We start from the raw sequence: 1,153,433 nt of genomic DNA, 5'->3' as shown, positions 1-1,153,433 counted from the left end.
AAATGTGAGCCATAGCGTAAGAAGATGCTCAACTTTATTAGCAACTTTATATCATGCCCGACACTTGCAAATCATTCCTAACATATACAAGAAAAAAGTACTCATGCTTCAAGATATAAGACCTGTGCCAGAAATGGAAATAAATAGCTCTCTAGCCTGCTCCCAGACATGTCTTTGTACTTATACAAAATTGCTTGAGTCAGTTCAGCCTTCTGGGAGTTCACCTCTGCATGGAGCAGTTCCTGATCCTCTTACAGGGCCTCCCTCTGCTTCCATTCCTGTCACTGAAATGGAGTGAAGGACCCTAAAAATAGGAAAGCCTTTGCTCAGACTTGAAGTCTGATTGTAAACCGGCCTGTCTTTAAGTGACTTGTTTAGTAAGCCTGGAACTACAACCTGTCTCAGAAATGGTTTTAAAGCCTAATTTTCATACCCCCAAAAGATACATCTAAACAAGCAAATCTCTGAACAGTTTAAAAGCATCATTCTCACTTTTACATCTTAGAATAGGATATGACCGAAAGATTAAAAAGTAGTCCTAGATTTATGATGTGGGAGTGGAGAGAAGTACAAGATCCACCCAGGGAGAAAATAGGGCTATCTTGGTTAAAATCTAATCAGCAGTATGCCCTTTAGCCAAGCTGGAAATTTAGTGTAAGAAAAACTAATTTTTTTTCACCAAAAGCAAGAGATATTTTCTTACCATAATTTAGAAAGTTATCTAAAACAGAGAAAAAAGTAAGAGATCTTTTTAAAAACATCTTAGCTTTTTTTTTAAACATCTTAGCTTTAAAGATTATCATGACTTTCTAGAATTAAAAAAAAAAAGTCCTCCTAAGACATTTTTCTTCATATGGATATTATTTTCATTTGTTTGGCCATTTCCATCAAGACAATCCATCAGGATTGTCTTCACCCACAAAGTCTAATCCAAAATCCTATTTTATTCAACATTGTTTCACCATATGGCAGTGTGTCAAGTATCAATATATTGCCTCTCTGCTCTGAATACACTCTTCAATATGTATTCTGATAAGCACTGTAGTTCTTCTAAGTATTTCTCCTTTAAGTGGGTATGATATTAAGCTCATGTAGAGGTGCTTGAGGGACATTGCAAGAAAAAGAGTCTCTCCTACATTTTTCAGTAGGGGCTGGGGTTCTATGTTGTGGATATGAGGCTATCTGAGGAAACCTCCCCAAATCACAGATTAAAACATAGTCCTTCTGTGACCTTGTAGCCTTAGCCTTGAGAAAACCCACAGAAAGCAGAGCTCTCATGCAGTAGACACAATCTTAGGGCCTTAGACACCCCCACTTGGTCCATATGCTTTGAAGGCCACTTGGAGCCCTCTAGCACACTTACATGACCTATCATTGACCAACTGCTCCCCTACCCGCACTCTATTGCCTACTGCCTGCCTAGCAACCCCAGCCTGGCCAAACCAGCCAACTTCTCTGTTAGCTGGTGGACTAAATCACACCTTTTCCAACAAGACCTGAACCCCTTCCAAGTTTGTACTTTCTTAGGTATTCTACTTCAGCCCTAGTATACCATATAGAGTTTCCTTGTATCCTATAATTACTCTTTTCTCATATTTAATCATTGCTTATATTAAGCTTCTCTTGCTTATCTTCCTGTCTGCTTTCTATCTCCTGAGTGGACACACACTGCTACATGCATAGTTCCTGGATCTCAGTAAAAAGTCAACAATAAACTAAAAGTGTCTCTGGGAGTTCTAATGCTCCCCCCATTTTCTATTTATTATTCATATTTGCATAATTTTTTGGTCAATTCTACCACTGAATAAACCATATGTTGCATCAAGATTAAGTTTGCTAAAGTATAACTGACATCATACGCAAAATGCTAATCTTTATTGAATCCATATGTGACCAATACTATTCTAGATGCTTTAGATATATCATTATTACTTCTCACAGTAATTCTTAAAAATGACTATTATTTTCCCAATTTGAAAAAATATGTAAAATAAGGCTCAAAGAGATTAAGAAACTTGGCCAATATCACATAATTCTTCGTTACTGTGGATTATAGCTAAAATCATAAACATGCTTGATTTTAAGGCCTATGCTCACTCCATCCATGCTTCATGTAATTCTCTACTTTAAAAACATTTATTGGCATCCTATCAATCCCTGGGCCCACAGCAATTGCAATTTTGATCATGAAAACTTTTCTGATCTTTCTCTCTCTGAACTCTAGCAGAATTTTTAGTAGATACCTCCTAATACCAATATGCCTTGAATTATATCTATTTATGCTTGAATTCTAAGAAGATAAAGAAAAGAAAAACATTTATTTTCTGCCCCATTATTCCTACCAGAACTCTCAGAATGTTAATATTCCCAAGGACAAAGAAAGATCTTTGAGAAAACTACAAAGATGAATATTCAATTAAATAGGTAAAAGTGAATGCATGATGAAAATGTCATGTCATAAAGTCCTGGAGAGGAGAAATAGAAATATACTATCATAAAATTCTTATGTTACCTGTGAAGTTGTACTATATCACTTAGAGATAGATTGCACTATAAACATAAAACAAACACTGAGATAATATCAGAATTATAAGTAAAAAAGCCAAACATAGAGATAAAATGAAATCATAAAAAATACTCAGTACAAAGAAAGGCAGAAAAAGAAGAAAAAAGAAACAAAGAGATGAGAAAAATAGAAACCCAGAACAAAATCATTGTTTTAAGCTTAACCACTATAGACCATTTAAGATGAGGAAGAAGTTGAAATGTTTGTTCTAACAACACTATTCCACATTGTACTGGAGATTCTAGCCAATACAATACAATAAGAAAATGAAACAAGAGCCAAGTAGATTATAACTGTTTTTAATCAGTAAATGCATGATCATCTATTTATGCCACTGGTGAATCTATGAAAAAGTAACTAGAACTAACTATAATTTAAATTAAAACTTGAAACAAACAAACAAAAAAAGCAAAAAACTTTTGAGTCATCATTTTACAACTCCATTTATAATCTATAAATTAAAAGACACTAAAGCAGCAAAGTTAAAAATAAAGTTATGTGTAAAAGACAATGTAATCTAAGTATTGGGTAAAAGGATTGCTAATTTTGATGAAAAGTACAGTCTATAATTAATGTCATAATATTTTTATAAAAAACATTTAAAAAAACGAAAAAAACATTAACCATCATTTAGATTAAATAATGTTAATATATAATTGTATTTGCTTTGAATCCTTTATTTTTAAAATGCACATTAACAGATATAAACAATCCCTTTGTATCTTTGTGTTTCTATGCTATTAATAACATTAATTTTAATTATTAACATAACATTAATTATTAATAAATTATTTTACTAATAAAAAGATGTGAGTGAAGTACAGGATATAAGATCAAAATGCAAAAATAAATGTATTTCTACATAATAGCAATAAATAATTGGCAAATGGTTATTAACAATATAATACCATTTATAATAACACCAAAAATATTAAATTTTAAGGATAAATGTGACAAAATATGTGAAATGCTTGTATACTGACTATCGAACAATGTTGAGGAAAAAATGAAGACTTAAAAGTAATGGCAATACACTGTGCTCTTGGATCATGAATCAGAAGACTTAAAATTGTGTAGATGTCAGTTTTCCCCATATTGATCTAAGAATCAACAATTTCCAAATCAAAATTTCAGAATGCTTTAAAAAATTACTTGCTGATTCTAAAACTCATATTGAAATGCAAAAAGCAAAAGTAATCTGAACAACTTTGCAAAGAACAGAGTTGGAAAATTAACACTATTTGACTTCAAGTTATATTATAAAGCCATACTAATCAAGACAATGTGGTATGGGTGAAAACAGGTAAAAAAAAGATCAGTGAAAAGAAATATAGTCTAGAAATATACTCACACATGTATAGACTGCTGATCTTCAACAAGAGTGCGCAGTTAATTCAGCAGAGAAAAGATAATCTTTTTCAACGAATGTTGCCAGAACAATTGAATATACATACACAAATACCTGAACTTATTTATTTATTTATTTATTTATTTATTTATTTATTTATGATAGACATAGAGAGAGAGAGAGGCAGAGACACAGGCAGAGGGAGAAGCAGGCTCAATGCACCGGGAACCCGATGTGGGATTCGATGCCGGGTCTCCAGGATTGCGCCCTGGGCCAAAGATAAGCGCTAAACCGCTGAGCCACCCAGGGATCCCCAAATACCTGAACTTTAATCCACGCCTCACACCTTATCCCAAAATTAATACAAAATAGAGCATAGAACTAAATGAAAAATCTTCAAATATGAAAGTTCTAGAACAAAATATGCAAGGAAAATCTATGTGAGCGTGGGTTCAACCAAGATTTCATAGATATGACACCAAAAATACAATTTTAAAATAAAAATTGGATAATTGGATAAATTTGGCTCCATTAGGATTAAAAATGGCTGCTCTTATTGTATATCAATTATACCTCTATAAAACTGTTAAAAATAATTCAGAAAAATAAGATAAGATTGCCAATGTTTATTATATCAAGCTAAGAAAAGAAAAAATTATTCAGAAAAATAGCATAAGGTTGCCAATGTTTACTATATCAAATTAAGAAAAGAAAAAATTATTATACAATTACTATTGTTTCATAAATAAAGGATAGGTAAAACAAAAAAGTAAGAATAACTTCATAGGAATAAATGAAACTTCTTTTGATTGAATTAATATGTATAGTTTAAGCTTATTACATGTTGTATTTATTTTTCTAAATTTTCAAGGACAAATGAAAAGCATTTCACTAAATAGTAAATTTCCCCAGCATTGGCAAACAACTGACCTTCGAAATTAGTAAGATTAGCCTGCCTTTATTAAACATTGTGTACTGCAGCTGGAGATTTTAAAGAGGCTAGAAAAAAGATATTTCAAGGTTATTTTTTGAGAGCCTTAATAATGGCATATTATTGTTTCTTGTTATAATAGATGTTTAGCATATATAAATCATTGAATCAATATTGTCAGTAAAAAGCAAACTGTTCCACAAAAGAAGCCAATATAAATGCTTCTAAAGAAATACAATATTTCTCATTTTAATATACCCTTGATAATGTGTTTCCAATTTGTGTGCTGTACTTTTCCTAGCATTGTTTTAGTGCGCTTCAATTAAAAAGTTCAAAATTGGCCTTCTCCTAATTGAAACTTAAACACAATCTAATGGATGAAAAACATGCTGGGAAAAATTTGTCATTACAAATCCCCAAATAAACCTGTTCGTTTGCCATTTGAGAGAACTTATAAATAAGCTTGACAAGATTCCAAATCTATACACTGTTATCTTGTTCTGATTTTCCTATTAAGACTTAAAAGCTTAAAAATAAAGCTTTTGGCTGATTTCTTTTTGGTGAAACTATAGTGACTAGATATCTAATGCAGCAGCTTAAGCCATGACAAGGATAAAACTTGAATATTTTCCTTATCCATTCTCTAGACACTGATTTTATTAAGTTGCCCCAGGGGTGCTTTGGGTGAGGCTTTGAGGTCTTATTTAAGAAAGTACTTTTGAAGTGGTCTCTGGGGCAAATACATCAGAACCAAGACAGAAACTCTATAGAGCTGTCTCTGCTCATAGTTACATGGTCAAGGATGCCCCTTAAACTCAAAGAATGAAAATGCAGCTTTTGAGCAATGGAGTAAAGTCCTGAGTCAACTTGCAGTTTTACAACAGACCAACAGTGAAGAGAAAACTAATAAAGAAAAATCCAAGTGCAGCAAAGTTTCTAATTTACTCCCAATTTGATGCATATGGGAAGTGAGAATAATAGCTAAACAATAATTTATTAATAGGCTGTAGCTTCAGGTTTATATTCTGCATTCCCTAAGAAAGAAAATGAAGGAAAAAACTTCACTTGAAGAATGAGGACATTCTAATTAGAACTGGAGAACTAGAAGAATAAAACACTATTCTAGATTTTGCTAATTCCCTACGGACATAAAAACACGTCATGGATTGAGACACAGCTAATTAAAAGGTAAGTAAACTTCATCATAAAAAATAAGCCCAATTTAGCACTTTTTTTATAGAAGCAAGATTTAAGTTTTTGAAGACAAATGAGACTGTGAAAGTGTACCTGAATTCTCTGCTCATTAAAATGACTGTATTTCTCACAAAATAACTTGAATATTTGCATTAAAGAATACATATCCAGTATTCAAGGAGGTTTATTATAACATAGCATACACTCTTTGAGGAACACAGTGACTCCTAGAGAACCTTTTGGCTCCTTTTATGGCTCCTTTTATCTGTATCCTTTTCTGTCATCAACTACCAGCACAAAAATACTTGTTTGAATACTGTAGCCCACTCTAAAATTCATGATTGGCCAGCATGAAGCACTGTGTTAGCAAAGGCTACAGCAATATATGAACTTTCAAATATTTAAATATATAATGCTTCATGTATTTAAACTTACAATATAAGTTTTTTTTTAATATAAGTTTTTATAATGACAAATTCATATGCCAGGGCAGCAATTCTAAGATTTAGGGGGAAAAAGAAATATACAATCTTAATTTGTTTTGCATTGTGCTACTCTTATGTTTATGCCCAAAGCTACAGCTTAAGAATTTCCATTATCGGAGGGCCTGGGTGGCACAGTCAGGTAAGCATCCAACTCTTGGTTTTGGTTCAGGTTATGGCTTCAAGTTGTGATATCAAGCCCCAAGTCAGGCTCCCTACTCAGTTGAAGTCGGCTTGAGGAGTCTCTCTCTCTCCCTCTCCCTCTGCCCCTCTCTACCACTCTCTCTCTCCCCATAATAAATAATTTTTTAAAAAGAATTTTTGTTATAAAAACATTTTGTACTAATTGCTTTATTATGGGTTTATTCTTCTTTTATTTTTTTAAATATTTTATTTATTTATTCATGAGAGACACAAAGAGAGAGGCCGAGATACAGACAGAGGGAGAAGCAGGCTCCCTACAGGGAGCCCAATGCGGGACTCAATCCCAGGACCCTAGGATCATGACCTGAGCTGAAGGTAGACACTTAACCACTGAACCACCCAGGTGACCCAGTTTATTCCTATTTTATTCAGTGGAAGAGACACAATCTATGCAGCTCATGAGTTTGCATAAATATCCATATTCTTAATGATTAGAGAGATGAATAAGAAAAAAAGACCTACATAATAAATGACAGAGGACATAGTGTTCAGGGTATAGAAAAAGAATATCTGTTTTGTGTTCAGGACACAATTCAAAAAGTGTTGATGGTTCAGTAGGGTAAGTGTCATTCTCTTGATTTCAGCTCAGGTCATGATCTCAAGGTTGTGAGATGTAGCCCTGCACTCCACGCTGAGCATGGAGCCTACTTGAGATTCTCTCTCTTCCTCTGCCCTTCACCCACCCCTAGCTCCCCTGAACATGTGCACATTCTCTCTCTCAAAATAAATAAATAAATAAATAAAGACATTTTTAAATGTATGACAGAAAAGATAACAAGTATAGAAGTTAGAGAATGTGATCCAAATAAAGATAAGTGTTCCTGAAAAAGATGTGAGATAAGGGATGCCTGGATGGCTCAGTGGTTGAGTGTCTGCCTTTGGCTTGAGTCATGATCCCAGTGTCCCGGGATCGAGTCCTGCATCGGGCTCCCTGCCAGGAGCCTGTTTCCCCTTCAGCCTGTGTCTCTGCCTCTCTGTGTCTTTCATGGATAAATAAATAAAATCTTTAAAAAAAAAAAAGATGTTAGATAAATACATCAGAGTCAAAAATATGACAGCTATTCCACAATGAAAAAAAAAGCATATTCTCTACAGAGCAAATATTAGGAATTTATCAAGTAATCAACTTTATTATACAAATTTACTTGAAACTTTAACAGAAGTGTCAAAATTTCCAGCAGCAATTTTGCACTTATCTACTTCTTATATTTTAAATTGATTTTGCTTTATGGTTTTCATACTATAATATTTGTAAAACAATTTAGAATCTATGCATCTTTGTTTTTCATCACTATAAAATAAACTTCATTTTGTTGTCTCCATGTAACCATACCTTCACTTTCATACATGTTTGATTGCATCCAAATTGAAAAAATACTAAATACTATGGAAAATATCATTTGAGAATAAGATCATTTTCTACCTTTCAGTTCTTTTTAAATGTAATTGTTATGAATTGACACACATATGTGAAGCATATAAATAATAATAAAATTCAGTATACAATTTCAAGAGTGTTAAACCAAAAAAAAAAAAAATGTCTTAAGCACTTGGTAATAGCTGCAGTGGTTAGAAAAATGCAATGTAAGGGAGGCAAGGCTCAAGTGTGAATCTGAAATATAAGGGTAGAAAGGCACTTTAAGAGGGAAGAACAATAATAACAAAAGCCTGGATATGGAAAAATCTGTCCTTTATCAAACATGGATTGAAAATACATTATGTGGCAGGCAGGTAATCCATACCTGCTGGAAAAAGAGGGCTCTTTAAGACAAAGTCTAGGCCATCTGGGTGGGTCAGTCAGTTAAGTGTCTCCCTTTGGCTCAGGCCCTGCTCAGCGGGGAGTCTGCTTCTTCCTCTCTCTTAGCCCCGCCCCTTGCCCATGCTCTCTCTCTCTCTCTCTCTCAAATAATAAATTCTTTAAAAAAATTTTTTTAAATAAAAATTTAAGATAAAGTCCATGCTTATAGGAAGCTATAACCTATTAATGGTAGTGAAAATCTGCTGTTTTACTTTCTGTCTTATTTGACCATAGAGGCTCAGTGTTTTTTTGGGGGGGATCCATTCTCTGCTGCTTGCTTCCAGATCATGTGATTCAGGCTGGTTTGAGATCACTTTACCTCCAGGTCCTGGGATAACCATGACCAAGCCATTCCATAACATGGGAATCATGGGATTGTTGCTAAAACTCTTAAAGAGAAAGAATTCTCCTTCTCTAGGAATTGCTAAGCTGGGAGTATATAAATGCCTGGTGGCCAGTGTCCTCCTTGAAGAGGGAGTATGAACAAAACTCACAATGAAGAAAGCAGAGCCAAAACAGAGAAGATTTTTTTTAATCACCTGAAGACCCGGATCTGCCTGTGCCTGCAAAGTTACCCTTGATTTTTTTCATCAAACGATCTATTAAACTTCCTCAATTTCCCCTCTGGAAATTTTAAATTGGAATTCTAGGTTTTGCTACTGAAATGCTCTGATTAATTTACTATTATGTTAGTCTAAGGAACAGAGACAATGGGTCTAGCTGGAACAAGTTTGTATTAGAGAACAGAGGGAATTAATTTTGGAAAGGCAGGTAGCAAACAGAGGTTAAGAAATACCTTGCAGAGCAGCCCAGGGGGCTCAGTGGTTTAGTGCCACCTTCGGCCCAGGGCATGATCCTGGAGACCCGGGATCGGGTCCCACGTCGGGCTCCCGGCATGGAGCCTGCTTCTCTGTCTGTGTCTCTGCCTCTCTCTCTCTCTCTCTCTCTCTCTGTCTTTCATGAATGAATGAATAAAATCAAAAAGAAAAAGAAGAAAAGAAAGAAAGAAAGAAAGAAAGAAAGAAAGAAAGAAAGAAAGAAAGAAAGAAAGAAAGAAAGAAAGATCCTTTCAGCTAAAGGAGAGGCACACCTTTTTGCCCTTGTATTTTGTGATCCCCTGAGATTATATAGAGTACCAAGTTTAAATTGAGTGGGATTCACAGAACTACAATGGGAATGGGATCACTAAGTATAATTATTATTTGTTTTCTGTACTAAGGCCCATGAAGGTCTTTCAACTGCTGCATCTCAGAACATATGAGAGTTAATTCAGAACCTATGCTGTTAGAGTCATTAAAGGCAACCTGCTCCCTTTCATCTTTCTATTGTATAAATTATTTTAGTTAATTTTGGATTTCCCATTGGGCAAAAAATAAAAAAAAAAGAGTAAAAATAAATAATTTATCCTTAAAGAGTTTGGATCCACTGAAAATTTTACAAAATTAGAGGATTGCTTAACATCATAATCAATTGGTTTTTAAAAAATATTTTATTTATTTATTCATGACAGAGAGAGAGGCAGAGACACAGGCAGAGGGAGAAGCAGGCTCCATTCAGGGAGGATCCCAGGTCTCCAGGATCACACCCCGGGCTGAAGACCGCTCTAAACCGCTGGGCCACTGGGGCTGCCCTAAAAGAGTGTTTAAAAATAATCAAAGAGGAAGAAATCAGAACAGTGATGCTTAAGCTATTTCCAGGAATGAATCAACAGTACTTGTAGGCTGACTAGAATTGGAGGTGGAGGTGAGGACTCAAAAATGATTCCAAACTTCCATAATTGGGCATTCACAGAATAAGGAGGTCCAAAAGGAATACATATAAGGGAAAAAGATAAAAAAAAAACACAGGACAGTGAAATAGCTGGGAGATATAAGCATAGCACTGAAGCTTTGTTGAAAGTCATTTATGAAGAACATATTTGAAGTGATATTTGAAGCCAACATTGTGTTTATGTTTCCTGGAGAAATTTTGGAAAGAGATAAGCAGTATATCAGGGTGATGGTATAATTTGTTTTTCAACTGGGATACTTTTAAGTGTAAAATAAAGCACTCAAAACCTTTGCCAGGAAAACAGAACTAAATCAGAGTGTCCCTGGAAAACTGAGACATACAGTGATCCCAACTTCAGTAGAATTAAAGTGAATGAAGACTTCTGTTTCCAGCAGAGATAGAGTAGTGCCATTTCTTCTAGGTCTTCTCTCTTAAAACTAAACCCATAGCTACAACAGAACAAACAAACATAAGGAGGCTCTGAAAGCTAAAAAGAAGACAAACTGCCTAGGGACCTCAGGACTTGATGAAATGAGTCCGTGGATTTCCTTATTATCTCCATATATCTCTAACCAAGCACTCTAGAAGCTTCCAACCCAAAACTACCAACAGGCACCACCTCTACACACACCTCCGGGGGAAAAAAAGGCTGTAAGTAAAATGAGTTCCCCTAGTCAAAGGACCTGGGAAAGGATGACCTAATAACAGAAAACCTTTCTTGGGATGCCTGGGTGGCTCAGCGGTTGAGCATCTGCCTTTGGCTTTGGGCATGATCCAGGTCTTGGGATTGAGTTCCACATGGGGTTCAATGCGAGGAGCCTGCTTCTCCCTCTGCATGTGTCTGCCTCTCTCTGTCTCTTGTGAATAAATAAAATCTTAAAAAACAAAACAAAACAAAACAAACACCTTTCTTTTTGGAAATTCCTGCCCAAATTCAGCAAAACACAATGGGAAAATCACACTGGTGCAATGGTGTCATGAGGGAAGTTGGTTTTCATTCCATCTTCCTCTCCCACAGAAGAAAGCAGCCAGCCCAGATTCCCCAGCCCACTGTCTGAGCAGGGAGCTAATCTTCCATTTCCTGCCTGGTTCTTCCATTCTCTGCCTGGTGGTGTCTAACAAACTTGGGATGGAACCCAGCCTGCCTAATCCCTGCTTATCCAGGCAACTCTGATTAAATGCAGGCAACTCTGATTTCTCAGCAAGAGGAAATCCTGGAGATCTGAGCATGGAACTGACTTTCTATCCCCCATCCATCAAAAATAGGTAGTGATTAGCTTTTTCTGCCAAGCAGCAGGGTCCAGCAGCATGGTCACTAGGAAGTTTTGCTAATAGAGGACAAGAGAAGAAACTGCAGAGTCAGAAAAACTGTTTTCTTCAAGATGTAGACACATGTAAAAGTAAGCATACAAATGAAAAAGCTAGACAGCATGAAAATAATGAAGGCAATGTAGATAAGCATGACCACCAATAGCTAGATAGCTGGGCAACGGTGACGTCCAAGGTGCTGGCTGGTGGGGGTTCCTCTGAGAAAAGAAAAGTTCTTTTCATCTCAATCCATGAGAAGGATAAAAGAATAAAAGACAAAGGGAGTGGGAGCAGAAGACTATATTTTGGATGGTTTCACTTTCCTAATTAGGCAAAATATCCTGACAATAGATGCCTCATTTTGTGAGGAGTATAGGATAATAGTTTTTTGGGTTTTTTTTTCCCTCTGCTCCACTCTGCCTCCAGTATTTCTTTGGAGACTATGTTCTTAATGGTTTGCTGATGGCTGACTCCCTGATTGCTCTTTCTCTGGAGGGAAAAAAAAAAAATTTGAGTAAAATTAGGCTCTTGGGAAAACTCTAATGGTGCATCAGAACTGCACTTTAATGTTCCAATAATTGGGAGTAATTATTTCTGCATAGTTTTGGCCTAAGAACTTTTCCTTTTTGATGGTCAGAAGCAGCAGCCAGAGAAGTCCTATTCGGTAGTGTGAGTGGCAACAACAACATACCTGGGTGAAGAATGTATGTTTTACCTGCAGGAGGCAGAGTCACTATGATGGAGGTGTCATGCAGGCCCTCCTCACCAGAGAAGCAGCTTAGGTATCTGCCAGGCTCACAGTTTGAAGTTGTTTCAATCCTGACTATTTGAGACACTGATCAAGTATTTGTATCTATTTCTTCCTTCCTCATAATTACATTTCATTATGGTACAAAATCTTTGAAGGGAGGCTCATCAATTGGATCCAAACTGTCAAACTGAACTGACTAAAATTTTATCTCCTATTGCTATTCAGGAAAAGGCTTTCAATCTTCACTGTTTTATACTACGCAGTGGTATAGCCAGCTCTCTTCTCTTTTCAGTTTGGATTACCTGATGATAATCTGGTTTCTATTATTTTCTTATAAAGCTTTCCACCTTTCCTCTCGATGATATTAAATATCGCTACAATTGTGGTATTCAATTGATCTAGTGATGCTGGAAATAAAAGAGGATCCAGGCTATTTACATAAACCTGTAATAAACATATACGTGTATCCTTAGTTATTCAAGAATACGTATATATAGAGAGACAGATGGAGAGTCAATGACTTCTCTTATGTCACTACTTAACATCCTGCTTCCACCCCTATCAATCTATATGAAAGTTTACATTGTGAAGGAGTAAAATTAAAAGAGAAACATTTTAAAGAGGCTTTTTTCTTATTAATTATATGATCTGGGGCTCAGATGTAGTTCTCTGAATTAATATCTCATTGTCATTATAATGGGCTTCCTTGACCTCATGAGAACGATAAAACTGACCAGTCATGTCCATCTTTCTCTCTATATCTGTATCAGTTGTGCATACATGTGCCAGAAGCCACATAGTAATTTGAACGAGGGAGTTTTAATATGAGCAATTATTAACCTTTTACAAGAAATTAAGAGAGAACAAAAGAAAATATTCTAGAGCTGAGGAAAGACACCCAAGAAAGGAATAAACTTGGAAATGAAGGAGTGAAGTTCCTCCTTAGGGTGGGATTCAGCCCTCATTGAAGACAGTTAGGCTGCAGTCCACTGGATAACAGAATTATTCTCCGTATATCCTAGGCTAGAGTTTGTTCAAAGTCAGCAGGCCAGGGGTAGAAATAGAACCATCTGCCAGAGTGCCCACAAAATTATCTGGAAGCTGCATGTGAAGGTTGCTGTTGAACCTGTTGAGAAGCCATTTGGAACACCAGTTGGCCTTACCAAGAAGCTACTAGGAAGCTACTAGAGAGCTACGACAGAGAACTCACCAAAAGGCGCGCACCAGTAGGAGGGCTCCAGGAAGCCAGCTGGGGTGCCCCTGGAACTCGCCCTATAGAAGCTAGCTGTGACACCCACAGAACTTGTCTAGAAGCTGAGGTGCTGCTGAGGTTGCTTCAAGGAAGCCAGGTATCGTGTCCATGAAACTCACAAAAGTACCTGCTGAACGCATCAAGGGGATACAGAGATCTCCACTGGATGTCCCACATAACAGCCTAGTCCTTTTCAAGAGTTAGAAGCAAAGCACACCAGACCCCAGGAGAGAAGCCCCTTCCTCCTCCAGTGTCCCTCTAGAGACTTTTAGTAACAAAGATTAGCATTGCGCCAGCTGCTGAGAAAGAAATGTTCCAGTATTATAAACAGGGCAATGAAGGGTAGATTTGGAGCTAAGAGGCAATAAATTTGTAACTGGCACAGTACCCAAACGAACAAACTAGTAATACATTCACCTTCACTTAAGTCATCAAGATTCTGCTATGTACTGTCTGAAACAGTATGAGCCTCCTGAAGAATGGCAATGTATAAATTTCACGGTAGTAAAATGATGCTGTTTTCTAAAAGAACCTCAAGATTTAGCTTACTTTTGATGTTAAAAGACAAAAATGATATCCCTCCCATAACACAACTCTAAAAACATTTGTAGGATGTTGGAAATCCTAAGGCAAACCTAGTGCAATGATAACATCCCAATTATCTAGCAAAAAAATCAACATTTTCCTGTGGTTTCCTGAAATGCTCCTGTGAGCAAGTAGCTATAGCTACTTGCAAGGGTTCAGGCCCCAGCAAGTCTGGAATTGACCTGAATTGTTCTGCTTAAGTACCTGCAAGGCACAATCCCTGACCGAAGCATTAAAGATGTTGATGAAATAGTGTTGCTTTGTAATCTTGAGTCTGAGGAATTTCGAGTCCATTGATGCAGTCGCGTCAGCTTCTGACAAAAGTGAAATCGGTGATTTACAACTGATCTTGGCAGGACCCCTGCAGCCAAGGGATGGGTTGTGGTGCTTTGTTTTTAGGGCTGGTTATAGAAGAAGAATATGCCTACCTGACCAACAGGCTAGGAGAAACTCTGGCTAAGACTCCTTTTGGCGCTCCTTAGTTCCAGAGTATTCTGTGCACACATCAGTGCTTCCTGGTCTAAGAGAGAAAGTGTTTCCAATGCAGCCATTACAGAGGGAAGGCAGTGAGAAGTCACATCTGACTTCTCTGGACCCCTTGCTGCCAGACAGCCTTTGACAGGTGTGCACATCCTTCTTTTACTAATGTCGCTGTATTGTGTGCTTTTATTGAAACAAAGCAGAGGTTTATAAACACTGTCATTGTGGGTCCTGTCTTCTTCAGCAGGCATTCTCTAACTGCCATTGTTAGTATAACAAGGCTTTTTTAAGGTATAATAATTCTAGGCCTCACAAAGTGAGCGGAAAATGTTCCAAATGTCGGGTAGGTTTTGCCCCAGCAAGAACCACGGGGAAACTGTTTTGTAAAGACTTTATTTTTTAAGAGCCTCAGAAACTTTCTGTTTGGCACCTCCCTTCTTCCCTGGCTTGAAATTTCTCTAGATTTGACAGCTATTAACAGGATCCTACATCCCATCATGTTGCCTTTAATATTTCCAAGCCAGTAAGTTTTTGTCATTTTTATAATGAAACTCAAATGATGAAATGTGTTGGCTCTGGGCTGCATTTTTCCTTTTTCTGAAAAGCCAAATATTGAGACTAGTTTGTAACAAATGATACTTACATTTTTCATCTTATTTTTTTTTGTCTAGTATAGGATAGTACTATCACTTCATCTCCTTATTCAGCATCTGAAGAGTCCATGAGATTTGCTTGATTTTTTGTGAAGAATCATCTTCTACCAATAAAAAACATTAATTCCTCCTGCACAGATATGTCTTTCAATTTGCAGAGGCTATTTCTTAAAGCTCTGATTGTGACTGTTTAATGTAAATTTGGATAGAGAGTAAGGTTTTAGACATTTTTTCAATACATTGTTATTTTAACAACATTCAAATAGAATTTATCTCCTTTAAAAAGTAAAGATACTACTGGCTGAGTAATGGGGTAACTGGGTGACAGGGACTGAGGAGGGCACTTGATGGATGAGCACTGGGTGTTTTACTGTATGTTGGCAAATCAAACTTCCATAAAAACAAAAAACAATAAATAAATAAATAAATAAATAAATAAATAAATAAATAAAATACAAACAGGTTTTGCTTAGGGCTTAAAGAGCAATTATGTTTAGATTTTCGGTAGTTAATGTATTGGATGTAATTTTTTTACTAGTTATTGCAGTCTAGCCAAAGGTATGTCTTCATTTCTAAAGTTGCCAAGAATTGGGACACCTGGGTGGTTCAGTCAGTTAAGTGTCTGACTCTTGATCTCAGCTCAGTTCTAGAGCTCCAGGTTGTGAGTTCAAGCCCCAATAAAAAAAAAAAAAAACATACATACATAAAGACATAAATACAATTGCCAAGTATTAAATCCACAGGTAAAATGTAACATCAAGCCACTCCACCCCTCCTGCCATTTCTGATGTGATAGCCTTGGGAAAGAGTCTAGTTAAGACCTAGCCCTAATTAATGGATACCATCTGCTGGAGAAGAAGCCTAATCAAAGAAAGGAGAACTGGTCACAGTGCAGAGCTTTCTTGTTTATTTTTTTTTCCAAAAGCTTTTGTGTTTAGATGATTTAAGATCCAACTCCCACCTCTGAATTTCCATAATAAAAATCAAACCAAGTAGCCTAAGATAGGGACCCAAAATCAACATAGGTCCAAGAGAGACAAAAATATCACCTCCATATCCAGCTACCCCTTTTACCTGTGGGACCAAAAGCAGGAAATTAGGATGATGGCAATTGGGGCTGTTTCTACCTTTTTCCATTTTTACAAGTAAATAGCTCTCCTCCCTCTTTTCAGTTTTTAAAGCTTATTTAATTTAGTTGAACCATGAGGGTGCAAACTAGAAAAATTGAAACAGGCTGCCGATAAATTAGGTGAGCCCAGGAGCCATGCCCGGCACATTTCAAACTGTTCCTTTAAATGAAGTTGTTATTTTAAAATATTTCTGTTTTATTAAGTTTTAAAGGATGGTGTTCACCTTGCAGAAGGTGAACGTTCCTGACAAAGTTTATAAACTGCAAATATATGGCAAGATCATTAAGACAGATATAATTACAGATACATAGACATAGTTGTATAAAAAAAAAGTCTTTAAAACAGTTCCAAAAATCTTTCATCTCTAACTCCATCTTTGTTAAACAGAAATAGTCACTCAGCAAATATCTCTTCTCTGTGACTTTCCTGCAGTGTAGCAGAAAGACAAAGCTTAATTGATAGGATTGGCAGTCTTTGAACATAGATATTCTCCGTGGAAGACATTTCTTTGATTACCATATTCAGCTTGCTATCCTTAGTCACTGGGCATAGATGTAAAAGGAGAGAAGGGATGAGTTAGCAAACTGAAAAATTAGCCCAGACTTTAGATTGCACCAATCTAGGTATAAATCCCAGCTCCCAGCTGCACCACTGACTGATGGTATGAAATAAGTTACTTGAATTCTCTGAACCTCAGTTTTCTCTCATAAAAAAAAAATTAAAATGTTATCGTGGTTATTTTCAGAATTTAAATGATGCCTAACCTAGGGCCTCTAACATCAGACATTTTTAAATCATGATGGATACCATAATTCTATATATTATATGGTTCATCTGAATTTTAGGCATGGCTTTTTATATCCTTCTCACTAGGCCTCAGTTTGCTCATCTATCAAATGCTGAGTTGCGTTAGACCTATGATCATGATCCTAACCAAAATTGGCATTCTTTGAATCAGCGACATTTTTCTTCTATTAAAATTCAATAGGACAAAGATCACTGTCTTTGCAAAAAAGTTTGACTTGGCATTATCTGTGCTACATGAAGGTAGCACTGGGGTCTCACATCCCCAAATTCACAGGCCAGCTCCCTTAATTCATCTCTTAGAATATCTTTAATACGAAAGCCTAGCATGGTCAGTGTGACTGTAGAAAGCATTCACATTTGAGAATCAATAAGGAAGAGGTAAATATGCTCAATTATACATCAAACATTACTATTAAAGATAGTTAAAAAGGAGAATATGCACATTTTGCACATTTTTATAAAGAAATACGATTGTTTAAAGCAAACAAATTATGTTGGAGTGCACAAGAATTTAAAAGTCAGGTAATGGATGTATTATAGTTGGAATTTCAAAACGAGTAATATTAATCAATATTAATCAACACTGGAACAAATGCTTAAATATTGGGTGAAGGGGAGGATAACAATGAAGTTAGGCCCCTACAGTACACCAGGCAAAAATAAATGCCAGACAGATCAATGATTAATTTTCTTTAAAAACTTTTAAAAATAATAATATAGAATATATTTCTAAGTTTTATAGTGGGAAAGGCCTTTCTTGACATATTGCCAATGTCAGAAAAAATGTAAGAAAAGACGAGCAACTTTGACTACTAGCTCACATAAGTTTCTCTATGGCAGATATTCTTTTTTTCAAGTGGGTATTTCACCTTTGGTTTGTGCCAGTTTTTTCTTTTAATTTTATTTAAATTCTAGTTGGTTAACATACAATGCAATGTTTGTTTCAGGTGTAGAATTCAGGGATTCATCACTTACATAAAACACCCAGTGTTCATCGCAGCAAGTGCCCTCTTTAATACCTGTCACCCATCTAGCCCATCCCCCATCCACCTCCTTCCATCAACCCTCAACTTATTCTCTGTTATTAAGAGTCTCTTATAGTTTTTTCCCCTTCTCTGTGCTTTTTTTTTTTCATCTATTTTCCACATATGAGTGAAATCATATGGTATTTGTCTTTCTCTGGCTTATTTCTCATAGCATAATACACTCTAACTCCATCCACGTTGTTGCAAATGACAAGATTTCATTTTTCTTTTTGGTGACTTGGTAATTCTCTCTCTCTCTCTCTCTCTCTCTCTATATATATATATATATATATATATATATATATATATATATATACATATATCACATTTTCTTCAGCCACTCATCAGTTTGTGGACATTTGGGCTCTCTCCATAATTTGGGTATTGTTATTGTTGATAATGCTGCCATAAACATCAGAGACCATGTACCCCTTGTACCCCTTCAAATCTGTATTTGTGCATTCTTTGGGTAACTACCCAGTAGTGAAATTGCTGAGTTGTAGGGTAGTTCTGTTTTTAACTTTTTAAGGACCTCCATACTGTTTTCCAGAGTGACTGTACCAGTTTGCATTCCTATCAACAGTGCAAGAGAGTTCCCCTTTCTTACAGCAGAAGATATTCTAAAGACAGTTTAGATCACCAATTTTGAAAATATTTTTCAATGCATTCCAGACAAAAGGTCAGTATAATTTTGGATGAAGTTGCAATAGCATTTTGAAATCATTGCTACCTTGAATCCAGCGATATTCCAATCCAGTGCCAACCCAAGCCATTCTGAAGCAGGGGAGCTAGGTTCTTATCTCACAGATTTGAAGAATCAATCTCTTGGGCAAAGGAGAGTGAGTAAGGCAATACAAGTTTATTAACTGAGGAAACAGAAAGCTCTAAGAAGTGAGCAGGGTCCCCATAGGATTGCCAATGTGGGCCTCCACTGACAGTCTTTTATTTAGGACTGACAGGGAGCTTATGGCCTTACCATTCTTGTGATGTCTTGGTTTGAGTAAGGAATGGTGATAACATCCTTAATGGCTTCCTTTTGGGTCTGGTTATCCTTTGCTGGTCACAGGTGACTGTCATAAAATATATATATACATATTCCTACCCATATCTAGGGCAGGGTGGTCTAGTTTGTTCCCTTATCTCTGGTTTCCTTACATCTCAGCATCTTGGGCATTTTGTTTTGTGAGACTGATTCCATGTCCCCCTACCTATCTCTCCCTACCTAGCCCTACCTGCCCCTTACTCAATTCCTACCTTCACACAAGGGAGACTTACATAAGGCACCAAAACAGAACCTAAATCAAACTACCGTTGAATAACAGCGAACATCTATGCAAGCAACAACTATTCCAAATGCATTAAAAGTTGATTCAGAATATAAGCGTTGGTCTCTAATTCTCACCTTTCAACACTCCCCCTTCCTATATAAGTAATGAATGCCTCCATAGAACGAGAAAGGTGACCAGACCTTAACAATGTCCTTAACTTGGTTTGTCAGTTATGCCACATGGAATCCAAGCAGAAATGACAAGCAATTGGCTATCTTGGCCTTGGTGCCTAAAAGCAGAAGCCCTAAAGAGAAAAGAGAATATAGGTTTCTATGGTTTTCAATAATCTTACCTATTTTTAATTGTGACCCAACCAATAATACAAGCTCTGCTTCGATATATTATCAAAGGTTTCTCCCTTGGAGAAGAGTGAGTGACAAGAAAAGAAAACACTAGTGTGTGAAAGACAAGGAAATTCTCTGTCCTGTCAGAAAAAAACTAAGCAGAAATCCAAGAATTCATTTCGAGAACATTATAAACACCTTTGCCCTCGCTGAATTCTGAAACTATCCCTAATCACAAAGCATAGGAGAGTTATTAAGAAAATGGCCCTGGAATTAGAAACCTGTCTCCAGCATGATCAATTGTGTGACCATGGGTACATACCTTGAGCTCTTCAACTCATCTCTACCTGTTAATTTAAAATAATACTTACCTCTTTGGATTTGTAGCAAGCATTACACTCAGAAAATTCTAATTTATGCTACCTTGTATTATGGTATTTCTCACTGAAAGTAATCCAAATTGTAGGTTTAATCCAGTGCCTAACATATGGTAAAAAATAAAAGTCAGTGAATACTGTATATTTTAGCCTTCTACCCTCCTTAAGAAAATATCAAATTTCTCAGCAGTATCTTTTAACTACCAGAATAACCAAACCAACATATCCAGCTTTTATATTAACAAAGAACTTGATTCAATATATGGTAGATGCTTAGTACATTCTTATTTCATCAATGAATTTTGTGTTCGAATCTTTTACAAGTGACTGCCGGAGGTGAAATCATTCAGCAAATGTTCTGAAAAATGTTTCTGACTTCCTGGTGGCTTGTCACTTTTGATTTAATGACATGTTTCCAAGAAATGAAATATTTTATTTGGAATTTAGTGCATTGGCTTTTGGTCCAAATCCTTAGTGGGACAGATTAGACCTCCTCTTTTGGCCCCAGCGTTCATGCTCAAATCAGTCCTGGGAGTGCTACAGATTACCCAAAGTCGAAAGTTAATGCTAAAATATCACTGTAGGCTGCTGGATATAGACCAGAGTCTTCTTAAGGAAAACTGGATTGACAACTTTCTTTAGACAAGAAAGCTTTCAAATAATTTCCAACTGTACATCCTAAGGGCTGCGTAAGAGCTTTTTTTTTTTTTTTCCTGTCTTCAACTTTCTATACTGAAATTAAGATATAACTACTTTTAATTTAATTTGTAGGTGTATTTGCATGGAACAAGATTTAAGTCCTTACAGCTTCAATCTGACTCATACTACAAAGTCTGCTATTGTTGGCTAAGGGCTTTCCAGGAGGATATAAAGGGTATAAGATTGGCTCAATCAATTTACCAGGTCACATTTCGCTACCAGATATGGTCAAAGCTACATAAAGCCAACATCCAAAGTCACCTTATTATTCCCCTTGTGCTCGTAAGATTTCTAACCCAGTATTTGAGGAAAAACTGCTTTGATAGCATATTTGAATATATTTTTATTCCAAACGTTGATCTTGGTCACAGCTAAACCATGAAGTTGATGAACCCTGGTAGAACAAAGAGAAGTCATTCTCTGATATAACTCATGTTACACTGCATCCATACAAATACCAAAAAAAAAAATTTTTGTTTAAATCGCAATTCCTTTACCTAATGCGTGACTGTATATCTTGTGTCAAATGGGAAACACAGCAGTCCCTCACACAGCAAGAAGGGCTAAGCTATGTTTTACTACACAGACATAGCCCTATTTTAATTTAGAAGGAATATAAAGATGGCTGACTCACAAAGATTTCAGAGCTTTAATATTTCATTCCTTTTTAGTTACTACAGAAACTTAAAATCTGAAAAGTCAAACTGTCAGTGAAGCAATACATTCTTTTCTTATTCTTTCATAGCTATTTTATATTAAATGCATCTCACGTAGCAAAGCTCTTTTTCTCCCCCAGAGAATCTGGCAGCCACAAGACTTTGCTTTACCAGCGTCTGTGGGTGTCTCTGAGTAGCAGTCAAGCACTCTGAGAGAATAACAGAGAAGTCACTGATATTTTCTAGAAAATCACTCCGGCAGCTCATCAAAAATTTGGCATAAAGAAAATTAATTTCTGAAATCTTTAAAGAACTATTTAAACTCATTTTTGGAGACCAAAGGGAAATCATATTTTTAAAATCTCATATAAATGAGTTCCATGGTCCATTAAAATCTTTTTGCTTTGTATGATTTTTTTTTGTAGTAAAACACATTGCTCATGAATACATTTCCACTCTATAGGGCCCCTAAATTAAATAGCAGAAAAGAACGCAGGGGAAAAGGGAACTGACATTTGTTAGGTACTGATGCTTTGTCAAGAAGATCATAATTCACTATTACATAATGGTATCTCTTTCAGTTTTCATCACTATCCTTAAAAATGTGGTTGCAATAAGCACAGTGGTTAGAGACACAGGCTTTGGAATCAGCTTTGCTTGGTTCACTAGCCAAATGACAGTCAAATTATTTAACCTTTCCAAGTTCCAGTGTCTTCCTCTGTAAATAGGGGTGAAATGCATCATAATGTCATCTTGAGGATTTAAGTAGGTAATGAAAATAAAAATCTTAGCAGAGGGTAATACACATAGCAAACACTCTATCTATGGAAGCAAAATAAATGATCAGCACTATGATTCGTTTAACAGATTCAACAAGTGAAGCTCAGAAGTGAAATGATTTGTCCACACCACAAAGGTAGATATCAGTGGGGCTGTGTAGTTTAATTTTTCTCTCTCAGGTCCCAAAGCACATGATCTCTCTGTTACAAGGTCACTCTAAAAATTAAACTTCCCACAACGAAAATCAAAAGAAATGTTATTATGGACTTGAAAGTTTATGTCCCCCTAAAATTCATATGTGGAAGCTGTAATTCCCAATATGATGGTGTCTGGAGATGAGCCTTTGGGAGGTAATTAGGGTCAAATTAGGCCATGAGGACGGGGACCTCATGATGAGATTAACTGGTTTATAGGGCAAGGAAGGACACACCGAGGAGACAGTCGTCTGTTTCTGGTACCCTGATATCAGACATCCAGCTTCCAGAACTATAAGGGCATAAATTCCTGTTGGTGAAGCTACCTGGCCTATGATACTGTGTGATGGAAGCCTGAGGTGATTAATATAAATGTTTTGATTCTCTTTAGGATTCTCTTCTCTTCATTGTCCCTTTTTGTTTATGTATGAGATGAATAATGCAGGTATGCACCCTCTTACCCAACCATATCTCATAGGAATAATTGGAATGTTTCCTACAGAGAAGGTAAGTAGGCAGATGAATGAAGCTGAAATGTCACATAGTATAATACAGAGAGTCCATGAGTGGGGTACTTTCCTTAGACCGGGCATGGGCATGGTGGGACTGTGATTGACTTTTTTAGTTCACAGATGCTTACAGAGGTTAGTGACTTTCCCATGGCCACACAACTGCTACATGATAAAACTACGATTTGAAAAGCATAATGTATAAAAAAGAAAGAAAGAGAGAGAGAAAGAAAGAAAAAAAGAAAGAAAGAAAGAAAGAAAGAAAGAAAGAAAGAAAGAAAGAAAGAAAGCAAAAAGCATAATATTTCTTGCACTCTAAGCTAGAGGTTTAAAAACAATAAAAACTACACTCTTAACATCTTGTTTTTAATCACAGAAAGACATATATTTGTTCATATGTCAAAAAATCCAAACAAATCCATTGAAGAAAATCTATAGGCTTTTATAAGATATAATCCTACTGACATTTTAAAAAATGGGCTATTCCAGCCCATACTGTTTTCTTAAACAGTCAAATTAATGATTGTATTATATGAAGCTTTTCTTATTGTTTCTTAAAAAGATATATCTCAGAGAGCAATGATTACAATTCCTTTCATCCCAGACATATCATAATGTTTCATGGTTTCTTGCCTTTGCATGTGAAGAGTTGCTTCCTGGAGTATCTTCTATCCTTCCTTCCTTGTCTGTATGGCAGCTAGGTGGTTACCATTTTAAACCCTAGTCCAGATATAGTTTCCTCCAGTAAAATTTCCCTAGCCAACAGTCCTGAATTAGAAAATGCTCCATTTTCATTGTGTATATTAACATTGAAAAAAAACATTGCAATGATCATACAGTGGAGTAATTTATTAAGATGTGTATCTTCCCTATTAGACTAGAAACTTTTTGTGCACAGATACTGTATCCTAGTCATCTTTATTGTTGTTGCTTTTATTTTATTTTTCCAGGTTTCTGTTTGTAAGACATGACCAGGTGAATAAAGTACTACCTGAGAAGAACCTTCTCACTTTTAGCCAATTAGGCTTCTGCTCATTCACTTTTGCATTCATTCCTTCAGTCAGTCACTCATCAGTTATTGATTGGGCCCCTATCATGTATCAGGAACTATAACAGAAGTTAAGAGTGGATCCTCTTTGCTTCTTTGCTCACCTGTACACTCCTCATTTTATTCCCCATCTGGTCTTGTTTGCAGGCATTTATCACACGACCTAGAACATTACAGGCAACCAATACTGGATTTTACATAATTGAGTTTACACAGAAACCCAGAAAATAAACATCCTACTTAGGATTAAAGACATAATTCCTTGATAGGAAGTCAAGAGATAAATTCCTGCATACATTCTACTCTTTTATAATGATTGCAGTGGTAATGTCTTAAGGTTTTAAGATTTATACATTCAGGAACGCCTGGGTGGCTCAGCAGTTGAGCGCCTCTGCCTTTGGCTCAGGGCAGGATCCCAGAGTCCTGGGATCGAGTCCTACATCCAGCTCCTGCAGGGAGCCTGCTTCTCCCTCTGTCTATGTCTCTACCTCTCTCTGTGTGTCTCTCATGAATAAATAAATAAAATCTTAAAAAATAATAATAATATTTATACATTCAGTTTATCCAGTCCCAACTTTCACTTTATATTTGGGTTCTTATACCCACAATTAGTCATTTATAAATAAAAGTACTACAATAAATACTCAGATATTTTGAATCGATTTGTATTTGCTACTTAAAAAATCATGTTAAACCTATGGCTCTAGTCATATTCTCTAAACTTTAGATAATTCAAAAGCGACTAGTCTAAAGGTAGAGTTTTTCAAATCCATATTAAAGAATTACACTTAATAGTTTCTAACTAATAACCATTCTGCTGGGGTAGGAATAGTTATGCAATGTAATTCTCTTTCCCTCCTTCTTAGTATTTTTGGTTTATAAATTATATTTGAAAAGCACTTTTGACAAAGATCACCAACTATACATGTAAATTACTAAGCCTTTAAACTTAACTGCAACCCTCAGCTTGTTCCCCAGGCAAATCACAAAAGGCAGTTCAATCATCCACAAAGCTAACATGAAGTGCTCCCAAGCCCATCTGACATTCCAATACAATCACTGCCTAGAAAACCAAAAATATGCCTGTGCAAAATTATAGAATATTTGTAACTAGCAGGACTTTCAAGACTTTCATTTTACAGGACTTCTGATTCCTTACACACATACCTCCACCTTTATTCTCCTTTCAAGGCCTCATTGTTATATTAGACATCTGCTTAAAAAGATCCTTGGCACTATTTAGAAGGTTTTTCACTTTATCTGAATTGCATTTCACTGACCTCCCAGTGGTTCCACTATTTCACACAGCTGGCTCTGCCCTCTACATTCCTTTAGAATGTGGAAATGGAAAAATATAATGGTCATTCAGGTACAGGAGCCTCACTGTGAAAATTCTGGTTGTTCTCACAGTATTCATCAAGACAAATTGGTTTTCTGGCAGGCTGGTCTTGAAAGTAGACATTGGTACAGTTGCTGGTGTGTTTGGGTAATTTTTCATTTATTCTCTTCCTGTTTTACTCTTCCTTGATTGGCAAGTTCTGTCAGTTACTTTACTGAGCGTACATGGTTTTAGAAATGAAGAGTCATTTCTTAGCCCCCCCCCACCCCGATCTATAAACTACTTAGTTATAACTTCACTTCCCTAATATTGCTGATTGTTATTTTGACTCATTAGTATAGCTACTATTGGTTGTGTATTTCAGGAAACCCATTGACTCATGTCTCTGTCTAATGTTAAGAAATCTAGCGGCAGCTGAGACTGGGCAACTTTAGAGTTGACTCCTTTCTCAAATCCATTTCATTCACTCATTCACTCAGCATTTGTAAGGCAACATTATCTTCAAAGTACATATTATAAATTGGAGATAAATACAGTTTTATCCTCAAAAACAAAAGTATTCCAGGTGAGAGTGACTGTTCTTTGAAATTTTCATCCTAGGGACTCCTGGGATGCTCAGTGGTGGAGCACCTCTGCCTTTGGCTCGGGGTAATGATCCTAGGGTCCTGGAATAGAGTCCCACGTTGGGTTCCCTGTGAGGAGTCTGCTTCTCTCTCAGCCTATGTCTCTGCCTCTTTCTCATGTGTGTGTCTCATGAATAAATAAAAATTTTAAAAAAAGAAAAGAAATTTTCATCCTTTAATTGACTTAACTAGCCTAAAATATATTGTTCTTTAGAGTTCAAGTTCAAAATCAAATCCTGACACATACTACAACAGGGATGAATCCTGAAAGCATAATGCTAAATGCAAGAAGCCAGTCAAAACTCACCACATGTTATATGATCTCATTTATACAAAATGAATAGGGAAGTCCAGAATAAATAAGCATGTAGGCAAGTCCAGAATAGACAAGTCCATTAATATGGATAGTAGTAGATTGGTGTTTTACAGGGCTGGGGAAAAGAGGAATGGTGTGCAACTACTAATGGGCATGGGGTTTCTTTTGGGAGTAATGAAAATATTCTAAGATTAAATAGTTGAGATGATTGCATAACCCTATGAAAATACTAAAACTCTATTGAATTGTACACTTTAAATGAGTGAATTCTATGGTATGTGAATTAGATCTTTATAAAGCTGTACAATGCACACACATATATATTAACATATATCAATGAATTTTTTCAGTATTTTAATTCTAGGTTCTGATATTTTTAAAAGTTTTAAAGAATTTTGTACCTACTATGAAATCATTTTATTAGCTAGTAGAAATTGACAAATTCTATGATGAAATAATGGAAAATGAGGTTAATCATTTTGGTTAGGTGTTATTTTATATTTTAATTACATTTAGTCATGCACTTTGGATATAATCAGGCTTATGTCTAATTACATAATTAAATGTCTCTCCTATCTAAAAACTTAAAATAAGATGCTAATCCTCACTGTCTGACAAATTATAAAATGCCATTTTTGCTTTTACCTGCTTCGATAGCTTCTCAAAGCTATTTAAATTCATTTTGATCACTGGCTATACAAAGTGTCAGCAATTGTCTAGAAAAGCACAATTATCCAGAAAAGCATAACAATAAGAATATACATACTACTTCTGAAGTTTTTTTAAGTGAAAAAAATGACTTTATTTTATAAGAGTTTTATTTGGCTTTGTGGACAAATGTGTATCTAGTTACAAAAATAGCCTGTTCATTTATTCCAGTATTTATTAATGCATACATGCTTTGGGCAAACATTGAACACTGGCTATGTCCCACAATTTGTCTTATACACTAAAGAATTCAAGGTCAAGTCACTGTCCTTGAGACACTCACAATCCAATGAAACTATTGCTACTAAATGAATCAGTAAAGATGAGAACATAAATGTCAATGCTAGTCTGAGAAAAAGACATGTGAGTATATCGTATTATTGTCGATCATTTTCAAAGGACATTTCTAAGAATAGTATTTCATTCTACATACATAAAAGAGACAAGCCACATTAGAAAGGATACAAGTAATCTGTTGATATGAAAAAAGTTTAACTACTTTTAGCCCTACCTTTTGCTCTCAGTAGTTCTTGACATCAAGGATGTACTTGACTAAAACATAGAAAAAGGTCAAAACCAATACTTTAATCCCTTCCTTGAATAACTCCTCCCACTGTGACTTCTAGAATCCTATTTCTTTTCATTTATATCTTGTCTAGGATTGTAAACAAACTCCAAGATTTTTAATCTTCCTAGAGATATAAATATGGACATCTGTAGATAAGACCACTGGCCAAGTGGGGTTTAAGCCAGACCTTCAGCACTGTGAGTCTGGGTTACCAAAACTGCCTGTCTTTCTCATTGTTTTTCTGTAAATAAGGTATCATTTTCTTTCCATATCGCTTCCAATACTTTTCCTTTGTTTTCAGTTTTCAGAAGTTTAATTATTGTATGTCTTGGCAAAGATTTCTTTAGATTTATCCCATTTGTTTAAGTATCTTGCCAAATTTGGGAAGGTTTTAGCCATTATTCCTTGAGGTACTTTTCAGCCTCGCCCACTTTCTTCTCTCCTTGAGGGATTCTGATGATACCAGTATTACGGTCTCACATATCCCAGGCTGTTCTATTTTTCAAATTGGAAAATTTCTGTTATTCTGTCTTCCAGGTCAATGATGCCCCATCTGCCCCTTCTGTGCTGTTGTTGAGTCCATCCAGTGATCTATATATTTTGGTGTCTTTTCAACTCTAAATTTTTCACTTGGTTCTAAATTTTTCACTTGATTCTTCCTTATATCTTTTATTTCTTTGCTGAGACTTGCTATTTCTTTGCTGGTGAGGTATTGAGGGAGAAGTCCAAGCTCCCTACTCAGCCTTTGTTGTCATGACTAGAGATGGGCCCCAATTTTTTATATTTTGAGGTTTTATTTTGTTTTTGTTTTTTGTTAAAGTACAGTGGTTATTGTCTAAATATTTTCTCTCTCTCTAGGCCAGAACTTCCCTGGTTTTCTGATTAGAGAGAGTGGACTCCTGTTGAACACATTTTTTTTCTGTTTTTTGTTTTTTTTTTTTTTTTTTTTAAGAAAAGTATAAGTATACCATGTTTCCAGAATAATAGGCCTGAATGATAAAATATTGTTGAAATAGTAAAAGTTTAAGAAATTTGATGAAACGCAAAGTGATTTTTTCAAAATTATAGGTGAAAATAACTTTATTTTAGTGTAGTATTTTAAAATTTTTCTAAAGACTATACCAAAGCTATTCGGTGTAGTGAAAAACATACCAGCTGAGACAAAAATGGTATGGACTGGGTTCAACTTTCTCACCCAAGAAATGACTGTATTTGGATTATAATCGATAGGTATCACTCCAAAAATATGGCCTAAATAATATGCCACATAAACTTTCTGTGAAGAATTGCAAAAATAAAGAGAAAGGGGGGATAGACACACGAACAACACCTAGAGCTCCACAAACAGTGACTAGCAGATTTGTAATAAAGATTTGCATCATCCCATCAAACAGCAATAGAAAAAAACTAAACCAGATGAATGCTAAGTTTTAATACTCTAGAAAATTTTAATGTACATTATCACTACCATTCTCCAATTTTAAGCTTTGTGCCTGTGTTCAATGACTGCAAATGGAGTGGTTAAAATGAAATTGGTCAAAATGTTAAGTCAGTTAAAAATAAATTTTCCTCATCACTGGTTTTTATATAATTGTAATGTTAAAGTAACATAAGACAGTTATGAAATGACTTTTATAATTTAAACATTTTCTCATTCTTCAGAACTTTGTTTTTTTTTTTTTTTTTTTTTATTGACAAATATGCCTTCTTAGATCAAAGCTGCAAGGCCAGGTTCACATTTTTTTTTTTTTTTCAGAACTTTGGAAGGTTCATCTTTCTTTTGAATTTCTAAATAATTTTAAATGTATTTTAGACAGTTAAGTGTTCTTTATTTTGTTAGCAGTTCCCTAATGAATCGGTCAATTTGCCTATAGTTTGTATGTTAATTATCCTAAAATCACTTAGTTGTTTTTTTTTTTTCAGCAAGGAGTCGTATTTTTTAAACTTAATGTGCTTTCCTGTGATTTTTGCCAGACAGTAAATGTAGACTTTCTTCCAAGTTATTTTATTTTTGTGAATTGTAAATTAATTTTTAAGCAACAAGGCTGACTTTCCATATTGGACTATATTTTTAAGTATTTTTTGTTTTGTGGGGTGCCTGGGTGACTCAACAGTTGAGCATCTGCCTTCAGCTCAGGTCATGATAGTGGGGTCCTGGGATTCAGTCCCACATTGGGCTCCTTGCAGGGAGCCTGTTTCTCCTTCTGCCTATGTCTCTGCCTCTCTCTGTGTGTGTCTCTCATGAGTAAATAAATAAAATCTTAAAAAAAATTATTCTTCTTTTGGTATTCACATATAAGCAGTTTTTACATGAAATAATTGTTGCAACTTCAAGAGTAGTCTTCATCACTCTTTGATACTGCTATAAGACTTGAATCCACAGTACAAAGGGTATATAATCTCAATACAGATGCCTGGAAGAAATAATGTGGAGTTTGGATTACACAGAGAAGTGGCCATGTTGTTTTATCTGCCAGCATCCCTTCCTTGGTAGGATTGTCAATACATGAGCACACCACAATACTCACAGTAGATGGACATAAACACACAAGACCCAAGCATAAATCCTTCTATGAGCTGTGGTACTACTTATTTTTAGATTATGGTTATAATTTAAGTTCTGGAAATTGCAATTGAAAGTCTTGACAAATACTTTCAGTAATGTGAAAGAAAATGAATTATAAAATGCCAACAAGAAATGGGGCTGACATATGGCCAGTATCATGTAAATCATAAAATGGTGAAAGAATCTAAAATTATTGAAGATAATTAGTCAAACTGAATTGGTGAATAAATATGCAATTCATTTGCATCTTCATATAAATTACTAGAGTTCAAGAACATTGCACATAATCAGGACACACATAACTGCCTGTAGTAAAATTAGGAAAATAGACTCAAGTGTTTTTAATAAAATAGAAAAATATGCTTAAGATGAATATAGCCCACCAAACTACCTAAAATTATTATTCTGGTAAAAATAGTAACTACAAAAAGGTATAAATATGAGTAAAAATGAATGTAGATATGCAGATATTTCTCAGTGGGCGGGTGGCTCAGCCAGTTGAGCATCTGCCTTTGGCTCAGGTTAACCCAACCTCCCATCCCCTACAAAGTACTTTTAACATGATATTTATTTTCTTTTCCTGGATTTCTCATGGAAGCAGGACCAGCTACAAAATTTGGAGGTCCAGTACAAAATGAAAATGACGGACCTCTTTTCAAAAATCATTAAGCATGTCAAGATAGTAATAGCAAGGAACATTAAAGCAAGCATGGGTCCTTCCAAGTATGGGCTACATGCTTATGAAGTCACCCCTGCAAGGAAGTGCAAATCGTAAAACATATAGAGTAATTTGAGGATAAGCATCCAGATCTCTATATATGCACATGCTCTTTTACTCATTTATCCCATTTCCGTGGCTCTATATATGGGAAATATCAGTTTTGTATACTTATATACAAAATATATTTGTCCCAGTGTTATTGTAATAATGGAAAATTGGAAATTTGATAGCAGGATGATTTGTGGGCTTTTAAAAAGATGTTCATTAAAAGCTTTCTTAGTGACATTATGAAATGTTGTTAAACAAGAAAAATAGGATATGAAACTAGAAATGTAGACTGTACCTCTCTCCTTCTCACTGGCTCTACTATTTTCTTCTATACATAATCTCAAAACTGAAGTGGTGTTTAGAAAATATTAATAGCTGTTAACTATGGGATATAGAATTATACATGATTATTATTTTCTTTATGGTTTTCTGAGTATCCTCCATTTTCTACAATGAACACTTACTTACTTTTATGTCTAGAGGGGAAAAGAAGAAAATAATGAAATAAGCCTTTCACCAAAAATGGACAATCTCTTTTTTTTTAAAGATTTTTTATTTATTTACTCATGAGAGACACAGAGAGAGAGAGAGAGAGAGAGAGAGAAGCAGAGACATAGGCAGAGGGAGAAGCAGGCTCCATGCAGGGGTTCCGACGTGGGACTCAATCCCGGTCTCCAGGATCACGCCCTGGACCGAAGGGCGGCGCTAAACCCGAGCCACCCGGGCTGCTATAAAATGGACAATTTCTAAGCAAACAGTTGGGAACAATAAATTTTTGAGCAGTTATACAAGTGAACCTGCTGCAAACAGGTCATACTTCCTCACTCTCTCCAATAGAGTCTTCTGGAAAAACAAAATTTAGTGCAGAAAACAAAGGTTCAGGGGAGTTAGCATGGAGTTGCATGCAGTGGAGTTACTTGTAGTTAGCCCTGCTACCTTTTTCCATTTACTACATAATTGAACAGACCTAGTGCTATTATTTTTAATGTCCTGTTTAGCAAATTTTGGACATGATGGCTTTATATAGATGGCTTTATATAGAGTAGACGCCCATAACTTAGATCCAGAACAAAGGTTATCCTACCATCAAAGCAATAAACGTCATGTGTTGACCAAGGCTACAGATGATTAGAAAAAGAGTTTAGAATTTTGAAGTATTTTAAGCTTAGGTCCCCACAGCAAAGCCTGAGACAAGGATTTGAATATAGGTAGTTTATTTGGGAGGTGATCATACGGATCACCTGTAGTAAGGGAGTAAGTATGAGAAATGGGGGAAAAGGGACAATGAACAATAATAACAAGATCATTATTGAACTCTGATTGCCATAGGTAACAGGCTCAGTTGCCTGGAGACCCTTGTTGGTGCTATGTGGAATGCTGCTGAGGATTTTCCCACCAAAAGACAAAAGCTGCGATACTAAACTTCTGCAGTGGTTGTGGGCTTTCCTGGAGGCATTAATCTCCCTGCACTTCTGGACTAGCTACATACAAGTTGAGCAAGCCTCCCAAGGCTTTGGAGAGACACAGACACAGTTGAGATGGGATGCTGTCAAGGTGCTTAGAACTTTCCACCACAAACACAACTGAAATTAGAGGTGGGCTGAAGGAATCTGCCACAGGGCTCTAAAAATGTCCACAAATGGAAAATAAAATAAAAAAGGATGGAAAATGGAGGTGCAAGAATGAATGTTTTGCAATGTGATACTGAGACAAGATAAAACTGAAGAGATGTCTCAATCTGTCTGCATCTGTTAGTGAGGAGGAAGAGGGAACTAGGGAAAGGAAGCTCATAGAGCATCAGGGTCATGGTTCTTTCATGTGAGTTCTGTTCTGGCAAAATAAAATAAAATAAATAAATTAAAATTATATATATACATATGTACATAAATATGTGTATATATATTTATATATAACACGACAAATTAAGGATATAAGATATCGCATCTTGGGGAGGCAGATTGAAAAAGTACTCTCAGATGCATGTGGGAATCCTCCACTTGCCATTTTATGAAGGCAAAATAGATTTTCCCTATAACTTTTTCCTTTGTCAAATATCCAAATAGTTCTGTATCTCCGGATGTGTATCAGAGTCTGTTTTTAGGAATTACTCCTTCAGTGCTTCTTACAATCAAACTGAAAGTAATCACTAACACACAGGTCTTTGCATTATAATAGAACTAGAAATGCCTTGGACAATCAGGTCATTTCCGTCAAGTCCAGAGTAAGGTATGTGATATATCCCCTCTCACCACAGCTTCTTTGAAAGAAATGTTCAGTGACTTGGAGGGACATGACAAAAACATCACAATAAACTGTTTGGTGAGTCCCTCCTCAGTGATTTCCCAGCATTTCATCCATGTCCCCATTGTAGTACTTAACACAGTCCACAGTAATACATCTTGTTATGTATCTTACTCCCCAGAAACTAGCAAGCTTCACAGTGAGTAAGATCTTATTTTATCCACCTCTGTGCACATAATTCCCAACATGTTGCTCAATGCAGAGTCGGTGACCAATACAAATTTGCTGATTGAGTAGGCAAAGCATTCTCCAGGTTAACATTCCCTGATTTTGTGTCAAATAGATCAATACTGACATGGCTTAATCCATCTGAGATCCGAACTTGGTTTCACTACTGTCAGGCAGGTAACCTTGGATAAGGCAAAAACCTTCATTTGATCTCTTTTTTTTTTTCATCTTTATAATTAAGGGGGCTGAGAGAATGATCCCTAAGGTAACTTCATGCTCCTGTAGTCGATGATCTATGTGTCACAGCTGTTAGCTCATTAGAACGCACTGAAGGAATTCTGTCCCCAAGTCCCTCCCTAGCTATCTAAAGCACCTTCACGTACCCTGTGACTAATGATGTGTTTGTACGTAAGTGTGTAGATAGGATAAAAGAGAAATTAGACTTTTAAATCAGGAGACTAATAAGGAGGTTGGCACCTTTGTTCTCTTGAAGTTATAAAAGTTGGTACCTGTGTTTTCTTTAGAAGATTTTCTGTCATCTTCCTTATTTTCCATTTCAATTTCTAATCTTTGGTTTTAGAGATCTAGGGTTGCTCGTTAACCTGTCAATAGTAAGAAGCAGCATTTGTGTTAATGCACACTATTTTTGCAACTCCAACTTCTAGTTAAGCAATAAACAAATAAAAATCTACAAATTTAATTCATTCTTTCAACACACCTTAATGGAATGTCAGGCACTGCACTAACTCTACAACCTGGGAAACAAATTAGAGATGTCTTAATGAGCTAAGGAATAAAGTCAATGCCGTTCATGAAGACCTAGGGAGTTATAAATTTTTATGTTAATAAATAAATGTTTATCCTTAGTGCTGCTTTCTCATAAAGATTTTATTTATTTCTTTGAGAGAGAGAAAGAGAAGGAAAGAGAGAGCATGAGTAGAGGGAGCCACAGAGGGAGAGGGAGAAACAGGCTCCCCACTGACCAGGGAACCCTTTGTGGAGCTCCATCCCAGGACTCTGGGATCATGACCTGAGCCAAAGGCAGATGCTTATCTGACTGAGCCACTCAGGTGCCCCCCTCATAGATATCCTAAAGAAACAAAATAGCAACCGAAGAAGCAAATGCAAACAAAAATCATGGAATCTATGTTCAGAACAAAGCAATCAATTGAAAACTATAGTTTGATGGATTGAGATCTGAAAAATGAGTAGAGAGATTTTTTTAAAACAAACTTTAAAATAGCAGTGATTTTAATTAAGTTATCTTCTCTCATTTTGAGGGATTTTTAAATACTTTTTTTTCAAATTTCTATCCCAGAAGTATATTTGAATGACTCTACCTTACAGAACATACACAAATCTACGTTAGAATGTCAGTCTTTCAGGGCGCTAATAGAAATTAGTACACACTACATTTAGCACTATCTCAGGGTCATGACTTCAGCAAAAGTGTAAAAATGTACTCACTGTACCACAAAGGTGAAGACAGAAGTTTATATAAACTGACAATAGTTCCTACTGACGGTACTGGAAAAAAATATAATGGTGAGTCACAAAGGAGAAAAATCAGAAAGGAATGCCATAGACATTTGAGTATATTTACATTAAAAGAAATTATTGGGGACCAACTTGGATGAATCTCCAGCAAATTAGCTTGCACAAATAGAGAGGTTTACAGGCTGTATTATTCAATTTATGCAACATCCTTGAAAGGACAAAATTGTGGAGATAGAAAACAGACTAGTGGTTTTCAGAGAAGGTGTGGGGGACGATGAGTAGAAAGATGAGTGTGGTTCTAGAAGGATGATAGTAGGGATCCTTGTAGTAAGGGAACTGTTCAATATCTTCACTGTGGCAATAGATAGACAAACTTAAACGTAATAAAATTGGAAAGAACTAAACATACACACACGTACACACACAAATACTAGTACATATAAGATGAGAAATCTGGATAATATCTGTGGATTTTATCGATGTCACTTTCCTGATTGTAATATTATTCATTAGTCATGCAACATGTTACATTGGAGGAAGCCAATTAATGGGATACCTCTGTATTATTTCTTACCATTGCATGTGAATCTACATAATATTATTTTTTTAAAATTTAGATTAAAAATCAATTTTAAAAGTGCAGATAGTGCATTAGAAAAATGAGTTGAAGATTTAAACAGGCACTGAATGAGAAGGAAACTATGAAAAGTTATTCAGCTCATTGGCAACAAAGAAAATTCCAATTAAAATCACACTTAGAGGGACACCCAGGTGGCTCAGCTGTTCGGCGCCTCTGCCTTCTGCTCAGGATGTGATCCTAGGATCCGGGATCAAGTCCCACTTTGGGCTCCCTGCAAGGACCCTGCTTCTCCCTCTGCCTATGTCTCACCTCTCTCTTTCTGCATCTCTCATGAATAAATAAATAAATCTTTTTAAAAAATCACACTTAGATACAGCTGCAAGGATTGGCTAAAAATTAGAACATCATCTGAAAGTAAACGTTCATAAGATTGGAAAGATCAGAAATCTAATCCACTGCTGGTGGGAATAGGAATGAGTATAACAATCTTAAAAAACAGAGTAGCATTTTCCAGTGAAATTGAAATGTTCATACCTTTCCACCCAGAAATTTCAATCCTAGACATTAGAGAAATGCTTGTATGTATATGCCAAGATACAAGCTCATAAGAATATTCACAATGACATAGTTTGTTTTGGACGAAACCTGGAAAGGACCCCAGTGTCTATTTACAATAGAAATGTTAAGTAAATTGGAGTATATCAATATAATTTAATTATTTTTTAAAGATTTTATTTCTTTATTTGAGAGAGAGCACACGAGTGGGGGAGGACAGAGGAAGAGGGAGAAGCAGTCTTCACTGAGCAAATAGCCCAACATGGGCCTCGATCCCAGGAGCCCAGGATCATGACCTGAGCCAAGGGCAGACACCCAACCAACTGAGCCACCCAGGTGTCCCAATACAATGTAATTCTATGTAGCAACTCTCTATATGGAATTCTATGGATATGATGTATAGCCATACGTACCAACATGGATGAGTCTATGAGTAAATATACAAAATGCAGTCAAATAAAAGTTACTACAACTCTAAATATTAAACATTTTATAATATATTCCTTTCCTACTACCACATATACTCTAAGAAAATATCAAATACAAATAGAAATAAATTGGTATCCATAAATACAAGAATTCTTATTAAATGGTATATGGAGAATGAATAAGCATAAGTAATTTTACCCTTTGGTAGGAACAGTCTACACTGACAACTTTGGTCTTTGTTTCTCATCATCTAGAACATTCATTTCTGATATTGACTTTTTTCTGATACCATATTAAACACTTCATAAATATTAATAGAATAGTTTGTTTTATTTAATTTTTAAAATCATATTTATCTTTTCTCATTATACTTTTAAATGGAAACAAATTATATTTTTATGCTTTCACATGCATAGAAAAAAGACTAGAATAAGTAGACCAAAAATGCTTTCTTCTTTTTTGGCATTCTGGTAGACTCTGAATTTTCTCATTTCCTGTATTTCCTTTTTATTATTAGAAGAATAAACAGTAGGAAAAAGCTATTTGAAAAACAAAACTGAAAGCCAGAATTTAATGATCAGTTTAAGCCACTGAAAACATAAACAGGAATTAACCATAATTTTGACCTTCCATTACCAGGGTCAGGAAATGTGACCTCACTGATTTTATTTATTTAAAGTAGGCTCCACACCCCGCATAGGGCCTAATGTAGGGCTTAAACTCAAGACCCTGAGATCAAGACCTGAGCTGAGACCACAAGTTGGACATTTAACTGACTGAGCCACCCAGGTGCTCCGAGACTTCACTGATTTTAGATTAGCTTCATTTAGATTGGTTTTATTGCCACAGATGCCTGTGGTGTTGCCTCATAAGATGAGAGGTATCAGTGAAAATAGATATTCCTTAAATTATTCAATTACAGTTTTAGCCTTTGCAGTTCCATTTGGGAGTCAAGATTGATTATTTTACTCAAATGTTTGTAAGTCCTTCCTTCCACATCCTGCCTTAATCCACAATTTAAGTTCTGCATATAATTCTTCATGTGATAATTACTTGTGCATTGAATTTGCATAATTGTGGAGACTAAAGATCTATGATTTCTCTAAAGGTACCCATTTCCCAAACAAGAAAAACTAATATAGTAGCAGTAAGATCTTATCTTCTGAATTCTCTCATAATCCATGTGTGTATGGCCTCCCATGGCTGATTTCAGCCTCCATCTGTCTTGAAGCAACACTCATTTCTAACATGCAAATCACTGCCCGAGGTGTAAGTGAGCTACTAGGCTCTACTAAAGTTATGTAGATGACATAGATGTGGATGTCTAAGTGGCAAAATATAGTAAAATACTTCAATGCAAGGAACCTTCACTGGACATCTCTTCCCAAGACAGTTTTCTTCCCCACTGACTTCCAAATTTCCTTTTATTTATCTCTTCCAACTTCGTCTCCCCAAGCCTCCTTCAGCCTCTGTGGTTGCTTCTTTCTTGCATTACTTTTCCTAACTTAACCAGAGAAATGTATCTGTATCTGATCCTCCAAATTTGCATCACCACACCCATCATTTAAAGCTGTTTTCAAGTATGCAAAAGACCAGTAAACTGAGGATAAAGATTAGGGATGTGCATGTTTATGTGTGTCACACATATACATGCGTGCTCACATGTGCAAGCCCTTAGGAGATATATGGTAGGTAACAGATTTGCCCTCCTCAGAAAGGGGAAAGGAAATGGGGCAAGGGGGATATAACTAATATTTTTTCAAAAAAATATTTTCCCATCCCACCTAGTTCAATTTTGTCTTCACCTTTGTGATGCTTCTGAAATTGGAATGCACCTTACAATTGATATGTACATTTACTATGGGAGTATTCTATTTTTCTACAAAACTTTTACCCAGATTGGTAAACATCTTACAATATATAGCATCTTGAAATTGAAGATTATGGTATGTATTTTTTTTTAGATTTTGTGATTTTACAAAGTTATACTTACTACATCTGAAGATGTAACTGCAAGGATAAAGATACAAAAGTATACAAAGAAGTTATGATTTTTTATGATTTAGGCATTTTAATCTCTCTCTAGCCTTTGTACACTCTTGGATATTTTTCTACTATGTTGTCTTTTTCATGTAAAACAATTTGTAAGATCTCATTACTCAGTAGAGATATTCGCTCTTTATCAGACATTTTTGTTGCAAGTATTCTTTTACGGTTTACCATTTCTGGTTAGCCTCACACCGTATTATAGATTCTTAAGTTTTTATGTGGTCAAGTATGTCTATTTTTTACTCCTTTGTTTAGGAAGCTATCCTTCACCCTGAGATTATAAAGTCTCCTAAATTTTCTTCTAATGATTTTAGTGTTTTTTTTAATTTACTTTTTTGTCTTATTGAGGTGTAACTTTATACAACAAAATTCACTCATTTTAAGCATACAGCTTGATGAATTTTTATAATTGTATATAAGTCACATAACCTTCACCAAAATCAATCTGCTAACCATCCTAAAATGTTTTCTTATGCTACGTCACAGATGATGCCCTCTCCTGACCTTTCTCCATAGGCAACTACTGGTCTGCCTTCTTGATCTATAGCTTTCACCTCTACCTAGAATATTGCATTAGTTGACTCATGAAGTATGTAGTCTTTTGTGTTTCTTCTCTCACTTGTATGTTTGGGATGCATCCACATTTTCACATATACTAATGTTTAATTCCTTTTTATTACTCTGTAATATTCCATAGTGTGGATAATTCACAACTTGATTATCTACCAGTTAATAAATATTTGAAATTATTTCTGGTTTTTGGTTATTACACATAATGTTGTTATTGCATTATTATTGTATTATTATGTACTATAATATTATTTTTTACTCAAATGCAAAAGTCTTTGAGTAAAAAACTTTGTACAGACATACTTATTTCATTTCTCTTGAGTAAATATCTAGATGTGAGATTGCTGGATTACATGGTAAATGTATGTTCAACCTTAGAAGGTACTACCATACTGTCTTTCCAAGTAGCTGTGCCATTTTGCATTCACAACAGAAATGTATAGTTTTCAATTTTTCCACATTCACCCCAGCACTTGGTATTGTCAAGCTTTTAAATTTTAGCCATTCAAATGGTGTGCAGCGATCTCTCACTGTGGTTTTAATTTAAATTTACATGATAACTAGTGATGCTGAGCATCTATGTTTATGTACTTATACTTGCCATATAGGTGAAATGTCTAAGTCCCCCTTTTTAAAAAAAATTGGAAAGTTTTCTTATTAAGTTGTACCTGTTCTTAATACATTCTGGATGCAAGTCTTCTGTCAGAACTGTTTTGTAAATGTCTTCTTGAAACCTCTGGCTAGTCTTTTCATTTTCTTAACTGAGTCTTTCAAAACCCAAAGGTTTTTATTTTGATGAAAAAATTTTATCATTTTTTTAAATTTTTGCTTTTTCTGGCATGTATAAAAAAATTTTGTCTAGCACCATTTTTAAATCATTGATCCATCTGGAATTAACATTTATGTATATGAGGTGATACTCCAGTTAATTTTTTCCCTTATGGGGAGCCAATCATATCAATATTTTCTAATCCCTAAGTTATCCTCTACTTACAGTATTGAAATATTATGTTTGTGATTTTCATAATTCATAATTGTAACTATTCCAAGACCTTATTATTTTCTACTGATCTATTTTTGTAATGAAAGTCCAAAACAGAATTTGTGATTCCCAACACCTTAACTTCTTTCTTGTTCCATTTTTCCTTATTCTATTAAGTGGTACTACTGTCGACCCAGTGGTCAAGCCAATAATGTAGGTACTAGTCTTTATGTCCCTCCTTCCCTCATCCTTATAATCAAACCATCACTTTTCCCTTTATATTAAATGTATCCGCTTAACTCTATATCCATTGCTAAGAGACACATCCAGTTCTCACGTCCTTATCTCATACCAGGCTTTTCCTTGCTCCCTAACTATGTCCACATCAGCCAGCTTTCTCTTCTTTGACCATCTGAGTTTGTATCTGTCTCAGGGACTTTGACCTTGCCATTCCCCCTGCCTAGGCTAAGCTTCCTTCATCATAACTATCTTTTGCATTTTTCAGGCCTCTTGTTAAATGATAATACAGATCTTCTGATATATCTTATTATAGTCTCCCTGACTATAATTGTTAGTTTGAGTTTGAGGTGGATATTCACCCAGGAATTTGCAGCATCCTCTGAGATCAAACACTAGATCTTTCCCTTCTTAAATGATTTCTTCCCATTTTTGTCGTCTGAGCCAGAAACTAGCCCACGGTTATCACTAAGGGGCAAAGAAGAACAAAGGATTAGCTTTGATCAAATGGATTACTATCCAACATGGTGCTCATAAAAATTTGGTGCCCTGTACTTTCCAGAATGTGACAGATTTCCAATATGAAGATAGTTCTGGGTTCACCCTCAGATGAGGAGCAAAAGGTTCTGGTACCACATGGCACATTTCTAAACATCATCTATTCTAGAGAGAAAGTTACTTAAGTCCTGGAAGGTGTACCTGGAGAACTAGATCCTGCTGATAAATAGGACCTTTATGCTTGGAGGGGTCTCTTCTGCAGGCCTTGAGCATCATCTAAAGAGAAAGATCACACTGGGCTGTCTGGCACATTTTACTGAATTCTCTGTATGTGTGTGTATGTGTGTCTTTACTTATTCTGGCTCCACTTCTCCAGGTCCGTGTATTCGGTATATTCAGTGCCACAGCTGCAGCTGCCAGTGCTCTTGTTGCTGTGACAACTCATAGCAATTTGTTGTTCAGTGTGAGAGTGAGCCCTGGGGTACACCTTGCCCAGCAAACCTCTCCCTCAAGCTCCAAATACCATTTGACTCATTTTCCATTACAATCATCAGAGGACCTTTAGCAATTCTAAGGGAGTTATCACTTTCTTTCACATCTTTTCTCAAATATCTGATTGCAATTCAACTCTCCAGAGAAAATCCAAGCTGTCTCTTTAATCCTTATGAAGAGAAAGTATAAATTTTATACTGGATTCATCATTTTAAAGCTGAAGGGGACCTTGAATACAATTTAATTATATCTTCACATTTTACACTTGGAGATAAAAGTGTCTGCTATACCTAGAACAGGATCTGGCATGTGTGGCAATCATTCAAAAGCTTGTTCAATGAATGAATGAACTTTGGGAAATCATGACTTCAACATTACACAAGTTTGTGGCAGAACAGATATTAGAATATAGATTTTTCTCATTGCAAAATTGAGTCCATTTATAAAAAATAATTTAATCATATTTATTTATTGAAATAATCTAAAGAAAATACTTTTATATTTGAAAGATTTACCATAAGGGTATAAGTCTCATAATAATATCATCATTAGCTAAAAGTAGCCTTAAAAACAAAGTAGTCTATTTCTCATCCTAATAAAAATAAATACACACAATGTACCTAATTCAAATTTTTAAACATCTTTATTAAGGTATAATTGATATACCAAAAACCTGAACACATTTAATGTATACAATTTGATGAGTTTGGAGATACGCATATGCCTGTGAAACCATCATCACAATCAAGGTAGTTAGCATGTCCATTACCTCCAAACTTTCCCCCTGCTCCTGAGTTGTTTTTGTTTGTTTGTTTGCTTGTTTGTTTGTTTTGTTTAAGAACATATGATGAGCTCTACCGTCTTGACAAATGTTTAATTATACAATAGTTTTAACTATAGGCATTATATTATACATTAGATCTTAAGGATTTATTCATCTTGTTTAACTGAAAACACTGTACCCTTTGACTAATACTTCCCCCACTTTCAGCTCCTGTCAACCACCATCCTACTCTATATTCTATGAGATTGACTATTTTAGATTCCTCATAAAACTGGTATCATGTAGTATTTATCCTGTGCCTGGTTCATTTCATTTAGTATAATATCCCCTAAGTTTGTCCATGTTGTTGTATATGGCAGGATCGCCTTCATTTATAAGGCTGAATGATATTTCATTGTATGTACCCATTATCTTTATCCATTTATCTGTTGATGAACATTTAGGTTGCTTCTATATCTTGGCTATTGTAAATAATGCTTCAGTAAACATAGAAGAACATCTATTTCCTCTTAATCCCGATTTCTATTCTTTTGGATATATTTTCAATTTCTTGAGGAACCTCTATACTATTTTCTATAATAGCTATACCATTTTACATTCCTACCAACAGTATACAAATGTTCCCTATTCTCCACATTCTTGCTAACACTTACCTTTTTTCTTTTGGTAATAGCATCCTAACAGATATAAGTTGATATCTCATTGTGGTTTTGATTTGCATTTCCCTAATGATTAGTGATGTTTAGCATCTTTTCATATACCCATTGGCCATTTGTATGTTTCCTTTGGAGAAAGGTCTATTCAAGTCTTTTGGCCATTTCCCTTAGTCAATTTGGACAAAGTATCCCCCACTTACTCTTGTTAAATGCACATTTCCTATCTTTCAAATTTCATTAATTTTAATTGGCTAAAAAGAGGACGAAATCTTTCGAGTTTGACAGATTTTTTAAAAAGCCACAACAGGAAACATAATTAAAATGCACATCACACTGATGTTTAAATCAGGTAGTTTCAATAATAACATTTCTCTAAAATCATGTGATTCAAAGAGTGGAAGGAACTACTAATTCAGAACTGAGTTATCTTAGTCTATGTATTTGTGAAATGTTTTCCTGGAAAGAATTGGGAAAAAGTGGGTAGAAAAGAAATGGAGTGACTTTAGAGCCAGAGTCTTGGAAAAAAAAAGTTTTAATTTGATAAGGAGTATAAAAGCACCTATTGCCAAAATCAATTCAAAGTTCAAATTAAGAAATTCTCTAGTTTGTATAAGGAGCTTTGAATTCAATTTTCTTGTAGCCTAATCATTTGAGGTAAGAACATTCCCAAGAGGTGTCATCTGAAATGGTGTTTGTGAAACTAGCTCTGTATGACAATGTAAAAGGCCATCGATTTAGTGTTTCCCAAACTTGCCTTGCTTTAGAACCACCTGTGATACTTTGTGAAAATACGCATATTCTTGAACTTCAAAGAAAATGCACCAAACCAGACTCTCTATGAGACCCAGAAATTTGTTTCAATAAGCTTTTCTGTGCTTTTCTGCAGCCAGCCTGGCACGTCAGCAAAAGGGCTACTGTGTATTGACCTACCTTTAGAGAAATAATTGTGTCTTAACTTTATGCCGAGCCTATAGGCAGTGGGATTTTTTTGTGAAAATGTGAATTTCCAATAGATGTGTAGAATATAGCCCTGGAATACTGTAGGAAAAACTGTCAGGTCTTGACTCTACCTGTCCCTCAGAAATAACCATAAATAGAGATGTGATCTGTTTTAGTCTAATAACTCATAATTTGAGTAATGTTTAATAGTTGTTTTGCACCAGGATATTTCTGTTAAGAGGCCATAAATCGAGCAATCCCCATCAGCAAAAAGATTATTTTTCCAAATGTAGTGAATATTCCAAGTATCATCCTAGGAAATAGCAGATCCAAGATTGGAAGATAAAGACTTAGGCTGGTAGTTAAGATGGGAACTCCTCATTCTGGGTCTTGTGGTTGATGAAAGCTAGACTAGAAGGAGTAGCAACCCACCTCTTTCCACCTCCCAAGGAGCCACCTGGATTTAAGGAGAAAAAAAAAGTTGGTTTCTACTACTCATAGCAGATTAGGAATTAGGCAAGAATGGATCGTGTGCTTTAACAGAGCTGTGGTGTTCCGCACTTAAAAAAAACTTAGAATGCCAATGTTAGAATGGGCCATGTCTCTACAACCATAAATTAATCCTCTTTATGATGGTTCAGAGAGTCAATTTCTTATCTTGATCCCAAATTTTAAGAGAACCTGTTGATTGAACTCTAAGCTACCCTCAGACTGATTTTGAGGCTGAAAAGCTACAGTGCACCTTACTCCCTGATTTCAACTGCAGTGATTGATAGCCAATGGCCAGTGCTAGAACCAGTTTACATAGATCCATATCCTGACTCCACATATAAATAAGGTGAAATACCATAATTTTATACACTGTGCATAGTGGCAAGTCCAGAATATGAATAGATTTCTACTATAATGAAAAGTGATAGAATTTTGTGAAACAAGCAACCTTGTAGTGTCAATTACATTCCCTTGGCATTGATTTCAAAAATCCAATTAATGGTCAAAGATGTTTATTTTTCATATTTGTCCAGCAGAAGGCCTACTTCCATCTTGAAGGGATTACTGACTTGATTACAGAAATATTGTCCTTTTATTTTCTAGGACCAAAGGCTTTTGTACTTGACACAAATGCCTGGTGAATAAAAATTACTATCACATTAAAAAGGTGCCCATTTTAGGAGTATACTATACATGTGCTTATTTTATTAACATAGCACCAAAACAGCATGCTATTAGTACTACAACTCATATACCTAAAATTACAGTGAAAACAAGCTTTGAATTTTCTCCTTTAAATATGTCATTCTAAGACTAAATCTATATAAATCACTTGACTATGACAATCAAATAGCCTCTTAGGAAGTGTCTTCAAATTTTAAATACCCTTCAGTTTGTTTTTAGAGATAAAATAAAAAGGACACAGAAGATTTTCTTCAATTATTTCTTGGTAGTTAAAAAGTGCTTAATAGCAAAGTAGCTATTGGCCTTGTCAGAGTGCAGTACAGATGCCCTGACTTTGTGGTGCTCTGAGATCCTACTCAAGGGTTGCTTGTAAAGGTTTGGGTTCATCTGGTTAACTAATGAGATGAATTAATTACCCAGAAAGGGTATGATTTCACTCATGATGCATATGCTATTGAAAAATGTCCTGGAAAGACCAGCTCTATTTTGCTTCTAGGATAAAAGAGAGCTAAGGATTGCTCAAGAGACAGAGATCCCTTTATATACCAATGCCAGACGGGAATTCAAGCGTCATCTAGAGTCAGTCAGGTACAAATAGGACACTGGCAACTTACCAAGAGATATTCAGGATCACCACATTGACCTTTGTTATTTCATCTGTTAAATTTATGGAAAGATTGCACTGTGTGATTCTCTCTAATTTAGTTAATTTCTCATTTCTTTTTTATACCTGACAGTGGACAAATTAGATCTGAGTGATTATAAGAAATATGCATTAAGCAACTTACCTCAAAACAGATTTCTAATAAATTTTTATGATGGATTACACTTTTGGAAACATCTGGTATATATATCATTCACTTAATTTCTCTTGATAATTCTATAAGATGTGTATGATCATTATTTGCATTTTATAGCTGAAAAATTGAGTTTCTAATCCAGTTAAGAAACTTGACATGTATATCACCTTAACATGTCAGAAACTGTGATTTCAATCTAAATGTTATAATCACAATTTTTTTTTGTATTCTTACTGCAGTACAAACATAAAAAAGTCATTTAAAACAATGACTATCTAAATCTATTTTTCCCTTATAAGTCACCTGCTCTTTTTTTTCTAGGTATTCCCAAAGCATAGTCTCTCTTCTTTTACTATTTTTTTAAGGTTCAACAATTTTATTAGAACATGCTTTGGAGCTGATTATTCAGTGTCAAGATTTCCAGGCACACACTCATACTTTTCTCAGTATTTGTTTAGAATTTCTTTTATCTTCAGGATTTTTTTTTTTATGTTATCGCTTTCAGTATGTATCCTATTTTCTAACTTCGGTTCTCTATTTCTGTGATTTTTCTTATCTGTATTTTTCATTCCTTCTGTTTTTTTTTTCAATATCTTGCCTATTTTCCTCTTAAATCTTTTTACCTCTTTCTTCAATTTTTAAAGGTATTTTAAATTTTCCTATTTTTTACTTTTTATTTGTTGGAAGGCATTAATTTGTTGTTGCTATTGATTTTGTGTTCTTTCAACTTCAGTATTCATCTCTGAAAGATTTTTCTATTGTTTATAATTCTTTCCTGAGTTCTATGATCTCATTTCTCAGTTGGGTTCTAATTTATGTTGCCTCTTCCATGTTTAGTACTTTATTCATGCCTTTTAATTCATTTTAACATAGTTTACAAGTTTGCTTTATTTTGTGGACATGTCTTTCTGGCATGCTCTCCTTGTTTGTAGGGACATTATTCTGTACTTTATTCTCTTTATTCTTATAATAAGTTTGCATGGGATTTAATATCTATGCCTTTCCTTTATTAATTTTTTGGTAAAATTAGTATTCCTGAACTTTATAATCAAACCAAGTTCAAGAGAGCTTTTCTGTCTTCCCAGAGGTTCTGCTTCTCATATTTTTGTACAGTGTTCAGCAGTACAATGGCTTGCTTTTCTGTGAAATCCTGGTTCTCTTTCTCTCTCCAACTGTAATCTAGACCTTCTCTTTTTTTCATCTCCGTCATGTTCAGTTTTGATTTCACTTGCATCATTGCTCTCAGAGTGGAGCCCTCTCCCACAAGGAAGCCTTCATAGGTCAGTTTTAAGAATGACTGGCCTTTGTATACTTCATGTCCATTGAGCCTTCTTACTGCCAGTACCTACAGAGACTGTGCTGGAAAGGGCAAACCAACAGTTTTAGCTGATCTTCAGCCATCAGCCATCTGTGGTTTTCACTGAGCCTGTATTGCCTTTTTTGATGTTTGCTGGTCTTTGGTCAGACACTGTTTTTATGGCTCCCTCTTCCCTACACACAGGACTGTAACCAACTGCTTGAATTTGGGGATTGCCAGGCATGCCTTTTCACCTAGTTTGGTTGTACATGTCGTCTGTAGATACTTTGTTTTGCTATTTGCCCTGTCAATTTTTCTGGAGAGATGGAAAAAACATAGTATTGTCATTTCCATCTTCCCAAAATCCTAGTTATATAAATATATATATATATAGTATCCAGAGAGCAAAAATGCACATAATGTATAGCTTTATACATAGATTTATAAAGTGTGTTATTGGAAGTCAAATAAAGAAATACTTCATCAATTGAAGACTGTTAGCATATTCTCCCATTTTTTTCATTCTAAATCTTAATTTTTAACAATCTGAAAGCCATATACAGAGAATAACAATATGAATTGAGATAATTATGACAGAGTTACATAGTAAATATATATTTTGTGTTATTATGACTTTATTAAAAAATATGTGTATATTTGTACTCCCCTGTCCCCAACTACATCAGACTTACATGTGGAAATACTTATGCTTGAGCTTGTACATGATGCTGTAAATTAAAGTTCTGGTCCCAATTCTTCATCCCTCCATTATTCACATCCTCAGCATGTAACTTTGCAGTCCATCCTGCTAAAGGTACAGGATACATATCTCTTTACCTTGACTTTAGCTTTAGCTATTTACTTACTTTGACTAATAAGGATGCTAGTTCATGGGCCACAAGTAAGAGTTTAAAATGTGCTTCCTACTATGTTTGTTCTTACACCCTGCCATTACCCTGGCCTAGCTGATCTGCTGGGTTTAGGAGGAGTGAAAAAGACATGTGGAGCAGAACCATCCCAAGCTGACTCCACAATGAAACAGGTCATACCAACTGGCCTGTGAACACAGAAGGAGAAAGAACTGTTTAATGTTATATTTCATTGAGCATATGAGATTATCAACACTGCAGCATTATTGTAGGAACCACAACAATTCTCATGCAATGTGTTGCAGTTCTCAAAGACAGTTTATGGTCATTGCATGATATAATTGGTTGTTTTTAATAATTATCAAAATATGTGTTGCTGCTTTATGTCTTTATGGTTTCTTCCTAATTGCTTTCATTGCTTTTCCCTTTTTGCTTTAGTTGGATGTTATTTAATTAAGTTCTTTTCCTTTTCTTCTAATACATGTATTTAAGATCATAAATTTCACTCTAATATTTTTGGAGTTGCGTATCACATTTGTGCATGGAGCTTTGGAGCTTTTATTTTTTGCATTTCTAAGGAGTCTGTAAGTTTTCTTTTTTAAAAAAGATTTTATTTATTTATTCATGAGAGACACAGAGAGAGAAGCAGAGACATAGGCAGAGGGAGAAGCAGGCTCCATACAGGAAGCCCAATGTGGGACTCGATCCCGAGACTCCGGGATCACGCCCTGAGCCAAAGGCAGATGCTCAACTGCTGAGTCACCCAGGTGTCTCAGGAGTCTGTAAGTTTTCAACCTTTCTTTTAAACATGGGGATTAGTTAGGAAAGTTTCTGTTTAATTTGCAAGTATTATTTTATCTTGTGTTCTTTTATTTTTTCTAATGTTTGCATTTAATAAATTTTTCTCAGATAATAAATAAATAAAAAATAACACTTAAATATTGCAAAATGATAACTGCTTCCATCATGTCATGTAATTTTCTTTTTTCTGGTGAGAACATTCAAGATCTACTGTCTTGAGCAACTTTCAAGTATATGATACAGTGTTATTAGCTATAATTACCATACTATACATTAGATCCCCAGAACTTATTCATCCTATAACTGGAAGTTTATTTTTTTGTAACTGGAAGTTTATACCATTTTATCACCCTTTCCCCATTTCACTGAGCCCCTGGTAACTACCATTCTACTCTCTGTTTGTATGAGTTCAACATTTTTAGATTCTACTTATGAGATTATACAGTATCTGTCTTTCTCTGTATGACTTATTTCACTTAGCATGATATCTTCAAGGTCCATTGTTACCAATAACAGGATGTCTTTCTTTTTTATGGCTGAATAATATTCCACTGCATGTTTATACCACATCTTCTATATTCATTCATCTATTGACTGACATTTAGGTTGTTTCCATATCCTGACTATTATAAATAATGCTACAGTGAACATGGGAGGTCCAATATCTCTTCAAGATAATAATTTAATTTTCTTTGGATTATATACCCAGAAGTGGGGTTGCTGGATCATACTGAAGTTCTATTTTTAATTTTTTTAGAAACCACCATACTGTTTTCTGTAGTGGCTGTACCAATTTATATTCCTACCACAGTACACAGGGTTCTTTCCTCCATATCCTCTACCAAATACTTGTGATTATTTGTCTTTATTGATTATAGTCATTCTGACAGGTGCAAGGTGATATCGCATCATGGTTTTCATTTGCATTTCCCTGATGATTAGTGATGTTGAGCTCCTTTTCATGTACCTGTTGGTCATTTGTTTGTCTTCTTTGAGAAAATATCTAATTCGTCTGGCCAATTTTTTAATTAGATTGATTTTTTTGCTTTTGGAAAGCAGATGGAATGGACAGTCTAGGTTAATCTAGCAATTGTATGAGTTCTTTATTCTGGACATAAATCCTTTATCAGACATATGATTTGCAATTATTTTTTCCTATTCTGTAAGTTGCCTTTTTATTTTGTCGATTGTTTCTTCTGATGTGCAGAAGTTTTTTTGCTTGATGTAATCCCACTTATTAAGTTTGCTTTTGTAGTTTGTGCTTTTGGAGTCATATCCAAAATATCATTACCAGAACCAATGTCAAAGAGATATTTTCTTATGTTTTATAGTTTCAGGACCAAAGTTTTATTTTATCGTCTGTTTAATCATGAGGAAGTTCCATCGCCATTTTTTACTAAATTGCACTAAAAATGCATCATTTACAATTTTTACATTCTTTAAAGTACTTAAGGATACTTTTGAAGCAAACTAAGGAAAAATTTTCTATGATTTTTTCCATTATTTTACAGCTGTGTTGTCCATACCTAATTTTTTAGGGAGCTGACTTTATTGAATCTTTCCAAATCTTTAATTTAATTTCTTAAATATTTTAAGGATTTTTAAGCTTTATTGAGGTCTACTTAACATACAAAAAATTGCACATTTTTATGTATACATTTCATGAGTTTGGCCATATGCATATACCCATGATACCATTATCACAATAGTTTGATTTTAATAAAATCTATAATTTTCTTTGTGCAATCATATAATCAGTTAATTATGTTATGAAATTACAATAACAAAACAACTGGAACAAATAGATTTGTGAACAAACACAATTTTATCATGATCAGCAAAATAGCCTAATGGTGGGAGTGGTAGTAGTGAGCATACAGCCTACGACCTAGGGCTTCCATCAGTGCATGTTACAGATGGAATGGACAGTCTGGGTTAATCTAGCAATTCAATTAAGTGTAAGTCAATTTAAAAATCTAGAGGCAGGGAAATTTGTCTGCCTTCCCCACAATATAGTGTATTTGGTGGATCCCTTAGACTCGAAAGGGACATATACATTAAGACAAGAAGAGGATTTTTAAGGAGTTGGTATGGGAAAATAAGACTCTTATTTAAGGCACCTGCTATCAACTAGGCCATTCCTTTGTTTGACCTTTACCTTTTCCCCATAAACCTCGAATAAAATGTAAAGCAAATGGAAAAAAACCCTAAGAGATAAAATATTAAAATGCTCACATAATAAATGTTTCATTGAAGGTCAAGTAAAGCTAGACCTCCAAACAGAAAGCAATGAAAAACTTCAAGATAAATGGAATCAGAGAGTGCATGCAACTTGACCTATTTTGCATTACGGTGCTTGAAAGGATTCTTTAGAAAATAACATTAAGGAAGGATGCATCCCCAGCAGAAGACTTCAGGTGGAGACTCAGGTTTATCACAAAAGACCCAGGCTAGAGGCTAATAAATAACATAGTTTTTTTTTTTCAATCATAAAAATTTGAGCTACTGTTATGTGTGCTCGGAACACAGTAATAAGAAAAATAGACATGCTCCGTGACTTCAAGGATTTACAACTTAGTAGAAAGAGAAAACAAATTTAGATCAGTATGTAAAAAGATGCAGCATAGGACCTGCCTTAGAGGAAATGCCAGACTGGCCCCCTGACATTCAAACTTGAATGTCTAGGGGATCCCTGGGTGGCTCAGTGGTTTCAGCTCCTGCCTTCAGCCCAGGGCATGATCCTGGAGTCCCGGGATCGAGTCCCACATCAGGCTTACTGCATGGAGCCTGCTTCTCCCTCTGCCTCTCTCTCTCTCTCTCTCTGTGTCTCTCATGAATAAATAAATAAAATCTTAAAAAAAAAACTTGAATATCTAATATGGATAATTGATATGCAAAGTATTTTAAAAGAATTATCCTAATCATATACATAGATTATCACCTTGAGGAAAGATTAAAAGCCAAAAATAAGAGTATTTTGATTCCAGATGCTTAAATCTAGAACTCTAATTCTACAGAACTACTGAGTCTTATGTCAGAGACTCCAGACCATTTAAGTCTTCATACGTAGCAAAAAAATAAGCTTTAGCTGTATTTTTTTAAAGATTTATTTATTTATTTAAGAGAGAGTGAGCAAGTGAGAGAGTACAAGTAGGGGGAGCAGCAGGCAGAGGGGGAAGGAGAAGCAGACCCCCCACTGAGCAGGGAGCCAGACTGGGGCTTAACCCCAGGACAGCAGAATCATGACCTGAGCCTAAGGCAGACATTCAACCAACTGAGCCACCCAAGTTATTTTTTTAATAAAACAAAAGCCTTTTGAAACTATGTGCTTACCCTCAGTAATACAAAGAACAATATTTACCAGCCTTCAGTTGGACTTTCCTTTATTAGGGATCTCATTCAACCAGAAACCGATTGATATTGATGGGTCTTATGAACTACAAATAGACAGATAAGCTTATTAATACTTAATAAATGTAATTTGGGGGTAGATAATGCCTATAAAACAAGAGGTTTAAAGAATAAATAATTAAAAAGCCTGAGAAACACTACAGTAAACTAAATATATAAAATCAATCTACAAAATCTTTTTTTTTTAATTTACCACAATGGCAGACTTCTAAAGCACACCCTGTGTACAGCTAATTTTACTTCTAACCACTGAAAACCAGTCTTTGAGTCTATTATATATAACAAAACAGCCCAGGAATGAGAAGTCTCAAATATCAACAATGACCCCCACCCCTATGAAGATGGGGGTAAAAAAGAACAAGAGAAAGGAGAGGAGACAGAGAAGGAAAAAGGAACTTTCTGTTCTTGGCCGGGAATGATCTTCCTTTTCCCAACCATGGGTTGCTTCTGATTTTTCAGATATTAGCTTAAATTGCAATCCTCTGAGAGACCCTTCCTAGCCAACCTATATAGTTACTTGCCCTACTCTGCCCACCCTTCACTTTCTCTCCTAAAAATCTTTTATTAACCTTATGGCTCTTATCACAGCCTGCAATTATTCAGATTATTTATTTGCTTGTTTGTATATCATTTGATTCTCCCACTATGTAATGTAAGCTCTATGAGGAGGACATTGTATAATTTGTTGCCAATATTTATTTCCAAAAGCTAGTGGGTACTCAATAAATATTTATTGAATAAATAAATAAACAAGAACCAAACTCTCTACTTGGAGATCTACCGCTACTCTGCTAGATGTTTTTCATCTAAATGTCATCTTTATGAGAGATCTGCTAAGTAGGCGTTAACTACTTGAATTTAAAAAAAAAAAAAAAAGGCACCGGAGGCTTAAAAGAGCTTGAAATTCTTGAAACTGGCTTTGCCAGTACCAGTTAAGATAGACCAGTCATTCAGATACCTTTCCGTCTGCCTCTAAAGTCTATTTTTAAGTATAGCTTTTTGGCTGAGAATCTCAAGGTACAATTACCTCATCTGTATTGTACATGTTTGTGTGACAAGAAAACACAATCCCCCTTAATAATTTGTTCTTCATCTGCTGTGGCATTTTCCATGCTGAATTATAATGGGTCTTGCTACCTGGACGCTTCCTCCCTCAATCTCAGCTCCTCAAGGGCAATGAATTATTCTGTGTACAAAGAGCTTCCATGATGTTCAACGGCATGAACAAATGAAATGAATGGGTTGAGGATCAAGGTCATGTTAGCTTTTCAAAGTAAAAGAGAATATCAGGCTCTTTCTAACAGGAAGAATTCTGGGAGAGATGGTGGTTTTATACAATACAACATATATTCAGTGACATACAGACATCTAGACTATTTTACAACTTTAGTGAACTTGTTATCAAAAGGTTTAACTGAGGGGCCACCTGGATGGCTCAGGTGGTCAATTGAACATTTGACTCTTGATCTCACCTCAGGTCTTGATCTCAGGATTGTGAGGTTTTTGTTTTTGTTTTGTTTTTTTAAGTAGACCCAGTAAAGAGCCTACTTTAAAAAATAATTTAAAAAAAATTTAACTGAGGAATAAGAAATTTAAGTAAAGAAAAAGTAGGTGGTTTCCCAAGGTCACAGAACTTTTGCATTTAACAATGAGCCTGTAGTAACATAATAAGGAGGAACCACAGGTCAAAACTAAGGATGTTATTTTTTTAATTACAGCCACTTAAAAGCAACAAGTAAATATTATGGTGGGGGGCTTGAGGAAAGATGTATTATGTGGATGAGCATTATGTCTCAGATCTCCATATAAATTTGCTAAGAAAAGGAAATAAGAAAAACCCAGTTTGGCTAAATAAACTATGATATGTAATAATAATAATAACCAAAATTTACAGAACATATACAGTGAGCCAGGTATTCTTCTAAATGCTTTTACATTTACTGACTAATTTAAGCTCATAACAAACCCAGGAGGTAGGCACTATTACTATTTGTATTTCGTAGTTGAGAAAACTGGGCATGGACAAGTGAAAGCAACTTGCCCTGGTAACGTGATTAGTAAGTGGCAGAATGAGAATCTGAATCCTCACATTCTTTCTGCTGTGAGCACTACTCCATGTGCCTTATAAATAGAAGCAGAGAAAGAGAAGGAGGAGGGGAACTCTCTTTTTCCATATAGGAATGGGGACAATTTCTTTTCTTTTATTGTCCAAAAATTATGTGACAAATGCATCTTTATAATGAGAAAAAAAATACTTTTAAAAAGATATATTTGAAAATAAATAGTTGCTGGTATAAAAATACTCATGAAATCATAAACATATGACCTGGATATTTACCTGAGTGCTCCTCCAATCCAACTTGACCCCTGATGTTTGTGTATCCTCCACAATATCCTGACAAGTGGATTTCCAGCTTCTTCTAGATCAGCCTCGACTGTTAGCTGATAATTAACATGCACCTCAAGAAACTGTGGGAGGTCTACCCATGAACCGAGGGGGTATCACCTCCCTTGCATTCCAATAGGAGATGACTACAACCCAAATCAAGTGACTCATTTTTAAAATAATTTCACACTGTCCAGATGCTGTGAGATACTGAAAAAACTGGGCTTTCTCAAAGAAAGCTTTTATTTTTTTAATTTTTAAGTAGGCTCCATGCTGAGCATGGAGCTCAATGTGGGGCTTGAATTTACCATCCTGAGATCAAGACCTGACTTGAGATCAAGAGTCATATGCGGGATCCCTGGGTGGCGTGGCGGTTTGGCGCCTGCCTTTGGCCCAGGGCGCGATCCTGGAGACCCGGGATCGAATCCCACGTCGGGCTCCCGGTGCATGGAGCCTGCTTCTCCCTCTGCCTGTGTCTCTGCGCCTCTCTCTCTCTCTGTGACTATCATAAATAAATAAAAATTAAAAAAAAAAAAGAGTCAGATGCTTAACCGACTAACCTACCCAGAGGCCCCTCAAAGAAAACTATTTTTAAAATAATACTTCAGTCTCATAAGGACTGTTTCTGATCACCTAAGAAGTGGGTGGAATAAAATATTTTAATCACAACAATTAAGATCACTGAGATCTATATTATTTTTTTCTGAAGGAAAGGTTTTTATGTGTTTTACTTTTTAAAACTGGTCTTGTTATAGCTCCGTAATTGTCCCTTTTTCTTTAGAAATAGTAACTCCTTCCTCACTGCCCCCCAAAGTACCCTGTGTGTATTCCTGCTACAGCACCTTTAACAATTTATGGTCCTCATTATTTATGTGCCTGCTCCTCTTAGCTATTCCTATTTTCGCTTTGTTTCCCTGACATCTAATTCATTTTAGGAACATTAAATTCCTTTAAAAAAAAAAAAAAGAATTTCTGAACCAAAAAGTAATTTTATAATAAGTCTAACTCTTTACTGGATTTTTTTTTTTTACTCATTAAAATTGACATGTGAATAATTTCTTTAAAAAAAAAAAAAGTTTCCCCTGTTTAACATGTTCCTTACTCATTTTGGCTACCAGATGTGATTTCTCATACCCCCAGTTACCCTGGCAAAATAAACCATCCTTTAGCCCCTTCCCCAGAGCACCCCTAGTCCTCTCTTTTCCCTTCCCCTTCCCTTCTGATATTAAACCAAAGAACTGAGCTGGCAGAGAAGGAAGCTTCTCAGAGCTTCCCAGAATCTGCAGTCAAGTGCAAAAGGAGGAAGAAAGGCTGGTAAATATCAAATATAAGTAATTTGGTTCCATGATAAATATTTGCCATGTGGAAGGGTGGAAGGGGGAATGGGAGGAAAGGAGGGAGGGAAGCAGGGAGGAAGGAAGGCAGGCAGGCAGGCAGACTAATATATTTGGAGGGTAACTTTTACCACACCCTAGCCAACTTTTATGTCAAAAGTTTGACAACTTTCTTCTGCAGTTCCCTTTTTCTTTTCCTTTTCTTGTCCCCAAACACTACCTATTAGTTCTTTAATATGGTCTATAGCTACTGTCCTTCCATATCATTGGCTTGAAACAGATTCAAAAACTTTAATGAGAGGTTATCATGGAACTATTTTAAGACTAATTCTAAGTGGAGAATAAAGGTCATAATACCATTCTAGCAGCTAAAAGCACTTTTGCTGACATTATCTAATTTTCACAGAGCTCTAGAGACATAGGCAATTATTTTGATTATGCTTTTACAGATAAGGTGTTTTAGGCACAGTGAGTAGAATAATAGAGGTCAGTCATTGCTTGCACCAAAAATAGACTTATATCTGCTAATATTCAGGGGAGACCTATTTGGATGATACAACTTGGCCTTCACAAAAGGATCTTTTATTATCCTTCTCTTGCCTAGTACAGAAAAACCCAGACTTAGATGTTTTCATTAGTCATTTGGAGTAGTTGCACGGTTTAAGTCACACATCCTAAGAATTAGAGATTTCCCTGCCCCTCCACCACAAAAAAGAAGTGTTGTCTCTAAACATAAGCAGTTGATAGCCAACATTTGTATGACAGCTTCATTTAAAAGAAATACTATATAACTAAAAAAAAGAAAGAGACTTATTTTCATTAAAAAAAAAACCCTCTTCAAATTGTTGATTAATTCAAATTAGTGGAAGATTCTATTACTTAAAATGTTAGTTACATATATTATATATTCCATTTTATTTAAAAACTTGTTATCTGAATCAAGTGTTATTACTGGACTACATTCTGGAAGTGCATAAAGTCCTTTACTTAAAATTCATCTGGACCATTTCCCTTTGGTCATACTTCAAAATCTGCTACTCCATTTAATTTCATATATTCATCCTCGTTACTTTCCATGAGAACTTCTGCCCTGCTAACCCATTCTGGATGTACTATGCAGTTTAATCTTGAATGAAAAAAAAAGACTAAGGTGCTAATACTTTACCTGGGAGGTGGAGTACAGGATGACAGGAGTAAGAGAAAAGAAGAAGTGAAGCAAGAAAAAGGGGGTATAATATGATGTTATATGTTTTGCAATGTGTTATCACACTTCTCTCCCTTCAGAATACCCTATAAAAACACATAGCTGGTCATTCAACAGGCGTGTCCACTCAACATCCAGGAATCCTCCAGAAGGGTTTCAAAGAGAAAGTGAGTCTTAATGATATGGGAGAGCTTGGTTCTTGTCTCACGGAGTCAAAGAATAAATCTCGCAGACACAGGAGAGTGAGTAAGGGGATAGAAGTTTATTAAGCGAAGATACAGAGAGAGCTGTCAGGAGTGAGAGGGGTCCCGATAGGGTTGCCACTGAGAGCTTGTAGGGTTGGTCTTTTATTGGAAGCCTAATCAGAGAACCTAAATCCTTTGAAGATATCCATTAATATCATCATTGAGTAAGGACTAGTGATAACATCTTTAATGGCTTACTTCCTTTTTAGATGATTTTTTTTGTTGTTGGTTACAAGTAGCTGTTATAACAAGACACTTCCACCCACACCTTAGAGCAGGTGGTCTGGCTTGTTCCTTATCTCTGCTTTCCTTACATGTCAGCATTTTGGGATTTTTGTGAGCCTGCTTCCATGGCCCCCTACCTAGCCCTTCGCCCCATTTGTCCTTAACTTATTAGCCTGTAAGAGGAAGAAAGTAGGGGAATTTTGATTAGCTCCTATTTGTTTCCATACTTCACATTGGTCTTATCATGGAGAACCAACTTCCCTTCACTGTTAGGTTTGATTATGCAGTCCCTGAGACATCTCAAGAAGCCAGAACTCCTGCCCCATTATGTGGTGATGTATCTAAGTTCAGAAATGCAGGGGCTATCTAGTGTGGGTGGAGTGATGATCAAGAAAGAAAGAAAGAAAGAGAAGGTGTGAGGAGGACTACAGCATCATTATCCTGACACTGGTACCTAGAACATAATTATGAAATATATCTACTTGCTGAAGACACTACAACTCTTGGGCAAAGAATACTATGGCCTTTCTCGGCTGGGCAATCAATATGTTTAGGGATCAAACAGGGATAAGATAAGAATGTACTAGACTTCAGATCCTGACGCATGGCTAAGCCACGGTAATAAACCTAAGAGAGCCAGAAGTAGAAACAGAGGTTGAGTACAAACCAAAGTCTTTAGAGAGTACTAAAAGTTAAAGTTGAGAAAACCAGAAGCAAACACCAAAGTTGGGGTCATAAGTGGATTCAAAGTTTGTTGACTGAAGCCCAAGACTAAAAAGCAAGAAGAAACAAAAGTGCAGCCATAGCAGAACAGAAGGAAAGTAAGCAGAATCCCATGCAGTTTACTTTTAAATTGCTGAAAAGACAGGACTTACCTTTATATGCCATTAGGCATGTGGCAAATGGGCAGGCAGGTCTCTGTTAAAAGCATAGCAACAGGGGATCCCTGGGTGGCTTAGGGGTTTAGCGCCTGCCTTTGGCCCAGGGCGCGATCCTGGAGACCCAGGATCGAGTCCCACGTTGGGCTTCCGCTGCATGGGGCCTGCTTCTCCCTCTGCCTGCCTCTCTCTCTCTCTCTCTCTCTCTCTGTGACTATCATAAATAAATAGAAAAAAAAATTTTTAAAAAAAAGGGTAGCAACATTACAAACCAAGGAAATGTATGGGAATATAAGACTTCTGAAAATAAACTTTATGTAACCCTAAGTGTCCCTTGGCCACACCAGTCTGACAACTGAAATGAAGTCACATTTTCATTAGTAAGCCCACCATTCATTTAATCAAAATTTTGTATCAAGAGCCTATAATGACCAAAGAACTGCTGTTAGGACAACATTATGTGGTGCTTATTAAAATTATGTGGTGCTTATTTAAATAGTCCTAGCCCCTGCCTTCATGAATTTTGTAGCCTGGTGGGGAATATAGATCATTAATGAACAAATATGTATTTATCATCGTGAAGTACTGTGAAGTAAAACAAGATGCTGTAAGAGCAAAAACAAGGAAGGAGAAAAGAAAATACACTTAAATACCATTGTCAGGGAAGACCACTTTAGAAGCTGCCAATTAAGCCGAGACCTGAAGTACAAGAAACAGGAAACAGAGCTGGTGAAAAAGCCTCGTGTACAGAGAGGACAGTATGGTCCAGTCCCCAGAGCTAGAGGGAGAACGGCTCGATCAAAGGACAGAGAAGCCAGGGTGGCTGAAATATAATGAAAGGAGTGACCTGAGATGAAGATGTGGAGGGCCTTGCAGTCTTTGCTTAGGATTTGAATTTTAGGGATCCCTGGATGGCTCAGTGGTTTAGTGCCTGCCTTCAGCCTAAGACGTGGTCCTGGAGTCTCGGGATTGAGTCCCACATCGGGCTCCCTGAATGGAGCCTGCTTCTCTCTCTGCCTCTCTCTCTCTCTGTGTGTGTCTCTCATGAATAAATAAATAAAATCTTAAAAAAAAAAAGGCATCTTTATAAAAAAAAAAAGGATTTGAATTTTATTTTAACGCCAGTGTGCGTCTGTTGATGGTTTAACTATTTCAGTTGTAATGACTTAATGGCCCCATCCTGCTTAATAGCTAGAAGCCCCCTAACAGGTGCCCAAATATGACCAAGAATCCCTGGAGGGCAATTAAATATTCCACAGAGATGCCCTGTTGCCACCTGCTCTCTTGACCCCTGTCCTGCTGCAGATCACTGACTGATGGCTGGGATTACCAGCTCCCTTCAGTGTCTCCTTTTCCCTTAGTACTATTTTGCTGCAAGCATGAATAGCACTGATAAAACAGGCTGAAATCTTAACAAACTTTACCAAAAGTTTGAGGCACATGAAAGAGAAGTAGAACCCAAAGAGTAGCTTATAACCTCCACTAGATAAATGTCTTCTTAGAGCTCATAGGACCAGATTTATCCTTGGGTTTGGACAGCATCACGCAGACCCAGACCATCCCAGAGAGTCTCCATGATGCAGAGAGGCCACAGTACCTTCATCCTTTCCCACAGTTACCTCCAATTGTTTTCTATCCCAGGATTAGCCTTTTTCAAGGATGATTGATAACACAAAGAATTACCTTCAAAGGAAAAGTTAACCCCCAAGAACTTCTCACCTATATGAGCTATACTAAAACCCAATAATCCAATATCAAAAAAGTCTGAATGCATATAGTGTTTGGGATATTAACATGTCAATCTAGTTTGAGTTTATCCAAACTGAATCTCATTTTTTCTATAATTCAAGATAAAAATTAAGTTTGCTACACATCTTTTGTGCAGGATCTCTGTTCATAAGATAAAGCAGTAGGTTTCAGGCATAGTTCATTCTAGGTCCATATTTAAAGTAGATAAAATTCTCTCAAGGATACAGCCACAGCTATGTAACCCCAACCATCATGTGGACCACGGACGACTTTGTAGTAGTTTGCTTCCTTCACATCACAAAATCTTCAACTCTGGGTTATGTCTCCATTTTACTTTTGCATACCAAAAATATTTTTTTGGTTCCTCCAAAACAAAGGCATAATTTGCACCAAAAGTAAATCCAAGTCTCCATCTTGAGCAAAACAGAATGCTAAAAGCTTGAAAATATGCATGTAATTTTCTTCCTTTCTAGCTTGGGGGGACTTGGGGAAACAGCCTCTTGCATTTGACTTCTCACCAGGAACGTAAGCTTGTTTTAGTTAGAAGTCACTGTAGTAAAACAGCTATCTTCAAATTCTAGCTTGAAGCGTTCTCTTTAGTCCCCTACTACTCTCTTTGGCCTGACCACCGTTTCAGACTTTCACTTTGATTCAAGTTCTCAGTCTTCATCCACCCATGGGAACTTTTTTTTTTTTTTTTTGCATCTTAAGGAAGGCAGCTCTACCTGACTGTGAGAGTAATTCCCTTTGTCTTGGATTTCTCAATCTACCCCCATGATGAGATCCAGCTCTTGACACCCCAGCCTAGTTTAGTTCACTCATCACTCTAGCCTCCAGCATCACCTGAGAGATAGATTGGAGCTGCTATTCTCAAGAAGTTGAGGATTCCAAGACCTCTCCTGACAACTAATGCTATGATGCACATACAACAGTATGTCTGAAGCCAACATAGCGCAACTCACCTCCACTATGGTTCAGGGGATTGTAGAGGACGTGCACATTTTATTAAGCATGAGAAAAGGATGTACTTGAAACTTTTAATGTCAAGATCCTGAGCCTTACTTTGCCTCCTTGTCTCCTCTAATCTTTGCCCAGTGGCCATTGTTGGCTAGTGTTTCATTCCGGAGCTACCCTTTTCCACAGCTATTCTAATAGTGCCCTCCAGTGGCGGATGATTCAAATGCAACTAAAGAATCCTACAGTAAGTAGCTAATTCAATATCTACCAAGTGCCTAGGGACTCTCCCTGAGATAGTCACCTTTGACCTGGATACTTTCTAGTTCTGTGTCTTGCATAGATATATGGATACATGAAATAAGAGTCAGACAACAAAGAACTAACCAGACTTTTTCCAACTGAGAAGTTCACTGATCAAAGAACAATCTATCAGATAGTACTGAGTAATCCATATTATCAATAATGCCACTACCATTAGCCACAGACATTGATAAGGGGGAAGGTGAAAGGCTTGTAGCTCCATCTGTCATATAGTTATGGCTTATCATAAAGAATCTAAGAGAAAATGGTCTAGTTTGGTGGTCTCAGTTCTGGAATGCGCTTAAATATGAGGTCCTTAATACTTCTTCCTTTGTTATTTAACTCCTTTGAAGTTAAAAACAAAAAGACACTGGGTTCACACTTTCTAGGCAAAGTTCTATTAACTACTTTGAGGTGGAGGAAACTAGCTATGTAGAGGAGACAGCCAGGATATCTAACTCTAGCTCTTCAGAGGAAACCACTGCTCTCTCATCACCATGTCATGTAGCTAAATGAAAGAATGCTCTTCATACCCATGTAGTATAGGAGGGACATGCTTTCATGTAGAAATAATTGTGGGCTCAAGTGTGGTGAACAGCTTTATAGACTAAACAATTATCATTTATGTGCAGTTTCTCACAAAACCCATAAGGGCAAATATTCCCAATGGCCCCATTTTTGTTCCCCATCCTATTTGTCACCTCTATGCCATGAGTCCAGATAAATATTCCATCTATAGAGAAGATGTATCAGACAAAGGAGTAAAAGACTCCCTTGGTGATTATGATATATAGTCAAATTTGGGAAGCAATGCAACCTACCCTCAAATACCTTCTCACTGTTTGGAATTGCATGACGTTTATGTGTTATAGTTTAACTATTCTCTGTAAGTGAAATTTGTATTATTTCCAATTTTTCAATATTAAAAAAAACAAGCAATTCAACGAATGACTTAGAATTCAGTTTCTTTTTTCTTTTGGGTAAATCTTGGTCAAAGGACGTGGCAATTTTAGCCCTTTTTAGATAATATTTGTTTTGTGAAAAAACTAAATCCTCTAACAGTGCCACCAGCAGTAAATGTACTCCCTCTCCTCCTATCACCATTGGATTTTATCATGATCATTAAATTTTGTGAGAGTAATGGTTATGTAATAATATAGTCAAACTGTTTTAATTCACATTGCTATGATAGCTCTGAAAGCTTCTACATGATACAAGCCTTCTGAATATCCTCAGATATACACATCTAGGCAAGATACTTCAAGCTAAATATTACCTGGCCTAGTAGATGTATTTATGTAGTCTCGTGATAATAGACGTTATTCTTTTCTAGGACAAAGGTATTCAATGAATATGCAATGAATTTAAAAATTCAAAAGGGATTTGTTTTGGGTATATCGGGAATTTCCTTGTATCAACATTCTTTTTTTTCCTATGATAGCAAATTAGGCAAAATCAAACACATCGGTTATCTTTCAACTTTTGTGATCTCTGATGAATAGCTAGAGGGTTTTCTTAAAGTGCAAATCAAGGCAATTTTTGGAGAGCTGAGTAGGTTTAATAAATCTATTTAAAGCTATTTTTATTATTCCACTAGTGCAAACAATAAATGAGACCGGGGTAGAGTTATGACATGCAAGAATCTTGATTAAACCTTTGGCTGCCACTAAACTCTGAAGGGAACACAAGACTGTAGTCCCAGAGTCTTTTCATAAAGAACAAAATTCTGAAAAATTTCAGGGTCATATACCCATGGTTGTGAATCTTTGGTAATGGGCTGGGACAGGCCTGAAATAGTCCCTAGGAATGTAAACACACTTTTTCTATTCTTTCTCCTGTTATTATTACAAAGAAGATGGAATAAGAAATATCTTTTAAACAAATATCCCCACAGTTTGCATATAAATAAATTTCAATAAACACCACCAGTAAATCCTTGATCTGTTCTCTCCAAAGTTTTATCTATAAACAAACAAGAAAGCACACTCATAAGTATGAGTGGGATAAAGAGCTTGAAAGATATCAAATATATTGAATGACAGATTCCATATCTCAAAAGTTCCCATTTGGACCATAAGTGGGGAAAATGAGACCAGAGGTCAGACATCTAGTTTGGGGGGGGGGGGGGGAGGGTTTGAGAAGTGGTATATGCAATGAATACTGTGAGGCAAAGGATCATGAGATACCTTCCTGTTGCATGCCAGCTGTAGGGCATAGTCTCCTATTTACTGATTTCAAGTCATCTTACTGAAAGCAAACTCAACTTTCATACTCCTTTCACCTTCCCTTCTCCCAGGCACTATTGGAAGTACCACAAGTTACTTTCTGTCTCCCTGAGGTATAATAGTATCTTTTCTTATAAGCAGGTATGTAGTAAAGTTGGCTTTGCTCAAACGGAAATAATGGCTTCTCCCCTTGACTTCTGGAAGGTAATTTATGTCATACTTGATAAAAGTACCTTTGCTAGGTGGGGGTGGCCACCCTGGATTTTTAGAGTGTGGCCAGCCACTCTCAACAGTCTTAAAATGAGGGCTGACTATGCCAGAAAGACCAACCAGATGATTTAAGAAAGGGACTTTGAGTCATTCCATATCAGTCAACCTGAAGTCTGAGTTCAACCATAAAATAATCAATCATGCCTATGTAATGATACCCAAATAAAAACTAAGGACCAAAGCTCAAGTGAGCCTTCTGATTGACAAAACTTCCTGAGTATGTCACATATTAAGGAGAGCACAATGGAAGCTTCCTTGTAACTTTAGAGTCTATTCTGTGTCTCTCCTAACTAAATCCCCCCCCCCAGGCTTAGTGAGATATAAGTGACATATGGCATTGCATGCATAAACTTAAGGAGTACAACATGATTTGATATACATATATATTACAAAATGATAACCACAGTAAGGTTAATAACACAACCATCACCTCATTTTCATCTGTCTTCATTTTATCTGTACTCTTTCCCCGTAATAAACCTTATCTAACCTAAGAGTTGCTTTGGGGAACCTTACAAGCTTGCATTTGGCATAAAAAATAAGGGCAGTCTCATGGATTGTGTCATTAAACCTCACAGTTTGGCTAACTCTAGGTAGTAACATATACGTGTCTGCTATGAAGTATGGCCCTCAACCATCAACCGTGAACCTGTCCAAAGTGCTATTTTATACGTGGGGATCAGCTTACCTTATTTTTATGCAAAATGTAAGTTCACTGTACTGATATGAGGGCAATCTTCTTACATAAGGAAAACTAAAGGTCTTTTATTTGTTTTTTTTTCTCTTTTGAAAAGATGAAAGTTCTTTGTGTTTTATAAAGTTCACTCAGATTTTTGAGATTATTCTGTTTAATCATTAGAAACAGAATTGTAACATCAGGTAAGTCCCATCCTAGGTGCTTATTGCAGTTGGTCAGTAATCTCTCTCACACAGAAATATATGAAAAGTAACTCTATAGTAATAAAACGCAGGCACTCCACTTCCCAGCTGTTGCTTCCTTCTCTCAATTTTCTCATCTTCTTCACCTATTGAAATAGTATTTTATCTTTTCCAACTCCTGTTCTAGGTACCCAAGAGATTGTTCTATCTATTAAATATTCTTTGCTAGAAGATATGCCTGAGGTCAATTTCATCAGTTCTTCTAAAAAAAAATGGAAACTGGCCTTTTTAAATGAAAAGGCCTCCTATAGCTCAGCAGAATTCTTATATTTTTAGTTTATGTGTGTGGCTGTATTTCATTACTTTTATTTATGTAAAATGATCACCATTCATATCAGTCAGCTTCTGTTGGTGCTGCAGTACTACTAATGCTAAGAAGAAAGAGAAGAGAAAGGGGGAAGAATCATCTAAAGTCACAGTTATATTTATTTCTAGCTCTTGTTACATGTCCTCTGTGGGATAGCTTTAGCTTTGCTTTATATCTTCTTTGGATACAGATTAAAGACGCACATTCTCGCCCAGCTTGGGACTACCAGTTTCATGAAAGGTAGAAAAGAAAAGAGAGCAGGACCATGCATTAACTTTCAAAGTTTCTGCTTTGAAATTGCTTATATCACTTCCATTCACATCAGTGGGCCATACCTCATCACCAGGCTCAGCCTATTCAAGGGATCAGACCCAAAAGTCCCATTCAATCATAGCATCAAAAACAAAGTTCAAGATTTCATGATAATCTTTTCATTAGAACTAGTTGTTTCTTCTCTTGATCTAGAGACCCTGGAAAAACAACTTATTTGTATCCTACACACCAATATACAATGATGTTAAAAAATCCAAAAGACTGCAATAAATACTTCCTATCAGAAAGGAGAAGACTTACTGTAGTCATCATTCACAGCAGTTCTGAAACCCTGCTGGACAGAGTCCTCTACCTGGACTGGGGAATGCTGCTTGATTAGGTCCTAGTTCTGCTTCCCTTTGTAGCCTGTGGTCCGTTGTCCTTCTTGACTATTATGGAAAACAGTATGGAGGCTCCTTAAAAAAATAAAATAAAAATAGGACTATCATATGATCCAGCAATCTTACTCTGGGGTATTCATCCAAAGGAAATGAAATCACTCTCTCAAAGAGATATCTGCATGCCCATGTTCATTGCAACATTATTCATGATAACCAAAATATCAAATGTTCAAATATTTATTGACACATAAGTGGTAGATAGAGAAAAATATAGTATATACATAGAATATTAAAAAAGAAAGAGATTTGTCATTTGCAACAACATAAATGAACCTAGAGGACATTATGCTGAGTGAAATAAGCCAGACACAGAAAGATAAATTCTGAATGATCTGACTTCTGTCTTAGAATCTAAAAAAATTGAATTCTTAGAAGCAGAAAGTACAGTAGTGGTTACTATAGGCTGAGGAATGAGGGAAACAGGGAGATGTTAATCAATAGGTATGAAATACCAGATATACAGGATGAATAAGTTCCAGTACAGCATGGTGAGAGTAATTAAACCATGTGTATTGTATGCTTGAAATTTTCTGAGAGTAGGTCTTAATTTTCTGAGACCTACTGAGTGTGTGTAAGTGTGTGTATAATACATACATATATATTATAATATATATAAGTAATTATCAGAAAAGCTATATCCAAGCTAGGGTCCTTATCAAAAGGCTGAACTTTAATCAGCCTATCAAGTCTTTTTTATTCATAGTTGATTCTATTTTATAGCCCAGATTGAAAATCATCGTTAACGGTCTGTTAAATTTAGCCATAATAACCAGGAAGCACTACTGACACTCTGTTTCCCACATCTCTGCCTAAAGGTCATTTGGTATTTTATCTGCCTTCTAAGTTATGGTAGCAAACCTTATATCAGATATCTCACCACTGCAGAACTAGGGCTCCATCTTTCTAGCTTTAATAATAAGTTCTTCATAAAAAAAAATAATAATAATAAGTTCTTCATGACCCACTGCTCACCTGAAAACTAATGCCAAATATCTTCGTTTTTGTTACAGTGGGTCTCTACTTAGGGTACCAAGAATTGACTCAGTCAGTTTAAGCAAGTCATACTGGTAAAAAGTGATCTAAAATTCTCATTGAAAAAAAAATAAAATTCTCATTGGCTTACAATAATAAACATGGATTTCTTGTCCATCCTTCATGTCTACCATAAGTTCTTTTTCACAACACCTTCGCTACAGGACTCAGGCTGAAGGGAAACCCAGTCCACAGATCCAGGTTTCATGGAAAAAGGAAAAGAAAGGCTGTCAGAACCATACAAAGGCTCCTAAGCTTCTGATAGAAAGGGGTATGTGCCACTTCTGTTCATATTTCATTGTCCAAACAGTAACAAGACCTACTTTTGTATCAAAGGAAGATAACCTTCGTACTAGGAGAAGCAGTAAATACCTTGAACAAAAATTAATCTGACATACCATTATTCATAGGTAATGCATCCTTATTTAATGATTGACCATGACAGTGACGTATGAGAGGTGTTAGAGAATATAATAAAATATGTAACAACCCCTTTTTAATTACTAAGGACCTTCAAGTCACATCACCCTTGCTGGTAGGTAAACAAGTATAGAGGACATACACAGCTAACTTGGTCCCTCTGCCTTCAGTCTCATCCTCCTCCAACCTTGCTGTAAGCACTTTTTTACTATTGCATAACAAATCACCACAAACTTAAGCAACCCAAAATAATACCCATTTATTATCTCAAGGTTCTGTAGTTCAGAAGTCTGGGTGGGTCCAGCTGAGTCCTCTGTTTCACATTTCACAGCTCAAAATCAAGATATTGGCCAGCTGAGCTCTTACCAGTAGACTCTGGAAGTAATCTGTTTCCAAGCTTATTCAAGTTCTTAGAAGAATCCAATTTTTTGCAGTTAAATGACTGAGGTCAGCATTTCCTTGCTAGCTGTCCATCAGAAATTCTTCTCCAGCTCTCTAGGGCTACCCACACTTTCTCACTTCACCCTCTCCATCTTCAATACAAGCAGGAGTGCAGTAAGTCCCACAAAGACTTGAGATCTTTCTGACTTCCTCTTCGGACACCAGCCAGAGGAAGCTGTGCTTTTAAAGACCTATATAATTAGATCAGGCTGACCTGGATAGTAGCCTTATCTTAAGGTCAATTGTGCCGTATAACCTAATGTAATAACAAGGCTGATATCTCATTATATTCACAGGTTTCAAGAACTATGGAAGGAATCTTTGAAGGCAATTTTAGAAAATTTCCCTAGCACAGCATCCTTTCACAGACTTAAAACATGCAAAATGGATTGTAAAATGATTGCTTATATCAAATCAATGATCTTTTATGTCTCTCTAAAGCTAGTGAGATAAAAAAAAATCCAGATTATTTTCTCTGCTTTAGAAAGGCTTTCATATGCTGCTTGGAACTTACCATACAGCTTAACCTCTCACTAACTTCGAAAATGAACTCTTGAATCAGAGTGGTCTCTTTTCTTTTGCAAATTCATGTTGGTTATTTCTACCCTTATTATACTGTTAAAGTGTTATTTTGTACGTGCGATATTGTCTCACCCCTCTCCACCTATTCAAGTTGTCCAATTCCTTTAAATCATAAATTTTGTATTACTCATTAATTCAACATACATTTATTGAGTATACAGTAAGTGTCAGGCACTGTTCCAGGCTTAAAGAATACCTAGTAACCAATGGAGATAAGGTCCTTGCCCTTGCAGAGCTTATATTCTAAGGAGGAGAGACTAAAGCCTTCTCTAATCACAAAACCATAGGATAATCTTTTCCTGTCAGACTGAAGTGTTTATTAAAGTGACCCTTACCTGATGTATTTCATACCATGTATTATATCATATACATGTTTGCATGCCCTGTCCACCTAATGAGACCCTGACCTCCTGCTGGATATGTATAGCATAATATTGCCCATAACTCCTAGCATTCTGCATCAAGGACTGAGTATTTATTTGTTGAATGATAAATTCCTATACATGAGTTTGGTCAAAGACTGATTTTTTTCCACAAGAGCCACAATTTAAATCTCTCTTTGCAAATATGTTTTTAGGGGGGAAAATGCAAGACTAGAGGACAAGTAGTATCAGGAAGAAAAGTAGAACTAGCATCATGTTTCTAAAACATCCATAACCCATAGAATCTTCTTCTGAATGGTTGAAAATTATGTCTGCTCGCTGTGACAAGGAAGTTCAAAATTAAATGTTAGGCTACAATTTTGTTACCTCTGCTGGGGAGTTATCCAGTAGAGCATTTCTAAGAAGACATTCTTATGTGATGGAAAAGTGGACTACTATTTAATATGTGAATAGGAACTTGGCATATGTCATATCATTGAATCTTCGGGATATTTTTAAATTGAGCAGTATTGCTTCTCTTTACAGACTTTAAGATGGGAAACTGACATCAATCCAACACCATAAAAGGATAGAAAACCAAAATAGGAATTTTTTTAAAGGTATAAACTCACCACAATAACATAAAAAGAAAACAAGAAAAGGAGCATTAACTGCAGGTAGATTGGAACAACTTTCTGGAAGATGGATGCTGGAACATTAATGAAGCAGAGAGAATGATGTTTGTAACATCAAAAACATGTGAAGAGAATGCAGCAAAGAAGGCATTTATTCAACCAACAAATCCCTAGAAAGATTATTTTGACATTCCTCATACAATGTAGAGCAGCAATTAGAAGCGGGACTAAGAAGATGATTAACTTACACTCCATATAACATGTACAGAACTTCATTTCCACAATTTTTAATCTCCTGCTCACCAGGAAATAATAGGTAATGGATAATTAGGAGTATTGGTCTATAGGTAGGCATCTAGCCCCAGTCAAGAAAAAGGGATGGAAGCAGAGTTCTTTTGAAAGAAAGAACTTTAATTTAGAAATTAATGAAGTGTTTAGGGAGAACTTCATTATTAAAATTAAATGGCTGAGAATCAACAGAACTTTGAAGGAAAAACATGCATGGCATAAAAAAGAACAACCAAAACAAACAAAAAAGGAGAAGATGACCTCAGAGTAAATAGAGATAAATCAAGGAAGAAAAGGGGAATTTAAAATATTATAATTAGTATTCTAAGGAATAGTCCAGACAATATGATATCCATAAATCATGAATAGGCTGCTGTGAAAAAAATAACAATAAAAGAAGCCAGAAAGAGCTCTTGGGAAATTATAAAATAATATTAACAAAATAAAAATTTCAATAGTCAGGTTGGGAAATAAGATTAGGAAAACCCCAACAAGAATGGAAAGAAATGAAAAATATAAGAGCAAATATAAAGACATACCAAAGCACAAATATCAGTATCTCTACCCAAGTAATAGAATTTTCAAAAACAGATTACAGAGAACCTAGAGAAGAAAAACAAATTACTAAATAAATAATCGATCTGAATTTCTCAATGTTGATTTCCTATGTCTTCAAGATTAAATGAAGGCACCAGCACAGGAAATAAAGATCCACATCAAGGTCCATCATTGTGAGGTTTGAAAACACAATTTAAAAAAATCCTAAAAACATGAAGAATGGGGAGGTAGGCAGAAGGTTGGGGTAACTGGGTGACGGGCACTGAGGGGGGTACTTGATGGGATGAGCACTGGGTGTTATACTATATGTTGGCAAATCAAACTTCAATAAAAACAAATGAAAAAAAAACCATGAAGAATGAGGCACAAAGCCATTTTATTACTTGCAGAAAGTCTTCAGGGTGAAGAGTGGCAGAAAGGGGTACCTCAAGATATGCCACTTTGGCCTGTAGAGCTGAAGACAATGAAGACAGAGCAGACTCAAGAAAAGCTTTTTACCTTCCCTCTTAACTTCCTAAAAGAATTTAGAAAGGAGGCCTACATTAGGAAGAGAGCCATTACCAGAGATAACTTCTCATCTGAGAGACTTACCTGCATTGCTGCAAAATTTGTTTACCAAACATTTCCTCCTTTCATCTTCCCTTGAAGTGCCTCCCTCCCATTTGAAGCCCCAGACCCCTATAACTTTCCTTAGCTCAGGATGGTATATAAGCTTCAATTGCCTGGCTGCCTTTGAGTGTTATATCTTTGTGAGGCTCCCGTATGTATGAAATTTAATTTATTTTTCTCCCATTCATCTGTCTTATGGCAATTTAATTATTAGAACAGCCACAGAACCTAGAAGAGAAGGAGGGAAAATTGTTCCTTCCCTATAGTCTGGCAACCTTAAAGGGATTTCCACTGGCTGAGTATTACTTGCTCTGAGGCTAATAAATTTCTTATCTTGATTAATGTGGTAAGTTTCCCTGGCATATATAAATGTCAAAGTTTATACCATTATACATACTATTCACATGTAGTCTATTGTGTTTCAGTAAAACTTCAACAAACCGTTTCATATATACACACCACACATTTTTTTAAAGCATGACGTTATGGGCTGAATTGTATCCTCCCCAAATTCATGTGTTGAAGTCCTAACCCCCAGGACATAAAAAGGTGCCTGTATTTGGGGATAAGGTCTTAAAAGAAATAATTAAATTGAGGTCATTAGTGTAGGGCCTAATCTGAGTGGTATTTCTTTTTTTTTTTTTTTTTCTGAGTGGTATTTCTATAAGAAGAGATTAGGGCACAGTTATAAGAAGAGATGGAATTCACAGAGAAGACCCTGTTGAAGACGTAGAGAAAAGATAGCCAGCTACAAGTTCATGAGTAGAGGTCTCAAGAGAGGCATTTTACCCTGCCAATGCCTTGATCTTAGACTATCAGTTTCTAGAACTGTGAGAAAATTAATGTTTGATGTTGAAGCCAAGCAGTCCATGGTGCTTTGTTATGGCAGCCCTAGCAAATTAATACAGCTGGTTGGACATTATTCCACAATATATAGAAAACACATGCTCTCCGTGTGGCTATTAGAGTGATTTATTTTCAATCTAATGATTTCCTTTGCTCTCTTTTTTTTTGACAATAACTATGTGTTTCTGTTATAATTACAAAAATAGTCAGAAAGTGTTAGATGGAACCATTCATGGACTTCAATCTGAAAATCCTAACAACAAAGAAGCCATGATGGAAAATGTCCCATTTTCCTTTTGTAAAAGAAGTATGTTTCTAGTATAGGAGAAAACATGGTAATTTTAAAAAGACAACTTAAAGAAAATTGGCAAGTATACTTTTGAAATCTTTCTATAAATATTCAAGAGGAAGCCTGCCGACTCTAAATTGCTGATACTGCTGTTTCAAAGATGCCTGCAACACAGGAAAGACTCAGTGGAACTATAAACGAGCTGTTCATTAAAGATACCTATGTAAATTACAAGACAAAAGGTAATATTCAATATAAAATGTTCCTATTTTTTCAGAAAGCTTCACAAAATGAGTTTTAAGTTGGCAGTGATTACCAGCAATGTTTTTGTTAGGAACTTCACATGGCTTTCTTTTATTCTTAATTACTTTTGTAACTACCAACACTTATTCAATTAGCTATGTTAATAGTCCCTGGATTTCTGTACACCTGTTTCTTACAGCTGTCTGCAAGGCTGGTTCTTTGACATCTGTATAGAATTCATAGTTCTATTTCCTAACATTAAAATCACAGGAAAACAAATCCTAGGATAAGTATAGGGTAAAAGACCTCAAAATAAAGACAAAAGGTGATTAAGTATGAGTATTCTTGTAATGAAATCAGCGCTGTAAGGATAAACTCTGGGATACGTTTAATAATTACCAGAAGGTCTCCTATGTTTTTATGGACAGGAAGGAAGGTTCTTGTACTTTTTAAACCCCCTGGTGCTTGGGTTGTATTTACAACTGCATTCGTATATAAGGTCCAGATTTTAGCTATGAAAATTAAAGTAGAAGTTAAATACTTTAAAATTGAGTCATTCATAATAGGCTAAAATATCTATCTAAAAATTCCCTTCAGAATATGCCTTCCTCTTTTCTATATAGAAAGTAAATACTTAACTGTGTATTTCATCTGACCATAATTTAGGATATAGGGTCTTCAGAGAAGTAATTAAATTAAAATGAGGTCAATTAGGTAGGACCTAATCCACATGACTGGTATCTTTATAAGAAGAGAAGATTAAGAAAGACATGCATATACATGGGGGGAAACCATGTGAAGACATAGGGAAAGCTTCCTAAATTCAGAAGTATAACAGTGAAGACAATGCCCCTGACCTCATGGAGCTGAAAAAGGAGTGAGATGGACTCATAAATTCAGATTAGTTGAATGTTACGAAGATAATATAATATGGTAAAAATCACAAGGAGAAACTGCCTTGCACAGGAGAAATACTATTTCTGTAGGGTGGTTAGTCTCTTTAAAGGGATAGTATTGAAATGAGATAAAATCTGTAACTTTTACGACCAAGAATGATTAAGGAAACATTATTTTTTTTTACCAAATGTTGGAGAGAGTCCTGGATAATGGACACCATAAATTGAAGCAATCTATATTAAGTGAATGTAGACATAACGCATTTTAAATGTACATAAATTAAAAAAAAATGTACATAAATTAACCTACAAATTATATTTGTAGGATTTTATCTAAAATGTTTGCATCAAGAGTTTATCCTAAGGTTGTTCATTGTATAATTGTACATAAATTAACCTACAAATTATATTTGTAGGATTTTATCTAAAATGTTTGCATCAAGAGTTTATCCTAAGGTTGTTCATTGTATAATTGTCTATAGTAATAAAAATTTGAAGAAAACTGAGTTTCAACTACAGAACGCTCATTAAACAAAGTAGAGTGCATCAGCAAATTAGAATATCCTGCATTCATTAAGATGATGCTATACTGTTTCTGATGCCAAGGGGCAAATCTTCCTCCCCCTCTCAGACTCTTCCATGATAGTAAAGGAATGTTTAAAAGGTTTAAGCCTGCAAGTAGGAAAAGAGAATGGCCGGCAATAAACAATGGGAGGTAAATGGAAGAACCTCCGTAGATGAGGCATATCAAAGGAAGCCACAGTGTGGAACTCATGTGCTGTTGAGCATCAGTAAAGGAAGAAGCTGATCCACCCACAAGTATAACGAGTATGGCAAAAGGAAAAAATAGTAAAAAGGGCTAAAATTGCCAGGAGATGAAGTATACATAGAGAAATTTATGAAACAATTTGTCTCCCTCCCTTGCCTGCCTCTAGTGGCCTGAAGCTTTATACTCAACCCCAAACACCACCTAGAAAAAAACAGAAGGCAGCTAAGGCTTATGGTTGACACCATAAGATAAACACCTCCTCATTCTATTATCTAGTTGTACTCTAACTTTATACCCTGTTCTGACCCTTACCCCAAAGAAAGCCTGGCAGTCAAAAAACTATAACTATCAGCCTAGATCATGCAGTCAGACTAACTCTCACCTAATTCTAAATGTAAGCAAATGAGACATTTGCAGAAAGGCTGCAACATGCAAGGGAAATACCAAGATTTAAAAACAAAAAATAGGGACGCTTGGGTGGCTTAACAGTTGGGCGTCTGCCTTCAGCACAGGGCATGATCCCCATGTTCAGGGATCGAGTCCAAGGGATCAAGTCTGTATCGGGCTTCCTGTGGGGAACTTGCTTCTCTCTCTGCCTATGTCTCTGCCTCTCTCTCTGTCTTTCATGAATAAATAAATAAAATCTTTAAAAAATAAAAACAAAAAATAACCTTCAGAAAAAGTAAGAGAAATAAGAAGATTACAAAGAAAGGCCTTCAAGTTAGAGACCTCAACAATGTTTAAGACGCCACTTCTCTAAAATAAAACACTACATTTTAAAGGCAAAAACAAGTCAGAGAGTAAGAATGAATTCTTAGAAATTTAAGATTTGGATTTGGAGAAAAGAGCCACTTACACATATTTCTCCTGCCCTGCCATCCCAGTTCCAATCTATCTCTCAGCCTCCTGAGTGCAGAAAATGCCCAATAAGTCTGGAGATTATAAATAAGGTCTCAGGTTCTGCTGGGGTCTGGATGAAGAGAATAGATCTGCACAACCTGTTCTCTGCAGGATGGAGATGAGCCCGGGATGGCACCAGAAAGCCCAGGGGCATAAAGTATGACACCTCTGCCAGCCAAGGATCCCTGCAAGGAAGGGAAATTCCTGAGACACTACATGGAAACAAAACAAAGTTCATGACCCTGGCCATGAGGCCAGTAAAGTTCTATTTAGCCCAGTGCTTCTCCAAATTAGAAACATCTGCAAAGCTTGTAAAAATTCCATTGCCCAGGCCACACGGCCTACCAAATTAAATCAGAATCTCTGGGAGGCGGATAGAATCATTAGTATTTTTGAAGTTCACTACGTGATTCCAAAGCACAGCCAAGTCTGAGAACCAGTGTGCTAGCTACTGGCAGCAGCAGCAGTAGAAACACCTGGGAATTTGTTACAAATGGTGAATCAGGTCTTACTCCAGACCTCTGGAGCCAGCATCTGCATTTCAACAAGACCCCCAAAGGATTCACATTTGCATGAAAGAACAAAAAGTTCTGCATCCAGCCCAAGGACTAGAAATCCAGACCAAATAAACCAAGGATGGAGACTAGGCACTGCTACCCAATGCTGATTGGAAGTACTCTTAAAGTAATTCCCACGTGCACACAGGTTGAAGACACCGGGCCTAGACATTCCAATTGAGGAGACAAGAGCAGCAGAAAAGTTTTCCCTCGGGGACCCAAATGGAAAATGATGAATTATCAGCAGCTGTATCATTAGCCCTTAGGGAATAAGACTGCTACAGTTTCCATCTCCATATAAGGTAGACCCCATATAAGACAGGCAAGCAGCCCCATGCCCAAAAGACGAGACATGAGCAGATGAAGAAAAAAAAGACACATCTTTAAGGCTTCAGCTACAGAACACCCAGAATAGGCAGTTTCTAGAAAAAAAAAAAAAAAAAAGCACTAAGAACACATAAGGAAATTCAATTACAACACAAAATAAAAATATTTTTGTCAACAAAAAAAAAAAACATTTTAATGTTAAATTTTAATAGATTAATTAGAGGTGATATTAGCTGTTGAAATATATGTCCTCGATTTTTTTATCTTTTAAATAATCTCTGTGCCCAACGTGGGAGATCAAGAGTTGCATGTTCTATGACTGAGACTGCCAAGGTGCCCCAAAATATGTATCCTTGAATATAAAGTATGTGTCTCACAAAGAGATAGCTATCATGAAGTCAGAGACTTGGATGATGTTGTGGGTTGAATTGTTTCCTCCAGAAAGATGTTAAAGTCCCAACCCCATACCTGTGAATGTGACCTTACTTAGAAATAGGGTTTTTATAGATGTAAGCAAGTTAAAATGAGGCCACACTGGATTAGGGTGGGCTGTAAATCCAGTGACTTGATGTCCTGGAAAGGAATGAGACATATGAAGACTCAGGGGAGGCCCAAAGAAGAAGGCCATGAGAATAAGGAGACAAATTGAAGCTAGGCTGCCACAAACCCCAAAACATCAAAAATTGCTGAGAACCACCAGAAGCTAGAAGAGGCAAGAAACAGTTCTTCTCTAGAGACTGAAAACAGAGCATGGCCTTACTGGCACCTTGATTTTGGACTTCTAGTTTCCAGATCTATTAGAGAATACATTTCTGTTATTTTAAGTCACTCTGTTTGGGGTAGTTTCTTACAGCAGCCCTTGAAAACCATCACAGATGACAATTCCAGAAGATCTAACATATACATGGAAGAACAAAATAACAACTAACAGAGAAAAATTTTATTTCCCTGAGTTTAAGAAATTTTTGAAGCTTCAAATCAAAAGGTATCACTGAATTCCAGTACTGATTATAAGAAACATGCAACTAGATAGACCACATATATAATATTTAATATATAATATTTAATATACATATATATATATATCCTGGTAAGAAATTCTGTCTCCAAGGATAAACCCCCTACCCTCCTCCACAAAAAAAGGAAAATTTTCTAACAAAGAAAGAAAGAAGGCATTGGACTTCTCATCTGCAAAACAAGAAGCCAGAATTTAGTGAACTGCTATCTACAGACTTTTAAAAGACTGCAATGTAAGAATTTTATATCTATGTACAGTGTAAATTTCATCACCTGCATAAATGCAAAATGCAGAAATAAATAAGCATATGTGACGTACCATATCTGAAGAAAATAATGAAGAGTGGATTATAACAGAACTACCAGTGAGTCAGAATACAGACTTCAGAATAAAGATGAGAATGAGAGGGGAACCTGGGTGGCTCAGTTGGTTAAGCACCTGTCTTCAGCTCAGGTCATGATCCCAGGGTCCTGGGATTGAGCCCTACATCAGGCTCCCTGCTCAGTGGGAAACCTGCTTCTCCTCCTTCTGCTGCTTTGCCTGCTAATGCGCTCTCTCTCTCTCTCTGTCTCTCTCTCTCTCTCTTTCTGTCAAATAAAAAAATCTTTTTTAAAAGATGAAAATGAGACTACAATGGTATACAATTGATCTTATAAATGTATAGTTAAATCTAAATGAATAATGAGAGAGCAGGAAATAGGTAAGTATAAAATAGGTTATGATTTAAAATAGCATGTGGGGGCACCTGGGTGGTTCAGATGGTTAAGCATCTGACTCTCTTGATCTCAACTCAGGTCTTGATGTCAGGGTAATGAGTTCAAGCCCTGTGTTGAGCTCATTTCTTTAAAAAAAAATAAAATAAAATAGCACATGAACCCTACTGGTACTTTGCACACATTCGTAAGGCCACCTATTTAGACATAATTTTTGGCTGAAATGGATTCAAAGCTAATAACTAATTATTATATATCCCCACCCTGCAATTATAAATTCATTATTTTTATTTGCCCATATAATTAGAGTATCTTCAGATGTTTTGTTTGTTTCTTTCCATTCTCAAAGTTATCAAGTAATTACTTTTTATTGCTTTTACATTGAAGAAAAACTCTTCCTGTAGTAGAAATTTTTAAATTGTTTCAAAATATTGTTCTACTCTTTCTAACACCATTTGTGACTGAGAAGCAACTATAAGTTTGTTCTCCCTTTAAGAAAAAGTGTTTCTGCCCCCTTTACGTACTTGTACAGTCCTTTTTAATTTTTGAAATACAGTAAGTTCATCAGAAGAGATCTCAGTGTTGGTTGCTTTTCATTAATTTTGCCTGATACATGGAGAGCCCTGGAGGTAGACAGATTAAGATCTACCTTCAATTCAGGAAATCTCTTTTATATTTAATTTCTACTCTGTTTTATTCTTTCTCAATTCTTCTGCTTGATGCTATTCCCTTCCCTAGGAACACAAATTATAGGTATATTGACTTACAATTATCTTATTCTTCACTTTAATCTCTTTTATTATAACTTTTATAAAAATCTTATAGCTTTTCTTTGGTTGGTGTTCTAGGTAATTTTCTCAACTATGTCCTAATGGTCCCATTTTCTACAGTGACGATTTTTCTCTTTAGTACTTGGAATAGCTTTGATAGTATTATTACTTTTATTAAATCTATTTATGTAATTCCTTAAGAATATCTGTGGTTCATTATTTAATATAAGATTCATGTTCGGGGATCCCTGGGTGGCGCAGCGGTTTAGAGCCTGCCTTTGGCCCAGGGCGTGATCCTGGAGACTCGGAATCGAGTCCCGCATCCGGCTCCCGGTGCATGGAGCCTGCTTCTCCCTCTGCCTGTGTCTCTGCCTCTCTCTCTCTCTCTCTCTCTCTCTCTCTCTCTCTCTCTGTGACTATCATAAATAAATAAAAATTTACAAAACAAACAAACAAAAAGATTCATGTTCATTTCAGACCCCATGTTATCCTTAATATTAGTCCAAAATAAATAGCACCTAAAATTTGATTTTGTTTCCTTGAATAAGTCTTTAAAAATACACTCTTCAACTAAATTTTTCACACTGTTTTAGAATGTTATTCCATTGTTTATCATAGTGTAAGGGTTGTCAGTTCAGTATAACGGATTGAGAGCAGGAGGGTTTCTGTTGAGTCAACTTTCTTGACTTTTTCCTAACATCTTGAAAAATATACTCTTGGAAAGTAAGCTAGAGGATGATCCTGTAGGTTAATGGTGTCACCTCAAATCATTCAGTGGTTTAAAGAGTGTGGGAAAGAACTTAAGACTCTAGGACGTTGTAGCCAAAGTATACTTTACTAGAAAGCGTTTTCTCAGCATCTGTCGAGATCCATTGCATGGAGGCCAACTCAGCTAGATTTGGAGAAATATTTTCCCATTGTGGAGGGCACTTGGTTCTCTTCCACTTCTAATTCAGCTGGCCATATAGACAAGAACTTGTGTCAGAATGGGAGAGGGTTGGGGGAAACTCATCAGATTTCTATCTTCTTATCTTCTAGTTTCTTCTTGATTAATACTTTTACTCCTAATGATATAAAAATGCAAAATGACTCTAAGTAGATATTCCCCTCCTTCCAATGACTCATCCTTATTTCCAGACTTCTTTGATCTGAATTAGTGGATGTAGTAGCAGACAGGCTCTAAATTGAGTCGCCAATGGTCCCTACCTCCTGGTATTTTTGCCTCCGTGTAATTTTCTCCCCAGGACTGTGAGTAGAATCCATGACTTGCTTCTAATAGACAACAGCAAAAATGAAGGGATGTCATGCATGTGATTACGTTGTATTAGGCTGCAACTTCTCTCTTGTTAACAGACTCTTACTGCCTTTGATGAAGTACATGGTCATCTGGAGATGCCCATGTGGCAAGGAACTGACTGACAGTCAACGAAGAGCTAAAGCCCTCAGTCTGACAGTCTGCAAGGAACTGAATATTACAACAACCACTTGAGGTTGGAAGTGAGATCCTTCCCAACTTGAGCCTCAGGTAAGACCCCAGGACAAGACAAAACACTGATTTATATTTGTCTGGAAACAGCAGACCCAAGTGAGCCATGCTCAGATTCCCAGCCCACAGAATATACATTGTTTTAAATCACTACATTTGTGATCATTCATTTTTGCAACAATAGATAAATACTATAGTGGGTTTCCTTCTCAAATCAGAACATTGCTACCAGAAAAACATTTCAGAGAAAACCAAATAATTTTGACAGAGCCACTGTTACTTTGGAATATAATAGATCTATGTCAAGGGGGGAAAAAACTCCAAAATGGATTTTCTCAATCCTTCTCATAGCCTATTCAAACCCTTCAATGCTTGTACCTTTCCAATTAGGAGATATTGGCAGAGTTTTCCAGAAATTTTTTCCACCTGCTTTCCACAGTGAACTCATAAGCTATCTTTCAAACATCTAGTTCCCTAGAAGCAGAGACGTAGAAGGGGATTATAAAGTGTTTTACTGTGTGTTCTCAGGAGGGAAATGAGGAAAGCAGGAGAGAGGAAAGGGAAGATAGCTAAGCAAGATATGGTTTCTCAGCTGGAGACTAAAACTTATTCCCTAAGGAACCCTTAGAACAAAAACTGCACCTCAGAATTCATTGCATCTTTAGGAAGGGGCCCATTTTTTAAAAAAGATTTTTATTTATTTATTTGGGAGGGGAGAGCAGAGCAAGAGACAGAAAGAGAGAGAATGAGTTGAGGGAGGGGCAGAGAGAAAGAGGGAGAAGCAACATCTTTGCTGAGCTGAGACACACACACACACACACACACAGCAATGAGGACTGGATCCTAGGACCCTGGGATCATGACCTGAACTCAATGCAGACACTTCACTGAACCGAGCCACCCAGGTGCCCCAAGGAATGCAGTCTTTTGTCCCCTGTTTTGATTAGTCATTGGTCACTGGCTATCCTGTAAGGGTCTGGGGAGATTTGGATGGAGCAGATGAGTCCTTAGCCATCAACGCTCACAGCGACTGGAGGAAAGTAGCACAGGCTAAGTCAAGGCAGGGAGCCAACAGCACCCACCAAAAAAGAGGCAAATTGTGTTCTGCTTCTTGGCATCATCTTTGAAAGTGTTCTCAACTATGTAACCTATGACGAACAGTCTTAAAATGTTTGTAATTGGCAATATCTTTAGAGTCAGTATTACAGGCACTTCCCTATCTTTTTGGTCATTTTATTCTAATTAATATGTGAAAGTTTACAAATTTGCTTTTACCCCACTATCTTCCCCAAAAGCTTCAAAGTTTATGAAAATGAGGTCAACCCATGTGGCTAGTTATTTACACATTCTGCATTGGTAATCCTCTGAATTAGCCAAATCTGTAGTTTACATTAAGGACTTGTAGACCATTTTTTACCCCACCCCAAGCCCCAACATACAATCTGTCAAATAGAACTCATGAATTAGGGATTCAGGCTTCTGCTTCCAGATAAAAAATAACTACTGTCTCACACAGATTGTGTGTTTGCTGGCCCCATTCCCAACTGAGTCAGGGGCACAGTGTCTGAAAAACAATCCCGGCAGCTCGGGTTATCCTCCCACAGTGCCACTGGGGTGGCTGGCAAGGTTTTTCCCGTCACAGCTGGTATTATCCTGAGTTACTCAGCCAGAGGAAAATTGCTTCCTAATGGAACCCTAAGCCCTTCATTCAATTTTCCCTTAAGGTCTGAAGAGAGCAATCCCAAGAACTCATGCTAAGCAAGGCCTCTTCAAAAATTATGGTCTGTGTTCATTTGAGAATCAGAAATTTTCAATTATATAGCCTCCCAGGATACATTTTAAGGAAAAACAAAAGACAATTGTTTTTGCTCACTTGTTAAACGCTAACCATTTTGTTCCTAGCTCCATTACTTTTTTTTTTTTTACTTTATTCCTTTTATGCAAATAAGCAGCCCATTTTCAATCTTCTTAGAAATAAGAAACATAGTCTCTGTGTTTGGGAAATATGTAGTTATAGAGTTTGCTTTAAAAATTATCTTTGGGAGCAACTTGAAGTTTTCTGACACTTCGGAGTTTCATAAGTGCTTTCCAATCCATTGCTCCATTCGAGCTTCATCACAAGCTGCAAAGTAGACAGGTGTTATAACCCCCAATTTACAGACCAGCATTCAGAGATCACCTAACTTCCTCAAATCATATTGCTAAGAACAAACAGAACTGAGACAAGAACCAGATTTTCTGACTTTAGTCAGACGCTGTTTTTCTTCTTCCATGCTGCCTTTTAACTGTCAGCAATAGGCATTCTCAATTTCTTTCTTGATCCTGGGGATACTTGCTTTATTATTATTTTTCACTCAGGGATTCCACAAATACACAACAAGACTTAGCTACGCCCCATTTAGTGTCATTCAATATTAGCATTCCCTTTATGTATTTCCACATTCTCTAATGAGGACCCTGACTTAATTGCCTAATCCAGACATGTTATTTTACCAGTGTGACTCCAAGATGTACTGGTGAGTCCCGAAACTGGCATATTATTATAGTTTATTTGAATTTTATTGTATCACCCTTATGCTTTATTTCTATCGCATTTCAAAGCAATCCTTAGCATGCGTAATATCACTTAAATAAGACATAGTGCTGCAAAATGAGAGTTCTCTAAATATCCCCTGTGCAACCACAGGAGGCCCTTTCCAAACCAAAAAGCTGTGAATCTTATCTGTGGTTCTGTTGTAAATTTTGATCTGGAGGCATGTTTAATAGCTTTTCAGTGACTATTGTAAAGGGAGTATTTACTCGAAATGATGTCTGCTTATATTATTTCTTTGCCAAATTGCTCCCAGCAACTAGAAAATCTGCTTGTACCTCTCCATCAGTATCCTCCCTGGAAAGGAGACATTTTCTGTTTGTATACAGCCTGAAGTATTTGATTTTTCTTGATGATCTTTAAAGTTCAGCCAAAAGGACAAACAGCACATCCAGTGATTCTCAATCTTTTCACCACTAAGGATACTTTCATTACTTGGCTCCTCGATTTGAAATATTTCACCTGCCAAACCTCACATTTACCAAGAAATTCTTTATTTTCCCATTTTTAGTGACATATATATAATGATAGCAAATGCACAGAGCACTTGATGTGTACTTGATGACTTACATAATTAACTTTGTTAACTTTTCTGACACTAGAGGAGAATATTTTATTTATTTAAGAAAGAGCACAAGTGGGAGTTGGCGCAGAGGGAGAGGGAGATGCAGACTCCCCACAGAGCAGGGAGCCCAGTGCCATCTCAATCCCAGGACTCCAGGATCATGACCTGAGTCAAAGGCAGACTCCCAACCAACTGAGCCACCCAGGCATCCTGGAGATGAGTACTATTATCTTCTTTTTACATGTGCAACACAGAAAAGTTAGGCAATTGGCAAGAGCTAGGAGCTGAGATCTGAACACAGGCATTTTAGCTCCAGAATGAATGCTCTTAACCTCTGTACATGCTGTTTCCCATTTGTAGTATCTAATTAGCAGAGATCAGAGAAAGCGTGTGCCTCTTTTAATTTCAGAAAAATTGAAGCAGGAGAAACATGATTCCCTCCAATGGGCAGACACCTCAGGTGGAAAAACCATTCTTCTTGGAGTCAGATTACTAAAATCCAAAGTCCTACTTCTCCCTTTGACAGCTTTATACCCATGAGAACATCTTTTAAATTGCCAGGTCTCTGATTTTTAGTGTGATAATAAGGATATGAAGATTTACCCTGCCCACCTCACTCATTAATTCAAAAAAAAAAATCCTTCATGGCACAACCTACCAGGTGCCAGGCACTGTTGCTAGATCTTGGCATGGTGGCAGATCTTGGCATGGTGGCAGTTATGAATGGGGTGAAACTATTTCCCTGAAGGAATTCAGTGTCTAGAGTGGAGGTACAAGAAGATAACCACATAGACCCAATGTGACAGGTTGATGCCATTGGAGTTATTGAATACTGGGGGAGTGGAAAGGAAGAAATGTGTCCCCATTTCTCCAGAGTGGGCAGATGGGAAAGGCAAGGTCAGGAAAACATCATGGAAAAGATGATTCCTGAAATGAATCTTAAAAGATCAAAAATATTTCACATAGCACATAATGATGGGGATTATGTGAAGAGCATGAAGATACAAAAGGAAAAGATAAGCACTGGGTGTTATTCTGTATGTTGGTAAATTGAACACCAATAAAAAAAATAAATTTATTTAAAAAAAAAAGAAAAGATATGCTCTAATTTCAAGAACTTCTAAAAGTATAGAAGACGCAGCTCCTGGGCAGTTAGCAGGAAGGGAGATTGAATCATATATAGAGCTGGAAATGTAGGGTATGAATAACAGGATAAAGCATTTTATAAATTCCAACACATGATATAAGTAGACAATAGTACTGGGGATCATCATTACTGAGGATGTGAGTCTGTACTGATGGCTCAACATTTTCCTGAGTTGCAGGATACTAGAACATGCACAACTCTGGATCTCACAATGCAGGAACTCTTTAAAGAGCTCTGAAAAGTTTATTCCTGAGCAGAAGCACATGATCCAGAAGCACATGAGTTGTTGAAACCATGATCTTCTTATGTTTCCTCATCCAGAATTTCAAATGAAATACTGTAGTTCTTCTCAATTAGATGTTTTGCAGCTAGAGAAGCCAAACCTGTGCTTCTGACAGAAGCTTAGAGAAATCACAAAGGCCTAATGGATTCTAAACAAAGAACTCTGGCCATCTTGTTTTGGAGAGACATGAGAACCGGAGACAGAGAGCCTGGATTATTCAGATAATTGCTTCAATTTTGCATTTCGCTTTGCTTTTGTAAATGAGGAAGGAAATGATGAGCAGAATAATTTAACTTAGGTCTCCTGAAAATTCATTTATCCTCCCTTTACTCATTCATCCTTCATTTTACTTTTGGAGAATTTCAGTAAAAAATAGGAATATGCATTGTCTAGGGGAAATTACACTGGCATAATAAGTTCATGAAATTTTCAATGGGGCACAGGTGGGAAGAAGACAGCTGTTGCCCATTTAGGCAAATGTGCATGTTTTTTAAGAGGAAATTATGTATAAATTGACCAAAATAACAGCTTTCCTGAATAATTGAGATAATTGACACAATTCTCCTTATTACTCTGTTGGTGTAAGCAAATTCTATGGACTTTAAAGATGCTATTATCCTTCTTTTACCTTCATTTTCTCAGGTGTACAAGGAAGATGTTGGTAACCATATCTGTACAAAGCTCACATGAATTTGGTCATTTCATTTGGAAGCAAATGAATAAAATCTTAAGGAAATAATAAATTCTTTTGTTACATGTGTATGCTACCTTATGTCAAATATCAAAGTCAAATGTACACAGAGCAGAAATTACCTCCAAGGCACCAAATTAGGTTTTAGATAGCAAAAGAGAAGTCCTACATTATTACAACAGCTTCCAATTAAATTAGGGATCAATGTGTCACAAGTTTGCAAAATTAACTGATACCTCAACTTGAATTTGGAGAAATGTGCAATTTTTTAAACTAATTCGATGTTTATCTAAAGCTCCAATCTGTTAGTAAAAATGATACTAATATTAACTTTTATTCCTATCCAATTTAAACTTTAGTCTGAACCAATATTATAAATAACCTATTTAGGCAATGTTTAGTATTTTCTGAGTGGATATATTTAATCTCTCAGATAGTTTCCTCTTCCCGGTTTGTCTCCCCAGGATGATATCTAATCTACAGGGAAGAAGTATGATATGACAAGTCTGGCAGGGGTGGCAAAACGGATCACTGACCTCATGCTTGTCCTTGGGTTGCACTGGCTCTCATTGTCTGACAAGGGCTCACCTTCTTGCATTTGCAGGCACTGCTATAACTCTTGATCTGAATGCTCTCAATTTGATGGGGCCTGCTATCTATCACTGAATGAGTCAGCCCCACAGTGCCTCCTTCCACCCAACCAGCCCTGCAGACCCATGCTGGCCTTCTCCAGGGCCTCCAATATCTTGCCACACAGACCTATTGCCCCTCAGCTTCACATCAGTACCATTCAAGAATCTCACAGGTCTCCCCAGCCCCTACCCACACCTCACCAGCTTGCCTCCTGACAACACTGATCTTTGCTCTATGTTACTCTCAATTATCTCAAACATTTCCCTGTGCATGAGCCTTGGTATGAAACGGGAAAATCAGGAGACCTCTCTTTCCTAACATTTATGTATTAAATATGTATTAAACATGGAAAGATTCTAAATAGGACCTAAAGTGTTTTCTATTATGATCTGTTACCATAACAACAACGACAAAAATTTCCAGAAGTCAAACACGGAGCCCTAACTCTGTCCATTCCTCCCTTCTAAGAGCAAGAGGTTATTTGCCCACATTCATTTAATTCACTCAAATCATACGTGACAGACACTGGTCTAGGCCTGGCATCTCTGAGACAAAGAGCAGTCAGGCCATCAGAGTGCTACCTCTCTAATAGGGAACACAGAGAAATAGATGCAATCATAGGACACAGGAATCTGCTGTGATAGAAGAAGCACAGGGCACTGAAGAACCCAGAGCCAGACTGGTGAAGACTGGGAAGACTTTCTGATGAACCAGTGCTTGAGCTGAATCCTGAAAAAGAAACAGGAATTGTCTAGAAAAACAGCAGCAAAAGCATGTATTACATGAGAGAAAGCAGCACCGCAGAAGGATAGGGAGGTATAAGAAAATGTGGCTCATTAGCAAAACTGCCAAGTTGCTTGGTGTGGCTACCCAGCACATATTGTTCATTCATCTTTCCTGTCCTCTCTGGAGAGGCTTTGATTTTTGACTTGATTTCCCACAGCTATGAACAAAGGCTTAAATGCAAAGTAGAAATGAACAGGGTCATATGAAATGAAAAACTTGTAGATGGATACCTTTTGGAGATGAAAGCAAAAACATTTTACATTATTCCTTAAAGGCATGTGATTTTGCTTCTAGAGATTTCAGGCTGGAACAACTGGGTGGCTCAGTGGTTGAGCACCTACCTGCCTTAGGCCCAGGGCATGATCCCAGAGTCCCCGGATCGAGTCCGACATCGGGCTTCCTGCATGGAGTCTGCTTCTCCCTCTGCCTATGCCTCTGCCTCTCTCTTTCTCTTTCTCTTTCTCTCTCTCTTTCTCTCTCTCTCTCTCTCTCTCTCTGTGTGTGTGTGTGTGTGTGTCTCTCATGAATAAATAAATAAAATCTTTAAAAAAAAAGATTTCAGGCTGCCTCTTGGTTTCAAAAAGCAGAATAACTGGAATAACTGGCTGCTATTATTGGATTTTTTTTTCTTTTTCTTTTTCTTTTTTTTCTTTTTTTGCCTTTCTAAAAGAATTTCTTTTAATATTCTCCACCAATTACAGAGCAGTGGGAAGGTATATCACACAGGAATATTCCACAATGCACAAATACCATAGTAATAAAGCAGTCTACCCAAAGACTGCATTGTTTAAACTATAGAATAATTAGAAAAGAATAGCACTGATTATTTTTGTCTTTTTCCTACCTTTAAGTAAATGAGGATTCTTTAAACTGTGTACATCCCACATTTATTTAGGCCACATAGAAATAAATAAAGACAATGACGCCAGCATAGAGGAGTACTTCCAGTACAACATAATAGGCTGAGAGGATGATAAATCCGTAAAGGTTGAGTGTATGCCTAAGGTAAAATACCTAGGAAAGTATGCTAATTGGAATGATTTTCTTTATAACGGATAAAGTTTACTTCTAAACTTAGAACTACAAATATTTATGCAGCTCACCAGAACTACCAAGATTGTCTATCTGTTCAATCTGGTTAAGAGAGAATATTTAGAGGAAAGGTAAACATATCCACCTAAAAGTATGTTCAATGTCATTTTAGTCAAGGGAATTTCACCTGCTAGAATGGCATATAAAAAAGCTTAATTTGGAATCTTGGATCTTTCCCTGCCTGCTAAAAAAATAATAATAATATTTCTCCCCAGAAGAATGTATCAGCATTTCTACATTTTATTTATTATTTTTATGATTTTATTTATTTATTCGTAAGAGATACAGAGAGAAAGAAGCAGAGGGAGAAGCAGACTCCACGCAGGGAGCCCGATGCAGGACTCGACCCTCTGTCTCCAGGATCACACCCCAGGCCGAGGGTGGAACTAAACCGCTGAGCTACCCGGGGCTGCATTGCATTTCTACATTTTAGAGAAAAGAACTCTATGCTTTCCTTTCAAGCCAGTAGATTTATCAGGTACTACTCATTGTTCTTACCTTGTAATTAGCTGTGGTTTGTTTGAAAGCTAAAGTTCTTGAAACATACCTTCGAGGGCCTCCTGAGTAGCTCATTCCATTAAGGATCTGACTTGGGCTCAGATCATGATCCCAAGGTCCTGAGATCAAGCCCAGCTCAGAGAGGAATCTGCTTCTCCCTCTCCTTCTGCCCCTACCCCCATTTGTACTCCCTCTGTCTCTTTTAAGTAAATTAATTAATTAAATAAATAAGTAAATAAATAATAAATAAGTTCTTTACAAAAAGAAAAAAGACATCCTTTCCAACAGAATTAGTTTGGGATCTAGAGAGGAGAGAGGACATGGAAATCAAGCTGAAAGCGTATTTATGGAGTCAGAGAGCTCTTTACTAAATTCACATGATTGTTTCAACACCCTTACTCCAAAAGTCCCAATGTAGAATTCATTTAGTGTTTCTGAAGGATTGCTGGGGCTAGTGTCAAGAGATCAGTTTACAGAAAGAACGTTAAAGTCACCCTTATAAGGCTTTCTCCTCACAACAGAGTTGCAATGGTACACAGGTTGGATCCAGGAGTAACGGTCCAGTGATAGAAACTGGACAAAAAGGGGAGAGGATTCTAGGCCCAGAGCAGTGCCTGTCACTGAGATTATTTTCTGACCCAACCTTGATGGTTCAAAACATTAGTTTGGGGGGGTCCCTGGGTGGCTCAGTGGTTTAGCGCCTGCCTTTGGCCCAGGGCGTGATCCTGGAGTCTCGGGATCAAGTCCCACATTGGGCTCCCTGCATGGAGCCTGCTTCTCCCTCCTCCTGTGTCTCTGCCTCTCTCTCTCTCTCTCTCTCTCTCTCTCTCTGATAAATAAATAAATAAATCTTAAAAAAAAAAAGAAAGAAAAAAACATGAGTTTGGGGCAAAGGACCAAAAGAGCCAGAATCATCATACTCTCTAAAACATTGAACATAAAAGTTAGTCCCTGCAGGATCGTGCTAAAGATTTCATTTGTTTGACAGGAAGCTTAGAGATGCTCCCTTTGCATTGACAGGCTCCTCATGGCATCAGCACCCAAAGTTGTCCCCAGCAGTCACCACTGTGGGGCTGTGGAAGAAGCAAGTATTTGTTGTTTCCTAGATGTCGCCTTTGCCTGAATGCCAGAGCTGGGGTTCTCTTAGTCAAACTGATCTCAATTTTCTCACCTCTAGTCCTTCATGGATTTTTTTAAGGATATAACAAAACATTTGGGTGACTGACTGAAGCCATCATTACATTATGCCTTTCAGTGTGTCATTCCTTACTGGGATGTATATGGGAGATTTTTGCTTTGTAACTGGAGAATGGGAAAGTTTGCTCCAAAGAGAAGTGGTGAGAGCAGAATGACAAGTGAACTCCCAGCGGACTCCTAGACCTGTGCTTACTATTATTGGAAGTGTAGAGGACTGGCTGTCACCCACCTGTCTTCGTGAGGTTTTAGTCAAGAGGAATGGCCAGAATTGTACTCAACCATTCAAATGAGACGTTTTGAAACAAGGAGAGCTGCTTTGAGGACACTGATTAAATAGTGAGGTCACAGTCAAGGAGCAGATATAGATCGTCTTCCTTCATCAGTTTTCGTGGAACCCAGAACAAATCTGTCCCCTCAGGATCGGATCATCCTAGGAGCAGCTGGAGTGGGTATCCCTAGCAGGTAACTGAGGTTCTCAGGGGAGGCAGTTGGCAACATTGTGTGTTCTCTGGGCCATAATATTAGTGGGTGATTGCCAGGATGAAAGGGAAAACAGAATAAGAGAAGATAGACAGCACGTTTACTGGATGCAGGTGGCTGCAACCGATTCATTCTAGGCACAAGGAAGTCCGCCTTCAGAAACTTTTGAAATAACTCCTGTCAGAAAGAAAACTCTGTATAAGAAGCTGGGGCTCTTTCTCTCATCAGTCCCCCATGTCTGGCACTCCCTAAATATCTGTTGTGGAACATTCCGGATGCTTTAGGGAAGTTGATTTACAACGGTTAGTTCAGTGGGCACTTGAGTTAGCATCCCTTGGTCATTCAAATATTTGTGACATAACTTTATAGACACAAAGTCATGGGTGATATTTGTTTTGTAGGCAGAGCAATTTAGTGAAGGTCACTCTATGAAAGAGGCTTTTCCCTTTGGGATAGGGATGAGACGAGTAGAGAGGGGGAAGTGTGGGTGTGATTTCTGCAGTGCCAAATCCAGTGAGTCTGGGCACTGGTTCTGTCTCTACGTGTGGAAGGATGCTGCTGTGCTCTCCTGCTTCCCTTCACCTTTGCTCATCAGACAAGGAATGGCTGTGGGCAGCCTCAGGGTCCTCCATAATTGAGCTGTCCTTTATGCGATTCTCCAACACCAAAACATGGGGTATTTTTAAGGATATAACAGAACATTTGGGATGACTGGAGTAATCATCACATTTTTCCTTTCAGTGTCATTCCTTACTAGGATATATAGGAAATTTTTGCTTTGTAACCGGACAACCCAAAGTTTCCTTTGAACCATAAACTTGCTCACACCAGTCTGGGATTAGGATCTGATAATCCTGCATCAAGCAGTCTCGGCATAACGTGCCTGTCTAAATGCAAATATACTACCTGGGAGAGGTAACATATTAATCCATCACCAGCCACTAATACTACAACACAAATTAGTTTATCAGTCAGCCACTGACTAGACCCTACCTCAGGGAATGGGACATAGGGAAGATTTGTTACTTTTCCCCCATCTTAGATTATGATTTATTATGTTAACAAAAATTGCAGCAGCAGTAAAAAAGTCTAAAATAAGAACCAAATTCCCCTCCATGTTCCTATCGTAATAACATATTAATTGTTTTATCTGGGTTCCCTTTCAGCTCCTATTCAAAGTCAAAATCAGCTGTAACTCAAATGTTTTTTTTTTTTTGTAAGTAGTAACTAACATTTATTAAGTGCTTACTGTGTGCCAGGCACTGAACCAAAAACACTTATACAAATTAAATCATGTCATCTAAACAACATCTCATGAAGTAGATCCTGTTTTATCTTCATTTACACATGAGGAGACAGAGACCCAGAGAAGGTAAGGACCTTGCCAAAGCCAGTAAATAATTCAAATTCAAGCATTTGGCTCCAACATCCATGCTTTTAACTCCAGAACCAAGCATCCCATTTACCAGTAAGGAAACAGGCATCCTGAGTTCATGAACTTGCCTACAGTTCCTTAAATATGTGGCAAAGCCAGAATTTGCGTTGGCTTCCTGGTCCTGAGCCCACCCCCTTACCTGCACTGTACAGTGACACTTTATCCTAGTTGATACAGCCTTTGAAGGAGGTTGATAGCATTATGCCTGTTTTACAATGTGGGGGTTCAAGACTTATGATTTGCCCAAGTGCAGATCATAAATGATAAATCCAGGTCATAAATACAGATTTTCTGACTTTAAGTTCAGTACTTGTTTGTTACATTCCTTTTTATCTACCATTACTGACGTTCAGTTTTTTCAACATAGTTTAAACAAAACACCTGATTCAACATAGTTTAAAAAAAAACACCAGTTTTTTCAACATAGTTTAAACAAAACATTTACTCGTATAATGTAATTCAAGAACACTTGCCCTTGTTACTAGGTAGTTTTTATAATTTTCATTGTATTGGCATCTCAATAGTACCCTGGGGTTATGAATTATAACATACTTAAATACCTTGGTTGAATTTTTGTGGCTTTTAAAAATATTTTTCTGCTGCTATAAATAAATGTCACAGTGAAGCCATCTGTGCAATATCATTTTTTTCTTTTAAACTCTTTTTTCAGGAATGGCAATGTATGGCATCTCTCATTTCGTTTGATTTTTCAACAATGACTCAGTCTCATATAAAAAACAGAGCATCATCTCCTTGCAGGCAGCAGTAGTGACAGAAACTTTCCCAACAGCCACTGTAATGTGAGCTCCCTGGAGAGATTTGGGTTTTTCTACTCTGTGGCTGTTTCAGAGGCATTCAGCCAATCAAACTGTGCCACCCATTTGGTGGCAGGATGACCATTAGCCAGAACATGGCCTTCTCCTTTTTGGTGCCAGCTTTTTTGTGGCTGCTTTGTGCAAGGACTCAAGCCTGAATTTCAGGAATGGTTGTCAATTGGGCTTTGAATTGATGCCGCCCCTGGGAAGAGGAAAGTACTCCTTGGAATTGCCCAACCGCCCCCGCCCCCAGAACCTGCCCAACCCTGCCTGCCCCGTTGGGCTAAAAAGCACAGATGCCCAGTAATTAGTTGTGCATCTCTCTTAGTATTGTCACCGAGACAAAGTAAATTCTTATAAGTCTTGCCTCCTCTGTCTTCTAGAATATAAATTCCTTGGGAACAGAAACCTTATCTTGGTTGCATCTCATTGTGGTCTCTTTACCCAGCTGATTCACAAATGTTAATTGTCTTCTTATGTTTGTCAGGGGGGTGTGCTGTATGCTTTATAGTTAGTTAACTCAAACAGCCCCACTTTCCCTAAAGTGAAAGATTGATAATCATGAGGAGACTTTGTATGCTTTGGATTGCATTGCAGAGGTAATCTATTTATGCTAATTATCATGTCTCATTCCATAATATTTTCACTGAGATTAATTTTTTTTAAAGATTTTATTTATTTATTCATGAGAGACAGAGAGAGAGAGGCAGAGACATAGGTACAGGGAGACATGAGGGACTCAATCCCAGAACCCTGGGATCACAACCTCAATGACTGAGCCACCCAGGCACCCCATGAATTTGATTTTAAAAATAAAAATAACCCTGAAAAAGTGATAGGTAGCATATTCTGCACAGAATTGATAAAGAATTATTTTTGTTTAATCTCACTACATAAATGTATTTGAGAAAATATGTATTTTGCAAAGGTTTATTTTTTTTATAAATTCTTCTCAGGGTCATATTTCTCTGGAAGCATTCTGACTTAGAAAAAATAAGGTCACCATAATGTCTTATTCCAAAATAAATTATTAAGTTAAACAAAATTTGGAGTTAAAGTGTTGATGCCAAGATAGAGGTAAATATTCATCCATCTCAGCCACAGCCAAAAGCTTTCATTATTTGATGCAAAATATGAGCCGAGTTCTTGAGAAAACCTATGTCTTAGGGCTATTTATGTCATTGCCACTTTGAACATTTTCAATATTTAATTATGAACTTTAAATTTGTTTATCTCACAACTGTATTCTGTGTAGCAACTGAACATGAATTGTAACCAGCTGGGAGGTAAGAAATAGAAATATACTGTGATAACCTCTAAATATAAAAATATCAATACATCAGTGTTGATAGTCAATAACAAGTGAGTTAGAAGCTATTAAATATTACTATTAGATAATTTCTCAAGTTCTATAATTTTCATAATCTATAGAGCAAAATTGATATTTGTGTTATCACCTAAATTTCAAATTCTATTTTATAGAAAATAGAAAAGAGGGGGATCAATTGTAGAAATAATTAAATCACCTCTGATATTTGCCTCCAGAATAAAATCCCTGAAAATTTTCTGTTCTTTTCTAACTCTACAGTATATTAGGTTCCCAATGATAAGCCCATAGGGCATCAGAATATCTATTTAATGATAAAATATAATGGTTTTCAAACTGTTAAGAGAAAGTGTAGGGTTCTGTGGAAGTGTATCACCAACTACTGCAATAGTAGAGGCCAAAGACTCAAGCATCCCAGTTCTTCCATGACTTTCTAGCCAAGTGGTGCTGTGTTTGTCTCTGTTTGTTTGTTTGTTTGTTTGTTTGTCTCTTTTATAGATTGTCTTTCCATCTGAAAGTTCTTTCAGGAGTTCACAGGGGATAAGGAGTTCCATTGATAAAGCTATTGAATTAATTCAATGACAATTTCATAGTCAAAATAAAGAATATGTTAAGTCAGTCATTTATCTTTTTTAACATCTTTTAGCATTCTAGACAAGACAGTTTTAGTTTAGTCTTAACTGATTACTTAAATCAATCCACAAAATAAGAAAGGGATTAATAGATACCAAAGGGAATATTTTTGTATCTTAAAGTGATTAATATACTAAAGAACAGAGATAAAATTGAAGAGGACTAGCAAAGTAAATCAGGTGGTAGAGAAAGAGAAAAGAATGTAAGTCAAAGGTCTAGGCCTAACTCAAGCTGTTCAGGATAGAGTGTCAGAGAGAGACTACAGACTACACTGTAGGAATAACAAGTAGAAGCCATGTTTCAAAGACCTGTATGTATTACACATGAGTTTGAAATAGCTAGCAGCTTGGTTCTCAAAAGATCTCTGAGTGTCATGTGCAATTACTTAGGTGAGTGGGTCAGAATCTCGTTATGAGACTAGTAAATGGGAAAAACCCAGCCAGTATTTTCTCTAGCAATGAGTGAGACATGACAATCAGGGAAAAGTGAAACATACCAAATGGGTGATGTCAGTCACAGGACAACGTGACCCAGAATTTCAGTATTCTGACCAGACCTCAGATGATGTGGCACATCAGTATGTGAATAAGGAGTCCCAAATGTATGCAGAAGGGAAAGGAGACAATGGTGAATACACAGATAAAAATAATGTGAGACAACAAGCAACAACAATCATAGCTGATAACATATTTTTGAGTGACCAAACCAAAGACAAGGCATAGACAGAGTGTGTAATTCTTCTTTGGCCATTGTTTGGTACAGTCTCATTTTCAAATCATGTATAGTCATTACAGTTGCCAAAGACAAGAATTAAAATATTCTTCTATATATAAATAAAAAAGAGCTAAAAGTCCAAAAGGAGAAAAATGTAAGAATATGCTTTCACTTTAAGCTCTGATTTAGATAAAGTAGGAAATGTTATTTTTCTTAACATTGACTTTGGCTCATCACAGCCAAGATTTTTCACAGTTCTTCTAAACTGAGATTATAAACTAAAAAAGAAGAAAAGAGGCTTACCTGGGAAACAAGACTCAAAGGAGTGTGGACTGTAATAAAGCATTATGCTTCCCCAGGAACCAAGATCTTTCTCTGTCTAGTAGAAACTCTAATTTACTCTTTTACCACATTTTTCCCCCAACAAGTATTTACTAAGGCTTTGCAATGTGCCAAGCTATACTAGGTCCAGGAAAATATGATGAATGGCTTTATTGTCTCCATTAGAGAAGAAGAAAGTAATACAGTTGGAAACCTTTCAACCCCCACTCCTATCCCACCTTCTAGTTTTCTACAGTTCTTTCTAATATTTTTCACCAGTATTTATCACATGCTTTTTTGGTATAGTTATTTTTGCATGTGTTATTCCATGTTCTAAATCACAGACACCCTTTTTTTTTTTAATTTTTATTTATTTATGATAGTCACAGAGAGAGAGAGAGGCAGAGACACAGGCAGAGGGAGAAGCAGGCTCCATGCACCGGGAGCCCGATGTGGGACTCAATCCCGGGTCTCCAGGATCACGCCCTGGGCCAAAGGCAGGCGCCAAACTGCTGCGCCACCCAGGGATCCCTAGCCTGAGATTTAAGATTTTATTTTTTTTGATTTTTATTTATTTATGATAGTCACACAGAGAGAGAGAGAGAGAGAGAGGCAGAGACACGGACAGAGGGAGAAGCAGGCTCCCTCTCTTTCTCTGTGTTTCTCATGAATAAATAAATAAAATCTTAAAAAATATATAAATAAATAAAAACAATAAAGGTAGATATCATTTAAATTTTCACAAAATATACCTTCAATAGTGAATGTAGGATGAACTGTCATTTATTTGCTATTATACTAGAAAACGTTTAGTGTTACACAGTGCTTTTCCTCAAAGAGCTATCATGCTATTTCATTTATTTTCATGAGCAGCTTCAAAGTGAGTAGAGACAGATATTATTACCTCTATTCCTTTTTCTTTTCTTTTTTTTTTTTTTTTTTTTTTTTTTTGAGGCAGGGAGTAGCAGAGGAGAGAGAGAATCTCAAGCAGGCTCCACACCCAGCGCAGAGCCAGATGTGGGGCTTGATCTCACAAACTCATAATCGTGACCTGAGCCGAAATCAAGAGTCAGTCACTTAACTGACTGAGCCACCCAGATGCCCCCCTTAACTCTACTTTAGATATGGAAGAGATCAGTAGCTGAAATCATACTAAATATTTATTTTATAGGAAAGAAATCCAGGTCAAGAATGCAGTTTTCATACCTCTTACTTCAGTATGTTTTTTTTTTTCCATAAGTTTCCACTATGTAATTATTAGCCAGTGTGCTTGGCCAGCCTCTCTCTCCAAGCAGAGAAAACCTCATATAGGGAGAGAAAACTACACATTACTGTTCACACAGCAGATATTCTTACCAAATATCTTTTCATACAATCAGATCTGTACATCTGTGAAGATCACTTGAGAGTTGCTTAATGCTATGTTCAGACATGACATGCTTATACTGCATACGGATGTGCCAGATGGTGAAAAATAAAAGCATCACCTTTCCATCTGTTTATACAATACATATTTTAGAATATTTAAAATATTTATTATGTGCTAGGCACTGGGCAAAACTTCATGGAGTTTAGAATGCAGTGGGAAGATAAAAATAATAAGCAAGCAAATCCTTAGTGGGTTTAATTTAATAAAAACTATTAAATACAAAATGCAGGGGCACCTGGGCAGCTTAGTTGGTTAAGCGTCTGCCTTCAGCCCAGGTCATGATCCTGGGGTCCTGGAATCAAGCTCCATGTAGGGCTCTCTGCTCAACAGGGAGTCTGCCTCTTGCTCTCCCTCTGCCTGATGCTTCCCCCACTTGTTCTCTCTCTCTCTCTCTCTCTCTCTCTCTTTCTCTCTCTCTCTCTCATAAATAAATAAAATATTTTTTAAAAAAATACTTTTTAAAAATACAAAATGCAATGAAAGATTCCAATGTAGTACTATGATAGAAAATAAAGTGGAAAAAAAATAAGGTGGAGAAGAAAGCTATTTAGAAAGTGTAATTAATCCTCATATCACCCTCAGGAAGTGATAATTAAGCCGAGAAGGAGTCAGCCATGTGAAATTCCAGAGAAAGAGCATTTCATAAGGAAAGAATAGAATGAAAAAATATTCTAAAATGGGTGAAATCCTAGAAATGAAAGTAAAAAGCAGTGTGACCAGAACACAGTGGAAGATATGAGTTGAGATTCTAGAGATAAGCAGAGGTCACTCCACACCAGGCCTTTTAAGCCAATATATGAAGTTTGGATTTAACTCAAAGTGCAATGGAAATCCTTAGAAATATTTTAAAGCAGACAAGTAGCAATATCTATTTTTAAAAGATCATCCTGGGTGTTATAAGAAGAACAGATTTCAGAGAAAGGGTCAGTCAACAGAGTAGGGAAACTGAGGAGATCCTTGAAGTAGCTCCAAGTATGACTATATTTATATGGCTTAAATTGGAGTACTGGTAATGGTTGTGGAGAGCAGTGAAATGAGATGTAAAACATGTGGGACCTCCTAATAGATTGGAAGGGGGCAGGGATTGGGAGATGAAAGAAGAAAGGATTTTTCCTAGGTCTCAAGAATAAGCGACTGAGGAGAAAAGCTGTACCATTACTGATATGAAGAAGACTGTGCATGGAATGAGATTACAGGATGAGGCTAAATATGGCGTGTTTGTAGAACATCCAAATGAAGGTGTCAAATGGACAGTTATATACATACTAGTGGTCTAAGAAAAGGTTGGGCCCAGAGATATAAATCATAAGTCACCAGCATACAGATGGTATTTAAATCTGTGGACACATGAGATCTACTTCTGAATAAGTCCTCTGGGGGAAGAAGAAAAGGTCTATTCCCAAATACTGAAGAGATCAAACACTTAGAGATCAGTAGAGAGGGGAGGAATCAATAAGAGAGGCTGAGAACAAAGGGATAGAAAGAAAACAGGAAAGAGAGATGTTACCGAATGAGAGGAGGATGCTGCAGGAGGATGTTCGGTGTCAAAGTACAAGAAGACAGAAAGTTTAGACCAGATTTGGCAACATGGATATGTCAGAAATCTTAACAAGAATGGTTTGGGAGAAATGCTGGAGGCTGAAACCAGATTGAAACAGATTCGACAAATGAAGACCACCGGACACAGCATTTAGAGAACTCTTTGGAAAAGGTTAGCAGTAGAAGGGGCCATTCATGCATTTGAGTCTTTTATTCATGTTGCTCATTAAATTAATTAAGCAAAGAATATCTAATTCTAGCAGTGAAATTTTCTGATGATCCCTTCAAGATATGTGAGTTGCTAAATGTACTTATTATAAGTAATGAAGCAACTTGATCTGACATGCAGAATTGTTGACAGCCAAATAATTGTAAAAGAATGTCCAAAAAAAAATGATCATTTGGTTTCAGAACAGTGGATCTTGGGCCATTTTTCTGTCAGTAGTTAAAAGAAAGGACTAATTGTCTATTAAGAATTTTGCTAGCATATATTAGCCAAACTTTATCATGAAAGGATACGAATACATGTATCTCAGTAACAGGAAGCATATATATAATTCAACTAGGAGTTGTTTAGGGTCACTGAGGAGCACAGTCAGTGCTCCGCTAAAGTATTCTCAAGATGCTTAAATGAAAATGTGACATAAGCACTTTAAAATTATACAGCAGAATCAGCATGAATGATAGATTAAGATCTGTGAGAGTTTGAAGAGGCATGAAAGTACATTCCTTACATGTTTTAATTAAACTTCTATGTTAAACAACAAAATGTTATGGGTCTGAACTTTTATATAACTATGACAAAATTGTAGAATACGAGTAAGATAGACGCTTCATTGAGCCTGGGATATATTGTGAATGTTGTGATGAAACCTCAGTCTTGTATAAAAAGATGAGGCTTTCCTGCCAAGTTGCGCCTTTCAGAAGCATATTGACACAGTAATTTCCAACATTTCCTTTTTATCCAGATACAGGTTTTGCAGGGATTATCATCTATTACCATCTATTACAAAAGAAACTCTGGGAAATGAACAAGGGGTGCTGGAAATGGAGGTGGACGGGGGGTTGGGGTGACTGGGTGATGGGCACTGAGGGGAGCACTTGACGGGATGAGCACTGGGTGATAAGCTGTATATTGGCAGATTGAACTCCAATAAAAATTAAATAAATAAATAAATAAATAAATAAACAAACAAACAAATTTAAAGTAAAAAAAAAAAAATTTAAGTCCTGTAGCTGTTAATAGTCTTTCAGTTGCAAGTGACAGAGGACAGAACTCAATATGGCCAGTGGTAGAGGTAATCCCCCCTGAATCACATGACAAAAAAACAGAGATGGAGCCTTTGCAAGGTGCTCCTAGAAAGGCAGACGATGGATATAATGCCATAATTAAGGAAGGTTCATTTCAACCAAACAAGATCAAAGCCACATTACTGACTAACCTTTCTAAAAATTCTCATGGGTTGTAGAGATAAAGACTAGAGAATAAAAACTATCTTTTCGTTAGAGTAAGCTACTGTCTAAAATGGCTTATCTAGGTCAATTCCTTTGGGAATGTAAAATTTTCATTTTCCTATTCTAAAATAATTTTAGATATCTTTACTGAAATAAAGAGATTTCCTGCTTTTCTAATTAGCTTCTCATGTGCCTCTCCAGAGACTTTTTCTGATGTATAAACAAGTGTAATACATGAAAGCTTTACCTATATATTTAGAAATAATCGCCATAAATCTAAATTTCTATGAGGGACCTAAAACTACATATAAATTGCTCTGACCTATCTTTCTTATATAAGCAATGGGTTATCTACTAGTTCGTATCCTTCTAATTAAATAATCTTTCAAGTTCTTCCCATTGTTAAAGGTTGAATTCCTAAATCTGTGTTATTTGAAGTAAAATACAACACAGATTACATTTTCATCTTTATCTAGGAAGGCTTTTATTAGCTAATTGAAGGAAATGAAAATCTGTGTGAAATTTATATCACATTGACTTTAAATATATATAAGAAAATCCTTACGTATGTGTACATATAATGTCTTCTCAACCAGAAAAAATATCTCTGTATGACAATCTTTGTACTAAATGGTGAATGAACAGAGATAATTTTTAATTTAAACATCTACTATCTTTGGGTTTTTTAATGTTAATTCCAGTATATTTTATAGACAGTGTTATAATACTTTCAGCTGTACAATATAGGGAGTCAACAATTCTGTACATTAATCAATACTCATCAGGACAAGTGCACTCTTAATCCCTTTCACCTACTTCACCCATCCCTCCACCCACCTCCCCTCTGGTAACCATTAGTTAGTTCCTTCTGTATTGTTGAGTCTGATTTTTAGATTGTCTCTTTTTTTGTTTCTTAAATTTCACATATGAGTAAAATCATATAGTAGTTGTCTTTCTCTGACTTATTTCACTCAGCATTATACCCTCTTAATCCCATCCACATTGTTGCAAATGGCAAGATTTCGTTCTTTTTATGGCTAAGTAATATTCCATTACGTACGCCTATTGCTTCTTTATCCATTCATCTATTGATGAACACTTGGGTTGCTTCCATAATTTGGCTATTGCAAATAATGCAATAAACATAGGGATGCCTATGTCTTCTTGAATTAGTGTTTTTGTATTCTTTGGATATATACTCAGTAGTGGAATTAATGGATCAAATGGTAATTCTATTTTTAATTTTTTGAAGAATGTATGTCTATACTGTTTTCTATAGTGGCAGTACTAGTTTGCATTCCCACTTATATGCACAAAGGTTCCTTTTTCTTCACATCTGCCAACACTTCTTGTTTCTTCTGTTTTTTTTTATTATAAACATTCTAACAGGTATGAGGTAACACCATTTTTTTTTATGATTTTGATTGGCATTTCCCTGATGATTAGTGATGTTGAGCATCTTTGCCAGTGTCTATTGGCCATCTATATGTCTTCTTTAAAGAAATGTCTGTTCATATCTTCTGCCCATTTTTAATTGGATTATTTGTGATTTGGTGATGCACTGTATAAATTCTTTATATATTTTGGATACTGTAACTTTCTGGGTTATATCACTTGCAAATATCTTCTATTCAGTGGATTGTCTTTTAGCTAAGTTGATTATTTCCTTCACTGCGTAGAAGATTTTTATTTTTATGTAGTCCCAATAGTTGATTTTTGGTTTTGTTTCTCTTGCTCAGGAGACGTATCTAGAAAAATGTTACTATGGTCAATGTCAGAGAAATTACTGCCTGTGCTTTCTTCTAGAATGTTTATGGTTTCATGTCTCACATTTAGCTCTTTTAACAATTTCGACTTTATTTTTGTGTGTGGTTTAAGAAAGTAGTCTGGTTTAACTATTTTGTATGTTACCTATACAGTTTTCTCAACACCATTTTGTTGAAGAGATTTTTTTCTTTTTGTTGAAGATTGATAGGCCATATAATCATGAGTTTATTTCTGGGATCTCTGTTCTGTTCTATTGATCTATGTGTCGATTTTTGTGCCAGTATTCTACTGTTTTGATTAGGATAGCTTTGTAGTAAATCTTGATATCTGAGATTGCGCTATCTCCAGTTTTGTTCTTCTGTTTCAAGTTCGCTTTGGCTATTTGGGTCTTTGTGGTTCTATAGAAATATTAAGATTATTTGTTCTAGTTATATGAAAAATGCTGTTGGTACTTTGATAGGGATTGCACTAAATTTGCACATTGCTTTGGGTAGTATGGACATTTTAGCAATATTTGTTCTTCCAGTCAGTCCATCAGCATCAGTATCTTTCCATTTGTGTCATCTTCAATTTCTTTCATCAATGTTTTATAGTTTTCAGAGTACAGGTCTTTCACATCTTGGGTTGTTTATTCTTAGGTATTTCATTATTTTTGATGCAATTGTAAATGGGGTTGTTTTCTTAATTTCTCTTTCTGCTACCTGCAAACCTACTGAATTCATTTATCAGTTCTTTTAATTTTTTGGCAGAGACTTTTGGGTTTTCTATATAGAAAATCATGTCAACTGCAAATAGTGAAAGCTTTATTTCTTCCTTATCAGTTTAGATGCTTTTTATTTCTTTTTGCTAGTTGATTGCTGGAGCTAGGACTTCCAGGACTATGTTGAATAAAAGTGGAAAGAGTGGATATCCTTGTCTTGTTCCTAAGCTTAAAGGAAAAGCTCCCCATTTTTCCCCATTGAAGATGATATTAGCTGTGAGTTTTTTATATATGGCCTTTATTATTTTGAGGTATGTTCCTTTTAGACCTACCTTGTTGAGGGTTTTTATCATGAATAGATGTTGTACTTTATCAAATACTTTTTCTACATCTGTTGAAGTGAGTGTCTGGTTTTTATAATTTCTCTTGTGGATAAAATGTTATCACGTTGATTGATTTGTGAATATTGAACCACCCTTGTATCCTGGGAACAAATTCCACTTGATTGTGGTGAATGATTTTTTTTAATATATCATTGGATTTGGTTTGCTATTATTTTGTTGAGGATTTTTGCATCTATGCTCACCAGAGATATTGGCCTGTGGTTCTCTCTTTTTCTTTTTCTTTTTTTTTTTTTTTTTACCATATCTTTATCTGGTTTTAGTTATCAGGGTAATTCTAGCCTCATAGGATGAATTTGGAAACTTTCCTTCCTCTTCAATATTTCAGAATAGTTTGAGAAGAATAGGTGTTAACTCTTCTTTAGACATTTGGTAGAGTTTACATGTGAAGCCGTCTGCTTCTAGACTTCAGTTTGTTGGGAGTTTTTTTATTACTGCTTCGGTTTCATTGCTGGTATTCAGTTTCTTCAAATTTTTTATCTCTTCCTGGTTTGTTTTGGGGAGTTATATGTTTCTAGGAATTTATCACTTCCTTCTAGGTTGTCTAATTCGTTGGTATATAATTTTTCTTAATATTCTCTTACAATCCTTTGCATTTCCGTGGCATCAGTTGTTATTCTTCTCTCTCATTTCTGATTTTATTTGAGTCCCCTCTTTTTAGTTTAATGAGTTTGGCTTAAGATTTATTGGTTTTGTTGATCTTTTCAGGGAGGCTTGGATGGCTCAGTTGGCTAAGCATCTGACTCTTGATTTCAGGTCAGGTAATGAGATTAAGCCCCACATTGGGCTCTGCACTCAGCAGGGATTCTCTTTCTCTCCCTCTACCCCTCCCCTGCTTTCATGTTCTTTCTCTCTAAAATAAATATTTAAACCTTTAAAAAAAATTTTGTGTTGATCTTTTCAAAGAACCAGCTCCTGATTTCATTGATCTGTTCTATTGGGATTTTTTTGAGTTCCTATTTCATTTATTTCTGCTCTAATCTTTATTATTTCTTTCTTTCACTAGTTTTTTTTTTTTTTTCTTTTTCAAGGTCCTTTAGAGGTGTCAGGTTAGGTTGTTTATTTGAGATTTTTCTTGCTTCTTGACATAGGCCTGTTTTGCTATAAAATTCCCTCTTAGAACTGATTTTGCTGCCTCCCAAAGATTTTGGACTGATGCATTTTCATTTTCACTTGTCTCCATGTATTTTTTGATTTCCAGTTTCATTTCTTGGTTGAGCCATTTATTGTTTAGTAGCATGTTATTTAACCTCCATGTATTTGTGCTCTTTCCAGATTTTTTTTTCTTGTGGTTGGTTTCTAGTTTTATAGTATTGTGGTCAGGAAAGATGCATGGTACGACTTCAATCTTTTGTATTTGTTGAGACTTGTTTTGTGGCCCAATATGTGAGCTATTCTAGAATATGTTCCCTGTACACTTGAAAAGAATATATTCTGTTGTTTTAGAATGGAATGTTCTGAATATATCTGTTAAATCCATCTCTTCCAATGTATCATCAAAGCCACTCTTTCCTTGTTGATTTTCTGTTTGGATTATCTATCCACTAATGTAAGTGGGATGTTAAAGTCCCCTACTATTATTGTATTGCTGTTGATTACTTCTGTTATGTTTGTTATTAGCTCATTTATGTATTTGGGTGCTCCCATGATGGGTTGGTTCATAAATATTTCCAATTGTTTTATCTTCTTGTTGGGTTGTTTCTTTATCCCTTGTTACAATCTTTGTTTTAAAGTCTACTTTGTCTGATGTAAGTATTGTTACCCTGCCTTTCTTTTCATTTCCATTTGCATGATAAATGACTTTCTATCCTTTCCCTTTTAATTTTTTTTAAGATTTTATTTATTTATTCATGAGAGACACAGAGAGAAGTGCAGACATAGGTAGAGGGAGAAGCAGGCACCCCGTGGGAAGCCCAATGCGGAACTTGATCCCAGGACCGCAGGATCACACCCTGAGCCAAAGGCAGATGTTCAACCACTGAGCCATCCTGGCGTCCCATATCCTTTCACTTTTAATCTCCATGTGTCTTTAAATCTAAAATGTATCTCTTGTAAGCAGCACATAGATGGATCTCACATTTTTATCCATTCTGTCACCCTATGTATTTTGATTAAAGCATTTAGTACATTTACATTCAAATTATTGATAGGTAGGTACTTATTACCATTTTGTTACTTGTTTTATGGTTGTTTTGTAGTTCTCTGTTGCTTTGGTCTCTTGTTCTCTTCTCGTAGTTTGATGGCTTTCTTTAGTGATATACTTGGATTACTTTCTCTATTTTTTGCATATCTGTTTACAGTTTTTGATTGGTGATTACCATTGGTTTATATATAATATCTTATGCAGATAGCAATCTATATTAAGTTGATGATCATTTAAGTTTGAACCCATTGTTTACTCTTCTCTCTGCTGCATTTTAGGTATATGCTATCATATTTAGCATCTTTTTATTTTTTTTATTTTTATTTTTTTAAAGATTTCATTTATTTATTCATGAGACACAGAGAGAGAGAGAGGCAGAGACACAGGGAGAGGGAGAAGCAGGCTACATGCAGGGAGCCCAATGTGGGACTCGATCCAGGGTCTCCAGGATTAGGCCCTGGGCTGACAGTGGTGCTAAACCACTGAGCCACCCGGGCTGCCCCATTTAACATCTTTTTATTTTGTGATACCCTTGGCTGATTTTTATGGATATACTTAATATATACTTAATATGTTTCTTACTCTTATTTATGGTTTTTCCTTTCTATTCAAGGAGTACCTTTTAACATTTCTTGTAGGGCTAGTTTAGTGGTGACAAATTCCTTTAATTTTTTCCATCTGGGAAACTTTATATCTCCCTATATTTTGAATGATAGCCTTGCTGGATAGACTACTCTTGATTGCAGGATTTTTTCTTTCAGCACTTGAATGTAGCATGCCACTCCCTTCTGGCCTGCAAAGCTTCTGATGAAAAATCCCCTGATGGCCTTATGGGGTTTCACTTCTATAAAACTGTTTCTTTTTCTCTTAGTGCTTTTAAAATTCTTTCTTTAAGGCACCTGAGTGGCTCAGTGGTTGAGCATCTGCCTTTCTTTAAGATGTATTTATTTATTTATTCAGAGAGAGAGAGAGGCAGAGACACAGGCAGAGGGAGAAGCAGGCTCCATGCAGGGAGCCTGACATGGGACTTGATCCCGGGTCTCCAGGATCACACCCTGAGCTGCAGGCGGCACTAAACTACTGTGCCACTGGGGCTGCCCAAGCATCTGCCTTTGATTCAGGTTGGTGATCCTGGGGTCTTGGGATTGAATCCTGCATCAGGCTCCCAACAGGGAGCCTGCTTCTCTCTCTGCCTATGTCTCTGCCTCTGTGTGTGTGTGTGTGTGTGTGTGTTGTGAATAAATAAATAAAATCTAAATAAATAAATAAATAAATAAATAAATAAATAAATTTCTTTATTTGCCACTACTTTTTCCCATTTTAATTACTAAGTGTCTTGATGTTGATTTTCTTGAGGGCTCTCTGTGTCCTCTAGATCTGGATCTCTATTTCCTTGCCCAGATTCAATAATTTTTCAACTATCATTTCTTCAGATACATTTTCTGTCCCCTTTTCTCTGTCTTCTCCTTCCAGAATCCCCATAATTTGAAGGTTTTTATGCTTGATGGTACCACTGAGCTCCCTTAGTCTATTTTTGTTTTTTATTATTATTTGATCTCTCCTGGTCAGTTTGATTGCTTTCCATTACTCTGCCTTCCAGGTTACTGATAAATCTTCTTTATTTATTCCGTCTAATGTATTTTTAAAGATTTATTTATTTATTTATTTATTCATAATAGACACAGAAAGAGAGAGAGAGAGAGAGGCAGAGACACAGGCAGAAGGAGAAGCAGGCTCCATACTGGGCGCCCCACACAGGACTCGATCCTGGAACTCCAGGATCACACCCTGGGCCAAAGGCAGGCGCTAAACCACTGAGCCACCCAGGGATCCCCCATCTAATGTATTTTTAATTTCACTTATTGAGTTCTTCATCTCTATTTTATTCTTTTTTATGTTTTCTATTTCTTTGTTGAGGATCTCACTGAGGTCCTCCTCTCTTTTCCCAAGTCTGGTGAATATATTTATGATCATTACTTTAAATTCTCTATCAGGCATATTATTAATCTCCAGTTTGCTTAGCTTTCTCATTGTGATTTTGTCTTGTTCTTTTTTTGGAACATATTCCTCTGTCTTCTCATTTTCTAACTTTCTGTGTCTGTTTCTTTGTGTTAGGAAAGTCAACTATGTCTCCTGCTCTTGAAAGTAGTGGCTTTTTAAAGAAGATGTCCTGGGATGCCTGGGTGGTTCAGCAGTTGAGAGTCTGCCTTCGGCTCAGGGAGTGATTCCTGGGATCCAGAATCAAGTCCCACATCAGGCTCCTTGCAGGAAGCCTACCTACTTCTCCCTCTGCTTGTATCTCTCTCTCTCTCTCTCTCTCTCTCTCTCTCTCTCTTTCTGTTTCTCTCATGAATAAATAAAGTATTTTAAAGATAATAAAAATAAAGAAGAGATCTATAGTGCCCTGCAGTGCAATGTCCCCTGTTCACTAGAACTTGGCACTACATGGATGTCTCCTATGTGTGTTGCATATGCACTAGTGTTGTAATTGAGCCACTTTTACCTTCAGTCCAGTCGTTGGCAATGGCTCTCTGCCTGTTGTGGGCAAGGGTAGTCCCTGTGTTGTTAGTGGGCCAGTCTAGGGCCCACTAGTCAGATCAGGTGTTGCCAGAGATACAGTACCACAAACTGCAGGGTGATTTCCCTGTGTTGTACCTTGAAAAGCTTTCATTGGTGAACAGGGCTTACATCAGACCAGATGGCTGGATCCAGCAGTGTGTGTGGTTATCTTCCTCTTCTCTCTGGAACAGGAATTAGTTTGCAGTGTTCTGGCACCTGCCAAATTTGGTTGCACTGCCTTGCTTGTGGCACCACTTTGGATGTGCTAAAATGAAGGGCATATTAGAGGGGGTGAGTCCTCCGGAGAGCACAAGAGGGGAATGCGGTCTATTTGTGAAGGGAGCTGCAGTCACCCAAGAAAACTCCTGACCAGGCTGAGATGCAGAGGGCATTTCCATTGGAGAACACAAGGGCAGGGTATATGGTACCAGAAAAGTCTATGCCAGTCCTCTACCAGAGGATACCTGTAGCCACCAAGGAAAATTCCTACCAAGGAGGGCGGGGGGCATTTCTACAGAAGAATGCAAGCAATTGTAGCAAGGTTTGTGCACGTCTGTAGTGGGAAGAGACTTGGAGCTAAGCCCATGATGCAAAGGGCAATCCACTGAAGTGCCAGGAGGTAGGGCCCACTGTTATCAAGTTAGCTGGAGAGTGCAGGTACAGCACTGCTTCCCATGGGTGGCCATGTGTTTATGCTGGGAGTGCGGATAGGAAATGGTGCTTGATAGCTCCTTTGTTGCTGGAGAAGTGTCCCAAAACTCCCTGCTCCTCCAAAACTTTCTCTGAGATTAGTAAACAAATCTCCCTTCCATATATCCCCCATATACTGCCACTTTTATGCTGTATCTCCACTGGATTGTTCATTTTTCTGTCTCTTTAAGGGTGGAGATTCAGTTTCCTATCACTGTCCTGGCTGTCCCAGAGCCATATGTGCTCATTTTTAAAGTTCTGGGGCCATTCTGTGTCTCTCATGAATAAATAAATAAAATCTTTTAAAAAAAATTAAAAAATAAATTTCTGGCTGTTAAATCCTCCTGGTTTTTGGGCCCCTCTGGTTTTCAAAGTCAAATGTTCTGGGCATTTGTCATATCCGTGGAGGATCCCCATGACTGGGGCGCCTCGTTTCAGGATCTGCTCCTCTCCTCTCTCTGTGCCCACTGTGTCCCTCCCTTCCTTGTATAGCCCTTCAGTTCTCTTTGTCTCTCTCTTTTTTTTAAGATTTTATTTGTTTATTCATGAGAGCCACACACAGAGAGGCAGAGACATAGGCAGAGGGAGAAGCAGGCTTCACGCTCGGAGCCCGATGTGGGACTCGATCCTGGATCTCCAGGATCACAGCCCGGTCTGAAGGCAGTGCTAAACCACTGAGCCACCGGGGCTGCCCTCTCTTTGTCTTTTGACTCCATCTCTGCCTTCCCTACATTCTTCAGTGTGGCCTCTCTCTACATTTAGCTATGGAGAGTTTGTTCTGGAAGTTCTCAGGTCATTTAATGGTTTATGTACGCTGAGTGTGTGCTATCTGGTTGTATCAATGGGAAGAAATGAGTTTAGGATCCTCTTACTCTCTATCTTCCTACTTTCTCCCACCATCTTAGGGTTTTAATCCCAGATATTGTATTCAGTTTCTTAAATCAAATAAGTTTGAGTCACTAACTCTATTTTCACAAATAGGTATCCAAAAATATACCAAAATAACTTCATATTTATAAAAGTTTGTTTGCCAAGATGTACAATCTCTATTTTTACAGTATATACTATTTTAATTAAAATGCTCTGTGGGTTCCAACACAATTTCCTTTACTTTTAAGATCTGTGAGTCCCAGCAATTGTGCAATACCTCTTCTAATGTATCTAGAATCCAAAAATCAACATGGAGAAGTCAAGTCAGAATAAATTTATCAGGCAAGGCTAGGACACCCATGGGTGAAAATTTAATATCTGCCTGAATTACTGTTATAGATATCAGAAGCTGAATATGGTTATTTGGGGGAGGAGATGACTAAACATGGTATGTCAAAATCTGGAAAAATATAATTGAACTTTTGAGTAGGAAAGTTTAAGTCTTAGGGGGTGGCCAGGGAGTGACCTCCACAAAAATGGCAAGTAGCAAAGGCAGAAATCATTGGTCAGAAGAAGCTGATATACTAGGAAGCTAATACCATGTCAGGGCTCTTCTTTACACAAGTATATCCAAAGCCTGAGCAAGGCCCCAGCATTGTATTTATATGCTCCTCTATTTTTGTAAAATTTTCAAAATTTAGACATTTTAAAAGTAGTTAAGACCTTGTCTCCCTGCTCTTTCTCCCCATTTTGCCTTTTATCTGATGATGTTAGATCAGCTGTGGCCACTTTGGAGATCTAGCTAAGGGGATATTCAATGGTTGCATTTAGCTCACATATGAAAGAGACTTGATACAGAATTTCCCAAATTTGACAGCTACTAAAAATGTACATGACATAACCAATAACAAGTTGTGACATAACCAATAGCAAGTTGTGAACCAATAACAAGATGAAATGATTGTGTATGTGAAGAAACTTTTCTATCATCAATAAAAACAAAAACACAAAATTCTGTGCTTCAGGACACAGCAGAGTTACTGGCTACAGACTTAAGGCTGACATAAAAACAACCATATCACTGGACAACTATGTGACAGAACTGTCTTCAGATATTAGGCTACCAACAGCATTGTAATTCTGGAGAGAAAGAAGGTGAGTCCCCCTTTTGCCCTGGCTTCCTGTCGGAGAGTCTTTTCCCCTCCTGAAGCAGGAAGTTGAGGTCCAGGCAGAAAGCAATGGTCTTGTTGAGCCTTGGCAGATTGGCTGGAATTTGCTGAGCAGGATACCAGAAGAACAGGAGTTAGAAGAAGAAGAAGCAGGTATGGCATCCCAATAGATCCTTGGAGAGGGATGGGTTGCAGAACAAAATTCTGCAAAGCCTAGCAAAAAGTAGTGTCTCTGGGGCCAAAAACTCAACTGAGAGATCACATATTGTATAGTGCTAGGGAATGTTGAGTTCTCACCCAGAGTGGACAGCCTCAAGGTCATTTGGTTGAGACCCAAAAAAAAGCAGCACATAAGAGCCATGCTATGGGATATAGAGTGAAATACTGAAGAAGAGCAAAGGATATGATAATGTCAGGCCCTAATCCATAGGTGTGTTAAATAAAAAAACTTCAGAGTGACGAAGCAGTGTGTCTCGGTAGGTTGGCAAAGCACAAAGGTGGAGATTCCTGGGAGGCCTGTCAGTGTCAGTTTCAGCCACTAGCAGGATGGAGTGTACGACAGGACTCTGGCCATGAGAAAAGCCTGAGAGAGAGCACGCCAGCATTCAGGACCTGAGGAACATGACACCAAAACAGAACCCCAGCCATGACAACAGGACCCCAATTAAAAGAACTTGGGCACATGTAAGGATCAGACCAACAGCAAGGGTGACACTTTTTTTGGAGAGAGAATGATTTTGCACTTCCTGTCTCCAAGCAGAGTTAGCTAGATTGGAAGCTAAGTGGTCCCAAACATGAGGAACCAAATAGCAGGGGAAATCATACAATCCATGAAAGGAAGAAGCTTGATGACCCACAAGTCTAGGATTGGAGGAGACAACAATGGCCGTACCTGGACAGGAGAGGCCAACATGGCATGAAGGGAGAAGAAGCACAGTGTAAGGCAAGGGGGGCAGAGGCCGTGAGATCCTCTGATCAGAGAGGACAAGCTAGAACTGGGAAGGCAGCTTGCCTCCAGTGCAAAATTGCCTTGGGGGAACCATCCTGAGTTTTCTTCCTGCTATTTTGGATGCACAGTCTGGTTCCTAATTAGGACCATGTGTCACTCACAGAGCAGGATAACAGTGACCACCAGATGCTTCTAAAATTACCAACAAGTGTGTATGTGAAAGAATAGAGTTGCATTCCCAAGATGACATTGACACTCACTAGACTGACATTATTAATACAGATCAAAGAACTAATTAACGATCAAAGGGAATATTTTTGCCACACAGAGCCGTCTAAAGCTGACTGCATCTGAACACCTTAGCAGTCCTAGGAAATCAATCATTAGGACTCTGCTCTGGATCCTTCAGGCCTGAAATCGGCTTGCCAGTGATAATTATAAGAGATTGACTGGGGTGAACAACAAAGGAAGAAAGAAGCCAATCTTGGTGACTGGGAGTTCTGGAGTGCAGGACTTGCTGGTTCCTTTCAGTGGCAGCAAAGGGTTTTCATGTTTATTTCTGTAAAACCTGTGGAGAAATGAAAAACAGAAATAAGAGACAAAACTATTATAAAGGAATAGATTTTTATGGACAATTATAGATGAAATGATTGTGTATGTAAAAGCACAAGTAGATGAGCTCGGTAAGATGATCATCAAGATGGTTAGCTACAAAAATGCATGCAAAAATTAACACCTTTCCAATGTTAGTGTTTTTATTTCTCCCAACTTCCCCCACTTACTACCTAATCTAGAATTTTATACCCAGGTTTTTATTATTACATTTTAATAATTGATATTATTAATCTGCTCTTTAAAATTTGCTTTGAAATTTATATTTTGATTATGATTTTCATCATAATTACTTGCATTATTCCTTTAACCGATTTTGCTACTCACTGCCAGGGTTCCCATAATATAACTTCATTTTCAGTGGCTCTTTATTATGATTCATCTTTCTGTCAGTTTGAGAGTTTCTCTGAGTAATAACATCAGGGATGGAACTTGTGTCCTACATCTCATGTTTTGTGCATATTATGTGATGTCTTTTTGTCACCACCGCACAAGAAAGACAACATCTCTGCGTGTGGGATCTTTAGTCATAATATTGTCATTGTCTTCCTTACCACTTTAAATATTGCTTCTAGCATTGCCATCTAGCAGTGGAGATATCTTTGACCCACTTCATTTTTTTCAGCACCAATAATCTGATTTTTTGGATATTTGTAAGATATTTTTTCTTTATCCTTTGAAATTCAGATATCTCAGCAGGATGCACCTAAATATTGGCTTCATTTCATTAACACTGCCTGCTTCTCAGTGAGACTCTTCATTCTGCAAACTCAGCACTTTCTTCAGTTTAGGAAAGCTTTCTACAGTCACAACTTTGATAACTGATTTTTTACCATTAGTTCTGATATCTTGTTCGTTTATCTGTTATGTCCATTCTCCTTAAGCTTTCATGTGTCATCTTTGCTGTCATCATCTTCATATCTTAATTCTTTCACTCTATCCTGGAGCATTTTCTCAAATGTGTGTCTCATGTCACTGATTCCCTTTTCTGTGGTGTCAGTTTTTATCTTTATTATATCCAATGCATCTTTTGCTTCTCATATGCAGTTTTTAGTATCACACTAATATTTAATTACCTTATCTCGCTTTGTTTTCATCTCAGCCTTTTACCTTATTTCCTCTTTGTTCCTTTTGTTTTATAGTGTTCGTGTTTTGGATTATTGAAGTTATGAAACAACAGCTTTAAAATTTACCTCCATGTACTACAGTATATTATTGTCATATTTGCACTGGCATCTTAAATGTTCTTTTCCTTTTATGCCACAAAATCTGTTCGTAGTTCTCATGTCAGTATATATTATTTTCCTTTATACTCACCTTTGAAATATGACATAATATTTGCCCATAACTAGGGAGAGGGCAAGAATTCTTCATGATTCCCTACTACCCACCTGTATCCTCTTAAAATCTCCATCTCAGGTGTTAATCTGGAAACCCCAGTTGCTCTGCACATCTCCTTGGCAGTGTTCTAGCACTTAACAATCCCTTATCAAGTGTCTTTGCTGGACTAAGGAGGGAGCTACCATTCCTGTATGGTTAACCAAATGTATAGATGGACACATATTGCTGCACAATCAATGGAGGGAGAAAACCCAGAGCTAACATGGCCACTCTTTCTAACTAATACCTTCAAGTCTTAGAATGAAAATCATTGTTTATGCTTCCTTTTTGCCCCAACAAATGTTAAGTTACTAGGAATTTCAGACCCTCAATGGATATAAAAAGAGAAGCTCACTGGAAAGCATAATATAATAATAGGGTAAATTGGCCCCAGCTACCTCTGACATTTAGTTGACTAAGATCTTATATCTTTGTGATAGATGCATTCAGTGAAGAGAATGGAAATCTCTCTTGCTTTCCCTGTCTGACTTATATGCCCTAGATCTCCATGATGCCAACATAACTGGAAATGTTTCCTGGGATCTGACAGAGATTTGGCCACATATTCCTAATTCTGCGTGTTGTCATAAATGCATGTATTTCTGTGGCCATAGCAATGGAATTGGAATTTGTGAATATATTTAATCAAGATGAACTTGTAACTATTTGTATTTAATCAAAAACTGTAAGACACTGAGAATGAGACATGCTTGGGGTTCCTGGGTGACTCCGTCAGTTAAGCATCTGACTCTTAATTTCAGTTCAGATTACCGTCTCAGGGTTTGTGAGATCAGGCCCTGCATTGGGCTCCCCTCTCAGTGCAGAATCTGCTTGAGATTCTCCTTCTCTCTCTCTCACTCTGCCGCTTCTCCTGCTCGTGCATGTGTGCATTCTCCCTCTGTAAATAAATAAATAGATAAAATCTTTAAAAAAAAAAAAAAGAATGAAACATGCCCAAGACTCCTTCTTTCCTTACATTCTTTCTCCTTCTTGCTTCATCCTGCACATGTTGGAAAGAAGAATCTGACTGTTAAGACCAACCATTACTAGTAGAAGTAACTATATATTAAAAGGTCTCAGGTATGGTTAAAGCCACTTTCTCCCATTGCTGGGAAAGTAAGGTTCCCTAGAGTCTGCCTTCCCTGAATCCTCACTTTTCTTCTTTTCTGTCACTTTTCTCTTTTCCAGTTCTTTCTTCAACTAGTGAGATCCAAGCTGCTTTGGACTAGGGAGTGGTACTGTCAGCAGGAAGCTGAAAAGCCAAGCTCCAGCCCAGTTTTCCACATTAGTGGATTTGGGACACAAACCCAGCTGATGGTGAAGTGCCAGTTCATTATGTCTTTATGGCTATTTAGAACTATACAAAGAGGAGAAGCAGTGATTTGAAGTAGGATAGAGTCATTCCTTTGTCTTTGGCCTATTTTATCTAATATACCTTAATCCATTACGAATTCAATGGAAAGTAAACAAACAGTCATTTAACAATTGCTTAATCCAGCTTGTATTTGTATTAATTTAATTCATACTTAAATATTGAAAGGAAGCTTATTCTATAAAATGTGGCCAAGATAACTTCTATAAGGAGCACACTATGGAAGGCAACCAAAAACAAAACAAAAGGCTTGTATTAATTAGTTTTGCATTGCTTGACTCTTCAAAAAAAATAATTTTATTATTGATCAAGTAGTACTAAATTCTTCAAATTCCATCTCAATCCTCTACTAGAATGATAACAATTTTGTCTAAGCTCTTCATTTTTTTTTGTTTTTTTATTTTATTTTTTTTATTTTTTTTTAATTTATTTTTTATTGGTGTTCAATTTACTAACATACAGAATAACCCCCAGTGCCCGTCACCCATTCACTCCCACCCCCCGACTTCCTCCCCTTCTACCACCCCTAGTTCGTTTCCCAGAGTTAGCAGTCTTTACGTTCTGTCTCCCTTTCTGATATTTCCCACACATTTCTTCTCCCTTCCCTTATATTCCCTTTCACTATTATTTATATTCCCCAAATGAATGAGAACATATAATGTTTGTCCTTCTCCGACTGACTTACTTCACTCAGCATAATACCCTCCAGTTCCATCCACGTTGAAGCAAATGGTGGGTATTTGTCATTTCTAATAGCTGAGTAATATTCCATTGTATACATAAACCACATCTTCTTTATCCATTCATCTTTCGTTGGACACCGAGGCTCCTTCCACAGTTTGGCTATCGTGGCCATTGCTGCTATAAACATCGGGGTGCAGGTGTCCCGGCGTTTCATTGCATTTGTATCTTTGGGGTAAATCCCCAACAGTGCAATTGCTGGGTCATAGGGCAGGTATATTTTTAACTGTTTGAGGAACCTCAGAACAGTTTTCCAGAGTGGCTGCACCAGTTCACATTCCCACCAACAGTGTATGAGGGTTCCCTTTTCTCCGCATCCTCTCCAACATTTGTTGTTTCCTGCCTTGTTAATTTTCCCCATTCTCACTGGTGTGAAGTGGTATCTCATTGTGGTTTTGATTTGTATTTCCCTGATGGCAATGATGCAGAGCATTTTCTCATATGCATGTTGGCCATGTCTATGTCTTCCTCTGTGAGATTTCTGTTCATGTCTTTTGCCCATTTCATGATTGGATTGTTTGTTTCTTTGGTGTTGAGTTTAATAACTTCTTTATAGATCTTGGAAACTAGCCCTTTATCTGATAGGTCATTTGCAAATATCTTCTCCCATTCTGTAGGTTGTCTTTGAGTTTTGTTGACTGTACCCTTTGCTGTGCAAAAGCTTCTTATCTTGATGAAGTCCCAATAGTTCATTTTTGCTTTTGTTTCTTTTGCCTTCGTGGATGTATCTTGCAAGAAGTTACTATGGCTGAGTTCAAAAAGGGTGTTGCCTGTGTTCTTCTCTAGGATTTTGATGGAATCTTGTCTCACATTTAGATCTTTCATCCATTTTGAGTTTATCTTTGTGTATGGTGCAAGAGAGTGGTCTAGTTTCATTCTTCTGCATGTGGATGTCCAATTTTCCCAGCACCATTTATTGAAGAGACTGTCTTTCTTCCAATGGATAGTCTTTCCTCCTTTATCGAATATTAGTTGCCCATAAAGTTCAGGGTTCACTTCTGGATTCTCTATTCTGTTCCACTGATCTATGTGTCTGTTTTTGTGCCAGTACCACACTGTCTTGATGACCACAGCTTTGTAGTACAACCTGAAATCTGGCATTGTGATACCCCCAGATATGGTTTTCTTTTTTAAAATTCCCCTGGCTATTCGGGGTCTTTTCTGATTCCACACAAATCTTAAAATAATTTGTTCTAACTCTCTGAAGAAAGTCCATGGTATTTTGATAGGGATTGCATTAAATGTGTATATTGCCCTGGGTAACATTGACATTTTCACAATATTAATTCTGCCAATCCATGAGCATGGAATATTTTTCCATCTCTTTGTGTCTTCCTCAATTTCTTTCAGAAGTGTTCTATAGTTTTGAGGGTATAGATCCTTTACATCTTTGGTTAGGTTAATTCCTAGGTCTCTTATGCTTTTGGGTGTAATTGTAAATGGGATTGACTCCTTAATTTCTCTTTCTTCAGTCTCATTGTTAGTGTATAGAAATGCCACTGACTTCTGGGCATTGATTTTGTATCCTGCCACGCTACCGAATTGCTGTATGAGTTCTAGCAATCTTGGGGTGGAGACTTTTGGGTTTTCTATGTAGAGTATCATGTCATCGGCGAAGGGGGGAGAGTTTGACTTCTTCTTTGCCAATTTGAATGCCTTTAATGTCTTTTTGTTGTCTGATTGCTGAGGCTAGGACTTCCAGTACTATGTTGAACAGCAGTGGTGAGAGTGGACATCCCTGTCTTGTTCCTGATCTTAGGGGAAAGGCTCCCAGTGCTTCCCCATTGAGAATGATATTTGCTGTGGGCTTTTCATAGATGGCTTTTAAGATGTCGAGGAATGTTCCCTCTATCCCTACACTCTGAAGAGTTTTGATCAGGAATGGATGCTGTATTTTGTCAAATGCTTTCTCTGCATTTGATGAGAGGATCATATGGTTCTTGGTTTTTCTCTTGGTGATATGATGAATCACATTGATTGTTTTACGGGTGTTGAACCAGCCTTGTGTCCCGGGGATAAATCCTACTTGGTCATGGTGGATAATTTTCTTAATGAACTGTTGGATCCTATTGGCCAGTATCTTGTTGAGAATTTTTGCATCCATGTTCATCAGGGATATTGGTCTGTAATTCTCCTTTTTGGTGGGGTCTTTGTCTGGTTTTGGAATTAAGGTGATGCTGGCCTCATAGAACGAATTTGGAAGTACTCCATCTCTTTCTATCTTTCCAAACAGCTTTAGGAGAATAGGTATGGTTTCTTCTTTAAACGTTTGATAGAATTCCCCTGGGAAGCCATCTGGCCCTGGACTCTTGTGTCTTGGGAGGTTTTTGATGACTGCTTCAATTTCCTCCCTGGTTATTGGCCTGTTCAGGTTTTCTATTTCTTCCTGTTCCAGTTTTGGTAGTTTGTGGCTTTCCAGGAATGCGTCCATTTCTTCTAGATTGCCTAATTTATTGGCGTATAGCTGTTCATAATATGTTTTTAAAATCGTTTGTATTTCCTTGGTGTTGGTAGTGATCTCTCCTTTCTCATTCATGATTTTATTAATTTGAGTCTTCTCTCTCTTCTTTTTAATAAGGCTGCCTAATGGTTTATCTATCTTACTAATTATTTCAAAGAACCAACTCCTGGTTCTGTTGATCTGTTCCACAGTTCTTCTGGTCTCGATTTCATTGAGTTCTGCTCGAATCTTTATTAACTCCCTTCTTCTCTTGGGTGTAGGATCTATTTGCTGTTTTTTCTCTAGCTCTTTTATGTGTAAGGTTAGCTTTTGTATTTGAGTTCTTTCCAGTTTTTGAATGGATGCTTGTATTGCGATGTATTTCCCCCTTAGGACTGCTTTTGCTGCATCCCAAAGATTTTGAACGGTTGTATCTTCATTCTCATTAGTTTCCATGAATCTTTTTAATTCTTCCTTAATTTCCTGGTTGACCCTTTTATCTTTTAGCAGGATGGTCCTTAACCTCCATGTGTTTGAGGTCCTTCCAAACTTCTTGTTGTGATTTAGTTCTAATTTCAAGGCATTATGGTCTGAGAATATGCAGGGGACGATCCCAATCTTTTGGTATCTGTTCAGACCCGATTTGTGACCCAGTATGTGGTCTATTCTGGAGAAAGTTCCATGTGCACTTGAGAAGAATGTGTATTCAGTTGAGTTTGGATGTAAAGTTCTGTAGATATCTGTGAAATCCATCTGCTCCAGTGTATCATTTAAAGCTCTCGTTTCTTTGGAGATGTTGTGCTTAGAAGACCTATCGAGTATAGAAAGAGCTAGATTGAAGTCACCAAGTATAAGTGTATTATTATCTAAGTATTTCTTCACTTTGGTTAATAATTGATTGATATATTTGGCAGCTCCCACATTCGGGGCATATATATTGAGGATTGTTAAGTCCTCTTGTTGAATAGATCCTTTAAGTATGATATAGTGTCCCTCTTCATCTCTCACCACAGTCTTTGGGGTAAATTTTAGTTTATCTGATATAAGGATGGCTACCCCTGCTTTCTTTTGAGGACCATTCGAATGGTAAATGGTTCTCCAACCTTTTATTTTCAGGCTGTAGGTGTCCTTCTGTCTAAAATGAGTCTCTTGTAGACAGCAAATAGATGGGTCCTGCTTTTTTATCCAGTCTGAAACCCTGCGCCTTTTGATGGGGTCATTAAGCCCGTTCACATTCAGAGTTACTATTGAGAGATATGAGTTTAGTGTCATCATGATATCTATTCAGTCCTTGTTTTTGTGGACTGTTCCACTGAACTTCTTCTTAAAGGGGAATTTTAAGAGTCCCCCTTAAAATTTCTTGCAGAGCTGGTTTGGAGGTCACATATTCTTTTAGTTGCTTCCTGTCTTGGAAGCTCTTTATCTCTCCTTCCATTTTGAATGAGAGCCTTGCTGGATAAAGTATTCTTGGTTGCATGTTCTTCTCCTTTAGGACCCTGAATATATCCTGCCAGCCCTTTCTGGCCTGCCAGGTCTCTGTGGAGAGGTCTGCTGTTACCCTAATACTCCTCCCCATAAAAGTCAGGGATTTCTTGTCTCTTGCTGCTTTAAGGATCTTCTCTTTATCTTTGGAATTTGCAAGCTTCACTATTAAATGTCGAGGTGTTGAACGGTTTTTATTGATTTTAGGGGGGGATCTCTCTATTTCCTGGATCTGAATGCCTGTTTCCCTTCCCAGATTTGGAAAGTTTTCAGCTAGAATTTGTTCAAATACATATTCTGGCCCTCTGTCCCTTTCGGCGCCCTCGGGAACCCCAATTAAACGTAGGTTTTTCTTTCTCAGGCTGTCGTTTATTTCCCTTAATCTATCTTCATGGTCTTTTAATTGTTTGTCTCTTTTTTCCTCAGTTTCCCTCTTTGCTATCAACTTGTCTTCTATGTCACTCACTCGTTCTTCCACCTCGTTAACCCTCGTCGTTAGGACTTCTAGTTTGGATTGCATCTCATTCAATTGGTTTTTAATTTCTGCCTGATTAGCTCTAAATTCTGCAGTCATGAAGTCTCTTGAGTCCTTTATACTTTTTTCTAGAGCCACCAGTAGCTGTATAATAGTGCTTCTGAATTGGCTTTCTGACATTGAATTGTAATCCAGATTTTGTAACTCTGTGGGAGAGAGGACTGTTTCTGATTCTTTCTTTTGAGGTGAGGTTTTCCTTCTAGTCATTTTGCTCAGTGCAGAGTGACCAAAAGCAAGTTGTATTGGGATAAAGAGAAAAAGAGAGGAGAGAAAGAAGGAAAGAAAAGAGAAAGAAAAAAAAACAGAAAGAAAAAAATACGAAAAAAAAAAAGAAGAAAAAGAGAAAGAAAAAGAAAGGAGAAAAAAGGGGGTGGGGGAAGGAAACAAATCAAAAAGCAAAACAAAACAAAACAAAACAAAACAAAACAAAACAAAAAGAACCACCGGGGAGTATCTTCTGATTCTGTGTTCTTTAAGTCCCTTGGCTTCTCCTGGAAGTTGTCCGTCTAGCTGGTGTTCTGGGGGAGGGGCCTGTTGTGCTGATTTTCAGGTGTTAGCAGTTGGGGGAGCTGCTGTGCCCCTGCCTGGTGCAGGGCTCAGTGGGGGTTGTTTACCCCGTGAGGCCGCAGGAGGAACAGCCCCAGTGGCGGGGCAGCTCTGGAAACCTGGATTCAGCTCCGGCAGGAACTCCGTCTGCAGGGCCTGGAGGCTCCGGGGCGGGGCCGCTGATCTGCTCAGCTGGGGCAGGAGCGTCCTTGCTGTCCTGGGCCCTCCCGGCCTCTGCCTGTCCCGGGGGAGGCGGGATCCTGGGCTGTGTCCCGGCGCCCTGTGCTCCGGAGCCTGCGCTGGTGGATTCGCGCTCCTGGGCCGCGCAGCCCCCTCCGCGGAGCCGCCGCCCGAGCCCCTCCGAGCTGCTCCTGGAACCGCGCAGCCCCCTCTGCACGGAGCCTCTTCCTCTGCCCGAGCCCCTCCGAGCTGCTCCCGGGGCCGCACAGCCCCCTCCGCGGAGCCGCCGCCCGAGCCCCTCCGAGCTGCTCCGGGTCCCGCGGTGCGCGCTGCAGCCCTTAGGGAGCTCGGCGCACTCTCCCCAGGGCGCAGTTCCTCTGTTAGTGTCCCAGGGAGCCCGAGGGCATCCCCGCCCTCCTGGGTCCTGCTCCAACTCCCTGCGAGCTCCTTTCCCCCGGGAAGGTCGGTGCAGCTCCTACGTCTCCGGGACGGGGCTCTCCTGTCCTGGGGACACTCGCCCCGGCCTCAGCCCGGCTCCTCGCGGGGCCCCTCCCCCTTGGAGGCCTTTGTTTCTTTATTTCTTTTTCCTCGTCTTCCTACCTTGATAGGAGCGCGAACTCCTCTCACTGTAGCATTCCAGCTGGTCTCTCTTTAAATCTCAGGCCGAATTCATAGATTTTCAGGATAATTTGAAGGTTTTCTAGGTAATTTGGTGGAGACAGGTGATTTGGAGACCCTACTCTTCCGCAATCTTGCTCCTCCCCCCTGTCTAAGCTCTTCAAATAGTACATTTATATACATACGTTTTTATCTTTGACAATTTTTTAATTGAAATATAATTAATATGTAGTGTTATATTAGTTTTAGATGTACAATATAATGATTCAACATTTCTATACATTACTCAGTGCTCATCATGATAAGTGTACTCCCCTTTATCTATTTCACTCATCCCCCTATCTCCCCTCTGGCACCACCATTTATTCTCTGTATTTAAGAGTTTGGTTTTTTGCTTGTCTCTTTCTTCTTTTTCTTTTTTTTATTTCTTTTGTTTCTTAAATTCCACATAAGAGCGAAATCATATGGTATTTGCCTTTCTCTGACTGACTTATTTCACTTGGCATTATATCCTCTAGATCCATCCATGTTGTCGCAAATGGCTAGATCTCATTCTTTTTCGTTGTTGAGCAATATTCCATTGTATAGATATACCACATTACCTTTTTCCATTCATCTATTGATGGATACTCAGGTTGATTCCATATCTTGGCTACTGTAAATAGTGCTGCAGTAAACATAAGGCTGCATGTCTTTTCAAATTAGTGTTTTCATATTCTTTGGATAAATACCCAATAGTAGAAGGACTGGATCATATGATAATTTTGTTTTCAATTTTCTGAGGAACCTCCACACTGTTTCCCACAGTAGCTGCACCAGTTTGCATTCCCACTAACAGTGCAAGAGGGCTTCTTTATCTCCACATCCTCAACAGCACTTGTTATCTCTTGTCTTTTTTATTCTCACCATCTGACAGGTGTAAGATGATATCTCATTGTTGTTTTCATTTGCATTTCCCTGATGATTAGTGATGTTGAGCATCTTTTCACCTATCTGTTGGCCATTTGTATGTCTTCTTTGGAAAACTATCTATTCAGCTCCTCTGCCTGGAATTTATTAATAGGATTATGTGGGGGTTTTGGTGTTGAGTAGTAGAAATTCTTTATATATTTTGGATACTAACACTTTATGGGCTATATCATTTGCAAATATTTATTCCCATCCTGTAGGTTGCCTTTTTGTTTTGTTGATTGTTTCCTTCACTGTGCAAAAGTTTTCTATTTTGTTCTTGCCCCAATAGTTTGTTTTGCTTTTGTTTCCTTTGCCTGAGAAGACATATCTAGAAAATTGTTTCTACAGCCAATGCCAAAGAAATTACTACCTATTTTTTTCTCTAGGAGTTTTATGGTTTCAGGTCTCACATTTAGGTCTTTAATCCCTTTTGAGATTATTTTTGTGCATGGTGTGATAAAGTAGTCCAGTTGTATTCTTTTGCACGTAGCTGTCCAGTTTTCTCAACACCACTTGTTGAAGAGACTCTCTTTTCCCCTCTGTATATTCTTACCTCTTTTGTCATAGATTGATTGACTGTATTAGCACAGGTTTATTTCTGGGCTCTCTATTCTATTCTATTGATTTATGTGTCTATTTTTATGACAGTACCATACTGTTTTAATTGTTAGAGCTTTGTAACATATCTTGAAATTTGGAGTTGCGATACCTCCAGTTTTGTTCTTTCTCAAGACCAATTTGAGTATTTGGAATCTGTTGTAGCCAGATACAAATTTTAGTATTATTAGTTCTAGTTCTGTGAACTCAGACGGTGCTTTTTAATAAGCATAGCTCCTCCCACTCAAAATTCCAATTATATCAATTATATATATAATATATAATTACATATAATAATAATAGCATAATTATAATTATATGTAATATATATGCACACACACCACTAATTATATTAGGAGATTTTAACAGAGTTATATGCAATGCCCATTTCAGGTGTGTCTAATATATACAAACATTAAGAATTCCTAATCTATTTCAGTATACAAACATCAAATTCCTTTACTTCTGCTTATTCAAAAAGTATTTTCTGTATGACTCTTTCTTTGCCCCTTAGAGTCTAGACAAGAATAATAAGACAAAAACAATCCCTAGCACATCACCAGTGATTTAATTTCTTTTTCTTAATAGGCAAGATTTGGCTACACTGGCTTGCTTGTTTAACCTTGCAATAATTCAGAATTCTTCCACATGCACAGAATTTAAAAGGACCACACAGTGTATCTCAGCTTGATTTCAAATGGATTATCAGTTCCTATTTCTCCAAGCACTGGAACCACTAAGTTACATAGGGATTGCAATAGATTCATATCCTAGAAAGCACAGGCCACATCTAACTTACTTTAGGTGATTCCTATGTCATTCTTCTTCTTTCCTTCCTAAATTTTCCTGATGCCTAGCATCATTTCTTAGCATCAGTTGGATTTTTCCAAGTGTCCTTCAGCTTCCCATTCCACACTGCAATATATTTCTTTATTGTTTCCTTACTATATCTGCCACAGTGAAATTGCCGCATGTTTTCATTTCATATAGCGGGTCTGTACTTAACTGACTAGAATTTGTGGGTTAGCAAAGTTGTCGAGCTGTCACAATTACACTTCATCACCCTTAAGCCTCTCATCAGTTAAAATATTGTGTTAGTTATAGGTGTTGAAATGTTCAGTAAGGTTTTGTCCCTTTTGACTTTCTGCAATCATTTCCTACAGTGATTTAAGGTGAAGTTAGCCTAGGGTAGGTATCTGTAGCAATAAAGCACGGTCCTCTGGAAGATTTGCTAGTTCCTTACCTGTTTATTCCTGTTCTCACATTGAGTGCTGGAACGTAATCACCCTTTATCAGAACACTTGTTTCCCCATTTACGATGAGCTAGTCTTTTACAGGATATGACAGGGCCTATGTGAAAATTCCTCGTGGGCAGAGTTTTAGACAGCTATGATCTTAAGAAATTTCCCAAACATAATTCCAAGAAACCCATTGTTTCTGGCTGTAACATTTGTACTTTTGAACTCTGCAGTGTTGGTACATTCACAGTAAGTGACATACAGTGAAATCTGTCTTTTCTGTGAAGAGTGGGACATGCTCTAATAATTCAAGAGTCATGTTTCAGGGTTTACATGTATTACATTCCATGCTTTTTCCTTGGACCTGAAACCCAGTCACCGGGAACTGCCCATCTTCCAAACTAAAAGAAAATGAGTATGTTATTAGAGAGATCAAAGTAAAAAGCTGTTAGTTTTCATCTGTGATCAGATAGATGTCCTGGAAGATATTCACCAATAAGAAATTCTGGATGCATACTCTCTTATGCCTGCCTCTTCCAGTGTTTGTTGCCTTTTTGCTTCATCAAAAAGAAAGCAGCTAACTCTAGGCCTTCCCATATGCTTGCTTTCACCCAACACCTGACTTTATCACCCCCTTCTCATACATTTTGTGATTAAAGACTTAACCTTATCTTAACCTCATACTAACGGTTTTAAAAGGGAGCTCCCAAATTTTCAGGACTAATGAAACGGGATTTGGTAAAATCTTTTTATTTTTTTTTATTTTTTTTTTAATTTACGATAGTCACACACACAGAGAGAGAGAGAGAGAGGCAGAGACACAGGCAGAGGGAGAAGCAGGCTCCATGCACCGGGAGCCCGACGTGGGATTTGATCCCGGGTCTCCAGGATCGTGCCCTGGGCCAAAGGCAGGCGCCAAACCGCTGGGCCACCCAGGGATCCCGGTAAAGTCTTTTTAATTATGAGAGAAGTAAGATCCATGCCTCAGCCAAGCAGCAAAAATTCATCTTCTGACCTTTCATCTGACTGTACTTTGTGGAATGGTAGACTGACCCTTCGACCCAGGCACCATTGGATTTCAGGGACACATAAGGAAAGTCAAAGAATCCAACTAACCTAAAATGTCTGTTCTGATAAATCTCCTAAACTTCTTCCTCTTTCAATAGTAAATATTGGGAATCCCTGGGTGGCTCAGCGGTTTACCACCTGCCTTTGGCCCCGGGCGCGATCCTGGAGACCCGGGATCAAATCCCACGTCGGGCTCCCGGTGCATGGAGCCTGCTTCTCCCTCTGCCTATGTCTCTGCTTCTCTCTCTCTCTCTCTCTCTCTCTCTCTCTCTCTGACTATCATAAATAAATAAAAAAATTTTTAAAAAAGTAAATATTGAGTTTGTTATTTATTTTGGTGGGTAAGAGGAAGAACGGTGTCAAATTACTGCTTTCAATAGCCCCAGCCTACCACATATGCTCACCGGATAGTGAAAGATTTGTTTCCTCTCCACATTTTTAAGTACTGTACATTAAACTTACACAATACCAGCACAACTGATTAGAAAGTAAAAAATAGAGATTATCCTAGGTTCTCTTCTCTTCACAAAGCTTTGAAAAGTTGCAGTTCCTTAATGGATATATGGGGGTTTGATTTTCATTGATTTATACTTTAGGCAGTGTGGTGTAAAGCAAGACCTTTGTTAGAAAAATGACTCTAGAATCTGGGTTTCATGTACTCTTACATTGCCACCTAATAATTTGGCGACCTCATCACGACATCTCTCTGAGCTCCAGATTCTCCTTTCTAAAATGAGGAGATATAGCTAACTGTCTTTGGATTCTCTGTTTTTTGTTTTAATGGAAATATTTTTGTTGACTAGAGGCAAGGAAAGAGACAGAGCAACTGAAAATGATCCAGAACTTAGATTGTAGAGAAGTGCCTGATTTGGAAATTTATTTGGTTGGATTTCTTTTTCTATTTCTTTTCTCTTTTAATTTTCTTCCTTTCTTCCTTCCTTACTTTGTTTTGTCAATAAAATGGGCCATTTGAGGAGTGCTTGGGTGACTCAGTGAGTTAAGCATCCAACTCTTGGTTTCAGCTCAGATCATGATCTCAGAGTCCTGAGGATTAAGCTCATGGGAGTCCACACTCAGCAGGGAATTTGCTTGAGTATTCTCTCTCTTCCTCTCCCTTTGCCCCACCCCTGCTTGTGTGTGCTCACTCAATCTCTCTCTATATATATATAAATAAATAAATCATTTTAAAAATGGGCCATTGGGATGAATTTCCTATATGGTTTATAATGAATACTCAGTCCAATCATCTGCCATGTTTATGGAAAAGCCTAATACTCTGAAAAATAACTAAATAATACAAACTCAACAGAAGCCCCATAGAACAAGAGGGGAAAAATCTAAATAATGTTAATTTCAGTTTACCCACAAGATGAAATGTAATTTAAGAACGAATTAGCAAAATCTGGATAGCAGAAGCAATTGTTAGATGAAGTGAATAGTTAGCAAAAACACAAACATGGAAAAGTGAAGAATGGTTCAATGAGAATGAAAGGTTAGAAATAGCTTCAAGGGATCATACAAATAGAGACAGTAGATATTTATGTCTAATTAGTAAATAAGTAAATACATTTTTGTCATATCCTTGCATAAAAAGCAGAATGATGGCCTCCCCAAAGTCCATGTCATAATTTCTGGAACCTATGAATATGTTACATTACATGGCAAAGGGGCATTTTGCAGCTGTGATTTAATTAAGCATTTTGACATGGGGAGATTATCTGATTATCCTGGATTATACAACTGTGTCTAATGTATTCACAAGAGTCCTTACAAGAGGCAGATAGAAAAGATCACAGAGAAAATGTGATGATGGAAGCAAAGGTTCATAGTCAAAGAAAGATTTGAAGATATTATCCTACTAGCTTTGAAGATGGATGGATATTGTAGTTATCTCACTGTCTCCATTGTGAGCCTACTACAGAACTATGTCAGATTCCCTAGCCTAGTCTACCTTCCTTTCCTCTGCTAGAGACTCAGGCTTCCAAGTTTCCTGCAAACTGCATGGCAAGGGCTGTCCCATTGCTGACATGTCTTCTGCAGAGGAAAAAAAAAAAGCAATATATTTTCTCTTGATGCAGTATCAAAACTATGGACCCAACATCTATTCTTTTCTGAAAAAAATATTCATTGATTTTCAACAAAAAGGAAATTTAGTCAAGTATTGAATATGTACCATACCTGAGCAAATAGAAGGTAAAAATACAAAGGCTCAGGTTTCCAATAAAGGGCAAAAGGAACCTCCAACCCAATGAAATTGGCAACATCTAGAATAAGGCCTAAAATTAAGGCTCAATATTACATGCTACCTAGACATCTGGAAAATCAGAAGGCCCTTGAATGGTCTAACTGCAAATCCCATCCCAACTCTGCTCCCTGAGATAAGGTCCCCTAGCCAAATAGTTCTTATCAGAGGAACCAGCACAGTTCCTAGAAGGTCATCTCTGAGTAGGTAGTTTTAGTTTCCTGCCAACATGCAGAATGATTCAAACAAGTCAGTCACATCCTCCCAAAGGAACCAAAGAACATCTCACCCTCTTACTACTACAGAATCTATTCACCCTATGTGGCCTATATAGCCACCAGACCACAGGTATATGTGACTAATAAACTACTGTCAAACTCATTTGTCAATGTTAAGTGTCATGTGTCTGGCCATCTCCATTACACTAGAATGGGAATCTTTCCCTTACCAACAGGGTAAACCGAAGGCAATTAAGCCATATCAAGAGAGGGACTTCTTGAAAATGTTTCTCATTCTCAATATGAGAGTTTTGTTTTGTTATTTTTCTCCCCCTCAGACTAGAGTTCTTGGTAGGATGTGACTTCTTATGAAATCTTCACAGATGGATGCAGCTGAGTGGTGGGGCTGGATCAACAACAATGAACTCAGGGCTACTCTCAGTTTGTTTCTCTCCAGCACACCAGACATAGTCAGCGATATCCAGAACTGCCAGTGTGTTTTCTTTCCCTAAAGCCTTTACACAACACACACGGAAAATATTATCATCAGTATCCAAGTCCGAGTCAAGGATTTCTGAGAAGGTAGGGCCAGAGGATGCAGATCTCTTAGTACAGCAATGAAAAAAAGTTATTCCTTGCAAGTATTTTCAAAAGTTCCTAAGCCAGAATTAAAATACCTTCAAATGATAACTTGAATGGGCATCTGTTCCATCTGTGTCTTTATGTCCTTGGGCTTTTGCTATCATCCTTAATGAAACAGGGGAATAAATTAAAGGGTGTCATGGCAGAGTGCAAGTTGTCTCCAGAAGCCAAGTCTTCAGCCATCATCTTGATTATGGGATAGAAATATAGCCTCTCAGTTTACAAACTAAACTTTCCAGGTTCCCTTGTTCTTGCATGTGACAGTAGAAATGAACACTAGACAAATAGGTGTAAAGAAAAATGTTGCATGGATATTCAAGGAGATCTTTGTAAACAAAGGTACCATGGGACACCTAGGTGGTTTAGTGGTTGAGTGTCTGCCTTTGGCTCAGGGTGTGATCCCGGAGTCCCAGGATCAAGTCCCGTATCGGACTATCTGCATGGAGCCTGCTTCTCCCTCTGCCTGTGTCTCTGCCTCTCTCTCTGTGTGTTTTTCATAAATAAATAAATAAAATCTTTAAAAAAAAGATACCATACCCTTCATGCCTCCATTTTCCTGCCTCTCTGCTGGCTGGAATATGGCATGACAACTGGAGCTTGAGCAGCTGTTTTGTACCATGAGACAGAATGCTAAGTATAACAGAGCATCAAAAGAAAAGAAAAGGAACTTAGGTTCTTGAAGACTATCAATCCATCATACCAATCCTGAACTGCTTATCTAGGAAAGAAAAATAAATTTCTATCTTGTTTAAGCTCTGTTACATGTAGTGGAACTTAGCACTTAACTGATATAGGTGGTGCTATAACTTAGCACTTACCTAGGACTGCTTTTCAACTAGTTTATACCAGTATAGCTGTGCTAAGTATTAAGATGTGAAATTCTTTTATACTGGGTTATGGGGACAAACTTCATGTAAAAATGTTGTTCGGCAACATCAGAGGCAGAAAATTGAACTTATGAATCTTGCTAGTACAAACATGGACAACCCTTAGTAGGTTGTTGAGTGGACAAAGCTGGTAGAAGCAAAAGTGCAGTGTCGTATTCTTAGGCCCACCTGCTATTTTGGAAAAGCCCAGCATTTGCAGGAGCAAGTTGGCAGAGCAGATGGCAGGAATGGTAGCACCAGTGGCAACATTGTCACAAGCGGTTGAAATTCAGGCTCTCTGCACATATGAACAGTCAGCTACCTTCAAAATGCTAAAAGTAGAAGTACCAGGAATGTATTCACTATTATTTAATGAAGAAGACACTGAAATAGTGTATGTGCTTCCCAAAATCAAATCATGGGTCAGACAGGAGCAGCATTTAGTCAGTGAAAGCCATGACAGATGTAAGATCATGCTGTTAATTTCTAAACAAATGAACATCTGATTTGAAAATTATTAGACTGGATGAATGATTTATGTAAACTATTGTATGGCTTTAGACATATACATGTATATTTAACTTAGAGAATAAAAGGAATTTTAAATGCATTTTCATTTATATATAAATTTATATTTCCATGGCAGTTGTTATGTACTTTAAATATCATCCCAGATCATTCTTAAATAGAAGCAAGTCTTATTAAGTTATTAAGAAGAGTTGCTTTTTTTTTTTCATGCTCTAGACATCAAATCCCTAATGCCACTGAAGATCTACTCAGTGATGATTTGTCTATCTATAAAAATAGCTGAGGGATATTTTACTTTTGGACTTCATTTAAGAAAAATCCACTTATGATGAAATGACATCATTTAGTAAGATAAAACATCTGCAATGAGAAAAAAAACTATAGCTATGTCACAATAAACATAAACTACAAAACACTGTGATCTAATGTTAACTTACAATCCATCTCTAGTAGGAACTGGTGAAACCATCAGCTAGGTGTTGGTAGGGAAATGTGCCTCTTCTACTTTATATACTATTTTGATTTCACTGTAATGATTATCCAGATCTTTTTCCATGTTTCAAACTCCAGTAATTTTGAAGATTGTGCAACTTCTTGTATCAAGAACTATAATAATAACTGCAGAGAATTCTGTCTCTTCTCAATTGCTTTTTTCTCAAAGTATAGAGTCTTTATCAACTCTATTTGTTAAGATTTTTCTTTTTCTCAAGTATGATCTGCATAATTGCTAACCCCAATTGCAAAAAGCTGTGATTTTTCAAATACTAATCCTTAGACCCAATGCAGCAGAATCAACTCAAGAATTTGTTAAATATTCAGGTTTCCAAACCATGCTCTCATAAAATATTATAGGTGAGCCTAAGAAACTGTACTTCAGCAAGATCTCCAGCCCTGAAATCAAAATCACAGCCATATTTGAGAAATTGATACTCAGAGAAAGGCTGCCTTTGCTACTTGGTGAGGCTGAAGCACTGCCCTGATTTTTTTCCTCTTCAATCAAGTTCTTTAAGATCTTCCCCTTACTACAACTAAGGAGTATGGGCTGGGAATGGGAATGGGTTTGAAACCTCACTGAATTTTGTTAAATAGATATACTTTTCAGATTCCAACAGTGTATGAACTCAATGTGGAAAAGTTCAATCCCTAAGAGGCAAAATTTTTATTCTGTGTTTCTTCCTCAGAAACATCATCCTATACATCCTGTGGTTGCAATCACCTTGGCTTTTACTGTGTATAGCACCTTCATTTCTACCAACTTAATTAACTCTGGGAGAGAATAATGAAGAATTAAGAAAACTGTAGAATAACCAAATGAAAATGTAAAGAACCATGTCCAAGCATTGAAGAGGGCAGCAATTATCAGACAAAGCAAAGTGAGCAGTTTTGAATTCCAACCAGATTTGAGCAGATCTGAAACTGAAGTCAGAGGAAGCAGTGCGTTAAGAATCCAACAAGTCCTGCAAATTGGGACTTATAAAACAGAAGTCCAAAGTCAGCAGAGAGTAGGAAAGGGTTAAGTCCATGGTTTTAACCAAGACTGGAGAGATCAATAGAATCTTGAAGGTCACGGCAGGTCCAGAATCTAACAACTTGGAGAATTTGAAGTAGTGACATTCATGAGTAGACACAGTAAAGAAGACCTGAGCCCAAGGCAGTGAGTGGTTTTCTCTGCTCATGTTGTTCTCTGCCTCCTGTTGGATACACATGGCTCTGAGACCAGAGGTATGTAATCACTGACAGGATGATTAGAGACTGAAAGGTACACTGTGTACCTGATTGAAGTAAGGACAGAAGTGTGACAATTACTGGAAGCTCTTCAACATTAAAAGTGCCCAGCAGGCAATTCATTCTTCCGTGTTTATTAATCCCTCCCTTGTACGTCACAATGTACAAAGGCAAGTTCTGGCCCCTGCCTGCTGTATGTTTACAATATTTAAAAGACCTGAGAAAATCTTTCATCTTGAGTCTCTCAAGCAGCTTAATTCTTCATTAGCTTTCACAAAGGCCAATTCAGGAGGTCAAACTCTGTTCTGTTGTTGTAGAAATTAAAATGTCCTAACCAGTGAAAAGTTTTTAGCATCCACTTGAATAAGAAAATGGAAGCTGTTAGTGGTAAGCATGGAGTGCTTAGCCTTCACTATAATGTAAGATAAAAAAATAAATAAACTGTGACCTTGAACAAGTTCTTTAACATCTCTAGGCATCAGTGTCCTTCACTGTAAAGTCTAAAGGATAGCATTTGCCCAGAATACTTCATGAGATTGTAATAAAGTCAAAATAAGTTAACATATAACAAAGCACTTGAGAAGAAAATCACTATTAATATCATTAATTATACTCATTATATTTTTTGGCCAGTATTTTAATTGGATATATTCATATGACTATGTTATTGCAAATAATCACACTTCAATAACACTAAGAGAGCAAAAACATTCATAAAATAGACAAAAATAGCTACATAATTTTTTAAAAAGAGTACGATAAGAGAATCCCACACTGGAGAAGGAGAAAATATAACCAAAATTTAACCTTGTTTCTTACTGTTATATGTTTTCTTCTTCCTTTTAATTACACAAAAATATCAGACAAATTATAAGGAGTCTTTAATAAAAGGCCAATGGACATTTACAACTAGATAGATGGTCAGTTCTGCTTTTGACAAGCAAATTCCCAAGGAACATATGGACGTAGAGACAGTAGAGCATCTCAAAGGAACATACCATCGCTGGGTAGCTGTCTATGCTGCACTCCAAGAGAGGGCTCTGTTGGACTACTATAGACCTTGAGAAGAACCTCTAGCCTTCTTATCCAAATGATTCTGAGAGACTTGGAACCACGTAGGCTGAAAGTCTTTGCTTGTTTCTATAAAGCAATGGAGCAGGTGCAAATCTCTATATGCTTACCTTCTTACCTCCTTACTCCTCCAAAACAAGTGAAAACCAATAATTAGCATGTGAACAAGAAAATAAAAAGAGGAGCTAAAGAATTTATGACAGTCCCTAGAGGATAGCTGGGATAATCTACATACCCAGACATGCTCTCAGAGCTTTCACAACAGAAATGTGGCTCACATGTGGAAAAGAAAAATTATACTGAGAAGTGATGGCTGAAAGTACTCAACCCTTTAAAAACTACTTGCTGAACATGTTGCCCCACAGAATATCTCAGAATGATAATTATTGGTGATACAGTCAATGAATATATGCCTAATTAATAATTCTTTATATCAAATTCTTTCTGTTGAAATGAGAGATGTGATTCCTGTATCCTGATTGGACCCTGACTGATACAAATATAGATGGTATTTAAGCCATGAGACTAGATGACATCACCAAAAGCGTGAATACAGATAAGGAAGGCAAGAGTTCAAAGAAGTGAGTTCTAGAGTACTCCAACTAATTTAGAAGTTTCGGGGCATAAGAAGAAAACAGCCAAAAAAAAAAAAAAGACAAAAAATTAGCAACTAGTGAGGTAGAAGGAAAATTGTAAAATGTGATACTCTGGAAGACAAGTAAAAATAGTCTTTCAAGGAAGAGAATATGATCAGTGTAAAGCAAAGTGTCAGTCATCAGTTACCTATTAGTGGTAAGGGAAAATACTTGATTAGTATGTGTTTAAAAGATATCAGAAATTATTATCTTGATGTCAGGTAAGGTTAAATTTAAGGAGAATGCATACATTATAAAAATAGGGTGCTTTTGGGGTGCTTTGCTAGCTCACTTAGAAGAGCATGTGACTCTTGAATTAGGGGTCATGAGTTCAAGCTCCACATTGGATGTAGAGATTTAAAAAAATAAATTAACTTTAAAAAATAGGGTATCTTGCAATTCTAAAATGTGCGATTTATATTGAAGGAATAACAGTTATTAATATATGCACCAAATAACATTTATAAAGCAAAAATCACAGAAGATACAAAGATCAACAGATCAATATTCAAAATAATGGGTTTCCATTTTTTCTCTTAGTCCATGGCAGATCAAATGGACTAGAATACATTTTTAAAAACGAAATATCAGGAACGCCTGGGTGGCTAGCGGTTGAGCGTCTGCCTTTGGCTCAGGGCGTGATCCCGGGGTCCTGGGATCGAGTCCCAAATCAGGATCCCTGCATGGAGCCTGCTTCTCCCTCTGCCTGTGTCTCTGCTTCTCTCTCGGTCTCTCATGAATAAATTTAAAAAAATGAAATACCAAAATGAAATACCAAAACTGAAAAATATATGTAATTGATATAAATACAAAATTCCTTACTTTGAGTATAAGTAATAGACCTTCTTTAAGTATTAGTAAAACAGCCATAAAAATTGATTATATAGTCAACCACTAAGCAAATTTCAATAAATTCCAAAATTTAGAAGTACAAGCAACATTCTCTGATCAGAACAAAATCAAGAACAAAATTCCCCTAACTGGGATGTTACACTAGGGCTTCTCATCCTTATTTCTAGTATCTCTCCTTCTTGTTATCCCAGGACACAGTAGGACTGTGTTTCCCTATACCCTTGAATTTGGATATTGTGATGTGACTTGAATTAGCCAATAAAAGGTGAACAGGCATATGTAAGGTGCTATTCTCTATTCCTCTCCAATCTGTGCTGCAGTGACTGCAACATTTCAGATGGTTCTGGATAAGCGTTGACTGAGCACAGTCCTCAACTGACCCTAATGAACATTAAGTTAGTGTTAATCTATCCTGTATTGTGATACAAACACTTGACTTAAAAAATCCAAATTGAAATTATAGAACATCTGGGATACCTGGGTGACTCAGTGGTTGGGTGTCTAACTTCGGCTCAGGGCATGATCCTGGAGTCCCGGGATGGAGTCCCACATCAGGTTTCCTGCAGAAAGCTTGCATCTCCCTCTGCCTATGTCTACAACTCTCTCTCTGTGTCTCTCATGAATAAATAAAATATTTTTAAAAAGAAAGAAATTATAGAACATCTATAAAAACAAAAAATAAAAACACTGTATCAAAGCCTATAAAAATATACTTTTTTAAAAACTATGCTTTAGGGTACTCGGGTGGTTCAGTCAGTTAAGCATCTGCCTTCGGCCCAGGTCATAAGACCAGGTCCTGGAATCAAGTCCCTGTTGACTTCCTGCTCAGCGGGGAGTCTGCTTCTCCCTCTACCTCTGCCCCTTGCTCATGCCCTCTCTCTTAAATAAATAAATTTTTAGAAATAAAAAATAAAAGCTATGCTTTTAGTAAATATAAAAATGTTTATATTTTTATATATTATAAAATACATATTATTTTTAAATATTTATTTAAAATTTTATAAATTATAAAATATTTATATATTATATTTATACAAGAAGGGCCTTCCTTCTAGGGCATTGCCATTAATTAATGTTCACTTTCAAAACTTGCAGTCTCTCTTCTTCCCTCTTCCAAAATTCACAATTCCAGGAAAGAAAACCCAATCAGCCCAGCTTAGGTGAATTACATAACCAAAAAGTAGGAGATACAACAACACAGTCATGGCCTTTTAGGTTTTTGATGTCCTCCACTGTGTTTTAAGGCTATTTCCAGAGAGGAAAATTTATTTTATTACATTTCACTGTTTGACCACTTGCTGCCTATAATGACTCAATTCTGTAGATCCCAAACTTTGTAAACAATGGCACCAAGATATAGATGACAGATGGAAGATTACTACATGATGTTGTACTGTCTCCCACTGAGGAAGTACTTGGCATTAGTGATACATGTCAGGTGGACAGGGCTATCACTTGAATAAGAAAGTTAATAATATACATTGAAAACTGTATGTTCTGTGCCAGTTTCTATTAGAATTGTCATGAATTGTCAACTAAGAATCTAGAAATGTATAAAGTTTTGTAATAATGTTAATGTCCTGTATATATACCATACAAAGAGAAATAGTGTTTATGGAGAAAAATATGAGGAGAAGTAACATACATTTCTTTGAATTAATAAGTTGAGGCATTTTGTTCCAACTTCTTTTGGCATGGTTGTTTGTATGTCCTGACTCCTAGAGCCGCCACAAATGTCTGGTGCAGGGTTTCCAAGCTTGCTTTCTGTCCTCTCCATCCAAACAGGATTTTCGTCCATCTTGACTCTTGTTTTTGACAGGACAAAAGGCAATTTAATTCAGTAAGGCCCACTCTTTAAGCAGCTTCCAGAAGCAGAATATGTACTCCATAAGGAGTCATGGACATCACTAAAGCCTCTTCAATGGCAAGAGCAAGGGGGAAAAAAGAGCATCCAGATGGCTATGCTGGAAGTCTTTTCTCTCTTCTGGATCTACCCAGGGATGGATTCTGATCAGATAAATGCTACTGGACTCCTTTCAAGGCATTAAATGTAATTAGCTGTTAATTGTTATCGTTAAAGGACTCTGCTGAGTGGCTATCAGGACACCATCTGGACAACTCATCGCATTCACTGGGGAAACCCTGAGATCTCCATCCAAAAATGTGTGTGTCACTCGAAGACATTTACAATACCTGTCAAAAACCTTTGCATCCAGTGGGAAACTTGTTCACAGATGGTTGACATTAAAGATAGAAATACTCTTTTGGGGGTCAAATTTTCACTTTATATGCTCTTTAAAGTAATCAGTTTTGAGTGAGGGCAAAGAGTGATATGTTTTCTTACATCTTTAACCATGCCATCTATATCATCTGGGCGTTTGGTTGCAAACACAGAAAATAGCACACATAGTCAAAAGCAAAAAGAGAATTTATTGGAATGATATTGGAAGACTGGAAGACCAGGCTTGTAAACTTGACAGGTACCAAGGGAGTTCTGGAGAGCTATGCAGAAGATAACCGGGGAAGGTCACTGAATTGTGCCATCACTTGCTAAAGATTCCACATCCTACAAGGTAACACCTGTTGGCCAAACTCATGTCTGATTTTACTGGGATAAAGAATGAAAGGAGACATATCTCCTTCAGTTCCTACAATAGAAGGTAGCCATTGCCTTCAAGTAAAAGGCCTTTGCATTCATACAAGAATACAACTAAGAAGCATGCCTGGAAGCCAAACATCCCCCAGATGGCAAATATTTAAATTATTTTGCCACAAATCAAACCTCTAAATGACAGCTAGAAAAAACTCTCTTCCAGTTATATTTGGAAAATCATTCCTGACTCAATAACTAAACAAATCTAAGTGCACATTTTATTAAGAAGATATCATAGGGAAATCCTGGGAACTGTGGAGGAGGCAGTACAATACCTTTTGAGATCAATATCATGCAAGGAAAAATCATGCTGTTCTCCACGATAACCTCAGTAGCCATTTTCATGATATATAATGCTATTTAAGAGTTTCATTAATTTTTTTCACTTATTCAGTCCATATGTATCTGTTAAGTTTTTTATGTGTCCCTGTGTAAGGTGATGGAGGTTGGACACCCAACAGGATTTAGCACTATCTCTACTTAGTCTAATTAGGAAATAAGATATATTTACCCCAAACAATTAATATATAATATAATATAAATTATATACCTTGAGTAAAGTCAATTAAAATTCTGAATATCCTGATGCTTTCTTAATATTCAGTTCCCAACAAGTCTTTCTGGGCTTGGGAAATAGATATGGCAGGAAAGCTAATTTTATTGTCTACTTCCCATCTGCTACATAATAATATGCCAAAATGTTACCACTTTGCTCCTTTTACCCAGATACTTAGGTTCATCCTTTCTGGTTCTAGCAACTACCTGCCCCTCCCTTTCCATCCTGTTAATTCCAGTTCATCCTTCAAGAGTCACTTCAGATGCACCTCCCATAGGAAGAATTGCCTGATACACGCTCTATGGATTAGGTATCTTTAATCTGTGTTCTGGACATCCTGTTTCATACCCTAATCCCCAAAAAAATCCATTCCCAACCCTGCCCCTCTATTTTACTTCACTTCACCCACTTCACCTACCCCTCAAAAAGAAGGAAGAGTACCAATGAGGGTCGAGGACAAAATGGAATTCTCAGGGACATACATACCAGAATACCATGGGATGACATTCACAGTTGGGGCAGGAGAGGTGGGGGAGGGCAGGGTGGATGGAAAGATTATAAAGAGAATTTGAAGAGAGAAAATGCTGGCCCTTGGAAATTTGGCAGGGCCCAGAAGTTCTAAACAAGTTAAATAATGACCTCTCTGCAGAATGCAACATGTTTCCCTTCTTGAGCATGCTTAGGTGATTGATTGTCAGCTGCCCTGTGGCAAGACCTGTGGATCATCATCATTATCGTATGTCTGTGTGGAATAGGTAGGAGAGGCACAGGCTGTGCACTTTCATGGTGAAATTAAAGTAGCACTGGGGCTACTGTAAACATTCCTGCAAAATAGATGTATCAGTCACAGTCACATTTACCAGTGATTTTAATAGAGATTTAATGTAAAGAGTTAATGAAGAGGATAAAAGGAGTAAAAAGGCAAAAAATAAATAGTGAGGTATTACAGAAATGGTAAATGCAAGAAGCAGGTACTACCACCCTAGGGAACCTAAGAACTTAGAACCTTAGGAGAAAGGTCCTAAAGAACTGGGCACTCACCTCTAATAAGGGGGCACTGCTAGCTTAAACTGGTACCTCAGGGTTCTCAAGAGGACCCCTGCAGAGCTGGGACTCAGCCTTATGGGGAGGGACATAGCTGGCGAGTGTTAGTAATCTGGAAAGATTCAATGAGCCTCGTCCAGGAAACATAAAAAAAAAGAAATGAGACCTGGAGCCACCTGCTGCTACTGGGACCAATGGCTGCATTTAAAATGAAGCACTGGGCAGCCACGGTGGCCCAGTGGTTTAGCACCTGCCTTTGGCCCAGGGCCTGATCCTGGAGAACTGGGATCGAGTCCCATGTCAGGCTCCCTGTATGGAGCCAGCTTCTCTCTCTGCCTGTGTCTCTGCCTCTCTCTCTCTCTCCCTCTCTCTCTCTCTGTGTCTCTCATGAATAGGTAAATAAAATCTTTTTAAAAAATAAAATGAAGCACCATTGAGGCACCTGGGTGGCTCAGTTGGTTAAGCGTCTGCCTTCAGGTCAGGTCATATTCCCAGGTCCTAGGATCAAGCCCTGTGTCAGGCTCCCTGCTCAGCAGAGAGTCGGCTTCTGCCTCTGCTCCACGCCTGCTATCTCTCTCTCTCTCTCTCTCTCTGTCCCCCTTTCTCCCTCTCTCAAATAAATAAAATCTTTAAAAAAAAAATAAATGAAGCACCATTGCTAGGGTGGCCCTGATGGGATTAAGAGACAGAAAAAGGACCAGCCTCCTTTCCCATCCTCGGGCTTCCCATTTCTCTCTAGTTCCCCATCTCTCTAGTAGTGTCTACTAGGAGCCAGCTGGCAGAAGGGAACTGTAGCTTGCCAAATCCCAACTGCCATCATTAACCAAGCCAAAGCTGGTAGATAAGCACCTCATAGTCAGTAGGGAAAGCCAGTAGGCAGGGAAGGAATCTCTACAGTTAGTTAGGTGTCAATTCTTCTTTTTAGATTCCAGACTCTATTAAGGTTGGGTTTTCAACACTTCTGAGGCCATCCCAAAGACACTGTCCTAAGCTTCATTTTATGAGACCTCTGACATGAAGCAACTTGTCCATCCAGTAGAGAATGACCTCTAAATTGTCTCTAAATTGCCAACTTGTCTGTCTATTCTTTACGTTGCATTGCTGATTTCTTTTTTTTTAAGTTTCTAGAAAGTAACTGATTTTTGGCTGCTTCTTTTACCACTATAATTACTGATCCAAATAGAAACACTTCTTAAAAATGCAAATTTCCTTTTAATTCCCAGGAACAGGGCTTTCTTGATCTTGTCTGCAAATGTAGGGACCCATTTCTACTCTGAAAACTTCTGACCTTTAGATAAAGAAAGAATTACCAGACTGTACAGGGAACAATGAGTCTGATCTCTAGGCAGCCAGGAGCTGCCAATCACATTTCGTTTTCATCGCATTTATCAACTTTTGTTCTTAAAAAAAAAAAAAAAAAGTTTGTAATCTCTGCATGCTCTTCTCTAAGCATGATTAACAAGTATGGTCAAAAATGAAGGGTAAGTTCTCCAGGAGCCTCATAAGGCTGTATTCCAGCTGAGCACGGTTTTAGCAGTGAAATAATGATGAATGGTTTTTTTCATACCTAAGCATAACATTGAGTTAAAATCAACACTGCATGACTCTCTTTTAAAACTCTTTTGACAGTTCTACCCTGTAGCTTGGCTTTAAGCTTGTCTTGTCTTTATGGGCTATCAAATTTGTTCAGGGATCTCCAACAAGCAGGACCCCTCAGTACCTACAGCTTAGGGTTCATGATGGAGGAAACATTCTCTCCTGGCTTTGAATCTACTAAGTAATTTCTCCCCCTCTGATTCTACAACTGGTGTCCAGTTGATCAGCCAAGCATATCTGCAATGAAAGGAAAACAGCTCTGGGGAAGTTCCATGACTGCTTAGGGTAAAACAATCAATGTAGGAAAAGTCCTACATCGTTTATTCTCTCTCAATTTTTGAAAAACGTTTTTCACACTTGCCCTCAAAAATTAAGCAAGATAAAATCATCGTTCAATCCAATAAATTAACTTTTATCATGACAGCCTTAGCGCAGTGTTAGAAATTATAAACCAGAGTCTTTAGATTCAAAGATTCTTTTTTAAAGGCTAGTGGGAACAACATAGTTTTTTTACTCAACATTTCAATTTGACCATGGTGGGGAGAGGGGGGTCTATGCCTCTTCCCCTTGATTTCATGCCCACTCTGTGATTGCTTCAATGAACAGAATACTGTAGGACTCAGGGAATGGACAGATCCACTTTCTCACTTCCTATCTTTTGCAACACTCCCTCTTTAAAAAAATAGATAATAATGTGTAAGTTTAAAATATATAACATGTCAATTTGATACATTTATACATTACAGTATGATCACCACCATAGCATTAGCTACCATCTTTCTCACATCACATACTTATCATTTCCTCTCTGTGGTGAGAACATTTAGCTGTCAACAGGCACACCCTATACAGGGTTCTGTTGCCTTTATTTTTATTTTTATTTTTTTTAAAGATTTATTTATTTATTTATTCATGATAGACATAGAGAGAGAGAGGCAGAGACACAGGAGGAGGGAGAGGCAGGCTCCATGCAGGGAGCCTGATGCGGGACTCGATCCCGGGACTCCAGGATCACGCCCTGGGCCAAAGGCAGGCGCCAAACCGCTGAGTCACCCAGGGATCCCCCAGGGTTCTGTTGCCTTATCAGAAATAGCATTCTTAACACCTATTTAATTGCAACCCTGGGGGGCCAGGGTGGCTCAGTTGGTTGAACTTCCAACTCTTGATTTCAGCTCAAATCATGATCTGAGTCATGAGTCTGAGCCTCTTGTCAGCTCAGTACCAGGCTGGGCTCAGAATCCACTTAAGATTCTCTCTCTCCCTCTCCCTTTGCCCTTCTCCCTGACTCACATTCTCTCTCCCTTTCTCTCTTGTAAAATAAAATTAACAATCCTACTGATAGGACTCCGTATCCCTCTTCCTGATTTCTTTGTCTCCATAAAACCTATTGCCAGATTCTATACTACATTTTTACTTGTGCATCTTGCTTATTTTTGTCCCCCCAAAAGAATGTGAGTTGCAAGAAAACAGGAGTATTTTTTGTTTTCTGCACTAATATATCTCTCCCCTCTAGAATAGAGTCAAGCTCATGTAAGATTCTCAGTGAATATTTGTTAAATTACTGCTGTTAAATGAGCTTGTGTAGATTACCCTCAGAACATATCATTGTTGATATTAGAAAAATGTGCTCCAAAATCCAAAAAGCCTACTCTTGAGTATTAGCCTTTAAAGCAGTCTACCCAAAAATAGAAGGTTTCATTTTTTTATTTATCTTTGCAGCATCTAATTTTTTAAGAAATTCAGCAGTGTAAAAATATTCCATAAATTAGTGTTAAATAATATCAAATGCCTAATTTTCTTCTTGGATTTCTCACACCCTTGACCTTGGTCAAGCCAAACTATTAGTAACTTGCTAAGGAAGAAAATTTTACCTCTTGCTAATGAAAATTTTCTATATTTAAACCATTTCAGTGAACACAGTCTGGTAACCTCCTTCCTTATCTAGTTTTTAGCATTGGACTCTTCTCTAATGTTTCATTTTTAAAATAACTGTAACTGTTAAGAACTTCTAGCCATTTATACAAATAATAAGTAACCACAATAAATATATATCCCTTTGAACAACAAAAACACCTTGACATAATAACTTGAATGTTTGGATAAATGCTAGAAATAACTAAAATCTATGTCTTGTCACTCTTCTGTGTCTTCATCTCCAATAACCCATATCTTAAGAGTTTTTAACTCTTAATCCATGTATTACTTCACAGTTTGCAAAACTCATTCATGCACACAGTCTTATTTAATCCTCATGGTAACGATGAAGTATTTTTATCAGTCAGCTACTGCTAACAAACCATCACAAAACCTCAGTGGCATAAATCTTTTATATTTGCTCACAAGTTGGTGGCATTGGCTGTACTGTTCAGCTGAGTTCAGAGGGGGCTCATTTATGCATCTGCAGTTAGTTGCACATCACCTTGACAGCTTTGATGACCTGAGCTGGGTTCTCTCACATACCCTGGGCCTTAGCTGGTCAAAGTGGGCTGTCTTGACTGCTTCACATTCCTTATCCCTTACTTAGGGCATGTTCTCATGATAAAAGTAGAGGAGCAAGAGAAAAAGCAATATACTTACTGAGGCCTTGGATTACATTATTTGCTATTGTACCATTAGCCAAAGCAGGTGATATGCCTGACCCCAGAGTTATAGTGTAAGGGAAAAAAATGTTGCTACAGGAAACCCATTAATTATGGTCAATAATGAGATCAACCTACCACAAGGTCTATTAATTTCATTATTTTATATATAAGGAATTAAGACTTGAGGAGGTTAGATAATTGTCCAAGGGATATCAGCTTTGTGAATGAGCCAGATGCTCAGGTCATCTGACTCCAAATATGTTCTTTCCTCTAACATGTCTGATCTATTCATTTATACTCATAGAAGCTGAATTTTTTAATCCCCTTCTGGAGAGATAGAACCATTGCAAGTTACTATGATACTTCAGGTATCCTAAAAACAAAAGTTAGGATGTCAATAACATTACTTACCCTTTTGTTTTGTAGATAAATACAAATTCTATTAGTTCACACTAATCTCTATTATTTTATTAAATTGTTATTGAACCTTTGATATTCATTGTTTGTCTCTCCAGCTAAATTACCACCTTCTTCCAGAGACTCCATGTCCTATATGCTCTATGTCTTTGTATTTCTCCTAGTGCCTGACATAGTGCTGATGCAGATAGTAATTGCACCACATGATTGACAAAGCTAAAAGAACATGACATCAGTTTAGCAGAGTTCTCTGTTGAAGAAATTAAGATTAAAAAGAGAGATCAAAACTGATCTGGGATTGAATGAAAGGTAAAAAATGATTTCCAACTGTGCTCCTTTAAGAAAAGAAAAAAGGGATATATTTATTTTTTTATTTTAAACCTTTCATTCTAGCTAATATATATGAATATTTCCTTTATATTTATTTGCTCTGCCTTCAGAGTTGGAAATCAACTAAGGTGAACTGTCAAGGGCTAATTGGTGAACTAATTCTTTTATTCAGCATAATAGCTATCACAAATGTTGGGTTCAATGAGATAATCACTTTTCCATTACAAAAATCGAATCCAGATTTTCTTTACTACACTCAGAGATAACTGGGTTAATGCCATTCTCTATCCTCTATAGCTTTTTAATTCAAGAACTTTATCAGACTTGAAAAGGATAACTGTTTAAAGGAATGCATGGTTCTCCAAATATTTTTGTGTATGGGCAAATCAGGCTGCCCCCTTTCCCATGTCTGATTCAACCTCCAGAAATGGAAGAAGAGAACAAAAAAGTAATGTAATAATTTTCTGTGAAAACTCTGAACATGCCATTCTTTTTTAGTAGTGTTTGAGTTTTAGAAGAAAACACCAGATGATACATGTTGTTTAGTTCCCATTGACAAGACTCTCTATAGAGAAAGGTAATGGAAAAAACTCTATGGTGCTAAAATATATGGTCATTAATTTCCACATTTCAGTAAAAACTGAAATTTTTTCTTTAATGTTGAGTTTTAGATCCTCAGCTGGGAGCAACTCAAAGCCAAGTCAAAGTATATTGGCACCTTAGAATCCTTGAAAAGGGGAACTTATCTTCCTCATAAATAACCCTCTCAAAAGGATCCAGTTCATAGTCAAGGCTAACTTCACTATTAAAGCAACAATTAAGTGGCTACAAATGTGAAGAATGCTTCGCATCACCTATAAATAGATCTATACTTTTTGAGGCACATTGCAGTAATGCCTGAGGATAATGCTATTTCCTTCTGTCTTAGAATGACATTGGCTGAATTGTTACAGATACGGAAACATCGATTGATAGTGACAGGTAAACCAAACTGCTATACAAAATTTGAGATAAGGGTGGATTCAATGGTAGATTATTTTTCAACAATAGGACAATGTAGACACTCGAATTTTGAGTTCAGATTTAGACTCAATCAATGTCAGTTTCTGAAAATAAAAAACATAACCACTATGATGGTTGATTTTATGTGTCAACTTGACTGGGCTAAGAGATGCCCAGATAGCTGATAAAGCATTGTTCCTGGGTGTGCTGTGAGGGTGTTTCTGGAAAGATTAGCATCTGAATCAGTAGACTGAGTAAAGAGATCTGCCATCACCATTGTGGGTTCGCATCATCCAATCCACTGAGGAACCAAATAAAACAAAAAGGCAGAGGAAAGGTAAACTCTCTTTTCTTGAACTGGGATGTCGTCTTCCCTTGCTCTTGGACATCAGAGCTCCTGGTTCTTGGCCTTTGGATGCTGGGATTGAATTATACCACTGGCTTTCCTAGTTCTCCAGCATGCAGATGGCCAATCATGGGCCTCTTGGCTTCCACAGCCATGTGAACTAATTCCCACAATAAATCTCTTCTTTAATATCTATATGTATGCTATTGGTTCTGTTTCTTCAGAGAACTCTGACTAATACAACCATTAAGAAGAATCTTTTCCTATGTGCAGATTGACAATAAATAGCTCATCCCTCTCTCCAATGACGGCATTCACATAAAGTGCATCAGCTTAACTTAACTATGGAATAACATGGGCAACAGCATGACCCTAAAATGTTTTCCTTCAAGACTCTTTATAAGATGTAGTAACAAGAATTTGTGTATATGAAAATCAGACAAGGCTTAAAGGAAATAAGATTTCCTGTAAGAGTTTTTTTAAATATATAATAATGGAGTATATTTTTAGGGGACAGCAATTTATTATCACCAGATATATTTCATGGTAATAATGATGAAGCTGAAAAAAATGCCAAAAATTTAGGGAATAATTATTAAAACGAGCATGATTACCAGAGTTAAGCTATTTTAATATTGGATGTTAGAAGAAATGGGTGCTACATCCCTATATGCCACCAACAAGCCTTAGGAAAGTCATGGAAACTCTCTTTATGGTTTTCTGTCCAACACAGTGGGAGACTGGATTATATGATTCCTTCTGCCATTGGGACTTATTGACCTTTCTCTCTCTGGATTTTGGGAAACCATAGAGTGAACCTTATTATTACCTTTTCTAATTTTCATTATGTTTTAATTTATTCTTTCTGATAATTTTCATAAGTTATTTAATACCAGGGAATAATACCTCTTTGACTCATAATACTGATGTGGTTGTTCAGTCTCTAGCATTTATTTTAATTTCTTGGAAAAGAGCAATAGAAAAAAGACATTTTATACTTCAAATACTGTTATATAATGATTGCCATTTTTTATAAAGTCACAATTCTTATAAAGAAAAATTACCCTTATTAATAATGAAATATTAAAATATTCTTCAAATGATGTTTTATTGCTGAGGATTATGTAGCAGAAGTTGTACTTTCATAAATTGTTAGTGAATGATATAGATGAGTACAAACCTCAAATGAAATGAAACCTCAAATTTGGCTATCAAATGAAATTTGATAGCCTGATAAAGAGTGAAAAGGGATGCCTGAGTGCCCCAGCGGTTGAGCCTCTGCCTTCGGCTCAGGTCATGATCCCAGGGTCTTGGGATCGAGTCCTGCATCAGGCTCCCTGTGAGGAGCCTGCCTCTCCTTCTGCCTATGTCTCTGCCCCTCTCTGTCTGTCTCTCATGAATTAATAAATAATTTTTAAAAAAAGAGTGAGAAAATGTCAGTATTTTATCTCAATGTTGGCTATAGGACTCAAGTAGATCAGTCCTACAAAATAAGCATCTTAGAGTTCAACACTATCATTACCTCATATTTTTAAAATATGTTCCGAAGACAGAAAATGAGATCAAGCAGGAAATTATAAAATCAGTACCTAGGCTTATGGATCTTAAAAGGTATTTCCTGGGAGTTCAGATCCAGAAGTTCAGGTTGTTTCAACTGTTCTACTCAAAACAAAAGTCACTATTCCTTGAAGTCCAGTCCCAGAGTATGAGGAAAAGGAAGAAGCAAGAATAAATTAATACATGGAAAAGCATGTCTATTACTGCCTAAGTCTAAATCAGTAAGATACCAATTTATCAGCAGTAAAACTCACTTGACTACATCAAAAAATAATGGCTTCTATCCTTTTTTTTTTTCACAGTCACTTGTTTATTTTGTTGTCATCAATGTTGTTGTTGTTGTTGTTGTTTATGTCCAGGAGAGAATTTGCCAAAAATAATAATAATAATAATAATAATAATAATAATAATTGTAGCTGGTGGCAGGAAGGCAATGTACTATCAGTTGCCCAATGCCTGGGAATAAGATATCAGGTGGTCTGCTCATCTAGTCCACCAGGTGCCATTTCTGGATGAAGGACTAGGCCTATAGGTACTTTAAGCTTTCAAAAATGCATATTGTCTTCACATGCACTACTTTTTTATGTTTTCCTTTTTTCTGCATGATCAGCAGCTAAGACATTAAAAACAGCCATTTCTAGTTGTCATCTTGGGGTGTGACAGGAAAGTAAGTTGAGAGGCAAGGACTACTGGAAAGGCTAGGGAGACTGTTCCACTTCACTGCCACATCCTGGGGAAGCACGTACTCAAGATGTAGATGATAAACCAACTGCAAAAAAAAAAAAAAGGGAAAACATTCCAAATCTGAAAAGTAGAATTTAGCTGGAGAAAAATTGGGGGGAGGGGATGTGCAAAGGAGTTCAGGCAGCCTAAAAATGACCATAGCAATTTTAGAAATTGATTTGAGATGAGTCCAGAAAATCAGTTTGCTAGAAAAGTGAAGTAGTTGTTTTTCTGCCAAGATTTACGACTCTTATTTACATGCATCTATATTAAAATCCTTACATTGCCATGTTCCCACCACAGACTCCCCCATTATATCACACCTCTAGCACACACTGGTGAAAGCCGACTCTGGATTTCACCTCAAATGAAATGTTCACAGTTTGAATTTGCAAAGCAGTGATACTAATTCCTTCTAAGGCACCAACCACCTATAGAGAGGTGAGAAACTTCATTTTTTTCATATTTTTTTTAATTTCTGAAATCTATATAGCAAATACAGCATATGTACATATGTTTACACTATATGCATATGTTTACACACACATATATATCCATGCATTAATATACAAAATATACAGACATACATATTGGAAAATGTAAAGAAAGTGACAGAACCAAGAAGTTTGTTTATTTTCCTAGGATATTTACCCTATTTCTTAGTAGGATTCAATCCAAAGCATTCTATTCTACAAGGATCTGAAAACTAGAGAGAAATAATCCAGAAGTTCCATTTTGAGTGGTTTTTAAGAGAAAACAATTTAATCATGACCTAAACATAGCACCAGCCACAAATATTGGAAAGGTAATATTGTCTAGGAATACTGTTGCACAGAGACCAGATGTTGCTGACTTCCTAATAGTAGCCTCTTGGATATGGTTGACAAGCATACTCTAAGTTGAGAAAGATAGGAAATCACAGTTATGAAAATAGAGCCTAATAGAGTTTGAAATTCTATAAGATGGTATTCCCTGAGTAGGTTCTCCTGGTCTGATTCAGTTGGAGGTGGGACACACTAGATCAATTAATATGACATAAACTAGGAAACCAACACTAATCTAATCTACATATACTATTAAAAACCCACTTCCCTGGTGCCTGGGTAGCTCAGTCGGTTACAAAGCGGACTTTTTTTTTTTTTAATTTTATTTATTTATTCATGAGAGACACAGATAGAGAGAGGGATAGAGACACAGAGGAGAAGCAGGCTCCATGCAGGAAGCCGGATGTGGGACTCGATCCCGGGATTCCAGGATCACGCCCTGGGCCGAAGGCAGGCGCCAAACTACTGAGCCACCCAGGGATCCCCCATAGCAGACTCTTGATGTCAACTCAGGTCATGATCTCAGAATTGTGAGATCGAGCCCCACATCAGGCTTTGTGCTCAGCAGAGTCTCCATGAGAGTCTCTTCCTCTGCCCTGCCCTGTGCCCGTGCCCCTACTTTCACTCACTCTCTTTCTCTCTCTCTTTTTCTCCCTCTCTTAAATAAATAAATAAAATCTTTAAAAACCCACTTCCCTTCTTTTTTCTTTTCTTACTGGCAGCACAGAAGAATTTCTTGCTACTAGGTAAATAACTTAGTGATAAGCACCAAAACAGTTTATATTCTTGAGAATATCCAGTTTCATACAATTATATCATTTTTCAATATTCTTGTTAAATGCCATCAGTTCTTTAACAGTTGTGTAATTTGTGCCCTGCATAAATGCATTTGACCAAAGGGTGTGAAAACAGAATTCAGCCCTGAATCTCTTTAAGTCATGCACCCTGGGGAGGGGTTGCCTCTGCCAGGAAGGAGGAAAGACCTCTTCCGAATTCACCTCCAGGCATCCTCCCGCTAGAGCTAACATAGGCTCTGCTCTCGCCTCCTACTGTGATATCTAAACTTCCATTCTCTATCTTCTCTCTTCTTTTTTCTCTATCCCCCTCCAAAATCCTCTTCTTTGCTAAGGCAAACTCTTTTGGTTGTCTCCTATTTGCTTGACCCCTGGCAACCCATTTTCTCAGGGTCTGACTTTACCCAGAAATCTCTTATTTTGGTGTTGACCATGATCACAATCTGTTTTAGCCCCATTATTTTTGCTTCTGCCTCTGTGACAACGTGTATTATTAGCCATAGCTCTTGCCACAGTGGAGTACAGAGCTGCCTGCAGTGAAGGCTAGTACAGGCAGCAGGCAGAGGATGGCTTTCTCGGGGCAGGAAGTGGTAGCCAGGGACGTCAGGCAAGGGTAACTACAGTATCTACCCTGATGGGCATTTCCAGAAGTACAGCACTTCCTTCATGGGCATCAGCATCCCTAGAAGCACAACACCCTCCAAGGACTTCCAGGAATAGTCCCAAGGAGCCTTAAAATAAGAGTGGAAAGGGCAGCCCGGGTGGCTCAGTGGTTTAGTGCCACCTTCAGCCCAGGGCCTGATCCTCAAGACCCAGAATCAAGTCCCACAGCAGGCTCCATGGATGGAGCCTGCTTCTCCCTCTGCTGTGCCTGTGCCTCTGTGTGTGTGTGTGTGTGTCTCATGAATAAATAAATAAAATCTTTAAAAAGAAAAAAAAGAAGAATGGAAAACTCATCAATTGAAGTGCAAGTAAACCTAAAGCCATAGATACAATCATATTTGAGAATCTAGTTTGATATCAAAAACATGATTTGTTTTTGTAGCGAGTTTATATAAAGTATGTAACGGAGTATCTCAGAAGATTAAGTTCAAAACATTTACTTAGGCAATAATTTGTACAGTGGTGACCAGTGTAGAAATGAGATAGTATAAGTATATCTAGTGCAAGAGTACAGAACATCAGAGTTTTAAAAATATAATATGGAATATAGAAAGTAAACACAATAGCCTACGAGAGAGAGAGACTAATAATAAAATACAGTGATTGCATATTCAGCGCATGGAGACTATAGGCCGGTAGATTCAATAGGCATCTCTCCTCTAAGGGGTAAAACTATCTTTATAGTCTTAGTTTAGTCTCTCCTTAATTTAGGAGAGGCACTCCCTAAAATTAAACACATCTATTTTCATCAAATGAGACTTCTGATTAAATGCTGTAGCCTTTGTCTATTGCCTACAGGGAAAGAAAATGCTGATCTGCTAACAAGAGTAATTCAATCCTAGCTACAGTTATATTTTTCATTACAAGTGAGTAAATTGATATTCTAGTTTATACATCTCTCTCTCTCTCTTTATTGAAATGAAGCAATTTCCTAAGGTCTAATTGTCTCAGAGTTCTGACAAGTTCAAATTTCTGGCCTTGCAAGGCTGAAGACTAGACCCTGGAATGTGATGAGTCACCCACTGGACCTATCTCTAAATGGCTTTCCTCAGATGCAGCCACAATCCCTAGTGGACATCACAACATCGAGAACCTGGGAAATCAACACACCTTGCTTTCTGAATTTCATTTGTTTGCTTTCTTAATACTTTCATTTGGTATATTTGCTAAAAGATGTTCATCACATTAGCAGCTAGGGGACATATGTAGTTTATACTTAGTGAATAATTTAAATTTAATAACTTAATTTAAGAAAGAATCATTTTTTACACATGCATAATTTAAGTTAAATTCCAGTATTTCTAAGGCTGAGTATAATATTTAATAATATAAAATAGGAAGGAATAGGAAGCCAATTTCTTTTGCATCTGAGGTGCAATTCCCAGTACTCAACCTAGAAGCCATTGCCATTCAATCAAAAGCTAGAGTACCCTAAATGGTCCCGTTAAACCACAAGAAAAGAGACAAAAATCATTCTGGGACAAAGGTAGCTTCAGCAAGAATCTTTCAAAGCTTGTATCACAGGAAAATTAAATTCTTCTATTTCTAATTAAAAGAGCTAAGGGGTTAAATAAAGAATTGATGAGGACTGCGCTTAAAATTTTATAGTTGAAAAATTATAACTAAAGACGGAATTCTCTGAAATTTGTACAATAATAAATATCTAATATTCCTCCCCATTCCGGTGCTACAAAAAAATGCCTATTGTAAAACTGTGATCTATAATAGAAATATATATATTTGGTTTTCATCCTCATTTCTGGCACAAAACTCTTAAAACCCTTGGCATTTCCTAAGTAATTAGAGTGATAAATATGTCTTTTGTTGTGTTACTGAGATGACTTTTGGAAAACACCTAAGGCTGAAAGCTGGTTTCCAGGGGACCCAACCAAGTGATCAATCATCAATGGCCAGTGATTAATCAATCATGCCTATGTAAGAACCCTCCATAAATACCCCAAAGACTGAATTCAGAGAGCTTCTGGGTTGGTGAACACATGGAGATTTGGAAAGAATGGTCCTTTGAGAGGACATGGAAGCTGCACATCTTTTCCCCACACCTTGCCCTATATATCTCTTGCATCTGGCTGTACCTGAATTACATCCTTTTATAATAAACTGGTGATCCAGTAACTAAATTTTTCTCTAAGTTCCATGAGTCTCTCTATTAAATTAATCAAACTCATGGAAGGAGTCCTGGAAACCTCCGATTTATAGCCAGAGTCAGACATACAGTGGCTCTCTAACAATCGAGGTTTGCAGCTGGCATCCAAAGTGGATGTGGGAGGAAGGAGTCTTATGGGACTGGACCCTTCACCTGTAGGATCTGATACTATCTACAGGTAGATAGTGTCACAATTGAGTTAGGTTATAGGACACCAATCTGGTGTCTGACTATTGCTTGTTAAAGAACCCCCACTGCCCAATCACCATACACGTGCGTGTGCATGGGCACGCATACACATACACACACACACACACACACACACACATCAGTATTCGGTTTAGGAACCCAAAGACCTATACTCAGATAGATCAGTGCATCTTGTGTAGAGGTCCTAAGTAAGTGGGTGAGCCATATGTTTATACACTTACAATTTTTACATAGACCATTAGGCAAAAATGTCTAATCACAAGGAATTTACCTCCCTATCTTAAAAAAAAAAATTAAAACATAAAAGCTTTTAGACAAGTTTGCAGAATCATGTTCAGGTATAGGTAGGTAGCACATTATAGAAGAAGGGATGAGTAAGACTTTCACTGCCTTCTAGCTTCATTTCGGTAAGGAGATCATATAATGTCCATGTGTTCCCATATGCGAAATGTAAATAATCAAACCAAATGATCCAAGTTTCCTTCCATTTCTGACTGTGAAAGATTCTCTGAGACTCCAAAGTGGGAGGTTTTGAGGAGCAGTTGAAAAAAAAAAAAAAAAAACGTAGTGCTCTGCAAAGCCACAACATATAGGCAAGGCACTATGCAATTATGTGCAGTAACATCCTCAATAGATAGTTCCTCACCAAATGTGATTCTCTGGTGACATTTCCCCACTTACAGTGGTTAGAATTTTCAGAGTGTAGTCAATAGAGGAATATTAAACAGTGTTTACACTAAGCATTTTTCAAAATATCCTCATTATCTCCCATAATTTCATTTTTAAACTCAAAGGTTTATCTGAGAGACACACGGCTTTTCTTTACTAAATGTCATTTCTTGTTTTTCTACATATACAATTATTATATTTATATTTTACTAAATTTGGAAAATAGAGCAAAATAAAAATTATTTGCAGTTTCTCAGATGACTTCTGCAAAGATCGAAGACATTCACTAATAACACCTTTTAGTCTTTTTTCCGTAGAAAAGAAGGTTTTTTTTTTTCCTAAAATTTTATTTATTTATTCATGAGAGAGAGAGAGAGGCAGAGACACAGGCAGAGGGAGAAGCAAGCTCTCCACAGAAAGCCCAATGCAGGACTCGATCCCAAAACTCCAGGATCATGACCTGAGCCAAAGGCAGACACTCAACCATTGAGTCACTCAGGCTTCCTGAAAGTTGGTTTTTTGTTTTTTTTTTTTAAGATTTATTTAGTTATTTGAGAGAAAGAGCATGAGGGAGAGAGAGAATCTCAAGCAGACTTCCCATTGAGCATAGAGCCTGACACAGGGCTCCATCCAAGGACCTGAGATCATGATCTGAGCCAAAACCAAGAGTCAGGGGTTCAACAGAGCCATGCAGGTGCCCCAAAAGTTATTTAAAATTGGACATTCTGTAAATGCATGTATAACTTATATTTTCCATTTAATAATATATCATGAGAACTTAAATATATCATTAAATATTATTAAACAGGGACACCTGGGTGGCTCAGCGGTTGGGCGCCTGCCTTCAGCTCAGGGTGTGATCCTGGAGTCCCAGGATCAGGTCCCACATCCGGCTTCCTTCATGGAGCCTGCTTCTCCTCTGCCTGTGTCTCTGCCTCTCTCTATCTGTCTCTCATAAATACATAAATAAAATATTTTTTAAAATATATTATTAAACACGACTTTAGTAACTGTATAATACTTCATTCAACTCTTTATAGGAAGACATAGAGTTTGTTTTGAATATTTCAAAATACTATAAATTATGCCTCAGCAAAGATTCCTGTATATAAATCCTTTGGTGGATCTTTTTACATATTCTAAAAATATATTCCTAGAGAAGAAATTACCCAGTCAAAAAGTGCAAGGATGTTAAGGCTCCTCTGGCATCTTGCAACATTTCCCTCCAGAGTAGTCATAATTGCACCCTAGCCCAAACTAGGCATTACCATTTTTCAAAGCATGCAAATTCGAAAATTTAAAGCTGGGAACATGCTTCTATTTATTTTACTTTGCTAGTTCTTGAAGTTGAAGATTTTACCACATTTAATGGATAGTTTCCTTTTTCTGAATTATTTGCTCATGTTCTCAACCTATTTCTTTATTGAGGTATTTGTATTTCTTGTATAGATCTCTATAAATTTCTATTTTTTATATTAAAGATATTAAACACTCACAAAATGTCCAACATATCTAATGGCAATTTGACATGTGTCCTCTAGTAGGCATATATATTTATTTTCAGATATTTTTAGTAAAATCTAATCATAATGTTCTTTTCTTTGATTTGATGTTTGGAGAAGACTTTCTTACCCTAAAATTAGAAACATACTCGGAGAAGGGGCAAGATGGCAGAAGAGTAGGGTCCACAAATCACCTGTCCCCACCAAATTACCTAGATAACCTTCAACTCATCCTGAAAATCTACGAATTCGGCCTGAGATTTAAAGAGAGACCAGCTGAAACGCTACAGTGAGAAGAGTTCACGCTTCTATCGAGGTAGGAAGAAGGGAAGAAAGAAATAAAGAAACAAAAGGCCTCCAAGGGGGAGGGACCCGCGAGGAGCCGGGCTGAGGCCGGGCGAGTGTCCCCAGGACAGGAGAGCCTCGTCCCGGAGGAGCAGGAGCTGCACCGACCTTCCCGGGCGGAAAGGGGCTCGCAGGGAGTTGGAGCAGGACCCAGGAGGGCGGGGATGCCCTCGGGCTCCCTGGGACACTAACAGACACCTGCGCCCCAGAAGAGTGCGCCGAGCTCCCTAAGGGCGGGCGGCGGGACCCGGAGCAGCTCGGAGGGGGGGGGGGGTTGGGGGTGGCTCCGCAGAGGGGGTTGCAGGGCGGGAGCACGAATCCCAACAGCGCAGGCCCCGGAGCACAGGGCGCCGGGACACAGCCCAGGATCCGGCCTCCCCGGGACAGGCAGAGGCCGGGAGGGCCCAGGACAGCAAGGACGCTCCTGCCCGGAGCTGAGCAGATCAGCGGCCCCGCCCGGAGCATCCAGGCCCTGCAGACGGAGTTCCTGCCAGAGCTGACTCCAGGGCTCCAGAGTCTGGCCCCGCCACTGGGGCTGTTGCTCCTGGGGCCTCACGGGGTAAACAACCCCCACTGAGCCCTGCACCAGGCAGGGGCACAGCAGCTCCCCCAAGTGCTAACACCTGAAAATCAGCACAACAGGCCCCTCCCCCAGAAGACCACCGAGACGGACAAGTTCCAGGGGAAGCCAAGGGACTTAAAGTATACAGAATCAGAAGATAATCCCCCATGGTTTTTTTGTTATTGTTGTTTTTTGTTTGTTTGTTTTGCTTTTTGATTTGTTTCCTTCCCCCACCCTTTTTTTTCCTTTCTTTCCTTTTCTTTCTCTTTTTCTTCTTTTTTTTCTTTTTTTCTTCCTTTTTTTCTCTTTCTCTTTTCTTTCCTTCTTTTTCTCCTCTCTTTTTCTCCTTTTTCCAATAAAACTTGCTTTTGTCCACTCTGCACTGAGCAAAATGACTAGAAGGAAAACCTCACCTCAAAAGAAAGAATCAGAAACAGTCCTCTCTCCCACAGAGTTACAAAATCTGGATTACAATTCAATGTCAGAAAGCCAATTCAGAAGCACTATCATACAGCTACTGGTGGCTCTAGAAAAAAGTATAAAGGACTCAAGAGACTTCATGACTGCAGAATATAGAGCTAATCAGGCAGAAATTAAAAATCAATTGAATGAGATGCAATCCAAACTAGAAGTCCTAATGACCAGGGTTAACAACGTGGAAGAATGAGTGAGTGACATAGAAGACAAGTTGATGGCAAAGAGGAAAACTGAGGAAAAAAGAGACAAACAATTAAAAGACCATGAAGATAGATTAAGGGAAATAAACGACAGCCTGAGGAAGAAAAACCTACGTTTAATTGGGGTTCCCGAGGGCGTGAAAAGGGACAGAGGGCCAGTATATGTATTTGAACAAATCCTAGCTGAAAACTTTCCTAATCTGGGAAGGGAAACAGGCATTCAGATCCAGGAAATAGAGAGATTCCCCCCTAAAATCAATAAAAATCGTTCAACACCTCAACATTTAATAGTGAAGCTTGCAAATTCCAAAGATAAAGAGAAGATCCTTAAAGCAGCAAGAGACAAGAAATCCCTGACTTTTATGGGGAGGAGTATTAGGGTAACAGCAGACCTCTCCACAGAGACCTGGCAGGCCAGAAAGGGCTGGCAGGATATATTCAGGGTCCTAAATGAGAAGAACATGCAACCAAGAATACTTTATCCAGCAAGGCTCTCATTCAAAATGGAAGGAGAGATAAAGAGCTTCCAAGACAGGCAGGAACTGAAGGAATATGTGACCTCCAAACCAGCTCTGCAAGAAATTTAAGGGGGATTCTTAAAATTCCCCTCTAAGAAGAAGTTCAGTGGAACAATCCACAAAAACAAGGACTGAATAGATATCATGGTGACACTAAACTCATATCTGTCAATAGTAACTCTGAACGTGAACGGGCTTAATGACCCCATCAAAAGGCGCAGGGTTTCAGACTGGATAAAAAAGCAGGACCCAGGGATCCCTGGGTGGCACAGCACCTTGGCACCTGCCTTTGGCCCAGGGCGCGATCCTGGAGACCCGGGATCGAGTCCCACGTCGGTCTCCCAGTGCATGGAGCCTGCTTCTCCCTCTGCCTGTGTCTCTGCCTCTCTCTCTCTCTGTGACTATCATGAATAAATTTTTTTAAAAAATTTAAAAAAAAAGCAGGACCCATCTATTTGCTGTCTACAAGAGACTCATTTTAGACAGAAGGACACCTACAGCCTGAAAATAAAAGGTTGGAGAACCATTTACCATTTGAATGGTCCTCAAAAGAAAGCAGGGGTAGCCATCCTTATATCAGATAAACTAAAATTTACCCCGAAGACTGTAGTGAGAGATGAAGAGGGACACTATCTCATACTTAAAGGATCTATCCAACAAGAGGACTTAACAATCCTCAATATATATGCCCCGAATGTGGGAACTGCCAAATATTTAAACCAATTAATAACCAAAGTGAAGAAATACTTAGATAATAATACACTTATACTTGGTGACTTCAATCTATCTCTTTCTATACTCAATAGGTCTTCTAAGCACAACATCTCCACAGAAACGAGAGCGTTAAATGATACACTGGACCAGATGGATTTCACAGATATCTACAGAACTTTACATCCAAACTCAACTGAATACACATTCTTCTCAAGTGCACATGGAACTTTCTCCAGAATAGACCACATACTGGGTCACAAATAGGGTCTGAAACAATACCAAGGGATTGGGATCGTCCCCTGCATATTCTCAGACCATAATGCCTTGAAATTAGAACTAAATCACAACAAGAAGTTTGGAAGGACCTCAAACACGTGGAGGTTAAGGACCATCCTGCTAAAAGATGGAAGGAAATTAAGGAAGAATTAAAAAGATTCATGGAAACTAATGAGAATGAAGATACAGCCGTTCAAAATCTTTGGGATGCAGCAAAAGCTGTCCTAAGGGGGAAATACATCGCAATACAAGCATCCATTCAAAAACTGAAAAGATCTCAAATACAAAAGCTAACCTTATACATAAAGGAGCTAGAGAAAAAACAGCAAATAGATCCTACACCCAGCAGAAGAAGAGAGTTAATAAAGATTCGAGCAGAACTCAACGAAATTGAGACCAGAAGAACTGTGGAACAGATCAACAGAACCAGGAGTTGGTTCTTTGAAATAATTAATAAGATGGATAAACCATTAGCCAGCCTTATTAAAAAGAAGAGAGAAAAGACTCAAATTAATAAAATCATGAATGAGAAAGGAGAGATCACTACCAACACCAAGGTAATACAAACGATTTTAAAAACATATTATGAACAGCTATACGCCAATAAATTAGGCAATCTAGAAGAAATGGACGCATTCCTGGAAAGCCACAAACTACCAAAACTGGAACAGGAAGAAATAGAAAACCTGAACAGGCCAATAACCAGGGAGGAAATTGAAGCAGTCATCAAAAACCTCCCAAGACACAAGAGTCCAGGGCCAGATGGCTTCCCAGGGGAATTCTATCAAACGTTTAAAGAAGAAACCATACCTATTCTCCTAAAGCTGTTTGGAAAGATAGAAAGAGATGGAGTACTTCCAAATTCGTTCTATGAGGCCAGCATCACCTTAATTCCAAAACCAGACAAAGACCCCACCAAAAATGAGAATTACAGACCAATATCCCTGATGAACATGGATGCAAAAATTCTCAACAAGATACTAGGCAATAGGATCCAACAGTACATTAAGAAAATTATTCACTGTGACCAAGTAGGATTTATCCCCGGGACACAAGGCTGGTTCAACACCCGTAAAACAATCAATGTGATTCATCATATCACCAAGAGAAAAACCAAGAACCATATGATCCTCTCATTAGATGCAGAGAAAGCATTTGACAAAATACAGCATCCATTTCTGATCAAAACTCTTCAGAGTGTAGGGATAAAGGGAACATTCCTCAACATCTTAAAAGCCATCTACTAAAAGCCCACAGCAAATATCATTCTCAATGGGGAAGCACTGGGAGCCTTTCCCCTAAGATCAGGAACAAGACAGGGATGTCCAGTCTCACCACTGCTATTCAACATAGTACTGGAAGTCCTAGCCTCAGCAATCAGACAACAAAAAGACATTAAAGGCATTCAAATTGGCAAAGAAGAAGTCAAACTCTCCCTCTTCACCGATGACATGATACTCTACATAGAAAACCCAAAAGACTCCACCCCAACATTGCTAGAACTCATACAGCAATTTGGTAGCGTGACAGGATACAAAATCAATGCCGAGAAATCAGTGGCATTTCTATACACGAACAATGAGACTGAAGAAAGAGAAATTAAGGAGTCAATCCCGTTTACAATTGCACCCAAAAGCATAAGATACCTAGAAATAAACCTAACCAAAGAGGTAAAGGATCTATACCCTCAAAACTATAGAACACTTCTGAAAGAAATTGAGGAAGACACAAAGAGATGGAAAAATATTCCATGCTCATGGATTGGCAGAATTAATATTGTGAAAATGTCAATGTTACCCAGGGCAATTTACACATTTAATGCAATCCCTATCAAAATACAATAGACTTTCTTCAGAGAGTTAGAACAAATTATTTTAAGATTTGTGTGGAATCAGAAAAGACCCCGAATAGCCAGGGGAATTTTAAAAAAGAAAACCATATCTGGGGGCATCACAATGCCAGATTTCAGGTCGTACTACAAAGCTGTGGTCATCAAGACAGTGTGGTACCGGCACAAAAACCGACACATAGGTCAGTGGAACAGAACAGAGAACCCAGAAGTGGACCCTCAACTTTATAGTCAACTTATATTCGATAAAGGAGGAAAGACTATCCATTGGAAGAAAGACAGTCTCTTCAATAAATGGTGCTGGGAAAATTGGACATCCACATGCAGAAGAATGAAACTAGACCACTCTCTTTCACCATACACAAAGATAAACTCAAAATGGATAAAAGATCTAAATGTGAGACAAGATTCCATCAAAATCCTAGAGGAGAACACAGGCAACACCCTTTTTGAACTCGGCCACAGTAACTTCTTGCAAGATACATCCACGAAGGCAAAAGAAACAAAAGCAAAAATGAACTATTGGGACTTCATCAAGATAAGAAGCTTTTGCACAGCAAAGGATACAGTCAACAAAACTAAAAGACAACCTACAGAATGGGAGAAGATATTTGCAAATGACATATCAGATAAAGGGCTAGTTTCCAAGATCTATAAAGAACTTCTTAAACTCAACACCAAAGAAACAAACAATCCAATCATGAAATGGGCAAAAGACATGAACAGAAATCCCACAGAGGAAGACATAGACATGGCCAACATGCACATGAGAAAATTCTCTGCATCACTTGCCATCAGGGAAATATAAATCAAAACCACAATGAGATACCACCTCACACCAGTGAGAATGGGGAAAATTAACAAGGCAGGAAACCACAAATGTTGGAGAGGATGCGGAGAAAAGGGAACCCTCCTGCACTGTTGGTGGGAATGTGAACTGGTGCAGCCATTCTGGAAAACTGTGTGGAGGTTCCTCAAAGAGTTAAAAATAGACCTGCCCTATGACCCAGCAATTACACTGTTGGGGATTTACCCCAAAGATACAGATGCAATGAAATGCCGGGACACCTGCACCCCGATGTTTCTAGCAGCAATGTTCACGATAGCCAAACTGTGGAAGGAGCCTCGGTGTCCATCGAAAGATGAATGGATAAAGAGGATGTGGTTTATGTATACAATGGAATATTACTCAGCTATTAGAAATGACAAATACCCACCATTTGCTTCAACGTGGATGGAACTGGAGGGTATTATGCTGAGTGAAGTAAGTCAATCAGAGAAGGACAAACATTATATGTTCTCATTCATTTGGGGAATATAAATAATAGTGAAAGGGAATATAAGGGAAGGGAGAAGAAATGTGTGGGAAATATCAGAAAGGGAGACAGAACATAAAGACTCCTAACTCTGGGAAACGAACTAGGGGTGGTGGAAGGGGAGGAGGGCGGGGGGTGGGGGTGAATGGGTGACGGGCACTGGGGGGGCACTTGACGGATGAGCACTGGGTGTTATTCTGTATGTTGGTAAATTGAACAGCAATAAAAAATAAATTTATTAAGAAAAAAAAGAAACATACTCAACATTATTTTCTTCTATTTTTCTATACTTTCATTTTTTCTCTTAACTCTATTCATACTGACTTTATTCTATATGGAATCTGAAATAGAAAATTAATTTCATTTTAATTCCAAAATGTTTATCAATTGTTAAAATAATATCTGTTTAATAATCCCACTGACTTGAAAAGGTAGTGATTCATCCATTCAACAGATGTTATTGGGTACCTATTGTGTTTACTTTTCTGTCATGCAATGTTTCTTACATAGTGTGTGGTCTGTACCTAGGCTTCATTTGGATCCATTGACCTATCTGATTATCCTCAGGCCAATACCATACATTTTTAAATTTTAGCTTTGAGTGTCACTTAAAGAGTGACAGGTTTGAGTTTGCATTGAGGATATATGAACTTTTATTAATTTCAAATTTTAGTACATTTTGATCAAAGAATATGATCTTTCATTTCCCAGTTTGGAGGATTAATTGATTCTTTTTATGGCCTAATTTAAAGAAATATTTGCACTTGTTCTATGGAATTTTAAAAAGAAAATATATCGTCCGTGGTACACAAAATTTGCTAATGTCTATTAAATTAGAAATTTTTTCTTTAATAATTTTCACATAACTAGATTAAGTTATTCTGTTTTCTTCAGTAAATAACTATTTGAACTCTTCAAGGCACTGGGTAAAAAGGGGCAGAAAGCTACATGGTTCTTATCTTGAAATATGAAACTTGGATATGTTGATGTCTATCTGAATAATTTACATATTCCAATTTGAACTTTGTTTCTACTCCTCCCCACTCATTGGCTCTCGTTAACTCTTGCTTCAGGTAGAGTGTCTCAGTTTTATCCACCCATGACTGATGTGATTTTCTTCATATTGTTCATCATGCTTTTTCCTGTCAATTAGGCATTTTAGTTTGTTTTGTTTTTAAATAATGTATTTTAGTTTTAAATACTAGGTAAACATTCCTCATTTCCTCAGTCTCTACTTTTATCTAAATTATTTACCACTTATGACTTCCTTTTTTTCTTGACTGTATATTTTTTCATCATACTGGAGCACCAAACACTCATCTGTGTCCACAGTATAAATTTTCAGAAGTATACCTTTTGTCTGAGTCTTCAGGGTGTTGTTCCCTTTCTTTCATTCTGCTTTATTCATTCATAGATTTATAGTTTTCTCTTTATTCATCTTCAAATAAGTTAAGACTAAATTCAGTTCTTGTCATTAGAGAAAATTGCATTTTGCCTTCATCTTCAATCACTTTATTATTTACATGGCAGTTGCATTCTAGTCTCAAAATCTACAGCTGGAAAACAGACAAGCAATTTTCAACCCAATTTCCTAGAAAATATATATTTATAATCAGATTGTCTGATTTTTTTTTGTCTTTTTGTTGTCAGAGTTCTTGGTGTATTTGGATATTAACTCTTTATCAGATTTATAATATGTAAATATTTTCTCCAATGCTGGTGTATTATTTTTTTACTCTGTTGATGTGTCTCTGATGCACAAAAGTAGACAGAGTTTTTGTTTTTTAAGTTTGATGTAGTCTCATTAGTCTACTTTAGCTTTTGCTACCGGTGGTGACATTTTTAATAGAATCCCCAAACACTTGGTCAACAACAAACCTTATTATTTTCAAATGGCCAGAGATTAATCTGTTTGTTTACAAAATATGTTAGTAGAGATACAAATCCTAAAGGGTCATTGTGAAGGGTTGTTAGCTAAGCACTCTGTGTGAAGTTTCCAAATTTTCTCAATTCACAACACCTTTAGTGTCTTACGCAAAAATGTCTCTCCCGAAGTCAAAAGAAACTGAACATTTCTATTTATTAAGTAGTTTGGTACTAACAGGCCCTAGAGCAAATCTACTAGCAAGATGGCATCTTCTAAACTGTAACAATCAGAGGAGTGACATCCCATCCCCTTGGTCCTATTTTATTAGTTAGAAGCAAGTCACAGATCCTACCCACACTCAAGGAGCAGGAATCACACAAGCACCTGAACACCAAAAGTTGGGGGTCATGAAGGCTACTTTAAAGTCTATCTACCACAATAGGTAATATGAAAATAAGCATATGTTTAGTTGGTATTAATATTTGATATTCAGTGATATAAGTGTGCTAAAAAAAAACTTGAAGAAAAGCTAATTATCCAAATCATGTCTACTATCTTAATGAGCATTAGTTATTATTATATTTATTTAAATGTCAACTTTGACAGAAACATAACAGCACCTCAGAGGCAATTTCAGAAAACTGTTTGTGTTTTTAGCAATAATTTGGTCCTACATCAACACTCAGCAGTGAGAAACATGACTATCTTTATGGAGGCATCATTTTATCATCATTTAACGACATGTCACATGTATATTACCTGTTGGAAGGTGTTAAGGTGTAAATGGGCAAGTCATACCAAGTAAGGAATGATCCAATGCAGACTGTAGAGCTGGATAGATTTATGAAAACAGACCTATGGTATAGCTTCTTTTTTTTTTTTTTAATTTATTTTTTATTGGTGTTCAATTTACTAACATACAGAATAACACCCAGTGCCCGTCACCCATTCACTCCCACCCCCCGCCCTCCTCCCCTTCTACCACCCCTAGTTTGTTTCCCAGAGTTAGCAGTCTTTACGTTCTGTCTCCCTTTCTGATATTTCCCACACATTTCTTCTCCCTTCCCTTATTTTCCCTTTCACTATTATTTATATTCCCCAAATGAATGAGAACATATAATGTTTGTCCTTCTCCGACTGACTTACTTCACTCAGCATAATACCCTCCAGTTCTATCCACGTTGAAGCAAATGGTGGGTATTTGTCATTTCTAATAGCTGAGTAATATTCCATTGTATACATAAACCACATCTTCTTTATCCATTCATCTTTCGTTGGACACCGAGGCTCCTTCCACAGTTTGGCTATCGTGGCCATTGCTGCTAGAAACATCGGGGTGCAGGTGTCCCGGCGTTTCATTGCATTTGTATCTTTGGGGTAAATCCCCAACAGTGCAATTGCTGGGTCGTAGGGCAGGTATATTTTTAACTGTTTGAGGAACCTCCACACAGTTTTCCAGAGTGGCTGCACCAGTTCACATTCCCACCAACAGTGTAAGAGGGTTCCCTTTTCTCTGCATCCTCTCCAACATTTGTTGTTTCCTGCCTTGTTAATTTTCCCCATTCTCACTGGTGTGAGGTGGTATCTCATTATAGTTTTGATTTGTATTTCCCTGATGGCAAGTGATGCAGAGCATTTTCTCATATGCATGTTGGCCATGTCTATGTCTTCCTCTGTGAGGTTTCTGTTCATGTCTTTTGCCCATTTCATGATTGGATTGTTTGTTTCTTTGGTGTTGAGTTTAATAAGTTCTTTATAGATCTTGGAAACTAGCCCTTTATCTGATATGTCATTTGCAAATATCTTCTCCCATTCTGTAGGTTGTCTTTGAATTTTGTTGACTGTATCCTTTGCTGTGCAAAAGCTTCTTATCTTGATGAAGTCCCAATAGTTCATTTTTGCTTTTGTTTCTTTTGCCTTCGTGGATGTATCTTGCAAGAAGTTACTATGGCCGAGTTCAAAAAGGGTGTTGCCTGTGTTCTTCTCTAGGATTTTGATGGAATCTTGTCTCACATTTAGATCTTTCATCCATTTTGAGTTTATCTTTGTGTATGGTGAAAGAGAGTGGTCTAGTTTCATTCTTCTGCATGTGGATGTCCAATTTTCCCAGCACCATTTATTGAAGAGACTGTCTTTCTTCCAATGGATAGTCTTTCCTCCTTTATCGAATATTAGTTGCCCATAAAGTTCAGGGTCCACTTGGTCCACTTCTGGATTCTCTATTCTGTTCCACTGATCTATGTGTCTGTTTTTGTGCCAGTACCACACTGTCTTGATGACCACAGCTTTGTAGTACAACCTGAAATCTGGCATTGTGATGCCCCCAGATATGGTTTTCTTTTTTAAAATTCCCCTGGCTATTCGGGGTCTTTTCTGATTCCACACAAATCTTAAAATAATTTGTTCTAACTCTCTGAAGAAAGTCTATTGTATTTTGATAGGGATTGCATTAAACGTGTATATTGCCCTGGGTAACATTGACATTTTCACAATATTAATTCTGCCAATCCATGAGCATGGAATATTTTTCCATCTCTTTGTGTCTTCCTCAATTTCTTTCAGAAGTGTTCTATAGTTTTGAGGGTATAGATCCTTTACATCTTTGGTGAGGTTTATTCCTAGGTATCTTATGCTTTTGGGTGCAATTGTAAATGGGATTGACTCCTTAATTTCTCTTTCTTCAGTCTCATTGTTAGTGTATAGAAATGCCACTGACTTCTGGGCATTGATTTTGTATCCTGCCACGCTACCGAATTGCTGTATGAGTTCTAGCAATCTTGGGGTGGAGACTTTTGGGTTTTCTATGTAGAGTATCATGTCATCGGCGAAGAGGGAGAGTTTGACTTCTTCTTTGCCAATTTGAATGCCTTTAATGTCTTTTTGTTGTCTGATTGCTGAGGCTAGGACTTCCAGTACTATGTTGAACAGCAGTGGTGAGAGTGGACATCCCTGTCTTGTTCCTGATCTTAGGGGAAAGGCTCCCAGTGCTTCCCCATTGAGAATGATATTTGCTGTGGGCTTTTCATAGATGGCTTTTAAGATGTCGAGGAATGTTCCCTCTATCCCTACACTCTGAAGAGTTTTGATCAGAAATGGATGCTGTATTTTGTCAAATGCTTTCTCTGCATCCAATGAGAGGATCATATGGTTCTTGGTTTTTCTCTTGCTGATATGATGAATCACATTGATTGTTTTACGGGTGTTGAACCAGCCTTGTCCCAGGGATAAATCCTACTTGGTCATGGTGAATAATTTTCTTAATGTACTGTTGGATCCTATTGGCCAGTATCTTGTTGAGAATTTTTGCATCCATGTTCATCAGGGATATTGGTCTGTAATTCTCCTTTTTGGCGGGGTCTTTGTCTGGCTTTGGAATTAAGGTGATGCTGGCTTCATAGAACGAATTTGGAAGTACTCCATCTCTTTCTATCTTTCCAAACAGCTTTAGGAGAATAGGTATGATTTCTTCTTTAAACGTTTGATAAAATTCTCCTGGGAAGCCATCTGGCCCTGGACTCTTGTGTCTTGGGAGGTTTTTGATGACTGCTTCAATTTCCTCCCTGGTTATTGGCCTGTTCAGGTTTTCTATTTCTTCCTGTTCCAGTTTTGGTAGTTTGTGGCTTTCCAGGAATGCGTCCATTTCTTCTAGATTGCCTAATTTATTGGCGTATAGCTGTTCATAATATGTTTTTAAAATCGTTTGTATTTCCTTGGTGTTGGTAGTGATCTCTCCTTTCTCATTCATGATTTTATTAATTTGAGTCTTCTCTCTCTTCTTTTTAATAAGGCTGGCTAATGGTTTATCTATCTTATTAATTCTTTCAAAGAACCAACTCCTGGTTTTGTTGATCTGTTCCACAGTTCTTCTGGTCTCGATTTCGTTGAGTTCTGCTCGAATCTTTATTAGCTCCCTTCTTCTCTTGGGTGTAGGATCTATTTGCTGTTTTTTCTCTAGCTCCTTTATGTGTAAGGTTAGCTTTTGTATTTGAGTTCTTTCCAGTTTTTGAATGGATGCTTGTATTGCGATGTATTTCCCCCTTAGGACTGCTTTTGCTGCATCCCAAAGATTTTGAACGGTTGTATCTTCATTCTCATTAGTTTCCATGAATCTTTTTAATTCTTCCTTAATTTCCTGGTTGACCCTTTTATCTTTTAGCAGGATGGTCCTTAACCTCCATGTGTTTGAGGTCCTTCCAAACTTCTTGTTGTGATTTAGTTCTAATTTCAAGGCATTATGGTCCGAGAATATGCAGGGGACAATCCCAATCTTTTGGTATCGGTTCAGACCCGATTTGTGACCCAATATGTGGTCTATTCTGGAGAAAGTTCCATGTGCGCTTGAGAAGAATGTGTATTCAGTTGAGTTTGGATGTAAAGTTCTGTAGATATCTGTGAAATCCATCTGGTCCAGTGTATCATTTAAAGCTCTCGTTTCTGTGGAGATGTTTTGCTTAGAAGACCTATCGAGTATAGAAAGAGCTAGATTGAAGTCACCAAGTATAAGTGTATTATTATCTAAGTATTTCTTCACTTTGGTTAATAATTGATTGATATATTTGGCAGCTCCCACATTCGGAGCATATATATTGAGGATTGTTAAGTCCTCTTGTTGAATAGATCCTTTAAGTATGATATAGTGTCCCTCTTCATCTCTCACTACAGTCTTTGGGGTAAATTTTAGTTTATCTGATATAAGGATGGCTACCCCTGCTTTCTTTTGAGGACCATTCGAATGGTAAATGGTTCTCCAACCTTTTATTTTCAGGCTGTAGGTGTCCTTCTGTCTAAAATGAGTCTCTTGTAGACAGCAAATAGATGGGTCCTGCTTTTTTATCCAGTCTGAAACCCTGCGCTTTTTGATGGGGTCATTAAGCCCGTTCACATTCAGAGTTACTATTGACAGATATGAGTTTAGTGTCATCATGATATCTATTCAGTCTTTGTTTTTGTGGACTGTTCCACTGAACTTCTTCTTAAAGGGGAATTTTAAGAGGCCCCCTTAAAATTTCTTGCAGAGCTGGTTTGGAGGTCACATATTCTTTTAGTTGCTGCCTGTCTTGGAAGCTCTTTATCTCTCCTTCCATTTTGAATGAGAGCCTTGCTGGATAAAGTATTCTTGGTTGCATGTTCTTCTCATTTAGGACCCTGAATATATCCTGCCAGCCCTTTCTGGCCTGCCAGGTCTCTGTGGAGAGGTCTGCTGTTACCCTAATACTCCTCCCCATAAAAGTCAGGGATTTCTTGTCTCTTGCTGCTTTAAGGATCTTCTCTTTATCTTTGGAATTTGCAAGCTTCACAATTAAATGTCGAGGTGTTGAACGGTTTTTATTGATTTTAGGGGGGGATCTCTCTATTTCCTGGATCTGAATGCCTGTTTCCCTTCCCAGATTAGGAAAGTTTTCAGCTAGAATTTGTTCAAATACATATTCTGGCCCTCTGTCCCTTTCGGCGCCCTCGGGAACCCCAATTAAACGTAGGTTTTTCTTCCTCAGGCTGTCGTTTATTTCCCTTAATCTATCTTCATGGTCTTTTAATTGTTTGTCTCTTTTTTCCTCAGTTTCCCTCTTTGCTATCAACTTGTCTTCTATGTCACTCACTCGTTCTTCCACCTCGTTAACCCTCGTCGTTAGGACTTCTAGTTTGGATTGCATCTCATTCAATTGATTTTTAATTTCTGCCTGATTAGCTCTAAATTCTGCAGTCATGAAGTCTCTTGAGTCCTTTATACTTTTTTCTAGAGCCACCAGTAGCTGTATGATAGTGCTTCTGAATTGGCTTTCTGACATTGAATTGTAATCCAGATTTTGTAACTCTGTGGGAGAGAGGACTGTTTCTGATTCTTTCTTTTGAGGTGAGGTTTTCCTTCTAGTCATTTTGCTCAGTGCAGAGTGGCCAAAAGCAAGTTGTATTGGGAAAAAGAGAAAAAGAGAGGAGAGAAAGAAGGAAAGAAAAGAGAAAGAGAAAAAAAAGGGAAGAAAAAGAAAAAAAAAGAAAAAAAAAAGAAGAAAAAGAGAAAGAAAAAGAAAGGAGAAAAAAAGGGGGTGGGGGAAGGAAACAAATCAAAAAGCAAAACAAAACAAAAACAAAAACAAACAAACAAAAAAAGAACCACCAGGGAGTATCTTCTGATTCTGTATACTTTAAGTCCCTTGGCTTCTCCTGGAAGTTGTCCGTCTAGCTGGTGTTCTGGGGGAGGGGCCTGTTGTGCTGATTCTCAGGTGTTAGCAGTTGGGGGAGCTGCTGTGCCCCTGCCTGGTGCAGGGCTCAGTGGGGGTTGTTTACCCCGTGAGGCCGCAGGAGGAACAGCCCCAGTGGCGGGGCAGCTCTGGAAACCTGGATTTAGCTCCGGCAGGAACTCCGTCTGCAGGGCCTGGAGGCTCCGGGGCGGGGCCGCTGATCTGCTCAGCTCGGGGCAGGAGCGTCCTCGCTGTCCTGGGCCCTCCCGGCCTCTGCCTGTCCCGGGGGAGGCGGGATCCTGGGCTGTGTCCCGGCGCCTGCGCTGCTGGATTTGCGCTCCCGGGCCGCGCAGCCCCCTCTGCGGAGCTGCCGCCCGAGCCCCTCCGAGCTGCTCCTGGAACCGCGCAGCCCCCTCCGCACGGAGCCTCTTCCTCTGCCCGAGCCCCTCCGAGCTGCTCCCGGGGCCGCGCAGCCCCCTCCGCGGAGCCGCCCCCGAGCCCCCCGAGCTGCTCCGGGTCCCGCCGTGCGCGCTGCAGCCCTTAGGGAGCTCGGCGCACTCTCCCGGGGCGCAGGTGTCTGTTACTGTCCCCGGGAGCCCGAGGGCATCCCCTCCCTCCTGGGTCCTGCTCCAACTCCCTGCGAGCCCCTTTCCCCCGGGAAGGTCGGTGCAGCTCCTGCGTCTCCGGGACGGGGCTCTCCTGTCCTGGGGACACTCGCCCCGGCCTCAGCCCGGCTCCTCGCGGGGCCCCTCCCCCTTGGAGGCCTTTGTTCCTTTACTTCTTTTTCCCCGTCTTCCTACCTTGATAGATGCGCGAACTCTTCTCACTGTAGCATTCCAGCTGGTCTCTCTTTAAATCTCAGGCCGAATTCATAGATTTTCAGGATAATTTGAAGGTTTTCTAGGTAGTTTGGTGGAGACAGGTGATTTGGAGACCCTACTCTTCTGCCATCTTGCTCCTCCCCCTATGGTATAGCTTCTAAAAGTTCCCTTATTTATTTATTCAGCAAATATTTATTGTTCATTTACTATATGCTACATACTGTGCTAGTTATGAAAAACACAAAGAGAATAGGTAGGTAGTTACAATAGATATGTCTTGGTATTAGTCCCTAAATATTTCCCTAGGAATTTATCCCAGTCTGACTTACATAAGGCCCAGATTTCTTACAAATTACATTTTTATTAATGGTTTGGCAAGATTTTCATTACTCTCTAATCAGCCACATTTATTTTCTCTCCTTTTCATATTGATGAGCAATGGGCTCATTATTGCCTTCATTTTAGAGTCATTAATTTTACACTCTTCATTTCTTGGAATAATAGAATAGAATGACAGAAAGGAACTTCAAATGTCATTTTTTATGTAAAAATCCATCTGATCCTTGAATCCTGTATATAAGATCTCTCCCAACAGTATATCCAATTCATATCAAATACCTTCCATAATGGGCAACTCCCTCCCTCCAAAGGCGACAACCTATTCAGTGTATATGCCCAGCAAATGTTTATTAAACTACTGACCATCAGTTGGGTATTATACAAGATGCTGTCTCCACAATATGGTAGTAAAACACACATGGCCCTTGTCCACAGGGGAAGACAGACAATAAACAAAAGAGAAATAAATGAGTACATAATGATAAGTACTTATGGGTTCAAAAGGGAGTGAGCACAATGCTATGATAGGGAATAGCAGAGGATAGTCAGAAAGGGACTTTCTTAGGAAATAACAGTCAAGATCTTAGGGATGATGAAAATGCAACTATGCTGGTAGTGAAGTGGCCCGAGATGTCTTGGTGTGGTTAAGGAACTGAGAGCTAGTGTAGCTCTGGCCTGGCAGACAAGGAGGGAGAGTGGCATGAGACAAGGCTAGAGAAGAAAGTTCTCATCTTAAATTAAAATCAATCTCCATTTCACTCCTACTCATAAGTCCCAGTTTTTGTCCCTCTGGGCCATTCAGAACAGATGGACCTGATCTGCCTCTAAGAATATTTACTTGAAGTGTCTCTCTTGTACACTGTGGATTCCCTTCACTCAGTGAAGCCTCTCCATCCCTTCACTCCTTCCTATGACTGACAGGCCTCACTTCCTGAGTCTGGTCTGGGTTTCAAAGGATATTCTTAGCAGTAAAAACACAATTATTACAAATTGCCTTCTAACCAATAAGGAAATATCTTAACTACTTCCCACTTCATCCCCTGGTTTTGAGTTTTTTTAAATACTCTCTTCAGACCTGGGGATTTCCCAACTCTTTCCCTTGCTAAACCTCCCCTCATTGCTCTAACTTCTATAAAGAGCACCACCTTAACCCTAGCATCCAAAACTCTCCTGATTTTGTACTCTCCCACACCCTTCTCTGCACACTTCAAATCACCTTCAGTCTGTGACTCTCTGCTGCCCTCTTTTGGCCATAATCAGTGTGAATTGGGGACAAGCCCTCAACACATCCCCCTTTATGCTGAAAGCAGAAAAGCTCCACCCTAAAGTAGGGCACCGCCCCTGAATACAGGTATATACCATTTCCTTAGAGAGAACATACAAAAGCTACAGGATAAACAAGTCCTACCCACACACACTCTGTGCATGTGTGTGTGTGTGTAGGTAAATATTTCATTCACCAAACCAAATTTCTGGAAATACATCAGTAGGTCAGAAATGTCTTGTCCTTTAAAGAATATGGCCTAATGGGGGATATAGCTGTTAACCTGGCAATACTATATTTTAGCCAATGCTATGATCAGAAATTATGCTATAGGAGCACTTAAAAGGAAAAATATAACTATGATGTGGGGATAAAAGAAGTTTCAGTTCTCAAATTGTGATCTGAAAATGGAAGTGAAGACTGTTTCATATAGAACAAAGTTTAGCAGATAGAACCCAATATAGTTGGCCACCCTGCAGAAAATTGGGCCACTCATATAACATATGCCATCAATTCAGACCTTGGGTCACTTATTCTGCTTTGAGATCTACTCGCCCATCAAAAACTAAAGCCATCTTTTGGCCAAAGATGACTTCTAAGAAACCTGCCAGTTAAGTCCACCCACCTCAAATCTCTGCTATTTTTCTAAGCACCCGAGGAAAGCCTTCTTATTTGCTATCTTTCACCATATCACTGGCCCATAAATCTCTGTGCTGCTTTCTCCTTAATACAGCCACCATTGCTCTCCTCAGTCCCAAACCTTTCCACTGTGCCCTCTAGAATCCTAAGTCCTGAGTTATAAAATAACTCTTTAACTGAAGGCTTTTCACCATTTCCTTCATCCCTCTCACACCATAAGTTAAACTGGTTTCAGCTATTTCAGGCTACTATAACAGACAGAGTACTATAGACTGGATGACTTACAAACAACAGAAATCTATTTCTCACCATTTTGGCGGCTAAGTCCAAGATCATAGCATTGGCGATTCTCCTACAAGAACCTGATTCATAGTGTCTTGCTATGTGTTAGCAGAAGTAAGGGAGCTCTCTGGTGCGTCCTTTATAAGGGCCCTAATTGCACTCATGAAGGCTCCACCCTCATGACCTAACCACATCCCAAAGGCTCCACCTCCTAAAATGGTCACATTGGAGATTAGGTTTCAGCATTTGGATTCTGAGGAACACAAACATTCAGTCTCTAGCACTCCTCCCAAGATCTTGTTTCTCCTGTAACCTTCTCCAAGGAAGGCTTCTCATTCTCTCTGATTCCAAACTCTGTTCTGACTGCTGTGAAGGAAGTGCCATCCTGTCAATCTAGTCACCCTCAGTCACATCATCTACTATCACCTGATCATTCTCCTCCCTCATTAAAGACCTGGGCAGTAACTGTCTTCATCCTCACTCTGCTCTCACCCTGGAGAGCTTTAAGACCCATATAGATGATGGAAGTTACCATGGGTCCATCATTCATGAATGTGGTTTTCCTCTTCCACTCCATCTCAGTGTCCTTTACAGGATCTTATGTTATCCCTGTAGTAGTAACCCACAGTATTGTCTCTCTTTTCTTCTCATTCCATACCTTCTCCCTGGTAAATCTCATTTACAACTACAGCTTTAATTAACATCTGAGTGCTAATAAATGCCAAATCTTTGCCTCCATCCTAGTATCTCTCTTGAGCTCCAGAGACAAGAACCTGTTTAAATAGGTGATATTTTTGATGGTCCACAGATAGCAAAACTCAATATATCCACAGACTAATTCATCACCTTTTCCCCAAACTGAGCTGCTTGTCCTCAGTGACACATAATGTAAGCCAGAAATATGGGTTTCATCTCTTGTTGTTCTCTCTCCAGTTCCTCTGCCCACCCTACCTCAGGCGATTTCTATACCTCCTTTCCATGGCCATCTGTCTAATTCCAGGTCACCATCTTCACTCAGGTAGATTGTCCTGAATCTCATCCTGCTATCCTGCCAGTCCTCTCTTCAAACTGCAGCCATAGTGATTCTCCGCATAAGCTAATCTGATTATACCATTCCCCTGATTTAAAAATAAATAAATAAATAAATAAAACACTTCAATAGAACCCTTCTGCCCCCGGGATGAATTTCAGGCTTCCCAATATAGAATAACCTTCTCTTCTAATCTGGCTCCTTGTCATTCATCAGCCTTGTCTTTCATTCCTCTAGTACCACCCATCCCCTCCATGTGCCCCAACCCTACTGAACCACTGAACCTAAAAAGCTTCTCAGAACAATTACAACTCTACTTGTATCAAAGACTAGAAGACTTCCTTATTAATTGCCTGAGGGTGCAAAACAGAGGTTTCTAATGAAATCTATCACAATGAACCCCCAGATTTGTGGAAAAAGATAACTAGTTACACATAGATTTGGTTTCTACAGAGAATTCTGGTAAACCCTGAGGGGGCCACTAGAAAAAGAGGGGGAAAAAACACCATTAGCAAGAAAATTTGAGCTCCACCGAACTCCTTAAATTATGACAACACTTACACATGATTGGCCCAGAATTTAGGCTGCAGTGAACCATCTCTAATGACTCAATTCCAAGGCTAATAGAGCCAAGCAACTCCTTGAAGATCCTCTATGTCCTCTCATTTTTTAATCTCCAGATGCTGGCACATAATCAATGCCTCACTGTATGCTGAAGATCTCTTGCAGGGATGGTAGCCATGTAACCTAGATTCTCCAGGACAATTATAATCTCAAATATTCTTCTCTGTGAACAATGGAAATGTTACATAAATTACAGTTTTTGTGAAAATAATCATGGAGGGGATCAAATAAGTAAGCATTGTAATAAAAATATACATGTGTAAAGCCAAAGAACAGAAAAGATTTGAGAAAGCAGAAGCCAGAGAAGTACTGTCATATATCATGAAAATAATGCATACTAGTCCATGTCACACGTCTTGGTATATAATGTTAAATGTGTATAGATAACATAAAACTAAACTGCATTAAGACAACATTTTGCAAGCATGTCACACACTCCTGGTTGGCACAATCTGAGTATCAGAACCGAAATGAAGAGCAAGAGGACTTGCCACGTTCTTGTTTTCTTTCTTTCCTTTTAATAATTCTTGGGACTTCACGAATTATTTGAGAAAACAGAAAAAGTTGAGTCAATTATGTGAAAACAATATACATTTTACAATGGAATTAAGTCCATTACAGCAATTTATAAACTCTTTGACCATTGTTTTGATAGACTCTCATACCTTCATTTATTCACTCACTTAATACTGAGCACCTCCTATGTGTCAGACACTGTTCTAGGTATTTGGGATATGAACCCAATGAATAAAACAGAGGTCCCTGCCTTCAAGAAACTTATATTCTAGCAGTAGAATGATACTATCAATAACTGTGTAAATTATGTATGTTAAGAGATGATAAATTCTATTGGAAAAAAAAAGTATAGGACAAAGGGATTAGGAGCACCAGTGAAGGCAGTTGGGTGGCAGCTGTAATATTAACAGGGTGATCAGGGAGGGCTTTATCCAGAAGGCAAGATTTGAACAAGCACTTGAAAAAGGTGAAAGAGGGAAACGTGTTTCCAGGCAGAGGGGTCAGCAGGACTGAATGTCCTATGATAAGAGGACTTCTCACAGTGTGATTTCACATTTACATTTTGATTATTTCCTTAATCTGCCTCCTTTGTTAGCCTATAGTCTGCAAAAAGGCAAAGACCATATCTATTTTGTTTCATTCTCTCCAGCATGTAGCCCAGGGGCTGGCACAGAGTAGGTGCTTAGAAAATGTTTGATGAATGATTAAATAAATAAAGGATATTAACTTGTACATTTTACCTAATGAACTAGAAAAACTCTTAACCTGGTTTAACTAAGACAACATTATTATTCCAGCCTACTCTGGATTTTGTTCTTTCACTGGCCCAACCTTATCTGGAATAGTTGGTTTTTTGCATCAGATACTTATTACTCATTGCAGAAAATCTTCAGCCTCATTCTCTATCTGCTAACTTTAAGTATGAGAATTCTTATAAACCTTCCAATACCTTCTAATAAATGTCTGCAACCAATTTTTTTCTCCACGGGAATTATTTCTGCTTTCTCTTGCATAGCTGAATAGGTCCTTTTTCTGTTTCTTTATTCTCTGGCTAGCTGCCTATGTTCTGCAGAATCAGTATTCTGTTATGTGATGGACAGGGGGTTATCCCACTTCTTTTTGGCACTTCAAATTTGGCTCTGAAATGAAAATGGGTAACACATTAAGAAATAAGGTCACCACTATTCTTCCTATGTAACTTGCTATTAAATATTTTCTTTGCATGAATTAGCTCAGGAATTTTGCTATTTAACTATTTGGGGCTCAATACCATGAAAGATATAAAGATACATTAAACTGACTGAGCTGTATGATTTCCATAGCACATTTGAAAACTTGCACAACTGTGGTTGAGAGAAAAACAAAATGACATTCTTTAGTTCAAATTTATATGAAGTATGTTTGAAAATATTTCATTATTTCTTTTACTGTTCAAATAAAAACAAAGAAAATCAAACAAAACACACAAAGAAGTGTCCATCAAGAGATGAAAGGATAAAGAAGTTTTAAGATATATATATAATATACAGTAGAATATTATTCAGCCTGCAAAAAAAGGAGATCCTGCCATTTGCAGCAAAATGGATGAACATGAAGAATATTATGCTAAGTGAAACAAACCAAATACAAAAAAGAAAATAACTGAATGATCCTGCTTATGAGTGAAACCTAAAAAAGTGACATACATAAAAGCAAAAACTAGAATGTGGTAACCAGAGGTGGGAAGACGGGAGAAATAGGGACATGTTGGTTAAAGGGTGCAGAGCTGCAATTATATAGGATGAATATGATCTAGTGTAACCTAGAGACCTAATATACCACATGTTGACTATAGTTAAAATACTATATTGAATACTGGAAATTGCTAAGAGAGTAGATTTCAGATGATCTCATCACCAAAAATGAAAAACAAAAGGTACCTATGTAGGAAGATATGTTAATTAGCTTGACTGTAGTAATCACTTCAATATGTATATGTCTATCAAATCATCACGTTGTACACATCAAACATATATAATTTTTATTAATGAAATTAAATACACAAGAGAAATCTTTCAATACAATATGTAAATAAGGATACTTTTCCTAAATGGACCATTTACTTATAACATTTGGTGTTGTAATGGAAATAAAGCTTATAGAACACCTACCATGTTCTAAGATTAAACAATATAATACATGTAAAATGTGTCTGTTCATAATAGACACATAATAAACGTGAGATATTTTTATCAACTTGAGTTCACCTTTATGCTGCATTCATCCCTGGGCTAAATACAGAATAATCCTGAAATAAACTTTATAGTAGAAGAATTTGATCCCACTTAACAAATTTAATCTAAGAGATACCAGTTAGCCCTCAACTGTGTAATATGTATGTAGGGATTCAACAAAGGTGTCAAATAGAGTTGGTATCAAAGGAGGAGATAATTTTATACTATGATATTTCCATTTATCAGTTTAGTGTATTGATAAAGATATTTTCCAGGGGCAGCCTCCCTGAGTTGAATCTGTTCAGCTGCTTATTAGCCATGTGTCCATGAGCAAGTTATCTCATCTTAAAGCTGTAGCTTTTTTCATCATAAAATAAGGCTAAATTCCACATATAAGTGAAGTCATATGGTACTTGTGTTTCTTTGGCCAACTTACTTCACTTAGCACAATACTCTCCAGGTTCATCCATGTCACAAATGGTAAGATCTCATTCTTTTTTATGGTTAATATTCCATTGTGCATATATACCATATCTTCTGTATCCATTCATCTATCAGTGGACACTTGGGTTGCATAAGGAATATAGTCAATAAGATTGTAATAATGTTTGGTGACAGATGATAACTACATTTACCATGATGAGTACTGTGTAATGTATAGAATTATTTAGGTTTTTTAAAAATATTTTATTTATTTATTCATGAGAGATATACAGAGAGAGAGAGGCAGAGACACAGGCAGAGGGAGAAGCAGGCTTCCTGCAATGAGCCTGATGTGGGATTGATCCTGGATCCCAGGATTACACCCTGAGCCGAAAGCAGATGCTCAACTGTCAAGCCACCCAGGCATCCCAGGAATTGTTGAATCAATTTTTGTACACTTGAAACTAGTGTAACATTGTATGTTAAAAATATTACCCATCTGTGATGGGTTAATGTTATGTGTCAGGTTGGCTAGGTTATGATACCCAGTTGTTTGTTCATATACCAGTTGAGATATTGCTGTGAAAGATTTTTAAGAAATTATTAACATTTAAACTTTGAGTCAAGCCCATTACCCTTTATAATGTGAGTGGGCCTCATCCAATCATTTGAAAGGCTTAAAAGAAAAGGCAGATCCCCCCAAGAAGGAAGGAATTCTGCCTCCTGATTATCTTCAGATTCAAGACTACAACACCATTTTTCTCCTGGGTCTTCAGCTTTGCCAGCCTGCCTGCAGATTTTGGAATTGCCAGCCCTCACGATCTTGTCAGCCAATTCATAAGAATGAATCTCTCTTAAGGTGATAGATAGATAGATGATAGATAGATAGATAGATAGATAGATAGATAGATAGATAATAAGTAGATTTCACTTCCTATTGGTACTATTTCTATGGAGAACTCTAATACACTATTCTCCCTCATAGTAGTGTTGTAAAAATCTTTGCTCTGAAATTTACTTTTACTTGACATTAATATATTCACTTCAGCTTCCTTGTGATAATTTTAGCATGTTTCTTATTTTTCCATCCTTTTGCTTTTAATCCATTTGTACATTTAATGTAGGTAACATAGTTGGGTTTTGCTTTTCTTATCCTAACAACTTCTGCTCTTAACTGGAGTGTTTAAAATATTCCTTTGTTCAGCTCCACACTTACATTTGGTATTATTTTCCTTCTACCTCAAAGACTCATTTTCATAATCTTCTAGTACAATAGACTTTTTCATTTGTGAAAGATATTTATACTGGGAATAGAATTCTAGGTTGGCAGGATTTTTTTTTCTTTCAGCACATGAAAGAGGTTACTCCACTGTCTTCTCGCTTGCCTCACTTCCAGTATCAAATCTGCTGCGATCTTTATCTGTGTTCCTCAAAATATGCTGTATCTTGTTCTCTGGCAACTGTTAAGATTTTCTCTTTGTCACTTGTTTTGAGAAATTTATTTATGATATATTTTGGCATAATTCTCTTCGCATTTCTTGTGCTTGGGGTTCACTGAGCTTCTTGCATCTGTGGGATCATACAATTGGAAAATTTTAAGCCTTTATTTCTTCAAATATTTTTCTGCCTCTCCCTTTTTGCAACTTAATTTTGCACATTGTAGGTAACTTAAAGTAGTCACACAGCTCACTAATGCACTCTTAATTTATCATCATTATTATTATTATTAATTCCTTTTCCCCTCTGTACTTCATCTTAGATATTTTGTACTTCCGTGTCTTGAAATTCACTAACCGTTTTATTTGCAGTGTCCAATTTGTCATTAATTCCATCCAGTATACTTTTTGTATCAGGCATTGTAGTTTCCATCTATAGAAGTTCAATTTGAATCTTAAAAAATATCTTTCATATCTCTACTTAATATAGTCAATCTTTCCTATAGTTTCTGAACATATAAAATGCAGTTCCAATAACTATTTCAATGCCAATGTCTGCTAATTCTAACATCTGGGTCAATTCCTGGTCAATTTTAATATAGAAAAAAAATTTAATATAGAGATTTTTCTCCTTAGTATGAATCATACTTTCCTGCTATATTACTCATAATTTTTTATTGGGTACCAAACTTTTTGAATTTTATCTCATCTGGTACTAAACTTCTTTTTTATGTCTAAAAGTACCCTTGGAAAAAATTAAAATAAAATAAAATAAAATAAAATAAAATAAAATAAAATAAAATAATTAAAAAATTAAAAAATTAAAAATAAAATAAAATAAAATGCACCCTTGAACTTTGATACATAGTTTAATCTTTTGGGCCTTGCTTTTAATTTCTTGGGCAGAACCAGAGCAGCATTTAGTCTAGGGTTAATGATCCCCCACTACTCCCACTACTGGGAAAAGACCCTCCTGAATGCTCTTTTCAATGTTCATGAATTATGAGGTTTCCAGTCTGGCTAATAGGAACAAGCACTATTTCTGGCCCTGTGTGAGTACCAGCTACTATTCTCTCCAATCCTTTCAGACTTTTCTTTTTCCTGTACCTCAGTGGTTTCTTCATATGCGTATGTTAATTATACTCTACTGAATACCCAAGGGGGAATCTCTGAAGATCCCCAGGGTTCTCTGTACCTCCCCCTCATCTCTGATACTCTCTCCCATGATTTCCAGCTACCTTGATCTCTCTAGATTCTCATCTTTGTCATCTAGACTCAAGAATTCTCCTGGGGCAGGGGCACCTGGGTGGCTCAATTGGTTAAGCATCAGATTCTTGGTTTTGGTTCAGGTCATGATCTCATAAGTCATGAGATGGAACCACAAGTTAAGCCCTGTCTCAGGCTCCACACTTAGCAAGAAGTCTGCTTGAGATTCTCTCCCTCTACCCCTCCCCCTACTTGTATGTGCTCTTTCTCTCTCTCAAATAAATAAATAAATAAATAAATAAATAAATAAATAAATCTTTTTCTTTAAAAAAGTCTTCTGGTGTAGATCTAGATTTCTCCCTCCCTATATCATGGCATGGAAGTATTTTTAAGTCAGTAGACTGGAAAAATTGTAGAGCTCACCTCTATTATTTCCCATGTCTCAGGGGTATCTCTCCTCCATTGCTTCATGTACAGTGTCTTGAAAACTGTTTATATACTGTATGATATTTTTTAGTTATTTCAGACAGAAGGGTAAATCATGTCCTTGTTAGTCCATCCTAGCCAGAAGAAGTCCAATGTTATGGGAAATTTAATAAGATAATGAAAGAAGAGTGCTTGGAAAGAATTCAATGAACATTAGCTACTACTACTACTATTATTATTATTATTATTATTATTATTATTATTATTAGATTTTTAAGCTATTTAGATTTTTAGGCACTTTTAGGCAAATCTCATTGTATGAACCAAGTTTTTCTAAATATGAGGAAAGTGTGGAACAATGAAAATATTAACAGCAATAATCATTGAGCACCAAGTGCTTTAAATTAATTGTCCATTTAATTTCAGTTCAACACTATAAAGTAAGGTAATATTATCAGCATTTTATAGATGAAGAATCTCAGGTCCAAAGAGGTTAAATAAATTGTTCAAGGTTAAATAGCTCCCAAGTGGTAAGTAGAGAACAGAGCCAAGTTGTGTCTAACCCCAAAGCCCAGACTCTAATTGTCATACATCACTGCCCCATCACTTCTAAGTGAAAAAATTCTTGTTTCATAGATGCAAAGACTTTGCAAAAGAACTGATAAAACTATCTCTTAGTGTTATTATGGGTTTTTCTGTTAATATCAGAAAGTCATTTCCTCAGATATAAAAGCATGGATTCCAGTGTGACATTCTTGAGCTTGAAGTCCTGCCACATGGGGCAAATAACAAATTTGATGATGATATTTGCTTCTCAGAGCAAAGCAGATTTGCTGATAAGATGGTTAGCACATCAGGATAACAGGAACTCCAGCTTCAGTAGTGCAAAATATAAAGGTAATAAGAATGATATAATGAAGGTATCAGTTAACTGCAAAAGAACAAGATTAGGATTAAGGGGCAAGGGCCAGGTGTGCAATCACTGTGCCAAATAACTCATCAGATGCTTTTCCAGTTGATATGGTAGTTATTATAAAATACTCTACTGTTTCCATAGATACACCATACAAAATATTAAACTTAAGACATTCTGTGAATTTATCTAAGTAAAGTTCAGACAGATTTTGTCACATGCAAATGTAAGATTTTTAAAGCCTATGCTTAATCCTAAAATTAAATCAATATTTAATAGTTATTTTAATACAGAAAATTTTAAAGAAAAAAGGTCACCATAATTCTGTCCTGTCACAAAAAAAAAAAAAAAAAAAAAAAAAAAAAACTAATCCATATGTATGGGCCAAAAATTTAAGCATTAAAGAAAAGTTTTAAAATTTAAGCAGGGGCACCTGGGTGGCTCAATCAGTTGAGCATCTGGCTCTTGATTTCAGCTCAGGTCATGATCTCAGGGTTCTGGGATGGAGCCCCACATTGAGCTCAACACTCAGTGGAAGTCTGCTTGAGGATTGTCTCTCTTTCCCTCTCCCTCTCTCCCCACTCCTGATCACACACTCTCTCTCTCTCAAACAAATACCTGAACTTACATTGAAATTTAAACTGTAGTAAAAGTGAGAAAATTGAGCATGCTCATGGTTCAGTGGTAATCACTACAGTTGAACCAAGTAAAGGAAGTGCAAGGAAGTTCTATGGTAAGTGAACTTCCTTGTCCAGACCATTGAAAAGAAATACTACACCAGGGGATCCCTGGGTGGCTCAGCGATTTAGCGCCTGCCTTCGGCCCAGGCATGATCCTGGAGACCTGGGATCGAGTCCCACGTCAGGCTCCCTGCATGGAACCTGCTTCTCCCTATGCCTGTGTCTCTGCCTCTCTCTCTGTGTGTCTCTCATGAATAAATAAATCAAATCTTAAAAAAAAAAAAATACTACACCAGGCAGCCCCGATGGCTCAGCGGTTTAGAGCTGCCTTTAGCCCAGGGCGTGATCCTGGAGACTCAGGATCGAGTCTCACGTCAGGCTCCCTGCATGGAGCCTGCTTCTCCCTCTGCCTGTGTCTCTCCCTCTCTCTCTCTCTCTCTCTCTCTCTGTTTCTCATAAGTAAATAAATAAAATCTTTTAAAAAAAGAAAAGAAATACTACACCATCTTATCAGTTTTCCTGATTGTAGTTAATAAAACAGTACAGAGAAAACCTATGAAAACCTGGCACCTTTTATCTTTTCTCTGTATTTTTTTTTTTTTTTTTGATGCGCTTGCTTCTTTGCAGTTTCTGGCAAGTTGCTGTCATTTGGGGTTTGTTGTGAGATTTTTTTAAAGATTTTATTTATTTATTCATGAGAGACACACAGAGAGAAAGTCAGAGTGTGTCTCCATGCAGGGAGCCCAATGTGGGACTCGATGCAAGGTCTCCAGGATCACACCCTGGGGTGAAGGTGGCGCTAAACCGCTGAGCCAGCCGGGCTGCCCGTTGTTTTGGGATTTTTGTGATGCTCTTTAGCTATATCTTACCTTTTGTAATATCTAATTAATAAACTCTAATCATTGTGAGATATGGTTACCTATTTGGGAGTCACTCTGTCTTTACACAGTATCTTATCTTCTTCTCAAGACTTAGGTTAATTGGATCACTGATCTGAAACTTAGTCTCCCATCTGAACTCAATCTACACTTTGCAAAAATTAAGAAAAGTGGAACTCTGATTGGGCATGGATTCTATTCTTAACTGCTATGATTTCATACTTATTCTCTCCTTTGAGGACTAAAGAAATTTTGTGGAAAGAAAAAATGGGGGAAAATTGAGTTCTTGCCACTCTTCTCAAGAAAAAAAGTTATGAGAATGTGGATCTAGGGGCAGCTGGGTAAGCTTAGTCAGTTGAGCCTCCAACTCTTGGTTTCAGCTCGAAGTTGTCACATTGAGCTGCTTGTCAGGCTCCACACTCGGAGGGAGTCTGCTGGAGATTCTCTACCTTTGCTTTCTCTGGCTCCTTCCCTGTTCACATACACTATCTCTCTATTTTTCTCAAATAAATAAATAAATATTTATTAAAAATATGGATCTAGAGGATTTCCTCCAAATAAACTAAAAACTAAGTCGAAAAAGAGGCTATGAAAAATTCAGTTCTGATAATATTTTGTCTATAACTGATTAAAGGATGTAATTTTGAAATGTCTTTAATTCTCATACTTATTTCCATTTTTCTCTGCATAGTGATCAGCAGCACAACATCCAAACAAAAAAGTATCCACGTGCCTGTTTAAAGGGGACTTAGGGATATAACCTGATAGGGAAATAGTTTTTTAACTCAGTTTTCTTACTCTGATGTGTGACTAGGTTCAAATTCTGACTCTGTATTTTAGCATTCGTCTTCAGACAAGTTATTTAATTTCTTTAACTCTAGGTTTCCTCAAGTGTAAAATAGAGTTATAATAGTTAACTCACATAATTATTGTAAGCATTAAATGAGGAAAATGCATCTAGAACAGTCAGTACTTAGTAAAAGGAAGAAAAAGAGGAATCTATTTTTTTAAGATTCTATTTATTTATTTATTCATGAGAGACATAGAGAAAAGCAGGCTCCATTGGGGAGCCAGATGTGGGACTCGATCCCACGACCACGGGTTCACAACCTGAGCCAAAGACAGATGTTCAACCACTGAGCCACCCAGGCATCCTGAAAGAGAAATCTAATGTGGTATCGTATGTCAACTCTTGCCAGACATTTATGCAACTTAATGCATGATTTCTAGTTCTCACACAGAGTAGCCATGATGTTTTATCTAAAAATAAGGAAATAATGTCTCAACATGAATAACCAACAAGAGCAAACATTTACTATTGGTGTAGCTGGGATTCACATCCAGTTCTTTTTTAACTTAAAAGATTTCCTTCCTATTATACCACAGCTCTTGCTAGCAGAGCAAACTGGTTATAAATACTGACATGGTTCTTACCAGGAGATGGTATTAATCCCCATAGGTTTATTTGTGACTGTTTTTTAAAAGATAAAATGTATTTCATGATGTCCCATTTTGCTTCCTAAAACACTATGGAGTGTGCAATTCTGTCTTCCATCCCCATGTTGGTCAGTCTCTGCCACGCTTTCTTTAAAGTATATCAGAGTCGATCACTTGATTCATGGGTCAGACATTCTTGTTCTGTATTAATACCACATGCATGTATAACACTACAAATAAAACAGAATACATGATGTTAGTTTTAATATTAGTTTTTTCCCCACATACACACATACCCCAAACTACCCTGTTGCTTCAAATGAGCCAAGCTTAAGGGGATATCTTCAAGTCAAGGAAGCATATTTGTGTGTACAAATTAATAAAAAAATATGAGAAAATGCAGAGTCCATTTTTTCCAGCTTTATTGAGGTATAATTAACCTATTATTTAAACATAAGGTGTGCAGTGTAACGATTTGATACACATATATATTGCAAAATGATTACCACAATAAGGTTAGTTAACATATCTATCAGTTCACATAATTGCCATTTGTGTGTGTATGTGTGCATGTGCTGAGAACATTTAAGATCTACTCTGCACTTTCAAGTATTTAATACAGTATTACTAACTATAGCCACCATGCTTGTACATTAGATCCCCAGAATTTATTCATCTTATACCTAGAAGTTTGTGCCCTTTGACTGACATCTCCACATTTCCCCCATCCCCCAGCCACTGGAAACCACTTTTTACTCTCTGTTTCTATGAGTTTGGCTTTTTTAGAGATCACATATAAGTGAGACCATATGGCCTTCATATTTCTCTAACTTATTTCACTTAGCAAAATGCCCTCAAAGTCCATCCATGTTATTGCAAGTGGCAGGGTTTTTCTTTTTCATGACTGAATAATATTCCACTGTGTATATGTGTGCGTGTGTGTGTGTGTGTGTGTGTGTATACCACATTTCTTTTATCCATTCATTCACTGATGGATACTCAGGTTGTTTCCATAACTTGGCTATTATGAATAGTGCTGCAATGAACATGGGAGTGCAGGTATCTCTTCTAGATCCTGATTCATTTTCTTTGTATATATACCCAAAATGGAACTGCTGGATTATATGTAGTTCTATTTCTTATTTTTGAGGAACCTCCATACTGTTTTACATAATGCTGCACCAATTTTCAATGTAACTGGATTTATCGAGGTGTTTTATTTAAGGTATCATCTCTTCCATAAAGGAATTGGAAGGCAGCTCAGAGTATCTATATGTTCCCGGTTTTATTTGGTCTAGGTCCGGGGTTCTCAATTGGAGGCAATTTTGCCCCCCAGGGGAATTTGCCAAAATTCGGACAAATTTTTAGTTGCCACCACTTGATGGGCAGAAGAGTGCTACTGGCATCTAGTGGACAGAGGCTAGGGATGCTGCTAAGCATCCTAAGATGCACAGGATAGCCCCCACAGCAAAGAACTACCAGCTCAAACTGAATAGTACTGAGATTGAAAAGCTCTTGCTTAGACCAGTAGTTCTCAACCCTGGCTGCACATTAGAATTAGAGAGCTTTTTAAAATTATAATATTGCCTGGATCTCCCCCTACCCAAAATTGTGGTCCTGAGCGGCCTGTGGCAAATGTTGGCATATTGGTATATATGCCAGTTCCACAGGTGATGTGCAAGTTGCTGCGTAATCAGAATTGTAAATCACTGGTTTAGATGAAGCTAGCTAGTTTAAATAAAGAAATGGAAAGGATACAGTGGAAGGAAATCCTTGGGATTTTTGTCGGAAGAATTCCTGCCCTCCCTTCTTCCTCTCCAATTGTGCCAGGAGAGTCTTTTGCCAGAGATCTCATTAGAATTTGCTTTGTCCTGCATTTCCCCAAATGGTGTGTTTATTAATGGAAATAAATCTCATTTAAATTAGACTCAGAAAACTCCAAATATTCACCAGTAATACCATCTTGTATATGACTTTTACCTAAGCTCCTTCCTATGAACAGCCATATGGTTCTTTTCTTTGTCCCCAGAATGCCTTTGTTTCCCTCTCTTAACTTCGATCCACAATTTGCTGTCTTTCCTGCATATTCATCCTGTCCTTGGCTCCTCCTTCATATGCTCTTTGGTCCGCTGCTTAATTACTTCTAACTCATCTCAGAAACGAACCTCTTCCAGCCAGATTCTCTCATGCGGTCCTAAGTCAAAGTGCAGAAAAATGAGGAGTCCCCATGAAACCTCAGTGGTTCAGAATCCCTCCTGGCTCTCTTCTCTGTACCAGAAGTAGGTTATTAAATTACTGCTGTTATTGTTTAATGGGAAGTCAAAATAAGTAGGGGGAAAAAAGAGGTTATTTAATTTCTCTAATTTAAGTTTCTCCACACAGATTGACTTAGAAAGCTCACTAGGCTGAGTGAAAGATTTAAAAATATACTATGGCAAATGATTTTGGGCACATTTGCAACAGGGCTTATGATTGTGAATGTTATACAATAAATGTACAGATCATTCCCTCCTCCAGATAACAGTTTTACCATCAGCTGCTGGAAGTCCAATTTCTGCCAAAGGAGCAAGGTTATTTTAAGTTATTTGACAAAATGGTTTTAACTCCCAGAAATAAAGCAAGTTACTTTAATGCATATCAGCTATAGGCTTTATTTCCTCCTCATGTAACATGCTTCTGCAGAGTAAATGGAAAACTCCTACAGAATATGGAACGTGGACATTTTCTGTTTTAAAAAATGGCAAATGAAAATGGGAGAAACAACATAGTTAGAAATTTCAGAGCTCTGATGGCTGCCATATGGCAAAGGTAATCCAGTAACACAGACCAAGGAGAGCAGAGCATTAAACATAATGTGATTTGTATCATGGAAATATTGATCGTCAGTGCCAAAGAGAATCTGAGGAATATTTGAACAAGAAGCAACTTGGGGAAGCCATAAAAAAGGATGAGATCTTGCTATTTGCGACAACAGGGGTGGACCTGGAGGGTATTATGTTAAGTGAAACAAGTCAGAATGAGACAAATACTGTATGATATCACACAGATGTGGAATCAAATAGACGAGCAAAACAAAACAAAGAATAAACAAACAAAAAAACAGAGCCAGATGTAAAATATAGGGAATAAATGGATAGTTTCCAGAAGAAAAGGGGTGTGAAGATGAGCAAAATGGGTCAAGGGGATTGGGAGATACAGGACTCCAGTTATGGAATGAATAAGGCATGGAATAAAAGGCACAGCATAGGGAATATAGTCAATGGTATTATTATACTATTGTATGGTGACAGATGGTGCCTACACTTGTGAGCATAGCATAATGTATAGGAAGTTAAATCACTATAGTATACCTGAGACTAATCTAACATTGCATGTCAGCTATATTCAAATCTAAAAATTATTTTTAAAAAAGAAATAACTTGGAAAAAAATAAAGATCTATGTTCATGAATTACAAAGGAATTATTCCTTTCTTAGGATTTTACCTCTAAACTCCCTGTATTATATAAACCTGCTACAGCTGAGGTCTATAATTTTTTTTCATAAAAGACCAAATGATAAATACCTTAGGCTTTGGGGGCCACACTGGATCTGTCTCAACAACTTACCTGTGCCCCTGTGGTGTTAAAGCAGCTATAGACAACACAGAAACAAATGGGCTTGGATATATACAAATAATATTTTATTATGTTAGCTGAAATTTGAATTTCATGTAATTTTAACCAGTCACAAATAAAATTCTTATTTGTCACACTTCTAAAATATTAAAATTATTCTTAGCTCATAGGCCAGATGAAAGGGGCAGTGTACTAGATTTGGCCCATGGGTCTAGCTTGCAGAACCCTGCCTTACAGTGTTAGTACTTGTTTTCTGTTGTTGAAATTCAAGGAACTGAGAGGCCAAGAATGTTGGAAGGATTTTCTATGTGGACATTGAAATCAGTAACAATTACGATGAGAACTGTTGGACTGAAGGTGAACCAAAGGTTAAAATCTTCTAATAAAAAAAGGATGTTAGATGACTGCCTCATAAAGTGATAGAGGATGTTAGAGAACGATGACAATAGTTTCAAAGCCAAATTTTAGTGACGAAGAATGGAGCATGGTCTGTACGCATTGGTGAAGGCTGTCCTGTGCATTGTAAGATGTTTGGAGCATTCTTATCCTCTGTCACCTAGTTGCCAATAGCACCCTTGACTCCAGTTGTGATAACTGAAAATATCTCCAGACATTATCAAATTTCCCTTCAGGAAATTGCCCAAATTGATAACCATTGCTCTACAGCAAAACTTCACACCAAAATTATCCATTTTATTCAATTTTCTCATCCTGTTTTTTCATGGCTTTCCTATCTGGCATTCCCTTCCACCACTCCATTAAGTGTGCATTATTAAAATCATTAATAACCGGGGTGCCTGGGTGGCTCAGTGGTTGAGCACCTGCCTTCGGCTCAGGTCAGGATCCTGGGATCCTGGGATTGAGTCCCACAGCAGGCTCCCCATGGGAGTCCCTATGTCTCTGCCTCCCTCTCTCTGTCTCTCATGAATAAGTAAGTAAAGTCTTTAAAAAATCACTAATAACCTCCACAATACTAACTTCAGGGTTCAATGTTTGTTCCCCTCTCTGTTCCAGCATTTGGCAAAGTTGATCATTCCCTTCCCCCTTCAAACACTTTCTTCATTTGGATAACAGGACACTTCACTCATCTGATTTTCACATTCTCTCACCAGCTGCTCCTTCTTGCTTTTTTTCCGATCTCTGATCTTAGTGAAGTGGCCTAAGATTCCATTTTTGAGCATCTTGTTTATCCTCACTTTTTCTATTGGAGCTCATCCAATCCTACAGATTTAAATACCATCTATGTATTAATGACTCTTAGTCTCATGTCTCCATCCAAGTCTTCTTCACTGCACTAAGACTTTTATAGCCAATTACTTTATGAATTGTTCACTTCCATACTTAATTGGCATCTGAAATTATATAAAAAATTGATCATCCATTATTTGCCATAAACCTGTCCTAGCCATGGTCTTTCTCATTTTGGTTGATGGCAACACCTTTCTATCAGCGGCTGAGGTCAAAAATCTTGAGTAATCTTTACTGCTGTCTTTTTCTCTCATGCCACCTCCAATCCATCAGAATATCTTATTGTCTCTACCTTCAGAATATCCAGAATATAATCTCTTTCCATTCCCTTGGTCCTACTCAAATCCAAAACACCACCTTCTGGCATCTGAATTATTTTAGTAATAATAGGAGGCAATGGTTTCCCAGCTAGTGCCTCCTCTTCCCACCCCTACCCCCTACAGTCCATTCTAAATGCAGCAGCCAGAGCACTCTTTAAAATTTAACTTGGATCATGTCACTTGTTGGCTCACACTCTTCTATGGCTTCCCATCTCCCTCAGAATAAAAGCCAAATATATTACTATAGCCTACAGAGACCTAAATGATTTTGTTCCTTGTTATTTCTTATACTGGATTGTATAGTAACCCCTCAAAATTCATTGTCTACCTGGGATCTCAGAATCTGATCTAATTTGGAAATAGAGTCTGTGCAAATATAATTATTTAGGACAAAGTCATACTGGATTAGGGTGGGCCCTAATCAGTGACTGATGTTCTCATAGGAAGAGAATCAAGAGATAGAGACACACAATGGGTGGGGTAGGGGCCCAGAAGAGAGAAAGACATGGGAGGCAGAGACTGGAGTGTTGTATCTATAAACCAAGAATTACTGGCAACCACCAGAAGGTGGGAGAGGCAAACAGAAGCTCCAGAATGAACCAACCTGCCAAACCCTATAATCCATACTTCTAGCCTCCAGCACTATGAGAGAATATTATTTATGTTGTTTTAAGCCACCCTTAAAACAACTTTGTAATACTTTGTTATGACAGCCTTAGGAAATTACACTTCTTTCATCTCCTTCTGCTCTTTCCCTTGTTCTTTGTTCTCCAGCTACAACCTCCTTGCTATCCTCCTCAAAATTCTCCAATGCCTTCCACTCTTTCGGAATAAAGTTTAAATTTCCTAAGACAGCATACCACCCTAATTGTCAAGTATCTGTCTACCTCTCAAGATTTGTTTTTTGACACTCCCATCATTTTTCAACTTTACAAAAATATCCATTTCTTCATCCTTTTTACTCAGCCATTCGCTAACCATTTGTGGAGCACCTACCCATGTGTGACAATTCTGTTTTAACAACAACATATTCTCTTTATTAAGACAATAAATAGCAAAATTAATACATTCAAGGAGGGATATATGCTATGAATAAAATAAATCAGAAAACTATTATGGAGTAACTAGATGGGAAAAGTGGTCAGGAAAGACCTGAATACTAAGAAGTCAACCTTTGAAAATCTGCAGAGAACTTTCTAGGAGAGGTAACATGGGTATTTATTGAGGAGAAGGGAGGTCAGCAGGTTCAAGAAACAAAAAGAAGTTCGGCATGTTTAAAAAGACACAGGCAGGGGCAGCCCAGGGGGCACAGCGGTTTAGCGCCACCTTCATCCCAGGGTGTGATCCTGGAGATCTGGGATCGAGTCCCACATCAGGCTCCTTGCATGCAGCCTGCTTCTCCCTCTGCCTGTGTCTCTGCCTCTGTGTGTGTGTGCATGTGTGTGTGTGTCTCATAAACAAATAAATAAAATCTTTTTAAAATTTTTAAATAAAAAATAAAAATAAAAAGCCACAGGCAGGGAAAGAGTGCATCAGGAGAAATAAGAGATTTGGCATCGTAAAGCCAAAAGAGGGTACCAAGCAGGGGAGTAATATAACAGATTTTTGTTTTAACAGGAGCACTTTGGCTTCTGGGTAAAGAGTGAATTATAGGGAACAAAGCTAGGAGCACAATTTGTAGGTTCTTGAGCACACCACGCTTACCCACACCTCTCAATCTTACATCAGCAAACTTTTGCTCATCCTTTAGAGCTCAGCCAAAATATTAGCACCTTTGTGAAGCCTCCTGTCATTTACCAAGAAGATCTAAGTACTTTTCTTCCAGAAATCCTATTGCATCCGAGGGAATCAGAGCGCATTGTTAGAGCCCATAGTCCTTTGGAAGGATCAGAGAATAATGCGTGTTTCTGGTGACTGTGTTATTTTTCTTTATATCCTAGAGAAAATGTTGCTACTGTCACTCTGTCTCAATTTACTCCAGCTTCCAAGTTGAAGGTGGACAAAAGAATCGGTTGCACTTTCAAAGAGGTCATAGTCATTTCTATATAAAGCCAACATGCTAGAGCACACCTTATGCTAAATTCAGGACATACAAGTTAAAAAAAAAAAAAGCTTTAAAATATCAAGTACTAAAAGAAATGGCTATATATAATAAATGTTTTTATGTTTGGTTTTTGTTTGTTGCTTCTAATGCTGGTCTCAGCACTATGGAACAGACGTTATTCTGGACAGCTACCAATATCTTATTAAGCCCTCCCAAGAGTCCTGAGAGAGAAGTCTCCCCTCTATAATCATTACCAAGTGGATTTCTTTCAAGTACATCAGAATCTTGCATATTTATAAAGTTCATGCTGCTCAACTCTCAAATTTAGTCTTCATTCAGCAAGAAGTGAAGTATAAATTTGATAGTTTCTTACAGAGGAAATACATTTTTTTCCTCTGACTTTCCTAACAAGTTTTTGATTTCTCTCTTTTGTTCTCAGAATACTCCCTTGGGGATTTTCTCATCCTCTAGCCATTGTCAAACTCTACTCCTGACAGGCACCAATATCTAGATGCCGAACCCACAGATGAAAAGCAATTTCCTCCTGAAGTTTCCTGATGGGAATCGAAGTAGACTTGCAAGAACCCACGTTGGGAAATATTATGGAAACTTAGAAGGAATTACACCCTTTCCTCCAAGCCTTCAGCCTGTCTGAAAACAAATCAACACATGTTGAGCGCATAAGTGCCCTTCTGCCAGCTAGTTTCAACGAGGTTAAAGGGACTCTGCAACCCTCTTCCGTAAAAAACAAGTGAAAAGCTGTACTGAAACTCTGAAAGCCTAATTCAGAAATGTGTTACAGTGGAATCCCAGGTTCCTTGATTAACGTGATGCTTCTTCTTCAGCTTTCTCCTAATGAATGGGCCCTCTGTTGACTCATTGTCCAATCAGTGCGACTTTTGAGTTGCCACAAATGGGAAGGCCTTTGCACGAATACAGTTCCCTACGTGCAAAGAGCAGCACAGACTCACGAAGTTGTTCAGGGCCAGCTGTCAAATCAGAGATGAAAGGACTGATTTTTTTTTTTTTTTTAGGAGTTCACAGAGCAGATGAGGAAAACACTTTTAAAGTGTTGTCAAGGTGCGGCTGTCCTTGAAGAAATGGCTTCCTGACAGCTGCTGGTACATTCCATCCTGCCAATGTTTAATTTCTCTCAGAGAGGCATGGCTTTAATTAGGTTCCTAGGGCAGCTAGCTCTGTATCTTTGACCTTATCAAGGATGCAGGATTTCAAAGCACCAGCTTAGCTAGGTCTCCCTTCATTACTGATCAAAAGTCTCACCAGGAACACTCCTGGGCTCAGACTTCAGTTCCTCAAAAACCAAAGCTGCCTTTTCATGCTTCCTTCTAATGGATAGTCTCATACTAGCATCCCTGTCATTGCCGGGTTCTTCAAGGGAGCAGGGAGTTTTCAGGAGACAGAAATTAATGCAATTCATATAAGAAAATTTCATGTCTGAAGCTACTTACATACTCCACTATAAAGGCCTTCTAATATTGGAAGAAGCTTGCATCTGGTTTATCGACTTGATTTTCAAATGTGTAACATTCTGAGTGAGGAAAAAAATTCCTGTAATTGAATACCAGGGCTTAGTTTCAACCTGGTTGAGAGTGAGTAATTCCTCTAAAAAGACAGATGCTGAATTTTAATAATAGAATTTTTTTGGCATGTAAAATTAAGCACAGAGCATCTGCTTTTACAATGCCAACATCTGTTTCTTTGACATCCCTGCCTTCCCTTCTGCTAGATCCAACTGTGAATTTGCTATGGAATCTGATATGAAAAACAGATAAAATTGTTCTTGACATGTTGAATTCTACAGGGCCAGCGTAAACCAGACTATCAGGATTAAACTCACATTCTAAAAGAAGAAAAACTTCTGAGTCACCCCTGCTCATGATACTCAGATTTCCAGTTGAAAATCAGGAAATGTAGGATTTTCCAAGGAAAGGGTGACATCATTTACAAATGACATTGCATGATATAGGAATCTTTTTGAAAAATTATTTAAAAGGCAACTGTTAATAGAATCATATAGCAGATGCCAGTCACTGAGAAAATTCACCAAAGAAAAGACATTTTCTTGATTATGAGCTTTCAAAAAAAGGCATTCAGAAAGACTAAAAATATAATAGAGTTTTGCAGTAAGAAGATAATTATCATTAGGTGACCATAATGATCTTGGTTTGAAGGAAAGTAAACATGATTCAGTAATGGACTGCTCAACTCTCTACTCCTACATCACTTTAATTCTGGTGTATTTATTTATTCATTCATCAGATATTAATAGGGTTAATTCTGTAGCAGTGGGGATGGTATTAAGGAAATGGATATTACTATGGCAAACATAGGCCCTGCCCTTGTGAAATGTAATCTAGTGAGAAAACCTACATCTAACAGAAACATGCAAGTAAAGATTACAAATTTTGTTAAGGGCTCTGAGGTAAAACTATATACTGTTCTGAGGTAAAGTAGAGGTGTGGTATATTTTGGAATTATTAGTAAAAGAAAGTATTCAGAGGAAGGGACATTTAGCCCAGTACCTGAAGAATAAGTAGACACTAATAATGAAGAGAAGGTAAGGCCTTCAGTGGGGAACAAAAAGAGAAACCCATGAGAAAGGCCAATATGGCTAGAAAGTACAATGAGTAAAGGCAGAGGATGAGGTGAGATGGGAGAAACACATGTTGTGTTCCCATGGTCACAAGTTGAACCCTATATCCCCATTTGAGTAATGGGTCACCTACCATTTTACTCCTTGCCTGAGTCCTACACTGAGGACTTCCCAGTTCTGCTGGGCCTGGGGTCAGCCAGATGCTGGGAGTGTCCCTGAGCTGATCATCAAACCTCTACACCATGGTTAAGCACTCTTGTACTACACTCTAGGGTTACAAAAAACAGCAATTCTTCCAAGTTCCTGCAGGCAATAGGAGTGGTTTCCCGGACATCCAGGCCTCAGGCACAGAAGAAACTAGAGGCTTGTGTTGGGTCCTTGGCAGCTCTAGAGACCTTATGCCTTTTCCTTCAAATGCTTCTCCATTTTTATAACATAGCTGCTCTCTCCCTGCCTGTGTTTCCTGGTTTCTCTACCAGCTTCGCCACCATCTTTGTGTCTATTACCCATGGCTCCTCCCTCCTAACTTTTATCCTATATGCTTCTGCCATGTTTTCTCAGTATTCTCCAGAAGGAAAATCTGATAGAGTCAATTTGTCTTTTTGCATCAGCCCAGCTTGTTGATTACTTGAACTTGGATCAATATCATTCCTTAATCCCACCAGGTACTTCCACATATGTCTATGCATATAGAGCCTGATATCAGAAAACAGTGCTGTGGGGATCCCTGGGTGGCTCAACAGTTTAGTGCCTGCCTTCAGCTCAGGGCGTGATCCTGGAATCCCGGGATTGAGTCCTGCATGGAGCCTGTTTCTCCCTCTGCCTGTGTCTCTGCCTCTGTGTGTGTGTGTGTGTGTGTGTGTGTGTCTCATGAATAAATAAATAAAATCTAAAAAAAAGAAAACAGTGCTGCCCTTCCTGATTTCAAACTATACTACAGAGCTGTGGTAATCAAAACAGTATGGTATTGGCATAAAAATAGACACATAGGCCAATGGAACAGAATCAAGAGACCAGAAAAAAGTCTTCCCACATACAATCAACTAATATTTAATGAGGAAGCTAAGAATACGCAATGGGAAAAGGATAGTTTCTTCAATAACTAATGGGAAAACTGGATAAACACATGCAGAATGAAATTGGACCTCTAACTTACTCAACTCCCAAAAATGAACTAAAAATGGAAGAAGAGTTTAAACAGAGGTCCTAAAACAATAAAACTCCTGAAATAAGCATAGAGGAAAAGCTCCTTGGCATTGGTCTTGGCAATGATTTTTAAAATATGACACCCAAAAGCATAAGCAATAAAAGCAGAAAAATAAGTAAGTTAGACCGTGTTAAAATAAGAAGCTTCTACACAGCAAAAGAAACAATCAACAAAATGAAAAGGCAACCTACAGAATGGGAGAAAATGTTTGCAAATCATGTATCTGATAAGGAGTTATAAAATATCACCTCACCTGTTAGAAGGATCATCATCAAAAATACAGGAGATAACAAATGTTGGCAAGGATGTGGAGAAAAAGGAACCCTATGCACTAGGGGTAGGAATGTAAGTTGGTATAACCACTAGGGAAAATAGTATGGAGGTTCCTCAAAAAATTAAAAATAGAACTACTAGCGATGCCTGGGTGGCTCAGCGGTTAAGTATCTGCCTTCAGCTCAGGGCATGATCCCTGCATGGAGACTGCTTCACCCTCTGCTTGTGTCTCTACCTCTCTCTGTGTGTCTCTCATGAATAAATAAATCAATAAATAAATATTAAATTTTTTTAAATTAAAAAAATAAAGATAGAACTATCATATGACTCAGCTATCTCACTTTTCTGCAAATATCCAAAGGAAATGAAATCAGATTCTCAGAGATATCTGCACTCCCATGTTCATTGAAGCATTATTCACAATAGCCAAGATAGAGAAATAACCTAAGTGTCCATTTACAGACAAATGGATGAAGGAAATGTGAGATATGTAGAGAGACAGATTAGATAGATGATAGATAGATAGATAGATAGATAGATAGATAGATAGATAGATAGATATAAAAAAGATAGATAGATATAATTCTGTATATGTACACACACAATGGAATATTGTTCAATTGTGAGAAAGAAAAAATTCCTCCATTTGGAACAACATGGACACCATGCTAGAGCTCTGACAAGCAATACAGGGCAACATGGAATGGTCTCTGCACCCAAGAAGTTTATTGTCTAACCCAAAAGACAGACAACTAAAAATCTATACCTGTAAGCAATGATAAGTATATGATAGCTTCCCTCCTTAATACACAGCATCTAAGTAAGTATTCACAAGGCCATGACCATGTGGAACTGCTACCATCGTGCCTCCCAGTTGATAACAGAGTGTTTCCTGAAGGATGAATGCAGATTTAATAAGTTCAACCTTCTGCGACCCATCCAGGAAAAAGATATAGTCTAATCTGAAACTGAGAGGAGGAATTCTCAGGAGGAAAGTCTTTGTCAAGTTGGAGAGGCCAATTTCAAAAAGTCAGTTGCTGAAATATATATGAAAATAACAGGCATATGATAAGCACTTCATAAATGTTAGCTGCTATTTTATCTTTAATTTCTATTGTCTCTGGACTACAAATATACCAAGGTAATGAAGAACCAAGCCAAGCACTTAGAGGTTTCTCCTATTATATCTTAAAAACTGCAACATAAACTATGTACAAAGAGCAAATTGTTTGACTCACATTATAATTGAATCGGGGCTAAAATTAAGTGTCTCCTAGTGGGGGCATCAAAATCATTATTTCCTTGATTGTCTTTGAAAATGATCCTGTAAATACATGATAGAAACAATAAGGACAAAGAGGGAATGATCAAATGAGGTACAGTTTGTGAGAACAATGACTGTTTGTTGTGTTTAAATTTCTAGGAACATGATGCACTCCATAACTGTGGTTTCACTCTCACTGCATTCCATTAAATTTGCAAGATTGTTGGTTGGTTATGCTGACTGCTTCTTTTCATTATCCTTAGAGCACAAATAATAAGTTGATTTTCAAACTGCAAATGCTTTCTTTTTAATCAAGCTTTTGCCAGAGTGGAACTTAAGTTCAAGAGTTGTTATTACTTTAAAAATCTGTTTTAACAACACAAATCACTATGGTTTCTAAGCACTCGATTGCCTCCAATTCGTGTTAACATGTGCACCCAGAGACTTGGGTGTTGGGCCAAATCTTATAAATCTAAATGAGAAAGAAAACAAAGTTCAACTATAGATAGAAAAACAAGTACTGTGAATGCCCTGGTTTTAAACACTTTGGGTTATTTTAAAGGTCATACAGATAAATGGTGTGAAGACATTTTCTACATATTTGTTCTCAAATTACTAATTCTGAAAAGTACAAGTAATGATCTTTATTGGGTACCTATACATATGCCGATTTAAAGAAAAAACATCTTTTACAACAATAGGATCTGCACAATTGGGAAGACGCCCAATGAATGAACACCTCTATTGAATTTATTTGGAAGCATTTAGGGTAATAGTCCAGTCAACTAAATAAGCCCAGGGTCCATTGCCCAAATTAATGGAAGAACATCTATTGCGTTGCTTTTTCCAAAAATTCAAAATATGCTACACCATATTTCATATCTCCATATAATGTTTGACTAACACTGAGTATTTGATCATTCTAAATCCTGGGATTGCAGAGTTCCTTATAGTGTCATCCCTCTATCATTTAAGTCCACTTGCCTTGAAGGCAATGTACAAACACTAGGAAGCCTTTGACGTTAATCTGCCTTGACGGTAGAATAGACTCTTCTGAGTAGATAGAAAAGAATCAAAGAATAGTCCTCTTCTGCAGTCCTCTTTTAAAAAGCAAATAAAACAGGAAGGGATTGCATGAAAGACACAAATTCTCTGTAAAAAGACATATTATACATTTATTTGACTTTTAAAATTCACACAGAGAAAGCCACAAATGTTTTTGTGTTTGTATGTATAAAAACTTCAAACAATACTGTCTCTACTTCCCAGATGCTTTCTCCTTTACAGCTGGCTCTCTATTTGGTTTTTAAGCATATGGCACACATGTTCATATAGAGATATGTAATTTTGTATTTCCTTTTTAAGTTAATCGGTAACTTGATTTATTTTTCCAAAAATTTCTTTTGGAGCACCTGGGTGGCTCAGTTGGTTGCTCATCTGCCTTCAGCTCAGATCATGATCTAGGGATCCTGGGATCAAGCCTGCTCAGTGGGAAGTCTGCTTTTTCCTCTCCCTCTGCCCCTCCCCCTGCTTTTGTGTGTGAGTGTGCACGCGCGCGCGCTCTCTCTCTCTCTCAAATAAATGAGTAAAGTCTTAAAAAAAAAAAAAGTAAAAGTTTCCTTTTTGCCTAAAAGCTTTTGAAATGTCAGTACATATATATCCACCTGATTCTTTGGGACTGCTGCAGACATGGTGTTCTATGAATGTGAGCACCACAATTTATTCAACCAATTACCAGTTGATGGATTTTGTTATTACAAATAATGCTGTGGTAAACATACTTCTACTTACTATACCCACATCTGAATACCTCCCTAAGATAGATACCTAAAAGTGGGATTGCTGCCTTGAAGATTACACATCTTTAAATCTTTATGAGCAGCTGCCAAATTACCACTCAAAAAGGTTATACCAATTTATTCATCCAGCAGCAGAGCATAAATGGGACCTCCCAGTTCCCTACACCTCATGATTATCATGAATAAAATTTGCCAATATGTTAGGTGAAAACTTATTATTTTTATTCACATTTTCCTGATTATTAGTAAGGTTGAGTATCCTTTCATGTGTTTATGGGGCATTTGTATTTCTTCTTCCGAATTCTGTTACTTTTTACTATACATTTTCTATTAGGATTGCTTTTGTACTGATAAGACAGTTCAAAGAACTAGGCTTTGAGGGAAAGGATGATAATTTGAATGGGGAAATAAAAAACATAGACAAACATATCTTATATTGTTACTGAATATTGCAACCCACAACCATGATTGAGTAATAATTGAGTAGATTTAATGAACTAACGTAAAATAACATAAATTCTAAGATTCAGAATGCTGTGTAAGTTTTATTTAATAGTATTTCAGATAACCTTCAGCAAACTTCACTGTAGCTTAGTTACCTCATCTGTAAAATGGAGATAATCTTACTTATCTGATGGAATTTTTTTGAGGATTAAATGAGTTTGATGTATATAAAATGCTTGGAATAGTGTCTGGTCTATAGTAATTACTATATTAGCATTAATTATTATAATTTCCAGGAGGAAGATTGTGCAAATAACTCATTGTACCTCATTGTACACGTGCAGTTGAGTAGAATGTGTGTGAAAAATGGTGATTTAAAGAGCAATGGGAGAATTACATTTCATACACACACACACACACACACACACACACATAAAGTGATGGGCAATAATTATGAAATCTCCCAAGAGAGGGACAAGTATTCAAGAAGCCTATGTGATGTTGCCAACCAGCCATTTTGGTTATATTTCTCTTCCTGGAGTGCATATAGGTGAGTGTGTGAGGGACAGGAAAGTCAACTAGGGCAGGATATCCTACCAGAGAACATTCAAAGCAAGGAGCATTAGTAAAACATCCAAGACAAAATCTCCTCAGAAAAAAAAAAAAAGTAAAAAAAAAAAAAAAAAAAAATCTCCTCAGACACAATGTGAAAATAGGAGGGAGTCGGCCCAGTCCCAGAAACAGGACAGAATTGGAGTCAGAATGAGAATAGGCAGAAATTAAAGACCGGGAAGTGAGAAAATTTTATCACTCCTGCTTGAATTATATGCTTGACTTTTATGAGTCACTGGATGTTAGGCAGGCTTGCACACAAAGGACAAAAAGATTCAACACCAAAACCAAATGGACAGTTACCATGATCTAGATTAGACTAAAACTACCATGATCTCAGGTGTGTGTATTATTGTTTCATGTCACAGACATGGTATGCAGCAAGCACTCTGAATGCAGGGCTCTAGGGACTCTGAATATGGCACTGTCATATTACACTGCAGTCCAGGACTCAAAAACATGGATCAACTTTATAAGGTATCTAACCAATGCACATTCAACATTAGCTCTACTCCTTATTGATAAATTTTGACATTAAAATGTATTTTAGGGCAGCCCTGGTGGTGCAGCGGTTTAGCGCCGCCTGCAGCCTAGGGCATGATCCTGGAGACCCTGCATCGAGTCCCACATCAGGCTCTCTGAATGGTGCCTGCTTCTCCCTCTAACTGTGTCTATGCCTCTCTCTCTCTCTCTCTCTCTCTGTGTGTGTCTCTATGAATTTAAAAAAAGTGGATTTTAAAGGTATAAAGAGGCTTCTGTAACTAGCAAAAAAAAAAAGAAAAAATGAGAGAACAAGAGATTATATTTTCTTTCCTAAACCGCAAAGTTGAAATCATGGTGAATTCTTCCTAAACTAAGACAACTACAATGAAGAGTTTACTTCCATGCCCTTCTCCTGTAGCTTTTAGTCTATACTTTGTATTTGCAGAAAGGTATCTTTCATTTTCTTTTTAAGAGTATAAATATTTAAGCTTGACATATCCTCTCAATTATTTCTGGAGACTCATTCTGGCATGTGACCATTCAGTTTGACATATTCATATATTATTGAAACCTTGCAGAGATTTTCCATGAGTAATTTTAGTGATAGTACTAATTTTGGTATCAGGTGTGTGCTATTATAATATTATGCCAGCAGCAGAAATTGTAACAGTGTCTTGCCCATATTTTGTTAGGGAGGGGAGCACCAGGTATGTTGCAGGGGGAGGGAGGTGTATGAGGAGGGAAGCAGGTTGGGGGAAAGGACCTGAATTTGCAATAATCCATGATGAGAAAAGCATCACCACTTACCAGCTGGACAAATCACTGAACTTCCTTTCTTCTATTTATAAAATAAATAACTGGAGATTAAAAAGCTAATATGTGTGAAATTTTTCCATAATAATAATAGCTGACACTTTGGAGTGCATTCCATATGTCAAAGAACTCAGCTAAATGCATTATATGGATCATTTCATTTAATCCTCACAACAACCCTGTGAGTGAAGAATTAGTTGCATCATTTTACAGATGAACAGCTTGGAGAAGTCAAATAACTTGCCCAAAGCTACAATGCTTGTAAGTGTAGTAAGTGGGGTTTCAAGCTCAGCACTAACTCCAAAATTAAACTTAATCACTGTTTTATATACTATTTTCTTCCATGTTTTATTGTTTCCTAATACACATATCAGCACAAAATAACTTTCAGCTGCTGTGCCAACTCTGACTCTCAAGAATTCTATGTTTGACAAGGATTTCTCTTAATAGACCTTTATTGCTCAATAAAACATTGTACTAAGTGTTTCATTTAATGAAATTTCATTTCATTTAATCCTCATAACAGTCCTATGTTATAGAGTTATCCCCATTTTACAGAGGAGGAAAATGAAGCATAGAGAAGTTAATTAAATTCTCCAATATAACACAGTTAGGTATGTGGGAACTGTGATTTGAACTCGAATTCACCTGGCTCCAGAGTCCATTTGCTTAAAGACAATACTATAGAGAGTCACAACTTATTCAGGGAGTAAGTTCTGAAGTCAGTATATAAGGCAAGAATTGCATTTAATCAAAGCTACCTCTAAAAGTCCCTTTAATCACAGATCAAGTACCATACATGGACGTATTCTATACTACAATGGGGACTCATAAATGCAACACCAGAAATTTTTCCTCCAGGATTGGAACAGATTGCTGTTCCTTCAACTGAGCACAGATGAAATAGTTAGTTTATGTTTAGAGGCCATGTTTTTGAAAAGTAAGTGTCTTTAACATAAGAATCATGCCCAGCTCAGTAAAGTGTTCATATTATAAGAAGTAAATGGAAACTGAAGCCAACTGACTGAATAGCAAAGTAATGTTTCCCATTTCATGCTCTCTCCAGGGCATATAGCCATTGAATGAAATGGCTCACCTGTACTACTAAATTTTTACTTTTTTTTTTTCCTTTTGAACACATGTAATATGCTGCTACTACATGCTGTGAGGCCACATCAAGTGTCAGGGGGAAATAGCGTAATCATTAATGATTCATGTAGGTTATAAGTATAAGAGTGGCAGTTTTAGCCATAACTATAGTAAGTACTTAAGTATTAACTAAATCTGAAGCCCATGCTTCTTCTCATCTCCACATAGTTTATGCTTCTCTTTTGTAATATTTAACATACTTTTCTTGTTTGACCATAAGTCCCCAAGGGCAGGAACAATGACTATCCTGCTTTCTTCCAGAATTTATTCCAGAATCCAGGAGAATAGCTGGAATAATGGCCCAACTCAAAAACATGTTGTTGAATAATGAATGGATAAATAAATTATTATATTCTCTTTAAAGTTAGAATCTTGCTGCAGTGTCAGAGGAACCCATATTATTTTATGGAGTTAACCTTTATTTGGTTTGACCCTCTCATTCAGAAGGCCTGGAGAACATAACCTGTTAGATTTCCTGGACCTCTACCTATCAGATATGCTTAGTATTTTATTACACAAAATGTTTAAGAAAGGGAAGAGAATGGACTCATAGATTGCCTGAGTCCGTGTGCCCGGGCATTTATCTAACCTCTCCAAAACTCAGTTTCTTCTTCACTCGTAAAATGGATAAGGCAATAATTATAACTAACCTTTCCTAAGTGTAAATTGTATGACGGGCACTGTTCTAAATGCTTTATACAGATAAGTTCATTTCACATTCCCAGATACCCTGCAAGGTGGTGTCTATAAATTTGAGGGTCTTGTTCTGGTTTGTGCAGCCAGAAAGCAGGAAGACGAGCTGGCATTTTACTGGAACATTTCAACTCCAAAGCCTATATTCATACCTAGTGCTCTCACAGCATGGTTATGCTGAAAGTGGCCAGCCTCATAAAGCATTAGGCACGGTGTCCAATACATAAAGCAGTCTCAATAAATGTTAGGTCTAATTATTAATAATAACAAGAAAAATATAATAATTGCATGCTTTGCATTCAAGAGGGCATGGTAACTACAGGAAATGCTGTGGTCAGGCCGTCCTAATTCTGCATCAGAACAAAGACCTTATTATCCCAGCTGCCAGGAATGTTGATGGCTGGTAACTTGACCAAGTCCCAAGTCTTTGGAAAATGCCCTCGGATAAAGGCATCTAGATTCACACCCTCTCAGAGCAGTTTTCTTCCAATGTCTGGTTGATGAGAGTAGAGGAGGGTAGAGGGAGCAAGGGGCCTATCCCTTTGCCTCAGTCTGGAACAACTTTGGGAGACCAACCACGCTATGGAGTTCTCCTATGGGGTCTGCTGAGACTTCTACTACAACTGCATCACCTCCTCCCTCTGCACAATCTTGCTTTCCTCATCCTCTATGGACTGTTCCCAAGCACATTCTCCAATTAAATTGCTGCGTTCAAATCTTCTTGTGAGAGTCTGTTTCCAGAGAATTGGCCTAAGACAATAAGAGAAGACTACAGTGCCTCACAGGTTCCTAAAGCCACAGATTGCTCCATGAGTGCTGGGTTCCTCAAAGAGAATTGTATCTCAGATCTCTTACAGACCTGGGAGAGCGGAACTCTCCCATGATGGGCCCACTCTTTTGGAATCATCTTTCTTTCTTTGTTGCATTCCTACCCAAATGCTTTTCCTGATACACACCTTTCCCTACCAACCTATTTCCATATTCAGTTTGTCATAAACTTTTTCATTGACAAGCTGATGACAAAAGCATATAAAATTACTTAAGAACGGGACGCCTGAGTGGCTCAGTGGTTAAGCGTCTGCCTTCAGTTCAGGGCGTGATCCGGGGGTCCCGGGATCGAGTTCCACATGGGGCTCCCTGCATGGAGCGTATTTCTCCCTCTGCCTATGTCTCTGCCTCTGTCTCTGTTCTCTCATGAGAGAGAGAGAACAATAAATAAATAAATAAATAAATAAATAAATAAATAAATAAAATCTTTAAAAAATAAAATAAATAAAATTATTTAAGAAAGTTAAATAGTTGGAGTCAATTTATCAATTATAATAAAAACATTAAAATATGTCAAAACTAGAGTTTCCAAGGAAATATAAAATTGAATACAAGTTAAAATGTCCTTACATTCATTTCTTAATTTTTGGTGCCTAAATAGGAGCATCATCCTCAAAGTAATTTTGATTTGACTTATGAACACACAAATATTAAGTCATGTTTATAGCTTAAAAACTCAAGTTATTAATACAGAGTTGGTGATAATCTTGCAATTTCTCTAAATCCTACTGTGAAAACACAGTCCTCATCTCAGATTACTCCTTGATGGAGCCCAACTGAGGTTGCAATTTTATATGTTCTGGATTGGCTGAGTTGAGCTTTTCTGAACTGGGCCCAACAATCTCCATCTTTGATAGGTTATGCAAAGAGTTATGTATAGGTTAATGGAATTAACCAGGAAAAAAAGGGAAAAAGAAATGTTCATGAATCTTCAATGCCTCATCATAAAAACACAATGATTCACTCCTAACTCTTGCAAAAGAGTTATGTGGTTCACTTGTCATGCTCTAGTAAGTGATAGTGTTTCACCTGATAATTGGTCAAGTCTGATTGGAATATTAACTTTTGACTGATCTTGGATTGACATTATTTTGAAAATAAAAAGCCTGTGTATTTTATCTATATCCACTTGTTCATATGACAATAAAGTAATTTTACACTAATTGGCTAACTGAACATGTGATATGCTGAAGTGATACTAACAAAGCACAAACATAAGAAAAAGAAAAGAGCAAACACAAGCTGTCATTCCAAGACTACAATCCTCAGAGGAAATTCAGCAGACATTTGCCCATAAAGAAATTCCCATGGTCTTCCATATGGGGGCATCCCTCAGCCTATTTTTGGTACTGACATAAATTTAAAATTGAGGGACACAAGGAACAGTTTGCAGAGGGTTTGCTATGGTTGAAGGTTTGTGCACCACTTCCCCCAAATTTATATGTTGAAATCCCAACTCTCAAAGGTGATGGAATTAGTAGGAGGAACTTTCGGGAGATGATTAGGTCATGAGGGTAGAGCTCTTATGAATGGGATTGGTGCCCTTAAAAACAAAACCCCACAGGGCTCCTAGACTCTTCTACCATGTAAAGATAGAAGGAGGGACACCTGAGTGGCTCAGTGGTTGAGCGTCTGCCTCCAGCTCAGAGCATGATCCCAGGATCTGGGATTAAGTCCCACATCAGTCTCCTCTCATGGAGCCTTCCTCACCTTATGTCTCTGCCTCTGTCTCACCTTATGTCTCTGCCTCTCTCTCTCTCTGTGACTCTCATGAATAAATAAATAAATAAATCTTACAAAAATAAAAAAAAAAATAAAGATAGAAGGAAAAATCTGCCACCCAGAAGAGGGCCCTTACCTAACCAGGAAGCACTCTGGTCACAAATTTGCAACCTCCAGAACCACGAGAAATAAATTTCTGTTGTATACAAACTACTTAGTTTGTGATGTTTTGCTATAGCAGCATATTGGACTAAGACACAGCGTTCTCACATCTAAAGATGACTTCTCTAAGATTCCACAGAAGTTCTCCCCCACAGAAGGAGTACTTTAAGTTTACCCAAAATAAATAAGTGAAGCTTTTCTCCTTTCCTTCTCAGAGAAGGGGAATGTCACAGCCATCTATCTACACATGACTCAGAGTCTCTTAGAAGGAAGTGATTCCACAGAATAGTGCCTGTGAAGAGGCTCACTGAATCCGGAAAGTGCATGATACAAAGGGTAGGATTCTACTCAAAAAACTTACAGAAACCTCTTCTTCCAGCACAGTCCAGCAAACCCAGCTGTGATGACTGCCCATTCCTACACAGAACCAGCCATAACTAGCGGTTTTATTTTCATTGGCAGCTCCTTTTATGAATCAGATGTTCCCTGTCCCTCAGCTAGTTTTTCCAGAGCTACTAAACCATCTTTCCATATTATGCGCAAACTGACAGGGTGTCAGGGAGGTGGGGTGTAGTTAACTGACTATTCTTTGCTGCTTTTGTCATTTTATAGCTAAGGGTATACAGTTGTCTGTGTTGGGGATTGACTACTGTAAAGTTTTTAAAATTCTAAGTTTTTAAGTTTTCAAAGTTTCTAAGTTTTTTAAGTTTCTAAGTTTTTAAAATATTCTACATTTTAAGCTTAGACCCCAATTTGAATAATGATGAAATATATTGCTTTACCTTTTTTTTCAGATTCAAGAAAAGTTTACAAAGACACAAATTAGATGTTGTTTTTAAATAGCGGGTAACTCTTACCTCCCAGCATTCAGATGCAGATAAGTAATTCAGAAGCAAGTGGCTTGAATGAACCTTAGGATATTTATGAATATATAAATTATGAGAAAAATAAGAGGGATCAAAATACATTCTTTTAGTTAAAATTATTTGATGTACTGCAATGTACATTATCATTATTGAGCATTCCTACCCTAATTTAAATAAGTGTGTTTTTAAAATTCTTGTTTACCACAAGATTTTAACATGGAAGGATTATAAACTAAGCTTTAAAAAATCTTCAAAGGCAAATTAAGAACAACTCTTACCTATAGAGAACAAAGTGATGCTTAGAGGGGAAGTGGTGGAAGGACTGGTGAAATAGGTGATGGAGATTACGGAGTGCACTTGTCATGGTGAGCATTGGGTGACATATGAAATTGCTCAATCACTATATTGTACACCTGAAACTAATATAACAATGTATGTTAACTACACTGGACTTAAAAACTAATAAAAATTAATAAAAATTAAAACACTAAAAATAATCTTTAGAAAACTGACATCAGGGATTCCTGGGTGGCTCAGTTGGTTAAGCATCTGCCTTTGGCTCAGATCATGATCCCAGGTTCTAGGATTAGGCTTTGCACTGGGCTCCCTGCTCCTCACAAAGCCTGCTCCTCCTTCTCCCTCTACCTGCTACTGTTACTGCTTGTGCTTTCTCTCGCTGTCAAATGAATAAACAAAATCTTTAAAAAGGAAAGAAAATATGATGTCAACAGGAATGCAAAAACTAAGAGATCAAAGGTATAAGTAGATGACCTCTGAAGTCCTTTCATTTATAAGAGACTAACATCTAGAATTAGGGCATTTGGGTTGAGTATTCCCCTTATCAGACTTAATAAATTTAGATAAATGCATAATGTGTCATTTGCACACTTCTCTCTTAATTCAAGCAGAATATACAGAACATGGTGGGATTGATTGATTGATTGATTTAATGGTTAGATTTGAATCTATTGCTTCACACAAAGGATTTGAGACAACTGGCAAACAAAAACCATGAAATGCAATTGTAGGACATAAATGCATGTAAAACACAAATCAAAAAAAATTTTAAAGCAAAAAATTAAAAAAATAATGTCATTATACTTGCTTTACCCGAATCTCTAAGTTGGTACTGAGTTTTCTGGTAAAGACAATGAAAGGGGTGATTAGAACCAATTATCTTTCTTATTTCTAGAAGGGAGGGAACATGATAGTTCTTAAAGGGCAACTAAGATTTTTCTATAAATTATTTCTAAAAGAGTTGCTCACAGATAATTTAATGTAAGCACAACTAAGTTAGATAGTAGAGGAAAATCTTCAACCTTATTTCCGGTAAATGCTTTAGCAAATTTTGTTGTAACAAGTGAAAGAAAAGACAAGTGCAAAATATTAAGTATAATTTATGACGTGCAATTCTTTTTTTAAAAAAAATTTTTTTTAATTTATCTACGATAGTCACACAGAGAGAGGAGGGGGGGGCAGAGACACAGGCAGAGGGAGAAGCAGGCTCCATGCACCGGGAGCCCGATGTGGGATTCGATCCCGGGTCTCCAGGATCACGCCCTGGGCCAAAGGCAGGCGCCAAACCGCTGCGGCACCCGGGGATCCCTTATGATGTGCAATTCTTAAAGGGAAACAACGAATGTAATCTAAAGTATAGGTTTGTGGTGATTGAATCCAATTGAGAGGGAGAATAAACTGATCTATGCTTTCTATTGCACTCTATTGAAATGTAAAGAGGCTTTCAAAGACTTTTGAATTAAGTAATACAGTTTACCTATATACTGAAGCCGTATATTTTTCATAGTTTTAGTGGTGGTGGTCGTGGTGGTGGTTTTTTATGGTATATAGAATTTGTGTTTAGTCAATAATAATAGCTAATACTCAGTGCCTATTAGCCATTGTGATTAATTCAGGAGTTAAGAAAGGTTACTTCATTCAAAACTTGAGCCTTCTTTCCTACTCAGACATTAGGTCCTGGGGTTGATGATTTTGTTTTTTTAAGATTTTATTCTTTTATTCATGAGACACACACACACAGAGCGAGAGAGAGAGAGAAAGAGAGAGAGAGAGGCAGAGACACAGGCAGAGGGAGAAGCAGGCTCCATGCAGGGAGCCCGATGTGGGACTCGATCCTGGGACTCCAGGATCACACCCTGGGTGGAAGGCAGGCGTTCAACCACTGAGCAACCCAGGGATGCCCTGGAGTTGATTATTGACTCATTCTATCCACTCTGTACACCACTTGGCTTAACTTCCTCTTTATGGATTTTCCCTTTTTTTTAAAGAGTTTATTTATTTATTCATGAGAGACACACAGAGAGAGAGAGAGAGAGGCAGAGACAGATAGAGAAGCAGGCTCCATGCAGGGAGTCCAATATGGGACTCAATCCCAGGACTCCAGGATCATGCCCTGGGCTGAAAGCAGGCACTAAACCACTGAGCAACCCAGGCGTCCCTCTTTATGAATTTTCCAAAATCACCAGTAACACTTCTCACCACATCCCAATGCTTATGTTATCTTAACACAAAGAAATATATATTAGAACATTTCAACCTAAAATTAGTGCCCAGCTGTGGCTGAGTCTGTTTGACCACAACCGGAAGCTCTTATGTATACAAGGATTGGCATTTTAGAGCCATTGTCTACCATCTGTAGATTCTGCTCCCAGCAGCTTCTATCAGGTGCTTCTTTGCCTTGTTTGTTTGTGGGGGAGGACTTTTGTTTTGTTGTTGTTCTATTGTTTTGTTTCAACAATGAATCACTTTCATACTCTTGCAGACCAGAGGTAGAGAATAGGAAGGAGGGCCAAAGCTGAAACCTCTAGTGGCCCCTACCAATTATTCATTCATCATTCCATATAAGTGATACAACTATTCTCCTGAGCTAGAAAGCAAGTATAATATGGTTAATACAGCTAGTATCTAATCTGCTGAAAGTAAGAAAGTCTGTCACCCATTATTATGTATTTATTTGGTATCAAAAGTAAGTTTAGGGAGGTGCCAAAGAGTTGAGCTCATATATATAATCTAAGGAAGAGCGGATCTCAATATCTCTTTGTATAATTGAACTTGTTTTTCTTAGTTTAGAGGTTCACTTATTAAAACAAAAACACGACAGAAATGCAATACAATGCATTTAAGATTCTAAATGCCAATGCTATGTGGTATGTGGTGTGCGATTGTGTGTGTGTGTGTGTGTGTGTGTGTGTGTACAAGTGAAAAATTACCAGCACCAAAACTATTTCCCTGAGTAGAAGTTTAATGGGTTCAAGAAAATCTAGAAAATATCAATTCATCTACCTGAAAGGACTTTGGAAAATATCAGCTACCTCATAAAGCCAAAAGACAACATGAGAAAAGAGAACATGATGCTTCAAGCTCACTTCAAAGGAGTATCATTTGATTCAAGTTTCTATAGATCACAGAAGTCTTTGCTCATGATTGAAGCTTTTAATGTCCATTTATTCAGGGCCTTGTCTTTTTTCTAAAATCCATGATATAAAGGAGCACCAAGTAGAATTCTATGTATTTCTATTCATTAAAATGTTCTAGAATGAAAATTAGCACCTGTATATGGAAAAAGCTCAATGTTCCTAATTTTTTATTTCATGATTAGAATGAATACCATGGAGGTTAAGAGAAGTGTGAAGATTCAGAATTGCAAGGATAGTCTAAAAGAAAAGAAACCAACATCTATACAATTATATGACCATTGAAGATATTTCACTTTACAGTAATGTCAAATTCCAAACTGAATATATGGTAATCTGTCTATTGAGCTTATTCTGTATTATGTCCAAAATTTAAGTACATGTTTACTGTGAGCTTGGAAAATTTAAAATTTTCCATACTACTAGCTAGACACCCTTCCAAGCACTTCACTTGCATCTATTCATTTAATCATTACATAAGTCCCATAAATGCTTTCCCCATTTTATAAAGAAGAAACCAAGGTTTAGAATTGTCAGAAAAGAGATAAATCAGGAGGCTGACTTCAATCTGACTGATCAGGGACCTGCTACGCTGACATTCCAAGTTGGCAGACAATCAGATGTCACTTTTCACTATTGTAAGTCAGAGGATGCCATGAAGGTAAAGAGATTTAGGAATTTGAATTTAGGACACTTGAGTTTAAGTTATGTGATCTTGGACAGTCACTTAACCACTGTGTCTCAATGTCCTCTTCTGTAAAATGAACACAATGAAAAAAATGATGTCTCAAAGTTTTTGTATAAATCAAGTGAAATAATGCATATGAATGTATTTTATCAATAGTAGAAGTTTTGTATGGATCTTTTTTTTTTTTTGTATGGATCTTATTATCATTAATTTCCTGTGGTTTGATTCCTCTCTTCTGATTATCTCTTCAAATCTGCACTGGTATAGGAATCAGGCTCATTAGAATGCTCTAAGTAAAAGTTGGAAGTGTTTCTCTATAAATAAAATGTGTGAACTTTAGAGCATCGGCACTGCAATGTTTTTTTGGTTTTTGTTTTTTGGCTCCTTAGAAATGTACTTGCTTATTTTCTGGTTCCTAAATGTGTTTCAAGTATGAGAGGTAACTGGGTAATTACTTGCTAAATTAGTTGGAAATTTAATTTGCATATCACTTTTTTACATTAAAATGTGTAAATGATGTGCTGCTAATTTTTAAAAATTATAACCATTATTTTCTACTAATATTTTTTGGTCGTCTCCAATGTACCAATGAAAAATTTTTTTAAAGATTTTATTTATTTATTCATGAGAGACACAGAGAGAGAGGCAGAGACACAGGCAGAGGAAGAAACAGAATCCATCCTGGGACCATGGGATTATGACCTGAGCCAAAGGCAGGTGCTCAACCACTGAGCCACCCAGGAGTTCCCCAGTGAAAATTTTACAGACAGAATTGTAATCAAAGTGTATGCAATCCATACTTTTTTTCCATATTTGTAGGTAATTTGCCAAATACTAAAATTTCCATATTCATCATTTTTACTAACTGAATGAAATAACATAGAATTAACATGCCATAAAAAACTTACTTATTGCCCTATTATTTGTGAATTATTTATGTTGCTTTCCAGTTTCCAAGTTTCCACAAGTTTCAAGTACACTGCAAAATATCTTTCTACCTCTTCTTGGTTTTTCTTCCTTTCTTCCTTCCTTTTGTTCTTTTTCTCTTCTTTGTTTTCTGGTATTAATTTCTATGAAGCAGATCATTTTATCAGAAAAGATTAACAATTGTGTGCCCCTCCCAGCTTGATTTTACAATCAGCATACAAGTATTCCTACTTCTTTTTTTTTTTAAGATTGTATTTATTTATTCCTGAGAGACAGAGAGAGAGAGATCGAGAAAGAGGCAGAGACACAGGCAGAGGGAGAAGCAGGCTCCATGCAGGGAGCCCAAGGTGGGACTCGATCCCTGGTCTCCAGGGTCACGTCCTGAGCTGAAGGCGGCGCTAAACCGCTGAGCCACCTGGGCTGCCCAGTATTCCTACTTCTTCAGGGCATCAACGACATGGCCTTAAGTACTTTGATCTATATATTTTAATTTTCCTATATGATTGTACTTAACTCTTTAATCTCACTGAAGCATATTAGGTAAAGAGTGAGTTTTCTCAGTTTATGCAATCTTCCAAGAAGTGGTCACTTTACTCCTAAGGACAAGAATTATATTTTGATATATTTTTCCTTCTTGAAAATCAATTTTCCTTAAATTGGCCAACTTAAGTTTTTCAGCATCAGTAGAAATTTAAATTTGAAAGCTAAATTAAACTTTAGTTATGCAGAAGTGAAGTGACATTTTTATAACCCAAGATACCACCTAGTTGGAAAACATAAAATTTGGAAACCCCTATAGTTACTATGACAAATATAAAATATATATTTATATGTCTGTATGCATATATTAATCTTATATTTAGGCTTTGTTTTATCCTATAAGCCACACATTATGATTTCTGGCATATGTTATATTTTCTTTTATCTGTCATTCTTCTGCCGATTCCTCTTATAGAACCCAATTGCAATTCAGGAAGTATCTTCCATATCAAGCTTTATTCCTCATATTTTTTTAAGATTTTACTTATTTACTTATGAGAGAAACACAGAGAGAGGCAAAGACTTAAGCAGGAGGCGAAGCAGGCTCCCTATAGGGCGCCCATGTGGGACTTGATCCCAGGATCCCCGGATCATGACCCGAGCCAAAGGCAGAGGCTCAACCACTGAGCCACCCAGGCACCCATATCTTTTCAATGCTTTGTTAGAATGACATTCTCCAACACTAGTGAGATCTCAAAGCAGAGACCTTTTCATTTGTTTCTGCATTTTACACTATCATGCCCCTAACAGAGCCATGACATGTAACGTGTCAACAGTTACTCAATCATGAGTATTCCCAGACTTTATCTAACTCTGGCAACTGGGGAAGATTCTGGCTTGAAGTCCTCAGTCACCTGACAACTAGATTGGACCTCATTCTTTTGGGGTTTGTTGTGCAGAACCAGGAAGAAAGCTAGAGTCAGAGAACGACTGGGAGAAAACAGGCTAACACTGAGGAAATTTTCAAACAAGAATAGGCTGGCAGATTATAGGGTCAATTCAGGATGAAAGAAGTGTGAAAGCATTTGCAATGAAGAAAGGAAATGAATGGGAAAGATGAAAGTTTTAAGGTATTACTTCAGTGTATGTATATCTCTTCATGCTATTTGAAAAATACAAATAAAGTATTATTTTAAGATTACTTTGTGACTAGATGTGTTCATCTTAACCTTAATACTACTTATACTAGGCATCGTATGAATATGTGGGATGTTTTGTTCATAAGTGCACGCTGAGTATGTTCAATTTCATGATGGTTGAAAATCTTCATTGTGTTGGATCATGCAAAGAGTGTGAACCTTCACCATGTGAGGATGTAGAAGTAAATGTAAGTGCTTAGATGGAATGTAAACTATCCCCAGAATATGCTATGGAGACATTTGAAGGTTTTTTGCTTAACCCATAAATCTCTGCTTTATCTTTGGAATATTTCTCCTAAAAGTGAACAAGATGCATCTAATTAGATTTTTTCCCACAGATTTATGTATGTGTCTCAGTCGCTTTGCTGCAGAAAGGATACCGAGAAAACCTCAACAACATAAAACAGAGTCACTCACCAGACTATTGTTTACTGGGGCTCAGCTGACCTAGGCTGAGGTCCATTGGACTTGGCTCCCACCTGCAGTTGGGTCCAGGTCTGTTTTGCAAGCCCCTCATGGTCTTTGAAGAAATAGTCATTCAAAGAATATCCTTCTATGGGTAAAAAGTAGGAACTCAAGAAAACAAGCTCAACTGTGCAAGCACATTTCAAGTCTTCATTTGCATCATGTCCATTAAAATCCCGTTGACTAGGATGGCTCAGCTATTGAGCATCTGCCTTTGGCTTAGGGAGTGATCCTGAAGTCCAGGGATCAAGTCTCACATCAGGCTCCCCACCCCTCACCCCTCCCACCCTGGGGGGGAGCCTGCTTCTCCCTCTGCCTATGTCTCTGGCTCTCTTTCTGTGTCTCTCATGAATAAATAAATAAAATCTTTGAAAAACAAAAACAAAAACAAAAACCATTGGTCAAAGTATTGAGTTAGCCAACCCAAAGTCAAAGACTAGATAAATATACTCTACCATAAGGTCATATTACTACTTTGGGCAACGCAGAATTGAGATAGATTTAACTTCTAGATATTGCTAAATTATATTTTTATTATGCATATATGACATTTTACATTACATTATATATGAATACATTGCTATAGCCTTTCCTGCTGCACTCAGAGGATTCAGTGTAATCTCACCAATTATTATATTTTCTGATCTTGTGAAAAATGGTCAGAGACTGTATTGGCTAGCTTCTTTTTTTATTTTTTATTTTATTTTTTTTTTAATTTATTTATGATAGTCACACAGAGAGAGAGAGAGAGGCGGAGACATAGGCAGAGGGAGAAGCAGGCTCCATGCACCAGGAGCCTGATGTGGGATTCGATCCCAGGTCTCCAGGATCGCGCCCTGGGCCAAAGGCAGGCACCAAACCGCTGCGCCATCCAGGGATCCCTCTTTTTTTAAAACCATATCTCTTGGCTATGGTATTAGCAGAAGAAGACTTGCTGGTATTAGCAGAATCAGAATGAAATAATGCACGGGCAACCTACACACATTGTACTCACTTGAAAACTGTAGATGCCAAAGTGAACAAGCTATAGGCAATCTCCCCTATCCATCCCATACATATACAGATGCCTGTACCACTAACCGTGGACGTTGTCAGGAAGAGGTTTCTGACCACCCACTTATGGAGTGAAGATGATGTATTTTAGCACTGGGGAAGATACTAGTAAGAAAAAAAAAAAAAATATATATATATATATATATATATATATATATATATGTAATAGCAAATTTAAACCCCATGATGGAGAGGCTGATAAACCAGGAAAATCACAGCTTGATTTAGAAAGCAGCAGGGAGCTAGTAGGGAGACTTAAAGAGGAAGATTGAATAGCTGGTACAATAGAAAAGAAGATTGCTTTTGCTGAAGACCATTTCGAAAATTCACAGAAACATGACTTTGCCACCAACCAGATGAAGGACTTTGGGACAAAGCCATGCTAAGGAGGGAGCAAAGTGCAAATCTCTCAGTTAAAAAACATGAATGAGGATTAAGGCAGATATAGACATTATAAACAAATGAGCTGCATGTGTTTTTATCATCAGAAAAGCTCAGCTCTCATCTTAAAGGCATCAGATGTCAGAACCAAACAGGGGTCTTTTTGCCTGGGAGCAGATCAGAGGAGAAACAGCAGCCTACACCCCACCAGCTCCACCAGCTACAGTCATTGTCGCATATCTTGCCTTCCTGTTTTGATTGCTGTAAAAGAAATGGGGTTGTAGTTCTGTGTCTGCCTTGAGCTGTGGAACCTTGGACTATCATTTATTGACTCTCTGCCTCAGGCATCAGCTATTCATAATTGATTTAAAACTATATAAATATATTAATATGTCTACTCTCTTCGACTTGAGAAAGAATTTAAAAAATTCTTCAAGAAAGCATTAAGCTCTTCAAACAAAAAGGTGTCATCCCATTTCACAGTACAGTAGTTACTATTTTCATCCTGCCTCATCTTAATCAGTCTCATTAGACCAGCACTCTTAATGGATGAAATGTTTTTCCATTGAGTACTCCGTAGACTGCCATGTGATCACAAGCTAATCATTGCTGCTACTGTGTCACTTGCTCAGTTTGCTCTCTATAGTATACCCTGCACTGGTAGTACTGTTGGGGGTATGGGCCAACTAATTTTTTTAAAGGTTTATTTATTTATTAGAGAGAGAGAGAGAGAGAGAACCAGAGGGAGAGGAAAAGAGAGAGAATCCTCAAGCAGACTCTCTGCCGAGTATGGAGCCCATGCAAGGCTCCATCCCAGGATCCTGAGATCATGACCTGAGCCCAAATCAAGAGTCTGACATTTAACCAACTGAGGCAGCCAGGCGCCCACAACTGATTTTTCTAACCCAGTGATGGCACACCAAAAGTAAAGGGACAGTGTATTTTTGAGGGAATTTCAACTTCTGGAAGAGGTCAGACTATTTCAATAACAATTTATAGAGGACTAGCCCTTACTTCAAAGAGAGGTTCAGTTCTCAGAAGGTTCTCCTTCAGCATAATCATGAGATTTTTTTTGTGTCTGTCTGCATCAAATGATGCACCTGGAAATGGCATGAAGGACAATTCTATCCAACAAAAGGTCATACATCACAATATGAAGTATGTATCCAAACTCATTTTTTAGTGCTCTAGCTTATACCATGCAAACTCTTAAATCCTTTGATCAAGATAGAAGTCTTGGGATCCTGGCGCAGCGGTTTAGCGCCTGCCTTTGGCCCAGGGCGCGATCCTGGAGACGCTGGATCGAATCCCACGTCAGGCTCCCGGTGCATGGAGCCTGCTTCTCCCTCTGCCTATGTCTCTGCCTCTCTCTCTCACTGTGACTATCATAAATAAATAAAAATTTTAAAAAAAAAGATAGAAGTCTTGTCAATTAAATATGTGAAGAGGAGGCTGTGGTCTTGCCTTAGAGAACATAGAGTTTCCCTTTGAATTGAACTCATCCCAATGAGAACATTCTAGAAGCACCATCTCACATTTTCACATATTAAAATAGTCCTTGACATCCTGACTATATGATTGCTGAAAAGAGGTCCTAAGGAGGATAATGAGTTAAAATATATTCCCAGTGACATTTAAGCCTGTAGCCAAGGTGAGAGTCATTTCACATACGAAATAGACACAAAGTATCCACTGGAAACTTTGTGGGCCAATAAGAAAATACAAAGTCATAATGATCCATGCCTATTTATGTGTAGTATTAAACAGTAAGGAAACCATTTCCTAAAATATTAAGATTTCTAGAGTTGACATAGTCAAGTAACTTTATGATTATGTTTATCCCTGTACATTAACTAGATAGTGGTTCTACAGTCAGTTAGGCCTGATCATCATGTGTCCATTCACACTTGGAAGTAGAAATAAAAAGAGTTTGGACTTTGGAGTCAGAGGATCAAATCTGACTTTGCTTCTTAGTTCTTGGCAAACAACTCAACCTCACCAAGCCTGAGTTTCATCATCTATAAAATAAGGATAACACAGTCTATTGAATCATAAAATTAGAAGATCATGTATGCAAAGTGCCTCACATGTACAAGTCACTCGATAATAAACTCTAGAGTGATGGAGATTTCATAATTCTTGTCTTCTGATGAAAAACTTCCATAAAGCCTCTTTCTAAAGAAAAAAAAAAAACCTTTTTTTCTTAAACAAAATGCTTTTCCAGATGTAAGGCATGAGAACCATGAAGGCAAATAGCCTTTGCAAAAGTCCTCAATTCTCTGGCTACAGCTATAAAATTTGTGCTACAAACTGGGCACAAAAAAGTCCATTAAAAATGTTGCAGTCTGGGATGGGCCAAGTTTTATCCCAAAATTCATTTGGATAAACACTAAATTGGAATGATTATTACCAAAAGAGAGAGAGAGAGTGAGAGAGACTGCCACATTGGCCTTTCCAAGTCCTATTTGAGTTTTCTGTAGTGTGTGGTTTAAGAGAAGAATCAGGAAATCCAAACACTCAGCTAATAATCCTGCTGGATGTTGAAAAGGCCACGCACTTGTCACAACTGATAACTTACTCCCCTGACAATAACTAGACTGAGGACACCACAGTGTTCTTTTTCATAGTGGAAAGGCAAACAACTATTGGCAGCTCCTAATTTGTTGATAGGTAATAGTCCTGACCTGTATTTGGTTTCCTGGGTGTAGGTGATTATGTGGTATAAAGGAGGAGACATTCCCCTTTATATTTTCCAGGGTCATGGCAAAGACCGAGCACTATTTGAAATAGATAAGACAAACTAATATTTTGCTTTCCTTTCTTTACCCCACTTTCCTAGTTCCTAAAGCTCCTTTTCTTTTATTCCAGTTCCTTGAATTGCCTAAAACTCCTTTAGTGAAATTCCACCTGGTCCTTTCTTATGTATCTAAATCCCCTTATCATGCAAAATGAGCTACCCTCCCCACCCCCAAAAAAATTCCCAACAGGACATTAATTTTACAACAATCAGGGTTAAATAATTTATCCTAATAATCCCATAATCATGAAAGTTACTTGCATTTTTTGAGGAGGAGGACTAGTGCCAAAATTAATGCCTAATGAGTAGAACATAAAACAGTGTTACAAGATGTCAAGAGGTTAAAGACTTTTTTTTTTCAATTGAGGGAACAGAAAAAGAATAATTAGGCTTTAGATAAATTGACCTTTAGGATCTGCTCCTCAAAACTGACTCAGATTTTTTGTGATTCATTCCCTCCTCAAATTCTGCTACCATTGCTTCTCTACCAACAACACACATTGTTTTAAATTTTTATTAAGTATAGTTGATATACAAGTTATATTAGTTTCAGAGCACCACGCGATGATTCCACAATTCTATACATTACAGGGTGTAGTTACCATCTGTTACCACAATGTTATTATGGTATTATTGACTATATTCCCTATGCTGTACTTCTGTGCCTCTTCATCTCCTTCACCTATTTCACCCCCACTCCAACCCCCTGCCTTCTGGCAACCACCACTTTGTTCTCTGTATTTGTGATTTTGTTTCTGGTTTTTGTTTGTTTCTTTCTTTGTTTTGTTTGCTGTTTTTACCCAGAAGGATTCCCATAACAACAGGATCTCTGGCAATAGAGACTGATGAAGTTTTGGAATATAGGTGAAGTCCGGAGCCAAAGACCAAGAAAGAATTCTTGAGATGTCGAGACGTCTTTGGTGCAAGATGGTGGTTTTATTAAAGCAGGGGAACAGGACCTGTAGGCAGTTAGAGTGGCTGCCCTGGGCCTGTGAGGGGAGGCTGATTAGATACCCAGGAGTTGGTGGAGAACAAAAAGCAGAAGAGAGATTCCAGGAGCCTCGGTGTCCATCGAAAGATGAATGGATAAAGATGTGGTCTATGTATACAATGGAATATTACGCAGCCATTAGAAACAACAAATACCCATCATTTGCTTCAACATGGATGGAACTGGAGGGTATTATGCTGAGTGAAGTAAGTCAATCGGAGAAGGACAAACATTATATGTTCTCATTCATTTGGGGAATATAAATAATAGTGAAAGGGAATATAAGGGAAGGGAGAAGAAATGTGTGGGAAATATCAGAAAGGGAGACAGAACATGAAGACTCCTAACTCTGGGAAACGAACTAGGGGTGGTGGAAGGGAGGAGGGCGGAGGGTGGGGGTGAATGGATGACGGGCACTGAGGGGGCACTTGACGGGATGAGCACTGGGTGTTATTCTGTATGTTGGTAAATTGAACACCAATAAAAAATAAATTTATTATAAAAAAAAAAAAAAAAGAAGAGAGATTCCAAAAGGATTTTTACATGCTAAGGAGGACATACAAGATACCGGAGGCCTTGCCATTGTCAAGTTAAAGATGGTTTTTCTGGTTTTTCCCTCTAGCAAGGCAGTAACATTAAGACAACTAGAAGCTTCCTGAAGAATGTCACAAATATCCCACCTTGGGTGGGGGGTCATTTGTAAGATATCAGCCTTGCTTTCTCCTCAGCTAGCCCTGTTCCCCATCAAAGACAAAGAAGTTGAGAAGGGAGAGAGCACAATTTGGGCTTTGGGGATTATTAGCCAGAGGTAAGCATGTTTTTCATTTGGATATTGAATAAAAACAACAACAACAATCTACACTGCTAATATTGCATAAAAGGCTGACCCAGAGATAGGAACATGTCATTTCATATTATTGCCACCTACCAAAACAAAGCTAAATATGGGTAGGGTATAGGAAATATGTCAGGGTATAGGTAAAAAGAAAGAAAAATGGGTAATTTCCCAAATCTTTATAAATGTGACTGAACTGAAAGCCCTACAAAAAGCCTCCCACTCCCATGGAACTTGAAAGAGTTCACAGGAGTCCACACACTGCTGTGTAGACAACTGCCAAGAGCTGTCACCATAGCCCAGTACAAAGGAGGAATCTGTGCTTTGGGAGGTTAAATGTTGTAGCCATAGGGAAATGGTGCTGAAAATAGAATCTAACTTTCTGACTCCCACAGCATCCTTCACCGCAGCTTTCCTGGGCTACCTCCAGAATATCTCAGCTTTTAGTATACCGGTTGCTGGTACCAGAAAGCACAGATGTGCACAAAAGCACATTTTCAATTGTGAGCATTTGGATTTGTTTTTGTTTATTTGACTCTCCAACATGGGTTCTTATATCAGTAGTTCCCATTTAGAATCTGGTAATAAAAAGAGCTTCATCTTCTCTGGGTGAGCCAATTTTGAAATTTGGCTGATTCCTGCTACCAATAATGCAGCTGGGATGAACTTAGAATACCGAATCCAGGCTGCCACTCACTAACTATGCAATGACTTTGTGCAAATAACGCAAATTTTTCTCAAATACGATTTCCTATCCTGTAGAATGGGAGTAATAACACTAATCTGACGAAGTGGTTCTATGATTTGACAGTAATGTTATCTCTCACATGGATTATTGCCAACAGCCTCATCTCTGGTTTCCTGACTTCTACCCTTGCCTACCTATTATCAACAGAGCAGCTAGAAAAATCCTGTTAAAACTTTTGTTTAACACCTGCCCCCATACCTTCTCATCCCCTTCAGGGTAGAAGCCAAAATTCCTCATTGCCTTACCTTACCTGCCACCTTCTCATTGCTTCTCTGGCCTGACCTGTCACTACTCTTACTCTTAGCCTCAGCAACTCTGGACCCTTCATTATTCCCCAGACATGCCAGAAACACACCTGCCTCAGGGCCTTTGCACTCGTTGTTTCCTCTACTTGGAAATTCTTGTTTTGAATATTGATATGAATCACCTCCCTTTAACTTCAAAAGTTATCTTCCCAGAGGGGTTTACTCTGGCTCTCTTATCTAATGCTTCCTCTTTGATGGTTTACTTTTCTTCTTAGCATCATCTAACATATCATACATTTGCTTCTTTGTATGCTTTACTGTCTGTCTCTCCCACTAGCATAAAAGCTCAATGTCAGCATTTTGTTCGCTCATTAAATATGTGGTTTGTGGGGGGAAAAAAACCCTCAACTTCTTTGATCTAGAGTTTATTCATCTAACCCCAGGACAGTTCTGTAGCAATGCCTGGCATGATGCTGGAGCTTAATAAATGGTCGTTCAACTGATGACTGAATCTAAAAGAGCTCTCAACATTATGACCAGTGAAGCATGAAAAAAGAGAAGGAAGGGGAAAGAGAAAGGGAGACATGAGGAAAGGAGAGAAAAGAATCATGTCAGAGACACTCCGATTGCAGTGATATGGATAAAAAGAACCAATCAGCAAAAGCAACAGAAAGGGAACCAGGATATCATCATCAAAAAGCTCAGGAAAGGAGCAAAAAATGAAGCACAGAAAGGAAAGGCTGTTCATCACTGTGAATACTCAGTTTTCGCAAGATGAACCTTTGGTTTTTATGATGAGCTGGTGGAGCACATTCCTCAGAACCTTGGGAATCGGCCCCTCTCCTGTGAACAAGCAGTTCAGCTGTTCCCTCAAAGTGGTCATGGACTTGAGAGGACTAAAGAACGTAGGATCAAACGAACCAACAGACCCATCTATGCTTCATCACCAATCTATTTTCTTGAGAACCTGATTTGAACACATATATAATACCAAGTACTAAGCTAACCGCTCTAGGGCATGGCCATAATCTGGAATGTTACACTCCTCAATGCACACGTGCACAGACCAGCACATCTTACTGTACAATTAGTAGATTCCTGGTTTTCCTTGCAATGCAAGGACCACGAAATTCTAAACTTTTCTTATTCAGTGCCCAATCAGTGGAATCTCCTGAAGCAAGAAAGAATTTCCAGCATCCATACATGGGATGCTGTCTAGGGCCCCAGGGGGGACCCTTTCTCTTGCCGTTCATCCTTTATTTCGATTTTCCCTCCTTTTCAAATTCTCCGGCACACCAGCCTTACAGGGGCTGTTTGGGTTGTCAGAGAAGTTTTGCTCTGAGATACCTTTAAAAGAATGTTTTGAGGAAAACAGCATTCACTTTGCAACCTTCTTGGGAATTTTACTTAGCGAGAGCCTCTTCATCCCGAGGATTAAAGCAGGATGGAAACTTGAGCTCATGAATCAAAACAGCCCTCCAGAGTTAAAAGCAAGCTGTATTTGCATAACAATTTAGCAGCTCCAAACCGCAGGGCAAGGTCAGGTGAAATAAATTGCCAAGGTCACGGTTCTCTTGAAGGGGTATTGAAATTCAGAACTGCTGGTCCCCAGTCTTGCTGACCCCAAGGATGCGTCTCCTAATCTTCTAAAGGATACCAGGGCACCAAATAAATGTACTGTAGGCGTGGAAACCACGGGCCTGCCCTTAACTCTCCCTCTTGCTTTTAATTTCGGATGATTCAGATCCAGGAGGGAAGAGACCAAATCCTTACCCACGGACGTCACTGCATTACCATACAAATGAAAGAACTTAGCTAGAAACAGCGGTGTGGAGGGCTCTTGGTCTAAACTGGAAATTGTTGTTGATTGGGCTTGAAACTCCAAAAGCATTCTGAATCCCTTTAATTCCTTGTTCATAGAATTGCTTCACATTCACTTTTTACCTCTGGGAATCTAAGCACACAGGGAATCCTTAAACACCGCAGAGGCCCACGTGCCCGAGAGGAGGAGGCTGGGGGAGATGCAACGTGTAGATGATTCTGGCTTCGGTGCCCTTAAGCCAGAAGAACCTTTCAAGTGGCACATGGAAGAGGGGCTCGTTCAAATCACGGCTTCTTAGAGCCCATCCAAGGCTCCTGGGGCGCGACTCCGAATTCGGCTCCGAGTCCTCGCCCTCGCGGGTCGCTCGGAATTTCGCAGCCCGAGGCTGGTCGCGGCGGAGCGGCGCGGGCTTCCCGGGGGCGCATCTCGCCATCAGTGGGCGTTTAGCGCAGCCAAGCGACGGGCCGGCGCCAGGGCTCAGCAACAGGGAGGCGCCGGCTGAGGCGGGGAGAACTTTGCGCTCCGAGCAGAGCCACCCTTTGCTGGCCAGTCGCGTCGCTCCTCGGAGCAAGCAGGCGGCGGCGGCGGCGGCGGCGGCCACCGGGGAGCGGAGCAAGGATCGGGAGGAAAGATGAAGCCAGTGCCGGGGGGCCCCGCCAGAGGGTGGCCGGCGCTGGGGCGAGGAGGATTTGGCTTCTTTTTCGCACTCCGGGCGTGAACGCCTTCTCCGGCGCGACCCCAAGGAAATAAGAAGTGGGTCTCGCCTGGGCGGAAGGGGAAAAGCGAAGAATCCAAGTGAGCGCCGAGCCTCCCGGGTCGCGGTGGCCCCTCGGGACTCGGGCGCCCAGCCCAGCCCAGCCTCCCCGCGGGGCCGCCCTGCAGATGGGGCGGGCAGGGAGCGCGCGCCCAAGCCGCGGGTGAGCGGCGCCCGCCTGCCCGGCTCCTGCGGGGACCGGGCGGCCAGAGGATGCGAGGCGGAGGGACCTGGGCGCGCTAGGCTCCAACTTGCATGGCCCGGAGACCGCGTCGGCTCCTGGGAGCGCTGGGTCGCGCCGAGTGAGCGGCCCGCGGGACCTGGGGGCGGAGACCTTAGGCAGCGGCTGCAGGGGGGCGAGCCGGGCGCACGAGGGGGCGCGCTTTCTCCCTGCGGGTCTCAGTAATGAGGAGACTGAGTTTGTGGTGGCTGCTGAGCAGGGTCTGTCTGCTGCTGCCGCCGCCCTGCGCTCTGGTGCTGGCCGGGGTGCCCGGCTCCTCCTCGCACCCGCAGCCCTGCCAGATCCTCAAGCGCATCGGGCACGCGGTGAGGGTGGGCGCGGTGCACTTGCAGCCCTGGACCACGGCCCCCCGCGCCGCCAGCCGCGCTCCGGACGGCAGCCGGGCAGGCGCCCAGCGGGATGAACCCGAGCCAGGGACTTGGCGACCCCCGGCGCCCTCGCCGGGCGCACGTTGGTTGGGGAGCGCCCTGCATGGCCGGGGCCCGCCGCGCGCCCGGAAGCCCGGGGAGGGCGCGGGGGCCGAGACCCTGTGGCCTCGGGACGCCCTCCTCTTCGCCGTGGACAACCTGAACCGCGTGGAAGGTCTGCTGCCCTACAACCTGTCTCTGGAAGTGGTGATGGCCATCGAGGCGGGCCTGGGCGATCTGCCGCTCTTGCCCTTCTCCTCCCCCAGCTCGCCGTGGAGCAGTGACCCTTTCTCCTTCCTGCAGAGCGTGTGCCACACCGTGGTGGTGCAAGGGGTGTCGGCGCTGCTCGCCTTCCCCCAGAGCCAGGGCGAGATGATGGAGCTCGACTTGGTCAGCTCCGTCCTGCACATTCCGGTCATCAGCATCGTGCGCCGCGAGTTTCCGCGGGAGAGTCAGGTGAGAGGAGTGGGGAGCACTTTGGGGGCCGGGATCTTCTGGAGGGGAGGAGAGGAGAAAGGAGAAGGGTGAAGTCCGGAGGGACGTGGGGCTTTACAACTTTGGTATTGTTGAAAGATCGGACCGTATTCAGAGATGGTTGGCTGAAGGACCTCAGTAAAAGTAACATAAGACAGTTTAAGTGCGGATGGAAATAAAATAGGAGGTGGGGGTAGCAGATGGTAGGAAGGAAGTGGGGGAAATAAGCGAAAAAATACTCCTGTTTGGACTAGCTGAGGAAACCTAGTGGATGCCGGAGGGAAGGGGAAGTCAAAGTTCAGGACCCTGGAGAGCAATCGAGGTTCTGAAGGCCGGCGCGGGGGATGGGGATGGAAGATCCCTGACGGGGCTGGAGTCGGACTCCCCACAGGAACTGAGCATGTGGCGGGAAGAGCTGCATCAGCTCTGACTTCTTTACAAGGTGTGCCTGAGGCTTGGGCGGTGGTGTAAGGAAGAAAACATCCCTGAATTTCTATGAGTAAATAGGAAATCTGCACTAGTACAGAAGCAATAGGTAAAGAAGGGCGGTCAGTTACCCTTGGGCATTGCAATGCATTAGAATTATTATCTGATAGCGTAAAAACGGATGGGAGGACTCATTTGGGATTTTCTTTTTTTTTTTTTTTCTTTTTCTTTTTTTTTCTTTTTTCTTTTTTTTTTTTTTGTCCCTATCTTCTTTCTGTGTGATGTGGGCTCAAAGACTAGACTGGCTGTATGCAGTTGCTGTGTTCAGCCCATTTCTGTCTCAATTATCTGGGAATAAAGAAAGAAGAATCTAATGGTTTTGTTTCTTATGGGTTAAGAAGTTGAATATATTTTCAATAAAAAAAGCTATTTGTGAACTTACTGTTGATGACAATAATGATATAGATATTTAAAGAGAGGGTGGGGTCCTTTCAGGAATAGGATTTTGCTGCATTTTGTGCATTATTTTTTATCAAAATATCAAGCTTCATTAAGACTTGCCAGTATTTATGAAACTAGGCAAATGGTGTTGGCCCCATGATAAAGATTGAGAGACTAAGGAAAGTTTTGATCAGTGTACTAATAAAAGAGTCTAGACACTGGGGAATTTCTAACTCTACATATCCTTCTGCTATCCCTTTAGCTGGAAAAAAAAATATTTCTAATATCTTCCACTTTTGATATATATACAGAGATAAAAGCGAAAATGAGTAAGGCCAAATACAAGTGAAAAGTTTGATAGAATCTATGCATAAAATATCAAGAGAGTACTAAAGATCTCTTTTTCTAGAAAAATGAATCTTACATTTTTAATCTTAGGCAGGCTGGGCACTCGCTACTTTCAGCAGTTACCCTGAAGATTGCTATTTAATGCTGAACTATAGAGATTTGATCTGCAGAGTGCAGGCTAATTAACTTTTATCTAAAACATTTCCGTCACCTGAATCTGAATGACTGTAGGCAGCAGATGGGAAGGCAGGGAAAACACAGGTGCACAATGCTGCCAATGGCCAAAGTGTTATAAACATGAAATTGCATCCATAGGGTGCATCATTATTAATATATATGCAGAATCAGATTGAACGAAATGCAAGAGTCAGCATCACGTGATTCTCATCATTGCTTCTTTATTACCTAATACTTCATAAGTTGCCAATAGTGTTCACGGTCTCTAGACTCCTTTCCATTTGTAGATTGTTTGGCAGATCTTAAATAGCAAGAATTTTCCCCAAATTAGTGTTCCTTAGTTAGAAAGGAAATCGTGTTCCATGATGGATTTGTGCAGTACACAGCACATTACAACAAGGGGACCAGAGAAAACGATGAAGCAGCATCTAGAATCAGACAGCTTCACAGCTTTAGGACCACTGTGGGAACAGTCTTCCAGGGACAACCCTTACAAGCTGACAGTAAAATGAACACTCCGCCAAGCACATTTACTTCTGTACTTCAATTCAGAAATGTATTTTAAATCACTGTTGTCACTGTTATTTTCATGGCACACAGAGAGATGATTGTATTAATTCAGCTCTCGTTTGCCCAACTGACATGTTCTTTCATTTATCTTTGTATTTTAAATTCAAACATATCTAACTTGTCTCATTTTTAGTATATCATTTAAATGTCATTCTATAATGTTCTATATTAAGAATGTCCAACTTAATGCCAAGTCACTATAACATATAATTTTAGGATATGACCATAATCCCCTTTCAGCAAAAATAATAACTAATCTTTCCTTTGCTTCTACTAAAGAGTAGACCTTTCTCCCAACACTGTTGTGACTGAAAAAAAAGGAACAACTTTCAAAATATCAAAGAATGTAAGAGTCATTTTGTATTTTAAGATAGATAAATAAATAAATAAATAAATAAATAAATAAATAAATAAAATTGACTTAATTTAGCCACTGTTCTCATTGGATTCTACTGCCCAGTGACCTAATAGATTGGGCCCATGCCTGAATAAAGAATTCCAGAAGGAAGTGGACTTGTCTACACAACCAAGTAAAATAAAATTATGTCTTATTCAGACAAATCAAAATTGCTTGGAGCTTTAGTGGCAACAGTTTTCTCACTTTCTTTTGGGTTGATAATTTCCTTGATATGAAACATTTAATTAATAAATAGTGGTTTTGATAACATCCTGTCACAGTTCATGAATGGAAAGTGATACCACTGAAATAGTTTCTTTCACTAAATAAACACGTAAGGTCATCAGCTTGTGAGGAACCAACTTTCTTCAAGCAGGGAAATCCATTTTAAGTAAGATAATAAGCTACCCACTTTTAGTGGTAGTTTATTTTCTTACTACTAGTGGTAGTTTAGTGATATGTATTATTACTACATAATAAAAGCTTCATACAAAGATAGGATCAAAGCCTGTTCCCATCTAAAAATTCTGATTTTACTACACACCAGACCTCCACTTGAGGCTCACTCATTTATTAAAATGATAATTTCTTAGTTCTAAATTCTATTCCTGTGACCTTCAAATAATGATGCTGCATATGGATCCAGTTACATTTAAGGTTTTTTTAAAGGTTTTATTTATTTATTCACGAGAGACACAGAGAGAGAGAGGCAGAGACACAGGCAGAGGGAGAAGCAGGCTCCACGTAGGGAGCCTGACATGGGACTTGATCCCCGGACTCCAGGGTCACAGCCTGGGCCAAAGGCAGGTGCCAAACCACTGAGTCACCCAGGGATCCCCAGTTACATTTAAGTTATATGAAGTTCCCATAATTGTTCTTTCTTTCTCTTCCATCCCCATACTATCCTCTCTTCTAGGGTTCTTATATTGTTTCTCCAAAGTTGACTCCTCAAAATTTGCCCGTTGAGTTAGTGACAGATACAGATTTATTTCTAAAATGAATATCTCATGTTAATTCTATATTGGCCCATTAGGCAGAGTTAATGGAGTAATATAATTGGCTTAGGTCCAAACCCATACAATCAAAAACTGACTCAGGGCTCCAGGGTGGCTCAGTCAGTTGAGCAGTGGACTCTTGATTTCACCTCAGGTCATGTATGATCTTAGGGTCCTGAGACTGAGCTCCACATAGGCTCCCTGCTCAGTGAGGAATCTTCTTCTCTCCTTCTCCCTCTCCCTCTGCCCCTCCTCCAGGTCATGTGCGTGCTCTCTCTCTCTCTCTCTCTTTTGAAAGATTTTATTTATTTATTCATGAGAGACACACAGAGAGAGAGAAAGGCAGAGACACAGGCAGAGGGAGAAGCAGGCTCCATGCAGGGGGCCCGATGTGGAACTCGATCCTGGGTCTCCAGGATCATGCCCTGGGCTGAAGGCAGTGCTAAACTGCTGAGCCACCTGGGCTGCTCTCTCTCTCTCTCTCTCTCTCTTAAATACATAAATATTTTAAAAAATAAGTAAAAAACAAAAAGTGACTGTATTACTATTTTCAACTCCAGTTGAACATACCAACCATAGTTTGCCTGTCTCATTAACCATTGTATGCTAATTAATATGTTTATTCCCATGGATATCTAAGTGTTTTAGATGGTCCCTTTTCTCTGACAGCACAAGGATAAGCACTGAAGTCTATTTATTAGTTTGGCTAACACAGCACCACTTCTGTATGATAGAGGGACCAGAACAGTAATACCACTAAGGTACAGGCTTCCCCCACTATCTGAAAGAAAAGCATTCCTATGAAACCTTTTGTAAGCCAAACTGGCATAAAGTGAAGAGTATCCCCCCCTCTTTCCAGAAGTTAGTGTAATGCCACTTCAGTTTGAGGAAAGACCTACATTAGTACCTGTTTTCCCTAATGGAAAAAATTCAGAAGGGGATTTTCATTTTTATGAAAGCAAAGTGGCATAATGAGGAGTTTCAGAAAGTTGGGGATACCAGTAGTGCTCCTTTAGCCAAGGTTTTGCTTTCTGCTATCAATCATGGTCCAAAAGCAGATGATTTCTCCTTTGCCGACATAGTATCAAAAGGTCAATAGTAGCTTCCCGCTGAATCATAATGCCTACGTCTTTCTCCTCACTTCATCTTATCACATACGTATTTTATTATCTCACATCATCACAAGAAGAAGGTGAGTGCAAAAGAATAAGATAGCTTGAAAGAGGCCACATTCACATAATTTTTATTATAGCATATTGTTATAATTGTTGTTAATCTCTTACAGTGCCTAATTTATAAATTAAACTTTATCATAGGTATGTATGTGTAGAAAAAACCCCACAGTGTTTATAGTATAGGTTCTATCCATGGTTTCAGGCATTCACTGGGGGTCTTGGAACGTAGCCCCCATGGATAAGGAGGGACTACTATATATGACTTAGGTGAGTCATTAGGGGACAAGTAAAGGACATTTATTTTTAAAGTATCTGCTCTCAACTGTATTGGTTTTCCTTGACTTGCTTCATGCAAAGCACTGTTTTCTGTCCTCTGGGGGAAATATATTTCTTCTACACTTCATGATGAATGGCTGGTAGTAGCACCTAATTGTTGCTGACTTGAAGATAAATGATTTCAAATTAAATGTCAAGTGATACAAAACTTTTCTTGGAAGTGATCTTTTACAGATTTCTCTTGAGGAACGGAGACTTGGGATTAATTTGGAAGTTTTTATTTTCAATTTGGGGATTTTTTTTTCCTTTACAATACTTAAAAAAATTTTTTCCAGATAAATAGATCAGAAAAGATTACCAAAAAAAAAAAAAAAAAAAGAAAAGAAAAGATTACCATATACATTCACTGGTAATTAATCTGTCTCACTCACTTTCTTTGTGCCTACCACAGTATAGTCATACAGAATATTTGGTCTTGACCTTCTTTGACTATTCCATCTTGGAATTAATTTATGATTGAATCAACTGAACTAAGTATCTGAGTTCTCTGAAGGCCAGTTTCATTGTCTAATTCCTTAATGTTTTATCTTTTGGTGGTGTAGAATTCACAATGGATTTTGTGTCATTAGATTTTATTTCAAGAAAACTTCCAGTCAAATTCCAATAGTGTTGGTTAAAAGGGCACAATATAAAGGAAGGTATATTAAACAACAATCAAAAGGTTCTCAGGTTTCCTCTGCCTCTTACTGGCCATGTAATCTTGTCAAGTGCCTCTGTCTCTGAACATCTATGCTTATAATTCAAAAGAAGGTAATTACCCATCTGACAGAGTTGTTTTTTACATCAAATAAGAGATTGAAGTACTTTGGGAAAATTTATAATGCTAGCCAAACAACTGGTAGAGAAGTGTTTGTCTGATAAGAATCATCCAAGTCTTAATTCTTCACTAATTCTTATTAGTAGTTACCAATCAAATTGGAATGTGATTCACGGTGTAACATGTCTTCATCATCCACCTTTTTCTCTACTCCCTTATTTTCTTTCTCTTTAGAAAAAAAAAATGTAAGTAGGTTTAGCCTTCCCCACAAAAAGGAAAAAACAAAAAACAAAAAGAACTAGGCTTCTAAGTGCATTGTGCACTTGCCCCAAACTGGGATATGTGCCATAGGTACTATTTCTATAACGATGGAAAATTTTTACCTATTACACATCTAACACTATCTAGAGCCTTGGGTATTGCCATAGAAGCCTCAATAAGATGCCAAGGTTTTTCAGAAATGTTGATCTCTCACATTGGTTGTAAGTTTTTCCTATAAGCAAACTTAACAGTAATAGACTATTCATGAAAGTATGGACTCTTCACCTATTATATCACTAAGTACATTGGCTCATCTGATATTATTTTCATAGCAAGTTTTCTTGAAGAAAAAAGCAATGTGTTGGTTCATACTGGCACAAGCTCCTTATCTCATGGACAGATGACAAAGAGTTGCACACCAGCTACTTTGGGTACCATTGCTGTAGATAATTTTGCCGGGGCTCTCATAGCAAGGTATTGTGCATTTTGGTGACATCACTAAATGTAGAGATGAGAATCTCATTGTCTTTTGTCTTGACTACTCTAGCTACTGCCACTCACATACACAGAAAAGTAAAGGAAGTGTACAACACCAGAAATGTGATGCTGAATCTATAAAACTAAGCAAGAAAGAAGAAAGGACATCTCAGCATCTACCACATTGTTTTTTGAGTGAATGCACGAATAACAAACTAATGGAAATCTTTAAGCCACTTGTTTGTCTTTCTCAGATCTTTTCTTTATGGGATCATGGGAGAAAAAATCAATGGGGAAAAGATAAACAAGGAGTAACTTACCTCTCTCGCCACATCCCTCCCCTTGACCCAATCTAAAACTTCAGCCACATTTTCAGGTCTCCTTCTGAAAGTGTAAGATTCAGTCACTTTCAAGGGGACACCATGATCTCCTGCATTGAGGGAGAAGATTGATTATACAGACCTACTCTGGTATTGTGTCAACTGGACTAAATACTGACGCTGAAAAGCTAGTATCTGGTTGGCCAGGAATAGTCTACTGGTAGAGATGAGCCTTCAAAGATTCAAGTGCTGAAGAATTAAACAGAATGCCTTCTTTTTCAGTCAGGTTGAATTATGCGCCATTGTTTTTCATTTGAGTCATAGATTTAGGAAAATACTCCATCATATATGTTTTTACAGCATTTGTGCTTTTTCAGGCCTTCTTCACAAATGTGTTCACAGAATCCTTCAAACAGTCCTATGAGGTAGAAAACAATACATACAACATACAGAGTACTAGAGAGACCTATGCATTCTGAGAAGTGAGAAGTCATCAAGAAGAAAAACAGACTATTAGCTCCTTCTAAATTCAGTGTATTTGTTAGCCTACAATCCAAGAACAAACTGGATCCATCACTGCTTTTGAATTAAGTAAGAAGGGAAAATAAATAAGAGAGATATCTACAAGTTTGATTGTTAAACGCATATTTCATACTAAATAACCAATAATAGGAATTGACTTAAATGAATCATGGTAGATCTTTACAATGGAGTTCTAATACCCATTCAAATGAAAATATATTGACAGAGATATAGAAAAAATTTTATATAATGTATATAAAGTATGACCTTGATCCTGGAAAATACAAAGTCTTGGATTTTATTTATAAAAATGATAATAGAGCCCATTTTTTCCCTATCTGTGCTTTTTTTAATTTTTAAGACTTTTTAAATTTATTTTATAATTTTAGGATTGTATTTATTTGTTTGTTTATTTATTTATTTATTTATTTATTCATGAGAGACACAGAGAGAGAGAGAGAGGCAGAGACACAGGCAGAGGGAGAAGCAGGCTCCATGCAGGGAGCCCAATGTGGGACTCAATCCCGGGACTCCAGGATCATGCTCTGAGCCAAAGGCAGATGTTCAACCGCTGAGCCACCCAGGCATCCCGATGTGCTTCTTTAAAAAAAAAAAAAAAAAGTATGTATTACCTATATGAATAAAAATGTTAAGAGAAAAATGATGAGTTAGCTTCACATTTCTTCACCAATGCTTTGATACTTCAATATGAAAGTATAGATTATAGGAAAATAAATTGTAGAGTAAGTTAGATTTAACAAAGTCCTTTCACATCTATTTTTTTTTCATTTTATCCTCATAGTTAACTTTGTGAGGTGAGCAAGACAAATAGTATGTATTACCTTTATTTTGCAAATGAGACAATAGTAACATAAAGGAGAGAAATACAAAGTAGGAATTAGGAGATTTTTTTAAATACAGACCTATATTTGAACCTTAGGTTTACAACTTTCTAGACATCTTACCTGGGGAAATATATCTCAATTTCTTGATCCATAAAATATGACGATCTCCTAAAGTTGTGGTGAGGATGACACCATGTATGCAAAGTTCTAAGTATAGTACCTTAGAACACTATGTGTTCTTATTATGATAATGGTCATTCTTTTAATATAAATTGTTGATGTGACAAAACTAAAATTATCTGGATAAGAACTCAAATATTCTGGGTTGCTCTCCAGAGTATTTCTATATCCATTTTCTTTTTTTTTTCTTTAAGATTTATTTATTCCAGAGAGAGAGAGAGAGAGAGAGTATGAATAGAGGGGAGAGAGTCAGAGGGAGAGGGACTGAATCTCAAGAAAACTCCTGCTGAGCATGGAGCTGACCCTGGGGCTCAATCTCACAACCCAGAGATCATGATCTGAGTCAAAACCAAGAGGTTGATGCTCATGTGACTGAGCCAACCCAATGCCCCTCTATATGCATAGGACATTCAAGCTTAGGAGATCCAGTTCCACTAGGCCAACCCTAAGAAAAACAAAGAAATCTGCTGTTTTAAAACCTCACTTAAGAGTTCCATTCACTGAAGTTTAGGCGTATGTAAAGTTGGTTAGCAAAAAAGTGAACTTTGAGGTCTGGTTTCAACTACTTGCATCTTTCTACTGGTTCCGAATGATAGGATCTTTGGATCAGTTACATTAGAGGTAAAAAATAATGTTCATTTCTATTCATTGGTGTGAGGAACTCATAATTCTTGCCTTATCTACTACTCTAATTTCCCCTAGGAACCTCCCAGAAATTATACTTAAGGAACAGTAGAACCATGAGCCAGTTGATATTTTAGACTTCTTGGGGGAAATAAGGTTGTTAAGAGTAGAGTCTTAATTTGGCATGGATTCAAGGTTTACAAATTTCCCCTGTTCCATATAAGCTTTATATATATTAATGTAACTGACTTGTGGCATATATTAGCTCAAAAGTTTAGTGACAATAACACTATTATACACTAAGATTTACAGAAAAAGGATACCCATGAGGCAAACTGTATTTTATTGAATACTGACTGTATCAAAACTGTTTGATGCATACAATTTTAAGGGACCTTTTACATGCATATTGCTGTTCTGATTATAAAAGTAATGCATATATATGCACTACTCACCATGGGTGTCCACAGATGACCTTGAGTAACATATTGATGTATTTTATTCTCTTGAGGCTCTTTGTTTAAAATTTTCAAAAACCATTGGGTACAATTAAAGAAAGCCCTCTTGTCGGTCCAACTAGGCATTGCTGTCAAAGGATAAGAGAAAGGAAAATCCTTTTTTTTTTTTTTTTTTTTTAATTTTCTAAAAACTCAGAGTTGACAGGACTTTCTGAATCTTGGGCACTCTGAGTTGATGGTATTTCTATATTAAAAGGTGGTAGTTTCCTTTGTATTTGCAATCTTGCTTTATATTTTCAACATTTTGCAAGTGACTGAGTCTGTACAGTTCCGAACAATGGCTCAGTCTGGATCTTTCAGTACCATTCCTAAGAATGGCTTGGAAATGGGTTGCCACTATCTCTTCTCAGCTAGGGGTGGTCATTAGCAGAACTTTCAGCGTCAAGCACTTTGATAGTTGCAAAACCTGCATACAATTTATTGGTGTTTTTTGTATGGAAAGCCTCAACTCAAAGCCAAGCAACAATTGGGTTAATACTCTCCAGATTAAAAACGTTAAAAATTTATTCCCATAAAGCAAAGTGAGATGCTCAGCATGTCTTCATGTAACAGAATCACAATCTGGCTATTGCGGAATTCTATTTGTTCAGTCCCAACCAGAGGTACTTAAGTGGGGATTCCATTAAACAAAGAATTTGCTTCTGTCTATTGTGAATTCAATAGGTTCAGATGGAGAGCTGTCATTGTTTTGATGCTATACAAGAAATTAATTTGAGTCACCTCACACACTGTGTTACACACTTAAAAAAAATGCTTCAATGTATACCTGAAAATGAATAATAAATCCATGCCTGAGTTAATCCAGTGTGCCTTCACTTGGTCGCAGGCACAGAGAGCCATCTAGTGGCCCCTAAAATACGGCTTTGGCTTTAAGTTAAAGCATCCTAGAAATCCAGCCTGACAAGGCAAGAGAAGGATTCCAAACAGCTTTTCGTCTATGTCCTATTCTTTTGACTGTGGGGAATCTAGGTTAATCCATCACAGAAAAGACCTTCTTTCTGCCTTCTAAGAAGATCCAACAATTTCTGCTGTTTGGCCACCATATCTATAATTGCGATTAGAAACCTTAAAGATACCTGAAAGTATATGTCTCAAAGTGTGGAGAGGCAAACGTGAACGACTTTTACTAACTTTAGCAAGGCGGAGTGGTTAATTATTGTAGTAGGTATATTTACTATCACTTTGGTTTATAATGCAACTTGAAAAGATGTGTCCATTTTATTGTGTTAGGCATATCCTTTGCTCCTTCTTTCTAATTATTAAAAAAGGTATGTTCTTTGTGGATAATCACAATAATAAAAAAATGCCAAAGAGTAAAATAAAAATCACACACAAGCCCACAATCCAAGGATCTAGACATATGTATATATTATAAAATTGGGAATCGTGCTATTTTATGATTTTTAACTTGCATATTATAAGCATCTTCCCAAGTCATTAATAATTTTTCATTATTTTATTGGCAATAATTTAATTATTTGTTTATCCAAAGGCAAATTACCCACTACATTTCATTTGTTTAGCCCCTTGTTTGAATCCAAGTTATTTCCCACAAAAAAAATCAATAACTAATGGGTCTTTACCAGACTTGTTCTCTTTAACATTCTTTAGTTTTTGGTCCTGTGGAACACTCTGCTTGAGTTCTGGGACATCATCAAGGTTGTTTCTGGGAGCGGGGGTTTCGGCCCTTTCATTATCTTTTGTGCTTTTTGTCTTTGAGCCCTTGTGGTAATAATCCTAGAGCTGAGCTGTCCAGTAAGATAGCTGCTAGCTCTGTATGGATACTGAAGTTTTAATTAAAATGATGTAAAATTTGAAAGTCAGTTTCTCAGGTGCTCTAAGGGCTCAGTGGCACATGTAGGTACTGGCTACTGAATTTGACAGCACAGATAGACAACATCTTCTATCTTCATTGAAAGTTCTGTTGGATATCTCTATTGCTGTCAGGGTATGTAGTTGTAAGAAACAGAAACTCACTCTAAGGAGCTCAAAAGTGAGGGGTTTGTGCTGGAAACTACAAAACATGATCAGGAACTGAATTGCAGGAGGTCCAGCTAGCCTGCACTCCTGGAAAGTGCTGGGGCAGCTACTACCTTCCCTTCCATCCCCTGGGGTCCAAAGATCCTCTCTTGGCTTCTCACTTCACATCTGCTCCATCCTTCTCTCCAGATACCAGCTTCTTCCTCTGCCCTGCCATAACTCCTGCATGGAAGTGGTTTCAATTTACCATGACAGGATGTAGCCTGAACTTGGTAGGACTTTCAACTTTAATCATCTATGTGTTTTGTATCTCTTAGTTCACATTCTGCAGATGTTTAATGAGCCAAAACAAATCATTGCTTCCCCCTCCATCTCAAGTTATACACCTTTCCTTAATCCAATCAGCAACGGCCAGATTTCTGAGTTAAGTGTTCAGTATAAGCCTTAGAATACAGCAGTAAATAAAATAGCAAAACTCCTGTTCTCAAAGAATTTACATTCCAGCAAGGGAGACAGACAATAAGATACACCAACATAAATATAATATTTTTAAAAGATTTTATTTATTTATTCATGAAAGACACACAGAGAGAGGCAGAGACCCAGGCAGAGGGAGAAGCAGGCTCCATGCAGGGAGCCTGATGTGGGACTCGATCCCAGAACTGGGATCACGCTCTCAACCAAAGGCAGATGCTCAACCGCTGAGCCACCCAGGAGTCCCTAAATATAACATTTTTAAGCAGAGGCAAGTGCAATGGAGAAAAAAATGAAGCAGGGTAAAGGATGAGAGAATAACTGGTTAGTCGGGCCGCCCGGGGTGGCTCAGTGGTTTAGCGCCGCCTTCAGCCCAGGGTGTGATCCTGGAGACCGGGGATCGAGTCCCACGTCGGGCTCCCTGCATGGAGCCTGCTTCTCCCTCTGCCTGCATCTCTGCCTCTCTCTCTCTCTAATAAATAAATAAAATATTTAAAAAAGATTTAAAAAAATAACTGGTTAGTCACTAAGTCCTGTCTGAAGAGATGACACCTGACCAGAGAATGAAGAAGCGAATCATGCAAATTTCTAAGGGAAGGGCATTACAAGCAGAGAGAACAAAAGTACAAAACCTCTGAGGTAGGAATGAGCATAGCAATAAAAATTTGTTGAATAAATGAATAAATGGACTATCCCAAGGTACCAGCCATTATAACATTTGTCAGTGGCACATTTTCAAAGAAGGTAAATTTCCTAAGGTTTAGATTACTGAATTTGTCTTCTTGCATATGGCAATACCAGGAATTTCTAACTGGGATTTCCAGTTATATCTCGCATTGTCACCTTAAACTCAAAATATTTAAAGATACCCAAGGGTGGCATTCCCTCTCACCTATAACAGGAATTCTCCTCTTGGACCTCTCTCTTTTCTTCTCATCAGGCTCTGTTGCCTTCTTTAGTATATTTCCCATATCTTCATCTTTCCTTCTTTTCACAAGACATTAGCTCCTTCTGCCAACACTCTTGAATAGTCTCTCTAACTCTATTTCTTTCCTCCAAACCATTCTGCACACTACTGCTAGATAAATCTTTTGAAAGCAAAACAACTTTCATCTATTTATTCATTCTTCATTTTTTATTCAACAAACACTTACCAAGTATAATGCACTAAGCTTCATGCTACCTCCCTGCTGGAAAGCCATTTTATCGTGGCAGTGTTATCATTCTTCTTCCATGCCCTAACACTCCTGAGGGATGAAACACACCTTAATAACAATGATTCACTACAAGAGTAATTCCCAGAATTGGAGCAGGGTACACCATGCTTAAGAGAATGTATCAGACTCTCCAAGTTTTGGGAGTATAGTCCAAAAAAGCCTTCCATCCCCCACTCTCAAGATCCTGACATGCCCCCCCTGAAGCTAGGGAGACATAGGTTAATAGTTAGCAAATTGATAGAACCTGGTCCTCAAGACCTTTCACAATGTGCAAATAACTCTTTCCAATTCATGACATCCTTCTGAGATACAGATACAGATGTCCAGAAAGCATAAGATCTCTAGAAATAGAAATATGTGTGTGTGACTTTTAAAAAATCAATACATGTAAGTTATTATATTAAAAAGCATTTCTCTATTATACATTTATATAGAAAGACAGATATATACTCAAGTTGTCACAATTTGCAGATGAATTAAGCTCCTATTTAGAATTGATTTTTCCATTGAAACAATGTTATCTGTGGCTGTTAAGACCTCAGGCCAGGCCACAAAATCCTCTTTGGCCCATACTACGACAGGATTCTATTAGTTCTGTAGACACTAAGCCCTAGCTGTTACAGGCTTTTTCTGTTTGAGACCAAGCTGGGGCGGGGGGGGGGGGGGGGGCGGGGGCGGGTATGGAGTGAGGAGGAAAGCCAGAAGACCTGGCTTTCAATGAGAATGCCAGAGTAATCTGTACAGTTTTGGAAAACTTCTCTGAGTCTCCATTTTTCTATTACAAATTATAAATAGTTGCTCATTAAGCAGGGGTTGGTGGAGTGTACCTACTATGCTATTTTAAAGAATTGATATGAGTTTCAGCAAGTTAATATACGTAAAAACATTTTCTACATTCAGACTTAAAAAACAGATGAGGGGCACCTGGGTGGCTCAGTCGATGAAGTATCTGACTCTTGATTTCCGCTCAGGTCATGATCTCAGGGTGGAGAGATTGAGCCCTGCATCAGTCTCCCTGCTCACTGGGGAGTCTGCTTGAGATTCTCTCTCTCCCTCTCCCTGTGCCCTCCCTCCATTCCTACCCCCTACTGCACACTCACATCTCTCTCTCCCTAAAATAAATAAATAAATCTTTAAAAAAAATGAGAAGCATTCTTATTGAAGCATCTTTTTAGTCAGGTAAACATTCCCAGTTCCACTTTGGGAAAGCCAGGACTAATCTTTCCCAGTACTAATGTAACACTGGGAATAGCCCGTCCTTGTCTTGTCCTTCTGCACTGAACCAGAGTGGTCATGCTGTAACTCCTCAACGGTCAGCAGCAGCTGGAAGGGGAGGAGAGGAGAGCAGGGCAGTTTCACACTTTCCAAACAGAGACTTGAAAAGTGCTTCTTCTGAATGTCCCTAGCGTCAGGTGCTTGTCTTAGGCCTAAGGAGGAAAGAAAGGAGCTTTGAGGAGCTGACAGGGTAGCAAAGTGACAGCCAGGACACAGGTTAGAATGAGAGACACTTTGGAAATCTGATATTAAAGCTCAGATTGGCCACTTACATTCATAAAAAACACATTAGTTCAGATTTAAGATTTCATCGGTTTCTAAGTAATATTTCATGATTCATTGGTATCCTGGAAAATAATCAAATCTCACTCTAACCTTCATTCCAAGTCTGCCTTTAACATTTGCTGGGCAGCAGTTGTGTAAAAATCTTTCAATTCCATGTTTCAGAATTACTTCTGGATTCAGCCCCTCACAGGCCTGGAGAACCTTTAGGATCCCCTTTGTGCAAAGTAATGCAGGGAAAGATCAGGAATAAACCAACAGGCTCAACCTCAGCCACACCATCCGTGCCTCCAGTATTTCATTGTCCTCCTAGCTGACTTCTCTGCCTCCATTTTGGCTCTTCCAGGACAGTCTCCAAGCTGCTGTCTGAAAGAGAGATGGTTCACTGGCCACCTTACCCCCCCGCCTCCTCCCTAAAAACGACATCATTGTTGCCTGGTTCAGGCACAATGTGTACTGAATTTATAACTTATGCTGTATTTCGACATCACCTATAGCTACTTTTTATTTTATTTTTTTAAGATTTTATTTATTTATTTGACAGAGAAAGAGAGAAGGTACACACACACACACACACACACACAAGCAGGGGGAGCAGCAGAGGGAGAGGGAGAAGCAGACTCCTTGCTGAGCAGGGAGCCTGATGCAGGGCTCATTCCCAGGACCCTGGGATCATGACCCGAGCCACAAGGCAGATGCTTAACCCAGGCACCCCTGCAACTAATTTTTTAAATTACTGTTTTACTTCAATAAATTTATTTTTTAAAATCTTTTTATGGTGATATCAGTGAAGAACCAGTCCCCCTTGCCATAAATAGAAAAAAGTACACAACGAGATAAGTACACCGTGAAAACAAAATCATTCTAGCTAGGTAGCCTTGCCTGAGCTCTTCTTTAAATGGGAACATTTCCAGGTGTTAGGGAAGTGTTAAAGGCACACTGACACCAAATGGAGGCTTTCTCCTGGATTTAGCAGAAGGATTAAATACTAATTGAAAAGGGATTAACTTTCTCACTGTGTGAGTCAGTGTTACTTAATGTCAAGCCCCTGATCAACCTAAGATTTTCTCATGAACCACCTCCACTCTGCCAGCCTCTAACCTATAGGTTGAATTCTTTTTTTTTTTTAATATTTTATTTATTTATTCATGAGAGACCCAAAGACAGAGGCAGAGACATAGACAGAGGGAGAAGCAGACTTTTCGCGCGGGGAACCTGATGTGGGACTTGATCCCAGGACCCCAGGATCAAGGCCTGAGTGAAAGGCAGATGCTCAACCACTGAGCCACCCAGGTGCCCCTATAGGCTGAATTCTAAGCAGCCTAGGGCAGGCATTCAGGACCTTTCATTATCCGAGTCTTGCTTAACTCTCCTCATTTCTTCTTGATACTAACCCTTAGCCCTTGCACTCTGCTCAGCAATGCTGAAAGGCACAATCTTGTTCCAAACCTGGGCACATGCTGTTCTCAATGCTCTTTCCCCCTTGTGTCTGCCTGAAACTCCTATTCGACCTCCTGATCTTGGCTTATATATCACCTGTGCACAGGTCACTGCTCATCCTTTCCCTACCACAGTTAACCACTTCTGTGTGACATTTCTACTTTGCACATTCTTCTTTACTAGATCTATCAGATAGACATGTAATTATTTATTTACCTGCATATCTCTCTCCTCCACTAAATTAAACCCTAAGCTTCTGGTACGGTGCATGGCTCATAATAGAAATGCTCAGTGACTATTGTTTAAACTGAATGAGTGATCCATTTCCATCCCTTCCAGTGTAATAGAATTAAGTATAACACCTGTGGAAAACCCACTGACTGTTCAGGTGGGATGATGTGAACCTAAGAAAGTGTATCACCTTATGAAAAAGGATCCTCATTCACTGTGGTGGAGAGAGTTCTTGACCACCCAGAATTTACTGTTATGTAGAAAAAGCTGGTAGAGTAAGGCCTTGAGGAAATTGATTTCATAAGAAGTAGAAAACCTGTTTCTACTACCCTATTAAGCTTTTTATGCATCCTTCATTGTCCACAAATCGCTTTTCAATTTCCTGGAGACCACAAGTGACAGAAAAGTGATATTGTTCTCAGATCTTTAAGCCACTGCTTTCCCGAATTTTAATCCCCCTTCAACCAATTTCACTGTATCGTATAGCCAAAGATTCTCGACATGTAAAATTAAAGAATGTCAGAATTGATGAAAAGTAAAGTTACTGGAATAATCACCAGTTAAGAAGAGAAAAAGCCTGGAATTGTATTTTATTCTGTCATCCTTTGTTAAACAAAATGATCAAAAAATCAGACAAGGATTCAGATCTGGCCAAGACTAACCGGTTCTATTCCTGGCTCCTTTTCTTTCATTAAGTATAATTCCTTAGGCTTTCAGACCTCTGGAGTGGTGGCCATCTGTGTGTCAGCAACACACAGATAACTTTTCAAAATAGGGATTCCCGAGCTTATCAAATCAGAACTCCTGGGATTGGAGCACAGAAATCTGTCTAAAAACAAACACCCTCACCAGTGATTGTGTCCATGGGGGATTTGGAGTATCATATTTTGGGATCACATTATCCTGAGAGTCTCCCCTGATGTGATTTTCAAACTGTGACTAAGTACTACCTGAAAAAAAAAAAAAAAAAAAAGCCTAAGGTAACGTCTAAAGTGCAGATTCTCTCAATCTCACTGAGTTCCACTAAATCATATGCTATGGCCTCCTATATGCTTTTTTTTTTTTAAAAGAAACTCCCCCAGGTGATTCATATATGCACAGTACAGTTTGAGAATCAATGATCTGGGGCAGAGGTCTCAAACTCAGATGCCTTATAGGGGTCAGGAAGGTAATGGAAATGTGAAAAACAGTTTCAGATAATACAGTAGGGAGTAGTAAAAACCGTGGGCAACTAAAGAGTGCCTAACCTTTCTAAAGGAGACAGCCAGCCAGCTACCATCAGCTGCAACCAGCTGTTCACCCATTGAGATGTTGCCAGTTACTTTGAATTTTCAAAGGAAGCCAGGGTGAGGATTTTTTTTAAATGTAAACATTTCCTTAAATGTTGACAATGCACTCACCTTTTTTTTTTTTTGCTTTATTGAAGTATAATTGACAAAATTGTGAGGCATATGAAAGCATACACCGTGATGATTTGACACACACACACACACACACACACACACACACGTTGTGAAAGGATTCTTCGCATCACATTAATTAAGTAACTCACGTTTTAAAATACAATCTGCAGGTTCACTAGGGCTGGAGGGTCACCAGTGTGACACTTCTGGACTGGGAAGTGTCAAGGCATTTGTCATAGACAAGTATTAACTAGAAATGCCTCAGCGACTAGCTAAGCAATAGGAGGTGACATAGGCCTGTAAGTACCGTAGCTTTAAGGTACAGGGAGAAAGAACTAAAATAAGTACATATTGTAGAGGACAGGTGGCCACCCTCATTTGAAAGCAAGAGAACAAGAGGGGAAAAAGGCATTAGAAGATAATGAATGTAATCAATTCCAGGTGTGCTCATAAATGAACTCTTAGAAACCTTACTCAATAAAATAGGGATAATGAGATAATAATAACTATTTGTGGTGTTTGAGGTATTGATTAACTAGACCGTATCAAGTGGGTTAACAATGTCATTGGACATATAGCAGGTACTCAAGTTCTTAAAAAAAATCCTGCCACTCTTATTTCCCCTTTCTTTAAGGCTCTCTTGCCTCGCATTAAAATTCAACAGGCACTGAAGAAAAGTAAGCTCATGGCAAAAAGCTGACAAATTCCCTTGATAGTCTTGTTTTTGTTTTCAAGAAAGCTGATAATACTTCTATAATGAGATCATTAACAAGGTAGTGATGACAAAGTGATTCGAGTCCCTCATAGGAAAAGTCATTTCAGAATACAAAAATGTCTCTGTATCTCATCATTGGGTTTCTTTCCTCTACCATGAGTTCAGTGATTCTAAATCCTGTGCAAAGGAAGTTGTTCAACAAATGGTCTGAAGAATTCTGGATTATTCTGAAAATAATTCTGATAATACTCTGGTCAGAGTAGGAAGGTTGCCTTTACTTTATAGTATTCTGTTATTCAGGGGCTTTAAAAAAAATAACAATTTAAAAAATAATTTTATATGAAAACAATGTAATGATTATGTTTAAAAATGTATTTACAATTTTAAAGACTAATAATTTGGGGGCACCTGTTTGGTTCAGTTGGTTAAGTGTCTGATTCTTGATTTCGGCTCAGGTTATGATCTTAGGGTTGTGAAATAGAACCTTGAGTCAGCTGCATGCTCAGCAGGGAGTCTGTATCTCCTTCCCCCTCTGCCCCTTTGCTCTCCCTCTCTCTCTCTCAAATAAATAAATAAATCTTAAAAAAAAAAAAAATAAAGACTAACAGTTTCATCACCTTCACATCTATTTCCTTCCGATTTTTATCCTCTTATGTACATTTTTATCTCTCTGAGGACAGTGTTTTGTTTTACTTGCCATTACAATCCAAGATCCTGTTAGTCTTTTGCACATGGTAGTCACTTAGATACTTAAGGAATGAATGAATGCTTCGAAAATGATAAGTACACAGTCAATTTTGTATTCTGCTTTGCTCTCAATCCCATTAGGTCATGAATCTTATGTCTCCACAAACTTCAAACAAATCATATTTCTGTTCTGTTGACTTTCTTCTCATTATAAAATCAGGAAAATATGAAAGCCTAGAAAAACTCTCTTAATCCTGCTGTCCAGAAATACTCACTGTTAATTTGCTGAGATATTTCTCCTAGTGCTTGTTACATAAAACTTTTTCTGTAAACATGGACAGTTTCTATTCAGAATCTTTCATTTGATGCGGCATTGCTAGTATTTCATATCACGGGAAGCCAGTTGTCACTATTATTTTTTTAAAGACTTTATTTATTTATTTGTGAGAGACACAGAGATAAGGCAGAGACATAGGCAGAGGGAGAAGCAGGCACCCCTCTCGGAGCCTGATGTGGGACTCTATCCTGGGACTCCGGGGTCACACCCTGAGCCGAAGGGAGATGCTCAGCTGCTGAGCCACCCAGGCATCCCTGTCACTATTATTTTATTAATTGCATATTATCCTAAGTTTTTGGATATGCCTAGAATGTTGACATTTAAGTTTTTTACAATTTTTGCCATAAAATTTTCCACACTAAAGATCTTTGTTTATAGACTTTTTGTCTACCTTATGGATTATTTCCTTAGCATTGATTCCCGGAAGAGGAAAATAAATACTACTTAGTTGGGGCATATGAATGGCATATTTTCTACACCCTTATATATTTCAGCATGTCTTTGTCATTTTTCTTACAAATCAAAGACAAATAACCAGGCATAAAATTCTCAAATAAATTTGTTTTTTTCTTATCTTTGAGCATTTAATGTAGCAGAAATGAGAAACCCATGATATTTATAATCATCCTTTGGAAGGTTACTTTTTTCCTTTTCTTTCCTCCTAATGCTATTTTTTTTTAATTAAAACACCTTGCCAGATATGTCTAAGTACAACTAAATCTTTATTGATTATGCCACGAAGGAGGTAAATCCATCAAACTGTGGTTTTTGTGTTGTTGTTTTTTTTAAACAGAAAATTTTTCTTCAGAGATGTCTTGGATTAGTCCTTCTGGTCCTGTGGTTACGGTTTCTTTCTTAGATACACCATAATTGTTAGGTTCGACCCCCATATTTAGGTGACCAAATAGATTATGTTCTAACTAGGACACTTTTGAAAGTGAAAGGAGTTAATGATTACACAGGACAATAGGCATGAAACAGGAACTGTGTGAGCACAAACAGACTCATAACTTCCCTGCCATACTTTTTCATTATTATAGTTCTTGATCCTTTTGTTCTGTATCCTGAAAGATTTTCTATATTGTGCCTTCCATATCACTAATTTAATCCTTTGCAATATCTATTATATCTTTTGTGCTTCCAAAGCATATTTGAAATCTGTTATTGGATATTTAGTTTCCCTGTTTCTTTCCATATGACACTGTTCTTTTTTATTCCATCCTACACATCTCGACGTGTTCGCCTCTTGTGATTTACTTATATTTCATAAAAACCATGTTATCCTGCTTTTGTTGAAATGTCAGGGGGCTTGTGTGTTTCATTTATTTTTTTCTAATTTTTCTTTGGCTTCTAAAATAAATCATTCTCCTTTTCTTTGCCTGTTCTACACCATTTGCATAGGGCCCATGTTGTTTTATCTCTTTCTTGGGTAAGAGGAATTCTTACTATAGAATAAGAGATCTGTCTATACCTGTTTGTCACTAGACTAGCTGCTTAGATTGCTAATTGCCTTACTTTGAATTCACTTATGTTCTGGTTAAATCTCTGTCTAATAAATGCAAGTGGACACAAAGTTGCTGTTTATCACCTAAGCCAAATCCCAGTCTTTAGCAGCAATCAAGCATGTGGTGTGACTCTGCTGAACCAAGATGGAATCTACTTTTCCCCTGCTGAACTGCTTTTTGATGATATGAACCAGTGGCTCTTAATCAATTCCTCAACCTAGGGAACCATTTCAAAATTCACATCTAGGCTGCATCCTAGATCTCCTGGCTCAAAACCTTAAGAAACATCGGTTTGCAAATGTAAAAAAAAAAAAAAAAACAAAAAAACAAAACAGTAATAATTCCCAGGTGTTTCCAGCTGCTCACTTGGTTGAGACTCACTAATCTGAAATAATGAAATATGTGAAAACAACAACAGCAACACACATATATACACACAGGGCTCTTGGTTTGCATGTCTCTTAGGGTGATTTCTGATTCTGCCAACTTTTATAGTGATTTTTTTTTTTTAAGATTTTATTTATCTATTCATGAGAGACACAGAGAGAGAGGCGAAGACACAGGCAGAAGGAGAAGCAGGCTCCATGGAGGGGGCCCGATGTGGGATTTGATCCAGGGACTCCAGGATCCCACCCTGAGCCAAAGGCAAACACTCAGCTGCTGAGCCACCCAGGCATCCCCTTTCTATAGTGCTTTTTTTTTTTTTTTTCTATAGTGCTTTTTGTGTGGGAGTTAAACCTCTCCCATACACTCTTCCCATGGAGATGAATTTTATCTAGATTCAGGAATAAAAAACACTAACCAGAGGAAGAAAATGACTAAATGTCATTCTGACTACCTCAAAAAGCAGGGCCCATACCATAGACGGGCCCTGGTGACTAATTTAACTGAGTGGTAGAAGGAAAGATATTATAGTCAGTATAGGAGTTATGGGCTAAAGGACCCAGATTACTTGAGTTTGAATCCCATCCTGACACTTACATTAGCTAACTGCAACTAGGCAAGTCACTTATCCTCTCTATGATTTGGTTTCCTCATCTATGAGATAGGGATAATAATAGGATCTATTCCACTGAATTTTAAAAAGATTAAATGAAATAACCTATAGAAAGTGTTAAGAAAGCCCTGATACATATTAAATGTTCAAGAAATAACCTATAGAAAGTGTTAAGAAAGCCCTGATACATATGAAATGTTCAAGAAATATTAGCCACTATTACTTTCAGATACAATATTAATTTCATATTTTTTCTTTTTTCTTTTTTTTTTTTAATTTCATATTTTTTCTTCTTCCACCAGCTTGCAGTTTGTGCAACATTCTTGATTGTTAATAGAGGTTTTTAGAGTTGTGAGCTTATGTATTTTTATGTCTTATTTGTTTTTTTAGTGGAAAGTTGAGGAATGCTGCATCATATCAGTTTGTGCATTTTATTGGAATTTTATGAATAAGCTCTAGAACGGTTATCCATCACTGTGGTTTAAGCTTGAACAGAGTATCAATCATTTCATTTCTATCCATGCCTTCATGCCATTTCCTACTGGCTGCATTGTCTGCCTCCTTTCTTCTTCCACCTAGTTCTATGACTTTAGAGCAGTAATCTGGTCTGAAACATGCCAATACTGGATAAGTTAGTAATATTCATGAAGAAAGTAGTTCTGTGTGGTTCAAAAGGACCCCATGGGTGGTAGTCGCTAGGGGGAAGTTTAACTCAAAACCAAGATCTTTTAAAGCTGTCCAGGGGTGCCTGGGTGGTTCAGTCAGTTAAACATCTTCCTTTGGCTCAAATCATGATCCCATGTCTTTCTGGCTCCATGTTCAGCAGGGAGCCTGCTTCTCTGTCTCCTCCCCCGCTCGTGCTCTCTCACTATCTCTGTCTCTTTCAAATAAATAAATAAAATCTTAAAAAAAAAAAAAAAAACCAAAGCTGTCCAAGTGATTATATAAACTGTTACAGATATTCAGTGTATCAGTGAGGGCCACGCAGGACATAGAAGCCACACCAATTATTTAAAGAGAGAAATTTTTAATATGATGGTACAAAGTTGTTAGTCAAATACTGGAAGGATAAGAAGAAAACTCCCTGGTATGAAAGTAACAACCTGGAACCAGTTACCATCCCAGAGCTGAGGAAACAATAGGAAGAGTGTTAATATTAATAATTAGAAACTTAGAGGAAGAGCTTGTGAAGCTGAAACTTGGATATCTGAAAAAAAGTGGGGCTGTTCAGCTGGTGGTGGTGGTTCTAAGCTCTAAGGAGGGATCCTAAAAGGCTCAGACCCAAACCCCAAACTGGCTGGTTGGTGTTGGTATTTCTAAGGGTACAGGAAAAAGTGGTTCTGCAAGTGTTAGGCTGCCTCAGATTTAATTCTGCCCTGAGAAGGAACCTCTGAAGGGGTGCATATATGTATTGCTGGAGGGATACTAAAAGGAATCAGAAGCAGACAGGAAACCCACTGGAAGCAAAGAGAGACAGGAGGAAGCAAGACCCTGTTCTTCCTCCAGTCTTGGATTCTCCTTTTGGTGGCCTCTATTGGCAGAGCATACCAGGATCCTCCTGGCAAAGCAAAATGTGATGTGTACTAGAGTACTAGCTGGTACTAGAGTACTAACTCTTGCATCCCAAAGTGGAGAAGGAAAAGGTGGGTTTGGAGCTGAGAGACAATAGCCATACCCACTCAGTGAGTCACTCAAGGTATCAAAGAAATAGTATTGATTGCTAGCATTCATTGCACCATTACTATGGGCTAGGCATCCTGCATTTTCATATTTAATTCTCACTAAATCTTCTCAGGTAGCTAATATTATTTTTACCCAAATATTATTGGTGAAGAGATCAGGAGTTACTTGGTTAACATCATTTATTTTTAGAACCTTAGTTACTCAAGGTCACTCAACTACAAAGAGGCATGGCTAGGAGTCACATTCACTCTGTGTATCTCCAAAGTCTCTATGCAGCTTTGCCTCATATCATGTATGGCATTGATGCTATGATTTCTTCTAACTCTGAGATGCATTTGTGAGTAATTAATGCCTCTTTGCTCAACATTGTTTGATTTTGTTTTATTCTCAATAAAATTGTTATTTCACAACATTTAACTTACTATGTTGGGCATGTGTGCCTAACTGCTGAGAGCTGTGGAGACTGGGCAATTTTCCAATTCATCTGAACTAAACAGATAGTTGAATCAGACAATACGAAGTTTAGGAAAATATGTTAATGTGAATTATTTGTTTTGGCCATGTACTTTGTCTTTAAGATTGCCTGGAACAATGACGGGTTGCCAGTTGACTTTATGCCCTTGTAATGTCACTGTCATTGTTTGGCAAAAATCCTCCCTCAGGTACCTCATCACCGGAAGCTGACTGTCCTCAGTAGCCTCTCCATTAGAAAAGCAACTTGGATAAACTGATTATACATTTTTGCCATAAATAGAAATCTATAGAACAGGGTAGAATTTGGAAAGAATTAACCTATTACAGATCTCTAAACTAGTAGAGATCTCTCTTTAGTTAATAAATTACTGCTCTTGAGAATAGATGTAGGACATTAGTCACCTTCAGACATTAATATATCCACTAATGTCTGCAAAAGATTACTAATATTTGCACATACTTTGGCATTCGTCATGCAACAATAAATGAATGTTTATCTTAATTTGTGTTTCTGTTTGAGACTCAGAAAAATAAGAATTCTCTGACAGAATTTCGTTGGAATACAATACCGCTATTATCTATTATTCAAGATTTGTTGATAGTTGAGGTTTAAATTCTCAATATGTTAGCTCCCTAGTTTCCACTCACCCACCCCTACTCTGCCCAGTCTCCCAGTTATCATTTACCTATAAAGTTCCAGTTTTTAATGACTGGCCTGATACTGACAATACTTCAAATCTCTTTATAGCTCTTCCTCTGGCCTCTCAAATTACTGGAATTCACTCAATTCTCTAAAACAAAGGGTTTCCATGAAAAACAATTTACAGGAATAATAGTAAAAAAGATTGTATGTAGAATAAGTTTAAGTTTGGGATATCCAAATAACACTTTTTGATAGGCCCCTTCTTTACACCATCATATTGATAGGTTATAGAAATACCATTCCTGCATTTTCTAACACAGACTCCATCACAACTGAAAGAGGAATAAGTGCAATGTGAATTTAGGGTAATGTTTCATTCCCATTAGGTCTTGGGTACAGGACATGGGCCTTTTTGGGTATGTGTACAATAAAGCACTCATTCTCATTTGATGAAGATTTTACAATTTACATAGTAATTTCAGCTCACATAAACTCACGTACACATAACAACCTACAATATCTTTAGGAGGAAGGTGTTACCCACCCAAATTACAAATGAAGTTATAAAGAAACTGAGCCTCAGGTAGACTATTTTACCATGCAACTATTAAATGAAATTTGCTGATTTTAAGTCCAGTGCTCTGTCCTCTAAGTCACCGTGGATTCAGAGATTCTGCTTCTGAGAGCTTAGTAGTGAATGTATGAGCTGCTATGGCACCAACTTCAAAATCCAAAGGTCCTGACTCCTCTCTTGAGACTTTAATCACCGAAGTCTGCTGCCTCAATAAAAACAGGGATATTCCACCAAAGATCCCAGAAGCATAAAGTTGTACTCTGTTTCAATAAATGATATATTCTTCAAAACTGCCGTTAGATTACCCTTTTGGCATCTTAAAACATTGTTTATTATCATCCGAAGCTGCTGAGATGGATAAATAATCTTATTTCTTTCTGGAAAAGATTGTTTGAATTTTCTGAGACCTATTTGACCTTGAGTACATATTAATATTTTTATCATCAGCTTCCCTTATTCATGTCTAACTTCTAGAAATTTTAAGCAATCCATCGTCTCAGGAAAAATCGGTTTCAAAAGAGAAAAAGAAATACTCAAAGAATTATAATACAGATTATGGTTGGGAAAACCAGAACTTGCGGTTAAGAGTAGGTCTATGGCCAAAGGTCATTGGAGCATTTCGTAATTGCCTGTGTGCTATGGTCATTTTGAATCTTTTTCAAAGGTTTATAAAAACATTTACGACAGTTAAAATTTTAATCTTGAGCTTTCTATTATTATATGAGATTCATAAAATATGTCCTATGACATATTCATATGTTGAGGATTTACTGCAAAATTTTATTTGAGAGTCTGCAAAGTTACTTTGAGGACTTTTAATAAACATCTGGGAGACATTAGTGTAGACCTTATAATTTTGGAGCTGGATGCTCAGTCATCTGGTATAAAAATGTCAGGTTAGCCATAGAAATGCATAAGACAAATCATTATCCCATTATTTCTGAAGATTTATACCTTAAGCAGATGATAAATTTAATTCTGGATCTCTAAATCAAAATGACTCATTCATTATTAATTCTAATTATATAAATAGAACCCTATCATGGTAGGTATCATATAGATAATTCCTAGACTATATTAATATCCATGACCTTGAGCTCAGTGGGGGCTAACCCACAGTACCCCATCTCTTTTTTCATACAGAGAATTCCATTCCCACACTATGACTTAGCAATACTATCACATAATTCTCAGTGGAGCAAATTCCCAGTTGGCACAAAATATGCTTCAATTGGTCCTATCTGCAAAACCATCACAAAAACCACGTTGTCTTGTTTGAAGAGATATTTAAAGGACACATGACATCAGTCTCCCCCATCATTGGACAACCCATTGCCCATAATAAGTAATGTTAAATCTCTGAAAACATAAAGCTAGCTATTCAAGTCCTGAAATGTGTTGTATTAGTCACTTAAAGATCTGTTGTCTACTCTTAACACTTACTCACTGACATGGCCTCAGGACCCTTTAGAACGTAAAATATTTTACCCTCATCAGCTAGCTCATTTTACATTCTTCATCCAAATGGTAGATTTATTCTCATTCCCTTTTAATGTAAATCCGTTACATATTCAGTACCTCTGAGCACTACCACCACCCCTCAACCTTTTGTATTGATGAACTCCCTCTTTTCTTCACTGGATTTTCAGCAAGATACAACTGGTTAACATTAAGGGGAAAGTCTTGCGAAAGAACTATCAAAAGAGAAGTGAGCCACTTCTGACTTCATGCTCCTTTCCACTCTCCTTCTGTGCAGAAACATTACATGTGAAGAATAGCAGAACATTACCCTTGCCTGGAGGTACCTCGCATTCCAAGAGGGAGTAAAAGTTCACTGTCGACTAATCCCAGATCCTTACAATAGATTGTCTGCCAGAGTTAAGAATGAAAACTATTGCACTAATATTATCTTAAAACTATAGGCATATTATGCGGTGTTCAAAACATTTCTATTCGTACTGGGAGCAATTGTAAAAATCTAAAACAAAAAAATACAGTGCTTACTTAAACTAGAGACAAAAGTGTATGAATAATTAGTCTGTGCCTAAAATACTTTGAGCCCCATCTCTGTCCATATCTTATTTCGGAGGAGCTGCCAATCTGCGATATTTTAAAACACATTATGAAGAAAACATCACAAGGGCAACCAAAAGGGAGGCCTCTCTGCTGTGCTAAAGATATGCAGGATCAAACAAGAAACTAGCCATAAAGAGCAGTCAAGTGGGTGTATATGAGGTTTGGATTGAATGCCATTGTTGATATTGGTGATAATAAATTAAGCTAGCCAGTGTGGCCCCAGTTCAGTTCATTAACTATTTTTTAAAGTGTTTATTTGTGAGAGACCCAGAGAGAGGCAGAGACATAGGCAGAGGGAGATGCAGGTTCCCTGCAGGTTGCCCGATGTGGGAATCTATCCCGGAACTGCAGGATCATGCCCTGAGCCAAAGGCTGATGCTCAACCGCTGAGCCACCCAGACGTCCTCAGTTCATTAACTATTACCATGGACAGAGAAGTAGAGATTTCAACTGATGTAGCTACAACCCTGGGGCTACTTACGGACTGCTGTGCATGATGCTACACTCCATAAGACAAAATATACTGTTGGGAAATTTCGCACTGCATTTTTAACATACTATTTCCACAGTTGACATTTCAACATCATGATTGTTTGCTCTCCTGGGAGATACTGGCATCTTTTGCAAATTTCAGTGGCTGCTGAATAATTGCTGTTGGGATGTTTCTTGTTCCTCATTTGCTGATTTAGTCTCACCACCTCATTACAAGTCTGTGACTTCTTTCCTGAAATCTGTAAGTTTTATCTGCAAGTGAAAAAAAAAAAGCGATCAATTGTCTCTCGGACCTGAGAGACTATAAAATTTGGTCATTTGGCAATACATTCATTCTCGTTCTTTCTCTTGGTCTCCCGTGTGTGCAACGTTCTACATTTTTAGATAAGTGCTGGGGTGAAGAATGAAATCTGTGTCCAAGGAACAAATTGAAGCTTCCTGGCCTATCTGGGAATTAAATGAGCTGTTGCTTAAAAAGAACCTATGATGACCTCCTCTGGCAGCACATTCTAGTGTTCAGCCACATGGACAGTGAGGAGTGTTTTCCTAATGACCTGCATTAAAAGGAGAGGCTCCATTTCCCTGAAATGGTTTACTCTATAACGTGTCGTGAATTAAATGCAATAATGTCAGTCCTCCCAGCTCCCTGATTGCATAATCTGATTTTGTTGTTCTTAAATAATTCCTCTCAAACTATAGCTTTATCTACAAGTGGCTAGAATATTTCACACACAAAAAAAATCATGGTTATTATTATTTTCTTCTTAGGGTTATTACTGATGGCATCATATTCATCCTAAGACAGACCACGGCCACCCAGGGGGTTTTTAGGTGCCTCTGACCCGTATTCATTTGTTCTGACTTTGCATTATGTTAATCAACAGCAGAGATTGATTATTTTGCAGGAAATGGAAAGGTCAGAAGGATGAATTAACGACCAATTCTCAATGAAAGACCTATGTATTCCTTTGAAAAGAAAGTTCCAGTAGTATAGGTAGGGCAGGACTAAGCTGGAAGGAATGAAATATATGTTAATTAAATCCTTCCAGTCTCAATTCTGACTCCTTTTCTCTAAGAAAATCTTGCCTGATTCCCAGACTAGGCTTCTCTGGAATATATTCTCTAGACTCTTTACTTTCGGTTCATGGAACTTACTGTCATAATTACAAATTTACTTGGAATGAATCTCACCTCTCATTTTTTTTTAACAAGTCTCACCAGGTAGTGGAATATAATGTTTAAAAGAATGGCTTCTAGAGACTCATTTTGAATCCCATCCTAGCTTCTAGCTAGTTGTGTGACCTTAGTTTCATCCTTTGTAAAATGGGCACATTAGTAGTTCCAACATCATAGAATTGTAAGGATTGAATGAATTAATAGTTGTAAAACACTCAGAACACATCCTGGCACATAGTAAACATTCATCCAATAAGTGTTACCTATTATTATTATTCTTTATCTTATTAACGTTTTCTTTTATTAATATTTGCCTCCCCCCTAAAACTCTAAGCTCCGTGAAGACAGAGGGCATGTCTATTTTGTTCATTCCCATTACATTCCCAATATATGTAACAGTGCCTGGCATATAGTAGCAATTCAACCAAATATTTTCTGTAGAGAAACGTATCTAAAATATATTGCCTAGAAACATGATACACTCTGGAAGTGAATATGACGTCGAACACCAAAGGATTAAATTTTGCCTCTCTACAGCATTACATTAAGGTATTGAACAAATGAGCCCCATTCTATCAGAAAATACTGTATGAGAATATTTTAGGAAACATGATTGGATCCACAGATAGCCAATTTTGCAGTAAAGAGCCGTACCATAATGAGTTTTTTTCAAATAATATCTAAAATGTATCATCTTTTTAGGACAATAGCCAAAGCAGCAAGCTGTTTGAATACAATGACAATTATTTCTAATGCTTAGTAAATACCGTCCCTTGCCATTAGTATCCTCCTTTTAAAGAAAGCTCTTTTTGCCTTGTATTTAAGCAAGAGAAAACCAGAGATTCAGCCACAAAGAAAGTAAATATTGATAAAGAAATTTAAAGACCAAGATAAAGATGAAAACAGAGACAGGGATGGAAGAGGAAGTGGAGGTAAAGTGGAGACAGAGGTAGCAAAGGACAGATTTCTATCGGTCAACCATCCCAAACTAATTTCAAGGCGAAAACTTCTGGAACATGTCTTATCAGCCAAAAAATGAGATTTTTAAAGTTTTTAGAGGAAAGATAAACTTTAATATTAATAGATAACTCGAGTCAGTGTCATTCAACCAACAAATGCCATCAAACATTATTCTGCCCCCACCCCCCAGAAAACTTTCAGCCTCATAGTGAGAGAATGTTGAACAAGCCCATCAACAAATAAGGAAGTTAGTTTCCATCACTGACCAGTGCTCAAGAAGATGAAGTTAGGATCCGTGAAGGTGATGGATTTGATGGTGGGTGGTTCAGTGGGACGGCTGTTAATGTTAAGCAGAAAGTCCAGAAATTTGAGCTGAGACCTGACTGTTGAGAAGGAACCAGCCATCTGGGGGAAGTGTTTTCACTTTGCATAAAAAAGGAGCAGCAGGAATTGTACTGTAATTTGGTTGTCCAAGTTCCCCTCTCCGCCTCCCCCAGGCCATGTATAGCTGTGTCTTTGAATTCAAGTAAATAGAAGCCTGATTACTTGCTTTTTTATGCTAAATGCTAAGATATGTATGGTTGTGCATAGTAATAGGTGTATTATTTTAAGTTTCAAAATCCTGATAAAACTTCTATCATCTTGCTTTAGTCAGTCTTCTTTCTCTTAACATAATCTTCTTTATTTACTGTCACTTCCATGTACTTTGTTAGAATACCATTCTCAGTTGGTCAGAGATTCCAAAGCCATTTCTCCAGTGCTGTTATGGTACTTCACTTTACGTAACAGATGAGCAACTGAACGGTTGCTTCAATATTGATACTTTCGTATATTCAATTATGTTTTAAATGCATCATTGTTGATCATTTAAACAAAATTGACTATGAATAATTTATAAATCACAATAGATATTTCCCCACAACTATCTTTAGTGTAAAGAAAGTGAGTGACACACACTGAGTTTGCACATGTCATGATTCACTTGTATTTCTAAACAGTGCCTCAGGCACATATGCAATTGAGCAATCCTGTCAATCCTCTCAGCATTCAGGTGCCATTTTTCTGATTGACATCAGAGAATATTTGTGTCATCTAGAAGGATAAGATTTTATGGGAAAGCAGATAATAATTACTCTTGCCTCCAGAGAGAACCCTACTAGTCAAATAGGAAGGAAAATGAGTCATAAAAAATAGACCCACATCTCAGCTAAAGGTCAGGCTTCGCTGTCTAAATCTAAACTACACATCACTGTTTGTTCATTTAAGCAACGAATCTTTGCTGCGAGTCTCATATTTTCTGGGCACTGTTTCTCAGGATTTTACTATAAAAGACCATATAGCCCCTGAACGGTCCAGGAAAGGAGAGAGTTGAAGAAAGGAATAATGACTATGCCATGTAATAAATGATTGGGGGATGTGCACAGTGTGGAAGGGCACCAGATTAAAGTGAGGCCTATAACACAACTTGAGGGTGAAGCAAGTCAGCAACGTGTAGCTGGAGGAAAGCTGTTTGGAAGTTCATGAGGTCAAAAGAGAGCTAGAGTGTTCTGGGCACAGAAAATGACCTACCTATGCATGTGGAGGTGACACAGCTGAAGTGCTTGGGGGATTCCAAGTTCTGGGGGATGGCTTCCAAGATAAAAGGAAACTGATATATTTAGACAATTGAATAAACAGGACAAGATGACACCACTCTTGTGCTTCAGAGGAGATAAGCATGAGGGCTAGAGTACATAGAAATATCACTGTCCACTCTGATGCAGCCTGTGTAATCTGGAGAGAGAAGCAAGAGATAGGATATCGGCGTTCTCCAGGGACATCCAGGACACAGAAAGGAGAGAAAATCATCAACATCATGAATTTAGCATTATGAGTGTTGATCTGTATTATAAAGACAGTGTTATCAATTCCCCCTTTTTTTTTCCAGAAATAATAAAGACCTCTCAAGGTCCCTGTTCTCTTTTTGGGTTTGTGCTCCAGGACCAACTTGGAAAACATAGAGATGGTCTTTTGAGGTTCTTCCCATTTTAAAGCCTAAAAGCTTCTGGTGTGATATGCAAGAGTTTCAAAGAAAATAATGCCAACAGAGGCTAAAAAAGGTTAACAGAATAACTGTATATGGACAGTAAATAATTCCAGAAAGACATAATTCCAGGGTTCATACAGTAAATCAAATGGAAACCCGGAAAACTCGTTGTATTTGATTTGATTCTTTTTAGCACTAAATATATTAGTAATTAATGTTTCTGTGCTCTCAAGACATGATGTGATTATATATGTTTGTCACGATGGGGAAGAAAAATTATTGAATTCATAAATCAATGCACTCTTCACACTTCCCTTATAAGGGTCAGTTATTTGTGGCCTAAGGACTACAGAGAGAATTAGAGTGTGCAAGTTTGGGCTGAGCCTGAATCTTTCCTTTAAAATTCAAGAGATAAAATTAAACACAAGCAGATATTCATAAATATTAAAATGCAGTCATATTCATTGAAGATATAAGGAAGACAGACTGCCTCAATTTAAAAAATTAGTAACCTTCCTAATTTGAGAAATGCCTTTAACTCATTCTTACCCCTTACTCCATGGCATTCCTTAAAGTTTGTGTTAGCTGAACTTTAAGGTCCCTTCCAAACCAAGTGATAAGATCATAAGTACACTAATTGGCTTCTGGTAGATCATTCAAACTTAACAAATCTGCCCTGTTTATTATTGGGCTTGAATAGATATAAGCATTGATTTGACAAGTGAGTTCACAATAGAGCCAGATGTAATCCAAATCTTAAACTTGATAACTAGCCAACTAGACCTTTTTTCATTGCATAATTAGTGATAATGCTCACACAGACCCCCCCTGAAAGAACATAGACCTGTTCATTGTCCTGGATCTGAGGTCACCAGTACTGCTTAAAGAGCCTCTGGGTTTGATCACTAATTCATGAGAAAGTACTGCCTCTGCAACCAGAGACTCTAAGAACTAAATTCAACATTTCCAGTGCCTTCTTACTTTGAACCAGGATCTGAAAGGTACAAAGAATTAATTATGCTAATGTGTGCCTAGTAATGCAAGTAAAACAAAATGTCATTGCAGCAAAGCTTAATCATAATTAGTGGATCACAAGTTTTGAAATAAGGTGCTAAAATGAAAATTTACTGAGATACTGTTTAATGGCATGCTAATACTCTTTAGAGTGTTAAACTGGTCAATGCCAGGGAGCAAGCAATGAATATGAGTCTATACAAATTTTTGTTTTATTTCAAAATGAAATAAGAAGCTGTTATGCAATTAAACTATTTTACAATTATGAAATTAATCTAGGGTGCTAAACCAGTATAATATAAAAGCCATATTACATCACAATTAGTTGAAACATGGTTTAAATGTACCAAACATGTACTTGTATCAGTAAAAAAAAAAAGAATGGTTTAAGAAATTGAGAAAAAAAGCTTATGTCAACTGTGGTGTCAGTCCTAGAGGGTATTTAAAAATAGAAATACTCATCATTTAGCTGAGTTTTCACTCTTATTGTAATAAAGCAAATTAGCATGTGACATAAGCCATCTCTTAATAATAGTTTCAAGCTGCATTGACATAAAGTAATCAAATTTCCATAGGAAATTTAACTTGGATGCTAGACAGTTTAATTATCTGGTGCACATTTCAGTGGTTCCCATTATAAGAAAATATGCCAGAGTTTGTCACCGAGAGTGTCTATAACAATAGTTTGAACACTTCAATAAATTTTAATTATCTTATAAATCATCTGCCTGCTGATACATATAAATGTGTACATTCATTCAAATATTACTTAATTTGACCAAAATCTGGGTGGTGAAATAGTAACTAAAATCAGTCTCAAACTAACATCTGTATTCCAAAAGTTCTTAAAATGTAACAAATAATCTTGTCATTTTGTAATATGAGCATTTAAAAATGGCATAGAATTTGACAATTAAATCTAGCTTTAATATCCTACTCCAACGATGCCTCCTTTACTTCTCTCTAGGTTATTGATCCTGCCACCCCTACTGTCCAGAACATAGATTGCAAACAGATCCTACCTTCTATTTCTATCGTGTTCATAAAGTGCTTCATAAAGCACCTTCACATGCATAGCATCACATGGTCCCCCACTGCTCTGAAGTAGTTGGTCGACTATTGTAATAATTCTCTCATCACAGCTGAAGAAATGGAAACCATAATCCCCAGAATAGTCCTGATCTCAAAACCAGTCCACAGCCTCCTCAGTACTGCTAAAGCTGATCCATTTTGCTTATAGGATGGTCTTGATGTATTTTACTCATATTTTAGACAAAATTGTTACATGAGAGTTATGCTCTTTTTTTATTTTTTAAATTTTATTTTAATTTTATTTTTTATGCTCTTTTTTTTTTTTTTAAAGATTTTATTGGAGAGAAAGTAAGAGCAACAGCATGAAGGGGAGGGGGGAGCAGATGGAGAGGGGGGAGCCCTAGGGGGGACTAGATAGGCAACTCCAGAATCAGGACCTGAGGCAAAGGCAGTCGCTTAACCAACTGAGCCACCCAGGTGCCCATGAGAGTTATGCTCTTTCTCTAAGTCAGAGTATCTTAAAAGGGGCTTCAAGAAGTTGATGAAGGCATGCTGACACAATGAAAAGGGACAGGGGACGGCCTGACACTGTGGCAGGAAAAGAGAGAAAATATAGTTTCTAAAGAGGCTCGGTAATTCTGGAATTGCCATAAGCTCAGTTCCCCTTGGTTCAGTCAACATGGACACCTGCTGGCTCCATTGCCCCTGAACACATCACGGCCCTGCAGCCAGGTACAATGACTAGCGCAGACATCAAAATGACCTGAGTCATCAGGGAAGGATCGACTACGTCAGCCCAGAGAAGTGTGCTACTTTTATTCACAACACTAAGAAGAAAGAGGCCTATGTTTACCACATATTTACTACACATTAGGCATATGATAAAGCCTCCCAAAGCATCATAGTCTTCCTCCATCTAGCCTCCTCTTCCCTTCCCATTCATCCATGACCCCTTGACCTCTATCTGTAGATTTGGTCTTGCCCCAGTATCCAGAGCTTGTCCAAAATGTAAGCAGGAAGGCTGTGATGATATTTGCCCCATAATCTAAAACTCAAAAACCAAACCACCATTCTGTTTAGTTCACCTTGGTTGGGCCCTATTTCTTGTCCCAGTCTTCTGCTTTATTTCTAAATTATCAATTTGTGTCCTGATAGTGATGACAGACTTTGAAATCCATGAAAGAGAGATAACATTGGTCTTTTTCACTACTGTAGTCCCAACAGTCAGCATTCAGCATTGGCACAAAACAGTTGCTCAAAAAAGCATATTCAATTGTTTATTAAATAAACTGAGTATACCACCAGTCTAGGCCTTATACTTAGATTCTCTTAGTGTAACGTTCCTAATCTCAGCAGCAGCAGCAGCAGCAGCAGCATTATAGATTACCACTTACTATTTACTGTGTGCTGATGCTTTATATGTATTATGTATTTTAGTCCTCACAAACCTTGCAAGGTAGGTAGTATCATTTTCATTGCACAGATGAGAAGAATGAAGCTCCATGAGGCTAAATGATTTTCACAAAGTCTGTTACACACAACTGATAAAAGAACCACAATTACAACTCCAAATACAGCCACTATGTTCTCCTCTGGACTCTCCTGGAAATTACAGTGACTTTCTGAACCCTAGACCAAGGTATTGGATTTTCTTGCTCGCTGACAGTCTTTCCTGATGTCAAATGCCCACATTTCCAATGACCCTTTGTCCTTGGTTCACCTTTTTCTGTGTTGGACGTTTTACCTGAGCTGACTGCTCTCCTAAGCACCTTATGACTACATGTCTTCAGCAGCCACATCTTTTTGATCGAAGCCCTCCCTGCCCCAAGTTTACCAGTGATAGTTTTAAGCACCAGAAGTTGCACCTGGGAAAGGTCTATTTTACATGAGTGGTCTGGGAGAGCAGGGCTCAGAGAGTGAGTGGCAGCCAAAGAGCCAAATTTTTAAAGCCGGCTTTAAAGATTACAAAAGGTCAGATGAGAGAAATAAAGTATAACCATCTAGAACAAAAAGCAGAAATGGAGTGGGACACGGATAAACAAATTGAATAGCAGTAATTAGGTGGAAATAGAATGAGAAAAAGAATGTGTGATCAAAAGCTGAGTGTGGGTAACTTGAAGAATCAACCCCAAACCAACCTGCTATGCCTCTGACTCCCCTTTTTGGAAGTGAGCCTGAAATGCAGAAGGACTGAGTGGGTTCAAAGGATATAGCTTGCCATACTTCCAGTGTTTCCTCCACCTGAAGACATGCATTATTCTATCCATGGTCTGGTATAATAGGCTTTCAACATGTTTTGTTGGATGAATAAATCAGTCAGTTGTTTTTGAAGACAATGTTATGCTTGCCAACGTTTCTTCCTAAGGCCAGGTCAGTCTACCAGTGTCCTATCTATTCCAGGAGGTGGATTCTAGGCTAATGAAACAGACTGCACCCAGCCTGATTGGCAATATTATGCCAACTGCCCCATGCATCCACAATCCTGCCTTCTGAAGCATTCGTTGTGTTCTACTACTTTGTTATGTACTATTTTATATATCACTCAAAAATCCTGAGGGATGTATCCTAAGATTTTTGCTGACACCCCCCATACATAATGATTGAACACCATTACAGATTATAGTTTCAACCACAAAATTCAGTAGAACCTAAATGAAAAATTTAAGTGAGCCTTTCCAAACTTTCTTATTCTACCGAACACAAAACTGATGTCATTAATTATACAACTGGCTTTTGTTGTTAAATTGCTGTTAATGAAGAAATACATATCTTGTCATTTCCTTCCTACAAATGGAAGGATGAGTGAAGAAAACTGCTGGAAGCTATGTGCATGCTGGGCAGCAGGCTAGCCCCCTCACCGGCTCCCAGGTGCCAGCCACAGGGGGCATATCATTCTAACCCGTGCTGTGATGCATCTTAAAAGTGACTTGATTCCATGAGCTTTCAGGATTACTTGCAAATAATCAGAATTATAAATATTAAGTCTATAAATGTCAAGGTTCTACTTCACACATTCTTATAAAGTAGAAGGAGTATTACAGAGTACTAGCCAAAAGCACAGGCTTTCAAGTCCTACAAAGTTGGATTTGGGATCCAGGCTCTATTTCTCAGTAGCTGTGCAACCTTAAAAAAAATTACCCTTTCCGAGCCTCAATTTTGTCATTTATTTTAAAAAGCTAATCATGGGAGTCACCTCATGAGGCCATTGTGAGGAAAAAATAAGACAATATGCGTAAGGCACCAGGGCCATTAGTAGATACTGGCTCTTCATTTGTATTATTATTATTATTAGATTACAATTTCTGGGCATGGACTATGCCTTCTTTTTGCCTGAATCCCTAATGCAATGGTAACAAACAGTTCATTTCTTTAAAAGCCTGGGCTTCTAAAAGACTAGGCTTTAATTTTCAGAAAAAAAAAAAAAAAGACTTCTGTATAATATAGGTCAAATGAGGTGTGAGATAATGAGAAACCACAAAACTGCAGCCTCCTTGGCTGAGGAGAAGCAATAGCAGAAGAGAATGCCAGTTCTGAGCTCCTTGAACACTTTTAGTAATCAGCAGACTTAGGAAAGGAAGGGAATTTCATCTCTGTTAAAAGTAGTGGAAATATTATGCTCACTTGAGCTTTCTGAGCTTTGGCCTACAAGGCAAAACTCAATGGTTTGCTTGCCCAGGAAAGAGCTGAGAGAGTTTCATTTTTTCTTCACTCAAAACGAACCTGGCTTCGTTACCTCTTTTCTCTTGTCAGAGAACGTCTCAGAGCATCTGGCAAGCTCTTTACTGCAGCCAATCTTGTTTTTGAAACTTCTACTGATCCAGAAAATAGCTGAATCTGTGCTCTCAGGAAGAACAAAGATTGATGGGGAATTTCCAGCAGTTGGCGCCAAAAATTCCCTAACTTGTAAAGTGACACTAGAACCAGCACCAAAGAAAGAAGAGTTTTGGGGGTTTTTCTTTGTGTGTGTGTGGCGGGGGGGGAGGGGGGGGGGAGGCAGATACTCTACGGTGAACACAACTGTCTCCCAAATAAATAGCCTCCCCCAGCCTGAGACAGAGTTGCTGTTTGCCTGCTAGGGAGTTGGTGTAATTGGTATTAGTAAAAGATACGTATGGCAGGGACTGTTTTGTGAAAATAGACAAAAAAGAACAATAGCAAAGAAAAAAATACATGGCAGTCACTTTAAAAGCACTCTCAGCATAATGACTTAACTCTAAGCAAATTGTAACAGCTACCATTTACCAACCAGGCCCTCACTGTGTGCCAGGCACTCCCCATGCATTACACATTCTCACATTTAATTCTCACAATGAACCTGTAAGGTAGGAGGTAGAATTATCCTAGTTTTAGAGATGAGGAATTTGTGACTCTGAGATACTTTACGTGACTTGTAGAAGGCCATTTGGCTTACAAATGAAGGAGCCAGAATTTCAGAGATTACCAAGATTCCTAATCCCTAGCCATTATACTTACTGCCCCAGGAAAGGAGAGACAATCTCAACTGTGGCTGAGCCAGCATGGACTGTTTAGGGCTTAAGGAAAAATATTGCAGACACTATAAAAGAGGAAAGTGAAGAATCAAAGGGAATATGGAAGCAGGTGGTGCTTCCAACCATTTATCTGGGACTAGAAGGGTAGTATCTAGATGAAAGAGAATGGATGGTCAAAATGAGACCACAATATTAGTTAAATGTGTGTGTTTTTATGAATTGTTATATATGTTTACCTATCTATAGTGATTATTCATTTTATATACATTCTTTATTTTTGCTGAAGTCCTAACTGCAGAGTGCTTATATAGTACAGATACTTGCATCCACTACCATACTAATCATAATTATCAAACTTTTCCTGGGACCCTCTTCCCCCTTTCCCACTCTTACCACATCCTTAGTTTCATTTACAGTAATTTTTATAATTTATAATTACTGTTTATTTGTCTACATACCTTTATATTGTCTCTCAATCCCTATACAGGCAACGGGAAATTTCTTGTAGAGGCATGGCTCACAGTAGAAGATTAAAAATTATTTTTCTTGATTGAGTGAGTGCTCAGTTGAGGATTCTATTTCCTGATTGATTAGTAAATGTTCTTCATATTTAGTGAACATTAACTCTTTGTCTATCTAATTTGTTGCACATATTCTCTTATTTCTCATGTTTCCCCTTTTGATGCGGTTATTTATGATAGGTGATTAATGCTAGAAATAAGGTATATTGTAATTTTTAGTTTAATATATTTCTCTTCATTATTGTGATTTCTGAAACATATGTACCTATTAGGTCTATCTTTTAATGATTTACTATTATACTTTTAATTCTTAAGTGGTCTGGAATTGATTTTTAATATATGGTGGAGGGACCACTGAGTGGCTCAGTGGTTAAGCACATCTGCCTTTGACTCAGGGTGTGGGACCGAGTCCCACATCAGGCTCCCAGAGGGAGCATATATATATAAAAAATATATATGGTGGAATTAGGAATTTAAATGAAATTATTTTCAAAAACAATCTCTTTTCTCAACTCTTAATTCCATGTGTACTTCTTCCACAGTCCTTTATGATTTGCAACCTATATCAAGATAGTCTATTAAATCAATGTGCTTCTTTACATACATTAACTCAATTGTTCTATTTATTTTATTTACCTATTAATCCTTCTGTTACTACTTCCCTGTTTTAGTTTTTGTTTTATAAAAATTGCATTTTCTGATGTATTCTAATATCTCTTAAGGCAAGGCCCCTCTATCATTTTTCTATTTCCCAATTTTCTTGCCATTCTTGTCTGATTTAACTTTCTGTGGAATTTTAGTATTTTGTTAGTTATCAATATATAACAGATGAAGAAATCTTTCCTTACACCATTGAATGATTCTTAACACTCTTGCAGTTCTGACACTGGCAACCGCATTGTCATCTTGGCAGCTCCTTGCTCCCTTCAGCTCTGCACTTGACTTGTTGAGATTTCATTCCATGTGTACATTTCAGCATGACCATTCTTGCCCTATACTTTTGGGAATTCTAGCCTCCAAAATAATGTTGAAGCAGATTATAATGGGAATTAAATCTTAACAAATTAATGGAACAGAATGGCGTACCATCTTAGGTACCAATAAAGGAAAGTAGTAACAGAAGGATTAATAGGTGTGTGTGTGCGTGTGCACACGTGCGCGCACGTTCACTTGCCCCTCTGCTTTTACTATATTACATAGAGAGAAGTTGAAAGATGTTGCCTCTGAGGCTACTAGATAAATATAAGATCACTAGATGCTTCCAAACTATTATTAAATAAATATTTTTTGAAGAATGATGTTAAGTTTGTTAAAGGATTAACTTCTAACCACTGGAATTTCTTAATAAAATTGTTTATAGGGATGAGTGTGATTATATGGATTAATAAGTATTCATGGTGGAGGAGAGAAGATTGTCCTTCATTTTACTACCATGTCACTTTCATGCCAAATGCAGTTGTTTCTGCTTGGTGCTAAACGTTCAATATGATTAGCTAATTTCACTTCCCTATTTAGCAAAGGACAATATTTTTATCCCTGCTTCCATTAAAGCTTGCTCCTCACATATCAATTTAATGAATCCCCCTGAAGGAAGTTTATGGATGAGCTTTTGTTCCAACTAGGGGCAAAATATTGGGTCTTGAAGCTCTGCTAGAAATTGTCTTCTTCTCAGTCTTTCAGTCCATAGTCAGATATTATGATCATAGCCTAGGACTTGAAGCAAGCAAAGGAAAATGGCATTTGACAAATACTATCTCTGATTAACTAAGAACTGTGTGATAAGAGATGACTGAGATGTGATCTTTATCCTAAGGAAACTTCCAGTCTAGTGTGGAAGATAAACACTTAATTGACTAGCTACGTTATGGTGTCAAGAATTCTGTATTAGAGGAATGACCAAAATGAGACCGTGACACAGACATGAGGTGATCAATTCTGCTTGATCAGGAGTGAGAGGAACAATTAAATAAACAAAACCCCAATCACCATTACAGGAAATCAGCAGGGATCAACATACCAAATTTGTATAGGTGTGAAAATGCTCACTCTGATATAAGAAAAATAAATTGTCCACTATGACTCATCTTGGTGTACATGTTTGGAGTGTTGGAGGTGAAGCTAAAGACTAGAAATGGCCTCCTAAGCCATACTATTGATTCTGAAATTTGTTCTATGGGTGACTCAGAGATTATGGTGCAGAAGAACGATATGGTCATATTTATGTTGTACAAAGAAAGCTGGCAACAAAATAGGGAGTTGAGGCCAAGAAGATAGTTGGGAATAATTTGTTCCTGCCAGCTAAATGTAGAGCTTGCCCTCCATTCCTTTTTGCTTCTGGAAGAGGGTTAAAGCAGAGGAGGAAATACAAAGGAAGAAAAGCCTTTTAGCTTTTTTAGGACAAGAAGAACATTCTGAAGGAATTTATATTGATCAAGAGTAGGAGTGAGGAAGGCAAGCTCAAGATCTTGTATGGCATCTCAAGCCTGGAAACCAGGAACTACCTATTATTGGATGCTGTCCCCTGGTTTCTAACACTTCTCCCTTTTTTGCTTCTCACATTTAATCTTGTCATTAAATTTTATTTTATTTTTTTTTTTTTTTTTTTAAATTTTTATTTATTTATTTATGATAGTCACACAGAGAGAGACAGAGAGGCAGAGACACAGGCAGAGGGAGAAGCAGGCTCCATGCACCGGGAGCCCGACGTGGGATTCGATCCCGGCTCTCCAGGATCGTGCCCTGGGCCAAAGGCAGGCGCTAAACCGCTGCGCCACCCAGGGATCCCTTGTCATTAAATTTTAATTAAAAAAAAAAAACTTTCCTCATGTCCTTCCTACCATTACTAATACTGGCTTCCAGGTTAAACATATAGCACCTACTCAAGATCCTGAAGGGCTTATTTTTCCTCTCTGTGTTGAATGTTGCCCATAGATGATCAGAGCTTTTTGATCATTACAAACTCTGCTTAAAAGATTAATTTGAAGAACAGAAGTTAACTTCTTCAAATAAATTTTAAAATTCCATCCTACCTCCTAGCATGATTGCTCTCATTTAATGCTTTTAGCCATAGTCTTTCTCCCATAAGTCCCTTCTTAATCTTCACTCCTTAGTCTGCTCATATTAAGATTCTTTCAGTCCTTCATAGAATTATCTCAAATCCTATTTCTCATTACACATTTTTAGGTGAGAGGGGAGGAGGCCAAACTTGCATTTTGTTCAGCACTTGAAACTTTATTAAGAAAGCCTTCCTCATTTTTCTACATATATTATTTGGCTGAATGTTTGGAAGTTCTCAAAAATAGGCCAATAGTCTATTAGTTTTCAGTGGGAACATGTTTAGCTAAATTCAGCCAATATTTATTATACACCTAATATTTGTAAGGTATTGTGCTAAGCATTCTCAGGAATGGTAAAGGATAAGTAAATCGAATGTCTGCTCTCAGGAAGAACAGTTAACAAATTTATTCATTGGAAAACTATTTCCACTTCACCTGTATGATTAATGACTTGTGACTTTTCGAATAAGAAAAGATAATAAGAAAAAAATACTCTTCCTTCATTGATTTGGTGAGTTCCATAAGTAGATGAAATTGTGATGGAAGTTCCATCAATGTATTTAAATGGCACACATTTCACAGTAAAAATCCCCTCTCAGTAGACACAAATATAATCAAGCCTTCAGTATTGAGCTATACACTTTATCCTAATGTATATATTGCTAATTATAACATAGGTCTTCATCTATTCAGGGTGCTCTAACAAAATACCACAGACTGAGTGGCTTCTAAACAACAGAAATTGATTTCTCACAGTTCTAGATGTTGGAAATCAGAGATCAGTGTGCCAGTATAATCGAGGAAGGGCCCTCTTCTGGGTAACAACCTGCCAAACTTTCACTATGTACTCACACAGTAGCAGGGGTTGGGAGCTCTCTTGAGCCTCTTGGGCATTAATCTCATTCATAAGGATTCTGGCCTCATGATTTCATCACTACCTAAAGGCTCCACCTCCTCATACCATCAGATTGAGCATTAATGAGGATTTAAACATGAATTTTGGGGAAACACAAGCATTCAGACTGTAGCACTGTATATATTAAAAATGCCTTTCTCAGAGGCTAAAAGTTTAGTAAACTGAGGTGTCCATTTTCCACACCATTCTTATACAGGTGTCTGCACTGTTTTAGCCTTCTCTGCTATTGATTTTAAAGGAAAGCAAACATAATTTCTTTTAATTATTTCACCTGAGAGGAGAATTTAACAAATGAGTTAAAAACAGCCATAGTTGGTAATGGAATACATGAAGGGGACAAGCTATAAGGAAGTAGAAAAGCTTGATAAAAATTTAAGACTTGCTGCCTCAGCCCTGACATTTACACCAAAAACCATTTGCTCTCTGGTACTCTTAGCAAGGAAGGTCAGCTGTAGGGATTCAATAATTCAGTTAGATACGAAAGTTGTTTTCCAGATGATGGGAATTTTATCCCAGAGGCATTTGACTATTGCAGGGAAAAATAAAGGATTTTTTTTAAAATAAAGGATTAAGTAAGCCTCATAAGAAAGCAAAATACCCCATGTTACCATCTTTGGCCAATGCTTTCTAATTCTTCTTTTTCATATCTTTAAATACAGAATCCCCTTCACCTACAACTGAGTTTAGAAAATTCATTAAGTTCTGATGCTGATGTCACTGTCTCAATCCTGACCATGAACAACTGGTACAATTTTAGCTTGTTGCTGTGCCAGGAAGACTGGAACATCACCGACTTCCTCCTCCTTACCCAGAAGAATTCCAAGTTCCACCTTGGATCTGTCATCAACATCACCACCAACCTCTCCTCTACCGAGGACCTCTTGAGCTTCCTGCAGGTCCAGCTTGAGAGTATTAAGAACAGTACGCCCACAATGGTGATGTTTGGCTGTGACATGGAAAGTATCCGGCGGATTTTCGAAATTACCACCCAGTTTGGAGTAACGCCCCCTGAGCTTCGTTGGGTGCTGGGGGATTCCCAGAATGTTGAGGAACTGAGGACAGAAGGTTTGCCCCTAGGGCTCATTGCTCATGGAAAAACAACACAATCCATCTTTGAGTACTATGTACAAGATGCCATGGAACTGGTCGCAAGAGCTGTAGCCACAGCCACCATGATCCAGCCAGAACTAGCACTTATTCCCAGCACGATGAACTGCATGGATGTGGAAACTGCAAATCTCACTTCAGGACAATATTTATCAAGGTAGGATGCAAGGCCTATGTTATATCCCCATTCGTAGGGTTTTGCCAGGAAGTAAAGTTCCCCTACCTCACCCATTTGCAGAAATCTTGACTGAGTAGCTTTTAACTCTAATAATATTTCTGAGACACTTCTGGTTACATAGGCTAGTATTTCATGATCTGTCATCTGGAATTTGATCTACAGATTTGAAAGCACACTGTGTATAGTAGGGACTATGCAGTCCTGCTTTTAAACCCTGGCTTAGACCCTTACTAGATATTTTTGACAAGTTATTTTAAAACTCTGACCCTCAGCTTTCTAATTAATAAGCGAAGACTATATTGAATAGCTTGATATATGATAATTAAGATACCATGAAATTATATATGAAAAGTACCTAACACTGTGCCAGCTCATAATAGATACCCAACAAATGTTTCTGTCCCTGCCCACTCTTAAACCAACAGACTTAGACAAATCTCTTTAAATCTATACAGAGAAAAAAATTAGTCAAGTAGGAAATGGATTTTTCTCTCTCCTCTCAGGCCATGATGCTTAAAGCAGTATAGAGTGGTAAAGACATGGAGCCTGGAGCCAAACTCTCTGAGCTTGATTTCTAGCTCTGCCACTTACTCCTTATGTGACTCAGTCAAGTTACTTTAACTTCTCTGAGTCTTAGTTTCCATTTTTGTAAAATGGACATAACAATAGATCTTACTATCCATGGGGTCATTGTAAAGATAGGTGATAGCTAGCTAACTAGATGGTAGATAGATAGAGACAGAGAGAGAAAGAGAGAGAGATAATGGATAGCTGGACACAACTAAGAGTTCCACAAGACTTTAATTGACAAAAACATGGGATTTTATATATAGATAGATGATAGATAGATAGATAGATAGATAGATAGATAGATAGATAGATAATAGATGATAGATAGATAATTGGGCACCTTTAACTAGGTAACTTTTTATTTAGGTACCTTTCTTCTCCAGTTTCTCAGTCTGGTTCAGAGGATAGAATGAAATAGCCCATTTAATTTCAAGAATAATCTATAATATGGAAATAATTTTCATGATCCCTGGCAAAAGGAGAATATCTTTAAAAGATATTTAATAGGGGCCTAGCTTTTTTTCCTGAAAAAAACCACCTGTGATCAAAAAGACCAAATCAATCAAAAAAAAAAAAATCAAAAAAACAAAACAAAAACAAAACAAAAAGACCAAATCAGAGAAATTTTTGCTCTTTTAGAGGTGAGGGCTTAGCTCCAGGCTGGTCCCATTTTTAAAGTTTATTTACTTATTTTTAGTAATCTCTAAGCCCGATTTGGGGCACCAACTCACAACCCTGAGATCAAGAGTCACATGCTCTTCTGACTGAGCATGCAGCCCTTGTGGAGCAAGGACATCTTACTATATTGAAAAACAAAAGACAACCTCATAGTGTCTTGCCTTTTGAAAAGATATGACTATTTGATGAAATGTCAGGCCGTCACAAGCATTTTACATTTAATCTTACACATATGAATTGAGCATCTACTACGTGCAAGGCGACATCTTAAATACCATATATTGGCAGTTTAGTCTTAGCCTGTATACTCTCTAAGGAATGTTGATACAATAAAATAATTTAAAATTCATTTATTAGGAATCTACTAATGATAAAATTAGATATTCCATCATCATGTGAACTTTCCATTTTCCCCATATTGTATTTGAATTTCCACAAGATTAAAGTCCTTGCATATTTTATTTTACAGCCGCTATCAAGATTTAATCTACTATTTTTGAACTAGCACCTAATTGAGGCTCAGGATTTTATCTAGGATAAGAAAATTCTCCTTCATACAAAAATATAAGCAAAACTTTTATGTATAATTTGAATAGTCATTATTTTGGAAGGGCAATCATAAACAGCAGACAGGAAAAACCCCTTATGAAAGCTATATTAAGTTATTTAGCATCTTTCTGCCTCATATAAAATGGAGAGCACAAGAAAAATGATTCTGTTTGGATCCTAAAAATGTTTAGAAACTACAGGGAGAAATATTTGTTGACTTGGGTTGTATATACCCTAGAGGTTCATTTTATCAAGATCAAACTGATCTTTCTGGCTCCTCAAGGTTTAATTTATATTAAAGTTATGTGCTTCCTTTCACAAGGATCCCATGGTACTTTGTACATGAAATTATATGATGGTACTTAGCCCATTCCATCATCATTATTTGTCTATGTGTCTGACTTCTGAGCTAAAGTATAAATTCTATTAAGTAGAGACACTATTATTCAGCCTAGTTTAATACCTAGCACATAGCAGCCATTTAATAGACATTTATTGAAATAGAAGGAAGGAAAGGAAATTTTATATTATATTTACATGCTTCATTATCTGTGGCTGTAGAAGAAAAATAGGTGGCTGATAAATAGCATTTTGTCTAAATAAAAAATGTAGTCTTTTTTTCCTTTTCTTTTCTTTTTTTTTTGGAATGAAATGTCAGGTTTGTGGATAACCTTTGCCCTTGTGGTTGTTACCACATAGTTTATTCCACTAAGTTTGAATGTTTCAAAGAAGAATGTAAGACGTTTGGAGCCCAGTAGCAATTCACAATGTGTAAGGGTCAGTGACCATGTTTTTATCTCCATGGATGTGTTTGAGAGTGAACTCCAGGAACTTCAGGAAATATGCCTAGGACTTCTTGGACTCCCTGAGGAACATGGTCAAAGAGAAAGTTTCAAAGTGTTCGGGAAAGGTTCAAGGGAAGTGGGCTAAACCCTGGAAGGAGTCTTTATAATGAATAACTGAAAAGCTGCCTTAAGCCATAAAACATCTGTGGAATTTCCATCAGTCTTATTTATTTTGTTGAATATGGGCTTTTAGGAAGTTCGTTATTCTCAGTCCATAAGTCACATCTGCATACGGTAATTTTCTTAATTGTTCCTAAATTTTGTGAGGCTGACCCCACTCCTTCACTGCGTCACGAAAGTCATGAGGATAATGAGCCATGAATAGCGAGTGTCAGTTATGCAAGCTTTCATTTCTCACACAATCATTTTCAGTTTGGGCTGACATAATTGTTAACATTTTAAAATGTTAATGAAATCGCCAAAAAACATGGATTTTTCAACATATGCTTTAGACTAGAAAAACTATTTCTCATGATAGGCTACATAGATGTAATTATAGGCATAAGGGATTTTATTCTTCAGGGTCCCCACACCCCAGAGCAAATGTCCATCATAAGTACATGTAGACAAAACCACTTGGGGGCTAAGTTCATAGTATGATCTTTAACAATGTATTTGCAAGTTGTTTTATTAATAATTATTTGAGGCAATGAAATCTGGTATGTTACTTGGTAATATGAGGGGTTTGGGGCAGCTGATGGCTATTTGCTGAACTAGGGTGAGGTAGGCAGAATGAAGACCTGCATCTTGCCATTTTTTAAAACTTTTTTTAAAGATTTTATTTACTTATTCATGAGAGACACACAGAGAGAAAGGCAGAGACAAAGGCAGAGGGAGAAGCAAGCTCCATGTAGGGAGCCCAATGTGGGACTCGACCCCGGGTCTCCAAGATCAAGCCCTGAACCAAAGGCAGGTGCTAAACCACTGAGCCACCCAGGGATCCTCCTGCATCCTGCCATTTTCAAGCTGACAGCTCAGTGCATGAGGTCGAAAAGTAAGGAAATGATTATAAAACAAAAGGATACATGATTCTTTAAAGTAGAGATATGTCCATACAGACAGACAGAGGAGGAAATAACGAACTCTTCTCAGAGACCAAGGAGGAAACACTGGAATTGAATCTTTCTAAACGAGTCATTTTCTGGTTTGCAGCAAAGTCACTCGTAGAAAATGGCATATGTATATTCACCAAGACTCAAAAGAGAAATTTGGTACAGTTGGAGCATACATTGCATATGAAGAGCATTTGACATGACTCTGGAAAAGTAGTTAATTTGATAGTGCGCCACACAGGGCTTTCATGCCAAGCTAAGAAGTGTGCATTTTATATGCATACTGGGTGTCATTTGAATGACTGAACATTAGCCACAACATATTTATAAAATCATAATCCTAAAAAAAAATCATAATCCTGTAACAAATTAAGCAAAAAAAGTAATATAGCATAAAAACCTTGGAAGTGATTTTTTAAACCATTATGATAAAAAATTGTTTTTATTTCTCAAAACTGGCTTTAGCCTTGCCCACGTTTACTCCCTTACGGCATTATAAATGCCAGAATCTGGCAAAAGTGAGTAGGAGTTTAACCTACTGTTCCTAGGATTAGGGTTTTTCCATGCTTACTTTAGGCACTGGATTCTAATGAATCTATTGTTCCTAGAGAAAGAGCTCTCTTGGATTAGTCATAGCATGGTCAAAGACTGTTATCTTTTCTTTAAGAATTCAGAGTCTAGATACTTACAGACACCTCATTCCCTGGGCCTAAGAAGTCCCTGACCTTTTACTTTACTAATTATAGTCCTGGTAGTTATTCCAGCTTCTAAACAGGCCATAGAATCTTGCCTTGATTCTTTGAACAGCTTCTGCAGGTCAGTTGTGTATCAGGTAGGCAGTAATTAGTTCATTTATTTATTCACAAACATTTGTTGAAGCTTACTAATATTAGGTGAGGCCCTTGGCTAATGCTGGAGACACAAAGAATAGAACACAGGGGTCTTGCTCTCAGGAAGCTGACAATCCCCTTCTGTTCTCACACTAAGAGTAGATATGCTCCTCTAATTATCCATATTTTTTTATCCACTTTCTTTGACCTGTTTGTTTGTTCATCATTCTTCATTGGAACAACACCCATTCCATGATTATTTTCTGGCATTAGCTCGCACTGTTAGGCCCCATCCTCATTCATCCTTAATGAATAGTCCAACATGCTAGAGACTCTCCTAGCTACGTCCATCTTTATGCTTGCATGGTCAAGCAATACCAAGATTCACTGGCCTTTCATTAATAGTAAATTGTTGTTTTACTTATTGATTCTGCACATATTGCTTACAATGTACTATGTGCCAGGTATTGTGAGGCACTAGGAAGCTTCAGGAAAGAAAGGCCGAAACAAATAAATCTCTATTCGAAAATCCCAAGATCTAAATTGACGGTCCACATTTTATTCCTGGATATTTAGAGAGTTCCAGAAGAACTTGAGGCTGCATAATAAAATTCTAATTTTAGATGTTCTCACCCTCCTTTACATTAATTTGCTGGCACTGTGACCCTAGCAAAGTTATTTAATCTTTGGAAACTTTAATTTCCTTAACTATAATGATTCCCACCTTGAAAACTCAAGTGGTATGCCCAGAGTCATTCAGCTAGTACCTTATAGGGGAAGATTTAAACCAGTTCATCTAAATCCAAATTCCCAATTCAGAATTAATATAAACCTTTCTTAAAAAAAAAATACACACACACACACACACACACACACACACACACACACCTTCCTTAATTAGGTTCCCATTACTTGACAGTTTATATTCTTTCAGTCAAAGCTATAGACACCAGCAGGCATGATTACTCATGTATAGGCATTCTTGTCCTGAGGACCCTACTGAGTAAACTAGTTAGCCTATAGGTTTAATCAGGTACTTAGAAGAGGTGGAGTTGCATTGCATATGGAGCCAGGGGTTAGAGGCTGGTAACACTAGTTCCTTGTATCCCTAAGGAGAACCCATTGTTATGCAGGGATCTAGTGTGTCCAGCTGTTACTCCTAAGTTTATATTCTATGCTAGGGTGTCTAAGGTGTAGGAAGCACATGCTTTTGTGTCGTGAATCTTAGGGTCCAACACTTAAGATCTGTTTCCAGATGCTTCCAGTAGGAACTCCTGTCACTGGACCAACTTGATTGAACTTGCTGTTCTCTCTTTGTGTCACTTAAGTCATGCCAAGAGCTGAGTCTGGAATTTTCAGAAAGTCATGGAAGCTTCAAATAAGGAACATTGGAAAATAGGTATTCCCTCAGGACCCTATTTTGATGAAAACAGCTCAAATTTGCTTAGTTCAGCATCCAGCAACTTTTAAACTGTGGAATTTTTCCGAATGAGGAGAGCTTCCAAGCTTGTATTTATTTGCTGGAGAGAAAATTGTTTTGACTTTTTTACTTTGTATGCATCTACTATAAAATTTGGAAATATGTCAGAAAGAGGTATGCAAGTGCAGAGGGTAATACTGCAGCTCTACTGAATTCCAGATCTATCTCTCGGGCCACTTCAATCTCCAGACCCTATAACCCTTTGGATGGATGATTGGTAAATACCACGTGATGTGCCAATGCCAAGGCTATGTTACTACTGGAAGTGCCAGGGCAGTACTGGAGGGGATATCAGTTCCTGGGTTAGTGCTGGAGTCAGATCCAGAGAGCTAGAATAAGTTAAGTTGAGATGTTACACAGAGCAACTAGGAGCAGTCCAAGGGCTGGGCACAGATCACAATTGTGGAGAAGAGTCAAGGTCCATACTAAAAAGCAAGGAGTAAGGAAAACTACTTAAGGGTATGGAACAGATCTAACTGCAATGTGAGAGAAAAACACAGAAAGAAAAAAGTGCCAGCTTGTCATTTGTGGCACACAAAAACAGGAAAAAGAGAATGTTCTATCCATGTGTCTAATTTTTTTAAGATTTATTTATTTATTCATAAGAGACAGAGAGAGAAAGAGAGAGAGAGAGAGAGAGAGAGACAGGCAGGGGAAGAAGCAGGCTCCATGCAGGGAACCTGATGTGGAACTTGATCCCGGATCCCGGGATCATGCCCTGAGCTGAAGGCAGACTCTCAACCGCTGAGCCACCCAGACATCCCCATGTGTCTGATATTTTGGTGTGTATTATTCACACCAATAGTAACACAGACCAAAAGGTATATATATTTTAAAGATTTCATTTATTTATTCATGAGAGACACAGAGAGAGAGGCAGAGACACAGGCGGAGGGAGAAGTAGGTTCCCTGTGGGGAGTCTGACGTGGGACTCTGTCCCAGGACGCTTGGGATCATGACCTGAGCCAAAGCCAGACACTCAACCACTGAGGCACCCAGGTGTCCCCAAAAAGTATATTAACACAATCACATAGGCTATTTTTCTCCTCTTGGGAAAAAAAGTTAACAAGGACAGGAGCTGTCCTTCCATGATACAGTTTCGCTTATAAGTAACTGAGTTTTGCTGATGTTGGCAAAGCATAGACCCAGATGATTCATATGTTTGTACATAGGTATATTTGACATATTATTAAATTGCTCTTGTCCTTTAACTGATAGAAATTTGTTTTAAAAGATGAGTTTTGGAGCTGATGTGATCAGTGATCAAAATACATGGGGCCCTCTGCTCTGAGGATTGAGAAATTTAGCAGTTTCTGATTCCTATTAAATTCCTTATCATCAGAGAGGTTTCCTATCAACCTAATTTCTTTTTTTTTTTAAACCTAATTTCTAATTTTGTTACTCCCCATTATTTGAGGGGAAAATATATGAGAATTTTATTTTATTAAAGATTTTATTTATTTATTCATGAGAGACACAGAGAGAGAGAGAGGCAGAGACACAGGCAGAGAGAGAAGCAGGCTCCATGCAGGGAGCCTGATGTGGGACTCGATCCTGTGTCTCCAGGATCATGCCCTGGGCTGAAGGCGGCGCTAAACCGCTGAGCCCACCGGGGCTGCCCAATATACGAGAATTTTAATGCTTTGAACAATTTGTAAATTGCAGATGCAAATACTTCCTGCCTGACTGAGCCCCATTCTTCTGGTAAAGTGATGAAGAGCTCTTTAAGTGATACATGTCTGAACTGAGCAGAAGACATGCCTTTGATTGCATTTACCCCATAAACATCACTGGGCAGAAACTCTGGCCAAGCACTGTGTCATGCCTCAGATTCAAAGATGGCTCAGTACTCTGTAGGTGCTTCGATGCACGCTACAGTCTCTTTCAGCTTGACAGCCTGCAGTGTTAGAAAGCAGAGCAGTGGGTAAAGAGAGTTTGTTTATTCCTACCAGCCACTCTTGTGGAAGAGACTGCTCTAGGAATGTGAGGAATGTCAAAATCCACACTATAGACTTATGGTTCAAAGTCAAAGATGTAGGTGATCATCTGCCAAATACTTGCAGGTTAGGATTACTGAAAACGATTAGAATTGTTTACTAGAAACGATTAGAAAGGAAGGTGAAGGCATCATTGCACATGGAGCTCAAGAAATCATCTATATTTAATATTTATTTTGGAGAGCTATCCCATACACAGAGAACAAAACCAAAGAAAGCAATGTCCTCTGACAGAATTGGACCATGGGTAAGCTCTGTGGCTCAGGTGGCAAATTCATGTCATCAGGCAGGGGTCTGCTGCAATGAAAGAGGCCACAAAATGAAAGCTGAACTAATAGCAGCTGGTCATACAAATAGGCAAAGGGTCTCCAGAGCTATTTAAAAGAGAGAGAGAGAGAGAGAGATGGCAAAAGAGACATGAAAAGAATAAAGGGAAGTAAACAGATTTCAGGAGTGGGAAAGTGCCTACTAGAGTGGCAACAATAACAAAAATAATCACATTAGCTAGAGATGGTCAAGAGCTGATTCAAGACAAGACAGGATATTGGTGATTCTGTTACACAAAGTCCACCAACAGGAAAAGAGAGGAAGAAAAGAAAATTCAGAAAAATAAGAGAAAAGAGCAAAAAATAAAAAAATAATGAGATAACCATGGGTTAACCTATATATCAGAAACTGTAAGAAACCTAGAGAGGGAGGGGAAGAATTCTAGAGCCTGGGGAAGAGACACAAAATGAGGACAATTTAGAGAATAAGCGGCATTAAGGGAAGTCTTGAAGAGTTAAGAAAAATCACACACATAGATTAAAATACAAACATAAAATATAAATAGCTAATAATTCAGACAACTAAATATCTACAGTGGTTGTAAAAGATCAGGACTGGGTGTAAGTTCTAAAAGATAAGACTATCCAAAGACAGAATATAAAAAAAAAAAAAAAAAAAAAAAAAAAAAAAAAAAAAAAACAAAGACAGAATAGATTGGGGCTCTCCAGTGATAAAAAGCAGGAAAAAAAAAAAAACCCTATGAATATGAGCTTGTCACAAATGTAAAAGTGTAGAACTTTGGAGGCTGTGAGTTTTGACTGGCGATTCATTACATGATTATAGATAATGAATCATGTGAAGAAAAGATGGGATTTCTGAACATTAGCAGGTCTCTTCCCAACTCTCCTCTCCAACCCCCAACCCCTACCCCATGAAAAGGAGAATGAGAAACTTTAAGGATATTCCTTTGTCTCGTACTAAGAGGGCTTTATTGAGCTTTTGCTGTAGTTAGTAGCTCTAGAGCTAAATTAAAAATGACCAAGAAATAAATATTTAGATTCACTGCATAGGAGCAAGTCAAGCTGATAAGGATTAGGTGGTGCTGCTGGGAGGGAAGTTGGAGAGAATGTCACTAACAATAATATAGGCAAAGGCAAGAATTCAAAATTAAGTTTTCACAGTCTAAAAAATTTTATAGAGCTTTATGGAGGATGAACAAGTCTCCCCTTCCTCAGGGGGGGAATATTAAATGTGATGAGATGATCAGAGGAAAAGAAATTCAGCTCATTTTTCAAGATATAAGACAATGAGAACACAGATTTTTTTAATGATACAAAAGAAAGTTCCCAAAGGGGAAAATAAATTTTATGGCTTTACAGAGCAAAATAGATATGCCTGTGTACAAATAAGATTAATGGAAGGCAATGGTAGCAGAAAAAAAAAAAAAGGTAAGAGGGCAATCTAAAAAGAAATAAAAAACAAATGAGAGAAGTAGATATACAAAGCTGAGTGAAAAAAAAGATCAAAATAGAAATAAAAATCTGACCTGTAAACAACTGGGCACCGAAGAAGACACGGGAGGATGATGATGTTTATAAACAATGGTTCAGTTCCTCTGTGGTCAAAAGGAAGACTGGAAACAATGGATTACTACAGAAATATTCAAAGGTAAGAAAAGGTACAGATTTATAATAAATAGAAAAAACATAATACTAGTAAAACTATATGCCAAATAAGAAGAAAAAACAGGGACAACAGATCTTAAAATTGGTTAAGAACATAACAACATCATTTGTAGCACTCCTGCTAACTTTATTTAACTTCAGTAAATTTTAGATCAAGTTTTTTTTTTTTTTAAGATTTTATTTATTCATTCATGAGAGACACAGAGAGAGGCAGGGACACAGGCAGAGGGAGAAGCAGGCTCCATGCAGGGAGCCCAATGAGGGACTCGATCCTGGGACTCCAGGACCACACTCGGGGCCGAAAGGAGGAGCTCAACCACCAAGCCACCAGGTGTCCCTAGACCAAGTTTTTAAAAAGTAAAAATAGTACATGAATAATGTAATTAGGTAAATTAAGATAAACACTGCAGCTAACATCCTCTGATTAAGGAATATAGAAGTATTTGACACAGTTGATCACTGTCCCTCCTTGCAATATCTTTTTTACTTGGCTTCTAGAACCCAACGCAGGCTGCTCTTCTCTTACCTCTCTGGCTAACTTCTCAGTTCCCTTTGCTAGTTCTTCGTCAGGCACCACCTTTAGTGACAGAGTGCTCAGATTTACTCCTGGGTCTTCTCATCTACTGTTACTCATCTTGGGATCTCTTTTGGTCTCCTTAAATACCACATCTAGAGGGATGGCTTCCAATTTCGTAGTTCCATTCCTAAGCTCCAGATGATCTCCAACTACCTACTTGACATCTGCATTTCAATTTCTGTAAGTTATCTCCAACTTAACCCAAGCACATTGAACTGGTCATTCTCACCCACCTCAAACCTGACTCTCCTACACTTTTCTTGATCTCAGTGGCAACTCCATGCCTCCACTTGCTGGGGCAAAAACTTTGGTGTCATCCTTGTGTCACCTTTTCCTGGCAACCATATCTGAGCAAATCCTGTCATTTCTAGTTTCAAAATATATCAAGATCCAACCTTCACTGCTACCACCTCAGGCTAAACCATCCTCACCCTTTCATCTGGGTGTTGGAAACAGCCCCCTAACTGGTCTGCTGCTGCTGCTCTTTTTTCAGTTCATTCTTAACACAGCACTGTAGTGATCCTGTTAAAATGTAAGTCATGTCATATTGCTTCCCTGCTCAAAAGCCACCCACGGCTTTCCATCTCATGCAGAGAAGAAACAGAGTCCTCATAATGACCCACAACATGCTATTTCCCCACCTCCCACTATGTATGAATTTTCTCTGACTTTTTTTAAGATTTTATTTACTTACTCATGAGAGACACACACACAGAGAGAGGTAGAGACATAGCGAGAAGCAGGCTCCCTGCACGGAACCCGATGTGGGACTCTATCCCAGGACCCCAGGATCATGACCTGAGCCAAAGGCAGACGCTCAACCACTGGGCCACCCAGGTGTCCCTTCTCTGACTTTATCTTAAACTCTTATGCCCCTCACTCCCATAGGTGTCCCTCCAGCAGTAGAAACGCCTTCACTTTAAGAAAGCTGGACTTGGTCCTTCCTCTACAGGGAGTACTCTACCTACATCTCCCCCTTCTGGTTAGCCGCTTCCCTTTCTTCTGCTCTTTACTCAAATATCTCCTTCTTTGCTGGCCTAATTTAAAATTTCACACTACTACTGCCACCCCAGACACATTTTATCTCTTTATTCTGCTTTATTTTTCCTCCTTTGCACCTAGCAGCTCTCATATCCCATACATACTACCTATTTAGCACATTCATTTTGTCTCCTTCAGTAAAATATAAGCTGCAAAGATTTGTGCCTGTTTTGTTCACTACTATATCCCCTAGCACTTCTCATAGTGCCTGGCACACAGGACTGTTGAATGAATCAATGATTGAATGGGTGACGTGTTGTGGTTTTTTGTTTTTTTTTTTTTTTACCACCTTTGGTCATTTGTTTAAATGAATAAGAAAATCCTTGAATCAGCAAGTCAAGTTTTGTGTGCAAGTGAGGCTATTAAAATGTATCTTAAATGTATTAAATACTCATCTTGCTTATACTGTGAACTGTCTCAAAAACAATTTTTACATTTTAATTTGCAAAGTACACATTTTATCTTGGCTCCTATACAAATCAACATATATTCTTAATTAGTGAGATAATTGGGAGCTTTTACTAAAGTGATAAGTTACCTCAATGCAAATTAACTAATGAGCTTCATTCTTTTGAGCAGAGTGGTATCTTGGGAGGTTTGCTGATAAAAAAAAAACACAGATACCTGACTGCTTTGTTAAACATTTGACAGGAAAGGCACAGTGCTAAAGTGGGCGCTTACTCAGCACAAGATCCAAGCCCTTACCATACATGACAAAGCTATTGTAATATTCTTCTAAGTGGTCTCCTGGTCACCATCTCTTCCTATGTACACAGGTTACCTGTTTCCAGATCAATATTACTAATGCAGACGTCTGCTTATATCATTACTCTGCTCAAAAATCTTCACGGTTCCCCTTTTCCTACTAAAAAAAAAAATCCAATCTCATAAAATGGACGTGTAAAGTCTCTCCAGCCTAGTTGCAATCTGCTTTTCTTATATTATTTTCTCATATTTTTCTACCCTGCTCTCCAATCGAATTTTTGTGCTTCCTACCCCTTGTTATACTTTCCCCCTCCCTACCTTTCTTCATAACATTCCTGAAGCTGGAAGGTTTATTTAGAATTCATTTCTAGGCTAGAGCAGTAGTGTGATCAACACAGAGTGTGGTGATATTATTGGTCCCTGTGACCCAGGCTCTAAATTTCTATTAAAAATTTTTGTGAAGGCACTGGGGGTTATTCTATATGTTAGTAAATTGAACACCAATAAAAAATAAATTAAAAAAAAATTTTAAGATTGCTTTTCTCCTTTTTTATACCCACGTTGTTATATGGGCTTACACTGAGCTGATATTCAACTAAATACTCCAGGACTTATTTATGTGACCTTCCATCAAGCTGAGTTTCACACATCTTTCATGTGGTTTGTGGAGTAAGTGCAACCCTGTGCATTTGGTGCCTTAAAATCACTACTTTTCTTTTTGAAGACTATATATCTCCTGATTATGCCATCTTTTCTCCACTTATACTGCTATTACCTTAGCTCTTGCCACCTTAAGCCCCTTATGAAACAGGCGGAGAGAGAAGCAAGAAAAAGAGGGAAGGAGCATTATTCTTCACATATGAAAGTGTGCTCACCCCTTTCCTCCTTCCAAACCATTTTCTATATAGCTAACAAGGGGAAAAACCTTTTTAAAATCAAATCTGGTCATGTTCTTCCCCAGATGAAATCCCCTCAGTGGCTCCCTATTACCTTCATCATAACCTCAGACCTTTTGAAATTCATTTCCCACTTCTGTCTTTAGCTTTATTTCTCACCACGCATCATTTTGTACTCTGTGTCTGGCTTTTGCACACACATCTCCCTGGGTTAATAGGATCGGTCCTCAGCTTCTCTTCCTGGCTAACTATTCTTTCATAACAGAGTCAACTCTGGCACCCCTCCTCTCTGAAGCCTTCCCCGCCATGTCTGCAAGTGAAATGTGCAGGAGGCCTTGGTCTTGTCCCAGTGGCACCCAAATTTACCTCTATTGTGACACTCATTATATTGGTTTAGAAATGCCTACTTGCTTTTCTTTCTCTCCATTGGAAGACTTAAGGTCCCTGAGAACAATGAGTGTGTCTTTCATCTCTGTAACTCTCATGTTAAGAACCATATTTGCATCAGTTTCTCCTGTGAGTAAAAGTATTCCTGATTTTTCATTTTCTTGTTCATCCAAAAAGAATCCAGGCAGGATAAAAAGGAACATGGTAGAAACTGATTAAAGCAAAAGGAAGATTTCAGCCATTTACTCAGTGGGCATTTAAACTTTGCTTATGGACTGTCATCATATTCCAAAGAATACATAGTGAGAATGACTATAACCAAAGTTATCAATAAGGTTTTTTTTAAGATTTTATTTATTTATTCGTGAGAGACACACAGAGAGAGGCAGAGACCTAGGCAGAGGGAGAAGCAAGCTCCCTTTCAGGAGCCTGGCGCAGAACTTGATCCCAGAACCCCAGGATCATGACCTCAGCCCAGGATCAACCACTGAGCTACCCACACATCCCTCAATGAGATTATTTTAACTTATCCTCTCTGTAAAACTGAAAATAAAATAGACAGAAATAATCTGAGACCCAATTTCTTGGTGCCAATTGCATAGTGAAACAACCACTGGGTTTTCTGGTCTGGGAAAATTGAAGACCTTTAGATCCTGGTAGATTTGCCTTTCTGTGACAAATGAATGGCTCAGAGACAAATGAGCATTGTCCTTCAGTCACCACCATCTTGGAGGTTATTGAACATCAATAATGAGGAATTAGTTTTCCTGGAATGAAGAAGTTATGTAATCTCTGCAAGATTTCTTTTCTGAGATGATTTAAGTGTATATTTTTTCAGTGGTAGTCCTTCAAGGGTCCATCCAGCTAAAAATCTATAAAAATTCCCCAAATATTCTTAAAATAGTGAAGGGCTTCTCTATATACAACTTCTACTTTACTTTACTGATCACCAAATTGACCAAATGAAATTAACCTATTTACTACAAACCATTTTGTTCCCTAGGCTATGTCAGTGTGTGTGTGTTGGGGGGGAGGGGCAGGGGGAGTGGAGATAAATACATCAAACACATCAAACAGTAGACTGCTGGTTAGAAAAACAATTGTCACTCTTCCTTTATAGTACCTAGGTAATTATCAGTTGATTAATCTGTATACTTTAATAATTTGGTTTCCTACTTCTCTAAAGAAGGATACAACTGTTTTAAAATCTAAGATAACTGAGACTTCATTACTTGTTGCAAAATAAAATTCATTTTAAGTGGTAGAGAGTCCCACTGGGGAGTGCTAACATGCATAATCACCATTACATGCAATCTACCAAAATGAACAGTTTCGTTGCATTTAGTAATAGGAGCATCTTCAAATGTGATTTACATTTATATCTCTAATGAAAATTAGTACATTCTTCATACTTTCTGATTTTTCTGTGTCCCTTCTATGGCAGCATAACTTCTTACTACTTGTATTGGCATTTGTAAATTACTGAGTCATGTTGATGGCAGGCAATGGATGAATGTGTTTTGCTGAGAGTCTAGATTTGTATCATCTAATTCCTCAAAAAAAAAAAAAAACTTCTATGCTACATTCCACATTTCATTGTAATTCCTTCTCATTTAAAATGTGTCTTGAGTACCCTTTGACTTTCCCATGTTGTAGTACTTTGTGTCTCCAACTAGTAAAGTTCTGTTACAGATAAGGGAAAAGTGATCTGGGGACAGCCTTGATTGAAAAAAACTTGAGTGACTGCTGGGGAATGACTACATGGGAAAGTTTCCATCTGGACCATCACATGCATGGCCCCTTGCCATTCCAAGGAGGCTCTCATCTCTGTTTCCAGAGTTTTCTGTATGGCCAGTTCCTTCTGGAAACTTTCCCATGTAGTCATTCCCCACCAAATGACACTGAATAATAGGTACTATATCTGCAACATTTGTTCTATGTCAAAAGCTATGGTATATATTTTACATGCATTATTTCCAGCCCTTGTAATGGAGGGCGTATTATTTTCCCCATTTTGCTGAAGACAAAACCAAAGACAATGCTAAGTGCTCTGGCACCAAAAAGCCAGCCAATGAAGGAGGCTGGACCAAAATCCAAACAGAGAGGTCTGATGTCAAAGTCAGGCTTTTCTTTGGATACAGGCCATAATTAAGAGTATGAAAAATACTGCAAGTTTGTATGTTATCTCGTATTGCCTTATCTTCCCAGACACTGACCAAGCGCTTTCCTGCCTTGTCCAAATCAGAAGAAATCAGAACATATACTTGACAGTGCCTGGTTCACTTGGTTAGGAATCAGTATATCATTCAGTTGGCAATTTTCCTTTCTTTGACTTGGGCAAAGAAGCTCTCTCCACAGCCAGAGTCAATTGTTTTTCTCTAATGACTTAGAGGGAGGGTAGCCTGAGGCTATCCTGAGATCTGCAAGTCTATTTCTCATCATTTTCTGTGTTCCATGGATGATATCCAACATGCTTTGACTAGTCTTATGGGGACAGATGTGTTGATTCTTTCCACTGTGAAAAGAAAAACGTTGAAAGTAAGATTTGGATACTTTCTGGAATTATGAGTCCAATTTTTAAGCAATTATAAAAGGATAGGCATACTTATTAAAATTAATCGCTTAAGGGGCACCTGGGTGGCTTAGTCGGTTAAGCATCTGCCTTTCTCTCCCGTCATAATCTCAGGGTCCTGAGATCGAGCCCCATGTCAGGCTCCCTGCTCAGTGGAAAGCCTGCTTCTCCCTCTCCCTCAGCTGCTCCCCTTACTTGTGTTCTCTCTCTCTGTCAAATAAACACATAAAATCTTAAAAAAACAAAAAAAAAACTCCTTTCTTGCACCAAAAACAGTATTTATTGAGCTGATTTCATTGCAATTGAATAGAGTGAACAGTTAGAAATGAAGCATGTTAAAGATGCTGAAAACCTCCATAGTTTAGAAAGTTGTGAAAATATACGTAATTAACAGTTTACAACAGGAAACAATTAACACCTCCCTTAACTAGGAATAAAGAGATTTGGAGTAAGACCAAGAGTCTCATACCTAGCCCAGATGTGAGAACCTAAGGGTGAGATCTCATTTGCTCAATGAAATAAGACTCTTAGAAAAAGTCCAGGTTATTAATTCCTGAGGAAATTATAGGCAATGCCTTTAAAAAAAAAAAAATTAGAGTTTCTTTTTGTTAAGGCAGAGAAGCAAACCTGAGCACTGCTTCCTGTCTTTGGTCTCACCTCTCTTCCTTACTTTTTGCCTTTGCTCCTCTTTGCCAGGTTTCTAGCCAACACCACTTTCAGAGGCATCAGTGGTTCCATCAGAGTAAAAGGTTCCACTATCATCAGCTCAGAAAACAACTTTTTCATCTGGAATCTGCAACATGACCCCATGGGAAAGCCAATGTGGACCCGTTTGGGCAGATGGCAAGGGGGCAAGATTGTCATGGACTATGGAATATGGCCAGAGCAGGCCCAGAGGCACAAAACCCACTTCCAATACCCAAGTAAACTACACTTGAGGGTGGTTACCCTGATTGAGCATCCATTTGTCTTTACACGGGAGGTAGATGATGAAGGCTTGTGCCCTGCTGGCCAACTCTGTCTAAACCCCATGACTAACGACTCCTCTGTGTTGGACAGCCTTTTTAACAGCCTTCATAGCAGTAATGATACAGTGCCCATCAAATTCAAGAAGTGCTGCTATGGATATTGCATTGATCTGCTGGAAAAGCTAGCGGAAGACATGAACTTTGACTTTGACCTCTATATTGTTGGGGATGGCAAGTATGGAGCCTGGAAAAATGGGCACTGGACTGGGCTGGTGGGTGATCTCCTGAGTGGGTCGGCCCACCTGGCAGTCACTTCCTTCAGCATCAATACTGCACGAAGCCAGGTAATAGATTTCACCAGTCCTTTCTTTTCCACCAGCTTGGGCATCTTAGTGAGGACCCGAGACACAGCAGCTCCCATTGGAGCCTTCATGTGGCCACTCCACTGGACAATGTGGCTGGGGATTTTCGTGGCTCTGCACATCACTGCCATCTTCCTGACTCTGTACGAATGGAAGAGCCCTTTTGGTATGACTCCTAAGGGGCGAAATAGAAGTAAAGTCTTCTCCTTCTCTTCAGCCTTGAATGTCTGTTATGCCCTCTTGTTTGGTAGAACAGCAGCCATCAAACCTCCAAAATGCTGGACTGGCAGGTTTCTAATGAACCTTTGGGCCATTTTCTGTATGTTTTGCCTTTCTACATACACCGCGAACTTGGCTGCTGTCATGGTAGGTGAGAAGATCTACGAAGAGCTTTCTGGAATACATGATCCTAAGGTAATGCTTCTTTTTATTCTAGCTTTCTTTCTTGTCCATTGTAACTGCATATATCGGGTCTTACACTATAGGATGTCTATGTTCTTTCATCTAACACAGTATTCTCTCAGCCATATCTACAGACTAATAGCTAAATAAAATACTTTATTGTTTTATTGAATGAAACAAAAAGAGTGAGGGGCTTTAGAGGGTGTTTTTTCTAAAGAAGGTTTTTCTGGTAGGAACATCTATTAGTTGTGTTATTTGTGAATCTGACAGGATGGCCATCAAGGAATAGACGTACAAAGTATTTTCACCCAAAGCAGACTTCAAAAACTGATGGATTACTTCTCTTGGGAAATAATGGAAATAAATAATAGAATCCACATTTAAATTGTAAAGAATCTTTTTTTTTTGCCGTTAAAAAATAATAAAATGGAAAGAACTAACATTTTATCATAAACATCCAAAGTCAAATGCTAGAGAACTCAATCGGCATAGAACAAAGAGTACTGAACTAACTGAGATGGCAGGCTTAGCTAAAAACAGGGTGTCTTTTTCACAGTAAGGAAAGCCATACAGCTGGCCACTTGGCTGAGGGTTTCGTACCAACAGTCATATTATAATGTCCAAGGACATTCAAACAAAGTATGTCTATTCTAGGCTGCCTTTGGTATCCTAGACTTTTGACCGCAAGGGTAGATGGGAGGAGATGGGTAGAGTTCAGGTATACAGGCAAAGCTGTGGTGATACTCGAGTAAGGACAGCCATGTGTGTGTTCTGTCTGAATTAAAACAGGACGCCTTCCAGAGACTAGGGGTATGGAGAACCTAGTCCAATCTGGTGAGAGTAGGGAGGAGGTGGTTGTTGAGGCTCAAGGAAATTGGACTAAGGCCCAAGAGTACTACAGTCCTGATGGGGAACAGAATTCAGATCCAGAGCAGAAGTATGTTCCAATGCATACAACCTACCTAGGAGAGATCAGAGGAAGTTGCAATTCAGTGGACATACTCCACTCTGTTCACAAACAAGTGTGCCTTTATGGTGTTTTTTTTGTTTTGTTTTTTTGTTTTTTTTATGATAGTCACAGAGAGAGAGAGAGAGAGGCAGAGACAGAGGCAGAGGGAGAAGCAGGCTCCATGCACCGGGAGCCTGACGTGGGACTCGATCCCGGGTTTCCAGGATCACGCCCTGGGCCAAAGGTAGGCGCTAAACCTCTGCGCCACCCAGGGATCCCACAAGTGTGCCTTTAAAGGGACACGCTGTGTTTAAGCAACTTGAGCTCAGCTCAGCTGAGCATTTCAAATTGGGAAACACTCATTATGTCTTTCCAAATACCCCCTTTCATACCAAGTCTCAAGGTATTAAAACTTTACTATAAATTTCTATTAAACATTTAAAAATAATTTCAGGGCAGCCCGGGTGGCCCAGAGGTTTAGTGCTGCCTTCAGCCCAGGGTGTGATCCTGGAGACCCAGGATCGAGTCCCACATCGGGCTCCCTGCATGGAGCCTGCTTTTCCCTCTGCCTGTGTCTCTGCCTCTTTCTCTCTGTGTGTCTCTCATGAATAAATAAATAAAATCTTTTTTTAAAAAATAAAATTAAATAAAATTAATTTCATAGAGCATCAACACACAGGATATTTGCAACTATCTTTATCAAATGATGAAGTGGCCCAGAGGGCTGGTGGTGCCTTTAGAGACTCTCATAAACAGTTTGGATTAAGATATAAGGTCTGTTCTGCAAGAAAAGGAACATGAGAAACTTGACCCATACACTGCAAACCTCCTGGTAAGTGACATGAACCTCAGGAAACAGTTCAGCAAACAATGGCTTACTGATTAGGCAAGGAATTACGTTGCCTTTTAATGCACATTCAGGGCTTCAGGTTATGAGCTGGAATCCAATGAACACCAAGTCTGTAGCATAAATAAATGTATCACCCTAAAGAGAGATTTTAATCATGCTTTTGCATTCATGCTTTGCAGTGGTATTAGCAGCTGCTGTTTATTTTTTGCCTAAGTTGGGCTGTAGATCTCCCAAAGGTTCACTGCCTTGTTAGCGGCTTACCCAGATATGTTACATGAATCTTGCAATGTGATGCTTAAATTAGGAATTCAAAGTGAAAACCATTCAATCCAATCTAGTACAAAAAACAATCTAATATGTGCCTGTTGTGAAGATTCCAGACCATTATCTAATGTAAAAAGGTGAACACAATCCCTACTAGAGCTTCATTAATCAAAACCAAAGATTGTCAAAATTAACTCATGGATGCTATATGTGAGAAACCAGTGGCAATGATTATTTTAGGGGATTAAATAGAAAATCATAAAGATAGATGGCACACGGCAGTAAAATAGTTTCTTTAAACAAAACAAGACAGCCATTCAAAGTCTGATTCCACCAGAATAAAAGGTGAAGTTTTTATCAACCTCACCCCACCCACAAGAGAAAGTGAGCAGAACTAGACAAAGTCAACTTTGTGTTATAGCTAGTACGTTCTTAATGAAGTGGGACAAGTATCTAAAATACATTAAATTTGGAGTGCTTGGGTGGTTCAGTCAGTTAAGATTCTGGTTTCAGCTCAGGTCATGATCTCAGGATCCTGGAATTGAGCCCTGCACTGGCAGGAAGTCTACTTCTCCCTCTTCATCTCCTGCTCCCCCTGCTTGTGCTCTCTCTCGAATAAATAAGATCTTTTTTAAAAAAAAAAAAAAGACTTTCAATTTGAGATAATAAATGAATTTCCACTATAGTTCTCCCCCAAATGTATATTTCTTCCCCAGTATTGTTCTATGGTAAAGTCTCTCACATATAGGTTTTTGTCATATAAAGATACCCAGGTCATTTGACTAAGCAATACTTGACATCTGGGCTTTGGACAAATAATGTTGGTGACAGAATTGTTACATTTTCATCCAGAGATGTGGCATTATGCAAATGATGGAGTGTCGTCACCCTCTCCCAGAGAGAGATGATTAAGATAATGTTCATACCCTTTCAGTCACTCAGCTTCCATCCTTAAGTGTATTGCAGTTACTCACATGCATACTTTTCTGTCCTACCCATGCTAAATTCTTTAGAGGACTGTATCTTTTTTCTTACACTGAATGATGGAGAGAAATTGAGAGGTAAATAAGTCCAGGAGAGGAGAAAACAACTCTGAAAGTTGTAAACATGCTGGAGTTCAGAAACATGAAATACTGTCAAAGTTAAAGGAAAGGGCCATCACCTTCCACTTAATACATTAAGGGAAAGCTTAATTAACAAGGTAAAAATGTGTGCCTATTCTTGAAGAACACTTGGAAATGACACATGTGTCAGGGGAAGAGGAGTGGTCATTCCAAGCCAAGGAACAGAATGAACTACTTTGAGGGGAAAAGTGTATGGTGTAGTCGGGATATCTTGGGGAGTTCAATTTAGCCATAGCATATGTTACATGAAGGGAAGGAGGGGAGATCCACGCCTGCAAATTAAGTTCAGTTGTGATATCAGATCTTTGACATCAAGCTAAGACTAGTGAACTCCATCTGACAGTAGAGATCCACAGACATTCTTGAACAATGGAAGAGCAGAGTGGAACAGTATCCATTTAGGGTGGTTGCTGTGGGAGCAGCATGTAAACAAGATTAGAAGAGAAAGATGCAGAGAAGTTATAGCTATAGTCACCAATAGAAAGAAGACAGATGCAAGATATAGGGTGGTGATCAAGTCTGTATAGGATTTGGTGATTAACTCAACGTGAGAGGCAACCAAAAGTCATCTTCAGAGTCACAGGCCTGAGTATCTGAGATGCTGGGACCATTCAAGGAAGGAGAGAAGGCAGTTTATGGAATAGAATATGGAGTGGTCAGTTCAGTTTCACACGTAGCATCTTAAAATCTTGTTTTGGACATCCAGGTGAGATCTAGCAGGCATTTGGAAGCCAGAGTTCAGGAGTGAGACTGAAGCTGGTGGGAGTCCTGACCAGAGAGGTGATCCTGTGTATTAAAGTCCTCAGAAGAGTATGAGACCCCAAGGGAGAAGGTGGTACAGAAAAGAATTGCTGTCTGAAAGAGAGCAGCAGGCACAAAGAGCCCCATGGTGTTGGAGGACAGGATTTGTGGAGAGACAAGGTGGAGAACAAGGAGATAAAGGTGCCCTATAACAAAGTCACACTGACCCTTGAGTGCCCCTCTTTCTATAGTTTGGATTTTTACTTTTTTGAAGTGAAGATTGGTATTATCCTGTCTGCCGTGTTCTAGCTTCTTTCCAGCAGTTATCAGAGAGGACAAAAGCCGATCAATGCCCAGTCCAAACTGAGAGTTGTTAGTGAGCACACACATGCGTGCGTGTGTGTGTGTGTGTGTTTTATGTCTGATGAAACTGGGTTTTATATGGTTTGCTTTTTCCTAGTCTTTTTTCCAAACTCCTCTCAAATTCTTTTGATGGCATTTTAATTCAGAATAGGGAAAACATATCACTTATGTGGAAATCACAGATGTCTGTAGTTTTCTTGGGACATTTGTTTGTCTGCTGTAAGGTGAAAATCCCCTAAATCTGAATGAAAGGTGACATAATAGCCTATTGGTCACACTCTGAAGATTCCTGCACCCCCGACTCCCTGTGTGTCTTATTTCTTTTCATTTCCTTCTGTGCTCCTCACATGCTAGGTATTAGGACACCCCCCATTATGCCACGCTGCCAATTCTCATCCCAGTTACAGTCCTCACAGCTCAGTTAACTCACCTCAGGCAAATTTCCTTGTGCCTCTACATTAATGCTCTTGAACACCTGCCTTCTCTAACTTTTCTTTAGCTACCTCCGGATAATCTCCCCATGCCTACCCATTAAGACTGTGCCTGAAAACTTTGAGAATTACACCTCTCAGACTTTTCTAGAAGCAGCTTATGAAGAAATGTGCTCCTGGGAATAGATGTCTTCAGCTCTTAGACGCCATCTAAGCCCCTGGATCTGAAAAAGGGACTCCTCAGATTTCCATCTCCTCTTTCCTTAAAACTACTTTTCTGTTACATATAATATTTTCAATTATAATAATAGTGGGGGTTTTTGGAACTGGTTTCTATTTCTAGCCCAAAATTTGGGCTACAGCTTTTTTTTTTTTTTTTTTAATATCAGTCTTGGAATCCAAACACCACTTCTAAAATATTCCTGTGGGAAAATGTGTTTGGATGAAAACCTATCAACCTACCTAAAAAGTGAGATTTGTGATCTGTATTTATACACAGCCCATCAGTAAATTGAGCCACATAAGTATTTGTAACCATGATATTAAATAACTTAGAGTGAATGTAATAGCACCATATTTCATCTTGATCATAATTGTTTAGCATGCTGGCTATATATTTATCACAATTAATAAAATTTAAGAGCGTGAGTATTTTATTACCATTTCAGAATTGAAATTCACTGGCTTCAACTAACTACTTTGAATCAAATAAAATTAAAAGCAAAATGCTGTGCGGGGCAGACCAGTTTATGATTCACTACATGTTTCAGGAGCCAAGGCAGATTGGAATACTTGTTTCTCTTACTGACGAGGGTCAGAGGGAAGAAATCATCTTGTTGCTGGCTGCTCCTATAGCTAACCCCAAGGAAGAGGGACTGGACTGCTGTGCAAATGAAATTCAAGAGGATGATTCTATCCTCACTTAACTATTTTCGCCAGAATAATTTATTTTACACTAAAAGTAATATATGCAGCTTTTCCCAACCTCCCACTGACTCTACTGGGAAGCAAGCTCCATGCTTCAAAGCGGGTGGGCTCTTGAAGCATGAGACCATGAAAGCAAGAATTTATGAGTGATATATTTAATAGAGCTTAGATGGGTATTTTCCTGACATAAAACTAGCACTATTCATTATAGGCAATGCAAAAAATAGGGTAAAGTAGACAGATGGAAGCAAGCACCCATTGCCTCATCCAAAGCCATTTCCTCTTAGCACTTTGGGATGACTGACAGGTGGATAGAAACTGCAGTATTATTTTTATCCAGCAAAGTCTTCATCTGAGTCTGTAATCTAATGTGTAGACATAGGCATTCTTAGAACCTTCTAGCCATTGACATTCGATCTGCAGAGATATAAGACAAGATGAGAAAATTTCTTCATAAAGCACAAATACACTAAGAAATAAAGCCCCACCTCCCCTCAGAGTTGAAATGGCCCAGGTGAAAGGACACAAGAGCATTTGAAATTAGCTATCTACTGATTACAATGGATCTTCTAGTGTTCTTCCAGCTTCTCACATAAAATGCCCCCTTTATCTCTGTGGGTCTAATAATAAAAAAAAGTCAGCTTCATATAGAGAACACAAGGCTGGTGTCATTTTTGTACAGGCAAAGGATGGTGCTGCTTTAGAAAAACAATCCTGGTGAACATTCAAGTAAATATTAAAAATTAAATAGGCTTGCTGTGAAGGCAAGAGCAAACTTTAACCAGAAGTATTAAAGTAAAGGACACTCTCGTAGCCCTGGTAGGGTATGATAAGCGTTTCCCAAAATAATAAAAGCCAGCTTTATTGATCTTCATATAACGTGTGAATTCATGCAATAAAGGCTGGCCTTGAACAAAGGAGGGGGTACCAGAACTCCACGGCAGACAAGACCAAACGTGATGTTGGAAGTGAGAAGGAAGAAAACTGAGCTACACCAAACCATTCACTCGTTCCTTCTTTAATTCATCCAGTAACAGCAGCTTCAGTTCCAGGCACCATGCTAGGTGGCCAGGAATTTAGCAGTGAGAAAACAGACACTGCCCTTGTAACATGCGGTTTAGTGGGAAAGAAAGACACTAATGAAAGGAGCACATGACTCAGTTAATGATTTAAATCATGGTATGTTACTGTAGAAGAAAATTCAAGAGAATCTGAGAGCCTCACAGGAGACTTGATCCAATGGAGAATCAGAGAAGGTCTCCAGTCTGGCTGAGATCTGAAGAATGGAAATAAGCTGACAGGCGTGTTAGGGGGTGTTAGGAGAAGAGCACCTCAGAGTGACATGGCAGCCTGTGCAGAAGCCCCAAGACTAGAGGAAGAGGACTGCAGTCATGACCACTCCATCATGAGCTATGAGAGATTGGAAAGCCAGAGAAAGGGGGAGGAGAGTAGGACAAGTAATAAGGTAAAGGACATTCTAGAGAGAAAATTTCTCAAAAGAAGAAAAATCTAAGAAATTTTATTGTCTGAGAAAAGCTACACTTCCCATGGGCTCTGTGTATTTCCAAATAGAAGACATGATGGGAGACACATCCCTTTCACTTGGGCAGCAAAAACTCTTAATAGATCAGGGAAGTGTTCTCCATGAGAATTGCAATAAAACACTTTCTAATGTACAGAACAAAAATGGTTTGGATAAAAAAATTTGAATGTGCTAATGGTTCTGTGTATCTTGCACATACTAAAAACTATTGAATTATACACTCTAAATGGGTGAATTGTATGGTATGTGAATTATAGCTCAAAAAGACTGTTTTAATCAATTATAAACAAATAAGCAAACCACCATATTACTGAATTGGAAGACTGGATTTTTAAAGATGGTAAGTTTCCTCTTGGTTAGTTAATAGATATAAAGCAATTCCAATGAAAATACCAATGGACTTTTTTGTTGACTTGTATGATTGTTGCTGTATATATATATATTAAATTTAATCTAAGAAAAAGAAGATTCAAGGCATTTATTCTTCTAGATATTGAGATACTTAATATTAGTAATAATAGCAGAAAATCTAGTACTCATTGACCACTCCCATATGCCAGGCACTGTTGTAAATGATATTAACATATTATCCACTCCCACTGAGTAGTCATGGAAATTAAAATAATCCAAGTAAAGCAACTTGCATTGTGTCTGACAACTAGAGGGCAGAAAATAAGAATATTTAAAACTCTTGTCAGATTTTAACACTAATATTAATTCCATGTATTTTGAACAATTATTTCTCTCTCATCACTGTGAACTCGGTAAATGGCAAGATTCTCTTTCTGAGCTAACTCCTAGAGAGCTTGGAGGCAAATTTCTTGCCTACTAACAGCAGATTTATTTTCGTTGCAGTTTGCATTTTAAGAAACATCATTCCTGGGTTCATTTGGGGTTTTTTTTCTGCTTCAATGTATTTTAATTTATGCTGTCTTGTATTCTGCTTGACCTTTAAGCTGCTGCCTTAAATCTTTTCAGGAAGAGAGCAAGGTATACATTAAGTAATGTCAAAATCAGGTAATAAATGAAGAATATTCACAGCAATTCAAAAAAAGAAATAAAATTGACCAAATTAAAGAAAAAAAGTTAAATCTTATAATCAAAGAAATGCTAATTGAAACAGTAATGAGATGGTATTTTACCTGTCATATTAGGAATCTTTTACTGATTCTCAATCTTGGTCGAAGTACGTTAAGACTGACACCAGCATTACTGCTATTGGGAGGGTAGGTTGGTAAAATAGTTCATAAATCAATTTGGCCATTTCTGTCAAGACCCTTGAAGGGGGTTAGGCCCTTTCACCCTTGACTTCTACTTCTAGGAATCTATGCAAATGAAGTAACTTAATATATGAACAATAATTTATTACAAAGATTCATTGCTTACTCAGAATAACAAAAAATTAGAAACCATGTAAATATCCAACAATAACACAATTAATGCATTATAATATTCCTATGTACTATAAAAATGTAGCCAATAGTTCATAAATCAATTTGGCCATTTCTGTCAAGAGCCTTGAAGGGGGTTAGGCCCTTTCACCCTTGACTTCTACTTCTAGGAATCTATGCAAATGAAGTAACTTAATATATGAACAATAATTTATTACAAAGATTCATTGCTTACTCAGAATAACAAAAAATTAGAAACCATGTAAATATCCAACAATAACACAATTAATGCATTATAATATTCCTATGTACTATAAAAATGTAGCCAATAGAGATGATTTTGAAAAGCTTTTAGAATGTCAAAAAAAATCGTACACCTGAAACTAGTATAATAATATATGTCAAACCATACTGCAACTAAAAAGTTCTAATAAAAATGTTTTAATTAAATATCAAAAATCAAAATATAAGAGGAAGTGAAAAGCTGGGATAAAAGCTATATACTGGATAAGGAGAAGGAGAAAGGAGAAAGACCTAGAAGGAAATATAGCACAGTATTAACAGCACTGGTATCTGAGCAGTGTTATTACAGGAGATATTTATTTCATTTCCACTCCATATTTTCTACAGTGTTCATGGAATATTGATGTGATGAGGAAGTTCATAATAAATCAAGTAAGAATCAGAATAATTTAGATAAGAAACAGTAGTCACAACAGCAGTGTAGGCTCCACATGCAGTGCAGCTGTCGGCAAACTTTCGAGTCCAGGCAGGTTGAGTTCCTCAATGAGTAGCCCTCCCATAGTAAAACGTTTACATTTTAAGATGTTGTGCTTTCTACAGAAACTTTCAGAAGCAAATTTTCATTCCCACTCAGTTTATTCATAGGAGTTAGAACAATCTGAAATTGTCATATCATCTATTTGTTTACTTGTTAATTGTCCCACTGTGTCCTGCTCACCACTAGAATCTCACAGTGTTGGGTAAACAGTAAATATTCAGTAAATGTTGTTTGATTAATAAAAGAATGAAAAATAGTGGCATCATTGGAATAGGGCTATAGTCTCCTATAGGGATTACTTTGAAATCCATGCTTTTGACTCAAAAGCATCATTTAAAATGACCATTTAAAACCATTCTACTACTAGCTGCTAAGGAACATATAGAAGGAAAGCCGCAGTAAGCGGCAATGTACTCTATGATACAAGGAACAAAATTCTGGTTTTGGACAGATCTAAGTTTGATGTACTTAATTATATTTAAATTATATTTATTTAAATTATATTTAAATTATAAACTCCATGGGACTGGACACCAGATCTATATAAAATAAAAGACCTGTATCCCTAGAGCCTAAGCATATAGCAACCACTCATGTAGGTAAGTGTTCTGTAAATTATGGATTTGCCATGAGGCCAAGCAGAGGTGATCAACATGAGTCCAGTAGAATAGAGGTAGAAGATAGGAATCCTTTCACTTGCAATTGGAGAATATACCCAGATGAGTTCCAAATTATATCCAAAGAGTGACCTGGACTCTTTGAGCCATGAGTTTGGTACAATCAGATCATCAGAGCAAAGAAAACCTAGGACTATGATGCCCATAGTGGAGCCAAGGATCAGAGTTGTAGATTTCCTTGAATGAGAGCATGAGACTGATAATGCTGCCCCAACCTGGGTGGTTCTGGGTTCCCTGGCAGCAGATTGTGGAGTTGGGTTAGAAACATTTAGTGCTGCAGTAAAGATCAAACACACAGCACCTGACACCTATTGGGAGTTGGACAACTGGATATTTCCCTTCCCTTCCTGACTGTTGTTCAATTGAAAAAATTTTGGAAAACCAAAAAGATTGTGCTATTTCACATTGGTAAATGGAAAAATGAACAAATGAGCATGTGATTGGTTTACTTCCTCATCTACTTCCAAAATATTTTTGAGATGGAGTCTTTTAGAATTTTTTTAAATAACTGCAGTTTTATGACTTTCAAGTAGATACAGTAATTCACACTAAAGCGGCAAAGTGTTAGCAATTAGACACCCTGCTGGATTTGCATTAATGAATGTCTAAGATCACTTCCTTCATTTGAATACAGAGACTGTGCCAAATTTTTGCAAACCTTTCTCTTAAATTAGAAGAAAATTGACTTATAACTTTGTTTACATTTTTAACCTGCTTAGCAAGCACTAGCTTTAAGCATACTTTCTGTACCAATAAATGTATTATAGGATATCTATAAATATCCACATCTTATATAATTATAAACTATGATCAGTACACATGTCTCTCAACTGTGTGTTTGTACACGAATATTTATAATTTAAAAGTTAATAAATGTTCAAGGGACACACGCATTAATAATTAGGGAGAGCTAAATTACTCCAAGCCATTCTTGGACATAATGTGAAAATCTCACAGCTACGCCCTCCAACTGCAAGTGAGAGAGGCTCCCACCTTCTGCCTCTGTTCTCCTGGACACATCTTGGCCACCTCTGCTTGATCTCACAAGCATTCACACCACTCTCATATTAGATGCTAGGGAAGGGATAGAAGGAAATCCCCAGTAGGAGACAATGTAGGGTGATACAAAGGACAAAGTCCCAGTGTTGGATAGGTAAATGTTCGGTGCAACTTAGGATTGAAGGTTAGCTCTGTGAAGAATCTCATTTTCATGTTCAATAAATATCTCTGTACCTGAAGAAGTTGCAGACAAACCCCGAAGAGGCTTCTTTTATGTCTAAAATACATACTGTAGCTCCACAAACAGTGTGAATTAAGGTGAATATTGGATTTTTATGATGTAGCCTCAACTTCACATTTTGATCCTTAATCAGATCAGGAGCTAGCATGAGCTAACCACCCTGTGTCTCTATTTAGTGACATGTCAGGAAGCTTAACTGTGAGCTCAGCTTCATTGTGAGTTCATTCTGGGAAATTCAGCCAAGTTAGGGCTTGCTTTCTCCAACTGCAACAAGCCTACTCCAGCCAACTACACAGATACATATATGTAAATATATATATAGGTATATATAGTATATATACAGTGCATACAATGTACGTGTGTATATATTATATAGGTGTATATAATGTGTATATAATATCTAATGTATACATAATATATATGATGTTATTTATACTTGAATTCAGAAAGATGTTTTATCAGAATCCATTAATTTTTACAAACTCAAGAACTTATCATGGCATTTTATTAGGAAGCTGCTACCTTAAAAAATGCCAAATGATAGAAAATTCAAGCAGTGCCAACCAAAACAAGGCTTATTGACGTTTCCTTAAATTATACTTGAACTGGCACTTTTTTTTCCATGCATAATCTAAAGATATAAAATTAATGGAGGTGGCTCTATTGGCAAATAAGAATATTAAGTGAATGTAGGCATATAAATAGATGTATCCCCCGTGATTTACATGTTTAACATGATGATCAATCCTGAGGGTCATACATATGAACCTTCTTACGTATGTATGTATTAGCATTATAATAAGACTTCTGATAGAGTTTCAGGGACAGAAACTGAAAATAGCATCAATAAATAATAATGATAACAATATTTGTTGGATACCAGCCATGTTCCAGGGACTGTGCTAACTGCTTTACATGAATTTTTCTCATTTAAATTTTACTGCATCCATACAGATGAGGAAACAGGGCTAAAAGAAATTAGCTAGCATGTCCAAGGCCATTTAGCTAATTAATAGTAGAGGCAGGATTCATACCCAACAAAATCTGACTGATTATTCCTACTCAGTGTTTCATTTTCATATGCAGTAAGAATGTTCTTCCCAACATGATGTTTTTTTTTAAGATTTTATTTATTTGAAAGAGAGAGAGAGCATGAGTGGGAGATGGAAGGGCAGTAGGAGAGGAAGAGGGGCAATCAGACTCCCCACTGAGTAAGGGGAGCTCGATGTGGAGCCCGATCCCAGGACCCCAAGATCATGAGTTGAGCCAAAGTCAGATGCTGAACCAACTGAGCCACCCAGGTGCCCCCCCGTCACCCCCAGCCCTGATGTATTATAAGTAGACCTTTCCCCACCCCTGGACTTAACCTGGGAAAGCTGCTCACACACAAAGGCCATTCACAGGCAGAGACTGCTGCTGAGGCCAGGGCATTTGAATTTGTGCACACGGTTCATACGGGATGAAGAAGTAAGAGACCCACAGATCCAGGGAGGATTTACTCTCACTCCACCCTCATCACCATCATCACTAATGCCCTACCCAGAGACGTGTTGCAGCAGGAATATGGCTTTCTGGGTACTTCAAAAACTAAGGATGACTTATTTATCCACATCGTGTCTTCCCCCCAGCACCACCGTGGCACACTGTCACAGCCTCAGCCTCAGATGCCACCCTGCTCCCCCACCACCACTCCTGAGAAATGGCAGCCTCTCTTCTCTTGGCTGCAGTTAGGGGTGTTCAAAAGGAGCTGTAATATTCATGTTTGAACCCTGGTGCTAATTAATGTCTGGGAAATCCCTCAAACTATTACCCCACTCTACCTTCAGCACCACTCAACTCATCAATTTTATTCAGAGAAAAGAGAGACTAAATCAGTCTCTATTTATCAAAATATTGTTTGTAGTGTTGAAAGTCTAGAAAGAATCTCTAGTCATTAAGAGGAGATTGGCTAAAGTAGGGCACATTCTTTCAGTGAAATATGTTACTGTTAAGGAAAAAATGGGATATATAGTCAAGTTTTTAAAATGTAGATTATGCAAAATAATCTTATACAATAAAAGTCTGTGAAAACATGCTATTAAAATTTTTAGTTTTACTAAATTGGCACCCTTGTACGAGGGTTGCTCAGCACTAGAATACAATGATATCGAGGGCATCTCTTTCTTCTTGGCACGGGTCCTGAAATTCTCCCAACAGGAAATTTTCCTCCTGGTGGCTCCTATATAATACTGCATTTATTTCAAGATAAGACAAATGTTCCCTGAAAGAGGTGATACCTCTGTTAGTTTCCTGTATGGGTTATTAATTTAGACTAGATAATTCTACTTACCTAGAGAGCAAGGGAAATATATACCATTGGACCATTTGATCAATTTTAGGGAGAAGACACAAACCATCAAATCTGTGGAAGGGTCCAGAAGAGAGGCAGCCAGTCTAGCTTGCTGCCAAGATTCAGTTCCTCCTCACTCTCAACTTCTTAGAGCTGAGGCCACTTTTGCCTCATACTCAGACACAGACCTCTTCTTTACCTTCCCCCCACGGGCTCAGAAACCAATCCCATTCTCATTCAGGGAGAATTTAATATGGCCTGTCTATGTCTTTTCCCCTCAGAAGTGAGGCCCAAGGACCAACATCTCCAGGGGCTTGTTAGAAATGTAGAACCTCAGGCCCTTACTCAGTCCTGCTGAACCAGAATCTGTATTTTCATGAGATCCCTGGGTGTCTCATTTCCATAGTACGATGGGAGAAACATCACTGTTGGCCACTTCCCACGTGACCCAGCATCTGGCACTTTGCTGCTGGCCCCACTCTTACCTTGCAATTCTAGTCAGTGACATGTTCCAGGACCAAATCTGCATCTGTCTTATAATTACTGTCATGTTAATTTCAAGTTTCTAGTGATTTCTAGCTCTGGTCCTCTCCCAACATCTGGGGGATGTTTTGACTCAGAGCCTCAGGCTGCCAGTTACAATTTCAGTCCAGCTGGTAAACATCTTGGATGATGGGCCTATACGGTTTTGTTCTTCACTGTCTACCTGCCTCACCACCAAACTGATTTACACTACTTTGTGCCTCTAGCCAAACCAGCAACACACCAGTCCATCATCTGAAGAATTTCAGAAAAAACTCCCTGGTCTCTGTCCCCAGTCTGCTGTCAATGCAAAAAAGTTCTCTGTATTGCATCTTAAGCCTTTTTACTCTTGTTCTTTCCTCTATGGAGATAGTAACCAGTTTATCAGCTTCTCCTTTGAACTGTGATTAACCCATTTCTCACCCCACTCTTCACATCTTGTGAATCACTTGACAAACCATCGTTTCCAGCGCATCTGGAGGAATGAAAGGCGCTGTCCCAGTATTCACATCACGTTATCGTAGGCATGCTCTTGCACAAGTTCTTATCTACAACAGAGTACTAAAAGAAGAGCAAATATTACATATAGGAAATTCAAGATTTTATCCTGATCCAGCGATTTTCTTTTCACTTTTACATGCTTTTAGAAAATAACCATTATGCTTCTCTAATATGACCAACAAAAGTGACACATACCATTTGTAAAGCACTCCATAGCCTCCCAGATGCTTCAGTCTGGCACCTCAGTTTTGCCCCTACATCTCTGCAGCAGAAAAGGCATTTATTTAATAGAAATAAAGACAGAGGCTAAGAAGAGTTAAGTGATTAAGTGATTTTTTTTCCAAAGTTCAAGCTGCTACTTAAACCCACGCTTCCTAAGTTCAGATCCATCATGATTTCAATACAATGTGCTGCCTCATATAAACTATATTCAAAAACTTATTAAGTGTACAAGGGTAGCCCCCAAAGTTTGGTCAGCATTTCAGGAATGTAATTTGAGGAAAACAATGATCAGAGCAAATAAGAAATTCATAATACATTTATTTACTGTTTGATATAGATCAAGTACTGTGAATTACCTTGAGTTTTTGGATGGTTTAAACTTTCAGAAAGCTGAATATTTTGCAGGTCAAAAAATGCAATCAAACAGCCAGTGTACTAAGAGCCAATCTGAAGTCCAAGAATGCACAATACATTTTGCTTTGTGTCATGTACCAAATGACTAATAGGCAGCAGGGGTTTTCAGGGTTATAATTTTAGCCCAAGGTTCTGGTAACTACATGAAATCCTTGAGTGGTTTATGATATCATAAGGTGAAATTATAGCTCCCCATGGGCAAGAGTTGTTGAAATGCTTTCAGCCATTGAGTACCATAACTAGCCTGTTCTCTACAGCAATTATAGGGAAAACTATTTTAAATGCCTACTCATATTGACTAATGACTTTAAACGTAGGAATTATTTTTTAAAACGAGAATGGCAGACAATTCATTCATCCCACCATTCCATAAATATGTATACATCACCATATATCTGCCACTGAGACAAAGACTGGGGTTATAGCAACAGACAAGTCCGATCCCTAGCCCTGCCCTCAGAGAACTTTCATTTTAGCAGAGGAACCAGACATTAAATAACCACAACTCTGATATAAATGTTATGCTGATGAATAGAATGTTATGCCAATGTATTAACAGGAACCCGACCAACTGGGAAGGGAAGGACACAATCAAAGTAGGCCTCCTTGAGGAAGTAAACAGAACTAAACTCTGTATATTGGGTCAGAATCATAAAGGATAAGAAGAGGGCAAAGCTTCTTCTTAGCAAGCACATATTGAGAGTGAGATATTAAGACCTTGAAAGGAAAGCACAGAAATCTAATCTACTTCCCCCCCTCCAAATGGTAAGAACAGCTGTGTGGATATGCTAGAGGAAAAAGTGAAAGAGAATCAGAAAATAATGACCTTGAGCATATTGTGCTAATTGAGATAAGTCAGACAGAGAAACACAAGTACTGAATGATATCACTTATATGTGGGATCTGAAAAAAATCAAACTTGTAAACAACAGACAGTAAAATGGTGGTTACCAGGGAATGAGAGGTAGAGGGAATAAAATTGATGTTTTCAGAGGGTGCAAACTTGCAACAAGCAGTAAATAAGCCATAGAGATCTAATGCACAGTATAATAATATAGATAACAATATTGTAGTGTCACTCTGTACTGTGATAAATATCACTATGATGGCAATCATTACAATATATAAATGTATCAAAGTAACACATTGTACACCTTAAATTTTCACAATGTTCCATGTCATGTGTATTTGCTAAAAAAAATTAATGTAGTATAGTAAAATGCATATACATATTTCTCATTTTATATATGCACATATATACAAACATGTGCATATATGTTCTGTATAATATAATGTATGTATATGTGATATATGTGTGCATGAGAAGTATATGGTATATACATACGTTTTATATGTGTGCATAGATGTGTATATATAAGTGTATGTGCACCAGAGCAGAATTTGCAATGAGAAAACATCAGGCCATTTTTTATAAAATGCCTCACCTCCAATTGCAAAAGAAAAGAATAAGATTCAAAGACTATAGAGACGGCACCTGGGTGGCTCAGTGTTTGAGCATCTGCCTTTGGCTCAGGGCGTGATCCCGGGGTCCTAGGATCAAGTCTCATATTGGGCTGCCCACGGGGAGCCTGCTTCTCCCTCTGCCTATGTCTCTGACTCTCTCTGTGTGTCTCTCATGAATACATAAATAAAATGTTAAAAAAAAACTATAGAGATAATATTTAAGGGATAACTAATTAGGATGAAAAAATTAGATAAGATCATAAAATATTGTGTTGCCTGAAACTAATATAACACGGCAGGTTAACTATACTGGAATTAAAATTCAAAAAATAAAATAAAATAATGTGTTGAATGGAACAATAATAGGTCCCAGATTCTAAAAGAGATGAACAAGAGGTTATTTAATGTGAAACAATCACCTAGTGAAGATGTCATTCATTTTGGAGAATATAAAGTTTGCCACCAAATGGAAAAGGCAGGAAAGAGTTCTGGACTGCGCAAGTCATCTCTCAATATTTTAATATCATTTCAAAAATTAAATTATATTGTTTTAAGTGACAATATAATTTTCATTTGTATCACTTTATATATACGTATTTTTTATATTGTGAGGAGGTACAGTGACAGAGCTTTAGCATAAATATCAATAAATCATCTAAAATCATACACATTAAATGAAAATTATATACAATACAGATTGTATTTCAGAATATCTAAGAATAGGTAGGAGGAGAAAACAAATTAGAGACATAAAGCAATAGGACAAGATACTTACTTAAACACATGCCCCAAATTCTAGAAAGAAATCCTTAGATATATAGGAAGAATTGGTTTTGCTTTTACGGAAATTATTAGTAATTCTACTCCCTAAAAGTTGGTTCCACTAAGAAAGTGACATTTTTTTAAAAAGTCTCAACAAGTGCCATTTACAAGAGATACTTAAAACACCCGAGCTTGGGCACCTGGGTAGCTCAGTCAGTTAAGCATCCAATTCTTGATTTTGGCTCAGGTCAAGATCTCAGCATTGTGAGATCAAGTGCCATCATGGGGTCCACACTGGGCTTGGAGTCTGCATAAGATTCTCAATCTCTCTCTTTTCCTTCTGCCCCTTCTCCCTCTTAAAAAAAAAAAAAAGAAAAGAAAAGAAAAGAAAAAGACCTTGGCTAAAAACTTAAAAGCTTGATTACTATAGTTCAAAAAAGATAGAAATTATTTAAGTGTATTTTGTTACCTTAGAGTTCATCATAAATTTTACAATAGTAAAAGTAACCTAAATATTTATTTCCTCTCTGAAAATCTGTGTGCCAACCAAGCATTACAATGAAACTGTGAAGACAAATATTTTAACCATTTCACAGTAAATGCTATAACATAGTTATATGAAGAAAGAATCTAGCTGACCTCTGAGACAAGTGTCACATAATGACTGAAGTGTTAATAGCCATTCGTACGTGGAATTTTTTATGCATTCATAATACTTGGAGTAAAAATGAACAGCATTTTCCAAATATAATAACTCAAGAATAAATGGAAACATTTGTGCACATGTTTGTTTCATTTTTTAAAATCACCTTGGGCTGAGTCAAACTATGGAAAATTTTAGCTCAAACGAAAATTCTTCCTCCCCCCATTCCCCCTTAAAAAATCACAAGGATGTGAAAACGGGATTATAATGGAAGCTGTCTTGCAACATTAACTGCAGTGTTCATTCTCCTAAAAGCCATAATTCATGGCTGTTCTACAGCCTTTTTCTTTTAGCAATTATGCATATTAGAGGAAAGTTTGAATATATAAAAACCAAATACTGATAGAAAACCAAGCCTCACAAAAGACATATTTACTTGACTATTTTGTAGTGAAGGAAAATATGAGAGCTCACCAGCCTGCCTAAGCCCCAGGTGCCCCTGGTCCAAGGAGGTCTGGAAAAGCATGAAAACCCCAGCCATAGGGCATTGCACAGCATTTACTGTCTAGCATCCATAATCAACTGGTGGTCACTTGCTTCACTAGGGGACAGTGCCTTCAGTGGGAGGAGGATGTTGACAACTACTGGCTGTCTGGGGAATTCAATACAAAGCTTCCTCTTCTAAATAGACAAAGTGCTACAAAGAATACCTCAAACCTATTCCTCCTCCTTTCAATTTCTCTTCTCTCTCTCTCTTCTGAGGTTTATAGGGTAACATGAAAGCAGCTCATGAGAATTGCCCCATGCCATTTTGATTATATACTTCCAGAACCTAGTGCAGAGCCTGGCACTTGATAAATATTTGCCACCAAAAAAAAGAAAGAAAGAAAGAAAGAAAGAAAGAAAGAAAGAAAGAAAGAAAGAAAGAAAGAAAGAAAAGAAAAGAAAGAAAAGAAAAGAAAAAAAAACCCACAGTAAAAGTTCTCTAAATTCTGTTTCAAGTCAGAAAACTTCCATTTGAGTCTTATCTCTGCTATATAACTGGACTTTGTGATCCTGGACAAGGTACTCAAACTCTAAACCTCAAATTCCTCACCTAAGAAATAGAAATGAAAACAATACCTACTCCTGGCATGGTCCTTAGGCAGTTAGGAGATACTGCATATATAAAATTCCTGAGCGGAGTGCTGGCCTCTGACAGTGTTCTATGATTATTTGCTAAATCTAAATTCTCCAGAGTTGTAGATAACCATAATCCCAGGGTTGTAGATGACTGGATGAATGAAGAAGGACAAATTGTATCTAATACAAGGACTGAGGATGTACGCTGGTTACTTTTCTTAGACCTCTAACAGTAGGCCAAGACCAAATGCATCCTTGACTTCTCCAGGAAGAATTACAGCCAACATTCATGGCACTCAGGATTTATGCTTTAACATTCATCTTTAAAATAAAGCCTGTGACCATTTTTAATGGGAAATCTCAGAAGAAGCCCAGAAGTATTACCAAGGAATTTGAAATTTATTTGTAGAATTTACAGACTTATAATAGCCCTCCGAGCAAGTAGCATAAATTTTAAAATCTGAAAGGAACACACACACACACACACACACATACACGCACACATATATACAGGATGAACTTATTGTGCCCCCTCGTTATCAGATTAATAAATCATCCAGCAAGTTATTCTCCATGCCTAGAGTTGGTGGAAGATATAAAGGGCAATGCATATAATTTTTGTCCTCATAAAATGTGTAATCAAGTTGAGATTAAAACACCACGGAAAACAGGAGAGGAAGTGTGTTCACCATTAAGTACTCAATAGGGATATCAGTATTCCTGACCGCCCTATTAGAAGTGGCCTCTCCACCTGACTTTCTATCGCATCATACCATTTTTTTCTCTTCAATTGATCACTAATCTGTAATTATCTGGTTTGCTTTTTTTAAAGATTTTATTTTTTTGTTTGAGAAAGATTGAGAGCACAAGCCTGGGAGGGGCAGAAGGAGAAAGACGAGCAGATTCCCCACTAAACTGAGAGGGGATCCAAAGGTGGGACTTGATCCCAGGACCATGAGATCATGACCTGAGCCTAAGGCAGATGCTCAACCACTGAGCCTCCCAGGGGCCCTTCTGGTTTGCTTTTTGTTAATTGTTTTTCTCTATAGGAGTAGACACCTTTTCTATATTATTAATCCTAGTGACCATCAACTAGAACAGGGTATATATGACATATATATATGTGCTCAATCAATGAATTCTTTGTTCTTCCTATCACCTGACCCAGGAATTCTAACTTAGATGGCAGGCAAGACTAAATCAGAAATATGCTTGAAAACTTTTAGCAAGAAATCATTTCTTTTTCTCTGTTCTTTCTACCAATTAATATAATTCCAAAAATAATGATGAGACATTGAGCTGGTTTCTAAAACAGTTCAAGGAAACTCATATTCCCTTAAGAAATAGATTCAAGTAAACCACTAATCGTGCCACACAATTTTTAGTGAAATAATAAAAATATGTAAAAGAGAGAAGTAGCTCCCACAAGGATAGTTAACTCTTCCTTGGGAAGATCAGAGAGGCTTCTAAAAGGAAATGTATCTGATCTGGATTTTCTAGGAAGACTAGGAGAAGGGAAATGGGAACTCCAGACAGAGGTAATGTGTGCAAAGGCAAAGTTGGGCCAGATGACATAGGCTCAAAGACAGAAGATCTTAGTTAAATTTCTGGATCCTCATTTATAGTTGTTACCACTCTGTCATTTATCTCTTACTACAATAATGCCATATAACAAATCACACAACACCAGTGGTATACAACAAAAACATTTACGTAGCTCTCAAATTTGCAAGGTTCAGAAGACCTTAGTATGGGCTCACTTACATATTGAGGGGTCAGCTGTCTGTTGGCTGATCTAGGGTTTCCTCAGTATTTGGTAAGGTTACTTGGCTCTGTTCCACATATCTCATCCTCCAGCAGGCTAACCCGGGGTGTGTCCTTCTTATGATGATAGCAGAGGGCTATAGCAGAAAGGTAAAAGCATTTTTCCAGAACTGTGCTTACATCATTTCTGCTAACATTCCAATGACCAAAGTAAGTCACCTGGGCAGAACCAGAGTCAAAGAGGGAGGATACTCACGATGACATGGCAAAGGGAGGACTTGGAGCCATGAATACAATTAATAGGCTGTATACACTTAATGTCTCTAGAGTTTAGTTTCCTCGTCAATGAATGGAGAATACAACAGTTCCTCTCTGTTAACATCCCAGGGTTTGGAGGAGGATATGTATAGAAGGTGTTTTTAAAGTTCTTTAGCTGAGAATAAATAGAGAAATAACAAAGAAAGTTACCTTGGAAATCTAAGCAATCAGTGGTTAGACACACCAGGTAGCCACACATTTAAACTTAAACTTCTGTTTCATGTTCCTTAAACAAAACAATCATCTCAATCAAGGCTAGTACATTTTCTAGGCTCTAATCAAAAAAGGACATCTAAATGCCAAATTCAGTCCTGTAGAACTCAAGGTAAAAACAAGAATACCCATGATAACCACTAAAATATCAGCAATAGCTACTTTTAGAGGAGGCAGTAGAATCAGGGAGGAAAAAGAGATACTATAATGTTTTATGCCATGAAACTTCTGTTTGCATTTTACAGTGAGAATAGATTTGTATATTATTTATAGCATTAAATAAATGAATATGCTTTTGATTTTTTTTCAGAAAGTGAAACTAGCTAAGTTTTCTCATAATTACCATTTCAACAGTTTAAATGTTAATCCAGATATTCAAGGTTGTTTATATTACTTTTCATTCTTCAATATCTATGTATTCACTGAACATTATTTTAATTTGCAACTTACATATTCTCAAGAGTCCAGGAAGCTAGGTTCTTTTCTCAATTTTGCCATAGTTAAGTCTGTGGTCTTGGGTTCTTCTTTTTTTTTAAAGATTTTATTTATTTATTCACGAGAGACACAGAGAGAGAGGCAGAGACACAGGCAGAGGGAGAAGCAGGCTCCCGACTGGGAGCCTGTTGCGGGACTCGATCCCAGGACCCCAGGGTCACGCCCTGAGTGGAAGGCAGAGGCTCAACTGCTGAGCCACCCAGGCTTCCCGGTCTTGGGGTTATTCATGTAACCTTGGTCAACTCTAGTTTCTTCATCTGCAAAATTAAAGGATTAAATTAAATAATTATTTATTAAATAATAAAATTAAGTGGTTAATTAATTAAATGGTTCTAACATCACCTTAAGTCTAGCATGCTGTAATTCTGGGAAGAAAATGATTCATTTGCAAATGAGCCTCCTTATCTACTACCAGTCAGAATATGAAACAAACAAAAATAATTCTAAAAGTAGTGAATTCTAAAAGGAAGTATTAATTCAAAGTTTAATCAGTAAACAGATTTTTAAATCAATATTTTTCATTAAAAATTTCATTATTTTTAATGTATACTGATGTAACAGATGATGATTTTTAAAACAAATATCTTCCACTTACAACTACTTTTTTAAGCTGATGAAATACATTTAATTTGTTTTAAAACGTATGCTTTTTAAACTTTGCAAGTTCTGAGTTAGCTTTTGTCTTTTCCTTCTCTATATTATGGGTATATTCACTCATCAAACACTCACTACACAGGGATCCCTGGGTGGCTGAGCGGTTTGATGCCTGCCTTTGGCCCAGGGTGGGATCCTGGAGTCCCAGGATCGAGTCCCATGTCGGGCTCCTGGCATGGACCCTGCTTCTCCCTGCCTCTCTCTCTCTGTCTCTCTCTCTCTCATGAATAAATAAATAAAACTTAAAAAAAAAAAAACACTCACTAAACATTTATTTCTACTATCTAGTTACTAGACACAGTTCATGGATCTGTTCTTCCAGTTTGCACCAAGCCAGCTTCTGCATATGAATTATAAATTCATTTCATTCTCTTAATTTATTTGCTGCTAGGATTACTCAAGATGGTGGAATCAGAACTCACATTCAGGTTAAGTGTCAGAGGCCACACACAAGTAGTATGTTAAATGCACGTATGACATAGCTCCACTTAGCTCTTTATAATATTGGCCAAATTGCTTAATCTTGCTGATCCTCATATTTCTCAACTGCAAACTTTATGAATCATCACATGATTTTTTTTCTTTCTTACTTTTACATGAAAATTTCTCAAATTTGCAGAAGAGAGGGAAAGAAAATGCCTTTTTAACTCAGCTGACTGCTGCCCTCTGATGCTTAGCTCACAAAGCAAAATGCTACTTTGGTTGTGCTGCTCTTGTGATTCATTTAACAGGAGCAAATGTGCTGAACAGAAAAGAAAGATAAGCAAACACCGGCTCAGTCATAAACTGGGAGGTAGTCTCAAGTGGAAAAACTGGGAGCAATAGTACAGGCAAGATGCCCTGGTAGGGAGAGAGCCATCTTCTCCTGGATACATTTGTTCAGAATAAATACTTGAATCTTTGAGAGCCCCTTCACCGTAAGAGCTCGATCACTGATTCCCTGAGCTCCAGAGGAAAGACAGATTGCCTGTTCAGCTGTGGCAAATAAAATTATTGGATATAGCCCAAGTCACCCCCAAGGGCTAGCCTAGGAGAAAAATAAAGCAGAAGCGAAGGATTTCTCATCTTACTGTATTTGGTATCCTGTCTTTTTGTTTGTTTGATGCTTTGCTTTAGCAGCTTCTCTAAGAGGCTGGTTTCCTGGGCCCATGCTATGGGATTACTGACCTTTAGGCTAAACTTACTACGGTACTTTTGTACACAGCCCACCCTGAATGAAGTCCAAATTGGACATGCTTTAATATTTAATTCTTCTGAGCTATATAGTTAGATAAAAACTGGCATTAAAGCAAGTTCCTATGCCATAGATTTGGATGGAGTTGTGCCAAAAAGCTTACATCACCAGACTGGAGGTAAATTTATAGTTGTTTTCATTCATTTGCATTTAATCAACCCAGAATTGCTGACTCTAGGTTCAGTGGGGACCTTATTGCCTGCTCATTCTGCAGGGTACAGTACTGCTGGTGATGGGCAATGACTCAAGTGAGAAGTTTGGGTTCCATAGTCTACAGGTCATTTTTCACCTTGAAGTTTGGCTGGATAGCCAGTCAATTATAAAACCAGGGTTATTCTCATGCCATGGCTTAGAGAAATCCTCCCTTTTTCCGTAAAAGGTGTTGGTTCTGACCTCAGCTGACCTGGTTCATGCACTAATTGTGCCGCTTACCGTGGAATCACATCTTTGGCAGAATTATGGTTCTAGACAATTGTGTTATGATCATAATTAAATCCCACTTGAAAATCCCATTAAGACAATATGTTACATGTAGTTGAGTTCTAGAATCATCTGATAAGTGTGTATAACTGACTCCAATAGCATGGGCTGAAGACCCTGGGGAAAGTTATTTCATGTCTCTGAGCTTCATTTCCACATTGATGAACTGGAGTTATTAACAGAACCTACCATATAGGGCTATAGGAAGGCTGAAATGAGGGGCACCAGGGTGGCTCAGCAGTTGAGCACCCGCCTTTGACTCAGGTTGTGATCCCAGGGTCTTGGGATCAAGTTCTACATTGGGCTCCCTGCAATAAGCCTACTTCTCCCTCTGCCTATGTCTCTGCCTCTCTATGTGTGTCTCTCATGAATAAATAAATAAAATCTTTTTTTCAAAAAAGCAAGGCTGAAATGAGATGATGAATGTGGGCAGCCCGTATATAATCAGCACAAGAAATGACAGCTATGGGTATTAAGATATTGTTAAGAGCTAATTAAGATCCTATAATCAGCTCTTAGGTCCATGTATAATGGCTAAATTCTTTGAATTAACCATTTTGCAGATAATGGGTCACTGCAGTTAAGGGGATAGCCAGTAAAACTGTAGCAGTTGAGAGCATAAACCATAGAGCTCAGACTGCCTAGCTCTCTCATTTACTAGTTCCATAGTTTAGACAAGTTAGTTGTTCTGTGTTTCAGGATTCTCATCTATAAAATAGATAAGATGATAGAATCATCCTCGTAGGGTTGTAAGTATTTAGAAAGCTAATATGTCTAAAGCATTGAGACAGCGTGTGGCACATGGTGAACTACATCATCGCCACCACCACTGTTGTGATTATGATTATTCCATGCTTCTTCTTTGGAAATACCAGTAGTGTGGGTAGCACCAGTAGTGAAATAATTCGTCTGACATATGAGGGAGAAATGGACTTTGCTCCACAAGATCACTGAAAATAAATTGGGATTAGAAGGGGATTTTGAAGAAGACAATTGGAAGAGTCTCAGTGAACTAAATAAGATCGGCAGTTCCAAATGAATAGAATAAGACATTGAAACCAGGGCTAGAGAAGAAGCCAGAGACTTCCATGAAAGAAAGGAAATAGGAAATAAAGACATAGGTTGAACATTTGTAGTAGAATAGCTACAAATTTCCCTGTAGAAATCCTATAATTCTTTGGTTTGGTCTCTAGCATCTAAAGACTAGATACCCCATGACAATAGGCCCTATCCTTGTATTACTATACATGACACAAATATATTGTGGACTACCAGAGGCCTAGTAAATGAAGACTACAATGCTATTTCATACATGTTGTTGAACAAATTTATTTGTTAAAGAAGGAAATAGAGACCAGAAACTTAATGTGGGCACCTGGCTGCCTCAGTTGGTAGGGCATGTGAGTCTTGATCTCGGGGTTGTGAGTTTACATCCTATGTTGGGTATAGAGATTACTTAAAATAAAATTTTTTAAAAAGTCTAGAACTTAATGGTTTCATAAATAGTAGATGGGGAAATGTTGAATATAGCATACTAAAAAGAAGAAATAATTTTTAACGGCCATATTCATTTGGGGAGGGGATTATCCATTCAACAGGATTATACATTTGAGCTTGATTTAGGGTTTTTCTTTTTTATATGTATAAAGATTTTATTCATTTATTTGACAGAGAGTGAGAGAGCACAAGAAGGAGGGCCAGCAGAGGGAGAGGGAGAAGCAGGCTCCCCACTTCGGCCAGGGAGCCCGATCCGGGGCTCAATCCCAAGACCCCAGGACCATGACCTGAGCCAAAAGCAGATGCTTAACCAACTGAACCATCCAGATGCCTCCCTACCTTCTTTTGAATAAAGATTTTATTCATTTATTTGACAGAGAATCAAAGAGCACAAGCAGGAGGGCCAGCAGAGGAAAATGCTTTTGGGTTTTTCAAGCTCACCTTTGCCTAATTTTTGGGACCTAGAGCAAGTCCCTTCTTCACTTTTCTCATTAAGGACCTAAATTTCTTTACAGAAAGTACTACAAGAGTATGTTTAGATACAAAGACTCCGGAGTCTGACTAAGTTCAGAACCCTCCTATATGCCTTATTGACAGAGTGATCTTGGAGAATTTATTTAAATGCAAGTCTTGGTTTCTTGTGGGAAAGTTGGAGATGGTAGTAAATACGCCCATAAGGTTGTTACGAGGCTTAAAATATATAATCCAAGTTAAGGTTTTAGCACAATGCTTGACATATAGAGAATGCCTTAATAAATGGAAGCTACCTGTATTATTAGCTATAAAAATAAATAGACTAAATGATCTGTAGCATGTCCTCCAGCCTAGACTCCTTATTTTTATAGCCTCCCCGACTTTGGCATCTCTTTTCAAGTTCAGTACCTAGGCCCCACCAGTAACTCACAGACAGTGGGATTAAGATGGCCAGTGTGGCAGCAGCGACAATGTGTGTGAAGATGTGGGGATGCTAGCAAGGGAAAAGGAGCAGGGTTCAGTCTTCCTACAGCCATCCCTAGACTACCAGATGTGGAGCACAAGCATTTGCCCCCCCACCAGCCTCTCCCATCATGGGATACACGATGAATGTGTTTGTTTTCGGGAAGCTTGGCCAACCCATCTAGCTTGTTTTTTATCTTTTATGAATAGAACACAAAACCCATCAGACTGCTTGTGCCTCGTGAATGGAACAATATGCATGAATGAGTTTTGTAAATAGCACAGTTCAAATGTTGCTGTTTTTGCTGCTGTTGCTATAATTGTGATTAATACCTTGTTCAAAAACCTGAAGGGTATAGGCTTTCTGTCTTACTTCTTTAAACTGGCACTTGTTTGCATTAAATTGACCATTAGTCTTGAGGAAGCCTATCATATCTATAGTTTTTTTCAGAGAAGAAAAATCTAACCTGAAGGCAGTATAAACTAAAGATTAATAGCACAAGTTCTTTGGATTCAGTTCCTTGGTCTGCCATTTTCTGGTTGTATGGCTTTGGGCAAGTTGCTAAACCACTTTAAGCTTCAGTTCCCCCGTCTTTAAAATGGGGATGATGATTATATGTACCCTAAAAGGATGCTGTAAGGATTAAATGAGGTGATAAATTTAAGATCTTGGCACAGTGCCTAGAATAAAGGAAAGATCCAGTAAGGTTTAGCTATTACCATTATTAAAATAATGAAAGAAATACTATAGGAATCATTAATAACTCCAATTTTGATGAGATGACAAATACACAAAGTACACATCTCCAGGATGAGCAATGGGGGAAAGTGGCAAAGTAGAGAATGAAATGAAGGGAAAAGTTCAGCTAGAGTGAATAGATGTGTCCCTGGCCAGTTCTCCCAACTTCAGTCCTTTGGGGACCACCCCAGTAGCACCTGGCTTTGGATTTAAAATTTAATTCCAAATTAACCCAAGCATCATACTAATGCTTTGTTTTGAAATTTTGTGACCAGTTTTTCTATTACTGACTCTAAAAAGAAACAAAGGACTGTAGTAGTTGGGACCCCCTGTTGGGATACTGATACTCCACTTAGCTAGATGTGAGAGATGTGCATAATGCTAAAGCCAAAATCTGTGCAGTGCCAGGAAGCCTGCTGAGATTTATCACACCTACCTCTGTTCATTCACCTGCGAAGATGGCATCCCTTAAGTGATGGATGGGTTTTTAGAATAGAGAGTAAAATTTCAAATATGAGAATCCATGAAATAGGTCAATATTGCCCATACCATGGGCTGGCAGACATTTTCTATGTGGGCCAGATAGTAATATTTTAGGCTTTCTGAAACCATATAGTTTCTTTCACACTTACTCAACTCTTCTGTTGTAGTACAAGAGTATATGTAGTACATATATGTAAATGAATTGCCATGGCTGTGTTCCAATAAACCTTGATTTACAAAAGCAAGTGGGAGGCCAGAATTGGCCCATACGGCATAGTTTGCTAACCTCTAGACTATACAAGGGATTTGATGCAATGATTCAAGTTGTCAGAAGCATTGGGACTAAAGCTTATAGAAATCAAACATGATGCCAAAGAATGTTGTTGACTAGAGATTACCTGACCTAACATGGAGGGCTTCAGGCAAAAAATGAAGAGAGGAAATAAAATGCTTAAATAAAAATGGAGAGCCTAAATTTTGTAGAAGAAAATAAGAATAACATGAAAAAAAAAGAATTACAACATAAAATGTATTCAGTAATTCACATGAGAGAAAGACTGAGCGGGGCTCAAGAATGTTGTTTGCAGCCTAATTTTTCTGTATTCCAATGTTCAGAGCACGAGTAATAACTAGGTGAATACACATCCCTTTTGCTGGGAACAGTCTTAGTGTTCCTGTTGTTCCTCTGTGATAATCAATAGTGACCCCTGTTGGAGAAGTGTCCTAGAATGCAATATAAATTATATAGCCAAAGCTGTAAGAACCAAAATGGTTTTGAAATTGTAGCATAGACAGGTATGTGTTATTTAATGTTAAAATTTGGACAATAACGCAAGTCTATAAAGGCAGAAAATAGTGCTAGGTAGGGTGAGGGCGTTAGATAGGGTGAGGCCTTCAAATCATACAGAGTCAGATTCAAATCTTTATTGCTTTCTGCTGGTCTTATACAATGTGCTGAATCCCCTTGAATCTTAATCTCATATATAATAATAAATAATAAATTTAACAATCTCATCAGATTTAAATGTATTAACATATAGTTAATACATAAAAAATGTTCACTATTACTTCATTATTATTATAGATTCAGGTGGGTAGTTTGATTAGGTGGGACATAGAGTCATCCTTCCTATACAGAAGATAGGCTTTAAGAGGAGTGACTTCCTTTTCTCTGAAGACATTCAAGCAGGAATTTAACAAGCCCTTAATAGTGATGTTATAAATAAGCCTTGCTACTCAAAGTCTGGTCCATGAACCAAGTGTCAGCATCATCTGGGAGCTTATCAGAAATGTAGACTGTCAGGCTCCAACCTAGCCTTAATGAATCAGAATCTACATCTTAAAGAAACTCCAGCTGGTATGGCCTGCTATAAAGGATTCAGAAACCAGTGGATGATTACGGTAGATGACTTTTAAAGCCCTTTCTGAACTCTGAGACCAATTAAGAATATTCTAGAGTCCACAGGTTTTAAGTGAATAAAATAATGGCATGGGGAGAAGCCATGGTCCCAATAACTACTGCATTCCATTCCACTGGGCAGGTTAACAATGGCCCTTTCCACCCAGTTCCAAAGAACATTAAACCAAGGCTAGTGACTACATTCCACTTATTAGAATACAATCTCAGATAAATATGAATGTGGACCTTGAATAAAAATAACCAACATTAAGACTGTTTTTTAATCTAAAGCATCATATCTCCTTGGACATAGGCCCTTGATCATTCCTTGAGTTTGCTTCCGTTTTGTTTTGAGCCACTTCTCTGCTTTCTGCAAAATGCATATCTGATTATTCTCTATGCAGGTGCTCTGGGTAGAGTTCAATATTCCATTAATACTGAACAGTTCACATACAAATAGATAGTTTAACCTTAGATATTTCCCCAAGGCCTGAAGAGGTTGAAACAAATATAAAAAACTAGAAGAGCTGGTGAAATATTTAGCTGAAACTTTAAAGAAATTTTGTTTTTCTCCCTGGGACTTTCTGGTGATGGTTGTAATGCAGCACAACTGCTTTAGCTCTTTGTATACTTTTATCCTGCCTCCTTGATGCAGGCTTTCTGACATCCCTGGCTGCTTGAATTACATACCACGTGGATACACAGGATGGACTATGCTCATCCATTGGGTTGCATCAATTGTTTCTAAGATCCCTTTTCTGATTCCATTATTCTGTGATTGCCTGAGTAGGCCATTGTATTCTTCCACTAGAATCTCACACACGAAAATAAAAAAGAATATATCATTTCAAAAGAATTAAGAATTAAAGGGAAAAAACTAACTTTTAAGGGGAAAGAAAGACAACATGAAGTAGGACAAAAGTATCAAGTTTGTAATGTGTCTAACCCAAGGGAATTTTGTTAAAAATAACCAATATTTATCAGGCATCAACTGTGTGCTAAGCAGTGTATTTGTTGCATGATGATAATGATGGTGATATTAGTGATAGTAGCTAACATTTGTTAATGAGTTATGACCACTCAAATGAGATAGGCATGGGCCTTGCCTTCATGGAACTTATAAGCCAACAGGAAAAGTAGACATTGCACAAATAATTCCAAGTTTTATCAATACTATGGCAGGGTGTAATGAGACAGTGTATCAGGTGGCCTAATCTCATCTAGGGGTCAGTGAAACCTTCTCTGGGAAAGCAATATTTAAAAGTTATCTACACAAAGAAAAGGTAAGGTTAAGGAGAAAAAGCGTTCTAGACAGAGTGATGACTATGGGCAAGAACTGTAATCAAGCAAAAAGTATACGTTGGAAGAACTGAGAGAACTGGCTAAAGCCTAGAGGACCAAAAGGAGAGTGAGGAGATGAGGCTGGAGAGAAGATAGTAGAGCAAGGTCTTACTGAATCTTGGAGTTCCCATGAGGAGGTCATATTTATCCCAAGGCCAAGGGGGAGCCTCGGATAGGTGTCTAAAAAAGTGGGGGAATGATCAGCTTTGGGCTCTAAGATTGCTCTGACTGGACTAGAAAGGAAGAGAGGAAGTGTGCAGAGGGCAGAAATGATGGTGGCTTGGACCGAAGAGGTGGCAGTGTTTGTAAAACATCTCCAAGGTAGAATGAGGTCCCTGTCAGACTAATAAAAGACTTCCTCCCATTGGAGTCTGGTTATCTGTGTTAGTGTTGAAGGAACTTTCCCTCCTCAAAACCTCAAAACTGTTCCCCTCACAAACATTAGAGCTGAAGGGAGATGTGGAAGCCTATGAGCAAAAGGCAACTGAAAGGCATGGAAAAGAAGAAACACAAAAGACTAGTTCTGCACTGGAATATGAGCCTGAATCTGCTGATTTGTCGCTTTAACTACCCAAACCTCAGTGTCTGAATCTGTAAAATATGAAAATATCTATCTTGCAGGATTATTGTGAGAATTAAACATATCTAATGGGAGACACTGTGAGACACATAAATAGTAAGTTTTGTAATGACCACACCAAGAGTCAGTATGACATAGTATCAGAAGCAGTGTTCACAGTGTTCAAAAGCTTACTATTTTCGATCAGACTGCCTTGGTTCAAATCCCAGATCCAACACTTACTAGCTCTATGACTTTGAGGAAATGACAAACTTTCTGATCTTTAGTTTCTTCATCTATAAAAAGAAGATAATAGAAATACTTCATAGGTTTCTTGGGAGGATTGAAAGAAGTGATGCATGAGAAGTGTTAAATACGATTAAATAAATAGCTAGACCCCATATTATGTATCTGCAAGGTGCTGTACCAGCACAGATAAATAAGCAGTTAATTGTTTTTGTTTCTGTTCTAGACAGGAGGGTAAAGCTAGATAAGACCAAAGATTTCAAAGACAAAGTCTTGATCTAGGCCTTAAAAATGAGTAGGTATTAGGCAGACAGTGTTGTTAGATTTGCCTTGCTCTAGGCACGGGTCTGCAGTTTGCCCCTATGAGAATGCAAAGGGGGATCTAAGGCATAAGGAGAATATTTTAAAAGACTAGTGAGTTTATTCTAATAAGCATCTTCTCTCCAGTTGCTGCCATGAGCTGCAAGGTGGGGCAATGTGGTTGATAATGAGATGAGCTTTGGAATCAGATAGACATGGGTTCAAATTCAGTTCCTCCTATTTCTGTGTGATCTTACACCAGTTACTTTACTTCTCTGAGCTTCAGTCCACTAATATTTAAAAAAGGAAATAATAATAGTGCCCTCTTCATAAAGCTGTTATGAGGAATAAACAAGATAATGCATGTAAAGCACTAAATTCTATGTCTGGCACATAATAAATATTTAGTAAAAGTTGGCTGTTATTATTGTTGATGCCTCATTAAGGTTATGCTGACACAGAACATAAGAATTTGTTCCGTGTATGGAGCAATTACATTAAACACAAAGATATACCTAATCACCTATTCAACAGGGGATCTCCAAAATATATCATGAACAACCAGGTGGTGAGTTCCTATGTGGCAGTGATTGCATAGTTACCTCTGTGGTCCCAGTAACTTTGCAAGTTGTACAAAGTAGGCCTCAATAAATGTTGAATAAATTAGTGAGGAATTTATTCTGCTGATCATAAAATAAAGTTTGTTTTCTATGTATAAACATGAGGTATGTTTCTGTAAATCTATAAATAAGCAAACTGTCATTTCACCACCAGTGGGACAACCATTGTTAATATCTTGATACATTTTTTTCCCAAGGTGTGTGTGTGTGTGTGTGTGTGTGTGTGAGAGAGAGAGAGAGAGAGAGAGAGAGAGAGAGAGACATAGACATGTTGGAGATCATAACATTTAAAGTAGCTATATAGATATTTTATTTGATCATACTGTACAAGAGATTTTTCTCCATTTGTCATATGAACATTTGCCTTGTTTTATTATATATGCTTAAAAAATGATTTAGACATTGCATAATAGTCTATAAGCATGTGCCATGTAATTTATTATTTGTTAATTTATTGCCATATTGTTAGATTTTTGGCACATGACAAAACTAATTCATCTTAAATATAAGTTGTTACATATTCAGTGAGTTCTTAACCTTTTGGGGTTTCATAGAAGAAAATTATAAACATAGTTACATAAGATGCTGCCTACAATTTCAGGAGTTTTATAAACTTCACAAAGCCCATCCATGGATTCCTGTCCCAAGACTTCAGGTCAGAAGCAAGGATACCAAATATGTTAACATGAAGCAGAAGAAAAAAGTTCAGGAAACCTAATGTGACAATTGTGGAGAAGTATCCTCTCTAAAATACTCCTGACTACAGGATATTCAACTATCTTTATAACATGGCCCAATCCCAGTTCATTCTTATATTAGAATATTAAGTCTAGATGCTACATTCACACTTCTATACAACTTTCATGAATAATAATGTTGTGTGTGCTATATCTTTTTTATCCTTGGTGACCGAAAGCTTCTACAGAGCTCTAGGTGTGCTACTTCTCTTCACTGTGAAGGTCCTGCACCCTGGATAACCATATTAGAGGGTCTGTCCCTGCTACCCTTCTCCTCTTGACTCCTAACTATTTTACATCCCATTGCATTTGAGCAAATATGTAACATGATTCAGCACTGGAAAATACAGTTATCCTAAAGGAAAGAGAATTTCCTAATTATTCCAAAAATAAATTCAACAAACTTAAACTATAGCAAAAAATGGGTAAACATAAAAAAGCTGTATTTACTACTTTGGGTCAGGTATATTTCAGTCTCAGGATGCAAGGTTTTAACTTGGTCTATGTGTAGTTCTAACCAAGAAGCACAACTTTTATTACCTTTATCCTTTCTCTGATATGTAATTTATAATAATGAGGCTGGTTCTGCATGCCTATTTATAAAATGTCTAATGAATTCTGATAGGTTCTCAGTATACAGCAGAAAACCATTTAATGTTTTCTGTTTGTTGTTTCCATACATTTGCTTCTGAAGATGGAACAATTACTTACATGAAAGCTCGGATATGAAAGAGTATGTCCATATCCGCACATTTCTATGTACATGTTTATGATGCTGTGTGTTTGAAAAATTCTAAATCACTATTTGATTCCAAAGAATGATGAAAGATGAAATTTTTGAAAACAATCCTAAGAATAATTTATATTAAAGACATTTCTTTCGCCCTCATAGCTACATCATCCCTCTCAAGGCTTCCGCTTTGGAACTGTCCGGGAGAGCAGTGCTGAAGATTATGTGAGGCAAAGCTTCCCAGAGATGCATGAGTATATGAGAAGGTACAATGTTCCAGCCACCCCTGACGGAGTGGAGTATCTGAAGTGAGTGTCAACCTCTTGGATCCAGAAAGTTCTCACCAAAACAAATATCTTAGCTACTGATACATATATAGTATTTGTTGTTGTTGTTGTTGTTGTTTTAATGACAGCTAAATATACCCACTGTGTGTTCAGTATTCCCTCACATTGTGAGACTGAGAAGGCAGTGTGGAATAGTGTGCATTTAATTATGTGACCTAAATTACTAGTTACCTGCATAGTCCCCAGTTGGCAGTAGCTTTGCTCAAAGTGCCAGTGGGGTCATTAGTGTAGCAGATGGTGGGGGAAGTAAATGTTGGCTTGACATCACTTGAGAAAACAATGGTGCTGAAATGATCAAACACTCAGGGAATGTGGCCAGAGGATAAAGTGTCCCAAAGCAACCCTTTCCTTCACAGTGAATCTCTAAGCCCATGGACTGTCTCCTCTTGCCACAAGGAAATGGAATTTATCTTAGAGATTTCCTGTAGAAAGGAAATAAGATAAAAGGCAGTGATTCCCATGCCTGCATCCTTCTCATCAGAATTTATGAGAAGCAATCAAGAGCAATCACATTGCCATGGCAGATTATCAGAGCCTGTAATTCAGTGAAGCTGAATGCAAAGAAGGGTGGTGCAGTTATGGATCTGCTCATCTCATCTGTCTGGGAAAAGGGAATGAATGGGTCCTGATAAGCACCACAGCATGAGGGTGAGCAGCCCTCTCCCTTGTGCCTGGTAGCCTCAGGACCGTGACATAAATTCAAGCTTCCAATCCCTAAAATCATGCAGCCCCAGAAAACTGGTTTATCTATGGTCAATCACAATAATCTTCCCAATGAACAGAAGGACTTGCCACCTCAAATTCTCTTTTAATAAAGAAGGGAAACAAATAAATAATTGCACGAGACATGAGAGCTATATGTTTCTCAAGAGCTCTGGTGACAGAACCCTAAAACTCCTTATGGACTTTTATAGAGTCTAGAGAGGAAGCCTTGTTTGTGCTCTCAGATTTGCAGTGTTATGTAGGATGTTTAAACACCATGAAATGGCACTTTCAGTTTTTCAGGAACATTAAAATGTTAGAGTCCCTCTCTAACACAGAGTTGAGTGCTCCTTTGCCTTCCAGCCCCTCCTCTGTATTCTCTCCTTCAGGCAAATTCATGCCTGAGAGAGAGAATAAGATGTCAGGGAGCTGGCAGTGGCTCCCAGCTAGATAGTAATCACTGACAGACTGGACTCTTCTAGCAGTATAAAAAGAGTTAGATGAGCCACACTGTGGCTGTCCCCAGTTCCACTCCTCTCAGGGTATTCATTTTTTTTCTGGAGACTTCACCTGAGAAGGCCCCAATACTCAGAGTTGGCCCTGCGTTAGCCTGGAGAGATGAAATTATGAGAAAAGCAGTCAGAGATGAAGAAGCCCAGACCTTAAGGAAGCAACTTACCCACGGTAATATAGCCAGAGTCAGGACTAAAACCACGTGTCTAGAATCCAATCACTGCTTCAGGTTAGTCTAGAAACTGTAACAGAAAAGTAGGTCCTTGATGTTCAAAGAATAGTCCATGTTCCAGCAGAATTCATGCTCCTGTTAGCACTTGGGAATTTGTGAGAAATGCAGACTGTCAGGCCCCATCCCAGAAACTGCATTTTAACAAGCTCTCTAGGTGACTTGCTAATGGAAGTGACTTTGGAATATAGGCAGAACTTAACATTAATGCCCTCTGACTTCTTATCTTTGGGCTTCTTTCTCCATGTTTGGCCCAGTCACTGCCTATGCTCTTAGCCACCACTCCAAGAAACCACAGTCCTCATATTACCCCCTTTGACATCCCAGAGCCCTGACTTGCAGAACACACCTCTATGGTTGCCTATGATATGTGTATTATTGTGATATGTGCATTATTTTGTGGTATATGTGTTATTAAAAGAGTTCTCAAAAAGACAGAGCATGATTCTATAATGGGAGAAAAAATTGGAGGCCCTGCCAACTGTAAGGATGATTCAGCCATCTAGAAGCTGCTTATACCTGAATCATACCCAGCCACTTCCTCACCGGTGCAGGGCCCCAAGGGAGTCTGTGAGCTAATTGCTTCTCACCTTCCTATGCAATAGAGACTTGTCATAACTAACTTCACTTTGCAATCCAAAATCAAGAGTAATTATTTAAGGATACCACTGAGACTGGACCTCAGTAATTACTGCTTAGAAAAACTGAACCCCAATTTTTTCTATTGTTATTGCTACCTCAAATATTTGCAGAGTATTGGTAAATGGTAACTAGTTGCTGTGTAGCTCCCAAGGTACATTTTGTTACTGTGGCAGTAAAACCTTTATTGAAGAAACATCTTTCAGCTTGATTTTTATTTTATTGCCAAGATTCCATTAAGGTGCCTCATCATCGGCTCCTAGGAGACAATTCACATTCTCAACCCTTTCTGAAGCTTCCCACAGCTGTGGAGCTGGGAGATGTTTTTTATTTTGGTTAAAGTTAAAGACAAGTCTCATGACTTAAATCCAATACCCCTGGAAAAAGGAACACATTTTTGAATAGACTGTTTCACTTCCTCAAAGAGTAGAAAGAGGAAGCAAGGGTCATTGGCATCTAGAAGGAAGTTGGCCTATTTACTCTGTGTCCATGTATGGCCCCAACAAAGCCATCCATATAAATATGTACTTCCTTCCCACTGATGAACCTTAGAGGTGGCTAAGGGTGTCTTTCTCTTTTAGATTTTTGATGGGCCCTAGCCGTGTTCTATCCTGAGTTTGAGGCTACTCCACTTCAAATTCCAATAGACTCATTTTTGGCTCTAATTGAGGAATGACTGAGTCCAGATAGAATAGAAAAAGAGTTGTTCTCTTTGCCAAGATGTTTGGATAGCCTTGAGGGTCAGAAAGCCTTTCTTAAATGGCTATATGTCCTACAGCTGTCCAAAAATGATTTGAAGTAGCTGAAAACAAGAGTCATTGCATATACCTTAAAAGAGTTTCTTTTAAAATTCCTTCTTCCTTACCTCCTTTGTAATTGGGAGCTCAACCGGTGCTGAGACATACCTATCTCTGGACCATTTCTGTGCCTACATTTAAGAAATGAGGAGAACACATGAAGAATGCACAAGTCATCTGTTGGTATCTTGAGCCCAGTCCACGTCTTATTCACTGATACAGTCCAGGAACACCTACTTTAAATGATCCCTGCCTGAATCACTTCCTAAGATAGGAGTGAAACATGGATCTTTAGAGATGTATTAATAAAGTAGATCACTAAGACCCATTACTATTACCTGTGCTTCCGCTTTCAGTTAATGGATGCTAGCGATGGACTTTAAAGAGACCTTAGCTCTCTTTCCCCAGGAATCCTGGATCTCATATTTGTATTTCCTTAATATGTATTCCTAAATGTGAAATGATGCCTGATTGCTGAAGAATATGATAGTGATTTTGACAGAAAGAAATAAAAATCTCCACACACTGATTAATGAGACCACCTGGCTCCAATACTTACTAGCTATGTAACCTGGATCCAGTTACTTTGACTCTCTGAGCCTCAATTTCCTCATCTACTAAAATGGGATAATACCCCCCACCTCACAGTCATTATGAGTGATACAGTGTGTGGAGAACAATCCAGTCACTCAGTTAATGTAAGAGAACTGAGCCTTCCCATTCAATTCAGTCACTTTGGCTTTATTGTTGGCTTTAGAAGTAATAAAAGGAAATGGTAGATAAACCCATTGGAGAGATGTCATGCACTCTTAGAAAAGTGTCTGTTTCCTCTGGTCTGTTCTCTACGGGTCAGTGAGATGTCAACAAGGCTGAGTCAGCAGCTACCTAACTTGTGCTGTCCTTTCCAGGTTTCTGTCCCCTAAACAAAAGCCAGCTGTCAAACTTTCTGTCTATTAATGAATCATTTTTCTCTTTTATTCTCTTGGTCTTAAATATAGGAATGATCCAGAGAAACTAGATGCCTTCATCATGGACAAAGCCCTTCTGGATTATGAAGTGTCAATAGACGCTGACTGCAAACTTCTAACCGTGGGGAAGCCATTTGCTATAGAAGGTATTAGCCAGTCACTCTTGATTCACTTTGACTCAGGATGTGCTCGGTTTGCCAACCTAGCAAGTCATAAATGCCAAAGTCAGAGGCAAAAAGCTACTCATCTTGCCTTGTTTTCATTTTCAACTCATAAGTATTTAGCTATTAAGTTGCTGGAGTTAGGAATTTATTTTTCACCTACTCCACAAAAATTTATTTACCCAATTGTTAAAAAAACAACAAACATTGTTACCCAAATGATGTTGCTTCAAATACCTGAGAGTGGTGGTGCAGTGTAACAAACGGGGAGTCCAATTTTAATTTAATCTTTATTTTCTAATTCCTACAATGAATCTGTCGCAAAAGCTAGGATGATTGCATTCTACAACTGGAAGGACCTCAATGACGATCTAATCCAATCTACTCATTTTATCCACAAGAAAGCTCAGGGACATTACATTACTTTTTTCATAATCACAATTAAATGATAATATTGGAATTAGAATCCAAATATCATGGTTTCTAAATAAATGTTTTTCCACTAGATGGGAAAACAATAGAAAAAGAAATCTCCTTCTATACCTTAATAACCTTTAAGAATCCTAAATAAAACCTTGTTTGGGACCTCAGGTTTGCCTTTCTCCCCGCAGGTAGCAAATTTTTACTCCCAACTTCATCAACCAATCAATCAAACTTCAGGACCAGAGAAGGATTGCTTTGTCAGTTGCTCCTTTCATTCTGGACAACAGTTGATATATGGAGCTGATAGTTTGAACCAGCAAATTTCACATCTCCCAATTCCCAGCTTCCCTTCTCTGACAGTACATGCTGGCTCTCAAGACAGCCATGCTCACTTGTCAGAAAACACTTTGACTTGAAACAATCCCATGAGGGTGCCCAACTCCTATTCCAGAAAACCCTGCTTTTCCGTATGTTAACTAGTGTATCAAAACTATTCTGATTCCAATCTCCCAGCTACAGTTGGTCTCTGTCTCCTCTAAACATATCAGCAAATTTTTTACTTCAGTCTTTGTTTTTGTGATAAATGAGAATGTAAGAGCTGATGTTTCTTTGAGCCTTCTCCTAAGAGAAATCAATCTTTTCTCCAGGCAAAGTGACCTCCACCTGAACCAGGGATAGAACTCAGGAAGAGAGAGATTTAGTGGTAGTTGTCTTCTATTAAAACTACAATCTGAGGCAGCACAATCTAAAGAACAAAAGAATGAAAGAAAAAGCAAGAAAACCAATAGAACATTTATCATAGAACCCCATTTTGATGTAACGATGGAAAAATTCCCATTTTTGTGGCATCTGGGGATATGAAAGGAATGTTACTTTTTTTTTCTGTCCTAGATACACTGGGTAACTGAGGTCCCTTCTGCCTTTAGCAGCTACTAACAATGAATCATTTGTAGCGGGCATAAGAATGAGGGACTCCACTCTCCACCTTTGTCTTCAGGGGGCAACCCTATCTTGTCAAAAAACAGTGGTGAGATGGCTTGTTTGCCTCTGCTAGACCCCAGTGCCAGATGCCACACAATTAACTCCCCACTGGTTTCCTGTTTACATTTCCATCTGTGCTCCTGAGACTTAGTATCTTACAGTTCCCATCATCTCCACACACCACATTGTTTTCAAAGGGGATAAGCACAAAATGGCACATGAAAGAACTTTCTGCAAGAGAACAGAAAGACTACAGACTTGAATAGGAAACATTCTCCTCCTTGTTGGTTTATTCTTAAAATAAATAAATAACTAAAACCCACTGGTGGTTTATTCTGGGTAAGGTGCAAATCAGAAATTTTAATTCAGTACTACCCCTCCCAAAAAGTTCACAGCCTGACAACAACTTGGTAAAGCACAAAGAGAGGATACTTAAAAGTCACAAACAACAATGTAATAGGGATACTAGTAAAAGTCTTGATCACTGCTTTTTTAAAATATGTTAATCTCGGGCAGCCCGGGTAGCTCAGTAGTTTAGCGCCTGCCTGCAGCCCAGGGCCTGGTCCTGGAGACCCGGGATCGAGTCCCACATCGGGCTTCCTCCATGGAGCCTGCTTCTCCTTCTGCCTGTGTCTCTACATCTCTCTCTCTCTCTCTCTCTCTGTGCCTCTCATGAATAAGCAAAATCTTTAAAAAAAAAATGTTAATCTCATAAATTTTTAGGGAATATTTCTCTCAAGGAAATTTTTAAAAATATTATATGCTTTGACAACATTTATGTTTCTTGAACTTAGAAAAATGTGGACTTACTAATTAATTAGACATTATATGCATTAAAATGTCATGAAATTTACAAACAATTCTTACCCTTTTAGTTTACAGGAATGTTTTATATATATGTATCTGTATCACCTGTGTAATAACAGTGATGTTATTGATGATGTATTGCCTAGTATGTAACTCATGAGGTTAAATTTGAAATAAGTATCTAATTCATATATTGATGGAGTTCATGAAAGGACCCTGGTATCTGCAGATAGTTTCCCAAGTGCTTAAATGGCTTTGGGAACTTAGGAGGGAAGACAGAGTCCATTGATTTCTTCATGTTGAATCTACCTTCACTTTATATAGTACTGATACCCCACCAACTCCTTGTGAGTACTGCTCACCCCTCCCAACTTCACCATTCTGCATTTATTTAGGCTTCAATATTCTTTTTAAGATTTTAGTTATTTACTCATGAAAGACAGAGGGGCGGGGCGGAGCAGAGACATAGGCAGAGGGAGAAGCAGGCTCCCTGAGGGGAGCCTAAGGTGGAACTATGATCCCAGGACCAGGGGACCAGGGGATCACAACCTTAGCCAAAGGCAGACACTCAACCATTGAGCCACCCAGGCACCCCTTATTTAGGCTTCAAAGGCAAAGGTGAGGCACATGTGAGCCAGTGGCTCCACTTTGAGTTTGAAACCTTTTCCTGAGGACTCAGCCCAGCAAACGGAAACTATTCAGAATTCAGAAGCATGTGGAAAGTCTTTCGTCATATTAAATACCATACACCAGAGACACAAAGACATATCATGTGCTCTGGAAAAAAAGAAAGTGTTAAGATAAATGAATACATGTCCCAAATTTATGCATTGGAGTTAGCTGACAATAAAGGTCAGATGGGAAGAAAGAGTAATGGAACTGCACGGTAATGATTTGTGACCTTTCTGCCAAAGACCTTTGCCTGTTTTTGAGTTTGTTCTTTTACTTGCTTTCCACTAATTATTTAATACAGTGCTTGGAGCACTAGCTCTGGAACCTGAGTGCTTGGGTTAGAATACAGTTGCTGTTACCAACTGTGCCCCATTGAGCAAGTCATTTCATCTGTTCTTCAGGCCTCTCATCTGCATAATGGGCTTATGAATGCCACATCTAGAGTGGGGTCATGAGGGTTAAGTAAAATAATACATATGAAGCATGGATAAGCATAGAGTGCCCAGTAAATTATTATTCGGTATATTGAATTAATAGACTGAGACGGATTCCCTATAAAATTACCCCAGGATAGATAGCTTTCATATATCTCAGCTTTTCCCACGCACTCCTCTCTTCACTCTCATGTGCTTGGGGGTAAGGGAAACCCATTCTTAAAGTCTGCTTTACAGTTGGGGCTATTACAATATGTTCTCAACCATTGCCCCAGAGTAGCTAAATATGGTATTCCAAGGAGAGACAGCAAAAATGAATTAATCTTTCTTCCTGAAGCCTTTTTAACCCTATCTAAGATCTCATTTTCAAAATATCTATTACCCAACTACATTTCAGGAAGATTCTTTTAGTCTATGAATTTCCAACTATACATTTGCTAGCCAAAATATATTTCCCCCACTCTTAGCTGAGTAAAGCTGATTTATCCATGGGGAAAAGATCAGAATTCTGTTCTGAAAATTGTTCTCTTGGGCTATTAAGCTGTATCCAATTTCCAGGGTGCCTGATGCCTTCATCTTTAGGGTTGAAGGATTCCATTTTGCTTCATCCATCAACCACAAAATAGTCAACCTCTTCTTTATTGCAAAGCCACGTTTCTAATGATAATGAAAGCAACTCAGGCTGCTAGGTTGAGTCAGCAATTTAAAAATAAAAATTCTTTAACCAATGAACACAATCAAATTTGAAAAGCAACTAATAAAGAGAAGGACAGAAATGAAACTTTCAAGGTTTTACTATTTTGTGTTTCTGAATAAAATGGATTTTTATGTCTTTTAACAAATACCTCTTCTAATCACCACATAACTCTTTTTCCCATGAGAAATTTCTCCCCTTGTTCTATATGCATAGTTTATTTTAATTAGCTCATAATAATCATTATTAATGCTAATAATCATTTAAATATCAATACTCAATATATATTAAAATAGAAAATTTAAAAGGCTAGTAATCTATTTTTAGCAGATTGCAAATTAACCTTGAAGTGATGGAGTAGAGTGATTTAATATTTATTATTTCCTAGGTAGCAATTTTTTATAAATGTCCCTGCAACTTCAACATAGCTTTTTCCCTAAGGCATTTTTAATACTTTTGTTGTAGTGCCAAAATTCTATTCTTAGAATATGTAGATTTATCATAAGTATTAATTTCAGCTTTTTAAACTTTACATCATGCATTTTTGTCTCATCTATCCTAAATGCCACTATCAAGAATCAATCTAAGATGCCTCCTCTCATCCTCTCATTGGGTAGCAAGCTCATTCCTCTAAACTCCATAGAATTTTATCTATCCTCCTCATTGCATCCAGTTTTTCTATTTGACCTTTATTGAATTTATGCATCATCTATCTTGTTTTCCAGAAAAGTCCTGTAACTTTCTACCACGTTGTGTAGCTATTTATGTCTGCTTCATCTCCCCAATGCCCCCATGAGCTTCATAAGGATAGAAATGGTGTCTGAGTTAGCTTGGAAGCCTCCATAGCCTTTGGTGGAGTATTTGGCACAGAATAAGCATTCAACACATGTTTGTGGAATTATGAATAGATGAATAGTGTGCAATAAGTGCATATCAAATGAAAAATGAAAACATTTTGCCATTATTAACTTAACCTGGGCTCAAATTGTTGGCTTTGAGATGATTCTTAGAAGAAAAGATATAGTCAGGGAGTATCCTTGCTAGTTAATTTCTTCATATATGTATAATCATCTATCAGTCAGGGCTGTACTTACATTTATTTACACAACTTATTGAAAAGTGTATAAACAATCTGTCCATGAATGACATATATATCTGTTTGCTGAAAAAAAGCCATCAATTTAGATGATTGCGGTTCTTTTTTTTTTTTTTTTTTTTTTTTTTGATTGTGGTTCTTTACTGAATTGCCTGGTTCAGGGAGATTACATCAATATGACTGTAGTGATAGAACCTGTGTTGAAGAGGAGGAAATAGGCCAAGTATTCCCTTGTCTTGATCATATCTAGTTTTGGACACAGTAGAAAGAGGATTGGCTTTAGACTCAAAGAGACCTACTTTCAAATGCTAGCTTTGCCAACTACAAACTGTGTGACCTTGGTCAGTTTACTTATTCACTCTTTAAGTCCTAAAGTAATACTTATCATGTATAAGTTCATACAGGGGTTAGACACATGTGGAATATTACCTGGTAGACAGTAGGGATCAATATGTTCCAGTTCTTATTAAATTCCAGAATGATTTAACTCAACTACATACCACAGTCTAGTATACAATCTTAGTCTAGTGCATGATCTATAACATGAGGTAAGGTACATACAAAGTTTATTTTGGCACATAGTGTATACTAATCTCTCAATACCTGTTAGAAATTGTTTTGAAAGTTATTGCTTCAGGGGGAAAATGGTGTAATATTCAGCAAACCTGGTATTAGTTATCCTGATGATCAACCCATTTCCAGCAGATAGTTCCAAGTCTTCCTACTATATGTTTTATATGCCCCAAGTTCTCTCTCATGGCATCTATGTCACTAGTAATGAAATAACCATTACATAGTGCAACAATAACTATCTCCGTAATGTCATATACACTCAGTAACGGACTATATATGCCTTGTTCATTGCTAAATCCTGATCACTTAATGCAGTGCCTATTCCTCAGCAAACATTTGTTGAATGAATGAATGAATGATGAATGGATGGATGAGTCAGTAAGTCATTGAATTTTATTAGACATATGACTAGTATTGTGCCTGACATGTAAATAAATACTGAATGAATGAAAATGCAATTGAGTTGTCAGTAGTGTTCATTGTAATAAAAGTTTCTAAAGAAAACTGGTTACTTCCTTGTTGTTACCCATTACAAAAAAATGTTATTTAATGATAACATCAGCAGAACAGGCTGCCTATGTAAAGTCTTGTATTGTCAGTCTTGCTTTTCAAACCAAAACTACTAAGCACAAAGTAGGCACCCAAAATAGCTCTTTGAATGGAAAATTCTAATCATGCTCTTGACGTTGTCATCATTTCCTTGACTTGCCATTGTTAGGCAACAGACAAAATCCCATACAGCTCTTTAAAATTCAAAAATATTTTCTGCATTATTTATTTCTTCTCTTTTATTGGTTATAAACACATCTCAGGCCTCATTTTTTAAAAAAGGATTTGTGTATCTGCAATAAAAAATGGAGCAAAAACTAATGTCCAGAAATAAATTGTAAGATAGAATAATTATAGCAAGTATTTGTTTTCATGAAGTATTTTTGAATTCTTGACAGCCTTTTAGTCTTTATCAGTGAAAAAAGAACTAGTTATACTTTTAATTTATCTTCCTCAATCATCCTGAGGGTGAAACATCTTTTTGGACTATGTTATCCAATAACTAAAGATAAAATTAGTTAATTAGCCCTTTCACATGGCTCATCAAAGAGAGTAACAGTGAATTAATAGTTTGGAAAGGAAGTAAAACCACAGAGTGAGGATACAGAGTCCAAGCTGATTAATAAAACTCTAACAACACATTACATTCACCTTTGTGTTCCTCCTTCATCCTTTCCCCTGCCTCTCTTGCCTTAAATAACCACTATCCTGGATATTTGGCTTATTAGTTCCTTGATTTTCTTCTAACTGTACTTTTGCCACATACATATGAATTCCTAAAAAATACACTATTTTATTTTGGATGTGTTTAAATTTATACAATGGATTCATGCTATACTCTTCTGGGACTGACCTTTTTTATTCAGTATTGCTGAGAGTCATCCATATTATACCATGTAATTCTAGTTCATATGTTACACACTATATAATATTCCAATTTTGTAAATATTCCACAATTTATTTATCCATTCTTTTTTCAAAGAACATTTTTTTCCAAATGTTTACTATGAATAGTGCCTCTAGAACATTCTGGCACATATCTCCTGGTATGGTTGTAGAGAGCTCTTTAGGAATGTACTTTAAAATTACTGGTCCTAGCAGATATAAATGTTCAACTATACAAAATAATAGCAAACTATTTTCCACAATGGTTATATTAATTTGTATTCACAGAAGCAACATAATAAGTGATGTTATGGACCTACATCTTCTCCAACACCTGGCCTTACCAGACTTTTTTTTTTGACAAATTTTTGTGGATGTTTTAATTCTCATGTTATATTGTATGTTCACATGGTCTCATTATTTAAAAATTGACAAAATAAAAGCAAGAGAGGTTCATGCATGGCCAGTGATGAGAGAATGTCATAAACCAGGGATTATAATTAATCCAATTGTGTGTGTTAAGGTTCACAGGAGGGGTTGTAAGAGAGGTGGGTAGGCAATCTTAGTCCTGGTAAAGGCCTCAAAGGTATCTTCTCAAAAATTATCTTGAAAGGAAGGACAAAAGACCTTGGAATACAGTGTGCCACTAAAACACAGTGCACAGATTCCTCTCCTTTCCAGAATCATCTCTTCTATTCAGAAAGGCAGCAGATGCATAGTAATCATACCTTGGATATTACTGAGTCCTTTGAAAGAAAGATGGTGAAAGCTCATCCTACCCTTGTTACCAGATCTGATAGCAATATCACATAAGTGTGGTGGCACCTCTTAGGATACTCTCAAATTAAAAGCTGATCTGGTATTATATTTTCTTCTAGGATATGGCATTGGCCTCCCACCCAACTCTCCACTGACCTCCAATATATCCGAGCTAATCAGCCAATACAAGTCACATGGGTTCATGGATGTGTTGCATGATAAGTGGTACAAAGTGGTTCCCTGTGGAAAGAGAAGCTTTGCTGTCACTGAGGTAAGGAAAAAGAGTGCTGATAATGTTGATTCTTTGTATCACTTTACCTTGAAGAATATGAAGAAATGCTGTTACATATGTCTTGTGGTCAATAATCTAGGCTATTACATCTACTAGAACTCACCATGATGTTTGCATTACTCCTAACTCCACTTGAAGAGTGTACATTCCGGTAGGAATTTGCATAAAGACTAGTTTGTCTTGGATTTAAATATGATGCCATTTTGATGAGTCAATGTCTGAATTTTCCACTTTTTTTCTATATGTTATATCCCAAAATGCAGAAGAAATGCTGTTTGAATTACAGCAATAGTATCTAAGATTGTCATTAACAGTGTTTGGTTCAATTGTTAATTACTGGACTAATGATATGAACTTCAGTAGATCCTTCAGGATCTACTCAAAATATTTCCCAGCGGTCCAACCATGAATCCTTTGTGGGTTCACAAAATAAACACACCTTAATGGGTAATTCTTAGATTACCAAATCATAGATTTTTTTAAACTGAAAACAACCAAAACCTTTCTTTTACAGATGAGAAACTAATACCTAGAGATCTAAGTGATTTGCCCAAGGCCCACAAATAGTCAAAATCCACTTATTTCTATTGCAGTGCTGTGCCTTTATAATATAATTAGAAAGAAATCATGAAAGTGAATAATTAAGATAGGAAACTAAAAGATATAACAAGAACCATAGGTTCAGGTATTTAAAAGAGAAGCCAAATAAACTAGTACAAGATCAGCCAGACATTTAAAAACACAACACTACAGCCAACAACAATGGCTTCACATAACCTCTAATTGCCAACAATTCACAAATTTACATATCTAAAGATTCTTCTGAGCTCCAGAACCATATGTCTACTTTCCACTCTTGAATATCCTACAGGCATCTCACATTCAACTTGTCAAAAACTGAACCTTTGATCTTCTCTCCTAAATCTGCTTTTCCTCCTGTGCTTCATATTTTGGGTAATGGCGCCTCTGTCCATTCAGTTACTCATTCCAGAAACTGTCAAGGATCCTTCATGCCTTCCATATCTCCCCCTTTTGCATCCATCAACAAGCCACATTTTCCCTTCTATAAAATATATCTCAAGTATGCCCATTTATTGCCATCTTCACTGTCATTGCTGTAGTTCAAGCCCTCATCCTTCATCCAGACCACTGCAAAAGTCTCCTAACTGTTTTCTGTTTCCATGCCTGCCTTTCTCCAATTTGTTTTCTACATGGCAGTTCACTCTTTTGTTTAGAAGTCTGCATTGGCCTGTCATGTTAATTAGGGAACAATCTGAAATGCAGAACATGGCTACACTGCCCTGTGGGACTGCCTACATCTTCAGTCTCATCTCAAATCACTTTCCTCCTGCCTCATTACATTCCCACAACCATGGCCATTTTATTTATTTTTCTAAAGATTTTATTTATTTATTTATTTATTTATTTATTTATTTATTTGAGAGAAAGAGGGCTCACACGTATATGTGCTCACAAGCAGGGGGAGGGGCAGAGGGAGAGGGTCTAGAGCAGACTCTCAGCTGAGCCCAGAGAGCGACCTGGGGCTTGATCTCACGACCTTGAGATCACGACCTGAGCCAAAACCAAGAGAGTCAGACATTCAACCAACTGAGCCACCCAGGGACCCCCACAATGGTTATTTTATTTTATTTTTTTGTTTGTTTGTTTTTGTTTTTTTTTTGTTTTTTTTTTTCACAATGGTTATTTTAGAGAAATGCGAGTGGCTTCCCTGTCTTGGCAACTTGGCACATGTTATTGGATCATCCTTCCCAAATACTCTTACCCCTGACGTTTACCAGCTAATGCCTCTTATAAATTCCTAGTTGAGGGGCCCCTGGCTAGCTGCGTTGGTGAAGTGTCTGCCCTGCATCAGTCTCCCTGCTCAGCGAGGAGTCTGTTTCTCCCTCTCCTTCTGTCCCTGTCCCTGCTTGTGCTCTCTCACCCTCTCTCTCTCAAATAAATAAATAAAATCTTTTTTTTAAATAAATAAATTCCCAGCTGACATCTCACTTCTCCAGACCCTGCCCATAATCCCTGTTTCAATCCGAATCATATCTTCCTTTTTAATTTAGTATAGCTCATTGAGAAGATGGTCATAGGGCAAAGATTTAAAGAAAGCAAAGAGGAAAATGAGGGACTTAGGAAACTAGCATGTTCACTTTCCTACCATGTGACAAAACCAATGAACTCATTGGTTCCTACTACAACCCTGTTAGTCAGGCATTTTTATTTTTATTTGGAGTGGTTTGCATGGCTCTTTCTAAAAGAAGTAAAATTGGTCTTATACTAATGAACTGAATTAAGTCAAGTCAGCCAAGAAGCAAACAAACCAATTGTTTAAATTGTACAAATCGCTTGGTGTTTTCTACTATTTGCTGTGACCATGGTTAACTAATGCTAAAATTTCCAAGTGATTGAAGGTTAACAGCAAGACATTAGACAAAAGGAGCCTCCCAGTCATGTCCCCAAAGCCAACCATATAGAATGATTTGCACCTCCTGATCACACCTCTAGGCTGTTCAGAGGACCGTCAGATGGAGCTATCAGCTAAAGGGACCATCTGACCGCATTGGACACATAGAGGGGAATATCCTTTTGGGGACTAGCAGAAGTCTATTTATTCCAATATGAAAGGAGCTACCACAAAGCATGATAAATTTGAAGCCATACATTTCTGGACTTGTATCCTGAATCTACCAATTAACAACTGAATGACTTAACTGCTATGAAGTCTGAGTTTCCTCATCCATAAATGAATATGATAAAACCTGCCTTGCTATTTTGTTCTAAGAAGAGGAGATCATTTATGTATAGACCTAGTAAGAAACCTGACACAATAAATAGTAAATAATGAAAGTACTAATATTCCTCTCCCTCTGTCAGGAGAATTCCCTGAGGTTCATAGATATCTTCAGGTGTCTTCCTGCAGTTCTTTATAGAAGTGAGAAAACCTTCCCCAAAGACCAGCAGTGTATTTCCTCATATTTCATTGGCCAAAATTGTGTCATCTGCCCTATGTAATCCAGTCAGTGTGAGGGGAATGAGATCACCATGATGGATTAGACCAATCATGAGTCATCCCCTTGGACTGATGATGGGCCAGCATCCCTTGAAATATATGATCACATAGAGAAGACCTAAACAAAAGCAAGATTCCCTTAGGAAGAAGGAGATGGGAGAGTGGATGCTAAATAAGCAATCACTGACCTCTTCTACACTCACTCTACAAATTGAAAGTTGCTTCTGCTCTCATCCCACTCACTTCCATTCATCTATACAATAAGGTATTTGGATTTTATCATCTACAGGAGTCCTCTCAGCTTTGACCAGTGATTATGGTTTCCCTTTATATTATCCTGAGATAAAAATATCAATATTCTTTACAGTATAACATCATGGTTGAAAACAGGGGCTTTCGAGACAGTTCTGGATTTTAACCCTTTCAGGTTTGTGATATAGGACGTGATACTTGACGGTTCTAAGCCTCATCTTCTGCAAATTGGTGGTGGGAATATCTATAGGATTATAGTAAAAATTGTCAGATAAAGCTTGTAAAATATTGAGCTTATACCCAAATATACTAACCACAAGGTCACTTATGCTTTTAAGGATTTTGAAGTTTTATCATAAATATCCCAGGACTAGGGCAGCCTGGGTGGCTCAGAGGTTTAGCGCGGCCTTCGATCCAGGGCGTGATCCTGGTAGATCCGGGATCGAGTCCCACGTTGGGCTCCCTGCATGGAGCCTGCTTCTCCCTCTGCCTCTCTCTCTCTCTCTCTCTCTCTCCCTCATGAATAAATAAAATATATTTTTAAATAATAAATAAATAAATAAATATCCCAGGACTGACCGTAATTTCAAACAAAACCAATTAAGTATGGACAAATAAGAGGACAGATTTTGAATAACAAATAATCAGCAGAAGTCATAAACTGTTTAGATGATGCATACAAAATACACTGAATTTTTTTTCAGCCATGGCTTTTAGTGGGCCAAATTCAGGGGAGAGGCATTGTGGGAAATTCTGGGTGTATTGAACTGGAAGCAGCTGAATAAGAGACTGATAACAGGATCAAGTTATGGTTGTTGGGGCACCCGAGTGGCTCAGTAGTTGAGCGTCTGCCTTTGGCTCAGGTCCGGTCCCACATCAGGCCCCCCACAGACAGCCTGCTTCTCCCTCTGCCTCTCTCTGTGTGTCTCATGAATAAATAAATAAAATCTTTTTTAAAAAGTTATGATTGTTAAGACCAACCTGGTCGTATGGATCAGCTGAATTTGGAAGGAGGGGAGGGGTAGGAATGAAGAGAATGGAAGAGATGCGTATTCTTAATTCTGTCTCAGAGACAGAAATGAAAGAAGAGTCTGTATGTGTGGTGGTAAGAGGGCCACTCCCAGCCTCGGGGAACATTCTGAACATACAGGGAGCTATTCTTTCTGAGGAATGGTGCTCTGTACTATGGCATCTCCCAGTCCATGCAATAACTGCTTATGACAATGCTCACCTGTGTGCATTTAAACAGCAGTACACATCCTTGTGCAGGCTGACACATTTGTCTTGTACAAAACCTAAGATAGAATTTCTGAATGTCACCCTCACAAAACCTACAGGTAGAATGTAATTAAATGAAGCCAATCTTCAGCTGAGCTTGGTGTCCTCTGTGAAGGCCCTCTGCCTGCTGGATTTCCCTTTGCTTGATCCATGATTTTCCACCTGCTTTTTTTTTTTAACTCTTCTCCCAGGAAAGGTCAGAAGAAGGAAGCATACCTGTTAGTACTTTATCAGCCCTTTTGTCTTAAATGCCATACATTGCTAGGCTATGATAGTGCAGAGAAACAAAGACTGGCTCTGACATCAGACACCGCATATTGGAAGCCTGCTTCTACCATCAGCTTGCCTGGGGCAAGTTGCTAAGTCACTCAGTCTCCACTTCTTCATCTCTTCTGTGGCTTCTTGTGTAGAGTAAATAAAATAGTAGTTTAATAGACACGTCCCACTCTTTCACCCCCCCTCCCAGAGGGAGGGCTACAGTGCACAGTGCAGCAGAAGCAGGTATATTCTGGAGGGCACCTCTCCCAATAGGGGCTCTTGTGGAAAACATCACTCTGTTAATTTCTGACCTGACCTCCCATTTTCCAGGTCCAGTCCTAGTAATTAAGCCACAGAGTAATTAAGCACCCTTGTACTCTGAAAAAATATCCTAGTTTGGCTAATGAGTAATATGGTCACCTACTAACATGACATGAAAGATGCTTTTTCTTCCTATTTCTGGTAATTGGACATTAGTACTTCCTCCCCTGTGAGAATCTTGATGTATTCACCTCCCATCTCATGGCAACCCCAGAGCTGTCTAGCTGCAGTCTCTCTGGAGGATAAACTCATTTTTTTTTTAATTCCAGGGCTTTATCTGGTCCCCAGAGTCACCTAGAAAATTGCAGGTCCAGTTCTGCTGACCAGACTCCGGCAGTTCTCAGAGTGGAATTTTAAATTGACTTCAGTTGTTTCTCCATAGTCGTCCTAACACAACTCTGTGCCCAGAGCAGACTCCTTCCTTGTCACTCAGTTCCACTGGAGAAATGTATGGTAGACTTTAAATTCCTCCATTTCCTTTTGACTAAGCAAAAAATGTAATTTTTTTGGTAAAGTCACTGAGTGAATTTAGGGTTCCAGGGCAACTGTTTTGTGAAATCTGTTACTTGCAAACCAGGAACAGGAAGATGGCAGACCATAGACCACAGTTTAGCAAACCAAAATTCTTTAAAAAACTATGAAGATCTGTGATGATATCTTTTAAATAATGGATTGAAGACCTAATTGGTTGAACATTTTAACCAACTGGAAATAGTAGAGAAGGAAGAGGAAATAGTGGTCTTGGCAGAGAATGGATATCACACTCAAAGAGTCTGAGGAGTTTCTAAGAAACCATTTGCAAAAGTATGGTTTAAGGAAACCAACAGAAATAGCACATTCTCCCAGGGCAAGTAAAGTGAAGAAGCCATTATCATATCTAGGATCAAGAAGAAAAATGGAGAGAGCCATTCCTAGAGCCCAGGGAGGCGATGGCAGAGGGCTTCCTAACAGGAACCACAGAAGAGATGAAGAAGTGGAGACTGAGTAACTTAGCAACTTGCCCAAGGCAAGCTGATGGTAGAAGCAGGCTTCCAATATGGGGTGTCTGATGTCAGAGCCAGCCTTTGACAAGGGACATAGCCAACCCACAGTGACCCGGCTAGGAAATGGCCAGAGAATAAATACCTGACCTCAGTCTCCTCTTGCCTCATCATCATCTCCCACTACCGCCTTAGGTAAAGGGATCCTATCACTATGGTCCACAGAGGACCTCCCCAGGGCACAAAGGTGGATGGAGAAAGATGGAGAGTGGATCTGGAAGGGCAAAAGAATGTCCAGCACAGCCCCTCATGGTAGATGAAGATGGAGATGGGACAGTTAGAGGAAAGTGCCCGCAGCCTGACCATCTGAGAATGTGCACTTTCTGCACCCAAACCCAGGTCCAACCTGTAGGCAGACAGCTCATGCCTTGCCTTAGTCAAAAAAGAGAGAGAAGTACAACCAGGTCCACTGTAGCAACACTTGGGAGCCAGGCTATGAGGAGGCAGCTTTATGTCCTTGGAAAAGTTACTTAACCTCTCTCAACCTCAATTGAATCCATATCTTGCCGGATTGTTAAACGATTCCTCTGAATCCAAGGGTGTCCTTGTGCTGTTATTGAGTGCTGAGACAAACAAATACATACTAAGCAGGAAGTTAAACATTGCCAGGAAAGGAGTTCCATCTCAGGAGTTCAGAGACCTTGATTGCATGGTGTAAGGAAAAGGAGAAGTAAATTTTGGAACAGTCTAAAGGTAAATCATTGTACTTTTCGGTGTTTCTTAATCTCAAGGGAAGTGCACAATAAGAAACTTTGCCCCCATTCCATTTCTGAGCTCATCTTCAACTTCACCTTTACTACATCCCTGAAATTGCTCCATCCATGGCCTCTCCAGTCCTGAACTTCATTTAATAAGGGATGGGACCACTGGGCAGAGATGAAGTGAGATGTCTGCTAAGCTCATTATTAGGTTATTTTTTTAAAGCTGACGGTAAATGATTTGTTTTCAAGAGCACTGTAGAGGTGCAAATGTAAAAATAACCGGTCTCAAAATATCTCCGTCACAAAGGTACATCAAAACATCGAATGCAAATTGCTTAACCTCTCTGAGTCTCCTCTGCTCATTGGAGAGAACAATATTTGGTGCTTCTGGCTTGGTGTAAGGAACAGAGATAATGTACATAAAAGCGCCTGCCATCTAGAAAAGCAGGTGCTGAATGAATGGTAGTCATCATATTTGTCTGCCATGAACCAACTGAGTGACCTTCAACGAATCACTAAAGTTCTCTCAGGTTTGTTTTCTCACCTTAAGATTGAGCTGTGTAGCATGTCCAGCTCAAAGAACGCTGTAGTTCTCAGGCCGACAGGTTTAGAGGGATCCTGTCCTAAAAGACACGGATCCTGGGACACAGAGAAGGACAGTGAACTGACTGGCCTCCAGTCTGGGCTCTCCATCTCTGACCATGGCCCAAGACCACCAAAACATGCATCCCATAGGAGACTTACTAGTTTGTTCACTGATAAAATGGAGTTGTCTTGTGGTAAATCCATTCTTCCTTCCCTTAATATTTGGGGGGGCGGGGGAGACGGGGAGGAAAGGATTAACCAACTACACATTGAAAGCCAAATAGATCACATAAGTCACATCAAGAGGCTTCAATGCTGTCAGTTTTCCTTCCATTTTGTCTTTAAAACCCAAAGGGAATGGTATGGGGGTGGGGGAGGAGTGAGTTTTAATGCAGTCTTTTCTGCTCTTGACAACTAGGTCACATCTCAACAGCCTCCTGCCCCTCTCATCCCTACCCCTTCCTTTTTCAATTTAAAATGTCACTGCTATCCAACCTGATGAAAGTTATGGCGAGGCAAGGAGAGTTAATGACTGTAGATTGCTTTAAATTGAAAACCCGTGTATGTCGGGAGCCACCTTGACAGCTGAGTGCTTCCCTTGGAATAGCCTAAGTAATTAAGTTTCATATTTAAGCCAAGCATAAGGTCAGATGGATCCTATCCAGGTAGTGCTTTCTGGAAACCTGAGAAGCACAACACTGTACGTGTGTCCTTTTATGATGTGGTGTGGAATTGTGCATGAAGAAAGGGAGGCCAATCTCAGAAAGGCCTTACCTTCTTATGCTCTGCTACCTGAACAAATTCATCCATCCATCCACCCACTCATCAGCACACATGTATTGAAGCCCTGTGTGCCAGCCCTGCATCAGGTGCAGCCGATGCAGAGAGGAATACAGAACTCACAGGCAGGGAGACAGACAGACCTGTGAACAAACCACATCGTCACAGAGACAGCAGGAGAAGAAGACACGGGCAAGCCCATGAATCACTTATGGAAGAGTAAGAATGAATCAGAGAGGGCTTCCTGGAGGAGGTCACCCCTGTAGGGGAAAGAACCCTCCAGCCAGAGTATGAGCAAGACACTGAGGCACGGATTGCAAACCATATTGCAAGCGATATGGTTTGGCCCCACCCTCCGGAGACACTGCACCCAGTTCTGCTGGATGGACAGGACTTCATGCCCTCCTAGTGGTGCCCTCCTTAGGGATTCTGAGATCATAGACGGCCACCTTGCCTTGTGTTCTGACGTATAGCTCCCCTGTTACTCCCACTACCGCAGAGACATCCTTTTAAATCTCCATATGGAAGGCAGTCTGAAATAACTGAAAAAATTTCAGCTCCAAAAGTAGGCATACTGAGGTTTGACACCCCGCTCCATCACTGTGTGTCCATGCAAGCCATGCAGCTTCGAAAACTTCAGATCCTTCCCCCCAAACTGGGAACGATAATGGAATCTACTTCTAAATAGTGAAATATATTTAACGAGTTATTTTAGGAAGAATACTGATGTTAATAAATGTTCCCTCCTCTTTCCCTGAGTATAGAGTTACGTGTGCAGAAGAAAAAAATATTTGGTAAATAACAAGCACGTGTAAGAAATTACAGTTGGTGCACCCTCTGGACCAGCTTTTGGACCCGTCTCCAAAAAAGTGGGAGCTTCTTATCATTACACGCCTCTTACAATTCCACCGTAAAGATTCTTTTCTGTGTTACTTACACATGTTATAAAACTGAAGACTGTTTTCCTGGAGGACTTGGGAAATACATGATTCTGGAATTTTCTGCCTTGCAGAGTGCTGGATTAACCAGCTGTTACCGTATCGTGTTATTCCTTTCTTCCAACTCAGCTTCTAAGTTTGAGCAGGGAAACCTGAAAATGGTGTATGCAGACCATTAAGAGGCACTTAGATCAGATTTTTAGGGAAACAGCAGTTAACTATTTTCTTTAAATGTGATCACTGGTATTTCAAAGTCAGGTTACCGGATGGGCAGGCTGGAGCCCTAGAGTTCTCCTGTGTGGTTTTCCTCTCCTGCCACATCATCACAAAGGTGGGGCTGGTGCTCTGTTGCTCTCTGCTTATAGTGCATGACAGAAGTTTGAATTTTGTTATGAGAAAAACTAATTCCAGCGGGTGCCCCCTTCACCCTTGCTAATGACCAAGTAAACAGAGCTCATGGAATAAGGGTCTCTTCCTTTGTATACAAGAGATGCTTGGGCATAAATTATGCCCAAGATGATATACTGTTAATAGTTTTTGCTTTTTCCCCTGGTTACATTCAGTGGAGTCATGAATATTTATGAATATAGTTATTTACTATGCAACTGAAAGGTGTGAACAGTGCTCAAACTGATTAGGATTATTGTGAGAGACAGTCTTCCTTCCAGGTTTTCGGATTTCCATACGCTGAAATCTATAGGGGAATCACATGAAACAAGACTCCTCCCTATTTATTCTTCGTGCTAATAAGTAAGTAGTTGCTTCCAAGGCTCTCAAGATTCTGGCTGGAAAAAACCCAGAAAGCTTGGAAATGTGTGAAGCTTGCCATCTAGCGGCTATGATGTGAAGTGTCACAAACGATCAGAAAAGCCATCTTTTTTTGTTCTTCACAAACATCATTAATCAAGTCTAAGAAGGTGAGAAATTGACCTCACATTCCCTCTGTCATACCCAAGGCCTCCGAAGACCCTCTGTCCCGATGCGGCTGTGGGAAGTGGTGGAGTTTCGGGACACGTCAGATGAGAAGGCGGCATCATGGGGGAGCCCAGGGACCCGTAAGGGGTGCCCCTCTCATCACATTTTAGGTGGCTTCCTGCAACATCTGAGCATGCGGGGCTGCTCAGCCAGAGGAGCCAGTGCAGTCCCACGTGGGGCCTCGCCTCTGTCCGCCCCCCCTCCCCCCATCCTTCTGTCCAGTAAGACTTCAGGCCTGGTGTTATGGGTTGAATTGTGTTCCCCAAAACACAATGATGAGGTTCTAATGAACTAACCCCCTGGTACTTCAGAACAAGGCCTGGTTTGGAAATAGGCTCATTGCAGACATGATTAGCTAAATTGAGGTGTGGTCACACTCTAGACACTCTAGAGGGATGGGTCCCTAATCCAACATGCCTGGTGTCCTTCTAAGAAAACGGTCACTCTGGAGAGACAGACACAGGGAGAGCACCATGAGCATGAGGCAGAGGTTGGATTTACGCAGCTGCAAACCAACGGATGCAAAGACGGCCAACAAACTGTCAGATGCTTGGAATAAGCAAAGAAGGACCCCTCTAAGGTTTCAGAGGGAACATGGCCCTGCTGACATCTTGATTTCAGACTTGTAGTCTCCAGAACTGGGAGACAGCTTCTGTTTAAGCCCCACTTTGTGGTACTTTGCTTCGACAGCCAAGCAGATGCGTGCACCCAGCCTTTCACCTCCAGGGCTTCGTTCAGGCTACTGCAGGCTCTCATTTTCCAGACAAGCACATGTGGTTGTCCTTGGTTGTGAGCTGCCCTCCCAGCTGCCAGTCCCTCCCCTTCACAATGCCCGATTAATCTTTCTAGAATAGAATCCTGATTCAGTCATTCTTGTGTGCTTTCTATCACTCTTTCGGTGTCCTATAGAAATCACATGTCTTGGCCAAACATTCAAAACTCCCATTGAGCTGGTTCCTTCCATTTCACTTCGGTATTTTACTCCAGTCCTTCAGCCACATTGCACCAGTTGCTGTGATCCCCACCTCTCCCTTTCCCATTTCTGTGGTTATGGGACCTGCCCCCCCCCCCCCCCCCCGCCTTGTCTTCGTCAGGATCAAACAGTACTTCCTGCAAAGACAAGTCTTCCTCTATTTGTTACCAGCAAGAATTCTAGGAATTTCCCAACAACTTCTCAATTCTCTGAATTCTTATAGCTCTTAGCTTTACGTTTCTGATGACATCTTTCCTTTTCTATCTTATGTTATAATTAACTACAACTTTCTAATGCCTCAAGTCACTCAGCAGCAAGTAGGCTTTCTCAGTGCTCTACATGTTGAAGAAACATGATTGGATAAATGATGTCCTGTAAGGAATGATTGAATAAACACTGCACTTTCTTTTTTTTTATTTATTTTTATTTATTTATGATAGTCACAGAGAGAGAGAGAGGCAGAGACACAGGCAGAGGGAGAAGCAGGCTCCATGCACCGGGAGCCCGATGCGGGACTCGATCCCAGTCTCCAGGATCACACCCTGGGCCAAAGGCAGGCGCCAAACCACTGCGCCACCCAGGGATCCCAACACTGCACTTTCTTTAGTGTCTAGGAAATAGACATTTCTTCACTTCATCTAATATTGTGCTCTCCTGTGACCTCCCTGTTCTGGCCACAGTGGCCTTTTTAAAATTCTTCTATTTGAGACCCTCCTCCTGCCCCAGTGCCTTTGCACATATAGTTCCTGCCTCCCGGAACACTCATCCCTCACATCCCAGAGCATCCAATTAATTTATTATTCTCCTTGATATTTCAGCTTAATCATGATTTCCCCAATGAAAGTTTAGTTCATCTTTTCGACTGGATCAAATTTGCATTGTGTGAACTCCACTGGCACCACAAATTCCTAATGTGTTACCTCTAACCTGCAACACTCACCACAGGTGCCCCTTTAACATTTCTGGGCATAGTAATTTGGCTAATGCCCATCTTCCCTGCAAAACTGTAAGCTCCATGAGGACAGAAACAGCTGGAAAAGTATCTGCTTTAGATCACTATGCTATGCATGCTTCTTGTATAGTAAATGTTTAATAAATATTTGTGAAGAAAGCAAATGAATATAGTTGGGTATATCTACATGTACACGTATATAAACAGTCTTAAAAATTTTCTAGGCAAGCCTAAAGTAGGCACAATTATAACATCTATCATTTTTGTACCTACTATGTGCTAGGCATTGAGCCTAATTCTTTAATGTGTTCTATCTCATTTACTCTTGAAAATGATGCAATGAGTTAGCAATTGTTGCCCCAGTTTTATAGATGAGCAGTGATTTAAATAAGTAATTTTGCCCACGATCATAGAGTTGTTAAATAGCAAATTTAACAATTGAAATTGTTAAAAATTGAAAGCTCTAGGCAGCCCAGGTGGCTCAGCGGTTTAACGCCACCTTCAGCCCAAGGTGTGATCCTGGAGACCCGGGATCGAGTTCCACATCGGGCTCCCTGCATGGAGCCTGCTTCTCCCTCTCCCCGTGTCTCTGCCTCTCTCTCTCTCTCTCTCTCTCTCTCTCTCTCTCTGTCTCTCGTGAATAAATAAATAAAAATCTTAAAAAAAAAAGAAAAAAGAAAAGAAAACCAGTGCTCATACTAAACACCATGCCAGAATTACAAAAGAAAATCAAACATATTATTCTTGATTCTTTTAAATACACATGTTACACATAAAAGACTAAGCAAATAGTGCTACATCTTTCCAGTCATACTGTTTATTAAATTGTAGATCTCTCAATAGCAAAACCGTTTATTTCTCAAGGGACTCTATCTTGTTCACCACAGAAGACCCATCAGCTGGCACAGGGCCTGGCTCACAGTAGGTGTTTGATATATATTTGTTAAATGGATTTGAACTTGAAACAACGTTTGTCACATCCAAGGAAAACAAAACACATATAGCCAGAGCCAAATATCTGCTTTGGAGAAAGCAAATAAAGAGTAAGAAAGGAAAATAAAGAAGATAGGGTACAAAAGATAGGTGCACATGGTATGCTATTTTAGATGGCTTTTTAATTATTTTAGATGTTCTCTCACTCAAATCTAAAATAATACTATGACACCATTATATATTTTTAAAAGATTTTATTCATTTATTTGAGAGAAAAAGAGAGAGAGAGAGAGCACCAGCAGGGAAAGGGGCAGAGGAAGGGGGAGAAGCAGACTGCCCCCTGAGCAGGGAGCCTAATGTGGGGGCTCAATCCAAAGACCCTGGGATCATGACCTGAACTGAAGGCAGGCAGACACTTAACTGACTGAGCCACCCAGACGTCACTACGACACCATATTATTCCTGCTTTGCAGATGAGAAAGCTGATGCTCAGAAAAGGTTTTAAACTCAGGGCTGTGTGGTTCCGCAGTCTACAGGATGGCTAACCTCAACACAGATTAATGTTAAATATGGTAATTTGCAACACCACAGATAGGTGTGGGCTTCCAAGTCAAGATCAATGACCCACTACCTGGGAAGCTCCCAGAATGGCTGTGTGATACTGCTCAGAAACCCATTCTCCTGACTTGGAAGATGAGGCCTTAAATGAGCCAAAGGATCCATCACTTCCATTTCTATTGGTTTTATTTTCCAATATCAGTGATTTTTGCATGTGACCATCTCATAGTTCTTTCCCTGAAAATTCTTGAGGAAAAAATAATGACTTGCTGAAATGGAAGTGCCATTAGGCTCCTGATTTCTTCTGGCACAATCAGTGAACCCTTTTAATTTACTTACTGCGGTGAATGTCCAATGGTCCAGATCCCTCCACAGTGATAAAGAGAAAAAGTAACACTGAAAATGACTAGGAATAACAGCCAGAGAAAATTGAAGCAATGGCATTGAGCTGCATAATAATGCTGAACTACGAAGTTTATGTAATGTGGAGCAATGGGGGACTCAACTTCACATTGACCAAAACTTAAGATCCAGCATGACATTGCATCCTCTGCAGGACAGGAGTTAAGCAATTCTTGGTAACACACTGAATTATTTTAGTGAAGTGGGACCATCTTCCTGAGAGTGTCTGTTCAACCAGGAGTTAACTTCTCCTCTCATGTAACATTTCTATATGCATGCCCACATCTCACTCTCAGAACAACCACATGCAGTGGAGAAGGCAGTTATAATTACTATCACCATTCTACAGATGAGGAGGCTGAGGTGGGTACAGAAATGGCTCCTCGAAGGGCTCATCACTAATCCGGGAGCAGGGAATGGAACCTGGTCTACTGAATTCTTATGCTCTTTCCACTACCCCTCACTACATAGAAGAATAGAGGAATACACTTACTGAAAGTTTCCACGCTAGTATCTCTTTCCACATGATGACCATCAGGGGTAAATCAGTGAAGACTCCAGAAGCATGCCTGATGGGCCAGTGAGGTCGTCAATCCTCAAGGAGTATGCTGAACTGGGGGAGCCAAAGTCAATGCTGAGAAAATGCTTAGAGCAGTAAGTGGCACCGTGTAAATGGTACACGAGGAACGCTCAGTAAATAACAGACACGTAGGGACCCAGGCTGCCAACTGTTCATTCTTTAAGACTTCATCTTCACCAGCAGGGTAAATAGTACTGAAATTAGTAGTAATATTAATAATGATTAAGGTTTATCATATCAGCTAAGATCAACTTTAATCCTCCTACAGCTGTAAACATGTATTATTAGCCCCATTTTACAGATGGGAAAAACTGCTGTTAAGCAAGTTGTTTGAGGCCTTACCACTACTAAGTGGGCCGTTCAGAGCTGATGCTAGGTGATTCTCTTTTAAATTTTTTCCACTCTATCATGCTTCTTTCAGATCTAGCTCATTCAGTCACTTGGGATAATAATTCAGTGGTTTGTTGTAGTCTACGAAGCTTGCCTTTCCCTTTAAATTGTCTAGCTCTTGGGGAAGATACCCCATAGCTTTGTTGTGGGATAGAATCATGTTTCAGCACAATCGCCGTGAGAGTGATATTTTGGCTGAACTGAAAACACAAAGAAGGTGTTAGCATTTTTTAAGTGAGTGTTTGCCCCCTTGGGTTTGATTTAGTGGCCTGGGGTTTTCCCCCTTAGACCCTTTGAACAGCATTGCTCTTGAATCCGATTTATTTCTTATGCATTTGGAGTAACTGATGTGCTTCCAAAGGAAGAAGGAATATGGGGAAGGGGGGTAGTGCATCAGATTCCCATTTAACAAAAAGGACAAATCCCGTTTAAGCAAAGAGGAAAGAGTGACACCACAGAAGGGCCACTGGCAGTCTCAGAACAAGCCAAAGGTTTCTCTGGGCTCATCACAGCCATTCCCAAAGTGGTCTGCAGGACAGCCATCAGGCACCAGTTCAACAGCGAGGAAGACCAGTTGTAAGATGATGAATTCCAAGTAACAATAGGGCAACCAAGGCTAATATTCTGGGGAACCGTGTGTTCTTGAAAAAATGCCCTGAATCCAGCGTTGCCTGCATTCCTCAGGAATATGTCACCGCCTGTAGGTGATCACGTGAGAAATCCTGTGCGACATCTGAGTGGTCTCTTAGAAAGGCCCTGAACCCCATACCTTGACAAGGGTCAATGACCACAACGGGAAGAAGATCAAGGCTGGCTTCCCCTCCCAGAGAATTTAGGAAAAATAGGTGTAAGACCAACCCTGTGATGCGCCACCTCACTTGGTCCCCCCACTAGGCCTGCATAATAAGCAGGAAGGGCCAAAGACTGCGCTTCCCTCCCTAATGCCTTGCAGGTTTATTAAGCGTATGTATTGCAGGACAGGTGCTGGGGGTGGGGGGACTGCCCTTTTGGGGGTGATTTGCTAAGGAAATGTGAGGAGGTGAGAAGGTAAAATCCTAGCAAGGGAACTAGAGAGAAAATCGAGGGATCCCTGGGTGGCGCAGCGGTTTGGCGCCTGCCTTTGGCCCAGGGCGCGATCCTGGAGACCCGGGATCGAATCCCACGTCGGGCTCCCGGTGCATGGAGCCTGCTTCTCCCTCTGCCTGTGTCTCTGCCTCTCTCTCTCTCTCTCTCTCTCTCTGTGACTATCATAAATACATTTAAAAAATTTAAAAAAAAATTAGAGAGAAAATCGAGGAGGGCCAGGAGAGAAGGAAGGAGGGCGCAGGGGCAGCCTGTGGGTCTCTGGGTTCCCCCGGGGCGCCCAGCCCCTGCAACCCTCAGCTCCCCCCTGCTCCCCGCCTGGCTCCCCACCCCCGCTCGCTGGGGCTGGTCGTGGGGGTCCCGCGAGCCCCCCAAGGCTGCCCGCGCCCCGCAACCGTCCACCCCCCGCGCCCCCAGCGCCCCAGCGAGGGATGCCCGCACAATGGGGAACGAAGCCAGTTACCCCGAGGAGATGTGCTCCCACTTCAGCCAGGACGAAATTAAGAGGCTGGGCAAGCGGTTCAAGAAGCTGGACCTGGACTGCTCGGGCTCCCTGAGCGTGGACGAGTTCCTGTCGCTGCCCGAGCTGCAGCAGAACCCGCTGGTGCAGCGAGTGGTCGACGTCTTCGACACGGACGGCAACGGAGAGGTGGACTTCAGGGAGTTCATCCTGGGGGCCTCCCAGTTCAGCGTCAGGGGGGACGAGGAGCAGAAGCTGAGGTTTGCCTTCAGCATCTACGACATGGATAAAGACGGCTACATCTCCAACGGGGAGCTGTTCCAGGTGCTGAAGATGATGGTCCGGGACAACCTGAAAGACTGGCAGTTACAGCAGCTGGTGGACAAGACCATCATCACCCTGGATAGAGACGGGGACGGGAAGATCTCCTTCGAGGAGTTCAGTGCTGTGGTCGGAGGCCTGGAGGTGCACAAGAAGCTGGTAGTAATTGTGTGAGCTTTTCCGTTAAGAGCACCACCCACCAACCCTTACTTCCCTTTCTGTCCCTTTTGAGATGGGCTCCAGGCAGCCCAGCAGCCCTCTCTCTGACTTACTTGGAAGTGCTTCTCTTTGTCAAGCCACGTTTTTCTAACACGAACCTCATGACCAACTCGGTGTCATTCATTCTTTTTCTCTCAGCGATTCAGGGTAACGCTCTAACTGGGGGAGACCAAGATGAAGGAGCGTGGTGGGGAAAGAAAACCAAATGGCTTTTCTAAACGTCTTTTTCTTGGTTTTGTTGTGTTGTGTTTTTTTTTAAGATTTTATTTATTTATTAATAAGAGACACAGAGAAAGAGAGAGAGGCAGGGACACAGGCAGAGGGAGAAGCAGGCTCCATGCAGGGACCCCGATGTGGGACTCGATTCCAGGTCTGCAGGATCAGGCCCTGGGCTGAAGGGAGCACTTAACCACTGAGCCGCCGGGGCTGCCCTTTTTCTTGGCTTTGACGCAGAAACCAAACTATAAAGAGTCAAAAAGAACTTTAAAAATCCCCAAATGAGAAAATATACACATCTTGGCCTTTACCTCTCATGGTGTTACATATGGGAGAAAATTGCACAATTTAAATCAGGTGCTGGGTGGATAGTTTTGATTTACCTGCAGCCAAGTTCTCACGACGGATTGTTAACTTCCTGTGGTGGCAACAGGAGCAGATATATTTCTCTTGGCTGAACACCTCTTTGATCAGTTCTCTCTGGGCAGGGAAAGCCCATCTTTCCCTTTCCTGGGCTGCAGCCAGCTGCCCACCCTACGTGCAGAAATCCCTGAGCCTGTCTGGAGGGTTCCTCCTGTCTCATCGTTTCAGCTCCTGACCAGAAACTGGTCTCAGGACTCTTATAAGAAATACTGAACCTGGATTAAGTGCCCAGCCCAACTATCAGCCTCGGTGGCAGTCTTTCAGGGTGGGCTACCCATCCCGATACGAAGTTCAGTTAAGACTGCTTCCAGCCAAACAGGGTGGGGGCCTTCCCAGAAAGCTCTTACCTCCAAAACTCAAGCCCCCTACCACCACCCCAGTTACAGGGAAAGGGACAGATTCAGAGTCATTCTTCCCACAGGACAGAGACAAACACAATCAAAAGATGCAGATACGGGCAGACCTGTCTCTGCAGAAGGGGGGGGTGCCATCTGTACTAGCTAAACTTAGTTTTAGAAATCAGACCCCGGGCCTGGCAGGGAAGCTGAGAGCTCTTTCACCCCAGGAAGCTTTTCTCTTGGAACACTCAGCCCATATTTCCTCATACCCTAATACACCTGCAGCCAAGGTGTGTACTGGAGCCTATTTACACTGGGCAAAGGCAACGAGTGTGCATCTCTTCCTAGCTCTGTGTTAGTGACGTCATCACGTTGATAGATTGAAATTGGCCACCGTGGAACTAGCACATCACGGGAAGGAGCAAAAACTTTTCATTTTGTTTGGAGAACCAGTATAAGTAAGTATATCACTGCCTGTACTGCAGATCTTACCCGATCTCTGAGGTCCCACTTAACTGTCAGTTATCAGAAAACAAGGTGTCCTTGGTCCCAGCATTTGCCACTTCACACCAATCCTCTTCCTTACAGTGGACCACTCCCCCATGGAAGGGCTTAAGGCTCTCAAAACACCGGTACAATGAAACATTCTCTCCCTACACAGGATAAAACTCAGGTGATTTTACTCAGGATGAAGAATATCTGTTTGAAAGATACTATTATCCTTATATTTTGAAGAAGCTAGTAGCTGGTCTTGAAAAAAACAAAAGTAGGAAAAATAAGTCCACAAATTTAATTACTGTCAGGGTACCCATCTACCAAGGCTCCCTGCCACACTTATTATTTTCTAGATTATTTAGGAACCACAAAAAATAGAGGAGTCTCTGTCCTTTAATTCCTGTGCAGTCCTAGAAAATGTATTAATACTCAAGAAATGGCCCCAACCCTGTGTGATACCCTCATTGCAGGATAGCATCAATTCAGACACACTTGGGTTTGGAGTTGCTTGCAACTCGGTTTTTATGACGGTCATTTATTAACTCTGTGAGCATAAGCAAGTTACTTAACCTCTCAGGATCAGTTCTCCTAATTAAAACGAGGATCCATTATATGGTTATTTTGAAGATTCAAAAATATAAAACATTTAAGGGGTGCCTGGATGGCTTAGTCAGTAGAGCATGCAACTCTTGATCTCAGGGTTGTGAGTTTGTGCCCCATGTTGGGTGTAGAGCCTACTAAAATAATAATAATAATAATAATAATAATAATAATAATAATAATAATAAAAGTAAAGTGCCTAGAGCACAATGAGTTCATTGTAATTTCCTTCTCTTCCCCCCTTTACTCCACTTCTATTAGATCAAGATACATAAGGGAAAGAATTCTTCGTCTTGAACTCTTTCTTAGTACTTAGCTATAGCAGTGTAAAATTAGCTGGATGTTTGTATAATCCTAATCCAGGAAAGAAACAATGTCATAGCCCTCCTGACCCCCTCATGTGCAGAGGTAACGAGAGACTTCTTGGCCAGAGAAAGTTTAGAAGACTCTCATTCTAGCCCAACCTATTTGACTTTGTGGAGGAAACTATGCAAGAAGAAAGTCAGCATGTGTAGTACTAGCTGACAAGGCCTCTTGGAGACTTTTTTTTTATATACTCTGCAATGTACACATTAAAATATGGAAATTTAAAAATTACGACAAAGGGTTTGAAACATGTTGAATTACATGTTTAAATTTAACAAGAGGAGGAAAAATATTTCAGCTCCTGGAATGGCTGGAATTAACAAGCTAATTGCTCCATCAGTCTACTTAATGTAGTTACCCAGAGCTTTATGGTAATGACCTTGAACTGAGAACTGTTTCTACTTTTAGCAACTGGAAAAATCTGACTGTATGGATATTTGGGGAGAAAGATCACATTTACTTCCAAGTTAGAATGCTTTGATTTTTCTGTGAGTTGCTAGTTGCCAACAAATATAGTTCTGTACAACTCCTTGTGTGATAATGGTAGTTAACATTTATTGAACCACTGTTCCAGACACTGTTGAATTTGTTATATCATTTAATCATAACAACACTGCGAAGTAGGTGCCATCATTCGGTTTAATGCATGAAGCTGTAGAGAGATCTAGAATCTCCTCCAAGATCTCCCGGTTGGTAAGTGGCAAAGCAAGAACTTGAACTAGGCTTTTTATTTATTTATTTATTTATTTATTTATTTATTTATTTATTTATTTATTTATTTTTATTTTTAAGATTTATTCATTCATTTGAGAGTGTGCACTCATGCACTGCAGTGTGGAGCTTGCTTCTCCCTCTGCCTGTGTCTCTGCCTCTCTCTCTCTGTGTGTCTCTCATGAATAAATAAATAAAATCTTTAAAAAATAATAAAAATAAAAAATAAACTGATAATAGCAACCAATATACTTCCAGGCTATACAGATCAGTAACAATATGTTGTTATAAATCCAATATTAATGGATTGTATCTGCTCTCTACCACATGTTGCAATCTCAAACCACAAGACACTTCTTTTTTTTTTTTTTTTTTTTTGAAATAAGAGAAAATACAGCCTTAGCTCTATTGGTTTATCCTCAAAGTCTATCATGCTTTAGAGGCATTCTCAGGGAAAAACCTCTCAGGAAATATTTTTTGTTTAGTTACAAATTCTATTCTTCACTTGTAATATTGAATCTCTTTGTTAGCATATAAGAAGTCATTGATCTGGCTACTGTGCTTTATCTGTTTTGCATGCCTTGAAAAGGGAATGGCTTGGATGTTTTTTAAGACAAGGTGGCACCGTAATAGGCCACTAGACTGAGAATCAGCCTGGACGCCTCTCCTTTCATATTGGCTACTGTAGCTATCCCAAAGGCTGGTGACTGTGCGCATAGCAGCAAATCATGTGTCAGCTTTAAAGACATTAGCTGGTTCACAATGAAAAACCACAACATTGAAGAAACACCAGCAGCAAGACAGCTGTGTACATCAAAGGCTACAGTCTGAAAACTCATAGGCTTTATCCGACCCACAAGTAAATTTTTTTGTTGTTTTATGTGATGTTTGTCCTCACAAGTTTTTTATTTGCCAATATTTTTAAAATCTGAAGCTCTTAAATCAAAATCAAAATGAGCATAAACGAATGCATGCCACCCCAAGATGAGAGTGACCTTTTATTGGCTAAGATACCTATGAAGCATGTGGCTAAAATGGAAAGTTTCAAGGAAGAGAAAACCTGCTCCACTCTTTAGTACAAAAGCTCAAGATGGACTAAAGTGTTCATTATTTTTCAAAAATAGTGCAACTGGTCATAAAACATTTATCCCAACAACCAATATTTTCTAACAGCTGAAACAATAGGTTTACAATAGTCAAAACAAATATAGCCATATAGAACTTCAAACTTCCATATAATAAAATCTAACAAAAACTAACAGTTAACTTGTAATTAGAGAAACATAAGTAATACGTAGGAAAGAGGTTAATAGCTTTTTTTCAACAAAAAGCCTTGCCTTGTCTGGAATGCATAACCAGCAAGGATATAAATATATGATTCATACAAAAGGAGATGGAAAAAACATCAAAAAATAGCCTCCCTAAGTAAATACAAATCAGAATGTTTAAAACAAGAAAAATTGATTGCATATAAAACAGGCTTGGCAGGGATGTGAGCATTCTGTGCATCGGGCAGCATCAGGAACAGTGTTCACACTTTGTGAAGGATGCTTCACACATCATGAGGCCTCAAAACAGTAATATCATCTGACTTCTTAATCCCACCCACTGTATATATATATGTATATATACATATACATATATATATACATATATATATATATCAGAGAATCAAAACCGATTTTTAAATGTTATACACAGAAGATTTTTTGTTGTAGCAATATTTATCATGTATATATAATATTAAAGAAAATTAAACACCTGACAGTTTGACATTAGTTGCCAATTATGGTAAATAATAGGTGATAAAATAAAGCCATTAAATTAATAAATAAAATGACTGTAAATACACATTTTTGGAAAATAGTATTTTTTTTTAAAAGCATAGTTGCTATATATTTACATAATTCTGGAAAATACATATGTATATGGTTCATATGCAGTTCAGAAAAGAAAATAAGAACTGAAAGTGTTTTGTAGGGACACCTGGCTGGGTCAGTTGGTTAAAGCCTGTGACTCTTGATCTCGGGATTGTGAGTTTGAGCCCCCCATGGGATGTAGACACTTATTTTTTAAAAAGAAACTATGTATGGGAAAAAGATTATGGTTAATCGTCTCTAAAGTTTAGAAATGTTTTTCTGAGTTGCTTTAATAATAAATCAAGATTTTCAAAAGACCACACAATGGAGAAATGTAGCAAATTGAGTACCAGGTCCAAGGCTAAAAAGTGGTTGTGGAAGCCTAGAAGGGGCAGGGGCTTGGAGAAGGCAAGGAACAGAAGGAATGTTTCCTGAACAGGATGGGCAGTGCCACACTGACGGAGCCATTAAGCAGATTACAGATTAAAGAAGACAGAGGTTCCCAGCCCCCAGGGCCTGGAAAGTGATGAGACTTTCCCACAGACACTGGTTGCTGTCCATCTACATCATTTTGCTAATGCAAATGTGTGAGCGCTGTTAATTAACTTTGCTTATGCATTGTCCTGCTGGATTTTGCAGATCATCTCCTCTTGTTTCTTTTGTTAAATGTGATCTTTCCATCTGTCTTCATTGATGAAAAAATTCCAGATCCTCTGAGTGAACATCTTCTTTCTCCCTCTTCATAATTATTGTCATTTTTTTTTCTTTTTTTTTTTTAGAAATCCCAAATGATTGCACCTTACACTTTTACCCTACTCTCCAGCCAGGTAAACTGTATCCCTTGGGAGCTGTCCTTGGGACCTCCGAGCCCAGCCTCCTGCAAGTCTCCATCTTCTGTCCTTCCCCCAAATGACTGTATCATTTGTATAGATACAACAATGAAGCTGCCAGATTTGTTGAGCTGCTGCTCTTCCAAGCAAAATAGTGGGTGGCAAAAAAAAAAAAAAAAAAAAAGTGTATAAATCAGGTCTTCTAGATTAGAAAACGTATTTGCTTCCTATGTATGTACCCTGCTTCCAAGTATCTAGGAGTCATCCATAGTTCAGACTTTCCATAGCTCTTCTTTCCTTTACCTTTCACTAAAATCATTATTAGTCCCCAACTCTTGTTCTTACTAAAGAAAATCAGTTTGAACACCAGGATTGGGCTTTACAGACTCAGAGAAGAGATAATGCAAAGTTTAACGCACTAGATCACTAAAATATAAAATTATTTCCCCTGGTTCTCGTAGTTATTTTATTCTGGGGGAAGCCTACTTTAATGGGTACTGGAAATCTCGAGATTAACTGTAACTAAGTTTCTTTTCAGATACATATTGTATTTAATAGGCATGTATTGAACACCCACTATACACCAAGCTTTTGGACGCATATAAAGAAAGGCAAAGCCTCACTGTATCAGAGAAATCTTCCTAGAACAGACTCATGGATTCACTTCAGGGTTCTACATTAAGAAATAAAGTCTATTTCAAGATAGGTTCTATTTACAGCTTGGAGCTAGAGGAGCTTATCCTTTAAGCAGTCTATCGGGTCATGTTCTTTGGTTGCAAGCAACAGATTAAGCAAGAAAAAAGGGGATTATCAAAAGAATAGTGGGGAGCTCAGTGTTTTGAAGTAAGGAAAAGAATAACTGATAATGCCTCAGGAACCACAGGACTCCAGGGACTATGACTTTGAAGCATTGGCACTGGAAATGACTCAGTCTCAAACAACTTTCAATGCCAATATCTCTGTTTCAAATGCAAATTGGCTTACCTTAGGTCACATGCTTGGCTTTAAGGGACCAAACAATGAAGAGTCTGATTGGTTGATAAATGAAAACTACGAATTTCCCCAAGGAAAGGGTCCTAAGCAAATAAAATCAATACAATACATGCCCAACACAAATCAGCTGAAATTACTGCATTCAATCTCTAACTTTTTATTAATTGCAAATATACTTCCCTCCAATTAGGTCCCAGAGTGATGAATACTGGTATCATGAAGTCATGATGGCGAGTTTTCCAAGCTCACTTTTTTCATCTATCAATTGAGAATACCCATCTCTATCTTTCTCCCTCACAGAATTATTCTAAAAATCTCCTGAGATATACAAAAGTGTTCAGGGAGTAGAAGGGAAAGGAGAAGAAATGGGTAGGAAATATCATAAAGGGAGACAGAACATAAAGACTCCTAACTCTGGGAAACAAACTAGGGGTGGTGGAAGGGGAGGAGGCGGGGGTTGGGGGTGAATGGGTGACGGGCACTGAGGGGGGCACTTGACGGGATGAGCATTGGGTATTATTCTGTATGCTGGCAAATTGAACACCAATAAAAAATAAATTTATTATTTAAAAAAATAAAAAATAACGTGTTCAGGGAGAAAAATTGGTACACATTTACATTATACAAAAAGATTCTAGCTTTTGAATGCTTTCATCCGTTCTTTCAAAAAATATTAATTGAAGACCAAGTAAATGCTAGGCACTGTTCTAGGCAATCAGGGTACAGTCTGAACAAGATGTACAAAACTCCTATCCTCTTGGAGCTTACATTCTATGTAAGAAGGGAAGTAGGCAATAAATAAAATATATTATGTTAGGAGAAAAATAAAGCAGAGTAAGGGGGTTAAGTTGTGTCCAGGAAAGGAAGGGGAGGAAGTTTTGCCCTTTTTAACCACATGGTTAGGGGAGACTTTATTGATAAATGACATTTGAATAGAGAATTGAAGAAAATGAGGGAGAGGAACAATACTGATTACTGGCAGGAGTTGCAGGCAGAGAGCACAGAAAATGAAGACTCTCAACTGCTCCATAGACTTAAGCAAGAGGAAGCCCAAGTAGCTGAGCAAAATGAACAAGTGAGAGAAGGATATGAAGTCAGAAGTACAGGACTAAATCATAGAAGGTCATTTAGACTATTGTAAGAACTCAAGTTTACTCTAGAGGAGATGGAAAACTGTCACCAGACATTGAATGACATGTTTTGTTGAGGGATCCAAGCTGGATGCTGTGCAGAAGACAGACTGAGGGGATCAGAGAACCAAATAGAAGGCTATTTCGATAGTCCAAGTGAGCAATGACAGTGGCATAGACCAGAGTGGTTGGTCGAAGTGGTGGGAAGTCATCAGATTCTAGGTATACTTTGAAGGTAGGGTTCGCCATATTTGCAGACACACTAGGTATGGATGCTAAAGAAAGAGAGCAGTCAAAGATGACTCTAAGACTTTTTGCCTGAATGATAGCAAGGATGGGGATTCTCTGATGAGAAAGACTATGAGAGGAACAGTTTTCAGGGAGGAAAATTAGTTTATTTCAATGTGTTAAGCTTGAGATGTCTGTTAGATATCCTAGCAGCAAGACTGAATAAGAAGTTGGGGAAGATATAAATTTAGAAATCATTGGCCTGTAGGTAGGATTTATAGCCGTGAGTCTGGACAAGAAAGTGAATGTAGCTAAAGAATCAAGGCATGCCAATATTTATGATCATAAAGATGGGGAGGAACCAGTAAACAAGACTGAAGTAGAACAGAGAGGTATCCCAGAAGCAGTGAAGAAAATATATCAAAGAGGATGAAATAATCAATGGTGTCCAACCTGGTACATGAATAAGGTGAAAACTGTTGTATTGGGCAATGTGGAGGTCATTGATGGCTTTGACAGGAGTTATCTAGGTTACAGGTTGGGACAAAAAGCCTAAATGGAATGAGTTCAAAAGAGAATGGGGACAGAGAAATTGAAAACAAGTATAACCAACTCCTTAGAGGACCAGAGAAAGTGTGCAGTTGGTATGTTGAGGATGTGTACTGGGGGCTAGGAAGGCTTAGCTCTTTGGACTCAGTAACATCTGAAGCATGATGCATGAAACACTCTTCTGCATTTCTGGAGGTTTCAGAATTAGTCATCTAACCAGCTGTCAGATGTTTCAAATGTCCACATCTGAGCAAGATGCAAAGCACGGTTTAGGCAGCAACAAAATTGGTGGTCTTGGCCTCTTTATGCTGGGAGCACTCATAATCTGGGCAGGGACCACTTAGAACATTTGACACAACAGGCATCTCCCTTTATCTGAATCTAGTCCATTCCTGGAAATACGTTGGCTGGTGAACTTCCAGATGGTGGGAGTCCTTTCCATTGTTTTAAATGAAAAAAAGAAAAACTAAAAACAAAGCATTCCTACTTCATCCAAAAACCCCAACCAGTTTTAAATATCACTAAAACACTCTTAGACACGTGTGTTTAATATCTAAGGCACAGTGCATATAACAGTCCATCAAGGATTTCTGCATAATAGGAAGCACTTAAAACATCGCTTCTTATTCATTCTTTCTTTAATGCATAATTATTGGATATTCGTGGGTGTGATATGCAGAGTATGTTTTCCTTCCACAATGCAATGAATATATGCTAATGTAAATAATAAAATGCTAAAGAAGCATAACATATATAAATAACATTTAGCAAAATAGTCAAGCAAGGCAGTTTTTTGAGTGGTTACATATTGATTAAAGAGGTAGCTCAGAAAAAAAAAAAAAAAAGAGGTAGCTCAGTGAGATTGGATGGCCTAGCATGAATGTATGATGGAAAAAAAGCCATAAATGGCCGAGATTTGCCCATGGCTAAATCCTAGGACAGTCTTCTCTCCTTGAGAGACTTGAGACCTCAGAAGTGTATGGCTGTGAGCTATCAAATGAAGCTGCAGACAAAGCCACAGGATAAAGAAAACAAAAACCTTATGTCTGTTTGCCTTTCTTTGTTGTCATTTATGCAGCTCCTGACAACACACCATTGGGCTCTGATCGCATTTCTGAACAGGATGTTCATACTCCCATCATTTTGTCTGTGTTGCTTAAATGTATTTTTAAGATATGACTTTGAATATCCACTGTTTCTCTTCTTCCTCTGGCCAGTGATAAATGTGGAGTTGAGCAAGTTCCACTTTATTAGAAAGTTTTCACGTGGTATGTGGGGCAGATGCACATAGCTAATGCGCAGTACATGGAACACGTCCGAGGAGGAGAATGGCTGAATTACAACTGCAGCTGTACATCTTATCACTCAGACTCACACACAAGTTAAACATGTTTGTTGGTGCTCACAGGCAGATTATAGCGGATTTTCAATTCAGATGTTGAATTTTGAATTAAAATATTTGCACGTTGTTTTAGGGAATAGACAGTAAGAGTTCAGGTAGCAAGGGATACCTATAAATGGTATTCACTTGAAAGGTAGTATGGGGGACGCCTGGGTGGCTCAGCAGTTGAGCGTCTGCCTTTGGCTCGGGGCGTGATCCTGGATTCCCAGGATCGAGTCCCACATCGGGCTTCTTGCATGGAGCCTGCTTCTCCTCCTTCTGCCTGTGTCTTTGCCTCTCTTTCTGTGTCTCTCATGAATAAATAAATAAAATCTTTAAAAAAAGAGGGAGAGAGAGAAAAGAAAGGTAGTATGGGATTTAGCATCAAACATTCCTGGATCTACAACCTGGCTCCCCCATTTATTAGCTTGTAAGATCTTGGGGAAGGTAGTTAATCTCTATGAGACTCAGTTTCCTTGAATGTGAAATAGGGATAATAATATTTAAAGGGTATTAAAAATCATAATATGCATATGTGATGCCTGGCACATATATTAGTTGTCCAATTTAAAACAAACAGTAATTATATCTACTAGTTTATTAGTATATGGGTGTAAACAAGTTAAAGGAAAAAATGAGGGGTGCCTGGATGGCTCAGTTGGTTAAATGTCTGACTCTTGGTATCAGCTCAGGTCATGATCTCAGGGTCATGAGATCAAGCACCGTGTCGGAGTCTGCTCAAGAGTCTCTCCCTCTCGGGCACCCCAGGTGGCTCAGCAGTTTAGCGCAGCCTTCAGCCCAGAGCCCAATCCTGGAGACCTGGGATCGAGTCCCACATCGGGCTCCCTGCTTGGAGCCTGCTTCTCCCTCTGCCTGTGTCTCTGCCTCTCTCTCTCTTTCTCTCTCTTTCTCTCTCCCTCTCTCCCTCTCTCATGAATAAATAAATAAAATCTTTAAAAAAAAAATTCTCTCCCTCTGCCAACCCCCCTGCTCATGTGCCACTCTATCAAATAAATAAATATTTAAAGAAAAATGTGTAAAATAAACTGAATACAGCCTATTTGATACTGAGGTAATAAGAGGAAAATGAGACTGGTTATTGTCACGCACAAAAACACAGAGGGGGGAGCCATGTGTTTAAAGGCAAGATGTTTCACTATAAGCTGCATTTTTCTCAGTCGTCTTGGCAGCACCTTATAAGAAAGCACTGCCAGTCTGTTAAGCGTTGTGCCAAATGTTTGATGATGTTAACATCAAAAATGAATTCCCCCATTTTGTTCTTCATCCATGGCAGCAACAACTCACTGAATCCTTACATAATAACCATATCCTGTACGCATTACGACAGGTCCCGCCCGAGGGCTATTTTCAGACTTATTTGTAACCTACTTTCTGGAGGTCAGCGTTATACAGTTGGTCACCACTTGTGCAGAGATGTCCCAGGAGAAGCCCTAGTACTTGTGTAGCTCTCCGGACCTGATACACCTCTTCCCTTTCCTAGACCAGCATTCCTTATTCCCTAGGGCTGGGCTTCTGCCTCATTGTCTCAGGTGGTCTGCCCAGGTATCTTGCCTTGTTCTCAGTTGCCTAGACCAGGTCATGCCTCTGCTCACCTCCGGTCATTAGTTCTCCAGGGATCCTAGCATCTGTCATTGATGCAGAGCCATCGCTGGAGGATGTACTGTCATGGAGAAAAAGTGATTTCATGCCCAGACTCCAGTGGAGTCCCCAAGTTCTACCTCTGAACGTTGCCCCCAGATGGACTTCCTGGCATACCCAGGAGATGGACCCATGCCTGAACTATGTCTGGCTAAGTGTTTCTTCGGGACTGGAGGTAGAGGTGGGGAGAATGGAAGAAAGGAAACTCCCATCAAGAGAACGGGAGGACACGGACATCCGTCATTTGAGGGTGATCAAAAATATAGGCTCTGGAGCTAGGCTGCCTGACTTTGAACCCCAGCTCTAATCTTGGCTAGTTGTGCGACCTTGGACAAGGAGCTAAGTTATTTTGTTCCTAAGTTTCCTCACCTATAAAATGGAGACAGGACAGTACCTACCTCATAGGTTGTTATGAATAGTAAGCAAGTTGTGAGTGATAAAGTGTTCAAAGCTGTGCCTTCCACATATTAAGTGATAAATAATTATCAATGATGAGGATGATGACCAAAAGCCCCCGGCAGAGGGATGACATCAGGCTTCTTAGCACTGGCATCCGAGGACTGGCTTAGTATGGTTCTTCCTCACAGCACATGCCTCCTGCACCACCTACCCCTCAGCCACCACGGTCTGCTTCACAACCCCCTACATCACTGGTGCCAGACGTCACTTCTTTCCCTGTTTCTGCAACCTCCAGAGTGCTTACATCTCACCCAAGCCTCCACATTCTACCTCTCTCCCTTTACGTCTTATCTCATGAGCCCACTTCTCCACAAAACTGAGAAGGCATGGATCAGTGTCTGTATCATGGGGTATAAATTGTTTGCTTCCTCCCTAGACTCAAGCCCATTAAAGGCAGGGACGTAACCCTCCTATCCGAATCCTGTGGTACTTCTCAAACAGTGCCTGAAATACTCACTGTGTCAAAAGTCTGTCTTTTCTGTAGTCATTGATACCCGTGACTGAATAATAAATACCCATTTCATAGAGAACTCGTGAGGATTCTCTTAGATCTCATATGTAAACCACTTAGCAAAGTACCTGCCACATATGGTTGTTGTAACTATTGAGAGAGAATCTCAAGCAGGCTCCACGCCCAGTGCAGAGCCCAACCTGGGGCTCGATCCCATGACCCTGAGATCATGACCTGAGCCGAAATCAAGAGTTGGACACTTAATCGACTGAGCCACCCAGGTGCCCTAGCTGCTGTTCTGGTGTACAGCAGAAAGAGCCCAGGCTTCACAGCTAAACAAACATGGACTTATAGACCAGCTTTGTCACTTAAAAGCTGCAAGGACTTCAGTGTCTTCAACTGTAAATTGTGGTTTTAATACCTAGCTCAGTGCAAAAAAAAGTAAGCAGTCAATAAATATTAGGTCCTATCTTTTCCTCCTCTGTGACTGTCTAATTTTGTGGCCTGCATGAATTTACTTCACTCCCCTGGTCCCAGGTTCCTCATCTGTAAAATGAGAACATTGAAGTGGATGATTTCCATGTTCCCACCAGATCTAAATGTCAAAATTATTGAACTCATCATCTCTTCCCCTTAAACCTACTCGTTCTGTGTCCCTGAGAAAGGTTCTTTCCTTGACAACTCTGCAGCACTTTAGTACATTAAATTGTTTCAATTTTTGGTCTCTGTCCCTCTACCTCTCAGTCTCTCTCTAGAGTCTATAGGGTGGTCCAGACACTGGGAACAGTCATACGATAGGACTATATGTGCGTAGCTCCCAGGAAGTGTGCCGGGCAGTGGCCCTCGGTCCAGGCTGGTTCATCCACAACACGTTGTAGTGAAGCCGGTCAAGCACACAGGGAGGGGTGATCTCCAGCTCTCGTTGGGTCCCAGGAAAATGTATCAGCATGGGGCCAGGTGGAGCAACACATTCATGGCCTTTCCTTTCCTGTTCCACCATAGACTTTGCAAATGGGCATCAAACACTTCTCTGGACTTTTCGTGCTGCTGTGCATCGGATTTGGTCTATCCATCTTGACAACCATTGGTGAGCACATAGTGTACAGGCTCCTACTACCACGAATCAAGAACAAATCTAGGCTACAGTACTGGCTCCATACCAGCCAGGTGAGTGCCACAGCATCCTGCCCAGTATCCTAACCTCAGAACTCCCACTGATGGGAGAGGCCAAGTCAGATGGGTGACAAGTTCCCAAGAAAACTAGGGTGGTGTAGACAGTTGGTGTAGAAGACGGAGTTCCTTCTAGCTCATTAATTCGCTTCCCTCTTAAATTAGCCTACCCCATAACTCCCTGTCCTTTCATGGAACCCTCCACTATTGCCCACATGGAAGCCATAGAATTGTTTTCAGCCTCGTTTCACTTAATAGTGACAACCTGAAGAGATGGTGTGAGAAGTGTATTTCCTAAAGACTTTTCTAGCCAGAATTGAAACTCCTTAAGTGAGCTTGACATCCCTGTTGCCATTTAGATGAACCCAGCGGCCCTTGTTCTGTCCCCATCTTCAGTGGCCCTGAGCTTTGAAGTTGGCTGGTGCCAAAGCCGAGTGCCACAGGATGGAATTTCTGTCAAGTAACCCAGATGCCAGCACTTAAGTTTTTGACACTCCTCTCTAGCACTTCTGCAAGGCCCCTTGCCCCACACGCTAGTTGTATCTTCATTGTATCGCGTGCCTTTTTACAAATCAGAGCATTTCTAAGCTTCCTACCAAGTTATTTTTTTTATTTCCGTCCCCCCCCCCCCCCCGCCCTCTAGATAAGAATAATATCTTAGAATTTGGTTCTCTTGAGATTTCGGGCTGAAGGTTGATCCGTTTTCAGGCATCCCTGGAAATTTGTTTCGAGAGCCCAAGATCTGTTAACTGTGAGATACACAATTAACTGTATGTTTCTAATAATCTCTACCTGTGAATCTGTTCTTCCTGCCAGAGATTACATAGAGCACTAAACACATCATTCGGAGAGGAAAAGCGGCAGCGTTTCAAGACAAAACGTGTGGAAAAGAGGTAAGAAGAGGCCAGCGCCAGGTGTCTTTATGTTTGTGAAAATAAAAGCGGAGAGATGTAACTGGGTCTCCCTACACATAGGGGAAATTATGTGTAAATAATTCAGATCAGATCAGGACCAAGTTGTTGATAACACAACCAGTAAGAGTATGTGTGGTTTCAAACAGAAATAGGACAGAATTTAAAAAAATTCTCTGTACATATGGACAGGGAAAAGCATTATAGGCCACGTATGGTTAAAAGCACGGCTGTGGTCTCTGGAGTCAGGCACCTGGATCATAACCTGTCCCAGATACTTGCCGTATGTGTGGCTTGGCAAATTATTTATTTAACTTCTCTGGGCCTCAATGTCCTCATTTGTGAAATTGAGATAAAAACAGTACTCACTTCCTAGAGAGGCTGTAAGGATTCATTGAGATAATAATACAGGTAAAGCCCCGGGAATGAAGCTATTTTAGCTCTTGTTCTTGTGTACAAAATACACGCAAACCTTAATTCATGAGTACTGCACATAATTCATTTCCTGCAGTGTGCCCTTTCTGGCATGTGGGCTCCGTGGGGCCTTTCTGCTCCCCACTCCTTTCCAGCACTCCTAGGAATATTTGAAATATGCAACAGACGTGTTCTGCTTAATTCGTTTCCTGGCACTCTTACTACAAATGCCCAGAAAAGCATCTCATGGATAGGAAGTAACAAGCAGTAAATGCATAGAGGACACCTGAAAACCGAAGCTTCCCGCCTTCCCCACATCCAGCCCGTGGATGACTGCTGCAGCTAAAGGGGCCGGCTGTGCTGCATGCTGCCCCGTGGCCCTCCTCCCCTCCTCATCCTCCTCGTCGTCCTCCTCCTCCTCTTCCTCCCTTACACCAGAGCCTTCAGTTCAGGGCACTGCCTCCAAATAACTCTCATCTGTGGCAGATCATCAGCTCAAAGCTTGGCCTTCTGGGTGATTTTGAAATCTGCCACTCACACTTCCCACTCCTAATCGAGGAGAAGGAAAAAGGGGGTGAAAGGCATCATTCATTTTCATTGTTTATACCTCCTCTGGGACGGCTGCTGTGCCCATGTCTCCAGTGTGCATCTAGCTTGTCAGAACCATTTCCATTCTCTCTGGAAGCCTCTCTTTCCAGTCAGTGAGCACTTTTCGCCCTCTCAGTCTGTGGTATTCCTGGATCACGTTGCAGCCCTGTCAGCGACAAGCTGTAGACTAATCAGGTCACAGCTGTCCTGTGTCATGTTACATGTGTTTTCTCTGCAATTAAAACAAATTTTTAACCAGAGGAACACAGATAGACATGGCAGCAAAGACATCATCTCATGACAAAGCATTTGTTTACCAGCCATAATAGAAACAGGAAGCCCAGTGATCCCATTTCCAACCGTGGTGTGATTCCTAGTCACATCTCTCTCACCTGAGTTGGGCACCAAATGTGTCTTTCACTCAGTGTATGCACTTTCTTGGCAGATTCCCTTCTGAAGCCCCTTATTTTGAGGCACTAAAGCAGAACATGCCCTCCTGGCTTACCTTGGGCCTGCACTTCCGGTGCCACCTCCCTACTACCCAGCACCCACCCATAACCTTTCAAATGCAGTGAGTGTTTGAGGTCCCATAGCTGTCATCCCTTTTCTGAATGCTCCAGTGGAGTATTGAACTCCAAGGTTACAGAATTGGTCTGTGGAAGCTCGTTTTGCTCATTTTAAGTGCCAAGTGCAGTTCACCCACTGGTCACCTTACATGCCAAGGCTCAGGAAGTTTCCATAGAAAACATAACAAAATGCTGAAGAGGCCTCCAATGAGAAACCAAATCTGACATCAGTGTCTGTCATCTTCTATTCATAGGTGGCCCAGAGCCACATGTCGATTACCAGGGCACTTGATAGAGTTTGTGATGGAATCCAGCTTTTGCTTATTTCTCTATATTCTATTCCCAGATATATGCACAAAGCTCTGGAGAAAACCAGATTGGCTATCTCTACTTACCTGATTTCTGGACATGCCAGGAAAATGTGCAGGTGTCCTACTATGAATCATTCTGTGGTACTACAGTTAGGTTTGTTGGGTTGAAAACTCTTTGCCTCTTTTTTGGAAGAGTACCTACACAAATGCCTGTGCCTGCTACAATTTGGCATCCTTCCAGCATGCTCTATATTTATAGAATGAATAAAACCATAGATAAGTGGGTGTATGCAGATGAGTCTGGCCCTGAGGACCAGGGACGATGGATGTGTGTGTACCCTCTGGAAAATAAAGATTTAATTGAGCTTAAAAAAAAAATGATGAACAAATGATTAACATATGGATTTGAGCAAAGGCCTAAAGAAATTCTGGGCCATGATACCAAAGTAGATGTTGCTCTTTTTCTACTTAATGCAGAGAAAAAAGTAAATATTGCAAGACACTATCCAGTCTTTGGTGTATTCAACCTGGGATTTCATATAAGTTTTGGTCTATACTTCATCCCACTAGGTTTCCAATACACCTTCATTTTCCCTTTCTCCTTGCCCCAAGGTATAAAAAAATTATAATCCACATAACACAAACACAAACAAGATTGTCTCGAAATTTTTCAAACTCAACTGGAAGAGATTTGAAGGAAAAATTAAAGGGAACTATAGGACTAGAATTTAAAATTTTAACCATACCCCTGACCAAGGTTTAAAGCCAGCGGAGGATCCCTGGGTGGCGCAGCGGTTTAGCGCCTGCCTTTGGAGCCTGCTTCTCCCTCTGCCTATGTCTCTGCTTCTCTCTCTCTCTGTGTGACTATAATAAATAAATAAAAATTAAAAAAAAAAATAATAAAGCCAGCGGAGCTCTAAGTGGGTTCATTATAGACTTTTACTCAACCCAGGACACATGAAAGTCAAGCTCTGGTACCACTCACTCATTTATATGCCACTTAAACTATGAGAAATGTAAATGAACTGCAGGGTAGTTTGGAATATGTGTTTTAATGGCTTGGGGCAGGTATCTAGGTTTTTGCTATGTAAGAAAATTATCTCAATAACTTAATTTTTTAAAAAACTGCGAGTTAGCATCTATGGGTCAGCTGCGCAGTTTACTGGTCTGGGCCAGACTTTGGCTGATCTTGGCTACATTTGCCCATACATCTGCAGCCAGCTTGTGGAGAGGGGGAAAGCAGCTAAGGGCTGGTGGGTCTATGGCCTCAGCTGGGTCCACCGGGGAGACTGGGAACTCTCTCCACATTGTCTGTTATCATCAGCAGATCAGTCTGGACTTGTTCACATTGCGGCAGCAGGATTCTGAGAGAAACCCTTAGTGGAGGTGGACGAGGCTTCTTAAAAGTTTAAGTGTGGAACTGCTGCCTGCCATTTCTGCTAGTTTGGCCCAAAACAAGTCATGAAACCAGACTAAATTCAAGAGGGAGGGAAAGCCAGACTTTCTCCCCTTGAATCCTCCTTGATAGAGCTGTGCCACAAAGTCCCAGTACCGAGGGACATGGATGGAAAGGAGGAATAAAGGATTATGACCATTTCTGCAGTCAACCAGAGGGCAAAATGAAACAGAATCATCCTATTAAGTCCTTGTGTTTCTGTTCTCATCCATGTAACTGAATCAAGACTTTATTGGCCCTCCCTCTACTCCTTCCCCTGGAGGTCCTCCCCTTCTTCTCCTGGGAAGAAAGAGCCCAGAAATAAAGTCTTGATTCAGTTACATCGTTGGGAACAAAAGCACAAGAACTTAACAGAGTGTTTCTACTTAGGTTCGCCCCATGACCAATGCAAAAATGGTCATAACCCTCCTCCTCCTACAAGAGTAGAAGAGAGCAACTGCCATACTGCTGAGGGCTCTAGTCTGTTCTTATGGCAAGAAACTCTTCTCACTGCATCTAACTGTCAAAGTTTATTTCGGGCACCAAATCCCCCTTCTCTTGGGCCCGTCCAGCAGTAGCTCTTGCTGTTCACAGCCATCTCTCCGAGACAGTGGAAGGTGGTTTGAAGCAAGCCTGAAAGAGGGTTGTGAATCTATTTCTATTGACTTTCATTATTCCAGCAAGAATTTGAGGCTTTCTTGGGGTTTCTTTTTAGCTTCAGACCTGAGCTGTCATTCTCAACCCACATAAAGTCTTCCCTATAATGGAACACTTTTTGCTGAAACCCGCAACTTGAATGTTTATATTCTCCTCAAACTCAAGTAGTAAACATCAGGGTAGTCCTATGGGACAGAGGATGAGCTGTTTTATGGTATCTATCAGCAGGCTTATGCTTAGAGTCCAAGAGGTGAATAAACAGATTCTCACTTTTACTAAAGCACCATTTTTGTAGCCATTGAATGTTTCAAGGCGGTGCTGCTCGCTCAGCCTCACTGGTAGCAAGGAAATGGAAAGACGTCCAAGGTTCTTCATAAAAGATATATGCCACACCCTGGTCCCTCCGCCCTCCCGATGATCCATTCCAATTTCAGGGCAGCGGAAGTCTTGGCAAAGCTTTGAACTTCAGTTGAAAAGAACTGTAAAATGGCTCTTTTTGTCCCTACACCACCCCAGCAGGTAGTCCATCCGAGGCTTTGTTACTTCATCTCTGAATACACATCCAGCTCCATATTCAGTTTGAAATGGCCAACAGATGGGGAGCAGCACTTTTGAGAGCTGCAGAGTGGAAGGTGAATCTAAAGTGTCTTTGTTTCCCAGGTCCAGTGTGGGACCCCGTCAGCTCACTGTGTGGAATACTTCCAATCTGAGTCATGATAACCGGCGAAAGTACATCTTCAGTGATGAGGGAGGACAAAACCAGCTGAGCGTCCGGACCCACCAGGACATCCCGCTCCCTCCAAGGAGGAGAGAGCTCCCCGCCTCGCTGACCACCAATGGGAAGGCGGACTCCCTAAGTGGAGCTCGGAACTCAGTGATGCAGGAACTCTCAGAGCTCGAGAAGCAGATTCAGGTGATCCGGCAGGAGCTGCAGCTGGCTGTGAGCAGGAAGACGGAGCTTGAAGAGTATCAAAGGACAAACCGGACTTGTGAGTCCTAGGTGACCCTGCCTGCCGCTCCCCTTCTCGGTTCTGGGCATTCCTCTGAGCCCTTGAGACACTTTGCGATGCTCTTTTGTAACTACTGACAAAAGTGCGGGGAAGCGGAGGTCTAGGTCTTCTTAGAGGTCAAGTCTGCCCATCCTAGCCTAAAAATCAGCCTTCCCAAGCCAACTCCCTAGCTCTCCAGGGTAAGGGGTCTTTCGGAGCAAGGATGGTATCTTAGGGGTAAACTCTGTGGAAAGGATCTATGAATGACCAGGCAACCCTGGCTCCTGCTAACCTTCTCATCGGGTGCCACACTAGTAGTTCGGGGTTTTAGCCCTTTCTCTGCACTGTCACCAACAAGAGATAGAAGCTTACTCATACCTAGTTTTATTTTTAGTATGGAACAGGATTATCCAGGGGTGTGGCTTTTGATCTAACTCCCCCCATCTAGACTTGTTCCTACATTCTGACCGGGGAGCTGGATAAGAGCCAGGGGTGTGGGTCCGTAAATAATGAAGTGAACTCATTAGAGTCACAGCAGACCAAGGATTGATTAGAGTCATGTTTCTGAGAGGGTCCCGCATCACCAGCACCATCCTCACCAACATTTAGTAGGAATGGCTTACCTGCCACTCTGGAAGGGGACAGGGATGTGGTGAGAGGGAACAGAGGACAGACAAAAGAGGTGTTAAAAATGGCCATCATGCTGAAGAACCAAAGCGCTGGGCCAGAAAAAACAATTTGGCTAATGCATGAATAGGACTGTACTTCTAATCTAGCAAAGCATCTCCGCAAGAGTGTGCCTTTTATAAAGGAAAAAAAAAGCAAAGCAAGGACGTGGCCTTAGATGAAACCGGACTATCCCTGCTTATTGCCCACACGGGGCAAGCGAGCTGGCACTGTGGGTTGAGTTAAAAGGCTCTGCGAACTACACATTAGCCCCTTAGCTCTAGGAATCCCAAAAGCGGACCTCCCCTGCAAACACCACAAGCTTTAACATTTGGGACGGTGCGCCCTGTGCCGTCCATCTCTGTACAGGTAACCACCAAGCAGTCTCCCAGCCCGACACCCACTCCTCCCTGAGGGGCTGTGGCCAGATGTGGTCCCTCCTATTCTCCCCTAGGCCCCATCGGACGCCCCCAAGGAACTGATCATCAGTAACCTGGCTTCCCCTCCCCGTCTGCCTAAGCATCCCTGTCCCGGGTGCACCGGCGTGGTCACACATGCAGGAAGGGCACGTCATGGGGAACCATGGGACATCAGTTCCCAGGGCTAGAGTAGATGGGAAGCAGCTAGGAACCCATTAGAATGCTGATTACCAGGGCCTTTTTTCCCAGAAGTGGTGGGGAGTCTGGCTCAGAAACCTGTTAACCCCACTCCCCCAGGTGACTGACACATGTGATCCAAAAATTCCTCTTCAGGAAGCACTGTTCTAGAACGATGGCTGCTCCCAGGCTGGAGAGAAGAGCCCTTTTAAGAGGTTTTTAGATGTGAGCACACACCTGCTGATTCACCTTCCACACAGCCGCTCCCACCCCAGGGGACCACTTAGGACGAGACTTCCTCGTTTATCACTTCCTTTGCTCCAGACTCATCGACGGGAATGCCCACAACGAATCCACAGCACTGTCCCCCGCACTGTGCTCTGTAACAGCTACCCATCCCTGGAAAGGCTCGCAATCAAAAAATTTCTCCTGCGTTCCCACCAGGAGCTCCCCAGGCCCCCAGGGAAAGAGAACACCTTCAGCTATAATTAGGTAGCACTTTGGTTAATTATCTGAGAAACCCCTGGGGTGGATGGAGGCACAGAGACTGATGAGGGAGGTAAGAGGCTTCTAGTTAGACTTCCTAACCTTGCAGATGAAACAGTGAGGGAACGACGGGTGTTGGGGTCGGGGGGGGGGGGGAGCCCTGGAAACAGAAAGGACAACCCTGCTTTGAAATACCCTGTCCTCCCGTGTTCTCACCCAGGCCCAGACGTAGGTTTGCAACTACCTTTGGAAGATGATGCCTCATAGCCATCCCCACCTGTCTGCAACTGCTGAGGATGCCGTAGACCCTGCCATCATGCTCTGCGCGGCCCGGAAGGCTGACGTGCGGGTGTACCTCTCAACTCAACGTGACAGCCATGCTCCTGATGTACATGGACATTTTTGTAACTGAACTCATACTAACTGTACTTGAGAAGCTGGCTATTTAAAGGAACCCAGAGGTGAATTCTTTTGTAAAGTAAAGAATCCTTTTGTAATGCAATTAATTATCCCTTAATGTCTCTGTTTTGTAAGTTTGGATTTTTGTATTTCGGGTTTACCTTAAGCTTCTCTACTGAGGCACTCTGAGCAGTGGTGACAAGCTAGACGGCCCTGCCTACCCGCAAAGCGGATGACCAGTGCCCGGCTTCCCCAGTATCTACTGAGGAACTACTTGGCCAAACTGTGGCCAGGACGGGGCAAGCAGCAGCAGGGGCTGGAGGCAGGCTTACTGCCATCAGCATCGCTTGAAACACCTCCATGTTCTGGATGAAGAGAAACTGCATAGTTGCTTGTGGTGGAATGAAGCAGTCTCAAGTAGCAGTGGTTGTCGTTATCGGTAGTAACTGACCAGTGTTTTGCAGTGTGTGAAACAGTGTGTTGTGTTTCATAAAAAGAGTTCATGAAATGGTGGGTCCTTTGAAAACCCTCCTTTCTGTTCTGCTCCACCTGTTCTTTCAACTTCCCTCGGGCTCAAAAAAACAAAGAGCAAAGGCTTCAGGTGGAGGGTGGTAGTCTAGTAAAGGAGAAAGAGGTAAGGGATGCTTGCCTCCTCTTCCGGGCTCCCATTTCATGAGATCAGGAAGGCCCATTCTTTTCCAAGCTCTGCTGCTGGGAAACGAGACGGCCTGGTTGTGTAGCACACCCCACCCCATTTTCCAAAGGGGAAGTTCCTGGCACAGGAAGCACACAATAATATACGGCGGGGTGAGCAGGAACAGATAGGGCAACGTGGTTCATGTAAATAGTAACTATAAGGCCCCAGAGTGTGGATGCCTTGGGGTAGAGGAACAAGGGGGATTCCTCCAACAATTAAAAGACAAGTTGGAAAAAAAAGGAACAGACAAGTGGGGCAGCCACAGGGACACAATCACTTGAGGTCTTTAACATGCCTGGAGGGGACTCCATTATTCATGGATCTTGCTGTTGCACAAACCCTATACCGGGGCTGCTGCTTCTGCGCCAACCAGCCAAGTGGTCAGTGAAGCAACTGCCAAGTCAAACCGAGCTACATCTTCTGGGCAGTGAGCTTCTCAGTGTTGTTGCTGGGTCTCATAGGGCCTTGGAGCTAATAAGCGTTTCCTCGGTGTGGATAAAGAATGAAGGGGAAAGAAACTACTTTAGGGCCTCTCTTCCTCCCAACTCATTTTTGATAAGCAAACCAGAAAATTCAACCAGTCATGGAAAGAACTTGAGTTCTGATCATCAAAACCACTTCACTATCTGCACTTTTGAGTTATTCCCTTCTTTACTCACCTTAATGCCACCCATCTAATCCAGGAGTCCCTCACTCTTTTTAAGTTTAGTTCCTAATTGTTTTATGAAAATAATGTACTTAGAAGTATTTTCTTAAGGTTTGTAAAGAGTGTTTGCATTGTGTCTTCATTTTAATGTGTGTGCAATCGCTCCACTCCAGGAAGAACTGAAATGCTGTCTTGTGAGCATGAAGTGAACAGGCTGTTTTGCTCCAGCCACTTTTCTTGTACAACCATGTGGATGGACTAGATGTTCTCAGGTCTTTTCCATCTTCAGTTTCTATGACTGTGGAATAAATGTTCAGATAGAAACTTCACTTTCTGGTGTACTGCTGGCATTGTCTTTGGGGATTCAGATGTGGACATGGGACCAGCCCCTTCCTCACAGGAGACTCACTCATGCTATAATGTACACTGTTTCCTCAGTAGAGTCAACGTGGCACAAAGTATGCTGAGAAAACTCAGAGCCTGGGCATCACAAAGTATAAATGAAATGGCTTCATCTGGGAGACATTCTAGGAAAAGCCACAATACTGAGAGATCTCTAAAAAGTTCTGCCCTGGCCACCCTCACTTAGTAATTCAACAACCATCTGCTACATGGCCTGTATTTACGTGCCAGGTGCTGGGACACAAGAGTGAATAGGATGGGCATAGTCTCTGAGATCTCACAATCTGTCCTTTTCACAACCTGTAAATACACAATGATCTAGAAGCTAACATTTATTAAGCATATGTTAAGCTTCATTAAAACCCCAAGACACAGGCTTTCTAGACCTAAAGTAGATAAACTAGACAGCCAGTTTACAGATGGAAAAACTAAGGCTCAGGGAATTAAGGAAGCTGTCCAAGCTCACACAGCTAATAAGAGTAGTGGCAGAGATGGATTCACACACAGGCAGTGCAATTCCAGAACACCTATTTGACGTCGTCAGGATTCTGATCATTGCCTTATGACTAACTCCCTCTCCTTCCTCCAACTCCCCTTCAGTCCTTCTGCCATAGTGCGTCTGACCCATGCCTCAACCTGCCCCCCAGCTCCACAGAGAAGGAAACCAATGCACGTACTGCACCTGTATTGCCATGTCCACTGAACTCAACACTGCAGCCCACAAGTCTCAGAGAAACAGCTGTTCTAGACGTCTCTTTTGGCTTCCTGGCCCGAGAACTGGTACAAATATACCTGAAAATCCCTCAGCAGTCCTGCAGCCTCAGGCACTCTTGTTTCTGACACACCTGGCAGTTTTAGCTGCTGGCAAACCTGCCATCATGAACCTGCTAGCAGGATGCATTCTTCACACACATTCTTTTGGAATACACTCAAGTCAAATCTCAGACAAATATAAACCTACTGTAACTTAATTCAACTGCCAACTTACCGAAGGTTGTTTTGCATCATACAATCATCCATTGTTTGGATGTTTATTCTGAGCCAAGCATCAAGCTAGCTGCTTGAGAGAGAAAAATAAAAAGCAGATTCTGACCCCATGGAGCTCAGTTCAATGGGGAGACACAAACTGGCAAAACAACATGGTGTATATTCTGATAAATGCTCATCGGGTACTGTAGAGGCAAGAAAGACACATCGTGCACATGCGTGTGTGTGTGTGGTTGTGTGCACGTGCATGCACATACTCGCAGTGGAGAAATTGAAAGGAGGGTAACCAACACCCCAGGTAAAAAAAAGCAATGTGCTAAGTTCCAGAGGTGGGAAACCATGACAATCAAAAAACTTAGGAACATCAAATAGTTCAATGATACACATAAAGCACATGTGGGTAACAGACTGGACTGGAAAGAGAAAAGCAGAGGCAAGATACCTATGCTAAATTGGATTTGTATCCCAAAGACTTCAGGAACCAGTAATGGATTTTAAGCTAAAAGAGGGTTATAGTAAAAAAATCAGGGTCCTCACAGCTAGGTGGAACTGGCTATCATCTACATGCATTCAATTTGTTGGTAGGGCAGTGAGCAAATGAAGTTAACTTTTTGATGACTGGGAATGACTTGGCCATGACATCACTTAGCCAGGACAGGTGGACTGAGAGACAGACCTAAATAAACACATTTGGTCTAGATTCTAAAGATGTCAGTCTTTATTCTTTATTCTTAGAAATAGGAAGAAAATATAGAAGAAAAATTGACCTCTCAATTTCTTTGCAATAAAGTTAATGTTTTGAGCATTTACTAGTTGCTAGGTACTCTGTTAAAATGTTTTATACATATTGACTCATTTCATCCTCAATACAATTCTGTAATATAGTTATTTTATAGATTAAGAACCTGAAACAGAGAGCTGAAGTAACCTGCTGACAAGAGGCAGAGCCATACTCATCCAAAGTCTGACTTCACAGGAAACACGTTTAGCCCAGTGCCTGGAATCACAATAAGCACTAAACAAATGCACAAATGGCCTGGGCTGGGTGAATAAGGAGAAATCGAAGATCCCTTTGGTTCAGTCCTGCTCTGGAACAAAGTACTATGGGAACTCTCAAGGAATAGGGGAAGAAAAAGTCCTAACCGAGGGCCTGGCAGAGATCCTACTTAATTACATTACAAATTTTCAGAAAGACTTAAAAGACTCAAGGTATTTTCGTTTATTATCTTCCTGATGTCATGCATTCTGTTGGTACCTGTCTCCACTTAGGGTAAAAGAAAAAAAGAAAAAACAGAGGTCTGATTGCCACATTTTTATTCTGCTGCTAAACTGAGTGACCCTGGGACCTGTTTCCTCATCTCTAAAATAAGGACATGATTTGAGGTCCCTTTTAACTCCCACATCCTAATCTTCAAACCATTCCACTCTGTAGATTCAGTAACCTGAAATCCTATGGCATTACTCTTAATACAAATATACCATGCTTCCAACTTTGTCTTCAATTTCCCTCAAAAAAAAAAAAAAAAAAAAAAAAAAGACTAAACCTACAAAAAAAGCCATAGCTATCATGGATTACCTCAGAGTTACCAGTTTCAGAATTCATAATAATTCCTTTTGTTATCACCATGAAAGGAAATTTAACATAGTTCTATATTTAGGATAATCCAAATTTGAAGTTACTTCAATATATGAGGAAAAATTGTTTCCACTTAAAGGAGTGAAAAAAAAAAAATGAGTAAGGTCTGAATTACACACCGGTCCAATAAAGCAGACTTCTGAGGAACTGTTAGCAGAAGCAACGAGCTGCATTAACTTAACCATGCAGACTTGCCCGGGGTGCTGTGGGCTAGGCCTACTACTGAATAGTGAGGACTACGTTGTAAACATATCACTCTTTCCAGGTGCCTGGGTTGCTCAGTCAGTTAAGCGCCTGCCTTCAGCTCAGGTCAGGATCCCAAGGTACTGGGATTGAGCCCCATGTCAGGTTCCCTGTGGCAGGAATCTGCTTCTCTCTCTCTCTCTCTCTCTCTCTCTGCACACACTCTCTCTATAATAAAATTTTTTTAAAAAAGAAGACAGTGCTCTTTCTATGTCCTAATTTTAGTACCTGTGAAGTATGCTACAAATAAGACCTTAATATCTGACATTAGGAAAAAAAAAAAAAAAAAAAAAAACTTAGGGAGAAATCCCCAGGGAGTAAAGCTCAATTTTTCTGTGTGCTGGGACAATTACAGATTTAGGAAATGCTTAGGTTACTTCCATACCTTCCACACTTCCTATTGTATAAACCCAATCCAACATGTACACAACCCACCAATTTTACTAACTCTCAATGTAGCTGTCTTATCATGTTAAATCAGGTAGACTTCCATGGTAAGAACTAGTCAAAACTTTTCTGCGTACTCACCAGTACTTGGGTCTATCTATCAATGACAATCAATCTATCAATTGGACAATCCTTAGCAAAAACCTTAAAGATCAAAATTTAAAGGCATTCCCACCAACAACTGATCATGGAAATTGATGAGAGAAGCATACAGCTTCCTTCAAGAAGTGAGCATCAGGGGATCCCTGGGTGGCTCAGCAGTTTAGCACCTGCCTTTGGCCCAGGGTGATCCTGGAGTCCTGGGATCGAATCCCACATCAGGCTCCCTGCATGGAGCCTGCTTCTCCCTCTGCCTGTGTCTTTGCCCCTCTCTCTCTCTCTCTCTGTGTCTCTCGTGAAAAAATAAAAAATAAAATCTAAAAAAAAAAAAAAAAAAGAAGTATCACCATCCCAATAGGTCTGAAAGAAGACAAGTGATCATTTCTCTATTCTCCAGAATCTTCCCATGAATCCCCAAAATAACAAATCACATTCATCACTCAAATGGCATGCACGCAGTACTAGGTGCACAGAACTCCTGCCCTTGAAGAACAAAGATGCCTGTGGATCTGGACAGAGATTAAAAAACAAAATGAAACAAGGAATCCCAATAGAAATTCATGTAAGAATGCAACAGCTAACAAATAGCTGAGCACCTTTGAAAAAGATCCCTATAGAGGTAAGAATATAGGAGCCAAGCCATGTAGTTAAGATATATGTCTTATAGCACATCAACCCTAATTTTGGTCCAAATTGCCAAGACAATTTCCAAGATAACAACAAGAGAGAGGAAAGAAAAAAGAGATCAATAAGTCCTTGAAGTTGGAATCACATATAGCATTAAAGCAATTTCTAAAATGTTCTTTATGGATCTAGACCAGTGATTCTTTTTTTTAAATTTTTCTATTATTATTATTTTTAAAGATTGTATTCATTTATTCATGAGAAACAGAGAGAAGCAGAGACACAGGCAGAGGGAGAAGCAGGCTCCATGCAGGGAACCTGTTGTGGGACTCGATCCCAGAACTCCAGGATCATGCCCTGAGTCAAAGGCAGATGCTCAACCGCTGAGCCACCCAGGGATCCCGTTTTTTTTTTTTTAAAGATTTATTTATTTTAGAGAGAGAATGCATGCACGGGGATGTAGAGTGCAGAGGGAGAGAAAGAATCTTCAAGCAGACTCCCCACTGAGCAAGGAGGCTGATGTGGAGCTCAATCCCAGGACCCTGAGATCATGACCTAAGACAAAATCAAGAGTCGGACGTTTAACAGACTGAGCTACCCAGGTCCTCCTAGAGCAGTGGTTCTTAACCTTTTTGGGATTTATGAAGCTTCAAAATTCCTTTGAGAATCTGAAAAAAGCTATGAAGAATGTACATACAACACAAACAAAATTTTGTATACAATGTGTGGGTATTCCTGGAGCCCATTCATTGGCCTCTTCCGTAGTTAGAAGCCTCACTGTCCAAAAATCACCACTATTTTTGGTAATTATCTCAAAATGTCTCTAGGAGCTCTCTCTCTCTGTTGCTGGGACTTCAAACTAGTTGGGACAAGGGGCTCTCTGCTGTTCTCAGCTAGAGGAAGTTCCCATAAATCCCATGGGACTAGTGGTTTCTTCCACAACATTCCACAGGCTGCATTCCCCCGATGCTGGACAACCAGCTCTCCTAGCCAAGCATCATAAACAGTAAAAATCCAAACCCAAACCACTTGCTGCCCAAGAAAAACACAAACACTAAAACAAACTGATTCCTGCTTTAATTGAAGATGGTGGAGTATAAAGTCCTACAGAAACATTACAGGGAATCTTCCAGAAAACAGGGATTACAGCAATCCCCATGGAGAGGCAGATGAGAGTAATTCATAGCTCACTGAGGCCTCCCCATATCAAGTTTCTGAAGTACCCAGAAGATCTCTTCATCATCTCAGTCCTGTTCCCCATCCTCTCCAATCTTGATTTCATTGTAAGATCAAAAGGGCTACTGAAATGGAAATTATTCTGGCCTCAAGAAATTTAAAGACTTTTTAATGAGTGGAACATTCAAAATTTAAATAACTTGAACATGGAAACCAGCTGACCTTGACAAGTTACTCTGTTAGTAAATAGGAAATGGACTGAATCATCCTGGACATAATTTCATTAAGGCTTCAATCCATCCAGGAAAAGGTAGCACAATTACACTATTTTATAATCCAACTTTACAAAAAGTTTACTACCCAACTCAAGAAATGTTTGTGCCCAGAGACAGCTTATTTCTAAAAGATCACCCTGACCCTCCAACACAGCCAGAGGCCTCCACTCTTCTTTGTTCCCTTCTCCATGTCAAATATGCCAATTTACTTCTTCAGGAGGAATGGAAGTCCAAGATTATATGGTAAGCCTGAAGAAGAAAATGCTGAGACACCACACCTAAAAGCAGGAAAGAAATAAGCTGGCGGGGAAGACAAATAACAGTTGTTTGTTTCTAATTCATTCTGAAAACCAAGTCTTGCCTTTACCAGTCTTTTTCCCTGAAGTCATCTAGCCATTAGAGAGGGGAACCTGGATGTGAAGTCTGTGAAGGAAAGGTAGTCGAAAGACAAACTGCCCTGCAGGCGACAGTCAAGGAGAGAAGAGGTAGAGGTTTGGTGGTTAATGAAGAAGTGCCTGTCTAGCCATTCCCTCTTCTTCTCTTGGGTTGGCTCAACCAATGTAGATGCGGTGGAAATCATTGGCACCAAACGCAGCATTACACTTGGGACATTTGCGCTGACGGGTGTCATAGCGTGTCTTTACACACTCAAAGCAGAAAACATGAAAACACTTGGTAAGTACAGCATCCTTTTTACGCATATTGCAACATGGACAGGTCAGGCGTGCCTAGAAAAAAAAAAAAATCAGAGTCTGATCAACTGTAAAGGTTTAAATGGCTATCATATGTAAGCAAACAACCAGGAAACCCCGTATGCACTAAGATGAGAGTGTCACTTCCCCACTAAAATAAACCATCCCCTGGTTACCTTCATTCATGTAAGGAAGTTTAGCATTTATTCTCCCAGTCTGTTAGTAGGCCACTTAAAAAAAAAAACACACAAAGAAATCACTGAGGCAATTTTCCTAACCTTGTAATCCTTAATCTCCTCCATCAGGATCTCATCACATTTGGGCACATTGTCTGGTTTCTTTGTGGTCTCCAGCTTCCTTCGGAGTCTAGAGATGTCCTCCTGTGGTAACACAGCACACATTAGAAATACTCTCCTAGACCTGCCATTTTTGAGAAAAAAAAAAAATTGCTCCAACTTGGAACCTTCTGCTGTGCTTTATTTGCACTTTCTGTCCTTTCAAATCCAATTATCTTTTTAAAAATATTTTTATTTATTTATTTATGAGAGACACAGAGAGAGAGAGGCAGGGACATAGGCAGAGGGAGAAGCAGGCTCCACGAAGGGAGCCTGATGTGGCACTCGATTCCAGAACTCCAGGACCACACCCTGAGCCAAAGGCAGATGCTCAACCGCTGAACCACCCAGGTGTCCCAAATCCAATTATCTTCTAGAGATGCGGAGAACTACAGATGGCAAATACCTTCTTTTGTTCCAGAGCAAAAAACCATAACCCTATCACCAAACTCAAGTTGCACCTAACTACTGTCAATCTAGTTCTATAGAAATAGTTTATTAAAAAAAAAAAAAAAAAAAAAAGGTTGAAAAACTAGGTAAGCCACTTTATTTTAAGGTAATTCTTTTTAAGATGAAGGTAGATTGGATTAAAATAATTTACAGATGTGGGATGCCTGGGCGGTTCAGTGGTTGAGCACCTGCCTTTGGCTCAAATCACGATCCCGAGATCCAATCCCACATCAGGCTCCCCACAGAGGAACCTGCTTCTCCCTCTATCTATGTCTCCGCCTCTCTCTGTGTCTATCCTGAATAAATAAATAAAATCTTTAAAAAAAATAATAATAATTTACAGATGTATGGATGAGGATAGAAAGTTATTATGAGAAACATTTGACATGCCTAAAATAGAAAAATTACAGAACTTTAAAATCCTCTAATTTGGTATGTTGCTACTTTACAAATTCACCAATTCATTCAATTAATTAGTATTTATTTCATGCCCACCAGGTGCTAGGTATCAGGATAAGCTTTAGGGGTATGGCAGTGAAGAAAACAGACTTGGTCTCTTCACTTAAGGAACTTATAATCAAGTAGAAAATGACATACATCAGACCAATAACTCTTTCGTAAAATTCCAGAGCCCAGAAAATACCTAAAAGGTGAAATGCAAAAAAAAAACACAACTGCTCTTACCTGAGCTCGTTTGAAATTAAACATATCCTTTTCTTTAGTGACACTGTTCTCCACGATCTCATCCTGAAAATCATGTAGCTTCTTCTGAGCCAATTCCAGTTGCGCTTTGAGGTCATCTGCCAGCTGGGCTGCTTCCATCGCCTAGGTGGGACATACAAATAGCATCATCTTATTTCTAGTGAGGCAAAACGTTAACCCGGTCCAAGGAAGAAAGTGACCCTGTAATTTCATCAGTGTCCTACTTATTTGCTCCCCTGAGATTAATCATCACTTTAGATTACAGTGTAAGCAATCATACCTTGCGTTTATTCATCTCTAAGGCTTGTGTCCTAAGACCCAGTTCCTTCTCCCCTGTGCCAATGTTGCTTTGTAACAGATGCTCCTTCTCTTCCAATTTCCTTACTACCTGTAACTGGGCATCAACCTTCGAAAAAGAAAATCAGATTTTTAACACAAACAGGAAAGAAAAAAACAATTAACTGCTAGGTGCTGCTAATCCGTAGGCCCACAAAAAGAGTCTGTTAGAAATCTCAAACCTTCACTGTCTTTACCTATGAGCCCTTCAAAATACATGCAAGAGCACAATACTTCACCTTTCATACAAAAAAAAAAAAAAAAAAAGTTAAAAATTCATTGTTAATGATTCAAGCAGGAGTCTAGGAAACCATTGAAAATTATTCTCAAATTGCCAAAAGCTAAGGGAATTCCATTTACAAAAATTCATCTCCTTCAGCCATACTAATTCTCAAAGCCTGGCAATTCATACTAGACCATGAAAATTACAGCTCCAATAAAGGCCATGTGTATCTTTCAGAATGGCTAGAAGTCCTAAAGCAGCCTTTTTCTTGAAATTCACATACAAGGTGAAATTAACATGAAAGGGTAAGAAGTAAAGTCACACACCCACAGGCTCTCATCCCAATATCCAGAGATAATCAGGTAATCACTCTCACAGTTTCTCATGCAGCCTTCCAGAAATTTGTAAAAATACACAGCACACATATACACAAAACGTACACATTACTAACATAAAAGGGATAATAAACCACTTAAGGATAACATCTTCCATATTAACAGATCCATATTTGTTTTAACAGCTACACTGTACTCCCTTGCAGAGATGTATAATTTATTTACCAGAATGCTTACAAGGTACATGTAGTTCTTAGGGTTTTTTCTTATTTTTTAATGCCACATAATCATTAAGGCATACTTTCACGTAGAAAGCGCCCTACGTCAACAGAATTCTGGAAAGCTTTATTTGAATTACCTGAGTCTTTAGAGTCAAAACTTGGTCAGCCAGCTCCTCCTTCTCTTCTTTGAGCAACTTGTGGATCTGATTGGACTTGATACGCTCAGACATGAGCTTGAAATTTGCATCATCCTTCTCCCGCAACTGCTGCATTAAACGGATATTTTGCTCCTGCATGTCTTCAAAGGCCTGGCCTGTAACATCCATCTCTGAGAGGAGTGCCTCTTCCTCCTAAAATAAGGAGAAAGAACCTTCATTTTAATAAAATCTTTTAGCTCCAAAGAAATGAGCACTGGAAACTAAATTTTCCCAGTGTTCATTCAGAAATAAATTAACCTAGTGACAGAGGGACTCAGTGTTAGGAAGCTTAGTTCTGTCACTTAGGTTAGCCCTAGGAATACAAAAGAAGCCCTTATTATCTGAAGCTACTGGCACTGATGGTCTGATGCTTGGGTGATCTGTATTCACAGTCAAAGTGGACAAAGCTTACACATACCATACATAATCTAGCAAAATGATCAAGTAGCAGTTGGTGAAGTGAACTTCTATCGCGAAACCTTCACATTTTCTCATGATTTCCCCACAACTGAAGTATCAAATTTAACTAGACTTTCCAACAGTACTGCACAACAATCTGATGGGTGAAGAACAGTATCTAAAATATTTTTAACTTACATTTTGTGTTAATAGGAGACTGGACATCTTTTCAGATGTGTAAGAGCCATCTGTGTCCTTTTCTGTGAACGAGTCTTATCTTTTGCCTATTCTTCTATTAGGGCGTTGGGTTTTCTTCTCTATCATTTCTGGGGAGTTTTTCTTGAAGAAAGATAAGCCCTTTTATGCTAAGAGTCAGAAATATTTTTTGCCTGTTTGTCATTATCTTCTGGCTTTGCTAACAGTGGTTTCTGCCAGGTAGAATTTTTGTGGGCTTCTTTCATAAGTTGAAATTATCAATTCTTTTCATATTTTTTAGACTTATATTAACAGTTAAAAAGATTCCCCCATCCAAACTTATAAAGAAATTTGTCTGTTTTCTTTTAGTGGATTAACTTCTTTAATATTACAGCTATTACCCAGTTGGAAATTATCCTAGTATAAAAGTGTGTCTGAGTATACACCCAACTTTTTCCCAATATTATTGTTTCTTTTTGCCCTACCACATTTAATAGTCTTCCTTTTCCTCCACTGACTTTAAACTGTATCTCTGGCACATATTAAATACACATAGGTACTTTGGTCTCTTTCTGGACTTTCTATTCAGTCCTAACAGTCTATATTAGCCTCAAGCTATTTTATCTACTGAAACTTCATGTTTTTACATCTGATAGGAACGGCCACCCCTCAACCCTACTGCTCTTCTTGTTCAGTTTTACTGGCCACTCTTATTTACTCTTCCACATGTACTTTAATACTGGTCTGCCTACTACCAAAAATCAGTATTTTTACTAGGATCATATTAAATTTATACATTAACTTACGGAGAATGAACATTTTTAAGATAATGGGTTATCCTATATAAGAATACATGTGCCTTTCCACTGCTACTAGAACCTATTAAGAGTACAATTTCCTCAGAAGAATTTTTTTTTTTTTTTTTAAAGAGCAAAGGAGGGGGATCCCTGAGTGGCTCAGCGGTTTGGCGCCTGCCTTTGGCCCAGGGCGCGACCCTGGAGTCCCGGGATTAAGTCCCGTGTCGGGCTCCCTGCATGGGGCCTGCTTCTCCCTCTGCCTCTCTCTGTCTCTCTGTCTGTCATGAATAAATAAATAAATCTTTAAAAAAAAAAAGAGCAAAGGAGAGAAAATTGGCAATCACCAAATTTAAGAAAAGCCAAAGCCCACTTTTTATAAAAAGAATGCATAAAAGTTCTAATAAAGTTCCTCTTCTCAAGGTACTTAATGATCAAATCACCACTAAAACTCCTTCACTTTGCCATTTTGCTATTTTTTTAGACGCAGTGAAGATGTTCCTCACAGTGTACGTACATAGCTTTTCCATTTTCGGGATCTTTATTATTGAAAGTCAATAAAATTCATGGGGACTTAAAAAAAAAAGAAATATGTTCATTGTGAGAAGAAAAATCTCTACAGTTCTTTTTTCTTAGTTTCATATATTTGTAATCATAACATACATAAAACCTTACATAATATATATTTTTTCATTTATACTCACTATATCCCTGATTCTAGATCAGCAGAGGAAGGATAGATCCCGCAATAAACAATGTTTGAACAACCGGCTATCCATTTGAAAATAAAAGTAAATTTCCTGCCCCACAAATACATAAAACAAAATAATAATGAAAGACTTCAATATAAAAACGAACTTACATATAGGAGAAAAACGTATTCATGAAAAAGAAAAAAATGGAATGAAAGAAAATTGCACTGCCAATAACTTGTCAAGTAACATTTACTTAAAAACCTAACTAAATGAAGATAGTGTGCCCACCTGCTTGGCCATGGCCAGCTTCTTCTGCAGGTACTCTATCTGCTCTTCTACTGCCCGGATCTTCCTCAAGGCATCCTCATCAGCCATTTTCTTGTTCTCCTTTTTCTCCTTATCCTCTAGATCCTTGAGTCTTTGCCTTAAATCTTCCAACTAGAGAAGTAAGGAATCACACATACAAGAAGAAAAAACCATAATAAAACTTCAAAAATCAATTAATCACGTGCAAATGGAGGGCCCCCAACACCAAAAGTACCTTGACAGAATTAGAAAGGGAGAAAAATGATATACTGGTCCACCACAGCACAACACTGTTGTAACTCCACTTCGTTCCAACGTGACACACTTGTATAAGGAACACTGGTGAGAAGTGCACGTGTACCTCTCTTTAGGATAGTGGTTCTCACCTTTTTTTTTTTTAAGGCCTCCAAATTGTAAGAAACTAAGACATTCTTCCCAAAAGTAATCAGAAAAGAAACTCACTGTAACAATGATTTATGGGGAAATCACTAATGGGAAAGAGGGAATAAAAAGTCTGAAAAGGTTACTCCTATTCCCAGAAATTGTGAAATACCTTACTACCTGGTGGAGAATACAGAAATCTATTTTATTTTAGATGGTCTCTGAAAGGAAAGAAAATGCCGCTGAGTTTTAAACACTGACTTTAAAGATAAAGAAAGAAACTACATCCTTCAGAAATGTGAAGGAAAATCCCACAAATACAGATTGTAACCAGAATGACAGGTAATGGCAGACTAGATTACCTCTGCCTTTGACTTCTTCTCAGCTGCCATCAGCTGAACTTTGTCTCTCTGTTCCTTTGGGGCAGAGCGGTACATATCTAGCAATAGTTTCATCTCCTTTTGGCTCTCTTGTGCCTTCCTATGATGAGGGTAGTAGGGGGAGGGAAAGGGTGTAATGAGAAAACACAGGAGATCAGAGCAAGGGAAACTGGAACTGAGCAAAATAGTTTACAACAGTTCCATTTACACCTTATATCACAGATCTAAAAGATAAATCTTCTGCACAGACCCAACGGGAGACTTGTGGATATACTCAGAAACTACAGAAAAGCAAGCTGGATAATGGAATCATTTCTCCCTTCAGACTAAGTTCTCTAACATAAAGCTATAAAAATAAATGCCTGTGGCCCTAATTAAAGATGTAAAATTCTGGGACCCTACTCTTAGAAACTGAGATTCAGCAGGTCTGTGATGTGGTCCAGGAATATACTTTAAATAAGTCACCCAGAGGATTCTGATACATTTGAAAAAAACATTTACCTTAAAGAGATCAAGAGGAAAGAATGGCAGAAAAAAAGGGTAGAAAACTAGATTCAATAGTGCAGTGATCAGCCATCAGCTGAAGACTGAATCTTCATCTACTAATTTATCAAACCTCTTTACTATACTTTTATATACCAAAGAAGTTCAAATGTTCTGGGCGCAGCTGTCCTTCAAATCCAAGTATCAATAAAGGCACGACCAACGGGAAACAAGAAATAAATAACTAGTTCTCCCAGACAAGTTACTGGTTATGCAGGAAGAGAAGGGGCAGCATGTGAAGTCACGCTGGTGTTTCATTAACCGACAGGATTGTCTTACCATTTCAATGCTCGCAGGGGTAAACCTCCTAAGACAGCTCTTAAAATGATCTGATACATACACAAACTAGTTAACTGCCAGGCAAACAAATCAACATTGTTCAAGTTCTAGTGATACAAACTCAACCTAATATGATTTAAATTACAGTTCAGGGTAGCAATCCCCAAGCAGTTAATTTCACTAATTCTTGTATCACTTAAATCATGACATCCTGTCCCTTGACTCGGATTCATGAAGAGCAAGGCTACACAAGGAGGGTTTACTGAGACCTGACCACTGACCCAGACTACGCAACAGCCCGTGCAAGCCACCTGTACTAAGGATTGTACACCTGATTAAGGACTGAGAGCACAATTAATTGTATGTTTAGTTACACCTGAAATATTACAACACTCTATAACCCACGCCATCAACCAAACATTTTGTGCATGATGTCCTAACCTCAGCTTGTGAGTCAGAAACAGTTACTCTAAATTCTCTTACTTGAGTTCAATCTTCAATTGTTTGATAACTTCTGCTTCCTTTTTCCTTCCATCGTCATGTTTCCCTTTCTCTTTATCCTTAGCAGAGTCTCTTTCTTTTTCTGACTCTTTCAGTTTCTGCTTCTCTCGTTCCCTCTCCTTTTCCTTCTCCCGCTCTCTTTCTCGCTCCCTCTCTTTCTCCCTCCTTTCTCGTTCTCGTTCTTCCTCGTCCCGTTTGGACTTAATTTCATTGACCTCCTCCTGAGATGCCTTTGATGTGGAGGACTGGGCAGGTACGTCCTCAGGATCTTGCTTCAGCTCTGCAGGCTCATCCTTTGGATCCTCAGTACTGGACTGAGACTGTAGGAGGGCACTGCCACTGCGCAGACGTGTCTGGGAGACAAAGACAGAAAAGAAGCACACCACTTGCGGTAACCACACTACTCGCCTCCCTCGAGACCAGCCTGACAAATGGAACAGCAGACAGCACTGATTCTACCCCTCCTGATTACCTTGTTCAGGTCAGACTGGGCTTCTCTCAGTTTCCGCTTATATCTTAGGACCTCCCCTTTCAGCTGGTGATTGTGATTCTGGAGGCTACTGATGAGGTGACGCATCTCCCGGTTTATGGGGCCTTAAATACAGCAATAGCAATGTTATGAAGAACTGAGATTAAGGGCAAAGGCACAAGGAGAGAAAGTGCAGAACACATCAGGAACCTCTGAGAAATACGGAAAATTACCAAAAGACAGATTCCTTCTCAGAAGAAGAAAACAAAATTGGCTAATCTGAGTTGCAAAACAAATACCCAGGCTGTGAACCAAAATGAACTACAGGATTTGATTTAAGGGTCTTTAAGACATCTGAGCTCCACTTAATACTAACAAATTCGGGTGACCACATTATGCTTTTTAAGGGAAGCATGTGCAGCAAACTGCAGGGTGAAGCAAGGATAATCATACCTGCTTGCTCATTGGCAGCAAGGGTCTGCTCAAATTCTATCCTCAGCATCTCATACTCCTTGCGGACCTGGGCCAGAGTATCTTCCAGCTGGATCACTTCAGTCCTCAGCTTCTTATGAAGACTAACTTCATCTCGCTACACACAAAAAAGGGAAGCAATCAAAACTTCTTATCCAAATGTGGAAACACCATCATATTGTTACTAGGTTTCCTAATTTTGACCAGTAAGGATCTAAGAAGAAAAAAAAGAAATACTCAGAGGGATTACTCTACAATGTTCCAATTTAGTTGACATTTAATGAGCACCAGTCAGCTACAAAAACTGACTTGAGAACTGGCAGGATATTAAATAAGGGAAATAGCCACTACCTGTGAGAATGTTGTAATTTACTAGAAGTACTAAGTGGTAAAACAGGATATAAACGTATGTATGGTAAGATACATTAAATTCAATTCATTTGCCAGACATACAGTAAAAGACCAACTATGACAAACATTACCTTAAGGAACTACGGAAAGTACAGAAGTGAACACATGAATAAAAGTTTCTGCCTTAGGATACAATCAATGCCCAGAAATCAGTGGCATTTCTATACACTAACAATGAGACTGAAGAAAGAGAAATTAAGGAGTCAATCCCATTTACAATTGTACCCAAAAGCATAAGATACCTAGGAATAAACCTAACCAAAGATGTAAAGGATCTATACCCTCAAAACTATAGAACACTTCTGAAAGAAATTGAGGAAGACACAAAGAGATGGAAAAATATTCCATGCTCATGGATTGGCAGAATTAATACTGTGAAAATGTCAATGTTACCCAGGGCAATTTACACGTTTAATGCAATCCCTGTCAAAATACATGGACTTTCTTCAGAGAGTTAGAACAATTATTTTAAGATTTGTGTGGAATCAGAAAAGACCCCGAATAGCCAGGGGAATTTTAAAAAAGAAAACCATATCTGGGGGCATCACAATGCCAGATTTCAGGTTGTACTACAAAGCTGTGGTCATCAAGACAGTGTGGTACTGGCACAAAAACAGACACATAGATCAGTGGAACAGAATAGAGAACCCAGAAGTGGACCCTGAACTTTATGGTCAACTAATATTCGATAAAGGAGGAAAGACTATCCATTGGAAGAAAGACAGTCTCTTCAATAAATGGTGCTGGGAAAATTGGACATCCACATGCAGAAGAATGAAACTAGACCACTCTCTTTCACCATACACAAAGATAAACTCAAAATGGATGAAAGATCTAAATGTGAGACAAGATTCTATCAAAATCCTAGAGAAGAACACAGGCAACACCCTTTTTGAACTCGGCCACAGTAACTTCTTGCAAGATACATCCACGAAGGCAAAAGAAACAAAAGCAAAAATGAACTATTGGGACTTCATCAAGATAAGAAGCTTTTGCACAGCAAAGGATACAGTCAACAAAACTCAAAGACAACCTATAGAATGGGAGAAGATAGTTGCAAATGACATATCAGACAAAGGGCTAGTTTCCAAGATCTATAAAGAACTTCTTAAACTCAACAGCAAAGAAACAAACAATCCCATCATGAAATGGGCAAAAGACATGAAGAGAAATCTCACAGAGGAAGACATAGACATGGCCAACATGCACATGAGAAAATGCTCCGCATCACTTGCCATCAGGGAAACACAAATCAAAACCACAATGAGATCCCACCTCACACCAGTGAGAATGGGGAAAATTAACAAGGCAGGAAACCACAAATGTTGGAGAGGATGTGGAGAAAAGGGAACCCTCTTACACTGTTGGTGGGAATGTGAACTGGTGCAGCCACTCTGGAAAACTGTGTGGAGGTTCCTCAAAGAGTTAAAAATAGACCTGCCCTATGACCCAGCAATTGCACTGTTGGGGATTTACCCCAAAGATACAAATGCAATGAAACGCCGGGACACCTGCACCCCGATGTTTCTAGCAGCAATGGCCACGATAGCTAAACTGTGGAAGGAGCCTCGGTGTCCATCGAAAGATGAATGGATAAAGAAGATGTGGTTTATGTATACAATGGAATATTACTCAGCTATTAGAAATGACAAATACCCACCATTTGCTTCAACGTGGATGGAACTGGAGGGTATTATGCTGAGTGAAGTAAGCCAGTCGGAGAAGGACAAACATTGTATGTTCTCATTCATTTGGGGAATATAAATAATAGTGAAAGGGAATATAAGGGAAGGGAGAAGAAATGTGTGGGAAATATCAGAAAGGGAGACAGAACGTAAAGACTGCTAACTCTGGGAAACGAACTAAGGGTGGTAGAAGGGGAGGAGGGCGGGGGGTGGGAGTGAATGGGTGACGGGCACTGGGGGTTATTCTGTATGTTAGTAAATTGAACACCAATAAAAAATAAATTAAAAAAAAAAAAGTTTCTGCCTTAAAAAGAAAAAAAAAACCAGTATTTACATTTGCCCTGACACACTATAATGGCTTATAAATGGGGAGGCAGCTTCTACCCACTATTCTTGCCCAGGCACAGAAGGCTCCAAGCCATGCTCAGCTATTTTTAAATCTGTTCCTCTCACTGCTGGGAATGCCCTTCTATTTTTTCTACCAGTGAACCTGTTTTTATATAAAACCTGTATTTAAGTTTTCTACTAGGGAACTTAAGCTTCACACTTTACTCAGGCAAGCTGTATCAGGAAGGTTCTGCAGTCAAATCAGATGCTCCGTCTCCTTTATCATTGCCTGTTTTAAGTATGCCTCGTTGTCCCACTCTGCATTCTAATGGACACTACTCTCCCCACGAGGCTGTTTGATCTCTGATGGCAGGATGCCCACCAACCGGCAGAGCAAAGGCCTATGACCACTCTAAACATGTTTGCCGAATGAGAGATAATTGCTCATGAGAGGGTAAAATTATAGAATTTATGAGGCAGAAAAGCTCATATACAGAAGACAAAGCAAGGCTGTTACCTCAATAAGCTCAACTTGGCGCTGGTGGGTCCCCCTGGTGCCATGAAGCAGAGTCCGAGCCTCATCCAAGTGCGCTTTCAACTGCAGGCTCTCATTGTACAGGACGGAGAACTGTGACTGCATACAGCGGTATTCCGGAGTCTCCTTAACTGCCTCCTCCACCGCGCTCCGCAATTCCACCTGAGGAGGGCCCAAAAACATTAGAAGCTAGCGTCTGTGCCCTAGATGCTAGACAGGAAATAAAACCTTAAACACTATGAGGTCTGTGTAATTTCAGACAAGGTTTATGAAGATTACGGATTATATCTGCCCACTCCTTCACTTAGGTAAAATCTATATCAAATTAAATCTGACCATCCAAGAGGTGACACCAGGTACCTGTATTCTCCACCCAAGAACTGTGTTAATTGATATGTTTTACAACATGTACCAACTTACACCCAATAACATCAGAAGAGCCCTGTGAAATCTATCAGATGTGGGGACACAGAGAAATCTTATGAAATTTGTTAAGATGTTTAATTCTTAAAACATAGTTGAGGACCCCCGTCACTAACTTGGTTCTATTTATGAGAAGTCACAGAGAAATATACTTTTGACATTGTATCAAAAAAAGTTATGCTTCTCTTAAGCAATGGTTTGCTTTAATTATGCAAACACTTTAACTGATTTAACTCAGGTTGGGTTTTTTGTTTTGTTTGTACAGTTCAAACATCTTTATTCCCGTATTTACCTAGAAACAAATCAAATTATAAAAGACACGTGGCTATTACTGAAAGAAGGATAGGAAGACTTTCAGGATCTACTTTCTTCCCACCCTCCAAGAACCTGGGGAGAGAAAACTCTAACAGGCAGGTTGGAGAACCAATAGGTACTATCACTGATCATGTTTTCTTCTCGGTTTTGACATCTAGGTACTGCAGAGCCAAATTCTGTGACCCATATTTGCCACTACTGCATGTGATAGCTGACCCTGTTATGGGGTATAAGTGCTCTATGCATATATCTTGTATACAAGCCATATTTTTTTAAATACATTCTGGATCATCACCCCAGTTTACCCTACTCCTCAATTTTCTCAACAATTTCCAAGTTAGGACACCTTGGCTCAGTCTATACATCTTTGTAAACTGTTTTAATTACTTTCCAGAACAAGGCAGGGTAAAAATAAGTAAATAAATTGGTATGCCAAAAAAACTCACTTTTTTTAAAAAGATTTTATTTATTCATGAGAGACACAGAGACAGAGAGAGAGAGAGGCAGAGACACAGGCAGAGGAAGAAGCAGGCTCCATGCAGGGAGCCTGACGTAGGACTCGATCCCGGGTCTCCAGGATCACACCCTGGGCTGAAGGCGGCGCTAAACCGCTGAGCCACCTGGGCTGCCCTCACTTTTTTTTTTTTTTTTTTTTTAAGATTTTATTTATTTATTTATTTGTGAGAAACACCGAGAGAGGCAGAGACACAAGCAGAGGGAGAAGCAGGCTCCCCATGGGGAGCCTGATGTGGGGCTCAATCCCAGAACCTCGACCTGAGCCAAAGGCAGATGCTCAACCACTGAGCCACCCAGGAGGCCCCAAAACTCACATTTTTCTTTTCCCTCATAAGTTATGAGGCCTGATCGGTATGTATGTGAGTTGATCAGTGAGAAGATTCATTTTACGGCTCTTCAGAAAGGTGTCTCCTACCTTCAGCTTTTCATTTTGCGTAGTGACCTCCTCCAAGTCTTGCCGAAGTTTCTCCAGCTCACAGTGACGGTTCTGAGCCAACTCTTTGTTCTCCTCCAGCTCTGCATTCATTTCCTCAAACTGGACAGAAGCAGGAAAATTGCAAAATGAGCATAAAGAAAAAGAATTTCTAAATCACTCCCATTCCTAAGCTTCCACCTTCACTAACCCCTTCTTCCATCAAAACCACTCTGCCATTTGTGAACTCCTAAGTACACAGCACAACAGCTGACACTAGTTCAAAAATGTGTCCCGAGGGAGTCACCGATTTTACCTTCCGGGCATTGATAGTGATTGTGCCACCATAGAGACTGCTCCCGGCTCCATAGACCTTATAACCTTTCGAATTCACCTACAGCAAGGAAAAAGATTCTTTAGTGAGAAGAGGCCCTAAGATTTTAGTCTGATCACCAAAGTACTTTTAAAGAGTCCATTTTGTCCCCAGGTACTATTACCCAAGTCCACCCTTTCTGAGCAGATTCCTTAAAAATGATCTTAGTCCCTAAGCTCTGAATGAAACAGCACTTGCCCGTTCAAGAACTTCTGCTAAGTGTCGGTTGAGTCGTTGTTCCCTCTTTCGAATTTTGTCAATATCCCACTGCAGGTCATCGATCATGGACTCTAGGACAGACACTCGTGACTCGGCTGTCTCCACTTTACTCTGTAACTTGGAGAACTATATCCCAAATACAAGGCATCCAGAAAGAGAAAGCCAAAAAAAATACGGAGTAAGAAAAGCAATACCTTCCATCACTATCTTACATCTCAAATTTCACAAAATTAATCCTCGCTTATGGATCATTGTAAACAAAATTTAAATAGAGGCTCCTTCACCTTCTTCCCAGTGCATGAGTATAAAAATGAAATCAGATATTTTTAACCTTTCTGGGTCAGTTACAATCATGAAAACTTTAATTACAAAACTATTACATGTTCACATTAATCTATACTTACCCTTTGTTGGTTTTAAAAAATGGTCCCAAAAATCTGTGATAGTCCTCCCATCAAGAGGTGGTGGCACAGTCCCCTCCTCTTAAATCTGGGTCAACTTTAGTGACCCAATAGAAATGATGCTATGTAACTTTGAGGCCATGTCTGAAAGGCCATGCAGACTCTGCCTGAAGTTCTTGAGACATTCATTCTCTGGAAGATGGAAGAAACCAGCTGCCATGTATGAAGCCCTACCACCCTGAAACTGCCACGCTGGAGGCAACAACATGCATTCCAGTGGACAACCAAAGGTGAGTTTCCACCCAATGGACATGCCACATCAACAGCCAGCCACAAAAGCCACAATGGACATCAGCTCAGTTGAGCAAAGCAACGTCACTCTCCAGCTTCATAATGTTACATGAGGATTGGGAAAGGGCCAGTAGAGATGAACCTTCCCATTTTGGTGGCACCTAGTTTATGTCTCCAACGTGACAGCAGTTCTTCTGTTTTTCTACTACACTCCAATCTATTTATAAGCACTGCTTTACTGTAACCCTTTATAAGGCTTATAAGAATCCACATGTGTTAATGAACTTCCCAGACGATTCTCATAAGAACACCCAGCATGGACCTTGGCATTGGAGTTTACAAAACAACGGCGTGATGAAGAACATGGCTTTGAAGTAAAACAGACCTACATTCAAATCACAGTTTGATCACCTTCTGGCTGTGGGTTCAGACCACTCATCAACCTCCCTGATTTTGTTTTCTTAGCAGTAAGATGGGAATCGTTTGACCATTAGAGATAATACTCAAGTGCTTAAGTGCTAGGCACTAAATAGATGGTAACTACTAACTTACTAATAATAAGCACAAGGGCATGGGTGGCCAAACTAAAGTATGTCAAATTTCAGCACAATATCCTTTGAACTAAACTGAAACAATAATCAGGAATGTCAAAAAAATCTTAAAGGGCTATTATCACTTTATCTCAATCACTGTGTATAAATAAATAAATACCCAAATCCTGACATAGTTTGGTCATGGCACTATTTCCACCCAAGTCTGGATTGAAAACTCACATTCCTCAAGTTCCCAGGCTGTGATCAACAGTACTTCCTACTGCCCATTATAAGATAAATTTCTACCAACCCATTCCTCATAACATTGTACACAATATTTTATATTTGGGGGAATTCATTATTGGGGGGATTGCTGTGTTGTTTCACAAAACCCCATATGATGGTATTTCTTCCTAAAAACTAGTATCATCAAGTGTCTGTTTAAGAGGCACACGTCTAGAAGAAACATGTGATTATTTTTTCTCCTTAACCCTTCCTCAGATTTTGATTGCTCAGAACTGGTCACTTGAGCCTGCCCTGCATACTTTTTTTTTCCTTTCTTTTTTTTCTGCATGCTTTTCAATATAAAAATAGGCATTCTACAGACAGATGACCTTCAAAGTACTCAAAATTCTGAGTCAATGTCTGCCACAGGCCACTGAGAAGTACTATCTCTCCTTTCGGGTTAAGTACCTCCTGAGACATGGTGCGATGCTTCTCCTGAAGGAGGTCTGTCAATTCCTGTAGCCTCATATTCTCCTGTGCAAGGAAGGAATTCAGCTCCTGCACCGCCTCTTCCACTATCAGATTATCTGAGGGAGAAGAACTGCACTTTAGTTTAGCATCTATAGTGTCAAATTTTAAAACTATGCATCCCACCAAAATGTTAACATGTTATCTCACTTTATTTTCCTGAAAACCTTCAAGAAGTAGGCTGGTTGTTATTATCCTCAAATGACTGATTAAGTACCCAGAACTTGGGCAGCCTGGGTGGCTCAGTGGTTCGGCGCCTGCCTTTGGCCCAGGGCATGATCCTGGAGACCTGGGATCGAGTCCCACGTCAGGCTCCCTGCATGGAGCCTGCTTCTCCCTCTGCCTGTGTCTGCCTCTCTGTCTGTGTATCTCTCATGAATAAATAAGTAAAATCTTAAAAAAAAAAAAAAAAAAAAAAGGTACCCAGACCTTAAATAACTTGCTTAAGGAAATAAGCCATTCTGGTGCTTCAGTAGAAGATGACACAGAGCCAAGGTCACTTACCTCCCATTCCTTTCTATAAAGTCAAAATGCCATGAGAAGAGAAATGGAGATTCTTTAACTTTATTTGGAAAAGACAGAATCACCAAAAAAACTACATTTTACAACTGTAGACAAGATAGAGGATCTCTCATCAGTGTTAGACTTCATAACAATAAAATTCTATTTCATAAGGCTATCACAAATTCCTATTATTCATTAACACCAACATGAAACGTCTCTCTGTTGACACAAAGAAGGGGAGGGCAGAGAGCAGAAATTTCCTTGTACAAATGAGCACCTCTAAAATCATAGAAGAGTAAACATAAGAGCTTAGAATTATTTAACATGTTCTAGAATAGGATGCAAGGGGCACGCCTGAAGCTCAAAAGCCAAAATGTACACTACAATTTACAAAGAAAGTAGATAAATTTACAGACCTTATTACAATAAGTTAGTATGTTTCAAATTAGAGTGACAAATACAATAGCTCAAATCCAAATGTTAGCAAGTGAAACGAGATACTCTCAGGATATATAGTAATGCCCTGTAGAGACAGTTACCAGGAGGAAAAATTATGGTCTCTCCTACTATCCCCCTGGCATCACTCAAACACCATACAGAACAGGATGGTCATGTGGCGGGTTTCGTGGTTTTCAACCAGGACTGCCTATAGAATCATTTGTGGAACTTTTAAGATTAGACACTTCCCTAGGATCCATCCCACACCTACTAAATAAGAATACCCATGAGCACGGTCAAAAAAACATATGCTCTGAAAGTTCTCAAAGCTTCTGGTTCATAATTCAAGCTAAGAACGAGGAGCTGAATTTCAGTCCTTTTAATATCTTGAGATACTCAGAACAAAGCCTAGACTACAGTAAGAGCTCAATAAATAGTGAATTAATAAGCTGATAAATACAATTCTTTTGAACCAAAGATAAAATAAATATGGCAGCACGGGTGGCTCAGCGGTTTAGCACCGCCTTCGGCCCAGGGCATGATCCTGGAGACCTGGGATCGAGTCCCATGTTGGGCTCCCTGCATGGAGCCTGCTTCTCCCTCTGCCTGTGTCTCTGCCTCTCTCTCTCCTTCTCTCTCTGTGTCTCTCATGAATAAATAAAATATTTAAAAATAGTAATAACAAATGAATAAAATAAACATGGGGAAAAAGAATGAACTGCCAAAAAAGTATAGTTGATGCTACAATTCATACTTTATAGATCTTTATCTCTTCGCAAGTTCAGCTTATCAACAGCAATTGCCTTTTATGCTATAAATAATAGCTCAGCGATTTATAACTTTTTTTTTTTTTAAGATTTTATGTACTTACTCATGAGACAGAGAAAGAAGCAGAGGCAGAGGCAGAGGGAGAAGCAGGCTCCCTGCAAGAAGCCGAATGTGGGACTCAATCCGGATCCCAGGATCATGCCCTGAGCTGAAGGCAGATGCTCAACCACTGAGCCACCCAGGCGTCCCACTTATTTTATTTTTTAACTTAAACTCTAACCTTAAAATGCATGCCATCAAAAATAATTTTAAAATACTGTTTAGTATGCTACTTATTTTAGTTCCTTTTAATATATAGCCATTTTTTTACTTGACTTTCATTTATAAAATCAAGTTTAACACTGGCATAACCTCTGCAGATGGCATATTATCTGCATATAATATACATATGGTACGTACCATAATCCATATGGTTTATCCACGGGCATATTACTAGGATTTAACCATACCATCCAACTGGTCAAGTGTAGCCAAGGGAAAAAGAAGTAACGCCCAGCTCAGTTTATATTAGGTGATTTATAGCCAGTCATTCACTATTAACTAAGCACACACTAGATACCGGATACAGTGCTAGACACTGGAGAAACAAAGAAGAGTGAGCCACGGCACTACATCAGGGGACAGAGTTTAACTGGGAACTCACAAGTGGATGTAATATACGAATACAAACGTCTAGGAAGACACGAAGCTTTGTACTATAACCTGCTTACAATGATTATCTTTGAGAAGTGAAAGGGGAGGACTTTTGTAGTCTACTCTTAAATGTTTTTGATCTGTATATTCTAAAACTATTATCCAAATAATTAAATACACAAATACATGTATAGAAAAGCAAAAGAAACCATTTCCCATCAAATACGCACAAGTGTTTTACATCTCTCATTTTTTAATTCTGTTGATAATTTAGCCCAAGTATCCTTAAAGAAAATTAGAGTAATAAAATTCTTATTTGCTCATCCAATGATTCATTACATTCTCTGTATTACTTTCAGAAATAAAAGGTTAATCATCTTTTTTTTTTTCTTTTTTTTTTTTAGTAGGCTCCATCCCCAATGTGGGGCTTGATCTCACAACCCTGAGATCAAAAGTCACATGTTCAACTGACTGAGCCAGCCAGGCACCCTGGAAGGTTAAACATCTTAATAGCAATCAGAGAAATTACGATATTACAACTAGACCGTGATTATTAAAAATGTGAAATCGGGGCATTTAAAATGCAACCTCAGTGCACAAATACTTTACTATATTATACAACTGTAAGGTTCCCCATTAACACTGACTAGTAACATAATTACTTCAAATAGACACTTATCCATCCATATAATATTTTATCTTTTTATTTTTTTGTGTGAAGGGGGAGGGGCAGAGGGAGAGGAAGTGAAAGAATCTTAAAGCAGGCTCCATGCCCAGGGCGGACCCCAACACAGAGTTCCACCTCATGACCCTGAGATCATGACCTGAGCAGAAATCAAGAGTCGGACGATTAACCACCTAAGCTACCCAGCCTCCCCTCTTTTATCTTTGTAAACAGAAATCATTCAACAGCTCTAAAACCTGAGCCATCTCTTTTTGAAAATATTAGAGATAAGAGAAAAACAAACAAACAAAAAAACAAGAACATATTAAAACTCTTTGGGCATGCCTGGGTATCTGACTCTTGATTTTGACTCAAGTCATGATCTCAGGGTGGTGACATCAAACCCCCAGTCAGGCTCCACAATGGGCATGGAGCCTACTTAAGATTGTCTCACTCCCTCTTCCTCTGCCCTTCCACCCACCTCTCAGACTCTATCTCTTGAATAAATAATTTTCTTTAGGGGTGCCTGGGTGGCTCAGTCGGTTAAACATCTGTCTTCAGATCAGGTGATGATCCCAGGGTCCTGGAATTGAGCCCTGTGTCAGGCTCCCTGCTCAGGGGGGAGCCTGTGTCTCCCTCTGCCCCACCCCCTGGTTGTGCTCACTCACTCACTCTCCCTCAAATAAATAAATCTTTAAAATAAATAAACAAATCTTTAAAAAACTGACTCTTTGAAATTAAAGTTCAGTATCTAACAAACAAAATTTTTAAAATAATTACCAATATTTAAAATATTATCACTAATAAATAAATCAATGGCCAATACTACACAAATGTCCAGAAACAGTTATTCCTTAAATAATAAAATTAATTTTGCTAATTATAAAAGTGTTTAATAAATAGAATGGGGCTTTCCTCAGAATGAGGCTTTCCTCAGCTTCTTACAGGACTATCGTGTGCCTCAAAATATGAAACACTTGGAAAATACTAACATGCCATAGCAACGACATTACAGGTATTACTAGTAATACTGGAAATTAGATTGCAAGGAATTTAATCAAAAATAAATACGTTAAGTCTGCAAACTATAAATCGGCATACAAAGGTGAGCTCTTATTTTTCCCCGTTCTCCTAGGCTCCTGGTTCTTGCCTCACCTCCACTATTTAGTTTGCGCGATAACAGCTCCACTTTCTCTTGTAATTTATCATAGACAGTCACGATCTGGGACACAGCTCGGCGGGAGGACTCCACTCGCTCCTGCAGCTGAGATTCCATTTCTTCACTGGAACTGCTGGCCAAAGTAGCAAGGAAAGAGAAAGCTGGCTCTTGCCCTTCCCCTGAGGACACAGAGGGGAAAAAAAAAAAAGCTGTCAACATGATAAAACTGGAAATACCAAAGTCTTCTTTCTTGCCTCAAATAGAAATCCTGAAAGCAAAGCTCTACTTCCAACACCCACACAGCATGTGGTGGTAGATCCACTACAAATACTCACCTCTCTCTCGGTCATCTTTCCGTTCCTGATTGCTATCAGAGTCCGGCTCTGGTTCGGGCACGACAAGGGCTTTCCTTTCTGTGAGGAGATCTCCCAAACCCTGCTCCAGATCGTACCGTTTAAGGATGATACGGATGTTTTCATCAAACTGAGAAGGGTGGGTACAACATTTATGAAAAACCAAAAGAACACAACTTGAGAAATGAAGAGTGCTGAGAACAAAAATGCTCAAATAAAAACCTGAGCAAATGAATGAGGCAGCTACCTGACTCCAGTACCGGTTGACGATCAGCAGTGAGGCATCATCAGTAGCCTGTCTTCGCTCCAGTTTTTCAATGTGCTCACGGAGTTCATCTTCGATGGCCTGCCGTTGATCCAGCATTTCTGCCAGCTTGCGATTTTTGGTCTGCAGTGTTCGAATGTCTAGCTCCTCCTGCCCCGGGAAACCAATTTTATTAGTCTCCCCAAAGAAATCAGGCAAATCAGCTGTTAAATTCAACAAGGTCACATTAATTCGTTATTGCTATGACTAAAGCTGTTCATTTTTTTTTTTTTAATCTTATAACAAATCATTGGATAAGAAGTAGGAACAGAAGAAGAAAAGGAAAGAATCTGCGATGATGGGAAGTGAGAATGTCACTCATATACTAGGACTTGGACTTCGCCCATCTCACTGTTCTTTCTCATGCACATCCACAAAGTCCTGTGAGGCTCCACTGTTCAGCCAGAGCACCTTCCACCCTGATCAATGCTGCCACCCATCTCCTCAGCACTGCCCTTCACTCGATCAAGAACCTCGGCACCTGGGCCCTTCTATGCCCCAGTGCCTGCCAACATATGCAGTGAGCGCAATACGCATGTGGACATGAACACATGTGGACAGACCATCGAATCCTCTAGCAGCTACTCTAGCAGCTACGCTGCATTCTGAATTCCTTAACTCTAGTGAGTATCTCCCCCATTGTGCTTCAGCCACACATTTCAAAGGCCATATCTTGGACTTCTGTCATTATCTGTAACTCTGTCACAACTGAGACCTTAAATTCCTTGAATAAAATCTTATCTTTCCAGATACCTTGTGCCCTTATCCCCATATACCAATCCTCATCTAGATCTTCCAGGATTTTAATTCTCTCCTTTTTCCTTGTCAATCCCTTCTATCTCCACTATCTTCCATACTTGACCTCAACTTGTGCTCAGGATCTCATTCCCTTCTGTTTCTGCAAAAATATCACTCCATCAGTAATTCCACACCTCTCTCAGTATCTTTAACTTTTCACCCTAACCTCTTCCCTAGGACAAGTTGGGAGGTAGAGGTCAGGGAGGGAGAACCCTGGCACAGAAACAAAGGATTGGAAAGGATTACACTTTTACTTTACCTCGAAGTTCATGAATATTTTAAAGTAAGCACTGTTTATTAGAGCACCAATGTCCTGTTTTGCTTTTATTCTCCTTCTTCCATTTTATTCTCCTTCTTCCAGTGTTAAAACACTTGATATGCCAAATTAGTCAATAGTTCCAAACGTATAGTTATTAATACCATTAATAAAAGATATCCTTAACCTCTTCTCTGAGCCCTCCTTTCCCCTTCTTGCTCTAACTGAAACCAGGATGAGAATACGGTTTCCCTGCACATTTCTCCAGCACTGCCCTGGGCCAGAAACAGGCAGGCATCCTCCTGCCACCCTGCCTTCCTGCACTGGTCTATAAATGTGCCGATTACTTCCCCACGTTTCCTTAAGATTTAGTACCTAGCTTATCACTCTCCAATGCTACTACTATCACGGTTCTTACTGATTACAATTCCCATATAGATGATCTTTCCTGTATCTCAAATCCTCAAGTCGTTGACTTCCTTTCCTCCAATGATATTGTCCTCTACCTCCCTCAGCCACCAAACTCTGTTATTCTTATTCTTAGCCTGAGCTGTACGTGTATGCTCTCTATAAGCTGAATTTCAAACACCCCATTTTCCACAATTACCACCTACTTGTCCAGCTCATTCTCTCGGGTTCCCTGATTCCTCCAATTCTTCACTTTCTCCAGCACCTACAATCATTGGTCCTCTATCTTTCCCATCCTTCACTCCTCTCACTTCCTCACTCCCTTTCTTTCTTGAACTTGAATTCCATGATCAGTCATAATCATCTCCTTTTAGAACCTCTTCCTTCCTTGCTCCTTCTCCACACCTACCTGGTAAAAACCCCACCCGTGGTATCATCCACCTCTCCACTACTCCAGGCCTACATCCATGCAGCTGAATGTGACCACAAAACAAAGTACCGTGCTGCCTGGGCTCACTTTATCTCATGATCACAGAGTCAGGTAGGTCCTCAGTGCTGCCCAGCAACAATACTCGATCTCTCTAGTCCATTCCCTCTTCAAGATGACTACTTCATACCTTCTCCTGTCTCTTCAAACCTCCAACACTTCCTCCCCCATCCTCACTCTCAGATGAGTCGCCTGATTTCACTGAAAAAGAAATAGAAGCAATCAGGAGAGAATGTCCACATCTATCTCTCATAACTGCAACTACTGACCTACCTACAACTGAACTCATATCACTGTGTTCCTCTTTGTTGCTATGGATCAACTGCCCCTGCTCCCAGTTAAAACCAATTCCCCACTTGTATGTTACATGCCATGCTCTCTCCCCTATTCATGGAATTCACACCAGCAACCATCTCCTCTTTCTACTACCTCATCAACTTTATCATCTCTACCAAATAATTTCAATCAACCTGCTGTAATAGCTCCTATCGTAAAAACAAAACAAAACCACTTTCCCTAAACCCCACATTTCCCTCTGGCTAATGCCCCATCTCTTTGTCTTGCAAAGACAAAGTCATCAATACTCCTGCAAAGCACGGTCTCTACCCTCTTTTCTCTAATTCCTCTCCTCTCCTATTCTCTTCAGCTCACTCCAATCAGACTTCTAGCACTACCACTCCATAAACACAGTTATCAAGGCTCCCGAGAACCTTCCACTGCTAAACCAAATGTCTCAATGCTCCCCCTACTCAAACCATCAGCAGCACCTGAACAACTCCTTCCTGAAACTCTCTTCATTTGACTTCTGGGCCCCCAGTCACTCTTGTTCTCCATCTACTTCATTTTCTGTCTCTTTGGGTTAGTCTCTTTGCATCTCTTTGAAATGAAAACATCACAGCGCTTCAGGGTTCTGTTCTCAATCAAACCTCTTCTGTATCTACACTCGCTTAGAGCCTCTAGTCTCATGGATTTAAATACCTCCTCCCAAATGTACAGCGTTACCCCGACCTCTCCTCAGACTGCAGATTATAGTATTCAACCACCTACCCACTCAGATGTTTAATAAGTATCCCAAACTTGCATGTCAAAAATCAAATTCCTGATTCATCCTCCACAGCTTCCCAAAAAGTATGTTCCTCTCCTACTTCTCCCTAGCTCAGTAAGTGGACAGTCTATACTTACAAATTTGGGGATTTCATAAACTTCATCCACTCCACCAGCAAATCTTGTCAACACTACCTCCAGGGTGACCCATGCAACCATGATCCCTCATCAAGATTACTGCAATGTGTTGGCAAATTGAACTCCAATAAAAAAATAATAAATAAAAAAGATTACTGCAACAGTCTCCTGTAGTGGACACTTTTGTTCCCCATGCCATGTCCTGTCAGTCTCCCAGACTTCAGCACAGCCGTGGTGGACAGCTCCATTCATACAGGCAGTGTTCCCACCTCAAGCCACCTGGAATCTTTTCAACTTTTGTTCCACAATCTCAGCTGGCTCACTACAGCAACCTTGAAGTGCAGAAGAAGAGATATTGCCTATAAAGGCAACCTTCAACCAACTGGGGCAGGAATCAGTGGAGATATGTCCCAACTCCCCACCCATAATGGGAAGGAGAAGAGGGCGAAGGAACAAGGGAACAATTTTGCTAACGTTTCAACCTCTAAATCTTGCTCCTCTATAATCTATTCTCCAAGCAGAAGTCAGAGCATGTTACTCTCCTGCTTAAGACCTTCTAATGACTTGTGGATAATGTCCAAACTGGGATGAATCCTGTCTGCTTCCCTTAGAGCCTATGGCTATTTATCCCTATGAACATCACATCTCCCACTCATAAATATTAGAACAGTCTGGTCTCTTGGCAGTGCCATCTTAACAAACTGAAGTCCAGGGGTTGTCTTCAGTGTAAAGCATAGTATTTAGAAATAACAGATGTTCAACAAATATTTATATTTACTGAATTAGCAAATGTCCTTGGGATGCATAACGTGATTCAGTGTTAAGACAAAATCACCTCCTGGCAGCAGTACAGAGTAGTTGAACCCCAGACAGACTCAGAAATGACACTTCATCAACTATTTACTCTGAATGTTCCCATTTTCTCTTTCATCTTGAGCCTAATTCAAATAAGGAAGAGATGTGGTTTCATAAGCTATACAAATGTAGCATTTTAACACCATATCCCCATGGCTGAGTTTCAGAATACAGACTCCTAATCTAGATCCACACTTATTATAGTGAACTTCTGATGTCTAATGGACATATAACATTACTCTAAGCTTCTGGTGTAGAACAGTCTAATGAATCTGTCAACTCCATAATAGCAAGGACAGTATCTATCTTATTCACCATGATAGTCATAATACCTAGCCCAATAATTATTATTAATAGCTCACATATATGGAGGAGTACTTACATATTAAAGGTAACATTTCGACCCTTAACAGGGGCTCTTTCATTTTATCATCTCAACAACCCAATGAAGTAGATACCATATTAAATTTTATAAACATGGAGAAGAGGCACAGGGAGGATAAGCCATGCAGCTAGAAAGTGTTAGTGCTGAGAGTGAATTCCAGGAAGTCTGGCCTCAGACTGTGACCCATCACAACTCTCTCAGTGATTTTGGAACACCGCCTCTTAGTACCTAGCACCTAACTTTTCAGTGAATGAAAAATGACTGTACAGTTTCCCACTGTTGAATGCCTATAATCAATGTGTATCAGGCACCACACTCTCCAGAGATCAGAAGCATACCTTTGGAAATAAAGATCAAATGTCAATATACTCTTTTCAGAACTGACCACATCATTTCACCTACTTCTGCCTGTTTTATTTCCCTCTTTTCAAATAAATTTTTCTTAGACCAGAAGGCTTCCATAAATTCTTACTTTCAGCTTGTAATTGAGAAAAGAAAAGCACGCTCTCATAGAACTGTTTCCACATACCGTGGAGGAGACACCTCCAAGCTTAATTGTCTCCACTGTGGTCCCTGAATCTTCAACGGCTGTCTTCTTCTCCGGAGGCATGGATGTGCCAGGCTCTCCAGCTGCTCTTTTATTTCCAATTCCTGACATCTTGGCACCAGATGATAGCTGCTGTCTTCCTGGAGAGGGGGGAAAAAAAAAAAAAAAAACAGAAACTTTGGTAAGATATGAAAGAAGAGCAACAATAAAGAGATCACTTCCAAAGTAAAAACTAGCAAGTTTTCTGCCAGCCTCTTAACCTAAATCCATGAACTTCATACCAAGGAACACAATCCCCATATTCCTCCTGGAAAGAAAAAAGTGAAGTGTGGAGTTAAGAGTCAGGGCTGAATCTAGGCAACTACTAATTTCTAAACAGGATGCTGATAAGGAGTAAGACAAATGGGACAATGGGCAAAGAATGAAGAGACTAAGAAAAAAGAGAAATCTCACTTCCTGAAATGCCAGAATCAGAATAATAGTTTGAATAGGACAGGAACCAAATCTATTGTGTTGGGGACAACACAGAGCTGAAAGCGACCTGAGAAGTGTCTACTGAATCATTAATACTGAACAAGCCGTGTATCATCACTGAGGCTGAGGCTCAGTCTCCTATCCCAGGGATAAGAGTATTATTACCGTGCCCCTTTCAAAGGATGAGTAAGTACAGGGAGAACTTAAGCATAACGCCGCACACGAAGAACACACTCAGAAATACCAGCTCCCTTTTCTTGTATCTGCAGTTTCTTCCCTATCGCCAAACGCTCTCCTCATCATTTCGGTGCAACCCTGGGGAGCCCTGACCTGAGTGTGAATCACAATTCTACCTCTCAGGGAGCCGTGTTGCCTGGAAGGACTTCCACAAGAGCTTCAGTTTCCTCACAGCAACAGGGGAGGCGAGCAAATACTCTGTCTGCCCAAACTGCCTCCCGGGGTCTCGGAGCTCGAGGAGGAGAAATGGATGCTAAAGCACCTCGCTGCTTTAGAAAGCGGCCCTGCCATCACCGAGACGACACACTACCCCGCGTCCGAGCCACGCTCCAGGAAAAGGGGGCTTATGGGCGGCAGTAACCCGAGTCGGACCTCGCCTGGAGAGAGGACACAGAAGGGCAAGGCTCCGGCCGCAACCCCAAGCCGAGTCGCGAGGGGGCAGGGACCCCCAGCCTCCCGCGCGGCCAATGGCAGGCCCAGGAGAGGGAAGCCCCGCAGCCGGGGAGGGTGGAGACTCCCGACGCCCCGCACAGTCCCGCAGCGCCCTCGGCCGAGATCTAACCTGGTCTCTAACGACTCGCGCCGCTGGAGAGCGGAACTCGGGCAGTTATTCGCCGGGGTCCGCTCGGCGCCCCCACTCCTCACCCCTGACCCGCAGGCGAGGACCCATCGGAGCTTCCGGGAGGCGGGGCCAAGGGAAGGAAGAAGGGAACCAAAAGAGGAAGGGGCTTCACCGAGGCCGGGCGGAAGTGACGTCCCGCGAGGGCGCCGCGCGCCCGGAAACAGAGGCCGTCGCTCCAGCAACGCCAGGCAGCCGACCTCAACGTGCACCCGCTCAGCGCTGCCGCTGGCGAGAGCGCCCCTGGCTTCCTCGGCTCGTCGGCCACTGTTGCTGCGACCCAGTTTTTCTACTGGAATAAAGTGCCTGGTTCCGTTGCCTCTTCCGGGTACGCGGGAGACTCGCTCTGACTGCCGATTGGCTGGTAGTCCCGTCAATCTCCGGGCGGAAGGACCTCGCCTGCGGCACGGCCAGCCGGGGTTATTCCGAGCCGGTTCGTGCAGAATGGAAGGGTTCTGGAGAAAGTCCTAAAGATTTGATGGGTTTCGGGGGCTTGTAGGTTTCATATGCACAGCCCTGCCAACATATTAGAGAAGTATTTGGGGAGTTTGGGTCCCTGGCGGGTAGTCTCTGGCATTTTTTTTTAAAAAGCGTTCCTCAATCGCTCTTCCAGCCCCGAGATTCTAAGGTGCAAACTGGGTTGACAGTTAACTGCCTTTTTTTTTTTTTTTTTTTTTTTTTTTTTTTTTTTTTTGCTTCCTTAGAATAAGAAATTGACCAGGGAAAAGATAAGAAACATAGATCAATAAGTAGTTTCAGATCTAAACATTAGTCTATTTTAAGCTAATGAGGCATTGATTTTTTGTTTTTTTTTTTTAGTGCATAACAAACTATTTCCCATTCAATTAAACTAAATGCCTAAACGTTTGAATGATAGGAAGGTAATCAATCTAACTTATTAATTAAAAAAAAAAACCGGTATGCCTCTCAGAACTATGAGAAACTGCCCAATGACATCAGGTAGGGGCCCCGAGATGCAAGAATGATAGCTGTTTCTTTCAAAAAGAAAACTTAAAAAAAAAAAAAGAAAGAAAACCAATGGAATTTAGGCAGCTTTGAAAAAAATGGATCAAGCCCAGGCCACGCTGGATTTCTGGTAGTAAGGAAGATTTTGGTCCCTGTAACCGCTGGGTCTTCACCTGTGCATGAAGAAAGAGGGTAAATGAGTGTTTGTGATTCTGGGGACGAGGGTAGTTTGCTACTCAGGAGAGGAATAACTGGCTCCAATGGAATTCAGATTTTGTTAGTCGAAGCAGAAGCCTGAGAACTGTGTTTGGGGACCGGAGATAGAGAAACTGAGGAACTCCACAAAAATCTGCCTTTTGTTCCCTTTCCTGCTTCTATTCTTGCTAGGATCTGCACCCCACTTTTACACATGCCTCGTAATGCAAAAGGCATGTGTCCTCCTTGGAAGGGACAAGGAGTTAATGATGTCTCTAGTATAGATAACGTCTAAGGAAGGACCAGGTGAGGATGAATGGCGAGGCTATCATATGATGTTTCATACCACCGGAGCTAGACATCTCAATACCAAGACCCCCTGGCTCCAAGAAATAACACCCCGGCCCTTGTCTTTTTTTTTTTTTTTTTTTCCAACTGGTACCTGGATGCCTAAAAGGGCATGTACACCAGACGAACCATCCTCAAAACCCCAGACCCCAAATAAAGACAAAACTCATGCTCCTTTCCTTTCTGAGTCTCCTGGATGCTTCATCTGTATCTGTTCTCTTTATGTCTTCAATGAACTCTGCTCTCACTCTCTGCTGGCTAAGGTTTGGTTTCCATCCTTCATGAAGCCAAGGATCCTCTTGGCTGGTCCTGCAGGACCCTCTTGGGCCCCCCAGACCTCCCCCTCCTGGCATCAAACTCACCTACTGAAATGTATTGTGTGAGATAATGACACTAACTCTCTGATTTCCTTCCTTTGTCTGCTCTATTCTTGACAAGCCTTGTATCCACAGAACCAGTGAATGAGAAGCAATGGTTCTTCTAGCCTAAAGTTTGTGAAATAGGGTTTCACAAGCTGTATTCGGTCACCAGATAAGCTTTGGTTATTTTGGGCAGTACTGGCTGGTTAAAAACAAAAACCAACTTAGTTTACAACATTCAAAATAAGATACTTGACATAAAAATCCAGGTTATCATGACACTTTTAAAATAAAACTCTCTTCTAATGGTGACGTGAGCCCTGCCACTCAATGGGAGAGTCAGCAGAACTTGTAGGATCTTATTTGGAATTGGCATTCTCTATTGTGATTTTGTTCCTGTTTATTCTTTAATTTTCTTTTTGTTTCACTGGAAAGGAAAGATGATGCTCAGTTTTAAACGTTCGAAGTGTACAGGTTGCTTTGTTATAATAAAAATGTGTACACACACACAAATACAGATTATCAACTCCTTGAAAATGCTGAAGCTCTAACATGTTCCAATATTCTTGTAGTCTTGCATGGTCACATTGCCTAGAACTGAGAAGTGCATCCTCTTCTATTTCTGTTTACTATAATCTCCACTAATATCAATTGCCTCACACTAGTTGGGTTTCATTTGGTTATCACCACCTGTGTGTCGTACTGTGACACATCAACCACTGATACTAAATGAACATTGTTGGTTGCCTACCCAGCATCCATCATTTCCCCTCACTTTCTTAACACAATCAGGACTTTATTCGAGTATCCATGTAGTCCCCTATGTCTTAGGGGAAGCTAACTTCACTTTCATCCCTAAAGATTGTCTTAATGTAAATAGTAAGTCTCATTCCCCAAGCAAAATCCTAGTCTTAACAATGGACCATTTGATCAGGGTTAATTGCTTGGAATACTACAACAGTCTACTTATCCTCCCAATTTTTTGTGTGAGGACTGAAACCGCTGGACGCTTCTTGCCAACCAGCTTGATAGCCAACACAGAGATAGGCAGAACTAAGAGAGTCTCAGGGAAATTGTGAGGACACCCCTCACTTCAATCCACACTTCAGAGTGCTAACTTCACTGCTAACTTCAACCCACACTCAGAAAAATTAAGAAGAGAGCACATATTTATAGAATCTTTCAATTCTCATCATGTAGATAACCATATATATTCTCCAGATCCTGGTGATATCTATCTTTTCTTAAAGCCCCAATCAGTGACCTGACACCTCAAGAATAAGACTTTTTACATTTACCCCTGACATTGCCCATCTGATTCAAAGGAGTAGCCTCACTCAAAATAATTGGGGAAATGGAATAGATGAAGGGAAGGATGGCAGAGACCTCTCTCATTGAACTTATTCCCTATTTCTGACAGGCCACATCCTGTCCGACGTCTTAATCCAGAGGGAAAAGGATAGCCCTAAAAAAATAAATTTGGCCCTCATTAATAGTAGACCAGCATTTGCTAGTCTGACTTGCAACCTGTCTTTATTAACTGCACAATTCTGCCATGAGGTGGCAGCAGGTGACACGCTTACATCCCCAGTTCTTCTCTTTGGTTCGAGAATACTGTACTGCCTTCGGTCATGTCTTCAATTTAATTCTTTGGTCGCGTCTTCAATTTAACTCTGGTCGTGTCTTCAGTTTAACTCTTCGGTCATGTCTTCAATTTAACCCTTCGGTCATGTCTTCAGTTTAACTCTTAGAAACCTGGCCAACTATTTAGGGTGGGCTTAATGCTCTCCTAAAGGACAAAAATTAAAATGCTTTGGATTTTTGTTTACCGTTTTGGCTATGCTCCCTGAAAATGTTCTATGGTAAGATTATTGTTCTATCTCCATGCATTCAAATATTTCTAAAACCCTAGCTTGGGCTCTTTGTGTACTAAACATAATTCCTTTATCCTTACATTTAATCCAATTGTATTTTATCTAGCCTGACATCATGTGTTAAATATAAACATGCAGGTTCCAAAAAAAATAAATAAATAAAAAAATAAACATGCAGGTTCCATGGCCCCTGCTCTAGACTTAGCGAATCAGAATCTCCAGAGGAAAACTCTGGAAATGCAAGTTCTTACTTTTGTTAATTATGCCCCCCCTTTTGGACATGTTTGAGGAACACTAAGTGATGATACCCAGCTATGCCTGATTGAGAGCATCCTGCAGAAACCAGCCCCCTTGTTCTCAGCTTCCCCTCACTTACAGACATTCGCCATAACACATCTTTCTTCTTTCCCACACCCCTGCCTCCTTCTCCCCAGATCACTGGGTCCACTATGTTATGCCCTCTTTGTATGATTTCTGTGGATCATGCTTGTGGATTTAGTCCATGAAGCCAGGAAACCTGAGAGATGATCTAGTCACAAATTGTCAAAGAAGCCACCCATCATTTAATGCTCTCCTAAAAAGCTATGTTTTGTCCATGGTACAGTCATAGAATTGAGGTTTATGTTTTTATGCTATGTTTAAGTTACTAAGATCTTTATAGTTTTGATTTCCATTAAAGGTTGGCAACACATCACAGCATCTGCTGATAGCCAGCACTGGTGGCCCAAAAATTATGAGAGTTCAAAGAATGTCACTTTGGAGTCTTGCTAAGAGGCACAGAGGTCTGGTCTCCCAACCTGATTCCAGCAAATGAACTCAAGAGTCTTGCTGAAAGGTGGTCCTATTCCTAGCCCACAGACAACCTCTTGATCACTCAGATGGCGGTTTGTAAAGAGATTATAGTATTTTACTCCAAAGATATGGGCTGTTTTTACTCCTGCAGAGGGGAGAATGGAAGAGCCCATTTCTAACACTTTCAACAACCCAGTGCTATGGACTGAATTGTGTTCTCCCAAAGCTCATGTGCCACCCCGCCCTCAGTGTGATGGTATTTGGGAATAGAGCCTATGGAGGGAGCAGGGAATCAAAACAATTGACATTGTAAGGTTTGTAAACTTTACAAACAAAATTCCATTGAGATGTTAATATAGTGAGTTCTATTTATAGAACTAAATTGTTCTATTTATAGAACTAATTATTCTATTATTCATATAATAATTTAGGGAGAAATGAAATTTTCTAATATTTAGTCTTCTCAACCAGAAACACATCATGCCTCTCTATTATCTCAAATCTTCCTTTATGTTTTAGTTAGATTTCATCGTTTTCTTCTTATAAATCTTTCATGTCACTTATCAAGGCTATATCTAGATAGTTCTGAGGCTTTGTTGCTTTCAGTAATAAGACTTTTTACATTATATTTTTCCAATTGTTTATAAGTGCTATATATATTTTTGCATTTGACCTATTAGAAAACTTTCTTGTTGACTAAGAGGGGTAGGGAGCAGAGGGTGGAGAACAATTGTAGAATTAGCAAATAATGATAGTTTTCTTGCTACTTTTCTAATATGTTGTAGAATAACCCATCATAGTTGGCTTTCCTCTTTGTAATGCAAGTGCATGATTATAGGTTTGATTGCTGAGGCATCTACTTTAAAGAATACTATCTTGAATAAACACATTGCCAGCCACAAGATTGGATAAAGAGCCAGACCACTTCCCCACCCCCTGAGTTCCTCTGTTTTAGAGATCTTAGTGGATTTGAGAACTGATCATTTAGGCCACTGGTTTGTTTTGTTTTTTTCTCTGCTATTGCTTTGGGTTTGTTTTTTTGTTTTGTTTTGTTTTAAGATTTTACTTATTCATGAGAGACACAGAGAGAGGCAGAGACATGACATAGGCAGAGGGAGAAGCAGGCTCCCTGTGGGGAGCCTGATGCAGGACTCGATCCCAGGACTCTGGGATCAGAACCTGAGCTGAGGATAGACACTCAACCACTGAGCCACCCACATGTCCCTCTGCTATCATTTTAAATTCACACTCTTACATTTAGATACAACCATAGTGAGTCCGAGAAACTCTAGCCCCTATCCCCCAACCCCAATAGTAGCAGAACCCCAGGCCCTTGTAGATATTTACCCCTCCACCTGCTACCATCCTACCTCCCAAACTCACTGTGTGGCTCCAGATAAACTGTAATTTCCAGGTTCTGGAAGAAATAAACCTTTATTTTTTCAAAGCTTTCTGATGGTTGTTGCTGAATAGCATCTTGCAATCATGTCTTTCAGAAGTGAACAGCTGACTGACCCATTTAGGTCAACCATCTAACTCATATCTGTCTTTTAAAGTCCAATTCAAGTCTCTATTCCTTTGACTAAGGCCTTCCAGATTATGTCCGAGCTCTTGTTGCGCAAACCCATCAGCTCTGACAATAAAGGTACTGTTAAAACTTGAAACACAATTGAAGAAGGGGGTATCCCCTAGGGAAGGCTGGCTGATGAGTATAAAGTTTCCTCCCCGAGCGGTATTATATAGGTGAAGTCACCTATGTCCCATCTGGGTCAAATACACAACAATTTTAGGAACTCCTGAGAGTGATCAAGGGACTAAATAAAATACTCGTTATCCAAACTTATATGCAATGTTATAATCAAAATGCTGATTTGTTAATTATTTCAATAAGACAACATATTCCTTGTAGCTGATCTGTGCATGAAGCCACATTTATAAATAATCAGAAGCAGAAGGTACTTAGTGAATATTCTCTTGAATGTATTCAAGAAGAGCTGGCATAGGGACACCTGGGTGGCTCAGAAGGTACTTAGTGAATATACTTCTTGAATATATTCAAGAAGAACTGGCTTAGGGACGCCTGGGTGGCTCAATGGTTGAGCGTCTGTCTTCGGCTCAGTGCGTGATCCCAGGGTCTGGGATGGAGTCCTGCATCAGGCTCCCTGCGGGGAGCCTACTTCTCCTGCCTATGTCTCTGCCTCTCTGCCTCTCTCTCTCTCTTTGTGTGTGTGTGTGTGTGTGTGTGTGTGTGTGTGTGTCTCATGAATAAATAAATCTTTTTTAAAAAAAAGAAGAGCTGGCTTAAGTTATGGAACAGCTTCACAATGGGAAATGTGTATAACTTAATGGTCATAATATGAACACCATGACATTATGAATAGTATAATCTCATTTTAATTTTTAAAATTAAGTTATATTGTATAAGTGAAATTTGCTAAGAGAAGTAGAACTTAAATGTTCTGTGGCACACACAAAATTCATTTCTCATAAAAAATTTCTCACACACACACAAAATAAACACTATCCCAGGCCAGGGTAATCATACTTGTCCAGTTCACCCTCTCTGAGCACAAATTTGGACCATCAGGTTTCCAGGCACACTCTCTCTCTCTCTCTCTCTCTCTCAGTCTTGGAGTTTATAGAAATCTCAAAAGAAACCACCTGAATAGAGGTCAGTCATCTTCCCCAATGGGCAGTCAAGAGTGGTGAGCTAGACCACTGAACTCCAAAGAATCTATACACACCATGTTCACAGTGCAAATATGGCCTTAATTTCAGCAAAACAACAACAAGCATCATGTCAAATATTGTTCATGTGAAGCTTACTGGATTTTCTTTATATTAAATTCATATATGTTTTTATTTGTATAGCTATATAAGTACAGGCATTTATTCCATGATTATGTTTATATATGTTTTAACTAACATTATAATAACAATAATTTATGTAAGCACTAGGTGGTCCATGGTAAATTTGTTTTCCTTTAGAGAGGAGCCTGTACATTACTTACGTCTGAAAAATACTATTTATTGATTGCATATGTGCTGTCTTGTGTGGCTCATGATGACTATATACATCTAGCATTTAAACAATTCTGAGATCAGTAAAGAATTCATAATATAATTGACACAGTGTATCAATTTAAAGCTTCATTGACTGCAATGAACTGTATGCATTAAGATGTTACTCACATTCATTCCAATACATCCATTTATGACTTTCTGATGCCTAAAAGCATAGCAGCCAATCTAGTTAAAAGGAGGTCTTGGGATGCCTGGGTGGCTCATTGAGTTAAGCATGAGACTCTTGATCTCCGAGTTGTGAGTTCAAGCCCTCCATTGGAGCCTACTTAAAAAAAAAAAAAAAAAAAAAAGGAGATCTTGCAGCAGAACTATATGTTTCAAATCTTGCCTTTGGGCACCGCTTCCCCACATCAGAGGAATAAGGCTGACCACACTGATGACTAGCTCAGTTATAATTTTCTACAGTTGAGAAGTCAACAGAGAGTGTCCAGAGAGTCCAATGAGACTCGTGGGTGGCTCAGGGGTTGAGCAGCTACCTTCAGCTCAAGGCATGATCCCAGGGTCCTGGGATGGAGTCCCACACCGGGCTCCTGAAGGGAGCCTGCTTCTCCCTCTGCGTATGTCTCAGTGAATCTCTCTGTGTCTCTCATGAATAAATAAAATCTTTAAAAAAGAAAAGAAACCGGAGACTGCTTCAAGCACCTCAGCTCATGTAAAGTCTTCCCAACCAACATCACCTGCATCACCCCCTGATACTTCTGGCACTCTGCCAACTCCTCCTCTGTCACTCTCAAAACCTCAGAAACACTCTGACCTTGCACACACACACACACACACACACACACACACACACAGTCTGCTGTGAAGTTAATTAAGTTGATGTGTCACCTCTCACAGGTAGCTCTTGGAATTTGAAGCTAGCTTGGTCTCTACTGGAGGATGGTGATATTATTTCCTATTGAAGAGAGTCATAAAGCAGGAGACACATCATCTTATTTGGAACAGTTGGGAGGGAGTTCAGGCAGCATCCCTTCCCTGCTTTTTCTACTAACCATATTCCTGGCTGGTAATATTTTCCCTTCACCGTAGATTAAGTCACTATGCTATAGTTATTGAACAAAACCTCAAATTATAATTTATGCACCAGCCTAGAGGCTGGATTTATTTGCAGCCTGTAATTGAATAGGGCTTTAAAAGCAATTGTATGCCAGGGTATTGGGCAATTCAAAAGTATAGTGATAAAGATACTGTTATTTGAACATGTCCACGCCATGGAGCACGTTTTGACACTGAATTGACATTTCAAATGTCAGTTAACCTTGAAGACTAGTTCCCTCTAAGACCTGTATGGTATGGTCTCTTTTTAGCTTGTGTTTATTTTTACTGAGCTATTAATGATGTATGTGGACATTTACCCCTGAGTGATCACCAAGCCTAATTTGATTGGGTTATTTGAAATGTGGCCTTAGCAAGCAGAATAACAGTAGAGATGTGTAGTTTTAAGCTGCTAGCAAATGCTAAGATATCTGAAGTACTGAACATCTTGTTTTGTATTTTTTTCATTCTCACGAAGACTGTCCTACTTTTTAAAATGATCATCAATCTGTCAATTTGTACTAAAAGTTTAAAATATAAGTCATACCCAGTTACCCAACGATTAGACTATGTAATTCTAATAATGTATTCTAAAGAAAACAAAAGCAAATAATTGTTTAAATACGACTATACAAAAATGTTTACTGCAGTCTTATTTGTCATTTTAAAATTCTAGAATCAATCTAGACACATTATGGGATATCCAAAATATAAAATTCTCTACAGCCATTAAAATGATGATCTGGAGCTGTATTTCTTAACATGAAGTATGCTTACAATGTGTTCCTGAATGGAGTAAACAGATTATAGGGGTGTGAGTGGAGCATTCATTTTTACAAGAAATGAGAAACCTTTAAAAACCAATGTGCTACCAGGTGAGGATTTATACCACTTTCTGTCTCCACAGCATCTTCCATTCACTCCATTTTCTAAATCAAATATTTTATATATCAACTATTTACATACAGATAAATATGAAAGGGTTTTAATATGTAAATTGATCAAGCACAATCTTCACTATTGAAAAAGAGAATAGGGCAGCCCGGGTGGCTCAGCGGTTTAGCACCACCTTCAGCCCAGGGTGTGATCCTGGAGACCCGGGATCCAGTCCCACGCGGGGCTCCCTGCATGGAGCCTGCTTCTCCCTCTGCCTGTGTCTCTGCTTCTCTCTCTGTTTCTAGAATAAATAAATAAAATCTTTAAAAAAAAGAGAGAGACAATATTGTTGCCATTATTAAAAGACATCCTCTACCCCTACAACAAGAAACTGAATAGAGCCTGGTTTAAGCTTGTTAGAAGAAATCGAGGCATATTGGAAACTTTAAGAGTGGGTCACCTGGGTGGTGCAGTGGGTTGAGTGTCTGACTCTTGGTTTCAGCTTAGGTCATGATCTCAGGGTCATAAGATTGAGCTCCACTTCAGGCTCCGCTTGGCACAGAGCCTGCTTAACACTCTCTCTCCCTCTCCCTCGCCCTCCCGCCCCCCTCCTCTCTCTCTCTCTTTAAAATAAATAAATAAATCTTTAAAAAACTGTAAGAATTTATTTGAGCAAAAGTCTATTCGAATCAGGCAGTGCCAAACTGCAAGCAGTTAGGAGTACTCTACCAAGAGGAACTAGCAGAAAGACTTTCATTTAAAGAAAGGAATAAGCAAAATAAGTAAATTACTGATTAGGTGTAGCTTAAAGCCTCGTTGGCTGTTGGTGATCAGTTGCCCTTAGCTTTTTCATTTCTGCAAGCTTGTGGCATTTGCAGGCTTAGATTTTGGTTTGCTTAACTCAGCCACCACAGCATGAGTGCCACATCGGTCTAGCAGCCTCCTCATTTAATTAATCTAACAGCTTCAAGGAGAGTCAGAGGTGAGTCCTGAGAAACGTATTGCTCATGGCAGTCATTGGGCTGAACACCAAAGCTCTCCAAACAAAACGAGGACCTCAAGAATAACTTTACACTAAACCACAGGGTCTCCCCCCACCCTATCCCGCTCATTGCTTCTGCCAAAAGAAAATTCAGAGAATTTACTTAATATGAATATTTTATTGAGCAAGATACAGATTGTTCCAGAACAGGGAAACTTTCTAGAGAAGGTGGTTAAGAAGCTCAGCTCTCAGTAGCTACACCTCAGTTTTTGAAGCATGAATGAGTGAATACATCATTTTCTGTTATGATAGGTTACTGGAAGCTTACATTCCATTTCATTGCATATACTCATTTGTGTCTGAACTTGCTAGGAAGCTGCATGGGCATGCTATGAGGATACTAAGAAAACTTAAGTTTTGTTTATGGTCAGAGTCAGGAAATCAGGACACCCAAGTGGTTATGATGATCATCACATATTATTTGTTGATGAGGAAAACCTTTTCCAAAGGCAACACCATCAAGGAATTTATTCGAGGAAAGACAGAGAAATCTCAAAGTGGACAACAAAGAGTTGAGGACAGATTAACTCCTTACGTCATAATTTATATGAAGAAAAGAAAAAGGTAAGCATTAATCAAACTGCTATTGATACTTTCTTTACAAATAAATAAAATATTTAATTCTCAATGTTTCTAAGCTTTACATTTCAATGCACTAAATAAATTTTAGTTTGACTGTTTTTCATTTCCCCATACATTTACAACCAACAGTAAGACAGCTTTTAAAGTTTTGGCAAAAATGTTTAAGGTCATGAAACAATCATAACTTTTCTCATTACTAAATTGGTTCTGTGTGGCTTCTGCTTGCACATGCTTCTGGCCCTGCCCTTTTGTGCAAAGTGAGGACTGCCTGTACTTGAGAAGCATTTTGTCATCCTGAACAACTGTATCTGAACAACAGTTTGCTGGATATAAAATTCTGGTTTCTAACTTTTTTTCCCTTTAATCACTTGGAAATCCTACTGCATTATCTGATTGCTTCCATGACTGCCATTGAAAAATCTAATGACAGGGACGCGTAGGTGGCTCAGCAGTTAAGCAGCTGCCTTTGGCTTAGGAAGTGATCCCAAAGTTCTGGGATTGAGCTCACATCAGGCTCCCCTGCAAGGAGCCTGCTTCTCCTCCCTCTCCCTATGTCTCTGCCTCTCTCTCTGTGTCTCTCTCGTGAATAAATAAATAAAATCAAGAATAGGATGCTTCACCGACTGAGCCACCCAGGTGCCCCTAGAATGATCTTTTAAAAAAAACACAAACTGGGGCAGCCCTGACGGCTCAACGGTTTAGCGCCGCCTTCAGCCCAGGGTGTGATCCTGGAGATCCGGGATCGAGACCCACATCAGGTTCCCTGCATGGAGCCTGCTTCTCCCTCTGCCTGTGTCTCTGCTTCTCTCTCTCTCTCTCTCTCTCTCTCTCTCTGTGTGTGTGTGTCTGTCATGAATAAATAAATCTTTAAAAAAATAAAAAAACACAAACTGAATAATGCTACTTCCTGGCTTCCCATTGCCCATTGAATAAAATCTAATCAAGTGGCTAAGGCTTATAAGATTTGCATGGTTTGATCACCTTCCCCATCTATTCATTAAACTCCAACTCTGTCCAGGCTCAGAGCTTTCTCATTTTAATCACTGCTATCTCTCTGGAACTCAAACAGTAGTAACTGGCAAATAGTAGGCACGTAGTGGGTTGAATAATGGCTCTCAAAAATGTCAATATCCTAATCCCTGGAACCTGTAAGTACCTTACTTTATATGGCAAAGATGTAATTAACTTATGGATCTTGAGATGGGGAAATCTGAATGCTTGTGTGCCCTCAAAATTCATATGTTGAAATCCTAACCCCCAAGATGATGGTATCAGGATGTGGGGCCTTTGGGAGGTGATTAGGTCATGAGAACAGAACCCTTATGATGGAGATTAGTGCCCTTATCAAAGAGACCCCAGAGAGCTGGCTAGTCCCTCTGCCATCTGAGGTTACAGGGAGAAGATAGTCATCAACAAAGAAGCTGGCCCACACCAGACACCAGATTTACAGCACCATGATATTGGACTTAGCAGCCTCCAGGACAGTCAGAAATAAATGTTTGTTGTTTATAAGCCACCAGTCTATGGCATTTTGTTATAGTAGCCCCAGTGGACCAAAACAGGGAGATAAGCTTGGATTACCCAGGTGAGCTCTGAATGTAATTAAAGGATCCTTATTAAGAGGGAGGCAGAGAGAGTAAAGGGGGAAGAAAATGATGGGCTGATGGAAGAAGGGGAAGAAAAGGTGATGTGGTCCAGGGCCATGAGCCAAGAATGTGGGCAGCCTCTGGAACTTGGAAAAAAAATCAGAAAGCAGATTCTTCCCTAAAACCTCCAGAAAGAACCAGCTCTGCTCACCTCTTGATTAGTCCAGAAGACAGACGTCTGACCTTCAGAATTATAAGAGAATATATGTATGTTGTTTTAGGTGTGTGGCAATTTGTTACAACAGCAATAGGAAACTAATACACCCTTCAAAGCATCAGTTGGAGGATTGCATGAATTGCATCACTTTATATGTATGTTCAAATATGGTATCTCTGAGCCACCTCTCCCCAAAGCAGAAGCAGTCTCTGCCGGTTATTTTGGGGAGCAAGTTCCCAACTGGAGTTGTTTCTATCCCCCCATTAGTGAAAAGCAATGAGGAAAATGGTGGAGACTTGATGGTCTATTCTATTTCTGACTCTAATCAGTCTCTCCCTGTTCAGCGAGTAGGATGAGATACACACCATCCTGTCTCCTTTAGTTTTTCCTTCTCTTTGTTCACCCTGCCTCCGACCCAAATGTTCTCTAGTTCCAAAATAAAAGCCTCAGCATTGCAATGAATGCAAATGCACAAGGATGGGAAATTGCAGTGAGGTCACTGCTGGCCTCAAACAGCCAAAAGTGTCCTGTTACACCCACACCCACACCCACACACACACACACACACACACAGTCCCCACAGAATGAGAGGTGGGAACACATAAAGATATTAATAATTGTTTGATTTAGCTTAGATTTTGAGTTTTACTTTCAGGAAATTTTGATTTTATTTGACTATATTTGTAATTTTTTTATAATGAGCATAAACTGTAAAATAAGTAAACTTTAAATGGAAACTATATCAATTAGGTATAACCTATTTTTAGAATCACTACGGGGTTGAAGTGCGTGGGTGGCTCAGTTGGTTAAGCATCTTATTCCTGATTTTGGCTCAGGTCATGATTGCAGGATTGTGAGATCAAGCCCCACTTTGGGCCCCACACTGGGTATGGAGCCTGCTTGAGATTCTTTTTTTCCCTCTGCCCCTCCCTCCCCCTTCCCTCTCTCTCTCTCTCTCCCTCTAGGGAAATAAAAGCAAAGAATCACTGTGAGGCTGCTGCCAAGAGCTTGACAAAAATAGGAGAGGATAGGGTGCCTAAGTGGCTGAGTTGGTTAAGCATGTAACTTCTGATTTTGGATCATGTCATGATCTCAGGGTAGTGAGATCCAGCCCCACATAGAGCTCCACTTTGGGTTTGGAGCCTGCTTGGGATACTCTCTCTCCTTTTGTCCCTCCCCCCACTGCCTGACCATTTCTCTTTCTCTATATCTCTGGGAAAAAAAATGAGAGGAATATAAATTGCTAGCACTGCAGCAGAGTCTTGATACAATCAGGTGACAGAAGTTAGTTACTAATGCAAATTAGGTAACCAAAATTATTTCTAAGAGGCATGGGCAAGCAAATTCCCAATACACAGGGTGGGATATTGTATATTGTAACTATAACAGACTACTTGATATATTGTAACTATAATAGACTACTTGATATATATGTCAGATATATAAAATGATTCCTATTCCTGAATTTTGGACCAAGTATCTTCAGCCTCCCCGAGAAGCTAAAACAATTCTCCTTAGGTGAGTGACTTTTCAATCCTGGGAAGATTTATCATTAAGTACAGAGAAAATGAATTAATTAAGCACATAGTATTGGGGCACCTGGCTGGCTCAGTTGGTTAAGCATTTGAATTCAGTTCTGGTCATGATCCCACGGTCGCAGGATCAAGCCCCATGTCTGGCACTCTGCTCAGCAGGGAGTCTGCTTCTCCCTCTCTCTCTCTCTCTCTCTCCCCCTCACTTCTCTTCCCTTCAAATAAATAAATATATATATATACATATACATATATATATATTAAAAAGCACATAGTATTAACATTTCCATTTAATTCAGGAAAAGCTGTGTTTGTTTACAATGTTTAAGAGAATCTGGCAGTCAGTCTTATAATTTAAAGTTGGAAGACGGAGGAGAATTTGCTTGAATCTAGAAACTGCTTTGAATGTTACAAAATTTTAGAGGTATTCTATACAGAAATGTATTAGGTGTTCAAGAGTTGTTTAACAGACTTTTAAGTCATTTAACATATTGTTTAACATACTAACAACAAAAGCAGTTTTCTTGGGATCCCTGGATGGCGCAGCGGTTTGGCGCCTGCCTTTGGCCCAGGGTGCGATCCTGGAGACCCGGGATCGAATCCCACGTCGGGCTCCCGGTGCATGGGGCCTGCTTCTCCCTCTGCCTGTGTCTCTGCCTCTCTCTCTCTCTGTGACTATCATAAATAAATAAATAAATACCTAAAAAAAAAATTTTTTTAAAAAATAAAATAAATAAAATAAAATAAAAAAAGCAGTTTTCTTAAGCTTCTGCTTATGAAAGTGTTGAGTTTGTTGTCAGGCAACTAAAACATATAAGAAAATCAAATGCATTTAAGCGTACAAATGTAATTTAAAATCAATTAATTTAAAAAAGGGAATTGCTTATTTACATTAAAAAAACTATCAGATTTCTAAATGGAAAACAGATTTATAAATTAAACTTACAGGGTTAAAAAAAGATAGGTTTTAAGAATTTCCACATTATATACAATGGAATATTATTCAGCCATTAGAAATGACAAATACCCACCATTTGCTTCGACGTGGATGGAACTGGAGGGTATTATGCTGAGTGAAATAAGTAAATAAGTCAATCAGAGAAGGACAAACATTATATGGTCTCATTCATTTGGGGAATATAAAAAATAGTTATAATTGGATGTGCTCCTGAATCTACTTTTTATTAAAAAAAAAGAAATCTGCTGTGCACAATTTTCCATGTACATTACAACTGTTTTTTTTGTTTTTGTTTTGTTGGGGTGTTGGGAGGGGGAGGGAACTTTTATTTATTGTGTTCACAAATGCCATCTTTTCAGCATATCCTTTTAAGTTTAGTTCTTCCTTCCAGTTATACTATGTACTATCAGTTTTGATATAACTATATATATAAATATAAAATTATATATAAAGAGTTATTTGAAACAAAAAAAATCTAAATACTTATATTTAAATGGGAAATTTTAGGGGTGCTTGGTGGCTCAGTAGGTTAACCATCTGCCTTTGGCTCAGGTCCTGATTCCAGAGCCCTAGGATTGCCTTGTGTGGGCTCCCCGCTCAGTGGGGAGCCTGCTTCTCCCTCTCCCCATTGTTTCTGCTCTCTCCCACTCTCTCAAATAAAATAATAAAAAATATTTAAATAATAAAGTTTTTTAAATGCATGCCAATCAAATAAAATTTTTGATACCCCTCTAGAAATTTGAATAAATTATCACTTATGAACTCTGCGTGTAAAATAAGATAAATTGGACACCAGACAATAAAAACAAGTACAATTTAAAATCAGACTCACAGCAAGAATACCATATTGTATTTTATAAAGCAACTATTGCTTATAGGTATCAAGGATCAACTACAGTCTCCACCAGATCAAGGCTACTTCAAAGGCTATAACATAGGTAATATCCAGGCCTACCTACAACTGGTTCCTTCATTTCTTCATTCATTCATTTGGTTATTCCAAAAACACCCATTAAAAACAAATGGTGTATGACAAGACTGCTCCATGCCCTCAATGAGCTCATTTTCCAGAAAGGTAATCCTCCCCAGGGCAGGGTCTATTGGCAAAGGCCACGGTTATGAATGGCTTTAACTGTCATGCAAATGAGCTTGAACTTTTGGTCTGGTGGAGTGTTTTAAACTGGAGAGAAACCTGATCTGGTTTATATTTTTAGAAAATTCATGGGGTTAGCCCTCTGGAGGTTTGTTTAGAAGGAAGACTACAGAGGCTAAGACTGAATAGACTATTACCAGATGAGAGATGATGTCTTTATCTATGCTCTGCTGTCAAAGTCAGGTGAGCAGAGTGAGGGATCTGACTATTCACAATGTTAGTTCCAGCTAATCAAAGTTTTACTGCAATAAAAATAGATTAGAATGTCTACTTTGAGACTTAACACCAGAAGTTCTCTGCTTTTTGGGTTTTTTTTCTCTTTTGTGAAATGGGAAGAATCACAGGGTTAGGTGATGGTTAGAGGTTACCATGACACAATTTCCAACGTGGAGGGTGGTGAGGAATCATAGATCTTCTCACTGTGGATGAAAAAGGAAACCAAGAATGTTCAGGTAAATTGTAAGACTTCTTGGGACAGTCTGCAGTGTGTCATTAATGAAATGTTTATGGTGTTTTAATAGAGCAACAGTTTCTTTTTTTTTTTAAGATTTTATTTATTTATTTGACACAGAGAGAGAGAGAGAGAGAGAGAGAGAGCACAAGGAGTGGGAGCTGCAGGCAGAGGGAGAGGGAGGAGCAGACTCCCCATCAAGCAGAGAACTCAACTCAGGGCTTGATCCCAGACCTTGGGATCATGACCTGAGCCCAAAGCAGACACTTAACTGAGTCAGCCACCCAGAAGCCTCAAGCAACAGTTTCAATAAAAATTTTTCCTCACAACTCACAAGATTCTTTTCTTGACTAAACTTTAGCTAATCTAATCTTCTTCTAGACCCTTCTATAGGCTTCCTTGTAAAATCCAGTGTTAGCCAGAACCCTGCTAAATCAATTTAGCAAGAAACCTCACCCTGGATATCTGATCATTGTGGCTTATCTTCAGCAAGAGTCCTGTTGAGTACCTTTAGCCAGAATCACCCTTTACATCTGATGCTTCCTTCCACTTAGTGATTTGCTCTACACTAATCCCTATCCTGTTCCTTGGCTATACAGTCCTACTTGTCCACACTATGTTCAGAGTTGAGTCTAATCCCCTTCTGCAAGACCTCATTTCAGGAGTCCCTATAACTACAATCATGACCCCCCCCCCCCCGATGCCTTACTGTCTTCAATAAGTGCCATTGAATAAATTTTTTTTTTTTAATGCATCCAAGGGGATAGATGAGTAAGGATCATATAGACAGATGGAACCTGTTGTCAGGGTTCTCGTTTCCATGTTGGGTGGTGATTTCTTTCTTTTTTTTAGATTTTATTTATTTATTTACTAGAGAGAGAGAAAAAATGGCGGGGGGAGCAGAAGGTGGAGGATAATCTCAAGCAGGCTCCACACCCAGCTTGGAGCCTGATGCAGGGCTCAATCTCACGATCCTGAGATCATGACCTGAGCCAAAATCAAGCATTGGTGGCTTAACCCGACTGAGCCACCCAGGGACCACTCCATGTTGGGTGGTGATTTCAAGGGCACTTCTTATGTTATTATTAATAGATAGAAGTCCTTACATAAGACACATGATGAGAATTATGATTAATCTCTCTCTGTGACCCCAAAGACTAGTCTTTTTAAAAAAAAAAGAAGAGAAAAAAGAGAAAAAACCCTCCCTACCAGAAGGGAGGCAAGGTAGCTAATGTGGAACAAAGGAGGGGGCTTGCCAAATAAGAACCAGAAAATCTTGGAATCTTGTCTTTCCAAGAATTTTCCTGGTCTTTCCTAGGTTACCACTCCTCCTATCTCTCTCTAGAATCCCTCAATTGATTACCACCCCCCCCCCCATAAAATACCTTGCTAGCTGTTCAACTTTGGGTTTTAATCTGAAAAACTAGTTCCATGTTGCTCTTGTGTTAGAAAATATAGTTATTATTACCCATGCATAATGATAATCACTTAAAATAATAATAAACACCCTTAAAACTACAATCCATCCTGGAAATTAGAGCCTTCTCATATGATTTTAATAAGTTGAGCATGAGGGATTCCTGGGTGGCTCAGCGGTTGAGCATCTGCCTTTGACTCGGGGCGTGATCCCAGAGACCCGGGATCAAGTCCCATGTCGCTCCCTGCATGGAGCCTGCTTCTCCCTCTGCCTGTGTCTCTGCTTCTCTCTCTCTCTCTCTGTTTCTCATGAATAAATGAATAAAATCTTTGAAAAAAAATAAATTGAGCATGAAACAACCTCAAATCATTTCTCTTCATACTGGATAAAGTTTAATCACATATAATTTTATAGAGACAAAGTAAAAATAATAAAACATTTTTTTAGCCTCTCATGTAAAAGAAGTCTGGCAGTAGCCGGTCTGGAACTGATCCAGGAGTGGGAAGCTGCTCTCTGTACCAGATCCAGCTGTCAGCCTATGCAGTCGTACATATACTTCATCATTCCTAATGACAGACTCCTTGAGAGCAGGACTCACATCTCATTCTTTTTTTCTTTTTAAGATTTTATTTATTTATTTTAGGGAAAGAGAGAGAGAAGCAGGCTCCCCACTGAATACAGATCTCAATGTGGGGCTCGACCCCGGGACCCTGAGCCAAAGGCAGACATTTAACAAACTGAGCCACCCAGGCACCCCCACATAGCTCATTCTTATCTCATTCTCATCCACGGTGTTGCCACCATGTCAGAACAATACTTCAATAAATGTCAGTTGTAAATTAGGGACAGATGGATGCCCTGGCGGATGGATGGTTGCACAGGTGGATGGAGATCAGATTCTAAGGGAACTTGATATCTAGTACCAGCTATGCTGACATAAGAAATCTCATGAGCATTTATTTATTGGCTTTACTGCCTTATCTCGGGACCCCTGAAGAGACCTTATAGAGTAGGTGTCTGCAAACCACACAGTAAATATTTCAGGCTTTGTGAGTCATAAGGTCTCTGTCACAACTGTTCAACTCACGATAACAGCCGTAGAAAGACACATGTAAATGAATGATCATGTGCCAGTAACACTGAAATTTGGATTTCATGTAACTTTCATATACCAAAATATTTTTTCCTAACTATTCAGTATTGTAAAAAAACCATTCTTAGTTTGTGGGCTGCAGAAAAACAGCAATGAGCTGTAGTTTGCCAACCCCTGGGCGGAGAAGGCAAACTGACCTAAAATTAGAATTGCAACAAAACCCTGAGGTGGAAACTGCAGGAAGCCAGAGTGGCTTTCACTTTCCTCTGGCTTTCCTTTTTCCTCCCCAGGGTCATTCATTCCACATTGCTTGCCTGTCCTCCTCTTCCTCAGGACTTGTTTCAACCAATGTGCCCATTTTCTCATACCACCAGTATTACGCCATTTAGAACCATATTTGCTTAAAATAGGATTCTGGAAGACTCCAGAACATTTGAGACCCAAAATAATAGCTTTCTAATGAAGGGCTTTCGTTCATTGAGAGATGTTATTTCATTTATGTGAATACATCTCTAAATGCCCCAAGATGAAATGTCACGCTGGCTTCTATTCCTCTCACAAAAGAAACATGCTTCCTGTTTGCATGACTTGGGGCAGCCCTGAAGGCAGGAGCAGACGTGCATACCTATGCTTGAACAAGCGGTGATGACCTATCTGAAGGGAAAAAATATTCCGCAGTTCTCAATTGGAGACCGAGTTGGCCTGAGACCTCGCTGCTCTTTTAAAGATGCCTAGATTTTAGGTAGTTTCAGCCATGATAAGAGAATAGAATAAAAGTTACAATGTAGGACAGATCACATCTTCGCATACCACTTAAATGAGCATTTATTACATACTTAGTATTTGGCTCTTTCACAATGAACACCAAATTATCTCCTTCAGCTCTTACCTAGTTATTTTTGGATCTCTTTTTAAACCTCTGTGGCCTATTAACAAAATGATTTCTGAGAGATGAAGCTCCGAAATGACCTCTCTCAATGCATGAAAGCCCTTCATTAGTAATGAGGGCCACTCTACAGGCATCTCTTTCATGATTCTCTTCTCCCTTTGCTCAGCTCCCTCTCCCAGATGTTCTGTGCAAAATTTTTAACCTTCTCATGTAAAAGAAGTCTGAAAGTAGGCGGTCTCATTCTTACCTCATCCTCATCTATGGTGCTGGCAGGAAGTCAGAACAATTCTTGGATAAATATCTGCCAAAATGAAGGGTGGGGATGGGTGCTGAACCACGGAAGCCACTCCTGGGAGACTGACAGGTAAGTGGAAGGAGCCACAGACCTAACTCCCAATACTGGCTGGTGCTCCGGTTAAACCTTTTTGATTTTTTTTTTTTTTAAGATTTCATTTTATTTATTCATGAGAGGCACAGAGAGAGGCAGAGGCATAGGCAGAGGGAGAAGCTGGCTCCCTCTGGGAGCCGGATGGGGTCTGGATCCCAGGACTCCAGGGACCTGAGCCAAAGGCAGACGCTCAACCACTGAGCCACCCAGGTGCCCCACCTTTCTGATTTTTTTGTTTTTTTTTGTTTTTTTTGCATAAACGTTTACATTTCTAGCTTTTGGAATAAGGAAGGGTTTGCACTTGGCAATTAGCTCCTCGACTCTTCCGTCATTTGCAAATTTGCAAATCGGGGATGACGGTCTGTAATGCCCAGGGATGAAGCGAGATGCGGAGGGACGTTCATAGGGCGCCGGGCGCGGGGCTGGGCGCGGCAGGGATCGGGGCGCAGGTGGCGTCGGCTAATATCTGCGCGGCGGGCAAAGCCGATCGGAGCGGCGAGAACCCGCCGGCAGGCCCGCGGCGGCTGCGGAAAGCGCAGAGCCCGAGCCTCCCAGCGTCCCCACTTCCTCCGCCCGGAGCCTGCGCTTCCCTTTCCGCCCATCAGTGGGCGCCTTCTGCCGTCCTTCTTCCCCGCGAGCCGGGTTTGGGGGCTGCGGCCGCCCGGCAGCTCGCGGGTCACATGGCCTGCCCGAGCGGGGGACCCGGCGCGGCCGCGGCGCCGCGGGAGGAGGCGAGGCCCGGGCCCCGGGGGCGGTGAGCCGGGGCGCGCGGAGGCCGGAGCCGACCGCCCCCGCCGGGTGGGTGTGCGCATCCGGGCCGGCGAGCAGCCCCGAGGCCCGGCCGCTGTGCGCGAGGACCGCGGGGACCCCGGGGCGGGGGCGCCCCTCCAGCCTCCGCCCGCGTCCGCCGCCCCGCGCCGCGCCGCGAGGCCGCCCCGAGCGCCAGGTAAGCGCCTGCTCCCGCCAGCCCAGCCGGGCGGGGCCGCGCAGCCCGAGGGCGCAGCGCCCGGTGGCCGCCCGGGGCGTGGGGCTGCCGCGGGCCACCTCGCGGCCCGGGGACCGAGGAAGGGCGACCCGGCGGAGGAAGGCGTCCCTCCCGGCTCCCGGAAAGACCCGCCCGAGGGCGCCGACCTGCGGGTGGGGAAACTGAGGCCCGAGCGCGGCGGGGACTGGCCAGGGTCTGTGGCGCGACGAGCGGAGGGGACCACCCCCGCCGGCCGCCGCCTCCTCCGGGCCTCCGCGCGCGGCGCTGCCGGTGCCGCACTGCGCCCGCCCGAGGGGCCAGGGGCCAGGCTCCTGCGGGCTGGGTGTGAGCCCGGCATGGCCCGCGGGCCCCGTTCGCCCCCGGCCGGCCCCGGAGGGAGCGCAGAGCGGCTCGGGCATGATCTCACTCTGCGGCCCCTCAGCGAAGCCTGCAGGTGCGTGTGCGTGTGCGTGCACGTGTGTTTCCCCGGGAGGACCGAACCTGGTGAGGGGGTGGGGTAGCTTTTTTTTCGGGGTGCATGGCTGGAGTGCACTGGACCAGGTACTCCGGGAGGTGACAGGAGAAAACCATGTGTGTCTGACACCAAACGTTATTAAGATTATTGGATTTTTTTTTTTTTTTTTTTTTGTAAACCGTAAGAGGATGACAAAGCCTTCGGAAACCAGAAAAAAAATGGAAGGGAGAAAATAAAGATCCCTTAAGACTTCATCTGGATTGTTGAGATTTCCTGGATATCTTCTTAAAGTTTTCTCTGCATACGAACGTCTAAACCAATAAGGTGGACAAAAATAGGAGACCGATTTAATTTGCAGGTCTGATTACCCAGGGGGAATTAATACCTTTTCCTCTGTGTACTGGCTTTTTGCATTTGCAGGGCTGAACTGTCTTAATTCTTATGCCCCGCCGCTGCCCAGTGTGAGGCTTGAACTCACAACCCTGAGATCAGCCCTTGCACACTCCATTGTCCCAGCCAGCCGGGCACCCCTCTTCTGCCCCTTTTTCAACTGGAATGTCTTTCTGTTCCTGATTTTTAAGCACTCTTTATATGTTACTCATTAAAGTAGTAATGGTGTCATTTATGATAAGTAGTCTTTCCCAATCTTTTAGATGATCTGTCAGTTTTTCTTCTTTGACTATATACAAATTTAACTTTTCCATTTAGTCATTTTTTTAAAAATGGTTTCTGTTTACGGACCTTGATGAGAAGGGGCTTTCCTAAATCTTTAGGCCATTCCTAAAATATAGACATTTTCTTCTGTATTTTCTTCAGTTACTTTGAAGCTTTTGTTTGAAATTTTTAATGTGAAATTTATTCTAGCTTAAGTTATAAAGTGGACAGCTAATTTACTTTTCCCGAAGAATTAGCCAGTTGCCATAAAGCTATTAAATCCATTTTTTCACCCCTGATTTAAATTGATTGAGTTATGGTAGATTACATTATTATATGTTTGTATCTGTGTGGATTTTCACATCTGTCTATTTATTAGTGTATTTTGGTGCTGGTGCCGTGTCACTTTAATTATTGAAGTCTTAAGGCTTAAGATCTGGTTAGGCAGATTCTATTACTCTGTATTATCATTTTCCTGGCTCTTAGAAAAATACATTTTATTGAAGTATAGTTTACATGCAATAAAACATACCATTTAAATGTATATTTTGATGAATTTTATTGAGTGTAACCACCATCACAGTAAAAAGAAAAAAAAGAAGCATTATATAAAATTGATGTCATCATTGCACAGGGGCCGTGCTAATCTTTGCTACATCCTCCCAATTTTAGTATATGTGCCAGCAAAGTTTCCTAGCAGTTTTTTATTAGTACTAGTTCCAGAAAATCTTAGAATACTTTGGTCAAGTTAACTGTAACTTTTCCTTGCATCACCAAAAGAAATAAACAAAATCTTGTTTGGATTTCTACTGGATTATGATAACAAGGGTTCTCAGAGTATAGGGGCCCGGGCTGTCATGTTCACCATCCCAGTACAAGACTTGGTATTTGTGGAGTGAATGCTTAATAATTATCATAAAAGTAATACATACTCTCGCTACAGAAGTGTTGAAAGCAAAACTGGAAGCCTCCTTCCTCCATACCTCATCTCTTTTTCACTAAATTATATTCCATATTAAAAATAGAATGACCATACTAGGTACATTTTTCTACAATTTGCATTGACATGGTTTGTATTATTTTTCCCTTGGAGACTTCAAATCTGCTCAGTTTGCTGTAACAAATTACCATAGACTGGGTGGTGTGGACAGCAAAACATTTCTTTCTGGAGGCTGAAGGTCTGAGATCCGCGTGCCAGCGTAGCTAAGTTCTGCTGAGGGCCCTCTTCCTGGTGTATGGATGCCACCTTTGCACTGTGTTCTCACTGGCAGGGAGCAGAGAGAGGTGTGTTCTCTCACCTCTTAGAAGGGTACTGATCCCAGCATGAGGGTTCCACTGCCAACACCTAATGACCTCCCAAAAAAGACCCTATATCCAAATACCATCACGTTGAGGATTAGGGGTGGGTTTTTTTGTTTTTTGTTTGTTTGTTTAAGATTTTATTTATTTATTCATGAGAGACACAGAAAGAGGCAGAGACATAGGCAGCTCCCCCTGTGGTGACCTGATGCAGGACTCAAACCCCAGGATCACAACCTGAGCCAAAGGCAGATGCTCAACCACTGAGCCACCCAGGTGCCTCAAGGGGAGTAGGGTTTTAATACACAAATTTGCGGGGAACACATTCAGCGCATAGCAGAGACCTAGCTAAGACTGTTTAAATGTTAGTATATATAAAGCTTTCTCTTCCTTTTTAATGGCTCCTGTCATCCCTTTGTATAATTTATCTAAAATATGTTTCCTGGGATCCCTGGGTGGCGCAGCGGTTTGGCGCCTGCCTTTGGCCCTGGGCGCGATCCTGGAGACCCAGGATCGAATCCCACGTCGGGCTCCCGGTGCATGGAGCCTGCTTCTCCCTCTGCCTGTGTCTCTGCCTCTCTCTCTGTGACTATCATAAATAAATTAAAAAAAAAATAAAATAAAATATGTTTCCTGTTGCTGAGCATTTTCTTTCCCTGCTGTTCCACCTTCCTTTTTGCTCTCCTATTCTCTCTCCTCCTCCCTCCTACCTTCCCCCCTCTTTTTCTTTCTCCTTTTTTATATTACAAACAAAAGTGCCATGAACATTCCTTGTCCATCTTTGGTAGCAAGTGTTGGCATTTCTGCAGGATAGATTCCTAGAAAGATTTTCTGTGTCAAGGGGGATGCACATAGAAAATTTTTATAGATACTGCTTCAACTTTCCTTCCAAAGGTTGCACCGGTTTATAGGTTTATACGCAAGTGCCCTTTCTTTGAACTGGGCCACTCCCTCTTGAAGTGAATTGAACTGACATTATGTTAAATGTAGAGATTAATTCTGGAGAAAGAAATCTCTATCCTCCTTCATTAGTGAGGCTTTCCAGTTGGGAAAATGTTATGTCTCTCCACTTACTAAAGACTTTTTAAATATCTTTCAGTAGAATTTTATAATATGTGTATACTATCTGCATATTTAAAAAATTTATACCTAGGTTTTTTAGGGTTTTTTTACCCCATTTTCATGGGAATCTTTTATCCCATTAATTAATTTGGTTATTGTCTGATTAGGTGTAGCAGTTTGTGTGTAATACTATATATTATTTTTGCATATTTTTATATTATTAATTTTTACATATTAATATTTACATTCATATTCTGAAATCTATTACCATTTCTAATGATTTTTCAGCTGGTTTTCTTGAGTTTCTCATCTCTACAGAGACAGTATTGCATATTGATTGAGAACATGGGTTCTGGAACCAGTCCATGGGTTCTGGATTCAAGTTTTCCCACCCATTTTTAAAAACTTTATTAGGTGGCTCAGTGGTTGGGCGTCTGTCTGCCTTTCACTCAGGTTGTGATCCTGGGGTCCTGGGATTGGATCCTACGTGGGCACACCACGGGGAGCCTGCTTCTCCCTCTGCCTATGTCTCTGCCTCTCTCTCTGTGTCATGAATAAATAAATAAATAAAATTAAAAAAAAAAGTTTTGTTAACCTTCTGGACAAATTAATTGTGTCTTTAGTTTTTTCAGGTATAAAACAGGCTTAATAATAGTATTTCTCATAGGCTTCTTATGAGAAGCCTATTATGCGCTAGGCACATAATACGTGCTCAGCAGACATGTACAAGTAAGTTGATCTCTGCACAGTCTACGGCCATGCTCTTTGATACCCCCAATTTTATAGCTGAGGAATTGAGATCCATAGATGTTAAAGGACATGACTATGGGCATTTATTTGCTCAATAAACATTGAGCTTCTCCTATGCATATAGTACTGTGATGAGGCTGCAAGGGATACCAAAGATCTATCAGACTGAAACCACTAACATAATATTTTTAAGTCTGACTAGGGCATAAGTCAAGGCCATGAATGAAGCCATGGAAGGCAGCAGGCGTTGCGGACAAAATATGGGCTTTGGAATTTCTCCTCTGTTTTAATTCCTGCTTTCGATTGGTAGCATTTATTTTTTCCATCTAGATGGTATTAGTTCCATTCCTGATTGAGAGTTGCTATTTTGGTTAAATGAAATAGATATAAGAGTCTACTACAGAACTTGGATATGTAATAGGAGCTTAATAAGTGGTAGCTATACATAGATACAGTCTGGAGTAGAAAGTGATAAATGAATGTTCTGAGGGGTAAATTTATGTAAAGGGGCCAAGCACTTGGGAAATAAGAGGTTATTTCTGGTTGGGGCAAATGAGGGTTGGCTTTTAAGAAGTCTCTTTTGAGGTGATTTTTAATGGTTGAGTAGCCTGTGCGAGGAGAAGAAATAAGGCTGGAGATAGTTGAAACTGCGTTGGGAAGAATCTTTGTGAAGAATTTGGGCCTCATTCTACAGTCATTGGGAACCGTTAAGCAGTTCCACAGGAAAGAGCACCATGTTCAGACCTGTGCTTCAGAGGGTCAGATGCTGATAACGTAAAACATTACCATCGTTTGCGGTATTTTCTGTCTGACAAAGGGCTTTCAAAGCCGTTGTCTCATTTCATTCTCACAATGCCTCTATAGAAGAGGTTTTTTTTTTTTTAAAGATTTTTAAAAAGATTTTATTTATTCATGAGGCAGAGACACAGGCAGAGGGAGAAGCAGGGGACCCGATGTGGGTCCTGATCCCAGGACCCCAGGATCACGACCCGAGCCAAAGGTAGATGCTCAATCCCTGAGCCACCCAGGTACCCCAATGAGGTGTTTTTTTTTTTTAAGATTTTATTTATTTATTTATTTATTTATTTATTTATTTATTTATTTATTCATGAGAGAGAGAGAGAGAGGCAGAGACAAAGGCAGAGGGAGAAGCAGGCTCCATGCAGGAAGCCGGATGTGGGACTCGATCCCGGGACTCCAGGATCACGCCCTGGCCCAAAGGCAGGTGCTAAATCACTGAGCCACCCAGGGATCCCAATGAGGTATTTTTAATTTTCCTCCTTGACAGAGACAGAAGAGTCTCGGATAAATGATTTCTTTACAAATAGGTCTAATTAGTGAGTGTTGGGACCAGACCTTGGACCAAGATCTTTTGGCTTCCAATCCGTTGCTCATTCTGGAAGTTCGGGGCCTAGTTAGGAGCCTCTTGCCATCAGCTGGCCTGGAGGTGATGAGGAGTAAGTAATAGGGTGAGGCGGTGCAGAAGGGCATGCTGTGGGAAAGGAGGAGAGAAGAGAGGCGTAAACGAGGCCATAAGGCTGGCTGGCTAGGATTTGGGAAGTGACTGGATAGGAATGAAAAGTCAGAATGTACTGTTATTTGGACCCAACCTTCCTGAAGAGTGGTGGAGCCGTTCATGTAGGAAGGCAGACTTGGGAAACAGTCCTCTGGCCTGCTTATCTCCTGATGCTTAGCCTGGTGTACTGCCTCACATGCCTTTGTGACTCCTTCAGCTTAATATTTTTTATTTTATTTTTAAAATATTTATTTATTTTAGAGAGAGAGAGAGAATGAGCAGGAGGGGTAGAGGGAGAGAGAATCTCAAGCAGATTCCCTGCTGAGCACGGAGTCCCACACAGGGTTCGAGCCCATGACCCTAAGATCGTGACCTGAGCCAAAATTAAGTGTTGGCCACTTAACCCACTGATCCACCCAGGCGCCCCCAGTTTAATTGTTAGAAGCTGCAGTAAAATATGACTGTCATCGTCGCTGTATTTATTCATTCTAGCCCTGTTTCATGTTCATTTCTTGGTGTCTTTGTCTTCCACTGTCTTTTCTGAGCCCTCCGTCTGAGACACAATAACAGACATAATCGGGCAGCCCCGGTGGTGCAGCGGTTTGGTGTCGCCTGCACCCTGGGGTGTGGTCCTGGAGACCCGGGATCGAGTCCCACGTCGGGCTCCCTGCATGGAACCTGCTTCTCCCTCTGCCTGTGTCTCTGCCTCTCTCTCTCTCTCTGTGTCTATGAATAAATAAATAAAATCTTTTTAAAAAAATAACAGACATAATCCAATTTACAAGATGATTGTGTTTCAAAGTGCACCAGTAAGGCATAGATAAGAACACAGTGATCATTATGTCACAGAATCGAGGCTGTGATGGTGTCATTGTCTCCAGGCCACCTCACAGAAGCCAATCAGTCCACACCATTGGTCCACATCAGCAGTCCTGAGCTAGTAATACCGTGAGTGATGATGGAATTCTGGAAAAAGACGGAGTGATAATGTAGACATGGTCCTACTTCTATCCCACCCCCAGATTGGACTGGAAGTAGAGACCTCCTTCCCTCAAACTACCAAAGCAAAATCCTGTTTGCAGATAAGTTATCTTATCTTTTTTTTTTAAAGATTTTATTTATTTATTCATAGAGACACAGGCAGAGGGAGAAGCTCCCTATAGGGAGCCCGACGTGGGAGTCGATCCCGGGTCTCCAGGATCACACTCTGGGCTAAAGGCAGGTGCTAAACCGCTGAGCCACCCGGGCTGCCTGCAAATAAGTTATCTTAAAACCAAGTCAGTAAAGTGAAATAAATTGTAAGAGGCCTTGAACACCACACCCCACTGTGCAGCAATTGGTTAAATCCTAAAAATATGTGTTTAAAAGCAAACAATAACATAGTCTTGAATGCCTGCCTAACTCCACGTGGCTGGATTTTAGGCAAACAAGTCATCTGATCATTGAAGGATCTGATCTCATCCCCCATGGCCCCAGATGGCTGTGCTAGATTGCATTATTGTCTTTCCTCAAGACATGTATTTTCTTCAAGACGTATATTTCCCTAATCATTGGCTTCAGGTGGCCACATGTCTTTTGGTAAGGAAAATGACATAACTCTGTTCTGTTGAACTCGAGTTATTATGTAACTTGCTCTGGTCAGTGAAGGTGGACATGATGTGTGTCATTTTTGAGCTGTGGCTTTGAGAGCCAGCTTGTTTATAGTCTGCTATCTCTGTTTCTCCTCTGCTACAAAACCAGCAATGTCTAGAAAAGAGGCAGTTCCATCTACCTGGGTCCTGGAGTGCAAATGACAGGGGGAAGCAGAGTCTTAACTGATCCATAGTGGACAGGTAACATGAGCAAGAATTAAACATCTTTTCTTATAAACACCTGAGATGTAGGGGTCATTACTATAGTCTGTTCTGACTCGTACTGTGTATAATGATATGGGGGCCAGATGCCTTGTGAGCATTTTAGAAATGTCCAAGACTCTGAGCAGATTGCCAGAGCCTTTCTTTTTTCCCTGAGGGCTTAGAAATTGGCCTGCTCCTTTTGCTTTCCATTGAACCTTCATTTTCCCCTTCCTCTGCTCTGGAGGAGTGAACCTCCCTGCTCCATTGGTTTGGCTAGTGCATGGTGAGTGGACTTAATCTATGCATGCTTAATTAAGTGAGGCTGTAAATGTATCTTCATGTCTTGACTCTTGTGTACCTGCCATCCACCAAAAGAGCATGCCCAGATGGCTGTTTCTTCTGCAACCTGACCAGGAACAAGAGGTACATGGAACTACCTGATTTTGACCTGCAGTCTGGATCTGAACCCAGCTGAACCACAGCTATCCACCGACCCGTGAACAAGAATGCATGTCGTTATCATGAGCTCTGAAGGCCTGGGCTGCTCATCACTCCAGCAAAAGCTGTGGAGGCAGGGACCATGTGTCCTCTGAACAGAATCCCATTCCTTCCCTAATGGTCAGGAGAACAGCAGTCTCACACCATATTTTTAAAGATAGGTATTTCTAAGTGTTAATGATTTTGTTGCCTCCAGTAAGGAAATTGCCTGGGATTAAAGGTCTTTATGTCAGCACCAGGTGCTCCCGACGCATCTGCCAGGGAGCAGAGAGAATCAGGAGCCTGGCATGTCAAGGGGAAGTATAAGGATTCCCTAAGCAGTGCAGATTGCTTGGATAGGACTGACATCTCCTTAATTTCTCCTGCCCCACATAAATAACAAAATTGAAGGAAAATCATCATGCTTGCTTGATGAACGGCTTCGAGAAAATCTTCTCCCCTTCTATCCAGCTGGAACATACAGACCTCTTTTGTGCAGAAAATCTGAAGCCACCCCTACAAGCACACCAGGCCCCTTAGCAAGATCCTAGAAAATAAGCCATACCCGGATTTAAGAGTGTGCCCGTTGAGTGTATTCCCCCCCTCCTTTCTACACAAACGGTAGCATGCTAGGCATACTCTTCTATGTCTTCTTTCACTGATGATATATCTTAAAATTTTTCCATATCTATATATGAAGAGTTTGCTTTTTTGTTTTTTGTGAGAACACTTAAGTTCTACTCTAAGCAAATTTCAGTATTGTATCTTAGTAAACACAGTATTGTCAACTGTAGTCACCAAGTTACGCATTAGATCCTCTGACCTAATTCATCTTATAACTAAAAGTTTGTGATCTTTGACCAACCTCTCCCTACTCCCAGACCCCTCCCCTTAGCACCTGGTAACCAACTGTCTATTCTACTTCTGTGAGTGTGACTTTTTTTTTTTTTTTTTTTTTTTAGATTCCACATACAAATGATACCATGCAGTATTTATCTTTCTCTGCCTTATTCCACTTAGTACAATGCCCCCTGGATTCATCCATGTTGTCAAAAATGGCAGGATTTCCTTCTGTTTTTAAGGCTGAATAATATTCTGTTGCGTAGATATACCACATATTCTTTATGCATTCATTCATCCACCAGTGGATGTTTGGGTTGTTTCCATATCTTGGCTATTGTGAATAATGCTGCAATGCCAGATACCTCTTCAAGATAGTGATTTTGTTTCCTTTGGATATATACCCACATGTGGGATTGCAGGATCATTTGGTAGTTTTATTTTTAATGTCTTGAGGAACCTCCACACTATTTTAATGTCTTGAGGAACCTCCACACACATTTTTAATGTCTTGAGGAACCTTCTACCTCCATATGTCCCATAGTGGCTCTACGAGTTTATGTTTTAGCCAGCACTATACAAGTGCTTCCTTTTTCCATATCTTTGCTAGCATTTATTTTTTTTTAAGATTTTATTTATTTATTCACGAGAGACACAAAGAGAGAGAGACAGAGACATAGGCAGAAGGAGACCCGATCCCGGATCTCGGACCCTGGGATCACACCCTGAGCCAAAGGCAGGCACTCAACCACTGAGCCACCCTTTGCTAGCATTTGTTATCTCTTGCCTGGTTGATAGTAGACACCTTAATAGGTGTGAGGTGATATTTTATTGTGGTTTTGATTTGTGTTTCCATGATGATTAGTGATGTTGAGCACTTTTTCAAGTACCTTTTGGCCATTTATATGTCTCCTTTGGAAAAACGTCTATTCAGGTCCTTCTTTGCCTGTTTTTAAATAAATTGGTTATTATTATTATTATTGTTGTTGCTATTGAGTTGTATGGATTCTTTGTGTATTTTGGATATGAACTCCTTGTCTACTCTGTGATTTACACATATTTTCTTCCATTTTATAGGTTGCCTTTTCATTTTGTTGATGGTTTCCTTTGCTGTGTGGAAGCTCTTTAGCTTGATGTAGTCTTACATGTTTATTTTTGCTTTTGTTGCCTGTGCTTTTGGTATTAAATACAGAAAAGTCATTGCTAAGACCAGTGTTAAGGAGCTTACCTCCCATGTTTTCTAAATTGCCTTGACTCTTCGAGGTCTTTTGTAGTTACATACTAATTGCAGGATTGTTTTTCCTATTTCTGTGGCAAATGCCATGGGAATTTTCATAGTTATTGCACTGAATCTGTAGATCATTTGGGGTCAAATGGACATTTTAACAATATTAATTCTTCTAATTCGTGACCACAGAGTATCTTTCCACTTATTTGTATCATTTTCAGTTCTTTCAACAACGTCTTAAGTTTTTCATGTATAGATCTGTCACCTCCTAGGTTAAATTTATTCCTAAGCATTTTATTCTTTTTGAAGCTATTGTAAATGGGATTGTTTTCTCAATTTCTCCTTGTTAGTGTATAGATATGCAATTGATTATTGTGTGTTGATCTCACATCTTGCACCTTTACTGAATTCATCTGTTGGTTCCCACAGTATTTTGAGTCATATACCATTGGTGATTAGAGCCAGGTGATCTGGGGGTGCATCCCTCAGGTGTTGCTGCAGAAGCACCAGGCCTGTGTAAAAGCTCCTTCCAGAGAGATACTGGTGACCTGGTTTTATCATTGGAGTGAGCCGGTGGAAGAAGTGCCAATCGGTTCCCCCTGGGTTCTGGGGAGAATCTCAGAAGCTCCTATAAATATGTGTGCCAAGTTAGAAGCTAGACCCTTTGGCAGGAACTTGTAAAGTATGCACACAAAACCCTTCCAGGGAAAAATGAGGGGATGGTCATTTTTGCCTGCTCCCTGCGTACTGACCCTGGAGTGAGAAGTGGCAAGTGCTCATGGACCCACTAAGAACTGCTTCTTTTTATTGCTATGGTCCTGTTATTCTCATGGATGCAAGCCCCATTGGCATTTAGAGATAGATAGTTTGGCAGCCCATCCTTTAAGTAGGAGTCTTAAAATATAGCGTGCTAGGGATCCCTGGGTGGCTCAGCGGTTGAGTGCCTGCCTTTGGCCCAGGGCGTGATCCTGGAGTTCCAGGATCAAGTCCCACATCAGGCTCCTCGCATGGAGCCTGCTTCTCCCACTGCCTGTGTCTCTGCCTCTCTCTCTCTGTGTGTCTCTCATGAATAAATAAATAAAATTAAAAAAAAAAGACAAAAAAAGTGTAGGGTGCTAGATATGGGGTCTAAACCCTTTACTCCTTAGGGAGAAGCTAGGAATGGGAAGTTCCCTTCCCATCATATGGTGCTATATGGTGTGGGGGTGTGGGGTGTTTCTGGCTGGAGTGTGTCTCAGCCTTTCTTTCCTACCTTTTCAACATGGGTATTATCTCATTTTCCCTAGGTGTAGGGGATTCGTAGCTAGTTTCTGCATTTCTCTCAGGGAATTTCTCATGGTATGGCCGTACATTTAATGTGTCCTTGGGAGGAGAGAAGTTCAGGAGCCTTCTCTGTTACCATCTTCTTCTCTTCCAAGTTTGCTTGCTTTTAATGGGTACTTTGTATTCCGTTCTTTGGATGTATCATAATTTATATGACTCATTCTCAATTGATGAGCCCTTGGCAGTGTTTTGCTATTATAAATGATACTGCAAGTCATTTCTCACACATGAGAATATATATCCAAGAAGGAATGTTAGAAATGGAATTGCTGAGTCATTAGTGGTTCTCTTAGATATTCCCAAATCAATTCCTCAGAGGTTGTGCTGACTTATACTCCCACTAGCAAAATATGTCAGTGCCAATTTAGTAGCTCCTGCTTTGCAGGGGCCAGGGAGAGTGGATTAAAGGATGGGAAAAAGCTATCTTGTGAAGAAGCAGGGAAGGTGAGGGAATAAAATGTTCCAGGGTGTGGGAGTTGTGTGAGCAAAGGCCAGGAGTTGGGTAAGAGTGTAGCATAGTCACTGTTCTGAAAGATCAGTGGGTCTAGAGCTACCCTGCTAATTGGTGACACGTGGCTCTTGATTACTTGAAACGTGACCAGTCTGAATTGAGATATGCTGTAAAATGTAAAATATACACTGGATTTCAAAGACATCATGTAAAAAAGGAACATAAAATACCTCATTAATAATTTTTCATGTTGGTTTCATGTTGAAATAATAGTTCTGATGTATTTATTTTTTTTAAAGATTTTATTTATTTATTCATGAGAGAGACACACAGAGAGAGAGGCAGAGACACAGGCAGAAGGAGAAGCAGGCTCCATGCAGGGAGCCCGACATGGGACTCCAGGATCATGTCCTGGGCTCAAGGTGGCGCTAAACCACTGGGCCACCAGAGCTGCCCAGTTCTGATGTATTTAAAATGTGTTATTAAACTTAATTTCATCTGTTTCTTTTTACTTTTTTACTGCGGCTGCTAGAAAAATTTAAATACCTATGTCGCTCTTGCATTATATTCCTATATTTCTATCAGAGAATGATAGTCTAGAACAGGGATTGGTGAACTATGGGCTGCTGGCCAAATTTGGCTTACAGCTTGTTTTTATGTGGCTGGAGCACTAAAAATAGTTTTTGTATTTTTAAGGAGTTTTTAAAAAGTATAGGTAGAACATGCAACAGAGATAGTATGTTGCCTAGCCCTTCACAGAAATAAATTACCAACCTCTAATTTTGAGTAATTTGAGAAAGAGCCAGTAGCACAAGATGACAGCGAAGGGCATAGTCCAGATCATTAAAGGGTCTTGTGGACCATGATAAGATTTGGATTTTAGGAGCACCTGGGTGGCTCAGTGGTTGAGTGTCTGCCTTTGGCTCAGGTCGTGATCCCGGGGTCCTGGGATCGAATCCCACGTCGGGCTCCCCTCGAGTGGCCTGCTTCTCCATCTGCCTGTGTCTCTGCCTCTCTCTCTGTGCCTCTCATGAATAAATAAATAAAATGTTAAAAAAAATAAATTTGGATTTTATTAACAGAGCAATGGGAAGCTAAAGAAGGGTTTTAAGCAGGAGAATGAATGATCGGATTTATATTTTAATTACTATGCACACACACGCGCACACGCACAAAATCCTTAAACATCCCACCCCTGGGACTTGTCTGGACAAAAGAGCGTCACATTCTTGCTTTACCAGAAACTGTCACTGGAAGAGAGTGTTGAAGGAGTGTGGATAGGGATTTTGCACCACACACAGAGCTCTGCACCGTCATCGTAATCACATTGTCATGTTTGTGCTCACTGTGTGCCTGGCACTCTCCCAGCTGCATGCCTTATCCTGTTGACTGTATTTTGCTCCTTCTTCTAAGTGGGTACGGCTCTCCCGGGTGTGCTCTCTCTAGGGAGGACAGGGTGAGCGGGAAGCCATCTGAGGGGCTCCGTTCCTCACCGGGAGTACAAGCTCAACCCCATGTCAGTCCTTGGCTTCCACTAGGAGTGATGGGAAACTGGTGAGGCCAAGGGGATGTGCGTCCACATGATTAACTCCACTGGCCTGAGCAGCTCGCAGGGAGAAGCATCCCGTCTATCGTACTCTGAACGTTCACGAACCAGCAGGCCCGGGGCTGCACACTCTTCAGATGTCTCCCGGCTACTCCCCTCTGCGGGTACTAACCAGATCCTGTACTAAGTACCGGGGTGTCTGTCTCCCCTCGGGGTCCTACAGTACAATGTGCTTCTGATGCTGAAATGAGACTTTCTTGAATGACTGTGTCATCGTCCTATCGAGAGAAGTGTGGTATTCTGCAAAATTCAAGTGGGAGGACAAGAAACTGCTCTACTAAACATGTCCAGGGGCAGCCCAGGTGGTTTAGCGCTGCCTTCAGCCCAGGGTGTGATCCCAGGGTCCCAGGATCGAGTCCTGCGTCGGGCTCCCTGCGTGGAGCCTGCTTCTCCCTCTGCCTGTGTCTCTGCCTCTCTCTGTCTCTCTCTCTGTCTCTGTCTCTGTCTCTCATGGATCAATAAGTAAAATCTTAAAAAAAAATGTCCAGAAGTCATTAGTGACTAGACACGGTGGTTTATGTGTTACTCCCCACACAGCCCATTCTAGATTGGGAGGCTCCTGAGGTGAGCAGTGAGAGGGACCTCTCTTCTGGGCAGTCGTTCAAGACCTCAGGCTCAGGCCATCTGGTGGCTCCACCCTCCAGGTCCACTCCACTGGCAAATGGAGAATGAGAAAGTCGGGAAGGCACATCTGCTCTCAACCACTCTAGCCCAGTAGTCACAGCTGTCACTTTGCTCATATTTTCCTGGCAAGTCCTAGTCACAGGACCTCACCTAGAAGAAGATGGGCTAGGGAATATGGTCTTTCTGTGTACCCAAGAAGGGCAGGACATGGAAATGATAGCCCTGAACGCTATCCCACAACCTTATATGGTACCTGGGTGGGCCTTCCTTCAAGATAACTCACAAGCTAGGCAGTTTCTTCCAAATGTGTGCACACTTTATTATGCTTCTGACATAAGAGGTTTATAGGTTTACCTTCTGTTCGCTTAGTTTTGGATTGACAGTACTGGTGTTGTACTGGCTTTGTCCTTTTAATCCTGTTTCTTGGAGGGCACCTGAGTGGCTCAGTGGTTGAGCGTTTGCCTTTGGTTCAGGTTGTGATCCCGGAGTCCTGGAATTGAGTCCCTATTTGGGCTCCCCGACAGGCGCCTGCTTCTTGGTTCTCCCTCTGCCTATGTCTCTGCCTCTCTGTGTGTGTGTCTCTCATGAATAAATAAATAAATAAAATCTTTAAATATTTTTTTTTAAATTCTGTTTCTCAGGATTAGGCTGTTTTCCCTCAGATCATTAGACCTACTTACTCCCAAGGTATTACTTGAGTTTCTATAATGGATACATGTTCTAAAAAGACTTGATTTATTTTAGACAAAGAGAGAGAGTGTGTGCGAATGTGGGAAGGGGCAGAGGGAGAGGGAGAGAGAATCTCAAGCAAACTCTGAGCTGGGCATGGAGCCTGATGTGGGGCTCAATCCCACAACCCGAGCTGAGACCAAGGGTGGGACACGCAACTGACTCAGCCACCCAGGCACCCCCATATGTATACATTTTTTTCAAGTTTTATTTAAGTCATCTACACCCAACGTGGGGCCCAAACTCAGGATCCTGAGATCAAGAGTCGCACACTCTGACTGAGTCATCCAGGACCCTCCAGCTGTGGAGAGGTGATGTGAGTTGCCACCCACTGAGTGCCTGCCTTGGGAGTCACATGTGTGCCTGACCTCCGGCCTGCACTGTGAGCTGTAACGTCATGCAACATCCTTTCTGGACCAGACTGGGAGCAACTCTCTTCCATCTTCATCTCTGTCTTTCCCTCCCTCCCTCCTGGCATAGCCACTCATGGAGTTTTGTTCAGATATTTCCTCCCCTCCCAGAGTCTGGGGCTCAGGAGTTCGCTTGCATGTGAGACACACTGGTTCCCATGGTTGTGCTATAAAAAATAAAATGGAAGAACAATCAAGATTTAACTAATATGCAGTTTCAAGTATAGTTGCATGAGATTAGAGAAATAAGAATGGAAGATCTTGACAAAGACAAGGATTCATAAATAGTCCTTTTCTTGGTTGGGATGTGCAGAAAAGACAGTTTTCAGAAATTGCTACACATAGCCCGTCAACCAGCACTTACTGCACACTCACTTCAGGATTTACTCTAAATGTGTAATTGTGGGCAGCCCAGGTGGCTCTGCGGTTTAGCGCCACCTTCAGCCCAGGGTGTGATCCTGGAGACCTGGGATCAAGTCCCATGTCGGGCTCCCTGCATGGAGCCTGCTTCTCCCTCTGCCTGTGTCTCTGCCATTCTCTCTCTCTTCTCTGTGTATTCTCATGAATAAATAAATAAAATCTTTAAAAAAATAAAAATAAATGTGCAATTGCTTTGTATCAAGTCTTGCTTTTTCTCTCTTAAGAATGCACATCTATGTAGCTGCTGAATTGAAATAATTATCTTACTGGGCTTCCTGGTGACTTTCTGGCACATTGTAAGCCTAACCAGTTATCTGCGGGTATGGTGGCTTGGTTGGGTACACCAAGATTTCCCTACTCTCAGAAATAATGACAGGATCCCAGAGATCATTACCAATACAAGCAAAGAATATTATACTGGAGGAAATGCTTCTTTTTCTTAAGATTTTATTTCTTTATTCATGAGAGACACACACAGAGAGAGAGAGAGAGAGAGAGGCAGAGACACAGGCAGAGGGACTTGATCCAGGACCCCAGGATCATGACCCGAGCCAAAGGCAGACGCTCAGCCACTGAGCCACCCAGGTGCCCCAGAGGAAAGACCTCTAAGTCTGTAGTAGCCACAACCTAGAATTAGAATCTCTGGTTTGATATGTGCCGAGTTCTGTCCCTGGGGTTTCTTACAGCTTCCTAACATTCTGTACTCCTCTGTCTCTAGGGTTGACCTGTGCCAGTTTGGGGCCTGCATTCCAGGATGGTTTGTTCTCGGGACCAGACCTGACCAGAAGTTGACCTCATGAGCACACCAGCCCTTCCAGCTGCCATGCTCCTCCGGAGGCTGAGGCGGCTCTCCTGGGGCAGCACTGCCATCCAGCTCTTGATCTTAACGGTGGTGACGTTCGGCTTGCTGGCCCCCCTGGCCTGTCACCGCCTTCTGCACTCTTACTTCTATCTGCGCCATTGGCATCTGAACCAAATGAGCCAAGAGTTCCTGCAGCAAAGCCTGAAAGAGGGTGAGGCTGCCCTCCACTACTTTGAGGAGCTGCCCTCTGCCAATGGCTCAGTGCCCATCGTCTGGCAGGCCACCCCCCGCCCCTGGCTGGTTATCACCATCATCACTGTCGACAGGCAGCCTGGCTTCCACTATGTCTTGCAGGTGGTGTCCCAGTTCCACCGGCTTCTTCAGCAGTGCGGCCCCCAGTGCGAGGGGCACCAACTCTTCCTGTGCAACGTGGAACGTAGCGTGAGCCACTTCGACGCCAAGCTGCTGTCCAAGTACGTCCCTGTGGCCAACCGCTATGAGGGCACCGAGGACGACTATGGGGATGACCCTTCGACCAACTCGTTCGAGAAAGAGAAGCAGGACTATGTGTACTGCCTGGAGTCCTCCCTGCAGACCTACAACCCGGACTATGTCCTGATGGTGGAAGACGACGCCGTTCCGGAGGAGCAGATCTTCCCGGTGTTGGAGCACCTCCTGCGGGCCCGCTTCTCCGAGCCGCACCTCCGAGATGCCCTCTACCTGAAGCTCTATCACCCCGAGAGGCTCCAGCACTACATCAACCCGGAGCCCATGCGGATCCTGGAGTGGGTCGGCGTGGGCATGCTGCTGGGGCCCCTGCTCACCTGGCTGTACACGCGGTTCGCCAGCCGGCCGGCCTGCAGCTGGCCCGTCCTGCTCTTCTTCTCCCTGTACAGCATGGGGCTGGTGGAGCTGGTGGGCCGCCACTACTTCCTGGAGCTGCGGCGGCTGAGCCCGGCGCTGTACAGCGTGGTTCCCGCCTCCCAGTGCTGCACCCCCGCCATGCTCTTCCCCGCGCCCGCGGCCCGCCGGACCCTCACCTACCTGTCCCAGGTGTACTGCCACAAGGGCTTCGGCAAGGACATGGCGCTCTACTCCCTGCTGAGGGCCAAGGGCGAGCGGGCCTACGTGGTGGAGCCCAACCTCGTGAAGCACATCGGGCTCTTCTCCAGCCTCCGGTACAACTTCCATCCCAGCCTGCTCTAGCCGCCCAGAAATGCCTCGCGGCGCGTGCCCGGCCCGGACCTGGCTGCTGGCGCGGGTCTCGTCGCTTCTCGTCGTCCCGGTCGTCGTGGCCGTCGGGGACCGGCCGCTGAGGCGGCTGAGGGCCTTGGTGACCGGCAGGAGCGGATGGCCGCGCCCAGGCGGGGGCCCTGCCCCTCCACGCGGCCACACTGCCTCGCGCCCTGGGACCCAGCCCCCGAGGGGCCAGCTCAGCACCGGTCCCCTTCTCCAGCCGTCTCCAGCTCTGCCCTGTCCCAGGGCTCGTGACTGCCCAGAGTACGAAGGCAGGACCGCTTTAGGGTTTTAAGGGGAGAGGTTGGTGAGACGTGGGGTCCTTTCCAATCGGTTTCCTTCCCACGGGGCCTGACGGTGGACGCGGGTTTAAAATCGGTGTCCAAGCGGCAGGGCCACCTCTGCATTCGCGTCTCTGACCTGCTGTAGCAAACGCCGGTAAAAGCCGTTGTCGTGCCCGGCGACCCGGAGGCAGGTGATCTCGCTTCTGTTACCTGGCCCTGCTTTTCCACGCAGCTGCGGTGTGCTGATGGTCGGTATGGTCAGTGACAACCTTAGGGCACAACACGATCTGGAAGCGCCTTCCACATCGTCAAAGTCAAGTTGGCTTATGTTCAGACGCGATTTCACAGCGAATATTTCTATCATATTCTTGTTCTTTGAAAGTTGGACATTGCAGAATGATAGAAAGCGGGAGAGCCCTTTACCAATGGCATATCCTTTTCTCTGATTTTGCTGGCTAACCGTGCCCCCTCATTATTTTTTTTTTTTTCCTTCTGGGCATCATGATGTCAGAGAAGCTAAAGTGTAGACTATGAAGTCAGAAGGCCTGAATTTTCATTTCGGACCTCTGCCATGCCCTAGTGATGCGAACTTGAGCAAGTCACGAGCGCTCAGAGTCTCAGTTTCTTCGCCTGTAAAATGGGGGATGGCGATACCTACCTTTTAGAGCTGCCTTGAGGATTAAATGACAGAATGTATGTAAAACACTTAGCAAGTGCTTAGCTCGTGGAAGGCACGTGGCAAATACGAGTTCTTTTCTCTCTTGTAATAAGTGTGTGACCCTCAAATTGTATTTTGGATAAAGATACTAGTGATGCTGTTTTAAAGTGTGCAATAGGGCATAGGGCTCCCACCCAGGGAGTAGACAGCCTGGACCAAACTGCTCGAATAAAGGCTGACTTGTCGTTGTGATTTGTGAAGGATAATGTAGCTCAGCTTTCAGCTACCGCCACCTCCGATCACGCCAAAAACAATTGTTCGTTCGGACTGGAAATGATCCGAGACTCCTCTTGAGCTTATTCCAAGACTAGCATCTGAAAACTACTCCAAAGTTATGCTTAAATGTCCTTTGATGATACTTATGAGACCAGAGGCCAACAAGTCCCTTTATGAAGATGGATGTCCACACTGGAGTACAAGCGTCGTCGACAGTTTGTTTCCATGCCACGTCTTCGTTTGCTTTTTAAATTTCCAGTGAGTTTCCATCTGGAGATCCCCCGGAGAGCACCAAGACGGTACCTGGGAGTTCCAGTTTGCTGATGAACAAACTGAGACCGAGGGAGGTGAAACCGCTTTTCCACAGGTTCGCTCTGCTGGACGGCAGCAGAGCCAGGACGGGAACATTGCTCCCCTGACTCCCAGCTCCTGCACTTTTTTCTTAACCACGTTCATTTTCTCAATATCTGTGTTGTCAAGTTCTCTTTTGTAGAATATGATTGTAACCTGGACTGAAAAATGTCTCTGTAAGCTCCTGTGGTAGAAACTCATTGTCCTGTTGCTCTTGGGGAAGAAATAGGTCTGAATGTGTGTCGTGCTGTTCTCTTGAGACATTATGTGTCCCTCAGGAAAGTCCAAAGTGAGCAGAGCTACTGGATGTTTTACCAAGGTGTTCAGATTCCACTCCTCCTTTCATCCTCGTCCGGTAACTGGTTCATCCCATGTTCAGGAACAGAACCACCCCCAGCCTACAACTCATTAGAGTTTGTTGCATTAACGACGGGATCTCCTTGTGAATGTTTTTTTGCCCAGCAGCAGGAGCGTCACATCTAAGCCAGCCAGGCAAAAGCTTGGGAATCATTGCTGGTTTATATTTCTGCTTTCTGATTCAGTCGTCTACCGCATGCAGATGTCCCTCCCCTCTGACTCCTCCATGCTGGATGGCTAAAGCTGTCTTTGCCTGGTCAAATTTCTCTACCTATACACTAAGACACCTTCCCCCTGTAGATCTTAACTAGAGCCTGTTGTCTCTGGACATTTTCTGCAGAGGCATGCTCAGTTCTTCCGTTTTATCTCCACCCTCTTCTGGATCTCCCTCCCTTTTGTCCCTCATTCCTAGAGCCCAATTTTTGTATGCTGTCCTTAATTAGGACAACTGACAGCTTTACACCAAAGCTGAAGTCTCATTTAATCCTAAGCAGGGGAGCTAGAGGAGAACTAAAGCCCCCTTTCCATCACAAGGGACATAGATCACCAGGAGGGTGAAGGCCTCTAACAGAACCTGCTCACCTTTCAGGGTTTAAATAATCATCAGGCCTAACTAAGAGGAGAATGAGAGAGAATGACAAAAGTCTTCTCAGATGCCTCAGTGGAACAGGTGCTTTTATTTGAACTAATATTTCTATGCAAATATACCCAGTCACAAAGTTCCCTATTGTCACAAAGTTCCCTATTGTGGCTGGGTATATTGGCATAGACGTATCAGTTCAAATAAAAGCACCTGTTCCACTGAGGCATCCTGAGAAGACTTTTGTCATTCTCTCTCATTTCTATGGATGGATTTTTCTAATGTGAATAGTATTGAAACTAGACACACATACACTCACACACACACACCATTTTGGAGTTCCAAGGTAGCCATTCACAATTATGGGCTGTTTGCTTTAAAATTCACAACTGGTTTTGTTGTACTTCTTAAGTGGAAACGTTTGAATTGTGCATTCTTTTTTATTGCTGTTTAAAGAAAGAAGAGTGAGAATACAACCGTGCAACTGGAGAATATAAATCGGATTAATGGGATGATAAGATTAATCTAATTTACCTTGGATACACACTCCTTATTTGGTAGAATTTATTTAATTGGTAACTTAAATTGGGTAGAGAGGCATTCTAATTGGAGTTGATTAGTGTGGGATTTTTATACATACAACGATACATTGTGAGTTATAGTAATCTGTGATATGAAGTTGGCTAATTTTAAGTCACATGAACCATTTGGACATTTTTATCCTAATTACAATGAATTTGCTGAGAAAAGCTCATTAACTGGCACTGGTTTTGTTTTTGTTCTTAGGTTGGATTTCATTTGGAAAACCTTTGAGAACTATGTAAAAAATGATTGAAAATGTAATTAAAAAGTACTTAATATATTAGAACTGCAGTGAAAATGTGCTGTGACTTCTAGGTCACTCCAGTACTTGGGTTGTAGCTTTGTTGTGAGTCATCACTTTGTAATGAATGGGGATTTTTGGCTTAGAACTTAACAGATTTTCTTGATCTTTTCCCTAATGTCCTACACAGATAATGTGGATGAATGAACTGACTCAAAAGAGGCATCTCTATTAATAATTTGGGATAAAAACAGATGAAAATCCAAATCCAAATGATGAATTTATCCAAAAGAAACAAGGACATAGGGATGGGGTAGCTTTAAGATGTCTGAGAGATGGAAGAAGAAGACAAAGATGTAGAGTGAAGCAAAGGATCTCACATTTGTCACCTGTTCCTGTGTGCCTCCAACTCCATATGTATTCCTTTTCTTTTCTTTTTTTTTAAATTTTATTTCTAAGTACTGTCTACACCCAGTGTGGAGCTCAAACTTAACAACCCCGAGATCTAGAGTCACAGACTCCACTGACTGAGCCAGCCAGGTGCCCCTGTAATAAATTCTTCCGGTGTGCCCCACTGTCGTGAAATCTTTATAGGACCAGCCTATGGAGAATGCATAGGAACTAAACAATGAATAGTCAATGTTCTAGATAAATAATTCATTACTTTGCTAGCACCTGGCTTCCTACTGAATTTATCTTTTAAAAGATTTTATTTATTTATTTGAGAGAGAGCTCACAAGCCGGGGGAATCATGACCTGAGCTGAAGGCAGACATTTAGTCGACTGAGCAACCCAGGTGCCCTTCCTACTGTGTTTAGAATAAAAATGAAGCCCCCTAAATTACCTTCCAGGCCAGATGAGATCTGGCCCCTGCAAATTGTCTGACTTCATGTCTTATTACCACTCCCAACCTTTTTTTCCAGCCTCTAATCATACCAGCTTACTTTTACTTATTTGGACTTGCTGCACTGATTCTTACTGCAAGTCCTTTGCATGGCCATCCTCTCTATTTGGAACACTTTTCCTTTGGCTGAATCTTTCCTATAATTCAGGCCTCAACTTAATTGTAATCCCTCCCAATAAATTTTCTATCCTATCTCAAGCAGTCTTCCTCCCTTCCCAACCCCCAGGCCAATCTATCACTTGCCCAGTGATTTTCTTCAAAGCTCTTGTCATGACCTGAAATTCCCTTATTATTTTGGGATATTTCCCCCCTCCTTCTCCCTACACAGGATATAAACTTCACAATGTCTGGAATCTTCTTTTTCATTTATTGCTGTATGCCCAGATCTTGGAACAATACCTGATGCAAATTAGGAAATGAATGAATAAAAGAGAAAGAAAAGAAAGGGAGGAAAAGAAGGAAAGAAAGGAAGAAAGGCAAGAAGGAAGGAAGGGGAAAAATGAAAAGGAAGAGCAGAAGCGTCTACAGTGGAACTGACTATGGAAAAGAGGAATATCAGTAGAAGAGAGAAGGGACTAGGGAAGAAAATTTAGGAGAGACAGAGCAGGTCCGGGTAGTGCGGGTTCATTATGATGTACAATTCTGATCCCAGTGAAAAGAAGTGTTTTACATACATTCCAGGCAGGGAGAATGGCAAGTACGAAAAGGACCTTTTTACACCACCGTACAGCTGCTTTTTGGGGTTGTTACGGTTTTATTTCTAGTGTGTGCATTGGGGGTTGTGTGTGTGGGGGGGGGGGAGTGTTCCTGTGTTACTGTCAAGCCAAGGCTGGGATTTTACTTTCAGGCTGCAACTGCTGCATCTTCTTGGTGCTGCCAATGGGAATCCTCTAGTCATGAACACCACCCGTGGTGAGTCTACAGCCTCTTCGAGGACTTTTAGGCCAAGAGGCTGGAAAGAGAATGACAGAACAATCACCACACTGTACCAGTGAACTCAGGTTATAGGGGTGAGTGGCTCTGGTGGTAGGTGTGGCCTTTGGTAAAACATTATACGATTTAACACAAACCAAGCACAGAGAGGTAAACTTTCCAGCGACTAGATGTGAGGAAGAGGTGACTCTTAGAGGTTCGCTTTTCTGAAACACAAGTTTTAGGTTCTTTTATGTTGTATTAGTATGGCTTTATTTAAATGGGAATTCTCTGCAAAACTCGTACACTGGCAACATTTTAGAAAAGACTGTACGCTACCCCAGTTTGGTTTTATCCAGAAAAAAGATGTAAGCTCTGGCATGGCTGTGACCCAAAGACCTGGTTGCTTGTACAGTCAGTGGCCCATACTTTGGAAACACAAGTGAACTAGTCTGTTTAGATAGATTTCTTCTTAGCACCACGTTTGGGCAATTCCTCTTGTCCTTATCAACCAAACCCTTGCCAGCCCTAATACATCCAGAATCCATAGCCAGCTAGGATTCACCAAATGAAGGTTGGCTTCCATCTAGCTCCTGCAATGAATTTATGATAAAGGAGGCAGGGTTCCTGGAATCTACATGTGGAGTACTCTCCTTCTTTTGCACAAGAAGAGGAAAAACCATCTAAGTTTTAAAAGTTATTAAGAGAAAAGAGTGGTCTGTGTCTATCACATTGACAATCATAGAACATGTATTATTCTGCAAGGAATTACATCAAGCAAATTAATCATATGTAAATCTAAATATAGTGTTTAATCTCCATCTTAATAAATGCCTCTATCCCATTAGCAATATTCATTCGGATGATTCAAGTTTTCTTATTTTAAAATGTTTTCCCAGTTTTACTGAGAAATAATTGACGTATATCACTGTGTAAGTTTAAGGCATACAGCATGCTGGTTTGATTTACATATGTTATGAAATTATTACCACGATAGGTTCAGCTAACATCTATCTTGTCATATAGGCACAATAAAAAGAAAAAAAAAGAAAAAAAAAGAAAAAACACCTTTCCTTGTGATGACTTTCTTTTTTACTTTCGCTGAACTATTAACTGAGACACCCCACTCTGCAGAAACACACTCCCATATTTGAAACAGAAAAAGCTTTGAAGAGATTAGAATCACATCTTTCACTTTGCCAATCGACACCAGGGGAAGAAAACCGGTTTAGCCAAATTAACTTCTGTCACACTTAAACATGAATCCTCACTCTAAAGCAGAGACACACATTAAAATTCAGAATTACATCTCATACATCAGGAAGGTGTGTTGCAAATTTTGCAGGTTGGTTTCAATGCGTGAGAGATAGTTGCAGCGTAAGGCTGGATGCATTTGGCTGCAAATAGAATCCAGTCTCCCAGGGCCTCAAGCAATAATGATATTTGATTTTCTCACCCTAGAAAGCAGTCTGGAGAAGGCAGACTCAGTAGTGCATTGGCAGACTCATTCAGGATCCAGATTGTCTCCCCTTGTCCGCCATCTTTTGCTCATGGCTACTACAGCTTCAAATAGTAAGTCCTCACACGGCTACATTCAAAGAGGGATGAGACTGGGGTATAAAGAAACTTTCTCCTTGTCAAGTTCTGTGTTTCTCTTCCAGGAAGAACAATTTCAGGAAGTCTCCCTGAGACCTCTCCTTTTGTTTCATTGGCCAGATATGGGCCAGATCCTCTCTTTGACCAGTCCCAGGCAAAGGGAAATAGGATAAACCCAATCCCAAATCCCTCCCTTGCAGCTTGGATGGGGCCTTATCTTTCTTGACCTCAAGTGCTCTCTACCCACTACCCAAACAGAATGGGGCTTTTGTTAACCAGAAAGATGGATATGGATAGCTGGTGGGCAAAATGGGAACAGTGACTGCCCTGTTTCTGGAGGAAGTAGTCAAGACTTTTAATATTCTTCCTGCTTCTGCTGTTTCATATGATATTTCAAAATCGAAGCAACATGGAAGTTTATTTTATTTAGATTAGATATATTTAACCATATAATCACAGAGTTATGTCATAGGAGCCTTGAAAAAAAGATACCGCTGCAAGATTAATTGTTTTGGGGTGTCAAAAGCTATGAGACGCTTAGCTTGTCAGATTCCTAGAGGCCCATAAGACTTCATTTTCTTCCCAATGTGATAGGGCATCTATCTGAGCTGCTGAACATGAAACATCATGGAGGGCAGCCCGGGTGGCTCAGCAGTTTAGCGCTGCCTTCGGCCCAGGGTGTGACCCTGGAGACCTGGGATCGAGTCCCACATCGGGCTCCCTGTATGGAGCCTGCCTCTCCCTCTGCCTGTGTCTCTGCCTCTCTCTCTCTCTCTCTCTCTCTTTCTGTGTGTGTGTGTCTCTCTCATGAATAAATAAATAAGAAACAATGAGATCATTGCTGCCAGTTTCAAGGAAGTATAAATATTCAAACTCAAATTGGATAAGGGATTGACCAGTTGACAATTGAAGATCATGCTTTCTGCGTATTGTTTTTTTAAGACTTTGTTTATTCATGAGAGACAGAAAGAGAGAGGCAGAGACACCCGCAGAAGTAGGTTCCCTGCGGTGACCCTGATGCGGGACTCAATCCCAGGACCCCGGGATCACACTCTGAGCTGAAGGCAAGACACTCAACCACTGAGCTACCCAGGAGTCCCGCTTTCTACCTATTGTTGAACTGTTCTGAATTATTGACTCGGGGCACACCAAGAGCTCTTTATCTTTTTTTCCAAATTCACAATTTTGGAAAGTAGTCACATAAATTTTGATGTATAGTATGAACTGTGCTAGAAATTTCGGAAACAGGCAAGTCTTAATATATGTATATTAATGTACAATAATATATACATATAATGTATGTATAATATGTGTGTGTATATATATACATATATATATACATTAGAAAGTATTTTCCTGTCTGTATTCAGTTTCATGAGAAAACTATGAAATTGAAATCGTGTTTCAATTGAAATCATCGAAATTCTGTTCACCAAGAAAACTCGACATCCCTGGAAGTTTAGAGGTAAATCTGACATGAACTCTAGGGAGATCCTGAAATTTCTAGCAACTTCTTGAGCAGTGTTTGGCAGTTCTTCTTTAACAAAGGAATAAAGACGAATATACGAACTACAATCAGTTCTAGAACTGCAAGCTCTCCCCAACAAAAGATATCCTACCACTCAATTAACACTAGAGACACCTAGTCTCACCAGCCTCTGAATACAAATGAATTTGTGTTAATATTAAATAATACAAAGTTTTCTTTGTTGACACACTTCCCCACCCCTTAAAATCCTCGCTTGAATATTTCTCAAAAACCTCCAAAAGGGTACCTTATGTGTATGTGTCACATAGCAATATGCTAGCCACAATTACCACATAGCATCTATCTTGTCTTTCCTCTCCTATTCTGGTGCCACACTGTCTGCAAGGTAACTCTAACGGGCCTTTCTCTTTCCCCTGCTATGGTAGTCTGTGCCAGGGGTACTATTTTTGAATCTTACCAAACTATCAGTCCTGTAGGCCAAGCCAGACTTTGGCACAAGAACAAATGCTAATGTCCCAGTGGCTTGCCATGACAAAGGTTTATTTCTCATTGCCATAAAATCTAATAAAGATCTGGGGAACCCTTTAGGACATGTAGCATGTAGCTACATTTCCATGTAGTAACTCAACAATTCAGGCTCAGAGAAGTTTCACAGTTCCGTAGCTGCCCCATCAGGAGCAGGAAACCTCCCTGGTCAACCAAGCAAGCTTAAAGAAAAGTAAAGAAAAGGCTTACTGGTTACTCACCAGCTCTTCGTATCAGACTACAAATGTCCAGAGCCATGGCCCCAGTCAACTGCAAGACAGCTGAAAAGTACAGAGAGGTCCTCTGTATATATGAAAGAGGAGAAGAACCGTAGTGAAACAGTTTCTGGCGAATAAGTAGTAATACCTACTTTACAGATCAGCGCTGGGTTCTGGAAAAAAGTGGAAACAATGGTCCTCTCTCCAGTTCTTTTTTTTTTTTCTTTTAAGATTTTACTTATTTATGTATTTATTTAGAGAAAGGGAGAGAGAGTGCAAGTAGGGAGAGGGGCAGAGGCAGAGAGAGAAAGAAGCTCAAGCAGACTCCCCACTTAGCATGGAGCCCTATCTCGACCCTGTAATCAGGACCTGAGCTGTAATCAAGAGTTGGACATTCAACCGACTTAACCCCCCTCAAATCAGTAGTGCTTATAGTTTAGAGTCCCAAAAACTTTCTCATGAGTAAACTCCATTGTTTAATCCATTGTTTTCTCTTTATTAGGAGCTTCAGTACAGTCCAAGAATGGGGGCACAGTCCTGTGCCATCTCCCTCACTCTCTCTTTTTCATGACAAATCCACATACACCCCTTTTTTTCTAATCCTCCGTCAGACAATGTCTGACTTGTTCACTGCTGGATCATAAAATCTCTCTCTACCCAGAGAGGAAGCTCAAAGGGAGCCTGTTACCACTTTCTATTTACCTTCTGAATTTCTGGCACTTCGACCCTCGTTGCAGTCCTTCTATCTTGGACACCATTTTTGCCTCTTTTTTGGGCTCCCTTTGGATTGGGACCTTGTTTAGGATTAACTAGGGGAGTGTGAGAGTCTCAGTTGAGTGGCTGAAGTCCTAGTACTCAGACAACTTCAGGGATCCCTAATGATGGAATGTGCACATGAGAACAACCAAATGGAAAATAAAATATCTTTTTATTAACTGATAAGTAAGCACCCAATTGTCTGCCAGTGCAGACCTCTTTGTTAAGCCAAATTAGATTATGCTATTTAGGCCTGGAAGCTCAGGAAGGCCTGCATGACTTTTATCACTCAAGAGTGATGGAAAGATCTGGAACAGACCACATACAATTGATGCAAAAATACTTAGGTAGAAGGGCAAATGTCCAGGCCCTGACCCAGTGCACTGCAGCAAGGGGACTGTTTGCAAAAGAAGAAACATCAGCTCAGAGACTCCACCCTCTACTAGAATGTAGTTTGGTAATCGCCCTGTGCTTTGAGTGCTTGAGCAATTCCTCCTCCACCTGGAAGGACCTGGACAGAAGGTGGTAAGAAGAGTGGACAGAAGGTGTGGGAACAGCAGAAATGCCTCGTCCCCTACAGGCCAATGAGGAAAAGGGAGGAGAGCTGGGTGCAGATTCTCAATCTCCTCTTCACCTCTTCCATCCCTAGCTCTTTACCCTGCTTCATCTTGAGTGCCATCTTCACTTTCCTCTTTGCCCAAACCCTTCAGTTCTTTACACTGGGCCACACCCATTTCACTTCATGACAGATCGTCTCCAGAACCCCGGTCTAGGCAGTGTCCTCACTCTTCCACACCTATTTGTTAGACAAATGCAAACTGTAGGCTTATTACTGCATTTTTGTACAAAGTCCTTTAAAAAAAAATACGAGACTTACTACGGGTTGACACTGGTATATGGATACACTCTTTTGCCTATCTGTGCATTTCTGATCAAGAGGCCCACTATGAAAGTTCTTGAGAGGGACGCCTGGGTGGCTCAGGGGTTGTAGCATCTGCCTTCAGCTCAGGGCGTGATCCTGGTGTTCCGGAATTGAGTACCTCATCGGGCTCCTGCAGGGAGCCTGCTTGCTTTTTCCCTCTGCCTCTCTCTCTCTCTGTGTCTCTCATGAATAAATAAATAAATCTTTAAAAAGAAAAGAAAAGAAAAAGTTCTTGGGAGCCTTACCACAAGGAACAACCTGCAGCTAGATTCTGCTGCTGAGCTAAGTTTGTCATCTCCTTAATGTGTTTGCTGTGAAATCACAAAACGTTCTTCCATAATCATAATTTAGAAAGTAATTTTGGGGGGAAAAAAGACTGTGAGAGCTCGGCTATGATAGAGGCAGTGTGAAAGGAAAGACTTTGGGTGGGGCAGAGTTAATATTTCCCTACCTGGCTTCTTTGTCTCAACCTCTCTAACTGTTTCTCAATTATATGTCATTGTTTCCTCCATCCACCTTCGTTTCTGCCAGCCTGGGTAAGCATGAAGAGTCTTCGTCTATGCAGTAAGCTCCAGCCTACCTAGATAGCTGTTAGTTTACGTGGATCTTATTTCCGACTAATGGTGCTGTTTATCTAACAGCTCTGTCAACAAAATTTTAAAATAGAAAAATAGAGAGCAAAATACCTCAAAGTATTCTCATAACTGCAGAAACTTTACAAGAAAACAAACTCTGAAGCAGTTAAAGGACCAGTAATGTACAGACACTCCACCCAGAAGGTGGCAAATAAGCACATGAAAAGATGCTCAACGTCATTAGTCATTAGGCAAATGGAAATTAAAACCACAATCAGATACCCCCACACATGCATTAAGGTGGCTAAAAAAATTTTTTTTAATGACCATACCAAGTGTTGGTGAGGATGTAGAGCAGCTAGACTGTCATACACAGCTAGTGGGAACATAAAACGGCACACCCACTTTGAAAAACAAGCTGGTAGTTTCTTGAAAAGTTAAACATGGACCTACCATTTGATCAGCTCCAGCTATTCCACTCCTAGGTAATAATCCTAAGGAAAATGAAAACATATGTCTCCATGAAGACTTGTAAATGGATATTTATAGAGCTTTCTTTTTAATAGCTAAAAACGGAAACCCCTCAAATGTGCATTAGCAGCAAGTGAGTAAACATAGAGGGACATCCATCTACTGGAATACTAGTCAGCAACGAAAAGCTTGAACATGGGTGAATCTCAAAGTAATTATGCTGAATGAAAGAATCCAGAGCAAACAAACAAAAGTATGTATTGTATGATACCATTTATGTAAAACTTTAGAAGATAAAAACTAATCCCTATAGGGACAGGAAGCAAATCAGTGTTGCTTGAAGATGGATGGGGTGAGGTAAGGAGGAAGGGTTTATTTATTTATTTATTTATTTATTTATTTATTTATTCATTCATTCATTTATTTATTTTTAAAGTTTTATTTATTTATTCATGAGAGACAAAGCAAGAGGCAGAGACACAGGCAGAGGGAGAGGCAGGCTCCCTGCAGGGAACCTTATATGGGACTCGATCCCAGGACCCCAGGATCACGACCTGAGCCAAAGGCAGATGCTCATGCTCAACCACTGAGCAACCTGGGTGCTCCTGGAGAAAGGGTTTATAAAGGGACATGAAGAAACTTTTAGGTATGGTGGGTATATTTAATATCTTGATTGCAGTCCTGGTTTCATGGGTGTCTACATGTCAAAACATCAAAGTTGCACTTTACAAATCTGCAGCTTATTATGTCAATTATATTTCAGTAAAATTGTTGTTTAGAAAAGACTCACATAGTGGTTTTTGCACCAAAGATGAAAGAGCTGGCTTGCAACTTTTCATTAAGTTTCAAAGTCCTCTTGAAAAGCTCTTTTCGGGCAGCCCCGGTGGCCCAGTGGTTTAGTGCCGCCTTCAGCCCAGGGTGTGACCCTGGAGACCGGGGATCAAGTCCCATGTCAGGATCCCTGCATGGAGCCTGCTTCTCCCTCTCCCTCTGCCTGTGTCTCTGCCTCTCTCTCTCTCTCTCTCTCTCTCTGTATCTCTCATGAATAAATAAAAATCTGAAAAAAAGAAAAGAAAAGAAAAGCTCTTTTCAAGAGTGTAGGTCAGCAGAGAGGAGGGTAAGTGTGCTGGGTTACCTATTACCTCACTGTGCTTTGATCTGTTGGTTTCCTTAGAGCTTCTCTAAAGACTTATGTCAAAAAAAAAAAAAAATAGACCAGATTCAGAAAACAATGGAAAAGCCTTTAAAGTTTGCTGAATCATCTGATCTTTAATGCCTACCAGCTATGACACTTCATAAATCTAAAGTTCTATAAATGAGTTATGTAAATGTCCCTTTGATTTGAAGATGCCCTCAATTATAAAGGACACACCATATCTCTAGCTTTTAACAGCTTTTTTGGGGGGGAAAGCAAAAGCAATAAAATGACACTTGTTTTAAGATTCACCCCAATTTCAAAAATATTAGAAAGTATGACTGAGGGCAGCCCAGGTGGCTCAGCGGTTTAGTGCTGCCTTCAGCCCAGGGCGGGATCCTGGAGACCCGGGATCGAGTCCCATGTCAGGCTCCCTGCATGGAGCCTGCTTCTCCTTCTGCCTGTGTCTCTGCCTCTCCCTCTCTCTTTCTCTCTCTCTGCCTCTCATTAATAAATAAATAAAATCTTAAAAAAAAAAGTATGACTGAGGATAGTCTTTGTAGCAGGCAGTCCCAAGGCTGTCAGAAAGGATGCCTAAGGGCCCGCCTTTATATGCTCAAGGTGCCCATGTGTAGTCTCAGCCCCGTGGCTAGCCTCAGGCACAGTCTCTCAAAGATGAAGCACACTAAAACCCCAAACTGAGCCAAAGTTTCCTCTTTGCCCAGAACCTGCAGAAGCCCCAATGTTAGGGCTGTAACCAGAATCTATCTTATTTTTTAAACATGTGAATTGGTTACACTTATGCAAATTGGATCACGAATCATCATGAAAATGCAAATCAAAACTGCTGTATCACCTCACACCTATTAAATAGATATTATCGGAAAGACAAGAGATCACAAATGTTGGCAAGATGTGCAGAAAAGGGAACCCTTGTGGGCAGCCCCGGTGGCTCAGAGGTTTGATGCTGCCTTCGGCCCAAGGCCTAATCCTGGAGACCTGGAGTCGAGTCCCACGTCGGGCTCCCTGCGTGGAGACTGCTTCTCCCTCTGCCTGTGTCTCTGCCTCTCTCTCTCTCTGTGTCTCTCATGAATAAATAAATAAAATATTGTTTTTTAAAAAAAGGGAACCCTTGTACACTGCTGGTGGAAATGTAAATTGGTACAGCCACAATGGAAAACAGAACAGAGATTTCGTTAAAAAATTAAAAATAGAACTACCATATCATGCAGCAATTTCACTTCTGGGTAACATCCAAAAGAAATGAGATCAGAATCTAAAAGCAATATCTCTCTACTCCTGTAGCCATTGCAGCATTATTTACAATACCCAAGAATGGAAACAATCTAAATGTCCATCAACAGATGAATGGATGAAGAAAATGTGTTGTACACATGCTATGGAATATTAGTCAGCCTTAAAAAAGAAGGAAGGGCCAATTATTGACAACATGGATAACTGATGGAGCAGCCCGGGTGGCTCAGCGGTTTAGCGCCGCCTTCGGCCCAGGGCCTGACCCTGGAGACCCGGGATCGAGTCCCACATCAGGCTCCCCACATGGAGCCTGCTTCTCCCTCTGCCTGTGTCTCTGCCTCTCTCTCTCTCTCTCTCTCTCTCTCTCTCTCTGTCTTTCATGAATAAATAAATAAATAAATCTTAAAAAAAAAAAAAACATGGATGAACTGAGAAGATGTAGAACAAGTTTAACACAGATAAATACTACACTGTACCACCTATATGAGGAATCTAAAATAGTCAAACTCATTGAACAGAGAGTAGAATGGTGGCTCCTAGCATCTGGGGGCTGAGGAAGGGGGAAACTGAAAGGTATTCATCAAATGGTAAAGGGTCAGTTAGCACTGAGCCTATAGCAATTATACACTTTAAAATTTGATAAGATTTTTTTAAGATTTAATTTTTTCATTCATGAGACACACAAAAGGAGGCAGAGACATAGGCAAAGGGAGAAGCAGGCTTCCTATGGGGAAGGACTCCGGGATCACACCCAAGCCGAAGGCAGACGCTCAACCACTGAGTCACCCAGACGCCTCAAAACTTGATAAGATCTTGTGTTAAATCTTCTGCTAAACCTTTGCTAATATCTTGTGTTAATTGTTATCATACACAAAAAGTAATAATAATAAAAGAAGATGGGAGGGAACTTGTGGAGGTGATGAATAGGACTGGTATATATTGTGTGGTTTCATGAGAATATGCTTATCCTTAAACTCATCAAGTGGTATATATTAAGTAAGTACAGCTTTTGCATGTCAATAAATAAATAAACAAAAGTTAAGTGAAGAAAAATTGTTCCTATCTCCCTTGATTGGGATGTCATACAAACTGAGAGACCCCATTTTAACTTTCCATGTGAGACAATCAGAGACTATTTTAGGCTTCCTTATGTAAGAGTATGCAAATGGAAACATTGACAGATTATAAAAATATACATGATGAAAAGAAGGGAATCAATCTAGGATCTTCCTATAACATATAGTTGCTGCAAAGAAATAAATTCTAGAAAGTTTCTGAATCACATTTTTGCCAAGTTCTCAACAGAACTTTGAATCAACAAACCATGTAGTCATGAAATGATCATGAAAACATGAATACAAAATAAAATGAAAATATCTAAATCTATCTGTTAGTTGTGGTAAATGATAAGTATGTCTGGGTCCCAAATTTCTAAACCCTGTCCTGCCACCCCCTTTCAGTATCTTGGCAAAGGCCACCCCCTTAGAGTATGTGCACAAACGCCAGTTATGGGAAAATCATTTCCAAATCCTGCTGTCGTCTATCTTTTTAGGTTGGGCTAGGAAATAGGACTTGCACCTAGATGAGTCATACTCCTGCCTGGGGGACTTCACCCTGGTTCTTGCTTTGTCTTCCAAGTGAAGGAAGCAAATTTTTCGAGTGGGAGGAGGACTCAGACTCTCCCTACATTACCAGCTGCGAGGAGGAGCAAGGAGGGAAGCAACTCAATAGGAAACATCTAAAACGACCAAGACGCACCAGAGCATTTATCTTAACCCGGTTCTGAAGCCATCTCATCCTTACTAGAAATAAAGGGTTTCTCAGATCTTAGACAAAGACCATGAGCTCCCCCTAGAGGATAGAGCCCGTGGCCCGCACTTCCCCATTCTGGGCTCCCCAAGGGCTTATTACCAGGGATTTTATTTCCCTTCTCAAGAAAAGCCATTGGAGACTTCCTTACTGCTTTGAGCACACCTCTGTCACAGTATTTATCACATGGCAGTGTTTATTACAGCCCATCTCTCTCCTGCAGGTCTGAGCCAGGAAGGAAACCACCAAAAGTTTGTCATCTCCAAAAATGTCACTTTGACGTCAAGATTATTTTGAGTTAGAGGCACCTAAAAGACAGCAGATGTAAAACACTCTGAACGTCCTTTTTATTCCTGAAAGTCCTGTGTGAAAGATGCCTCCCCTACTACAGAAGGAAAGACAAATTCTGATCACTAGGGACGGGAGACCAGGCTGAGAAAAATCTGTCCAAACCCACCTTGTTAAACTAACCCTTCCAGCTCAATCACTTCCCCACCATTAACAATCCTAACTTCCCTTCATCTTTTCATGTTTCCACAATTTACTTCTTTTGTTCAATTTAACGTAAAAACGTTCAGCTCTACCTGCGTCTCTGGGTCTTCATTTTCCTGTGGGGCCTCCCATGTACATGTGAAAATCTGTTCGCTTTTCTCCTGTTAACCTGTTTTATGTTGATTCAATTCTCAGGCCCAGCTGAGGAGACCCTACAAAGGGAGAGATGAAGTTTCACCTTCCCTATAGCCCCTTGACGGAAGCACCTGTCCTGAGGTCTTCTCCATCCCTTGTAACAGTGCCTGGAACACAGTCGGCCCTCAGCGATGATACTGGTTGGAGGAATGGAAGCATCTGTAAGGAACAAAAATCTGTTGGACTGCATTCCTATTTTGCGACATTCATATTTTCCTTTTCTGTTCTTTTACTTCTGTGACATAATTAGCATTTATGCAATATTTCATTTAATTCTTACAGTTCTGTTGGGGGGCATATATCTGCACCTGCCTTGACTAGATAAGTAAACTGACATTCATACTGGTGAATGAGTCGCTTAAGGCCACAGACTCAGTCAGTTCGCCTCTGGCCTTGTCATGGCCCAAGGATGACACTCACTCAGGAGGCAGCAAGCCACGGAGACTCTGAGGTGCATTCCTCAGCAGGCAGTCCACAAACCACAAGAGGTCTCTAGGGGATCAAAGACTACAGCTTCTCTGAGCACGACCTGTGGGGCTAAACACGCTAATTTTTATTGGCCGAGGCAGGAATCATAGGGACTGAGTGATCTGAGAAGATACTAGAATTTTGGATTTACTGTAGACATTGATTTCCTGCAAGATGTAAAGGAAAACATTTATTTTGCCGATCATTCCACCAGCCGTTGTTTTAGGAATTATCTTGCAATCATAGAAGAGTCTGTTCCAGAGAGGTGTCTGGGACAGCTCTGGAGGAAAGTTGGACTGCGAAGTTTGATGGTGAGAGACTCTGGATTACTAATGGGGCATAAGAACAAAAGGGTTTTGTTTGTTTGTTTTTTATCCCTGAAGTAATATTCAGGGATACAAAAGTAATGAATAAATTTTATAATCTTCTTTATATCAGCAATTTAAAAATGACCAGATTTTGACAATATTCAACATCTGTCCTTCTTTTCTGAAAAGTGAAAGATTTAAAATATGTATCTATTATGGAAATATATGCATCCGTAACATAGCCATCTTCAAACTGTGGCCACATGTCTCCAAAAATAATCTGGAGAAACTAGGTCCACCATTGCATTTAAATTAACATATTCTTTTTCATCCTAAATGTAAAGAATTCCAAAGGGTATAATATCCAGTATGTTTTAATATTGGTCACTCTAAATACAAACCGTGGAATCTTAAATACTGTAGTGGTTAAATGCCCACTATCATCCAGCAAAGAAAAACATGTGTGAAAGCTTGGAATATTTTTTTTTCTTAAAGGTTTATTTATTCATGACAGACACGGAGAGACAGAGAGGCAGAGACACAGGTAGAGGGAGAAGCAGGCTCCCTGCAAGGAGACCGATGTGGGACTCGACGATCCCGGATCCTAGGATCACGCCCTGAGCCAAAGGCAGATGCTCAGCCGCTGAGCCACCCAAGAATCCCATAAGTTTGGAACATTCTTATTATCCTTTTATGCTTCCCACACCAAATTCCATCTAAATACAATTATATATGTTATATATATATATATCACTATATAAACTATATATATATATTTTAATTTAAATAGTTTTCTAATTTTCTTCATAGAGAGCTTACCTATTTGTTAGGCTTTCTTCCTAAGAATTTATGTTGTTTGATGCTCTTGAAAATCACTTTTTTTTTGGAAAATTACTTTTTAAAAGATATGTTTTCTGTTTTTTTAAAGGTATTTGAAAAGACATCTGCCCTTTGATACTGATTTTGTATCCTGCAACCTTACTAAACTGTGATTTATTCTAATAATTATTCCAACCAAGCAATCTTATCATCTACAAATAATGAACAGTTTTGTTTCTTCATTTCTAAACTTTATGCTTTTCATTCTCTTTCTTGTCTTAATTCAGTAGCTAGGACAATGCTGAACAGAAGTGATGGTGTCAGGAACCCTTGTCTTACTTCTAATCCTAAACAAAATTTTTCCAATATTTCACCACTAACGATGATGTTTGCTATTGGTTTTTCATAGATACTTTTATTAGATAAAGGGCAGTTCCTTCTCTTGAAAACAAGGCTTGAATCATGAATTTTGTCTGATACTTTTCACTAAGAGATGATTATTTTCCTCCTTCTAAAATGATAAGGTAGTTACTTATATTATTTGATCTTCTCATGATAAACCAAATTTGCAGCCTTGAGATAAACCCATGTCATGGTTACTTGTTCAAGTTACTGTATTCATGGGATCCCTGGGTGGCTCAGCGGTTTAGCGCCTGCCTTTGGCTCAGGGCGTGATCCTGCAGTTCTGGGATCGAGTCCCACATCGGGCTCCTGGCATGAAGCCTGCTTCTCCCTGCCTGTGTCTCTGCCTCTCTCTATCTCTGTGTGTCCTTCATGAATAAAATCTTAAAAAAAAAGTTATTGTATTCAACTGACTAAAATTTTCTTCAGAAGTTTTCCGCCTATGTTCACTAAAGAGATTGGCTGTAATTGTCCTCTTTCATACCATCTTGTCATATTTGGGCTGCAGGTTTATAGAAATAAATAAGTTGGGTAGTGTCCCCTCTTTCTGTACTCTGGAATAGTACTAAAATCAGAAGCATTACTCCCATGGTTCGTACAAACCAATAAAACTCACCTCTGGATTATCCTTGTGGTGAGATCAACTTTGGTTTCTACTTCTTTAATGGTTATTTCATTTCTTCTTGAGTCATTTCTGCTAGTTATAGTATTCCAGTAATTATTCATTTCAGTTAGGTTTTCAGACATGTATGTAATGAATTTCTTGGTATCCTTGTTGCCTTTTTATTATTTCTTTGTTTGTTTATTTATTTATGAGATTTCATTTATTTATTTGAGACAGAGAGAGAGAGCGCTCCAGCAGAAGGAGAGGAAGAGGGAGAGGCAGACCCCCCACCCCTCCTCCCTGTACAGGAAACCAGATTCCAGGCGGGATCATGACCTGAGCTGAAGGCAGAGGCTTAACCCACTAAGCCACCCATGTGCCCCATCCTTGTTGCCTTTTTAATACCCTTCCTTTTATTCTTAACATTGATAAAGGAAAAAAGAAGGCAAACAATTTAGCAAAGTGTTTGTCATTTCACTCATCTTTTCAAAGAATCATCTTTTACCTCTATTTTGTTTCACTTGTTCCTACTCATATCTTTTCTTTGGGTTTATATTGTCTTTCAACTTAAGTAGCTTAGCTCAATTTTCACTCTCTTTGCTATTGTGATATACACAGAGCAAGCAAAAAGTACTACTTTAAACTTTCCGAATCTACATTTCAACTGTATCGCTTATAAAGAGCATATGCTGATTTTTTTTTAAAAATCCAGCATAGGAAATATAGTAACTGGACACCTTAATCTAGTCACATCTATCACAACTGAGATATTTGTATTTATTTCTAACCATCCTATTTTGCATTATCTCTTCTTCCATTTTTGTTTCTCTTTCTCACCTTTGTTGCCTTTTGGGGGATGGGGTGGGTAGAAAACGTCTCTTCTCCTTCTTCTCCTTTATTCTTTTTTTTTTTTTTTCTCCTTTGTCCTTGAAGCTTTTGTCCAATTTGTTTTGGAAGTCAGGCTGGTGTGTACCTGCCTCTTCATCTGCATTGCTCCCCGCCTGGAGACCCACGGGGTCTTATAGGGTTGCTTATAGGGTTGCTTTTCCTCTCCTCCCGCACGGACGTGCGAGATTTGCTCAGACTGACCCTGGCCGCTCCTGGGCGGTGGTCTGGGCGGGTCCCCGGCCAGGCCGGCAGGTGGCTCCGCCGCGGGACGATGCTCGGGGCGAGCAGCTCCGGCTCCGCGTCCGCCCGGGGCCCCTGCTCCTCGCGCGCCCCCTGCAGGCCGGTCGGCTCTCCGCGGGCACCGGGGCGCGCAGAGGACACGCGCTCCCCGCCCGAGGCTGGGCCCCGCCGCCCGCCGCCCGCCGCCTCCCCTGCCCCTGCCCCTGCCCCTGCCCCTGCCCCTGCCCCTGCCCCTGCCCCTGCCCCTGCGGGGCGCCGCGACAGCCCCTCCCCCCGCCGGGACAGAGAGCCCCGCGCGGCCGCCTCCCCCCACTGGGTCCCGCAGTGCACCCGCCGCCCCCTCGCGCGCTGCGGCCTCGCCCCGCCCGAACTAGTCCTCAGGGTTCCTTCTTGAGGGTTTTGTGTGAATTAAGATATTTTTCTAAAAACAAGCATCTCCAACTAAAAGGCAATTATCGTGCTTAACAATAAAACACTAGTTGAGCACCATGAAAATTAATTTAGAAATAATCAAAGAGGGGGATCCCTGGGTGGCTCAGCGGTTGAGCCCAGGGCGGGATCCCGGGGTCCTGGGATCGAGTCCTGCATCGGGCTCCCTGCATGGAGCCTGCTTCTCTCTCTGCCTGTGTCTCTGCTTCTTTCTCTCTCTGTGTGTCTTTCATGAATAAATAAATTTTAAAAAATAATAATAATCAAAGAAGTACACTATTATCACGAAATTTTAGCCTTTTTCTGTAAGTTCTAACGACTGTAGAAGAGGCTACTGAAAAGGACTAGGGCAATATTTCATTATTTGTACAAGATATCATTTCTCTTGGATTAGGATAATTTAAAATGGAAGATCATCAACTGAAAAAACGGTCAGAACTAGTTACCAATGTCGAAAAGAAGGTGAGTTACTGACGAGCTTTTCTATAATGAAAGGAATAGGTTTTCTAAAAGCAACGTTAAAAGTATAAAGGAAAAATATCCCACTTAACATAGCAACAGCAAAATAATCCCCAGCATAAACTTAACAAGAAATGCGTTGAGCTAATTATCAAAATAACTATGACAAGTTAGTGAATTACAAAAGTTAAGATGTAAATAGAGGTACCATTTTATCTTTCTTGATCCTAAGTTCTAACAGTACATCAATTAGTTCCCATAATTTCAATCAGAATGCCAAATTGAAAATTTCACAAAGCCCTTCTAAAGTTCACTTGGAAAATTAAAAGATAAGAAGAGCCAAGAAATCTTTGAAGACATTGTAGGGGAAGTCATCTAGATATTTATATGTATCATAAAGTTATAGTGATTAAAGTAGTACTGAGTACTACAAGGATAAAGTAAAATGCACTTATAGAAAAATAGCATAATATGTGTGTGTGCCGTGCATGCATATACATATATGTATTAATCAAGTATATCATGAATAGCATCTCAAAAGAATGCTGAATTGTTTTAGAAACAGTATCAAGAATAAGGTAACAACTCTTCATTACAGATATCTAACATCTTTTGAACACCCTCTGACATTTCTCACTTTGTAAACAAGTCCTGTTTTCCCAAGAGAATCTGTAAATCAGGCATATGACTTAAGTCTACACTCCCCCATACCCTGCTCTGTGACATCTGATGTGGAGAAGAGCCACAGGAGGGCGCATATTCCAGGAGACTATTCTGGTAAGTGTGGTATCAAGAGCGTTTGCTCTTTTGGAGTAGCTGTGAGAGAGCTGCAGGTGTCCCACTGAGTCCGTTTTATTTTTTATTTTTAAAGATTTTATTTATTTATCTGTCAGAGAGAGAGAGAGCGCAAGCAGGGGAAGCAGCAGGCAGAGAGAGAAGCAGGCTCCCCACTGAGCAAGAAGCCTGATGCAGGGCTCTAACCCAGGACCCTGGGATCATGACCTGAGCTGAAGGCAGATGCTTAACTAATGGAGCCACCCAGGCATCCCATTTTTAAAAATTTGTTGTTGATGTTGTTGTTGTTGTTGCTGTTGTTGTTAGAACCATCCTGTGATATGGTCAGATGTGCTGACCATGCCTGTCTTGTTCTTGGCTGTGTATTGTAGCCTACAAGCCTCGTTCTCTGGCCCTCACAGAGGTCTGGGAGTTACCAAATATTCTTTAACAAACCCCTTTTTGCTTAAGCTAGTTAGAGTAGCATAATGGACCGAATGTCAGTGTCCTCACAAAATTCATATTCCTCACCCCCAGTGTAATGGTATGAGGTGAGGCCTTTGGGAGGTGGGGTGTTTGGGAAAGTGGAAACTTCATAGATGAGATTAATGCCCTTATAAGAAGAGATAGGGGAGAGCTTGCTTCATCTCTCTCTGCTCTCTGCCATGTGAGGATACAATGAGAAGACAGCTATCTGCAAACCAAGAGACAGGTCCTCCCCACACCCTGGATCTGCCAGCACCTCGATCTTAGACTTCTCAGCCTCCAGAACTGTGAGAAAATAAATGTGTTGTTTAAGCCACTCAGTCTGTGGCATTTGTTATAGCAGCCCAAGCTAAGACAGGCAGAGTCTGTTATTTGCATTTAAGAACATACATGAAGAACATGAAGAATGTGCATGGCTCACACATTTTATTATTTGGGGAAAAATATATTTAAATTCCTCCTTCAAACTATCCACAAAAATAAAATACATAAGGATTAATGAATAAAATCTAAAACAACAACAACAACAACAAAACAAACATACACTAAAACCCTAAAAAACAAAGACCCAAAGACAAACCTAAAAGAACTCGCCAAACTAATAACAATGAATTAACTAACCACTATGGCTCAACACCTGATATGAGTAGATGAAAAATATGTCTCTGAATGAACTAACAGGCAATGAGAAATGGAAACATAGTCGGTTAAGTGGTTTCACAACGTTAGAAGATAAAATTAAACTGACTGTCCAGGAGAAGCACAACTATTCTTAGTTTTCAGGTCAGGCAAGAATTTTTGTCTGTGCCCTTCATACCGAGCACGTTGTGAGGGGATTATTCGAGAATGGCCAGAGAGTGAGTAGCACAGACCTATTTTTGGCGATGACCCACAGGCAAGTCAGACCACAACATACTAAAAGCACGTCGGTGCTATATTCACCCAAAACAGTCCCAGCAGGAAAGGTATAGGCCTGGGTATGCAGTGTGCCCATTCTCGGTACCTCTGATGTCATCAAACTGGATGGACGGCATAGTCTCCAAGGGATCCTCTCCTGATGTTTCTTTCAGGCGATCTTTCGATAATTACAGGGCTTAAGCCCAAGTTTATCCTCCTTTGCTGTAGAACAAAGACCTTTCTCTCTACATAATCAAGATAGGCATGGAACAGGGGGCTTCTCAGAGCCCATGGGAGATCCAGGCTACTTCCCTAATTTTTTCAGCTTACAGTAAGTATATTAAAAATGAAGAAATGGGGTGGCCCCAGTGGCCCAGCGGTTTAGCGCCGCCTTTAGCCCAGGGCATGATCCTGGAGACCTGGGATCAAGTCCCATGTCGGGCTCCCTCCCTGGAGCCTGCTTCTCCCTCGGCCTGTGTCTCTGCCTCTCTCTCTCTCTCTCTCTCTCTCCCTCTGTCATGAATAAACAAATAAAATCTTAAAAAAAAATTTTTTTTAAAGAATTTTTAAAAAGTGAAGAAATGGCAAAACCAGAGTTAATTTGAATGCATACATTTAGCATATTAATGCTTTGAATACATGCATATCACAGTAACTTTGTTTATAACTCATTTGGTGATAATGCCAAAACTGAATTTGAGGCCTTTCTTGAATGTGAAGCTCAGATCTTCCTGACCTTCTTCTGGTGTTGGCCTGGTTAAAGTTAAATGCCAAAAGCTTGTAGTCTATACATTAATGGCCAAGCAGTTCTAGTCTTGGCTAGATCCTCTCCTCAGCAAGATAAAAAACAAAACAAAAAAAAAACCCTCATTGATATATACCTAATTGAAACAATTCTATTGCTGGCTTTATAAGCAAATGTGTAAAACATCACTCTAAGTTGATTTTTAAGACCCCCTTTAAAGAGGGTTAAATATCTATGAAAAATAATTTAAGCCTCAGAATTGTCCATATCTTCCCTTGCCTTTCTCCCAGGCTATGATTAGCCAGTAGGGCCATGGTCTGTCCTTGTCATGTCCAGCTCAAGAAAATGAAATCATATCATCTGGGTACAAAGAAATACTTGTCCTTTGTTAATTCTCCTCTGGTGTTTTCTGGTTCTGTTCCACTCCCACATTCAGAGCAGTAAGGCAAGGGGAAAAGAGGCTCACAGGAGGATTGCCCGGTAAGTTGATTTGTTTGGAGATACAAAGGCTCAGAGGTGTGTTGCAGGGTACTGCCTCAACCAGTAGAGTAAAAACAATTTGGACTTCTAAGGACAATCTGAGAGGGAGGAAATGAGCAGGGGACATGGCAGAGGAGAGAAATAGAGTCTGCAGCAGTGAATGGAACACCAGGCCTGGGTGGGGGTGTGTCAAAGGACTTTTTAGGAACAGAGATGACTAATGTTCAATTTTAGATTGTTCTATGGCCCTCATGTAATTATCCTTCCTCTCCACAAACCATTAGCTATGTCCACTGTTAAATTAATTATGCAAGGAGGCCATTAGACAGAGGTGGCTCTTATGCCATAGCGCCTACATAAGCAACCCAAAATCTAAGCCTGTAAATGCCTCAAGGTTATGAAATCGAAATCTAAGGACAATCACTTATAGCCAACCAGGTTTTAAACTACAGCTAATCAAGTTTCCTCTCTTTGCTTCTGCCCTTTACCTATTTAAGTCTTTCGTCACCTCTCTTCAAAGGAATGCTTTCTACCAGTTGGTATTATTCGGATAAATTCTTAGAATTTTAATCTTTTAACACTAGGAAAAAATGCTTTGTGCAAGTGAAATCCATCCTTTGTTTGGTTTTGCTTTTTTATGGAAATCTAATGAAAGAGTCAAGTTTCCCATCTGGGTCTTCATGGTAGCAACAGGACTGGTATCTGGGGCTGGGGGGATGACCCATGTGCTTCACTGAACTGACTCCGTGAAATGAGAAGCTCTGAGCTAGAGTGAACTTAACACCCAGAATCTCCCTCAAATTGGAGGAGGGCATTGGGCTTTCTGGAGGCTATAGAATGGAGGTTTGAGGCAATCTTATCTGGACCTAGAAAGGGCAAAGAAAGCCAAGCAGAGATGTAAGTTAACTGTGGCTGTTTGTGATCTTGCCTTCTTGCCTTACTAGACCCAAAGGGATCTTCACTTTTGCAGATCTGCTACTGGCAGCCAACCTCACAGATCCAAGACAAATGAGGAAGAAGCCATGACGGAAAAGTCGCAGAGACAGTACCTCTGGGGGTTGAAGGAGAGGAGGGAGCACTGGAAAGAAAGATTGGCAGATTTGTCTGCGCACAGTGTGAGCTCTAGCAAAGGTAACTGTTCTCTCTGACCATGACATTCCAGAATAGAGTTATTTGTAATAAGAGATTGCCTTTTTTCTTCCCACTTTTACATGCCCTGCCCTCCCCTCCTCCAGGATCAAAGGCCTTTGTTCTCACTGGACAAATGGCCACTTGCAGAAGGGTAGGCCAGGGCAGGAAACAGGTGAAAAGAGGGTCAATCATCCCCTCTCCTGCCCCAGGGGAGCCACAGATGCCTGGCACGCTGAGTCTGCATGCAGTCTCCTCTGCAGAGGTGACGACAGTTGGATGAGGACGTCCCTGGGCTCCCTGCCTCAGAGACAGCTTGTTCTAGCCTCTTATTTCCACCTCCATCTGGCAGTGCAGTGGGGCCTGGCATGCCTAGGACCCAGCTATGCTACAGAGAACAGGTATGCAGAGGCGCAGGTCAGCTATGCTTCTAGAATGGTGCAGCACAGAGGTGCTGATGAAATCAGCTTGTCTGCCTGCCTGGCATGCTGGCCCTTCCTGCCACTTGACCTGCTTTTTTACCTCTGGAAGAGTGGCTGCATGGTCACCTCTCCCTCTTTTTTTTTTTCCCCTCAAGTTTTTATTTAAAGTCCAGTTAGTTAATGTACAGTGTAATATTAGTTTCAGGTGTAGAATTTCAGGTAATTCACCACTTCCATACAACACCTGGTGCTCACCACAAGGGCCCTTCTTAATCCCCATCACTTATTTTACTCACCCCTCACCCAACTCTCCTCTGGTGACCATCAATTTGTTCTCTGCAGTTCTGTTTCTTGGTTTTCCTCTCTTTTTCCTATGTTTGTTTCTTTTGTTTCTTAAATTTCAAGTTCCATATATGAGTGAAATCATATGGTGTTTGTCTTTCTCTGACTGGCTTATTTTGCTTAGCATTATGCTCTCTAGCTCCATCCACGTCATTGCAAATGGCAAGATTTCATTCATTTTTATGGCTGAGTGATATTCCATTATATAAATATACCACATCTTCACTTTCTATTCATCAGTCAATGGACATTTGGACTCTTTCCATAACTTGGCTACTGCTGATAATGCTGCTCTAAACATTGGGGTGCAGGGATCCTTTCAAATTAGTATTTTTGTATCTTTGGGTAAATATCTAGCAGTGCAATTGCTGGATTGTAGGGTAGTTCTATATTTAACTTTCTGAGGAAAGTCCATAGTGTTTTCCAGAGCGCCTGCACCAGTTTGCATTCCTACCAACGGCGAAGAGGGTTCCCCTTTCTCCACATCCTCACCAACACCTATTGTTATTGGGTTGTTAATTTTAGCCTTTCTGACATGTGAAATATTATCTCATTCTAGTTTTGATTTGCATTTCCCTGATGATGAGTGATGTTGGTCATCTTTCCATGTGTCTGTTGGCCATCTATATGCCTTATTTAGAAAAATGTCTATTCATATCTTCTGCCCACTTTTTAACTGGATTATTGGTTTTTCGGGTGTTGAGTTTCATAAGTTCTTTTTACATTTTGGATACTAGCCCTTTATCAGAAATATCATTTGCAAATATCTTCTCCCATTCCATAGACTGCCTTTGAGTTTTGTTGATTGTTTCCTTCACTGTGCAGATGCTTCTTATTTTGATAAAGTTCCAATAGTTAAAAAAAAAAAAAAAGTTCCAATAGTTTATTTTGCTTTTGTTTCCCTTGCCTCAGAAGACATATCTAGTAAGAAGTTGCTATGGCCTATGCCAAAGAGGCTAATGCCTGTGTTCTCCTCTAGGATTTTAATGGTTTTCTGTCTCACATTTAAGTCTTTAATGCATGGCCATCTCTTTATTCATCTCTCCTCCTTCATACCCCTTTACACTTTCAACAAATCACATGCCATTTTCTTCAATGCCCTCAAACATGCTTCTACCTCTCTTTATCTCCTTCAAGGAATAAGTCACACTTTCAAACTTTGCAAACCATAATGGGTGATAAAAATCTTTCCTCACCTACAACTCCCCACTACCTTCTGGGTATGGGTTCTGGTTCTTCTTGGCTATGGGTATGCCACTTTTGAGATGAGCTCAGAATCCAGCTTAGTTTTTCTGCATATTGAATGAAAAAAGCTCTTGAGGGTGGGAGTGAGGCAGAATGAAGGATGAAGGACACAGAAGATGATGAAGTTGGGTATTGTGGGAGCAAATGTTTAGAATGACTCTTCTTTGGTGACCAAGAGGGAAACGGTAATTTGGAGAATGTAGGAGGAGAAGGGGATGATGAGGAGGAGGAGGATAGCAACTGTTATTTATCCAGTAATTAATTTTTGCCAGGCATGATGCATAACCCTTTTGTTCATCAGTCAATGCAATCCTCCAAAAATGTTGTAGGTTACATTTTATTACCATCTTTTTGCTCCTGAGGAAACTAAGGTTCAAAAACCTTAGAGGGGGATCCCTGGGTGGTGCAGTGGTTTAGTGCCTGCCTTTGGCCCGGGGCGCGATCCTGGAGACCCGGGATCGAGTCCCATGTCGGGCTCCCTTTATGGAGCCTGCTTCTCCCTCTGCCTGTGTCTCTGCCTCTCTCTCTCTCTCTGTGTGACTATCATTAATAAATAAATAAAAAAAAAAAAAAACCTTAGTGGACTTGCCCAAAGTAATACAACTAGGAAGCTCTGAGCTAGAATTTTTTTTTAATTAATTATTTATTTATTTATGATAGTCACAGAGAGAGAGAGAGGCAGAGACACAGGCAGAGGGAGAAGCAGGCTCCATGCACCGGGAGCCCGATGTGGGACTCGATCCCGGGTCTCCGGGATCGCGCCCTGGGCCAAAGGCAGGCGCCCAACCGCTGTGCCACCCAGGGATCCCTGAGCTAGAATTTAAGTATAAGTTCTATCTGACTTCAAAGTCCAGATTCTTATTGTTGAAAAAATATTGACTTGCAAAAAAAATTTATGTCTGGCTATTCAGAAAGGCACAAAGTTGAATTTGTAGGTAACTGGATTAAAATCCTGGGAGGCTGAGTGACCCTGTTCTTCATTTTGCGGGAGAGTAGATGGTACTGAGTGGTCACTACGCAATTCACTGGTCCACTGTTTGCATATGCTGGCTGCCTGCCTGTGTCACAGAGTCTGGGCCTTTTATCAAGCTTTCCAGGATATGGTCAGCCTGGCACTCTTCATTCCTATGGGATGAAGCAACCCAAGGAGTAGGGGAATAGGAGACAGAAAGTTAGAGCTATCCAGTTTCTTTCATACCTACCAGTATTTTGAAGATTTCTTTTTTCAAAAAAAAAGATTCATTTATTTATTTTAGAGAGAGAGAATATGAGCATGGGCAGGGGGAGAGGTAAAGGGAGAGAAAATCCTTCAAGCCAACTCCCTGCTGAGCGCAGAGCCCAAAGTTGCTCATCCCACTACCCTGAGATCATGACCTGAGCCAAAATCAAGAGTCAGATGTCCAACCAACTGAACCAGTCAGGCACCCAGAATTTTGAAGATTTCTAGTCACTAAATAACCCATTCATTTTAACGATACTTCCCGAGAGAAAATATTTTATGGCCTAATCTAAGTCACCAATATTATTGTTTAAAACCATCTACTTTAAAAAAATTAATAAAACCATCTACTTTGCTTTAGGACAACCGTGTATGTTAAAAAATATGCAGTTTCAGGAGGGAAGACCATAGAATATCACAGCTAGAAGAGATCCCTCCTTCACTGCATAGATAATGAGTCAAAGGTCGTGCGATGCGTTAGGGTCACAGATCTGTGTTTAAGTCCTTGCTACTTACTTATGGTGTGACCTTGAGCCAGAGAGAGGATCAACTCCTTCCTCTCCAAAACAATGCCTACCTGGCTGATGTAGTGGGGACTTTTATGTGAAGTGCCCAGAAAACGTCCTGTAAGGAGTAAGGGGTCAATAAATGGTACTTCCCTCCCTTAGGCAATATGCTCTAGCCATTCAGCATAAAACTAGGCCCAGAACCTTATTTTCTGATTCTCATAAGTGGGGTTTGTGTGTTTGTGTACATATGCACGTGTATCACAGGAGCATTGGTAATGTTTGTTTCCATGAAGTAGCATGGTTTAGTCATCTTGTAATTAGGGTAGGCTTTATAGTTTTCAAAGCACTCACTTAGAGGATATTGCTCACTCAGAACAACAACACGGAAAAGCGGTACAGGAGTGTTTGTTACTAGGCCCACTTTGCGCATGAGGGATGGGAGGCTAAGAGGGCATGGTTTCCTTCAGGCCCATAACTAGCCCACCACCCAGATCTTGTGCCTCCCTATCTGTACCTCTTTCCACTGGTGCACAATGCCTTCCCACCTAAAGGCCAAACAGTTTCACTAAAGAGATAAAGAATAGTGAAAAAAAATACACGCTGGAGGTCATAAATGACATAAGTAACCAACAACCCTGATTAGATAGTGAGGGAAAAAATGGACTTTGACATGATTAAGCAAAAGGCAAAGAGAACACTGACAAGGCAGTAAACAACTCACTAGGAGGGAATATGGGACAATGGGGTCTAGTGGTCACTGCTGACCACAGTGTAACTCTTTCCTGTCAGATAACTACTGGTCACTCTGATCCTGAGAGTCTTCAGCCCCATTCTTTTTTACTCCACCTCTGCAGCTTCCTAGCTGCACATCTACGTTTCCTCAAACAAGGCAAACCTCATTCTTGATCACATTCAGGCCTTAGTTGTCTCTAGTCTCAAGGGAGTGGTATTTCTAAGCCCTAGAATCTAGATAACCTTAAATTTTCCCTCCCTGCATACATAGGTCTTATAGTCTGATGTGCTGAATCAGATGGTATGGAGCATGACTTAGCTGTGTAGTGGTCTGGAATATCTAGACTTTTCTTTCATGGAGTCTTCTTCATTGGACACTGCAATAACAAATCACTACCAACCACCAACACCATCTCTTGGTACTTTTATATGCATTCTCCTATTTGGTTTGATTTGATTTGATTCTGACCTCAACTGTCTCTTCCCACTTCTTAGGTTAGAAGTTTCTTGACAACAGGCCGGTCTTATTCACTGTGTACTGTCTACAGAAGTGTACTGTCTGTGAAATGCCTCTGTAGCTAACAAAATACCTTATACATACAACCTCAGTGAAAATTTTGTGACCCATGCTGAAATAACACTAGCTCTGACTCTGAGACCAAAATAATGACTGCTGGTTTCAGAGTCCTGAAACCATCCCAATCACCACGGCAGATTGCAAGACAGTAAGGAAACATCCACACCACAGATTAGAAAATAGATTTTAAAATGCCATATGGACCCTACCATGGATCTTTCTTGCATCATGTAGATGTGGCCCCTTTTTATGAAAGTTCTTCCTCTATAATATTACTAACCCTATATTCTGTGATACAGGAGATTTCCTAGCATTTACAAGCTTGTTTGTGAACTCAAACCTCATAGTGCTCATGAATACATTTAACTCATGGCCCCTCATATTCAAATCAGAAATATCTAGAACAGGGTGGGGAGTGGAGAATAAACGTGGCAGTTGTTGGAGATATTGACAGTAATTCTTGTTAATGACTTCATCTTATTTCTGTCTATGAAGAGTCTGTGATCGGAGGCCTCTAAACCAGAATTATGCATTCAGATCAAGTCATTTAATAAAAATTTAGTCTGTGCTTAACCCCTAGCTACATGTCATTTCATTTATGCTTCATAATCAGTTTTGGATAGAGGCATTACTAGCCCATTTTACCAATGGCAAAACTGAGGATCAAAGAGATTGGAGGATTCCCATGTTTCATAGCTCCCAAGTCCCCTGATCTTTCCACATATCATGATATCTGGGTTTTGAACATTTTACTAAGTTAAGAGACTTAAAAACAACAACCTTGCAAGTAGTCTATGTTGCTCAGGCATTGCTGTTTCTCTAAGCTCCAGTAAGCCTTCTGTTTCTTTCCTGAACTTTGAGTTTCAGTTGCACATCAAACCCTGGAGGTGGCCAAATGCTGATGCCACGGGAGCATCAGCAGGTGGCACCACTCAGGGGTGAACATGTTCATGCTCCTCTGACGTGCCAGACCAGGTTGCTGTTCACGTGAAATGACGCCCAGCAAGAGCAGGGCCACCCAGGTCTGCCGACGCAAGGCATTCTTCCCTGATGAATGCAGGTTTAATGTCCAAGGTTATAAACTGCTGAGAGGGGGAGTGAGAAAGGGCTAATCTATGCAGTCTGGTTGCCAAAAGGCAAGCAGGAGGAGAAAGAGTCCCCGGATACCTGTCCTGTGACTGTAGGCAAGTTACTTGCCCTCTCTGAACGAGTTTCCCTATCCAGAAAATAGGTGTAGTACACTTTTCTTCACAGGGGTGTTGAGATAGCAGATCACATATAAAAAGAACCAGATGCATCATAACATCTCAAAAATAGCTATTATTGTGGTTATTGCTGTCATTGTTATAACAAGAATAATCAGTGCTGGTAGCATAAGTAAAATTATTTCTACTATGCATCTCTTAGCAGGTGGCACAAATTAGTCACAATTCTGACGCTCCAGCCCTAATCCTCAACAGCGTCACTGCCCTGCTGTCCATTCTGTCGTCACTATCCACCTTTTCTTCCCCCATTCTCCTTTGACAAAAATCAAATCTGATGAAACTCACATATCCCCAGAACAGCTCATCTTGGTCTGCTGAATCAAGCAAGCAACAGGGGCTTGCGGGAGCACCAGGTGGAGATGGGGAAACCATAAAGTGTGACTTCAGGTGGCATGTGGAGTCAAGAATGCTGATAACCTTTACCTGGCTTGGCCCTTTGCTCTCCTTAGAATAAGCCTTGGCCAAAATTTCCATAACCAAACGAGCCTCACTTTTGTGTTTCAAACATTTCCATTTCCTTTAATAATCATATTCAATGTCTAATGCTCTCCCACTTTTAGAAGCTGACTGAACCTAAACTCTATTAAGACAACTTAGTTCTTTGCTTCTTTTTCCTTCATTTCATTGGCAGTTTACTTATTAGAGTGTCACAGCCTATACCATCGAGCACTTTGGTTTTTAGGGGTTTTCCCCCTCCCATTTTATGAGTTCCAAAGAAATATATTCCTGAGAATTTTATGCTTTCCTGTGATCATGATCATTCCATTATTTTTATATTTCCTCATAACTTTTATTTGCCCTCAGGAAGAAAATTTTATTTGCCTTCTCTTGAATTAGATTTTGGTTTAATGCCCAAGAAAAAAATCCTGCAAAATGAGCCCACATCCAGACAGTGCCATATCTAAGGAAGCTGAGGGAGGGCTTACACCAATCACTTTGAGTTTTATTCTAGTTTCTACCAAGATTAAAAACAAATGCATAAAGGGTGAGAGAGAATGAGAATGGAGTCAATACAGTATATTCTTGCATTAAAAACATCAGGGGGCCCAACTTGGTTTGGGGGGAAGAAAAAGGATCTCAGATGCCTACTGTGTGCAGGCATTCTACAAACTCATTTAATACTCTTGTGAAGTTGAGATCCCAGTTTCCAGAGGAGGATATTAAAGCTCAGAGAAATAAAAGAAAGAAAAAAAAAAAAAAAAAAGCAAAAAACCTTGACCAAAGTCAGGTGGTTAGTAAGTGCCAGAGCTAAGGTGACATTCTTCCCAATTTCTGCAGGTGGCTCTAGAGCTCTGTCATTTATTAGCTTTGTGACTTAGAGGAATCCCCTAATCCTCTGTGCCATTTCCTCACCTGAAAAATGAACCATCTGGATTAAGAACTACAGGGTCTGTAGATATCCCTGTAGCTTTAACATTCTGTGAGCTCAGTGAGTGTGTGAGCACGATCAGGATTGGCTGTTTATGAGCCAATCGGGCTTTGGAAAAACACCTCCCTATCAGGCCAAGGTGGGAAGGTTAAAAAAAAAAAACAAAAACCAACAAACAAACTTTGACAGAAGGTCTATAAAAACTGTGTGCTCCCAAAGGTTCGTCCTATTTGGCAGCTGCTGCCTCATCCACACCTTCACCTAAGAGGAGTCTCCTCTCCCTAACTGTAAGTAAAAGAACTTCCTTCATCTACCTGGACTGCACCTGGGAGTGAGAGGTTAATGATGGCACTATGCACATAGAGGATGAAGTCTGCTTTAATTTTCAGGAGAAACTTGATAGTGGCCGAAAATGGGATGTTGTGCTGAAATGATCATTTTTCTCCCTAAGTATAAATGCTCATCCACACCTTTGCTGACACTTTGAGTGGAGGCAAAATGTTCAAGACATTTGCTAGTTCTCAAGGTTACCTGTATGAAGGCTCTTCTGTCTTCGGCCTGGGAGAAACAACTTGAATACACTTATTTGGTTAGGTTCTAATCATTTCTTGAGATTCCCGCTCATTTCTGCTCTCCCCAAAACAACTGCTTATTGTAGTGATTTATTTACAGACCTATCATCTTACATCACTTTCTTTATTTTCTCCCTACAACCACTAGTGCTGGCACTGAAGTTTCTTTGTCACAGGAATGAACTCCGGGTATGTGTTGCCCTTGCCTTCCGCCACTGCTCAAATGAGAACATGGAACAGCCTTGAAATCGCCACACAGCACCACCGTCACTTGCTTATGAATTGTCAGACTTTCACTTGTTTGATCCTTCCTATAACATTTCCTACTTTGAAGGTCCTACAGCTTAAGTTATTTGGGATCAAAAGCTGCTGATGTACTTTGGGACATTTGCTCTACTATCTCAAAAATAGACATGTTGTAAGAATATGTTATCTTTTATATTTTTAAGATTTTATTTATTCATTCATGAGAGACATAGAGAGAGAGAGGCAGAGAGAGACACAGGCAGAGGGAGAAGCAGGCTCCATGCAGGGAACCTGATGTGAGACACAGACAGAGGGAGAAGCAGGCTCCATGCAGGGAATCTGATGTGGGACTTGATCCCAGGTCTCCAGGATCCCACCCTGGGCTGAAGGTGGCGCTAAACCACTGAGCCACTGGGGCTGCCCTATGTTACCTTTTAAAATAAACTTCTCTCTAGTTACCTAGGGCTCCATTGGCCAACTGGGATCCAGCAGGGGCTCGAGCTCAGCTGCCATTTGGCCATGGCACATTTGGGGACCACCCAGGCCTAGCTAGAGCCTGAGGTTTTGAATGCAGTGTAATTGTTGTAAACGTAGAAGTGCCTTTGACTTAGGTGTCTGTTTAAAATAAATGGCAACATTCAGCTGTCTTTTTGAGTTACCCCATGTGTGTTCAAAGGCACCAGGCCGTCATTAAGGCATTTCACTGCACTTGTCACTGTGACATTGGGGTGGGTGATGAAGCCGTGGGCTTCTTCACACATCTGTATATAAAAATCTTGCTCACCGTGCCTGGAGATCATAGGCTTTCAATGACTGAACCCCTCATAAACCCCTCATGTCCTCTTGAAAACCCATCTGCCTTACACATTGGAGAAGTGAATGGACTCTCTACTTCTTCATATTTCTCCAGGAGTTAAATATTCATATTTTACAAATCGTTATCTTTTCACAGAACCTCTTGAAGGAAGGTAGAAAGAAACATACTACAGATTTCATGTGCTATTTTGCTGAAAAAGATCAGAAAAAGGATTCCAAGTCATAAACCAGTAGGATGTGGTTTATAATCCTAGAGCGTCACAATTTAGAAGGGGAATCAGACACATTCTTTCTGAACCTCAGTTTCCCTGTCTTTAAAGTTGGCAGTGTTAATATAGATATCCTTGAGGTCATTTGCAGCTCTGTTTTTCAGTAATTACCTTCTATTCTCGTATTTTCATACTCACAACCTCCTCCCAGATTTGTATATGTGTCACCTGTTAATATATTATGTGTAATAAAAATGTCATATATAAACCTATTCATTGAGAAATCAAACATTACAAAAAAATTATAAAGTAAAATGTGAGAGTCATTCCATCCCACAGGTAACCCCAGGGTGGTTATTCTCCTTACCTAGATCCACAAACAGTATGTGTTATACTATTTTTTTTTCAATTAAGAAAGAGTGGTATTATATATTACATATGTCTCTGAAATTTGCTTTTTCTCCTTTTTTTACTTAATAATATAATGTGAACAACTTCCCATCATACTTAAAAAACAGATTGGCTTGAGACTTCAGTGAGCAGAGGTTAGGAGCACAGAAATCATTCTCTATGGTTACCCACTCCCAGCTGGCCGTCTGTCTCCTGGGGACGAACATTGGTCTGTGACCCTGTTTTATGATTAACAGAGGGGCAACATTTCTGCTGATGTAGAATAGACCTTTAGTCCCTCTGTAGAAGTTTAACTTCCCAGAAACAGTACTGGTTCCATTTGACCTTTTCTCTGTTTTTTTCTGGTTGAGTCAGCACACTTAGACTGAAAAAATAGCTTGGTAGTAAACAGAAACATGGACTCTCAGGTAATTATTTTTAAAAAAAAATTTTAAAGAGAGAAATAGTAATGCCCAACATTTTCATAATGCATTATAAAACACCTTCATTTTATCATGCAGTTAACTCAACAGATATATTTTGAGTAACAATGATGAGTAAGGTGCTCACAGGTCCCAATAGATCCACTTAGCAATGAGACAACCAGAGCAGATATTCACACCACTTATCCCACAGTAAACTAAGACTCAGAGAAATTACTGACTTGCCCTGTGGTGAGAAGGAAGCAGAGCTAATCCTTGAACCCTGGTCTGTCTGATCTGATAGTAAAACCTACGTGAATGTGTAAGATGTTCGTCAATTGATGAGGTCCGTAGTGTATGGATGAGGAGCTGCAGCCTACAGATTTTGGGTACTCTGGGGGTGTCATCAACAAATACTCTGGGGATGTTATCAAGAGTTGCCTTAGGGTCACCCACAGGCCAATTCCTTTCACCAGGCTCACTCTTTCCTTGCAAGAGGGGAGTACTGTCCCTCATCCCAACTTTGTACCTTATTAGTTAAATGTCCTTGCACAAACAATTCAACTCCCTCATGTTCTTTCCTTATCTATTGTTATGGTAGCAGTGGGGGAAGCCCAGCTGCCTTTTGAGATTATAATAAGGAATGAATTTTATGATACAGGTAAAGCAATTAGCAGAGGAATTAGCATTAATGGTAACTTGCTATTATTGGGCTATGTTTTCCTTTTGTTTCATTAAGGAAACATCTTTGTTTCTTAGTTGTGAATTCCTTTATGCAATTACTTAAACTGAGAGAGAAAAGTTGCATTTTGGACTCTGAATGTCACCAACTTCAGGTTGGCTTTTATCTGCATAAAGATCTAGTGGCCAGGGAACCCTAGGTGGCTCAGCGGTTTAGCTCCTGCCCTTGGCCCAGGGCATGATCCTGGAGACCTGGGATAGAGTCCCATGTCAGGCTTCCTGCATGGAGCCTGCTTCTCCCTCTGCCTGTGTCTCTGCCTCTGTGTGTGTGTGTGTGTGTGTGTGTGTGTCATGAATAAATAAATAAAATCTTTAAAAAAAAAAAGATTTAGTGGCCAGGTTTACAGCTAGTAATCCCTGACTACAATGCTAGGAACTAATATATAAACAAGAGGAAACTCTACCTTCAGGTGGCTAAAGGGGAGGGGCCTTGGAAGAATATCTTTTCTAGAGATCATGGCCCACTAGTCTGTCCTGTCCCCAGTGACAGCACTGTGGTTGCACTCTTTTGGGTTAAGATGAGAACCCTTGTTGATGTGAGAGTGGCATCAGTGATATCAGTGATACCTTCTCATGAACTAGTTCAGTAGTCATCCACTTCTATATCAAGCCTGCCTTGAAGGGATGAGGAAATGTGAAGAAATTGATTTACCATGGAGGGCAGGACTGGGTGGCGAGCTCTGCCTCCACCTAACTGAGACCTTGGACAAATCAATTAACTTCTTTGAGTCTTAGCTTGCTTGTCCATTAATTAATGAAGATACTAGTTGCCCTGGTCACCTCATTGCTGAGTGGACCAAATGAGAACTGAGGTGTCCCTAGGCTTATAGAAAGTAGAAAGTAGTCATAGGATACCTACCCTATGGATGAGTATATGAAAGGAAGGAGACCAGGGAAAGGAGGAGGTCATAGAATTAGATAGGAAGCCACTCGAGATAATCTTTACTACCAACTTTTTTTCTAAGATAGTCCAACACATGCAAAATTACTCTTTCTAGCATCCAACATGAAAGTCCTATGAGCTTGCATTTTCAAGACTAGCCCAAAGTGGCAGCCAAGCAGGGACAATGATCCCCTTCAGAGGACCACTGCTGAGGAGGTTGCTTGGATAGGGGATCTTCACACCAGAGCTTCTCCTTGCTAGAGCAGTGAAGCTGAGAATTACTGGGGCAGGGATCACCTTTGACATCCCTAGAGTCCATGGGACTTCTAGCCCGGAGGCACTTAGGGAAAATCTTCCCCATCTATCCCAAATGCTGTCATAGGTCATTGAATATAAGAAAAAAGAGCCTTACACACCATAATATCTATGTCCCAGAACTGAAAGGAGGTTAACTGCAAGGCCAAATGGCAGTTTCTCCTCTCAAGTTTGCTACCCAGAGAATAATACAGGCTATCAGAACAAAATGGGAGATGGCCATAGAGGCTAAAAGTCTCACTGTCCTGGCCTCAAGTCATTCAGAGCACCCAAAGCCACCAGAAATCCACAGAGAAATAGTCAGTTACTGCAGGGCTGTCTATTTATCAGATTGGAGTGGGTCACCAATTAGCTGGTTCAGTCTCAGGATCAGTGAATCCAAAGGTCTCCTGGAAGACATTCTATTTTAGGATGACCAGGGAATTTGGCATCCCACCTTCATCTACTACGGCTAATTGCAACTACTTAAGCTAAAGGGGGAAAACCCCAGACCTCATTTGTTCCTACAGTTATGGAAGTGGGCCAAAGTATAAGAGGGGCCTAGAGGGTTTGTTTGTACACCTTGGCTGTGTTGGTCATGAATCTGGCTGAGCCACCTGCAGTTTTCTTCAGGACACTCCTGCACTCTTTTCCAGACCTGTCACCATGGCCCACCAATTTCCAGCCCTCACCTCAGAAAAGAAGAAGGAGCTCGCAGAAATTGCCCAGCGCATTGTTGCCAATGGGAAGGGGATCCTGGCTGCAGATGAGTCTGTAGGTGAGTGCAAGTAACGTCATACAACAAGCGTATACTTATTTCTACAACTTAGCAAAGGAAAACAACAATTATATTTTCTTTCCTTTCAGAGGAGTAAAGTTATGCAGGAGTGGGAGCAGAAGACCCAGTAAGCATAGACATTTTGAGTCCTGTAGTTCTGGTAGACAGATTTCTGAAAAACCAAGGGAAAAGCTCAAGCCCTCCATTTTAAGGCCCCTCACCAGGGATCATTCGAATCTAGACTGTAGCAAGGCCAAGAACTCGTAACCAGTATGAGATCAGATACATAGATCTCTGCTGCTAATGAGAAGTCAGTGTAAAGTCAACTAAGGAAGGGCAGGGGAGGGCAGGGAAGCACCTACATCTGGAACAGGGAAGGATTCGTGGCTGAAAGAAGCCCAGCATGGCACAAGGGAGGGTTGTGGCAGGCCAGTATGCACCCCCCCCCCCCATAAAATGATGGAAGCCAGAGAAGTCAGGAGCCTATCCCATCCTTCCTTCTCTGTACATCTAGTCAGATTGAGGGCTGGACCTGGCTCGGGAAGCCTGAGGGCCTTACATACATACTTGGATCCAATGGTGGCTTCCACCCTGACCCTGACATGTCCAGTCCATACAGTTCCTGTCCAGTATCCTGTCCAGTATCCTGGCAGCAGCCAAGGTCTTTCCCCTGGGAGCCAAAAAACGAGACAGGAGTTCTAAATTTCTGAATTAAAAAAGAGTCTTGCCATCCATCCTGCAGAGGGTCACTAGAGTGGAGGAGGCCAGCAATCAAGCCCTGCCTTATCACTAAGCTGTCTTTGGCCCGCCCACCTTAGGCACCATGGGAAACCGCCTGCAGAGGATCAAGGTGGAGAACACTGAGGAGAACCGCCGGCAGTTCCGAGAAATCCTCTTCACCGTGGACAACTCCATCAACCAGAGCATCGGGGGTGTGATCCTTTTCCATGAGACCCTCTACCAGAAGGACAGCCAGGGAAAGCTGTTCAGGAACATCCTCAAGGAGAAGGGGATCGTGGTGGGAATCAAGGTGAATACTTCCATTCTAGGAATGGAACAGTCACCCGGCAGGGCCAACACTCTGAACACCCTCATCACCTAGTTGCTGTTCACTCTCCTTTCCATCATCATCCTCCCCCTGAGGACCAAATCCTCTTCTAGATTTTTCTGTCCGTGTCTTCTTTCAATCAAGTTTTCTACAAGGTACTTAGTCTCCAGCTGTCTCCATTTCCTCATTTCTAAAATGGGAATAGCAGTGCCTACATCATAAGTCTCTTGTAAGGACTAAGTTTTTAAAACAGTTCCTACCACATAATTATTACTTAGTCTAAGATCGCTATTATTATTAAAGCACTTACTGTTCAATTGTAACTCAGTCTTCCAGAACTTCATGAACTTGTCAGGAGTGAAAACTAGCATCTGTTGAGTGCTTCCAAGCGCTCATTTAGTCCTCCTTGTAATCTCTGGAGGTCAATTCAGTTCCTATCTGTATTTTAGAAATAAGGGGAGAAAACTGAACTACAAGGCATAGCATAACTTGCCCACAGCAAGGCAAAGCCAGAGCCAGTTCAAACCCAGCCTGGCCTCCTGTCGGGCTGATGACCTCAGGCTCTGCTATGCCAAGAGTAGGGGCTGCATCTTTATTCTTTTGATTTCCCAGGATAGTGTAGTGCCCCGTATGTGCAGGTACTCACTAAATGTCTCTTGAACAAATAATGTAATAGAAGCTGCATCCCAGGTACTGTCAGATTACTTTTCACTTCTCAAGCTCCAGGCCTGTGCTTTCCATATGTTCCATCCTCTTAGTGTTAACACTTTTATATTGTTCCTTCCAGGTAATTCCCCTTCCACTCTGGATTGAATTATGTGTGTCCTCACCCTCACCCCACTCCCCACCCCGACTAATACACCTTCCTTTTTTTTTTTTTAATACACCTTCCTAATTCAACTCCTTAACATGTGAAAGATGGGAAATGGTAGTAGGGGTGGGGGAGCTCTGCTTTTGTTTTCCTGGGACCCTTGACCCCTGCTGATCACTTGTTAATTATTTATATTCACAGTTAGACCAGGGAGGTGCTCCCCTTGCAGGAACCAACAAAGAAACCACCATTCAAGGTAAGGATATCACCTGCTGTTAGGAGTCATGCTACTATATGCTAGAAATGAAGACAAGCAAAGAGGTGAGCAAGGGAAAACAAAATAAGAATTTCACCCTGGTTTTAGAGCCACACACACCTGCTTTTCAATCCTAGCTCCTCTCTACAATAACTGTGTAACTTTAGGCTACTCATGTAAATGTTCTGAGTCAGTTAAAGCAGGATGACAATATCTACTTTGCAGAATAGTTGTGGGGATTAAATTAAACAACGTATATAAAGTGCTTACCACAGTGCTTTGCACAGAGAAGATACCTTGTACCCCAGAGTATAATTTATAGAGAAAAATCTGGCAACAGAAGAGAGGAAAGATCCCAAGCTTGGGGATCATACCCACCAGGGTTAGACTCCTGGTTCTATCATTTACTAATTAGACAATTTTACAAGGTACTTCACTGCCCAAGGGGGACAAGTCTGAACCACAGCATTAGGTTAAGTTAAGCAGAATTTGAATCTCAGCTCTGTCACTCATTAGCTTTGCAAACTTGGTAAAGTCACTTACCCTCTTGAAGCCTCCTGTTTTCACATCTGCATAATGAATATAATATTAACTAGTAGAATTGTTACGATAATGAAATGAGATAAGGTGTGCAAAATGCCTAGAATCCTGCCCAGATCATAGTAAATACTAAATAAATATTAGTCCCCTCTATTCTTCTTATGAAGTATAAAGCCCCAGGTTAAGCTCAGTATTGGGATTAATGTTTACCTGCCTGGATGTATTCAGTCCTTAAGCTCTGCTGACTGAAAGGCAAGGCAAGGAAGGAGTCCTTCACTTTATCAATGTCCCCATGGATCAGGAACACGGGTGCAAAGAAGCCTCTTTCTTTTTTGTGACTTGCAGGGCTCGATGGCCTTTCTGAGCGCTGTGCTCAGTACAAGAAAGACGGTGCTGACTTTGGGAAATGGCGTGCTGTGCTGAGGATTGACAACCAATGTCCATCCCAACTTGCCATCCAGGAAAACGCCAATGCCCTGGCCCGCTACGCCAGCATCTGTCAGCAGGTGCACTGCCTTTCCCCTTAGACTAAAAACAGTAGGAAAGAGCTTTCTTCAGAGACCCTCTTTCTAATTTTACTATCAGTACATGAGCCTTATCTCACTACTATATCCTGGTGGCATTTTCTATCACTCTTGTAGCCAAGCATGGTAAGGAAAGATTTGGTCCCACCAGTCAGCTATGAGCCCAAAAGGCCAATGCTATCGATGGCTCCCCTCAGCCAAAGTTTTATAAGCTGAGTCTTAAGAGTGGTCCAGCCAGGGCACTTGCTTACCTCTACTCCATCACATCTAAAACATGATCCCTTTAGATCCCTATCTCGAGAGTGATAGCTCTGATTTAGCCCCAATCCAAATAATATCTTGGAAGATGGTGACCTGACACTAGTTTCCAACATATGTTAAAGTGTCTCTGGGATCCCAGTCAAGTCTGATTTGCTTATGTGGGTGTTATTTTGAGGTTACCTGAGTTGTGGGCACCTGAAGATTCCCAATTAGAACTATAAACAGTGCTTAATTCCTTAATTAACCCATACAAGGGGCATCTTTCTTAGTGATTTAAGTTTGACTGCCCTAAGTTTGCCCAGGAGAACTTTTGTTTTTTAACCTCACTGTTATTTTTTGGCTAAGCTACAAATACTCACTAGAGATCCCATTAAATTTCCTTGCACTGTCTTTAAGTCAGCACATGGCATTTCTCCATAAGGGCTTCATTTTATACCAATTGCAACTGTCAAATATCTTCTTAAAGAAAGGATCACAGTGAGCAGAGCTGCACTTTATCTCCTCCTTCTTCCTTTTTAGAATGGGCTGGTACCCATTGTAGAGCCAGAGGTCATTCCAGATGGAGACCATGACTTGGAACACTGCCAGTATGTTACTGAGAAAGTAAGTCTTGAATATAAGGGTCTCAATTCCAGTTGAAATGTCTTATTTTTAAGTAATAGCTGTAACTTAACATATATCAGTTGTTATATATGAAATATTCTTCAGTTGGAATCATGATGTAGCACTGAGAAGGTAAGGGGGTACTTAACAAAACGTACATTTTTGGCACAGTGGTATTCTCCATACGGAAAAAAGCACAGTATTTGCAGTACCTAGAGTTGTATTTGACAATCCATAATCTCAGCTGTGGGACTGTGGGTAAATCCTGTGTTCTTTTGGGATCAGTTACATTATATGTAAACAAAGAAATTTTTAAAGAAGGTGAGAGTCACATGACAAAATATCATTAGAAGGTACTCTGTTCGTATTGGCAATGTAACCTGATTTCACTTTCTCCACTTGGACTGAGATGAGGTCTGGAAGTGCTTCCGTCTCTAAAATGTATGTTTTTATGACTCCTTAGCTTCTGTGGGGTTGGAAAATGGAGGCCAATTTAGATGTCCCCAACGAGCTAAATCAAAGCAGACTCAACTGACCAAAGGGAATGATAGGAAGGAAAGAGTGGAGGGGATCTAGAAAGCAGAGCCATGCCATTAGTCCATGCAGTGAGCAGTTAGAGTAGAAGAAGGGGGGATAGGCCAGATTGGTTGTGCTCAATGATTGTGGCTTGAGGTTGGCTGAGCATTGCCCTAATGAGGACCAGGGGCTGGTTAGGAAACTTTGGCCAAGCCACATACGAGGATTCTTTGGTCTTGCATCCCTGCAACATAAAAGTGCCAAAGTCAGCTGACTGTCAGGCTGGTTCTGGGTTTTACCCTTTGAACCTCTTGTCCCTCAGGTCCTAGCTGCTGTCTATAAGGCCCTGAATGACCATCACGTTTACCTGGAGGGCACGCTGCTGAAACCCAACATGGTGACTGCTGGACATGCCTGCACCAAAAAGTATACTCCAGAGCAAGTGGCTATGGCCACTGTCACAGCTCTCCACCGTACTGTTCCTGCAGCTGTTCCTGGTAAGGCTTCCCTTCTTCTCTGACTTGAGGTCTTAGCCCTTATCTTGGGAAGGAGTTCCACCAGCATTTGTGTTTGCTCAGGAGTCTTGTATCCAGGAAACAGAGCCATGTATTTCACAAGTGGCCAGCACTTCCCCTCATATTCCTTAACACCACATAGCCTGAGTCTCCCAAATTCACATCATCCACTGATTTCCTCAATACTTCACCATCCTCCTTATTTATTAAAGCTCTTCTTGCCTCATCCCAGCTAGCTTTGGCAAAAGCAAACTAATTTTTCCAACCCAGTTCCATGCAAATCAAGTAGAGAAAGGATTGAGGCATTACATTTCTTATAGGCTCATGGTTTGTTTTCTCAAGCTGGGTATAGAAGCTGGAAATAGTAGATTGGAATTGGCTTCTCTCCTTGCAGGCATCTGCTTTTTGTCTGGTGGCATGAGTGAAGAGGATGCTACTCTCAACCTCAATGCTATCAACCTTTGCCCTCTACCAAAGCCCTGGAAACTAAGTTTCTCCTATGGACGGGCTCTGCAGGCCAGTGCACTGGCTGCCTGGGGTGGCAAGGCTGCCAACAAGAAGGCAACCCAGGAGGCCTTCATGAAACGGGCCCTGGTAAGATGCTACTTCTTCTTCTTTTATTTTTTTAATTTTTTATTTTTTAGATTTTATTTATTTATTTTAGAGAGAGAGAGAGCATGAGAGCAAGCAGGGAGGGGGCAGAGGAAGAGAGAGAGAATCTCAAGCCAACTCTCTTGCCCAGCACAGAGCTCAGTGTGGGGCTGGATCTCACAACCCTGAAATCATTATCTGAGCTGAAATCAAGAGTTGGACACTCACCCAACTGAGCCACCCAGGTGCCCCAAGATGCTACTACTTCTTATATACTTGATCAAGTGGATACTAGGAGCCTTGCTCTCTTACGGAAAATCGTTGCTTTCTCCAGGCCATGATGTTATCGTCTACTAGATATTTGAAAAGGAGGCATTTGAGTTCAGTAGGAAAGATGGGGGTTAGGGAGAGTTATGAATCATCCACACTGGGAGCATAGTTGATGACAGTAGATAATCAGTAACAGTAGACAATCTCCACAGAGACACTTGAGAGAGAAGATAAGAGGGCCAAGGACTGAACCAGGGCACTTTTCATTTTAGGAAGATGGAGAAGAAAGCCAGTAAGACAAGCAGCAGTAATAAGATAGGATGTGCCAAGGATCCTGGGAACAAATAGAAGCAAGTTTCAAGGGGGTCAGGAATAGCACACTATAGAGAGATTCAGAACAGAGGCTGAGCAAAAGCTGAGATTGGCATTTGGGAGCCTGTCAGGGACCCTCAACACCACAGTTTCAATAGAGAGGAAAGGAAAGGTGCTCATTCGAGAAGATTATCAGGAAAAGGCCCAGAAAGGGTACCAGGAGAAATGAAGACAAAAAAAGGATTTTATTCAATCAGTAACCATTTGTTTTTGAATGAATACCTACTGTGAGCCAAGGACTGGAGTGAACAAAGAGGACACAGATACTGGCTTCAGGGAGCTTAGAGTTTAGCCAAATAGGAGAGAGCTGGGCACATTTCAATGTAAAGCAAAAGGAGCCAGAGGAGAGATTAAAGATGAGGACAGTGGAGATAACTGAGAGGACAAGAAAATGGAAGAAACAGGAATGTGTGAGACTTATTAAATGCAGGTGGCAGAGGTGGTCTCAGAAAGGAGGGAAGAGACAGGAAAGAAAAAGATGGGTTTGGAATCGGGTCTGTAGAGGTGAAGGGATGTAGTGGTTGATGACAGTCGAGAGTGGCTATTGAGGGGGATAAGGGAACCGATATTTCAGTTTTAACAGCAGGGAGGTGTTGGGACGGCTGCTGAAGTAGTCTGTGAGGAGACTCACCAACAGGATGGCGACGCATCAGGCAAGGTGCTGCTGAAATGAGAGTGAGTTTGCAGTGCATTAACTTAGATCCTGAATTCTCCTAATATCTCTCTTAATCCCGCAGGAAGATCTAGAGCAATCTAAATGGGAAATAGCAGGATAAATTTTAATAGGGAGACAGAAGAGTACTGAATTTGAGCAATAGCCATAGTCTACTTGGTGATCACAGAGGAGGCTGGGAGAGGAATGAAGTGTAGCCAGAAGTTTGGTGATGAGGCACTAAAGGGAAGGCAGACCCCAGAGAAGCTTAGAAGATGTCTCAGGGGCATAAAAGAGGTGTGAAATTTTAGAGGTAGTGCTTTACTTTGTTAGGATGGAGAGTTGGGTGTGGCTGCGCTGGTGCGTGGCTGATGAAGCAGGGAGATTTGGCTACTATGATGGAGGGATTGTGAAGGTAATGGTAGCGAAGGGCCATCCACACTAAAGAAGGGAAGCTGAGCTCATTTAGGATGGTGGTCCTCAAGCTCGAGTATGCATCCAAATCACCTGGATGGCAAGTGAAAACACAGACTGCTGGACCCCCTCAACTGAGTTTCTTTTTTTTTTTTTTTTTAATTTTTTTTTTTATTTATTTATGATAGTCACAGAGAGAGAGAGAGAGAGAGAGAGGCAGAGACACAGGCAGAGGGAGAAGCAGGCTCCATGCACTGGGAGCCCGACGTGGGATTCGATCCCAGGTCTCCAGGATCGCGCCCTGGGCCAAAGGCAGGCGCCAAACCACTGCGCCACCCAGGGATCCCTCAACTGAGTTTCTGATTGAGAAGGTCTGGGGTCAAACCAGAGGATTTCCATTTCCAAGAAGTGCTTAGGTCCATGCAACATGCCTTAAAAATCACTGTAGATGTAGAAATAAGTCCCGGAGACAGCAAGATAACAGCAACAGGGACTTGAAGACATGGTACTGTTGAGTGGTGCCCAAATATGATTGTTGCAGATTTTGTAATTATGGACTCCCCTTTAATTGGATTTTACACAAGGAATCAAATGATAGCACAAAAGTATTCTTATGGGCAAATACAGAAATTTTTTAAAAAGAATTTTTAAAATCTGCTGTGTTATACCTCTGGCTGCACCTTGCCTGATCCTTTGGTATAACATCTGGTCCATTTCCTAGCAAACTGCTTCCACAGCCATTCCAAGCTTCTCCACTGTTCAGTTTGAAATACCCATTCCCTTAACACTATATCAGTGAGGTTTCTTAACTTCAGTTTCTAATACTGTTGCTGCAATGTTGTTGGTACTACAAAGAAACTTTCTTTTTTTTTAATATTTATTTATTTATTTATTTATTTATTTATTTATTTATTTATTTATTTATTTATGAGAGACACAGAGAGAGGCAGGGACACAGGCAGAAGGAGAAGCAGGCTCCACACAAAGAGCCTGATGTGGGAGTCGAACGCGGGAATCCAGGATCACACCCTGAGCTGAAGGCAGGGGTTCAACTGCTGAGCCACTCAGGCATCCCACAAAGAAACTTTGTCAGTAATGTACACTAACTTCAGCTTGCCTGAGATAATGCTCAGAAAACTGGGATAAAAAAGGAGATAGTGTATTCTAGAAGGCAAGGAATGCTATTAGCACCAATATTTAGCAAAATCACTGTAAGGAGAAAGAAATCCAGATGCAGGTGAAGCTGGTTTTAAATGAAAGAGGGTCAAATACAGGGTTGCATTTGCTCTAACCTCACATCCTCTCTCCTGCTTGTTTTTTAGGCTAACTGCCAGGCAGCCAAAGGACAGTATGTTCACTCGGGCTCTTCTGGTGCTGCTTCCACTCAGTCCCTCTTCACCGCCTGCTACACCTATTAGAGCCCCAGGCCCACCAGCCTGCCTCCAGCTCCTCTAGGTGCCTTGATCGAAGGGCTGAAAGAGAACAACTTTTCTACTGACCCTGGAAATGAGACAAGATCAGACTGGGACTGTTGGAAACACAATACCTGTTAAATTGTTAGACACAGCGAAAAAAATCCGTTCTTGAAACCTAAGGCGCGAATATTGCAGATCTGATGAAATGTCATGCAATTTCCTTGTGACAGCTTCAGCTTCCCAGGCCCCAAGAGTATCCACCTAAGAAAAGAATAGACTTGAAAATAAAACCAGCTTGCCATTCGAATAACAACCACCAGATATAACACCTCAGAAGCTGAGTGTGGAAAAGTGTGTCTTATTCAACAATCTTAGCAGTGGTAGGTTATGAAGGAGGCAACTGCAACCAACAAAGAAATAAAATGTTCTAGAAGCCTTCAGCTGGTATCAGGTTTCACTTTCTGTTCTTGCTTCCAAAGGGTTCAGTATATTTTAATACCTTTGATTCCACTAGACATGACTGACAGTAATGGTCAGGGTTCTCAACTTGGGCTCGTCATTGGAATAATCTGCCAAAAATGTGAAAACTCAGATGCTCAGGCCACACTCCAGCCTAATTAAATCAGAAACTTTGGATGTGGGATCCTCTAAGTATCAGGGTTTCTTAACAGCTTCTTTGGTGATTCCAAAGTATTGCCAAGTTTGAGAACTACCATGCTAAATTCAAGCCTGAGGATATTTTAAAATGAAAGCCCTTCATAATATGAAGCAAACTAAAATGTAAAATGATTTCAAGCAACATGCAGCATGTAATGGGAGAATCACTGTGGCTTTGATGCCTGCAGCATTCCTTTTGAAGTGGCCCAGATTTGGTGACACACTACACTCCCTCTGCACATCTATGCACACTGTTTCATTTTGCAGTAAATACTGTTTACATAATTATACTTTATGGGCTTTCCATTTTCAGAATTGATCTACAGAAAAAGCATTAAAGACAACCATAGGTACAAAAGAGAATTCAAACATTATAATTTTGTACAATATAAAAATGATGATTTTGGTGAAAAACTAATGATTTATCTGACAGAAGCTAGGAAATGAAAGGAGGAGAAATGGAAAGAAATGAAGGGAACATTAATTCACTGAGCAGGGAGTCAGGATACTACTTAAAATTGATGGATTAAGAAATAATGCTAAAAAAAAGAAATGGCGCTTTAAGTCTATTAAAGGAATTGGGTATAAATCATTAAAATATTCACACATATAGTTAAATATAGAAGAAAGTAGTAAACTAAATTCCTTGTCTTGAAGAGTGAAAAGATAAATGACATTGCTTAGAGTAGATAAATTAATAACTAGAGGCATACACGTAGCATTTAGAGAAATAAAGACAGAATTAGTCCAAAGGGACTTTGTCTGAGGAGAGAGACCTGGGAGTGCAGCATAGGGAATATTTTTACATTTAGGATGATAAAACTATGCCTGGAGCAGTTAAACCACTTGCTGACAGTCACACTTATAGGGGTTTAGGGGCTTAGAGCCGAGATTAGAATTCAGGTCTCTTTCTCCTATAATGGACACATGGCCAGGGAGGAAGGTAGGGAAAAGGCAATAGGCAGAATTCAAAATCTCTGCCACCAGTGTTGTAGGTCTTCTACTACACTTCCTTTTTTTTTTTTTTAATTATTTATTAGTGTGTGTGTGTGTGTGTGTGAGAGAGAGAGAGAGAGAGAGAGAGAGAGAGAGTTGGGGGAGGAGTAGAGAGAGAGAGGGACAAGCCAACTCTGCACTGAGCACAGAGCCCAATGTGGGGCTCACAACCCTGAGATCCATGACCTGAGCCCAAAAAGAGATGCTCAACTGACTGGGGCACTGAGGCACCTCAGTCTTCTACATTTCTTATTGCGTTCATTCACTCATTCATTCATTCATTCACTCAGCAAATAGTTGAGCTCCTCCCATGTGTGAAGTTGTCCTAAAGCTGGTAATACCTGGTGTGACAAAACTCTTCTGCCAGAAAATTTTTATCTAGAGCTTATGCAGCATCACTGATCCTATGTTGTAAAGAAACCTCCTAGATTCTCACTTATAGGTTTAGTGAGAATCTATAATCAAGGCCAAGTTATTTATTTTGATCCAGACTGAATTACATTTCACTGGGGATGAGGATTATATAATACACTTTCCTAGCTATCATCTGATATATTTTCCCAACTAAGGCACTATAGTTGTCTTTGAAATCTCAACCCCAGTACTTTACTCCATTCAGGATAATATGAAGACAAGTGTTATGAGACTATAGATTTTAATTTCTATTAATTGTATGATCACTGAGTGAATATATTAGCAGCTTCCTATCTTTTGGTACACCGTCAGATTTATTCTAGTAGTTATGGAACACCGACTAAAAATAAAATTTGGTACTAGGCACTAAAGGTAATTAAAAGAAGTTTCAGCTTTAGGATAGGTATGACATTTGCATACCACACAATGAAGCTTTAGTAGTTAAGCAAGAAACACAGATGCCATTGACTGGGGGTTGGGAAGGGGGAGGAGATAGCATTTAGGGTGGGCATCAAAGGAAGGCAAAAGGCAAGGAAATCTTAGAACTTCCTTTGTGTAAGAAAATTTACTGGAAGAGGATGATACCTTGAAGGTATAAGTATCAAAAGCCAAGGTCACAACAAATTATTAAATGCTGGAAGGAATAAAAAGAGGAATTTGGTTTTGCTCTGAAGAGTAAGGAACAGAGAAAGGAGGGAAAGGTCGGGGAAATGAGCAAGGATAAAGGAAGAAATGAGAAACGACGGGGAAAGACAGCAGGCAGGGAGAAGCCACAGTCATATGGATTGGGGGAGGTGACTAAAGCACTTTTTAGACGGGAGAAATATCAAGCAGTCTAAAGACATTTGTCTGCTTGAGAGGAAGAGCTGAGTTTCACACATGGGTTTACATCATGCTATTCAAAAACAAGGTACTGAGATGATTCATAATGATTCATAATGTGAATTAGTTTAGCCGAAGCTGAAGCCAACTGCAACAATGAGAATATAAGCCTCTAGAACCTTGCAGAAATCTTGGAGCAGGCTTTAGGCATGCAGGTATGGGACTTCAAGTCCATCTGATTTAGCTCTCCTGGGGTAAAAGCCTCCAGTTGACATCCACATTTTGTTGCAGCAATAGCAGAGGAACCCGGGGTCCAGGGCACTAAGGCAATTGTTCAAGGTCACGTCACCAATAGGTGAGACTTGCAAAGTCCTCTTGGGAGGGAGTAGGTGGGGTGGTGAAAAGCAGCGGTTCTGGAATCAGACTCTAAGTTCAAATGCTGGCTCTGCCACCTAGTAGCCATGTGCAGTTCTTCATCTCCAAAATAAAAAAAAGTACAGCATTGCAAATTACTGAGAGATTAAATGAGTCAATACGTCTCAATGACAGATTCACATCCCTTATCACAATTTTCACAATCCTGAATTCCAAAAGTTTTCTGAAAACCGAAAGGAGAAGTTTTCTCCTAAGTTTGCAGCAAATTATTTGGTGGCAAAACCTGACTTGAGGCTGTCATCTTTATTCTACTTGATGGAATGTGAAGATAATGTGTCTGATTTTAGGTGCTGACTCAGACCTTCCAGAGAGTTACACAATATATAGCATAAGCTCTATATTAATCTCTAAAATCTGAAAATTTGATTTCTAAAACACATACACTCTCAACCTATCAGATAAAGAATTGTGGACCATCTTTAAACAGTATCTATTTCACATGTAGGGTAAAAAATGAATTACCTATGCTTAATAGAGCCCAGAGATGTCAGGGTTCATGTGGTGGCTACCAATTCCCTAAGCCCATATTCTAGAGAGGACTAATGAAGAGACAGGAATAATGGCAAAGCTCAACACAGCCAGTCATAGCTCTTTTTTCATAACCCAAATAAATATGTTTTTCTGGCTGTAACACAGCTTGTCCTAAGCCGCCTTTTTTTTTTTTTTTTTAAGATTTTATTTATTTATTTAGGAGAGACAGAGAGAGAGAGAGAGAGAGAGAGAGAGAGAGAGAGGAAGCAGGCTTTCTGCAGGGAGCCTGATGTAGGACTCAATCCCAGGACCCCGGGATCATACGCTGAGCCGAAGGCACTCAACCACTGAGCCACCCAAGCATCCCTGTTCTAAGCCTTCTGAAATGGTCACTCAATGCTGGGTATCAATCTCTGTAAACACTTATAAAATCAGTCAACAATGGGCAGCCCGGGTGGCTCAGTGGTTTAGCGCTGCCTTCAGCCCAGGGCATGATCCTGGAGACCCGGGATCGAGTCCCACGTCGGGCTCCCTGTATGGAGCCTGCTTCTCCCTCTGCCTGTGTCTCTGCTTCTCTCTCTCTCTCTCCCCCTCTATCATAAATAAAATCTTGAAAATAAAAGAAAATAAAACGTAAAAATTTTTAAATTTTAAAAATAAATAAAAACCAAAAATCTTTTAAAAAATCAGTCAACAAGTATTCATTTAGCACCTACCGTATACTCGGTTATGTAAAGATACTACATGGTCCTGACCACTGAGATGAGGAAGGCAAGGATACAGTTAGGAAACAAAATGGTAGATAATAATGTGCTAAATTACAGTGATATAGGCGAGGTACTGAGATTAAAGGGGCTTTATAAAGACAGTGGGATGAAATACAGTCTTTGCTACTTATATGATCTTGGATCTCGAGCCTCGGTTTCCTTATCTGTAAAATCGGGTTGCTATGAGGTTAGAAATATTTTATGTGGAGTGCTGGATACGTAAGTTGTGAATAAATATCATGGTTTTTTTCCGTTAGTTGACTCTTAGAGAATGGTAGGGTCACTTGAATGGGTGTGAAGAGGAATTAACAGTATATTGACTAGAGTACACATTGTATATATATTGAGGACACCGTTGGAAATTCGATTAGAACGGTTAAGCCAAGTGGAGTGGCACAGTGAAGGGGAAGAGACGATTGGGCAGGGATACTATGGAAAGTCTTGCCTTGAAGTAATGAGAAGCGGGATGTCTGGGTGGCTTAGCGTTGGGCATCTGCCTTCGGATCAGAGCATGATCCTGGGATCTGGGATCAAGTCCCACATTGGGCTCCATTCGGGGAGCCTGTTTCTCCCTCTATGTGTCTGCCTCTCTCTGTGTGTGTCTCTCATGAATAAATAAATCTTTTAAAAAAAGAAGTAATGAGAAATAGGAACCTGTAAATTTTTGAGCAGGAAATAATGTGATAAAAGAATAGTACTGAAAATTATTTTTTTGGAAGGTAGAGGACAGGGAGCATTGGGAAGCTGGGAGGCAACTAAATGCGTAGAATAGCAAATCCAGTATAGGGCCTGGACTCTTGGTGGTGGTGGATGAGTAGAAATGAGATCTTTACACTGGAGAAGACAACAAAAAGCTCTCATGTAATGTTGCTATTTACCATCCTAATAAAAAGTCTCTGTTGTATTGCAACTCAACAGGCAAGCACTGGGACAAATAATTCAGACTTCTTCTACATCTACTTCTCAAAAAGAGGCTACATACATGCACAGTCTCGGCCCTTTGAGTATGGCAGCAGCACAGTAAAATACAAAGCAGCTTCTAAACAGAGGACTAATTCTTCTGGCAGTTCAGAGCAACCAGGACTAGGCTGTAGTCCAAGGTCTCAGATGTCAGAGAAACCTATCCTGCCCTCTTAAAAAATTCAAGTCAAACATCTTGTTGCGACCACTTCCAACTTTTCCTTGTCCTGCCCTGGTTTTCCCTGGGCATTTTATAGGCTAAAGAAGTCAGAATATACTTCTCAGTCCCAGGGACTCAATGACTGTCATGTGATGTGGTTTACCCTTAGCCATTAAACATGAGAAGTATGTTCTTGAGAACATGGCTACTGGAAAGGAAGTAGCACAGGTAGAGATATGCTCTTTTATTTATGCAAAATGTATCAAGACAGCATTTTGGGATGTTAGGTGATTTTCTCCCATTCTTTACACTGTGGAGTACGTATGACTTACTATTCACTTCTCAAAGTTCCCTTGAGGATAAAGGACTATGCAACTATGCAACTGATATAGTATTAACATAGTACCTTTTTTAGATTTTATTTTTTATTCATGAGAGACAGAGACAGAGAGAGGCAGAGACATCGGCAGAGGGAGAAGCAAGGCCCCTTGCAAGGCGCTCAATGCGGGACTCTATTCCAGACCCCGGGGTCATGTCTTGAGCCGAAGGCAGACGCTCAACCTGAGCCACCCAGGCGTCCCACCTGACAGGTACTTAAAAATACTTGTCAGTTGAACTTGTACTAGTTGTGCAGTAAAGTAAATGTACCTATCCTTCTATTTTCCATGAATTAGGTTATAGAGATGGCCTTAATTAAAAAAAAATCAATCAACCTACCCCCACCAAATACCCAAGGCCACAGAACACATTTGAAGTAGAGCAGGAAGGTGAAAAGTATTAAATACTGATTAGGAACAGTACTTTAAAAACATGATTGGAGTATTTAAACTAGATTTTTTAAAACGTTGAAATTTATTCTACAAATATGCTCAACTGGGTATATTTTGCATGCCCTAGATTTGCTGATGACATCCTCCTTTAAGAAGACAGATGAAAATGAAATGCCTTACTAGAATTAGAGAAATGGAGAATTATAGTGATTTTTTTTCTTTTGGCCACCAAAGACTCCTTTTACCTGCTTGTTTTAAAATGTTATCTACCGTGATTGTTTTTTGTTTAAATTTGACTGGGCTAGGGATGCTGGTAAAATACTATGTCTTATAAGTCTCTGAGGGTTCCTGGAAGAGATGTACATTTGAATCTGTAATGTGAGTAAAGACCGACTTCAATGCTGCTGAGAGCATCAACCAATTCATTGAGGGCATGAACTGAACAAAAAGGCAGAGGAAAGGCAAATTTACTCTCCACCTAAGCTAGAGCTTCTATCTTTTCCTTTTTTTAAATTTTATTTTATTTATTTATTTATTCATGAGAGACAGAGAGAGAGAGAGAGAGAATGAGAGAGGCAGAGGGAGAAGCAGGTTCCACGTAGGGAGCCCGGATGCGGGACTCAATCCCGGGTCTCCAGGATCACACCCTGGGCTGAAGGCAGCGCTAAACCGCTGAGCCACCCGGGCTGCCCTACCTTCTCCTGTCTTTAGACATCAGTGCTCCTGATTCTTGGGTCTTTGGACTGGGACTGAATTATACCACTGGCTTTTATGGTTTTCATATTTGATGGCATGAGATTTCTTGGTGTTCACAAGTACATGAACTCAAAACTTTCTCCTCCTATTCACTTCCATATTCTCTTTTTTTTTTTTTTTATTTATGATAGGCACACAGTGAGAGAGAGAGAGGCAGAGACACAGGCAGAGGGAGAAGCAGGCTCCATGCACCGGGAGCCCGATGTGGGACTCGATCCCGGGTCTCCAGGATCGCGCCCTGGGCCAAAGGCAGGCGCCAAACCGCTGCGCCACCCAGAGATCCCCCATATTCTCTTAAACTAAAACAAGGCACCACATGATATGTTGTGTGTGTAGTTTTTGAAAAGGTACCCAGGTGAGTATCAGGTGTACCAGTAACATTTCTTAAGCTGAGTGCTAGTTACATAGGATTGTGAAATTCAGAACTGCACACTTAAAATATGGACCCCTTTCTCTCTTGTGCACACACATATGCAATTTAAATACAAGGAAAATGTTATCACAATTTTATGCAGCATAGAGTCCAATCTTTTTAGGATGGCAATGCTCATCTGCCCTTTTTCACAGGCAGCCTTAACCACCTGCCACTTTCCCATCACCATGTAACTGGAGGCTCACTCTGTAGCTAGTAGTAGGTCTTATAATTCTGTCTTCAGACACAGGCCTTTTTGCCTAATACCTTTTAGTCTGAAGTATCATCACCTCTTGAAAGATTTTACTCCTTCCCTCTTCTTCATGCCCGTCCCTGCTAGAAAGCAACCATGAACACTGTAGTAACCTTGCTTTCAAAAAGTTAATCTTTTTGGCTACACTTTTCATAAGCAATGAAATGTACATATAATCAGGAATTATTTCACTGTTGGGATGCCTGGGTGGTTCAGCAGTTGAGTGTCTGCCCTCGGCTTGAGGCATGATCCTGGAGTTCCCGGATCGAGTCCCACATTGGTCTCCCTTGCATCAGAGAGCCTGTTTCTCCCTCTGCCTATGTTTTTGCCTGTCGTGAATAAATAAAATCTTAAAAAAAAAAAAAATTCACTGTGACTAGAGTTTTGAGCTCTCTCTAGATTCACATCCAAGGATGTTAAAAAATATGTAATTTTAATGGGAATATCTCATATGACCCCACATTTCAATAAGGTCAACAGCCAGAGCTTCAGCTAAGCAATATAACCATACATGAAACAGATGGAACTCTGGCAAAAAGCATTTTTAAGCGCACATGCAAATAGTAACGTATGGAAAACATACTTCACATTAGGTTTTTCAAAATACTGAGAACAGGCCTAAGAACCTCATTATTAGTTGAGATCTTGGCCAGAGAATCATTGGTGTAGAATAGGTAAAACTGGGGAAATTTAGGGCAGGATAATTGAGGCATGAAGTACATTTCCAGTTATTTTTTTTACTTTTCACTGGACTACAAACCCTGTTTTGAAAGTTAACTGTATGCTAACTCTTGAGTACCTCTTTTGAATAGGGAAGTGTGCAATTTCTACACATATACCTTCATATTCACACATGGACAAATATTCCAAAGGGAAGATTAAAGTGTGGAGGTGACAGAATGTCTATAACATAGAAGAAAGGGAGGTGTTTTGCTCAAACTATTAGGTAGAATTTACAAAGTTTTGGTAATTTGGAATTCTATACTCAGAAACTAAAACTGGATTTAACCTTAAACTGAACTATCCTAAAAAAGGTCACTACAGGCAAAACTTGCTCTACTGTGGTTTGCTGATTGTGCTCCACCGATACTGCATGTTTTCACAAATTGAAGGTTTGTGACAAACCTGCATCAAGCAAGTCTATTGATTCCATTTCTCTAAGAGCATTTGCTCACTTTCTGTCTCTGGGTCACATCCGGTAATTCTTACAATATTTCAAAGATTTTCATTACTATAGTTGTTATGCTAATGATTAGTGAGTAAGACTCCTTGAAAGCTCAGAATGATGGTTGGCACTTTTAAGCAATAAGGTATTTTAAATTAAGGCACGTACATTGCTTTCTTAGACCTAATACTATTGCACAGTTACTAGACTTCTGTAAAGTATAACTTCTACATGCAGTAAGAAACCAAAAAATTAACTTGACTTGCTTTATTACACTATCTGCTTCACTGCAGTGGTACGGAACCAAACACACAGCATCTCCAAGGTATGCCTGTAGTCACGGGTAGAACAAGTGAGAGCAATTTCTTTTAATTCCTTGATTCTAATTTTTTAAATGCAGTATTTATTTGACAGGATAGATTTTGCACTAAAATAACAAAGAACTCTTACCACAAAGCAAAAAACAAAACAGGTTTAATGATTAAAGCAGATGAATTAATAGGTTTATAATAACCATTAACTAAGGGAAGCCCTAGAACCAGAAATAAGGATTTTAAAATTGCATGCAAAGTCTAGTTACCATAAAAACCAAAGCAATACCAAAATATCTCCGCTTCCTAGTATAGACTCCAGGTCTTTTATTTCCAAATCTTGGTAATCAAAATATGTACACTTTCGCATGCTACTGGTAGTGGAGGAATGAGATTATTTGTATAGGACTACAATTATGTTTCACAGATGGGAGAGCACAAAAAGAAGTGTCTTCCTCCACTTTTTCGGGCCCATCTTGAAAAAAGGCACTCCCAAAGGTTCCTTGGTAGGTTTGTTAATTACTCAGATAATTTTTACATGTAAAATTAATGGTCCACTCATTTCACAGATCTGGGAACCACAAAGCATTGGAACTGCTTCTTTAACTCACATGCCAAACAACTAGCTTTCTTAATCAATGACCAAAAACACCTTTGGATATCAGTTTGAAAAAAAATTGGGGCTCTGTTTCCTTGAAACTTAATCATACGCTTAATTACTAGGCTTTGGCATGCTTTGCCAAGCAGATCATGGAACTGAATGAACCACCATATGATGGTGGAAGGGGACTCTCCTGAATAATTATTTTAGTTTTCTAACTTCAGCTCCCTTGTACCAATGCAACTTTGTCCTTCTCCCTCGAATGACTATAATACCACGTGCTCTGAACCTGGGTTTGACCTCTGCTGGAAGATGTGTCAGAAAAGAGATGCTTAAATAAATTACTGTCTTTCTCTATGATCATCAGAACAAAAAGTAATGGAAGTCTTCAGCTGCCTGTGGGCAGTTGTCCACCTTTCACAGAATCTTTAGAAACCATTTGCCTGAGGCCAAGGAGAATTTGCTTTATCACTAAACCTGACTCAAGCTGAGCCATATGAAACTGCACTTGGGTAGCTAGGCTCAAGTCAAACCAAGCTTGAATATTTCTCTACATTTACTGCATCCACGTAGTGTGCAATTTTTGATGCTGAATAAGAGATATGCGACAATTGAAGGCTTCGCCACAAGCCTCACATTCATGGGTTTCTTGAGTTTTCACCTCTGCATGGATCTTCTGATGGTTGACAAGGCTGCGCTGTTGACTAAAACTTTTGTCACACTTCTCACACTTGTAAGGTTTCTCTCCTGTGTGTATTCTCTGATGCTGAATAAGGCCTGAGTTCCGGCTAAAGGCCTTCCCACATTCATCACATTTATGGGGTTTATTACCTGTGTGAACACCCTGATGTCGAATAAGATTACACAGTTGGCTAAAGCTTTTGCCACACTGTCTGCACAGATAAGGTCTCTCACCAGTGTGGATTCTCTGATGCTCTATAAGAAATGAGCTCCGACTGAAGCTTTTCCCGCACACAGTACATAGATAGGGCTTTTCACCAGTGTGGATTCTTTGATGTTGTACAAGATGAGCACTGACACTAAAAGTTTTCCCACATTCATCACATTTGTAAGATTTTTCCTTGGGGTAGACTTCCTGCTGTATAACAAGACTGCAATTTGGATCAAAACTTTCCTTGGTTTCATTGTATGAGTAAGTCTTCTCTCTGGTGTGGATTCGCTGATGCTGAATAAGACCTGAGCTTCTACTAAAGGCTTTTCCACATTCTTCACATTTATGGGGTTTGTCTCCTGTGTGAATTCTCTGATGACGAGTAAGGTTGCACAGCTGACTAAAGCTTTTCCCACACTCTTTGCACTGATAAGGTCTTTCACCTGTATGGATCCTCTGATGTTCAATAAGGAAGGAGCTCCGACTGAAGCTTTTTCCACATTCGATACAAAGAAAAGGCTTCTCACCAGTGTGGATTTTTTGGTGTTGTATAAGGTATGTACTTAATCTAAAAGCTTTCCCACATTCACCACATTTATGGGGTCTTTCCCCAGTGTGAATTCTCTGATGTTCAACAAGTAACGAATTTCGACTAAAGCTTTTCTTACATTTGGTACAGTGATAGGGTTTCTCACCAGTGTGAGTTCTCTGATGTTCAATAAGGTGTGACTTCCAGCTGAAGGCTTTCCCACAGTCACTACATTTATGGGGTTTTTCACCTGTGTGAATCCTTTGATGTTTAACAAGGCTCCTTCTCTGGCTGAAGCTCTGTTTACACTGAGTACACTGATAGGGTCTCTCTCCAGTGTGGATTCTCTGATGTCTAATAAGGGTTGAGCTCACACTAAAGGTTTTTCCACAATAATTACACTCATAGGGCCTTTCCCCAGTGTGAATTCTCTGATGTTCAATAACAAATGAACTGCGACTAAAACTTTTCCCACATTCATTGCATTGAAAGGGCTTCTCACCAGTATGGACCCTTTGATGTTGAATGAAATGGGCCTTGCGAACAAAACCCTTTCCACATTCTTCACATTTATGGCATTTCTCTTCTGAGTTTGGTCTCTTACGAATAATGTTAGTGTTTCCTCTGAACATTCTCTGTTCCTGGGCCAAAGATTCTCTTGGTATTTCCCATAAGAAGATTCCTCTTTGTTTATCTAACCTACCAACAAGTTCAAAGGTTTCTCTACCTATAGGATCTTGGTCAATTTCACTTTTGATTCTTGTAACTATTACACCCTGTGGTTCCACTTCTTCCTCGATCTCCTCAATTTCTTGTTTTACTGTTGGCTCCTCATCCTTATCTCTGTTCAAAACATCTGGAATAATAAATAGAAAATAGATCAGCCAGGCTCTTTGCTAGCAAGGAGAAAGGCTTAGGAAAATAAGATTAATATAAACTAATCCACTACATCTATAAAATGTGGATGACTACTCTATATTATTAAGGTTAAATTGGTTCATACACCTAAAGCATTTAGGACAGTACCTGGCAAAGAATATAAGCTATATAAATATTATTAGTAGCTATCTGATGAAATATTTTTCTTGGAGAAGGAATATGAAGATTGTTTTTTTGTTTTGTTTTTAAAGGAGCAAGCTTTTAAGGTTTTTTATTTTTTTTATTTTTTTTAGTAATCTCTACACCCAACAAGGGGCTCAAACTCACAACCCTAAGATCAAGAGTCGCATCCTCTTCTCTGACTGAGCCAGCTAGGTACACTAAAAGAGTGTTTTTATGAGGCAAATGATGAGCTAGTAGGGGCAAGCAGAGCTGGGAGGAAGGGCTGGTAAATCAACAGAAACTCACGCAAGGTAAAACAGGGAAACAATGAAATAAAACAAGTAGTGGTGTGATGAAATAGTCTATCAAGGAAGACCCGATGATGCAGGAAGACAACAGTAGGTTCAGAAAATGTGGTATAAGATAGCGTTACTGTAATGTGAGTAGGCCAAATAACTAAAAGAAATAAACACAAAATGATGCTGAGAAGGATAAAAGAGAAAAACTAGGGGAAGCAAAAATTCTTTCATTAACAAGGATTTACTTATTGCATTCAAAGCCATTCCAGGAGTTGTGTAATGATTCAGAATTCAAAGATAAGGCATGATGCTCCCCATCAAATAAAATGAATGACAAGTACAAGAATATGATAAAATATTTAAAGCAGTTCCTATATTGAGACAAAATAGCTTTTAAAAACAAAATAATGGGGATCCCTGGGTGGCTCAGCGGTTTAGCACTGCCTTCAGCCCAGGGCATGATCCTGGAGACCCAGGATAGAGTCCCACGTCGGGCTCCCTGCATGGAGTCTGCTTCTCCCTCCTCCTGTGTCTCTGCCTCTCTCTGTGTCTTTCATGAATAAAAATAAATAAATAAATAAATAAATAAATAAATAAATAAATAAATAAATAAATGAGTTGGATCAACATGGAGTCTATGATATAGAAAGACAAAATAAATACAAAAGAATATGGTCAGAGAATGAAAGACACAGAGAAAGAGCAGTCTGTGGTAACTTATGCCCTCACCTACCACAAATTATACCACATTCTTCAAGTATACATGATTCTCACTCTTCTAAAGATTTAAGAGCCAAGCTGGAACCATGCAGTTCCAAATGAGAGTCTCAAAGACATCTGAAAAATGAAAATCTTGCATGTGTTGAAGGAAATATAACATAATGGTCTATGATGAAACAAGAGTGGCATACAGAACACTGAAGTCTGCTTCTGACGTCTTTCCTGATTTTCAATCTCTTGTTGTCTGCTGGATAATTTCACTAGACAAGCTGATCAGTACCAAATATATTTTTGGCCCTAAACAATTTCTTTTGCTAGACTTCCTCTTTTCTCTCAATTTTCTAATCTTCTACCTTTAGAGTCATCTCTGAATTTTCTTTTTATTTACTTCAAACCAGTCATTAAGTTCTTTTATTCCAAAAATCTTCTTATTCCCCTAAGAAAGTAGTAGAAACTGTATTTCTGCTTCCACTACTAATAGTATTGTCTTTTAAATTACTTCAATGGACTGCTTTCTTTCACACAGTGAAAAAGGATGGGAGAATTCCCTCAACTTTCTGCCCTCTGCCTATAAAATTATCTGCAATGGTACATGAAGATATATCCTATTCTTATCAAAGGCTAATTCATCTACCTTCTCTTGATCCCATTTGTCTCTGAGCATTTGTTCAACTATTACCATTGTTTCCTCTTTCTCTCATCTATTCTTCACTGCAAACACACCTCCAAATATGCTCAGCATACAAATATGCCCAACTTTCTCTTGAACCTAAAATCCCTCTCTCAATGGAATCTAAGTTTTGAAATTAAATCTTAACACCGTAGGTCTCCATTTCCCAGTTATGTTTTCCATGTCCAACCTCTTCCCATTCAACCAATTTACAACTACTGTGAAATCTGGCTTCTATTTCCAGCATCTAGAGAAGCTTCTATGAAATCACCAATGACTCTTGAATAACAAATACAGGCAACATTTTCAGTCCTTATTTTATTCAGCAGCATCTGACACTGTTGACCATTCCCATTTTGACATTATCTGTTTTTGGTTTCTATGCTATTATATTCTTCTAGTTCCCTCGTACTTCTAACTTTGGCCTTTTCTAATAAATTTCTTTCATGTATTTCTCTTCCTCTGTTAACTGTTGAAAAGTTACTGTTGTCCATGTTTACCTTCTTACTTTGCTCTCTCTATATACTCTGGGTATTGCCACTTAACTGTCTTAAGGGCTTACAATTAACATGATCATCACTGGCTGTCATGTATGTCTCCACCTCTAATCATCTTCTCTTGACAGGCATCCTCATCCATTATCCAAAGCAGAAAATCATACTAGATTTCTCCACTTTTCTTATCAGTAAACAAACACCAAAATCAAAGATTCTACTCTCTACTATCTACCTTCTTTTCATGTTTTCCCTGGATTATGTGAAAGCCATCTAATAATCCTTCACTCTAGTCTTTAAGCTGCCTCCACACTATATCTACCCTACTGCATCCAGAGAGATGTACATGAAATGGAATTCCAGTCACATCACCCCCTATAGATTCACTAGTACTCCATCACCTCTGATTGCAAATCAGCTCTTTACACCAGGATACTCAGCACTTCATGACAGGTTCACTAAACCTTACGTCACTCTCCTAACCACTCTCTCACACCCAAAGTGTGCAAATTGCTTTAATCTTTTATGCCATTTCTTTGCATATCTCATTTACTAAATGTCCCCCAACATTGTTTACCTGGAAAATTCTTGGTTTCTCTTTAAGATTCAATTCAAAGCAACCTTTCCTCTACAAAGCCTTCACTAAGTCCACTAGACAGATTTAGGTGTTCTGTTTTTTTATCACCTGTCCTCTTCCATAAATGCACTGCAGCTATTATATGCACCATTATTCATTATATTTGTCTCTTCCATGGGACTGTAAATTCCTTGTGAGAAGGGGAAGTCTCTTTATAATGTTTACTCAGTATTGTTCCAGCGGTTTTACTCAAAGGAATAAGATAAAATTGTTATTTGCAGACAATACAAATGTCTATGTAAAATTTCTAAAAGAATTAAGTGAAATATAATAGCAACAAGAAAACTAACATATAAAATAAGTACTGGTACTTACTATCAAGAATAACCAGTTAGGAAATATTATAGAAAAGTAAAATATGTCTTGTATGATAATAAAAACCATAAAACCTAAGTCTTATGAAAATGTATGAGGGCCATGAAAATAAGCCATAAAAGTTTTCTCAAGGACATAAGACAAATAAAGAGAGTCAAGCAAATTGCTAAAGAGATTTAATATTATAAGGATCTTAATTCTTCCCAAACCAATCTATGAAACCAATTGTATTCCAATTTAAATCTTATGAATGAATTAAAAACCATAATGAATCTAATTTTCAACTTGAAAAATATAGAAAACTAGTTAAGTGTATCCTACAAAAGAATATAAAAGAATAATTTATCATACCAGACATAAAATTTAACATATTGCTTAAGTAAATTAAACAGAGGTGCACTGGAATGAAAATAGTCAGAGACCGGTAAAGAAAACAAGTGAGGGGATCCCTGGGTGGCGCAGCGGTTTGGCGCCTGCCTTTGGCCCAGGGTGCGATCCTAGAGACCCGGGATCGAATCCCATGTCGGGCTCCTGGTGCATGGAGCCCGCTTCTCCCTCTGCCTGTGTCTCTGCCTCTCTCTCTCTCTCTCTCTCTCTCTCTCTCTCTGTGTGACTATCATAAATAAATAAAAAAAATTGAAAAAAAAAAAAAAAAAGAAAAGAAAACAAGTGAGTTTAGGCTTCCACACAGAGCAGCACAGAAAGAACTATCCATTAGATCTAAGCATGGTAGCTGTAATCACCTTCTGAGGTCTCTGCCATGCTTGTATTTTATCTTCCCATCCTGCAATCATATAATTTGTCTAGAATAGACAGTTGACTCAAAGTGCATCTCTCCCAGGAATTTGGAATTAAACCTGAAATAGGCAGTTATTCTGAACATGATTAGAGTTGTAACCTATCAATTCAGAAGCATGTGGATATGAGGAAGAAAGTCAGGTCTACCAAGGAGAAAGAAACAGAACACAAAGAAAGTTAAATCCTGACCTTCTGAGTGTTCCAATTTCTGGGTTTATTTTTTATTTTTATTTTTTATTATTTTTTTTAGGTAGGCTCCATGCTAGGTGTGGAGCTTGAACTCACGACCCTGGGATCAAGATCTGAGCCAAGATCAAGAATGGGAGGCTTAACCAACTGAGCCACCCAGATGCCCCTGGGTTTAGTCCTTTTCTGATATCTAGTTGCAATCATGCTCATATATTCTGTATGCCACCTCTGTCCCTATAATAAGCTCTCTTGTTGGCTTAAGCTAGTTTGGGTTGATTTCTATAATCTTTAATCAGTTTTAGTAATATGGTAGCTGAGGAGAGACAGAAAAGGCAAGGAAATGGTAAAGTGGAAGTGGCTAAACTTTGGAACAGAATAAGAGTTACCACACATTTTCTAAAAAGGACCAGCAATAAATATTTTTGGCTTTGTGAGCCATATGGTCTCTATTGGAATTATTCAGCTCTGCCACTATAGCATGAAAGTAGTAATAGATAATACATAAAGAATGGGAATGTCTTTGTTCCAATAAAACTTTTTTTTTTTTTTTAATAAAAACAGTGTGCCACATTTAGCCTGTGGACCATAGCTGCCAACCCCAGTACCCAAGAGTATAAAAAGAACAGTTTTCTTGGTAAAAGAATGAGAGAATGGGGAAGAATCTGCATTCCTAGTGCTGGCACAGTGCTTGATTATTTATTGAATGGATGAGCGCTGAACAAACAACTGAGGAGAGACTAATCTAAGAAGAGAAACGGTGAGTTTAAGGTCTTATAGGTACAGCAATTCCCAATTCTGTCAAGGTCCAGTATAGCTGAAGTAGACTGGAAAGGAGTCATTAAACTGAAGAAGTCCATTTCATTTGAAAGAACTGAAAGATCAAGAACTGGGATCAAACTGTCACCTATATTATCAATGTAGTTACTAAAGTGTTTAAAGAAAAACCAGAATAAAAGACCAAACTAAAGTGGGAAGAGTAATAAGTAAAGCAGCAAGATGAAGTGCAGGAAAACACTGTACTGGAAAAATCAAGTAATTACGATCTTTCACTAGGAGAGCTCTCATCAAAGAAATGGCGACAGAGTCTACAGAGGAAGATGAAAAGTTTGTGGAGGGAGAAATAATAACTGCTAAAAAGCTGTAGTTCAGCTAAAATAAGAGCCTGAAAGTAGGAGATCAACAGATGGGCTCACTACCATGCCTTTGTCCATATGGTACTCACATTTTACAGTAGTAGAGGAAGGCAAAGCTGGGCATTTGCCTGGTTCTATCAACCAGGATACCATATGTGTGGATAAAGCTAGCAATGACTCAGAGACACCATGATATATTGGGGAAAAGAAAAATCAGCAGCTGATATGGCTGGAGACTGAAGAGGTGTGCAAGAAATAGATGATTCTAAGAAGCCAGGCAGGGGCTATTCAGAAAGGCTCTACTAGGTATAGCAAGAATTAAGATTCTTATCCTTTAAGCTATCAGGAATTGGAAATTGAAAGCAGTTAACTAACAAAATCACTTTGGTGGCAGTATATAGAAAGGGAGATTGGAGGCAAGGGGCTAGTTTATGGACTAATGTAATAATCTAGTCAAGAGGTACTGATTCTTAAGTATATTCATTCATTCAGTTACACAAGTATTTTTTTTTTTAAGATTTTATTAATTTATTCATGAGAGACAGAGAGAACGGCAGAGACACAGGCAGAGGGAGAAGCAGGCTCCACACAGGGAGCCCGATGTGGGACTCAATCCCGGGTCTCCAGGGTCATGCCCTGGGCTGAAGGCAGGTGCCAAACCACTGAGCCACCCGGGCTGCCCCTAGTTACACAAATATTTAGAAATATATATATACACACACACACACACACACACACACACACACACACACACCTGGCTCTGTGCTAAGTGCTGAAGAAATCAAATGAAAACAATATAGTTACTGTCCTCATGGAGACCAGCCTGGTTAGAGAAATAACATAAAGAATGATTAGAGTACAATGGGATAAACTCAATGGAAGTGCATATAGTAGCACAGAAAAAGGAGTACTTAATTCTGAAGAGGAGACCCTTGAGATCTAAATGGATTATTTGAGATTTGCCAGGTATGAGTTATTTATGTGGTCTTCGAAAGGAGATGACAAAGATTTTAGAGCTCTTAGAAAAGATAATGAGTATGATGATAGCAATCATCATTTATAATATACTTATTACATGCTAATCAGTGTCCTAAGTGCTTTACATATATTAACTCAATTAATGCTCACAGCAACCTAAAAGGTTAAGCGCTGCTATTATTGCCATTATGCAAAAGAAGAAATAGGCATGGAAAGGTTATGTAATTCATCCATGGTCACAAGGCATGTAAGTGGTTGAACCAGGATTTTTACTTAGGCAGTTAGGCTCCAGTTGTTTCTCTTAGGTGGAAGTAAAGATTTGAGACTTATCACATGGAGGTAGGTGATAAATCTGAGTGTGGATAAGGTCTGCCAAAGAAAGCATATAGACTGACAGGAAGTGTGAGAATGCAATGTAAGAGAAGGAAGCAATAAAGAATTTTCAAGTATCTATAAAGAGATGAAACAAAATAAGATCCAAAAAAGAGTCTATTGCCTTTGATAATTGGGTTATTATAGACCGTTAAACAATATAAGGGAAATGGGAGAGGCAAGAAAAGGGGCTTGGAGATAACGGAAGGGAAAGCACAAAACAGGTGTGTATGACATTAACTACTCTTATAAAAACTTGGCTATGAAGTGAATGAGGAGGTTACAGGGAACAGCAAGGAGGAGAGACTGTGGCTCAAAGGCTAGCCAGCCACCCGCCTGCTTTCCTCAATCAAAAGAGTCATAAACATATCTATCATCAAAATAAAGGTACCAGGGAAGAAGGAACAGAGACTGAAGTAGGGGGCAGAGGAGAAAGATGACTGATGGATAAGTTCTTGGAGAAGTGAGGAAATAGGTTTAAGCATGCACATGAAGGGCAGAAAAGTTGAGAGTGCACGTTTAGTGGCCTCTATCTTCTCTATGAAACAGAAAATGAGGTCCACTACTGAGTGATGGACCCAAGGAAAACTTTAGTTTTGGAACAGTCGTTAAAAGGAAGAAGGTAATGAGCAAATCAATGACAAAAAATTGGCTGAGATGTAAAAACCCACTGCAGACTAGAAGAAAAGCTATGCATAAATATAGGGCATCAACCCCTTCAGTTAAAGAATTTCTCCTGCTGTGTTTAGCAACTCTGGTAGGAGAAGAGAAAAAGCAGATCTTATAACCAACACAAAACTTAAACCTTGCAGACTTAGGTAGAGTACAATAAGGCGGCGAGAAAGCATAACGGTGATAATTCCTATGGAGGTCCAGGGATTAGATAAGGAGGTGAAGTTAGGAGAGGATTTATAATCTGGAGCAAGAGAAGGAGAAGTTAAGGAATAGGAAACATGATTAAGAATAAGTAGGATTAGAAGGAAAGGAGTAGGAGAAGCAGAAAGGTAAGAAGTTATAGTAGGCTCCACGTGGGCAGAGAGCACATCTGTTTTGGTCACCCGTCTAGTCAGTCGAAAATAATAATGAAAAATGCCTGGATAATTTTCAAAGAGTAAGATTGGCCTGCTTTGACAAAATTGAGGGTTTCACCATTGATGCGAATTGAACAGAAAAGTAAAGCAAGGTCCCTGAAGATATATAGTCAGGATGTAGTGAGGCTTAAGTAATAGCTACATCACTGATGACATAAGTTGGCACAGAGAAGATTGTGAAATGTGACAAAATCTACGTGTGAGGGACCAAGAAATGTTGCAGATGACAGTGAAAAGGAACGGAGTGGACAGAGCAAGTCTGCTGAGGCCTCCCAGGAGAGAGATTTTGTTTGAAGGGTTAAGCTAATGCTTTGGGAACAGCCCTGAAAAGGTACAGAACAGTAACTGCTCCCTTCTAGCCCTGAGACAAAGGATAGGGGAAAAAAGAGGGTGTGGGAGAAAAAGCAGCCTCTGCCAGAGAAGTGGTGTCCTTGGGAAAGTGCCAGTTTTCAGTTAAGGCCAGGAGGGGTAAGGAACATTATGTGAAGAAGAACAGGGGCTCCAGAAGGCAGAGTGAAAAGGGGTGGGAGGAAAGCAGTGGGAGGATGAGCCAGGAGGGAAAGTACAGAGCAATATGGGAATGAGATTATGAAGACAAGAAGCCAGAAAGGCTTGTATTTTGGTTATTGCAAGGACACCGGGGATGACAGTCATGGAAACAATTAATGGCTGAAAGACTTAAATCAGAACTTTGGAACAAAGCAGCCTTGGTACCAGTAGTGGTCCAAGTGTTCTCAGGGTCTGATTTCTTGTAGCCTCTTCCATAGGTTAATCAGAGGAACAAAAAAAAGATTCTTACCCAGTGAGACCAGGTTTCCATAATTCTCCATCATGACATCTTTATACAGGCTTCTCTGAGCTGGATCCAGATAATCCCACTCCTCCTGGGTAAAAAACACAGCCACATCCTCAAATGTCAGCAAGCCCTGAAATAGTACGATTTCTGTAGTCAGTTCTTGCCTCAAGGACAATTCTACGACTGAAAGTAGCAGAAGCAATCACTTATCGGGGCCGGGTAGGCTAGGACCACCAAGGTGTCCAAGAGCTCCAAGTGGGGCCCAATTCTGGAACAGACAAGCACCTCAAACTAGAGGATGACTGCACTGGATCCTCGTCGTCAGTAGTGATGGTCCTAAGGATAGAACTTTTCTAGTTTAGTGATCATACCCGAACATTTCTATTTTAGTAAGCTGCCCCCCGAACTCTCCAAGTTTCCTGCACCTCACTGCCCGGCTCCAAACTATCCGCACTGGCCTGGGACCCTGTTCAATCCCAGGAAGGGCTCTAAGCGCCTACCTTGGGTCCGAGCATCGAAGACAGGCGCACAAGACCCGGGGGGAGGTAAAAAATGGTGCCTCACCTGGAAGAACTCACCAATGAGGCCGGTTGTTTGGAGCATTACTAATGGTCTTCAACGGATTTATCAAGTCGCTCTTGAGAAAAAAAAAAGGCCAAGCGAGCAATTTGCGATTTCCTTGCACATCGCTGGCCCTGAAGACCACTGGGGGGGGGGGGGGGGGGATGGGGGGGCGCGGCCTAGCTCCGGTAGTGGCGAGAGAACGCGGATACCCGGAGGAGGGGGCTTACCTTTGGCTCCGGCGGGGGGCTCGGCGAGGCCATCTCCCGGACAGAAAATCAGGGCAGGAACCCGCGGCGGCCGCACGGAGAGGAACCTTTCGCGAGGCCTACCCAGCCGCTGGAAATTAGGCCCGACGGAGGCGAGGCCTGCAGGGTGCGCCTGGCCAGGTCCTGCCTCGGTCCCCGAGCGGTCACGACCCCAGCAGCATATCAGACGCGCTATCTGGCCGTCCCCCAACCCCAAATTCCCTCCCCACCTTGCTGCGCAGCCTTTCAGGCCTCCTCCCGGAGCCTCCTCCTGGTTGCCAGTTCCTCCTCCTTTCAGCCGAGGAGCGCTATGACCGCCCGCCCCCGGACCAGAAGGCGTCACCCGGAACGTTCCCGGGACGCCCCTGAACTACAACTCCCGGCATGCTCTGAGAGAACGCCTCGGTCCAGCCTCCGTCGGCCATGGTCCCCGGACTACATTTCCCGGCGTGCAAACGGGGAGGTAGCGGCTAGTGATGCTTAACAGGAAAAAGGGAACACCTACCACTAAGCTTACACCTGATTGGCTGCTGTTGGCGCGACGCTGCCGGCTGACGGCAGCGCCGTAGCCCGCTGCTCTCCTCCGAGATGGCGGCGCTGTCAGCGTCTGGCGTTACCAGAAGAGGCCTCGCGTGGGTCGTCTTAGGGGCACCGCGGAGAGAATTTTGGTCTCGATTCAGGTAAAGCGGAAGGGTGGATGGTGGGTCTGTTTCAGGGAAAGTAAGGAGAGAAACTGAGGAGGGTGAAAGGACGAATCCGAAAGCCAGTGGCGTGCTCTTCAGACAGACCCCGGGCCGCCCGGGGGGCTCGCGGCTTAGCGCCCGAGTCCCGGGATCGAGTCCCGCGTCGGGCTCCCTGCGTGGAGCCTGCTTCTCCCTCTGCCTGTGTCTCTATGAATAAATAAATTTTAAAAATCTTTAAAATTTTTTTTTAAATGTAAAAACTTTTTTTATAATTTTTTTAAGTTAAAAAAAAAAAAAAAAAGACGGGACCCCCGGTCCTGCGGCTTGGGTTAGGGTTCGGAGTTCAGAACCGTGAGCCACCTGGAGTGGTGGACCCCCCCAGTCTTGGCCTCAACTTGCTTACCACGGAGCTACCGCTCTTTCCCCCTCCCACTTCACTCACTGATTGATTGATTGATTGATTGATTGATTTCTTTAAGCGCTCATTCATTTATTAAGCAAACAGTACTGACCTTGAGCTCCAGGCGCTCAGTGCGGTGTCCGAAAACAAGTGGCTCGTTTGGAGCGAGCAACGTAGCACGTGGACGTGAAAGAGGTCGGTGAACGAAGCTCCCTGGCGCGGTACCTTCCTTCACAGGCAAGGTTCAGAAGTGAAGTGCGGCCCCCCTCGTTTTGTTTCGTTTGTTCATTCATTGATCTTACTCGACAGGTAGTTACTAAACGTCGGCTCTGGGCCAGCCTATCCCTAAGCAGTTTACAGCGGCGAGAATAAAGTCCCTCCTCAGAGCGTAAGTACTCTGACCGATGAGAAAACCGAGGCTCCACGGAGAGGGAGTGTTTTGCCATAAACAAGTTCAATGTCACAGCTGGAACCAGACCCCAGGTCTTTGACTCCCCCCTCTAATCTACTGCTTTTCCCTCAGCACCATCTGGAATAATTTGAAGGTAAATCTCTTTGACTAATACCAAGACTTGTGGGCACCTCAGCGAACAATTTGTGCCCTCAGGTTTCAAGCAGAAACTTTCCATTCCGAGGAATTTTTGTCACCTGTTCAATGGATTTATTAGCTTCCCTCAGGTTTGTTTCATCCACTCATTCAACACAAGTTTGTAGAGTCTATATGTCAGATGTTTAGGTGTTAGGGATACAGTTGTTTGCTTTTTTAGATTTTATTTATTTATTCATGAGGGACACAGAGACACAGGCAGAGGGAGAAGCAGGCCCCATGCAGGGAACCCGACGTGGGACTCTATCCCGGGTCTCCAGGATCACGCCCTGGGCTGAAGGTGGCGCTAAACCACTGAGCCACCTGGGCTGCCCAGTAAAACTTCTTGGAAGAGAACAATTCTGTTTTGGGACTTAAACTAAGGTTTCTATAGGTGAAGGTGAAAGATAGGCATTTCCAATAGGATATAACTTGAGACAACACATGACACCAGGAAAGAGTGTAGTAGTTTAGTTTGGGTGGGGCATAGAGTATGTATAGATTAGTAGGAGGTGAGGTTAGAGAGGTAGATTGGATTTGGAAACTGGGAATCCCAGGCAAATGATTTACTACTTTACCTCTTCTTGGGAAAACTTAGAGCACGTAAAACCTGTAATTCTCTTTTCTGTGTATACCAGCTCAGTTCAGTTATAAGCTTCCAAAGGCGGGAATCTATCTTATTCTCTCTACAGTGCCTAAAAGAATAGTAAATGTGCATATTCTTTATTGATTTAGATAGATGGATAAGATAGGGTCTGGTGTTCATCAGCTTGTCAGATACATTAGTGCAGTTAACCAAAGAGTCACATATTTGTTTTTGATCATTCCAGAAAAGAGAAGAAGCCATTGGTGCCTGAGACAGTAGAAGAGGTGAAGGAAAAACCTATTTTGGTGTGTCCACCCTTACGAAGCCGAACATACATACCACCTGAAGATCTCCAGAGTCGTGTGGAATCTTGTGTCAGAGAAATTTTTGGCTCATCTGTTCCTAGCAGTTGGCAGGACGTGTCCCTGGAAGATGGTCATCTGAAATTCGGGTTGTTGTCACGTTTAGCTGATGACTTGGGCCATGCAGTGCCCAACTCCAGGCTTCACCAGATGTGCAGGGTCAGAGATGTTCTTGATTTCTATAATGTGCCTATTAATGATAGATCTAAATTTGATGAGCTGATTGCCAGTAATCTGCCTCCCAATTTAAAAATCACTTGGGGTTATTGAGCAACTCAGAAGAGGAGCATCTTGAAATCATTTTGTCTTGAGCAAGGGGACTGGTTATTAGACTTTTGATACTTTACCATGTGAAATGCTATCAGAATTGTTCTCTAAATCCTCTTTTTCTGTAGAAGAATGAATTAGCTCTTTTTTTCCCTCATATCATGAATTAACAACAGGATTTTCTTTTTTCACATTTGCTGAAGTCTTTTTTTTTTTTTTTTTTTTTGATGGAATTGAGTCATTAATCATGTATGAAAGTTTCCTTCTCTGGAGGACACTAATTATTAAACTTAGGTTTAAGATATGAGGCTATTCTATGTTCAGATGTGGTCTTTACTCTTTTAGGTGTAAAATAGTAGATGCAAAAATATGTTTAAATCCTGTTAGGACTCTTAAGTCTAAGGTAGCATTATGTATAGTATGTATACAAATAAGGAAACTTGTTAAAGAAATGTAAAAAGAGGAAAAAAAAAGAAATGTAAAAAGCAGTGTTTATTATAGCAAATTGTTTCTTTCACTGCTTTACTCATAGAAATAGAAAATGATACTGGCTGTTCTAGACTAACCTCTTTTGGAATTAAAGTATATTTTTGAAGTGTGCTGTGTGTTTTTTATTTTTTTAAAGCTGAAATTTGCTTCTCTGCTTTGTCATTTACTTAATTTATGTATTATAAATGAAAAAATTTAGAGTATATGCCAAATACGAAGTACTGTGACTTTTTAAATAAGAGATCTGCCAGATTATATATCTAAATGAATATTCTCTTTAAACTTTTTAAATAAGAGATCTGCCAGATTATATATCTAAATGAATATTCTCTTTAAAGGAGATGATGTTTATTTCAAACCTTTTATCTTTGTAACTTTTTTTTTTGAGAGAGAATGCGTGTGCTCAAGCTGGGTGGTGGTTGGGGTTGGGGGGTGTGGAGGGGGGTTGCAGTGGGAGAAGAAAAAATCATAAGCAGGGTTCGCACCCAGGGTGGAGCCTGATGCAGGACTCAATCTTATGACCTGAACCAAAATCAAGAGTTGGCCCCTTAACCAACTGAATCACCCAGGTGCCCCCTTTTCTGTAACTTTTTAAAAGTGGCTTTAAATACCTATGGATGTCCACTAGGGTGATAAGTCTTTGCAGACTTACTGTATTCAATTTGTGGAAATTACTCAAATAGTGAGTTACTAGATAGTTCTGAATTACTGATGTTAATTGAAGAAGTGATTAAATCAGTAATTATTTTTGTTTAGACTTTAGATATGGCTAAAGAGTAATAAGGAGTTTCCTATATTTTATCTTTCCTAATAGTTCTGAAAGAAAAGTGATAGTTTTTATACAAAGGAAAATGCGTGTATTCTCTTTTCCAGGGTGACTGCTTTGAAGAGGGCAGAAATCAGGTGGGTGTATAAATTGTGGCATATTAATAAAATCACATTACAGTTATACCCTATAAATACTATCAGCAGACAATCAGATTTTTAAGAACCTGTACATTAAAGAACTTCAGAAGTACCTGAGGCCCTGGAGCTTAAATATCAGCTGTTTTATCTCTTCCATGTGAGAGGGTTTCCGCATGGAAATACTTGATTTTTTTTTTAAGTATTTATTCATGAGAGACACAGGCAGAGAGAGAAGCAGGCTCCATGCAAGGAGCCCGATGCGGGACTCGAACCCGGGAATCCAGGATCATGCCCTGAGCCAAAGCCAGGTGCCCAACCAGTGAGCCACTCAGGCATTCCAAAATACTTGAATTTTACAAATAGGATTTGATTATCTCATTTCCCGTGTAGCTTCTACTAATCTGTAGACCCACAAAACTGTGCACAGGGCATGATGGAAGTAATGGATATATAAGGGCGGTGTGGAAAAACACTTGGTTTCAACTAGAGCACTACAAAACCAAGCTTCACATAGGTATAAAGACAAAAGGGATTACTTCTTTGTAACCTAGAGCAGTGTTTCTCAAAATTTAATGTGTTAATTTAACAAGTTACTTGGAGATCTTTTTAAAATGCAGATTCTGATTCCATTGGATAAGAGTGGGTCCTGAGCTTTTGTATATCTAAAAAGCTTCTAGGCGGGGCACCTGGGTGGCTCAGTGGTTGAGCATCTGCCCTTGACTCAGGTCATGATCCTGGGGTCCTGGGATCAAGTCCTCTCATTAGGCTTCCCACAGGGAGCCTTCTTCTGCCTATGTCTCTGCCTCTGTGTGTCTCATGAATAAATAAAATCTTTGAAAAAAAAAAAAAAAAGCTCCTAGGCAATGTTGTTAATGTTTTGAGTAAGGTGGCCCTACACGCTAATATTGAAGTAGGAAAGCACCATCCCTGAAGCAGCAGTCCTGGAAAGTTGAGCTAAAGGAGAAGATAAACTTCATGTCCAAAAATAACTCTACGTGGATGTATCTTGCAAGAAGTTACTATGGCCGAGTTCAAAAAGGGTGTTGCCTGTGTTCTTCTCTAGGATTTTGATGGAATCTTGTCTCACATTTAGATCTTTCATCCATTTTGAGTTTATCTTTGTGTATGGTGAAAGAGAGTGGTCTAGTTTCATTCTTCTGCATGTGGATGTCCAATTTTCCCAGCACCATTTATTGAAGAGACTTTCTTCCAATGGATAGTCTTTCCTCCTTTATCGAATATTAGTTGCCCATAAAGTTCAGGGTCCACTTCTGGATTCTCTGTTCTGTTCCACTGATCTATGTGTCTGTTTTTGTGCCAGTACCACACTGTCTTGATGACCACAGCTTTGTAGTACAACCTGAAATCTGGCATTGTGATGCCCCCAGATATGGTTTTCTTTTTTAAAATTCCCCTGGCTATTCGGGGTCTTTTCTGATTCCACACAAATCTTAAAATAATTTGTTCTAACTCTCTGAAGAAAGTCCATGGTATTTTGATAGGGATGGGATTGCATTAAACGTGTATATTGCCCTGGGTAACATTGACATTTTCACAATATTAATTCTGCCAATCCATGAGCATGGAATATTTTTCCATCTCTTTGTGTCTTCCTCAATTTCTTTCAGAAGTGTTCTATAGTTTTGAGGGTATAGATCCTTTACATTTTTGGTTAGGTTTATTCCTAGGTATCTTATGCTTTTGGGTGCAATTGTAAATGGGATTGACTCCTTAATTTCTCTTTCTTCAGTCTCATTGTTAGTGTATAGAAATGCCACTGACTTCTGGGCATTGATTTTGTATCCTGCCACGCTACCGAATTGCTGTATGAGTTCTAGCAATCTTGGGGTGGAGACTTTTGGGTTTTCTATGTAGAGTATCATGTCATCGGCGAAGAGGGAGAGTTTGACTTCTTCTTTGCCAATTTGAATGCCTTTAATGTCTTTTTGTTGTCTGATTGCTGAGGCTAGGACTTCCAGTACTATGTTGAACAGCAGTGGTGAGAGTGGACATCCCTGTCTTGTTCCTGATCTTAGGGGAAAGGCTCCCAGTGCTTCCCCATTGAGAATGATATTTGCTGTGGGCTTTTCATAGATGGCTTTTAAGATGTCGAGGAATGTTCCCTCTATCCCTACACTCTGAAGAGTTTTGATCAGGAATGGATGCTGTATTTTGTCAAATGCTTTCTCTGCATCTAATGAGAGGATCATATGGTTCTTGGTTTTTCTCTTGCTGATATGATGAATCACATTGATTGTTTTACGGGTGTTGAACCAGCCTTGTGTCCCAGGGATAAATCCTACTTGGTCATGGTGAATAATTTTTTTAATGTACTGTTGGATCCTATTGGCCAGTATCTTGTTGAGAATTTTTGCATCCATGTTCATCAGGGATATTGGTCTGTAATTCTCCTTTTTGGTGGGGTCTTTGTCTGGTTTTGGAATTAAGGTGAACTATTGGGACTTCATCAAGATAAGAAGCTTTTGCACAGCAAAGGATACAGTCAACAAAACTCAAAGACAATCTACAGAATGGGAGAAGATATTTGCAAATGACATATCAGATAAAGGGCTAGTTTCCAAGATCTATAAAGAACTTCTTAAACTCAACACCAAAGAAACAAACAATCCAATCATGAAATGGGCAAAAGACATGAACAGAAATCTCACAGAGGAAGACACAGACATGGCCAACATGCACATGAGAAAATGCTCTGCATCACTTGCCATCAGGGAAATACAAATCAAAACCACAATGAGATACCACCTCACACCAGTGAGAATGGGGAAAATTAACAAGGCAGGAAACAACAAATGTTGGAGAGGATGTGGAGAAAAGGGAACCCTCATACACTGTTGGTGGGAATGTGAACTGGTGCAGCCACTCTGGAAAACTGTGTGGAGGTTCCTCAAAGAGTTAAAAATATACCTGCCCTACGACCCAGCAATTGCACTGCTGGGGATTTACCCCAAAGATACAGATGCAGTGAAACGCCGGGACACCTGCACCCCGATGTTTCTAGCAGCAATGGCCACGATAGCCAAACTGTGGAAGGAACCTCGGTGTCCAACGAAAGATGAATGGATAAAGAAGATGTGGTTTATGTATACAATGGAATATTACTCAGCCATTAGAAATGACAAATACCCACCATTTGCTTCAACGTGGATGGAACTGGAGGGTATTATGCTGAGTGAAGTAAGTCAGTCGGAGAAGGACAAACATTATATGTTCTCATTCATTTGGGGAATATAAATAATAGTGAAAGGGAAAATAAGGGAAGGGAGAAGAAATGTGTGGGAAATATCAGAAAGGGAGACAGAACGTAAAGACTGCTAACTCTGGGAAACGAACTAGGGGTGTTGGAAGGGGAGGAGGGCGGGGGGTGGGAGTGAATGGGTGACGGGCACTGGGGGTTATTCTGTATGTTAGTAAATTGAACACCAATAAAAAAAAAAAAACAAAAAACACACACACACACACAAAAACAAAAATAACTCTAGAAGGTGTCACTGTTTTACAATCTAATACAATAAATATATCAGAATAACGACCTTTAATTTTCCTGAAAAGATTATATTAATTTTGCTAACTTGTTTACTGAGGTAACCAAACATGATGTAATTATAAAAGGTTTACATTTTAAAAAATTAAGTGCTGTATAAAAGAGTTCCCAATTATAGGTAGTTGGGCCTTTGAACTCAATAAGTATACTTTACACAAAAGCTGGTAATATTCAGGGTTAATAGAAATAGATTTGCACAGACAGTATGTATTTTAAGCCACATAAATAGACTTCTCCCCCCTTGTTTTTTATTTTAACATTTTTCTGATTATAAAAGCACATTTTTAAAAATTTGGGAAAGACAACAAATACCATCTCTGTTTTACTGCTCAGATAATCACTAAACATCTTCGTGTGTTTCCAAATGGAAAGAAACTTTTCTCTCTCTTTTTTTTTAAGATTTTTAAGATTTTTATTTATTTATTCATGAGAGACAGAGGCGGAGACACAGGTCAAGGGAGAAGAAGGCTCATGCAGGGAGCCCAATATGGGACTCTATCCCGGAGCTCCAGGATCACACCCTGACCAAAGGCAGACACTGGACCGCTGACATCCCCCTTTCTTGTATTTTAAAATTTACTGTCACATTGTCCTCCTGTTCCCTTTACTCTATGAGCTGCTCTATTTTTAAATAGTCTTAAGAGTAATAAATTGGATTAATAACATATTCCATAACTGAATGTTAGGTACAGTAGTCCCTTCTTAACCATCCAAGCCTCCACTGGATTCCTGAAACCCTGAATAGTATTGAACCCTATATATACTGCATTTTTTCCTATATATACAGACCTATGATACTTTAAATTTATAATGAAGCACAGTGAGAAATAAACAATAATAGAACTTTTATAACATATTGTAATGAAAGTTATGTCAAGGTGGTCTTTCAAAATGTCTTATTGTACTGTACTTCTTGTGATGATGTGAACTGATGAAATGCCTATGTGATGAGATGAAGTGAAGGGAATGACCTAGGTTTTGTGATGTAGAATTAGGTGGGCTGCTGTTAACCTGATTTACATCAGAAGGATTGTCTGCTTCCTGACTCAGGGGTTGACCACACAGGTAACTCAAACTAGAAAGTGAAACCAGCTAAGGTAATTATTCAACCAATATGCTATTACTGGATGTTTAAATTACTGCCAGGTTTTTGCTTTCATTTTTTATCTATTTTTAAAAATCTGTCTTTTTTAGTTTGAGTATTGGTGTGCCATAAACCTCTTAGAAGTGGAAGCTATTCCACTGTAAATTTCTTTTTTTTTTTTAATTTTTATTTATTTATGATAGTCACACAGAGAGAGAGAGAGAGAGGCAGAGACATAGGCAGAGGGAGAAGCAGGCTCCATGCACCGGGAGCCCGACGTGGGATTTGATCCCGGATCTCCAGGATCGCACCCTGGGCCAAAGGCAGGTGCTAAACCGCTGCGCCACCCAGGGATCCCCCACTGTAAATTTCTTGACCCTGAACCTAGGAATGGGCAAGTTGGTCCTGCTCCCTTGTTTTTTGTTTTACAAATATTTATTCATCTCAAGTCGTCCTTTCAGCAGTATTTTTTTTTTTTTAAGTAAGCTCTACATGCAACATGGGGCTTGAACTCATGACCCCAAGATTAAGAGTCACATGCTCTCCTGACTGAGGCACCCCTTTCCTACTTCTTTGATTTGTAATCCCATCAGCATGCTTTCTGTTATCCTAAGTATTATGTGACATATATGTTGAACTCAGTTACACTTACACACATGAACTTAATCTTTTTTTTTAATATTTTATTTATTTATTCATAAGAGACAAAGACTGAGAGAGAGAGAGGCAGAGACACAGGCAGAGGGAGAAGCAGGCTCCATGCAGGGAGCCCGATGCAGGACTCGATCCCGGGACTCCAGGATCACACCCTGGACCAAAAGCAGGCGCCAAACCGCTGAGCCACCCTGGGATCCCCACATGAACTTAATCTTATCTTCAGTTACACTTCTATTTTACTTTTATTAGGTTATTTCACAGTGCAAAAGTCCTAACGTTTTTACTTGAATGATGTCTAAGTTCAAAAGTAGTCTCAATTTAAATTAACTTCTGATTCCACAGAATTCCATTGCTAGTCTTAGTTGTACAGTAAGGACACTGCAGCTATACTATCAAATTTCTTTTCCATTAGGATATATCAAATTCAAAATATTTAACACTGAAGCAACACTAATCATACATTGTTCATTTTCAAATTTCACCTATGGTCCCAGTAATGACCTTCAAAGTAATTTCACCTTCTGATCCAGGATTAAACCTTGATTCATGCTTTGCATTTTTGTTATCAGTTTTACTTAATCTCCTTTACTTTGAAAGAGTTCTTCATTAAATTGTATTTTATAAGGATTTATTCATTTCATCTAAGTTGTCAAATTAGTTGGCATAAAGTTGTTAATCTCCTATTTTCCTTTTAATGTCTATTGGATCTGCAGTGACAAGCCCTCTTTCATTTGGGGTATTTGTCATTTTAGTTTATCTTTTTATTTGATCACTCTGGCTTGTAGTTTGTCAATTTTCTCAGGTTTCTCAAAGAATCAATTTTCTCTTTGTTAATTTCTATTTATTTTCTATTTCATTGATAATATGCTTTTCTTATTTACTTTCTTCTTACTTTGGGCTTACTTTCCTTTTTTTTTTTTTTTCCCTTTTTCCCCCCCTAACAACAACAACTTCAACTTCTACTTCTTCTTCTTCCTCTTCCTCTTCTTCCTCTTCCTCTTCCTCTTCCTCTTCCTCTTCCTCTTCAAGATTATTTATTTATTCATAGAGACACACAGAGAGAGGGGGAGAGCCTGACATGGGACTCAATCCTGGGTCTCGAGGATCACGCTCTGGGCTGCAGGCAGTGCTAAACCGCTGTGCCACCGGGGCTGCCCCTTTCCCCTAACTTCTTAAGATAAAGACTTGGGCCATTAATTTTGGGCCGCTTTTCCAATATAAGTTCACTAAAATTATAAATTTCTCTTTTTAGCTTTAGCTTCATCCTACGAATATTTTCATTTTGTACTTCCATCATCATTCAGTTTAAAATATTTTCTAATCTCTGATGTGATTATTAGAAGTGTGTTTGATTTTCAAATATTTGGGAATAAATAAGGAATAAGATATTCTACATATCTTATTTTTTATTCATTTTTAATTTAATTCTATTGTGGCCAGAGAAAATACTCTGAGTTCAGCATTTTTGCATTATTAAGATTACAACGCAGTGTATGGTTTATCTTGAATATACTAAGTGTGATTGAAGTTGTTGTGTTAGTGTTCCATAAATATTAATTAGATCAAGGTCATTGATAGTGTTGTTTAAATTTATGCTTTTACTGGTTTTTATCAAGTTGTTCTATCAATTGCTGGGGGAAAAAATGTTAAAATCTTTAACCATGATTATGGAATTGTTTATTTCTGTCTTTGATTCTGTCAAATTTTGCTCCATATATTTGGAATCCATTATTAGGGTTTATGATGTTTATGAACTTGTCATTTTTTTACCTCTGATAATACTCTTCATATTGAAGTCTATTTCATCTGACATTTATATAGTCACTTTGGGTTCCTTATGCTTAGTGTTGCAAGGTATATTATTATTTTTTTTTTTAGGTATATTATTTTTCATCCATTTACTTACAATCTCTCAATGAGAACTTTTTTTTTTTTTTTTTGAGAACTTCTTTTAATTTTTCACTACAGTCCTGACTCTTTTGGTGATTTCTTTTTTGCTTTTGTTTAAAAATTTACTCTGTAAAAAATAAATAAAAAAATATAAGAATTTACTCTTTAAGTATGTTCTGTAGTTTTTTAGAATATATAAATTTATGATTCAGAGGCCAGCATTACCTTAATCCCAAAATGCTGAACATCACTTGCCATCAGGGAAATACAAATCAAAACCACAATGAGATACCACCTCATAGTGGTCGGAATGGCTAAAATTAACAAGTCAGGAAACAACATGTTGGCGAGGTTGCGGAGAAAGGGGAACTCTCTTGTAATGTTGGTGGGAATACAAGCTGGTACAGCTACTCTGGAAAATAGTATGGAGGTTCCTCAAAAAGTTGAAAATATAGCTACCCTATGACCCAGCAATTGCACTGCTGGGCATTTACCCTAAAGATACAAATGTAGTGATCTGAAGGGGTGCCTGAACCACAGTGTTTATAAGCAGCAATGTCCACAAAAGAAAGAGCCCAGATGTCCATTGACAGATGAATGGATAAAGATGTGGTATATATACAATAGAATATTACTCAGTCATCAAAAAACCTGAAATCTTGCCATTTGCAGTGAGGTGGATGGAACTAGAAGATATAAGAAGAAAGCAAATAAGTAAATACAAGAAGATAAGCAAATAAGATAAGCAAAATAATCAGAGAAAGTATCATATGATCTCACTCAAATGTGGAATATAAGAAATAAAAGAGGATCATAGGGGAAGAGAGGAAAAAATCAGACAAATCTGAGAGGGAAACAAACCATAAATCACAGGAAACAAATTGAGGGTTGCTGGAGAGGAGGTGAGTGGGGAGGGATGGGATAACTGGGTGATGGACATTAAGGAGGGCACATAGTGTAATGAGCACTGGGTGTTATAAAAGATTGGTGAGTCACTGACCTCTACCTCTGAAACCAATAATACATTATAAATTGATTAATTGAATTTAAATAGAATTCCAGTATTCTGGAATTCTTAGGTGCTACATTTTCTGTATGAGTATATGCACTCTGTATGAGTATATTACATGTATATACATACTTTATATTTCAAGTATATACAAATATGTATATTTAATTAGTTCTAGTTTGTTAATCATGTTTTTGATATCATTTTATCTTTAAGGATTTTTTTATATGTTTTTTTATATGCTTGCTGTATCAGTTAGTGAAAGCAGAATAGTACCATCTCCCTACATGATTTTATATCTGTCCTTTTATGACTACAAGCTGTGTTTTATATATTTCGAAGCTCTATAAATTCAGAATTGCCATTATCTTCCTAACAAATTAACCCTTTGTTATTGTAAAATGTTCCTCTTTAGATCTAGCTCTACTTCTTTCATTAAAGTTGAGGTTTAGGGACACCTGGCTGGCTCAGCAGTTTAGCACCTGCCTTTGGCCCAGGGCATGATCCTGGGGTCCCGGGATCAAGTCCCACAGCAGGCTCCCTGCATGGAGCCTGCTTCTCCCTCTGCCTGTGTCTCTGCTTCTCTCTCTCTCTCTCTCTCTCTCTGTATGTCTCTCATGAATAAGTAAATAAAATCTTTAAGAAAAAAATAAAATTAAGGTTTAATGATATTAGTATAGCTATATCGTTTTTCTTTTGGTTTGTGTTTGCATGGCATTTTATGCTCTAAACTTTACTTTTAGTCTTTTTTATATTAATATATTCAAGAAACTATATCCATGTTTATATCTATATATATGTGTTATTTCAAATATTCCAGTATCTTTAAACTGTGGTATTATATCATTGACTTTTAATGTAATTACTGATATTTGGATTAAAGTTATAATCTTACTATTAAAAAATAAATTTATAATTCATTTATGTCTGGCATCTAACACTTAATATTATGTTTGTGAGATTCACCCAGAGTTGAATGTAGTTATGATTCTTTTATTTTTATTGTTTTGATTCACTTATTTTTAATGCTGGGCTTCATAGTATTCTGCTCTATAACTAGGCCAAAATCTAGTCATCTATTTTATTGTTAATGGATATTTGGTTGTTTCCAGTTTTTAATATCTTGAAAAATGCTGCTATGAATATTTATGTATAACTCCTCATGCACTTGTGTACACATTTTTGTTGGGTGTATCTCTGGAAATGCAATCACTGGGTCAAAAGTTATTCATATCATCACATTTAATAGATATGCCAAATTACTTTCTAAAGTGATTGCATCCATTTACATTCCTCTAGTAGGGTCTTGGTGATCCACTTCTTCTTCCTTTTTTTTTTAAGATTTTATTTATTTATTTATTTATTCATTCATTCATGAATAAGAGACACACAGACAGAAGCAAAGACAGGCAGAGGGAGAAGCAGGCTCCTCGCAGGGAGCCCAGTGCGGGACTTGATCCCAGACTCTGGGATCACGCCCCAAGCAAAGGCAGAAGCTCCACTGCTCAGCCATCCAGGTGTCTCTTGGTGATCCACTTCTTAACCAACTCTTATATTTTCAGAATTAATTAATTAATCAATTAATTATTTATTTATTTATTTAAAAATTTTATTTATTTAATTATGAAAGTCAGAGAGACAGGCAGAGACGTAGAGGGAGAAACAGGCTCCTCACAGGAAGCCCGGTGTGGGACTCGATCCTAGGACTCCAGGATCATGCCCTGAGCTGAAGGCAGATGCTCAACTGCTGAGCCACCCAGGGGTCCCTATATTCAGAGTTTACAATTTTTGTCAATCTTATAGGTATAAATACACCCCATGATTTAAATGTGCATTTTAATTCATTCATTCATTAACTTATTTTTTAGAGAGGGAAAAAAAGAGGGAGGCGGGTGGGGAAGGGGGGAGGGAGAGGGAGAGAATCTTAAGCAGGTGCCCCACACCAGCATGGAGCCTGATGTGGGGCTCAATTTCACAACCCTAAGATCATGACCTGAGCCAAAACCAAGAGTCTGATGCTCACTGACTGAGCCATTCAGACACTCCTAAATTTGCATTTTTCTGATGACTAATGAAATTAAGCCTTTTTTCCATATGATTATACTTGTGTTTTCTTTTCTGTTAAGTCCCTGTTTAAGTCTTTTCTCATGTTCAACTGAGATTTTTATAAATTGATTTTTTAGGAATTCTTTATGTATTCTGTTTAATAATTCTTTTTTAAGGGGAACTTTTATTTTTTTAATTTTTAATTTTTAATTTTTAAAGATTTATGTATTTATTTATTCAGAAAGAGAGAGAGAGAGAGAGAGGCAGAGACACAGGCAGAGGGAGAAGCAGGCTCCACGCAGGAAGCCGGACGTGGGACTCCATCCCAGATCTCTAGGATCACACCCAGGCTGCAGGCGGCGCTAAACCGCTGAACTTTGAGTTGAACTTTGAATTGAATTTGAACTTTTAAACAATATTTGTTGTATTTATTATATTTAATTAATATATCTTATTAGGTTCAGGTGTACAGTATGATTCAGTAGTTCAGAGATACATTACTTAATACGTATCAAGGTAAATGTACTCCTAATCCCTTTTATCTATTTGACCCATCCCCCCCACTTACCTTCCTTCTGGAAACCATTTGTTTGTTCTCTACATTTAAGAGTCTGTTTTTTGTTTCTTTTTCTTCTTAGTTTCTTCATTTGCTTTATTTCTTAAATTCCTTATATGAGTGAAAGCATATGGTGTTTGTCTTTCCCTGACTGACACATTTCACTTAGCATTATACTCTATAGTTCTATTAATGTTGTTGTGAATGGCAAAATTTCATTCTTTTTTTTATGCCTGATTAATATTCCATTGTATATACCTACCACTTCTTTATCTAGTCATCTATCAATGGACACTTGAGTTGCTTCCTTATCTTGGCTATTGTAAATAATGCTACAATAAACATAGGGGTTCATATATCTTTTCAAATTACTGTTTTCATTTTCTTTGTGTAAATATCTAGTAGTGGAATTACTGGATCACGTGGTAATTTGATTTTTAATTTTTTGAGGAATCTCCATACTGTTTCCCACTTCTTAATAATATTTAATCAATTTTATGTGAGGCATAAGCATAAGCACCTTAGCTTGTGTTTTCATGTTTTGTGGAGTATTTCGCCAATCAGAATTTCTTAAAATTAAGGAAATTATATTTACTCTTAGTTTCCTTCAGCTTATCCATTTTTTTTTAAGATTTTATATATTTATTCAGGAGACATACACACACAGAGAGGCAGGGACATAGGCAGAGGGAGAAGCAGGCTCCCCACGGGGAACCCGATATGGGACTCGATCCCAGGACCCCGGGATCACACCCTGAGCCTAAGGCAGATGCTCAACCACTGAGCCACGTAGGCATCCCTCCTTCAGCTTATCTATCTATTTATTTATTTATATTTTATTTTATTTTTAAGATTTTATTTATTTATTTATGAAAGACACAGGCTGAGAGAGAGAGAGGCAGAGACACAGGCAGAGGGAGAAGCAGGCTCCTCACAGGGAGCCCCATGCAGGACTCAGTCCTGGAGCCCGGGATCACGACCTGAGCTGAAGGCAGGTACCCAACCACTGAGCAACCCAGGCATCCCCATCTTATCCTTTTAAAGTTCTCTATCACCTCAAATAAATAAGGACTCAATGGTTTAATAGATATAGTGTTTTATTTCCTGACCATGTAAAATCCCACTAACACTCCATTCTATAGCTATCTCAAGAGCCCCTGTGAATTAGTTAAGGAGGAGAACATAATGAGTGGGAGATTTGGTGTTGCCCAAATTTCAAAAGTAGAAATTGTGCCCAAGAAAAAGTATTTTGTTGCCTGTTACTGTTACATTTGTAATCCTCAGCTAGTTCAGAACTCATTGATAGTAAGTCAAAGCTCTTGACTTCTTTATTTGTAGACCAAAGGTATGCCCAAATGGTATTAATAAAGGTCAAACAATTTGTTTATAATAAAAATTAATAAAATACATGGGTAAAATATACAGACTATTCCTAAGAGGGAGAGATTTACCGTAGAGAACAAACAGAGGGAAAATAGGAAGAGACTGGGTTCAATGAAATTAAAAGTTAATAGGAAACTAGAGCAAGGGGTGGGCCATAAGTTAGTACTTCATTAGTTTGGCTAGACTACAAAAACTTATTGTGGTTTTGACTGATAACATGACTCTAGATAGTGCCAAGGAAGGTTTGAGAGGAAAAAGTCAGGGACTTTATAGCTTGTAATCAGGGCTATCTCTTCTGGGTTGATTGGAAATGGGTTAAAGTCTAAGATCTTGAATGAGAAGTAAAATTAGATTCTTAATTTCAGTGTTTGGAATTTAGCAGTTCATGCAGACAAATAGCCTTTTTGTTCATTTTATAATCTCGGCTATGGAGTTCAAAGAGTGCTCAGATAAGGGTATGTCTTTTCTGTTGGATTTTGTTTAGAAAGGATATCAATAGGGACTTGTGATTATGAAGATATCAAGCCAGAATTTATATTTCTGAGGGAGAATGACTCTGAAATTATTAACTTTTCTTTCCCATCTCCATTAATTTCTCCCTCTTTCTAAAGACTATTTCCTAGAATATTACAGAAGAAATTCTCTTACTCTGGGATTTTGAATTTTGGTTCTATTTTTATATTGTTTGAAGGATGATTTTCTTTTAATGTCAGATGAATGGCTTGTTAGAATTACATTATGTGAGAATATTTCTTAAAGGTCATACATATTTATGTGATTCAGGAATGCTTTCTGGTAGTAAAATGTAATAAACCAGGGATATGAAGGGAAAAAATGATGATGTTTGAAAAGAAGTATAAGTTGAACTAAAGCTATAGACTTTTTATTTGCTTTCTTTCTGTGTGGGAACACTGGTTGATCCATATGATATTTAAGTAGAAACATAATGGATAATGTATGGAAGGAAGACTACTCCTTTACACTTATTTAGGGTAAGGACTGTGTCTCATCTCCCTGTGATACAGTGTGGACCCTGATAAACTCTTATTGAACTATTTATTAGTTTTTAAAAAGATTTTATTTATTTATTTGACAGAGACAGAGAGCACAAGCAGGGGGAGAAGCAGGAGAGGGAGAAACAGGCTCTTCGCTGAGCAGAGCCCAATGCCGGGCTCCCTGGGTCCATCCCAGGACCCTGGAATCATGACCTGAGCTGAAGGCAGATGCTTAACCGACTGAACCTCCCAGGAGCCTCTGAACTACTAATCAACTTGACTAAGAATTGGAGGTATAAATTACATTCCTGACTCTGTCATGTATTTCTGGTGCCTTATGTATATTCAATTTCTTGACTATTTTCACAAGGGAAAAGGGTACTTTGGGGCTATAAAATCACTTGTTTTTAAGCTTCTCAGGGAAAAATGTCTTATTTACCATCAAGTTCTCATTCTCAGCATTTGTCTCTCTGTGGGCTCATTCTCATCAGCATGTATTCATGCCTGTGGCTATCCCACCTCTTTCTCAATCTCTCTCTCTCTTTCTCTGAACACAGACACATTAAAAACAATACAATGTTAGCATATACTGTCAATACCTTGTCTGTATATACTTTCCGTAGTGGCATTAGTTCACAGGCCTGACTCACAACATCAGACCTTGGCTTCCTCTGCCTGATAGGTTTTTTGGGCCTTCAGAGTCAGCTTTACCTCTTAGCATGGCAGGCTGGAAGTGATGGGAAATTAAGGCTTCTTCCTCCTCCACGACTCAGCCCTTAACCAACCATTTATTCCATACTTCCCATTGCTCCTCTGCATTCATGTTTCCTGGAAATCCCTCAGAATACACTACTTACTTTTGGGCTCTTAAGGAAGGCTTCTCGAGGAATGCAAGGTAGGGACACAAAGCAAACTCCTTGACCTGTCCTTTAACCATCACTATTTCTCTTCTTATCCTGGGATAATTAAGCTGTCGCATTCATTCCTCATCCCTAGTCTTACCAGGCAGTCTCCTCTCTCTAAAAATGCACAAAGAGGGGCACCTGGTGGCTCAGTGTACAAGATCTGCCTTTGGCTCAGGGTGTTATCGTGGAGTCCTGGGATTGAGTTCTGCATCAGAGAGCCTGCTTCTCCCTCTGCCTATGTCTCTGCCTCTCTCTGTGTGTCTCTCATGAATAAGTAAATAAAATCTTTAAAAAAAATAAAAATGCATGAAGATTTACAGGTGATATAGCCAAGAGCAGTTTCAAATCTGAACTTGCTTAAATGATCAATTGACAATAAATAGTCTTTCCTTTAACCTCCTTCACTCCACTGATATAGAACTCATAAGGATTTGACCTTTACACAGTTGTGAAATCTGGTTGTTGCCTTTGCAACTGATGTCTGATCTCTGAGCCCTGCCCTAATGACCAACCTGCAGTACATAAGAGCATAATAAATAACTGTAATACTCCTTTAAGTTTTCCAGTGGTCTATTACACAGCCACAGTAACTGGAAACCTGTTTCTTTTTGGGTTACTTAAAACATTGTGTGTGTGTGTGTGTGTGTGTGTGTGTGTGTTTTACTCTAGAGAATATGTACCTGAGAAGTCTAGCTCTTGGTTAAAAACTTATGTGTGATTTTCCAGAACTGACCATAAGCAATTACAAAGGCTTTATTTTTCTTTTTAATTTTATTTATTTATTCATGAGAGACACACACAGAGAGAGGGGCAGAGACATAGGGAGAGGGAGAAGCAGGCTCCATGCAGGGAGCCCGACGTGGGACTCGATCCTGGGTCTCCAGGATCAGGCCCTGGGCTGAAGGTGGTGCTAAACCGCTGAGCCACCAGGGCTGCCCTATAAAGGCTTTAGTTGGTAGGAATCATGGTGAAATGCTGACCTTCTAGCACCAGACTTTGGGTACAGCCAGTGCACGGCAGTCTCTGGAAAAAGTTGTTGTCAAGGACGCAGGCCACTTAGTGGTTACTGGTCTTCATTGTTACTAGTCATACAGGCCCATCATGTTCTCATATTTGCCTTCCCAGGTACCTTCACTCTCATTATCATTACATGTATCATCAGGCCATTGTTCAAGGTCCAAAGTCTTCTCCAGACATGTGTGCTGAGGCCTCTTTATTCAAGGACCAGGGCTTCTTGAAGATACTTTCTTTCACTCTGACCTAGCACCCAGTTCCTTACTACTGCTAGCCCTTTCCCCTTGTTCTACTGTGACCTCAGAACTGCTAGATCCTTGGTTTGAGGCCGCTGCAACAGTGAACCCACCCACCTGGCAGACCACCCAACTTCAGACCCTTGATCCTCGTCTTGACCAGGCACTTTCTCCCATCACAGTAAGTGATTAAAGGTTTGACTCTTATTTTTGGCTTGTTGCTTTCATCAGCTACTCTGATACCCAATCTGATCAGCTTTCTAGATTTCCCCAGGCTCAGCTGAGCTCCTAATAGTACCTTTAAGTCATTACGGTTTGCCTGCAAATAATCTTGTGTTGCTTGAAAAATAGTAAGTAATATGATAATCTTGCAACAGTATAATTTTATTTACTCCATTCCCACTGTTTTGTCATTATATGCTATTTCTATGTATTCTACAAACTCACAAGACATTGTTATTGTTTTTAAAGTATTTTTTAAAGATTTTATTTATTCATAAGAGGCACACAGAGAGAGTCAGAGACACAGGCAGAGGGAGAAACAGGCTCCTTGCAAGGAGCCCAGCGTGGGACTTGATCCCGGGACCAGGATCACACCCTGAGCCAAAGGCAGACGTTCAACCGCTGAGCCACTCAGGTGTCCCTGTTTTTAAAGTCTTTTAATTGCATTTAAATTCACACATATATGTGTGTGTACATGTTAAAGATTTTTAAGATTGTATTTTTTATTTGAGAGAGCGAGAGAGCACAAGAAGGGGAGGGGAAGAGGGAGAGGGACAAGCAGACACCTCACTGAGAAGGGTGCCTGAACCCAGGACCCTGAGATCAGGATCTCAGGAGCCTTAAGACCCCAGGACATAAGCTGAAGTCAGATACTCACCCAGGAGTCCCATATTCAAGATATTTTTAACTGTACTTCTATAATTACCCCCCCCCTTTTTTTTTTTAATAATTACCATTTTTGTGGTCTTCATCCTTTCCCAAAGATCCAGTTCCATCTGGTCAAATTTCCCCTCAAGATCTCAACATTTCTTACAATGCTGGTCTACGACAGACATAATCTCTCTCATTTCCCTACCCTCTGGAAATATCTTTATTTTGCCTTCATTCTTCAAGTGTATTTTTGTTAGATAGAGAATCTGAGTTTTGTTCTTTTCCTTTAAGCATTGAAAAAATTTACCATCTTCTGGTTTCCAATTGTTTGTGATGGGAGGTCAAATATTTATATTGTTCATGTGCTTGCTTCGGCAGCATATATATGTATATTGTTTGTTCTTCTATATGTAATGTTTCCATTTTGCTCTGGCTGTTTTTAATATTTGCGTTTTGTATTTTATTATTATCAGTTTGACTACAATGCCATCATTGTGGTATTCTTAGTGTTTGTCCTCCTGAATTTCTTGCAATTGTGGCAAGATATTTTTCAACAATTTTGGGAAAATTTTTGCCAGATAATTTTAAAATTATTTTTAAAACTATTTCTTCTGTTTCTCTCTATCCTTTCTTTCTGAAGCACCAATTACACATATATTAAAGTATTTGATATTGTCTTCGCATCTCAAGCACTCTGTTTTTCTCGTATATCCTTTTTTCTCTTTTGCTGTTTAGTTTGGCTCCTTTCAGTTGAGCTGTTTTTACATTTGCTGGTTCTGTATTCTGCTGTTTTGAGTCTTCTATGAAGTCTGTCTAGTAATTCTTCATTTCTGCTACTGTATTTTTTATTTCTAGCTTTTCCATTTGGTTCTTCTTTACAGCTTTCATGCTCAGATGAAATTCCTCAATCTTTTCATGTATCTGCCTTTTCTACTTTATCCTTTAGCATTTTTATCATAGTTATCATTTTTTATTTTTTAAAATTTTAAAAGATTTTATTTATTTGACAGTGAGAGAGAGAGAGAGAGAAAGCAAAGGAAGTGGAAAAGGGAGAGGGAGAACCAGGCTTCCCACTGCGTAGGGCTGGATCCCAGGATCCTGGGATCATGACTTTAACTGAAGGCAGATGCTTAACTGGTTGAGCCACCCAGGTGTCTCATAGCTATCTTTTTTAAATTAAACTTTTATTTTGAGATAATGGTAGATTCACCACACCTGTAAGAAATAATACAGATAGACCACATGTATGCTTTACCCAGTTTCCCCTAATAGTAAAATCTTACAAAACTGTAGGATTTCACAAGGATATTGACCTTGGTATAATCAGGATTTAGAATATTCTATGATCACAAGGATTCCTCATGGTATCCTTTTTTTAGCCATCTCTCATCCAACCCAGTCCCTGAACCTTAGCAACCACTAATCTGTTCTCCATTTCTCTCATTTCAAAAATGTTATATAAATGGAATCATACAGTGTGGAATCATTTGGGAGTGGCTTTTTTATTTAGCATAATTACCTTGTGATTCCTCCAAGTTATTGTATATATCAATAATTCAATTATTATTTTTTCTTTTTTTTCTGAATGGTTGTTTCAAAGTTCCTGTTTAATCTGCACCTCTTCCTACTGACTTTTCATTCTCATCCTTATCATGAGACAATTTTCTTGCTTCTGTTGGGTCTTATAATCTTTTTAAATCATACTTCAGATATTTCATATAAAAGAAATGACTAGAATAAGTAATATTTACCTCAAGAAAAGAGCAGAGCCCTACTTTGTCAGAATGTTAGAATTAAGGGCTGAACAAATCTGACCTGTGGTCTGGGCTTTGTTGCAGCTTTTTCTTATTCAGTGCGCCACTGGTGTCAAATATTTTGGGGTATGTGATTAGGCCTTCTCATCAGAAGAAACTGGGATCTAAGCATTGCTGAACTTCTGGAGGAGATACCTTTGTTTTTGTTTTTTTGTTTTTTTATGGCCATGTTGCTAGCTTTTCTAACTGTAGGATATGTCTCTCTGATTCATAATTCTTCTAGAAGGAGAGTCTAAGGAAATTTCTTTGCTCTGAAGTCTTACTCTCGGCTTTCTGAGCCTAGGAAAAGCTCTTTATTTTGCTATTCTCCCCCATGCTTTGGAAGTTAGCTGCTGTGCTTCATACAAAGACCTGTAATGCCTCAGATAGATTTCTCTAGGCTCATGTCTCTGCGCCCATTCTTTGAAGTATTGTCCTAGAGCACATGGCCAAGTCCTAAAGAGTTGGCACTTGGAGAAGGACTCTGGCTAGAGTTTCTCAGAATCCTAAACCATCAAACCAGCTTGCACATTTCCATTAAAAGTGCATTAAACTTTCTATTGATTTCTCCTTATTTTTCTTTATGGGGGATTCTTTTTTGCTGCTTTATCATAGATCAAAGTCATTTGGTAGAAAAGAAAGTTTTCTCTCTCCGAGGAGGAACTTAGCACTCATTGGAGTTTAATTCATTCAGATTCCTGGCAATCTAATGAGTTTAAGAAAACAAAACAAAACAAAAAATTGATTTTGTATTTATCCAGATAAGTTCAGTAGAATGGGAACAATGGTCATTTTTGTGGCTTTCTTCACACTAACCAAAAAGAGAAGGGCATTCCTTAACCTTTAAGAGGGAGATTATGAAAAGCTTAGCAAATATTTGTGTAGCTGAAGGTCTTGTCAGCATTTGTTTTTTCTTGGGATTGGTTAAGCCTATTTATGAAACTGTATTTTTTCTTTAGGGAGTGATACATATGTCAGCCTCCTTGTTCTCCCCAAAGATTTTGTCCTCATTCTTTTGAGAAGATTTGCCTGTTTTTTTATGCTCTGTTAGAGGTGAATTCTTAGATGCCAGGCATTTTGTTTGTAGGACTTGGGGAGGGGATTAGTAGTGGAGTTACCAGCTCCATACACATGGATGTTTAACAAATCCCTGTTTTCTTTTTCAAAAGATTTTTATTTATTTATTTACTTGAGAGAGTGAAAAAGAGACCATGAACAGGGTGAGGGGCAGAAGGAAAGGGGCAAACAGACTCCATGCTGAGTGCAGAGCCCAATGCGGGACTCAGTCCCAGCACTCTGAGATCATGACCTGAGCCCAAATCAAGAATTGGACACTTTAACTGATGAGTCACCCAGGCACCCCAATGAATTCCATTTTCAGTTGCACATTTCCCTCTTAATCCTCCACTGCACCTAATTTTTCAAGAGTTCTGGATGGCCAATTGTGATATCTTCCTTCATGCATATTTGGCTGATGCTTCCTCCACTCTGGCTCATAATTACTATAAAGCTTATCTATCTGTTTCATATCTTCTGCAAATTTGCCAAAAGCTCTCAGGTATCTTGCATTCGAAGATTGTATCAGGATATTTGCTAAATAACTGGAAAATTAGAGCTGAATCCAAGCAGTCTGGTTCCTGGTCCAGTTCACCTTTCATTATAACTTTTTCACTACCTTATTTTATTCTCATTTACATACATATTCTCATATATATATATATTTTCTAATATATACATATAATTTTTTAATCCAGGTTTTACGGCAAACATTACTGAGAATCATCCAAAGTGTCACATTGTGATGATGATTCAGCTGACAGCTACCCCCACAAGTGCACTTATTGATGAGCCAGTGCATATCCGAGCTACAGGCCTGCCTCCCTTCCAGATAGTGGTTCTTCAGGCAACACTGAAAGATGAAACGGGGAACCTGTTTCATTCTCATGCCTACTATAAGGCTAATGAAGTTGGTGAGGTAGACTTGGAGCGTGCCCCTTCACTTGGAGGTGACTATGTAGGAGTCCACCCTATGGGTCTCTTTTGGTCCTTGAAACCTGAAAATATTTTAACTAAATTGTTGAAAAGAGATGTGATGAATAGCCCCTTCCTGGTCCAAATAAAACTTTATGATTCAAATTTACCATTAATTCACATCCCCACCACTGCTCCAAAAGTCAGCCTGACTTTGGAAAGGTGGTACACAGCGCCTGGTACCAAACGGATCCAAGTTCAAGAAGGCCACATTCGGGGAACCCTCTTTCTCCCTCCTGGTGAGTAGAATTAACCTGATTACTGTCATCCTTGTATTTCTTCTTTTGAACGCCTAATCCTTCTGGAGGTTTAACTTGCATATGGATGTACATAGTGTAGTCCTTTCCAGCCTTATAATCAGGGCTAACTCTGGGTCAGAACAAGAATATGGTGATGCCCTATTCCAACTCAAGTTTGATCTCAACAGTTCTGGAGTTTGTCTAAGGATAAGATACATGTAGTATATGGAGTCTCTGCATTATGGGATTTCCATAGCTTTGGATTTATGTGAAATCCATCTGTATTGAAGCCTGGCTATCAGAAAAGCCATGTCTTGATATTGTGGAAGTGTGTCTCAGCTTCTTTTGGGGTTTCTGTTTTGTCTGAGTTTCAATTTAGGTATAGGTCATTGCATGCAATAAGATGATGATATAATGGACTAAAATACTGCAATAAATATAGGGGGTTCAAAGAAACTCGATACCCTCTTCTTCCACAAATATTGTATATTTATAGAATATCCCATAAATCCACAGCTAATACAACACACTCCCTAATGGCTATAAAACTTACCAGAATACTCAGTTTCCCACAGTGATTTCCACATATTAATAAGTGGTTCAAAACATCTACTGGTACATTTCTCAGGGCTTATCGTGGGACTGGATGAAGCAAAGTTAATTTCCCAGAAGTAGCCCTTGGTGGGTCCAGGTTTCAGGTGTGTCTGAGGTTCTCTTCTTCAGAACATGAGCTTTGATCTGGGACACAGCCATCATTATCACCAGGATGTATTGCCTCTCTCTCTGCTTTTAAAAACATAATCACCTTGTAGAAGTAAGATGGGTAAAGGAAGCCTGAAGTATTAGAGGTGGTTTCTGACAACATAGAGTTATAAATGATGTAGTAGGAATAAAAGCTTCCCTTTCCAAAATTGTAATGACCCATGCAGTTGTTTGGATAAATTTCAATATTTTTACACCCAGTAATTAGCACATAGATAACATTACTGCATGTTAGGACTGGGAAGTGGGGGATATACAAGAGGGCTGAGCTTCATCGGGCCAAAAGTGACTGAGTCAGGTCTCAAAGCAGTTCTCAACTATAACATTTTTCTATGTTAAGAGGCTCAGTACTTGTAAGTTCTCCTTCTTCCTGCCAATTGGGAGATAAGAAACATCTTTATTTATTTATTCAGATGGTATTTTAAAGTCAAGATATTTAACACCATTTTATTTCTTCTTTCTCAAGATAAGAAAACAGCAATGTTTTGTTTTAAAAATTCCCAACACAAAAGTCACTCTTTTTTCTAAGATTGATTATTTATTTATTTATTTATTTATTTATTTATTTATTTATTTATAAGTTTCTTTGAGAGAGAGAGACAGAGATAGTGAGAAAGAGCATGAGTGAGGAGGAAAGGGAGAAGCACACCCCTCGCTGAGAAGAGGCTGAGCTGAAGGCAGAGGCTTAATAAACTGAGCTACCCAGGTGCCCCTCAGATTTTTATTTTTAAGTAACCTCTACACCCAACATGGTGCTTGAACTCACAATCCCAAGATCAAAAGTTTCATGCTCTACTGATTGAGCCAGCCAGGCAACCCCATGGATGGGACCAGTCTTCCTTAACTAAATTCACTTATATGAGGATAAAGTGCCCCCAGTAAGCACACTTTTTTCAGTGTGTGGGCCCCACTTTATTTAGGAAACTAGCTGCCTACACAGAGCATGAGTGTAGAATGATACTCTCACCATCCCTACTTTTTACCATGTGTTAAGTTGCAGTGAATAAACATTGTTATTGCATGGGAAGGGCTCATCATTTGCATCTGCTTGGCTGCAAGATTTCATCACTGTACAGTCAGAAGAATGGACTAGAACATTGTTAAGTCAGGATTTTAGCTAACATAGTCATTTCAATAACTTTTTTTGAAGTCATATACTTTTGAAGCTTTTTTTTAAAATTATATATACTTTGAAAACCTAATTAAATCTGTACAAACTTTCATTAGTAAATGCACATATAGGGGCACCTGAGTGGATCAGTCAGTTAAGCCTCCTACTGTTGGTTTTGGCTCAAGTCTTGATCTCAGCTCAGGGTCATGAAATTGAACTCTATGTCAGGCTTTCTGCTGAGCATGGAGATTCTTTCCCTTTTCCCCAGCCCCTCCCCATGCCACCCATCCCCAGATTTCTTGTTCTCTCTCTTTAAAATAAACAAACAAAAAGCACATATAAACATATATTTTGCATATAATTTCAGGACCTTCATTGACTTTCTAAAGCCTGTATACATTTTCATAGGTTAAAAAGCCCTTGCCTAATTTCAATGACTTTCTTTACTCCAATACTATAGAAATGAACCACTGTGACTCCCTAAGAGCCCTTGGCTACAGAGATTAAACGTGTCAGTGAACCTAGTTCCCAATCAAGCTTCCTGATACTGTCTTTTATTAATCTATTCAATCAGCTTTAATTCTGGTCCAGATACAAGGCTGAAAACTTGGGATTCTACTTTTTGAAAATATAAATTTCGATTCCAGAATTTATAATACATTTCTTCATGATACTGTGTTTTTCTTCTCTTTTCCTTCCTTTCGCTTCATACCCAGTTCTGTTTTGTTTTGTTCTTTCTCAGGAGAGGGCCGTTTCCCAGGGGTAATTGACTTGTTTGCTGGTGTTGGTGGACTGATTGAATCTCGGGCCAGTCTTCTGGCCAGTCATGGCTTTGCCACCTTGGCCTTGGCTTATTGTGACTATGAAGATCTGCCCTCCCAACCAGAAAAGACAGATTTAGAATATTTTGAGGAAGCTGTCAACTTTCTTCTAAGACATCCTAAGGTAATGTTTTGCCTTTTTTTTTTTTAGTTCCTGTTTTTAAATAAGCATAACACCTTGTGGCTTCCCTTTACTTCCAAATATGATGCTCCTCAGTGAACTCAAAATTCTATAACATATCCATACCATACACATGATTTATTTCATACCCAATGTCTTTTGCTTAGAAAGACAAAACAGGAAGTTAGCCTGTGCCCATGTTGGAATAAAAATGCAATGGTTTTAGATTCAGACAGAACTGGGTTGTATTTCTGGCTTCATTCCATCTGGTTGTGAAAATTTGGACAAGCTACTAACTAATACCTTCTAATCCTGATTTTCTTCATCTATTAAATGCTATGGTATTGATGCTATTTCATAAGGTTCTCGTGAGAAGTAAAGGGAATAATACAAGCAAAGTGCTTATTAGAGTAACTGGCAATGGTACATCCTTAATAAATGTAATTCTTATTAATGATCACCTTCTTTGATAATAATAAAATCATCAGACTTCATCAGACTGAGAATCTATCTTTCTTTGAGGAATGGGCTTGCATTTTTAGTTATTTGAGAGGACTTAAACATAATGCTGTACTTTCTAATTCATATCTTCTTTAAATTTTAAAATGTGCTTTGCTGCTCTATCAGGGTTGCTACATGTTATCCCTTGCTAATGTTAATATTTTTTTCCTAGTAAGAATTGATCTAGGGGCACTTGGGTAGCTTGGTCAGTTAAGTGTCTGCCTTTGACTCAGGTCATGATCCCGGGATCCTGGGATAGAGTCCCGAGCCTGCTCAGAGGGGAGTCTGCTTCTCCCTTTCTCTCTGCCCCTCCCCCTACCATGCTCTCTCTTTCTGTCTCTCACTCTCTTAAATAAATAAAATCTTAAAAAAAGAATTGATCTAAGTAAAATTAAGTCTCTGTACTGCATCCTATTTCATATAAGGATCACCAAAATATCAGAATTGTAGTAATAAGATGAGCAATAATCACTAACCATCTATTGAGGCATATTGAATTTTAAATAGCTATTTTGGTTCATATAATTGAATTGTCTTTGAACTATCACATAGGTGATGTTATTGTGCTGAGTTTCTGCTTGGCTTAGATGAGAAATGAAGAGGTTATGTGATTCTGCTGTTTGTGGTCTCGGCCTGGTTCCCCTTCTATTTCTGCATGACTTTTTTTATCAGTGTTCTTCCCAATGTCACTTAGATAGTCAATGACTAAGGGAGGCCTGGAAACCAGATTTCTATCCTAGGCTCTTAGTACTTCTACTAAGCCTACCTAATGCTCTCTCTCCTGTGAGAGGATAGACCATACATCTTTCAATTCCTTATAGGTCTTATTTCTCCATCTGTTGATTTTAAGTGTCTTCTTCGAAGCATTCTAAATTCCCTGGTCCCAAATTTGATGGCAGAAATTATAATAAGAGTTAGTGTTCTGCCAAAAGTCTGCACATAACTGAATCATTTTGTTGTTGTTGTTGTTGTTCATCCATGTTATACTTCCTTTTACTTTGTCTTCCCTGGCCAAATGCATTCTGAGTTCTTACCCCTCATTGCTGTAACTGTGACTCTACATCTTTTATATTAAGACCTAGAACTTCAGAGATTGAAAGGTCTTTTTAATTCGAATGCAGATTATTCCAGTCACCCCTCTTAATATACAGGATATGATCTCCAGTAGAATGTATTGGCCTTACAAAGAGGCTTAAAAAAATATGTAGCAAAGGGGAATGGGTTCAGATCCATCAGAATTTATCCCTGGGACTGGATACATGCCCTGCAAAATAAAAAAGAATGGCTCCTTTCAGTGTCTACAGCATAGAATGCCATTCCTTCTTGTTTCCTCCTGGTTTTTTTGTATGAGGACCCAACTCATAGCCCATTTCTTCTGAGAATCTTTCTCTGATTTTGCCTTTATTCCCTGCTACTCTGGGTTGGCAGCTTTAACTATGTGCATTCTTATATCACAGAATTTGTAGGCTACTTTAATTGTCTGGGTTTTTTTCTCTGTCTCTCCATCTGGCAGTGAGTTCCTTGATGGCAAGAGATGATTTATGCATTTTTTCCCTCTGTGTCCCTCAGTGTTAGTACAGGGTGGACAATCTAAAAATATTTGCTTGATGACTGATGTGGAAGAGGAAGCTGAGCCAAACCTTTATAAAACCTTTCTCTAAAGGAGAAACCTTCTAGGGAAACCATAGCAGATATAGAACCCCCTGCTCAAGTTTCCATGCTTTGTTCTACTAAGCTCATTCTTTTTCTCAGTCCTTTCCTACAGAGTACACTTTCCTCTGAACTTCTAGAGACCCTAGAATAGGTACAACAGAGTTTACTGGTCAACTGTACCCACTCGTATTATTCACAGGAGTTATGTGCCTCTTTCTTATTTTTCCTACAACATCAGTATTTCTTTAGGGCATTTTATTTATTTACTTATTTTTTAAAAGATTTTATTTTTTACTCATAAGAGACACACAGAGAGAGGCAGAGGCATAGGCAGAGGGAGAGGGAGAAGTAGGCTCCTTGTGGAGAGCCTGATGTGGGACTCAATCCCAGGACCCTGGGATCACGCACTGAGCCAAAGGCAGATGTTCAACTACTGAGCCACCCAGGTGCCCCGCTTTAGGAAATTTAAAACTCAGTACCTATCACCACGCTGAATCCATAGTATTTAATTTGGAAGGCCTGACATGCTTTTGATGCAGTATTTCCTTTGAATATTCATTATGTGTCCCAGAACTCTACAACTGAGCATATGGGTGGGATTAGTTCTTGCTTGGCTCCCACTGGCCTTTCATGTTCTTTGGTTGTTTGAGATGGTCGGGTTTTGCTAAATGATGGACAGAATTAACATCTCATTTTCATTATTTTTAGGTCCTTGGCCCAGGCGTTGGGATAGTTTCCATAAGCAAAGGTGCAGAGATTGGACTCTCCATGGCTATTCACCTAAAACAGGTCACAGCCACTGTGCTTATTAATGGGCCCAACTTTGTAATTAGAATTCCACAGGTATATCGTGGACAGATAAGTCAGCCCTTGCCTTTCTCCCCACAACTACTATCCATCAATGCCTTAGGGTTAGCAGAGTTCCAGCACTACTTTGAGAAAGCTAGAAATGAAGCCAATGAGAATTTTCTTCTCCCCATTGAAAAGGCCCAGGGACATTTCCTTTTCATTGTGGGAGAAGATGATAAGAATCTCAACAGCAAAGCATATGCCAAGCAAGCCACAGAGCAGTTGAGAAGAAACGGGAAGAACAATTGGACTTTGCTATCTTACCCTGGGGCAGGCCACCTATTAGAGGCTCCCTACTCCCCACTGTGCTGTGCCTCCAAGATCTCCAGTCTCCACCTATTCATCCACTGGGGAGGAGAGGTGACCCCGCATGCCATTGCACAAGAGCACTCTTGGAAGGAGATCAAAAAGTTCCTCAGGAAGCACCTCCTTCCAGTTGTAACCAGTCAACTTTGAGAAGAGAGGATATTCCTTAGAAACAGAGAAGCAAGCAAAAAAAAAAAAAAAAAAAAAAAGAAACAGAGGAGCAATACCGGATTTTCAGGGAACAATGTCTTTGATTTCCTATTGTGGGACGTTATACTAAGAGAAAGCAAGAGGGTGACAGTGGCCATGTCTTGACTTTGGAAAGGGAAAATGGTTTCCACTTAATCTGGTATCACACACACAGAGTTTTATATTTTTAAAGATAAATTTAGGGCTCAACCTGTCCTAAAATATTCTGGTTTATAATTATAGCAATTATCTGGCAGAAAAAAATTACCAGAACGAATGTCAGAATCCCCTGGTTTGTAAAACAGACATGAGGAAAATCAGGTGCTGATATTTATTGTTTTCTTAAAACTCCAATGAAATATGTTTAGATTTCTCATATTTGAAAATATGCTTGTGGTTCCTGGTTACTTCATTGTTGTTGAAAAACTAGAGCTGGGTAAATGAATTTATTATTTTAAGGCAGTATGGAAGATGATATGGAGGTTACATGATTGAGTCGGCCTACAATCAATAATTCAACAAAAGCTAATAAAAGAAAATAAAGTAATATTTGTGTCTAAACATATATTTTGAGAAAGAAACAATCTGAGATTCATAAAACTGCAATTTAGGGAAGAGCAGTGATGATGTGTGTTGTGTACCTTAGCGGCTGGCAAACTATTTCTGTAAAGTTCTACGTAGCAAATATTTTAGGTTTTGTGGGCCATTAACTCTCTGTCACTGTTATGAATTCTGTTATTCAAGCACAAAAGCAGCATAGATAGGCTGTAACGAATGATTGTGGCTGTGTTCAAATTAAACTTTATTTATGGACACTGATATTTGCATTTCATATCATTTTATATGTCACAAAGTAGTAATTTTCTACTTTGAAATGCCATTCTTAGCTTGTGAGCAGCAGAAAAACAAGTGGTAGGCTGGATTTAGCTCACAGGGCATAGTTTGATGACCCTGGGTGTAGAACAATCCCAATTACCTAGTCCAAGGTCGAATTTGACGTATTTTCTCTAAGGGGCAAGTCACAGCCCAAATATTCCTGAGCTACTGAATTGCAATGGGTGGAAGTGGAAGGTGATTGGTAGATAAGTGAAGATGAACCAGAAAAAGGTATTTTGAATGATTTTGTAGGTGTGATAGGGGAGCCAATGAGGAATTAGAGTCATAGAAGTAATATAAGGATACTTCATTGTATCAGCCTACATTCCTTTTCCTTTATCTGCTCTTTAATATTTCTTCTGTTTAGAGTAAGATCATTCTATTCAGAATTAGTGAGGCTATTAGCCTTCCTCCTTTACCCTCAGACAAGTTTTCACATTTCCCAGACCCAGTCAATCAGGATATGTCACTCCTTTGACTATAGTAATCATGTAATTGCAGTGGCTAATACCTCCTACGCTATATGCTATACCATAACTATATATATTAGATACTATATCATTAGTTATATATGCCATATGCTATACAATAGTTATCATAATAGGTTTAATGGGTATAACTATTTTTTTGTTTCCTGTTTTGGGCTTTAGGAAGAATGTCTGTGTTTATGAAATCTGTTTGTGTTTGGTCTGATATATATCCCTTGATTTATATTTCACGGATTTTCAAAGTCAAGAAGGTTTTGAATTTTTTTCATATGTTGTTTTCTGTATCACTACTACAAAGATTGGCAGGAATGAAGATCAAATAACTATTCTTGGCCCAGCTTTTCTAACTTCCTGGAAATGTAACTGGTTTGATCTCCAGGCATTGACCTTTTGTGTGCACCAATAAAGTAGTTGACCACCTGGTCAACTAATGGTGCGTCCTCTTAGCCTGGTCCAGGCCAGCTGGTAAACTCTTTCTCACCTTCTGCATTCGCCCCACTTGGTTTGTATTGTCCTTGCAAGTTCTCTGTCAGTTGTGTCTTCTCTCAGATCCCTGGTAGATGTGTTTACTTCATATCCTCTACTAAAGGGCCAGCTCACACATGGCCATAATGATCCCAGGGCAGACTGCTGGCCTTCAGCTCTCAGCTGCCCTCTATGACCATCACTGTGAGAATGTGGGTGCTTGCTGAACCCTTTTACATGTCAGCAGTGCAAAGGGAGACTTGCATGTGCTATTTAGCTTCTATGCTTCTGCCCGAATACACAATGTCCCATTTCGCTCTGCTTTGCAGAACTCCAAGCAAAAAAGCAGGACAAAAGCTTCTGTGGCTTCCAGTTTCTCATAATCCATTCCAGCCTTGGTCAAGGCTTAGACATTCTTTCTAGGTAGAGTTGCCTTCTTCCAAAGGACAAGCCCCAGGACCTAGCCTTAATGTAATAAAGCCTCTGAGGAAGAATCAAGCAATTACTGAGAACATTACTGCTGTTGGGGAGGCATAAATAAAGATCATCCTTGCCTTACGAGAAACAGGTCAGAGTACAGAGATACAGCGAAACTCATGAAGGTCCTACTTAATGACAGAAATTTTTTGGAGTACCAATCTACGTCAGCCTTCTCATAGCTGAGTAATAGAGGTGCAAAGAAACTTCCACGATGAATTAATACCAGGGCTGGAATTAGAATCCAGGGACTTAGACCTAAATTTTCTCTGATACACTGTGTTGATTTCCCCCCATGGCTTGTTAAACTCTATTCTCTGGAAATTTGAAAAAATTTCGGTCTATACATTAACACATTGTTTTGGTTGTTTTTGGTTTAGGAGAGCTAGAGACACTCCAAGTTCTATATTTACTCTTATTATGGAGAATTTTTTTAGGTTCTTTTTTTTTTAATTTTTATTTATTTATGATAGTCACACAGAGAGAGAGAGAGAGGCAGAGACATAGGCAGAGGGAGAAGCAGGCTCCATGCACCGGGAGCCCGACGTGGGATTCGATCCCGGGTCTCCAGGATCGCGTCCTGGGCCAAAGGCAGGCGCTAAACTGCTGCACCACCCAGGGATCCCCAATTTTTTAGGTTCTAATGATGATTAGGAACACTTTGGGTCTGTCTTTGAGGAGTCAGTTTTCCACTGATTATGTCGCAGCTATGCGGAAGCTCAATGAAATCCGAATACAACTATGACCATCCTGTTAGAATAGTCTTCATTTCATAATCACTGATGTTCACTGCTGTTTTTCTGTCTCCTTTGAATGAAACCAGAATATGTCACCCCAAAATATGCCTCTTTGACAAAAATTGTTAGAAGATAAAAAAACAGCAGATACAATACATGGCAGCAGATACATGGGCCCTCTAACCCTTCGTTTTCCCTCCTGAAAGCAAGAGAAAAAACTCCCAGATGGATGGTATCCTCCCTCCACCAAAAGGAAAGTAAAATTCTTATCATCAAATCAGAAGTTGAGATTGGAGAGAATTCTATACAAATAGACCTTGTTCAAATGATTCTTATCTTCCTTTAGACTGCCCACATAGTTGAGTTACTTTTTCACAATTGCCTCTGTTTTTGTTCAAGCTAGTATAAAAGCAAGTATTTGCTTTTATTTGGGTCTCATTCCTTATGAGGCCTCCTGTGCCACATAAAACTTATATCAAATACTTTGGTATGCTTTTCTCCTCTTAATTTGTCTTACGTTGGTTACATTCTCAGGTCCAGTAAATATACCCTAAGAAGGTGTGCACAGAGAGAGAGGGAGAAACACTGATTTTAAGAAATTGGCTTGTGTGATTGATTGTGGGGGTTCAAATCTTCAGGGCAGCCCAGCAGGCTTTGGGGGCCTGGGAAGAGTGGATGTTGCAGTCGTGAGTGTGAAGGCAGGCTGCAGGTAGATATCCTACCCTAGAGGACCTCAGTCCTTTCTACGTGGTTCATACCTGCTATTGATAACTGCTAAGGCTTCTTCTGTACATAGTCCTCACTGCCCAATGTCCCCACTTCTCATTTGCTAAACACCTTAGGGGCCCATGGACTGCTAGGTTCCCTGATATTTTCTGACCTGAGCAGCAGAGGGGAGAAGAACTGGCTCTCTGCCAACTTAACCTGCTCCTCGCTTTATCTATTACCTGGGTGCTGGAGCATGATGACTTGCCCATGCTTTCTTTCCTGCACTTCTCTTAGAATCTTCGTAAAAATGACACTAATCCCATCCTGAGATCTGATCTTGGAAATTAGTTACTCAGCTGGGAGCCTTGCCATCCTGCCAAGGTACCTCTTATCCACTGTGAGAGCCATGTGCTGAGACACCATTCCCTTTCCTCAGTACTTTTTAATCTGCCCATGACTTCCGAGATCAGCCCTCTTCCCTCAAGGCTTCTATTTCACTTGCAATACATTCATATATCACTCCCATTAAGAAGTTGAAGCACAAGAAAAGTTAAGCAACCTGCCTGAGGCCAGTCACACTAATAGTTAAGGAGTTAGGGTTCCAACCGAGGTCTGGCTGCAGAGACACGTGGTCTCCCAGGTAGGCCTCACTGGCTGGAAAAGATGCAAAAATGAAAAGACATGGTGTCCCCCCTCAAGTAAGTCACAACCCGGAGGCATAGTCTACAATCTGTAAACTTGATCATTTGTACATTTTGACAATGGACGTTGACTGATGAGATTAACAGTGGGGCAGATTTCAGAAGTTCTGGCCCCGGGGAGGCATTTTTCATTGGGAGGGTTCCTGTTATCCCTTGGAAGAGTGGTTCGCAAACCCAGCCATGCCTTAGCAATCCTCGGTTGAACATACAGAACTCAGGACCTTATTTTAGTTAGCATCTCTGGGGAGGGCCCAGGAACCTTTATTTAACAGGCCCTTCTGGGGAGTCTTAAGCCCATACTTCTCTGAGGCTGGGCACTTGGGGCTTACCTTGTAAGACACTATCAAAAAAGGCAGTCGCCTAAGAGACTATTGACTTAGAGGAGGGAATAGAGAAGGGTTTGCGGTAGAGGGGACCAGAACCAGGAATGGAGAGGAGGAGTGGGGCAATGCTTAGAAACCAGAGCCATGTGATGAAACACGAGATCCCATTATGAAACGCTTGGGCTGAGGGGAGGGAGTAGCAGCTGCACCAAGCCTCTGTCCTGATCCCATGACAGCAAAGCCAGCAGTCCCAGGACTGGGGACATAAAAGGAAGGAAGAGCTGACAGTTTTGTGAGGTAACTTCAACTTGGGAGAGTAGGCAAGCAGGAGCCTGGCTGGCTAGGCTGGGGTATTTGAGGGGTTCCAGACGAGCAAGCAGCAGGGAAGCCTCTGAAGCCTCCAGTTGGTGCAACCAGCTGCCCTCCTCCAGACTGCTCCCTGCAGCTGAATTCAGAGTGAGTGTATGTGTGTGTGTGGGGGGGGGGGGGGGAGTCGGGCTATCAGGGCCTGGCCTGGCGGAGGTGTGCTGGGTCTTGTGGTGGGGCCCCTGGGAGGGAGGCCCTTTCATTCAACTGTGTGCCTTCCTCTCTTGGTGGCTAGTGCCACTTCCTGGGGGGACCGTCCTTGGCAACGCAGATCTGTGTCAGATGCACCCACCTACCAAGAGATCCTTTAGAGATGTTTTGAGGACAAAATGCGCACTGCAAAGTGTGGGTCCTACTAATGTGAACTTACCGAGAGAGTGTTTCTAGAAATCTTTCTCTGGGACTTCTAGTGTTGTGGGGGGAGGGGAAGAAAGTCCTTGTGAGGATGAAGGTAAAGCCCCTTAAGGGAATGGAATTTTGTTTCTTGACTAGTAAGTTTAGCCACTGAGGGTGACCTTTTGCTCCCTTTTATTCTTTGTTTCCTGCCCCCTGCTGTGTTAGTGTCCTGCTGGTTCCTGACTACCCTTTCTCCAGTAGGTCAAGGTCTCCCAGTGGTAGAGGCCTGATACCCTTCACCCTGGGAGTCTGCAATTTTGGAAGTGGCTCTACATTATGGCTTTGGGCCCCTAGGAGGTTGCTTCCTTACTGCCGGGGCCCTGTCTGCAAGATCACAAGGCTAATCCTGTGTGAGGCAGCTTGTTTCTTGGCCTCTGACTGCTTTGTGGTTTTGGTTTTGTGGTCACTCTGGGTGTGCAGTGTGTCGCCTTCTGTCACAGAGACGTGAGGAGGCCTGGAGATTCTATTTCCATTGGATTTTTCAAGAATCTCCCATTTTCAGAAGTAGCCTGTAAAAATTCAGTTGGGCTTCTTTCCTCTTCATACTCCTCTGAGAAATTTTATTTTTCCCTTTTTTTTAACCTTTCCATCCATCTCTTACTCTTTCATTTAATTCCTCAAACAGTTATTGAGCGATTGCTATGTGCCAGGCACCTTTCTAGAAACTGAGGAATAGAGTGGTGAGCAACATGTAATTCTTGCCCTTGAGGAAAAATTAACACTCAGAAATAGATAGTGCTGTCCAATAGAATATTCTAGGATGCTGGAAATGTTTGCCTTGTCCAACGTAGTAGTCACTACTTATGTATGGCTATTAAGGAATTAAAACATGGTTACTGTGACTGAGGAATTAAAACTTTATTTGTTTATTTATTTATTTATTTAGATTTTATTTATTTATTCATGAGAGTCAGAGAGAGAGAGACAGAGACACAGGCAGAGGGAGAAGCAGGCTTCACGCAGGAAGCCTGATGTGGGACTCGATCCCAGAGTCCTGGGATTATGCCCTGAGCCAAAGGCAAATGCTCAACCACTGAGCCACCCAAGTGTCCCAAAACTTTATTTATTTTTAATAAATCGAAATTTAGTTAGTTCTATGTGGCTAGAGGCTCCAGCATTGGATAGAGCAAAAAGGAGAGAGATAAAGAAGCAGATTTTTACAACATCATATGCCAAGCGTTATGATGAGATGGTTGGTTGGATTGGAACTAGGTTAACTAGGGGTTAATTGTAAAAGGCTTTGATTGAATCAGACTATAAAGGGGACCAAACACAAAGGGAAGCCCAAGACCAAGATGACAGATTCAGCTGGTAAAGAAATAATGAGCCCCTGTTAGATTCAGACTGTTTATTATTTGCATAGATAGTTATGACAAGAGAAGCCAAAAGTGCCAGCTGTCTGTGTCCTTGTCTTACACCCTGAAATAATGGCGCTGAAAGAAAAGGGGCCCCAGACTTCAACACAGTTGTGAGGTAGGTATCCTGTTGCGGATAGCCAACTCCAGACTGCAGTGAAATGGTCACAGAGTTTGCAGCCCTGCCCCAAATGCACGTGGGGGTGAGAGAGAGAGAGAGTCCCATGCCTCTCTGGAAAAAGGGAGGTGTATGGGAAAACTGTCTTATGGCAGCCTCCCATAAGATAGAGACCATTAAGAGCTACAAACTTCCACTTACGAGATAAAGAAGTCATTGGGGTATAAAGTACAGCATAGGGAATATATAGCCAATAACATTGTAATAACTTTGTATGATGATGCATGGTAACAACCTTTCATGATGATTGTTCTGTAATGTATATTAGTTGTCAAATGTACACCTAAAACTAATATCATATGTCAATTGTATTTCTTTTTTTTTTTTTTTAAGATTTTTTATTTATTTACTCATGAGAGACACAGAGAGAGAGAGGGAGACAGAGACAGAGACACAGGCAGAGGGAGAAGCAGGCTCCATGCAGGGAGCCCGATGTGGGACTCCATCCTGGATCTCCAGGATCATACCCCAGGCTGCAGGCGGCGCTAAACCGCTGCGCCACCGAGGCTGCCCTGTCAATTGTATTTCAATTAAAAAAGAAGATAAGAGAGACAGGTGACAAAACAATCTTGTGAAGCCTCCTCCAAAGATTGCCTATCTTGTCATGTTCCTGAGATCACAAGGCATTCCATCTAGATTTAGGTCCTGGTGGTTCGAGTTTTGCCTGTGGACACACTGGAAACCCTCCAGGGTGCTGTGATGAAACCATTCCCCTGTAAAGGATCTTTTTTTTTTTTTTTAAGATTTTATTTATTTATTCATGAGAGACATGGAGAGAGGTAGAGACATAGGCAGAGGGAGAAGCAGACTCCCTGCAGGAAGCCCGATAAGGGCCTCGATCCCAGGACCCCAGGATCACACCTGAGCCAAAGGCAGACGCTTAACCACTGAGTCACCCAGGTGCCACCCCTGCAAAGGGTCTTAATACTTATGGCCAGAAGCTTTAGACTTCACCCTTCACCCTTTAGCCATTGGAAGTTTAAGAGATTAGACTGGGAGGTCTAATTTTTGTGTTGAGATCTGTCTGACAGCATTGCAGAGATTAGACTGGGAGGTGAAAAAGACTGTAAACAGGGAGGAAGAATTAGGTAAATAGATGAGAGTTTCTGGGAATGAAGCGGAGAACACAATCAAAAATCACTTATTGAATACCTGGTAGTCAACAGCTCCATGTGCAGTGAATGTAACAAAAACAGATCAGACAGGGTCCTGCCCTCCAGAAATTTACAGATTAACAGGAGAGTGAAAACACAGCATAAATGGCTCTAGTATAAGGTTCAGTAACATATTAAATACTCTGAGGCATGTTGGAGAACCCAGAGGATAGGGAGTCGTCTTCAGCTGTGTGTCCCTGTATACAGTTGGTGCCTTATTGCTGGTGATGACAATTCAGCATTGGACAGGATAAGCTTTAAGGCTTCTTGCAACTTATTCTAGAAAATCTGGTACTGAGAGGCAATAAACCTTATTAACTAACAAAGGTATTAATCCCTATCACAATACATGGATTAGTTTGGATCGAATTGAGAATAAGACAAAAGAAATGGAATACAGGCAAAGCAGGAAAGAGTCACAAACTTCAAGCATGGTGAGGGGTAAAGAGAAAGTTTGAGGGCTTTGGATACTGGGGGCAGGGCTGACTTGCAATACACCAACGGAAATAGTATGGTATTAGTATGGTACGAGTCCTTCCCTCCCTGTCCCACCACCATATTTTGATATTTCCATTTTGCCTTATTGTCCTCCCACCTGCAGGAGGTCAGTTGATCCTCAGTACCTCCGGAAAGGATGCCACGACAAAAAGGGGAAAAAAAAAATGTTTTCCTGGCCTTTGAGTTACAAAAAAACTAACGGATGACATGAATTCCAGAGGCCACAAATAGGTGTCTTTGGTCTGGTACCCACCTTGGGGTTTTTGTGTATGTGCTATTTTGTTGTGTTTCCAGGAGAATACAGTTGAATGCCTTAGATTGGGCAGATCTTCTTCAGTTCACTACAGTCTGACTTGCATTCACTCTGACCTTCATGTGCAAACTTACAATACCTGCCCAGCCTCTCCAGCTATCTGAATTTGGACCCCATGGCATGCCTTGCAAAATAGGTTTGGAAGAACGTATGATAACGTAGGAGCAGGACGTCCCTGGCCAAGTCTTTCAGCGCCGTACAAGTCACTGAGACTTACTTGGACTTCAAGGAAAAGCAGAGCGCTCTGAATTCTGTGATTACATCTCTGCCACCTGGAGGAACAAGGACTCAAAAGAGAAATTATGCTGAATCTAGAGAAACAGGAAAACACTGCATTTTGTGCACATGTGGGTTTGTGGACTAAAATTCAATCCTACTAGTCCATTATCCATCCTGCCATACTACGCACCCAGGCTGTATCTGTAACTAAAAGCTTCAGAGTCAGGGAAAGGAAAAGATGAAGCTAAAGACAAGAAAGTAGTGAAAAAGAAACAAGGGTAGGAAAGAGGGCAGGAAGAAAAAAAAATGCACATTCACATTGTTGCTGTCATTTGGGGAAAATAAATAAGATTTATATAGAGGGTCAGATGGCACGGGTTCTTGTTTCACCATTAACACAGGCAAACTTGTGTAAGTCACTTAACTTGATGAGTTCAATCTCCTCACTTATAATGACCATGAGAGGATCTTGAAAAGTGAAAAAGCTTTATTATGGGAACTAATATTACCCAGCGGCTAGCTTTCAGTAATTGCTCAATGTTGTTCGCTGTTAGAGAAAAAAAAAGAGAACCAAGGGGAGACTAGAATTCCAGAAGCCATTTAAAAGAACCAGGCCCCTAACTGGAATTTAAATAAAAACTTAAAAAAAGTAACTAACTGGAATTTAAATAAAAACTTAAAAGAACCAGGCCCTTTACTTGTCAAATCATTGTGGTGTATAACTTCCCTTTCAATTTTCCTGGAGCTATTGCTGCTTTTTAAAATTATTTGTTAAAGATGATTCACATTGGACAGGACAACTTCTACTACCAGCTAGTGTAAATCCCATTGGCTAGTAGCTTCTCTACTAGGTAGAGGTACAATGTGTGAAAGATGCTGACTTTATTTAGCCTATATTCCAAGGAGCAAGGACTAAGGGGTCACTGATCATCTGGTCCCTTCCTTGTCTTTGGTGGGGAAATCTGAGACAGCCTTCACAAGCACACACCGTTGACCTGTCAAGTGTCTTTCTCTCTCCTTCGTTTTATGGTTTCGTTTTTGTGAAATCCATATCATTATTATCATGGAAAAAGTTACCAGGTCCTCAAGGGAAAGGAAAAAGTGAAGTCTCTCCAATATTTAGCTCTAAAAGAAATTTCTTGTGTGAAGGTTTGGCATGGCAAGATTTTCACAAAATCTTGATACAAATTTAGTGATATTTGAAAAGCCTCCTAAAGCCCAGGGATGGCTACTCAGCAGGTGTGTTGATACCATGTGATCTCAACCTGAGGCCACTACTGGTTGGATCAGCTTGGATACCTGATTCAAGACATGTCAGGGATATTTTCTCCTTACCTATTTAGAATGGGGACCCAGAGATCACCAGTCACTCTGACTTGTCAGAAATGCTCCATAATGGTTATTCTTATTCTAGATATACATTTTTGCTATTTAGATCAAAGTATATGCCATAGTTTAGATTAGAGTGACATTTCCTATAAGAAGCAGTCCTCTTGAGAGAACAATATGGAAAATTTTCAATTTTTTTATGAGTATGATGTATGGAAGAAAGGAGGTGGGGGGAGAGAAAAGGAAGGAAAGGAGGAAGGATGTAAGGAAGGAGGAAATACCCCAAATTTTGCTCATTAATGGAACAGAGGACAAAATAGCAGATCCAATGTCTATTATAGTCTCTTTACCACAAACGACATTTTGACATTTATCACTCCATTAGAAAGGTATACAAGCAGAGACAAGATCATGGAGTTTCATTTTCCCTTAAAAATATGGGAACATGGGCAGCCTGGGGGGCTCAGTGGTTTAGCACCTGCCTTTGGTCCAGGGCCTGATTCAGGAGACCCAGGATCGAGTCCCATGTTGGGCTCCCTGCATGGAGCCTACTTCTCCCTCTGCCTGTGTCTCTGCCTCTCTCTCTCTCTGTCTCATGAATAAATAAATAAAATCTTTAAAAAAAATGGGAATATGAAAAAGAGCTGGAGGTTGGTTTTATAATGGAAGGGAGGGATTAGAGACCAAAATAAAAAATAACACAATAGTATATTTATGTTTAGGTAACTCTACCCCAGGTAGGTATGGGGCTTGAAAAGCAGTGCTGATCCTTCCTATAAATGCTTTTTTGTGTATTACCTCCTTAGATCCTAACAAACACCCTGTGAAATAAGTCACATGGGTATTATCTCAACTGAGGAATTAAAGCTCAACTTACTCCAAACCATAAAAACTAAGGTTTACTACAGTGTTATAATTGATAAGACAGGAAGCTGTGGTATAAGCCTTACCCTGAATTTCCAGTTCTACTGTTAATTATTTACAAGGCTTTGAGCATGTCACTTAACCTGTTTCCTCATGTGTAAAATGAGAGTAATGAGTCTTCTTGCACGTCTTCTTTTCCCTCCTCCAAATGTTCTGTGTATTTTGTATGAAGTCTCTAGAAATAGAACTTGGATAGACTTAATGCAAGCCTTGTCTCGGTCTTTCTCCTGGGATTTCAGTCTCCAACTCAAAAGTCTCCTCTCACCCTATAGGGCAGGGAATACCACTCCATCCCTTTCCCAGTTGCCAATGGTCCAGCTGACAGCCACCCCAGCAAGTGCCCTTGCAGATGAACCAGTGCACATTCGAGTGACGGGCCTGCGCCCGTTGCAGATGGTGACCCTAATGGCGTCTCTGAAGGATGAGAAGGGGAATGTGTTCTGGTCCAGAGCCTTCTATAAGGCCAACGAGGTTGGTGAGCTGGACCTAATGCAGACTCCTGCATTTGGAGGTGACTACGTGGGGGTTCACCCAATGGGCCTCTTCTGGTCTCTGAAGCCCAAGAAGGCTTTCCAGAGGCTGCTGAAGAAGGATGTGATGAACAGCCCCTTTTGGATCACTCTGAACCTATATGACTCCGTTTGTTTTGAAGATGTCATCACAGATCAGGTCATGGCCAGCCAGGTGGTACAGCGCTGGTTCTCAGGCCCTGGGTTACAACGGGTGCAGATCCGAGAAGGTCGGGTGCGAGGAGCCCTTTTTCTGCCTCCAGGTGAGACTAATCTTTGGTGATACAGAAAACTTTGTTGATGAGTATAAAAACTGAAACAAAGGGCATCAAATTATTGGAGAACTAGTGTTTCCCACAATAGTTTAGAATCATCATGCCATTGTGTGTGTGTGTGTGTGTGTGTGTGTGTGTAAAGGTGGAATTCATTTTGCTCACCTTGTACTTTCCCTCTTATCCACTTGAGCCTCTTCTCACTCTTTCTGATCCCATTCTCTTTTCTTTTTATTGCTTTCAGGGGAAGGTCCTTTCCCAGGAGTCATTGATTTGTTTGGGGGCAGAGGGGGTCTGGTTGAATTTCGGGCCAGTCTTTTGGCTGCACGTGGCTTTGCGGTGCTTGCATTAGCATATTTTGCCTATGAAGATCTGCCCAGTGACCTGCTGGAGATTGACCTGGAATATTTTGAGGAAGCTGCCAACTTGCTACTAGCTCATCCCAAGGTATTTAAAATACTTTTCATTCTACTTTGCAACATTATAGCAAAACAAAACAAAACAAATCAGAAATGTCTGTTTTGCCTCTTTTACCAATCTGTTTAAACTTGGGCATAGCACATTTTACCCTTAAAATCGGGACAATATCTACCTTGTAGGATGGACATTATCCTTGTAGAGCTTGATGATCAGCTTATTGGCACAAAAGACAATAAATGGTGAATGTATTATGGTTATTTTCTTTCTTTTTTTAAAAAAGATTTTATTCATTTATTCACGAGAGACACACATACACACAGAGGGGCAGAGACACAGGCAGAGGGAAAAGCAGGCTCCATGCAGGGAGCACGACGTGGGACTCGATCCCTGGTCTCCAGGATCACGTTCTGGGCTGAAGGTGGCACTAAACCGCTGAGCCACCCGGGTTGCCCATATTATGGTTATTTTCATTGGAAAAAAAAAAAGCCAAGGCTCCTCACATTTGAAGTCCTTGTGACTTGTCAGTGACTCTTCAATTTTTATCAGCTACTGATCTCATGAATCCTCTAGCTTAATGCGTTTTCAAACTTCAATGAGTTAAGTCACACGAAAGAGTCCTGAGACTAAGAACATGCACAGTTCAGTTTTAGAGCTGGGCCACAGGATCAGAGCAGAATCATCAGCAGAATGGATGTGGCTGCACCATCTGATGAGCTAAACTAGCTCTTCAGTGAGTATCAGATCTAGGGACAGAACTAAACCCAAAGTAAGTGTCCAAGGCTCAAAGCTGGGAAGGGAATCTAGAAAGGAAGGATCATTTTAGAACTCTGTCAAGTATTGTTTGTACCATTGAAAATGTGGGCCATGGCCCAGAGGCCTTGGTATGACCAGAGAGCTGCTTGAATGCAGACTCTCAGACCACACCCTGGTCAGCATCTACATTTTAACAAGATTCCCCAGGTGATCTGGATGCACGTTCAAAGTTTGAGAAGGACTGCTCATAATCCAGCTTTTTTTCCTAGGGATTAAATGTCAGATGAATTATAATCTAGACCTCTTAAAGAGGTCTCAAAGTACTGATGTTTGTGTTAATGACGAAAAAAAGAAACAGGAATAAATATCACAGGGTCAGGTGTCTGGGTTGACATTCTGTGAAACTAAAACATAGTAATTCTAGTTTTCCAGTCTGAAAATGTTTGAATATCAGTTATGTTTTATGGATCAACCTGTCATGGTAAAACAATCATACCAGCTAACATTTGTTAAATTGCTATTTGACTCTATGCTAAATACTCTAAAAGCACTGTTATTGAACACTCACAATTACTTGGTGATGTAAGTACTGTTGACATCCTCATTTTTCAGATGAGAACTCAGATTAAGTCATGTGACAGGGCAGCCGTTTAGCGCCACCTTCAGCCCAGGGTGTGATCCTGGAGATCTGGAATTGAGTCCCACGTTGGGCTCCCTGCATGGAGCCTGCTTCTCCCTCTGCCTGTGTCTCTGCCTCTCTCTCTCTCTCTCTCTGTGTCTCTCATGAATAAATAAAATCTTAAAAAAAAAGAAAAAGTCATGTGACAAAACTACACAGACCTTCTGGCAATGCCTTTGCTCCAAATTGTTGGGTTATCCTGGCTCTGTTATTCATATCATTCTCTGCCCAGAGAGCCTTGACTGTTCTCCAGGAGACATGAGGCCACATCTCCTCTTGGAGCACTATTAGTATCTTCATCTTTGGTGTTACCTTCCTCATCACCATCAAACACATGTGTGGTTTTTCTAAGCATATTTGGCTTAAAAAAATTTTTTTTTTTTTCTAAAGACTAGGTCTTTTTTTTTTTTTTAAGATTTTATTTATTTATCCACAAGAGACACAGAGAAAGAGAGAGGCAGAGACACAGGCAGAGGGAGAAGCAGGCTCCATGCAGGGAGCCCGACGTGGGACTCCATCCCGGGTCTCCAGGATCACACCCTGGGCAGAAGGCGGTGCTAAACCGCTGAGCCACCCGGGCTGCCCTGGGTTTTCTTTTCTTTTTTTTCTTTTCTTTTTTTTCTTTTCTTTTTCTTTTCTTTTCTTTTTTTCTTCTTTTTTTTCTTTTCTTTTCTTTCTTTTTTTTTCTTTTTCTTTTTTAAAGGATTGTCTAGAAGGAATTAAATCTCAGATCAAATGTTTTCAATTTTAAAAAAGTTTTTTTTTTTTTTTCATTTCAAATGTCACTCTTTGACATTATCTGAAGAGGAAGAGCAATTGTCAAAATTCAGTTTAGATTCAGTGTCATCAGAAGAGGTTCAATTCCCATCTCGGCTCCTTGACATTGTTGTAGCCTTAAGCAAGACTTGTAAACTTCCTGAATCTCAGGGTTCTTATCGGTAGGACAAGCGGAGACAATTTATGTGTAAAGCACTTAGCTGAGACAATTTATGTGTAAAGCACTTAGCTGAGGGCTCAGCCTACAGTAAACTGTCAATAAATCCACCTTGTCATCCTTGCCCATCTGGTTTTCCCCCTCTCCTTTCCCTACATCCTCAACCAGTCCCAAAGTGTTTTAGGGTCTATTCCTGGAACTTCTCAATAGGTCACACCTTCTTCATCCTCCCTGCCACTCTTTCAGTTTGCTCCTTCATAACTGCCCCCCTGTGGTAAGTAAGTCCACAGTATAGTATCCTATCTCCAGTGATAGTCTGCTCCCTTGTTCCCCGGTCCATTCCTGTCATGGTAGTTTCCAAATATGGAAGTACACTGCATTTCCTGGGGTGGAGGGGGGATATGCTCTAGTATGAGATTCTTGGGCCCATCAGAGCTATTGGAATAGAAACTAAAAAAAAAAAAAAATGGATCCCAGAAAGCTCTAATTGAAAGAACTTTTTTTTCCAGGTGATCTGATGATACGTGCTGGTCTGTGAGTGTAAACAAAGTAAACATATCAGGTTGCTATGCATTTGCTGCTCTCTGTCCAAAATGCCCTTCCTTTCCCTACTTGTCTTCCAACCTTCTTTCTTCCCTTTGCTCCCTCAGCCTTTCACAGAGTTAAAGACCCCCTCTCTTATGACCTACTACTTTTCCGACTGAACTGGTCACTGGCATTCAATTGTTTATAGAATCCAGGTCTTTCAACTTTATACCCTCAAAGCTTTCACCGTTAGCTCTTGGATTCATGGACATGCAAAACCTCAGTAGCTGTAAAATGCTATTTAAATATGAATAACACTTACATAATATTCTAAACAACCTGGGAAACTCTTTTCCTAACTAGAGAGAAGAATTTGATTCTTAAGTTTCCCTGCTTCTATTCAGGTGATGTTGAATGTTGTTGGTGCATTTAAACTCTTTTTGGTTTTATGGAACTCTGCTTTTGATGAAGAACTTTTATTTTGATTGTTTCACTAGATCCTTATAGCAATCCTGCAGGGTTGGTAATAATATCACCCTGGTAAGACAATAAGGCTTCCAGAAGGCAAATAGGTAATGTCTTCGGTCATAGAAGCTGATAAATCCAAGTGCTAGGACTCTCATCCCATATTTTCTGTTTCTATCACACTAGCTTACTTGGCCTGTAGGGCAGCTGCTTCGAGAATGGCATGTGATGGGTTCCCTATATTTTGTGCTTCAGGTCCAAACGCCAGGAATCGGGGTGATCTCTGTGAGCAAAGGTGCAGAGATTGGGCTGGCCATGGCCTGCTTCCTGAAGCAGGTGGTAGCCACCATCTGGATCAATGGGACCAATGCCATTTTTGAATTTCCACTCAGGTACAAAGATATGGTAATAACACCCATCCCCACGTTTGTAGAGCGCATGCAGTTGGACATCTCAGGGGCTATGCGCCTCCGCCACTACAAGGGGGATCCCTGGGATGAACTGAATCAGCAGAGCGTGCTTCCTATTGAAAAGGCCCTGGGTTCGATCCTCTTCATTGTTGGAGAGAATGATGAATGCATGAATAGCAAGGAGTATGCCGAGCAGGCCTTGCACCAGCTGCGGAGCCATGGGAGAAACAACGGAAGGATGCTGTTATACCCTGGGGCGGGCCATCTCATAGAGCCGCCCTATTCACCCCTGTGTTACGCTTCCCCAAACAAGAACTTTTCTCTGCCTCTGCTTTGGGGAGGAGACCCTGCTGCCCATGCCGCAGCCCAGGAGCACTCCTGGGGAGAGATCCTGAAATTCTTCAGGCAGCACCTTACTCAAACCAGGAGCAAACTCTGAACCAGGGCTAAGGGTGATGATGAGACAAAAAAATGAGAAGGCAGGGGATATGATGGGAAGAGGGAGTTCTCCTGACTTCTGTAGATTTCATAGTTATCCTGGGTCAATTGGAAGGAAATAGGACAAAAAATCAAGGAACAAGGGCACAGGTGCACCAGAAGTATTTCTGACAAATTTGTATGTGATCTGAATGTTTAATAAACTGAATCTTCGTTTATATGCACCAGGGTACATTGCTATCTCAATATTGCAATACTCTTGTAAACTGAATAATCTTGTTTCCCAAGTAGGAATACCTTGGATCCAGGTATTGTCAATCTACATGAATTTCCAAGTTACTTGTGGAAAAACATTTTCTGTTTAAAATTGAATTTCTGACATTTGAAATGAAAAGTTCTAATGCCACCATCAAATGTAATGCTTGTTATAGATTTCCAAAGCATACTTTATTTTTGTATAAAGCTCAGGATAGTGATGTTTTGTATAAAGATCAGGATAGTGATGTTTCTTTTTACTCCTAAAATATATTTCTTTTTAAAATTTAATCAGGAATGGGATTGAATTTAATCACATGCCTTTGTAGCACTTATTGAAATTAGTTAATGAAATTAGTTAATATTTTTAAAACAATTACAGCAGTTAAGGTATGTAGCAATTACTCTATCAGAATTGGCTGCAATTATTTCCATAATGCTTTCCTCCTTCAGTCTATTAGTGTGGTGAATTACATTCATTAATGGACTTATGTTGCTTTTGCACCTAATTTTACCAGATTATTTTCTCATATTGACTAATTTGGGTTTGTAAAAATTTTTGGAGTCAATATGGTCATTCCTATTTTCTCAGCATTTTGCCCATATATTCTAGAACACATTTTTTGCTAATAATTTTGCACATATCCCCTTTTATCTGCATGTTTTCCCTTTTTCCTCTCAGTCTGACTTGACAAATATTTTTCTATTTTATTAATATTTTCCAAGAACAGTTTTGATTTGTTTTTTGGTCTTTTCCTCCTGATTCCTTGATTTCTGTTGTTTTAAAATAAATTCATTCCTTCTGCTATATTTTTTGTTGTTGTTTATTTTTCTGGCAGTGTTCTCATTTTGTTGATTTCTAAATAGTTTTTGATTTACCTACCCCCCCATCCCACCTCCACCTTAAACCCAAAAGTAACTTTACCAAAGTATCATACTGTAGATACTATTTATTATAAGGGGGAAGGAGTGAGAAACTTTGCAGTGGAGGATCAGATTGTTACCACCTGAACCCACTGGTCAAACTTAGCGTCTCTTAAAATGGTCATTTTTACATAATGTGCTTCATGATGTGGAGTGCCTGGCACTACTTGGATGACTTCTAAAACACTATTAAACTTGAACCTAGTCAAACCTTTCAACCAAATTTATTGATACAGTGGCTAGAGACCAGTTAAAAAATCCTGCAAAGAGACAAATCCAGGTTGTGGGTCATTCTATGACCTGGTCTCATTTTAAGTTAACAACTCACCTGGTTTCTTCACAAGTTAGTTGCATGAAAAAATTTGGGATTTTTTTCTTTGTGGGATTCCCCCCCACCCCCCTGCCCTTTTTTTGCATTGGAATGAGCTGTGGGACAATCAAGCATTAAAAGAGGCTTAAGAAAAAAAGAGACTTAAGAGACATATCAACCAAATGCTATTTGTGGGCTGGGTTTGAGCACAGTGACTGTAAAAAGACATTTTTGAGACAATTAAAAAAATCTGAATATGGATTGGATATTAAATGACACTGAAATTGATATTCTCTTCTTAGGCATCATAATGGTATTGCGGTTATATAAAGATCACTTTTAGATAAAGATGAATACTGACATATTTACGGGTGAAGGGTTGCAATGTCTGGGAATTGTTTTAAATACAGAAATATGGCAAAATGTGAATAATTATTACTTCTAGATTATGGATATTGAGGTATAATATTTTTTATGTGTGGATGCAATTTTTCATAACGAAAAGGTAAAAAAATAAAAGATACAATCAATATATTTACCTTTCTCCCTCCAAAGTCAAGAACTTTAGCATATCTAAATCTTTTTCTTCATAACAACCCCATTAATTTCAAATTATTGATTTGTTTTAAAATAAATACATATTTAACATAACTATGCTTTAATGTATCTTTGCTCCTTATAGTTTCTTACAGGCTGTCTTCTAAATTCTTGATTTTATCTTCTGCTTGGCCATTTCTTAAAGTACAAACTCAAGTCATTATTTTAAAAGATTCCTATTCACCTGAATCTTGGCAAATTAAAAAAGTCTATATTTTGGTCCCTTTGCAATAAAGAATTTTATACTTGTAGAATTTGATGTTAATAGACTTTGATCTTTTTATTTTAGCATCCATTGTTTCCAGTGAGAAGTCTGATTCTTCTTACTTTGTGGAATTTTTTTCTCCTTTGGTTCATATTTTCCTATTTCTATTTTATTTTTATTTTACTCTGTATCTGAAAGCTTTTTACAGTTTTCTCTTTGTTCTTAATGTTCTGAAATTTCTTTAAGATATGAGTAAGTGTGAGTTTATCATTACTATGTTAATTAATTTTGTTTTGTACTGTATGGGCCATTCCAAACTCAAGACCTAGCTTTCTTCAGCTTTAGACATTTGCTTCTATTAATTTTATAATCACTTTAACCTTTCCATTTTTTCTACTCTCTCCTTCTGGAAGTTCAATTAAGAGAATTTTGGAGCTTCTGGGTGTTTCTTCTATGAATATTAAATTTCTCTCATATTTTTTGTACCTCTTCCCCGCTGTCCCCAGCTCCCTGTTTTCTTGAACTTCTTGAACTTTTCTTGAACAGTTAATTGTTTGACTCACTAATTTGTGCTTCAGCTCTGTGCAGCTTGCTATTTAGCTCATCTCTTGGGTATGATCATTATTTTTAATTTTCCCAATCTGCAATTGGGTTGTTTCCTTAAAGCCTGTTCTCATTTTTCCCTCTCAGCTTTATTGAGATATAATAGACAAATCACATTGTGTAAACTTTAAGGCATACAACTTGATGATTTGATATACATACATATTGTGAAATGATTATCACGATTAGGTTAGTTAACACATCCATCACTTCACATAGTTATTGTGTGTGTGTGTGTGTGTGTGCGTGTGTGCGTGTGTGTGGTGAGAGCATTTAAGATCTACTCATTTAGCGAATTTCGGGTATACAATACAGTATTAGTTAACTATAATCCCCATGTTGTACATTATCCTGTTCTAATTTTATAGATAGATCAGTGGGTCATCTTTCTTATTCCTGCTTTCACCTGTGGCCTTCATGAACACACCCAAATTCTGTGCAGGATAATGTCTTTGTATTTAAAAAGCAGTATAAGCCATTGGGATTAAGAAAACCCACTTATCCCAGCACCACCTAGATATTATTTTTTAGGGATCTGATTTCAGCAAAATGAACCATACCTTCTTCATGGTTTTCTTTCTAGGCTTTCCTCGGAGCTCAGCTTCCAGCTCTATTTGGTTTTCCTGTTAGTTGGTTAGAAAAATCTGACTAAAAGTGGTTTACACAGTGGAATAATTATTGTCTCGTACGTAAATAAATCCAAAGGAAGGATGGCTTTGGTTTATTCACCAGTTAAGCAGTGTCATTACGAACCAAATTCCTTCTATCTTTCTGCTCTGCCATCATTAACAGGTTAACTTCCTCTCAGGTTAGCCCGGCTATTGTTCTAAGATGTTGACCACAGGCCCTCGTATCTCATGAAGATCTCATTTAGATTTCCCCATGTCTCAGTGGTCAAAACTGGGTCACATACTTAAAGCAATCACAAGCAAGGGAAATGAGACCAGCATACCAGCTTAGATAATCAAGACTTAACCTTACAGGCCTAGCATCATTGAAGAACATGTCCACTTGGCAGATGGTGAACAAAAATGAAATTCATTACTGACAAGGACTACTGAATTGCCAATCAGGACAGTTTGCCCTACTTGTGTTTCCTCTTCCCTCTACTATTTTCATAACAAATGAAAATTATGGGTAGGGGGAAGTAATCTTCTGATTTCTGATGCATTCCAAATGTTTTCTTCAACTTGCAGAGCAAGATTACTCTTGACTTGACCTGTCCAGGCATTTTGATTCTTTAAGTTATGCTTTCCTTCCTTGTGTCCTTCTAGTTTAAACAAATATGTAGGACACTGTTTATCTTACTACTTATGTGTGATTAGGAGTCCCAGGGCTTTCACTCCATAGTATTACCTTTCTAGGGTGGTTAGATGGTCTATCTCAAAGGCAAACATTCATGTGTCTTTAAATATGCATAATTTGTAATAAAGGACACGGCAGTGCCTCAATCTCTGGATTTCTTTATCCCTAAGTCTTGCCACTCTACTGTTTCATTGTTATACCATGACCAGACATTTTCCTCTCATTCTCTTTATGTGTTATTCACAGATTCCTGTTGCTTCTGGTAGAAAGTTTCCTTGGTTCCAAACTCTGTGGCATGTACTCTTGGTAGCCTAAAATTCCTTCCTTCTAATAGTATCTAAATGTGTCCTTGTGCTTCAGTGATTCTAGACTTACTCCAGCCCCCACAGGTGAGTGCTAAGTGGTGTGGACCAATCATGGTGGCTTTTTTCCTTCATCCAGTGAGTAAGCACAGACATATAACATAATTCTTGCTAATGGGATGTCAGAGACATCTAAAGAGAATGAAGATTGTCTGAAAGAGACATTCTGAGAATTTGGAGGATGTCTTCCTTATCTTAAAAAGCAAACTATTTTCTTTGGATGTTGTTTTATCTTATGCTTAGGATATATTGAGGCCAGTCTGAGGACAAAACCAACACACAAGGTCTGAGCCAAATGAGTTGCAGAAAGATGGAACTGAGGCTCTAATTATGTTGTTTTCATAGATGCTCAACCTTTGGATTTCTTGTTATTGGATTAAATAAATTTCCTTATTTGTTAAAGCCATTTACACAGGAATTTTCTGTTCTTTGCTGCTGAAGACTATCATGATCATGGACACTTCCCTTATTACAACAGCCCACCCTCTTTTGCATCTGTTTGGAGGCAGTGTAGAAGGACAAATTGCACAACCTAATTTTTTAAAGTAAAGTGGGCAAGGTGAATTAAAAATTAATAATAATCTGGAATTTCATGACACACTTTTTAGACTTTCAGGGTTTCATAAACTTGCATAATATGCATAACCTGAGGACCATGTATTGTTGCTAGATTTATTACATTTCATTTGTAATGATGGGATAGTGGAAAAAGAAACCTCCTATGTAAGTAGGGTCACTTCCTGATTGGAGATGAACTGAAAATAAGCCACCTATTTTGCAGAAACACACACAAAAATGCTTATTGAATGTTTATACTAGAAACACTGCTAAAAGCTTTTCATGAGTCATTTAATTGAATCCTCACACCATCTTTATGGCATACTTTCCTCATTAATGCCCTCACTTTAACAGTAGATAACCTATGAGGCTGGGAGTTTGACTTGCATTATGATTCAGCGAGTCAGATAAAATTCTGGGTTTGATTTTTAGCAATCTCAGCACGAGGAGTAGAAGAGAGGATCTTCTTCAGAGAGTATAAAGAAGCTTTCAGATCATTTGTGGGGCACATACACAGGGAATTTAAATCCTTAAGTTCAACATTTTCCCCCCCTTTGTCCAGTGACATTAGGAACAACCAGTCAATCTCATTATATTCATTAGTTTGCCAAAAATGTTCAAAAGCACCATATACAATGCCACTTACTCTCTTGCTTATTAGTGGTTGATTAGGCATATTCAGTAGTGATATCTTGTATATCCCTATTGCCAAATCATGCCATGGTCTATTAGTATTCTCTTTACTCCTTGAAATAGAGTCATTAGCATCTTTGAATCTAATCAGAATAAAAAGCTTATTCCAGAAACCCCCACACCCATGCAGAAAACTCATCCTTAAAATTCTGTTTCTTTAGAATGCTCTCAGGACCAACATCTGTATTAGGGTTCTCCAGAGAAACAGAACCAACATAATGTATACAAAGAAATTTATTACAAGGAATTGACTCCTGCAATTTTGGAGCCTGAGAAGTCCTAAGATCTGCAATTAGCAAACTGGAAACCTAAGAGAGCTGATGGTGTCATTCTAATTTGAGTCTGAAAGGCCTGAGAACCATGAGAGCCAAAGATAGTGTAAGTTCTGGTCTAGTCAAGCTAACAGGCTTGAGATCCAAGAAGAGCTGATGTTTCAATATGAATCTGAAGGCAGGAAAAGACCAATGTCACTCAAAGTCAGGCAAGAAGAGTTCCCTCTCACTTGAGGGAAGATTAGCCTTTTTGTTCCATTCAGCTTTCAATTGATTTGATGAGAGCCACCCACTCTAGAGAGGGCAATCTTCTTTACTCAGGCTACTGATTCAAATGTTCATGTCATCCAAAAAGTCCCTCATACACATATCCAGAATAATGTCTGGGCACCATGTAGTTCAGTCAAGTTGGCACATGAATTATCACAGCATAGGTAGTCACTAAATTATTTCCACTATATAGGTGAGTAAACTAAGCCTTGGAGAGGTTAACTCACCTAAGCTCACACAAGTAGAGATGACTTCACAATACAGATGAATTTACAATCTTCCTCTAAAACGCATGTAGCTATTTTTGACAACCAGTATTGACACCTGACAACAGTAGCTACACACATTGCTATAGCTAGGGATGAAATAATTCAGTCCTCTCTTACCTGTTATATTATAGCTTCCACTATAATTGAGGTCAGATGTGGTAAAGGTCCTTAAAATTCTTCATTTTGGGGAACCCTGGGTGGCTCAGCGGTTTAGTGCCTGCCTTTGGCCCAGGGCGTGATCTTGGAGTCCCGGGATTGAGTCCTGCATCTGGCTCCCTGCATGGAGCCTGCTTCTCCCTCTGCCTATGTCTCTCCCCCACCCCCCATCTCATGAATAAATATAATCTTTATAAAATAAAATTCTTCAGTTTGAATAGCTCAACACATAATAGTAGAAGACAGATTTTCTCCTAGTCCAGAGACATAGACCCTAGATAGATTATTTAACTAATATTGCTACACATGAAGCAAGAAAGAGCAGATAAAGCAGAGGTGTGCTCTGGCCTCAGTAAGAAAAGTTCAGTAAATGTTGTCCAGCGTTGCCCTGAATGAGAAAAACTGGGACAAAGAAGAAAACCCACTAATACAAAAAAAAATCTAGTTCAGTCGACTAGAGAAAAATCACCTTGGCCATCAGACTAGGCTTTTCTCATGTCTTCCTGAAATATCCGTATATACTATTCAATATTTTGTTTGGGATTTCATGCTCACCAAGCAACATTTTAACCAATAAAATGGTTTTCTAGACATCCTGATTACAGGATGGGATGTGGGGAGATGTCACTTTTTTTTTTTAGAGATTTTATTTATTTGTTCATGAGAAACACACACACACACAGAGAGAGAGAGAGAGAGAGAGAGAGAGAGAGAGAGTCAGAGACAGAGGCAGAGGAAGAAGCAGGCTCCACGCAGGGAGCCCGAAGTGGGACTCAATCCCAGGACCCCAGGATCACTCCCTGGGCCAAAGGCAGGCACTAAACCACTGAGCCACCCGGGCTGCCCAAGATGTCACATTCTTGACACCAGAGCGTGATGATTCTGCCATTATTAAATGGCTTTTTACGGATAAATATAATATTTTAAAATGTATTTACCTGCTTTTCTCTTGCTCCTCTACCCCCTGCCCCCGCTTTCATCTGCTTGCCTTGGGGGAGTTTTAGGATTGTTCCAGAATAACATGATGAGAAGGAAAGAGTTAATGCCCTTGAAAGGAACTGATTTTATCCTAAAGAAGCTGGTTTAACTAGAAGAGATGAAATTCTACTTCATTGGAAAGATAGAGTCCTGCCCCCTGCATCCATTCAGTGGGACAGAGAGGCTTATTAGGAAGTTCAGACTGGGTTTAGAAAATACTTTTTGTGGAGAAATAGGTTAAATGTTTTTATCCTGCTATACTCAATAAATAAGAGTCTGTCACAAAGAAACTGGTCATCTTTGAGGAACTCAGAGCCTGGTTTCAGGCCTGCAAGGCTGTGGTCCAGACCTGACATGGTGATTTCCATCCTAAGAATCCTGCCTGAGTGATCAAGTTGAATCAGAGACCATATCCTCCTTGCCTCAACATCTCCTTCCTTCCCCACCAGTTGTGCTAAAGTTACTATACAACCTATGGAAATGCAGGTGGTGGTGGTGGTAATAATTCTGTCCTCAGTATCTAAGGAAAGCATCACAGAGCTATGGCATTTGAACTGTATCTCAAGTGTTTTTTTTTTTTCTTTTGAAGTTCCTAGAACAAAAGATGCTATAAAAATAAGGAATAAGTCTGATGAAGAGATACCTGATTAAGAATCCTATAGAAGCACATATCAGGTCCATTTGGCTTTATCATTCAGTAAGGACATTTTTTGAAGAGTTAGACGCCAACTTCATCCCAGTGAAGCAAAACTCATGGTGATAAAGCTGGTATATGTTCGCCAAAATTAGTGATTTCAACAGGTGGCAATAGATTAATTAATACACATCCAGTGGATCTTGGTATGACTGATCTTACCAAAGGTATAAGAATCTATTTTTAAGGCGGTCAAACAACTAAAAATCCCTCTAATGGTGTAACTGGTGACTATTTAGTTGATTAGCCCTAGACCCTGAACTAGAGAGAAGCTACCCAAACAACAGGCAGCTGGAGTGGAGGTGCACTTGCTATCTTCACACTTACCCCTATGGCTGCTAAGAACAGGATAGAAGAAATGCCCCAGTGAGAAAATACTTAGCTCCATGATCCCTACAAAGGTAGCAACTCTGTTGGCTATAAAGAGGGAGCAGACGAAGTGGATATAAATGTTTTGTACAGAACTGTGTATGATGAGTCTATGTGAGTCTAGTGAGCCTGAATTGACTCAATGCTGAACTATTGCAGAATATCCCTTTAAATTGGGAAAAGATTGCTTTACAGTATAATTCAATGGAGAAATGACTTTATGTAACAACATTCAACATCATTATTCCAAAAGAAGAGCTGTTCTCTGTTTCAAAATATTTGAGTTAAATTGATAAATGGAAGTTCCTTTATAGGGCAAAGTAAGCACATCTTTTTTTTTTTTAAAGAGACTGTCTTTAAGGAAAAGCTCTTCACAAGCACCCTACTCTTTACTCTGTGTATAGGTTTACTTAGTTTCATGGGAAGGCTCTGGATTGTTACCTCTTATAGATGCTGACACACACAGGATACCAAAATGAGCAAACCAGGTTGAGGACAGAGGCTCCAGTCTTGAGTGGTATAAATGCTGCTTTCCCAGGCAGAGTCATTTCTAATTTTAAAATCATGTACACCATTAACTGGGCTTCACAGGGGTCAATGGGCTGGAGAGTAGCGTATCAATATGTCAATCAATACTGGGATACCCATGAATGTATCAATCGATTCTGGGACATCTGGACCAAGAATTAATTATGAGGCTATCATTATCACTTATCCTATTTAGACAGAGGGCTTTGTCTTTGGTAGAAGGCCCATGTGGAGGGGTCCCTAGCCCTAAGAAATGAATCTCAAATGGCAGGCTTGAAAGATCAACTTGAAGTCTGTGAAGTGACTTAGGACTAATGAAGGGCATTACTAAGGTTGCCATGGCGTGATAGAGGGAATCAGACTAAAGCAATGGTCCCAGACATGTGCCCAGAGATACCCCTTATTTTCAAGTGTCACAGTAGAGTGCCTTCCGGAGCTTGACCCAGTCATGTACCAATACCCCCCAGACCCAAGACTAGGAAACTAGGATCTGTGGCTAGAGCTCTAGTAACACTTGAGAAGTTCCTTCTAGATGGAAATCAGAAAGGAAAGTAGAAGGATAACACTTACTCATAAGTCGACTTATGTTCTTGGAAATAACCATCTGGTAGACACACATTTAAATGGCCTCTCACTGTGATGAGAAGTGGGTAATGTAAAATCAATAAAGCCTGCCAGCATTTTTCAGAATGTCTTACCATGAATATGAGAATAAAATCAAGCCCTCATTGCTGTTATTAAAAAAAATTCTACAAATTATGTGTAGAAAATGAATCACTCAGAAATTGGGCAACATTATACTTTGGTAGCTTATACAAAGTGGAGAGCTCAGAGCTTGCAAATTATTCCTTCTCATAAGCAGAATACATTTTTCTTATGATGTACTTTTCTTACCAACACCATCCCTGAACCATTTAAGCAGATATATTACATTGAAAAACCTTTGAAAAGACGCAGACATGGTTTAAAGGCATCCTCACATAGTGGAGTCAGGAAGACCCAGATTCTAATACTCGTGCTAACATGCACAGCGCGACCTTGGGATTATCACAGCTTCCCTGAGCTGTTTCAAGAACAACCAGATTATGTATGTGAAAGCACGTGGCACAGCACCTGGGATCAATAAAGCTTTCAGTACTCTTTCCTTCCTTGCCTGCCTACCCAACTTCATCAGCCAGACAGCTCTCAGAAGATGTAGATGAGAGGGTGTGCATATAAATGTAAATAACTCTGGGCCAGAATGAGATGAGAGATCAGGCAAAGTTGTATTTAGCAGAGGTAAGTTTTGTTCCTAAAAATGACTTTTTATTAATAACTCAATATAGGCAGGCTGGAAACAAAGGTAGCTTGTTAGGCATCCAGACTATGCTTCCAAGTGTCCTAATAATTTCAAGAATTTTAAAGTTTTGCCTGCACCCCACCTCCCCTCCACACACACCTTCTCCACTCACTCACTCACCTACTCACTCACTCACATACTCTCCCATGAAAGGACCTACCAGTCATGCCTCTAAAATGACTTATCTCAGCAGGCATGACTCTAAAACGTATAAACATTTATTTAGTTCACTTCATTGTGACTCTTTAAATACCTTTGCCCCGTGGATGAAGCTTAAAACAAATGACATGAGACAGAATAGCTTTTGTGATAATTTTTTCTTCTCTTTAGAAAAAAAAAAATATGTACAAAAGAAAGCTAGGAAGAGCCAACATGAAAGTGTCAAGAAAACATTCTGATAGGTATAGATAAGGGAGCTCCTTCTCTCAAAGGAGTTACACGTTAGTTATTACCATGCTAGAAAAATGAGATGCAGTTAAAATTCTAGAACAATTAAAAGCCACAAAGTCAAGCTGTTACTCTGGGGCTCTAGGTTGTAGATGCTCTGATACCCTTTCTGTAAAATAATACTGTGCAAACTGTAAAATATTCATTTTCATATAAAGTCCATACAATATGATATATAAAACTGTTGAATTGACAGGGGAGACTGGTACAGGTTGCTTTTTGGAAAGAAGTCTGTAGTGTCACTTGCCAGCCCAAGGACATGATTCCAGAAAGATCTTGAGTTTCTTAGATGGGAGAAGCCATTATCTAAGAGAGAACCTTACATCCCCAACACCCCTTATATCCAGGAGTCTCTGCCACTTGTTTATGTAAGTAAATGACTTCATTAATATATTACTTTAACTTAGAATGCAAAACAGGTTAAGAGACAAGAACACAAAGTTCTTTTTGAAAGGAATATTTCTTTCTGCACAATTGATTTTGAGATTTACCATTAACCAACATTGCCCTCCCCTGCAACTCAAAAGTTAATTTTCACTAAAATTCAAAAGTTCTGGAGGAGGCAGCAAGTATGGTATTAAAGGGTTAAAGTGAATTGTTATATTTTTATTTCTGTGCCTATAAAACTGAGAAAAGAAGGTTTGTGTACAAATATCACAAAACAACATCAATCATTGAATCAATGTGGTTCTTCAATGCACACTGGAACAAGAAGAAAATTTTGTTGGTTTTAAAATTCTGGCATAAATATATTAAAGCTGACCAAAAAAAAAAAAAATCAGGGCAAGCTACATCACTTCCTCATACAAAAAAATGTACAAAACATTAGCCTCTAACTAGATAAACATAATACTTGTCTTCACAGTTTGACATCAAGTAACTGTGTGTCTTGAAGTATCGAATTGGAGGGTGATAAAAAAAAAACAGCTTGTGACACCTCAGCTGTCTCAGGTGACTTCGGTCATGGAGGCAGAGTGATTCTGCAAAGACAAGCAGATGCAATCTCAGAATTGAGTTGACTGACTCGTGCACACACACTCTTCCCTTGCCATGCCCTTGTCTCCCGGCTTTGCACAGGCCGTTCCCTTTTCCTGAAATGCTCTTCCAACGCCCCTCAAATTTTCACCGCTTCTGTTACATCTTCCCTGATACATATTTTTTAAAGTTTTCAAAATTTATTTAAGTAACCTCTATGTCCCATGTGGGACTCGAACCCATGACCCTGAGATCAAGAGTCGCATGGTCTACTGGCTGAGCCAGCCATATGCCCCTTAATCTTTCCTGATTTTTCAACCCAAATAAAATAATGTCCCCAACTAAACTTGGTCTCTATATAATTATCTTATATTATACCTACTCAGCCATGTTTCAATAGAAACATTTAAGGATCTCAAAGTAACTTTGGCTGCATCCCACATTTTTAATGTAGTATTTTAATGTCAAAAGTTCTAATTTTAAAAAAATTTTCAGTATCACTTACTGAGTCATGAGCTATATAGAAATGAGTTTAATATTTTCAGATGTATAGGGTTTTTTGTTTTTAGGTATAGTTATCTTTGAATTCTTTTTCTAGAGAATGTAAGCTGTGTGATACAGATACTTTACAATTTCTTAAGACCTCTATGTGGTTTATTTTCATACTAATTCATGTGTTTTGAGGATTATATACAATGCACATTAGGTCAACCTTACTAATCATCAATATATTCACTATATTTTGTTTGCTTATTAATTAGAAATGTGTAGCAATCCATACTGTGATTGTAGCTTTGTCTCTTTTCCTTGTAATTCTATCAATTTTTGTATATACAGCTTGTTTATATAACCCTCACCTCTTGTTTATTACTTAATATTACAGAACCTTTTGCAGACCCAACATTTCCTCTTTTGTTTGAACTTAAAACCCCCAGTCCTCGGAGTCAGGAAATACAAGAAACTGTGGCATTAGATCTGATTATTACAGGCTTCTTGATGCCTGTTTATTTTTAGGACACTAGAGATTTATAGTATATTCTTGAGAGCTCAACTACGCATTTTAGAACTGGAGCATTCTGTTTTTCAAGGTACTCTAATCTGCAACATTTGTGAAAATTAGAGCTTGATGCATTTCTCGCCATAATGTGAAAAATAACTTTTCCCTTTGTGTTTTTACTTTAATAATATGCTTCCTTTTTGAAAAAACTTCTGTGGTCAATACTTTGGTCACTTTCATGTTTATAAGATTCTATTTGAGAGTAAGTGGTAAAGATAAAGTAATTCAACAGCTAAAGGTAACTAAAGGGTGACTTCAGACAGATCTCTTTAACTTTGCGGTATTTTCTATTTAATACAAAATCTATAGTATCACTAGTGTAAAATCAAGGGGGCCATTTGAATACCTCTGGGAATATTTTCTTAAACATAAATATTCTTTTACCTCAGAATTGCTGAATTAGAAACTCTTGGAGTAAGGTTCCCAGCATCTGGGCCTCAGTATAAATTGGGTTCTTTTTCTGCTAAGAAAAAAATGTCTCTCCCTCCTAACATCCGGAGACATGGAGAGACTTTATACCAACCCAGAGTGAGTTAATGCAATAGTTTCATCTCTAACTTCATTTCTTCAATATAAACTAGGTTTGACAGGCACACAATTGCTCAACACTAAGGGTGACTGCTCAGGTGCATGTGGGCATGGGATGCAGAGCACGGATAGTTCTAAGCTGGTCTCTTTAGGATCACAGTAATTCTGTGGGTTCCTAGAACACGGCCTCTATGAGATCACAATAACCCTATAGGACCACAAAATAATGCTTTGGAAACCTGACCATTTTTGTCTTGTTTGGGTTCTATAATTTCTTACTTTTTGGTTTCTCTTTAGTACTTGGGAAAGATTTTTAGAAAATGTACCATGTTTCAATCAACTTTGCTAAGGGGAATCACAGAGGGCAAATATTCAAGTCTAGTTGATGTTTTAGAGGAAGAAAAAGTTCTGGAGCCTGGCGGCTCCATGTGGCAAAAGGGAAAGAATGTCTCAGGAGGAAGGAAAGGAGAGTGACCAGGTCTTCTCCCCATCCAGTCTTCTCCTTGAGGTATCTTGAACAGTGGGATGGATTTCACATGTCTGAATGCACACTCTGAAGAGAGGTTCATATTTTCTCTCAGATCCCAAAAGTTCTTCTTCCTGGGAAGATGGTTTTAGCCCAGAAATTACAACTTCTAATAGAAAGCACAGCTGTTGGAGTTGCACAGAGTTCTTGCCCACAGGGAAAAACACAGGGCATATTTATTTTGAAAGAACTGTAGCTCAGTTAAAATACCCTATCCCCTACTGTATGTTTCCATTTAATGCTAAGAGATAAAGGTTTCCAAATGGAATTATCCTGAATGAAAGACCAGGCTGTGTGGCCTAGTACAGCAAGTAAGGCCTTTAGAATTAGATGGGTTAGTTTTAATTTTGACTTGGTGAACTTGGGCATGTTTCTTAAACTCTTTGTGCTTTTATTTACTTCATCTACAAAACAGAATTAATAATATCAATTTCAGGACTGTTGTGAGGACTGAATGTGATCACTTGCAAAAAATGCCAATTTTCTCTTCTTGACCAACAAATAAAGAGTATAATCATCCTAACTACACATGTGGAAACATTTGGTATTAAAAGCATGATGCTTTGTTACTTGAGTCCTCTACAGTTGGCATGAAAGTCATCACCTGAGAAGTAAATGCTCTATCCAGCATCCTGTAGCTTTACTTTGACTGCCTTTAGAAGTCCTATTGTTTCTTATTAATTTCTATTTTCTTTGGAGGTTCAGATAAGTTCCTATAATCTGATTTTAGGTTCTTGGTTTTGTCTAAAGTGTTCAGTTCAGATTTTGATTCTGGCTTGCCTCTATCCATCAAACATCTATTTCATACCTAGTGAATGCCAGAAAATATGGAGAAACATAAAACACAAGACATCATAGTGTTCAGATCCTCAAAGATCTCCAGGTTCTTGGGGGAGGCAGATATGAAGGGACACTGTTGGCATCCATGGGGTAGGACAATTCACAAAGGGCTGTGTATTCAGAAAAGGACTCATTGTATCCAGATGAGGTGATGTACATGGAAATAAAGATACATGGATAGATTTGAAAGAAGTTCAACTTACTGCCTATAGTGAATAATAATATATGTTTTGAAGGAATCTTTTATCTTTCTTGCAGAAGATCAGTTTTTGAAACTGTTTGGCACTTCAATTTCATCCAGTGTAAGTGGAATCCTCCAAACTATGGTCTAGATGTCTCTGTGACCTGGATGTTCAACTATTAATTGTTCTGAGGGAGAAGGTAGACAGAAGTATGAAGAAGGTTTCCAACAGAGGGTCTCTTTAGGATCACAGTAACTCTGTGGGTCCCTAGAACAGGGTCTCTATGAGATCACAATAACCCTATAGGGCCACAAAATAATGCTTTGGAAACCTGTGTTGGGCAGAAGCATAGGGTGGAAAGGGGATGTGCTTAAATCAGGAAATTCAAGGCAAAGGAGACAGCAGTTAAAAGAACACAGACACTGCCGTGTTTGTGGAACTCAGTACATATTTGTTTGCTTTTAAAACTCACCTTCGTCTTCAGTTGCTTCACCTCAGAAGTAGAGGCAACCACTCTGATCTTATCAGATACAAGAACATAATTAAATGGGGAATACCAGAGAGAGTCTATCTCACTATTTCATTACGAGGCATCACGATTTAGCCACTTTATCATACAACCTGTACCAACAGGCCGTATATAAATAAACTAGGCACATTTTTTTTCCAGCAAGTTATTTCTCATTAAACCAAGTCAACATTTTCACCTTAATACAGGTCAAGGGAAAACAAACAGGATACTTGGCACTGGGTTTAATGGAGTGCCCTAGTTTTCCCAAGATAGAAATAGCTCTATTGTTTTGTTTCTCTTATTAATAAAATTAGAAAGACTTCATTAAACACGAAAAGAAATAGGACAGTTCATCTCAGAGAGATGGCTGATAGTTAATAATCTTTCAACAGGGAAAAATATTATTATGTAGTATCCTGATAAGAAATACATGATAATTTCAGTGGGAGGTGATTTGCTTTTCCCTTGTACTATCTATAAAAATGGTTCTAGGGATCCCTGGGTGGTGCAGCGGTTTAGCGCCTGCCTTTGGCCCAGGGCGCGATCCTGGAGACCCGGGATCGAATCCCACGTCGGGCTCCCGGTGCATGGAGCCTGCTTCTCCCTCTGCCTATGTCTCTGCCTGTCTCTCTCTCTTTCTCTCTGTGACTATCATAAAAAAAAAAAATGGTTCTGTAAGGACAGAAATACAAATAAGATTTCAAGATCAATAGATTACAGAAAAATTTTAGCAGGACTCAGCCAACTGAGCAAAATGGGACAACAGTAAAAACTGTTTTGTGATTGGTTATACCCTTATCTGTCTGCTTAAAGAACCACTTGTCTCAGCTCTCCCACTTGCTAGCTATGTGGTCTCAGGCAAGTTAAATGAACATAGCTATTTTCATATTCCTATTTTAAATCTGTGAAATGGGAATTCTATCAACCCAAAAGGTGTTTGCTTAAATAAGAATGTATTTGTAAAGCACCTAGCAACTATCCCAGGCAAAAATAAGTGCTGGAAACCGTCTTTAAGGTTATTTTCAGTAGGCAAGTCTTCACCATGGCTTTTCCTGTCTTCTCAGACAAAACACATTTTTTTACTTCATTTGTATTCATAAAGTGCTTTGTGGACTTCTGATTCAGCATGCCCTATTATGATTATTCATTTATATCCACCTTCCTGATTATCTATGAGGTCTTTGAGGACAAGGATTATGTGGCTAATTATTTTTTGTTATCTGACATGAAACAAGGCCCTGATGTAAATAACTGATTGGTGAGTATGGCTGCATTAAAGTTTTTGATTGTGGTCATCAAAATAGATCCAAAAGGATACTTAGTGATAATCTTTTTAAAGTGATTCCAGTTTATATCTGTTACTGAATGTAACAACACCTTTCTCTTTCCAAATATTGTCCTAGTTACTAAATCAAATTGGCCTCCCATATAATTGGTTCACATTTCATAAATGTGGTATTCCATAGTAGGTCAAGATTTCTTAAAACAGCTAAGAACTTCCTGAGGATTCACAATTGCCAAGCTCCCAAATAAATACAAGACTAACTGAGAAAAGCTTAAAGTTCCTGAAACCTTTACATCAGATTTTTATTAGTGTTGAGTGGATTCAGTGGTATCCTGCTTCCTATTAATTGTTCTGAGGGAGAAGGTAGACAGAAGTATAGAGAAGGTTGGTAGAGGAATTGATTAGTTTACCTCCCAAGATAATAGGCTTTGAGCCTGTGGGTTTGGTTTGCTAAAACCACTTTACTATACCTGTGCACTTAAGGTTTCCAGAGGGCTTTCTATCCTCGGGAAAGCCATTAGGGGTACTCCGCGGGGATCCTCAGGTTTGGGTTTAGAAGGAGATCCTTGCGTTCCTTTAAAGTTATGGACCACACACATTCCCTGCAGGATGAGGGGAAAAAAGACTGGGGTCAGACTGCAGCCATCAATGCCCGGCCATGTGTGAGGGTGGCAGGCCTTTCCCCTAGAATGTCATTGCTGTAGTGACTTTCTCCCTTTGAGCCAGAGGGTAGGGACCCTGCAAAGACCTTGGGCATGGTCTAGGGTGTTTGCCGGGCACCTGGAAGGGCTGACGAAGTATCTGACTAATTACCACATGGCCAGTGATAATCAATCCACCCCACTGAGGCTGTTTCCTCACCTGTAATAACACCAATCTCACAGATCTGTAGTGATTAAAAGACACAATGAATGTAAACCACCTCATAATAACAGCTAACATTTACTGAGGCCTTTCTGGGTCTGGCATTGTCCTGAGAATTTTACCTTCCTGCATTTACCCACTCAACAGTCTTACAAGGGAGGTACTAACATCGCCTCCAACTTAGATAAGGAGGCAGAGCAAAGTTAGATCACCTGCCCAAGGTCACACAGAAATTTCAACTCCATAGCCCCTTACTCAGACCACTACACTACTCTGCTTCTTTACAAGTACCAAAGGCATAGCCAATAATCAACGTGAGCTAGTCTTCACATTTTGTCCAAGAGGACCATCCTTAAATTACATGACTACTATTTGCTTGAGATTAAATAACTCCGTGGCAATTTTCCTCCGTTGTTTCCACGAAAATACTTTCCCTCTAAATTAGTATTCACTTTTCTTTATTTCCTACTGAGGCCCCCTTCATAGCCGAGTCTGTTTTTACCATTTTCTCTGCTTATTTCGCCCTCATGGAGTTTACCTGTTTCCATGCTCTCTCTTCCCTGGCTCTGTACCTTTGTTTCTCTCTCCAGCATCTTTGAATCTTTCCTGTCACTCTCCAAACTCTGCAGGACATTTATGTAAATATTTTCTACGTGGCTTTCTTCCATCTCACCCTCCAGCTCTGCTTAAACCCCCTCCATTCAACAAATGGGAGAAGTGGGAGGTACAGGAGCTCTGGAGTTGGAAAGACCCAGATCAGATTTATGGCTTATTGGTTGGGTGGCCATTTGGCAAGTTACTTATCTTTAAGACTAACTTTCTTCATCTATAAAATGAGGTTAAGAATATTGTCAGGCTTGTTAGCATGTGAGTTGGTGTATATAAAGAGTAAGGCACATAGTAATTGCTCAACTAAGAGTCTCCTCTCCATTTCATCTTCATAGGAAACACAAAATAAGAATGCCAGTATGCTGCAAGTATGCTCCTATCCTCAGACTCTTCTCTCCCGGTCTCCTCTCCAAGACTCCACTTTGGAAGTTTCCAGTCTTTTCTAAGACATCCATCCACTCCCATTTCCAAACTCAGTGTGCGCTTGTGAGGTGTGTACATGTGCACATGCAGATAACAGTGGGGGACCATGGAGTCTGTCTCCTGCCAGAGCAATTCAGTAGCAGTTCTGGGTCTTACACAAAGACCATTTGTGAGAAACAAATTTTGACATTTGCCATCAACTGGGAAGGCAATAACAGAGCAAACAGTAATTGATAGGTAGGAAACAGGGCTGCAAGTTACTGAGAAAAAACAAGTTTAATATTAAAGCAGGATTCGTCTACAGGGCCTTAGAAAATGCAAAGACCTTCAGAGATTTAATCCCATCAAGACCTCATGGAATAGCTTGGGACAGTTAGCACTGCTCTTTCCAGGACCGAGGGGCAGCAAAATTATTTGGCTTTTGAGCCCAAGCCTGCATTTGTGAACTACTGATCTGTCTTTGAAAACGCTCTTTTCTCTTGAAGCCACCCATACTCATTCCTCTTTTAAAAAGCAGTCATTGGGAAATATCACCTAGGGGATATGTTCGTCTCAGGATCATCTCAGTACTGCTTTTCCTGAAGCTTCACACAGACAATTTGCATTGAAGTCCTCCATCTTTTACTTTAGAAAGAAAGCTTGGATCCATTAAAAATAATTTTGAATTTGAATTAAAATTAAAATTAATTGGGAGATCAGTGTTCTGAATAAATGTGAGCATTTTCTGCATCTCAGCAGGTAAAAATGTCGGAAAACTCTAAGTTGGAGATTGGGAGAGGTGTATGTTGGGAAGGGCAAGGAGGAGGCATAGAACAAGGAAGAATTAGGTCATAGGACAGTAAGTCCATCTCTGTACCATGCCGTCTAAATGCGTGCTTTGGACCAGGGTAGGCAGGATGGGAGGAGGGATATCCAGAGTATGATGGCTTTTGTGTTTCAGGAGAAGCTTGCTGAATATGATTAGGGAATTCATTTCCTGTACAACATATGACTCTCCAAGCCCACTGATTTACTTACTGTAAATCCTCCTGGGTATATTTTAAAATCCCTAAAGAGTATTTAGAAACTGTACCTCTGCGGTATGCCCACAAAATAAAAAAGAAAGAAAGAGAAATGAATTATTGCTACATGCTACAATACAGGAATCTTGAAATAATTATGCCAGGTGAAAGATGGCAAAAAATGGATGTAGACTATATGATTCCATTCATGTGAAATCCTAGAAAAGGCAAACTCATATAGTGCGATGGAAAGATCAGAGGTGGCGTGGGAATGAAGAGAAGGAAGAGAGAGGAAGATGTATCTGTAGGTCAAAATTGATCAAACTGTACACTTCATGTGCCATTTATTATATGCCTAGCACACTTCAATAAAACTGTAAAAAGACAAAAACAATAAAAATTAACATCTTCACTTCCAACCCAACTGAGATGAAAAGATTTCCTAGTTGAGCAGGTGGCTAGGCCCCCATCTATTTGAGGAACTAAAATCATCAGAAATGTAAGGATATGGAGAAAACTGTATTAGCCAAAACTCTTCTCCAGAAAGATTACTACATGTGGTTGAGAGCCATCTGGAGTGGCAATAAGACCCCAAGAGCCATGTTTTAGATGGTAATAGAAGCCTTCTAATTTTAGTCTGGGTGTGGCTAGAGGAGGGTTTTCTTACTGCTGAGTGGGATATACAAGTGTGAGGCCTGAGAAGGGCTGTCTGCTTCCACCCATGGTCTTTGTTTCTGTTCTTCTTTCAAGCAACACTTAGCTTCTGCTTTCAATACATTCTGAACAAATATTTAAAGAACATTGCTAAAAAAGAAAAAAACAACATTGCTTTGATGCTATGCTAAATTTCTAGTCTGTCAGGCCTCACTCCTCAGCCCAGCGTTGAAGGAAGTAGAGTAAGCCATCCTCCCCAGGCATTCCTCTTCATGACTCTCAGGAGGAATATACAATCATATTTCTTGGGGAAAAAAAACATACTTTGGAAGTCATTTCTGCAGCAAAAAGATGCATAATACTTGGGGAAAAATTGCAACTTGCAAGGCTGGGGCAGGAGGAACACCGATTTACACTGTGGCCTGGCCAATCTGACCTGCCGTGATCCCAGACAGCCTTTCAGAGGGCACGAGACAGAAAAGGTAGAAAGAGGGAAGCCGACCTACCAGGAACAGGGCTACAGCAGTGCCCAGGATGAAGCCTGCAATCACATCGGAGCAGTGGTTCCGATACTCAGAGACCCGATTGAGGCCTGTCAGGAAGGCTGTGCAGAGGGTCCCCAGGCACAGCACTGGTTTAGCCAGTCGACTGCTCTTTGTCTTGATTGTGCTTGTGATGTACATCTGGAACAGGACAGAGACCACGGAGTGACAGGCAGCCTGTGTGTATGGTGCACACCCATGCATGCACGAACATGCACCAGCACAAGCAAACAGGGTCCAAGCCCAAGGGGCCACTGTGACTAGTTGAACAATTCCACTAGGTCTCGTAGGAAAGAGTTTGGGTAGGAAACGAGTGCAGCAAGAAGAACAAAGAGCCATACACGAATCACGTTGTTCTGTATTCCAGTAGGCCCATCTATAGAAATAGTGATGCAGGGAATGGCCATGTAATAAAGATCAGCTTTAGAGCATGCAGTTTTTATGCAACAAATTAAAAATCACTTGGGGTATTTGGAAACCCATATATAATGTCAGATTCCAAATAAACCTTCTGTGAGAGTTTATGGAAGATAAGGTCAGGTAGGTGAGTGGCTGTACATTTTACTTTTGGTGTTCCTCAGAGTTCTAGTTGATTCTTCACACTTTTAGGCAACAAATACAAAAGCATTGACTGATTAGTTGATTGAAGTAGAACTTCCAAATGAGTGTGTCACACAAACAGGTTTTAGTTGTGCTAGAAACCTGATTCTCACATTCCTTGGAACAGTTGTGATCAGCTCTCTCTATCCATTTACTCTAGTGTGTTTTAAAACATTTAAGCTTCTCTACAGGTCCACGACATCCGAAAGATTGGGAAGACCTGCCTGAGGAAAAGATGATGCAATTTTATGACACCTGAGATGTAGGCTGTTCACTATTGTGGGGAGCTGGGCAAGACTCTTAAAGTTTCAGAGGCTACGTTATTAAATGGGTGTTTGGTGGTGTCTGAAAGAAGTCAAGTTAGAACACCTTCGGCAATGGTTACAGGAAACCACTAGAGGGCATTACTGATCTAACCCATAATTTCTTTAAAAATTTGAAAAATGAGCTTGCAACTCTGAGAAATAGTAAGTAAGCTAACATTAATAATTGATAGAGTGTTTGTATGTCCTGAGCACAGACAAGTTCAAATAGATGTATTTTACAATTTCACAATGGAAACTTAATTTCCTAACTTCACAATTCACAACAGTGGTGTGAATGCAGGAAGACGGGAGTGTCTATTACATGTAATAGATGTGCTGTGAAAAACTAGGCTTGGATCAGTTACACAAATGAGAGCACATCATGACATCACTCTGACGCTGTACAGGAAATGTTACTTAACATCTATACTCGATATATTTATCTTTAGTATTTTCTGTTGTTTTTTAGGTACACCCTTTATAAATCTTTCCTATAAGATTACAAACTATTAAGGGCATGGGCTTATGGTTAGTATTCTTCACAGTATTAACCAGAACTTAGAAGATCCTTGTTGAATAATTTCTGAAAGCACTTCACACATAATAGGGGCTCAAAGAGTGTTCACACAATTGGAATCTTATATCTAGGTTTATCTGATTGTAGTCTGTCTGTGGGGCATGATTTGAATTGGATTGTACCTGAATCCTTGAATACACGTGCTACAGCAGCATCTATTCTGAGTGAGCAGACTTCTTTTTTTCTCAAAAGAAATTTATATCTCATTTGATGAAACAATAGATTATTATGAGTAACAGATTTATTTTTATAACGGTGTTATACAAATTTCACACGGCAATGAGTTGAGTTTGATAAATATACAGAAAAGGGTTCAAGAGTATGTTGTTTCATATAACTTAGGTTCTAGATAATTTAGAATAAATGGATATTTTGAAAGTTGAAGAATATGCCAAATGCCTGAGAGGATTTCCTTTGTTTAAAAACTATGTGCCAATCTATCGATTGATCAATTCATCCATGTATCTATCATAAGGCAAAGAAGTCTTTCCAAGCTATAATTGACTGTTTTGTAAGTTGAGGCTTCTATGTTATCTACATGCATATTTCCTTAATGTGGGGGCAGGTAAAATAATTTTTAATCATATATTCATTAAAAAGTAGACCTAAAAGGAATAATTAGGAAAGCTAATTTTGGATAATTGGGGGTTGACAAATTCATCCTACAGATATGATCCTATGAACGTGACACAAAGGAACCATTGTTTTGAAGAGAATATTCAGCAATTTACTTTAAACTGTACTGAATAGACCAGGCCTGTAGTCAGTCACCTTCTTTCCACCCTGAATGTATGCATTTGGGTGATGTCAGGGACACTGTCTCCTCAGAGGCAGACTCTCATAAGAGAGTGCAGATACTCTCACTGGAGCGGGTGGGAACAAGCTCCCCTGGGGGGTGGAGGGAGTCTTGCTCAGAATTTCCAGGAAGAATGGATTTAAAGGGGTCTTTCCTCTGCCTTCTCATTCCTTTCCCTTTCATTAAGAACCACTAGACTAGTCATACTTAGAATATAAGTTCAAGTAAGGAAAAGGTGTATTTTCGACCACTCGTTGCTCTTCCACAGGTAAATGCACTGGATATCCAGCCTTTGAGCAGATCCCTAAACCTCTATGCTCCTCATTCTAAGGAAGCACAGGCCAGAGAAAGGGGAGATGAAGTCATTTCCAAAATGGATACAATTAAAGAGTAGGAAAATAAAAGGGACACCATTGTTTCTTCTTATATCTTAAGATGTGGTACACGCGTTAGTTTTTTTTTCTGTGATGAAAGCAAAAAATGTAAAGAGAACATTTATACTCTAGTGAGCGCAGTTAGAGCCTGTATGATTTGGGGAGGAATGAGAAAAGCGCAGTTAGAGCCTGTATGATTTGGGGAGGAATGAGAAATGAACTTTTGGGTGTTGGGGGTCTTGTAGGATCATCCACCTCTTCTGGCTAAATGAAGAAGAGTGTCGGAATGAGCAGAGGAAAGCTATGTTTTTCTCCTGGGTCTCCTGCACTACTCAGGCAGCCGTTTGCAGGAAGACCCACATTTACAAATTTGTAGGCAGGTGTGAGAAATGTGTGCTCTTCTGGAATCAATGAAAACTTTGGCAAAGAGTGTTGTTGTGGGCGGCGAGAGAATCCCAAATGCGGTGCCAGGAGCCTGGGTCCCAGCTTTAACTGTGAGCTCTCAGCTATTCTTGGAGCCCCAGTTTCTGCATCTGTAAAATGGGAAGATTTGACTAGGAGATTATCAACGTTGCCAGATTAATAGCCTCTGGCAGGTCAGTATATCACCCTGGGATGCTGGGGGTGGGGGCAACAGCGTGATCTGTACAGGAGAAACATGCTGTACCACGTTTCATGCCCCACTCTCAGTGACAGTGATGAAAGAGAGAACGAAGGCGAGGGGGCAGAGAGACTCCCATCTCAGCCAAAAGCTCGTCTTGGGAGTGACAGCAAGACTGGGATACTCACCGTGGCATATAAGGCGGAGTAAATGCTCAGAGCAGCGTGTTTGGAGGGAAAGGATCTCCGAGCCTTTTCTATCACTTCCATGTCCCCAGTACAAATGTTCCCATTGTTTATGAACTGGTGGTGTGCCCGGCAGTCTGTACTGGTGTAGTTCGGCTTGCACACCGTCAGGAAGTATGGCGTGAGGTGCCCTGTGACCACTTGTCCGGCGTTTACAAAAATGTCAGTAGCAAAAAGTCCGAAGGCAAATACCCCTACAAGGAGATTTGAAATGATTAGGAATGGTGACGTGTGTACAGTTTTGTCCCTGAGAGAAAACACAGTGGTCGGAGTCTGCAACAACCTGTCAAAAAGGACCTCACCAAACTGTCCCCTCACTTTTATCTTTGCAGGGAGTGGTGCCTGCTTCCCAACTCATTGTTTCTTCCAAACTTAAGTGGACATTCTGCTGTTAGCACTGTATTGTTTTATATAAGTAAGTCAGAAACAGCATATTCTAATGGAAAGAACTAGAATTCTGGATTTATACAGATTTGTGCTCCATCCAGCCCTAGAGTTATATTCACTCAGAGTCTCAGTTATTTGCCTTCTCTGAACCTTGGGACCCTCAGTCACAAAATGGTTGTGGGGTGGGGGGGGCGGAATGATACCTCACAGGGAAGTTGGAAAGATGACATAGGATAGGTACAAAATACCCATATTTTGTGTCTGGCTTCAATCGCTACTCAACATCAGTTAGTTTCCATCTTTTCCAATAGAAAATATATTCTCTCCAGGGTCCTGTTTGGAAATGCAAATACTCCAAGGGGATCTATATCTATAGTATCATGGCAGCTGAGAGGGAATGAGGTTGTTAGGGTTTTCTCTCCCTAAATGAGAGAAAAAAGGTCATTCCAGAAACCTTGATTGAATTGGATGTTTCACTTGACGTTGGGCAGGGAAAATGAGAAGAAAGGACGAGTGTTACACGTTGCTACTGCTGATGTAATGTTTCCACAAACTGAGCTGCTTAAAACAACACAGTGTATCCTCTTCTAGTGCTAGTGGTCTGACATCCAAAATAGGTTTCACTGGGGTAAAATCAAAGTGTTGGCAGGGCTGTGTTCCTTCTGGAAGCTTGCGGCTAGAATTCAATCTTTGTCTTTTCTAGCTCCTAAGCTGCCTTCATTCCTTGTCTCGTGACCCCCCTTCCAGCAATCACATCATTACGACCTCTGCTTCTAATGACACTTCCTTCTTTGACTCAGAGTCTCCTGCTTCCCTCTTATAGGGACCTTGTGATTACATTGGGTCCACCTGACTAACTCAGGATCCTCTCATCTCATGAGCCTGAATTTAATCGCACCTGTCAACTCCTTTTTGTCATGTAAGGTAACAAATCCACAGTTTCCAGGGATCAGGATACAGACATTTTGGGAGAGGAGGGCGTTATTCTTCCTGCCACACTGACTTTGCTGTTTGGCTGAGAATCCTGTGGGTAGGCTTTGTTTCTTGGATTTTATCTGTCCTCTGGCAAATTCCACAGGATTAGTCTCAATACGATTGCACATGGTAAAGCAGAGTTCCTCATAGGAAGCGTCGCTGTGACCGCTTCCAGAGCCCATCCACTACAGCTGTAGATTATCCGTGGACTATTGTCTGTTAAATATATGAAGAAGGGCTGCAGAGCCGAGGTACATACAAGTTGTTTGAAGGGATAAAGACTTCCGAAACGCAGCTCAATTATGGGAGCGGTTGGCAAGTGTGAGAGGCAGTGTTAGCCCTTCTAAATGTCAAGGATCTGCTATAGTTTCAATTAAATTTCTACCCAACTTTGCCTCCCATATTCAATGTCCTCAATCTGCAAATTGTGCTGATATCAGCACCCAAAAGTTAATCCATTATAGCAGAAGTGAAGACAAGTTTGGCTGGAACCTTCATCCGGTTTTCATTTTGATCTGTATTGATTGCTGTAATTTTCTTTTTTGTGGCTTTGCCAGGATGTGCTTTATCACAATGAGAACTGGCTCTTTTAATAGCTTCAGCCGGCTCACTCTCAGAGGGTCTGACCTCTGAGAGTAGGCAATCATTGATCATTCGTGGCAATTTTCACCCCCAGGTTCTGGAAGTCTGAATGGGTAGAAATGTTTTTACACCTTCCAGCAAGATTCTTAAAGACCAGGTCTCTGGCTTTTTCAAGTGGCAATAAGTCTGGGCATACTTTTCCAGGAAACTAGGGTAATTTATGATTTGAAAAAGGAAAGGTGACAGCACTTTCCTCTGGCATTTTATTTGTCAGAAGTGCTTCCAATTAGGACGGGCTTGTTCATTCAGAGATGGGATTTCTAGGCTCCTTGGATCCGTGTCTGAAGTGTCAGCACTGTGGTCATGGTGATTCTGCGATGGGCAGCTCTCCCCTTTAGTGTTCTGTGATATTTTTGCAGAAAGTTTCTTTCCCTTCTTCTTCTCTGCCTCCTTAGGATTGTCTCTGCTTCTCCTGATGGCTTAACAAGCACCTGCTTTCCAATCACTTCATACTGGTGCATTTGATCTATCTTCAGAAGGGCATTGTGGCAGCACGGGGAATCCACCTGCCTGACACGGGCCATGCCAACAAAGGGCTGTAGAACCTGCAGCAGCGATTCACAGATAATGTCAGCTCACACAGGGCCTTTGTAATACACTCCCGCCACTGCTCCTAACCCTGAGCTCCTTGTGTGTATTTTACAAGCCTCAGAAGCTAACAATAGCTACTTTTGTCCTTTAGGCTTGGGTGGAACACCATTTATGGTCTTCTGTATTGCAACGTGTGATTGAAGGAGAGGTTTTTAAAATGTCTATAGAACCTACGTTGGTGTCAAAAATTCTTTAAGTGAGGTCATAGTTTTGGAATTTTAACAGATACATTTTTTCATTCCTATAACCTTCCGTAGTGGGTTCTATTTATCTTTATGAATCTGCTCCCAAAAACATTCCTTGCTTCAGCGGAGCTGATCACATTTATGAATGGATTTACAGCCAACACAATAGTCTACAGTGCTTTTGGTTTGCCAGAGCTATGTGCCTGAGATACTTGTCAATATTGTTGTTGCTTTGTATGGGAATCCAAAAAGGGTTGGATGGGAAGACTTTGAACCATGGTCTGGAGGATGAGACCACTGAGTTTAAAAAATCAACCTTAAAGCAGGGGAGGATGTGGTTGGGGATGACACACGAGGAAGAGATAGAACTCTGGTTGAGGGAGTGAAGAGGCACTCCCATACTCCACCTCATGCTGGTTGTCAAACCCAGGGGCAGGGCAATAGAAAGCTCCAGAGCGATTTTTGGAAATCTAATTGAAATATGTCCATCTCTCTCAGCGTAGAGCTCAGGAACCCTGAAAACCTTTTAGAGAAGCTTCGCATCCAGCACGGAATCGGAATAGGGTGCCCATATTAGCAATGGCAGAGAGAGGGTCAAATTGGTTGAACCCGAGCACCACCTCTAGACTCACAATTCTGGCAGGTTTGGGGTAAGTGGTTGTAAATTCCTCCATCCCTAAAGGATGACAGGCATTAGAATGGAGGGGACAGGAGGCCTAGAAAGGCTTGGAATTAGGACTAAGAGATTGATGATGATGTCTGTGGTCCTTGTCAGGATGACAGATCAGCTACGGAAACCTGAACATGCATCTTTGTGGCCTAAATATGATACCTGTCAGGCAAGCCAAAGGATGAAGAAAGAGGAAGACAAAGGTATTAAAAAGTCCTCCCCCCCCCTCAGGATTTTATCTATGTTCATATGATCTCAATATCTTGGGAAAAGTTAGGATCTTTGATCACTAGCAATTTAGGACATGGAGGTAAAACTCCAGGACCTGGTCCCTGCTATGGAATCGGTGCAGGGTTCTACCCCTTTACTCAATCATGAGCATAGCAGAAGCAGTGATAGAACCAGGAAATGTGCATAAGGAGAACTCCCAAAGCTAGAGATAATTGGCATGCTAGAAAAAGAAAATAGGACTCATACCAGGATACCTTTAGGCCTTCCAAACAAATAACTGGTCAAAGTACATAGCCAGACTGCCTGGTGCCAAGGAGGATGCTACTGTTTTGCACATAGGTGATCTTCATTGGGCAGCCTAGCCCCAGATTGTAGGCTGGTAATGGAGTGGGAAGGGATTGGAGGGGTGAGGGAAGGACTAAATTCCCTTTTGCCACAAAGATCCTGTAACTTTAGGTGGAACCTCTAAACTGAAGGCCAACTATTCTATATTAAATTATAAATGTGTAATTTCCAGTTTAAGATGGCACCTTGCTGATTGCCTCTGGTAAAGCATCTCTCAATTGTCTACTAAAGTATACATGATGCCTGTGTAAAAAAGATGGAAACTCCTAATGCCAATCCAAAGGGAGAATCAGGAAAGGGTTTCCACTATCAGTGACATGGAGTGGGTTTTCTCTCTCCCTCTCTCTCTCTCTCTCTCTTTCTCTCACGCACACTTTTACTTCATGAAAAATTCAAGCGTCTCCTTAGAAGAGAGAGATCAGGGGAGAAAACCTAGGAAGAGATTTCCTTTCCCTCCTACCTATCTGGCCCCTGACTCAGAGATTCAGAATTGAGATTGCTCAGAAAATAGGGCTGTGGTCACTCTACTGGATGAGTTCTGCTCTTTGAATTTGCTTGAAACTGTTTCTTCTCCTTCTTCATTCTTCTAAATGTATTCAGAGACACACTCCTGGGCAACAGATAGGTGGGAAATGGCAGAGGCATAGCAGCGGCCTCTTCTGGGAACAGACCCATATGCTCTAGAGAGCAGTGTGTGCTGGGCACTGTAGTTTTGTGTGCTTTTCATCTTTACAGCAGTGGGGTACAAGGGGATGCCAATTCACTGGAGCTAAAGAGCTCCACCAGAAAGCCTGCTAACTGAGGACTGGACTTGTGCTGGGCAAGCCAACCTGCTCTCAAGCTGTAGCTCTGAAGCCAAGAGCAAGCCACATTTCTGTCTGTTGATGAATTCTATGTATAGTGGATAGGAAGAAGGAAACAATCACATACCGCATAGGGTCTTGGAAAAAATAATCCTATTTTAGATTGGTATGATACTATTTTACTTTTTCAAACCTTGTGTTCCAGTAGGAATTTTACATTTGTGTGATTATTTAGTGATGTCCATCTCTCTCATTAGAACTATAGAATATACAAGTTCTCTAAGAGCATGGAACACATCTAATTTAACATTGCATGTGAGATACCATATGATCAAACTTGGCGCATAGTAAACATTTAGTACATATTTGTGAATCAATTAATGAACTTCTAAGGAAACTTCAGAGTAATAATAGGAGAAGAGGATAAAAAAGCATAGGAACTGGGATCCCTGGGTGGCGCAGCGGTTTAGCGCCTGCCTTTGGCCCAGGGCACGATCCTGGAGACCCGGGATCAAATCCCACGTCGGGCTCCCGGTGCATGGAGCCTGCTTCTCCCTCTGCCTATGTCTCTGCCTCTCTCTCTCTCTCTCTCTCTGTGACTATCATAAATAAATAAAAATTTTAAAAAAAGCATAGGAACTTGTCCAAATTTTCTAGCTCATGTTGGTGTCTCACATCCCCGATTCTATTAAACATAGGATTGACATTAAACCATTTAGGATGTAAATTGTAGGGACCATGTCTCTTTTTTATAAACTTCACAAAATCCAGCATAGTGCTAGGCACTTAGAGAATAAAGAAGATAACTGAAAACTGGGGTCTTATAAGTGTCTCATAGATCAGGAAACTTGTAAATCTTCATTTGAAAATTAAAGAATTCTCCATTTTCAATGCAGCAAGAATGAAAAAACGATCTTCAACTGGAATATAGAGATTCCCATTATACACACAGGAAAGACGTCCTACCAAGGAAATCTGTGAAATACAAGGAATCTGGAAATCACGATCAGCTTGGGTACAGTTTTATATTTAGACATCTTTGAGACAAACGTCCCCATTTCTGACCCTGAGAACTTGCAATAGTTGTCAGTTTAAATATTAACACAGAGGCACATGAAAATCATGACCCCTACCTATTTTCATGTGGAAAAACTAACATATAGAACTTTCAAAAAGAAAAGGATATCGAAAAGGACATAAAAATGAGTTATCTGGGTTAGGTTGGTAACTGTACTCTCTGAAGAGGGGAGGAAATCCCACTCCTCCCTCAACACATGTTCTCAGCTTCTTATCAAACATTTCTAAAAGAGGGCTGCTCTCTTGTCTATGTTTGGTGAAACAATGCAGTGAAAGAGAGGACTGAAGAACTATTGTGCTGTGTGACATTGAGAATGCTTTGAACATTTTCTTGTGTTCAAAATTTAACCAGCTTTGTGAATCTTTTGTCATAGCTTTCCTACTATGATGTTCAAAAAACAAGGAACATATCAGTTCTTAGCCTTTGTTTTAGTGGAAAATGGATGAAAATCCTATCCTACACATGGGTTCATCAGTGCCATTTTTGATAGTGGAAGGGTAACACCTAAGGAACTCTTATGTTCAGTTTCCTCAACGTACATTCTGGCTCGATCACCAACTCTTAATTTTAAATCTCATCTTTCATCAAATCCCCATTGTAAATGAAATACAAGATACAAAGAATTGCACGGAGTTCCTTTTTGCTTTTACTTTTGCCATATCTAGATCCTTAGTGGAAAATCTCAGTGGAGAAAGTCACCTAGCTGGCGTTCTCAATTCGGTGAACGCCATTCTTTCAGGAAACAACCATTTCTTTAGGCAAAGGAAGATGATGCAATGTCTTCTTTTTCACATGCTTTATTCAAACTGAAAGTTTCCTAATGAGGATACTTATCTGTGGTTACCATGTTCATTCCATTTCCTTGCAAGGATGTACTGCACAAATGAGATGTTTGAATAAGAGTGCCATGGATACTAGGGAATAATAATAATAAAAATAACAGCAACAATAGCTAATATGCTACGTTTAGTATGTACCAGATACTGGCCTACATGCTTTAGAATGTAGTTCACTCAGTCCCCACCACAACTCTATGAGGTAGACAACTGTTAGTATGCCCACATTTCACAGATGAGGAAACTGAGGCATAGAGAGGCAATTAACTCAATCAAGAAGAGCTGGGATTAGAAACTAAATAGGATGGCTCTAAATCCATATATATGTATATATTTTTAAAGATTTTATTTATTCATGAGAGACACAGAGAGAGAGAGAGGCAGAGATATAGGCAGAGGGAGAAGCAGGCTCCACGCAGGGAGCCCGACATGGGACTTGATCCTGGGTCTCCAGGATCATGCCCTGGGCCGAAGGCAGTGCTAAACCACCGAGCCACCCGGGCTGCCCAATCCATATATTTTTTTTAAAGATTAAATTTATTTATTTGAGAGAGAGAGAGAGAGAGCATGAGCAGGGGGAAGGGTAAAGGGAGAGGGAGAGAGAGAGAATCTCAAGCATGAGAATCAAGAGAGAGAATCTCAATCTCCATGCTCAGCATGGAGTCAGAGGTGGGCTCTATCTCACGACCCTGAGATCTCTACCTGAGTAGAAACCAGGGGTTGGATGCTTAACCAACTGAGCCACCCAGGTACCCCTAAATCCATACCCTTAATCATAATCTTCTAAGCTTATATTTTCTTTTTTTTTTTTTTTTACATTTTTATTTATTTATGATAGTCACACAGAGAGAGAGAGAGAGAGAGAGAGAGAGAGAGAGAGGCAGAGACACAGGCAGAGGGAGAAGCAGGCTCCATGCACCGGGAGCCTGACGTGGGATTCGATCCCGGATCTCCAGGATCGCGCCCTGGGCCAAAGGCAGGCGCCAAACCGCTGCGCCACCCAGGGATCCCTAAGCTTGTATTTTCTACTTAAAATATGAGTAGGCATAAGGCCATGATAAAAAGCACTTTAGTTCTATTTGCTTGGTCACACCCACACACATACACCTACACACACACACAGGCATTGAGAAGAGACAAGGATTTAGAACATGGCCCCAATGGAATGTATTGTACTTGTTACAACAGAGCAAGGGTTCCTCAATATTTTAGGCAATAGTTTTCCAACAAGAATATGATAGAATACTTGAGATATGTTATCATTGAATGAGGTGCTTTCTTCACCACTTTGGCAATGGATCTGACTTCTTTTCTAGTATAATACAACACAATCAGTGCACACTGATCTACATATCTCAAATATTATTTTATGCTTCAAAAAGAAGTTTCTCATACAATTGAATATATCAGTTCCTTGGACAGTTAATTTCAGGTGTTCACAAAATAAGATCTTGTGGTCTCTGTTTCCTACAGATGCCATGAAAACACCAAATGCTGATAGCAGTCTACTTGTCTTGATAGTATGACTTTAATCCTAAGAATAATTTTATTTAAATAAATGAATCTGAGCCTCAGATACTTTATATCACAGGGTTATTATGCAAATCACAGAAATAGTTGTTAGAACATTTTATAAATTGTGAGCTTGATACAGATATTAGTTACTATTATTTTTATAACTAAGGGAAATAAATGTTCTCAGTACAGGTGTTTTAAATAAATTGATTATACAATTATTTTTATTTTTTAAAAAGATTTTATTTATTTATTCATGATAGACACAGAGACAGAGAGAGAGAGGCAGAGACACAGGCAGAGGGAGAAGCAGGCTCCATGCAGGGAGCCCGACATGAGACTCGATCCTGGGACTCCAGGATCATGCCCTGGGCCAAAGGCAGGTGCTAAACCACTGAGCCACCCAGGGATCCCTATACATTTATTTTTAAAACACAGGAAGGAAACAAGAACTTTATAATTCTGACAACTTCAATCAAATATTCGATTCTGTGATGTGTTATTCATTCTTTGTATTAATAAAGCAGCTATTACACTATGATGAGCTGGTGGTTTTAAAAAAAATACCCTATAGTTGTCATTATAACTACTCATCAATAAGTGAACATAACAGATAATTACTTAATAAAGATGATGGGTAATCAACTAGAAAACCCCCCAAATATTTTTATAAATGAAAGAACACACATATTTCTACTTTGCCAAAACACAAATTACATAATTTTCTGTATGGTTTCATCTCAACAGGAGTGTCTGCTTTAGTCCTCCTTTCTGAGGACACAATTTCTCAGTGTTTTTCTCTCAAGTTTCTGATTCCTTGCTTATTTTTGCTACCTTTTTTTTTTGTATATTTGTTTATTGGAGTTAGATGTGCCAACATATAGCATAACACCCAGTGATCATCCCGTCAAGTGCCCCCTTCAGTTTGCTAGCCTTTAAATATATGCTCCCCAGTTGCCCTAGGCAGTGTGTGGATCCAAATGCTGGTTGAGAGAGACAGAGATCCTAAAAGTTTGCCAGAGGCAGTGGAATTTTTTCTTTTTAAATCATTTATTTATTTATTTATTTATTTATTTATTTATTTATTTAGACTGTGCATGTGTGTGGGGAGGGGCAGAAGGAGAGGGAGAGGGAATCTCAAGGGGACTCCATGCTGAGCACAGAACCTGACACCAGGCTCACTCTCACAACCCCAAGATCATAATCTGAGCCAAGACAAGAGTCAGATGCTTACCTCACTGAGCCACACAAGTGCCCCAAGGCAGTGGAATTTTACAATAAAATGGAGAATGTGGATGCAAATGATTCTAGGAAGTATGCCCCAGATGCAAACTAAATGTGGAGAGGGAAGATTTTAGATTCCCTACCTATCAAAGAATGTAACAATGGGCATATCAAATTCTGGAGGGCTTCCAAATAACAGCCCTGGAGTTCCACCCTTTTTTTATTTTTTATTTTTTTTTATTACTTATTTATGATAGTCACACAGAGAGAAAGAGAGAGGCAGAGACACAGGCAGAGGGAGAAGCAGGCTCCATGCACCAGGAGCCCGACGTGGGATTCGATCCTGGATCTCCAGGATCACGCCCTGGGCCAAAGGCAGGTGCCAAACCGCTGTGCCACCCAGGGATCCCAGTTCCACCCTTTTTGATCATGTTCCTAAGTTTCTTTTTTTTTTTTTTAAGATTTTATTTATTTATGAGAGAGAGAGAGAGAGAGAGAGAGAGAGAGGCAGGACACAGGCAGAGGGAGAAGAGGCTCCATGCGGGGAGCCTGACGAGGGACAGAGACCAGGGATGCTCCTGAACATCCTACAATATACAGAACAGTCCCCTACCCCTATGCAGAAAAGAATGATTTGGCCCAACATGTCAGTAATGCTGTTGAGAAACTCTGCTTTACAGCAAAGTTCCCTGAAGTGTCATGAATTTGCATTGGCTCTTCAGCAAAGTGTTGAGAAAGTGGCATTCTATTTGTTCCTTTTATTAAAGTCAGTCTTTATTTGTTGATTTTTTTTTAAAGTCAGCCTTTAAACACAGGTGCTGAGAAGGCCCTCAAGGAAGGATCACTAGTCTCAAATGACTATTAACTTTCCTCTTGATAATGAGAGTAACCTATAGAGTTCTGGACCAGGAGTTTTGCTCTGGTCTGGAATGTTCTCATTCACGGAGGATGACACTCAAAGGAGAGCAGATTTGTTCTGTGCACTGAGCATAGCAACCACAGGCAGCCTCATTACAACTTCTGGAGACCTGAGCAGAGTTCTGGTGGTGCCTTTTACTTATTCAGGGCTCCCAGCCCCAACATCCCTCCCTCTTTTCCCTGCATCTTTGTTCCCTAGAAGGAAGTACCAAACCATGTCAGTCTCAGAGTCTGGTGGCTTGGTTGCTCATGGAGCTCAGAAACTTAGGTTCCATTTTTCCCTTAAGAGCCATCCTGGCTTTCTCCTCCTGATCTATATCCTGGAGCTTCAACTCTGGTTTCTATTGGCGAGTTCCAGAAATATCTCCATCTGCTTATAGGCCCATGCCCTGCCTTGTTTTTGGCATTTTCTGTCAAGGTAGCCTCTTGACTCAGGACTAAAGGTGAGTGCCTGGGTACTGCAAGCTTCTTTAAAAAAAAAAAAAATGGAACCTTAACTTCCTCAGTTGGCACAATGGGTACCCCGTTTCCTAGGATGGTCGCGGTCCTGCTATGAAGTCACTGCCAACTCTAGATAATTCTCTTGATATGATAGCCTCTCCCTCCCCACTTAAAATTGCATGTCTGCCCCTACAAGCTCCCCATTTCCTTTTTCTACATTATTTATCCTCATAGCACTTATCTTCTAATGAACACTATAATTTACGTATTTATTTTGTTTAATGCTCGGCTTCCCCTACTGGAATATAAACTCAGTAAGGGCAAATAAATCTCTATTTGGTTCACTAATATGTCCTCAACAACTTAATCAGTGCTTACCATATGGTAGATGACCAATAAATTTTTTGTTGAAGGTTGCATGAATGTGATCAGTCCTCCAGTTTATAATTTAATTATAAACACTGAATGTACATAGAAATGGACTTACTGAATCCAATTAAGTCTCTTTTTAGATAAAGTACATTTAAGTGACTTTCAAAATTGAGAAGGATTTTCTAGTTCTCAAAAAGGCTGACATTAAGCTTGTCTCAGGGTATCAATTCTTATGACCATAAAACACTGTGACCTTTGAAGCTGCATTTAAAATATTCATGCTCCATTTAGATCATACTTAATTTATGGCAATTAATTAGTGTTACATGAATTAACTGTTTACCATGGTACTTTCTATTCTGTCCAGTGCTACCTAATCCTCAGACCCGACCTAAATGGCATAAGACTTGCTTGGTATTTAATTAAATTTTTATTAGAAGTAATAATGGAGCAACTATGTGATCCCAAATGGGAAGCCCATAATAAATAGCTTCTGGGTGACAGGCTATTTTAGTTGCTAATAGACAGTCTAATCTTGACATATTTGGATGAGGTTTTTTTTTCTTTTTTCTTTCCTTTAACCCAAAAGAAATTAGTTATTCAGGAAGGGAAAGTTAATTTAGTTTTCTTTCCATATGACAAACAACCCCAAAGCCCTCATCAAATTCTAATTTTTTATTCATTACTATTCAGTATTAAGTCAAAAAGTTACTATTTAATAATTGATATTTACAAGGATATGTCTACTCAATGTATTAGTAAATATAAAGGATTTAACTAAACTTATCTTCATGAATTTTTTGGAAAATGTAACTTCCTTATTTGGTCTTTACTACTGAAAAAAGAATGTAGGGATTTATCTCTTGAGAACTTAATTAAATCTGGGTGTTGTTGTTCAATTTAGTGTAACACCAAAATAGATGGTATAAGAAGGGAAAGGAATGGAGAGGAAAATGATTAGGAGAGGGAGAAGTCCAAATATGTGTTCTAATTTGACTGCATTTGTTTTTATAAAATGTTGGTGAAATTTGTTAGTCCAGTCAATTCTTTTCCTCCCTTCCCACATCATGTAAACACAACTTAAGAAATTAAATCACAGTTTAGAAATGGGTGGAACCTACATCTGGGAGGCCGGGCATCTTTCTTATATTGACCACTTTGGAAAAACCAATTTATTGTTGGATCTGTCAATCAGAGCAATCCCATCCTCTCTGTCAAGATTCATGCAGTTAGTATTTGTCTACAGGAGGAGATGGCTTCATTTGAATGTTTTCCCTCTGACTTCACGATTCTTGCTGTTTTCTCACTGAAAATTTAATTTGGATCTGTGGGGTGGGATGAGGGGATACTGTTCAAGTCCATGCCACCCAGACTAGAGAAGTCTGAGAGCCAATGTACCCCTCTCAGCTCTGCTTTGTACACTGAAGACCATGTGAAAGGACTTGGCTATCTTCTGGATAGCCTGTATTTTGCCCCTATTTTTCCTCCCCCTTGCTCCTTTAAAAAAATGGTTAGTTCTTCTTCTGATTTTAAAATTATACATACTCATGATAAAAATTGGAAATTATAGAATAGAAATCAAAAGATAAAAATTATTCAACCGTTCTCCTACAATTCAGAAGTGACAAAAGTTAACTGTGAGTGTATACCTTCAATCTTTTCTTTCACTGGGATAAATACACACACACACACACACACACCCCTCTGATGTTGTATCTTTCTTATTTTGAAATAATTATAGATTCATAATGACTTGACTTTTTCATATAACATTATATCATGAATATTTCCCCTTTCATTAAAAATTTTTAAAAATAACATTTTCTGAGGTTGCAACTAGGAGTGTTAGCATTATATTGAAAAAAATTGTGTCATTAGATATTTCTAAGTGTGTTATAAAAAATAATTTTAGTCCAAAAAATTAATCTACATCAATGATCATCTCCTTAGGATAAATTATTTGAAGTGGCATTTTGGGTTAAAAAGGATAGCTATTTTTTCCCCAAAGATTTTATTTATTCATGAGAGACACAGAGATAGGCAGAGACATAGGCAGAAGGAGAAGCAGGCTCCCTGCCCAATGTGGGACTCGATCACAGAACCCCAGAATCATAACATCAGCCAAAGGCAGATGCTCAACCACTGAGTCACCCAGGCACCCTAAAGGATAGCTATTTTTAAGCTACTGAAATACATCATCAAACTGCTATGCAGAAAGAGTATATGGATATAGTTCTTCCAGAAATGTGTTCGAATCTCAAGTTTTTCCTCACACTTGAGAGCAAAAAGCGTTACTTTACTTAAAAATATTTTGCTAATTCACTGGTCATTTTGTAATGAGAAGCTGATCATATTTGTCAGGAAATACTATTTGTAATGGATTCTAGAATAATTACATAAACTGCAAGAGAAAGTCATGCAATTTCAACTTAATTAAAATAGCTAAAACAGCTGTCATTTTCTGATTATTTTTGGTGGCTACTAGTTTAGACAAAAGGACTGTTAAGCTCTTTAGAATAACATATCTAATACATTTGATTACTGCCTTGCTCTACTTCATATTTTCAAAGGAAACCTCCCCATTTAAAGGATCTTTAAGTAGTATGCTTGTTCCTCTTAAAAAACCACATTAATCCAGATACTCAAAGTAAGTTGCCCTTCTTAAGATACATGGACCCCTCCCCCCACCTCCAACTCTCCCATATGAAGCTAGGGCAGAATTCTCTGACTTTCTCTTAGAAATTGCCTAACATATGTACTTTAATTTCCTAGAACTAAGCTGAAGAGTGGTAATAAAGTTAATTAAACAGGAGGAAAATGAATAATTTAAGAACCAGCATTTATGGAAGCAATTTTAGGCAAATCTGTGATTTAACAAAGTCAATCTTTGTTCTTTACTTATCAAAAAAAATGTTGAAAACCTACTATGTGCCAGACATTTTGCAATATGCTGTTGATAAATAGTGAAAAGATACAGTCTTTGTTCCCTAAAGAATCACAAAGTAAAGGGAATAACAGATTTAGATAACTACATGGATAGGGTAGGTGCCTATAAACACACTCAGTGGGGGCCTGGGAGAGGAGGTAGCTAGCTGTCTGGGGTGGTAAAAAAGGTAACGTGTAAGCAGTGTTCTGGAGGATGAGTAGGATTGTCAGCTTTAAGGGTGAGAGGATGGCAATGGGGTGCCCCAGGCAGAAGGAATAGCACATGAGCAGGAACCAGGGTTAAGCACTGCATTGTTCAAAACACTAGGAATGCTTTGAAACAATTTAAGCAGGGAAATGACTTGATCATAGTTTTGTTCCAGAAAGAACTGTAAAATGGACAGTAGATGACATTTTTTTGGGCCTGGGGTACATGGAGCCACGTTGCAAGACGAGATGTAGGGAAACCACTTACAGGGCAAAAAATTTCAGTGGCCTATACCTGGGCTCCCAAACTTCAGAGTGCATCAGAACTGCCTAAATGCAACACCTGGCATGAAATACAGATCCTCAGGCTCCATTCCCGGATTTTCTGATTTGGTAGGCATGGGACGAGGCCTAAGAATGTACATTTCTAACAAGTTCTCAGATAGCTTAAGGTGACCTCTAGCACTATGTTTTAAGCAACTGGGCGGACCCGGTGCCATAAAACAAATGAGGGAAGGCATGAAGCAAATGCTTCCCTACCTAGAAATCTCTTTTCTCTCTCTTGATGCTGTTCCTCTAATTCTCCAAGATTTGCATGTTACCTGCTGGCTGTCTCCCCACACAAGCATCCCTTCCCTGTGAGCAGCATCTCTGTTAGCTTATGATAGACTCCAAAGGACTAATGTGTTATTGGTTATAAAAATGGGAGTTTGATGTTCCTCCAGGGTGAAACATTTCTACTTTAGTCATCCTCCTGAAACCACACCTCAGCTCAATGCACTGACTCCAATTCGAATTTCAGGTAGCACCAGCAATCTGCAGGTTTTGTTCCTGGAGGGTGGGGATGTCCACCAGCAAAGTCTTGTCCTGACCATGCACAGAGTCAGGTCTATATAAATGATAGACACCAGGTACAATTTCTACGCTTTAGACTCTGCCCTGATCCTTATCTTTGCCAAGGAAAAGCAACAGTGACCTTTAAAGATATCTCCATTGGATTGTAATCAAATAACCTTCTGCTTTGAATAACTTGCTCTAATTATCTGATTAGTGATCATAAAATCTTCTTTGAATCAAATTATATAAATGTCTGTAGACATATACACTCTCCCACTCCCACTTCTTTCCTTGGGAAAAGTAACTTTGTCCCATTTTAATTTTTAAAAATATTTTATTTATTTATTCATGACAGAGAGAGAGAGAGAGAGAGAGAGAGAGGCAGAGGGAGAAGCAGGCAGAGAGAGAAGCAGGTTCCATGCAGGGAACCTGACACGGGATTCGAACCCGGAACTCCAGGATCACACCCTGGGCCAAAGGCAGGTGTTAAACTGCTGAGCCACCCAGGGATCCCCAACTTTATCCAATTTTATATCAAATTCTTCATCTGTACAATTAGGATTATAAATTACCTTACAGGGTGTTGGGTGGATTAAGTGAAAACAATGTTTATAAAGTGTCTAGTCTACCATCCTGTAAAGATTCTCTTCTCTCCTTTTGTTTTCTCCTGATAATTTGTTACCTAGCCAGTCTAGTGGGAAGTGGCCAAACACTGGATATCTTTGAAGGCACCACTGTTTGGAATGAGTGAACTCAGACAGTGGTGACATCATCTTGACCAGGGATTATCCAGTGATTGCAGACTTCCACAATTCATTCTGCAAATATCATCAGGAGATGCTGAAGACTTTTTTTTTTAAGTGATTTTATTTATTTATTTATTTATTTATTTATTTGAGAGAGAGACAGAGACAGAACAGAGAGAGAGAGTTCGCATGAGCAAGGAGGAGTGGCAGAGGAAGAGGGAGAAACAGTCTCCTCACAGAACAGGGAACTTTATTCAGGGCTTGATCCCAGGACTTCTGAATCATACATAACCTGAGCCACCAGGAGCCCTTGAAGACTATTTTAATGTTAAGAGTTGCTTCTTTTAAATTAGATTTTCTTAGGCTTCCCACTCTTCTACATCCCTCATTCCCACTCCAATCACAGAAGTTCCTGCATATTCAAATTCAATGTGGTCATTTGCTTATGACTTGAGGAAATCCAACCCTTTTCTTTTTTTTTTTTTTTAAGATTTTATTTATTTATTCATGAGAGACAGAGAGAAATGAGAGAGAGAGAGAGGCAGAGACACAGGCAGAGGGAGAAGCAGGCTCCATGCAGGGAGCCTGATGTGGGACTCGATCCTGGGATTCCAGGATCACACCCTGAGCTGAAGGCAGATGCTTAACTGCTGAGCCACCCAGGTGTCCCCAGCCCTTTTCTATAATAGGAAAAAAACCCCCAGGATTAAGGATAACCAAGAGCTGAGAGGATGTTGTATTCTGGCCTTCACTTTCTTTCTTTCCCTTTTTTTTTTTTTTTTTTTTTTGGGCCCCGCGAGCATGGCCTTCACTTTTCTTTCTTCACTTTCTTAGCCGTCAATTTTGTGGGTTTTAAATGGTAGCATAGCTTATTTTAATAGCAGCCATGTTCACACTTTGGGGGTTTTATCCTGGCTCCCATGAAGATCTGGTCAGTAGGTATTTCTAAGATCTCATTTGAACACTGTAACAGTTATTTATTGAGTATTTACTGTGTAGGAACTCTGTAAAATCTACTTCCTACCTATTCCCATATACATATTCATTCCCATTCTACAATTATTATCCATATCACCTCAGATGTTTTTTTTTTTTAATCCTAGAAGGAGAGACATAGCACATGCATTAATTAATTAATTCTTTATCATGAACACTAATAAAACCATTTGTTCTCCAACCTTGGAAGGCATTGTTTTCCAGAATCTGATGGATTAGATTTCCCATACTTTGTGTAGAGTTCTCTGTATAACAAAATTATACTGGATGGGAAATCTCTGTCAGGAAATTTGATTGTTTCTAAATTCATTCTATTGGTATCCCTTGCTGTGCCCCCACACCCTCGCCTGACTCAGTTAAAGGGTATATGACAATATCTGGTCAGTATTAAAATATATGTCCAAAGGGAGTCTCAGATAAATATTGTGTAGGGAGAAAATCCAAGTTGAAATAATTTGTAAGAAAATTTAATAAGTACTGCTTCACTTCAAGGATGAGAAATTGGACTTGGCACTATGATCAGCCTCAATTTCTGCACTTCCCAGAAAATCCCTAAAGAAACTCTTGCTTTTATTTATTTATTTTTTAAAGATTTTATTTATTTATTCATGAGAGACACAGAGAGAGAGGCAGAGACATAGGCAGACGGAGAAGCAGGCTTCATGCAGAAAGCCTGATGTGGGACTTGATCCTAGGACTCCAGGATTATGCCCTGAGCCAAAGACAGATACTCAACCACTGAGCCACCCAGGTGTCCCAAAACTCTTGCTATTAAAGTTGATGCCTCCATAGCTTAGTTTATTTCATCAAGCATGTTCATCTGTATTAAGTTTAGTAGATTGTACCTATAAGTGAGGGCTTGGTTCAGCATGCTTTTGTACTCACCTATGAATCTTATGATCCTTCGGAGTAAGGGGTTCAGATAACAGCATTCTCCGGTCAGAATGGTTTTCTCCTGGGCAATCAGAGATTCTCTGGTTGACTTTATAAAATACATGGATATCTCTCCAATAAAAATCTGGAGAAGGAATGTTTAAGAAATGTCAAGTTGGAGAGAGCTGTCTGATAAAAGAGATCAGTGGCTTTAAAAAACTGAAAGCAAAACCCAAACTTTTGAGGTTCCAAATCCTTTTAAAAGATGTAATACTGCAGAGATAGAGAGTTAAAGTAGTTTGCATTTAATTCTCCAAAAGAATTAGAGATGGCAATAAGTGATCATTTCAGTGAGGTTTATACTCTTAAATTCTAAATTCATATAAAAACATAGGTTGAAATACTAAATTGTAATAGAATCTATGAGAGGGCTCACTCATGCTGGACTGAATTTTTTTTTAACTGAATGTGTGAGCTGCAATGATGAGAAATGACTGGGACAGTCATGTGCCCAATAAGGCATTATAAACACACATCATAATTTATTTCATTATGTGGCAATATGTTATTTACCTGAAAAATCTTTATTTGAACATGTTGGCCTGAGTTATATTTCTCATACTGTGAACTGGCTGACTGTCCCTTCTTTATAATTGTCACTTCTCTCTCTTGTTATCTTGAACTAATACATATATATTTACAATATAAATCATAATGCCTTTGTGTAGACTGTAAGCTCCCTGAGGACAGGAACTGACTACCTGTTATGTTTCTTGATTATGCTTCTAGCACTCAGCACAGTGTATTCCTATTTAAAATCAGGAACGGGAGGCAGGTAAGTTGTCGGGTGAAATCTGAGCACCACCAATGAAGAATAAAGTTACGAATTACCATCATTCATTGATAACTAGGTGTCAGGCACTTCATCATAGTATTTTTCTTTCTCAGAAGGTTCCTAGTGTAGGTATCATTACCCTTGTTTCATTGGTGAAGAAAGAAAGTTCAGTATCGGGGCAGCACTAGAATGTGGCCATTACACATTTTTCTGTGTGCACGTTATCCTGATTGTACAAATATAACATCTGAGGCACAGAGGGATGAAATAATTTGTCCAACGTCAGAGTTAGTAAGTCACAAACCTCAGCTCTGAAGCTAAGAAGACCTGGTTCCAGAGCCTTCATCTCAACCACTTACAATTTTACTTAGTACTGACTTGATAAAGATATTTGTTGAATTTGTGTTTAATATTGAGAACACAGAAAACAAAACAAGTTAAGTGTAATATGCTTTAAATACTGAGAATCTCAGATGCTATTAAAGTACAAGACAGAATGGTGTTGTGGAAACAGAACTAGAGGCAAGTCAGAATGGGGCAGGAGATTGGCAAGAGGAGACAGAACTAGGGTCAGACAGGCACACAATAGCATGCATCACATTGGCAGGTGCTAAGTATGGTTGTTCAGAATTAGAAATATGTTGTGCCTTACGTCCCTTGGAATTAACAATGAGTCGATGCTCTACCATGGACAAATAATTTGAATAGCTTTGCGAACTCAGCTCTCCTTCTTTTCTAGTAACACCTCTCTCTCCTAAAATAAGGTGCCAAGGGGTTCTGTTTGTCCTTAGTGTACATGATGGAACTGCACTGCTCTTCTTTATCTTAGTGAACAGATGGGGATAAATTCATGCATGCTTGGATACGTGAAATAGTATTTCCTTAAGGGAGCTTTCTCTCATTCCACAGACCAGCTCAGATATTCTCGTTATACACGGATTTCTTACCTTGTGTTTCTCTCTTCTATTTCTTATCAGAAATGGTTACATATTATTATTGTTGATCTTCGTTATGGGATGACTTGTCTGTCTTATTCTTGGTTATACTCCCCCCAGGGCTTAGCCAAATGTAAGGTACAAAATAGTAATTTGATGCTGAATGAATTAAGCATATCAGATTAATGAAGGGCTTTTGGAATACGGGTTTAATGAGGTAAATGATAAAGAACAAAAAACGATTTCCATCATTTATCCTTCCAGATTCAATGAAAATGTCACCATTCTTCCCAAAGCCTTTACCAGATCCCCTCAGGAAAAGAGGGAACCTGTCTGCTCATTGCTCCCACAACACATTATACAGATCTCTATCTTGACATCTACTCAATTAATTGCAATTAGTGTTTGTGTGTCCCTCTTCATCTGACTATGATATCCTTATGGGAAAGACTTTTGCCATTCTTTGTATGGTGTTTAGGACAGGGACTGATATATAGTAGGCTCAACCAATATTTGTTGAATGAATAAAAGATTGAATTTTTAGAGGATCTTCTTATAGATAGAATCCTCTGACCTTAATTTCTCTGAAGATGAACAATGCAGGAAATTGACAATATGGACCAGAAAGCACACCATTCTTGGTGTATTGCTTAAGATTAAATAAAAACCAAGGACTAAGTAATACAAAGTGAATTATCTCTTCTGAACTAAATTCACTCATATATTCATTTTGCATTCAACAGTTTTGGAGAGGGAGCACCCACTCTGCCAGGAATTGTTTTAGCACTGGAGGCATAGCCATAAACAGATGTCTAGTGTGTATGTGTGTGTAGGGAGGACACAGGAAACTAATAAATACACCATATAATGTCATGAAATGACATATGATTACAAAGTAAATCAGGGAAATGGGATGGAAGGTGATAAACACGTAAGGATATATATGAAAAGAAATAAGCATTGCTTGCCTTAGCCATTCCAGAAGCCCAAAACATTCTTACTCAATAGGAAAGAGATGTGCATGTTCTAGAGATTCTCAATTTAGTGAAGCTTTCCACTACTCACACATGAGGACAAAAAAAAAAAAGCAAGAAAATGTGTGAGAAAATCTATATACAGCCCATTCTTGTTAAAAATACACATGTGCACATACATATACCCACATAAAAATCTCAACAAAATCACTCCATGTCATACCAAACCAAACAGAATTTGTCTTGCAAAAGGGTATGGAACTCAAATAAAATGCCCAAAAGTCAATTCTAAGACTCTCGTGTCAAAGGTAATATGTGGTACAAGAATTGTTACTATTGGTGAACAATATTCAAATTCCAATTAAGGTATGAAGCATAAAAGAAAAAAACAGAGCAAGGATATAGACTAACTTATATATCTGGCTACTGACATAACGCTGGGAATATATTAAGTGATAATAAATATCTCCATAAGGAAGGAAGGAAGGAAGGAAGGAAGGGAGGGAGGGAGGGAGGGAGGGAGGGAGGGAGGAAAGGGGTCATTTTATAACTGAAAGGTAGGAAAATATTCCTGGTTTTCAGTTAAGACTGTGGTGGACATAAATGTTGCTGAAGAAACAATCCAGCTCTCAGACCCCAGGGAGTGGGCTTCATGGATGTTCATTTTTCTGTGTTTTACTGACCATACATAGGGTGTTATTTGTCCATCTACTGGGTCCTATAGTCTCATATAGGGCCTGATTATATTTGGAGAGAGAAAGAGAGAATGCTGCCTGTTAAGAGAAGGGGGTCTCTTCTCTTTCCTGACAGGCCTCCTGCCCACGTTGAATGCTATTTTGTACACGGTAGCAGATTTATGATTCTGGTTTTGGCAATGGCTGGGTTTCTCCATCTGTGTCTTTGCTACACACACTCTGCCTCTACCTACCCCTCTGTTCAGAGAGCAACTGGGACATGTGGGACTCTCTAGGTGTTTGGCCCTGGTTTCCCTATTATTGCCTTTCTGATTGTTGGCTGACAAACATCATATTATTCACAGCAAATCAGAATACCCTCTGGTGAGAAATGACCAAGGCCAACCTCTAGATCTGGCAATGAATGAACTGCAAATGACTTCCATTGGTGCACTTCTTATCCCCCAGCTATGCTGGCTACAACCCCATGTGACACAAGACATTTAGAGAATAGTAAATATACTTTAAGTAAGGGGGACAACTGTTCTAACTTGATAAAGTTGTATTTCAGATATATAAACCCAAATGGCAAAGAAATAAACAAATAATCCTGGAATATGGTATTATAGTCTGGTGTGTTATCTTTTAGATCTTCCTCACAGTGTTTCACAGGAGATCTGGTAAGTGACAAATAAGTGATATAAATGTAAAATATTTAGGGAACAGTTTTTAGATTTCAAAATAAAAAACAGTTTTCAGGAAAAAATAGTCACTGGAAGGATGTATTGCAATCTCATATTGTAAGGGGGATTCATTGCATGTTACACGTGGTTGTCACTAAAAAGGGCATCTAGAACTCTTGTAATATATGTTTTGGGTTCACACATATGCTAGTTGTGGCTCTGGTACTTGGCAAGATCAGTCATTGCTGTTTTTTGAATGTGGGCTGTAGAAATGAAATCCCAGCTCTCTCCTCTCTTGAAGTGCGATTTGGGTCAAGTAATTGAACCTTTCTGAACCCAGTTTCTTTTTTCATGACTTTGAACATGAGGGTAATAACTGTATCTGAAAATAGTTTACAGTATTTTTAAAAATGTACATCAAAGCATCTGTACATGCTCAAGGAATGTTTCTTGTCTTTATTTCCTGGCCTATCTAGGCAAGAATGTCTGTTGAGAATGATTTTTAAAAAATCATTGTCTCTACTTCTAGAGTAAGGAAACATGGTATGACTCCAGTTCTGTTCTGCCCCCAACCAGGTATTTGATCTTAGACTGGTCACTGAGCCTCTTTGGGCCTCAGTTTCTCATGTGTCGGACAAGAAGTCCCAGACTGTGCTGGTCCAGCTCAAACATTTTGCTGTTATGATAGGAACTGACAAGACAGCACTGAGGAAGGGAAACTGATATCACATAATTGGGCTTCAATCTCAGTTCCACTGGTTAAACTCTCCAGGGCCTTAGTTCACTTTCAAAATCCCACTGGACTTTGCCCTCACCAAGTAATCTTTCCTTAAGCAAAGTGGATGCAACCTACTCCAGAGTCATCCTGTTGCCTGCTGCTATCTCTGTCACTTGCGTTCCTGAAGGACAGTAGAGGTTGCAAATCCCTCTCTGGGATTTCTGCGGATTATACTTTGAGGAAGAGGAGAGGAGAGGGTTCTTTGTACACTTCCCAATATTAGCATTTAAATAGCTTCAGCTATTTAATAGCTTTCAGTCCCAGGGATTTCTGGATGCTTCCAATATTCTCCTGGGAGCTTTCCATAGTCATGAGCACTTCTAAGAAAGGCAGGCATGGCTTTTGTGGTAGATTTTGTTTAGTGACCCAGGAAATATAAAATATACAGACTGTGCTGACAGTCCTGAATGCCCACATCTTCACGTTCTGCTCTAATCTTTCCCCACTGAATGCCATGGACAGCCCAGATCTGCAGAGGCGTCTTGCAGAGAGGCTCAGTTGCTGAGCTCTGGTTGGTTCAAGAGTTCTTGATTTCTGCTTTATTACATCTAAGTATAAGTAAGAAATTCAACTCCAGATACTTCCTATGCCTTTTAAAGATCAAGGCTTCAACAGAGTCAAGGCCATTTGCATGATGCTATTTTGGAAGTTGTTCAGCAACTATTTGTGGATTGGGGCCTCCCAATACCTCCCAATACCTCCCATACCACCATACAGGTGGTATGCTACATTCCAAATCATAGCAGTCTCTTATGCCTTTATCCTGGACAGTGGATATCAGAGAAATTGGAATTTAAAATGCATTAGGTAGAACACTGCTCTCAATAAAAAGCAAAATGCATTGGGATAACTAACTAAATTGACCAGCATGTATTTTTAGGCAAAGAGGCTTTTCAAGAAGCAAATTATCAAAACTCCTTCCCACAATCACCAGCAATCACTAGAAGGGGCATCTCAAAGATGGCAACCAAGTCTTTCTGTGGGATGATGTGAGGGGAAGAGACAATCTGTGAAAGAATTTAGAGCATTCATGTGTAGCTGATAGAAGATGGGGAAACACATTTTTTTAAGTTTTAAAAAATCCACAATCATTAATGGGTATACCTATAAATCTTGCCCAGAAAAGAAAAATGTAATTGTAAAGACTAAGTACCTTAGCATCAACAACAACAAAATGATGTTCTCATGGTAAGAAACAAAAAACCAAAAAGGAAGTCATGTGATCATGTACAAAAGGGAAAAAGATGTGAATTATAAAGTGTTAAAAGGGGTTTCAATAGATGAGATTATTCAGAGCCTGGAAGAGGCAGATTCTGAGGCAGTGCAAAGTCCCACAATGCTGCCTTTGCTTCAGCAGCTGCGTCCCACGTCAGCCAGCCAACAGACTTACATTTAGTGAGAGCCCACTCTGTTCCACACTGTGTTTTGGGCTTTTATATTCACTCCAAGAGCTTACAGCCCGGAAACCCCCCAAATGAAGATTCACAATTTCCTCCAATTTGTGCCTTTCTATCAAACTGTGTTTGTCTCTTCCTTTCCTACGAAATTCTAGATTAGTCTTATATATGCGTGCGTGCACAGTTGCATGCAAACTGCGAGCTGTTTCAATTCTCTCGGGCTAGGCATCAAATGTTCTGCTGCTTCAATACTAAATACTCCCCTGTCACTTTGTTGTGAGGCCAAGAAAAAGGTTTAATAGCCATTTTTCTCATGCCTTGTGGTGCTGGGGCTGAGGTAAAATAAAGGTAAATCAGATTCTCTGCTGAGTTAAATCCTCTTATCCAAGCAGGCTCTCTGCCCTTGACTCAGAGTGGTACAAGTTTCTTCAGGAGGCCAGAGGCAGTGGTCATCCAGGGATTCCACATTGGTTAGAAGGCACCCTGCAGATTTCTTGGAAGTATGGGCTACCACTTTTGGTTAAACTGTTCTGGACACAATAAATCCCCCAAGCTCTAACCTTTCCTGAAGATCTGAGACAGCAGTGGCCTGTCTCTGTGCAGTTTAATGCCCATGTGGCTTTGCCCTGACATGATGTTGATCTCTTCTGACAGCAAAGCACAAAAGGAGAAATAGGAACTGACAGGTCAAACACTCAGCACAGTCTTTTCCCTTGTGCCTTTCTTGTGCGTCCCTGCAGTCATGAATGGAGTTGTTAATGCCCATCCAAAGAGACACAGAGCAGTGGAAGGTGCTAGGTTTTCCTACATCCTTTGTGCTTTAGAATGCACAGTAAACCAAGGACAAGTCCAGGTTGCGCTACTTTTCTGAAAATCGCCATTCGTTAATGTCATACAAGTCACCCCACAGGGATCTTGCCTTCTTCCTACTCCAATGAAAACAGGAAATGGGCTTAAGGAAGAAATAAACAATGACAACAAAAACTCCATGCAGTTCTATGAAAACCTGACCAGGCACAGAGTATAAAATCAACTCCAGAAAGAAAGTTGAAACTTGGGGATTGGGAACATGACATGTGGAACTTTCCAATCAGAATGCTTTTTTAAAAAAAATATTTTTATTTTTTTATAGCTTTATTGGAATGTTAGAACTAGAAATATCTTGGAGATCATTAGCCCAATCCCTCCTTTTAACTACAGATGAGAAATTGAACCTATCAAGGGAATATGACTTACCAGAGGTCACACAATTACTGGAGGCAAAGCCATGACTGGATCTTTGCCTCTTCTGACACACCCAACCTGAGATCAGATGACGGCAGCGTGAAGGGAATGCACACTCTGAAGCAGGGACGGTGCTCTGTTAGACACTTGGGATCTGGATCCCAATGGCCCAATAAAAGCTGCTCTTGGACAAGCCATACCTCCCTAAGATGGGACAGAAGAAATGAACACAGTTCCTTCCTCCCAGGAAATGTCTGAGCATCAGAGGAATTTTGCTCTCTATCCTGACGCTGCTCACTTTTTTTCAGGTCTTAGGGGAAGATCAAGCACTGTCAGTGTGTTTCAAAGCCACACGGTTCTCTACCATTAACCTGTCACAGCTGTAATCAGCCTTGGCTCCTAGCAATGCCCCTCATTCGGGAGAAAAATAAAAGTGGAACCAAATGGGTGGCTATCTGTTCAGTCACACACAGAACTAGCTGGACCTTCAATGAATCATTTAACCTAGTTAAGTCTTGAGGTTCTCAACTCAAAAATGAAGGGAACTGGACCACACCTTCTCTATGTTCTTTGGGGTGTCTCTTTTCTATTTCACTGGGATGTCAAGAGGCTAAATTAGGCAAAAACTACATAATGTAAGTAAATTAAGATGTCATGCTTATAATCATTTATGGAATATTCCTCAGCCTATGTCTTAGGGATCTGCTAGCATTATTGGTCACATTTTTCACCCAAAGAAGCAAAGAAATGGAGAAGGTTCCATACTTGAGAGCTATAGTAGAACTATAGGTTCTTAGTCCTCAGTTGTTTATTGACCATGCGCCTTAACTTCACATAGGAGCAACTGACTTCCATGTGAATTTGTGTCATTTAGGGAAAAAGGAAGTCAATGAAAGAGATAGAATCAAACTTTGCAGCCTGGAGAACAGTTTCTACTGAAAATCTTAGAATCAAGGCAATATTATTTTTGCCCAGAAAGAAGAGAAAATTCTCCACAAAGTTCTCTTTTCCTATTTTTGTTTTTTGGCCATGTGTGTTTTTGTTTATTAGAATTGCCATTTTCAAGTCTTATTAGACATTGGTTGTTTCATAATTATTGCCAGAAGAAGTGGAGTAAACAATGTTTTAAAAATGTATCTTTTGATTTGAAAATAATACACACTCCTGTAGAATTAGGAAAGGAGTATATAAAAGGATAAAAGAGAAGAAAAAATTAACTGTACCATTAGCACTCATAGGTAATGACTGTAAATTTTTAGTTAATTTCATACTACTCTTTTTTATGTATAATTATAAATTTGTGATTATCTTGCAACACACACCATGTATCTTCTTAGGGCCATTAAAGATTCAGACCCACAGACAACCACATGCTACATTGGGCACTGTCTACTTGGAAGGAGGGAAGCATCACATGCTCCTCTTCAGCACGTGTCTTCACAGTGGTCCAGCACAGCAGTATAGCTCAAGTGCAAGAGACCACAGACATATCAGAGGAAGCAGGAGCCACCAAGACTTAAAAACCTCATGCTTTATAGGAGTCAACATCTGGTGCAGCCAACTCCACAGGCATAGCTTTCAAGGTCCTGCAGCGGATGTGTGAAATTTCTAGAGTCACTGCACTTAGAAATAGCATGGCACCTCCTCGGGTAATTACAGTTCTCTGAGTACAGATGACAATTCACCAATCAGGAGTTAATTTTGCCTAGCCACACAGTTGATATATACTACTAAAAACCTTTCTAGGAAAACTCACCCAGAAAATTAAGAGGTCAGATTCTCTTGTGAAAGGGAGAAAGATTTTCATGCACTATTATATACATTTTTTAGCCCTTAAAAATATTTTTTTTTTTAGCCCTTAAAAATCTTAACATTAAATCAAAAGCATGTTTCATTGCTATTAAAGGTGTCTCAAAAACACAACTGCCTCATAATGTATTTACACAATCCCCCAGTACTGTGTATTTAGCCAGTTCCAAGTTTTTCATTGGGACTACAGCTGACATGAATATCCCTATACACAAATCCTTGTATTTATATAAAACTGATTATTTCCTTAACATAAATTCAGGGAATGGAATTAATAACTGAGTCTGAATTTTATAAACTTTTAATACATCTTTGATAAGCTGCTCTTTAAAAAGAAAATATCTGTCTACACTTTTACTAGAACTGTGTGAAAGTGTCTGTACCTTCAACTACATGGGCTAATTTCTTTAAAACATTTTCAATTGCATAGAGGGAAATGCTGTGCTTGTCAAAATTACTTTTCTTTGATAATTGATGAGTTTAGAAATGTTGACATGCACGGTCAATTTACTGTTTTATTAATTGTTTATTCTTGTCCTCTCCTGGTTTTATTTGGGGAAGCTCATTTTTAAAAATAGTAAGGATATTTACATTTGAGTCTTACATCCTGTAAGTTTTTTGAGTCTTATATCCTGTAAGTTTTTTGCAGTCTTTTTCTTTTGTTAGAGATGCTTATTTTTAGGCAGACAAGTCTATCAAACCTTTTCTATATGCTTGCATCAACATTCATAAAGGAGACTGTTTTCGCTACTCAGGGTGCTTTTGTGGGTGTACACACAGACTTTCTAAGTGTTTAAAATCTATATTTTTCTTGCTTTGTAATTTGCACTAAAAAGCTTTCCATTTATATTTAGGCTCTGTGACATTTTATATAATTATGGATTTTCTATTCCTTGAAAGTTTGAAGGAATTTATGTTATAGCTACATGTCCTCATACTATTTAGTGAGATAAATTTTAGACATGTTTAAAAATTTATCCTGTTTTTATTCACTATTCAGCTTTCCTACATCCTTTTAGGGCCTTGCTTATAAATTATCTTTTCATAAAATATTACCAATTTTATTGAGATGAAAGCATTTATTGGCACAGAATTGTAAATACAATTTTAATACAGACTTTTAAAGGTTTATGTATTTTTGCTTATATACATGCTTTAACATTTTTTTTACTTCTGCCTTTCTATAGTAGACTAGGGGGTTGCACATTTTGCTTTTCAAAGAATTAGCTCCTTATTTTACTTGTTAATTCTATTGTTTTCTAATTCACAAATTCTTTTGTCCATAGTTTTTCTTAATCTGTTTCCCTGGCTTTGCTTAGTTTTTTTTTGTTTTTTGTTTTTGGTTTTTTTTTTTTGTTTGTTTTGTTTTTAATGGAACAAAATCTCTCTAATTTCAAGAAGCAATTACAGGAGAACCTAGGCAATAATATATATCCCGGGACTAGGAAGAAGAGAGGAGAATACATTAGTAAGTCAAGGGATCACTCAGAGAGATGTGTGAATACATAAGAAAATTATATGCTTCTGAGAGAAAGAAATCAGGATGTGATTCCAGACTAAGTCCACTGCCTGTAGTTCCAGGGCTTCCAAGTGGCGTCTCATTCTCTTCAGGTACAGGAAGTTGGCCTGTGATCCTGAAGAGGGTGAAGAACGGTTTCCAGCCAGGCTCTTTGTTCTCCTACTGCTAAACAGTACATGCCACTGCGCAGAGTCATTCATACGAACAATCTTATTCAAGTCTCATGACAACTCCATGAAATAGGGAGTTATATTATTCCTATGTTTTATGGCAGGGGGCAATAGAGTGATTTGTACAAAGTCACATAGGCAGGATGTAAATCCAGATGTGTTGGACTGCAGAGCTTGTTTTTTAACCATTCTAATATACCACAGTTTTATCACTGCTGACCTTAATTGCTATAGTATAGTCTTATCATTTAAGGGGGTGCTTACAGAGCCTAGGATCAATGATTGAAATAAAGTAGCAGGGTTCATTATGCCCATATTATTTCTCCTCAAAATTCTATTCCATTTCTCATCTTAAAGCAAACAAAACATTTGCATAGAAAACAAATGTCTGAACTGAATGTCTGAGCAGTCAGTATATTTCTTAGCATGCCAGTCAATATTTTTATTACCAAAAGAGAGAGGAGAGAGTGAGGGTGGGGGGTAAGGGGGCAGGGGTAGAGGAGGCAGCCCTTAGAAGAGATAGGGGAAATGATAACTGAGATTAAACCCCAACTAATCTGACCTTGTAGCATGTTCAGACATAAAAATGTTTATTATGAAACAGACACAAAGTCATTTTTAAAATTGAAATTAAAATGTCTAAGGGTTAAACCACTTTATCAGATAATATAGATCTGAGCTTTATGCTTTTGAAAGTTTCCCTCGAGAATAGTGTGGCCAATTTTTTTTTTTTTTTTTGCCTCATGAGAGAGAAAAATGAAATAAATGAAGGTAAAGTTGCAACTGAATTGAACGTGATGTAATGTGAACACAGCCAGAGTCACCAAGAATGAATCGCAGCAAACTTTAGGTCAAGTGATTTCTCTCATCAGCCCTTCTGGAAGTTCAATCAGAACAGCAGGAGACACAGGCCCAGGGGATTCTATTCCACTCTGATCTGAGTCTTTATATTAGCACCAGCATTTTACATTCAAGACCTCTTCTGAAATACACACACCCCACAGCATATTTTTTCTTGAAAATTTTTTCAAGAGCACAGTAGCTATTCTTAACGTATTAGCCAATCATGCCTGTTGATTTACAATATCCACATTTACTTTAAAAAATGTGTGTGTGTATATATATAAATATAAATGGGAAAAAATCATGTATATATCTTGTGTGTATATATATATATGTATATATATATGTATATGTGTATATGTGTATATGTGTATATATACACATCTTTAAATTCAGATACCAAAAAGCAAAAGCCACCTATAAAAGACAAGACCTGTTTTAATGAGATTTTTTTTTTTTTAATGCAGAGCTCCATTCACCATTTTGGCTGAAATAGGACACCCCCGATAAGGCTGCTGGTGAATGCCCAGGAAGGGAGGAAAGAGAAGAAAAGGAAGACAGGAAATGTTATTTAGTATCTGACAATAAGGAAGGAAGTATTCTGTACTTACAATAGCAGTTGGGGTGGCAGCCAGCACACAATAGAGCACCAGAGGGGTGATGAAGCTTTCTTCCTCGGTCCCCGGGTAAGGCTTCATTAAGTCTCCATCCTGACAGAAGAATCCTTGGATATGCACCTGAAAAGTGTCAGTGCATTCGAAGTAGTAGGCAAGCAGCACTGTCCCAGCCATGATGACAAGCTGAAAATACAGCATGGCCACACAGAGACATTAGCAGGTCTTCGGAGCAGCGCTCGCCCCGCAGAGCACACTCCCTCCATCACCCCAGCAGCTCTCCTCCTTTTGGTATTGGCAAGTGTGTGCGTGCCTGGCTCAGCATGCTCTGGGCTCGGGGAGTGTGTGCTTGCTTGTCTGCCTTGTAACATCTGTTATATAAACCTTCCAGAAAATAATGAACAGCTCCCATCGGAAAGGCAGACCACAGCAAGGCTTAAGAGAGACACCCAGCTTCTGCTGCCACCCTCGCAGAGGATGCATGGCAGCCAAGGCAGTATTTCCATTCAGAACAGAGGTGAAAAGTCAAAGGGCAGTGGCATAAGAATTGGCAAGATGTAGATGTGAGATCTGGTCCTGAGAAATTTCATCAAATATTAGAGATATACTTACCTTATTATAAACTATTAGAGGCAGGTAAATCATGAATGAATGAACAAATGAACAGGAAAACTAAAGCCTAGAAAGGTTAAAGCCTGAATTATTGGCAGGGACGAACACATGGTCCAGGAATACCTTCTCCAAAAAGGCGCATTTATTTCCAAATGCTTTCTACCAGTAAATCCAGGACTTTCCTGATAACATCTTACTATAATCACTTATCCTTCATAAGGTTTAGACATAAAAAGGGACATAATTATCCTTTCATTTCCACTCACAAATGTCCCAGATACTCACCGAGGTTTAGATGTAGGCTTTAGTAGGTATGAGAAGTTGAGGGAATATAGAAAAGCCAACATTATTTTTCTCATTCATATTTGGAAACACTAAAATGCCAAGATAAAGGTGATAAAGGTAGAAAGAACATAGGTTTTCGAGGTTATGAAATCACAGAAAACTAAGCTGGAAGAGGTCTTGGAGATCTTCCTGTCTAAAATCTTTATTTCATAGAGGAGAAGGCTGAGGCCCACAAGGGGACGTGATCACCCCTGAATCAGCCAACAAGGAAGCCAAACAGGTACTTTGGTTGAGAATCAGCAATGTAGGGAAACTTAGAAAGGAGTAAAAAAAAAATTAAGTGATTTTTAAAAAAAGTATCAATGTAATAATGATGGGAAAAAATCAGAACTTGGGAGGACATCTTTGCATATCATTTGTGGCTCAAAATTGTTTCTGTTTGGAAGTACATATGGGGCAGTGAGGGGGAAGGAAGGGTTTAGGAAGGCTAAAGCTCTTATTCCAGCCCTGGAATGACTAACCCAAGGTCATGACACAGCTAGTTAGGGTAAGTCTGGGACTAGAAAGAAACCCACATTTTCTGATCCCCAGAAGAAAAAAAAAAAAACACCTGTACCACGACATCAAAATTTCACCCTCTGCAAAAGCCTAGAGAGGTACAGAGGGAGGCAACTCTAATGCAGAGAGGCACTATTTGGCGTTTTTTTCTATTTCATACCCAGTTCTCTAGCCACAGCACTGCAGAGAAGCTTTACATTCTGCCCATTTTCTGAAACCAGGCCCAGCCTCTACTTGTGGGATGTTATCTCGGCAATTCCTCCTCATTCCAGCTGAAATCATTCAGAAGCCTTGAGTTGTAGTGTGTCTAAAGTGCGAACCCCTAACCACTCTGCCATAAAGCTCTTTGTCTTTGGCCTCAACCATTGCCACCTTTCTTTACTTCCAGTAGGTCGCATATCATACTTTCCATGCGTTGTGCTTCATACGTGACTTGTCTCTGGTTCTACAAGGACTATATGCTGCTCTCTGGCATTTTCAACCCTTCTTCCCCAATAGAGCTTCTTTTTTTTTTTTTTTTTTTTCCCCAATAGAGCTTCTGTCACGACTTCTGACCATCTAGTAATCTCGGGACACTCCTGAGTGTTTCTCTGCGCCTGATGTTATTTCCTGGGGATTTACCACATGTAAATCACGAGTGCTCAGGCCAGGCAGCTCTGCTGTTTTTGGCACTTTCTTTCTTTTCTTTTTAGCCAGAGAGAGGAGATTTGGATTAGTCTGTTTACTACAAGTATGAAAGAGAGGTGCTCCAAAGCTGCTTCTGCTGGCAGCTAGTTCATAAAGTCAAGGCCATGTGGTTTCTATTTCTTTTGTGCTTCCCTGGTCAACTGAACTGACCTGATGGGAATGAACCTAGTCAGCTGACCTGAATGTTTTGGAGCTGAGCAAACACTATGATTCCCACAGTTTGGGGGCTTTACCTCTAAGGTTATCTGTGCCTCCTGCACAGGCCTGATCTGGGATTTCTTTTTTTTTTTTTTTTTTTAAGATTTTATTTATTTATTCATGAGAGACACAGAGAATGAGGTAAAGATATCGGCAGAGGGAGAAGTAGGCTCCCTGTGGGGAGACTGATGCGGGACCCCGGGATCACAACCTGAGCCAAAGGCAGATGCTCAACCACTGAGCCACCCAGGTGCCCCTGATCTGGGATTTCTAGGAGTCTCCTCCATGTGGCTGGAAACAGATTTCTGTCTCATGGCTTCATCAGCCCTTGGGAAACAACTACTTGGGGGAATAATAGGCAGGATCTATGGGAGCTTTCAGATAAAACAAAACCCAAAAATGGCATCTAGCTTCCTCTAATGAGGACAAGTATCATATTTTACTGGGTGCCTTTGTGCTACCACTTCCATTTAAAAATGGGCAGGATGAAAGTGAAGTAAACAAAAGTAAATATACATAGGTAAAAAGACTCACTAGAAAAACACAGAACAGAGATTTTTTAACTTCATATACATCAAAATCAACAATAATGGCAACAAAAAAGCCAAGGTCAATATGCCTAAATTTGAAATCTATAGAACAAATCTTGAATAGCTGCCTGGCCAATTTAATCCTGGAAGCAGCATTCAGAGAGAACTGAATGAATACGTGAATCAGTCAATTGAAAGGCATGAAGTAAAGAACTGAGAATCTTGGAGACTCAGGGCGGGAGAGGAAGGTGGGAACTTAGGCAGCCTACCGGATGGCACTGACCGGGCGCCGTAAGTCTGCTTACACTGATCAGCCTCCCTGATCAGCCAGGAGCCCTTGCCTGTCATTTTCAAGTAATCCTTAAATTCCCTGGAGAGTCCCCAGTAATGCCAGTTAGAGATGCACAGAAGCAAAACCAGAATAATTCAGATCTTGATTTCTAGGTTTCTTTTTTTTAATATTTTATTTATTTATTCATGAGGGACACACAGAGAGAGGCACAGACACAGGCAGAGGGAGAAGCAGGCTCCATGCAGGGAGCCCGACACGGGACTCGATCCTGGGACTCCAGGACCACACCCCGGGCCGAAGGCGGCACTAAACCACTGAGCCACGTGGGCTGCCCTCTAGGTTTATTTTCTATTGAACATTCTCTTGTGACCACATATTTAAAAAGAGCTTTGCATTTACTGCAGGAACAGAAATACCACATTGGTTCTGCTTCCAGAGAGGTCCGCCCTGCAGCTCTGATGACAGCGGACAATTAGCCATCGGCATCCTCCCTTCTTCCTCTCTGTCCTGGGCCATGATCCATCACTGTCTAGGTTTATGTCACTGGTGCCAGCTGGCACACTTGCCATCTCTGTTGCCTTCTCCAGCCCCATTTAGGGATGCATGGAGGGAGGCCATAATGTTGGTGTCACACGAGCAGATGGTGAGGCTGTGCCGGACCCAAGTGCAAGTGGAGGGTTGATGAAATCCGTGTGAAAGGAGCAATTATGGCAGTGGGGGGGAAGAAGCTCACATACCAGGCTTTTTCCTCAGCTGCACTTCCCAAGAATAACAATCTGATATAAAAAAATGCATTAAATCCTGGCCACTCCACAAGGATTCAGAAGGCAGAAGCCAGCAATATCTGAAATCCTGCCTGTTAGGGTTGAGAGCGTTGTGTTTCTACCCTCCACTGATTAAAGATCACAAAAAGTGATAACGAAGAAGGTTACAAAGCTGAGGGAAAAGGCTGAGATGACAGTACCTTTTCCTTTGGTCTGTAAGTCTGGAGGAATTGCAGACCACTAATTTATACAACCTGATACAAGCTGGAAGAGTGGGGGAACAGGTAATGATGGTATGACTCATGACAGCAAGCGAAAGAGTACATGCATGCACGCACACACCTCCCCCCACCCCACACACATCCAGGAGAAAGGGAGCAGACATGTGAGGTTGGAATGAAAGGACTGGTATTGGTCTGGAGTGTAAGGGGCATATTTGAAACTGGAGAAGCCTAGTCTAGGTGACTGACCATCTCAGTTTGTCCAGGACTGAGGGGCTTCCTGGGGCCTGGCACCTTGCAGGGCTAAAACAGGATAGTCCTGAACAAACTGGGGTGCTAAGGTCACTCTACCTGAGGCAATGGATGTTTCCCTCCCCAAAGAGGTTTCTCATTCTGGTTTTGCCAGGAGTTATCAAGACTATGGCAAATTAATGAGTTAACCAACATTGTGGAGGCTGCCTCTGTGTTCAGTCTCAAACTAAGTGCTGTGAAGGTGCAGGATTCTTAGACTTGTTCTCTAGGACCTCAGACAATTTGTGATCCAACTGGGGAGTACTCATAAACACAGGAAACAGACAGTAATCTGTAGATATGTAGGAGGGTGTCAGCTAATCCCAAGTTGGGGTTCCTACATGGCTGCCTGTGCCTGGTGAGCTGGTAGGGAGCAAGTTGACAGACGAATAGGTAAAAGGTTGATCTATGGAAGAGAAGGGAGTATAAGGGGATGGATAGGGCAGCATGGTGTCTGTTTAGGAGATTGGTTTTTGACTAAGACCCATGGGCATATGTTCAATTCCACAGAGAGCAGGGATAAAAGAAGAAACTCAGCAGGAAGAACACCGTAGCAGAGCTTAGATGGTTAAGATTTGGCACAGTTGTGATGCAAAAGTAATATCTTACTGAGGGCTCTAAGGAACAGCCCACTTTAAGGACTTGTATATTTTTCATATTAATAAAGAACAAGCCAGGCACAAGTGTCAGTAGCTGTATACAAGGGCTTGGGTTGGAAACCCACAAGTAGGGTGCTGATGGAAGCAGGAACCAAGTTATTAAGCTGGGGAGGAAACATGAGAAAACTGCTCATGAGCCCATGTGACACCTCCCTAGGCACCTCTAGAAGTAAGTGTGATCCTTTGAGAGGGAATGGAAGCTCCCCACATAAACAACAGAGGCAAGAGCCAGGAAAGAGGAGGATGGGATGGTGATGTAAAGGTAATGATATATATGATGCATTTGTCCCAGGTACTGTCCTAAGAACTTTACATAAATTAACTCTGTTTCTGCCCAATGACCCTGCAAGGTAGGTATAATATTATTTCCATTTTGCAGGTGAGGAAACAGAGGAAGAGAGAGATTATATGAATTGTATAATGTCACATGAATCACAGGTGGGAGCCCAGGATGATGATTAAATATGATGCATTTCTCCACATAAACTTAGGTGGCCTGTGGAAAATCAGTTCACGAATATAAGCCAGCATGACGTTAAAGGGTAAACTATATGCTACAGACTTGAGTACTTTTTTCCTAAGATTTTATTTATTTACTCATGAGAGACACAGAGAAAAGCAGAGACACAGGCAGAGGGAGAAGCAGGCTCGCTGCTGGGAGCCTGATGCAGGACTTAATCCCAGGATCCTGGGATCACCAGCTTAGCCAAAGGCAGACGCTTAACCACTGAGCCACCCAGGTGCCCCAGACTTGAGTACTCTATTCAAATGTTTCCTAGTGTCAGTTTCCTTATCTGTAGGAAAGTTAATAATAATTCATAAATATGCAATGGGCATGTTTATATATTCTCATTTGGTTCCAAAAAGGAGTTTTATCAACCTTCATCAAAGAAAGTAAGCAAGCATTGGTGAGAAGCTGCTATAGAATAAAAAAGAAGTATGGAGACAGAATTAGATCCTAGAGTAGAAGTTGTCTAAATAGTCAACACAATAAGGAAATGTTGGTCAGTTGCACATTTCACAGTATCTGTAAGATAAAAAATGAACCAATGGTTAAAGATAAGTAGAATCCTTCTGATATAGTAGTGACTGGACTGGAATTCTCCCTGGGTTCTCATAACAGGTGTGGCATGATAAACAAGGGCTCAAATGGAGTAGGATGGCACTGTTTTTTATATGGGACCTCATGTCAATTCTTTTTTTAAAAAATATATTTTTAAAAGATTTATTTATTTATTTATTTATTTGGCCAAGTGGGGGTGGTGAGCCGGGGGGAGGGGCAGGGGAAGAGAGAGAATCTCAAGCAGATGCCCCCCTGAGCTTGGAGCCTGACATGGCACCAAACCCCATGACCCCAAGATCACAACCTGAGCTGAAATCAAGAGTTGGAGGCTTAACTGACTGTACCCAGGTGACCCCCCTCATACCCCACAATGTCAATTCTTCACATAGGCTGATGATATCGCATCAAAGCGAAGTGAACAAAAGTAATATTGATAATAGAATGGAGGAGGTGGGTATTATATTTCAGACTAGGTTGAACTTGAGAGAGACGGCATAATGAAACACTAAGACTGTGAGCCACATTTCACTCTGCTACTTACTAGGCATGGGACTCAAAATCTCAGGCTTCAGTTTCTCCATTTGTAAAATAGGGCTAATAATGTTGTAGCATGAGAACTGTATGTTTAACTGCATATTAACTGCGTATTTAGAGCAGTGGCTGATTAGGAAGAATGGACCAGACTACGTATACCTCATGCATTCCTTCCTCAGTATTGTTTCTCTAAGCTTAGCTTTTTAAAAACTCTAGATAGCAGTGAATTGGAGACTATTTACTACTAAGTAACCTGCCAGTGAAAGATAGACCTGTGTCTTTTTCTGTTTCTGATTCAGTTGTTTAATATACTTAAATGTTATTATTAGGCTAGTGGAAGAAATCTTTAATCAGGCTCATCCTTGTAGGGGAAATCTCTTAACTTCTCCACATCCCAGTATGTATGTATGCATGTATGTACGTATGTATGTATGTATGTATTTGAGACAGAGGTAGTGAAAGAGAGCACAACCAGGGAGACGAGGGAGAAGCAGGCTCTCCGCTGAGCAGGATGCCCTATTCGGGGCTTGATGATCAGCAGGATGCTGTGATCATGACCTGAGCTGAAGGCAGACGCTTAACCAACTGAGCCATTCAGGTACCCCCACATCCCAGTTCTTGTGTGAAAAAAGACTGAGCTACTTTTCAAGGTTGTAATAAGAACTGAGGATATTATACATAAATAACAACAATTGTGTTTTGGCACATAGTAAATGGTTAATAAATGTATCCCTAGTTGTTTTTATCCTCATTTAATATTATTGAATCTTAATATGTTCCTTATTATGGTGGTTTTCCAAACTACAGGTCTGAAACCATTAGTGGATTGTGAAACAAATGTACACAATTTTGGACTTCAACTAGAATTCTTCTAGTGAAAAAGAATAGAATAGAATTGCATGTATCAGAGAGTTTCACACATAGTAAGAGCAAGTGTTTTTATGTGAAACTTGTTTAGTTTATAATATATAGGCAGAGGAAGTGTGTAAAATATAGTGTGAAATGTATTTCCTACTATGTGAGTAAAAAAAAAGTCCTTCAATAAAGCATGATTTTATTTGATACTGGTCTGATAGTGTGCAAGTTCCTTATACATAGTTTCAAATCCCAAATCCACTAATTACCACTGTATGACTTTGAACCAATTACATAACCTGTTTATTCCTTAGTTTCCTCACCTGTGAAATGGGTAACTCATTCCTTACATGAGAAATGAATTCTCTTCAGAATGGTATGAGAATTATATGATTTAGGATATTGAAACCACTTACCAGGTACTCAATAACTATTAGCTGTTTTTTTTAAACTTGGGTAGAATATGAATTATTTTATGAATAAGCAAATAATACCACACATACCAAAGTATGTAAGAGAATATAAAGTCATCATATTAGCCAGGACTGAATAATCAGCTAGGTTTTCCATCTATAAAATGAAGGATCTTGATAAATATCATATTTCCACAAATACTGAATTTTTAAGAGTCATGTAACTATTCTTAGTTTTGCTATTTGCAAACAATGTTCTCTCTCAAGATATGAAAGAGTAAAATATTAAATAATCAGTTAATTCTCCTTTGTCAGTTTATTTGATCCTTATTTGCTCTTTAAAGTTTTATATTCTCTGAAATAATTTTTGAATTTATTCTGTTGTGGTAAGAACACAAGATGATCTACCCCCATGACAAATATTTAAGCACGCTATATGGTATTATCGGCCATATCCAATGTACAGCAGATTTTTTGAGTTTATTCATCCTACTTAACTGAAACTTTATGCCTTTTGATTAATAGTTCTCTATTTCCCCCTCAGACCTGTGTCTTTTAATTAATAAGCAATTAAGCTGTGGTTAAGAATAACATTCTCTTGTGAAATCTGGAAAACTTATAATGAATCAGAGTGTGTATGAGAATTCATCCCCTCTTCTTTAAAGAGAACCAGAGGTATATCCATAGGCAAGGATATGTGGATGAAATGAAATTGTTCAGTCATTCAACTAATATTTATTGAGTGCCTACTACATGCAGACTTTGGGGGTATTCATCTGCTAACATAATTGAATAACCAATAATAAAACTGTTAACAAAACCAACATGATCTTTGGACATGTGGGGCTTTCTGTGAGGGAGACAGAAAAAAAAAAAAGCAATCCCAAATAAATGATAGTAAGGACTCATCGACTAACCACATAACAAACTATATAGCTTGAAATGCATCATCTTACATGATACTCATGCCTCCCTGTGAGATAATGAGTAGCCCTCAATTAAAGAAGAGAAAATTAAAAAAAAAAAAAAAAGAAAGAAAAGAAACCAAAGAAGAGAAAATTTTCCAAGCTCACAAACTTGAATGGTAAAAACAGAATTTGAACCTCTGGTGCCATTTAACCACTCTTACAATTGAAACCTGCAGTTAGCATAATGAGATGATACCTTATAAAAGGTTTAGGGTAATGCCTAGCACATGGTAAGTACTCGGTCTCTTCTCTTGTTCTTTGAGTGCTATTTGCTTGTTCTTTCCTTTTTTTTTTTTTTAAAGTTTTATTAAAAAATTCCAGTTGGATAACATACAGTGTAGTTAGTTTCAGTTATACAATATAGTGACTCAACACGTCCATACAACATGCTTGTTCTTTTCAATGCTTTTTCAGATGGCTTTGGGGTGAGAGTGGGGGTTAACTGAAGGCCCTCCCTCCCCCACAACCACCATTCTCCTTTCTTAGTATTTAAAATCTTTACTTTCTCCTGACTCTAACCATTCTTTCCCTGACTCCTTTTAATTTTCCTTTACATGTGCCTGGTTGGTAAACAGTAGTGCCTTCCTAGGATCTATCCTTGCCCCTTTTTTCATTTCCTTTCTATGTTCTCTTCTTGGGGGATCACATCTCTTTCTATGGATTCTACTTTTATATTGACTCTTCCTATCAGCACTCTTGGCCCTGCACGCTCCTCTGACCACCAACTTTGTGGCCCACAGATACTCCAAATGCCATATGTCTGAAAGGGAAACTGGCATTTCTTCTTCCCTCGACCTGCTACTTCTCTTGAGTTTCCCATCCTGGTAAATCCAATCAACATCTTCTCAGTCATCCATGTTAGAATTCTCAATGTCATCTCGGACACTTCCTTCTTCCTCCATCTGTTACACTCCTCCTCAGGCCATACTTGGTCAGTTGTCGGGTCTTTCTTACCATAGTGCCCCTCCTATTTATCTCATTTTTGTCTGCCAGCTGCCTTGTTCTTATTCAGGCCCCCATAATCTACCACGGTATACTTTCGAAATCCTGTCCCACTTGCTCTGGTTGCCTTTGGAATCTCAACCCCTTCATGCTATCACCTACCTTGCTGCTAAAGAGTTATGATCCTAAGACACAGGTATGATTATGTCTTTCTACTCCTCCCAAATCTTCAGTGATAGCTATTTCAGGTAAACTAAACCATTTTCTCTCTGTTGAATGCATTGGGCTTTGTCCTACCCATGTTTTGATAAGGGAGAAAAGAAGCCTATCATTTGAACAGAGAACAAGCCAGTAAACCTCATCAGGCATTACTCTTCAGTTAGGAGAAAATACACAGGTCTACCTCTCAGTCTGGGCTACCTATACCTTCCTGCCTAGCTACTCTTTAAAAAATGTAAATACAACATTTTTTCCCCTTTTCTATCCTCCAGCATCATTTTGTTATTTATTGGTGAATGAATAATATGGAGAAATGTAAAACCTATACTATTTCAGGTAGATTTACAACTACACTAAGGAAAGGATAGTTATTGAAGCTAAGTTAAGCTAAATTGGTCCACAGAATTTTCTCTTTGATCTTCTGACATTAGGGATTTTTAAAAAAATCAATGACATGGATGAATACATATGAAGGAAGTTACAGTGACACAAAATTGGCAAGCATAGCTAATATCAGAAAAAGCAGAAAAAATTCAAAATGATTTTGCCATTTTGCCAACACTTCTTAGTGATAAACGTAAAGTCCTACAGCAAGACTTTGCTGTTTAGTGCCTCAGGGGCTAGTAAAGTTGAAGGCCTAGAACTCTGGCCTGAGAAGCTCACCAACCTTGCCCTTTAGTAGCCCTGCACTTTCCCAGGGTGGGCCTCTGGGGCAGGGGTGGGGAATCAAAGCTCAGTCGATGTCAAATGTGAGAGAAAGTGAGAACAATGATGTGAGGAGTCAAAAGAAGCCTCTAAGAAGAAAGTCCTGGATAAATGTGATGTGCATTTTAATTATTACCTACTTATCAGAAGTAGGTAAGAGGGGTGGATGGAGGCAATGCATAAATGATCCCTATGATCTAAAACTCTACAGCCTTACTACCTCTTTTGTTAACATAAACTAAGTTGATTTGAGTGCTAATCTCAGGTTCCTCAGCAGGAGCATTGTAAGTAAGCAGACAACTCCTGAATACTAACAATGCACTAAACCCCTCAGCTAGTTGGTAGGAATGTAAAGATAAAGGAGTTCTTCATTTTTCCAGGATATGAACAAGTGGCCAAATGACAGATGTCTAACACTGATTATTATTATAATTGGATGATGGATGGAGGGATAAAAGTGTGGAAGGATGGAAGGGTGGATGGATGGATATTACGATGAAATCAAGAAGAGAATATTAACTGTGAGAAACACATGATAAGACAGGGAAGGATTGTGTCAGCAGTGACATCTGAGCTGGTTATATGGTATAACAGAAGTTTATGGCCTTTGGAGTTTAAAGACTCAGATGCAGTACTAAATACACCATTTGCTACCTGTGTGGCTTCAGGTAATGTACAAAATCTCTCTGAATCTCGGTTTCCTCATCTGTAAAATGGATATAATAATATTAATAAAACACTTAATTGTGGAAAGTAATATATGTAAAAAGTACCGTTTTTAGCTCATGGCTTATGGTACTTTCTGATTAAGGGGAGTTCTTTGCCCTTCCTCAGCCTTTCCATAATAGAATAAACAACAGAACCTTTCTGGAAAACGTAATATACAACAAATTAAATAGATACATGAAGTCAACTGACCAATCAGAAACTCAACACAATTTAAGCCATTACCCAGCATATCAACATGCAGGGGACTCACTGTCCTATTGAAGGGTAGGCAAAGTCCTGGTCTGCTTAGTTCTCAAAGATGACACAGAGGATTGGAGAAAGGAGACAGAAACTATGTTTAACCTCTTCTCAGTTGAGTACCAAAGGGAGGTGGCAAAGGAAGCCATTTTTAAGGGCAGTTAAACGGGTCCTTGGTCAGGATGTCCCACATTTAGCTATCCTATTCTAATGATATAAATGAGGATCAAAAAGAGAGGGGAGACCATAATTTGGAGATGAAGACCTAACTTTTGGTCTTTGTTCCATCACTGATTGACTTTGTAATCCTAGATGCATGACTCTAGGTTCTTGGATCCTCTGACCAGAATGAGGGGAAACACCCTAATGGGAATGAGATAACATGAGCAATGGGATTAAATGAGAAGACCTGGAGAAACTCTTTGCAGATCCTAAAGAATTGTCCAATATATAAAGCACTTATAATATTATACATATTATACAAATATGTATAATAAATGAGTAAATTAACAAAAATAAGTCAGGCCAATATAAGAGATAAAGAGCTAAAATTAGGCCTAGGAGATAAGATGCTTGTATTACTGAGATTTCCTTGATTTATGAACATATTTACGCCCATAGCCTAGTTCTGCTTTATGCCAAAAGGTTGAACCAAGACCAATCATCATTCTTCTTTCTCTTCATTTTATTGCATCATGCAGAATTCTGAGCAAGATTTCTACCCCCAACTGTTCATGCTTAGTATGATCCTTTTCTCTGGTATGGACAAGACCTATGAATATAATGGAATGCCATTTCCTTGATTATGGTATATATTATACGGCAAAGGTGTGGGAACTATAACAATGTGATTAATGTGATTAAGGTCCCTACTTAGTTAACTTTAAGTTAATAAAAAGAGAGATTATCCTGGCTAGGCCTAACCTAGAAATCACATGAAATCTTTAAATGAAGTTAAGAGATTTGAAGCAGTAGAAACACTGTTGGCAATCTGCTTTCTTGTGGAGAGGACCACATGGACGGGTATGGTGGACTGACTCTAGGGGTGGGGGGTCTCAGTCCTACAGGAACTGAATTCTACCAACTAGTGAGCTTGGAAGAAGGCCTCAGAATCACAGTCCCAGCTGACATCTTGACTTCTACCTAATAAAATACTGAACAGAAGACCTCATTAACTCACACATAGACTCCAGACCCACAGAAAGCATGAGATAGTAAGTTTGTGTGGTTTTAAGTGGTTGTGTGTGTGGCAATTTATTACATAGCACAGAAAACTAAAATAAGGGGAGAAGCTCTCTAGTAATCGTTATGAACAGGTCATCCCCACGGGGATTGCTCTAGCAGATGAACAGAATTACAGCTTTTATGCTTTCACTGAATCTCCTTCATAAACCGGTTGCAGAGCCTGGAGTTGGCTTTCTTTTGCTAAGGCAGAAGTTTCTGAGCTTCTCAACACCAAGGTCCTCTAATTATTTTCCTTCTATGGCCCCTAAAATTGAAATATGTTTTTTATTTAATGAATTGTATGTATTTACTTTGGAATAATTAATTTGATTTCTAATTTTAATGGAGTAATTGCTCTTGAATTAAATATAAGTACAGAGGTTCTGACGGGCATGAGATGAACAGAATAAATAAATCAATTTGTGATTTTATCCCAAATCAGAAAAAAACAGATACTTTGTTTATTCCTTTAAGGCTTAACATGGATAAATGTATATATTACTTATACTCAAGCTTTTTGAAGGACAGAAAGTAGCTCATTGACTCTAGGAGTTGACATTGTTTGAGATGTTCACCCAGACCCTAATTGCCTTTCTTTGAGAATTACACACTTACTTTTTTTAAAGATTTCATTTATTTATTCATGAGAGACATAGACAAAGAGGTAAAGACATAGGCAGGCTCTCCCTGCTGGGAGCCTGATGTAGCACTTGATTCCAGGACCCCAGGATCACGACCTGAGCTAAAGGCAGATGCTTAACCACTGAGCCACTCAGGTGCCCCAAGAATTACATACTTATACCTACACTCATGCTTCTACTAATTCCCTGGCTGGAGATGACTTGACTGAGGATAAACAACTGGTCCAAGGTAGGCCCATTAGCTTTTCTCTTAGGAATTTGAAGTGACAGTTACAGATTTTGTGTGTCTTTGTTAGCCACTTGATCCCAAGACATAAAAGTCCTAGAGCTGCAGAGCTGCCTTGTGTGGCCATCTGAACCTGGGAAACCTGTAAAGGCTAATGGATAGATACACATAGAAAAGAATGAAGTGCAAAGTCAAGAGACCATAAGGCTTGGAGAGAATGAATAATTTTGGTTCTGATGGTTTTTTAGTTTGTTTTAATTTATGCTGAGGTTAGTCTATGACTTCTGAGTTTCATAGGATTCACTTTTGTCCTTATTAAAAATTTTGTTTTTGGCTTCACACAGAGCAATTGGTTTTCTGTTATATGACTCTGAAGAGTCACGGCCAAAATAACCTACCCTGTCCTGGAAGTAATAGAGCTTTTGCTCTAAAGCCACAAGTATTTTTGGATTCAACTGTCTCAGTTCCTGATCTCTTTATAGGAATGGAGCACCACTGGGTAAGCTACAAGAATAAGAAGTGGGCTATTAGAATGCCAGTCTTTAGACACTAAAACCAAAGGCATTACTTTCCTCTTGTGGAGGAAGGGGAGAAAGTATCGAAGTGAGAAAAGCCTTTGATGTGCCATCCATTCCAGTCAAAAACACTGAAGAAAGTCTTAGGAAATATGAATGCTTAGATATTCAGAACAGTTAGCCCTACTCAAAAGAATGAAGACTTATGTCATTTCTGACAATTAAGACATAGGCAGCAGACTTGTTAACTGAAGGGAGTTTGGGTGGAAGTAGGGAAAGAAAATCTTATTGATCTGTGAGGATGAGGCCCTCTCAATTATTAAAGAGCCAACTGAAGAAACTACATGCTCTAATTTCAAAAGCAAATGTAATTTTCTTGCCATCTTCAAAATTTCCCTCATTAATAATCAACACAAGTTTTCAGTAAAAGAGATATGGATTTAATCAACAGGCATAGCTACCATATTTGCAAAATCTGGTGTCACAGTATATGCACGCGCCCAGCATCTGAGTCACCATCATTGTAGCCTTTTGCTTTCTCACTGAGCATTGACTTGGCCTGGGTTGACTCTCAGCCTAGATAATGGCTTTCTAATTTGTCCTAACAAATCATTTTGAGTCTTGTGCCTCATCTAAAGAAAAAAAGAGGACTTTGTTCTTACTTCCTTTGGCCTATCCATACTATAATAACATCCACATTAAAATCCTAATGTAGGGGATCCCTGGGTGGCTCAGGGGTTTCGTGGCTGCCTTTGGCCCAGGGCGCAATTCTGGAGTCCCGGGGTCGAGTTCTGCCTCGGGCTCCCGGCGGGAGACTGCTTCTCCCTCCTCCTGTGTCTCTGCCTCTCTCTCTGTCTATCATAAGTAAATAAATCTTTAAAAAAATAAAATAAAATCCTAATGTATGATGTTCCAAGTAAAGGTAACTTACTTTGGGACTTCAACAATCTAATCCACTTAATCTTAGGAAAATATGGTAGGATTAAAGCCCAATAAAAGAAATTTGTCCAGTCATTGCAGATCCTTTTATAGTAGGATTAAGTTCTATGGGGCTTCATGGTAGATTTGATTCTGTACTTTTATTTGGGGCTGGAGGCATGTAACACATTTTCCACATTAGGACTACTTTGCGATAGGATGCTAGGTATAGACATCAATATGAAGAATCCAGAAATGGATGGACAGTACAGATCAGAGCTCCTGAAATTGCTCTGGAAGTCCTCCTTGACTACCTCTGCAGTGTGATGTGATGGCTCCTGTGCAGATCTCACATGATTCCAACACTTAGGGGACTGCATGGCCATCCTCAATTTTCCTGTCTCCCACCACCAAGCTGTGAGGCCCTAAGAGAAAGGATCTTTCAAATGTGTAGCCCCAGTTTAGCACAGGTACATTATAAGTATTTAAAAGATATCAGTTGACTGGATGGATGAGATTCTATAGCTGGTTTTACTCACAGCAACCCTGCCATTTGTTCAAGGAATGTATCACCTGAAACTGCTTGGAATGGCTTATTAGTATATTGGTTAAAACCAAAGTTTTTGATACAAATCAGCATGCTTTGAACGGTGATGTCTGGTATGGAAGATGTTACTAAGTCCTTTGGAAAGAGGGGGAGAGGGAGGGAGATCTGTGGTCAAATAAAGCTGTAATTATTTTGCTCTAAAAATAAGGGATATTTTCATGGACCTTTTATTTCCATGGTTTTGAGAGGATAGCAGAGATATAATAAGTTGCTACTTAAATATGGAAATCATACTATAATCTCAAATAAAATCACACTGTTATCTTTTTAAATAAAAAAGGTTATTGAGAATTCCTGTTTGTTATTTAGAATCTGGATCTACTTGGGAAAGAAGGCACTGGAAAATGATTTTATGACTGACTCTAAATGAGAATGGAAACTAACACTGAATTTTCTGCATACCACATAAAACAAATATTAAAGATCCAACTGGAAAAAAAAAACTAAGGAAAGTAGAGCTTCCTATGTTTGCTTTCAAATAATTTTAAGCCAAAGTACTTAAGATACCATTTTAATTTCCCTACCAGAAAGGAACACGATTCTTCTTTCTCCATATGTATCGCTAAGTTACTTGGGAATTAGGCAAATGAGAAGAAAAGGAAAAACATTCCTTTAAATCAACCAGTTAGTTTTTCTAATTAAAACAGGTAAATCTCAACATGACAAAAGACTTAGAGGTTCTCATTTTCCTTTAAAAATGGCTGGGTAGGGATTTTCCTTGTCTCCCTTAAAATTACTGAATAAATTGCCTCCAAGAGTGCCTCTCCCCAAAACATTAGAGGATCTTGCACAAATGAACACAGACTTGAACCTTCACTCAAACTCCCGACGGCTGTCAGATCACAGGTGCTCAGGCCTGCACCTGCTTCATTCTGGCTGCATCTCAATGAAGTCACTTAGTCTAGTGAAAGCAATCAGGTGAGCATCTAGGTTCATCTAGCTTACCAGATGCTTCCCATCAGGGAGAACTGTTTTGCATTGATGGAAATGTTCTATATCTGTACTCCCAATATGTTAGCCACTTAGCAATATGTGGCTATCAAACCCTTGAGATATAACTACTGCAGCTGAAGAATGGAATTTAAAAATTTACATCATTTCATTTAAATTTAAATACTCACACACGGCCAGTGGCTGCATATTGGATGGTGCATGACGGCTTTGCATGGGCAGGGTGGTACCATTAACCAAACATAAATTTCAACCTTTAAAAAGAGTTGCAAAATGCTCTAATACATAAGGGTATAAATAGAAAAATACATCATCAGAGTTTTTACTCACTAGAAATTAATCATTGCTAATATATGAGGTGTATTTATTCTTCTAGAGGTTTTCTTTCTCTCCAGGGATATAAGAATACACACTCATAGGTAGATTGAAAAATATATGAAGTAGAATCACAGTATACATGCTGTTCCACAGCTTGTGTTTCTCTTAACATGATTTGACCACTTCTCTATGTTGGTACACAGAGATCTTTATAGTTACTCAAGCCCAGCAGGTACCCTTTGCTAGCTAGTCTCATTTTTGTCATTTGTAATCAAGGAATTCTGATTAACGCAGGCATGTCCAGGGATCAGATTTTAGGTTAGCATGTTGGGGGTATCAAGGGCCCTATCTGAGAGTAAAGAAGTAGTTACAAACTCAAAAGAGGAGAGCTCTGCGTGGCAGGCAGAGGAAGTTAACACTTTATTATATACTCAAAAGGAAATACCAAGGGTTTTGAGCAGGAAGTGGCACCATCAGACCTGTTATTTAAGAGAGTGACCTTGGTAGTAATCTTAGATGGGAGCAGACCCTTGACAGAGAAATTGGTGGTTTCTAAGACAAATAGGATAACAGTCTAGAAGAGGCAATGAGGAGCAAGGACAACACCTACCCTGTCTTCAACTCCCAACAGCACAGGGGGTGTGGGAGATAAAGCATGGCCACCAGGAGGGCTCTAGGGAAGCCATATAATTAAGAAAGCAAGTTCACAGTAAGAAGAGGAAGACACTGTTCAGACAAGGTTAAGAAGATAAGGGACTCTACTGATGACACACGTTTTTATCATTTTACAGTTCATAGGATAGCAACGTAGGGGGTGAGGAGGGTGGGAGATTGGATCAATTAGAGTTGTGTGGAGCTGTGTGGAGCATGAGAGAGATGACCTGGAGTCCTTGTTTTGATTTGTGTTAATACAGACAAGGACAAAGGGAATGGCAAAATTAGCTCCATGGTTCTGGGTGGCAGGTTAATGGGCCTGTATTGAGGAGGGAGGAGGAGACACAGCTCTTTTATGTTGTGTTGTGAATTAACAAAATAGAAATCCTTTGGTGCTAATGTAGGAATATGACCTTTTAAAAATGTTTTTTTTTAAGATTTTATTTATTTATTCATGAGAGACACACACACACAAAGAGAGAGGCAGAGACACAGGCAGAGGGAGAAGCAGGCTCCATCCAGGGAGCCCGACGTGGGACTCCTTCCCAGGTCTCCAGGATCAGACCCTGGGCTGAAGGCGGCACTAAACTGAGCCCCCGCCCCACCCCGGGCTGCCCCCTAAAAATGTTTTTATGGTGAAATATTTTTCCTAAGTTGTGGCAGTTCAGCACTAGGTATCCCTAGGCATCATGGATTCCACTCTTACTACAATAAATATGTGCTGAATATCTACCATTATTCTATGCATGAAAAGAGGATGGAAAGAAAGAAAAGTAGTTATTTCCAGGAAACATTAAGTCCTCAAATGTACCTATGCCTGTTATCTAGCAGGTAATAAGAGTCCTGGCAGTTTCAGAACTTTTCTTCCTTTTTTAATTTCAGAAGGTGCATCTCCTACTCTCTTCCAGAGCAGAAAGGGCTAGTTGTCCACTTCTCCAAGCATTCCTATACTGGATATTTGTGGCTCAGAAATGCCTATACCACTTTATAATATATAAACTGTCAGAGAATGAGACAAATATAGGGCCAATACCTTCACTGTTCAAAATGCAGAAAACCATCCCTCACACCCAATCAAGCTTCTTTTTCCACTGTGTTTTTAAAGAAGTGAGAAAAAAATAGTAGTTTTAAGTCAACAGAACTAGAAATGACAAACACATGTCAAATGTGCCATGCTCCATAATTATGAGACAGCACTGGTAATTTTTGGGAGTCCCCTGTCAAACCCAGTTGGGTCTCCAATAATTTTCCACATGGTACTTCAGACAGTCATTATCAATTGATTAGAATGAGACTACTCTTGATGACATAAGGAATAATACCTTCTCAGGTATACGAAGTGGGTCCTGAAATTAGATACCATTAGGTTTTCAGGACATGCTTGAATGAATCCTATGTTCCCTCAAAGTACTCCACATTCCTAAGACAAGAAAACTTTGGTTCCAAACTATCCTCTTTAGAAGAGAGGCACTTTGGAAGCAATCTAGCATAGGCTATTGCCAGACATTTGCTCATTAATGGTTTATTTTGATCTTGGAGGAAGGCAGTAGCTTCAGTAAAAATGGTTACATCTTGCTTCAAGTAAGGCTTCAATTCTGTCAGTTAACAGTGTTCCTGTCTCAGGGAATTTGGCATGGTAATTGACACAATCATGGTGATTCTGCTAAATTCAGAGTATTGGGTGGAGCAAATATCCCTTCCCCCATCTCCTATTAGGTTAAGTTGTCCCCAAGTGCATTTTATTAAGAAGATATTATCATACCCCTTACCTCCCTGCAATCCTAAGACCACTTCTCATTTTGAGTCTTGGCCTAGGAGATACTTTTTTCACCTTGTCTTTGGAAAGAATACCCAACTATGTGGTCAACCACATAAGCTCAGAGCTTGGAGTTATTTGAACAGTTTCGTTTAGAGAAGCAGACACTGAACAGATACAGCATTTCTGTTCTTATTTTCTCTCTAAATTGAACTAAGATAAGAACAGGCATTAAGCTGCTTAGAGATCTGAATTAGAGGAACAATTATTCTAATACACATGATAGCAGAAAGGCTCTCAGAGCCCATAATCTCCTGATTCGTATGAAAAACTGTCACTCTCTGGATATCCATGCTTGACTGGAGGTTCTGCAAAGTAATCTAAGCCTTCTTTTCTCACTTTTATCCTTTTGGATTGATTTTGGTTTCTTTGAAAACAATTGTTCCATTTTGAAACTTTCTGAACATGGCACAATGCATAATCTGTATCATTTAGCACTCTAAATACTCTGCCATTATACTAGGGTTCTTATGACTGAGCATGCCTTGTCAATGGAAATTTATTCAATGAAATGTGAAATTACTTTAGAAGACACATTTAGAGCATTTGACTTAAGCCAGGCATATTGAGCTGAAAAGGTTCAGGGAGTAAGTTATAGTCTACTGAGTTAATAATCGTTCATCACAGGGTATCTTTTCATTCTTGACTGTTGCTTCTGCCTTTTGACCTCTCGAAACGGCCACCAGAGGGAAGGGAATCCAGTATGGGAAAGACCATTTCAACGGTGTCTTCAAATTTACATGTCATCTTTAACGTCACAACTGTCATAACTAGAGTCAGGTACTGATCCACACCCCATCAACTGACACTTTGCCTCACATCATTATTCTCTTATGGGCTCTACAGTAGGTACTGAAACCTGTTAGTATTGCTGTATGAGCTAATGCAGGCTGACTTCAACTCTTTTCTAGGCACAGGTTCCTCTGATTTCCATGTAGGAGGGTAAGAACTCTATTGCCTGGGAATTGGAAAAAATATTTTTAGCGGATATGTTTAAGAGGAGGTTATATTCACCCAACATGTTCAAAGCCTGAGAGGTATGAGAGATAGGATAGCAATAATGAGCCACTGTAATTCCTAAAAACATTCCAGTGAGTACCCTGAATCTAGATAACACATCATTCCACCTGGGAGATCATGAAAAATCAGTGCACAAGACTAAGAGCCTGGTATGTGGTTAGTGCTTCATGCATGCTTGTTCAGTAAATGGATGAAAGTGTAGAACTGCAAGATCCAGGCACCAGCCAGAGGGGAGCCAATATACAGACCACTGCACCTACGGCCCATGTTCTCTCAAGTGCTATATAACAAAGGCAATACTCTCAAGGCAACCATATAACAAAGCAATACTCTGTAAATTGCCATGTAGTAAATCTAAACCCCATTAGAAACTGAAAACACTTTTCCTCATAAATATCTCTTCAGTTTCACTTTCTTTCCTTATGATGGCTATAAAAATCTTCTTCTCAGACATAGGTGAAGGATGAGTTGATGTAAGTACCTAGTTAGGTTATCTAGAAGCCTGAAAGAGGAGGAGAAAAAGTGTTCAAGTTGCCTTTGTGTGACTTCTTCCCTGTGTTTTTCTCTTTTGTCAGAGTCTATCTAAGAAAGGAAAGGTTGAGTTTGGTTGGATGTGAACTCCATAACTCATGAAGGCAGAATTTAAAAGATCCTGAGGTTGAGCAGACATGGGTCTAATGCATGAAATCTGAAAAAGAAACCTAAAAAAGTCTGGATGGTTAAAATTCTCAAAAATGAAGTTCTAATGATTCAGAAAAGGAGGAGAAACAACTTGAAAGAAATTCTTTGGGTTGTTAGGGGGAGCTCTATGTTGAGACTAAATTTGGCAACTAGATATATAAAAGATGAAAGGGAAGAGAGCTGTGATCAACATAAGAGTAGATCTCTTATAGTGTGTTCACACGTCTACAATCCAAAGTAAATGGTGGCTAACAGAAATGCTACAATTAAATTTGATGAAACAAGATAGAATGCTAATATAATTTTGATGAAAGATACTGAGAAAGCAGAATTCTCAGTATTTATTGGATGTCTATCTTCCCTGTGTAGAGAAAAGATCTTTAGATTTATACAGTTAGAATGGCATTTATCCCAAGGGTAAGGAGTGATCGAAGAAAGAATGGAGATGCTTTAAATGAGTTTAAATATGCTTTATTTATATTTTAAAATATTTTATTTATTTATTCATGAGAGACACAGAGAGAGAAAGAGGTAGAGACACAGGAAGAGAGAGAAGCAGTCTCCCTGTGGGGAGCCTGATGTGGGACTCGATCCCAGGACCTCAGGATCACGCCCTGGGCTGAAGGCAGACCTCAACCACTGAGCCATCCAGGCATCCCTTAAATATGCTTTATAAGAGAAATCACATCCAGGAAACCAAAAACTTGCAAATGAGAGTTTTAAGAAACTACTGAGAAGGGAAGGAGGAAGGCAGGAGATGGGCAAACATATTTCCCAATTTTTTTAAAAAATATTTTATTTATTTATTCGAGAGAGAGAGAGAGAGAGAGGCAGAGACACAGGCAGAGGGAGAAGCAGGCTCCATGCACTGGGAGCCCGATGTGGGATTTGATCCCGGGTCTCCAGGATCGCGCCCTGGGCCAAAGGCAGGCGCCAAACCGCTGCGCCACCCAGGGATCCCCCATATTTCCCAATTTTAAAAAGGGAACTATACAGAATTAAAAACATTACTGATGATGATGGCTGAATTTCACATTTACTCAGGGCATGATTGCTGATGGATGTTACAGGCCGGGCAACTTTCCTTGCTCTTAGAAGAGGAAGCACTGGGGATCCCTGGATGGCTCAGCGGCTTAGTGCCTGCCTTTGGTCCAAGGGCATGATCCTGGAGACCCGGGATCAAGTCCCACATCGGGCTCCCTGCATGGGGCCTGCTTCTCCCTCTGCCTCTCTCTCTCTCTCTCTCTCTGTGTGTGTGTGTGTCTCTCCTGAATAAATAAATAAAATCTTAAAAAAAAAGAAGAAGAGGAAGCACTGATTTCTGAGCCAGGAAGGGTTCACTAAACATGAATCAGTTCATTATATATTTCCTTTTTTTTTTAAATGGAGTACAAGATTGGCAGAGCAGGGAAATGGCTTATTTGTGGTCTATTTATATTGCAACCAGGAATCTGGCAAAAGGTGACCTAGAGAACCCAGTGGACAAGATAGAAATGTAGACTGAGTGACAGGTATACTGAATATTGGATAAACTCAATATGAGTTTATTAATGAGAAATTAATGAGGTATGTGCATTTCTCAGTTTCATGCCAATGAATTAGAAGTCAGCTTTATCAAATCTCTGAATGATTTGAACTGTGAAGTGGTAACATATGTACTGAAAGAAAAAAATCAGAATCCGGAAAGTTCTCAATAGTCTGGAATGAAAGATTGAATTCAACTTAAAGAAATTTCATAGAGACAACAGACAGAAGCCCTAACAGGTGGGTTTTAAATATTCTATTGCTTATATATTGGCTGGTGGTGATTATAGGGGTATTAATAAAAAGGAACAAGACTTTGGGGAGAAGACTGTTCACTCTCAGGTGTCAATGAATTTGTCTTTCTTGGAAATGCTACTCCATTATTTTTCCTCTTTCTGAATCTCAAACTTCTTCGTCTTCACTGTTTCTGAGCATATCTTAAACATTTAAAATAAACAAAATAAAATGAAACACAAATTAAAACCTTCCTTGGATTTTATTACTGCCTTGAGCCCACTCCTTCTTTCCTGCACTGCAAACTACTCAGAGGTTAACTTCATTTGTTCCCTCCATTCTCATTAAGTTATCAGTGACTTCCTAATTGAAAAATTTATTAAACATTTTTCAATCCTCAGCTAATGTGATGCCTCAGCAGCACTGATACCTGGTCTCATTTTTATTTTTGCATTTTTCTCTTCCCTTGGCTCCTTTTCTTTTGTGGTTATTTTCCTAGACTCAGAATTCCATCTTGTCTCAACTCTCTTCATGTACATACCCATTCTACTATCAGCTCTTTCTTCTCCCTGTCTGTGCTGGGTGGGGGAATCTCATGTCCTCTCAGGGTTTCAACTCCCTCTTGTATGTTGAAATCTTTATTTCTTATGTGAACACCTTTTTCTGAGCTCTAGACTTTACTTTCTACTGAACTTCTCCAATGGCTTCAGTCACCACCTATATACTTTGATTAGTCACAGATATATAATTCTAGCCTAGCCCTCTCTATTGAACTCCAGACCCTTATTTTTTTAGACCCTTATTTCTAAATCTGTAAAGAGCTTCCTCTAAATGCTTCTTAGGCACCTTATACTCAAGATTTCAGTCTTAATCATCATCCATCCTCTTCTCTGGAAACCTCCTCTTATAGTATTCTCTTCCCTGAAAATTTGCCCCTACCACCATTTAGTTATTTAAGCCAGAATTAAGCCAGAAAAAAGACTTGTCCCTGACTTTTCTGGCTTTTTAAAATATTTTATTTATTTATTTATTTATTTATTTATTTATTTATTTATTACCAACAGACAGAACGCACAGGGAGAGGGGCCAAGGGAGAGGGAGAGAGAGCATCCTAAGCAGACTCTGAGCTGAGTGCAGAGCCTGATGCAGGGCTTGATTCTATGACCCTGAGATCATGACCTAAGCTGAAATCAAGAGTCAGATACTTAACCCACTGAACCACCCAAATGTCCCCTTCCTACTCTCTGTTTCACATTCAGGCAGACTCCTCCACTAAAGAACTTTTTGCAAAACACAAATCTGTTGATTTCCTTTTTCAAAGGGGTCAAAATCCCAACTCCTAGCATGCTACCCAAGATCCTACTGAGGTGGAACTGACTCTTTTCCAGCTTTCCAACCTCATCTCATAGTTCTTCTCTAGAAGTGTCTAATGGACTAATCATACATTTCCTTTTTTTAAAAAAATTTAAATTCAATTAGCCAACATACAGTACATCATCAATTTCAGATATATTTTTCAATAATTTATCAGTTGTGGATAATACCCAGTGTTCATCATATTATGTGTCCTCCTTTATACCCATCACCTGATCCCTCCATTCCCTGATGCACCTCTTTCTTGCAACCCCCAGTTTGTTTCCCAGAGTTAAGAGTCTCTCATGGTTTGTCCCTCTCTCTAATCATACATTTCTAGTAAAAGTAAGATTACCTACATTTGTTTTGCTTTTTTGATAGCTTTGTGTCTATTACATGTTTTTCCTTTTGCTTCAGTTGTTCTTTCTTCCACTTTGCCAGAAGAATCTCCTTAAGGCATATTTCCTTTTTTCTCTACTAGCAGCACTTGAAACTTTCTCTTCTATATTCACATAAAGCCTCGTTTTCCTATTACAGTGCATAACACAGAGCAGTAATTACTTGTTTTGCATGACAATTTTCATCACTAAACTGTGAGCTCCACAAGGAAATGGCTAAATCTCTGTAGCCCCAGCACTTAGCATAGATCTTGGTACACAGGGAACACTTAAATCACATTTATTTAATAAATTAACTCAATGTGCATGAATACTGCAGTGTCACTTCCATAAAAGTTTGTTCTCCCCCCGGATCTATTAACAGTTCTAAAACTCACAGACAGGAATAGTTCTGCTTTTCTCTGGCCTGATTAGTCTACCTTTAGAATATTCTGCTCTGATATGATGCTGCTCTTAAATTGAGGCAGATATAAACTAAAAACACATTAAAGAAGGGCACTAAGGAATCTGACATCATGTCGAAGGAACAATGATTGAACTCATGGGAAATATTTATATGAAGTATCATAGATTGAAAAGAAAATTAACAGTACGTATTGCAATAGTAAGGGACAAAGCACAGATCACACCTTTTCTAATAAAGCACAACTATGGCAGATTAAACCTGATGACAGATTATTTGCTGTTTCTCTCATTGAGAGGTGGAGTCTAATTCTCCCTTTGAAGGTGGTTTGTGTGACCAAATGGCATGGGATGAAAGGGACACTGCGAAACTTCTAAAACTAGGTCGGAGGAAACCTTGAAGCTCCACTTTGGTCTCTGAGAATGTTTAATCTTGGGGTGCTCCTGCAGTTAATCCAGTCACCATGCTGTGAGAAGCCCAAGGCACGCAGGTGCTCTATTAAAGAGTGCCAGTGGAACTCCTGGCTGACAGCCAGCTTCAACTGTCTTCAATTAGTGAACCATTTTGAACACCCAACACAGCCTTCAGATAAATGCAGCCTCGGCCAACATCAAACTGCAGCCACATAAGACACCTAAGCCAGGACCAGACAGCCAGATCCTTTTCTAATTCCTGATCCACAAATTTGAGCACAAAGTAGAATTTCTTATAACCATAAAATTTGGAATTTTAAATGATTAAAATCGCATGGTTGGTTACACAGCAACGGACACCTAAAACAGCAACTACAAATGTTGACTGACTCAAGAGTGATTTGGTAACAATACACCACTGTGGCAAAACCAGAGCTGCGTCACCCAGATCTCTCCCTTCAAGAAAGGACTGCTGTCAAACTGCAAAGAACATAGCTAGCTGGCTGCCTCCAGCTGTTGCAACTTCAGAGCTCACCTCATATTCTGAGCTGTGGTCTTGCTCTTTTCAGGGCCAGCCTGAGCCAACAACGAAGCAAGACCATGCTAGCCAAGTCCATGCCAAAGTTCTTCTTGGACTGTCTCAGTCAACAGCTAAACAAGATGTGGTACAAATATGCCTAGCCATTTTTGTCCAACTGGGGATGCCTTAAATAATCAAACTTTGCATTAGAGCTCCCCAATGGCCAGCAGAGATCTCCTCAGACCTGTATCGCGGACCTCACCTGCTCAATACTGCCCGTTTCTTTTCACAGATGTTACCCCCCGATGAACTTTTTGTAGTCCTATTCCATCTGTGTCTGCTTCCCAGAGCATACAACGTATAAAACCATTCTGCATTATCTTAAGAAAATCACAATAGCAAAGAGCAACTCTTAAGACTTAATGGCAGAACAAGCCTAGCAACACAAATGTGGCTGCTGGTTCTCGGTGAGGTCATAGTTGCCTTACTATTGCTTAAGGAACACATGGAGATGGCCTGGGTCATTGGCTACCTAGAGGACAAAATTAAGACTGCAAATTAAAAAAAAAGAGCAGGTTACACAGAGAGCAGCAGGAGTCTTGATTTTGCATCCAAAGTGGCAGAGCTCAATGGAATGAAGAGCATCTCATAAAGATCCAACTGGCCTTGTGAGACATATGCTGATTAAAAAACAAACAAACAAACAAAAAAACCTTAATCCAGGCTCACTAATTTCTCAACCTTGTCAGCAATCCTCATCTGACACTGTTTGCTTAAGACTATGTGAGCTGAACAGGAAGGTCTAAGGATTTTCAAGCATTTATGAAGGAGCCTCGAGACTGGATCTTCCTGGCAACATTCAGATCACATTATTACAGAAACTAAACTTGTTTCCTATTCCTTTAGTAAGTTCAAAGATGGCCATTTTTAAAGTGTATGTGTGGTAACTGAAAAGTCTGTATGTGTGTGTGAAAGAGAGAGAGAGAGAGAGAGAGAAACTAATAATTAGTACATCCTTTGAAAATAGGAATTTTATCTCCTACTGGCATTCTGTCCTAAGTCCTTGTCCCTTTGGTCTCACATTTATAGAATTTTGCCTCCTTTCTGAAAGTTGATATTATTCTTCCTGAGGAAGAGAAGAATGTCAGGAGAAGGGCATGATCTTTCTGTCCAAATATTTGAAGAATTAATAGGAATTAGATTTGTTAGAGCAAAAGTTGTTATAGCAGCCAAAGGGTAGAAATTGGCCTACTATTTGGAAGCGGAACAGAAAAAATTTTGCATGAACTCTTTGTCAGAACTGGTCAAAGGTGCAAGTGGGTTGCTCTGAGGGGTGATATGTTCTCTATTGCTAGGGGAAACCAAGCAATTACTTGATGGAGATGACATTAGATGGGATTCTAGTAAGTCTGGAACATTAAGGTTTTAAAGTCTCTTTATGTCAGCAATTCTATAAATACTGAAGAAACTGAAAGAGAAATATAAAGGCATTTTGAGGGACTTTTCCCATAAAATACAAATATAATGTAACAGGAATTATATTACCATAATCAAATGTTAGTTCTGGTTTTCATTTTGTCAGGTATAAAGCTCTGCTGATACCTTTAAAATTGTTTTTCTAATAAAGCCAGTGAAGCATGAAATAACTTCTAGCTGCTTTAGTAAAGACTAATAGGGGAAATTACTCTAATGAGAGCCTAATAAAGCAGACTAAGATGACCCTAGAAGCACATGCCCTTTGCAGACAAGGCTGGGGAATACTGTGCCTATTGGAAGAGAGGCAGTTAATGTTCTCATTTTTCTAAAGAAAGCTTTTGGGAAATTTATCAGTAGGGGGCATTGGTGTTCTATCAGCAGGAGAACTTGACTCTGGGAACAAGTGCATTTGGTAATTTGGGACACTTAAAAAGGATCAACAAATCAAAGCAGATAGGAAACTACTTTTCTTAGAAAAATCCACATAGAAATGTCATCTGTTCTAAATGAAACGTAAGGAAATAAAAGTACAGCATGTACGTATTTGGTTTTTCCAAGATAAATGAAAAATGCTGGAGGCCTGAAATAAAAATTTCTGGAGAGAAAAAAATATCGCAGCAGCTGCAGATTCAGCACTTCCAAATCCTGGCAAATGAGAGGAGAGCTGAATTTGCATCATGGTGAACCAGCATCCCTAATGCTTCCAGCTCCCATGTTGCTGTAATGAGAGTGAAATCAAACAGTTCTCTCTGTGTTAGAAACTTCTCTAATACAACAAATACTGGTCTGTTTTTCTCTCTTTCCTTCCACTGGTACAGGCAAAGAGGCACACATTCATGAAAGGAGTTGGGAGAAGAAAGGGAGAATATGTGGATCTGGAATGTAGAGTCTGTGAGATAAAGAGCTGCACTTCCTCACTCTGGAACACACACACACGCCCCATAATTTGTCATAGAGACAGAGATTATAATACCAATAAAAATAAATGCAAAATTTCCACATCTACCGTGACATAACTGCTAGGTGGTAGATAAAATTACTTATGAATGATTACATTATTTTTTAAAAACATTTTATCTATCCATTTGAGAGATAGGGAGCAGGACCAGGGAAAGCGGCAAGGGGAGAAGGAGACTCCCCTCTGAGCAAGGAACCCAATGCAGAGCTCCATCTGAGGACCCTGAGATCATGACCTGAGCCAAATGCCTTTGGATGCTGACTGAGTCACCAGGTGCCCAAATGATCACATTTTATAGAAAATATTGGTATCTCAGCTCTTTACCCTCTATCTATCCTCAAAGATACTTTTAGAGGTCTATTTAACAAGTTAGAATTCTGGGACTTACAATTTGAGACATTAAAGAACAACACAAGGAAGGATATATCAAAACACATATACCCGCATATTTCTAGGTGCCTCTGATTTGATTCAAGTCTATTTGATGCACAAGAAACGGGCCTGATTCCCAACCACCCTTAAGACTCATTCAGATTATTACCTTCAGTCACTTAACCCACACTGATAAAGTCCCTCTTAGGTATGTGGCCAACATGGGTTAGGTACCCCTCTTGGGAAACTAGCCTTGACCTCTGGGACCACTACTTAACTCCTGAAATATGAGCTTCTGGTTGGGTGATGTCTTTCTTAATGTAATAAACCCCGATATATCCTTCTCTTGGTGCAGCCTGCAATAACAGGAGGGAAAAAGCACTATATTTACAACATTTGAATCAACAGCAAGCAAAGTTCACTTACAAAATAGAATACATTTGGATGTTTCTGTACAATAATATAGGCTTCATTAGTGTGGTGACGTAAATGAATCTTAACCTTCCTGGAGAATTCCCTGAGTAATAACTTAAGAAAATTTGACTTTTGTACTGACATTTTTAAACCAATTGAATGAATTTGGAAGACAAAAGTCAACAGAATTGTTTTAAAATAGCAAAAATGGTGGTTAGACCCAAATAATCACAAACATAATTAAATAAGATATCTTAAAAAACAATGGGGAGGAGAGAAGGGGAGGTACAGTGTTGGGCAAAATGGATGAAGAGGAGTGGGATGTACAGGCTTCCAGTTAAGGAATGAATTAAGTCATGGGACTACAAGGCAGAGCACAGGGAAGACAGTCCATGATACTGTAATAATGATATATCATGACAGATGGCAGCTACACTTGTGGTGAGCAACATGATGTATAAACTTGTCCAATCACTATGTCGTACACCTGGAACCAATGTAACACATGTCAACTATACTTAAAAAAAAAAAAAAAGAATTAAGGTTTCTTAGGCAAGTGTATTAGTTTCTTACTGCTGTTGGGATAAATTACTATAAACTTAGTGGCTTAAAACAAAAAACAAGAACAAAACAAACAGAGGTGCCTGGGTGGCTCAGTTGGGTCCTGGGATTGAGCCCCACATCGGGCTCCCTGTTCAGTGAGGAGTCTGCTTCTCCTTCTGCCCCCCACCTGCTTGCATGCTCTCTCTCTCAAATAAATAAATACAATCCTTTTAAAAAGTAACACAAACAGCAATGTGAAATTCTGTTGGGGGCAAGAAAAAAACAAAACTAAAAAAAAAAAGTTTCAGTTGACAGCAGGAGACTTTAGGTTATAGATGGCTCCCAAGCAAACCACTGCCTCTTCCAACAAGGGTTCTTTATCGAAGTACTATTTTCTGTTCCCTTATTCCCTCCTCTTTTTCTCCTAATGCCCTTGACAGAGAAAGGATAGGATTTCAGGGTAGTGACTATGGGGAGGGACATAGGGAAAGCTGTCCTGAAGACAAGGCTCTGGCCTGGGAGCTGGATAGTTCAATTCCCTGCTCTGCTGCTAACCAGCCTGCAAACGTGAGCAAGTTACCTAGCTTCAACTAGTCTCAGTAAAGTGGGGGAAATAATTCCTAATACAACAGAAGAAAATATCAATGCATGAAGAATAATAGCCCCCTGCCAAGGAAAATTCCCATCATTGACAGCTAGGTCTCTTCCCCATCCCTCCTTTTTATTAGATAGATCCAGAATTAGGTAAACACTGACAGGCAGAGACTATAGCAGAATTTATAGGGAACATTCAGAACAGAGAGTGGCTGATTAAAAAAAACAAAAACTCCTTGAAAAACATGCTTAAGAAGGGGGGGGGGGGCATTTTGTGTTGCCTTGTTTTTGAATTGCCTTTGTATTTGGCGGTGTAATGGAGCTGGTAAATAGTACCCGGTTCACCTAGTAAGTGTTTTCAATCAGTTCAGAGAGGGAGAAGACTGTAAGGGAAATCAAGATGGGGCCTCATTACTTGTGAAGTAATGAGGTTAGAGAATGTGGCTTAGATGGATCTCCTAATACTGAGCCACAGAATTAAGTGGACTTACCTACTCGGTCATAAACAGTGCCAGAAAACCATAGTCCTTCCCCACATAGAAGGCAGGGGCTAAAACGCAGGCTTCCTAAGGTGTCTGACTCCCAACCAAGAAGAAAGGAGGAAGATGCTGGGGCGCATGCCCAGTTCTCCCAAACCTGAGGATGATGAAAGTCATTTCACCCCAGGGGGTGGGGCAACCGAAGGGGTGGAGAAAGCCCAGGGTTTATACCCTCCCCCACCACACTTCACATGAAAGGAAATACCAGGAGTGCGAAATGTGCTCCTGAGAGCATAAATCACCTCAATTCATTCTCGTTCCGCAGAATGAATTGAATTTTACAATAATGAAATGTGTAATAAGTAACAGGACTCTGCATCCCTATCCTGAATGCTTAAACAGACCACATTTCATCACCCTGATGAATACATCCCAGGTTTGTTCTGGAACGGCCTGAAATGAGACATGATATGTCTGGATTTCCTTTTCCTTTATTAAACCTTTTAGTGCATTTGATTTCCAGAGATGGTTGGATCGTTTCCAGGAGAGGGAGGAGAGAAGTATGTACGCATCTGTAATGATCTCTGACAGTGTGACACGGAGCACTGATTTTTACAACAGTAGCCAAAATTACAGTAATTAGAGAAAATATCCACATCTTTATAAACAGGGTGTTAACTGATTCAAAAGGAACTTAATGAGAACTTACAAGAGGAAGTGTGCTTTTGCCACCGAGTATTAAACATTAATTAAAGTCAGAAGGCAATAGTCAAATTGCCTCTCCACTTCAGTCACTTGGCAAGGCACAGAAATTGGAGAGGTTTCAGAATCTGCTGACTTTGCTGGCTGTGACCCTCCAATGGGTTCTCTAAATTTATGGCCAGTTTTGATGAGTTTTACTTCCTGTTAAAGATTTGTTAAGATCTTATTGCAGAAACCGAGAAATGAAAGCTTTCAAATGTACAGCATTTTAGAGTTAGGCATCTTATTTTTAAAAAGTATTTTTAAATACTTTTTATTATAAGAATAAGTACAAGAAGACATATATGAAATAGAGTATGATCCCAAACTATGAAATAAAACATGCTTAGAAAATATTGGAAGGATAGGGATCCCTGGATGGCTCAGCGGTTTAGCCCCTGCCATTGGCCCAGGGCGTGATCCTGGAGTCTTGGGATCGAGTCCCACATCAGGCTCCCCGCATGGAGCCTGCTTCTCCCTCTGCCTGTGTCTCTGCCTCTCTCTCTCTCTTTGTGTCTCTCATGAATAAATAAATAAAATCTTAAAAAAAAATACTGGAAGGACACACATCAAATTATTAGCAGTGGAGTTCTTTGAATGATTGAATAATGGATTTTTTTTCTTCTTTTCTGGATTTTTATATGCGTTGCTTTATGAATGGAAAAAAGGGAGTTTTAACTTCTAAAGGTCTGCTTATTCTCAGGGAAGAGTGAATCAGTGCCCCCCAGATGGACTGTAGGGCACTTATAGTACCTGGAAAATAATCAGTACAGGTAACATTTAAATCTTACACTGCACTCTTTTGGCTGAATAAGTGCAAATACATTTTATCTTCATTTCAATATAAAATTACACTTAAGAACTAGTGTATAATTGTGGCTTTGATCCGATAACAAAGAAGACAAATCTCTGGAAGCAGACCTAATCATTTTTCATTCTGAATTAAGAACCGGCTGATTCTGACAGGGCAGGTCACGGAAATGGCCAATTTGGTCATCTGACTCTCCTTGGGGGCTGCAGCTCAAAACATTTTATATTGATTCCTAGGTAAATAATACAGTGATTTGGCGGGGGGGGGGGGGGGGGGGGACGAAGCATTCTTCATTTGCTGCTTCTAGCTCATGTATTTTGTATTTCTCTCCTGAAAACTTTAACTTCCTATTGTTTCTCCTCAGTCAACTAACTCTCTCCAATAATGGTTTTGCCTACATTCCCCAGTGGGCTGGGCACTCTTGGCTGAGCACGTGTGTGTACATGCTTTCATACAGCTCAGTGCAAAGTGCCCTGAAAACACTAGGTATTCTCCTTGTGTTTGCTGAATTGACCTGAGTTGAAAGCAAAAGCAGGGACAAAATTGAAAACCTAGAAACTTCCACTGTTTAAAGAACTTTGGGCTCTCTTGTTTTCATTAGGTCAAATGAAGAATGCACAGCGTTTTTGTTTTTGTTTTTGTTTTAACCCCAAAATGAAATTATGTGCAGCCTGGGCTGCTGAACCACATATTGTTCTGAAACCTTTGAGGGAAAATGCTACAGGAAAGTAACAGCTCAGACTGTAGCGTAATACACAGATTTACTGATGGTCTTCCTCATGCTTGCCTTTGCACTGGTTCCTGGGGGGATGCGTTGAAGAGTAAGGCACATTACATTTAACGAGCTCACAGTCTAGCAGGGGAGACAGTGCTGTACACAAATAATTATAATGCAGAGGGTCAAGGGCAATTATAGATGCATTTACATGATACAGTAGTAGCCCAGGGGAGGGTATGTGGTCAGGAAAGGTCTCACAGAGCTGATAAAACCTCCACCATACTGTAAAGCTTTTCAGGGACAAATCATTCGTTTTGAAGTTGGGCTGAGGCAAATGTAATACCTACACTTTGATAAAAATTTTAAGACAAATGTAGCAGGTAAAAATCTTGCTATAAGTAATGTATTTTTTTAAAAGCCTTTTTATTTTTAAAGTCAATTTCTAGTGGTGTTTGAGCCAACATCACACTGGCTCCCAAGAAGTTTATTCTGTCGTAATTATTGGGACTTCCCTACAGGATCCTAACAGTACATTAAAGAGGCACTTGGGCGTTGGTCTATACCCGGTAGTCCCGAAGCCCTCAGTATCCAGCTCACATACTTCTGGTTCCAGGGGTTCTGTTGCTTCTGTGCCACAGTCAGGGCACAGGCATCTTTGCTGGGGCTCAAAGCACCAGGATGCAAGTCCCAGCCTTCTTTTGTGTCCCATATGGTTGTCACCTTTGAGGTCTTGCCACCTTATAGAAGTTCTGCTACCCAGAAGGACATATGTCTCATTAATTGAAAAGCCCACCCATTTTGTTCCCCTTCTTTAGTCTTGGGGAATAAGCCTCCTCTGTCTCCCTCCTGGTCCTCAGGGACACCTCCGTTATTCCCCTGTCTCCAAGGCTCCTAGTATAATTGCTTTGAGAAGTATAAGCTCTCATAAAGGACAAGAAAAGTCAGTAAATTTAAGTTACTTCTGCTGTTGTCCTGGACCTATATTCCTGTGATTAAAAAGCACACTGGATCACTTGCTTGGTGTTGACATGGAATAGGGGATGTGTGGGAAGGAGGGAATAAACACCCACACATGGAAACAAATTAATATGTCAATATATCGTTCCACCACATAGGCAATGTTTTGCCAGGAAGTTCACCTTTAGAAAAAGCTACTGTGACATCAGCCCAGAGTACAAGCAGTTGAGCCATCAGGTCAGCAAGAGAGGTCATAAAAGATAAAAAGGAGCCATGCCATGAGCTCTTTGGTCTTGGAGAAAGAGCACTGACTAAACTATTTGTCAGGAGACAAAGGGTCAGGTCCTCCTCTCACTAAACATACTGAGTGACAAGTAATTTTATCTCTGAGTCTCAGTTTCTCCAGCTGCAAAATAAATGGTATTGATGGGTCGATTCTAAGGGTCCTTCAAGCACCAATATTTGTATCTAATTTGGCATAACAGGAGTGGACCTATCATTTTTCAAAAGCATCTTAATAATCACCAAACCATTGGCTCTAGTATTTAATGCTTTAAGTCATAGTGTTTAGCTAGACAAGTGCAGGGACCACAGGGGAGTAATGCTAAGTGGGGAGGATACAAACCCTACAAAGCCAAGCGCAGCACACAAGATGGGTATGACAGATGGTTGTGTCAGAGCATCCCACTCACATGGACTGCTGTGGGTCCCTCGTGATTGCTCAATCCCAGTTCTCTGCATCGCATGCTTCTTCTTCATGTCTGCTGCATGGACACATTTTGCAAGTGGAATGAGAAGTTCTAGAGATTTGGGAGTGTGTGGGTGAGTCCCTGTGTGGTAGTGGTCTGGCTCCTGTTCTGGTTGAGCTGTGTGAGACCAGAATGAGCCAATGGGCCCCGCACAGCGAGGTGAGGCATGGCCCTCCTTAGCTCTGTCTGTGGTGCTATCTTCCAGAGGCTGCAGTGTGAGCAGTGACAATACATCCTTCCACAAATGGCCCGTAAGAAATGTTAAAGATGGCGTGTGCTCTAAAAAGGAATTGACTTAATGATTCATTTCAATTAAGAAGGAATTGCTGGTAAAATTCACTTCTGCAATGACAGATTCTTAAATAGGCATAAATGCAGGTCCAACATGCTAACACAGTCTTTTATATCCACCAATCTTCTCCACAGCATCTATAATCACACACCCTGGACCATCTACAGACACTTGGAAAGAGCTCACCATGCATTCTCTCCCCCAAGTAAAGCCGCCACCAGGATGCCCTCCCTCAGAGACTCAATGACAGAGGCCTGAACACTAGTAACTTTGGGTTCCGTGAGAGGGAAACAATAATTTAGTCACCCAAATGAAAGCTTTTAATTACATTCCCATCGTGAACTGAAAGGAATGCTCAAAATTCAACATGGATTGTATCTTTCTGGATATGGTCCTGGAATCCTCACGGTTTTTTCTAGCAGAACATTTTACACCATTGTTAGTGTATAACCACAAACAGCAGCAAAGACATTTACCACCTGACTTGTAAAGAAAGTTCTTTTTGCAGAATGTTTCCATTTTATTCGGCTTCTCACACTGTCAATTGTCAGAGGTTCACGCACATTGGCATTCCTCACATCTGCTCTTCTAGGGAGGTGAGAGGCTTTGTTATTCCATCTTTATCAGGTGGGCAAGATATGGGCCCAGATATTCAGACCCAGCCATGGATTCCAGCACATTAATAGGCAACAGAAGAGGAATTTGGACAGGGGTTTCATCTTGAACATAACTTATTGAAAAGTTTTAAAGATACAATCTAAGAAATGACAGGTTTGTTTGTTTTTTTTCTATAATGATGAACTACAGGTTTGGTTATATATAATTAGATGTTACAAGTATAGGTTTCACATACATTTTCATATGTCATTTTCTTTAAATTGATGGACTTTAACTAACTAGGCATTTCATTTTATACTGGAATTGTCATGTCATCATTTCCCAGAGGACCTCAAATTATCTCAAACTACAGCATAATTTTCCCAATCAATGTCTTCATTGCATTTCCTACTACTGTCAGGTAGTAGGTCAGGTGGAAAATACTCTGCAGCCTCCATTCGCTGACCCACTACTTGGGATGGACATCCAAAGCCCTAAAGTCCTGGTGCTTTACTTAGAATTTAACTGTTGTAGGGCTTTGTGGGCTGCAAGCAAATGACTATCAGAAGCCTAGCTCTCTGCAGAACTGAATTGAAACGCTCCTGCTCTGGGCTATCTGTAGAACAAGCCAAATCATATATAACTGCCCAAATTCTAAGGGACATATACTGGGGAAATGGCTCCTTACATTTGTGCCATCCTACCTATATATTATGAATCACAGGCAAAGGAATAAATTTAATTCACACCCTTCAGAGGTTTCCCCTGGGTTTAAGGGGGCAGGTATGAGGTACATGGACACTGAGTTGGGGGGGTTGTTTTGGTGTATTTTGTTATAGCTAAAGGCCATATTCTTTCCAGAGCTGAAAGAAATCCACATATTGCCCTATCAGGTGAAGAGCAAGTACGTACTTTTGCCCAAGTTGGCTTTTTTAATATATATTTTATTTTAATTTTTTTAATAATAAATTTATTTTTTTATTGGTGTTCAATTTGCCAACATACAGAATAACACCCAGTGCTCATAATGTATATTTTTAAATTGGAGTTCGATTTGCCAACATATAGTATAACACCCAGTGCTCATCCTGTCAAGTTCCCCCCTCAGTGCCCATCACCCAGTCACCCCATAACCCCACCCACTTCCCCTTGTTTGTTTCCCAGAGTTAGGTTTCATGTTTTGTCACCCTCTCTAATTTTTCTCACTCATTTTCTCTCCTTTCCCCTATAATCCCTTTCACTATTTTTTATATTCCCCATGAGTGAAACCATATTGGCTTTTTAAGACAAACACTCTTCCTGTTTGTTCTATTCCAGACCACAGAGTTTGAATTTTAGCAAAACCAATGCTCCTGTGTATTGGTGCCCCAGGAACTCCCCCTTAGGGCACACCAACCTGGGGGCAGAGCCGAAATACTTTATAACGGGACTGTCCTACATACCGCTAGCTTGCCGTCTTTCTCAAGTGCTACTTCGATCCCCAATCCCTGCATCACTGCAGGGCTGCCCCAGCTGCTAATTTCTCTGGGGACTTGGTGTCACAGCCTGAAGTCACTCACTGCACTTTGGCTAAAGAAACAGCTTCACGGTAGCCATGGATGCTTTTGTTTTAGGTGTTGATGCTAATTTCCTAGGCACTCTCTATACTACTGTGATAGCCAAGGAGCTTCACATTATGCAAGGGCTTCCCCCATCTTTCCTATTTTCTGTATTTTCCTCTTTCATTTATTGGTGGGGGGAAAAAGGAAAGGTTTTATATTCACTTTTTATAAATAGTATTGAGCATATTTCTTGATAAATAGGTTCTCAATAAATATAGTCATTGATTGATCTTCTCCTAGGGGCTTCATTTTTGGAGACAAAAAGCACAGGCTTTGGAATGAAGCACATGCCAGTTTGAATCCATGTTTTGTTTCTTTTAGGTGATGGGACTTTGGGCAAGCTACTTTACTTCTCTGAGCTTCCATTTCTTCATCTTTATTTTATTTTTTTTAAAGATTTTTTTATTCATTGAGAGAGAAAAAGAGAGAAAGCGAGCACGAGCAGGGGTGGGGTGGGGACAAAGGGAGAGGGAGAAGCAGGCTCCCTGCTGAGCAGGGTGCCTGACATGGGGCTCCATCCCAGGACCCTGGGATCAGGCCCTGAGCCAAAGGCAGACTCTTATCCAACTGAGCCATCCAGACACCCCCATTTCCTCATCTTTAAAGTTAAATGACAATACTTACCTCACAGAAGGGTGTAGGAAGACATGAGTGTATATGACTTCCATGGTGTACAGTAGGTGCTCAGAAACAGTAAGCCCCTTTCCTTTGCACTTGAAGAATAGAGTGCTATACTACTTGCAGTGAGAACAGGCTGGCACTAAAGTCCTCATGTTGAGAGAGGTTCTGATGGAATGACTGGGGCTGACTGGGAAACCTGTCTAAGAAGCAGTGGGCTGTCCCCAAACCTGGCCCTATTCTAGGGTAGGATCTGCTCTGTGGGTCTTGGTTCACCATACCTGTCTACTGATTGTACCTGGACACCTGTCCAGGAGTTTTCAGCAATGCCAGGTAAATCGGTAGAACAAGGTCGGGGGTGGTAATGTTTAAATAATGGAAACTACCAATTACAGGAAGTAGGTTGTCAGAATTGGTGACAGCCCATTAGCACCCATTCCCCCTTCTTCTGAGATCATATTCTTAACTTATTCTGAGAAGGTTTTGGCTCTATAATTTGAAGGAGATTGACCCCATTCATAGTGCAGAGTTGTGCCTTGATCAGCTAAAGTGAATCACACATCCAACCCTCTGTCTTCAATGATTGATCCAGGGATGGGCATATGACTCAAAGAGAGCCAAATAAAATATTTGCTAGGGCTTAAGAGAGAAAGGAGTTGATTCGTTCTTTTGTGGGGCTACCACAAAAAAAAAAAATCTCTTTTCTTTTTGATGGTGCAATGTGAATCTGGCTCATAGTGTTAATCTGGGGATGAAGCTGGCATTAAGAGAGGCAGTTGAAAGGTGGAGAGGAAAAAGTCTTTGATGAACGTCTTTGAACTTCTAGATCAAGCTGTACCTGAAGCCAGTAATATATCAGAGCTTTTTAGTTATGTGAACCAATCAGTTCAAAGTCTGTTTTGTAGAACTTCAAATGAGAGACCCTACCTACTTGGGGAAAAGAAAATCCTGTGAATCTAATTACTTTCAAAGATAAATTACTTTCTATTTAGTTAGAAAACAATTATAATAAATTTATGTTCTAAAATGTTTAATTATGTAATGACAGCTGGACTGAGGTAAGTCTTTGATGTTTTCCTTTGCTGCTTTACTGTTACTTTATTGCTCCAAGTGTAATATGGATATTGTTATGAACTGAAGTTTTTCATCTTTCTCAAATTCATATGTTGAAATCCTAACCCTCAGTATAATGGTGTTAGAGGAGGTAAGGCTTTTGGGAGGTGAACAGGTCATGAGCCTGGAAGCCTGACAAAGGATCAGTGCCTTGAGAAGGAGACCCCAGAGAGCTCTTGCTCCTTCTGCCATGTGAGGACAAGGGAGAAATCAGGCCATCTATGAACAAGAAGTGGTCCCCCACCAGAGACTGAATTTGCCAGTGCCTTGATCCTGAACTTTCCAGACCCCAAAAGTGTGAGAAATGTTTGTTGCCTAAGTTGCCAAAGCTGTGGTACTTTTTGTTGTAGCAGCCTGAACACATATACAGTTAAATAATACTCTAGTATGTCAAGTAGTAGAAAAAAGATGAGTTGTAGTCAGAGAAATGTAGGTTCAAATTCAGATATTAGCACTTATTAACTGTGTAACATTTGGCCAAAAGAACCTCAATTTTCTCACCTGAAAAATGAGTTTAATAATAACTCCCTTTTAGGGGATCCCTGGGTGGCGCAGCTGTTTGGCACCTGCCTTTGGCCCAGGGCGCGATCCTGGAGACCCGGGATCGAATCCCATGTTGGGCTCCCGGTGCATGGAGCCTGCTTCTCCCTCTGCCTGTGTCTCTGCCTCTCTCTCTCTCTGTGACTATCATAAATAAATAAAAATTTAAAAAAAATAACTCCCTTTTAAATTTGAGGTGATGAAGAGCAATACATTTAAATCACTGTATCCATTTATTTCATTTTATATTTTTAAAAGATTTTATTTATTTTCTTGACAGAGAGAGAGAGCACAAGCAGAGGGAGCAGCCGGCAGAAAGAAGCAGGCTTCCCACTGAGCAGAGAACCTAACATGGGGCTTGATCCAGGACCCTGGGATTATGACCAGAGCTGAAGGCAGATGCCTAACCAATGGAGCCACCCAAGCACCCCCTCACTGTATCCATTTAAATGGCTTTTTTTTTTTTTTTTTTTTACATAAAAGTGATTAGGAGATCCTTCAGAAGTGCCATCTAGAAGAGTGGTTCTTCATTGGGAGTGACTTTGCCCCCCACCAGACATTTGGCCACATCTGGACACATTTTTGGTTGTCACAACTGGAGGGAATGTACCCCTTTAGTGGGCAGAGACCAGGGATGCTTCTAAGTATATTACAATTCACAGTGTAACCCTCACAACAAAGAATCATCCACTCCAAAATGTCACTGGTGCTGCAGTTAAGAGGACACATCTATTGATGTCAGTGGAGCGCTCAAATTGGGCCTGGTACTGCATGATTTCTGCAAAACACCATAGGGAAATGAGGGAGGCAAAACTGCAGATCAGTGAGCACACAAGATGGCACCAAGAGGAAAATCCGAGATTTCCTGCTTCGTGGCACCAAATGGCTAAAATAAATACAGGGAACCAGACCTGGGGCAGAGTTGCTAAGAGTAACCCAACTGGGAACCCCAACCATCCAGCGATGTGATGTCCAGGAGCCCCACTCATCCACAGGGAGAGGTAAGGACCAGGACAAGGGTCAGGCATGAACAGCAAAGCTTCCTGGCAGTAATGCTGATGATGTGGCTTCTCTTCCCCTTTTACCACAGGGGGAGAAGCTGGGTGAAGGTGAGTGTTCACTACATGACCGGTTTAATAACCACCCTTTTCTCTTTCTGCTGCTGACTTCATCAGCTTCCCTAAAGGACACAGAGATGTGTGGGAATTTGTGTGTTATGAGTATATCTGGTGGCAGCTTTAATTATCGCTACTCATTACCCTTCCCTCTGCTCATTCTAAATTGTCTTTGTGGCTTTTGCTTAGCAACTTATGTTAAGGCATTTCAGCAATTCTTTTTTCTGTTGGTGAGATCTTTAAAATGGTCTTTTTATTATCCTTGCTTTAATAGTTTTAGTCTGCTACCTGCTGAGATTGCTGCAGTCTTAATCATTACATTTTAAAAGACAGCTGTTAGAAGTGTCTTAAACTGCAAAAGTAACATCATAACAGTGGAACTAAAAATGAAATAAACTGTCTTAACTTCCCATGCTTTGCCAATAATAAATAATTATAACGATAAATGATAGGTAACATTTAAAAGCTTACCATATGCAAAGCACTGTCTTATGTCATCTATATTTTTCCATTTAACCTCACAATACCCTTATGAGATAAGCAGTATAATGTTATTTATATCTATTTTGTAGAGAAGGAAACTGAGTCTTAGAGAGTGTCCAGCAACTTGCCCACGGTCACACCAACAGGCCAGGACTCTTGCTCAGGCGTAGACTGACCAGAGCTGGAACTCAAAAGATTGTGTTCTGGTTGCTTCTTTTTTGGTTCCTTCAGTATTTGCCTTTCTGTGTGCATGTTTTTTACATTTCTGCAAACATAGCATTGACAGACTATCTGCTCTTTTCACTTAACAGAACACTTCTCCAGTTATTAAATCATGTACACAAAAGGGATTACTTTTATTGATGGCATATTCTTTCATAAAATTGATAGATCATAGCTGACCTGAGCATACTTCCAATGTAGCACATTTATTTAGTTTTCAGTTTCTCATCTAGCAATAAATCTCTATTGAACATCTTTGTGCATGTAGTCTTTTCTAATTTTGCCTATTTCTTGGGATAAATTTCTAGGGGAGAAGATACTGAGTCAAAGGGAACATGCTGTTTTATAATTCTTCATATATATTCTTCAAAAAGTTTTCTGAGTTATGCCTCTGTGAATGCTTCTTGAGGCCACCAGGTTTACTATGGTTTCACTATGGACATTCATCATTATTTTAAGTTTGCATTGATGCAACAGTTGTTTTCTGTTAATAGGCATTTCTCTGAAAATGATTGAGGTAGGACATTTATTTATATGTAGTTCTTTTTATCAATTTCTATAGGCTTTCTATACAGTACAGACAAGAGCAAACTAAGGCTCATGGCCAAATGTGTCCCACTGCCTATTCTTGTAAAGTTTTATTCAAACAAAGCCACATTCACTCATTCATGTATGTATCATCTATGGCTGCTTTTATGCGACAACTACAGAGTTGAGTAGATTCAACAGATCATGTGGCCCACAAATAGAACTGGCTACATAATTTGCAGGGTCCAGTAACAAAATGAAAATGTGGAGCCCCTTGCTAAACAATTACTAAGAATTTCTTTCTTTTTAAAAAATTTAATTTAAATTCAATTGGCCAACATATAGTATATCACTAGTTTCAGATGTAGACTACAATAATTACTAAGACTTTTAAGATGGCAACACAAAAGCATTAAATCAAGTGAAAGTCACATGCCCATGAAGCTGGTCCTGCCCACAAAGCCTAAAACATCTATTATCTATTCCTTTGTGTTATCCCTGGTATACATATTAATCCCAAATCTGCCATAATACGTTTAAATATTTTTCCTTGTCTGTTAATTTTCCTTTTCCTAAAAAATTGCCATTTGTGTCAAAATGCTGAACTTTGGTTTTGTATGTGACAGATCTTTGGTTTCCTTAACAATCATGGTTCCAAAGATCAGATACATAGTTAAATCTGTTTTTCACTAGTTCTTTTTCATGATAGGATTTCTTATTTTAAATTCTACTCATAATGTTAATTTTAATGTGTAGTATGAAATCTGATAATATGCTAATCTAATTTAAAAGTTGATTGTCACAATTCTAATTATAAAGATTTTCTTTCTTCATTGCCTAGTGATGCCTACCTTATCATAAGTGAACTTCTTGTATATAATTGGATAATATCTGAGCTTTTAAATCTGTTTCATTAATTTATGATTCTATTTGTTTTGTTCTTTAGCTCAGTGGTTCTCAACCAGGGATGATTTTGCTCCCAGGGGACATTTGCTAGAATCCAGAGGCAGTTTTGGTTACGATAACTGAAGAAGGTGCTATTGGCATCTAAGGAGGAGATGTCAAGGAGGACGCTAACATTCTTAAAAATACAGAACAGCCCCAAGGACAAAGAATTATCTGGTCCAAAATGTCAGAGGTTGAGAAACTCTACTCTAGCTTTGTATTTTATTTACTGATGCTTTATAGCATGTTTAATACATGAAATATCATTTAAAGTCACCCACCTCCCCCATTCCTGCTTCTTTTCAAAACATTAATTTGTCTTCCTGAATGTTTATTTTTACAAATGAATTTTAGAATCACTTCTGTCAAAAATTCTTTTCAGATTTTGGCCAGAACTGAAATAATGCTACAACCTAATTCCTATTCCCAGTCAGCCTTTTGCTTCAAACTCCTCAGGCAAACTTCTAGCTCCAGTTTGTGAGTTAGTCTCTACACCAAGTAAAATTCCCAAATTTTCTAGTTTGTTTTACTTTGTCATAAACATCTCACAGGTTTATTCCTACGCATTTTACAAGTTTCTTGCTCTAAAACAGGATCTTTTTATTGTTAAATGGCTATTTCTGGATACTACTTTTTATTTCAAACAACTTTACTAAATCTGATTATTTGAGTGGCAACTGGCTGGTTTCTTTAGCACATCAAGCCATAAAGTAATATAATTTGTAGATTCTTTCCAATGTTTTTCTTCTTTAAAAATTTTTCATTTATTTTTTAATTCAAGTACAACCAACTTACATTGTTATATTACTCTCAGGTGTGCAACATATTACTCTCCCAACAACTTCATACATTACTCTGTGCCCATCACAATACGTGTACTCCCAATTCCCCATACCCATTTCACCCAATGTTTATCTTATTTTTGTTTAGTTCTTACCACATAGGCTTGGACTTCCAAACTAATTTTAATAAATAATATTGACAGAATTAATATGTAAAATGTAAAATTAAATGTAAAATGTAAAATTAAAATGTAAAATATCTCTCAATTAAGTAAAACATTCTTGACTTTGAATATTTATCATTTTAAGTTAAAAATAACAACTTGAAGTGAATTCCAGATCTTTGTTTGAAGATCTGTTTTTAATTTTTATTACACAGTAAGTATCTGTGTATATATGCACACACACACATATACACACACAGGCACATATACATACATATAATAAACTTCTAAAAAATTAATGTGACATGGCCAAGTGCCGATGTGCTAGTGAGGTTAGAATGTGTTGGCAGTGCAATGATGTATTTAAGCTCCTTGAAGTACAAGAAGCTACTCAGAAGCCATCAAGGGTAAAAAGGTACCTCCACAGCAGGTCAAATTGTAATTTCTTCCAGCATCCCTGCAGAATAACATGATTGATTCTTGAATGGAGTTGAACAAAAATATTTCTGACCTAATCTTTACTCCTTCAGTGATAGCAATCCCTAAACCCCTCTTTACCAGGATCTGTTTTGTCACCTCATCCATCTCTTTACAGATTTTTCTAGAGGCCTCACAGGGCAGTGAAGTGACTGAACTGCACATACTCTTCTCAGATCAAAACTGCAGACAAATACTTCTTTCCAAACTGACCCCACTTCTGGTTCTTTCCATGAATATATGGACTCGTAGAAGTTTGGAGAAAGAGATACAATACTGATGAAATGTACTATATAGTCAAATTAGCACACACCTTTTTCTGTCAAGTATTTAACATTCCATGAACGCCATTAAAACAGTGGTTTATTTGCATTTGAGGAGCTCGCAACTACAATAACTCCTTTTGCTTGTGCAGTGTTTCCCCTCTCAGGGACCAAGCATTTGACCTAGACCCTGATTGGAACAAGGAGCAATGGAAGGGTGGTGAAAATTAATTGCAACCCAAACAATATAAGGTAAAAATGGATAAAGAACATTCTATATACAATATTCTAGGAAGTACTTCCCTAAGCTTCAGGAGGACATAGGTTTTCCCATGGTTACTCCAGATAATGAACAGGAAATCATACTGTAATCATGTCTAAACCATAACTTTTAACTGATAAAGTTGACATTGATAAGTACCTGGAAGGTAGTTTCCATTTACAAATTTTATGTTCCTGCACATTTGCCATTTTAATATTAACCTTATTAACCTTTCTACAATGTATATACCACAGGGGAGGTGGGCAGGGGGATGGGTGAAATGGGTGGAGGGGATTGGGAGTACGCATATTGTGATGAGCACGGAATAATGTAGGGAAGTGCTGAATCACTATATTGTACACCTGAGACTAATATAACACTGTATGTTAATTATACTGGAATTAAAATAACATAAAAATGTTCTACAATGTATATATGTGTTAACACATGCCTTATTTTCAATTTCACAGAGCTTATTAAAAGCATTTGTTAGAATTACATCTTTCTCTGAGTGCTTACTCAAAAAATTTTATGCGTTTTTAGGTATTCCAATAAGCTCCTGATGTATTAACTAACATTACTAATACACTTACAGGTTTGAAGAGGTGTAAAAATGGCTAAACCATTATACACATTCTGGCAAACTGTAGAAAAAAATGGTAAGTCAGCATTAAGGAGTGATCAATAGACCAGGAAAAGAAATACCCACTGTGACTAAGATGGGCAAAGAACACAGAAGATGGAGAATAATGATTGGATAAAAGAGAAATGCCTTAGGAAATCTAATAGCACTCCCAGGTAAAATACCCAACAGGCTGTTATCAATAAAGAAGAGAGCTACCAGGGAAACACGTATTACAATAGACAAGGCCATAATGCACTTGTACTCAGTTCTCATGTTATACACATCTCTCATTCCTCCCAACACAAATAGGTCTATCGTATTCAAAGAAGACAGTTTCCTTTATGTTTGTATTTTATAGTGATCCGTGATAACTCAGAGGAATACACCTTTGAAAATATTTGTGTATGCAATCTGAAACCTGTCATTATATACTGATAGTAGTATATGGCTCTCTCAAGAGTTTTGACCATTGTACTCATTAACTGTTGGAACTGAGAAGGGGATTGGTAATTACATTTATTCTAAAATAAAATACACAAACATTTTAATAACTATTATTATGTTCTCCTAAAATGGACCTGTATTACTCTGGGTAGAGTTGGCATTATGAATTACTATCATTTAGATCCTAGGAAAGGCAGTACAATGTAAGAGTTAAGAGCAAAGAATGTAGAGTTAGACAACTTGAATTTGAATCCTAGCTGTGTAATCTTGGGTAAGTTAGTTCACCTCTTTGTGTTTTGGTTTCCTTACCTGTAAAATGGGAGTAGTAATATCTACGTCGTAGGCTTGCCATCAGGATTAAAACAAGTTAATCATGTAAAGCACTTAGCACAGTTCCTGGCATGTGATAAATATTAGACATTTAATATAATAATATCTACCTCATTTATCTATCCACCTATCTATCCACCTTCCACCTACCTACCCTCTCTCCCTATTGGTTTTGTTTCTCTAGGGAACTCTAATATACATGTTTAGTTTAGATTCTCAGGTGACATTTTCTGTCCAAAAGACTAAAATCTTTCAGCATATGAATCCATTAAGAACACACCTCCCAGAATTGAGGTCAGAGAGGGACAGTGCTGCTGTATCAGCAAGTCATGCCCAGGGTTAAGGAGGTGGGCATAATTAGCACAATTCAGATTTATCATCCAGAATGCATAAACCAAATAAGCAATCCACTTATAGAATATTCTCTAGCCTAAGGCCACCAGGAACACACCTGTAGTTGAACAAGTTGGGTCTCTTGCCTGTTGCAGAGAGGGAGAATGCATACCATGGGTAACTGTGGGGTGTCTCAGGAAAAGGGTGTGAGCAAACACTTGTAGAACTGGGGCTTTGAATGAGTGATTTGAGGAGTTTCCAAGGAAGCAAGCTTCTCTCTGGAGTGGGTACTTTCAGAAGCAGAGATAGTTTTATGATTATCTCAATAAATCTTATCTAAGGACAGGGCAGAGTAGAGGAAGACTAAAGTTGTAATGGGTAGAGAAACAGCAGTCCCTCCTATTAGCTGAGAGAAGATGTTTGGGGTTTTGTGGCTTGGACAAAGTAGAAGTTATGCCTGTGTTCAGATGTGATTTCAGAGTGGTCTTGTTTTTGTCTTGATCCATAATAGTCACAGAATGGCCTTGTCTGATGTTGATGCCCTGTGAAATTGTCCAACAGGAGAACACCAAGGCCCAGCTGATAGTACTGGACTAGCTCCTGGGCATCAGGGCTGCTTTCTCCTTTTGTCTTAATGAAGTTCATTTCTGGCTGGGTGGGTGACCCCTTGTGAAATCTCCAGTCCTATCTTTTCGATTATTACTTTCAGCAGCAACATCAGAAATCTGAAATTAACCAGGGGCTCATAAAGTCATTAATTATAATTACAGCATGAATATAAAATTAAATTTAATTAAGATTAAAAAGAGGAAGGATGTCCAATTTCCATTGTAAAGATAAAGAAGAAAACTGCATTCTTTTTCCAAATTCTAGGTTTTAAATGCCCTTTTTTTTTTTTTTTTTTATAAACAACACTGACCAACAGAAATGTGTAAATTTCATAACAGTCATACGATACAAGGTTAAATTTTGGGGAAAACTAATGGGAGACTATAAGTCCTCTTACACCCAAAACCCATTTTAAAGAACAAGAGGAGGAAAGAAGGAAAGTCAAGTAATTCCCTATAAAGGGCTTCAGAGAGTGGGGTATGTAGGGAGACTCCTCCTCCCTGTCTGTTCCTAACCACTGGTTATCTTCCATGCAAACCACATAGAACCCAGGGAACTCCTATGCAATGCCTCCCCCGCCCCCCCCCAAGGATCTAGAGGCCTCTGAACAGCTGGTATCATTATCTACACATGTCTTTATCCCAGATGATCCCCTTAGCACTCTGAAGAAGTAGCACGGGTGGGTTACATGAATTTCTGTGAGGTGTATGCAATTCATATCTTCTCCCTCAAAGCCAATGGCACTTTTGCCTACTGCAGAATGCCACTGTATACTTCACTGCAGCACTAACCATTGTTTATAGTGTTAGCAAAGCATGGCTTATGATCACAACTCAGCAATTATCAGGACATAGCAAATGTATATAACATTTGGGGTTTTTTTTAATTCTAAAAATAATTCTACATCTGAAGGAAACTCCAGTGGTTCTGAAATGAATCCATATACTTCCAGGAAGTACTGCTCATTCTTTACACCAAAGTTCCTGGGCTCATACCTGCGTTAACAATCATCACATAATCAAATGATCTGTAGGAATCAGCGTTAATCTTAAAGACAGAGCAAATGATTAGATCAGCCAGGCTATGATCCAGAGAGAGTTGATGTGCTATTTTTAAAACTTCTCACTGGTAAAATAATCACATTTGTAGAAATTTCTTAGAGGGATGATCTTTGTAGTTAAAAAATGGACAAACCTGGAATGGTCAGATTCTTCTACACTCATTTGATGTGGAAATCAAATACTTTGGCCAGCAAGGAAATTGCACTGTCAACTGCTCCCAATATGTTGCTGATTTTACCTTATGCGTCTTTATGGTTTGGACCAAACCTAAGTCCTTCACTGTGAATTGATTGATCTTATCTTTCTGATCAAAAGATAATGGAAAGGAGATTGTATAAAGGGAAAAGCACAGATTATCCGGCTGTGGAGGTGCTTGCCTGTGGGCTGAATGTGCACAAGAAATCTAAGAATCCTAAAGAGAGAGACAAAGAGCAGATGTTTCTTCCTCTCCACAATTACCTTAAAGGTTGCTTCTGTCTATCACAGACCTGTGCTGAGAGACCCCCAAAGCACATATATCTACTAGATAGGAAAAACTCACAGAGGAAAAAAGTCTCACTCTTTGAACATCATGCCTTAGCTTATTTGTTCAGCTTTGTTCAGCTTCGAGGGAGCCTTGTGGAGAAATCTGCAGTGTAGTTGTTATAAATGGAATGCAGAATATGGGCTCTCAAACTTTTATGTGCCAGAATCACCTAAGGGCTTCCTAAACAGATTACAGGGCCCACCCCCAGATTTTCTGATTCATTAGATCTGGAGTGGGAGTTGTGAATTTGCATTTCTAACAAGTTGCAACATGATGCTGACACTACTGGCTGGAGACTGACCTTTGAGAACCATAGACCTAATTCTTTAGTAGTTTCTGAGCTCTCTGAGGGTAGCCTCTTCCCTTGCCCAAGGCTCTGACAGGTGTGCTTGATAATGAAGAAACCAAGCCACAGAGAGACTAAATGGCATGCCGGACTTGGATTTTCCTCCCCCCTTTTTTTCCCAGCTTGGCCAAAGGGGGAGCTGCTACAGAGGTGGGGGTGGTAGTGATCAGAGATCTCTCATTGTAAATGCGAAAGGTACCAAATTATAGTTTACAACTAATTAGACTTTGTGGGGGTCCTTTTAGAACCACTCCAAAGGATTCATTAGAAATTTTCTATATCCTTTTTCTGAGTGCTGTGAAAAAATACTTAATGGAATTACCTTTACAAATGTATTAATTTATTCTACCCTAAGGATATTACATTCAGTGATTTGGCAAAACTAATCTGAACTAATAACAGACACGCATTTACTGAGACTAAGCAAATTTTCCAGTAGAGAGATACTTAGCCACTTGGAACAAATGAAGGTTGAGGTATAAAGATTAAAGAATAGCTATAATGTCCAAAAGAGCTCCTAGTGTTGACAGAGCAGCACAAACAGACTAAAATGCAAAGTTAAGATCTATGCTGACAAAACCATGACAAAGCGGTGGAAAGACCACTACTGCCAAGAAATGTTCAACCACTGGCAGAGGTTCAGATGTATGGGGCATTCTCCACAGATCACATGTATCTCCTAAGGATGCCTGAGCACCAATCGCACCTTCTCTGAGCCCTTCATGTTCTCCAGTAAAGTCAGGCAAACAATGACTGCCCATTTGTTTCCACCCTGCCAATGAAATCTCTGGTGCATACGGTCCCTTTAAAAATCCTAAATCGATTCCACAAACCAGAGCTGGAATCTTGCAGCTTACCAGAACCAATATAAGTGAGTGAAACTGGGAGAACATAAAGTAATAGGTAGTAATAGGACTTGTTAACCAAAAACCCCATGCTCCGTTTTAAAGGGGAAGCTGTTTCCCAGCTCCAGGAGATTGTTGCATTATGGGATGTGATCTCAGTGTTACCAGATTTTCCAATTTTTCAAGAGCTATCAGAAGTTGGATTTTCATGTAAAGTTTCTGGAATGTTAAAATAGTGTGTGGCCCAAAGAAGATATTTGATAGAACAGGGCCATTAACCTTCCATTTGAGACCTCTCTGTAGACTTTAGGAAGTCCTTCTCTGGTCTTCACTGTTTTCCTAGTTCTCTCACTACCTACTTCTGGATATATATTCTGTCCCCTGCCCCTTTGAAATGAACTCCTTTTGTTTTCAAACTCATAGGCTCAGAATTCTTCTCCTTCTAGTTCTTGAAGAATATGCCAGGTTGATCACAGTTCCTTCAGGAATCCTTTGATTACAACACATACTGAGACACAGTCCATTAGTGATGAATTTGGCATTGGTGGTGAGTGGGAATGGCCTGATGTCACATAGGCTGAAGCTGACATAAGGGTAAAAGCTTGGTTCTACCCATTCATGCTTATCTCCACTTTCTCCTCACCACCCATCATTCCATCTCAGGCCCTTGGGATAACATTCTAAAAATATATGTGGGTTCCAAGAAAGAAAGCATTCTGCCCAACTGTTCAGAGTATGAAGACTGTCACACCACAGCTAGCAGAAACCACAGCACTGGGGAAAAAAAAAAAACCTGAATCAAAGAATTAGAGGGTATGAAGACAACTCCTCAATTCTCCCAATCCAGGTACCAGTAAAGGATAGAAGGCAGCCCTTATAATAATCCTGCAGGTCAGTGTGGTCCAATGACTCTAGTTCCTTCTCTGTGCTATTCTTCTTAATTTCTTATAAAAGGAACAAGTAAGAGGAAGGGAGGGGGGTTGGATATTTAGATTTTTCTTGAGGGTTTAATTATTCACTGAACCAATATTTATTATCTTATATTTGTTGTACATGGAGCTTACAGACTATTGAGACATAATTTAAAAAGCAAACAAAAAATTAAGATAAATATAGATTATAAAATGTATAATCTCACAAGTAACCAAGATAATGCAAATAATCACAGAGGGAAACTCTTTTAGCACACATGTACTGTTTCATGTCCGTACTCTTGACCTAAGAAGAAGGGGATATGTGATGTTCCTTTTGGAAGTATTCCAATGGGGAGGGGCTGTGTTCACTCTAGGTCTTGGGTAGGTGATGGAGGGGTTGCTTTGGTGGTCCACTTTATGCCTTTACTGGGGGCGTCAAACCCCAAATCACCCCTAGTGATGCTAGGACCTTCTTCTTCCTTGGGGAGTTCCTGGAGTAGCTCTGAGTTTTTAGTGGAAAAAATAACGCCAAGTATTAGTGGTAGTTACAGGGAAAATATAATTAGCCCATGTATGGTTAGACATGTGACAGTTTATTTTTTTATTTTTATTTTTTTAAAGATTTTATTTATTTATTCATGAGAGACACACACACACAGAGAGGCAGAGACACAGGCAGAGGGAGAAGCAGACTCCTCGCAAGGAGCCCGATGTGGGACTCAATCCCGGGTCTCCAGGATCACACCCTGAGCCACAGGCAGCGCTAAACCGCTGGGCCACCAGGGCTGCCCAACATGTGACAGTTTAGCAGGAAACCCTGTGTGTCATATCTGGGAACTGAATCAGTGTTCATATCCACAGTGTTCATATTCAACCCCTCTGAAGGAGATAATCTGCTGGCAAGGAATCCAAGTCTACACCTACCTATCCTTTTCCTGTCCCCACTTTTGACCCTTTGTTGTAGAGCAAGAGAACCTTGGGCAATCTGCTTGCATCACAAAAGTACTGAGTGCATGGACTCAAGGAGAAAGCTCAGGCTATAGAAGGGAGCAAATGGAGCTTCAGTTTAGTGTGTCAAAACAGCTGGAGCTTTACTAAACATCCTCAGATTTACTTCCCCAAAAATCATTGGATAAGGACTGTATTCAAAGTGAATTCTAGCAAGTTAATCAGAATGTTAAAGTATGAGCCTTGAAATCACTTGTTTAGTGTGTGTGTGTGTGTGTGTGTGTGTGTGTGTGTGTTTGAAGTGTAGCCAAGTGTGGTCCATTAATCTTCCTTCCCAGAGTATGAATTCCGATATTCACAGGTAGTCTTTTGTTGTATTGACAAAAGACTAACTTAAAAAGGCCTCCAGATTATCATTATAAATCAGTAGTTTTTATTTGTTCCCAGATTTCAGCACACATGAGAGAGAGAAAGGAAAGGAAAAACAGAAAGGAAAGAAAGATAGGTAGGTAGGTCAGTAGTTTTTAAGCCTTCTTCCACTTCGTCGCTTTTGAGAAATAATCTAGCTCCTATACATCTTTAGTCACTGTGACCTTAATTCTCACATTTTCCAGAACCCCTGAGGAAATACGTTGGTGTAACTGGTAGGCACATTCCCCTTCCCCCAAGACTATCTCACCCACATCCACCCATCAGTTGAGATGCTCTATGAGGTGCCAAAACATTTCTTTAAGTCTTTCTCACAATTACTGGAAAGTTTATGATTCCTAAACTGAGTAAAACTAAGTTAACAGCACCTCTTTGTTTTAGCAAAACTTCTTTTTGTCTGAGCCTGTGTATTTCACACCAAGCCAGGCAGTACAAGGACATTCATGTAACATTTATGGGAGAGTTCACAAGTGACATCGCTTCAGTGCATAGGGCCCAGCACAAAGGAAAATTTCAGTTAGTATGTACTTAAAAGATGCTAGTTAAGTAAAATATCCGATGGAATATTTTTAAGGTCAAAGTCTAGCCCATGATCTTATAGCCCTTTTAAGTGGTTGTATTTGTCATGCCCAAAGGGAATTGTCAATGTGAATATAAGCATTAAAAAATAGGTGAGAATACAAAATGCTTAAATAAATACATGCCCCAAATAACAAATGAATACATGTGTCTCATATCTATTTGCTATTTTCCTGTAGATGACAAAGAATTATCCATGATTTACTTCTATTCAAAAACACTCAATTTCTGGCATTGACAAGACCTCTTTTTGGAAGAGATTTTTCAAAAACATTAATCAGATGAGCTTCTTCTCTAAAATAGTTTTACTCAAAAGAAGATCCACCTGCCAAATGCATTTAGAATCACTGGGAGTAACTGTTTAGAGTGTGGACTCCTAATTAATGATCTTCTCCAGATCTAATCTTCGAGGAGCCAAGAATCTACATTTCTAACCCTTCTTAGTGAGAAGTTTTAGAACCACTGCACAAAGACCTTGAGGGCAAAGAAAGATCATTCCAAAAAGAAACAATAATAAAACTATAGGTGTATATATATAGAGAGAAATAGAGACAGATAATGGAGTAATAAAAGTATGGGAAAAAAGTACCTTAAAGGTTACAAAACTGGCACTGAATTCATTAAAATAAAATCCACAAGAAACCATAGAACGAGCTGTTTATCACACTTTTTCCCACCCTCAGCACATACACACACAGATCTTCTCTCTAAAAGGCAGAACCTAAACTTCTTTCAGAGACCCTGATAAAACTGAACATTACCCACTTTATGATTTGTGCTACACTAGAATGAACTGGGGTGAGTACAGACTCCTCTACCTAGATGTCCCCAGTTATTAAAAAGTTCCAAGGTTGAATTTGACTTGAAAGTGTATTGGGATCTCAGACATTCCTATTAGCTCAATACGAAAATGTAGAGCCCTATGGAGAAGGTAGAGAGCCTCAGAAACCCATTCAATACTTACAGAATCCTAAAGACCCAGTCTGGAGTGAGGCTGGTCTCCAGAGAGATGAACAGGTGCACACAATGGCAAAGCACTAACAGAAGTGCCTGGCCGTGGCTTTGCTTTCTCGGTACCTGGGACTAGCAGCTGCCAAGTGTTCATAAACTTGGCTGGAACCCAAACCAGAGCTAATAACACTCTGTGTCCTCCACTGAGCATCAGCCAAGCCTAGGCATTTCCCACCCAAGTGGGAAGATCAGAGCCAGAGATAATTAGGGGTATTGCTAATCTAGATTGTGAATCTTTCTTATCTGGGACATATCTAGCACAACATGATTTTTAACCTTATCTTGAAATACCTGCTTTTCCTTATATGTAGTGTGATGTGAAATCCTTAAAGAGATAGGGGTTGGTGCCCGTGAGCCCACAAATCCCCAATGGGTTTGAGCTATTACCCCTCACATAATACTCTACCTCTTGGGAACAAATGATAAAACCTTACATTTATTAGGGTATGAAACCAGCACTCAGGCTGAATCAGCAAAAAGAATCCTGCGAAGTTGATTTTTTTTTTAATATTAAGAGATAGGGAGTCTTTTTATAGTAGCATAACCCTGCTGAGTTTATGAAGACAAATGGGAAATTAAGAGAAACTTACATCACATGGGGAAGTAACCTTGGGTTATTTCCCGCATTTTCAATGGACGTTCATCTCTATAGGCCACTTAATCATGTCAGCCACAAGAAAAACAAGATATAATTCTCTTTATCACATTCTTTCTCTGTTTTGATCATACGTGGAAAATACATTCTTCTTTGTAAGTAGAAGAGGAAAACATGTACTTTCAGTGGATACAATCATTTGAAAAGGATATATTCTGAATGCCATAAAAATTTGTGTTTTCAATTCTGGAGTAAAAATAACCACAGAATAAATAGGTACCTATGAATGTTACAGAAATATATGTATTTGCATTATGTATATGTCTGTATTTTTTTTAACCCCTATTTGACTCACATAACAAATACAAGTCCCATTGCCTTACTGCATAGGCTAATCCTGCTCGAAGGTAGAAGAAACTCTAGTGTTCAATTTGTACATTTTTACAGATCAGCAAAATGGGGCCTAAAAGGCTCAAACGGATTTCTACAAGGCCATATGCCTACAAAGTCATACTAGAAGGAAGAAGAAAACCTAAACTCCCTGACTTCTGGCCCAGCACTGTTTCCAAAGGACTATGAAGTCTTTTTGCTCTAAGTCTCTACTGAGACCCCATAGTTTAAAAAGTTTAGTTTAAAAAGCATAAAAGAGTACTTTTATTGCTCTGTCTATAACACGGCCTGAGTATGGAAGACATACCAATAATGTGACAAAGTTAGAATAAAAACTGCCCTGTTGCTGCTTTTGGAAATGGCATTGCGCCCAAATCATTCAGTCCTGACAAAGCTGATGCTGTTGAAAATCTGTATCTGCAGGAGATGAGCAAAAAATCAATGATTTCAGTTTTTAGGGTCATTTGACATTTCTTAGAGCTCTTAGCAAATTCCATTCAATTCTGTAAAATAAGAGTTTATTGAGCAGAGGTGGCAAGAGCCCTGCCCATAGTCCTTTAGCCCTCATTGCTTTCTTATAAAGTAACTCCCTACCTGAGGGTTTTCTGAGGTGCAAGAGTGAATTTTTTGGCTGCCATGCGGGGTTGGCCAAAGTGCCCCAGAATCAATGCCCATTGCAGCAAACCTCAAACAAAGATGCAGCTACCATAGGAGGAATACTGCAACTTCCTCACTCCTTATGGAGAACTCTGAGGCATATTCCAGGCAACCTTCCAGAAGTTCCAACTGCACTGAGCCCCGGGTCTCCACAATGGCACCTGCTCTCCAGTGCAGCCTAGCTTCATTCCTTTCCCATATCCCTGCTCTCTAACAGATATTTTTAAACTATCTGCACTCAAATAGTTGTTTTAGAGTTTGTTTCTGGAGGAATCCAATCTAAGACAAGTATATATTCAGTACAAATAATTTTTCTATAATAGGCATCAAGAAATATGAAGGTAAAAATGATGTCATTCTAGCCCTCAAAAGGTTGAGGCCGGAGAGTGATGACACTTCTATGTATATAACCCCACAGGGAAGACAAAAGAAGACAGTGCTTTGAGAGCAGACTAGAAATATATACAATAAAAATACAGTCACTAATAAAATATTCACACAATGCAAAATAGAATTTGCCATTAAGAAGTCAGTGTGAAATTCTCTGTAGCAGGAAGGAGGCACAGCCCAAAGTGGTGACATTACACACATTGAATAAACTACCAAAGTCCTGAGTTCACTTGGAAATGTGTGTTAGAGAACTTGTCATTGCTCATACAGTACAAGCTTGAAGGATCAATCTAAAAGGAAAAATTTCAAATTTCATATAACCCAGCCTGTTTTTTAGTGGCAAGGGTAGGCACATAAACCCCCAAACTGGTGGGACAAGATTCACTGGCTACTTTGCATCTTGTGTTTAAAGAATGTCAAAATGATTTGTCTTATTATTCAGTTCTGTCAAAACAGACTAATTTCTGTAGAAAGCAAATAAATTAAACAGTTGAATTTTGTGTAGGCCATTAGGTTGACAAGTCAGTCATTGGAGTTTTCATTTGAACTAGTGCCCATGCCAAAGTCAGTCAAGTGTTCGCAGGTCATGGACAACAGCTACACAGAATTCTATAAATAACACTTCTTCAATGCAAGAGAGTTACTGAACAAAAAATGACAGAGCAAGTTAAATAAAAGTATATGAGAAAAAAAATCCAAGGGCATTCCTGAACTGATAAAATGCTGTGTTTGTCATGGTGTGTGCTTCTAGGTGGGTTGTTATGTGAGCTAATGGGTGGTGAGTATACCTGCCATGTTCTAGCACCTTAAAAACTCTATTTAATCCTCAAAACAACCCAGTGAGGCAGGGATTATTATTATTATTATTATTATTATTATCATTATCATCATCATCATCATCATCCTTTAATAGAGGAGAAAACTAAAACTTGAAGATGTTCAGTAATTTGCTGAAGGCGATACAGCTACTTTGTCAAACTCTCAAATCCAAACCTTTCCCCAAAATACCACGCTATCTTCCTGTAGAGCTGAAAAGAAAGACACCAAATTTCAGTTTTAAAGTATTTGTCTTGGGAGATGCTAAAGATGCTTTTGAACAACTGTCAGCTGAGAGGAACTTATATTTTAGTAACATACAGTTGAAAATCTTAGTGAAATAACATGTAGTTCCTGGAAAATGAAGTGCTTAAGATGCCCCTGCCCTTTTTTGGCTAACCAGTCTTTTTTATTTTTTAAAAGATTTTATTTATTTATTCATGAAAGACCCAGAGAGAGAAAGGCAGAGATGTAGGCAGAGGGAGAAGCAGGCTCCAGGCAGGGAGCCTGATGTGGGACTCAGTCCTGAGTCTGTGGATCACGCCCTGAGCCAAAGGCAGACACTCAACCGCTGAGCCACCCAGGTGTCCCGGCTAACCAGTCTTTTGTCTATTATAAGAAGAAAATTAATTCCTAAGTTATCTAAATTCCATGCTGCATATACAAAATTAATATTCATCTCCAGAAAATCTGAAGATTTTATTTCTCAAGGAAAAGCTGCAGGACTTAATATCAAGTGATTGGCATCCTTTGGGAAGGATGTTGAACACATTAGATTTCATAGAAGGATGAACACCCACACAGAAATGACAGCAGACAATGTAGGAAAAAATTGCCTAAATTGACTCAATTTTAATTGGGCAGATTTAATAAAATTTCCTTCATCAAATCTCTTTTAAAAATTTTTCAGCCTTCCATTCTTCAAGTCTTATCCTCTAATTTGGGATAAAGTTTTTCTACTTCATATATCTTCTCTGCCTTAGTTTGCATCCCTCTCCTGCACCCACCCCCGGCAAAGTGGATCTTCAGGCAATTATGTGGTTACAAACATAGTATTTGTGAAGTGGTCTCAAGAAGCAGGTGAGGGAGTGGGGAATGGAGGAGCCGCTGAGGGAGTGGGGAAGGGAGGAGCAGCTGAGGGGCTGGGGAAGGGAACTGGGAAGGAGGAAGGGGAGGGGAGTTGGAGTAGGAAGTAAGGGTGGGGGGAAGGGGACCAGGGAAGGGAGGAAGACCAATAAAGGTACATTAATGAATAGATTATTACTACAGGCAACTGGCATTTTACCTTGCTGGGGACCTCTCAGAGACTGTAGCAAACTCCCTTCAAAATGGTCTCACTGAGGACAATTTATCCACCATTACTCCTTCCTCACTGGTCAAGGGTAACTGGGAGTAATTTGGCAATCATGGCCTACACAACTTGTCAGGTTTAGCAGGCTTCTACAGGTAGAGAATGGCTTAATCTAGAGGACAGACAACAGAGAAACTATCTTTGTTTAAGACTATTTGCTAGTGCCCTTGTGGTGGATCAAGGGAAAATGGGCAGGGCACTGCCAGCATCTGCTAAACTGCATCTATTGGTGTATACATACAAGCTACTTTATTTAGTTCTCAAACTCTACTATATATAAGAATGACTTGAAAAACTGAGAAAATGTGTCTTTCTCACCTCCCTCTCCCATTCTGATTAAGATCAGTGGCTGGATTCAGGAATCTGAATTTTAACTAGTACTCTAATCATGTCAAAGCAGGTTGTCCTCAGGCTACACTGTGGAAATACTATGCTGGTGAAGCCATCCCCAAGTAGGCTAACCTGTGTCTCAGAGAGAAAAATGTCTAACTTGGCTTTAGATAGATTTTACTTTCCTATGTCCCATTTTTTTTTTTCAATTATAAGCTGTTGTAAAGAAAATATGAGAGTATGGATAGGTTAGCACTTTGCCGGTCTAATTCTGGAAAATCACTTTAAACATAGATACATCCAAATGATCATGGGTCAGGAGCAAAATGATCAGATAGCCTTACTATAGCGACCAAACTTTTCCAACACATGGTGTGATGAGCAAGAGTGAACTTCTGATGAAAATAGGACCAAAGAGTTGACACAGAGACAGAAAATGAAGTCATTGTACTTACATGTGCCGGTCAGGAATCTTAGGGAAAAACTATCTTCAAACTTCTGCTACAGGAAACCAGCATCTAAACCAGTACAGCTTGGGGAAACTTCAAAGAGAGACCTAATTGGTGGGATTGTCTTTTTCAAAGTTTCCTGGTTATGATAAAGAGCGATACAGTAATTCTAAACAACACCTTCTATGTTCAGAAGTCTCACAACACTGCAGTTTCTTTCATACGTTTCTAATCTATTATGTTTTGGGGAGAGTGGGCACTGAAGGTCCTAGGCCCATGACACTTGTTCGTCACTAAGGGGAGAGAGGGTATCTATTGCACATAATGAGAACTTGAGCTCAAGGCTCCTCTTTGTGGCTCCAAGATCTCATCAACTTCCCTGCTACTTCATATCAGCAGGTGAGGCATAAACTTAAAATATCCAAGTGTTCTGGTTTCTCAAAACCCTAAGGATGAGCTGCTTACTGTGGCCTTCAAGTTACCTCAACCTGATCTCTGCCTGCCTCACCAGTCTCCTGTCACTAATTCCTGTCTTATCCTCTAAGCTCTAGTCTTTTTTTTTAATAATAAATTTATTTTTTTATTGGTGTTCAATTTGCCAACATACAGAATAACACCCAGTGCTCATCCTGTCAAGTGCCCCCCACAGTGCCCATCACCCATTCACTCCCACCCCCCTCCCTCCTCCCCTTCCACCACCCCTAGTTCGTTTCCCAGAGTTAGGAGTCTTCATGTTCTGTCTCCCTTTCTGATATTTCCTACCCATTTCTTCTCCCTTCCCTTCTATTCCCTTTCACTATTATTTATATTCCCCAAATGAATGAGACCATATAATGTTTGTCCTTCTCCGACTGACTTATTTCACTCAGCTAAGCTCTAGTCTTAATAAAACTCTCACAGCTCTTCAAATTTTCGGTACCTTCTCAGGTCTTGGCCCATGCCAAGCTGTCCATCCCTCCAAGAGCACTCCTCTCGTGAGCCTATTCCTTCACTTGGATAGTGTCTCACTAGTCTTTAGGTATTGGTCTAAATGTGTCTTCCTCTGGGAGGTTTTCTTGACCCCTTTCAAAGGTGAGTCAGGGCAGTTACAAAATCTTTGTAGGCTTTGGGCTCTACTACTCTTGAAGGCTCCTCCTCACATTATATTAAGATATACATTATATAATTGTATATTAAGATATATATTATATAACTGTGTACTAAGATATGCATTATATATGCATATATACACACATATACAGTTGTATATTAAGATATACATTATATAATAGTTCTTACAAAAATTATTTCCAAATGTTTATAGCTGTTTTTTTTTATAGCTGCTGCTTTTGAAATCATTTGCCTGTGAATAACTAATTTAATTTGCAATTGATTATGACACTGCAAGAGTTATAGGTTTGGTTGCAAACTCAGTTAAAAACCAGCTGTGTGATCTCAGATAAGTGACTTAACCTCTCTAAATCTCAGTTATCTTATCTGAACCAAGAGAAATTTGCATAAGTGATCTAAATCCTTGTTTAGTACTAAGAGCTTACACCTTTATCATTAACTGTGGGGAGAATGTTTTAGGTGGTGGTGCATGGGACTGGGAATGGGGCATATATTGACTCCACCGATAAAACATGTGCCAGAGCCTGAGAACCATGGGTAGACACTCTGGCCAGAGCTACCAGTTGAGTAGAAAAAGACAGTTCCATAAATGTCTTTAAAACTGAAAATAAGAACAATCATTACTCTATAAAATGAACAATTTAATATATCAACCTATAACCAGAGAAAAGAAATCCAGAGCACTCAAATATATTCTCCTAAACAAGACCAACAATTAAAGCATTATTATAATTATTTATAGTAATTCCTCCTAAAGTTTGGTGTTGGTGACAACCACACAGTATATGTTACAAAAAAATTAATAATCAAGTGTTAGAGCAACTTTCACTGCTGTTTCAATTAATTCCACTCTGAGAAATGACGTGAGACTTTGGGCTTTTGTGAATATAATGAGTTTTCAAATAACAGAAGAAGTAGTAACCAGCTACTATCTTTGCATAAAAAATTCTGTACTTTATACTACATACATCAATAACAGGGTATTCCCTAAAAGCATTTATTTAATTTTTTTCTGATGGAAAAACTTCCATGCAAAAAAATATACATTTAATCCCAACATCCAGAGATGAACACTGATTTTTATACATACCCCTTTTTTTCTGGGCATATAGCTGTATAGGCACATACACATATTCCCAAAAAGGCATTGTATTTTACATCTGTACTGCAGAACTTGAATGCAGAGATTATCTGGCTGGGAAACTGCACTGTCCATTGCCATTACCCTAACACATCTGGCATGTCTGAGAAGTTGGTGAGGCTGATGGTCCGCAAAAAACATTTTCAGGAATTAATCTGCATAGAGAAAATGGAAGGCAGATTGGAGCAGAGGAGACAAGTGTGCCTGCCTGAAGTACTGGTCCTTCCTAAGCACATGGATTCATTGGATTCATGTCCGAGCCTTGTGAACAGAAGGGCTATAGACAGAAACAGAAGAACAAGCACCACCCTACTAATGCTCAGGTGATGGAATGAGGCAGTGAGTTGGAGAGCAGGACTTCTCACCCTCTTGTGAAGAGAATATAACAGTGGCTCAGATATCAGCACCGCCAGTGTGAACAGAGTTAACAATGGCAGGGTGAGGTGCCTTTATGTGACTTACAGAATGTTACTTACAGAAATGGATGTGCCCTGGCTGGAGTGGATGTAAATTCTCTAGTTCTCTGGGTAACAGAAGCCAAAAGACTGCTTTGTGAGCACAGCTGGTAATCCCAGGCTTCACCAGGGAAGACTGGAGCTGCTGGAATCTGCTGTGACCAGCTGTGAGCACCAGCTGTGAGCACCAGACAGTGAGATTTTGGTTCTTACTGATAATGTCACTGTCGTCTACACTCACAGTCTGGTGAAGCCCAAGTAGACTCAAATTATAAATGCAACCGGCAAATTACTGAATACTACATTTGGAACTAATGGTGTACTATATGCTGGCTAAATGAACTGAAATAAAATTTTAAAAAATAGTGAAAAAAGATTATATACCATCTTGAACTCATCTCTCACCCATCTCCTTATTTAATTTGAATATTTCTTCATGGGATTAAACATTTTTCTACAATATCATTTTTATGGACAGAGTATTATACTTTTTGCATGGATAAAAATTTTTAAATCCCTCCTGTAAGTTTCATATAGGAGCTTTTCTTTTTCACCATTCACAATTTAATGGTAAATCACCTTGCAGCAAAATCTGTCATATTTCTATAACATAGATTAAGAGTGTGCTTTTGGAGTCACAAGGAGAATACAAAGTCTTAAAGATTTGGTGCATGGTGCCAAGCTGCTCTCCCTACAGACTGCTATTTTATACTACCTCCTCTTGTAAGTGAGCATTCCTATAAATTATATTTTTACATGCTGTGAGATAAGATCATCTCGAATTCTGATCTAAGTCAAACCATAGTAAATCATGAACCATCTGTAATATTCTTCAAGCTCTGAAAGAATGGCAGATTGTAGAAAGGGGAATTCACATTTGAACATTACTACATTTGAATTCTAGCCTCTGAACTTATGAGAAAGAACTATGTTGGTTCTCTACTGTAGAAAGTTCACTTCTTCAATGTGACTATGAGACCAATCATTGTGCCCACATATATCCAGTGGAAGGAACATAAGGTAAATTTACATTAAATTAAAAATCCCAACTTAACACCCATTGGCAGTGGGGCCTTGAGCCAGCCAATTAACTTTTCCGTACCTCAGTTTCTTCCACTGAAACTGAAAATGTAAGACATAATTCCTATTGCATAGGATCAATATCATCCTATTGTTATTTTTCAGTACTCCAATTCTACAACAGAACACCATGCAAACGTCATATATGGTGTATTTCATGGTGTGATACCAGTATTTTCAGATTTAAAAAAATCTGAAATCTGTATAACTTAAATCCTGAGATCTATGCAGAGTTACGTATTTCCTTAGAATGCTGACAAGAGCAAAACTGCTCTCATTCTGACCTCTTTCCTGCCCTATTCAAAATCCTTCCATCGTATTTTATATGTACTAGCATTTCCATTTTTAGATTACCAGTGAGACTGCACATCTTTTCCTACACTTATTAGAGCTTTGTATTCCCCTTCACCCCAGGTCAGGTTGGGCACTTTATTATCTTTGAAAGGGCAGGTGAGTGAAGAAGTAGAACCAGTAAGGAAAACTGGAGGAGGGTATGGTGGGAGTGATTTCAGAAAGAAGGGATTGGGAGGGTCCCAGGCCCAGATCCTAGTCCTTCCCTTGGAGTCCAACTACCTTATTCCTCCCAGAACCATATTTCTTCCTCTTTTGATCTTTTGAACTCCAGGGCCAGATCTAGTTTCTTAGTCCTAACTCCTCTTCTTCGGATGGTAGTTTATTTTAAGGGGGGTCTTGATCCCAAAACATCTAACTTAAAGAGACTCAATGCTGAAGAACCAAGGAACCCTCAACTCAGTTGGAAGAGCTCCTGAGGACAGGGATGAAGGGTGATAGCAACTTTATCTCATTTTTTAAATCAACACTGGTAGTTTGATACTGCGAAAAATAAGAGAGATACCTAAATGTTGGCATTGTCCTTTTCGCTCCATACTGCAAACACTAGTCAAAGTGGTGATTACATAAATAAAGGCATAGGAAAGTACCCTATAATTTATATTTGTCATTGCAATGTAAAAGACCCAGAGATTTCTCATTGCTTTGTTTGAAACCTTATCCAATAATGTCTTAATATATATATATTCTAAAAACATTATCCCCTTAAGCCCAGCAATTTTGCATGTCTGGGCATTAAACTGCCATATTAAACTCTAAGGGTCAGGGTTTTGGTGTCCGTGTGTGTATGTGTGTATGGTTAGTTTTACCTCATCTTTGTTGGTTTTTTATGTGTTTTATATTGCAGGGGAGTTCTTACTTTTAATTACTTTTATGTTAATATTTATTAACCACTTGCTACTTGACAAGTACTTTCAGGTGCATTACCTCATTTGTTTCTCAAAAGTACCCAAAAGGAAATTTGTTTTTTTGTTTTCATTTCACAGGTGAAGCAACTGAGGTCCAAAGAAGCTATGAAAGTCTATAGCAGCAGTAAATGACAGAGTCAAGATACAAACCCACTGGCTTTGATATCAACTTATTTTTTCTTTAAAAAAAGAAACTCGGGATCCCTGGGTGGCGCAGCGGTTTGGCGCCTGCCTTTGGCCCAGGGCGCGATCCTGGAGACCCGGGATCGAATCCCACATCGGGCTCCCGGTGCATGGAGCCTGCTTCTCCCTCTGCCTGTGTCTCTGCCTCTCTCTCTCTCTGTAACTATCATAAATAAATAAAAATTTAAAAAAAAAAAAAAAAAAAAAAAAAAAAGAAACTCCACTATACATAAGGATAATATTTGATACTTTCTCCCTGGCAAGTTCCAGATGTGACTTACATACAAAAATCTTAGTTGCAATCTAAGTCTCTGAAACAAGGTGGTCAGATCTGTTATATCTTAGCACCTGCAAATAAAGAGCAGAAAGTGAGGCCAAGACTCATTCTTTCTTATTTTTTAAAAATATTTTATTTATTTATTCATGAGAGACACAAAGAGAGAGAGGCAGAGACACAGGCAGAGGGTGAAGCAGGCTCCATGCAGAGAGCACAATGTGGGACTCGATCCCAGGACTCCGGGATCATGCCCTGAGCCAAAGGCAGACACTCAACCGCTGAGCCACCCAGGCATCCCCCAAGACTCATTCTTAAGTTTGAGGCACACAAAATAAGAGAGGCCTAGAAATGGTGCTCATTGTCCCAAAACGATAATATACAATGCCCTCACTTCTGGCCCCAGGGAAGAAAGATACTCAGAACCATCAAGTTCTTGCAGAACTTCATGAGATTATTTATTTTCAGGCTGGCATTTACAACAATCACCTGGTAGGTTCCAGCAGAGAAAAATGAGTTGTCAAAAACAGGCAATAAAAAATTGCAAGTACAAGCAAACGTCAAAATGATAAAACTGTCACATCTGTACATATCAAGCAACAATTGCATTCATTATGTCCAAACTCCTGGTACTTAATATTGTCTGCCAAGGAAGCTAAGCTCCATTTAGAGTTTTGCTGTAAGCATGAATATATTTTAAAGAGGCTTGACTGTTTGAGTTATTCATGATTTTACAGAGAATGCAACGAAACTGTCTTAAGAAGAATCCACTAGTACCTGGGAAGATCTGTCAAAAGGGGTATCTCAGTCCCAAAATATCTTTGTAATTTGAAAAAAATACACTGATTTTGATTGTGGGTGGCAAGGGAAATCTTAGCACAGGTCCTTATTTTTAGGGAAAAAATTATACTTTGATCACAGTTTGAGTGTTTTCCCTCAGAGAAATCTTCTTTTGTTGATCCTCAAGAAGGAAAGGAGTTGCTGAAATGACAGAGTGAGAAAAAGGGAGAGAAGAAAAGTGGAAGAAAAAAGAGGGGATCTGAAATTTATTGAAAGACTAAGGGAGAGGAGGAGAGAAGGAAGGAGGATGGTGGGAAAGGAAAAAAAAAAGGACTAAGGATGGAAAATGCACAAAGATAATATTTGATTACTTTTATCACTATTTTTACTTCTTAGCTAGCTTGTGGTAAGTACCTTTATCCTCACCACAAGTTCATATTATTGATTTCAAGGAGTAAAAATGAGGATGAGAAAGTAGATGTCCTCAGGCTCACTTAAAATTGTTAATTTTCTACTCTCCCTGGGGTCTCTTTCTTCATCTTTTGTCTAGTCTAGCATTTGCTGTTTTCTCTCTTGCTCCAGTAGAACCAGATCCAGCAAGAGCTGAAGGCTGTGGGTTAGAAATATTGTCATGGACCATCCTGGAATTTTAGTGACTCCAGATTTCACTCATTAAGGGCTATATTCTAGCCCTTAAAAATCACCATTCCCTTGTCAAAGGATCTCCATTTAAGAGGCTCTGGTTAACATGGCAAGTACATTTTAAGGATTAGCTGACACCAGGTGATGTCCAAAACTGAATATTGAACATTCAAGGGCTTGGTTTCTGGAAGCATCTGTATTGCCCATTACAGATCATACTTCTCAATTCACTCTGCTGCCCTCCCTGCTATAGATCCCTTCCCTTTCAGCCTATTACCTTCTGTATGTATATACTCTCTTCATCTACAGACATTTTCTCTCTCCAGTGACATCTTACTTTCTCGTTTGGTAACATCCAAAGATTACTCAGAGCAATGCTCTCCTGACTTGTTTGCACCATGAGAACTTTTGTGCTGCATGCTGCTTTGTCAGAGTGCTTCTCTACCACTGGTTCAGCCTTCTGGGTGGATTCCAGGCAGTCTCCTCCTTTGTCATCACATTTGAATTTTTAGAGGCTGGATGGTATCTACTCACCTCACCAATTGCCACAAGTAAAACATCCTCCAGTTAAAATTCTATGCTTACATAGTTAAAATATCACCAAGAAAATGCACATCAGTGCTGCACTCTCGGCAGTATGTGACTCTCACCTCCATCCTCCATCCCTCACATATTTCAAGCATGGCCCAACAACCCTGGCTCTAAGAAATCCTTGACGAGATTCAAGTTGCAGAAGGCTGGTTAGGGAAAAACACATAATGCCTTGGTGGGGCATGGGGGCTAGGTACTGAATAAATAAGTGTTTAATGAATGAATGCATTCATGAAACAATGATAGCATGAAAACATTCCACTGCAAACAACTACAAACAATGGCTTGCCTTTATTTTTATCTTTTTCATTCATACATGAGTTGAATCAAAAGGGGTACTGAAAATAAGAATGTTAACCCAATAAACTGATGATACAGTGGATCCAGATGGGAGTAGAGAAAGGGGTACATGTCCAACTCAGTAACAAGATCTGGGCTTTCAAATCCATGGGGATAGGATGTGAGGATTTGAGTGGGAACAGAGACTCCTGCGTAAAAGCTAGCATTCCTGAACCTTGCTTTTCTTTCTCTGAGTGAGAAGGGAGGTGAACTTTGTCTAATTATACTTCGGTATTGTCAAGTTTGGGTTCTGAATACAGAAGCCTAAACTTAAGAGAAATATAGATGCAAAATCCGTCCTAAGAGACACTCTTAAAGTCTAAGCTCCACATGAATCCTACGGAAGAAACAGGCTCTGCTAAAAAAGTGAGCTAAAAATTATAAAAATTAATAAGGAACAATCCAGTATGAACTACAGATAGCAGATACAACATAGAGGAGGATTAGAATAAGAATGATTTCAGAAAATAGAATAATTGAAAGAATACAAAATAAATAAAAATGGTAAGCATGGAGATACTATAAAAACAGGCAGAGTTTTGTGCATAGAACTTCTAGAAATTAAAAAACAAGATGGGTTAAGAGACACGGAAAACAGAAAGAAAGAAGATCCAGTATATCAAATAGAGAAAAAGAATAGAGAGGATGGAGGAATATTTGTAGATGTGATGCCTGAGGCTTTTACAGAATGGTACAAACATGACTTTTTATACTCAAGACATAAAATAAGTTCTAGTCCGTATAAAGTTCACACCTAGATGTATACAAAATGACAGACAACCAAAGACAAGAAAAAAATGTCAAAGCCACTGGAGAGAAATGTGAATTGCCTTTCAAGAACAATAAGAGAAGAGTCTTCACAGAGGGAAATGGATGAACACTATAGAAGTTCTAAGGTGGTGAACAAACTATTCAATCCAGAATTCACCCTTCCAGATTATAATATAAAGACAACTTCAGGTAAATATTACGAATGTTTACAATTCACTAGACCCACGCTGAAAGTTCCGTGAAGAAATTTAACCTAGGAGGAAGAACAGAAATAGAGGGAGGAATGGTGAGCAAAAAAAATTAATATGTGGGTAAATTCAGAGGAGCCAGGACTGAACCATTAGTGAAAAAATTTAAGGAAGTATTGAAAAAAAAAATCGAGAATGATACCCAAGATCTCAAAGTGACTTAAGACCATTATTGTTTAAGTGAAGCAAAGAGTGACTGGTTAATCTAATCATTTGCTATGTTTATATATTTAAAAGAAGAGTAAACTTTAAAAGAACAGAAGTCAGAGCAAGAAAAATACCATATGATTTTACTTATATGTGGAATTTAACGAACAAAACAGATGAACATAGGGAAAACAACAATAACCCATAAAAGAGACCCTTCACTATAGAGAACAAACTGATGGTTACAGGAGGGAAGGCGGGTTGGGGCTGGGCTCAGTGGGTGATGGGGATTACAGAGGGCTTGTGATGAGCACTGTGTGTTGTATATAAGTGATGAATCACTGAATTCTACTCCTGAATCGAATATTACACTGTTATGTTAACTAACTGGAATTTAAATAAAAACTTGAAACAAACACAAATAGAATCTACAATTTACAACATAAAGGGGGAATTAAATCAAATGAAGTCATCTACTCTAGAAGGCAAAAGGAAAAAAATGAAAGTCCACATTTAAAACTGATTGCTGAGGATCCCTGGGTAGCTCAGTGGTTTAGCGCCTGCCTCTGGCCCACGGCGTGATCCTGGAATCCCGGGATCAAGTCCCACATCAGGCTCCCTGCATGGAGCCTGCTTCTCCCTCTGCCTGTGTCTCTGCCTCTCTCTCTGTGTCTCTCATGAATAAATAAATAAAAACTTAAAAAAAAATAAAATAAAACTGATTGCTGAAACACTTGACATATTCCCTTTAAAGTCAGCAACTAGGCATGGATGTCTGCTGCCTCTGCCTCTATTGACATTACATTGGAGGTATTAACCAAAGCAGAAAGATAAGAAAAAGTCATAATAATCAGGAAAAGAAGAAACAAATATGCAACTAATTTTCTTAAAAGATTTTATTTATTCATGGGAGACACACAAAGAGAGGCAGAGACACAGGCAGAGGGAGAAGCAGGCTCCCTGCAGGGAGCCTGATGCAGGACTCAATCCTGGACCCTGGGATCATATCCTGAGCTGAAAGCAGATGCTCAACTGCTGAGCCATCCAGGTGTCTCCCACTGAGCCACCCAGGCATCCCAAATCTGCTACTAATTGCAGATGATCTAACTGTCTGAAAAAAAAAAAAAAACCCTAAGAAATATACAGACATAATCCTAAAACAAAGTTTCCTCAAGGAAATGGATATAAAAATATCAATACTGTTCTTATACTGAAGCAAATAACTGGAAAATGTAATCATGGCCCAGCAATTCCACTGCTAGGTGTCCATCCAAAGGAAAGCTCTTGCTCACATGGATATGGAGACTGAAATGAGAAAGTTTTCTGCAATAGAAAGTTGAATGAGTAAAACAGGTGTCAAGAGAACAAAAAAGAATAGGAGCACGTGGGTGGCTCAGTCACTTGGGTGTCTGCCTTCTGCCCCTGATCCCAGGGTCTTGGGAAGAGCCCCACGTTAGGCTCCTGTTCAGTGGGGAGTCTGCTTTTCCCTCTCCCTCTGCCCCTGCCCCTGCTCACATTCTCTCTCTCTCTCTCTCTCTCTCTCTCATAAATACATAAAATCTTAAAAAAAAGAAAAAGAAAACAAGAATCCAGCAAACTCTCAGTAGGTGTATTTGCACAATGAGATGAAATGTAACAATTTAAAAGGAATGGCATGCTGCAGGTCTGGATAAATTTCAGAAACATAATGCTGAGTGAAAAGTCAAATTCAAAGATGGAACTTCAATATGCTATCATTCATGTAAAATCCCCCTAAGATATTAATTATAAATATGTGGACATGTAGGAAAAATATGGAAATATGAATAAGAATCATGCAGGGGAGTAAAACCTCCAACTTTACAGATAGTTACTTCCAGGTCCAGGACAGTAGGACTTCAGCCATATTAATAGTATTTTCTTTTCCTTAAAAAATATCTGAAGCACCTATGGCAAAATTTTAAGATTTGATTTTTATGGCAGGTGCAGGGGTGTCGTATTTTCTTTGTCTAAATTATTCTTAATTAAGAAGCAATAGTGAAAAGATATTCATTGATCAAATTGACATTTTAACCAAGTTATTTTTGACCAGGTTTTGGATGTCCCTGTTATAATACCTGGCATAATTTAGGTAAAGTGTTTTTGTCTTGTTTTGCTCCCCTACCACCAACAGATCTTACACAAAGAATTGTTCCCCAATCTCAAAATAAATATTTTAAATTTTTTTTCTTAATTAAAAAAATTTCGGGGATGCCTGAGTGGCTCAGTGGTTGAGCATCTGCCTTCGGCCCAGGGCGTGATCCTGGAGTCCCAGGATCAAGTCCCACATCGGGCTCGCATGGAGCCTGCATCTCCCTCCCTCCCTCCCTCTCTCTCTCTCTCTCTGTCTCTCATGAATAAATTAAAATCTTAAAAAAAAAATTTGGGGGGTGCACCTGGGTGGCTCAGTCAGTTAAGGTCTGACTCTTGATTTTGTTTCACATCACGATCTCAGGGTCATGAGATCAAGCTTGGCCTCAGGCTTTGCTCTGGGCTTGGAGCTTGCTTAGGATTCTCTCTCTGCCCTTCCCCCCAACTAATGTTTATTTTAACCTTTTGACCCCTTCACCTATTTTTCCCACCCCCACCAACCACTAATCTGTTCTCTTTAATCTATGAACTTGGTGGGTTTTTTTCCTTTAATTTCACATGTAAGAGAGATCATACGGTATTTGTCTTCTCTGACTGACTTATTTCACTTAGCATAATGCCCTTAAGTTCGATTCATATTGTCATATATTGCAAGATTTCATTCCCTTTTATGGATGAATAATATCCCATTATGTGTCCACTCCACAATTTCTTTAACCATTCATCCATGGATGGACACTTGGGTTGTTACCCTATCGTGGCTATTTAAATAATGCTGCAGTGGACACTGAGGTCCATATGACAGTAAGTGTTTGACATGAAATACAGGAGAATCATGAAAGCCATCTTGAAATATACCTCCTCCCCTCTCAATTTATACTTTATTTTACTTTACTTCCTCTTTTTCCTTCTCCTGCCTGTTTCTGAGAGAAGTCACTGATGTACTTTTTTTTTTTAATGTTTTGATTTAAATTCCAGTTAGTTAGCATACAGTATAATATTAGGGAGGGCACTTATGATGAGTACCAAGTCTTGTAATTATTGAATTACTAAACTGTACACCTGAAGTACCTTAAACTTCCATGCAAAATAAGAATGACAGTGCAACAAGAAAAAGAATAAACTATCTTTCCTCTCCCAGATTTTTAGATTTATATTTATGTTTGTGCCAGGTGAAGGCAGAGAAAGACTGATTTATGTCTCTTTCTCCTTGCTCTACCAGTCAGCTCATAGTCATACATTAGAGGACTGAAAATCTTCAGATATATACCTTCCAGCAATAAATTAAACCTCTTACTTTCAGGTTTGGTTCCTGTTTGATTTTTAGGAAAATTTAAAATCAAATTAGTACCAGGAGGATAAAGATGACAGATGACTTTTTCTCTAATTTCCTCCAGCTTACTTTATAAATATATTTTACTTACAATAAAAGAAAAAGGATTTTAACATTGAAAGACAGGCACAGTACCACAGCCTTCGATCCTTTTCTGCATGAGCAGCATGAGAAAGGACTCTTTCTCTCATTCCAATTTCAATATGAACAATAGTAACTTAGAACCCATGATATACAATAATGTATGGTTATTGACTGGAGTTACTTTTGATCTCAGAAGCAAGAATAAAGGAAGTTAAAAGAAGAATATTAAGTGCAACAACTTAAAGGATCAAGTTAAAGAAGAGTACTAAGAATATGTTTCTGTTGAGAGATGAGTGCTTTGTTTACCCTTTGAGAAATTCAGCATAGTTTTAGTCTGTAAGTATCCTGACTTATATTAACATCTCTGTCCCAAGTTAATGTCCTATTTCCACCTAATCCTGCAATACAAATAGGTTCACAAATATCACCAGAAAATAAATCTATTATTTGATTTCATCTAAACTACCAAGTGATGTCTGTAAGGTGAAACTCAAGGATCAGCCAACCATATATTTGGCTAAAAATCAGAATGCTCATAATACCCAACAGACAATATAGATAGCTAAGGTTATTTCAAGAAGTAGAAGATAGAAATATTGTTGCACTGATTCATAGGAGGTGTTTAAACACATACGTAATAAAACTACATTTTTGCTAATATAAGTAGTGGTTTACCTCAAGTGCTGACGGTTTTCACAATTAAGTGGCTCAACAGGCATGTTCCTCCCATACTCAGCCAAAAAGATCTCATAACATAAGAACGTGCTACAGCTGGTCCTTGGGATATAAAGATAATCTAGGCAATTACCCAGAAGGGAATCTTGGGACACTTATTTTTCAGCAATTTACATTGTCATATTTAAAATCCAATCTTTAGGATAAAAAACAACCCATCAGATGTCTTATCTCTTTGAGAAGGCAGAAATAATATCTTTGGCAAATCAACATCTTATTTTGAGACAACCTAGAGTCGCTAGCTTTTTCTTTTTTGCATCACATGATTCCAAATTTCCTAAAATTTCCATGTCTTTGTCTCCTCTAAAGCAAACATTATAGAGAGTAAGATACAGTGGGGAAGGGGTATAAGGTATTTAACCAAGAAGATGCTGGAGAAGCATTTGTTGGTACAAACTTGGAGCATCTCAACAAAATCATTCATGACCAAAAGAAATAGCACACTAAACAAGCTCTCAATACTCCACTAAAGAAAAATGCCCTGTGGAAATAGTCAATTATATTTTTTTTCTTTATTGTGCTGCAAGGCAAAAGTCCATCAACTAACATCATCTGTAAACCAATTGGTTTGTTGTTCCCTGAAATATGATATTTATTTTTGAAAAACAATCTAGGGACACCTGGGTGGTTCAGTTGGTTAAACATCTGCCTTCAGCTCAGGTCGTGATCTTGGGGTCCTGGGACTGAGCCCCATATGAGGCTCCCTGCTTAGCAAAGAGAACGCTTCTCCCTCTCCCTCTACCCGAGCTCCTGCTCTCTCTCTCATTCATGTGCACTCTCTCAAACATATAAAATCTTAAAAAAAAATCCAATTAAAATGCCACATTCATAATTAATACGTTAAGTTACCATAATTAATACGTTATCACTGAAAATAAGAAGAATATAATAAAACACAATTCTTTTTTACCTCATAGAATAACCTTCTCATTCTATGGCTTCTTGTTCAAGGAACACTTTGCATAATCAATTCTTTACAAATATTTGTGCTATCAAAGTTTGTCAAATAATTTCACAAAAGAATCCAAGTTCTCAGCATAAAGACTACTCTTATTTCAATCTGTCCCTAAAGGCAAAAAATACACATACCTCAACAAAGATAAAACATGGGATGATGGAATGACTCCGTTGAGTGTTGTTTCCTACAGCCATTTCTTACACCATGTAGGAAGGCTGCGCCGCCTGCAACCGTCTCCAGGCTGAAATAGAAATAGGTAGCATGGAGTAAGAACCACATGGTTAGCAGTCCCTTGCGTATTTACATAAAAATATCAGCTACACTCCAGATAAATAAGCTGTATACAAAACAATGCGAATAGTCATCTGTAGTATAGTCAAGTCAGAGTAGTCATCATTCTAGGGAAAAGAAACAAATACTAGCCATAAACAGTCTTAGAGTCCAAAGGACAGATGGGGAGCTCCTGTGCACAAACCTATAGCAAAAAGAATTCTAATCACCTGCGACTGCACAGCGCTTTACCCCAGGAGACTTCCTTCATGTCACGAAAGGCAGTTTCTGGTATAAAACATTTGTTGTCCATCCTGCATGATCTCCTGTCTGTGCCTGATTCTTTTGTTTGTTTGGTTGGTTTCTGCCCTTGCCTCTGCCTTGGTGCTGACACTTAGTTTAGTTTAGCTTAGTTTTTTTTTTCTTTTTTAAGATTTTATTTATTTATTCACGAGACACACACACACACACACACACACAGAGAGAGAGAGAGAGAGAGAGAGAGAGAGAGAGGCAGAGACACAGGCAGAGGGAGAAGCAGGCTCCATGCAGGGAGTCCGACATGGGACTCCATCTCAGTTCTCCAGAATCAGGCCCTGGGCTGAAGGTGGCGCTAAACCTATGAGCCACCTGGGCTGCCCCTGACATTTAGTATTGAGGCACTAATCCCTGACTTCTTTCCCAGACTACTCTTTTGCCCTTGCTCCCTTGACTACATGGCTATTAACATTTTGGATTAATATATCACTGATCCCTCTTACTGAGATCCCTCAGCTGTGTGTGTGTGTGTGCATGTGTGCACATGTGCATGTGTGTGTGTGCGCATGTGTGTGTCTCAAACACAAAACACTGATACCATAATAAGATCTCTTAATTTATAAGAATCGAGGATCTAAGGCAACGGTAGATTTTCTAAAGTATTTGTTGAGAATCTGACTTTGAACCCCAGATATTCCTGCATTAGATTTTTTTTTAAAGAAGAATCAAAATTAACCAAACAATCAAGTAGAGGTTTTAGGCTCTCAAGGCCAGGTGAAAAATAATTTTCCACTACACCTTTTATTCTCCATCCGAAGCAACACTTAATGTGTTTCCAGGATCTGCTCTTGTAGTTCTTGTTTTTTGTCTTTGATTCCGGGTCTCCAGGATCACAATCTGGGCCGAAGGCGGTGCTAAACTGCTGAGCCACCTAGGCTACCCAATACATGGTTTCTTGATCTAGACTCTTCGACTTAGCACAATGTTTTTGAGGTTTATTCATGTCATAATGTACATATCAGTAATTTTTCCTTTTTATTGCTGAATAGTATTCCATTTTAAATCTATAGCACCTTCACCAATTGGTGGAAATGTAGGTTGTTTCCAATTTTTGCTGAATCCAATATTAAGTAGTGTCCAATATTGTGGGTAATGATGCTAAGAACATCTGTGTATAAGTCTTATGTAGCTGTATATTTTCATTTCTCATGGTTAGATACCTAAGAGTATAATTGCTGGGTCATATGCTAAATTATGTTTAAGAGAACTGTGGAAGCGTTTTCCAAAGTGGTTGTGTCATTTTACATTGACACCAGCACCATAAGAGAATTCCCATTTCTCCATATCCTAACATTTTTATTGCCTCTTTTATTATAGTCACTCTATGGTTATGAGATGATATCTCATTGTGGTTTTCATTTCATAATAACAAATGATATTGAACATCTTTTCATGTGCTTATTAGCCATTCTTATATCTTCTTTTGTGAAACATCTATTCAAAATTTTCAGGTTTTTTTTTTTTAAGATTTTATTTATTGATTCATAAGAAACACAGAGAGGGAGAGAGGCAGAAACACAGGCAGAGGGAGAAGCAGGCTCCATACAGGGAGCCTGACGTGGGACTAGATCACACCCTGGGCTGAAGGTGGAGCTAAACCACTGAGCCACCAAGCTGCCCAGAATTTCCAGTTTTTTGATTGGGTTGTTTATCTTACTACTTTCAAGGTACAAGAGTTCCCTTATATTCTGATTACAAGCCTCTTATCAGATATGTATTTTGTCTTTTGACTATTAATGTGACTTGGCATTGACTCCTTTTATTCTGTTTTGGAGATTTCTCACTACTTGAATCTGTGGGTTTATGTTTTTTTCTCCAAGTTTGGGAAAAGTTTCAGCCATTATTCCTGGGATACTTTTCAACATGCACTCTCATTTCCCGGAGACTCTAATGACCTGAATATTAGATCTTTTGCTTCAGTCAATCATGTTTTTGAGACTAATTTTTTCCCTCTCAGTCTATTTTCTCTGTTTTCAGATTAGGTATTTTACTATTCTATCTTCAAGGTCACTGATTCTTTCCTCTGTCATCTTCATTATGACAGTTCACTCACTGAGCTTTTTATTTCAGTTGTATTTTTTAATTCTAAAATTTCCATTTGCTTTTTCAGTTGTATTTTTTAATTCTAAAATTTCCATTTGCTTTTTCTTTACATTTTCTATTTCAGTTGTATTTTTTATTTCTAAAATTTCCATTTGCTTTTTCAGTTGTATTTTTTAATTCTAAAATTTCCATTTGCTTTTTCTTTACATTTTCTATTTCTTTGCTGAGATTATTTTTTCATTTGCTCCAGCATGTTTGTAATTGTTTATTGAAGCATTTTTATGATGACTGCTTAAAAATTCTTGTCAGATAATTCTAGCATCTATGTCATCTGGGTATTGGTGTTTATTGGTCTTAATTCAGTTTGAGATCTTCCCTATTCTTGGTAAGAAGAGTGATTTTTGAAACCTTGGGTTGTTACATTAGAAGGCTCAAGATCTTGTTTAAACCTTGTGTTTTATCATACCTCCTCTGATACTCCTCTAGTAGGTATGGGGAATATTCTCTTGTTATTGCCATGTGAAGGAGGAAATCCAGGTTCTCTACTTGGTCTTCTGTGACACTTGGTTGGGGAAGGGCCCCTTTGATAGACAAAAATGGAATTCAGGGCCTCCACTAATATTCTGTCTGGGAGTGGGAGAGGTACTTCTTTCTTTACATCTCCCCATATGGCTTCCATGGATAATGTGGGAAGGTGGCCTTGTGATGGCTATGTAGTGGTAAAACTCCTGCCTTTCCATTAGCCCCTTCTAATACCACCCCAGTGAGGAGGAAGTAGGGATGTCTCAGTACTGCCTAGTAGGGGTGAGAGTCTAGGCTCCCCACATGTTCTCCTCTGACACTGGGAAGGGGGTAACTACTTATTACTGCCCTGCATAAAGTCATGTTCTGGCTCCCACTTGGCTTTCTCTGACATGACCTTAATAGAAATATGAGGCAACCTCCTTATAGCCTGCTAAGGGTAGAAGTTCAGAGTCTCCACTTGGCCTTCAACAGCCCAACAGTAGAGATGGGACTGTAGTTTTTGTGTGTGTGTGTGTGTGTGGTGTTTGGCTGGAGTTAAGGGGTTATTTTCTAAAAATCTTTGGTCTTCCAAAACTTTTTTGACCCCTTGGACAGAGCTTTGCTTGGGGCTATTTTGTGTGAGTACTGGTGTCCTTGGGGTTGCCAGATTCTCCAACAACCAGTCTGAGAGAGGACACAAAGAGGAAATACTGGGAACTCACTATTGTGTTGTTTGTGTGCTGAGGTTCCTGTACAGTCTCCCTTTCCCTTCTACCTCTCAGTTTCCTTATGTTTGTTTTGTACATAACATCTACGATTTTTAGTTGTTTTTAGAGGGAGGAACAATGAAAAGTACATCTTACCCCATCCTCCCAGAAACAGAAGTCAGCAGAATCTTTTTGAAAGAGTGTCATATACATCAGTGAACAAGATTCTTATACAGCCCAGCCTTGCTGTGTTCTCATTAATTTGAGTTTCTTAGTGCCCAGTTTCAAAATATCAGAACAAATCTTTTCTTCCTCTCTTTCTTTCTTTCTCTCTCTCTCTTTCTCTCTCTTTCTTTCTTTCTTTCTTTCTTTCTTTCTTTCTTTCTTTCTTTCTTTCTTTCTTTCTTTCTTTCTTTCTTTCTCTCTCTCTCTCTCTCTCTCTCTCTCTCTTTCATTCATACCAAATTCATGCCAGGTATCCCATTAGGTATAACTAGAAGAAATGAACTGATCAGATACCCCATATTCAAGGGGCTGACAGCTATCTAGAAGGCACTGGAAAACAAACATAAGAACAAGTATAACAATGGGTTATAGGTACAAACATAAAAGGAAATAAGAAAGGGGTGCTTGAGGGGCTCAGTTGGTTAAGCATCTTACTCCTGATTTTATCTCTGGTCATGATCCTAGGGTTGTCAGATCGAGCCCCACATTGGGCTACATGCTGGATGTGGAATCTACTTAAGGGTCTCTTTCCCTCTGTCCCTCTCTGCTACCCCTCCCCCGCTCACACATGTGAGCACTCTCTCTCTAAACCAAAAATAAAAGGAAATAAGAGGGATAATGGCAGCTCAAATGAATAATCAGTTATAACTCTTGGGGTCAGGGATCTCTTATACATCAGTTATATTATACATTAATATTTTATATACTAGGCACAGTACCTAGGATCCGCAATACTTTTAGGGGCCTATGCAAAAGTTTTAATCTTCTAAAACCAGAAAATGGACTTCTAGGCAGAAAAAAATTTAATATATATTATTAAATTCAGTTTTATACCATTCAATTGTAAAATGTAGATTTAGATTTTTTTAAATATTGAAAGGGGTCCCCAAGGCAAACTTCCTTAGAGTCCACAAAAGTAATAATGCAGCCCTAGTTGAGACAAAGTTAAGGAACAGTTTCTGAATAGAGACGGTATTCAAGTTGATTAAAATAAATGTAGAGGAGGATGAGAGGAGCATTTCTGCTAATGGGAGCAGCAAGAGCATAGGTTCCAAAGATATGAATCAGCCTAACAGGTTTGAGAAACTAAAAACAAACACCAGGTCAAACGTATGAAAATCAGAATGAGCTACCAAAAACGTACGCACATGTAACTCTGTATTATGCACAAACTCGCCAGTAGAGTACTTCAAGAATAAGAAATACAAGATGGTCCATTTCCATATCAGATAAGAACACAGGGAAAAGAGGGAATATTGACAGAGAGTGCTGTTTACCTGGTAATACATTCAGACGGAGCTACTGTTTCTAGGCAGCTAAGTATATAATAAATCAGAATTATCCAATGAAGAGATCAATAATTTCTCATATGTTTCCACTGATTTTTTCCATTTAATTTCCTCTTGTTTATGAGAAGTGTTACAATTCCTAATCAACTCAGGACAAATTCAAAAATAATTACTGATTATAGAATATCTGTTTTGGTGATTCTGAAAATGGATGGTGATGAAGCATGGTTACAGCTGGATGGGGATAAACTTCACTTTTAAGTTTTGCAAAGTTGGCAGCTTTGCAGCTGACCAGGCAAGGAAGCTACAAAGAACAAAAATATCCTTGAGAAATAGGCACCATGACTCAGTGGGCCTTTCTGCCTGCTTTGATGAGAATCTAAAATGGCCAATAGCCAGTGGCTAAAATCACAGCCTGTGGTCATTCTCAGTAGCCTAGAGTCTATTATTTTAGGGAACCTGGAGCTTCCTCTTTTGACAGAGACCATTTTGAGCTAATTTTGCTAAAAATGTCAGGGCTCCCATCAAAGTTAGGATGATGTGAATTAATGGAGTTCACTAAAACAAAAATCTAAACAACATATGGACAACAACAGCAAGGACACCAAAAATGGTAGCCTTCTGAGGAAGCCAAGAATTCTTCACTCGAAGGTCATGTTGATTTAGGACAGTGTTTCTGAATCCTGTCACTGTTGACATTGCTGGGCCAGGGGCTGTCCTGAACATTGTTAGATGTTTAGTTATATCCCTGGTTTCTAGCCATGAGGTGCCAACAGTAGCAACACCCTTCCCAAATCATTGACAACTAAAAAGGTTTACAGACATTGTCAGACATCCTCTTCAAGAGGATGTGGGGGAGGGATAGCCTCTAGGGGAGAACCACTAATTAAGGAGATTTGAAACCAGAGATGCTAGAACATGAGAATTTTTGAGGTGGTGAAGAACTTCCTTCACCTGGGATAAAGACCACAGTTTTGCCCAAGGGGATAAACCTACTCCTGCTTAGTACCTAACAGAAGGAATTTTGGAATTTTTTAAGCTTATTACCATATGGCATGGGATTGTGAAAACAGAGTGCTGAAAACAAGCTTAAGCAACCTTAAAATAGCTCTAGGAGGGATTTTGCTTCTAGCTAAAAGAAAGTAACTGAGACTGGATTTCATGCCTGACAACTAAAATATACAGACAAAAATAAATGGACAATGGTATTCAAGGCATTGGACATAGAGCAATAAAGGGCAGTGACCCCTAAAAGATGAGAACAAACAGAGGTGAGCCCTATGACTGCCCTAGCTTATTGCCTGTAGAGTCTTCAGGCCATGGTAGAGAAGGGGAACCCAGAGAAGTGGCCAGTGGTCTCTCTGAATAAACAGAGATGAGAATGGGGAGGGAGGCCAAGCAACTGGAGTTCACAAGGCAGAGTACAGAGAAGAGAACAATGCAGAGAGAGAGACAGCCAGTTGCTCTGCAGAGGCTCCTTTTTGAGTCTTTAGCAGACCTCTGATGAGCATGAATGGAAAATACCCAAGGCCCAAGAGAAACCATCCAGAGGGATTAGAGCAAATAATCACCAGGGCTCACACATGTCCAAGAATACTTTCTATTCCCACCAACCAAGACAGACTCCCAATTCACCAGACAGCAGGTAGAGGGACTTCAGTGTTGGTTAATTAATAACCAGTATGAAAACATTTCTTATCCAGGAACCACAAGTGGCACTGAGAAGTACTCCTTATAGAGTATTATTATTTTTTCTTTCTTTCATTTGTCTGTTACAGAAAACTAAATATTTATTGAGATTCTGGGCCACTGAGCGGTATGCTTTCTCCAGGTATCAGGGGGCCACAGAAGCAAGAATGTGTGGCAGCACAATCCATAACCCAGGTCATGTCAAAGGCATCTCTGACATGAATTTTACAACATTGAACATAGTGGAACTTTCTAGAAATTCCTCAAAATTAGGTTTGTGTAAGATTAAAAATAAGATTAGGTCTATCAACAGAGGGGGAAGATAGGGTTTATGTCTATGTAACCCAAATCTTAATTGGAGATAAGGGAGGTGCAGAAAAGAAGAAATTAAGGGGTAAGAAACAATGAGTTATGAGAATTTCATTTTAATTCCAAAGTACTCAGGGTAAACCATAATCCCCCAATCTAGCTCATCTTTAACACATGTTAAATAGTCATTAATTTCCTTGGTGGCATTGAACCACCCCTCACTGTTCTGGATAATTTCTATTCAGGACATTATCTCCAACCAGGATCACAGTTTGCATTTAATTTCCCAAAGCTGGAAAACCCATTTCTTTGCTAGCTTGCTTGCTTGCTTGCTTTCTCTCTTTCTTTCCTCTTTTTAAAGCAACAAAGACAGGAAGGCATAGGAATGAACTGAATTGGTTGTAGGTGAGCACAATACATATTTCATCATAAGATGATGTGTAATTTAGGAATGCACTATTTAGGCTTTCAAGAGAAATTCCTTACTCTGTTCAGTTTTCGAGATGCTTTTCAAAGTATGTGAGGAATGACGATGTAAAGACCCTACATAATAGGAGAATGGCTTTAGTATTCTCTTTTCTCTATAGTCTCTTCCCTGCATAGTGTCTCACAGCTAGATCCACATCCAGACCTTGAACTAGCCCATACTAAGGCAAAGAGCATAAAGCCCACAAACTAGAGAAATCTAGAGTGAAGTTAAACTTTACAAAATCCCACAATTTAGGGGCCTTATGAAAACTAAATTATTCTTGAGTGACTTTTCATACCCAAAAATACTTCCAGGTTCCTTCGGGGCTCCCATACTACATAGCCTGGTCTATATGACCAGTTGTCAACTTTGTCCTTACTTCTTAAATCTGATGAATTACCCTCCTGGTACCTCAGTCTCTCTCCAGGCCTGTATTCCTGCCTGGATCTCACTCAGTGACTCATTTGCCCCATTCATCGTGGTGGGTGCTTTGAACTTGCCAGTATGCCTGGTTCATACTTCAGCCCTATGCCTGAATGGCTACTCTGCAAGACAGCCCCTCCCCCTTGTCACCAGAGTATCATTGGACATGTAGGGTCCCTGCTAGTGGACCTCTCACAACTGAAACAGAGGCTGCCTGACTCATGTCTGAGCTTGCTCTGGGTTTTTGATTCTGTCAAATATCTCCAGTCTCATTTTGTAACAATCTCTACTCTGTGCCCATTCCTAGCCCTTCTATACTCTAACCACTCAGTTTCTGCCACATGCTGAGGTCTTTCTTGCCTCTGGGTCTTCTCACACTGCCTCACAGAGCACTCTTCCTTCCACCATATTGCCTAGTAAATGTCTTCCTATCATTCAATGAAATGCCATTTTCAATGGGAAAGTATCCTTAACTGCCCTGATGGGTTCAGTTCTATTATGTATTTTCCTCATACTCCAGTATTTATTGAATAATTCTTTAATGTCTGTCCCACCTTTAGACTGATGATCAGCTTTGTTCCATGTGGCCAGGGCCATGTTTGCTGGTCTTGCTCAACACTGTAACCTTAGCACCTTGTACTGCACGTGGCACATAACTATATAGTAAATGTTGATGCCAACTATGCGCCTAAGCTGCCTAGCTGCAGTGTTTGATTTCAAATCTACCCTAAGTCAGTTCTTTAGCTCCTCATCCTAACTAGGTCTTGGGTCAATCCTTGCTAGGTTTTGCATGAACTCAACAACATGGTACTAATGTAGGTCTTAGGTCAATCCCTTCTGCCCACTCCAACTAGCTAATACCAACAATACCTACACCCAAAGAACAAAAAAAAAAATAAAGTGTTTTTGAAGTCCTAGAAATCAAAATGTAAACCAGAAAATATTTCAAAATGTAAAATCAAAAGGGGGAAATTATTCCGTTGAATTATGGGTCTTTGTTTAGAAAATATCACTGTAAAATAAAATCACTTTAGACAGCTGCTTTTAAAAGGTGTATACCTTAATTAAATATAACAAAAGTTAGAAGTTAAATTGGAAAAAGAGAGCACCAAAGTCCACCTAAAAAGTGAGCCATCTCTGTTAGAGACTAGTCTCTTAAAATCAACAAGGAACACAAGGATAATGTAAGCACAAAGCTCAGCAGGCGACATGAAGCAGCTGGGAGGAAAGCAGAGAGCATGCTAATGTCTAAATGGTTGATTGGAAGAGATACCCGGATGGCCTTATGGGCCACCACCAGAAGAACTGCTTAATAGGAAAACGATGCCCAGACAAGCAGGGTGTTGCTCTCATTTCTTTTCATATTGTTGATATTGTTTTACCTCTAACTTTCCACCAGAAAACAAAAATAGCTGAAAAAAGTAGCAGGGCATAAAGAGCTTTTCTTCATTATAAAGTAGTGAGCTAATGTTTCCTTTAGTAAAATCGAAGGTTGGAAGGAAATGAGTTTGATGCTCAGTTAAACTGAAACTCTGAAGCACTGGAGCAAGAACAAGAAGTATGCACACAGGGACACAGAGGGACAGGGACACACACACACACACACATACACACATGGGCTTGGACATCAGGAAAGTTTCAGGAAAAGTTGTGCTCAGCTCAAAGTCTGGGGAAAAAACAAGTAGAGAATATGTTGCAATTGTTCTTAGCTGAAGAGTAGTGAATGTGATTCTTAAACTTGAGTATTTGCATTCTCTCACATCTGGCTCTGATTATAAAATTTCAATGTAATTACAGTTATCAATAACAAAATTATAATGATGTTGTCATCTTGATCTATGTTATAGGACTATGTCAAAGGTAAAGAATTGTTTCATTGTGGTCACTCACATCCTTCCAGTGAAAAATGCCCATTGATAAGGTTTAAGATGAACTTGTATCAGGTTAAAGTCTATTCTAAAATAGGCCATATTTTAGAAAAGATCTGGTATTCCTAGTATCATAACGCTTTTTACTAAACTATTTTGAAGATAGGCGTTGAGAAGAAGGTGCCATTTTGTCCATTCACCCAATAGGCTTTATTAAGTACCCACTAACTATAAGCCCTTAGGCTTTGGGTTGATGTAAATATGAATCAAACAGTCATTGACAGGAGGTAGCTCACAACCTTGTAAGAATATAAATGCACACAAATTCAGAGTCTATTAGAAATGCAGATGATGAGAATTCATAGGAAGGAGAAATTACTTCCATGGAGGATATCTGCAGTGTGGCTGTTAGGACAGGCAAGTACGAACAGGCCTAGGAGATATATTTCCAGAGTTTAGAATGAGCAAAATACAGAGCAGAACAGCTCAAACCATATCCATGGTATGGAATTACGGTTAGATAAGTCTGGCCAGCACAAAGAAGGCACCAAGAAAATAGCACTAGGCATAGCTAGAAGATTAGGGCTGGGTTGCTGAATGCCAACCTAAAGATTTTAGAGCCTCCACATATCCTTTGGCTTATAGGATGTAAGATGGATGGTGGTGGGTGAACGCTGGAGGTAGGGAGACCTATTAGCGATCACGGTCTTCTAGTTGAGATGGGATTAGATCCATGCAAGAGCTAGCTTCAATCCAGTTTCCATACTTTTGAAATGAACAGGGAGGAGAGGGAGATAGGAGCTCCTGTTTATATGTGGATCTCTCTGCAGTGGCCTAGAAGGGAATTTGTTAAACATTAAGGTCAGAGGGACCAGAGTGGCCTTTCAGACTTCCTAGTCATTCCCTTTGAATTCTGTTCTGGTTCGCATCTTCAGGGGCACAGTGGTTTCTAATGATCCAAGCAATGGAATCACTAATTAAGGGGAGAGAAAAGAAGCAGCAGATCAAGTTCAAGGTGAGAACTTCCTGGAGAAGAGAGAAAATAGACTAGAATTCTAAAGAAGCTGCACGGGAAAGTCTTTTGGGGGTGTGGTGTTTCCAGGATATTAGACAGCCCTTTATGGTCTTGCCTGCAGGGATGTATGTCACAAGCTGTTCTGAGCAGTGGGAAGTCTGTGATACTGTTGTTCTGCCAAGCAAGGCTGCATTTTCCAATTTAAAGCTAAGCTGCCCAGGAGCCAAGCTGTTTGTTTTTCAGAAGAGAAGACAGGAAGAGAGACAGAGACAGAGAGAGGGAGAGAATATGACTCTGTGTGTGAGAGACAGACAGAGACAAAGAATCAGAAAGACAGAGGGATCCATGAGTTAAGATACCAGATCGGTCCTCATGCCAACTCTCTGGAACAGAGTGGTTTTATATTTGTCATTAGATTCTCAATCCTTGGGCACTCTCAGAAAGCACTGCCAAAAGTCCCTACGCCCTCATGACAGGGTAATTAATTAGCTCTGTTGGACCCTGTTGGGTTCTCACAGGAGACAGGAAATAGAAGCGAGAGGAATTCCCTCTCACCAAGGGTGGTTTCAGAGGATTAGACAACACTGGCGTGAGCCTTGATTTGCCCCCAGTCAGGGGAGGATTTACACAGTCAGGAGAGGATCGCATTAAGTCAGTGACAGGATCAACCTTAGAATTTCGAATGAGTATAATACTAGTGATATTGCCGTCTAGTCTCCTTGATAAACATCTATGGAGAACTTGCTATTGCAAGCCAGGTTTTATAAGGTTAAGGGCATTATGGTTTTGCTTTTTACAATTAACACTATAATACTTCTTGAGTAATGTGCATATGATATAGAGATACACTGATCGTTCTTTACTACTGCAGCCCACCTACCTCATCAAGCATTCCTCCCCTCCAGGTACTAACTGACCCCGACCCTGCTTAGCTTCCGAGATCAGAGGATATCAGGTACATTCAGGGTAGGCATGGCTGTAGACTCATCTGGCATTCCTGATTCTCCTTACCTTGTATCTACTTTCTCTTTTGTCGATACCACTTACCATGTAACGTATTATTTAATTTACTGTGTTTATTTATTATCTTTCTCCAACTGCCAGAATGTGTTCCACAACTCCTTATAATTTTGTACCCCAAGCTGTCTCTTATAATTATTTAATGTCGCCTTTCCAAGTGAGGTGGAAAAACATTGTCTCTCTAGACCTAACATAGTTTAGGGGGCTAGGAAAATCTCCCCTGGGGAAGGGATCTCTGGATGCCGAGGAGTGAAGATGGTGGGTGGGAACTGTACTCCTGTCAAAGGGAATAGCTTATGGGAAGTTCCCAAGATGGGAGAAGGCACAGCCATGTGGCTGAAACATAAAGAGCACAGGCAAGGGGACCCGTAGTAAGGCTGGGGAAGAGAAGGCTCAGGTGATACAGGGCCAGGTAGGCCATGTTAAAAAGTTTAGAATGAGTTCTAAGAATAATAGTAAACATTTGAAAAGTTTTAAGGAGAAAACTGCTAGATCCCAATTTGTGTGCACTAAAGATTGCTCAGGGTACAGAGAGTGGTTTGGGAGAACAGGGCAAGAAGGAATATGGTGAAGTGGTCAGCTGAAGATCTTGCTACCATCTAGACTAGAGGAGAAGGTGGCTTGGGTTAAGCTGGGGCACTAGAGACACACAGGTGAATGAAATAAAAAAAAATAATCAGAAGAGCAACAAAGATTTAGTAATTGGGTAGAGTGGGAGTGCTGGGAATGTTAAAATTCTTTTTTTTTACAATGTTTAAATCCCTCAAACTAAAATATCCATTTTTCTTGTGCCATCTCCAGCAGCGACAAACAGCTTTCTGTTTACCCTCCTGTTAAATCACCTGCAGCTTCCTCTTCAGTCTTCCCTTGTGAATCCCAGTTGTGTTCTCTCAGCCTTCAGGTGGCCCAGAACCAGACAGATGGTTCTTGAGAATCGCCTCACAATATCTCCTTTTAAAACACCATGCTTAAAGAACAACAAAACCAATACCTTACTATCGATGTAGTAAAAGAAGTTGGGATCCCTAAATATTAACAAATGTCCTTCCTTATTTTTTATTTACTTATTTTTGCCTTTCCAGCTCCTATATATCCTTCAAGACACAATTCAATGTCAGCCTCTTCTAGGAAGACTTTCTAGTTTAGTCAGTCGGCCATTCACAACAGTCATGCTTTGATCTGCCAATAAGTCACACATGCTTACTATCTGAGCATTGATTTGGCGTTTAATTGCAGGCAACGTTAAATCATCAATGACAGGAGGGGACAAGGCAATCTCTTAGACCCTTTCTAGTCCATAAGCCTTTCGTGTTCTCATTTTGTCTCTCAAACTTTAAAGTTCTCAGTTAACTTTCTGTGGGCAAATGAGTTATCTTTATTCCAAATTATCAACTACAAGAATGATCAGACTTGTAAGTCTCTGTGGTGCCCATGCCATCTGGCACAGTGCCAAAAGACAACACACGGTAATAGCTGCAATAGTTCCAAAGAGAATGTAGAAGAGGTGATGGAGTTTGCCTCAGCTCTGCTTCCTCCTCCTCTTACTTCTCCACCCTCTATAGTGAAGCCGCACTGAGCACTGAATAGACAATCAGCAAAAACTGGCTATAGTAGGGTTGTCATGTCTTTAAAAGACCCCATAATTAAAGCATAGCCAATTCATAGTCATACTAGAAGGAAAATGAATGAAAAATCAAACTACTCACCCAATTTCAGGTCAATAGTCTCACCCACCCTTTTGCTAAAATTACTAAAAACAAAAGCAAAAACCCACACACAAAAAAATAAAACAAAAAACCAACCCCAAATACAGAATACTTTGAGTTTTCCTTTTTTCTCCTCTTCCTATTTTTAGTGGAAACATTTATAAAGGCATAAAGAGCCCAGGATCAAAAGGATGAAGGCAAAAGCAAAGTTTATGCAACATTTACCTACTCATTTAGTACTGACACAACTCTGTGAAGTAGATTGAATTATGAACTGTATTCTGATATGAAAGCAACAGTTATAGAAAGTTTAAGCAGAGTGCCCAGGCTCATACAGGTGGTAAGTGTCAAAGCTAAGACTTAAAACTCAGGTGTCTGATCCCAAAGTCTGTACTTAGTTACTATGTCAATTTCTTCCCCAGAAAAATGAAAAAGGAAGCAAATGGCTTAATCCACATCCCTGGTCATCAGCTTCTGGCTAATGGTCAGTTCACTCTCTGATTCCCTGGTGCTTTTTAGAATCCAAGAAGCATCCAGGGATTGTGATTCCTTGATATAAACCCTCAGTTTTTCCTAATTTTAAAAGAACTGCCACAAGTCATTAATCAAGATACATTCAGTGGCTGTGTTTAGGAGACCTCTCATTCTTTTCCAACCCACTAAAACTGCATACTTCATAGGACTGTAAAATCATTCCAGGGATTTGATGTAATCTTGTGGCCCAATCTGGAATTGGTTAATGTAAGTTAACACTGCAAAAGGCATACATTTGTTGACTGACTGTGCTGATATCTATGAACAAACTTTGGGATGAAGTTAATACCTGTTCCAGTGTTTTAACATATCTTCTTTTCTCTCTGTGCTTTGCTAGCTTGTAACCTACAGAGTCTGGACAGGTTCACTACCAACCTAATGCATCAGCCTGATGTCACTATAATGCCACCAGAATGGCAGGATTTCTTTCCTGGGCCAGCATCAACCCTCATCACCTGAGTAAATGTAACTTTACATCTAGATGAAAGAGCCCCATCTCCATGGGCTGGCGTACTAGTTTTTGAGTCTGACAGGTATGGATCTGGACCCAGGTCACAACTGGAATCAAGTAAGCAGGTTAAGTCTCTGTGACTTGTTGGATTTGTCCATTCTTTTGTACTGGTGTGGGTGTACTGGGGTAATTGTTGTGAGGGGTGAAGTTCATGACGTGTAGCGTTAAGCATGTGCCAGGTTGTTCTGTAAACATTTGTTGAACGAAAGCCTTTTACACTCTGCCTATAGTGCCATGTTCTCTCTTTGCCCTTTGGTGTCCAGATATTACCGATTAAGGGGAAACTATACTACTCTGCTTAACAAGGAGGGACTGTTTGGAGAACATTAGCAATACTTATTAAACATTTTCCTTACTCATATGGATAAAAAGATTATTACTGAGCTGGGGCTGGTTCCTAGGACACCTAATTTGTTCACATCTATTTTCAGAAAAGCTTTTAGATTCGAATATGAGTTGATTTCACATTTTCCCCCTCACATAGAAACCACAAAGCAGTCAAGCAGGTAGCAGTATGCAGGCTACATTTCAGTTGGTGGAGGCTTTAGAAGGAGGAAATTCATTCTTGAGATTGGAAGAGAAATGTGGATAATGAGATGAGGGGAGCGATGAACCAAACAACAAGAAAAATTAAAAAGCACTTGTGGGTTCTGCCTGAAGCCCTTAATTAACCACATTCTCCACAACACAGAGCCAAGCCATCTGGGCAGCCAGGAAAATATGACAGCGTGTAGAGTTTAGAGATGAGTCAATGCTGGCAAAGTGTTAGGTCAAGCCCGCAAAATTCTAGAAGCCCCAGAAGCAAAAATCAAAAGCCATGGTGAGCTCAAAGCCAGAATGCCCTAAACATCTAAGCTTAATAAACAAAGGAATCTAATGTCCTCAAGTATAGCATAGCAAGCTAAGAACACTTTGCCACAACAGCTCTAAAAGAGGGGAAGAGACAGCTGCAGAAACCTGTATCTATGCTGTTAGCACAAAACTCTCCAGTTCTTCCTCAATAAAGTAAAGCCAGCCCCCAAAATTATTTGCATTGCCCCCGCCCCCGCCCCGGCCCTACCCTCCACTGGAAGCCAGGCACCTTTGTCACTGATTTGTGGATGAGCACAGTTTCTAACCAAAGTATTTAATTTAAGGCCTTTTATATTAGCACATCTGGGTGCAATCCAAAAATCTTACATCAACTTTGTGTTAGCACAAAGGCAAGGCAGGAGATATTCCTGCTGCTTGGGGGAAGAGAAAACACTGTCAGCCTGTGTTTAATCATGCAGATACACCTGGTTGAAAAATGAAAATTGCAACTAACAGAAAGATGGTTTACTGTATACCCAGTATCATATGCTATAACATGAACTAACTTGTTACACCCTAATTCCAGTTCTTTAAGGAGGATATTCTTTTAACCTCATTTTATAGTTGTGGATACGAGGCTCAAAAGAGGTTAGGTAACTTGCCTCAGGATGGTTACAGGGCTAACGGGTACTAAAGCTAGAACATAAACTAGGTCCACTGTGCTCCATGCTACCATGCTGGTTGCTCATCCTGCACAGTGCTTACCCAGGAGAGGCAGGTGATTGCTATTTTAGGAGAATAAATATTCAGTCATTTACCCTAAATTATTAGTGTGCATTAAATGCTCATAATAATGGGGTCTCAAGCTAGGAAGCTATCCCACGAATCACCTAGTCCAAGGACCCATTCTATGCTCAGAGTTTCAGAGAAGGATTTCCATACAGTTTGAACAAGGTAATACTATCCCAGAGAGACAAACAGTCTTGGCATCTGGGAAAATCCCCTAATCAGACACTCTTCACTCTTCCATTTAATAAGTAACATATTTTTTTAATGTGAAGGGGTGAATTCGCCACCCCAAAATATGCTTTTTTTGGCATAAGGATTACAGTGATTTGACTATTTTCAAGAAACAACAGATATGGAGAAGCTCTGAAGATCAAGTAGAAATTATTCCTTGGTAAGGGCCATTTACATTTATAAGGGAAATCTCCATTTGTAAGGGTAACTCCCTCTCTATATTGGTAGAGAAGAAGGACTAAATTTATAGAAACTCTTATCAATGGAGAAGGCAATGACTTAAATGTACTTAACAATGTTACCCTGGTTTACTGCACATTCCTGGTTACTTCCCATAACTGACCCCTCTCCCTGCCCCCTATGTCTTTCTTTTTTGTTTTTTATGTTTTTCTTTTTTTGGTATTTAAGGTAGTGGCTTGAGCCATTTCAGGGAGTTAGGAGGTATACAGGTTATTAAACTTTTTAAAAAGATTTGGTTTGTTTGTTTATTTTAGAAAGAGAACACGAGTGGGAAGAGCAGATGGAGAGGGAGAGAGTCTCAAGCAATGTGCTGACCATGTGAGACTCCATCTCACAACAGTGGGATCAGACCTGAGCCAAAACCAAGAGTCAGATGCTTAACCAACTGCACCATCTGGGCACCCTGGAGTTATTAAACTTCTGTTTGTTTTTCTCCTAATAATCTGTCTTTTGTTATGGTGGAGAATGGGGAGAACCTAGGAGAGAAGAAAAATAATGTTCCCTATATAAATGCTTCCAAAGTGATAGCCTACGCTAAGTTCTCCAGCACTGCCTAAGAATACCCATAATCGCATAGGGCATGCACTATTAATATCCCCATTTTATAGATAAGGAAATTGAGGTTTAGAATGGTTACATAACTTGTCAGAAGTCACACAAGTGAGCCTTAGTGCAAGGATACAAACATAGTGGTCTTCAAGGTACATGGAGACACAAAGTGAAACATAATAAGAAAGAAACAAACAATCCAGTCATGAAATGGGCAAAAGACATGAACAGACATTTCACCAAAGAAGACAGACATGGCCAACAAGCACATGAGAGAAAATGCTCCGCATCCCTTGCCATCAGGGAAATACAAATTAAAACCACAATGAGATACCACCTCACACCAGTGAGAATGGGGAAAATTAACAAGACAGGAAACAACAAATTTTGGAGAGGATATGGAGAAAGGGGAACCCTCTTGCACTATTGGTAGGAATGTGAACTGGTGCAGCCACTCTGGAAAACTGTGTGGAGGCTCCTCAAAGAGTTAAAAATAGATCTGCCCTACGACCCAACCATTGCACTGCTGGGGATTTACCCCAAAGATACAGATGCAGTGAAACGCCGGGACACCTGCACCCCGATGTTTATAGCAGCCATGTCCACAATAGCCAAACTGTGGAAGGAGCCTTGGTGTCCATCGAAAGATGAATGGATAAAGAAGATGTGGTCTATGTATATGATGGAATATTACTCAGCCATTAGAAATGACAAATACCCACCATTTGCTTTGACGTGGATGGAACTGGAGAGTATTATGCTGAGTGACGTAAGTCAATCAGAGAAGGACAAACATTATATGGTCTCATTCATTTGGGGAATATAAAAATTAATGAAAGGGAATAAAGGGAAAGGAGAGAAAATGAGTGAAAATATCAGTGAGGGAGACAAAACATGAGAGACTCCTAACTCTGGGAAACTAACAAGGGGTAGTGGAAAGGGAGGTAGGCAGGGGTGGGGTGGGGTTACTGGGTGATGGGCACTGAGGGGGGCACTTGTTGGGATGAGCACTGGATGTTATGCTCTATGTTGGCAAATTGAACTCCAATAAAAATAAATAAAATAAAATAAAATAAAATAAAATAAAATAAAATAAAATAAAATAAAATAAAATAAAATAAAATAAAATAAAATAAAATAAAATAAAAAATAGAATCTTAAAAAAAAAAGAAACATAATAAGTAAACCTACTGGGTTCCTACTATTCTCTAGCTTGACATCAGTGGACAGTTGTGCTTATTTGCAAGTTTGTGGAAAGGTATTTAATAACTCAATACTCTCCTTAATCTAAGGCATGCCTAAAGACTTCTCTGGTTTCCCAGAGTCAGAACATCTTGGGGTAACCGAGGTAACATGATAACTACCATGTATTGGGCCAGTATTTGAACACCTGTAATGAAAGAAAACACTCTTACAGCTTATTCCATTTGTGGGCAATGCTGATGATCAGAAAAATCCTACTTATATGCAGCTGACAATGCAATCCAGTTAAAAACCTCCTACTTGTATTTCTTGTAGGTCAAGGGCAAAAAATCATGCTGATGAAGTGACATTACTAAAAAACAAAGTGGCTTAATGCTATTCATTGCAGCACAAGTGATCTTGAAGGAAATTGAGAGACATTCTTTTTCAAGGACAGTCTTAATAGCTGAAGGGGAATGTTTTATATCCAGTCAACCATTCAGCTACAGACAACCTGTCACACTAAAGTGGTTAAAAATTTTTTTAAAAATACTTCAATAACACTTTGAAAGCATGTAAGAGGTTAGGATGAACAAGGAAGCTAAGGACTTTTTTTTTTTTTTTTTTTTTTAGAAATCACATTTGCATTTAACTTGAAATTTTTTCCAGTCCTATGATTTTTACATAAATATTTATGAAATCCTGTTGGCTAATTAGATTATAAGCCTTTTATCCAGGAACTTGTCCAATTTTATGCTCTCCATGAAACCTGAGCTCTTTGCTGATCTTGGTTTGGTCCCTGTTAAATAAGCAATTGTTTTAACAGCCTTAAAGTCTACATTTTAAATTCTCACATTTGTTATGCATACTGCATCATGGAACTCATAATCCTTATTTTTGGACAAAAGTTTGAAGACTCAAATCCCATGATAAAATGGATTTCTCATGTGAAAGCTTTTATTCTGACCGAAGAGTAAGACAGTACCAAACGCTCCCAAAACAAAGAGCAAAAAACAAAATCCACACTTGGTATCATCGGCCAGGAAGCATTTTACACAGATGTCTTTATATGGTCCCTACAACCACTCTTGGATGTGGAGATTACCATACTCTTCCACTGTGAAAGAGACTAAGGCACACAGAGGAGGGTAGGTAACCTGTTCAGTATCCCACAGCAACTCAGTAAAAGTAGTTCCCAAGCCATGTCCTCTGATGCAACAGCACTTCTTTAGTTATAGATGAAGGCTAGCCCACAACTACCTAAAGGGGAATAAACCACTCTGTCCTTGTTCCACACATTTCTAGAAGGCTCAATCTCTCCCCAGGTATGCACTTTAGGAGGCCTTTTCACTTACATGGAGTACCTCACTCCAACTTCTATTTTATTTATTTTTATTTTTATTTTTATTTTTATTTTTATTTTTATTTTTATTTTTATTTTTATTTTTATTTTTATTTTTATTCATGAGAGAGGCAGAGACACAGGCAGAGGGAGAAGCAGGCTCCATGCAGGAAGCCGGACGTGGGACTCAATCCCAGGAAATCAGGATCAGGCCCTGGGCTGAAGGCGGTGCTAAACCGCTGAGCCACCCAGGCTGCCCCCAACTTCTTATCCCACAAGGTAGTACTATCATTACCAGATTTTTCTTGGTACAGAAAGACCAGCATTTTGTTCTGGTACCTTCCTATTCATGTCACAGTAAGCAAAATGATTTCTACCTGTAAAGTCCCTTAGTCTTGAAGGTCTAGCTCTCAGTACCCAGAAAGGAAAGTGGAAAGACTCAACTATCAATGCACAACTTGAAGCATGATGGCTGTTCATGTTAATCAGTTCAATCCCTAACAACATCCCCTTTCCCATGGTAAATAAGCTCCACATGATATTCCCTTGAGCTTGTTCACGAAGGTGACCACTTTATCATCCTCATTCCCCTGAACTCTTTGCTCTTTTGCACTGCACTGAAGACTTACCACCTCTTCCCATTTGTCTCTCTTTAACCTTTCTCTTCTGTTCCACAAACTGTTACTTCTTCACAGGAATTTCAAAAATATTTTGAAGACTGTGCTGATATCAAAGTAACATATGTGCTGATGTCAAAGACAACTATGAGTTTATGACACCACCAGCAGGCTCTCATTTCACCTCTCCTCACTTCCATGTCCCACTCTTCAGAGGCAATCACTTTTAGTGATATTTAGTAACCAGATTCACACATTAAAGGGGAAAATAAACTAATCAATATCATTATGGAGGAGGAAAAAGTTGTTTTCGGTTTGGTCACAATCCCAGAGAAGTCCCTCCACATAAGAGTTATGTTAGTACAGCCTGAACTACCACTCAAATCTTTCACACCAAGACAACTCAGAATAGGATGAATATGAGATCAATGTCTATATTTAAGTTTTTATAATAAGAGAACCCAAATATTGTATGACTTGCACTAAGGATATGAATTCTGAAAGGGGGGTTAATGCCTTTAATTTCATTCCTTAATTACCTAGACTATCTCATTAATGATTTTTAAAAAAGATTTTATTATTTATTAATGAGAGACACACAGAGAGAGGCAGAGACATAGAGGGAGAAGCAGGCGCCCTGCAGGGATCCTGATGTGGGACTCAATCCCAAGATCCTGCCTGAGCTGAAGGCAGACACTCAACCACTGAGCCACCCAGGCACCCCTCATTTATGATTTTGAATTTCTATGTACTCAGTTACATAAACTTGATTTTTCACACTGAAATTCCACTTCTAGGTGTTCTTACAAAATCAGTTATGAGATGGCAAATAAGACTTACTTCTACTGAAAATGGAGTCAGGCATCATCAAGATTATCAATTATATATGTAAGATGGGGGAAATGAAGTTTTTATCTTATAGATTCCTATCTAGATACATTTTTAACTCTTAAATTCAGGATATATGACAAAGATACGAACCATAGTTTAGCATACACACACCTACTGCATGAAAGGCAATGGAGAGTCCATTCAATCCTATGCTTCCATTCACTTAGCAGAAGAGTCAATCTTCAAGCTAGAGAGGCTGTTCCTGCCCAGGACACATCCCTTAAGCCTTACTGCTTCCAATGGTCTGTCCCAACTCCCAGCTCTGCAGTACTTACAACATCTCTTTACCTGGGGACATTTTACCTTAAGCAAAGAATAATGGCTCAGCTACCTACAACGCAGGCTGAAAGTACCAGGAAATTAAAACTCTTGGCTCCTGACCTTTTACCTTAACTCTGCCTCAAGGACTTCCTGTGATGGACTAGATTTTTGCTACAATGTTATTTACAGGTAGAGATTCTTTATATTAGATTCAGACTTTATTGTTTGGGAGTAGAGCTCCCAGATATTTCTGATCATCAGCTAGGTTTGAGAACCACTGTTTTTTCCAAATCGAAGTTATTTTAATATAAATATATTGACTGTATTCCTAATTTAGAGCAAGATGAACAGTGTGGGGACTGTCAACATAAATGCCTTGAAACTAAAATCAAAACCTTTCAACACTCAGAAGTGTGCTCTTTACTCAGTTATTCAACACTTATTCATCACCTACTAGATTCCTGACCTGTGTGCTAAGGACATAAAAATGAATGATAAATCATCCCAGTCCTGGAGAACTCTGATTGAAAGGCAGACAGATAGGCAAACAGATAAAACACAATACAATGTGAAGTATGCTATTAAAACATTTTTATTGGGGTGTCTGGGTAGTTCAGTCAGTTAAGCGCCCAACTCTTGAACTCAGCACAGGTTTTGATTTCAGGCTTGCGAGTTTAAGCCCCACATTGGGCTCCATGCTGAGCATGGAGCTTACTTAAAAAATGTTTTATCATGTGTCATGATAGCACATATTTTTTATAAGGGGAAAATTGGACATTAAACTTTAGTTCATTCATTCATTTATTTCCATAATACTTAGTAGAGCCAGGCCCTTTACATTATTCTCAGTATATGTTATTTTTATTATAACAGAGCGATACATGATAATTTCAAAAGAAAAAAAAAAGAGTCTCAGAAGTAGCCCTCAACCAATGTCTGATGGCAGCTCGGATAAAAATAGCCCAGCTCCCCCATTCCTTGGATGAGAAAACTGAGGCATACATTTTACAGTTCCATAAACTTTCCCCATAGGGTTAAGCTCCAGTCATTCAGTGGTAGTTGGCTTAAGTTTATCCTTTATTGGCTGTCTTCCTCCCCTGTCCCACTTCCCCACTCCCTCCTACTATTTTCTGTGCTTTCCAAAGAAAGTACTTGTGCTTGCTTTGTCTCACAGCATGTTTCTAGAGACATCCAAACTAAGATGAAGCCCAGTTCCTCTGCTTGAGTTCGAGTCATCTCTCCTCCACTGGTTTCCTTTTCTTCCTAGAAGCTGACCTTCTTTTGGTCTATGAGAAACTCTCTTGCAGCCTTTCCTAGTCATCTTTCCAACTCTCCCTTTCCCCTTCCTTTTCATCCAATCTAAAGAGTGCTCTACAGGTTTTAATTTTCTCACCTTTATCAGTTGTAACCTGGCTTTTTATCCATTTGTCTCTATTGATGCTCTTTTCATCAACTGTCAACAGTGACTTTGTAAATGCCAAACCTAACGAGTTTCTGTCCTTCTATTTTTCTACACTGCAGAAACCACCTTCTCTAAATTTCATTTACCTTGACTTTTGGGACATCACTCTCTTATTTATTTATTTGTTTGACATCACTCTTAAACTTTTCTCTTATATTTCTGCCTTTGCAGCCTGCTTTCCTGAATTCCATTCTTCTGCAAAACGTTTACTTAAACATTGATGCTTCCCAGGATTCTCTTCTGACTTCTCTTTTTACCACAAATGCTCCTTCTGAGTAATTTCATTTATCCTTATGGCTTTAACCATCATAATATGCTAACAATGCTTAAATCCACATCCTCAGGATGGACCATTCTCCTGAATTTAGACACATATCTTCCACTCCACTGGCCATTTCCTGAAGGTTCACAGGCATCTAAATTTCATGCATCCATTACTGAACTCAAGAATTTCAACCCAAATCTCCTATATTATGCATCTTAGTGAAACCTTCATATTCTTACCCCATCCTTTTTCTTGGGGATTATAACCTAGCAATTAACAAATCCTAGGAATTTTGCCTCCTACATATTCCTCAAATGCATTCTCTCCTTTCCTTCTCCATTATCACAGAAAAAAAAATCAAATAAGGTGAAAACCAAAACTGTAAATTGGATTAGGTACTTAGATTTTGGTATTTCAACCTTGTCATTAGGTTTCTTATCTCTAGGCTTTATTTTACTCATCAATCCATCCGTAAGACTTCTACCAAATGATCTTTCCATAAGTGGGACCATGTCAGGCTCATCAGTGTATAAAAAGTTTAAGCTTCTTTAGGTGTCTTTAAGGGACCTTTATTATCTTAAAGGCTATTGTTGGCCATTCAGAATCACCGCTAGTTGTTTGCAAATTCTAGGCAGTGGTTCTCCTTTGTTTTTTGAACTCCGGTTGTTTGCTCTGTCTGGAAAGCCTTACTCTCTCCTTATCTGCCCCTTCCCAGCCTATTCATTTAATAAAACCTCCACTGGTTTCCATGAATTTTTAAATTTTTTTCTTTAATTTCCCGGTTGACCCATTCATTTTTTAGTAGGATGCTCTTTAGCTTCCCTGTATTTGAGTTCTTTCCAAATTTCCTCTTGTGATTGAGTTCCAGTTTCAAAGCATTGTGGTCTGCACATATGCAGGGAATGATCCCAGTATTTTGGTCCCTTGAAATCTGATTTGTGACCCAGTATGTGATCTATTCTGGAGAATGTTCCATGTGTACTTGAGAAAGATGTGTATTCTATTGCTCTGGGATGGAATGTTCTGAATGTATCTGTGAAGTCATCTGACCCAGTGTTTCATTCAAAGTCCTTGTTTCCTTGTTGATCTTCTGCTTAGATAATCTGTCCATTTACAGCGAATGGTGTGTTAAAGTCCCCTACTATTATTGTATTACTAATGTGTTTCTTTAATATTGTTATTAATTGGCTTATATAACTGGTTGCTCCCTTGTTAGGGGCATAAATATTTACAATTGTTAGATCTTTTCATTGAATAGACCCTTTAACTATGACGTAGTATCCTTCCTCATCTCTTATTAGAGTTTTTGGTTTAAAATCTAATTTGTCAAAAAAAAAATCTAATTTGTCTGATATAAGGATCACCACCCCGGCTTTCTTTTGATGTCCATTAGCATGATAAATGGTTCTCTACCCCCTCATTTTCAGTCTGAAGATGTCCTTAGGTCTAAAATGAGTCTCCTATAGACAGTCTATAGATGGGTCTTGCTCTTTTATCCAATCTGATACCCTGAGACTTTTGAGTGGGGCATTAGCCCATTTATATTCAGAATAACTATTGAAAGATATGAATTTAATGCCATTGTATTACCTGTAAAGTCACTGTTTTTGTATATTGTCTATGTTCTTTTCTGGTCTATGTTACTTTGGGCTCTCTCTTGGCTTAAAGGATCCCATTTAATATTTTTTGTAGGGCTGGTTTGATGATCACAAACTCTTAGTTTCTGTTTGTCCTTGATGCTTTTTATCTCTCCTTCTATTTTGAATGAGATCCTAGCTGGATAAAGTATTCTTGGATGCATATTTTTCTCATTTAGCACCCCAAATATATCATGCCAGTGTTTTCTGGCTTGTCAGGTCACTGTGGATAGGTCTGCAGTCAGTCTAATGTTTCTACCTTTGTAGGTTAAAACCCTGTCCTGAGACGCTTTCAGGATTTTCTCTTTTTCTCTGAGATTTGTAAGTTTCGCTATTATATGTCAGGATGTTGACCTATTTTTATTGATTTGGAGGGAGGTTCCTCTGTGCCTCCTGGACTTGGTTGTCTGTTTCCTTCCCCAGATTAGGGAAGTTCTCTGTTGTAATTGCTCCAATATACCTTCTGCCCCTCTCTCTCTTTCCTTTTCTTCTGGGATCCCAATTATTCTAATATTGTTATGCTTTATGGTATCACTTATCTCTCAACTTCTCCCCTAGTGATCCATCCAGTAGTTGTTTATCTCTTTTTCTCAGCTTCTTTATTCTCCATTTTGTCTCCTAGACCACTAATTCTCTCTTCTGCCTCATTTATCCTAGCACTTAGAGCCTTCATTTTTTATTGCATCTCATTAATAGCCTTTTTGATTTCAGCTTGAAAAAATTCATAGAAACAAATGAAAATGAAAGCACAACTGTTCAAAACCTTTGGGGTGCAGCAAAGGCAGTCCTAAGAAGGAAGTAAATAGCAATACAAGCCTTTCTCAAACAAAACAAAACAAAACACCACACATACACACACAAAAACAAGAAATCACTCAAATACACAACCTAACTTTATACCTAAAAGAAGTTAGAGAAAGAATAGTAAATAAAGCCTAAACCCAGCAAAAGAAGAGAAATAATAAAGATTAGAGCAGAAATCAGTGAAGTAGAAACCAAAGAACAGTAGAACAGATCAATGAAACTAAGAGCTGGTTCTGTGAGAGAATTAGTAAGACTGAGAAACCCTGGCCCGACTTATCAAAAAGAAAAGGGAAAGGACCCAAATAAATAAAATCATGAATAAAAGAGGAGAGATCACAACAAATACTGAAGAAATATAACAATTATAAGACCATATTATGAGTGGGCACCTGGGTGGCTCAGTTGGTTAAATGTCTACCTTCAGCTCAGGTTGTGATCCCAGAGTCTTGGGATAGAGTCCCACATCAACCTCCCTGCTCCACAGGGAGCCTACTTCTCCTGTCTCTGCCTCTCTCTCTCTCTCTCATAAATAAATTAAATCTTTAAAAAAAGAACATATTTTGAACAACTATATATCAACAAATTAGGTAATCAGCAATGGATGCATTCCTAGAGACCTATAAACCACCAAAACTGAAACAAGAAGAAAGAGAAAATCTGAACTCATAACCAGCAAGGAAATTGAAGCAGTAATAAAAAAATCTCCCAACAAACAAGAATTCAGGGCCAGATGGCTTCCCAGGGGAATTCTATCAAACATTTAAAGAAGTATTAAAACTTATTCTTCTGAAGCTGTTTCAAAAAATAGAAATGGAAGGAAAACTTCCAAGTGCTTTCTATGAGGACAGCACTGCCTAGATCACAAAACCAGACAAAGATCCCACCAAAAAGAATTACAGACCAATATCCCTAATGAACATGGATGCAAAAACTGTCACCAAAATACTAGCCAATAGGATCCAAGAGTACATTAAAAAATTATTCACTACAACCAAGTGGGATTTATTCCTAGGCTGTAAAGATGGTTCAACATCTGCAAATGAATCAATGTGATACACCACATTAACAGAAGAAAGGACAAGAACCATATGGTCCTCTCAATAGATGCAGAAAAAGCATTGACAAAGTACAGCATACTTTCTTGATTAAAACTATTCACAGTGTACGGATAGAGGGAACATACCTCAAAAGTATAAAAGCCATATATAAAAATCTCAGAGCAAATATCATTCTCAATGGGAAAAAACTAAGAGCTTTTCCCCTAAGGTCAGGAACACAGCAGAGATGTCCACTATCACCACTGCTGTTTAACATGGTACTAGAAGTCCTAGCCTCAGCAATCAGACAACAATAAATAAATAAAAGGCATCCAAATCAGCAAGGAAAAAGTCAAACTCTCATTCTTTGCAGATGATATGATATTATATAAGGAAAACCCAAAAGACTTGATCCCCAAATTGCTAAACTCATACAGGAATTCAGTAAAGTGGCAGGATATAAAAATCAATACACAGAAATCAGTTGCACTTTTATACACTAACAATGAAATAGAAGAAAGAGAAATTAAGGAGTCAGTCTCATTTACAATTGCATCAAAAACCATAAGATACCTAAGAATAAACATAACCAAGGAGGCAAAAAGATCTGTACTCAGAAAACTATAACACTCATGAAAGAATTGAGGAGACACAAAGAAATGGAAAAATGTTCAATGCTCATGGATTGGAAGAACAAATATTGTTAAAATGTCTAGGCTACCTATAGCAATCTATATATTCAATGCAATCCCTATCAAAATGCTATCAACTTATTGGAACAAATAATCCTAAAATTTGTATAGAACCAGAAAAGACCCCAAATAGCCAAAGGGATGCTGGAAAAGAAAACAAAACTGGTGGCATCACAATTCCAGACTTTAAGCGCTATTACAAAGCTATAACCATCAAGACAGTATGGCACTGGCACAAAAAAAGATACATAGATCAATGGAACAGAATAGAGAACCCAAAAATGGACCTTTGACTCTATGGTCAACTCATCTTCAACAAAGCAGGAAAGAATATCCAATGGAAAAAGGACAGTCACTCCAACAAATGGTGTTAGGAAAATTGGACAGCCACAAGCAGAAGAATGAAACTGGACCATTTCCTCACACCACGCACAAAAATAGACTCAAAATGGATGAAAGGCCTATATGTGAGACAGGAATCCATTAAAATACTAGAGGAGAACATAGGCAGCAACCTCTTTGATGTCAGCTGCAGCAAATTCTTGTTAGACACATCTCCAAAGGCAAGGGAAACAAAGGCAAAAATGAACTGTTGGGACTTCATCAAGATAAAGTTTTTGCAGAGCAAAGAAAACAGTCAACAAAAAGAAAAAGTAGGGACCCCTGGGTGGCTCAGCGGTTGAGTATCTGCCTTTGGTTTAGGGCATGATCCCAGAGTCCTGGGATGAGTCCCACATCAGGTTTCCTGCATGGAGGAGCCTGCTTCTTCCTCTGCCTGTGTCTCTGCCTCTCTCTCTGTCTCTCATGAATAAATAAAATCTTAAAAAAAAAAACTAATCTACAGAATGGGAGAAGATATTTGCAAATGATATATCAGATAAAGGGCTAGTATCCAAAATCTATAAAGAACTTATCAAACTCAGCACCCAAAGAACAAATAATCCAACCAAGAAATGAGCAGAAGACATGACCAGACATTTCTCCAAAGAAGACAGACAAATGGCCAACAGACACGTGAAAAACTGTTCAACATCACTGGACATCAGGGAAATACACATCAAAACCACAGTGAGTGATAGTGAGTGATACATCACCTCACACCAGTTAGAATGGCTAAAATTAGTATGTCAGGAAATGACAGATGCTGGCAAGGATGTGAAGAAAGGAAAACCTTCTTATACTGTTGGTGGGAATGCAAGCTAGTGCAGCCACTCTGGAAAACAATGTGAAGGTTCCTCAAAAAGTTGAAAATAGAGCTACCCTATGACCCACCAAATGTACAACTGGGCATTTACCCCAAAGATACAATGTAGTGATCTGAAGGGGCACCTGTACCCCAGTGTTTCTAGCATCAATGTCTACAATAGCCAAACTATGGAAAAAGCCCAGATGTCCATCAATGGATGAGTGGATAAAAAAGATGTGGGGTATGTGGGGTGTGTGTGTGTGTGTGTGTATACACACATATAAACAATGGACTACTACTCAGCCATTAAAAAAATGAAACCTAGCCATTTGCAATGACATGGATAGAACTACAGGAAATTATGCTAAGTGAAATAAGTCAATCAAATAATTATGATCTAGCTCATATGTGGCACTTAAGAAACAAAACAGAGGATCATAGGGGAACAGAGGAAAAAGTAAAGATGAAATCAGAGAGGGAAACAAACCATAAAACACTCTTAACCATAGGAAACAAACTGCAGGTCGCTGGTGGTGGGGGGTGGGAAATGGGGTGATATACTGAGCACTGGGTATTATAGAAGTCTGATAAATCACTGACCTCTACCTCTGAAACCAATAATACATTATATGTTAATTAATTGATTTAAATAAAATTAAAACAAAAACAAAATCCAATCTCCATTGGGTGACCCCTGTGTGTGCTTCCCAAATTCTACAAGACAGAGTTTATCATTAAGTTTTTTGGCACTACTTCTGTTCCTTGTATATAACTCTTCTAGTGTGTGTATGTGTCACACCAAGTTCTATTACTTCTGCGGTTATATTTCTTAGTAGATGGCAAACCTGTCCACCCACAACAAACTCAGAGTCCCCATCAGATGCTAATAGTAGGGCCGTCTACCGTTTTGAAACACTTCATGTTTTGAATTTCTATCTTCCCTTCTATAGCTGTCCCATGAGGTAAGTTAGAGTCCTTTTGTTCATTGCTATAATCCCACTACCAAGCATTGTCTTTGTTAGATGACATATTTAATAAATATTTGTGGATTAATTGGCTTACTCTTTGAAGACAGGGCCTACATTTTAGTTATCTCCTTACCCCAGTTCATAATAGTGCCCAGAAGAGACATCAATAAATGTTTATCTGAGTGTCCGTTGCCTTTCCAAACAGCATGGAAAATAAGCAAATAGACTATTTTCTGACAGCTAAAATAAAGGAGAGATGATGAGATTTCCTAAAGATTTTATTTATTTCTCTGAAAGAGAAACAGAGAGAGCACAAATAGGGGAGGGAAGGAGCAGAGGGAGAGGGAAAGGCAGACTCCCTGCTGAGCAGGAAGCCTGATTCAAGGCTCCATACTAGGATCCTGAGATCATGACCTCAGCCAAAGACAGATGCTTAACCAACTGACCCACCCATGAACCCCACGAATTCTCATTATCAACATAATTCTGCATTTCTGCCTGTTCATCATTATTTTAGAAATAAATATCAATTCAACAAGTCCAGTGGTGAGTTAAACCAGGGTTGGCAAGCAGATTGCTTTTGTCATACCATCTTTTTTTTTTTAAGATTTTATTTATTTATTTATGGGAGACACACAGAGAGAGAGAGAGACATAGGCAGAGGGAGAAGCAGGCTCCCTGTGGGGAATCCGAAGTGGGGCTCGATCCCAAGACCCCGAGATCATGTCCTGAGCCTAAGGCAGACGCTCAACCACTGAGCCACCCAGGCATCTTGTCATACCATCTTAAATACATTTATAGTAGATGCTTTAAGTTTTATTTTGGGAAAGATTCTGAGTCCATGCATGATTTCATTATAGAGTGTATAAAGATGAATTAGCACTCAATCATGGACTCAGCAAGAAATAGCAGCATATGTGTTACATAGTCGCCATCCCTATAAACCAAAGGTGGGAGCTGACAAGTAGTACAGCCACACAAAAACTTCCCTGGTACGTAGTCAAGCACTTATCCACAATGTTTGGGAACCTGACAATTAGCCCATTACTAATTAGGATGTTGCTCTGCTATGTGGTCTGATTATACAATATTTTAAAGTAACAAGTCCTTAGCTCTTATTTCTCCAATAGTTAATATCTTCCTCTGATTAAAACACATGAGCAGGGGCACTTGGGTGGCTCAGTCAGCTGCCTTCAGCTTAGGTCATGACCTCAGGGTCCTGGGATTGAGCCCCACTTCAGGCTCCCTGCTCAACAGAGAATCTGCTTCTCCCTTTCCCTCAGTGTTCTTCCTCACTCTCTCTCAAGTAAATAAATAAAAATCTTTAGAAAAATAATTTTAAAGAACATGAACATATTTTCCTTTTAAAATGACTACAAATAGGGGGATCCCTGGGTGGCGCAGCGGTTTAGCACCTGCCTTTGGCCCAGGACGTGATCCTGGAGACCCGGGATCGAATCCCACATCAGGCTCCCGGTGCATGGAGCCTGCTTCTCCCTCTACCTGTGTCTCTGCCTCTCTCTCTCTCTCACTGTGTGCCTATCATAATTAAATAAAAATTTAAAAAATAATAAAAATAAAATGACTACAAATATTTGAAACCAAATAAATAAAAAAGCTTTTGGGTATTCCAGCAAGTAAGTTTCTTAGGATGACTCAGATTCATATAAATTCTATTCTATAGTTAATACTACCACCTTATATTTAAATATGGTCTTATATTCTTAAAGTTGTTCCACATCCATTGTTCCATCTGAGAAGGGTTCCAAAGAATTACATAGCCAACTCATAATGGTAACAAATAGCTATGACTTTTGGTGTTATCTAGTTCATAGAATATTTTCTATTATCCACACATGGCTTTCTTTTCATCTGATTTGACCTTTCAAAACATACCATCTGGACCTTTGCTTAAAGATGTAAAAGTGTTTCCATTTTACTCTGTTCTTGTGAATACCACAAACACATACACACATTATTAAAGAAAAAAACCTCCATTTAGTTGAAAATGGCAAAGCTGCACCAACTATGAAGCATAACCTGCCAGTACTGTGAAATCCACAGAACTCAAGTGGGAGGTAGATTTTACCAAGATCAAGAGCCATTGCCTTGAAGGTCTGTTGAAAAGTTATTTTGTTTGAAACAATGAGATATGGGGGCCCTGGCAGGTCATAAACAAAGCAGATTATGTCCCTTACATTCTCTCTCTCTCTCTCACTCTTTCTCAAATAAAATCTTAAAAAAAAAAAAAAAAAGTCACTCACTTGAGGCTCTTGTATAAGAGCTAAAAAACCAAAGCAAGCAAATTAAACAAAACAAAACCCACAAAAGAAAAAATAGATTAAAACCATGTAACAGAAAAAGAACAACCCAATAAAAAAGGAAGGATTCAGACAAATAAATCTCATTAGAGATACAGGATTTCAAATGGGCAATTATTATTGAGACTATAGGAGGTAAAAAGAGTTGGCAGCACTCAAAGAAATGTGAAAGAAAAATAAAAGCATGACAAATGAAAGCCTTATTAAAAGCACAAATATAAAATAGATAAAACAAAGCCGGAGATATAGTAGAGAGGCTTGAAATGACCAAGGCAAGGTAAGGAAGAACAAAGATATTATAAGGAAGATGACAGATGAAGGCAAAGGGCATCTGACATACCTACAATTGGTGTTCTTGAAAGAGAACAGAAAATGGAATAAAAGTAGTCAATGATATAACAGAAGAAAATCTTGGATTAAAGATTTGAAACTACGGATAAAAAAGACATACCCTTTCCTAAGAACATCGATAAAGTACTGGTGAAGTTGCACTGCAAAGATAAAAGTCCTAGAGACAGTTGTGAAAAAGTTAAAAAATTATATTGACCTCTGATTTTTTATTAGCAAAATTAAATATGTATTATGGTGGAATAATATAAATACAATTCTAAAGAGAAAATAAAACCCAAGAATCCGGCGGGACCCGGAGCAGCTCGGAGGGGCTCGGGCAGAGGAAGAGGCTCCGCGGAGGGGGCTGCGCGGTTCCAGGAGCAGCTCGGGGGGGCTCGGGGTGTGGTTCCGCGGAGGGGGCTGCACGGCGGGAGCGCGAATCCACCAGGGCAGGCTCCGGAGCACAGGGCGCCGGGACACAGCCCAGGAAACGGCCTCCCCCCGGGACAGGCAGAGGCCGGGAGGGCCCAGGACAGCAAGGACGCTCCTGCCCCGAGCTGAGCAGATCAGCGGCCCCGCCCCCGGAGCCTCCAGGCCCTGCAGACAGAGAGCTCCGGAGTTCCTGCAGGGGCTGAATCCAGGTTTCCAGAGCTGGCCCCGCCACTGGGGTTGTTCCTCCTGCGGCCTCACGGGGTAAACAACCCCCACTGAGCCCTGCACCAGGCAGGGGCACAGCAGCTCCCCCAAGTGCTAACACCTGAAAATCAGCACAACAGGCCCCTCCCCCAGAAGACCAGCTAGACGGACAAGTTCCAGGGGAAGCCAAGGGACTTAAAGTACACAGAATCAGAAGATACTCACCCGTGGTTCTTTTTGTTTTGTTTTGTTTTGTTTTGCTTTTTGATTTGTTTCCTTCCCCCATCCCCCTTTTTTCTCCTTTCTTTCTTTTTCTTTCTCTTTTTCTTCTTTTTTTTTTCGTTTTTTTCTTCCTTTTTTTTCTCTTTCTCTTTTCTTTCCTTCTTTCTCTCCTCTCTTTTTCTCCTTTTCCCAATACAACTTGCTTTTGGCCACTCTGCACTGAGCAAAATGACTAGAAGGAAAACCTCACCTCAAAAGAAAGAATCAGAAACAGTCCTCTCTCCCACAGAGTTACAAAATCTGGATTACAATTCAATGTCAGAAAGCCAATTCAGAAGCACTATTATACAGCTACTGGTGGCTCTAGAAAAAAGCATAAAGGACTCAAGAGACTTCATGACTGCAGAATTTAGATCCAATCAGGCAGAAATTAAAAATCAATTGAATGAGATGCAATCCAAACTAGAAGTCCTAACGACGAGGGTTAACGAGGTGGAAGAACGAGTGAGTGACATAGAAGACAAGTTGATAGCAAAGAGGGAAACTGAGGAAAAAAGAGACAAACAATTAAAAGACCATAAAGATAGATTAAGGGAAATAAACGACAGCCTGAGGAAGAAAAACTTACGTTTAATTGGGGTTCCCGAGGGCGCCGAAAGGGACAGAGGGCCAGAATATGTATTTGAACAAATTCTAGCTGAAAACTTTCCTAATCTGGGAAGGGAAACAGGCTTTCAGATCCAGGAAATAGAGAGATCCCCCCCTAAAATCAATAAAAACCGTTCAACACCTCGACATTTAATAGTGAAGCTTGCAAATTCCAAAGATAAAGAGAAGATCCTTAAAGCAGCAAGAGACAAGAAATCCCTGACTTTTATGGGGAGGAGTATTAGGGTAACAGCAGACCTCTCCACAGAGACCTGGCAGGCCAGAAAGGGCTGGCAGGATATATTCAGGGTCCTCAATGAGAAGAACATGCAACCAAGAATACTTTATCCAGCAAGGCTCTCATTCAAAATGGAAGGAGAGATAAAGAGCTTCCAAGACAGGCAGCAACTAAAAGAATATGTGACCTCCAAACCAGCTCTGCAAGAAATTTTAAGGGGGACTCTTAAAATTCCCCTTTAAGAAGAAGTTCAGTGGAACATTCCACAAAAACAAGGACTGAATAGATATCATGATGACACTAAACTCATATCTCTCAATAGTAACTCTGAATGTGAACGGGCTTAATGACCCCATCAAAAGGCGCAGGGTTTCAGACTGGATAAAAAAGCAGGACCCATCTATTTGCTGTCTACAAGAGACTCATTTTAGACAGAAGGACACCTACAGCCTGAAAATAAAAGGTTGGAGAACCATTTACCATTCGAATGGTCCTCAAAAGAAAGCAGGGGTAGCCATCCTTATATCAGATAAACTAAAATTTACCCCGAAGACTGTAGTGAGAGATGAAGAGGGACACTATATCATACTTAAAGGATCTATCCAACAAGAGGACTTAACAATCCTCAATCTATATGCCCCGAATGTGGGAGCTGCCAAATATTTAAACCAATTATTAACCAAAGTGAAGAAATACTTAGATAATAATACACTTATACCTGGTGACTTCAATCTAGCTCTTTCTATACTCGATAGGTCTTCTAAGCACAACATCTCCAAAGAAACGAGAGCTTTAAATGATACACTGGACCAGATGGATTTCACAGATATCTACAGAACTTTACATCCAAACTCAACTGAATACACATTCTTCTCAAGTGCACATGGAACTTTCTCCAAAATAGACCACATATTGGGTCACAAATCGGGTCTGAACTGACACCAAAAGATTGGGATCGTCCCCTGCATATTCTCAGACCATAATGCCTTGAAATTAGAACTAAATCCCAACAAGAAGTTTGGAAGGACCTCAAACATGTGGAGGTTAAGGACCATCCTGCTAAAAGATGAAATGGTCAACCAGGAAATTAAGGAAGAATTAAAAAGATTCATGGAAACTAATGAGAATGAAGATACAACCGTTCAAAATCTTTGGGATGCAGCAAAAGCAGTCCTAAGGGGGAAATACATCGCAATACAAGCATCCATTCAAAAACTGGAAAGAACTCAAATACAAAAGCTAACCTTACACATAAAGGAGCTACAGAAAAAACAGCAAATAGATCCTACACCCAGGAGAAGAAGGGAGTTAATAAAGATTCGAGCAGAACTCAACGAAATCGAGACCAGAAGAACTGTGGAACAGATCAACAGAACCAGGAGTTGGTTCTTTGAAAGAATTAATAAGATAGATAAACCATTAGCCAGCCTTATTAAAAAGAAGAGAGAGAAGACTCAAATTAATAAAATCATGAATGAGAAAGGAGAGATCACTACCAACACCAAGGAAATACAAATGATTTTAAAAACATATTATGAACAGCTATATGCCAATAAATTAGGCAATCCAGAAGAAATGGACGCATTCCTGGAAAGCCACAAACTACCAAAACTGGAACAGGAAGAAATAGAAAACCTTAACAGGCCAATAACCAGGGAGGAATTGAAGCAGTCATCAAAAACCTCCCAAGACACAAGAGTCCAGGGCCAGATGGCTTCCCAGGGGAATTTTATCAAACGTTTAAAGAAGAAACCATACCTATTCTCCTAAAGCTGTTTGGAAAGATAGAAAGAGATGGAGTACTTCCAAATTTGTTCTATGAGGCCAGCATCACCTTAATTCCAAAACCAGACAAAGACCCCACCAAAAAGGAGAATTACAGACCAATATCCCTGATGAACATGGATGCAAAAATTCTCAACAAGATACTAGCCAATAGGATCCAACAGTACATTAAGAAAATTATTCACCATGACCAAGTAGGATTTATCCCCGGACACAAGGCTGGTTCAACACCCGTAAAACTATCAATGTGATTCATCATATCAGCAAGAGAAAAACCAAGAACCATATGATCCTCTCATTAGATGCAGAGAAAGCATTTGACAAAATACAGCATCCATTTCTGATCAAAACTCTTCAGACTGTAGGGATAGAGGGAACATTCCTCAACATCTTAAAAGCCATCTACGAAAAGCCCACAGCAAATATCATTCTCAATGGGGAAGCACTGGGAGCCTTTCCCCTAAGATCAGGAACAAGACAGGGATGTCCACTCTCACCACTGCTATTCAACATAGTACTGGAAGTCTAGCCTCAGCAATCAGACAACAAAAAGACATTAAAGGCATTCAAATTGGCAAAGAAGAAGTCAAACTCTCCCTCTTCGCCGATGACATGATACTCTACATAGAAAACCCAAAAGTCTCCACCCCAAGATTGCTAGAACTCATACAGCAATTTGGTAGCGTGGCAGGATACAAAATCAATGCCCAGAAATCAGTGGCATTTCTATACACTAACAATGAGACTGAAGAAAGAGAAATTAAGGAGTCAATCCCATTTACAATTGCACCCAAAAGCATAAGATACCTAGGAATAGACCTAATCAAAGATGTAAAGGATCTATACCCTCAAAACTATAGAACACTTCTGAAAGAAATTGAGGAAGACACAAAGAGATGGAAAAATATTCCATGCTCATGGATTGGCAGAATTAATATTGTGAAAATGTCAATGTTCCCCCGGGCAATATACACGTTTAATGCAATCCCTATCAAGATACCATGGACTTTCTTCAGAGAGTTGGAACAAATTATTTTAAGATTTGTGTGGAATCAGAAAAGATCCCGAATAGCCAGGGGAATTTTAAAAAAGAAAACCATATCTGGGGGCATCACAATGCCAGATTTCAGGTTGTACTACAAAGCTTTGGTCATCAAGACAGTGTGGTACTGGCACAAAAACAGACACATAGATCAGTGGAACAGAATAGAGAACCCAGAAGTGGACCCTGAACTTTATGGTCAACTAATATTCGATAAAGGAGGAAAGACTATCCATTGGAAGAAAGACAGTCTCTTCAATAAATGGTGCTGGGAAAATTGGACATCCACATGCAGAAGAATGAAACTAGACCACTCTCTTTCACCATACACAAAGATAAACTCAAAATGGATGAAAGATCTAAATGTGAGACAAGATTCCATCAAAATCCTAGAGAAGAACACAGGCAACACCCTTTTTGAACTCGGCCACAGTAACTTCTTGCAAGATACATCCATGAAGGCAAAAGAAACAAAAGCAAAAATGAACTATTGGGACTTCATCAAGATAAGAAGCTTTTGCATAGCAAAGGATACAGTCAACAAAACTAAAAGACAACCTACAGAATGGGAGAAGATATTTGCAAATGACATATCAGATAAAGGGCTAGTTTCCAAGATATATAAAGAACTTATTTTTTTTTTTAATTTTTATTTATTTATGATAGTCACAGAGAGAGAGAGAGAGGCAGAGACACAGGCAGAGGGAGAAGCAGGCTCCACCTGCACCGGGAGCCTGACGTGGGATTCGATCCCGGGTCTCCAGGATCGCGCCCTGGGCCAAAGGCAGGCGCTAAACCGCTGCGCCACCCAGGGATCCCTATAAAGAACTTATTAAACTCAACACCAAAGAAACAAACAATCCAATCATGAAATGGGCAAAAGACATGAAGAGAAATCTCACAGAGGAAGACATAGACATGGCCAACATGCATATGAGAAAATGCTCTGCATCACTTGCCATCAGGGAAATACAAATCAAAACCACAATGAGATACCACCTCACACCAGTGAGAATGGGGCAAATTAACAAGGCAGAAAACAACAAATGTTGGAGAGGATGTGGAGAAAGGGGAACCCTCTTACACTGTTGGTGGGAATGTGAAATGGTGCAGCCACTCTGGGAAACTGTGTGGAGGTTCCTCAAAGAGTTAAAAATATACCTGCCCTACGACCCAGCAATTGCACTGTTGGGGATTTACCCCAAAGATACAGATGCAATGAAATGCCGGGACACCTGCACCCCGATGTTTATAGCAGCAATGGCCACGATAGCCACACTGTGGAAGGAGCCTTGGTGTCCAATGAAAGATGAATGGATAAAGAAGATGTGGTTTATGTATACAATGGAATATTACTCAGCTATTAGAAATGACAAATACCCACCATTTAGCTTCAACGTGGATGGAACTGGAGGGTATTATGCTGAGTGAAGTAAGTCAGTCGGAGAAGGACAAACATTGTATGTTCTCATTCATTTGGGGAATATAAATAATAGTGAAAGGGAATATAAGGGAAGGGAGAAGAAATGTGTGGGAAATATCAGAAAGGGAGACAGAACGTAAAGACTCCTAACTCTGGGAAATGAACTAGGGGTGGTAGAGGGGAGGAGGGCGGGGGGTGGGAGTGAATGGGTGACGGGCACTGGGGGTTATTCTGTATGTTAGTAAATTGAACACCAATAAAAAATAAATTAAAAAAAAAAAACAAATCAGCCAGAACTTTGATCCAAACTTCTATCTTCCAGAACTCTGAGAAAATAAATTAGCATTATTTATTCAACTGAAAAAAAAAAAAAAACCAAGAATCTCATAACCACCCAAACTGTTGTTTTTCTAGCTGCCTTTAGTGCAAGCCAGGTATGGAACTCACTGCAGGGAAAGAAAGGCCATCGCAGGTTATGAGTAATGGTTTTTGGGGTATTTTTTTAATGGCTGAGCTCTCAAGACATTTTAACTTGCTTATTTATTCATTCACTTATTGAAATATTTGTGAAGTCCCTGTTATATTCCAGTGTTTATGCTTTACACACTTTTTTTTTTAATATATATACTTTTAAACCATTAACCCTGATGAATGTTTTCCCATTATCTTAGAAATATGGAGGAAACATGCCAAGCACATGTCAACTGGTCATAATTCTGCAAAGCAAATTCCTGGAAGAATATATACCACAAGTACTTATTACCTAAATATTTCTAATACAAATTTTAAAATGTAAAAGTCTTTAAGAGAATTTTCAATACACTGTAATGGGGATTCAGTGGTGGGAGATAAGCACTTCAGGCAGAAGGATGGGGAAGACTCTAACAGAAGGTTTGTGTGGTAACTGGCACTTGAGCCAGGCTTTGAGTTAAGATAGACTTGGACATTCGGAGATGAAGAGACAATGACTGCCAAGCAGGGGGAGTTGTGAGGATGAAGGCACACAAGTGGGAAAAGTTCTGGATATGTCCTGGGATAGAGAATGTTGGGTAGGGCGTCTCGAAAGTAAATAAGTAAGAGGAGACTCTGCGGGAGTCTGCTTATTAAATAAGTAAATAAAGTAAGAGGAGACTCTGCGGGACCCAATGGACAGCCAGACTAAGGAGGCAGAGTTTCATTCTGTGATCAGGGAGGTGCTATTTAGTCAACATAGAACAAAATCAACATTGTGTTTAGGGAAGATTAATCTGGTAGAAAATCTGGAAGACGAATAATAGAGAGGCCAAAGCAGGGGTCCATTTACAAGCCACATAGAGGGTTTAGCAAAAGACTGGAAGGGCTTGGCCTGGAAGTAGAAAAAGGGAACTGGAGAGAATTCATTCCTGGGAGAGAAGCAATAGAGGACTCTGTTTGGCAAATGGCTAAAAATGAAAATGAGGAGAAAAAGTGGGGGTGGAGGGGTGGAATCCTAACCTCAGGTGGTAGCTTGGTTGTTGCCAGCAATCTTCTCATTCTTTAAGGGCTTTTTAGCATTGTACATGAAAGTAGTTTCATTGATGAGGCAAATGAGCCCAGGGAAGAGCTTAACATCAGATAACCAGGAGCACCTGAGTATCTCCTAACCTTGAGCAGGGTCCTCAGGCAAGGAAATGCAGTAGTGGAGAAAAGATCAGGGGTGGCATTACTGGGGCACCTGGGTGGCTCAGTGGTTGAGCGTCTGTCCTTGGCTCAGGTTGTGATCCCAGGGTTCTGGGATCGAGTCCCTGCACCAGGCTCCCCATGAGGAGCCTGCTTCTCCCTCTATCTGTGTCTCTCATGAATGAATAAATGAAATCTTAAAAAAAAAAAAAAAAAAAGAATCGGGGGCATTACTGATTGAGGACCCAAGGGAAATCCCTGATGAAAGAGAATGGAAGACACATTTCATAGTCATACCAAGAGAAGGACACTGGGCATCACGGACTCCATCCAGTCCACTTCAAGCAAAAGTCACTTGGAGATTTCATGGTGGGTTGGTGCACATGTGTGGAACCCTTCCTTAACACCCACCGTCAGGTTAGTAGGCATCCAAACCTGACTGCAGAATGTCCTGAGCCAGGAAAAAGTAGTGCCTCAGATCTGGCCATCTTAAGAATGGGCTTTGGGGTCAAAACATATCTGGGCCAAAATTTCATTTCTGCCACTTACTGAGCGATACTCACTTCCCTGAGCTAGCCTTGGATATTAACGTCACACAGGATTCTGGTGGGAATTTCACAAGGTAATGAGTAAAGCAGGTAACAAAGAGCCTGAGGCACAAACGCTCAGCAAATGGGCGCCTGGCATCCCTTGCCCCACACTCCCAGTATACCTGCTGTACCAACTGGTGGTTTCCTGCAAAATTACCTCCAGTTTCTGAAGCTACATCTTTTGTCTGCTCCTTCTATGTCCTCCTTTCTTCCCTTTCCTTCCCTGGAACTCCTCTTTATCCCATTTCCTGGGAATTATGGCTCTTCTCCTGCTCCTGAATTTTTGCTCCTTGTTTCTCTTAGTTGTCAAGTGCTGTTTCCTTTATGCTTCTTCCTATTCTCCTCCCTCTTCAGGAGCTAGAACTACAGAGCCTCAGGAGGCAAAAAGGCACCTAGTAGAAAACCTCATCTCCTTCTTGATTTGTAGAGCGGTCCTGAATATTTTACCCTAGTATTATGAAGAAATGGGTGCCAAAAGGGACTGTTTCTCTAAAGCCCACCCAAAGACAGAAAACCATCGTAATTCCCACAGAAAGCCCTCACTGTGGATGCGTACAAGCCATTCTGCACAAATTATAAATATACAGACATGGGAAATATACTAGACCATGAGGCAACTGGGTAAGATTCTGCTTGGATGCGCAGAGAACAACTTTTGAGTGAAGTTCATATGAGGTCATTGAGCCAACCGGTAGGAAATTCCAAGCCCAGTGCCTCTTTTTTTTGTGGTGAGGTTGGAAGCCACTCTGAGCCACACAGGCAGCTCCCATTTAGTTCTAAAGGTATCAGGTGGCTGGGCTGTGACCACCCTGTCAGAAGTACTGTAGAGATGTTTTGCCCAACAGCATGATCTTACAACATCCAGTCCTTTCTTAAGCAACGTAAATCAGGAACAGAAGTCTTTTAAAAAAAAATTCTTAATGCCGTGTGGAATTGAAACAAGGCTTGGAAAGAAAAACATCACAAAGTCAACAAACAAATCATCTCTGTCTCCCCCACATGCTAATGTCATGTGTTTTGGAAGCATCATAAGTTTCTGGAAGGCAGGGACCTTTCCTGCTGACCCTAGGTCTGTCATCACTGGGGGATTGGGGCTCACAATATGCTGGTATGGGGGAGAGAAAGATTAGGGAGAGATCATTTTGTTAATGGCTCCCCAGGCCCTTTCCAGGGTGTGAGGGAACTCATTTCTTCTGAGCCTCACATTTGGAAACTTTCACCAGGTTATTCAGCTATACTTTTATTGGCAATGCTTTCCTGGTTTCTAAAATTCCCAGGCAATCCAAGAGAAGACAGGAGGTCATAGAACACTCAGATTTTTAAGCTTTCTTCCTTTCTGCATAATTAATAGATCTCTACTGACCTGGGTAGGTGGATAGGGTAGCTGGGGGCAGAGGGAATCTCTTCTGAGGGACTTTCACTTTCCGCCAAGGCTTAACACTGGCACATCATCGGGTATCTTTCTATTCCTTTCTATTCCTTTATTCATGACTCTGCCCTGGGGGGCTGTATCTGACTACCATCAGCATCCAGGTACCTAACTAGTCATTTACCAATAAACATTTACTGAGCGTCTGTTATGTGCTGCACCCTGCGCTGGTCACTTGGGGTACAGAGATGAATAAATCATAGTTCCTCAAAGCAAGAGACAAAGCATTGTGTTATGCTGTGAGAATTCAAGAGGTATAAAGATAGTGCTATGGGAGCACAGAGGAAGCAGTAATTAATTTTCCCCAAATAGTAGGATGAGGGAAGGATTGCCAGAGGCAGTTGTGTTTAGGCAGGAACTCGAAGGAGAAGGATGTCACCATGGAGAGAAAGGAAGAGTATTCAAAGCAAGGGAAATGGCATGAGCAGAGGCAATGGATGAGAAGGTACTTGGCATGTTGAAAATGCTGCAGGTAGTTTGTCTGGCTAGCACACTGTTTATATAAGGACTTCATGAGAGGGTGGAAAAGTGAAATCGGAAATAGGCTGGCTTGGTTTATGAAGGGCTTAGCACATGATTCTTCAGGCCACTGGTTTTCAAAGTGTGGTCTCCAGGCCATTGGCATCAACTGGAAACTTGTTAGAAATGCAAATTCTCAGATCCCCTCCCTGACCTACTGCATCAGAAACTAGGAGTAGCGAGTTGAGGAGAATGAGAGAAGAAATAACAGTTTGGTAAGCTTTCCAGGTGATTTTGATATTATCAGGTTTGAGAATCACTGCTGTAGGCAAAGAGGGCATTAGAGATATCTAAGCAGAGCAACAATACAATACACCTGTGTCTTATAGAGAACATGCTGGCATCAATATGGAGTGGTAGACAGGAGGGTCCTGAAAGTAAGGGGACCACTTTTGCAGTGACCTGTATAAGAGGTAATGGAGAAATATAGAAATCCTCATCTTGCCTCATCTAATCAGGCAAAAGCTACACGAGAAAAAAAAATCATCCAACTAAGATCTCTGGTTTCTTGATAAATTCATGAGCATCCACTTCATGGAAGCTTTCTGTACCATCAGGTCACCCCACTATGCCTCCCAAACTCAGCTTTGCTTTTCTCCTTTTATGCTTGATTCTCTTCACACATCATAACCTGGATCTCAGCTAGAGCCTGTCTCCTCCCTTCCAATGGGAATTTGAGGACAAGGTTCTGGTCTTATTTCTCACTGAATTTTTAACTCCAAAAAAATGTGCTATATGAAGGAATGAAGGAAGTGACAATAGAAAATGAGAAAGAGACGGATTTAGGAAACAAAGTTTTCAGAGAATATGGAAAGGATTTTAGACTGTGCCTGGAGTCTTATCTGGGAGACTGTTAAGTCCAAAAGGGTATATGGGAGAAGAGATAGCTGGGGCTAGGGAAGGATTGGTGGATCAACCCTACTAACAAAAAGGGAAAACTAATTTATGGAGCAAGTTCCTATGGTCCCTGGGAGAGAAACCAAACAAGTAAAGCCAAGTCCGAAGGTAGGTGGAGTCAGGCCACATTTAAGTAGAAGCCTAGTGTCAAATGAAAACTAAAAAAACTCAGGAGCTAGGTGTCCCTGATGCAAGGGAAAACAAGCTGTGGATTATGGTATTACAATGCCTCAGAAGCAATACAACACTTGTGCAAGAGTGGGTTTTATAAAATGTTAGAAGAGGCAATGCAGAGACAGCATGATTGGCTAGGAGGTAGATTTTTTTTTTTAAGATTTTATTTATTCATGAGAGACACAGAGAGAGAGAGAGAGAGAGAGAGAGAGAGAGAGAGAAGCAGAGACATAGGCAGAAGGAGAAGCAGGCTCCCTGAAGGAAACCCAATGCGGGACTTGATCCCGAGACTCCGGGATCACGCCCTGAGCTGAAGGCAGATGCTCAACCACTGAGCCATCCAGGCATCCCAGATTTTTTTTTTTAATTTATTTTTTATTGGTGTTCAATTTACTAACATACAGAATAACCCCCAGTGCCCGTCACCCATTCACTCCCACCCCCCGCCCTCCTCCCCTTCTACCACCCCTAGTCCTGTTTTCTAGGGTAAGGTAAACGAGCTAAGGTGAAGTTGGTGGTTTGGGATTGGAGTATGTTAGGTTCCTTTGACAGGTATTTTCCCTAAGTGCAGGCTGACTTAGGTTTACTTTTGTGACCTGGGCTGGGCCACTGGGGCAGCCTTCATTTTATGGGTCCTGATGTAGGAGTTAAAGTTTACTTCTGAAGTAAAGCAGAGTACACCTGGGTTAGGGGCACTCCAAGTTTTAAGTTCTAGTCTTTCTTTAACCCCGCCATTCATTGATTAACTCAGGTGATTCGGCCAGAGTGGTTGGTTAATAGGGCAAAGTCTATAGCCAGAATAACAAGGTTTGAATCCCAGCTCTACCACTATTAGCAGGGAGACTTTGGGCAAGTTACTTAACCTCTCTGTGCCTCAGTTTACATATATGTAAGAAACTCTAGTGAGGTATTTTATTGGTAAAGAGGCATGTTCCAACAGAGTTGGATTGAGAGACATGGTAAAGGCTTAGAATAGCCACTGTGGGATAGAGAACAGAATTGCTGATCAAGAGGGAAAACCAAACCGAGGCTAGATGATAAATATGCAACAAAGTGGCCCATTAGCAGGGCTGTACTTCCTCCCCCTCCTCCTTATTTGTGGCTGTCTCATGTCCATCCTGTTGCTAGAAAGTTCTTTAATTATTCTTGTCTAATCCTCATTCAATAAATCTGTTTTAAAATGCTCACCCATGGGGCACCTGGGTGGTTCAATCGGTTAAATCTCTGCTTTCGGCTCAGGTCATGATCTCAGAGTCCTGGGATCAAGCCCCTTATTGGGCTTCCTGCTCAGTTTCCTCCCCCTCTGCCCCTGCCCCAACTCGTGCATGCTCTCTAATAAATAAAGTCTCTAAAAAAATGCTTATCTATATACAACCTACATATACATATACAATCTCTTCCTTATTCTGTGCTATGAAAAATCCCTCATTGTTAAGAACTTGGACTTTGACTGGAGTTCAATTCCACCAAAAAAGGAGTAGTGAGATTTGCCACTTAGAGTCATTTTTGGCATAGTACTTAATCTCTCTAATCCTTAATTTTCTAATCTGAAAACTAGCAGTAACACCTACTTCATAAATAATGAGAATTAAATAAGATAATTCACACAAAAGGTGATTGGGACAAAATAGATCTCAATACATGATGATGGTACTGGTTATATCAACCCCCACAGTGCCTAAGAATTGATGCTAATAATTTCTTTTTTTGTTTTTTTTTGTTGTTGTTGTTTTTTGTTTTCTTAAAGATTTTATTTATTTATTCACGATAGTCACACACACACACACACACAGAGGCAGAGACACCGGCAGAGGGAGAAGCAGGCTCCATGCAGGGAGCCCGACGTGGGATTCGATCCCGGGTCTCCAGGATCACGCCCTGGGCCAAAGGCAGGCGCTAAACCCTTGCACCACCCAGGGATCCCTGATGCTAATAATTTCAATAACATAATACAGGATAGCTAATACTTTCAGACTAGAATCTTCCTGCTGCCTGCGGTAATTCCCATAGGTTTTCCTAGGATACCCATCTTTCATCACAATATCTAAGAGAATGCCATGTCCTTTGTAGCTGGTAATTAATGCTTATTTTCTATTCAAAAAAATTCTCAACTCCTCATGACCCTCCTATGCAGGATACAGGAATGTCTTTTTTTTTTCAGACCGAAACTTTCAATATTTGGATTCTTTTCTCATGAGATTCCTGCCACGTGTCATCACTGTGGTACCTCTAAGCAGACAGTGTTATCTACTGATAGACCTTGAGGTCATTCATCTGTGGAGCACACTCTCCACCTCTTTCTCACTTCTGACTTGTGTCTTGTTGTTACTGCCTATTTTAGTCTTTCATCCTAAACTGTGTTATTTTTGTTAGCTAGGCAGAGTACATATCAAATTGTGGGAATTCTAGAAGTCTTATTACACATTCCACCAAAAAACAGTCCTCCCCACAACACACCAGCCAAATTCTACTACAGGTAATTTCTCCCTCACTGCTTCTAAGAGGTAGAACAGTCTTGTTGGCTTCTTTTATTAAGTCATGTTATTATGTGTCATTAAACAGCTGCCATATTGTACCCCCAAGAAGGGGCCATTTATCCTTCTACAACAGATGAGAGGATAGGAAGCTATTTAAATGGGAGCTGGGGAGTCCCTGGAGAAAGAGACTATTCGGTAAATATGTAAGGCACTCTCCTGTCTTTTAACTGCTTGCCAATGCATGTAAAATGCAAAGAACGTTTATACACCGAATGATTTCCACCTAACAGTTTCAATGCCGTTTCATTCATGTTGGCATTTCAAATACCTGTGTCTCTCCTGGGCAAAACCAAGCACAGATTTTATATATACATAGTAGACCTCCACACACACTTGAATAAATGAAACTTAAACTTTGCTTCAGTCCATAAGGGGGATGTTATTTTTTTTTCTACTTACTAAACTGGTTTTCTGTGCTTCCAAGAAAAGCCAAACCCATTCATCAACAGTAATTTTTAGGAGCACACTGGCACAGCCTTAGCCCTCCAGTGATAAAAGGAGAGGAGTGGAGAAGGGGGTGGTGGCACCTTTCTAGAGAGCTCCTTTTGTACCCTTATTATCCCTCTCATTTGACAAAACATAATAAGATTTATAAGTTTTGTCTTACTAATTCTATCAAGTGGCAAATGTGTGGTAGAGGTTTATTCTACTTTTCCAGGGAGCAGTTGAGGCACAGAGCAGGGAAGAGCTCTCCAGCTAATTCGGAGCTGGATCAATTCCAGGCCCTCAGGCCTGGACTCTGGCCCCACACCCGCTACATCCTTCACCTCAAAATTGCCAACCTATTGGCCAATTACATATAACCGTTATCTCACATTTCCTGTAAAAATGACCTCACTCCTACCATGAGTGCAACACATGAACTCTTCTTCTCTTTGCAGTCACCTCCTGCATCTTATCTCTCAACCTGCCACGCTGTCAGCCCTGAAGGAAAAATGCACAGGGGGCTCCCTCTGGGCCTGGCACTCTGCTAGGTCTGCTACATCTGTGAGTCCTCACAGAGTGCCTGCAAAACAGGGAATGATCATGGCCCTAAGAGAACGGGTGGCTAAGACGCAGGAGGAGAGCTCACCCAGGATGGCAAAACTAGGCAGGGGCAGAACTAGGATCCAAACCCAAGTATTTATTTTTATTTCAAAATTCTTATTTTCCAGGCTATCTGCATAGATGGAGTTTGGTAAATTTGGATCGCTCTCTATGAACAGTGGTCACTTCTGTGTGCCTGTTCTATTGCTGGGACACAGTGGTCCTGCATCCTAAGGTGGGGGAGGGGAAATATGCTCCAGCAACTGTTTCTATTAGGATTCATCATAACTATTTACTTAATGTTTTGAGTGTCATTTTTTCCTGTTTTTAAAAGGTAAAGAAATATAGTTTATTTCACAACAAATAGATGGGGGAGAAAGACCCTACCAATTGCAGTATAAATTGCTTTACCATGAGGCCTCTTGAGATGAATACATTATGAAGACAGAACTGTGTTTACCACCATATGGGATGTTAGTCACTTTTGGCTGCTCCTCTACATCCCTGGAAAGAAGCCAGTGTCATTGTCTCCTGTGTTGTGAGACCCGTGAGAACATGCATTGCCAGAGCTAATGAGGGGGATGGGTTTAAAGGAGAAAAAGTCATCAATTGGCACCCCAAGAAATTGTCAACGTAGAAAGCCTGATAGGGAGAGAGAATCTGACTAGTCAGTCTTTAGGAATCGGGCTTCCAGTCATTTATCACCTAAAACATCTATATTTGTTTACGCTTACGGCATTTGAAAAGTGATCATGAATTTTGGATTTAGATGGGAAGAGAGATTCTCGTTAATCAAGTGTCTCTGCGCTATATGCTGTGTTAGGTCCAATACCTAGTTTTATTTAACTCTTGCAACAATTCTAGCAGCTAAGAGGACAAGCTTCAGGATCAATCTTGTGTTTGAATGCCAGCCCTGCCTCTTACTAGATGGATGTGTGACCTCTCTTGAGGCACAGAGCAGGGAAGAGTTACTTCACTCTCTGGGTCTTGACTTCCTCATCTATAAACTGGAGGTTCTCATATCTAATCTGTGGCAAGGAATAAATGAAATAAGAGGAATAAATGAAATAATGTTTGTAAAGTACTTAGCCCAGCTCTCAGCATGCAGTAAACATTCAAATCCATTAATTCTTTCAACAAATATGTATGAGCAACTATTTGTGCCAAGTATTGTTCTTGTTTTTTGGAGATGCCGTACAGGGAACAAACAGAAGCCCTGTCCTGTGGAGTTTAATGTTCAGACATGTGATGATTATTAACAAGGAGTTATGAGGAAGATATCACTGGCCACAGTTTACATATGAGGAAATTGAGGTGCAGAAATTCATTTCTCCAAATGGCCTTGGTGGCATAAACCCACCAGTTATGCTGGTACAGACAAGATGACAGAGTTGTCTTAATTATCACATATGCATAACTTAATTATGCATATGCATGAGGAGTGGTAATGGCAATTCACAAACACCGCCTCATTTATTCTGTGTGCTGTCGATGTCGGTAGACGGATACAGGAGATAAACTCAGGACTTACAGTCAGAGGATCTAGATTTAAATCACAACTGCCACTTACTTGATGGCCTGTATCCTCTGTGAGCAACTTGATCTCTTGAACTTGGCTCTTCATCTACACAGTGGGCATAACAGTACATTCACAGGGCTTCTAGGGGATCAAATGAGACCTGGGTATTTAGGAACTTAAGTAAATCCTACTATATTAGAGAAAGGGATGTTATAATATGAAATTTTCAGAGGCAGACTATTTTTTTTTCCCCCAGAGGTAAGACATACTAAAAGTTGTACCATTGCTCTTCAGAGCATATACTTGGTCAGTATACACAGAGCCACCACGCACAGTATGCAGGCTATGCCTCACACAAGGGCACCAACCAGGGAAGCAGATAGTGGCTAAAATGCAGCCTACTTTTTGCTGTGCACCCAAACACAGGACCCTCCCTCCCAGAGGAACTGGCATGTTTTTCTAATTTGCCCAAAGGCAGAGTATAAGCTAGCAAACATCCCTGATTATACTTTGTGTATTTCTTTAATCTTTCGCCATCTATTTTTGCCCAACTAATTCTTATTTCTTCCACTTCCATTCCTTCTTGCTCACTCTCCTCTTGCTTCTCCTTGATTTTTGTCACCTGGCAGTTCTTCCAAGAGTTTTGTCCAAACCAACAGGGCACCTCTCCCTGCCAGTTGCTTCTTTTCTCGCCTGTATGGATTTCCCAAGCCCAATGGGCAGGAGGTCCTTCCATCTAGATCAGCCACCCTGTCTGCCAATGAATGTCACCTCTCAGGTTGCCCTTATGGCCTATGTGCTATGAGGAGAGCATCTGGGCGGCAGGTCAGAGGAGCCAAATGCTGTCACTAACCAGGTAACCACAATCAAGTCCCCAACCATGCAGGTACTCATAGAGTAACCATGTAACATATTTTGACACAAAAAAGCCCATAAGGCTTCTAGAAGCAAGCAGCATCTCAGGATAAGTGCAATCCATAAAAACACATACTAGATGTGCCTAAATGATCAGAAATTGAATCGGGAGGAAGAGATTTATAAAAGATTCAGTAGTAACAACTTAAGGTAGAGAAATGACAGCTTCGCTAGAGTGAGAAAAATACCTTAAAGTTACAGGAAAAGAAGAGAACATTGTCCTGCAAAACATGTGCAGAACAGCATCAAACAGGACCAAAGGAGAACCTAGAAGTCTATTTTGTTACCAGAGTTTAATACATCCAACGCAAAGGTCTCTGATTGGAAGACAATGCCTGCACTAATTCTTGCAGCCCTAACGCCGATGCCATGGGCACTTGGCAACAGGCAAGCTGCATCTCGGGTTTTAAAGGGAAGTGGGCTGCTGATAAATGGTGAAAAAGAAAGATGGGATCACTGTTCCCCCACTAATTCTGATTCACCTGCCACTGAGGGCTGTGAAGGGAAATGCTGGGAAGGGGAGGAGGAGGAGGTAAGAGTGGGAAAAGAACACTGAAGTAATTTACACCCACTTGCAGGTGAAGGGGAGCAATCAAAGCTGCTGGAAAAAAGAGAGAAACGTCACTAAATCCCTGTAACCTCAATCATAGCACATACTGTGTACTTTTGCATTTCAGCTGCAGTTTCTGGCCTGCCTCCTCTTCCCAGCACAGCTGTCTAAAATGAACCACGGCTGTGTTAATGTACATGATTTAGCAGACTCCCCTGCTGCTCGCTTCCTCATTGAAAACCTGTCGGCACCACAGTGGCAGGAAGGGAAAACTGAAAAATGTGAAGGTGAAAACAACTGCCCCAGAATGTAATGGCAAATAGGGATCTCCAAAGGCTGCGAGGGTCCAGCTTTTATCAAGAAAGGACTCCTGCAGCAGGGCTGGCGACCTGTAAGCCAGAGGGGACTCAGAGTAGGAGGGATACACCTTTCTCATCGAATGACTTCCATGATTCCGGAACACAATCTGACAGAATCAGACGAAAAGTCCAGATCAACAGATCTTAGGGACTGACAGGGAGAGCAATTCTGGAAGCTGCATGTAAGTAGACGATAACCTTTCACTGATCTTGAGGGAGTTCGTAAAAGTGAGAGATAAGAGGAAACCCACACCACACCGTTGGGGGAAAAAAAAACCAGAGTCATTTAGCCTGGCAGTGATAAAAAGAAGATCCTTCAGGAAGAGTCTGAAATCATAGTAAACAAGTGGGGGAGTTGTGCAGCGGTGGAAAGGATTTTGCCTGGGGAATGAGGACTGGGTTCTAAGCTACTAATTAAGCTATAAGGGCTGGCTGGGTGCTCCCAAGTGGGGGCTGATGAGGCCATTGTTTGGGTAGCCTATGAATTAATGTTTCTTTCACTTTTGGAAATATGGATGAAATAAAGCACTGATTAGCCTATAAAATTCAAGTCATGACCATGTGGGAGGTAAAGGAATTTTTCTAATCCTAATGTTCTCAGTGATCTGATCCCATAAAGTTCACTAGCTGAGGAGTCAGGGCTGATGGGGTCTTACACCAGCTGATTCTAATCAGTAAGTGTGACCTGAAGTAGTTCTTTATACTTGTCACCTCATCTATAAAGTGAGGAGTATGAGTGAAGCCATGAACTTGCCTCTTCAGGGGTCTTGAATGCCATTCAGAGTCTCAATTCCCACTATTTGCTCAAAAGACCCTCTGATGAATCCTGGGGTTTAGTCATTCCTCTGCTTTTCCCCTCCACAAACATCATGTCTAGTCCTACCACCTCCCCCTTGCTTTTGTTGATCTCTTGAACCAGAACTTGAATCCACCCTTACTCCCTTCCAAACTTAGTCATGTACTATATTGTCCATAAGTTACTCCCAACTATGATACCAGTCATTTTTTGCAATTTTTTTTCTTAAGGACACAACATATCACTTGGAATTTGTATGATCTAATGCTGTCCTCAAATTATTTTCTAGCACTTACACTGCTCTCTTTAACTTAAAAGCAAACTCCTTAAGTCTTAAGCTTCTGTATTCTGTGTGGTGCATAAATAGTCACTAAAGCCTTAATAAATAAAAATGTAGTCTATCTGGCTTGAGGATAAGTAGAAACTATTAAGAATCCCAATCTCACTTTCATACAGAACAAAACTGCACATTTCCTAGAACTCAAAACCTAAACTTTAATTGTTTACTATCTGTGATTTCCTTGACTGTTCTTGCATGTTAGCAATTGAAATACCTGAATGTTTTCAATGTGCCATTTTATGTTCCAAGTGCCTTACAAGTATCAGCTTTCTTAATTCTCACAGCTACCCAGTAGATGGTATTAGTGACCTAATAATGGAGATGGAGAAAATGAGGCACAGCCAGGTTAACAGTTTATCCAAGCTCACAGAGTAGTAAAGAGGAGAGCTGGGATTTGAACCCAGGTTATCTAAATTCAGAGACTGGGTTTAAAATTCTACTATCTGGCAGAAGTATGGTTATATGGCTTCACTTTGCCGTGACTTCCTTCACTTCCCTAAAAGAATAAACTCAAGAATAGCAGGCATACAACAGAGTCATCCTTCTAGTATGGAACTTTTATGTTTTTTAAGCTGAAACATTAAATGACAGTGCTATTTAGTGCTCACTCTATGCCCAGCACTATTATAAGCATCTGCATATGTTATAGCATTTAATCCTCATGACTACCTAAAACTAGTCATGTAAATATCATGTAGCAACCAGTTATTCCCTTTTTTAAAAAAACATATAAAAAATTTATCCAATCACTTTAAGTTCCAAAGTGAAAAGTTTTTAAGTGGTGAAGCTAGAATTCAAATTCGGTTCCATCTGATAGTGGAGGCCAAACTCAACATATGTTATCCTGCCTTCTCACACTGTTGTAGCGCTTATATGATCTAATTATAGCAAATGCTCTTTTTTAATGGATATATACTCAGGGGGGTAAATAAGTAAATCTGTTCTACCCAGCAGCTGGGTATTAAAGGTATTAAGGTATTTTCCTTATTAAAAGGAAAATGGTATTAAAGCATAGGAGAAATTTCAAAACCATGTGTTACATAAGGGGACATGTTTCGTGTGTAGTAAAAGGGGTTCAGAAGCACATTAAAACATGTACTGAATAAAAAATTATAAGAAAGAAAAACTCCTGTTACTACTAAGACTGTACTCAAGCTTATCTTTCTAGAAGTTTTCTAAATGAAGCCTGAATCCAAGGAATTTACATCACAGCTAAATCCTAGTTCAGTTGCATAGTTTTGTAGCATGATTGCATCTACCTGGTGGCCAAACTTAAGAGACAAGATATAACATATACCATAATCCTTGCATAATCATCCAAGACCTAAGAAAGTTCCAGACACTGAGAGGGAGAAAAGAAAAAAAACAAACAAACTCCCAAACACGCCACCTAAGTATTAGAATTCCCCCGAGCATTCTTTAGAAACTTGTGTCCTGCTCACATTTAGGGATATAGCAGTGTTCATTAATCTTTATCTCTTTTAAAAGGTTACTACAATGTCATACAATTTCGTGACTAGCCAAATAGTCAAGAAGGAATATAGTTATGAAGAGCCAAAATAATCTCAATACACCAAATCTTGTCTTACAAAACCTCCCAAGCCAAGGTTCAAAACCAATACCAACATGGACATAGCACTTCCTATAAGCGAGGTACTTTTTAAAGCACTTTGCTTTAACTCCTATCATTCTGCCAACAACCCTCTGAGATAGGTACTGTTCTTATCACCATTTTACAGATGGGGAAACTAACACAACATGAGATTAGGTGACTTGCCCTAAATCACACAGCTAGTAAGTGGCAGAGATAAAAGTTGAGCCCAGGTAATCTAAGTACTGAGTTTTTGTCTCTTTGCTCTAAGTTTTTTTTCTTTTTTTTAAAGATTTTATTTATTTTTCATGAGAAACAAAGAGAGAGAGAGAGAGAGGCAGAGACACAGGCAGAGGGAGAAGCAGGCCCCATGCAGGGACCCCTATGTGGGACTTGATCCCGGGACTCCAGGATCACACCCTGGGCTAAAGGTGGCGCTAAACCGCTGAGCCACCAGGGCTGCCCACTATTAAGTTTTTTCAAAGCAAAGTTCTTCACTACCTGTTTCTCTAGAACTTAGCTCCCCATCTACAAAATTATTTCAGAATGTGTACCTTTGTCAAACTTTCAGGACTCCATGGAAAGTGAGCTAAGAAAAAGAAGGCAAGCGGTGTAAAGTTTTCATACCCATGAGCCGATGCCAGCGTCAGAGACAGAGAAAGAACATTCATCAGAGCCAGTCAAGTGGCTTCCCGTCTAAAGAAGAGTCCACAGCCTTCCTCCTTCTAGCCTGCTCTCTGCCCCGGCCTAACAGAGCTAGTCTAACTGCCCCTCAGGTGGTCCCTTTAAACCTTGCAGCCCTGATCAGATATACCTCGACCAGGGACCGGTGCTTGCCTTAGGAATTTGAAGCTTGGTTTCGACATCTGCCTTCACTGCTTAGAACCAAAGATACTGCTTTGTATTCCTGCAGTTAAGTTTTTAAGATTTTATTCATTGATTTGAGAGAGAGAAAGACAGCATGAGCAGGGGGACAGGGAGAAGCAGACTACCCACTGAGCAGAGAGCCCAACTTGGGGCTTGGGGCTCCATCCCTGGACCCTGAGATCCTGACCTGAGCCAAAAGCAGACGCTCAACCAACTGAGCCACCCAGACACTCCCAGGCACTCCCTGCACTTAGTTTTTAACATGACAAAATACTCTCTTTAAAATATCAATTGGAGGATTTAAGAGATCAGGTGGTCTCATTTACACACACACACACAGTTATTGCAGAATAAGTTAACAAAAGCATTTTAATAGTTTCTTTTTAAAAAATACCATGCAGTTTAGGTTAAATAATGCATTTGTCATTAGCACACACACAGCTTTATCTAGAATAAGGGGAATAGGATCCATTATCATATATTAATCCTTATAATTATTCTAATATAAATATTTGTCACAATAAATGTACGATGTGTGAAGTGCTATCTATATTTTACAGATATGCAAACAGAGGAGCTTAGAGGTTTAACCCACCCAGGGCTTCACATATAAATAGTTAAGTGGCTAAACTCACATTTAAAGTCAGCCTGTCTAAATCAAAACTCAAACTCTTTCAAGTACTTTTCAATGATGTTCAATTTATCAATTCCCACTTTGCCCCCAGTACACATTCTCTGTATTATCCTATTCTTCCCTTAGAACATCTGAATACACACATATGCTGCTAATTCAGTTTAGCACAAATGATGGAGAATTAAGTGGATAGGTGCCCAGAAGTGATTTTGTATTATTTATATTTTCAAGCATAGTCTGCTCTCTCTTTGCTAATTGCTTTATTCTCAGTAATTGGTTGAGAATCAGCAAGAATTAAATCAAGCTGAGAAAGTTCTCAAAAAATGTGTGCCCATCTCATTAAAACAAAAAGTCCTTAGCGATATGGAACATATAATGGCTACCATTTATGCCAGCCTTTTATCTAATTTAATTTTTATAACATTCCTGTGAGGTTGGTCTATTATTAGTTCCACTTTATAGAAGAGGAAACTGAGGTCTAGAGACACACAGTAACTTGCTTAAGGGTTATGTAACTAATAAGTAGCAAATCTTGGATCACATCAGCTCTGACTTAGGTGCTCCCAATCTGCTCAGTGTCCTCCTGCATGCTGGTCTCAAAGAACACTTCTTGCCATAGAAATATGGAGTCAGTGGGATACTAAAGGTAAAATGATGTATGCAAAATAGTTTCAGTATTTTTTTGTTACTTTTTTCAGCTTTGTGAGGCATAATTGACAGTACATGGAACATATTTAAAATGTAAATTTCATGACTTTTGACATATGTTTATACCCATAAAACCATCACCATAATCAAGATAATGAGCATATACATCACCCCAAACAATTTCCTCATGGCTTTTAAAATCAACCCCTCTTTGCTTCCCATCCCTAGGCAACTACATGAAATGGTGTCACCATACATTAATTCCCATTTCCTAGAATTTTATATAAATGGAATCATACAGTATGTACTCCTTTTTTGTCTGACTTTGCATTCAGGGTAATTATTTTGAGATTTATCCATGCTATGTGTATCCATAGTTTGTTCTTTTTAATGGCAAGTGGGACTCCATTCTATGGATATACCATGATTTTCTTATCAATTGGCCTGCAAATATTTGGGTTGTTTCAAGCTTTAGGCTATTACAAATAGAGCTGCTATGAATATTTGTGTACAAGTTTTTGCGTGACTATATGCTTTCATTTCTCTTGGATAAATAACAGGAATGGAATGGTTGCATTGGATGGTAGATGTATGTTTAACTTAAAAAAAATTAAAATGTTCAAACTGTATTCTACAGTGGCTTGTACCATTTTACATTCTCATCAACAGCAAATGAGAGTTCCAGCTGCTCCATGTCTTGGCCATCATTTAGTATAGTCAGTCTTTTTAATTTCCAACTAAGATTTCTTGGGCCCCTTCAGCATGCTCTGTGCTATGCAAGAGGTCATGGGACATTGGAGAACTAGAGGCCTAGAGTCTCTACCCTATAGAGCTCCAAGTCTCCCTGGGGAAACCAGTGAAGAAGTTACACCTTGGTACAGTGGTTGCCTTTAGTATAGCTGCATATCTATATCTATGAAATATGAAAATATAAGAAGGTTTAATATCATAAGATAGGCTAAGATACCTAAATATGATAAAAATGATTTAAAGGAGGAATATAATAATATAGCCTTATTAAGTATAGTCAGTCAGATTTAGCTTCTGGAAACAGATAAATTTGGTAGCAAACTTGAGAGAACAACAGGATTTATATTGTTAGAAGAAAAATGTGGTCTTTCAGAATCCTCTATTGACTGGGTTGACTCAGTTATGTAACCTCTCTGTTCTTCATAACAGAGGGTTATAATATAAATGGCCACATCCTACAAAATAAGATAGAATACTATGAAATAATATCCTTCCAAAGTTCTCATCAGAGAAGTATATCAACACTGCAGGGATCCCTGGGTGGCGCAGCGGTTTAGCGCCTGCCTTTGGCCCAGGGCGTGATCCTGGAGACCCGGGATCGAATCCCACGTCGGGCTCCCGGTGCATGGTGCCTGCTTCTCCCTCTGCCTATGTCTCTGCCTCTCTCTCTCTCTCTCTCTCTCTCTCTGTGACTACCATAAAAAAAAAAAAAAAGAAAAAAAAAACACTGCAATGGCATGGATTTAAAGAAATGAATAATTACCTACATAATTTGAAAGATAGCACCTATTAACTTGGGTACATCAACAAAACAAATGCTACCCTTGTACTCTGCTAAGTGCCAAAAGAAACATCCAATTTCTTTTCTTTTCTTTTCTTTTTTTTTTTTGAAACATCCAATTTCTGTTTTTAAGGAGGTATAGTTTGCCATCCCTTCAAAGCAGCAATTGGAAACTGAGTTTGGCACTTGGTAAACTGTCTGCCATGGATTGACTCAAATGACAGAAAGATTTGGAAAGAATAGATACAATCATAATTATATCTCAAAGGAAAAATGATTTCTATTCACTTAAAAAAAGTATTCATCCTGTAAAAAAGAAAAGAGCTTATTTGACTTTAAACAAAAAGCTAAAAGGACAGGCTAGGAAGAATCATGATTCCAACGAGGTTTTTCTTCTTTAGAATTTCTCTACAACTGGATACTCTGGTTGTTGTTCCATGTAAACCACAGACCTTTCGGTTCTTTAATTCTAGAGGTCCCAGTTTTTCTTTAAATGTATCTCCAGACACAGCACCCAGGTTCTCAAAGAAACTTCTATCTCGAAGTGCTTATTCTTTTCTAGATCCCCATAAAAAATCCCTGAACTACTCTTTCTAGACATTCTGTCAACCTTAATCACCATCTGTACCCCAGCCCAAGATCCCCTGCAATATGTCTGATGTGATTCTATTCTTTCTCTCTCTCCCTACTTCTTGATTACCTTCTTGAAATGATCCTCCAGCTATTGACTTGCTATCACTCACTCATACCCACCTGTCCCCAAGGACTCTCTGCTATCCCATGAGCATCCAACCATCAGTGGACACATTACATTGATGGTAACCCACAACTGCTCTTCTTGGCAGGACATGATCAAGGCTGTCTGATCTCAAAGCTTGGAGGCCTCACTATGAAGATATTCTACTTCTTAGTGTCTTAAAAGCCTTGGAACTAACTTAAATATACCTAATTTGAAGGACTTTCAGATTTATAAAGTTTGGCCTCAATTTTAGAGCATGGAAACCTATTTAGAGTTTTGAAAATAGACAGATGCATTGATTTTGCTCACAGAACTTATAGGGGGAACCATTCAAAGTCTTTGAGGGGCTTCAGTAACACCAATTCCTTGACATAAGCCCAGGTGAATCCACCATATTGAAACTAAATTCAGGTCTGAAGAAAAGGATGCTATTATGATGCCCTAAAACATTGCACTTAAGACAAAGCCAATTATATTAAATGTCATTGTTTACAATTCTGGAAACAGATATAGAAGAATACTGGTCTAACATCTATGGATAGACCTGAAAGTTAGAAGTCTTTGAGAGTAACCAGGTGCTAACTAGGTATTAGAAGGAAGATACGTTAGGGGTTCATGGAGATGGAAGGAGCACACAAAAGGCAATGACTCCAATTCAGAGTTTACCCTGGGTCAGTGTTCAAACAGGCTCTTTTTCATGGGGATACCAACTGTCTGACAACATATTTAATTAAGAGGATCTATTGATTCTGATTAGCTACAGAAATTGTAAACAAGATTGAGACTGTGGTGAACAGAAGATAGGATTCTATAAATAAGTTCTAGAATATACTTCTTTGGAACTGTTTTTGCTGTGTTATTTTTTGAGAGAAAGTGAGTGCATGTGCTCATGGGTGCAAGTGGGGGAGGGGCTGAGGCAGAGGGAGCCAGAGAAAGAGAATCCCAAGCAGGCTTCATGCCCCTCCTGGGGCTCAATCTCATGACCCTGAGATCATGACCCAAGCGGAGATCAAGAGTCAGATGCTTAATTGACTGAGCCACCAGGTGCCCCTGTTGTGTTGTGCTTTAAATTGAATATTTACTTTCAAGCTTACAGGGATTTTTATTTCAACTTATTATTTTTTTCCTAGACTATTAAGGAAGTAAAAATAAGCTTGATGTAGTTTCTACCTCTGTGAAATGAGAATCAACACAAAGTTGTTTTGAGATGAAAAGCTCTTAGAACAGTGCTGGGCATATAGTGAGTACAATTAACTGATTGTTAGTAATATTATGAAAACCAACAGTTGTAGACAATGTCAGTGTTTGTACAACAAAGGAAAGATGAACAGGTTTTAAAATGCTTGGAAAGGGTGTAGATCTCTATGATGTACGACAGTGTTCCTGTGGTGAGATTAGCCTTCGGTGACAGATCAGGGAAGACTGCCAGATAAGATTCCTTATTATGGCTCAGATGCTATTTCTGAAAAATCCCTCTATGCACATTCAAAGCAAATTGCAAGAACTAACCTGGAAAACAAATGAATACAAAGCAAGTTTCAATGTCTGTTTTTATATAAAGACAATAAATATCAAAAGGCTGATGGTTTGGATGAGCTCCAGCTTTCTAGATAGTATTGGGAAATGCTCTGTCCATGTTCTTTGGGATGACTCTGGGCTCTTGGCTCTTTAAAGTACAAATTAGTGGAATATTACTTAGTCACACCGTGATGGTCCCATTTGTGATCAGTCCTCAAACTGCTTGCCTAGTACATACCCTGTATGTAAAGAAGAGACAGGCTTAGCTAGTATCAGCAAGGGTAAGAACTGCTACCTTCTGGAAGAATTTATTGTTCGCACTTGCCCACACTCAATTCTCACAGCATAACCGGTTATAAAAATCTTGTGCCTCCTATAAATCTAAGGTAGTCAATTATATTTCACCTTCCATGAGAACTCCATCCACTCCTCTTGCTGACACAGACTGTGAGAACTGATGGCCTGGGCACATGTTCTGAGGTGAGTGGAAAATGAAGCTGAGCTATGTGTGCCTTGCAGTCATGTATAAAAAAATCACACACTGTTCCTTGATCACAAATTACTATTGTAAATGTCGTTACTTGTGACTGAAATGCATGGTATACTCAGAAGGCCAGAACTTTGGCAAACATAGCTTTCAATTCTTTATGAAAGGGAGCCTGGTGTGTTGAAAAGACAGACCCTCAGACAGATCTGGCTCCAAATTTGGGCTCAACTGTAAGGTGAACTTAGACAGGTGACTTAAACCCTCTGAGTCTCAATTGCCTTACCTGTGGAATGAAAAAAAAATACACCTTGCTTAGTGGGGTTGCTTTGAGGGTTAAAAGGCATAAAATGCTTGGAACAGTATCTGGTATACAGGAGTTCAGTAAATGCAAATGTAATCTTGGTCAGGTAAAAAGAAGCTAAATACTGTTTCTAAGATGTATTGTACTAGCCCTCTGGCTAAGGCTCAGGCATCAGTCAGGACTTGTAAGAAACCCATTCCAGAAGGTCACAATCATTGTGTCCTGAATGCTATAAACAACTTTAAAAACAACCTGAGTATCCCAGAGAACCAGTGTTGATAAGTGGCCTTCCAGACTCTGCCTCAACCCCGGTGACTGGATTCGCCCCCTTGTGAATCTGCCTCATTTGTCTTTGGGCAAGTTGGACTGAATGCCTCTTTAAACGGAGCCCAAATGTGTCTCCTCATAATAATCACCAACTAATGGATCCTGATTATGTCCTTTTAGCCACCAAAAATAATTCTAACAATAAGGATGCCCAACACCAAGGATGTGATTGGGATAAGGTGCTGAAAGAGCCACAAAATCCTAGATATCACAGAATAGGAAGGGCCTCATTGGGTCATATTCTCTCCCGGGGCACAGAGATTCCAAAGCCAAGTGGGTTGGTCACTGAGCTAACCGATCCTAAAACCCTTCCTGTGGTGATGACCTCATACTTACAACTATTGAAGGAGGGAAGAATATGATGCTATTTCATTTGTTCAGCCGAAGAAATGGAGTGGTTCTAGGATAAAAGAAGGGATGGTGCTTATCATACAACAGGCAGTTGCCCTTCCATTTATTGATTAGCAGGTGCTGTTGACCAACTATAGAAAGAAGGGCAAGGGTAAGTCATTTAGAATGATAACTAACCAGATAATGAGGTTCTAGCCAATCAGGATATTCACAATGCTTCTTTGAAGAATAGTACACTTAGATGATAAAAACACAAAGACATTGATAAGACACATGGGCCACTGAACTTGGGGAAAAAAAAATAGAATATCCAACCATGCTCTCTTTTAAATAAGTCACAAATTCTGTCAGTAATCCTAACCATCAAGGGCAACAATAGGAACTCACAACAGTTGATTTCATTGGCTATTATAGGTATGGTGAAGAAAAAAAAATTGTGAGAGATTGAGTACATCGCATTCCACATCTCTTTCTCAACACTTTGCAAATGATTATTTTTGTTATTGTATGTGTAAAGATATTCTTTTGTCCTGGGAAGCCATATAAGAGGAGGCTGGATGACTATTTCAGGTGTGAAGATGTGGGACTTTAATTTGCCACCAGAGAGAACCCAGAGATCTCCTTAGCCACTAAGCAAAAACTCAGTAAAGCACAGGGAGAGACAACTCCTAAATTCCATTAGTCATGACAAGCGTACAGAGGGTAGATGGCCACTAGTGAGGCTATTGAGTTGCCAATGAAAAGGTGAGTTTTTACCTCCACAGCTGGCTGTAGAACAAACAGATGAGACAGAAATGGGTGATTTAGGTGGAGAGGGTTGTGGAGAATAGGATGGACAAGGGGTTTTTCCAGAACCTAAAGCCACTGTATTCTATAAGCAAGTTAAAGGCCTAAAGACTAGTTGAGGTTCCCCTCAGTTGAGGTCCTCTAGAAACCATTTCTCACCCAGTTAACCAAAAACTGGTGGTTTGCAGAAGGTAAACACATTGTATAATGTGGTAGGTTGGTCCTTTCTCCACATGCTCAGTCAAAGCTCCTAATTTCCCATTTGTGGTCCCCAAACTGTTTCAGGCTTGTTGGGGGAGGAGGCAGCTCCTCAATTTTTCTACAGCTCAAACTTTTCCCAGGGGGCTACAGGCTCTTTTTCTTGGTTGCCTATGAACTCTCCCTGTCAACTCTGTCCTCTAAGTTCTCCTTCCAGAGACATCTTCTGGTAGTCCAATGACCTCTAGAAGGAAGTTCCTTTAGGAGAAGCTGACCTTGCTCTGCAGCCCTCTGCTACCCTCTGCTGGCCAGGGGCTGCTCTTCAGCTCTGGGCAGTGCAAGACGAAATGGTTTTACTATCAGCATCTCTCTGGAGATTGGGTGGACTTCCACATTGTCAAAGTAGCCTACCACCAAGGAAACATGGAGGAAAGCACCACCCTGAATGCCCCAACTAAGGTCGTCCTCCAAAAAGGTACCAGACTTTTTTTTTTTTTAACTAAACATAAACTAAACTAAGTGCTATATACAAGCACACAGTAAGCCTGGGAAGACAGGGATGGAAAAGGTCAGGAAAAAAAAAAAAAACTGTCAGGAAGTTTCCGGCTTCATGCCAAATTATAGCTGACCCATTCCCAAAGGCACCATTCTAATGTAGAAGAGAAGTGAGTCACCACCTGAGCCCCAAGCCCTTCAGGAGTTTCGGAAACAAACTTTTCATGGGATATCATCCAGTCTGCACTTCAGATAAAGACCTTCATGTCTTTATCCCTTTCTTTCAAGGCAAAGTCTAAGACACAGGGCCTGCCTTCAAGGAATTTCACAGTTGGAAAGTGAGGAGAGTAACAGAAAAAATTAACTATAATGTAAATCATGATGTGATGAGAGCCAAGCTGTGTGGGAATGAGGAGAAAACAAGACTGTGGGGATAAGAGGAAGCATTTAAGAATGGTCTTCCTAAGACAGAAGTCTCACTATGCTGCTTGCTTATTTGAAAAGAAAAAAAAATAAAAATTTTATGGCTTTCCGTTGTCTGTAGGCTTGAAGCCCTTTGTGTGGTCTGGAGTAGGTTTCCTGTTCTTTCCCCTACCTTCCTATGGGATCGCTCACTGCTCTCTGTCATCTGCTGATCCAGCTGAAGGTACATCTTTATTTCAAAGAATATGTACAGCCAGAATCCAGAGACAGAATTCCAGGCATCCCTTCACAGCTCACAGGACCAAGCCTGGATCTTCTGTGCTTCACACTCCTCAACTTCTCATCTCTTGTCCCATTTATTCAGCTCTCTCTTTAAACCCTGTTTCCAGGGAAGCAAGCATGACTTCAGACACAGTCTCTCTCAAACAGTTAGGTTCTTTCTCTTTAGCTTCCTCATATCAGCCCCACTAAACCTGGATCCCCAGAACCCAATCAGCAGCACCTCTGTCCTGTCTGTGAAGTGGCATTTAAGATTCTTGAATGTTATTGCCCAGTCTTGCCTTTATTGGCTTCTTGCCCATCCACGTCTTAGGATATTAGTAACACATCAAAACTGTTACAGCTTCACTGTGAAATTACTTGGGTAATTTCTCTGGATAAGCATCTACCTTCTAGTCTGAACACCTAATTTTCTTTTGCTGGTTGGCTGCCATCTAGATTATTCCTTGAAGCTTTCCCCCTGGAAACCACTGCTGACATAATATTTATCTTGACAACATTGGACAAACAGCCTTTGGGCAGGAAAATCCCGATATTCTAGGGCTCTACTTACTTAAGAAGAGGGGATTAGACATAACTAATGGGAGGATGAGAATACTGGTAAGATTAGGTAATGTTTCTTGAGTGCTCATGATGGGGCAGGCTCCATGCAGGTACACAATGCCTTTTGATCCTCACAACTAACTATGGAAGGAGGTGTTCATATTATCTCCATTTAAAGAGAAGAAAACTAATGCTTTAGAGATCAAATAACCTGAGGGTTTCACACATATGATTTCAGAGCCTGCACTCCACTCCTAAGCACTTTTTTTTTTCCTGCCTGCCTGCCTTGCAGATAGAAAGTGCTCCATAGCCATCTACCAGATTGTCTAGATGATATTGACATTTAGCCACATAGCCACACTGGGATTTGTGGTCATTCCTCAAGAATCTTCAAAGTTTTATGCCTCTACAGATTTGTCCTTCTTATTCTCTAGAAAACCAGAAGGACTTGAATAAAGTCCAAGAGTCCCTGTTAAGTAGTAAGAGGAATTCAGCAAAAAGTGAACATCCTTAAAGGAGTGACTTACTATTATTGTTGCTGGTATTATCTCTCCTAGCTAAATCTGAGGGAATTCTATGAGAATAAAGAAAGCAAGAAATCCCTCTCATTAAGATGAGATGCAGCTAAGTGTACACTCACAATATATGGTAAGAAGCACACTGTACACATGCCATATGGCATAAATGCATATTTCACCATAAAAAGGCTATTATGCAATAATTTTTTATGTCTCCCACATCTATGATTTTTATAAGTTGGATTCCTTGCCCTCTCTTTATTCCCTAAAGGAGGAAAAGACACATCCTTCAGCCACAATAGGCAATTTGTTTTAAAAGTAAAATGTGAAAATATGATGAGACTATGTCTATTTTGTTTATCACTATAACCCTGTGTTTGGCCCATGGAAAAGCACTTGATAAATAATTACATAATTGAAATCAATTACCATTCCCACAACGATCACGAATGCCCTTGTAGGCTAAATTTATGCAGGTTGCTGATCCTCTGTGTGAATCGGCCTTGCAGCCTAGATATATGCAAATATTTAGGCTCCTGAAGCTCCATTTGGAAAGAAGAAAGCCACCTTCGAGGAGGGAGCAGGGCACTTTGTTTCACTGGGGCTCTGCTCTGAGAATGCACTGCGGTGTCATGTCTAAACAAAGGGCATTCCTGTGCTGCCATAATTGGACAGAACGTGACAAGGCAGCAGAATCCAATGCAGGCTGGTCCCAGAGTGTGATGCTAAAGTTACCTGGGGAGTCCTCTCCAGCAGCTGCAAGGCTCAGACTATTTTAGAAAACATAATTAGCTACAAGAGGAAATAAAATAAAAAGGAGACTTCTCCTTTGCCTCTCAAAGATATTGAGTAAGTTAATAAATCATCCTTAGCTCTCCTCTATAGAGAAACATGTTTAGCATCACCTACCTACTAGGCTTTCTAGCAAGTACAGGAAAAACAGTAACCCTTCAGGGGTTAAAGACCCCATCAGGTCTTTATTATATAGGGACCAGGCCTAGCTAAGCACTTTGTACCAGAAGGGCAGACGTGTGTCATTGTTAAGAGGATCTGTTCTGGAACCAAATTAAGTTCAATTCCCTGTTCCACTGCTGCTTGCCCCCAGACCTACCAGTCTCACCCTGTTCTGTGTCCTGAGGGCTGACCTGTGTGGCTCACATCAGCTGGCTCCCTTACCTTCCCGCTTCCTGATGGGGAGCACTAGCAGGATGCTGGGGGAGAAAGAGAGTGTGGTCTGGCTTCTCTCACCCAGCCTCTCTGTCTGCAGGGTCACTGCAGTCCAGCTACATCCCTTACCCAAAGGTTTTGGTCTTTTGCAGGTGACCTTCCCACACAACGCTGTTTCCTGGATCTTTAGGTCTAAGGTCTCCTTAAATCAGGCAAATCCAAGTACACTATTTGTCCCTGTGTATGCATCCTGACTGATACACCCTTCATTCATGTGTGATTTGGGGCAGTTACTTGCCCTCTCTCTCGGTCTCAAACTGTTTATGTTGGGGATGGTAGTATGAACTAGGTCACACAGGCGCAGAGGGTTCAAGAAGACTGTGAGAGAGTGTAACTGGCCAGGAGTTATACTCAGATAAATTAGAAGGTCAAGAAAAGCCTCTCTGAAGGTTACATTAAGCTGAGACTTGAAGGAGAAGTAGGATCTGGAGCCAGTGGATGAAGGTGGGCAGGGGGGGTCTGGGGTGGGAAGATAGGATTCCAGGCAGAGGAAACAGCGTATAGAAGGGCTCTGAGTCAGAAGAAAGCTTGAAATGTTGGAAGAACCACAGACAGGTAAATCTGCTGGGGTGTAGCAAGCAATGGGGAGTATATATAGAGAGATAGGGCTAAAGGAAAAAGCTAGAGCCAGATTTTGTAGGACTCTGCAGGCCTTGGTAAGGATTTAGATCTTACCCAATGTGTATGGGAAGCCATTACCAGACTCTGAACCCTGGGTCTTGATGCTGCTGTCTGCCTTGCTGATTTTGTAAGAATTCCTATTTTCACACTCCTGTCCACTTTTTAGGACACCTTCATCAATGTTCACCTAATCCCTGGTGGGGCCACCCAAACTGCTCCCTATTGTCTGTCATTTCACTTCCCTCCCCTGCTGCCTCTCCTCCCTCTAGCTGGGCCCCCCTCCCCACTTCTGTTAAGAGATCTGCTCCAGGTTCCAGGACCTGCTCTCCTCTAAAGCCTCTGAAGCTCTGCCTTCTGTGCCTGCCGCCTTGTGTTGCTGCTGGGCAGAGACCTCTCTGCAATTCTGAACCAAAGGGGCCACACAGAGGCTGCAGTTTCCGCAGAAATAGCAAATTACTTTTTTAAAGGTTTCTTGTGAAAAAAAAAAAAAAAGTGGATTTGTCAATCAATAGTCCAGGGGCTTCATTGTTGTTGTTTCTTTCTTTTTTTTTTTTTTTTTCCATTTTGGTTTTTGCTTTCTTTTGCAAGTGCAAAAGCTGCAGTTGTCAACATAAAATGGAATCTGATTTTCTGCTGTTCTTTCCTAACACCGCCAAATTTCCCCCAAGCATACTGAATACTAGCATATATAAGACGTTATTAAAAAAAGATTCCCATTAGGATCGCAAATTGGGGTTCCATGGATACATTCTGATTTGTAAAGATTTCGGGATGATAAATTTCCTAGTTCATCTTATAAGAAAGTGAGTGATCCATGTCCTGCAGAAAAATTAAAAACATAAATAACTGTCACATATCTCTTACCCATATCACTTTCTTGTTGCTTCTCTAAAGACACAATATCACTTATAGAACATGAAGGCAAAGTATAGAAAAACACTGACTAGGTTTCTTTATGTTTTGTTTAGGTTAGGTTTGGTTTGGTTTCATACAGTTTTGATTTGAGTAAATCAGAACAATACTCAGGATTCTCACTGGAGGCTACTAAAATATCCTCCAGGGAAAGAAGCATTAAAATGCTTATAAATTTAGCCAAAGAATAATTCTTATTGACTCCTCTCCCATTTTGGATTATCATTCTAGTATCTCCTAAACTTGAATGTCCCTATCTAAAAGACAACCCAGCTTGAGGTCACCAGGCATCTATAATTGTCCCAACAAATATTTAGTCATATCTCCCAGGATTTGTCAGCTCCCAAAAGAAGAAGGAAAACTCTAGAGAAAAGGATCCATCTTCCAAGCCCCATACCGTGTTCATTGAAGAGATCCAAATATTTGAGGCAGACATCTGAATGGTGAGGTCAGCTTTCTGCATCATCCCATGTGGACCAACATGGACTTTTTCTACTGAGTTTATTTCAACAAGAATGATAAACAAATAAGCAAGCGCCAGCACCTGGCATTGAACAGTGTGAGGATGAAGTTTTAACACACTCGCTCAGATGTTCTGCAGTTAGCCAGCTGCCAGCACCACTTCCTGCCTCAATGAGGAGGAATAAAAGTGCACCCTCAGCATTGCTTGCTCCCACATTTCCCCCACAGTGTGAAGCACCATACGGAAACTGTCAAGCTCAGCGCTACACTGCTTGGGGTGACCAAGTAGCAATTCACAGGTTCTGCGTGCCAGGGAGAGACAATGATTAAATGCAGGAAGAGAGTATCTGTACTAAAGCACTCAAATTACTGCTAACAACACTGTTTGCATTTGAAGCTGTTGATCTGGGCTATTTTTAGATGGAACAGTAGCCAAACTCCTAAAATCCAAAATTGCATCTAAGTGAATATGAACCCAATACTAAGTGTGTAAGAACTGCAGAAATGGGCCATATCAATGAGTTATTTATGAAGATGGGCTTTTACTTCAGTTTGTACTCCCTTTTGAAGTCTCTGTGTGGAGTTAACTGTTGCCCGTATGAGTAAATATATATAAAGACATATACGTATATGCTTTGTAAGGTAATACAAAAATGATAGCATCTGAAAAGTTGTCCTTACCACCCTGAATGCTTTATCTATCATAAACTAGGTGTTAAGCTAACAAACAGGAAGGGTGTTGAAACAGAACTGTAAAACTGCATTGTCTTTAAGTATGATTATCCATCAACACGTATGACTGCTGATAGAATGTATATGGAAGAGAAATGCTAAATGATCCTCTGAGCTCAAATTTGTTTAAATAAAGTACACATTTGGGAGTTGGGGAGGGAGAAGCTATGGTTGAAGCCAAACTGTGTTTATTTTAAAGTACTGGTATCTGAGAGAATAAATTCCATTCTTCTACTACAGAGACTTTCAAATATTTGGGTACCCTTCTAAATGTCTCCCTAGCAGTGGTGGGTCAGGTTGGTGAACAGTGGTGGGTCAGGTTGGTGAATGCCTTAAATGATATGGTTTGATCAGGGCATGCAGAGAGAAGCTCAAGTATCAGCACTGCTCTGTGGTAAGAGTCAGAAAATCATAATGTACAGTTTTTATAATTTTGCAGTTAAGGTTTTGCCACCTGATATCTGAAATTTTCATAAAGTAACTGTCACTGCTTCATAGTTTAATCTATTTTACGAAAATAAGTAAAATCTATAAAATGTCAGACTAGTACCAATATTGGTACTAGTACCAGTTCTTTAGTACTAGAATATTGACAAACAATATCAAATTACATTAATCATTTAACATTGTTTAGATATGAATACAGGTATAAAAGAAAAATATTGTCCTCCAAATTTTCACATAAGCTCCAAAATATTTTTATTAAAAGAACTGGCTGCTAAATATTCAAGGTCTTACAAATGCATCGATTATACAGGAATTCTATTATGTGTAAGCTTTAAGAAATAGTAGCATTACTATTATTTAAGAAATAGTAGCATTATTAAGAAATTATTTAAGAAATAGTAGCATTACTGAACCAAGAAAATAGAATTGAGTTATGAAAATATGGAATCAGATGTTCTTTTTTTAAAAAGATTGTGTTTGTTTGTTTGTTTGTTTATTTGAGACGAGAGAGAGAGAGAGAGAGAGAGAGAATGAGAGCAGGAGACAGAGAGAATCTGAAGCCGACTCAGTGTAGAGCCCAGTGCGATGCTCGTTCCCACAAGCCTGAGATCATGACCTGAGGACCAAGAATCCATGGCTTAACCGACTGACCCACCCAGGTACCCCTGGAATCAGATGTTTTAATAATACTAAGAGAAAACTGATAAACTCTCAGCAGGAATATTTGAATGTGTTTTCTTTTTATTTTCTTAATATGACTTAGAATGCATTCTTTTCTTTCTCTCTCTTTCTTTCTTTCGAGATAGAGAGAGAGAGTGTGTGTGTGTGTGTGTGCATGCACACCTGGATTGAGGGGAAGGGGCAGAGAGCCTAACGCTGAAACCAAGACACTTAATCAACTGAGCCACCCAGGCACCCCTCATTCATGTCAAATAACAATAACACCTATTCTTTGGAAAGCACTTTGGATATACAGGTTTTAAAAAGAAGAAGATAAAGTTCATCTATTATCCTACCACTAGTTACAGCATATTTCAGATATTTGAGTTACACTACACACACTTTTTGGGGGGCATCATCTAACAATATAGCATGCATATTCTCTCACCACATGATTTTTAATAACACACTGTAATTCATCTAACCCATCTTATGTAGCTGACCACTTATATCATGTTTAAATCTTCACAATTGTTAACAACGCCAAAGGAACCTTTTATGTCCAGGACTTTGCAAACATACATATAATCATTTCCATAAAATTAATTCAGCTTTATTTCTAGATCAAAAAGCATATGAATTTTAAAGCTTTTTATTAAAACATTTTTAATCACAGAAGTAACTCATGAACATAATTTATCAAAAAGCAAGTCTCTTTTTCTTTCTTCCCCTACCTCAACCTACAGTCCACTCTTAAGATGTAAACCCCATTAACAATATCTTATTTCTTCTTCTGGAAGTTTTCTATGCATAGACAGGCATATATGCAGTTTACACATGTATCCTGCACATTTATACAAGTGCCAGCATGCTATATCTTACCAATATATCTTGGAGAGTATTCAACATCAGTGTGTCTATCTCTATCTCAACTTTTTTAATGATTTAATTAGATTTAGTTGTGTGCATATACCAGAGCTTATAAAAAATGGCCTACTGTTGCTGGATAGTAGCTTTCATCCAATTTTTGCTATTACAAACATATGTTTTTCAACTTGTATAAATGTATCAGTATAAAGGGAATATGCTAAGGAAAGGATATATATGCCTTTTAATTTTGTTAGACATTACCATATTACATTCTAAATGGCTACATTTATTTACATTTCTTAACCAGGGTATTATGTGACTTTTTAATCCTTGACACTCTGAAATTAAGTCACTGTATTATTTTTGTTATTTTTATTTGTATTTATTTATGTGTGAGACTGATCACCTACTCAATTTGCACTTCAAATTTCCAAGTGAATCATATATATGAAATATATTCTGAAGACTGGGGGAAATCTTGCCCCTGTTACTCTTCAACTAATTTATTAGCTAAAAATTTGTTTTGTGATTTATATCCTTCATTTCACATTCATATTCTCTTGCTTTTATAGATGATAATTTAAAACAATAACAAGAGCTATTCTGTTTTGGCACTGTTAACAATGGCCAAACTGTTTACATATTTGGGACACTTTTCTGGGAGCATTATTTAACATAAAGTGTTCCCACTTTTTCTACCCAGTGCAGTCACTCAGAGCCACATAATGAGCTATTTGTATGTGCCAAGAATTCAAAGTAACTTTGAAAGTGCTGAGTCCTGATAAACCACCCAGTGGCAGCTATTACATATGGTTAGTTAATTATAATTAAAATTCATTAAAATATAGGCTAGTACTCAAATACTCAAAATCCTATTTTTTAAAAATTAAAATATAGTCAAAAACATTAACCGTGATTATCTCTGGGTAGTAAGTAGGATTGCAAATTACTCTTGCTTTTTTCTGTGGGTATGCTACAAAATCCACACCAAGTGCTTCATGCAGGAACCTGCTACCAATACCCCCTGAAAAACATACTAGAAAGATTTCACAAAATTCATAACAATAATAACCATTCATAAACTATATCTGAATACTTTCTAGGCAAGTAAGAATTGTGCTCAGAAGTATAGGGCACTGCCTTGGCTCTCTAGGATCCTACAATATTGGAGGTACACAAGAAACAATTGGCAAAGCTAAAAAAGACAAGTTAATGCATCAACTATCCCCTTGGGGAAGTGTAAGTCTTGTTTCTTTACTGCAGAATGATGGAATTAAACTCAAGTAAATGAGAAGTTTTCAAAGTTTTTTGTTTCAGGATCCCTTTACACTCTTAAAAGTTACTGATGACCCAAAAGAGTGTTTGCTTATATGGATTACATCAATCAATGTATACTTTACTATATTAGTAATTAAAAATGTATATAATTAATTATAAATAAATTAACTAAAAATTACTATATTAGTAATTAAAAATAAATATATTTTACTATATTGGCAATTAAAACTGAGAAAGTTAAAAATACTTCTTAATTCAAGGGCATTAATAAACCCATTGCAGGCTAATATAAAAAACATATTTTATGAAAAATAACAATATTTTCCAAAACAGATAGCAATCATAAGCACTCTTACATTTTGCATTCTTTATCATGTCTAACAAAAGACAGCTGGATTTTCCTGTCTATTTCTATTCAATCTGTTGTGATAACACATGTTGTACCCTCTGGGAAACTCACTGTACCTTAGTGAGAAAGTCAGAAGGAAGACAAAGGTGGCATCTTAGTATTATTATGGAAACAAATTTGCAATAGTCTTGCAGATCCATGAACTATATACTTTGAGGATCTCTGTAAACTACGTGATATCTAAGGTCTCATTCAGTTCTAACACGTTATGAATGTCTGCTTCTCTTCATTAAAAAAAATGCCAGAATGGAAAATACAAAAGAAAAGAGCAAACTAATGTCTAACAGGGAAAATATAGCAAAAAAAGGAAAAATTTCTCTAAGCTTTGGACTGCTGGAATTTGCTCTGGCCTTCCAGGGAAAAAAATTTTTTTACCAAAACTTTAAAGAATTTAAAATAATTTCTTAGCAAAAATTAATTTTTTGTCATTAGATTGTATAGAAAACATCACTTGGGAAGTTTTAAGAACTCATTTTCTCTGATAATTCTTATTTTTAATTTATTAGCCATTTTGTTTAATTTTTCAGATGTTGTAAATCTCTAATCTAGTGGCCATTTAAGATTTAGTTTTATTCTACATGTTTTTATGGGTGGTGTAGGGTATATAAAAGGTATAAGAAAATTTTAATTAGTCCAAATATTTGAACGAGAGGCAGGAATTTTGTGTGTGTGTATATGCATATATACGTGCACATGGAGATATGTGTATATCTAGGTAAAGAGGTGAAATCTCTTTCTAGACTAGCAAATGATCCTAGTGTTCTATCATTTCTTTCTTTCTTTTTCTTTCTTTCTTTCTTTCTTTCTTTCTTTCTTTCTTTCTTTCTTTCTTCTTTCTCTTTCTTTCTTTCTTTCTTTTTTTCTTTCTTTCTTTCTCTAAAGATTTTAATATATTTGAGAGAGAGAGGGAGGGCATGAGCAGGGGGTACGGGTAGAGGAAGAAGCAGACTCCACACTGAGCAGGGAGCCCAATGCAGGATTCCATCCCAGGACTCTGGGATCATGACCTAAACTGAAGGCAGATGCTTAATCAACTAAGCCACCTATGTGCCCCAACAGCTGGAATTTCTAATGAAGGAATTTTAGTCTCCAGTAGGGTATTTAGACGTGGGTGAAACTGACTATATTAGTCACAGGCTGAAATTAATGCAGTAAATACTTTTTAATATTTGCCTAGGTTAAAAATAACAGGAAGGCCCTATAAAACTGACTACATAACCCAAAAGCAGGCATAGAGAAGCACATTCATCTAATGCATCTGTGATTAATAATAAATAGTTTTACTTCATTCCTTATACGAATTTACATCAGAGAACTGTCTCTGTTTACACAGTGGGATGAACTCATTAATCCATATTAAATAAGTAGATTCTGACAAAATACTCCATAAAAAGCTTTCATATACTACACGGGAAGAGCAGAGGGGGGTAGGAAGTATGCCTATATCCTTTTCCCAACTGACAGTATATTTGAAATAAACTTTAAAGCTTTAAAAAGGCATTTAAAAAGCTCAGGGCTTTAAGGATACATTCTGATTTCTCAAGCCAAAGTGATATCTTGCAAAATAAATATATCTTTAACATAAAGTTCATTGCCAGTCTCCACCTTTTATTAAGAAAAATTGAATAGTTACTTTATCTAATTCATATATTTGACTCAATTTATTCATCAGTAAAATGGGGATAAAATGAATAGCACCCACCAACCTCAACAGGGTTATAAAACATTAATAAAACAAAACAACATATAAAAGATTTTTAGGGATCCCTGGGTGGCACAGCGGTTTAGTGCCTGCCTTTGGCCCAGGGCGTGATCCTGGAGACCCGGGATCGAATCCCACGTCGGGCTCCCGGTGCATGGAGCCTGCTTCTCCCTCTGCCTATGTCTCTGCCTCTCTCTCTCTCTCTCTCTCTCTCTCTCTCTCTCTGTGTGTGTGTGACTATCATAAATGAATGAATGAATGAATGAATGAATGAATGAATAAATAAATAAATAAATAAATAAATAAATAAATAAATAAATAAATAAAAAAGATTTTTAGCGCAGTTCCTAGCCCAAACTAAGTTCTCTATAAGTGAAAGCTGCAAGGGAGATGATGATTATTTTTTTAAATGTTGCTTGGAATACAGATTCATACAGATACAAGGGAATCTGATCCATGCCTGAGCTGGCACTGGAAATCAATAGGAAAGGATGGCCTTTCCAAAAACTGGCATTGGGACAGCTGATTATAGAAAAAAAAAAAATTGCCCCATCTCATGTATCAAAACTAACTTCAAGCAGATTAAAGATTAAAATATAAAAGGCAACATTCTATAGCTTTTAGAAGACAATATAGGAGGTATTTTGTGAGACCAAGGTAGTATATTACTTCTTAAGTAAGACACTAAAAGAGTCATCAAAAGAAGTCTTACATTTGACCACAGGAAAATAAAAACTTCCTCCAACATAAACAGACACAGAGACTCAAATTGTAAGTTGGGAGAGGATTTTGCCACACATATAACACAATTCATTAGTATCTAAACACTGTAAAGAATACCAACAAATCAGGGCAGCGCCAGTGGCTCAGTGGTTTAGCACCGCCTTCAGCCCAGGGCGTGATCCTTGGAGACCTGGGATTGAGTCCCACGTCAGGCTCCCTGCGTGGAGCCTGCTTCTCCCTCTGCCTGTGTCTGTACCTCTCTCTCTCTCTCTTTCTGTCTCTCATGAATAAATAAATAAAATATTTTTTTAAAAAAAGAATACCAACAAATCAATAAGAAAAAAACAATCAAGGGGAAAAATAGGCAAAACACATACTAGGTACATCAGGGTGGGGAATCCAAAGAGTGGGAAAATATATTAAATAATAATTAGCCTCTTTTGTAATATATAGGAAAACACAAATTTAAACCATAATGCAATACCATTTTACAACCACCAGACTGGCAAATATCAAAAACTTTAACCATAACAAGTATTGGCCAGGATGTGCAGGAATCAGAAAACTCACACGCTGCTAGTGGGTATATAAATTCATATTACCCATTGAAGAAAATATACATAGGCTAGTAAAACTGAAGATATGAATTGTTTGTATATCAAAATCTTCCCTTAAACTCTTGCACTTTTACGTAAGGATGCATGTACAAAAGTATCCACAGAAATGTTGTTTGTATAACAAAGAAATGAAAACAAAGCAATGGAATAATAAATAGCATAAAGATGGATGAATTTTACCTACCCAGAGCAATATGAAACATAATAAAATTGCAGGAACTCCTCAGTCAGAAGAAATAAAATCTAAGAATATGTTCACTATAATTCCATTTATATCAAGTTAAAAAGAGGCAAAATTAACTTACGGTTATTGGACTTCACTGACATTATTAACCCTTTTCTAAAGCGAAGGATGAATAGTAGCTTAAACACAGTAGCATCCTAATGCTATCCATCAATAATGATGTCCAGAGCAGCTACAAGATGCTTGTCTTAGTTCTTTACAGTTTCTCACTCTCCCTTACAGTTTATAAAGCACCTGTACATTAAATGATCTTTACAACATCCATGTTATAAGGCATCACACTTCTTTACAGATGAGTAACAAGACGCTAGAAAGGTTACATGAATCTCAGGCTCACAAAGCCATCTGAGTGGTAGAGTACGACTTCAGATGTAGGAACTCAATCCCAGGACCTGGGATCATGACCTGGGCCAAAGGCAGACGCTCAACCACTGAGCCACCCAGGGGCCCCCAGAATCTATGTTATAGGTTAAGACTACAAAGTGGAAAAGGCCTCTACAAGATATTTATGATCTAAGACAACCCATAACCCATAAACGGAATAATCAATAGATTTAATCATTCATTCATTGATGTAATGGTCTCCTTTGACAAAGTTTATTATGTGCACCTAAAACCCGGAAATACGATGTTATGCAGATAAAAATGATTCCTATCTTCATGAAGTTTATAAGCTTATAGACTACTGGAAAAGATAGACAATTACATAAAGATAACTAGCAATGGGGTGAGTGAGAAAGGGTAGTATTCTAAAAACATCCCTGAAGAGGTGATAGTAGAATTCTCTTTTGGGGAAATACTGCTCTTGTAGTTAGAAATAGTTTTATAGAAAAAAAAAATAGTTTTATAGGGATTCTAGCCTGGCTTTAAGGGAAGTTTTTTTTTTAATTAATTAATTTATTTTTTTAATTTATTTTTTATTGGTGTTCAATTTACCCACATACAGAATAACCCCCAGTGCCCGTCATCCATTCACTCCCACCCCCCGCCCTCCTCCCCTTCTACCACCCCTAGTTCGTTTCCCAGAGTTAGCAGTCTTTACGTTCTGTCTCCCTTTCTGATATTTCCCACACATTTCTTCTCCCTTCCCTTATATTCCCTTTCACTATTATTTATATTCCCCAAATGAATGAGAACATATAATGTTTGTCTTTCTCCGACTGACTTATTTCACTCAGCATAATACCCTCCAGTTCCATCCACGTTGAAGGGAAGTTTTGTTTTGTTTTTAAGAGGAGCTATTCTTCTCTGTAGTGTACCTATGTACAAGGGTTGTCTTTCTTGGGTTCATGGACTTATTCTTTAAATATATTCAAAGGAATAGTCATCAGCTTCTAGGTATAGAATGGTGAAGAATGCAAAAAGAAATCCTTGCCCATAATGAGCTTATAGTCTTGTGTAGGATTTAAGCTACCTGGTTTATTAATATCTAAAAGTCTACAGATTTATTCTTTCATTCACCCATTTATTCAGCAAGATAGCCACATATTAGGCAAAATGCCCAATAGGAAATTTAGGGAGAGTTACATCAGATGCCCAACTGTTACTTTTTTCCTTTTTTCCTCTTAAATTACATCCTCAGTTATCCTCAGATCCTCACTAAGTATGTCAACCAGAGCTGGGTTTGGATCTGCACCTGGACTGAGTGGTAACATATGGCAACAAAGACTCAGAAGCATTTATAGCAGTCAGATATTTGCAGGAACTGAGTTTCCTTTAGGAAGTACTTAGCATTGAGATAACACATAAGAGTGATCTCACAGGTCTGAAAAATTTAAGGACACTCAAATTATATATATATTATATATATATAATATATATATATAATTATTTATTTATTTGAGGGGGGGAGAGGGGAAAGGAGGGAGGAAGGGCAGAGGGAGAGAGAGAATCCCAGATTCCTTGCTGTGTGCAGAACTCGACACAGTCCTCGATCCCAGGACCCTGAGATCATGACCTGAGTAAAAATCAAGAGTTGGACACCTCATCAACTGAGCTACCTAGGCACCCCTCAAATTGTATTTTGATGGGGGAGATGTATGACATTATGTAAGTAATCACCGCAGCATTCACCCAATCTAAATGCATGCACATTTTTCTTGAGAGAGGTCTTAACTTTGATAAATCCTCAAATGCCACCACCATCTTGCACCATACCAAAAAAGTCAAGAAGCATTAGTAAAGAATAAAAAAACTCTATAACACAAATCAGTAACTATTATAATAAAGGAATGCACAAATCTCCAGCAGCAAGCTAAGCAAAACACAAGTGGCAAATGATAAGAGAATGTGCATTTCTTAAGGTTTCACTTACTTTCATGTATTTCTTTTTTGTCTACACAAGTATTGCACAGTGGCTCAAAACACAGGTTTGAGGATCAGGCTGACCTGTGTTTAAATCCTACTCCATCACTATTGAGTTATGTGACTTTGGGTCAATTACTTTTCATCATCACTAATCACGGTTCTCTCAGCTATAGAATGGGGGAAATAATAGTCTTCCCTGTGGGCTCTTGCAGTGTCCTTGTAGTCCTCACAGTGATTTTACAGATGCTGACCCTAAGGATTAAATGATAAAGAATTTAGAAAAGCACCTGTAATTCAAAGTGTTCAATAAATGTGAAGTACCATCACAACTACACACACACTTATACACACACAGAGAGAACAAAGAATAAATTATTTCTGACAGTCTTTGCATTTATCCCATATATTATCAGAATAGAATTCCTTAAAATTTCTTTCCTTTTTTTTAAAGATTTTGTTTATTTATTTGAGACACAGAGATAGAACACAAGTTGGGTAAGGGCCAGAGGGAGAAGCAGACTCCCCACTGAGCAGGGAGCCTGATGTGGGGCTCGATTCCAGGACCCTAGAATCATGACCTGAGCTGATGGCAGACACTTAACCAACTGAGCCACCCAGGCGCCCCAAATTCCTTAAAATTTCTTAATCTAGCATATAAAAATGTGTGCTCCAAAATGCATTTCCATAATAATCATAGTATTTCTGGTGGTTGAGAGCAATGATGTATTTCAAGCAGATGAGCTGAGTGAAGTGTGAAGAGTTGAGGGTGGAAGATTTACATGGGGTGAGCAGCTCAAATAGTACCTAGAAAATGCAATTCTAGTTTTTTTTTGTTTTTTTTTTCCACAAATAAAAAAGAAGTGATTAAAAGGTAAAACCTAATTCTTATTCCTTTCTCAGGTCCAGCCTTTATCCTACCTGGTCCCATTAGCCTGCCATGGCCTGGAGATGAGAACGGCTTTGCATTGCAAAACAGTCACTGTCATCACAAAGATAAGATCTCATCTCCTTTCCGTGTGCACTGTGCTTGAAGTCAGATTTCTTTACTTTTCCACCTTGCTAGGTCCTAAATTTAGTCAGGGATCCATGTAATAACCCACTTTTTGCAAATCTATTTTCCTAGATATTGCACATATGAAAAAACACCTACAGCATGACTCTCATAAAAGAAAGAATTAGACCCTCTGACCAGGCATGGTAAAGGGAGAGGAATCATCAGCCACATTTTCCTCAAATCCATAACTATTTTACTGCAATATTCTGAGAAACAAATAATCACCAGCCCCAGTGACTGAGTCAAGAAAACTATTATAGGTCATTAGTGGAAGATGCTCTTTCTATTCTGTGCAGCCAAGCTCTTTGACTGTGTCAAGGGAAAGTTGGGGGTGGGGGGAGTGCACTTTCCGGTGAGCCATATATTTTTTGGTGTATTTTCATTTAATGCTGTTTCATGTTTCCCCCATCAGACTGTGTAATATATGTCAGAAATCAGAAACCAAATCCTTCTCCCTAGTCAATATTTAGGCCATAAATGTCTAATGAGCAGCCCGTCACAGGGTCACAGACAAAATGAGAAACAAATGCAAAGGGTATTGGGCTGGAAGAGACTTTATTTTTTTTATTTTTTTATTTTTTATTTTTTATTTATTTATGATAGTCACAGAGAGAGAGAGAGAGAGAGAGGCAGAGACTCAGGCAGAGGGAGAAGCAGGCTCCATGCACTGGGAGCCTGATGTGGGATTCGATCCCGGGTCTCCAGGATCGCGCCCTGGGCCAAAGGCAGGCGCCAAACCGCTGCGCCACCCAGGGATCCCTGGAAGAGACTTTAGATGATCTAATTCGACTTCCTCCTCATCTTCATTTTCACAGGGTTTTGTTGTTCCTGTTGAAGGTTTTTTGTTTGTTTGACTACCTACTTCGTCCCAGGCATTGTGCTAAGCACTTCACATGGCTTGTCTATTTAAATACTTACAACCACCACCACCCCCACCCCCCAAGTCTACTAGTGTTAAACTTATTCTATAGGATACTGACGTTTGGAGAAACTAAGTTCCTTGCCCAGGGTCAAAGAACTAGTAAACGATGCCATCAGGATTTTAACCCAAGACCAAGCAACACCAGGTTCTGCCTTGTAGCAAGCAAGCCTAGGAAGGCTTTTAAACCCTCAATCACAGGCAAAAGAGAAACTACCAAACTTCTGTTCTCTCATCATCAAGATTGCCTTCTCATTTTTCATATTTTAAAATTGCCCAGAGACTCAAATTAATGAACCAAGGCCACAGAAGTACCCAATGACACAGCCAAGATGGAATGCAGGACTCCCTCTCGAACCACACGATCCAGGATCGTCTGGAAGTCATTTTAATGAAGTAGATTTCCCCCCTACTTTAGACTGGACTCACTGTTTCACAAGGTCACATGCTTCTGTATCATCCTCCCTTTCTGATGGTTCCACCTAATTACCCTTTGTTTGAGTCTCTTCTTTTGCCCATCCCTCAAATGTTGATCCCTGGGGTTCTACCTCAAGCCTCTGTGCTTTTCACTCTTCTCACCAAAGTCATCCTTGTTACTATGAGTGTATTTATCAGTGACAAATCATCTCCAAATTTCTATCTTTGGCTCGAACTGTCTCTAGAGCTCCAGACCCATCTCCACATCCCCTTCTGAATGTTTAGGAAGCACCTACCTTGATGGTGTCTAATACCAAGGACCCCAGCCCTTTTCATCCATTCTCCTCTCCTCCCTGTCTTTCTCAGTCATTCCAACTGATACTCAACAATTACCAGCGCACAGTAATTGCGCTGTGCGCAAGTTCTGTGGGTATTTATCCTGTAAAATAGCTCCTGGGGCATCTGGGTGGCTCAGTGGTTGAGCATCTGCCTTTGGCTCAGGTCATGATCTTGGTGCTCTGGGATCCAGTCCCACACTGGGCTCCCCGCGGGGAGTCTGCTGCTTCTTCTGCCTATGTCTGCACCTCTCTGTCTGTGTCTCTCATGAATAAATAAATGAAATCTTTAAAAAATAAGATAGCTCCAAAATTTGTCCCTTACTTTCCACTGCATTTGTTATAGTTTAAGAACTCATCATTTGTCATAAACAGATGTTGCAGTTGATTTCCTGCTCCTTTTCTGATCTATCTTCCACTCAGGCTCCAGAGTGATACTTCTAAATAAAAACTGATCACATTACTTCCCTGCTTTAAACTATGTACTGATTCTCTATCCTAACTGGGGAAAAAATACCCACCATGTTCTGGATCATGGCCCAGAAGGATCTCCATGATCTTGATCTCTGGGAACACTCCAGCCTCAGTCCTCTGCTCCCACTTCATATTTTATTCTAGAAATCCCAAACTACTTGTGTTTCCCCAAACATATTTTATGTTTTATGCCTTTGCCTATGCTGGACCCTCTTACAAAAATACATCCTCCATCTACCTCTTCTTGTCATCTTCGAGTATTCCTCATCAGCTTTTCAAACAGACTTCACATGTTACCTCTTCCACCCACACATCCTCCTCTGGGAGCATCTGCTCCTGATGTAGCTATTATTTCTTATGCATCCTTATTTCTTGGACACTCATTTCTTCACTGCCCACAAGGTATGGTAATTAGATATCGTCTAGTCCTATAGACAATGAATACCTTTAGGTATAAAACACATACACACCTTCTAGATGTTATATCTACTCGGATGAATGAATAGCTCACATTCATTCAGCTATTCCACATGCCCTCAGATTTTGCACCTGCTTGTTCTGTTATTTTCACAAAGATTTGATTCACTTACATTCTACATATATCATTCAAATGTTTTATATGCTTGTGTAGATGCCATAATACTTATTCACGTGATATATGTGTCCCTTAAATGTTACATGTGTTCACTTAGAGCTCAGACATGTGTTCATGCAGATATTAATCAGTGCACCTAAATGTTACACATAGTTGTTACTCATACTAAAAACAATGGTTCTCCAAGTGTGGCTCCCAGCTAATAACATCAGTTATCACCTGAATGAATATGCTTGAGCCTGACCCCAGATCTTCTGATTCAGAAACTCTGAGGATAAGTTCCCAACAATCTGTGTTTTAACAAGTCCTGCAGGTAATTATAATACATGGTCAAGTTTAAGATCCACTGACTTAAATGTTACACATCCTCATTCCAATGTTCTACTTGCTGGCTCAGATCATATCCTTCCTCATGCAGGTGATACACATGTTCACTAAAACCTGACACCTATCAGCTTTTTGAAAAAATCTATTCACTTAGATAGTTAACAGTTCAAGCATTACACACTGATACTTAGATGTGTGTGTGCTTATTCAAAAGTCATATTTGAGACATCACAAACCCTCATCAGACAACACACATACACACTGAGATGATACGCACATTCACTGTGTTGTTAAAAATGTTTACCTAAATCTTACATATGTTAACTATTCACTTTAATCTTCCACAGCCCTGTATTTTAGATGTGACATACCCCTTTTCAGAAAATGCACATGCTTACTTGGATCTTACACATGTTCGTATGTGTTTCACAGCACACATAGGTATTTCACAAACCCATTCTGATGTTACATGCACTTTCCAGATCACACATGCTGAGTTAGATGTCCATGGGCTTACTCAGCTGCATGCTCACTCATTCAGACATGGCTTTCCATTCCCTATATGCACTGCTAATCAATCTATGCTAAAGTTGAAGGGGCATCTACTGTTCTGGCTACTTCCCATCTTGATTACGGTATTCCTCCTTAAAAAGGTGCCTTTTTTATTTGGTCTTCTATGGCATCTGACCTCTCTCTTGATGCCATTGGTGTGTCACTCCTTTTGCAGAATGTGCTGGCCTGCCAGACACCTCACTGCTTTTTGTGATCTTTGGGGTAGCCAAAAAATACCATTGTTTGTGCAGAATTTATATCAGTTTGCCAAATTAAAATACCCTCATCTATTTGGGGAAAGTATTTACAGCAACTATAAGCCTTTCACTGGGTTTGAATATGCTTTAACCACATCTTCTGTCATCTTTGGCAACCCACTTATATACCTATAAGGCACTCCATATTCATTCATTTCAGGGACACTTTTGGTTGGTTCTACTTCATAATTTTACGATTGCCTTGGCCACAATCAATAAGAGAAGCTTGTACAGTGATACTAGGTCAACAGGCAAAGCAAGGTGTATTGATTAAGCACTTATTATGAACTCAACCTCTTCCAAAGGCCAGAAATAGTTCTCTGCTTGTCCCAATTGTTTCCTCCTCTAATTTGCAGAGAAGGAGCTTGGTTCTTGGAATCAGACTAATACTAATTGAATCCTGGTTCTATCACTTACTGGGCATGTGACCTTGAAAAAAATCACTTAATATTTCATAGGCATAGTTTCCACATCTGTATAATGGGGTAATGATGTTTAACATGTAGCTCTTATGTAAAGGTTTTATGTCTGGCACACAGCATGTGATCAAGGTAAGCTAGCTTTTAAAAAGATTGTATTATAAGCCAAATAAAGCATTATTTTTCCCCATATTGGAGCTACCATAAAAGTAGCTGTCTAAAAGTACCATAAAAGAAATTTCCTTTCTACCAGGAAAGATCCAGGCTGAGGACCCCCAGTGCATAAGTCAAGACAAGGCTCTGAGGTCCCAGCATCCAACCAAACCATCAGCTATTCTGAATCCATAGTAGGGGTTATGTTATGTCAGAAGTCCAGTCCTATTGATCAAGGTGGGTAAGGAGAGAAGAAGAGGGAATGCTGATCTCAGAAAATTGGGCACAAGAAGACAATTCAAGAATGGACAATTTTAAGGTCTAAGAAAGGTATGGAGAACTAGCTAAACACAAACCATAGGGTCACTGCTCAAACATCACACTCCATATCTGACAGGCTGCAAGACCACTAACAACAGAGACTGGAACCTGTAGTCAGCACTTGGGCTTAACACTACCACCCAGTAGGGAGGAGCAGGGGCTTCTTGAAAGGAAGAAAGGTACAAGCAAGGAAACAGGGATGTGGGTTGGTGACAGAGTGACTGTTAGATTCAGTATCACATTTTTCGGACATTTAAGGCACAAGGCAGTGACTATTGACTAGAAGGGTCACCTGGCTGTATGCACTTACTCCTTAAATAGATAACACAGTGGAGTGCTTAAAACAGTGCTCCTGACATAGAATAAGGATCAAATAAATGTTTCTTAGTACAACAGTACTTATGAATTAATTCAGCAAGTATATAATGTGCACCTGCTATGCTTTAGTATTTAGGAATAAAGAAAAAATCATAATCCCTAACCTCAAGGGATCAATAATCTATTTGTATAATCTAATTTAAATAATCATAAAAGGAGTGCCTGGGTGGCTCAGTGATTGAGCATCTCTGCCTTTGGCTCAGGTCATGATCCCGGGCTCCTGGGATCAAGACCCACTGGGCTCCCAGTGGGGAGCTGCCTCTCCCTCAGCCTATGTCTCTACTTCTCTCTCTGTGTGTTTCTCATGAATAAATAAATGAAATCTTTTTAAAAATAAAAAATCATAAAAACATAAGAGAAAAAATGTCCAATTCTGCTTAGGGTTGGTGAGGCAAGGGTATCCCAGAGAATTTTTCTGATGTATTTGAGTGGACTGGGATATTTGGCAAGAAAACAGAGAAAGGGGGATATTCAGACAGAATGCTAGCAAGGACAAGGACACAATAAGGTAATACATTCAGGGAAATGGAGGGAATAAAGGGTACTTCCCCCTTTATTGAATGGGGAAGGGTCGGGTTATATAGGAAGGTTAGGGAAAAAATCACAAATGGCCTTAAATGTCTTCATAGGAGATTAGACCTAAATCTACAGGCAATAGGGAGCCACTGGAGTTTTCTGACCGAAAGAATGACTTGAGTTGATTTAAATTTTAAGAACATAATTCTGGCTATAGTGTGAACTGTATCTGGAGAAAGGCAAAAGCAAGAAAAAAGGAGCCCTGCTAGAATTGCATTCTGGCTGCAATTCAGTTGGAAGACGGTGATGGTGTGGATGAAGTAGTAGCAGGAAGGATGAAGATGGGAAGAAGAATTCCAGAGAGAGTTGAGTTAGAAATGACAGGATTCAGGGCAGTGCTGGTGGCAAGCGCCGCCTTAGTGGTTTAGCGCTGCCTTCAGCCCAGGACGTGATCCTGGAGACCCAGGATCGAGTCCCGCGTTGGGCTCCCAGCATGGAGCCTGCTTCTCTCTCTCTCTCTTTCTAATAAATAAATAAAAAATCTTAAAAAAATAAAAATAAATAAAAAAAGAAATGACCGGATTCAGTAATCACTTGAGAGCAAGGGATAAGAGAGAGACAGAAGTATGTTCTATCCTACCTTCAGGAAAACTGCAAGTGTTAAGCCAAGTATCCCATCAGGGCTGGGAACTAGGACCTGCTCCGATATCTGGCAGTTATACAGCACCATCCCCTTGGTGAAGGATCCAAGAACACTGGCAATGATCCACAGATACCTGGTCAGTCATGCATTCTAGGGTCTTGGCTGCTTCTTCTGGAATGATAAAGCAATGTAGCTGATCTAATGAAAAGAGATAGTCACAATCTCCATTTCTTTTAGCAAAGAAGACAGAAGAAGCTGCCCTAGTGATGCTCTTCTATGTCAGTTGAGTCAATAAACAGGAATTCTAAAGTTAAAACAGAATGACTGATTGAATGTAAAATTGGTCAGTGGCTATAGTATGTTTGCATCAAAATAGACAGGAAACTCATTATATAACTTCTGAATGGACAGAAGTTTGACATTCCAAAATTTCAAAGCTCTATTATACCTGCCTCAACCAAAATATTCAGTTAAGAATGTCAAGGCTACATATTAAGTGGGCACTCAACTGAGTGAATAAATTAATAAATGGATTTCTCTGAAATATTAAATCTAGCTTTCATGATTCCCTGGTGATTACATTATTGTTCACATTTTCCACATGAACCTGGTGACGGCATATTAATAACTGAGAGTGTTGATTAATGAACAGATCAGTATGAACTCAAAGGGAAGTTTTAGCAGCATTCCCTGTATATAGCTCAATCTGTAAATAGCTCAATCTTGTTCAACATTTTTGCCTATGGTTTGGATGAAAGTGCAATTGTCACTCTTAAATCAAAATGGCTCAAAGCTGGTGACATCCTTCTCTCTTTCCTTCCCTGCCTTCTGTGATGTTCAGAGCTAGAGGCCCTTTAGTTGCTTTATATTCTTTTGGAAACTAATCAGGGAAAGTGGGAAGAAAAGGAAAGCACCAGCTAGACAGCAAAAATACACCAGGGATAGTAAGAAAGACAGATAGGACTCCTGGTGTTTATGAGCTTTAGAGTCATGAGGATTAGAGAAACAGTTAAATGAACAAATCACAATGCAAAAACAAAAAGTGCTACTGTAGGGATGTCTATCATATTCTAGAGGATGGGGATTAGCAAAGTCTTTCTTTTTTTTTTTTTCTTTAAAGATTTTATTCATTCACTCATGAGAGACACAGAGAGAGGGAGGCAGAGACACAGGCAGAGGGAGAAGCAGGCTCCATGCAGGGAGCCCGACATGGGACTCGATCCTGGGACACCAGGATCATGCCCTGGGCGGAAGGCAGGCACTAAACTGCTAAGCCACCAAGGGATCCCCCAGCAAAGTCTTTCTAAAGAAAGTGACATTTAAAGTGAGACCTGAAAGAGAAGTAGACTTTACCAAATGTATTCTAGTTTTAAGGAGCAAGTATGCAGGTCCAGAGATAAGAGAGTACCTTTTGTTAAAGGAAGATGAAAGAAGTTTGGAATTGGCTTGGAAGACTATACACCCTGTGTTATGGGTTGAGTTGTGCCTTCCACAAAAAAGGCAAATTGAGGTCCTAACCCCCAGTTCCTCAGAATGTGACCTGATCTAGTTAGAGGTCTAGATCTCTAGTTAGAGATCTTTGCAGATTTTGCCAAGTTAATATGAAGTCATTAGGGTGGGCTCTAATCGAATGACTGGTGTCCTTATAAAAAGAGGAAAGCTGCACACAAACATACACAGAAGGAAGACTATGTGGACAGATGTAGGAAGAACACCATGTATAGACTGGAATTATACAGGTACAAACCAAGGAATGTCTGGGGTTACCAGAAGTTGAAAGAGTCAAGGAAAGATCCTTTTTCTACAGGTTTCAGAGGGAGCAAGGCCCTGCCAACACCTTGATTAGCCTCCAGAACTGTGAGATGATACATATCTCTTTTTCTAAACCATCCAGTTTGTGGTACTTTGTTATACCATCTCTAGCAAACTAATACATTTACAACAACCTTCTCCAAGGGCGCTTTAGAAATATGTATCAAATACCTTTAAAATACTGATTTTTGACTCAATTTCTAGTAATTTTATTGATAAAATAAGAAGAGACTATTTAAACAAGAAGGTTCATTGGCATAGACATAATAAGGGAAAATTAGTAACAAATTAAATCAAAAATAAGAACTTGGCTGACTAAATCACAGGTTTATAACCTGAAATAGGATGCCATGGATTAAATACTATTAAAATGCTATTTTAGAAGGAAACTAATGACATGGAAATAATGTTCACACTACATTTTTACGTGAAAAAGTAGGTTAGATTTGGTCCAATACTATTCCAACTTGGTACTTTATGTGTATAAATGATAATGGTGAGGATTAGAGGAGAGTGAAGGGGACCAGACTTTTTCACCATGATATGTGCCTCCACATTAGTCTATTTTAGACTGATTGTTTTTAAGAAACAGCAAGGAAATTTAAGAAAACAATAGAAGTTACCCTTTCATAAGACACTCTTACATTTATAAGGAAAATTTCCATTTGTAAGTATATGTCCCTCTTTGTACCAGGAAGAAGAGGATGACTAAGTCTCTGGAAACTCTTCTCAATGGAGAAGACAATTAGTGTGCTTTTCCTTGTCACCTCCCATTAGCAGGCTTTCCTCCACCCCAACATTTTTCTTTTGTCATTAGCTAAAGATGGTATTTAAGGTGGTGGTTTGGGCCATTTCAGGGAGTTACTCAGTTTTCCTGGATTATCTCCCATGTAGACAGGAGGTATACATGTTATTCACTCAATTTCGGTTTGTTTTTTTTAAATATTTTATTTATTTATTCAGAGAGACAGAGAGACAGAGACAGAGAGAGAGAGAGAGAGGGAGGCAGAGACACAGGCAGAGGGAGAAGCAGGCTCCATGCAGGGAGCCTGATGTGGGACTCAATCCTGGGTCTCCAGGATCACACCCCAGGCTGCAGGCGGTGCTAAACCGCTGAGCCAAGGGGGCTGCCCTGTTTGTTTTTTTCTTCTGTTCATCTGTCTTCTATTATGGGGTAGGAGGGCAGGGAGTCTCAGCCAAGAACCTAGAAAGGTAGAGGAAAATTATTGTCCCTCCTCTACATTGGAACACTAGTATTTTTATTTTCATTTTAATATGTTTGTTTTTTCTGATCATTCTGCAGTAAACACAATCATCAAAACACTATCTTTTAAAATATATATAATTAAGCTAATATATTTAATAACAATTTGGTTAATAATAATATTCTATCTATCTTTCAGCTCCCATCACTTATTATGTGTTCTTGGGCAAGTCCCTTGACTTTTTAAGTCTCAGTTTAATCATCTATAAAATGGGAGTAATAACTTTCTGAGGGCACTTGTTATGGTGAGCACTGGGTATTGTATACAAGTGATGAATCACTGAATTCTACTCCTGAAATCAATATTGCATTGTATGTTAACTAATTAGAATTTAAATAAAAATTTTAAAACTTTTTCATTTGGTTACTGTGAGGACTGAAGAGATAATTGATATCATGTGTATTAGCACAATGCTTGGCAAGTATTAAGTAGTCAATAAAAGTTACATGCCTGTCTCTTAGGATTAGTGTATGGTATTAGAGATCCATGCCAGCTAGCTAGGAAAGGCAGATCCCTGTGGGTTTTACATGTTCACCATTTGGAATCACTTAAGGTGTCAAAATATTTATTTAATTATCAGAGTACTAACATTCAGGAATCAGTGATCCTGAACAGCAAATTTGAGCAGCCCTTTTGTGTTCCTACTATGATTTTCCAATAAAAGTTACAGAATTTGTTAGAGAAGGAATTCTTAAAAAATTCTTAGAGAAGGAATAATAAAAGGCTAAGCAGGTTAAAAATGTTTGATTATAATAAGATAAATGACAGCAGAAATATCATTGCAACCATTTCCCATTGTAACCCTTGCTTTAATTTCCTCATTTTAGAGAGTAAGTGCAATGCAAAATGTCTTTTTGCTCATATAGAGCTGAACAATGGCAAATTGTATTGTTGATCACTTAAGATGGTCTGATACAACCATTGTGAAAATTACCAGTCATTCAATGTTTTAGACCAAAATGCTGTGGTATTTTTGTTTTTTAAAGATTTAATTTATTCATGAGAGACAGAGAGAGAGAGAGAGAGAAGCAGAGACATAGGCAGAGGGAGAAGTAGGCTCCCTGAAGGGGCCCCATGCGGGACTGGATCCCAGGATCCCAGGATCCCAGGATCACGACCTGAGCTAAAGGCAGATGCTCAACCACTCAGCCACCCAGGTGCCCCCCAAATACTATGTTTTATACAAAAGGGTGGGAATAAAACACAAGAAGTGGATATTTGGATTATTTTCACTCTTACTCTACCTTTCTGGTCATTTCATTTTCCTAACATATAGCTTATCTGACTCCTGCAAGTAGAGAACACACAGTAATTTCACAAAAAATAAATGCTTTGCTGGCCCTCAAAGTCACTTTACTTAAATGGCTGCACCTGCAATATTCTAGCAGCAGAGCCTTGAAGTTTCTTGCTATCTCTAAATTCTATCAGTCATTTCCATGGGAATTGGAATGGTAGGTTAAAAGGTAGAGGAAACTCAGATGCTTCTACTCACCTTCCAAACTTTATTAGTTAAGGGTCCTCTTCTAATTTTTACTTGAAAAAGCCTAAGCATCTTATTCATTCAGGGTTGACAAAGCCTCTGACATGCACTGTTCTTTCTGTTCAGTGCTGGCATTTCAGAGAGACAGAGATGAATCAGGCACCTGTTATTGATGACTCAAATTTCAGATTACAGGAGTGACAAGTTATTTCCTTTATGGAAGAACCATTTGCCTCCAAGAACAATAAATAGACAATTCTAATGAAAACAGTACCAATGGTTATTCTCACTTTCAGAATAGGTTAGAGTCAATGTTTTGGAATACTAAATGGGTTAATTTTTCCCTCCCCACTTCCCAGATAATCTAGTATGTAAGACCTTAGAGAATTATTTACATAAAATGTATTGGCACTCCACATTCGTGTAAATATGGTTTCCTGTTCATTATGCCACATTTTCTAAAACAAAAACAACTAAATTCAACCCAGTCTAAGTTGATTTTAGAAGGCCACTGAAGTGATACAACAGTAACAAAGCCAGAGTAAATACAAAGTGAAACCTGGATTATAACAAATATTTATCCTAGATTTACAAGTAGCACCTCTTTTGATAGAAATAGATGTGACTTTTTAATCTCTTTTTCTTTCTCGGGGTTTCTATGGTTATTGGGCCTTCTAAGTTACACGTATGAAGATTTTTGGTAGGAAAATGGAGATAAGGATGAGAAAAGAGTAGCAAAATCAATAAACATAAAACAGGCATATTAAAGCACCTTTGCAATTTCAACTTCATTTTCTCAAATTAAGGGAGTGTCAGTGAAAATTCACTTTATGGAGTTTATAATTATCATTTGTCATTATAAATAATAAGAACCTATTCTTGACTGTTTCTTGATTTGAGGAAGACCTGTTTCTCATGAGATAATATTTAGATTGGTCATCAAAGCTCCTGAACATTATGGGTTAGACTTTTGCGTGATGCTAAGTAGTCCAAGAAAGAGTATGGTACTCTGACTCTGATTGTGGCTTTGTGGCTACTGACCTCGTGCGTGTGACTCTGAACAACGAGGCCACCCACACATTCCTGTTCTACTTTGTCACTCAACCTTTGGATAACAGCGACGAACCTTCGGTCAGAGTCTAAGATTTCTGTGAATGATGGTGTGGCTGACATGCTGATGCATGGCCCAGATCACCCTTCAAGGGAAGATTTATTGCCCAAGTCATCTGTAGGCAATCTTCAGATATAAGTTATCTTCAGGGTTGCTTCAGCTACAGAGACCTACCTGGCTCTGGGACATACCCTTCACAAAGTAGCCCACATCTGGATACTGAGCAAGATAGGGAAAAAAGACCTGCTCTTTTGACCTACCACAGGACAACGTGATGAGAAATATCTGTCAAAAAGCTTCCTACAAGATTAGCTAAGACTTTGTCAGATATACATGGCACTTTGACTTTTCCTCTGCTCACTCTTGCTTTTCCCTCAACTCTTTCATAGGTGTTGATCCCTAATAAACATCCTGCACCCAAAATTCTATCTTTTTAAATTGAAGTACAGTTGACATATAATATTAGTTTTGGATGTATAACATAGTGATCCAACAGTTATATATATTACAAAATGCTCACCATAATAAATATAATTACCATTCATCACCATAAGAAGTTTTTGTTTATATTTGTTATGCTGTAATTTTCATCCCCAAGACTTACTTATTTTATAATTAGATATTTATACTTCATAATTCCCTTCATCTATTTCACCCCATAACCCCCTGGCAACCACCAAAACCATAAAACAGAAATGGGCTCATAAGTACAGAGAACAATTTGGTGGCTCCCAATCTATCTTAATGTCTGCTTCCAGAGAACCTAGGTGATGACATGGGTGGAGTATATAAAAGTAAATGTTCTCGGGTATTCAAGAAAGCTACATTAAAAACAGTAGATAAATTAGTATACCATATTAATTGATTAAAACACAAAAGTCACAAGATCAGATTTTTCAAAAAATCCAACACCATTTCATAATAAAAACACTCAATGAAACAAAAATAAAAGTGAATTTCCTCAATTCAATTGTTGAGTGACATCATACTCAATGGTGACAAAGTTTTCTCCCTAAGATCAGGAACAAAACAAAGATGTCCACTCCTACTGCTTATACTCAACATTGTATTGGAAGTTAACCAGGACAATTAGAAAAGAAAATATAAAGGCACCTGGGTGGCTCAGTCAATTGATTATCCAACTCTTGATTTCGGCTCAGGTGGTGATCTCAGCATGGTGAGATCTAGCCCTGAGTTGGACTACACTCTCAGCAAGGAGTCTGCTAGAGATTCTCTTTTGCCTTCTCCCTCTGCCTCTCCCCTTACTCACATGTGTGTTCTCTCTATCTCTAATAAATAAATAAATCTAAAGAGAAAAAAGAAAAGAAAGTGATATAAAAGGCATTGAAGTTAGAAAGAAAGAAGTAAAACTACCTCCATTTGCCGATGACATGGTCTTGTACACAGAAAATCCTAAGGGATCAACAAAAATACCATTACAACTACTGATCAATAAATTCAACAAGGTTGTAGAGTACAAGATCAATATACAAAAATAAATTGCTTCTATATACTAGAAATAAACTATCCAGAATTATAATTAAGAAAACAATTTTCAGTAGCATCAAAAATATATTTAAGAATAAATTTAAGAGGCACCTGGGGTGGCTGAGTTGGTTAAGCATCCCACTCTTTTAAGTTTTTTTTTTTAATTTTTATTTATTTATGATAGTCAGAGAGAGAGAGAGAGGCAGAGACATAGGCAGAGGGAGAAGCAGGCTCCATGCACCAGGAGCCCGACGTGGGATTCGATCCTGGGTCTCCAGGATCGCGCCCTGGGCCAAAGGCAGGCCCGAAACCGCTGCACCACCCAGAGATCCCAGCATCCTGCTCTTGATTTTGGCTCAGGTCATGATCTCAGGGTTGTGAGATCGAGCCCCATGTCAGGGCTTGAGATTCTCTCTCCCTCTCCTGTTGCCCCTCCCCCAACTTGTGCACACACTGTAAAATAAATAACAAAATAAGTGATTTACATTCTGAAAGCTAAAAAAATAATGTTGAAATTAAGATTTAAGTGAATGGAAAGTAGTTTCCATATTTACCAATGAGAAGTCTTAATATTGTTAAGATGTCAATACTATCCAAACTGACTCAATGTAGTCCTTATCAAATACCATCAAAATTCAATCACTAAGCAAAATAATTCATTGCAATCACTCCCAAAATCCTAGTTGGTTTCTTTGCAGAAATGTACAAGCTGATCCTAAAATTCAAAAAGAAATGTAAGGGACCCAGACTATCCAAAACAACCTTGAAAAAGAAAAAAATGTTGGAGGACACACAGACTTCCTAATTTCAAAACTTAAGACAAAGATACAGAAATCAAGATAGATTAGATTAGATATTTATACTTCATAATTCATAATGTACTGGATAAGGATGAACATATAGATCAACAGAAAAAAAATGAAGAAGTCAGATATAAGCCCTTACATTTATAGTTAGTTAATTTTGAACAAGGGTGCCAAGACTATTCAAAAAGAATAGTGTTTTCAACAAATGGTGCTGGGACAACTCAATTTTCACACACAGACTGCAGTTGGACTCCTTCACATAATACCTAAAATTAATTAGTTCATTAAAATGAATCATTGACCTAAATGCTAGAGCTAAATTTATAAAACTCTTAGTAGAAAATATGTAGTAAATCTTCAAAACCTTGGATTTGACAATGTTTTCTCGATCCCAGGTCTTCAGGATCATGCCGTGGACTGAAGGTGGTGCTAAACCACTCAGCCACCCAGGCTGCCCTGTTTTTTTATATATAACGCCAAAAGCACAAGCAGCAAAAGAAAAAATAAATTGGGCATCTCCAAACTTAAAAGTTTGTGCTTTAAAGAATGAGAAAATGAAAAGCCAACTCACAGAATGGGAGAAAATATTTGCAAATCATATAACTGAGAAGGAACTTGCATTTAGAATATATAAAATCACTTAAAAATACTCCCCCCCCCCCAATTTAAAAATGGACAAATGATCTGAGTAGATATCACCACAATGGCCAATAAGCACATGAAAAGATACAAAGCATTATTAGCCATTAGGGAAATGCAAATCAAAACAAAAATAAGATACACCTTCATAACCCTTAGATGCCTTCTGTCACAAAACATTTAATAAAACAAGTATTGGTGAGGATATGGAGAAATTGGAACCTTCCTACTTTGCTACCGAGAGTGTAATTTGTGTGACTTCTTTGGAAAACATACTGGCGGTTCCTCAAAAGGTTAAATATAAAGTTTCCATATGATGCAATAATCCCATTCCTAAGTATACAGCCAAAATAAATGAAAACATATATCTACACAAAAACTTGTACATGAATGTTCATAGCACCATTATTCATAATAGCCAAAAAAGTAAAAACAACCTGAATGTCCATCACTCAATGAATGAAAAAATAAAACGTGAAATATCCATATAATGGGCTATTATTTGGCAATAAAAAGAAATGAAGTATTCATATATCTACACATAAATCGTCCTTGAACACATTATCCTAAGTGAAAAAAGCCAGTCACAAAAGACACATATTGTATGATGCCGTTTATGTGAAATGACCAGAATAGGCAAATGGAAAGAGACAGAACCAGATTAGTAGTTTCCAGGGCTGAGGAATGGGACAGCTAGGGAAAAAAATGAGAAGTAACTGCTAATGGGGATAGGGTTTCTTCTGAGGTTGGTGATAATGTCCACGATATTCTATGGTGAATACACTAAGAGTCAGTGAACTATAGACTTTAAATGGGTGAACTGTTTGGCATGTGAATTGTATCTCAATATACCTACTTTTTGTTTGCTTTTTAAACAGAGCTGGTTCTGTAAGGCATGGAAAATGTTCACAAAATATGTGCAGGATGCATTATTCGTTTTCGGACATCAAGAAGGTAGCAATATTTTCAGAGTGATCTGGATAAAGATGGACCAGTAGAGCCATGTTGGTCCACCACCAGTGAGAGAAGAGGATCCATAAGAAGCCAGAGTAAGTTCTGGGGGCAATCTAAAGGAGGGAGTCCACCTTATAGAGTGCCCCAGTGCCTCCAGTACCACCTCCTCCTTCTGAAAAGCAGTCCCAGCACCCCTTCCTTTAAGGGCTCTGTCTTCAACCTACTGCAGAACACCAGAATCCAGCTTCTACAGCTTTGGGCAAAAGTTCATTAATTATGACTTTGGTTTTATTTCCAATAGGAACTCAATTTTTTTCTCCTTTTGTCTTCTAATTTTGGCCCCAAAATTTTGTTTGGTTTTGAGTATCTATGTCTCTATATTTAGGTTTATGGATATAGATGGCTCCATATGGCCCTGTGCTTTGTGGATGGATCCCATCCTCTCCTTTATTTCTTTCATCTTTTCTACTGGCCTCATGGGCAGCCCTGGGAATTAATCAAGTCACTTTTAGTTACAAGCAGCAGAAACGCAATTTAAACTACTTCTGGCTAAAATAGAAAGAGACATACCTTAAACAGGATATTCTAGAGTATAATTTTCTATAACTAAAGAAATAATTGAATACTAAATTGTAGAAAAGGTACTGTTGAGCCTTAACATCAATTGGAACTGGGGATATGAATGCCATTTGGACTTTGGCTCATCCCATCTCTTATCTCTGCTTCTCTCCATGAGCCTATTCCATTCTCACTTACAGTGGCATCCTTCAAAGCAGATGATAGCCATCAGGAGTTCCTAAGCCTCTGTATCAAGGTTCTCATATTACAGAGGTAAAGATCCTACATTTTAATTTTAATATGAAAATCACAGACAAAACATCATGGCCAAGAAATTAGAATACCTAATATTCATGAATTGCAAAGTAATGCCAGACCTAATCTAGCCCAGAGAGTTCTGCATATATGGCAGGGATTCTTGGTATTAATACCGTTTAATCAACCATCTTTAGAATGCACCATGCATCCTCCAGATGGCTCTAGGCCCTCTCATGCTCAATGATGTTGTGTTTCATGGCTGTCGCTGAGGGTCTTTGAGTTTGTAGCCCAATCCAGACTGAATTTCTTAAGGACACACACCCAGCCACTTTCATTTCCCTATATTCAGTACCTCATCCAATACCTGCACACAGTGTTTCAGAGAAATCCTTGAGTCAGAATTGAATTGAATTTAAAAGGACCAATGGAGCACTGCAGAGTGAATTGCCATATCCTGCATTAGAAAAAAATTACTCAGGCAGCCTAGGTGGCTCAGCGGTATAGTGCCTGCCTTCAGCCCAGGGCATGATCCTGGAGTCCCAGGATCGAGTCCCACATCAGGGTCCTGCGTGGAGCCTCCTTCTCCTCTGCCTATGTCTCTGCCTCTCTCTGTGTCTTTCATAAATAAATAAAATCTTTAAAAAATAACTACTCCCTCTGAAGCTCTGATTTTCCACTTTTTTCTTTACTAATAAAAATCAGATACTTTACTTTCTGCCCTGTAAACTGGGTATAGTAATGATACCAACCAGAGTATTGTGTTGATTAAAGGAAATAAAGCAAATAGAACACTTGGCACAAAGTGACATTCAATGATATAAGTTATCATTATCATCATCATTGCTGCTCTGTTTTCAGTCTTAATACACTCCATCCACATGGATCTAGTGACATACAATAAAGTTTTAGTCCTCTCTCCCATTGATAGGAATTGTCACCATGTACCTTGCTGGGCACAGCATCCCCAATCCATCTAGATCCCAGAATTTAGTAAAGAGAATAGGCCCTAGTAGGTCTCAAAAGGCACAGCACAGACGGTGTTGTTCCTCCAAGACCAGGACCACCTAAATACTTCTTTTTTTTTTTAAGATTTTATTTATTTATTCATGAGAGACAGAGAGAGAGACAGAGAGAGAGAGAGAGAGAGAGACGCAGAGACACAGGCAGAGGGAGAAGCAGGCCCCAGCCTGATGTGGGACTTGATCCCGGGACTCCAGGACCACATCTTGGGCCAAAGGCAGGCAGTAAACCACTGAGCCACCCAGGGATCCCCCACCTAAATACGTCCAACAGATTTTCCCTATTTTTTTTTTAATTTTCCCTGTTTAAACAGCCTCCAGGCATTCCATACAGGAAGCTCTGAGTCAAAATCTCCTTATGTACAAAGCTTAGAATAGGCTCCATTATTTGGATGGTAGAGAAACCTCTTAAAGCCAGCTAGTCAAGGCAGACAAAATTTATTTTCTATGATCTTCAGTTATTAGATCTACAGATTGGGGGACATTAGAACTGCATCCTCCTTACAAACAAACTATAAAGATTAATTAGGCATTATCAGCCAAATGGAATTCTCTTGCGATATGCACATAAATATTCTATTATTACAAGGCTTGGAAATATCATTTCTTTGTTATTTAAGATAATGTATCTGGAGGGTATTATGCTGAGTGAAATAAGTCAATCGGAGAAGGACAAAGATTATATGTTCTCATTCATTTGGCGAATATAAATAATAGTGAAAGGGAATAGAAGGGAAGGGAGAAGAAATGGGTAGGAAATATCAGAAAGGGAGACAGAACATGAAGACTCCTAACTCTGGGAAACGAACTAGGGGTGGTGGAAGGGGAAGAGGGTAGGGGGTGGGGGTGAATGGGTGACGGGCACTGAGGGGGGCACTTGATGGGATGAGCACTGGGTGTTATTCTGTATGTTGGCAAACTGAAAACCAATAAAAAATAAATTTATTATTAAAAAAAGATGTATCTGATCATTAATAAGTAAACAGATGAAGGAATAGACCTTTGTATTCAACATGGAATTCCTCAATCAAACTTTCTCCTTTAAAATAGATAATGGAACTGGTATGGAAAAGCCTGCATGGTAGGCAATCATCTGTCTTAAGGGGCCACTTCTTTATAGCGTGGATGTAGTTTTCAATACCATTTTGATTCAATCTTTTATTAAAGATCTACCTTGAGTAGGCAATTGATTTTTGTTAGTCCTTGGAGTAAACGCTTAAAGGAGGCTTCACCACATTTATTTGAGGAGGCTCCTTCCTGCTCCTTATGAAATGCATTTGATTTGAACACAGGAAAAAGAAAAGGCTTCATTTACTAAGTGGTAATTCTCTTCACAGTCGATTTCACATTAACTTTTTTTTTCTTTTTAAATGTCAGAAACCCACTTGTGAATCACAGATCCTTTAAATCCTGTTTGTTTTCCTAGCTTAACTTAAAAAAAAAAATACTCTTTCCAGGTCTGAAAAATGTATCAGCTAGAAGGTATGACAAGGATGATAATTTTCCTTGGGTTTATTACTTTCTCCAACTACTCTTGGGAATATTTGGACATTTTAAAATAGTTTTGTTAAAAACAATACATTTCATGCTTTTTATTGCTCTGTTAGAATTCTCTCGATAGTGTCAATGTTCAAGGCCTGTTGAGGTTGAACACAGGTAAGGAAGAAGTGAATGAGACTAATACCGATAGCTAACAAGAATGCTGAGTGTGTAATTAGAGAAATTCTAGGGAGAACTAATACACATTCCATAAAGCAGGATTCCTTTTCCAATCTGTGCCATGGAACCGACTTGACACAGATCTCCCATCAGATCCTGCAGGACAAGCAGACTGGCCTCACTTATCTTTGCTCACTCTCAAGCCACTTCTGAAGTTCCTCTTCCCTTTCTCCAACCCAACAATCCTGCACTTTGAATAGTAATAACTGCACTGCCAGTCACGGAGATGATGATGCCCCTCATTGATATGTCCTGGGCAGTTTCCTCTTATTTGCTCATTTCAGCTTCACCATAATCCTTAGAGGAGCATTAGCATCATTCTCATTTTACAAATAAGGAGGCTGAGATTCAGAGAGATTCATAGTTTGATCAAAATCACTCACACACATTTGGCCCCAGGTCTGTCTCACTCCAAACAAAACCCATACTCTTTACTCCTGTGCAACACCACCTCTAGTAGGATTAGAAAACCATGGCCAAATACAACACCACCTCTAGTAGGATTAGAAAACCGTGGCCAAATAAATAAGCTTTTTGTCTTATGATACGTAACCTGAAATCTGTCACAATACTTTGCGATAGTTAAGGATAGCAGAAAGAAAGTAAACTTGAAGCAACTTAGAAAACCTTTAAGAAGCACACAAGAAGTTCCCCTTTTGCTCTTCTTGAGTAAAACATTTACTATGTTTGGGTTTGTGTCTTGTTTCTAAATCTCTTTATGGATTCCATCAATACTCCAGATTTAATTATCCCCCAGTAGTGGTTACTAAGCTCTTTTTAATGGCTCCAATTTTGTGCTGGCACATTGTATGTATAAATTTTGTACCATAGGTGGAGTGTAGTACCCATTTTACAAGGCAGTGTACACAGAAGGAAGAAACTGGGTATTTGTTGTTGATGACGATGACGAAGATGATGAAATAAGAGCATTGTCTTTCCAAATCAAAACCCAGAAAAGGCAAGGAGTGGCCAGGCTTCCAGTGCAGAGAAGTAAATGCAAATTTTATTTCCTTGAGTTTGATTTTGCAGTTAAACAAATCCAATCCAATTTCCTGGCATGGCAAGGACAGCTCTCTCCCTGCAGCAGTGGCCTTAGAATATGCAGTAACACACACACACACACACACACACACACACCTAAAGGAAGTTGCATGGGTGAACCACACTAAAAAAAATCATGATATTCTTGAAAAAAAAAAAAAACAAAAGGTTTCCTGCTCACCCCAATACCACAACCCTCAATATAAAAAAGAACCCCCCCCCCAAAAAAAAAAACAACTTTGGGTGAAATTATGTTGTAACTAGGCATGAAAAATAATAGAGAAGAAAAATAAAAGGTAGACCAGGTAAACCTACAAACTCTGCAGAAGTAGAGGAGTCATCAGCCACCACTTTTCTGACAAGAAATTGGAAGATATATTATTAATGGCCAAGTTGTTATGTGCTAAGTGTTTTTCATAGCAGCTGCTAGAGCCCTCTCCACCCCTCCACAATCCTCACAGAGTCACTGCCCATCTGGCAGCAGCTATTCCCACCATTCTCAAAAATGATGCCCAGGCCCTAATTGGATATAAGTGACTTGATCTTGGGGACAACTCTGCAATATGCAAACAGGCATCAATGAGAGCACTGCATTTGCTTAAAATTGCAGATATTTCTTAATCCGGACAAAGAGAAGAGTGTCCCTACTCCTGCACTAATTGCTGTGCCTTACTTACAAAGGCAATGCCAGCTAAGTTAAAATCTATGCTTCTGCTCCCAGCCTTTTGTCAGTTCAGCTACTCACAAGCTTCAGCGGATTCCCCTGATAACACACTTCAACATCCCACACAGTCAGGAGATTTCTGCCATTACCTTAATCTCCATTCCTCTTTCTTAAATTTAAATACATCCCTGCTCATCTTATCTCAGGCAGAAATAGAATTGGACCATGCCCATGTGTAACACAGAGGGGGAAAAATTAAATCAAAACTTACTGTAGCTATTTCTGCTTTCTAATGGGGAAGTGTAGGGATAGAGATGCCATAATTCATAAAACTCTCCATTCCTTCCAACCCAATTCAGAGACTAGAAGGGAGGAAATAAGTTTGAAAGCACTTCTGATATCAAAGGGTGAATTAAACACATGCATTTAGTTCTGCTCTCAAACTCCATTAAATTTCAAGTAAGCTATTTTTTTTTTATTGCATGAACTTACAGAGTAAAATGGGAGAAGACACAATAAACCACAAGGTTGGGGGCTAGAAAATGGATGGATGGGTGGTAACTTAGTAGACTCAAAAAAGCAAAATTCTAAATCAGCAGCAGGAAAAGGCAAGAAGCAATCTGCTTTTGTTGCAGAACTCCCAGCAGCCTCAAAAATCAATGGCACCAAATACTTCTAGAAGGGGTAGAGAAGATGCAGCTCACAATAGCAAGGTCTGTAAAAGAAATGCTTAAGAAGCAGTTGGTTCCCCCAAAGTCTTTTCTCCTTGTTCTTCCTTCATCTTGGCAGAAGCTTGGACTTTACACTGGGGAAAAGAAACAGGGGATCTCTGACCTGGGGGACGTCAGACACAGTTGAGAATTGGGCCCCATACTGAAAACAATGTAATTATAGAGCATTTATATACTGAATGTTCAGACCTCAGCCTTTTTTCACATCCACTCAACTTCCAAAGGCTGGCAGCCAGGCAGAGAATTAGAGGAGTCTAATCTGGGGATTGTAACCAAAAAAGAAAACTCTAAAGATATTGATGTCATAAGATTCCCAAGAAAAGCATCCCTCCAATCACCCTACAGTGAAGACCAAAGTCAACAAATCTGTAGTACCCAGAGATTTCAAATTGTGTCACAGTTTTAAAAAAAATTGAGCAACCAGATAGAGAAAATGGAGAAGGAATCATCAGTAAAATAATTCAAGAAAATTCCTTACTCTTGAGATATGACTCTCATATTTCAAGTTCTGACCAGTATAATGGTTTGGCATAATAGGTAAAAATAAACCCACACCAAGGCATTTCATAGTGAAACCTCAGAAAACCAGGGAGAAATGAAAGCTGCTGAAGACTTCCGGAGGAGGGGAGAATCCTTTCACACAAAGAATGAAGAATCTGAATGGCATTGAAAATGAAAAGACAGTGGAGTAATGCCTTTAAAATGTTAAGGAAAAAGTGAAAAAAAATGTTAAGGAAAAAGTGGCTTTTAATGTGGAAGGCTTTATATTTCCAAATATCATTATCTAATGTGAGAATAAAAGAGAGACAATTTCAGACATTAAAATTCTACAAAATAAAATTTTAAAAATAAAATAAACCTTACTTCTCATGTACCCTTTCTTGGGAAGTGAAGGATGTGCTCCAGGAAAACAAAGAAGTAAGCAAAAGAGAGGGACAACTTGATCAAAGTCACTTACACACATGGGTCCCCAGGCCTATCTCACTCTTACACTCTTTACTCCCGTGCAACATTGCCTCTAGGAACATGGGATCCTAGCCAAAATCAGCACTATAAGCATTGTACTAGGGCTGTCCTTCCAAATTCAAAACCCCCAAAAAGCCAGAAGTAGCCAAACTTCAAGTTTCCTGAAATTCGGGAAACAGATCTTGCACAGGAAAGAGAGAAGAGAATCCTCAGGATGAGAGTGAGGAGTGATGGTAGCATAAAATGTCTGCCTAGAGAGTCACTGGACCAGACTGCAGTAAGTCATGAGACTCTAGAAGAGATTCCTACAAGAATATACGATGTAAAGCTTGCCTAATGAGAAAGAACGTGCAGAGAGGACATTTATTCCAAAACACATAAAGTGGATGCCTTTGAGAAAGTACAAGTGGCAGGCATCCCACCTGAGTTCCAAGGAGAGAAGGGGCATAAGCAGGAATGGAAAGAGTCGGTCTGTCTCACATTGTCTGTTAGATCTGGAGAAAAAGAGGCAGCACTTCTTTGGGCTTAGTCTATCTGACTGTGGCACCAACATGGTGTGTGGAATTTGCCTCTTCAATGCCTTAGCACTAGCCTACTGGGATGGTGGCACAGAGAGCGCATATAATAAAAGACAGCACTTCTAGTAATAGGATGTGGTATAAGTATACCCGTGGTAGTTGAGGCACAAATAACACACCCTCATATAACTTTACTAGGCATAGTACAGGAAGAGAAAGAAGTAGAGAAGAAGCAAAGGGAAAATGGCAGATGTGAAGGGTGGCTGAGAAGATCTATTCTAGAACGCTCTTGCATCATCCCTTGGAGACTCCATAAATATCCAGAGGTAAGTTCCAGTCTAGGAAGCATGTTTTACACACGCACACACACACCCTTCCAATATGGGCTAATATTCAGACGATAATAGACAACTAACTTATTAATTTATAACTGTCCTAATTACATTTCATTGCTAAAGTCAATTGTTTGTTTCAATTAGAAAATCTGCCCCACTTAAGACATTAGTACCCAAAACCAATTGATAATGGGTTTGCATTTCCACAAGTGTGTTTGAATTTCAGTTATCTGACATGGCACAGCAGGGAATTACTATTTGCATTTTCAGGTACCGACATCTGGAATTCAGGCATGAGATTGAACACAATTATCCCTCACAATAAAAGTAAACAGAGCTCGGCATGAATCTGCTAATTGTTCTTTCCCACTGAGATACAATTTTTAGTCAGAATACATACATAAAAGAGTAAATACCAATCTGTCCAGTCTTCTCATGAAGGCCAAAGTTACCTCCTTAAATTCTAAGTCACATTTTTTTCATTTTTCTCTTAAAACTCTCCAGTGAAGAATCCAGCTCAAATTCCCTATCACAGCAAACAAAGCTGTAGCTCAGGGGGTCTTGAGCTTAGGCACACATAACTGGGAGGGCTGTTAAAACTCAGACTGCCAGGCCACACCCCTGAGTCTCCAGTTCAGTGGTTCTGGGATGGGGACCTGAGAATTTGCATCACTCCCATATTCCCTAAGGATGCTGCTGCTGCTGGTCCGGATACCCCACCCACTTTGAGAACTACTGTTCCCCGTCAAATCTCTAGCTCCATCTCCTAATACTTCCCTTCTTACCCAATATATTCCACCACATTGGCCTTCTTTTTGACCCTCGATGCCTCGTGCTTGTTCAGGTCAGTCTTTACAATTATTGCTCCTTCTGCCTCAGTCTGTTCTCCCCTTGATCTTCAACTTTTCAGAAGGGCTTTCTTAACCTAGCTAAAGGAACTCTATACCACTTGCAGTCTATACCATTGTCCTATTTCATTTCCTTATCACCAGCACTTACTCTGTCTGAAGGTACCTGTCTCCCCTACAGAGAGTAACTTCTACATGGGCAGGGACTTCCTCTGCCTCTTTGGTTTGTTTGTAGTCTTTGGACGCAAAAGACAATTTTTGGATGAATAAACAAATATGCGGAGGAGACTGGGTCTGTGTCTTGAGTTTTTTAGTCATGAGAGGGCTAACATCACTAGCCAGACAGGCACCTAACAGCTCTACATCAACTGGTCTCTTTCCATGACTCTCATCCAAGAACCTTTTGTTCCCCACGTCATCTGTAATTAGAGAATTTATTCCACATGTCATTTGTAATTAGAAAATTAGACCAGGAGGTATAATTTAGTACAAAGTTGGTGGAATGTCAGTTCTGCTAAGCAGGGATAGAGTAATATTAGCCTATTCTAACAAAGAAAATCAAGCTATTTTATAAAAGAAAGGGGGGATTGATGTTGTAAGCAAATTATTTTTAAATGAAGTAGATTAAAATTTATTTTGATGTAAAGTTGTGATCCCATCTATGATCTCAGACATAAGCCTTTGACAAAGCACCAAAACTGCAAATCTGTAAAAGAAAATGCTGATTTTCAAGATTTTTTTTAATGCGTTTTTTAGAGCCCTTTGAATAACTCAGTTTTGAAACTAAACATCACTTGTCTTAGATTCTGGGTTAACAACTGTCTGCTCTCCAGCTCTTACAAAAACCTTAATTTTTTTCAGTATTCATTTGAGTGGTGTCTCATAATTGTTGGCCATGAAAGTTTATTTTCAGGAAATGCTTAATGTTTCGTTCGTTACTCTGTGGCTCACAGTAAGTGATCTACGTAATTTCTTTGGGTTGGGAAGGGAAGTAAACACTGCAGGTTAGAATCAGATCACTGCTGGGGGTTTTTAATGGCACTTCATAAACTTGTATCTATAATTTTCCACCCACACAGTCATTGTACCAAATGCATTTCTATTATACAGACTGTTTTCTGGGAAAAATCACTTGATAATTAGTCTAATACTCCGTAGGCCTCCCTCACCCTCTTTCACTCTCCTGTTAAACCTTGCAGAAGACCTACCTTGTAGTGATGTTCAACAGTGAATGACCAATATAGCAAACAAAGAGATCAGGAGCATGAAGTCACATTTAAAGGGAAAAAATCTGTTTTCACTATGGTCTCTACTACGCCATGACCTCTGAGAAAATATTTTCCCTAGGAATAAGCAGAGCCTTGATGTTTATTCAAAGAGAGGAGCATGTGTGGGCCTGTTATTGCAAATATGGTCTATCATATGATGAGACAAAATAGTCATTAATTGGCTGAGTTATCTTAAGCAAGCTGCTTCATCTCTCTGGCCCTCACTTTTGGGGGAAAAGTGGGAGTTAAGATGGTTAATTCCACTCTCAAATACTGGATCCATTTCCTTCCAGGAAAAAAGAAAACATGCTACATCCCAATATCATACTTGATTTCTATAATAGCTAATCACCTAAACTAAAATATACATGAGCATTTGCAAGCTCATCAACCTAATGTCTTGCATCTTACTGATCCAAAAAACACACAGGATGCCATGTTCACTTTTCTGACACTACTTAGGACTTCACCACTTAAGAATTGAAGGCTCAGAACTAGTTTGCTACTATGGCAGGGCCTGGGATCATATTTTGTATTTATGCTCTTTTCTAGCTTCACTTCTTTGGGACAGAAATTATACAGGTGACCCTGTGATCCTTTCCTTTCATATTTTAAGATTTTTATGGTGTATGTGTTTAGAATATCATCACATGATAATAGGGTATTAATATTCATGGTTTCATCTTCTTTCTCCATAAAATAGATTCATATAGATTAGCACCGTCTGCTTCAGTGCAGATTCACAAGCATGAGCCAGGGTATGGAAATCTGTGTAAGGAACAACGTAACTCAGAAGAAGTAAAACAGATCAATCTACTTTTATTCTTCAAACTGAACACATTGTAAAAATTAAGCAAAACAAAAGTCAAGTGTGACAAGGATTTTAATTGGAGAATATGGTAGATTGTCATCATCAAAGCCCATAGGAAAAGACAAGGCTAATCTTATTAAGGTTATCTGGGTATGCAGCAACAACCAGCCCCAAGAAACCCACGGTTCCACAATCAATTTCTCCGCCAAGGGAACTTAGTTTATTCAGGCTAATGAACTGAGGGAAGACATGGGTTTGGAAATAACCATCTAAGCATTTTTTTAAACAGAAAATGTAAATGATCCACGTTGTACACAAACCAATAGGTTGGTTCATTTGTAATGAAACATGCAAATTTCCCTTTGCATGTGGCCCTGAGAAGTTGCCAATTGAAGAGAGCCTTTTCCCTGATTAGTGGCCTTTTGCATAACACCCTCCACGATATAGTCATTGAAATGAAACACATGCTGTGCACAGCTGCCTCAATTTGTGCAATAGATCTGCTGCAAAACAAATTTCAGCTGAGAACTCTGTATTGGTGAGCTGCTATTGAATTGGACATTCCTTTGAGAAATAACCCAGCAAAATTAGACTTTTAAAGTATCACCATGCTATACAAATATTCCATGATTTATTACTGTATACCAAGTTCACCTGACCTAGACCCATTCCTCCATAATTGTCTTTGTTATATCCACATAATAATAGTAGCTACTTTTTATTTTCTAGGAGCTAAACATTATGCTGGTTACACTACCTATATTGTTTCCACAATCCTCAGAACAATCTGTCAAGGTAGATACATATAAACAAAGATCAGATTTTTCCCACTGTGTTCATTCCTTGTTTATCCCGTAGTAAAGCAACAACTATTCCTAAGCCTCACAGATGTGAGAATATGGCTTTCTTAAATTTTTAACTATTAGAACACATGAATGGTGAAGTTATTTTCCTTAAAACAGAATAAAAAGCTCTCATATTGATTCAAGAGCTTCTAAACTTTTCTGTGAATCGTCTCATGAGTTGCTACAATATTCTTTGTCTCTTACTCAAATGGAAAGCATCTAGGAAATATTAACATATAATTTCAATGGCCTGCAACATAAACATCTTTTTTTGATGGCAATTACATTTGGAAAAGGTGTCATTTCCCCACCCTCCCATCTCATGCCCAATCAATAGCAATTTACTGTCAATTCTACTTTCCTCATATTTACTGAATGCATATGTTCCTCTCTATTTCCTCAGTCCGTTTTCATTATTTCTCACCTTCATTACTGTAGCAGAGCCTGACTAGTTATACACCACCAAGTCCCTTTTTCTCTGGGCACATAGCTAGACTATTTCTCAGCCTCCCTCACAATTAGCTGAAGCCATAGGATTGCATTCTGGCTAACAGAGTGGGTGTAAAAGTATCTGCTCTTTCTGGATGGTCTAAAGAACCCTCTCAATAGTACTTTCTCTTTCTCTTCTGCAAACTATGAGCTGAATGGAGGAAACCCCCAAAAACCTAGAGGATGTCTAGCTAAGCCAAATATATAAGGAGCCTGAGGTTTGAGTTACAATTTGGAGGAGAGTTGTGTGTCTATCTAAACTGTCCACCCAAGAATCCCTGCAGTGGATTGTGGGAAAAGCCAGATGGATACTTTGATGGTGCTAACACTGAAATAAAGGGATTATTTGATGGTAGTCAGCCTATCTAATATACTAGTAAAATAGCTTTGTTTCCCAGCTTTTTGCCTTAATGATAAAGCCATCATCTCTATTAAAATCAAGTTTATCTTTCCAAAACATCATTTTGTAACCATCACCTCCATTAAAAAAAAATTCACAGATGTACTAAATGGACACATCCTGGTCACTTATTATGTTTTGGGCTAGTTTTTTACAGAATCTTACAGTTGACAATTTTTCACCTGGCTTTCTGGGATCTCTGTTTGCCTACAATTGCATATCTTTGCTCTATGTCTCTAGATTATTTACTATTCCTGACATACAATTTAGATTTTTTTTTTTTTGCATTCATGCCTTTCATTCTTTTGTCCTCTCAATGTTTCTAAACCTGATGTTTCCTTGAAGCTGCCATGTAAATGCTACCATTACCAGCAAGTGTCATTTCCTTTCCCAGCTGAAAGTAATCTCTCTTTTGGTCTCTCATTCCTCCTCTGATTCCCACAGCATTTTGTTTCTCTTTATAAATTCTACAAGTGCAAACAGATGGCTCTATATTTGCCCTATTCATCACTGTATCTCTAGCACATGCCTGGCACATAGTAGGTACTTTCTGGAATGAATATCACTTACTCATTGGGACTTAGCGTAGTGCCAGCAGTTAAATATATACCATTGTGCAATGAATGTGAAGTTCAAACTTCCCTCCAGGTTCTATGAGTTTAGAGTTTCACACTTAAAAGTAGCTTTACTCTTCCTTTCCATAGAACTGTTCTTCCTCAGCCCTGTCTCAGTGATGGCTTTCCATCAACCCTCTGGTTGCCTAAACCAGAAACCTAGGATGATTCTTCTCTCCTCTTCACCCCCTTAGCCAATCCCTGCTGATGCTGCTCCCTAAGCAGGCCTTTACTGCATCCCATCTCTTCCAGCCCCTTAGCACACCATCACCCAGGCGACTTTCCTTTCTTTCATCTCTTGCCCACCCCCAAAGTCCACTAGCTAAACAGCGGCCAGATGGTCTTCCTAAAATCAAATGCAAATCTCATCTTGTTCTTTAACCACTTAAAGTCCTGAAAAGGCTCTTGAAGGACTTCACTATCAAGTTCTAAAGTAAGCATGACCTACTCAGCTCCTCATAACCTGATTAATTCATTAACTCAACAAATACATAGCAAGCATCCTTTCTAAGTGCCAGATACTTTTCTCAGTGCCAGAGGATGAATGGATAGATAACAAACCAAATCTGGGCACTCACTGAGCTTCCATTCTAGTGTGGAGACAGCAGCAGCGGAAACACACACACACACACACACACACACACACACACACACACACACACAAAGGAGGTATATCATTTAGCATGTTAGAAGATAATAAGTAAAATTGAGAAAATAATGCAATCTGGGAGTGAAGATGTGGAGGAAAGATTACAACTCAAAAGAGGTTATCAGGGTAGGCCCTTATTGAGAAGGTATCATTTGAAGTGAAAGAGTAGAGGAGGTAGACAATGCTGAGTCCCGAGGCAGCAGCCTGTCTAGCCTGTATGAAAGGCTGATTTTATAATCCCTCAGTAATCTATGCTTCAGCCACAAAGATTTCTAGTTCCTGAATAATTCTTTCCTTCTGAGCATTTGCATATGAACCCATCTATCTCGAATGTCCTTCTCTTCCTTCTTTTGCTGTGGAACTACTCTACATCTTTTAGGGGTTAGCCGGGTGCTGCCACTCTTAAACCTTAGTACGCATACAAATCATGGGAGGTGGAGCCCAGCAGTCTCCATTTCTAACAAACTCCCAGGTGATGCTGATGCTGGATAGGCCATGGGTCACAGGAGTAGTCAGTCAGAGAGGGCTGGTCTAGGTCAGTGGGCCTCAGCTTTGGATCATACTGGAACCACATGGGGGAACTTATAAATCCCTCCCCTCTCTACAACAATGACACATCAGCCCAATGAAATCAGAATTTCTGAGACTGGAGTTTAGGCATCAGTATATTTTTAAGTCCCCAAGTGATTCATTTCAATGTACAAGCAGGCTTTGAACCTGTGGAGTCTCTCAAATGTCTTCTAACTTAGGAAGCTATCACAGGGATGGCTAGGCCTTTCCACATGGGATGTCACTGACACTGCTTGGGCATGACATGGGCATTGCTATTCAGGACACAGATCTGTAGCACAATGGCTCTGATCACAGACTCTAGAAATGACAGATGTGGGCTCACATCACACTGTGTTGTTGAACTTTGGGCGGGCTGCTTTACCTCTCTCAGCCTCAATTTCATTTCTAAAATGAAAATCATTGTATCTAACATTTTGGTCTATTTAAGAATTTTAAAAAGTAATTATGCCCAGCACTTTATGGAAGGCCAGTAATTTGAGGCTGCTGTTGATATTAAGTATGAAATTTTGCAGCGCTGCAACTTTTTTTTTTAGACAAAGATGCTTGTCTGTTCTCCTGCTTTCCTCCTGAAGAGCATCCACATGGAAAATAACAACAGCCACTAGGGAAGCCTGGATCAGCTTAGGCACCATCAGGGGAACTCTTTCCAATAGTTAATTTCCTCCTCTGTCCTCAGCTCCCAAAGCTATACTGGGAGGAAGCCACTGTTTTACTTTATGAAACATTTGCCCACGATAATACAGTAATTCTAAGCAGTCTTTTGGCAAACAGACCCTTCTTCCTATCCCGGTCACTCTGTACATAGTAAGCAAAGTGGGTGTACTCACTAAGACAAACACTCTTGCTCGTCTTCATTTGCTAGTACTGGATTATAGTTCTGATTGCTTTACATGAATCAAACACTCTCTTGGTAGAAGCTGCAACCGCAATAAAATCATTAGGGTGGTTCCACCTAATTAGTAAGTCACAAGCGCATTTGTCTCTTGGTATTTGGGGAAGGGATCATGGAACCAGTGAGGCCAGGTTTCCATTTCTTCTAAGCCACTGGCACCCTGCAAAGCAACAGTATTTTCCATATTCTTTGTTAATGAATTTTCCCCCCACCAAATATTTGAGCATTTAGGGCAGTCCTCAAATACTGCCTGTCCCCACCCCTTGGGTCCAGCTAGCAAGACTGGAGAAAGAAGATATGGAAAGTTTAATTATAAATGCAAGGATGGTTGAAAATCTAACTCCAAGATACCTCTGTTTAAAACCCACACCCAGACCTCTGCTCTGTTCATTTCCCTCAGCTTTTATTAATATGCTGACTTATGTTTCTACTCTACTCCCATGAACTTACTCACAATGCCCTCTCCCCTTTCTTCTCTTCATCTAAAATTTGAGAACTATTTCCCCAAGAACCAAATTATAAAAATTGGTTAGATTTAGTAATGTTATAAGTATAATTAATTCAGTTAATACATGAAGAGTGTTTGACATAGTTACTTAAACATGGTATGTGCTGAATAAATGTTTGGCACTAATATAACTACTATTATCGCTTTTATAATAGAAGGTCAGCTGTCTTATACTTTAATCTTGTGGACTGGCATATTTTTTAGACACTTTTTAATAATAATTGAGTGTCATTTAAGCATTAAGTATTATGCTAAGTACAGTATATGCTTTAGCTTAGTTAATTCACAACAGCTCTACAAAGATCATACTATTATTTCTTGCCTAAACAATAAAGAAAATGAAGGTCAGGTACGTTAAGGAACTTAGTCAAAATCATAAAACTAGTAAGTGCCACAGCTCTTCTGTCTTTAAGTCATTCTCAGATTCATGATGTTCAGCTTCCTAACAGAACAATGCTTGGTCCTCCCTGTCCACTGTTGCTGTTTGTAAGTCATAATCATTAAGGTCATAAGAAACAAAGTTCATAACAGTCTAAGAGAGTCTAAGGAGACATGACAACTAAATGTAATGTGGTATCCTGGTGGGATCTTGGAACAGAAAACACAGGTTAAAACTAAAGAAATCTAAATAAAGTATGAGGTTTAGTTAATAATAATGTATCAGTATTGGTTCATCAATTTTGACAAGTGTACCACAGTAATGTTAACAATAGGGGAAACTGAGGGCAAGTTACACAAGAACTCTCTAATGTTGCCACATTACCACAAATATAAAACTCTTCTTAAATAAAAAGTTTCCTTTTTTAAAAGTCAATGAATCCTTGCTCAAGGTCATACTTGGAATAGTATGTCTAACTATAATAGTATAACTATTATACTCAGTAAAAACAAAATGGGTAACTGCATCGATTAACGTGCATTTTGGAGCTTGGAACATTATAGCTGATTGTGAGTTTTCTAATCCAAATTATCCCCATTCTAAAACATCCCATTAAATATAAAACGGTTATAGAGAAGGATCCCAGAATTCATGGCAAACCCTTCCTCTGAAATTTTGACCAGAATATCTGAGCCATTGTTAAACAAAACAAACACACAAGCAAAAAAAACAAAAACAAAAACAAAACAAAAAACCCCTACTTTATTGAAATCAGAGAAAGTGTTAAAGTAGAATATTAAGCCTGGGAATCCAAATCCAATTATTCTGCGGAAAGGTCTTTTCCACAAATGTGCCAAAGCAACGTTAAGGATCACTGCAGCCTAATTTCAATAGTAAGAAAAGGAGAGAACACTCAATTCAACATCAGTGTGCTCGTTATATGATATCTACAATACCCTGCGGAGGAGGCACTTTTCAAATAGGAAGTCCTGAATACATAATATCTGGGCTACTTAAAGAGGTCTGTGCAGGGAGAAAGTTAAATGTCATGGAATTCCTTGGTGGCATGTGTCAAAAGTAGGAGAGAGAAAGGCCAGTAATAACAATTCCTTTACATACTCTGCAAAATTCAAGAATACATTCGCTGCCAGGCAGTGTGATAACTTAAAAATGTGTCCACAAATTGTCTGACACTCCTCCTATCTGGGGCTATGCCCTCCATGCTTCAAACTAAGGCTTCAACCAACAGTACAGACCCAACGTGGCACAATGCTTCTTCTAAAGGTAGGTCACAAAAATCAATGTGCTTCTGCTTTGTACATAGGAATACTTGGTCTGGAAACCCCTCTGTGTCTGCTCTGACCCCATTTTTGGTTGAGCTCTAGCCACTGTTTGACCATACCAGGTGAAACACTCTGAGCCAAATGCTTACTGAATACTTAATAAGCCAATACTTAGTCAAATACTGAATTATTGGCCCACAAAATCTGTGAGAGATGATAAAATTATTGTTGCTGTTTTAAAAATATTGTTTCTTCTTTATCAATTCCATGTGTATGTACAAATTTTGTTTATACCAGCCTTATTTTCTTCTTTAAAAATTGCATTAGTCATTTATTTTGAAGGGAAGTTGATTTTAAGTTTGTTTTTGTTTTGTTTCTCAAGATATAGTTGACACACAATGTTACATCAGTTTTAGGTGTATTTTATTGCTGTTTTAACTCACTAACTTTTAAGGTGAGGTATTATGCAGCAAGAGCTAACTGGAATTGTCAGTTTATGATTGTTCAAAAAAGCGTTGGGTTAACATAAGTGTCAGTACAGAGTAATCATGATGTGCTGGCTGTATTGTGTTAAAGCTGGTCATAGAACCATAAATATGTAAATCTATAATAGGGGCAAGTAATAGCATTTTAATTTATACTGTAATTATTTACTTATTACCCGGAGCCTCTACCTTAATTTAAAAATAAGCATTATTAAGTGTCTACTGTGTCAGGCCCTAGGACAAGCATTAGGAATTCGATGGTGTATAAGACAAATATATATCCAGTTTCATGGAGCTTATACTCTAGTGAGAGAAACAGACAAAAACAAATAAACAATTCAAATGATCCCTAATTATGCTAAGTGCCATAATGGAAACCAACAAGTTGCTTGGGAAAATCCTACTTTTGACAGGTGGTTAAGAAAGATTGCATGGTGACAGATGGTAGCTATGCTTACTGTAGTGAGCATAATGTATAGAATTGTCAAATTACTATGTTAGATGCCTGAAACTAATATAACACTGTATGTCAACTAAACGTCAATTAATTTAAATTGAAAAATAAATATAGAAAACATTTTGAGAATAGAAAAAAGCAGGCAAGCAAGCAGGATATCTCTGAGGAGATGACACTTAAGACAGGACCAAAAAGTAAAGAAATAACCAGTCATGTTAAGAGCAGCAGAAATGTTCCCAGAAGAGTAACAGCATGGGCAAAGGTCCTGGAAATAGAAATATGCCACAGTAAAATCAGTGTGGCTGAAACTTAATGTGTCAGAGTAGTGTGGAAGACACAGTGTTCTAACAAAGAATGCCCCTTCTGTGCTGCAGTATTGTTTAGGGGAGATGGCTTTCCAATACAAGATTTTATTTCTCAGTCTACCCCTTGCATACAAGCATAGCCATGTGACTGAATCCTGGGTGGAAGTGGCACACTAGGCTGGTACAATCTGAGCCCCTGACTGACTGCATAGATCAAAGACCCATTCTCCCTCCTTCTTTCTACCAACATGAGTAAGAAATAAACCTCTACTGGTGTTAAACCATGAGATTTCAGAGTTTAGCTTTTACAGCAGTTAGAATTACCTTAATTGAACCAAGGGAGAGTGATACAAGATTCAACGGGAATGTCTAATGAGGGGCTGGATCAAATGGTAAGGAATTTGATTTTTTACTCTAAGAAAACTGAGAGAACCCATAATTGCATGCAGAGAAGTGAGAGACCTGATTAACATTTCAAGATCACTATGGTCTCTGTAGAGATTGGATTAGAAGACAAAAGAGTAAGGGTATTGTGTTGGATTATTACAAAGGATCAGCATGAAGTAATGAAATGGAAGACCCATGTTCTTTCAACTGGGAACCTACAGCTCAGTCCAAAAGAGCAAAGGTCACAGAACCAGAACTTCTTTAAAATGAAGAGCAACAATCACTTGGTTCAAGAGAGTGATTTGTATATTATCCTGCAGCTTTTAGATTTTCTGAAACTCTTAATAAGCATGTCATATATTAGAATATATGTTATTCTATGTGTTACTTATATTTCACTTCACCCTGGCTATATCAAAAAAAGCTTATGTTAAGCTTCTCATAACTTGAGATATGTGCAAAACAGTTGACTGAGATGCTTCAAAGACAGTGTGATCTGTATCAAGGCAATCAAATTTTTGGAGTCTTCTTGCTCCAAAAACCAAGCTCTGAGCATGATCTAAGACTCTATAGCAAATTAAGATACCTTCACTAAAAAAAAAAAAAAAAAAAAGATACCTTCACTATAAGGATTAAGAAACTCTGGTAGACACAATGATGAATGAATAATCCAAAGTAAACCATACTGCTGAACACAAGCCCAGGGGTAACATGGAGACAGAGCACTTTATCTGGCCAGAGGGGTGTATAATTGGGGGAGGTGGGTGAGTAGAGTCAGAGGATGAGGTGTTTGAGCACAAGTTTATCCAAGCAAGGAAGCATTATGTCATATGACAATATGGGGTCTATTATTTCTTTGCTTTATCTTACAATTGCTATCTACTAATCTTCTTTTCATTAGAGAGTCTTTTCTGAGAAAGAATCATTAGCTAAACACAAATTTCAGGTGACTTTAGTTATCTTCCATGAGTTAGTATTTTCAAAGCACTGTTACAATTTGTTAAGATACTCTAACCAAAGATGTAATGGGTTAAATCAGATCTGAAACAATATAGTCTAAAATATGTAACATATATTATGCCTATAATCTAGCATTTTGAGGGTATTCACTGCTTTTTATGTTTAAATATAAAATCTATCAAAAGGCTTCTTATTCTGCAAAACTCAAGGCTACTGATAGTAAAAGAATAAAAGCCTGTAAGTGGTCTCAGGAATGCTAACTGAAATGCATCCAAGAGTCAACACATTTATTCTCTGGAAAACACATATATTAATTATCTTCTTTCAGAGAGTATCTACCAGTGTGAAGTTTTTGTTGTTGTATTGGGGTGGTTAATGCTGTTTTAATATAATCTGTGACTCCTGCATGAAATCTTCAGGTTTTATGAAGGAAATCACATACAACACATACACATCACAACCTGTCATCACTGCGAATGCCCCAGAGAAACTAGCAGAAGGCAAAATTTGACTGAAAGCTAGAAACTGTATACATTAAGAATTTTTAGCTTTTATCCACTCTTTAGTTTTGACCCATGCAATTATATGACCTGAAGGACAAAAATGCAGCTATTTCACAAATACTCAAAGTGATTCCCAAATGGTATGATGATTGTCTCTTCTGAAGAGTCTAGACTCAAGCCAGCCATACAGTATCTCTTGATTTTCTCACCTGAAGACGTTGTTCAGATTTGGGTTATCACTCTAAAGTATTTCAGGCTGATTCCAGAGACCCTGGCCAATCATCTGTTCATCCATTCCACAAACAGTAATGAGTCTCTACTATGCACCAGTTATAATACTATGCTGAGGATGCTACATAAATATGACATCACCCTAACCTTTAAAAACAGAATCATCTCTCATATCATGCGATACTTGCTTCTGGGACCATAGACAAGGGACAATTAACTCTGCCTGAATGACCCCAGGCCCCAGTAGTCAATGAGTTCATCATCACATGAATTCTCATATGTTGCTTATTCAGTATGTTTCCTCTAAGACCTCAGTCTTGAGGAAAGGAAAGTCTTCCCTTAATATTTCAGAGAGTCTCTAGGAGGCATCTCAAATAATCTTTTCATTTTCCCACCACACCTCTGTGTCCTCTGGTCATTACAATCTCCTTTATGTTCTGTCACTGATAGGCAAGAACACTGTTGGTGTAATATAGGATAGAGGGGCTTCCTGTCTCAAAATTAGTGCTATATTTTGTTTTCCTGTTATATAGGCAGTTATAAGTTTCTGCCCCAAATCTCTTTCTCCACAGGGCTCATACTTAATGGTAAGGACCAGAATTGGCACCCATCACCATTATATTCTTTCCTTTTCCTTATATTTTATTTGTATCCAAGTGATATCATATGTATTTTTCTGTAATTTTTCCCCCATTACTAATATTTTAAAATATAGTATATTAAGGGGTTGCCCGGGTGACTTAGTTGGTTAACTGTCTGCCTTCACCTCAGGTTGTGATCTCAGGAATCCAGGCCTACATCAGGTTCCTTGTTCCGCATGGAGTCTGCCTCTCCCTCTCCTTCTCCCTCTACCTTTCCCCCTGCTTGTGCTCTCTCTTTCCCAAATAAATAAATAAAATCTTAAAATAAAATAAATAAAATAAAATAAAATAAAATAAAATAAAATAAAATAAAATAAAATATAGTATATTAACATAGAAACACCAGGCCATGTACTGGCCTTTGCATTCCACTGTATGAGTACACTTCTTACTCTCCAAAGTGGGGGTCCCGCAGCTCTCTGTGAGAGTACCAGTTTTCCCACAATCTTACCAATACTAGATATTATCAATTTAGCTTCTACTAGTCTGGTAGGCAAAAAATGGAATCTCCTATTTATTCCCTGAGGAGTAACTGAGCATTATATATGGACACATCTTATCTGCCTCCTTTTATATCTTGGCTTCACTTGCTTCCCAGGCTCTCCATTGCTTCCTTTGTTTCTATTGTAGCAGCAACCAAGGGACTTCACACAATACCTGTGATTCTACTGCCCGGAACTAGGTAGTTACTTGTTCAGGAATATAGGATTCCATTTTGGCCATTAATATGTAGTCAGGCCAACCAGCATTCTGAGTCTTCTCACACTTGCAGGGAGATGAAACACCATACCACGGCTTCCAAATCCTTCTGAGTGAATGTCACCACAGAGTCAAAATCCATCAGACCAACTTTGAACAGTGGAGAACCAGATGATGGGAATTGAGGAGGATAAACTTCATCCCCTCTCTGCCTACCATAGTAGCTCTGAGGTATAATATCTATGTTACAAGCTATTCCAAAGATAACCCATGTGGACAAGGACGCAGACATACCACTCAACTATCTCTCAGCTTTTTGTGAAGCAGTGGCCAGAGTGTAACACATCATCTTGCATCATTCCCCTCCCTCCATTTCCCTTCACAAGGCTGCAGCAGACTGTACTTTTTTGGAGGTAATAAGATTCCTCAACAATTTCTGAAGAATGTAATGTTTTAGACTGAGTCTATGTTTCAGAAAGATGACTCTGGAGACATAATGGAAACTGAGTAGTAATTAGAGAGAAACTAAAACAGGAGACATGTTTTTAGGTGTTCATTCCACTGCAGTAGGTGCCACTTAGGGCAACAATAGTGGAAATAAAGAACAGTCATACTGAAGAGAGTTTGGGGAATTAAGTGTTGATTAGATCATTCGTGAGGAGACTACAGAGGGAGGAAGGTAAAAGCATGGACGAACAACAGTTATTAAGGACTAGAAAAAGAGGGATTGAGAAGTCAGAGAAAGACAGGCCAGGAGGTACGAGAATTTGGAGAAGACAGAATTTCAAGGAGAGATTAACTAATGATGCCCCATAACACAGAATGATCAAATAGCCTGAGAATGAAGGAGGAGCTATGAATCTAGCTGTCCGGTATTAACATCAAAGGAGGGATGGAGACTGGAGGACACAAAAGATACCAAATAAAGATAGGTTGGTAAAATAAGGTGACTGAACAACGGTCTGAAGTAGTAGTGGGAACCCAATGGAGACCCAGTGTACAAGGGATCAGAGGATCTGGGAACCTCCAGAGGCCCGGATGGCAATTTCAATGCAGGCCTCAGGGAGTGTCAAGATTTCTTTGGCAAGAAGGTAGAAGACATATTTTTGGGAAAAGCTGGAAAAGCAATATTTACTGATAAGTGAAAAGAGGTTCTTGAGAATTCAGAGGAATGGGATAAAAGGAGATCAGTGGAGGTAGGGCTGGGTGTAGTTCTCATTTCCAAGTAAAGGTGCAACCTTTAAGGATTCAAAGTGTTTGTTGTAAATGTAGCCTTCATTTCCTAGTTAGCCCCAGAGTTTATAGTTATCAAGATGTTCAGATTTGTAGTTTCCTGAGAAGCCATTCTGTCCCCAATTACTACATACTATCAATGCCTGAAATACTCCAATACAAATATATTAACCTATTTAGAAATGCTTCTGGGGCAATAATATCTAATGTGGGTGTATAGATTAGATGAGAGAAAAACCCTCTGGGCATTAGACTCTAGGAGTGTTGGGGCTCCAGGAAGTAGGAGAGGGTTTTTGAAAGTTTATAGAGTAAGACATTAAAGATAAAATTTACCTACTTCATTATTTTTATTAAGGACAATGCCTCCTTCTAAAACCTGTAAAACAAACTATTCCATAAGTTACTGTGTCTCCTGCAAACACAAACACAGTCCCTTTCCTTTCAAAAGTAAACTTCAGAGAATGCAAAAAGAAACTTTATACTATTATGCATGAATTATTCCAAATATAAAAGAGAAACCCAAAATAATAAACATCAACTATTTAAAATGTGACTTGTTTAAAATGTGACTTTGGCTATTCCAAGATAGTCAAAACAATCTTGAGAAAGAAGAACAAAGCTGTAGATAACACAATTCCAGATTCAAGATATACTACAAGGTAGTAACCAAAGCAGTAGGATACTGGCATGAAAACAGACACAGGGATCAAAGGAACAGAATAGAGAGCACAGAAAATAAACCCATGGATATATGGTGAATCAATCTATGATAAAGGAGGCAAGAATATACAATGGGGAAAAGGTAATATGGTGCTGGGAAATGGTGCTGGGAAAACTAGACAGCTATATGCAAAAGTTTGAAACTGGACCACTTTGTTATGCCATATGTAAAAATAAACTCAAAATGGACCTAAATATGAGACCTAAAACCATCAAAATCCTATAAGTAAATATATTCAGGAAGCTTTTTGACATCAGCCTTAGCAACATTTTTCTAGATATGCCTCTTCAGGCAAAGGAAACAAAAGCAAAAATAAACTGTTGGGACTACACCAAAATAAAAAGCTCTCACACAGCAGTGGAAACCATCAATAAAATTAAAAGACAGCCTACTGAATGGGAGAAGATATTTGCAAATGATATATCTGATAAGAGGTTAATACCCAAAATATATAAAGAAATTACACAACTCAATACCAAAAAAGAAAAAACAGTCTGATTAAAAAGTGGGTAGAGGGCCTAAATAGACAAAGCACACATATTTCCAAAGCACACATATTTCCAAAGATGGCCAACAGACACATGAAAAATGCTCACCATTACTAATCGTCAGGGAAATGCAAATCAAAACCATAATGAGATGTCACCTCATACCTGTCAAAATAGCTAAAATCAAAAACACAAGAAATAACAAACACTGGTGAAGATGTAGAGAAAAAGGAACCCTTGTGCACTGCTGGTGAGAATGCAAATTGGCGTAGCCACTATGGAAAATAGTTTCTCAAAAAATTTAAAGTAGAACTACCATATAATTTAGTACTTCCATTACTGGGCATTTAACCAAAGGAAACAAAAACACCAATCCAAAAAGACATATACCACTATGTTTATTGTAGCATTATTTACAATAGCGAAGACATGGATGCAACTAAAGTACCCAGTGATATATGAATAGATAAAGATGTATGTGTACACACACACACACACACAGACACACACACACACACACTGAGGAATATTATTCAACCACGAAAAAGGATGAGCTCTTGCCATTTGCAACACGGATAGAACTAGAGGGTACTATGCTAAGTGAAATAGCTAAGACAGAGAAAGACAAATACCATATGATTTCACTTCTATGTGGAATTTAAGAAACAGAACAATGAACTAACAAATAAATACACTCTTAAATACAGAGAACAAGCTGGTGGTTGCCAGAGGAGAGGTAGGTGGGGGAATGACTGAAATAAAGGGGATTAAGACATACAAACCTCCGGTTACAAAATAAATAAGTCACAGAGATGAAAATTACAGCATAGGCAATATAGTCAATAATATTATAATAATGTTATGTGGTAAAGATGCTGACTATTCTTACATGAACACTGAGTAATATATATAATTGTTGAATCAGTATGTACACCTGAAACTAATATGTTATGTTAATTATATTTCCTCAAAAAAAAAACCCTAAGCAATACTGAAAGAAATTACAAATATATTAGTTTATGAAGCTAATTGAATTATAGGAAGAGTGATTTTAAGAGGTGAAATACAGTGATAGGAGTCTATTTTAACTAAAACAATTGCTAATGAACATAAGCTACATTTGTCATTTTCATGAAAAAGTATTTCTCTTACTATCTGTAAATCAATTTCCTTGAGTTCAGGACAATTTTTTCAATATTTTTTCAAAACAGTATTTAGGATTTAAGACTTACTTCCACATAAGTTTGATCTCAAGTCAAAACTACTTTTAATCTCACACTCAGTTCCACTTCATCTAAGGGATGTGAGCTGTTGAAACCTAAGTCAGGTAGAGAGATCTCTTTCATCAAGAATCTTCGATGAGGGCATATGCCCCCTCTTTACAGAACACAATGCCTCCTCCTCCTCAGCTCCATGTCACTTAGCATGCTGACAATTATGAACTCTTTTAAAAGCCAAAGGTTTTTAGATACACGCTTCCAGTTACAGAAACAGTAATTCATGGAAATAAAAGACACAACTTAAGGAATACACACAAAAAATGTCTAATTGTTTAGTTATAAATTAATATATCTTTTAAAATTTTAAAAAATTAAAATTAAAAAATAAATTAATATATTTTTAAAGTCAATGGTATTTATTTCTATTTCAGTAAACAGAAAGAAGGCACCAAAAGCAGAGACAAAAAAAAAAAAAAGTGACTTGTGGTTCATGATCAAGATGTCTGGCTGAGCCATATTTCAATCAGGTGTTGGAAGTATATCCTGCAGCCAAAATCTTTATTGAAAGCCTCCCTCAGAAAAAAAACTATAAAGTGCATTGCAAGTTAAATCCTGATTAACATGTTATTTCAAAAAAGATACCATAAATAAGGGGTGCCCAGGTGGCTCAGTTGGTTAAAGCGGCTGCCTTCAGAAGCTCAGGTCATGATCCCAGGGTCCTGGGATGGAGCCCCCGTAGTCAGGGCTCCCCGCTCAGTGGGGAGCCTGCTTCTCCCTCTGCCCCTCACCCCTGCTCATTCTTGCTCTCTTTCTCTCTCTAATAAATAAATAAAACTTTAAAAAAGATACCATAAATGAAAGTTAATATGAAGAAGAGCTCAAATTTGGCTAGAAATTTGCCTCTGGTTTCATTGAAGAATCAAGATATTAGGATGGCAAAATGAGATCACAGAGCTAAAAATGTACAAATGTACTCAAAGCAATGCTATTTGTTTAAGGGCAAACTTGAATCTGTCCTCTCAAAGTACGTTGTCTCTATCTACCTTAGAAGTAACTAAATTATTCCCAGCATTTGGGGGGATTCCTCCCCAGTCTTTTGGATTTCTTCAGTGGTGGCACTGAGACACGTGGGCTTGTTTTGGGAAACAGTCAAAAGCAGTTCAGAGCTTGATTTGGTAAAACAGGTGGATTATAGGATAGAGAATTACCACTTTTTGTTAAAAAAGAGAGGGCGGTTATAAATTGATGCAAATTACTTTTCAGCACCTTATAAACTGGCTCTGGAGGAAATACACCCAGGTAATTTTTGAAAGTGTTTCAAGAAATGGCAGTATTATCAGAATAAATATAAACTCTAAAATGACTACTCTAGGGAAGAAAACACACATTGAGATATATAAAGTCCCTCCAAGCTTGCTATAGAGTGGAGAGCTTACACTCAGTATATTATTTTAATTCATTTTATTTTACTTTTATTTTAATTTTTAAAAGATTTTATTTATTCATGAGAGACACAGAGAGAAAGGCAGAGACATAGGCAGAGGGAGAAGCAGGCTTCCCGCAAGGAGCCCAATGTGGGACTCGATCCCAGGACCCTGAGATCACGCCCTGAGCCGAAGGCAGATGCTCAACTGCTGAGCCACCCAGGCATCCCTTTTAATTCATTTTAAAGAAAACATATGATGAAGATTATCTGAATTCTTGTATATGTTAAATCTTATTACTTTGTAGCCATACTCCATATTCCCTCCATGTGATTATGGGAAACATTTTATATAGACTGAATTCAAAACTATTTTGCAGACAGGTGGCTGATGAATTACCAGATCTTTAATTCATAAATTTAACTTGTTACACTCATTTGGTTTATTGTGCATAATACACACAAACCCTGAATGATTCATAAAAACTATTTTTTACTCATAAAAACATGCCAAAACCCTTTCAGAGAGTTGCTTTTGTCTCTTTTTAGAGTGCTCATTCTTCAGTGTGTATAAACAAGCAAAGGCTTTGATATTCAAATTAATAAAAGCAGTCATAACGAGAAATGAATCCATCTGAAAATCATATGCTTCCATTTGATGCATATTAATGAAAAGCTCAAACACAAAAAAGTTATTTGAGAGGGTATTTACCTTACAAGCAATGAAAAATTCCCTTGCAGATAAAAACAGATGGAAAGGTTATATTACAGTTAATCGAAAATCTGAAATCTGTGTTCTAGACTGCCTCCCTTCAGAATAAGCAAGTTGCTAGAAGCATGGACTTTGAGGCTGGAGGGGGGGGGTGACTTTAACCCTGACTCAGCTATTCGTTAGCTCTATGACCTTAAACAAATTACTTGCTTCTTTGAGCCTTCATTTAGTCATCAACAATATGGAAATAATAATGATTTCCATTTCAGAAAGTAATTTTTTAAGAAATAAAAGAGTGCATGTAACTTTCTTAGCTTAGCACCTGGGCCTTGATTAGTTGTCATTATTAATATGATTAGTTGTCATTATTAATATGATTCTTAAGTTGGGGCACTTGGGCGGCTCAGTTGGTTAAGAGACTAACTCTTGATTTTGTTCAGGACATAATCTCAGGATCCTGAGATAGAGCCCCAGGGTGGGCTCTGTGTTCAGCATGGAGTCTGCTTATCCCTCTCCCCACCACCCCTCACCACTCTATGCTCTCTATTTCAAATAAATAAATAAAATATTTAAAAGTATATACGATTAAGTTGGACAACTCTTTTTTTTCTGTGTGTCACTCTTCTCTCCTATAAAATTAGAATGTTACCTAATTAATCAGTGAGAAAGAAACAAAGTGATAGAAAATTTAAAGAAAATTTAAGCACCATGTAATATTGGAAACTTCCATGAAATTAAAAAAAATACTATTTTGCCTGCATTATGAAGAACAATAAAATGCCTTATCCCCCCCTGCCGTCCCCAAGCTAATTCCAACTGAACACACCTTCTCAAGTGCTTGTATCTCCTCTACTAGCAATAGGAGTTTGGTAATTTCAGTCTGAGTTTCTCTGGGCTTCATAAACAGATGGGATCATAGTAAGCATAATAAATCAAATTTCATTGGTTCCTGCCCCCATCAGGTGGGACCTGCAAGCATATTTCTTTCTAAATACCTCCCATGCTATCAGAGTCTCATTCAGGTATGCCTGGGGATTCCCACAAGGTATCTCACGTGTGCTCACAAACATCTGAGTACCCGTCTTCATATGGCACTTGCTAGGCTCTTCTTCTCCTTGCCTAGTTCTTCTGTTAAAAATCACACTAATGGGACAGATGGGGGTCCAGAAAACCAATACAAATCTAAGGGCTAGTGGTCCAGAAGGGTGTCCAGGGTCAGTCTTATGCTGGATGTCAACAAACACCCTTGTGGGAACTCCCCCACAAGTTTCACCCAAGGTCTTAACCAATTCTTGGCAGCCATGGAGAGATCCTGAAATCAAGGTTGTTACCATGTTCTAAGACAGGAAGTGAGTCCCTTTGCTCATATATCCCCAGAGCTATCTTTTCTTCATCATTCCCCACCCATTCTCCTCTTGGGGGAATAAGGTATACAAACCTTCCTCAGGTCCGTTTATTGGTTAACTCTGCTTGCTCCCCTCAGCTTTCTCTGTCACGGATATTTGTGGAATATAAAACAAAAATGGCATTGAGAAAGTAAGAAGTATTCCGTACCTTCCCTCCCTCCAAGGCCTAAGGACTCTGGTTAGATGGATGAAAGGGTTATAACTTTGGAGAGGTGAAGTGGTTCAGGCTTTTGTAATGTATGAAGTGGGCTCATTACTGCTCTGCAGAGCATTTTTAACGTATCTGGAATCTTTCATCTTCTTTTTCTTACGCTAGCTAAGAGAAAATTCTGCTTCTTCTCTTTCTTTACTTCCTCAGTTAAATGGCCAAGGGTGTGTATGGCCCAAAGAAGAAGAAAGAGGGAATTTGAGATCTGGGACCTTCAAATTTCTTTCTAAATACCCTGAAAAGTCACCAGGGAGGAAAAGGAAGAAAGGATTAAACTGGACATTTTCCTCTGGCAAAACGTGAGTACAAGAAACTAAGCACAAAAAGGCCTGTGACCTAATAACATTGACCAGAAGCTGCTGTTTCCTCTTAATTGACACCAAATCCTAGGGGCAATGAGCCCAGAAAGTAACAGAGATCGCCATCACTGTCACGGACTTCTGCAGCTGGATCCTGAATCACATGACTGAGAGCCAAATGACCATTCATGACCATTAAGAGATCTTAAGTGATCCCAAGCCATCTGTCAAAATAAAATTTTACCAGCCTTGAAATCTTCCAAATCAAAAGGAAACTAGAGATATATAAGAATCCGTCATAGTGGGGCACCAGGGTTGCAATGGTGAGCATCTGCCTTTGGCTCAGGTCATGATCCCAGGATCCTGGGATTGAGTCCCGCATCAGGATCCCCTCAGGGATCCTGCTTCTCCCTCTGCCTATGTCTGCCTCTCTCTGGGTGTCTCTCATGAATAAATAAATAAAATCTTTAAGAAAAAAGAATCTATCATAGTATATGAAAGGTAGATTTTTTTTTTTTTTTTTGTATCATGGGTTACAGTTAGAGCTAAGGACTGACACTCTGAATTGATGTTAAATTAATCCTGGTTGGCAAGTTTAGGTACATATGAGATGGATATAAGATCTTAGCTTCAGGTGCCATGAGGGGACCTGATTCCCCAAATCAAACTGGATCCCTTCACTGCCTCTCCACTAAGCTGTCCAGACCCCATTAAATGACCTCATAATCTGCAGGTGACCTGGGAATGGCTGAAACTTGACAGTCTTAGGAGAGGATGTTGTGGGTGTAGTGTGGTCCAGATATAATATAGACATGTGGCCAGAGAAAATAACCGGAGGACAGAAAAAAAACCACCAAGATGGGTTATTGAAATACCAAGATGAAGGAGAGACATGGAGAAACAGTCTCAATAAAGATTATAGGTGTTTCTGAGGAATGAATGACACTTTCATGGGAATATATAATCCTACGGATCAGGTGCCCGATGTATACTTCTAGAAGGAATTAGTTAAGTTTCTCCTATAAAAAATAATGCCACATCACTAAGCAAAATTATCAAAATAAGACCAATGAGTGAAAGCTGTAGGAGGACAGGTTTCAAAGACATTCAATATAAAATGTTTTAACAACTACAAGATGGAACAGGTTACCTTTGGAGCCCATACAATAAAATGATTAAGAGCATAGATTTGAGAGTCAGAAAACTGTGGATTTGAATCCTGATGTTTAACACTCATTGCGTTACTCAAATTTTGGGGGCCTTTTGTTTCTCCCCTGAAGACTGTGGATAATAATAGGGCATACTTCCTGGAATATTGAAGGATTAATGAGATAATGTATAAAAAGCACTTATACAGAATCTGACACTTAAAAAAAGGCTCAATAAGTGGAAGCTTTTTGTGTTACTGCTTTTGTGTTAATAACTGGCATGAAGTAGAAGCTGCCAACTGCAGATAGAGGAGATAGTTAGCTTTGGGAATTTATGTCATGTAAATAATGTTTGTTTCAAAGCAGATATATTCTACTCAAACAATGACTTTAAACTGACAGCTCAAAAGAGATGAAGTTAATTGTGTCTACTAGCAAGAGAAGACTCAAAACATGTAAGTCTGTTCACTGTACCTCTCCATCCAACCCATGTGATGTGGAACTGTATAGCTTAGCCCAGCACAATAAACCAGACAGATCAATAAAGTTTAAACAAGAATTCCCACATGAGGTAATGCAGGGGGAAAAAACCCCATCAAATTGGATTATGACATAAAGGGCCTCTGTGCGTATGTTGAAAATATCTGTAAGTGATTTTATATGACCCGAAGCAGAATACCAAGGGCTAGTGATTACATAAATAATGGAGCAGGAAGATGGCAACAATATTTAAGGTTACTCAAGACAATGAGTAAGCATAAAGCTGCCATTTGAAATGAGAACATCTAATCCAATTCTATAAGGAATTAATTAGCTGATCTTTTGATTTACTTGAACACTTACCAAATTGCTTTCAGAAAGACAAATACAACTGTCTCTGCTGGTGAATTAAAGGTAAGCCCTGTCTTGAATGAAATAAGAGCTTATAACACATTTCAGGCTATTATTTGGTTTTAGAGATTGTCTTTATTAGATACGTATCAAAAGGATGCTTCTGGATCAGCAGCACAGGAAATGACTAATAAATTAAGAGGTTTTCCATTGTTAGCGTAAGAATTCAAAAATAAATTAATGTTACAGAGGATCCTATACAGAACACAAATCCTTCAAGGGAAATACAACTTGATCTTATAGCCTCTACCCAATCATTGGTTTCAAGTAAAAGGGACTCCCAGCCCTAGACACTGAACTGATGAGCTCAGGTGAAGCAGTCCACATGGAGCCTTTTGTTTATGAAATGGCCATGCTGTTACCAAGGAGCACAAAAAAGACTGCCTCCATTCCACTCCTGCCAGACCATGCCTGCCTTCATACTCCTCGCAGCAGGGCCAGGGGCTCTCCTTATCAGGTTCCTGCTGGTGCAGCTCCTAATGGCCTTCCTCAATTCCCATTCTGTCTGCTTCACTTTGGGCTGACTCAGCAAATGCCCACAGAGGAGGTTTGCAGCATGGCAGGAGTAAGAAACTAGAAACAAAGAAGTCTCCTTTAATTAATTAATTTTCTTCCTCGTGTGTTGTCTGCAATTCTTTTCATCCATTGATGATCAAGGATTTCAGGGGCTGGCACAAGGGAAAGGCACCAGAAGAAATCAATTCTCAATAACCTTGGAGATCACAAGGCACTGGATAACAATCCTGTCTAAAAGAGAGCTACTGGTCTGTGTAAAGCACAGGTGAAGACAGGTGGGAAAGCCTAATAGAAATATTACACCTTGACTCCAGTACACCAAAGCCACTTTGGATTACGTTCCAATAGACTATGTCATCAATATGCTTCAGAAATGTTGTTGGGATTATTTTCTGATATAGGTCAAACGTTGTGTCCAAAGAAAAAAAAATGCATGAAAGAAGATCTGGAAATTATCTTGTGAATTGGAAGACGTAGCGAAAGTCAGGTTATAGAATTCAGGCTATTGAGGAGGATTGCGCTTCATCAGGAAACTGTGACTCAACATGGACAAGAACATTCAAACTAAGAACTTCTGATACTGAAATATACTGTAAAAAGGATTTGATATTTCCCTTTCTAGAGATTATTTGAAGCAGAATATGCTATCATATCCTTCTGGTTTCTTACAGAATAAACCTGTCTTGTCAGCCTGACACACAAGGCCAGTTATAATCCAGTGCTAGACTACCCTTCAAGCTATATTTCTTCCCTACAGCTTCCAAATCCTTTACTCCACCCATACAAGAAGTACTTTTTTTTTATCCATTGATTCATTTGTTGATTCATATACTCATTCATTTATCCAACATACATATAGCATCGCATCTCACTTATTTATTGAAATAACCTTGTAAGATGGGTACAGTATTATCATTTTTTTTTCTAGAACAGGGGTATGATTGCTCTGCTAAGGCATCTGAACTTAATTCTTGATGGGCATGAAAATTCCACAAAGCACATGAAGATCAGAGGGATTTTTGTCATAGAATTGACTTGTTCTGATTTTTACTTTGGAAAGATAACTCTGGAGGCATTAGAGTAGGTGGGGTATAGTGGGGAAACTGATAGTGGACACAGAGGCCATTGTAAGGATTCAAGCAAGATATAATAAGAGTATAAATTAATCTTATGATGGGAATGGGTAAATATAGAATCACTAAAGTAATGGAAGCCTAAGTGACTGACGAAAAAACTATATGAAGAAGAAGGAGGTTGCCAGAGGAGACCTGGGTTTCTGGCTCAAGTGATTAGATTACAGTGGTGCCATTAACTGAAAGTGTAGAAAAAAGCAGGGAAGTGTAAGAAAAGCATGTTTGTGGGAGAAAATAAATTCTTTTGTGTCTTCTGATTTAGGTACTATGTGACATCGAAGTTGATATGCTATTAGCTTCTTTAATATGTGAATCTGGGCTCTTCTGAGTGGAAACATCAAAAAAGACTTAATATAAAGTTTCTATTTTGTTCTATTTCTATTTTGCCCTTTTACTTTCACCTGACTGATCAAAGACTCTAAGTGCTAATATCTTTTTAACACTGACTTAGAAGTGTTTGTGAGATAATGAAATACAGGCAACTGTTGGGGAAGTAAATTGGTACAGTCTTCCTGGAGGGCAGTTAAGCAGAATGAGTCTCAATTAATAGTGTCTCCCCTCATGTGGTAATTCTTTTTTTTTTTTTTTAAAGCCACAGTGGTTTGTACATCCTCCCATCAAAAAGTTGAGACTATTTTTCTAGGTCTTGAATCTAGGCTTGGTCACAGAACATTCTTTGGTCAATGGGACATCAGAAAACATGACTGAGAAGTATTTGCCCATTGGAGTTTGCCTCCCCTTACTGCTGGGAAACCTTCCACCACCATATAAACAAGCCCAGGCTAGCTTCCTATAGGAAGAAAGACAATGTACAGAGAAGCCACAGCCACTCAGTCATTTCAGCCACGCTAGCTGTACCATCTGAGGCCTTGACTGCCCTAGATCACGGTTTCTCGATCTTGCTGGTGTTGACATCTGGGATTAAATCATTCTTTGTTGGGGAAACCTATCTTGTGCATTGCAAGATGTTTTGTAGCTCTAGCCTCTACCCATTAGATGTCAATAGCACCCTTCTCTCCCACATTGTGTTAGCCAAAAATGTCTCCAGACATTGCCAAATGTGCCCTGGAAGACAAAATCACCTACTATTTGAGAACCCCTAGTCTAGTCCATATTTATTGTCATATTCAAAGTACAGTTTTTATAATAATAGCAAGCACCATTTATTATATGCTAATTATGTCATATACACTATGATAAATATTTTGTGGATTATGTAATTTAATCCTTACTGTAAGCCTAAGAAGTAGGTATTGTTAACATCTATATGTTACAGATTAGGCAACTGAAGTAAAAAAAAAAAAAAAGGTTTAATATTATGCCCAAGTTCATCCAGCTAGTAAGTAGTGAAGCAGGTTTTTGAACATAGGCAGTATGCTCCTAGTACAACTCCTTAACCACCATAAGGAGCTAATCCATTTAAACCTGACTTCTATTTAAGTACTAAAATCTAATAGTTCTACTTTGTCTAGGATCAATCAAAACTGCCATTAATAGACATCAACTTGGGCCAATTTTGATGTACATTGTTTTTTATTGACTTGGTACTACCAAAGAGAGGCAAGATCCACTAATGATTCTCACCATCCTCTGGCATCTTACCCCTTCTGGGATCCTTCTTCTCTCCTTCTCCTCAATACTATTCTTATAGTATACCGCATCTCAGATGCTATTCCTTCATACTTGGTTCTTCCAGTAACAATTAAAATAGCAGACAACAAAGTACCTACTCATTTGAGATATCTTTCTCATATATGAGACCCATACCCTACTCAGAAGACTCAAATACACTTAGTTTTCATGATTTTTCTGTCTTTTACATTCATGACTTCATGTTTAAAACACAATCTGCTCTGTGACCCCTCCATGTCCAGAGTAGACAATAAATTTTCATGGTACATTGTGTTTTGCCAAAAAGACATTGAGGAGGATTCAAATCAATCTGGAGATCACAGAATCAGAGATCTCAAATTTCCTGGAATTTATAAGGAGGTTCTTGTTTTTGGGTGTTTAGGTATGATAAATCCAAAGGAAAACTGATCTTACAATCTTGTTTTTAAAAATAAGTCTCTTATAAGAAGCATCACTCTTTAACATATATATGCATAGATATGTACATATACATATGATTATTTGGATTTTTTAATACAAAAATGGACTTTACAATATCCATCACTTAAGGAAAAGTACACTTGTCATGCAAGTGCCAACTTTTGCCCTTCCACCATATAAAAGATACAGGGAGATACTGATCATCTGTGAACCAGGAATACTGTCCTCATCAAAAACCAAATTTGTTGGTGCCTTGATCTTAGATTTCTAGCTTCCAAAACTAGGAGAGACAGATCCAGAGAGATTCAAGACCAAGGTAAGGGAGGGCTTCCATCAGATATTGGCTACAAATTACAAGTGAGATGAGGATTCAGAAGGCAACTTTTGCCCAGGTCATCATAAGTAATGGATTTTTTAATGAATTCAGGAATACAAATGAAGAGTAAAAGGAAAAAGAAGAGTAAGAAAGTCTATCATTATAATGTGGTCAGGAATTGAAAGATATAGGCAGCCATATAATTTATATCTTAAAGCTATAAATATAGAAATTATTTCTCTTCATTAATTAAATGACACAATAGTATTTAACATGATAAAAAACCTCATTCCACTCCTCGACATTTATTTACTCTATTGTTTTGGCAATGTATTATTTAACTAACACATTGCACTCTGCTTATTGTATAAGACCATGTTTACCCCCAAACTGTTATTTTCATGGAAATACAAATGTCAGGCCATTCAGCAGATTGATTCTATATAAGGAACATCTAAACAGACAGGAGGGAGGGAGGAAGAGCAAGATGGGAGGAAAAGCAAGATGGAAGAAAGAAGGTGGGAGGGAAAAGCAGATTAAGTTTTATTTGTTCTATTTGAAGAAAACAAATAGAAAAAAATAAACTTCATCAAGAAGAAAAGAGAAGATCTAAGAAAGTAGAAATGTAAAAAGCAGAATGGAATGCAACACTAATGATTCTTCTTTTCCTACCTACCATATTCATTTTCATGATTTGCATTCTACATTAAAACCTATGGTTGTGATTTGTACATGTCACATTTATTTGTCAATACGCATGGACTTATGTAGCACTGTAGATCTTATCTCACCTACAGAGATGTACTTCTACAATTTTGGACACGCATTCTTCAAAAAGAGTATCTTAAGCTATGATCCCCAAAAATAGCTGTGAATGGTAGCAGGACTTGGAGAGTCAGATATGGGATTATGGTCACTTATAGATAGACCGTATTATTTTAAATGTATGCAAATTTCTTATTTACTTCTGGCATTTATATATTTGTTGCTGCTATACCATTTAGCCATTTTACTGACGACCTGTAGTTTTACAAAGGTAAATTACTTTACATCTAGCAAAAAAACATTTGAGATGAGTTTAATTCATTGTGTATTTTCCTAAGTTCTAACTGTATTAACTTAAGTTCTAACTTAAGCTCTAAATTTTAGAAATAATTTTTATTACAATTTTGATGAAAGAGTTTGGTATTCTTAAGTTTTATGTCTGTATAGATACCTAATAAATAATTTGCTTGGGAATTCAAAACTAATATATTTAGAGGACAAAATTTCTAAATCTATGTTATTGCTGATTTTTTTTCATTAAAATGTAATAACTTTCACTCGATATAATTAAAATGGTCTATTCATTTTTTTTAAAAAGAGTGTAACTTTGGAGCCAACCTACAGGGTTTAAATCTTATTCTATCACTAAGCATTTATGTGGCCTTGGAAGTCATTGGCCTCTCTCTGCTTTATTTTCTAAATTATAAATTTCTACTGTGATATTTGAATAAAGTAATATATGCAACTAAGAATAGTACCTGGCACCTGGTACTATGTTTTAACCACCATTATTAATTTTCTTTTTCCACTTCCCAAAGAATAATGGACATCTCTCCAGGTAAGTAAACATAAAGCCACAGTTTTCAAAGGGGCACAATATTACAATTTATTTAGTATTCCATAATTTGTTCAGTATCCTGCTGATAAAGTATTCAGATATTTTTCCATATTTTAATGGATAAAAACTACATTCAGATATTTTCCCATACTTTGATGACTACATGGTGTATTATTGGATGGATGGATATATATATATATATATATATCCATCAAAACCCATGTCCTAATTTCCTCAGGATATCTTCCCCAAAGTCAGAGTACCGAGTGAAAATGTATGTGCATTTTCAATTTTGAAAATATTTGCTGAGTAAGTGCTAAAACTGTTGTAATAATTCATACAACTATCAGCAGTATACAAACTGTCTGTTTTCAAATTTACATACATATACACACACCTGCCACCACTGAATAAAAGCAAGATTTACAATTTGTTTTTTTTTTCTTTTACTAATCTAATGGCAGCAAAATGGTATTCTGAGTTTTCATTTGCTTTTCTCTGACTACTACTAAATTTGAACTTCCCTTGATATAATTACTGGTCATTTGCATTTTTACCTTTTATGAGTTTCTTGTTTGCATCTTTGTTCATTTTACTATTGTCTATTTCTTATTTTGTAGTGAGTGCCCTTTGACAGTATGCTCATGAACCCATTATATGCCATATGTCCTGCTAGTATTTTTCCTACCTTTCGTCTTCATCATCCATGTATCACTGAATAGCCACTCTTTAGACAATGGCTCTGAACCAGAATCGTTCCTGGCCTCTGAGGATTTGTGGCTCTTGAAGTATGAGCATTCAATGCAAATGCATTAGGAGATATGCATGTTTCCTATTATAAAATCAATGCTTCTAAGAATCTCCCTGAAGTGAGACAGCATCACATCAATCTTCATACTTTACCTTAAGAAAAATAAACCTTTTCCTGAAGAGGGATGTCTGGTTCATTTACTAACTTGTGAGCCCAATTTCTCTGGGACAATCTTACATCTCAAAGCACTATATTCTTCTCTCATACTTTACAGGAATATATGAGACTCAGTATGAAGTTTACACTAGGGGCTCTAGGACCTCTGTGGTTTTCGATTAGTTCAAGGAAGGCCTAGTGTATATTACCTCAAACACTTACTAGATCATGGATCACACTGTCTTATATCTGTTTTTTGTCTTCCCAATGAAATGCTAAGCTCAGTTGTGATTTTTCGCTTTGCTTTTCAGGAGCCCTGATGTTTTCTTGGACACAGAACAAGGCTATTTGGAATTTCTCCCTGTAAGTAATGATCTATTTATGGACCTGTTTCTCTGACACATTTCTCATGACACAGTTCTTAAGACAGAGAAAAAAGGAATGAAGTGGGGCCAAATAGCTCCTGAGGATGGCAAATGGAATAAAGGAGCAGAAGATTCACTCAGTCAATTGACAAATATTAGTTGAGCCTCTTCTATGGAACAGGCTAGGAACCCACCTACCAATATGGTACAATTTAAGGAAAATTACAAGACATACCTAAGCTAAAACACCTCCATCAGCAACAAAGATTCTCTTCCTAAGAATCTTAGTAATATCTCAGATAAAATCAGAAGCCGCAGATAAAGAAACACATAACGGTAATCAAACGGGACGAGAAGTAAAAGAAATGGAAGAGCTACTCAAAGATGGGATATTATTCAAAATAAACTACAGTCACAGATGTATTTGGAGAAAGAAATAACCTACAGTATGACCATTTTAAATATATATTTCCAAAGCACAAACACTGAGTATCAGATGGTGAGGAAATCACATGGTTCAGACCTCAGGCTGGATTCATGCTGGTTATAGTCTACACTGGGGGTTAAAAATGAAAAGAGAAACTGAAGTGATATCCACTCTAAGAGCAGAGTGGAGACCTCTTGGGCTGATGAAGGAAAGGAATGGTGTTTCCTAATACAAATTATGGAATGGACACCACTGTGAGGAAGATCAGGGATAAAAGACAAATATTCAGGGGCACCTGGGTGGCTCAGCAGTTGAGCATCTGCCTTTGGCTCAGGTCATGATGCTGGGGTCCTGGGATCGAGTCCCACATCAGGCTTCCCACAGGGAACCTGCTTCTCTATCTGCCTATGTCTCTGCCTCTTTCTCTGTGTCTCTCATGAATAAATAAATGTATTTTTTAAAAAAGACAAATATTTTTTGTCATCTACTGGCTAAAAGACAACTTGATTGACCCAGTGCTCAGATATACACTTAACATTGTTATGTGGTTTCATTTCTCAGAGCAGATGAGGTCATTAGGTAGACTATGCTGGAACTTATTCTCATCAACAGTAATGTGGAATGAAGGAAACATCCTTAAAACAGGAATGTGAGAGTTCATGATAGCCAAGTAGGAAGAATTTCAAGGACTCCAGAGAATAGAGGAACAAAATCCCCTCATCTAAAACTCTAGGAAGGGTTAAAAGGACTATGTGTATGTATATGGAAGGAGAGTCTCTAGAGTAAAAATATGACTGACAACAACTATCAATAACTGCTGGGGAAGGAAAGGTAAGTTATCTAGAAAGACCAGTATGACTACACAAGGTTGGATTTCAGTAAGCTTCACTTTAAAGACTATATACTAACATAAAACATAAAAACAAGATAAATACATTATAATAATTGCAAGATTTGTAAGAACAGTTAACACAAAGAAAAAACTAAAGGAACTAACTAACTAACTTCAACTATGGTTGAAGAGAAGTTAAAGGAAGAAAGGGGGGGGTGGTTTATTGGCTTTGGTAAGAATAAGAGAGGTGATGAATCGGGGCAGATGACGGAAAAGAAGAACATGGAATTTGGTCATTATCCTGTTGCCCTGGGTGGGAATATGGATTTCACAGCTGTCTGAGGGAGGGGATGGGAGTCATTCATTAGGGATCAGCAGCAGCAAGGGCTGTCTCAAATGGTCAAGAGAGTAGATAAAAAGAAATGCAAGGGAAAGGTAGCTCAGAGAAAAGAGGCAGGAGACTGGGAAAATGTCACAAAAGAAACTATCTTGGATGAAGTCCATATGGAGCAACTGATAAAATGAAGTTTGTGTTTAGCAGGCTACAAGTTTGTGTAGTGCGCTTAGAAATACAAACATGCATAAGAATGTATATGCTGGGTTTTGTAGGAGAAAACCAGTGTTGGTCAGTTAATATGAATTTCTAAATTATTTTTAACATGTCTATATCTGAAGGTATGGCTGATACCTTGTCCAAGAGTAAGGAAAGGAGAAGGCAGCTGACATTTACTGGGAATGAACATACCAGGAAATTTACAGACAAGCTTAAATACTTACAATAATCATAGAGGTAGGTATTGTTAGTCCATTTATAGATGAGGAAACTGAAGGTCAGAGAGGTTAAATATCTTGCCTATGTCCAAGCTTGCCTATGTCCTCGTAAAGCGGAACTGAAAATCATCTGTTGGATTCCAGAGTTCACACTTGTCTCATTATTCTATGTCTTCTCTGGAGGAGAACAAAGATATCATAAACTCTTTAAGCATAAAGAGGCATAATTGCTTAGCATGTATACACTTTAGGTTAAGCCTCTGATCTGACCCTGTCTTGTTAAAATAAGCTTATTAAGAGCAATCATTAGAACCTCTAACCCAGAACATTTTTGGCTCCCCCTTTCCTTACTCACTGCCCAACCAAACTGTTCCATTAGGCATCTAGCATCTAGTTCTTCCACCTAGGCATCAGAAGCTCAGGGTAATCCCATTAATCTGTGACTCTTTGGGTTCACTTACTTATCCACTACTCTTCCATTTATTCACCTATTCAACAAATATTTACCACATACTCAAGTATTCAAATAATCAAAAGGAAATGTGTCCAGTTTTAACTTTAGCTTGTCATGAAAACCTTAATCCACCTGACCAGGTCTTGTCTGTACACCCACTTGAATTTTTCTGGTTATTTTCATCAACAATTTTGGTTTCTCCAACTCTACAGAAGTAAAGGGCAGGGACCCTTATTTTGTTATTGAGTTTGATGCTTTCAGACCCCACAGCCTTATCTGTCAAGGCTTCTGCTTTTTAGGTTCATCTGAAATATCTGACTCCTTCTGATCAGCTTAGACCCCTCCTCCCCTTGTCATCTCCATTTTCTTCTTCTGTAAGCAGCCCCCCTCTCTACCCACCTACAGTTTTAAAAACAAGGCTGAGAATTTTCTCAACTCCTCTGACATATTTCATATTAAAAGGAGAACATAATAAGCAAAAAACTTAATAGCTTTAGGTAAGTAGTTTTGGGCAAACTAGGTAAAGTGATCCCCTGTATAAATGCCAAACATACACTCTGTTTACCACAGAACACTTCCAAATCATATCAAAGAGAAACACATCTGATCCTAGGGTGATTTATATCCTCAGTCAGCACATATTTTTACCTCTGATTCATACTACATGATTTGGCTTTCAAATGCCAAATGAACAGTAAAAATTTGAGCCTTGCATCCTTGGAAGAGTTACCTCTCCTCCCGTCATTCTCAATAAAATGATGGTGCTGAATTAGTAATAGTATATTAATAAATGAGCACTTTTGCAGAATTTTTCAGTTTATCCTCTCATACATCATCTCAAAACAATTCTTTATGAGTTACCCTTGTCTTCATTTTGTCAATGAAGCAATGAGATCCAGAAAGCTTGAGAAAACATTCAGGTCACATGGTAAGTGATGTATCAAGGCTCAAACTTGGATCTTTTCACTGAAATCTCATATGTTCCACTACACTCCACCATTTCCAAGTGATCTTTATGTTCTCTTTCAGGGGCTGGGTTGGGTATGGGCTGCAAAGTTGTCTAGGGGGAGAGAGTGGGAGTCATAAATTAAGGATTAGCAGCAAGAGCTGTCTAAAATGGGCAAGGGCAGGTGCCTGGGGGGGCTCAGTGGGTTAAGTGGCTGACTCTTGGTTTTGGCTGAAGTCCTGATCATGGGACCAAGCCCTGTTGGGCTTTGTGCTCAGTGTGGAGTCTCCTTGGGATTCTTTCCTTCTTCTTCCTCCTCCTCTGCCCTTCCCTGTGCACACACTCTTGTGCATGTGCTCTTGCTCTCTAATATAAGATATTATATAAAAGTAAGATAAAATGGCCAAGAACATAGACAAGAACAAATCCAAGGAATAGGTAGCTCTGTAGAAAAGGGGTTGAAGACTGGGAAAATATCAGAGGAAAAATCATACTGGGTGAAGCCCATGCAGAAAAATTGTTAAGGTGAACACTGTGTTTCATCTCCTATAATAATGGAACAATTATTCTTTTTAATTCACATTTTAACAATATTTAAATCATCTTCATTTATAAAATATCACCCAGGGAATTATAATTTAATAAAATTTCCTTTTGATCAAAAGTATAATCACTTAAGTTATAGACATTTCCTAAACTCAAATCAAGAAAAAAATCAAAATTGCTTTTGAAGAAAAAAGAAAAGTACTCAAGTTTCTTCCTGTGGCTCCAGATGTTCAGAAACAGGTTTACTTAGAAGTTGAATCTACCTTAAAAGTAATTTACCATTATTTTCAGGAAAGAGATAGAGGAATCTAACACCTGGGAGGGAAAAATGAGGGCAACTGTTGATGGGTAGATATTTCTCTTTGCTACTAAAAAGCCAGAAAAAAATCTTGACAGGAAGTATCCCTGGGATGGTCCCCACAGGCTTTCTGGAGAAACAAGAGAACGAAGAAACTATAGTTTCATGAATTGTCCCCTTAAATTCACTAACAACAAAGAAACTCGAATTTGAGGAAAAGGTAGAGGAAAAAAGATATATAGCAAAAGTGAGATCTGAGAAGAGGAGAGGAGGAAGATCCCCTCTTGGGGATCACCCTCTGGTGAAAGACTATAGACATTCTACTTGCCAGATGCCTTATTAGAAAAGGTACTCATGATCTGATAAATTCTGATTTATTCTCTAGTGATTTTATCCTTCCTGTTATACTAGGCAATCAATTCACCCAGTTCTGAATGTTTAGATTTCTTTCAGTTCTTTTCCTATAAATTCTATCTTCTCCATGGTATAAAGATACAGCTTAGTTTTTCATCACTTGCCCCTAGACTGGCTTTTCTTGATAACTCTTATAAAGGCTGACATCTTTTAAGAATGACTATAACAGGGATCCCTGGGTGGCGCAGCGGTTTGGCGCCTGCCTTTGGCCCAGGGCGCGATCCTGGAGACCCCGGATCAAATCCCACGTCGGGCTCCCGGTGCATGGAGCCTACTTCTCCCTCTGCCTGTGTCTCTGCCTCTCTCTCTCTCTCTCTCTCTGTGACTATCATAAATAAATAAAAATTAAAAAAAAAGAAAATGATTTAAAAAAAAAAGAATGACTATAACATATTCTCTTTTAACATAGTTAAACTCCAAAAATTTTACATTTCCCTTGAATTAGTTTTGGTAAGCTTCTTTTATGTAGTTGGTGTATAGGGGAGTGAAAACTTATGCTCAAAGCAAAAGACCCATAAAAAAATCTAGTAACTGGGGGTGCCTGGGTGGTTCAGTGAGCTTAGGTCATGATCTCAGGGTCCTAGGATCAAGTCCTGAGTTTGACTCTACACTCAGTGGGGAGTCTGCTTGAGATCTTTCTCCCTCACCCTGTGCACCTCCCCTCAGCCCCCTCATGCATGATCTCTCTCCGTCTCCCTCAAATAAATAAATATTTTTTTAAAAAAATCTAGTAACTGTTCTGCAAGGAAATTCACAGAGATCAAGACCTAGGTTCATGTGTTCATGTGTTCAGGTAAGGCAGATACAGCTTCTCTGGGAGAAACTGTGGGACAACTTCAGGGCAGTCCAGTCCTTCTCAGAGCTGTCTGTGGTTGCTGTATCCATATCACACAAAGGCAATGAATCACACAGAATACTTGTCAACATTTGACCCCCAGCCAAACCTAGTAACTAGGTATAACCTCATATTTAGAGATCCCATGATAGCTAGATTTCCTAATACAAATATACATCTCTTCAATAGTGGGTGACATACAAAGATAAGAAGGTATACATGTTAAGTATTTAATTTTCCAAAGATATTTTCCTTATGAGTTCTTAATCTGTGCCCAATTTGCTCATTTTATTGGAGCACTATATAAATGAGTCTTTTTATGGAATAAAGTTTGATTTTAGGGGGCACCATTTAATTTTAACTTCTTCATAGGAGTTGCACCCCTAAATCTGGCCATCTGGCCCCATGTATCTAGAAAGAGGAAGAATTTGGCTCAATCAGGAAGAATATTTTAATGTTTCCAGTTGTCCACAGAAAAATGGACTCTTAGGTGAAGTAAGTTTGCTTGGCATGTGCCCCACCCATGGCATCCATGTGTCTGAGTGCCACTTAATTGAGACACTTCTGCCTCATTTAGAGCAATCCTCTGTGACCACCCCATTCCCAGCATGCATTTCCAGATCTGCCCAGCAGTACTCTGAAGCTATCTCACATTTTTAGATATTGTCTCATCTTTTGGATTTAGTGATTTCTATTGGTTTCCCAGATCCACTCTCAAGATGCCAATTATTCTTTATACTCTACTTCATTTATTCAATAAATTTCAATTAAAGTTATAAAGTATGACAGGCACACTTCTAGGTCTTGGGGATATAAAGAGACAAAACACATAGTCTTTCATCTTGCTTACATTTTAGTAGGAGAAAACATCACAAATAGATGAACAATATACATATATATGAAAAGACGGTGGTCAATACTAATAAAGAAATGTAAAGCAGAGTAAAGAGTTAAAGATGGGGTGCCTGGGTGGCTCAGTTGGGTAAGATCTGACTCTTGATTTTGGCTCCGGTCATGATCTCAGGGTCATGAGATTGAGCCTGCATCAGGTTCTGTGCTGGGCGTGGATCCTACTTAAGATTCTCTCTCTCTCTGTCTCTGTCTCTCTCCCTCTGCCCCCTCCCACCCCACCCCTTCTCTCTCTCTTAAAAAAAAAAAAAAAAGTTAAAGATGAATGGGCTGGATCTTCTACAGACAGTGACCAGAGAAGACTTCTATGTCTGATGAAGACATGATGTATAAAGTGGTAAGAGCATGAGAAAGGGATATAGATTTTTGCAAAGCAGGTATTCTAGACTGAGCTAACAGAAAGTGCAAAGTCCTAAGGTATGTTTGTGCTTTTGATGCACATCAAGGTTACCTTCTCTGCCCCAGGTCTCTGGATCCTGGCCAACCACAGCTCAGATCCAATCAGCCTCAATCTTAGGTACATCCATTATGGCCACCCACAAGGAGAAAGAATACTGAAAAGAAGAAGCCGGATAGCTTCTTGTTATGTGGTGTGAAAGGAGAGACTCTAGCACTGAGGGAGTGACTGGGATTCTACATATATGTCAACATCTAGGGCACCTACCAGTAAACTAAGGAAATGGGACCCGCATTATGTATTTAACCAGCAATGTCTAATAATGTTGTCTTCATATTTGAGCAAGGCATACATTTCCAATTCCCAAGCATTTCCATCAAAGTAGAAAGATGCACAGAATGAGGGCTGAGATTTATTCTTTAAAGCAGAACTTTGATGTATTGATCAAATCCTTCTATTCCCCCACCCCTTGCTATGCTTCTGAATTTCATGGTTCATGGATTAGGATTGAATGAAGGTGATATTCTGATGAAGACATGACAAAGTTTTGGGGTTACCAGTGTAATGATGCATATTTTTTAGCTTCTTGCTTTAAGTCTTAATTTCCAAACAAAATAAACAAACAAAAGGAAAGATTAAAGTGTTATGGAAGAAAATGCGACAACTGGGTATTTTAAAGCTTGACATTTAAGTGGTTCTGAGGGCTCTTCACCATGTATGTGTAATAAATAATGAATAGTTACTGTAATGTCCTTAGTCCTTATTATCTTCTAAACTCTATATTAATAGATTAATTCCTTGCAAAATCTTTTTATTTTTTTTTAATTTATTCCTTACAAAATCTCTTCTGGGGAGGGAAGTTACTTTAATTATCTCCATCTCACAGATGAGAGATTTGAGTCTTCGAATGACAAAGGGACCAGCCTGACATCGCAATGCCTATGAATGGCAGAGCTGGGACTAGAACCCAGCTCCATCTGTCTCCACAGCCCAAGCTATTAGCCCACCACAGGATTCTGCCTCCATAGCAATGAAAGATAATTAGAGTACTTAGGAATCAGAGTCTTACTTATGCTCCCATTATGAAGAAAACAATGATCAGTTAATATAAGGAAGAGTTCCTGCCTTGACTGAAGTTGGCAGGTAAAATTCATTCATTTTGGAACTCATTTCTCAAGGTTTAAGGTGGCTAGAAGTGAAACTGAAAAATAAACCTCTGCTAATATGTTACACCTGGTAAGGTGCATACCGCCTCATCTCAACATTAGGAGTAGACTATTGCCTAACTTCAAATTCTTGGTAAAGTGGAAGAATATTGGGCCAGGGAGAAGGGAGAGCTTGGGTAGTGGTTAGGTAAGCAGGGAGGGGAATAAGGACGGGGATACAGTCTCAGCAGCAGCTTGTGGGTGAGAATATTTACATAAAGCATGAGTCTCAATCTGCTAGGGATTCATTGCTCAGACTAGTGTTTGTGAAGTGAGTTCCCCTGTTCCCTCTTCCAGCTCTGAGGGCTGCTTTGCAGTCAGGTGTAACAGAATCAGCCCTGCCTTACTAGGCAGGAAACCAAACCTGTCATCCCAGTCTCTCCAATCACGGGGGGGGGGGGGGGGGGGGGGGGGGGGGGGGGGACCCTGGAGAAGTCGGTTAACCTCAATGGACCCTTTTCTCATCTAAAAAAAAGGAAGACAATTGAGTAGACTATCCCTTCCAGCAATTGTGTGAATCAAGGAGAATTTACAGCTGTTGCCATTCATTAAGTTCAAATTAAGTCACCTAACTATTTTATCTCTTGTTAGATAGAAGGTAAGCTCCTGAAAAGCACATGGTATAGTAGGTGACTCCTAGAGGGAGCTCAGCAAATATCTGCTCATTGACTATATCTACAAAATACACATGGGGACAAATGGCCAAAGAACCCTAGGATATATCAGCTGAGCCCTATTTTAGGATGGAAAGCAACACTCGTCCTTCTCATACAACAGTAATATTTACCAGATGCTTATTACCCTAAAAACTGCTTTCGTTTGATATTGTGACTAAAAGTAAATGGTAAAATAGTCTGTAAAGTATAATCTTACCTTTAAAAAAAAAAAAGAACAGCATATGTAAATGTTAACGAACCAAAAATGTTAGTGTTGGAGGCACTAAGCAATTGACAGTGGTTTTCTGGGAAAGAGGCTGAAGCAGAAATATGACTGGATTTTTACTTTCTACACCATGTACCTCATTACATCTGCATTTTGTATCATATTGTAGTACATATATCATTGTTTAGGGTTTTGGTTGCTGAAATACTCTAATTGTTCCAACTAGTCTGGCCAGGAATTGCTTGTGTCACATGTTACATGTCAGCCTATGTAAAAAGCTAAACCCAAAGGATTTTCTTGAACCTAAAGATACTGCCTTGCTTTTTACACTGCAGGGGGTGGGAAACACACACACACACACACACACACAGATAATGTTTTTTCCAGTTAATGCAAGTGTGAATGAAATAGTCTTACTTTTTTTTTTTCTTTCAGTTCCTGTGACCCCCCAGGAGAGAAGGCTGTGGGCTGATTATTAGAGCATTTGAGTGTGTGGGTTTGCCTGGAAGCAAGAGCTAGCAAAGGCTGGAAGATGAGACTAACGATAAAGCATGCTCAGCTTGTAGAGCTCTGAGCTGAACAGCATTACTCTCGACCAGATTTTATTTCTTGTTAATTATATCCGATTCCACTTGATTATGGATTTCAATGAATTTAAAAGGTTGGGAGTGGGGGTCACTTCTCCATGCTATTCATCAGAAACATCAATAAAAAGAGCACCCCAGAAACCCTTGACCATCAGCCGTGCAAATATATTACCCCTCATTGTGATGGATTTGCTCCAGTAATTATGATCACCTTTTCTTCAGTCTGTGTCTGTGAGCATTTCTAGAACACTTGATGCCATAATACCCAAAGAAAGAGCCCTTTCTGACATAATGGAGGCAATATAAAATATGTGCTTTCCTGTCTTGTAAAAATTTATGACATTCACACAAAGAGGGGTATTTATTTCCTATGTGTATGCATCTCTGCTTTTCGTTGTTATAGATGAATGGGAAAAGACAAATGTACCACAGAAGGAGGGAATAATGGCAGGGAGGGGAGCTGACTGCTGACTTCCCATCTAGTGAATCCAGACAAGCTGCTGAAGCCCTGCACTCAAGGTTCTGAGGATGGCAGGAGGTGATGGGGTGATCTGTCACCCCAGCCTTTGAGAATCAAAAGGATCAAGTGGGATGAGCATAGGCTTTGAACTCAGGCCTAGGTTGGAGTCCAGCTCTAGCTTTGAAAGCTTGGGAAAGCTAACTGACCTTTGCTCAGTTGTCGAATGAGATATTAATAATGTCTATTCCAGCATGCTGGAGAAACTAAGGAAATAATACATATACAATATGTATATAATATATGTAAAGCCATGGATGGTACTTGGTAGATACCCCCTAAAAAGTCCCTCCCTTTAACTCTTTTTCTCATTTCTATTACCAGTCCTTTCCTTCCTTTCCTAATTTTTTTTTGGCAGAAATAGCCAAGGTTTTGTGCCTTTTTTTTTTTTTTTTTTTTTTTTAGCCTTCTGATCACAAATCTTCAAAACAAGCCAGCAGTACCATAAGCCAAAATCAGCCAAGTTGATGGGTAGAATAATTTTCTTTTTTCCATCTTGGGTCTTCAAAAACCTCAAAAATATAGACCTAGATAAACTTACAAATGAAGATGACCTTTACATTGTCCTTAGCCCTGAGATAGATAGATGATAGGTAGACAGAGCTTTTACTCAACTATATTTTTTCCTTTTGGCCTTGCTTTATACTGCGAAAGTAATGTTTACTAATTATCAGATCAGCCAGGTCATGAAACGTTTGTTAACAGCTCACACCACCATGTTGAATGGCATTTCCTTCGATATTTTCAATTAGGACCCATGCCATACACAGTCCTTTTTGCACTGTGTTCTCACACTAATGTTGAGAGGCTATGAAATACTCTCCCTTCTACTTTGTGGAAGGGCACAGCTGGAACCAGGGTGAGGCCCGTGAGACACCTGCCTTAGAGGAAAAATTGAGAGGGGAGCCAAAAAATTCAGTAATCAAGATAAACAATATTTTAATACCATTTTTTAAAAAAATCAAAATTATTGCCAAAAATCTGTGATGAACAGAGCATCAACATTTTAAACAAGATAGGAATTAACCATGCACTTGCATAACCCTGCCTCCCTCCACTCCCCTTGACCCAGGCTGTAGGTAGACCCTGCATCTGAAATCAGTGACTGACATCTGGTTCCAGTCCTCACACTACTTGGCTACATGGCCTCAGATGAGTCGCTGAACATCTCTGATTCTCAGTCTCCTCATCTTGTTTCACTTACAAGTCTGGTTAGAAACATTCCAGTGACTGTGAATTTGCAAATTCTAGGATTTTTTTTGACAACATGAAGATGCATGACTGGAATATCAGTGATGACTCAACTGGACAAGATTCATTCACCGCGCCAGCCATTCAATCCAAAATGTTTACTGAGCACTTGTGTGACAAGTGCTCTGTGAGGTGCTGAAAATACAAAGTTAAGGACTACAGAAACACATAAAAAAGCCAACCCTAGTGCTAAAAGGCCAGAACAGGCTTCCCTAGGAAGACATTTTGGCCTAAAGGACTAAAAGAGTTAGGGAAGGCAAGGATGGAGTTCCAGAAAAAGAGAACAGCCTGGCCAAAGACCTGAAGGTAACAAAGAAAAATCTCAGTTGGGGAACCATAATAAGTGTGGTGTGGGTGGTCTTTAGTATAAACGGGGGTAGATGAAATGAACAAAACCAACCTTTGATTTCAGAGCAGTAATAAAAGTACTTGGGGAGTATAAGGCAAAGAACACTAGGTCATGGTCAGACCTGGGTTCCAGTCACTGCTCTGTTGCAAATGAGCTAGATGGTAGGTCTTCCATTTCCACTAGCATGCTATTTTAGAACACACCACAAACCTTTCCATAAGACGAGAGGCTTTTAATTCCCAAGAGTATTGCAAATCTCACATCTGAGATATTTAGAGTTTACATCCTTCAGCACCAAAGAAGTGCTATAATTAATACATGTAGTCACTTCCCTGCAAACAATTTGCTAAACAGCTAAGTAGCTGTTGTGTGACGCCCATGAACCTGAAGAATGCTAGGACCAGACTAAGGCAAACAAACTCTCATCTTCCCGGGACAGGCAAGAGAAGGAGGCAACCAGGCAAACTTGGTGGAGCTACTGTGCTCCTGCCATATTTGTGTGTGCCAATTTAATTCCTGCACTTAGGAAGACAGGATTAGAGCCAGCTATTTATAACCAACCAAAATAATTGTTTTAAATGAACACCAAAGAACACAATCACTGGGCTCCTGAGCATAGCATTAAAGCTTTATGTTTGTAACCTCATTGTTGTCACACATAATACCTGCTGTGGGTTGAGCACTTACTCTGTGCTGAGCTTTACAAATATTAACTAATTCTCACAATTCTAGGTGGGGGGTTAGGACGGTTTTCACCATATTACAGATATGAGTAATTTGAAGCACAGAGAAATACACACTATGACGAAAGTCGCACAGTTGAGTGGCAGAGCCAAAATTCAAATACAGCCCATCTACCTCCAGTGTGTGCTCTTGGCCACCATGCCACCTAAACAAGGTTCATCATCTTGTATGCCTGAGTGACACGCTTAGATTATGGCACTCAGAGTCTCCTGGAGTTTCCAGAACACTGTAGCAAGCACCTCAGTTATTTAGTTACGGGAAAGAGGAGCACACTCCACACCTTTTCTCAAATTCATCCTCTTATGCTCTTGGAAAGAGAAGTCCTTCCTCCTCTGTCTCTTCTCATTTCCCACATCTTTTGTTCTCCTTAGACACCAGCTCTTCCTGCCAGTTCCCCTTTAATAAAAACTGTGTTTGAGGTTCACTGTACCTTCTCCCTACAGCCCCATAACTCTTCCCCCACCAGATGTTTGCCTTGCCTGGATTTTCTTACCTCCCATTCCCCACTCAACCCCTGGAAATACAGCTTCTGAGCATGCTGCTGTACTAATGCTGTTTCCTAATGGTCACAGTGAACCCCTTTTCACTGTCTTTTTTTTTTTCAGTTCCCTATTTTCAGTCTTTTCAACTTCTCTGCACTTAAAATCATCTGATAATTTACGCACTTGGCAGAGAGGGACACTGTAGGATTATTAAAATTGAGATCTGGTTCTGCCACTTACTGACTTGGTAACTTGGGACAAGCTACTGGAACTTTCTATGGTACTGTTGCTCTCCTGCATCCCTAAATTTTGCTAAATGCTGAGATTTAGTCTTTGGCTCCCTGATCTCCTGATCATTTCATTCCCACTGCTCTGCCACTATCCATCCAAGGTCAAACTCAAAATGCTATCAAAATTTGATATTCTTCTCTTTCACTCCCTGTAGTTACCCTGAAAACAAATTATCCTGTTTTTATCTGTTCTGACATCTCCTATTGGGATTTTAAGATTGGAACCCAATATGCTGGGGTTTGGTTCAGCAAGGAACCCAGTTCCTAGGGCTGCATGGTTGGAACATGAGTGCTCTGGCCCTTATCCCAGGATGCGAAGATGCTATGAGCTCTTTAAATGAGACCCTGCGGCTTACAAACTCCCTACTCCCAGACTATTGTAAGTTTGAGGAAAGCGCATGAAATCAGGAAATTCTGCCAAGTAAGGGGAAAGGAAAGGGGAAATCACATTTACTGCCATCCTACTATGAATCAGGAACTGTGCTAAATGCTGTTGCTTCCACGATGGGCTCATGATACAATTTTTTACGTATAAAAAGTGTGATGTCACAATACTGCTTCTTATTGGCATTTCATAGGAAAGTTCTTCACAGAGGCAGTCGCCCTGGATCATTCTGTTACTGATCTCTCAAAGGTTGATCACCTTGGAGAAATGGAATCATGATTTAGCTTCTACTATTCTAATGGAGAAATCATCACCTCATGACTGGACTTCTCATTCACTGATTCGGGCTTTCATTCAACAAATATTTATTGAGTCCCTACTCCGCACCAAGACTGTGATGAATGCTAGAGATTCAGCTGTGACTGCCTTGCCCTCAAAATACAGAAAGGAGAGCACACAAGGGAATGCTGGGGAAGTGGAAGGTAGCAAGGGAGCACATGGTAGGAGACCCTTAGATGAGCACGGTTTACTTTTGTCACTCGTCTCCCAGACACCTCTCCACCCCCACTGCCACCATCCTCACCATTTCACACCTATATTTTCACAATAAGCTCCCTGCCTTCAGTCTCACCACCTCCAATCCATCCTCCACATTATGGTCACAGTCATCTCTCTTGAATGCAAATCTGATGTCTCAGCCTTTTTTTCAAACTCTTTCCAACTCATTTGGATAAAACTGAAGCTCTTTTGCTTGGGATATTTCCATTCACACTTGATCTCTGATATGACAGTTTGTTATTCCATGGAGTTAAGAACCCACTTCTCTCCCTGCAGCCACACAGAACTACTTCCAATTCTCATATAGTTTTTTTCTGCCTGGAAAGCCCTTCTCTTCTTCTTGTCCTTTAAGATTCAGCTCACCTCGACCGCCCTAAGAAAGCTTCTTGATCTTTTCACCCTCTTTTAGGTGGATGCCCTCCTTTGGTGCTTTTATAGCATCCTGGGCATATCTCTATCCAAACACAGACTCTATTACATTAGTTGTCAATTAATGTTACCCAGGTGCTGTTCACCTCTGTATCTACACACCAGCACCCTGTGCTCTAGCCACACGGGATGGCTTACAGTTACACTAACTCATTGGGCACTTTTACACATTTCCTCTGCTTGGACTGTCCTTTCTAACCTCCCCTACCTAGTAAAAGAGTATTCATTTTTCAAAAATATCTCAGCTCCAGGGGAAGAAAAGCAAGCAAACAAACACATGTCTGTACTACTGGCATTTGATTTAACCTATAATTATAACAGTTAAACAGACTGCAGCATAGTTAGCTAAATACCTATTTCTTCCACCTTGAAAGCTGGCACTATTTTTTACTTCCTTATGGCTTTTTTGGTTTTGCTTTTTTCCCCAGTCTCCAGCACATAATAAGTAACTGATGTGTGTTTTCTGAATGTTGAGGGAATCCAGGAGGGAGGATGGAGTATACAGCATACGTGTTAAGAACTCACTGTGCAGTACGTAGCTATCCTACTCTCTAATGATTTCATGTGTGCTAATCTTGTATCTACAACTAGATCATAAACCCTTTCAAGCCTGGAATATGTTATACATTTTTATATGCCCTCCAACACTAAATGATAGGTGCTCAATAAACGCTTAGAAATAGAATCTGAATATAATCAAAAGGAACTGAGATTGCAAATGTAGGGAAAGGAAATATATCATAGAGAAAATAGAGCTCTAATAAAAAGCAACAACAATTTTTAAATCTTTCCTTGCCAAGTTTTGCAAAGTAAATGATGATACTGTTCACTATGAAATAAAAAGGATATATGCTGATAATTATATTTAAACCCCCTCTATGCCAATATCAACTTGAAAATATTTCAGGAAGCGTCTTCACTTCACCAGTTGTTTAAAAAGAAAAGGAGAAAAAAAAGCTTTCAGATTTCTATCTTACTAAATGCATAAAAAAAGCTTTTTAAAAAGCATAAAAGCTGTACGGAAGTGTACTATGCTGCACACCCAAAACTAATATTACACTGTGTGTTAACTGAAATTTAAATAAAAACTTTTTAAAAAATCATATGAATGAAGCTGTTTTAATAATATGCATTCCCTTCCCAGTGCCCCTCCCCCCTTTACTTGTTTCTCAGAAACTTCTTCACCTTTGACTGTGTTGACTTGTGAGTCAGTCTCTTTTATGTGTGAACTTTCTCTATTAGCTTCATGTATATCATGTTCTCTCCCACTTCAAAGAAGTTACAGAATGTTAAAAATTAAAATAAAAAAAGGGGGGTCCCCAGACCAGCAGAGAGATGGCCTCTACCTATCATCTTAAAATGAAGAGCACACTCTCTGACAACCCATAGACACAAGTTCTGGATCTGAGCTTCCAGCATTTTCTTCTGTCGGCATCAGCTTGGCTTCCAGGTTCCCCACACTCTCCTCTTCCAAGGTTTTGAGCTATAGAAGCGTCAAAAATACACCTGTCCGCACATCCCAGGTAGAAACAAAACGTCAAGATGGAGAAACTTCGGCACATGGCACCACCGCTCTAGACTTACAGAATTAATTTATGACTGTGCTAAAGGTTAACTCCGGCATAACCAAGTCTGTTCTCCTCCAGATGTGACGTTCCAGAAATCTCCCTACTGGAGTCCCATCCAGGAATAAAAGCCACCCTCCACGGAAGCGTCAGGGAGTCCAGGGAAGCCTGCAGGGTGCCTTGCCCCCCGCTGGACCTCTCCCTGCCCTAATGAGCTTCTAGTCACTCCTCGCCTGTCCCTCTTGCAGTCCCCTTTGTCCCAGTCCTGGACCCTCAAACGCTGACTCGGTCTCTGCCGTTTCAAAGGGCCATTAGATTTGAGGCGATTCCCAGGTGCCCGCGGCGCTCCGCACTCGGGCGCCCCGCCCCGCTGGGGCTGGCATTTTAGGAAATCCTTTTTTTTTCTTGGGGGGAGGGGGGAGAGGGGGGAACCTCTTCCCTGGGACCTAAGAGGTCTTCAACACCAGCTCGATACCGGGCTGCAGAGAACCTCTCGCGCCGGAGCGGTTAAAAGGGAAAACGCTATCCCCACAAAGAAAAATAACCCAGAATCCTCCACATATTCCACCTGTGTGTGTGTGTGTGTGTGTGTGTGTGCGCGCGCGTGTGTGTGTGTGTCATAAAACCCCCAGGGCAAAAAGAAAGCCCCCGCTTCCCCCAGCTGCAGCCGCCCAGCGCCCGGCGGCGAAGGCAGCGGGTTCCCGGGGGAGGCGAGGTCCCGGCGCCCCGCGTTTGCAGGGGGTGATTACGCGAGCCTTTCAGGAACTCATCATTCATCCCCGCGCTGACCCGAGCCTCACCCCGGCGCCTCCGGCCCCCGCGCTGAATGCAAGCCGAAGGCGGCCCCTCCAGTTCTGCAGGTGACAGCCCCGCACGCACACCCACCCCACGGCGCGCCCGGGGCGTGCGGCCGCCGCGGGATGACAGGTGTCCACGCCTGAGGGTAAATCAAAGGCGACGCTTGCAGCCGGGGTGACAGACCCCGATCTTGGCGCCGGCTCCCCTGCAGGGCAGGGCGCCCCCTCCCCGCCCGCGCCCGCGCCCGCGCGCCGGCTCCCGTCGCAGCCCCGAAGGCCGCCCGGAGGGTGGAACCGGACGGAGGGCGCCTCCACGCCCCCTTTGTCTCCACGCTTCCCAAATGACAGGGGCGGAAAGTTTACGAGCAGGGAGGGTGTAGCTTTCTGCCGGGTCCATCTGACACCTCGCAGGAGGCGACCCTCCCTGGGGTCGCCCTCTCCCCCCGCACACCCGGGCGCCGCCTTCATCTGCACCTGCAAAGCCGCAAGCCGGGTTTGGGCCACCTGCTCCGCCGCGTGGGGCCAGGAGCCCGCCCCCCGCGCCCCGCGCCCCGCGTCCCCCGCGCCCCGCGCCCCGGAGCGGTCCGCGTCCGCGGGCGCCCCACTCACCTCTGGCGGCGGCGCGTCCCCCCGCGCGCCCTACTGGGCCGTCCGGCTGCCGGGGGCGAGGTGCATTCACGCGGCGGGGGACGCGCTCCCCGGGCTCTGCTGCATTCCGCCTGCGTGGGAGAGCGAGCGGCGAGCGCGGCGCGGGCGGGTACGAGTGTGTGTTTGTGCGAGTGTGTGTGTGAGTGCGGGTGTGAGTGTGCGCGCGCGCGTGGGGCGGGAGGGGCGGGAGGGGCGGGGGCGCGGGCTCACAGACGCCCCTGGGCCACAGCCCGCCCGCCGCCGCCGCCGCCGCCGCGAGCACAGGGTCCAGGTTCCAGGATCTCCTGTTTGGTTAATGAAAGGAAGGAGCAAAAGGCAGGCGGGGAGGGGGCGGGGGGCGGGGGGCGGGGGGGGCGGAGGAGAGGCGGGGAGGGCGCCCGGCCGCGCATGCTCAGACCGGGACCCCGAGCGCTCGCTCCGGAGCGCAGGCAGAGGGAGGCGAGCGCGCTGCGGGTTGCGGCGGGAGAGCCTGCGCCGGCCGGAGCGGACCGGGGGTGCGGCGGGGTTCCCGGAGGCAGCAGGAAGCCCAGCCGCGCAGGTGCGCCGGGCGCGGGGACACCCCTCCATCCCGAGGAGACCGCTCCGGGGAACGCGGGGGGCCCTCGCTGTCGTTCCGCGCCCCGCTCTCTTGCCTCGGTGCTTGGGGCCCCGTGGTGCCCCCCCCCCCGCCCCCGTCCCCGTCCCCGGGCCGGCAGGAGCCCGGGCGGCGGGCAGGTCGTGCCTAAGCTGAAGGGAGTTCCCCGGTCTGCGCTGCTTGCTTCCCCTCCCAACTTCCACTCTGTGAAGAGCAGGAAACGGCGACTGTCTATTCGAGTCCCAAGACAGGTTTGACGGGGCGAGGGCGCGGAAGGGACGCAAAACCCTCTTCCAAGGAACAAAGCAGGAGTAGAAGGAAGAGGAGTCTCCTAGGGCTCCTTACTCAGCCTCCTTGGGTGACAAGGTTGGATGGAGGAGACATTTGCCCTAGTCAAGAAGGCCAAAAGAACAATAGATCCATTGTCCCCCCTGCCTCCACTGCCAAAGCAGTTCTTCCTGAGTGGGGATCCTGGCTCTGGGTAAAGTCGAAGAACCGTCCACACGAAGAGAGTCCAGTGGGAGAACCTGAGCCCCTATGGCGATGGCACAGTAACCTGAGGCCAGGGGAGAGGCTAGGCGGGAGGCTGTGCCAGTGGAGTGGAAACTCTTCTCTGGTGAGATTGTTCTAAGAGCAAAACAGGCCAGTGGTTAGGACCCATTCAAGAGCTTCCATTTTCCACCTTCTTCCTGTTTGATCACTCTGTTTTTCCCTCCATTTCCCTTCCAACAGAGGAAAAGACATGCCAAGCAGGGAGCTCCTTGTGAATATATTTTTACCCCCTGTTTGTTTATTTTTGGTCCCTCCAGACAAGGACTACCTTTTGGTCATCCCAGCTTTGGAGGGACAGAAGACTCTAGTCCACTCTGTGCAAATATTTTCCAAGCTTTCATTAAAGCTCACCTCTGAGCATTTCTATGCAGTGTAAGCGAGCAGATGCCTACTTGCTGAACTCTGACCCCTATCCCATTCATCTTCCCAATAATAATGCCAAGTGACACTAGAACAGCAGGACAATTAGATCTAACCCTAAAGCACACCCGGAGGAGAGAAAACAGCATATCTAAATACCACCAACAAAAGCAAAGCTAAGGATCAAAGAATGGAGGAAGGGAGGAAGGGAGGAAGGGAGGAAGGGAGGAAGGAAGGAAGGAAGGAAGGAAGGAAGGAAGGAAGGAGCAAGAGGAAGGGAAAGTTCTTTAAAAGTGAAAGTGGCCTGAGTGTTAGTGGCTGGTTGTTCTCTCAGTAGTTCTTTCAAAGGAATAGAATTGCAGCATCTCTTTACTGAGTCTGAGTCTCTATCCACCAGGTGGGGGGAGGAGATCAGGTTCTCCTGAAAAGCAGCAGTCTTTATAATGAACCACTCACAATATTTGGGGCTCCTACTTCCACGCCTCTTTTCTCCGGCCTTCCTCTTAACACTAGGCTTCTTGGAAGACATCTAAGACAGGTGTTACCAGAGCAGTGAATAGTGTTCACCGGAATTTCAGGGTGTTAGCCCTGGCAGGGCCTTGAGGCAGGAAAGCCATTCTCCTGCTCTGGCACTGTAGAAGCTCCAGATGAATGAAGGCTCAGAATCCAGAAGTGGGTGGGACCTGGAACCCAGAGGCAAAGCTGGAGGAGGTGCAGGTCTCAACTTTGCAGTTCTGTCAAGAGAGATGGTGCTGAGGCACTTCTTTCTACAAATGATAAGTGTCCAGGGCTTCCTGGCCAAGAAGCATACTCTCCTTTGTCTGAGGCTGGCCTTGGGTGAGGAGGAAAGGGACACTATTCCTTTTGCTGCTGGGGGACACTCTGTTCACAGTCTCACAGCTCCAACAAGGTCAAAGGTGAAGGAGACTTTACAAATTGGAATTGCAAATAAAGTGGAATCCCTTTATGGTGCTGCTATGAGAGGGTAAGCTAGCAGTTCTGGAAGAGATTTTCACTGTTTGGGGAAGTAGGGGAAGTACAGGGGACAATAAATGAGATGATGTACATAAAACACTTACCAGTCCTTAGTACATAACGAGCTCTCTGTAACTTGTAGCTATTATTATTTTGGTTTTAACATTCTCATTATTGTGATTTTTTTTTAAAGGCTGAGGAAATTTTCTTCTCTAAGCTTAAACAAATAAAACAGATGAAAGCCAAGCCTTCCAATTTTCCTTCTGGCTTCCTCCTTCGCCCCCTCACACATCACCCTGATCACTGATGTATTCAAATCCATGAAATGAAAAGCATGCTGTAAAAAATGTGTGGCAGTGTGAATGGTGACTAACCCCAACCCTCACCCCTCCACACTCAGAGCTAGACATCAGCGTGGGGTAGCATTGTTTTCCAGTAATATGCCTCAAGCACTTTTTGGCACTCACACCTCTCAGAAATTAAGGACTCTTCCCATTTAGCAATCAGGGTCTCTTGCTGCAATACCCCACCTACATTGGCTCATCAAGCCTTGCATTTTCACTTTTTTTTTTTTTTTTTTTGCCTGCCTTCTAATTTTAGCAATCTAATGTGTTACTCCTCCTAGGTAACAGAATGCCCGAAGCCAATTAATATGCACACATCTGCAGATGGTTTTGAGAGAAATTAATGGTAAGATTTCCAGTGGCTCATGTATTCAGGTATTTTCAGTGCTCCTTAAATTCAGATTTTAGACGTAGAATTCATCCCCTTACCTAGTGGACAATCCCTAAACTTTGCACCTCTCTCCACCAACAAACACATCTAATTGCCTCACCTTGTATATCAGCAAAATAACACATTATTGTTGCCCAGCTACTTATGAAATTATATTTTTTAAAATGAGCTAGTTATTAAATTTTAAATAGAACTAGTTGTTCAAAGCATAGTTTCAATACAAAACAATTTTAGGATTAATAAAAACCAGTAATAGATACAAGGTTTGAACATAAAACTCTCCAAAGTTATAGATGCTATAGTGATGTCTCAGTTCTTAAAAAAATCATATGAAAGTAATCCCATTAGGTTATATGTTGCTGAAATAATTTAACTCTGTGGTGATGCAGTATATGCATAAATTCTGCTCTAATATTTTCTAATAATTTTGAAATACACTTACCATTTCCATTTGAATTGTTCTGCTTATAATTTTTGTTATTTTCAAAAAGCACCCTAATGAGACAAATAGATTTATGTTTTTTTCTTCATATAGAAGTTTCATATATATGGCCATCTTGTTTGATAAAAATGCCAAACATTTTTTAGTAAGGGCTAAACTAGTGATTTATTATTATAAGAGTAAAAATGTTTCCATGAATGTCAAAAACTATTACAAAACTTAGTGATTCAACAAGTTTATACATTATGCTCTGCTCGCCACAAGTATAGCTACCATCTCTCTCCATACAATGCTATTACAGTACCATTGACTATGTTCCCTATGCTGTATCTTTTATTCCCATGATTTACTCATTCCATAACTGAAAGCTTGTATCTTCCACTCCTCTTGGCTCATTTTCCCATCCTTCACCCCGGCCCCTCTGGCAACCATCAGTTTGTTCTGTTTATGGGTATATTTTGGCTTTTTGTTTATTCATTTGTTTTAGATTTTTGGATTCCACATATAAGTGAATTATATGACATTTGTCTTTCTCTGTCTGACTTATTTCACTTAGAATAATATTCTCTAGGTCCACCCCTGTTGTCACAAATGTCATCCTTTTTCATCCTTTAACCTGGATATTAGTTAATATCCCATAAACTAACATAACATTGTGTGTCAACTATACTCAAAAAAAATGTGGAAAAAAAAAAACAAAAGTTTTTTCAGCTTTATTAGGGTATAATTTGACAAATAAAAATTGTATATGTTTAAGGTTAAGAAAAAAAACTATTACAAAACTATCCCCATAATCTTATTGTCACTCTTGACACATTAAGTCCTCTCTTTATGTCTGACTTGCCCCCACTTAGGTTGGTGTGAGCCATTCAAGGGGAGAGATTTATTCCTTTTTTATGGCCCTGGTACCTCATGAAAATAAGCAAGTGGTGTATATTCAATAAATGTTTAAAGAGTGAATGAATAAATACATAGCCAAAAACAAATTTCTCCTGGTGACATGTTCACTTTGAAAAAGACTCCCAAGAACCATGACTCTTGGTACTCCTCATAGATGATAAAGTCAATAGACACTGTCTTTTAAGGTCCTGTGTATATTATCTAAAATTGGAAGTTGGATGAGAAAGGCAAAACAGGTTTCTACAGATAGTTTTTATCCCCTTGAAAACATATAAATCAAGCCCATTTTAATTTTTCTGGTTCCGAAAGAAAATGCATTTTGGCTCAAAGTGCAGTCTCATTCAAAGGATAGCTTTGGGCCAGCCAACCTAATCCAGCCAGAATAATGTTCTGATTTATTTAACTTCCCTCTAAGTAGGATAGTTGAGGCAATAATGGTTAGAACTCTTCTCTTCAAAATAAATCATCCCAAAAGTGAAAAGGACCATCCCCAGGGATCTCACCACCAGCACTTCTATTATTACTGTCTTGTGTGTGAAGGAAGGAACAGTAAGAAGTTGGTTCTGCTTTCATGGATGGGAATTTGGGGATGGGGGAGGGGCAGATAAACTATAAAAGGTCTCAGCTCCAATCACAACCACCTGAGCCAAGAGTAGGAGAATGGAAGGACCAGATGATTGGTGTTATGTTTATGTTTTATCTTTCATTCATGCACCCAGTAAAAGAATTTCTGGAGAATGATCTTAGAGACAGAGAGAGTGATCGCAAAGACAGAAGTTTCAGTCTTTTATAAGCTGGTTTCAGAAGTAACATAGCATTACTTCTCCCACATTCTGTCAATCACACAGACCAGCCCTGGTGCTATCCTCAGATTATCTTCATCTGAGGGTGTCCTGTGTTTCTTGCTGGGACTCTGACAGATACAGATTTTAGGAATCTCTTCTTATTTATGGATTCATCTCACCCCCACTAAACCTAATGCTGGTTGCTATTTCATCCGCTCTGATTTCTCTGTTCCCCCATATACCATGATTTGTATTCCAGGTTTCTGCCTCATGTGCACAGAGCCCCCAGGACCCGTGCACATTTGTTGCTGTGAATCCTACCTAGTTCTCCACATCCCCACAAGCGAGACCCAGGCACCTACCATGGTTCCCCTAATGTTGAGTCCCCACTTCTACCCCGCATCAATACCATACTTGTTATCTTTTTTCGAGAACATAACCAGTTGTTAGAGTTGTTAGAATAATGACTCCACCTGCCTTGTACTTCACATATTGTAAACATAACATGGCCAGGATCTTCTGTCTGCTGGCTACGTAAACCAGGAGCGGCTAATCTGCTAGATCCCTTCTCCTTTTGGTCTGTGCCAAGCTGCCAATATGGAATATGGAATCCTTCACTCTCAATATTATTGATGTTCTCATTTTTCTCATCTTTAAAATTACTTTTTTTAATAATAAATTTATTTTTTATTGGTGTTCAATTTGCCAACATACAGAATAACACCCAGTGCTCATCCCGTCAAGTGCCCCCCTCAGTGCCCGTCATCCATTTTTTAAAAGATTTTATTTACTCATTCATGAGAGACACACAAAAAGAGGCAGAGACACAGGCAGAGGGAGAAGCAGGCTCCCTGCGGGCAGCCGGATGCGGGACTTGATCCCAGGGTCCCAGGATCATAAGCCGAACCAAAGGCAGACGCTCAACCATTGAGCCACCCAGGTGCCCCTAAAATTACTTTTAAATGACTCAATCACCACTTATTAATAGTCTATCCCTGTGATCTACAAGCTGATTCTGTAAAGATCAACAAGCTATTCCCTAACAGCATATATTTTAGGCTTTGTGGACCACGCAGTCTCCGTCACAACTACTCAACTCTGCAGCCACAGACAATGCATAAAAGAAGAAGAATGGCTATGTTCCAATTTCTTTCTCTTTTTTACAAAAACAGGTGGTGTGCTGGATTTGGCCCACTAGCTGCAGTTTGCCAACCCCGAGTCTAATTCTTCATTTTATGCCCTTCACCTCTGTCACCAGCAATGTGTTTGTTAGAAAGAACCTGAAGAATCCTGCCTTCTGTCCTGCCTATAGGAAAATAATAAAAAACATTAAATTGGTGCAGGAAATTTTAATCCATTGTCAGTTCAGGAACTCCTTGTCAGCCTGGCTCTCACACTATCTTAAGAATTAAGAAAATTATTTTTCAGAAAATTACTTTTTCCTTTTCTGTTAAAAAGTTGGCTATGTTTTTTCCCCATGGAACTGTGGCAACAATAGCAACTATACTATTTTTAACCTAAAACTGACTTATGCAGCCCTAGAAGTTTAATGAGAAGAATATTTTAAAGGAAAATGGAAAAAAATAGTGTGAGCACAATATTCCTGTCTGTTAAAATAGGGCAGGTAAATATATTCTAATTATAACTAGCACCTTAAGAAAACTGCCACTCTAAAGATAAACTCAACCCCAATAAAGAAAGAATACATTCTCACGTAGGCTCCAATATAGGAGCAATGCCTCTACTGAGTTGAACTCACACACATTTGGCTGCTGGCTGAGCATTTTTACACATTCAGCCCAAAGTTACAAAATTCAGCCCATCTAAAAATTTTACCCCATCAAAGCAGCTTACAAATTCAATGCAATTCCTCTCTGTATTAGCTTGCTGGGGCTACAGACAAAGATATGGAGAAATTAGAACCCTTGTGCACTCCTGGTGGGAATGTAAAATGGTGCAGCCACAATGGAAAACAGTATGGCAGGTCCTCAAAAAATTAAGAATAAAATTACCATATGATCCAGCAATTCCACTTTTGGGTATATACCTGGGTATGTCATCCTGGGTGTATACCTGGGTAACATACCAGGTAAAATAGTCATTCACTCATTCTTTTATTTAGCCAATATGTGTTAAATTTTTGGTGCCAATGTAATCAGAGAATTTGAGGTGAAGCATTTCCAGATAGTGCTCTGGGGGAACTTATGCCTATATTCTGAGTGTATATTCATGTTATTTTTAATTTATAAATGTATTTGATAAAATAATAATTCCATGAAAGCTATAAGAGAAATGTCTTGAGGACTTATTAAAAGCAACCTTAAGATGTTATTGGAATAGTACAGTATAATCATGGAAAATTTATTTTAACCATCTAACTTTGATGTTGATATGAGTTGTAACATGAAGCTGTTTGAGGAAACTTTTTAAGGGTATGTCTCCTAGACATTGGATCATCCCATAGCCCTTATACTGGTAAGTGATACATTAACCCAGCAAAGTGCCTAAACCACTCTTCTGACTAGGGAGATTCAGGAAAATTACTGAACTATAACCAAACTATGTAATTATACTATGTTATCTTTTCATAAGATGTCAGTGATAACTAACACTATCTTCATCACCATCAGCAGATTACCAGAACTAATTGCCCTTAGTCTACATAGCTTGGTAAGCCAAAGATTCAGTGAGGTTAGCTGTCTGTTATTTTGGCTTGCCACAGTTTCTCTTTTACCAGTAATGGTATCCATATTTCATCTAACAAACCACCATTCTTCAACCACTAATCCATGTAGTTTGTGTATATAAAATCTCTCCCACTTTCAAGCATGGGCGTAGATCCAACCTAGTTAATCAGAATCTCCCGTTGCCCTAGCCTTGTGGTGTCTCAGAGATGGAAAAAGACCCAAACCAGGAAAAGTAAATTAAAATCCAGGACTTTTGCTAACAGGAAAGAAAATGTCTCCTTTTACTGGGTTTCTAAGCATTTAAAGTGCTCTAAGCATAGGAATGCCAGGAGAGAGAGAGGCCTTTATATAATTTTGAACCCCTGAACCTTGCCGTGCCTTAAAGTATCACTTTTCAAGGACTTTTCAAGTAACTTGAACAAATGATTCATTTTTGCTTAAGTCATTTTGAATTAGGTTTTCATTCTCTGGCTCCATTGCCAATGTCTTTATAGATACATTAATTTTGAAATCTCTTTAAGAATAATAATGATGGGCAAAAGGGAACGCCAGCAAAGGATGGGAACAGTGTTTAAAGGATATCTCTGGTCACACTGTAACTGATTTCTAGCCCTGAGCATTTTAGGCAGTCTTCCACCCATGGGCATACATCTTGTATGTCCTCTTCTCTTTTTCTGAATTGCCAGATTCAAAGGCTGGCACCCTTCAAGGCTGACATCCACTATTAGACAGATGGAGCTGAAGGGGGCAAGGCAGAGGCCAGGCAGACCTTGCCAACTCATTTGGCCTCAGGCCCAGCCCTACTCAATAACCACCACTGCTGTCAATATCTAACTAAGGCTGCTCTGAGTTCTCCTTACTGTCAGCTTCTCTAGGCTTCTGAAGATGATAGTGGTGCTGGAAGCTCCTTGCTTCGCCCAGGTCTGGGGAGTACACATGCCAAGCACAGCTCTGTGTGGTCAGACAGGTGTCCATTGGCACCAAGGCAGAATGAAGCTGCCTCCCGCCCCTGAGGCTGCCGCACCACAGGATAGTCAGGGAAAGTGCCTGGAACAGCTGTCACCCCTCTGACTGCCAGGCTGATCTGACTGGCTTGATGGGTGTTCCCTCCTTCCTCACAGCTCCCAAAGTTGTTCAGTTCACAATCGTCACTGGCCCAAAGAAAAGGGAATGTTTTTACTTGTCCCTCTCCCCAAGGCTATCCTTTGCTCTGTATCCAGAAGTGATCTAAAATGTCATCTGACCATGTCACTCACTGTTTAAACCTTTTCCCTGGCATGATGCTTAAGGTCCTCGATGAGCTTGACAAAGACTTTATATATATCATCCCCAAATCTTAGCAGTCCACCCAAACCTTATCTCCTCCCATCTGTCCCCAGTGGGCCAAGTTTTCTCCCCCTGATACTTCTTATATACTATTCCTATTTGTCCTTCAGGTGTCAGCTCAGACACCTCATCCATAAAGCTTTCTTTGAATCCTCCAAGGTGGGAGGGAGAAGGTAAAGGACCCTCCTCTATGATGTTCTCCTAGTGCCCATAGTTTACCTCTAGCCTAGCACTCCTCATACTGCATTGTAATTACATTATCTTGTGACTCCCTTCATAACCTGAGAGCAAGCTGAAGATAGAGGGAGTTAGGTCTTTTACCTGGAATATCATGGGTACCTAGCTTATGTTTGTTGAATTATAAATGACATGTAACTACTTGTGCTTCCCTACAGGTGTAAAATGTGGCAGTAAATGCCTGATTCTTAAGGGTGTCTCATCTCAGGAAAAATGCTACTGGCTTCTTCTGCTCATTCATAAGAGTGCCTGATTCAAAGTGAATGTGGATTGTGCTTGCCCAGACATGGAGGAAGTAGGAGGACTCTCACCACTTTTTCTCCACTTGTTACAAGGTCTAATAGAAAAAGAACTCTTGGCTCTGGAGCATCCCATCACTACTTCCACCAAACTAAATCACTTAACTCTGTGCCCACTCCCCACACAGTGGCATATCATGGGTGTGCACAGAGCACCAGGGAACACAGCTCTGCTTTGGCACATCAGTGGTGCCAATACCCTCAAATGTCCAGTGGCTGCTGTGCCACCTCATGCCTACATTAATGAGTGTTAGCAGTATTGAGGGCAGTGAGACTTCAGTGCCACCTGCAGTGTTGGCTCAGTATATTGGTGTTGTCATAAAGATCAGCATCTGTGCCAGTAATGGTGGACATCGGGAGCAGTTGCAATGTTGAGGCTCCCTCTCCTCACATAATGGTTTTTCTTTGCCAGGAGCCAGAATTAAATAGAAAAAATGGTTGTTTCTGTATGGTAGAGATATTTTCATCTATACTTGTGATCCCATTTGATACACCATAGTAAACTGGAAGAAGCCAGAGGAATGCAAATTGTTTTCAATGAGACCATTTCCTCTAAATTGGTATAGCCTAAAATATGATTACAAATTCTATGGACTACATTGAAATAGAGTTCCAAACCTTCAGTTCAAGTCTTGGTTGTGCTCTTCATTTATTTCTCATACTGGCATTGGGTAAGGTCCTCAGCCTCAGGGTTATATCACCTATAAAACAGGCACAGTGAAGTCCTCCCCCTCCCCCCCCCACGGTTGGATTAGATGAGATCATGCATATCAGTGCTCTGCAGAAATGGAGTGTGATCAGCAGCCACTCAGCACGACGTGGTGCTTTACACATAGAAGTTGCCCAACAAATATTTATTGAATCAAAGTACAAGAGAGCTATCTCTCGCTCTGAACACAGCACTAAAATGTTGCCAGGATAAATTGATAAATCCTTACTTTCCCCATTTCCTATCCTTCTCCTCAGTTTGAGGGAAAAGAGTGACATTTTCTAGATGGTTTGTAGCTGGGTGGAAAAAAATATACAAGGCCTGAGTCTTCATTTCAATCAAAAAGATGCCCTCAAGTTTCTGAAGCACCAGTCACACTTCCTGGATATCCTTAGAGATTCCCATAGCCCCACAAAGTTCTTCACGCACCCTGAGGAAAGTGGGTGATGAAGCTGCAGGGAGGGGTTAGTTGGATTCTCTCTTGATTGCTTAGCAGCATAGGATTTTCCTAGTTGTGTAATGGAAGCAGTCAACACCATCAAGGAAAAGCCACTCACAGCTTCAAAACCCACCATGAATGAAAAAGGGCAGTCTTGGCTAATTAGTCCTCAACAGATGCCTTGCTAACAGTGCCTCAAATGAATGGTAGTCATGATTCAAGTAAAACAGGAATTGGCAAACTCAAAAAAAGTCTGTCAAGTAAACAATAAGAAGAACTGAGGAAATCTGGGTATAGATGCAGATCCAGACTCCTAAGTGGACGGCCCTTGGGTGGACCACAATGTGTGTCCTTCTAAAGAGGGTAGATAATGGTTGTCATACAGGAAAGGGGCAAAGTGTTATTGGTTCTCTGGCTGCAAGAGAAGCTGCAAATCAGGTTTTATATGGAACCTTTGATTATTTTTTTAAGTTAAATAAAACCTTTTTGGAAATGCAAACAAAGAACCCTATGGGATTTAAAAAAAATTTTTTTTATTGGAGTTCAATTTGCCAACATATAGCATAACACCCAGTGCTCATCCCGCCAAGTGCCCCCCTCAGTGCCCATCACCCAGTCACTCCAACCTCCTGCCCACTTCCCCTTCCACTACCCCTTGTTCGTTTCCCAGAGTTAGGTGTCTCTCATGCTTTGTCACCCTCACTGATATTTTCATTCATTTTCTCTCCTTTCCTTTTATTCCCTTTCACTAATTTTTATATTCCCCAAATGAATGAGACCATATAATGTTTGTCCTTTTCCAATTGACTTATTTCACTCAGCATAATACCCTCCAGGTCCCTCCATGTCGAAGCAAATAGTGGGTATTTGTCGTTTCTAATGGCTGAGTAATATTCCATTGTATACATCTGCGAAGAGCGAGAGTTTGACTTCTTCTTTGCCAACTTGAATGCCTTTTATTTCTTTTTGTTGTCTGATTGCTGAGGCTAGGACTTCCAGTACTATGTTGAATAGCAGTGGTGAGAGTGGACATCCCTGTTTTGTTCCTGATCTTAGGGGAAAGGCTCCCAGTGTTTCCCCATTGAGAATGATATTTGCTGTGGGCTTTTCGCGGATGGCTTTTAAGATGCTGAGGAATGTTCCCTCTATCCCTACACTCTGAAGAGTTTTGATCAGGAATGGATGCTGTATTTTGTCAAATGCTTTCTCTGCATCTAATGAGAGGATCATATGGTTCTTGGTTTTTCTCTTGCTGATATGATCAATCACATTGATTGTTTTACGAGTGTTGAACCAGCCTTGCATCCCAGGGATAAATCCCACTTGGTCATGGTGAATAATCTTCTTAATGTATTGTTGTATCCTATTGGCTAGTATCTTGGTGAGAATTTTTGCATCCATGTTCATCAGGGATATTGATCCATAATTCTCCTTTTTGGTGGGGTCTTTGTCTGGTTTTGGAATTAAGGTGATGCTGGCCTCATAGAACGAGTTTGGAAGTACTCCATCTCTTTCTATCTTTCCGAAGAGCTTTAGTAGAATAGGTATGGTTTCTTCTTTAAACGTTTGATAGAGTTGCGCTGGGAAGCCATCTAGCCCTGGACTTTTGCGTCTTGGGAGGTTTTTGATGACTGCTTCAATTTCCTCCCTGGTTATCGGCCTGTTCAGGTTTTCCATTTCTTCCTGTTCCAGTTTTAGTAGTTTGTGGTTTTCCAGAAATGCATCCATTTCTTCTAGATTGCCTAATCTACTGGCGTATAGCTGCTCATAATAAGTTTTTAAAATCGTTTGTATTTCCTTGGTATTGGTGGTGATCTCTCCTTTCTCATTCATGATTTTATTAATTTGGGTCTTTTCTCTCTTCTTTTTAATAAGGCTGGCTAATGGTTTATCTCTTATTAATTCTTTCAAAGAACCAACTCCTGGTTTTGTTAATCTGTTCCACAGTTCCTCTGGTCTCTATTTCATTGAGTTCTGCTTGAATCTTTATTAACTCTCTTCTGATGGCTGTAGGATCTATTTGCTGTTTTTTCTCCAGCTCCATATTCAGGGCATAAATATTCATGATTGTTAGGTCCTCTTGTTAGAGATAGATCCTTTAAGTATGATATAGTGTCCCTCTTCATCTCTTACTACAGTCTTTGGGATAAACTTTAATTTATCTGATATAAGGATGGCTAACCCTGCTTTCTTTTGAGGACCATTTGAATGGTAAATGGTTCTCCAACCTTTTATTTTCAGGCTGTAGGTGTCCTTATGTCTAAAATGAGTCTCTTGTAGACAGCAAATATATGAAGAAACCCTATGTTGATAAGAAGTGACATCTGTGAGCAGGATTCGATCCCTGATCAGCCAGTGTGCATCTTCTAACCTAGAACTTCTCTGTCACTCTTCAGAGATTTCTTACTTTAATGGGGGTCATAGGCTACACAAAAGCACATCTTAGAGCATGTAATGACTGGATTATGCTATAGTCACCAGGAAACCATGAGGTACATTAGGACCTTTTGGAAAGGAGCAGTGATATTGTAGGGTATGATTTTCTTGTGAAGCAGGGGCAGTGAGTAAGGAGGTAAAGGCTTTCCTATGCAGCTCAGAGAGCTCAGAAGGATGTATACACACACACACACACACACACACACACACACACACATCAGATAAGATCTGGATGCATTACAGAGGTAAAAACACATGCAATGAATTCAACACAGAATGGAAAGAGAATCGTGACTCCCTAATAACTGCAATTCCCCTAGTGTAGCTTCTCATCTGTAAAATGGTGATGAAAATAATGCTCTCTCTTTGTAAGAAATTCAGAGGAGGTATTTTAGGCAATTGACATAGTGTCTAGCAGATAGTATTTCTATTATAATTGTTATTGTTATTGAACATAAGCCCCATGCAGACATAGACTTTCCCTTCAATACACATTTCATTCTGCGTAACATACTCAAAGTGTTGTACCCTCACAAATGTCATCTATGGTGGGTTGGTTCCATGGGTTTTGCACATTGCTAATAAAGCAAAGGCCATTGGGATTAGCCTGAGAAGAGTAGTCTGGAAAATTCCGTTGTACTTCTGCCTCCCAGACTTTCTCTCACAATTCTCTACTGGGGTGGGGGTAAGGAGCAGCCAGGCAGCTCCTCAGTAGCAGGACTTCAATAATGAAGTCCTTTCCATAGTGACAAATTCAGCAGAAAAAGAGGCTATCACCCTTTTTAAAATTGAAGTTGATGTATTTCACTTCACCACTGTCTGAACAAGATCTTTGTAAAAATGGAGAAACAAACATTTAATGACATTTTCCAAAAGAGTCTGATGTGTATCTGGGGTCTGACTGGCTCCAGCTAAGTAGATGTAAGCTGCTTGGGAGCAGTTCTGAATTTGTCAGCCTGTCCACCTGTCATTTTCAGTGTGCATTTACTCATATTTCTTGTCAGTCTTCAAGGTTGGTCTACTTGAATGACTGGTGTATACAGATGAGCTATCATAAAATGGGCAACACATATAAATATCTGCAAATAAAAAATTAAAACAACAATTCCTTACTGGCCACCAGCCAGGTGTATTCATCAAGGGGAACTAGCCTAATAGGCAACATTTGATGAGGTGCTCATTTCTTATCGCCTCACTTCAGACATTTGGATGACTGTGCTAAGAACAATAGGAGTTGTCAATGAAAAGACAGGTATTTTGGGGAGGGGGGAATAATAGATTTCATCCAACCTATCTTTTGACAAATATTGAAATTTAGCTCTCTATTCTATGGGCTACAATTTCCAATTTAACATATTAATGTAAGGCTTCTTTGGAGAATAGGTAGAAACCTACTGTTACGGATTGAATTGAGTCCTCCAAAACTTCATATATGGAAGTTCTAACTCCCAGTATCTCAGAACATGACTTCATTTGGAAATAGGGTCATTGCAGATGTAATTAGTTAAGTCATACTAGAGTAGGGTGGGACCCAATACAATATAACTAATGTCCTTATGCAAAAAGGAAATTTAGATGCAGATAAGCCCACACAGAAGACCATGTGAAGACTGGAGTTATGGTGTCACAAGCCAAGGAACTACCAGAAGCTAGGAGAGAAGTCTGAAACAGATCTTTCCCTAGAGCCCTCAGAAGGAGTATAGCCCTACTGACATCTTGTTTTCAGATGTCTAGGCTTAGAACTACGAGACAATAAATTTCTGTTGTTCTAAGCCATTCAGTTTGTGGTACTTTGTTATGACAGCCCTAGCAAATTAATACATCAGCAAACCAATTAGATTAGATTTTGGCCAATGGAATATAATAAGAAATCTGGATAAACAAAAGAAGTTACTTGAATCTACCTACAAAGTTTCTCCCATAATGCCACAATTTGTATTATTTTGTTATACATACATTTATATATAATACATTCATGTTGACAGTTATTATAAAAATATTAATAAAATACTTTCTAATAGCCTAATCAAAGTGCAGAACACGGAAGGATCACACTACAGAAAACAGAAAGTTTATTACCAGTTTCTCGGAAACACAAACTTTTAGTTGATGTTTTATTATTTTTAATTTATTACTATTACTTCTATTACCAAAATGATGACCATTAAAATAAAGGACCAAACAGTAGTTTTTACTTACTAGGGAAGCCTGGCTCATGCCATTCATTAGTAAATGTGAATGATATACAAAATCCCATGTATACCCCCTGAGGACCTTCTGCCCACTTAGCTTTTTCCCAGTAAACTTTTATAATCCATGAATCCATGTCTTAGTTGCCTGTTCAGTTTTGACAATATTCATTTAATTAATTAATTTAATTATTAAATTAGATTAATACAACGCCTAAAAATGTAGGCAAAATACATTTGTTTTATTTTTAACTAGTACATATTTTATTGTTTTTTAAATTTTAACTCCAGTATAAATAACATTCAGTGTTATATTAGTTTCAGGTGACTCACCAATTCTATACATTATCAGTGCTCATCACAGTAAGTGTACTCTTAATCCCTTCACCTATTTCACCCATCCCCCACCCTGGGCAAAATATATCTTATACACAGTGCTAGCATATAGAATCAGAAATTAATTTAACAAATTATCACCACAATCTCTTTCTTAGATAATGTTTAAAAAGTTGTCGCTTTGCCTTAGCATCAATCCGTGGAAAATGGGAAGAATAAGACCTATTTGAATATTTATTTGGATGAATGTTTCCTCTCTTGTTCCAGCCAGCTAAGGCTTACATAACTCTGCCTGCACCCAGACTGACCTCAGCATGTATTTATATAGGAGAGACAAGCAGAGAGCGGTTAATGAACACATACCACATTATGCACCGGTATAATAGCCATGATGGGAAAGTTTCTTAAATGTAGTCTGAAAGGAAATGTAAGGGAAAGGAACTTCAATTTTTCATTGTATAGGACCATAACTTGGTTTCATAGGCATAGTCTGCTCATGGAGCTGCTATGTACATAGATAAAGGAGAGAATTTCAGTAATTCATTTCTAAACAAACATTACCCCTAAAGAACGCAATAAAAGACAATTTGTACTTTCTATGTCTTATCATGTCAATTTTAGCTAATTTGAATTTTTATAGTGAATTTTCATTTGACTGAAATTTCAAATTTATTGGCATAAAAGTGTCAATACTATCTTAATTTATGATTTAAACTCATATTTTCTAAGAATTTTTAAGGCTTATTCCACGAGCTTCTGGAATCTAGAAAAGTCTGTTATACATCCAATTGTTATTCCTCTGTAGGAAATACATTTTGTTAGTATTAAATAAGATTAAAATCTTTTAATTATTGTCCTGAAACTCGTGTGGTTCTGTTTTTTTTAAATACTACTTGTCTCTGAGAGACTTTTCTACTTCAAACTTTGTTTCTGTTCATCTACATAAAATGTTCTTTTATCTTTATTAATTGATGTCCATTCTATTGCCTCATATAGGTATAGATTAGAACCACTATATAATATTCCCTTTCACTTAAACTTTTTCTTTTTTTTATAATAAATTCTAGAATATCTCAGCTAATACTTTGTTTTATACCTCATTCTAGCTAAATCCATTCTGCTAGTCCACTGATTTTTTTTTTATTTTACTTTTTAAATTTTGCCCATGTTACTCATTTTTAAAATCTCTAATTGGGTCCTTTTAATAATTATCTGTTCTTGTAAGTATCTTTATGAAAATATGAATTATACATGTGTAGAACTGTTTTCTCCATTGTTCTTGTTTGTTTTGTATTTTTTCTTTTGATTGAATTTAATGCCTATCATTTATGGCACTGTTTTTTTCTCAAATATTTGGTGATTCTTGTTTGTATGCTTTCCACATAATTGATCATCTTTATTAAATCATTTATGTTTATTGGTGTATAGTGCCTACTTCTAGTAATGATGTTGAAGGGGAAGGATATGCTTCAAGGTGCATTGTGTCAACAGCATTTCTTCTGGATTTCCCTAGCTACTGGGGTGATGCTGTATACCTAGCCCAGCTATCCTCATTTCCTAAATGAACCTGTAGATAAATACGTCTGCTCCCCTTGCTCAACACTTAAGTTGGTAGTAGGACAAGAACCAACAACTTACTAGGTAGCTCTGAATACCGGTCCCCAATCACCCAGGACTCTCCCAGTTCCTTTTGCCCATTGTTTCTAAGTTTGGAGTACCAGACTTAGAAAGCACATAAGTCTTCCTTCTCTTGTGTGTTTTGAGCTGTAGTTTTCTCTATCAATTCAGAGCCATATTTTCTTATTAATTACCTCTAGTCTCATTACACATTTTCCTGCTTATTAGCATTCTGTGGATTTATTATTTTTTATACATGCATTTCAATTATTCTATAGGTTTTGGTAGGGAATACATACCTATGCCTGAGCTCAGTCCAGCATCATGGTACAGATCCCTAGAAACCTATCTTTTAGTGACTCTGACTGTTCTACCCACACAGTAGAGCTGACAATTGAATACTGGAAAATGAAAATTCCAACATCTAAGGGAAATAAAACTTTCACTTTTATTTTTGTACATTGTTTTGAATTATCCCTTCACACTACAGCAATATGTACAAAGATTAAATGTCTATTACAGAAGAAAAAAGAATCTAAGTGTTTCAATATGTGTTGCTTAAATATTCAATCCTCTGTGGAAGCATAGCAAAGTAGAATCATTGTATTTCTGTGAAATTTTTAAAAGACCAAGCCCAGTAAATATTTAGTTTTTATATTTTTATTTAGGTGTAATTAAAATTAAAATGCATAGATATTAAAGGTTTAGTTCAATAAATTTTGACAATTGTGTATACTCACATAACCATCACCCCAAATCAAATATATTTCCATAATCCTCAGGATGTTCCTTATGCCCCTTTGCAATCAACCCCAAACCCCCATCCCACTTCTACAGATTAATTTTACCAGTTTTTGGAAGTCATATAAATGGAATCATTTTATACTTTTATGTGACTGACTCCGTTTGCTTAATATAATAATTAGAGGATTTATCCAAATTATTGTATGTCTTATAGTTCATTTTTAATTGCTGAATATTAGTCAATTAAATGAATATACTGTAATGTGTTTATCCATTCTCTTAGATGGACAGTTGGTTTGTGTCTGGTTTGGAATAATGAAAAAATATATTCCTATTAACAATCTTGTACAAGTCTTTTGTGAACATATATTTTCATTTCTCTTGAGTAATTACCTACAAATAAAGCTGCTGAATCCTAGAATATATACACACACATATATATGTGAATATATATATACATATATATCCTAGGATATATATACATATATATATATATGTTTAACTTCACTAGAAACTGCCAAATATTTCTCCAAAATTGTACCATTTTATATTCTTACTAGTAAATATATCATTTGCTCCATATTCTCACCAACATTGAAGTCTTTCCTTCTTATTTTAGTTGTTTTAATGGGTGTGAATGCTATTTTATTGTAATTTTAATTTGCATTTCTGTGGTGACTAATGATATTAAGGACCTTTTCTCATGGCCATTTTCATTATTGGCCAGTGATATATCTTCTTTTGAGGAATATTTGCTCAAAGATTTTTAATTGGGTTGTTCATCTAATGATTGTTGATATATAGGGGTTCTTTATATGTATACTAGATATAACCCCTTTGTTGGATATATATGCTATATTTTTTTCCCAAGTAATGGTTTGTATACTTATTTCCTTAGAGGTTTTTGGTTTTTGTTTTTTGTTTTTTAAGAGGGAGAGTGCAAGAGTGGAAGGAGGGGCAGAGAGAGAGGGAGAAAGAGAATCTTAAGTAGGCTCTATGCCCACTGTGGAGTTCAACTTAGAGCTTGATTTCACAACCCTGAGATCATGACCTGAGCCTAAATCAAGAGTCAGATGCTTGGGGTGCCTGAGTGGCTTAGTTGGTTAAGTGCCTGCCTTCAGCTCAGGTCATGATCCCACAGTCCTGAGATCAAGCCCCACTTCAGGCTCCCTGGTCAGTGGGGAACCTGCTTCTCCCTCTCCCTCTGCTGCTCCCCTTGCTTGTAGAGAGCAAAGTTATCTGCTCTTTCTGTTAAATAATAAAATCTTTAAAAAAAAAAGTCAGATGCTTAACCAACTGAGCCACCCAGGCACCCTTCCTTAATGGTATTTTTGATAAACAGAAATTTTTGATTAGGCAAAACCAAATTTATCAAATTTTTTATATTAGTGTTTTTTGTCATTTTTTCCCCCAAAAAAGTTGCCTACCTTGCAATTATATTCTCTTGTGCTTTCCTTTAGAAGATTTAGCAGTTTGAGTTTTATGTTTAAATAAATAAATAAATAAATCGGGACACCTGGGTGGCTCAGTGGTTGAGCATATGCCTTCGGCTCAGGTCATGATCCCAGGGCCCTGCGATTGAGTCTCACATCAGGTTCCCTGTGGGGAGCCTGCTTCTCCCTCTGCCTATGTCTCTGCCTCTCTCTCTCTCACTCTCTGTCTCTCATGAATAAATAAATAAAATCTTTGTAAAATAAATAAATAAATAAATAAATAATCTCCATTGAATTGACTTGGCACCTTGGTCAAAAATCAATGAACTATTTATGTGTAATGTTACTTTTAGACTCTAACCCTCTTTATAACCATATCATGTTGTCTTAATTACTTTAACTTTCTGGTAATGGTAAGTCAAGTAATGTAAGTTCTCCAATTTTTCACTTCTGAGATATAGAAATATACTCTCTTCATATTGAAATTATATTCTGTAATCTTGCTAAATTTATTAATTTTAGTTAGTTGTTTTCCTGTAAACAACAGTTTAATCTCTTTTTTATATTTATGCCATTCATTTCTTTTAATTGCCTTATTTCATTGTCTAGGAGCTCTTATACAATGCTGAATAGATGTGATTAGAGTGAACATCTTTTTCTTGTTTCAAATTTTAGAAGAAATTAGGGTTTAACATTTCACAATTCAGTAAAGTGTTATCTGTAGATATGTTCAAAGATACTCTTTTTTATCAGCTTGAGAATTTCTTCTATTCCAACTTCACTAAGAATTTTAACCTGTAGAGTGTTAAATTCTGTCAAATAGTTTTTCTATTCTATCTATTGAGATAATTTTAAGGCATCTTTTTATTTATCTTTATCTTTTTTATCTTTTATTCTTCTCATGTGGTATATGACAGTGGTTAAATTTTTAATAGAAGACCAACTTTGCATTACTAGAATAAGTATCACAATCTCATGGTGTATTATCTTCTTAAAAATATTTCTAGATTGAATTTGCTAGTATATTATGGTTTTTTTCATTTATATTCATGGTAAATGTTAATTTAGAAAACTCAAAATCCCCTAAATAACGTTTCAGAAGAGTCATTTATTTTTATTTTTATTTTTCTGACTTTTCTTATACCTCTATCTTATAAGTATAACATATCAAGGTAATTTTATTACTTTTTATATTTTTAAAAATGTCCCTTAGGTTCATATTCTTTTTTTAATGTTATTATTTACTGAATATTTATCATGTACCAAGTATTATACTAAGTACTTTACATTATTATTGTATTATCTCATTTAATTCTTTAAACAATTCTACTTGGTAGATGTTATCAGCCTCCCAATTTTATAAATAAGGAAAATGATACTGAGAAGCTTTAAATATATTACCCAAGATCATATGTGATAAAGTTTGAATTTAAACCAATATTTTATGAATTCAGAAACATGAATCACCATACCATTTTGCCTCCCAGCATCATCCAAGGATTTAGGAAAAGTACCTACTGAATATATTACCTCCCAAGTAAGAGTGAATAATAATAAGTGTATTGGTTTCCTACGGATGCCTTAAAAATTGATCACAAATTTGGGGGATTAAAAGAATAGAAATTTATTCTCTCACATTTCTGTAGACCAGAAATCAGAAATCAAAGTGTTAGCTGGGCTGCACTCCCTTTGGAGGCTCTAGGATAGAATCTATTCCTTGCATCTTCCAATTCTGTCAGCATTCCTTAGCTTGTAGCAGCATCTCCCTCTGGTCCATCTTCATATCACCTACTCTATGGGTATGTGTCTTCTACATTCTGTCTCAAATCTCCCTTTGCCTCTCTTTTGTAAGAATATATGTGATTTGGGGTGCCTGGGTGGCTCAGTTGATTAAGCATTTGACTCTTGATTTCAGCTCAGGTCATGATCTCAGGGTTGTTGGATTGAGCCTGCAAAGGGCTCCACACTCAGTAGGGAGTCTGCTCCTCTCCCTCTCTGTCTCTTCCTCTGTCCTCCCCGATCACGTGTACATACACACACACTCTCTAAGATAAATAAATAAATACGTTTTTTTTAAAAAAGACTATGTGTGATTGAATTTAGGGCCCAGGTGATAAACTCTTGCCTCCTGATATCCTTCACTTAATTATATCTTTTGCCACATAAAGTAATATTCAATTGTTTGTCCAATAAGGTAATATTCAAAGATTCTGGCAATTAGAATTTATTTTCTTAGGGGGAGGGCATTTTTTCAGCCTACTATAACAAGGCAATCATTGTTGAAAATAGCATGCTCTCCAGGTGAAAACATATTGACTCCTTAGATTACCTAGGCTGTTTCTTATACTCAATTCCACAAATGCTCAGTCTATAAAATTAGAATCATATCATTTAATTTTTGCCTACTTCGTGGGCATGTAGAGAAATAAAATGATATATGACATAAAAGTACTTTCTGAATAGTATTAGGAAGGGAATATACGGCCTAATTCTACATTCTAGGTTCTGGAATCAAACATTGGGATTATACCCTGAACCCAGCTACTTATTAACTTAGTGACCTTGGTCTTTTCATTTATAAAGGAAGGTAAGATACCTATTTGACAAGTTTGTTGTCATAATGAAATGAGATAATGTATGTAAAAATGACTGGAATGCTGCCTGGCTCATAGTAAAATTCATCCTTCTCTTTTTCCTCTGCTAAAAAAAGATGCTATACACACTCTCTGTATTGCTACAAGATGTTATACAGATAAGCTTAGATCAGCAGTTTTCATTTCAAGCAAGAAGGACAAACATAGATAATAACTATTTAAATAATTAATAGGCTGGAACAAACCATTCACTGATGCTATGCATGGGAAATAAGAATTCTCTGCCATGACCTAATTCGTGTCCTTGGTCAATACGTTTTCCCTTCTTTGTTCCAGGGAAGATTAACAATATTGCACAATATAAGTCAGGGCCTGGAAAAGTGTAGCTCAGTAAATTGTAGTTATTGCTACTAAAGTTATTATCATTTAGTTGCATTCTAGAAGACACTGCTGGCAGTATTACTATTCATATATAAGAGCAAATAAGAGTGTGATTCAAAGGACTAATAAATAACCCTGAGTTCATTCCATAGTAGTTCTATTCCTTTTTACATCTCTGGCTAAATGGCTCCATTCATTACTTCTACAGACTTGGTAACATCAAGCTTATGGATTTAAATCCTAGGTGAACTTTTACTCATGACCTCTTACATCACAGGCTGAAACCCTGATGTCAGGATGACATTTTATAAATGGGGGCCTTTGACCAAAACAAGGACTTGATGAAGAGCTGTTCTTAGTTTTTAAAACAAATTCCTACTCTACTTCCCACCACTTAATTGATGATGTTTCCCACAGATTCATTCTCCATATTCCTGCTTTTGAGGGGGAGGGAGGAAGTTCCCTGGGGAATTTTGCATAGTCCCAAGCATTCAGCTATGTCCCATGATCTTAACATATGTAATTCTGACAACAGCCCAACCTTTTCCCTCTCCCTCTCCTGCTTTAGCCTGGTAGCCACAGCCTCTCACCTTTACATTACTCAGGCAGGGAACCATATGGAGCTGATTGTCCCTCTGAAGACTCTCTCAGCAGACTTAAGGAACAGCCACTACTCCTTTTCCTGGCCTTCTGAATTCAGAGCAAGGAGAGGAAAGAGAAACAATCTGGGGGCAGAGTGAGAAGAAGGTAGTTAAGCTCTTACTTAGCTGCTGATACAAACCCTCTCTTGGACCTGGCAGATGTCTAAAAATGACTCTAGCCTTTGGGGTCCTTTTCTGCTCTATTGACAACTTCCTGCTGTATTTTCTTGACCACAATTCCCTTGACCTGGTGGGGGTTCTCCTTCAGCAGACTATCACAGATATTCTTCAATTTCTGTACCAAATGGTTCACCATCAACTTCACCATTGAAATCCCCCTTGTATTCTGGCAGAAACCCTTCTGAGCAGAATGTCTTTTCAAATGATCCCAAGCCAACATTCTCATGATGGACATGAATTCCATGCTTGTTCCTCAGGATTGAGGTACCTTGGCCCACCATTGGAAGGAAATGCATTGCTCTCCAGATGCAGCCTCTCTGCTTCCATGAACAGCTTCAGATAGCATCTCTCTCTTTGGTATTATCAGGCATGGATCAAGCATCAGTCCACAACATCTGTCAAATGCAGGAGAGAATCTTCCCTTTCAGTGGACTTACAGTGAAGGAAGTACATTCCTCCCATGCTTCTTGCCTTCCTTGAATGGGATAGGCCTCACAGTGTAGTTCTATACAAGGAAATTTTCACAAAATCATTTACAATTTCCAATAACCCTTATCTAGTCTCAATTTATGTGAGTTGTTTAGCTCTATAAATTAACTCACTTTGGAACATTCTATCTTCTATCTTTCTGCCTTGGTCAAAAGCTAAGAGGATGCATCCACATGCCATGTTAATATCCTATTTTTTTAATTGAAGGGATTTTACAAAGTTATCTTTCTCCCTCTTGTCCTTCATGTCACCATCTTGTACCTGCAAAGGTCCTGCCACTATTGTATTTTATGAATTTATATATAATGAGATTTATTTAACTTCAGGTCATGCAGAGAAAGGTCTTTTGTCATAAAAAGCAATATTCATTTGTGAATTTTATTAAGTCACAATCTCATCAGTTGTACTCCAATCAAACAAATAGCAGGAATGGAAATAACCAGGACTAGATATCATGAAGGATTATGAATAACTGGGTGATTGTTCCTGATCTTAATTTCCAGAGTGTAGAGCTTATGGAACTGATACCTCATTAGTTTGCATAGCTCAACTACAAAGGAAGTGAATGGCTGGCCTCAGCCACATTCTCCAACCCTGCACTCCACCTCCTGGTGCACAGGGCTGCTTTACCCCAGGTGCTCTGGCAGCTCCATTCCCAGGTACAAGGAGTGTATTTGTTTCCTATTGCTGCTGTTACTAATTGCTACAAACTTAGTGGCTTAAAACAACACAAAATTATTCTTTTATAAGTCTGGAGGTCAGAAGTCCAAAATTGGTCTCATTGGATAAAATCAAGGCTATATTCCTGTCTGGAAGCCCTAAGGGAAATCCATTTTCTTACACCTTTCAATTACTAGAGGCTGCCTGTATTACCTAGTCTCATGGCCACTGACCAGCTTCAAAGCCAAAATGGCCCATCAAGTCTTTCCTATATCATAATACTAATTTCTGCTTCCATATTTACATCCCCTTCTCTGAGTCTGACTCTCCTGCCTGTCTGCTTCCTCTTTTAAAGACCCTTGTGATTACATTGGATCATCCTGAGTCATTCAAGATACTCTCTTTATCTTCCGGTCAGCTGGTTAGCAACCTTAATTCCCTCAGCAACCTTAATTCTCCTTTGCTAGGTAGGCTAACATATTCACAGATTCCAGGGATTAGAACTGGGACATCTTTAGGTTGGGGCATTATTCCATCTACTACACAGAGTAATCCCAAACTGCAACAGAGATTTCCTGAATCCCTCCTTGTATTTCCTCCCACTCAGGAAGCCAGTGTTTATCACTCTTGTTGCCTGTTTGATCTTGGCACCATAACCAGTATCTACTCAATAATCCCATGCTAATGAAGAATAGGACTCTAGGTCTGTTTTTGTGAATTCAATTTTACTGGAACACGCAGCCGTGTGTCCATGCAGTTTACTTATTTTCTGTGTCTCTATTCATGCTATAACAGCAGAGTTAAGTAGTTACAACAGAGACTGTATGGCCTGAAAAAGTCTGAAGTATTTATCATCTGGCTCTGAAAAGAAGTTTGCTGACCTGCAGTATAGAGGGTTGCTCTCTTTCTCCCTCTGCTCTATTCTTACTCCTAGATCATAGTGTTTCATGGTCCCTCCTGAAAACCAAGTGTGTGGACTACAGTCTCCTCACTTTGGTCAACTCTGAACTTCATTTTTCACACCACTGGCCCTGTTAGTCTGCTATAAACTCTGACCAACTTCTCAACCTGTAGGCTGACACTTTCAGAATCAACAGCTTTCTTGAAGAGAAAAACAGTGTCACATGCAAGGTTTGTTTCTTTTCCTCCATCTTGTTTCTTGCAAATTTCTTCTATGTTAGTAGCTCTCTAGTGCCTTCAAGGAAATGTTGTTTATGTTTTGTCTAGCTTTTCTAGTTGTTCTCAGTAAGAAGATTGATCCAAGCAATCTGGTCCACCATTACCAGAGTATATTTTTAGTGCTGTTATTGCATTTTTGTTGCCTCCAAATCTCTGCTGTATTATCTATATTCCTTTAAATCTTGTTCTGTTTTCTTTTGTGTTTATCTTATGATTTCTTTATAGCTTATAGTTTCTTTAGAGCTTTCTTATGATACTCTGTCTCTTAAGGATTATGCTTCTTGCTTTCTGATAAAGGCAGGTTTTATGAAGTTTTCTTTTCTTCTGAATCCTACAGCTATATATTTTCTTGGACAAATTTATCCTTGACCCTTCAGAATAACATTTCTTCTGCTTGTTTTTTATTAATTTACTACAGCCCTTGTTTATTTAGTTTTATTTCTCTCTCTTTATCTATCATTCAACTAGGTAAATTCTATCCAGACTTGATAGTAAATTGATTGCTCTTAACCCTGCATCTCAGATAAACAACAAATCTTCTAATTAGATTTATCCTCAATTAGAGGGGCACACTGATTCATAATTTGCACTCCAAGTCAAATTTTCCAACAGTTCCTTCCATCTTATGGTACATCTCTGTTCTGTTCATAAGAAATACCCTCTCCCCACCATGTCATTATTCCTTATTCTGAACCGAAAGAATCCTTTAAAAATTCCTTTTAGAGCATTTACTGCAATTAAAGTTCTTGTGTCTCTCACTTTTTACATTTACTGAGTTACTTTTTCTGAATAAATATGCAAAAATGAGGTGGAGTATCTTGGCCATCTCCTGGCAAAGTACCTATAATCAGAACAACTGGTAAGTTTTCTAGATCATTGGTATAGCCGAGATTCCTCTAGCTTAGGAGACAGAAAGAAGAAGAAATACAAAGTTCCTTCTTAACTTTTCAGATTGGATCTGTTTTAAGAGGTGAAGCCTAAATAAATTCCTTCTCAGTCTACTTACTCTATCTTCCTGGGAGGAGCATTCTCTCATATTCTTGTATTATATCCCCCATGAATCTTAGCTTTTTGTATTGCCTTAAAACTTATTTTTTATATTTGTATTCCTATTTTGGGATCTTACTTAGGAATTGTGAATTAAAAGATCAGAGTATACTACCAGTAGCAGTTCTGCAGAACTGAATCCAGCAATTACCCAAGGACTGGGCCATTTTCCTGACTCTACAAGTTATATGTTTTTATAAATATCCTTCTTAGGCTTTCTGGATTCAAAGGGATGAAATGGCTTATAAAATGAGTCACAAAAAATGTAAATTGATATCAACATAAATACTTGGCATAAATTAGGCTTTTTCTTTAAAATTACTATTGGTGATTTGGTATTGAAGGATTTGATACAGTAAAATATTTCTTCTTCTTTTACAAGAAGTAACACAGTGGACATTTTCTACTTTGTGCAATTGGATTTGGATATTTTGGTGTCTAAGAAATAAACAATGTAGATCTGGATTGGAATCCTTTCTTAGAGGATTCAACTATGTGACCTTGAGCAATGTACTTATCTCTGAACCTCTCCTCTTTCATAAAGCAGGAATGATAGTAATGATAACTACTTCACTTGTTCATTAAGAAAATGAATTGATATAAAATGTGGAAGAACTTAGTACATTATTAAGCCCTGTTTAAGTTATACTCATCGTTTAAACTATTTCAGAATGAAAACTGAGAACTACTCTTTGTCAAGGTTAAATCTGAAAGACAAATATTCCTGTTAATCTCTAATTATTCATTCAACCAAAAATTGACGTAGAAAATCTATAATATTTATTTTCTATATGATAAGTGTTCTAGGCTAAACAGAATAGTCTAAGAATGCTAAAGCCAGCTTAAGCATTTTTTTTTTAGGGAGCGGGTAAAGGAAGAAAGAAAGAGAAAGAACCTTAAGCAGGCTCCACATCTAGCACAGAGCCCAATGTGGGGCTCTATCTCACAACCCTGAGATTGTGACCTCATATAAGAGTTGGATGCTTAAACAACTTGAGTAACCCAGGCATCTCAAGGTAGTTTAATCTTCAAAGATAAATACATCCTCCCTTCCCCTAGGGACATATCTGACATAAGAGCAAGCACATCTCTCAAGTGTATTAGGTCCAGTCTCTGAATCTTCAAGCAACTTGGAGAAAGCTCAGACTAAGATATTAAGGTTAAAAACAAAAAACAAAATATAAACAGGAAAAGAAAAATCTACCAAGAACAATATCATAAGAAATCAATTTCAGATTTTCACTTTCAATTGTATTCAAGAGAATTTCATGCTAGGCCTCATGGTATATCAGGGATTTCTTTCTTTTTTACCCCCTTATGGGAGAATGGGAGACATACATTCTTAATGCCAATGAAAAAGGCTCAATTCTGAAAATAGAGTTTCTCATAAAACAGAGAACAGACTAAAGAGGAAGATTAGCTTGTTAGAATTAAGGATTTTTCTGAATATCTGTCAGAAGGAAATATCACTGACTTAGGACCAAAACGTCAATAATTTGCATACACTGAAAAAGTGGGGGAAGGTAGTCCTAAAAAAGCTGCTGTTGTTCTGTTTGATAGCATCAAAACTGAAGGATACTGCATTGATTTTTTTCTCATAACATTGTGAAATTCATTGTAAGTAGATTATTTTAAATATGAATTAATTTATAATATGCTCTTTTAAAATGCAGTGTAACCCCATTCTGTCAAAAAATGTGAGAAATTGTCTTTAATTAGAAAAAGATTTGTAAATCTTTACTCAGTTTTTACTAGCATTTGTGGTTATAAACTTGCCTAGCTGGAGTGTTATAGTTACGGAAATTAGCAATAAAAACTTCTGATTCCTCTCTTTCCCCTTAAATTTCATCATGTATACATGGAATATTCATTTGAGCCTACAAATAAAATGATTACTGTTGCAAAATCCTTATTGTTATCCATTTTTATTTTTTGCTATTTGTTACTGAATGACTCTCTAGGATACCAAAGAATATACGATAAAGATTTAAAATAATTAGAAAGTATAGAAGAATATAACAAGAGAAAAATAATCATAATCTTAATATACAGAAATGATTGTTGCTTGATTAATATTTTAAATTTTGTCTATGTATACATCCACCCATATATATGCTTTATAAAATTTGGTCAGTTTTATTTAACAATTCTCCCTTTTAGTTAAAATGTTGTGAACACTGAAGAGGAGTTAAAATGGTAGAATAGCAGGGGGACCCTGAGCTTACCTCATTCCTCAAACACAGCTAGATCAACATCAAATCCTTTTTTAACAACTAGGAAAGCTAATCTGAGGACTAAGAAAACAATCTGCACAATTGAAGGGAGAGAACATGGCAGATGCAAGGTCTAGAGATGTAAATTGGAGGAGAGAAAAGCTGCAATGCCAAAGAGGGGAGAGAGCCCTTTTCATGGAAAGAAGTTAGGAAGAGAGGGAGAGAGTGGCATGGTGGGGTTTGCTCAAGATGCCATGGTATGGGGATGCCCTGGGTCGTACTGGGAAAGAATGCTCCCCTTCCCAAAGTACATTTAGAAGAGGGTATATTGCCTCTCCAAGGACAGAAGGCCTGTCTGGTGCCATCAAGCAATCATTCAACAGCATTGGAACAGAGGCATGCACAGAGGGCAGATAACCTGGTCATGGCTTTTCGCTGTGCTTCACCATAGACTCCAGGAACCTGAGCAGCCCTATAACTACTTTTCTGGGACAGAAGGGTGCCAGATTTAGGGAACTCAGCAATTCTGCAAAGTGTAATAATATCCATATAGCAGTCCCAGAAGAAGTGTGGAAAAAGGGGGCAGAGGCTTATTTGAACAAATTATAGCTGAGAACTTTCCTAATCTAGGGACGGTAACAGGTATTCAAGTCCAAGAGGCATGTAGAACTCACCTCAAAAGTGACAGGCTGGAGAACCATCTATCATACTAATGGACATCAAAAGAAAGTTGAAGTACAGTACCCATACTTACATCAGACAAACTAGATTTTATTTTTATTTTCTTTTAAAGGAAATTTCTCTTTTCTTAAAAGACTTATTTATTTATTTATTTTATTCATTCATTCATTCATTCATTCATTCATGAGAGACACAGAGAGAAGGCAGACACATAGGCAAAAGGGAGAAGCAGGCTCCATGCAGGGAGCCCAATATGGGACTCGATCTCAGAACTCTGGGATCATACTCTGAGCTGAAGGCAGAGGCTCAACCACTGAGCCACCCAGGTGTCCCAGACAAACTAGATTTTAAACCAAAGACTGAAAAAAATAAAAATAAAAATAAACCAAAGACTGTAATAACAGATGAAGAAGGGCACTATTATCATAATAAAGGGGACTATCCATCAAGAAGATCTAACAATTATAAATATTTATGCTCCCAACTTGGCAGCAGCCAAATATATGAATGGATTAACAACAAACTTAAACTCATTGATAATAATACAACAATAATAGGGGACTTTAACACCCCATTCACAGCAATGGACAGATCATAAAAGCAGAGGATCAACAAGGAAACAATGGCTTTGAATGACACACTGGACCAGATGGGCTTTATATATATATATATATTTCTTCCTAAAGCAGCAACATACACATTCTTTTTGGGTGCACACAGAACATTCTCTAGAATATATCACGTATTGGGTTACAAATCAGGCATCAACCACTACAAAAAGATTGAGATCATAACATCATAACATCCATATTTTTAAACCACAGAGCTATGAAACTTGAATTCAGCCGCAAGAAAAATTTGGAAAGACCACAAATACATGGAAGTTAAAGAATATCCTACTAAAGAATATATGGGCTGACCAAGAAATTAAAAAAGAAACTAAAAAATACAGGGAAGCAAATGAAAATGAAAACACAACAGTCCAAAGCCTTTGGGATGCAGCAAAGATGGTCACGGAGGTAAGTATATAGCAACACAGGCCTTTCTCAAGAAGCAAGAAAAGTTTCAATAAACCAACTTTTACACCTAAAGGAGCTGAAAAAAAGAACAGCAAATAAAGCCTAAAGCCAGCAGAAGCAGGGAAATAATTAAGATCTGAACAGAAATAAATGACATAGAAATAAAAAAAAAAAAACCAGTAGAACCAATCAATGATACTTGGGGCTGATTCTTTGAAAGAATTAACAAAATTGATAAATCCCTAGCCAGACTTATCAAAATGCCTCAGGATTCAGACCAAAAAAAAAAAAAAAAAAGGAAATAAAGAAATAAAAGGTATCCAAATCAGCAAGGAAGAAGTCAAACTTCTATGTAGAATCCCCCCCCCCCGCAAATTGCTAGAACTGATACATGAATTCATCAATGTGGCTGAATATAAAATCAACATGTAGAAATCTGTTACATCTCTATACACCAATAATAAAGCAGCAGAAAGAGAAATCAAGGAATTGATCCTATTTACAGTTGCACCAAAAACCACAAGGATACCTAGGAATAAACCTAACCAAAGAGATAAAATATCTTACTGAAAACTAGAACACTTATGGAAGAAACTGAAGAAGCTATAAAGAAATGGGAAATCATTCCATGCTCATGGATTAGGAGCACAAATATTGTCAAAATGTCATACTACCAAAGGCAATCTACACATTTAATGTAATGCCTATCAAAATAATACCAGGATTTTTCATAGAACTAGAACAAAAGATCCTAAAATTTGAATAAACCAGAAAAGACCTTGAATAGCCACAATAACGTTTAAAAAGAAAATAGAAAAGCAAAGTGGGAGATATCACAAACTCAGACTTCAAGCTGTATTACAAAGCTATAATCATCAAGACAGTATGGTACTGGCACAAAAGCAGATACAAAGATCAACTAAATATGAGACAAGATGCCATCAAAATCCTAGAGGAGAACACAGGCAATACCCTTTTTGACTTGGCCACAGTAACTTCTTTCTTACAAGATACATCCATGAGAAAGCAAGAGAAACAAAAGCAAAAATGAACTATTGGGACTTCATCAAGATAAGAAGCTTTTGGGGATCCCTGGGTGGCTCAGTGGTTCAGCGCCTGCCTCTGGCCCAGGGCGTGATCCTGGAGTCCCATGATTGAGTCCCACGTTGGGCTCTGGGCTTGGAGCCTGCTTCTCCCTCTGCCTCTCTCTCTCTCTCTCTCTCTCTATCATGAATAAATAAATAAAATCTTTAAATAAAAAAGATAAGAAGCTTTTGCACAGCAAAAGAAACAGTCAACAAAATTAAAAGACCACCTACAGAATGGGAGAAGATATTTGTAAATGACATATCAGATAAAGGGCTAGTATCCAAGATCTATAAAGAACTTATTAAACTCAACAGCAAAGAAACAATCTAATCATGAAATGGGCAAAATACATGAACAGAAATCTCACAGAGGAAGACATAGACATGGCCAACAAGCACATGAGAGAAAATGCTCTGCATCACTTGCCATCAGGGAAATACAAATCAAAACCACAATGAGATACCACCTCACACTAGTGAGAATGGGGAAAATTAACAAGACAGGAAACCACAAATGTTGGAGAGGATGTGGAGAAAGGGGAATCCTCTTGCACTGTTGGTGGGAATGTGAACTGGTACAGCCACTCTGGAAAACTATGTGGAGGTTCCTCAAAGAGTTAAAAATAGACCTGCCCTACGACCCAGCCATTGCACTGCTGGGGATTTACCCCAAAGATACAGATGCAATGAAACGCCGGGACACCTGCACCCCGATGTATATAGCAGCAATGTCCACAATAGCCAAACTGTGGAAGGAGCCTCGGTGTCCGTCGAAAGATGAATGGACAAAGAAGATGTGGTTTATGTATACAATGGAATATTCCTCAGCCATTAGAAATGACAAATACCCACCATTTGCTTCAACATGGATGGAACTGGAGGGTATTATGCTGAGTGAAATAAGTCAATTGGAGAAGGACAAACATTATATGGTCTCATTCATTTGGGGAATATAAATAATAGTGAAAGGGAATATAAGGGAAGGGAGAAGAAATGTGTGGGAACTATCAGAAAGGGAGACAGAACATGAGAGATTCCTAAGTCTGGGAAACAAACTAGGGGTGGTAGAAAGGGATGTGGGCGGGGGGTGGGGGTGACTGGGTGACAGGCACTGAGGGGGGCACTTGATGGGATGAGCACTGGGTGTTATTCTATATGTTGGCAAATTGAACACCAATAAAAAAATAAATTTATTAAAAAAACCCTCAGAATTTAGTCTTAGTATTCAAATGAAATTAATAAAATGTAAAAAAAAAAGATACAAAGATCAATGGAAAAGAATAAAAAAAAAAAAAACAGAAAAGGACCCATAACTCTATCATCAACTAATCTTTAAAAAATCAGAGAAGAATATCCAAGGGGGAAAAAGACAGTCTCTTCACCAAATGGTGTTGGGAAAACTGGACAGTGACATGCAGAAGAATGAAACTGGGCCACCTTCTTACATTATACACAAAAATGAATTCAAAATGGATGAAAGACCTATATGTAAGACAGGAAACCATCAAAATCCTAGAGGAGAAAATAGGCAGCAACCTCTTGGACCTCAGCTACAGCACCTTTTACTAGACACATCTCCAAAGGCAAGGGAAACAAAAGCAAAAATGAACTAGTGGGACCTCACCAAGATAAAAAGTTTCTGCACAGTGAAGGAAACAATCAACAAAACTAAAATGTGACCAATGGAATAGAAGATATTTGCAAATGACATAATGGATAAAGGCCTAGTATACAGAGTCTATAAAGAAGTTATCAAAATCAACAACTAAAAAATAAATAATCCAGTTAAGAAATGGGCAGAAAACATGAACAGACATTTTTCCAAAGAAGATATATAAATGGCCAACAGACACATGAAAAAAATGCTCAACATAACTCATCATCAAGGAAATACAAAACCACAGTAAGATACCACCTCATACCAGTAAGAATGACTAAAATTAACACGGCAGGAAACAACACACATTGGCAAGGATGCAGAGAAAGGAGAATCCTACTGCACTGCTGATTGTTAATGCAAACTGGTGTAGTCACTCTGGAAAACAGTATGGAGGTTCCTCAAAAAGTTAAAAATAGAACTACCCTACAACCAGCAACAGCACTACTAGCCATTTATCCAAAGAATACAAAATGCTGATTTGAAGAGGCACCTGCACCCCAATGTTTAGAGCAGCACTATCAACAATAGCCACATTATGGAAAGAGCCCAACTGTCCATTGATTGATGAATGGATAAAGATGATATGGTATATATATATATGTATGTATATATATATATATATATATATATATATATATATATACACAATGGAATATTATTCAGCCATCAAAAAGAACAAAATCTTGCCATTTGCAGCAACATGAATGGAACTAGGGTGTATTATGCTAAGCAAAATAAATTAGAGAAAGATAAATATATGATTTTACTGGAATTTAGAAGGAAAACAGATGAACATGATAGGGGAAGGGAAGAAAAAAATTAAATAATAAAAAAACAGAGAGGGAGGTAATCCATAAGAGACTCTTGACTTTAGAAAACAAATTAAGGGTTGCTTCAGAGGAGGTGGGTGGGAGGATGGAGTAAATGGGTGATAGGCATTAAGGAGGGCACTTGTTGGGATGGGCACTGGGTGTTATACGTAAGTGATAAAACACTAAATTCTACTTCTGAAACCAGTATCACACCATATGTTGACTAACTTGAATTTAAATAAAGTAAATATATACATACAACACCATGTTAAAAAAAAAAAAGGAAAACCCCAAAACTCCATCAAAAAACTACTAGAATTCAGTAGTAGTCACAGGATACAAAAATGTGTAGAAACCTGGTGTATTTCTTACAACTAATAATGAATAAGCAGAATATAAACTAAGAATCCCATTTACAATTATGCCAAAAATAATAAAATACCTAGGAATAAACTCAACCGAAAGGGTGAAAAACATGTATTCTGAAAACTATAAAACACTGATGAAAGAAACTGAAGATGACACAAACAAATGGAAAGATACTCCAAGTTCATGGATTGGGAGAACAAATATTGTTAAAATGTCCATACCAACAGAAGCAATCTACAGATTTAGTGCATTCCTTTTTTTTTTTTTAATTTTTTATTTATTTATGATAGTCACACAGAGAGAGAGAGAGAGAGAGAGAGAGGCAGAGACATAGGCAGAGGGAGAAGCAGGCTCCATGCACCGGGAGCCCGACGTGGGATTCGATCCCGGGTCTCCAGGATCGTGCCCTGGGCCAAAGGCAGGCGCAAACCGCTGCGCCACCCAGGGATCCCGTGATTTAGTGCATTCCTTATCAAAATACCAATAGCATTTTTCACAGAGATAGAACAAAAAATTCTAAAATTTGTATGGAACCATAAAAGACCCTGAATAGCCACAGAAATCTTAAAAAAGAAAAACAAAACCCAAGTATTCACAATCCCAGATTTCAAGATAGAGTACAAAACTGTAGCAATCAAATCAGTATGGTACTGGCACAAAAACAGAAACATAAATTAATGGAACAGAATAGAGAACCCAGAAATAAACCCACAATTATATGGTCAGTTAATCTTCGATAAAGGAGGCAAGAATATGCATTTGGGAAAGCTGGAGAGCTACAGGCAAAAGAATGAAACTGGACCATTTTGTTACATCATACATAAAAATAAACTCATACATAAAAATAAACTCAAAATTAAGGCATAAATGTGAGACCTGAAAGCATAAAAATCCTAGAAGAGAGCACAGAAAATTATTTCTCTGACACCAGCACAGCAATATTTTTCTAGATATGTTTTGTGAGGCAAGGGAAATAAAAGTAAAAATAAATTATTGAGATACATCAAAATAAAAAGCTCCTGCATACCAAAGGAAACAATCAACAAGACTAAAAGAAAATCTACAAAATGGAAGAAGATATTTGCAAATCCAATATAGGGTTAGTATCCAAAATACACAAGGAATTTATATAACTCAACATCAAAAAAACCTAAATAATCCAATTAAAAATGGGCAGAAAACATGAACAGACATTTCTCCAAAGAAGATGGCGAACAAATGCAGGAAAAGATGCTCAGTAGCATTCATCATCAGGGAAATGCAAATAAAAATTACAATGAGATATCACCTCATACCTGTCAGAATGCCTAAAATAAAAAACACAAGAAACAACAAGTGTTGGCAAGGATGTAGAGAAAAGGAACCCTTGTGCACTGCTGGTGGGAATGCAAACTGGTGCAAACACTATGTATTGGAGTTTCTTCAAAAACTTAAAAATAGAACCACCATATGATCCAGCAATTCTATGTCTGGGTATTTATCCAAAGAAAACAAAAACACTAATTAAAAAGAATATATGCAGGGCACCTGGGTGGCTCAGTTCATTAAGCATCTGACTCTTGATTTTGGCTCAAGTCATGACCTCAGAGTTGTGAGATGGAGCTCCGTGCTCAGTGCAGAGTCTGCTGGAGAGTCTCTCTCTTCCTAAGCCCCTCCCCCCACTCTCACACATAGTCTCTAAAACAAATCTTTTTTGAAAAAAAGGATATATGCACACCTATGTCTATTGCAACCTTAATTACAATAGCCTAAAATTATGTAAGCAGCCCAAGTGTCTAATGATAAATAAACGGATGGATAAAGAAGAGTAGTGTGTATACACACACACACACACACACACACACACACACAATGGCATATTACACAGCCATAAAAAAGAATGAAATCTTGCCGTTTGCAATGACATGGATAGAGCTAGAGGACACAATGCCAAGTAAAATAAATGCCAAGTAAAATAAGTCAGTCAGAGAAAGACACATACCGTATGATTGCACTTGAGTATGGAACTTAAGAAACAAAAGAAATGAATAAATAAAAAAGAGATAAACTAAAAACTAGACTCTTAATTATAGAGAACAAACTGTTGGTTACCAGAAGGGAGGTAGGTGGGGGGAATGGGTGAAATAGGTGATGGGGATTAAGAGTACATTTATCAGGAGCACTAATATATAGAATTGTTGAAGCACTATATTGTATACCTGAAACTAATATGACATTGTATGTTAATTACACTGAAATTTTAAAAAATATTTAAAAAATAGTAAAACTTAGTTCATCTTCCCCAAAAAAGCGTAAAAGAAAAAAAGTAGAAATGTTTGAATGAAAAAGTCACTGGCCAGTCTTCCTCTATTTTGTTTTTTGTATTATCCATCCTGAGATAAGGGAAAGGCCCAGAATCAGGCTCCCACAAATCTCTGGGCTCCCATAAATCCCAAGGACACTGAGATGTAATAGAAATAAGGCAACAAAAACAGAAATAAGGAACTAAATCTGGCCCCCAGACTCCAAAATACTAGGGAGTTTCTGCCTTTGACAGCTATCAAGTAATCACCAAGACTCCAAACAGTCATATGTCATTCACACAAGAAATCTCAGGGCCATCCTAGATTTATAGACCTGACTCCCTAGTCAGGTTTTCTATAAAAGGCCAGTCAAAAAAGCCCTCAGTGGCAACCCTGTCAGGACCCTTCTCACTTCTGAGAGCTTTCTCTGTATCTTTGCTTAATAAACTTCTATCCTTTTCCTCACTCTCCTTTGTCCGCGAGGTTCATTGTTCGACTCCATGAAACAAGAACCAAGCTCTCCCTACTCATGAGGAGCTTGACTTGCTGGCTGGTATAATAGCTATTTGACTTTTATCACATTAGCTTTGAATCTCAGGACTGTGTGAAGCAGGCAGAGAATAACTGGAAGTAAATTTCTGAGTCCTGAAGAAGCTTTGATCTAGCAAAGGAAACTAAGCCTAAGAAGCTAAATTCTTCATTTCTTCTGGGAGTAATACATGAAACTTCTACATTTATCTCAAGAAGGAAACAATAAGACTTGATACGGTAGACACGTGGAAAGGATGGGTCTTGCCACTCTCATCCATTCCCTCACCAAGTCCAAGACACTGAACTCACTTTCAAAATGTTAAGCTTCAGAGTTGCTTTTAAAAAAAATATAGTCCCCCTTCAGGTTCCATGGAAATTGTTCCTCCTCAGAGGGATATAGGACTATTTAAAACTGCTTTAAGTAAGTTTCTGGTGCTTCTCATCTTTGATCATGTTTTGAAAATTGAGCTCCTGACCTATTATCTAATTCCCCAAGCTAAATCTGCGATAAAGTCTGGAAAGTAATGCTGCTTAGCTGGGGATATAATTTTTCCAACAGAAACACAGAGAAACAGAAGAATGAAGCAGGCAATTGTGGGGGGTGTGTGTGTGTGTGTGTGTGTGTGAGAGAGAGAGAGAGAGAGAGAGAGAGAATTTCCAGTTAAATCAAGTTCCTTTTGAAGACAGCTATACTTTTTTGCCCTTAAGTTCCATGAGAAAAACATACATTTTTTTTTAACAAAATACCCCTCAACATAAATTATCACTGAAAAGTTTCTGCCATTTGCAATCAAAACAACATTGAATGAAACACTAGCCAAACATAATTAATCTTGTGTCTACCTATTAGACCCAGGTATGATTCAAATAATCTTTGCTAACATTAGATCTCTAAATATACTGGTTCCCCTAAGAACATGATGTTCCATTACTTTTCTAACTCTCTTTGCTAAAACAAATAAGCAAGCAAAAAAATAAATCATTAAACAACTTCCCATTATATTTATACAATGCTCAAAACTAGAGTTCTTTTTTATGAGATAAAGTGGTCTTATTAAGGTATTTATTACACATTAAAGTATGAATGCTCAATAGTTTAAGCCCCCTAGAGATATTTTTCTCTTAAACAGTTTTAATTTCTAATTGTTGAATTTTATGTAGTGAGAAAGGCTGATAATGACATTGCGATTCCTCTCAAATTTAACTTAAACCAACAGACTGAGGAAATTACTGGCTTTGGAATCATATTTGTGTTCAATACTTAAAAACAGCCAAATTTCTCTGTAAGTTCATTTCCTCAGCCACAAAATAAGACAAATATCTCCCCTTCAGAATCTGTAAGAACAAATTAGGTAGCATTTATAAATCACAGAGTGAAGTTTATGGCATTCAATCATATATATGATTAGTTAGCTTATTTATTTGGCAAAATGCTGGATTCATACATTGGAAGTCACCTGTTCCACCTTTTATTAAGAACAGCCCTCAAGGCATCAGGGAATTTCTTGGCTTACAGTGGTCTCTCAGTAGAGTGGGGAAATGAAAGCCCACACTAGGGAATGGCAAATACTTGGCACAAGAGCCATCTATCCCAGCTTCTGTGTCTACAGCAGATATTACTAATTAAACACTCTTTCTCATTGGCCAAAAACATAGTTTTAGAGTTTTCAAAACAGTAGTTCGGGCAGCTGCTCCTAAGTAATCAGAACTAGCATTGAGATGAAAGCATTGTGACATTAATAGTATAAGACAAAGATCAGCAAATTTTTCCATAAAGAGCCAGAGTAAATATTTTTTTACTTTTGTGCCATATGGTGTCTGTTGTGGATACTCACCTTTGCCTTCCTAGTACGAAAGCAGCCATAGACAGTATGTCCACAAATGGGAGCGGCTATATTCCAATAAAACTGCATTTACAATCGTAGGCAGAGGCTAAATTTGGCCCACAGTCCTGTTTGCAACTCCAGGTCTAGATCCTTTCCCAAATCCAGGAGACAAATGCTGCTGAAATAATTTCAGGAGAGGCTGCAAAGGAGGTATTTTGGCAGGCTGGCAAGGTGAGGGATGTAAAAATGGGCCTCGGACCTGAGGACTTCCTCTACTTAATTCTACCTGAAATCCTGCTAAGTCCTCTTTTCTACCAATTCTCAGAGATTGCAGAGGTCAGTGTGCCTCATTTCTCTTGGACCTCAGCTGATTCATTGAGTCTGTTCCAGTGTTTGCATCAATGTTAAAACACACCAGCTGATGTCTCCTACCCGGGCCATTTACTGTTACTGTTGGATTACAACACTGGGCTTTGAGTTTGAGATCCCTTCTCACTTGAATTCATAATCCAAAATATCACTGGAGACTCCCAATACCTCAGCAATGAAAGGAACCCTCAAGTATTGCTTCCCCTGTAACCATGCAGTGAATGGAGTTACAGATAAGTATTATCAAAACCTTCAACTTTCTCTTGGAGAATTCTCACAATGAGTCCCATGTTATATTTTTTTCAACAGGGAGAAATATGGATGGTTGAATGTATGACACTGGGCAAGTGGTTTTACCTTTCTGAGCCACAGTGTCTTCATCCTTAAAATAGATAATACTTTCCCGACTTATTTCATAGAATTGTGTGCGACTCAAAGGATACCTTTTTTATTTAGGATTATATGTGTCACAAAAGCCACGTCATCCATTAAAACCCTTTTTAGTCTGCCACTCACCTCCACCCATATCACTGTAAATACAACTTATGACAAACATTGAGGCTATTACCGGTGGAAGATGTCTACTAATGCAATCTTCACTCCCAAATCAGAAATATTTGTTCTGATCAGTGTCCTATCCTCTTCGTTCATTACATGACAGAGAGCATATAAAGGTCTCCAGATAGATCCTGGCTTTCATTGCCTTTTGGTGCTAAGACCCTTCCAAGTATCCAGTATCAGCAAATTAGACAACTATAAAGTTACTTAAATCCTACGTATCTATGCCAAGGAAGGTGATGATAAAAAAGTTCTACAGACAGAAAGGACTGAAGCAGTGACTATTGCTTGGAAGTGTTGGGAGAAATTATTTACCATGATAGCTTTGACTTGGGTATAAGAACCCTTCAAATTCCAACTGAAGTCCCCTTCAAGAAAAATGAGTAACTAATAATTTTATGATAAAATCCAAGCTGCTGCCCTCCTTCCAAGGTCCCTAAATTGCATGGGAATAGTATATTTGATTTCCTGGGGAAATTCAGATTCAGCAACATTCCCAAAGAACTTGGAAACAATTCATTTCAGAACAATCTAATTCTTCATATGTGCATTTATCAAATGATTTTAATATCACCCTTTTGGTGTCAAAAGGAATCTGTGGACATAGCTTTTGCCAAGGTCATTTAGTTCCTCAGTTCCTCAGTTTCCTTGTCTTACAAATATTCTTTAGTCTTTCTAAAGTAGGATTTACAAATATCTGCTTTCTTCTTCATGAGGATATAAAAAGGAATAAATGGAACAATACCTGTGAAAGCACTTGAGAGCTGAAGGACTAATATAGCCAAGTCCAGCAAACCTTCTAAATGATCTCCCACAAGTTAAATAGGAAGGATGATCTCCTTGTAAGCAGCATCTGTCACAAAATGATTCCTGCAGTGGAAAACCAAATAATGTGCCCTTTATTACCTTTGCTTTTCCTCCCAATTTAGAGTCAGCTGCATCTTATTCAACAGTCTCTACCATTCAACAATTTTCCCACTGTTTACTTATAAGCTAACAAGATGACTAACTTTACTGTGAAAAAGAGACATAACTCATTCTTACAAAGTACATTATGTTTGCTCTTCACATAGCATGATGGTTATAATTTGTACATTCAAAAACTTGCAGTATGTTTGGCTATTTTCCCAACTGGGGAAAAATAAAGCTATTTCTGTTCAGCGGCTTAGGTCCAAATGTTGGGATAGCCTTACATTGCACAACACTCCCAATGATAAATCCAAGACCCTACATTTTTGTTCATAGGGACTATGAGTCTTTTGTGCTGTCAGAGTAGAAAATTAGCCACACAAGTTACTTTAGATGGGCCAAGTGAAGTGTCAAGGCACAGATGGCATTCCTCCTGCTGAGGCCTCAGCAGTAGCCACCACTCAAATTGTGATGGACAGCCTGCTAGTTAGGCCAATACCCTGCAACTTCCTGGTTCTGGCCTTGGAAGGTGCTCATTTCAGCAGAGACTGGGCATTCCATCAGACCTTCTCCTACAACAAAGACTCTGCAAGCACAGAGCCCATTGGTCTCCTCCCCTGGGTCCTTTCTCTCGTCATTGTCTGGGTTTCCTCAATCCCAGATTGGGGACTTCTGACTAGTTGTCCATCCTCTTAATTTCTATTGTGTATCGATTAACTTAATGGGCTGCTCTGAAACAGCCTGGATCCTGCACATCAGAGGATTTGTCTTTTACAAGTGTTTCTCTGAATTGGGCTGCCAAATTTGGAAGATAAAAATTAAGTTTCTCTTTTATAATAATCCAATCATTCTTAAAGTAATGAATGTCTTTAGCTGAACTGGGAAAGATGGTGTGGAGAGCAAAAGGGCACTGGCATATTCTAATATATTATCTCCTTCCATCAGTCAGTGCTCCCTGGAGTCTTTCCTAACAGGTGGCAGGCCCAAACAAGGGGTCTTGACATGATAAACACAGATTTGTTCAGATTTTCATCTCTTATGCCCAAGGACTTGTCCATAGATTAAGTGGCTGCTTCCTGTTCATCAAGGGACCAAGAGAGAGCCAGGACACTCACTGGCATTGAGCCATTTCCTCTATTATACAATGTGTCACATTAAGCAATATATTTCTGTGAAATACTATTTCAAGAGCTCTTCTGAAATATGTCAAAGTGCTTCTTGGAAGTCATAACAAAACAGGGACTATACATGTATTTCTTCTTGAATTATTGAGAAAGCATAATTTGCAAGTAGGCCCCAAACAAAAAGCTATAGATATAAAAACTGCCCTATCCCTGCCAAAGAATGCATAAAAAGGTCTGGTGAACTCTCCAGAATAATAACAATGCCTTCTCTTGACTAAAAATGTATTCCGTACTAGCGCTTCACATATGATAACTCATTTAATTCACCAATAACTCTAAAGTAAATATCTCTTCTTTTTTATTTGTAAAGGAAATTGAGATTCAGAAAGATTAAATAATTTGCCCAACTTCATACAGCCAGTAAATATGGGAGTCAGAATCCAAACTCTAGTTTATTTGACTCAGATACATACATCAGCATCACTACAAAGCTGGATGACAACACAGATGCCCACCCACCTCCAGTGACTGTCACCAACTGAATCCCGGGCTGCAGGTCACTGTGCAGAGTAAGCCCCCACTCAGGCAGGTTCTAGACTACCTCAGTTCAACATTATGAGCACTCCTTGTGGCAGATGTTTGATCCTGGAACATTTACTTAATTTCTCTGTGCCTCCATTTATTCATCTTTAAAATAGAGAGAAAAAGAACTGTAAGAGTCTCTTCCCTATAAGGTCATCCTGAGAACTAAATGGGTTAGCATATGCAAGTCACTTACATACTTCACATACTTGAAATAGTATCTTGACATGATAAACACAGTTATTGATCTAATGCACTGTTGACCAAATCCTCGAGAACACAATGTGTCACATAAAGCAGTATATTTGTGTGTGATACCAGATCATATTTGAGAATGACTGTGCTACATTGTTCTATGACTTTAGAAGAATCCATGGGGGTAAATATCTAATCACATGCGAAAATTTCAGGACATTCTCACCATTTTACACGGCAAAGTTGATGTAAGAAAATCGTATGTACTAGCCATGAGACATCTGAAGAATATATTTTTAGCTGTGCTATAATATAGAGTAACATCTTATGGAATATTTTAAGAAAAAGTAATAATTTTATCATCATAGTAAAAATAGTGATTGAGAGTGATGAGAAGCAGAAAACCAGAACATGGGGATGAGAGTTGGAATAAGCCTGTAATGAGTTTTTTTTAAGACTTTGTTTTTTAGAGCAGTTTTAGGTTCAAAGCAAAATTAAGAGGAATATACAGAGATTTCCCATATACACCTGCCTGCATATTTGCATAGCCTCCCCCATTATCAATATACCCAACCAGAATGGTTTACTTGTTACAACTCATGAACCAATATTGACACATCATAATCACCCAAATCCATAGTTTACCTTAGGGTTCACTCTTGCTGTTTACATTCTATGGGTTTAAACAAATTTATGATGACACAGATCCATCCTTACAGTATCATATAGAATCCTCTAAAAATCCTCTGTGCTCTACATATTATCCCTCCCCAGCCCCCAATCCCTGGCAAGCAGTGATTTTTTTTTTTTTTTACCATCTCCACAGTTTTGCCTTTTCCAGCATGTCATATAGTTGGAATAATACATTGTACAGCCTTTTTAGATTGGCTTCTTTTACTTTACTTTTACTTCTTTACCTCTTGTACTTAGTAATATGTATTTAAGATTCCTCTATGTCTTTCCAGGGCATGATAGTTCCTTTTTTTTTGGGGGGGGGGGCACCTGATAGTATTCCATTGTCTAGATGTAACAGTTTGTTAATCCATTCACCTAGTGAAGGGCACCTTGGTTGCTTCCAAGTATTGGCAATCATGAATAAAGTTTCTATAAACATCCATGTTCAGGTTTTTGTATGGGCATACATTTTCAACTCCTTTGGATAAATACCAAGGAATAGGATTACTAGATTGTATGGTCAGAGTATGTTTCAGTTTTTTAAGAAACCACCAAACTCTTCCAAAGTGCCTATACAACCTTCCATTCTCACCAGCAATCAGTGAGAATATCTGTTGCTCCACATTTTCACCAGCATTTAGTAATGTCAGTGTTCCAGATTTTGGCCATTTTTATGGGTATGCAGTAGTATCTTGTTTTAGTTTGCATTACCTTGATGACAAATAATGTGAAGCATCTTTTCATATGCTTACTGCCTTCTGCATATCTTCTTTGGTGAGGTGTCTGTTAAGGTCTTTGGCCCATTTGAAGGATTGTTTTATGGAGTTATTAAGAGTCATATGTTATTATGGAGTTTGAAGAGTTCTTTGTATATTTTGGATAATAATTCTTTATCAAATGCATCTTTTGCAAATATTTTCTCCCAGAGTGTAGCTTGTCTTGTCCATCTCTTGACATTATCTTTCACAGAGCAGAAGTTTTCAATTTTAATGAAGTCTAGCTTATTTATCAATTCATTCTTTCATGGATCAAGCTTTGGTGTTGTATCTAAAAGTCATTTCCAAACCCCAGGTCATCTAGGTTTTCTCCTATCTTCTAGGCATTTTATACTTTTGCATTTTAAGTTTAGTTCTGTGATCCATTTTGAGTTAGTTTCTGTGAAGGACACAAGGTCTGAGTCTAGATTCATTTTTGTATGTGTGGATGTTATAGCATTATTTGTTGAAAAGACTATTTTTGCTCCATTGTATTTCCTTTGTTCCTTTGTCAAAGATCAGTCAGCTATATTTATGTGTGTCTATTTCTGGGTTCTCTATTCTATTTCATTTATCTATTTACCTTGAACAACTATTTTTTTCACCCAACTATGAGATATAAAGTCACTTTAAAAATATAATGATTCAAATCTGTTAAATTTTAAGTTTCATGCATGTTTACGGCTAACCAGTGATTTTTTTTCAAATTATTAGAATGCAGTCTGCTGGTTACATGGGAAAATATTCGTATAGATCAAGACAGCTAAGAGTAGCCTCTTGCACAAAGCAACCTATCCCAGTTGTGCTTAATAAATATATTTTGTTCAAAAAGCTCTACCCCTTTTATCAAACTATTTCCCCATGCTGGTATCCAGAAGCATGTGTGTCTTGAATTTTAAAACAAAAATGGTCCAGATAATCTTCTTTGCTCATTATCAATATACAGAAATCCCCCCCCCCCCATTCATATGTTGGAGTCTTGGCACTCAGTGTGATGGTATTAGGAGGTGGGGCCTTTGGGAGGTAATTAGGCTTTAGTTGAGATCATGCACATAGAACCCCCATGATGAGATTAATGACTTTACAGGAAGAGGAAAAGACCTTGGAGTATCCACTCTCCACCATGTGAGGACATGGTTCTCTTCATAACTATATTTCCAGCAGCAAGCACAAAACCTGGTACATAGTTGGCATTCAATAAATATAAACATGGGGGGGGGGGCGGTGGGGGTCAAAATAACTTCTTTTTGTTGGCTCTATAACCACCCATTCAGCTGTAGTCACAGAAGCCAACCAGAAATTTCTAATAAGCAGTCTATGAGGTTAAAAACCTTGCTGTCTTCTTGAAGGCCTAGGCTACTTATTTTCTCTCCCCAAAGCCTGATGGTAGATGTTCCTTTAGGGACCTATACATAACAATGGTTAATCTTACAGAATATTAACCAAAGTAACTTTTTTCTTTCCTTGGCAATACATAATTGCAATTACTAATTTATTATATTACTACCTAATTCAAAATGTTCCATACAAAATCAGCAGGTCTATTTGACTTTAAAGTCATTTTGCAGAAAACCTGGTGTAATCTTCAGGAAAGAGCACAGGATTTGGGGACGTATGATCCAGGTCTACTTAATGGCTCTGCCTCTTAATGGTTCTGTGATCACACATAAATTATAACTTTCCTGAGTTAAAATTTTTTCACTAGCAAAATGTGCACATTAATACCTAACTCATATGGTTAAATGATATAATGTATGCACAAAGTATTTTGTACAATCTATGGAATTATAAAAATATGTCATCGAAGTTACTATAAAACTAATTTGGAAAACCACTGTTCTTTATTTTTATTAAAACTAACATGGCCCTTGACAATGTGTATAGTAAATTTTTTCTCACTAGTATGGTTTACACTAAATCATAGGTTCTCTTAAATCCAGACTCTAAAGAGGACCAAATGGAGTCACAGTGAGACACAAGAACTGTGAATTCATCAATTTCACACTCTCTGGGTCTAATTTGGACAAACCCTGAGGACGATCAATAAGATGCTTGCCTGAGGAAAGAATGCAGCATCAGGTCCACAGAAAAAAGAAAATGTCATTGACTGTGTAGAAGAATTACACCCCAGAAAACACAAGGAAGCCTTTATGGGAGTGAACACACTTGTTAAAATTAGAGAATCCTTCACTGCTAAATTTAGAATGACAAAACCATGAAAACCCATTACTATTTACCTGAGAAAGAGCCACCTCTAGTTTATATGGTTCACATACACATGTATATATGTATTAGTGCTACACACTGCAAACCAATGAGAGGAATGGGTGTGAGCCAGGATGCTTTAGGGAAACACTATCTTTAGTTCACAAAAGGAAAAGAACCCACAAAAAAAGAAATTTTCGCATTCATAGCCAAATTTCTGCATCAATTTCTAATCATAATAATTTAGATTTTCATGCAATCTGCACTTATTATTGCCAGATCCCTTATAGTTATTGCTACAAGTGGACAGAATCTGTATAACTTATACTCTTTCTAACAGCTCTCATCCACTTTTCTGAACACAATAGCTAAGAAAGGCAGTCAAATGTTCCTGGAGAAGCTGTTACTGATTCCTTAATGTTGTCTTGAGACATGCATATGCCCCCAGTCTCCCATTATATATAAATATATTTATGTAAAATATATATGTAATATTTACTTTATAGTGCTATTTTCCATAATTAAATATTCCTCTTAGTTTACCCAAGAGAGACATTTAATGATTTGTCCCTTGGGAAGGCATATTTTTTGCTGAAAGCTCACATTTAGCCACTATTGTCAGTTCTAAGCTCATGACCTACTGCAGAGAAAAGCCTCAGTACATGTAAGCTATTATTATTATTATTGTTTGCACTCTTTCTAAGTGTCAAGTAGACATCTGCATTTGAGAAAAGTATAATGCTTCCCCAAGCATCTCATAAAGGTCACTCTATTTTATTTTTTAAGATTTTATTTATTTATTCATGAGGGACACAGAGAGAGAGAGAGAGGCAGAGACACAGGCAGAGGGAGAAGCAGGCTCTACACAGGGAGCCCGACATGGGGCTGTCCAAAGGTCACCCTATTAACACTGGACTATCTCCCGGGTACTACAGACCTGAAACACCCTTTACACTGCCTACTCCCCTCTCCTATAGAATCAAAAGGACCAATTTTATGCTGATAAAATTTCCTTTGTGTGATGCATGAATTCCCAGACTCCCAAAAGGGAAAATAAAAAGCCTTTCCCCAAAAGTCAAGAATGAAACCTGTGGGCAGCCCACCCACAGCAGTTTAGCGCCGCCTTCAGCCCAGGGCCTGATCCTGGGGACCGAGATTGAGTCCCATGTCGGGCTTCCTGCATGGAGCCTGCTTCTCCCTCTTCCTGTCTCTGCCTCTCTCTCTCTCTCTCTCTTTCTCTCTGTACTGTCTCTCATGAATAAATAAATAAAATCTTTTAAAAAAAATGAAACTTGTGAGAATACCACTTTATGTGGTCACAGAGCAAGCTTGAGCTGTGGAAAAATGGATTCAAATTCTAGCATCATTTACTAAAAAAAAAAAAATGGCAAACTATGTATCTCTATAACCTTAGGTTCATCTTCTGTAAAATAAGGATATTAATATATTTATGATGACTGCTATGAAAATTAAATATTATATATTTGATAAATATATATCTTATCATGTCTTATCTGAAATATGGTTAAGTATCCATCAAACGGTACCCATCAATTCCTGGCCTTCTTTCTCTTATCTGTTTCTTGGAATTATGAAATTAAAGATGATGAAGACCTTCTTACAGGCCATAAAACAGTTTTATTCACTGTGCACTAGAAGGCAACCCAAGAGTCAGTGACTTAAAGTGTCCCCTACAGCTGTGGTTATGTCAAGGTTTGAGTGATGATGAGATGTGCTACCAAGTTACCAACTGGGGCAGCCCCAGTGGCGCAGTGGTTTAGCGCCGCCTGCAGCCCAGGGTGTGATCCTGGAGACCCAGGATCGAGTCCCACATTGGGCTCTCTGCATGGAGCTTGCTTCTCCCTCTGCCTGTGTGTGTCTGTGCCTTTCTCTCTGTGTCTCTATGAATAAATAAAAACCTTTAAAAAAAAAAAGTTACCAACTGATATTTTAGCTGACATTCAGGGGCTCATGTATCCTGGTTGTCTTACTCTTCCAGTAGCCACTTGTTCCATGAAAACTGTCATGACCCAGTGTAAGTAATCTCTGCATCTCCTCTATGGATCTCGACTCCAGAGCCTGTTGTAGATTTTTAAAGATAGCTTCTATGCCCTCTGAGGATCGATTAGTGATTTGGAAACAGCCAAAAATCATTTTGAGTTAGAACAATAAGGCAGATGATCAAACTAAAATGACAAAATCAAGAATGTTTTTGGCAATAGCCAGAGGATTGCCTCCAGCATGATTACTTAAAAAACACACACCCACACAACTAAGCACATTCATTCATGCGTGTGTTTATAAAACAAACCAGTCTCTGTACCTTTTCAAAAGTCATTGTCCCATTGTGAAAATAAGCATATGTCATTACCAGTACATTAGGATGATATTAAAGTATTTTTTTAAGATTTTAGAAATAAAATTTGAACACAATGGGTATGATTGGTCAATGACAGAAGTGAACCAGAAATGCCTGTGAGAGAAACAGATATGACTTAGAAGTACACTCAGGGAAGCAGACTGGATTGTGATACTATTTGGTAAGCAGAAACCTAATTAATTACATGCAAAGAGGAGCGTCAGCATAATGCATGGAAAAGAAAAGGCAGAGCCAGAAGCTGACTGTTTCATTCAGCACTGTTCAGGCAGAGGGGTGCAAGTTTTCCCATCATTGGAGAGGTGATTTCTGCTGTGGGCAGAGATGATTTATTATGTTTCCCCTTGGCCATGATAAAATATCTCTCAAGACTAACCACCTTCATTTGCTCTGATTACAGGCTAGGCAAGTGACCTTCTGATAACACCGGAAGGTGACAGCCTGAGGGCTGACCCTGGGCCATGGTAAACTCTCCAAGATAATGCAGTGTTTTAAAACCCCTCACAAAACCCCAGTCAGTCTTCTAGCAAAAGCTACCCTTTCCGCTTACAAAATATGGCCATGACTGGAGATCTGAAATATAGAAAATTATTCAGAAAATTGAAATCACCTTAATCTCACAACCCAGGGACAATTACTGTTAACATGCTGGTGGTTTCATCTGAAATTTTTTTTTTTTACAAAATTGTTTTATATAACCAAGATCGAATTGTATATTGAGTTTTTCATTTGGCTTTTTGTTAAGCATTACAATCTAGATATTTTCTGAATTACCTAAAGTATACATAAATATAACCATTGAAATTGTATAATATCCTGTCAAGTGATTATTTTTTCAGTGTACTTAACTAATCCTTTATTACTAATGTTTGGGTGGCCTCTAATTTTTTTCATCTTTTGTGAAGAATGCTATAATAGGCCTACTAATACAGAAGGCTTCTTCTCTATTTGAGATTATTTCTTTGGTTCAAGTCTTCCCTATTGATTTTTAAGCTTACTGAGCTCCTTGTTTCTAAATCTAACTGCCCACTGGACTCTTCACACTTGAAAATCAACATGCCCCAAGCAAAACAGTGCTGAGGGTGAGGTCACTGCTGGCCTCAGCTGAGGCACTCCAACGTGTTGTCTGTTTCAGAAGAAACCTGCCCTTAAGAGTGAGCCAGGGGACACTTGCATGGCTAAGTGGTTGAGCGTCTGCCTTCGGCTCAGGGCATGGTCCCAGAGTCCCTAGATCGAGTCCCACATTGGGCTGCCTCAAGGAGCTTGCTTCTCCCTCTGCTTCTGTGTCTCTCATGAATAAATAAACAAAATTAAAAAAAAAAAAAAAGAGTGAGCCAGGGAATTGCTGGTAGAGGTAAGTGACACTGATGGGAGTGGGGATGTGGGGAAGGGAGGTTAGGGCCAGCCCTTACCACTAGACTTTAAAATCTGGGCCTATAGACCTTGTAAGCTTTGACACATGTCTGAGCATTGTGACACTTCACTCTATTTCAAAAACTCATTTATTGGCTCCTTCATTATCATATCAATGTTCACAATAGTCCTGGCTCTGAAGTAGCTCCTAATATAAACCTCATTTTACTGGGACTCAGAATAGTTAAGTGCCTAGTCCAAAGTCATGCATGCAGTAAGTAGCAAAATTGTATTCCATCCAGATCTGTTGACTCAGAGTTTGTAATATTTCACTTCACCATGATGTTTCCTCTCCAGTAGTTACATTGGGGTGGAAGGGAAAATAAACCAGGCTGCTAGAGCTTTTATTATTCCTTTTGAATGTGTTTGAGAGGCAGTGGTGGCAAGCATCAATCTGTAATTCTAAACAAACACAGTTTAAAATCCCACGTGGACTATCTTGCACACTGATCCACCTGAGACCCCCAGTTTGAGCGATGATAGAAGCAGCTGGAGATCTGCAGTAGTTATGGGAGATTATATATGTTCTGGGAGCTCAGGAGGTCTAAGCACTCCACTATCTATAATTGAAAATGTACTGAAGCAAATGGAAGCTTGTGATCCCATGTGTATTTTATCAGATGCTTTGGACATTAAAGGAATTCCTAGAAAATTATAAATTGAAACACTTGTCACGTAGTGGTAACAGGAAAAAAAAAAAAAACAGAGTTTGGAAAGAAAAGAATAAATTGCCCATAAAATAATTCATAATAGATTTACAGCTAGAACTGGTTATGAGAGAGTAATGTGGTATAAAAGATAAGAAATGGAATTCCAAAGATGCATGAGAACCATTGCTAATTCTTTATATAAGAGCAAGAATAATTGTACACAGTTAATTGTTCTGCATAGAAAGCAAGAGAAAGACAAATATAAGTAATAAGAGCATTACTTGAGGCAATGTGAAGGAGAAATAGAGGAAATATATTTTTTCTTTATTTCTAAATCTGTAAGAAGGAAATTACACTCAAAGTAAAATCAACAAATTGCCCTCACAATAAAACGTACTACGAAAACAAAAGCGTGCCCTCATTTTCTCATTTTGTGGTAAGAGGGACTCCTCAAAGAATCAAAAATCAGTTTTAGTAAAATGTACAGATGCATTATTTGATAAAGTGCTGTAAAGAAACTTCCAGACTAGATGATGTTAAGGGCTGCCTTTCCCCCCAAATTCCCAAGAAAATGACCAACAAAACGTACAAATAGGATCCACACATGAAAAATTGGGAATAGGTGCCTGGAAGAAGCATACTAACTGGACCAGATTAATGGAACCCATTGAAAATGAGAGATGTGTTCCTGAGAAAGAATAGCTTACCTGGAAAGCAAATGAGAGAAGCTCCCAGCTTGGAGATTAAGAGTCTGAAGACAAGGGGAGGCTGAGAAATTGATGGGAAATGGACTACCTGAGCCATTTTGTGGACTGGCAGCAATGTGCACAATAATACTGAAGACCACTACAGAGATATATACAGGTAGAAACATATGAAACCAATAGAGAAGTGGGTTTGTGTGTAGTGTTGATGTGTGTGTGTGTGTGTGTACTGTCTGTGTATGTGTACATGCGTGTGTGTGTGCATTGTGTGCATATATGCATGTGTGCATGCATGTGTGAAGAATTCTATGGGGATCTAGTTTGTAACAAAAATAAATAATAGGAAGTCTAATCTTTGGCTTGAGCTGATAATCTATTTTCTTCCCTCTTCACCCTTCCTTCCTCTCTGCATTTGTTTTGTCTATAAAATCTTTAGACAAGAACACACAGCATCCCTGATAGGCCCTTCTGAATTTCATTTCCAGTAGCGGGCAAGTATAGACTAGGACAGTGAAACTATGAAAAACTGCTGCCGTTCAAAGAAAAGGGAAAATTGGCAGGTATTTTTCTTTTTTTATGCTGCCTTTATCAGGTTTTGATGTCAGAGTTATTCTTTAAAATGGATTAAAGTACAACTTTTTTCATGAACAGGAACAGTTTAGCATAGAAATAACTCATTTAAAAGGTTGGCTAAACCTCAGGTGTAAAAAAAATCTAGACCCTGAGCTATTTTAGGAGAGAATTCTTGGACAATATATCATAATTTTCCTTCTTCTTATTGGGTTTTTTAATCTTTTATATTTCTTGAATCAAATCTGTATGGGGCTTCCCTCAAAAGTTCAGTAGAATAACAGGCCCATTATAAAACATTTGCTCTGCTACTGACACTGGGTTTTGAAGGCCCCACCCCACATCACATCACACATTAACTAACTGTTCAGCAGGGGGAGTGTAAAATAATTGGCAGAAAAGATATTGAAAAGTTTAAAAATTTTTTATTTTTATTTTAATGTAGATAATATATTCACATAATTCAAAATTCAAAAGATTTGTAAATGTGTACATGAAAAGTCCCCATACTTTTTTGTCCCAAGCTATGTGGTTTCATTGTGATATAGCTGATTTACTATGTATCTTTAAACAACCTGTAAAAAGTTTCTTTTGGTGTTAATAATTGGAGTTTCTATCTCATTTCCTGTACTTTGGTATTTTTTCTGTATTTGTGATTCCATGCTTACAGCTTTTGGAATGCCATATACTGTGAATCCAAGTGCTATGCCCAGAGCACCTAATCCATAACAGGGTCCTGGCTTAGGCTTTTCCCAACAACCCTGCAGTACATTTACACACCTCCATAGCAACTCTACCACCACTATACGGTCCCTGTGCCTTGGGCAGAAAATGAGCCAGAAGAGTTTCTTACTGGATGAATCATTTACTCAGACTTTAATTCCCAATGGCCAGTTCTTAAAGAAGGGTACCTTAAACCTGCTGTTCTCAGCTCAAAGTTTTATTACCTTTACTTCCCCTTTTCCATGGAAGAATGTTGGAAGGTTGCAGAACTGGGCATTTGGGATTGTGTGAGGCAACACAGATTTGTAGGATTTATAGGGTTTACATTCTTTCCAGAGTAAGTGCTAGTTAAGCATACAGAATCTCTCTTGCAGAGCATTCAAAAATACATGCATTTTATGGTTCAATTATTCAAAGATAATATGAGTGTGGTTTTATATGTATATATGCTGCCACTTTTAAGATTCTAGGATATAATTCCAGACCTTTTTCAATGTGTTTACACATATACTACATATTTAGAGGTATGGATATATATAATAACATACAGATCCCTTTTCTAGGACATTGAGTATTACCTGCTGAAAGGGAACCAGAGGTGTTCATCCATCTTGGGAGAAGGTAGAATCAGTGGAGTCTGTCTAAAACTGGAAAAAAGCATCACTGAAGTTTACTGGAAGGTCAGTCACCTCATGTGTTTTTGCAGCTCAGCTGCACAAATGCTGCTGCACTGAAGAGTAACAGGCTTATTTGTGTTAACAGTCACAATGCATCCTAAATACAGCTGAGATCTGGAGGCAGAGTTGTAACTTCTGTATTTCAATGTTTGAAGATAACTTGACAGAGGTCACTGGTCACCTGCTCCCTCTGCCAGTACGTGAACTGGACACACTAGTTGACACACTAGAACTGTATTTCAATGTTTGAAGATAACTTGACAGAGGTCACTGGTCACCTGCTCCCTCTGCCAGTACATGAACTGGACACACTAGTTGACACACTAGAACTGGACACACTAGACCTGGTGCAATGTCTACTGCCTCTGAATCTGAAGAATCAGAGATCTCAAGAAGGTGTAGCTCTTCCTCCTTTATTCATAAAGCAAGTCTCCTAATAAAGTCTTCGTTATTACGTGGTATTTTGTGGCTTTTAAGCATCTTGTAAATATTAAATGCTAAGATTTTTGCAGTAGTAGCAGAAAAGGAATGGAAGGTCCAGAGCCCTGCACTCAGCCATGCTTCCGAGGACAGTGGCAATACTGGTACAAACTTGAATTCCCTGACACAAAATTCAAATAAAATTTTTAATTCAATCAAGTTCGTGGAAGTTCAAATAGTTTTATATTTACTCAGAACTATTACTATTCTTATCTAATAACTACAGATGAAAGTTGGCATTTATGTAAAGACAAAATAATTTGTTTGGATAAAGAAGTTTGAGTGTCCTGAAAATTGTCATGATTTTTTTCCTTCCATTGTAACTTTAAATGAGAAACAAATTATACCAATAATATTAAAGGGATGAAAAACAGTAGAAGCTAAAATGGAACAATCTCCAGAGAGACAGCCTGCTCCTTGAGAAAATCAGAAGAAAAATTTTAGATGACAAATACCACCAAAGACTTTTAGAACTGACTGCAGCATTTTTAGGAGACTTCAGCAAACATCACTAAAATGTAGTAAAAAAAAGATACTGAAAAAAATTACAATTCCCAAATCAGAAACAAGGATTTAATCTCTTTGTAATTGCAAATAGGAATTACTTACATTAAAAAAATAATAAATAATAAATAATAAATAAATAAATGAATGAATGAATAAATAAATAAATAAATAAAAAGGAATTACTTACATTTAAAACGATCCTAGGAGAGGTGATTGTAATGGTGAAAAAAATATGTATGTCCTACTTAACACCATGTCTGGAACAGAGTAAATACGTGGTAAGTGATAACTGCCATTATTTTGAAATTTTTATTACAGTAAATGGAAAAGAAAAGCAGAACTAAAGTTGAGGACAAACTACTACAGAAATTCAGCAAATGATAAGTTCTATGCTTAGTGGTTTTAGGATGATGGTGATGTCACTCTAAAATAGAGAAGACCTAAAAATATAAGACAGAAGGAAAAAAAGCAAGATGAGATCCCTTCTAAGTTGGAATTTACTATTAAGTGACTTTGACCATCTCTACTGTGGCAACTTTCATGGTAAGAGTTCTTTCTATTCTAGAGACACACACACTCTCAGTTGTCGCTACAATCTAGAGGACCCAGTGCATCCCACCATCAGAATCAAGAAGTAGACAATGCTCATATTAAGCATTTACTATGTTAATTCTAGATATCCAGAAACTCAGAATTGAATTAGACACAGGCCCTTGTCTCAAGTATAATATGGAAAGTAAGAATAATGATCATTTTTATACTACTTGGCACTGTCCAAAATACCATGGTTCTCTTAACAGTTTCTCCACCAACAAGGGCTTCATCTAGCACTTTCCTGAAAGGCTCCTCTCATTCTAGAGAGTTGCCTGAAAAATATTTCCAGACATTGCCCCTGAGACACATTCAATCTGCCCTGCCTCTGCCCTGTTTCCAAATCTTTCTTTGCTTCAGACATTGCTTTCTCTCCTCACTCCAAATTCTATCTTATACTTTGGTTTCTTTTCCTACCTGAACTCATCCTTTCCTAGGATTTAGAACCTGGTTTCTCTTCACATCACACCTCATGGTTGCCTCCTATTCTCACTCATTCCCTGATTGGAATGGATATTGGAACTCCAAATGGGCCTGGGCTCTGGGTGTTCTCTCATTGTTGTTGGAAAGTCAGAGAATATTTTCAATGAACTCAACATAATGAAGTGAGGTTTAGAAAAATGCAGGAACTTAAATTGATCCCACAAAGACAATCAATTGCCAACTGCTTGAGCAACTCTAAGTTAAAGACAATGATGACAGTCATCATTTATCCCTAGGTACTCTATCCTATAGGTAAGGAGATGGGTTCACATGGGTTAAATAACTTCCCCAAACTCACACGGTTTACAAATGGAGCTAACGTTCAATCCCAAATTCACTGAGCTCCAAAGCCTACTCCATGTAAGACCACATAGTTCTTATTTTGTTTTATTTTTAAGGGTAATATCATCAATATCACTAGATTTAATTAGATGGCAAATACTATAACAGAGGCACTCAATGCCACTGTCACTCAAGATAATAATTGCTAATATTAATTGCTTACTAAATGCCAGGTACCAGGCATATTCTCTATAGAAATCATCTCATTTTAACCTCAAAAATAACCCTGTAGGATACATACTACTGTCATTCTCATTTAACAAATGAAAAGAAAAAAATCAATGCTCAGAAAAGTTAAGTAACATGCTGAGGTCCCAGAGCTATTAAGTGGTAGAGTCAAAATACCTTCAATCCAGAGCCTGACACTGGTCATCAACTTCCCCATCCTATCAGTCTGCCCATTTGTCAGCTTGACAGATGTGAGGGAATCCAGTCTCAAAGGGATTTACCCAATCTCCCTTGTTTGGATGGCATCCCTCCCATCCTCACCATTCCTCCAGCTTCCAACTCAATATACAAGATCAATGCTTGCTGATATAAGAAGATCTCACCCATAAATGTAACTAGTAAAAATGGGTAACTCAGCAAAGTCTGAGTTAGAATTTCCTTACTTCTTTCTATACAGAGGTTCCCAATGTCCTTACAGGACATAAATCTCTATATCATAATACAGGAAGGCTACAATCTGTTCCAAAACTGGAGGAGATATAAAATGTAAAATGCCTAAAAGATATGAACTGGCAAGAGAGAAAAACTCTGATTGGAAAAACTGGACACACTTGACCACTATCATGATATATTGTGATATTGTTTATATGAGTATTACTCAGACTGTTATCCATTGACCTAATTGCTTTGGAATCACTTGGGATAGTTTTAAATGCAGATACCTAAGCTTTCCTATATCTGCCTCCAGAAACTCTGGAGAGGAGATGAGTCTCAGTAATCTTTTTTTAACAATTAACAAGCTCAGAGAGGAGGCAAGATGGTGGAAGAGTAAGGGTCTTCATTTCATCTGGTTCCCCAAGATTAGCTAATAATTTTCAGACTATGATGAACACCTATCAATTCAACCTGAGATGTAAGGAAAGAACAGCTGGAACACTACAGAGAGAAAAGTGATTGCTTCTTAAAAGGAGGGAGTGCAGAGAAGAGAAACAGAGGGGACAAACATATCAGAAGATAAACATCCGGGGGAGGAACCTTTGTAAGCCACTGCAGGAAGGCAGTACAGCATAAGGGTGTACAATTGGATCCTTTAGAAATCTGCTCCTGCTTCCCTGCCTGAAAAGTGCTCAGTGGTGAAACAGGGCAAAATCATAGGAGGGGCGGTGAAGTCTCAATATTCCCGGAGACATAGGAAAAACAGGAGTGCCCAGAAGAAAGCTCAACTTGTGCCATAAACTGCAAACCACAGTTGGATCAGGGGACCGATGCCATCCTAGGCCCTTGTAAAGGACTGGAATGCAGCAACCCTCCACCACCAGCATCTGGGAGAGGCAGAGCAGGTGTGTACTCTAGCAGCTGAACGCTCTCTGCCCCAGGGCCCAGCAGTGGACAGGAGCAGGCTATACTCCATTCCTCCTGGGATGGACAGAGCCAGTGAGCACAGAAGATACTGAAAGCTCTCCCATGCCAGTAGCCCTTCATATTGTACGAGTCAGTGCCCCCAATGCCTGTCCCCAGGAGGATCTGAGCCAGTGTGCACTAAGAGACTGCAGTTCATACATGCTGGGAGCTCTTGACTCTGGGGCTGGAGATCTGGCAACTGCTATTATTTTCCCTTTTTTTTCTCCTTTCACCTGGGAGAGGTGTGGCCTCTAGGGAACAAAGGCCTCACCAGGCAAACAGCTTTACACAGAGCCCAGAGCTGGGCCACCTGGCAAGGGGTGAGGCATCTCTACCCAGGTACAGACATTTGAGAATCAGTGCAGCAGGCCCCTCCCCCAGAAGACCAGCTAGAAGAACAGGGGAACAGCAAGTTTACTGACCAAGCAGCACTGGAAAGCTCCAGGACTGAGGGAAAATAGTATATAAAACTCGAGGTTTTTTCCTTATGATTCATTTATCTTTCAGGTTAAAAATTTCTAATATTCTTTCTTTTTTCCTGTCTTAACTATAATATTCTATCAACTCTTTCTTTTTAACTTTTTTCCTTCTTAACTTTCATATCTTTACAATTACATGTCATAGATATATTCTTCATTTTTGGCTTCCTTTCAATGTATTCAATGTAATTTTTGTAGATATATAAGTTTTGGGGTTTTTTTTGTTTTGTTTTATAATTTTGTAATTTAGTACCTTTTAACATACAGACTAAAATACACTCAGAACCAAGTAGAGCACCATGTTGGTCTATGAGACTATATTTTCTCTCCCCCACTACTACATTTCCTTCCCCTCCCCCACTTTTTAAAATTTTTACCATTTTTTAAAAATTTGTTTTCCACTTTGGTAGTCTTTTTTTTTCTTTTTCTTTTATTTTCTGGTTCTTGACCTCTTCAGAATTGCCTAGGGTGTATTTTACTTAGGTTGTGGTTTATATTCTTGACTCTGCTTGCTCATACAGCCATTCTGCACTGGACTAGAAGGAAGAATTCACAACAAAAGAACCAGAAGTAATACTCTCTGCCACAGATCTAATGGATATGTATTTAAGTAGGCTGTTAGAGATACAATTCAAAATTACAATTATAAAATTACTGGTGGCTCTTGAAAAAGGCAAAAAGACTCCACAGATTCTCTTACTACAGAACTGAGAGCTAATCAGGCCGAAATTAAAAATACTTTAACTGAGATGCAGTCTAAACTAGATGCTCTGACAGCTAGGGCTAATGAGGCAGAAAGAGAGAGTGACATAGAAGACAAGTTGATGGAAAGGAAGGAAGCTGAGGAAAAGAGAAAAAAACAACTAAGAAGCCATGAAGACAGACTCTGGGAATTAAGTGATAGTTTGTAAAAGAATAATATTCATCTTATTGGGATTGGAGGTAATGGAGAAAGAGAGGACCAGAAAGTATGTTTGAGCAAATCATAGCTAAAAACTTCCCTAACCTGGGGAAGGAAACAGGCATTCATACCCAAGAAAGAGAGAGGAATCTCTACCCAGAATCAACAAAAACTGATCAATACCCTGACATATGATAGTGAAGCTTGAAAATTTCAGAGATAAAGAGAAAATCCTAAAAGCAGCTTGAGACAAGCAATTCCTAACTTATATGGGGAGAAATATCAGATTAACAGAAGACCTATCCACAGAGACCTGGCAGGCCAGAAAGGGCTGGCATGATATATTCAGGGTACTAAATGAGAAAAACATGCAGCCAAGAATACCTTATCGAGCGCGGCTGTCACTCAGAATAGAAGGAAAGATAAAGAGCTTCTAGGATAGACAGAAACTGAAAGAATGTGTGACCACCAAACCAGCTCTGCAGAAAATATTAAGGAGGACCCTGTAAGCGGAGAGGGAGCCCAAAGAAACAATCTGCAGAAACAGGGACTGTGTAGGTAATACCATGACACTAAATTCATATCTTTCAATAGTTACTCTGAATATGAATGGGCTAAATGATCCAGTCAAAAGACACAGGGTATCAGACTGGATAAAAAGAGCAAGACTCATCTATCTATATGCTGTCTACAAGAGACTCATTTTAGGCCTAAGGAAAAATGAGAGGGTGGAGAACCATTTACCATGCAAATGGTCCTCAAAAGAAAGCAGGGGTAGCAATCCTCATATCAGATAAATTAGATTTTAAACCAAAGACTTTAATAAGAGAGAAACTATATCATACTTAAAGGGTCTATCCAACAAGAAGACCTAACAATTATGAATATTTATACCCCTCATATGGTAACAGCCAAATATATCAACCAGTTAATAACCAAAGTAAAGAGACACACAGATAATAATATATTAATAGTAGGAGATTTCAAGACAGCACTCTCAGCAACGGACAGATCTTCTCAGCAGAAGCTCACCAAAGAACCAAGGGCTTTGAATGACACCTTGGACCAAATGGATTTCACAGATATATACAGAACATTCCATCCTAATGCAACTGAAAACACATTCTTCTCAAGTGCACATGAAACTTTCTCCAAGGGGGAACCCTGGGTGGCTCAGCGGTTTGGCACCTGCCTTTGGCCCAGGGTGCAATCCTGGAGTCCCGGGATCGAGTCCCGCATCAGGCTCCCGGCATGGAGCCTGCTTCTCCCTCTGCCTGCATCTCTGCCCCTCTCTCTCTCTCTCTCTATCATAAATAAATAAATAATAATAAATCTTAAAAAAAAAACTTTCTCCAGAATAGACCACATAAGTGGGTCACAAATCAGGTCTCAACTGATGCCAAAAGATTGGGATTATTCTGTGCCTATTTTTAGACCACAACGCTTTAAAACTAGAACTCAATCACAAGTTGAAATTTGGAAGGAACTCAAACACTTAAAGAGCATCCTACTAAAAGGTGAATGGATCAGCCCAGAAATTAGAGAAGAATTAAAAAGATTCATGGAAACTAATGAAAATGAAAGCACAACTGTTCAAAATCTTTGGGATACAGCCAAGTGTTTCCCTAAGAGAGAAACACATCTCAATACAAGTCTCCCTCAAAGAAATTGGAAAAATCTCAAATACACAAGCTAACCTTACACCTAAAGGAACAGCGAAAGAACAGCAAATAAAGCCTTATTCAAGCAGAAGAAGAGAAATAATAAAGATTAGAGAGGAATTCTATGCATAGAGACCAGAAACTGTAGAACAGAGAAAAAAAAAAAAAACCCAAGAGGTGGTTTTTTTTGAAAGAATTAATAACATAAACTCCTAGCCAGACTTATTAAAAAGAAAAAACACTCTAATTAATAAAATCAGAAATGAAAGAGGAGAGCGCACAACCAATACCAAGGAAATACAAACGATTTTAAAAAAGTATTGTGAGCAACGACATGCCAACAAATTAGGCAATATGGAAGAAATGGATGCATCCCTCGAAACCTACAAATTACCAAAACTGAAACAGGAAGAAATAGAAAACCAGAACAGACCAATAACCTGGGAGGAAATTGAAGCAGTCATCAAAAACCTCCCAAGAAACAAAAGTCTAGGGCCAGATGGCTTCCCTGGGGAATTCTACCAAACATTTAAAGAAGAAATAACACCTATACTGCTAAAGATGTTTCAAAGGATAGAAATAGAAATAATACTTCCAAACTCATTCTATGAGGCCAGCATTACCTTGATCCCCAAAACAAAGACTTCACCAAAAGGAGAATTACAGACCAATATCCCTGATGAACATGGATGCAAAAATTCTCACCAAGATACTAGCCAGTAGGATCCAACAATACATTAAGAAGAGTATTCACCATGGCCAAGTGGGATTTATTCCTGGGATGCAAAGGTGGCTCAATATTAATAAAACAATCAACATGACAGATCACACCAATGAAAGAAAAGACAAGAACAATATGATCCTCTCAATAGATGCAGAGAAAGTATTTGACAAAATACAGCATCCATTCCTGATTAAAACTCTTCTAAGTATAGGGATAGATACTTCAACATCAAAGAAGCCATCTACAGAAAGCCCACAGTGAATATCATTCTCAATGGGGAAAAACTGAGAGCCTTTCCCCTAAGATCAGGAACACTACAGGGATATCCACTCTCACCACTGCTATTCAACATAGTACTAGAAATCCTAGCCTCAGCAATCAGACAACAAAAAGAAATAAAAGGCATTCAAGTTGGCAAAGAAGAAGGCAAACTCTCTCTCTTCACAGATGACATAATACTGTATGTAGAAAATCCAAAAGACTCCACCCCAAGATTGCTAGAACTCATATAGCAATTCAGCAATGTGGCAGGATACAGAATCAATGCCCAGAAATCAGTGGCATTTCTACACACTAACAATAAGACTGAAGAAAAAGAAATTAAGAAATAAATCCCATTTACAATTGCAGGGAAAACCATAAAATACCTAGGAATAAAGCTAACAAAAGAGGTAAAGAATCTATACTCTAAAAACTACAGAACTACTTATGAAAGAGATTGAGGAAGACACGAAGAGATGGAAAAACATTCCATGCTCATGGATTGGAAGAATAAATATTGTGAAAATGTCTACACTACCTAGGGCAATTTACACATGTAGTACAATCCCAACAAAATACCATGGACTTTCTTCACAGAGTTGGAACAAATAATCCTAAGATTTCTATGGAATCAGAAAAGACTCTGAATAGCCAGAGGAATGCTGAAAAAGAAAACCAAAGCTGGGGGCATCACAATGCCGGATTTCAAGCTGTATTACAAAGCTGTGATCAAGACAGTGTGGTACTGACACAAAAACAGACACACAGACCATTGGAACAGAACAGAGAATCCAGAAATGGACCCTCAACTCTAGGGTCAACTCATCTTCAACAAAGCAGGAAAGAATATCCAATGGGAAAAAAAGTCTCTTCAATGAACAGTGTTGGAAAATTGGACAGCTACCTGCAGAAAAATGAAACTGGACCATTCTCTTATACCAATACAAAGATAAACTCAAAATGGTTGAAAGATCTAAATATGAGACAAGAATCCATCAAAATCCTAGAGGACAACACAGGGACAACCTTTTTGAACTTGGCCACAGCATCTTCTTGCAAGACACATCTATGAAAGCAAGGGAAACAAAAGCAATAATGAACTATTGGAATAAATAGTTTATCAAGATAAAACTTCTGCACAGCAAAGGATACAGTCAACAAAACTAAAAGACAACCTACAGAATGTGAGAAGATAATTGCAAATGACATATCAGATAAAGGGCTAGTATCCAAGATTTATAAAGAACTTATCAGACTCAACACTCAGGAAATAATCCAGTCATGAAATGGGTAGAAGACATGAACAGACATTTCTCCAAAGACGACCTACACATGGCCAACATGCACATGAAAAAATGTTCGACATCACTTGCCATTGGGGAAATACAAATCAAAACCACAATGAGATACCACCTCACACCAGTGAGAATGGCTAAAATTAATAAGACAGGAAACAACAAATGCTGGCGAGGATGAGGAGATAAGGGAATCTTCTTGCACTGTTGGTGGGAATATGACCTGGTGCAGCCACTGTGGAAAACAGTGTGGAGGTTCCTCAAGAGGTTAAAAATAAAATAAATAAATAAAAATAAAAAAACAGAGGTTAAAAATACAGCTACCCTAAGACCTAGCAATGGCACTACTGGGTATTTACCCCAAAGATACAGATACAGTGAAATGCCAGGACACCTGCACCCCAATGTTCATAGTAGCAATGTCCACAATAGCCAAAGTGTGGAAGGAGTCACAATGTCCTTTGACAGATGAATGGATAAAGATGTGGTTTGTATATACAATGGAATATTACTCAGCCATCAGAAAGGATGAATACTTACCATTTACATCGACATAGATGGAACTGGAGGGTACAATGCTGAGTGACATGAGTCAATTGGAGAAAGACAATTATCATATGGTTTCACTCTTATGTGGAACATAAGAAATAGTGAAAGGGGCCATAAGGGAAAGGACAGAAACTGAGTGGGGAAAAATTAGAGAGGAAGACAAACCATGAGAGACTCCTAACTCTGGGAAACAAACAAAGGGTTGCAGAAGGGGAGGAGGGTAGGGGGAATGGGGTAACTGGGTAATGGGCATTGAGCAGAGTACACGAGTACTGAGTATTATACTATACGTTGGCAAACTGAATTTAAATAAAAAAAAATTAACAAGCTCCCTGGTGTTTTTTTTTTGTTTTTTTTTGTTTTTTTTTTTATTTATTCATGATAGTCACAGAGAGAGGGAGAGAGAGAGGCAGAGACACAGGCAGAGGGAGAAGCAGGCTCCATGCACCGGGAGCCCGACGTGGGATTCGATCCCTGGTCTCCAGGATCGCGCCCCGGGCCAAAGGCAGGCGCCAAACCGCTGCGCCACCCAGGGATCCCACTCCCTGGTGTTTTGAACGCAAATGCACACCAGAACAACCCCACCCCATGTGCTTATACAATCTTACAATCTTGTTTTTGCAACTGTTTGACAGATTAAGGATCAAGACTTATGTTTACTTCAGAACTGACAGAATAACTTATTATTATTATTATCAAAATAGAGTATAGATGTTGTGGATTCATTCAAATATTTATGCATTCAATTGTCATAAAGGCCTAGCATGTGCATGCATGTGTACACGCACACACACTCCCACCCCAAGGACCTCTAAAAGTAGCAAAATAAATCAGGTAGAGCACATTTTTTTTTTTTTGCTTATTATATCATACTGATTTTTAAATGCATTAGTCCAAGTACTGCAGAAAGATGCTAATCAGTACTTTGAGAACAAAGGGTTTTACACTCAAAAAAAGCTTGGGAAACTGCCTTGCTAAATCTTTCTCCTGAGAATTCACAATACATACTAAAGATCTGAGATACTCCAGAGTGCAAAAGAAACTTGCCAACTTTGTTTAATATTTAACAAACTTATTTGGGTAGAGGACAATCTTTTTCTTCTTTTTGGCTCATTCTTTACCACCAATTTGCTTAGCTCTGAATTCATGTACTCAACAAATATATGTTGCAAATATATGCAGCAACCATAAGCTAGGCAGCGCATTAGATTCAAGGATAGAATGGCCAATCAGCTAGACAGACTATTCAATACCCATGTTCATTATCCTGTGGAACTTGTCAAATCAGTTTCCTCATAGCCCAAGGGGTCCTGATGCAATGCAATCGGCTTTATTGCCTCAGTTCCACCACTGACTTTACTTCAGTTACAGTTTACAAGAGACTAAGAATCTCCAAACTAGCTCAGAGCAGTTGCTGAGCTGGGCTGGACAAGTAAAGGGAGTCCCCAGGTAGTTGTGTACCCAAGTTAGCTCTACAACAAGCAACAGTATTATAGGATCTGTCTTGGTGTACTTGAGAGCATTATGGCTACATAAAAACAAGCATCTGAAATAGTTGTTGAAATAAAATTTAATCCATAGATAGTAATTTCTTCGTGGCATGGAATACCTGCCAAGAATCTATAAGGCTACTTCAAATGTCCACTGTCAAATGAAGTGGTACTTATCTGAGAACTCAGGTGGACAATGCCCTGTGATACATTTTTGTTGTTGTCAGATTATTTCCTTCTGAAATAAGGGACACAAAACAATTCCACTAAATGAGCTGGTCTTCATATTACTCATCTCATTGCATTGAGAAAGACTGAAAGAATGTTAAGCCACTGGCTTTTGTAAATAATTGATTTGGGTTTTTTAAATTTCAGTGAGCACCCCAATGATAGGTACTGGAGGCTATAAATTCTATATTATGTATGTCCTCACATGTGTTACAATTCAAGTCATTATGATTTCATTTTTTTTAAGATTTTATTTATTTATTCTTGAGAGACACAGAGAGAGAGAGAGGCAGAGACACAGGCAGAGGGAGAAGCAGGCTCCATACAGGGAGCCCAATGTGGGACTCCATCCCAGGTCTCCAGGATCAGGCCCTGGGCTGAAGGTGGCGCTAAACCGCTGAGCCACCAGGGCTGTCCTGATTTCATTTTTGCAAATGATGCCTTCAAACATGAAGAATATGTATCCTGTAAGAGGTTTTATGATTTTAGATTTTCCCTTTATTCTATCCTATGGCAGAGAAAATACTAGTAGCAGGAATTTAAGAATTGAAATGGGATAAAATCCCAGATCATTTACCCATTCATGTACAAATCTTTCTCCATTGTTACATATTCTATGTCACTCAGGTATAACTTAATCATGTATACCTAAACCCATGACAACAGAAGACCCTCATAACCCTCAAAAAGTGTAAGTTGAATCATTTTGACACCCTGGATTCTAGACATCAGTTGGATCTGCCCTGCTCATCAGCAGTGACAGATCTTGCTGCCCCATCATCCACACATCTGTATTATGACTATTACCTTTGAATGCCCACATGTTGCTCCCATTTTTATCTGGCCAAATAATGGAATGCCTTGGAATGTGAACAAAATGGACAAAATCTAGTCACCTAGACTAAAATGAATATGTTTGCTTCTTTGAAAATATTTGTTTCTTTGAGGCCACAGAATTATCCTCCATCTACTTTTTCAAGAATTATTTAGTGAAAGTCTCCTATCTGCCAGATACTTTGCTAGGTGCTATAGGTACCGCAGGGAAAATAAGACAATGCCTGGAATTAAAAGTACATTTTATGCAGCCGTATAAGGTTTGATTCTGAATGTGCATAAAAGAGAGCATCTTATTTTGAAGTTGCCCAACAGTTTGGGTCATGTAGGCCTATTAAACTCTCCTAAGCTCACCCCTACCCTAGCTCACTTTGGGGATATTTATGAAATCCTAACACTCAGCTGAAGGACTTGCAAAAGGAATACTGTAGAAAGTGTGAAGGAAAAAAATGAGGCTCATTTGGGAAGAAGACCTTTTTCAAAAAGATATTTGAAATGGAAGAATTAGGTGACCTAATTCTCTTCTGTAAGGGAATGTGGTGCACAGGTCACGTCTAATGGTTGAGAAGTCTCTATCATGAGCCGGCCATCAGAGGTACCACTCTGCCAATGTAAAGTTTATCACTTAACACAAAAAGAAAAAAATGCTAGTTGTGCTTTGCCTTTTATACTCTGAATTTTGAGAACTACCATCTGGTTTTTAAAGAGGAAAAACAACACGAATAGGAAATCAACATTCCATTACCAAATGGCTAGATTTCAGTCTCTTAGTAGAAAGATTTGAAATTTTTATATCCATCATTTATTTCCTTTTAACATGTGGGTTTCTTATTTGTCTATATTTATTAGTTTCCAGTGAATAAAGTCATAAAATCCATATTGAGTCTCCTAAAGTGCTCTTAGAGAGTATAGTACCACTACAAGTGGAATATAAATGCAATATGTGTATGTATTTGCACACAGAAAACTTTATAGCACTAAACAATTCATCCTTGTAACTTGTTTGTGATAGCACTTTATGAGGTGGCTTTAAACAAGAGGTAGAAGAAACTGGAGCTATTTGGGTTGTTCTCAAGAGAATAAAAGCTTTTTGCTTGAGTTCTCTGATGCATGTAATGTTTGAGATTTACAGAAATAGCACCCATTTCCCCTGAGAATAAAATCACCCCCAGGCAGAAAAATAACTCTGCCACACATAAGTAGCAGATAGTCTATTTCATCAGCTACTCAAAAGCTACGGAAATTTGGGGGGGAAAAACATTTTAAATTATGTTGCAAAAACACGTGTTTCCTTAACAGAGCTGATAGTTCATTGTGTACCACCAAGAGAAATGGCCTAGAATTACCGAAGTCACCGCTTTCTCCTTTGCCCTCTGCCAGCCACAGTCCATTCCTCTACCACACGGAAATCCTACAGTTCCCAAGGAGGCTCTGCAATCAAGAACAGCTGTTCACAGGCTCACTAGTCAGCTTTTCCTGTTGCTTATATGGCTGGGAATCCTAGTAAATGCTCTAGGTATTCAGGAACATTGGCAGGTAATAAAGAATGAAATTCTCCCTCCTTTCCAAGACAAAACTGCTTCATCGTCAAACTCTGGAGTTTCCTTCTGACCCCTCTTCAACCCCTGCAGCTCGGTTTCCCCCCATTGGACATAAGTGTCCCAAGGCCTCTCCATAGCATATCTTCCCTTCTGACAGCACTGGATTCATAGCCACTCCCTGCTTTCTGACACTCTCCACTCCCATGGCTTCCCTATTATTTCTCAAGCCTGGTTTCCTCAAACATGTCTGACTCTTCTCAGCATGTCTTGCCTCCTTGTCCTTTAAATGCTCCTGTTCCTGATGTTTCATACCTACTCCTCTTTCCCATATATACTCCTCAAGCTGGGATTCCTTAGGTAGGACACCTCTCTTCTCTGGTCCTTAGTCTACACATATGTGGAGAGATATTGGGCTGGATGATTTTTGAGGCTTAATCTCATCTCCAAATTCTGTGATGGTAATTCAGAGGGAAGAAGTGACAGTGGAGAAAGAGAACTACATGTCCTGGTTGGGGAAAAATGTGGACTTAGGAGAATGAACCTCAGGAAGGACATCATGAGAAACCTGGGTTCCACAGCTCAGAAGGGCCTAGGGTGGGCCTTACAGTGAGGACCCAGCAACACTGTGGCTCCTATCCCCTTGGGGTCCCATTAAGATTCTCTAAGAAATGTAACAGGCAGCTTGGAAAGCAGAAATAAGAAAAGGGAGGCCTGAGAAGTGCCTAGAGAAGGGATATGAATGTACTCACTTCTTTCCTTCCTTCTTGATCCAGAAAGAGAAAAGCAAAGTAGAAGCAAGACCCTCTCAAAGGCTGCTCACAACTCATCTGATTTTGCTCCAGGAATTCCAAACATCAGACACCTGACTCCACTACTCAATTAGGGTTCACTCAGGATTTAAAACTAGCTAAAGTATTCCTTAGTCAAGGACTATATAAGCTACAAAAGACGCTGCTGGATAATGCAAGTGTTCTGGAATGAAAACTCCACACATACGGTTTATGGATAACTTCTACATAAAAGTTATAAAGAATATTCACTTGGGGGGGGTGCCTGGGTGGTACAGTTGGTTAAGTATCTGACTCTTGGTTTTAGCTCAGGTGATGATCTCTTTGTCGTGGTAATTGAGCCCTGCATTGGCTTGAGCATGGAGTCTGCTTGAGTTTCTCTCTCCCTCTCCTTCTGCCCCTCCCCATACTGCTCACGTGCACTCTCTCACTCTCAAATAAATAAATAAATCTTTAAAACAAAAAGGAGTATTGATTTGGGAGTTGAATAAATGTCCAGCTGTTCCCCAATAGGGACCTGGTACAAACCTTTACCATCTGGCTAAAGACTTCTGCTCTGTTTCCCAAATTCAACCTTGCCTGCATGGATGAATCTTTTTGTTTTTGTTTGGGCATCCTTAATGCTGTCTTCTATTACTGCTGCAGCAGTTTGTGCCAAAAAATCTACAAAATGCCTGCAGCACATGACTTGTTATGTGAGAGTTAACAATTACAAAGCTATTATTGCAAGACCTGTTCTACGAGGTTCAGGTTCAAATAATGTCTTCTTTTCCTTTTTTCCATTTTTTCATATTTATTTAGAATAGTGGTTCTCAACTGGGGGACCCCAAAAGACATTTGGCAATGTCTGAAGACAAATTTGATTGTTACACTGGTAGGATGAGGTTGTACTGGCATCCAGTAGGTAAAGGTCAGAAAGGCTGCTAAACATTCTACAGTGCATAGAACAGTGCCCATAAAAAAATAATCATCTGACCTAAAATGTCAACAGTGCCAAGGCTGAGAAACTCTTATTGATAACCAACTAGAGAGCCATCTATTAAGATCCATGGGAAGTCCAGTATCAGACATCCAGGGACTCTCTCTCCTTCCTTCTAAAAAGAGATCCATGGAACCTCCAGTTTGGCATGGAGAGCTCTGCCACTCAGTCTGTGGTTACTTGATGTTGCTCAAGTGGCCACACAGTACCACGGGTCTAAAACACAAGGGGTTGGCCCTTATCTCTAGTTTTCCCACAACAGCCCCTAATTATCACTAGAAACATCTTGATGTTGCCATCAGGATTTGAGACTACCTAAATGTTGTTGTTGTTGTTGTTGTTTTCCTTCTCCAGAAGTGAAGAGAGCCAGGGCTTTAGTCATATTATGCCTTCATTAACCTCCTCAGGGGGTAATTCTACATGCCTTTCAATTCTTGTCAATGAAGCCACAGCAGTGAAAAACAAAGCACATGGTAATTCCCTAGAAGGTCCATCTGCTGTGTTTAATTCTCAGTAACTTCCCTGATTCTGGTAATGACTTGTCTCACTCTTCCTACCTAGCACTGTCTGGGCCCCTCTGCCTGGCTTCTCCCAAACTGGGGCCTCTGAGTCCTGAATACTGCCCCTGGGAATACAGCACACATCTTTATCAGCCCCATGGGAATGGGAAATGTGAGAAGATTGGTCCCCTTTGGAAAGAAGGGTAACCCTGGATACAACAGGTGAACATGGCTGTTCCCATGGCCTGCCTGCCACTTCACAACCTCACCATCAGTCATAGTTTGAGATTTTCCCATTTAGCCTTGCAGTGTGCAATGTGTGCCAACTCCAAGTCTTTATCCAAATACTTATATCATGGAAGTGTAATGATCTGTGTGTACCTATTTGTTTCCCCCAAGGGCGTCTGAGCTCTTGGAAGAAAAGACTGTGTCTTAGTCATCTACAAAGTCATCATCATTCATAGTCCTTAGCAAATAGGAAGCAGTCAGAATTACAGAATGAAAAAAGCAATTGAATAAAATATTTCCAAGGAAAATATTTGTGAAGATTTGTAAAGGAAAGTAGGATGGGAACAGCTATCCAGAATTCACAAGGTGATACTTTATACAAGCAATGTAAAAGATCAGCACATATTCTTTGGAAGCTTTTAGCATAATGAAACAAAAATTGGAAACATGATTTTTTTTTCTTTTGTGCTGTCATTTGGAAATTGTGACAGCAAATAAACTCCTCTTTTATTTTTAGAAGATGGTAATAAAATGTCACATGTCATCACTTGAATTATTTGTCTCACAAGGTTAGTTGAAAAACTTACCTGTAAGTTAAACAGTAGAGATGTTGGGGTTTCAGGGGCTTGATAGCTCTCTCCAATCTCAAGGAGAGAACTACTGACATCAAAGTGTTCTATGGACCTATAAAAGCAGCTTCTTTCCAAATACCCACTTTGATGTAAAGACAGCTTAAAAGCTGCCTGCTTTTAGAGATGGTTTTCACTTATATAAATGATCTTTCCACTGGTCTCATTTAGCCCAGGGTCAAGGAACGAGCATACAAGTGTATTTCATTAATAGGAATTCCGACTTTACACCACTGGGTATATTTGATTCACAGTAGTAGAAATGGACAAAGTCAAATTTGCACTATTTTTTTCTGATTATTACATCCTTATTACCAAATGTTGAATCACCTGAATTAAGTTTTTAAGTTTGAAGTCTTTATTAAAGCAAATTATAACCTATGTTGGAATCTTCAGTTACCTCAGAAAGTGGAATAAAATTATCAAAAGGATTTTTATTTTTATTTTTTATTTTTTTAAGAATTTTTATTTTAAAAGATCACCCTTTATGGAGCAAACAATGGACCCAAATGAAGGTTGTAATATTAAAGTTTCATCATTATAGCCAGTGAAATTATTTATCTCAATTTACAACTCAGATGAATAAATAAATATAACTTCATAATAAATATAACTTTGTTAATAACTTGACCTAATGTCTATTTCTTACTCCAATAAGATGGCAGAAATTTAATCTCAGGTAATTTGGGGTTCACTCCCCTTGCCTTCGAGATGTGTCTATGTTCTGAATGACATACACAGTGCCCTGACGTCTGAGACAAGAAATGGGCCTCTAATCTGGTTTTTAATATCATATGTCCATGCAGATTCCTTCTGAGGTAGCTGTTTCCTCTTCTGGTTCTCTGTCGTTAATCTGCATAGGTCACCACTGAAAAAAAGTATCACTAGCTTTTCTCTCCCTGCCTCTTCTAGGTCTGATGGTTCTCTCTCCTACTTTCCTTCTGTTTTATGCACACAAATTCTGATTTTCCATGTCATGCTGGGACACCTAAATCTGCCAAACTAACCAAGACCCACCCATTCTCTCTAAATTTTCCATATCTATTTCTTTTCTCAAGCCCAGACCTCCTCCAGAAAGCAGAATACAGGGGCCATCTCCCTGAAACAATCCATCCCCCTTTCTCCAGTTAGGGTAGAAAGGTAAACCTCTTTTTCATTAACCCTAAACATGTTGTCCATGCCTAAAGTCTTCCCCACTTACCTAAGAATTTAGGCTTTTGGAGATATTGTCAATAATATTCCTTTGTTTCTATCTTCTATCCTGTCCCATCCCCGCCTTGTGCAAGGAGCACAGAACTTCCCAGCTCCTTGAGTGGGGCAGGGGTGGGAGGTACAGGAAAAAAGGACGCATCAGAGGGGAAAAAATAGCTTAGCATCTCAAAATGGTATCTCACCACACTCGCTACATTTACTGAGCGTCTTCCCCTTGTCAATATTTTTGTAATTGCCTCTGTGGTTTGTTTGTGTATTTTTGTTGTTGTTTTTCTGTTTACTTGTCTTTCAATCCAAGTGCAATGTTTGTCATGAGACAGCCTTGACTGATTAGCACTGCTCCTCCTTAGAATCCGTTCAGATGCTGAAGGCACAGCATTGCAGTTGTATTCACTACGTGGATTAGAGAGAGCGGCTCGCCATTTGAGGGTTGACAGACTGCGAAACTGTTACAGAATAGGGAAGAGATGATTCCAGCTCCATCTGGTTAGAGTTATTTCATGAATAACTGTATAATGGCTCTAAGTTTTTCTGACTGTTTTTCTGTCTCTTCATTATCCTAGAGTAGGTACATAGAGAGGAGATCGATCATGGTTTTTCAATACCCTCCAGAGAGACTATTTTAGGTGAAGCACGTGTTATATTGTCTAGAAAGTGCTTCTAAGCCCTTTGCCTTCAATGATGCAGTGAAAAGTCAGGGCAGATTCTGAACTAGTCTGTCACTGTCATTGTTAATTTTGTTATTTTTTCATATTCTTTAGGATTTTCAATGAAGTTTTGGTGGCGAATCTACTAGGCACATCTAATCTGCCACTCTATAAAGCCAGATGTCTTAAAGCTGGAATTTTTAGCCATGTCTATCTAACTCAAACCCCCACACTTTCTGCTACTTCATGTTGCCATATAAGGCAGGCCTTAAATGTAGTGCATTCAATTCTGCTCCTTAAATACTTGTCTATTTCAAAATAGATTCTAATCCTTTATTATAACTGATTTTGTATTTCCTGAGTCCTTTCTGGGGATCCAGCAGCAAAAAAAAATGTGCTTTGTACACTGTATAGCCTGTCCCTCAAAAAAACATTGGTAGTTGGAAGTAGTTCCAAAGAGAAGTCACCAAAAAGCATGTGACACACTGAACAAAGAACTTTAATAAAATACCTAACCTAGGATTCCATAATTGGAGTATGGTAAAAGAGGAAAGCATCCAGGCTTTAGGTCTTAATAGATGCAGATCTAAATCCCTGCTCTGTCATCTTGAGCAACAATTCTGAGCCCTGGCCTTCTGATTTGTAAAATGAAGATGATGATATTCACTTTCTTTCCTTTTTTTTTCTTTTTTTAGAAAGAGAGAGGGTGTATGGGGGGGGGCAGAGAGAGAGAGAGAGAATCTTAAGCAGGCTCCACGCCCAGCATAGAGCTCCATGTGGGGCTCAAACTCATGACCTTGAGATCATGAGCTGAGCTGAAATCAAGAGTTGGGCAGTTAATAGACTGAGCTACTCAGGCGCCCCAAAGATGTTCACTTTTCAGGATGATATGAAGACAGAGTTTATGTCTAAAGCTTTGGACATACACAGAAGGTACATAAAAATGATAATTGTCCTACCATGTAAGATAACACTGATTCCAAGTAACAGAATACCTAATTCAGATTGGCTTAATTAATAATAAAGGAGATATTTTATATAGATAAAAAGTCCAAATACAATGTGGGCTTCACATGCAATTTAATATAGAGTTCTTTTTTAAGTTTTAATTCCAGTATAATTAATATACAGTGTTATATTAGTTTCAAGTACACAATATAGTGACTCAACAATTCTATACATTACTCAGTGCTCATGATGATAAATACTCTCTAAATCCCCATCATCTATTTCACCCATTCCCCTACCACCTCCCTTCTGGCAACTACCAGTTTGTTCTCTATATTTCAAAGTATGTTTTTCTGGTTGTCTCTTCTACTGTTGTTTGTTTGCTTTGTTTCTTAAATTCCACATGTAAAACAGCAGTTCTTGATGTCAATCACGAGGCCAACCGTTCAATGAACTTGCCTTGAATTTGCTCTTCTCCTTTCTAGACAGCTTTGTGTTAAAGGTAGCTTCCCTTATGCTGACAAAAATAGTTCATCACCTTTTATAAGGGAGAGGTTTAGTATTTTTCCAGAATTACTAGCAGGAGTCTTGAGATCCACCCTGATTTGTTACTCCAGAACCAAGTGGGCAGTGATGACTCAGATTTAGGATTATGCTGGGGAGTAGGGTACAAGACCATTCTTTGCAAAACCTTCCCTACTAAATCTCTAGTCTTTCATTTTCCTTGTGTTTTGCACCCACAACCACAGCACTCCTTTCTAAGGAAACCTTTTCTTACCTGGGCTTCAGAGATGGAGAAAGGGATCCTTCTCTCTTCAAACTCTCAAATATTTTATGTGTGCCTACAGTTCTTTACAACTTTCCAAAAATTTAGGTTTTGGAAATGAAAGCCAGAAAGTTCTCTTTGTTTCTATGTTTTACTCCAGCATACCCCTCCTCTGTGACAATTGATCACTTGATATTTAATTTTTCCTTTCCTAAAGTTAAGGAATTAAAAGTCTCACAATTATTTAAGTCAATCACATTTGTCTGTGGAGACAAGATACACTACACACATAATAATTTCAGTGATGATCAGCATGTTCATCTTGATATGACTTTTCTCTCAGTATTAGCAATAAACTCTAAGAACTACTTTGCTGATATTGTCGAACAAATAAAAAAGGACGTTTCTAATCCCCAGCCAACAGGTACAAGGACTTGAACATGCACAAAATCTTGATATGCTCCCCAAGGAGTCCTTGGTTTGGATTCCTATTAGCTGGTATGGCTGAATCTAGATTTTCTAATTTTTGTCAGTTGTTTGGGACTTGATAGCTGAACCCAACAATATTTGTTTAGGATTCTCCCCCCTGTTCTTGTGGCTTAAAAAGAAAACCAGCATTAACAGCAAATGACTGACAGTAAAATAAATGCAGTTTTTTCAATTCCTGATCATTGGAGCCAAAACTATATTTAATTACTTATCTTTAGATATTTTGGCTATTTGCCCAAACACAACACTGCTCCAATGGATCTATGTGTAACCATCTAACAAATCTACTCACAGAAGGACAACAAGCAAAACTTCCTGACTTATAAAATGGCCCATTTTTCTTCTCCAAACTTAAGGCTGGTAACATTATAACTTATTCATGGCAATTAGCATATATTCAACACATGGTATCTTTTCTTATTAGTAATATTATGTAAAGAAAGCTATACATTTTTCTTAAACTCCTGGCCTGGGCCTTCAAATCTGTTTCTCAAGACAGTCCCAGTGAGTGGTGGTAAGAATTTGTAGTAGAAGCCCTAACTGAAATTGGATACTGAGACCTTTTCAGTGCTGCAACTATAGGATCTGTTTTTGCCAGATCGTTTTAAATACTGTTCTATGTTGCTCAAGTTGTATTATATATGTGTTAATGTTGGTTTTGGCTAAAATTTTAAGGTATGGCCTCTTTTCAAAAATCACCTCATTTAAGAAATTTAATAAATGATAAGCCAAGGAAAAATATATAAAACTTTGAAAAGGAAGTGATCTGGTATCTTATAAATATAGTCCCCAAGCACCCTTGAAAATGATGAACCATACCTAGAGGCTGCCAAATCCTAGATGTAAAGTCTTGGGTCCAGGTACATAACTGAGTATGTGTACAACCCATGACAGTAACAATTCCTGACACTGGATCTTCTGTACATAGAATCCTTTTAACCAGCTTTTTCCTTTAAAAGCCTATAACAATGGTTGGAACAAAATGGACACTTAACATATATGTGTTGAATGAATAAATAAATTAATGAACTACCTTCAGATTTTTGTGTGTTCTGGTCCTCCGATTACCTGCAGCCTAAGCAATGGCCTTCAATATTAGAGATTTTCAGACAGATATGCAAAAGATCCTAAAATGAAAACAGATGTCCATGAAGTCACATGTTAAAAGAGTCACACATTAACCCAGAAGAGTTTAAGCATAAAGACATGCTGCCAAACCCAGTCCCAATTTATTTATCAATTTAGAACAGCTGAAGGTAAGTGTAAAAATGGAAGTCATGGGGTAGGGAAGAATGCAAAGTGAATTTTTCACGTGTTTTCATTAGGTTTTCCACCCTGGGACAGTCAAATGGAAATTACAAATAGTGAGGAGAAAACAAGCCCTAAGCAGACCAAATAGGGAAGTGTTCTACATTACTCTATGAATCCAACCTCATCCATCAATGTACTATTTTAAAGCCCTGGGGTAGAAAGACAAGCTCCATCTCCCTCATCCTTCTAGCTGTATTCAGCTGCCCCAAACCTAATGGTCTGCAAGGCGGCCTCTCCCCTAAGACCTGCCCCCAGTCCTGTAGCCACACCATAGACATGATAAAACTGTGGAGCAACAGTTGTGAGTATAGGTAAAACATTAAGCAGGCCATCAAAGTAAACCATTGTCCAAGGAGTGCATTAAACCAACTGGCTATGGGACGCCTGGGTGGCTCAGTGGTTGAGTGTCTGCCTTTGGCTCATGGCGTGATCCCGGGATCCAGGATTGAGTCCCACATCGGGCTCCTTGCAGGAAGCCTCCTTCTCTCTCTCTCTCTCTCTCTCTCTCTCTCTCTCGTAAATAAATAAAATCTTAAAAAAAATAAATCTTTAAAAAAAAATAAACCAACTGGGTATTTTATCAGTTTTCTATAGGGCTCAATAGTTATAAATTCACCAAAGGAGCAAGCTGATTTAATAAAAGGAACAAAAGAAGAACAAGAAAGAAGAAGGAAGAAAGGGAGGAAAAGAGGGAATGAGGGAGATAGGAATTTAATTTTCATTTTCTTTTCTACTTTAAAAACATCATAGGTGATAGCATTCACCACTTTCTAGAAGGCTAAGATAACCAACTCTTCTTGACTTGTAAGTTATAATTTGGAAATAAAGAAACCTTCATTTCTTAAAAACTAAGTAAATATATCTCTCAAAGTAAATCAAATCCATGAGCTGAATTATTCACAAAACTCAAATTGACTTTATTTTTTTATGTAATTTCATCTTTCAACTCCTCTCATTTATGTCCCCTCAAATCCTTCTTCCTTGATAATAATCATTATCTGACTAGGCTGTAATCTTGTGGAAACACTATCAGCCAATTTATCTGCTGGTGGGAAATCCAAGGCATGATTGCCCTAAGAGATTTCAGAGGAATTAAGTTGACCAATTTACAAAGTCTTTCTTTATGTTTCCCTTCAGAATAGTAGTAACTATAGAATAATACATTTATATTAGTAAAATAATAGCAACAATAATAATAATTTTTCCACCTCTTCTTTTTTTTTTTATTCAAGTATAGCTTGATTTTGAAAAGCTTTATTTGAAAAATCATTGATTTCCTGAATTTAAGGGATTATTGCCTGTGGGATTTTTAATTACCTTTTGAAGGAAAAGAAGATAGTTTGATTCAGGATTTAGGCAGTAAAAGGCCAACTTATCTGATTTTTTTCTTTATTTAAGAACAGTTTTAGGTTCACAGCAAAATTAAGAGAAAGGTACAGAGATTTTCCATACCTCCTATCCTCACACACACATAGCCTCTCCCATTATTCACATCCCTACCAGAATGGTACATCTGCATAACTGATGAACCAACACCGACACATCATAATCACCCAAAGTCTGTAATTTACCTTAGGGTTTACTCTTGGTGTTGTACATTCTATGGGTGTGGTCAATTTTATAATGACATGTATACATCATTATGTTATCACACAGAGTATTTTCACTGCCCTAAAAATCCTCCCTATTCATCCCTCCCAAATCCCCAACCCCAGTCTTTTCACTATCTCCAGTTTTTTTTTTCAGAACATCATATAGTTGGAATCATATAGTTTACAACCTTTCCATATTGGTTTCTTTTACTTAGTAATATGCATTTAAATTTCCTCCATGTCTTTTCATGGCTTGATAGCTCATTCCATTTTAATGCTGAATAATTTTTCTTCGTCTATATGTAACACAGTTTATTAATCTCACATTCACCTACTTGAAGGACATCTTTGTTGCTTGCATATATTGGCAATTACGAATAAAGTTGCTATAAGCCTCCATGTGCAGGTTTTTATGTGGGCATAAATTTTCAACTCCTTTGGATAAATACCAAGTAGCATGACTGCCTGACTGTATCGTAAAAGTATGCTTAGTTTTGTGAGAAATGACTAAACTGTCTTCCAAAGTAACTATACCATTTTCTACTCCCACCAGCAATGATTAAGAGTTCCTGCTGCTCCACATCCTTGTCAACATTTGGTGTTGTCAGCGTTCTAGATTCTGGCCATCCCAATAGGTATATAGTAGTATCTCACTGCTGTTTTAATTTGTATTTCCCTGATGACATATAATGTGGAGCATCTTTCCATATGTTTTTTTGCTTTGTATATACCTTTTTTGGTTAAGGTGTCTGTTAGGTCTTCGGCCAATTTTTAAATTGGATTTTTTTTTATTATTGTGAAGTTTTAAGAACTCTGTACATTTTAGATAGTAGTCCTTTATCAGATATGTATTTTGCAAATATTTTCTTCCAGTGTGTGGCTTGTCTTCTCATTCTCTTGATACTGTCTTTCACAAAGCAGAAGTTTTTGTTGTTATTGTGGTTGCTGTTGTTGTTGTTTATGTCAAGACTAGTTTATCACTTGTTTCTTTCATGGATCATGCCTTTGGTGTTTATCTAAAAAGTCATCACCATACCCAAGGCCATGCTGGTTTTCTCCCCTATTATCTCCTAGGAGTTTTATAGTTTAGCATTTTACATTTAGTTTTGTGATCCATTTTGAATTAATTTTTGTGTAGCTCTGTGTATAAATTTTATTTTTTGCATGTGGATGTTTAGTCCAGTACAATTTATTGAAAAGACCATCTTTTAAATGTTATAATCCACATGACCTTTTCATTTCAACCACCTTTTGTCACTTGTCAAACAGGCTTTACTGAGGGTGGGCCTGCACTATCGGACTACAAGTGAGGAGCAAATAGACCAACCTACATAAAATCTCCCTGTTGTCTTTCCACACATGCTTATATTCATCCTGTTATTGCCTTCCTATATTCTTTATTTAAATTTTGCCATTATTTATTTATATTCTTGTTTTAAGCTCCTTCATATTCTTAATAAATCAATACCAAACAAACCAACCTGCGAGATATTTAGGTTTCTTGTAGCTCAAAAGACATGTTTAAAGACTAACGTTCTGAAGGTATAAGCCCCATCATCCCTATCTGAGTTATACATGATTAAGGTAGAAATAAGACTTTGTATATCTTTAGCTCATTTCACCTTCCTTTGAGAGAGGACACTGAGGGCATGTGTGGGTGTAGCTGTCACACATGATTCATTACCACTGCTTAAGACTGTATTTGTTTTGTGAAGACAAATGCAGAGACTTCCCTCAGCCTTTTGAACTCTCCCTGTCATATTTACCCAAGGTACCCTGGTTTGAGACCATAATTTAGAGTGATCATATAAGTTTATCCTGTCTTTGCTCTTAGGTTAGCCCATTTGAGCTCATCTAATATAAGCTGCTTATTTTCTGATGCAATCTATTCTCCTATATATGGCCTTGTTCAATTTTGTTCCATCCTTGCAGTCCTGATAGGTTTCACCAAAACTGCACTTTAGTTGTGGCCTCATATTTAGGTTGATGAAACAACTCAGAAACCCTCAATGTGGCATATTGGAGTTGATCTGAGTTTCCCAATCACCTAGGAAATTGCTCCTACTTGACAGATTTGTGTTTGGCATTGAGTTTGATGACACATTTATTATACTCTCAGAGGACATTCTTGAATTTCTAATCATTTTCCAAACTCTTTAGTCTTTAACACATTGCTGACAAGAGTGTTACTTATGTAGTAGATTAACTGGTAGCTTTCAGCAGTCTCAACCAGTGTAAAGAAGGTTGCTATACAACCTCTGAGTTTGTTTTTCTAGCTTATGTTCATAACACTGTTCCAATTTTCTAAAAATTAGCCCTTTGTGCTTTTGGCTTTTTTTCCCACTCCCTTTCACTCATTTTGCCCATCCTTCTGCCCCCTTCCCTTCTGAAACCACAAGTCTATCTTCAGTATTTATGGGTCTGTTTGTTTGTTCATTTGTTTTGTTGTTTAGAATCCACATGTAAGTGAAATCACATGATACTTGTCTTTCTCTAACTTATTTCACTCAGTATAATACTTTCTAGATCCATCCATTTGTCACTATCTTTCTGTTTTATGTTAGTAGTACTGGCATGGCATACATTAATAACAATGAATGGACTTATGTTATTAATGGTTGCCTTTATTTTTTTAATTATGTTTATTGTTCTCAGAAAATAATTTCTGAAAATTATGCTCTTGAGAGACCGACAATCAGTTGTTTGTATATTACCTCATACTGCTCTTACAAAGAAAAAATAAACCCTTAAAGTGAAGCACCTAGAATAGTTTATTACTTACAGTAAGTTTTTAGGAATGTTAATTAGTAAATGCATTTTAAAATACTTAGTTGTTTCCTCCACTTTTAGCTAAGTTTGCTCTTTTCAGAGTATTCATTGGTTGAAGTAATCATATGAAAATCACGCTCAGTTGATCCTTGAGGAAACATCAAACGATAGTATCTGACGGCAATATAACAAAGTTCTCTTTAACTGTACCTTAGGGAAATACACTGACAACCATGCCTAGCTGAGCCTTGGTGAAATATACCTAAGTCTTTTCAATGAAGAAGTATCTTATTCTATGGGTGTTTTAAAGGCTGAGTCACAAGAAAATTTCTTAAAGTAATGACATAGTTTGTTTGGTTGAATCTGGAAAGACTGGGACTTGCCTAAAATATCTGACAGAGATATCTAATAAATAAAGGCTCATCAACAATCATCTTATTAAAACAAGAACTCAATTTAATAGTATTTTTTATTGAATGCCTGCTCTATGCTAAGTGCAATGGAACCCATGAGAATAATATCACATTGTTTCTGATTTTAAGAATTGCTGTGTTTTGGGAAATGCAATCTTAAAAAAATACAAATGGCAGAAATAGAGTAGGATAAATGCTGTGTTTGAAAGAAAAGAGCTCAATGTTGGCTAAAATGGTTGAGGAGAGCTTTACAGACAGAAGTGGGCATCAGAACATAGAGCCCAACAAAAGAACATTGCTTATCTTCCAGGTCTAAAGAGGTTAGTACTGGAAGGATCATTTCTGGAAGCATGTATTTGTGGTAGGCATTGTTTATGTAGGCTGATATGCAAATATGCATATGAGTTTCCTTTGGATTCAGTTCCTCAACAAGTATTTATTGAGCATCTAATATGTTCCTAGCCAAGAATACATCATAGGCAGCTTGTGGTCTGCTCAGACTTACATAGTTGAGAACTTCATGTGGGGTGAGGGATCCACATTATGCACAACAACTTCATATTCCCATATTCATATACCAGAATGCCCTAGTACATGAAGATGTAAATTCACATGGTTATCATGACTATTCTTACAGAAATATCATTGTCTAATTGTTCACTTTAAATCATCACGGGTAAAAAAATAAATAAATAAAATATCACAGGTGGGTTTTAGGTTTTTTCAATTTCAATGTCCTTTTTTTACTATAATGTTTTCTGCAAAGTAGAAAAGTAGATCAGAATAGATCAAAATCTACAGAGTAGATCAAAATCTTATCATTTTAAAAGTCACAAGTATAGGCCTATCAGGGCTTTCATACCTCATGTTCAGAGCAGCAACTTTGAAATCAAATTCTAAAATCACATAATCATATACTTCTCTCCTAAGAGCATAAAACTTCCTTTTTTGGCAAGATATCTAAAATAAATAGGGAATTTCTTTAATGTCAGGGGTAATGTAATAAACCACTCACCCCCAAAAAACTGCTTTAAGGTTCCATAAGTTAAAAGAAGGAAGGAGGGGAGGGAGACAGTGAGGGAGGAAGAAAGAAAAGTTTAAAAAGAGGCAACTAGCTTATGGTCCCCTTACTTTTCATACAGAAATACTGACCCTTTCATTCCAGCCAGACTAAAGGGGATGTGACACTCCCCCAAAGTGTGCTCCATGGACCAGAAACATTAGCAACAAAAAGGAACCATGTTAGGAATGCAAGATCTCAGGCCCTGCCTCAGACCAACTGAATTAGAATTCACTGAATCTGCTCTCAACAAGATTTTCAGGTGATAGATATGCACATGACTGGTTAAGAAGCACTTCTTTATGGAACATTAAAATATTTCTGAATCAACTTGAAAATAGAGTGCCAGTTAACTCAGTCCTGCATTCTCAGTTCCTTTCACAGCTAACTACATGTAAATTGGTCCTGCAAAATAGACAGGAATATTGCTTTTATGTTCAAACAACAAAAGATTCTTAACAGGTGCTGACATTCCTTCCTTCTCAAATAAATATTGAACATTCATTTTTAAAATATCAGTTTAAAGAGATGACAAATTGCTTTCTTACCTGGGTAACTTATATGACCATATACTTGGCTTTCCCATCAACTGTTTCTTTTTTAAAATTAAAGTCTGAGATATAGATGCAATAAACAATAAATGACATCATGATGAAAGGAGAACCAGAAACACTGAGGAAGAAAGAAATACCAGGGAGGCTGAGAGAAATGGAGAGGGCACCAGAGTCAAAAGCCAGCAGTTTCCTGGAAGCCCTGCTTCCTTTCTTCTCAGGGTGCTCCTCCCAGACTGCCTGCCCCCATGCTTCAGGGTGATGGACCCTCCATGCTTTAGGGTGATGGAGCAGAGCTGGAAATAGGCCTCTAAACCAGGCATACTCATTGATAAAACACTCTCTAGGGCAAATGAAATTATGTCTGTTATCATTAAAACTGGAGGCTTCCTTTTTGTTCCTTATTTAAATTCAATTTAGTTAACATATACTGTATTATTAGTTTCTGCGGTAGAATTTAGTGATTCATCATTTGCATATAATAGCCAGTATTCATTACATCAAGTGCCCTCCATAAGGCCCATCACTCGATTATCCTTTCCCCGCTTACCCACCTCCCTGCCAGCAACCCTGTTTGCTTCCTAGAGTTCAGCATCTCTTACAGTTTGCTTCACTCTCTATTTTAATCTTATTTTACTTCTCCTTCCCTTTCCTATGTTCATCTGTTTTGCTTCTTAAATTCCACATATGAGTGAAATCATATGGTATTTGACTTTCTCTGACTGACTTATTTTACTTAGCATAATACCCTCTAGTTCCATCCCCATCATTGCAAGCAGCAAGATTTCATTCTTTTTGGTGGCTCAGTAATATTCCGGTGTGTGTGTGTGTGTGTGTGTGTGTGTGTGTGTGTGTACACAGTGCAGCCACTCTGGAAAACAGTATTGGGGTTTCCTCAAAAAGTTAAAAACAGAACTACCCTACCACCCAGCAATTGCACTACTAGGTATTTATTCAAAGGATACACAAATGCTGATTCAAATGGGCACATGCACCCCAATGCTTAGAGCAGCAATGTTCACAATAGCCCAAAAGATATTAAAGCTTTAAAAACCTAGACTAGAAGTACCTCTTTTAGTTTGGAAAGATTAATCATTTTTTAAAATGTCAAAGATCTAGCTTACAGTTGTCTCTTTGCAGTTATTAGCCACAACTAATAATTCCTTATGAGAAAGAAGGTGCAAACCACTGCTTGAATATGGGATTCTCTTGTGTAAAAGCAAATTTATAAAAATTCAAATCCAATATCACTTGCTAACTCCTTCACTATGATGGTCAGAGATTTTAATATAAATAAACTATAATCATATAAATCAAGAAAGAAAGTATAAAAACGGCCCTAATAATAATGATGTCTTGATTAATGTATAACAACTGGCTAGAGGGAAAAGACCTAAATGTAGCATTTGCCAATTCCTATGACATAAACTTTCCCAACACAGTTGGGTTCAAGCTGCCATTGTGGTTATCACTGAATGCAGAATTTGAGAGATTCACACAGTCGGTTCTCAGAAACCCATCAAAGATGCTCTGGCATACTCCTAAAAATAACTAAATGTGCAGATTTTTCTATTCCTCAATGTTAAGCAACATTTGATCTCTGGTCCACAGACCTATATCTTTATATGCTGAATAGTCTGGTGGCTCTACTGTTAATCAAAGGTGGCCAGAGCTAAAGTTTAAACTCAGATGGACAAGCACATGAATTTTGAAGTCTAGCTTCACATCTTTTTATTTTTAGTAGCATAACCAAAAAGGCCTTCAAATGCCTGTACTTTTATGATATCCTCCTGCATATCAATCATTCTCAAGCTGATGTTTTTAATACCTGTTAAAGATGGGGAAGCACTTTGCATGGCTTATGTTTTGCTTTCCTGAATGTCTTCCCCTGACTTTCTGTCACTATATTGGATGTAATCATGAATTCTGAGGATAGACATGAAGCAATGGCCATGAATATGTACATTTTGGGGTACTCCATCATAATTTTTGACAGTAATATTCCTCAGGATCAGCAGATAGACTGAAGTTGAGGTGGTTGCCTCAAAAATAATTTTAAGGTAGACATTTAAGATATAATAAAGCAGGTGTATAAAGTTATTTGTCATGGATGATGTTTCAATACTGTAATAGAAAATAATGTTACTTACGAGTAAAGTTTAATACACGAGAAATCACAAAGCCTTATTGCTATACATTGTATTCAACTAATTAGACAAAATCTATTATGAATTTATTATAGCATATGCAAACATGAGATTTCTCATTTGAAAGAGCATCTCAATAACATTTACTAAACCAGTATCTCCCAATCTTTCACAGAAATATTAATGATAACACATTAAAAAAAGATAATTCACAAGGCCACTAAAAATTAAGTCTGCCATGCAATCTAGTGCCAAAATCCTAGACAAACTAGTAAAGTTATAAGAAATATGCACGTGGATTTAGAATATAGACCCAAGCATCAGCTCATGTCATTGACCAGCTTTGGTTTAGGAAAAAGGACCATGTGAAAAAAGTAGGAAAAATCTACTATAACCCTTGCAACAAAATATGTTTCTTAGACAAACTGTAGGGTCTGCTCTGAGAAATCATCCCTCTACAGTACCATGGAGAGTGGCAACCTCTGAACTTCTGAAACTACTCCTTCCGACCTCCCCTGGCATTGTGCTACATCCATGCAGAGTTCTATCAATCTGAATGAATAATTAGGCAGAAAATAGAGGGAGGGGTTAGCAGTGGGCATAACTGGAAATGGCATGGAGCATCCTAGGAAATTTAATTATAGTTCTTAATATCCTTGAATATTAGGCAATGAAGAGAAGCCCTCAATGGATTCATGCCTGCTAGAAAATGGAAATTAATTCCTGTGTACAGGAATCTTCCCTCTTCCAACAAGGGAACTGAGGAAGGGATTTGACCTCTGCACAAATAGAGAGAAGCACATAGGCCAAAGTAATCATACTATTTGTTGATAAACACTAAGTCTAGACAGATGTTTAATTTAGTAAGGACAAGTAGAGAGGAAATGTCAATATGAAACAAAATAAATATAAAACGATAGAACACGAGGGAAGAGTAGCATCCAGAAGATCCAGAGAGAGGCACAGCTCTAACAAAATCATCAAATGTAGGATCTACAAGAAAATTTTAGTAAATTATAAAAGATATGTCATACATAAAAATAAAACAAGTCATATTAAAAGCTGAGATGAGAAAAAAGAGGATAAGATAATGAAAGAGTAGGAAGACACAATAGCAGAATTTAAGACCACACTGAGTAAGCAAAGAGAAGAACTGAGGCTACAGATATTTGAATGAGTGATGTGGGTAACAAATAACAAATGTGAAACACATTTTTAGAATGCAGGTAATGAGGATAAATATAGGTAAATAATCAGAGAGAGAATCATATGGGAGAAGAGAACAGAAAAAGAATATTTGGACATTTAGTAATACCTAGTGATTTTAGAAGAGATACCAAGACAAATTGAACTTCATGAAAAAGACATCAGAATAAATTGAAAAAGAAGATATAATCAAAACTATCGTTTGATCAAATCTTTAAATTAAGGAAAGCTGAGCATATATTTTTTAAAGGGTTTCTAAAGTCCAGGAAAAATGAGTTAAAGAAACATAACCTCTTGTTTCTTGTGTTGTTGATTTTAACGATTCTGACAGATGTGAGTTAGTATCTCCTTGTAGTTCTGATTTGCATTTCCCTGATGATGAGTGATACTGAGCATCTTTTCATGTGTCTGTTGACCATCTGTGTGTCTTATTTGAAATGTCTATTCATGTCTTCTGTCCATTTTTAAATTGGATTATTCATTTTTGGGTGTGATTTTTATAAGTTCTTTATAGATTTTGGATACTAACCTTTTATAAGATATGTCATTTGCAAATATCTTCCCCACTTTGCAGATTGCCGTTTAGTTTGTTTCCTTTGCTGTGCAGACGCTTTTTATTTTGACGAAATTCCAATAATTTATTTTTGCTTTTGTTTCCCTTGCCTCAGAAGACATAGCTAGAAAGAAGTTGCTATGGCCAATGTCAAAGAAGTAACTGCCTGCCTATGTCTCCTCTAGGATTTTTGTTTTCAGGTCTCAAATTTAGGTCTCTTTAAATCCATTTCGAATTTATTTTTGTGCAATGCTGCTGCTAAGGCTCCCACAAGGGCAGCACATAAGCAAAAGATTGTAAAGCCTGTGAAGGTTTCTGCCCCTCAAGTTAGTGGAAAATGCTAAGATGGTAGATCAGATTTTTAATAAACACCTGACTATAAATAAATAAATAAATATCCTTTAAACATCTGAACAAGGTTACCTATACCTAAACAAACTCCCCTACAAAAAAAAAAGTCTTCCAGGGTTCCCCCAAAAGCAGATTATGATGCTTCCAGGAAGCACCTACAGGAGCTTGGGAACATGAGACAAGGAAGAAAAAGGAATCTTCAAAGGGCTTTATATTAAGTTGGTTGCAGCTATGGGCATCAGGAGCCTAATGGAGAAATCTAGGAATACAGAGCACACCTCAATATTATCCACCAAAGTCAGGAAGCTGGGATATTTATCCTGAACTCCCAACCATCTTTAGCCAAAATGCTGGGAGAAGTGCTCAGGCAGAAAGTCACAGATGATTGTGGTAGGATACTATTAGCACACACTGAAATGCTGAATCCTTAGATGATATGAGGAGAGCACTAAAAAGGATCTACTAACAATAACCAAAAACCTACTTACCTCAGACTTCTCCTCTACAGCAATAAAAATGAAGAGATAATGAATTAATGTTAGCAGTTTTGAGGAAAAATGAATATATATCAATATTTGACATCCACACAACTCTTTTATGGGTAAATACCAACAGTAAGACATCTTCATATGCAAGACCTCAAAAACTGTACTGCCTGTGCATCTACATTTTAGAAAAAAAAATCAGTTTCATATAAACACAATGTTTGATTCTACATAATCAACTCCCTTCCCTCCCAAATTCCCTTTGACATATCAGCGGAAAAAATTCATCCTTAGTATAACTCAGAAAATAAACCCATTAATCAGCCATAAGTTTCAAGGAAATTCTATAAAATATAGCAAAAATAGGATCTGGCTTAGGAAAGTACCATCCCCAAGGTACTGGCTTAGGAAAGTACCATCCCCAACTACCATCCCCAAGGTCATACAATGAATGTATGAATATTCAAAATATGTGGAGTAATTACTGAAGAAGAAACCCAATGTTTCAGGGAGCATCTGAAATGATTCCCAATAATCTCTGCCTTTTGGTATTCACACCCTTATGTAATCCTCCATGTGTGCATGTGCTAGACCTAGTGATTTGCTTCTCACTAACAGAATATAATTAGTCGATAGGATATCACTTCTGAGATTAAGTACAAAAGTGACTTCTGTCTTGCTAGTCCTTTCTCTCTTGCTGGTGTTCTTTCTTGCCCTCTAACCTGCTCACTCTACCATGTTGTGAGATGTTCTAGAAAGAGGCCCACATGGCAAGGAACTGAGAGCAGCCTCTGGCTACCAGCCAGTGAGAAACAGAAGCCCTCAGTCCAACAACTCTTGAGGAAGGGAGGCCAGCCAACAACCAAATGAGTGACCTTGGAAGTGAATATTTTCCCAGCTGAACCTTGAGATATGACCCCAGTCTCTGCCTTCCCCCTTATCTGAACACTGTGAGAGGCCCCAAAGCAGAGGATCCCTTGCTACCTGGATTCCCAGCATTCAAAAACTGAGATAACAAACATTGCCTTAAAGTCACTATGTCTTGAAGTAACTTGTTACAAAGCAATAGATACACCCTATAATATACACAGAAACCTCTCCCCTCCACACCCATACACCCAACATGGAAATTCAGGATTTGGGAAAAAGGATGAGTCATCAGGAAATAAGAGGCAAACTGAACAAATTCAAGAGCTGTGTCAGTGCCTGCACCAACCTTCCCTGCAAATGACCTGTCTGCTCGGTGATGGAGGTGTTACCACTTCGAACTCCCAGTCACTGTAGTCACACCAGTTAGAGGTCAGCATCACATCCTCAGCTGCCTTTGTACTGCTATCTGTAGTAGAACAAGGTAGGGCATTGAGAGCAGTCCACTCCCCATGAAGAAAATAAGGGGCTATATTTTCTATTTAAAAAAATATATATAGGGAGGAGGGGCAAGATGGCAGAAGAGTAGGGTCTCCAAATCACCTGTCCCCACCAAATGACCTAGATAACCTTCAAATTATCCTGAAAATCTACAAATTCGGCCTGAGATTTAAAGAGAGACCAGCTGAAACGCTACAGTGAGAAGAGTTCGCGCTTCTATCGAGGTAGGAAGATGGGGGAAAAAAGAAATAAAGAAACAAAAGGCCCTCCAAGGGGGAGGGGCCCCGCGAGGCTGAGCCCGGGGGAGTGTCCCCAGGACAGGAGAGCCCCGTCCCGGAGAAGCAGGAGCTGCATCAACCTGCCCGGGCGGAAAGGGGCTCCCAGAGAGTTGGAGCAGGACCCAGGAGGGCGGGGATGCCCTCGGGCTCCCGGGGACACTAACAGCACCTGCGCCCCGGGAGAGTGCGCCGAGCTCCCTAAGGGCTGCAGCGCGCACGGCGGGGCCCGGAGCAGCTCGGAGGGGCTCGGGGGCGGCTTCGCGGAGGGGGCTGCGGGGAGGGAGCAGCTCGGGGGACTCGGGGCGGCTCCGCGGAGGGGGCTGCGGGGCGGGAGCGCAAATCCAACAGCGCAGACCGGGAGCACTGGGCGCCGGGACACAGCCCAGGATCCGGCCTCCGCCAGGACAGGCAGAGGCCGGGAGATCCCAGGACAGCAAGGACGCTCCTGCCCCAGCTGAGCAGATCAGCGGCCCCGCCCCGGAGCCTCCAGGCCCTGCAGACGGAGAGCTCTGGAGCTACTGCTGGAGGTGACTCCAGTGCTCCAGAGCTGGCCCCACCACTGCGGTTGTTCCTCCTGGGGCCTCACGGGGTAAACAACCCCCACTGAGCCCTGCTCCAGGCAGGGGGCAGAGCAGCTCCCCCAAGTGCTAACACCTGAAAATCAGCACAACAGGCCCCTCCCCCAGAAGACCAGCTAGACGGACAAGTTCCAGGGGAAGTCAAGGGACTTAAAGTATAAAGAATCAGAAGATACTCCCGTGTTGTGTTTTTTTTTTTTTTCTTTTTGATTTCTGATTGCTTCCCCCACCCTTTTTTTTCACCTTTCTTTCTTTTTCTTTCTTTTTCTTCTTTTTTCCTTTTTTTCTTCCCTTTCTCTTTTTTCTTTTTCTCTTTTTTTCCTTCTCTCTCTCTCTCTCTCTCTCTCTCTTTTTCTCCTTTTCCCAATACAACTTGTTTTAGGCCACTCTGCACTGAGCAAAATGACTAGAAGGAAAACCTCACCTCAAAAGAAAGAATCAGAAACAGTCCTCTCTCCCACAGAGTTACAAAATCTGGATTACAATTCAATGTCAGAAAGCCAATTCAGAAGCACTATCATACAGCTACTGGTGGCTCTAGAAAAAAGCATAAAGGACTCAAGAGACTTCATGACTGCAGAATTTAGATCCAATCAGGCAGAAATTAAAAATCAATTGAATGAGATGCAATCCAAACTAGAAGTCCTAACGAGGAGGGTTAACGAGGTGGAAGAACGACTGAGTGACATAGAAGACAAGTTGATGGCAAAGAAGGAAACTGAGGGAAAAGAGACAGACAATCAAAAGACCACGAAGACAGATTAAGGGAAATAAACGATGGCCTGAGGAAGAAAAACCTACGTTTAACTGGGGTTCCCGAGGGCGCCGAAAGGGACAGAGGGCCAGAATATGTATTTGAACAAACCCTAGCTGAAAACATTCCTAATCTGGGAAGGGAAACAGGCATTCAGATCCAGGAAATAGAGAGATCCCTCCCTAAAATCAATAAAAACCGTTCAACACCTCGACATTTAATAGTGAAGCTTGCAAATTCCAAAGATAAAGAGAAGATCCTTAAAGCAGCAATAGACAAGAAATCCCTGACTTTTATGGGGAGGAGTAATAGGGTAACAGCAGACCTCTCCACAGAGACCTGGCAGGCCAGAAAGGGCTGGCAGGATATATTCAGGGTCCTAAATGAGAAGAACATGCAACCAAGAATACTTTATCCAGCAAGGCTCTCATTCAAAATGGAAGGAGAGATAAAGAGCTTCCAAGACAGGCAGCAACTAAAAGAATATGTGACCTCCAAACCAGCTCTGCAAGAAATTTTAAGGGGGACTCTTAAAATTCCCCTTTAAGAAGAAGTTCAGTGGAACAATCCACAAAAACAAGGACTGAATAGATATCATGGTGACCCTAAACTCATATCTGTCAATAGTAACTCTGAACGTGAACGGGCTTAATGACCCCATCAAAAGGCGCAGGGTTTCAGACTGGATAAAAAAGCAACACCCACCTATTTGCTGTCTACAAGAGACTCATTTTAGACAGAAGGACACCTACAACCTGAAAATAAAAGGTTGGAGAACTATTTACCATTCGACTGGTCCTCAAAAGAAAGCAGGGGTAGCCATCCTTATATCAGATAAACTAAAATTTACCCCAAAGTGAGAGACGAAGAGGGATACTATATCATACTTAAAGGATCTATCCAACAAGAGGACTTAACAATCCTTAATATATATGCCCCGAATGTGGGAGCTGCCAAATATTTAAACCAATTAATAACCAAAGTGAAGAAATACTTAGATAATAATACACTTATACTTGGTGACTTCAATATAGCTCTTTCTATACTCGATAGGTCTTCTAAGCACAACATTTCCAAAGAAACGAGAGCTTTAAATGATACACTGGACCAGATGGATTTCACAGATATCTACAGAACTTTACATCCAAACTCAACTGAATACACATTCTTCTCAAGTGCACATGGAACTGCCTCCAGAATAGACCACATACTGGGTCACAAATCGGGTCTGAACCAATACCAAAAGATTGGGATCGTCCCCTGCATATTCTCAGACCATAATGCCTTGAAATTAGAACTAAATCACAAGAAGAAGTTTGGAAGGACCTCAAACACGTGGAGGTTAAGGACCATCCTGCTAAAAGATGAAAGGGTCAACCAGGAAATTAAGGAAGAATTAAAAAGATTCATGGAAACTAATGAGAATGAAGATACAACCATTCAAAATCTTGGGGATGCAGCAAAAGCAGTCCTAAGAGGGAAATAGATCGCAATACAAGCATCCATTCAAAAACTGGAAAGAACTCAAATACAAAAGCTAACCTTACACATAAAGGAGCTAGAGAAAAAACAGCAGATAGATCCTACACCCAGCAGAAGAAGAGAGTTAATTAAAATTCGAGCAGAACTCAACGAAATCGAGACTAGAAGAACTGCGGAACAGATCAACAGAACCAGGAGTTGGTTCTTTGAAAGAATTAATAAGATAGATAAACCATTAGCCAGCCTTTTTAAAAAGAAGAGAGAGAAGACTCAAATTAATAAAATCATGAATGAGAAAGGAGAGATCACTACCAACACCAAGGAAATACAAACGATTTTAAAAACATATTATGAACAGCTATACGCCAATAAATTAGGCAATCTAGAAGAAATGGACGCATTCCTGCAAAGCCACAAACTACCAAAACTGGAACACGAAGAAATAGAAAACCTGAACAGGCCAATAACAAGAGAGGAAATTGAAGCAGTCATCAAAAACCTCCCGAGACACAAGAGTCCAAGGCCAGATGGCTTCCCACGGGTATTCCATCAAACGTTTAAAGAAGAAACCATACCTATTCTACTAAAGCTGTTTGGAAAGATAGAAAGAGATTGAGTACTTCCAAATTCGTTCTATGAGGCCAGCATCACCTTAATTCCAAAACCAGACAAAAACCCCACCAAAAAGGAGAATTACAGACCAATATCCCTGATGAACATGGATGCAAAAATTCTCAACAAGATACTAGCCAATAGGATCCAACAACACATTAAGAAAATTATTCACCATGACCAAGTAGGATTTATCCCCGAGACACAAGGCTGGTTCAACACTCGTAAAACTATCAATGTGATTCATCATATCAGCAAGACAAAAACCAAGAACCATATGATCCTCTCATTAGATGCAGAGAAAGCATTTGACAAAATACAGCATCCATTCCTGATCAAAACTCTTCAGAGTGTAGGGATAGAGGGAACTTTCCTCGACATCTTAAAAGCCATCTACGGGGATCCCTGGGTGGCGCAGCGCTTTAGCGCCTGCCTTTCGCCCAGGGCGCGATCCTGGAGACCCGGGATCAAATCCCACATCGGGCTCCCGGTGCATGGAGCCTGCTTCTCCCTCTGCCTATGTCTCTGCCTCTCTCTCTCTCTGTGTGACTATCATAAATAAATAAAAAATAAAAAAAGCATCTACGAAAAGCCCACAGCAAATATCATTCTCAATGGGGAAGCACTGGGAGCCTTCCCCCTAAGATCAGGAACAAGACAGGGATGTCCACTCTCACCACTGCAATTCAACATAGTACTAGAAGTCCTAGCCTCAGCAATCAGACAACAAAAATAAATAAATGGCATTCAAATTGGCAAAGAAGAAGTCAAACTCTCCCTCTTCGCTGATGACATGATACTCTACAAAGAAAACCCAAAAGACTCCACCCCAAGATTGCTAGAAGTCATACAGCAATTTGGCAACGTGGTAGGATACAAAATCAATGCCCAGAAGTCAGTGGCATTTCTATACACGAACAATGAAACTGAAGAAAGAGAAATTAAGGAGTCAATCCCATTTACAATTGCACCCAAAAGCATAAGATACCTAGGAATAAACCTAACCAAAGAGGTGAAGGATATATACCCTAAAAACTACAGAACACTTCTGAAAGAAATTGAGGAAGACACAAAGAGATGGAAAAATATTCCATGCTCATGGATTGGCAGAATTAATATTGTGAAAATGTCAATGTTACCCAGGGCAATATACACATTTAATGCAATCCCTATCAAAATACCATGGACTTTCTTCAGAGAGTTGGAACAAATTATTTTAAGATTTGTGTGGAATCAGAAAAGACCCCAAATAGCCAGGGGAATTTTAAAAAAGAAAACCATAGCTGGGGGCATCACAATGCCAGATTTCAGGTTGTACTACAAAGCTGTGGTCATCAAGACAGTGTGGTACTGGCACAAAAACAGACACATAGATCAATGGAACAGAATAGAGAACCCAGGAGTGGACCCTGAACTTTATGGTCAACTAATATTCGATAAAGGAGGAAAGACTATCCATTGGAAGAAAGACAGTCTCTTCAATAAATGGTGCTGGGAAAATTGGACATCCACATGCAGAAGAATGAAACTAGACCACTCTCTTTCACCATACACAAAGATAAACTCAAAATGGATAAAAGATCTAAATGTGAGACAAGATTCCATCAAAGTCCTGGAGGAGAACACAGGCAACACCCTTTTTGAACTCAGCCACAGTAACTTCTTGCAAGATACATCCACGAAGGCAAAAAAAACAAAAGCAAAAATGAACTATTGCGACTTCATCAAGATAAGAAGCTTTTGCACAGCAAAGGACACAGTCAACAAAACTCAAAGACAACCTACAGAATGGGAGAAGATATTTGCAAATGACCTATCAGATAAAGGGCTAGTATCCAAGATCTATAAAGAACTTAAGAAACTCAACACCAAAGAAACAAACAATCCAATCATGAAATGGGCAAAAGACATGAACAGAAATCTCATAGAGGAAGACATAGACATGGCCAACAAGCACATGAGAAAATGCTCTGCATCACTTGCCATCAGGGAAATACAAATCAAAACCACAATGAGATACCACCTCACACCAGTGAGAATGGGGAACATTAACAAGGCAGGAAACCACAAATGTTGGAGAGGATGCAGAGAAAAGGGAACCCTCTTACACTGTTGGTGGGAATGTGAACTGGTGCAGCCACTCTGGAAAACTGTGTGGAGGTTCCTCAAAGAGTTAAAAATAGACCTGCCCTACGACCCAGCAATTGCACTGTTGGGGATTTACCCCAAAGATACAGATGCAATGAAATGCCGGGACACCTGCACCCCGATGTTTATAGCAGCAATGGCCACAACCAGCCAAACTGTGGAAGGAGCCTCGGTGTCCATCGAAAGATGAGTGGATAAAGAAGATGTGGTTTATGTATACAATGGAATATTCCTCAGCCATTAGAAACGACAAATACCCACCATTTGCTTCAACGTGGATGGAACTGGAGGGTATTATGCTGAGTGAAGTAAGTCAATCGGAGAAGGACAAACATATGTTCTCATTCATTTGGGGAATATAAATAATAGTGAAAGGGAATATAAGGGAAGGGAGAAGAAATGTGTGGGAAATATCAGAAAGGGAGACAGAACATAAAGACTCTTAACTCTGGGAAACAAACTAGGTGTGGTGGAAGGGGAGGAGGGTGGGGGGTGGGGGTGACTGGGTGACAGGCACTGAGGGGGGCACTTGACAGGATGAGCACTGGGTGTTATTCTGTATGCTGGCAAATTGAACACCAATAAAAAATAAATTTATTAAAAAATAAAAAAAATATATATATATATATAAAGAATTCAAAGTCAGTCTCCTTTCTCTTATAACTATGCACTGGCAATTCTAAACAATGTCGGTGATTAAATACCCCTCCCCATCCAGTAGACAGCCCCTACTGCCTCCCCTTTGGGACATGTTGACTGCCCCAGCAAAGATCATGCAAATGCTTGGCAGAGTGAGACTCCCTGCTGTGCATAACCTTCCTGATATTTCCATCTGCAATTTTTTTTTATTTTATTTATTTATTTATGATAGTCATACAGAGAGAGAGAGAGAGGCAGAGACACAGGCAGAGGGAGAAGCAGGCTCCATGCACCGGGAGCCCGATGTGGGACTCGATCCCGGGTCTCCAGGATCGCGCCCTGGGCCAAAGGCAGGCGCCAAACCGCTGCGCCACCCAGGGATCCCCCCATCTGCAATTTTTATGGAGAATTGGATCTCTTACCCTACACAAATACCCTCACAGAATAGAGTGGTAAGAAAGAGCAGGAGCAAAGGCAAGTAATGGCAGGCTCTGGATCCAAACAAATGAATTTCTCATAATTGACTTTCAGGAGCACATTGGTGCCCCATGCACAGAGCACCACCCATGGTCACAACACTATAGATAATGTCAAGGGTACTATTTATTCTCATCCATTCAAGAAATATTTATTGAGTGCCAGATAGGCTTCAGGACTAGGGAATCATCAGTAATTAAAAGACAGAAATAATTGCCTTTGGGCAATTATATTCTAGAGGAAGTAGTCTGATATAAATTAAAAAGTAAAATATGTATTAGATGGCAAGGAGTGCTATGAAGAAAACTGAAGCAAGGAATGTGGAGGAATGTACCAGGATTAATTTTACATATTTAAATAAGGAGTTCAAAGCAGAGTTCAGTGAGCAGGAGACATCTGAATCAAGACCTGAAAGAGGTGATAGATTCAGGTGATGGAAAAAGCCATCTAGGTAGGAGAAAAATCAAGTGCAAAATCCCTAACAGTGTGGTGTTTTTAGAGTGTTTGAGAAACAGCAAAAGGTCAGGAGGGCTAGAGTGGAGTGAATTAGGGGTAGTAGTAGGAAAAGGTATGAAAGGGGATAGTGACTTCTGCTTTTCTTCCCCCTTCAAATTTCCTGCAAATTCCTTTTATCTGTAGAATCTAAAGTTGAATCTTGCTGGCAAAGGGTTCTGGGAAATGTAGTTCCAGACTCCCATCCCTTGAGATACCTGGAAGAGAATATAAGTGGGCAGGAAAAGTACAAAATATCAATAGGCAATCCGGCACATTACCTTTCTCCCACCTTTCCTTCTAGGATCTGAAAATAATATTGCCAAAAATGCCTTCTAAGACTAAGACAGTGACATAACCTGGAAGAATTAAAGGAACACTTGCCTAAAAGAAGGCCTGATTTCTAGTCCAATTCTACTGTTTGACCTTGAATAAACCCCCAATATCTCTGAATCTCAGTTTCCTAATCTGTCTAGCAGAGATGACAATATCTATCTCTCAGTCATGAAGATTTAATGATTTCATGAATGTAAAGGGTGACTCTCAGGGTCTGGTACACTCATAATAAATAGCAACTAATATTATTATAGATGTAAAAATTAAAAGGTCCTATCCATCTTAACTCTGGCTCCACCACCCACTAGTTCTATCATATCAAGTGATTTATTTCACTTCTCTGAACATCAATTTGCTCATCTTTAAAATGAGAATTATAAGACCTGTCTCTCAGAGTTATTTTGAGGATTAAATGAGATAATAGAAAGATGACACTTACGCTGGTATATGGTAAATTCTTGAGAAATGCTAATTATTATGATTATGTAAGAAATAAAGGGGTTGGATTTTCTTCAAATTTCCTTCTCATGCTAACAGCTCTTGGTGCTATCAGTAGGTCTACAATATAAGACCTTCATAATCTGGCTCTTATAGAACTTGTGGGATTTACAAATCTTATTTCCTTTTAAGTATGCTTCTTTCTAACACATTGCAGAAAGAACACAAGAAAATTAGAAATGCTTGGCTCTCCAATCACCCACATGTCCACTGCCCAGATTCCTGTGCTAGTGTTGAAATCAAGAAGCAGGAGGTGTCACGGGAGGTGACCCTGATACCACTGAGTCTCATGGGTCATTTAAATTAACTCAATTCAAAAATAATAATTAATTAATTAACTCACTTCATCACTTTCTCATTTGCCTACCACTTGGCATCTTGGTCTAGCCTTACAGAGCAGGCCTCACAGTTGAGGCAGGTGATTCCATTTTCTGGGGCTGACTTTAGCAGGGAGTAAACCCAGAACCGAGGACTTGGCTGTCCCAGAAAATCACTGTCCCAAAGTCAGTGTCAAGCAGAGAAGGAGAGAAGAGAACTAGCAGTAGCCAGCCAGTCACCAACCACACTGCTTCTCAGAGCCCCAGTCACAGCCCTAGGGGCAGTGAGAGCACACAGCAGGAACCCACTCTTCCCATTTCTTTTTTTTTTTTTTTTTTGTAAATTTATTTTTTATTGGTGTTCAATTTGCCAACATATAGAATAACACCCAGTGCTCATTCCATCAAGTGCCCCCCTCAGTGCCCATCACCCAGTTACCCCCACCCCCCGTCCACCTCTCCTTCCCCCCCTAGTTCATTTCCCAGAGTTAGGAGTCTCTCATGTTCTGTCTCCTTTTCTGACTCTTCCCATTGCAGCCATCCTAGCAATTTCCTGAAAGCAGTCAAAAGTGGTGTGAATAGTGTTGAAGGATCATGGGAGGGAATGAATGAGAAGGCTCCAGATACGAATACCCTGAACTCTCAGCCAGAACAGAGTCATAATTAAATATTCTATTGATATAAACTGGCATAAGAATATGAAACAAGTCTCCCAGCACCCCTAGCAGAGACTGTGATGAAATGAGCTCCAGGGTCACCCCAGCTGAGTCCGTTCTCCACAGTAACTAACTAGTTAAGCTACATGTAAATAGTGCTTATACTTCTTAACTCTCCACTAACTACTCCCAATTTTTCTTCGAGTAACAGCCTGGTGCTGGGCTGTTAAGGGGAAACCACTCACCCCTCTGAAGTTTTTAGTGTACATTTAATTATTTATGTATTCATTCATCCAACATGTAATTATTGAACATACACTATGCTTCAGGCACTGGGCTAAGGAATTAGAAATATAGTAAGAACACAACCTGACTGGTCCCAACCCTCCCAGGAGGTCTTGTTTTTGGGAGGGAAACAGATTAATCAATCAATTAAATAATTTATCCTGTAGAAAAGAAGGAAGTGGCAGGGGATGCTAGAAAAAGGGCATAAGAAAGAAAAGTGAAGAAGGCTTCCAGGAAGAACTATGTCTGAACTGAATCTAGAAGGATCTGAAGAAGTCAGCAAATTAGAAAGGCACTGAGATCGGGGTGCTGGTGGATAGTGCCCAAGATGGAATTCTAGGCAGAGAGAAGAGCAAGTGGTAAGGCATGGTATTTCAAATCCCACAAATAGCTCAGTGTTATTGGGGGTGTGGTGAGAGATGAGGTCTAAGTCTGGCTATGTGCTATTGCCACAGCTTGCAACTCCTCAGCTTCAAAGACCTTGCTGAAGCCATGGAAGACTGTATTACCTGTGGTGTGTAGTGTGAGAAATACAGTCTGTTAAATTAAACAAGGAGGCCATTGAACTAATATGGCTCTACTACCTTGGTGGCCTACCTAAGCAAACCAAAAATTTAAGCCTATAAATGCCTCAAGGTTATTAAATCTAAATGCTAAAGACAACCAATCACAACTAAGCTTTAAGCTACTGCCAATCAAATAATTTCCTTTTTTCACTTCCATACTTTCTCTACATATCTTCCCTCCACACCATCCTGTCCATAGAGTACTCCTAAACACTTCCAGTTTGACATTTGAATCCATTTGGTCAGATTTGAATCCATTTTTGTTCAAATAAACTCTTAAAATTTTTAACATGCCTTGGTTTATTTTTTAACAAGTCTAAGGATCAAGGTCTGCAATGGACCTGATTATTTCTTTTTTTTTCTTTTTTTTTTTTCTGATTATTTCTTAATACCCTGTTCAACTCTAGGCAAGCTTAACCACATGACAGCCCTACCCCTTTAATCCTCCCTCATATCCAGACTCTCAGACAGCTACCACTTCCCATCTCTACATTTTCTAGCACTGTCCTCATGTCATTCATATCCAGGTGGAAGAATAAGAACTGTCAACTACATTTTTTAAGTGACAGTGGGCCTTTTGACACAATTCTGCTCTGGAGAACCCTTTCACAGTAGGAATAATCATTTCCAGTATATCTGTGTAATACATTGGTGGTAAGAGGACGTTGACATTTTTTTTAAAAGAGAGTCTAAACTGTATCTTAACCTCTAGATGTTGCTAATTAAGCATTTCCCACCAAGTCAGCAGCCAGTTTCACAGGTTTTATAGTCTTTTGTTTTAGTGCTGCCTTTGTAGGAATCCTGGCAGAAAATAAGCCTGTTTTTTTTTTTTTTTTCTTTAGTCTTCATTGTTTACAGAGTGGACTAGATAGATTGTTCTTATTGAACCTTTTTGATTTAAGGTTTCTGACTCCTTTTGGTCAAGGAAGCCCCAACTTTGACCCTCTGGACTGTGTACTGTACCAATTTCTTTTTTACTATACTTCTGACTGATCATTCCACTGGAGTATATTTTAACTCTCTGTCTAGGGTGTCTTCTGGAGGGAAATACTGACTCTCATTTTTCATTTCAGGACTGGAAACTTTGTCCATATTGAAAGATTCATCCCATGATCCAAGTATATCTTGTCCCTATTGAAGCTCCCCAGCCCCATCTTCATGGCGACTCTGTGGCCTTGTGAGAAGATGCAGAGGACCTGTGCTGACCTCCAGTGCTGGTTTCATGAGCTTACAACCTGTGCCGTCATTTAGAGCCCTGCACTTGGAAAGGCCCCATACATGGTTTAATACTCTGCTGTCACCACCTTGAAATTATTAATAATTTTTAACAAGGGGCCCCACGTTTTCATTTTGCACTGGGTCCTAAAATCAGGTCACCAGCCCTGTTGACATTATAATGCCTCTTGATAATAAAAGTGAGCCTTGATGTTCCATCAATTCCAGTTTTTCAATGGAGCAAAACCAGTTCATTCCTCCTGCCATCATGCCAGTGACTGCATATCTAGTAAACTGAATTTCAGAGATGTCCAAGGACATCATTACATGAGAGATTATGGACACAGAAACTCAACCAGCTGGATACCACTAAGTGCCATGCACAACTTCTTTTTCATTTAGTATAATAAAGATAGTCAAAATTGTCAAGACACTGAGAGCTTCCCAAGCTGTGCCCAGCCTAAACTCAGTCAGCCTAAGAGACGTTCTCTAGAGAGAAGTGTTTGAAGGAGGAGGAGAAGAAGAAGGAGGAGAAGAAGAAGAAGAAGGAAAAGGACAAGGAGAAGAAGAAGAAGAGGAAAAGGAAGAGGAAGGAGGAGGAGAAGGAGGAAGAAAAGAAAAAGGAAAAGAAGAAAAAGAAGAAGAGAAAATCACAATTTACAGCAATCTGGGTCTGTTTTCAGGAAGTGTAAAGGGAGATGCCTCTGATTAGACCTTTCATTCATTTAAATACAGTTAAACTAAAAACCGGGTAAATGGAACAATGCTCTGTTTTCTTCTTTTTAATCTAAGAACACCTGGCTTAGAAAAGCAACCTGAGAAGAAGGCATCTCTCCAACTGTGGAGAGTTTTTATACTTAATCTCTTTATTCATTTAGATTTTTATCCAAAGAAGTAAAGCTGTTATACTGGATTTCACTTGCAATCACATGATATTCAGTTGCCAAGGAAATAAAAATGCCTAAAATTCTGGTTACAAAAGGAAAGGAGATACAAATATACAGATATAGAGATATATACATAAAATATATCCTGTAAATACATATATATGTGCACACATATGTCCAGATATACACACATTTATATACACACAAACACACTGAACATCTTTAAACTAGTGTAGAATAACTTTGGAACATTGATTCATCTTTTTGGGTAAAATATGTCATTAATTATAGAAGCAATGGTATACTGGAACTGCCTTACTGGCTCTTGAGCACCAAATGTACACATCTCTTCTCAACTTCACATTCAGTGATGTTACATTTGTATCTTGAAATGAGTCATGATGGGAGCATTTAAATCATGAAGGCATATGCTACAATGTAGGGCATTTTCCCCCCAGAGATCCATTTACTGGTGCACTACTATATACAGCTTACTGTAAGGGATTCTAAATGAAACTTGGAAGTTGTAGAAATGAAGGCACTGTAGATTCAAATTATTAAAACTAAATAAAGCTGACAAAGAATTAGATTGGGAGTTTTAATTCCACATAAAAGAAGAGAGCACTGAGAGAAAAACACTTAACTCCATCACTCCAATATGGACCATCTTCTAGGGAGAGCACATGATAGCCTAAGATGGAGCAGTTAAATCCTTCCCCTGACCCTGAGCAATATTGCTCCTGAAAACATGATTAGTGAGTATGTGTAAGTCTAGGTTAGAGCTACCTATGTCATAATTACAAATCATAAAAATAGCTACATAACTGCATAAAATATATGCCTTCATTTTCACAAACTCAATAAAATTATGAGAAACAATTTCATAAAGATAGGGAGAATTAAAACCATTAAAACTCTATTTAATTATCCCATTATGTTTAAGTATATGCATTATATATGTCACAGAGAGAAACAAACTGATTAAAACTGAATAGGAACACTGTCTTTTTTTCACATCAAGTATAATCATGCGAAGGAACCCTCTTCCCAACAGGGGATTATGAAAAATTAAACAAATAATTTTTTTCTCAGCTGTCTGTGGCTGCAGAAATTTATGTCCAAAGGGGAAATTGCACCAGATGTGTTCTGTAGAGGGAAATGGGTCTACTGCATTTTGTTAGTGTTGGTAAAGTTCTTACAGGATGAATCCAGCCGATTTCATTCCATCATTTCAAGCTTTTAGATATATCACTAGCCACCCTCCACAGACCACCAAATAGCCAACATTATTTTCTACTCACTTATTTTTCAGCAATTTTTAATAGAGGAGAGCTAGAGAGGAGGCTAGGGATGGTATGTAGCAATCTCGAGGTCAGGTATATAATTCAAAAGAGTATTTCATAAACTCTCGTTTTATAATACAAATTAAAGAAACTAAATCTGGACAAAATTTTCTGAACCAGTAAGAATACAGAAAAGATGCTATGTGATCTTTAAAGACACCGCTCTATAGTGCTATTAATACTCCAGGGGTAACTATTAACCCTTAAGCTGTCTACCCAGCACTATTCTGAATGCTTTACATATATTAGCTCGTTCAATCCTCATAACAACCCTATCAGGTAATCACCTGCTATAGACTGCAGACCAAACTGAGGCACAAAGAGGCTAACTTACTTGCTCATGGTCATATAACCAGTAAGCAACTAAGCCTGAATTACAAAACCAGTAAATCCAGTTCTATACCAAAGTCTATGTGTCTGTAATCATAATTTCTATATCCTGTTGTCTACAACATGAAGACACCCCACCTTGAGAAAGACAGAGGTAGAAATATAAAACTACCAAACAAATCACTTGGGGTAGAATTTTATCATTGCTGTTATACAGAAAGTTAGTCTTACTTATATAAAGTTCCATACACGTATAGCACATTTATTTTTATTTTTTTAATTCATTTATTCTGAGAGACACAGAGAGATAGGCAGAGACATAGCAGAGGGAGAAGCAGGCTCCCCATGGGAAGCCTGATGCAGGATCATGACCTGAGCCAAAGGCAGACGCTCATGAGCCACCCAGGTGCCCCAGCATATTTTTTTTTAAAGAAAATTTTCTACCTTCCCAGACTTAACTCTCTTTATCTCCTTGAAGAGATTTCCTCTTCCCATCTCCTGATACAGCCAGCATCCAGACCAGTGCTGCTTATGAGATAATTTTTCAATGAATGAACCAACCAATTAGTCAATAAATGACATAATAGCTATAGAGTTAATTTGGACTGGAGTTGAACAGTGCTTGATGTGGTCGATTATTTTAACAACCCAGGGTGTTCTCAGAGCATCAAAACAAGCTTTGAAGCTTTGTAGACTACAGCTGAGAAGTCCCAGTGTATATAAAATGGAGAAATCATATTAGGAAGGATAAAGGGATTAGCGCTTACGATGTGCCAACAACATACCAGGTGCAAGACTATATCATTTAACTGATTATTTCATTCTCACAATAACCCATTTGGTAGATGAGAAAATGGAGGAGCAAAAAAATAAAGCAATTTGCCCAAAGTCACACCAGCTAACAAGCAGATGAGAATATGAGCCAAATGTTTCTAAAGCCAAAGCTCTTTTCACTATCATCCAATATTTCAGGTGAGTGAAGGAGAAGCACAGGGGAAGAAGGAGGAGAAAGAGAATGAAGTGAGAATAAGATGAGATTTAGCTAAGAGATCAGCTTTATCCATGAACCTCAGTTGCTACTCTTGCTTGCCCTAGAAATATCCAGGCAATTATTTTAATCCCTCAATTTCCTTAGCCAGGATTAAAATAAGAATGACCCAGTTATCACAGTTCTCTGACAGCAAAGTCAGGGCTGACATCCAATTAATTCAGGGCTTCACTGTGTGCTTGGCAGTCCCTCCCCATAAGGGAGAAAGCCTCAACAGAAGTTCTTTTTCACCTTCTGAGTTGGAGATAATTGCCCCTGTCCAGGAAATTCTAAACCTTGGTGCCCTCAGGCAGCAATCTGGCCATTCATTTGCCTAGTCCTGGCGCTAACCTGGCAGCTGCAGATGCCCCCTCAGCATTTACAGCTGTCTGGTGGGACACCTGTTCTTCCTAATTGAAGGCAATAGGCAAGGGGCTGGTGGGGGAGTATTGGCTGCAGCTCTTCATTGACAAACAATGAATTATAATAATATATAATAATATATAATAATAATAGATTATATATAATAATATATAATTTTTAATATAATTATTATAATTCATTCTTCAGCTTTGTCATTGGACAAAAATCCACAAGGAGCGGTCATGTAAAGAAAATTCTGCCTGCAGTAGCATTTCTCCAGAGAAGAACCAACCTGACATGCATTCAGTTAAGTTAGAGAGACCCTACACTCTGATAATGGGCAGCAGAGAAATGCCTTTAGGAAAGAATTCCTAAGGAGTAACTATAAAGAATGACCAAGGCAATGCCCTCTCCTCTGCACTAATAACATACATTCAAAACTCTGCAGCATTCATATCCTCTTTTCCACCCATCCCCCTCCCACATTTTTAGTAATTGGTTAATGGATGATAAAAGCATGATGAGGAATGTAGCATACCCAATTTATTACTAAGCTCATTTCATAGATAGCAAGCCCACACCCTGCATGCTGCCTTGAATATATAGGTTGCATTTAAAGATCGATATCACTTGGCTGCAATTTGATAAGTGCTTCTAATTTAATTTCTAGCTATGGCATTTACTTAATCAAAACTTTGGCAATGAAAGCCAATTCAGACACAATATGCAACAAGCAGATTTAGAAAACAGTGAGGAGAAATCACAAGGTAAAGAGAACCTTTAAATGATTTCAGTTCAATACAGCTTTAATAAAAACTCTATCAGTCTTTTAAAAACATTCACAAACACTGACATCTCAGCTCTAGAGAAAAACATAATGGAGAAACTCTGGGTAGAAGATGTGATCAAATCAGAAATGGCACCATCAATGTCTGGAAGGTAAGTAATAATGTCTAATGGGAAGTGCCTGATTAAATCATATATAAATGACGTCTTGGTATTACACTTTTAATCACTTCAAATGTACATTAAAGTGTGATGTTATTAATTATAAAAATAAACCCTACTCAGAACATTTTAAAGGCAGCTTGGAAACTATTCTTAATAGCTCTAAAAATTACAATAAATAAATAAATAAGTAAATAAATAAATAAATAAATAAATAAATAAATAAATAAATAAATAAAATTTCCATGTCTACTCTAATTTATTCAACTCCCTCAAGTAAGACTATTTTGTTATAAATGATCAAAATTATTTCTGTCCCACTGGTGCTCCTGAATACAACATGCTTTTCCTCATTGTATATTTTAAAGGTAGTGTGTCCTCGAAGTAATAGTTACACCACCACACATGAAATTGTTGACATCAGCCCTTTTGTTTGAAACTTCGGGACAGTAGGAGAATATGGTTCAACCAAGAAGAAAGAAACAACTTTCAAGTCAATGAAGAAAGGTGAAAGACCAACACAGAATGAATCAAATTTCAAAAATTTTCAATGACTGACAGAGCAATGTCTCCTTCATCTAAAAGACAGAAACAAAAACAAGTTTTCCCCATGGTCAGTAGAGGAGATTCCAGTTATTTTCCTGATGCTCCTTCTCTTGAATCTGTTCTCTATCCTGTCCCTTTCTCCAATATCTCAGGGGATCATTAAGTTTCATAAGAGATATTCTTGAGCTCAAAATGTAGTATAAGGTGGGCAGTTTGGGCACCCCAGAATTTTGTAAATAATTTCCTTATGGACTCTTTCTCTTGGATTCAGAAAAGGACACCTACTCCCACTGTACAAAACATACACACACACACACACACACACACACAGGAGTGAGAAGAGAGCTTCACTTTGTGAACACAGTATTCCCCAAGAGGCCACCTCCTCTCCCCAACACCTATTCTTATATCCAGTTGGGAGAACCAAGCCCTGCAGAGAGGCAGGTGGCATCTGTGGCTGATGGTTCTGTCCACATAGAATGTGGCGGGCCTAATTCCTTTTGTCCTTAGCTTTAGGTCTTGGCTGCTTTCCATATTTCTGGACCAACTGAAAACCTAATGCCAAGCTGTCATATTAGTATTGGGAACAGCATTCATTAGGTCTGTGTATATCAAAGGCAGAGATCTCAGAAACATAATGATGAACATGAAATCAGCAGAATGAGAGTATAATACTTCATAACTTCATTTTCCTCATCAGTAGAACAGGGATTCATTCATTTATTACTGAGTGCCTATTTAGTGCCAGGACCTATTTTAGTCAATAGAGATACAGCAATAGAAAATGAAAGAAAAAAAGTCTTCCTTTACGGAGATTATATTCTAGAGGTGCAAAACAGGAAGGCAGACAATAAACAAATAATAAACCTAAGTTTATACTATGGCAGATGATTTTTAAATAATCCACAGAGAAGGGGTATCTGGGTGGCTCAGTTGGTTGAGCATCTGACTCTTGGTTTCAGCTCAGGCCATGATCTCAGGTCATGGGATGTAGCCCCATTTTGGGCTCTGCCCTCAGCATGGAGTTTGCTTGGAATTCTCTCCCTCTGCCCCTCCCCCACTCTCTAAAATAAATAAATAAATCATTAAAAATTAAAAATTAAATCCACAGAGGAAAAACAGGGAAGAAAAAAATGTAGCATCACAGGAAAGGAGCTAGGAAATACTGAATATAAGATCTTACTGGGAAAGTAATATTCCAGCAAAGACTTGAAAAAAGAGAAGAGTAAGGAATAAATCTTTGTTGTGACAGACATGCAAACAAGTTCAAGAGAAGCCTTCTCAGGCCTATTCTAACACAAATCCTATCCTATTTTCCAGGGTAGATATAAAATGTTTTATCCACTTTTATACCTTTTAGGGCATTTCACTGGGAATCTTTTCTGGGGCTGATGGGAGAAGCGATAAATACCAGCATTCGAGCTACTTTTTAACTTGGAACCAATTTTATTTTAAATCAATGTATTGATTTCAAGGGATTGGGTAGAAAAAAATCATAATTGTTATTGAGTTATTCAGAAATAATTGTGCCTAATGTGCCTGGTGCTTAGGCAAGAGAGTCAATACTGAAAACTCATGTTTAGAATTTTTAGTAGGCTGAATGAAAGGATTTGGAAGATTTCCTGAAGAACAATATAAGTCAAAATCTCACAAGCTTGCCTCTGAAGTTTATTGTTTAAGTAATGCTAGATACAAAGCTAACTATCAAGTTAATGGCAGAAGAGATTCTATGACAAATAGAAGGATATGAAAATTAATGTCTAGAAAGAACTGGGTATGAAATTCTGCTTCTTAACTTAATGGACCTACATTATAAAGCAAGACACCTCACTTCTCTGGGCCTCAACTGAGGAATTTTTAGGAATTCCTGCTTCTTAGGAATTGAGGAAAAGAATATACAAAATGTTTGCCCTACATCTTTCTTTTTGCTAGATCCTAGACTCCACGAGGACAAGAAAAATGTCTTCAGATGAATCCCAGCACCCCAGGGCCTATTGTAGGCCTTTCTGACACATAATAAATGCTCATCAAATTTTTATGGACTCAATTAATTAATTCATGACAGTGTGTGGAATAGTGTCTGGCACAGAGGAGATTCTCCTTTTCTTTCCTCCCACATTCTGGGAACCTTTCTCTGCCATTTTACCTGGTCCTGTGTAAATAATTATGAATTGCAAGGTATTTTTCCTGTTTGGGAACCAACTAGTGAGGAATAAAATAGAGATCTTAAAACCATAAATATGACCCATGAATTGAAAATGGACACCTTTCAGTAGACGGTAACCCCTATGTGGGCATTGGGGATCTCAGCCAGCTTTGTGGCTCTTTGGAAACCTTTTTGGTGATATGAAAAAAAAATGCACTTCTCTGCTTCCCTCAAGAGGGCCTTAGTCCAGGCATCCTATTCCTAAGAGATTTATACTCTCTGCCCAACCAGGAATGTTCACCCCAAGTGTTTAGAATTCAGGAGGGGTCAACAAATGGCAATCACAGACTCCTGGCCAGGAGTCAAGAAGAAGTGACTAGAGGCACAAACTGAGGCAGCTTATCCCTCTCCATGGCTTTTCCATGACATCTCAGAGCAGAGGAAGGGTAACTACTAATAATCCTCTGACAGTCTAAAGGAAAGAGATTGAGGGCAGAGGGGCACATGGGTGGCTCAGTCAGTTAAGCATCTGTCCTCAGCTCAGGTCATGACCTCAGAGTTCTTGGATCGAGCCCTGTGTGAGGCTCCCTGTTCAATGGAGAGTCTGCTTCTTACTCTCCCTCTTCCCCCTCTGCTTATGCTCTCTCTCTGTCTCAAATAAACAAACAAATAAACAAAAAGATTGAGGGGGGACTGCAGATGTAAATGGTGTAAAGAGAATCTGCATATCATAACATATAGGTGCACTCTGAAGTCAGATTTTGTTCAAGCTCCAATTTCACTAACTGGTTATAGCAATTTGACAATCACTTTGATTGTGCCTGTCTGTGCCGCAGTGTCTACTTCTGTATGATATGATATGATACTAACAGCCAACATCTACTGAGCATGCCTTATGGGTTAGGTACTGTTAATACATGCTTGCATTAAATCTGTGCAATAACTCAATGAGATAGATGCTAGTAGTAGTATCTGCATTTTACAGATGAGGAAACAAACACATAGAGAAGTTACATTATCTGCCCACATTCACACAATGGATTATATTACTAGCCCGAGTTCAATACCCAGTGCAATCAGCCAGCACTCTTACTATACCATTGTGAGGACTGAATTAAAAGGTATGTGAAAAATGCTTTAAATAGTGCCTATAATAGCATCATCCACTGGGAGAACCATCAATACAACTGCCTAGCCAGAAATGAGGAATCATAAATTTCTATTAGCAGTGGGGTTGATTAATGAAAATTAGAGTTTTGTATCTTGCTCTAAAGCCATGAGAAGCAATAAAAGTTGGACAGATGAGGGGATATTAATTAAGAGACAATAGCAGTGATTTATGTGTGAAACAAGAATGGTCTGAAAGAACACGATAACTTGGAGAATGAGAATGCAAGGCCACAGGTGAAAATGGTGACTATTGAGAAGCGTAACTATTTGGAGAGGCAATCTGATGGAGAATGGGACCTGCGGATGGCTCCTTGAATGGCAGTGGGTGAGGATAATGCCATACCTTTAAAAATAAGTGGGGATCCAAGAGTGAAAGTAGGCGTTCAGAGAAGGTGGATGCATTCCTCTTCAGTCATGTAAAATTTAAAAAGGAAACAAGACATGGAGGCCAGACAGAAGATAGGAGAAAAGCTTTCTGGTGAATACATGAGCATAGACATGAAAAACATTGCTGTTAAAAAGGAAGCTCTGAAATGGAACCACCTAGAGTAAACCTCTGCTTTTATATTTTTCTCCCAACAGTCACAATTCATTAGGCTACAACTCTTATTATTACACTTTAATTCTTCCTTTTATATGGGAATAGAAGAGCTATATGAAAGATTAAGAAATTTTCACATGTGCTTCTCTTCTGAATAAATTGTTATGTGAAATAATTTATTTTAGCAGATTCTTAGGGCTTGAGTCTTTGAGAAAAGGAAGGTCTTTCTCTTAAAGTGGCTTCTCAAGAGTAATAACTAAAGGAGATAACAGGGGGAAAAAAGCTTTCACAACCTTTTATATGAACACTCTGTTGAACTGTTCAAATTATAAGAACTTATGTCTGAGTTCTTTATTTGAAAAGTGCACAAAATAAACTTTTTGCTCCCCTAAGAAATGATGTGATATTATCTCTGCAGGAGAAGAGATTGGGAAGGTTTAGAACATTCTTTAGGCTTTTCAACTGATGTCAAATCAAATGGGATGCCTTCATATGTCAGGAAGCTCATTTGCTGCACTCTATGCCTGCCAAAGTCCAATATGCTGAAATTCTCACTCAGTTGTTCATCTCCATGGGATGCTTTATGCCATTAGGCATTAACTGTTGAATTGCCAATCTCAACTACCACTGTTAAATCTCCATTATCTTAGCCACCCAGAGGAGTTTTGTGAGAAATGGTTCCCTTTTCAGGAAACGGTCTTATGCCTGAAAGAGTATAATATATAATGAGTATTTCAACAAAAGTGGAAACAGATGGAGGCAAAGGTGAGAAATCATCAAAAGTGCAAAACTATTATCTTTCTGAAGATCCCTCACCACACTACATCTGAAGGGGTAATGCCAGCAGGTCTGTGTTCATATTTTTCTGTTGTTTCTTGACATTTCATGGTCTTTAGCATCTGTTCATAAAGAGATTTACTAGAGTATGTTGGTTATGGGTCCCTCTTGTGCAACATCTTTGGGCCAACAGGAAAATATCCAGATTGCATAGATTCTACACATCAACATAGGGAAAGGGGGAGAAGTAGAAAGAATCACTGCAAAACACTGTATACAAGATAAGGATATTCAACATTGTAGGCTTTGCCCAATCTAGGGCTTCAATAATGCGAGACTCTGATACTTATCTAGATAATACAAAATACTTCCACAACCCCACTGAAGTCTTCCTGAATTTCTAACCTCCAGATTCATCATACAAATCCATTTGAATTGGCCATTGTTCTAACAGTGCCATGTTTTGTCCTTAGATCAGCAGTGGAATCTTAATTAGTCGGGCATTCCAGAAGACTGCACACAACACAAAGGATTTTAGTGTAATACCATCTAGAGATGTACCAATCACTTTTACCAATTTGTCCAAAAGAAACTAGATTAAAATAGGAGTTGTAGAAACATGTGTCACACAGATATCAGTAAGAGATTTTGTCAGAAAGTTACCATGTTATCATTTAGATTGCATTTTCCTCTTGGTTCCAGGTCAAAGAGGCTTGTAGTCTCTTTATGTTATAAAGATAATAGTATAACACATTTCCAGTTATAAATAATTCTAAAATACCTTAGCATTAGACCATCATTAGACCAAGAGAGACAAAAAGACAAATAAATAAATAAATAAATAATTTTATTAAAAGGCACAGAACTGAATTGATCCAAATCGCTCCTTAAACAACTTTATGGAGCACCATTACACCGTACAATCACCATTTGAGTGCCAGAAATACAGAGAAAAATAAGACAACCTTCCCATCCTTAAGCAGATTACAGTGTGTTAAGAGAGACTGGCCCACCATTACATGTATACAAAATAGCATGACTTGTTTTACTAGTAGTGGAGGAGCTAGTTGCCCTGAGGGGCCAGAGATGTTGGCTACTAAACTGGATCTTTAAGAATTATAGAGAATGAATGAACATTCCAAGCAGAATATGCATAAAACATGGAAGTGTGAAAGAGTGTGGTGGATTGAGGAATGATAACGTTTTAGCCTAGATCTTCAAGAGAGTAGAACCTCTCCTGAAAAATTAAGAAGCTATATGCTTCATTTGGAAGGTACAAGATCAAGACCTTAAAAGCACCAAAAAAGAAAAGAGACAAGGGAAAATGTGATCTGAGGTGATGCAATGCATTATAATAGCTACAGCTTCTCAAGTGAAGACACAGAGCAGTCATTGAGCAAGCATGTCTGCTCAGTACCTTTCTGGAAAAACAATACGGGAGAGCAAGTGAGAGAAAGGGGAAAAAAACATACATCTCCTTTTCCATCAGTCCAGGTTCTCCCTATGGTGGGCCAGCTGGGCCCTTGATAGCTAGTCAAGAATCCAGATCCCACACTGGAATGGAATGTTCATCCAAGACTGAAAGCAAAAGGATGACCTGATGCAAGTGATGTGACAACCAAGAAAGAAGGAAAAGGTTAAGGACTCTGAGAAGCCACTGTGACTAGAAATTAGAAAGCATGGACAGATGAGTAGGAAATAGGGGCAGAAATTGCAGAGATTAATTTGTGAGATCCTTAAGGAGCTCAGATTTTATTCAAGAACTTTTTAGGAAGGCAAAAATCAACCAGATATATTACAAGGTTAATGAAATATATAAGGTAAAAAGTAGATCTTCTTTTTCTACTGACTTTTTCAGTATTTAGCCAAGGTTAAAGAAATTCATTTTGGGATATTCCAAGCTAAGATGTACAGATAACCAGCTGAGATGCTGTAATTATACAGAGATCAAACAAACCATCAATGAATAAGCAATAGTAGATGCTTTTGTCTATTTAACTGCAAATAGGAATTAAACTATGATTTACCCAAACAACAGATGGATACCAGGTCCACCTGGTATCTTGAGTTGGTCTAGAATTTTGTGAGCTGGCTGATATGACTGTTGAAACTCTCTGGTTAAATGCCTCCTTTTCACACCTGGTTTACAAAGCAATCACCCTGAGGATGTGACCACATCTAGTGTTCTTTGAAATGCAACCAAGAATAACATTTGGCATTTTTTGCAAGAATGATTTTTTCACTCTATAGTAGTAGTTGTCTAACAACAGCCAACATTTCTAGACAGCTTTTCATAATCCATAATATCATTTAGTTAGCAATGCAACTTTATGAGAAAGGAATTATTTTCCATTTATACAGATGTCAAAATTCAAACACTCAGAAACATCAAGGTGCCCTACAAATAATTAATGATGCTGTTCAAATTTGGACCTCAATCCCTTTGTCCCCAAGGCCCACACTTTCTGGTCTGCCTTACTGCCTCACAGAGTTGCTTTATGAGAATACAAAGTTTTTTCTTCCAAGAATAAAAATACTTAGAAGTTAAAAATGAATTCAAACATCGATAATTTTCATATGGCAAATTTCTGAAAACCTTTCTTGAACAATTATCTTCTTAGATGACTCCAAATCTTGAGGACATGAGTTCCACATGTATGATGTGAAGTTGTTCTTCCCATTAGGGGATTTTGTTCACGACCTTAAAACCTACAGAGTTCCCATTTAATATTCCTGAGTTCATATTGATGATTTCAAAGATTTAAAAAAATCATACACTATCCATCATGGTCAATAGACCTGAATTTCAATCTGGGCCTCTTCATCATATGTTTTAGCTTAGATCTTCAAGAGAGTAGACTTGAACGAATGACATATCTCCTTTTCGTTGGATGTAAAACAGGGCTCACAATAGCTCTCTCATGGGATTTCTAGTTTATTAGATAAAATATTAATATAGGGCAGCTCTGGTGGCGCTGTGGTTTAGCATCGCCTGCAGCCGACAGCGTGATCCTGGAGACCTGGGATCAAGTCCCACATCGGGCTCCCTGCATGGAGCCTGCTTCTCCCTCTGCCTGTGTCTCTGCCTCTCTCTCTCTCTCTCTCTCTCTCGCTCTGCATCTCTCATGAGTAAATAAAATAAAATCTTAAAAAAAAAAAAGAGAGAGAGAAAGAAATATTAATATAAAAACAGAAACAGGCAACAGTTTTGCCTGAGAGTTGCTAGAGAATGGAGTATCAATGATCCCAGTGGGGCACACACCTCCCGCTAATCCTGGCTTGAAACTTGACCTTTCTTGACCATTTAGAATAATGAAACTTTGTCTTTAAAACTAAAGACACTGTAGAGATGAGGAGTGAGTGCTTAGAGTACTGCACTTTAATCTGTACAGTGAAAGAGGAGAGGGATAGTTTGTCTCTTATGCTCTCTTTTGCAGTTAATATCAAATAAAATAGGATAAACGAAAAGATGTAAGATCCCTTGGGTCCCTTATCTGTCTGGATCTAATTCTCTGGCCTTTCCTGTTCCAGCCTGTGGGGCTCACCTTTGTGTCTCCCCTTCTTTCTGCTTCTGATTCTGCTATTTCTCACATTAGACAACCTGACCCCCTACCTGTATTTCCAGCTTTCATGTGGCAGCTGAATTCTAGTTCCTTCTCATTCTCAATTCATTTGTTCAAAAACTGTTGTGGAAGGTTTCTGGATAAGATGCTAGGATAATACATGTTTTATCCATTTTCACCAACATCGGTTGAAACAACCAATTAACATAAAAGTTAAGCTGCACAAACACTTTTAATATTTGGACTTATAGGTATATTACAATATTGCAGGTTATTGCCTTTATTTTTTTTTATTTATTTACGATAGTCACACTCAGAGAGAGAGAGAGAGAGAGAGGCAGAGACACAGGCAGAGAGAGAAGCAGGCTCCATGCACCGGGAGCCCGACGTGGGATTCGATCCCGGGTCTCCAGGATCGCGCCCTGAGCCAAAGGCAGGCACCAAACCGCTGCGCCACCCAGGGATCCCAGGTTATTGCCTTTAAATTAATGTCCTTTCACATAGGAAAAAAAAGGCTGAAATAAAATATAAAAAATGTTAATAAGATATAAGAGATATAAGAGATTTTTATTTATGTTGTTTTGCTCTTATTTGCTTTCAAAATGTTAGTCTTCATCACTTCTGTAAACAGAAACAAGATAAATACTCTTTCTTTTAAAAGAAAACAAAAGAATAGAAATACAAAATATAACACTGTCTAAATTTTACAAGATTGTAGTTCACTGGAGTTCAATGGAGATTGTAGTTCATTTTTATTTTGTCTACTGTGAATCATAAAATAGCAATACTAAGTACTTTGAAACATACCCGAAGGCAAATAAATAAGAAGTGGTATATAATTCCCATGGGGGAAGGACAATGTACATTTTAATGATCTTGTGGTTATAGCAAAATTTAGATATTTGAAATATTGTGTAATGAGTTTGGTACTAAATTTGAAATATGCTGTTAAAATGCCACAAAACAGTTGAACAGCATGACTATTAAGCTGATTTTAATTTTCCATTTAATCATAAAGAATACACAGATTAAATCCTGATTTCTTTTTAGCATCTTTATATAGTCATATCTCTTTAGAGCATTATTACATCCCCTGAAGCATTCTTCATCAGCATTCTGGCAAAGAGAATTTAACATTTCTATTTAATTTCTCAACTTTCTCTTTTCCAAAGAACATCATGATCCAATAGCCTATGTGTAAGAAATTAACCCAATTATGGTGTTCCAATCTTAAGACATGACATAATAGTTAGTAGGTTAGTAACAAACATGGAAAGAATGAGGAAGGAGAAGAAATGGGCAGAGAATTAGAAAACTGTTTTGAAGAGCTTAAGAAAGTAATATATTAGTACTCAATCTTCAAAAATTCCTTCAGCTCAGTCTATGACAGCTACACCATGACATGAATTTATGTTGTCTGATATTTTCTCAATATTAACATCTGCTTTCTGTTCTATCTATATTCTTGAAACATAGACATTTTTGAAGACTGCCTTCAATTATACTTTTAAAGTATGCTTAGGAATACTATTTACTTCTCTCCAAATTTCCTCCTTTTTTTTCTTCCTACAAACAGCACCACTATGTTCCCAGACATTACAAGAAACCGATGTACAAATGAAAAAGACACGGAATTTGCCCTCAAAGATATGGGGCTCCTGGATGGCTCAGTCAGCTAAGCATCTGCATTCTGTTCAGGTCATTATCCCAGGGTCCTGAGATGGAGTCCCACATCAGGCTCCTTGCTCAGTAGGGAGTCTGCTTCTCCCTTCTCCCTCTGCCACTCCCCCTGCTTATGCTCTCTCTCTCTCTCTCTCTCTCTGTCAAATAAATTTAAAAAAAAAATTAAGGGAAAAAAAAAAGCTTATAGGCTAAAGAAGAGTTGAGCTTGTAAATAAAGAATTAGGAGTTCCATAACAGTTTTTACAAAGTCCCAAGCAGCACAGAGAAAAAGAGGAAAAGGGAAAAACCACTGTTCCAGACAGTTGATAGGGAATTGCCTCAGTGAAAGGAGGTTAGTTAAAAAGGGTTGCCGAATTGATGTAAGGAGCACTGAGTGTTGTATGCAACTGAGAAATCAATAAATTCTACTCCTGAAACTAATAATACAGTGTATGTTAACTAAATTGAATTGAATTTTTTTAAGTAAAAAATTAAAACAAACAAACAACGTTTCTGCAATTTTCTTCCAAAGAGAGAATGAGGTCTTCGACTGTATTTTGTCTAAGAGATAAGGTGAAGAGGAGATAACTTGATAGACCAGAAAGCTGGGGGCAAGGACTGCTAGGACCAGGCTGCTCCCAAGGATATTATCTATGAATGGAGAACCAAACACCTTTCAGAACTGTAGTACAGACTGTAACTGAGTTATTTTTAACTTAATATTAAATGTCAGGGGCACCTGGGTGGCTCAGTTGGTTAAACGTCTGCCTTCTGCTCAGGTCATGATCTCAGGGTCCTAGGATGGAGCCCCAAGTCAGGCTCCCTGCTCAGTAGAGGGTCTGCTTCTCTCTCTCCTTCTGTCTTTCTCCCCCAGTGCTCACATACGTTCTCTCTCTCTCTTTCAAAAAAATAAATAAAATATTTTTAAAAAATAAAAATAAATTTAAAAAAATAATAATAAATGATATATCCAGAGGGAACAACTAGTTCGCCCATTCATAGTGGCTAATATTTAATATGGCAGGGTTTTTAAAACATTTTTATTCATTTATTTACTCTTTTTAAGTAGCTTCTACACCCAATGTGGGGTTCCAACTCACTATCCAAAGATCAAGATTCACGTGCATTACTGACTGAGCCAGCCAAGTGCCCCCTTATTATGGCAAGTTTTAAGCTAAGTTCTTTACCTGCATTATCTAACCTTATGTTCACAGCAATCCTATGAATTAAATGTGATTATTTTCTCAATTTTATAGATGAGAAAACTAAGAAGTAACACAGTGGTATAGACAAGATTCAAGTCTAATACAGTCTGATACAGCCTCTAGGCTCTTAATCATACTAGCGGGGGTTCTACTAGATTATATATTATATTCAGCTGGCAAGTTTAAAAAAAATATTGATGTTGGTTGCATTACAAACCAACTAAACCAGAATCTCTAGATAGGAAGCCCAGAAATTGGTCTTTCTTTCTTTCTTTCTTTCTTTCTTTCTTTCTTTCTTTCCTTCTTTCTTTCTTTTTTTTAAGTTACCTAGGTGATTCTATGTACAATCAAGTTTGATAATTCTTGAAGAAGAGTAAAGGTAATGTTGAGTTGACAGTTGAAGATTAAGAAAAGTTTGCCACATGGGAAAGCAGAAAAAGGCACTCCAGGCAGAAGGGGGAGCATGAGCAAAGAAATGGGATGTTAATACAAAGGGTATGCAGTGTGTCTAAACCAAAAGCTGGATTTGAAGGGCCTTCAATTCCCTAACAAGTTCATTATGCAATAGGGAGCTTTTAACTGTCTTTAAATATAGGAGTGGAAAAGAATCTGATCTCTTTTTGAATAAAGGGCACCTGGGTGGCATAGTCAGTTGAGCACCGCATCCTAATTTTGGGCTCAGGTCATGATCTCGGAGTCATGAGACTGAGTGCCATATTGGGCTCCATGGTCAGTGAGGAGTTTGTTTGAGGACTCTCTCCCTCTACCCTCCTCAGCTCACATTCTCTCCTTCTCTAAAATAAATAAATCTTTTAAAAAAATATTCTTAAAAAGAATAATGGTTCTCTGGGGGAACAGATAGTATAAAGATTAGTCAATGGTTTAGGATTTCAGCCTATGGGGAAAGATGTTCTAAAAATAGGAAATATGTGAATCAGTCTAAATAACATTAACTGGTTCTAAACCTTTAAGTAGCCATTTGAATAACATTGTATTCTTTGAAAGGAAGTCTTTAGTTTCTGAAGTTAAACAACATGACTTGAAAGTACAAATTCTCTCTTCTAAGACCTCACTAACATGGCAGTGAAGAAATTTTAAAAGGGGAATTCTGTTCATGGGGTGTGACACACTAGATACCCCAAATGACCCTAATAATTAAATGCTAACACAGTATTTTTTTTAATTAATGCATCTGAAAGAACAGGTACAAAGTAAGAAATCCACAGAGATCGAATTTAGGAGTAAGAAGAAAACACACAAAAGCTGGATTTTTCTTAAGTTTCTATGGATATGTTAATATCTTTTAATGGTCACTAGACTGCATATTATATTCAGCTGGCAACTGTTGTAGAAGGAAGAAAAATTTACAAGTCTATCTAAGAGAGGCAGCTGGGATCTCTAAGAGCTATAACATAAGTGCAGTAGTGAACAAAACTAAATCTACCTTCCCAAATGACAAGATGCAGAAATCAAACTATCTTGGCCCTGGTGCTTCATAAAGAAATAAAAAACCCTAAGAATTCATAACTAAAACGACCACTCATGCTACCAGTGTGGTCCAAAAAACTTCAGGCAGATACTTTAAAATGGTTGGCCATGCTCCATATAGAAATAAACACAAATCCTCTCTAAAGGAATTCAACTTCAATCCCGGATTCAAAGAATTCCCACAGACAAAGTTCAAATAACATGAGCTCATAGTCAAAAATCCCAAAATACACAAGAATACAAAGATACAAAGAAGAATCACTGAGAGACTTTCAAAAGCAACAGACAGTAGATCAAATCTGCAAATATTCCAGATAATGGTATTACTGGACACAGAATATTAAAAAAAAAAAACTATGCCAGACATATTGAAAAAGATTTAAAAAAAAAAAACAACTTTAAAATGTGAGCAGGAAAGCAAAAGATTTAGAAATAGCCAGAGACTGGGGAAAGAACCAAAGAATCCTTCTAGATACTAAAAATATCTTCCACCTAGGATATAGAAAATAAGCAAAAAAAGCAGTTCTTATCCTAACAATGAGAACAACCCAGATAGCCTTTAAAAATCATAATGCATGAGCCCCTCAGAGAGCTGAGTTCACAAGGTAACCTACTGAACTAAAATCCAAAAAGAGGGCAGTGCCACCCCAAGGAAAAATAGATCCCAAGATTGTTCTGTCTTTGGCAGAGCAGTAGAGATAAGAGTTAGCCATCACAGAAACGGACAAAGAAGAAAAACATCTGAGATTTTCATGAAATGTGAAGAGACATGTTTGAACTGAGGAAAATACATAGGAGCCCAGACACGGGAGAAGTCTTTCCCTGCCCACAAACTCTTTTCCACTGATATCCACTGAATATTTATGAAAAAGATTAGTAGCAAGAGAGCAGAGCTGAAAGAGATTACTTCCTCGGTAAAGATGTACAAGGCCTCCCAAGTGTAAGACTCGAGAGAAGAATGAGAGCAAGCCTCCCTCACTCCAGGACCCAGATCCCACATGAGGGAGAGATATGCACTAGGAGAAGGTAAGAAGCTGCGCTGCTGTGCAACTCTGAGCAGAGGCCCCAACTTTCAATGTGATCTAAGGTCACTGCTCTTTTTAAGTTGTAAGAAACCTATCTTGATCTGAATTTTTTACCAGTTTCACCAGATCCTCAAAAAATGATAGAATCTAATTGTCTCAAGGTTACTTTGTAGGCACATGTGTGGGATAACTATGAAACATAAAAATAATTCATTGATTCTTACAATTGAGTCAAATTACTTGTTTATCTAAGATTCTTGGGGCAAAACCGAGAATCGTTTTTCTAGGGAAAGCATCAACAGAGAAATGTGATCAAAACAAGGGCCATCTCACCCAGAGGTAGGACAGGCAGCTCTTCATTATGCCACAGTTATGGTCCTTCCCCACCTACCAAAACCAAGGAAATGCCTAAGCCAGCTTTCAAAAGGCTTTTAGACATCTGGAACTAACTCAGCTCTCTTAATCAAATAAATGAAAAAGAAATTTAGAATGCAAAATGCCTGTGTAAGATATAATTATATTAAGAGGATTTCATTCTAGATGTGAGTGAGCAATTTATCAGAGTATAATATATATATATATAACTATATATGGAAGAAGATAGAGAAGTGGGTATCTGAAGAGGGAGGGAGGATGATTTAATTTTATAACCTAAGAAATTTGTTACAAATTATATCCAAAAGTAATCTTGAAAAGTGCAGTTTTTTGCTTCTGGTCTGGTCAAAACTAATAACCAATATAAGCCTTCACTGACATTCACATTTCTTAAGTCACTTGAATTTCGCTCAACAAATATTTGTTGAGCTACTACTATGTACTACACCGTGTTCTGTCATGTTAGCATACATCATAACAGAACAAAGAGCCATGTTCTCATGGAGCTCAATACCAGTAAAAGGAAACAGACAATAAAGAGTAAACATGATAAATGACTCAATTATTTAATATATTAGGAGGTAAGTACTATAGCCAAAGAAAGGGGTAAGTGAGCAGGAGATCAAAATTGTAGAGAGTTGAAGTTATTGTATCAAATAATATGGTCAGCATGAACATTTTCAAGAAGGTCAGATATAAGAAAAGACAGGAAGGAAGGAAGCCATGTGGCCAGCTTACCTGGAACTGGAGGTATGGAGAACATTCCTGCAGAGGGAACAGCTGGTATACCAGATATGTTCAAGGAGAAGGAAGGAAGTCAAGATGGCTAGAATGGAGCAAGAAGTGATGTTGTAGGAGAGAATGTTATCTCTTCGTTCTTATTCATTTTGATTTCTACTTCCAGATGATTAAATCCCAATGAAAGAAATCAGATAAAGTGTTGGACTTGCACTTAGAGATAAATCTCCCAATTTCAGCTTCTTTAATCTTGTCCTAGTTATTCCTCTGCTTCCCTAAATATTTTCCACAGCAGAACTTCCAAGAATTCACACACTCTCCATAGATGTGCCTTGACTCCTACTTTTTCAGAGAGGAGAGAGGACAGTGTCTATACTCACTTACATGCAATTCCACTCCTTCCCACTTAGCTCAAAGGGAGAATGCCTCCTGCTACTCAAAGCCAGTCTCTGCACCTGGCCAGGGCACTCAACACTTAGTCCCTCTCTTAGTGACTTCCTCTGAATCTCCTCTGATGTATCCTTCTTCAACAGGTATCTCCTCTCAATCTACACTCTCCTCGATCAGTTTCATTTATGTCAATGCCTTAAATTTCCACATACATTCTGATGATTTTCTAATCTATATTTCTAGTTCTAAGTCATTCCTGACATCTGAGCAGAAATTTCCAACCTTGTACTAGACATGGATGTTCTAATGATACATCAAATGCAATGGGTCAAAACTCAAGCATAACTCCACCGCCAAATATATTCTTCCTCCAACTCCTATCTCAACTGATAACATCATTAACACGGTCATCTGGACACTACAGTTACCTCACTTTTCTTTATCTACCATTTATAGTCAGTAAAATTCTATAAATTTTTTGAGAGTCATTACATGAAGGCCCACCTAACACCCTTCACCAAATATACCCATATTCACAACTCTTACCAGCCATATCCATTCAGAAAAGAAAATCAAATCATGACTGTCTTCTATGCTAAATATAGGGCTAAATAACATTTGCCATGTCCGTCCTTTTTGATAAATAAACTTTTGAATTTTTTAATTGTTTTTTGTTTTTCATTGACTGTACTTGGTAAGATAAGTGATTAATTCCACTGAATCACTCACGTGAACAAGGAAGAACTAACTGGAGTCTATATAAATTAAATTAACCTTAAAACCATATAATAAGAGAAAATTACACATGAAGCACTTGAGCTGGGGAACCTGGGTGGCTCAGTGGTTTCTGAACCACATATGTCTAGGAGGCAGAACTGGACCTAAAACCTAAGTCCTTCTATTTTTTTTTTTTCCTAAGTCCTTCTAATGCCAAAGCATGGAGAGTGTCTGCCTTCGACTCAGGTCGTGATCCCAGGGTCCTGAGATCAAGTTCTGCATCAGGCTCCCCAAACAGAGCCTCCTTCTTCCTCTGCCTATATCTCTGCCTCTCTGTGTGTCTCTCATGAATGAATAAATAAGACCTTTAAAAAAAGGAAAGAAGAAGCAGCAGCAGCACTTGAGCGGAGAGAGTTGGGAGATAATTTCAAAGATAGAGAGAACGGCATTGGAGAACACAGACTTTTGAAAACCTGGAATTTAAGGTGCCATGGGAAGGAGAGTAAAATATGCAGCTAAAAAGTAACCAAGAGCTAAACTCCCTATCTATCAGGGAGCCACTCAGGAGTTTTTAGTGAGGGAGTGACCTGAGAAACATAAATGTTAGGAAGAACCCACTGTATGTTGGTGGAAGGACTTAGCTTAAGTCACATTTTTTATTCCTCACAGAATTTAGTACAGTTCTTTCAGAGAATGTGTTAAAGTCAGAAATGAATTGTATTAGATTGAGGTAAATGATAGATACTCTGTGGAGAGCAATGAATAGCTGTGTTGTGTGCAAAGCACAATTCTGAGCTGTCTAATTTGAAAGGGGACATGTTGGGCTGAAGTTGAGACCAGCCATGTGAGCCCCATCTCCCCATTTGAAGGCTGGTGGTTGCCATGGTTACAATTGCATGGATAGGCTTATTTATAGCTATATACTATCTTTAGTGAATTCCACAACAGATGAGAGAAAAATTCAACTGTGAAGCCATCTAAGTGTATTGGAAGCACTTAGGAAGAGCAATAGAATTAAATATACACCAGAGAATCTCAAAAACACTATGGAGAGCCCCATTTTAAACAACTGCTTTGTGAACAGTGTTCTGAGTAAATTGAAAAACAAAACCCAGGCTTTTGCATGCTCTCTGCTAGCTCTGCCTTTACAATTTACAAGCATAAGTTTCAAGATACGTTTTGGAAATAAACAAATGCATTAATTAGTTAATTAATTAATTAATTATTTTTACCACCTATCATATGCAAGACATCTATAGACATTCTAAGTCCTACAATAACAATAGGAGGTAGAGATTATTTTTATCTTTATTTTGCACATTAGGAAACTGAAGTGCAACAAGGTTGGATTCCCCAATGCCATATAGTTGGTAAAGACCAGAGCTGGCCAAGAGTCCAGGCAGTCCCCTTCCAGTGACCTTACCTACTGTGATACACTCACTTATTTTAATATGTACAACATAAAGGTCTGGAGACTATAACTCACTGGGAGGCCAGGAATCTGTATTTATTTCAATTTAAAGTGAATACAGATTTAAAATGATTATTTGCTAATGGAAATTAACTAAGAATTTGTGCTGTAAAACCATCTATACCCAAACCTGAAATCTCAAAACATACTAGGGCACCCTACTCTGATTCTAAAAAGAATTAAAGCAAAATTCTTCTGAAAGAAAAATTTTTCTGTTTTATAAAAAGTTAAATACAATTCACAGAAAATTGATTGTGTTCACACATGCAAATTTTTGGAACATATCCATTATGTACCACAAAGTAAAATGGTAGGCTTATTTTAAAAAGGAATGAATATTGATGGGTATTAAGTGTTTCCTTTCATTTACCTGAATAAGTCAATGAGGCAAGTATTATTTAGCTCTAGTTAACAGATGAAAAACCTGAGGCTTACACTGGATAAAACTTTTGAACCACACATGTCTAGGAGGCAGAACTGGACCTGAAACCTAAGTAAGTCCTTCTAATGCCAAAGCATGGAGATTTCCGTTTCTATCTTTCTGTGTGGTCCCTGACTTAAAGGAAGCAAAATTTGACTAGATTCTAACAGAGGCTCTCTCCAAGACCAAAGATACGGTCTTTGAACAACCACAGCTTGTTGTAGGGATGGAGTTTGCCTGAACAAGTTCTGATTCAATGCAAGAACTCACTTCTTGGACAAATATGTATTATAATACCATGACTTATGTGAGAATAATACAGGGATGGGTGGAAATACACATTTGTCTTTTATAAATGTCCTTTATAGGTTTTGAATAAAATATGGTAATATGGTAAGGCTTTGGGATTCATATTGTTGTCAATGATTGTATAATCTAAGAATTCTATACTACGTATTCATGCTTTTATCAAATAATTATTTACTAAGCACTTACACTGTACCTCTCATTATGGTAGGTTCTGGGAATGCAGTGGTAAATCAGACAAGTGTAAATTATAATTTTGAATGCTAGTAAAAATGTGATTTTAGACTCACAAAACATTCAGGATATTCATTCATTCATTCAACAAAATTTAGCAAGTGCCTACTATGCAACACACAGTATAGGAGGTACTGGGAACATAAAAGTGAATAATTCATATTGCTAGAGGTGACTTTAAAGATCAATTATATGACAGTACCAAAAACCTAAACACTTGTCCAGGATCATACGACAAAATTGGAGTTAAAACCAAGGACTGATAACCGTATCTTTGACCCTTGTACTTTTCCTAAGGACTCAAGCCACTGCAAAACCTCCTGCCACCTGATAATACTCCATAGTTATAATTCCTACATGCCTGTCTTTTCTCCTAAAATGGAGGAGATGCTAGAAAAGGGAAAGATCGCATTCGCCATTAAGATGTTAGAGGCACAACCCTAACAACAAAGACTTATCTGGCCCAAGAGGTCCAGAATGCCAAGGTGAGAAGCCGTGATCTATTCTTTCTTTTTTCATAAAAAGGGCTATGAAATATGTATCATAAAATAAAGAGTGTTATCTCTGCCTGACATAAAATAGGACCTTTTATAAGGCACTAGGAAGTCATTTGACATAACTCAGAAAAAAAAAAGAGATTATTTTCAAATACTATTATCTCTGCTAAATATTTTCTTCACACAGGAATAGAATCTTGGAAGGTACATTGCCAATATCAGCTTAGATGAAAAGTTCATATACAACTGGACCATGATTATGGATTTAGATAGGCATTGACCTGCACATCCAACCCATTTCTTAGTCTATATAATTATCAAGTAATTCTCAGACCTTTGTTTGATTTCATATGTAGATTATTTTCAAGGAAAAAAATACTCCACTTACTAAGTACCAAAAACCATTGGATAAGTAGTGTATTTGGTTTTCAGGTAAAAAGTACTCCCATTTAGCTTAAACCAAACAAAGCTCTGGTCAGTGAGGTCACAAGTCTATAGAATATTATAGTTCAGACACATAATTACAGAGCCTATGAGCCCTCACCTGCTTCCTACTACAGTTCCTGTCAACTTCTCACCTCACCATTACTGTCTTCTATTTTAAATACCTAAATAGCTAAACTAAAAGGTCCTGGCTTTGGAGATTTAGGTGGTTTTGTTTGTTTGTTTGTTTGTTTGTTTGTTTGTTTTTAAGTAGGCTTGATGCAGGGCCCGAACTCACAACCCTGTGACCAAGACCTGAGCTGAGATCAAGAGTCAGATGCTTAACCAGCTGAGCCACCTAGGCCCTCCAAGATTTAGATTTTTAATAATGATGTGAATTGAATTAATTCCCTAGAAGTATCTGAAATTAGATATGAACACAGTATCTCTTTCTAGTAGTAAAAAAATATCCAATTAGAACAAATTCTTAATTATCAAATTGACTCTCTGCCTTAAAGATTCTTCTAATCAAAAATAACAAAAACAAAGAATTAAAGACAAGCAAATTGGCAAAGCTCAAGACATCTTTCAGGTAATTTCAGAAAGGAGAGAAGGAATGTAATACTAGCATAAGATAAAAATAAAATTTGAAGCCCTGAAGGGGAAATGATGTCTTTTTTATGTTGATAAAAAGGCTCAAGCTACGTGAAACATTTATGCATTAAGTAACATAGCATGGAAAAAATAATACCATGAAAAAACATTTATTGACTGTTTATTGCTTTTACTTTAGCCTTTAAAACAACTCAATGAAGTAAGTATTGTTAAAGGGTGAGATCACATTTCAATACCTGAAATCAAAAAAACACAAAGCTGATTTTATTGCTTACCTAAATAGGAAGACCTATGCTGGTCAGGCACAACCTCCTCAAGCTACTAATAGAAGGAGAAAACTATATATCCATAATAAATATGTATGTGCCAAATAGTGCTGCCACAAAATATTTTTTAAAGAAAACTCTGTTAGAAATGTACTGAGAAGGGACACCTGGGTGGCTCAGTGGTTGAACGTCTGCCTTCGGCTCAGGTTGTGCCAGGGTCCTGGGATCAAATTCCGCAACAGGCTCCCTATGGGGAGCCTACTTCTCCCTCTGCCTCTGTCTCTGCCTCTCTCTCTCTCTGTCTCTCATAAAAAATAAATAAATAAATAAATAAATAAATAAATAAATAAATAAATAAATCTATCTATCTTGGAAGGAAGGAAGGAAGGAAGGAAGGAAGGAAGGAAAAAGAAAAAGAAAGAAGAAGAAAGAAAGAAAGAAGAAAGAAAGAAAGAAAGAAAGAAAGAAAGAAAGAAAGAAAGAAAGAAAGGTATTGAGAAAAAGACAAAAAGACACTAGTGAAGGATTTCTACAGACCAAGCAAACAAAAAAGGGAGCAAAGACTTAGAGGAGCTGAATTTTATCATTAGTAACATTTATACAGATGCCCTGGTACATTTTGAGAAGTCTGCACCACCTTCATTTAGCATATGGTCCTTTTTCTCCTTTAGCAGGCTCAGTCATTCCCCAATTGAGTGCTGAGATCTGGTCCTAACTATGACTGTGGTGACCAGGAAAGGAGTGGAGGGTGGTATGTCTGTGTAGGGACATATACTGACCTGCCAGGAAGAGCACCTTGTGTTTAAGCAAGAAGAATATCACTAGCATTTACAGAAAGGAGTAGGTCGCTTATGCAGATCCAGAAGATGCAGCAGGATCTGAGTTTTTAAATTTATGAGTGAGGTGATCCATATGTCTTCCTTCCAAATCTCAGAGTCCCACACCTTTCCCATCAGGTCCCTGGCTTTGGCACAGCCAACTTATTGGAGCAGACAATTCAAATTTCTCTGGAGTTCTGCTACTTTTATAATTAAATCTTAGCTCTGATTCTCACATTTTCCTGCCCTTCCAGCTACAAGAGAAGAGTGTCTTTATATACTTAGAAGGCCTTCTGATTTTCTTATTTTGCCCTAATCAACCTTCAGCCTTTCATTATCCTCTCCAATGCATCAATATTACCCAACAACAGACATTTGATTTCATAATTCTTACAGCACCTACTTCTCTCATAGCTCTCAAGTACCTGTTATACTGTACATTCCCTTCCAATGTTATCCTGTTCCACTGCATCACTAGTGAAAATTTTAATAAGTACAGAATTCTAGTATGCCCAAGGCTGTCAGTATTCTAGCCACTATAGGTGATGAGGTCATCCAGCTCCAAAATTACATTATAGAGTAGGCCTCCCTAAAACCATTTTTTGTACCATCACAGCTTTGGCTGCCCAGACACACTCCGGAGTGAAGATTTTCATGTGGAAGACTCAGTAGACAGGGATTCCATGAATGCCACCTATGACAACTGGGCAGAGGGATAAGATGAACTGTGATGCACAATGCAGCTGTAGCAGAAGCTCCCGCTAATCCCATAATCCCACAGGAAACTCTGGACAAAGGGTAGCCCTTCAGAATTGTCTAAAATTGAGGGAAGGGACAGGCTTTGTAACTCTACACTGATCCTTTATCAAATGCGGGCTGCCCCAGTAAGGGTATATAGCCTTAGGAAAGACCTCCCTTTGATGAAAGCAGCTTCTGAAGAGGGACAGCTGTGAGCCATCAGCACACTACATTCCCAGTAGCTGGGAGAACATGCTCTGGGTGACCTGGGCAGTTGATACTCCACAAACAGGAAATAGGACTTCTTTCTATGTAATACTGTATTCTCTATATAATATTTTACCTTATAAACAGGAAGAGGCTTTAATATCCCTAGTAGTATGAATTTCTTTTGACCATATTTTCTAGAATGTTCTGACTCCCTGAACTTTGAAACCAGCTGAGTATTTGTTTAAATTGGTATAGAATTGCTTCAGATTACCCTTTTTAGCACTTCCACCCCACTCATTTACTGTATATAAAACTATCTGTTTTCCCAAAATATTTTTAAACACATTCTATAGACACAGATGTCCAACTTATTTGAAGTTTCCTCACAAAATTACTCTAGATTGACTTTTGGTGAGTAATCACTTGTGGTTAAGAAAGAAAAATCATTAATAATATATTTGAAGTTTCAATCATGATCCCAGTGCTTCCACAAAAAAATAAATTATAATATAGCTGGTGATATAGCCAAGGATTTTCCAGTTACCTTATAATGGAAAGAGATGAGGCTAGGGAATACATATCATTTACAATAGCAAAAAAAATTAATGATATGTTAACTCATTTATGTTTTTAATTTACTAGAATTTATAAATTACTTCACCTTTTCTTCCCAAAAATAAAACTTACATGTGATAGTTCAGCAAAATATCTTTGATGGTAGGGCATTTCTCATTCTTTCAGTTACTCCTTGCAGTGGTACTCATCTTTAAGGCCACAGCTCAGATATATATAAAACTAGTTCGTAGAGCACTGAAGACCAATGACCTGACACCTAAAAAGCAGACAAGTTCAACAATAAGTCGAGTTCTCTCCTCCACCTTTTTTCCCTTCATTACCAAGAAAGAATAGCCTCACTATTTGTGGTCAATGGTACAGTGATGCTGAATGACATTTTGAAATGAAAATATTTGAACTTCTCAGTTCAATGAACATGAAGAAAACCAAAATAAATGAATAAATCATAAGAATACATTAACTCTATTATATCACTCTACATATCTTAGCCTGGATACACTATACTCACATTGATATTGAATAACTGAATTGAATAATCATATTGAATTGCATAATCAGCTAATTTCAGTAATCTCTGATGAGTCACAGAAGTGCAAAGGAGGCCACGGCATAGGAGATGGAACAGATAAAATCCCAGTATTCAGTTAAGAACACCACCATATAAAAACTAATCATTGGAATCACTAGGAACAAACACCAGTTCACTAGGGGAAAAAAGCCATCCTGACCAGTTAGTAGAATGGGTAGATTGGGAAAATGTCAGGCATGGTCTATCTGGACATAGGCAGAACTTTTGGTAAAGCCTCTCACAGTATCCCTGAAAATAGGATAGAGAAATATTAGTTGGTTTCCAACTAAACTGGATGCATTCATCACTAGTTGAGTTATCACACTGTCAAAGAACACCTACAAATCCTCTTGAAAAGTGAGAGCAGAAAGGACTGTATCACATGTGGATGCAGTATGGATTTTAAAAACAGCTGAGATGAAGTCCTAGTTCCAACACCATCTGAATGGCTCTCTGGGCAAGTCCGTCTCTGCTCTGATGCCCTGTAGCACCTCTCCAATAGGGACCCTATCACATTTGTTCTGCTAATCCCTGGCACTGGCTTTCAATATAGCTTTTTAATTAAACTGCTCTTTCACATTTTGCCTGTGCCCCAACAGAGTATCCATAGAACTAATACTTCTCTGATCGTAAAACTTGGTTTGTGATTCAAACTTTCCCTTTGCTGTCCGTTCATTTCTTATCCGCTCCTGATGCCTCTTCTCTAAACTTTGAGGTTAGTATCTCTAGATTTTTCCCCTTGAACTGTTTGCCCTTGACTAGCCTTAGAATAGCTCTTAGACAAAAAAAAGCTAATACCTTAAGGTTGTTAATAAATTTCAAAGGCTGCTGTCTACCAAGAAGAAGAGTGCTAGTGGCATGCCACAAGGCATTGAAAAGAATGAAAGGAATGGAACCAGAGAGGCAGTTGTGCTATATTAGACCTAGCTCCTGATGATGGAGCTGAAAGTGAAAAACAGGTCAAAAGGCTAGTGGCTAGATTAGCTCATAAACGGAGCAGCTGGAAAGGAGCAGAGGTAGGAACGAAAGACTCATTCCTCAAGTAAGGAAATGGAGGGCCCTGAAGAGTTTTGTTTTGTATAGTTTTGTTTTTGTATAGTTTTAATAGTTTACATATTTGATGATAGCCTAGGGTCAAAGTGGAAAGAATGCTGTTGTCACTCTTTGGAGGTACTTAATAAAATAGTCATGTGCTGATCCTGTGGAATGCTCCGTGACGAAAAATTTGATGCCATCCTCTGGAAGACAGTCTTGCTTTATCAACCCACTTATCATTTGGGATGCCAAATTTTACACTCTAGCAACTTCATCTCACTGTAGATCTAGAATAATTTGGGGAGAGCACCATTCAAAAGCAATAGAAAGAAATGCCGAAGGTCATGGTGGTATGATCTTGTAAGAGGGATAGTTATAAAGAAATTTTAGAAGAATTCTACGGCTATGCATCTGAAACTCTAGCTATTTTGTCTAATAATAAATTTGTATTTTAGGGGAGCGAACATTATTTCCTTCCAATTCCGTAAACTAAATCATAGGATGATATGAATTTCGTTTCCAATGAGCCCTAGTTCTAGATACTGTTGATTTCTGAAATAAGATCCTATATTGAAAATCTCTCAAGGTTTTATGATTGCCATTTGAAAGAAGCATGATACAGAATTAAGCTGTAGTGGCTCCCACAATCATATCAAAATTTACATTTCAACCATAATTAGCACATTTTATGAATTTAGCTTGAAGAATGCTGCAAAATAATTCTTTATTCTGCAAAAGAATTCCTATTTCACAGAGACTCAAAGTAAATTAGACATTTAGATTACCATCAGTTATCTTTGCCCATATTTTATTATTAAAATGAATCCTAATTATATCCACCAAGAATTCCTTTCTTATTTTGAAAAATAATTTAACTTTGTTTTCATGAGCTCAATAACTGAAAGACCACGGAAGTCAAACTAAGTCTTATTTATTAGCTAGTAATCATTGGTCTAGTTTTATTTCATGCTTACAAATACCTGGAATATTTTGCCAAAATAAATCAAATTATTTACTTGAACATGAAATGATAACAGAAAAACTAATTAGGATTTTACTTATATATTCATCCAGAAGTCAACAAGTGTTTATTGAAATCTACTGAACACCCAGGCCTTAAGCTAATATTACCAAAGTTAACTTTATATTTTCAGTAATTTACATATAAAAGTGAATGATGATTTACTTTAGTATTTGTTAGTATATGTGAATTCATAAAAATATTTGAATTTCATATTCATACTTCTCAACAGCGACCAAGATCAGCCACTAATTTCTTGCATTAGAAGTTGTAACTAAGCAAAAACTTTCTAAATAAAAGATTTATAAGAAAGCTATAAATGGTTTTTGAATAGGATGTCACCGATGAACTTTAGCTACTATTTGGTTTTACCAAAGTGTGCACATGTGTGTGTGCGCACACACACACACAGATACTGAACATTGGTTTATTATTCTGTTATCAGAAACCCATTTTTCATTTCAGAAGCACCTCTCCCCTACTCTCAGACTATGTGGTTTGAGTAAGGTGGCCTCTACCTTGTCTTTCCAGAGGTGAGCACATGACTGAGTCTGGTCAGCTCCGTGTCCATCCTTCCAGTCACAATAACAGGTTCAGACATGATCAGATGGCCTAAGTCAGACTAATTGGAGCTCTCCATGGAACTTCTTCTGGAACCATTGGGAAAGGAGTGCTTCTTCTAGGATTATAGAGGCTAAGAACCACTTAAGCGGATGTGGTTAAGGACAGCCTCGTGGATGTCTGAAGACAGCCTTCCTGAGAACGAATCCAAAAGAGAAATGTAGACTTGGAAGATGGAGAAAAAGAAAGCTTTTAAATGACATCAGTCTATCTTCAACCCAGCCATGCCTACAGATAGCCTGATTCCTTAAAAATCTGTTACATCAGTCAATTGATTCCAATTTGTGTTTTAGGCCTGAATTGAATTTCTGACTTTTGCAACTGAGAGAGTACACCCAATATACATACATACCCAGAGACTTATTATCTTCTATTTGTGACATTTCTTTTTCTTATACTATTATGTATCATACACACATAGACGTACACACACACATGCAGTGCTACAGAAGCCTAGCATTTGTCTTGTGGATAATGACAACAGTCTCTGACAAAATGGTTTTTACCTTCATGGCCAGCAGAATTTTGCTGAAACTCAGAAAATTTTTATCTGATTAATGTACAAAAATATGTTCTGACTACTTGCAAAAACTTTTTTAGCCACTGACATAAACATGACAATACTTCAAATTGTGCACCAGTCCTCCATCTGTGTAGCATCATTTCTGCCCCAGCTCTGAGACTCAGAAAACTTACAGAGCCAGAGAGGACGACATTCCACATGGATGGAACATCTTGGTCAAAGGCCCTGAGGTGAGAGCATGCTAGGTGGGCATGTTGGTGCCTGGAGACAAGCCATGGACGAAGCCAAGGCTTCAGGGAAGAGGACAAAAGGGAATCTGGAGGGTGGCAAGCCTGAGAATGAGAGTGACGTGTGATGCTGGCCAAGGGGTTTATGTGGAATGGGCAGCTGTGGAAAGTTTTTCAAGGAGTGAGGTGACGTGGACACATTGTTTCTGGGGGAAAGCAAAGCACTCACAGTTTGTTGGCTGGTGCTCTGTGAGGTACAAGATTGAACTACATAAAATGGCTTACGTTTGACCATTTGACCTACAAAAATAATAATTTCATATGGTTCAACCTAAAAAAAATTGTCACAGAGTTGGAGTCATATGAATTACCCAGACTCCAAAATGTTGGGCTGAAAATGATGTAGACACCTAAAGGTCCTAATTCATGACTACACAGGCATCTGGTTTTGGCTGGAGCTTTATTCTTTATCAATGCCAAGCTGAGACTAGCTTAATTGTGCAATTTCTAAATCTCTGGCTGACAGCATATTGTCAGTCTGCACGACTCATAATTGTTTTCAGCTGCAAACAAATGCAAGCCTGACTCTATAGAGGTACGTGTCTTTTGTTCCTTTGATCAACAGCTTTGGTCTGTCCCATCAAGATGCCATCAGTGTACAGCAACTCAAGGTTGGCCACAAACAATATATAACGTATACTGTTTGGTTATTTGACATGCATGCTAGTTGCTAAATTTTCTTTCCTTACAAGATTGTTGAATTGGGACCACCAAGTTACCAAGTGGGCCCATGATGAATTTGGGATTTCAAGGGCCAAAACTGGAGCAGAGGAAAAGCCACAGTATGAATCTAAGTCAACATACAAGCCTAATAAACTCCCTGAGTTCAAATTCCAGTCTTTTGAGCAAGTTGCCTTATTCCCCTAAATCTCAGTTTCTTCATCTATAAAATGGAAAAATGTAAAAGTAGTATAATCAAAGGTCTGTGACAATTAAGTTATAATTCACTGAAGTGCCATAAACATTAGGATTAACATTAATAGCTAAATATATTAAATGACAGATATTAGTTATTAATAAACATTAAAAATTAACAACCAATAAACATTACTTATATTATTGCTGTTATCATCCAGAAAAGTCCTTTTATTTCCCTGAACTTCAGACTTCTCAACTATAAAATGGGAGTTATAATCCCTACCATTTTCTGAAACTGTTTTTAAACTCAAATGACAGCTACATAAAACCACTTTGCACAATGTAAAATACAACAAGTTACATAGTGCTATTAATTCTGCTGTTGTCTCTATTACTGGGGTACATTGAGCATATTGGAGGACCAATAAGTACATTTGTATCCAGCATGTGCCAGTCCTGCTCAGACATAAATCCTACCCTCTAAATGCTTAGAATCATAGAAAAGACATCGACAAGAATAACTTTACCACATAAAACTGTCTTTCTTACTACTTTAAGGAACAAATCCCTTTCACAATAATATAGATCGCAGCTACTTGATAGGATTTTCTGTGATCAATGATGCACATGTTCTACTCTATACTGTCCACAACGTCCAAACTACTGAGCATAGAAGATGAAACTAGTGTGAATGAAGAACTAAATTTTTAACTTTATTTCATTTTAATTAATTTAAATTTAAACAGCTGCATGTAGCTAGTAGCTATTATATTGAACAGTACAGAATAGAATGTCTTCAAAGATACTTGCTAATGGGTTTGTCAGTTTTTTTGCACTGTGGGTTATAATGATATGATTTTTTGTTGAAAATATATTATATTAAATTTATTAAATTACAAATTGCATTTAAATGCAATCTTTAATACATTGTATATTTACATATAATACATACTTATTATATACAAAAACAAGTTTTGAGACCTTTTTCTGTTAATAATGATACATGCTATTTAATGTAAATTAATCACAAGAAAAAGCATATTTTAAAAGCATACTATACTGATACTTGGGAGCCAAAAGTATAATAAAATTTAAATTTAACTATGAATATAGTGTTAAATAGATTAAAAAGTATTCCATTATGGGTGTTTGGAATTCTTATATTTTATAGACAAAAATTATAATCAGTATTTTCATATTTTGCTTAATTTGTCTGCTACTGCACACTCTAACAGTAACTATGTGGTTAAAAATAGTCTTTATTGCCATACATATGAAAATCATTCTGACATTCTCCATTTAATAATGGTTTTTAATAATTCTTAAATCTCCTGATGTGTGACATGAGAATTTTGATCAAATGAATGCAGCTTACAGATTTGGTAAAGCTCATATCAAAGCAAATTTTAGAATTATTAACATTTTATGCTCCTCATTAACTTGGCATATATCAGTTTCTGTGTTCCCTATGTCCTGGCCTTATATAATTGTCTAGCACTAAGAATAATTTTATTCTTATTCTACAGATAAAAATAATTTACAGTTGTATGATATCCAAGTCTATCAAGGCTGGTGATTGATGCTCGGTTCAGTGTCTATCTAAGTGACTGAATTATGAGACATTCTTTTGATTTTCACAATGTGCACTGACTATATATTCAAGGACTATATGGCCTCCTTTAAAGGGATTTTTTTTAAAACAATTACTTTAGGGTTATCCTGGATTGGCTCAGTCAGTTAAGTGTCTGCCTTCAGCTCAAGTCATGATCTCAGGGTCCTAAAATCAAGCCCCATATTGGGTTCCCTGCTCAATGGGGAGTCTGCTTCTCCCCCTGCCTCTCCCCTCTGCTCGTGCTCTCTCTCATATATAAAATAATTCTATAAATAAATAAATAAATAAATAAATAAATAAATAAACAATTGTTCTATTTCTTGATCTTTAATATAAATTTAAACAGGCACTATTATTGCTTTTGATACCACAAATTCCTTGGGAAATTTTCTCTTGCTCTCAGAATATCTCAAACCACTTGTTAGGAAAGACTATCAAATAATATTGGGGTGGAAGAACAAATATTGTTAAAATGTCTATACTACCCAAACCAATCTACTCATTTAATGGAATCCCTATCAAAATATGAACAGCATTCTTCACAAAACTAGAACAAACAATCCTAAAATTTGTATATAGAATCACAAAAGGCCTGAAATAGCCAAAGCAGTATTGAAAAAGAAAAACAAAACTGGAGGAATCACAATTCCAGACTTCAAGTTATATTACAAAGCTGTTGTTATCAAAACAGTATGGTATTGGCACAAAAAACACACAGATCAATAGAACAGGAAGTCCAGAAATACGCCCACAATTAGATGGTCAATTAATCTTCAACAAAGATGGCAAGAAAATGCGATGGGAAAGACAGTCTCTTCAACAAATGATGCTGAGAAAACTAGACAGCTATGTACAAAAGAATGAAACTGGACCACATTTTTACATCATACACAAAAATAAAATCAAAATAGATTAAGCATCTAGTTGAAACCATAAAAGTCCTAGAAGAGAGCACAGGCAAAAATTTCTTTGACATCAACCATAACATCTTTCTGGATATATCTCCCAAAGCAAGGGAAATAAAAGCAAAAATAAACTACTGGGACTAAGTCAAAATTAAAAGCTGTGCACAGCAAAGGAAACTAAAAGACAACCTACTGAATGGGAGAAAATATTTGCAAATGACATATCCAATAAAGAATATCTAAAATATATAAAGAACTTATACAACGGTATGTTTCCTGTAGATCTTCCACTGATGTCCTTTATCAGGAGGAGGAATTTCCCTTCTAGTTCCAGTTTGGTAAGATTTTTTATCAAGAATGGATGTTAAATTTTGTCAAATAATTTTTCTGCATCTATTATGATGATTAAATAATTTTTCTTTTTTTAATCTGTTGATATGGTATATTGCCTTGATTCTGAATGTTAAAGCAATATTGCATTTCTGGTATAAGTATCATGTGGTTATTACTACTCCCTTTAAGCCACAATTATCATGTTTTATTCCCTATTTTTATCACTTCAATATTTCAGCAAATATTTTTGAGATTTTTTCTATTCTAGGCATTGGTCCAGGTAACAAGAAAGGACTAGTGAATATGACTGGGAAAATCTCTGCTGTTCTGGAACTTAAATGGTAGCTGAGGTGGGGGAAGGGGCAGTTAGGGGGAATAAAAAATAAACAATTTCAAATGATATAACAGAATTTCAAGTAATATGTTTAAACAATGAGGTAGTCACTATTTTATAGAACTTCAGGTTCAGAAACAGGACAAGTTTTAATCATTAGCTCAATGATGTTCTCAAAAACTCAAATACCTTTCCTCATTCCAATGTGTTTTCTCCAATGTCATCTTTACCTAAGATTGATCCTCCCTTGTGATCATGATTAGGCTACCAGTGAGCTTGTTTTTGTGTATTTCCCTACTTAGGTTAGAGAAATTAAGAAGCTAAAAAATCACCTCCCAGACTCTCTTACAGCTACATTTCCATATATAAATTTGGTTCTGACAACTAGAAACACCTGTTTGAGGTTTGGAAGGCAGGCATGAAGCGGAATCTATTTGGCTGATTCAGCTGTCAAGCACAATCATGGCCATATGAATTTTCTCTGCAGCACTGTCCATTCTCCAGGGGTAGCACTGACGTTATGTTTTGGTTTGCTAATCAATGTATCAAAGCTATGATGTCCATGTTCTAGCTCACCATGCTTCCAAAGACAGTTGCAGTAATCAGTGGTAGCAGGAGTTTCTTACTTCTGCCATAGCTCCAGTAGTGGATCTCAGAGGAAGTAGTCCTCCTGGTGGGTCAGTTCTATATTTTTCTCATTAAAAAAAAAAACTTTTCTATTTTATTTTTCTATGTTTTTAATAAATTTATTGTTTATTGGTGTTCAATTCGCCAACATATAGAATAACACCCAGTGCTCATCCTGTCAAGTGCCCACCTCAGTGCCCGTCACCCGGTCACCCCCACCCCCCATCCACCTCCCCTTCCATCCACCTCCCCTTCCATCCACCACCCCTAGTTCGTTTCCCAGAGTTAGGAGTCTTTCATGTTCTGTCTCCCTTTCTGATATTTCCCCTTATTTTTTCTCCTTTCCCCTTTATTCCCTTTCACTATTTTTTATATTCCCCAAATGAATGAGACCATATAATGTTTGTCCTTCTCCGATTGACTTATTTCACTCAGCATAATACCCTCGAGTTCCATCCACATCGAAGCAAATGGTGGGTATTTGTCATTTCTAATGGCTGAGTAATATTCCATTGTATACATAGACCACATCTTCTTTATCCATTCATCTTTCGATGGACACCGAGGCTCCTTCCACAGTTTGGCTATTGTGGACATTGCTGCTATAAACATCAGGTGCAGGTATCCCAGCGTTTCATTGCATCTGTATCTTTGAGGTAAATCCCCAGCAGTGCAATTGCTGGGTCGTAGGGCAGATCTATTTTTAACTCTTTGGGAACCTCAACTAGTTTTGAGGTTCCACACAGTGTTCCAGAGTAGCTGCACCAGTCCACATTCCCACCAACAGAGCAAGACGGTTCCCCTTTCTCCACATCCTCTCCAACATTTGTGGTTTCCTGACTTGTTAATTTTCCCCATTCTCACTGGTGTGAGGTGGTATCTCATTGTGGTTTTGATTTGTATTTCCCTGATGGCAAATGATGCAGAGCATTTTCTCATGTGCTTGTTGGCCATGTGCCATGTCTATGTCTTCCTCTGTGAGATTTCTGTTCATGTCTTTTGCCCATTTCATGATTGGATTGTTTGTTTCTTTGCTGTTGCGTTTCATAAGTTCTTTATAGATCTTGGAAACTAGCCCTTTATCTGATACGTCATTTGCAAATATCTTCTCCCATTCTGTAGGTTGTCTTTGAGTTTTGTTGACTGTATCCTTTGCTGTGCAAAAGCTTCTTATCTTGATGAAGTTGCAATAGTTCATTTTTGCTTTTGTTTCTTTTGCCTTCGTGGATGTATCTTGCAAGAAGTTACTGTGGCTGAGTTCAAAAAGGGTGTTGCCTGTGTTCTCCTCCAGGACTTTGATGGAATCTTGTCTCACATTTAGATCTTTCATCCATTTTGAGTTTATCTTTGTGTATGGTGAAAGAGAGTGGTCTAGTTTCATTCTTCTGCATGTGGATGTCCAATTTTCCCAGCACCATTTATTGAAGAGACTGTCTTTCTTCCAATGGATAGTCTTTCCTCCTTTATTGAATATTAGTTGACCATAAAGTTCAGGGTCCACTCCTGGGTTCTCTATTCTGTTCCATTGATCTATGTGTCTGTTTTTGTGCCAGTATCACACTGTCTTGATGACCACAGCTTTGTAGTACAACCTGAAATCTGGCATTGTGATGCCCCCAGCTATGGTTTTCTTTTTTAAAATTCCCCTGGCTATTCGGGGTCTTTCCTGATTCCACACAAATCTTAAAATAATTTGTTCCAACTCTCTGAAGAAAGTCCATGGTATTTTGATAGGGATTGCATTAAACGTGTAAATTGCCCTGGGTAACATTGACATTTCCACAATATTAATTCTTCCAATCCATGAGCATGGAATATTTTTCCATCTCTTTGTGTCTTCCTCAATTTCTTTCAGAAGTGTTCTATAGTTTTTAGGGTATAGATCCTTTACCTCTTTGGTTAGGTTTATTCCCAGGTATCTTATGCTTTTGGGTGCAATTGTAAATGGGATTGACTCCTTAATTTCTCTTTCTTCAGTCTCATTGTTAATGTATAGAAATGCCACTGATTTCTGGGCATTGATTTTGTATCCTGCCATGCTACCAAATTGCTGTATGAGTTCTAGCAATCTTGGGGTGGAGGCTTTTGGGTTTTCTATGTCATCGGCGAAGAGGGAGAGTTTGACTTCTTCTTTGCCAATTTGAATGCCTTTAATGTCTTTTTGTTGTCTGATTGCTGAGGCTGGGACTTCTAGTACTATGTTGAATAGTAGTGGTGAGAGTGGACATCCCTGTCTTGTTCCTGATCTTAGGGGAAAGGCTCCCAGTGAAAACTTTTCTATTTTAATTCCAATAGAGTTATCATACAATGTTATATAAGTTTCAGGTGTACAATATAGTGATTTCACAATTGTATTAATCACTCAGGACTCATCATGATATGAGTACTCTCAAACCCCTTCATATTTTTCACCCATCCCTTCATCTACCTCCCCTCTGATAACTACCAGTTTGTTCTCTATAGTTAAGAGTCTGTTTTTTGGTTTACCTCTTTTTTCCTCTGTTTGTTTTGTTTCTTAAATTCCATATAAGTGAAATCATATGGTATTTGTCCTTCTCTGACTGACTTATTTCACTTAGCATTAAGCCCTCTAGATCCAACCATGTTGTTACAAATAGCAAGATTTCATTCTTTTACATGGCTGAGTAATATTCCATCATAAATATATTTTTCTTTATCCACTCATCTATTGATGGACACTTAGGCTGCTGCTTCCATATTTTGGTGATTGAAAATAATGCTGCAATAAACATAGAGGTGCGAGTATCTTTTTGAATTGGTGTGTTTGTATTCTTTGGGTAAATACTCAGTAGTGGAATTACTGGATCATAGGTAATTCTATAATTCTATGTTTTTCTGAGTCATTCCTGAAAGTCCAGCCTGAAACCTGCTCCCTTGGTCCTTGCGACAATTTTTAAAAGCAGTAATTTCTTATATTAAACCCCTTTCTGTTCGAAATACTTAATGTGGTTGCTTTTATCAAAACCTGGACAAGGGACGCCTGGTGCCTCAGCAGTTGGGCACCTGTCTTCGGCTCATGTTGTGATCCCAGGATCCAGGATCGAGTCCCACATCGGGTTCCCTGTGAGAAGCCTGCTTCTCACTCTGCCTATGTCTCTGCCTCTCTCTCTCTGTCTTTGTCTCATGAATAAATAAATAAATCTTAAAAAAAGAAACCTGGACAAAATATAAGATCTAGGTATCACTATATGGCCAGGTACCAAAGAAATAAGCCATCAGCCATACCAGGGATGCATCTGCTTTCCTCATGGGGACCACAGGGGAGAAATTCCTTGGAAAGGGGGAAGATGAGTCATCAAAGAACCCATGAAAGTGCCCATGAGAATAAAAGGCAACTTTTGATACCTACTATATCTACAGAGTTCTGATGCTAGATCATCACAACTCTGCCAGTTAATCAAAACTTCATTGCTCCCCTTACCTCATTTCCCTGCTTATCATCTAATCTTCACAGCTCTGAAACTAAGGTCAGCAAAATAAAAGAGGAGTAGATGTGCTAGGTAGAGAAAGAGGGAAACAGCATATTTCTCTTTTCTGCAAATACAGTTTTGCTGTACTAAATAGGCCCAGTTGAGGAGGGAGAAAAGTCACAACTTGATTTCAAGATTGAAGTTTTGATATGACAGTAAACTAGACATTTTCATTACTGAACTGTGTTTTATGGCTTAAACTGACTTCAGGGTTAGGTTATTACTGAAAAATAACTAGAAAAGTGATGGGTCCTGCTAGGGTGTTCACCTGCTATGGTGTTCCCCCTGTGAGAGGGAAAAAACTATCTTAATTTATTAAAACTTAAAGATATTCTAAGACTCTAGAGTAAAATTGATTTATTTTTATATGCCACGCATTGTTCTTGCTCAGTATCATGGTTATACTGTTTTTACATTCCACTGATAATTTCAGCTAAATGGCAACAGCTAACTAGAATGCCCTACACAGTTAATATCTTTTCCTATAATCTCTGCTTCCCACCTGCCCTTTTTCTTCAAAGTATGGGAATTCCCCAATCCTATAGATACTGCTTGTAATAGCCATAATAGTTAAGGACTACTTTATTATCAAGTAATCAGTTTCCTTAATCTCTTTTACTCATTTTGACAAAGTATCAGTAAGGGCCAGTTATATGATTCTCCCCTAAGAAGTTCCAGATGATCTTAAGACTTAGAAGAATGTTGTTGGTGTGAAAAATGATAAAATACTCTATCTATCACCAAGATCAATTGTAACATTTGGACCAATAATCTTTTCTCAGGAGAGTGGATTAAATTGAATAATACTTGAGAAAGAACTTCCGAAAGATTAAGGTACATAGAAGTCACCAAATGGTTGACTCTGAATCTGATCTGAACTTGATTGACTGCAGTTGTATCTCAATGTCATGAACTACAAATGCCAAATATTCTTAAATTCCAACAGCATAAAGCACAATCGTAACATTCAGTTTCAAAATTCATTAAATTAACTAAAATTTAAGGCAAAAAGAATGGAAGCTAGAAAGGTTTTTTGGAGACATTTAAACCATATTGCTAATCAATAGTAATCATTTCCCATGAAAGAAACTTACTTTTGACTGAAAATGAACAAGTTGTAGTTAATGGTGGGATCTATTGCTGTAAAACTCCTGTGAAATGCCATTAACTTTCTCTGCTTCACTTCCTCTGTCTTTAAAATGGTGGTTATAGTTATAGTTGATGACTTTTACGATTATCAAATTAAAAGTTATGTTCACAGTGGGAGAGATGGATTTGTGGATTTTAATAACATCTCCTCCATGCAGCATTGCCAACAACAGAAAGTCCCTAGGACCTGAGCACTGGTATGAATGTGTACTCATATAATCAAGGTTATATTTATGAGTTTATAAAATAATATTAATAATGTCCCTTGTCTACCATACTGCCCTAAAGTCTTTTCCTTCCACAGTTGGTGAGAGGAAAATCATTCTTATAACTTTGTGAACCACCTTCAAAACTAATTTCAATGGGAGCAGGGAGGCTTGCAAAGATAATAATGGACATCTAAGGAGTGCTTTAAAAAATCAAGTCTGAGGTTTTGCAGTTCTGAATATCAAGAGAAGTCCCAAGTTCAACCAGATCATCTGCTCAAGGCCACCTTGCCCAGGTGAGGCAGTTCTGAATACCAAGAGAAGTCTCAAGTACAACCAGATCATCTGCTCAAGGAGACTTTGCCCAGGTGAAGCAGAATGTGCCTAGAGCCCTCAAGAAAACTTTCTCCTTTAATGTCTGGTTTCAAAGCAAGAAACACAACTGATGAAATTAATCTGTTGTCCAGTAAGCACATATAGGTGATTATGCTTTTGCTTGGGGCTTCCCTCTTGTGCTCTTCAAAATAATTGACCCTATGTCCAGAAAAGCAAAAACTTACTTGAATTCAGGGTGCACTGTCATTTACAAAGCTTTCTACCAGAGGTTGGAGGCTCAGAACTGAAAATACATGGCTGCAATTCTCAGACAGCTTTTGCAGTAAGGTTCACCAAAGCATCCCTCTCAGAAATGCTAGCATACTGGAGAAGGTGATTAGGAGTCATAGTTTCATGAATTCTCAATTGGTCTCCTGGAAAGGCAGTGGAGGAGCATTTAAATGATTTGTGCCCAGGAGACTGGAATGTAAACTCTCAGTGAGAAGCTGAAGTGGACATTGCTGGTAGAGCAACTCGGAACCCCCTTGATCGCTTCTACTCTTTCCATGTGCCCCTTCCTCAGTTCTTGGGTGCTTTTGCCTCCAACAGCCTACTCCTGCAATGCTAATTTGGAGGACTCAGCCCTGGGGCTGTTGGAGCCATTTTACCCAAGCATGCAGAAAACCAGAAGTGCCTGGGAGTTTACATTCCCAAAAGGAATGACTGAAGAATCCAGATATGTGAAACTTAGCTCTCTTCCTTAGGGGAGAGGATAACACTGAAGTAGAATCTACATTTCAAAGTTATCCTGCAGTAACAAGATGAAGATACCTTTGTGGGACTGCTCAAAATTGAACACATGGATGGTTTTGTCTTATTCCCAGTACCCCTCCCTCCTCATCCCATGCCTTACTAGTTTCTCCTAGGAGCATTTCCTCAGTCACTTGCACACAAATCCTTTTTAAGTCTTATTGACAGAGATCAAAATAGGGTAAATTCGGTCTCTTAGGAACTTCTATGGATAAAAAAGAAGTCAACCTAAAATAAAAGAGAATGTAAGGATACACCATGTTCATAGCAGCATTGTTCACAATAGCTGAACCATGAAGTAATGCCAACTGTTCATCAATGGATGATGGAATGGTATATACATACAATGGAATACTACTCAGCTTTAAGAAGGAAGGAAATTTTATTATATGCTACAACATATATGAACCTTGAGGATATTATGCTAAGTGAAATAAGCCAGTCATAAGAAAAATAGTATATGACTCCATTTATGTGAGGTACTCAAAGTAGCCAAATATATAGACAGAAAGTAGAATCTTGGTTTCCAGGGGTTAGGATAAAAGGCAGGGGAATAGGAAATTATTATTTAAGTGATGGAGAGTTTCAGTTTTACAACATGAAAAGAATTCTGGAAGTGGAGAGTGGTACTGGTTGCATAACAATATGAATGTATTTAATATCATTGAACCATATGTTCAAATATGGTTAAAATGGTCAATTTTACCACAATAAAACAATAGAAACAAAAGAATGTAAGGATCTGGAAGTCATTTGTGGGACACAGGAGACTACACTTGGAGAGAACTACAAGATGTAAGATATATGGTGCCTATGGAATACCTCTCAGTGCTGCCTCATGGAAATAGGCTGTATGTTCATTCCAGATATCCAAAGAAGGCCATCAAAAGCTGAGTCAAATGGTCCCCCCCAGAATCAGTAGGCTTATTACTAAGAGTGGCAAGGTTAATATTAGAGCAAGTAGGATATCAAGATTGCCAGGTTGGTGGAATGGAGATCAGACACCCGCAGCTACAAGACTTTAATAATAGCCAGTGGGAATTTATGAGCTGCCCAGAGATAGGTTCCCGGGGATCTGTCTGGGTGTGGGCTCAGAAACTGACAGTTGTAACAACTTCTAGGGGAGATGACGCGCATACAAATCACCACCATCAGAAAAGGCAAGGCGTCATGTATATACCATAAGGAATATACAAGTTGAATACTATGAAAATACAGAGTAGAAGGAAATTGCTTCCAGATGAGGAGATTTGCAGCAGCTGAGATCATGTGAACAAAAGCATGGAAATGGTCCGTTGCAGGTCACAATCATCTAGAGATTTAGGAGGAGCTGTGATACAAGTTATAAATGCCATGGTATATTGATTAAAACATTTATTGACTCGAGCCAACTCTGGGACTTACTCAAGTGTTACTCACATTTAAATGTCACATGCAGACACTCAAGCATTGCAAATGTTCCCAAGATATACAAAGTCATTTGTTACACATGCTCATAGGTCACACACTAATTCAAAAGTTTCTATTCACTGCCTGCTTAGCCAGAGTGCAGTAGGGAAGATTTCAGCAGAGCAGTCAGATTCATTCTCTCATGGAATCTTACTTCCTCAAGGATTTTGTCTAAGGCCTTTTGATCTCAAAGGGAGGGCCTAGTCCAACCTTGGTTTTTTCACTTTTACCCTCACAAAGTACATGCTAACCTGCTATACAGACCTCCAGAAATTTACAAGGTGATGAAAGCTTCCCCCAAAAGAAGTTTTTGCTGGTCTTCATAGCATTAATAATGATAACTGTGGTCACTTTCTGTCACATACAAATTAAGAACATTAACAAACTCAGAAGCTTTTCATTGGTCATAATCCATACAGAGACCTGTTTAATAATTTGAAAATAAAAGCTGCTGAGGGTGAAAACTCTTTGCACTCACAATCTTCCCAGCTAAACCAAATCCTTCCTAGAAACACGTAACTTCCCAAAATGGAATCAGGAAGAAATAGAACATTTGAACAGACCAAAGACCAGCAATGAAGTTAAATCAGTAATCAAAAAAAAAAAACAAAGGGATCCCTGGGTGGCGCAGCGGTTTGGCGTCTGCCTTTGGCCCAGGGCGCGATCCTGGAGACCCGGGATCGAATCCCACGTCGGGCTCCCGGTGCGTGGAGCCTGCTTCTCCCTCTGCCTGTGTCTCTGCCTCTCTCTCTCTCTCTGTGTGACTATCATAAATAAATTTAAAAAAAACTGTTAAAAACAAAACAAAACAAAACAAAAAACAAAAACAAACTTCCCAACAAACAAAAATCCAGGACCAGATGGCTTCACAGGTGAATTCTACCAAACATTTAAAGAAGTTAATACCCATTCTTCTCAAAAAAATAAAAAAAAAGGAAGGAAATCTTCTAAATCTTTCTATGAGGCCAGTATTACCTCAATACCAAAACCAGAAAAAGACATTACAAAAAAGAGAACTACAGGCCAGTATCTCTGATGAACATAGATGCAAAAATCCTCAACGAAATATTAGCAAACCAAATCCAACAATACATCAAAAAGGTCATTCACCAGGATCAAGTAGGATTTGTTCCTGGGATGCAAGAGTGGTTCGATATTTGCAAATCAAGCGACATGACACATCACAACAACAAAGGATAAAAACCATATGATCATTTCAATAGATGCAGAAACGGCATTTGACAAAGTACATCCATTCATGATAAAAACTCTCCAGAATTTCTTATCTTAGTATGTGGCACCACAGTCCACCCAAGTGCCCCAGCAACAGCCTGTATGTCATCCTTCCCTATCTCTGTTCACTCATATCCATATCCTGCTACACCAGCCTTACTTATATTTCTCAGTTCTCCCCCCTTCTCCCCCCTTCATTTTCATTTCCATTGCTTAGCTTAAGGACAATCACCACTTACTAACTACTCTACAACTTTCTGTCTCTCCATGTTCACTTGGTTCTCCATATTATAGCCAGGTCTTTCTAAAATGTAGATGCTAAGAATAAACTTCAAATACTTTACATGACAAATATGGCTTTGTCGGAGTCCCAGTAGGAAACTCATGACTCACTCAAACTGGGAAATAGAGAATATAATGAAGAAAAATTATTTTCAAAGGATTGGGAAGAATTTAGAGTCTAGTAAAACTAGAGTGACAAACTGCCCCTGTTTGGCCAGGACTTCAGGTTTCCTGGGATTCAGGATTTCCAGTGTTGAAACCCACAAGTTCCACACAAACCCAGGAGGAGTTGTTCATGCTCAGTCACAACTAGGAACCATTACCAACCTAGGGTACTTGAAAGAGCATGAGAAGGGAGTGGTTACCAGAACCGAGAGAGGAAAGCTGTTTGGAGACCACAAGAGATGTGGTATTTAAAAGGGGAGCAACACCCAACCAACAGACAACCATTAGGAGGGAAGCCAGAAAAATAAAGACCCAAAGCTCATGTTCATGATGCCTTCCCATCTCCTGCTGATGCCTCCCACTGACCTAACTAGGAAGAAAGAGCAAAGGACATTACCTGATGTTGTCATATGGGTCAGTATAGGGAAAGAAGTAAAGAGAAAACCAGAAAGATGGCAGCAGAAGGATGACTCAGTCTGACATGTTGGGCTTTGAAGATAAAGGAAGGGAGCCATTGTCCAAGGACTATAGGTGGTCTCTAAGAAGTAGGAAAAGCTGGGGTGCCTGGGTGGCTCAGTTGGTTGAGCATCTGGCTCTTGATTTTGGCTTAGGTCATGATCTTGGGGTCATAAGATCGAGCCCTGCACTGGGCTCCACACTAAGTGGGGGGTCTGCTTGGGATTCTCTGCCTCTGCCTCTCCTCTTTCTCCCTGTCTCCCTCTCTCTCTTTCTCTCTCAAATTTTTTTTAAAAAGCTGGAAAAGTCAAGATAATGAATTATCCTCTGGAGCCTCCAGAAGAACACAATCCTGCCCACATCTTGATTTTAGTCCAGTAAGACCCATTTTGAGCTTCTGATTTCCAGAATTGTAAGAAAATAAATTTGTGTTTTAAGTCATGATAATTATGGTGATTTGTTACAGCAGGGATGGAAACTACATAGAAGGAAACATAAGGGCATCTAGGCCAACATGTCAGCCAATACATAAGCTGAACCAGGACTTAGACTGCTATGGGAAGTGCTTTCACTCTGCTGTTAGAGTTGAGTTTGGGGAGGTCTTTGACCTGGGGAGTGAGGTACTCAGAGCTATGCTTCAGAAAGAATTATTCAGCTCCCTCCTACCTCTGGTATAGGTGAGATTGGAAGGTGGAATGACTAAATGAAAGAAAATCAGTTAGAAGGTTACTACTAAAATCTGGTTAAGAAGTGGGGGTTTAAGGGATGCCTGGGTGGCTCAGTGGTTGAGCATCTGTCTTTGGCTCAGGGTGTGATCCCAGTTCAGGGATCGAGTCCCACATCAGGCTCCCTGTGAGGAGCCTGCTTTTCCCTCTGCCTGTGTTTCTGCCTCTCTTTGTGTCTCTCATGAATAATGGGTGAAATATTAAAAAAAAAAGTGGGGGTTTAAAATTGGGTGGACATTTACAATTGCACTCAAAAGCATAAGATATCCAGGAGTAAACCTAACCAAAGAGGTAAAGGATCTATGCCCTAAAGACTACAGAACACTTCTGAAAAAAATTGAGGAAGACACAAAGAGATGGAAAAATATTCCATGCTCATGGATTGGAAAAATTAATATTGTGAAAATGTCAATGTTACTCAGGGCAATTTACACGTTTAATGCAATCCCTATCAAATACCATGGACTTTCTTCAGAGAGTTGGAACAAATCAGCTTAAGATTTGTGTGGAATCAGAAAAGACCCCGAATAGCCAGGGGAATTTTAAAAAAGAAACCCATAGCTGGGGGCATCACAATGCCAGATTTCAGGTTGTACTACAAAGCTGTGATCATCAAGACCGTGTCGTACTGGCACAAAAACAGACACATAGATCAATGGAACAGAACAGAGAATCCAGAAGTGGACCCTCAACTTTATGGTCAACTAATATTCTACAAAGGAGGAAAGACTATCCACTGGAGAAAAGACAGTCTCTTCAATAAATGGTGCTGGGAAAATTGGATATCCACATGCAGAAGAATGAAACTAGACCATTCTCTTGCACCATACACAAAGATAAACTCAAAATGGATGAAAGATCTAAATGTGAGACAAGAATCCATCAAAATCCTAAAGGAGAACACAGGCAACAACACCCTTTTTGAACTTGGCCACAGCAACTTCTTGCAAGACACATATATGAAGGCAAGAGAAACAAAAGCAAAAATGAATTATTGGTACTTCATCAAGATAAGAAGCTTTTGCACAGCAAAGGATACAGTCAACAAAACTAAAAGACAACCTACAGAATGGGAGAAGATATTTGCAAATGACCTATCAGATAAAGGGCTAGTATCCAAGATCTATAAAGAACTTAAGAAACTCAACAGCAAAGAAACAAACAATCCAATCGTGAAATGGGCAAAAGACATGAACAGAAATCTCACAGAGGAAGACATAGACATGGCCAACAAACACATGAGAAGATGCTCCACATCACTTGCCATCAGGGAAATACAAATCAAAACCACAATGAGATACCACCTCACACCAATGAGAATGGGGAAAATTAACAAGACCGGAAACCACAAATGTTGGAGAGGATGTGGAGAAAGGGGAACCCTCCTGCACTGTTTGTGGGAATGTGAACTGGTGCAGCCACTCTGGAAAACTGTGTGGAGGTTCCTCAAAGAGTTAAAAATAGATCTGCCCTAAGACCTATCCATTGCACTGCTGGGGATTTACCCCAAAGATACAGATTCAGTGCAACGCCGGGACACTTGCACTCTGATGTTTGTTTGTTTGTTTGTTTTTAAATGACAGGTGTCTTTTCTTTTTAAAGATTTTATTTATTTATTCTTGAGAGACACAGAGAAAGAGAGAGAAGCAGAGACACAGGCAGAGGGAGAAGCAGGCTCCATGCAGGGAGCCTGACATGGGACTCGATCCTGGGCCAAGGCAGTGCTAAACTGCTGAGCCACCCAGGCTTCCCTGCACCCCAATGTTTATAGCAGCAATGTCCACAATAGCCAAACTGTGGAAGGAGCCTCGGTGTCCATCAAAGGATGAATGGATAAAGAAGCTGTGGTCTAAGTATACAATGGAATACTACTCAGCCATTAGAAACGACAAATACCCACCATTTGCTTTGACGTGGATGGACCTGGAGAGTATTATGCTGAGTGAAATAAGTCAATCAGAAAAGAACAAACATTATATGGTCTCATTCATTTGAGGAATATAAAAATTAGTGAAAGGGAATAAAGGGAGAGGAGAGAAAATGAGTGAAAATATCAGTGAGGGTGACAAAACATGAGAGACACCTAACTCTGGGAAATGAACAAGAGGTAGTGGAAAGGGAGGTGGGCGGGAGGCTGGGGTGACTGGGTGATGGGCACTGAGGGGGGCACTTGGCGGGATGAACACTGGGTGTTATGTTAAATGTTGGCAAATTGAACTCCAATTAAAAAAATGAATAAATAAAATTTTAAAATAAATAAAATAAAATAAAATGAGGTGGAGCCCACAGATATGGGTAGGAAGACAAATATGGCATATAAGAATGAGACTGTTGGGAATAAGAGTACACCTGGAGCCAATGTGCCTGAAAAAGGTAAGGGATCCAAGAGAACCTGGCCAGAAGGCCAATAGTATCTATAACAAAATATTATAGAAAATTTCAAACTTTTGTTTGACCAATTGAATGAAGAATTGATTTAAATGGATCCATGGGGTTTCATATCCACCAGGCTAAAAAACTCCATCTTAAAAAGACCAGCAATGAGGGGCTCCTGGGTGGCTCAGTCAGTTGAGCATCTGACTCTTGATTTCGCCTCAGGTCATGATCTCAGGGTCTTAAGGTCAGCCCGTGTAAGCTCTACATTCAGTGGGGAGTCTGCTTGAGAATCTCTCCCTCTCCCTCTTCTCCTACCCCTGCTCACACAACCTCTTTTCTAAAACAAATAAATCTTCAAAAGAAAAAGAAGAAGAAGAAGAAGACTACGACGACAACGATGACCAGATGACCAGCAATGATGTCACTTATTACTAAGCCCAACAAATATATTTTGTCCTCATTTCACTCTCACTCTTGGCCTAGCCAAGTTCTCCTTACTGAAACACAGCACTCTCCTCTCTCAGCTAACAGCACAGTCTCTTAGGTTTATCCTGCTCACTCCCCTTTGTGGGCTACTCTTATTTCTTTCTCAATCTAAGTATCAAAGCTAATCCCCAGACCTTTCTCTCATCCACATTCTCCTCCTTTATCTCATCTATTCCCACTACTTTAAACACCCTAACACTGCAGTCTCCTCATTTTACTTCTCCATCCCAGAATTCTCTTCCAAGCTTAAGCCTCATATATCCAACTGCTTAATTGGTATCTTTACTTGAATATTTTTAAATCCATTTCAATTTTAAAGTACCAAAATTAGAACACTTAATTCCCCACCACACTCACAAAAAGCTCTGTTCCTCCGCCAATCTCCATCCCATACTTTGTTCCCAGATGGCCAAGCCAAGCACTTGGGAATCAACTTAATTTTTTTCTTAATTCCTATATCCAATCCCTTATGGGCTATTCTTCCAAAATATAACCCAGGTCTATCCACTTCTCTCCAACTCTACTGCTAACATCATCCAACCTTAATCTTTAATCTTAATGACTACAAGTGCCTCCTAACAAGTATTCCTACTTTTACCTTGGTTCCCCTTAAGATTCAATCTCAAATAGTAAGAATGATCACTTAAAATTCAATTCTGCTATTTCTCTATTAAAAGTACTTTATTGGCTTTGATATTTTAAATAAATCCTGTCATCCTCTGATTAAAATATTTCAGATGCTTCCTGTGCCATCTAAAATTAAATACTACAATGTGATCTGGTCTCTGCATATCCTTCCTACTATACCCCACATTTCCACTGCTCATTTTACTTGATCACACAGTATTTGACATTTCCTAGACATCTCTGACCTGGAAATGGACACCTTTAATCCTGGCTCTTCTCTTAGCTTGCTTCTTCTCATTCTTTTAGGTCTCAGTCTAGGTATCATGTCTTTTTTTTTTTTTTTTTAGTTATCATGTCTTTGAAGAAGTTTTCCCTTATCATTCTATTGCTCCTTGTCCTTTTATTACTTATGAAAATATTTCTCCTCCAGCACTTATCACAGTGCCTATTCTGTTTGTTTATTGCTGTCCCTCCACTAGAAAATGAGCCTCTTGTGGACAAGTATCACATGTCTTTTTCACCACTGCATCTCCAGTACCCAACAGCGCTTGATTCATATTAGGTGTGCCGAATAAAGATTTCACAAGTAAGTAAATAAATGAAACACAGGGCTAATACATCTTGTTTCACTTTTGCTCCTAACAACTTGACCATCTGAGGTCACTTAAAGTATCATCTCTTTGACATGACCAAATCTTAGTATGGCCAAAAGCAAATCTGTATTTGGGGAGAAAAAACCAACACTTTTTTTTCCCCATGTTGAACTAATAAATTTAAACAAGGCTAATATATGACAGAGACTGGCTCAGAATGGGCAGACTATAACAGACCTTTCCAGAGTCATAATGTCTCTATTGCAGATGGCAATGCAGATAGTTTTCTGTGATATTTTTCAAACTGTTTTATAGCCAGTCCTTTTCCTCAACTGCCCTTTTTAATGTCTGGTGGATTCAGGGAAACCAAACTGCTGGCAACCATTTCTTGAGAGTAGGCAGTGGTACTTGATTTTTTAATTAATTTTCTCCTTATCTAAAGAGTTTTATTTTAGAATCTTAAAAGAAGATCCAATTTGGATGATTCTTTTTGGCCTGATCTCTTCATTATTCGGTTAGGCTAACTGGATGTGTAAAATGTGTGAATATTTTGAGAGAATGCAAGCTGACACTCTTGTTTCTAGGAAATTTGTTCTTTATAGTCTGCATAGTTTATCATCTTTTGTCAAAGCTAATTGAGATTAATGATCCGACATTATAGATGCTATTGTTTAATAAAACATGGCTTCCATTAAATACTATTTAGTTACAATTCTGACAATCAAAGTAATGGATACTCATTTTAGAAACTTTGGAAAAGATTTTTTTAAAAAGAAAATTTTAACCATATATAAAATTCCAACTAGAAATCACCCCATTATTGCTTGTTTTGTATTATTCTAAGGCTTTTATCTACACATATACATATTTATCCATTCATTCATTCATTCAACACTTATTTGAACACTTATAATGTAGATGCTGCTGACCAAGACAGATGAGTTCCATACATTCACACAGCTTAAATTCTAGGCAATACATGAGAATGCTAGCAAGTAAGATGATTTCCATTAGTGATGACAGCCAGGAAGAACACAAAATAAGTAATGTGACAGAGTAAAGGTCACAAAGGGTAAGACTGTGAGGGCTGGCTACTTTAGAGAAAGTTAACAGGGAAGACCTTTCTAAGAAGAGAATATTTGACCTGAGACCTAAAGAACTAGGAAATACTAGTCATGGGAGGGTGTGCAGGAAGGACATTCCAGACACAGAGGGAATAGCACATGCAAAGGAAGCATCTCACTATTTCTACTAACTGCCACAGGTAAGTGCAGCTAAGACTAGAGAATAAAAAGACACAGACAGGTATCTCTCATATTCATCATGCATTTTTAAAAAATTTTTTCTCTTAAGTTGCCTGTATTTCCTTTTTTAAAAAAAAATTTTATTTATTTATGATAGTCACAGAGAGAGAGAGAGAAAGAGGCAGAGACACAGGCAGAGGGAGAAGCAGGCCCCATGCACCGGGAGCTCGATGTGGGATTCGATCCCGGGTCTCCAGGATTGCGCCCTGGGCCAAAGGCAGGTGCCAAACCGCTACACCACCCAGGGATCCCTCATTATGCATTTTTATAAGATTTTATTTCTTTAAACCAGACAGAATGAGAGAGAGCACAGAAGGAAGAGAAGCAGACTCCCCACTGAACAGAGAGCCTGACATGGAGCTTATCCCAGGACACTGAGATCATGTGACCTGAACCAAAGGCAAGATGTTTAACTGACTGAACCACTCAGGCTCAAGCATTTTGACCAGCTTCATGCATACCCTTTTACTCATAATATTTTTGACCTAGAGAATTTAAATTTTTGAGCAGTGAAATCCATCAATTTTTTCTTTGTTGTTTCTTCCACTAGAAAGTCCTTTATCTAACCTTCAATTAGAAAGATAATTACCTATATCTTCTTCAAGCACTTCTATTGTTTCACTAATATTATTATGATATATGATGGAGATTTAAGTGGTGTTTTCCCCTAAGGAAATCACTCATTTCCCTAAGGAAATACACTCATGAGTACAACTTTTTGAATAATCTTTTTTCCTGCCAATTTTGATAGCACCATTACCATATATTTCTTATACTGAAGACTAATCAAGAGAAGAGTGATGTGAGTGGAGTGACTAAAAAGGTCCTTTAGGACATTTATTCTGGCAACAGTTTAAAGAAAAAATTAAAGGGTCAAGAGCTTGAAAGGTGGAAAAACACTTGGAAAGCTGCAGTCATCATCCAGACACAAGATGCCAAAGGTCTGAATTAGGGCCATGATATTAAGAATGGAAGAGAAGTCATGGGTAAGGAGAACACTGAAGATATCAAGCAAGAGAAACTCATCAAAGTGACTGGACCGGGGATGCCTGGATGCCTCAGCCTGTTGAGCAGCTCAGGCTATGCTCTCAGGGTCCTGGGATCAAGCCCCACATCGGCCTCTGCATTCAGTTTCTCCCTCTTCCTCTACCCCTCCCCCACATCACTTTCTCTCTCTCTCTCTCTCTCTCTCTCTCTCTCTCTCTCGTAAATAAAATCTTTAAAGAAACAACTAGATGGGTGGCTGAAAAACAAGGAGAGAGAATCAAAGATGATTCTGACTGTAACTCAAAGTATAATACCTCCCTATCTTGACTCATGTTGCTTCTTCACAATAAAACAATCACTCCTACTTTTCGTTCAAAACTCAAATTAAATATTGGAGCAATGAAAAATCCACCAAGCTTCTCTCGTAGCACATTAAAGCAAAAATTTAGGAGCCAAATGTACAAATTGAGTCCCACATTGATTTTGAAGGTTATTGAGCCCATCTATCCCATACCCCCATCCTAAAACCTTGCTTATCTGGAATTCACCCTCAATGGGCTGAATTACACTTGTTTCACGTCCAGCTTTCCAAATCTTGACTTCTGCTTCCTTTTCCTTCAGGCCAACCAACGTGGCTTCCCTCTCTCCCTCATGCTGGATTACCTTCACCCACAGAAGGAATTTAGTTGACTTTAGGGCTGTAACAAATGCTAACAGGTTAATTCTTGGTTATCAATCACTCTTCAACAAACTTGATCCAAGCCTTTCTTATTCTCCAAAGGAGCCTCCATAGTGCTCTAGTGAATGTCTCTATGCAGAAATTCTTCCAACCTAATCACTTAGCTAGAACAATTCTCCCAGTTATTCTTTCTGATGATTTCAGAGATGAGGGAAGCATCCATCCTCTCTTATGCCAGCCCATTTTTCTAGACAGTCAAAATTATAGAAGACTTGAACATAAATATGAAAATGATTTGCTGCCACCTACTTCCATCTATGGCACTATAATACATAGGGTGATGAAAGTATTTATCACGTTTACTTTAAGAATATTAAGACAGAAAGGAAACTAGTGGTTGCCAAGGCAGTGACTACTCAGTGGATATGAGGTTTCATTTTATGAAACATTCTGGAACTAGATAAGTGATGGTGGTTGCACAACAGTGTGCATTCGTTTAATGCCACTGAACTGTACACTTCAAAATGGTTAAAATGGTAAATTTCATGTTATGCATATTTTATAACAATTTTTAAATTATGCTTGCTTGCTTTGTTGTTGAGGATAACTAAACCAGATTTCAAAATGCCCTCCCCATAAAAATCCATGGGAGAAAGGTCTAACTATATTACTAATATTCTCAATTCCACAGTGGATCATATTTCCCTTTAACACTGGCCAACAGGAAGCTTTGAGCCCACTTTGGCTCTTCCCTGGCAAATGCATAGGATTTCACAGCTTGTCTTTCTGCACTAATTCCAGGCCCCACTGTACTTTCCCATCTTTATTTTTCCTTTGCTTCATTTTTCATTCTGATTTTCAATTTATTTTATCTTGCTACCATATATGAATCTTTGTAAGATACCTGAAATCACTTTAAGAATCTGACAGATTATAAATAACCTAAACATCAAAGTGTGACCAGATAAAGTGTTTGCTTATTTTGTCTCTCATAATGTGGTCTCTTTTGCTGGCATAAACTCCAAAATGGTCCTTGCACTGAGACATCTGAGAAATCCTATTAGGCTTGAGACACATTTTTATTAAATAATTAGCTTCCTCATAGTGAACATCTTTTTACTGACTTTATTCACACCCAGTATTTTCTTTGGTTAACTGAACACCAATCATCAAGCAGCATATTACAAATGCAGTGATGAAGATGAAATGTCCTTAACTCTGAGTAACAGCCACTGTTGAAAAAACAAATCACACTTACTCTCTGTCATGTTTTTACTGCTTTCCATGATTACAAGGAAAAAGAAGCTTAGCAATGCCTTTTTGTCCAAAGTGAAAAAAAAAACTGGTACATTTTAGAAAAAAAATAATTGACTACTATGATGTGCATTTTTCTTATTTTTGTGGCAAATTGGAGAGAACATAAATAATTCCTCAAAGCAGCGAAGCAAGCTTTTCTTTTTTCAAGAGACAGTCCCATAAAACAGAGACTGGTTATGATGGCAGAGAATATTTTTAAATAAAAATCTCTTCAGCTGGTATGAAACAAAGACTGAATAAATGGATATTTAGAATATGTCTGGGAGATGAGATGGACCATTAAGGCTTTACTGCTGACTAATAATATGGTGACAATTGTAATGAGTTTATCTTTTTACTCAACAAAGATAGGGTCTATCTGAAAGCCTCCAATGTCAGCCACTGAGGCCCACACTGTACCCCAAGACTTTGGGGAGAAGAAGGCAGAAAAAGTGTAAAGAAGGGACTAGAACCACATGCAAAGACTTTAAATCCTACCTTTAAGGTGCTGAACTGATTTCTTCTACATACTCTCTTGAACCAGAAAGGTAGTCGTGTCAGATGTGTTAACAGTGTTGAAAAAGCATCAAGATTTAGAACTATTAGAAAACAAGTTGTCATTGCTTTGGAAGATGTTGGTTTTCTGGTACAGACATGTTCTTATTTGAAGCTTACAACAGCCATACTCAAGCAAATGAGGAAACACTCTCTGAAAAGCAAAGTAATTTCTAAACAGTTATACAGAAAGTATATGGCAAGATCAGGATTCAAAGCAGGATCTATTTGGGTTCAGCACCAGGGATCCTCACCATTATACCATTGTGCCTCACAGGCTCACTCAGCAATACTGACAAAACACTCTTACACACTTGTGAGGAACAGAGAGAAAACGCTGCTGCTGCAAAATTTAAAAGTTCAAATATGCTGTTATTTTCACTAAATTGTCTGGATTGTGAGTGCAGGAAGCAAAATATAGCCTAGATTTCCTAGCACTAGGTCCAGAACTTAAGTACTACAGCACATGCATGAGCGTGCAGACACACACAAATACACATGTGCATGCAGACAGCGAGTAACAGAAGCTCAACTTTACAACTGCAAACTACTAATAATTCCAGAGAAGAAATGCATCACCTTACACTGAAGAAGCTGTGAAAGCAGAAAAATCAATCAACCGTTTTAATAAAAAATGTGAGAAACTGAGAAGATGAGCTATGGTGCAATCACTTCGGGCAGATCTGGCTGTTTTGCTATTAATCATTTCTCTACTGTGCAGTCAGCAGAACTTTAAGTCTATTCAGTGCTTTGTTGGGTCTACTTCAGAGGCTCTGTGACCAAGTGGGATGAGATTATAAAACCTCATTGTATCCTAAGGATTGGGAATTGTGCTCATAATTGCAGTCTTCAAGTAGAAAAGATTAACCCCAAAGAAAGACAATCATTTTCCCCAAGACTGGAATATTGAAATTTCCTGATATGACAACTGACATTCTAGCAATTCCAAATCTCAGATTTAAGATAAACCTTATACTGCATCTGGAATCAATCTTCAATCATTACCTTTCTAAGAAACAGTTCAAATAAGATTAGATGTATACCTTATAACTAGACTCTTAAATTTTCTTATAGATCTAGTTATTTATCTTTGTCTTCTACTAACAGACTAATTCGGGGATGTCAGTGACTGCTGCAGATGCCTTGAAACTATTCTCTCCTGGTGACTGGTTATGCTAGTTACTGAGTATCTAGAGAGAAAAGGTATAGTAGCATTTTCTACCAAGCCTCTTAAATTGATACACATAAACCAACTGAAAACCTAAACCATCCAAGGTCTTGAAGAAAAGGCCTTACATTGGAGAACACTAGTCAAAAAAAAGTAATAATGCCTTCAAAGACCCCTTACCACTTATCCCTCAGTAGTACACTCTACAGGTCCAAGCATCCCCCCTGGGAATGGAGTAGATGTGGTACATCCAATGTTGATGACCCTTCCTAAACCAAGCTTGACTGCCATTAGGTTCCCAATATCAGGAGCTTGTCCAAGGTGGAGGTGTCAAGTCTCAGCATTAACTAGAGAGCACGAATAGGGATCCTTTTCTAAATACCATATTCCCTCCTAAGACAGAGCCACCTGAAGGGTTTTCTTTGTATTAGATCAATTGTTTTCTATTACTTAGTGAAGAAAAAACCCCAAACATAAAAACAAAAGGATACATTTGCTAAGGAGCAGAAAATTTTATCTTCTTACTTTCATTCTAATACTAAGCATTTTTAACTCTTTATGGCTCCCTCCCCTTACTCCACCCCAAGATTGAAATAAGCATTAACACTTTATAAGGTATCTTGTATCCTATGAGTTTGCTATCCTGATCCCTGACTGTGGGCTTTACTGGCCTCTGCACATTTGCATGTGCTGCTATCCTACCCTAAGTTCAGTCTTCTTGTGCCATTTCTTGGCACTGTGTTCTCTGTACCTCCCCCCAAAAGGCTCCTCTTTCCAATCTGTTACCTACTTTCTCCTCAACTGCAGCATCAAAAAAGACCTCATGACTCTCTAAGACTTTACATGTCCTCACCTTTAGCAAAATCATCCCAGGAAAAGACCTCACTAACCACACTCCAGGTCCTCTAAGGGAGGACACCTTGGACATCTTGGCCCACTGGCCACAAAAACCTGAGACTTGACTGGTCCTAGATCCCTCCAGTTTTTCATTGTCAAATCCACCAATAAGTCTAGTCTCAGGACCAGTAGTGTCAACAAGCCATTAAATATTTCTGACCTCGCAATCACAGATAGCATGATATGAATGCATCTCACTATCAGTATCTTCTAAGTCTGTTGGGCAGTATTCCGGTCCTTAAGCACACAGATAAATGCTATTCATCTCAGTCCTATTGTTTGGGATACAAAAAAAAATCTCTTTGGGATAAAAAGTGAGAAATAACTCTAGAAAACTATCCTTTTTTCTATAGCTTTCTCCTCCCCCGCCCCTTTCACAGTATCTATTTGCTATGTATGGTATGATCAGGTAAAATTGTGACTTCCTATTTAGAACAAGCAAGTGGACCTCAGAAAGAATATTTTCACATAAATTAAATCTTCTGATTCCTTTCATCAGACCTTTCTACAGCATGAATTACATATACATAGACCAAATGATGAATTTCTACACAAAATAGTCATAAACTTTATATATATCAGTAAAATCATATTCATTCAGATCCCATTAATTTGGTATTTCTCATGAAGTAGGTTTAGCTGTATTCTGTGAAAAATCACTATCCTAAGCAAATGAAGACAAAGTAAGAACCATGCCATTTATGACATCAATCTTCAATCTCTTCTAACTACATTTTTTCAAGAGTTCTAAACAATCTGTATACACAGATATTTGAAGATATTCAAAGATCTTCATTCATTAAATCATTGCTGTTTTGTTTGTGCCAAACATCTACCCTCAAGGAATTTACAATCTGGTAACTACAAACTACAAACTTCCCTAGTTGGAAATCATTCTTATGGTGGTATTTTTTAATTATCTAATACTGGACACTTTTGTGTGTACTAAAGTCACTATACAATAAGTTGTGAAGCATAACAGTAAATACCCTATGACTTTATGACTTAGCCTCAGAACTACAACATTCCTGATATCCCTATATTAACCTGAATGCACATTTGTATCCCTTTATCTCTCTTCCCACATCCCACCAGAACTAACCACTATCCTGAAATTTGTATTTATCATTCCTTTGTTTTTCTTACAATATTATTCCATATGTACTTATTCTTAAACATTAAATTAAGTTTTGCTAGTTTATAAACATTTTTAAAATTCAGTTGTATTAGAGGATCATAGGAGAAGAGAAGGAAAAAAAAAACAAGACAAAATCAGAGAGGAAATCAGAGAGGACAAACCATAAGAGACTCTTAATCATAGGTAACAAACTAAGTAAGGTTACTGGAAGGGGATGGGGTTACTGGGTGATGGGCATTAAGGAGGGCACATGATGTTATGAGCACTGGGTAATAAGACTAATGAGTCACTGACCTCTACCTCTGAAACTAATAATACATTATATGTTAATTAATTATAGCTAAATTAAAAAAAAGAAAAAAGCTACCAAAAAATTAAGTTGTATTAAGTTGTATGGACTCTTTTGCAATCTACTCTCTTTCATTCAGTATTATATTTTTAAGATTCATCCATGCTATAGCTGTGTGTAGCTATGATTTGTTCATCATCACTACCATTTAATATTCCATTTATTAATCTATTGTCATGGTGATGAACATCTGGCTGTCTCCAATAATTTTCTACTACAAATAACAGTGCTGAGAGAGACTGCTATGAACATCCTTGCATGTGTGTGCTGTCTATATGCATGAGTTTCTCGAAAATATACCTAGGAAAGTGCTGGAGTATATTCAAATTTACAATATAATGCTAAAGATCATTCTGAAAACAGCTGTACCAATTTATACCTCCCTCAGCAAGGTATAATTTTCCATTGATTCATATCCACTCCAACAGCTGATACTGGCAAATCTATATTTTAAATTTTGCCAATTTAATGAATATGTAATATCTTTGTGGTTTTAATTTGTATTTCCTTGATCATCAATAAAATTGAGCACATTATATGTTTCCAGGCCATTTGGATTTCTTTTGTAAATGTCTATCCAAGCCTTTTATTCATTTTATATTAGCTTGTCCTTTTCCTACTGATTTACAGGTATTATTTATTGATAGATAAAATCATATTTATTTGCAGGTACGAGTCCTTTGTCAGTTATGTATGTTGCAAAATACACCTCCTGTTTTGTGACTTGCCTTTTCATCCTCTTTATGGTACTTTTTGTTGAAGAAAAGTTCTTCCTCTTAATGTATTCAAATTTGCTGGTCTTTTCTTTCATGGTAATGCTTTTTATGTTTTAAGAAATCATACCCAACTCTGAAGCAAAAGAGATAAGAAATCATTCCTTTGATCTATTATTTGTCCTTGAAAATTATATAATATGATTTCTTTGAAAGTGTTCTATAATTTTAGCCAGTATTTGGGATCCATAGGATCACCTGAGTCACAATCATCTAAGTGTTTTTAAAATGCTAACTCACTAATGGGTGGGAGATGGATGAAACAGGTAATGGGGATTAAGGAGTACATCTGTTATTATGAGCTGATGTATGGAAGTATTGAATCACTATATTGCACAGCTGAAACTAATATTACACTGTATGTTAACTGGAATTTAAATTAAAACTTTAAAAAATTAAATAAAATGCTAACTTACAGTGCTCATTTTTTCAACAAACATTATGTAACTTTTATATAGACAAGTCTGTTCTAAGCCTGAGAATACAGAAGTAGACAAACAAAATACCTCTGATACTCTTTGGTTTACATGTATGGAGAGAAAAAAAAAAGCAATAAATGGGTAAAATTCATAGTATGCCTTCTTCTTATTTGTCTTTCTCCTTTTGCTTCTCTACTCTGGGACCCCTAGCTTTCCTGGCTGTTCTGCTATAGCAATGACACCTTTGCAGATATTAAAAGAAAACTGAAGCTATATATTTAGCCTTGAGGATTTAATCCTAGGGAGAGCTGCTAGGACAATAAGCAGGATGCTAAGCGAGTTGTAAACACTCACTTCTAATATATGGAGCAAGTTGTTTCAATTATTTCCCAGAATCTGACAGAAGCCCACCATCTTGACTGATGTTTGAATATTTGAATACCTAATCACACTAATAAATGCACCAAGGCCCTTGCTTTTATTTTAAAATAATAAGCCTTTTTTTTTATTTGGAAAAACTTGTTGCTTTAATGGCAAATTTAGATCTTACATTTTGGATTTATAATAAAATATTAAATTATAATATCTTTGGATAACGATGGAAACTGCACTTTGGGAAAGCTCAGAGTTGAAACCAAGACAGAAAAAAGGTCTTTGTATCTAATATTGCTTAAGGCTTCTGTGCAGATTGTCTATTTGCAATCTGCATCTCAGGGAATAATAGCCTGAGAACTAGATTTCCCCAAATCCTAACAATAGAGTTCTGGGTTAGAGACTGCCAATAAGAGGTATTGTGCATGAATTGAAGGTAGGAGAGAGGAAAGCCTACTCATTTGTTCCCTAGCTACAGTGAACACAGGCCCGTGGAGATGCAGGATTTTGCAAGCACCTCTATACATTTCCTCATGCATTTCCTAACTTGGTCCTGCAGGTTTGTGAAGCTCCTGCAATTCGCTGATTCTCTGAAAGCTGGTGGTGGTGAACCTGAGATCTAGCAATGGCCTTCCTTGACCTTCTATACCCCCAGTCCTTTTTTTTTTTTTTTTTTAAGATTTTATTTATTCATTCATGAGAAACAGAGAGAGAAAGAGAGAGAGAGACAGACACAGGCAGAGGGAGAAGCAGGCACCATTCAGGGAGCCCGATGTGGGACTCGATCCCACGTCTCCAGGACCACACCCTGGGCTGAAGGCAGGTGCCAAACCACTGAGCCACCCAGGGATTCCACCCCCAGTCCTTCTAATGGTTGTAAAGCATGTAATTACCTATATCAAATTCCCCCTCTTGCTCAAAATACCTAGAGTGGTTTCTGTTTTAATTCATTTTTTCAAGGATTTTATTTATCTATTCATGAGAGACACAGAAAGAGGGGGCAGAGACACAGGCAGAGGGAGTAGCAGGTTCCATGCAGGGAGCCTGATGTGGGACTTGATCCCGGGACTCCAGGATCACGCTCTAGGCCGAAGGCAGATGCTAAACCGCTGAGTCACCCAGAGATCCCCCTGGTTTCTGTTTTCTAAACTAAATCCTGAATAATACAGCATTCTATTCCATCTCCTTTTGCCTCTTTCTTATTTTCTAAATCCTCAAATCATGATTAATTTGATTGATAGCCTTCAAAAACAGAAGATACACCCCCAGATTCCTGAACTGGAGACCTGAAACTCCAGAAAACCTAACCTTTAAGTAAATTGATTGGGAGCACAATAGATCCTTTGAACCATAGAGAAAACAAACATCAACATAAGAAGTTATATTTCATTTCATTAATGTTGTAGCCATAAAATTTTGACAATATGTAGGAACTTCTATTCATCAATATGCATGTGCAAGTACTAAGATGGCCTTTTGGAGAATTACATATTTTGAACATCTGATCAGGTAATTAAATCTGCTAAACTTTAAAGGTCAAATCACTACTAAAGGCCAATTTACTGAACATTCAAAATATGCCTTACAATTTAGCATCTGTGTTAGTTTCCTAGGGTTGCCAAAACAAAGTACCACAAACTGAGTCACTTATAAACAACAGAAATTTATCGTCTTACAGAAATCTGAGATCAAGATATTAACAGGGCCAAGCTCCCTCTGATGGGAGTGTGAAGGCACTGGGAAAAGAGCTCTTGGTCTCTCTCCTAACTTCTGCTGGTTTGCTGGCAATCTTTGTTGTTACTTGGCTTGTGAAGTGTCACCCAGTCTCCACCCTCATCTTCACCTGGTGCTTTTCCTGGTCTGTCTCTGTGGCCAAATTTCCTCTTGTTATAAGAACACCAGTCATATTAATATTAATTTAATTAGCAAATTTTAGGGCCCACTTTTTCTAATTTTAGTTTGATCACCTCTGCAAAGACCCTATCTCCAAATATGGTTACGTTCTGAGTTACTAGCAGTTGGAACTCTAAAATATTTCTTTATAGGGACACAATTCAACCTGTACCAGCATCCTGTAGAACTGTCTCTTGCTAGTGTCCTCAAGGCAAAACATCATCAATACATCACAAACCACGTTCTGAACCTAATAAAATCCTAATAATTAAACATAAGCAGAGCTTAGTCCTTGAAGTGTTCTTCCCATATGTCACTCAAGTAAAAAGCCAACTCTAGATAACCTTGATCTTTCTTTGTTTCATACTGCATGTTTAGGTCTTTTCTTTAATTATAAAAACAATATATGATCATAAAAATCCAAACCATTTAGAAGTGAACAAATCAAATACCTTTTCCAGGTTCCTCTCCCCTACCCCTTAAATCCAATGTCACAGAAAGGTCCCATTCAGAGTACTTTCTCCCAGATCTTTTTAATGCATGCACATATACAACATTTTTCTCTTTTGCGCTTACCTGCCTGAATTTTCTAACGTGTCTGAATGAACACATGGCTTACCAAAAAAGAAAAAAAAAAGGTTTAAAAAAATGAAATGGAAATTTTATTCCAAGTTATCTTAAGTGTATTTCTAGAATTTTAGGTGAAAACCAGGAGAGAAATCCCTTAGTGGGGAGAAAGGCTTATTTGTTTGTATACTGCCATAGAAATGCCTCAAGTTCATTATCAGCTACTATTCAACTAGAAAGGAACGAAGTAGAGCAGTTTCTGGCACACAATAATTGCTCAATTAATATTAATAAATTAGTAAGACAAAAAAGTATTCTTCGGGAAACATCTTTTAGGACTGGAAAGTCTGGACTAGGAAACAGAGAGGGCACAGGTGGTGTTGTCATTACTTCTTCCAAAGAACAGTTGGGAGTCTCAAAGAGAAAGGAGGCTATGTGAGGTTAAAGGCTGGCTATGCAGATGGTGTCAAAGACGGAAGTTTAGATTTCTGGACTGCAATCTAAAGCACCAAAATGATATGCTTTGGGCTAGAAATGCAGCACATGTTAATGGTACAGGGAAGCATATGTTTGTACAAAAATGAACTACTAATCCGAGTAAAAGGTCCTGAAAATGAAGATCTAGACACTGGCTGAAGCTTTGCCTCAATTAAGCATAATTAAGCCAAATCACTGAACTACTTTCATCCAAGTCACTTTTTAAATGATAACACAATGCCCACAAGGCCTTCTAATCTTAAAATTCAACATATCTATAAAGGAGAGAGAAAAATTATAAAGTGACGTATGTATCCACACGCTAAGGAGATCTAGCAGGCATGACATCGAATGAATTACAATAATGCTCAAGGTGCCTGTCCACAAGACAATATTAACAATAGACAAACAGATAATAGTCATAGTTTCAGATGATTACACACTATCATGTAGAGTGTGGGTAGAGGAAAGGGAGATTTTTATATTCTTTCAAAAAAAGACAAATGCAACATTATAGTTCCCTCAGACTTGGTAGGCAGCTGCGCAGAAACAGAGAATCGTGGTTTATGTGAGGGACGGAGAGGTAGAATTTCATCCAGTGTAATCAGACATACACATGCTTGGAGATTCTGAAATGCAAGGATAGAAACACTCAAAAGAATATAGGGGTGAGGACAGGTAAGAAATCAGCTCTAATAATTCATTTGTTCATTCATTCAACCTAGATGGTATTCAAAACATTTAACAACTGGTTTAGCACAACCAAGCAGAATGTAGGTACACTTTGGCCAATAAGAAAAGATACCAGCTATAAATAAATGGTACAACAGGAATGAGGCACCTGGAACACATATGCTGGCCACCTACTATCCATCCGTTCAGCAAGTGACTACATAAGAGTAGTGTTGTGTTTGTGTGTGTGAATATAGTGTGTGTGTGTGTGTGTGTGTAAAAACTTATGGGACACTTTTAATAATCACATATACTCCCACTTTTGTGACATCTTTGGTCCAAAGTATTGTTAATAAAATTGTAAGACCACACATTTTCTCTTTCAAGAAAAAAATTTGAAATTTGTATTTAATTTAAAAACTCATTTTACTATAAATATTTGGCTTCTTCCTATGTTTGACTGGTTTCAATTATCTTTTATACTATGATTTTCTCATTCTTGGGTCACTGGAATAAAGCATCCAACAGTCTTAAGTGTTTCTCTATACTTTGCATGAATGAGAATGTGTTCCTCTTGCTTTGACATAGGAAACCTAACTTAAATAGGTATTAAATTTGTGAAGTCTCAAAAGTTACCTCATAGAAATCTGAAATCAATGCCCTATTGTTCTCCAGCACTTATCATTCCTAAGAATTCTGAGCCAGCCAGATTGTTACTCCTTTGCAGGAAAATATTATACACATTGGATTTTTCTCTTCATCTATTCTGCCAGTAAATATCTGTGTGATTTTTTTTTCCTCTTTTTTCATTCTTCTAGATTCCCTTCAGGAAACATTTATGCTATTATGACTCTGTTATTGCTTGATTCTATTTCTCTATCCTTATGCTATTCTTTTCTTTTTCAAAAGATCTATAACTCTTATTAACAGTTTTCTTATATATATTATATACATAATCATATACATAAGTTGTAGTCACATAATTTACATAGGCACATAATTTTTAGCCTCACTCTCTGAACCAGGCTATTTCCTTTCTTCCTTTCCCTAGCTCTGCCACAACTTTTTCATTGTTTCATGTTGTGTGACAGATGTTGCTGAGGTGGTTGCTGCTGTTGTTTTCATCATCAAATGAGGAACAGTTTGATCAGACATGTTTGTCAACAGAGAGCCTTTTTTTTTTTTTTTTTTTTGGATCTCTTTGACTTTGTTCAGTATACACGTGTGTGATGATCAAATCCCCTCTCAGGACCTAAAATGAAGGGCATCTTGATGTACCCAGTCATGGCTGGCTGTCAAGTGGTAGATTTGGGATAAAAATATAGCTATTTTGACTTCATACTTTTCCTCGATGCTATAATATAAGAAGAGTCAAATGTACTGATATGGTAGATGAAGCAGTAATGGCAATATCTACAAATGTATGCCTATGTAGGTGCATAAGTAAATCATTTACATAATTCATAATGACAATCTATTCTATAATTACTATTCTACAACAAAAGAGGCTTCAAAATCACACTAAAATCAAAGACGATATAGTAAAATATATCATTACTGAGATGGTATAAGCGGAAAGCTCCTTCAGTTTATCCAGAGTAATCCAAAGGACACTATACATTGAAGAAAATTGAAGGACTTCTTCCATATTCATAACATATGCTTGATAATCCTCCCCCCTTGGCTTTTTATTTGCCCTAAAAGAGCCTGCAGAGTTATATAATTGCAAAATAAAATGCAGCATGAAGAGTGATTTTCCATTTTATACTATCCACTGATTAAGTGATCCAGTTTACAGCAATGTCAACAGCCATTAAGAAAAGTCAGAGATTAGATACTGTATAAAAACAGACTAAGCAAATGAATAAGTAGCTTAAATAGCTTTTAGAAGTTGCTGATACTTAATAATGAGATTTTATAATGAAATTAAAAACTAAATCACCTGTAAATAATGATACTAGTAACATACAAAACTATGGCAATACCATGCATTTCCTGTATGCTTTCTAGGGCCCTTTAGTAGCAAGTCCTTTTTATTATATACATTTACAGTCTTGACTCTAAGATTGTAAAGGGATCATTGTCATAGGATCACCCTGAATTCTTCAACATTCTGGAGAAAAGTCTGGAAGCCATTCACATGATACCATAGCCCCACTCATCAGAGTCTCACTAAATATTTAATAAGCAACAAAATTTAAAAAGCCAGTTAGTATAGGGCACATGGTTGGCTCATTGAAGCAGCTGACTTGATTTCAGCTTCGGTCATGATCTCAGGGTCCTGGGATGGACCCTTCTCAGCACAGAATCTGCTTGTCCCTCTCCCTCTGCTCCTCCCTCTGTGCTCTCTCTCCCTCTAAAAACAAACAAACAAAAAAAATTTTAAAGCCAGTTAGCATGACCTCACACTCCCCTTAGAAGTTTAAACCCAAGTTTAAACCCAAGGTAACTGCATTCTTTATATGATTCAGTCACCTAAAAACCTATCAATAATTCACTTCTCAATTCTAAGGTTACCTAGTTTATGCTTTCTCATTTTGAATAAAAACAAAATAATCCAAAGAAATCACCCCTCCCATAAGATTATGTAGGCAAAAATCAGTTGAATTCAGATCCATTGATTTTTTTTATTAAAGATTTTTATTTATTTACTCATGAGAGACACAGAGAGGCAGAGACATAGGCAGAGGGAGAAGCAGGCTCCTCACAGGGAGCCCATGTGGGACTTGATCCTGGGACTCTGGATCACTCCCTGAGCCAAAGGCAGACGCTTAACCACTGAGCCACCCAGGTGTCCCAAGATCCACTGATTTTTTAAATTATCTTTTCAATTAAATTTTTTTATTTAGGAGGAGGGGCAAGATGGCGGAAGAGTAGGGTCCCCAAGTCACCTGTCCCACCAAATTACCTAGATAACCTTCAAATTATCCTGAAAATCTATGAATTCGGCCTGAGATTTAAAGAGAGAACAGCTGGAATGCTGCAGTGCAGTGAGAAGAGTTCGCGCTTCTATCGAGCTAGGAAGACGGGGAAAAAGAAAGAAACAAAAGGCCTCCAAACAAAAGGCATCCATCCTCATCCGAGAGGAGCGGGGCTAAGGCCGGGCGAGTGTCCCCAGGACAGGAGAGCCCCGTCCAGGAGAAGCAGGAGCTGCACCAACCTTCCCGGGCGGAAAGGCCTCCCAGGGAGTTGGAGCAGGACCCCAGGGCGGCGGGGATGCCCTCGGGCTCCCGGGGACACGAACAGACACCTGCGCCCCGGGAGAGTGCGCCGAGCTCCCTAAGGGCTGCAGCGCGGGAACGGGACCCGGAGCAGCTCGGGGGGGGGCTCGGGGGCGGCTCCGCAGAGGGGGCTGCAGGGCGGAAGCGCGAATCCACCAGCGCAGGCCCCAGAGCACAGGGCGCCGGGACACAGCCCAGGATCCGGCCTCCCCCGGGACAGGCAGAGGCCGGGAGGGCCCAGGACCACAAGGACGCTCCTGCCCCAGCTGAGCAGATCAGCGGCCCCGCCCCAGAGCCTCCAGGCCCTGCAGACCGAGAGCTCCATAGTTACTGCGGGGGCTGACTCCAGGGCTCCAGAGTTGGCCCCACCACTGGGGCTGTTCCTCCTGGGGCCTCACGGGGTAAACAACCCCCACTGAGCCCTGCACCAGGCAGGGGCACAGCAGCTCCCCCAAGTGCTCACACCTGAAAATCAGCACAACAGGCCCCACCCCCAGAAGACCAGCTAGACGGACAAGTTCCAGGGGAAGTCAAGGGACTGAAAGTACACAGAATCAGAAGATACTGCCCTGTGGTTGTTCTTTTTGTTGTTGTTGTTGTTGTTGTTGTTTTTATTTTGGGGTTTTTTGTTTTGTTTTTTTGCTTTTTGATTTGTTTCCTTCCCCCACCCTTTTTTTCCTTTCTTTTTCTTTCTCTTTTTCTTCTCTTTTTTTTCTTTGTTTTTCTTCCTCTTTTCTTTTTTCTTTTTCTCTTTTCTTTTCTTCTTTCTCTCCTCTCTTTTTCTCCTTTTCCCAATACAACTAGCTTTTGGCCACTCTGCACTGAGCAAAATGACTAGAAGGAAAACCTCACCTCAAAAGAAAGAATCAGAAACAATCCTCTCTCCCACAGAGTTACAAAATCTGGATTACAATTAAATGTCAGAAAGCCAATTCAAAAGCACTATCATACAGCTACTGGGCTCTAGAAAAAAGCATAAAGGACTCAAGAGACTTCATGACTGCAGAATTTAGAGCTAATCAGGCAGAAATTAAAAATCAATTGAATGATGCAATCCAAACTAGAAGTCCTAACGACGAGGATTAACGAGGTGGAAGAACGACTGAGTGACATAGAAGACAAGTTGATGGCAAAGAGGGAAACTGAGGAAAAAAGAGACAAACAGTTAAAAGACCATGAAGACAGATTAAGGGAAATAAACGACAGCCTGAGGAAGAAAAACCTACGTTTAACTGGTGTTCCCGAGGGCGCCAAGAGGGACAGAAGGCCAGAATATGTATTTGAAAAAAACTTTCCTAATCTGGGAAGGGAAACAGGCCTTCAGATCCAGAAAATAGAGAGATCCCCCCCTAAAATCAATAAAAACCATTCAACACCTCGACATTTAATAGTGAAGCTTGCAAATTCCAAAGATAAAGAGAAGATCCTTAAAGCAGCAATAGACAAGAAATCCCTGACTTTTATGGGGAGGAGTAATAGGGTAACAGCAGACCTCTCCACAGAGACCTGGCAGGCCAGAAAGGGCTGGCAGGATATATTCAGGGTCCTAAATGAGAAGAACATGCAACCAAGAATACTTTATCCAGCAAGGCTCTCATTCAAAATGGAAGGAGAGATAAAGAGCTTCCAAGACAGGCAGGAACTGAAAGAATATGTGACCTCCAAACCAGCTCTGCAAGAAATTTTAAGTGGGAACTCTTAAAATTCCCCTTTAAGAAGAAGTTCAGTGGAACAATCCACAAAAACAAGGACTGAATAGATATCATGGTGACCCTAAACTCATATCTGTCAATAGTAACTCTGAACGTGAACGGGCTTAATGACCCCATCAAAAGGCGCAGGGTTTCAGACTGGATAAAAAAGAAGGACCCACCTATTTACTGCCTACAAGAGACTCATTTTAGACAGAAGGACACCTACGCCTGAAAATAAAAGGTTGGAGAACCATTTACCATTCAAATGGTCCTCAAGAGAAAGCAGGGGTAGCCATCCTTATATCAGATAAACTAAAATTTACCCCAAAGTGAGAGATGAAGAGGGACACTATATCATACTTAAAGGATCTATCCAACAAGAGGACTTAACAATCCTCAATATATATGCTCCGAATGTGGGAGCTGCCAAATATATCAATCAATTAATAACCAAAGTGAAGAAATACTTAGATAATAATACACTTATACTTGGTGACTTCAATCTAGCTCTTTCTATACTCAATAGGTCTTCTAAGCACAGCATCTCCAAAGAAACGAGAGCTTTAAATGATACACTGGACCAGATGGATTTCACAGATATCTACAGAACTTTACATCCAAACTCAACTGAATACACATTCTTCTCAAGTGCACATGGGACTTTCTCCAGAATAGACCACATACTGGGTCACAAATCGGGTCTGAACCGATACCAAAAGATTGGGATCGTCCCCTGCATAATCTCAGACCATAATGCCTTGAAATTAGAACTAAATCACAACAAGAAGTTTGGAAGGACCTCAAACGTGGAGGTTAAGGACCATCCTGCTAAAAGATGAAAGGGTCAACCAGGAAATTAAGGAAGAATTTAAAAGATTCATGGAAACTAATGAGAATGAAGATACAACCGTTCAAAATCTTTGGGATGCAGCAAAAGCAGTCCTAAGGGGGAAATACATCGCAATACAAGCATCCATTCAAAAACTGGAAAGAACTCAAATACAAAAGCTAACCTTACACATAAAGGAGCTAAAGAAAAAACAGCAAATAGATCCTACACCCAGCAGAAGAAGAGAGTTAATAAAGATTCGAGCAGAACTCAATGAAATCGAGACCAGAAGAACTGTGGAACAGATTAACAGAACCAGGAGTTGGTTCTTTGAAAGAATTAATAAGATAGATAAACCATTAGCCAGCCTTATTAAAAAGAAGAGAGAGAAGACTCAAATTAATAAAATCATGAATGAGAAAGAAGAGATCACTACCAACATCAAGGAAATACAAACGATTTTAAAAACATACTATGAACAGCTATACGCCAATAAATTAGGCAATCTAGAAGAAATGGACGCATTCCTGGAAAGCCACAAACTACCAAAACTGGAACAGGAAGAAATAGAAAACCTGAACAGGCCAATAACCAGGGAGGAAATTGAAGCAGTCATCAAAAACCTCCCGAGACACAAAAGCCCAGGGCCAGATGACTTCCCAGGGGAATTCTATCAAATGTTTAAAGAAGAAACTATACCTATTCTACTAAAGCTGATTGGAAAGATAGAAAGAGATTGAGTACTTCCAAATTCGTTCTATGAGGCCAGCATCACCTTAATTCCAAAACCAGACAAAGACCCCACCAAAAAGGAGAATTACAGACCAATATCCCTGATGAACATGGATGCAAAAATTCTCAACAAGATACTGGCCAATAGGATCCAACAGTACATTAAGAAAATTATTCACCATCACCAAGTAGGATTTATCCCCGGGACACAAGGCTGGTTCAACACTCGTAAAACTATCACTGTGATTCATCATATCAGCAAGAGAAAAACCAAGAACCATATGATCCTCTCATTAGATGCAAGAAAGCATTTGACAAAATACAGCATCCATTTCTGACCAAAACTCTTCAGACTGTAGGGATAGAGGGAACATTCCTCAACATCTTAAAAGCCATCTACGAAAAGCCCACAGCAAATATCATTCTCAATGGGGAAGCACTGGGAGCCTTTCCCCTAAGATCAGGAACAAGACAGGGATGTCCACTCTCACCACTGCTATTCAACATAGTACTGGAAGTCCTAGCCTCAGCAATCAGACAACAAAAAGACATTAAAGGCATTCAAATTGTCAAAGAGGAAGTCAAACTCTCCCTCTTCGCCGATGACATGATGCTCTACATAGAAAACCCAAGGGCCTCCACCCCAAGATTGCTAGAACTCATACAGCAATTTGGTAGCGTGGCAGGATACAAAATCAATGCCCAGAAATCAGTGGCATTTCTATACACGAACAATGAGACTGAAGAAAGAGAAATTAAGGAGTCAATCCCATTTACATTGCACCCAAAAGCATAAGATACCTAGGAATAGACCTAACCACAGAGGTAAATGATCTATACCCTAAAAACTATAGAACACTTCTGAAAGAAATTGAGGAAGACACAAAGAGATGGAAAAATATTCCATGCTCATGGATTGGAAGAATTAATATTGTGGAAATGTCAATGTTACCCAGGGCAATTTACACGTTTAATGCAATCCCTATCAAAATACCATGGACTTTCTTCAGAGAGTTGGAACAAATTATTTTAAGATTTGTGTGGAATCAGAAAAGACCCCGAATAGCCAGGGGAATTTTTAAAAGAAAACCATAGCTGGGGGCATCACAATGCCAGATTTCAGGTTGTACTACAAAGCTGTGGTCATCGAGACAGTTTGGTACTGGCACAGAAACAGACACATAGATCAATGGAACAGAAAAGAGAACCCAGAAGTGGACCCTGAACTTTATGGTCAACTAATATTCAATAAAGGAGGAAAGACTATCCATTGGAAGAAAGACAGTCTCTTCAATAAATGGTGCTGGGAAAATTGGACATCCACATGCAGAAGAATGAAACTAGACCACTCTCTTTCACCATACACAAAGATAAACTCAAAATGGATGAAAGATCTAAATGTGAGACAAGATTCCATCAAAGTCCTGGAGGAGAACACAGGCAACACCCTTTTTGAACTCAGCCACAGTAACTTCTTGCAAGATACATCCACGAAGGCAAAAGAAACAAAAGCAAAAATGAACTATTGCAACTTCATCAAGATAAGAAGCTTTTGCACAGCAAAGGATACAGTCAACAAAACTCAAAGACAACCTACAGAATGGGAGAAGATATTTGCAAATGACATATCAGATAAAGGGCTAGTTTCCAAGATCTATAAAGAACTTATGAAACTCAACAGCAAAGAAACAAACAATCCAATCATGAAATGGGCAAAAGACATGAAGAGAAATCTCACAGAGGAAGACATAGACATGGCCAACATGCACATGAGAAAATGCTCTGCATCATTTGCCATCAGGGAAATACAAATCAAAACCACAATGAGATCCCACCTCACACCAGTGAGAATGGGGAAAATTAACAAGGCAGGAAGCCACAAATGTTGGAGAGGATGCGAAGAAAAGGGAACCCTCTTACACTGTTGGTGGGAATGTGAACTGGTGCAGCCACTCTGGAAAACTGTGTGGAGGTTCCTCAAAGAGTTAAAAATAGATCTGCCCTACGACCCAGCAATTGCACTGTTGGGGATTTACCCCAAAGATACAGATGCAATGAAACGCCGGGACACCTGCACCCCGATGTTTATAGCAGCAATGGCCACAACCAGCCAAACTGTGGAAGGAGCCTCGGTGTCCATCGAAAGATGAATGGATAAGGAAGATGTGGTTTATGTATACAATGGAATATTTCTCAGCCATTAGAAACGACAAATACCCACCATTTGCTTCAACATGGATGGAACTGGAGGGTATTATGCTGAGTGAAGTAAGTCAATTGGAGAAGGACAAACATATGTTCTCATTCATTTGGGGAATATAAATAATAGTGAAAGGGAATATAAGGGAAGGGAGAAGAAATGTGTGGGAAATATCAGAAAGGGAGACAGAACATAAAGACTCCTAACTCTTAGAAATGAACTAGGTGTGATGGAAGGGGAGGAGGGCGAGGGGTGGAGGTGAATGTTTGACGGGCACTGAGCCGGGGCACTTGACGGGATGAGCACTGGGTGTTATTCTGTATGTTGGTAAATTGAACACCAATAAAAAATAAATTTATTTAAAAAAAATTTTTATTTAGGTTTAGTTGACACACAATGTTATATTAGTTCCAGATGCACAACATAGTGATTCAACAACTCTATATGTTACATTATGCTCCTCAGAAGTAGAGCTATCAGCTGCCACCACACAACAGTATTATAATACCATTGACCATATTCCCCATGCTGTACCTTTCATTCCTGTGACTTATTAATTCCACAGCCTGTATCTCCTACTCTCCTTCACCCATTTTCCCCTTACCCCACTCCTCTCTCCTCTAAGAACCATCAGTTCTCTAATTTTATAGGTTCTCTGATTCTGCTTTTTGTTTGTTTATTCCTGTTCTGTTTTTTAGATTACACATATAAGTGAAATCATATGGTATTTGTCTTCCTCTGTTTTATTTCACTCAGCATAGTACCCTCTACATCCATCCACATCACTGCAAATGGTAAGGTCTCATCCTTTTTATGGCTGCATAGTATTCCGATGTGCATGTGTGGGGCCTGGTACCACATTTTCTTCATCCATTCATCTACTGAATGACGCTGAGGCTGCTATCATATCTTGACTATTGTCAATAATGCTGCAATAAATACAAGAATGGGTATATCTTTTTGAATTAGTGTTTTCCTTTTCTTTGGGAAAATACTCAGTAGTGGAATTATTGGATCATATTATAATTCTATTTTTAATTTTTAAAAAATTTTTTTTCCACAATGGCTATACCAATTCACATTCCCATTAACAGTACATGAGGGTTCCTTTTTTCTCCAAGTCCTCAACAACACTTGTTATTTCTTGTTTTTTTGTTTTTGTTTTTTTTTTTTTTTTGACGTTAGCCATTCTGACAGGTGTAAGGTGATGTCTCATTGTGGTTTTGATTTCCATTTCTCTGATAACTAGCAATGTTAAACATCTTTTAATGTGTCTATTGGCCATCTTTATGTCTTCTTTTAAAAAATTTCTGTTCAGGTCCTCTGCCCATTTTTTAATCACATTATTTGGGTTTTTTGGTGTTGAGTTATGTGAGTTCTTTATATATTTTGAATATTAACCCCTTATCAGATATATCATTTACAAATATCTTCTTCCACTCAGTAGGTTGCCTCTTTGTGTTGTTGACAGTGTCCTTTGTGATGCAAAATTCCTCTTAAATCATGAAATGAAGGAAAGTTTCATAATCTAACAACATGAGGAAAGGATCTGGGACTGTGGGAAATCTCAGCAGTTGTCTTTTGATAACCACTTCTTTGCTGAGAAGCCACAGCCATTTTTCTGTATTTGATTCTCTGCTCCTTGAACTCAGTATGACTGAGGGACCCCTTCCTGACATTACTACCTATCATTTGGGTGGTGACCCCATCTTATTAGTGAGAAGTCATGCCAAGCAAAAGCCTGATACCTACTGATTTCCTATTTGTATAACCATATTACTCTTTGAGTCCCATCAGAGCCACTTCCAAATATTATTGATCTATAGCAAGAAAAAGAAGCTCTAAGTGGCATGGCTCTCACTATTGATTCTTCCTTTATCCATAAAATGTATTCATCTTAGGATTTTCACTTTAGGTGCATGAGTCCCTTTCACCTGCAAATTCAGGTGTATTTTTCTAGTGAGTAAAAAAAAATTTTAAGTAACTAATTTTCCACTTTTACTATCTCTTTAAATGACATTTATTCATATTGTTAGTGTATTCTCTCTTTTACATTCCCATCATTTTTCTATCATCTTTACATTTTCATATCCTTTTATACTATATTCCAGGAAGGCACTTCAAAATTGTGTTCTGTATATCTTATATAATTTCCTAAAACCTCTTTTGCCTTCTGCACTCCTAATTCTGATTTTAAATCTGAGGCTATGTTTTGAATTAAACTCTAATCCACATGTTTATTTCTGCATGACTTTCTAAAAGCTCTTTTGTGGCACCTGGGTGGCTCAGTTAAGTGTCCCCCTCTTGGTTTCAGCTCAGATCATGATCTCAGAGTCCTAGAATTGAGTCCCACATCAGGCTTGGCACTCAGCACAGAATCTACTTGAGACTCTCTCTCCCTTTCCCTCCCCCTGCTCTCTCTCTCAAATAAATAAATAAATAGAATTTTTTTAAAAAACAAAAAGTATTTTTTCATCTCAAATTAATTTCCCATTATGCATTTTGTTTTTGTTTGTTTTTTTAAAGATTTTATTTATTTATTCATGACAGACTCACAGAGAGAGAGAGAGGCAGAGACACAGGCAGAAGGAGAAGCAGGCTCCATGCAGGGAGCCTGACATGGGACTCGATCCGGGGTCTCCAGGATCACACCCCTGGTTGAAGGCGGCGCTAAACCGCTGGGCCACCAGGGCTGCCCTCATTATGTATTTTGACCTTTCAACAAAAAGTTGATGAAATGCTACACATTTAGCTAATCCCATAAGCATATGCTATCAAAATATTCTATAAACCTATAGCAAATCTTATCCTAAAGAAAATCTTTAAAAGTACTTCTCAATTTTTCACATCTTTGTTTTGGCATCCTATTTTTTGAACAATCCCATATTGGTTTTCCTTTATCTGCTCACATTGGAATTATAAGAGGTCTACCAAGGCTAAGGTTTTCCTTCACTGCACATCTGGTTGTTATTGGAATTTTTTCAATCTTAAGCATGAATACTGCTTTACATGGCTTTATGTCACAGTTCAGTGAACCAATGGCACCTTGTGTAGCAAGGAAACTTCATGCATCATTTCTTCCTTGTGTTTGGTTACACAGCTGTGATAGAGGCCAGCTTTCTCTTCTTGAGAGCTTTATGCTTAGTCTGGCCTTTGCATCAGTCACATGGTTTGGACCTCACAAGCCTCCCTCCTGGATTTTCTGCTGGGTGCAAGAGCCCTCCTGTGCTATCACACTTTGCTTGATTTAGCTACTGCACAGATCCTGGGGCTGTTTTCAAATGTTGTTGCCCCAATACAGCAAAAGGGATTCTAAATGGCTTGTTCCCTTTCTAGATCCAGGCTCACCCTTTCGCTCCAACAAATGGCATATAAATGAATTTCTACCTGCTGCTACTGTCTTAGAAAAAAGTATTGGTGAGTCAGCCTTTAGTTTTCCCTCACCATTAATCCTTTATTACCTCCCAAAAGCTGGAATAATTTGTTCTGAATTTATTCAATCCCCTAATCTTTATTGATGGTTACTTATCCCATTCTACCAACTAATCACAGACTGCCAGGACCCCTTTCATGTAATACCATCAACGCTGATACACATACACCACACATTATACATACACCACACATAAATGCACATATACACTTATAGTTACATACAATCCCATTAAAGTCAAGAACATGATAAGCATATTTTGTCACAATTAATTATCATTGTTCTGGAAAGTCATTGCAATTTAGCAGGAAAACAAGACCAGCAATATAAATATTTGCAAGAATGAGGTCAAAATACTTTATGTAATAGGTCTACAAACAAAAAAATTAATGGTAAAAACTATAGGAACTGATAAGAATTAATAAAAATCACAATTTATTGCTGAGTGGAGCACATTTTAAAAACTGGATGAATATTTTGACTTTCATTTAATTATTTGAAATAACATCTATGCATATGTGCACGTGTATGTGCATGTCTGTGCACAGATGTGCACACACACATGTGGATATGTGTGTAAGGATGAGAATATTAAAATGTCAACAGTGCTTATCTCTTTAGGTGATAAGATTATAAATGCTTGTTTTTTCCTTATCCTTATTATCCAAATTTTCTATAGTGAACAGGCATTGTTTTCATAATAAAAAGATAAGTTTTAAAATGATGAAATGACATAATAAATGCTAAAGTGCCCAACTATATTAGTTGCTCCTTTCCTATGATTCACCTTAACGAATATTTAGGAGTGCTAAGAAAGCATTCTTGAAATTATAATTCATGTCAAAATGATTATTTCTTATGATACAGAGCCTTTAACAAAGCATATCTGAAGAATAAATCCAGCCAAGCATAAGTACAGTCTGGAAAATGAAAACAAGAGCAAAGGCTGAAAATCCTTCACAAAGACCTTGTACGTTGGTATATAATGAGATTCAGGTTTTAATAACAGAAAACAATTTCAAGTAAAATGTATAAATTAATGTCAAGTTGCAATGAAGTGCAAAAAAAGACCAGCAGATCTGCAGTCTTATCTCTTCTGTCTTCTAGATTCCCTTTCTCACTTGTCCCTCAATAGCCTGGGAAAATGCCACACATCCTGAGTGTTCAACAAATATTTATAAAAATAAATGGCAAAGTAACTTTTTAAGGGTCATCCAGCTATTGACATGGCTAATGCTAGGACAGATACCTAGTGGAAAATTCTCCAAATATAGATTACAATTTTAAGTTAGCAAATATTTGCCAAAGTATACCAAGTTCTCTAGGTACTTACACATACTCAAGCTAATTTAATTTCATAACATTCTAAGAGATAAATATATTTTTCTCTGGATAGATATGAGGACAATTGGTCTCTTTAAAGAGAGGAAAGAATAAGATGGGTAATGTTGTGCCATCTAACAAATGAACAAATAGAGGCAGGTAGGGGAACTGCTACTAACACCAGATGATAGGTTTTATTTGATGTTAAAATGAAAGTGGTGAGTACCTTTACTAAGCAAGGCCCAAGAACTATGCTGGATACCAAGGACACACTGGTTCTTAAAAAGTACAAGCCTTATGTAGATCTTCAGGGTGCTTACAGTCTAGTTGGAAAAAACAAGGGTTAGGTCAACAATCTCATTAGAACCTATTTTAAATAGTTAAAAGGACTACAACAGAGAAGCACAGGTGAATCAGAATTGTCCAGGTGAAGAAAGCAGCCAAGATTATTCCAGGTAGATGGCACAACTATCTGAAGCCTCCGGGACAAGAGAAAGCCTTGATAATCCAAGAGAATGAACAGGAACCAGCCAGGGTGAGTGGATAGGGACCAAAAGCAGACAGTAGCAACAGATGAGACTGGAAGGTAAGCAGGGCCAGAAAGAACTTGTAAGGAATGTTAAGAATTATTTTTTATCTTTATCCAAGTTCCAAGTGAAGCCAAAGAGTGATTTTAAATAAAGAAGTGGCACAATACAATTTCTCTTCTTAAAAGACCGCATTTCCCACACTGGAAAAAAAACTGGAGGGAGGCAAAGTGAATGTGGTGTAGTGGATAAGTCACGCGTGCTGCCTTGTACTTTCCTTCTCAGTTAACAAGTCCCCAAAATACCGTCAAGCTATTTCTCCTGTGACATTCTTAGCCATGTAGTATGAGTGGGATCTAACTGCCCTCGATTCTAAGGTGAGTCTCCAATCAGCAAAATCCATCCCTCTGACTATAGTGACTTCTTTAGGGAAGGACACATGACCCAAATTGAGTAAATGGAGAAAAAAAAAGGGGGGGAGACTACTGGGAAAGAAGCTTTGTCACTATTCTATACAAGCTTCTGGGAGAAATGTTTTTTCTTCCTAAAAATCATGAACAAGGAAGCATGAGGACCAAGAACGTCCTAGAAGCCCCCTTATTTGACAGGATGATCTAGTTTTAGCAGGAAGATAATACCACAGAAAGTAAAGAGAAGAAATTGAAAGGAACCAAAATTTTGGTAACATTGGTGACATTCTCAATCAAGTCTTGCCTGAAGCTGATCCTAACTCCAACCTTTTCAATCCAATTAGCCAATAAAAGTCTTTGATTGTTTAAGCTGTTTTCTATTATCTGTACCCCAAAACAAGAAAATCCCTTATGGAGATACCTATTAGAAGGCTGCACTCCAGGGTAGAAATATCATTAGCATGGGCTAGGGCTGTAGCAGTAAACATGGATAAATGTGACAAATTTGAGATTTATTCAAGAGATGTACTCAACAGCACTGGGTGTTACACTATATGTTGGCAAACTGAATTTAAATAAAATAAAACAAAATTAAATAGAAAAATTAAAAAAAAGATTGGGCAAGTTCATGACCTGGGGTTGGTATGTCTACCAACACAAGGCTTTCAAACTGAGTCTTGTCCATTTGATTAGCCTACATTGAGCTGTCTAGTGCACTTTCAGAAAATTTCTAAAACAAACAATAAAGTTATTTGCAGTTTCAAAAAAAAAGAGAGATATGCTCAACAGAATTGCTAAGTTTGAGAGGAAAAGAGGTATCAAGGATGACTGCTAGGTTTCTGGGTGATAAGCAGTGGTAAACAATTCAGGACCATCAAAAAGGGAGCAAACTTCAGGTTGGGTTCAGGGTTGGGGAGGCAAGCATAGCTTTGCACACCTAAAGTCTGAAAATCCTGTGAGCTATCCAAGTAGAAATGTCATAGGCAGTTGGATGTACAAAGCACATAAGGAGGAATAAAATAGTACTACATAACAAGCTTTGTCTGCCTCCATTTCTCACTTTCCTTCAAACAGATGCAAAAGAGCAAGTCTATATAATATCTTACAGTCAGCCTATTCTCAGTCTCTGAAATGACAGAAGAGTGACAAGAAAAAAATAGGGCAAGATATTCTTTAGAGAGCAAAGGAAAGCCTTTCCCATTCTGTAGGAAATGACAGAAATGCTAAGGAAAGTGGGAATTGGGTATGAGCTATACATCTTCAGTAAATGGAAGTACAACCTGGAAGGCAAGAAACAAAACAAAACAAAACCTGAACACATTACTAAACTGATGATTCAGGAGGGAGAAGAGTTTTAGCTCGTAACAAATTAAAAAGTCTATCTATCCCATTAAAACACTATGATGTATGTGAGGTCTCAACATGCTCAGGCAGGGGTAAAAATGTGTTGTGATGAGTCCTGCTTGTTGAAGAAATGGGCTTTGTGGATCCTAAGGAAGTAGACCCCATATACAATGGGGGAGGGGAAATTAAATACCCAAACTGACAGCCATAGATGGAGTGGTGTCTTTGTGTTTCTTTATTTTTGTATCTGAAGACATGACATTTTGATGGGGAAAGTGGGAAGGAATATGTGAGTTTTAAGGTAATAAACTCTTCACAGCAGCCTTTCTGGACCCTGGGCTTTCTCTCTAATAATGCAATTCATTTAAGGAATTAAATAATAATTTTTTTAAGTTTCAAAGAAAGAAGGTATTATTTCTGTGTCAGAAAATATTGGTTTTGATAAATGTTTTGACAACTGTATGATAGAAGACAAATTCTCTGTGAAGGAGAAAATGATATCCATACGAAGAGCACAGTCTCAAACTAAAAACAATAGGAATGAGATTGCAATGGAAGAAAATATAAAAGAAGCAAAGAACAGCCAAGGAATTAAAATCAATTTTGGAGACAGTTAAAAGCAGGAAAACTGAACCAATGCTACAGAAGACAAACTTGAAAAGTTGCATAAGTATAGAAAGGAGAAAAAACAAAGATATGAAAACTGAAAATATGAGCACATGGGAAAGGCAAGCCAAAGAAATCAAGTCTAATATAAGAAAAAGGGAATGACTCTGAAGGCTCTTTAAGGAGTCACAAAATCAAGAAAACGCTGGAAAAACAGGTTTGAAGTTAGACAGGAACCAAGGGAGCTCCAGATGGTAAAGATGCAGAAACTTTGGCCAACCAGTAGAGAGAAGAAACTCTAGGGGACAGACAATAAGGGATGACCACCCGCTGGTTCTGTACCACTTATTCAAGCTTCAACTCAGGAGACGGCATCCAACTGTCCAAGCTTGGACACATGACTTAAGAATAAAACAATATTTCCAGGGTCTTTAAATAAATTCTACTAAACTATAAGTTTTTTAAGGGTTGAGACAAAATATATGTATAGTATATGTATAATATAAATAGTTTCACCATGCTTAAAACATTGGGTTTTCTTAAAGGCAGCTACTCAATAAATGCTTGTTAAATGAATGAATGAATATTTAACCATGTGAACTAAATACACTATACTTATACAGATATCTTTTTATATAAATGACACAAAATCAAAAATCATTCCTTCACCACTATCTCCATTCAATCATTAACAAATGCCCACTGCTTTTATTTCTTAAGAGTTCTTTCAATTCTACCCCTTCCTCTCCATCCATATTTCAGTGACCTCAGATTAGGCCTTTAGCCTTACTTACATCAATTACAGCAATGATTGTGAATAACTGGTCCTCAGGTATGCATATATGGTCAATTAATTTATGATAAAGGAGTCAAGAATATACAATGGAGAAAGGATAGTCTCCTCAATAATTGGTGCTGGGAAAACTGGACAGCCACATGCAAAAGAATAAAATTAGACTACTATCTTACACTCTACACAAAAATTAATTCCAAATGAAAAAGAATGCAAGACCTGAAGCCATAAAATTCTTAGAAGAATACATAGCTCCTTGACATTGGTCTTGGCAATGATTTTTCTAAAGCTGACACCAAAAGCAAAGGCAACAAATAAGCAAAATAAGCACAAATAAGCAAGTGGAACTATACCAAACTAAAAAGCTTCTGCACAAGCAAAGGATATCATCAACAAAATGAAAAGACAACCTGGGATCCCTGGGTGGCGCAGCAGTTTGGCGCCTGCCTTTGGCCCAGGGCGCGATCCTGGAGGCCCGGGATCGAATCCCACATCGGGCTCCCGGTGCATGGAGCCTGCTTCTCCCTCTGCCTGTGTCTCTGCCTCTCTCTCTCTCTCTCTGTGACTGTCATAAATAAAAAAAAAAAAAAAATGAAAAGACAACCTAATGAATAGAGGAAAATGTATGTAAATCATACATCTCACAAGGGGTTAAAATCCAAAATACAGAAAGAATTCATACCTCAAAGCAAAAAAAAATCTAATTAAAAAGTAGAAGATCTAAATAGACATTTTTCTAAAGAAGACATACAGATTGTCAAGGGTACATAAAAAGATGCTCAACATCACTAATCATCATAAAATACAAGTCAAAACCACAATGAGCTATCACCTCACATTTGTTAGCACGGCAATTATCAAAAAGACAAGAAATACTGAGTATTGGTGAGGACACGGAGAAAGAGGAACCCTGTGCACTACTGGTTGAAATGTAAATTGATGCAGCCACTACAAAAAACAGTATGGAGGCTCCTTATAAAATAAATAATAGAACTACCATATGACCTAGCAAGTCCACTTCTGGATATATATCCAAAGAAAACAAAAACTGGGGCTCCTGGGTGGCTCAGTTGGTTAAGCATTTGACTCTTGGTTTCAGCTAAGGTCATGATATTGTGGGTGGTGACAGCAAACCCTATGTTTGGCTCCACACTCACCAGGGAGTCTGAAGAGTGTCTCCCTCTGCCTCTGCCCCCACTCACATGTGCTCATACTCTCTCTAATAAATAAATAAATCTTATAAAAAAACATTAAGTCAAAGAGATATATGCATCCTCAAGCTCATTGCAGGATTCTTTACAACATCCAAGATATGGAAATAACCTAAGTGTGCATAGACAGATGAATAAGTAAAGGAAATGTGGTTTAAATATATAACATAATATTATCCAGCCATAAAAAAAGAATGAAATCTTGCCATTTGTAACTGATGGATTTTGAGAGCACTATGCTAAGTAAAATAAGACAGACAAATACTATACAATCTCACTTATATGTAGAATTTTTTAAAAATAAAGTTCATCAATACAGAAACAGATTGATGTTGCCAGAGGTGGGGGTGAGGGTGGGCAAAACGGGTGGAGGGGATCAAAAGGTATAAACCTCCAGTTGTAAAATAAAGTATTGGGCATGTGATGTACATAGTGACTATTGTTAATAACACGGTATCGTATATTTGAAAGTTTCTAAGAGAGTAAATCTTAAAAGTTCTCACAAGAAAAAAAAAAGTTCTGTAACCATGTATAGTGTCAGCTGTTAAAGAGACTTATTGGGGTAATCATTTCAAAATATATACAAATATTGAATCATTGTGTTGTACACTTGAAACTAATACAATGTTATGTCAATTATACCTTAATTTAAGAAATAATCAATAAAAAATAAAATATAAAAATTTAAAAAGCCCTTTCACAGCTATCAAGAATACTAATAATAATAGTTAATATTTCCTATTTTTAAAGATTTATTTATTTATTCGAGGGGGGAGGGGCAGAGGGAGAGGAAGCAAGAATCTCAAGCAGAATGTGCCCTGAGCCAGGCACAGAGCTCATCTCATGACCTTGAGATCACAACTGACGTGAAACCAAGAGTCAGACACTTAATTAACCATACCACTCAGGCTCCCTATAGTTAATATTTCTTGAACACAAGGGCTCTCCTGTGCATTGCAGGATGTTTGTCATAACCCTTGGCTTCCCACTGCCCAGTGGATGCTAGGAGCAGAAACTTCACCCTGGTTTTCACTATCAAAAAAGTGTCCAGACATTGCCAAATGTTCTCTAGGGAACAGAATCACCCCCAGCTGAGAAACACTGCTCTAGGGCCAAAATTCTGCAATTCTGAGAACTTCAACACAAAAAAGGAATACAATTGCTAAACATAAACACCCAAGGTCAACATTAATCTGAGACCAATTAAGAAATGAACCTATAGTGAAAATTATGAGCTTTGGTTCTGCTCTCCTGCCCTCTGTGTGAGACAGTGAGTCAATCAGCCCAAACGAAATATTGAATCCCAAATGGTGACAATTCACAGAGTAAAACTATGCTTTATTTCTTTTTCTAGCCAAATTAGTGTTGCTTGACCACACAAATTAATTCGAGAGCTGCTACTTATGGTTCAAGATTCTTTATTTTTTATAGTGTTATTTTACAAGTATTATTCTCTTTATAAATGCTCAAAAGGGCAGAAGGGCACCTGGGTGGCTCAGTCAGTTAAGCGTTCAACTCTTGATTTTGGCTTAGGTCATGGTTTCTGGGTCAAGAGAGCAAACCCCATGTCAGGCTCCATGCATGGAGCCTGCTTAAGATTTTCTCTCTCTCCCACTCCCTCTTCCTGCTCCACCCTGCTTGCTCTCTCCCTCCCTCTCTCTAAAAAACATTAAAAATAAAAATAAATGCTCAAAAGGAAAATATCAACCATAATCTTAACAACCATTTGTAATCACATTCAGCTTTCAAAGATTGTCTTTTCAGTCTTTTGGAAGCAATGTTACTTGTGATTAACAGCTTCAGCTTTGGAGCAAAGATTTTCCCCCAATTGAATCCCTTAAGCAAATTATCTATGCTTTATGTACCTCAATTTCCTCATCTGTAGCATGGGAACAATAATAGTACTTCACAGAATTTTGTAAGGATTAAATAAATTAATACATGTAACACATTCAAATTTTAGGATTGTCTGTTCTAGCTATGAAAAAGCTGTTGGTATTTTGATAGAGATTGCATTAAATATATAGATTGCTTTGGGTGGTATAGACATTTAATAATGTTTGTTCTTTCAATCCATGAGTATGGAATATCTTTCCATTTCTTTGTGTCATCTTCAATTTCTTTCATCAGTGATTATAGTTTTCAGAGTACAAAGTCTTTTACCTTTTTGGTTGGGTTTATTCCCAGGTTTCTTATTGTTTTTGGTGAAATTGTATATGGGATTGATTCTTTAATTTCTCTTTCTGCTGTTCATTATTGGTGTATAGAAATGCAACAGATTTCTTACCTTGATTTTGTATACAGTAACTTTACGGAATTTGTGTAGCAGTCCTAGCAATTTTTTGGTGGAGTCCCTCAGATTTTCTATATAAAGTATTTATCGCCTGCAAATAGTGAAAGTTTTACTTCTTCCTTATTGATTTGAGTGCATTTTATTTCTTTTTTGTCTGATTGTTGTCGCTAGGACTTCACTACTATGTTAAATAGCAGTGGTGAGAGTGGATATCCCTGCCTTGTTCCTGACCATGGAGGAAAGGCTTTCCTTTTTTCCCCATAGACAATGATATTAGCTGTAGCTTTTTCATATATGGACTTTATATGAGGTATGTTCCCTCCAACCCTACTTAGTGGAGGGTTTTTAACATGAAAGAATGTTGTACTTTGTCATATGATTTTTCTGCATCTATAAAATAATCTTATGATACTTACCCTTTCTTTTATTAATGTGGTTTATCATGTTAACTGATTTACAAATATTGCAAAAGACCCCAAACAGCCAAAGCAAACTTGAAAAAGAAAAGCAAACCTGGAGGCATCACAATTCCAGACTTCAAGTTATAATTCAAAGTTGTAGTGATCAAAACAGTATGGTGCTGACACAAAAATAGATACATAGATCCACAGAATAGAAGCCTCAGAAATGAACCCACAACTATATGGTCAGTTAATATTTGGCAAGGCAGAAAAGACTATCCAATGGGAAAAAGGCAGTCTCTTCAACAAATGGTGTTGGGAAAACTGGACAGCAACATGCCAAAGAATGAAACTGGGCCACTTTTTTTATATCACACATAAAAATAAATTCAAAATGGATTAAAAACCTAAATATGAAACATGAAACCATAAAAATCCTAGAGGAAAACAAAAGCAGTAACATCAGCCTTGACATCAGCCATAGCAACTTCTTTATGTCTCCTGAGGCCAGGGAAATAAAAGCATAAATAAACTATTTGGACCTCATCAAAATAAAAGGCTCCGCACAGCTAATGAAACAATCAAAACTAAAAGTCAACCTGCAGAATGGGAGAAGGTATTTGCAAATGACATACCTGATAAAGGGTTAGTATCCAAAATATGTAAAGAATTTATAAAACTCCAGAGTATAAAGTACTCCAAAAAACCAAATAATCCAATTAAAAATAGGCAGAAGACATGAATAGACATTTTTCCAAGGAAGACATACAGATGGCTAACAGACACATGAAAAGATACTCAATATCTTTCATCGTCAGGGAAATGAAAATCAAAATTATAATGAGACCTGTCAGAATGGCTAAAATCAACAACACAAGAAAGATGTTGGCAAAGATGTGGAGAAAGGGGAACTATCTTGCACTGTTGGTGGTAATGCAAACTGGTGCAGTCATTCTGGAAAACAGTATGGAGGTTCCTCAAAAAAGTTAAAAATAGAAGTACCCTATAATTCAGCAATTGCACTATTAGGTATTTACCTAAAGAATACAGAAACACTTCAAAGGTATACATGCACCCTGATGTTTATAGCAGCATTATCTACCATAGACAAATTATGGAAATAGCCCAAATGCCTACTGACTGATAAATGGATAAAGAAGATGTGGTGTACACAAACACATACACACACACAATAGAATATTACTCAGCCATTAAAAAGAATGAAATCTTGCCATTTGCAATGACCTGGATGGAGCTAGAGTACTATGCCAAATGAAGTAAGTCAGAGAAAGACAAATACCATATGATTTCATTCATATGTGAAATTTAAGAAATAAAGCAAACAAACAAAAGAAATAAACCTGAGCAAGGAGGCAAAAGAGAGAGGCAAGCCAAGAAACAGACTCTTAACTGTAGAGAATAAACTGATGATTACCAGAGGAGAGGCAGGTGAGAGGATGAGTGAAATAGGTGATGGGGCTTAAGGAGGGCACTTGTGATGAGCATTGGACATTGCATGGAAGTGTTGAATCACTATATTGTATAACTGAAACTAATATTATGCTGTATGTTAACTAACTGGAATTTAAATTAAAACTTAAAAAAAAAACATGTAAAGCAATTTGGACAGTGCCCAACATGCATACATGGTATGTATCAAATAAACATCAACTTATTATTATATCTATATCAAATATTCTTTTTTTAAGTAGTCAATTTTTTCAAAGTGGTTTTCTATTTTTTTAAAGATTTTATTTATTTATGAGAGACAGAGAGAGAGAGGCAGAGACACAGGCAGAGGGAGAAGCAGGCTCCACGCAAGGAGCCCGATGTGGGACTCGATCCGGGATCTCCAGGATCACGCTCTGGGAGGAAGGTGGCGCTAAACCGCTGAGCCACCTGGGCTGCCCTCTATTTTTAAATTCTAGTTGGTTAACATAGTGTTATTTTAGTTTTAGGTGTACAATATAGTAGCCTGATTCTTTTGCTGAGTAATGTATCAAAACATCTCCATACCTCTAAATCTAAATCTTTTTTTATAATACGATTCTTAATAGTATGGCTGTCCCTTATTTAACATAGTCTCCTATTTGAAGACATTTAGGAGAATTCCAGATTTTGGTTATTAGAAAGTGTTGTAACTGGGCATGCTTACATATCTCTTTAAAGATTTCCTTAGGTAGAAGCAAAGTTGCTGGGATAAAAGGTATATTCACTTTTAAGCCTTGGGACATTTTAGGTCCTAGGATTTATATCACCCAGAGTTTCTTACAATTATTTTACCTTTGGCTTATTATGAAAGGGGCCTAGAAGGTTGTATCTGAGCAAAGAAGAATAATGAAGTTAGGGTAGTGTGCTCCTTAGTCACTCTGATCAGCAACATAATGTTGAAATGAAAGGTGTGGTCATTTGAGTGTCCAATGAAGGTGACATGTGCTGACTACCATACTAAAATCTCCAAGGCCAGGTTGTTTGAGCTATCAGCACTCTTCCAATGTAACTAACTCAAGATACCAAAAGCATCATCTAGCCCTGGGTGTCAGGAATTCTAAGCTTCAAACTGTGTTGGGTTTGGAGAAGTCAGAGCAGCTGCATAGACACACCTTTTAAACAGGCTTTCCCTCTTAATTTAATCCATTCTTGGGAGAGTTCCTCTTGGCAAGGTGTTATGGCCCTTGTGTCAACAAAACCTTGTATAATTTAGAAGTATCTTCCTAAAATAGTGAAAGGGCTAGAATGTCTCAGAGGCAAAAAAAAAAAAAAAAAAAAAAAATTAAATCACTTAAAGAGATTTCATTATGAGGAACATTGCCAGAGGGAGCTAATCACATTGAATCATAGATGAGGAAGCAACACGACATGGGTGTCCAATCCAGTGGCCCAACACTTTAAGCCAGCCTGCTATTAAAAAAAAAGAGGACTTGGGCAGCCCAGGTGGCTCAGCGGTTTAGTGCCACCTTCAGCCCAGGGCGTGATCCTGGAGACCCCGGATCAAGTCCCACGTCGGGCTTCCTGCATGGAGCCTGCTTCTCCCCCTCTGCCTGTGTCTCTGCCTCTCTCTCTCTCTCTCTCTCTCTCTCTCTCTGTTTCTCTCATGAATAAATAAATTAAATCTTAAAAAAGAAAGAGGACTTAAAAATGAATTGTCAATAAATAAGTAATAGGGAAGGTGGAAACCATGGATTCTGAGACTCTCACAATTATCAAGATCTTCAAGGTCATCTATTCTAGCTCAATAATCAGCTCTTGCTTGGATTCCATTTACAGTTGTCCTGAAAAGTGACCTTACACTCTTCCATGTCTGCTTGGACATGTTCAATAGCAGAGAACTGCTAGTCTCTCCTTAGGACAATTAATATAACTAGAAAGTTCATCTTTATTAAAATCCTAAAATTCATCAGCCTAAATAAGACACACATATGAATAAGCATATGTTCTCCAAGCATCAGTGAGTCCTATGGAATATTGAAAATGTTATCTTTCCTGTTGGCTTCAGAGCTTTTGAAGGAAATTGATGCTGTTTAGAAAAATACTCTGATAAGCCATGTGGGGTGAAGAAAGATGATGGGTTATAGCATAAGCAGAGTGCAAAGTCAAACTGTTGTGCCTCAGAAATTAATGGAACTTTGCAGTGGGGCAAGCAGTACAAAGCTAGAAATGGGACTAGAGAAAGGTGCTGCTAAACAACACAGTCAGGTGCCTGGTCCTTAGGGGAAGGTGGCTAGTTAAGAAGTCCCTACACCTGAAGTTCCATTAAGAAGAAGATTCCATTTTAAGTTGATTTCATTTCTACAATACAAAAGATTGATAGGTAGAACACTTTTAGAAAGCAATTTAGCAATATATATCCAATATGCTTTAGCCTGATAATCTCAATGCTTAACATCTGTTCTAAAAAATCAAATCAAAATGTGAAAATGCTGAATGGATAAAGAAGTGATAACACACACACACACACACTCACACTCACACATGGGAATATTATTCAGCCATAAAAAATAATGAAATCTTGCCATTTTTAATGACATGGGTAGAGCTACAGAGTATTACGCTAAGTGAAATAAGTCAGAGAAAGGCAAATACCATATGATCTCACTCATATGTGGATCTTAAGAAACAAAACAAATGAGCAAAGGGGGAAAAAAGAGGCAAACCAGGACAGAAGCTCTTAACTACAGAGAACTGATTGATGGTAACCAGAGGGGAGATGGGGTAAATATGTGATGGGGATTTTAAGGAGGGCACTTGTAATGAGCACAGGGTGATGTATGGAAGTCTTGAATCACTATATTGTACACCTGAAACTAGAATTACACTGTATATTAACTAACTAGAATTTAAATAAAAACTTAAAAAATTTGAAAATGCAAAAATTAGAACCAACCCAGATCCTAAAACAGAAACTACTAAAAAGATTATGGCACAGTCTCTAGAGTACTTTGCAACTATTAAAAATGATGTTGATGATAATAAAACACAGGAAAATGTATGGCAAATGCTTTCTATAGAAACAAAAATTATAATATTAACCTAAGTAAACAAAATGAAACTCCAATGTGTAGAAAATATTTTAAAGAAATACAACAAAACTGTTAATAATAGTCATCCCTAAGGGTAATTTTCTCCTATTTTTCCAAGTTTTTGAAATTTTACATAGCAAACATGTTTAACATTTAGAATGTGAAAATTTTTACATAATCTATATTTAAACATCAATTTTACACTTCATTTAAAATGTGTTTATTGCTTTAGTTCTTTAGCAATCAGATAAGAGAAATAGCCCCATGGTTATAGAAAAGAAGTCAGCTACCCTTTCTTTATACCCAAGTCTGACCTTGATCAATTCCTGTCACCTTTCGGAATGCCAGCTGTGGTATAGGAATAAAGCTACCTCCCTGCCTCTTTCATAGGATTGTTTGGGGGTACAATACACTGCTGAATATGGAAGCCCTCTGAATTCTACATCCTTATAAAATTACAAAGGACTCCTACTGTTAGATTAGACTCTACAGGTAGTCACTTCATTCTTCCATTTTCCAATCCATTCTCCTTTTGGAAATGGCCACTTAATATAATCTGGGAAAATATATTGTATATAGGTCACATTTCTATATAGCACATGTTGCGATAAAATTCATAAAATTCGGTATATGACTTTGAAACAAAATAGACAATAGGTGATGAAACAAGTGGTACCATAATTCTCTGTATTCTTTAACATTGTGTTTTCATGTGGGGGTGTGTGTGTATGTGTGTTTATGTGTGTGTATGTCTATGTGCATAGCATGGCATGTGAGGCATGTGTTTGTATAGTGTACATTGAAGACACTTACAGAGCCAGAGGTGAATTTAGCATTGCTATTGCCTTATTAAGAATTTGCTTTATTTTCTTGTGCTTTGCTTTGCCTGACTATCCATGGTGAGTCTACATATTAAAGAAGAAACTTTCAAGACCAAAGATTAGGTTCCGGGGATGTGAGCCTATTGTATGCTGAAGGAGATGGTTCACTGGAACCTGACTGCAATACCTTAATCTTTAAGTGAAATTCAAAATAAGTCATCTTGAATTCTTTCCAAAATTTAGGGGAAGAATTACTAGATGACCCATATACAAGGCAGTTTCCCCTCTTCCTGCTGCAAAACCAAAAAACCAATTAAGTAGTAGGAAGAATACAAGACTGGGTGGCGGGCACTGAGGTAGGCACTTGATGGAATGAGCACTGGGTGTTATTCTGTATGTTGGCAAATTGAACACCAATAAAAAATAAATTTATTATTAAAAAAAAAGACTTCAGTCAGAAGCTCAAAATTATATTCCAGCTCATCACTTCCTTCCACTCTGCCTGTTAGTTCCCCAAATTTCCTAGGGATGACTTCTCCCTCTCCCAATCCCTCCCAATTCATCATCAGTTCTTATGACTGAATCCCTGGGCCTCTCATTTCTTACATTTCCTGTATTCCTCCCCCACCTAGGCCTATGCCCTTCCAGTGAGATTAAGGTTCCTGCCTGGCCCATCTTCCAGTGATTACTCAGGCCATGTTGGAAGCTGGACACAAGGGAGCCAGGAAAACATTTTCAAGTTAATGGACCTCTCTTAGCCTGAGTTTAAGGCTAATAGACTAAATGATCTGTAGTGCCCTTTCTTGATCTAATAGTCTATGGTCCCATCACAACACGAAAATCAAGAAAACAAATACAATAATTACACCTGAAACTTGTAGAGGGCCGGTTCTCAATGCATCTTTACTCACATCATCTCCTTGATCTACACAACAGATACATAAACCATAACAGATACATAAACCAGGTGGTATCACCCCATTCTGGAGATACATTTTGAAGATTACATGATTTACTTTTCCAGGACAGCAGGACTCCGACCCACATCTTCTGACCCTAATTTCTAAGTTCTTTCATCCATAGAATAAGGTACAGCAAAGTTCAGTTGCTCTCTATTCAGAGAGGAAACAGGGATTTGAGCAATTATGGGAATTCCAAAATTTCAAATATAAGTAATGTGACTTTTTCAAACTAGATTCAAATCTTTTAGAGCAAAACAAAGCAATTCAATTCTTATGAAGCAAGGTACAACTCCTGCCCAGAAGGGAACTTGGTAGGATTTCAGAAATTCTTACCAAGCTCAAGGGGACTAGAATCTGGCACATACCCTAGTAGCTTATTCACATACAGAGCATCCTGGGCCTTACTCTTCTATAATTGCACAAACCCTTACATTCTCTTTAATCATGTATTGGTTTCCTATTGTTACTGTATAAGTAATTATCACAAACTTAGTGGCTTAAAACAATACAAATTTATTGTTTCACAATTCTATAGTTCAGAAGCCTGATATGTATCCCACTGAGCTAAAGTAAGGTGCTGAGAAGGTTGACTCCTTCTAAAGCCTCTAGGAGAGAATCTGTTTCCTTGCCTTTTCCACCTTTGTAGGCTGCCTGCATTCCTTAGCTTGTGGCTCTTCTCTTCATCTTCAAATCCAGCAATATAACAGGTCTCTGACCCTGCTTCTGCTGTCCTATAGTTTTCTCTGACCACAGCAGGATAAGGGTCCTTTGAAGGACCCATATAATTAGATTAGACCTACCCAGATGATCCAGAAAATCTTCCCATCTCAAGATCCTTAATCATATTTCTAAAATCTTTTTTGCCCTGAAAGGTTAACATATTTCCAGGTTCCAAGAATTAGGATGTGAACATCCTTGGAGATCATTATCCTGCCTACCACAATGATTATTTTTCAAGAGTTTATTAAAAAAATACCCTAAATGTATCAATGTACCTTCTATATGTTAAATATCCAGTGTAGAACTTTATATATTACAAATGTTTATAAAAATGTGTCAAGGTTGGTATCACTATCCCCATCTGACAGACAATGAAATTGAGACTCAATGGTTAAGTAACTTGCAAGGTCATTAGAGAGGGTGACAAAACATGAGAGACTCCAAACTCTGGGAAATGAACAAGGGAGAGTGGAAGGGGAAGTGGAAGGGGGGATGGGGTGACTGGGTGACGGGCACTGAGCAGGGCACTTGACAGGATGAGCACGGGGTGTTATATGTTGGCAAATCGAACTCCAATAGATAGATAGATAGATAGTTAGATAGATAAATAAATGTGTGTGTGTGTATATAATAAATATGTGTGTGTGTGTGTGTGTGTGTGTGTAAAAGAAAGTCCAAGCAACATAAAAAAAAAAAAAACAAACAAGGTCATCTAGCTAGTCAGAGGCAGAGCAGGCTTCTTACCCACTACAAAACAACCATGTACAGGAGATATCGCCATTTTTCAACACAATCACTGATTCCCAGGCATAAAACTGTCGTGTAGCTAATCTTAGCTGGAAGCCTTACGAATATCTCTGGATGGGAAAACCCTCCCTATGCACAGAGGCTCAGTGTGCAGTCTGAGGTTCCTTCACAGTAGCATGTTCCATCCACAGCAAAGGGGAAATCTAGAGAATAAGAAATGGCAAAAGCTTCCTAAGAGAAAAACTCTTCTAAAAACCTCTGCAGACTCCTGAGATTTTGGTAACACATGGCAAATGTGACAGGTTTCCTGGGCGTCTGCTAGTACTTGGCATCGTCACACTCCACAGTCAATTTCAAAATTGTCATTTGGGGCCCACTGAGGCTTTAAATAGTACCTCCTAACAGCCGGGCCAGCTTTTGTAGCTTTCTCTTTCTATTAAGAGCATGTGAGGGCTCACAGACTATTGAAAATAAATGTCACAAAGTAAATGCTTTTATACTTTGGTTTGTTTAAATTGCTTTGAGGGCATTGAGAATGAAGACACATGGTTCAAAACGAAATCTTCCAGAATAATGATGCCATATCGCAAGACACCCAAAATATCAATTGCTACCCAAAACAAGATGCTAAGATAGAAATGCACATGTCACATTAATGCCAGGGCCAAAAAAGTGAGAGAATAAAAGAAAACAAAATTTCAAAACACTAACATTTACTGAATACCTGCTGTTTGTCAAATATTTCGAAAGTTAATCTCATTTAAACCTACAATACTTATAAGAAACCCAATTTCACTGGTGAAGACAGGGCCTTAGAGAGGTTAAGTAACAGGTCCAAGGTCACCATGCTGGACAGCAGTGAGGCTGGGGCTATCTGGCCATAAAAAAGAATTATTTCACCACACACCCAACCAAGCAGGCTAGGCTCGGGGCATAAGACAAGAATCAGCCCTGACTCACTAGAAGGCAGCCTGACTTGGAAAATAATATTTATTTGCTTATAGGCTGTGTGGGAGAAAAGAAGATGCATTAAAGCTGAAGATAAAAAACAGGCAGGTGCAGCTGATTTAGTTCCAGCCATCACATTCTCAGTGTTCCTAACAGGAGTGGTGATAGTAACACCTCGTAATTACACAACACCCTCCTCAGGGAAACTCAGAGCTCTTTAAAGACACATTCACATTCATCTTCCCAACAGCTCTGGAATGGAGGACACAGCACAATCATATTCTTTTTACAGAGGGAGAAGCTGATGCATTTGCCCAAGGTCACAGAGGGACACAAAGGCTTGGAGAGATAGCAGCTCCGGGACTCTTACCCAGATGGCTTACCCACTGGCTAAGGGGTACACACAAATTCAACACCCTGGGTTCAGAGACTCATAGGTGAAACATCCATTTAGTCAGCCATGCTATGCTCTGTAAATCCTTGCCAAAATGTCCCATACCACCAGAAACATGTGACAGGAAGGCCCTCTATTTCCTTCATGCTTCCAGATATTCACTCCTAGCAGAGAGTGGATCTTTATTTTGTTAAATAGCATGTGTACATTATTGAAAAAGAATCAGTCTTGACCAGGGAGTAGTTTGTCAAATGATAGTCTACTCCCAAAGACCCTCAAATTCTGGAGCCAGGAAGATCCACAATCCTCTTCCAGAATGGAACCCAGAATTCGAATTTCTGGCCTTGACTACAAGGTACGTCAACTGAAGAAAGGAGGACCCAAGGGATGGCAAAAAGGAAAAACAAGAGGGAGACCCTGCAGAGAAAGGACCCTCAAATGGAACATCCACTGTATGGCCAAGCCCAAAGTGAACTGTACAAAAGGTAAAGTGTTGCTTGGCACAAGCTTTGCACAACCTTGGTGTTTGCAATTGGCTGTTGGTATGACTGTAGTTTTTATAAGGATCGTGTTTGTACATTCTTCCAGATATTTCAAGGCTTACTAATAAGCATATGCAAGATTCAGAATGTGTCTCCTACAGCACAATACTTCACAGCATAAAAACAAATAGAACATTATTGGTCTTAAACAGAGCAAGAGTCATTCTAATTATCAGAGTTAATAAAAGGTTCTATGGTACCAACATAAAAGTCTTCACAATTTAAGATACTCTCAAGGCACAAGGCTTAGCACTTGAGACTTGGAATGCCAGCTTCCTCAGTTGCAGTCTCGGGCCACCCACTGAGATGTTCACACTCCTAGCGAAGTAATTTGATGATCTTCTCCCTAAAGTAGAGACTTTACCATTATGAAAATTTTAAGAGCTAATGCCTGGTTTTTAATACTACATGATTTAATGCTATGATTTAAACACTATAGTCTCAAATGTGAATTCCATGAAAATACTATGTAACTTTGTTTTGCTTAATTGTCCTAGATTGGAAGCACAAGATCAGAAACTTTTAGATTAAAACAGTAAGTTTTGCCTATCCTACCCATCCCCAATTTCTGATGAATAAAAACCAAAGGGAAATAAGAGCACCTGGCTGCCTTAGTCATTAGAGCATGCAACTCTTGATCTCAGGGTCATGAGTTTAGGCCCCAAGTTGAGTGTAAAACTTACTTTAAAAACAACAACAACGACAAAAAGGAAAATAGAAAAGAAAGGAAAAGGGGGGGGGCAATCTGAATTAAGAGAAATCAGGAAAAGGGGTGCCTTGAGTAGCTCAGTCAGTTGAGCATTGGACTCAATTTCTACTCAGGTCATGATATCAGGGTCCTGAGATACTGCCCCACATTGAACTCCACACTAGGCATGGAATATCCTTAAGATTTTCTCCCTCTCTCTCTCTCCCTCTGCCCCTCCCACCACCCCCACTCCACCACTCATACATGCATGCACACTCTCTCTCACTCTTAAAAAAAGACACATTCACTCTTTAAAGTCACATTCACATTCGTCTTCCCAACAGCTCTGGAATGGAGGACATAGCACAATCATTTCCTTTTACAGAGGGAGAAGCTGATGCATTTGCCCAAAGTCACAGAGGGACACAAAGGCTTGGAGAGAGAAAAATTTAAAAAAAGATAGATCAAGAAAGAAGATCCAAGAAAATTCTGCTACATAAACAATAAATGAAGAGAAAATAAAGAAAGAACAAGAGCACAATCTGTCTGGGAAGAAAGTGACCAGAACCCAAGAAAAGTCACAAACAGCCTCCCTACCCCAGCTCAGAGCTACAGGGTTTGGAAGCAAGAGTTGGCTATAGAGTAGTAGCTGTGAGACAAATTCACGGTCTCCTAGGAAATCTCAATTATAACTATAAATACATATATCATTAATAAAACATCAGAAAAATCAAGTCTGTCAGGATATTTAAAGAATAATACATCATGACAAAGTAGGATTTATTCCAGGAACGAATGCAATTATGGGCCAATATTAGGAAATCTATAATTCATCATATTAGTAGGAATGAATGCAATTATGGGCCAATATTAGGAAATCTATAATTCATCATATTAGTAGGTCAAAGGACCTACTAGGAGAAAAGCTATCTGACTGACTCAATAGATGTTTTTTAAAAAACAATTGATAAATTTTTAAACCTTGACCTACAAATAGAAATAGAAGAAATCGAAGAGTACTTATTAAGATGATATGGAATACCTATGATACAATCAATTGGCAACATAATATTTGAATATAAAACATTATGGGGATATTTATTACAGAAGGAATGAGACAAAAATGACCACTATCACAAATAATATTTTAATATACTTCTGGGAGTTCTAGACAATTAAATAAGATCACCAGAAGTAAAAAGAAGTATAAATATTAGGATAGAGAGGAAATTTTATCTTTGCTTGTGCATAATTAAATATCTGAAAAAATCCAAGATAATCTTTGAAATAAATACTGAAACTAAAATGAGAGTTTATTAATATGGCTATGTAAAAAACAAATATGTATTTAAAATAATAAATTTTGTATATGCCAGTTATATCCATTTTCTCCCCATCTAAAACCCACCCATGTTGAGAAAACCCAAAGAAAATAAAGGTAAAACAAAACTAGGTACATGAAGATTTCAGGAAATGTAAAAATACAAAAAGAGCACCAGTTCTCTATAACTTCCCGAACTACAATGAGATGATTGAGAAAAAGTGAGAAAACTTTGAAGAATCAATACAAGTAGTTACATACAAGTGGAAACCAACAGGATTCTTTCCCCTTTCTTGCCAAAATATTCTTGTCTAACTGATTGAGTCTTTATCAAGGTGTCCCACATCCATGCACCAACCTGCTGATAAGAGAACTAGACTTGAACTTGAGGAAGCCACTCCTAAGTCATGTTCCAGACCCCAAGTCACAAATAGGTAACCTCAATACCAGTAGACTCCCCTTACCTATATAGCAATGGTTGTCTTCCTCTCTCCCTAAAACTCTGGATTTATTTCTTCACTTACTTTTCAAACCCTTGTCCCTCATCAATCCATGAACAAGGAAAACTTTGTTTTATTACTTTAACTTGGAATTTTTTTTTAACTTGGAATTTAAAACTGCTACCACTTGACATCTGCTCTGGGCATTTATTCATTCATATATTCATCTAACAAATGTCTGTTTATTGCTATAGACTGGGTACTGTTACTGGTTGCTGATGGCTTAACATGAGTAAGTTAGATAGGTAAGGGCCTCACAGTGTTTATAGTTTTATGGGAGATTCAAACAAATTGAGAGGCTATCACTATCAGTAAATGTGTGCTAGGGACCACACAAGGTGCTGATATAATAGAAAATAGGGTCATCTAACCCTACTGTGGAGATGCCCTAAAGTACAAGAGTTGAAAGGCAAAGTGTAAGGTGGGAGTGGGGAAAGGAAAGAGCATGTCTCATTTTACTCATTTCTGGGATAAAAGACAGCCATACATTCAATTAACATTCTCAGACCTAGCAGGCGAGCTTCTAGGAGTTGGAACAGTTTTAGCCGGTACAGACACCATGTTATATGCCGTGTTTTATAGCTCCTTGGTGATGTCTGACAGCACTCTAAATAATCCTTTTGGAACTAACAGAAGTTTCAAGTGGATACGATGAATTCTGAGCAGAGCATTTTTAAGAGCTTCTTTATCCTCTGGGGCTAAACCCCCTTTCAAGGACTGCTTGAGCAAGGCTAGTTGTTAGATGACAACCCACATGGTTACCAAGGATGAGAAAGGCATATTGAAGAAAATACTGTTTAGGTCTTCAGTAAATGTTTGAACTCTGCTGGGTCTGACAGCAAAGCCCCAAGGACAAAGATGAATTTTATGATGTAGGCTTTTCCCATCAGGGCTCATGACTGACTAAGTTCTTTAAGGCTCAATTCAGGGTTTGCTACCATGGTCAGCATTTAAAGTATGTAGCCAAGAAAAATGCAGCTTTATAGATTTGGAAAACCTTACTAACTTTTGTTTAGGAGAATCAGAATGCTATAAAGCAAATATTTTTGCTAATCTCCCAAAACCCAGTACTTTCTGTCCAACTCTAGATGCTCCTCAGCTACTACAAACACCACTTTATTAATATATTGCTACTGGCCCCTTCACACATTGTTTACATTTAAATAGTTTATTATTGGAAAGTCATTACTATAAACTCCTTAATCTTAAAATATTTACATGTATTCTGTTCATCCCGAAAGAAAACTCGTAAAACACATTCTCGTAAAAACTATAGTAAATTGATTTGACAACTAACTTTTTATTAAACAAAATGTATTTATTGCTTAAAATGTGACCCCTAGTAATTGATGATCTCTGAGAATAACCAATTTTTGTACATTTCATGAAAAAGAAAACATAATTACTTTCTTCCTAAAATCAGGAATTAAATGATGTCTGTTTTTACCCCATCTATTAACACTGTACTAGAGGTTCTAAGCAAAGAAGTATCTTTATCCAAAGACATATGACAGCCTATGTATGAAATCCTAATGCATCTACAAATGAAGAAAGAAAGAAAATGAGAGCTTGAGAGCTACTACTGAGTGAATTTATCAAGATTAATATATAAAAACCAACTGCATGTGATACATATATATAAAATACTTAGGGATAACTGATGAAAGATGTATAAGACTTGAAACTACAACCCACTACTAAGAGAAACTAAAAACTACATAATAGACATAGATCAAAAGACTCAATATTGTTAAGATGTTAATTCTCCTCAAATTGATCTATGATCTATAGATGTAATACAATCCAAATCAAAATTCCAGGAGGCTTGTCAAACTTGACAAGCCAATTATATAATTCATGTGGAAATGCTAATTTTCCGAGAATAGCCAAGACAAGTTTTTAAAAATAACAAAGTTAGAGGACTTAATACTACCTGACTTCAGGACTTATTATAAAGCAATAGTAATCAGGACAGTGTGATAGTGGCATAAATTAAACAAGCAGGTGAAACAGAATAGAAAGTCCAATAATAAACATACACATAAGTGGTGGACGGATTTTTGACAAAGATGCAAAGGAAATCCAGAAAGAACATATAGACTTAATAATGGCACTAGAACAATGAAAAAAAAAGTCCTCAATCCATAACTCACACCACATGTAAAAATTAACTCAAAACAATCCTAAATATAAAACTTAATACTATAAAATTTATACAGGAAAATCTCTGAATTAAATAAAAATAAAATCAAAAGCATGATCCATACAAGAAAAAAAAATGATAAATTCAACTTCATCAAAGTTAAGGCTTTGGCTCTTCAAAGGACTGTGTGAAGAGAATGAAAAGATAAGCCACAAGAACAATATCTGCATGTCACATATCCAATAAAGGACTTGTTTCCAGAATACATAAAGAACTTTCAGTACTCAATAATAAGAAAAAATGTCTGTAAAATACTTGGAAAGAAACATCCTCTAAAGAGATAGAGAGATGGCAAATAAACATAAGAAAAGATTTTCAAGGTCAGTAGTCACTTGGGAAATGCAAATTAAAACCACAATGTCTATCATACCTCAATAAAAAAAATTGTTTAAAAAAAACCCTCTTAATGAGATAAGCACTACATGCCTATTAGAATGACTAAAATTTAAAAGACTGGTCATTTGAAGTTTTCGCAGAGATGTAGAAGAATTACAACTCTGATACCCTGCTAATGGGTATGTGAAACAGTATGACCACTTTGGAAAATATTCTGGCAATTTCTTAAAAAGTTTAACATGCACCCACTCTATGATCTAGCTCTTTCATTCCTAAATAATTGTCCAAGAGAATGAAAGCATATGTCCGCACGAAGACTTGTACACAAAGCTGAGAGTAAATTTTTTTATGGAACATTTCTGGGACAGCTATCAGTCTTTTTCTCTCTTCAGTACTGGGAAATTCTCCTCTATTAGCTCTTTAACAATTTTTTCCTTAGATTTCTGTTATTTTCATGTTGGGCCTCTAGAATAGGTCCTTTATATGTCTTATCTTTTCATTCACATTACCCATTGTTTTCTCTTTTTCCCCACCGTCTTGGAAACTTAGTCTCTACCACATTCTTCTAGTCCTTCAAATGCATTACATGTTGAGATCATCTGGGATTTAAAATCCAAATAGCTATTTTTTTTAGATTCTGCATAAATAATTACTTAGAATTAACTAATGTTTTATGTGTTTCTTTGAATTAAAATTTTGCTTGGGGGAATCCCTGGGTGCTCAGCGGTTTGGCGCCTGCCTTCGGCCCACAGTGTAACCCTAGAGTCCTGGGATTGAATCCCACATTGGGCTCCCAGCATGGAGAGAGATATATATCTCCTATACCTCCTTCTGCCTGTGTTTCTGCCTCTCTCTCTCTCTCTCTGTGTCTCTCATGAATAAATAAATAAAATATTTAAAAATAATAAAATAAAAAATAAAATAAAATTTTGCTTGTCTGTTTGCTTTTTTGTATCTCATAGGGTTGCTATATGTGTACATATGTATGTATATTTATTTAGGGAGGTCTTTTTCTAATAATTCTTTCAGAGCTTAGGTGTGGTATATTTTTTTAAACTCAATTAGCCAGCATATAGTATATCATTAATTTCAGATGTAGTGTTCAATAATTCATCAGTTGCATACAATGCCCAGTGCTCATCACATCATGTGTCCTCCTTAATGCTATCACCCAATTACCTTATTCCCTCACCCACCCTCCCTACAGCAACCCTTAGTTTGTTTCCTATAGCTAAGAGTCTCCTATAATTTTTCCCCCTCTGATGACTTCCCATTCAGCTTTCCTTCCTTTCTCTATGATCCTTTGCACTGTTTTACTCCACATAAAAGTGAAATCATATGATAACTGTCTTTCTGATTGACTCATTTCACTCAGCATAATACCCCCCAGTTCCATCCACATCAATGTAAATGATAAGTAGTCATCCTTTCTGATAGCCGAGTAATATTCCATTGTATATATATAACACATCTTTATCCATTCATCTGCTGATAGACATCTTGGCTCTTTTGACAGGTTGGCTGCTATGAACATTGGGGTGCAGGTGCCCCTTCAGATCACTACATTTGTATCTTTGGGGTAAATGCCTAGTATTGTCATTGCTGGGTCATGGGATAGTTCTATTTTTAACTTCTTGAGGAACCTTCATACTGTTTTCCCAAATGGCTGTACCAACTTGCATTCCCAACAGCGTAAAAGGGTTCCCCTTTCTCTACATCTTCACCAACATTTGTTGTTTCCTGTCTTGTTAATTTTAGCCATTCTGACTGGTGTGAGATGCTATCTCATTGTGGTTTTGATTTGTATTTCCCTGATGCCAAGAGATGTGGAGCATTTTTTCATGTGTCTCTTGGTCATTTCTATGCCTTCTTTGGAGAAATGTCTGTTCATGTCTTTTGTTCATGGGTTATTTGTTTTTTGGGTGTTGAATTTGATAAGTTCTTTACAGATCATGGATACTATCCCTTTATCTGATATATCATTTGCAAATATCTTCTCCCATTCTATAGGGCTGAAAAATTTTTTGAGACACTTTTAAATTCTAAAATGTCTTTAGTAGGCCTTTCAAATTGAATGCCACTTTTACTTGGTATGGAATTATAAGTTCAAAGTTATTTTCCTTCAGAATAGCAAACATTTTGCTGCAATATTTTTCTAATGCATTGTTTTTGATGACAAATGTGATGTCAATTTGATTTTCATTTCTTTGTAGAAATACTATTTTTCTTTCTTAAAACTTTGAATTTTCTCATTATCCTCAATGTTTTTAAATTTTCACCCATACAGTGAAATTATTGCATACATTCTGCTTGATACTAAGTACATCTTAAAAACTGCAAAATCATTTTTCTTCAGCTTTGAAATTATTTTCTACCTTTTTTCATTTTTTTTTTTTTAGATTTTATTTATTTATTCATGAGAAACAGAGAGAGAGAGAGAGAGAGAGAGAAATAGACACAGGCAGAGGGAGAAGCAGGCTCCACGCAGGGAGCCTGATGTGGGACTCGATCCTGGGTCTCCAGGATCACGCCCCAGGCTGAAGGCGGCACTAAATCACTGAGCCACCCAAGCTGCCCTCTACCTTTTTTTCTAATTAAGTTCTTCTCTTTCTTTCTTTCCTCTTATATTAAAATTTCAAAATTTAAATGGAATTCCTCTTGAAATTTGGAACTTCTATACCATGACTAATATAACTTTTCTGACATATCATATATATATATATATCCAGGTATATAGCAACTTTGAGCTGCTCAATTACCCAGATTCACAGATCTCTCTTCAGCAGTGATAGGAGGGTGGGGAGGATACACTCCTAGTAGAGTGTTCCTGGAATAGATTCTAAAGCCTTCCTGAAAGTTGCTATATACCTGGATATTTATCAGCTTCTCCCAATCATTCAAGCTTTCAACATTTTTTGTAATACCCAGACCGTAAATAATCCAAATATCCATGAATAGATAAGTGAATAAACAAATTGTGGTAAATTTATACAGCAGAACACTATTTGGCAATAAAAAGGAACAAATTATTAATACAGAACACAACATGGATGAATCCCAAATAATTATATTGATTGAAATAAGCCGACCAAAAAAAGGAATCATGTATTATTTCAACTATATAAAATTCTAGAAAATTCAAACCAATCTATAGTACCAATAATCAATGGCTGCCTCTAAGAGATAAGAGAAAGAAATTATAGGACAGAGGACAGTTTTGGGAGTGATGGATATGTTCAATATCTTGATTGTATTGATTACATATATATAATATATATATAAATATAAATTTTTTAAGAAATACAATTAGTTTTATTTGCCTTGGAAAGAAACAGAATGATAAAAATAAAGGAGAGAACGTTTATAAGTTACAGATTTATATGCTCTGAGATGAATTTATGGCAAGTAGACAACTGCTCTCTTGGACACACTCAAATGATCTTGGCGACATCGTTAGTAAAAAGGAAAGGACAAGTAATGGACTATTCTTTCTCCTTTCATCCAAATGACTCTGCAAGGCAACTGTCAAAGGTCTCCATGGAACAAATTTTTCTGAAGATATATATATATCACTTGTGGAGATACATTTCAAAATTTATGAAATGGTACACACTTTAATTATATACAGTATATTTAACTATATCTCAATAAAGCTGTAACAGAAGAATATAATATACACATGTATCAAGTGTCAACAGTGATTATTTTGAGGCGGTAAATCAAGACTGATTTTTTATCTTATTCTATATACTTCATTTTATTTTACTAGTTTTATAAATACATGTATTACACTTAGAAGAAATAGTAACTTTTATATTACATTTAAAATCAGAAAAATAGGGGCACCTGGATAGCTCAGTCAGTTGAGTGTCCAACTCTCATTTTCAGCTCAGGTCATAATCTCATGGGTCATAGGACAGAGCCCCACATCAGGCTCCACAATCAACAGGGAGCCTGCTTGAAGATTCTCTCCCTCTGTCCCTCTCCTCATGGACTCTCTTTCTCTTGCTTCCTCTCTGAAATAAATAAACAAATCTTTAAAAAAAAATAAAATCCGAAAAATAGTAACTTTCTGGTTTTGGTCTGTATTTTTGGATAATTTATAAAAGTATAAAAATATAATTGAATACTCTGAATTTTCATTAAGCATTGTATAATAATCTAACATATAACAGACTTTTTGGTTGTATATTTTTACCAAACACACAGTATTTCCATTGTGTTGCTGGACCACAATGTAGCTAATCATTCTCTTCCACTGGGTGTTTAAATTTCATCTCTTCTTTTTTCCCCCTCTTTCTGTTATAGTTAACTTTCAAAACTAATTTTATGCATATAATGTGTTCTCAAAATATGTTACCTAAATGTTTTCTCAAAAGGAGGCATCCCTTTATATTTCCCTCAGCAATATATGAGTACGTTGGTTTTACCAGAAGCTTATTAGTATTGGACTGTTTGTTTTATTATTCTTTTGTTTTTTAGGAGGAGGAAGTATCTAATTTAATAAGGCACAAAAATGGCAGCCCAGGTGGCTCAGCGGTTTAGTGCTGCCTTCAGCCCAGGGCATGATCCTGGAGACCTGAGATCAAGTCCCATGCCGGGCTCCCTGCGTGGAGCCTGCTTCTCCCTCTGCCTGTGTCTTTGCCTCTCTCTCTCTCTCTCTGTGTGTGTGTTTCTCATGAATAAATAAAATCTTTAAAAATAATAATAAGGCACAAAATGATACATCATTAACATGGCTAAGCATTTTCCATGAATTTGTTTACTATCTATATTTTGTCTCGTGTAAATGTCTTGTATTATCATTGTCTTATTACAAGAAAACTGTCAATTACTTCAAGAAAAGATAAAATAAAAAAAAGAATGCATCTGTGTAAGATAAATGAGGTAAAAAATGATGTACTTTGCTAAAAAGAGTTAGTAATGACACTTTCAGCAGACAGAAGATAACACCACAAATGTATAACATGTCATGAATTTCCTAAATCCAGGAAACACTCTTTTGAGGTAGAGGCAGTGCAAAATCAAATCATAGCTGTGAATGGAGCCAAACTGCAGACAACTGTGGCAAACTAGTGAGTAAACACCCAATCATCCATCTCTAGCCAATCGCTACCACGCAAGAATACACAACTAGATAAGATTTTGTGTAAAGATGTCTGACTACTTGATTATAATGCAAACTCTCTCCTATTTTTAAAACAGCATGATTTTGAGATGCCTGTGTGGCTCAGTGAGTTGGGCACCCAACCGTTGATTTCAGCGGGGGTTGTAGTCTCAAGGTTGTGGGATCAAGCCCCGCCTCAGGCTCTGCACTGGGTGTTGAGAATCCTGCTTAGGATTCTCTCTTTCTCTCTCCCTCTGCCCTTCCCCCTCTCTAAAAAAATTAAAATTAAATAGCACCAATTAAAGAACAAACTTTGACTATGCAAATAAAACATATCTGAAGACTGTTTCTGGCCCTGCAGGCTGCCAGTTTTCTACTTCTGGGCTGAGCCCAAGCCTGAACATCTTTCACTTGAGTTCCAACACTTCAAAAGCATCCCTCACCATGTTAAACTCTTCCACAACAAGAAAGGGATTAAGAGTTTCAGTAAAGGACATCTGGTTAATCGTGGCATGCTGAACGCATGTGCTTATCAGTGTTATTTCCTGAAATTCCACTAAAAATGTGAATAAAGAAATGAACTAGAATTCCTTAAGGACTAAGAAAACAGTGCAGATAACAATACAGATAAGAGGAACAGAGACAACACAGATGAGAGGTGCCAACAAACCTCTGGAAGATAGAAACTGATTGGAGGATTTCTCACAGCTGAGAAAGCTGAACACCAAAAACCTATAATAGAGGGTGATAAGGAGGAGAAAAGTAAACCAATTTATACCATAAGCCCCATAAATTTTAGGAGCTGGTGGCACCACATATAGTAAATCCCAGGTAAAGTATGGGGCTGAAGATACGAGCATTGGCTAAATGTCCATATAGAAGCAGTCAGAACAAGGAATTAAATGTGTGAATAAATCAGACCAGAGATTCTCCAAACCCTAAGACACTAAACACAGTGAAAAGTGGAGAAGAGGTGCCAGGCTAAAAATACGGGTAGTAAGTGAAAAGTCTACATTCTGCAAGGTGAAGTTCTTGTCCAATCTTCCTGCATTGCTTAAATCCAAGAGTAATGGAAGCCTAGTATATCCAATCTCCAGGCAGAAATATGTAGAGCCCTGAATAGTCCCAAGTAAAAACATAGAGACTGACATATGGGAATCCCCATCAAAGGAAGGCCCTACCCAATAATGCTGCACAGAAACCTGCTGTAGAACTGACCTTAGAGAGCAGATAAATACCTCTACATAGTACTTCTTAAGGAATCTTAGGGCTCTGCAAGGTGTCCGTAGGGGTTCTGTGAAAGATCATGACTCAAAAAATAATAAACATCAGTTGTGAACTTCACATGCTCCGTGTTGAAAAGGACAGTGACTCAACAGGCCCACTAACAATTTAGTAAGAGACCTTTCGGCAGTGCACTATAGGAGAGTGTTTATTGCTTAGGACCATTCTAAGCTTTTGACACGAACTAGAGGACATTGTTGATAATTGATGACTGCTGCACTGCACAGAAGTGACTATGGAGGGTGATGACATCAGTCTCCCTCTCAAGTTACTTCATCCAACCTCCATTTATGGGCTGCTTAAGGGAGTAAATAAGTTCCACTGGTGTATTTTAAAAACTGGAGAGAAATTTTCATTCCAAAGAATGAATTTTTATGTGCTGTGATTTAATTGCCTCCATGCCATCTTGATATTATTTTAAACATTCCAAATGTGAGCTGTAGAAGTTAGCAATAAATTGCATTATGAAGCTTTCAGTTTTGTGGATATTTTGTATGTAGTTATATGTTAGGTCTTTCTGTTTTATATATTACTAGCATTATATTTTACAAACATGTCTGATGGCCCAAAATGGCTATTTTTAAAGATAAGGCATGAGTTAAAAAAGGAAAGTCCTAAACCTAAGTCAATGAACAATTCCAATAAGGTCAGGGATAAAGAATTAAAACCTCAAGAGTCATTCACTGTACTTGTGCAACAGAGGACTTTCTTCCATAAGGACCTGTGAATATTTTACCACAGTTTTCAACCTTCAACATGTCTAAGAAAACTCTTCTTATTTAGCAATCATCAAGAGAAATCATCTCATCCTGATTGAAAATGAAATACATGTGTGCTTATCTCAAATTTGACTCACACTTGCAGAGCTGTGCAGGAAAAACGAAGCATAGGTTTCAAATTAATGAGATATATATGTCTTTTAGTTTTAAAAACAATATTCTTTATGCCCATAGTCTCCTATAAAAGAGGGAAACCAACACATATTTGTAATACTTTGTAATTGTTGAAGTTAAAATTAATCCTGGTCATGAATGTAGTAAGAAAATATTTCTTCAAAGTCTTATATAAAAATTGTATCTTACAATCCATTTTATTCATATTGCTTGTGCTTATGGAATAGCATTACTATTCGACATTGTCAATAAATTTTCGGGTTAGAAATAACATTAATTAGGGGCTCCTGGGTAGTTCAGTCAGTTAAGCATCTGCCTTTGGCTCAGGTCATGATCCCAGAAACCCAGGATAAAGCTGCATCAGGCTTCCTGCTCAGCAGGGAGCCTGCTTCTCCCTCTCCCTCTGCCCTTCCCTCCCCTCTCACTTGTGCTTGCTCTCTCTTGTGCTCTCTCAAATAAAAATAATATTAAAAAATAACATTAATTAAAATCTATTTATAACCTCTTCTAAATCTACCAAGCTAGTATTTAGAAAAATCAAGTCCCATATTGGCTTAAACTAGTCATTAGAAATTATTTTATTATGTTTGTTTCATGAGTTTTTAAAGTTTGTAAAAAATATATAGAGTAAGAGATTAATTTTAATAAATATAAGCTCAGATTAGGGGCACCTGGGTGGCTCAGTTGTTTAAGCATTCAACTCTTGATTTCAGCTCAGGTTATGAACTTAGGGTCATAAGTTTGAACCCCATGTTGGCTCCAAGCTGCAGCTGGATCCTGCTTAAGATTCTCTCTCCCTCTCCCTCTGCCCCACCCCCAGCTTGCACACATGCATTCTCTCTCTCTCTCTCTCTCTCTCAAAACAACAACAACAAAATCCAATAAATTCAGCTTAACTACCTGGCAATTTCAAGAAAGGCTGGACTGTCATTTTTAAAGTAGGGGGGAACTAATCTTGCACACACATTATGTCACATATCAATTCATTAGCGTTTTATATGGTAGAAATTTATAATAAAACTTTAAGCTACTTGGACAAAGTTCTAAAAAGCAAGTAGGAAATGTTAAAAAAAAAAAAAAGATGTGAGGGATCCCCGGGTGGCGCAGCGGTTTGGCGCCTGCCTTTGGCCCAGGGCGCGATCCTGGAGACCCGGGATCGAATCCCACATCAGGCTCCCGGTGCATGGAGCCTGCTTCTCCCTCTGCCTGTGTCTCTGCCTCTCTCTCTCTCACTGTGTGCCTATCATAAATAAATTAATTAATTAATTAAAAAAAAAAAGATGTGAAATTACCATAAACTATATTACTGACTTATATTAGAGTTGATGTCCTATCTGGAAAAAACTATCCACAGAGAGTAAGATAATGTGTCAGACAAAATAAACAGACCTACAGAAAACTATGATTCTCTACTCCAAAGAGCAACTGGAAATTATTATCGAATTATTATATCTAAAGCTTAATGGTCATGTATCTTGAGCTGAAGATGTACTAATTTTAAGCATAAGTTCCCTGAGACCTGAAAATTATTTCAAGGGTTCCATCAGAGAAAAGAGATTGAGAAAGGTTGTTCTCACACAAAAGAAAAGATCATAAACAGATTTTAAAATTTAGAAGAAACATAAACATTTAAGGAGCCAGAAAAACCTTTAATAAAAATATATTAGAGAAATTATTTTAGAGAGCCTAAATTATTACAACCATGAATAAATAGGATGATAGAACCAAAAAAAGGAATAGGCAAAGAACTAAAAAGAGCTTTAAGAACTTGAAAATATGATAGCAGAAATGAAATATGCAATGGAAAACTTGGAAGATGGAGTCAAGATCTCCCAGAAAGTAGGGGGTGGAGGGAGGAGAAAGTGGGTTATCAGGGGAAAAAAATAAGGAAAAGATTTTTCTAGGAAGTACAACCTTTGATACTTTTATACTTTATACTTTGGGGTGGGGGTGCATAGAAAGTTAAGGACAAGAGGGCAGCCCCAGTGGCTCAACGGTTTAGCGCCGCCGTCAGCCCAGGGCGTGATCCTGGAGACAGGGGATGGAGTCCCACGTCGGGCTCCCTGCATGGAGCCTGCTTCTCCCTCTGCCTGTCTCTCTCTCTCTCTCTCTCTCTGTCTAATAAATAAACAAAATCTTAAAAAAAAAAAAGTTAAGGACAGGAAATTATCAAATAAATAATACAAGAAAATTTCTAATAGTGAATGAGCCCACCCAAGTTCTCAACACAGTAAGAAAGAGATCCAAACCAAAGCATTCCAAAAGTTTAGAATGTTGCATAGAGAAAAAAACAGGTCACATGCAAAACCTCAAAAATCAGCATGCAAAAAAAAAAAAAAAAAAAAATCAGCATGCATTCTCCAAAGCAATACTGGCAGGTAGGTGTTAATGAAGAAATGCCTTCCAAATTCTGAGGGAAAATTATTTCCAAATTAAAATTCTATATGTAACCAAACTATCATTTAAGTGTGATGGTAGGATATAAGCATTTTCAAATATGTGAAAACATATTTAAAGTTGTTTTCTAATCAATTTTTCTCAAGAGGTTACTAGAGAGATTATTCCAGGAAAACAAGGAAGTTGCCCCCAAACTAAGACGACACAGGATACAGAAAATTGAGACTCCAATATGTGAATGACAAAGAAATGTCCCACAGTGATATTTGTCCAGTACCTAAGCTTGCTGCAAGATTACTAGAGTCTCCAAGAAAGGAGAAAGGGACAGAGACCAGGAAAATTATGGGAATTCAAGATTTAATAGTAAGTTTCATTTTCTCAACAAATTTTCTTATGATAATTTTAAAGGCCAAGGCATAGTTTGTCTTTATTATATGTAATATTGGGGCATTCCATGGATTTCCCTCTTCAATGGGTGACTTTTAAAGTGCATAATTAACTGTGTTCTTTCAACATTTAAGAAAATGATATACTTCAAAGAATTCAAAATAATGTTCAATGTTTGGGAAAATAATATAAATAGATGAAACATATTTTTTATTAGTCAAATTAATTTTTCAAGGATCCAATATTTCTAGAGATTCCAGTCTGAAAGTTCTGGCTGAATTCAACTCAAAAAAGGTCTTATTTAAACACTGGTCCAAATGTTTCTTTTAATTTGAATTCTAAGTGGATGTTCCAATTAACCAGCAGCCACACAACCACGCTATTGTGCTAAATACAATCCGTTATATTCAATAACACAGCCTCAGCCCTGTGAGGATTTGAGTCAGTGAACCTTGGTTTAAACTAAACAAAATGCTATGAGGTTACAGGTGCATCCCATCTTTATCGTGATTCCATGGGAACTGAAACTAGAGTGTGTCCGGATCTTCAAAGATAACTGAAAGTTATACTCTGTGTAAGCCATTCAACATTAGTCAGCCTAAGCAATGAATATTTATACTCAATGAGTCCTAGTTGGGGAGAAGGGAACAAGAAAAATCCTAACAGTATGGCCTCAAGTTCAAGGTACAGAAAACACTAATCATGATTCTAACTCCACCTTATCTGCTCTAGTCATCTACACTTACTGCTTCAACATTTCTGTCTGGGAAGCAGAGATAAGGCTTACCTTTATCATAGTGGAATTAGGAAAGCTTAGTTTGGAAGAGGACAGGAAAGTTCTTTGAAAAGGATACATGAGCATTCTTATTACATATTATAGTCCTAATACTAATGTATTTAGGAAATCCAATTAAGTATTAAGGCTCTGCTACAGAAAATCCATTTCTCTTGTCTTAATCAAAGGACAACTTTCAAAGGAAAATGACTTTTATCCCTAAGTAATCCTTCTAGGTCCCTATGTCTTGCAAGTTGTCAGGTCTCAGCAGCTTTCAATGTGAGCTCCTCTAAGGGTAAGAACTAGAGATAGAGATAGAGGCATTCTGCAGAGCTCCTCAGATGCCATAGATGACAACAAGAATTCTTAAAGGCTGATGTCAGTAGAGCCACAAACCCACAAAACAAAACATTTTTAAATGTAGGAAGGAGTAAAAGAAGTTTTATACTTTGTAACTCCCTACCATTTCCTTTTTTCCCTCTCATATTGCCATGGCAACAAAGTGACTTACCTACCAGCTCATTGATAGGTGAAAAAAATACCACCAGGCAACTATTTATTTCGTAGATTTATAGGTCCTTTGCCCACTGGATATGTTGGCAACACTGGACTCTTCTTGCTACTGATTCCGCTTCACTAAATCCCAAGCAGTTCCAGCATATTGACATGTCAGGGAGCCCTGTCACATACATTTTTCATGACTTCTACTGTCTCAGATGAGGAGACTCTGGGAAAAAAGCAACTGGAAAAAAGATCTATCTTTAAAAAAAAAAAAAAAAGAGAGATCTTGCTCAAAGGCTTTCAACATATATATAATTATTGGCCACGCAATGATAGAGCCATCTACTTTTCTCCATTCCAAACTAAATGTTAGCTCAATAAAATTCATAGAAAAATATAAAAACAGACATAGAAATAAAAATTCTTGGATTTTTTTCAATTTAATCAAATATAGTAATGGATAAATGCACAAAAAACCTTAGGACTCACTTTTTAAAAAAAAAGATTTTATTTATTTATTCATGAGAGACACACAGAGAGAGGCAGAGAAAGAGGAAGAAGCAAATTCCCTGCAGGGAGCCTGATGGGGGACTTGATCCCAGGACCCCAGGATCATGACTTGAATCAACAAGTTGGCAGACACTCAACCACTGAGCAACCCAGGTGCCCCAGGACTCCCATTTTAAAAGCTGTCCTAAATTAAGAACGTGGAAAAAATGGAATCTTCATACATTTATGGTGGGAATGTAAAATGGAATGGACACTTTGGACAACAGTTTGGTAGCTTTCAAAAGGTCACAGAGTTACAATACATTCAGCAATTCTACACCTAGTTATATACACAAAAGAAATAGAAAGGTATATATCCACACAAAAATTTATACATGAGTATTCATAGCAGCATTATTCATAACTGACAAATAGTAGAAACAATCAAATGTCAATTAACTGATAAACAGATAAGCAAAAAAATGGCATGCACACAGTGGTATACTATCTAACAATAAAGAGGAATAAAACAGTGGAAGGAGCCTCGGTGTCCAACGAAAGATGAGTGGATAAAGAAGATGTGGTTTATGTATACAATGGAATATTACTCAGCTATTAGAAATGACAAATACCCACCATTTGCTTCAACGTGGATGGAACTGGAGGGTATTATGCTGAGTGAAGTAAGTCAGTCGGTGAAGGACAAACATTATATGTTCTCATTCATTTGGGGAATATAAATAATAGTGGAAGGGAATATAAGGGAAGGGAGAAGAAATGTGTGGGAAATATCAGAAAGGGAGACAGAACGTAAAGACTGCTAACTCTGGGAAACGAACTAGGGGTGGTGGAAGGGGAGAAGGGCGGGGGGTGGGAGTGAATGGGTGACGGGCACGGGGGGTTATTCTGTATGTTAGTAAATTGAACACCAATAAAAAATAAATTTAAAAAAAAGAGGAATAAAATACTGATACATGCTACAACCTGGATGAACCTTGAAAACAGTATGCTCCATGAATGAAGCCAGATACAGAAGAAGTTATATATATTATATAACTTCATTTATGTGAAATGTCCAGAATAGCCAAATCTATAGAGACAGAAAGATTAATGATTGCCTCAGGATGAAGGTGAAGACCAAAATGTGGGGGTGACTTTCTTTGGGAGTTGATGAAATGTTCTAAAATGGATTGTAGTGATGGCTGCATAACTGTGAAAAAAAATTTTTTTTCAGTGAATTGTACACCTTATATGGGTAAACTGAATGTTACATTAATTACATCTCAATAAAGCTGTTACAAAAAGGGTTTTAGAAAGAATAAAATAAAAGCTGCCCTACAGAAGCCAGAGATGAATCTTAATTTGACTACAGAGCAAACTATGAAACTGATTCAGTGGGAGGAGAAAGGATTTTCTCTCTGTAGAATGGGTCTTTCAATCAGTCTTTCAACTTACCTCTAGTTAAAAGGAAAATTCTAAGAAAAGAGTTTAATGTCTGAATATCTAGAATTGTAATAAAATATGTTGGAGTTTTCCAGTGAACTGGGAAAGAATTTGGATAAGAGCTTAACTAGTTTTTGATAGAGCTCCTTATTAATTGCTCCATTCTGGAGGAAAAAACCTTTATTCCCAAGGAATTTACAAAATTAGCAGTTGAATTTGAAGCTACAGATTCTTTGTTCTCTTTCTTTACTTGTACCAATACAGAATATGAGTTTATGAGTCACATTTACTCATTAATAGAGCAATGAATTTTCTCTTCAACTACAGATTAAGGCATTTTTATAAGCCTACCAAAAGGAATCCTCCCACATAGACAAATCACAAAGCAGAAGGCTGACAGGTTCAATTTCAGTGCTCCTGAGCAGGGAGCTTTCCAGACACCATTAAACAACGATGCATAGTTCATATCACACTCGTCTACTCCAGCAAAATACTGAAGATTCACAAAATACCAAATGCTGAGGATCACAACACAAACATCAAGAATTTGAGGCAACCAAATGAATTTAGGCAATCTCCACAGGTATGAAAGTACTTTGGTAAGTCCTACCCCCTTAGTTTTGGCTAAGAAAAAAACCTCTTTTGTCAAAAGGCTCTGCTTCCATTTGGTTATAAAAATAAACTGACAGAGAATAGAACGTGGAGGTAGGAGGGAAGCCAATGATCAGTGGCAAGATATGATAAGACAACTAGTGCATTCCAATGGACTCATGAACTAGAAAGACCTTCAGAGCTGATCCTGGAAAAAGCCCGCTAAGAACAAAAGTATAATATATTCTACTCAGATTATTAAATGTTTTTATAAGCCAAATAGGTAATAAACAAGACTTCTTCTTCATAGAATAATTCCTTCTAATGATGGAATTAGAAGATGTAAAATGAAAGAATTAGGAAAATCACCCTTTATGTAAACCTTAATGAATAAAGGATCTGGACCTCAATTACCAATAGAAGCTAAAACCATAAAGTTACAAGTTGATGGTGAACTTTGTAACACACAATATGGCTTATACCAGCCAAACCCACTAACCAACCTTAAAATAGTATGAAAAGTGGAACAGTCATTCTGTGCTTCACCACCTGTGAATTATTCATGCCAAAATAATTGAATCTAAATCTAGTCAAGCCTCTAGATCAAATTACCAGTCTACAAGAAACATATAAAATTGAGGATGATGTTAAATGACACCATGAGGATGCTATCAGCCAACTTCAAAATGAGAAAAACTGTCCCAGTTTCTTTAAGAAATAAATAGCATGAAAAAGTGGGGTAGGAGAGCTGTTTGAAATTAAAAATAAAAACTTCAGAAAGATGGCAGACAAATGCTATGTGTGGACCTCATTTGGAAGATAATTCAAACAAAACAAAAAGGGATTTGGGGGACAAATGTGAAATTTTCAAAGAGATTATTTAATCAGATAATAATGGAATATTTGTTAATGTATAGTGGTATTTCTAAGTCCTCATCTATTATAAGCATACTGAAAATATTTATGGATTAAATAATATGATGTCATGGATTGGCTTTAAATATGCCACCAAAAAAAACAAAGATGTGGGGAAGGAATAGATTAAATAAGACTGGCAAATTCTGAAAACTGGTAAAGGCAGTTAATGGGTACATGAAGGTGCACTTTCTACAATTCTATTACTGCGTATGTCTGAAATATTCCATAATAAAGAGATAAGAGAAAGAGAATTGCTGTAGCAGGTTATCCCCTTAGCTTTGTCTCCATTAACATAGTCCATGGACAGACAGAAAATTTAGAGGAGAATGTAGACAAAAAGCAGAGGAAGAAGAAAGAAGGAAGAAGGAAAATACAATAGCTGGTCAAGTAACTGCAAGTCATTTTGGTCCCACTGAAGGAGAAGACTTGAATTGACTTTTATGATTGATTCTACCTTTTTTAAAGAATAATAATCTCAGATGAGCCCTTTATCAATCAAATGTTCTCACTCATCATTCTTGGAAAATAGTGAAATAACACAAATGGAGATATTTAGAGTTGGAAAGATACAATTTCTACTGATGGTAGAGACTATTGTAAAAATGTCTTTACCAGGATTGTCTCTAAAGTTTTATTATTTATCTTTAGAGTATTATTTCCTTTCCATGCATGGATTTAAATAACATCATTTTTCCCATTAAAATGGGTGGGTTCAGGTGTAGGAAATGGCAGGTGTACTGAGAGTTGCCTATGTACATAAGGATATGAGAACCCCAAGATGGCAGGAAGACAAGCAGACACATCTTCAACTACTGTAAAAGCAAATTAAACTGGCTCAGCACAGCTCCATCTGGACAGAAATACTGCCATCTTCCTCTGATATGCCATGTTACTTAAACCTGCAAACTCTTAAATGTGCAACGTTAGACTACTGTAATTTAGTATAATTGCCCAGGTAGGAGACTTTGGTCAAGATCATTTGCCTATGGGATTTCTTTAAAAGGAGTAAATATTTTTCTGCCAAATATTCTGAGAAAGAATAGATCTTGGGGCAGAAAATAAGGATTGAGAAGGGAGGCATAGACTAATGAAGAGATACATTCACTTCTCTCTGGAAACTGAAGCTGGCCTCCAGTGTCACCAGCCTTGAGGACACCATCCAGAACCCACCATCATGGATCCCAGCCTCTAGAAGCTAAGAAGGCTTTGTCTAGGAGTGGTTTTATGTTGTTGTTGTTTATAATTTCTTTTTTTTCAAGATTTTCTTTTTTTAAGTAATCTCCACATTCAATGTGGGCTTAAACTCACAACACTGAGACCAAAAGTTGCATGCTCTATGGATTGAGCCAGGCAGGCACCCTTAATAAGTGATTTCAGGTTACAATCTATGTTGTATACTTCTCTCCCACTGTCCTTGAATCTTCATTAGAATTTGGCCAGTGTTATGGTCTGCCATCTTATGGGACACACTATGGGAAACTAAAGCCTGTATTCATGCCCAGGAGTAAAAAATAAATTGCCAAGCAGGAACCTTACATTGACCTACAGCAAAGTTGCAAATGCTCATGCACAGAGCAACATAAAAATCAAAATTCCAAAACTTGATGGTTTGACACCAAGACCAACTTTTTTAGTACAGGTAAACTTCTAGATTTCCAAAGAACCTGGTAAAGAATATACTTATGGCTGGAAAATAGAGTGGAAGCATAAAAACTTTATAATACTAATGCAAATGTCTTCTTCCAAACTAATGAGACATATAACAGGCTAAAATTACAAAAGGAAAAATTTATTTTAAATTAAAAAAAAAAAAACAAAGCAAAAGAGAAATGCATTCAATTACAAAGAAACATGCCACAGCTGAACCTGACCAAAAAAAAAAAAAAAAAAGAAAAGATGCTCAAAAAAATTAAACTTGTTGGATATGTTTCTATGTGTATGTCAGTGTCTGCGTGTACGTGTGAGTGATACAGAATCGCATCAGCCTTCAATATATCCACATCTGACACCAAGGAAATGGAAAAGGATTTTGTTAGACCCTAAAATTAATATCAGATTCTGGTTTTGCTGATGACCAACGACTCTGAATACAATAGTTTGATTCAGTTTGGAGAATTATGGTCTCCATCAGTTGGTGTCTTCAGGCTTCAAGACATATTAATTTAGGATTAACTTATGAGAGTAACAATTAAGCTCTTCAAAAATAAATGATGGTGCCAGCACAAGTGACCAATCTCCCCAGCAGATGCCAACTTGAATGACTCTAGCAAAGTCTGGCTCTTAAGACTATATTTGGGGCTTACTACTAAGACTATATTTTGGGGCTTTCTCAGGCATTTGGTCCTTAGTGTGCTGTGTATTAGATTCCTTACCCCATCTCCATCATGTTAGTTGAGAGTCACTTACTTGACAGAATCTAAGACTGAACTTGGCAAATAGAACTATACTCCCTCCCACTTGATTCTATATCCACCCACACACATACTCTAACCGGAGGAAAATCCACTTTTTACCCCTACTTCATTTCAACATCCTGCACTCTTACCAACACATGCTCAGCTAAGCACAAATTATCCTTTATCCTAATACCTTCTAATTAAACCCCACTATACTTTTTCTTCAGCCCATATATTTCTACTAAGTGACTGTAGCCATATCTATTTGACATCAAACAGATCTCACCTCAGCAAAATTACTACTATATAGATATATATAAATCATCAATTGAATCATTTACCAAATATTTATTGTCCCCTTCTTTATGGCCAGCACTATGCTAGGCCCTAACTACACTTCCTAAAATATATCAATCTTAGGATTTGTTTTTTATTTGCTCTGTTAATTTAATAATTTCATTTTCATGTCTCAGTAGGTACCATTACACAGATTAACTCATTTAACCCAATCAGCTAATATTTATTGACTACCTACCATGCACTTAGGTAATAAACACTATAAAAGGAACAGAGAACTATAATTCCCTATACTTCAAGACCATGAAATATAGTCAAGTAGACAAGACTTAAACACAAAAGAAAACTGTAGTACGTCAATCAGTGTCATATAAGCGGCTCAGACAGTAAGTTATATAGGAGCTCAGAATAGGGAGAAAAATACAACTGACACACAGTAAATGTGCAATCAATGTTTGATTGAATTAAATTGAACTAGGGCATTTAATATTGAAAATAAAGACAGATGGAATGACATGAAAATTTGATAATGTGGAAGTGCGTAAGAAAATGCTGACATTACATACATTCTTTTAAATAGGTTTTTACTTAAAATAATATAAAAATATATTAAAGTGACATTTTATTAGACAATATCATCACTAACATGGGAATCCTTACAGGTGACATCTCTGATAATGTGCTAAAAATATGATCGTAATTTAAGTTTATTCTGTTTTTCTGATAGAACATCACTATACTCGGTATTTATGTACAGAGTTTTGCTTAATTTGAGTCTTCAGGAAAATATGTTGTCATTTAATAGTTTCTTCTCTGCTGCCTACTTGGTTTTCTTGTTTATTTCACATAGAATAAAAAACAGAATGTGACAGTATTCTGAAAGTTCACAATGAAAATTTAAGAAGTCATATATTGAGGGAACACTACACAGGAGATACTTTAGACATGAAGAAACAGACAGCAATCCACTTCATTCTTTTCCTGTGACATAAATAAAATTTAACATGATGAAAACATCACAAAGAGTATATATAGCATACTGGTATGATTTTCAAGGCAGAACCTCAGACCTAAATATGCATATCCATAAATATCCATATTAAAATGGAAGCTCCACAAATTGAACCAAAATACCCCTAATGAATTGGGAGGATCATAAAACAAGACTCTAGGTAGCAATACCAGTATCACAACCTGAATTAGGTTTTGGAATTTCAATTTGCAGTTAGGATATAAAAGACAAAAAAAAAAGATTTCCCAAAAGAAAGTAAGGGCATGTTCTGAAAAAGAAACTAGTAAGAACGTTATAATTATACTAAAGCATACCAGACTACTTGGATGAAGTATAGACTACTATAAAGGGTAGGCAGCATGAACCAGTCAGAAAACCAGGACACATACTGGTGTCAACTGCAATGAATGCATGAGGGGTCCTGGACAATTGAGCAGAGATGAGGAGGGTTGGATGATACTGTTCATACTGTTCATCATCCTTACTACTTCCTGCTGTGGACTGAGGCCTCCAAGGAGCCTCCAATTTTACTGGGATTCCCGGGAAGTTGCTGCATTGACTCAGCAAATGAGGGTTGTCAATTTTCCTGGTGGAGGGGTTTTCTTTGAAATCAATAATTTGAAAGAAACAAAATGTAGTTCCTACATTTTCTTTGTGAAATCCTGTTATCCTGTGTCCAATCCTCTGAGATATGATCACAGTGTAACTGACACTGTTGGTCTGTGCAACCCCATACTAGGGGACTACTTTAATAAGAATAATCACAAGTAATATTTATGGAGTAGATCTACCACATGCCGGACACTGTTCTAACCATGTATGCCTATCCCAAGCACTAAGAAAACTGCAGATGTACCAATTCTAAGCCCTATGGACACATGGCAGATGTTCAATACCTGTTTGTTGAATAGGTGAACAAATGAACTCAACAAACCTAGGAATTTCCTGGCCTCGCCCTCCCAAGAGAGGGAAAAAAGTGGGAGTGCTAAAATTATAACAGATTAATGGCAAACATGTGCTCTCTTTTCTTGACAGCATCTCTACATTGGCTCTCTTTAACTTCAACCATTTTTTTGTCCATTAGTTCTAAAACATGCTAAAAATACTCTAATTCTTACCTTTTTTATGTCTGAGTAAAATATTCAGTGTCCCATGCATGACAAACGTGTAGAATCAAAGGGGCAGTTAAAAAAACTCAAAGCAAGAATCAAGATTCATTACATTAAAAAAAAACCTTCTAAAACCTACCTGTAAAAAAATGGCCTTAATTATTTCATGACAGCCCAATTCCTTTTTCACCAAATAATTGAATAATTGGATGTGGTTTTACTTCTACATGTTACAAAAGCTAAATATGAATGTGATTATAAAGTCAAAAGTTAGTTTCCAAGAAATAACCACTAATTTGAGTCCAAAATTCCCTTTTGGCCAGCAAATCCATGATGAAAATGATGAAAGATTTCTCTAGATTTAGCTTTCTCTAGAGATCATTCTGAGAATAAGAGTAATAGAGAGCCAAAGGGATAATTATAGGAAACCCATTCCAAAAAAGTTCAAACATTCATATACTTATTTATTTAATAGGCACTTATGCACATCTATGGTGTGCATGGCTCCTTGTAGGGCACAAGACCTAGTAGTCCAGTGGAAGAGACACATAAAAATCATGATTGTGTGGCCCTATGCTTCTTACAGGAAGCAAGAGAACACAGGAGGATCACTTAGTCCAGCTGGGCACTACAATCTGGACTAGATTACATGTGGAACAAAAGGACCACTCTACAAATAAATATTTCAGCTGTCTCTCCAAAGCAAAGGTGGCATTTGAAATATCTTTTTTTTAAAGATTTTATTTATTCATGAGACACACAGAAAGAGAGGCAGAGACATGGGCAGAGGGAGAAGCAGGCTCCCTGTGGAGAGCCTGATGCAGAACTCAATCCCAGAACCTCAGGATCACAACCTGAGCCGAAGGATCAACCACTGAGCCACCCAGGTGCCGCTGAAATATCTTCTTAGGCAATGCCAATGTCAATGTTGAAATGTTGAAAATCTTTGGGTGAAAACCACAGGCAAGTAGAGAAAACCCTCCTCCAGACTCATACTTAACCTGGAAGTTTGTGCTAAACTAACTCAATATATCAGAGCAGTAAGAAATCCAAACGTTAAAATGCTCTTCACTTTATGGTAATGTACTTAGTAATACAATGATGCTTTTGACCACATAAGAAAGATGTACTCTGAAAATTTAGCTAACCCAAGCTTAAAATAACCTGGTGATTTTGGGGGAAAAAACAAATATTCCTTTTCCTAGTGTGACCTGAAAAAAAATTTCTTGAGAAAAAGAATCTCATCAGCTTATTTGCCTTCTAATCTCCTATCCTAAACTATCTTTAATATGCTTTCAAATACAGTTACTTCTTTATACCAGAGTATGACAGGAATAAAAATAATATAAAACCAGTTTTGCACACTTATAGGCACAATCAAATATTTTACATAATAATGATGCTATAGAATATAGCCAATGAAAAATATGTATGATGACAGATGGTAGCTATACTTGTGGTGAACACAGTATAATTTATGAAACTGTCGATATATTGTACACCTGAAACTAAGACTGCATGTCAACTATATATTCCAATTTTTAAAAAATAATGATAATGTTATAATACAGGTTCTCTCCCACAGAGGAAGAAAGAACTGGAGTATATAACAAAGATTTTATAATTTAATTGTGTTTTCCTATAAAACTTTACAGGTTCCAATAGTTTTGCTGGCATAATGTACTGATTTCCTTTTTTTTTATTCAATTAGCCTGTGATTGCACTAAGTAGATTATTATGCTGTTGATTTAATGAGGTCTTTCTAAGGGAACTGGTGATTTTAATGCTCCTGGCTAAATGATAAATATCACTAGCATTAAAGCCTTAAGTACAACTGTGTGGCAGAGAAAACAAAAGTTCATCAAGGATTCAGCTAGTGGAGAATGGATAGCTATCTTTAATTAAAAATCATTTGTTAACATTACAAAAGAAGGAAATGAATGTTAACATGGAAATAAATGAATATTTAGAAGTCAACATTGTATCAAATTTACCAAAGTGCTAGGGAAGCTAAACACCTCATCTATAATAAGTTCATAGTTCATATATGAGTTTTTTTCCATAACATGCAAATTTTCCCATTTAATATTAAACACTAGACAGTCTCGTTTAATAGTTGTACTAAAATTTCTTATTACCAAAGTAAATGCCAAAAATACAGGGAAAAATTATTAAAGAGGAAATGAAGATTAAAAGGATTTATGGCAACATGGTGGATAAGAGTAGATGAACAACACTCAAGGATGAAACAATAACATGTTGGATAAAATGGCAAAAATTTTTAACACAGTTCAGTGCAAAACTGAGCAGGAAAGAAAGCAAAATACACACAGAGCCAAAAAAAAAAAAAAAAAAAAAGCAGTGAAAACAAGCACCCATCCATGTAAGCAAGCACCAAAGCTGGCTTTTGCCTAAAGTTTCTGCTGAACCCTGGGGACCTTAAGTTACCTTGATGGCTGCATAGATCTCTACATAGAAAGAATTCTTGGATCTGCTCTAAATGAGGAAACTAACAAACTACACAAAAAGCTAGAGCAATTCACTCTCAGATACGAAATGAACTCCACTGCACAAAAAGGGATGGCAAATAAAAAAGAATGAAATCTTGCCATTTGCAATGATATGGATGGAGCTAGAGAGTATAATGCTAAGCAAAATAAGTTAGTTAGAGAAAGACAAATACCATATGATTTCACTTATATGTGGAATTCAAGAAAAAAATGAACAAGGGGGACAAAAGACAGAAGCAAAGCAAGAGACAGACTCAGACAGACTCAACTACAGAGAACAAACTGATGGTTATCAGAGGGAGATAGGAAGAAGGATGGGTTAAATAGGTGATGGGGATTAAGGAGTACACTTGTGATTAACAATGGGTGTTGTCTGAAGTGTTGAATCACTATATTGTATACCTGAAACTAATATTACGATGTATGTTACCTAACTGGAATTTAAATAAAAACTTTTAAAAAGGGAGGATGGCAAACTCTTGCCTGTTTTTACTGTGGCAACTAAATGAAGGCAGGGGGAAATCCCCTGATAATTAATAACAAACTAGTTTACCCATAATTTTGTAGTCCAAATTCACACCACCTATGAGGACAAAAGTCCTCAAACAGGGAATTGAATTTAACATGATCCCAGTTTGGTAGTTCTACTAAAGCAAGTGACAGAAGCCAATGCTAATCCTGCCTAGAAAAACTCAGCTTCAATCCAGAACTCAAATATTTCCCAGTGATAGAACTCCAAAGAAAATACAGAGTCCACAGTCAAAAAAAAAAAAAAAAAAACAAGTTACTAAACACAAGAAAAAATAAGGCAATATGATTGAGAAACATATAGCAGACCCAAAAAAAGATCTGCAAATGGAATTCTCAGGCACCAAAAATAAAACAACCATATTGAATACGATTTAAAGAAATAAAAGAGAGGCTTGAAAATATAAGAAACAAAAGCTCAAAGAATAATTAAGCACTTGGAATTAGAACTAAGTTGGGTCTAGAAAGATATTAAAATAATGAAATTAAAATCTTGATAGAGGGATAAAACAAATAAGACATAGCTAAAAATAGAATTAGTGGGCTGCAAAATCAGTATTTTAAAATTATGCAAAATTAGGGATCCCTGGGTGGCACAGCGGTTTAGCGCCTGCCTTTGGCCCAGGGCGCGATCCTGGAGACCCGCGATCGAATCCCACGTCAGGCTCCCGCTGCATGGAGCCTGCTTCTCCCTCTGCCTGTGTCTCTGCCTCCCTCTCTCTCTCTGTGTGACTATCATAAATAAATTTTTTTAAAAAACTTTAATAAAAAAAATAAAATAAAATAAAATTACCCAAAATTAAATCCACAGATAAAGAGATGAATATGATGAGAAACAGGTTAATGACATCATCAATTCAACAACATATGTTGTCCCTGACCTCAGTCCCCACCACAAGACTGGTTAAACACTATCCATAGAAAAGGCACCATTGTGAAAAAATCCCAGAACCCTTCAGGTAAGGTTGAAATACCCCTTAAGCCACAGGAACAAAGGAGGACCACATTAGAAGGGTAAGAAGAGAGGTTTTACTTTGAATGCATTGCCCCTCCCCCAGGCACTGAGATGCCCCTCTCCCCAGGCCTTCCTTAGTTTCTTTGGTAGTTAAAAGAGATCCCAAGGTACACATTCAGCTTCTTTAGCTTTCTAAGAGGCCTACTCAGTTCTTACCTCGTGAGGATCACTGGGGGGAATTCTACTGGACCAAACCACTGGAGATCAAATAGGGATGGAGAAAGGTTCAGAACTTAAAACAATCAGCACTTAGATCTGATACTACGGAAATATGAAAGATCATAAGATACTACTATGAACAATTACAGACCTACAAATTGGACAACCTAGAAGAAATGAGAAAATTCCTAGAAACATACAGCCTACCAAGACTGAATCATGAAGAAATAGAAAATCTGAACAGAGCAATAACTAATGAAGAGCTGAACCAATAATCAAAAATCTCCCAACAAAGAAAAGCCTAGGACTAGAATATTTCATTGGTGAATTCTAAACATTTAAGTAAGAAATAATGTCCATCTTTCTCAAACTCCTCCAAAAAATATGAAGAGGAGGGAACAATCCCAAAATTCATTGTACAGTCAACATTGCTCTGAGAGCAAAGCCAGATAAAGCAATCCAAGAAAAAAAAAAAACTATAGAACAATATCCCTGGTGAATACAAATGCAAAAATTCTCAGCAAAATAATAGGAAACTGAATTCAATAGTACATTAAAAAAATTATACAATATGATCAGGTGGGACTTATCCCTAGGACACAAAGATGATTCAACAACATGAATCAACAGATGTGCTACATTACATTAACAGAGTGAAAGATAAAAATCAAATGATCATTTTAATAGATACAGCAAAAACATCTGACACAATTCAACATCCTTTCATGGCAAAAACTCCCAAAAAGTTAAGTATAGAAAGGATATACCATAACATAATAAAGGTGATAGATAACAAGGCCATAGCTAACATCACATTCAAGGTTAAAAGCTTTTCCTCTAAGATCAGGAAGGAGACAAGGATGCCTGTTCTTCCCACTTCTGTTCAACACAATACTAGAAATCCTAGCCAGAGCAATCAGGCAGGAAAAAGAAATAAAAGACACCCAAATCAGAAAGGAAAAAGTAAAATTGTCTCCATTTGCAAATGATAGGATCTTACATATATAAAAACCCTAAAAACTAAACCAAAAAACTGTTAGGATAAACAAACAGATTCAGTAAATTTGCAAGATACAAAATCAGTGTATAGAAATTGTTTCTTACACTAACAACAAATTATCTTAAAAAAATAAAACAATCCCATTTACAATAGCATCAAAAACAATAAAATACTTAGCAATAAATTTAATGAAGGAGGTGAAAGATCTCTACACTAAAAACTAGAAGACAAAGATAAAAGAAATTGAGGAAGACACAAATAAATGGAAAGATATCCCATGCTCACAGACTGGAAGAATATTGTTAAAATGTCCATACCACCCAAAGCCATCTATAGATTCAATGTAATCCCTATCAAAATTCCAAAAGCATTTTCCATAGAAATAGAAAAAACAATCCTATAATTCTTATGAATCCCAAAAGACCCTGTACAGCTAAAGTAATCCTGAGAAAGAAAAACAAATCTGGAGACCTCACGTGACCTGATTTCAAACTATATTATGAAGCTATAGTAATCAAACCAATATGGTACTGGAATACAAACAGACATACAGACTAATGGAAGAGAATTGGGAGCCCAGAAATATTCATGCATATATAGTCAACTAAAATTTGACAAGACAGCTATGAATATTCAATAGGAAAAAGATAATATCTTCAATAAATGGTGCTGGGGAAACTGGATAGCCACATGCAAAATAATGAAATTGGGCCTCTATCTTACACCACTCAAAAATTTTTACTGGAAATGGATTAAAGTTTTAAAGGTAAGAGTTAAAACCATAAAGTTCATAAAGAAAAGAGAGGGGAAAAAAATCCTTGACATTGGTCTTGGCAATATTCAAAAGCACAAGAAAAAAAGCAAACGTAAATAAGTGGAACTACATCAAACTAAAAGGCTTCTGCACAGCAAAGGACACTTAAAACAAAATGAATAGACAACCTATGGAATGGGAGAAAATATATGCAAAATCATATATCTGTAAGGAGTTATTAACCAAAATATATATGAAACTCATACAATAGCAAAAAAATTTTTTTAATAATTTGATTTAAAATGGGCAAAGGACCTGAGTAGATATTTTTCCAAAGAAGATATACAAATGACCAACAGGTACATGAAAAGGTGTCCAACATTACTAATCATTAAGGAAATCCAAGTCAAAACCACAATGAGATATCAATTCACATGTTACAATGGCTAATATCAGAAAAACAAGAAATAACAAGTATTGGCAAGAATGTGGAGAAAAGGGAACTCTTAGGCACTATCTCTAAGAGATTATCTGCACTCCCATGTTCATCACACCATTATTTACAATAGCCAAGACATGGAAACAACCTAAATGTCTTGTCAACAAATGAATAAATTAAGAAAATGTGGAATACACATAAAATGGAATATTATTCAGCTATCAAAAAAATAAGGAAATCCTGCCATTTGGAACAACATAGATGAACCTTGAGTGCACTGTTCTAGGTGAAATAAGTCATACAAAGAAATAAATACTGTAGATTTTACTTTATGTAGTATCCAGAAAAGCTGAATTCATAAGAACAGAAAGTGGATTGGTAATTGCCAGAGACAGAAAGGTAGGTGAAATAGGAGGTCAGAGAGCATGAACTTCCAGTTATAAAATCAGTAAGTTCCAGGGATCTAATGTACAGTGTACACTGTCTTGTATACTTGAAAGTTACTAAGACAGTAAATCTTAAAAGTTCTCTCCACTTATTTACCCAAGAACACAAAAACACTAACTCAAAGGGACACGTGCACCCCATATTTATAGTAATACTATTTACAATAGCCAAGATATGGAAGTATCCCAAGTGTCCACTAATCGATGAATGGATAAAAAAAATATATGGTATATATACACAATGAAATATTATTCAGCTATAAAGAAGAATAACATCTTGCCATTTGCAACAACATGGATGGATCTGGAGGGTAGAAGGCTCAGTGAAATCAGTCACAGAAAGACAAATACCATATGATCTCACTCATTTGTGGAATATAAGAAACAAAACAAGCAAAGGGAAAGAAATGAAAGAGGAAGAGAGGAAGAGAGTGAAAGCAAGAAACACCCTCTTAACTACAGAGAACAATCTGATGATTACAGGGGGAAAGGGGGATGGATTAAGTAAGTGATGGAAATTAAGGAGTGCACTTCTGATGAGCACAAGTGATACATGGATCTGTTGAATTACTATACTGTATACCTGAAATTAATATAACACTTTGTGTTAACTGAATTAAAATAAAAACTTTTAAAAAAAAGTTCTCTCCACAAAAAAAGATAAACTGTTAACTATGAAGTGATAAATGTGTTAACTTTATTATGGTAATCATTTGCAATATATACATATATGAAATCATCACATTGTATACCTTAAATGTACAGTGTTGTATGTCAATAATATCTCAATAAAGCTGGGGAAAAAATAATTAAGGAGTATTCCCAAGAAAAATAAAAATAAAAAAGGTTAAGAGGATGGAGTATATAATGAGAGGGTCTAATACAGGTCCAACTGCAGCTCCATTCTAGATAGGCAATGACTGATAATTTTCTAAAATTTATAAAAGATTCTAATTCTCAGATTCAAAAACCCCAGTGTATTCCATTTCACATACTGTTCCAAAATAATACACTCCCAGACACATCACAGTAAAACAGAAGAATGTGAAGTGGGAAAAACAAATTAAATATAGCCAGAAAAAAAGGACAAAGCACCAACAAAGGAATGAGATTAGACTGACAACTAACTTTTCAATAACAATAGTAGGAAACAGAAAATAATTACAATGTGCTAAGAGAAAATAACTGTGAAAACGAGTGAAACTAGTTTTTCAAAACAAAGAAGTTCTACCTACAATAAAACCTGTAGTTTACCTTCAAAGAATGAACCATTTTTTAAAAAATTCTAACAGATATACTTAGCCAGAAGGAAGAAAATCTCAGTTTAAAAGTCTGAGAAAAAAGTGAGAAAATACATTGGTAACTATGTGGTTACAACCAAACAAGTATTTACTATATAAAACCTAACTGACAATATATTAAATGACAAAATGTAACTTTAAATTAGTAAGGAGAAATAATGTATTATTCAATAAATGATACTGGGAGAACTGGCCAGACACTAATTAAAAATAAATAGATTCATATCTTTCATTTTATATTTTTAAAATTCCAGATTTATTAAAACTTAAGTAGAAAACTAAAATGATAAAACTCAAAGATACTTCTAACATAATAGCAAAGGCAGAAAATACAAAGAAAAATACTAATTTAATGCTAATTAAAAATGGCAAAAATATTAAAAAGGCAACATAAAAATGAAAACACTTAGAAAATATTTGCAACATAAATGATCAAGAAATAATTTAGGGATGCCTGAGTGGCTCAGTTCTCGTGGATCATGAAATAGAGCCCCACAAGGGGCTTCACACTCAGTGGGGAGTCTGCTTGAGATTCTCTCCCTCTGCCCCTCCGCCCATTTGCATGCATGCAAGCTCTCTTTAAAACATATAAATCTTTAAAAAAAGAGAGACAATTTAAAAACTCATTCAAATCAAAATGAAAAGCAAAATGACTCCATTTTAAAAATGAGCAAAGCATATGACCAGACATTTTATAAAAAGTATAGAGGCACCTGGCTGGCTCAGTTGGTTGAGTGACTGATTCTTGATTTTGGCTCAGGCCATGATCTTGAGGTCATGAGACTGAGCCTCACATGGGGCTCTGTGCTCAGCATGGAGTCTGCCTGAGATTCTCTTTCCCTCTCCCCTCTGCCCCTTTCCAGGTTCACACTTTCTCTAAATATATAAATAAAATCTTTTTTTTTTTTTTTAAGTAAAATCGAGGGTGCCTAGGTGGCTCAGTCAGTTAAACATCTGCCTTTGGCTCAGGTCATGATCCCAAGGTCCTAGGATTGAGCCAGTGTCGGGCTCTCTATTCAGGGAAGAGTCTGCCTCTGCCTCTCCCTCTGCCCCTGCTCCTTCTCTCTCTCTCTCTCTCTCTCTTTCTCATTCTCTCTCCCCCCTTCCTCACTAACATATAAATAAAATATTGTTTAAAAAGTGAAAACAAATGTTTAATAAACATGAAAAGTAAGCAACCTCCTTATTAATGAAAGCTATAAATATACCATTATGAACTATCAATTCTTGTGACATATTTAATATCAAAATGAACAATTCCCATTGTCTAAGAGAATGCATAAACACATTTGGAAATATGCATTGTATCCTTTGGCTTCATTCCCCAACTTATGGAAATTGAGCTAAGTAATAAATTGGACAAGAATATAATGATATAAATATGGGGATAATTGTGAGCACAAGATTGGTTAAGCAAGATGAAGTTACAGTGAAATATTATACTATCTCTATAAATGTTGGTTCATAAATTGGCCCTGTACACAGAGGACCAGGAGAGAAGAAAGAAAGAGGCAGACCACTCCAGATTAGTAGGTGACAGGGTTTTTTGGGGTTGTTTTTTGTTTTTTGTTTTTTAAGGAGATGGCAGTTTTAAGAGAACTTACAAGCCTTGTCTTGGGTAGCTGCAAGACAAGTAGATCTCCACACCTGCCCATAAGAATCTGAAAAGATTGTATACAGGGGTTAACTGGGTTCAATCATGTATTCAGTCCAGATGGTCACAACAGCACCTTACTCGCTCAAGGCTACCTCCTTGAAACAGCACCCACTGTGGGAATGGTGGGTAGAATACACATTCCTAGGACAGGGGGAGGTAGGAGGGGGAAGCCCCCAATTGCCTAGATTTCGTTCATGGGTCAACTGGTCATCATGTCCTCTTGATGAACTCCCACAACAATAAATTGTGATTACAGAGAAAAACTTCAATATAATATTGATAAATGACTATTATCTTGGTAGTGAATAAAGCAGGCTAAAAATTTGTAGGTATAATGTGATTTCAACATGTTTATTTTAAAAATAAATTAACTTATAAATTCATATAATCTAAATAACTACTGCAAAATATTTTTGTCATTATAGCTACACCATCAAAAGATATTCGTATGTAAATCTTCAACTCTAAACCACTTTCTTGACAATGTGATTATCCATAGTTTTAGACATTTTAGAATTCATTATGTTTGATGGCAACTAAGCCGAAAAAATATGCTAATTCTCCCTTCCTATCACCATCATGTGTAAATTACACACATACTTGATGAATGCACATGTTCTAAATTCTGCATGTAAATGATATTTAGGTTTTGATGGTTTCACTGCTTCTTTAGCCAAGATACCTCTACAAATTACACACTGCATATCCAGAACCTGCAAACTAAAATTCACAATGTCTAGAATCCAAAGATGATCAAATCTACAAAAGTGAGGAGAAAAATCTACCAGAACTGACATACATTAGCATTAGTATGTTACCATTAGTAGATAAGAACATTAAAAGAGATAACTGAGAGTGCCTAGGTGGCTTACCTGATTAAGTGGCCAACTCATGATTACAGCTCAGGTCATGATCTCAGGGTCCTGAGATCAAGTCTCCCATGAGGCTCTGTGCTCTGCCCCTCCCCCTGCTCACACATACACAGACTCTTACGCACTCTCTCAAATAGATAAGTAAAATCTTTAAAAAAAAAAAAAAAGTTGTAACTGCAAACCATAAATTCAAAAAGTTAAATAGATCCAAATTGACTTTGTACAGATTATAACTGTTAATATGTAAAATAAAAATACATGGGATTTAAATGGGATTTAATTTAACAAAAATACATGGGATTTAAATCCCATAAAAATGATAGGATTAATGGAAGAAGAAAAATGGCAGAATAAAATATCAGTGAACTTGAAGATATCAGTAATATCCAAAAGAAAAACAAAGAGAAAACAGAATTTTTTAACATAGCATCAGTGAGCTGTGGGACAAACTCAAGTGGCTTAATACATGGGTTTTAGAGGGCCCTAAAAAAAGAGGGAATAAAAAGAAGACAAAAAAATATCAGAAAAAAATGGTAGCTGAAAGTTTTCCGAGTTTAATAAAAAACTATCAACCCACAGATCCAAGAAACTCAATAAACTCCAAATAAAAGAAAAGAAAATTACACCAAGTCACATCATAATCAAATTGGGGGAAAAAAGTGAAAAACATAAATTTGAAGAGTAGCCAGTGGTGCACCTGGGTGGTGAGCATCTGCCTTTGGCTCAGGTTGTGATCCCAGGATCCTGGGATCCAGTCTCACATCGGGGTCCACACATGGAGCCTGCTTCTCCCTGTGCCTATATCTCTGCCCCTCTTTGTCTCTCATGAATAATAAAATCTTTAAAAAAAAACATAAAACAGTAAAGAATCTTATTTAAAAACAAAATTTTAAGAGCAACCAATAAAAAAAAAAGGCACGTTATATTTTAGAAAGAAAGAGATTACAAGGGTGCTCTATGAAACTCTTGAGGGTAAAGAATATATTCATTATCTTGGTTCTAGCTATTGTCTCATGTTGTATTTATATACAGGCATATCTAGGTGCGGGTGTATGTACATCAAAGCTTATCAAGGGGATCCCTGGGTGGCGCAGTGGTTTAGCACCTGCCTTTGGCCCAGGGTGCGATCCTGGAGACCCGGAATCGAATCCCACGTCGGGCTCCCGGTGCATGGAGCCTGCTTCTCCCTCTGCCTGTGTCTCTGCCTCTCTCTCTCTCTCTCTCTCTGTGACTATCATAAATAAATAAAAATTTTTAAAAAATTTTAAAAAAGCTTATCAAATTGTACACTTGAAATAGAGTTTGCTGAATGTCAATAATACCTCGATTAAGTTTTTTTAACCTTATCAGTATTTTATTTATGATTTTACATTTTTTGTTTCAATTCCAGTATAGTTAATATACAGTTTTATTTTAGTCTCAGATGTACAATACAATGATTTAACAATTCTATACATTATTCAGTGCTCAGATTGATAAGTATGCTCTGAATTCTCTTCACCTATTTCACCCATCCCCCCCACCAACCTCCTCCTCTGATAACAATCTTTGTTCTCTATAGTTAAAAATCTGTTTCTTGGTTTCTCTCCTTTATTCTTTGTTCATTTGTTTCTTAAGTTCTACACATGAGGGGATCTCTGGGTGGCTCAGCAGTTTAGCACCTGCCTTGGGCCCAGGGCACAATCCTAGAGTCCCAGTATCAAGTCCCACATCAGGCTCCCTGTATGAAGCCTGCTTCTCCCTCTGCCTATGTCTTTGACTCTCTCTCTCTCTCTCTCTCTCTCTCTCATGAATAAAGTCTTTTTTTTTATTGGAGTTCAAATTAAATAAAATCTTTAAAAAAAAAGTTCTACATATGAGTGAAATTATATGGTATTTGTCTTTCTTAGAGTTTATTTTACTTAGCATTATACTCTTTAGCTCTATCCATGTTGGTGCAAATGGCAAGATTTCATTCTTTCTTATGGCTGCATAATATTATATTGTAAGTCTATACCACATCTTTATCCATTCATCTATCAGTGGACATTTGAGCTAATTCTATATCTTGGCTATTATAAATAATACTTCAATAAATATAAGAGTACATCTTCTCAAATTAGTGTTTTCATATTCTTTGAAATATGAAAGATATTAGCTGAATTACTGATCATATGGTAATTCTATTTTCAATTTTTGAGGACCCTCCATACTGTTCCACAATTTGCATTCCCACCAAAGATGCACAAGGGTTCCTTTTTCTCCACATCCTTACCAGCACTTGTTTCTTGTGCTTTTTATTTTAGCCATTCCAACAGGTATAAGGTAATATCTCATTGTGGTTTTGATTTGCATTTCCCTGATGATCAATTAAGCTATTTTTAAAAGGGCAAGTCAAAGACAAGGGCATGTAGCTCTTTAACTTGGTCTCAAATCTCAAGACGCTTCATTCTGTTTTGTTTTGCCTTTGCTTTTACGTACCTCCTAGAAAATACAGCTTTTTCTGTAGCATGATATAATGAAAAAAGCACTGGGTTAGAAATCCGAACCAACATTTTATATTGGCACTAAGTATCAGTGTAATCCTGAGCACATTACTCAAACTGGATTCTTTCTCACCCAAAAAAAGGGGAGGTTACACTGGATACACTCTATGTCATGAATCAAATTAGAGGTAACACAGAAGACTCCTCCCCTCAAAACTTACTCTGGGCAGCAACAGAACTTGAATCTAGACACAATTAAATCACTCACCATCCAAATGGATAGAGAAGCAATGAAAGCAGAAAGACTATCTGGCACTCCATAAGTTTCCATCTGCTGTACTTTTCAGGGTTCCCAGGAAAGGGAAAATAATGACCTATATATTGGATATCAACTCAGCGAAGTCATTAAGGCAACAATAATAAAGCAGGAAGCGCTGTCCTGTCACCCTGAGGAAGACACAGACATCTTCCCATAGGGCTGGCATAATGAGGCCCATTTTGAATCACAAATGAGGGTTTTAGACCAAAGGGTCTACAAAGGCCCTCCTACTTGCTCCAACATTCTGTGATTAGCATTTTTATTATAGATTGAGGATTAAAATGGAAACAGATGAATGTTTTTCACACCCAGTCCCAGTTTCATGTGAAATGTTTCTGCACAAAATGTTTAATTGCTTTGCAAAAGTCACAAAGATGATTCAATGCCTCTCCAAATGTATATAACTAAAAAAAAAAAAAAAAAAAAAAAAACAAATGTATATAACTATTAGTTATGCTTGTGCATTATAGAAAAGATGATGTTTTGGGATAATTTGGAAATGAATGGACAATATTCAGTGAAATAGCTATCACTGATACCACTGATAGTTAAGTCAGAAGGCGCCTGCTGAATCATTTCCCCTTTTGGCTTTGGCCCTTTAGAATATCGGTATCTTTTTATTTTTTTTAAAGATTTTATTTATTTATTCATGACAGACACAAAGAGAGAGAGAGAGAGGCAGAGACACAGGCAGAGGGAGAAGCAGGCTCCATGCAGGGAGACTGATGTGGGACTCGATCCCAGGTCTCCAGGATCACACCCCGGGCTGAAAGCGGCGCTAAACCACTGGGCCACCGGGACTGCCCTATCTGTATCTTTTTAAAGTGCACTTAAACAAACAAAAAAGATGCAATGACTGTTGTCAAAACTGCTTCTGCAGTTGATCGTTTACATTTATTTGTGGGTATAGTGGATATCCCCAACAGCCATTCCTGCTGCTTGCCATTCGTCTTCCACATGCCTACCCTCATTAAAGTTTGAATACATTTCCAACCTATTCTTTAAAAAAAAAAAAAAAAAAAAGATTTATTTACTTGAGAGAGAGAGCACATGTGCACATAGTATGGGGGTGAGGGAAAGAGGACAAGGGAGAGAATCCCAAGCAGACTCCCTGCTGAATGTGGAGCCTGATGCAACATGAGGCTCAATCTCAAGACTCTGAGAACGTGATTTGAGCTGAAATCAAAAATCAGATGTCCAACCATCTGAGCCACCCAGGCACCCTCATTCCCAGCTTATTCTTAAAGCTAGGAGTGACACAATTTTTGCCATTGAGACATAAACAGAAGTCAAACAGCAGATTCTAGGAACTTTTACTTAAACTGATGAGTTTTACACATTCCCCCATGACACTTTCCTCCCTGAACACAGGTGTTATGTCTGGACCTGTGGCAGCGATAGTACAATATGATCTTACAAAGCAACATGCCAAGGACAGCAAAGGGAAAAGATAGAAGAGGCTGAACACAGTTGAGTTTAAAAGAAAAACACTTCTCTGCTTAAGCCTATGTTTGCCAGGCTGTCCACTAGCTGCAGAATACATTCCTTGTTGACACAATAGGCTTGAGGAAAAGGATTAGTGCCTTTGAGAATATATGTATCATTTGCAAAACAAGTGAGATTGATCCTTTATTATTTCTTAATACCAATAATACCACCATGATTAAAAGGGCTATTATACAAAGTCTTGGTTTTTATCAACATTTTAAAGAGGAAATATTAGCATAATATCATCTATGATAAACAGCATAAGAATATATATTACTTGTACACATAACATGATCCAGTTTCTATCATGACCACAGCCTCTTTCCTATTACAAAAAAACCACAGTTATTTAGCGTAAGCATGTTATCTGTCTCAAAAGTCACAGTTACTTCATTCATTCATAAGCCAAAGACCACTATGTGTCAGATATTGTCATTTCACTTTTTCTCAACTAGTAAGCACAGATACTTATCACTCCTTTTGATTCAAGGTGCTTCAAACTCTAAGGATCTATATTTTTTTTAAATACCTGGGAGCAATATAGTTATGTTATTTTAGCTATACTGAAATCTAGATCAGGGATTAGCACACTTGCTCTGTAAAGGGCCAGATAGTAAATATTTTAGGCTTCAGGCTTTACAGTAAATATTTAGGCTTTACCATAAGGTCTCTGTTGCAACTACTCACTTCTGTCATGTAGCACAAAAATAGCCATAGAAAACATGAACATGAATTAATGTAACTGTGCTGCAATATAACTTGATTTACTGACACTGAAAATTGCAATCCATAAGATTTTCAGGCATCATGAAATATGCTTCTTTCCAATTTTTCTCAACCATATAACAATGTAATAACCATTCCCAGTTCTTGGGTAATACAGAAACAGGCAGCAAGCCAGATTTGACCCACAAGCCATTACTAAATGAAACCTGCTGTTTTGGCCCTGAATGCTTCAGTCACCTGCTTATTAGCAAACAAAGAATTAGTAAATAGAAACTTTCAAAAACTCACTGTCTCAGGTGTAGTTTTTTCCTAATGAAGTGTTCAACAGACACTCCAACGTGTACTGCTTTACAAATAAGTGATTCTAGATTTCTTAATTCCTGCTTTCATTTATATGGGGGAAATCAGCCCTGTTGCATAGCAATAGGCAGCATTACCATAAATACATTATGATCTGAAATCACATGTCCACTGACAACTGATAATCCCCATGGAAGCTACATCCACAGCACATGAGAGTACCCCATTCATTTCTGTATTCATCCCTGATATCTTCCCCCAAAGATCATCTCATCATGGCTCTTTCCTCATGTCATGTAAGCACTCTGCCACAGTAATAAAGGAAGGCATTCTCTGGTTGGCCTGATTTTGACTGCCGTCCTTGAGTTTAGCCTGGCCGCTAGACTTTAGTCAGTCCTCTTTCATATAGAAGTTACTGGGACATGAGGTTGCTAAAAAAAATAATGATAGCATTAAACAGAAAAGAAAATGCTTTATCATTCTTGGCAAAAAGACCAAGACAATATTTATAGGGTACAAAATGATAGTTCTTGCCATTCTAGGGCTCAGAAACATAACTTCAAAGAATGACTTGGCCATTTGTGACAACTGTTGTTTTTATAAAGATCATTGCCTGTGCGGAGCAACTGGGCAGCTCAGTGGTTGAGCATGCTCAGGGCATGATCCTGGGATTGAGTCCCGCATCAGGCTCCCCATGGGGAGCCTCCATCTCCCTCTGCCTATGTCTTTTCCTCTCTCTGTGTGTTTCTCATGAATAAATAGAAATAAAATCTTTAAAAAAAATTTTTAAAGATCATTGCAAATGCATATTTGGGACAATCATATGAATTATCTTTTTATGATTGATTATTTTCTGAGTCCTTCATTCTGCTAATCAGAAACAGAAACCAGTAGTATACTCTGAAATCCTTAGGCTGCTGCAGCCCAGCCACCTTTGTCCCATTCGTTCTGATTTTTTCTACTTTCTGTAGCTGCAGCCCCTTTTCTAGGACTGGAGCTCTGCCCACATTTCCATTATTTTTGGCTAGGGTCCTATTAAATGAAGGTGACTTTGAATTCCAGACTTAATAAAAAGACCTCAAGATGACTAGTGGATAGTGTGGATAGTGAAGGATATACTGAGAATCTACTATTAGCAAGGCACAATTCTAAGCTCTTCATATATTTAATGTTATCTCATTTATTCCTTAAATAAGGTGCTAGTATCATCATCATCATCATCATCATCATCATCATCATCATAAGAAAACTGAGGCTTAGGGAGTTTAAGAAACTTACTCATGTTCACACTGCAGGTAAGAGGCAGCACTCCCTTCATTGCATCCTACTGCCTTCTGGATTCTAATTCTTTACAGCCTCTTCCCCTAGAGTCTGAATTTAACTCCAATTTCTCCGTATGGGTATTTCCCAAAACAGTGATCATTTGCCAGTGGACACTTCTCATTGGTGTTGGATTACAGGGAGCTATCTCCATCTTTTTTCCTCCCAAAACAAACTTGAGAGTGTTGTATTTGAGTAGCCCAGGTTTGTTTGTTCCAGGTCAGGCCTCTATCATTCTTCAGCCCCTAGTCCGTGCCCTAGTGAACACATTTTACTCCCTCCCTGACAACCCAATATTTCTGGATATTTCTAGTGTACCAAAACCATGCTTACTTCAGTTGCATTATTTCATTGTAAGTCTTCGAATATTATTCTACCAGTGAAAGGAAGGCATTGTTCCACACTTCAATAATAAATTATGTAATGATGAATTTATGCAATTAAATTTGAAATTTTCTATGAAATGGAATATTCCAATGAATTCTTTTTTTCAGGAATAGTTTTTAAGTGTGAGATCCTGGAAGGTATAATGCTTTGTGCAAAGAGATATGCAGAGCTTTTATTGTGTATTTAAATTATTAGACCTAGTCCTAACTCTAAAAGTTCAATTTTGTATCTCCTACAATTATAGGAGAGCCCTATTTTATGTTTCATAATGAAGACATATACTGCTGGAACTCAATCCAGGCCCATGTCAAATGCTGAAATAGTTAAAGTCTCTTTGATGACTCTTCACCCCTTCTGTGGTACCTCTCCTTAGATATCCTACTACTGTCATATGTCACCTAGACATGCCCTCAACTCTAGATCTTTCCCATTCCCATTTTTGTACCTATCAAAATTATCTGGCCAGGGTCTTATTTTCTCAGTCATATTCTCTATTTCCAACCAAACATATCCACAATATATTCCAATTATAAGTACTTTAGTATATCTCCCCTCAAAGATAACAAATTATCAGTTTGGCTCCCAAGATTGGAAGCTAAAGGTCCTTGATCAGAACAAGGAGAGTTAAAGTGAAGAATTTCAGATGACCACAAAAGCACAGAAGGTTGGACAGTTTGGCGGATGGCCAAAGGACATGGCAGGTACAGATGGCAGCAGTCCAGTACCCAGGGATTCAGATGGCAGCTAATTGACAGGAGAAAATAACTAGGCAGGTGGCTAACAGCACAGGCGCAGCTATCTAAAGTTAGGTCAGGCACAGGGTCAGAAAACCAGTAACATTAAGTCTGAGAAATAAGGAATTCATAGAAACTGAGTAATTTTACCTGAAAAGCCTATATTACTGAGCCATTTCCCTCCCCAGTTTTGTCCAGGCTCTAGTGGCTAACTATAGGAGTCTGAGAATGAAAGGGATGTGACAGATTCAGATAAGGAGAAACCAGGCAGCATCTGAGGAGTAAGATTAATCAGCCCATTGACCAAGCCTCATGAACAAACCTTGATTATTCCCCTCTTTCAGGAGAGGACACATTTACAGTAGAGAGAGAACTACAATGACTGAATCCATTCTAAATGCAATGCTCAAGTCCATTCTACAGTGGGGGGGAAGGGGAGCAGGGAGACCTTCACAAAGATTCATTCCACCTGAGAGAAAAGGATTGGATAGGGAATTGAAAAGAAACAGTCAAGAGAGGTTTCACAAGGGAGATGACATTTGAGCTTGATTAGAAAGCATAAATAGAATATTATCATATAAGGTAAAAGACATTCCAAACAGGGGGTACAGCATGAGCAAAGGCAAGGAGGCTTGAAAATATACATTGTACTTGAGGACTTCTGGGTTGTCTAGTGTGATTAGCATATAGGTAACATAGTAGGAAACAGCAAAAATTAAGCTAAACTATGTGTGTGTGTGTGTGTGTGTGTGTGTGTGTGTGTGTATACACATATATATGCCGGTATATACATATATTCATATGCATATATATTTGTATACATTGTTGTTGTCAGACTGCAATCAGATTGTGAAGTCTTTCACTATAACCCTTAGGGAATTGAACCTGTCCTTAAAGGAACACATTCAAGATTTTAATCAAGCAGAGAGGGAAGATTAGTTTTATAAAATCAGTGATAAGGATGCAGAGGATAGATTGGAAGGAGAGAACTACAGCACAGACATCAGACCCATCAAAGGTCACTCACAACAATCCATGTAGGAGATGATGATGAGCTAAAGCAGAGCAGCGGTCACAGGGATAGAGAGGAAAAGGCAGCTTCAGAAGTTTTTGAGAGTTAGAATCAACACAACCCAATGTATTTCCCCTATGTATTTTACATAGGGGAAAAGAAACAATGAGGTTCCTAACTTATGCATCAGAGGATGGAAGAGATGGAAGTGCCATTAATGAAGACAAAGAAATGAGATTTGGGGGACAAGATTATAAACTGGATTTAAATTTGAAAAAAAAAAAAGAAAGAAAGAAAAAACAGCCTGGAACATAAGAGTGAGCTTATGCTATAAGATTGAGAACCCAGGATATTCGTAATATTTGAATACTTGGGAATACACAAAATCATCCAGGGAAAATGTCTTAAAGTAGGGAACCTAGAGAAGATTAAATTTGTCTGTACATGAAAAGATGTGTCATGACTACAAAAGTAACTGTAGAGACATTTTAGCTAAATGGGTATTAGCCAACAGAGAAATTCTTATATTTGAAATTGGTGGCACCTGGGTGGCTCAGTCTGTTAAGCATCTGCCTTTGGCTCAGGTCATGATCCCAGGGTCCTGGGATTGAGCGCCTTCAGGCTCCCTGCTCAGGAGGGGCTCTGATTCTCCCTTACCTTCTGACCCTCCTCCCTGTTTCTCTCTCCCATTCTCTCCCTCAATCTCTCTGTCTCAAATAAATAAATATCTTTTTAAAAAATGGAGAAGTACTGAAAGGAGGAAAGTTTTTCTGTACTCATATATGTCACACTGACAACCAGCTACTCTCCCTACTTAAGTCTTGGAAAAACAAGAAGGTAATAATGGTCTGTGGGGTCCTTTCTAGTCTTCATTGTCCTATAATACTCTCTTCTCAGAAGTACTTGCTTAACTTATATCTTATCTACAGAATCCAGGCTTTTTCATGGGCTGATGCTGGACTGGCAATGGCACAGCTGTCATCTAAAAATGCATCTGAGTTCATGGCAATGAAATCCATCATTGAAATTATGCAGCAGACCTGGTTGACAACTTTCTGGAAACTTGCTGTGGCCAAAATTACTATACACAAATTAAGTCTTTATATTCATCATTATTTCCTGTTAACAATTCAGACATAATTTTTCAGGTAATTCAATGACATATAGTAAATGGCCTCTTCTATTACACTGATTTAGCAACAAACATACATGTTAATTAACCTGATTGTGGTAATCATTTCATAAAGTACATGTATATCAAGTCATCATATTGTACACTGTGTGTTAGATCTTGTTAGTTATACCCAAAAAACCTGGAAAAGAAAAAAAACATCCAGTTTATTACATGCTTAGATACCTCAGTATTCTCAGCAATAAAGCTGGGATTACAAATGTACCTTACAGAGTTGTTGTGAGGGTCAAACATTTGTGGAAGTACTTTATAAACTTTTAATTACTATATAATTTTTGCTATTAGTAGTATCAGATCCTGGAGTTTAAATGCACAGTTAATGATACACAGGATTAAGTGACAAAGTGATTTTCATTTCATTTTTACTACAGCTCATAAAAATAGTGAATGATTAATCCAGGGACGCCTGGGTGGCTCACCGGTTGGGTGTCTGCCTTTGGCTCAGGACGTGATCCTGGAGACCCGGGATCGAGTCCCACGTCGAGCTCCCTGCATGGAGCCTGCTTCTTCCTCTGCCTGTGTCTCTCTCTGTCATAAATAAATAAATAAAATCTTTAAAAAAAAAAGACATTAATCCAAAGAAACACATGATATTTTAACGGACAAAATTTGTATTCTGATGATCTAGCTGAAAAATAATCATAAAATTGTACACATTCAATTCAGTACCTACGTAAACACAAATAGAAACTCTGGCCCTCCAAACATATCCCTGAGAAACAGTAATGCAAACAAAGCCAGGCCCCGTGTGGGATTCACTACTCCTGCCACAAGTTCTTGCACAGATTGAAGTCTGTAAAACCTGGTTTTGTTTTTAAGTTCTTCACAGGGCTCCAGAGGATCTGCTCCTCACCTAAGTGAGGACGGAGCTGTCACAACCCTGGAAAGTAGCCGAACAATGTCTTCTCATAGTAAATGAAGATGGGAGAGAAGTTGGAAATGCCCAAAGAGCAAATGACACACTGCTTACAGCACTTCATCAGCCCACATCTGATGTGGACTGAAGTCACAGTAGCATTTTGCAATGTGTCTAATTCATAAATTAATTTCTCCTTATCAATGGAGAGTGGTTGGCAGAACAAAGAATGTGTGCCTGTGGAGGCTAGCAGTGAATGTGTGCCTATCACAATGCAAAGGGGGAGAATGAATGTGAACAGGCAATGTGTGTATGGTATGAATGGAAAGAGCTAGGTGAGTGTGGAGATGGGCAGGGAAGAGCTGGATGTGCCCTACAGGCCAGGAGCCTCCTAGGGACTCTCCACCTGTGATGTGGGAGCTCCAGCAGAGGAGCCTCCCTTTCCCCACCCACCTCCTGAACTCCAGCAGTCAATGGTGCATACAGACATATTTCTGGTAGCTGTCCAGGAGCTCATTGATCTCTTGGCAATAGCAGTAGCAGCAAGGGAAACAAAAAGAAACGCTTGCCCTTTCATTGTGAATAAGAAAAGGTAGTAAACTAGGCTGCCAACAAGAGCCTAAATAGTTATGTTTTATCTAATCAATTATATTGTATGGACAGTAAAACTACTGAACATCAGTTAATCAAAAAGACATCAATTTCACTGTTATAGTCTTGGAGTGATATTGTACAGGCACTATTTTAGCAGAAATTTTGTTCCAAAATGATTAATCAAAACTAGATAAAATACAGAAAAGCACTATTGTTCCAAATACTAGGCTTAATCCATTCATCCTGAGGGAATACATTCTAATTTCCCCATATCCCTGCAATATTTTATATCTATGCTCAAGAAAAGTCTGGAATGAAGGAAAAGATATGACTAAATGGTGGAACATTTTAGCAGCAAAACCCTTTAACTCAAAGTAGAATGATGATGAGATTAGCTGTTTCAGAAGAAAATCAAAACTATGGAAAGTAAAGAAAAATGTACGGTTGGAGTAAGCAAAGTAAATGCAGGCTCCCATAATTCACAAGAATATACATTTTGTAAGGGAAAAAAGTATTAACAATAAAGTTAATTCTCTTATCCCAAACAATTGAGCACATCAGGAAATTTTCTTTTGGAAAATAGGGGGTTCCCTGGGTGGCTCAGTGGTTTGGCGCCTGCCTTTGGCCCGGGGCACGATCCTGGGATCCCGGGATCGAGTCCCACATTGGGTTCCCGGCATGGAGCCTGCTTCTCCCTCCTCCTGTGTCTCTGCCTCTCTCTCTCTGTGTGTCTATCATAAATAAATAAATAAATAAATAAATAAATAAATAAATAAATAAATAAATAAATCTATCTTTAAAAAAAGAAAAGAAAGAAAAAAGAAAATTGTGTGTTCAAGAAATAAGAATTATATGGGGCACCTGGGTGGCTCAGTCCATTAAGTGTCCAATCTTGGTTTCAGCTTAAGTCATGATCTCACGGTCATGAGACTGAGCCCTGCACCAGGCTGCATACTTAGCTTAGAGTCTGAGATTCTTTCTCCCTCCCCCTCTACTCCTCCCCCTGCTCACTCGCACCCTCTCCCTCTCCCTCTCTCTCTCTCTCATAAATTAATAAATAAAAATTTTAAAAAAACAAATAAGAATTATCTGTAAATGGAACCTTTGAAAACAGAGACAGGGCACAGAGATAAGAATCATTTCTACTCTAGAAGAAAGATGCAGTTTGGTACTGTGGAGATCTATTTGAGAGTACAAATCCAATTCTACTGCTCTCAGTGCTTAGTGTCTCTAGGATTCTCTAGCCATTTCCTTCTGCAGGGGCCCAAATATGACAGCATATGCTGCATGGGATGGCCATTAACAAAGAAATGTGGGCTTAGTATAAGAATCAATCCCAGCTGTCATCTTATGTGATCACAAGATAATTTTTAAAGCCCAAATAATTTCCTTGATTTGGTGTTAAGGCAATTGAGCTCATTTTTCAGTAGCTAAAAGTACATAATCATATATTTACCCCTAACCACTTAAAAGGGAAACAGAATGCTGTATTTCTCAAGAGAAGCATACTTGGCTTGCCCGGACTATAGATCAAATTAAGTGGGGGCCATGAGGCAAATGAGCTCAGATTTGGGACAACACATTCTGTCAATGGATTTGGCTCCATTAGACTTGGGTTACAAACTACACCAAAATAATGGGATTTGGTTCCATGTGAGAACAAAATTATGGAGTTTAAAAAAAAAAAAAAGACTCCTTCCCATTACAATCAACCATTCTGCAAGGGAAATGCACCCAAATGAATTAGTTGTGTAACTGTTACTCTTTCATTAAAATGATTTAATAGTTCTACAAATGTCATGGCATTAGCATTTTATGCAAAGCTATAAAACAGTAGCAAGTAAAAAAAATCAACTGCCTTTAAAAGTCAGCACTTTTGGACTATGTTTATGAGACTACACGGTCACTTTGTGATATGAAATGGCAGCATCACTAAGATAAATATTGCTTGCTGGCCAGTTTTATTTTGGGCAGAAGGCCATTAAAGGAAGAAGGCTGATGAATTCATCTTTCATTTGGATGGGCTTCAACAATTCATGGATATTGGCTTAACTCAACTAAGGAAAAGAGAAGGTTTTTGGAGTATCTCCTTAAGAGATTATTTAATTTCATATTCCTACGATGTTTAAACTACTCCTTTCAGGACAATCTAAAAACATATCTACAAGCAGGTGATAGACAGACTTGTGATGGCAAAACAAATGACTTCCAGAAAGACAAAGGTGCTGACTCTGTTGACAGTCTATCCCTAATCCATTGGATCTCTAAATAAATATTAAATGTTTACCATTCTCAATAGAGTATGCCACATGATGATCATATTTTCATTGGTTGTTTCCAAAGCTATTCCTTAAACAAAATTTTGATAAGAATTAACAACACAATTAGGCTGGAGAATAGCCTAGAAGGTCTAAATTACTAACTGGACATTAGCCAACTGCTAGGGTTTAATGGCAACAAGTGTTTAATAATATATTGTTATTCAGATTAAAAATAAAAGTTTGGAAAAAATATATAGGAAGAAAGAAAAAAGAAAAAAGAAGAGAAGAGAAAGAAAAGAAAAGAAAAGAAAAGAAAAGAAAAGAAAAGAAGAAAAGAAAGAAAAGAAAAGAAAAGAAAAGAAAAGAAAAGAAAAGAAAAGAAAAGGAAAGAAAGGGTCACCTGGGTGGATCAGTCAACCAAGCATCTGACGTCGGCTCAGGTCATGATCCTGGGGTCCCGGGATGGAGCCCTGGATTGGACTCTGCTCAGCAGGAAACCTGCTTCTTCCTCTCCTTCTGCCATTCCCCCCACTTGTGCTGTCTGGCTCTGTCTGTCAAATAAATAAATAAAATCTTTAAAAAAAGAAAAAAGGGAAGGAGAGAGGGGAGGAGGGAGACAGAAAGGTATGTAGGTTTTGGACTGTCATAATTTTGAGTGTCGATTGATAAGATTTAAGTGATTAATAGACTATCAATGGTCCTTCATGAGCTGATGCCATGTAAGAGACTGGTTAACAAAAATGAATAGGTTCACAAAACAAGTCCCTTTTCTGTGATATTGGTCTTATTTGCATATTACCTAGGCTACTCTTTGGCTAACACGTTCAATAACGTATTAAAAGGAGACTGCTTGGGGCCTGCCTTTGGCCCAGGGTGTGATCCTGGAGTCTCTGGATCAAGTCCCACATCGGGCTCCCTGCATGGAGCCTGCTTCTCTCTCTGCCTATGTCTCTGCCTCTCTGCCTCTCTCTCTCTCTCTCTGTCTTTCATGAATAAATAAATAAAATCTTTAAAAAAAAAAGAGAGAAAGAAAGAAAGAAAGGAAAGAATCTCTGTCTTTCATGAATAAATAAAATCTTTAAAAAAAGAGAAAGAAAGAAAGAAAGAAAGAGAAAGAAAGAAAAGAAAAGAAAGAAGAGAAAGAAAGAAAAAGAAAGAAAGAAAGAAAGAAAGAAAGAAAGAAAGAAAGAAAGAAAGAAAGAAGAAAGAAAAAGAAAGAAAGGAGACTGCTTGATGTAGTGGGAGAACACTGACTTTGGAATATTAAGATCTGGGTTAAAATTCTAGCTTGATCTTGGGAAATCACATAGCTTGTCTTTACACTAAGACCCTGGATTGGATGAAGTTCTCATCTACAAAATGAAGTGGACTGAATGGTGTGGAGGAAGGAGAACACCGCATTAACACACAATAGTGACAGGCCACTAGTGGCGTGCCCAACAATTGTCAAGATTAGTCAGAGGGTATAGGAAAACTCTGTGTAGCCCCTTAATATCTACCTATTAAATGATGTGGAAAACTGGTCACAATGGATTAGAAGTGGGCTTTTCGGGCCCCCATATGATATCATTCCAGTCATAAGATAACTTCATTTATAATCTTAGACTTCTAAATTTATGTTACTCTAATCACTTTTAGGAGGAGGAGCAAGATAGCGGAAGAGTAGGGTCTCCAAATCACCTGTTTCACCAAATTACCTAGAAAACCTTCAAATTATCCTGAAAATCTATGAATTCGGCCTGAGATTTAAAGAGAGACCAGCTGGAATGCTGCAGTGAGAAGAGTTCGCGCTTCTATCGAGGTAGGAAGACGGGGAAAAAGAAAGAAACAAAAGGCCTCCAAGGGGGAGGGGCCCGAGAGGAGCGGGGCTAAGGCCGGGCGAGTGTCCCCAGGACAGGAGAGCCCCGTCCAGGAGAAGCAGGAGCTGCACCAACCTTCCCGGGGGGAAAGGCCTCCCAGGGAGTTGGAGCAGGACCCCAGGGCGGCGGGGATGCCCTCGGGCTCCCGGGGACACTAACAGACACCTGTGCCCCGGGAGAGTGCGCCGAGCTCCCTAAGGGCTGCAGCGCGGGCAGCGGGACCCGGGAGCGGCTCCGCAGAGGGGGCTGCGGGCGGGAGCACGAATCCAACAGCACAGGCTCCGGAACACAGGGCGCCGGGACACAGCCCAGGATCCGGCCTCCCCCGGGACAGGCAGAGGCCGGGAGGGCCCAGGACCGCAAGGACGCTCCTGCCCCGAGCTGAGCAGATCAGCGGCCCCGCCCCAGAGCCTCCAGGCCCTGCAGACCGAGAGCTCCGGAGTTACTGCAGGAGGTGACTCCAGGGCTCCAGAGCTGGCCCCGCCACTGGGGCTGTTCCTCCTGGGGCCTCACGGGGTAAACAACCCCCACTGAGCCCTGCACCAGGCAGGGGCACAGCAGCTCCCCCAAGTGCTCACACCTGAAAATCAGCACAACAGGCCCCTCCCCCAGAAGACCAGCTAGACGGACAAGTTCCAGGGGAAGTCAAGGGACTGAAAGTACACAGAATCAGAAGATACTCCCCCGTGGTTCTTTTTGTTGTTGTTGTTGTTGTTGTTGTTGTTGTTGTTGTTTTTATTTTGGGGTTTTTTGTTTTGTTTTGTTTTTTTGCTTTTTGATTTGTTTCCTTCCCCCACCTTTTTTTTTTCCTTTCTTTTTCTTTCACTTTTTCTTCTCTTTTTTTCTTCCTTTTTTCTTTTTTCTTTTTCTCTTTTCTTTCCTTCTTTCTCTCCTCTCTTTTTCTCCTTTTCCCAATACAACTTGCTTTTGGCCACTCTGCACTGAGCAAAATGACTAGAAGGAAAACCTCACCTCAAAAGAAAGAATCAGAAACAGTCCTCTCTCCCACAGAGTTACAAAATCTGGATTACAATTCAATGTCAGAAAGCCAATTCAGAAGCACTATTATACAGCTACTGGTGGCTCTAGAAAAAAGTATAAAGGACTGAAGAGACTTCATGACTGCAGAATTTAGAGCTAATCAGGCAGAAATTAAAAATCAATTGAATGAGATGCAATCCAAACTAGAAGTCCTAATGACCAGGGTTAACGAGGTGGAAGAACGAGTGAATGACATAGAAGACAAGTTGATGGCAAAGAGGGAAACTGAGGAAAAAAGAGACAAACAATTAAAAGACTATGAAGATAGATTAAGGGAAATAAACGACAGCCCGAGGAAGAAAAACCTACATTTAATTGGGGTTCCCGAGGGCGCCGGAAGGGACAGAGGGCCAGAATATGTATTTGAACATAATCCTAACAAATCCTAACTGAAAACTTTCCTAATCTGGGAAGGGAAACAGGCCTTCAGGTCAGGAAATAGAGAGCTCCCCCCCTAAAATCAATAAAAACCATTCAACACCTCGACATTTAATAGTTAAGCTTGCAAATTCCAAAGATAAAGAGAAGATCCTTAAGCAGCAAGAGACAAGAAATCCCTGACTTTTATGGGGAAGAGAATTAGGGTAACAGCAGACCTCTCCACAGAGACCTGGCAGGCCAGAAAGGACTGGCAGGATATATTCAGGATCCTAAATGAGAAGAACATGCAACCAAAAATACTTTATCAGGCAAGGCTCTCATTCAAAATGGAAGGAGAGAAAAAGAGCTTCCAAGACAGGCAGGAACTGAAAGAGTATGTGACCTCCAAACCAGCTCTGCAAGAAATTTTAATGGGGACCCTTAAAATTCCCCTTTAAGAAGAAGTTCAGGGATCCCTGGGTGGTGCAGCAGTTTGGCGCCTGCCTTTGGCCCAGGGCGCGATCCTGGAGACCCGGGATCGAATCCCACGTCGGGCTCCCGGTGCATGGAGCCTGCTTCTCCCTCTGCCTGTGTCTCTGCCTCTCTCTCTCTCTCTCTCTCTGTGTGACTATCATAAATAAATAAAAATTTAAAAAAAAAAACTTTTCTAAAAAAAAAAAAAAAAAAAAGAAGAAGTTCAGTGGAACAATCCACAAAAACAAGGACTGAATAGATATCATGATGACACTAAACTCCTATCTCTCAATAGTAACTCTGAACGTGAACGGGCTTAATGACCCCATCAAAAGGCGCAGGGTTTCAGACTGGATAAAAAAGCAACACCCACCTATTTGCTGTCTACAAGAGACTCATTTTAGACAGAAGGACACCAACAGCCTGAAAATAAAAGGTTGGAAAACCATTTACCATTCGAATGGTCCTCAAAAGAAAGCAGGGGAAGCCATCCTTATATCAGATAAACTAAAATTTACCCCGAAGACTATAGTGAGAGATGAAGAGGGACACTATATCATACTTAAAGGATCTATCCAAAAAGAGGACTTAACAATCCTCAAAATATATGCTCCGAATGTGGGAGCTGCCAAATATATCAATCAATTAATAACCGAAGTGAAGAAATACTTAGATAATAATACACTTATACTTGGTGACTTCAATCTAGCTCTTTCTATACTCAATAGGTCTTCTAAGCACAGCATCTCCAAAGAAATGAGAGCTTTAAATGATACACTGGACCAGATGGATTTCACAGATATCTACAGAACTTTACATCCAAACTCAACTGAATACACATTCTTCTCAAGTGCACATGGGACTTTCTCCAGAATAGACCACATACTGGGTCACAAATCGGGTCTGAACCGATACCAAAAGATTGGGATCGTCCCCTGCATATTCTCAGACCATAATGCCTTGAAATTAGAACTAAATCACAAGAAGAAGTTTGGAAGGACCTCAAACACGTGGAGGTTAAGGACCATCCTGCTAAAAGATGAAAGGGTCAACCAGGAAATTAAGGAAGAATTAAAAAGATTCAAGGAAACTAATGAGAATGAAGATACAACCATTCAAAATCTTTGGGATGCAGCAAAAGCAGTCCTAAGGGGGAAATACATCGCAATACAAGCATCCATTCAAAAACTGGAGAGAACTCAAATACAAAAGCTAACCTTACACATAAAGGAGCTAGAGAAAAAAAAGCAAATAGATCCTACACCCAGCAGAAGAAGAGAGTTAATAAAGATTCGAGCAGAACTCATTGAAATCGAGACCAGAAGAACTGTGGAACAGATTAACAGAACCAGGAGTTGGTTCTATGAAAGAATTAATAAGATAGATAAACCATTAGCCAGCCTTATTAAAAAGAAGAGAGAGAAGACTCAAATTAATAAAATCATGAATGAAAAAGGAGAGATCACTACCAACACCAAGGAAATACAAACGATTTTAAAAACATATTATGAACAGCTATACGCCAATAAATTAGGCAATCTAGAAGAAATGGACGCATTCCTGGAAAGCCACAAACTACCAAAACTGGAACAGGAAGAAACAGAAAACCTGAACAGGCCAATAACCAGGGAGGAAATTGAAGCAGTCATCAAAAACCTCCCAAGACACAAAAGCCCAGGGCCAGATGGCTTCCCAGGGGAATTCATTCAAACGTTTAAAAAAGAAACCATACCTATTCTCCTAAAGCTGATTGGAAAGATAGAAAGAGATGGAGTACTTCCAAATTCGTTCTATGAGGCCAGCATCACCTTAATTCCAAAACCAGACAAAGACCCCACCAAAAAGGAGAATTACAGACCAATATCCCTGATGAACATGGATGCAAAAATTCTCAACAAGATACTAGCCAATAGGATCCAACAGTACATTAAGAAAATTATTCACCATGACCAAGTAGGATTTATCCCTGGGACACAAGGTTGGTTCAACACTCGTAAAACTATCAATGTGATTCATCGTATCAGCAAGAGAAAAACCAAGAACCATATGATCCTCTCATTAGATGCAGAGAAAGCTTTTGACAAAATACAGCATCCATTTCTGACCAAAACTCTTCAGACTGTAGGGATAGAGGGAACATTCCTCAACATCTTAAAAGCCATCTACGAAAAGCCCACAGCAAATATCATTCTTAATGGGGAAGCACTGGGAGCCTTTCCCCTAAGATCAGGAACAAGACAGGGATGTCCACTCTCACCACTGCTATTCAACATAGTACTGGAAGTCCTAGCCTCAGCAATCAGACAACAAAAAGACATTAAAGGCATTCAAATTGGCAAAGAAGAAGTCAAACTCTCCCTCTTCACCGATGACATGATACTCTACAAAGAAAACCCAAAAGTCTCCACCCCAAGATTGCTAGAACTCATACAGCAATTTGGTAGCATGGCAGGATACAAAATGCCCAGAAATCAGTGGCATTTCTATACACTGAGACTGAAGAAAGAGAAATTAAGGAGTCAATCCCATTTACAATTGCACCCAAAAGCATAAGATACCTAGGAATAAACCTAACCAAAGAGGTAAAGGATCTATACCCTAAAAACTATAGAACACTTCTGAAAGTAATTGAGGAAGACACAAAGAGATGGAAAAATATTCCATGCTCATGGATTGGCAGAATTAATATTGTGAAAATGTCAATGTTACCCAGGGCAATATACACGTATAATGCAATCCCTATCAAAATACCATGGACTTTCTTCAGAGAGTTGGAACAAATTATTTTAAGATTTGTGTGGAATCAGAAAAGACCCCAAATAGCCAGGGGAATTTTAAAAAAGAAAACCATAGCTGGGGGCATCACAATGCCAGGTTGTACTACAAAGCTGTGGTCATCGAGACAGTTTGGTACTGGCACAGAAACAGACACATAGATCAATGGAACAGAATAGAGAACCCAGAAGTGGACCCTCAACTTTATGGTCAACTAATATTCGATAAAGGAAGAAAGACTATCCATTGGAAGAAAGACAGTCTCTTCAATAAATGGTGCTGGGAAAATTGGACATCCACATGCAGAAGAATGAAACTAGACCACTCTCTTTCACCATACACAAAGATAAACTCAAAATGGATGAAAGATCTAAATGTGGGACAAGATTCCATCAAAATCCTAGAGGAGAACACAGGCAACACCTTTTTTGAACTGAGCCACAGTAACTTCTTGCAAGATACATCCATGATTGCAAGATTCTTTTGCCTTAAAAGAAACAAAAGCAAAAATGAACTATTGCGACTTCATCAAGATAAGAAGCTTTTGCACAGCAAAGGATACAGTCAACAAAACTCAAAGACAACCTACAGAATGGGAGAAGATATTTGCAAATGACGTATCAGATAAAGGCCTAGTTTCCAAGATCTATAAAGAACTTATGAAACTCAACAGCAAAGAAACAAACAATCCAATCATGAAATGGGCAAAAGACATGAACAGAAATCTCACAGAGGAAGACATAGACATGGCCAACAAGCACATGAGAAAATGCTCTGCGTCACTTGCCATTAGGGAAATACAAATCAAAACCACAATGAGATCCCACCTCACACCAGTGAGAATGGGGAACATTAACAAGTCAGGAAACCACAAATGTTGGAGAGGATGTGGAGAAAAGGGAACCCTCTTACACTGTTGGTGGGAATGTGTACTGAGTGCAGAGTACAGCCACTCTGGAAAACTGTGTGGAGGTTCCTCAAAGAGTTAAAAATAGACCTGCCCTACGACCCAGCAATTGCCCTGTTGGGGATTTACCCCAAAGATACAGATGCAATGCAACGCCGGGACACCTGCACCCCGATGTTTATAGCAGCAATGTCCACAATAGCCAAACTGTGGAAGGAGCCTCGGTGTCCATCGAAAGATGAGTGGATAAAGAAGATGTGGTTTATGTATACAATGGAATATTCCTCAGCCATTAGAAATGACCAATACCCACCATTTGCTTCAACGTGGATGGAACTGGAGGGTATTATGCTGAGTGAAGTAAGTCAATCGGAGAAGGACAAACATTATATGTTCTCATTCATTTGGGGAATATAAATAATAGTGAAAGGGAATATAAGGGAAGGGAGAAGAAATGTGTAGGAAATATCAGAAAGGGAGACAGAACATAAAGACTCCTAATTCTGGGAAACGAACTAGGGGTGGTAGAAGAGGAGGAGGGCAGGGGATGGGAGTGAATGGGGGATGAGCACTGGGGGTTATTCTGTATGTTGGTAAATTGAACACCAAGAAAAATAAATTTAAAAAAAAATTAAAATTAAAATTAAAAAATCACTTTTAAAATACTATATTCTATGGGGTGCTTGGTGGCTCAGTCAGTTAAGGGACCAACTCTAGGTTTCTGCTCAGGACTGATCTCAGTCAGGGTCATGAGACTGAGCCCCCAGCAAGCTCTGAGTTCAGTGCAGAATCTGCTTGGGTTTCTCTCTCTCCTTCTCCCTCTAACCACCCCCCCATGCACATGTGCCCTTTCCTCTCTCTCTCTAAAATAAATAACTTAATTTTTTAAAATCTTTAAAATTCAATATTCTAATTACAATTATTAACTCCCACCAATATCTCTGTTCTTTTATTATTAAAATCTCCTCAATTTTAAAGGCAGGCAAATTGAAACAGGAAATGAGGATGTAGTCAGTGTCAGAAACTAGAGAAGTATTCATAAGATTGGCCCTAACTCTGGGTTCTAACTCTGCAGAGCCTTTGACTATCACCAGTTGCTTTAACTGGAAGTTCCATTATTTTGAATCTTTCCCAATGCTGTATGAATACATTTAATTTTGCCGTCTACATCAAAAATGCAGGTATTGAGTAAGCATGCAGTAAACATCTGAATGTTTATTGCAAACTTTGGGATTCAGAAGCTAGTTGATAAAATAATCATTGACCTCAAAAAGTTCACAGTCTGGGGTGCCTGAGTGGCTCAGTTGGTTGAGCGGCTGCCTTTGGCTTGGGTCATGATCCCGGGGTCCTGGGATTGAAACCCATGTCTGGCTCCCTGCTCAGTGAAGAGTCTGTTTCTCCCTCTCCCTCCACTTCTCCCCATGCTTGTGTGCTCTCTCCCTCTCAAATAAATAAATAAAATCTTTAAAAAAAAAAAGTTCACAGTCTATACTGCATATTCACCAAAAAAATCCAAAAAAAAAATTAAGTCAAAGGGATACATGCACCCATATATTTATAGCGGCATTATATACAATAGCCAAATTATGGAAGCAGCCCAGATGTCCGTCAATCAATGAATGGATAAAGAAGTGACATATATATAGATATAGATATACATATATATAAATATTCAGTCATAAAAAAGAATGATATCTTGCCATTTGCACCAACACAGAGGGAGCTAGAGACTATATTGCTAAGTAAAATAACTCAAAGAAAGACAAATACCATATGATTTCATTCATATGTGGAATTTAAGAAACAAAATAAATGAGCAAAGAAAAAAGAGAGAAAGAGACAAACCAAGAATTAGTCTTACCTATGGAGAACAAACTGATGGTCATCAGAGGGAAGATGGGGGAACGGGTGAAACAGGTGATGGGATTAAGAGTACACTTTTCATGATGAGCACTGAGTAATAATAGAATTATTGAATCACTCTACTGTACACCTGAAACTAATATAACACTGTATGTTAACTATACTAGAATTAAAAATTTTAAACAAAAAATAAGGTTAAGTCTTATTAGAGAGATAAATATAAAACTGAAAAGTCAGCAAAGTATGTACAGTGGTTTTCAAAATATAGTTTATAAGATTCTAACTAAATCTACATGGTCAGGAGACCACATGTTGAAAAACACCAGTGAGTAAGAGCTCAGGCCCTGGAGTCAAATAGTCCAAATCTTACCAGTTTCCAGCTGTGTGACCTTGATTAAGTTAGTAAAGTTCTCTAGGTTTTAATGTTCTCATGTATAAAATGAAGATAATACTACTACGTGTGTATTAGGTGGTGGTAACACTGGCACTCAGTAAACACTTAGTAAAAGTTGTTCTTGGGATCCCTGGGTGGCTCAGCGGTTTAGCGCCTGCCTTTGGCCCAGGGTGCGATCCTGGAGTCCTGGGATCGAGTCCCACATCAGGCTCCCGGCATGGAGCCTGTTTCTCCCTCCTCCTGTGTCTCTGCCTCTCTCCCTCTCTGGGTCTCTCATGAATAAATAAAATCTTAAAAAAAAAAAAGAATGGTTTCAATCAGAGGGATTCCTTTAAAAAAAAAAAAAAAAAAGTTGTTCTTGTTTTTATCATTATGACAACACCAGAAATTGATCAAGTGCTAATTGGCCTCACATTATTTACAGAATTCAGTGAATAAAAAGAGTTCTGGATAGGGGTAAGAAAAGCTTTAAGGAAGGAGAGAAAGTTGAATCAAATCTTAAAATCAATGAAAGGTTTGTATTATCAGAGAAAAGAAGAAATTCTGGGTGAAAGGAACATACTAAACAAATTGTCAAGGAAAGTGAGAATCAGCTGTGCGAGGACAGGGAAGGGGAGCAGCCCCTGGTGTGGAGGGCTGAAACGGGGAGAAGTGGGAGGTGAGGGACCAGAATACTAAAAGCTCAGCAAGCCTCAAGTTCCCCATCTTTTTATTTTAAATGCCTATTCTAAGGGGAAGCCACATTAGAGACAGACATCCACTTTAAGAAACAGGATATAAAAAGATCAATTTATAGTAACTTATCTTTGTACAAAAATAATCCCTATTTACAAAATACATTACCTTACAGGGCTTTAATTCATTGTTTGCATTCACAGGTTTAAAACACATTTCAACTGACTAAAAATAATTTAACCTGCTATTTTTTGAAAGCAAGAGACTATTTCACTCATTTCAGGAACCTCAGACTCTAACATAAGGCCAGGAACATGATAATAGCTCTAAAACTGAATGGTTGCTCAATTAAATAGTCATATTTAGATATTGTCATGATATGAAAAGGGATACACTTTTTAAGTTTATTTTCTTTTGAAATCTGCCACATCCATTTATTGCTCATATTCCCAGGTGGGGCTACTGCTTTAAAAATGAACCAGATTGTTTTCATTTATACTGAGTGTCCATAACTATATAAGCAGCAATAAATTAAATTAAACATTGCACATGTCAATAGTCAAGCTGGGCAATTCAATTGAAAATACACTGAACTCTCATTTGACTTCACAGGAATTGGAGTAACTTCATTACATTCATAATTTAGTGGATGAGGAGAAAAGCACAGTGCACTGAGGCACTAAGAGCCTGCCTTGTTCTTTTCTCAGGCTTCTGTCTACACGGATCCTTAGAGGTTTACTTACAGTTGCAGCTTGATTCTCCAAGAAACAGGCATATCAAACATCTCTAAACCCCCAGGATGAAAGTCTCCCCATACTGGTTCCCATTGCCCAAGAATTTCTTTTCTGATTTAGCACATTCCAATTTTTCTGTTTCTATCTTGAGAAAATGTTAATGGAGTACATGGGATAGTCCTTTTATATTTTTCTTTGACTCCTCAAATGATGTCTTAAAAATTATGTCATGGTCATAAGGCATTCAAAACATGGGCCACAAAGGGTACAAAAATACTGACTCAAAGGTGCACATGCACCCCAATGTTTATAGCAGCATTATCAACAATAGTCAGATTATAGAAAGAGCCCACCTGTACATTGACTGATGAATGGATAAAGAAGATGTGATGTATACAATAGAATATTACTCAGCCATCACAAAGATTGAAATCTTGCCATTTGCAATGATGTGGATGAGCTAGAGTGTATTATATTAAGCGAAATAAGTCAGAGAAACAAATACCATATGATTTCACTCATAGGTGGAATTTAAAAAACAAAACAGGGGATCCCTGGGTGGCTCAGCGGTTTAGTGCCTGCCTTTGGCCCAGGGCATGATCCTGGAGTCCCAGGATCAAGTCCCATGTCGGGCTCCCTCCACGGAGCCTGCTTCTCCCTCTGCCTGTGTCTCTGCCTCTCTCTCTGTCTCTCTCATGAATAAAAATAAAAAACAAAACAGATGAACATAGGGGAAAGGCAAAAAAAAAAAAAAAAAGAGAGAGAGGGAGGCAAACCATGCCTCCCTCTCTTTTTTTTTATTTATAAACTTTTTTTTTTAATTTTTATTTATTTATGGTAGTCACAGAGAGAGAAAGAGAGAGAGAGAGAGGGGCAGAGACACAGGCAGAGGGAGAAGCAGGCTCCATGCACCGGGAGCCCGATGTGGGATTCGATCCCGGGTCTCCAGGATCGCGCCCTGGGCCAAAGGCAGGCACCAAACTGCTGCGCCACCCAGGGACCCGGCATGCCTCCCTCTCTTAACTACAGAGAACAAACTGAGGGTCTCTTGAGGGGAGACAGGCAGAGGGGACAGGTTAAATGGGTGATGGGTATTAATGAGAGCACTTGTTATGATGAGAAATGCATGTTATATATAAGTCACGAATCACTAAATTCTACTCCTGAAACTAATATTATACTACATATTAACTAACTAGAAACATAAAAAAAAACTTGAAACATTTACACACACACACACACACACACACACACACACACAGGGGCCAGAAGTTCATGAAGGTGTACATACTTTGCTTTCATAGAGGCTATCCATGTCCTGCAGACAGGGCAGCTGTGTTTATCACCTATAAGGCACAAATTAAATATAGATCATGAACTATATCACTGACTGAAGAATCAGTATGCAAGGCAAAGACTAATGTCCATGTTGGTTATTAAGATATTCATTATAGTAGAAAAGACTTGCTTTATAGAAGAACCATAGCAGAAAAAAAGGAAATTATCTGAAGTGCTACTTTTACATTGCTCTGTCCATGAAGTAACTACTACAATGAAAATACTCCACTAATACGATTTGTAATCTTTGATGAACTAGAAAATGTGTCTTTGATCCCACTACCATTTACTTCCTGTTTTTGTGCACTGGGAATAAAATGACCAACTTAAGCTTCACTTCACTAATCTGATTCCAGTTAATGCCCCAAGGGGAGCTATCAGCATGTCTCTTCCAATTGCCTCCTAGGGAACAAGCGAGAAATATTTGGCCTATTAAAAACAATGAACGCATTCACTTCTGTACTGGACTGAAGGGGACCCTGTGCTTCCGTTTACAACTGCCAGGTTCATTCAGCTCTTTGATTACCTTCTATCAGTGTGCTCACAACCAATTCAAATCAATAGTGGGAGACAATTAAATCTACCGAAACAGAGCAGTTTTTATGGTCACACCTGCCTAATGTCCCCCAGTCTATTTTCATGCACTTGTAATTAATAGTGCTGTATGTCAGTAACTCAAACTTCCAGCAATATAGAGCATGGTGGTAAGAGCTCTGGTTATAGCCCTGGAGCTAGCCAGGCCTGGGTTTGTGCTCCAAGTGATACACTTAGTACCTGTTTGCCTTTTCAAATACTGTGACTCAATATACCCCCATTAATCATGCTGTCTTATAAAATAAACAGAACAATGAAAGAACAGCAAGAAAGGCAGGGATTACATTTGCTTTTGTACTAACAGTCCCTGCCACTGAAGCACTGTCACTGAAAGTCACTGCTTTTCAATATAGGCAGGGGCAGAGTGGCACTATGAACTAGTAGACATCTGTTCTTCAGAATCATTTGAGTAGTCTCTCTTATAAAGGATGAGCATGCACCTTTGCTCTGGGAGAATATATGAACATTTGTGCCTTACCAAGTCAGACCCCTCGTAATACCCACTGGCAACTAGGCTGGCTTCTAGGTGAAAAGCTGAACCAATACTACATATTCCAAGACAGAAGGAGAAGATCAATAATAGACCAGAATGGTCTGCAATAAGGCCCATGGGAGAGAAAGGAAGCCCTCTAGAATAAAATTACCTGTGGAATGGTTAGCAATCTGAGCTCAAAAGACCTGAGATTCCGAAGTCAGGGGACAGAGAAATAACACAATGCACACCTTGAAGTCTCTTGGGACCCAGCCATCCAAGCACAATGTTATGTGTAAAGGACATTACACTATATACTAAAGAACATTTGAATTTACAGACTTAAATATGATCTTGGAGCCCAATTGTAAGGTACCACAGTGGTTGGCACAAGAACCCGGACTATTACCATATTGCAAAGGGGAATGCCAACATTCATGGGATACTACAGCACCCAGCTTCAACAGCAGTGCCATAAGTTAATATGAAGCAAATACCAGGTTTCTCAATTCCCTCTAATTCTGGCATCAAAAGAAGAAATAACCCTTTCCTCAATTTCAACAAAGTAAGTTTCTAGAGTTCTTAGAAAAACACTAGGTATCTTCCTACGAGAATACCTGAGGTCTTAAATAATTAATTTGACAAAGTTAAGGTGATATGACCATATTTATACCCTACATTAATAAGGTTAGTTACATTGTTTACACTGCTGCAAAGGCAGGATCCACACAGCCCAACTTGCAAAAGGAGCAAGCACTGGCCTGTAGAAGCAGCTGCGCCAGCAGCAAACATGCATCAATCTCTCAGCAGCATAGAACTGCCACCTTCTAAAACCATTCATTTAGTTTATTGTCTCATTTGTTAGATTTCCAGATAAGGTGGAAATCTGGAACTATCCCATTCCTGGTGCCAACTTTAATTATTTAAAAATTATAAGAGTATGAAAAGTATCTAATATCTTCACACAAGAAACACTGAGGTATGCAAAGGGAGCTAGGGCTGACCGTTCCCATGACCTCTCTAACGTGTTGGATGAATTTACTTAAAAAGTGGAAGAGAGCTCAAAAGAACCCACTGAAGGGGACAAGGAATTGAGGGAGGCCAAGGTGGTCTTTTCACATTTAAACCCCCCTGCCGCCCCCTGAGCCTCTGGAAAAAGCATGGGTACTGGAAACCACATCAAACAAGGACCCTAGGAGGGGCTTACTCCTCCTAGTTCCTATCTAGGGGAGACTGCTCTGCTTGTCCATGTACGGGGGTACTGCCATGGCTGGCTCACTTGGAGAGCAAGCCTGCCACACCAGAAAATATGGAATTGCCCTTGCAGTCCGATTGCCACAACAAACATGGAAATTAAATGCTATTCTTTTTCTATTAGGATGCTAAATCTTTAAAATAATTGATAGCTCAAAGCTTCAGATAACCTAACCTTTTCCTTTTCTCTTTTTTATTTATGTCTGAAATATTAACAAGAATCCATATTCCCTCCATTAGACCCACTTCAACTACCAGTAGAGGCCAAGTATTGGCATTCTTCTATAAGAAAAGCAAATGGGACGGTTGGGAATTAACTGAACATGTAAAGCTATAAAGTAAATCAAAAGAAGGGGAACAATCTGAGGAACCAGAATAATATGTGATCACATATGTCACCACCAAAAACAGGAGAGAATTTTAGACATTTCCCAATGTGTTCTCAAAAGAAGAGCGGAGAGAAAAGCTCACACTGAAACCACAACAGACCATTACGAAGTCACAATAGCCTGACATCCAAAAACAAACACACTGCAATAAAAAAACATGTACTGAAAATACTACAATGGATAATAATGAGTAACTGATGAGATCCCTCTAAACTGTATTCAGGATTACAGAAGTCAAGCTCAAAATAGTCTCCCAAGAATACAGAAGAAATTGATTAATAGGCTAATTTAATGAAAGAAAGGATAAGATATATGGAGAGATGAAGATTTTATCTATAGAAGTAATGTCAGATGTAAAAACAGAGAGAAGAAATAACTTTTTAAAATTAGAAGCAAATGTCTTAAGATGAAGAATTCATTTTGCAAATCCCAAAGCTTAAAAGAGTACCAGACAAAATTATTTAGATGTAACCTAGATAAAATTTTGAATTAGTGAAAAAAATATGCAAGAATACAATCAGAAATAAAGGTAGTGTGCAAGAGAGCAAATATTAGATTGGTCTCAATCTTTATGAACAGAATTTTGAGGCAAAAAAGTATAATATATCTACTCAAGTAGTTATCTTTAAAGACAAAAAAAATTTCTGAAATTAAAACATTCATGTACTCTTCATGAAAAAAACATCTAGAGTATATATATATATATATATATAACCAAAAGATGACATAAACCAAAAATTCAAGAAAGGGAAAATTGATATTATAAAAGAAAGTGGTTAGTGAAATATAGTCTAGTTAACATACGGATTAAAAAATTAATGTGAATGTCAAATTATCAATAAGAGGCTATATGTTGCCCAATGTAAAAGTGATAATTGTCTAATAACTTGGATTTAAAACACCAATTTACAATAAACAGTGGTAAGTGGAGAGAGGAAGGAAGAAGTAAAGGCATAGTAAGTTTCTCATTTCCCAAACACAGGAGTGGGCTCAGAAGAGCCAATGTTACTTTTCTCTTTGAACTCCAAGTCCAAAGTCATCAGGTCAATAGCTTGAAATTGGCCTTGGGGGAAGCATTTACACCACAGAAATCAGCAAATGCTACAAATACTGCTTTTCTTTTTCTTCCCCCTCAGAGAGCCACTACTGTTCCATAGGGTATAGTGAAATAGGTAGTCTTTTTTTTTTTTAGAGTGTAGTAAAACATATGTAAAATTCACAGTTTTAACCCTTTTTAAGCATGCAGTTCAGTGGCATTGAGTACCTTCACGATGTTGTACAATCACCACCACACCATCCATCTCCAGAACCTTTTCATCATCCCAAACTATAACTCTCCCTTACAGACATGTTCAAGGATCTTAGCATATTGTGTCGGAAGCCTTCACCCAATTAGAGTCTTGGTACAGGAGTTGATAAACGAATGAAGAAACATGCATTGAGCACCTGTTGAATGCCAAGCACTGTGCTTGGTACAGTCACAGGCATCATCTTATTAGTCCTCATGAAATATTCTCCACATTAAAATCCTGTATGTACTCTTTGAACCAATACAGTGCACATCAATATTTACATTTCTGAATGATACATGAACTGGCTTCTCTGTTAACTTATCTAGTCTCAATTGGATTGACAACAATCAAGGAGATATGCATATATAAACTGTTCCTATGTTCTTATGGTGGAAAATCCAGGCTCACAAAGGGAATGGGAATGTGTTGAGAATGGAGGAAAAGAGTTCCAAACAATTTCTGCAAGCTCAGAATATTCATATTCACTTCATAATAGTAGAAGGGAAGAGAACAATTGTTTCTGCTTTCCAGATAAGGAGAAAGAGCTGAGTGGAAGAAATTAATCTAGTTGAAGAATCAGCCAATTTCTATTTTAGATTTGAATCTCTGGCTTAATCTTGGTTGAGGTGGTATTTCTGGAGGTGCTTTCATTGCTTTCTTTATCATTTTGATGCTCAGTGTATGAACTATCCATGTGCCTTTCCATGTCTTTCTGCTGTCTTGACCTTCTTTTCTTCTTAGGGGTGATCCTTGTAGATTGTGCCAAACAAGCTTAATCTGATTGATTCACTGTTTTTATGACATTTTATAAGATTACTCAGCCTCGGTGAGATTATTCAGAGAATTCCTAATCCATTCAGAGGTAGCAAACCAAAAAAAAAAAAAATGCTGGAATATATTATCAGGAGGCTGTTATATAACTCCAGTTAATGATACACTGCCTTCCCAAAAAAGGGCTGTAGGGACAGAAGCCCTTAATCCTCCAGAATACTACTAAACTTGGTTTCATCTGGGTGCCAATGGCAATTCTGATTAGCCTGGGCAATTTTTTTTCATTTCCCAAAATAAATATGCAGCCCAGTCTACTTTAAGTGTGAAACATAAGAAACTGGTCCTAGTCTGAGCTCTGTGCTCTCCTGGAGAAGGTAGAAAAGGAAAGTGAACTAGCAATAATTCTCGTAGAAAAGAAAAGCCACTGTAGGAAGCTTTGGCCAAACCTAGGCCAGCTGTGTGGCACCATCTATCCTTGAGGTGTTACTAGATGATGTACCTGTTATGGGCTGAATTGTGTCTCCTGAAATGATATTGAAATATTAACCTCCCATACCTGTGAATGTGACCTTATATGGAAATAGGTCTTTGCAGATGATCAAGTTAAGACAAGGTCATTAAGATGGGACTTTAATCCAATATGACTGGTGTCCTTATAAAAAGGGGGAATTTGACACAGAGACAAACACAGGAGGGATGACGATGCAAAGACACAGGGAGAAACACCATCAACAAGCTAAAGACCACCAAGGCCACCAAAAGCTAAGAAAGGATGCATGGAACAGAGTCTCCCTCCTAGCCCTTAGAAGCAATCAACCCTATTGACACCTTGATTTCCAACTTCTAGCCTCCAGAACGGAGAAAATAAATTTCTGGTGTCTAAGCCATCGAGTTTATTGTACTTTGTTACAGCAGCCCCGGGAAGCTAATATACAGTCATCAAAAGAAAGTATTGATTTAAAACCTGGTTGGACCATTCAAAACCAAACCACTAATCCAGAGGCCTAGCTAAAAAGGCACTCAAGAGTATACTGTCAAAGAAGGCAGGCACCAAATAGAAGTAATCAGAGAAAGTTAAAGGGGCAGAAGGAACAGAACCAGGAATAATCACAAAATCAAAGAGGAAATTAGGTTCACTTTGTGAACATGGCTTTAGTACCCACTATAGGCCAGGCACTGCCTCAGGTGCTGGGGATTCAAGAGCAAATGAGGATTTATTCGTCATCTGCCTCACTAGACTTTTGCAGATGTAGTGTGCCAAGACAGCAAGCAGGGTGTTCTGGGATTAAAGCAGTGGAGAATGCTCACAGAGAATATGCGCCTAGGATTTGGGGAAGACTTCTTGGAAAACAGGATATCTAAGCTCAGTCTTAAAAGATAAGAAATAGGCAGGATGGACCCAAAAATGCCTATTTTCATAAAGAATCCAAGGGCCTCTAGATATTATGTTAAGAGTGTCTAACAAGATACAACTATTTTTAAGAGGAAAAAAGTATAACCTTCATATACACAGTTGAACATAAAACACCATAAGTTTATCACCTTTGGAGCTGGAGAACACCAATCCCGATGTAATAACCAGCAGAAACAGTTGCCACATTAACGAGCAGAGGAGGGGATCCCTGGATGGCTCAGTGGTTTAGCAACTGCCTTCGGCCCAGGGTGTGATCCTGGAGTCCTGGGATCGAGTCCAACATCATCGGGCTTCTTGCACAGAGCCTGCCTCTCTCTCTGCCTGTCTCTCTCTCTGTGTCACTCATGAATAAATAAAATCTTAAATAGATAGTAGAGAAAACCATGGCCAGTAGAAGAAACTGACCTCAGCATTTGGGGACATGAGAACAGGAGGAACAAAACTGCATGTGCCCACTGTATTTGTTCTCAATACACATGAGACACCCCACACCATTGCCATCTTTGAGAACTACCAGGAAAACATAGGAGAACTTCCCAGGGACTCATGACAGCAAGTGTGAAAAAGCCAGAGAAACCAGAGTAAAAATGAACATAATAAGGATCTCATAGTGTTTTTTGTAAGAAGAAAGAATATTTCAAAGCAACTGGGATATACTACCCCCACTCCATCTATCAATGCTGGGTCCTATCTGCATCTTGTTTATTTCATCATCTTGTGTTAATTTGTCATCATTATCACTTACCAATATTCATTTCTTGAAAGCAACCTACTTTGGGAATGATGGCTCCCTACCACAAATGAGGCTGATTTAATGACTGGCGAGTAGCAGTCTAATGGGGATCACCGTGGCTGCAAGCCTGAGCACAGACAGGCGTGGCACAGATCTTTGTGCTGCAGCGCTCTGCTAATTGGGTCTAACGGAGGAGTTGGAGGTATTCTCCTTCTGTTTTCCTAACGCTATTAATGTCTTCGTGAGGTTAATGAAACTGCTAACATGAGCCAACTGTGAATGGCTTCATATATAATATAAAACCATCCATTCTGAGTCTTATCCAAACACCAGAATTACTACTGTTGTAGCTGGTTTTATCTATTAATGTATGTAACATCATCTTTTTTTTTTTCTTTTTTCTTCTAGGAGCCATAATCAAAGACTACTAAGGATCTGATCTGATTCAGAGATTCCTAGACTGGTAGGTGGACACCAGCTGGGGATGTTTGAGACTATCGCCCTGGTTTGGTAGCATCCTTTATGGTCTCTACTGCCCCCTGCTGGGCTGCAGGGGGAGGAGCAGATCTCCAGCACCCCCATGGGAGATGAAAAGCAAGCGGAGACAAGATAAAGTAATGAACATCTATTATTTACTATCACTTACAATGTGCTTTCTAATTTAATACTCACAACATTCCTGTAGGGTAGGTCTTGTTACTGCCATTTTACAGATGAAGAAACCTAGGTTCAAGTAGTAAGCCAAGCCACCTAAGGGCACAGGACTTGCGAGCAGCAGATCCAGGGCAAGGTAGCAATCTGTCTGACTCACAACTGTTGTTACACTCCCACCAGGAGATTGTAGTATAGTGAAAAGTACCCATATTTTAAAACCAGAGAAACTTGAGGGTTTTTTTAATTCCCCAACTCAAGGGCTGTTTAGTGTTTAAGATAAACTTTCAGTAAGTTATTAAATTTATTTAAATTTGCTGAGCTTGGTTTCTTCAACTGTAGAATATGAATCATACCTACCCTGGAGAACTGTTGTGAGGGTTAATAATTAAAGTAGGCAAAACAGGACCTGGAGTATAGTGGCTGCCCAAGAGATGGTAGGTCCCATTTAGGCCAGAGACAGAAGGTGGACAAGGATTAGCCTTCCTATGGCTCAGCAGCTGCTTCATTCAGGTTCTCAGGAGGTTTGTAACTCAAAGCCCAGTCTCAAAAATATACCAGAATTCTCAAGTAATGATGCTGACACATCTGAATAGCTCCTTAACACTTATAAACCACTTCTACACATGTATATTTTAGTTGATCTTCACAAATATGTACCTACAGATGCATAAATATGCTACAATTTTTTACAATAAAATAAATAATTAATTGAGGAAACTCACAATATGCCCAGCATTTAACTAAGCACATAAAAAAATTGTTGAATTTTGTCTTCATAACAATCCCACAGGTTGGTATTATTTTCCCCATTGTCTCAATGCAGAAAGGTTCAGGAATCATCCCAGAAAAACACTGAACTAAATAGCTACGACTTAAACACTGGCCAATCTGACCACAGAGCTCATTTCTCTCAACCATCAGGCTATATTGCCTTCTTCTGAAGTAGGCAGGGTAAGTATTACATTTTTACTATATACAGAGGATAATCTGATTCATATAAAGGTAACCAACTTGTTTAAGTACTCATAAGTTGTACTTGTGAAAATTAGGCCTAAATGGTAACCAGGGGTGTCCAGGAGTAAGTCCCTTGTCTCTGAAGATCATAACAAGGTAAGATGATTATTTCCCAGGTATAACACAGATGACACTTATGAATCAAATAAATTACATGCTTTATGTGGCTCTGAGGTTTTTTTCCCAAACCATTTACTCTATAACCTCATTTCTAATGTAGAGGGCCTCAAAGTCTTAAAACTAAAATAATTTTTTATTAAGATACATTTAAAGCAACATTGGCATGAGAAGGTTCCAGGTGTGTCAGGTTCGCACTGTGACAGCTGGAAAAGAACCTCGTGAAACTAGTCACTAGAGCATTAATATCCAAAGATAAATTCATAATAATGGGAAAAACCAATTATTCACTGAAACTGGAATGAGGAATGAGGTAAGAAAAAAACTATATTATCTCCCTGCAAATATGGCCCAGCACTTTCACTATAAATTAAAATCTATGATAAATCACAAGTAAATTGGATGGACATCTGCAGCAGAAATTAAATTACCAAAGAAAAACTGCACATTTGGGGAATTTTAAGAATATGGAAACCACTGAGATGGCTTTCCTTACAGATTGTTTTACGGATTCATTTCTTATTTAAAATCTTTTAAAGAACAAATGTGATGCCTCCCACTCACTAGCTCCTTTTCAATATGAAGAATTTTCTAAGAACTAGACTGTGAGGACAGGTATCTCCAGCAGTAAATCCAGAAAATGCCACTGTCATAATGTCAGATACGTAAGGACACTGCAACATGGGGACTCTAACACATAACTATAATGTCTACATACAAATTTATCAAGTTGTGGATACAAATCTAAAACTTGTAACCATAACACATAAAAAATCTCAGGTTATAATTATGAAAATAATGAAATCAGAATGGAAAGGCCTTCATAAATATGAACTTCCTCATCTTTAAAAACGGTTTATGTAAAAAAAAAAAGGCTTATGTTTATATATGTCTATATATCCCAAAATGAGTTGTGCATTTAAAATAAACAATAGTGGGATCCCTGGGTGGCTCAGCAGTGTGGCGCCTGCCTTTGGCCTAGGGTGTGATCCTGGAGTTCCAGGATCACATCCCACATCGGGCTCCCTGCATGGAGCCCACTTCTCCCTCTGCCTGTGTCTCTGCCTGTCTCTCTGTGTGTCTCATAAATAGATAAATAAAATCTTTAAAAAATATAAAAATAAATAATAAATAAAATGAATAGTGAAAAATACGAATTAATATTTTGTTTCTTTAAAGTTGTATAGAAAGGGAATGGTTATTAAATTACTTGCAATCTTGCTATTTAAAATAAACCTATTTGTCCCCTCCCTTTTTAATGTTCTTGAGTTTCTGTTATTTTAACTTACACTTTGCTTTTATTGTATTTCCATTTATTCAACCAAGACTTTGAAGGTAATAAAGTGAATTAACTGAGAAAAGTCTGACTTAAACTTTCCTGCTTTGCAAGGAAAGTTACCCTTTCTGTGACCACAGCATAGAAGACACACTTGGCCATTCAGCAGCACTGGGCCAGGAAGTTGCCTGCATCTCATAAACCATTATGAGTCACCACAACATAAGAACAAGACAGAGAAATGGCAAGTGTCCAGCCGCTAAGAAGGAAACCTCCCAGGGGACAAGGGGAGTCCTCTTGACAACCAATGGACGTCCCAAATATCCATCCTCTCCTCTCTAAACCTGTGCCATCTCCCGACCAATTGAGAGGCATGATTTTATCCTATACTCTACTCCCTTCACAGGTTATTATATCTGCTCTTTCACATTCCTGTTGATGGTATCATGTATGTAAGACTTTCTTCTATCCCCAATAGTGAGTCTCTTGGCAAAAAGGCAAACACTGCTATTTCTTTAGTTCTCTTGAGATGTATAGAAACTGGGAGTTAGGAGAGCTCTGTTTAAAAAAGCCAAAGCAGACCCAGGTGCTCTCTATACTCTGGGTTGTACCATAGCCCCTGAAGCGGTTCTTTGTGTCAGAACAAAGCGTTACCTTTCTCCTAGCAAGGAAGCTTTACAGAACCCAGCCAGTACAGTAGCTGTCCACTGGACCAAAGGAAATGTCCAGCTTCAATCTTTGCCAAGTGTATGCTTTTGTCTGGATGAATAAATTCCTCTATTCTAGAAAAGAATGCTGGGGGAAATGCTTTTATTTTCAGAAATCCTTAAGGGGTAAAATCCACCCAGGCAGCCCAGAGAGGGAAATCAATCAGACACCAGAGCTAAGATTTCACTTTATAGTAAGTGTGAGCTGGGAGAGAAGCATGGCAGGGATTCACTTGCCCCCTACATGGTCTCAGACTAGAATATCACAGGGAGCTGGACTGCATTCCATAGTATAGGGCACTCCAGGCCAACCTGAGAAGATTTCTGCCTCAGAACACAGGAAATCTAAACCCAGGAAGCAAGACACATATTTCTAAAGCACCTTCCTGAGCTGCAGTTTATAAAATAGAATTAGTGCTTTTTTCTAATTGTATAACACTGACCAAATATTAATGAATATTATTACCATCTGGAATAAATAGACTAGAACTTAAAAGGGAAATGTGCCAAAGTTGTATGGTGTACTATGAAGACTGGACCTATATTCAGAAGACCTGGGCTCTAGCACACTGCCATATACTACTACATTCCCAGCGCCATCTCTAACTCTCAGTTTCCTCATCTGCAAAATAAAATGATTCAAAAGTTATGAACTGGCAGCCCCTGGGCTGACTGTCCTGAGTTTTTCCAAAAAGTTTAATTTAATGATCTTTATATGAGGCACATGCTGTCTAGGCAACCAGAGCCCATTACTTTTTTTCATCTCATATCTGATCCTCCTTTACACATTTATGATACTTAAATCATAACAACCTAGCCCTAAAGCACTTATGCTAGAAATTTAAAACTCTCAAAGAGTTTCCCAATCTTAAAAAAACCCTACAGATTTTGACCCAGGCAGCCATAACTACATATTCTTGTGTTCTCTCCCTATTTGAATATCTCAGCCTGAGCTGCATTATGAAAATGAAGAAAGAGATAAAGGCAGTCCAGAAGGAGGAAGGAAAAGTATGTTAAAGTATGACACTGAGAAGTGTCATGCCAAGTTGCAGAGATTCAAGCAGTTGGGCATGACTAGACAGGGAGGTAGGGGGAGAAGTAAAGGGAATAGAAAAGTAGAGATGAGAGGCATAATGGCAAGAGACAAATACTGAAAGGAGTTGTGAGAGAAGCTGAAGATCCCGAACTTTGTCCTGAAAACTGAAAAGAGATGGTAGCGGGAGGGGAGAGGGGTCACTGAAGATTTTTAACCTGTTGGATTTCTATTTTCAGTCTCTCTACTCTGCAGGCTGCACAGAAGATGGATAAGTACTTTCCCCATAAGTAATAGAAGTTGGTGTAGAACGAGGGTTCACACTGCTGGCTGCATATTAGAATCACCTGAAAAACTTGTATAAGTGCTACTCACCTAGCCTCAAGCTAAGAGATTTCATTTAACTGAAGGGGAAGAAACGGGTATTTTTTTCTTAAGTGTAAAAACCTCAGAAACTCTTCTCACTCTGAAGTTCTACGTCAAAGAAGGTTCCTACCATCCAAAGTGAAGTGTGGTAAAAAGCGGTTTCCTTTGTATATTCAGACCCCAAATCTGGAACAACATGTGGAAAGCACCTCCAAACAGTTTATATCACTCTTCTTCTTTAAATTGGGTTTTACTCCCAGGCGTATCAAGCTTTTCTCTGAAAAAACACAGGATTATCTCGGAGAACGATTTTAAACTTCTATTTTAGAATTTCACACTACTGAATCATTTAGATGTGAAAGAATTTACCAGCACCTCCTAAACAAATGGAAAACTAATATGAAATCATAGCACATCTATTCACATCTTAGAAAGGATTATTTTTCATCAATCAGCCAATGAAGCATATACGTTAAGCAACTTAATGCTTTATGCATATACATGAAACCTTAGTCTGTGTAATAGTGTCCAAAATAAGTTATTCCAGTCTGGTAGGAAAGCATCTCCCTACTCACTCTCTGCCTCTCTCTTTCCCTAGCCTGAACCTGAAGACAGTCGCCTGTTTGCTTGCTTGCCTATTTCCAAGGCTAATATTTTATTGAGTGCTTCCTACGGGCCAGGCATTGTGCCAAGGACTTTACAAACAAGTATTTATCACCATTAATGTGGAAACTGCAAAGAGGAAAAATAATTCACTCAAGGACACCGAGCTGGTAAGAAGCAATGCTAGACTTTGAATCCAAGTCCGTCCTCCCATCATCACCCCAAAAGGTACGGCCATTTCTCCTTACCCTCTAATCACATCCTGTCACCCACCCAAACCCTCCAAACCCTCGAAGCCTCTACCATGACGTGAGGAGCAGGATTCCACTCTGGGTTCTCTCCAAGCATGTGAAGAGGTGCAGTAGGAGTAGACACACGCGGGAGCCTGCCATCCGGGCCTCACTCTGGGACGATCCCTCAGATCGCTGGAGCAGGGCGCCCTCTGTTGTTTAATGATGTGGGGCCAAAGATACAGATGCAATGCAACGCCGGGACACCTGCACCCCGATGTTTATAGCAGCAATGTCCACAATAGCCAAACTGTGGAAGGAGCCTCGGTGTCCATCGAAAGATGAATGGATAAAGATGTGGTCTATGTATACAATGGAATATTACTCAGCCATTAGACACGACGAATACCTACCATTTGCTTCAACGTGGATGGAACTGGAGGGTATTATGCTGAGTGAAGGAAGTCAATCTGAGAAGGACAAACATTATATGGTCTCATTCATTTGGGGAATATAAAAAATAGTGAAAGGGAATAAAGGGGAAAGGAGAAAAATGAGTGGGAAATATCAGAAAGGGAGACAGAACATGAGAGACTCCTAACTCTGGGAAACGAACTAGGGGTGGTGGAAGGGGAGGTGGGCGGGGGGTGGGGGTGACTGGGTGACGGGCACTGAGGGGGGCACTTGACGGGATGAGCACTGGGTGTTATTCTATATGTTGGCAAATTGAACACCAACAAAAAATAAATTTACAATAAATAAATTAATTTAAAAAATGATGTGGGGTTAAGACCAGGCCAGGGAGCAATCAGAGGGCCTCCTCACGAATTTGTCCCTTATTAACAAAACAACTGTATCTCCCGCTCATAAAGGCAACACGCTCCCCCAAAAGAAGGCTTCGACTCAAAGGAGCAAAAGCCATCCATCCCAGTTTTCGAGACGTTGCCCGAATTCAAGGCACAGAATCACCACGGAGGTCCTGACATTAGTCTCCACCCCCTTCGATTAGTTGTTATTTCCCTGCGTTCACGCTGTTCACATTAAACGGAAGCTTTTAACCTCTGGCTACTGCCACCTGCCAACAGGGTGAGGAGGAACGCCTGCAGGAGGCATTAGAATGATGCTGAACTTGCTACGAAGAATACACAGCCCTAGAGGCTTTCTTTCCCCAGAAATTATAAAACATTTAGAGACCCCTGGGGCAAGTTTACCATAAAATATTCAGCAACATCTGCGCCCTGTTCTTTACTGACAGACTAGACCCAGAAAACATGGCGCCTCTTCCTCACGTGGGCCGCGGGTGGCGGCCGGAAGCGCTGCTCCGCGGGCCTCTGCCTCCATCGCCCTCCTTTTTTTTTTTTTTTTTTCGCTCCAATGGAAATTATTTACTTATTTATTTACTTTAGGTTTTTTTTATTATTATTATTGGAGTTCAATTTGCCAACATATAGCATAACACCCAGTGCTCATCCCGTCAAGTGCCCCCTCAGGGCCCGTCACCCAGTCCACCTCCCTGTGCAGCGCCCTCTTTCTCACACTCAGGCCTTCTCTCCAGCACCTCAGCCGCAAGGCCACCAATACGAGCCGGTGATTAGGTTTGTGCTCACAGCCTCTGCGGGCAAAGCAATTTCTAGCAAATGCCATCCACTGCCCCCCACCCCGGTCCTGGGGGGCTTGGGTTGTGGGCCTCCCCTCAGGAACTTACACAGGTGAGCGGCAAGGTGACACGGTCGCACGAGGCAGGGCACACCCGCCCCTTGTCCCCTGGGGTCTGCGCAGGCGCACAGGCACCTGCGCATGCGCGAGCTTCAGGCTGCTGCAGAGCCGTGACTGGAGGTCAAGGCCTGTGCGTGCGGGAGGCGGCCAGTCGGTAAGTGCATAGTCAACACTTTCTCTGTGCCGGGCTCAGTGCTAGGCTCTGGCTTCCAGTCCTGACCTAGCTGCCTCGTGACCCTAATACCTCTGCGCCCATCAGTGTGGGTTTGGGGATACGGAAGCAGGGTCAGGACAGTCCTCTGGAGGGCTATTTGTTGTAAACTACGTGCCCTTCCTATCACTGAATTCTGGTACACAGTTGCCCTCTCCACCACTCTCGCCTCCTCTCCCCACCTGCATGTTTATTTGGGAAAAAGTTCCTCACAGGATACTGTGAGGTCTGTTCCCCTCAAGAACTACTGGATTAGATTCTTTGTAAGCAAAGTGACCACGCACCCAGTTTGTCCCAGTTTGTACACTTGTTCTCCTGGCTATTAATAACATCCCTTTTCACTCTCGAAAGTGTCCTAGTTTAGGAATGTACGTTATGTGGTCAGCCTATATAAGGTCCTTTCCAGATTTTTTTTTTTTCCTTTCCAGATTTAATGCAACTTTAACCACCCGTATCAAAGATTTCAGGGCTTTTAGAAACTTCTCTACAAAAATCTCTCCAACAATTGAAGAGTCCTTATCAAGGTGTCTCAGCACATGTGTTTCTATTAGGATTGTTCTAGACCCTTCCTATCCAAAGTGTTCCTCACAGGGCAGCCCGGGTGGCTCAGTGGTTTAGCGCCACCTTGGCCCCAGGTCATGATCCTGGAGTCCCACGATCCCTGCATGGAGCCTGCTTCTCTCTCTCTCTCTCTCTCTCTCTTTCTTTCTCTCATGAATAAATAAATAAAATCTTTAAAAAAAAAAAGTGTTCTTCACAGACCAGCAACTTGACTGTCACCTGGAAGCTGTTAGAAATTAGGAGCTCAGGCCCCATCACAGGTGCACTGAATTAGAGTCTGCAGTTTAATAATATCACTGGGTGATTCATCTCTACCTTGAAGTTTGAAAAGCACAGAAGACCAGAATAGACATTTTTCCAAAGAAGACACACTGATGGCCAACAGACACTTGGAAAGATGCTCAACATCACTAATCATCGGGAAAATGCAAATCAAAACCACAGTGAGATATCATTTTATACTTGTCAGAATGGCTAGAATCAAAAAGAAATGGTGAGGATGTGGAGAAAAGGAAACCCTCATGCACTGTTGGTGGGAATGTAAATTGGTGCAGCCGCTGTGGAAAACAATACAGAGGTTCCTCAAAAAAAAGATGAAAAATACAAATACTACATGATCCAGAAATACCATATAATACTAATTCCACTACTGGGTATTTACCCGAAGAAAACACAAACACTAATTCAAAAAGACACATGCACCCCTATGTTTACCGCAGCATTATATACGATAGCCAAGATATGGAAGCGACCCAAGTGTCCATCAATAGATAAATGGATAAAGAAAACTGTGTCTGTGTGTGTGTATGGGATCTTGCCATTTGCAGCAACATGGATGGACCCAGATAATATTATGCTCAGTGAAATAAGTCTGACAAATACCATATGATTTCACTTATATATGGAATCTAAAAAACAAAATGATTAAAGCAGAAACAGACCCATAAATACAGAGAACTAGTGATTGCCAGAGGAAAGGAGGATAGGGTATTGGCAAAATGGGTGAAGGTGAGTGGGAGGTGCAGGCTTCCAGTTATGGAATGAAAAAGTCATAAGGATTAAGAGTACAGCATAAGGATTAAAGTCAATGGTAGTATAATAGCGCTGAATGGTGACATGGTAGTTACATTTGTGGTGAGCACAGCATAACAGACAGAATTGTCAAATCACTATGTTGTACACCTGAAACTAATGTAACACTGTGTGTCAACTACAAAAAATTCTCATTACATGAAAAACACTTTGAAATGCACAGTTCAGAGGTCCACCATTTTCTTTATAAGGCTGGATCATAAATATTTCAGGCTTCGTGGGTCATCCAGTCTTGGTCACAACTACTGAAGTCTGTCATTGTGTTATATAAAAATGAATGAGTGCAGTGTGTTCTCTTGAAACGACTTACAAAAACAGGCCATATAGTTTGCCTATCCTTGGCTGGACCAGTGGTTTCTCAAATGTTAGGATTCATTAGCATCATTTGGGGAGCCTGTTAAAGCTTGCTTGCTGGGTCACACTCTCAGAGTTTCTGACTCTAGGTTTAAGAAAGGGTCTGGGAATTTGCATTTCAAGCAAGTTTCCAGGTGAGCCCAAAGCTGCTGGACCAGAAATCACAATTTAAGAATCACTATTCTAGAGTTATGGTTTTCAACTCTGGCTGTACGTTAGAATTATTTAGGAGTCTTTTTAAAAATATCCTGAGTCTCACTACAGACTAAACAAATTACAATCTCTAAAGGTAGGGCCTGACAGCACTAGTATTTTTTTAAAAGCTCCAAGGTAAAAGGTGAAAGATTTATTTGATTTGAAGAGAAACGCCTGGGTGGCTCAGCCAGTAAAGCATGTGATTCTTAGTTTCGGCTCAGGTCATGATCTCAGGGTCCTGGGAAGGAGTTCTATGTCATTGTCATTGTCATCGTTGTCATTGAGCTCCCCACTCAGCAGGTTGTCTGCTAGTCTCCTTTTCTGTCCCCTCCCCTGGCACACACGCGCTTGCATGTATGCATGTACTCTCTCACAAATAAATGTTAAAAAAAAAATATTCCCCAGGTAATTCTAATGTGCAACCAGGTATCTGCACATTATGAAATTACCTTCTATTCCCTAAATGACAATGGCAATGTGTTAGGAAGACAGAAATGTTAATGAACTAATTTACAATTATCTGTGAAAAACCTACTGGACCTTAACACACAAAAGACAAGTATTTTACAAGGGGATTCCTTCTTAAGATTCTCAAATTGGTAAAACAGACAGTGTGACTAACCACACAATTTAAAGCCTTTGGGTTGTTCAGGGAGAAATTTTCAAGTAAGTAGGAAGAAACATAGGTTATCAGGATTTGCATTCCCACCCTGTTTGTTTCCCATTTCACAAACAACTCAACACAAGTACCAAGACCTGACTCTCAGGTCTGAGCTTGCAGATTAAACCAGCTGTGTGACCTTAGATAATTCTCTTGAGCTTGTGCTTTCTTGACTATGAGAGGGTTTGGCTTGTGTCCTTTCCAGTTCTACATGTCTTTGCTTTATGATTTGCATGTTATGAATCATGACTTTCTATAAACATTTCAAGATTTTTCTCTCCAGCGCAGTAGTGGCTATTTTGTCAAAAGGATCAGGCCAAGAGTGAAAGCAGCTACTTACATAGAGATGCCCTGTATGTGATTTTTTTTTAATTTATTTTTTATTGGTGTTCAATTTACTAACATACAGAATAACCCCCAGTGCCCGTCACCCATTCACTCCCACCCCCCGCCCTCCTCCCCTTCCAACACCCCTAGTTCGTTTCCCAGAGTTAGCAGTCTTTACGTTCTGTCTCCCTTTCTGATATTTCCCACACATTTCTTCCCCCTTCCCTTATATTCCCTTTCACTATTATTTATATTCCCCAAATGAATGAGAACATATAATGTTTGTCCTTCTCCGACTGGCTTACTTCACTCAGCATAATACCCTCCAGTTCCATCCACGTTGAAGCAAATGGTGGGTATTTGTCATTTCTAATAGCTGAGTAATATTCCATTGTATACATAAACCACATCTTCTTTATCCATTCATCTTTCGTTGGACACCGAGGCTCCTTCCACAGTTTGGCTATCGTGGCCATTGCTGCTAGAAACATCGGGGTGCAGGTGTCCCGGCGTTTCATTGCATTTGTCTCTTTGGGGTAAATCCCCAACAGTGCAATTGCTGGGTCGTAGGGCAGGTATATTTTTAACTGTTTGAGGAACCTCCACACAGTTTTCCAGAGTGGCTGCACCAGTTCACATTCCCACCAACAGTGTAAGAGGGTTCCCTTTTCTCCACATCCTCTCCAACATTTGTTGTTTCCTGCCTTGTTAATTTTGTTTACAGAGAAGCAAATCCGAGCACCACATAACTTGCCATCTTTATGGACCACTCTTAGAAATCAGTGTCATGGCCAGGGCCAGTATCTGGTGGAGATTTCAACTACTGTGCCAAGTTCTCAGCTCCTTTGAATAGTAATATTGGGGATGGGGATATTGGGGAAGAGAGGAGATTGAATAACCATGGACAAAGAGAATAAAAACAAAGTCCTAGGATAGAAGAGATTTTATCCTTGGACTAAGTTAAAAACAACAGACCCAAGAGAAGTCAACAGAGATATAGCTCAGCAATGGTATGAGAATAGAGGTCAAGTGGGAATGATGGTATGAGAATCAAATCTCAAACAATGGTATGCAAATAGAGGTCAAGTGGGAAATGACAATCAGTACAAACAGTGGGAGAGGGAATAAGGACATTCATGTGAACCAGAGGAAAAATGAAGGAAAGGTAGTAGGCATATATATGACTTCCTGCATCTATATTTAATTCCTAATTCACTTGAAAATAGTCCAAATGCCCTCAGAAAGACCTATAAATATACAATAATTAGATCAATTCTGATTCTTTGGGAAAACCAGTGAACAAAGGTACTCCTATTACTGGACAGACTTTGGACATTAGGAGTCATAATTTCTATGTGGGCTTTTAAGGAAGGCATTTTAACTTATTTTACTAGATATGTATAAACATATTTTTATGTTTTTTTGAATTTTAATATATTAGCCCCTTAGACATTCTTTCTACTGTAAGAAAATACTGTCTTTTCTGTATCATGCACATTGGAAACTAGTTTTCCATTAGATATTTAACTTTTACTACTCTAAATAATCTCAGTTTAACAAGGAATTAATTAAATGGAAATAGTGAGAAAACAAGTGAAATGATCGCTAACAGTAGTCTATTAATTCCATCTTTTATCAACAATGGATGTGAATCAATATAGGGTAAGCCAATCTCTTTCTTCCCATAAAGTCCTGTCTGGATTCATAAAATAGAAACTTTCACCAACATGTCCACCTTCCTGAGGAACTTCCATCAACTACTCCACCCTCTTGCTCCTCTGGAAGAGAGGAGAAGCAATTTACCTAATTATTGAAATTGGGATAAAATGCACAGCTCATGCAGAACTTTGGCTGAGTCTTGAGAACCAACATGAGATTCTAAAAATGGAAAAGTTATGGATCTTGCTGAATATCACTAAGCATTCCTATTACTCAGCAGGGAAGAAATGTGAAAAAGATATGAAAGTGACAGTTATTGAAGAAAACAGAAATATTACATGTTTATGCTCCAATAAGGTAAATTTCTGTTAGCATTTTTCTTTTTAATCTGAAATGGGATATATTATACATTAATCTCCAACTTAATTTTTTTTCATGTAATAATATATCATTGGAACCCTTGCAGTTCACTAAATGTAAATCTGGTTTCTTCTTTTTAATTTTGCTATAAGAGTTTGTGGTAAAGATTATTATAGTTTATCCAACTATTCTGCTATTAATGTTCATTCAGGTTGTTTCCAGCTTGGTTTTTTTGCCCATGCAAACAACATTAAATAAATATCTTTATTCATACATCCTTAGACATTTATGCTTTTGCTCTTTAGTGTAAATTACCCAAAGGAATTACAAGATCAAATTATATGTATTTTAAACCTTTATAGATATTGCTGAATGTTTTCTTCAAAAGTTCTAGTTATTCAAATTCCAACCAGCAATGGACAGCTACCCATTTCATATTTTCACCAACATTTAGTGTTTCCAAAGTTTCCCATTTTTACCATGCTAATGGTTTAATGTTTATTTTAAAATTAAAATAAAATTGTACTGGTGAGTACTGGTGAAATAGAGCATCTTTTCATGACTTTACTGGCTATCTGCACTTTTCTTTCTGTGAATTATCCATGCATATACTTTGCCCATTTTTAAAATAGGTAATTTGCCTGATTCTTACCCGTTTATAGGAAGTCTTTGTTTATTAAGCTTGTTAAATTTTGTCCATCATAGATGTTGAAGTAATTTTTCCTCTTTTGTCTTCTGTCTTTTGCTTTCCTTATATTTAAATATACATATTTTTATGTTTTTTGAAGTTTAATAGATTAGTCTGTTATTGCAACTGGGTTTCTTGTTTAGGAAGTTCTTCCCACCCAAGCTTATGAAAATTTTCTCCTAAATTTCATTATTCTATATTTCTACATTGAAATCTTTAATATATCAAAAAAGTATATTTTTATTGAGGTAAAATTCACATAGAAAAGCACAGATACAATCTTTTCATCAGATACATGTATTGAGAATAGTCTTTCACACCTGTGGCTTTTCTTTTCATTCTCTCTTTAAGATTTTATTTATTTATTTGAGAGAGAGAAACAGGGAGCACCAGGGGGGAGGAGCACCAGCGAAGAGAGGGAGAAGAGGGAGAGAGGGAGAATAGAAAGGGAGCAGGGAGGAAAGATGAAGGAGTGGGGAGGAGAGAGGAGGGAGGAGGGTGTGGGGAGGTGAAGGAGAAGAGGGTGAAGCGGGCTCCTCTGCTGAGCAGGAAGCCAGATGCAGCTCCATCTCCAGGACTCTGGGCTCATGACCTGAGCCAAAGGCAGATGCTTAATAGACTGAGATACCCAGGTGCCCTTCTTTTCGTTCTCTTAACAATGTCTTTCAATGAGAAGGCATATTTAATTTTGATAAAGTCTATTCACCAGGTTTTTTTCAATTATGGCTAGTGCTTTTCTTTTTTTTTTTTTTTTTAAGATTTTATTTATTTGAGAGAGAGAAAAAGAAGACAAGTAGGGGAAGAGGCAGAGAGAAAGTGAGAAGCAGGCTCACTGCTGAGCAGGGAGCCCAAGGCCGGGCTTAATCCCAGGACATCAGTTTCTAAGTTTATTTATAGTGTGAAGTAGGCCTTAAAGTTTATTTTTTTCTATATGTTTAATCAGCTGTTCTAGCACCACTAGACTGAAATCTTTGTTACGGCAAGACTAGTCCAATTAGAATGAGAAGATAAACAACAATTGCAATGCCTAAAATTTCCAAAAATAGGGAGAATGAGGCATTCTTATACAACTGCTGTATAAACGTAAATCATACTTCGGTAGTACCTTCCGTCAGAGCAATTTGGCAAAGTATCAAGTTCCTTAAAACATACATAAACTTTGAACTAGCAATATAATTTCTAAGAATTTATGCTAAGGAAATAATTCCTGTGCCCAAATATTTCTGTACAACAATGGTCACAGGATAGAGGTAATCTAAAATGTCCAAAATCAGGAGATAGGTAAAATAAGTTATGCCATTTATAACAGATTTTATAATAGAATTTTATATGGCTATTAAAATTTGATTCATAAATGTTTTACAACTCCATTGCTATATATTTGTAATATATTAAGTGAAAAAGAAGTATAAACACCAAAAATCATTTGACAATATTTTTGCACAAAGATAGAGTAAAAGATCAGAAGATATATACCAAAATGTTCCACTCTTAAAAGAGTAGTTTGCTCCTTGTCCACATTCATTCTTTAATCCTCTGCCAGATTCGGGGTTGAGATTATAGATCATGTTATTTTTCTTATCTGTTTCCCTTTTTCAGTACAATTAGCATATGTTGCTTTTGTACCAAGAAAAAAAATAATTTTAAAAGTAAAAAGAGTGAGCCTCCAAACCCAATATGTGTTTTCGTCATATGTTTCTTCCCAACCAGCTTCAAAACAGTTGTATTTCATCAACTGCTACTTCTCTTCCCTTTTCCCTGGTGCAGATATCATGTGGACACATGGTGGATTTACAATTACTTGTCCTCTGCTCGACATACTATTTTCATCACGACTCTAGTAGGTTTGTGTCACATGGTCAGCCATGGAAAAACAATGATGCAGCTAATCAACACTGCCAGAGTCAACAGGAAATAAAAAACTAAGTTGAGAAAAGGGACCATTTATAGCCAGTATATCCAGAATTTCAGCTTTCATGTAGAGAGAAAAATTAGGGGAAAATTGGAATTGCATTTACTGTCCATGTTTTAGAATAAACAACGAGAACTTTGCTCATCTACTCCTTCCCACCACAGTACAATTTGTGCTATCATTTTGTACATTAGCTTTGCTTATGCAGAAAATAAAAGGGACATACTATTTCTTGTTCTGTTTCCTATTCTATGTCAGTAATGTAATTTTAGCCCTATCAACTGTCCCTTTTTGACCAGCACCCAGAACCACAGGCTTCTCTTAAATCTTGAACTAAAAGCACACATTCATTAGGATCTGTTGCCCTCTTCCCAAGTCAGTAATCCTACCGGCAAAGACTACTGGCATAGGATCCTAGCATGTTGGAACTCAAAAGGTCTTAGAGAATATAGCTCTCAGAGTACTCACCATACAATAGGCATTATTCTAAGAGTCATGCACACAAATTAACACATTTAATCACTCTAAAGTAGGTTCTATCTTCATTACAAAGATCAGGGAACTGAGGCACAAAGAGGTTAGGGTAAATTATCCATGTCACAAAAAAATATTCTAGGATTAGAATGGATGTCGTCTGGCACCAAAGTCCCCCCCGCCCCCATTCTCTGCCTCACCATCATTATCTGTATGTACATCAGGTCCTCTTAAAGATAACCAAGTACCATTCTCATTGTGGAAAAATTAGCACAGATTACAAAATAAATACGTCATTCATCATCTGTCTTTCATTTTTATTTGTAGTGTTTCTGACCAAAGGAAACATTTTACTCTTTATGTACCAAATCTTCCATTGTATATTTTATGATTTCTGCCTATAGTGGCAAACTTAATTTTCATACCTCTAGATGATATGTAAATAAAGTCAACTATATTTATTTCAGTACTTCTACATCCCTGGGTGGCGCAGCGGTTTGGCGCCTGCCTTTGGCCCAGGGCGCGATCCTGGAGACCCGGGATCGAATCCCACGTCGGGCTCCCGGTGCATGGAGCCTGCTTCTCCCTCTGCCTGTGTCTCTGCCTCTCTCTCTCTCTCTGTGACTATCATAAGTAAATAAATAAAAATTAAAAAAAAAAGATTTATTTACTTATCCTATAGACTATTTCAGTTCTTTTGAAACATTTATATCTCAAAAAAAAAAAAAGAAACATTTATATCTCTATTCAAGTGGAATTTATTCCGATGTGGTATGAAGTAACATTTTCAAAATTGTTTACTCTGCTGTCTACTTGATTTATGATACATTCAAGCTTTTCCTGCTGATTTTAAATGTAACCTTTATCACACAAATCTGTTTCAGGACTCTTACTCCTATTCCATCAATATGTCTCGGATTAGGACTCTTTTGTTTTCCATATTCTTTTTTAAGATTTTTATTTATTTATTCATGAGAGACACAGAGCACGAGAGAGACAGGCAGAGACACAGGCAGAGGGAGAAGCAGGCTCCATGCAGGGAGCCTGACATGGGACTCGATCCTGGGTCTCCAGGATCACAACCTGGACTGAAGGTGGCACTAAACCACTGAGCCACCCGGGCTGCCCCTGTTTTCCATATTCTAATTTTTCTTTTAATATTTCACATTTTCATTCAAATTTTATTAATTAACATTAGAGTCTAATATTAGTTTAAGGAGTAGAATTTCATGATTTATCACTTACATATATTACCCAGTGCTCATCACAAGGCCCTTCTTAATACCCATGACCCATTTAGCCCATTGCCCCCACTCACCTCCTCTTAAGGGACCCTGTTTTTTCTCTATAGTTAAACGTCTCTCATGGTTTGCCTCCCCCCCTTTTTTTTCCTTTCCCCTATGTTCATCTGTTTTGTTTCTTAAATTCCACATATGAGTGACATCATATAGTATTAGTCTATCTCTGACTTATTTCACTTGCAAATAACTTACTTTATTTAGCATAATACACTCTAGCTCCAACCACATCATTGCAAATGGGAAGATTTCAATCTTTTTGATGCCTGAGTAATATGCCATTGTATGTATATACCACATCTTCTTTATCCATTCATCAGTCAATGGACATTTGGGTTCTTTCCATAATTTGTCTATCGTTGATAATACTGCTATAAATAGGAAATCATCAAAATCCTAGAGGAGAACACAAGTAGCAACCTCTTTGACATCAGCCGTAGCAAATTCTTACTAGACACATCTCCAGAGGCAAGGGAAACAAAGCAAAAATGAATTACAGGGCTTCATCAAGATAAAAAGCTTCTACACAGTGAGGGAAACAATAAAAAAAAACTGAAACCTATGGAATGGGAGAAGATATCTGCAAATGAGATATCTACTAAAGGATTAGTATCCAAAATCTATAAGGAACTTAACAAGTCAACCACTAAAAGAAAAATCCAGTTAAGAAATGGGCAAAAGACATGAATAGACATTTTTTCAAAGAAGACATACAGATGGCTAAAAGACAAATGAAAAGATGCTCAACATCATTCATCATCAGGGAAATACAAAGCCATGTTCTAATTTTAAATACATGTTAATATTTTATTGAGGAAACACCCATCTAAATTATCATTGCTTTATCAAGTTTCCCTCAATATTTGGAAAACAATTGAAATTCTCATTCAAGAATTTGTTGTCTGTACACGTTTTCAAGTCTCCCTTTAATGACCTTCAGAAAGGGCTTATTTAAAGGAAATAATTTTATAGTGTTTTATGGATTATTAGAGTAAGCCATTCTTACTATGTTAAAAATTATATACTATATTGAATGAAAGTGGTGTAGGTGGACATCCTTGTCTTATTCCTGACCTTAGGGGAAAAGCTCTTAGTTTTTCACCATTGAGTTAGATGTTCACTGTGGGTTTTTCATAAAAGACCTTTATTATGTTTGGATATGTTCCTGCTAGACCTACTTTGCAGAGGCTTTTTCTCATCAATGGACGTTATACTTTGTCAAAAGCTTTTTTTGCTTATATTGAAATGATCATATGGTTTTTATCATTTCTTTTATTGATATGACATATCATGTTGACTGTTTTGCAATATTAAACCATCTTTGTTTCCAAGGAATAAGATGCATTTGATTGTGGTATATGATTTTTAAAATATATTGTTAGATGTCCACTCTCACCACTGTCATTTAATATAGTACTGAAAGTCCTAGACTAAGCAGACAACAAAAGGCATCCAATTCAGCAAAGAAGTAAAACTTTCACTATTCACAGATGACATGATACTATACATAGAAAACTAAAGACTCCACCAAAAAAGTACTAGAACTTATAAATGAATTCAGTAAAGTCACCAGATATAAAATCAATGTACAGAAATCTGTTGTGTTCCTATACACTAACAATAAAGCAGCAGAAACTGAAATTAAGAAAACAATCCCATTTACAAGTGTACCAAAAACAATAAAATATCTAGAAATAAACTTAACCAAAGAAGTGAAAGCCTTGTACTTTGAAAACTATAAAACACTGATAAAAGAAATTCAAGATGACACAAAAGAATGGAAAGATATACTCATGGGTTGGAAACAAATATTGTTAAAATGTCTATACTACGCAAAGACATAATGTAATCTCTATCAAAATGCCAACAGTATTTTCATAGAATTAGGCCAAACAATCCTAAAATTTGTGTGGAACCATTAAAGACCTTAAATAACCAAAGCAATCTTGAAAAAGAAAAAGCAAAACTAGAGGTATCGCAATCCCAGATTTCAAGTTACATTACAAAGCAGTAGTAATTAAAACAGTATGGTACTGGCATAAAAAATGACACATAGATCAATGGAATTGAACAGAAAACCCAGAAATAAACTCACAATTATATGGTCAATTAATCTTTAACAAAGGAAGAATAAATATATAATGGAAAAAAAGACCGTCTTTTCAACAAATGGTGTTGGAAAAACTGGACAGCAACATGCCAAAGAATGAAACTAGACCACTTTCTTACACTATTCACAAAAACAAACTCAAAATGGATTAAAGATCTAAATGGGAGACCTGAAACCATAAAAATCCTTGAAGAGAGTACAGGCAGTAATCTTTCTGACATTGGCTGTAGCAATATTTTTCTAGATACGTCTGCTGAGGCAAGGGAAATAAATGTAAAAATAAACTATTTGGATTTCATCAAGATAAAAAGCTTCTGCACAGCAAAGGAAACAATCAACAAAACTAAAAGGCAACCAACCTACTAAATGGGAAAATATTTTTGCAAATGATATATCAACTGAAGGGTTAGTATCCAAAATATATAAAGAACTGATACAACTCAAAAAACCCCAAAAAAACAAATAATCCAATTTAAAAAATAGGCAGAAGACATGAACAGATATTTTTCCAAGGAAGACATATAGATGGCCAACAGATACATGAAAAGATGCTCAACATCACTCATCATCAGGGAAATGCAAAAACCAAAACTACAATGAGATATCACCTCATACCTGTCAGAATGGCTGAAATCAACAACACGAGAAAAAGGAACCTTTTGTACTGTTGACAGGAATGCAAATTGGTACAGCTACTGCGGAAAAATGTATGGAGTTTCCTCAAAAAGTTAAAAATAGAACTACCCTATGATCCGTCAATCACAAATTCTGAACATTTACCCCCAAAACACAAAAACCCTAATTCAAAGGGATATATGCACCCTTATGTTAACTGCAGTATTATTTACAAGAGCCAAACTATGGGAGCAGCCCAAGTACCTACCAACAAATGAATGGATAAAGAAGAAGTGGTGCATATATATACAATGTAATATTATTCAGCCATAAAAATGAATGAAATCTTGCCATTTGCAATAACATGGAGAGAGCTAGAGTATAATACTAAGCAAAGTAAGTCAGTCAAGGACAAATACCGTATGATCTCACTCATATGTGGAATTTAAGAAACAAAACGAATAAGCAAAGAAAAAGGAGAGAGAGTTAAGCCTAGAAGTCGACTCTTAACGATAGAGAACAAACTGATGGTTACCAGAGAGGAGTTGGGTGGGGAGGTGAAGGCATGTGGCTTGACTAGATTTTCACTGGTATCCTGGAAGGACTGATCTAATTATAGCTCTATTAAGTTACTTTAACTTTTCAAAAATACCTTAAACTGTTAAAAATATTAAAACTGTTAAAAGTGGGATCCCTGGGTGGCGCAGTGGTTTAGCGCCTGCCTTTGGCCCGGGGCGTGATCCTGGGGACCCGGGATCGAATCCCACATCGGGCTCCCGGTGCATGGAGCCTGCTTCTCCCTCTGCCTGTGTCTCTGCTTCTCTCTCTCTCTGTGACTATCATAAATAAATAGAAATTAAAAAAAAAATTAAAAAAATAAAACTTAAAAGTGTTGAAAATATTTTAAATATTAAAATTAAAAACTATATTTAGAGTCCCTTATAATTAGAATTTTAGCATAATTTTACATATTGCTACTTTTCTAATGATCTAACATTCTTTACTGTTACTATTTTTACCTTAATTTTGTTTTCATGAAAACTATTTTGACATTTGCATTCAGCTTTATAATCTGCTTAGCTGTGTTTAATATGTTCTAGTCCTCACTATCAGACTTCCCATATTCCCAAAGGCACTGGGGAAAACTGTTGACCATACAAAGCTGGGTTTGATCACACTTGCTCGGCAGAACAGAGCATCCTCTTAAGGAGGTTTCGATGGGGTCTCCTAAAGGGAAGAGGAGCTTAGTGAGGAAGGTTTCAAAGTTTCAGAGGCTGGTGTTAGTCACAGAGTCTCAAGTGGAGGTAAGTAAGTATGGTCCAGGCAGGAGTTGGTCAGAATTTATAACTGGGCCGGTTGCTGAAATAATAAGTGGTCTTATCTTTAGAACACAAGTCTACTTGTGTGGAGTTACTGTGAAAACAAATTGTGGTCTTATCAGTTTGTCTGAGGGTCTAAATGAACTGGTATGAGAACAGTTTGGGCTCAGTGTTGCATTTGGTGTTTTATAGTCTGTTTTGCCAGCCAGTTATGTTTTCTGTTTCATCTATCACTGCAAGTCACTATTTTGTTTCATGTATTTGTTATTTAGAATATGGCTTCAAAAATTATTTTAAAAGTAAAATATTTTCTGAGTCCTTTAATACATGAGTTTTGTTCTCTTATGTTTTTTTTCTGTTGACTCCACTGCTTGGAAAATTGCTTATTTAGCTATAAATTTCCTGGTCACAACCTCTTTCTCTCAAAATGCTGTAAATGTTCTTCTGTTGTCTTCTGACATTTAATGAATGATACAGAAAATGGAACCCCGAAGCCAGTGGTTTTTCTTCTTTCTTTTTTCCCCTTGAATATTTGAGAATTTATTTTCCTTTCTTTTTTTTTAAGATTTTATTTATGTATTCATGAGAGACACAGAGAGAGAGAGAGAGAGAGAGAGAGGCAGAGACACAGGCAGAGGGAGAAGCAGGGTCCATGCAGGGAGCCCGACGTGGGACTTGATCCTGGGTCTCCAGGATCATGCCCTGGGCTGCAGGTGGCGCTAAACCACTGAGCCACCAGGGGCTGCCAGAGAATTTATTTTCCTTTCATTCAAAAACTGTTCGTCTCTATTTAAGTGTAGATTTCTTTTTCAATCTTGTCTGGAGTACTAGAGCCCTATCTTGTCTACATACAAAGATACCTTTTCAATTCAGGAGCATTTTTACCAATTATAACTCTGATAATTGTTTCTGTTCTGTTTGTTTATTTTTCCCTTCAAGAATATCTATAATTCCTATGTTTGCTCATCAATCTCTGTTTTCTACATCTTTCCTTTCTATTGTTTCTTTCATCTGTTCTTTTGCTGTATATTTTATGAATGTTCCTAGGTTTGTCCTCTCCTGTTTCAGTCTTTAGTAGTGCTAATTCTGCTCTCTCTCTCTCTCCAAGGAAGTATGACATACTAGCATAGAGCACTCCCTCTGCCTGGATTAGAAATCTGAGTTTTTCTCTTAACCAACTCTGTAACCTTAGCTGCATTTCTAATCCTCTCCATACTTTGGTTTTTCTCATCTGTATAATAGAGAAAATAAAAGGTACTGTTTCATAGAGTTGAATATAGTGAGTTAATACATGTAAAGTTGACACTCAAAAACTACTATTATCAATTCTACTATTGCACTTCCTTTTTTTACAATTATATTTTAATCAGATCTATTTTCCTCTTCACTTTATCCCCCTATCCTTTCATCTCAATCTGTTCTCTAATTATTATTTCTTTTCTCAATCCAAAAATCTTCTTAAAAATTCTATGAAGGATATATAATAAATACCTGAAATCTTAATCCCACGGTATTTCATTTTCAGAAATGTGCTCTTCTTCTGAGTCTTCAGGATCATATTTACTCTTCCCTGTTTTTTAATCCTTTTCCAAATGTCCCATGTTGAGTTTTGGACTTTTATCTTTAGATATTGTGAGATTTTTTTTTTAAATGAAGTATTTACCAAAAATCAGGTAAATTAATTTCTCTTGCCCATTTTTTGATTGGGTGCTGGATCTTTCTTACTCAAATCTATAGCTAATGAGTAGGTTAGATTATAGGTTAGCAATGGATTATACTGTCTCCGCCCTGGCTTCTAACAGGCAGCATTTCTGAGATTAAGGGTTCTCCTTGCCCCCACACCTGGATCTCTGACATACTGAACCAATCCAATGAATAAAAACCACCTCCCCTAACATGAACTAAAACAACCATCTATCTTCCAGTCTCCTCCTTTAACCATAATGCTTTACCAGTTGGAATTTATACATCATCATCGTCACCATCATCATCATCAACAACAGCTATCATGTTTTGAATGCTTGCCATGTGCCAACACTGATCAGGACACTTTATATCTCAAATATATACAATAATTCTACAAGATAAATATTACTGCTTCCATATTAAGAGCAAAGGAGGAAACAAGCTCAGGAAGAGTAAGTCACATTTGGGAAAAGCCTCTCAGCTATTAAGTGGAAGAAGTAAGATTCTAGCCCTGATCCATCTGTTCATTTGTTGTTCTATACCAAGCCATGTGCCCCTTCTTCCAACTCTGGTGTTTTCTAGAAACCACATTTTGTATTAATGAATATTAAAAGATAGGGAGGTAGAATTTTGCCCTTTTGTCATCTTAAAAATCATTAATTCTAAGAAAAAGAAGATCAGAGCTAGGTCCCTAAGACAGGACAGATGATGAGTAGAAGAAATCACAGTATTTTTCTATATACTTTTTTTCAAATGGGTCTGTTCCATAAGGTAAAGCATGGGTGTGCCAGACAAGGAAGATGAGGAGGTATTTCTTAATCCACCCTCTGCCAATCAGTTTTTCTTTATTAAATCTTCTTAGGTTTCAGGATTTTCCTTGCACCTCATAGACATTTCCATGCAAATTTGGGAAAGATTATGTCAGAGACAGCTAACCGCATACTATTTTAAACATTGCAATTTTCTATCATTAGGCCCAATTAGAGAGTCTGTGTGAGCCAGTGAAATACATGGTGCACACAGACCTTCCCACTCCTCTCCTACACATGAGCCCATTCCAGCGTGATACAACCATGATCCTGGGAACTCACATAGGTTAAGTGGAGAAAATTGGCTACAAGCACTCAGCCACAATTTTTAAAATACCCCATGCATTAGTTTGAGGTTAATTAGGAATATGAGTTTTGTCATAAGGCCAAACACCTCTTCTAACCTGAAGGAATGATTATTCAGAGTATGTCATTCAAGGTGACAGAGAAGACCTAGTGTCACTCAGTTCTTTTCTGGTTGCTGATTGTAATTATCTTTGTATGAGCTTTTTATAATTCTCTACTTGAATCAAGGGAACTTGAAGAAAAATAGAATAACTAATATCCATGTTCAGCATTCCTTTTCCTAGGTGAATATGTTACCTAAATATTTTTTCTAGAGAAAAGATTAATTAAATAAAAAAGAATGCTGAGAGAGCAGAATATGATCTGGGTTATAAATTAACAACATTTACTATTAAACGATGAGGATCATTCACTAATGAGCCAAATGCAATGAACAAAAAAGTGCATTTTACTTCTTCCAGGTCATTTGGTGAAATATTAGAGCTTAATTAAGTGTAGCCTGAGAAAGAGCATTCTCTAACAAATTTTTGATTCAATTCTTTAATAAGTGAAGCACACTATTTAGTTTCCAGGGGTCATGAATCTGTCCTTTATGCTCTTGCTATTAACAATTTTGTACTTGTAACTACAAGTTACTAAAAATATTGAAGGAATTAGCACAGAGTTACAACAGGCGCTGAGAGCTGAAATCCTATGCCCAGAAACTGCTGTTGGTTTTGAAACTACCCATCATGGCTGAGTCAGTTGTTCATGTGTATCTCTGCTTGGGAGCAATGATCATTTTGTGCCAAATTTGGCAGGTGTTGTCCTCATATTCCAAAATAGGGAGAGAAGCTCTCTAAAAATATCTTTCTTCCTTTTTCACACAGGCATCGTATTATTCTGGGAATGAACGCCTTACTATCAACAACTGGGTATGTATGTATTCATTTATCTTTTGTACCATTACTTGTTCCAAAAAAAGATTTGTGTTTATGTTATATTTTAGGATGGAGCATCTAACCTGATGCCTGGAACACAGTACCCAACAGATGCTGAAGGAATGAATATTCCAGCAAAGCAACTCAAAATCTCTTTCCCAGGAATTATATCCCAAAATACTCAGAGCCCAAAGCAATTGGCTTATTTTAAATGACCATATATTTCTTGCACATTTCTATTTGTTTTCATATTTATTGACAGTAGTTTACGAAAGTACAGCTTTCTTTGCCAACATAGTTCCTCAGCTTCTGTCCTTCTGACCTTTGTTTTATATGTATTTTCCTAGGATTCTTCTATTTTTGTTCAAGCCATTACTTCCTCCTCAGATGACCTCCTTATTATTCACAATAATCTGAGTCCCAGCTCAAACTATGCCTCTTATAAGGCACCCACCATCCCTCCCCATTATCCTCACCACTCAGCACATACACACTAGGTCTGTGCTAGTTGCCCTGGCATCTCTAGTCTCCCCTTAAGTTGTTCTTGAGCTACTTATGATGCACTTTTTGGATAAAATTCTTTCCACTGCCCCATGTTGATTTCCCTAAGTCACATATAGTAAGAATCCAATGAATGATTTGGTGTTCAAAGATCACACTTCACAATGTGTCTGCTTATGTTCAAAGCAGTTTTGTTCTTAGCAGTTAGTTCTTTGGCTAATCTATACAGTCCTCTGATTCTCAGCCTTCACATCTGGAACTTCATAAACACACATTCTACTAAGTCACAAGCCACACTTCAGTAATATATTCTAATTGCACATCTTCTATAAGGCTATCCTAACAGAACCTCACAAGTAATTTTATGTCAAAGAAATGTGTGTGTGTGTGTGTGTGTGTGTGTGTGTGCGCGTTTGTCTAGAGCTTCCTTCTGCTTGTCCAATATAACAACACATTCTTCAAGACAAAAGGTGTCACTTCATAAAACAATCTCTACTCTGGGAAAAAAATAAACCTTTGTATTTTGTTACTGTACAAGGTAGAAAATCAACCACTGTCCTGCTCCAAATTCTCAAATGATCATGCTATAAGAACTCAGTAAGAACTCTGTAAGGCAGAGTAGAGTGTTCAAATTTTCTTCTAGTGCATGGGAAGCCACTGGAGTGCTTTAAGCAGAGTAGGGCTTTCTTAAAATCACTCAGGCTGTCGGGTAGAGAACAGCTTGTAGGGGAAGAGGAGGATTACAGAAGGAAGCCTGTGAGGATGGCTTGGACCATGCTGATCTTTCCTAAGAGTATATTGAAAACTGACTGTAAAAAAAAAAAAAAAAAGTGGATAATTACAAATAGTAAATCAAAAACATCTTTTTGCAATACAACCGTGGGGAAAAAACAATAGAAGTTGAGTCAACAAGCACAGAAACCTGGGACATTCCTTGATTGCTTGTGAGTGAGAAAGCTGAGAGATGTATATACACCTCTGATAGAGCAGGGAAGATCATTATCTATCTGTGCCCTGATGTTTGTCATATGTCACTGCCTTGCATGGGGTTCAGGAATGTTCTCCATGTACTGAGAAAAGTTGTTGAGAAGTGCTCCTGGCTGTATGCCAAGATTTCTCCTACAGCTATACCAAGCTGAGAAGGCTAATTAGACTCTACATAAGATATTTTCATCTCAGGCACCTGCTCACCGTCCATCCTGAAACCACAGGCACCAAACACGTACAATGACAAGTTCATCTGTGGCCATGATGTTGTTCTCTCAGCATTTTTCAACCACTTAACTACCTAAGATTTAAGCCTATACGTGTGAAAACTATTTTACAAAGGTGAGGAGATGCAAAATAATATTTACTGATTTCCTCTGTGCCAAGCTCTGGTAGCTATTATATATTTGATATTCATTGTCTCATTTATTTATTCCATCAAGCCAGCAGAGTAGTTATGAATATCTCCAATTTATAGAAAAGTAAACTGAAGCCCAGAAAAGGCAGGGACATACAGCCAATGAGTGTAAGGGCTTGGATTTGTTTTCAAACCTCGTTATTTTAAGGAAGCCAAGTACATAATATTGCTTTGATTTCTCAAAAAGAACAGAGACAAGTTGTTTTTAAAGGCGAACAATTGTGCCTTAAAATAAAATAGCTTTATTTTTGGTTTTGTAAAAGAAATACATGTTCAGTGTTAAAAAAAAATTTTTAAATAATACAGAAATGTTTGCTCCTACTTCATGGCAATGCCCAGTTCAGGTGGGAATCCCCAAGCTTTAGACCCACTGGAGGTCTCACTGCACTTCTGTACCCTCTGTTCCCTCCAGCTGGAATTCCCATCCAGACTCATCCACACTTCCTTTCTCTCTCTGATAAATTTATAAGCGTCCTAAAATTCTTTTTTTTTAACATTTTATTTATTTATTCATGAGAAACACACAGAGAGACAGAGAGGCAGAGACATAGGCAGAGGGAGAAGCAGGGTCCATGCACGGAGCCCACCGTGGGACTCGATCCCAGGTCTCCAGGATCAGACCCTGGGCTGAAGGCAATGCTAAACCACTGAGCCACCTGGGCTGCCCAACGTCCTAAAATTCTTAGTCCAAATTTCCTTCAAGGCTCTCATTGTAGCCTTCGCTTTGCCCCCGCCTTCCCCTACCCAGACAGAATCACTACTGCCTCCACCTCCTTCACTTAGCCTCTGAAAGCTGTAGTTAGCCTCCTGCCGTAGTTGGCTGTTTTTGTATCTCTCTCCTCCCCTTGGATTGTGGGTTCTGAGAGGGTAGGGGCCAATCATGTTCATCTTCATACTGACAGCATAAATGCCATGGCACCATTTGTAGCATAACCTGGCGGTGGGGAAAAATACAGCGTCTCTACTGTTCCATGGTGAGATGGCACAGTATGGCAGTGAGGAGCAAGGACTCTGGGCCAGACTGCCTGGGTTCAAAACCTGGCTCTGCCCTTGCCAGTTACAACTTTGTACACATTGATTAACCTCTCCATGCTTCAGTTTTCTCATCTGCAGAATGGAAATTATAATAGCACCAACCTGACAGCAAAATCATGAGGATTGAATGAGGTAGTATTTGTAAAGAACTTAGAATATAAACATTTGTTTAAAAATACTTGTTTGGAGAATAAATATTATTCAAGCCCCAAACCTGTACCACATCATTCAAGAGAGAAGAAAATACAGCTCAAATTCAGACTCTTGGGCCCACTTTTTTCCCTCCAGTTGTTTTCACCAAGTCTTTGGTGTAGGGACTAGTTGATATTGTTCCCTACATTAAAAATAGGGATTTGGCTGGAATTGATTTTAGAGATGACTGAGCTTAAGCTTCTCATTTTATGGGTGAGGAAACCAAGGTGAAGTGGCTCTCTGAGGGCACCAAGGCTCATCATAACAGTGTTTCATTTGCCAACCCAGTGCTCTTTCCACACATTCTCAGATAATAAAGAAACCCAGAAAGCTTGAGTGTTGTTAAAATTATTTGGGAAAAAAAAATGTCAGCAAAACTTGTATGAGCACAGGGCCCATGCTGATTAAGCCTCTGTTCTTATTCAAAACAGACCTCATTATATTCCCACCAAAGCTGGATTCTACTCCTTCCAGAGAACTACTGGGCCCTTCTCCTTGGACAAAATCACCATGAATTTGAGAAAACGCCCCTAATCGCTTAATGAGTGGCAGGAAGAATTACAGGATGTTAAATTGCCTTGGTGTCATCTAGGGAGAATTTTTTCAATTTTATGCTTCCAATGGGAGAGTACAGATAACTGTTACTATTACAACAAATGTGGGCATATCGTGGAATTAAATGCAAAACGTTCTTGCTTTTATTTTATTTTATCTTTTAGTGTTACAATGACATTGCAAAGAAATTTCTCACTCCTAGGCGGATGCTTCAGGCTATACCTCCACCCTCTAGCGATCAAATCCACTCTCTTCTACCCTCATGGGTACTTCAGGAGGATGTTTTGCAACGCAGTGAAACAGCAGAGTAGAGGATATGAAGTACCTAGTGGGCTCACATTCAAAATCTCACATATACAGTCTAGCCCGAGAGATGCAAACAAACAAAAATCAAAACAAGCATGGCCACTCTTTGGACATGACTCCCGCTCCTTTGCCTTCTTCCCTTTGACAAACATAATACGCAACCGGGACAGAGCCATTTTCATAAATGTTTCATTCTCCCTCCCCCGAGCATGGCATCACTGGAGCATGAATTATGACCAGCTTGGCCAGCAAGTATCTTTCCACGAGCACATCCTTTCTCATTTGTGGTCATGGTACAGCTTCCAGTGGAGCTGCCTGGGTGAAAAGAGCTCAGTATCGGAACACACCAGTGGCTCCTGCATCTCCCGACCAACCCCTTGCCTGAGAGTTTACCAGGCAGTAAATTTATGTTCTTTTCTCAAAGCCAAGACAAACGAGGGTCTTCTCTCCTTCCTGCTTGGTTGCAAACATAGGGAAATCCCACTGTTGCTGACTTATCCCACTTGGGACTCCCCATTCAAGCACTATTTCTGTTGTGCCATATTTGAACAATAAACATTGTTAGTCCTTTTTAAAAATGGTGAACAACTTCCATGGTTGCTGAGTGATAATACTCATAATTGTTGCCAACCAGGAGAATCTGTTTGTGGGTGTTTCCTTCTGCAGCTGTAACCACAGCATTGCAGGGGACAAGCAAAGAGAAAAGAATATGATGTAGCCCCAAACACATACCCTCTGGCAGCCTCACTCATCTCCCCGTGAATTCCTCTCCCTTACACATGCCTGCTTGGTAACATAAAACCATCCACAGAAGCCACTTAATTTATCAAAAGGCCTTCATAAAATATTTCCTTAATATTCAATAAAGTAGAAGTCGCTGAAGTGGAAAAATGGAGTCTTCTTTAAAAGGAAACTTGCCATGTGAGGTAAAGCAAAATGCATTAACCCTAAGACAACTGTACTTTTGAAGATTCTGTTTCTCCTTAACTCTCCAGGTCGCTGATGGCACTTCTGCCCACCCAGCTACCCAGCTCAAAACCTTTTGCTTCCTTACTTCCCTCCACTCGTCACCAGCACAGTCAAGTTCTATGTCTTAGATAGTTCTTAAAATGTGCCCTCTCATCCCTAACCTCACCCCCCACAGCCTTGATTCAAATCACCAGTTTCTCTGCAAGAGTTGTCCTTGTGGTTCTCAAGGTGGGGCTCCCAGAACACTACCACCAGCATCAACTGAGAACTTCTCAGAAATGCAAATTCTCAGGCCTTACCCCAGACCCACTATATCTGACACTCTGGGGTTGGCTTCCAGCAGTCTGTGGGTTGATTGGTTTTTTTTTTAAGATTTTATTTACTTATTTATTTAAGAGAGAGAGAGAGAAAGGAAGAGAGAAAAAGAGAATGTATGCCAGCAAGCTGGGAGAGGGACAGAGGGAGAAGGAAAGAAACCAAGAGTCAGAGGCTTACCAGGCAGTCTTTGTTTTACTAAGCGCTCTGGCAGGTTCCAATGCCCACTCATTGAGTACTACTACTACTTTATTGCAATAGCATCCTAACTTATCTCCTGCCCCAGTCTTGCCTCCTTTTCTGTTAATGACCTTTCTAAATGCAAATATGCTTATGTCAGAGCACCTGAGTGGCTTAGTCAGTTAAGTGCCTGGATCTTGATCTCAGGGTTGTGAGTTCAAGCCCCATGTTGGGCTCCACAATTAGTCACACTTACATCAATTCCCCTGCTAAAAAGCCATCAGTGGTTCCCTCTTGCCCTCTAGATAAAATCCTAACTCCCCAGAAGAGCATGCAAGGCCTTCTCTGATCTGTAAGTTTGCTCCCCTTCTGCTGGTACCCCTCCCCATGCACCCTCTGGTCCAGGTATACCAGACAGCCACTCTGAATGTGCCTGTCAAACTGCATGCTGCACCCCACCTGGGGAAGACATGAAGAGGTCAGAGCAGGTTTCACAGAGGCAGCGTTCCTTGTCTGGGTCTTAAAACAAAGGAGGTGAGGGGTGCCTGGATGGCTCAGTCAGTTAAGTGTCTGCCTTCGGCTCAGATCATGATCCTGAGATCCTGAGACTGAGCTCCCTGCTCAGTGGGGAGTCTCCTTCTCCCTCTGCCCCTCCCTCCACCTTGCTCATGTGTGTGTGTGCTCTCTCTCTCTCTCAAATAAATACACAAAATATTTTAAAAGAAAAAAAGGAGATGAAAGCCATTCCAGATATGGTCCTGGTGGGTACAGAGGCCATTGAGGTATGACTGTGCACACAGGCCTATCTATTGTTGTAAGAACCTGGTGACTTCTGGGTTCTAGAATTGGAGATGTTCTTCCAGGGGCAGGAGCTCATGTCAACAGATACTACACTTCATTTTTTTTTTAAGATTTTATTTATTTATTCATGAGAGACACAGAGAGAGAGGCAGAGACATAGGCAGAGGGAGAAGCAGGCTCCATCCAGGGAGCCTGATGTGGGACTCAATCCCAGGACCGTGGGATCACACCCTGAGCTAAAGGCAGATGCTCAACCGCTGAGCCACCCAGGCATCCCCAGATACTATGCTTTATAGAACAGGAGGCCTGGCACCAATAGCTCCATTCAGGGGATCCCTGGGTGGCGCAGCGGTTTGGCGCCTGCCTTTGGCCCAGGGCGCGATCCTGGAGATCCGGGATCGAATCCCACGTCGGGCTCCCGGTGCATGGAGCCTGCTTCTCCCTCTGCCTGTGTCTCTGCCTCTCTCTCTCTCTCTCTCTGTGACTATCATAAATAAATAAAAACGTAAAAAAAAAAATTTAAAAAAAAAAAATAGCTCCATTCAGGCTGTGGTTTTCATTCACACCTGTTAGTGATACCCATGTGCCAGTAATAAAGCAAAGATAAAATATATTTTAGAAGACTTCTTGGGTGACTAGGAACCACCACAATGTGTGGTTATTTTTCAGGAGATTTATTAAAGGGAATCAAGGCTGGAAAAAACAGAAGTAAAGCACTATTAATAGCTTGTCAGCATGAAATAGTGCTGGTTGTATGACCCTGAGTAATGAGTAAACTTTCTGTACTTCAGTTTTCACATTTGTAAAGTGGAGGTAGTAATAGTACCTACCTTACAGAATAGGAACTAAGATTTTTAATCTAGAATACTTAGCATAGCTTGGCACATAGTAAGCACTCAAAAGTGTAATCATTATTATCATCAATATTGCAATTCTTGATAATTTAAGAGTCTGTCATTGCCACGCAGTATGTGTTTGCAAAGAAAGCATCCAAATGGGACAGAACATATTCTGGAAATCAAGACAGCAATAATATTCAAACTGCTTATATCAATTAAGTCTTTCACTTGTCCTCCTCCAATTCATTCTAGATAGTATGTCCACTGCCTCACCAGTGAAGTTAGTTACCCAAGTTCCAGATAATGTGTTCCAAGAATTTGAGAGGATCATGGCCTAAACTTCCCTAAGCTTTACACAACTCACCCAAGTATCTCAGCTATGGAGAGGGAGACAGAGGTGGGAATTTGTTTGTTTGTTTGTTTGTTTTATTCATTTTTTTAAAGATTTTATTTATTCATGAGAGACACAGAGAGAGACAGGCAGAGACATAGGCAGAGGGAGAAGCAGGCTCCATGCAGAGAGCCCAATGTGGGACTTGATCCTGGGGCTGCGGGATCACACCCCGAGCCAGAGGCAGATGCTCCACCACTGAGCCACCCAGTTTGTTTTATTCAGAGAGACACAGAGGGAGAGGCAGGGACATAGGCCAAGGGAGAAGCAGGCTCCCCATAGGGAGCCTGATGCGGGACTCAATCCCAGGACCCCAGGGCCACACCCTGAGCTGAAGGTAGATGTTCAACTACTGAGCCACCCAGACATCCCCAGAGGTGAGAATATTATCTGATAAGATCTAACTTATAAAATCAAACTCGTGTATAAAGTTATCTGAATAGCTTGGTCTCCTTTTGACCAGGGACAATATTATTCATCAGGTTTTGATGATGACTCCCATACCTGTGGCTGACTTGTCACTAGCTTACAAAACTGAAGGTGTTTCAACCAGAGAGAAAGATATTGTCCTCACTTCTAATGCTTAGCACCAAGTGCCTTGTTTGATAAGGTATTTGTGATCATCAAAATCAAAGAATGCCACCCACATCATTTTAACAGCACATTTTAGGAATAGATCCTAGTGGCAAATACTCAGAGCAGGGATTCTAAGTTTCTGCCAGGCTTCCTAAGTTTACTCCATTCATTTTAAAATGTGAGTTTCAAATTCTGGTATATACGATTTTGTGATTGAGAGACCTGGGTAATGAAAACTGAACTGAAGCTACTAATTCTGATAAATGAGGCTATCATCAAGAAAACTCTTGACTGTGTTTAGTCAGAGTTATAGGAGCAATAATGAAAGTAACAACCTAGGGATGCCTGGGTGGCTCAGCGGTTGAGCGCCTGCCTTTGGCTCAGGGCGTGATTCCAGAGTCCCAGGATCTAGTACCACATCAGGCTCCCTGATGCATAGAGCATAGAGCCTGCTTCTCTCTCTGCCTTTGTCTATGCCTCTCTCTCTCTCTCTCCCTCCCTCTGTGTGTGTTTCCCATGAATAAATAAATAAAATCTTTTAAAAAAGTGAAAGTAATGACTTAGAAGCAATTTGGTCCCATGATTTCAGTAACTGCTTAGGGGGTCTTTGCATGATTAGCAAATGTTTATTATGAGATTCCATCTAGCCCTAATTGGTTCAAATAATACATTTGGCTTCTCAGTAGGATTTGGAGTGCCATAAACAAGTTACTGAGTTATATAGCTCAAGGGGTCTGGCTTAAATGAAGAGGTTGCTAACATGCTCATACACCTTCCCTATGTCCAGGGTGACAACTAATAACATTTATGAAATGCCAAATCTGTTTTCAATACCGTATTAAATACTTCCATGGATATTCTCTTTTAACCTTTATGGCAAAGCTACATGAAGGCTACTACTAACATTAGTACTTTGAAATAAATGGCATTTAGAGAGTTTTAACTTGCCCAAGATACAACAGCTGGTCAGTGTAGGGCAGCAACAGTCAAACTGGGCGATCTGACTGATGGAGCCCATGCTCTGAATCACAGGGCTCTGCTGCAGCCATACTGACTTTTAAAGTCTAAGTTTCTGAGCCATTCCTGGGATGTTACAGTTCTTTTAACTGATCATCTTTTTCTCCCTTCTTTGGTTGATAAGAAAGTCAGGATCAATTTTCAGTACTTCCTGGGGAAAGGCCACTTAGCATAGTGGAGAATGGCTCAGCCCTGGTCAGTCCACTACAGGCCCATAGCTCATCTCCTCCCCTTAACTGCCTTGTGAACATGGACATGTGATTTCATTTCCTGGAGTCCTATCTCCTCATTTAGAAAACAGCAACATAATACCTGCTCAGGGTTATTATGAAGATAAATTTTGTGAATTCATGTATGTCGTCTTGTCAGCAGACTGGTGGTGATGCCTTACATAGTAAGGATAAGCAATGTTTCAAAAAATGTTTATCTGATGTTGTGTGCTTATGCACACCCTACTGGGTCACCATATAAAATGTGTTTGTTCCTGTGAGTTGGGGGCCAAGTTTGAAGGCCATTGTTCTATCCCTCCAGCTCCCAGCCTTTCCTCTGAGGTCTCTGGGGTTCCTTTACACCCTCTTTTTTTTCCCTCTTGCAATGAGAAGTGGAATCTTCTTTTCCTTAGAATTTATGCTTCCACACAGACATAAGGAATATAGTCACCACAAGAAAACAAACTCTTCTTAACTGGCCCTTTCTGATTTGGGAAAAAGAAACCAAGAACTTTTTCCCTTCAAAGTGTCTTCAGCTAAGCAGCAGATACTTAGTCTGATTCTCCAAGCTATTCCACAGGCATCTCTGGACATGGAAGCTCGACACAGAGAAGCCCAACAGTTTTCTGACCAAGTAGCTTACTAATAACTCTAAGTATCCAAAAAATTTCCCAAGTGTGTGTGGTAACCGGGATCAATGACCTTATCCTATTTCATTCTGGCTTTCCTGTGTTTATTCCATTCTCCTGAACCCTTCTTGCTTATTTATCTCTTCGAATCCCCTTCTTCCTATTAGCCAAATAGCCTACTGGAATGCAAAATGCTAATTTTAATTCTTCATTAAGTATTTTTAATGACAATTACATAAAACCAATATCTTTTAGTTGCTTTAAATCAGTACAACTCTTCAGTAATTGAATGGTCATCAAAACCATAGTTTTGGTAAAAATAGTTCCCACTTTCAATCTGCCATCAATCCATCATCAGGGGCAATAAGCTTGCACTGAATTTCCTAGGCTCAAACAGAACTTGTACAAGTGACTTATGGAGCTGCCCTTTGATTTGCTAATCATGCAGGCTGATAGAATAGTCATATATTCAGAAAGCATCCTCACGGAAGCAAACAGCTCTATTAACAACCTGAAACCCTGACAGTCATTCTGAGCCAGTAGTACCATTATGTATATGAAACAAGATGAATAGTATAGTACATGAGGCCAAGCAGACTCCCTTCCAGTACCAGATGAAAAAGACACCTGATTTACTAGGACTCCAAGAGACCATTGACATCTTGTGATATCCACCTACTTTTCTTCACTGCAGACTAGGAGGGAATGTTTATCAGTCCTGTTAGCTGGGTTTTTTACTTTACCGTAAGAATTATTATTGACAGATTCATTTAGGGTAAGAAATGGTCTTTCAGGAAAACACGAGGGGATTGCAGCAGAGCCCAGGAGCAGATGTGCATTATAAAGCAATATGAGGCATAATGAGAAAAGCAGTCTTCCCTATCCTATTAATTGTTGGCCCTACCTGCTAATCAAGAATTACTGACCCCTCCCTTGAGTTAGCTGATATTTGTGTATTATAATGCACCATGGCCCATGGCTCAACTCTAGGTAATGCTAACAGCCAGCATATCAGTAACATTAATCTGAACCCTACCTATTCCCTCTGCATTGCCTATAACACAACTTGTGAATAATACATAATTCTTTCCGGTAGGTGAATGGCTGAGTAAATGATACAATGCAATTGATGAACTGTGCAAAAAATTTAATTGTCAATTATGAAGGCGATTTTAAAATATGGAAAATGCTTTACATATAGGATTTAATGATAAAAGCAGAATACAAAACCGTCAGCGTACTAAGCTTACCGATATGTAAAAATGCAGTTGAATGTAAAGAAAGAAGACAAGCTGTTGTTTTGATAAAGGATGATAAGCAATTTGTTTTTCTTTTGTTTAGAAAATACCCTTTAATGTTCCTATGCTATTCTAATAATAAAAGTTATTTTACAATTGAAGCCCACCTCTTAAGAAAAAGTTAGTTACTGCTTACCATACATACAACCATAAAATAAAACCTGCACATGAAAATGCTGAAACATTTTTTTTTTCAGGCTCAAAAATAGTGTTGGAATCTGCCAAGGAATCAGCTCACATTATTCAATGTCAGACACATTTACACTCATATGTATTAGTAATTCCTTTGGTTGACTTTGCCTTGCCGTTGTCATGGCAACCATTTCCACTGCCATTAGTACCTCTAGGGCCCTGCCTTGTTCACATATTTTTAGGCCGTTTCTCTTGTAACAAAGCAATTAATACTTGTGGCATATCCATATCGAAGCCCTGGTGACCTGTTCTGTCTCTTGGAACTGCTAAGCATTCGGTTTCCTTCCTTTCTGCCTCTGTAGGTGCTTCCCTTTCCCTTTGTCGTGCTTCTTTTTCACTAATTCTTACAAACCTCTTGACTGTTTCTAATTATATCCTATTTGGATTATTTAAAGTTTCTTTTTTTTCCCTACATACTCCATGTTTCCCTATGCAATGACATTCTCTCCATTTTCAACAAAATAGCCTATTTTCATTCATGACCACTTTGGACCACCATCATAAAAGAGAATCAAAATGCAGTGGGGATAATTGAGACTGTAGAGTGATTCTAGACTGATGACCACATGGCTGGGTAGTCAAGGATTGCACACCTCCAGTCACAAGACACCCACCACAGCACAAGATAGCACCTTGCATTTTCTGACAGCTGGAGTGAGTCATCTAATAGTCTTTCTAATGAAGATTAAAGATATTAGCTACCTTTCTTCACGCCAAATTAATTTTTTCATAGTAATGACCCATTTGGTGAGGCTGCTATAAGACAGACTGATTCTTACACTGCTGCATAGAGAATAAATGTAGGCACTTCTTGCTAAGCAATAACTACTATCAAATGACTCATCAACGTTTACTCCCTTTGGCTCTATAATTCTTATAGAAATCTCTTCTATGAAAATTATCTAAAATGTAGGAAAAAATAAGTGTTTATTTAAATTTGTTTATAATAACAAAAACACTGGTAGTCACCTATATCTTTAAGAGTAGAAAAGAAATATGGGGTATCCACAAGATAAAATATTTGCGAGTGATGCATCTATAATGGCATGGCAAGTGCATGTGATGTAATGAAAATTTTAAATGTTAATGTGAGGGATCCCTGGGTGGCGCAGCGGTTTGGCGCCTGCCTTTGGCCCAGGGCGCGATCCTGGAGACCCGGGATCGAATCCCACGTCGGGCTCCCAGTGCATGGAGCCTGCTTCTCCCTCTGCCTGTGTCTCTGCCTCTCTCTCTCTCTCTGTGTGACTATCATAAGTAAATTAAAAAAAAAAAAATTAAAAAAAAAATAAATAAATAAATGTTAATGTGAGGGGTGTCTGGGTGGCTCAGTGGGTTAAGCATCTGCCTTCAGCTCAGGTCATGATCCCAGCATCCTCGAATCAAGCCCCATGTTGGGCTCCCTCCTCAGCAGGGAATCTGTTCCTCCCTCCCCCCTGCTCTTGCGCTCTTACTCTCTCACTTATGTTCTCTCTCTCTCTCTTTCTCTCTCTCTCTCAAATAAATAAATACTTTAAAAAAATAAAAACTAAAATAAAACATTAATGTGAAAAAGCAGGATGTGAATATGTGATTATAACTTTGTAAACCACAAGCCCTGTAAGGAACCATGTTTTTCTTATTTATCTTGTATCTATATAACCTACCATAATATCTGTAAATATTTGTTGTATAAGTGGGTAAGTGAATGGATGGAGAGATGAATATGTGAGCCAAAAAGAATGGAATGTAATATACCATTTTTCTAAGAATGGTTGTCTTTGGGAGATAACTTTTTGTGCTATGTTGTTCTTTACTTAATTATATCTTCCATCTTATAATTTTTAAAAACTTTTTGGAGGAGTTGAATTTATCTTAGATTTATGCCTTGCATATGGAGATAATGCAGAACAGATCTATACCCTTTCTATATAGAATCTTCCAAATAGTTCCAGCAATTTCAAACAAATTCTATATAACATGTATTCCCAAACCTACATACAGTTTTATCTACTTCATTCTGCGAGACCAAATGTTTTTAAAATAGGTGAGAAAACTCTGTAAACTCAAGAACTCTATATACATATGAAAATTCTATATGCTAAAATTACTTTTGTTATTTTATAAATTCTCTTCCTAATGTATGAGTCAGATCATTTCCTTCATCAAAAAATCTTCTGGCCTAATGAATAAAATTCAACTCCTTAGTCTGGCATTCAAGGCTTTCCAAAACTCAATTCCAAAGTATATCTCTACTTTCATATCCCATTACAACATTCCCAAACCCTGTGCACTAGCCTTCCCAGATTATTTGCTATTTGTCATGTCTTGCCTTCCTACCAATACTAACACTGTGCCCTTAGCTTGAAATGTTCTTTTCCCTCCCTCTTGTCAAAATCCTTCAACACCAACCAAAATACTCCCTTTTCTGGCTATGAAGATATGATCAGTGATGACAGACTATAGAATGCCTAAGATTAAAGCCCTTTTACATTTACAAATAACCAGGTGTGGTTTCTGCTATCAAATCAATAAAAAAAATTAAAGTATCTAATATTCATTGGCCTTCTAATTAGGATCTGCTATGATCACGTCTCATTAGTGAGAGATAGCCATTTTACCTGGCAAATTTCACTTGACTCCATCCTGACAGGAAGGTGAGAGAGAGAGAGAATTACATAAGGTTTAGACTCAGGATTAATGTAACCAACACTCTGCAGTATGTGTGCATGTGTATGTTGGGGGATAAGAGAGGGTAGCACATGTTGACTAGAAGGAATTTCTGGGATTGTGGGCCATTTTATATCACTTTTAAGAGTTACAAAATGTAAGTGGGGATCACTGGTGGAGAGAATAGGAGAGAACAGCAATTTTCTAGCCTAAGAGATAGCATGTGAAGGGGGGTAAAAAGAACTTCAAAGGACATTTGTTTCCATCTTTTAAGCCATAGTTGGGAAATTTACCAAAAGATGACATTTTAAAATGTTTCTCTTTATAATGGTTACCCAAACTAGCCTTCACCCTGCCAATGAGCGCAAATAGGAAATAAAACCACCAACCCAGAAAAACACCAGCTGTCAGAAGAGACGGGCACATGGCAACTTCACTTAATTCAGGCACAGAAATGCCTTCACTGAAGTGCCATGCTCTCTTCTGTCTCTCCTCCTGTGGGGGACACTTCAACACAGCCAAATCATCTTCTCTTTCCTTGCAGTCATTTGTCTGTAGTTTTTTGGAATATTTATTATATTTCCATTTTTTTGTAAGTGTTCATATTTCCTTCCTCATCAATAAAAACCATATATAATACCTCCTTCAATTTGTATGAAAATTAATTCAACCAGCTCGTTTCCAATAAAAAATGGAGTGCACTTTTCCCCACTTTGTATTTCACTAATTCTCTCAGTAAGTTCTAACAGAATTACACCTATATTTTCTCTCTAGTGGAGAATTTTCCACTAATTCATTGGAGGATTGCTAGTTCAAACTATTGCAAGGGCCCAGATAATTGATTGATGCTGACTGGTATTACTCGATCTCTCCAGAAGATTGAACAAAAAGAAATGGGATTAAATCACATCTGAGAGGAAATACTGAGACAGGAAGAAAAAGCTTCTTAAGTGTATAAATCAAATGTTACAAGGGTTTCTATGAAGGTTGTAGAACACCAATCATCAAAATTCTTTTAAAAAGGAGATAAATCTGTTTTTAAAGCCCAATCTCTTGGAAGAAGTGATCCTGAATGAAAGACCTCTTGATGCCTTATCCTTCACAAAAATTCTATTATTAACCAATATTACAGCAGCAGACACCATTAACTGCCTACCCAATATCCATTCTTCCCTCTTCCTGACCAACAGACTCCTCTTCTGCTGCTGCCTGACATGGCCATATAACCTGGCTAATGAAATGTATGCAGGGGCACCTGAGGGGCTCAGGCAGTTAAGCATGACTGTTGATCTCAGCTCAGGTCTTGATCTTGGGGTTGTGAGTTCAAGCCCTATGTTGTGCCCCATGCTGAGTGTGGAGCTTATTTTTTTTAAAAAAAGTGACTGAAAAGGAGCTTCTGAGGAAGCTTTACAAAAAGGAACCAGACTCAGCAGTCATGCTCCTCTTACCCTTTGCCCTTTGCTCTTTACCCTTTCCAACTCTTCCAACCAAAAGGCAAATTCAAACCCTGGAGATGTAGCCACCATCTTGGAAGTCACACACTAGCAGTGCGTGAGTGGCGCAATGGGTCAACTGTCTTCAGCTCAGGTCATGATCTCAGGATCCTGGGATTGAGCCCACATTGGGCTCCCTGCTCAGCAGAGAGACTGCTTCTCCATCTCTTCCCCACTCCTGATCTCTCTGGCTATCTCTGTCACTATCCCTGTCTCTGTCTCTCTCTCTCAAATAAATAAGTAAAATCTTAAAAAAAAAAAAAAAAAAGGAAGTCGCACACTAAACATAACAGAGAAGGAAGACACAGGCACCTTGTACTAGTACCCCAGTCAAGGATACTCTTCTAGACTTACTGTTATAGGACAGAAATAAAGCCCTTCTTTAGTTAAACTCACTGATACAATTGCATTCCCTCTTTCTTAAAACTGTCTACCTTTTGCTCTTGTGATACCACATTTTCCTGGTTTTCCTCCTCTCTCACTATCCCCTCCTTCTCTTTCTCCTTTGCTGGATCTTCTCTGCTCAGCCTCCACAGAACACTCCAGAGATCAGTCTTGGGCTCTTTGGCAGGCAAAATAATAGCCTCCAAAATTGTTCACATCCTAATCCTCAGATTATGCGAATATCCTATCTTATATGGCAAAAGGAACTCTGCAGCTATGATTAAGGATCTTGACATGAGGAATCATCCTGGATTATCCAGGTGGGCCCAATGAAATCCCAAGGATCTTTATAAGGGAAAGAGGGAAGCAGGACAGTCAGAAAAAGTTATGATGATGGAAATGGGTTGAGTGACACACTATAAACACAGAAGGAGGGGCCACAGGCCAAGGAAAGCAGGTAGCCTCCAGAAGCTGAAAAGGTGAGAAAGCAGATTCTGCCCTCGAGTCTCCAGAGAGAACTCAGTCCTGTCAATGCCTGATTTCAGCCCAGTGAGACCTCTTCTGACTTTTAGAATATAAAATAATAAATTTGTGTTGTTTTAAGCTACTACTTTTGAAGTGATTTGTTACAGCCACAATGGGATGCTAATACAGGTCTCATTTCTTTATCTATATGTTCTTCCTAAGAAACCTCAAGGCATCCTGTGGCTTTAAAAACTATCTACATTCCACAGTTTCCAAATCTTTCTCAGAAAATCTCACCTCACTCCAGGATGCCAGATTTGTATATGCAAATTAATATGTAAAGCACAAAAAACAAAAATAGTAGCCCTTTACAAATGCAGACTTATCTGAGCTTATTTTTGTCTGAATGTGTTACTTGTTGAATTAATCTAGTTTTCTGTGCCCCACAGGTGTTGATGAGCAGCATCTGAAAATAGCGAAGATGTAGTGACAGAGTAGATCACCATCTACTTCATTCCCTCATTCCCTCATCCATATATGGTTAATGACCCAACCTAGAATGTGCCAGTTGCCATGTCAGTCCCCCAAGTGGATAAGGCATGTTCTTTCTTGTGTATCTAATAGATATCCCAAACTCCACACAGCCATTGAAGAACCCCTGACTTACCCAGCTCATCCCACAGCATCTCCCCTTCTGCACCAAAAAACACTCTGCTCCTTTCCCAGGCTCCTTCATCTCAGTAAAAAATTCACCATCATCCACCCTGTTGCTCATGTCAAAAACCTAAGAGCTTACCTTGTACCCATTCCTTTTCCCTCATTTCGTGCATCCAGCCTATAAGCAAAAATCCTGTCAACTCCATCTTCAAAACACACCCAAATGCATTCTCATCTTCCCTCTCTACTGCTTCCCTTGCAATCCAAGCCACTGCCGTCCTTCATGTGCATACCACAACCACCTCCAACAACCTAGTCCCTACACAGCAGCCAGAAGTACATTTTTAAATGTAAATTAGACCACATCACTCCTCTGCTTTTTTTTTTCTTTGCACAAGGAATGCTTTAATAATTATCCAAATATAACAACTTCTTCATTGTGGTCCTCTTGGCTTGCAAATGAGAGTCAGAACCAGAGGCCTGGGCCCAGACAGGTACAAGGAGGAAGCCTGAGAAAACCATTTATTCCTGGGGGCTCCGGTCAGGTTTATTTGTAAATGGGAAGGAAAGAAAATAATGTGAAGTGGAGGCAAGAGGAAGGAGAAATGAATTCCTGAGTGAGAAGAGGAGCTCTGGAATGACTCTACGGCAGCCCTGTGTCCTGTCTCATCCCAAGAAACATCAATGATATCTTGTTGCTCTTAGAATAAATGTCACCCTGGCTTTCAGAGACTTTCTTCCTGCTTCTTCACTGTAGACCTTGTCCCATACCTGGCAATGAGTAAAAGAGGACAGTAGCCTCACTGTATCCTCAGATGTTGCCTCACCACACACAAGAGGCACATTCAAGATACAAACTAAATTAACAGAAAATTCAGACAAAATTAAACGTAGGAAAGCGTACATTCTGTGAGGGTCCTGCTTATATGACTCCAGTGTTCACCCTGGTCAGCCTAATAGTCAGGTGGGGTCCCCCTGAACTAAGTTCAATGTAGAATAATACCCTAAAGATTCTCTGCTTAGGAACATTATGAAGAATATAAAAAGATTGATGGGGGATTCCTAAACCTTCATTTTGTAATGAGAACAAAACACAGTTCATGGAGTATACTAATACACTAAAAAGCCATAAAAAATGTCGAGTGGATTCTGATGTGTCTCATTTCACTATGGAACTAATAATAATATGATTGCATTGTATTTGTACAGCAAACATTTATGGAGAATTTACTAGGACCCAGAAACGTTGCTAAGAGCTTTACATGAGCTGAGGTATGCTATCATTACTCTTATTTTAGAGATAGCATGACTAAATTTGAGGAACACAAGATCACACAGTTATTGCACGGCAGATTCAGGCTACAAACCCAGAGACCTGACTCCTGAGCCCATACCCTTAACCACAGCACTAGCCTGAATTAACCAGCAGGCTCAGAGACTAGTCAGACTTTCTCAGATGGTTCTCTCTGGATCCTTTTCTGAATGGCTCAGCATATATGGCTCCCATTCCCACCCAGTCCTCTGCTGAGATGTCTAGAAGTCTTATGTGTATTTCAGGACCCTTAATATAAAGACCTGAGTTTCTGCTTAAGTATGAATTCAAAGGACTGATTTCATCATAACCTAAATCCCTACACATCTGGCTTTGCTTGTCTCCCACAGACTCTGGGTAATGCTGTGACGGCTGCTTGGTGCTGGAGCTCCCTGGCTCTCCAACCTGAGTGCTCTACAGCTGGTTCTCTGGGCCCCAGTGTTCCCTGTGCTGTAGCTGAGCACTGGCAGCGGGATTAACATATCCCAAAGTCTCTTTGACACAAAGAATATATATCTGCTTGAAGTGGAAAGTTAAAATGACTCCTTCATCAGACAGAAACCTGGAGGGAATGACATTCCGGAGGAAATACATTTAACAGCTCCACATTAAATGTTTAATTATTTCACGCCCAATTTTATGTAAGTTATTCTAAAATACTCTAATAGGGAGCAGGGCTTTTTAATCACATTTTGTAGATTCTAAATTGAAGCCACATTAATAAATGAAGTCACAGGTACTTTCCACCCTGCAGTGCACAAGAGTCAGGTGTACCTTTTCTCAAACGACACTCCCTTGGCACTTGGGTAATACAGTAATACATTTGTCTTCCTACAATGCTTTCTTGCTTTGGTGTTTGTCTATTTACAACAAAGGAGGTGAAGATGACAGGGATAAAAGACAGAAATGTGTCTTTTCCCACCAAAAAATTAAGACACATGGTCTCTATATCGTGCGTCTTTGTTTTGCGTTCACATTATGGGAATATTCAGAAGAGCCAAACTAGGAGAATTCTGGCCAAACTGAAAAGGAAAAGGCACCAATATAGTTATCAGTCATGTCTTCACGCAGGTATCAGCATATTTTTAAATGCAAAATAATATGAGTAAGTAGTAAGTTGAAAAGCTTTAAAAACGTATCTACATTTTAACCACTAATATCTCCTGCCTCACTACATGCATTAGGTAAACTTCCAAACGGGTGTCATGTCGCTTTAAGAAAATTAAGGCCCTAAACATAGAAATATAGCCAATTACAGTTACCAAAAATAATCATGTCTATGTTGTTCAGTGCAGGAGATATTGCTTATACCCCAAAAGAGATAGGGCTTTGCGGCATAGTAGCTCCTCACAGCTGTCAGAAGCCAGTTTCCTTATCAGTCCAGCAGGAGTGTAATTAAAGACAATAGCCAGAGCAGCTGCATTGAAAAAACAAGTCATTTGTCTTCCCCTTCCCCCACCCCTTCTGCTCACATAGTTAATCTGAACATAGCATCAGCTCCATCGTCAAGGATCCATCAAAAGGCAGAATAATAGGAAACATATATCTGTTTCCCACTGTGGATTGTGAAGGCTGAAGAAACACTTGCTCTTATCTCGCTATTACATTACATAAAATGCAAGTAATTTAAGTTGGAAACTCAAAAGCTCCTAAAATAGGGCAAGTTTTTGGAGAAGGAGAAAAATTATTTTCAGGAATAGAGAGAATCTGGGGAAATGACCTAAACTCAGTGGTGTCCTGGAAAATGTTTAACAACAGGCCATCTAGGAGGAAAGCCCTGATTTGTAACATTTGGGATTTCTGTAGTTAAATACCCTCGTTGTGGTTGATGTCAGGCTATCGAGGTGACCTCATTGAACACAGAGGTAGAAAGAGGGGCACAGGAGATGCCAATACACAGTGTTTACACCCCACAAACCACAGATGTATGAAATCTCAAGAGCATAGATAATAATTTGGACATAATCTCAAGAACACATTTTTTTTTAAACTAGGAAATAGTACATTTTGACTGTTACCTTTGTTTTTAATGTAATTTATTGAAAGTTTATATAATTTTTTAACAATGGCTATGTTTATTGCCTTGGAGAATTGCTAAGAACATTCACCTCTCACAGGCCAGTACAAACTGACCCCAGTCCACCACTATCTAACCTATACTCTAGTAAGCTGGCTGCCACCTTACTAGAAGTCATAAATAGTCCTCAAGTTATAACAGGTAGAAAAGGATGCAAAATAACATTTTTTTCAACAATGGAATTTGGTCACTTTAATCATTTTCCCAAGACCTATCTTTCTAGAATAATCTCCCCAAAGCCAAAAAAAGAAGGAAAAAATTGTAGGTACATGCTTATGTGTTCTTCCTAAAACAGTAAGAACACGGGTACTTTTCACAATCATGGCTATTGAGAATGCATTTATAATCCTTTCTTCCTCACATGTATATAACTAAATGCTAATAGGATATTTTGGCTAAAGTGCAGAGATACAAAAGCTATGCCCCCATTGAAGTGCAAAGCTTTGCTGAGAACTTGCAAAATGGGTGATTAAAAACAGTTATCTGAACTTCTACTTCTGGGAAGATGGAGCTGACCTATTTTTCCCTGTCTCTCCCACTAAGTACAACTAAAAACCCTGGACATTATACAGGAAACAAACAAAAGACTCTGAAAGGCAGAGAGGGAAGACAGGGCAACTAGGGAGTAACACAGAGGTGAGTTTCTTCCATTCTATGGAGCCCATATCCTCAGCACAAACTCTTGCCCCAACCCCAAAGCTACTTGAACATAAGCTCCTTGACTACCAGCCACCTCCCTCAGGGCAACTCAGATAATTCAGCATCTACTACTCCTGTCTTTAATTTTTGTTTTGGTCCTAACAATTTCTTTTTCTCTTGCATTCAGTTATCCTTCAAATAGATATCTATTATATTTTACCTAGTTCCCCAGGCATTCTATACCAGGAAAGTTTTCAGGTTATCTAATCTCTAAATTGCCAAAAGAGAAGTCCAGTATGTAGAGAATTAATTCAATTTGGTATATATTATACTATTTACTGATCAATGCTTTTCAGATTTTTATTTACATAAAAATCAGCTGAGGATCTTGATAAAATTCACATTCTGATTCTAGGTCTTGGATGGCACAAAAGAGTGGACCTTTCTAACAAGCTCCAAGGTGAAGCCAAACCACACAGTGAATAGCAAGTTTCTAGATGACCATATGTTAAGTAGTAATTATCTGATTTAATCTTAGCCTTTACACTTTTCCATGTTTTCTGAATTTACTTCAATAATTTGACAAGTAAATTATAATGATGTTATTTCCATTTTTAGGAAAACATACTCCGCTTTAATCACTTTATGGTTTAGACTCTCATAATCCTACTAGATCTATTTTTCTCCTTCTGCCTCCACTGTATTACTTTTGTTCACCACTATGCTGTCACACAGAAGAATGTGACTTCCCTGGAGGGAAAGAACTGTAACTTATTGTATCACTAACAAGATCTTATATTCAGAAAGCAATAAAAAATACTTCTAAAAAGGGGCACCTGGGTGGCTCAGTCAGTTAAGCATCTGCCCTAAGATCAAGCCCAGAGTAGGGCTTCCTGCTTAGTGGGGAGCCTGCTTCTTCCTCTCCCCGCTGCTTGTGCTCTCTTGCTATCACTCTCTCTAATGCTCTCTCTTGCTATCACTCTCTCTAATTTACTCATTAATAAACATTAATATGCCAGGTGGACCTATCAGTCTCTACCCATAAGGAGCTTTAAAGTAACAGCTACCTATACAAGTTGAGTCAAATAGTCAACATCCTAGTCGTAATAATAACAGCTAACACTTCATGAACAACCCATTGGATGCCAAGTATCTGATATGTTTTACTTCACTTAATCCTTTAACAATCCTCTAAGGGAGGTACTATTATTATCCTCATTTTATAGATGAGAAAAGCTGAAGCTTATAGAGAGGCTGATAATTTCCCCATGGTTACTCCAATAGTAAATGGTAGAACAAGAATTTAATATCATGTCATCCTGATTCCAGAACCCAACTCTTACCACTAGGTATATTACGGTCACATATAAATTTCAAAGCACTCTGGCTCAGGCATGAAGCAAAAGTAACAACGTAAGGCCAGCAGGAGAGGGACTACACTGAGATCCAAGGGTTTCTCATTCATGTGGACATGAATATGGGCAAAGGGTAGATAACCTACCAGCCTCATGGAAGATACACCCAAGGTTTGGTCTGAAGTAAAGTTTAATTCCAACTTAGATGGAATACTGAGACTGAGTCTGCTGCACCCCCTGATCCCCACTGGAACGGTTCCCACTGCAACAATCCCGGGCTTTCAGATATCCAGTTGTAGACAGTTGAGGGAGAAAATTAAGTTGGAGACTCTGTGGTAGGGGCAGGCATAAAAGCACAGAAGCCAGTATGGTCAGGCCAAAGTTCACTTATGTGCTGAAGAAAGCCCATCATTTTTATAAGGATGAAGACATCAGGATTTTCACAATGTGCTATGGTATTTGAAAATGCCATTGCCTGCGTCTGGAGGACACAGCTCTGTAAAATTTATATTTTCTGGATTTTAAACAAAGACAAGTTCAGAAGAGGGTTTGTCGAGTTGAAAGCATGAGAAGCTAAGGGTAAAGAGACTGAGTGAGCTGCTGCATGGTAATTTTAAGTAATTAGATAGATAAATGGTCAGTGCCAACAAACATCAAGGATGCTTGTGCCCACTTACTAGCAGGTGCAACCTCTTCTAAAGAAAAGGTATTTTCAAAAACTCAGACTAACTGGGATAGAGTAAAATTCTCACATCTGAATAGAATGTTAGAGAGCCTTGAAAAATCTCATTTTAATTGTTTATACCAATTTGCCATCTGTAAAATTTCTACCTAGAAACACTAAGAGAAAAAAACTGTACACATTCTTTAATAATAACTCATGGTCTTCAGTATTATGAAAATAAGCATTATGTAATTATTAAACTATCAGATTCTTACCTGAGGCTGATTGATCTCAGAACACCAGACAAGGTGTAAATAAAGCCACGGCTAAGGGTTAGTTCTTACAAAGGCTATTCAGGGTCATTGTGTTTCATGACTGCCACCTGAACCTTTGCTTCAGCTGGTGGCAGGGGGAACAAAGCAAGACAGAGAAAGAAATAGTCCTAGTGATGGCAGAGGAATGGCATTGCTTTTCCATATAAAGGAAAACATATTATTAGGTCATGGCTGACATTTAATAGGTAATTCACTGAAATAACTTACCACTTCATACCCTGTAATTTGATGTGATTCTTCTTTTAATAGCACACCGAACAGATGCACATTTCCCATTTACATTCAAAATGACAGCAAATTCTCTACCAACATGGCTCTTGTGAAGGATAAGGAAAGAGAGGGTGAATGTTCTAGGGAACCACACAGATCTCTGGCCCTGTCTGCCTGTCTCATCATTCCTCTGCCACCCTCGGCCCTTTCCACCTCTATGAGCCCCTTCCTTAGTCCCTTTATATCCTTTGAAGTTCTATTCTTCCCTCTCTCAGCCTTGGAAAACGTGAATGTACTTATCACTTAATAGACACAGATAGATACATGATAGATTTTTACCATGAAGAATCTGAAGAGTCATCCAATTCTCAGGCATGAGAAAGATGACCCTTTCCCTCTCTCTCACTATAATTCCTGTCTTTACCCATCCATCTATTAAAGGTTTGCTTTGACTTTTAAATGCATTTTTGATAGTTATAAGAGAAATACAGTAGGCCCTAAATAACTAATCCCCTTTCCCTCTCCATTCCTTTATCCCACCTTACCCCCACTTTACACAGAGCTTTCCTCTCCTTAAAAATAAATTTTGAAGAATGCTCTTGAAGGATATGTAATACCCTATTGATTGTTAAATTGACCCTTAAAACATTTTTTTTTTATTTTTTGAAACATTTTTTAAAGGCTGTGTGAACACATACCTTTTGTTCCCATGGCTTTTCATCTTCATATGAGAACCACCAGTAATACTTAACCACCTAAAGTTTAAACTTTCTCTGAGGATTAAGTTGAAGGCTTGCAAGTCTTCTTTTAAAAGATAAAAGACAACAGTCTCTTGCACATAATGTCCCTCTTCCATCAAGCATTTTTTATAAGAAAATTAACATCCTCAAGTTTAGTAAAAACAATTTTATTCAAAGGAGAATTGATTGCTGCAGATGGCCCTCAAATTCTGTTGCAGCTTTGGAAAACATTCCTCCCAAGTAACCGAAAATGATTAATCTAATATGAAAAAATTAGAACTCAGTTCTGCCATAGAAAATGTAGCAAGAGCCAGTAGCTTGCATTTCTACAGAGCTGGAACTGAGAAAGAATAGCAGATCAAATAAAGGTACAACATTAAAGTATTTGTCAATTGTGGGATAGCTCATATTATTGCTGACAACTATTTGTCCCCTATCCCACAAGAGAATTACACATCTTTATTGTTTGCTGTGATACCTGCAAGGCCAGAGCACATCTCACTGCCCAGAGTCAGACTTAGCCATGGGCTTGACAGGCCAATGAATGTCAGCAGAAATGACAGTGTGCTTACTCCAAGCAGGAGCTTATTTAAGAGGCCTGCTTTAGCTTTTTAATCTCTGCCTAAAGAATAGCATATCCTAGATGGGATGCTCCATTAGCCTGGATTCCAAAATGAAGATTCATAGAAAAGAACCATATGGAACAGAGCCCTGACTAGAGCTGCAACCAGAGGCAACTGGCAGCAATAGGGGCAAGCTTCATCCACAGAGGACATGCAATGGGACAAAGAATAAATATTCATTGTTACTTGCCACTGAGATTTAGGAGTTGCTTTTTATCACAGATTAGATGATTAATACAACAAACAAGTCATGATGTGCTTATCCCAAGAATGGGGAGACTGGGTTTCCATGTT

The 1,153,433-nt window shown here is 38.9% G+C and overlaps 10 protein-coding genes, 3 long non-coding RNA genes and 1 other non-coding gene across 45 annotated transcripts; 9 read left to right on the top strand and 5 right to left on the bottom strand.

Moving 5' to 3' along the window:
• The first annotated feature begins 220,279 nt into the window (after positions 1-220,279).
• Positions 220,280-371,468, top strand: GRIN3A (glutamate ionotropic receptor NMDA type subunit 3A). Of its 2 annotated transcripts, XM_077912747.1 has the most exons (10): positions 220,285-222,165; positions 265,888-266,492; positions 283,341-284,388; positions 318,544-318,689; positions 322,607-322,722; positions 330,730-330,881; positions 361,611-361,775; positions 362,595-362,671; positions 367,321-367,649; positions 369,618-371,468. In XM_077912747.1, exons 1-10 carry the CDS (start codon positions 221,467-221,469, stop codon positions 369,662-369,664), a joined length of 3,384 nt encoding a protein of 1,127 aa, XP_077768873.1. In that variant the 5' UTR covers positions 220,285-221,466; the 3' UTR covers positions 369,665-371,468. The 2 variants fall into 2 exon arrangements, with proteins under 2 accessions (XP_077768874.1, XP_077768873.1); XM_077912748.1 differs by lacking the exon at positions 369,618-371,468 and having other exon boundaries at positions 220,280-222,165; positions 367,321-367,660.
• Positions 281,994-299,769, bottom strand: LOC144322562 (uncharacterized). Of its 2 annotated transcripts, none has more exons than XR_013388177.1 (4): positions 299,588-299,769; positions 299,205-299,271; positions 298,932-299,069; positions 281,994-282,587 (listed from the first exon to the last, which is right to left on the bottom strand). It is a non-coding gene; the product is annotated as an uncharacterized LOC144322562 (long non-coding RNA). The 2 variants fall into 2 exon arrangements; XR_013388176.1 differs by lacking the exon at positions 281,994-282,587 and adding an exon at positions 297,788-297,917.
• PPP3R2 (protein phosphatase 3 regulatory subunit B, beta) lies at positions 347,331-348,029 on the top strand. Its single transcript, XM_077912746.1, has one exon. The coding sequence runs from the start codon at positions 347,363-347,365 to the stop codon at positions 347,873-347,875; it is 513 nt and encodes a 170-aa protein (XP_077768872.1). The 5' UTR covers positions 347,331-347,362; the 3' UTR covers positions 347,876-348,029.
• A 5,164-nt stretch (positions 371,469-376,632) lies between the features above and the next one.
• On the bottom strand, positions 376,633-404,090 carry RNF20 (ring finger protein 20). Its single transcript, XM_077912745.1, has 20 exons — positions 403,747-404,090; positions 402,910-403,056; positions 397,953-398,120; positions 397,688-397,835; positions 397,349-397,531; positions 393,067-393,185; positions 391,128-391,274; positions 390,873-390,950; positions 390,560-390,679; positions 388,873-389,052; positions 385,915-386,050; positions 385,465-385,586; positions 384,975-385,345; positions 383,652-383,769; positions 382,891-383,040; positions 380,460-380,672; positions 379,488-379,613; positions 379,190-379,330; positions 377,999-378,100; positions 376,633-377,756 (listed from the first exon to the last, which is right to left on the bottom strand). The coding sequence occupies exons 2-20, from the start codon at positions 403,036-403,038 to the stop codon at positions 377,580-377,582; spliced, it is 2,928 nt and encodes a 975-aa protein (XP_077768871.1). The 5' UTR covers positions 403,039-403,056; positions 403,747-404,090; the 3' UTR covers positions 376,633-377,579.
• A 20,850-nt stretch (positions 404,091-424,940) lies between these two features.
• Positions 424,941-447,169, top strand: PGAP4 (post-GPI attachment to proteins GalNAc transferase 4). 4 transcript variants are annotated; one of them, XM_077912740.1, is made up of 2 exons: positions 424,941-425,070; positions 442,476-447,169. In XM_077912740.1, the coding sequence occupies exon 2, from the start codon at positions 442,554-442,556 to the stop codon at positions 443,763-443,765; it is 1,212 nt and encodes a 403-aa protein (XP_077768866.1). In that variant the 5' UTR covers positions 424,941-425,070; positions 442,476-442,553; the 3' UTR covers positions 443,766-447,169. The 4 variants fall into 4 exon arrangements, with proteins under 4 accessions (XP_077768866.1, XP_077768867.1, XP_077768869.1 ...); XM_077912741.1 differs by lacking the exon at positions 424,941-425,070 and adding an exon at positions 425,168-425,304; XM_077912743.1 differs by lacking the exon at positions 424,941-425,070 and adding an exon at positions 425,954-426,040.
• On the bottom strand, positions 427,778-427,880 carry LOC144322835 (U6 spliceosomal RNA). Its single transcript, XR_013388452.1, has one exon. It is a non-coding gene; the product is annotated as a U6 spliceosomal RNA (small nuclear RNA).
• A 17,436-nt stretch (positions 447,170-464,605) lies between the features above and the next one.
• Positions 464,606-469,501, top strand: LOC144321765 (uncharacterized). Of its 2 annotated transcripts, none has more exons than XR_013387292.1 (4): positions 464,606-464,997; positions 465,593-465,771; positions 467,325-467,482; positions 469,321-469,501. It is a non-coding gene; the product is annotated as an uncharacterized LOC144321765 (long non-coding RNA). The 2 variants fall into 2 exon arrangements; XR_013387291.1 differs by having other exon boundaries at positions 464,610-464,997; positions 469,347-469,501.
• Positions 469,502-477,315: 7,814 nt separating this feature from the next.
• ALDOB (aldolase, fructose-bisphosphate B) lies at positions 477,316-491,763 on the top strand. The gene is made up of 9 exons (XM_077912738.1): positions 477,316-477,471; positions 482,414-482,535; positions 483,354-483,565; positions 484,596-484,650; positions 485,536-485,696; positions 486,495-486,578; positions 487,417-487,591; positions 488,004-488,203; positions 491,231-491,763. Exons 2-9 carry the CDS (start codon positions 482,424-482,426, stop codon positions 491,324-491,326), a joined length of 1,095 nt encoding a protein of 364 aa, XP_077768864.1. The 5' UTR covers positions 477,316-477,471; positions 482,414-482,423; the 3' UTR covers positions 491,327-491,763.
• A 9,055-nt stretch (positions 491,764-500,818) lies between these two features.
• Positions 500,819-514,379, bottom strand: ZNF189 (zinc finger protein 189). 6 transcript variants are annotated; one of them, XM_077912733.1, is made up of 5 exons: positions 514,232-514,378; positions 513,019-513,742; positions 512,792-512,864; positions 512,231-512,315; positions 500,819-503,550 (listed from the first exon to the last, which is right to left on the bottom strand). In XM_077912733.1, exons 3-5 carry the CDS (start codon positions 512,828-512,830, stop codon positions 501,830-501,832), a joined length of 1,845 nt encoding a protein of 614 aa, XP_077768859.1. In that variant the 5' UTR covers positions 512,831-512,864; positions 513,019-513,742; positions 514,232-514,378; the 3' UTR covers positions 500,819-501,829. The 6 variants fall into 6 exon arrangements, with proteins under 6 accessions (XP_077768859.1, XP_077768860.1, XP_077768857.1 ...); XM_077912734.1 differs by having other exon boundaries at positions 512,231-512,312; XM_077912731.1 differs by lacking the exon at positions 512,792-512,864 and having other exon boundaries at positions 512,231-512,357; positions 514,232-514,379.
• MRPL50 (mitochondrial ribosomal protein L50) lies at positions 513,557-516,234 on the top strand. Its single transcript, XM_077912739.1, has 2 exons — positions 513,557-513,716; positions 515,536-516,234. The coding sequence occupies exons 1-2, from the start codon at positions 513,625-513,627 to the stop codon at positions 515,921-515,923; spliced, it is 480 nt and encodes a 159-aa protein (XP_077768865.1). The 5' UTR covers positions 513,557-513,624; the 3' UTR covers positions 515,924-516,234.
• Positions 516,235-530,606: 14,372 nt separating this feature from the next.
• On the top strand, positions 530,607-543,893 carry LOC144322551 (bile acid-CoA:amino acid N-acyltransferase-like). 3 transcript variants are annotated; one of them, XM_077912725.1, is made up of 5 exons: positions 530,607-530,793; positions 532,724-532,836; positions 537,076-537,591; positions 540,207-540,409; positions 543,269-543,893. In XM_077912725.1, the coding sequence occupies exons 3-5, from the start codon at positions 537,123-537,125 to the stop codon at positions 543,863-543,865; spliced, it is 1,269 nt and encodes a 422-aa protein (XP_077768851.1). In that variant the 5' UTR covers positions 530,607-530,793; positions 532,724-532,836; positions 537,076-537,122; the 3' UTR covers positions 543,866-543,893. The 3 variants fall into 3 exon arrangements, with proteins under 3 accessions (XP_077768851.1, XP_077768852.1, XP_077768850.1); XM_077912726.1 differs by lacking the exon at positions 532,724-532,836; XM_077912724.1 differs by lacking the exon at positions 530,607-530,793 and having other exon boundaries at positions 532,325-532,836.
• BAAT (bile acid-CoA:amino acid N-acyltransferase) lies at positions 543,270-561,881 on the top strand. 4 transcript variants are annotated; one of them, XM_077912730.1, is made up of 4 exons: positions 543,270-543,349; positions 555,684-556,183; positions 556,437-556,639; positions 560,224-561,881. In XM_077912730.1, exons 2-4 carry the CDS (start codon positions 555,721-555,723, stop codon positions 560,815-560,817), a joined length of 1,260 nt encoding a protein of 419 aa, XP_077768856.1. In that variant the 5' UTR covers positions 543,270-543,349; positions 555,684-555,720; the 3' UTR covers positions 560,818-561,881. The 4 variants fall into 4 exon arrangements, with proteins under 4 accessions (XP_077768856.1, XP_077768854.1, XP_077768853.1 ...); XM_077912728.1 differs by lacking the exon at positions 543,270-543,349 and adding an exon at positions 548,808-548,976; XM_077912727.1 differs by lacking the exon at positions 543,270-543,349 and adding an exon at positions 548,809-549,135.
• Positions 561,882-571,801: 9,920 nt separating this feature from the next.
• On the bottom strand, positions 571,802-1,110,631 carry PLPPR1 (phospholipid phosphatase related 1). Of its 15 annotated transcripts, none has more exons than XM_077912708.1 (15): positions 1,110,562-1,110,580; positions 1,109,270-1,109,326; positions 1,095,891-1,095,945; positions 1,080,226-1,080,334; positions 1,043,430-1,043,599; positions 915,310-915,403; positions 882,149-882,316; positions 880,342-880,466; positions 689,038-689,147; positions 615,695-615,883; positions 603,255-603,387; positions 585,389-585,639; positions 581,912-582,088; positions 578,325-578,456; positions 571,802-572,930 (listed from the first exon to the last, which is right to left on the bottom strand). In XM_077912708.1, the coding sequence occupies exons 9-15, from the start codon at positions 689,098-689,100 to the stop codon at positions 572,898-572,900; spliced, it is 978 nt and encodes a 325-aa protein (XP_077768834.1). In that variant the 5' UTR covers positions 689,101-689,147; positions 880,342-880,466; positions 882,149-882,316; positions 915,310-915,403; positions 1,043,430-1,043,599; positions 1,080,226-1,080,334; positions 1,095,891-1,095,945; positions 1,109,270-1,109,326; positions 1,110,562-1,110,580; the 3' UTR covers positions 571,802-572,897. The 15 variants fall into 15 exon arrangements, with proteins under 15 accessions (XP_077768834.1, XP_077768835.1, XP_077768838.1 ...); XM_077912709.1 differs by lacking the exons at positions 1,109,270-1,109,326; positions 1,110,562-1,110,580 and adding exons at positions 1,108,154-1,108,300; positions 1,108,930-1,109,137; XM_077912712.1 differs by lacking the exon at positions 1,095,891-1,095,945 and having other exon boundaries at positions 1,110,562-1,110,631.
• A 14-nt stretch (positions 1,110,632-1,110,645) lies between these two features.
• Positions 1,110,646-1,145,912, top strand: LOC144322548 (uncharacterized). Of its 2 annotated transcripts, none has more exons than XR_013388174.1 (4): positions 1,110,646-1,110,726; positions 1,128,079-1,128,123; positions 1,129,810-1,129,959; positions 1,144,977-1,145,912. It is a non-coding gene; the product is annotated as an uncharacterized LOC144322548 (long non-coding RNA). The 2 variants fall into 2 exon arrangements; XR_013388173.1 differs by lacking the exon at positions 1,144,977-1,145,912 and adding an exon at positions 1,131,694-1,131,963.
• Positions 1,145,913-1,153,433: the final 7,521 nt, after the last annotated feature.

The sequence above is a fragment of the Canis aureus genome, chromosome 10 (genome assembly GCF_053574225.1).
Source record: "Canis aureus isolate CA01 chromosome 10, VMU_Caureus_v.1.0, whole genome shotgun sequence".
Classification (NCBI taxonomy): domain Eukaryota; kingdom Metazoa; phylum Chordata; class Mammalia; order Carnivora; family Canidae; genus Canis; species Canis aureus.
This window is presented reverse-complemented; position numbering and strand designations above follow the sequence as displayed.

Bases quoted from the DNA above. Each gene is read 5' to 3' on its own strand.
- PLPPR1 (XM_077912712.1), bottom strand. From the start codon at position 689,100: ATGGCTGTAGGAAACAACACTCAACGGAGTCATTCCATCATCCCATGT. The intron at 603,388-615,694 runs GTAAGTACAGAA...TTCCTTCTCCAG, and splicing joins CTGCCACCCCAACTGCTATT to ATTTTTATTGGAGAGATATC. The intron at 578,457-581,911 runs GTAGGTCGGCTT...CTCATCCTGCAG, and splicing joins CTGCTGTAGCCCTGTTCCTG to GGAATGTGTGTGGTCCATAA.
- PPP3R2 (XM_077912746.1), top strand. From the start codon at position 347,363: ATGGGGAACGAAGCCAGTTACCCCGAGGAGATGTGCTCCCACTTCAGC.
- LOC144322551 (XM_077912726.1), top strand. From the start codon at position 537,123: ATGATGATTCAGCTGACAGCTACCCCCACAAGTGCACTTATTGATGAG. The intron at 537,592-540,206 runs GTGAGTAGAATT...GTTCTTTCTCAG, and splicing joins AACCCTCTTTCTCCCTCCTG to GAGAGGGCCGTTTCCCAGGG. The intron at 540,410-543,268 runs GTAATGTTTTGC...CATTATTTTTAG, and splicing joins TTCTTCTAAGACATCCTAAG to GTCCTTGGCCCAGGCGTTGG.
- RNF20 (XM_077912745.1), bottom strand. From the start codon at position 403,038: ATGTCAGGAATTGGAAATAAAAGAGCAGCTGGAGAGCCTGGCACATCC. The intron at 389,053-390,559 runs GTAGGAGACACC...GGCCCTCCTCAG, and splicing joins CGCAAAATGAAAAGCTGAAG to GTGGAATTGCGGAGCGCGGT. The intron at 377,757-377,998 runs GTTAGGAAAATT...TTTTTTTTCTAG, and splicing joins AGGAGATTAAGGATTACAAG to GCACGCCTGACCTGTCCATG.
- ALDOB (XM_077912738.1), top strand. From the start codon at position 482,424: ATGGCCCACCAATTTCCAGCCCTCACCTCAGAAAAGAAGAAGGAGCTC. The intron at 482,536-483,353 runs GTGAGTGCAAGT...CGCCCACCTTAG, and splicing joins GGCTGCAGATGAGTCTGTAG to GCACCATGGGAAACCGCCTG. The intron at 483,566-484,595 runs GTGAATACTTCC...TTATATTCACAG, and splicing joins GGATCGTGGTGGGAATCAAG to TTAGACCAGGGAGGTGCTCC.
- ZNF189 (XM_077912731.1), bottom strand. From the start codon at position 513,051: ATGGCCTCGCCGAGCCCCCCGCCGGAGCCAAAG. The intron at 512,358-513,018 runs GTAAGCCCCCTC...GTACTATTTCAG, and splicing joins GCCCCCCGCCGGAGCCAAAG to GGCTTGCTGACATTTGAGGA. The intron at 503,551-512,230 runs GTAAGAATCTTT...TTATTATTCCAG, and splicing joins TGGAAACCTGGTCTCACTGG to ATGTTTTGAACAGAGATAAG.
- PGAP4 (XM_077912740.1), top strand. From the start codon at position 442,554: ATGAGCACACCAGCCCTTCCAGCTGCCATGCTCCTCCGGAGGCTGAGG.
- BAAT (XM_077912730.1), top strand. From the start codon at position 555,721: ATGGTCCAGCTGACAGCCACCCCAGCAAGTGCCCTTGCAGATGAACCA. The intron at 556,184-556,436 runs GTGAGACTAATC...TATTGCTTTCAG, and splicing joins AGCCCTTTTTCTGCCTCCAG to GGGAAGGTCCTTTCCCAGGA. The intron at 556,640-560,223 runs GTATTTAAAATA...TTTGTGCTTCAG, and splicing joins TGCTACTAGCTCATCCCAAG to GTCCAAACGCCAGGAATCGG.
- MRPL50 (XM_077912739.1), top strand. From the start codon at position 513,625: ATGGCGGCGCTGTCAGCGTCTGGCGTTACCAGAAGAGGCCTCGCGTGG. The intron at 513,717-515,535 runs GTAAAGCGGAAG...TGATCATTCCAG, and splicing joins GAATTTTGGTCTCGATTCAG to AAAAGAGAAGAAGCCATTGG.
- GRIN3A (XM_077912747.1), top strand. From the start codon at position 221,467: ATGAGGAGACTGAGTTTGTGGTGGCTGCTGAGCAGGGTCTGTCTGCTG. The intron at 322,723-330,729 runs GTATTAGCCAGT...ATTTTCTTCTAG, and splicing joins GAAGCCATTTGCTATAGAAG to GATATGGCATTGGCCTCCCA. The intron at 367,650-369,617 runs GTGAGTCCTAGG...GTTCTCACCCAG, and splicing joins TCAAAGGACAAACCGGACTT to GCCCAGACGTAGGTTTGCAA.